This window comes from Aptenodytes patagonicus, chromosome 7, assembly GCF_965638725.1.
Source record: "Aptenodytes patagonicus chromosome 7, bAptPat1.pri.cur, whole genome shotgun sequence".
Taxonomy (NCBI): domain Eukaryota; kingdom Metazoa; phylum Chordata; class Aves; order Sphenisciformes; family Spheniscidae; genus Aptenodytes; species Aptenodytes patagonicus.
In genome coordinates this window covers 19,872,404-20,843,227 of record NC_134955.1, presented here as the reverse complement: position 1 = coordinate 20,843,227, position 970,824 = coordinate 19,872,404, and the positions used below count along the sequence as shown (strand labels likewise).

Sequence of the window (970,824 nt, the reverse complement as noted above, 5' to 3'; positions counted from 1 at the left end):
TTTCAATCGTAAGATTTTTATCTGCATACTGTAATTTTGGCTGTGGTTCCAAGTAGCTGGTTTGAGGACTTTTTTTTTTTTTATTTAAACAAAACAGGCCCATATACCAGTACTGTCTGGACTGGCAAAACACTTCACTCCCATTATTCACCATCCTACAGAAGTGTTTGTGGATGAACCCTGAGCATTTTGGAGTTGATCTTCCTTGGCTCTGTTTGCTTCCTGTATGAAAGTGCAGCCTGAATGGAGTATGAGGGATTGATAACTTTGGGGTTTCTTTTAAGATTTTGGAACAAAGGCTCACTAAGACTGCAAAAGAATAGCTAGAAGAGAAGCTTTAGTTTTAAAGCTAAACTTGTAGCTAGAATATGTACCTAGCAGATGGGTGTGGGGTTGTAAATACAAACACTGCTGACAGATTTCTTGACAAAATAAAGTTCAGAAGCTTTTATGGCACTGTTGGCACAAGAATGAGAGAACGTGATCTAGTTGTGCATATGCTTAGGCTGGACATTGGACACCTTCGGATGTATGAGAGGAACAATTCTGGAATAACCTGCCTGCATGAGTGGAAAAAGGGTAGGTGGTGTGAAAAACAAAGCTTGACCAAATAATTGAAGCAACTACAGTGTTGACCAGGAAGATGATGTCAATCTGTTTTGTTCCTCAGATTGACTCACTGCTTTAAATTCTTGGTGTTATCTTTACTGCTAATTCAAAGCTAACAGCCTGTTGCAAGATATATTAGGAGTGCATGTACTGTAAGGACTGTTAAATTTCAATTACCTCTGCACCTGCCATTGCCTGGAGGAGCAATGAAGCTGAAAACTATACCTTCTACACGTGCTTTCCCCTGAAGTTACATGAACAAGAGTACTGGTTCTTTCATTCTGTCTACCGTTAAAAATAAATCCATCAAATTGTAAGCTGTCCCTCGGGAGAGGCAATGAGAAACATACTGGCATGTTCTAGAAAACAGTTTTTCTAGTATACTGTGAATACTACTTGCATTCTTTTTTTTTTTTCCTTCTTGTTGACCCTCTTGGATCAGATGCTGCCACATGTTTAAGGGAAGAAATCTTACTTATTCAGCACGTGCAGTAGTTTGGTAGTAGCATAACCTCTTTTTAGTGTCCTTTCCCTCCTCTGCAACAGTGGTAACACCAAAAGCTCCTTATCAAAGGCAGGGACACTGCTGTAAGATGTTGACTCAGGAGCTACTCTGCCACCATCTTTGTCTTGTAGGTGACCTCCAGAGCTGCTTTTGGGACATACCCATGGCCCTGGTATCTGTCCAGAGGTGTTTGGGTTGTTGGGAGCTGCTCTGAGGATGGATGGAGAAAAAGAGGGTGGGGTTCCCAGGCAGAGCTCAGGGAGGCGGGGAGCGAAACGAGAGGAGGAAATGAAACGGGGAGGCCGAGCGACTGGGAGGATCTAGCCGGTGCCGTGCTGCAAGGCCATGACCCAGCCCAGAGCCTGTGAGTAGCTGCCCTGGCTCAGAGCGGTGGTGGGAGCCCTTTGGCTTGTCTCTCTGATGGCGCTGGAGAAGAGACCGGGCATTTGGGAGAGGGGGAAGCTTGCTTTCCTGCTGGGCTCGTTGCATGTCCCAGGTTTAGGTGGTGATGCTGAGAACTGATGATGAGTCAGTCCTGAGCAGGGTGCCTTGCGTGAGGGGATGCCGCGCTCAGTGTCATCTGGTGAGGAAGTGAAACAAGGGAGAGGAAAGCAAATCTGATGGTGTTTTGTTTTAGTATTGTGTGATCCCCATCCCACATCCCCCTGGTGTTCTTCTCACCTGCAAACCTCTCTGCTCTAAACGCCCTCCTTTTGGGGATGTTCTCGGCCATCACCGAGTCCCTTCCTGTGCATCCTGTCCTGCAGGGGACCCCACTGTCCCTGCATCACTCCCCCGGTCTCCCAGGGCTGGGAGCATCTCTGTGGGGAATTGCAGCATGCATCTGGAGCGGGGGGAGGATGTGAGAGAAGTGTCTGAACTCGCTAACCCTGGCCTCAACACATATCCCTAGCTGTGGTCGAAAGCTGAGGGCGGGCTGGATGAGTTATTTGGAGAGCAGCTCTCCTCCTCACGTCAGCTCTGCCTTGCCAGCCCGCTGCTGGGATTAGAAACATGCCGGTTTTGGGGTAGATGTGGCTGTGGCTGGAGCTCTGACAGCACTTTAATGAGCACAAAGCTGTTAACGTGACGCTTGGGCTACAGGTCAACATCTCGTGGGCACCATATCTTCCTGTGTCTTCAGGCCCAGCCAAGATCCTTGTGCCTCAGCTTTGGTTTCTCTCTTCAGAGGACACAGGAGCTGCTCAAGCAGCAGCTGTGGTCACGCTGTTCAACCACCTCCTGCGTTTTGCCTCTGCTTTTCCTTGGTGGCCAAAATTATCCTAAAGTTGTGCAGAGCTCAAGGGAAAAAACGGTCTGCAACCCAAAGGGTGAAAGTCTCTCCTAACCACCTTCCCTGTCCCATGCGTCCAGGTCAGGAGCAGGAGCATGGTTTGCGTGAAGTGACTCTCTCCACCCAGAGGCTGCGCGTGCTGCCTCCAGCAGTCCTGGGCAACCCTGCACTGGAGAGCCTTGACCTCGACAGAAACAAGCTCAGGAGCATCACTGGCATTTCTAAGCTTTGCAATCTGAAGAAGCTGATACTGTCCAAGAATGAGATTGTGGACTTTCCCAATGAAATCCAGAGCCTGGTCTGTTTAGAGAAGCTTGAGCTGAACCAGAACCAAATCCGGGTCATCCCAGAGGGGATTTTCTCCCATCTTCCCAGGCTTAAACACTTGCGGCTGAACAACAACCGTCTTAGTGCCCTCCCCAGGGACCTGGCAGCTTGTCGAGGCAGCCTCCAGTACCTCAACATCTCCAACAACCTGTTCCGGACCTTCCCCCAGCCTGTCCTGCAGCTGGCACACTTACAGGAGCTCCACGTGCAGAATAATGCCCTTCGCCAGCTCCCCAAGGAGCTCTTCCAGGGGCAATCCCTGAAAATGTTCAAGGCCAATGGGAACCCCCTCCGGGAGCCACCCAGTGAAGTGTGTGCTGGTGGCATCCAGCAGATCCGGAATTACTTCAACCAGCTTCAACACAGTTCAGGGCAGGAGGACAAGAGGGTCAAGACCATGTTCCTGGGGGCCTCGCTGGCAGGGAAGTCCACCATCTGCAAAAGCCTGAAGCAAGGGCAAACCAAACTGGTGCCCAAGGAAGAGCGAACGGTTGGGATAGAGATCAGTGAGTTCCGGATTGAGGACTTCACATTTCTCTTCTGGGACTTCGCCGGCCAGCTGGAGTACTACATGACTCACCACGTGTTCATCACCCCACAGGCGCTTGTCATCCTTGTCATCAATCTCCACATGTAAGTGCTGAGCTGGTTTGGATTCAAAGTGGAGTGGGAGAAGAAAAAAAGGGGCTGGGGAAGCTTTCCCCTGTGCGGGTTCACACCATTTCCATTGGACCTCGATGCCTGGTCTTCTCACTGCTGGAGTAGCTAGCTCTTCCTCTCCCTCTTTTTGCAGATCACTCTTTTAATTAAGTCACTAGATCTGTCATCACCTTACCAAAGTCCTCTGTTTTGAGGGGTTAGATGAGCATTAACTCCTTATGTGATGACAACTGATCCCCGCTCTAAATGGCTTTGCTTTCTGCCTTGGAAATACCTCTACAAGCCCTCCTGTATCTTGTGGTGCTCCCTGAATGTGGAGGGAGCATCAGGCTTGGGCCTTGTGGTACAGAGGGATGCTCCTATCCAGAGCAGGGACGGACTCTGCTACACCCCATAGCTTTAACTGGCTTAGCTTAAGGATGGGAAACTTAAGGATGAACTTGGATATGGCCCATGACAGCTTAGGAGAGCTGAGATCTTCTCCAGTAAGCCCCTGGGACAGCACAGGGTGCATGGTCAGGCCTGTGCTGGTGGAACTTGGCTGGAGATCCGGAGGGTTAGATGTGAATTTGGGATTTTCTTTCTCTCCCTCCCCAGGTACCAAACTAACGACAAGACTTTCAAGGAGCTCGTCGGTTTCTGGATCAACAACCTGTCCATGCGAGTCCCAAACTCGGTGGTGCTTCCTGTGGGAACCCATGTGGACTGCTGCCGGGAGGAGGAGGTGGAGGAGAAGAGGCGCGATATCATGGCCAAGATCGCAGCCATGCTGGCGGAGAGAAAAAGCAACCTCGCTCACTTCATCAACAACCTGGAGGGCAGCGAAGAGCCTGAGTTTTACGTGGACCAGTGGGAGAGGCTGAAGGAGATGGAGAACTGCACGTTAACCGTAGGGCTGAGATTGTCGTGGTTCCTTGCTGTCTGTGGTCACCCTGTTATCTCTGGTAGCCCGACATGCTACTGGTGATGGTGACCTGGTGCTAATGCATCAGGCTGCTATTGCAGCCACTCCCCGGGGCTGGGGTGGACATGGTAACTGCTGGCTGTGACCTGCTGGGTCCTTGTGCCTGCTCAGTGATGGGCATCTCCTCCTGTGGCTTGTAGCAACTGCCTGGGGATGGGGGGGTGACATTTACCATCCCCAGGTGATTTTCCAGGAACTGCTGCAGAGCAAAGGTGTGAAGGAAGTGCCCTCTGAAGCTGAGCCAGCGGTGTGTGACCTCCTTGGCATTAGGTCCCTCCTTTACCTCACAGGCTAAAAGACTCCTCTGGATGTGCTTTTGGCAGGTGTGTGCTTTCTCTCTTCCAGATCTTAAAGTTAGTTGCTGTCAACTGCACGGATCACCATGATATCAAAAAGCTCGAGGACACTATTCTGGAGCACGTGAAGAATGAAGAGCTCTTCCCCGAGGTCGTCCGAGTGCTGCCGCCCGTCTACAGGCAGGTGGAAGTTGCCATTGTAGATATCGCACAGAGTGAGGAGATGGCAGACCATGGTGAGTGGTCCATCACCCCCGCTGCACCTTCCTGGGAGGACCTGCTGTCCTGCGGCTAGGATGGGTTCTCTGGTGCTTGCTGCACCTTCTGGCCCTGCTCGCGTGGTGGGGGGGGTCACTGCTGAAGACCTTGCAGTGTTATTGCTGGAGCATTAATTGCTACTACCCCACTCTACCATTACAAGCATCTGCCCCCAAGGCAGGTGCCTAGGGAACAGTGTAGGAAAAGGCCAAGTGTGTCTTCACCAGGAGGCTCCTCCAACATCTACCAAACTGTGGCTGGAGGTACCCTGAGCTGGCCACGTTGTCTGGTTTGTTTCTTTCCAGTAACATTGTTCTTTCTCCCCTTTGCCCTGTATATACAATTAAAAAAATCTTGCAGGAAGGAGCTCCACAGCTTTAATGCTTCTGTGTGGTTTCCAAATCCATGTCCTGCTAACTTTATTTAATGGCCCCTATCCCTCCCTAGCCCCTTCTCCATGTCTCCTGTGACTTAGCAGGACTAGCAGGCAGCCCCGGCTCCTCGCTTACATACCTAAAGCAGGTATGAACACCACCAGTGCCCGGTGTCATCTCTGGCTCCCCTGTAGGATTAGAGAATGAGGAGCAAATGCTTTTCTTTTGTGGAGATACATTTTTCAGATGGTCCTTTGAGGTCCTGGCAGGCTGTTGGCACCGCTGAGGCAAGGCAAGACCATGGGAGCTGCAGGGTGGCAGTGGGACAGCTGAGGATGGGCAAAGCATTTTGGGCCACAGGCACCGAGCATTGTGCTGGTCCCAGCTGCTTCTCCAGGAATGGCATGGGTGACATTGGGTGCTGCTGGTGTTTGTTGGCTCTCAAGTATCTGCCTTGGAATGCTGGTGTCTGGGAGATGCGTGCTGAGCTCCCACGTCTCCCTCTAGGCATGATGGACCTCCAGTACCTGCTCAGCAAACTCTCCCAGTGCGAGCACCTGGCCAACCTGGGCAGAGAGCTTCTCCAGGACATCTTGCGGTACCTCCACCGCATCGGGCTTGTCGTGTGGTACGAGGAAATCAAGCACCTGGAAAGCACTGTTTTTCTCCAGCCTACCTTCCTAATAACTATGTTCAAGGTGAGTGTGGGGATCAGGACTGTCTTCTCTGCAGAGCCCAAGCTCTGCAGCTTTGCTGGGCTCCTCTCATTGCCGCCTCTTCTCTCCTCCTCCCACCCAGCTCCTTGTGAGGTACCGCCTAGTCCAGCAGCTCGAGAGCATCTCTGTGGACACGCTGATTGGGGAACATGCCACCATCAGAGACAGATCCAACTGGGTGTGGACCTTCAAGTCAAAGGCAATGCTGTGCTACCAGGCCGTGCGTGCCTTGGTGAAGCACCAGCTCTGTTCAGAAGGGATGCGGGACATCTTTGAGGAAATCATGGGACACGGGCCCCACAGAGGGAGAGGGAAGCTCTTCAGCCTCCTGGAGCACTTTGAGCTCTGCCTGGAGGTGAGGCACGCCAAAGTGCTCAACCCACAGGCCAGTGAATTTGTGCCCGGGAAGCCATGGGAGACAACGCGGGGCCAAGGCGAGTCCTGGTACTTGTTCCCAACCTATCTGAACCAGACCGAAGAGGTCTCTGAGGTGTGGGGAGGAGATCACCCCGAGGACCTCCACATCCGTGCCTACTTCTCACCCGAAATACCTGAGGGTTTCTTCCAGAGGTAAGCAGTGGTTTCCAGCCCTTGATGAGGTTGTGTGGTTCAGGGTTTGCTTGGCACAGCGCCAGTATGACTGTCAGCAAGCCCTTGGCCGTTGAGACTGTATCAGCTGAGGCATGAGTCTGGGACTCAGGAGACCAGGGCGGCTTCTCAGCTCTGTCACAGACGTATGGAGCCCTGGATGAACCATTTTGACGTTCGCTGTCTGGACGTGAGAAAGGACCACGCTCCTTCTGGTTCACCTTTCATCTGGGGTGGTTTTTGGCTAGTCTGTGCCCATCCAGGCAGTCAGAGGTTTCCCAGTCCCACCTGAGGATGGTCCAGTTTCTACGGGCACTGGGACTGTTCCAGTTTCTGGAAGGTCTCCTGTCCTTGTGGGGTTCTCAACTTGTGTCCAGAGTTTTATCTGATGGCCAATTCTATAAGCAGCTCTTGGCTTAAGAGGCTGCTCCCGCTGCTTGAGCTTTCAGTAGGGCAGGTTCCTCATTTGGTGTCTGCCTCTGTTTCTACTGAAATTGGGTTCATATTTTTCAAGTCCACCTGGTGCCATGCCTTCTCCCAGTGTTAGAGATAAGCGGGAGTGGTGAAAGCCATGGGCAATCTCCTTGCAGGTTCCTGGTGAAAGCTTGCTCCTTCTACTCCACGCACTGGGTGGCCAAGGTGACCTGCCTGCTCATATGCAATGGCAAACCTCTGCTGATCAAAGAGAATAACCAGAGGGCCTACAGTTACCTGGAGCTCCGGTGCAGAAAGCCGGCAGGAAGGACAGGTAAGGATCCCTGATCCTTATTTCATGACTCCCAACCACGTCTTTCCTTAGCTCCCTGTCACCTCCACCCCTCTGGGCAGAGCATCCCAGAAGCCTCTGCCACATGTCCTAGTCTGGCCAGGGTCCACCAGCAGTTCAGTTAAAGATTTCCCTTTCTCCATGCAACCTGGTCAGGATTCCTCTCAAGGTATCACATGAAAGTGGAAAGTCAAGTTTTCAGTCTTCTCATGGAGCATATGGGTCATCCTTCCCGATAAGGTCCCAGCAGAGTACAGTCTCAGGCTGGGTCTCCAAGTGATGAGCAAAAGGGCCATCCGAGTTGGGGAGATCTTCCAACATATCTTCAAATTCCCTTTGAAGGCTGATGGGCCTTGGTTAACTTGAGAAATGGAGCTGGTCCAACCGTTCTGGCTGTGGTGGTCTGGCGGGCTGGAGCGATGCGTGCATCACCACAGCATCTCCTGGGCTGCTGCGGTTGGGTGGCTGTGAGTAAGCGAGATGTTCTCCTTTTGCCTGGAAGGTTTCCAGTTTGCCTGGGACTTCCTCATGGCCATTGTGTTCGTCATCCAGAAGCTCGCCGAGGAATGGCCGGGGCTGCATGTGTGTGTGAAGACCCCCTGCCGAACAGCCGGCTGTCCCGCAGAGCTCATCTGGCCGGACATGGATGGCACAAATGCCATGTACGTACGCGCTGTGCCCCTCCAAGCCGAGGCCTGGAGCTGGGTGGTTGCTACTGCAATGCTGGTGGGGCTGGTCAGCTTCTAAAAGCCATGTGAAATTAGTTGTGAAACTCGCCAGGCACTATATTGTCTTTCTCCTGACCATAGCAGCCCATGTCCCATGTGGTGTTAGCATTTACTTGTGTGGGAAATTCAAGTATGGAAGGAGAGGTGCTCTGGGGCTCAGGCACATAATGTCCACTCTGGCCAGGTGCCCACATGTCCCCCATTTAATGAAGAGCTGAAGGTGCTCAGGCACCTGGGAAGGCAGCAGCCGTCCCACCAATGGTGGGACCTCAGGTCAGGGTGGAAAGAGGGACCCTCTTCCATTGCCTTGGCATCATCTTCCATGGGAAGTGCTAGGGCAGCTCCTGCTCCTTCTTCTCGGGGCTTTTTCCTCCACAGGACAAAGGAAGATGTTAAAACCTGTGGGACGTGCGGGCACTGCTTTGGCGCAGAGCTGCTCCTGCCCAAAGGTGAGCCCAATGGTCCTGGGTTTGCGCTGCAACAGTGCTCGGGGGGGAGGAGGGCTGAGGGTTTCATGGACCTGAGGTGCTGATGGTGTCCCCCCATCCCCACAGTGCCTAGGAAGCTGGAGGAGTCCCCGGCACAGCCCTCTGCTCACTATTATGTGACAAGCTATGGGACCACCACCTTCGGGCCCAGCAGCATCCACATCAATCACCAGGTAAGGAGGCTGCCACCTCCCCTTGCCCAGTGTCCAACACTGATGGCCAGTCCTCTCCCCTCGCTTCTGAAATGAGGGGGTGTAGCTGCTTCCAGCCCGGGAAGGGGACACCCCGTCTTTGGGCAGTGCTCTGGTTACCACGCTCCTCCCTGAGATACCACCACCTCTGCGCCTCAGAGCTGAGCTCTGGGTGCTTCGTGTTGCAGTTACTGCCTTATTTTTCCAGAACATCTCAAGTGAGTAACTCTGGGCCAGCAGGGAGGCACTCGCCGAAGAATTATTTCTGTTTAGCCAAAGCCAAGCTGTCCTCAACACGCTTTACTTGCAAGTCACGATTGCAGCCTTAATGCATGGAAATAAATGCATCACTAAATGCATCCCTTCATGTGTGGGAAGTCACTTCATTTACATAAATGTAAGGGGGAGAAGGTGCTGACAAGCACTCTGGTACGAGCCCACTGCCAAGCAAGGGCTTTGCTGGGCCAAGGCTGGTCATGGACCCCCATGGTTTTGGGGGATGGAGGGGGTGAAGATCTCGGACTGATAGTGGGGGCAGATGTCCAGGCAACATCAGCAAGCAGGAAGCACCTTTCCATACATATATATTTAAACTTTAAGAAAATAAATCTGTAAATGATCGCACTCCGCAAAAACACATTAGCAGCTGACAGAGGGGAAAAGCAACGTGTCAGCTCCGGGACCGGCCGGTGAAGCTGTCCTTGGGGTGGGGGGAGTGGAGGAGGAAAGGTCCCCCCCATAGGCATCCTGCCATGGTGTTCTTGGCGGGCGGATGCCAGTTTGCATGGCCCCCCATGCCCGGTGGTCCCCTGCTGGCTGGTGCCTGTCCCAGGGGGCCACAGGGAGTGGGGTAGGTGGGGGTCAGTCCATCTGCATGTTGCACTGCTCGATGAGCTCGAAGAGGCTGAAGGAGTCAGAGAGCTGCAGGCTGACGGTGCCGCTGTCGAGGGAGGAGGCTCCCTCCCGCAGCACCTGCTCGTACCAGTACTCACAGAACTTGGGCACCAGCTGTGGCAGCAAACCGTCAGGGTTAGGGGTGGCTGCCTGATGTGGCTGCAAAGCCCTGCACGGCTCCGTCCTCCTGGAGCGGAGGAAGGAGGTGTGCGGGGCACCCTGTATCTTCCCCAGCCCCTGAGGGTCTCCATCCTTGGGCAGCTGCCCCCTGTCTAGGGTGGCCCTCGCTGGACTCCTGGCCCCCAAGGGTCCCCTCCCCAGGCACCTGGCCCCCCATATTTCCCCTGCTCCCCAAGGGTTCCCCCTCTGTGGGCACCCAACCCCCTCCCCATCCCCAAGCCCCCGAGGGTCCTGCTCCTTGGGCACCCAGAGCCCCATCTCCCATGGACCTCCAGGGTCCCCCTCCTCAGTCACCCAGACCCCCCCCCCCCATCTCCCCTGGCCCCCAAGAATCTTCCCCTCCCTGGGCAGCAGTGGGGCAGTGGTGGGTGTTGGCCCCTGCACCTTGACCAGGATGAGCTTGGATTCCTTGGGCTTGGCCTTGGAGAAGGACTGCCCGAAGCAGAGGTAGATAGTGAAGTCAGGGGACCGCTGCCTTTGGCCATTGCGGAAGTCCCTCAGCTCTGCGAAGTGAGGCAGGGCTCAGTTTTGGGGTGAGCCCGGGGGACACAGAGGGGCTGGAAGGATTCGGATGCTTGTGACATCCTAGAGCTAGCTCCTACAAGCCCCAAAACCAGGGGCTTGTAGGTGTCATCACAGGTGATGACAACCACAGGTGTCACCCCTGCCCACCTGTGCAAAACTCATTGAAGTCAAAGATGGGCGTTTCCTTGTCCCGGCAGAGCAGGTTAGGTGGGGGGTCTCTGACACCCTCAAGCTGCTGGGACAGGGCCCAGAAGACCTTGCACTTCTTCAGGCGGGTGGCGAAGAGCTTGCGGGTGCGTTGCTCCAACTGCAGCCCCGCACTGTCCAGCAACTCCTTGGTGAAACGCCGCTGCTTGCTGTCAGTCAGCTCGGCAGGGCTGGGGAAGCGCACCAGGCACCCGGGACGCAGGGCCACTGCTGGGTCAGAGGGCTGGTATGCCAGCAGGCACTGGCTGCCCCGCACCTCCTCCTGGTGGAAGAGCTTCCCACGGTAGTAGATGCTGATGTCCAGGATGGGGATGATGCCATCTGCACCGGGCAGTGATCAGCAGCCGCACTCCCCAAACCCAAATGCTCCCCCCCTCCTCAAAACACCCACCCCCCCTCCCCCCAGCATTAATAACTATTAATAATTATATAATAATTATAAAAATTATAGAGATTAACAATTAATAACCCTTACCTGTGTTATCCTCTGGCGGTGGTGGCACGGGGCTGGTGGCAGGGGCGAAGAGCATCGCCTCCCCTGGGGATGACATGGGGACTGTGACCTCTGGTGGGTGGCACGGCAGTGGCATGGCCCCTGCAGCGGGAGACAGGCAGCATCGGCATCACGATTCGGGGCGCAGCGGGGTGGGGGTTTCTTTGGTGGGGGGTGTACATGGCAGCACCCCAGCCTCTTCCCACCCCGTTATGGCATTCCCGCGCCCGGGGCTGGATCCTGCCACACAGCACCCACCTTGCTCCTCCAGCAGCATGGAGTCAGGGGGGCTGTAGGCATCCAAGGGGGGCTGCTCCACCGTGGGCACCCATTGCTGAAATGCTGCCAGGGGGAGGCAGTTGTTTTGGCTGGGGTCTGGGTGGGGCTGTAGCACGCTGTCCTGGTGGGGGGCATCCCCTGCAGAGAAATCACCGGTGGGAAGGGGCTGGGGTCACCCACCCGTGGTGTCACCCACCCTGCACCCCATGAGCAGGGCCAGTCTCACCTGCAGGTGCCCAGGATGGGGCCGGGGGGCCAAGGTCTCGGGGGGAGATATCGCACTGCTGCAGCACCCACTGCAGCGCCTCCAGGTCCTCCAGCGTTGGGGGCTGTGCGGGGTCGGTGCTGCCTGAGGTGGGGCACAGCGGGTGGGAGGTCTCACAAGCCCAAAACCAGCTTCGGCTGGGCCTACCGGGGTGCCCCCCCCCCTCCAAAAATTGGGGGACCAGTGCCTACCTGTGGGGGTGATTTCTGGGGCCACATCTTGGGGGTCAAGTTCCAGCTGTGAAGGAAAGCGGGATGGGGTCTTACTGCTGTGGATGGGGGGCACCCAGCCTCCCCCTGCCCCGCGTTTCAGCTGGGTGCTGGGCTCCAGCTCAAGAGCACCCCAAGGACATGGGGGGGGGGTGGGGGGGTGGGGGGGTGGGGGGTGGTGGTGCAATGCCTGAGCAGCAGCAGTGCGGACCCCTCCCCCCTGCCTGCTGTACCCACCCCGTTACCTGTGGCTGCTGGTGCAGCGGCTGCTGGTCCACCGCAGGGTCAGGGCTGCCGAAATCTCCCTCCTCACCATGCCAGAGGGCAGCTGGAAGGAGAGCGGCGTGAGCAGGGCACCCTGAAATCGCCCACCCCACCCCTTACACAGCCCCCCATGGGCCCAAGCTCACCTGGGACGATGGCAAAGACCTTGTGCGGGTCATCACCACACTTGGAGCGGTCCTCCAGCAGCACGAACATGCGGGTGCTCCTCAAGGCACAGCGGAAGTTGGTCTTCCACTTGGCCGGGTCCTCAGGGCACCCCTCATACCGCCCACTCACCTTTGCCCAGGCCTGGAGGGGGGGCACCGGGGGTTGGTGAGCATAGGGACCCTGGCTCCATGAGCATGGAGGTTTCAGGGATGCCTGGTCTCCCCACCACTCTCCAGTTCCCACATCCCACCCACCTTGAAGACCTTGATCTTGCTGCTGGTCAACCCCCCCCCCCCCCCCCCCCCCATCCAACCCACCTTGAAGACCTCAGGGGTTGCTGCTGGTGACCCCCCCCCAACCCACACACTTTGAAGATCTTGCAATCATTGCTGGTCAACCCCATCCTATCTACCTTGAAGACCTCGCGCTCACCCCTGGTCAGCTCCCATCCCACCCACCTTGAAGACCTCGAGCTCACCGCCGGTGACCCCCACCCCACCTACCTTGAAGACCTCCAGGTCGCTGCTGGTGACGTCCTTCCTGGCGTTGTGCTTCCAGGGGACGCGGAAGGTGCTGCGGGCCTGGTCGGTCCAGCACAGCCCGCGATAGCTCCCGCTGCTGATGGCACTCACCAGCCACGGCCCGAACCGCAGCTTCTGGGCCTCCCTGCGGGTGCGGGGCCGTCACCGGGGGGGGCTGGGGCCACCCGGGGACGGTGACCTGGGGAGGGCCGGGAGGGGAGGGGGGGGGGAGGATGCTGGGGTGCTGCTTACCCCTCGCTCTGCTGCGCTGCCATGGTGCCGCGGGGTCCCCAGTCCTGCAGGACCCGGGCGGGCGGGGTGACCTCAGCTCGGGGCGCGGCCACCTCCTGCCCGGCCCTTTTATCGGCCCGCTCCGCCCGCGCCCGGTTTCCTGGAAACCACGTGACCCTTCCGAAAGTGAAAGTGTCGCCGGCGGCCACCCCCGCCGCGGAGCGGGGGGTGGGGGGGGTGTCACACACACACAGGTCCCTGCCGGGTCCCGGTGATGCGCCCGGGGGGATGCTCTGGCCCCAGCCTGGTGTCCCCCCCCCCGGGGGATGCTGGCTCTGGAGCCCTGCGCAACCCCCTCCCCAAATTAATAATAATAAGAATTAAAAAAAAAATAAAAAATAAAAAAATCCAGAGTTAAACCTTGCCCTGCACCAGCATGGGATGCAGACCTTGGTGGGCAACGGGCAGGATCAGGCCCCGAGCTGGGGGGGGGGGGGGAACACCTGTGACCCTGTGCTGGGATTGCTCTCCCCACGGGCTGTTGCGGCCCCAAAAGCGCTGGCATGGGATGACTGCACCCTGAAATTAAACAACGCAGGTTTGCAAAGAGCAAAGGGCAGGCAGGCAGTGAGGACACCCCAAAATGCTCGGGCTCGGCCCGAAAGCAGCTGCACTCACCACTGCTGGGGCTTTCCGGGGCACACCGGCAGCACAGCCCGGGCATGCAGGGCTCAGCCCTCAAGGCTGGAAAATCCCCTGGCTTTTATATTATATTAATTTTAATCCTTCTTCTTTCAGGCTGCCTTGGTTTTCACGCTAAGGGCATGCTATAAAAAAATTTAAAAATAGAAGCAAACCCCAGGAGGGTAGTGGGCACTGGCCACACTCCCTGCGTCCAGGAGCCAACTTTCCCAGCACTCCCTTTTCCCGTAAAGCCGGGGCACTCCTGTGGGCCTGGCACTGCTCCCGGCACCGCGCCAGCTCCCGGCTTCTCAGGTTGAACATCTGCAGAGGCGGGTGTTGGAGCACCTGACCACCCCTGGTCACGGCAGGAGAGGGGCCAGGAGCTGCTGGCACGTGGTTTCTGTGCCTCGCAGCTGCCTCGGCGGGATCGGGGGCTCTCTGGCACTGCTGTCCGGCATGGCAGCACCGCGGTTTTATGCAAAAAAAGAAGAGAAAAAAAGGAGGAAGATCAACCCTGGGGTCATGCATTATCCCTGTGTGTATGTTTCAGAGCCAGCACCACCCTTGCAAAGGGATGAACCCTGTGGGGGTCCCTGCCGGCCATGCCAGACCCAGAAAGCGAGGGGGGGAGTGGGTGGAGGTGGGATCAGGGTGGCCGGTGCACAGTGGCATCCCCCCACCCCAGAAAGGGGAAGCGGTGCCCGGCTGGGGCTGCAGCTGGTTTCCAGTAACATGGGTCCTGGGCACAGCCGCCCATGATAGAAAATGGTCACCCTGTGCCTCGGACCATTGTGGTGCAGGTTATGTAGATTTTTGCATTAAATTAGAGGAAAATTAGCAAATAACCATGATTTCAGGCAGGTCACATGCAACCCAAGCGCTTGCCCTCGTTGCTCTTCCTTGAGCCTGTTTGAGCTCTGCGAGGAGCAGTAAAAAAACCAAAAAACCCTGAGATTTGCAGGAGTTTTAGAAATTTATTACCCAAGGACTAGAGTGGTGGTCATCAGGGCTGAAGCACAGGAATTTGGCCTCTTTCCCCCTATGCTTCTTGCTTTCGAGGAGATTTCCCCTTCTTTCCAGGAACCTCTCCCTACTGCTTACTATGAACTCCTGCATGGTTTTCCAGGAAATTTCTCCCTTCCTAAGAAATCCCCCTATCGCTTTGTAGGAAGTTCCTCCATTGCTTTCCAGGAAATTTCCCTGTCACTTTGCAGGATATTTCCCTCCCATTGCTTTCCAGGAAATTCCTCCCTTGCTTCCTGGGAAATTTCCTTGTTGCTTTCTAGAGCCCTCCATTGCTTTCTAGGAATTTTCTCTCCACTTTACAGGACTTCTATTGCTTTCTAGGAAATTTCCCCATGACTCCCTGGGAAGCAAGAAATTATTTCCCAAGAAATTTCATTCTTCCTGTCCAGGAAATTCCCCTTTTGATTTCCAGTAATTCCTCCTTTGCTTTCTGGGAAATTTCCCCTCTAGGGAATATCACTGTTACTTTCTTAAGAAATGTCACTTTTGCTTTTCAGGAATTTCCCTGGTATTTGAGGAAATTTCCTCCTTGCTTTCTATGAATTTTTCTCCTTTGATTTCTAGGCTATCCCCCCTAAGGCCTTCTAGGAAGTTTCCCCATTGCTTTCTACAAATTTCCAGAATATTTCCCCCTTTGCTTCTGAGGAATTCCCCCTAGTGCTCTCTAGAAAATTCCTACATTGTCTTGCAGTAAATTTCCCCTTTGTTTTCCAGGATGTTTTACTGTAGCTTTCTAGGATGATTTCCCTTTGCTTTCCAAGAATTCCCCTATTGATTTCCAAGAAATTTCCTTTTTGCTCTGTAGGAAGTTTCCCCCAGGGCTTTAGTAAATTTCCTTATTGCATTCCAGGAAATTTCACCAGCCAAAACCGACCCACCCACCTGAACCCATGACAGGGGCATACGGCACCTCCACCAAAACATATTTAAGGGCAGTAAACACCACAAAACCCAAACAAACTAGAGCCACAAAAGCCATGGGACAAGGTACGACTGAAAAGGGCCTGGGGTCAGTGGAGGACCCTATGCCAGAGGGACCAGGTAGGACGCACAAAGAGTTGACCCCATGCTGGCTGTTGTCCCCTGCCCTGGGTACGAGTGGCACCCGCAGGGAGAGGAGCAGAGGCACGTTTCTCTAAGTGTATTTATCTACTTTTATTCTTTAATACTGCAATCGATGCTTAGAGGTTTCTGGTAATTGGTGATTAATTAAGTTGATGGGAATTCTCCCATTTTAAACTCTTATTTTTTTGGCGAGCAGCACCCTGCGTGCCTTGGGGGCTCCCCCAGGGCCACAGTCACTACCCCCTGCCACCTCCTGCTGCCCTCCTGACTCAGGGACATGTCCAAGCAGGTAAAAAAAAAAAAAAATCAGCCCCATTCAGGTCACCAGCTCCAACATGGTGAAATAAGAGCTGGAGAATTCGGGAGGAAGAGTCAGTTTTACAAAGAGGTTTTTAAAAGCATCCAAAAGGACAAGGAGAGCTTTCCCTGAACCTCAATCCTTCACGGCACCAAATTTTCCTCCAAATGTAACCCCACAACACAAACCTGCACCCCACGCACCCCCCTGCAGCTGCAAATCACCCAGCTTCAGGGGGCAATCCTTGCAGGCAGAAGGGCAAGCAGAAATCCCACTACTTTTATGGGCAAGGTTTCTTTCGGGGACCCTCCTTGTAAGTCACAAAGCAGCAAGGAATGGGGCACCTTAAAAAAAAAGAATCTTTCTCTTTTAATCCACCCAAGGGAAATCCAGAGCAATAGCAGCATCACAGCACTACACACAGCACAGACATCTATCATTGTCTTTGCACAGATTCATTCCCAGATAAACAAAGTCATTAAGAAAAAAACCAAAAAATTATTCACATATGCAAAGTGACAGAACAACTTTTTCTAAGAGAAAAAGGACGCATCAAGGAAGAAAGCCTTCACATACAGGTTTTGCAAAAACTAAACCAAGAATGTTGAAACAGAGGTGGTTTTCTTTTAAACATTAAAAACAGGGATTTTTTTTTTTTTAATTAATTTAAATATACATTTGAAACACAAACACCAAGCAAGCACCTGGAGAACAAAACGAAAAGAAGGAGGAAAGAAAAGTGAATTCGACCAGTTTAATTTAAACACCAAAGTCGGGTGGATTGCACCAAATGGAATAAATAATGGAGAAGATTACACTGAATTGGTCGATCTTGCACTTAGGATCATTTAAACTAGAATTAATTACACAGCCCAAAAGAGTGCTGAACGAGGAAGTCCTCTGACAAGTGATGTTAGCTGGGGCAGTGTCCCTTTGACAGAGCGGGTTGTAGGTGTGGATTTGCCCCCTGCCACCCAACAACGATCACCACCCCAGAAGCGAGCGGGATGATGAGTTTTCATGATCCAGAGGACTTGACCCCATAATCACGTATGCGCAAACAGCTCCTTGCTCAGGGTGCGGGAAGCCTCCGCCTCTTCAACACCGGCTGGCTCCAAACATGCCGAAGTCAAACACCAAAGCACAATTAGACCTTGTGTTTTCACCTTGCAAGGTGAGCACACAGGCATGGCATTTCTAGTGTGGCTCCCTGAGGTCGGGCACCATAGAAGCAGAGCAGGCACCTCCTTTCATGCACCTGGGGCCAGGCTGGAAAAAAAAAAAAATCAGCTATCTACACCTGCGGCCACCACTTTAATAACCCCAGGGCGGGCAGGCTGAAGGAATGTAAGTGGTTTCTTGTTGTCTGGTTTTCCCTCCCCATAACCCCTGCATTAAAAAACCAAACAAACAGAAAAAAACCCCGAAAAAAAATAACTTGATCCCAAGTTCCTCTCCCTCCCCTGCCTGCAGCCAAGCAGTGAAGCACCTTCGGACATTCGTGTGATCCCACAGACATGTTCCCTACAGAGCAGACATCTCATCTCTGCACCTCACCCAGATGTGCCTGTGACACCCAGTTAGGAGGGACATCCCTTTGCTTTAAAACAAAAATAATTACAAAATTAGTAGTAACAATCCCCTTTCCCTTCCTCTGGTCTCCAAGAAGTTCACCTAAGTCCAACTCATTTTCGAGAAAGGGAGAAGGGAGGTGTGAAAGTTTCCAGGCCAAGGAATTTGCCAGATCCAGCAGCCCCCCACCCTTGCCTCCAGCGGCGATGAGATGAGCCCTCTTTGTGCAGTGCCCACTCTTGACCCAGGGCCAGCAGAGCTGAGGAGGGACTGAGGGGACACAGCTGCCCCTCCAGCTCCTCCTCAGATAGCTGGCAACTCCAGGAAGAAAGAGGGGGACTGGGGTGGATAAGGGTTCAGGTTATTTCTTTCCCACCCCTCTTCTTCCCCAAGGCTGGGAAGAGACTTCTGGGTCTGCAAGCCCAGTCTGTGCTTACCAGCGTCCTTAAAAATAACAATTTAAAAACAAAAAGAAGGAAAGAAAAAAAATAATGCATAATTAGGTATTGTCCGTGGAAGGAGCAGGAGGGGACATGTTCCAGACCATGACAGAAAAGGGACTCTCTCCCTCCCCATGTTTGCTTGTCTGGAGACCACGTCCCCTCGGCATCCCCGTGCAAACCCTTTGTGCTGTTGCTCTGACACCAATTGACACGGATGACAAACACGGGGATGAATTCGGCGTGGCAGAGGGCGGGAGGGCACATGCAGGTGCGCCGGGGCTAGGCCCGGTGCTTGGGGAGCATGTCCAGCAGGAACTCCGCAATGCCGATGAAGTAGACAACTTGTGCAATGCCGAAGAGAGGAGCAATGACCAGGGCTCGGCAGTACGCCCCTTTCAGGAAGGCCATGGGCCCTTCCTTCTGCCAGATCTTCCTGGGGAGAGACAGCACAGACAGGTAAGTGTCCATCCCACCCCTCCACCACACCAGGAGAGCCTCTGGCCATGCCCTGGCTTTCTGCCTGTCGCCTGGCACTGCCTCCACAGCAGATCATCCACCCATCCCCCATGTGCTCTGCGAATGGCCATGGAGAAACATGCCCCATCCCTACGTCTGGCCAGGAGGCCAGACTGCCTGGGTCTGGATGTACAGCTAAGACAACCCCATGCTTGCATCCAAGAGGTCCCCCTGTTCAAAAGTTGGGGCCCACTCCACCCTCAGTAGGTGGAGTCTGGCCTCAGACACAGCCAGCTGGTGAGAGACTCTGACTACAACAGCAATACAGAAGCAGAGCACTTGTGTTTTGAAACTCCCTTCATGTTTTGAAGCAGCCAGACCACAGTTCAGCAAAGGGTCAGAGGAGAGTGCGGCTGGGGACAGCCCAGACAGACAGCGCTCCTGCAGCCGCTGTTCAGAGCTGTCCCGGGAGGGAGATGGGCCTTAATGCTGCAGGGTTTTCAGACAACAGTGTCTTGGGAGAGACAGCCAGAGCACTGCCTCACTTTGCAGAAAGAAAATCTGTGTTATGACTGTTGGGGTTTTGACAGAAGCATTTAAATATAGATGCTGTATTTACCTTGCTCAAAATAGGAAGAAGTTCTCTTTTATATACCTATATATATGAACAGTATATATCTATCCATATAGATAGATAGATAAAAGCACAGGTTCAGAGGGAACCTGAAACAGAGAAGCTGCTGGTTGGGTCTAGAAGCTGCACTGACTGCCTGGCAGCAGCAGATGCCATACATCTGATGTGGTGGCCTGCTTCACGAGGAGTCTTACTTGGTGCAGTCCAGGATTCCTGAGTAGGTGTCCTCGTTCACTCCTCTCTGCAAGGACTGCAGCCGCGTTTTGATCACTGGGGAGAAAGAGAGAAGAGAGACAGTGGTGAGCACTGGGAATGTAGCACACTCTTCAGCAGGCAAGAGCCACCCTGAGAGTAATGTCTTTGAAACACAGTCAAAATGAGATCACTAAGAACACAGACCATTTTCATATATTTATCAGCAAAACAGGGGAAAACGCATTCCTTTACAAATGGATAAAAGAAAAATACAGCCACCCAAAACCCAACCCCTTCCCCTCACTGTGACCAAGGTTTCCAAGGCTGACTTAAGCTTTAAATGCTTCCAAATTCAGACATCTTTCTGCAAAGTGGGAACTGATTTTCAAATACTCAGCTCCTTCTGGAAGAAGTATCTAAATATACGATGCTGCTCTTACATTTCTTCACACCTTGGAGCATGTGCAATGTTGGGGAGAGAGGATTTACTTTCTGGTGTTTTTCACAGCAGAGAAGCCAAGGTGATATTTAAGGCAGATGCTGTGGAGCAGGAGAAAAGGCCATAGATCTGAGGGTCCCCCTGGCTGTCCATGATCATATGCATGTAAATGGTGTGCATACTATCACTCCACATGGAAACGTGCCTTTTCAGGAGCATGTTTGCAGCCATTCCTGTGGAGAATGACTGAAATGAATGACACCCTCTTCCTGACTTATCTAGCAAGTACTGCAAACCTCTGTAAGCTGTGGCCAAAGATCTAGCTCAGCTGAAGGAAACATCATCTGAGCTGGAGGCAGCTCAGACAGCAGAGCTCCCCTCCTGTACCTCCCTGTGCGCTCATGCTGTGAAGAGGCTGGCACAGTCACCTTCCTCCTCACTTAGCCCATTCGTGGGCCTCTGACTCCTGTCACTTGGTGCCAGGCCACCAGCACAGGCTACTCGGGACTCACCGTCGCAAGGGTTGACAGCCACTGCAGCCGTACTGCCAGCCACACATCCGGAGAGGAAGGACACGTAGAACGGAGCCTTGACATTGGGGTCTTTCTGGCCCAGCTTGTTCAGGTTTGCAAACAGCGGGAAGTAAACGATGGAGAACGGGACATCCCTGCGATGGGGAGGGAGGAAGGGGAAGAAAGAAGAACAAGGATGAACAAAAATCAGAGCGGGACACCAACAAACTGAGCATCAAAGAAAGGGCTGCAAGCATTGACAGCACAGCCACGAGTGCAACACAGACATCCCAGCTCTGTGATTGCAACGCAGACAGGAGCAGAAACTCAGCAGGGGCAAAACTGACTGCACAAAAGACAACAGGCCCATGTGACGCATGCAGCCCTGCAGAGTCAATGGCCTCCCCAATTTTTCAAGACTCAAACTGAAGACCCCAGCACATTCAGAGGTCAATCGTTTTGTCCACTTTTGTTAATTACAAGAGGTTTGCATCCTGACCTCATCCCACCAGGCGCTGCTTTAGCTCTGCCTTTGTTAAAGCTAGAGGAGAGTCACTCTGTGAAAGCCCAGGTAAAGAATGTCAGAGAGGGCACTGGTCCTTGCATCCAACAGCTCCATGGGCCAGAACCCACTTCATACTCTGGAGACTGAGGTGACAGTTTTGCTTTGCTAGCTCACAAGGACTTCTCTACAGTGTTAAAATGTGGACCATGGGGGAGACAAAAACTTTCCACAGAAAGCAGCAGAATTAAATCTTCCAGAAATAAAAGGTAGACTCCCTCGCTTCCCTGACCTTCACTTCTTTATTGCGCAAAACCTGTGCATGGAAACCAAACCAAATCAAACCCACACCCCCTGAAGCCAACACCCCCTTTGCAGTCTCATCCCCTGGACAGCTGGTGCTTTACGTTCAAGACTGGGAACACTGGTGCCCTGCGCTCGAGCCCACACCGTCCTACCTTAGCAGTGTGGCTCCGAGGCCCTTGTAGAGTCCTGTGATGCCTTTGCTCCGCAGCAGCTCCCTTGTTATCTGCATTGCTGTGGTGCGTGTTTCCACCGCTGGCTCTGCCGCCCCCACCACAGAGGAAGAGGAGAGCTGGGCCTGCGCTGCCATCAGCTTCTTCTGTGCCGCTGGGGAGGAGCAGAGAGAGCACTGGTTTGCAAGATGCTCAACAGCAGTCTCTTGCTGCCTGGTGCCACGGGACAAGGAGGAAGAGGCAGATCTCCAGGTGCACCAAAACATGCAGACTAAGGCCAGCCAGGTGCCCTGCAAGCTTTTGCTCCCTGTCTGCCCATCTCCCTCAGTCTGAGGCAACCCAGCTTGTCCCAGTCTCAGAGCTGGCTGCTGCCACACCACAACGCTGTCCGCTGCGCTCTCCTACTGACTGGTTTTACGTAAGCAGGAGGAGCCTGTCACGCACGACCTCCACGGTGCAGAGAAAAGGAGCTGCCATGAGCAGGCAGATGATGGTACCTGCTTCCAGCTACGTTCCCAAGCCCCGGGTAGGACAAACAAAAGATATTAATGAATGAGGGAGGTTCAACACTTCTGTTCTTTGCTTCCTTCCCTTGAAAGCAATCATTAACCTGGGGAGTTCCTCAGCTGCACTAGGTATGCCACATTTATACACGCAGCCTTTTCAAACTGATGCATTTCTGCTCTTCGGCCAGAAGATGGAGAGCACATCAACCTGTAGGCAATCCTCTGCCTGCCACCAGCATACCACAGGTCTCTTGCCACGCAGAGAACAGGCTGTTCACAGCAGTGAAAACTTTGTCTGAACCCTCAAACCATAGCTTAATTCCTTCAAACTTTCTAAAATAATATCCACAAAGAGGATAAGGTCTGCATTAAAAACAGCAAAGAGAGGAAAGACAAAGTAAATCTGTGATTATTCAGGAATACCACATCAAAGGAGAGATTAAAGGACAAAGTGGCCCATTTTCCAGGAAGGGCCACAAACGTTGTATGTAACAGTGTCATGCAGGGCTCCTGGGGAACGAGGCCATACCTCAGGCCGACCTCTGGAAGAGATTTAAGGCCATAGCAAACAGCTCTTTTGCCCAGATCCTCTGTGCCAGACACTGGTCTCTGCTCTCACCAGAAACACCCCACAGTGTTTCAATCAAAAGGCTCGCAATCCCTCCTGCCTCTGCGTGCCAGCTCCTCCCCACAGCCCCAAAAGCCTGACCCCAAACCTCTTCCAAACCCAGCGTGCCGGGAGAATTTTATTTACTGTTTCAGCTGAGACAACTGCTGCTTTTGTCAGGAGGAAAAAAAGAGAGAGTAAGAGGGGAGACAAGTCATTTGGAAAGGACACCTCCCCTTGGGAAGCTGTTAAGGAGGTGCTATGGGTGGTAGAAGAGAGAGAATAGACACCAGAAAACATGGAGATGGAGGAAGCACCACAGGAAAAGCACTGGAGGATGCTAATTCCTTTTTAGGCACACAGTAACTACCAAGTTTTAATCACTCACAAAAAAAAGGGTTTTCTCTGCTCATTCCCTCCCCCTCTGCCTTGACAGCCCAGTCCCAGCCCTTTTCCCCCTGCCTGCTCAGCGCACAGGGAAGAGAAGCCCACATACCAATTCGCCCTGCGTCCTGCAGCTGGATTTTGAGCATCTCCATGGGAGTGGTGACAATCACCTGGCAGGTACCTGCACCGCAACCCGCCAGCATCTCCCTCAGCAGTGTCAGCTTTTTCCTGCCCAAAGAAAAGAGAGAAAGAGTCAGTCAGTGGTGGTGGCCTGCAGTAACACCAGGGCAGCTGGGTGCAGGGGCTTGGGGCACACCTCTGACCCTGGGGGTTACAGGAGAGGCAGCCGGGGGGACGGGGAAACCTGCTAGGCTTGACAGTTCAGCATAGCCCAGACTTGACAACTCTGCCGGCATCACCCGATCTTGAGGAAAAGACCCATTTTGGCCCCAGAAACAAAACATTCAGAAAAAGCCACAAGCCCAGCCGGAACAGCCCTGGATGGGAACACACAACCCTCTCCATCCCCAGACAGATAGCTGCAGCTCTCTTCCAGCCCAGCGTTGCCCCTGGTCAGGGCACAGCCTTCAGAAAGCAGAGGACCTGAGCGTTAAGGGGGATAAGCAGCTTTCCTTCTGCCAGCCTACTTCTTTAAAACAGTCAACATCCCCACAAACAAACTAACAGAGACCACAGGGCAATGAGCAAGGGGGGGAAATATTCAAGTTGCTGCTTTGGAGTTCTATGACAAAAGCAAAATAAATAAACAGCAAACATGAGAGTCAGGGAGGCAGTTCTCCTGTAGTTAGGAGCTTCTTCACCTCACCAGCCTTTCCAAACTTGAAAAAGTAGCCTTTGCACTAAACTGGTCCTGCCTGAGGGACAAGGGATGGGATGGACCCCCAGCACTGCAGCTTTGTGCATCCTCTGCACTAGAGAGCAGGGATTATCAGCGACATGTTCTTGCCTAACAAAATGCAGCATTTCATAGCTCCCTCCATCCCAAAGCCACGAAACAGCCCAGCTAAGACTAAAAAGAGGAACTCAGGATGCAAATGCTAAGAAAGCCTCAATTTTCAGAAATTGATGAGTTTTCGCCCTGTAAAAAAATATCACCCCTTGGCACCAGAAAACACTGACTTGATTAAAAGAAAAAAAGTGCCTCTGATCTGCTCTTTTCTAAAAGGGAAAAAAAAAACCCAAAACAAAGGTATATATAAATCACACAGCCAGAGGGAAACAGCCTCCTCTTTTTTCTGTTTTAAATGCAAGTACTATTTTTACTGCCCCCAGCCCTGCTCCTGCAGCAATACCTCATCTTAAGGCGAGTCCCCACACTATGGTAAAAGCAGTCCCACAATGATATGCCCTATTCCCTTACAAAACCAAGCCACACTCCCTTACCGGGGGTTTCATATGCACGCACACACAGCACAGCTGTGGCACTGCGGGCCAGCAAAGAAGTTTCAATGCCAACCCTATAGAAAGGGAGGGGAGATGCGCCGTAATCCTGCTGCCCCACCACGTCAGCCGTGCCAATTTCTCCACCTCTCATCTTCTCCAGGGAGGATACTGGAGTAGGGGATTAGAGGCACAGAGCCACAACGGAGATTACCAGTGACTAAATATAGAGTTCTCCTGTGAGGCTAAAGGGAGGAACGTTTCACTCCCCTTTCCAAATCCCCCCACAGATGAGAAGCTGCAAAACACAATCCCTCCTGCAGAGTTACCCACACGGGCGCTGAATTGTGTGCAGCAAGCTTTCCTGGAGGTATGTAGGTATCAGGGTATGCAAATCCAGAGGTCCCCCCTGGCACTGATGCCTGGAGGTGGCCAACTTGTGCCTCTCCAGTGGCCTGAAGCACACCGCCAGTCTCTGCACAGCTCAATACAGTCAGCAGCAAGGCTGTACAACCTCTAGCCCAGCCATAGCAGGAAGCAAACTACCCAAAGGAGCTGGCTGCCAGTCCTCCTCTATGGCACAGCAGAGCATCTCCCACTTTAGCAAGAGCCCTGGAGCATCCCTGGAGTACATGTCTCCTGGCTTTCATCCAGCGCGACCGCTTTGATCCCCAGTTCAAAAGATCAGGAAGATTTGCCCTACGTGTTCATCTGTGGACCATTATCCCAGCCAACAAAAGCCAGCCTGGCTTGATAGAACTCCATGGACCTACGCCAGTGTGACCCAGCAAAGGATTTATGTGCGTGGGTGTATTTTAGAGATGTCAAACAGGTACATCAAAAGCACCTAGAACAAGGGCTTTCAGCTTCTGGTTTGCATATCCTGGGAACTGGGGGGAGTCGAAGAGAAAAAAAAAAAAGCCTAAGATAAGCAAATCTTTTGTCAGGAGGTTTAAAAATTTGCCATACAGGGGTCAAACTTCCTTTGCAAAACCTCACCAGTCTGCGCAAAAAAGGAGTTTGAAAACGATTCATCTCTAGATGACAAGGGGGTTTAAATATTTAAGGCACCACAGGCCTTATCCTCAGTGGTTTAAAAACTGGCACATCTCAATTACCTTCAAAAGCTGCAACACCAGCAAGGATCTGGTCCTACAAACGCAGAAACCATCTTTTATCAAAGCAAGAGGGTGTTAAATATAACATATACACAATAGCTCCAAATTCTGCACTGGCAGAAATCAGTTGTTCCACTTTTTTAACTGACATGCAATTAATTAGTGACAAATCAACAATATCAAACAGGAAGGGGAGAAGATTCATGCTCAATCTAAATTAGAGTTTCAAACTAGAGCTGAAAAATAAGAAAGTCAAAAAGCATGAACTAGAGGTTTATGGAGGACTTTTCAAGAGCAACACATCAGTCCAAAGTTAGGATCTCTGAAAGCACTGGTATATTGATGTCACATGGGAGCAGAGTAGGATTTTTTTCAAGTTTCTGAAAAATTTTGGCCATGTAGGAGTTGACTGTGCTTGGGGAGGGACCCAAACCAGCCATTCTGGAATATGGATGACAAGATTTCCAAAGGCAGGAATCTTTGACCTAAGGAAACATCCATACAAAGCCATATGTTTGTTTCTGCTACCCAAGAGGTTACTGTCCCCAGCTTGGATGTCACCTTCCTCACTCAAAATAACCTCTGCCTCTGGTCTGTCAACCCAACAGATTGTAGAAAGCTCCCCAAGAGTTTCAAACCAGAGAGAGTCAGCTGCTTTCAAACAATTTAAATAGTGGGTCTTTGATATGGATTAGGGGACCAACACACAGGAGTTGTCCTTCAACGGGAGGGCAACCTGTCTGCCACAGCCACACAGGGACGTGCACACAAACTGCCAGTCAGTCCCTTCAACCCAACCCCTGACCTTCCAAGAGGGAACAACAAGCTATTGCAACTGCATTTCAGAAAAGCTGGAGCTATGATGCTGGGAAATGTAAACGCAAGAAAGCTCCCTCCCACTCCTAGTGCCAGCTCAAAAATGCCTCAGACAAGCAAAACAAAGCACTGATGTGGGACAGATCCACTCTAATAACTGCTCAAAGTAATGCCACCAGATTAACTCTTGCTCTGGCAGACGTTACTCCAGGTATGGTACAACCTACCTCTGGCCACAGAAGCTCTGCGTTGCGTGTTTGGACTAAGTCAAGAGGAAGATGACTCTGTGCCTGCACCCATTACATCACGTTTGCCCTAGCGGGAGATCCCAAGTGTTTTGTTCCAATACGAATGTCTGTGGAAGTGAACGATGGGCAGGGCAACACGTCTGGGCACGTTGAGCATGGACACAACCCATGTTTTGTCCCAAGACACGCACCTGGAATGGACACAATGCTCCTCTCATAGGTGTATTCTGTGATTAAACACCCCATCTCTAGCTCCCTCTAGATTAACAGTTGAAAGTGCGTTTACTTTCTGGCTGACCTTTGATGTCTACAACTTCAACCCACTGTAATTCCCTGAGCCTCTGTGTGCTAAATAACAGAGCCCCCCCCCCCCCAGATAGTTATCCCTGAATAGGCGCAGTGAGATTATCAGCTCTTAACTGGCTCTTTCTCTAGAGGAAGGGCTGGATTCCCCCACCTACAAGTCCCGGTGGGTTGGATGAGGGTTATCTGCATTAAAGAAGCGTCTGGACATCCAGGGGATAACTACAAGAGAGGCTGCCTTGGCTCACAAGGGTTCCTGCCCAGAGAACGAGCAAAGCACAGTGTGTGCAAGGTGACACAGCAGCAGGACTAGCAGCAGCAGCATCCCTCCTTCCTAAATCAAGAGCCTCACTTTACAGCCTGTGTATGAGCATTCTGGAGCTCAAGGATCAACCAGGCCATGCAATGGCTACTTACACAGATGCCACAGAAGAGATAGTCCCAGTATTTTAGGAGAGCCAGAAAGAGAAGCTGAAGGAAGGACCGCTGGGGAGACATATCAGCTGGCAAGGCAACAGAGAACAAGCTCCCGTCTCCCCATCTGCATGGGAGAGAAGGAAAAGTGCCTTGCTTGACTCAGGATTACAGTTGGCTATTTCTCTCCTCTGAGCAAAGGTACAAGGCAGGGGGAAGCAGAAAGGAAGAAAATTTGCTCGCATCAGCAAAGACACAATTAACGCAATCATACTGGTCTTCCTAGGAATCTGAGCTGTTAAGTCAGCAGGTTGCCAGCATTTGCTCCAGAACAGCAAGCAAAATGAAGGTCAAGACTAAAGAGGAGAGGAGAGGTAAGGGAATAACACACCTTGAAGAAGAGCAGCAGGAAACTCATCCAGGGACACTGGAGAGATTTTATGAACAAGAAATCGCTTTTATAAGAAGCCTTGAGACACTTTTTACTGCAGCCAAGGCAGAGCATTTAACCAAGAACATGAAAAATGAACAACAAAACCTGGCAAACACATGCCAAACGCAACAGCTGTCTGGCACTCAACACTTTGGAGATAAACATAAAACCCTGTAGGACACTTTAAAGGGACTGGTTTTTATGAAGTGCTTAACACCCAAATTCAAAGAGGACATAAAAAGTTGTAGGCAATACTTACATCTATCGAAGAGGCCTCACACACTGAGCACCCAAAAATCAACCATGTACTTAAAATGCATGCTGGTGTACTACAGATTTAAATTGCTTTCTTAGCTTCGTACCCAAGTGCTTCACACTCAAGTGCTTCAGTTAGCCCTAGTGACTCCTCTTCTCACATCCTCTGCTCTGGACAATGAAGCTGCTGCTATTTTAACAGCAGCTGTGAGATTATGGGTCTCTCAACACATCCAGCTTCAGAAATCCAGAGGGGGGGAAAAAAAAAAAAAAAAAAAAAAAAAAAAAAAAAAGAGTCATGTGTTTCCAGCAGCCTGAAGGTTGGAAGTTTCCCTTCTCTCTCACATCCTGCCTTCCTCAGCCATGTGGTCCAGCCAGCACAGAGCGCCACAGGAACAAGGACCTGTCTGAAGACTCTTCTGTGGGTCACCTGTTCTACTACTTCTGGGAACTGCAGAGGCCCTCAGGCCAAAATCATCACAGGACAATGTTTGACCCTTATTGCCTTTCTCAATCAGGGTTATGGGGTGCCCTTCAGGTTTTTCAGTGTCTTGGTTTTCCTCCTTTCTTCCATGGCATAGCAAGGCGGTTTCCAGCACTCACACAACTCACCCAGTCCTCCCTTGTTCCTAAATGACCAGGACAGCTTGGGAGGACCAACACAGTTAGTTTTGTTTCATCAAGAAACAAGAAGCTGTAGCAGTAGGCTGTCATAACCAGTCTCGACATCAAAATAGAAACAGGCAAAGAAGCAGAAGTCCCCTAGCCTGCGAGCACACATCCTTCTTGCACCAAAAGGAGGGGAAAAGCATCGTACGGGCAGGAGTGCCCCCCTGAGCTGGTCCCAGGGTGAAGAGCACTGCAGGAACAGACATCTCCAGACTCAGGGAGATGGGTGCATCAACAAGGGCACCGGGTCCCGTGTGAGGTCGTGCTGCCCCGACACTCTACCTCCAGCAGCATCCAAGAGCACTGCCAAGGAAAAGGGAGTCTAGCACAAACCTGCAGTGATACATCCCTAAAATACTCTTCCAGCAATTTGCAGCCAGGACCTTCCTACGCCACAGTTGTTGTTTTCAGCCTGGCCTTTTGAAAACAGGCTTTATGCCACTTTTTTTCCTAGCAGTTTAAAAGCAAGTTCATTTCAACTCTAAGTTTTTCAAAGGATAAAAAAAAAAAAATTAATGCACACTAGAAGTTCTGTAACTTGAGGCTATTTTGGGTCATGCTGGATTTGCCACACTCTCTCTGGTCCACACATGCTTATTCCACTTGCACGTGGAGGACACACTCAGCATATTTTAATCAGCAAATACTGATAAAACATGCACATTTTATCAGACAAGGATCTCCAATTCATGCAACACATTTCAAGCAAGACAAGTGCTAGAAGCTTAGCAACAAAGGTATTCAATATCAAACAGGTCTAGAAGACTTTCGCAGCTCTGAGTCAGAAAAGCACCAGAGCATCCTTTGGGATGCTGGTCGAAGAGTATGGCATACTATGAATGTATAGCAGATAGTCCGTCTTGTGCAAAAAGGACTTTGGTGGAGCTGAACCAAGATCTTGGTGGCTCACCATGAAAAAACAGCCCCCAGCCTTACACTGAGCCTAACTCCCTCAGCTGCGCTTTACATCATATAACACCTTGACTGTTGTCCCTTCCAACCCAAACTATTCTATGATTCTATGAAATGAAACCCCATTGACATGCCAGGCAGCTTGAATCTTCGCCTTTCTAACCCTGAGCTATTTTGTTGTTCATACCTAGGCTTTGACCACAGTTGTGAAATAGGTGGCCCAGCCTTGCGATGTGCTAGCAGGTATGTACCCTGTTTTGCCCTGGGTAGAAGGAGAGGTGTTTGGATTCCAGCACTGCTAATCATGCCCTGTCTTACAAAGACAACTGGGGAGGAGGGGACAGAAGCATCTCAAGGGAGAAACCTGCAGACTGCAAACGGCTTGGAAACAGGGAGCAAGAGCAAGGCAAACCCTCAGGGGACACACAACTTCCTGACTCAGTGAAACGGCTCCTCACCGTCGCTCCTATTTGCCACATGTGCTACACATGGGAAAAGATCCTGTGAACTGCCAAAGGCAAGGTAGCATGCAATGACTGCAGCATGGCCAGGCACAATCCCTCCTGCAGGTTACATACTCCATCACCAGGCCTGGGATTTCCCTAGCATGGAAGAAAAGGATCCCACGATAAGCAGCTGCCCTGCAGTTTCTAAGGGCCCTTCTCCTCACTGGTAATGTCATGGCCTTTTCCATCACCCCCTGCTCCCCATGCACTAAGCAAGGTCACAGCATGCACCAGACCTTCCAGCTAGATCCCAGGTTTATAGCCTATACCAGCCACAGCCAATTTGCAAGGCATTTTCTTTCCCATCACATCTTGGAGTGACATTTCTAGTTAGAAACACCTTAAATCATCTATCACAGCAGTATCAAGGCTCTGCCTCTCTGTCCAGCTCACGCTGGCTATCCTCACGAGCAGAGCTGACCAGATTTCATTCATCCAAGCCCCCCACGGTGGCTGAATGAGTGACCCCGACTCCACATGCTGCCTAGCTCTTGTCACCTAACTGTGGCCCAACCTTTCTTTTCTCTAAAGGAGTTAAAAATGCTTCATCTCAAGACACAAAGGCTCCCCGCTACCTGAGTGGTACCATGCTCCTGCTCCAGGTCACTGTGGTGCCAGTCCCATCAGTGCATATGTTTTAGGAGAACAGGGTGTCTTACTCTCAGCAAAACTCTCTAGCTCCTTTATTCTGAATCAAGCACAGCACATCATCCATGTCATGTGTGGATCAGCCAGGAACCCAGAAGTCAAACTGGAAGAGGGCTGGGTGAAGACCTCAGCTGCTCATGGAAACAGCTGCATCCCACTTACCCAAACACCTGCTCAAAGCCTGCCTCAGCACTGAGAGGCAGACACACACATTTGTCCCGTAAGGAAGTCTTTACCTCTCATGGTGCAGGACATCTACTGACAGGCATGTCATGTTTTAATGGCTGAAACATCACAGCAGTGATTGCTCACACAGAACGCCAAATATGTTGGAATGCTGGTCTGATTTCTTCCATGGGCCACTCTCAGTGGTGGTACAAGGCGTGGCAACTTGGCACCCTTTTGTCTTCCCTGCACAACCTACTAAGCCCTCACTTCGTAGGTGGTGGCAGAGCTAGCTGTGCTCCTGTCTACTGCGGTATGCCAGGGCCTGCCGTGTTGTCTGCTGCAGGGAACAGACCCACTGCTTGGCAGAAGCGAGGAGCAATGAGGACATCATTACCTCCCACTGTCTGAGCAGAGTACAGAAGAGACACTATTTGAAGAGACAGAAAATCACAAACAGCTGCGAGCCGATGAGTCACACAGACGTATGTTAGCTGCTACTTTAAGACTCCAGAACAAAAAAAATTAGGTACATGAAAAAACTAGATCCTCAACCTGTGTCAGTCCACAATCTCCACTGAAGTTGCTGAGCCACTGATCTGCAGCAGCCGAGACTGACATGGTGCATTATGGGAAGTTGTTAAACCAAGTAGTCGTGGCAGAGCTTTGCATTTTCAGTGAGGCTCCACCCCACCACTGCTGATGGGAAGAGTCAGGATCATATCCCAAGCAGGCTGTTTTCTAACTACTGTGACTGAGGACTGGAGACAGTGCCCTTCTTCGCTGGCTGTCTCTGGAGAGAGGTCTCAGTCTGAAGGGAGACACAAGTGTCCTCCAAATTGCAAGGGAAATATCTTGGTGAAAACAGCATTAAATATTCAGGGTCCAGCCCCTCTCAACTGCTCAGCTAGCATCTTTTACTCACATTTAACTCACATGAACCAACCCCCACTTGCAAGCTAAGGAGATGATTTTATTCCTTCAGCATTTATTTGCAGGTTAGCTGCTGGGCAATGCTGCAAGTGCCCTTTGTCAATTCAGATTCACTACCTCTCTAAAAGTATTTTCAAGCTACAAAAGGACAAGAGGGATGGTAAGTTTGGGGTCTACAGAACTCGACTTGTCATCTGTTCAAGCCAGAAAGAGCATAACAGCATCCTGTTGGATGCTGAGGACAAGGGTCCTCCCAGCAGCTGTTTGAGCAGTGATCAGTGCCATTGGGTTCCTCTCAAATATTTTGCCTACAAATTCTGGATCTGCTAACCTTGGCTTAGACCTGGGACTATTTTTAGAAGCTTGAATAAAAAGCAGTCATCCAGTGGAGTGCTTTTCAATTCCCATTTTAGACATTACATCCTTAGCCCAAATGCAATCACCAGGTGAGCTGTTCAAGGTCACTCATATTTCAGTCATCACATCACCCCATTCCACCTTTGCCCTGACGTCTCACCAGACTCGTCCCAAGAGCTGGTATCTTTTAAGTGGAATGCGAAAGGTCTGCATCCCGTACTCACCCATCTTTGGAGAGGTGATGCCGGAAGAAGTCATTGGCTGCTAGTTTGATAGCCTTTTCTGGTGTCACTAGAGTCAGGTTCACTGCAGCCCCTGGGCAAAGAAAAGAGGAAAAGGCCATTGGAGAATGAGAATAAAGGAACCATTAACTGGATCTTTCAGGAATGTGCTGTAACTCCTGCTCAAAACCAAGGACTGATGAAGGAGAGCTCCCAGTGTACCAAAGGGGTTTAGAAACATGAAACACCATTGGAAATTAATAGGATTTCTGTCTCCCAACACCTTGGGTTTTTGAAAACATCCCCTGATGTGTTTCTACTCCATTTGCAATATGTTTTTTTGTAATTTCTTTAGCTTCACTACTACCTCCCACCACGCATACATGCATCCTCTTCTCTCATCCAAGGATGCATTCCTATGAATCCAGAAGGATGTGGATCAGACCTTCAAGAAAGGAGTACAAGTTGGATTAATAACCAGTCCCAACTCCTTTGCAAATATTTTGTGATGCTGAGAAGCAAAAGCCCCCCGCCCCACCTTCTTGCTAGTGTCCCTGCCCCACCACCACCAAAACCAGAGCAGCTTGCTTACCAGGCAGCCCAGAAAAGTCAGAGCCATTGAAAGACCTGGAGGCTGGTTGAAGTCACTGGCTCATCTGCACGGAAGTCAGACAGCTCTAGACCAACCCTTGGAGTTAAGGGGCTTCCCTTGTATATCACCACTGGGTGTCACCCTCAGAACAGCCACTGCTGAAGTGGCTTTTTATCCACCACACACTGCAGCGTGCAGAAATTCCCCTCTGAGCACTGTGGCAAGGCTTGCCGGGGGACCTGGGGTGTAAACAAGCCTTGGCTCCCCCACGCACTGGAGTGCCCTTTTGTCAGGAGCAAACAAACAGCAAATCCCTGTATTGTGCCTGCCACAATGAAAGGTCTGCGTGGCCTGGCCGGCTGCTGTGGGCCATGGACACCGGTATTAGTGCAACACAGCGGCTGGGAGGCAGCTTTCAAGCTGCCCTGGGGGAAATGGGGTGAGGGCACGGCCAGTCCCTTCTGAGCATACTGGGTTTTGCACCATTAGATTAATGCTCCAGAACATTCTCCTCTCTTTAAATCTTTTAAGGCTCAAAAAGTCCTCCAGTGGATGACCGCAAGCTCTCCCTGCCTGCACTGAAGCATACTGAGCTCCAAGCCCTCTGGAGAAGCTTCACTTGAGACTTGCTAATGGCCTATGAACACCTTTGCAAGGACAAACACAAATACTAGGGTATACCTTTTGCATTCATGCTTGCTGTAGAGATTTAAACAACTTTTCCCAAAGTTCCATTTTCCAAAGAGAAGCAGACAGAGAAGCCTGCACTCCCACTAGGCTCCGAAGACCTGGCAAGGTTCATTTTCAGTAGGTTTGAACACAAGTTGACAGGAGTTATAAGGGCTCAACACACCTAAAGAAAGGCAACTCAATCCTCTGCTCCTCAGGATGGACTCCCCTCCCTCCAAAAATTATTAAAGAACTCCTAAATTACACATGGAAAGACACAGGTTTAGGGGGACTTTCCTCAGATTAGGAAGCAAAGTCGCAACTGGGACTTCTGGGACCAGTACAACCGGGACCAGGACATGGAAATCCGTGGCTCCATGTCCTCTGCTCAGAGGACACATCTCCATCATGTGGGAAATCACAGCAAGAAAACAGACAGCCTTTGCTGGGCAGCCCAACACATTTTCCCCCCTTCTGACTGCCACGTTCAGATTTTGCAGAAAATAGAGAGTAACACTGCCTTGTAGCAAGCTAAGCCAATGCATTCATTCCACACTGGCCCTGACATCCAATAAATGCCATCATCTTCTACAGGAGCCAAATTAACTACCCAGGGAGCAGGGCAGCCCTCTCACACTCCTGGGTTTTTGCAAACTTTTAAGTGTACCAGTGATTGCCCTGCTTCAGTTTGATGTGCTTCCTACACATCATGTCCCCCCGCCATGGCTCTTGCATGTGATGAGAAGCCACACAGACATGACCCTCACGCTCTACCTCCACCTTTTAATGTCAATCATATCAGGATCTACAAAGCAAATCCACACAGCCTGATTTTTAAGTGGAAGTGGCTACCCATGAAGTGTTTCCTCGAATGCCAAATTGAAGACAACTTCAACCCCACTCCTAATGGCTAGAAAGTAAAACACCTGTACATTACTGACATGCAGCATGAATAACCATTTCCTTGGAAAAACAAGGAGAGAAAGAAAAAAGAATAAACCCACTACTCTAACACCAGTGCAAAGGGTTCATTGAAAGAAAGAAAACAAACTGCAAACCATCAAGCAAGAAAGGTAAGCGAGAAGTACGCTTCCACGTGCTGACCTCCTCCAGGAACCAAGAGGCTTTCACAGCAATTTCTCCTTCAATTGCAAATAAAATAGAGGGTAAAAACACACAATATACAGAGAAAAGTTAATGAACCTGGGTTTTCTCCTACATCTTTTGATATTTTCAGTAAAGCTGCTTAACAGAGAATGGATAATCCCTGTCCTCAGTAATCCATAACAGCTTCAATTCACTAGAGGAGGAGAAATGAGATACTTCAGCTGCTGGCTGTATGCTTTCCACAGCGTTTTCCACCTTTTTACAAAATCTCATAGCTCTTCAATTCTAGCTATGCCAATGACTCCATTTCCTTCATTAAAGCTAACCTTAGCCTATAGGCAACGCTACACGAACCAGAAGCAATGACAGACAAACAGAATGCAAAAATAAATTGCAATCATTAAAAAAATAAGTGTTTTGAAAAGAAGTACGGAAGCACTACAAAGAATGAAATCAAGTAGAGACAAAATCAGCTGTTTGCCAATTGAACTTTTAAGTGCCCTCTTTTCACTGAGCCTTGGGTTTTGTTATTAAAACACATTTCTCATAGAAGCCCTTATATACCACCAGCAACCTACATAACAGGGGGATTGAGTCATCCCCAGTGCGGCACTGGTGCACGTGGGAGGTATTATCAGCGGAGGCCAGGGAAGGCTGCCATGCTACTGTAGCTAAACTGCAGCTAACCTCCAAATGTCATCAAACAGCAAAGGGCATTTCCCCAGCCTAGTCTAGGCCTTTGACTTCCACCACCTAGGCTAAATGGCTGGTCTGCAGATAGCAGTGGGACTTTCCAGGATGCGTGCTGAGATCTATAGGTGGCTTCTGGATGGACTGCAGCAGGGAGCAGAGAGCGCACCCCTCCAAGGTCCTCTTCCACTGGTGTCCCCATGGTCCAGGAGCCCACAGGCACCATGGATTCATTCGCTTGGCATCACGTCTGAAGGCAGCACACCATCATCCCTTGCGCACAGACAGGGCTAGACAGCACCACCCAGCTTTGATGCACTGCTGCTACCTAGATGTTATGGAAAAAACATGAGAAGAAAAACCTCCTCTTCTTCCTCCCCCAAACAAACCCAAGAATCCCTGTAACTTTTGGGGAAGAACTGGAGGGAAATGTTGGGATTGCCTTCTACATCACACAATTCGCTATGGGCTACTCATACAGAGCAAGAACTGTCGCCCACATGCACCCCTGAAGAGATGATTTGCAGAAAAGCATCCTACAAGCTCAAGCCTCTCTCCTGTCTGCACTGAGGAGCTTTGATTCACACATGAAGGAGACCTGAAGTCACACAGTGGGAATTGCTGCGCCCAAACAGACCCTTTCTGTCTTCTCACAGAGGCCAAGTGCCCTGCAGGGACGACTGATGTGCTTGTGACTCCTCCATGGGGCACAGCAGCTGCCACTTTAGCACATTAACATATAATCCTCCCAATCTCAGCTTAAAGGCTGAAAATAAGAGCTTGTGAGTCATACAGCAACTTCTGCTGAGGAACTGGGACATATGGAGGGAGCAGGAACCAATCCCACCATCTGATTTCCATCTTCCCCTGTCTGCAAGCCTGAGCCAGCTCTTTACCTCCTTCCCAGAAAAGTACTCACATTCTTCAGGAATCTTGGATGTATTTTACCCATCCATCCTCTCCCCAAGAGGGAGGGAAGGGCTGCTAATGTCAGCTCACAGAACTGAGGCACAGAGACCAGGACTGCTGTACTTGAAGGACTCACTTTTGCACCCTGGCCATGAAATATCTATGAATTTCTGGAAGGAGCTGGAGCTATTCACAAAAGCCCTCTCCAAACCCAGGTCCCCATTTAATAGTCAGAGGTGACAAGTAAATTCAAGCCACTATGAGCTCCATGAACAGAGGGGGTACAAAGCTAGTGGGACATGGGCCAAGCTGACCAGACTCATAATGGCTGGGAAAAGCAAGAGCTATGCAAAAGCCTCTACAACCTTTGACATTTCTGCTTGGGAGTGAAAAGTGGCCTGGAGATGTACATCCCCTTCACCACCCTACGCCTTACAGGACTGAGCTGTCTCTCCCAAAAGCCCTGATGGGTCTTACAGTCTCCCCTGTAAGTTTCCAGGAACAGCTTCTTCCTTCTGCTCCCCAGCAAGCAGCCTGCCACTGCATATTTACAGCCAAAGTTAATGCAGGCTCCATTCCTGGCTGGGAACACAGAAGCAGCCAGCTTCTGGGAAAAATCAAGGGAGAACGCGTCACTGCTAGCATTGAAAATGCCAGGGTTCCTCAGGGTTATTTGTCTTGTTGCCTGCTCCCAGGAAAGCTGGCGCAAAGCAGCCAATCCACCCCCAGCATCTACCCCACTCCCCTGAAACGCCCACCAGCAAGTTGGGCAAGAGACGTTGCCTCAACAGCCAGTGCCTGCTCCCAGGACAGACGGCCACAGCATCTGTGTTTCCTTAGGAGCTATGGAAGAAGTGGCAAGAGACGGTACTGCTGCCAACAGCAAGGCACCAGCACCTCCAGACTCACACTTGAAAAAAACAAAGAGCAAGGACTCACTTAATCAAAGCAGTACTTTAATCAGGCTTTATCAGTGAATGCGTGCCACAAACAATGCTATCTGAACGCCTCAGAGATAAAAACTGCATATTCAGGCAGCTGAATACCAGTATATAAAATGAACCAGAGTTCAGCGTCAACTAAGCCAGTTGGACTGTGCTAAAAGCCAAGAAGGTATTCCACATTTTCTTCTGCTACGAGTAAAGTCAGAATTTGGCCTGCTGTCCCTCTCTCCTCAAAATCTTTAAAAACTTTCAAGGATTTTGTGTTTAAACTAGAAAAGGTATAATGACAACTGAGGAACTCACTGTTGCAACAGACAGCCTAAGCCAAGGAGCCAGGAGATTTCTAGCAGTGACGAAGCAGCTGAAGCTCTACCATGAGTCAACCTCTGATTTTCTTAGCACTCCAAGGGAGTTTTTTCTGGGGGCAGGTTATTTGTAATTTTTTTTTTTTTTTTTTTTTTTTTTTTTTTTTTTTAAATTGCAGCTTATCTTAATAGTTGAACAAAGCACTCGGTCATGCTTGAGACACAGCTAGTTTTGGAGACAAGCTACCAACTAGATGGGACAGCAGGCCTGACCACGTTGGTGGTGGGCTTTGACATAAATTCAATCATCAACCACAAAGTAAGACACTTCAAGAGGTTTGCCACTGCCCCTCTGACAAAAGTTACCATGCCCAAGCTGGGAAACACACACATACAGTCCGGAAACAAAGTCCAGCAGCTTCACTTAAACGGCTAGTAAAGATGAACTTCAGTAAACGGTAAAGGTTTACACCAAAACAGCCACGGGGAGGACTCAAGCCCTCAATGGTGGAAAGCTGAGCAGACACCTGGCGTGGAGGAGTTTATTTTCAGAAACAGCTGCACCTTTCAGCATCTTAGGATATTGCTAGGTTATTGCTTTATAAGCCATAGAATGTGGGCTTTCCCTCCCACTTACGCGCCAGTGCTTCCAATGCAAAAGCTGTGCTGTGCCTGACTCAGCTTTACTTACCTCTGTACATGCCAAAGTAGCCTTCCGACCGAATTGTTTTAATGAGGCAGTCAGACCTGCAAACAAAACAGAGAGAGATAAACCACAGGAGCTCAAAGGTGGGTGAGAGCAGAGATAAACAAAGCAAATCTCTTGGAGTGGTTTTCATTTACGATCTGTCAGCAAAACCCTGAGCTGAGAAGGGAACCGCGTCAGCCGCTGAATGCACCATTGTTCAGGCCTGAGTCCTATTTCAGCCCCTAATTCACAGGGGCTTTGAAACCCCCGGCTCACCCCACACGCGCTGTCTGCTTTCTAGAAACACAAAAGGAAAAAATGTCACTGCAAGGGCTGTTTATCCAGGGTCCCCTGTGGCAAACGCACATGAGATGCTCTAACAAGCAGATCCCCATGCACATGTTTTTAAATCCAGCTCTGGAAGGGAAAGAAGGGGGGCCAAAACCCCCAATGATGACTTGCTTGACTTACTCCGTGAAATTCAACACAAGACACACAAACACTAGATGACCTGAACGCTCAGTCATCTGTGACCTCCCACGCAGACTAAAGCACTTACTTTTAACACATCGGGTCCCACAGCAGGCAGCGAGCGCTCAGGCTCTCGCGCTGGGGAGAGCGCGGCAGGGTGCCGGGGAGGCCCGCTCCAAGGGGAAAACTGTCGCCTTCTTTGTTTCAACTACATTTACTGCAAATGGGAAAACTGAAGAGTGCCGGAATGGCTCAAAACCTTTCGAAGGCACACACACAACTAACAAATCCATAGGCGCGGTTCAGGGAGGCAGTGCAGATCCCCTGGCAGAGTTTCCCTCTATGGACCACGGCTGCAAGAAGCCAAGGCACTGGATGAAGGTTGCTTTGGGGTCTTTGGGAAGGGACAGGTACTTGCCGTGGCCATAGGGGAAGGGAGAGGTGCACATGCATGCATGCGTACATAATTAAGGAACAAAAGGCTCTTAAGTAGTAATAAGGGAAGTATAGCTAATGAAAACAAGAATACATTTCTAAGAGATTTGACAACAAAAGGAGTAAACTTCATCTCCACTCTGTAGTAGTGCTGAAGTGGGAGAGAAGGGAATACAGATTTCCCTCAAGGGCTTTATGGCCCTACTTGGGTCAAGACTGTTTTAGGGTACCCCACGTTATTTGTGAAGAGCCCATCCTGCATTGCTGCCACTTGCAACAATGAGTTTCCCCTCTTTGCTGGGACTCCCCACATCCTTCAGGACCCTGTCTTTCACACACCCCACCCCAGCTCCTGCAGCTTGCACGCACCCATCTCGTTCTTGGGAGCAGCCCCCCCAACACATTTGCAAGCCCCAGAAATCTCAGGGCACCTTTCTCCTATCCCCCCCATCAAGCTCTTCCACCGCAATGCTGGAGGCAAGGCATTTTCCCTGAGCCAGCGGTGCTGCTTTGAACAAGCTGCAGGAAGAGCTGCTCCCCATGCTCACGCAGCCCTGCTGCCTCACCGTAAGGCTTATACATCAGTCCTAGCTCCTCGAGCTGCAGCAGAGAGAGATGGAGCCAAGCCATGCCCAGCTCCTTTCTCTCCCTGGAAAAAGGGAGCCAACAGCCAACTAAAATTATACATAATATACCTGGGGCAGCACAGCCCAAAAGCCCAGCTCTCTCTAGCAATCAGGGCTGCTCCAAAGTATCTTTGGCTCTTTCAAGGGAAAGGCTCCCCTGATGCCAAAGGTCTCTCGAGCTAAGCAGAAGCAAGGCATGCTGTCTTAAAGCAAGACAGCCAAAATTTTAAATGAACTTGCTGCCTTCCTGGGTGTTCAGCAGATACCTTTGAGATCTGGTATTGATGGGCATACAGTATTTCCTGAAAAATAAGCCCCTGTAACTGGGGAGCTCAGACAAGCCCTCCAAAATCCCTAGCTAACGTAAGGGTGTCTCTGAAGACATGCTCCATGCATGGTAACAGCATCCTCTTAGTGCCTTTCCCTTGCTTGCTTAGGTAGGACACAGGATGGCCTGATGTTATCTAGAGGATGTGTTATCCCCATTACTTCCTTGTCCCTGCTGACCCCTCGGCCCCCCAAAAGACCCTTTCACTTATCACCACCAGCCCACACTCACTTTCCCTACAGCTGCTGCCAATGCCAGAGGAACACCTCCAGCATTACTCATTCACATCCACGCTTTGTCGCAGACTCTTAGGAGGAGCCAGCTCAAATATACAGGGTAAATCCTGTGTATTCCTTAACAGCGCCTCATCCCACAACAACTCCCAGCTACGGAGCAGATCTGCACTTAACTACTGGAGGTTAAAAGCCTCTCTCCTACTGAGCCCCCCTCCAGAGATGAGGCATCCTGGCATGCACTCCTAAGGGGAGCCTACAAATCCCTCCATCCTGCCCAAACTCCTGTTGCTGTCACCTATCAGGTCAGGGGGAGAAGTGATCCTCAGGGAGGAGAAGCAATCCACAGCAGCGGCAGGAGCAGGACACAACAAAAAGGAGAGGCAAGGCAAGACGGGAGGCCGAGTCCTGCCAGCACGCCTGAGCACACAAACAATGCAGAGAGCGCTGTAACTGTCAAGGGAAGCACTAGTCTGCCGTGGCACACCAGAGCCTACAACCTAAGCTCATGCATAATCACATGTCGTCAGATAGAGCAAGGAGGCCCAGAGACTAAAACCATCAACGTACAGAGCATTTCCTTCCTATTCCCACTCTGCCTCAAATTCTCCTGGGCAGGAAAGAGGAAAATATTGGTGTGGAGGAGCAGGGAGCCAGCAACACTACTTCTGAACAAAGTGGCAGGAGAACAGGACACACATCATCAGTCCCCATCCCTTCTCCCCCCTCAATGACACCAGTACTTTTAGAAAACTAAGGCCTGACTCTGGTTCCTAGTATAAAGCATCTTGTGCTGAGTGTGGTGCACATTCCCACAGCAGATACACAGCCCTAAGCATCCCACATAAATCCCAGGTGAATTTGGTGGGCTGGATATAGTCATGCCTTTTTTTCCTTACAGCATTTGATTTTTTTGGACATAGGACTGCCAGGGTAACTATAGCATGTGTCAACCTGTGCTCCTTCAAAAGATCTGCATGCAGTGCTCTAGACTGGGAATGGATGACTGCTTCCTCTTTTTAAAACCGACACAGCAAAGGAAGGGATAGTAACTTCCGATATGACAGTCATGGAAACAGAAGAGAGACAGAAATTCCCTCATGCACCTGATTGTGGCCCAGCAGAGAACCGAACGGGGATCCTTGTGTTTTGGTCCTGAGCCCTGACAGCAACAAACATGCTGCTCCCAAGCAAGGGATGCAAACAGATGTACCCTCTGCAGAGATCTCGCTTGCTGGGCTCGGCAGCCTGAATAGCTGCTTTATTTCATTTATCTGCTCTAGCACAACTTGGTTCAAGATTGTGCCCTGGCTTTCCTGGGGACAGCCCAGTTCCTAGAAATGCTGAACTCACCTGAAAGAGGTAACAAAGTGGAAGGACTTCCTACCGAAAGCCGCGGGGGATGCTGCCTGTGTGGGCAGTACTCACATGCTGGTGTACATCCGCTGGCCATTCTGCTGGTTCTGCAGGCGAGTTTTTGCCAGGTCAATGGGAAATACACAGGTGACCCCGATCAGCCCAGCTATCCCTCCATTGATCAGCTTGGCAGGTAAACTGTAGGGGGCAAGATGCAGAGAAACAGATGTCTTAGCACTGGGATAACACCAGGGGATGGAAAGAGGAAAGAATGGAGCTCTTTTGCATGACCAGAGTTAACACATCGCTGTGCGACAAGACTGTCCCCCCCAGCATGAAGGGAGCTCTGCCTCAAGGTAAAGCTTGGCCCTTGCTATACATACAGGGAAGGAGGGGAAAGCAGCACATAGCATGAGGACAAACCACCGATGAGTGGAGTGGAGCCAAACAGCTAAGCCACACATCACTAAGAGCAAGGAAAAACCCTGTTTCCCAGGACCTGAGGGTTTCTGTTGTCCCTGGAGGAGAAAAGACAGAGTGCTGGATTGTCTACCATGTGGACAGACTTAAGTTAGGGCCTGATGGCATCCAAGCCAGCAGGTTTACTGGCAAATGCTTTTCAGCACCACAATCAGATATGCATCTAACGAGAGGTTCATGACACGTCAACTGCTACCATCATGTGGGAACAAGCCCAGCAGAAGCACCCAGCTGGCAGCCGAGGAGCAGACAGCTGCAGCTCCAGGAAAGTGTTTCCAGACCCACCACCTGGGGCGAGGGGAACACACACAAACCAATAGCCTGGCGAAGCCACTGGACTGGCAGCCTGCACGGCCGCAGATGCAGAGACGTGAGCTCATACATCTCGGGGAAATCAAAACCTGGTTGGCTGCATGGGCTTCCAAAATGCGCGGCTTTTTCCGTTTGCCTTTGTGTTCCCACAGGGAATTCTTGCAAGTGGCACTGAGTGAAAGCCAGATCAGCTAAACATGGGTTCCCAGCAAATTCATAGAATCATAGAATCATTGAGGTTGGAAAAGACCTCTAAGATCATCGAGTCCAACCGTCAACCCAACACCACCATGCCCACTAAACCATGTCCCTAAGCACCTCATCTACACATCTTTTAAATACCTTCAGGGATGGTGACTCCACCACTTCCCTGGGCAGCCTGTTCCAATGTTTCACCACTCTTTCAGTAAAGAAATTTTTCCTTACATCCAATCTAAACCTCCCCTGCCGCAACTTGAGGCCATTTCCTCTCGTCCTATCGCTTGTTATTTGGGAGAAGAGACCGACACCCACCTCGCTACAACCTCCTTTCAGGTAGTTGTAGAGAGCGATGAGGTCTCCCCTCAGCCTCCTTTTCTCCAGGCTAAACAACCCCAGTTCCCTCAGCCGCTCCTCATAAGACTTGTTCTCCAGACCCCTCACCAGCCTCGTTGCCCTTCTCTGGACACGCTCCAGCACCTCAACGTCCTTCTTGTAGTGAGGGGCCCAAAACTGAACACAGTATTCGAGGTGCGGCCTCACCAGGGCCGAGTACAGGGGCACGATCACTTCCCTAGTCCTGCTGGCCACACTAGTTCTGATACAGGCCAGGATGCCATTGGCCTTCTTGGCCGCCTGGGCACACTGCCGGCTCATGTTCAGCCAGCTGTCGACCAACACCCCCAGGTCCTTCTCTGCTGGGCAGCTTTCCAGCCACTCTTCCCCAAGCCTGTAGCGCTGCATGGGGTTGTTGTGGCCGAAGTGCAGGACCCGGCACTTGGCCTTGTTGAACCTCATAAAATTGGTCTGGGCCCATCGATCCAGCCTGTCCAGGTCCCTCTGCAGAGCCTTCCTACCCTCGAGCAGATCAATGCTCCTGCCCAACTTGGTGTCGTCTGCAAACTTACTGAGGGTGCACTCAATCCCCTCATCCAGATCATCGATAAAGACATTGAACAAGACCGGCCCCAAAACTGAGCCCTGGGGAACACCGCTCGTGACCGGCCGCCAACTGGATTTGACTCCATTCACCACAACTCTCTGGGCCCGGCCGTCCAGCCAGTTTTTGACCCAGCGCAGAGTACACCTGTCTAAGCCGTGAGTCGCCAGCTTCTCGAGGAGAATGCTGTGGGAGACGGTGTCAAAGGCCTTACTGAAGTCCAGGTAGACCACATCCACAGCCTTTCCCTCATCCACTAGGCGGGTCACCTGGTCATAGAAGGAGATTAGGTTGGTCAAGCAGGACCTGCCTTTCATGAATCCATGCTGGCTAGGCCGGATCCCCTGGTTGTCCCGCAAATTCAATTATGAAAAATGTACAGCACTTATATGCTCGATAAACCACTACACACAGAGACAAAGGAAGCCTGTTTGAGTCAGCTCCTTCCAGTAAAGCACAGGATATGGCTCCCTGAACACAGGATGCGTCGGATATTAAACCGACGGCTGACAGCAGTCCTAGATTGCAGCTGGCTGAGCCGGCGAGGCTGAGTCCTCCTACAGGGGGAATGGGCACGCTGCCTTTCATGACAGTGACATGATGCTCTGGATGGAGGCACAAACTGCATTACCCACTGGAAGCAGCAGCAGTGAGGCTGGCTGTGGCATGGTGCGGTGAGGCTCTGCGAACACGTTCCCTGCCAGTGGCATTGCAGAGCGCTCTGCGTCAAAGGGCAATTGCAGAGAGGATCAATAAGCAGCCATGCTGAAAGAGCTGCCTCTCAGCTCCAGGCTTGAGGGAAAGGCAGGACATGGAGACTCAAGGTTTCAACTTGAGGTGTCCCTGGGGGAAGCAGGCAAAAGAGGGGTGGGGAAAAAAAAAAAAGTCTTTGCCCACAAGTGTTAAGCATGACAGTCCAGGAAACTCCTTTCAGCCTCTGCTCTCCTGCAGCCAGAGCTCCTTCCTCCTCAACACCTGCACCGATACAACATACACACACAGCCCCAGGGCTGGCACAGCTGGAAGAAGAGGTGCCAAGGACAGGCAGACAGACCTGAGCTCAGCCCACATCCCCAAACAAGATGGTGCTGACAAAGATTAAATCAAGCACAGCATGTTAGGAAGGCAGGCACAAATCAGTGCATGAGCTCAGCACAGGGCCAGACTGCAAGATCTCACCAGCTCGAGACTCTGTTGCCTCGGGGATCTTTGCACCACAGTCTGAGAAGGGCATAGATTTGCCTGCAAACTCCTACGCTCAACTTGTTCTCAGGACATGGGAAAATTTCAAACAGTAAGCTTCACAGCATGGCGCTCTCCTTATTTAACCCATAGTCACACTGAAAGAGGAGGTTAGAGACCAGATAAAAGCATGTCAAGATGGAGGCACCACTGGGAAAGAGGGTGTTTCAAGACAGGATCACATCAGCCTCCCCAAATTCAGCTCTGAAGTCACTGCTGGCAGGTCACAGACTGCAAGGCACAACCAGTGCCCCTTTCCAACCTCAGCACTGTCATCGCTTCTCTGAGTGTCCCTGAAACACCCAGGGCAGGCAGACACTTGCCTCTCTCAAACTGTTCCAACAGTGAAATCATCACAGGGTTTATATCAGGTGGGAGTGAGACACAGACACATGGTAAACATCTTGCCAGCTGGCACCGTAAGTGCAAAAGATTCCCCAATTTCAGCAGAGACCCCAGCAATAAAGGGGAATAGTCTGATGTGCCTGGGCAAGCCAAAAATTTGGGCAACGTGGGCTACAGAGAGCCTCTCACTCTGTGGGTGAGAAACCCTTGCTCAACACCCCCATCGCACCTGAATCCAACCATCCAGGCTCCCCCATGCACACTGTGGAGGGAGACTAGAACAGACAGACTATGCGGCAGTATCTGGCAAGACGCTGAGATCAAGTTCCACGTGCACTGCTGCAGAAATGCAATGCCCTTGATCTCACCTTGCAGCAAACCACTGTTGTGGATTTTAGTCTTTTGGTATCAATCTTGTTTTGCTAAGGGATGACAGATGCATGCTGCAAGGGAAGAGGGGTTCAGTAGATGCTCCAAGCATAAACCGATCTCCTTGGCTTGGCTGCCTGTGACTGCTGCAGACTAGTGGTCACACAGGTGGGAGAGATGGCCTAAGTGGCAGAGGTGAGGGATTTGGGGCACACAGAAGAACCCGAGACAGAGGGCACTGCACCTGAATCAAAAGCTTTTTTCCCTTGTGAATAAGTCATCCCACTTTTCACCTCAGTGCTCTCTGCTCTCTCATGGGATGAGAATCCACTGTGCCTGGTCTTTCTGTCCTCTTTAGCTTATGCACAGCTATTGCCTCTCACTACCTAGATGCGCATAGCTTAGTGAAACAGGGACAACACAGGCTAGCATACAAACAAAGCCATTTGCTCAGGTTAACACAAGAAGGGATAGAAAGGCATTCCAGTTCTCCTAGTGCTCCTCCTCAGTCCTTTTAACTAGTCCCCGTAGCCAGCAAGCTCCTGTTCACACTGCCAAGAGCACATCAGAGGGGCTGGGGGAGATCTTGGACGACGCATCTCTCCTTCCTTCAAAATACCAAGCTTCAAATGGCCACGGACAGCCTCAGCAGAGCAAGAGGACCAGATATCAGGGACATACACCCGTCAGGCTCCATGGAGGTGAATCTCAGCATGCCCTTCATGGGTGTAAGAGAAGAGTGCCAAGTGCTTTCCAAATTGGGTAACTGATGACGGGCAAATTTAGGCACATAAACACTCCACAATGCTGTCTCGTTATCAGCGCAGTTCAGGATTGTTTTCATTCGCAGAAGGCAGGCATGCAGGAAGATATCCTAATCATGGCAAACGCTAAGAAGGGGCAGCCCTCTTGCCTGTAGCATTCAGGCATTGCCAAGTCCTGGCCCTCTGTCACCAGGTTTCATTCACCCACCGACCCCTCCTGTCCTGAGCTGGTAACCTGGAAAAGTCAGTGTTAGAAGAGGACCACAAAAAACCCCACAGGAATCCCACAGCATGTAGGAGTTATTTATCTGGGGCAACTTCACAAGCAGCAGAAAGTTAAACCCTTGTGCAGATCCATCTGACACAGCTCTTCGGAAGCTAAGGGTACAACTGTATCTTTCCAGAAAATGCATCCCAATTCATTTCCAGGGAGGACTCAAATCCAGCCTTTGCATATGCCAGGACCAATGCTCTTAAGTTCCTGCTGTGCACTTAAGTGTCACTAATTATTGTTGGTACTTCATGTTCCTGCAATCACTCAAGCATTGACTGGCTTTAGAAGAAGGGCACAAGGCTGCATCTACGTGGACTTTGTAATTACAAGCACTGCATCCTTGGCTGCTCAAGGAGCTGGCTTTGCTCCCTTGATGTCAGCAAGCTGAAGTCAGCAGGTCAAGCTGACCTTTGAAAGAGGAAGCAAAACGGAACAGACTCATGCAGGGTAAAAAGCAGAGGGCAGAAAGAAAAAGGCAGTGAGAAAAAAAGAACTGAAGAAAGCAGAGATGTGACAACATGGCAAAGACAGAAAAAAAGAGAAGGTTGAAAAAAGCAGGTAAGAAAGGAGCAGAGAAGGAATCAGAACTGTTTAAGACCAGAAGAGATGATCAGGTGATTTCCTCCAACCTCCTGCATCACAAAAGGGATTAAGTTTGAAAGACTTTAAAAGAAAAATCTAAAGCACAACCAACAACTCAAAAATTTTTTTAAAGTTACCTGATCTGTTTATCAGCCATTTAATTCAAATTTGATCTTGTTAAGAAATGAATCTGTTCCTTCAAATCGGTCCTTAATTTCTTTTTCAGTCACTTCTTTTCACTTCAGTTTCTTCCTGGGAAAGGAGAGAAAGACACCAAGGAGACAAAGTTGAGACACTTACACGCTTCCTGAAGCTCAGGTCCTACTGGGCAGCCTGCAAGGTGAGGCCAGCCGAGGAGCAAGTGATTTAAGGGTGCACCTGGTCTCCTCAGAGAGCAGACTGAGCTCCAGAGAGAGCTTTATAAATATGTGCGTATATATAAAAATACAAGCACATATGGAGGGAAGAGCAGCCAGAGTTGTCAGGCTCCAGCAGCACATGAGGAAGGGCAGCAGCCAGGCAATGTACAAGCTCTGCCCAGCATCCAGGACAGCAGTACCCATCATAGCTCTCTCAAACTCCAGTGAGCATTTCACACTGCACCACGTGGGCCTCCAACCCTCTGCAGGTCCACCCAGCCACCCCAAGACAATCACATGCCATCGCAAGACCCTTTCAGCACTTCCCTCCAACACATACATGCTGTTTCTAAAGGACAGTCTTCAAAAACCTGCTCCTCCAGTGGTTACAATCCTTCCTTTATTTCCCAGCCCAAACGGACAGCCCATGCTCAGTCTTGTCCCAACACTGTCTGTTAAGTAGTGCCTCTCCCTCCCCAAGCTATTGATGTGACTTTGCCCTTTGGACCACTCCTTTCAGCTCAGTGCCTACTGGCACAGCACTGAAGCTCCAAGTCTGCAGGAAACGGTTCTCTCTAAGACTCCTGATTGCTACTGGCAGAAGTCGCCACACAAAGAAATCTGCACACCAGAGAAAATTTCAGAAGCAGCCACAATCTTCAGCTTTCTGGAGGTGTCCTTGTTGGCTCCTCACCTCCAACGTGGGAATCAGGTGCCCCATGCTTTCATCAGGCATCTCAGCAGCACTCAGCCACTCTCCTCCCTCTCCCCTTCCAGCTGCCACCTGGGTGGCAGAAGCAGAGGAGATATCTTTGCCCTTTGCCTCTGGAATGAAATTTGCCCCTTCGTTGCAGATTTCTTAAGCCACACAGACTCTCACATCCAACAAGGTGGCTTTCAGGCTGACACTTCTGCTCTGGAGATAGAACCTGAGGGCCAGAGGCATTCCGGAGAATAAAAGGTCCCTGAAAGCGTAAAGAGCTGGTGATGGTGCAAACAGGTACGGGAAAGAGAGGGGGTGAGGTTACACAGTTCAGCACTGACCTGCTCCCATCCCTGTTACATCAATTGCCAAGGACAGGGCAGCATGAAAGCATTTGCACAGTCCCACGCTTGGACGACATGAGACTAAAACTGCCTTTTCTGGAGTCCCACATTCAGCCAAAGCCATGAGAGACCAGCACATGGAGCTCACTAAGAAAAGGGGCTCATCTCCAAAACACTGCACACGCACCTCACCCACTACACTACGCTATTACACCTTCCATCCCTTCCGTGACCCCTCTTCAGACAGTTTACCTGATCTTGACTAATCCGTGGAAGCAGACCTTAAAAATCTCCAGATCAGCTAGGTCTGCACTTTCCGAGTGAAAAATTGCTTACACCTTTCACTGTGTGTGCTTTCATATGCATGTCCACAAGAGTAGTTTGTTTCAGGTTTATCTAAATTCTCTATCAATTTAACCAGAGTAAGACCAAAATATAAAAATATAGGGAGACCAGTTGCTGAAAGCCTGTAACCCTGGCATAAACAAGCCCTGAACCATGAAAACTCACTTGATTACGTCTATACCCTCAACAGGATATTTGTGTTTATTGAGGCAGCAGCTCTGACAAAATACATGCACTGAGTGGTCCTGACACCCCACTCCAAGCTCTGGCAAACTCCCCCCTTGTTGCCCCTGCTGCACCCTTCCCTGCAGAGGGGCATCCAGGAGGCCAGGTACCCATCGCAAAGGGCAACGCAAGAGAAGACAGCAAGGCTGCTAATATTCACCACTGACTGGTAGCCCAAGAGTGAGAGAGACCGAGATGGACACACAAACGTATCACAGGGCTATTTCTTACCTGTTGACACAAGTAGGGTGATGGGAGTGGGAGAAGACGGTACCACACTGAGAGGAACTTGGGACAGCTGGGTTTAGCTCTCTCCTCCCTTTTTTTCTGCACAACCTGGGCACCGCTTTTGGCTTCAGCTCTCCACCTGCCCGGTAACTGCAGAGCCCTCCCCGGCTGTCCAACCCAGCTGGAAAACTGCTGCTGCTTCCCACCAGGGAACAGATGCTCCTGCTGCAGCTGCACAGCAGGAAGGGGTAAAAACAATCTTCCTGGGTTTAAAACTGGGCAAAGTTACAGGCTTCCTTAGTGCACGAAGACCCATCCAGGCAACAGGCTGTACAGCCAGCAAATGCCAGGACTAGTATCATCTCCACTAACAAAAGCTACTCAACTCGCAGACGAATGAGGGGAAGCAAGCGATGTGATCATTTTACGGCAAACACCAGCACTTGCTAACTGTTTATACAGCACCTGGCACAGCAGAGGCCTGAATGTCCATGGCCAGGGGATTTTAATGCATTAAGGGATTTTAATGCACTGAAGTGGAAAGCTTATTTGAGCTCTGTTTGTTTAAAGAGAGCTCCAGCAAACAACCATTTGCAAAACAAACCCAAAGTCATGGCAAACTCTGAGCACTTTGCTGTAATCTACAGAACTCCCCGAGTTCCTTAAAAGACGGTGAATGATGAAGCCTCCGGCCTCCTGACCAGGGAGCTCCTAAGGAGAGCCAGACCCCATTCCCTCCCAGGGCAGGAAAATAGCTGCTACAGTCCCGCAGTCTGAGAGGAGGAAAAACACAGGCTGGGAAGAGAATGGTGGTAATTTTATAGGATATTTAAAAAACAAATCCAGAACAATATTATGCATTTAACCTAGAAAGGAAAGAGATTAAGTAGAGACCTAAGTGTATCTCCCCAGGAACGCGGTGCTCTCAGGAGCCAAAAAATGCAAAAAAAAAAAAAAAACCAAAAAAAAAAAAAACAGGCAAGCAAAGCTTCTGCAGCCAAGCAGGTGTGTAGCTGCAGGGCTTCCTATGGGAGCAGGGCTTGCATCTGCCCAGGACACCTCCCATCAGCACCTGCACTGGGACAGCAGACAAGCCAGCAGCACCAAAAAGGTGCTGATGCCTCAGAAAGTCTCCATATGGTTAAACATCATGGCCAGGCAGACAATGGTGCTGCTGGAATTGGGAACCTGCATGGCACGAGGAGCAGAGGAGCCAGGAGGAAACTGGTAGTGGGTAGGTAGGGGAAGTGAGATCTACCAGAGACCTACCTCAAAGCCAAAGAGGCTGAGCAGCCCTCACGGAAGAGGGGACCTAAATCGTACATCCCGTAATTAAGCGAGAGCTGCATGGGCGATGAATTACATGGCGTTAATTCCTTCCTAGAGTGCTTTTAACACAGCTAGACATGGATTAATGCCCCATTACTCACACACCGGGACGTCCCTTCTACATTTATTGAAATGATCAAGCAAATTAGTTTCAGAGCAACACGCACACTGCAGTATGGGGAATCGCCTCCGTGCTAGGTGGAGAAGCAGAGCAAACGGCCTAAAGCCCATGCTGCAGTGCATAGATAGCCTGGGAGCCTCCTCAACTCAGCCTCTCCCTTTTCCCAGCTCCCAAAACCAGCTCCAGAGAGCAACAGAGTAGCCAGATTGGGGGTACTGCAATGCAAACCTAGCTAGCTTTGGATGTATCTGGTCCTCACAGCCTTGGTCCCTGGCAAAATGGTCCTAATTTGCTTCCCTGCCTTGCCACACACCACACACACTCATACACCTATGCTACCCAGACAGTAAGGTTTTCTCCAGGATGGCCAACCTTTGCTTACTGTGAACGTGCTGCACTCCTAATCAGCCTGGGGCACGGGGCTGGACTCTTAACCTTTGCTTCTCACCTTATCACTTGAAGCAAAAGTGCTTACCAGAGAATCACAGCTGAGCCTGGGACATGGAGGGCAGCACACAGTCTCACCGCATGCCATGTGTGCCGCCAGCAAATTTCAATGGAGATACAGGCACCCAGCACCTCCACAAGCCATGACATCATGGGAGAAGGAACAGCTTAACCACACCACTTTGACCACGCTTATTGCATTTATTGCCACTGCACTGCCCTATGGCTGTGGGTTGCCACCTCTACCCCCAGATGCCATCGCTCTGCCCACAGCTTGACCTTGGGGGTCCCCACAGCTCAGCACCCTCCTTCTTGCCCTGTTCTCCCTCTGCCAGGCCAGAGCCACCGCTGGCATCCTCCAAGCCAGCTGTGGGCTCCCGGTCCACCAGTCCTGCCAGCAGCCCCCCCACAGAGGCCAGCTCTCCACTTCTGCCCTCCGCCAGCCCTCCCATTTCCAGGCCCTCCCCTCCCCAGCAGCCCCACTCTGCAGCTGAGCACAGCCTCTTGGACGCAGACTGTCAGATATGCCAATTTATCTGAGCACACACAGGCTGCCGTTTTGACAGAAGACCTTTAGCCAACGTCAGCTGGCGCTTCAGCCGAAGGAAGCAATCCCGTCCTCTCCCTACACCCGAACATGTGTTCCCATCACCGCTTTCGTGCCAGCACAAACATTTGTGCAGAGCGGTCAGGCAGGGATAAGACAGAACTGGAGGCCAGCACATGCTGGAGCTGTCACTGAAAGCAAACATTCAAACTACAACCTTGACTTGAAAATAAACAGCAGAAAGGGAAGACAGGACTCCCTTCCACATATTTCCATTTGTCTTGAGAGCAGACAAACTCAGTGCCCCAGCCAGAGAAGCCAACATCAAGAAGCAGGGCTCAGAGGGTGAGAAGAGGGAACAAAGCTGTGCCAGCATCCCCTTTGTCAAGAGGATACAGCCATGTGACCGCTCACAGTCAGAGAAGGTCAGGGAGGTAAGCAATCAACAACTAATACCTGCTGGGAGAGGAGAAACCCCCTGGGATCAGCACACCGCTTTCCTTCACAGCGCAAATGCGTTTGAAGGTGCGGACGCCCTGCCAAGTTTTGCTAACAACTGAAGCAAAGCTGCCACCGCAACGATAAGGTTTAAGGAGTGCAAACTGAACTGCAAATATTTCCTGAGAGAAGCTGCTTTCTAGATGCATGCCAGGCACAAAGCTCACAAGGGGGTCAGCACCAGGAAATCTCACCTGGGGGGAAGCTGTTGATCTGGCTCTTGCCTGCTCAGGACATTTTGGGATAGAGGGAATCAGTGGCAGTTTCATCTCTGCTGCTTGCTTGCCCTTAGGCTCTCAAAAGCAGGGACTCCCATGAATTTCCTTGCAGCACCAGGCAGGGCATTAGTCCTCAATAAAACAAAGCAGCTCTCGAATATGCTGGTGGACACTCCCCCACTGTCACAGACTGTCACCTCTCTGGCTGTGCAGTGGGACAGTGTGGCCCCTGTGTACTGTTCTGCCACCAGGCAGAAGCCCCGGGGCTGCAGACACAAACTCACCTGCCTCGTGGTCAGTGGCCGACTGTCTCTGTACGATGCTGGGCTTTGAAAGTGCCAAGCCCAGGGCAGGTCCCCCCTTGCCTCAGGTGAAAAAAGGCCAAAGTCCCAGCAGGGGAGGTGCCACGCCACCTGCCTGCACCATTGGCTGCTCGCACTCCCATGAGGACAGGCTCAGTGGCACAGCGCCCACTCAGCTTGCAAGACGGTGGGGATGCTGAGCCCCAGCACGCATAGCGCTTGCTCTTCCTTCCCGACAGCCCCCCACAAGAGCCCTCAGCTCCTGCAGCCCCTTCCGTCCTCCACAACTTACTTCTGCCTTGTGTGTCTTCCCTCCCACTGGCTGCTCGGGATAGGTGTCCTCCGGCGCCCTCCTATCTACTGCCAAAAATGCCAGAGCACATTCGCAGTGAAAACAGTCAGGCTGGCACCTTTGCAAAACAGCAGGCAAACTTTGCCCTCGTATCTGGCCTCCATGCTCCTTGCAAACTGGGCTCAGTCTGGGCAGCCTTAACTTCTCCATGCTGCGAGACCTTGTGATGACAGAAGAATGCCTCAAAACATCTCCCTCATGCCACAAAGAAATAGGCAAGTTCCCTGGCAGTACAGGACAGTCCCCAGGCTGAGGGCATGTTGCAGAGGTGTTTGGCTTTGCAAACACAGGTGGTGGCAGTGTAGATTTACCTGGATGCCCACAGAGAGGAAAAAGAGGACCAAAACTCCTGATTAGCAGCAAAGGCTCCTGAGCTCTCATTCCAGCTCCGTCGCTGACTTGCCCTTTACCTTCAGGTAGGATTTCCAAGCACAACCGGCAGTCTGAGGAACACCCTGCTCCCATGACAACATTCCAGCTTAGGAAAAAACAAGCCATGAACAAAAATAGCTCAACATCTTAGCAGAGGCACTTGCCCACCACATCCTTTATCCATCCAGACAAGTGTAGTTCCCCATAACATTGTGACAGGACATAAGCCACAACAGGGCCATGGTGGAAGTGTCACAGGGGACAATCCTGCAAGCCCCTGGGACTACAGCAATGTCCTATATTCTGATACTGCATGCACAGTGTCACAACTATCCTCTCCCCTGAGATTTATTTGAGATTACAGGAAATTCAGAGACCTCATTTACCTTCACACAATGGCAGTCAAGAAGACAAAACAGACAGCAGAGACTGGCCTTGGAAACGCAGCCACCTCCACCACTCTCCAAGGAGGGAGAGGGCTCCGCACTCAAGAGCTTCTTTTGAGCTGATCCAACCAACCCGTTCATCTCAGGGACAAAAGTTCCACCGTGTGCTGGAGGCAGCGCTCATGCTCGCACTCGCTCTCTCCCTCTCTCCCCTTCCCTCTCCCCCTATCTCCCTCTCTTTCTCTCTCCCTCCTGCCCCCCCCCCCATTTGCCTGCTTGGCCTCAGTCACCGGGGCCACCTCAATGCAAAGCAAAAGAGTTACCAAAAACATCAGACAGACACTTTACTGTACCTAGCAACAGTCCCTCTTGTCTGCTTGGCCTCAGCCACGCTGGGAAAAGCCAACCTAGATGCCTACTCCAAAGCAAGGATCGGAGTGAGTGGAGCAGCAGGTATTACTGGAAAGGAAGGGGACAAAAGAGCAGGGAAGGAGGTAGGGATCCTCCTGCCTCTGGGCAGTAGGAGCAGGAAGGACACATGCAGTTCTCCCACACTCTCCCCTCTGGGCAGTAGGAGCAGGAAGGACACATGCAGTTCTCCAACACTCTCCCCTCTGGGCTCTCCATCCTGCTGGAAGTGACAGGCTGGCCCCCCACTCCCAGTACAGCATCACACAACTTTGCCTGCTTTGCTGAGAAACCTTAAGCAGTAAGTCAAGACAACAAGCATCTTCTCTTACCTCTGTGAGAGCTAAGGCTTGGAGAAAGACTTCCAAAAGGCACTGTGAGCAGCAAGAGAAGTGCCTTCCTGACCTGGAGAGCTTCTCCAGGCCAAACTTGCTTAGATTAGCGCAGAAGCTGTTTGCCCTATTGCTTAACAGGGGGAGTCCCATGGAGGCCTCTCCTTGCATCAACACACTCTCTCTCCCAGACGAGCCTCCTACCCCTAAGCTCTACCCCAGGACAGCTCAGGAAACGGAGTCCAGTTCATAGGTCCTAACACCAGATCACACTCCAGTTACCAGAGTGCGTCCCACTTCAGCCGGGCAGAGAGGTTTGCAAAGGGCAACTGCTCAATGCCAAGACATCCGCATTCAAGTCAGATGGAAAGCCCTGAGGAGCAGGCCTGTGCCAATCTGGAACAAACACCAGATACGCCCTTTGACTTCGCATGTGTTGGGAAACTGCCCTGGACTGAGAGCCTGAAAGCTGACGCTCATCTTGAAGCTGGACTTGGGTATCAGCACTGCAGCACACCAAGAGGCCCCAATGCAGATCTGGGACTGCACAGACCTTTAGTCAAAGACAGTCCCTGTCCTGGAGGTTTTGCAGCTGAACTGCAAGACAGGATGAGTGAGGACAGCCGTTAGAAGGAAAAGGGACTCACCCAGGGCTCACACGGCAAGTCTTGCTGTCCAAGACATTAGGGCTGCAAAGCTGAGGGAACCAGAGGGAAGGTTCCAGCAGGACAAATGAGCTTGCAGTCATCTCACTGAGAACACATAGCAGAGTCCTGCTCCATAGGAGGGCAACACATTAAAACACTCTCATAGGGCAGTAACTGCAGCGCCTTCCCTCACAGGAGAGAGAGACAACAGGTCTAGAAGTGCCCACAGCACCCCTGGCAAGACTGAGGGGAGCAAAGGAAACCCATGGGAGCTGTTGGCGCTCTTCCCATCTCAACCTGCCTCCTCTCAGAGTTCTCCAAAAGGCAATGGGGTCTAGTGGATGAGTGTCAAGAGACCTGGCTCTTCTGCTCTGCACAAATGCCACATCAAGCATGCTACAGCCCTGCTCCCCTCTCATTCCTCTGAACACTTACAACACAAGTAACAAGCCTCTAAATTATGGACAACTACTCATGCTCAAAGGCAAACTTAGTCTTGGCTCTTCATGGCTTCTACAGAAACATGAACCAAGAAGCATAGGAAACAGAGGGCCAAAAATCCTTTCCATGCGTGTCTCATCATAAAATCTTCAGTGATGCAGTGATAAGAGGTCAGAGCATGGCCATAGTAAAAATTCAGACCCAGCATTTTGCTTGAAAATAGTGGTGGGCTCCAGCCTTTGGTCTGTAGAGACCTGCAAGTCCCTGCACCAATTCAAAAGGGATCTGTAAAAAATAGCTACAGAACAACTAATTCATATGCAAACACAATGAACTACAGATATGTGGCAACTTCCAGAGAAAATTATTATTTAAGTTAAATTAAGTTTATAATAGCCTACATTATTTTGCAGCTGAAGAGCCAACAGTGGAAGCACAAGCTAACTGACAGATAGTAAAATTACCCACACATGATCATGCCGGTGTACAAGCAAGTTTGCAGCTCAGACATCTTTGGACGACATTAAGTGGGTGCTTATTGCCAGCGATGCCCCCCCTTCCAAGTGCCACTTGAGAAATCATGTAGTCACACATTGAACTGGTGTGATTCTAACTATTTTTAAAATCACCTTTCTCTGAATCAGTTCTCCATACCAGTTTTTATGAAATCACAGCCTCAGAGACATGCAGCATTAGCTGGAGAAAGAGGACAGCTTCGCCGAGAAGTTGGGAGTCTAGCAGATGGGAGACAGAGCTGGGAAAACAAACAAGAACTTATATACAGCATTTCCTCTTCAATAATCTGTGGTGGTCAAGAAAAGGCAGAGGCAACTGATGGTGACAGACAGACCAATCCTTTGATCTGGAAGGACACTGAGAAACTAAATGGTGCAAATCCCTCACTCAGGTGCTCTGCCAAGAGATTGGCAGAGTAGAAAAAAGGTTCCCCCCTCCCAATTTAAAATAATCACCATGTACAAAGCAGTAATTAAAAATCACCAATCAAGAAGCTCAAGGGAAAGCGAGGGTTGGATTCTAGCTCACTCGGTAGGAATGAGGCAGACCACTGAGCTGAGGTCCTGGGGCATGAAAGGGACCATTCATTCCCCACCAGCAACAAAACAGCCAGGGCTCCTGGCTCTCAGCAGACCGATCTCCTCTGAAAGAAAGGGGCACCAGTGGCCCTGCTGGGAGGAATAAGCATCTTTTCAGGCCAAATCACAGCAGTGCCTCATCAGAGCACGACCCAAACACCGACAGAGCAGTTCCTGTTCGATGCCTTGAAGTGCATCCTCCTGGGATGGTGCCGACTCGCTGCAGCCAAACCCGAGGCTGCAGTGGGGAAGGACTGAAAGCGCAGGTCAGTGCTGTGCCTGCTGCGGATCCCCTGCTGAGAGCTGGCAGTCCTGCCTTGGGGCTAGCATGGGGTGCGCCGGATGGACGTGATGCAATTCAAGGCCTCCAGGACCCTGATGAGGGCCCACAAGTCAGAGAGCTTGGTGGCAGCTGTGTCAAGGACCAACTGTCATGGATGACCACCACCTTCATGTCACAAGATGAGCATGGTTTTTCTCAGAACGCTGCATGCAGCCCTACAAGAGGCTTTTTCTCCTTGAAAGGAGGGGAAAATACAAACTCTTCTTAAGAAGAAAGAAAAACAACCCACAAATCCAAGTTTGTTTCCCCTACATTGTGTTCCTTCAGGCAGATGTTGAACAAGACATGCCAGAAATAGCCCCAACTTCAGCTACTCCAGGGCTATAAATTAAGCTCCATCTCTTCCAGCCCAGCAGCCAGCAAGGGGCCTGCTGAGCTGGCTCTGACACATGGCTGCTCCCACAGCACAGCGCAAGGGAAGACCAATGAAGCCGTTGGGTTAAACTCCACCAGGTCAAGGCGGCTCCTTCCTTCTCCAAACTTATCCAAGCCAGTGAACAGAGGGCAGAGAGATGGGAAATAAACCCTCACTGGCTAAAAAAGCTGGCCTGGAAAATGCCCCCTGTCTCAGTGTGTGCCAAGCGGCCCACAGCTATGAGCCAGCAGGCTGCTCTGATCCTGCACAGAAAGTCTCCTACCCACCAAGCCAAGCAGTGCCCCTTCCTGCCCCTGAAACAGAGGAAAAAAAAAATTTAAAAAATCACCACCTCCGGCCAGCATCTGAGGTACCCCAGCAACCATTTCTCTTCCCGCAGACTTTTGCATTTTTGATTATTTTTCTTCCCTGCAATGCACCCATTCGGAACTGCACATGGGTACCTCCGTACCACCAGTACAACGTATACCATTGCAGCTCCTCACCCCACTAACCACTTGCAGTACCTTAATCCAAGCATTGGACTATCCTGGGAACAGGCTCTAAGGAAGGAGAAATAAATTTATCTCCTCCAACCTGCTGCAGACAGACTCATGTGCATCCCCTGTCACTCCACGGAGATCTCACAGAGGCTTTTATTTTCACACCATGCCTCTCAGGAGGGCCAGGTCCTCAGCAGATGCAAGCCAGAAGAGCTCATCCTCTCTGCTGGAGCCTGGGAACTTGGTCCCCTACCAGCTGCAGTGAGAGGGCACATTATTACAGGCACATACACACTTCTGCCCAATTTCATGGGGTTTCCTTGTCCATCTGCCTGTAACAGCCTCATCTTCTCAATGATGCTCCTGCACAAGCTCATGGTGACCAGGAACAGTTCAGGCCTTGACAGCCCAAGCTTACTTGGCAAGGGGGAGAACCAGTAAATGAGAAAAGTAAAAAGAGGGAGGGGAAGCAGGCAGGATACCTGCATCTCACTCCAACAGCTGCTTACAGAAAACCTGACCAAGACTGGGCAAGCATATCAGCTGCTTTCCAGCACCACTTTTCCTGCTCCTCCTTCCAGCTCATGCTCACTGCAAAGAGTATGACCCATGATTACTGCAGGAAGGGGAAGAAGAGGAGAAATGCCGGAAGCCTCCTTTGCATGCATAGTGACCTTGGCTGAAAGGAGCCCCAAAAATGCTTAAGTGACTGGTTTTAGAAGTAGTGCAGGACCTTACTATCCCACGTGCAGGACTACAGGAACAGAGACACACGCCACCATCCTGGACTCACAGGCTGCATCATTCCAGGGTGGTGGAGCACAAACTGGCATTCACCCCCATAACCTGCATCTTCTGAAAAAAACCCAAACAACCTGGTGGCAAGCATCCTGGCAGCGTCCCACGGGACCTAGCTGAGCTCTGTGAGTGGCAAGACCCAGACCAGCAAAAGGGACTGAGGACCACAGCACTGCAGAAAATTAAGTCGCTTGCAACTATTTTTTGTCCTTTCACAAGAACCTTGCCTTTTTGCAGTCTCAGTTATGAGCAGCACCAGAATACACCAGCCACTTCCTCTGCCCTAGGATTCACTGAGCAGAAATAGGATAGACAACAAAGCAAAATTACTATCAGTATCTAGTTCATAACCCAATTGGAGAAGAGTTCAAGCATGAGTTGCTAAAGTTTATTTCTGTGTATTTCTGCCTCCCGGTCTGTGTCATATCATGCTGATTCATTCTATAGATCCTTTTCTACAGACAGCGCAGAGCATAGGAAATATCCAGGGCTGGCTGTTTAGCAAACCTGCACTGAAAGCCTCCTTCCGTCTACTGCGCCTGCTGCTAATTCCCTTCACAGCTCTGCTCATTAATAAAAATACAACACAATAAAAGAGAACCGCACACATATACACCTTGCCCAAATTCCCTCCATACTGGCTGATCCTGAGTCACCACCAGCGATTAACTGTTGCCATGCACTGAGGAGGACACGGTTATTAAATTAATAGGAGCTGCTTAACCTGGCTACAAATATACATGAGCTCTTTGTGCCTTAGTGAGCTAATAAGGCATGTGCTAATTACATTAATTCAAACAAGCCCAGCGTGCCCCGAGGGCAAAGGGAGAGAAGGGCACAGCAAACCCAGGCTCTTTCATAATAGCTGTGCGAGAGCGGAAAGTACTTGCCTTGACACAGCTTTCAGAGCAGAAGCATAGAGGCACTGCAGCTTGTGCCCTATGGCTCACTCAACCCAGCTGTCTGGTTAACATGCAAAAAGCCTTGCTCGTTCACCCAGCCCTTTGTGCAACAATAGACACAGGATCTCCTCTCCAAAGGGCAGGCCGGCTTGTCCCTTCTTACCTCCGTGGCCCAAAGCACATTGCAAGCCTCAGGATGACACTCTGCTGCTTTGGGACGATGAGCTTGGGACCCTGCAGGCAGCCCCTTTCCCGCAGGGACCACGTGGCACTGGCAGCCTCCAGCCGTGGAGCAACACCGGGGGCTGCAAGTCACCCAGCATCCTGCCATGCACCACTCCTCACACAGATCTGTCTCCTCCACGTCCCTGAAGTCAGCCACAGAAGCACAACCAAGTTAGGCAATCCCAACCGGCTCCCTAAACCTATCTGGCAGTGGGGACAGGCAGGCAGGACCGTGTTCACCTCAGAAACGGGAAGAGGAAGGGACAGACTGTGGCAGGGAGAAGCAAAAGGACAGCAGGAAAGAGACGCGCACAATCGCAGCAAGGTTCAGATATGCTCGGAGAGGAGCCTCCTGTCTCTCCAGCCCAAGGGTAATCAGATCCCTCACCTCTGCCATCCCTCTCAAGGAGCCTTCCTCGTCATCAGGTGTGCTCACACTAAGGGTGTCTGCTAGGCACTGCCACCACCTCCTGGCATGCAAGGGAGGAAGAGGAAGAGGAAGAGGAGAGGAAGTCGTATTTCTTTGCATCTCCAAGGACACGTGCTCACCAAGTGCTTTCTGAAGTATGTGCTTGTTCCTGTGAACACTAGGGGACTGTGCCAGAGCAAAGCAAATGCATGGGGTTTTTCCCCTCTGTTCCCGCTTCTTCTTATACCGTGTGCATCTGGTGGTACACTGGGCCATCCCCAGGAGGCCCTTCTCTGGCAGCAAGGACTATGCCATGTGAATTGCAGGGTGTTTTAAAGACACGATGCTGACTCTCACCCTCAAAGAGAGGATCTACAATCGGGCACCAGACGAGACCCAGGGCTGTGGAAGGGTAGTACAACACAGTTTGTCCTGCACAAAGAGGCACTGGTACAGGCTCGATGCAGTCTTGACAGTGGGTTGGCAGAGAAGATGCAAATATTTTCATGAAGGAAACCATACTAGGGATTTTTAGCCCCTGGAAAGTGCATCTTTCTTAAGCCACGTGATTCTCTTTCCCAGCAGAGGCTGTGGTTACTCAACCACTAGTCCAGCACAACTTCAGGCTATTGTCAAAAAGGAAGGAGCTCTTCCTTCTCCCAGCAACTAGAGGAACTCATTTCAGACCAGGCCTATTCCCAGGTCAATGCATAGCTGTGAACACACAAATGCTTGTGCCAGCACAAAAAGAGAGAGGCAGGAGTGAGCAGCAGGGCTGCCCCTCTCAGCAGCAGCCTGACTGCTGTGGGCACTTGGAAAAAACCCAATAAACAACAATAAAATAGAACAAGAATCTCTCCAGGGAAGCCTGAGAGATAAGGGCTTCCGGGCCCCGAACAAAATTATTTAAAAGACCTAGAAATCCAGAGCCCTGCAGGGCTATATGTCAACTGATAGCTGTCACCTGGAGTCCCGAAGAGGGACTGCATGAGCCTGGCTGGAACAGCAATGCATCCAGCAAACCCCACACCCTGCCTGCCCCTGTAGCAAAGCCACAGTACCCTGAAAGAGCCAGCCGCCAACATGCCAATGCTAACATACCGTAGGTTAATGAAACAGGATCCCAGGGTCTGAAAGGACGTAAACCCTCCTGTGTCACCCTCTGGAGTTAGGCAAAGTGACAGAGAAGCATCAAACAGGAGCCACCATGCAAGTATGCAAAGACTGGTGTACAGGCTGCAAGCTCAGCTGCTCACTAGAGCCAAGACTGTATTTCAGGTGCCTTTTGTACAGAAGACCAGACACGGAGAGTAGACAGAATAACAAAAGGACATCTCCCAGCCTCCCAAACGCTTTGCAACAGCATGTAGAGATCTTTCTGAGGAAGGCAATTTATCTCATTACTTCCCACCGCTGAAGGCAGAATTTGACTAATGCTCCCAGTACACTAGAAGAAATGCCAGTTAAATGTCATGTTAATCAATATTCCTTGCCTCAGCCACAGGAATGGCAATACAGGACACTGCTGCTGCCAGTCCCTTTGCTGTGGGGGTACACGAATGGACCTGCTCTGCTCGTGCATCACAAACCGCATTTCTCTCCTCCCACCTCAGCTGTTTGCTTACGCCAAAGCTGTTCAGATCACAGCAAAATGGCTCCTTGCTAAACACATGTCAGCAGCCCCACACAGGTCATGTTGCTCCTAAAGAGGTTAGCAGCTCCTCCAGGGAAACTCGTACGTGCTCTGTGACAAGCGGGGGAATTGTCAAGGGGACTGCGACCACTGCCTGATGGCTCGGGAGTCTGTGGCATAATCCATCCACCAGCTCCCTGCTCACCTAGAGTGCTGTGAATCAGTAGGCTGCAAGGCAGGCAAGGCATTCCCAGCAGGGAGACGATATATTTAGGAGGCTACAGGCAAATGAAAACACATGCAGTCCTGCTCACCTAAACAGAGCAGAAGGAGATGGGTAATACAAGAAAAGAAAAAGAGTGAGAGGAAAAAGGTGCAATAAGTTGAACTTGGAAAGTAATTCTCTGGACCTTACCTGGCTACACCATATGCGCAGTGCAATGCTGCTACCTGCCAGATGTATCCACAAGAATTTACCTGACACATTAAGCATCCTCAGTAAAGCGATCATCTTGCACTGCTTAAGAATTAGACTTTTTTTTTTTTTTTTGGAAACTTTCTGAAAACAGAAAATCACCCCTGAAGCACACCTCACAGCCCTGCTCTAACTACCAGCCAGCACTGTCTCGCTGAAGAATGCATGGCAGGAACGGCAAATAGCATTAGACACAATGAATTATCGTGCCAGCAAGCAGTGTAACAGGCATGTTGCATTAGGAGACTAACAACGGTTTGGTAACGCAGGAACCAGACACACTGCTCTGCTCCAGAGGTCCTCGACAAGGACTTCTGGGCTCCAATCCACGATCCCCATTGGAGCCAGCTGTGGCTACTGACATGGGAACCTGCCTGCCCCATGGCAGAGCCCACACAAGAGGTGGCACAGCACTCTGCCGCTACAGTTGGTGTCAGAACCCCAGGTCTGGTATCAGCTGGGGAAACCGAGTTGTCCTTCCCCTGCAAGAGCAGTAACCTCATCAGGGGAGAGGGAGAAGGAAGGTTGGCTACAGCAGCCAGCTCTGCCACAGTTCACCAAGGTCCCTGACCATGACATGCAAACCCTCTCCCATCCTGTGTCCTTTCAGGCTACCAGCAAGTTTGTCAGCTCATGTATATATGCACAGGTGTGTCCAAACAGCACATGCCCTTTGCCACAGCTGATCTGTTTGCTTCCAGCTCCAGACCACCTCAATTTGCACTGCCACAGGTCCAGTTAACTGCACCAGCACAAGAGACAACCTGGTGACAGATCACGCTGCGGCCTTCCTACAATCTCACCCACGTGCCAAGCAACGTCTCACAAGCTGCACGGCAGCTCCGCAGCCTCTCTCCCACAAGCTGACCCCACGCCTCTGCAAACTGGCCATGGCTCACCTCCACCCGAACAGCCCAGCAAGCAGGCACAGCCGAACCTCACCACAGGGGAAGCGGGAGCTTGCTCCACACCAGGGACCTGGCAGAGCCGCAGAGACTGAGTCAGCGGTGCGCAGATGCCTCCCGAGCACGTAGAGGCTGCGGGAGCAGCCTGCTCAGCCTCCCCAGGAGCGTGCTGGCAGGCAGCACACCACACGGCGCACTCGGGCACGCGCCCACACACAGCTCAGCAGTGGCCTGGCATTTCTTCCCCCCTTTCCAAAGCCAAATTCAGACCATCTGTTGAAATATTTCTGCAAATCATCCCTCTTTCAGGAAGGGCCGGGGGCTGAGTTTACTTGTTTATATAGTGTCTGGCATTTCTGTAGCACTTACCACTTCAGTATCCAAGCTATTTCCTTCAAGCTCTCCATTAGTTTTGAAGAACCAGAGTGGGGCACCAATGAATCTTCATTGTAAGTTTCGGGGGGGGGAAGGCATCAAAAAGACAACAGCTGCTCAGGTCATGCACACATTTAGCTGCTAACAAAGCAAGCAGGACAGTTCAGGGGAAGGGGGTCGGGCCAACACAATATGTTTTATGTCCTTTAAAAGAACTAATACCCTTAGAAAATAGCCTTCATAAACAGCTGCTCCCCAAGGATGAGATGAACCAACAAGTGCTCCTGTTGCCTTACAGCTGAGCTCTTGCTCAGCTTACCCAGGGCATGGAAAAGGAAGCTACCCCCATCCTTAAGAAAGCCAACACAAAATGAAAAAGGAAAATGAAGTACCGAGAAGGAGAGACCATTTACCACATCAGATCATACCTTCTGCAACAGCTGCCATTGCTATTGCGTACAAGTGGCAAAACCCTGGAAGTGCTCCTGTCCCTATTTGATTGTAGGGGACAGGGTCAGAGCCATTTAACTGCTTATCCAAGGTCATGCTCTGAATCTGTGGCAACGGAGAAAGCAGTACCCAAATTCACTAGTCCCTGACATATCCTGTCCCTAAAACATGCTTCCTTCTTTTTTTTTATAAATCCCTAACTATCACAGAGCAAAGAGCACAGCACTGAACAGGGCACCAAACAAGCTCTCCGTCTGCACGTGGCCTTGGAGAAGGTGTTTCCATCCCACCCTACCCAGCAGGCAACAGGGAACTGCCCTTGTTTCCTCTGCCAAGGCACGCAGGCAGCACACCCATTAAAGGCAGTAAGGGGTCAGGCACTGCAGTGACAAGGACACAGTACTCAGCAGCAACAGAAACGACAGATGTGCTGGTCCAGACTAAGCACACCACATGCTACCGCCTCCTTCCATGCATTTATCTGCACAAAGCCAGTGCTTGCCCTGGCTAGGAGCTTTCACATCACACAGCACAGCCCCTTGTCGAAGCAAAAAAGATTCACTAGAAGCTGCGGTTGAATTCAGAAATGAAGGATCATGGCTAGTGGACTGCTTCTGGCTTGATCCAAACTATGAGCTCACCTGCACAGCATCTCTCTCCTACTAAAATGACTTGCTGAAAGTCCCATATCTTTGTGCTCTAATTAAAAAAGAAAAGCACACACCTTCTCTCTTCCCAAAGGCCTCCTCCAAGACAGTTAATCACTCAGTGCAGCAGCACCACTGTCCTGTATAAGAGGGTAAGTTTTCCTTCTCCTTCCTCACTTTGTCCACAAAGCTCCTCATAGCTGGGACAGCCTTTAAATCGAGAGCATGAGCCGCCCCAACCATGGAGTGAAACTCCAGGTGGGGCCGGCACAGTCTTTCATGGGACTTCAGTCATCTCCAGCTGCTCAAGTTCATGCCATTCTGGGAAACTCAGCTGGATCAAAATCAACCTCTCTCCTCCTGGCCTCTGGATAATTGCTGCAGACCCAAGAAAGAAAAAAAAAATCCAGACAGCTCTCCTGACAAGCCACACACCAGCATCAGCACAAAGGAAGGAGCAGGGCACAGGGAGATTTGACAAGGCATAGCGACCCACCCACAACAGCACCACCAAAATGAGAACAAGAACCGGTTATGAAAAGGTTTAACAAAATAAACATAAGGCTGCATTCCTGTGAGCAGCTCATCACAGGCTGCATTAAATCAAGATCAACAGAGACCCCATAAATTAAATAAACGGTATCCCATCACATTTCTCCTGATGCAGAACAAGCATTGCTGCCCGGGTGCCTTTCCCTTCCCCAAGCAAATAATCTCCATGTGGGCAGCTGTCCTAAGACAGCAAGTATTCAAAGCTTTTATATTTGCAGATGTGTAAGAGCAAACTGCCAGACAGAAACCCAAACCACCCTGAATGACAAGGTCTTTTCATTGGGTTTGTCTGGGGTTTTGCATTGTTTTCTAAAGCTTTTGTACCCCCTGTTACTTTATCTTCTCAACAACTGGAACTACCCAGCAATGAATACTGCAAGGTTAAAGCAACACCCAGTTTTGCTTTGAAGAGCTCAATCCACCTCCTCCTTCCTGCTATCTTTGCGCTGGAAGGCAAACAGAAGAGGACAGGAAAAAATAATTTATCTGCTGTTGGGATTAGCTGGAGTAACACAGCATTAGCTCTAGCAACCCACCATGCTGTTAGCTGGATATGGCCAAATGACAGTCCCCACTCCAATCAGGCACAGGCCAGAGGACTCAGCCTTGCAGAAGGAAGGCTTCATCAAATCATGGCGCTAGGGAAGCCGAAACACACTGTCCTGTTAGACCTCCTTCAGGAGAGAAGAGGAGGTGCTTGCAGTCATGTCCCGCTGTCTCACTGCAGACAGACAAGGCAACCGGCTCCAGCAAGGCCAGAGTCCATGCAGCCATTTATGAGAAATGCACAATGAAACATACACAGTGTGTATATGTTCAAGAGTAAAAAATAAAAACAATGCACTGGCTCACATAGGCAGCATCTGTAGCTCATTCGCCATGATAAGTAACTGATAATTCCAACTCTCCTAACCTTCTGGTAGTGCAGATGGTTGGGTACTTCTAAGAAAGCCCGAATGTGCAAACATGGGCATCAAAGCAGGCTTTTGCATTTCTGAAAACACGGTTAAGGATTTAGGTGAACGCATACACAGATGTAAAAGGAGTAATAAGCAGTCCTCTGCAGTAGCAGAAGGCAGGATGCTGTGACCAGGCAGATCCTTCCCCATCCTGCACTGCTGCTGTTGAAGGAGCAGCGCAGGCACTTGTCCTTACACAGTATTGCAGATTTAAACAGAGGAGCAGAGGCAGCTGGGAGGTAAGTGGAAGCCTAACAGGACATTAACAAACTTGTAAGTGACAGGCTGAAGAGGCTGTGTGCCCAGGCTCTTCCTGTAGCTTGAGGGCTCCCACATAATGGCCCAACCTCAGCTGGTGCAAACCAAATTTGCTCCGCTGCCTCTGCCAGAGCTACATCAACTTACTCCAGTCAAGGGCCAAGGTGCACAGCTCTGGGACACTGCTGACCTGCCAGCAGCTGGGTAGAAACTTCATTCCAGGGAAAAACAAAACAACAAAACAAACAAACAAACAAAACACTGAAAAAGGAGAGCCAGAACAAGGCAGGCTTAGGAGAAATGCCTCTCTGTTCTGAAAGAGCTTAGAAAAGGCAAAACTGCAGAAACTCCCTTCGTAGGATGTTAGCATCCTACCGTAATACACATGAATTGCAGCACTCAAGATCACAAGGAAACTCATTTGCCCCAGCCATCCCAAACCCGGTTTGGTTACACATCATCTTCCCAGCACAGGATCTCCTAACAACCGAACAAAAAATATTTTGCATTTTTCCACCCCTTTTCCTTCCCCCTTGGGGCCTAGTTCAAAGCTCTTTTATGTCATTCTGGCAGCACAATATTATTTCAGGCAGATAGAAACAGCCCATTAAAAGATACACCCCACGCAGGGCATCTTGTTGGCACCGGAAAGTTGGCAGTGCAAAACATTTGCAGTTCCCTGCCCCCAAGTGAGCCCAGGGATCAAGTGACAAAAGAAAGCATCGCAATGTGCTGCAAGATGGCACCAAGGGACATGAGTCCCTCCGTGGCTACATTCCACGCTGCTAAACTTTTCTTCTCACCACACAAGCCTTTCACCTCCCAAATTTCACAAGGACATACCACCTTCCAGCAGCTACTGTGAATTTGGCAATTGCCCTCCAAGAGCGTTTTATTTCCACAGTGAGGTGAAAGAGAATCCAGAGGTTTGCCAACATCTGTAAAACAAGTAACCCCCAACCCAGCAGCAAACCCAAAGCCCAGCCCTTTGGAGGGCCAGAGATGGAGACCACGCAGTCCTACACCACACCTAGGTGCTCCTCGCTGAGGGAGAAGGAGCAACCCATCAGTCACTCCTCTTACAGCCCCCTGGCTGCAGATTATTCAGATAAAACCCAGAGTGCCAGGGATAATTAACTATTTTCACAGCATTGCATGGTCATCACATACATTGCAACGAGTATGTTCCCTAGATTGGGCTTTATCCCTCATGGAAAAGCTCTTCTTAGGAGAATCTGCAAAACTGGGCCGCTGGTCAGGGATGCTGGATCTAGATGTATTTTACTCTAGCTAAACACAGCATAACGTTTTCCCACCTAAAACCGCTACTGCCCTACTCCAGAAAATCTCTCCCTCCTACTATTTCACAATTCTCAGCATGACAACAGTTACGCAAGAACAACTGTATAGGCATGCGAAATGCTTACAGCTCCTAAGCGAGACTTTCTCCATTATAACACCCTCATCAGAGCACAGCTCCAAATCCTCACGGCTCCCAGGCTTCAAGGCACACCAAACCCCAGCCACTGCGTCTCGGTCCCTTCTCTCCATCACACCTTTGCCCTGCTAGAGACCTACAACACAAAATGTGATGCACAAGTGAGCAGGGAGGGCTGCTTTCATGTGTACGTGCTGCTGTCACCTTGGCCAGCCAGGTAAGTATTTCCCCCTGTCTTGCCCACTAATTTAAATCTTGGCAGGAAAAGGGGAGCAAATGGCCCTGACAGGCTGTCAGTGATTTCTACCTCCTAGTAACTTAATACAGCACACTACCCCTTCTTAAAACGGCAGCAGGAGGATCTTCTGGGGCCCTGGCATCTTAGTAAGACATTAACAAGATTGCTGGGCATCAAACAAGACTGCAGACTTTCCTTCAGAGCAGTGCCAGGCTCCAATTTACGACACAGATTTGCTCCCTGTTCCAACTTGGCCATCCATCTCTGCCACCAATCACCATCGCCCTCAAAACTTAACACTCCTTACTACGACAGGCACTCAGTGAACAAATGAGCCCAAGGGCACAGCACCAGGAGAAAAATTGTACCTGTGTGAATGACAAGAAGTAGTAGCACACAGTTAAAAATCCTACGGGCAAGACATTCAAAGGGGTAAATCCTCATTAAATACTGATGTTTATTTTCTGGTGAAGAGATTAGAGCAACTCCTCCTATTAGACCTCATCTATACCTTTATTTATAACAGCCTGGAAAGCAAAACACAAGCTGAGGACAAGAAGACAACTGCCATCTGAGTACCACACGATACATTGTTATCAGCCAAGTACCACTCTAGTTCGAGTGCCTCTTGCTTGCCGTTTGCCAAGAAGCGAGTTCTTGAGAGGCAAAGCCAGTGACTTGCAGTGATTAAAATCACTGCAGATACAATCTCAACAGCAGCAGCCATGCCATGAGAGGTCAGATCCTAACAGCAGTGAGACTCTCGGAGATGAACATGCTATGGTAAAAAAACCCAGTCTTTAACTGTAAACACCTAATATCTAAAAGATATTAGGCCAAATAAATATAGCTGGGATCCTGCTCTGACGTTAGTTACTCTGACAGCCTGGCAAGGTGTAGAAACTAAAGGCTGAGAAGCCCTGCAGGAGAGAGGCCTGGGGCATTGGAAAATCTGATTTCCATGACTGCACCCTTGCCCAGCAGGAGCCGGGCAGCTCCAGACAGTGCAGCAAGAGAGGAGAGGACGCTTGGGGTCCGATTCCCAGGGTGACCTTGAGGAAATCCCACAGCCTATCCATATTTCCATGTTTCCCATCCACAGGAGGAAGAGCACAATAACCTTGACCTACCTCAAAGAGGTGCAGATCTGGCTTAGGAGAGCCTGGAAGGAGCTCGGAGGGGCTTAGATGCAGGACCTTGCCCTGCAACTGAGGCAGCCAGGGGCTACAATCCTACAAATCACCCCAAAAATCAGAAGTCCCAGAGAAACATGCAAATTGCTTTCAATATAAAAAGCAGCAGCTCCGGAGCACGAAAGGGCACAGCTGAAACCGCACACGTGTCACCCGCAATTTTCCCAGTACGGGCAGGGAGAGGAAGGGCAACACTGCTACAGCCCCCAACGCCCAGCAAGGGCAACCCCAGCACCACGGGGAGCACGGGGTGATCTCCCCCAGGCTCGGCTTTGGCACACGGGCACCAGCGCATCCAGCCCCGAATTCAGACAGAGGGACCCCCCGCCCCCTGGGATAAGTGGAGTGGTTGGGGGGACAGGCACTTCGCAGGGTGAGGGGAGCAGGTGGGGGGCAGGGAGGGCTTACAACCCCTGGGGTGAGGGGGGAAAAGTGGGAGACCAGAAGAGCCCGCAGCCCCCGGGGTGAGGGACCGGCCCCCCAGGGACCAGGAGTGCAGGAAGGGGGCCCGGCACACCCCTGAGGTGAGGGGCCGGGACGAGAGACGAAGGGGCCGGTGCAGCAGGGGCCAGGCCGGGGGAGGCGAGCCGCAGCCCGGCGGCAGGAGGGGTGCCGGGAACCCCGGCGGCGCCTCCCGAGGGCCGGGGAGGGGCCGCGCCCGCACTTACCGGTCCGGGGCGGCAGCGGGTTCCCGCCGGGGCCGGAGGCCGGGGCGGCGCGGGGTGCGGAGCTCCTCGGCGCGGCGCGGCGCGGCCCGGCCCGGCTCGGCTCAGCTCAGCTCTGCCCCCTCTGGCCGCGCTCGGCGCAGGAAAACCCGCCGCCGCCGGGCCCTCCCCGCCGGGGCGGCCGCCGCGTCGCCATGGCAACGCGGGCCGGGGCGGCCAGGCCTCGCCGCGGCCTCCCCCGGCGTGGGCCCTCCGCGGGGCGCAGCGTCCCCAGGCGACGAGAGCCACGGGGGGAAGGGGGATGTCCCGCCGTGTCCGTAGCCCTGCCCTCCCCTCCGATAGCAAACACCCCGCGCCCCGCCGCAGGGCGAGGTGCGCTCTCCCTCACCCCACCCGTCAGCCATCTTGCAGCCGCCTGGCGGGGCGGCACACAGGTGGAACAACGGGACATGCAAAAATGGGGGGAAAAATAATAAATCTGTCATTCCCTTCAAAACAAAGACCCCTCAAAATAAAGACCAAGCCGGTTGTGGTCAGTTGGGTCACCATGCTGTGCCACCCGCTGCCCCGCTGGAAAGCCTCCAGTCCACTGGTGGGCATTGCTTTCAGGTTTAATAGGCTCCGTCATGGTTTCAGGAGTGTAACGAGGCCTGAGTCCTCACAGAAAAACATCCACAGAGGCCGTTTCAGGGGGCTTTGGAAACTAAGCAAGAAGGCGAGAGGGACAGCAGTAGCCAGCCAGATCTCTGTGCCTTTTGGGATGACGCCCGTGGGTATGACACCACCAAGGAAAAAGGGAAAGATCTCCAAGGGAGATCTATAACAGCATCCCTCACTGCTCACGTGCACCAGGCACTACACTATAACAGGTGCAGCGAGTATGGGGTTACCAGCTTAGCACCAAAGGCTCACGGGAGCCAGCAGAGCATGAATACACAGCCTGTACAATGAATCGGAGATGACCGAGAAGAGCAGCTACAAGGATGGTGGAGCATGTCAGACTAATGACGACATTGTATACATGGGAGAAGCGAGAGTTATGATGAACAGCCCAGAAACATCAGAGTTGTGCACGCACCTGAAAACAAGAGGAGCTTGTTGTCACAGTCAGGGACCTGTAACACAGGGTGAAAAGAAGATGTAAGCCAGAGGTCGGTGAAGCATCAGAAGCCAATGCTGATGAGTTGGATGTAGGTGAAAAAGGGAGCAGCTTGTGCACTTTTCAACCTGGGGTGGGTGAAGCATGAGAAGATACAGCACAGGAGGTGACAAAGCTCACTGCAGAAAGTGGTGCCTGACCAAGGAAGGAGACTTGTGCACCACAGCCATTTTTTTGGTGTGTATTGGATGCACATCCATCACAGGAGCAAAATGCAAGTGCTGTGGGCAGGGAGCTGCTGGCATAGTCTGTCTGACCCTGCAGCCTTGTCTCTACTACATCCTTGGGAAAGTGCTGGTGGGCACTGACACGGGGCTCCTCCAGTTTGGGGAACAGGGAAACAGAACGCGGGGCAGCTGTGGTCGCCCCTTCCCACTCCCCAGCTGTGAAATTCCTTCCCACCCCCTTCCTTGGTGGTGGCGGGTCCCCGCTCTGCCCTATTTTGCAAAGGCTTTGGTGGGTTTCACTGTGCTGTACCAACTCAGACAAAAGCTAAACTGAATTCGGTGTGGATTGAGGGGGATAGATTTTACTGTTTATCATAATGTGCCATCCCATAGATGTGCTGGTAGGACAGTACTGTCCCCTGGCAAAGAAGAGGTTAACACTGTTCAGCTTTGTGCTGAGTTTTAAGAGGACTGCAATCACCCATTTTTATTTTTGGTTCTGCTGCATAAAAACAACTGCTCTTTGTAGCCTGCATGGTGCAAAGGACCCGTTTCTTCTGGCAGCCTTTAAGAGAGGGGATAAAAAAAAGCAGAGGAAGAAAGTTTGCATTCAGTGAGTGCCAGGTTGTCAAGGTTTCCTCTGCTCTCAGACATAATTTTTTTCTTCTGACAGACACAAGAGAGATTTAAAACTGTTTGGTACAAAGTGGAGCTTCAAAAGCAGCAATGTCTGCGTCTCATAGAAGGTGAAGAGCAGAGCTCAGGACCTCCTGTACAAGGCAACATTGTCGTCATCATGACACACATGGGAGCATTATACCGGGTTTGTGCTCAGCTTGTCACAAAGCTCCCCCTGCATGAGTCTCAAAATCCTGCACTGCTTTCAGCCTGACTGCCAGAGAGGCCGTGGGCTGATTTAGCCCTGCCAAGGACACAGGTCAAGTTCAGCCTGCTGGCAAAGAAAAAGGCTTTCACAAGGTCGCGTTTTTCAGCTTCCTTCTCCATTTACATTGCTTTCTGTTTTAATAAATTGTGGAGTGCCAGTGAAATCCCCAAGCACCTGATGAGTGTGGGTATTAAACCAACGCTTAAAAAAGCCAAATAGGGCGAGCTTGGTCCAGTGGCCATCCTGGACGTGATTATCAGAGCACTGGTAGATTATTTAACTGATAAAGATTGAAGAGGCAGTAACATATAATTAGCACCAGTCAACATCGTTTTCTGGAAAAATCAATCTCAGCTGAGCCTGATCTCGTTCTCCATTGGGACCACAGGATGGGTTGCCAAAGGTAACGGCACAGAGGTGATAGGGGAGGCATCCAGCATCCGACTGCTGAGAGTACAGCCAAACAGTATGAATAAAATGAACGGATTCACAGCTGGCCTTTGGCTTGGATGCCGGGAATCACCCAGAAAGCACTGCCCCAGCAGGTCTGGTTTCATTTTCTGTGCGAACACTTGACATTACAGAAGTGAGAGGGGATGTGGACGCAGCTGGAGAGTGAAAGGGGTGCGGGAAAGGGACAGCTCTACCCCAGGCCTGGCTCTGTTGTCCCCGAGAGCTCAAGACTGCAAGACCACACAGGTGAATCAGCGTACATGGTCTGTCTGTCCCCTCTGGCCATAGCTCCTTGGAAGGAGACTGTAGACATCTTTTTAGTAGCTATTTGATTCAAATGCCTAACAAATAGTGGGAGGGAAGTCCCTGATGCTCAAGGCACACAAGTGTTCCTCAATTCCCATTAGCAAACTCTCCAGCCACTTTTCTCCAGCAAAAGCAGAGAAATCAAGGCTCGGCAGTGTTAGTCTCTGAAAAAAAACAAGCAAAAAGCTTTCAGGCTTCCATCATCGATCATCGAGAAGCCAAAAAGGCATAAAAGTAGAATCTTCTTCCCCTTGTAAGTGACCTTTAGAGCCACAGGGTTGACCCTGGAGTGCTAACAGGTAATGTGGCATGAGCTGGCTCACAAAATGGCCCAGCTCCTGCAACACACCCCACAGGGCTGGCAACCTCCATTAAGCACCAGCATCTTGCCGTGCCTAGCACCTGTGGGGCTCCGGCCTCAGGGCTGCCCGACACCCAGCAGCCCCTGTTCCTACGCACCTGTCCGCAGCGTGTCCCACAGCAGCAGTGCCCTGGCTCCTTTGGTGGCCGACACAGGCTCCCACACTCAGCACAGAGAGCGCAAGGGAAAGCAATCTCATGCCCTGCGCTCTTATCTCCCGGGTAAAACAGCAAGGCACTTTTGTTTATTGAGTGCCGACAAATGGTGCTGTCTTGGCTGTGAGATCAGCCTCCAGATCCCACTCCGGGCACAGCTGCTGGCAGGGAGCCCACAGCTGCAGCCACCTATTGCCACAGGAGTCTTTCGGCAGGACTTACCCCCTCATCCCAGGGAGAAATTGCCCCACAGCATCCCGCCATCCGCATCTGCCCCTGTGCAGAGGTGGTGTTGGATTTATGGGGCATTGCAGGATAGGGAGCATCACTCTCTTTCCCTGGGATGTGCAGCCGAGCAATGCCAAACAGTGCCATTTGCTCCAGGATTTTACAGTGTTCTCCAATCTCCACAGCTCATTCATTTATCTGCCCTTCCAGCACCAGCAAGCAACTAAGGGAAATCTGTGGCCACATTAACCCGCTTTGCTGTTTCTCAGGGGCAGAAAGGTGAGATGGCTCTATGCCGCCAGGCTGGAGGGTGAAGTGGACACTCAGGACACTGCCATCCTGCCACGGGTGAAAATTAAATGGCCTGACCCACAGGGAGAGTCATGGCTTCCCGGGCTCGCTGCCTTGCCAAGAGCTGCCGCCAGCTTCTTCAGGGCCATGTTATTTTGGGACCCCAAAAAGCTGATGGATCCATTTGTGACTGCCTCTGCCCTCCAGCCATTGTTAGTGCACAGCAGTTGTCACAAAATAGCCTGTTTAAGCAGCAGGATCTTCTTTTCCCTGCCTGGGCTGCGACCAAATCATCTGTTGTAAGGGATTTTTGAGGGGTAGACACTGTGTTTTCTTGATCCTCTCAATGCACCAGGATGAAAGCCTCACCGGGACTGTCACTCAGCCTGATGCTCCTTCAGTGCATGAAGGATGTGCCAGGCCCCAGGAGCCAGTAACCTGCAGTCTTGGGAGGGAGCAGCTACAACCAGTGTCACAACCCGCACTTGTTCTCAGCTCTGGCCTTAGGGAGAAGCTAAGAATCACAAGGATTATATTTTTTCCAACCTGGAGGGAAGAAAACCGAAAACATTTGTCCCAAGCCATTGCTGCTTCCAGAGGGAGTGAAATCCTCCGAGGACTGGGCTGAAGAAGCAGCAAGGTGAAGATTCATACCTAAGCTCATGTCCTCCCCCAGCTATCTTGTTACCACCTCACTGTAATCTAAAGCTTCTCTTCATCAGCCCAACAAAGCATAATTAGAAGCCTAACCACACAGGTTCATCAGCCAGGTCCCTTCTTCACATGGTGGGGAGAGATGGGCGTCTCCATAGGGGCTGCAGCCACCTGCTGCATGAGCCCCACTCTCTCCTGGACACGCAGATTTGCTGTTTCTAAACCTGGTGATGCTAAACACCTCCAGAAGACCAGGTCTGGCCCGTGGCAGAGACCTGGCAGAGCCAGCGTGGCTGGGACACATCTGGGGTTACTCAGATCACTGTGCATTGCCACCTCCTGTTCATACTCAAAGCTTTGAGCTCTTGGTGCTGCCCTGGAGCCATCCCACAGGTGGACCTGCAGCACCCTCGAACCTTTTTTTACCAGGAAAAAAGTTCTTCTGCATTAGGAAGGAAGAAAACTCAAAAATTTCTCAAGCTATTTCTGTTTTTATTAGAAATACCAAGGTTTACCCTTGCTGGTTCATGCAGAGGGCTGACAGGGTGGTGAAAGCCTGGAAACTTATCAGCAGCTTGAGCAACTAAAAGATGAGGAATGTTAGCTTGCTGTTTTCCCCAAGTCACTCACTAAATGTCTGCAGACAGCATCCCTCAAACTCTGATGTCCCATTAGCTAAATCAGACCTGCCCAACTTCTCCATGATGTGTGAGGCTGTCCTGTATCCCCTGTGACTGACTATATTCCCTGGTGGCCTCCTGCGACCCAGCATCTGATGGCCACACAGGCCCTGCCCCAAGATGTGGCTCCACCTGGTGACCCAGCACATGAGAGCAGTGAGCCAGTGCGTGGGACTTTGTGTGCCCAGCCAGGAGATGCCCGGAGATACTTCCAGCTGCAGGTCTCTGCTGAGACGCAGTGAAAACAAGGCACAGCAGATGTTTTCAAGCTTAACATGTCCAGGGTAGAAATCCCATCTCTCCCTTTGGGCAGTGCTGCCTGGTTTGTTATGGGTCACCATTGAAATTCTCAATCCAGGAGCGAAGCTTGGCAACATGGCTCCGAGGAGGGGTACAGGCAATCGCCGCCTCTGACTCATGCAAGCATGGTCTCCCCTTATCCACAGGGCAGTTTCAGCTTCAGCAGAAGCAAGACTTGCAACCGTCTTGCCTTTCTAGAGAAAGCAAGTAGAGATGTCTGATCTGCACCTCCTCTGCCTGCTTTGTTTCTCCACATACTCTGTTGCTGCTGTCTTACCCATCTCCTGCCTGAGAAAGGCAGCCCCAATCTCTCACTCCTTCCATGTGGGAATGCATTCAGCTTTCTGTATTCGTTTGCTTTTTAGAGGATCTTTTTCCCACCAATTTAACCAATTACTTTCTGAACACAACATTTATATTTTGGCCTCAAACATCTCACAGCAATGAGTCAGCATTAGAACTATGCACAGGGGGGAAAAAAGTACCTCCTTTTGCTTATTTGCAGGTGATGTTGGATTATTTCATTTGGTGCCACCTAGTTGAGAAACAGTGGATGGCAACCATCTATTCACAGTCTTCATCCTTTCCCGGGAGATGTAAAACTCCGCTGTAAAAAGAATTAAACACACTCTGTAGTACTCGTCTCTGAGCATCCTTCCTGCCCCTTGCACATTTTCCAGTTCCACTATCTCCTGTCTGGAAAAGACAAGAACTGCACTGGTGTTCAGTGAGCAAACCAAGCGGAAGGATCTTAGTCCTAGCCTCCCAAAGCAACCTTCTACATGGGTTCAATCTATAGACCTACTGCAAGGCAGGAAGGGTAGAGGCTAAATTTTCCATCGTCATGGTACCTACCTGGTTTCTACATTTCCCAGTCACCGAGTTCCTTCAAAGTAGCTGAGAACTGGAACAAGCATCAAACTCGCCCCATGGATTTTCAAGCCACACAGATTTACAGAAAAATAGTGCTTTGAGAACATACAGTTTATTTCTGCGGAGTTCAGGAAATGGACACACACTTAATTGTAGCAAAGGCTGTTTTCTTCATTTTAACAACATACAACCAATAAGCATGGTGGCCTCACTTCGAGGCAGCCCTGGGCTGGGGCTCTGATACACCAGTGTCTGAAAACCAGCTCCACACCTTTCCCAGTGAAAGCTACTCTTGGCTTTGAAGGCTGAAAACATGCTGTGATCCTCCTTTTGGGGGAATTTAAGGACCACCGATTTCCCTTCCCTTTTAAAAGCAACGGCAGCATGACACTGTTGAGTATGGACACTGTAGGATACCAAACAGGAGGAAATCTTATCAATTGGCAGGGTACCTTCTAATGCTCCCTCAGTTTTGTATCAAGCTTGGTAGGTTCATGGCTGAACCATCCAGTCCTCAACGCACCACAGGTATCTCCTTTCCCTTTTCAGAGCAATCCTATGGATGTGCTGAATTTTACAGCATTTTTGTCTGGCCACAGTAAACAGACAAACTGAACACAGCCCCTGTGGGCTCCCTCCCACCTTCATATTTCCTTCAGGTCTTTTACTGAGATTTATACAGCATTTTACTGCCGGGACCATGTAAACAGTTTAACCCCCTGCAGGATATAGTCAGGCTTTGCCTTGTGTTTTTTATAGAATTAATAAACTAATTTGAGCTTTGCCTGGGCTTTCATTTCTCAGCAATTTCTTTTATTAATCTTTGCAGGGGCTCGAAGCATCTTACCTGAATCTGTCTCCTGGCAACTAGAGGACTGTCGTGGTTAGCAGAACCTGGAAGTGGAGGGTGGTATGTGGGAAACACATGGTTCACCTCCCAGGGCTACTTGATTATTCTGCTGGAGTTTATGAAATAGAAAAGGGTTTAATTATGAGAGTTAAAGAGGTATAGATGTTACAGTCAAAAAAGGAGGAGAAAAAATGTTCCCACTCCCAAACAATTTCTCCCTTTATTTTTAATTTTTTTTGTTAAACCAGGCTTTTCCTCGTTGAAATTTATTTGGGGGGATTTTGGATACATCGGGATTGTGCACAGTAAAAACCACAAAATCTGCCAGATCATCAGCAGGACACTGTAAGGTGCCTAACAGGCACCAGGAAAAGGCAGAGAGCTGGAAAGGGAAAGAGACTACTCCAGTACATGATAAATTCATGAAAGAAGCCGGAAAGGAAAGCAATCTTTCTATTCAAAAGATAAATGCAACGTTGGGGTTTTTTTGCTGCTTCAACCATCTACTGCAACTGTAATCAGCGTTTCCTGGCCACAGCAACTACAGGCTTACTAAGGAGTTACTGTGCCTCAGAGAGATTATTGATAAAGATAACACACCTGAAAATAACATGCTTTCCGTTGGCTCTCCTCCAGCTCAAATATTTGCTGCCAAGTCAACTGAAGGAAAGAGCAGTCAGACGGTTGCTCTGATTTCCCACCAGCACCTCCGTATCCTCAGCTGGGTGCTTGCTTCGGTGTCACTGCAAGGAGAAAACCAAATGCCAGCAAGGCGGCCCAGCTCAGAGGCAGTGAAAGACTGGAGATAACAATACTTGTCTGGGGTAGTTACTTAACTTTCCTTAAGTTATTGGCCCAAATCCTGAAGAGCTGTTCTACTGACGATACTGTGTAGGGTTTGGTATCTCCTGTCGCCTGGCCTGGTTGTAGCCTGTACCTAGAGTAACCTAAACAGCTAGCACTAACCTCCCTCTCTCCTAGCCCGATCTATCTGTTATCTGGAAGAGCTGTAGCTCTGCCGATGCCTGGATGAGCCCTCCATAGAGTCCAGCCTACTCAACCCTTATTCTGGCATTGCCTAACTCAGCTGTTGCCTGGCCATCACAAACAGAAAGCTAAGTGCAGCCTAGCTTCATCCCATTGTAGCTGTGGATACTACCTTATGCTACCTGTAGACTTCCTTAGCCTAGCTTTGCCTAGCCAAAAGCCTCCTGCACCTTCGCCGGAGGCCAGGCTAAACTTATGCACTGTCCCCTCTAGACCAGCCTTGTTGCTCCCTAGACCTGATTCACCTGAGCCTTCGTCATACATTCAGCTAGTCAAACCCATGCCCCGAAGGTTGTGTTTCCCACCTTAGCCCCACTGCAGCAAAGCCAAGCACAGAGACACCATTAACAGCTGCAGTCTGTCCTGCGCTTTGCAGCCAGCAGTATCCAAACAAGAGCTCTTCTCCCATTTCTGTGCAGCACAGCCAAGCTCACCTGTGTCTTTCTGCCAGCAGGTTTAAAGGGACCTGGCTCTGTCTAACGCCTTGAGGCATTTACAGATTAGCAGATCATGCTGTGAAACAGTTAAGTGCTTATTTTATTCCCAGTGAGAGCAATATGCCCAAATGCATCTCTCCAAAACTGGAGTAAAGAACAAATACCTCGTTAGTATACATGAAAATTACAGACAAGAACATACGACACAGACTACCAGAGAAAACATACATTCGAAAGAGAACTGCTGACTCGAACCCAACATGAGACTTGAGGGGCAGCACGGCCTAAGAAATAAGATCTGAGGAAGTCCCTAGGCCCAAGGTGACAACTCAAGTCTGCAAGTCCTTGTCCAGTGCTCTGGGCCGGACACTAATCACTCTGTGGCCTGAGATGTTAGAACGGCCTTAAAAAAAAAAAAAAAGCTGAAGAATTTTATGCCTCTCTTTCAATAGTACTGATGGCAGGTCTGAAGCACAGCATCAGGGAAACCACTGATGATTCTTCACAGGGGGAAGAAAACACCAGGATTTCTCAAACCTGCAGCTTCAGGTTGACTTTGGGTGTTGCAACCTGGCATTTTTATACAGACTTTTGTTTTTCAGACTGAGAACAGCCCTTTAAATATTGCTTAGAGAGTGGGATATGCTGAATCCAAACCTGTCTTGAAAGAGTTGAATTTAAGTAGATGACAGTAGTCTTTCAAAAAGCTTGCATGAAATTTCTAACTGTCATTAGTGGGTCATTAGTTGAGGCCTATTATGAGATGGGGAACAGGAAGAGAAGGGCACCTCAGTAGTCAATGACTGAGCAGTTAAAAAGCAATAAACACTTCCAGCCTTATACAAGATGTTCAGACTGCAAAACCGGGAGGTTAGCTCAGCACAGTTCATGCCAATCCCACAACAGTGCCTATTTCACAGCTGGTCAGACCAGTTTTTAAAATGCAAATTTAAGTCATGCAAACTTCACAAGGGCTCACACCTTCTCTACTATGCAGGCATATTTCACTGGGAGGATGTGAGGAATATCCCTTCGAAACTGCAAGGGGAATTTTACTTTCACTTAAACTAGAGTCTCTCCCAGAACAGCAGGGCTACGGATTTTTACTTATTTGTAAAATAAAACTGGAACTCTGTCAAAGACCAGCAGCATGTCTCATCTAAAAAGCCTGGCAGGTGCAGCAGCCTAGGGACAATGTGAGATTTTATTTGTTCCAAAATAGCTTTTGGAGCAAAACCAAAAAACAAGAGCAATTTTTCTAGAAATTAGTTTCTTCTCTTTTCCCCACGAATACTTAGGTTTTGTTTTGGGCCTGAGGGAACTGGAAGAGATTTGGCAGAAAATAGAAAACATTTTCATGGGGAATACAATACACATTTTCATGTGGAACACAGTTCACATTTTCATGTGAGCAAAACACATCATTAACAGAAATAGCTGAACAGTCCCCACCGCACCACAGGCCTTCATAACACAACTGCACCTCCACTTTCCCATCAAGCACTGGAGCACAAACAGGCCCAAATGCTCACACCCAGTGTTTCCAGCAGAACACAGTTTCAGAATAAGTTATAATTAAATATACGTAACATGAGTATTAATTCATTAAAGGCTACTTTAGCCACTACTCAACTGACAGACACTTCAGTCTCTGAATTCCTCCATGTTTCTGAAATCTAAAGCTCAAGGTCAAGAAGTGGAAGTACAGAAAAGGCTCATAAATGCATTCTAAACTGCCTGGGATTGGCAGAAGTAGCACGTGAGTATAGACCCAAGAGAGCTCAGTAGTCTGCTCACAAGTAAATCAATGTCCAGCTCCTCAGGAAGACACTGGCCCTTGAGGTGGGAGCAGCCCCAAGCCATTGTCACTTCAGGTACGCAGAGGGACCCCATACGAAACCCAGTTCTTTCTGCTAGGTGCTACATCATAGCTATTGCAGAGTCTTCAGTGCTGCACTCCTGCTCCAAGCCCACCCGACGGATGGACTCCCTGTATTTCTGCCGTCCCAGCTCAATGATGGTTTCAACCTCATCAGCGATGTCCTGGCGGCCACTCTCTTTCATGGCTGTAATCAACTTGCTCACACAGTCAGGATCCTCCAAGTTTTGCTGAGCCCATGAGAAAAGCATGTCCAGGATCTGCTTATCAAGGTCCTCTCTGAAGAAAGGGGGAAGCACAGAAGTAACCAACATACTCTCCTGGCAACCCAAAGAGGCCTTACCTGAGTCCTAGCCCATGACTGGAGCCCCAAAGAAGCCATCCAGACACACAAAGCACTCAGTGGGCCTGCCTATTCCCCACCCATCATAAAGGAGTTGCAGTTCCTGCACTAAAATCTCTCTGGAAATTTTTTTCCTAATGGAAGTATCAAATTAAAGCATTCTGCTTTTGAATGTAAATTCCCCACAACAGTAGTTTGGTCATAACAAATCTCCTTCTCTCCTACTGCTCTGACTTTTTTGGTCAGACTGCATGTCCCATGACGTACCACAAACTCTTTTTGAATAAAGACGATATTCACAATTAATGCCATAGACCACTGCTCATTGTCAGATGGAGTCTGGCCAGGAATCCAGATCACAGAACAAAACAGGAATGCGGCTCATCTGAACTACAAAGCTCATCAGGTTTGTTATTTCCCAATTTTGTTTTTCAAACATAAAGCTTTGTTTTATAATGGCAAGAGAATATAATCAGTTTTCCATAAAAAAGGTAATGTTTTGAGAAGAACCATTAGTCAACCCATCTTTTATGCAGTGAAACAATTCCAGTGGGAAAACTTTCAACCAGCCAAGCATTAATTTATACTATTACACTGCAGATAGATAGATAGATAGATAGATAGATAGATAGATAGATAGATATAATGCATCACTGTTGATCACTGTGTCCTATCTTACCTGTTATTGTATCCTATGCGCTCAATCTGCTGATAAGTCAAGCCCAGGTTCAGGCCGATGGTCTGCCAGTCAGCTCCCACGCGCCTGGCAATGCTCAGCAGGTTTGCCTGTGTCAGGTAGCCAGTCTCTGCGTTGCCCAGGTTCAAGGGAGGGAAGGAGAAGCCATTCAGGGGACAGGGGTTCTCACGCCAGCGGGGTTTCAATCGCTGTGTCACAGAGAGGAGAGAGAGAGAACATGCTAAACAAATTGTTTTTGTAGAGGACAGTGTCTGGCCATTCAGTCTCCACACAGAAATTTCCTTCCTCCTACTGGGGAGGAAGTCATAGCTCACACTGGAAATTTCCTTTCTTGTCTTTACAGAGCATTTTTCAATGAACCATCTCCCCAAAGCATATTTGCCTCAGCGGTAAGAGAGCACTTACTTAGTCTAGATTTGTAGTTGAGGTTGCATGTATCAGAAAGGGATGTGAGATCATGGCACGTGATCTGAAGGGAAGCATTCAGCCTACAAAGGTATTTATTGTTTTAAGCTTCTCAAAAATCAATTAAATTCCATAAGCAAAAGTTGCATTTCTCACTGTAACATACAGCCTAGTCTTTAAAGGCCAGTGGCTCACACCAGAATACTTCTACTCAATGCCTGTATTCAAATCCAGCCTAACTATGTCATCCTAGACCTTTCTTTCTCCCTGCTGAAAGCTGTGTGACTAAGAAATTTATAAACAAAACAGACACCTCCCTTAATTACAGTGAGCTTCCTCCTGTTCTACATCCCTCATTCATTCAAAGGATCCACCCTCTCTGACCACCCATCCAACAAGCCTGTGCTTGACAGGCAAGATGAGCAAGAGAGATGGAGACCACTCCCAGCTATTCATGTTTCTCTTTTCAGAAGAGCTCATGGGGAGTGGGAAATCTCCACCACAACACGGCTGGGCAGCCGTTTCTTGCAGTCATTCATTGCATCCGTTCTCATGAAGGAAGACAAAATTAGCTGAGCAGGAAGGCCGTGCTCTTACCCCATCTAGATTAATTTTTCTCTAGGAGACAAAACAACTCACAGGCAGTTTGATGGGCAGAGTAGCAAGCCAGAGAGAGTCTGGTCCTTTCCTCCTCCTGCTGGCGTCTTCAGGGATGCTCTCGGGAACTGCCCCTCGGTAGAAAGAGACCTTTGCAAACAGAAAGCATGCAGTGAGGCTCAGATTCAAGCACAGTGGCCAAGCCTGTTTGTACCATGTCTTTTCTGTCTGGGAAAGAATGAATTCAGCATTTCTCACCTATCCTCAGTCCATAAATACAGCCTCCCAATTAAGTGCAACTGGGAGGAGCTCTGAGGTTCTGCCATAAAGGCTGGACTCACTGCCAACACCCTAAGAGTTAATGGCAGGAATGTAAGTCAGAGAGCTAAGTGATGAGTGGTCCTTCCAGACTACTCTTCTTGTTTATTCAGGGTTTAGTCAGTGAAATGCAAAGCCAAGGGAAAGAGGGGAGGAAAAGAGTCATGCCCATTGCTCAGAGATTATTATGAGGAGCATTGTAAAAGCGATGGTGATGAAGGAGGAAACAAAAAGTCAGCGTAACTAGTTGCTCACCTGGCCTTTTACAGCTTGGCCTTTCCTGTCTACAGGGGAGGTCACATAGATTTCCTTCATGTTCTTCAAGTGGGAGTAAAAAATAAATGAGAGACGTCCATCCACACAGTCAGGGCGATCTGTGCAGAGAAGCAGCAAACACTGAACTTGTGCAGAAAAGTGTGCAGCTTTTCAAGCCTGCCCAACAGCCCATCATCCACTAGCAGCCTCCATGCTACTACCTACTCCTCCTACTCATGCCTGAAAGAATTGTAACCCCTCCTTCCTCGCTGGGTGACATGGGAAAACAGAAAATACTGGCTGTGGAGAAAGCAGGTCCTACAGGTGAAAAAGGAGAATGGCCACAAGGTGGAGATCAAGTTCAAGAATGGAAGGCAAGGCAGGGCAAGACATTCAGATGGAGTCAAGTCCATCCTTGGCACTTCCCTACCATCCTTGGTCCTTTCTACCCCTTGGAGGGTAGAATCAGCTGCAATAGCATCCTGTAATGCACAAAAATAGGTCACCTATCACTTCACCATTTCTGCAGTGGGTGCGGAAATAGGAATAGAGCTAAAGGGAAAAAAATATAATCAGGTACAACATTCATATATGTAATTACCTAGAAATTAAGTTGGAGTCCAGCCTAAATCAGGACAGTGAGACAGACTCTGGCCTCATGAACTCCACTGAAAGACCAGTGCACTTTATTATTCTTCATAGAGTTGTGCTTAATTTACACCAATGAAACTGAGCTGTATGTTCAGGTTTTGCAGAAAATGGCTCAGTTTGCAGCTGTAACAGGTCCAGACACAGTGGGGCATAAAATATCATCTTGAGTTTTGGTCCTGCTCCCTCTCTCCTTCTCTTCTAATGGCTCCGTTAGAGGGAATTCTTTGCTCTGGATTATTTCAGAAACACCTTCTCCAAAAAAATATCTTTATATGTGTTCTCTCAGAAATGGGCAACATTAACTAAATCACCATGGACATTCCAGTGTGGTGTCTAAGATGCCAGGAAAAGGGCATAGCTGGCTGCAGAAGCAGATCAGTCATAAAATAAACACACTTGGCTATTGCCAACATGAGAGGAACAACAGCATGAGAGGAAATGAAAGCCTGCAAACAGCACTTTCAGAGTGAAAAGTAGACACAAAAGTTGGGTGACCACAGAATGTGACAAGTTCAATGTCCATGGGCTGGCTGCTGTGAGTAGTGGGTGAGCTGGAGACAGAGAGGAATGCCATGAAGGAGTACAGCCCCCAGCAGAAACACACTTAGGGCTAGAGAAGCAGAAGAGGTAGGAGTAGAAAGGAGCCTAGTACTACCATACCCATATCGATGCTGATGCCTCGCTCAAAAGCTGCAAAAAATTGCTCTCCCTCAAACATCTCCACCATGTCAGATGGCTCAGGTCCTCGATAGCGGTCCTGCAACTTCTTCAGCACTGGGTCAACCTGACAAGGATGACAACACAGGACCCCATGTTTGGTCTGAAGCATGTCTGTCCCCTGACCCATGTCCCTACATCCACGATGTTCCTCTCATTCACCTTCAACAGGGAAAGTCCATTTCACATGGAAAGGATGTAAACAAATGAACAAACACCCACCCCCTCCTGTCCCAGTTACATTCACTACAGACAAGGAAGTGGTGCTCTGAGTTTTGTGGCTTCCCTATTTCTCTTCTCAAGTAAAAAGCAGAAAAGCCTATGTGGACTAACAAAAAGAGGCCATCCCAAAGCTGCCATTAAAAAAGCATTTTCAGCAATGTCTCTATCTTTTTAACAGGTCAGTAACCTTCAAAGGCAGGGAGGGATTTACTTACTACCTTATTCCCCTCACAGTATGCCATTAAAAGACATTTTCTCTGCAAAAAGCCACATGCTACAATAGCACACAGCTGAGGACACCAGAAAGCTCATTTTGGCTTTGCAGCCTGTGATCACACTGTCAGACCTGGGGTCTCGGAGGCAGTGCAAGAGTCAGCCTAGAGCCGAGGTGTCTATCCTTCTTTCTATTTGTAACTGTAAATCTTCTCTCTTACCCCATGACCATGCCTGGCAGGAATACAGACACCCCTGAGCCCCAGTCTCACTGTGAGTGCCATTGCTGCCTCCTCTGGAAATAATTTTAGCCCAGAACCCAAGATATAAAGAATCCTTACAGATGTTTATGCCCACAGATCGTTTCAATACAGAAGAACAAATAACAAAAACAAGGAGCAACCAGATCAGAGGATTATGCAGAGAGTTGGGATAAGCAGCCCAGTTCTGGCAGTCTGATAAAATAACCCTCACCTCACTGAGCTGCACTGTCTGTCAAGGTACACACTCTACAAACACAGAGGCACACTTAATTTGCTAACATCTGAAGCAACACTGCTGAGGGCTGATACCCCTAGGGCAGAAGCAGCAGAAGAGAATGTGTGAGTGTTTCCCATCTCCTTCCCATCTCCTTCCATACAAAGTCAGCCAGATTAGCTCAAACTAATAGCATAAACTAACCTGATGATGCACTGAAGCAGATTAAGGAGGGCTTATATGCTCTGTTCCACTGCTTGAACTGTAAACAGCAAGGAACAGCGCGAAGAGTGCCATTTCTAACCACTCCAGCTGAAACCAAAGCAGTGCTTCTGCCCACACTACTAGTCCATGTCAGACAAGTGATGTGTTAACCTTAATATCTTTGACTAAGCCAACACGTTTTGCCTTGTGTTTGCTAGATGCTAACAGCATGCACATGGCCAGTTACTGTGGCTCAGCTGATTTTAGCAGCCCAGTCCTCAAGGTTCGCAGGGGAGGAAATCACTGCATGGCATCCACCACTGCATAGAATGAGTTTTCCTTCTTCCCCCAGCTTCCAGTAAGCCGGTGTCACACTACCAACACAGTGTGGTGACAGCATACCCCAGCCATGACCCTGCAGCAGTGAACAGGACCATTTGGTGCACTGCTGCCCTTACATCCTACAAAGGGAGGCCCAGGAAGCTCAGGAGCAAGGCAATGCAACCCAGATCAGACCTTGTGCTTGGGGACACACTGTAGCAGGACTTGCTCTGGGTCCTTCTTCCTCTGCAGAGCAATGAAGTTCACCTGGTACATACGCAGCCGCTCATAGACTTTCTTGGCAATGCCTCCAATGTAGGTCTTGGTGGTGTACCACAGCCAGTACCTGGCAGATAAGGGAATTAAGAAAAAGGAGGGATCCTGCCTAGGAAGGGAAGCCAGTGTCACACCCACGAGACTGTAAAAAATGATGGGTAGAGACAAAGTGCTAAGCTGGGCCTGACTTGCAAAGGGAAAAGGGAACAGGTAGGGTTAATGGCATGACCCCTGGTCAGAGTGTGGGAAAAGAGGAACATCCCATCTTTTCCTTAGGACTAATCCTGCACTTACCAGGAGAAGTGGGTGACTTCAAACACTGCATAAAGATGGGTGAATTCCAGCACCACCTGACTGGTAATGTCATCCCAGGTTTGGCCCTCCAGGTCACCATGGAGAAGATGTAGCCTTGACTGATCCAAATTTAGCCCTAAAGACAACAACAATCAAGAGATGCAATATGCAGCAGAAGCCTTTATTCATGGCTTTACAAACCCAGTCACAGTTTTGGGTGATTCACTTTTTAAAAGCACCAAATTAAGGCTCATGGCCTTCTCTTCAGCATCCAGGACTGAACTTTGGTCAAAGAAGAGCAGCAATAAAAGGTTGAGGCTACCCCAATGCTTCCAGGATATTCTGGCAAAATATGCAGAATTAAACTGATAGTGTGCTGATTTCCACCAACAGATTCATTAGACAATTCCCATCACCAATATCTAGGGTTATTAATTAAGTTCTATCTCTTTCTAAATATACATCCCACAGACTTTTCAATCCTGATGCACTTCAGACATGCAAATACCAGGTAGTGCTACAATGAAAGCCAAGCCGCACCCAAAAAGATTTTACTTCTTCACAAGAAAGCCAGGAAAGGTCAAAGAAAATAGGAATTAGGAGACACAGGGTACTTAGCACGCAAACAGAGGAATCCCTGGCAAGGCTGAGGCTGTTTATAGCAGTATTCAGAGTGGGAGATGGCTTAGTGTATTATCGTACACTTTTAACTGCAGTGGCTCAGCACCTGATTCATGAGCAAGGAAGTAAGAGAGAAGGCAGACCACTGGAGGCAGCATCTTCATTACCTGCTTCAAGCTATTCCCAATCATGAATCAAAGCCCTTTTACAAAGCATCTCCTCAGTTGGCAGGAGTGCCTCTTCAACCCGTCATACCAAAGCCAGCAGTTTGGTAGAGAAATCCATTTGCCAAGGCCATTCTCCCAGCTTGTGCTGCTGGTCTGCGAAGCCCAGCGCTGGTCTGCTGGACCTGAACTACCTTCAGCTCCCACCACCCTACACTACCACTCACTCAGCAGACACACCTTGCTGTTCCTGCAGGAAAAGAAGCAAGCTTTATTATTAACAGGAGAGGCAAACAAAATTCCCAGCTTGCCATTTGTGGTTTTCCACATATGGCGTTTCTCTTTGCCAATTTTGGGAATAAACTGACCTGTAACCCCGGGCGGGAGGGGCAGCTGAATTCTCACTGGCCTGAGAAAATCCACCAGGGAGTCCTGGGAAAGGCAGAGCAGGGGACTGACTCTGCACCCTGCATCGGCCGTGATTTCCTCTATCTCTTCTGCAGAGACTGGCAGCACCTGGATGTGGAAGACAGCATGGTGAGCGGAGCAGTCAGGCACCCACATTCCCACATCGCTCACTCAGTTACCCCAGCACCCAGCAGGCAAATGCTGCTCAGTATTACAATAGCATTTAGCACTATCTAGCAGCTCTACAGAAAAATTAATTTTAGTGGGATGGCTTTAGAATTAGATCCACATAAATAATCCCCCCCCCAGGTCTCACTCACTGAGCTGTTCTGCCAGGCTCAGTATGTTTTGCAAGGGAACAAGAGGCAAAATCTCTTTGTGTTCTCTTCACAGCAGCTACCTGCTGATGTGCTGGAGGCAGCACTGGCAGAGCTGCAAGGAGATCCCTTTCCCACACAGGGCAGCTTGGGGCATAGTCCATTTTGCAGGCAGGGAAGCTAAGACAGAAGGTGATCTGAGATGGGTCAGCCCATGAAGCATCCGTGTCAGATGTGAATTACCCTAGGGCGGACATCTCACCTTCGGCTCCCCTACTTGGCATGGGACAGCAGCTGCACTAGGGCTTACCAAAGCTTGTTTTTTAAAGCATGCATACCTGCAGCTTGACACTGCGAGTCTCTTCAGTGACTCCAGGAGGAAAGGTCACTTTGATGTTTGGATCCACACTGGAAAAGAGCAATGTCCCTTCTGTTGGCACTTTGCATTCATTTTGCACAAGTCGAGACACAACGAGGAACCACGAGAAGTGAAGGACACTACAGTGAGCCACATGCTTCTGTAACAGAAGACAGGGAAGAAGAGAAAACATATAAGCATATAACATAATACAATAAAGCCAGGAAAATAGGTGCCAGTAACAGCTGAGCAGATGAAAGCACTAGAACAGGGATGAAGCATGGCAGGTTGCAACTTATCATCTTCAGGAGACACCTCCATGACAGAGGAAACCTGGAGCTGAAATCCACTACCTTTTATAGCAGCTGCTCAAAACACAGCTCATGAGATGTTTCAAATGGGCTCACTCTTGGCTGGGTAAAACCAAAGAGGGGAACAGGAATGATGTGTTTCACTGGTCATTCCAATCTGCTTACCTTTGATTTTCTCTTCTGCTCCAGTCTTGTTCTCAGATCACTCCAGCTCTGCCCACTGAAGGTCCGAACTACCACCTCACGCTGGTGAAGGGTTTGAGGGGAGGCATATGGCATCCAGATCTGCACCTCCTGGCAAAAAAGCATTCCTGTGAGACACCAGTTGAAAGGATAAAACCAAGCCTAGCTCTGCTCTGTGGCTTCCTGTGCAGACAAGAAGGGCGAGGGCAAAGCACGGCCTGTATGCAGAGAGTGGAGGAGGAGATAGGAACCTGCTCTGTCCTGCAGCCTCCGGGAAGGTGACAGGAGATGTCAGCTCCGCTATGTAGTGTGACGACAGGAAAAGTTCAGCAGCTTGTGGGCAGAAAGGGCAAAGCAACTTTTGCAGTGAGTTGCTGTCAGCCATGACGGTGCTGGTGATATAAGTACTCACCAGTTTGAATGAAAACCACACAGTCAGACTTTTAGGGAAGGATGTGAACCATTCTCCTTGCAGGCTAAGGCCAAATGCTGGAACAGCACTTATCCTCTGGCACAGGAGGAGAGTTGTGAGTGAGGAAGGTTATAGTTCAGCTCAAGCAGGAGCAGTGGGGAAGGCAAAGGAGCCAGACCAGCACAGTGCCAGAGAAGCTGGCTGTGTCCTTTCTAAGTGTTTGCAGCAGGGCTTCTTTGAAAGGCAGTCCTGCAGCTACTTAAAAGCAGCAGTGATGGGGCTAGCTGTCTCAAAACTCCCAAAAGACTCTCTCAGAAGACTCTGCCGAGCTTCTGCAGAGGCAGATTGATCAGGAGGTGGCCTGGATGTGTCCTCACCTGCTGGAATTTGACCCCATGAGGCTGCAGCTCCAGGGCTCTACTTAGCAGGACATCATGGTGTCTCAGCTTTACCCACTGAGGGTCTGGTGCGAGGGTTCGGAAGTAGATCCGCAGAGGGTCAGAGGCAGCCCCGGGTGGAAAGTAGAAATGGATGCCACAGGCCAGGACCACTTTGCAGCCTTCAGAGGTGACAGTAAAGCTTCCAGAAGAAATGCATGAATGTATGACACCGTGCAATGAATTCAGCCCTCCAAAAATCAACAGAAGAATCTCCTACCTTGTGTTTGACTGGCCTACTGAGGCTATAAGCTCCTATACACGTGCAATACCCACCACGCACCAATCTTGTCTGGGACCTTGTTACACCACTGTAACATAAGTTCTTAATAACAGAGGCTTACCTGTCCTCTCCTGATGCAAGGAAGAGTCTTCGAAGCCCTCCGGCTCTGGATTCATCTGCGGCAATAAGAAGGTTTGGGTAGGAGGAGGAGACAGACGTTACTTAAATCAGGGTAGACAAGAAAGGCTGAACTTGCATTTCAGTTTTGGCTTAATCCTAATCTGACAGAAGTTTCTAACGGAACCCTGCTCACACTGCAGCAGGCTTCAGATCAAGCAGCAGCAGGAGGACGGGAAGAGGACTAGGGGTCCCAAGATGCACTGGAAATGCTGACTCTCCCTCAGGAAAACTCAGAAGCAGAGGGAATTAGAAAATATTTCAATCTACAACCCTGCAGTTCTCAGGGCCATGTTTGATTGCCTGGGGCCATGCCTGGGAATCAGTGCTTCCTCTTGTGAATGTGAGCACCATTGGGAAACCCTGTTCAGATTCCTGCTTATTCATCACCTTCATCCTGGACAAAGAGCTGCTCCTCTGCAGCCTGGGAACGACAGGAAAGCAGGAGGTAACTGCACAGCAGAATGACCTCTTATTGCTCTCTGTGCTTCTAGCATGAGCCACCACAGCCTTAGGGCCATGCAGCAAGTCCAAGAACTGGTGCTCACTTCTGCTAAAAAGGCCCCTTTAGGGGCCTCTCCTGTTGTTTCCTGTGAATCCCATTTTCACTTCCACTGTAAAACCTTTCCTAGGAAGCCCAATTCCAGGGACCACTGAGCCCTTCAGACCAGGCTTGGGCTCGTAAAAACAGAACTAGTACTGTCTGTATCCGTACAACCTCATAATTATTCCAGACAAATAAATACTGATCTGATTCCCCCCTGCTTGTCTTCTCTAATCCAAACCCATCCATGCCATGCTGGGCTGAGTGAGGGAACAGCTGGGCAGAACCCACAGCAGCAGAAGCCTTGCAATTACCAGCCTGCGGGGATGGCTCAGTTTCTCCTAAGGGATTGCCTCGGAGGCGCACGAATGGCGAGGTCTGGATCTCGGGGGGGACGGCACGGAGGCAATTGTTCTGCAGATCAAGTCTGGACAAGTTGGGCAGGCTGGCAAGCGAGGCAGGGACTGTCACCAGGAGATTGCTGTGGAGATGCAGCCGCCGCAGAGACTTCAAATTGGCTGCAGGTTAGAACAAGAAGTAACTCCCCATGCGTGCTGTTAATTGCATTGCACACCAGCTCTAACCCCCCCGCCGCTCTCCTCATCACATGTACACACACAGACAAAAGCACAAGAGCCCAACATCTCTTTAACTCACAAAATAAAGGGGTCCAGGGAATTAGCTGAGAGGCATCGCAGCCTCCTCTGTCCTCTGCTTTTCAGCACCCAGCTACAAGTATGGATGTAAGATGCTTCCATAACAGCATCAATGACAACCCCGGGCACAAAGTAATACAGGACCCAAGAGCCAGGAAGCTGGGCAGCAGAAGTCAGAGCCCAGTTCCGTGGGCTGGTCCACACTGGACAGCATGATTGCAAGCCCAGATTTGCATCCCATTAAATCCCAGCTCTTCTGTTTCCAGTCCTGGGTGCTACCCAAAACCAGCCAGGCCAGATCCTCAGCCATTGTAAATTGTATTGCAATCTTAGCAGTCTTGCTGATCCACAGAAGCAGAAAGCACGGTCCAGAGAGTCGTTAATGCTCAAAGGGACTGACTGAACCAAGCATGTTTCTTCTGGATATCCCTTCCATTTGGCTCTAACATAACAGATGGTTTGTGCTAACAACTCTGGGGACAGAGACCAAGGGCCTCGGGGGTCTTAGACTGTACCAAAAGCTCAGCAAGCCCACGCCCTTCTTTTCCCCTAGAAAATACTTACCTAAGGAGTCTGGGATGCTCGATAAGCAATTCCCAGAGAGATCCAGCTCTGTGCAGCTGTGCAGATTCCCAACTTCTTCAGGAAGGAATTCCAAACCATTTTCCGAGAGATCCAGGTCCTGCAGCACTGCCAGCTCCCCAATGCTCTGAGGTAAGTCCTTCAGCTGATTTTTCATAGCAGAGAAGAAAGTCAGCTTGCTCAGAGAGCCGAAGTCCTCAGGGAGTGCCACCAGGCTATTGTGGCTCACCAGGAGCACGCGGAGGCTGGGGAGGTGGAGGATGCAGCTGGGCAAGGTGGAGAGGCTGTTGAAGCTGAGATCCAGGTGGGTGAGACACCTCAGGTTCCCAATGTCTGGTGGCAAGCTTGTCAGGGAGCCATGCTGACATGAACCAAACTCATCCCTGGCATGGCCACCTGGGTGTGGAGGGAAGTGGAGGAAGAGGTCAATATGCTACAGGGATACCTCACCAGCCTCACATGAGACTCCTTAGTACAGAGACCCAGAAGATGGGGAGTTACTGATCACAATGAGCAGCACTGACTACAAAGTACTCATAGAGAAGTGGGTTTTCTGCTCCTTGCCTCAGTTTCCTGATCAGTGAAAGGGGTATAATGGTGAAGACCTGTTATGAAGTCAAGAGATGCCACAGTCAACCAGTAAAGCTCTGCTAAACACATCTAGAGTCAAAGCTCAGAAAGAGCCAGGCCACTCCACACATCTACCACCCTTCAGCAGGGTGGCCCATACCCCTCCGAGCCTCTTACTCTCCTTCCCCACCAGCACCAGTGGCCAACACACAACACTTTATGGACTAAGGAGACATTCCTCGCCCTCCAGGGTTTGCCCACACTGTTGAGGGACAAACAGCCCTGAGGACTGAGATCTACCCTTGCAAGACTGGAGAGCAGACGTGAGGAAAGCAGTGAAAATGTGGGAAAAAAAAAGCAAGTAATTCAGTATTGTGTAGGCCAGACAGTGCAGAGGGGGAAGGATACAAGTTCCCCACCCCAGGCTGTGACACTCAAACTGGAGAAGAGCTGCATCCATGGAAAATAAGTCGAGCAAACAAAAGGAAACTTCCAAAACTCTCCATTTCTTCATCATTTCCTACTCTCCCTCCACTGTTGTCTATTTGTATACACATACAGCAGAGGGCACCAAACATTTTTTATGCTGCATGATGGCAAAAAATTAGAACAATCAAACTAATAGACACATTGCACTTTGTACATAAGAAAATCTTAGCGAACTATTTTATTGCACTTCAGGATGCTCAGGGTGTGTGTACATCTCACAAAACAAACCTGATAAAAGGTATTGCCATTATCCTCACCTTACTAAAGGGGGAAAAGACAAATGAAATTATTCACATGAGAAATCTGTGGCAGATATAGAAACGAACCTCAGGCTTTTCAGTTTTCAGCTAGAACCCTGAATTCTAGCCACAAACTCCCCCTTTTTTCTCTTATTTCTTTTTAAAATTCCACCTCCCAAAAAGCAAATGATTCAGTCTGATACAGAAATTATACCATTTGTATTGAGATCCTCCTAGAATAAAGAGATAAGAAAGTCAAAGAATGATCTAATATTTACAGGTCAAACAGCTATTACAGCTTGCCAAATTACATGCATGCCCTGAGTCATACTTTTGATAAAATGTTGAGCAGCCTCTTCTGGTCTGTCTTGAACTCTGCTAAACCTACGCTCACTGACACTAAGCAAGGATTAAGCTAGGATTGATTCAGATGGAAACACAGTAAAGACAGCTCATTATACTCCCAAAAATGAAAGAGAAGCTGAACATTTACCAAAAAATCCAACACCTTTCAATCCCCCTCTCCTTGCATAACTGTGCAAAAAATGCTCTTCTTCTAGAAGGTGGCTAAAGAAAATGTTGCAGCATCAACCCAACCAGATTCCAAAAACCGGTCCCCAGGCAGCTGTAGAAACAAAGGAAGGAAATAAGAGTCTAGAAGCTGTATCTTGTTGAAATCTGCATGCAGCTCTGACCAAGACTAAGAGCCAAAGCTGTAGTAAGGAGCACTAGAACAAAACAATTCCAAAGGCAGTTTGTCCTGCAGATGTGGAGAGAAGGATAAAAAAAAAAGCTGAGCCTAGAAAAGTTGGATGGTGACGGGCCCAGGAATTTACCTTTGAGCACCAGGGATTTCAGGTGCTTCAGATGAGGAAGGATGCTCAGCGTGGTGCCAAGGAGGCAATCGTTGCTGCTGAGCCGGAGGAACTCCACCTGGACCACCTCTCCCCGTCGCCCCTTGAACAGCTGGAGGAACCGACAGCAGCCGTCAGGATAAACATCCAGGTTCAGCCTGTTGTCTGCAAGGCAGGAGCCAGCGAGCGAAGGAGCCCCCAAAGCCCCCTCCCCGCACTTGTCCCCAAGCCCCAGCAGCTCTGCCATCTTCTGCATCTCGTCCACGGGGTCCGGACATGCTCTGACTTGCCAGGCAGGCAGGCACCGGCAGCACCACGAGGCAGCCGGGACAAGGAGGAGGAGGAAAGATGGCTCTGAAAGAGAACACAAGTGCACGATGAAGGCCTCCTGCCCCAGCCCAGAGTGGCTGGAAACAGTTTATAATCACAGCAAGAGGGCAGGAGGGATTACACGTGTGTTACTGAAAGCTTTGTGGGCAGAGAGCACAGAAATGCAGGGTGACGGACACCATGGAGGCTTCTCCTCCTAGGGAAAACCTCTGAGTTTTCCCAGCCAACATCTCAGCAGGGAATGGAGCAATTATCCACCATGAGAATAAATAGTAATATTAACGTTAGAAGATATAAATGTAAATGCCTATGCCTTATGCAGATTTCAAAGTGCCTTAGCAGGAAGCTTTACAAGTGGAGGGGGAAACTGGGGCAGGGAGTGCTGAGCCAGGAGCAGAGCCCAGAGGCTGCTCGCAGGCTGTAACAGGTCCTCATCGAACCCAGTTGTGAAACCGGGTGCCAACGGGATAAAAGTGAGTGCAGCTGAAAACGGGCAAAGGGCAGCGGAGCAAACATGGCAGGGCCAGGGAGGGGGTTAGAAAAGGCACGTCTGTGGCACAGGAGCACTGGACTGTGCAGTGGAACTGGGGCTCTTGCAGATTTGCCTCCACAGGGATGCTCTAACACAGCAAACCGAGCACGAAGCCATGGCCGGCTAGTTACCAGCTAGTCCTTGTTTCCTGCCCTCACAGCACCCTCCATGGATTAAGAGAGAGGGGAAAAGTAGATCTCACATAGTGCATGCTAAGAAGGATTTACACCTAAAGGAGCAGAGGTATGAAATTTGAACAAATTAATTATTCCTCCGCCTTCTTAGCGTGAAGAAGCCTTCATCCACCTAGGACTTTCAAAATCAGCCACTATCATCATAGCACACTGGTAGTGCAAAGATAAGCAGAGGCACCACGCTTGTTTTTATACCTGTAGTCACATACTTCCAAGTCCCCCATTTCCTGCTCTTTCCACTTCCTTTATCTTTTGCAACCTCCTGAGCTTGGCAATAAAACTAGCTTATAGTGTGAATATCAGGAGTTCTTTTTAAACCCTGCCATAGATCTAATAGGGGAATAGAAATTTCTTTTGACTGAGTGATGCAGAACTATAAAAAACTTGTAACAGCTTTAACGTCCAAGGCCAGCAGAAGCAAGCTAATGCCCCTGCAACACCCTGAGGAGCAGTGTTTTTTACTGTTAACCTGTGGAACATGGCAGCACTGATGTTCCCAAGGCACAGTCTGGGGGGAAGCATCACACCCAGCTCCCTGAAAGAGCAGAAACCTTACGGACACGTAAGTACAGGAAGAACAGGTAAATGGAAACTACTGCTTTAGTAAAAGGTAAGTATTTCTTACAAAAAGGCTGTACACAACACATACACAGCTTTCTTACAGATGTGCGTAAGCAAAAAGATCATCTGCTATAGCTTTGTAGAGCTATTGATGGTGAAGGAACTAGAGGGCAGCTCCGAACTGGCCAGGCTAGAGAGGCTCGGAGACCACAAACGCAGCCACAGGCGTGCGTACAGGACATGGGCAGGCACCCTTGTGCACAGGTATGCACATGTGCACATACACGCACATGTGCACATACACACACACTCGCCCAGGACTGTCCTCACCTGTGCTGCCGCCAGCTCCGGCAGCCCCAGGCCCCCATTACCCCACACCCCACAGGGCCCCTGAGCTCAGCCCCCGGGGACCCCCCCCGGCAGGACCTACAGCCAAGCAGCCAGGCCACACGAACTGTGCCCCGCTGAGCACGGCCACGCTTGTCTCACCCCCTCCGCACCCGGTCCCTGGCATACAAAACCTGGGTCCCGAAAGCCCGGCCGCGCTCGGTTTGGCTCGGCTCAGCCCGGCACAGCGTGGCTCAGCTCAGGCACTTCCTGCAAAGTTTGCAGGCGAGCTGCACTGCCGGGGCGGGACGAGCCGGAGGAGGTGCCAGATGCAGCAGGACAAGGGGCAGGCGGCTCTGGGGAACGAGGCCCAGGCGTCCTGCTGTCATGAAAGTGTCATAAAATGAGATTTTCCTAACACCGCCACAGCCTCGGCACCCCAGCCGGTCCTGGTGCGGCTCCCCTGGGCTCAAACGTGAGCTCAGCCTGCAGGGAATGGGAGGCACGGGCAGCTCCTGGTGGTGTGCTCATTTGCTGCAAACTCAGGGAGAGAAACGTAGCGGGAGCTGGGGCTGCAAGCCCAGAAGGCCACAGGGCTAGGTGCTGCGGAGCCAGCCCTCAGTCCACCCAGAGCCATGCGGCTCTGCCACGGCTGGGCCTTTGCTGCCCCGTGTGCTCCAGGAGGGCGCCTGCCTTCAGCTAGCTGTCTCGCAGCGAGAGATGCCATTTGGTCCAACACCGCATCCTGGCAAGGCCCCACAGCATTTGTGCTGCTCTCCATTTCGTTCAGAGGGGCGAAGCTGGGTTTTTCTGTAATGGCAAGTTTCCGGCTGGTGCCTTGATGCTGTGACATGGCGCTGCTGCTGCGTTAATGCCCTGGGAGAAGTGCCCCTTGCTCAAAGCTGAACACAAGCTGCACAGTGCCCTGAGGGAAATTTCTCATCCCACAGGGAGTGAACACGAACTGCTGACTGCTTCTCTGAAGCATTTCCGCAGTTATAAAACTGTGAGCCCGGTTGTTTTCAGGTGGCACCAAGAGTTACCAGAGAAGTGGAGAGTGCTCTCACCCGCACAGGGGGTTTCTGGGGAGCCTCCAGGGCGGTAAGGCAGCTATAGCCAAAGCCTCGTCACAGCCCTGCTGCCGCAGCTGTTCTGGTTTATTTGGGTCCAGTGGATTTTGGCACGATGTTAACTTTTCACTTTTATTCATCTCCCTAATCCAGGAAGAAATCAAGCGAACCAAGCACGGGCGGTAACTCCTGTAATCCCACTGCAAGACCTTGCCGCTGGGTTGCTAACTCCTGGCCTCCCCGGAACAGGACAGGCCGCTCCCTCCCTCCTGTGGAGAGCTTTTCCTCAGCGGAGGGGCCTGCGCTTGCCGGGAGGCAGGGCAGGGCACGGCGGGTGGCATCGCCCGGCCCGCGCGCATGCCGCAGTTTGGGGAAAAAAAAGAACCACCCTGACGACGAAAAATTAGTTGCCGCGGCCTTGCACTTGAGGCGGCACCCGACACCCCGCCGCCAGCCCCCCCGCGGACGCGCCTGACAGCCCCGCTCTGCGCACGCGCCACTGTCTGCGCGGCGGCCGTTAGTGCGGCAGCTAAGCCCACGGCTCCTCATTGGCCTGCCCCCTCCCCGCCGGCCTGGCCCAATGGCAGCGCGCGTTGTTGAGGTGTGACGGGAAGAAGGCGTTGCCGAGGCACCGCCTCTTCCCTTTCGCCGCCGGGCTGCCATCGCGAGCGCACGTCCCAGGCCTGTCTCCCGCGCCGCTGCCTCCTCCCAAGTAAGCGCGCGGCGGTTCCTTCCCCCCCTCTCCCGCGGGTATGGTCGCTCCCGGCGCACCCGCTCCCGCCCGCGGCCGCCAGCGGGGCTTGGGCGAGACCACTTCGGGCGGGAGGGTGCGGGGAAATGGCGGCCATGTGCTCTCCCGGTCTGGGCCTGGTGGGCCTGGGCCTGGTGGGCTTGGGCCAGGGCCTGCGGAGGGACGGGACAGGCTTAGGCGAACGCCGCGGGGAGCCGGAGCGGGGATCCCGTCGGGGGCGCCAACAGGTGTTCGGGAGGCCGCGGTGCCGCTTTTCTCCGGGAGAGGCGTGCGGTGCCGGCAGCGTTAGGCCGGGCCGGCTGCTCAGGCCTTGGGGCAGCAGCGCCGCGGTGTTTTGCGGTGCTCAACGGGCTGCCGTGTGCGGGGCCCCGTGCTGGCAGGAGACCAGTGCGCGGCCTCACGTGTCGTGGGTTTTCATTTAACAGTAGAGCAAAACACTTGCAGTCGGGAGGGTGAGGTTTGCTTCCCCCAGTGAGGAGATCAAACTTCCTCCGAACATGTAACTAGATCATTAGCACTGAAGATCCAATTCTCTTGTTTTCCAGGATGCGTTACGTCGCAGCTTACCTTCTAGCGGTCCTCGGTGGCAACGAGTCTCCCACGTCAAAGGACTTGAAAAAGATCCTCGACAGCGTTGGCATTGAGACAGATGATGAACGCATGAACAAGGTGGCATTGCCTCTTAATTCCAGACGGTCATGTCCCAGTCAGCATCAGACATTGGAGCTGTTCTCTTGGCTTCAGTGTTTCCATAGTTGCCTTGCTGTTGATCTAGTCTTATTTTGTTCAGACGTTCGCTGATCATTACATGTGTGATTTCTAAAACACTGCTTAACCAATCAGAACTATTTTTACAACGTTTTTGTAGAATTCTGGCTTCCTGATTTAACACCTGTTCTCCGCAAAGATCTCTGTCAGTTGTTGCTGACTTCTGACCGTTCAGTCTAATAATTTTCAATGGGATGGTGGCTACAGATGAGTATGTATTGAAAATAAGTTCTGTTCTGACATAATGTATAGTTTGCACTTAATGTTTAATTTTGGCTTTTGGTCGTTATTGATTTAAAGCTAACACTTTTGAAGGCCTGATACTCAGTAATAAGTTCTTATATAGTGTACTGCAAAGAAGCATTTGTTCCTTCACCAAGAAACATAGGCAAATTATAACATGGGCATTAAAGGTATTCAATAATAATATGTAGGAAGATTTTGGAAAATAATGCTGAAATGGTTGTGTTGAAAAACAGGCTTTTTAAGAAGAGAGTATCTTAATTAGAATGTTTCTAGTGATATAATAGACCTTCAGTCTTGGGACTTAAAAAAATGGCTGTGGGAAAAAAAAAAAGAACCAAAAAAAATGGTCTTATCACCTGGCCCATACTTGTATGCGGAGTTTCCCAAGAAACTCTTTTTCCCAAGAGGTGGAGGAAAAAACAAGTTACTTTCCCAGCTGGAGACAGTGTTTCACCACAGACCTGACCAAATGATGGGTTGACTGAGTTGACAGCATCCTTATTATGGTGTGGAATGTTGGTTTGAACTCGTGGTGCTCCTGTTTAAACGCCAGGTCTTTCAGCTTTGGTATGTTTATGTTTGTTTAGTACCTTCATAAATTAGTTGTTTTCTCTGATCCTCCAGTATCTGGACAGCTCTGGAATTTGTTTTGGTCACGATTAATTAATCCTTTTCTATTTGCATTGGCTGTATCTTAATGCCAGTGTAAATCTAGTGAAGTCTTAAAAACACCTTCCTTCAGGTGAAGCAAGCGCACAGGCACGGCATTTCACAGATCACGTGCTCTGTGTAAGTAGAAGGTGCCTGTTGAAAAGCTCTTGGTTAAAGTCCTTTGGCTTTGGCGAGTCTGCAGTGTTCAGCACTGACTCCTGGTAGCAGGGACTCACCAGTCAGGTCTGTGGTATTCTCTCTTTTTTTTAAAGTGCTTGCTTGCTTTAGCAATTTTTGGCTTTGTGTTTTGCTTTCCTCATCCCTGGTTATACAACAATGGTAGTAAAATTGAAGCTGGGACTCTCTGTTCCAGTGCAAGGATACAACAGCCAGCTTGGCTGTAACATTTGGTAATGCTAGGATCAGGACCCTGTGGTTTTTGGTCTAGGGCTCAGTGCTTCAGAGCCTCCCAGTGGGTATTAAGTAAGATATGTTAACAGTCCCTCAGTGACTAACAGACCATTAGTGGGGTTTCCTAATTGGCTCCACAACATCTGTGTATCCTTCTTTCTGCAAGGTCCTTGGATTCATTATGAATTCTTTGTAACAGATTTCATGAAAAAGCTCTCACAGAAAAGTATGAAAGACTTAGCTGAAGTTTTCATTTCAATGTCCTGTTCCTTCCACTGAGAAATAAGGAATGTTGGGACTGTATAAGCAGTGGGATGGAGGCATTACACATGATGATTAACCAGTATTTGTTTAAATGTAGCTTATACTCATGCTGTTTTGAAACTATTAACATTCTAAACTTAATTTACACAGGTTATTAGTGAGCTGAATGGAAAAAACATCGAGGATGTCATTGCTCAGGGTAAGTACAGCCTCTGAGTGTCACAGATAATTGCCTCTACTACTTTGGTAACTTAGACCTGAGAGCGTAGAATTGCTGCCAACTCCCTGATTATTCATCAGTTTAGCTTTGCGGTTGACGACTTCCATGCTGGATCTCAGCTGAAATGACTGAAATCCAGGTCCATTCTAATTCCCTGCAGGTCGGTGCCAGTACCTGCTGGGTTTCGCTTGTGGACCACATTAAACTGGAAAACTTAAGCATGTATGAGCTTACTGGTCGTCTGCTCATGATGTAGTTTTCTGGACACATTGATCGGAGAAAGAATTAGCTGTCCTTCAAGCTCTCTGGGAGATTTTTTCTTTGTGTTTACCCACTTATATGCACCAATCATGTAAAACAGGAAGAACAGACTGTTAAATGTAACTAAGTATCAATTCATATTAAGGGTACAGTTACACCCTCTGCGATTAATACAAGCCTCTCCAGTACACATCTATTCTAGAGCTCCTCAGGTCTGGCATTTCCTTTTCTCTACGGTAGGACTCCGAGTGCTGACTTGTGCTCTTACCTGCTGGCTCTTACCAAAGCTGGAACTTTTAACATTAATTGACTGGGTCATAGGGCTGAAATAAAGCAGAGCTGAGGTAGTGCAAAGGTTTCTGATGAATTAACTTCTATTTTTTTGCAAGTGTGTAGGCACAAGGGAACTTTTGGGCATATATTTGCTTAAAGGTTGCCAGGACTTTGCCTGGCCTTGCTGTTACGAGCAGTAACTGGACGTTTCTATCTGTGTGGTCTGAAGACCTAACTGAGTCATTATGCATGTGCTTACAACACACTTATGCTATCTCTTTCAGTAATACTTTAAGTAAATTGTTTCCTAGAACATACTGACATGCATATGAAACATGTTTGTTTACTTGGCTAGTTTATTAGAGCTTGAAGTAACAGGGAATTATTTAGAAACTGATTCCCAGAAATCAGAATACAGGCAAACATACCGTGTACGTGACCTCTGAATGCCAAGGGAACCTTGGTATGTGAAAGGCAGATGCCAGAGAACTAGCTAGCTTTCCAAAGACGAGCATAAATCAGAAGTCAGTTTGCTAATCTCAAAGGAGATGCAATAGGGTTCATAGGGTGCTGGAGAATTTGTTTAAAATACTGTACTCTTTGCCATAAATACATCCTTCCCCTCACCCCCTTCTCTCCTGTAAGTGTGATCCAGTCATGGCCTCACAGTTCTCTATACTGTTAAAAGCCGGGGAGGAAGCCAGTGCTGCCTATATGTTATTTTTGAGGTATATTGAAATTACCAATTTCTGGGCTATTATGCTGTATTCAGAAAACACACAGTTTTTCTGTATGTGTAAAATTGGATGTGTTTGCCACTATCTTTATATGACAAAATATGGAAAAAAAAAAATAGGGGACTTTGTATACAGAAGAAAATTTACTAATAATGTGCTGTCAGTGTTCTCTCTCTTCCCCCCCCCCCCCCCCCCCCCCCCCCGAATAATTTACACTTTCTTATCATGGGTGCAGCCTCTTGTTCCTTTCAGCTAATAGTGACAGGTTCAGTCCATGAGACATAGTATCTGTTTTTTCTGCGCTCTCACTTCTCTTCCTTTTCACCTTACCTCTGCTTGTGATGAGCATTTAAATACTTTCTCTTCTGTCCCACTCAGGTAATGGAAAACTTGCCAGCATGCCGGCTGGCGGAGCTGTGGCAGTCTCTGCTGGAGGGGGCTCTGCTGCTCCTGCTGCAGCTGCTGCCCCTGCTGCTGGTGAGTATGGGTGGAGAGGCATTGTTACAGGGCAGCTCCGTTTTTCTCTGTTAAAATCTTAACAATTGAGTCCAAATTTCAAGGCTTTTCCACTTCGGCAGTTCACTACGTGACTGAAGTGTAAACTGAACACTGACTTTTCCTTTGGGCAATCAGAAGCATTTGCTCTTTATCCACCTTAAGATTGGTCTGGCTTAGAACCGAGAATCAAACAGACTTCACTGTGTAAAGCACATCCCTTCAATAGTAGTGTCTGTGTCCCCTCAGTGTTTGTATTTGGCTATTGAAAGGGAATGAGATAAACCATGGAGGCTGAAATACCAATAATATGGAAGCTGAGAACACCAAAACATATATCTTGAAAACCTGTGGTGCAAAAAATGTAAATACTGACCATTGGCTTGGTCTTTTTTTTTTCCTTCAGCTGAGGAGAAGAAAGAAGAGAAGAAGGAGGAATCTGAAGAATCTGACGATGACATGGGATTCGGCCTATTTGATTAATTATTTGTTATAGAGAAATTATTAAAATTCTTTGTTTTAAATGTTTTAAGTTTATTATTATAACCATACAAGTGCTATTGGATTCAGACAGCTGTTCTTAAAATAGCTCTGACAAAGCTTTGATTTTTATCTCTGAAACAGGTATGTGAATTTTATGAAAAGCCATGGGACCCGACTCTCTTAAAGTACTTAGGAAATGGCTAAGCTTGTGTGAACCTGGATGCTTGTTTTGACATTCCTGTTTCTTAAACAGTATGTGGAAGCTGAATCTACCTGATCTTAACTTAAGTTCACCTTCTCCATACTATTTTGCCATCCCATTTACTCAGGAAAGAGTCCCATCTATTCAGCAATAAAAGGACTTTATTTTTCATGATCTGTTTAATCAATTCCAAAACATGTGAAACTGAATGGACAGCAGGTCTGAATTAGTCCAGAAACATTTTCATTTCAGAGCTATTTATAGTAATTAGTTTTTGTAAATATCTAAAAGCACCAATTTCATTGCTGTGTCAGATTTCCAACCTCTAGGGACAACACCAATAAAATGCTTGACTATGCTTGGATTTCATGTTACATCCATATGCTTAACATAAAATCTGTAACAAAAAAAAAATACTGCATCCTGCTCTTCATGGGACACAGAATCCTAGAATCGTTAAGGTTGGAAAAGACCTCTAAGATCGAGTCTAACGGTTGACCCAACACCACCATGCCCACTAAACCATGTCCCTAAGCGCCGCATCTACATGTCTTTTAAATACCTCCAGGGATGGTGACTCAACCACTTCCCTGGGCAGCCTCTTCCAATGTTTAACCACTCTTTCAGTAAAGAAATTTTTCCTCATGTCCAATCTAAACCTCCCCTGGCGCGACTTGAGGCCATTTTCTCTCGTCCTATCACTAGTTACTTGGGAGAAGAGACTGACAGACCAATGCAAAGGTGCGCTTCATACTGAATGGCTGTTCTGGGGGTAGCTGAACTATCGGGACGTGAATCACCTTGATCTGAACAAAAAGAAACTACTTTATGAGGAGAATATTTCTGGAGAACTGAAACATCTCTGGTGTGCCCAGAAGAACGCATCAGCTTGGGAGGGCAGTAAATTTTGCTTTATAAAGCATCTTCTGCTAGGAGATGATTCTGGCAGGCAACTTACCCTGACTTCTACAGCAGTCTTTGGCTGTCACCGTAAGTAGGTAGAGTACAAGTAGCACATGTGATGATCTTCCCATGCCAAGTCTCCACAGGTAGTGTCAAAAAGAGGTGTCCTGGAGCAGTTTATACTGTGAAGCTTTTCTAACATAGTTGTTTTGGGAAAAAAAACCAAACACGCTAGCCGATACAGCTATGTTAGTTATGAGTCATTGGACAAAGCATGGAAAGTACTTCTGAGAGATGGGTGAAATCCAAGTAGGAAAAACTATTTTATCTCGCTGTGGTGTACTGAGAGAAAACACCCGTTACTTCACAGCAGCCAAGGGAGAGAACAGTTGAAAGTTAGATCCTCAGACCTCAAAATGGCTGTGATTTAAGCAACTAACCCTTGCTGCCCTTCTGTGCCTGCTGCAAGACAGAGTTACAGGAGGTAACAGTGCCAGTACCTGTCATCTACTTTGTCTCTTAAGTCCTAGCATGGTGATCTTTGTGGTAGTAATGAAAACTGCTTGTGTCAGACTCATAGTGGCTGTGGTTTGGCACTGGAAGGGGTGCAGGTATACCTGTGTTTCTTTCCTTGCTGATTTCTCCGTTTCAGATCACTGGAAAAGAGTGGTTCTTGGATGTGGTTTTACTGAGAGGTAACCGCCCCCACCCTGCAATATTGCCTTGCTTGGCTGCTGCAAAAGCAAAGTCAATGTTTTCACAGGGAGGAACTGCCCTGTCACACCACTCAGCAGGATTTTTCCATGCACAAAGGAATTTGTTTCAGTGGCACTGAACTATTCCATGAGTTTTACCTGTGGGATGAGACTGAAACCTGTGGTGCCAGCTGCTGGCTACTGTGATGAGGGGAGGACTACAGCTACATCTAGACTGACTTCTTTCTTCGCCCTATTCTTCTCTATCTTCTCCCTATGACCTGTTAAACCTTGAGTTATAGACCTGATCCTATGCTGGGTGTCCTCTTACCACCTTTAAATTCCCTCCTGAAAGTGCATCATTTTCATGAAAACTCCTGTTGCTCAATCTGCTTTGAGAAAGAGAAGGACAGCTCATTTGGTAAACTGTTCAGAGAAGGGGACAACTCTCGGAGAAAGCACTGAAAATACAGCATTTGTTAACACTGCCACAAGGAGCCAATGTATTTTACATAACCACCCTGTAGGTATTCCCTGTGAAGGTCAGGGGACAGGTCTACTCCAAGATTTCACACACATTTTACAGAATTTGCTAAAACCTCTGCACGGTGAATTTTCCATTCTTCCAAATGCAAAATCAAAGCATTTTAAGCTTTATTCCCCTGTACCTATTTACGAAACAGTTGTCACCTGATGGCTTTGTACCTGAGCAGTAATGTGCCTGGAAGTCTGTTGCAGACTTGTTTGGTGCTCTGGATGGAGTTCACCACTCTGTTCTGCTGATCTCTGTGAGCTTCAGCTATGAAGGTGTTGGGATCACTACTCCTGCTCTGTGGACACTGTTCTGAATTTTCAAGTGTCACTGATGCCTTTTCAGACTTAGCAATGATTTCCAAAGGCAAGGGTAGTGGTGGCGTGGATGCATTGTATTCCATGATGCTCTCAGAGAAAACTAGTGCCTGCAAACACTTGGAGTGGTGGCCTAGCCTGTCCCCTTGCAGAATCAATTTTAGCTAGAATAGATTTTTCCTGACTTCTTCATAAAGAAAGGCTCAAAGACATTGAAGGGAAAGGAAAGGATAGCCTTGTGCCTGGAGATTACACTGGTAACTGATCATTACTAAATTGACCGTAGGGGAGAGTGATTTAGTCATAGGCTTGACGTTGAAACGTGCGAGCTTTCCTCACTGGGACACAAATGCTGCACCATCTCTAATCAGCTCTGACTGAAAATCATTCCTTACAAATACTATGGGGCAGGGAGAGTGACATGACATCTTCACTACTTGGAAAGCAGGGAGAATGTCCTGGACACTACTGGAAAGTAATAAGCAACGGCTCCCTGGGGCCACTGTCAAATTAACTGGTTTCACTCTTACTACTAAGGCCAAATTTTGCAAGCTGCTACATGCAGGCAGCCCTGCTGAACTCAGTAGGTTTGATTTAGGTAGGTCAGAGATGTCTGTAGTAGCTTTCCTAGAAGGAAAATTCAGTCCCAAGAGAGCAAGGACAAGGGGACTGCTCCATTGCCTCAGGAGATGCTCCTATGAAGCAAGTCCCAAGTGTTTGCCATGGAATTGTCCAATATACGCAAACATCACAGGTAAGAAAAAGACATCAAAGTCAGGCTTTCCAGTGATGTTAACAGCACTGGGGTTGGGCTCCATGACCAGTGCCTCAGTCTTGCTGACTACAGGCAACAATACTAAAGTAACATGCTGAAGACAACAGTATAACAGACTGCCTCTCAGCTTCCCTTTAAAATTAATTCCCGCTGGCCACCAACAACCAAGGTCTTACCTGAAAAAACAAACAGATTGTTTGCTTGTACATTATTATCTCATATGTACTAACTGTTCATCATTCATTAGACTAGAAAACAAATGCAACAAAGAGAGATTACATGAGAAGCTGTCTCAGTGGCATCACAATTGCAGTGTTCTGATAGGAGTTTGATACACATGAAAAGCTGCCATGTTAATCTTGCTGACCTGGCTTATTCCAGTATTATGATCAATTGCAGGATTATGGCAGTACTTTCTCATTGAGGAGAAAAAGATTAGTTTTGGGGGATAATTTATTTTTGAGAAAAACACAGTTGTTTGCCAGCCTGCTAGTGCCCGTACCCAGGCAGCACTCTGCAAGAGATTACTGTTCACATGGTTTATTTCATTAACCTGTTTCAACAGGGCAGCATTAACCTCCTCAAATAGGTAATGTTGAGGGCCAAGGCAGAGTGATGTAAACAACTCAGGATGAGATTGCTGTTGAGAAATCAAGTGAAACTAACCCCAGCATTGTTGCAGCATTGTTGTTTCTATTTTCCGGACATAGTGGGAACCTTAAGGTTTGTGAAATGCTGAAAAAAGAGGAAGCAGTGTTGGCTCGAGAACAGAGCTGTTCTTGTGGTTACAAGTGTTAGGGAGGTGTCTGCAAACAAGGTTCAGTGTTCAGTTTTGCCACAGATTTCCACTAAAGTCACAGCCCATTGACTAGTTCTTCTGCAGCACAATCCCTGTTCTGGAAAATGCAAGACACAATGTTTTCTTTGGTTTTGGCTACATAGAAATACCTTTCCATGTCATCAGAAGCAGAGGGTGAAAGCATTGTCTTGGTGTTAAGGGCCTTTAAGAGGGTCAAGGCTCACCTCTTCAGGTGGAGGAGATGAGGGCTGACAAGGGTTATGTAACCACATCAAACACAAGGGAAGAAGGAAATTACAAAAGCAAGTAGAGGTATGGGAGGAAGAGAAAGAAGGGCGGGTATAAGGCATAAATGGAGGACCTGAGAGTGGGGTTAATTCTTTAGGTGCTCCAGGATGGAGCTAATATGTATCAAGGGGTACCTCCTGGCAGCTAGGTGAGGATGGTGGGCTCCAGGGTAGGACCTGGAAGAAAGATAAGGCTGGACTCCTGCCTGTCTGATGGAATGAAAGTGCAAACATTTAATGAAAAAGCACTCTGTAGAGGCTGGAGTACGAGGCCTAACTTGAGCTCAAATACTGGATTTATACAAGAGTTACCTGCTGAGTTTGGTTGCTTGTCAGCTGACTGTGAGGCAGTAGACTGAGGCAGTAGACAGCTCTTCTTCCAACCTGGACGGCCCCTCTATGGGGAGGGTACCAGCCTCCCTTGTATCCTTTGAAAGGACATCTGGAGTGGAAGGAACAGGAGAGGGGCTACTTGCATAGCCTCCACTAACATAATTGGTGAAATTCCTGTGGGGAGGAAGGCCTAACTTTGCTTAGTCTGAGAGCTGTTAAGGACAGGTATAACAGTGTCCCAAATGAGAAACTTCTGACCAGTTATAAGAAAACTAATGCAAATAGATTTATGCCAAGATGAATTAAGTCTTTTTTTTTTTTTAATTTGATAGAAAGTGCTTTTGCCCCATGTCGATTCTATTAAAAAATTACTTATGCTTTTTGTTTTGTGCCCCCCAAACCTCCCTCCTGCTGATCTTGCTTCCTTGCTTTGAGTTAAGACAGCTGCTTCTCTTGCTATGCTGATCCTTTTGATGTCCCTGTAAACTTTCACACTTATCTAGTTGTTTGAATGACTATAGTCTGTATTGTTTATGACAAGGGGATCTTTCCAGCTTCTGAAATCTATTTTGACCTCCTAATAGCACTGGCCTCTCACCCAGTGCTGCTCTGTGGTGAGCTGATATGCCACAGGCTTGCCTGTGTTAAGAGCTTGTGCAGAAGCACTGCTGAAAATTGCAGTTGCCCTGACCAAAGGTAAGTGTTTTGGTGAGCTTAGAGGCATGTAGAGAAAATTGTTAAGAGGTTAGCAAAGGTAAGCAACTGTGTGTGTTTTGGTGAGTTTAGAGGCAGAGAAAGCTGCTAAGAGAGGGGGGTTGCCTCTCTGTTCTTGCACTGTGGCTGTGCTGAGCCTTGCCTCCCTCTGGCTCCTCAGCTTTTGAAAGGGGAAAGCTTTTCCCTTCCTCTCATGTTTCTTGCCCATCTCCCGAAAAACAAAGGACTGTACTTGCAGGAAACTCCAAGAACTTGGAGCAGAGGCGTCCAAGAAACAGCATGTTTTGCGGTGGGAAGACAGGCTGCTGCCCTGGTACGCGGCAAGGTTCGGGGTGCTGCGAGGAGCTGTAATTCTCTCCTTTACCCCTTCTCCTCGAAGGAACTGGCTTAGCCTCCGCCACTTAAGGGAGGCGCTGGTACGGCTGCCGTGGTTCAACAGTCGGCGAATAACCGCAATGCCCACGGGGGCCGGCCTCCCTGGGCTGAGAGAGGGGGTTCACCGGAGGAAGGGTTGGAAGGAGGGGCCGGGTGCCTCCTGCCCAAGGCCGGGGCCCATGCGGAGGGGCCGAGCTGAGGGGCGGTGGCATCGCCACCGCCCCTCAGCTCGGCCCCTTCGCAGGCCGGGGGCGGGCCCGAGAGCCGGGCCGCCTCATATAAGCTCGGCGGCTGCCGCCCGTAACTCAGCGGCAAATCCTGCCGTGCTAGCTGCTGCCTACTTCAGCAGTAGCGTCTCCCAGCTCTCGTCCTCCGTCCCGCCCGCCCAGGGGCGGTGTGATGTGAGAGAAGCCCCGCGGCTTCCCCTCCTCGTCGCGGCTGCTTCTTCCCGCCCCGCCTTCAGCGGGGCGCGGAGGCCATGTTCCCCCTGGACTCCACCTGGAATATCTCCTTCGCCGGCTGCGGTTTCCTGGGGGTCTACCACATCGGGGTAGCCAGCTGCCTGCAGGAACATGCCCCCTTCCTTGTCGCCAACGCCAGGAAGGTCTATGGCGCCTCAGCCGGCGCGCTCACCGCCACCGCCCTCGTCAGCGGCGCCTGCCTCGGTAAGCGCGGGGACGGCGCGGAGCCCTCGGCCTCGGCGGGCGGCCGGTCTGAGGTGTCACAGCGAGGCCAGTCGGCTGCCAGAGCCGAGCGCTCCTTCGAGTCTTCCCTTCGTTGTTATTAATTTTTTAATTACCACAGCATCGGGGGTCGGTAGTGGTGGAAATAGTGCTCCGCCTTCCTCCTCGTTCTTCCTAAATGCGAGCGACGCTTTGTTTTTAAGGCCTTTACCTCAGTATTCTCACAGCCTCCCCCCGCCCCGGTCCCTCGCGGGTGGCTGCGTGCCTCAAGCTGAGGTCCAAGGGGGTGTCAGAGGCGCCTCAGCCCCGTAAGCTGGTGAAGCATGCGTCCAAAATGGGCGCCTGGCCCCCGTGGGATGGGGGGCGGGTGGGTGCCGCTGTGCTCTGCAGAGCGGGTGCTTGCAGAGGAGACCGGTGCCATATGCAAGAAGGCTCCTGATGGTAGGAAGTCGGCACAGGGGTCCTGGTTTTGACCCCTGCCATAGTAACGTCGACTTGTGAGGGCTTGGTTCTTGGGTTTGGCTTGCTTGAGTATAGGTCTGGTGGGGCTGTTGGTGAGGAGAGGAGCTGACCTCTTGCCGTGTGGGCACCAGCTCTTAATGGCTGCGAATGAGAGGCAAAGCAGCTGGAGATGGAGGCATCAAGCTGCGTGTTGCATGTATGGATTAGAGTTGAACAGCATCTCCGAGTAACTAGGAAATCTCTTTTTATTCTTTCTTAGCATATGTATTTCTGGAAGAGGGTTATTCCTGGGGGTGTAGGGCACTGGGGAATTTTCTTGCCCTCTGCAAGAGCTAGATCTCCAGTTTAGCTAGATATTATCTCTGTTTTCAAGTTACAGAAGAAACCTTAAAAAGTTATCTCTGAAGCAGGCACACAATGTAGTCTGTCCCTGCCTAGGGCATGTCTGGCAAACAGCTGAAGAGAATGGTGTGCGGTGCCTCCTGTTTTTTTGCTGTTTTGAAGTTCAGCTGTTTTGCATATGGGTCAACATATGGGAGAAGTCAACAAACACATGCTAGAGTCTGTACTTGGAAGCTTTTGTTTTATTTTGAGAATAACAAATACAGAAAAGTATCTTAAACTTGAAAGGGGAATGTGGTGTGAGAGAATCAGGTATATCTAATCTCAGAGAATTATGACCCTCTCCTAGAGCCAAGTGAAACCAGAGCTGTTTACTGCTTGAACTCCTCTCACCTTGATCACAGGTGTCTTTCCACGGCACTCCCTGTTCTTTGGGGACAGGTAGAGTTTTGAGATGTAGCCTTCATGCAGCAAAAGTTAGCTTTTTCTGTGTAGTTAGGTTTGAAGTTTCACCCTCCTTAGTGTTTTGTTTACAGAAATGCCCAATGAAGTGTAACCGTTGCTTCTGGAGCTTGATGGGAAGCTCTTAGCAGCTGTTCAAACCCCAGTCTGGGATCTCAAAGGCTGTAGTCATGCCATGGTGCCAGCTTTTATCGTGGACAAGGGAAAAGGCCTCTTCTAATCCCTTTTCCTGCAGGGATCCATTTGCTGAAAGCTGCCAGGGATTTGGTTGCTTTACTTGCTGTTCCTTCTGTTGAAGAGGTGGCTGCCTCATTACTTCCCTAACTGGGTGGTCCCTGTGCTACTCAGAGGTGTGGCACGAACATGAGGCAGGCTGGCGGTAGCGCCCAAATCCTTTGCCTTGCTCAGACGCCATTATGGTGCTGAGCAAGTCTGTTATCATGCCTACCTTGTTCTTGCTATTTATATGCCCAGAGCATCCACGGTGTGCTAGGCATTGCCCTCAGGGAGTTACGCAGCCTAGTAGAGAGCTTTCTGTGAATCAGGATTAGAATAGGTTTTCCCACTCCCTGTGAGGTACAAGGGGAGGCATGATAAAGAGGACTGAGTTAGGGGCCACCTTCTAGGCAGCATTCACCTCCCTCCTGAAAGAGGACAAACCATGCTGTTTAAAGCCAGTCAAGGCTTGGATCTTGGGCGTTCAAGTTCTGTCTTTGACTTCTCTGGGGTAGTTTTCTTTTGACTCTGCCTGTGTGGCTGGCATGTATCTTGGGTAGAGAGCAGCTCTAAGGCAACAGAGCTGACTTCTGAAAGTAAAAGCAAACGACGTGGTTGGTTGGAGCATGGTATCGCTGCACTTTGTCCCTGTTGTAAACCCTCCTGACAGTGCAGATTCCAGGCTGAGGTCCAGGGGTTAGAAAGAAATCATAGGGAAGAACGGGATGGGGCAGAAGGTACAGCTGCAGCCTGTAGTAGGAGAGCAGTTCATCCTAGTACAGGCTGTTGTAGGATCCCAAGTATCTGTGTGTGCTGTGCAGCTGTTTTCTGTCTGAGAGTAGGTGTAATAGCCCATGGGCTTTGAAGCTTATGGCAACTGCTGCCCTGAACTGTCTGTTGCCCTGTCCATCAAATTGGAATGCTATATAGTGTCTCTTGATGGATGACAAGCAGAGGGGAATTTTGCAGAAGCCTTGCTTATTTGGCTGTGTGTAGCTAAGGTTAGTGCCTTCATGCATCTGTACTTGGCTCTGAACTCAATGAGACTCTACTGCACAAAGATAAATACTTCCTGGGGAAGAGTGAAAAAACCTCTTCCTTTGGGGCTTTTCTTTGGTTCCAATCCATTGAGACCCTGATCAGAGAGAACAGAAACTTTCCTTGACTTCAGAGTGTAAGATCCCGCTTAGTGGTTTCTTTTCCTGCTTTTTCCTTCCGTCCTTTGCATCTGTTCAGCTTGCCTCTGAGCTGATTCTGCCTTCTCCCTGAATTAAGACCACACTGTTGTCATTTGTATATGGCAGTAAGGCTTCACTATGGGCTAACACTGAACTGAAAGCCCTGACTGAATGATCTGCAGCCTTGAGAGCTCACTGTGGACTTCAAAGGCGCATTTGAGAATACCAGATAAAACAACATTGGGCATCCATGTAAGCTAGGCAGAGGACCTTATTTCTAAATAAGAGGTACTTATAGTCTGATATGACCTCGCCTAGCTCTTCTTAAGCACTTTACCATTAAGTTGTAGGGATCTTGGATTTATTCTCCAGGACTACAACAGTGGTATTGTCCCACAACTGAAGTGCTCTCTCTAGCTTTGAGGTTCTTCTGTTCACTGGCATGAAAAAGCATTGCTGTTTTCCCACTAGAATAATCTGTGTGGCTATCAAGGTACATCCAGCAAAGTCTCGCGTGTTTACAAGTTGCTTGATTGTGCATACTGCAGTGTTGTAGCATGAATCACTTCTTATCCTGAGGGTTTTCTGGGAAATTGCCTTCTGTCATGCCTGTGTCTTCTCTTGGGGCTGTTGGAGTCCAGCACACCAGGAAATGCACCTTTATACGCCAAGCAACTGAGAAGTCCTTTTGTGCTGGCTTTGCAGTCTCCTCCTTATGCGTACCTCAAATCCTGCAGCTTTTCACACACTCTAGGCCTGGAGCTCTGAGGATGCTTACTTGTCTGAATAAATCCTTAAGTCACTGGGCCTGGATGAGTAAAACTGGCTTATGTGACATGACAAGACTGTCCTTTTTTCAGTCACGAGTAATGCTAAAATGCAGCCACTGTCGGATTCTTAAATCTTTAAGATTTAAGAATAGGGGATGTATTTTTGTTAAGGGTCTTGAATCATCTCACTCTGGTGAGCTGTATGGGATTTGGTGTGCCCGCTTTGGAAACGTAGCAGCCTGGATGAATGATGGGATGTGAACCTGTAATCGCTGAAAAGCTGTTTTTGAGCTGATGCTGAGGTCCCGGACTGTGCCTGTGACTCATAGTTAACCAACAGCATCTCAATTGTCTGTGTAGCATGTGAATATTGTCCTATACAGCTCTCATCTGAGGGTGGGTTGGAACTGCTGAATTGCTTCTTTTTTGGGGGGAAGAGGTGGGTTCTGCTGTCAGAGGCAAAGCTGGCTATCAAACCCCCATCTGTGGGAGTTTGCTGTTCTCCTAAAGCATGACAATGTCAGCAGAAGATGATAAAGCAATCTGAGGGGATTCTTCTAGTACTAAGAATACAGAAAGGAGGCCATATATCTGCTAAATTGAAGAACACTGCTCAGAGAAATTCCTGGGTTGTTTACAGGATTTTTTTTTTTAAACTAATATCTTAGCCAGGACTCTGTCTCAGGCTCGAGATGAAGTAACAGTTATTAGACATTCAGGTTTGCTTGTCAGCTGTCACCATGTGACCACCAGGAAATATGCTGCTGAACTGCAGAGACTTTTTCCATTGGGTAGCAGGAGGAAAAAAAACCCAAACAAGTAAACCCTCTTTTAACTTTTGAAATTGAGGTAATGAATGATAGCAGCATCGTAAATAATGTGCTCCTGAAATTTGATTATGTGCATGCAAAGGCTTAAAGACTGGTCAGGGAGGTTATTTTCTCTGTGTGGAATCTAACACCAAATCCCAGACTGAGAGAAGGAAATAAATCACCTTAGTTTCTATGGAGTCCTCAGAGCAATGCCAGTTGATGCTGGCCAAAGTGTGAAGCTTATCCTAGGGGAAGTATATGTGATGCTGTCTTGTGTGGCTGTGTGAAGAGATCTATAGATCTCCTCAGGTACGCGAAGGAAAGCTTCATAGCATCTGTGGCCTCTCAAAACTCGGGTCCCTCCCTGCACAGGAGATTGTAATTTGTATCTCCTGCAAAGGCCCTAGCTGGGGAAAACTGCTGAGTTGAACTCAGCAGCCCCAGCCCAGTCAAAGGAAGGAGAGGTGCCCCTATATACATATATGGAGACGTGGATGTAATTCATGGGCGATCTCCTGGTGCTCCCTGGAAGCAGTAAAGCTGTTGCTTCTTTCTCTGGTGGAAAACAGGGGGAGGTGGGGGGATGTTCTGTGCTGACATAGTTGGAAATGTTCACTGGCTTGGTGGAGAAGCTGCTGTGGCTGGATCAGTGCCATCAGCAGTCACAGGGCTGCAGACTCGGGTGTCCAGCTGAGTATGCTGGCAGCCAAGCAGCCGGAGCACCCTGCAATACCTTTTGCTGGGAGGGAAGAAACTTGTTCCTGCTGTCTGCCTGGTTCTAATAAGGAAGTTCCCATGAGGAAAGGTGCTCTTGCAGGCATCTCATTGGATGAGTGCTAGGGAAGCCAAGCAGCCACTTTTAGCGAAAAACAGTCATAGCAATGCATGTGTTTATTCTTTTGTTGCCCCACGTAGACCATAGGTGTGCAGAGCAGCTTGGTGCCAAGCCTTGCTCTGTCAGCTGCAGCTGTGCAGTGTCAGTGGCAACAGCACAAGTGGTCATTCTTCTGACCCATGATTTCAGCATCTCTCTTGAACTTGTAGCATGTCCAGGCTGTTCCACTTCTTTCTGCCTCTTATCTCCCAAAACTCTTCAAAGGACCTCCAAGTCCTTCCTATAAAATATGAGAAGCTGTCATGTGTTCTTCAGGGTCCTATGTCTGGTTATTGATTATGTTTGAAAGTTAAGTTTAGTCCTGATAAATCAAAAACCTGCCTCAGATTCCTTTCTCTGTCTTCCAGTTCCAAACTCTTCCTGCTGTAGTGGTTACAGCAGCTCTGCCTGCATGTCCAGTAGCTGATGGTGTTTGTTTCCTGCCTGTCAGAGGACTGTGCTGCCTTCCAGCACGGTGGGCTTGGGAGTGACTATACTCTGAGCTAGCCCCCTGCTCTCTCTGGGCTTCTCCATGTTTCCCTCTGTGCCCTCCATGAAGCAGGGTTGAAATGTTCACCAGCCTGGCTGGAGAGGATTTTCAACCCTGTTGTGCTTGCTTTGTACTGTACTTGAAGAGGACCATGCAAGGGCTGGAGAAATGGTGATTTGGTCAGCATTACTTATTCGGAGCTGGGAATGGACAAGCTTCCTAATTCCAGGGCCTTTGCAAAAGCTCAGAGATCTCCTACTCAAAGGAGCAGTGTGAGCAGGTGACTCCTGTCCACCTTGCTCTCCATGAGGCAAACCCTGCTGTTAGCTGGATTCCAAACTGGCCACCACTTTCCCATTGAATCCTCTGCACTTTTGCACTTCCGTTGCCCAGCTCTAATACTTGGCCTCTTTCTTTCTGCTAAGTGTTCCTGGGACTTGAGGTGAAAGTCAGGATGTGCCTTCAAGAATCTGGGAGTTGAGGGAGCCCATGTATGTGTATTTGCCTTGGGCTGTCTTCCTTGTCAAGGAGGTATAAGGCACCAGAGAGAGCAAGAGCTGGTGAAAAGGAGGGGTAGAGGAAATGACTCCATGTAGAAGGCCCTAAATAAGCCTGTGTCCTTGGAAAAGGCAGAATGTGTCCTGGAATTGATAGGGTCTGGCACAGTAAAAAAATCCCTTCCAAGGAGCACATAGAAGGCAGGGAATTGGTGGGCCTGGGAGTGTAGAAAAGGTGCTGGAGATTGTTGTAGCTCTGCCTGTTGTAGCTACAAAGGTGGGAAGAAGGGAGGAGAGAGTTGGGCATTTGTGATACAATAGCTGCTTGTGACAGGTCTGATCCTGTCCCTGGGGTTGCGCTGGTCTGCGGTACAGTGTGTCTGGGAGAGCTGCCCTCAGTGTTCCTGGAGAAAGGAACTCTCCCCATCTGAAAGGCTCAGAACAAGCCAAGCTCCATGCGATCCCAGCGGTGACGAGTCTGGGCGGGTGGTGTGCACTTTGTTCTTGGTGCTTGGCATGTGTCAGGTGTGGAAGCTGGTAGTTTTAGTAGAACCCAGGGCTTTGTGCCGCCCTTTGGTACTTGCCCAGACCTGAAACTGTGGTGCCTTCTGGTACAGGTAAAGTCCAAATCTACATTGATGGCTTCAGTCTGACAAGTCATCTGGAATCAGCAAGCTTAATGCAGTGTCTTCTGCAGCTGTTTCCTAGGCTTTTGGCTATGCTATGCCTGGAAGATTTCTTCTGAGAATGAACCTTTCTCTTCCTCTTCATACACTGCAGTTTGTTTGGATGGATACTGATTTTTGGAAGCCTTTTGGGTTAGGATTTAAAGGATTGAGTACCATTTCATCGTTGGAGGCTTTGGCAGTGGCTCTGAGCCACTCCTGTGGATTATCTAGTTTAGCATCCTGAGGTAGAGGAGGTGGCAGCTGAGGGTCTAAATGAATCGGGGAGCCCTTTACATATATTAATTACAAGAGCTGCTCTTGCCGGCTTCATTGAACGCTGCTGATTAAGGGCTGGGCCTGGCAAGAAAGTTATTCCAATGTATTCCAGAGGTAGGGTGTGGATTCAGGCTGCCATAGTTATGTCATGCATGGAGAAAGTTAGAGCCCCCTGTTTCAGAGTGGACTGTCAGCACAGGGGGAGTTACATTGGTTTATCTCGCCCAGTGTTTTTACGTAGTGAGATTGGTAAAACTTCTTTATGGGAAATTAACCATTTAACTACTAGCCATACTTCTGCACACAGAAGAGTTCATTCTGTGTGTGTGAGCTTCAGGTGAACATTGCTACATCTGTCTTGCTGCTCTCCTTGATTGTGCACTGCTCAGCCTCGCAGGAAGGGTCGAGCAGAGGCTCTTCCCTTGCAGGGGTCTGTGCAACCCTCTGTGAGCAGCTCCTGTCCTGCTCATGTGGCTGCTTTCAGAACCTGAATCATCTTGATGCCTGGGAGTTGTGGTTGGGGGACTGCTGCTGATGTCCATGGAAGAAAGGTAATGTCAGTCTCCAGATATTCTTGTGTCATGGCTCCCAAGGAATGCAGCCTGCCTTGTGGTCTGACTGAAGATGCTTCCCAAATAAGCTTCATCATCAAAATGAGATTCCTTCTAGAACAAAATGCCCGTGCCTCTTCTGAGGACTGCTTTGGAACAAAGCTGCTCGTTCTTGCTTCCTTGCTGGTAGCAGGCTCTGCTCATGCCATGACTAGTGGGGAAAAGTTCAGGGGTGTAAGGTGACACTTAACATGCCTTTATGAGATGGAAGGGCAAAGCAGACACAGCAAGCAATGTGCTCGCAGGTGCACGGGAAGTGCTTGGCATGGATTGGAGCAGTTGGCTAGCTGTGCGAGCTTGAGGGAGCTGGGCATGATGCAGGCTGAGGGCCAGTGGAGAACTGCAGAGCTATTCCTTTCATTCCGTGCCAGGGTGAGACAGTGCTCTAGCAGCCCATGGGAGTGTGCAGTGAGAAAGGACAAGGGAGGAGGAAGACAGGCTGCCCTTTTCTGCATGACAGAGATAGCCATATCTCTGATAACATCTCTGGTGAACACAAAACAATAGCTGCCTGCAAGCATGCAGGAGAGCATTTGGCAGGTGTTAGACTGAGAACCACCAAAAGCTGTGTGTGGGCCTTGCTTTGGTGTTGGTGAGCCAGCTGAGGGTAATGGCTAGTGTGTGATAAAGCTGAAGTGATGCTGGCATGGCAGCTGTTTCTTCAGGGTCTGGAAACAGAAATGGTGACTGCTCACTCCACTTTGTCTTCATCAATCTGTGGTGCAGGTGCCTGGCAAAGGTATCTACTGTCCTGTAGCACTGGTCTCTCTTCTTCCAAAGCATCTTACCTCTAGCGATACCTTCACTGTGAAGTGGAAACAGTGTGCTCTTTCTCTAGGTGTGTGGTGTCATCCTGCAAACCGACCCTGAGAAATGAGTATGGAGGGGGTGTGTGTAACATTGCGTGTGTGAGTAAGACTTGATCCTTCTGCACTAGTTCTTTTCAGAATAACAACCACTGGAGGCTTTGTGTTAGTGGTTTTCACTCGGATGAATAAAGCAAGAGTTCAATTAGATTCCACTTTTGCCTCTATGCAGGGCAGAGGAAGAAGGCAATTTTGCATTATTACAGCATGTTTTTTGGTTTGTTTCTCCCCTCCGCTAGCTTTTTCTTGCTAAGTACTTGCTTTTAAAAAAGTGACCCAAAACCCAGCATTACTCTGGCTCAGAGCAAGCAGTAGGGATCTGAGCTGCACCTTCTCTTACTCTGTGAATCCCCTTTTCTTGTCACCCCATGCAATTTGAGTTGCACTGTAGCATTGGCAGGGATTGATGGATAGATGAGGACAGGGCATGGTTTTCAGTACAGCTTGCCTGCGGTCCTGAGCAACTTTTCCTTTTCATGTGCTGTTATACCATTTAATTTCTCTCTAACGCAATGAACAGAAATGCAGCATTAAGCCTCGTATTAGGGAATTACAGTGGAGAAAGATTAGGCTAGTGGGGATTGCTGTTGTGGTTGTGACAGAGAATGCTGCTGGCTGCCTGCCTGAACTGAGCTGCCTCTTGGCCTTCCTATTGGTTGTTTTGCAGTAGCAGCTGTGCTGTTTTCTGATTTGTGTTGCAAGAGTAAATGCGCTAGTCCTTGCCACAGAAACAAAGCGGGCCTCAGCTTGCAGAACATCAGTCTCCTGGTGAGGCTTTGGTATGCCAACACTACATTAAGTCCAGTGCAAAGGTTTAGCTTAGAGACTTAATCAAGCCTGGCAGCTCTTGTGCCCTTTCTCCCAAAGCCTTTTTGTTTCTGTACAAACCAGAGCAACCTGCCTTAAGGTGAGATGAGGTATGAATTGCGCATCTGCACTTTGGCTTGCATGAGGGACCCACCCTGTAGGTACCAGTGGGTGGACAGGCAGGCAACAGTCACTGTGGGCTGCCTGGTGAGCTGCTCTGTGCGAGAGGAAAAAAACTGAGGCAACTTAAAAGCAGATCTTCTCATGCTCTCCACATTCAGGATGTGGCAATAGTTCTGGTTCATCTATTAAATGGTATCCAGAGCACACAAAGTAACCATCTCAAGGCTCAAAGGGGGAAAATGGCTCCTTTTGGTTTGGCGTTATTTGAATAGATAAAGTGACCAACAGCTTTTTGCTTTTTTCCCCAATTTTGCTTGAAATAGAAGAGTAAACATCTTGGGGACAATCATGTTAATAAGAGGGAGGCTTCTGGCTCTGAAGCAGTTGCAGGTGATCTGGATTTACTTAGCCCTCCTGCCGCAGGCTGCATCTTGGCACTGTTTGTGTCTAGACTTTGCAATGCTGAGTACTGAGAATCTGAGCCGGAAAGTGTTGTGGGCTGAGCCCTTCCTGCAGCATCTGCCTGTGGCTTGAGAGCTGGCCCTACTTGAAAAGCTGTCTCTTCCTCTTGGTGTTTCCACTGTCCCACCTGTAAGGTCAGAATAGATGTTGCTTACCATGGTCTGATAGGGATCCCTAGGAGTTATTCCGATAGGGTATGTATCAGTGCCCTTCACTCTTGAAGTGTGGGAAGAGAAAGGGGGGAGAAAGACCATTATTTACAGCAGGTGGCCAGGCTTTCTAAGAAATCTCCTTTGCAAAATCATTTGCTTGTTGAGCTTGGGTTAAATCCCTGCACAGAGCCCCTGATGGGAAGGGTTGCCTGCCACAGGGAACAAGCTGGTCAAGCAGTAGGGCTGTCTGCAGACTGAGTGGGTGTGTGTTGTGGGGGGAGTTGTGTTTGCTACCTGTGTATCACCAAAAAAAAAAAAAGGCTTCCTTCCTGTATCTCTTATCTGGAGCCAAGTCAGCTGAACTCTTTCTTATCTGATGGCAAAATAGTAGGAGAGAAGGATTGAATGAAAACCTCAAAATAAATATAAATAAAATAAATATACCTCAGAACAACGAAAATTAGGGAAATCCCAGAAGAACAGCTTGTTTTGGTACGTGGCGTTTCTCAATATTACTGGCTTACAGGAAGATGTGTACAGACATGAAAAGAATTGGTGCCTTTAGAGGCTCCACTGCTAGCTGCCATCCCCCAGCCTAAAATATTTTAAAATGGGCATTTTTTTCTTTGTGTTAAAGAGTGGGAGTTATCTATCCCTCACTTGCCAGAAGTTATATATCCTTTCCACACCCAGTGCTTTTAGGCATCTGTCTAGGATCTGTCTAGGATTTCACACTGAAACTAAAGAGCTGTTACCAGCTGTGGGGTACACCTATCACTTGAAAATGTGTTATAAGGGCAGATCATAAGACATTGCTCTCACTTTATTTCCCACGCGCATGAATTTGTCTTTGGGCCCCCCCCTTTGACATCCATCCGGCCTCGCTGATAGGCAGTCAGAGAACATCATGGGTCAGGTTCCCATTCAGCACAAGTTGGCCTTTGTTCAGCTTAGCTCAGCTGAAGGTCTGTCTGGTTCTTGCTCTCTTAGGACAATCAGTGGAAACCAGGTTGCTTCAGCGTGAGTGTGGGAAGAGGAACAGAAGTCCAGCCAAGCAGTGGGATCTTTCACAAACTGAGGTCCCTGCCCACAAGAATTGGGGTTGTCCTTGGATTACCAGCGTGTTGCTATGCACTGCTCCTTGGGGTGAACGAATGGGCACTTTCTGGCAGTCTGAGCTACCTGTGAGGAAACATCCAATAAAGTTCTGTTCATTATTTTCTAGATGTCAGCTTGCAAACTTTTTTTTCAGTGCCTCTTGTTTATAACTTCATGTTTTTGGGCTGGTGACAGGACTGTGTTATAATTAGGACTGTATCATCACCTGGGAGAGGCCAGGCAGCAAAAGCATGCGCATTGCTTACTCTCAGTATTCAGAGAAGGGGCAGGTGCAGGAGCTGTGTGTGCTGAGCTGGAGCAGCTTGGGGATTTGTGCCCAGGAAGAAGACAGGACAGCTCTCCCGAAACCCATGGTCATCATTAGAGACTGGCTTTTAGCTCTTCTGTGGATGAGGTACAGGAACAGCTGAAATAGCAAGGGACAGGCAATCAAGCTAAATTAACCTTGAGGGAGATCATGCTAGTAAATTCCTTCTGACTCATCCTATTCCTAAATTCAAGTCTGGACTGGGATCTACCAATGGGAAACATGAGAACTCCAGTGACGCTTGGCAACTATCTGAGTTGAAAGCGAAGTGTGAATATCGTAGCTGGGGACTCTTGCAGGGATCATCTGTGCTGAACATCACACAAACATCGCTCCAACACATAGCTAAGCAGAACTTAAGCAGCTCCAGAATGAGGTCCCTAGTTAATGGTACACAGGAGCTGGCTCCTGTCCTGAAAATGTTGCAGTCAAAATAGCTAGGTCATGCCATCCTAAACTAACAAGGCATTGAGCCCTCTAGGTGCTGGAGGAATGTCAAAAGCACCTGCGCTTCCTTCTGCTACCTGGCTTCATTTCAGGTAATGGGACTAGGGAGAGAGGAGTGGTGCCTCGCATGTGTAGGAAGGGGTCCATTTGAATTCTTACTGGTTCTGAATGAGAAGCAGGTTTAGCAGGGATCTGCACAGTTCCCTGCCTGCTCCATTAGTCCAGGCAAGGTACGGCATCTGCAGTCTGGGGTGTGATCTCTTTGTGCGTGCCTCCTACCAGCAGGGACAGGAGATGCTGTCCCTACATCCATCTGCTGTCTGCCATCCTCTGTTCTCCATCCTTGTTGGAGAGCCTTTCCTTTAAGCTTGCATCCTGCTTACTGCTGCACTAGCTAGGGAGTAGGAATTTCCCTGGCGCAGAGGGTGATCTTTGTGCTGACATGGAGTTCTTCCAGAGGGAGCTGCAGTGTCATGGGTGAACTGCAGTCGTAGGAGCTGCTGGGTGGAATGTCCAGAATGCCCTTCTCCCTCTTCAGCCTGCTCTGCTCCTATTTTTGTTTGTGTCTTGGGTTTTTTTTCCATTTGAAATACCTTATCAGTCAACTGTCCTTTTGCTGACTGGCAAATGGATATCAGTCTGGTCTAATGTCAACAGGTGAGCATCATGGTGCCCTTGGTGCAAAAGACCTGCTGCTGAAGATGCAGGTCTGAAGAGGCCCTTCTTACCCACTTGCCACCCCTCCTGCCTTGGGGTGTTTAACCTTTGTGATGGTCCTCATCCTTATGCATGGCACAGGCTTGAAGTAGCCTTTCTGTTTCATCTCAGAGCTCTTAGCTGCAGTTAAGGGTCTTCCCAGCTGCCCGGCTAACATCAGTTTTAGGTGATTGATCTTCAGCTTTTCTCCTTTTCCAGAGACAGGAGTAGCAGGCTGCTGTGGCTGGAGGTGTTTGTATACAGTTATAAATAGCATATGCTGCTTGAATGCTTTTCAGATTACAGAAGGGTAGTTTAGGGAAATGGGCCCTCTGAGTAAAAGGTGATGAAGCTTGTCACGGGCCTTAGTTCTTTTGAGCTCTCCTTGCGGTAGCTCTCTATCTTCTCTCTTCTTACTTCTCTTGGAAATGGGTGACTTGTATCTTGTTCTAGGCTTTTTAAAATATATTTATATATGGTGGCGAGCAGCCATGCCCAAGAATGCAAGGCAGTAGAGACTTAGATACTGGGTTATTTTGGAGTTGAGCATGACTGGTGGGGGTGAAAGCCAGTTTTTTAAGGGAATGATCTTGCTATGTCAATAAGCTAATGTGAAGCTGGCTTGATATAGCTTGAAAATGGAATGTGAACTAGCAGCTGCCTGCACATCTTTTTCCACAGGTAACAGTAACTTACCCCTTGTAACTGCTGCAGAAGGATCACAGGATGGAGCAGCTGGCCCCCCTTGTCTTGCAAGAGATACGTTGGGGTGTTTCAGGACACAACTTTCTGATGCTCCTTTGAGTCATCACAACTGAAGTTCAGATAAGGATGATGGCCCTGCAGAACTCAGGCTCATGTATAACACCCCCCACTGGGGCAGTGGAGGGTGCAGGGAAGAAGAGGGATATGGCTTTTCTAATGAAAATGGAATATTCCACATATTAATACAATTTTTAGAGGAATATTGGCTTAGTAAATCTGTACAGGGAGAAGTGTTGAATTAATTGGTTGGTGGGAGAAAAAATAAATGTTTTCCCAGCAATCAATACAAACTATTAGGGATTGTCTCTGCCCCTCAGTGTGTACCTCAGTAAGGGAAGAGGAAATTAATTTAGCTTTTTCACATGACCCTGTGTCCTGAATCACCAGATCCATCAAAAAACATGGGAAACTTTTCTGTGGACTGGAATTGGCACTGGACTAGTCCTAGTAATAATTGACAGCTTGTGACTGACCTCTGTAGGATTCTCCTCTCTTGACCACCTCTCATTCAGCTGCTCCCTCTGGCAGGCTGCGAGCAGAATTTGAGCTGATTTTCCTGGAATAGCACTTCTGGTAGTAACAGGATTAAAACGCTCTCACCTCTTTGCCTCCCAAATGTATTTCCAAGAGGGCTTGTCATCTGTCATGGATCTAGCTATGTAAACCTGGCTCCTTTGGCTGAACTCTCAGCTAGCCTTATTTCCAGGAAAGCTGGTGGTGCTGCAGATCACCCTGTGCCTGTCTTTTCCCACAGAGCCATTCTGCACTCAGCTTTGGTGCAAGTGAGCCAGCAAGTCCAACAGAATCACAGCTGCCCTTAAATTGAAATACTTCAGAAGGTCCTGTGTGTATGCATGTATGCACACATGTATAAAACAAATAAACAACCCCAAAAAACCCAAACACCCAGAAAGTATTCAAAGAATGAAGTTGCTAATTAGCAATAATTTTTATTTTGTCCTCTGTTCTTCTCTGTCCCCCTACCTCACTTGGCTGTGAAATGGTGACAGAGCAGGCAGCTGCAGCTGAAGTCTCCCCTCAGTCTTTCCTGGCATAGTTGGGACTTTGCTGTTTTGTTTTTCTTAAGCAACTTCCAGCTCATATTTTAGCTTGAACAGTCATAAGCTCAATATAATTGCAGTTGCTTTCAGTATTGCTATCAAATCTTTCTGCACACTGAGATGCCAAGTCTGAAAGCATCATTCTCTAAGCACCATCTCTTGAGTGACACCCCCCCACCCCAGCATGGTCTTTGCATGCAGGGTGTTTCCCCACAGCTGCATGCTCAACACCCACCCTCCTATTGGGTTCTTCAGCTAAGCCAGCAACTCCCTGCAATGCACTTAGTGCAGTGGAGTTTCCTGGGGTTGTGTGGCCAAGGTGCTCGGCTGGGATTCACTTGGTTTTTGGCTCTGTTGCAGATCCTCTGTGTGTCTTTCCTCCCCTTGTCAGATGTGAAGGCGTCTTAGGGAGTGTTATGAGTGCTAATGTCATGGTGCTGATAAAATGTAATTTCTGTGAGGCTGATTTCCTTCTTGTTGGGAAGGATGTTGACTTATGTGGCTACTATCTGGAACAGGCTGGGCTCAATGGCTTACTGCTAATTGAGTAAGTAAGATCAGAATTAGACTGCTAAATATTGCTCTAGGACAGAGCAAAAGACTGGAGTTATAGTGCTAAAAATTGCTTCAGAGGGGGGAACTTGGATTTTCTGCTAACTTGCTACCTTACAGTGCCTAAAATCCTGACCCCAGAGTCTCTGATCATGTTCAAGGGTCCAGTTCTGTGCATGCTTGAGCTACTGGTGTTGATGGGTTTCCTAAGCACAGAATCGTGTTCCCAGGCTGTGTTGATGGAAAACATGTTGCTGGCACATGTGTATTGCAAAAGAGTGGTATGTGTCAATATAGCATTGAGGGTGTTGTTGCTCTTATCTCCACTGTATTTATTAACCTGGGTCTATCTTGGGTTCTTTCATTCTGCTGCCTCCTTTCTGCAATTGCAAGACTGGGTGGCAGAGCAAAATGGAGGGATTTCTAGTTGGCTTTCATCTTTCTCCAGGAACTGAACTTCAGTTTGATTGGAGAGAAGTCTTGATTTGTGAAAGCATGTCTCTTTTCTCCTGGTTTCTTTAATTCTTCCCACATGTATATTCCTGATGCCCCTGGGAGTGCAGTGATTGCCTGATACTCAGAGAAACTGTTGTCTTGTATGTCACCATGGCTAGGAGATGCTTGTGAAAGCAGCAGTTAGTGTGTGCAAAGGGCAGCATGCTGGGTGCTGAGGGTTTGGCTTGGGTTGATGTTTTTGTTTTGTTTTCTCCCATCCCTCCTTTCCCACTGCAGAGCCCTGATGCTCTTGCCAGATCGGGCTCCTAGTGACTGTGAGATAATGGGCTTAGCAGATGCCTTCCCTTTTGTGCAGATGGGGATGTCTCCTCTCCTCCAAACCCAGCTGGGTCACTGTGTGAAAGGGAAAAGCAGCCTTTGTGAGTCCTGCTTGCCATCAGGGACTAGTTTAGTGCTGTGGAATCAGACACAGAAGGGACGGGACACCAAAGACACCGCAGGTGTCACTAGGTGGCACTAAGTCACTGATCCCTAATAGAGCACAGTGTTCGTCTTGCTCACCTGCGATGTGGCTGATATTCACAGCAGAGCTGGGATTGCTTAGCTGGAAAGCACTGACATTCCTGTTTACTGGCAATTTTGCTTACAGGCGGATGACTTTTTTTCATGTCAGGAAAAAAAGATGCTTACTAGAAAAGTTTTAGTGGAAGATGTTTTGAAATGGATTCAGCCATAAGCTCAAAGCTGTTAAAGCATCTTCCTTGTTTTCTTTGTTAGTCTGTGTTTTCACCAGCCCTGCATTGGCCAGTGAAACATGATCTACTGAAAAAGTGTGAGGCCTTAGCCAGATGCATGTCATCTTCCTTGACTTTATAAAACGTATGTAAGATGAGGGTAGCTCTTTGCAATGAGGGCCAAGACAGCAAACTTTCATGACTTCTATAACACTGCCCATAATAGCTTCTTGTCTTGAGTTATATATCAGCCAGTGGGGAAAAACTTCTGAGTAAAGCTGTGAATTAGGCTTTTCTGTGCCTTATTTTGTAAAGGAGAAGGCTGGTTTTGCTAGCATTTCATGATGCATTTTTCTTTCTCTTGTTGCAGGTGAGGCTGGTGGCAGCATTATTCGAGTGTCAAAAGAAGCCCGGAAGAGGTTCTTGGGCCCACTCCACCCATCTTTCAACTTGGTGAAGATCATTCGGACCTGCCTGTCCAAGACCGTGCCAGACAATGGGCATGAGGTTGCAGCGGGACGTTTGGGTATTTCCCTGACGCGGGTCTCTGATGGAGAAAATGTGATACTGTCAGACTTCAATTCCAAGGAGGAGCTGATCCAGGTGAATGGAAACTTATTGCAGAGGACTAGGCAGGAACTGCATGCAGTTTTGTTTTGCCTTGGTCTCCAAATGTCCTTAGTAATGGTGTATAATTGTCAGCACATGCCAGTGTGGTGTTCTGAGAAGAGTAATAGTTTCAGTGGGCTTTGATCTGCTTTTTACATTCTGGATCTCTTTCTTCCTCAGGCCTGTGTCTGCAGCACCTTTATCCCTGTCTACTGTGGGCTGATACCTCCAACCTTGCGTGGAGTGGTAAGTAAGACTCTAAGATGCTCCTTCATTAAATCATATACTAATGAATAAGAAGGCAGAAATGTTGGTACTCCGTTTTGGCAGTCTTATTGCCTGTCTGCTGGCAGCAAATATCCTGAAAGGGCATGAGAAATTCTCAAATAAACAACTTCTAACAGTGGATGTGCCTTCTTTCCACTGCTGCCTGCAGTTGGCTATAAATGTCCCAAAGACTAGAGGATTTAACATGATAGTAACATATAGCAATCTGGGCAAGTGCTGGCTGACTTATCATATAGTTCTCCTGGCTGCTTGGTACAATGCTGTCCATCACTGAGGCTCCAACCCTCTGCATGTGGAAAGAACTTGGGTCCAGGATAGAAATCATGAGTGTAGTCCCTCTCCCACGTGCCTGACACTTTCTGTGGGGTTTTAACTAGTGGTGCCGATACCAGATCTCTTTTCTATGGAGTTCTTCCTGTCCTTCCTCTGAGAATAATGTTCTTCTGCCTGGTAGAGCTTTCTTTAACATCCTGTCCAAGGCTGTCCAGAGCAATTTCTCCCTTCTGTGTTTGTGCATTAGAAACGAAAACATTTGAAAGCTGCACAGAGCTGGAGTGTCTCTGAATATTGCAGTCATGCTTAAGGGCCTCAGTTGAGCTTGGACTCCCCTTGTGCTACATAGGTTAATGCGCATATTAAAAGGCAGTTTGTTTGCAAACTAAATAGTCAAAAGGGAGAGGGAGAGCTGCTATTAATGTGTTTGCGCCCTGCTTTCCCATAAGTGACCTGACCAAGATGCTTCAGTCTGTCAGAGCATGGTATCAAATCTGCTCCCACTGCTACCTGTGTCCTAAAAGTGAGGTCAGTTTTGCTCCTGCATAATATACAACTTGGCTGGTTTTATCTTGTGCAAGCATGTTGGGCAGGGAAATGACCTAGAAGAAATGTCCAATGTCTAGCCCTTCAGAAAAGTGACAGAATCACTAATGGTTTGGTATTTGTTCAACAACTGCAGGCAGGGTTTTTGTCCCACAGCTGGTGGGAGCATAACAGTGGCTCTTGCCTGACACCTTTTTGGGGCTAGTTGAGGTCAGTGTGGATCAGGCAAAATCTCAAAATTCCAAAACTGCTTACAACATCAGGATTTCTGGAATGTGCAGCTGCCCTGGCACACTGAGGGATGACTTCTCATGTCAATATTCCTCATGGGGAAAGGTGGAGAGGGAATATATGAGATGAGGAAATTAATTCCTACCTCTTCCCCAGAAAACTGTGGCTCTTTGTGTCTCTGAAGGGGGACTGCTGAGGCGAGACGTTAAATAAGGTTGGGTGTGGGCCTGGGAAAAAGGCTTTGAAACGGGACTGCATGATTCCTAGCATGCCTGCGATAACTGTATTTGCCACAGGACAGACTGACAGGCCTGGCATGAGGACCAGTTTTCAAGGCAATATGATTGTGTGCAAGGTGTAAAATCCATATTCTGCCTTCCTCCTAATCTTTTTCCAGTGTTCACTTCTCTGAGCTCTGGTAGCCCCATGGAGTGGATGATGAAGATGGGTGGAGGGAGAAAAAAAAAAAATTCTCAAATACTGAGAAATGGAAGGTCAGTAACTGACCTGTTAACACATGCGCTAGCTGTCAACTGTCTGCGGCACATGGGTGAGATGAATCCCTAACAAGGGTCACAAAGCTAGTTGTCAGTGATTCAGATATCAATATATTGTCAGAGATGACTCACTATGTGAGTGAGGGGCCCTGTGAGGGGGAGGACATGATAAGGGAAGGGAACTGGCCACTCCAGAGTTGACCCCAGTCCATGAACCATCCCCAAAAGCTGCTGCTGCTCACACCTGCAGGCAGCTGGGGGCTCCAGCCCATGGCTCTGTACTGTTGGGGGCTTTGCAGGAGGTTGGAGAGTTGTTAGTCTTGGGTTGCTGGAGGTTCAGGCAAATCTAAAGAAGTGGTGGCTGATCTTAAGTAAGGAATGGTAATTGGCATTGCTTGGGGAATGGTGGACCAGAGAGTGGGGTCTGCATGTGTATTCCTAGATTTCCATGCAGTGAGAAGGCTTTGCCTGTCAGCCTTACTGTAGTTAAGCCTTCTTTCTAATGGCATCCGTTCACTCATGCTGCCACCCTCAGGGAAACATATGTTTCTGCATCCTCACCACGAAACTAGTGTTGTCTTAGCTAAGTGGCCAAAACACAACTCCATCTTTTTTAAACAAAGTCCATCTTTTTTAAACAAAGTGGGTGTCTGGGCACTGTGTTGCCTGCTTTGCTCTGTCCTCTTCCCACTCAGCCTGTCATGGTCTCATCCTTGCAGAGGGAGTCAACCGGGCATCTCCAGCTCTAGCTGTGCCTCGCCTTGGCTTTTAGTGGAGCAGCTTTGGGGAGATGACGACAATAACAGTTTGCTATGGTTGCTTTTGGCTTAGGGAAAACTGATGCCCGCTTTAAAAGGGGGTGAGGGTTCAATTGATTTTTGGTACCTCTGTTGTCTAGAAAGCATCCGGTAAGCAAGCTGAGTGTCCCTGTTTCCAACAGGGTGTACTTTTCCTTGAGTTTAATCTATCCCATCCTTCCACTTTCTTCACTGCCCAAACCCAGGTGGTGCAGGAGTTACTAACCATGTCTGTCTTGATACTGTTTGGTGAACAATATTTGACATGAGGATGAAATGCCGTGAGCTATGAGTTAGTGCTGCTGTAGCCTACAACTGTAATCACAAGCCATCTCCCTTGAACCTGTAGGCTGTAAGCAGAGGCAGCCCTGAGGTTTGGTTTGCCCCCATGAAACCTGCTGTGCAGTCCACCCTGACCCTGTTGCCTTGATGGGAACTGGATTCCTGTAGCTGAATTTGATTGCTTTCAGCCCAAGAGCCTATGAACTGTTCCCCAGGCTCAGAGGAGCTGCTTGAAGAGGTGTCTGCCTGTCTGCCATCCACAGCAAGAGAGAATGAAGTGCAAAGCAGCCGGCATTTTCCTAGGCATTGTGCAGCAAAAGACCAATGTCAGTGGTCAGTCTGCCTGTGAGACGAGGCAAAGCATGACACAGGATGGAGTACCTCCTCTTCTGATCAGCATTTCCATGCCTGGAAAGAGAGCAGAGCTGAAAGATGTTACAGCTGCTGCTTATGGGGCTGTGTAGCTCCTGATGATGATTTGCAGTTGAACCCATCCAAAGGGAAGGGTTCCAGGCAGCAAATGGTAGGATCAACCCTGATACAAAATCAGCAGGACTCTTCTGTAACTGAGGTTCACGAGAGCTTGAGTTGTTACTCTGTAAAGGTCTCAAACTTCCTGCTCTTTTGGCTCGACCGATGTCCCTTTCCTTTTATCTTCTGCATGTTGTTTGCTCTGCCAAAGGCCTGTGATCGGGATTGTCTTGCTCAGTTCCTTGTGCAATTATGGTACTTCAAAGAATTGAGTACATGCTACTGGGGTTGTCCTTCCTGCAAGGGTAACGCAAGTGTATTTATGGTACATATGTACAGAACACTCTCTGATAAGAATGCCTGTTAGGAGCAAAACTCAAGTCCCTTGTACACTGTTATCACACCACAGCAAGTAAATTCCAAAGGTGTATGCATGTGTTGGGATTGCTGCTCGATAAGCCTGCTAGCAACAAATCAGCTGGTTTTACTCTTAGTTTAACTCTTAGTTTACTCTTAGTCCACCACTGAGGACCTGTGTCTGAGCTTACTTCTTTTAAACACAAGTGAAAAATGACACAATGTCACAGTGTGACAGCTTAGATCGGTGCTAATTTGCACTGCAGGTGGTTGTTCATGTGTCATATTATTTAATTGGACAGCAGTCAAACCCCATAGGAGATGTAAGTCAGCAGTCACACAAGTGAATATGCCTTTCTCATTGAACACTTGTGACCAACACACTTGACCATAGGAAGAAATGCATGTAGCAAAAGGCTATTATAGACAACACAGCTGTGCTGTCGCTGGTTTTGATTCCTCCAGTGCTGGTGGATGTACTCCATTCTATTCTCAAGTTGTTGGCACAAATATGAACAGGGACACAGAGTAAAAAAGCCGCTTGATCAGTTACGAGAACAAAGAGTGCTTCATTTGTCTTGATTTCAGAGATATGTTGATGGAGGGATATCTGACAACTTGCCACAATATGAGCTGAAGAACACAATCACAGTGTCTCCATTCTCGGGAGAGAGTGATATCTGTCCACGGGACAGTTCCACAAACATGCATGAGCTGAGAGTCACCAACACTAGCATCCAGTTCAACCTTCGCAACCTCTACCGCCTCTCAAAGGCCCTGTTTCCTCCGGAGCCACAGGTGAGTTTCCTGGCAGCACCAGAACTTGGGGACAGTAGATAGGCACTGGCTATGCTGTGCACTTTAGCAGAAGAAGATTCCAGACACTGTCAGTTTTGTATCTCTTGTTTGTCTGTCTTTTAACCTTGACATTATCAACCCAGTGACTTGGCAAACCTTGACCATCTGCACAAGGTTGTATAGGTTGCTTGATTTTCTTTTGCTACTGGGAGATCTGGAATGTAGGTGGTAGCAGTTGCTTGGAAAGTATTCCCACGTGGCTCTCTCTAGAGTGGTGTTTGCCAGGAAATCAGGCTCACTTGTAAACAAGTATGTATCAGTATCAGCCATTGGAACAGATGTGCTCTTGAGTTTTTTAAGGTCAGGAGGGAGCTGCCAGCCTGAAGCCAGTGACTGTCTCCTAAAAAGCGCCAGCAGAGCAAACAACTCTGCATGCTTCTGAGCAAACACAGCCTCAGATAGCCCTGGCATTTGGGCATAATAAGCATGCATTCATGTGCTGAATTACTTGGACAAGTTTTTCCCTGCCCCCTCTCTAGTCTTAGCTGGCTTTATCTGCAAATGCAGTGGCCCTTCCTGGCATCCGCTGGGAAGTATTCTGGGCTGCTTGTCAGAGTGACTTGCTGAAGGCTGCCCACAGCAGCATCAGCTCTAGGTGGGGAAGTGAGGTGGCTGCAACTCTAAGCCTGTACTTAGGTAGGATTCCAGATGTCCCTTCCAATCTGACTTACCCTGTGATTCCCCTATCCAATGTATTCATGTTATACCTCCCATTCCTGCTCAAAACCTGGGAAGAGCTGGCAAGGGTAAGACTTGTCCTTGGGGTAGCTCAGGAGTCATGAGAATTCCTCTAAAGCCAGCATTGAGCTGGGTGTTTGCTAGGCTCAGCCAGACAATCTCCAAATGACTTGCTCTTGCCTTTCCCTGCCCACAGGTACTGCGGGATATGTGCAAGCAGGGCTATCGGGATGCACTGCACTTCCTGAAGAAGAATGGTAAGGCAACAGGTGTTTGTAGGGTGCACTGACTTGCCTCTTCTGTGCCAGGCTTGGTGGCTTGGCTTTGAGGATAGCCAATGGTGCATATGAAAGGTGGAAGGGCAGAATTGAGCTGTGCCTCAGGTATTGGAATATGGAATTTCCATTAATAAGTCTATTTTAGCGCTTCAGGCAGCAGAGGTGGAGTGGACACCTTTCCAGTGCAATGCAGAAGGACTCTAACCACCCTGATACCAGAGCAGTGGCTTTGGCACAGCTGAGTGTGGAAGCTACTTAGTGTGTGCTCAGTGCTACACCAACACAGTTGTTAGGCACCAGTGCCATTTGGACCTCCTGCAGATACCCTGCTCCTTTTTATGTGCAGCTAGGGTATATCTAATGTGGCACAGCAGTGCAGAGTGCAGGCATGCCCTCAGCAGCACCCAGCGCCTGGCAGTTTGACACTACTGTTTCACTCTCTTCTACGTGCAACCACTGGACTTTCTTGCCTCCAACTGTTGTAGCAGGTTGAGTGTGTGTTTGATGCCACCTAGTGTCAATTTATAACGGATAAAGCACACTTGTTGCTCTGTGATGCGTACCTTACTGGGATATGAGCAGTCATGCAGCTGTGTTTGTGGATTAAGCTGCAGGAGGGAAATCTTACCTGCAAGATTGGTGACTGGCAGATTACAGCAACAAAACACTGCCAAACAGCACCCTGCAATACTTAAAGGGGAAAAGTTAGAATTTCTGGTGGGGAAAGAGAGGATGATCTTAAAGCAGCAAGGTTTCTAACTCATTGTGGTAAGTGTTACAATGGATGTAAGCTAAAGGGACTCGGTATGATGTATGACTGTCTGAGGGGGGTTAGGGTCAAGTGAGGGCTAATGCTGTAAAGGCCAGGCAAGGCAGGGCAGCTAGTTTATATCATCCTTACACTATGACTTCTCTTCTCAGGTCTCCTTCATCGTCCAAGTCCTGCCCGTCCCCTCCTTGCCATAGAAGCCCCCCCAGAAGAGAAAAAAGAGGAAGAAACAGAAGCTGAGGACCAACTAGAGGATAATACTGCCCTTGCTGTTGTTGAAGAGCACATCTTCGAACACTTGCCTCCCAGACTGAACCAAGGTATGATCCAAAGGGATAGAGCCCAGGCAATCTTCCTGTGCTGCCTGGTCCACTTCAGAGGATTATTGGGATGTGGGTATTGCTTGTGGCTGGGCTTGGCCATACCTGGGGATTCAACTGGCACCCGCTGATGGTTAGATGGAGTTGGGGAATCTTAGATAAAGTTGTGGCGTACCCTGTGGAGGCTGAATTGGGAGAGGGTGACTCATCTGACAGTGTTCTGCATAGTAAGGAGAGGAGGGGATGTATCAGACTCACTTTGGGAGTCTGGTAAAGCTAAAAGCTGCTGGTCTCAGCTGTGCTTGGAGAATTACTACCCTGAGCAAGACTTCCTTAAGAAGTGGAAGGTGGACAGCATAGATGTCAGGCTGGGTAACTTCTGGGGTATGGCAAGGAAAGGAATAGTCCCACTGGGGGGATTCAGCCATGTTCTCTTCTGTCTTCAGCTCTTCTGGAGGCTTGTGCTGAAAGAAGAAGTTTCTTGACTGGTATCACCAACATGCTGCCTATACGTGTGGCCACAGCAATGATGGTCCCCTATATGCTGCCTCTGGAGTCTGCGGTTTCCTTCACTGTCAGGTAGGCCTTTGACTGGTTCCCTCAGTGGTTTTCTTCCCAGTGCAACCAAGTGTTTGATGTAGCTGGTGGAGCATGAATGGACAGAGTAGAATCCTCTCTAAGAGGAAGAAGTTCCTGCCACTTACCAGACATACGAAAAAAAAAATTTCCTACCTTCATGTGTTATTACAGCCAATAATTCCAGCTTGAAGGAAGATGACTGTGTGCTGGAACTTGCCCTAGAAAATGGTGATAAATTTTGGAGCCTGGAGAGAGACTTCTGAACTGGGAGTGCAGGGATGAAAGTAGGAACCACACAAGAGGTGGTTCCCCTCTGGAGCAAGGGATAGAGTAGTCCCAGCCATTTCCAGCTCTACACTTACACAGCTGAGAAAACAGGTCTGTCAGACTTGTTCTTAGTACAAAGTACCCTATGAAAAGTTTCTGGAAGGAGATAGTTTGTGATAGAAAAGCTTGGGGAAAACTACTTTTCAAATCTGAAAATGGATGAAAAATATGGAAAGTGCAGACACAAAATGTAAAGAATAAGTTCCTGGGCTGTTCTCATCCTTTACAGCTTCTCCCCCTTAATTCTATGAATGGTAGTATAAATCGCTCTTACTGCATTTGTCACTAAAAATAACGAGTAACCATTGATAGGAGGCAAAACTGGCATTATTTCCATCCTATCCTTTGTGTGGCCCAACTAATGGTCGTCTCCTGTCTCTTCCCAGGTTGCTGGAATGGCTCCCAGATATCCCTGAGGATATTAGATGGATGAGGGAGCAGATGACTGAAATCTGCAGCTATCTTGTGAAGAAAGCCAAGAAGAAACTGGGCAGCCATCTTTCAGCCAGGTATGGCTGCTTTCCTCCACAGCACTATTCTGGAGGAGCCCTCCATTTCCCCTTCCACCTTTGACTTCTGCAGACTCTACTCCATTGGCACGGAGTAAGTAAGGCTCCAGAAGGCTCCAATTGACCAGAAGGATTTACTGCCCAACTTAAAATGCAGATCTGGTCCATGGTCTCTTGGCTTCATTAACTGTTGGGATAGACTCAGCACATGGTCTCCTTCCTTCTTCCCGTTACAGGGCAGACCCTGTAATGAAGCTGTTACTATAGCAATAGGGCAGAAGATGTAGGTCTAATTAAAACAATATGCTAGCTTATTCCATGCTCCCTTCCTTGTCTGTATGGCATTTGCTGGCCCAGGGTCTCCTAAAAGTTCCTTGCAATGGGTACTTGCATTCAAATGACCTTTTCTGCCTCCAGGTCTAGGCCTGGTTTAGGGTGGGGGAGGCACTGGGGTGACCAGGAAACACCAGACAGTTTCCAAATGAGACAGAATGCTTTGGGTCTGTATGTGTGCCTGTGCTGCTGAACTGAACTCTCTGCAGTAGGCCATGGCTTGAGGCTGAGGGAAGACTGTTGCTTGGATGAGGTTAGGAAACTGTGTGTATTACAGTAGTAAGCAGAGGGTCCCAGCTGTGATTCAGATCCTAGTACAAGGGGGTGATTCTTACCCACAGGAGCTCACAGTCTGAATAATCAAGAGAGATGAGGGGGGAAAACGGGCACACGCAGAGATTTCTGACTAAGATCATGCAGTCAGTGGTAGAACAAAATAACTCTATGGTTCTGGAGCTCTGGTCTGGTGACCTGCTCAGGTCTTCCCATGTACTGATTCTTTGCATGTATTTACCTTTCAGGCTTTACTATCACCTTGAGCTTGGAGGGCCCCAGAGCCTGACAATTTCTTCCGCACCGGCTTGTGGTGAAGCACTGCCTATGTGGATGAGAAGCAACCGTTCCCTGTCTGATGTCATGATGAAGTGGGAGGAGTACCAGCGCCAGCTCATGCTGGGCTTACTTTGCATCAATGTGGACATGCAGGCCTCCCTCTTCCCTCGGGAAGGGTTTCAGATAAAGCTTCCACCTCTAGACTGTGCGAAAGAGTGCCTGCCACTCTTCTGAGCCTGCTGCTGTGAGAGGGTGAGGGTGGGTGGGAAGGGGAGCAGATGTAGGGTGGGACTGGTCTCATCCCTCAGGAGCAGGGCTGCCCTGTGCTCGTGAATATGCTGCAAAGGGGATTTCCCCGGGATGGAGACTGGTGGAACTGACTGTAGCCATTTGTTGCCCACTGGGTCAGGCAAGGGATCTCTGTGTTCAAAGGCACACGTGGGCTGATATCTTGCTCTGGACTTGTGTTGAGGCCTGGCCATTGCCTGTGGCCAGGCTGATGCTGACCCAGCTGTGCTCTCCCAAATAATGCACTTTGAATTGCCATTGGCTTTTTACCGCTAAATAATCAGGACGTAGATGATGCTCTCAAGTTCATACAGCTTTTAGCTTCCTTTGATTTTTAGAGCATAAGTCTTGTTTTTTTTTAAATCATCTGACATCCCCTAGCTCTTTGTGCTACTGAAAGATGAAGTAGCCTCTTGCTAAACCAATTTTTCTCATGGCTTTCAAATCTCATCTTGACTTTCTTGTTTGCTGAAGTCATGTTCTTTCCTCTGTCCCTTAACTGCATCCCCACTGGAAGCCAGAGCTGGCACTGCTGCAGACTGCACTGGGACTGCAGAAATGTGAAAAAGTTACGTATTTACCCTGATTCATGTTGTCATGGTCTCTCCCTTTTTTATTTTTGTCCTCATGGAACTTCTGCAGCTTGAACTCTGAGTGTTAAGTAAGTCATTGAGCTTATTTTAAAGAAGTAATTTGGACAGATTTTTTTTTTTTCCAGGGAAACATGTTGAATTTGAGGCCCCATTCCTGTCACTGTGAATGGAATTAGTGTGGGGTTGCCCTGGAAAAGCTCAGCCTGACTGTCTCTGGATCAGCTTAGCAGCTGAAGCAATGTGAAGTGCTTGTAGGAAGGTGAGATTGTGCAGGGGATGTTGTTTTTCAGAGGCTTGTGGTGGAGTGTCACAGCAAGTGCTGGGGAAGTGGCTGCCTCTGACTAGGGGTCAGACTTTGCCCCTTAAGGGACCATACAACTGAAGGAAATTCCAGGTGGGTGATACAGAAGGGATCTCCTGCCAAACTGGGGCTTGGCTCTATCTTTTGCTTGAAGAGTTTGGACATTGAGGCTTTGGAGTGAGAAGGGTGTAGGCTTGTAGCTATACCAGCCTCACAGCTTGCCTGTCTCATGTTGTGGCTCACAGGTACAGCTCTGCAGCTGGCAATAGCAGGAGGATAAGTGGAAGTGAAGTTAGGAGTGTTGGTGCACATGCAGCCTGCTTGGAACTGGTTATGTTTGTCTTGTCCCTTAAAAGACCAGAGCTAGTGGGTCTTGTAGCAGGGCAGGACTCTGCCTTGTAAGGTACTGCCTTCTCAGTGGTGGTCTGGTTGTGACTTGCTGTGCAGAAGCATGAACTCTGTTCTTCACAGGGTAAGACATGGCTTCCTGTGGGGATTGCATGTACTTAAGCTTAAGTCCTTGCACTATGACATAAAACCAGCTCCTGGTATCTTTTTCTGCAGTGTGCCTAGCTGCATGAGGTGTCTTCTACCTCTCCTAGCACAAACAGTATGCAACTGGCCAAAGCAAACATACGCTGTCTTTGCTGGGGAGCAAGACAGTGTATCTGAAGCTGATTACATAGCCTATAGGTGGTATAGTGATTTATAATAGAGTCTCTTTTGCACCTGTGATTTAGAAAGGGAAAATAACCCCAGAAGTTCTACTAATAGCTGAAGAAAGTAGTGAATCTGCTCGATCGTATCTGCACAAACAGTGTGGGTGAGGTGGTGGGTGCTGTTTCCTACCAGCACAATTGTGCACTGGGCATGGGTTTAAGTGTTTGTGGTGGAGACTGTGATAAGCATCAGGACTTCTCTGCAGTGGCCATTGCAAGCTGTGAGGCAATAGATTGGGCAGCTGTGGTGCTAACCAACTGTCCAGGAGACACCAGTGCAAATATGAACTTGTGACTTAGAGTATCACCCCACTGCCCTTCCTGGATGTAACCTACCTATGTAACACAAGGGCCTGCATAGCTTATGAAGCAGGCCTGCACTTATGCAGTCAGATTTAGTCTTAAGGTTCACATAGTTAACGCAATTAGGGAACAGGGAAGTTGCTACGGGAAGAGAAAAAACTGGAGGATTCTGAAACCAGAATCGGAATATTGGATTATAAAACAAGTCAATCTTGTGATTGTCTAAAGCCTGTGGAAAAAGCTTACTGCTAGATGGATGTAACTCTAATCAAAGTGAACCAGCAACAAGCTACTGTCAGTTAGTGAGAGCAGAATGAATTTGATGAAAATTGGAATTGAGAAAAGGTGTTTATTTTATGGTTTGCTGTGGGATTTCTTTTCTTCCACTGCTTTGGGCTGCCTTCTTTAGGGGAATGGCACATGCACAGTTGCTTAGTTTGCGAGATTAATATCTCTTGTCCCTAACGCACACATAGCAATTGGCGAGAACATATAGATATTTAGTGGCAAGAAATGAGGGCATTTCGTCCAGAAGCAAAACATTTGTGAGGGGCAAAGCTGGATGAGGAAAATCTTGTGCTTAGAAGCTGCTGCCCTTTTGACTCTGCCTTGTTTGTGTTAATACACAGGTGGAGAAAATGATGCAACTATTTTTTTATTTTTTTAATCCCTTCTTCCTGGACTGATAAAACCACTGAGTGATTATGTAAACCACTAAACTATGAAACAAAATTCTCTTGGCAACAGAGTGCGCTAAGAAATTGCAGCTTGGCACCCTTATCCCCTGGATCTCCTCTGTTCTCCTCTTGCATCAAAACCAACTGGGCTGGTGCCATTGTCTTCCAGTGCTCTGATTCAGAAGGCTTGCTGGTTCTGGTCCATGCATTTCAACCGACAAACCGCTGTGCCTGGTAAAAGGCCTGAGTTTCATTCTGTGTTTCACCTCATCTTTGTTTATTTTATTATATTAACCTCTCAAAGAGATGCTTTTGTACACTTCAAACTGTAACCACAAACCAAAGCCTGGCTTTAAATATAAAGGTCTAACTCTTTGGGGAGGAAACTCCTGTTTTCCCTATGCTAATTTGCCGGGTGTGAACAGATACTGGGAAAGCACCACTCTGTATTAACACTTTCTTTGCCTGTGTTTATTCCCCAAGTGGTGCAATGGCTGTTGTGTGTTTAGCTTGTTGGCTTTATAGATTTAGGCTCTGATAAAAGAACTGCAGATCTGTCAAAAATACCCCAAACTACCCTCCTCTTCCTTAAGAGAAGTTTCATGCATTTGCTTGAAATTCTTGCTGTTCATTCACCACAGATTGCAAAGGATGAAGAAAGTAGGGAAGATCTAGCCCGCTGATGCAGAAAAAGGGCTGTGGCTATTTTTGAAGAACAGCTTTTTGTTATGCAGTGCTGCCTTGTCTAGATCAGACTCCACTTCTTTGAAATCCCTGGAAACCTCTTGATAGGCTTGGGGTTGGACCTGGAGGGGTTTACTGTGATAGTGCTAACTGGAATTCTTCAAGCCTTTGTTCTATGTGTACCTCATGGCATGCGTTATCTTCCGGGCAGCAGCTGCTGCTTAACCTACACTTGTCAAGTTCATAGGAACAAGGTAATTGTCTGTAGTAGTCAGTCCCTTCTTCAGCAAAATGTGTGGCTGGGCAGGCCTGTCTGCTTTCCAGTATATGGTGGTTGAGAGGTCAGGTTCCTGGACAAAAAGTTCATCTTGCAGTCCATGTCCAATTGTCCTTATAGCATTCACTTGAACTCTGCAACGAGTCCCAACCCTTGCTGTTTCCACTGTTTCACATAAAGGGTCTGTGCATTCAGGAATCCACTTTTTTTTTCTCCTTCCTGTGACACAGATACTACTTGCTGCTTTTAACAAGGCTAAGGTGAACTACTTCTGCATCTAACCCTAACCTGTACAACACTGTAGAGTTGTTTTATGTTGTGCACAACAGTCTGTATCTATGGCGTGCTCTGTAAGTCACGATGCGTGTGGTATGTTGGGTTTGGTTTGCTGCCTGCCCTACTGTTAATACTGTTGCAAGCTGATTTTCGAGGGGTAAGAGAAAATACTTTACTTCTGACTACTGGACCTAGGAACTGTTTTCTCATGACTTCTTGGAGGGCTGTGTATCTGCAACACTCAGACCAGAGAATAAGAGGATCTGCTGTCTGCCAGTACTGGGGTGTCCCTAGTACTTATTGTATATTTCCCAGTGTTTTTGTCCATTTTTAAAAAATTAATCTAGTAATTCACTCCTTCCTCTGAGAGAAGAGCTTGCGCGCTCTCTCTCTCCAAAGAGGTTGTGGCAGAAATAGCTGAAACTCCATGTATGTGTTTCCCTTAGGGGTTCATTTCTGCTAGACACATGCTAGATGTGGTGGGTGGCAGGGCTGAGCATTGCCAAAGTCAGAGGGCCTTGCCGACAGTTTATTCAAGCTTTGTTTCCTTCTTCCTCTTAAATCAATGAGAGAATGGACCACCTCTCCTGGCTGCCACATTAGTCAGTTCGTTTGTGCCAAACGCCCTGTGCCTTTACAGTGGGCTCTGGCCTGCCTGCCCTCTGTGTCCCTGTGGCGGCTGCCTTTCTGAATGCAGCAGTACTTGTTCCCCTCTCCTCTCCCTCCTTCCCCTTGCCTACTGGTGGGACGTGGCTCTGTTTCCAATCTGCAGGCAGCTCCACTAGGACAGTCTCTAACTGCATCCATCTCACTGTGTGGATCCACATCAGCCTTCCTGCACAGGGAGGGGAAACCTCTAGTTCCAAACAGAAGACTTAAAAATGTAACTTTGAAATAAATTTTTTTTTCCTCTGGGGTTTTCTTGTGCTCCTGAAAACAGCATCTAAAGCAGCTCTTTGAGTTAAATGTGTCCTGGGACTCTGCTGCTGTCACTGAGTTTGAGAAGACCCTTAACCACACAGCGCATTTGGAGATCCTGTGGAAATCCTGTGAAAATTACTGATGTCAGAGCAGCAACTAGACCAGCAATAGCATACGCAAGTCATGTATTTATACAGCAATGTCACTAAGTAGTGTTCACAGTCACTTTAAAAGTTCAGTATTAAATTGATGCTTTTTTCTCCTGTTTCTTTTTTCTAATGTTTTGCTGAAGAAAATGTAACTATTTATTTTGGCAGAAATATACCTTCTAATAAAAACTTTGTCAATATATTTACCTGGCTGTGGTAGGCTGCTTGCCTTGCCTTTTAAAGACTTATTAAATATTTTTTGAATGCACTGTATGATGTGGGTTTGTTTTGCTGGGCCCTATCCGGTTCATCCTGTTCAAAGTCTTCTCAGGTTAAACATGCATCAGCATGCAATGAATGGGGCATTGACCTAGAGGTGAAAAATGGTACATTTTGGCCCAGTTCTGACTTCCTCAAGCCAAAATGCCCCAAATTATATTAGTCTCTGTTTTGTTGGAGCTTCTGGGTGGACCCTGGTTTCCAAGAGGAATTAAGCACTGTCTTGTGGGAACTGCAGGTGCTTGGCATCTGTGAAAGGATTAGTAAAAAATTATTCACAAATTTGAAACTTCTCTAATCCAGGGTGTCTCTTGAGGAAATTGAACCCTGTCTCTTACGCCTCTGTTTACCAGTTGGTGAAAGAGATGATACTGGCTGTTGTGTATCTGTCCATTTTCAGTTAGATGCTCAGGTCTTCCCTGGTTAGTCTTCAGCTGGGGCACAGGGAAACTGACAGCCCTTAGGCTCTGGGGAAAGCCCAGGGAGCCGTGTATTGCTCCACTGCTACTGCCAGCTGGGCTGCAGAGCTGGGATCCCCAGGGACAGGTCAAATAACGCCACAGAGGTTGGGGTTTGTTACTGCAGGTGCCTGATAGGTGCTGCAGGGCTTGGGCTCTTTGTTTTTCTTTTTCCAGTCTTTTGACAGCAGTAAAGTGTAGAAAGATACTTTCTATCTGTGTGCTATCACAGGACAGGCACAAGTGCTGTAACTAATATTATAGCATGCAGCTGATAAACACCTTTTTCACCTCTAATGACAGCAAAAAACAAACATCCCAACTCGGTGCCGTTAATCGCTGAAGTTGATCTTTCTTCCATGTATCAGCCTGGGCGCCGGGCAGTGACTGCGGCTCTGCCGGGGGAGCGGCTGCGAGCAGGGCTGGATGCGCAAGCCCCAGCCTGCGGGTTTCGTGTCTTTTGGGAGACGTCCGGGGTTCGGGCGGGGGGGGGGGGGGTGTTGCTGCTTGTCCCATGGGGCGGGAGGAGGTGGCCGGCGGCGGTAGCTGGCCCCGGGCGCCCCGCTCCGCGGCCCGGCGCAGCCCGGCCGTACGACGAATTCTCCCTCGCCCGCCCGCGGCCCCGCTCATTTCCGGGTCGGGGCCGCCTCCAGCGCTAACGGCGGCTCCGCTCGCCCGCTCCCCCGGGCAGGGCGGCCGCAGGTCCCCTCCCTGCGCCGCTCCCCTCCCTCTTTGCCGGATCAGGTAAGCGGTGTGAGGGGCTCCCCGGGGCGGGCAGCGCCGGCGGCGGCACTGGCAGCAGCAGGGTGGGCGGCCTGAGGGCGCGTTGCCCCTGAGGACGGGTCCCCTCACCGGGACGGCTGCCCCTCGCCATTTTGTGCGGCCGTTGGCGCCCGGGCTGCCGGGCAGGACCCCCTCAGGGGTCCGAGCCCGCGGCAGGGAGCCGGCGAAGACCCGGCAGGTGAGGTGTTGGGGAGCGGCTGCCCCAGCAAAGGGCCCCGGTGGCGCCTTTGCCCTCACCTCGTCGGCCTCCCCTGTCCCTCCCCTGCGGCTGTGGGGAGATGAGAGCGGAGGGCTGGGGGGGCTCTGTGTGCTGTGGGGGTCCTCGCCTGTCCAGAGTGGCATACCTGCCTTGTCATACCTGCCTCATCCCCAGCTGTTGGTCGTCCCTTGCCGGCGAAGGACGGGTATGGGGGATCCATGTTCCTGTGCAAAGCTACCTTCTCTACCACGCTCTGCTCCTGAGGTGTAGCTGTGGCCATGGCCGTGGGATGGGGAGCGCTGCCCTGGTGGCGTCCAGGCATAGGGAGCTGATGTCCCTTCTGCCTTCTCCCCTCCTCTGTTGCTCTGAAGTCTGCAGGCTCCTTTGAGATGAGGTCCAGGGGCTTTTGCCTTGCATGCTGGACCCAAATGGAGGTCTTTTATTTTCTCATTTTTTTCAGCATCCTCTGTTCAGGGAATGTTCTTTCATGCCATGATCCAGGTGCAGATGACACTGCACAGTAAAGATTCTGTGGGTCCCTATGGCAGCTGCATTTAGTGCCGCTTCTCCTTCTCTTTGGAAGGAGAAAACACCGGAGCTTTCCCTCTCCTAAGACTGCAGTGTCTTTAACATCCCACGCACATGGGGTGCACTTCAGTGAACTTGTGTGTTGAACCTCAGGTCCTTCCTGTAGGACTTCCTGAAAAGAGGCCAGCCATCGCCAGCACCGGACACAGGGAGATGGCCGTGCTCAGGAATATCCTGAGGAGGCAGGATAATCCAAACACAGCTTGCTTGTTTAGACGTGACCTGTTGAGTCCTTGCTTATTCTGATGGAGATGATGGCTGTTGTGCATCAAGGGGCTCTCAGAAAACCAGTAACTTCTAGCCTTGCCTTACTGTGGTTCAGGGGGAACTGCATCTTATTTTTCATGTTCTACTGCTATATTTATTTCTGAGGATCATATAAACAGGTATATATAGATGAATGTATATATACATCTCCTGAGAGCTATGAAGTTGCTTTTCTGGATCAAACAGATAATCAGTCTAGTCTGTCCTTTCACTGGCCAATTCAGGTGGTCCAGAGGAAGTTCTGAGAAACTGCAATGGGCTGGAGTGGAAGAATCCTCTCTTTGCCAGGGCATCCTCCTGCACAGAGACTGATGTGAGACGTGAGGCTTAAAATCTTAGGATCCTTTGTAAGATGGTATAAAATCTCTCTGAAGCTACCATGCTGGGCAAACAATGTTGTTCTTGTTCTCCAGAGCATCAGTCTTCTCTTGGTCTCTCTGCTGTGGCAAGCTAAGCTGGGTAGTTTAAACTGTCCAATTGGAAAGTCTGCTTGGCTGTTTTGTCACCGTCAAATAAGAAAATTTCTCCCCCCACTCCAATTTGATGCATCTAATGAATCAAAGCCCTACCATTTATTGATCTGAAGATTGTACTGCAAAGTAGGACTTCGTGTGGGGCCGTCTTTAGCAGCACACAGACAGTGCTGGGGGTCTACTGTTAGACCTTACTCGTGACGTTACCAGGCAGCTTCAGAGAATAAACTAATGGGATGAGGACAATTGGCAGTAACATAAATCATATGGGCACAGCTCCATGCACAATGTTCTTCATGGTCGAGAGCTTTGCAGATATTGATCCTTATGTAGAATAAACTAGGTTTGGTTTCCATAATATAGCCCACATGTTATTCACTGTCTAAATCTTTTTGATTCGATAAGGTTGCTCTGGGGACCGAATCCTCCCACCTCTCCTTGCCTGCTTGCAGGAGCTCATCTTGGATTTAAAGACAGTGACAAGAAACTTCAGCTGTAGCAAATGTGTCATCTTCCACTGAGTGGCTCAGTGTCTTCCCTGTTCCTGCCAGATGCCTTTGCTTGCTGTCCATATAAAGTCTGAGGTGGAAATACTTGGTTTACTTTGAATGTCTGAATCTTGAATGATCCATTTTGTTGTCACATCAAAAGAGCAGAATTGCAACAATTGGTAGGGCTTCTGTCCTTTGCCACTGTGTATCCTTTGAGGTATGGATAGCTCAGTAGCTTGAAAGGGAGATGCTGCTGATGTTCTGATTACCCCTCTTAATATTTTTCTAGGTGTTCTCTTTCCTCCATCCTGCATCCTAAAGCTTTAATTTCTTGGCTGATGCTGAGAAGGATTTCCCTATGCATGAACCTCATTGTACGTTTTGCTAAGCAAACCTGACCTCTGCAGCTGTGCAAGGAGCACTGGGATGGATTCACTAAGAATTCCTTGCATGCTTCTGCTGTGGCAAGGAGCACAGTGTGCTCTTCTCAGGCCATATGTTCAAAAGGCTTGCCAGCCCTAAGCTTTTAAAAACAGTCAGCCAGACATTAAAAACAAAACAAAAAAAAAAGTGCCATGGGATGACGTAAGTGGTTTTTCTTTTTTGAAAACGATGTTCTTAATTTGCTTTCTCATGCTGATTTCTGACTGTCTTGGAGATTTCTGCATGTCTGTATAAGGTGCCAGGAATGCTTGAATCTCAGTATTTCACTTGACTGCAGGACGTAGGGGCCTCAAGTGGAATAAAAAATATTGTGAGCTTTGGGAGAAAACGATGCCAAACCTCAGGTTAATAGGTGTTGTACATTGTGTGTAGGTTGTGGTACTGTGAACTTTCAAATGAAGTCTGGAGTCATGGTGGGCTTTGGGTTTTTGTTTGGGTTGGGGTAACATGATTGGGAAGCCCCAATGACTTTTTACTCAAGTGTTTTTCTCTTAACTGTGTGTCACAGAGCACTAAAGCAGGAACAAACTGTCTTGTGCTCTTAGAGACTGTGACTTTAATTGTTGGTTTGTTTTGGAGGAAATGGGGTATGGTAAAATGCTCTGGAAGGGTACAGTGCTCTCATCTGGTTGGCATAACTGGAGGAAAATCTGTCAAGTAATAAGATTGAGAGCAAAGAGGCTTGTAACATCCCTGCTTTCTATCTAGTGAAGTGTGTGATTGCAGTTAATTTAGCAGAGATGTCATCTGAAGGAGGAGCTGTTGTCCCTGCTTCTGTAGTTTTAATCTCTGTGCTGGTACAAGACTTCGTATCACTTTTCTGCACCAGCTAATGGCCCCATCTATGTGGAAGGGACTGTGTGGTTCAGAAGGATGTTTGAGGATTACATGCACCTGAAAGCCCTGCAGGAAAGGTTTGTGTTGTTCTGAGGATGGCAGGAGACCTCTAAAAATGTGCCTGGGAGCCCTGAATCTCCTGACATATGCTGTGGTAGTCCAGCACTGTCTGGTCATGGGGCTGGCCCAAGCTTGTGACGCAGGTAAGATCCTGGCAGATGCAAAGATGTCACTGTTCACAGCAGATGGTGTATCATGGGCTGAGGCAACCTGCATTTCTGAAGAGATGAGAGTGGTTTAACCTCAGTCGGCAACTGAACACCACACAGCCGCTCGCTCGCTCCCCCCCCACCCCGCGGTGGGATGGGGGAGAGAATTGGAAGAGCACAAGTGAGAAAAACTCGTGGGTTGAGATAAAAACAGTTTAATAATAGAAATAAAATAATAATAATGTAATAAATGTAATAATAATAATAATACACAAAGCAAGTGATGCACAGTGCAATTGCTTACCACCCGTCGACCGATGCCCAGCCAGTCCCCAAGCAGCGGCCCCCCCCCGGCCAGCTTTCCCCAGTTTATGTACTGAGCATGACGTCACATGGTATGGGATGTCCCTTTGGCCAGTTTGGCTGTGCCCCCCTCCCAGCTTCTGGTGCACCTCCAGCCTTCTCAGTCGGTAGAACATGGGAAGCTGAAAAGTCCTTGGCTAGTGTAAGCACTGCTCAGCAACAACTAAAACATCGGTGCATTATCAACTTTATTCTCACCCTAAATCCAAAACACAGCACTGTACCAGCTACTAGGAAGGAAATTAACTCTATCCCTGCTGAAACCAGGACAGAAGGCTTGAAAAATGTCGAGTCCAGTTGTTGTAGCTGTGCAGTCAAGGTAACAGTATCTAGCTGTTTATTGCTTCCTATCTCAAGCTCTTCAAAAGAATAACAAGCAGGATATCTGCAGACCCTTGGAGGATTAGGACTGGTAGCTGTGTGGTGTTAAAAATAAAATTGTGGAATGTTTAAATATGTCATTTAGGCTATGGAAAGCAAACCTTTGAGGAAAAATCCAGCTATGTCTGGGCATAGCTAGGTGAGTCCAGCCTCTGGAAAAGGAGGGTTAGAAGCAGACCACAGGCTAGCTGTAAGCCCTTGGCTGGGTGTAGCAGGAGGTTGGTAGAGGTGCAGGTGTGGGGAGGCACATCTAACGCGTAATACAGGAAATCTTGGTGGCTCTCACTGTTATACTAGCTGAATACCTCTCCATCTCATTCAGCAAAACATCTCTGAGTAAGAGTAGTGCTTTTATCTGCCTCAGTTTTCCCTCTGTAAAATGAAGAGGATGAAACCCAGCTCATCTCCAGCTGGGAATTTAAGCTGTAGGTGACCTGTAGATCAACATCTGTCATGCTGTCAAAGTCTTCTCTCTGGACAAATGGTCTGACTCCCTGTAAAATAAAATTGACTGGCTTATCTATTGGCAAGGATGAGCGTGGCTGTACTGTGGTACATGTGAGCTGTATGCCTGTGCTAGCAGATGAGGTGAAGGTGAGATGAGATGTGTAAATATTGCTGAGCTTTATTTTCCCCATAACTCTTGCTTGAGGACTAAATGCCCAGTTGTTTGTGGGGTGGGACAGGCAGGCCAGCAGAGCCATCCCGCTCTGGTGTGAATTGCTGCAGGCTGAAGCTCCTGGCCGCTGCCCAGCTCCCCTCCTCGGCAGGTGCAGAGCTGCTGAGCTTTGCCCAACAAGGAAGACGAGCGTCATCGTCGCTTAGATAAGATAAAGCATGACCAAATCCTTGTTACCCTTGGCAGGTGTGGCTAGATGCTGTCTTGGATTTGTGCAGCTCCAAGCCAGGAATTGCAGCTGTTGGGAGGGTTGAAAAGCCTCTTTAAAACATGGAGACTTGATGCTAGAGCCCAAGAGGGAAGTGGGTGCACCCCAAGGGACAGTGAGAGCAAGGGCCTGAGGGGTGTGAGTGAAGGAACAGCCACCCAGTAACCCTGTGGGTGGAAAGACTTCTGCTGTGTGTTCCTGTGCCTGTGTCCTGCTGCGGATTCTGGGGTTGATGTCGCTCCATGAGCAGCTTCATCAGCTCGGTGTCATCTGAGCAGGGCTGTGTGGGAGCCCTGGTGTCTAGCAGGGCTGAGGGTCTCTTCAACAGCAGTGCTGCCAGAGCCTCTCTCTTCACCTATCAGGTTTTTGAAGTTCAAAGGTGTCTGTTGTCCTGAACTGTGCCCTTCTGTCTGAGATCACGGGAACTAGGAAAAGAATTCAGACTTATTGGAGGGAAAAAGGACACACGCCCCCACAAATGTACATGTTTCTTCCACTGCAAGCTTTGGCCCTGTGCTTGAGAACTGCCTTCCCTCCTCTTTACCCTCTTTGCCTCTTAAAGGAGTTTGCAAGATCTCTGCTCTATCTTTCCTCCCTCCCAGACACATAGCCAGAGGAGTAATCCTCTGCTCCAATACAAATGTATAAACCCCTTTGATTTAATGCATTTCCTATGGCACAAAAAGAGTCTTTTGCTTCCCATGCAAATCTGGTTGCTCAGTCAAAGCTGCTAAATGCAAATGGACCACTTGTAGCTGTTCTCTCCGGGAAGAGTGGTGTGGGCTTTATGTAAAGCATGAAGATAAGACCTCAGGAGCTTGGAGAGCAGAGCAATACGCAGATTTGTGCTGGAGAGAGGTCAGCATAGCTGTAGTTCATTCACAACCTGTTTCTGGACTTGTGAGGTGGGATACTAGACAGGGGGATATTTCAGGCTGTCAGTATCAAAGAAATGAGCATTTATAGAAATGGATTAACAGTTACTAGTTATGGGTGTGTGGGGGTTGGTCAGTTATTCTCTCCCCTCTCTCCTTACCACCTCCCTGCTGCATCCAAGTGCAGAATCAGTGCCAACTGTGATTTGGTGACTCAACCCGTTCTGACGCCTGGGTCCCTTTCCTCTGTTCAGGTTGGGCAAATGATGTTCAGTCTGTAATCATGCTTGAGAGCTCTTGCTATTGCCGTAGGTATGGGGAGCTGTAATGATGCTTAGATTGGCTTAATCCAATTCGACCTGAAAATCCACTTCTCTGAACAATAAATGTTGCACGTGGGGAGTGGCATTCAAGTGTCTTTACTAAACCAAAAACCTTTTTGGCATCGGTGGATGAAGCCTTTTTCTTTTCAACGTGAACCACTAAATACACAGGATGTGCACTATGGTTGAATTAGCATTACTATGGGAACCGTAACTTTTTGCATTTCTTGACCTTTATCCATGTAACACTAAGGATTCATTAATGTGGCTCCAAAATGCTTTTTTTTTTTTATGTGTGTGTTTGATAAGCTTTTTTGTTCTGGTCAGCACTAAGAGAAACTTTATAAAAGGACCCCAGGAGGAGATTAGAGACGGGACAGGCTGCAAGGTGCAGAAGAGCAGTTTGCTCCCTTTTTTGTGCTGTTCTAGCAGCATCCCAATCGAGATCATGGTTCAGCGTTAAGCATCACCTCTGCAGCAACAGTAAACAAAATGGTGAGTAAACTGTCCTGCTCAAAGGCAGGTAACTCACTTGGACTGGGTTTGTTTGGGTTTATTTGCCTCAGCTACACAGCTAGAGCCTGCCCCAAAGGATGCATGGTCCTGGGGCTGAGGCAAAGTTGAGCCTGTGAGGAGTGGAGAGGTGATCGTCCTGGTCTGAGAGGAGCAGAGTTGTCCTCCGGCAGCACAGAGCCCTCCCAGATGGCTCAGAGGAGCTCTCTGGCTCTGTTAAACCTGTATTAAAGACAAGTGTGATGGTTTGTAGTAGTTTTCATGTCCATTTTTTAGTCTGGGGTTTGAAATAACCATCTTAAAATACATGGGGAAGGACCTGCCTTTACCTTTGCCTTCTGCAGGTCCCATCATCACTTGCTGCTGGGAGGATGGGGCTATTTGTAGCTCCTCTGTTTGCAGGTTGATGAGGTATCTGCTGTTCAGATACCAGCTGGGGTCTTTTCAGTGGGAAGTGGTGGAAGAGTGGCTTTTGCTTTCTGTAGAGGCTGGGCTTGCCCGCTTGTGACTTGTATGGCAAAGCTTGTTTGCTGGGCAAATACTATCCTTGAGGGCTGACACAAAGAGGCATTTGGGGTGGGAGTGAGCAAAGGGGACAAAACCATACCAGGTGATGAAGAGCCAGCCTGCCAGGGTCTCAACATGCTCTCTTTTTCTTTTCTTTGTCAGCTTCCAGGAAGTCCTCAGGCCTAACTAGTGGGAGCTGACACAGCTGAGGGCAACTTCATGTTGCCTGGAGGCCTTGGAGCTGCCATTGAGCAACAAATCCCCATCAGCATCTCCAACTGTCAGCAGGCAGGGGTGGCTTTGCTTCCTTTCGGTGGTGCTGTGGGATAGAGGGTGGCATCTCTGGCTGCTTTAGTGAGAAACTCCTGGGGTATGCACCCCACCCCTGAGGTGTGTGTTATGGTGCTTTGGAAGGATGCTCCTTGCAGTGTCATCTTGTGCTTTACCTTTCTTTTTTCCTAAGCTTTCTGTGCTTCTCTTTGTGAAACAGGTTGCCAGCTATGTAAAAGTGGAATTAAACTTGAGGCAGGATTCACAGGGTTAGTTTCCAGCCTGCCCTTGTTGAAATCAGATGTGAGGTAGGCAGCGAGCTACCCACAAGCACAGCTAGAGTTTCTCAGGGAAGGTAAGCTCAGCATGAGACAAGGGATCATCTGCTTTCTTACCACTTCTTCCCCCCTTGCCTAAGGCAGCTCAGAAACAAGCCCTTCTCCTTCACAGCTGTGCACGAGGCAGGATTACAAGGAATTTACCTTGGGAGGTTAATGGCAGGTTTTCTTGTGTTACTTTCTGAACCGATGGCTACTAGCCTATGCTGGAAAGGGGATGAGATGCGTAAGGAGCATTGCAAACCACACCTCCTAGCTTGGACCTGCTCTGATGCTCTATTTACAGTGGTGGTGTTCATTCTCTGCTAGCTTTTTGCTGTGGAATATACTGCCGGTTCCAGGGAAGAGGAGCGATACTGTCCTGCTGCTCAAGGTATTTGGGGACACCTGCAGAGAAAGAAAACAAGGTTCTGTAGTGGGGTGGAGGGGAGGAAAGAAAGTCTCTATCTTCTGGGCAAGGAATTATTTGAGTAGAAGGAAGTCTGAACGAGTTTGCGAGTTGCTGTGTCTCAGCAGAGTTTCTCCCTAGGAACTTTCTGTTCCGACTTCCTGCTTTTGCTTTAAAGCAGCAGAGTAGAAACGGGACAAAGACTTGCTGAGTGCAGTGGCATTGTATATCACTGCAGAAAATGGTTGTTATTCCCCTGAGGGGAAGAGGGATAATTTTTGATTGGTTTTCAAGAGCTGGAGGTGCTTAATTAACAGATGATTAATGCTTCAGTTTGGATCACCCAACATCTTTGCAAATGTTGAACTGAAGAAACTTGCTCTCAGTTCTGATGTGGTTCTGCAGGTTGCTTAACTAATTCTAGTAACTCATTGATTTGGGAAACTGCTGATTTAGAGTAATAGCTGCGATGGTTACATTTTCAAAAATAACGGGGAAAAAGTACATCCTTAGAATATGTGGGATTGTGATGTTTTCTTATGAAATGGACGTCTTGAGCTGGTTAGATTAAAAACTAAGGATTTTCTGCTGCATACTTTGTGAAGACTTAGAATTTTTTCTTGAAAAATATTTGTCAGGAAATTTTCCACTATCTCTCATAAGCATACCTACTTCCCCCCCACCCCCCCTCCCCATTTTCTGTGATCCTACATCAGTGTTGCTGCTGTGGGCTTCTGACTCAGTGACAGCTTTTGTCAGAGGGGAATATTTCCCCCGCCAGTAATTTCACCTTTCCCAGAACAGTTGTACAAGTTGAACAAAAGCACCTCTCAGACAGTATGTGCTTCCAAGTATGCTTCAAACACTGTTCCTTATGTTGATTGCTCCTTGCACTAAGCTGTGCCTGGTATGCAGGGACCATGTGCCTGTTATCCCACTTTGGGGAGGAGCAGTTGAGGGCTTGTGGCTGCTCAAAACATTCTTTGGTTTTCTGTCTTGTAGAAATCTGAGGCTTTTAGTATTTTGTTGTGATTGTCCCCCCTGGATGAGAAAGGGAGAAGATATTTCTGATATTTTGTACAAGATCCTGGAATTCTTGGACATTCAGACTGATCCTCTCTTCTTGAGGGAGTGACGACTCCCTGGATCCCAGGCTTCACCTGTGGTCCCCTGAATGGTCTGACAGCCAAGAGGTGTCTTTACTCAGGGCATGGATTTCATCCTTTTCCAGTGTGCAGCTTACACTGGCTTTTCAGGAAAGGTGTTTTGCATAGCACAGCCAGCACCTCCTTAGCTCACAGGAAGGGGTGAATCTTTACCTTTATACACACTGTTAGAGTGGATCCTTAGCTGAGAGGTAACCAAGTGTCACGCACCTGTGCATATGGCCATTTTCATCTCTGTGAGGCAGAGAATGGGTTAACTGTCTTCTTGGAAATTGGCTTCACCCAGCTGCCTCGGCTCTGTTTGTTGTTCTAATAGCATTTGCAGAAAGGTCAAACTGTCCATGGGTCCCATACATCGCTCCTGGGCAAAACCAATACATCACCAGCCATGGAGAGGCTTCTCCAGGGAGTTGTGGTGCCTAGAAATTCTCTCCATACTCATTCCTACTTGTTAATCTTTGCAAATTGTTTTTGTCCATTAAGTGCATCTTGCAGATTCAGAGTAATGAGGTAAAGCTTCTCCCTCTGGTCCCAGAAAAGGTTATGGGAGCGAGATCACTGTGTCTAGTTCTCAAGAGACTGGAGGTGAATTTCCTGGGATGAGGAAAAGATGGTTGAACTTCATGCATCCCCCCCTGCAGTTGTAGTCCTCTGGATAAGGAGATTTCAAGTGCTGCAGAGAACTTGCTGGCTCAGCTGGGGAAGAAATCACTGTCTATCACATGTATTCAGTAAGCAGTGTGAGTGGGTGCTTTACCAAAAAGAAGTTTCTCCTTTGAAAGGGGATTGGGTGGTCCAATGTTCTGGTCTGATATTTTATCTGTGTGTGTGTGTGTGTGGTGGTGGAGCTATTTGAGGACAACATAAGGCTATGAATTTTTGTTTGAGGTTGATTTCAAGATCAAGGATCTTGATCAACAAAGATAAGGCTCTTGCCCCATTTCTGTGAACTTACACCTGTGGTACTCCAGGTGAGATGGGATTGTTGCAGGATTTTTAGCCTTTGTGCAAAGAGGTCACTGAAGCAGCTGAGGAAACCTTGCAGCTGGCCAGGAGGGGCTTGAGCTCAGGATAGTGGCTGGCTGTTGGGAAATTTAATGAAGAAGTGACAGAACAAGATTGGGAGCCAACTAGAGGCAGCAGTCAACACTCTTCTTGTTCAGCATCCCGAGGTTGTGTGGCAGAGAGATCATCCTGCACAAAGCTAACACGAGTCATTTCCCTCTCTTATAACAGAGGTGAGAACTAGTGAAAGGATGCCTAGAGAAGGTGACTGACTTAAACAGTGACTCTGCTGGACAAGTGTGCATAGGTAACAGCAGCCCAGGAGGGTTCCTGCTGAGGTCAGACAAGGTGCGTGGCTGTCATAGAGAGATTCAGCTTCTTGTTGGAAAGGAAAATCTTTGTTCTGGTATTACATAGACAGCTAGAATCTGAGGACTCAAAGGGAGGTCTGAGTTCAGTTTGGAACCCAAGTTATGGGTCTGATGGCAGTGATAGTTGTGGGAAGAAGCCTGATCTTTGGCTGTTGGAGTACCAAGTCCAGTTCATAGGACGAGTGATAGGACGAGAGGAAATGGCCTCAAGTTGCGGCAGGGGAGGTTTAGATTGGATGTAAGGAAAAATTTCTTTACTGAAAGAGTGGTGAAACATTGGAACAGGCTGCCCAGGGAAGTGGTGGAGTCCCCATCCCTGGAGGTATTTAAAAGATGTGTAGATGAGGCGCTTAGGGACATGGTTTAGTGGGCATGGTGGTGTTGGGTTGACGGTTGGACTCGATGATCTTAGAGGTCTTTTCCAACCTCAATGATTCTATGATTCTATTCTATGATTCTATGACTGTCCTTGGTGAAAATGCAGCAAATGCTGTGGTCCTTTTGGTGGAAGACTCTGTGTACTTTGAGGGTGCTGATGAGAAAGCAGCCTCTATTCATGCTGAGGAAGGGCCAGGCTCAACCAGCACTGTGTCTCCAACAGCAGCTAATGGCAGATACCCTCGTCTTCCCAGCATAAATGTGTAACGATACTTTCCTAGTACGCTCTTTTGGCTGTTTGTGGCTCAGAAAATTTTCACGAAAACAGATATTTTGTGTAATAGTCATTTATGGACAAACTCAGGGAAGAAAAAACCAGCCACTTCTACAGCCCATGAATGCCTGTGACATCCTCAGCATCCTGTGTCAGCGAGTCCCACGCTTTAATGGTTTGCAGAGAAGTGCTTCCTCCTGTTTGATGTACAACTGCCGCCACCCAGTTTTATCTGAGGCTCCTGGATTCTTTTCTTAGACAGTGAATGGGGACAATTGTTCACTCTCTCTGCCATTCAGGAATTGGTTACACAGGCAACTCCACAAAAAACAAATTTTTGCATTTGAAGCTTTGTGTATCCATTAGAACCTTTTATCCACTTATTCAACAAATGGCTGTTTCTGCATAATATAATTTTGCCCTTGAAGTACTTTAAGGACACTGACGGAGCGTGTCTAGCTCTCCACCAGCATAGGACTGAGGGATGCCTCCTTTGAGCGTGAATTTTCTCTGCAGGACCCCAAGTGTGGTTGCATTCTTGAGGGCAGAGCCTTGTGTACCAGTGGCTCTCCTGCTCTCAGGGTGTGAAAGGAGCCTCCACAGCAGCATTTCTGCTGACGTGTCCTTGCTGAGCTGCAGCAGCCAAGGTGGTGCTCGTTGTGTGTCAAGTGTTCCTGGATGACGTCTTAGCTGTTCAATAACTAGTGGCACAAGTCCAGCAGAAGCGTGCGGACTTCTGGTTGTTGTCTCTGGTGCAACCTGCTCTGCACGCAAGTGCTCCCTTTGCTAAAGGGATTGGTAAGGCAGGAGGAAATTGCCAGTGATGTTCAATTAAACAAGCTGAGGAGCTGCCCTGGATTTATGTAATTTCCTGTAAAGACTCTTTGAAGAGCTTTGAATGCCAGCTTAGATCTGGAGCTTGTCTTCCTTATGGGGTGTTCCTGCCTGCCACACCAGCCCTTGGAGAAGAGGAGTAGAAGAGAGCAGGGATCTCCTTTGCCTGAGCTCCCAGTGTTTAGTGTTCACTTTGACATCAGACACACTGGATCATTTTAGAGGTCTCTTCCAACTCAAACTATTCTATGATTCTATGATTTTTGATTCAAGTGCCAAGTCCTCTGTCTTCTCACCTCCTTTTCCCATATCTGGGCTGGCAAAGAAAGTTTGTTTGCCTTCTGCCTACCTGCCTTGCCAGTAAGTATCACCAGCAGAGCAGAGCGCTTACACTGCAGTCAACATGCTTCATGTTACACAGGTGTAATCTACCTACTGATTGCTGAACTCAAAGCAGTGTCTACCTTCAACTTCACAACACTGCTAGCAGTGTTCAGCTAACATGAATAAAGGCTGTATTATCTCTTCACAGCTAAAATACCCTGTTTTTCTCAATTATTTTCTTGAGCTGATTGCCTCTGTCCTCTAACAACCGCATATTTGTGGTGGAACATTAACAGCAGTGGCATCGGTGGGAAACCTGATACTGCTCAGAGCCTTTTCTACTTGACTAAGTGAATGATATTTACTTATTTACTTACTGCTGGCTAACCACGTCCTTTGTGGATGTGCAGCATGATCTCCAGCCTATGGGAATACAATGAATTATTCTTCTTGAAGCCAAAGGATACAATATTGCTGTTTTTTCCATTCCATATAAGATGAATCCTTATGTTGGATTGTAAGAGATGTTGCAATGTTCTGTTCTGTCTCTTTAAAAAAAAAAGTTTCAGGAAACCTGTGAGCCTTTATAAAGTGAACGAATTTGTAAAAAAGAATTGTTTTCAAACTGTCTGTTGCTATTTGTTATGTCTTATTGCAGGTGTGCTCTTTATTTTCTGAAAAATCAGCTATGTGCTAGTTATATTGACAAATCCAAGACCATTAGCTGTTTATGGCAAAAATGTGGTTTGGATTTTGTTTTTAATTGCTGAGAATTAACTCTTGGCCCAAATATTGTTAGAGGAAAAACTGATGCTTTCTCTCTCCACTCCCCAAGCAAAACAACCCAACAAAGCCAAAACCCCGATTAGTAGGAGCGGTTCCAGTGCAAACACGCGCCCTCAGTGTTTGGAGTGCCAATGCTGTGACAGTGTGCCGGTGTGAGAGTGCTGCAGAGTGTCTCTGGCTTGCGATGGGCATAGCTGGGGAACGGTGTGTGGGTGTGATGGAGGATTTGTGGCAATTTCTGGGGGAAAGAATATTGTTTTGGTATGTTGTGGATACTGGGTGTGTTGAAGACTTATTACATTGATGGTTCTTGGCATGTGTTAGTGTTTTCTGTTGTGTTGTTGAATCAGGAAGTGTCAGTGAGTGCAGTTTTAAGAAGTTTATTTGTTCACCTCTTGAAATAAAAAAAGAACCGTTACCCATCTCGAGTTGCTTGCAGATAGGAGCATAGAGTCTGCATCAAACAAGTTTCTCCATGGCAAGTTTTTCTGGCAAAGATCAAGAAGTTGGTATGATAAGTCATAAAGAAGTGTTCCTCTTCGATGAAGGTTGGTGAGGGAAATGGTGAATTGCAGCAGAGCACCTTTTTTAAGATGCTATTCAGAATGACGGAGCCCCTTGCAGCTGTCTGTTTCTGGGTATACCTCTGTATCGTACTGGCATATCCCATGATGAAGTCATCCATCGATACTGTAGCATGGGTGAGCTCAGGGCTATCAAGCTGGGCTAATCTCCTGCTGAGTAAACAACACAAAGGTTCCTGGATTCGTTCCTGTTTCCTTAAAGGGATACAATCAAGTGCAGGCAATTAAAAGAGAGAGAGTGAAGTGTAGCTTTAGATATTACACCTGATTTCAGGCTCTCTGCCTAGGGTGTGTATGGGTTTTCTTAGTTTTTTTAAATGAAAAAAAACCTTGCAAAACAATTGATGTTTTTCTAATTTTTCAGTGTATTTTTTTTCCTGCCATTCCCTTTGGGAAGGGAGAACCCAACAACCACCCAAACAAATTCCAAACAATGGAAACAAATTTCCTAGAGAAGGGAAAAAGCAAAATTAATTTTGAACAAAGTACGCTGAGATATAACTCTTTTCTTTCTGCTCTCCTCCCAGCCTTTTCAGGCACCATGGCAGAGCCTTTAAAACAATTTCCACCAAATGGGTGCTCAGTTCCTTTGAGCAGCTTTTGGAAATTCAGCCTGTGTGGAAGCCAGTTTGACACGGGGGTCAGTGTCATTCCCTGGCAAGATGTCTGCTCTACTTCCACCTGGTCAGATTTGTATGGCTGCATTTTGTCAATGCATTTAGAATATGTGCTTTTTGCATGCAACTAGGATAATAATTGTAAATATGTGTATTTGAGTACTGAATCTCACAGTACTATAAAATCTGGGATGTGTGGATGTGACTGTCCTACAAGGAGCACTTTTTTACTAATTACTGGTTTTCAAAACATTGGGAGAGAAAGGAAAGTAGAACAAACAGAGCAAGCGGCGTATGTTTGATATAAAATGGTATAAGGACCTGTGAAGCTTTTATTGCTCTTTTCTTTTGAAACATACCTGTTACTCAGCTGCTCCTGAGTGATGCTCCCATTCCATGAGCAAGCAACAAATGCTTTGTACTACTGCATCCTGGCATGCTTCTGCTGTGCGTTTGTAATTTGCTGAAGCAACAGGCTTCTGCTGCAGGGATCCCTTACCCCAGCCCTTCATGTCCTTCTCTTTGTGTAATGTCCTCGTGCATGGGATCAAACCTGTCTCGTTCAGTGTATGCGTCTAAAGCATGATCAATGCACACCTAAACACCCAGTGAATTCCTTCCCTTAAAGTTGTACGACCCTTTTTCTGCACCAGTAGTAGAAAGGAAAGGGTGTGTGTTCTTCTGGTCTGTTTAAATAAATGACTTAAATATTTAGCTTTAGTATGGGGGTGTTTTTGTTGTTTCTAATAATATTGTCTTAGGCAGAGATACAGGAGGATGTCTTTTGGAAAACTTCCTAGTAAGTATCTGAGCACTTTAGTTTGTGGTACACTTTGGACACCTACTATGTGCCTATAATGATTCTTCTTTAATATTCCTTTCTACCACCATGTCACCAAAAATTCAGTGGTACAGGAAAGCAAAAACCTGCTTTCCCTTATAGCTCCACAGGACCTAAACGCTGGACTTGCTCTGTAATCCTGGGTAAGCCTCTTAGCCAGTTGTGCTTAGTTTTTCCTCCTTTGTTAACTGTTGATGCATTGCCTTGTATTGGGGCAGGACTGCTAGGAATGCTGTGTATTCAGTGTGTGTGCAATGCCCTGGGGTCATCTGAGGACCAGTTGTGGAAAATTTGGCTGTGCTCTCCACTTTCCTTTCCTCCTTGTAATCAGGCTGTGGGGGGAAAAAAAAAAAACAAAGTTGTCATGTGCACACGGTGGTCATGGTCACATAGATAAGGGCTTGGCTGTTGATAGCATTTTAGCCATGACTTTTCTTTACCTCTTTAACACTTTCCGAGACAATAAATTTGAAACCATGACACTGTAATGCTACCTTGAAAGTAGTATCTCCCCTTTCCAGGAAAAGTACCTTGGGTTTGTTCTTCTGTTTGTGGAACTTCGCAGTTTCTTCAAGTTCTGTGTTCAAGTTTTTCATTCTTCAGCTTTGAGGCTTTGAAACTATTTTGATGCTTGAGTTTCACATGTAATTGTCAGTCTCCAGGAACTGAGTCTTAAAATAAAGTGCCAGCTGTCACAAGCATCAGAATCAAATTGGAGGAGTTGACAATCTAAAAGCATAGGCAGGTGACGTGACTTACCCAGGGCCATATGGCAAGCTGATTCAGGATTAAAATTCAGGTCTTGTGATTTCCCCAAAGAATGCCATGCCCATGGGATCCAGCTGACTTTCTGGCACAGCTTTGCACAGGAGAAACTGCAGTTTATGCCTCAGGTGGTCAAAATATGCATGTAAGACTGGTCTGAGTTACTGCTGCGTAGAAATGCAGAAAAGACCTGGTGTTAGCTGTCTTTACTGGCAGTCGAATTGCCCATTCTGTGCTGTGTCTGAGAAGATCTATGTTTGCTTTCCAGGCTCTGGGAAAGTCATCTTGCAGGAGCAGGTGAATTTTTGCTTGCTGGGTCCTAGCACACACCGTGGTGGGACCACAGGTCCTGAAAACTGGCTTTCTCTCAAGCTCTGTATCAGGTTGTTCAGATGTTGGGCACTGCCCAAATCTGGACTGTGCAGTATCAGAGATGACCTTGAGCACAGGCAGCCAAACCCCTGGGGTGTGGGAAGAGGGGGCTGCAGAAGAACATTATACACTGAGGCTGCCCAGGGCGATTGGAGCCAGCTGATGCCCCCATGTCCCTGGCTTCCATCTTGCTGGTAGATCTTCCAGGCCCAGTTTTTGGTCTCTGCCACAGTTCCCAGACGTGAAGGTGGCACATTTGAGCTGAAGCTGGGACTCTGTCTCTTGTGGAGTGGGTGCTAGTCAAACTGTGTACCCAGAAAACTGGAATAGTCCTGTGAAGCTTTGTCAGCACCCACTGATTGCAGCAAGCACCCCGTTTCTATCAGCACGTTCATGTGAACAGTGAATGTTTTCATACGGATTCAAAGGGAGGCTGGACAAGTGTCTTAGGAGACGAGGGAGGAACCATGTGGCTCAGGAATTGCCCCAGACTGACAGCGGCTAGAGGCTGGCAGATCTCTTCAGGGAAGCCACCTCTGTGCTTGCCCTGCTGTTACTCTTCCCTCACCAGCCATTCATGGCCATTGTTGAGGGCAAGATGCTGGGCTAGATGAACTCTGCCATGACCCCTTGTGGATGTTCTTGTGATGGAAATCAACAGCCCAACATACAGAAATTGTCCTGACTCCAGGCTAGGTGTGAAAATTAATTCTTAACTGGTGCTGACTCAATGACTACCTTGTCCTGGCAGAAAAGACCTGGAAAAATTAATCCTATCAGGAAGTTTTGGTAATGACCCCTGGCTCTGTCACTGGAGGTGGCTTGGCTACATCTCACTGGGGGAGCCTGGCAGGTTTGCCTGACCAAAAGCATTAGATGCCCATATCTATCTTCTCTGTCTTCTCCACTTGTGTCAGGCAAACATGGTTCTTCCCAAGCTTATCTTTCTGCACCCAAGCCAGCTCTGCTGGCCTCACTTTTGGGTACCAGTCCCCAGTTTTAGCACTGCAGTGACCTCAGCCTCTTTCAAAGTTGTCCTTCAGTGATGTTCTGCATCTTGCTGATGAAGCTGCTTCCCCAGTAGTTTGCAGTGACGATCTGTAACTGGGGAAGGTATGACAGCACTTGTTAAACTGAGATCTGCTTTGTGCCTCATCCGCGTTTATACCATGCAATGCCCTTACAAACAGGGATGGAGACAAAGAGCTTCTCGGTCAAAGGCCTCTGAGAGAGAAGTCCATCAGAGCTGCAGTGTATTTTGCTTACTGGGGCTCTCTCTTGCCACTTTGTTCCTCCACAAGTGCTGTCTCGCCATTGACAGAGCCACATCTGGCTTGAAGCCACTTGAAGCAGCTTGAACAAGAGACTCTGCACTCTGAACATTGAATTAATGGGCTTGGTCTTTTACATGTGAGTGAAATCCTTTCAGACTCTTGTCCATGTCAGGCTCCCAGCTCTCCTAATTAAGAAGCTTTTAGCTCAGTTTGGGAGCTACAGTACAGCTGGGCTTTTGATAAAATGAGGTGATGCTAGAGGTAGTGATGTAACGGGTCCGATTTCAGCTTGCAAATATGTCTCCAAGAGAGAACAGAACATCCTCCTCGTATAACCTTGTTTGCTGCAGCAGAGCTGGGGAGACATCGTCTGCGTGGGCTGCTCTGGCTTTTGAAATAGAAATGATGAAGCTGCTAACAAGAAAGTAAGATCTTCTTTACTTCTGGGGGACCTCAGTGTCTCTTAGGCAGCTAGAGGGATGTTTCAGAAAACATATTTCTTATTTGCACTTATTCTGGCTGTTTTCTGCAATCCTGTTGTGGCTTTTGCTTTGAACTCTCATTTCGTTTCCTCCCCTGCTGCCGCCTGCACTCACTGTCTGGTACTGGGTGCTGCTTGTGCTGAGACTGTGCCTTTGCGGAAGGAAAGGGTCTGGCAAAAAGCTTCAGCAAGGTGGCCTGTAGCAGCCAATAATTATAATTCATCAGTGTGGCTATGTGATTCCTCGCTGTAATCGCCTGTATAAGATATTGGGGTCTTTTTTTTTTCTTTCAAGGCCAGCTTTGCAACTTTTACTTGAATGTGAAAAGTAAGCTGGGGTTCTTTCCGACCTCTTTACTACTAACACATACAGACTTGCCATCGGAAGCAAGCTGACTGTCTACCTAATGGATAGAATCAAGCTTTAGTCTCCAAATTTTGCTGTGTTGGCTCCATAACACAAAAAAACGCTTGGTAGGAGGGTTTGTTTGAAAAAGAGCAAGAGCGAAAGATGCTCCCTGCTTTCTCACTTTTCATGCTTTCTTCCCTCCTTTCCTCTGCAGTATTCCCCAAAGCTTGTGGCCAGCTCTGCGTCCATTGCTTGCCAGGGATGTCTACTTGACTAGAAACATATAATAGTACCCATTTATAGGTAGTTTTCTGCAGAGTTTCAAATAAGTATCTTCTCAAGTGACGCTAAACAGAGGTGCCCTGAAAAAACATTGATTTGAAAGAGGGAATGAAGCGTTCTGCTTGTTCTTTGAAGCAGAACCACCCTCTGGCTCATGAACCAGCAGTAATAAACGGAGTCAAATAGCATAGTGCATAATTGCCTTCTCCTTTTGTGTCAGCTTCATATAGTTCTCGCATGTGACATTCTTCCTGGCCATCATGCTCTTTATCCTCCCATTGTACTAAGAGTGCAAACAGAATTAACTTGTTTGTTATCACGGCATCTGTATGTGGCTTTTAATTTCTTGGAGATTAAAAAAACCCAAACAACTCTCAAGCCCTCTTTGTCTAGTACTGTTTAAATCTGCTCTCAGCCTGCTTGCACAGCTCACTTCTGCCCTACAATGCAGAACACAAATCTGTAGAAGAAGTCTAAAGCAATCAGTGCAACAAGGCTTAAAAAATGTGGTGGTGTTGCTGAAGAAAATTTGGAGAGTGTTATGTGGCATCACTAAGTCGGAAGGTGGGTCTGGGGTAAGGGATGTGTTGTATGCATCTTTACAATCACAGTGCTGTGCTTAAAGGGGTGCTCTCATTCCTAGCCTTTTTGTTTTAGGTACTTGTAAGCAATGGGAATTATTTTCTTTGGCCTAGGAAATGTCTCCATAGTCGTGTGGTTTCCTTCCTATAAAGGTGAACATTTCAGATTAAAATTCTGTTTGGCAGCTTACGAGCTCTCAAAACAGAGCTGGGAGGCAAGGGGGGCAGGAGTGCCCAGCTTATTAAATTTTTCCCAGTGTAGGAATTGTCTGACCTTTCTCTGTGCTGTAATAACATGAAAAGAGATGGAGTTACTATTTGGGAAACGTTAGCAAGAAAATGTCAGAGGTGGAAGGCCAGCCAGGGGACCTGGGCGGCAGAGGGCTGGTAGAGACATTCCTTCTTCTTTTTCCTCCATCACTTGCACAGATCTTCCTCCTCTCTGCCTTCGTCCTGCTCTGGGTTCTTGTGGTTTTGATGCAGGTTTGGTGTTCAAAGGTGGTGCAGAAAAGCAACAGGAGGAGGAAAAGCACGTGTTATTACCAGAGGAACCAAGACCAGAGAGAAGCATCCTGGTCAGGGCATCCAGGGAGCTGTGCGAGAGCTGGGAGCTGGCCCTGCTCGTGGTGTTCGAGCCCCCTGTCTCAGCTAATGTGGGACTATCACCGTTCTCCCATGCAGATTTATCTCCATGCTTTAATATTCCTTTCCTATCCTCTCGTCTTCTCTGAAACCTTCCCTTGGCATCTGGCTTTCACCAGCAGAGAACTCTGACTGCCCTGTAGGTCTGAGCCGGAGGAGGAGAGATGGTGAAAGAGCATCATTGCTTGGTGCGGGGTCTGGAGCCCATCACAGTGTGGAGGGTTACGGCTGTGTGGTAGGCTTGGTTACACCCATGTTGTGTATGGTGTGTACCTGTGTATGGTGTGTACCTCTGACACAAACTCTCTGCACACTGCCTGTCTTCCCCCCCCTCCCCTTGGTAACAGATACAGATGCTGAATATTGTTCTTTCAAACCAACAAGGCACATAACTAGATGATGTGTGGGGTGGAAGTGTAGGGTCACGTTTGACTGGGATTTCTCTGTTTCCTGCCCCGCAGCTCTTCCGTTTGCCCCTACCCTGGGGGAAAAGACTTTGAGAAGATGGAGAACCAGAGGGGAGCGCTCTTGGGATATGTCCGCTGGGAAGAAGAGGAAGGGAATGAGGAGGATGGGGTGGCTCCTGGTGCTTCTCCCTCCAGCCAAATGAGCGAATTGGAAGATGTGCAGGTGGAGATGCTCAAGAAGGCAAGGGAGCTCTTCCAGCTGTGTGACAAGGATGAAAAGGGTTTTATCACAAAGGTGGACATGCAGGTGAGGGGAAAAAATCCCTCCCCTTTCCTGGGAGGAGCTGTAAAGTCATGGGTGGCGGAAGAGGGGAGAATGTGGCATGTCTTTTACTTTTGGCAAGCATGGGTGTGCATGTGGGCTCTGTCTCATTCAGATTTCTGGGAGCCAAACTCTGCCACAGCCAGCTGCTAGGAACCAAAAATCCCAGGAGGGCCTTAGACCTCCAGGGAATTCCTGGGACAAGTGGGACTGCAATTCCAAATTTTTAAGGAATGCATAAAATCAAAAAAATTTGCAGCAGTTCCTACAAACATAAGCATGCAGTCGATGGGAAATTTGGGGGGAAAAATTTTTTTGTTTAATTTAAAAAAACAAAACAACAACACCCCCCCCCAAACACAGTCAACAACGAAAACAATCCACCAACCTCTCAACAAAAAAAGCTGTATAACTTTTTTGTCTCAATCATAGCTAAAGCCTGATCTCAAAACCTCACTTTAGGCCTGAACTATAACTTTGCTCTAGAATAATGTGTTTTGCTGCTTTCTGTCAAAACCAGTATTTGTTAACAGAACCTCTATAGTTCTTTGTGAGTTTTGTTTTAATGGTTTATCAGGAAGGTTACACATGGATTGTTTTTCTTCTGTCTAATCTCTCCCTCCATCTATAATTAACACTTTGCAGGTCCATGCTGGTTTAATTATTGGCTCACTTTGTTTTGGGTTGTGTGATGCCTAATTTTGTACAGTTACATTAATAAATATTTATTAAGCTTTTATCTAAAGCTGCATGTTTAACGGACAGTAGTGAGGTTTTAGTCTACACTTCTTGTTATTTGGAAGCTTCTTTGGGTGCCCCTTCACACGAGGTGCTCTACACATGTATTATGAAGGGAAATCTCTCTGCCCCTTGTCTGTGTTGTGTGAATAGTGATATGGTCCCAACAGGCAGAAGATGACAGAAGAAAGCTAACTCTCTGTTATGGACTGAATGTTTTGTTTATGATCTGCAAGGTTTCCTGCAAGAGCTGGGAACTGAATCCAGACACCCACAAGTCTGTCCTCCCCTCCCTCTTTGGCTAAAGAGATGGAGGTGGTACCTGATGTGCCCATACAGAGCTCTCTTGGGAGCAGCAGTGGTCACAGGAGGCTGGCAGCGCCCCAGGGGGCAGCCACCTTTGGGCAGGGCTTGGGCAGGGGTGGAGGGAGGCAGGCAGTGAACTAGAGGCAGCGGTTCTGAAGTCAAGAGGGTTGAGCTCCCTCCAAACAAAATAACCCAAAGCTCCCTCTCTGCGGTCCTGGTTGAATCATCCAGTAATGGAAAGCATTGCCATATCAGTGGGTCCAAACATTTGTGTCATCACTCAGCTGTACTGGCAGGCTATCGCATCCCAGCCGAGATGCAGTGCTGAAAGGAAGGGCACATCGCTGTGGGCCAAAGCTGAGGACAGCAGGGACAGGAGCTAGTCACAGGGAAGACTTCAGTCATGTCTTAATTTTGTTCATTCTTTTGTCTCTGCAGCAGCTCCAAAGTGAACTCCCCCTAACCCTTGAACAGCTGGAGACTGTTTTTGACAGTTTGGAACAGAACAATAATGGATTCCTGACGCCTGTGGAGTTCAGCATGGGACTAGGTAAGGACTGCACAGAGGCAGAGGAAGGAAAAAGCCCACCTGTGACATGATGTTTTATGTTGGTAAGAAGGAAAGTTCAGTGGTTTTGCTGAAGCTGCTATGCAGGGCAATGCCCCCTGCTTATGTGAATATCATTGGAGAAGGTGTGTGTGCAATACTGCTATCCCCCTTCCTGAGGCTTTGTGTTGCCTTCTTCCACAACTGTTACCTGCTTACATGGTAGAGGCAGCTTCTGAACATCTCCTGCTGGAGATGGTACATACTGCAGCCTGTATCTGGCCATGTGATTGATCCACAGTTGTTCATCTGGATAAGGACCCTCGTTGGATGAGGGGACAGAAATATGCCTCTTGGCAACTGTGCCCAGCTGGTTTAATGCAGTGCTGTTCAAGGATATTAGTAGGAGTCCTGTTAGTAGGCTAGCACACTGGCAAATGAACTTTTGTTTTCCTCTTGCTGTTGCCTTTTCCAAACCCTAGGAGAATGCTAATCCTATACCAGAGTCATCATCCAGCAGCACAAGCAGTGCAAGAGGTGTTAAGGAGGAGGACTGACCATGGCACTAATAACCTTGCTGTGGGTGCTTACTTGCCTTAGCTGGTTGTAAGCTCTCAGAAAATCTGCACCCTGTTAGCCCCTTCCTTGGACATGTAGGTGTGTTAATGGGATCAGGTCAAAGCAAGTGAACACAGGTGGTCTAGGATTTTCAGAAGTGATTGAGGAGGCTCTTGAGTTGTGGTGCCCTGATTGCTCAGACTATGGTTGCTTCATGGCTTTCTCACAACTTGGAGAAACTTGGGGTCTTTTCAGTGCCTCAATTTGAATGGCCAGAAACAGCCAGCCCTGAAAGGAGAAGCTGTAAAAATTTCCTCGGAATAAACATGGAAAGCTGTGTCTTGGGCCAGCCTGTTCTGGGAATGTGTTAACCCGTTGAGTGCCTGCTGACTCTGCCTGTTTCTGCCTTGTGTCCCTGCCTGTGGGGGTGAAGCCTCGTTGGCTGGTTCTGCTCCCCTTGCCAGAAACAAGAGTCATCTCAGGAACATAGGCTTTCCTGCCCTGTGCTGTGTAGAAGGTGAATGGGTGCCATTTGGGCACCTTGGCATCCACAGTGCCCTCTGTGTTATGACTTGGTTATTCCCAAGTTTCATTGTTTGAGGAGTTTGTCACAGCCATAGCCATAGATGGACATCATGAGGGTACCTGCCTCAGTGCCATTGCTGGCAGAGGTAGTCAAGATTTCTCTTTGTGTCAGCCACCAGTTGTAAGGTACCACCCTGTGTTGGTAGCCTGGCTCCTTGCTCCAGTCTCGGCAAAACATTTCATTTCTGCATTTCTTTTCTTTATGGCTGCTCTTTGTGTCTGGCTTCATTGAAAATCCTTTTCAGACTTTGCCCCAACTCAAGAGTTTGGCCTGGCACATTGCTGTCTTCTGGAGCGTCCAGGGGGGAAATCAAGGGAAGCGGTTCAAGCTGCAATCAACTCTGCTTCTTGAGAGGGCTCCTTGCATGGCCTCTGAGAGGTTACAGGGTGCAGCTGCACAACTGACAGAAGAGAATATGTTTAAAATGTTAAATTTAAAGCAATCTGAGATCCTTCTAGGATGTCAAAACAATCTTCAAATCATTCTCTACCATTCTCATTTTCCCAGCTGTAAAAGAGAGATAATGAGAGATAATGACTCTTTCTTTAAAGCAGAGTGCCTAAATCTAAAAGTGCCTAATCTAAGCCCATCTCCTTAATTAACTGTCCAAGCCTCTGGTTTTAAGCTGAGTAGGGCGTATATCTCCACACTGCAAGCTTTTTTTTACAGAACATTTTAAGAGCGGGAGAGAAGCAGCTAGGTTCTGGACATACAGAGCTAAGAAGTGGTTGAGTTAAGTGACTTGAGGTACAGAAATAGTGGATATTTTTCCCCTTAGAGCAGCTTCATGTTCTCATCTGAGCTCTGAACATCCTTGGCTCCTGGCCCTATAGTTGGGATGTCACTTCTGCCTTTTAAACCAAGCAGGTATGTTTTGGAAAGGAAGAGTAGCTGCTAATGGAGGTCTGACCTCTGTATACAGGATGGGGGCCTGTGTTTTGGATAGGATCACTTTATTTGTTTCTTTGAGAAGAATTTGTTCCCAGCACCAGTATTTGTCACATGCCTTGCATAGCATGAAGTTCTCATGGCATTAGTGTCTCAGCATGAAACAGGATCCAGATAGCTGGAAGCCGTCTGTACGTGGGATGGGGCAGGAGGGGGTGTTCAGAGGGTAAGTGCCTTTTGTTCAGACACTATACAATCCTAGCAAGAGGCAGGCCTTGTCCCATAGCACTTGAATCAGAACAGATGTAGCACATGAGAAGGAAAGGGTAATAAGCTCCTCCTCACTTTTTGTAAGCTGGGGAACTGAGGCAAGGTGCTATTCAGTGCCGGGCTTGCAGTCCCAGAGGGAGCTTGTTGGGATCATTGGCAACTGAACCCACAGCGCCGCTCCATGGGAGTGAAGTGACCTAATGCCGCATGCTTCACATGCTGAGAATCCAAGGCCATGGGTGGTAGATCATCTTCACGCAGATGTGAGCAGAGCCCTAACAGCCTGTTGTTGGGCTGGGAGCCAGTTTCAGTCCCAGCATTGCAGACTGGACACTGACATCACTCAGGATGTCAGAAAGGAGGCTCTTTACTGATGAGGAGCTGTATTCTATACCAGCAGCGTGCAGGCAGCTTCTTATGGAGCTCTGTCAGGCTGCCATTTAAATAGCAGCTTATTAAATGACATCTCATTTGACTTTCTTTATTATCGTTCTTCCCTTCTCCTTCCACCAGGAAAGTTAATAGGGATTGAATTTTGTCAAGGGGCTGGGAGAATGGATCGCTCCAGACACGAGGAGACCTTTGAGTCAGGCTGGTCGGATGACTTGGACCCGGCAGATGATGATGAAGAGAAACGATTCTGTTCTATGATGAAGCAACTCGGAGCAGCCCACATGTTTGAAGAGTAAGCAGGGGAGTTGCATGGCATTACTTCTATCCTGTTTTGATCTTGCAATACCAAAACTTCAAAGTACCAGCAAAGACCAAAGAGGTGAACTGAGCTGCTTGCTCTCTGAAGCACTGCTTGGGCTTTCTGTACTGCTGTCTTGGGTTTTCATATGTTTGGTAACAAATGCAGTGAAGTCTGGGTTTTCTCATCAGTTTACAATTGCTTTTAGTGCAGTACTTTTCACAAAGAGTTTCCCAAACTAGAGTTCATACCACAGCTGTAAAATTTAGCAGTTGGTGGCGTGGAAGCCCATCTGCACGCAGCAAATGAAAAGCATGTGAGGGTTAGACAAGGTAAGGAGGATGAGTGTGCTGTCTGTTCCAAAATGGTGGGTGACTGTTCACATATGTTCAGTCAATCTTAGTTCTAAGAGTCTCTGTGACAAGATCTGTGCTCAAGGGGCTGTTTGGGACTGTGCTGATCTTGAAGAGTGTGAAAGGCTAAACTGGGCAAGGGATGCTCACCTGAGCCTTGAAATTTGATATTAATGCCCTTGCATGTGGCCCCAGTAGAGTCTGCTGGCCCCAGTGTCATCCAGCCTTCTTTTTTAGGGCCTTCCCAAGTGAAGCATTATGCATAACTGGTTCTTACTGATGCACATCTGCTGGGGCTGGGGTGCCCAACAGCATCTGTGGCAGCCCTTTTTTTCAGGCATCGTAGTCCAACAGTGCTGCCAATTTGCAGGGAGCAGCCCAGGTAGGGGCAGGAGATGGACAGGATTGGAGACAGAAGCTAAGAGTGAAGGAGTTTGCTGCTTTCAGAGCTGCATCTGTTATGAAACAGATTTTTTTGTCTCACTTGCATTGTGATGTGAAGCACCTGCATGTTTCTTTTAATGCTAAACAACTTCTCCTGGCCTGAAAAATTCTGGAAAGCTGTTATGCCTCAAATAATGGAATGACTCTGTGAAAGGCCATATTGCTGTTCTGGAAAAATAGCCTCTGCTGTTTATAACTCTGCTTTGAGAAGCATCAAGTCTTAAAGTGGAATTATCCTGTGTTTTATTTTGACCACTTACTTGCAGTTTTATGCAATGAGTTCAGTCATGTCATGCTCTTCTGCCAAGCCAGCTGTTGTAAAGAAATAATATAAAGCAGAAGCTAATTGGGGTTGGAGCAGGAATCTGAACTATCTTCACTGGTTTTGCTAGAAAGAAATGGCTTTGTTTATTAATGGGACTCAATATGTTCTGTTACCTAAAACACAAAGTTTTGATGAAGTGCTAGTAACTTTTTCAACTTGGGACAGAAAAAGGAGGCTATCATGCAATGGTGGCAGGAGGAATCAAGGGCTTTTTGGTTGGTTTTTCATTTGTTTTTTTCACAAAGACTATTAAGGGAGACAAATACATAGACAAAGAAAAATACCTATTTGGATAATATCGTTAGGTATGATTATTCTGTACATTTCAAGGCAGTTCCTCCAAAGTACTTAATGGATTTTTAAAAAAATTAAAAATAATAATAAAAAGCTCTTCTCCAAAAAGAAGCATGAAGTGATATCTGCAGGCTTATAAGACTCTTTGGGAAAGAGTAAGTTTATAAGTGCTATGTTCAAGTTGCAATGAATTAAATGCTGGAACAGTGTAATCATTATTGCAGGTTCAGAAAAAGAAGACTTTGGGTTTCTAGGTCTTTCTCCATTATTATCCTGATGTGACACCTGGGCAATTTGCTTCTTTTGTTTGTGCCTCAGTTTCCAAACTTGTAAAATAAATAAATTACAAGGACAGTAGCATCCACCAGTACAGTCCTGGTACGAGAACAACACCTGTGTGATGTGTGCTAAAATCCCTGGGCTGTAACGGTTTGCTGCTTGACCATAGCTCACAGCAAATGTGCTGAATGTTCATCTCTCCGAGTCTTAGTTTAGACACCAAATGTATTATTGCTGAATACTTGAAAAATAATCATTCCAGGTTTGCTTCCTAGACTTTTCCGCTTTTAGATGACTTCCTTTATTTTAACCTTGCAGTAGGTCTCACTCCACATGCATGCTCTGTCACTGTCCAACTCCCATCTTTGCTATGATGGTGTAATGGAGGTCATCACAGGAGAAGGGCAGTTTGTCTGTCCTGAGTGCATGTTGGATTTGGAATAACAGTCCATAAGATGACACAGAAACTCATTTACTTTCCTTCCCTCTTGTATGCTTGCTCCAGTCCGCATGAGGTTCGGGAGCTCTGGGCTCGGCTACGAAAGGAGCGTCCGGAGCTCTTATCCAATTTTGAAGAGTTTCTGTTGCGTGTTTCATCATACATAAGGGAGGTGAATCACGAGAAGGAGTCTATGGAACAGGCATTGAAGCGGTAAGGAGAACATCATGGCCGTTTGCTGTCAGGAACCAGCTGATGCTTGGATGCTGCCTCAAATGCAAGGAGAGACTGGGTTACAGGACGCAGAGATTTTTCTTGCTGTAATAAAATTACTCTTTAACTTGATCTGATCCCCATGGGTTTGTTTTGCATCAGTGCCCACCCATAACATTTGGTCTGGTTAAAATCCCACTCAATGCTACACAGCTGTTAGTGGGAATGTGTTTCCACCCTCCCTCTCCTGTTTTCTTTCTGTATTCTCTTTCTCTCTCCTGACCTGTGTGCACCCTGCCTTTTGTAGGAAGGAGACAGACCACGACCGAGAAGTCAGGTGCCTTTATGAAGAAATGGAGCAACAGATCAAAGCAGAAAGGGAGAGGCTGATCTGCCAGGTACCTCATCTCTCTTGGCTGAAGTCAAACTTTCTCTGGTCTGAAGCAGAGGTGGTGGCTCTCCTGGCCAAGGAACAGCTCTTACCGTGCTGGGTGTTCTATCACAACACATAGCTGTGTATCTTTACCTCTGCAGGAAGCACTGAGACATGACAGGAGTAACCTGCTCCAGAAGGAACTGCGCAGCAAAGAGCAGGAGCTGGAGAAAATCCTCTACCGCCAGAAGAAGGTAACAGGACCCAAATCCTTCCTAAAGAAACACGTCCCCTTCTACTGTCTTTCTGCTAAGACCTTTTCTCACTGAGAATGGTTTTCGTCTGCTGAGGGTTGGTACTAGCTAGTCTGGTACTAGCTAGTCTAGTTCTCTCCTGTCTCTGAAGATGTTGAAGTGGTTTGTCAAGTGATTGTCAACTGTAATGTCTTCCTGTGAATGTTTTCTCCACGCATTTTCTTATCTGCTTTGTTTTCTCTTGGCACAACCTTCCTATCAGTTGTACAATAATTATTTGGCAAGGAAGATGGGGTAAAAATTTGGAAGTTGTGAGTTTGGAGCCTTTTGTGGTGTGTAAGAAAGCTGTGTACGGGCATTAAAGAGCCAAATTTCCCTAGTTTATGTTTTCTGGCTGCTCCAGAATAACCCAGAGTGAACAGTTCTGTGACACTTAGAGCTGTACGTACTGTATATGTGCATTTCAGCACCTAATGACATACTGATTAATCTGTCACAGGAAAGATCAAAGCAGAAACTTTCCTTTAGCCTGCCATCCCTGGCATGGACATTTGTATGGGATGGTCCATTCTGGATATCTTTTTCCTTTTTGTCTGAAGAACTGAGACGTGACCCCCACAGAAACAAATCATGGGAGGTACCTGTAAGATGCTGGTGACTGGGAGTATCCAAGTTGGATACCTAGCTGTGATGTGGATGAAATGGTGCTTCTCTGAAATCATCAGCTCATTGTGCAGCAGCTGGAAAAGCCAGCAAAACTTAGGTGCCATCAGGAAGGATATTGAGAATAAGATAGAGGACGTCATTTTCCTGCTGTGCACACCCTTGATGTGCCTCAACTGGTGTGTGCAGTTCTGGTCTCCTCTAACTCCACTGTGTACTTCTTGAGTATGAAGTAATAATATGATATGATAAATGATTAATATGACTAATATGATTAAGGAAATGGAGCATCTGCCTTAGGAAGAGAAACTAGGAAAGCTTAGACTTGATTTTGGAGAGGAGGAGGCTGAGGGAAGATATAAGTGAGCTTTATGGACTCAGGAAGGTGGTGGATAAGGTCCACATAGAACTGTTACTCCCTAAATCCTGCAACAGCAGAGGTGAGGGACACTCAGTGAGACCAGTATGAATTTGATTTAGAAGAATGTAATTCTTTACACAGAGATTAGTGAACTTCTGGATGTTTTGCTGCAGGAGGCAGGCAGTATTAGCAGTTCAAAAACGGATTGGACAAACAAATAGACAACAGGCTTGTAAATGTTTATTAAAAGGAGGAATAGTCAGGGATGTGGCCTCTAACATTCCTAGTCCAGGGACCATAGATGCTGGGGGTGTATGAGGGGAATGGACCATAGTTAGATGTCCAGGCATGCTCTTCCTAGGTAGCATCTCCTCTTGCTATGGGTCAAGGCAGAGTACTGGGCTACATGGACACTTAGTCTTACTCGAATGGACATTTCCGGTGCTCTTAGCTTAGTACAAGCCTCCGAGTTATGTGGATAATGAGGTCCCCCTTGTGGTGTAGGACCGGTATTGTGATCGTGCTATTCTACGGTATCGCTTCCAAGTACAGACAACATAAACAGGAGAGTTGTGTGTGATAGAGATTCCTTAGGGAGGGACAGGTGCTTTACTTAAAGCCTGTCCCCTGGCTTATTGAAAGATCCAAAAGCTGTGGGCTGGGATTGCTGTTTCTTAGTCTCAACTCCACTGCTCAGCATATGTGGTCATGCCCAAATTTTTCCTGATGTCCAAAGGACTGGAAGTCTCCAGACAAAGCTGGGTGTGGCTTGTGCTTGTAACGTCAGCGGGGAGATGTGGGGTTTGTGTTTCAAGGAACCTAGGAAAGGTCAGCTCTGTTCACTCCTGCTCACGACTGTTGCACATGTGTGCTGGCAGAGAGCAGGGTAGCAAGGAAAAAGCACTTTATCTTGTGCCACAGTGTGCTGCTTTACTTGCCCTTTGAGAAGGGGAGAAGGTAGGCTGAGAGAAAAGGCAAGCTGAAGGTATAAATGTGGAGGCTGACTCTGCCACCTACTACGCTGGTCAGAACTGGTTCCTGGTGCTCCTCTCTGGTTGCAAGCATGGATTGTATAATTTTATTTGGGGGCTGTAAGTTCTCAGATGGGTACCACAGTTTCTGCATAGCACCAGCTTCAGCAGAGGGCCCTGGTTAGCTGGTATGGCTGGCTAGATACTGAAGTGTCAGTATGATCCTTCTTGCGATGCCCTACTTGTCATCTGAGATGGGCAGGTTTGCTGCATCTGTCTTTGACTCTTTCCCAGACTACACCAGCCATTTGTGAGGAATCACATCACTGGCTGAGTACATGACAGCAGGCTTTAAACTTCCCAAATCATGCCTGTTAGTTGTGCTGGAGTCTTGTGCTGCCTAGAGTGCAGCTGTGCCCCAGTGGCATTTAAACAACATCTCTAGCCCGAGGTCCTGTCTCCAACAGGAGACCACCCAATCACTTGACTTTCCAGGTGTAGTGTGAGATGCCCCTAGCACCTCAATATATCCCCCTTTCAGCTGCCATGGGCTCAGGAAGCCCCCAAACTAGAGGATGCATTTCAACAACTGTGCTTAATAAGTCCCGACAGACACACCCCTGCTTCCGCCCAAATTTTTCCAGTCCTCCTTTGACCCTCATTTGCACTCTGATTTCTACAATGCCTGATAGCAGCAAGCTCCTCACGCTGCCTGAAGCGCTTCCTCAGCTATGCATGACTAATTGCATTGCTTGCTCCCCTGTGCTGGCATGATGAGAAATAATTGCTTCCAGTTCACCTTCTCAGTGCCACTGGTGGTCCTGTACACCTAAGTTATGTTTACCTCCCTTCTGCCTCATTGTTTACATCTGCTTTTTCAGCCTGTTTTTACAGGCATGATTGTAGCACAAAACCCTTCCTCTCTGTGTTTAACCCCTCCTCCTCCTCTCCCATTGCAGCTGGAACATCAGCTACGGTCCCTGAACTCAGAGCAGCTGGAGACCCGCGTGCAGAATGAAAGGCTTCGGCACCTGAATGAAAACCTGCTGGAAGAGCTGGAGAAAAGCAAATGGGAGCTGGAGGCTGTGAAGGGGCAATTACAGAAGCTCCAGAAAGAGGATCAGCTTGAGCAAGAGCAGAAGGACAGGTGGGGATGGGGAGGGAAGGGGGTGTCAGGACAGGGACCCAGGCAGGGAAGGAAGGGTGGGCAAGTAGTTAAGAGTAAGGATCTCCAATTAGAAGCCTTGGTCTCATCAGAGGATTGCCTGTCTCTTCTTGAGGAAAAGAAGTAACATCCTAGGGGTCTTATGGGCCTAAACAGGGAGTGATACTGCTAGGTCCCACCTGCCTTTAGTGGGAAATGAGTATGTTAATTGATATTTGGCTAGAAAAGCACTGTAAAAAATACAGATGTTCCTCAGCCTAAAGGAGGCTTCTCCTCCATATATTTTCCAGTTCACCATCACCTCTATAAAGTTCCTACAGATCCTCTTCTAATCACTTGTGTTCCTGTTTCTGGGCTTAATCTAATAATACTTAGCTAAAACGTTGGGATGTTTCAGATCCAGATGGCAGCGAGCATCCTTCCCATCTCTAACAGCTGAGAAAACTGGAGTGTGAAAGGAGACAATGGGTTGCCTGTCCTCATGTTGGAGGAGAGCGGGAGAGCTGGGGTACAACCCAGCCATCCCAGCTTCTGCAGCAGTGCTGCTTCCTCTGAATCCTCCTAGCATAGGGCAGGCCCTTATCTTTGAGAATACCATGAGTGCCCCTGAAAAAGGGATCTTTGTATTTCCTCTCCCATTGACTTATTTCCCCTTTTAAAATCCCCTTTGCCCAGGGATGTATTTAGAGTCTCCAAGAACATGCAGAAAGAGAAACAAAGCCTCCTTCGGCAGCTGGAGCTCCTCAGGTAAGAAAAAGGCTGGGGGGAAATGCTGAGCTCTTGTGCATGTAAGGGGCTGAGGTTTCAGCACTGTGCTCGTTTCTCCCACAGAAAGCTATGGGAGTGTATTCAAGCAGTGCTCAAACACTGCTTGTTTTTCTAGGTCCAGACAGAGTTGTGCAATCTGGCCAGCTCTGGCAGAGTACAGGCTGTGTTATTTCACCAAGTAATCCCTCCACTGAAGGAATTTAGTCTTTCCCGCTGGCTAAGGGGACCATGTGGAGCCCATTACCTGAGCTGGGATACATGGAAATCCCAACGTGTCTGGCAATAAATAACATCTCTATCTGTGTCCCAAGCTCCCTTTGTGTTCTAGCTTTCAAATGTTGGTCTTTACTCCATTTTTGATAAGTGATTCATAGTGTCTCTCCTGTGTCTTCCTTTGGAGCAGAGAGATGAACAAGAAACTTCGAGATGAGCGAGACGCTTTTGAAGCCAAGAAGCTGGTTAGTCTAAGAAAGAAAATCCTAATTCCCAGCCACCCTCCTTTCATCTGCTGCTGTTGCTGTCGCCACTCGGGGGCCTGTCACTTCCACGGGGAACAATGACCTGAGCGCACAAGGCCTGGTGTGGTGCTTAATACAGACTTCACAGCACCTCTCTGCCTGTCCTGGAGACAAGCTCTGCTGGTTGCTGTTGCCAACTGCCTGGGTTTAACCCAAGGCGCATTAGCTTGTGATTGTCATGCAGCCCCGGGCAGGGTTGCAGTAGGTGCTGCCTGCTGTGCATGTGGGGTCTGTGCATTGTGACAGGCACTGGGCACATGCAAGGAGGGGAGTGAAGCTGGATGCATCCCTGGAGCTGGGTGGTGAGGAAGAAGATGGATTCCCAGATGTGCTGCCAGCTGACTAGGGGTGGAGGGGTATGGGAAGGTTTTGGAGTTTCTCTGACCCTTGAGTTTGTAGGAGATGTTTTCAGATGTTCTTCTGGGGCAGCTCTCCATTCCTGTGAACTCTTCTGGGGTGGAGGTGCAGTAGTGAGCCTTGTGTCAGAGGGCTAGGAGGAAGCAGGGGGCCTCTTTGATATCTGGAACAGTCAACTCCATTTCTGGCCTTTCCCAGTCTCCAAGATAAGTACGAATATGTGACCTATTTTTAATTCTTATTATTTTTTCATGAAAAAGCCTTGTGTTCCCAAATGTCACTGGCAAGGCTGCTCTGTGCTCTTCTTGGATCCATCCCTGCCACCATGTGTCTTTGCCTGCTCTGCCACCATGCCCCACTTGAAAATCTGGAAGTAGCTGCCTTGCAGTGAGGACAGGCAGTGGCAGGCTGAGAGAGACTTTCTGGCTGGTGTGTAAGGGAATGTGGAAGGAAGCACAGGGATCGTGCCCAGATAGGGGACGAGATGCACTGCTGGGGGAGAGGTTGGAGTTCTCCAAGTGGAGCAGCAGTTGTGTAAAACAACTTCAGTAACTGTTTTGGATGGAGGTGAGGTGTGTGGCTTTGTGTGTGTGTTTCTGAAATCTGAAAGAAGATTTTTTTTTTTTCTCCCCCCCCTCCCGCCCTCCATTTTTAAAGCTGCTAAGTATGTGTGTGTGCACCAGAGCTTCCTGCTCCCTCTTGGAGAAGTAATAAACACAGTCACTCTGTAGCAGAGTCCAGTGCAAGCAGGCAAAGAAAATGGTTTGTTCTCCTCTTTCCATGTGTAGTGCTTCATCAGCTTCTGCATTCCTGTGGGTGGGGCGGGTGGCCTGCGGAGACCACGGTTCAGGTATGTACCTCTGCGTGTGCAAAGCTTGTCCACTTCTCTATTCTCCTCTCCTTTTCACCTGCTAGGACCTGCTCAGGGCTGCTCTGAAACATGACAGTTGCAGGTGGACCTAAGAGAGAGCCTAGCAGAGAGAGTCATAGTACAGAGGAGCTGCTTTCTCCCTTCTCCCTGTGCTGGCAGTAGGGATGGGGCAGCAGGGTGAACTCCTCCTACCACCATGGCTCATCTGGCAAGGCTGTGTCATGCTGGGCAGATGAAGCCTTTACTGGAGTAAGGTTTTTTCCTTTGTCAGACAGGACATCTTGTTGGCCACTCTCGTTTCAGTCTGCAGGAAAGCAGGGCTCCAAGGGATTGCAGAGATGCTGCTATTGTCATACATCTGCAGAAGATCTGCTGTCCAGCCTGTCCCACTCTAAGGGGGAGAGAAAATAGCAATACTTCGCTGCAGCAGCAAAAAGGAGAGTCCAGCCTTCTGATGGGGATCCCCAGTGTGTGACACTCTCTCTGCCAGAGACTATCAATGCTTTTACAGGCCAAAAAGAAACCCAAGGCCTTAATACCCTCTGTCAGTGCTGGGAAAAGTTGTGTTATTTCTGTGAAATGAAGGTGTGATGAACAGTGGTTCTTTCATAGCAAAGATTTTTAAGTGGTTGGAAGGAGGAGTTGGGCTGTACGCAGCTGATAGCAACCCAGCCGCTGCTCCTTTGTACTTCTCAGTGCCCAGCTTAATACCTTGCTCTTCATAAGAGTTTCTGGCCTTGCCAGTGGGCAGACCCTGGCCTCATGGCAGTGTGGAACACCATTTTGCCCAGGTGGCTAGGTCACAGGTAGCAATGTGTGGCTATTTCTGCCTGTGTGCAAACCACTGCTGGGTGCTTTTAAGACCCAGGGGTTGCAGGTTCAGTTTCACACCCACGACCCATCTGGCTATGGAGTTATGCTTGCATGCTGTATGTTGACAGAGCAAATTTCATGTCTGCTCATCATGAAGAGTGTTTTGGGACTTTGACTACATTAGACACATATTTGTATTTCACTGATAAACCAGAATTTTTCCTATCCCATTGATAAACCAGAATCTTTCCCATCCAAAATGCTTGTACATGTGCTGTTGTTGTAGAATCCTTGCCATCGTGTGTTGTACAGCTGTGATGTCGCGTCTGTCCCTTTACCATCCCGGTGAAAAGCCAAATGTTGCACAAACCTGGCAGGCCAATAAAGCATAGCAGAACCAATGGCAAAACATGTCCCGTTGTTTCTCCTTTCTTACCCAGGTATGTACTCTGCAGGCTGTTTCCTCTCCAGGTAGGGTGGTGCCATAGCAGATTGCCTGGGAGTCCCTTTGCTTCACAGGTGACTTGAAGGTTGTGACTCAGCTCCAGTGGGCTGTAACATGATTTCCTTGTTTCTGCGTGTCTAGAGAGTGCCCTTGAGTGAACCTGCTCAAACCCTGAAAACTTGCTCCTCCATCCCCACTGGAGAACCACTGGTTGGCTGAACCACAGCCTGATATCAGTGTTGACCGAAGGGTCATTATGTACTTGAGTGTCCTTTGCCTTGGAAGATAGGTGTTCTACAGTTGTGAGCCTCGCAGTGCTGGATTGTTTCTGTGGCTGGAGCTTCTCTTGAACACCAGTTTTATATGTAAAAAATGTTTTGGGTTCCCCCCCCCCGCCCCCCCAAAGTTCCTAGTTGTGTGAGGTCCTCTGTAGAGTCCAGAGTGTCTCCTTTTGTTGGATTGCATTGCGGTAAAGGTGTCCTGGGAGTTCTGGCCAACAGAGCACCTTCTTAATTTTTTGCCTTTTAAAATAAGCCAGGGGTTATTGAAGAAATAATCTTCATAGTCCTCCCCTGGGCTGTGGGCAGCATGAAGGAAGGCCTGTCCAGAGCTGCCTGCAGGTGTTTGGTCAGTTCAAAACTGCTGCCAGAGGCAGATCTGGCAGGCTGCAAACTCTTCTTTCCCCACCTTTACCCCCAGAAATAACTTGTGAGTACATGTCAGAAATCTCCAGACTTACAGAGCAAGCACATCTCCCTTTCCCCCAGCACCGAGGCAGTGGGCACCTTGCCATGCTGTCTCTCACTTTGTGTTTTGTGTGCGTAGCCAGAGCAGTTAGCCAGTCCGTTTGGGGGTAAGGGGGGGCTAGGCTTTAGCATGGCATTTGGGGGAGCTGGCAGGTCAATCCTCTCTCTGCCACAGCTTTTCTTGTGTGATCATGGGCAAGTTGCTCATCTTTGACTCTGTTGGGGATGACAAAGCTACTGTATGGGGGGAAGAGGGTTGTGAGAGGAGTTGTCCTGCTTTCTCCTTCTCTGGGGAGCTGGTAAACACTGACTGTAGGAAGTGTGTAGTCTGAGGTAAGTCAGAGGAAAGCATGGAGAGGGACATTTATGTAAGGCAGAGCATGTACATTGCCCTTTGCAGAGCAGTCTCCTTTCTTTCCTATGGTGCATGTGCAGGTCTGGGTGAGTACTGGTGGAGGAGGGGTACTAGTGCTTTCTGAGGAAAGGGCAATTGTTCTGTCCCACAAAACATCAGCATAATAAAAAGGCAGGTGGGGAAAGAGAGATTCAGCTGTGAGACCAAGTGGAGAACAAGCCACAGAAATGAAAGCTCTGGCTGGCTAGAGGAAGAGTTCAGTTTGGGGCACCACCATTTTTGATGGATTTTGTTGCAAAGGGGAAAGCAGCATCAGTGATGCCTTCTTCCATGAGTTAAACGAGCTGAACTGAGAAAAGCAAGCCCTGTGCTCACCTCTGTTCAAGCCTGCTGGTGGGGCACTACCACTGCATGGTGCGGGGTTGCAAGGGCTCCAGACTTGCTTCTCTGAAGCGGTCTGTGGCGGTGGCAAGTGGTCAAACTGGGGCTGGTCAGGTGCCTGGGTCCTAATCGCATTCTTCATCCCTTCTTTTTTCAACTTCCAGGCGCCTCAGAGCAAAAAGCCTCTGTTGAAGAAAGGGTCAGTGCTAGGCAGTTACCTGCTGGACGACAAGCCAGTCAAACGGTTAGATGGGTGTCTGTGTTGTGTTTGTGGTGTCAGTCTGTGCCCGCTGAAGTACCCTGTCAGTCAACCTGTGTCTAGTTCTCCCACCTTGGTGCTGGCTGGGTTTGGGAGCATGGGGGGGGTGCAGCTTGACTGTGGCTCTAGCTGCCTCTTGGCATCGGGTGGTGTTGGCTCAGCGTGAAGCTGAGGATGCTGTTAGCTAATTTCCACAGCGGGCTGTGGGCCCTCCTCTGGGCTGCTTCTACATGCAGCAATGGGTGAGCAAACCTAAATGCCATCAGAAGCTATGAGAGTTCATGGGATGGAGGTCATGAAGGCTGCCTCTGACCGAGTCAGGCAGCTCCGATAAAATGACTGGATCATCTCCCAAGTGTGCCAGTTCCTCCTCAGGCAGAAATCCTGTCCACTGGCACCTCATGCCAGAGCCCATATCCCTGGGGCATGGGAGAGGGCAGGAGTTGCACAAGGCTTGTGTTCTCTCTGGCAGCTGAAAGCTCCAAGGAGAGGGCCCAGCTCCAGGTGGGTTCATCCTGCCCATCTCCCTCCACACCTGCAGATGCTCACCTGGCACACCAGGCCTCCCCTTCAGCCAGGGCAGGTGAACATGTCTGTGTGGCCAAGGCCTTGCCCCCCACACTACATGGAGGCTGTACAGTGGCTTCAATACCCATGTCTGCATGCTTGCCTGAACTGTGCTGGCATTAAGCATCAGCCCTTGTGAATGAGTTGTGTGACCAGCACACTAATATTGGCCAAAAGCCTGACTCCTCTGAGAGGCGGGAGAGGCCAGCCCAGCCCTGACCCGGCTTGAAGCTGGATCTCCCCTGCAACTGCTGGCCCCAAGCAGGTTTTAAAGGTGGCACTCTTCCCTGTTTCCTACCAGGTCTCTGCAGAAGGTTCTACTGCTTCCCAGTTTCTCCTGGTGCCAACCAGAGACATAGGTCTAGGCTCAGAGTTTCTTCCAGCTTCAACTCACCCTTAATGCCTGCAGTTCTGGTAATGGCATTTAAGAATTGAGCTTCAGGCTCCTGGGCTCATGGACTGATGGAAAACTAGGTGGAGCAGGGCTGATTCTTGAGCCCAGGCTGAGAGGTTGCTTGGATGGGTCTGAGGCAGAGGTCTTTCATGGCTGTGTGACTGGCAGACATGCTATCCGTGGGATCAGATAATGAAGTTCTCCTATCCTCCCCCCCAGCTATTTCTTGCAAAGATCCTGCTAGCTACTGCTGGTGTAAACCCACCGGAAAGGCTTAACAGGTGGAGAATTCTGGCAGTGAGGGTGATGTGAGAAGGGGAGAAGTATTTGTTGGTCCTGTCTCTGTCCCAGTGCTGCATCACACTACATTGCTTGAGAAACATGAATAAAATCCATTAGATCTGGAGTCACTGTTCACAAAGTTTTATGTTTGTCCCTCCCCCCTGCCCTCCCCCCCCCCCCCCCCCCCCCGAAGGGGCTTTTGAGTCTCAGCCCCTCATTGCCATGACTCCTGCCAGCCCTGGGAGATGAGGGCTGTCCCCCTGAGCCTGGGAGGATGTGTCTATTTTCCATGGGGAGAGGTTTCAGCTGGCCTGGCTCTGGGCTGGCATTTGGGGCAGATGCATGGAGGACAAACAGAATGTGAGCTCCCTTTCATGGGAAAAGTGTAGGCATGGCAGCAGGTGAATTTTGCAGCCCTGATGAGGTGTACTTACAGGAGTGAGAGAGGAGAGTTGTTGCCTTGACTCCTGCACTAGTAGCAAGAGAAAAATGTTGCAGAGAGAGGTGGGATGTGCTGTTTCTGAAGAGATTGACTGTAGTAAGCCTCTGGTCTGTCTAATTTGCTTCCACATGCAATCTGGTGGCCAGTGAAAGCAATGGAGATACCTGTGGTGGATAAAGCCCTTTGAGTTCTAAGCCTTCTCACTCCCTTCGTCTAGTTCTTTAACCGTGGAAAGCCAAGGCAGAGCTAAGATGCTGCCTTGCTCCTCAGCAATGATGCCAATAGTTTAAACTGGTTATTCTAACTGTTCTTCTGAAGACTGTTCCTCCACTTACCATGTCAGCTCTATCCCCAATGAACAAAGTGCATCAGCCTGCTCTTGTGTAGGCACAGTCAGTGCAACACCTATTCCCTACTACTACAGCTTGGGCAGGGGTCCTGGGGATTTCTGGCCGTTGAGAGTGCAGCATGGCTGGTTGGAAGCTTTATAAAACAAACATCTTTCGGGTCCTGGCTTCCTTACCTAGGGCCAGGTGTGGATGCAGGCCAGAGCAGAGCCAACACCAGGCGAAGTGGCCCTGGTGTGAGCATGCTCACTGCAATTTGCACACCTGTGGCAGGTTTCTGCTGTCTGAACTCAGTAAGACTTTGCTACAGCAGTGTTTGGAAGTGATGGGCTGGTTTCCTGGAGCATGGCTGTGTGCCTTCAGCAGAGGGCAGTAACATGCATGCCCACTGCATGCAGCCTCCCAAGGACAATCAGCCAGCCCTCACCCTACTACTTGCAGTCAAAACCCTTTTCACTAACCTCAAAACTTTTGTTACTTCTTTTTGTGTTGTATTTGGTAACAAAAATAGAGGGGGGGTTGTTGCACTTTTTTTTTTTTTAAATGTTTTTCCTGTTGCCACCTTTGTATGCTTTGCCTCATTTTTCAGTACTGGGGGAAGTGGGAGGCAAAGAATCCTTGAAAAATCTGGAAGGTGGGAATTTTTATTAAAATTAATGAAATAATGTCGGAACGTATGAGTACAGCATAGCTCAGGTGAGCTGTCTCTCTTTCCCTAGGGGTGTGGCTGATGCCTTAGTCACAGGGAGTATGGGGAGTGTATGTATGAAGTAGAGTTCCTGCAAGCGTTGCATATGCACTAATTGGATCGCACTGGTTGTTTTGGCAATTTGCAACCTCCTATTCTCACCCCCCCCACCCCCCCCCTCCCCCGTTTGTGGTGCCTGTGGGCTTTAATACAGACAACTGGCCTCTGCGGACCTTCCCTTCACCTTCCCGGTGGATGTGGCAGTGGAAGAACCCAACAGAAAGAACTGTAAATACTTCCCAGGCAATGGGACATGGCTGAAGACAGGAGAAGGAGGCAGCACAAACTTCGGAGAGAAGAGCAGAGACAAGGAGAGATGGTTATTGGCAGCAGATGCCGAGTGGTTGAAGATGACTTTGAAGGGTGATGCTGACTGTAGAAAAAATGCAGATGGATTAGATGATGCTCCATTGTCTCCTAGAGGTCAGCCTGTTGGCACCGAAACCAGGGTGAGTCTAATTACTTGGGGTTCTTCCTCAAACACCTGCTACCAGGGACTTGAGGGTTTCTGACTCTCCTCCCATCTAACTCCAGTTCCATAGGTTTATAATGCAGGGATCCAGTGCCTAAATCAAAGCACAGTCTGCAGCTGGGCTTCTCAAAACTGCATCCCTTTCTTCTATTGTAGCTCCAGGCACTGGAACCAGCCAGCTGTTCCCCAGACCGCATCTTTAAAGTGGTGTTTGTAGGGAACTCTGGCGTTGGGAAGAGTTCCTTCATCCACCGCTTCTGCTATGGCAGGTTCTTGGCTGAGCTCAATGCAACCATCGGTAAGTAATAGGGTTCCTGACTCATCTGGCTAAGAAGGGTGGGAAAATCAGCCTGGACATATGCTTTTTGCCTGTATTTTAGCCCAACTAAAGGTAAGGATGGTCCCTCACCCAATTTTGAATCAATCTTACAATTTCCCTGAACTAAACAGTGTTGATCTTGGCCATTGGCTTTGCAATGGCAAGCTGCTCTCTCCCCATCCTATCTTATGTTCATTGTTACCTTCCTGACAGGTGTCGATTACCAGGTGAAGAGTCTAATGGTGGATAACACCCAGGTTGCCTTACAGCTGTGGGATACAGCTGGACAAGAAAGGTAAGCAATTTCTGTGAGGATGCCCTACTGCCAGGCTCAGTGTAGGAAACAGGAGGAAAGGGAAAGAGTGTGTGCACCTGGTTTCTGTCTCTGGGAAAATTGTTAACTTCAGAAGGACCAGAGAGGTTGCAGCAGCTATTCCAGTGCTGAACCTGTAGCAAAGGTCTGTTTTGGAGATTTCTAGAAGCTGTGGCTGCAAAGCGGGGCCCGGGGAGATCACTCTGAGGGTTGACGGAAAAGTAGTTTTCCATATGTCTGACCTGCATGCTTGTGGCTTCAGGTAGTCCATCCATAAATCACTCTACGGTATGGGGGTTGAAGCCCCTCTAGCCCTCAAAGCTCTTCTGCATCAGCCTGCTTCTGGGAAAAGCTCCAGGACAGGGCTGCAGATTAAGATAGAAACAAAGGCTCTGGATGGACAACCTGTTCTCAGATTCAGTTGTGCTACTGCTGTCCCCAGCTGCTCACCACTACTTGCTATTCAGAGGGTGGAAAGGAGCGTGTGAACCTTTCCAGATCTGATTCAGACAAAGCCAGCCGAATTGAACTACCCTGCTGGACTCTGTCAGTGAGGCTATTGGCCCCTTCCACTGTCCCTTCTGCTGATAGACTCATGGAAGTGATAATCCTTGGTAGAGGGGCAGTGTAGTTTTTTGTGACAGTGAATACAGGTTCCCCATTTGAAGGCCTCTAGTTTCAAAAGCATGGGCCATCACTAGATGTTACCAGCACTGTTGGTGAGGATCAGAGTAGTAGAGGACACACTTGACCCTCATCTGCTACTAGAGATGTAGGCTCACCACTACCTTCATGTAAATTAGACTTTATTTAGGATGCACTTAGAAGCTGAAGATGAAAAGCTATTTCAAGGGGGCTGTTAACCTCAAGAGCCTGGCAAAAATAAGGCCTTCAGGAGGCAGCTGAGGTCATCAGAATATTATAATCCTGAGCTGTGCCAACAGAGTAATGATGCTGTCTACCTCAGTCAGGTAGACCATGCAGACCTCGTGGGAATGTACTAAGTAGGAGTATCTACTGAAAAGCAAACTATTTCTTCCAAAATCAAGCTTCATGCTGAAGAAATAATGATTTTGAGGGGACTCCTGTGGTTATTTCAGTGCTGAAGCTGAGCAGTAAGGGGAGTTGTTATGACATGAAGCGTGACAATTTACTGAGGCCAGATTGCATCAGAGGCCAAATTCAAGATATTGCCTCTGAAGAAGGACCTTTGCAGCATTAGCAGGTCTTAGACATGTACTTGCAAGAGAGAACTTGGCTCAGTGCTGATACTGAATAGGAGACCTGGGAAGAAGCAAAAGCTTTTCTTACTTCTAGAGAAATATTAATTACTTCTAACTGGAGGTATCCAACTGTGAATATCCTATGGAAGAGATAGAGGAACCTCTTGGAGTGTGCAAGGAGAACTCCTTGGTGACTTCCCTGACACCGTTGCACGCTACATTTGATGTTTCTTCTGGAGAATCTAGCCTGTCCTGTAGATCCAGAGGTGTACCTCAACTGGCGAAGACAGGGTCTGTGCTTTCTCAGTTGGGTAGTTTGTCAGAATGTCATGCCCTTATTGTAGTGAGAAAGAACAGGCTTCAGGCAATCATCTGAAGACTTCAGGAGGGTCACTACTTGCTGTAGGTTTTCTTGGCTCTTAATAGAATGGGAGAGCTTGTTATCCTGTGCAGGGCTGAAATACAGAGCTCTCCAGTGCGATCTCAGTACTTGTGTTGCATTTAATTCCATCAGTTTGCAATCAATGTGGTTATATCATGGCCCTGTCACAAACTGCTTACAGATTTCATGTGGTTTTTGGTGGTGGTTTGTGTTTTTTTGTTTGTGGTTTTTTTTTTTTTTTTTTTAATTTATTCCCAAAATACAAGTCTGTGGTTCTAACTGGTACCCACAGGACAAAGTAGATGTCTGGTGGGAGTTTCTCCTGGAAATTGTGTCTAACTGCTGATTTTATGTATGATGGCATTGCTTTATAGATTCAAAACTGGAAACAGTATTGATGCTGAGATCTTAATTGCTGTTTTGGCAGCACTGGGGCAGACATTATGCATGCCTAGTTTATACTGTGGTACAGCTTAGTCTGCAGATTCTTGCAGAACCTAGAGAAAGGTCATGTTTTTTCCATCCATTTCCTTTTATATAGGCAGTTACCTTTTCCTATCCCACCTAAACAGATTCTTCTCTTTCTTTCCTCCTGACCTCCAAAGGTCTAACCTGCAAAGGTACTCCTTCCTGCTTTCTCAGCACCATGTGTTTGGAAAGACTCCTGCTTACCCATGGCTGCCTGGCCTGCCTCAAAGGTGCGAGGATCTGACCTGTCTGTCACCAGTCTGTACACACCAGCCCCAAGGGACACTATCTCATGCACAGGGACTGCCAGGCCTTGCAGAGAGCCTGCACTAAAAGACAGATAATCCCATTCTGTTTCTTGTCATTACACAGCTGTGGTTCTGAGGGTGCCTTTGGTTTCATTTGGGCTCAGGTTTCGGAGCATTACCAAGCAGTATTTCCGGAAGGCGGATGGGATTCTGGTGATGTATGACATTACAGCCGAGTGCTCCTTCACGGCAGTGAGGAACTGGATGAGCAGTGTCCAGGTGAGAGCGGGGCCTCAGCTCTCTAATGCTGGTGGTGCTGCCGCTGCCTTGCTCCAGACCAGCTCCAACAGTCTGTTTGGGAGCGACGTTCGCCAGTGCCCCAGGAGGTCCTATTGACCGTGGGAAGATGACTTACCAGAGCAGATGCTATGGGTACTGCCTGTAGTAGTCAGTTTGGGACCAGGGGCTTCTTGTTGAAGACACCAAAGCCAGTGGTAGCCCATTAAATGAGGGAGGGCTGTTTCTAGGAGAAGATGGTGGCACCTGCCGAAAGAGTAGTGTGTGTTTGGAAGCAGCCCATGTGCATTGGCAACATCTCCTAAACATGGTCATATCGCACCTGTGCTCAGGCAAGGAGATCTGGTGTCCTGCCTATGCACAGGAGAGGAAGACAGCCCTGGTGTGTTTAGGCTCAGACCTGCAGCATGCATGCACAGCGCTTTGCACGATCTCATCCTGACTCTCCTTTGAGATTTCTAGATGAGACTGAAATATTAGTAACATTTTTTTTTCCTCATTTGCTTCAACCTTAACAGGTTTTTTTTTTCTCTTTATTTGGTGACTGTGTATTAACACTGTAGTCTGCCCCCCTGCTTTTTATTTCCAAACCCTCAATAAAAGCATTCATCTGTGGCTTGTATCTGCTAGCGGAGACAAAAATACCTGTCTGTATAATTTAAATAAGTTGTGTGTAGATGACTCAAAGCTGAAGGGAAATTGTCAAGGGTGGTTTTGTTTTGATTGTGCCGAGTCTCAAAAACCAGGATCTAAGTGAAATGAATAAGCATAGGTTGGAGGTTTCTAATATTATTAACTTCCACAGGCCTGTTGGGGGAAAAAACAAACCCCACTTAGCTATTTCTTTGGACTCTAAAAGATCAAATGTTAAGATTTTTAAAACTAACCAGCCTCTGAAAATCAGGCTCCTTTCAGGAAGGTTAAACTGAGCACACAGAAAATCAAAGCACCTGAAATCTGTAACTTTTAATAATATCTCTTTTCCTTTCCCCATCTTAGTATTTATCTTGCTTTGAAGCTGTTCAGGTACTGTAAGTCATCCAGGGCGGTCAAGTTTGGAAATAACTTGGAGCCCCACTCTGCAGTCCTTAACTCTGGTGATGTTCTAGTGAGCCAGTGAACTAGAGGAAGTTTTACCAAAGGTAATGGGCTCCAGGAATCACCTAGGAATAACAGTTCCTACAGAGACCCTACACAAGAGTTGAAAGTTGCTTAGCTTGCTTGGCCAGTGGATTTTCAGCAAGGGATGGTTGAGTTTAGGACAGCACATCAGACGAATAGTACCACACATACATACACACAAAAATTATTGAACTTAATAAGCAGCTCTGCCTGAACTTAAATTCCGAACAGTCTATGGGGCAAACTGCTTTTCTTTAGGCTTATTATTTCCCAGAGAGGAACTTATGTCCTGTCTCCCCTCTCTCAGCATCCCAGCTGTACATACCAAACATTTGAAATACATTCCCATAGTTTAAGCTTCCTTCCACAAATCCCTGGGGCTATTTGAGGAATGGCCCTTTAATGAGCTAAAGGGCCTGATCCTGCTGCCACTGAAGGTCTTATTTGCATGAGCTGGAACAGGATCTGCTCCAAGATATTTCCCTCTCTCAGCTGAGTCTCTAGGGTGCTTTACTCTGTTTCTTTTTCAGGAAGGTATCGAGGATGGAGCTGTGGTCTTTTTGCTTGGAAATAAAATGGATGCTGCACAGAGGGAGACCCAGAATGTGCCCAAGGTGGAGGGGGAAAGGCTGGCGAAGGTGTGACTCTCTGCTCTGCTGCTCGACCTGCTCTGCAGCTGTGAGCAGGGCAGCCTGGCTGGCAGGAAGCCCTTCTTGGAGCCATTTCCCAGTATGGTACCTTCCCTCTTCCCCCCCCCCCCCCCCCCCGCCCCCTGTTTCTCCAATGCAGACATGTACCGAGTTCCCTCTGGTACCAGGGAGGATGAGGTGTTGGCCAGCATGTGGCAGACAATGGCCCTTGAGGCATGCTCGTGTATTTCTCTTGAGGCTTGATGCCTCCTTACAGTGATGCTGTCTTTCTGAGGGGAGCATGCATGGCTGTTTTCCCATTTGAGAACTCCCCTAATGCATGCTCTGCAAAATCATCCTGCCTCCTTCCTCACTCCCTATGTCTGCATGCCCACTGGTACCTTGGCCCCTGGGTGGCGGGGGCGGCAGGGTTTCAGAGGTGTTCCCCATCTTCTGGACTCTGCAACACAAAGGTAAGGGAACCCAAGTACCCTGGGCAGATGTTTTCTCTTCCCAAATAACTCCCTCAGTGTTCCCTTTCAGACACACTGGCTCGGCCCCCAATGCTGAAAAAGCATCTCCTTTTCCTGGGTTGGTGAGCAGGGTGTGCGCCCCAGCAGGGCGGTAACAGGCACCCTCCTGGCCCCAATTTCTCTGCTGGGCCAGCTCCCAGGGATGTGGGTGAATGGTGGGGAAGAGCTGGCAGCCAACATGGGTGCTTGCTGTGCTCTCTGGCAGGAATACAAGGCTGTCTTCTACGAGTGCAGCGCGATGACTGGCTATAACATCATGGAGCCCATGCTGCACATGGCCAGGTCAGTGAACAGGAACAGTCACCCTAGGATATTTCCCCAGCTCTAGGTGATTGGTGTAGGCTCTCCTGGGGAATGGGCAAGAAGAGGGGGCTGTCAGAGACTGACTTTCTGCCATGTCACAAAAAAGACCTGGAGCGCAATGTGCTCTTTCCCCTGACTCCAGGTCCTTGTCTTCTGTGCCTGAAAAGCACCAAGTGTAAACCAGATGTTACTGCATGCAAAGCTTCATCTAGCAAAGCTGGCTGTTGAAAGATTGGGAGTTTAATTTGAATATTTCATCACAAAAACCTTGTGTACTATCCCAGATTTTAAGTTGGCATTTTTAGTTTGAAGTCTGCATGCATCTCTAAGGGTTTTTTCTTCCTTATCTTATTAAGCATTATACAGAATGTGATATTTTGGTGGCAATATTTTTAAAGGGAGATAAGACACTTTGTAAGGCTGAAAGAAGTTTGTTCTAAGATTTTTAGTTTTTAAAAAAGCAAGTAGTTTTGAAAAAAGTCTTTGAAATCTTGCAAGAAAAATATCCTTTCGTTTTCTTTTATCCCTTCACCTCCTGCTGCATCATTTCTGTTAAATTCACAGCAGGACCTAGCTGTTCATTAGCTAGGATGATATACTTACTAGCTAGGTAAATCGCATCTCCCATAGCATGTGCCTTCAGCATGCTTTATTACCATGCTGCTGCCTGAGATGGCCTAGACAGGTGAAGCAAACAGCCTGGGATTCTGCCATTAATGTGGGAGCTTGGGAATAAGGCACAGACCACTCACGCCCCAGCCTGGTACTCTGACATGCTGTCCACTTTTGTATGTGTCCAGTTTCTTTCTCTGTTCCCTGGAAATTCATGCTCATTTTCTCTGTGTGGTTTATCTAGCCCAGCTTCCAGAGAAGCCCAGTCTTTGGGCCAGTCATTTTTTACAATCCTAAATGTCCCTGGCTGATGGGGAGCAAAGGGCAGAGCCAAATGCCTCGGCAGGAAGATCTCAGTAACCAGGTTGTGTTCTTGATCTGTGCTGCTTGTTCCAGGTTGCTGACAGCACAAGAAGACAGGCAGAGGGAGAATGCCCTGCAGCTGGAAGATGTCAGCAGGAGGAAAGGGTGCTGCACATAAGGCACATCAATGTGTCAGCAAGGGACATGTGCCAACACTGTTTCATGAAGCTGGGGTTCCTTTTGAGCAAGCCGAATCTGATGGTATCAGCTCTGCAGAAACTTGGGGAAGCTGCAGCTTTTCCCCATCTGGGAATTTCAAGGCATTAAATCAGGCCAAAATGTGCATATGATCTGCATTGTCCCATTTCCCACCTCTGCACGCAGCGCTGGTCTCTGGAGGCCTCTACTTTGGGGGAATTCGACTGGTCTTGGCTAATAGCACAAACTGTGCGTTCTGTCTGGAGATGTTGCTTCCCTGTGAAAGGATGAAGTCTTTTTCCTTTCCTTTCTGGCCAAAAAGTGGCCTAGCAGCAGAGAGTGGAGGACACAGTGGGTGCTGTGTTAAATAGAATTTTAGTGTAAGAGAGAAAGAAATTATTTTAAATTTGGGCTAGCTCTAGGTAGTGATCCATCCATCTCAAAGAGCAGCATCTCCTCTTGGTTCTGTAACAGCAGAGCCCAGCTGAAAGCCTGCTGTGGTAAGCAGGAAAACCTCCATCAGTTCCTGTAAGATCTGGATCAGGCCCTGTATTTACTGCGAAATTTGGTTTGACTTGCCAATATTGTAGTTAACTGATTCCATATGTGGATATAGTATGAACTGATAAAATGAGTCATCCCGATGGCTTTCTTCACTTTGTACCCTAATGGAACTTGTCACTGTCCCTCTCTTACTGTTTACAGAACACAGAGCAGTTGCCCTGGGACTCGCAGGTGCTGGCATGTGCTGCTGATTCATAACCCGTTGCAGGAGCTGTGCTGTACATACTAGAGGGGCCATATATAGCCCGTTTTTAAGGCTGAATGCTGCCTGTTTCCTCCCATTCTCTTATCCTTTCCTGAAAAATCTCCAGCAACTAGGAACTGACTTATCTGCAGTACTGAAAGATCCCACCCTGCTAGCCTGACCTTAGTGCTTTCAAATGTACCTGGGCTGGAAGCACAAGGCAGCTGCCTGTGTGAAACATACCTAGTGAAGCTTTTTCTCTTGCGGTGACCTTGTGCAATAACCTCACTTTCCTGGTGAAGGGCCTGAGAAAGAGCAGGACTGAACCTGTTCCCATTGGGAAGGGACCTTCTTGTCACTAAGAAGTGGGGCAAAGCAGGGCAAGGGGAGGTGCGGGCTGAGGTAGGAACTGGCCCCAAAAGTGCGCCTCTCGGCATAGCTGCTGCTGTGCCTGGGCATGAAGCCCCTGGTGTTCTCTGGTGTGTGATGCTTTCTGTTTTGTAGCTCAGTTGCTCTTAAAGCCTTGTGGGACTAAGTGAGCTTTTTTTGTAACACCCTGTTCCCTTTCTTCTTTGAGCCTGTTTCTGTATGTGACTGACATTTTAGGTGCAAGATGTGATACTGCAGCTGTGAAGCAGTCCTCCCAGCCTTGCAGCATAGGGAAAGCCTGTATTTGTCCACTGTCTTTCCTCTGTTGGTATAAGGCGATTACTCTGAATGTCTGTTTATTGCAGAGATTTCTCTGGGAATATCCCATGCAGGAAAAGTGCTCTGAGTCACCTACAGCCCATCAGTGTTACAAAGAATTTCCATGGTTCCTCCCAGTGCCCTTTACTCCTGATAGGAAAGAGGAAGTTTTTCTCCGGAAGAGCAGGATTCCTGACTAAAATGAATAGCTAAAAGTAATAAGCTCCTGCTCAGTCCTTACTGCTGGCTGGCTGTGGTTCACGCTGTGTTTAACTGCAGTAACGCCTTCCAGAGACTGGGAATCGGAAAGTTAGAAGAGGTCTAGAAGGAACCAGGGCAGCTCGTGTGGAGTCCAGAGTAATGCCAGCAGTGCTGCTGGTGGAACTGCTTGTGTTTGCAAGAAACAATGTTTGGGAAGGGAAATCCTTTCTTTTCAGAAAGCACCTGTAATCTGAACACAGACATGGCTTTCTAGCTAATGTGGGCATGAAGGAGCACAGACATTATCACCTGTTGAACACGTAAAACCCACTACCTGAGTTGGGGGAGCTGCTGTCAATGATTCCTCTGCATCGTGCTCCAGTTGCAGGTTAATAAGGAGTGGCACTGACTAAGAACTGGCATCTTTGGTCGGGGCACATCAGTAATGCTAACATTTACTTACCTGCAGCAGCAGGATTTGGGAAGTTGCTGCAGAAGGAAGAGAGCAATAGCCAGTTTGCTAACGTGGTCTGAACGTGCACCTCCCACACTGTGTACAGAGCACATGAAAGACAAAAGTGTGAAATACAGCTGACACACAAATACAGGCCAGTATATGTATTACCTTTATCAGTGCTGTCATATTGCAACAGCAAGAACTACCACGTGGGGTTTTTTTTATGTACAACCTTAAGCATGTTTTCTTAGTGTGCAAGCAGAGTACAGGCAATAAAGAAATGCTGCCTTACAAATGGTTGAGAGATTTTTTTCAGGCACTGCAGGAGATTTATCCTCCCTTCTTCAGTCGCTGATTGTAGTGTGATCTCCCCTTCTCACTGCTCAGGAAGTGCTGAGAAGCCTGTCCCCCATGGTAGTCCAAACGGGAGGTTTGTAAGTAGGGAGAGAGTTGGTCAGGAACCCATGTCTTGGAGGCAGCACAGGAGCAATTCATCTCCAGTCTTATTTTTTCACCTCTTTCAAGCAGAGCAGGGAGGAGAAAAAGGGGAGATGCTTTCCCAGTGTCTGGGGGCAGTGTAGTGCTTTCAGAGACAGCACGTTCTCACCTTGTACCTATATTTGTAGAACTAAACATTTATTTTAATAACATCCCATGCATCCCTTTCACTAGAGTTAGGAAATGCGGTTGTTTTTAATCCTTGTGCCCTGGCATGTCTCCAGCTGGATGTTTGTGCATTACAGAACTAATCTCTCTGCAGCTTTGACCAAAGAAATTATTACTCATTTCCCTTGCTATAAATTGATAGCATAGGTAACTCACTGCAACATCTTTTTTTAGCAGGAACAGCATGGAGTTTTGTTTCAACCATGACAAAGTGGCACAGAGTTTGAGCAGGTTGTGCTTGGACAACAGGAAGTATCAGGGTGGGGTTTATTACTAGATGGTCTTTTGTTGTCTCTCTGCACAATATTTAAACATCCTGTTGGAAGACCCAGACACTTACAGTCTAGAGGGGCATGTTAGTTTTTAAACCTGCCTAATACCAGACCCAGACTAGACCAGACTTTCCACAAAACTCCTAATTTCACTACATCCCCCTGTTTTTGTCAGAATCTCTCCTGACTCTGAATGGAAGCCCTGGGAGCAGCCACCCTTTGCAAGTGACCGCTGGAAACTGCAGCGTAAATAAAAAGCAAATAATGGGGATATCCTGAGGTGGCATGAGGCAAGGGAGGACACAAAATAGACTCTGCCTGGGGGCTTATTCCTGTGCCGTATTGGCTGCAGTCTCTCAGTGGACAGGTGACTTTTTGCACATAATCCATAAGGCAGTTTGGAATCGTATCACAAGTACGTACGCTTCTTACAGCCTGGGAAGCCTTATCCTGGTACTTGCAACAGTGCAGCTGTGTATACAATCAGATCTAGGGGCAAAGGCGAAAAAACCAGCTGCTCTGATAAGCAGCCACAGTCCCACAAAGCTCTGCACGTAGGCAAAGGGACCCCACTCTGCCTTGCATTTCACTTGTCTCTCTGATGTTAATATGCTAAGGGTAAGCATAACAGGATTAGCCTGACAGCATTTCTTTGAAAAGCCAAAACAGGGCTGAAGACTGAGCATTAAACCACAGTGTTACGTTTAAAACTTTCCCACAGGACAAATGCAGGAATTGCAAAGGTTCGGGATGTTGTTTTCTTCTACCTTCTTTATTCCAGCAGCCTGAACTCCAAGGGACAGTCTCCATTTACAAACATTTAATCAGTTCCTGCTATGGGGATCATGCAGTCTCTCACACATTATTTTCTGTCCTGTCACCTTCTGTTTGTGTCTTTCATGTTCTTTTTACTTGTTAATTGCTTAGTCCATATATATATTGAGCAAGTACTTAAGCTCCAAGTATAAATGTATCTCATAGCAGCTCACACTATACACCTTTAAATGCTCTATTTGCTAATCTTCTGCTCAGCGCCAACGGATCCACAGGCCTGCAGTTCAGAGCTTCGTTAGCTCTTTGAGCCACCATCAGTCTGCTCATTACTTACCTGGCTGTTTGAGTCACATGGAAATTTCAGTTGGTGCAGCTACAATAATCCGGCTCCAGACTCTTCAGGCCTGCAAGGCATGTGTTATATGCATATCAAGACATGTGGTTTAATAAGGCCCTGATCCTGCAAATACAAGTGTAGCTGTGTGCTTCTTCTGAAATGACTAGTCCACAGGAGACCTGACCAGGTCTCTCTCCTGAGGGGAGACCTCATCGCTCTCTACAACTACCTGAAAGGAGGTTGTAGTGAGGTTGGTGTCAGTCTCTTCTCCCAAGTAACAAGCGATAGGACGAGAGGAAATGACCTCAAGTTGCGCCAGGGGAGGTTTAGATTGGATGTAAGGAAAAATTTCTTTACTGAAAGAGTGGTGAAACATTGGAACAGGCTGCCCAGGGAAGTGGTGGAGTCCCCATCCCTGGAGGTATTTAAAAGACGTGTAGATGAGGCACTTAGGGACATGGTTTAGTGGGCATGGTGGTGTTGGGTTGACGGTTGGACTCGATGATCTTAGAGGTCTTTTCCAACCTCAATGATTCTATGATTCTAGGTAAAATTAGTTTTTTCAAGGTAAACACATATCTCCAGTAAATATATATTACTCCAGTAATAAGCTGAGGATTGGGAGGTGGGGGGGTTCTGTGGTGTATCTCACTTTTGCCTGCAGGCTTTCCCAAACACACAACTGCGGCACAGGCAGCAGTTGTGCCTAATCGTGTCCATTTGTTGACCCAAATCTGCCAGGGCAGGAGGTTACGTTCCTTCCTGTTTGTACATGAAATCTCTGGACCTGGCAAGAAGGCAGCTGCCCAGTGCGGCTGGCTACCCAGGACTCTGCCAAGGAGGGCTGGGGCCTGGGGTAGGGGCCAGCGTCTCTTGTTGCCTCCTGGCTCTGCCACACGCTTCCTGCAAGAAACCTTTCGATGTCTAAGAGTGACCTGGTACCCTAAGGCTCTACGTAATCACTTGGCTCTCCAGGGGCTCTAAGCTAAAGCTTAGGGTGAGGAGAGAAGAGTTGGTTTACTCATTGGGAAGGATGAAGTGACTCTTGAGTGGGGCACACGGGCAGGAAACGTTAAGTGTCAGTCGAGGCAAACACCCAGGAGGTCCTAAACTGGCCTTTTCCCTCCCTCCCTGCTCAGATCTCCTCTCTTCCCACCCACCCCTAAAAAAACATGCAAGGCCACTCAGCCACTGAGGGGAGCAGCCAAGGGTCTTTCTTCTGAGACCAGCCTCTGTGCGGGGCTGTTGCTTAGCACAGAGGTATTTGGGCTGAAGTTGAAATGATGTAATGGAAGGATGAGGCAATGCGCCAGTCAGGGCTTGATCTTGATTTACAGGATGTTTCATGGAAAACTCTTTAACAAGCAGGTCTGATGCCTTAAAAAAAAAAAAAAAAAAAGAGAAAGAAGCTCCAGCTCGAGTTTGCTGTAATGTGTTGCCTGCGGCCATGAAAATGCCGGTGTGAGGCCCAGGTGGCGAGAGCCAGGTGTCACTGCTACCAGAAGCACGGTTTGGCAGGCTTGCACAGCACCAGCAACGCCAAGCGCTCCGCGACCGCGCCGCAGGCACCGCCGAGCCCGCAGACCTCGCAAACCGCCGGATTTCGGGGTGTTTTGTTTTGCAGGAAAGGAAAATAAGCATAAGGGGCGAAGGCAGGCCATGCCTGCCGCCGGGCCGGGCTGTGAGTGAGGGCCGGGGTGCCGGAGGGAGGTGCCCCCCGACGAGGCACCGCCCCGCGGGGTCGGGGCGGTGGCGCCCGCTGGGCGTCCCGTGCTGGGCTGGGCTGGCCGCGCCGCGCCGCCCTCCCGCCCTCCCTCTGCCTGTACCTTCCCTCCCTCGCAGCGCGGCAGGTCGGGGCGTGTGGCGGCGCGGACCGACTCCGGTCCGGCGCGGCTTGCTGCGGAGGGGTAAGGCCGGGCGCCCCCGAAATGGCGGCCGCCCGGGGAGGGAGGGCGGAGGGTGCGGCGCACGGGCGGCCGTTGGGAAGCGGCATGGCGGGGGAGCGGGGTGGGGAGGGCGGAACGACGGCGGGTGCTGCGTGTAGCAGCCCCTGACAGCCCGGCCTGGGAGAGGGGTGGCAAAGCGCTGCCCGTGGGCCCCGTTTATTGCAGCTAGGGTCTGGCGCTGTGCTCACCCGCCGCTCTCTCCCGAGCCGCACGCTGGGCCACCGGGCCGTGAGGTGGCCCGTCTGTACCTCGCCGGGGTCACCGAAGGCCAGCTCTGGTGCAGCACTGCTTTGCTTCCCCATCAGCGCCCAGTGGCATTGTACAACTTCACAGGGGCTTGGCTTTTGCATTTTTTTTTTAAAGTGTTTTAACCTGTTGCGGGGGGGGGGGGGGGGCGGTGTCAGAAGCTTTGCACAGTCCATGCATTAGGAAACGTGTTCTGAATGTCGCCATAATCTTGTGAAACAACACTTATCTCCCTCTGCCTTTTGTTGAATTAAGTCTCCCTGTTGTACAAATAAGACTTGGCCTTTATATTGGGCTTGTGGGACCCTTGGAGGCAGAGGAGGGGGAGAGCGAGCCCTTGTTTACCACAAAATCCAGGTGATGTTCTGTTTCTTTCATTTTCTGGAAGTTGAATCAGATGGGAGGCTGATGGCAATGGGTTATTGTTGCACCATGGTGTTGCTTGCCATGAGGAATCTTTCCCAGCAGCCTTTGCGCCGTGTCAGCTCATGAAGAACGTAAACTGCTGTAAATTTAAAAAAATCCTGACTCTTCCTGAGGGCTTTTGTAATCAACCTGTTGCAGTATCCTGTTGAATTTTAGCAATGACATATCTTTATTTCAGGCTACTCTATAGCATCCCTTAAATTACGCTGCTTCACTTTCTTTGTCCCCCTACAGCACCTCCTGTCTTGCTCTGAGAGTTCATGTGGTGTCTGCTAGAACAAGGGTTAATTAAAATGGCATCACCCATCAGAGGTAATGCCCAGTGGTGGCCATTTTGTTGAAACAGTTTTGAAACAAGTCCCTTTTGCCAAAACTCCTTTCCTTTGCCATCTGCGAGGCCATTGCCTAGGTTATTAGGGAAGCTTTTGGTGTGACAGAATATCTACTGCCTGGTATTGTTGAGGCCGAAGAGTCTCTTAGCGTGTCATCAGTCAGACAAAGATCCATCCCAGTCTTCATGCTTCACTCACTGCTACCAAAGATGACTGCCTGTGATGGAGAGAGCAGAGCATGTGTCTCTTCTGAGATGTTGCTGAGCTCAATGGAAACTAGAAAAATCAGTGCAAAAGTTTCAGTGTATTTAGAGTCTCTGAAGGAGTTTGTGTGCCTAGGACAGGCAGTTCCCAATCTGCAAATCGTTGGAAGCTGGACAATGTTTGGGGCAGCATCAGTTATGCTTTACCTGAGGCATCTGGTGACAGGTCCCTGTCAAAGGCATAATGCTGGCTTGCATAGGTGGGTCTGGGCTCTGGTTTGCTACAGCTGCTCTTATTTGCCAGTACTTTGAGTCAGATGTCCTTGCTGAAAGCCTGGGTTGTGAGTTGGAGGAGTTGGCAGCTTTTGAACTCCTCCATGTAACTATCCTGAGATCACGTCCTTGCTCTGTAGTTTCCCGATAATGTCTCTTGAGTTCCTGACCTGGATGTCTTTCTGTCCATATGCTGTATTTCTGCAAAAAGCATGTTTTATTCCAAACTGTTGCATATATTGATTGGCCTGTGTTTTTTTTTTTAAATAATGGTTTACCTTCTTGTTGGAGTCCTTCTGCAGTGGAGGAGAATGACTCCCCCAGTTGCCTGGTAAAAATTCTGGCAGTCCCTGCTGTATGTTGACTCCAGTAAACACTAAGAACATACCTTTTCTATATGCTTGAGATAATGTCCCATGTATGACATCTCATTTTACTCAGGAGTCTGAGGTGGTTAGTCCGTCCTGTGGTACGTTTGGTGAGAGCTTAACAGTCAAGTTTTCCTTCTCCTGTCTCAAGGCAGGTGTGTCAAAGGAGGGTTTGTTCTTTGTGCAGAGAGCAGAACACTGAGTAAGAGGACCTTTGGCAGCCCAGTTGGGGCCGTGGCTCTCCTTCTCTTGCATCTAATACAAAAGCCATCTTCTAAGTAAGCAGGGAATACCAACCCAAGGAGATTTTTCTCCGATGCTTTAGCTTCCCAGTCCCTTGTGCAGAAAGGAAGTCTTACGCCAGTTTGGAAGTGGGCAGGACTCTCAGGCTTCTCTTCAAGTACAGTAAGGCACTCACAGCTGAAATCATGGCTCTGAGAAGGATATTTTCAGTTCAGCCTCTGAAAGCTTGTGTTGATGGGTCTAAGAGATTCTTCAGCAAGGGGGTAGAAGAAAGCTGCTTGTATTCCCTTGTTAAGCAAAAATGCTAGGTGGGAGTGGCTGATGGAGTGCTATCCATCCCCATTAGGAAGTTTCCAGCAGGCGTATTATATTATTCCTAGCTAATAAAAGTTGTAGCACAACTCTAGCTGTTCCTATTGCACATACACAAACCAGGTGACAACTCCCTTGTTCTTGAGACAGCCCTGAAGGGGTTGACTGGTGAGCTGTGTCTCCTCTAGTTGGGTCATCCCACAGGTAAATTCACTCGTTGCTTCTACAAAGTTTGGCTTCTGCCCTAAGGAGTGCGTTGGGCTACTTGTTATGCATAGGAGGAAAATATGTATTTACATGTATTTGTACATGTAACATCTCTATCACCATGTATACCTGTATGTGGCAAACTATCTCGTCTGATGTTTCCAGGTGATTTGATCACTTATAAAGCAATCACGCTGTCCCTCTGTTTTTTTGTGCCTTCTGTTTAAGACAGAAGCTTAGAAAGATAAAAGGTGGATGGACTGACTCTGAAAAAAAGGGGGAGGTTTGCTTTTTCATGTCCCAATCTACTACTATCCCCAGCGGCCTCATCAGTTTTGCTCTTGAAACCTCCTGAGAAAATGCTCTCCTACTCCCCACCTCTACTCTCTGCTCCTGGGCTCAGTACTGAGTTGCCTCCAGCTCTCCCTGAGCATGTGCAGCGGCAGCTGAGGTCATGGAAAGCCTGAGGGAGGGTGACTCCTGGAAATTACAACTCGTCTCAGCTTCCCAGGCTGAGGAACAGAAACCTTAGTCTCTCTGGTTGTTCAAAAACCTTCAAGATCCTGAAGGTGAAGACCAGGTCTCCTTCCATCTCATTTGCTCATCCTGCTTTTCAGACCTTGAACATGATTTTCCTTTTGCCGCAGCAAAGCCAAAATGAAATGAACGGTGTCACTGTTTGTAAAATCGCCCCATTTTCCCATTCTTTTTTGCATGTTCATTTTGGCAGAGCATCTGTCTTTTTCAGATAGATGGTGACTATCTTCCCAGTCTGTGAGAAATGTACTTTTCCCTGCTACCCCATGCCTGAAGCCAGAGTGTAGAGGGAGAAATGAGGAACAGCAGGGCTGCAGGATGGAGATGAGGTGTTTTGTCAGTTCTGCAGAGAGGACCTCATACCATCCCTCCCATGGCACAAAAACTATTCGGTGATCCTCCTGGCAAGGATCAGCACTGTAATAGCAGCACTGCTGATGGGCATCTCTCTCGCCAGTGCTCTGCTCTGTCCCGCCTGCCAGACTCCTCTGCTTGTGATCTCAACAGCCTGGCATCCCAGGGAATTAATTCAGTCAGTCCTATTAGTCCTGTGTCCTGGCTGCTGCACAATAATAAAGCTCTCGGCAGAATGAGCAGGAGAATAATTACTATTTTGCACTCCTGGCATTGCATGGCAGAGTAAGAGGTGTATTTTGGGGTCTGGGCCATGTTTGGGTATGACCAGCTTGGGCCATGTTTCTAACCTAAGTTCCTCTTGCTGGTCAGGTGGTTATGGCTCTCAAGTCCGAGCTGGAAAAGTGCTGTACAGCTCGGTAGGTGCATTTGAGGCAGTAGTGAAATAAGCTCAATAGGGGCCTGAAAGTGTAGCCGGCTCCTTAGAAGGATGCAAGCATGAGTAGCTGCTATGACATGCCAGCTGGGGTCTTCATGGAGTTATTGATATATATATATTTATGTGTGTGTGTATTTCATGCATAGTTTTGATGTCCAGTGCTGGACACTATTGGAGGCAGGATACTGGTTTAGTGGGATAAGGAAGGACATCAGGAATTATGTTCTGCAGAGGTTAAGGGAGGGTCCTTGGCAGCTGTTTAAATTTATTTGGGTGTTGACTCACAGCTGCTGTCAGCAGGGTACAGCCAAACAAATGCAATTTTAATCGTGCAGTGAGTTGCACAGTGTGTATTGCCTGCATCCATGCAGGCTGCTGCAGATTCGCTTTTTCTACCTGCTCAAAATGTGTGTAAGAGGTGAGTGCATCCGAGTGAGGGAGCGTGGAGGATGTGGGATGTGGCATGGCCTCTTAAGAGAGGTGGAAATGAGACGTGTGGGAGGTGTGAGAGGGGATGTTGCTCAGACCCATGGGTTGTTCCTGGCAGCAGTAATGAAGCTTCATAAGAAAAAAAGTGAGCCAGAAGTAGGTGACATAAAACGTTTGGCATTGACTGTTGTTTCTTATCTATTGCTGGTACCAGATCTGAATGCAAAAGGAGCAAAGTTCACTTTTCTAACCCAGGTTCTCTTTCCTTTTATAGGAAAGAAAACAGAGCAGTGGGGAGCTGGGGCAGTGGAAAGAGTTGTGAGCCTCTAAGTGCCTGTGCTTCAGTGGAGTTTGTCCCTGTAGCTGCAAAGTGGAGGGTGCACACTCCTAAGAAGCTGTGGAGTTGGGCTGAAATCTGCAGCATGTTTCCCAGATGTCTTTGCCACTGTAGGAAAGGGACAGGTTGAGAGGAACAAACACCTTCTGGAGATTCTGTGGGAGAAAGATCTGCCTGTGCTGTACAATGGGTAAGGTCAAAGCACATCTGACACCTCACCCCGGAACACTTCTGTCCCCATAGGGGCAGAAGTAGACAGGGGAAAGACCAAGCAGATAATTACTATTTTGCACTCCTAGTATTGCATGGCAGAATAAGAGGTGTGTTTTGGGGTCTGGGCCACGTTTGGGTATGGCCAGCTTGATCTGTGTTTCTAACCTAAGCTCCTCTTGCTGGTTGGGTGGTTATGGCTCCCAAGTCCGAGCTGGAAAAGTGCTGTACAGCTCGGTAGGTGCATTTGAGGCAGTAGTGAAATAAGCTCAACAGGGGCCTGAAAGTGTAGCCGGCTCCTCTACAGAAGGATGTATGCATATAAGTAGCTGTGAGTGGGGGCAGGACACTGGTCTAGTGGGAGAAGGAGGGGCAGTCAGGAATTACACTCTGTGGAGGTTAATGGCAACGTCCTTGGCAGCTCCTTAAATACAAGTGTATGACTTACCAGCGTAGTTGGAGTATGTATAATGGATTCTTTGGCTCCTTCACTAATGAGATCCAGTTAAAACTGGAACCAAGAGTAGTTAGAGGTAGGAATTTCTGGGGGAGAGGTTTCTGTTTTGTGTGAAGTAGATCATGTCTTGAGCCTCGCTGACCTGTTACCTGCCAGAGCAACAGCTGCGATGCCTGCATGGTTGTGTTCTCAGGGAGTGCTCTGATCCTCAGTGACCACTACACTGCAACAATAAAGAAAATAAGGGGGGAGGACAGTTTTGGTCACATTTACATGCTAACAGAGCCAGCTGTCAGGTGCCAGCCATGCTGGCACTTCTGGCATGCCAGCCAGTGAGCCGGACTTCTGGAGTGCCGGACGAGGCAGGCGTGAGTCATGGCTTGTGAATGTCAGTATTTCTTCCCAGCTTTGGTGGAATCCAGAAGGGAGGAATTCATATCCCATATCTCCCCCCACATTGCCCTGGAAACGGAGCTGATTTGTTGTTTTTCTCCGTGGTCACTGTAAGCTGCATGCAGAGCTCCCAAGGAGGTGGTGGGGAGCTGTGTGTGCAGTCACAGCGGTGTACGGCAAGTGTAGAAGCCAGGCACGCAGACACGTGCATGGTAGGCAGTACCTTGGAGCAGCCAGCTCTGGAGCAAGAAGGGGTCTTGGGTGTGTGTGTCGAGTGCTGTATGCAAGGAACGTGCGTATGGGAAAGTGCTGGGCTTCGTGCTTGTGGCTTCGGCTGTTGTAGCATAGAAGGGATGAGTCCAGTCCTGTGTGGAAGTACAACTTGCTGAGGAGTGGAACTGCCAGCGAGCTGGAAGCTGTGGTTAGTTGCAGGTCATCCCTTGCTATATGGGGTAGCCCTCTTCCATCTTTGTTGGGAGACTCGGCTTAGGTGAGAGGTCTGCCAGAGGTGAGATGAGAAATTTGATGTGGTGTCCAATTTACCTTGTCCACTTGGAGGGTTTTTGGAGGGACAAATTTCCTTTTATTGGGAGGACCTCTTTCTGTATTTGGGGAGGAGGAACTGTCAGGCTGGTTTCTGCGCCTTTGAGTCCCAGTTTGCTGGTTTTTTCCTCCTCCTGAGCAGGGAAAGAGTACAAGCATCCCGCGGAGCTCCTATGCTGTACGTGGAGAATGAGGCTGCACTCAGCTTCAGAGATGGGCTCTGGAGAGCCTAACAAAAGCCTGCTCTGTCCATTGTGTGCTCCCCAGGCCTTACCTCCAGTGTGTGCAATGTGTCCCAAGGCAGGAAAAAAGGGAATTTAAACCACTGTGCTTACACCAGGAAAAAATCCTGGTTGCTGACTTCACTGGGCCTTTTGCCCTCAGAGTTGGTCAGGCACGGGGAAAGCATGGATCCTGACTCACAGGTGTGCTGCAAGAAGCCTGGAAGGAGGGAAAAGCAGACACAGTTGCAGAAGAAAAAATCTGCTTTCACTGATGTCACGAGCTTTACTTTGGCTGCGTCTGTCTCCATGTGGAAGAAAACCCCCTTGTGGAAAAAAGAGGTTTTATTGTTTGCTACTTCATCAGGAATTTTAACAAGTTTTTAGGAAAAAAAGAAGGGAGGAAGAAGCCAACTTAGATGAGAGCAGTGAGAGTATCCAAATTAAATTATTGTAGTTATATCAGTGTGATTCTTGTCAACAGTGTATTTACAAGTGTGTAAGTGGGAAGCTGGTTTCCCTGTGTACGAAGGGTGTAACTGCTGCAGATCAGCAGTGTCCTCCCAATTTTTGACATTGATAACCATAACCTGGCGAGCCCAGGTCCCCTCTCCCTGTATTACCCTGACCAAACAGTCTTTTTTGTTTTCCTGTGTCTGTGCACACAGTAGTGGTTACCAAATCAGATGCTGCTTTTGTATGCGCATATACCAGTGCAGTGAGGAGTTTTCTGGGTGGCAGGAAGGTGGCCCTGACACCAGAGCAGTCAGTGCTGAAACACCCTTTCGTCTGAGGTCAGTAATAGGAGAATTCCTTTCTGTGCCAGAATTGCCCTGGATACTTCCAGCATGAATTTTAGAGTTTTATCTAAATTCTTCAAAAGCAAGAAGTGACTTTTGTTTTTTGGGTTCCTCTATCCCTTGATACCCTAGAGGGACCTCATTTTCACAGTGGGCATTTAGTACTGACTGAAATTCAGGTCAAAGTGAAGGTAGTTACTCAGTTTCTTCAGAAACTTTTGTCTGTGTTGTTCCTGGATTTTCTCTGAGTATTTTTTGCTTTTAATGTTTAAGGACTTACTGAGTGTCTTAACCTACAAGTGAACCATGCTGTGGACTGCTTTTCCCCTCCTGCTCACTAACGGCATGGGGTGCATTGAGAAGATGGATAATGAGTCTGCCCAGCGCCGGATGTTTGCCATGTTCCTGTCTCTTGCACGCAGAGGAAAATGCTTTGCTGCTTTCTGCTGAGCTCAAAGAAGTAGTCTGAATGCCGAGTATGTGCCAGTAACATTTTGAGAGGCTCCTGAGGGAACAAAGTATGTGGTTTCTCCCATCTCCTGAAGTCTTCTTGAGTCTTCCTGGTACTTGAGGGTTAATCCAGGGTGTCCCAGAGTTGTAGAACGGACTACTTTTAGCCTTTAAAATTTTAACCTTTAAAATAACAGGAGATCAGATGAGATGATACAGTCCCCTCTTGGCTTGAAAATTGACCTCCAAGGCAGAGGGGGTAGCGGGGAGGATTAAGTTTCAAACTCCTTTTAGGCTTTCCTTTAAATTGAAGCTTGTTCACATGGTGCTAGCGTAACCTGAGGGTGGGTTGGTGGAGAAATCCCCTGCAGGATTTCCCGGCTTCATTTGAAGTCCAGCTGGTTTGTGCTGGCATCTGTTAGAGGAACCCTTTTCCAGTTACTTATTCCTGCCAGCTCTAAATGAAGTGGATGATATGCTGAGACAGACTTGCCAAAGTTTCTGTACTGATTATAGCTCCGTACCCTTCATGGAGAGCTGCCCTTTGCCTGTGTGTTTATTTGAAGCAGCAGAGAGGACCTGAGCAAGCCCAGCTCCCGGTGGCTCTGTGTGCAGGTCCGTATACAGACCCATGGAGCGAGGTGTTTCAGGGAAGTGGTTGATGGCTTGGGGCTGGGGGATTTCTTTAGAGCTTGTTGGCACGTGCCCTGGGATCAGGGACTTCTTTTTATTTTTTCCCCTCCCCCCAGCCTTGGCGAAGGGCCAGCAAGTAATTGCCTGGAGGAGAGCCCTTGCCTCCCAGTTATTTATTCACATGCTGGTGCCTCCCTGTCAAGTTTGCAGGCTGGTCTATAAACAGCTGCGTAAATGGTTTTGGTGGAGTCATTAAAACCTGCTACACAAGAGTGAGGCAGAAGGGGGAGGAATGTTTTATTTTTGGCTGTGGGTTGTTTAATTTTTACTGGAAGAATTGTCCTTTTCAGCAGTCTTAAGCAGCATGGATTGAGCGTTTTTTCTAGCATTGCTCCTATAGCAACAGGAGAGAGACAGCTCCTATAAACTTGGACTTACAGGTCTGGGAAATGAAATGTCATTTAATTTGCCCTTGACTGTGTTTGATATTTGATCTGACTCTAGTAAAGTGTTTTTAGCTCTGGAGGGGAATATAACTCCTCAAAGCGTTCAATGATCACTCCAAAACATCCTCAGAGACATGGACGTTGGGGATATATAAGGACCGATGGTCAGAAGAGACTTCTTGGCCATTCCTGGCGCTGCTGTTAACAAAGTGGGTAATTCCAGATGCGAGAGTGTTCCCGCATGAGGTGGCTGTCCTGGGTAGGAAGGGAGGCTCCTGATACTGTCACTGGTATATCTCTAGCTGCCATGCTGAGCTAGAGCTGGTATTACCCCGTTCTGTGCCTGCATGATGTTCCCTCTTCTGTCGGTGCCCTGGGGTGCTGCAGAGCACGTTGACCCATTCCTAGGACCGCAGGTACCAGCTCCGTTGCTGACATGCTGAGAGGTTTTCTCTGGCATGGCTGGCACCAGTCCTGAGCTAATCAGCAACATGGCTGAAGCAGTAAGACCGCTAACCTTAGTCTCCACTGTCAAATCCCTTCTCAGCTATTTTTAAAATGTGATCTTTGTGGAGTTGAAACTGTGGCAGGGTGCCTGGGAGAGATCTGTGGGCTGACTCCAGAGACTTTTGCTTTGCTTGTTTACACCGCAGAAAGTGCGATCAGGAACAGCCTACTCAAAGCAGAACAAGTTCTGTACAAAAGCTAAAGCTGGTGCCAGCTTTTCGTGCACTTCTTGCTTTGTGTTGTCTGCAGTCAGGTGTCTCAGGCACAGGCAGGGCAGTGCTAACAAGTAGCTTGAAAACTTTGTGTTTTACAGCTTTGTGTTCTGCAATGGTCTTCCAGAGAACAGCTCGGTGGATGGAGGATGAATGTTGAGATGTGAGGAGAGCGAATCCACCCCTTCTCTCTGCTGGGAGAGTCACTTGATCTCTCTGTGCTCCTGTTATAACGTGCTACCTTTTTTTCTTTGTTGGGATGCTTTGAGGAGGCAAAGGGTCTTTCAGGCAGTGAGATTATAGAACATTGTGTCATTGAGAGGCTAGAAATGTACCCCGTGGTGACACACCAGCTGCCTGCCCTCTCTTCTAAAAACTGCTGCACGTATTTTTGACAGTGGGATTTAAAGTCCCACGATTCATTTGTGAGCTCAGTGAGGTGAAGATGATGGCCTGCCGTGGGATATGCACCTGATACTGTGGGTAGGTAGAAAATCTACCGGCTTTTAGCTAGTCACCTTTTCACTGAAGAGATTTGTAGGGAATGAAACTGAAAGTACCTCTGTGATGAGACCGCAGCCGAATTTTGAGTGACTGCGCGCTAGCTACAACACAGCACGTGCTCTCAGGTTAGTCTTTGCCCTGAGCTCAAACCACTGTGTAAAAACCCAACTATTTGTAGAGAGTGAACAAATGGTTATCATTGCTGCATAATTTGGAGAGCGCTTTGAATTCATGTACAGAATTGCCTGAATAGGCTTTGTGGGGGCTGGGAGGACTTTTATCCTCCCAGGATTTTTAGTGCTTGTTGGCTTGGTCCTAGTACTGGCATGGCTACAGGGCAGGGAGGTTTTGTGAGCACTCCCTGAAAACACTGAGGACCCAGTGGCTTCGATTCTGAGAGCTGAGCTGAAAATGAATGTAATGAATAGGAGGGTAATGAATAGGAAGGGATCAGGTGGAAAGCTGATTCTGCACAAACTGTTTTTTTTAGAAATGTGGTTTAATGCTACTGGTACGTTCTCCAGTGCAGATAAAGCCCTGCTTTAAAAAAACAAAACAAAACAAATAAAAAACCCCACAATGCCCATGAACAGAGTTGGGAAAATAGAATTTAAAATACCAATAGCAGGCTGCAGTAAAGAGTTTGTTTTGTCAGTTGGCTAGCCCTGACCTATTTGAACTATTGTTCCTTGTCGTGGCAAACCCTCATTGCTATGAGCTCTCTGCAAACACATGCCAGGCACTGATTTCTGGTGCTTCGAGTGAGAGAAAAGAGATGGTTATTGTTCCTCTCCTCAGTTCAATGACTACTGAAGTGGTTCTGGTTCCTGTGTATAAATAGTGTAAAGTGCTTCGGGATCCTTCAGGATAAAGGAGGCCTTATGAGGTACAAGAGGATGTTGTTTGACGCAGAAGGAGTTCCCATTGGTTGCGCAGTGCATGCTGGTCTCTTGCCTGCCTTCCAGCTCCCGATGGAGCCTGGGTGCTTGGAGGGGCCGTTTGCTTCCCTGGTTATCCACTTCTGGGAGCAGCAGGCAGGGGCTTTCAGCTCTCAGGATGTGGCTGGCTGTGTATGTTTTGTTAGGACCTGAAAGCCCTATGAAGGGTTTTGTGTTTGCTTTGTAGTGGACCAGTGCTAGAGCACAGACACGCGCAGTCCCAGGCACACTCGATCACTCTTTCTTTCTCTTTCACGCTTTCTTTTTCTTAACGGTTGTGAAATTGGTTTTACGCTAGGGTTCCTTTTATCCTCAAGGATCCTGAAGCCAGCCATCACCTTGCCCAGGTTTGACTAACCCCCTCATAAAACACTTAATTCACAGGTATGTGTGTGGTGCTGAACATGTAAATCCTTGCTGAATTTGAAATTTATGCTCATTGTTATTTATGCTTCAGTAAGTCCCTCCCCTGGGGAGTAAACAGTCTCGAAAAAATGAGCGGAAGGGCTAGTGCTCTTTTCCTGAGAGACAGCACTTGTCCCAGAGCAGGCGGCTCCTCATGTGTGTTAGGCACACAATTCCTCACTGGATACCTGACTCTCATCAAAATTAGCAGGAGTTAAGGGTCTGCATCTCTCTTGAGGGGTCTATTCAAATGCAGCAGCTCGAGCCAGAGTAGAAGAAAGGAGGGATTTGGCAAGCGTCCCGAGGGGTGACAGCAGGACTGTGATGCGCCTGTGGAGATGACGCCTAGACCCAGAGGGTGTTGAGGTGAGATCCTCCCAAACTCCCAAGGTGGGATATTGCTTATCCTCTCTAAGTTCTTCAGAGGTAGGGCCAAGCAGGGTCTGCCAAAGATGGCCAAGAGATCTTACTTCTTGTTGAATGTAGGTGTCTTTCTAAGTTGTCTCCACCTCTCCCAGAACCACTGTACACATTCCTGGTAGGAGCAGGTGATGTGGCTAGAAAACATTGCTTTGTATTTCTCATTTCTCAGCAGCCCCTAAACGGCTCGGGGTGAGATCCTTTTGTGCTAGGTACTGTACAGTCAAGGAAGATGACTCCATGCCCTCAGGAGCACATAATCAGTTTAGACAACTAGCAGAAGGAGATAAAGGCAATTTCCAAGCTGTGGTCTGGGGAATCTCATTCAGCAGTGCTAAATTAGTTCAGCTTCCATGTGAAGGGTCAGGGGGGAGGGTTTTGGACCAAAATCTGTTCTGTGTGCCTGCCTCACACACAAGTATAAATGACAATTCCTGAGAAGGAGCTTCTTTGCCTCACTGGATGTCTGGCTTGTGTTTTGCCTTCTCCCTAGCCCTAGAGGCACAAGTACTTTTACTTTCTAGCATGCTCCAACATGCTGAGATGGAAAGCAAAGCATTCAGCTTTGCATCCTGGGTCAGCGTTCAGCTTTGCATCCTGGGTCGGCTTTCTCTTCTGAAAGGGCAGGAGTGTGGGAGCAGCATGAAGCAGATGGATAAATGGTAGGGCACAAGGGCTGCTTGAGGAGAGTTTGGGCCCAGCCTCAGGACTGAGGATGCTTCAGAGCTATTGCTTGCTTTGCAGGTGATCGCGCTGCCTGTGCCTTCCCTCCTCTCCCCAGTTCCTCAGAAAGCTCCTTTGTCTGATCTTTACTTTAATTAATGATTACAGGACTTTGTTTGGCCTGCTTCTCAATGGCTCAAGTGCTGGTATTTCCACTGTTTCTCTCAAGAGATGTTTTTGTGGTCTAGAGGCTACATAGTAATGTGAATCAACAAGTTTCTAGCTCTTACCAGAGCATTCCTTTTCATAGGGAATGGAAGCAGGAGTAATCCAAGCTGATTATAAATGAAGGTGTGTCACCCATACTATGTTAGATAAAGGCCTGCAGGAACCTCCCCTTGAAGATAATAGGAAGTTAAAATGGTTATGAATTGTGTTAAATTTGATCTGCTAATAAAAAGTAACTTTTTTTCTCTTTCCGAGTGGTTTGCAAACACCCCATTATCCCACCCAGGCAAGTCAGGAAGTATTACTGCTTCCATATCCCAGTACGGGCAATAGATAAGAGTTTAAGCCTTAGGCTGCGAAGTAAGTTAGTGTCAGGGTGTAGATCAAAGGATCATTAATTCAGTATCCAAACAGACAGGTTAGGGAGGAAGAATTGCTATTCCCCTCTCCATCTTGCTGCCTTCAATGCCAATGGAAACAGATTGCAGGGAGAATCAAACTTGCCTGCTGTGGGATGAGGGTGAGATGGCTGACGATGTGGCAGTACAAATGATTGCAAAAAGTTTGGGACCCTCTATCTTAGAAAAGCAGGGGACAGAGGGGATGCTAGAGGCCATTTTCCAGTACAGCAGCCTTGCCAAGGTTAGAGGGACAGGGAGCTAGCAAGGGCCCTCAGCCTGTTGCTCTGAGATGTGCTGGGTTCACTGGAGCACACTTGAATTCTTACAGAGAGGAGCCAGGGGATCCTGAGGTAATAGGAGCCAACAGGGAAACACCGGTGAAATACCTCAATGGAATAAGGTGTGTTCCTCTAAAAAGGTAACATGGCCAACAGCCCAGCTGAAATGCCTCTGCACCAGTGCACGCAGCATGGACAACAAACAGGAGGATCTGGAAGCCGCTGTGCTGCTAAAAAGCTACAACCTACTTGCCATTACTGAAACTTGGTGGGACGAATCCCATGACTGGAGTGTGGCTATCAATGGCGTGCTGGTTTTGACTGGGGTAGAGTTAATTTTCTTCACAGTATGGGGCTGTGTTTTGGTTTTGTGCTGAAAACAGTGTTGATAATACAGGGATGTTTTTCAGTGTTGCTGAGCAGTGTTTACACAGAGTCAAGGCCTTTTCTGCTTCTCACACCACCCCACCAACGAGTATGCTGTGGGTGCACAAGAAGTTGGGAGGGGACACAGCAGGGACAGCTGACCCCAACTGACCAAACGGATGTTCCATACCATATGACGTCATGCTCAGCATATAAAGCTGGGGGAAGAAGAAGGAAGGGGGGGATATTTGGAGTTATGGTGTTTGTCTTCCCAAGTAACCATTATGCATGATGGAGCCCGGCTTTCCTGGGGATGGCTGAACACCTGCCTGCCGATGGGAAGTAATGAATGAATTCCTTGTTTTGCTTTGCTTGCGTGCGCGGCTTTTGCTTTACCTATTAAACTGTCTTTATCTCAACCCATGAGTTTTCTCATTTTTACTCTGCCGATTCTCTCCCCCATCCCACCGGCGGGAGTGAGTGAGCTGCTGTGTGGTGCTTAGTTGCTGGCTGGGGTTAAACCATGACAAATGGCTACAAGCCGTTCAGAAGGGACAGGTGAGGAAGGAGAGGCGGAAGGGTTGCCCTCTATATCAAGAAATGGATAGATTGTGAAGAGCTGCCTCTGAAGAATAGCCGTGAGCAGGTTGAAAGCTTATGGGTAAGAATTAGAGACCGAGGCAACAAAGGGAACCTTGTGGTTGGTGTTTACTACAGGCCGCCTGATCAAGGGGAGCCTATTGACGAAGCCTTCTTACTCCAGCTACAGGAGGCATCGTGCCTGCAGGCTCTCATCCTGCTGGGGGACTTCAACCACCCCAACATCTGCTGGAAAAGTAGCACGGCGAGCTGTAGGCAATCCAGGAGACTCCTGGAGTGCATTGAGGATAACTTCTTAAACCAGGTAATAGACAGTCCTACCAGAGGGGATGCGTTACTGGACCTGTTGGTCACCAACGCAAGTGAGCTAATCGGTGACGTCAAGATTGGAGGCAGCCTGGGCTGCAGTGCTCATGCGCTGGTGGAGTTTGCAGTCCTGAGAGATATGGGTCAGGCGAAGAGTAAAGTCAGGACCCTGAATTTTAGGAAAGCAAGCTTCCAGCTGTTCAAGGAGTTAGTCAATAGGACCCCCTGGGAAACTGCCCTCAGGGACAAGGGAGCAGAACAGAGCTGGCAGATTTTTAAGGATGCTTTCCATAGAGCACAAGAGCTCTCAATCCCCATGTGTAAGAAATCAGGAAAAGATGTCAAGAGACCAGCATGGATGGGTCAAGACCTGCTGGTCAAACTAAAGGGCAAGAAGGGAAATGCAGATGCAGTGGAAGCAGGGACAGGTATCCTGGGAAGAGTATAGGGATGCTGCCCAGTTGTGTAGGGATGGGGTCAGGAAGGCCAAGGCACGGCTGGAGCTGAAATTGGCAAGGGACACAAAGAATAATAAGAAGGGCTTCTATAGGTATGTCAGCCAGAAAAGGAAGGTCAAAGAAAATGTACCCTCCCTGATGAACACGACTGGCAAACTGCTAACAACGGACGAGGAGAAGGCTGAGGTACTCAACAACTTCTTTGCCTCAGTCTTCACTGGCAGTCTCTCTTCTCACACCTCTCAAGTGGATGGACGTCAAGGCAGGGACTGGGGGAGAAAAGTCCATCCCACTGTAAGAGAAGATCAGGTTCGAGACCACCTGAGGAACCTGAACATACATAAGTCTATGGGACCTGATGAGATGCATCCCAGAGTCCTGAGGTAATTGGCTGATGTAGTTGCCAAGCCACTCTGCGTGATATTCAAAAAGTCACGGCAGTCAGATGAAGTCCCTGCTGACTGGAAAAAGGGAAACATTGCACCCATTTTTAAAAAGGGTAGAAAGGAGGACCCTGGGAACTACTGACCTGTCAGCCTCACCTCTGTGCCTGGGAAGATCATGGAACAGATCCTCCTGGAAGCTGTGCTAAGGCACATGGAGGACAGGGAGGTGATTTGAGACAGCCAGCATGGCTTCACCAGGGGCAAGTCTTGCCTGACCCACCTAGTGGCCTACTATGATGGAGTGACTACATCAGTGGACAAGGGAAGAGCTACGGATGTCACCTATTTGGACTTCTGTAACACCTTTGACATGGTCCCCCACAACATCCTTCTCTCTAAATTGGAGAGAGATGGATTTGATGGATGGACTATTTGGTGGATAAGGAATTGGCTGGATTGTCGCATCCAGAGAGTAGTGGTCAATGGCTCCATGTCTAGATGGAGATCAGTGATGAGTGATGTCCCTCTGGGGTCTGTATTGGGACCAGTACTGTTTAATATCTTCATCAGTGACATAGACAGTGGGATCGAGTGCACCCTCAGCAAGTTTGCAGATGACGCTAAGCTGAGTGGTGTGGCTGACACACCTGAGGGATGGGATGCCATCCAAAGGGACCTGGAGAAGCTCAAGAAGTGGGCCCATGTGAACCTTCTGAGGTTCAACAAGGCCAAGTGCAAGGTCCTGCCCCTGGGTCGGGGTGACCCCCAGTATCAATACAGGCTGGGGGATAAAGGGATTGAGAGCAGCCCGGCCGAGAAGGACTTGGGGGTACTAGTGGATGAAAAGCTGGACATGAGCCAGCAATGTGTGCTTGCAGCCCAGAAGGCCAATTGTATTGTGGGCTGCATCAGAAGCAGCGTGGGCCAGCAGGTCGAGGGAGGGGATTCTGCCCCTCTACTCTGCTCTGGTGAGACCCCCACCTGGAGTACTACATCCAGCTGTGGAGTCCTCAGCATAAGAAAGACACAGACCTGTTGGAGCGGATCCGGAAGAGGGCCACAAAAATGGTCAGAGGGATGGAACACCTCTCCTATGAAGAAAGGCTGAGAGAGGTGGGGTTGTTCAGCCTGGAGAAGAGAAGGGTCCGGGGACACCTTATTGCAGCCTTTCAATACTTGAAGGGGGCTTACAAGAAAGATGGGGACAGACTTTTTAATAGGGCCTGCAGTAATAGGACAAGGCGGAATGGTTTTAAGCTAAAAGAGGGTAGATTCTGACTAGATATAAGGAAGAAATTTTTTACGCTGAGGGTGGTGAAACACTGGAGCAGGTTGCCCAGAGAGGTGGTGGATGCCCCATCCCTGGAAACATTCCAGGTCAGGTTGGACGGGGCTCTGAGCAACCTGACGTAGTTGAAGATGTCCCTGCCCACGGCAGGGGGGTTGGACTAGATGACCTTTAGAGGTCCCTTCCAACCCAAACCATTCTATGATTCTATGATAAATGTAGTAATGTTGTAGAGAAATAACTCCCGTTAAGTTTGAAGGCACCTTCCTGTGGCTTTTTGCTTATCTGAGGGAGGTACTGTGCATTTACACTGGGAGGTTAAAGCCTTACTCTAGGAGGGCTGGCAGTGGCAGATGAATTCAGGGGAGCAGAGCCTGCCATGGTGCTTAGGACCTGTGTCTTGATTATGCTTTAGTAAGGATAGAGGCTGAAGGAAACGGTGACTTCCTAGCGTGCTTTTTCTCTGCAGGGGCCCTGCTCTGGTTCGTGCTCTATATCCTGGGGCTCATAAGCCCTGGGAGCAGAGGATGGACGTACGCAATGAGTTCTGGTACTGTCTGCCCACCTCTTCCCTCTTCCCGGGCAGTTCCCGTGGGAGGGCTAGGTGCAATGAGCACTTTGAGGCCCTAACACCAGCTAGGGCTTCACACTGCACAGAAGGGTCTTCTTCCTGAGCTTTCTCATGGAGTTACTTTCAGGCCTTTTGCACCAGAATGAGCTGTCATTGTGGTGTGTACACAGCCTTGACAGAAATGATAGCAGCATTTACAGGATGCAGCAGTGAATATAAACCTGTTCTGACAGCTTCCTACCATCAGAAGATCTTCACACTCCCCACTGCCACAGTTTGGCTCTCCCCCATTATCCAGCGCACACTTTGCAGTTTAATCAAATGCATTCATGAGATGCATTCTGAAAACATGTGCTCTCTATTAAAAGGAGGACTTGACGGCAAAGCATATTATCAAATATTGATTCCCAGAATAATCTTTGACATAGTCCATGATTCTCTGCATCTCTTTCCTTTTCTTTTTCAGCTTTCTGCTTTCCTGAATCCAGCAGAGGACCAGAGCCAGCAAGAAGAGAGCGGGTGGAAGAAAGCACTTGAAGAGGACCGAACATTTGCACTGGTGCTGTGAGCTGCTTTGGTGGTGAAAGGTCAGTGTCAAGACTGTTGACCCATGTTGTCTATCAGTTTGGGGTGAATAATGGCACTCGGTAGTTGTGTAAATTGGAGCTCTTCAACTGCAAGCTTTAGAGTTCCTCTCCTGGGAAGGCTTTACTTAAGGACTTCTGGCTGCTTTCTGGGCTGTGTGAGATGTGCTGGCAAGTTGATAAGCAACTGGAGGCCTTTTCTGAGGATGTTCAGTGGGGTAGGTAAAGTGGCGGTGGTGATATTTTCATCTTACAGAGGGGGAACTTAGAGAGGTCATGCTTTCAAAGGTTGGAGTTTAGCCTTGCTGGAGAATGAGGTCTTCAGTCAGTTTGCTGAAGATAATAGGTTATTGGCCCACACCTGCATTGCACATATCAAGGGGACGATGTCTGCTTTGTTTGCTGAGAGCTGCCTCAGGGCCAGGGTTATCTGGCCCAGCTCAGATAGACTCCGGCGTAGCCGAACCTTGCCCTCCAGGCCAGCAGCGTGCCCACTGGGTGTGTGAGGTGGTGGTATTGTCAGGGGGCTGACGATGTTGGACTTGCAGCCCTTTGGGAGCTGCACTTTCATAGCAGCATAGTGGGATTTCCTCCAGCAAGTCTTTCTTGTGTGTGTTGGCAAAGATGTTAGAAGTTATCTAACTTCGGGCACACAAGTTATCTATGAAACAGACAGCACTGATGTGTTGGATACCAATTTTCTTGCTATCACTCAAAAATCAATACTTAAAAATAATGATGCTTTTAATGGCCTGGGAGCTATTCCATTTGCTTTGGCATTGTTTCTTCCCCATCCGTCTGATCGTGCTTTAGGGCAGGTTGTGCAGAAAAAGCCTGCAGGCCTGGCTTTCTTTGCTGTTTAATTAAGTACTGTTACTGTGCAGGTTGAGGCAAATGTACCAAGCAATGTCTGTGATGACTAAATGAATGTCTAGCCAGCAGGAGTGTGTGTGTGTGTGCATGCCACATGCTTTCTGAGCTGGGATGTGGGTTCGTGCCTGTATGTGCCTTTGGGCCTGCAAATAAAAATACAGTGGCCTGATGTGGGATAACCAGAGCAAGTCCTGCCATTGAGATTTTAGGTGGCTCAGCACAACAAAATGACTGTTTATGTAGTGTTTGTGTTCCCAGGTGCTCAGCACCCAGAACTGGAGCCAAACTGCTCAACTTCTGGTGCATTCCTGTTGTCCAGTTTGTCCTAAGGGATCAGTCTCAGTAGGATGAGAGCCCAAGAAAATCAGGCCATGGAATGGTTTCACTTTTGAAGTGACCCCTGCCTTGCCTGGCAGTCATGCACTGTGTGTTCTTATCCAGCTGGGAGGTTGTGGCTTGCAGTTAGACAGGGCAGGATGAGTTCACTCTCTTTTTCTTTTTTCTTTTTTATTTTTTTGAGATGTTTGTATAGGTGGGTCGTCTTTTCCTTCTTGCTCTTCATGTAGGTGCTTCATAATCCCTCCATTCTGTCGTACTTTATTACTAGCATCTCGCAATCTTTGATGTATTTGAGCCAGCATGCCTTGTAAATGGTTGCCAAAATCGCTTTACCAGTCCTCTCATTATAAGTATGGATTTTACTGACCCCAAAAGAGGTTGTACCAGTTCACTGGCCAAAGTAGCCTGTACCAGCAAAAGCACTTTTGAGGCAGTGAAATTGTGTTGCTGTAGGGCTTTTACCAATACACCAGTCACCTGGAGCCTGTCATACCTCACAGCTGGCATTCCTCTGTCAGCAGGGTTTCTCAGTGCAGATCCTTACAACATCACTGGGTTTAGAGAAAGGTGAGGGTCCTGCACTGGGGAGGAAGAGCAGAGGCAAGGGACAGACTAAGGGACTTGCCCAAGGCTATGCACAAAGTCCGTGTCAGAGCGGAGAATTGGATTCAAGCTGTTCAACTCCCAGTTTCTTGAATTAATCTTCAAACAGTTACCCCTCCCTTTCATGTGCAGGTTCTGTCGCACTGAGTTTGTCCTTGTTTTTTCCTCCCATCTTTGTGCATTTTGTTCTAGTTAGAACATTGTTTCTCCTTGTCACTTACATTGCAGTGTGAGCATAGTAGGAACCTGTTGTTGATTTCTGGCAAATTACATAAAAATACCTCTCTTCATTGTATGACTAAATTTCACAGCCTGTATCCCATGATTGCTTACTTATATTTAACTTGCTGATAAAGCTACTGTCTATTGGACTGGACCAAGTGAACTTCATTATGGAAGTGCTTTTGGTCTTCTAACCACTTTTTCAGTTAGCAAAGCGCTTCCTGTTATGAAGCTCATGTCTAATTAGTATGTTTTTATGCATTTGTAAATACACCCTTGTGGCATAGCTCGCCATTTTCTGTCCGCTGGAGAGCTCATTCGTAATTATCAATGTGATTCAGAATAGACCTTTGCCTCAGTGTTTTAAAATAGAATATAACCATGTGTGTTAATTAATGTTGCTTCTTCTTGTCTGGTTTCAAGAGTGATTCATGTCACTTCTGAGGGTCTGTTATAAAGGTGACTGAAGCCAAGAGACCCTGGTCATGTCAGTGAATTCAGGATGAGGCCCCCCATGTTCATCCCATGTTCAATGGCTGGAAGCCATTGTGCAGCGGGAGAGATATGACTTAGTCGCCCTCACAGAAACATGGTGGGGTGACTCTCACGACTGGAGTGCTGCAATGGATGGCTACAGACTCTTCAGAAGGGACAGGCGAGGAAGGAGAGGCGGTGGGGTGGCCCTGTATGTTAGGGAGTGTTTTGATTGTATAGAGCTCAACGATTGTGATGATGGTACGGTTGAGTGTCTATGGGTAAGGATGAGGGGGAAGGCCAACGAGGCAGATATCCTGCTGGGAGTCTGTTATAGACCACCCAACCAGGATGAAGGGGCGGATGAAGCGTTCTATAAGCGGCTGGCAGAAGTTTCTCAATCGCTAGCCCTTGTTCTCGTGGGGGATTTCAACTTCCCGGATGTCTGCTGGAAATACAACATGGCAGAGAGGAAGCAGTCTAGGAGGTTCCTGGAGTGTGTGGAAGACAACTTCCTGACACAGCTGGTAAGTGAGCCTACCAGGGGAGGTGCCTCGCTCGACCTGCTGTTTACAAACAGAGAAGGACTGGTGGGAGATGTGGTGGTCGGAGGCCGTCTTGGGCTTAGCGACCATGAAATGGTAGAATTCTCGATTCTCGGTGAAGTAAGGAGGGGGGGCAGCAAAACCGCAACCATGGACTTCCGGAGGGCGGACTTTGGCCTGTTCAGGACGCTGGTTGAGAGAGTCCCGTGGGAGACGGTCCTGAAGGGCAAAGGGGTCCAGGAAGGCTGGACGATCTTCAAGAAGGAAGTCTTAAAGGCGCAGGAGCAGGCTGTCCCTGTACGCCGTAAGAAGAATGGGCGGGGAAGACGACCGGCCTGGCTGAACGGGGAGCTCTTGCTGGGACTCAGGAAAAAAAGGAGAGTTTACCGCTTGTGGAAGAAGGGGCAGGCGACTCAAGAAGAGTACAGGGATCTCGTTAGGTCGTGCAGAGAAGAAATGAGAAAGGCAAAAGCCCAGCTAGAACGCAATCTGGCCGCTGTCGTTAAAGACAACAAAAAAAGTTTTTACAAATATATTAATGACAAGAAGAGAGCCAAGGAGAATCTCCATCCTTTATTGGATGCAAGGGGGAACATTGTCACTGAGGATGAGGAAAAGGCTGAGGTACTCAATGCCTTCTTTGCCTCAGTCTTTAACAGGCAGACCAGTTATCCTCAGGGTACTCGGCCCCCCGAGCTGGAAGACGGGGACGGCGAGCAGGATGAACCCCCCGTAATCCAGGAGGAAGCAGTCAATGACCTGCTATGCCACCTGGACACTCACAAGTCTATGGGGCCGGATGGGATCCACCCGAGAGTGCTGAGGGAGCTGGCGGAGGTGCTCGCCAAGCCGCTCTCCATCATTTATCAGCAGTCCTGGTTAACGGGGGAGGTCCCGGAAGACTGGAGGCTTGCCAATGTGACACCCATCCACAAGAAGGGCCGGAAGGAGGATCCGGGGAACTACAGGCCTGTCAGCCTGACCTCGGTGCCGGGGAAGATTATGGAGCGGCTCATCTTGAGGGCGCTCACAAGGCATGAGCGGGACAACCAGGGGATCCGGCCTAGCCAGCACGGATTCATGAAAGGCAGGTCCTGCTTGACCAACCTGATCTCCTTCTATGACCAGGTGACCCGCCTAGTGGATGAGGGAAAGGCTGTGGATGTGGTCTACCTGGACTTCAGCAAGGCCTTTGACACTGTCTCCCACAGCATTCTCCTCGAGAAGCTGGCGGCTCACGGCTTAGACAGGTGGACTCTGCGCTGGGTCAAAAACTGGCTGGATGGCCGGGCCCAGAGAGTTGTGGTGAATGGAGTTACATCCAGTTGGCGGCCGGTCACGAGCGGTGTTCCCCAGGGCTCAGTACTGGGGCCGGTCTTGTTTAATATCTTTATTGATGATCTGGATGAGGGGATTGAGTGCACCCTCAGTAAGTTTGCAGACGACACCAAGTTGGGTGGGAGTGTTGATCTGCTCGAGGGTAGGAAGGCTCTTCAGAGGGACCTGGACAGGCTGGATCGATGGGCCCAGGCCAACTGTATGAGGTTCAACAAGGCCAAGTGCCGGGTCCTGCACTTCGGCCACAACAACCCCATGCAGCGCTACAGGCTTGGGGAAGAGTGGCTGGAAAGCTGCCCAGCAGAGAAGGACCTGGGGGTGTTGGTCGACAGCCGGCTGAACATGAGCCGGCAGTGTGCCCAGGCGGCCAAGAAGGCCAATGGCATCCTGGCCTGTATCAGAACTAGTGTGGCCAGTAGGAGTAGGGAAGTGATCGTGCCCCTGTACTCGGCCCTGGTGAGGCCGCACCTCGAATACTGTGTTCAGTTTTGGGCCCCTCACTACAAGAAGGACGTTGAGGTGCTGGAGCGTGTCCAGAGAAGGGCAACGAGGCTGGTGAGGGGTCTGGAGAACAAGTCTTATGAGGAGCAGCTGAGGGAACTGGGGTTGTTTAGCCTGGAGAAAAGGAGGCTGAGGGGAGACCTCATCGCTCTCTACAACTACCTGAAAGGAGGTTGTAGCGAGGTGGGTGTTGGTCTTTTCTCCGAAGTAACAAGCGATAGGACGAGAGGAAATGGCCTCAAGTTGCGGCAGGGGAGGTTTAGATTGGATGTAAGGAAAAATTTCTTTACTGAAAGAGTGGTGAAACATTGGAACAGGCTGCCCAGGGAAGTGGTGGAGTCCCCATCCCTGGAGGTTTTTAAAAGGCGTGTAGATGAGGTGCTTAGGGACATGGTTTAGTGGGCATGGTGGTGTTGGGTTGACGGTTGGACTCGATGATCTTAGAGGTCTCTTCCAACCTCAATGATTCTATGATTCTATGATTCTATGATCGCGGTGCTGTGGTGCAGATGAACACCTCTGTGCTTTTTGGGACCATGAGGCTCAGAGTCCGAAGTCACCCTTAGCCTGTGAGGCAGATTGTAGCTCACCTCTCCACTGCCTGGGCTCTTTGGGAAAGGCATTTCACTGTTGTCTCCTGCCCTCACTTGCTTTCCCTGAAGACCAGCATAAAAGCCTGACCCAGTCTTTGCAGGCGATGGGAGGCGGCAGGCCACCCTGTGTGAGGCAAGGAGCACAAACATGACTTCCAAAAAGAGGTTCTGGAGAGAGCTGCCTTTCCCTGAATAGCTCACTGGGTGAGTCATCAAGCATGCAGAGGCAGCCAGTGCCATCGGCTCTGCTCCTGGCTAGGAAGGATAGATCAAACAGGAGACAGCCCTGATTGCTTTCTGATTCATGGCCTGCAGTCCCTGCATGAATCACCGTGCTTTATAAACCTGCAGCTGTTCCCTGCCAGCTTTCTGGAAACAGACAGATCCTCTCCTCCCAGTGGCGAAGCCAAGCCACCTGAAAGGCCTGTACGCAGTGCTCGGTGGAGCAGGACCTGCAGTCTTGAGGGGAATTTCAGTCTGTCTGTCATCTGAGTGCAAGTACGGTCTCAGCTGTGTGTCTGCGCAGTCCTCACCCAGAACAAGATGCAGCTTGGTCTGGGATTTCTGAGCTCTCAGATCAGAAGGAGGGACAAGTTAGCATCCCTCATTAGGGCCCAGCACCTGCTGTATGGTGATACTTGGAAATACCTGTAGTGGCTTTTTTTTGGCGGGGGACATACTTTGAGAGGAGGGGGAAAGGTTCCTGAAATCTTCTGGAGCAAGGGGGTAACTGGGCCAAGGAGCCAGCCCAAGGACAGTAAGCATTGTTACCGTCCCCTGGCTATCAGTGATATGAACCATGGTGGGTGAGTCTCAGCAAACCTGTGGTGCATTTTCTTCTACATATGGCCCTGATGTTAGAAGGGGTGGGCAAAAAGCCAAGCACAGCCCTTAGACTCTGTTACTGGAGGGCATCTGTCGGGTCTGGGCTGAGGTACCTGTTTTGGGTTGTGCAGGTGTGTGTGGCTGTGGGAGCCTGCCTTGCTGCTGCCATTCCTGTTCTGTGGCTAAATGAAGCCTCTGGGAGCTGTAAATCTGTCACCTTCCATGAACATTGCGTTCACGGGGCATCTTCTCATTGCGAATTTACAAGTCTGTTCAGTGCATACGGTACCACCAGCATCCATTCCTCCCCACTGCCCTGGGCCTTTTTGTGCTGCAACACGGTAATTAATCTGAACATTGCTGGAGGTTCTGATCTCTTCTGAAGATAACTCTGAAGAGTTATTCTCCTTGATATATGCCACCATCTCAGAGCTGCTCCCTTTGCCAGTGAAACAGCCTGCTGCTGCCAACTGTTGTTGACAGATGTTATTCTAGAGAAAAATGTTTTCTTGTGAAATGGTGACGGGTGACAGGCATGGGTGGGACTACTGGCATGTTCTCACCGTTGCCTTCCCTGTTAGCTTCATTTATTAGTTTCTAAAGCACAAGCCTGGCTGGGGTTTTTGAGCGGGCTGGCATGAAGCAAAAGGAGACAGTTCCCTTCAAATAAAATACAATTATGCTGCAGAATGGGCAGCTGCTGTTCCTAGCCTTGGTTCATCTGGTTCTAAAACCAGATGTTAGCAGTGTAGTGGCAAAGATAATACTGACTGACTGACCCAACCTGATAGCCACTTGATGTGCAGCCTGGCTGTGCATACCCATTGCTCACTTTCCTCACTGTCAGGTGTTTTGCAGTGGGCTTGCCAAGGTAGATGAGTGTCTGTACTGCATGTCTGGGTTGCAGCTGCAGTGGGTCCCCGGAGGAAACTCGCATCACTTGTGGGAAGAATTTTTGTAATCTAAGTGAGCATGAACTCCATGCCTCCGGAGAAGGGGAGAGGCTGTTTGCCTGCCTGCTTCCAGGGAAATTGCTGCTTTAGGAAAGCATTTTGCTCTGATATGGGTGCAAGGTGTTTGCGTCATTCCCCGCTGGCTGGTAGGGGAGGAAAGGGATGATTTTTTAATTGAATGCAGGAGAGGTAGTGTGGATTTGGTTGCACTTCTGCAAACTGCCTCACACAGGTGATGCTGGCAGTGATGCTCTGGGCAGTGCCTTTGTCCTGTCTGCCTGGTCATACAGTGGTGACAATACTTTTTTTGAGAAGTTCAGACCTTCTGGCATCAGCAGGAGGCAGTGAAGTGACATGGAGCTGCACTTGCTGCAGACCTACTTGTGAGAAACCTGCTCAAGAGTGTAGCAGGTCTGTAACACTGCACTGGGACTGACCCACAACGAACTCCCATTTGTTATGTATCTGCAGTGGCGTTTTACATTGTCAGATCATCTGAAGCCAATGGTTATATTTCTTCCTCTTAGTAGCTGGGACACCTGCCCTAGGAGACAGCTGGTCAGTGAGAAGGGCCATGAGAAATAAGCAGAGTGAAGAAGAGAATTAATTATTCCAACATATTGCTGGGGTTCAAAAAGGATAGGGCATTTGAGTGCATAACAAGTACATTCCCAGTTACAGTTGTAAAGATTAAAAATACCCCAAACTTAGAGAGGGATCTATTTAAGGCAGTTGTAACTAATGCCAGTGAGGAAAGAATATTCTTTGGAGACAGATTATTCTGTAAATGTCAAAGATGGAGGTTTCTGTCCCCACCTTCAGAAGCAGCAGTTAACAGGCTGCAGTCAGGAGCCTGATACTGGGATTTTTCTGGATAACAGGTCTGGGATTTCATTTATTTCAGTTCAAATAGGAAGAAGTGAGCATGAACTATACTGAAGTTTCCTCACCGTACCGTTGATCACAATTCATGGTTTTGGCTTGACTGCTCGCACAACAGTAGGTCTGATCCCTCAATGTTGTGGTTTAACCTCAGTCGGCAACTGAGCACCACACAGCTGCTCGCTCGCTCCCCCACCCCACCCCGCGGTGGGATGGGGGAGCGAATTGGAAGAGTAGAAGTGAGAAAAACTCGTGGGTCGAGATAAAAACAGTTTAATAATAGAAATTACATAATAATAACAATAACAATAATAATGTATAATAATAATAATAATAATAATAATAATAATAATAATACACAAAGCAAGTGATGCACAGTGCAATTGCTCACCACCTGCCAACCAATGCCCAGCCAGTCCCCAAGCAGCAGCACCCCCCGGCCAGCTTTCCCCAGTTTATGTACTGAGCATGACGTCACATGGTATGGAACGTCCCTTTGGCCAGTTTGGCTGTGCCCCCCTCCCAGCTTCTGGTGCACCTCCAGCCTTCTCAGTCGGTAGAGCATGGGAAGCTGAAAAGTCCTTGGCTAGTGTAAGCATTACCTAGCAACAACTAAAACATCGGTGCATTATCAACTTTGTTCTCACCCTAAATCCAAAACACAGCACTGTACCAGCTACTAGGAAGGAAATTAACTCTATCCCTGCCAAAACCAGGACACTCCACTGCAAGTATTTATCTAAAGGAAAATGAGTCTCCAGAAGCGGCAGCAGGATGGGGAGAGAGAAGGAGAATGAAGGCAGTACAGGAAGGCCACATGCTGGTACCATCTGCCTCCCTTTCACACTGTGCAAGGTCTTGTGCTGTGTAGGTCACCCATTTGGGCTGGATGCAAGAGCTCTTTATCTAAGCAAGTACTGTCTAGCATCCCTGAAGTCAGTTGAATGGCTTGCTCGCTAGCTTATTTCAGCAAAAGGTCGGAAGTGAGAGTTCTTGCAGGAGGAGAGTAGTAATGCTGGCCTTTTGGGAGAAGGGGTGTGATGACTGACTGACTCAAGCTTTTCTGATTTTTTTTTTCAGGAACTTGCTGAGCCAGAAAGATGCGCGAGTATACGGAAAAGAAGGAAACATGTGGGACCATCTGTCTCAAGTACCTGCTCTTCATCTTCAATTTCTTTTTCTGGGTAAGAAACTTCAGTCTATTTCAGAGGCGCTAAGATGGCACTGCAGTTTTGGTGTCAGGGGCACAGAAATCTTGGGCTTGATGAAGTCTTTGGCAAAAAGCGCTGACGTCAGTAGCACACAGATTTCATCCTGTGGGGTGAAATCCCATACCTTGGGCTTGCCTGCCCAGGCTGCAGAAGTTATGGTTTGATACTGTAGTCTCTGGCTGTTCCTAGGTCATGTTACCAAGTATAGAAAATAACAGGGAGCCTGTAAACATGCTTTGTTTTTTCACCTGACTTACTTTGTCAGGGAGCCTGAGGACTCCACTGACTGGCCGTTCCTCCTCTCAAAATGTCAGAGGGAGTCCTGGCAGTGGAGTGGGACAGCTAGAGCAAGGATAACAAACACCTTCTTGCAGCTGGGTCCACACTAGAGCTTCCTAGAGTCATGCTTGCCACCAGGAAGTTACTGATGCCAAAGGATTGTTTTTTCCTTTGCTACCTGGGGCAGAGCATTGGAGTGTTCAGGTCAGACCTTTAAGGAAAACCGTCTGAGCTTACTAGAAGCTGCATAAAACCCTCCAGAAACACAAGTCTTGCAAAGAGAGAAGGGCCTGCTAGGAGTCTGGTTGGTTTCTCCATGTTCATTCGCTGCAAGGGTTACAGTTAAACCAACCAGGCTGTTTAGTTCCTTGACTGCTTTCTCCCCAGATGTATAGTCTAGGAAGGAGATATTGGGCATGGTTGTCATTCATTGGTAGTATTGCTCCCTGACAAACAGGGGAAAGCTTGCTGATGTAAAGCTGTTTTCTTCCCCTCTGCTGCTAGGTAGCACCCCAGTAGATTTGACGTTTTTTCATATTTGCCCAGATAACAGTGTGGCTACATTTGGGAAGGCTCTGGTCCAAGTATGAATTGCTGTGCACAGGTAAATGCTTCAGATAGCTTGCATCTCAGGCTGCCTGGAGTGCTGAACTGGCTGTCTTGAAGCCCAGCCCCTCCCAGTGCACTGGGGCCTGCTCCCGGTCCCAGTGAGACCTCCGGGAGTCCTTCCTTTACTGTAGATCATCTTTGGCTCAGCTTACGGAGCTGAGGCACGTCCTGGTATCCCAGTCCAGTTGCTCTGGAAGGTGAGGAAGTTCACACATCAAATGCCCTTCATTTGCTTGCTTCTCTCTCTACCCAGCTGGCTGGCGGGGCCGTGATGGCAGTGGGCACCTGGACACTAGCTGAGAAGAGTGACTACATCAGCCTGCTCTCCTCCAGCACATATTCGGCAACAGCTTATATTCTGGTGGTGGCTGGGGTGGTTGTCATGGTTACTGGCATCCTTGGTTGCTGTGCCACCTTCAAAGAGCGTCGGAATTTGCTAAGAGTGGTAAGTTTTGCTTGGTTGTTTTGTTTGGGGGAGGATTCACCCCATTTTCTCTTGAACCATGCTGGGAGGGAGGGAAGCATCTTGGTTGTGTTCTGCACCAACATTATTTGTTTGTCCTAGAGCAAATACCACTAAGGCCTCCAGCTCCTAACAGCAGTGCTGTCCTTGTCCTAGGGGACAGGTTCTACTGCAGAGCATTTCCTTTCATCCACCCAAAGAATGTGCTTACCACTGCATGGTTCAAAAGTACATAGTCGTAACACCTATACTTTGTGTAAGAACGTCTATTTGAAACTATTCAAAACAAAATCTCATGGTTTTTGTCTCTTCCTTCTCCCCTGCCCATCCCATATTCTCTTTTGGAAAATGAGAAGAGAGAGGAAAATGTGAGACACCTGTAACAAAACTGGCTTTTAATGACAGTAGGTTCAAGCCAAATTAACACGCTTTTTTACTTGGCTGTCAAAAATCAGAACATTTCCAATGAATATTTTCTTTAGTTGCAAAAAAATTATTTTAGTTTTGCTTCCACAAAAAAAGCCACACTGTTTTGATAATCTGCTGCTGCTTTTACGCCTTTCCCTGTGTTACTTCCTGAGCTCCCTGCTCACCCACCTACACTGAAGTTTTTGACCAGCCCTAGGGTTTCTATTCCGCTTCCTCCCTCTCAAATCTCCCTTTCAGTCTGGAGTGTGGCAGCAGTTCCTTTTAGTATCTGGGCTACAGTGGTGAGTGCAGTGACTGAAATAATGATCAGTGGCTCTTTGCTTTCACAGTTACAGAAAAGGATACTTCAGCAACTCTTCACCAGCTCCTTCCTTTGCAAATCCTCATTCACCTGACTGTCCCATTTCCCCTCTTCTGTTTGGATAGAGGAGCAGAAATAGGAGTCGTGAGCAAGCCTGATGCTTGTAACACTGCTTTGAAGGCCTGGTAATCCCCGTGAGAGGCAGAGTAGGGCCAGGAAGGGAGAATAAAACACAGAGGAGGACACAGTGAGTGCATTGCTGGTACTTGTTCATTAGGCTCCTGGTCTGTAGCAGTCCGTTTTGGTCTCGCTTCACTTACTCTCCATGCTAAAGAGACCTCCCTTTGTCTTTTTGCCTCAGCCAGAAGCTACGGATGGAAAATCCGGTGGGGTTTTCTTTGTTATTCTGCCACAGAAAACTAATAATTGTCTCTTGGGAACAAAAGGTCACTCTGTCTCCTTACACCACACGTCTTTTCAGAGTGGCTGGTTGCGACAGGCCTATTGTCTCTTCTTGCTTGTGCTCTGCTTTGGTTGCCGGTGACTAATCTGCACAAGAGATAGGGCTGTGCTTGCCAGGGCTGGGTGAGCCTGGCTGGGGGCCTTTGCCAGCTCTGAGCTCACAGTAATCCTGACAGCTTCACAGTCAGTGCGCTGGGGTCTGTGCCAGCCTGTCCCAATTTCTCTCTGTACCAGAGGCCCACGTAAATATGGGAGGGAGGACTGTAAGCAGCACTCTCCACTCTCCCCAGTGCCTCCTTGGTGCTTTTAAAAATCAATTATGGACAGCTTTGGGTGCTGTTTGTAAAATGCATATCTGGTTTTTAGTTTGTTTTTCTGTTGAAGACTCAGGAAGCTGTGAATTTTTTTGCTGCCTTTCTACCTAACTGTGACTTTTATGGGCCCACTTCAAGGCTTTTCATAGTATTTCATTGCTCATCACTCACAGCTGTGCTACTTTTTTTATGTCATTGCTTATTTGCCTTCTTTGTGTTCTTCCTTAGCCAGGTGAAGTTCTGAGGCTTGGGCAGCAGATGTGGAGTTTCTCTGGCTCCATGAGCAGGCATGGCAGTGGATCTGCAGCCTGGCTGGCTGTGATGCTGCAGTCCAGCTCTTTACAAGCACGCAAACCACTACTGTATTATACTTCAGTCAAGATGCATGCTTTCATACACAAAAGTATGCAAGCAGGAGTCTCAGGAAAGGACCCATCAAACAGAAGACCTTGCATGTAAAGAAAGAAGGTGTCTTTCTTCAGACTTGCCACTCTAGTTGCCACTCTAGAGTCAGCTCTGCCAATTCTAGTTAGCTACCTTGAATAGGGAGAAGGGAACACACATCAGTTATGATTTCCGTTCCTGCTGCATTTCAGCCTGGAGCCATCCCACTGAAGTGAGATTGCTGATTTAGGAGTATAGTTGCTTTATATCTCTTCTTCGGGTAGTAGAAAGATCTCTCCAGAAAGCGATTTGGATTGTAGGCGGGTTGAGCCATTCTTTGGATTATTCAGAGAAAACACACTAAAGCTTGGTGCTTCACTCAGACACTTGAAGCTGGATGGAAGAAATCTGGACCCTGTAGATCCTGAGGAGACACCACATAGCCCTGACTCTGGCTTGGAGCCAGAGTAAGAGTAAATTTTGCCCAGAGCCCACCCAGGTCCAGGCATGCGTCTACTACAGGCCTCTGGGTGATGCTACGTTTCTGACTTGTTTTGCAGCCTCTTGGGAAGCGAGTAGGGCATGTCCCTGCAGCTCCATGCCAGAGCTAGCCTACTTCTCCCAGAGCGGACCTCTGTAAGAAAGCCCTGCAACTCCTGATGAAGAGCAAGGAGAGCAGCCCTGTGCTCTGTGTGTGTCCAAAGTGAAAGCTGCTGCTCCCCTATGTCAGCATGATACTTAAGTGGCCCTGAGGGTACGATGAGACTGAGATAAGGATAATGGTGGCAGTGTACCAGCAGAGACAGGTTGGATGTGCGGGTGGCAGATGCACTAACCTCCCTTACAAGGTTTTACTAGGGCATTGTGACTTAAAGTTTTTAAGGTCTGCTGGATACATGTTTGTTTCTGTCCGCCACCGTAAGCCAGCACAATGAGCCAAGCTGTGGTGACACAACTCAGCTCTACCTGAATGCCTCTGACATGATGACACAGAGCAGGGAAGAATAAATAAAAGAAACTTTCCAGTTCATTGGTGGTTCTCAGCATCCTGCCACCCTCCTGCTCCCTCCTTGGCAGAGAGATGATGTCAGAGCATCAGTTAGGGCATAACTAGATCCCAACAAAAGAAAGCCAGCCTTTGTGTTAAGGCATGCCGATCCTTTCTTGCCCCATTTCAACCTCCTGTGAGTGTTGGGACCAGCCTTTAGCTATCCCACACTCCACTGGGTGACTCATTCCCCTGGTATGAATGGGTACCTTGTACAGGCGTCTGCAGAGATGGTCAATGTTCAGCCGCGGGGGAGAGTGTGGGGCTGGGGAGTGAAAGCCTGAGATTGTGTGCTCAGATTAAAGCCTGGTCTGCAGATAAAACCCAGCTGTCTGTCCTTCACAGCTGCTGAATCCCAACAGGGGCAGAAGAGGAAGCCTGAGTGTTTGCGTCTGTGTCATTTTACTCCTGCAAAGGGGCTTGGAAATACCTACCAAGAAGGGTACACAGTGGGAGTGTAACCCTTGTGCAACAAAAAGCATCTGTGCTGTGTAGGTCAGCTTGCTCTGTCCAGGTCTTCACTGTCCTTTGTGCCAGGGAGAGATGGTTTGGTGTCCAGTTACATTTGTAGAGAGCTGTTTGCTTCATCCCGTGGAAACAGCCTTTTCTTAAGGTCAGGGGTAAAACAGAAAATGGGAGATATTTTGTTGTTGTCCTGGGGAGGCCAGCTTTTACAGGGCCTTAGCATGAGGTCCTTGTTATGGCTGGAACTGGTATCTCTTCAGCTTTATCTACAGAAAGATGAATTTAATACCAGTCATAGAACAGCCTGGATCTGTAAAGAAACTGTTCGTTGCTGATGAGGAGCAAGGCAGGGGCTGTGTGTCAGGACAGGGGTTCCCCCTGAAAAGCCCTCTTTGACCCTAACGAGGAAGTGGCTGCATCACCCTCTGTCTTCAGGCCTGCCCAGTCCTTTTAATCTAGTACACATGTTCCTCCTCATAGGTTTGGCTTCCCTTCCTGTTTGTGTATAGGAACAGTGCTCCCAAACAGTTTTCTGTACTGTCTATTTGATTCTCCTTGTGGTAAGCAGAGCACATCCCTTTCCATTTCACTGCCATTAAGCCCTTTTAAGAAATAGTCATGTTCTCCTCTTAGTCTTCTAAGAGCTCTTCTCACTTTGGTTTTGAGATACTGAGCTTTTCCCTCTAGATCCTAGTTCAGCAGAACATATAGTCACAGTCCTGAGTGTGAATCAGTGCTAAAGTCCATCTGCTTCAATAGTGCCCTTCAGTCTGTGGTTGAGCCCCACAGAAGTCACTGGGAACATAAATCTATGGTTTATGCTTATGCTTATGCTTAGCTGGTCTGCTATATTCTTGGTGAAATGGGCCCTTTGTTGCTTTATTGAATCATCCTGATAACATACATTGCTCCTTAGTAACTTGGGGAAATGCCCTAAACATTATCAAAACAAGCAAAAGCTTCAATTTTTTTTTTTATTGATGTCAGAATCAGATGTTTTCTATGATAATGAGTGTAGTCATCAGGTTATCCAGCAACCACTTTCTTTTGTCTAGTGATCTTACCTCAGTTGCCTCCACTTTTTCATTCTCTACATCCCTCTGGCTCTGTGAGTTAAACTCACACTTGCTGCTGCTTGTCTTCAGTTATCCTGTGGTTTGGTGGTTTTTTTTTTAAGCTGTGGGACTGTTCCTTTCCTACCCTATTGAGGTTTTAATCCCAGCCCCTGCCTTTGAACACTGCTGTAGAAAAGCATTGATGAAGACAGTCATGCATTTTACCAGCTAATGAAAAGCTGGCTCCCGGCATCTCCTTACATTCTGTTCTAATGTCCTGCTTTTCCCATTGTTTTACAGTACTTCATATTGTTGCTGTGCATCTTTCTCCTGGAGATCATTGCTGGAATCCTGGCCTATATCTATTACCAGCAGGTGAGTGGACATTAGTCCTTAGAGGCTCAAACCAAGGAGAGAAAATAGCTGGTTATCATCCCATTTCTCCATCCTATTGGAGGCTTGGGACCTAGGGTCTGGTTGTGGTTCACCTTTCCACATGTCTGTATTCACTCCCCTCCCCATACAGAAGACCTTGGATTATTTACTGTTTTTGACAAAGTGGTGGTCTAGGGACCTCTAGGGAGGCTGCTCGGCCTTGCTGCTCAGCTCCTTCCTGTGGTTCACCTTTGTGCGCTGTTTTTTTGCAGAGCCTTGTAGAAGACAATTTTTGAGGCTGTGTAGATCTAGGAATTCTCCTAATGCCCTTCAAGGCATAGTGCAAGCAACTGAAATCACGTTAGTGCCATTTAGTATATTCAGGACATAGGAACAGTTCCTGCTGCATCCAGCAAGCTAGCTGCCATACTTTTGAACTGGCAAAGATAATGAATGATCCAGCTGAGAGGTCCTTTCAGGTCAAGAAGTTTTTGAGAGCTTTAACCAGCCCAGCTGAGGGGCGGAGAACAGCACAGGCTCTCAACAGCTGCATTTCTAGCTTGGCACTTTTTGCAGTTGCAGAGAGCAGAGGCTTAAGTCATCACTTTGTTTTCTAAAGGGAGTTTAACCACCAAGGCACAAACAGCCTGCGAAGTTGCTCTCATGTCTGGAAATTGATTGGAAATGGCAAATTAGGATTGTTGTCAAGTGGCTGTCTGAAAAGCAGCTGGACATGCCATCTTGTTGGCTTCACTGCCAGGATGCCTTGCCATTCCTTTTTCTCTTGGTCCTTCTGTGCTTTGCCTCACTAAGATGGGCACTGGCGGTTTGTGAGGAGCCAAAGAACTGTGCTGGCTCCTGCCAAGAGGGATCAGTGGTATGAGTGTGCATATTTAACAGGGAAAGATCAATCCTGGCAGGCATGGCAGGAAGCCAGGGTCCATCCATCCATCCATGCAAAGGCACGAGGTTCATATATGACAATGGATGAAGAGGAGCTGATCCTTAGGTTGAAATAAGGAACAACATACTCAGAGCTGTACCCTTGAGTGCTTTAGATTAGTTGAGGACATCTCTGATCAATAGCTGCACTTCCCCTTGCCCTCTGGCTGACAAATCCCCCTTCTTTGCTGGTTGCAGGCTGCTTGCTTTGTTTGCCACTTTTTTTATTTCAGCCTTTGCTTTGGTGTCTAAGGTTTGCAAGTGTGTGTCTAAACTGTTTCTTTTATCTCCTCTATTCCATGCTGCAGTTCTTCCCCGTGAGCCCGCAGGTAACTGCTTTTATCCCAAGTAATAATTCTGCTAATGGACTCTCCTCTTTATTTGCCTCTGATGCCTTCCAGCTGCTGAACTTTTTCCTTTCTTTTTATTACACTAAGTCCTTTGCACTTCTGTAGAGCTTCCCAGCCCAGGATCTCAAAGCATTTTGCAAATATTAATGAATGAAGCCTCACATCATCTCTGTGAGGTAGGTGTTGTCCCCATTTAACACATGGGGTTGGAAGAAAGTGTTTCAAAGGGAAAATAAACTGCAGACTGTATTTTGCACAGTTCAGCATAACCAGATGTTTGACCTCTCATTTACTACTTACTGTGTAGAATAAAAGGTGTATAGAGAGGCTACCGACCTGTTTCATTCATTGACCCCATCTAAAATGCATGTTGATGTTGTTTATTGGTATAGGAAACTTAGAATTTCACAGGTTTTGGACTAAAGCAGTGTTGCTGTGTGAACCAGGATGACAAAAAAAAGATGCAGCTCTTTGGCACTTTTTGGCTGTCACCTGGATGGGTGAGAAGAATTCAGCTTGATTAAAAGAACCTCCACAGGAATAAATGTTTGAATCCAATCATCTGAACATGCCAGTGGTTTATGATGATGCTTTCAGAAATTGTGTACTTGCAAAATCAGACTTCATCTCTCTGTCACTTATCAAGAAAGGCCTTTTGCAGTACTTTTGCAATCGCACACTTAATTCCCTCCTGTGGCATCCTTTTTGGTGCTGATAGAAGAGCTATTCAGACTACATGGCTTCAGTCCAGCATGCCCAGGACTCTGATTTCTTCCTGCTCCTGGACAGTGATTTGTTTTTTAGTATTTTGTCACAGGCTTCAGAGGGAGAAGACTGCACGTGGTCTCATAGGCATATTCATATTAAAGCAGGCACAGTTTTGTATTCTCTTTTGATGCAGGCGTCTCTTGGCAATCTTACATATTCAAGGTAAGGACCCATATGGTGATGTGTAGCGCAGGCTGAAACTTTGTCCTGAAGCACCTCCTTCCAGTTATTAAAATGGAGGCATGATCTGTAATCAGTTGGAAATCAGCCTGTCCAGTCCAACCTTGGAGGATGATCTTGAAGGAAGCTGTAGCTTCCCCTAGGCTCTCTGCTTTCCTCTTGGAGCAAAGGCAATGAAACGTATGCAGGGCTCTGGGTCACTCTGACGAGTGAGTTTGCCTTGTGATTTTATCCGACTTGTCTCTTCCATTCAGCTGAGCATGGAGCTGAAGCAAAATTTGAAGAACACCATGACCCAGAAGTACCGGCAGGAGGGAGAAGAGAGTGTTACCAGTGCAGTAGACAAACTGCAGCAGGAGGTAGGTATCTCTAGAGGCAGGGAGAATTAATGCAATTGCAGGGCTTAAAATCAGACACACAAAAGGCATCACGGGCTCTTGATATCCAACATACAGATGTTTCTTCTGTATGCTGAGTGTATGTTCTGCTTCTTCTGATTCAAGACAAGGTTGGGTGGGGTGCAGGGCCTGGGCCACACAACCGGCAGAATTGCATGGTGTGATCTCTGAATTGCATGCCCAGTAGCACTGGGGAAACAGCATCTGAATTGCTCCCAGAGTGAACTGGAGCTGCCAAGTCACTCTGGCAGCTGTTTCTACTTCCCACTTCAAAGCTTTGGAGAAATTGCTGACATTTTTCATTAAGCTTCTCAGTACCCTAGAGAGCAAGATGTAATGAAAGAAGAGCCTTCCTGCCACTCTCGCTAGCTGTGTCTGGCTCAGGAGTGGTTCAGGTTAGGGCTGCTGCAGTTCTGACAGGCCTTCCCACAGAAAGGACCCTTGTGCACAGGCACTTTCAAAGCATGGGGCCTACTATATGCATACTGCCATAGCAGGTGCATTTGCAATAGTAACTGGTAATTCAACTTATCCTGTTATCACCATTAACACTCTCCAGTCCAGTGGTTAAGAGCTGAGGCGGCTGCAGGTGCGATCTGGTTACAGTTCATTCCAGCAGTAACCAAAACTCACAGCTGCTGAAAGATGGATGAAGCTGATATTTAATGGCCATTTTGGAGACTCTTAACACAAAAGTCACTAATAATTATAGTAGCGTAAAAAAAAAAAAGAAAAAGCCTGTGAGCTAGCTAGAGTCTCTCTGCAAAGGAGGGTGAAGCCCAGGTCTTGGTGTGGGAGGCTGGAGGGAGGAGGTTGCAGTGCTTGCAGGCTCAGCCTTTGCTCTGTGTGCATGCAGTTCAAGTGCTGTGGGAGCAACAACTACACAGACTGGGCTAACAGCTCGTGGATCAAATCTCCAGAGGCCAATGGACGGAAAGTCCCAGACAGCTGCTGTAAGACGATAACCGACCTGTGTGGCCGAAGAGACCATCCTTCCAACATCTACAAGGAGGTAAAGAGCAAAAGGACTTCAGAGCTGACTGTCATAAAGTATGTAAAGCAGGTGGGCAGGGAGTGAGGGTGTTAGGTTATTGCTGCAAACTGTCAGTAGGCTTCAGTCAGTAGGATTCCTTAGAAAGCAGAATTAATTTCTCTAGTTGAGCATTCAGCCATCTACGCTATTATTTTATATGTAAAAATATATTTATTATAAATTATTTAAAAATATATTATTTATATAGAGAAAAATAATAAATTATATTTGTTACTACAGAGTATGCTAGTGATAGGGGGAAGTGGGAGAGGTTGGTTCTGGCAAGAGGCTTGGATGTGAGCCCTACATTTGACACAGCTTCCTGTCGTTGGAATTACTCAGCGAGGTGCAAATGGAGATACTTCTGGTCCTTGATTGAGATAGTGGGATTTGACCTACAGTGTGAAGAAACAGCATATGGGGAAGAAAGAGGGCCCTGTAGCAGACAAATTAGGCCAGTTCCAGTGGGCTGCAGTTTGGGCTGAAAAGGCTGGAGTTGAGATAGAGGGGCTTGTCTCTTTTCTAGAAAAAGCAAATTGAATCTCAGACTAGCTGAGTAAGTAAACAGGTAGCTCTCAGACCATTTATTCATCCAGTTTGCATAAGGCTGGTAAAAGTTCTTGCATTTATTTTGACACCTTCCAGTCCTGTCATCTGGCTTTAACTTGCTCACTGTGACACTCTCTTTGGAGTAGCATAGTCCTTTTTTCTCATCAGTGGAACCAGCACCTTGGCTGGCTGTACTGAGCCTGGGGAGCAGCAACTGGAGCTTTTTCCTTGTTCCTGTCCCCCTAACAGTTAAGGAGGGCTGTGGATGAAGAGATGGCCCCTTCAGAGCAGGTATTTCTCCTCACAGTCTGTGCTTTGAGCAGGACTTGGAAGAGGAGTGTGAATAACATCTTCATTAAGCCAAGCAACTCAAACAGCTGAAAGGAAACCAACCATGTATTTTTGTGGAATGAATAGGGAGATGAAGTCCAGTTTTTCTGATCTACCAAAGCCCCTCTTATGTCCAGCTGCTAGGCTAGATTTTGCTCTTCAGGAAGAAGGCTTTCCCATAACGTTTGTGCCTTCCAGGCAAGACTCAACGAGGAAGTACAGAAAAAGAGTCCAAGGGCTGATGAGGTGTTTCTGAGAGTGGAAACCCACAACCATTTGAGGGGCAGGGCTGGCAATTCCCATCCTCTCTCTGTGCTGCATGAAGCTGCAGGCGACTGCCCAGCTGCTTTATTAAGAGAGGCCCTGTAGGCTGCCAAATGTATTGGGCAAGCTCTAGAGGAGAAAAAGCTGTAAGGGGAGGTTTGGATCCACAGTCAGATGCTGTATATCATGATATGAGGTCTCAGTCAGAGTTCAGAAAGGATTTTAGTGGCTTTGGGGAAGAAAAATCTAGAAAAGGGTCAGATCAGGGAACAGGAATAACTGCTTCATATCAGGGCAGCTGGGGCTGTCTCTAAAACCTGATGCGGGCATGGGAAAAGTGAGGCCTTTGCCACCCCTCCCTGGAGGGCTGTGTGCTCACTCCTTCCCTCTGCCTGCGTGTGTGTAGGTGTCTGTTCACTGCAAACTCCTGGGGCAGGAGGGCCCCCAGCACCCATGGGACACTGCTGTAGCCTACACAGTAAATCCCCCTGATGTTACCATGGAAAACCTGCCTCAAACAGTTTAATTATTTAAAGGGAACTCTTCCAAAACAAACAAAAAAACCCCAACAGAGAATGCTCTTACTGATTTATTTTTGCCTTATGACAACAAAACTTGGGCCTGAAACAGGGAGGTCACGCTGCCAGCCAAGGATGCAGTTGCAAGGCAGAGGCAGGCAGAGCCTGGCTTTCCAGGTTCTCACGGAACCTCGTTGCTGTCATAAATAGCAGTGGGAGGAATTTACTATTAAAAGGCTCCTGTCATGTTAGAGTTCTTGGTACTGGATCCACTCAGCAGCATTTCCTTGGCCTTTTGGCCTGATGGAAGTAAACATCCTCTCCAGGCATTTGCTAGGCAGTGAGTGAGGGAACCTTTCTCCACATATCTCAGAGAAAAATGACACACTCCTTCTGTGTGATGTAGCTGGTTCTTCTGCATTTCTCCTGCCTAGCTAGCAGCCGCCTTGGGTTTGTTCAACAGTTCCTGAGCCAGTAGGTCCAGAGCAATACAAAACATGATGCAGTTTACATCATCATTACATCAGCTTTTCCAGTGATGTTGGGGGATGAGATTGCTCACAGGCAGTGCTTTTTATAGTGTTGCTTTCAAGGGTTGCAACCATTGGATTAAAGTGAACAAGAGGTTAAAATGAAGCTGATTTTCCATGTCCCTCCTTTCACCCTGCAGAGTGGTTGCATTACCAAGCTGGAAAACTTCATTCAAGAGCATCTGAAAATTATCGGGGCAGTGGGGATCAGCATTGCTTGTGTGCAGGTAAAAGGGCTGAGTGGAGTTTTGGGGGTGCTGGGCAGAAGGTAAAGGAACCCCAGAGCTGAGGGATGGAAAAAAAAATCGGATGTTTTAGGCTCTTCCCTGCCTGGCAAGGAGAAGTTGCTAGGTGCTTCGAGGACCTGAGGATTCACTAGCTCCAAAGCAAAAGCCTCTTCTGCCGATCTGTAAAATTTACTTCTGGTGAAGGAGTGCAACCAGCTGGGCAAGGGGGAGAGACTTCTGCTCCAGGGCTGTGGGGAAGGCAGTGCTGGCCATAGTAGGTGGTTTGGCAGCCTGAGAGAGACCTCTTGTGGGGATGTGCCATGATTGCCCGCGCAGCTGAAGAGCCAGTCTGGAGGAGTTTCCTACACCGGTTCATTAGGATTATTTTGTCATCCAGAATTTCTCCCTTGGCTGTGTCATGTTGAAGAAAGGCACTGTGGGTCCGCAAATTATTTGGGAGAGGGTGATGAATAATGGGGTAGGATATGGATGCCCCCCACTCCCATTTTAGAGGGGAGGGCACAGGATATTCTTTTCTTCCAGATGCAGATGTCTCTGAGAGTTCCTCATCTTCCCCTTCGTTCTGGCAAGTAGCCAAATTACACTCCAGAGAAGTTGCTGGTGATTAATTACAAGGATTAGCACAGGTTATGTTCTCTCCTGCTGCTTATTGCAAGCTGGAGTGCGGTATCCCCAGGCAGGAGCTAGCTGCCACTCCAGTGTGGGTGCAGACTGTTAGTTTGCAAGCTGCTGCCTCCGCTGCATCCATTCTGTTTTTTCATGCATTTCTCTCTTCTCTTTACACCCTGTAGATCTTTGGGATGATTTTCACCTGCTGCTTGTACAAGAGTTTAAAGCCAGAACCATATTAATAACTCTGGGAACTCTGTCGCTCCCCCTCTGCCACTTCCCTTAGCGCCTGCCAACCTGACCACTCTCCACCACCACCACAGAAGCGTCTGTAACCTGAGGACTTGGCTCTGTAATTAAATGCCTCTCAAACCATGCACTGCCTTACCTGCCCCTCTGGGGGAAAGTCACCCTCCTTGTTGTGTACAAGGTAGCCAGGAGTTCAGTGGGTTCTCTTCATTGTCAAGAAACAAAAGAGCTGTGGATATTCTGCTAGAAGCTTTAGCAAAACAGTCCCTTGTTATAACTACAAAGCAAGATTTATTCAGGGCCATTTCTCTTGAGGCTTTTCCTGAGCCAACATGAAGGTATCAGGATGCTATACAAGAACCATCGTTTGCTCTCTGAGAAGTGGCTCAGCAGCACCAGGCATTGACTGAGGACAGATGATGTTTCTGCGCTGAGCTGGAGCCAGAGTCTCTCATACGTGGAAGATTTCTCTCCCTCCTCCCAAGTGTTCACCAATGTCCTAACACAGCTGTTCTCCACCTGAGAGGATGCTTGTCTGGTTCCTTGGGGCAGGAGCTACTCCCCCTGCTGATCAGGAGCACAACTTAGTGCAGTTGAAATCTTGTCATGACTCTGACGTTGCCAAGATGTGGGTGCCTTAGGATTTCTCAGCAATCCTTCCTCCTCTTCCTTGAAGCTCTGACAACACAGTGCCATTAGGAGCCACAAGAGGCCTTTTGTCTCCTAGTGATTCTGGAGCAAAGACGATGGACTACTTTCTAGTTCTTTTGGGTCTAGTCTGTTTTATTGAGTGGCTTCTAGTGTGAGTGAGAAAACTTTGTTTCCTCCTACCTATCCCCTGCTGAGGTTTGGTGAAGAACTGGTCTGTTGGAGCTGGCATATCTTGCTACCCCGTAGCCTGTCGGGTTAGTGGAAATACCTTCTCACATCTCTTACATGTTGAGACATGCCCTTGGCTTGATTTTTCTAATTAAAACCTCCAGGCTTGTCTCTCTTGGACAGGAAATGAATATATACAAATGTTTTATCAGCCTCCAAAGAGCTCATTAATCAGCTGAGGGTTTTCTGGCTTTAATGAGATCTGGAAGCCCACTTTACTGGTTACTGCCGAGCAGGTCAGGAGAGTCAGCTTCAACCAGTTGCCCCAGTGTACTTGGTAAATTGGTAGTGCTGGGTTAATTGTCTGTTTGCTGCAGAGGAATAGGTTTTAATTAAATATTCTCTCTGCATTGGGATCCTGGATACATACAGGACATAGACATCACCACTGCCATGGACTTAGTGCCATCATGATGCCAACAGGGTCTTAGCCTGAATTCATAGGATCTCATGTGCCTCTTGTCTTGTTCTCACCTTCCTGGTATGCCTGTTACACCCATGAAGCAGAAAGGGCTGTGGGGTTTTGGTGTTGCTAAGCAGTGAAGACAAGCCCTTTTATAAACAAACAAATTTATTCCCTCTCCTGGCCTTTTAGTGGTGCCGACTGAGTCCTGTCCCTTGGCAGCAGACAGCTAACATGAGCAAAATTACCCAGACCCCTAAAGGGTCTTGCACCATCGTGGGATTTTTAGTTCACAGAGCAGAAATCTTGGACTGGCACTAAAGGGTGACAAGTTAAATTCAGAGCAGGTCAATCTGAAACTCCCCCATCAACATCAGCCCCATGAAATAATCCTTAACTAATGCAGAAAGAGAGGTGGAGGAACTGAGGTGTATCCTTGGTTCCACAGCAGTAGGAAAGAGGGGAAAGAAATCTAAATTATTGTGTAATGATCTAAAGGAGAAATCTAAATTATTTCTTGTTTTATAATCAAGTTCCTGACAAGTATTGACTACTAACTAAGAGGAAAATATTGAGCATGTTGCTTGAAGCAATATTTCTAGTTTCTTAAGCATATCTTCATAGCTGCCTTCACCCATTCCCTTCAAATAAATTGTACAGGGTTGGGAGAGGCCAGGAAGAATGAGATACGAACAGTAAGTTGGCTTGTGTTCGTTGAGTTGTTTTATACTTTTTCTCTGTGTTAATAATGTTCATTGCTTTTTTTTTGTTTTAACGCAGCTTAAGTTGCTGGCCAATAGAAAAATAAAGCTTAACATTCTGTACTTACGCTGTGTAGCAAAATTGAAGGGGTACTGTGAGCCGGATGGTTTATATAGATTCCTCAGATCCTGCTGGTGAGGAGCCAGTTCCTCAAGAAGAAGCTGGTCTAAGGGGCCAGGCTGAGAAGGAAGCTGGGGAAGAATCTGCTTCACGTCACTGATCTTGCCAGCCTGGTTATGATCTGCTGCCATGGGGTGCTGTAGACTGCTCCTCTGTGTGGCACCCTGAGAGCTGAAGTCGCAGAACCTCAGGGTACCAGGTATTGCACGTCAGCCGTGGTCTGTGCATGGAGGTGTGTGCACCCAGCACTGCTCAGGGGTCTGTGATACACCTAACTGTACTCACTGGGATACTGAGTGACCTCTCTTGTCACACAGGCTGCACTTTCTCGTCACGTGCAGAGTGCTGAGGCAGACAGAACAGGGCCTTTGCCGTCGGGTGACTTACTTTCACCTTGCTGGCCCAGCTGCTGCCTGTGATTATGTCGTGGTTTAACCCCAGCCGGCAAGTGAGCACCACACAGACGCTTGCTCACTCCCCCCCACGGTGGGATGGGGGAGAGAAGCAGAAGGGTAAAAGTGAGAAAACTCGGAGGTTGAGGTAAGAACAGTTTAATAATTGAAATAAAATAGTAATAATAATAAAAGAATATAAAAAGCAAGTGAGGCACAATGCAATTGCTCACCACCCGCCGACTGATGCCCAGCCAGTCCCCGAGCAGTGGCCCCCCGGCCAGCTTTCCCCCAGTTTATATACTGAGCATGACGTCACATGGTATGGAATGTCCCTTTGGCCAGTTTGGGTCAGCTGTCCTGGCTGTGCCCCCTCCCAGCTTCTTGTGCACCTCCAGCCTTCTCAGTCTATAGAGCATGGGAAGCTGGAAAGCCCTTGACTAGTGTAAGCACTACTTAGCAACAACTAAAACATCAGTGTGTTATCAACATTATTCTCATACTAAATCCAAAACACAGCACTGTACCAGCTATTAGGAAGAAAATTAACCCTATCCCAGCCAAAACCAGGACAGATTAGCAGTCTGGTCTGCTTAAGAAGACCAGTTGAGGGTACAAATTGGCTCAGGGCTCTGCTGTGCTCTCCTACACCCTGTTTCCCCATACCCCAAAGACAGTGGAAATCTTTCCCCTCTCTGTCTTGACTATAAGGACATAGGTGGGCTACTGCAGCAGGGCTGCCTCTTCCTACCACTGTGAGATAACAGGGTGTGTGTAGATGCTATGTGCTGGTATGTGCTGAGTATTTGCTCTATGTGCTGTGGAGTAGCTTGTAGCCACCTTGCATCACAGACATGTCAAAAAGGAGGAGCAGATGTGTGCCCTTTTTTATTACCCTTTGGGATTTAAGGTTGAAAATTACATTACAAGTTTCAAATATGCCTGTATCTGGCCAGATGGAAACGCCTGCCTGCAGCTAATGGGCATGGCCACTTGGTGGCTCTCAGGGCTTAGCACAGTACACTCTGAATTCAGCTCCTGTAATTCAAGTGAGTCTAATTCAAGCTGCTTGGCTCTGTGGGCAGCAGGGCCTTGGTGTCACCAAGCCCCAGGGAAGCGCAGTACAGGTCACACAGGTGTTCCCTCGCCTGGAAGGGAAGGTCGCTCCTTCCAGCCCCAGCAACGTGACTGATTTTCATGCTGCAGCAAGGCACTGGTTATGCAAGACAGGCTGAGGGCTTGACCTGGCCTGCATTTGGCTCAGAGCAGGGACTTCTGCTAAAAAAACCCACAAATGTGTTGGCATATGCGAGGAGACAGACCTGGATGACTCAGTGGTGAGATGAGCCAGTGCCACTGCTACGGTACCGCTGTGAGGAAGGCAGATGCGCTTCTGAGATGCATTGGGTAAGACAGGGATGTGGTCGCATCCATTTATGAGGCCTTGTCCCAAGACCCGTGTGTGGCTCTGGCTGCCTGTTTTCAGGAGAGTTGAGTTGAAGGTGGAGCACAAATGAAGAAAGGAGGGCTCGTCCTGGAGGGCTGTTTACTGAGGTGGGGCTGGAGGAGTGGGGCAGGCTGGGCTCCTGCCTGCACGCTTGCAGTGGGCGCACAGAAGGTGGCATGGATGGCTTTGTGTTAACAGTGTGTCCCAAACGGCCACCGGGCGACCTCAGCTGTTCTGACATGGCAGAAAGAGAAATGTCCACAAGTGCCCTCCTCGTGCCTCATCCCATTCCCCTCTGTGTCATTAGGGGTGCAGTGTGACTCCAGTCACCCTTTCCCACCCTCAAAGGGAAATTAGCCCCCCTTCTGCAAGACTGTCGTGGGGTGGCATGTGTGAAGTCTGTAGCACAGTGTCTTTCAGTGTGAAACAATTGCTTAAAAGCGATTTCTCTTGTTTGAATTGACTTCTTACGCAGTGTCTGTGATGAGGGTGCAATTACCATCTTGCAGCATCCCCACGGGCCGCGCAGCCTCAGGTCTCTGGGTGCTGCCACCTCTCGAGGCGGGAGCGCGGATTTCTCCCCCTCCAGACCTGGAGATTTGGGCTGTGCTAATTGCCCTTTGCAGCAATTAGCCAGTGGTCTGCTCTCGGGGTGCCCGGGTGGTTAGTACAATTTGCTCAGAATAAAAGGGAAGACAGATGTAGCGGTAAATAGTTTCTACAAGGGTCCAGCTTTGGGGCAGTCACCCTGTTCCTGCAGTTTCAAACAAGACACAAGTATTTCATGCTCCCCTGCAGGGCTGCTTCTAACCCCAAACCAGTTCACAAACATGCCCTTTTGGCTCCTGCCATTTAATTGGGAGAAATTTCACCCCCCCAGGGAGGCCTTGGTGCCACTTTCTTTCACCATTTATAAAGCCTCCCTTTGGCAGTGGTTGTAATATCCTTGTTTTCCTGCTGGGCTGGGGCTGAGCAGGGCTGTGGCAGTAGAGAAAGACAAGGAGCAGGCAGCGATACTCTCCTCCCTGGCGAGATACGACAAATACAGCCTGCTTGGGAAATGGCAAAGGGGAATGCTCTCACCTTTCCTGCCATGAAACATCCCCAGGTTTCCATGTGTATGTGTGTGCATGTACCCCTGGGAAAAGCTGCTGGGTGCTCTGTGCGGCTCACACAGCACCAAGCAGCGACAAGAGATGCCTCAAGCAGCACTGTTGCTGAATTGGGGCACAGGTGCGTGTGAGCAGAGACTGACAGCTTCTCCTGGCATGGCTGGTTTTGCTGTGGGGGTCTTGGGCCGGCTCCTGTGCTATTAAAGAGTGGCTCTTTGGGCTGCTGGCCACACTGTGCCGTGTCTCCCTAGCGAGCTGCTTCTGCAGGAAGAGCGTGTCTGCCTGCCGCTTCTCTGCACCAAAGTCCAGTCAGGAGGAGAGGTGGTGGTTGTGCCGGTGGCACCGCCCGGCTCGCCAGGGAGGCAATGGGGAGCAGATTCATGTGGTGCTTTCAGAAATGACAAATTTGTTGCGGGGAGGGGGCATGATGCTCTCAAATGAGCTATAATCACATGAACAGCAGGGATGCTGGTGCCCACCAAATTCATTCAGTGACTCAGTCCAGCACAGCAGATCATCAGGCACACTAGGGCTTTGAAGTCCTCTTACTCCCTGCAAAGGAGGCTGCTCCTCCTGCTTTCTTGGCTGCCTGCATTAGCAGAAAGGATGCTGCACGCACTGAGGCTATCCGGATCAGCAGCTTTCTCTCTTCTGATTACTGCTCCTGACTGCAGAAAAGGAGCTGCTGAGCATCAGGCATTTCCAGGCTTCATTTTTTTGAGCAAACGGCTTTCTTGTTAACCTAGCTGTGCCCGTTAACATTTGGCTGCATGTCTCTTGCCTGCCACTGGCTGTAAATAAATAGGCATCTGCCTAACAGCACCTTGCTGATGGCAGGAGGCAGATGCCTGCATCAGTGCATGGCCATCGTCCTTGGGGGAATGCAGGGTAGCACCAAAAAGCTTCAGCCCCTTTCTTTGTTTTACAGAAGAAACTGAGGCGTTTCATCTACGCTCATATGGCAAGTACATGATAGATGCCAGGAGACCCACGGCGTGGGGGTGTCTGTGCAGAGAGCTGTGTGCGCCGCTCAGTAGCATGCTGTACTCTTAGCACATATTTTAAGTATTGACAAAGCTTCCTCTTTCCTGGGAGAGCTGCCTGTTTAATTGCCTTTTAACCCTCCCAAGCAGTCTTTACTGACTAGTTGTTTTCCCAGGTTGTTTTACATGCTTTGATTTCTTGCTGCCTGTTCTGGGATGCAGCATTAAGCAATGAGGGCCTGAGATGTGAGGCACTAGGCTCAGGTTTTGGGATTGGGACTTCAACTGCTATCACCACTCCTGGGGGATGTCAGCTCAGTTCCCCCAGGACCAAAATAACAGCTAATATCACTACAAAATGACATCTGAAGACACGTCCTTCCACGCCCAGCTCTTACAGCTCCTCTCTTGCATGTTATTGCTCTCTTATATGCTGAACATTGTCAGGTACTCTTTTATATTTATCTAAATTAAATCTTGTCCCATTTAAACATGTCCGACTCTCTAAGATATCCTAGGTTAATTCACATTTTGTCCTTCCTTGCATTTTCCATCCCTCCTCCTCCATCGATCCACAAACGTGATCAATGTTATAATTTATTTCCTTTTCCTCCTTTCTCCCTCTCCCACTGCTCTCTTCCAGGACCTTAATGAAAGTTTTTAATAGCAGTCAGTTGAAGGCTGACCTGCTCTTTCCTTTGCTGAATGCCTCATGCTCTGTAGATGGGCTCATGAATGATTCAGTTGTTTGGGTTCTAGCTGGCAGCTGTGGCAGAATTACTCAAAAGAAACATTTCTGAGGTTTGTCTACACTTCCAAGTTGAACACTCCTGAACCCCAGAGCACGGAGTGGAGCCTTAAATCATAGGACAGCAAAGAAGGCTGCATATGTATTAAATATGTTTTTCAACAACAACAAAAAAACCCCAACCAACGCCCAAATGTTATTCAAATGTATTTTGCAATTCACTTACCATAGTTAATGGCTCTGGATAGGGCTATTAAAATAACAGTCCCAACAAATGTGGGCTCTTGGTACCCTTTTCACCAAAAAAACAGCTCTGCCTTCTGGAAGTGAACCGAATTTAAACAAACATGGGTGAGAAGAGGCAGCATTTCACAAGCAGAGTGGTGGGTCGCCAGGGATGCAGTTAAGGTGCTGACTGGGAATACAGGAGCTTTGTGTTGCGTCCCCAGTTTGCCTGGAGGTTTGAGGACACCTCTTGCATTGGGGTTTTTGGCAGAGCTCAATGACCCCTTTAGTGAAGTGACCAGATATTCAGATGTTATCAGTGCTGGTGCTGGATGGGAGTAGATGTTATCAGTGCTGGTGCTGCACCTGCCTGAGTGAGAGCTGAGCTCCTCTGCACCTGCGAGCCTGCTGCCAGAGGCTGCTAAGCACAGCAGACAAATTAATTCCTATCAGTGTTTCTTTTTCCCCTCTAATCATATTTCCTTTTCCCTGTCCCCTTAGATTGAAAACTTCCTTTTAGTGTCTGTACAAGCTGTGCCAAGCTCCATGCAGCCCCGGTTGCAGCTGCACCACTTAAGTTCTGCCTGTAATCTAAGTAACAATAAAAATATTGCTCCAAAGGAGTTATGACCCTATGAAACTGCTGAACTCTGGTGGCACTCCTCTTCTGAAACCAACAATGGGAAACGCAAATCAGTGTCGAACTGCAGCCTCTGGTTTAGCATCAGCAATTTTTTTCTAGTTTTGCATAGCATGGAGCTTTGAGTAAACTTGATTCTGCTCTTACAGGCAGAGGTTTCTGGAACGTGAATGCAAATAACTTCTGCTCTCCACGCACTGCTGGAGAGATGCTCTTGTTTCACCACTTTAGGATTCAGAGTCCTTCCTGGAAACAGGGTCCAAGGATGCTTGTCATCTCCCCCGGGGGCGGGGGGCAACCACGTGCTGCTAGCCTGTGGGTTAACTAGGAGCAGGAACTAGGCTAGAGCAAGAGATAGAGTTTAGGGTTTGGGGAGAGGGAGGCAGTTCCTGCTTCACCTGCTTAGAACCAGCTCGGGGGAACACATTCACTTTTCTGGCCCAGTTTTTAATGCCACTTTTCCCCAGGAAAGGGCCCTGGAGGGAGGAGGCAGTGAGCCACAGCCCCCTCATGCACTTCCACCTGCAGCCCCACTGACACCACCTCCTGAGCACGGGTCAGAAACAATGGGCTATAATTAAGGCAATTATGCCTTTAATTAGGCATAATTGAGCTAATGGCTTTTTTTCCAGTCTACATCCCCTCTTCTGGATAACCTATGAGCAAAGCTCTGAGCTCCCTTTTAGGGCTTGTAGGAGGCAAATGTTCACTCCTTGTTTCCCCCAGCTAATTAATCCTGTCCCCAGTCCCACCAGAGGGGGCATGAGATGCCCCCAGTTGCTCTTAATGAAGGCAGTTGGTGCGTGAGGCAGTGCTTCGCAGGGCTGGGTCTTCCCCTCTGCACCTCTAGCCCAGGAGAGGGGCTCTGGCACCAGCCAAAACAGACGTGTTGGGGCTGAGCCTGGCAGAGCTGCTGTTGGCACAGTGGCTGAGCTGTGGGCTGAGGAGATGTGCTTTGACCTGAGAGCAGTCCAGACTGAGGGCCAGATGCAGGCCTGCATGCTGAAGGAAAGGCTGTGGGATGGGAGAAATGAAGCTGCATGTTTTGATTTTGTTGTAGCCCATCCTGCACTGCAGAAGCACTAGTGGAAAGCTAGCAACATGTCCCTGACATGCCACCACCATCAGCTGGCTCACATGGCTGAGGGCAGAAGCAGCTTCCTCCCCGGTGCCCTGCCCTGGCAAGATGCATGTCTGGCCCTGCCTGGCGCATCCCAACCACCGCAGCATCCCTGTCCCTGCCCAGGAAGAAAGCAGCAGCTGCCACAGCCCCTTTTGGGAGGGATTTAGGTTTTGGGGGCTGCAACACTGCAGGTGGCCTGAGCTCTTACCCTCTGCAATACAGAGGATAAGGAGCAGCAGTGGAATGGCCACACCACTGGCTTTAGCTCTAGCAGCTCTGCAACAAGCTCTTTCCTATTCAGGAGCTGCAGGACGAGCCAGGGATGGGGGATGCAGCCTGCATGCTGGGAGCAAGGGTTAAATAAACCCTACAGTGAATAAAACAAATGTCACGTCCTTTCAGCTGTGGCTTGCTCCAGTTTTTATTTCCAAGAGCGAATCCAGCCCCACTGTTATGCAGGTAAGTGCTATTTTGGATGTCTCTGACACCAGAGTGAAGGGAGCAAGAGATGGTCCCAGGGCCAGAGCAAACATCGGTCCTGCTGGGCAAGTGACACAGAAATGAAGAGGGAGGAAAGATGGAGATGCTTTTTGCTTCAGCCATTTCACAGAGCTGTGCCCATCTCTATGACTTTTTGCAGCTGGCCTCTTCTGCAGCCAGGCTGAAATGTCCACTTGAACTTGCTGTTGAGCATTTGCCTACTTATGAGACTCATTCTTCCCACCACACTCAATGAAGAGAAAATCTCTGATGTCTCCTGGAGGGAGGAGACCTCGTCTCGATCTGTTCTCACGCGGTGAGGGATGCCACCTCAAACAGGTCTGGGGAAAGTGGATTGGAAAAGGGCAAATGGAAAAAGTTGGTTGCAAAAGGGGCAGCCATGCTGGGGTGAGTGGAGTCTCCTCCCGAAGGGGAGCAGTGCTGCCCCCTCCCTGTGTTTCCCTTCTGTCATTGCTGGGATACCTTGGGGACCACTTGCTCTGCATCCAGGGCTGCAGCGGCCCAAAATTACAGGCAGGAATAAGCCAGCAGAAATAGGTGGTATCCAGGTAGCATGAGTGTGAGCAAGGCTTAAGGTGCAAATGGGTCCTGGCAGTGCCCTTCGGTAGAGCTGGGTATGAATTTGGGTGGCACGCTCCATATCTCTGACCTCTTCTAAGCCAGAAGACCTCCCCAAGGCCAGGTGTATTGTTAGCTGCAGACAGACATCTCTGCGTTTTGAGCCAAGCCCCCTGAGATCATCCACCCCTTGCTTTGGAGAGGTCACCCTACCTCCTGAAGCTGGGAAGATGCCTTCTTCCTCACCACAGTTGCTGGTGTGTTGATTTTATACATGCATACACCCTGTAACTCACAGCCACTGCCAACTGCATATCTCAACACTAGGTTGTACATCAGCCATTGTTCCCTGCTGCCTCAGCATGTGGTGGGAGATGGGCAACCACCATCCTCCCCAGCCACTGTGGTCCTACTGATTGGGCCAGCCTGCCATGCTGATAGAGGCCAGGGCGCCCGGTTGGCAGGCTTAATTTGGGGCTACTGTTTGCTGCACTGATGAAGCTAAGGCTGAGGAATCGCCTGCAAGTGAGGTCAACCTTAGACCTGGTGCTCCCAACTCTGAGCTCTTTGCAGTGGCCCTGAGCTTGGTGGGGATGCTGGCTTCTTCCCACCAATAAGCTGGCGGTGGCTGCCCTCTCTCGCAAGCCCGCTTGCACTAGTTGCAGTGGCAGCTCACTGGTGGCCCTCTGGAGGCTCCTGCCTGAGCCTGGGGGGTGAGCGGCAGAGCCAGGATCAGGCACGTGGCATCTGGTCCAGCACCTTGTTCATGTGCTGTCCCTGTTTGTTGCTGAGGAGCACCACAGCCGCACCCTCCTGCCCTCACGGGCAGCTCTCGAAAGCATCTCAGAGCTTTCTAGGCATCCGGCCCCAGTCATCTGGTGGGATTAAATCCAGCCTGTATCACATCTGCCTAAAAGTTTCCTGGGGACCTGGGGCTCAGCTGCTCCCTGGAGTAGCATCTCACATTGCCTCTGTAACTCAGGTGCCAACACGACTTTAATACAACTTTTTAAAGTATGCATTTGTATCTAGTAAGCCCTTGAGTACAGCAGAGTCCCTTTTATATTGAAATTCAGGCTCCTCAATAACATTTTATTATGAGGCTTGCTATTTTTGGAATTGCTGTTACTCTGTTACAAGCAAGGCACCTAACATCCTTCGATATGAAATCACTAAGGGCACAGCAGAGTTCATTACAGGGGCATTTCTCTGGATTAAGAACAAATCAATACCACATACTAATATCGCAGCCTTGTACCTGGCTTCAGTTGCAAATAGCATATCCAGAGGCAGATACTCTTCTTTTGGCCTCTTGTGCTCTTCTTCCAATATCTTATTTACTGTTTTCCCCCAAGCTGTTGTGATGGATTTATGAGCAGACAAAATCCAAAGGTTGTTTTTCCTTGAGCTACCTGAATATTGTAGCTTTTAAAATAAAGAAGAAAGAAATAACCAGCTTAACTTTGTGATATTGCAGTAACCTCACATGCAATATGACTTCCCCGCTTCTGCTGGCGGAGCCCCCTGGAAGCGGATGTGCAGAAGGGAGCGAAGGCCTGAAGCTCTCTCTGGTTACATTTAGCTGATCACATTCAGAGTTTAGAATAAAAGGTTCAGATGTTTTGACTTGGTAACACGCCTGGGGGAGGTAGGTTGGGAGGGAAAAAGGATGAGGATCATTTATAAGAAGCCTCCAATAGAAAGAAGAGCTCTGCTGACCAAGTATCCCCTGGAGGAGTCACCTTCTTTTGTGAAAATCTGCCCTGGGTTGAGATGTGGAAGCAGTTGGAGTTTGTTGGCCTCCTGGGCATGCTGCACTGGCAGGGAGTGAGGGTAAACACCTCTGTCTTGGTAGGTCTGGGGCAGTATGGCCACAGCCTCCATGAAGGACCTGCACTCAGGCAGTGCATGACCACTTTGATCCTGGGTGGAAGCTCCAGCTTTGCTCCGGACAACGCAGATCTACGTCCTGGACCTGGCCCAAAGCAGGTTTGTCCATCTGTGGTTTGAGACAAGGGCAGGATAAAAGCTGTTTAACTGTGCTCAGCATGGGGCTGTGGGGTGGACGGGGGATGCCAGGCTGTCAGGAACCACTGGCTGCTGCGGCTGTTGCTCAACCATCAAGAGCCATGTCTCGAGATGTCTCCCACTTTAGCTGAAACGGGAGTTTCTCCACGTTGCTGCTCCCAGCTATTGCAGCACACAATGTTCATTTGGTTCGGTAGCAGCTCAGGTAGCTGACATGAAAGCTGCTGAGGCCAATGGTATTTGTTTCTCTTTATTTATTGGAAGTAATTATTCATCAGTGGAATTTAATAATTACTTTTTTGCCTTTTAAAAATGTTGCTTAATGGAGGAAAGCAGCCATTTGTCTAGCCTGCATTTAATGCTGAGTGGATCCAAAGGGGGTTTTCTTCAAGCTGTTTTGACAATAATAATAATAAAAAAAATCAAGTTGGTGAAGCGTGGAGCTGTAGGCCATCTCTGTAACGATCTGAAGCACTCAAGCCCTTATTAACTTAATGCTTTCATTTACTAGCTCATTCCTGGAGGAAGACCTCCTAGACAAACTGCTATTGCTCCTTTAAAAAACTAAGTTAGTAATTGCTTCAGCTGCATATCTCATCATGAGGAAAGGCCTACAGCTGAGAGCAGCACTCATCATGGTTTTGTTTTTAAATTTTCAGGGGGAATTTCAGCAAAACCTCTTATTATACATCCAGCCCAAGCATTAGCTATTCCATTGCTGCGTATAAATTTATATACTCCATTATAAAAGTTCTGCATTTCCACTTTCTTTGGAAATGGGAGGCTTGAGGGCTTGGCTGTATCGCAAACCGTTGCTGTATTGATGAAGAAGAGCTGGGCAGAGCCTGTCAGCTGGTGTGTACTGGCTGATCAATGTTGGTAGGAGCACATCCTATTTCATCGGTGCAGCCTTTAACTGTGAGTAGTTGACACTGCTCTGATTACCATTTACCCCGCTGTTCCATTAAGTGGACATTTTGTCCTTTCACTCTCCTAGCACTGTGTGGGAAGGAGCACGCTTTCACACTCGCTACCATAGGGAAGACTTAGTTAAAAAAAAAAAGATGGGGGGTGAAGCACTTTAAGGCAACTTTGAGTAAATAGTTGGAGATAATTGGGCTTTAGCTGTGTTCTTTTATCTCCTGGACCGCCAGGGACAGTGATGCTGCCATCTCTGAATTGCTGCACAAGCTCAGGGCAGCAGCTTTCTGTCAGCAGTTAAAGATGTTCCATTAGGATTTGAGGACAGTATATGATAGGGGTCCTTGGTAAGAAGGAAGCAAGAAGACACCAGGGGTTGGGTGAGATTGTTGTCCATCTCTGATGGTTTCTGAAGAGTGGGATGAGTGCCATCTCAGAGGTACAGGCAGGGAAACTGAGGCACCACACTGGTGGCTTGCCCAAGGCTTGCATAACAAGCCTATTTGTTCTTGTCAAGGCCTGTCCCTAAATATACACCTTAAGGTGAAGCATTTTTCTGTCTTTGAAAGACATGAGCAATGATGTTACATGGAGATGGGCAAAGGGAGTCTCCGTTGCTGATGTGACCAGCCTGGAGAAAGCAAAGAGAGGGTGGAATGGGATGGACCCAAAGTACACCAGTGCTGGAGGAAAGATTCCCATTGAGCTTCATGCACTTGCATCAGGTCTCTGGAGAGATGTTGGTAAGGACAGTGACATTTATGTTAATCTCTGAAGTAATTCAAAGCTTGTAGATACTACTGTGGTGAACCACTAGAAAATGTGGAAAGCAGCAGCTCAAGAAAGGTCAGCACCTAAAGGTGGGTGACGAGCACAGCTGTCCTACTGCTGGCACTGATTTATTTCATATTTTTTTTAAAAGCAGTTCATTTATTGGAGTGCTCCAAGTAGACCTGCTTTTAAAAGAAGGAGGTCTGATTCCCAAAGGGTGGGTATTCAGTGTTCATTCTTCCTAGCTCCAAATCCAGCCCGTGGGGTGGGGCGTGGGTTAATTCAAAATCATCAGTGCCTATGGAAAGTCTTGACCACAGCCTTTGCCGCTTGCTTTGAAGTTTGCTGTTAACTGCCGGTTTCTTGTGCTCCCCAAAGTATATGGGCTTTTAGCTTTTTGTCTGTTCTTCCATGCCTTTCTTTGATCACTATTTGTTCAGCTCCTGAAAGCAGGAAATAATGAACCCATTTTATTAAAGCATTTGCTTCATATTTGGGAGGGATAAATGAAGGACTTTCCTGCATGAATTTTCTAGCTTGGCTGTTGCAAGACACAATGTTCGATACGGGAGCAGATGCATCAGGAAGGAAATTGTGAGGGAACTTGTGTGGTGCTTGGGAACTCCATGTCTTCACTCCAGCTATGTGTGACCTACAAGCACAAGACAAGGTGTAGATCACCAAAACAGGTGACTGACAAGTCTGGAAGACGTGCATTTGTGGAGAAGGAGAAATAAGATTGGGAGTGTGAAACCTAATGCTCTCTGCATGTCTTGGCTCTACCTCCCCTATATATTTCTGTAAGAGAGTGTCAAGGAGAAAGAGGTGAGGGTTTAAATGAGACCTACTGCCATGTAAATACTGTGCTGTTTCCAAGCGCTAGCCCAAAGCGAAGCTGGTTGCCTTGCAGCTCCCCCCAGGTGGCTGGAGTCGCTGAAGCCAAAGATAACTTCTTACGTTTTGGGGTTTTTTTATGGCCTTATGTGCTTGGAGGTGCACACGGCTGAGGTCTGCAGCAAGGTCTGCAAGCTCTTTAAGTATCTAAGGCTTGGGCACCTCAAACAGCTTTTCCTAGCAGAACTTAACGAATTAATCCTGGACACTCGAGTGGTGTAAGGCACCACACGCTACCAGGCCATTTTAAGTCACATTGAAGTTAATGAAAAGACTCCCACTGACTTCAGAGGGCGACACATCAAACTGTGCAGCACGGCAAAGCTGAAGTCTCAGCCACATGCTTCCTGTCCTTGGTTTTCAAACACCTCTATTGTGCTGTCCCTATTGAACAATTAAAAATGCTTTCTCACTTGCTGGAGGAATTGAATAAAAATTGGATCTGAAAACAAAGCCACAATGTAAATCATGGTGCAAACACGCTGAAGGGGAAATCAAAGCTGTGTTCATCATCTGGGCAGTCAGAGCCAAGTGGAAACAATATTATTTTGTTGTTTATTATTATTATGTCTCAACTCCTTGGTTGAGACATCAATAATGAATTATGAGAAATCCTGGTTTCTTACCAGGAGTAAGAAAATCTTGCTGGCTAATTAAGCTCAAATGGACATACATGGGTCTGCTTAGAGAGGGGCCTAAGTAGAAGTGCTATTTTCTTACTAGGATAGGATCAGTACTGAAGTTAGAAACTGTTTGGAATTAAACTGCTTTTAGAGGCAAATAGGCTATTTGGTTTTGGTGGGTTTTTTGGCGGGGGGGGGGAATTGTTTTTTCCTGTAGAGCTATTTGCAGGGAAAGAGGTAGCTTGTGATCTGGATGCTCATAGTTTATTACCAATGAAATGTAGATTTGTAGCCACAGGGCTAGTTAGGCATCTCTATGGAAACATACAGCTACGGGGTTTGTGCTCTGGTTGTAATCAGGGTTTTGAGAGTTTTCATTTTTCTTCGTATAGTCAAGGAGCATATACAAGAAGTCAGACTTTAGTATCCAATTCCAGGCTGCATTTGGAGAAAGGTCATGGGAAGAACAAAAACCCAGCATGCACTTCTCAGTAAATCACCCTGGGGTGAGACCCTCACAAGTGGTTGTTTTTCAGAGCAAAATGAGCTTGAGGCTCATTACAGATAGGCACGAAAACACCTCACTTTCTTCCTGCAGATAGACTCAGAATCGTGATCAAGAGGGGTTTTTTTGTTTAAAACTGTGATTTGAAGAAATGTAAAGCTTTCCAAGCACACACATACCTTGGTGCTGATGCTCCAGGTGGGAGCAGGACGCTGGACTACACAACCAGATTCCTCTGTACTTTCATGACCTCAGCTCCCATCGTGTGCTTCTTGGGCACCACTTCATTATTTTTATATGATAGTGATGCGTGAGAGTCCTGCCTGAGGCCGCCCTGGCCCCAGGGAGGATGCAGCCTGGGTGACGGGGGTTCTTCTGTTACACTTCTGATTGTGCTTGCTTGCTTTTCCAATACCAGGTTAGCGTGATCCCTGCAACAGCCTTTCAAAACAGACTTGAAAAATTTCCAAAATGCTTTATATATAAAGTGAATAAACAACTGCAGAGGAGTGGTGGGATTTTTGTTTTTTCAGCAATCTTCCAACTGACAGATTTCTGCATGTAATTAAGGGCTGCATATTCAGTACAATTTCTTTTTTTTTTTTTCCACCACTTCTGCCTATCTGTTGATTCTGCTAAGGGCTCCTTTTTATTAAGATTCAGGGAAAACCGAGGCTTTTTTTTTTCTGTGTATATGCACATGTCTTTTACATTGGCTTTAAAAAGGACGGTTGTTGTGAGCATATTTAATGGCTCTTCTCAAAGAGATCTGGTAGGTTAGAAAGCAGATCCAATACGCTTACGTTATTAACAGCTGCAGAAGCAAGCACAGGAGAAATGACAGCAAAAAGGGAATTACTTTCCTAGTTACCAAAGAGCAGGGGAGAAAGCTGGGATTTATAGAAATCCATTGAAAAATTCACTGACTCTTTATGGAACAGGATTTAAGCTCTGCTTCTGCTCCTAACCCTCCAAGGACAAAACTCTTGACGCAACCTTTCGTATGAACACGATAAACTGTTTGCTGTGCCACATTATAGAAATGGCTTTTTTTGGTCAATGCTGTGTTTGCAAACTCCCAAGGAAAAGCTGTGATGCAGACAGGTTGTCATGTGCTGCATGAGCTAATATTAATGCCTGCTGTGACTTAGTCTCGCTACTCAGGTTTTTTCTGCTCTTTGTGTAACATCTGTCTGACGGAGCAATATCAGATTGTCATTGGCTTCCACTGCACCCTGTTTTCTGTCTGAGAAACAGTAATGAGAACAACCAAGGTGGCTGGTTTTTTTCTTCGAATTTTTGAATAAGGCCTGCTGTGCTTTTGCAAATTGCATCTTCATTAAAAGTATTTAAGAGCCATAGCTTTTCCTATCAGACAACTTGGCATCAGCTTTGAAAAGAAACATGTTATTCTAAAGCAGAAAACTAGATTAGAAAATTGCTTTTGCAGATAGAAACAAAGTCCTATCGGCTCGTCTAATCCAGTTCTTTGGCACTGATGCAGAACAGCTTTCCGCAGGCATAATGCATGGCTGCCTCTGCCAGACGTACCAGCCTTGGCTGCTGCACTTTCTCAGTACAGCTCACAGAACAAGCGCTGGGCCTGGCGTTTTGATCTTTCTGTGAACAAGCTGGCACATATCTCCATATAACGCTCCACTGTAACATGGAAAAGTGTCCTACAGGAGTTCAGTTTAGAAAGGTCATCCTATATTTCATAGTGTCCCTTTTAAAAAAATAGCCTGAAAGTTTTTTTTTTTAAAGTGCATTTAACTAGCTAATACAGCAGGCATGCAGAACATAAGCTATCCAACCAACTATGAAACAAATGCTAGAATTAATTGCTTAACTGTCTTTGCATTAGGATAAAGCATATGGTTTTAAAATATCTTCAGAGAAGAACTGCTGAATATGTGAAACATCTACTATTGCCTTGTACTAAATTGAAAAGCAACTTCAAGTATAAAGGTTGGTGGGGTGATAGCCAAAGGCAAGCTGTCCTGCAACTCATTTTGTGAGACAATCTAGTTTTAAGGTTTGTGCGTACAAGTTTGACCCGGTAAGCACATGAAATAATTACCATCTCTGGAAACACAGGTTTTGTTCAAGCCAACTTCTTTGTAGTTCTTCAACTACGGAAAAGAATCCACACAGATACTTCCTACCCAGCAGCTGATATGCGAGTGCCAAAAGTTTAACTGTACCAAGCAGGTGCTTGGCAAGATCAAGACTTTGATCCTGTTCACAGCAGCATGCGTAAATTCTCACATCCAGTGCTTTCCGTGGGAATACTCATACATGTTTTACCTAAATGAAGGGCACTGCACCATCTGATTCCCTGTTTTTTATAATACAGCAGCCCCAGGGTTTTATAAGAATTGGGGTAGAGACCACAAGTTGACTTTAACTGCAGTGGAAAGCACACTCTACTAGCTCCAGAAGCTTACATGAGTAACGCCTCATTCTTACCAAACTTACTCATTTCCCTGCCACTGGAACCCTGAGCTTCAGTCCCATGTTTCTAACCCCTTGCCTGCCTAGTGCAAAACACTGAACTGATTACTTAATAGTACTCCTAACCTCAAAGTAACCAGCACAAGCAAATAGCAAGATCCAAGCATACACTTAACTCTATCTAGAAACTGTAGGAAGGCTACAGGGAAAGACTTCCTTTATTTCAACGTTTTTATGAAATGTAACAATTTTTCTACATGAACAAACTTTTTTTTTTTTTCTGGCAGAAGCATCTAAAAGTTCACAATACAGCTTCAAACACAGATTTAAAAAGAAGCATCCAAACTTTTAATTTAACCTCCAAATCTTGATTAAGTGGACTTCATCTTTCCTTTGTTTCCTTGAAAGAGATTCGTGGCTCGGGGCAGTATTTTCTCCAGAAGGTAAACATCTCTCAATGGTTGCACTACAGGTGGCTTTCATCCTTTACTGCCTGAAGTCCAGTTTCAGGTTTAGAATTAGAGATATGTTCCACGTGGCTTGCAGCGTGGCACTTTTTTCATCTCATTTCTCCAGCGGTGCATAATTCAAAAGCTTCTCAATCAGATCCACATGAGCTAGGAGCATTCTGCGGCAGCAGTATCTCTTCAAACCAAGGGCATCCAGGGCATCTCTATTAATGAACAACAATAAAAAAAAAAAAAAGAAGTGAGCCAGAACCACTTGTAAGTATTCCTAAGGAACATACTGATTACTTTGAGCTTAGTCATAGAGGAAAACTTGTTTGCAGTTCAAACTAAGAAATAGAAATTTAGCACGTGCTGTTAATGTTCTTTTCCATTTACTGCTGTTGACAGGGTGTTTGCCTGTTCTCTGGCCTGCAAGAGCTCACAATCTTCTGCTGAAGATGGCTAGTGACACAACTATCGAACTTTCAGAGGTATGTCTGCAGAACTCCCATAGGAACAGAACCGTAACAGGCTAACTCTTATGAACTTCCTCTTCTGAACTACCCCACTCGTGAGGGCATATTTGGTCATGAAAAAGCAAGGTTAAGTGAGATGCAAGTATTTTAGTTTTGGAAATAAAATTTTAATCTTCACAGCTGGAAAGAGACTTGAAATACAGTACATTTCTAACCTCAATTATTTAGTTACAGTAACTCAGTCTTCCTCTTACAAAACCCCAGTCTGTAGAAAAGAGAGGAGCTGATCTGGTTAAAAATCTCATCGATCAAGAGGTGTGAATGTAGTAACAGGAACACGGTTCTGAAACATGGGAAATCATTTCCACTCCTCTTAAAGTCCTGGACAGTCCATAATTACCTGTGCTGGCTACAGCTCCTGCTAGTTGTATGGTAGAAGGTAGCACGAAGGCACTACACAGTCTCCTGACGCAGGAATAAGGAATAGCATCTCTAAGCATTGTTATCCATGCTATTGTGAGCACTTCTAAGCACCGTTATAACACAACGTTTCTGTAAACTGAGGATGATACTTGCCTACTTCGCAAGATAAATTTGTGATCTAAGCCACGTTAAAAGGGTGAGAGATATACAGAAACTAAAATAACTCAAAATGCAAACTACCCCACATAGGGATGGGATGATAATTCTGAGGAAGGCTAAAATCCTTTCCAGTTCCCATATAAGAAGGCATTCAGTTATACAACCTGTTCCCCACAATTATACAAATAAGGATGTGCAGACTGCTCAACAAGAAATTTGTGTTTTACAGTCTTTCCACTTAATTCCTCCTGAGTGACTGCTCGAGATTCTTACGGTTGGGTAGAGAATGTATGAGTCATCCTAGCCTAAACCACTGCATGTGTCTTCAATGGCTATCGCTATCAGACCTCTTAAAGGTAAGTGACACCATCCAAGCTCTTTAGCACCAACCTAGTAACCACAAAGCCAGTCTGATACTCCTTCAGAATTTGACGCTCATGAAATATGACTGATCTCGGGTCTTTAGATCTATATGATGCAGTGCAACAATCCAGCATTTGCTTAAAACAAATGTAATTTCCTCAAACCTGTAATTCTCCTGTAGGAAGAAGCTGATACTTTTTTATGGTACAAATGACTGAAAGGAAGCCTCTACATAAGCTGGACCGTGGTAAAAGGTTGTTTGGCTTCAAGCACTACAGCCTAACTGCATGGAGTCAAACTCCAGCAGCTTCTCTGATGACGTCAATTAGTCCTTGTACCTCTCAACAGTTCTTCAAGGGCTTAAATAGCAGGGCTATTCATTTTAGGACTAGCACTTGCAGAAGTTATTTAAGAGAAGTATATGAACAGTGTATTTTTTTTAGACGAATGTTTATAAATAATATCACATGCTATCTAAATTTTCCAAAACACTCGAGAACAAAAGCATCTAATGTCTGTTGATACATCAGTTTTAAGAGCTATCTGGAAAATTCTGAGCTTTCAAATGCAGTTATCAGAGATGCAAAATACTAACATTAATCACAACTTTAGAAGTCATACTATATATTTCAGCTAAAACAACTTCAGTTTTATTTCCCTTTTCTTCTCACTTCCAAGAACTTGTGGAAAAAGAACATTTTAAGGGACAAACAGAAAGGTGTGGGTCTTTTTTAACCACAAATTTTTAACAATTTATGTTTATTTCTTCCATTTTGTCCATCCATTTCTTAAGCTACCATTAATAGTGATTCTAACACTGCACTGTAAGATTTTAACTGTTTGATATCTGTAAACTCTGCTTCTGATCTTACAATACCATAACTGCATTTGTTTAAACAGGCATCCCAGAATCATACCAGTGACCATAGCGATTGTTTTCAAGTGAGCATTTATCAATAACAATGTACATCTTCCTGTCCCATACAAAAACAGAGGAATACTGAAGACAGGAAAAATATTAAAATGTCATACTTGGAAAGTAAGTCAGAAGTGCTACCAGAATAGCTCTGATAAATTTCAGTATTAGTGAAAAACGATTAGCAACCCGTACTATTTTAATGCTTTTAATTACATAAATGAAACAAAAAAACCATTTTTTTGTAGGAACTTTCCAAATACCTTTAGTTTAGCAACTGCAATATTCTACTCAGCTATGTTTGACAGGTTCTGGGATGTAAATGCACTCTAAAAAGGCCATTCACAGCAGTAATGAGACTTAGGAAGAGTACTGAATTATTTTCACTGGACAGTTTTTAATGAAACTGATAAATGGTGGGGGTGACAGGACATCTTTCCCCTGCAAACTCCACATCAAGCAGTGAGAAGCATAGAGAATAATCACAACTTCCTCTAAGTTTAGATGAGGCTCAAAAAACCAAAGCTTTCCTTCCCTGTTTTTTCTGTGCTCCACTGTTTAACATTTGACAAAATAGTATCCTAAACCATAATGTTTTCAGATTTACTTTACAGAAAAGGCAGTGAAATCTGCATTGTTAATATACATTCTTCTGACAGTTCATAGACATAAGTCAATTTAAAAACCTATTAGTAACCCTAACCATTTGAATGCAAAGCAAATACTCTTTTCTTTCTACTTAACAGTTTCAACATCACTTCGGGAAGTCTCTCAAACTTCTAACATTTTTTTTTTTTCACTCCTTTGAATTGCAAACATCAGTGGGGTTTTTTTCTTCATACTTAAACTTGATGACAATGTAAATATTTCTCAAGAGTTACCTTCTCAAACCCTTCTGAAGTAGTCCCATCACAGCTAGACTACCGAACTATTAAAAGACAATTCTGGCTATGCAAAGCACGCACAGACTTCTTAAAATAGAATTGTTAGGACTATCGGTCAGGCACCTAGAGCAGTTAAACTTCCCCGTCCCCCCAGCAAACCAGTGCTTTCAAATAAGGTTAGCAATTCTGGGTAGCAAATATGAAATGCTTTTAAGAAAACAATGTATACCTCTTTTAGGTTAACAATGTTAGTTTCTTCTTACACTTGTAACTTCTTCTTTCTCTCCCCTTTAAAAAAACCACATTGGTGTCAAAGTTGACTGTACTGCTTGTTTTTTTCCCTCCCGTTCCATACAGAGTTAAATATTTGAGACTGTTTTGCATATAAAGGTTATGACTTGGCAACTTCCATACTACTACCCAGAAAGATTCAGTAGGGAAATGAGTACTTTCTTATCTATTATAATTTCTAAGCTCTGGTTAAATAGTTAGCCTCAGAATGTATCTGTAGTTTTTAGCCTCTTTATGGCTACTTTGTAATGCCATGATCCTGCACTTATGCACTGTGCAATCTCATCTAAAATCTGAGTCAAAGAACATAGAGAAATAATACCCACCCTTCTGTATATTCTGCTTGCAGAAGGCCAAGATAGGCTTCCCACTTGTTTCCAACTATTTTGCCACATGTGAAACATCTGACTGGGATGATCATTTTTGCACTGTAGCTGTAACATTAAAAAATACAGTATCACATCTCTGCAAAATGACTAAATACCATATTCAAATGTAAGAAAGGAAATTCAGAACTTGAACAAGTCTCAAACAGCAGCTCAACAGACTACGTGACAGTAAGTAAGAGAAGAGGCCGCGTTACGGAGGTGCTGAACTACAGCGGCGCAACACGGCTTAGGTCGCGGTCCACCACTAACGGTCAGGCCCGGACCACCTCGCACGCGAGGCGTTTCCGAACAGGGCGGTGGGCAGCGGCGCTCTGCCGGGAGCTAGAGACCCGACACCCTCTGGCTGGGAAAACCGGCCAGCACCCAAGCCCGGGAGCGGGTTTTTGCCACATGGCCGGCAGAAACAGGCCTAGAGATGGCGTAAGAGGCGGTTGTAGGGCTGGGGGAGCTCGAGGCTGAGGCCTCGCTCGCCGGGCCAGGCCTCCCCGGAGGAGACCGGGCCCAGTTCGCCCGCGAACCCCACCCTAAGGCGGCGACGAAGCTCCCAGCCCCGCCGAAGCACTGAGGGGACCGTAGCCCCCTGAGGCGACTCCTACCGTAACGGCTTCTCCGCGCTCCCGTAACGGCTGCCAGGGCGCTACCAGTGCGGTGAGGCGGGGGAAGGCGCGTCGCCGCCGGGCGGGCCGACGCGGCGGGCAGGCGGTAGGCGATGCGGCGCACCCCTGTTTCTGCGCAGGGCGGCGGGATGGTAGCGGCCGAACATACGGCGTCCTGGGCGGCTCAAGAGAGGGCGCGCGCGCGGGGCGGACTTGTTTTCGCGTTTCGCGTGCGGCGCGCTGAGTGGCAGTTGGGGCGCCGGGAGCGCAGAGCGGCGGCACCGGCGGTGCGAGCGAGCGCGGCGCCCGCCCCTGCTCCTCCTTCTCCTTCCCAGCTGGGTGGACACTTGTTGCATTGCGAGAGGGCTTTTGCAGCGAGGAGACTTCTCATCCCATCCTGGCTGAGGTACCGGACCCGTCCGGGGCGGGAAGCGCAACTGGTGGCTGCAGCCCGCCAGCCCTGTCCGGTGGAGGGGCGGCGGGCGTGATGGGAACCCCGGCGGGCAGGGCTGTGGGACGGAGTCGGGGTACCCCGCGGCAGCCCGCCCGCCGGTCCGCTCCCTCACGGGCAGGGGCGCCGGTATGGTAGTGCCCGCGGTGGCTCCGCGGCTGGAGAGCCTGTCCCCGCAGCGGGCAGAGACCCCGCCGCCGTGGCTGCGGAGCGGCCGGCCGGGGCAGGGCGTGAGGGGATCCGTGGGGGGAGAGGGGGCGGCGGTTGGGACCCCGCAACGGTCGGCTCGCGGCGTCGCTCGTCGCTGTGTCGCGTCTCTGGAAACGGGGCGCCGCGGCCCCTTTCGTGGCTGTTTCTCCGCTTTTTTTCGCGCTCCCTCAGGCGGGAGAAAGCAGGAGCGGCTGCCGCCCGGGTTTATAACCCGCTCCGCTTTCCCGCCGCCCGTCCCAAGGGGTTATTGTTTTTTTCGTTGTTCTGCACAGCCCGGACAGTGTTTATTTCTTTAAAGGCAAACCCGCCCTCGAGTCCCAGTCAAGTTGCGGGCGCTATCGTGGCTGCAGGTTTGCCGAGAGTTTTTAAACTGCGGTCAGATTGGACTTGACGCTGTCCCGTTTAACTTCTAATGTTGCTCCGTCTTGCTGCTGTGGCCTGTGCATGGCTAAAATAAAAATGAAGGGGCTCAACAGAGGTGTACGCTGCCCGTGAGGTATTGCGTGCTGTTCAGGGGCAGTGCCATAGACGCAGCCTGCATGAATAGGAGCGTTTTCCCTGGTATCTGAGGGACAAGGGAAGTTCGCCTTGCTCGGGAGGCAATGGCTAGTTGCAGGCAAAGCAATCGATTTTATTGGGTACCCCAAGCTGGGGAGGTTTGGTAGCAGAGGATGATGCATCTTGAAACTGTTTACTTGTATTTCATTAATCTAAGGATTGGTGAAGCATTGGGCACAGACTATGTGTGCTTAGCAAAGGGAAGCATGCTGTGATGGCTACAAACTTTAGGGACAGACACTGCTGTTCTGGAGACTCTGGGATGAAGCATTAGTCTGAATGCTGTCAGTCCTTATTGTTCTCTTGTTACAGCATTAGCATTATGCTAATTGTCCTTGGGCAGAGCAGAAATTCTCCATAAGTGTTTTATTTTCCTGCTAAAGTATCTGTGAGTTGATACAGTGCACAGCGCAGAGCCATTACTGTCAGGCATATAAATAATTGTGTCTTAATGCACAGCTTATGTTAATACATCTTTCGTGACTATTTTTTGAACGACTGGATTATTGACCTTCTGCACAGAAATGCCAGACCTAACTTGAACCGTAAAAGAGCAAATAGTTTTGTTTTAACAAATAAGGGTTTGAGGTTTTTTTGAAAGCATTTTTACAATTCTGATTGCTAGTGAAAAGACAATAATTTTTGCAGTCCCAGGAACAATTATATGTAGTTGTGAAAGGAGCAAATTAACTTGGCATGGAGGGTAGATGAACCTCCTGCAATCTCTAGATAATTATCATTATTGTTATGGTAGGCCACTGGGAGCCAAACTGTATCTTTTCTTTTTCTCCTTTGATTTCTTTTTTTTTTTTTTTTGGGGGGGGGGGGCGTGTGTGTGTGTGTGTTGAGAATTTGGAGGTTGTGCTTTGATACATTTTCAGCAGCAGGGCTCCAAAAGAATTTTATTACTGAACTGTGCAATGAAAGGCATTTGTGTTTGGAGATGGAAATTTGCAATTGGGAGTGAGAAAGAGGGGCTGTCACAGGAGCTTCATGGCAGAGCCACAACATTAAATGTAGGTTAGCGTCTTGTAGAGATGTGCTTGCTTATTTCTTAAAAACAAAACTGAATTTTAACTTTCAGACCTAGTTCTCATGTCTGACTTTGCTTAGCATCTTTTTTCAAAGAAAAACTTACTTGGCTTGTTCTCACAGTATTACTGTAACTTTGTTAAGTCTTTTCTGGATAACCTGCTTTGGCTGGGTGATGGGCTTAATGAACTAATAGGTCTCTTATGGCTATAGCTTCTTTGATACTAGAAAATGTAAGGATTTTTATGATCTATGACCTGGAGAGACTGCTACATACCGAGAACATTCTTTACTCAACTTTATGTATCCTCTGTTTAATCTGACCATTTGCCAAACCGCAGAAGTCTGTTTAAAAGAGCTGGGAGGATGTGCACACATGTGACTATTAGGAATTGGAGTCAGTATTTTATGGGCTGCAGAGTGAGCCATTTGTGGCATGCCACCTTTCAACTCCTCTTTTTCAGGTGAGCTGGGTACCGCTGAAACTCACCTGTTGCAGTTTAGTATTTAGTCAAATTTGGTCTCTTCAACCATCCTTCTGAAGAGGGATGAGGACTGGAAGAATTGGAGAATCAGGTCTCTTTAAGCATCCTTTGAAGAAGAATTGCGAGAATTGGAGTCCTGTCTCCTAGATCTGATCCTAGAACTGCATGGGTCTTTCTCACAGTAAGTTCATAGAATCATAGAATAGTTTGGGTTGGAAGGGACCTCTAAAGGTCATCTAGTCCAAACCCCCTGCCATAAGCAGGGACATCTTCAACTAGATCAGGTTGCTCAGAGCCCCGTCCAACCTGACCTTGAATGTTTCCAGGGATGGGGCATCCACCACCTCTCGAGGCAACCTGCTCCAGTGTTTCACCACCCTCAGCGTAAAAAATGTCTTCCTTATATCTAGTCTAAATCTACCCCCCTTTCGTTTAAAGCCATTCCCCCTTGTCCTGTCGCAACAGGCCCTGCTAAAAAGATTGCCGCCATCTTTTTTATAAGCCCCCTTTAAGTACTGATAGGCTGCAATAAGGTCTCTCCTCTCTCCTCTCTCACAACGCCAACGCTCTCAGCCTGTCCTCATAGGAGAGGTGTTCCATCCCCCTCATCATTTTTGTGACCCTCCTCTGGACCCGCTCCAACAGGTCCATGTCTTTCTTATGCTGAGGGCTCCAGAGCTGGACGCAGTACTCCAGGTGGGGTCTCACCAGAGCAGAGTAGAGGGGCAGAATCCCCTCCCTCGACCTGCTGGCCACGCTGCTTTTGAGGCAGCCCACGATATGATTGGCCTTCTGGGCTGCGAGCGCACATTGCTGGCTCATGTCCAGCTTTTCATCCCCCAGTACCCCCAAGTCCTTCTTGGCTGGGCTGCTCTCATTCCCTTCATCCCCCAGCCTGTATTGGTACTGGGGGTCGCCCTGACCCAGGTGCAGGACCTTGCACTTGGCCTTGTTGAACCTCATGAGGTTCACACGGACCCACTTCTCGAGCTTGTCCAGGTCCCTCTGGATGGCATCCCGTCCCTCTGGCGTGTCCACCGCACCACTCAGCTTGGTGTCATCTGCAAACTTGCTGAGGGTGCACTCGATCCCACTGTCTGTGTCATTGATGAAGATATTAAACATGATATGAAGATATTAAACAGTACTGGTCCCAATACGGACCCCTGTGGGATGCCACTCATCACCAATCTCCATCTGGACATTGAGCCGTTGACCACTATCGTCTGGATGCGACCATCTAACCAATTCCTCACCCACCGGACAGTCCACCCAACAAATCCATGCCTCTCCAGTTTAGAGAGAAGGATGTTGTGGGGGACCGTGTCAAAGGCCTTACAGAGGTCCAGATAGACGACATCTGTAGCCCTTCCCGCGTCCACTGATGATGTCACTCCATCATAGAAGGCCACTAGGCTAGTCAGGCAGGACTTGCCCCTGGTGAAGCCATGCTGGCTGTCTCAAATCACCTCCCTGTCCTCCATGTGCCTTAGCATAGCTTCCAGGAGGATCTGTTCCATGATCTTCCCAGGCACAGACGTGAGACTGACTGGCCCGTAGTTCCCCGGGTCTTCCTTTTTTCCTTTTTTAAAAATGGGGGTTATGTTTCCCCTTTTCCAGTCAGTGGGAACTTCACCGGACTGCCATGACTTCTCAAATACGGTGGATTGTGGCTTAGCAACTTCATCCGCCAGTTCCTTCAGGACCCGCGGATGGATCTCATCGGGTCCCATGGACTTGCACACCTTCAGGTGCCTTAGATGGTCTCGAACGTGATGTTCTCCCACTGTGGGCGGCTCTTCATTCTCCCAGTCCCCACCTTTGCATTCTGCAGCTTGGGCGGTGAGGCTCGAACGCTTGCCGGTGAAGACCGAGGCAAAAAAGTCATTGAGTACCTCCGCCTTCTCCGTGTCCCGGGTAACCAGGTCTCCCATTTCATTCTGGAGAGGGCCCACATTTTCCCTAGTCTTCCTTTTATCCCCGACGTAGCTATAGAATCTTTTCTTGTTGCCCTTGATGTCCCTGGCCAGATTTAATTCCATCAGGGCTTTAGCTTTCCTAACCTGATCCCTGGCTGCTCGGGCAATTTCTCTGTACTCCTCCCAGGCTCCCTGTCCTTGCTTCCACCCTCTGTAGGCTTCCTTTTTGTGTTTGAGTTTGTCCAGGAGCTCCTTGTTGATCCATGCAGGCCTCCTGGCGTTTTTGCCTGACTTCCTCTTTGTTGGGATGCATTGCTCCTGAGCTTGAAGGAGGTGATCCTTGAATATTATCCAGCTTTCTTGGGCCCCTCTTCCCTCCAGGGCTTTGTCCCATGGCACTCTACCAAGCAGATCCCTGAAGAGGCCAAAGTCTGCTCTCCTGAAGTCCAGGGTAGTGAGCTTGCTGTGTGCCCTCCTTGGTGCCCTAAGGATCCTGAACTCCACCATGTCATGGTCACTGCAGCCCAGGCTGCCCTTGAGCTTCACGTTCCCCACCAGCCCCTCCTTGTTGGTGAGAACGAGGTCCAGCATAGCACCTCTCCTTGTTGGCTCCTTTACCACTTGGAGAAGGAAGTTATCATCAATGCATTCCAGGAACCTCCCGGATTGCTTATGCCCTGCCGTGTTGTCCCTCCAACAGATGTCGGGGTGGTTGAAGTCCCCCACGAGGACCAGGGCTTGTGAGCGTGAGGCTGCTCCTATCTGTCTATAGAGGGCCTCATCCGCTCGGTCTTCCTGGTCAGGTGGCCTGTAGCAGACCCCCACCGTAATGTCACCTGTCCCTGCCTTCCCTTTAATCCTGACCCACAAGCTCCTGGTCAGCTCGTCATCCATCCCCAGGCAGAGCTCCGTGCACTCCAGCTGGTCATTGACATAGAGGGTGACACCCCCTCCTCGTCTCCCCTGCCTGTCCTTCCTAAAGAGCCTGTATCCCCCCATCCCAACACTCCAGTCATAGGAGCCATCCCACCACGTCTCCGTGATGCCAATAAGGTCGTAGCCCTGCAGGCATGTGCACGTCTCTAACTCCTCTTGTTTATTCCCGATGCTACGTGCATTTGCATAGAGGCCTTTAAGTTGGGCCCCCGATGAAGCTGTCTTACTGGCTGGAGTTCCTTTGTGCTGCTCTTCAGGCGCTCTCCTGCTGACCTGTGCTCCTTCTCCAGGCTCTGGGCATCTATTGCTGGCCCTGGCATCAAACTGGTAGGAGTGGGATGGATTGAGGTTCCCCTCCCCCGGCATCTCGTCCTATTTCTGGTCTCTTGCCACCTTCAACAAGTAGCAGTCCCCAGACTGCTGATTCTTTGTGCCTTCAGACAGCCTGCAGGTCAGGAAACCCTTTGGAGTGCTCCTCAGCATTGAGCAGAAGAGAATTCCCTAGAACTAATCAAGTTGAAGTAAGTTTGAGAACCGTGGATTGCTTTTCTGATGTGCTGCTTGGAGCAGCTTCTGTCATGTGAGGCTTTGTTGTGGGGCATTGCGTTAACTTCTTCCTGTGATCTGAACAACTTCTGAAAGCTGCAAGTGTTCTGTCCTACCATCACTGTTGGGTTGAGGCTCGTTCTTGGCATTTTTTTTGTGGATTTAGGCCTAGAAAATGCAGCTAGGCATGACTGCTCCATGGCGTTTGTTAGTGATGAGTACTGAAATCCTAGATTGGTGACTAAGGAGTAGATCCAGGTTCCTATTCTCCCATCCACAAAATGTAAGGGAAAATATTGCTGCTTGTTTAAAAAACAAACCCAAACAAGTCAGTTAAGTGACCTGACTGAACTACTCTTAAAATACTTTTATAGCTTGAGTGGCCATATGACCTCCTGCAGCTCATATTGGCAGATTGTGTCTTTTGTGACCTTGTCTCTGTAATTAGGGCTCTAGGAAGGAGTCGTGGGATCGCTGCACTTGTACTGGTAGCGTGAGAAACCAGTGGCTGAGAATTTTTTTTTTTTTTTTTAACTTTGTGGGTTGGAGTAGGTCAGGTTTAGGTGTGCACCCTCATGAGTCTGGAGACTTTTCACCTTTCACTGCTTTTCAGCTTCTGTGGTTGTTCCCCTTCTGACTTTGCTTGTTTCTGCATACATGTAGATAATCTCTTGTCGTGGTTTAACCTCAGCCAGCAACTGAGCACCACACAGCCACTTGCTCACTCTCCCCCCCACCCTGGTGGGATGGGGGAGAAAATTGGAAGAGTAAAAGTGAGAAAACTCATGGGTTGAGATAAGAACATTTTAAGAATTGAAATAAAATAAAATAGTAATAATAATAATAATACAAGAATATACAAAGCAAGTGATGCACAATGCAATTGCTTACCACCTGCTGACTGATGCCCAGCCAGTCCCTGAGCAGCGGCGCCCCCCGCCCAGCTTTCCCCCAGTTCATATACTGAGCATGACATCATATGGTATGGAATATCCTTTTGGCCAGTTTGGGTCAGCTGTCCTGGCTGTGCCCCCTCCCGCCTTCTTGTGCACCTCCAGCCTTCTCAGTCAGTAGAGCATGGGATGCTGAAAAGTCCTTGACTAGTGTAAGCACTGCTTAGCAACAACTAAAACATTGGTGTGTTATCAATGTTATTCTCATACTGAATCCAAAACACAGCACTGTACCAGCTATTAGGAAGAAAATTAAGCCTATCCCAGCCAAAACCAGGACATCACCAGAACTGAGGACTTGGGTCTTTTAAGGTCTGATTTGCCAGTTCAGTATCAGTTGTGTTCAAGGGTAGTGAATTGTTATTTAAATTCAGGACTTTTTAGAAGAACTTTTCAGTGAAGGATTGTTTTGGTACTATTGATCGACTTGCAACCTTCTATAAACCTGTGTATAGCCCTGTTGGCTCTGGAGTTAAAAGCTCCATTTCCTGTTGCTTCCTGTGGTCATTTAGAGAAAGAACGTTCTCAGTTTTCACTCCATCTCTGACTAGCACCTCAGAATCGTGTACATGATTGCAAAAGTTCGTGGTACCATATTCAGTGTTGTACTCCTTGGATCTCAACAAAGCCAGAGAGAGAAGAACCCTAAGAGAAAGAGACTTGCATGAATCTTGAAATGAGTGATTAAATAGGACATAAGTCAGGAACTGAAATGTGACATGGAAAACTTAATGAATAAATGTGTAGCAGTAGAGAGCCAGAGCGAGAGGGGAAGATAAAAAAAACCCAAAAACAAAGCAACCATGCAAGACGAAGCTTGGCTGCTGTTTTCTCAGGCACATTCTCTGCTCCAAGTCTATTAAATCCTGCAGATTTACTGTTGGGCTTCCTCTAGTCCTGGTTAACTACTCAGAAGTGTGTTATTCATCCCGTTCCACAAATGGAAAGAAAAGTGGCTCCCTCTGGAGCTAGCTAGTGTGACTTTGGAAGGACTTCCCTTCTTTCTCTCTAAAGCTTGCAGGCTCAAGGAGCAAAGACCAAGCTGGAATCTTGATTTGTTTTCCCTTTTTTTTTTTTCTTCAGTGGGCGGCTTTCTGCCCCACCATGTGCCCCACCCCCCACAATTGGATATAGCTTTGTATGTGATGGTAGGGAGGTGGAGAAAGCCAAGAAGGAGAGGCAGGGATGATGTAAGGAGGAAAGACTTGTCTACTCTGTAGAGCTTTGCATTGTTTAGTTGCCCTGCATGCTGTTTAATAGCTGCTCAGGGCCCTGGATTTAGTGAAATAAATACAGAAGCTGCTAAGCAAGTAGAAATCAAGAGAAACTTCTCTAAGCTGGGGATGTGACTGCAGCTTCACTGTAATACCAGACAAGCCTGATGCTTCTGATTTCATTAAAAGCAACATTTGGGCCCTCAAAGCAGGGTTTAATACTTGCTATATATTTTTTTTTAAATATGGTGACCTTATCTGGTAAGCCTGTAATATTTGTTGCAACGAAGAGCAGCTGCTGCATAAATACATATATAATATCAGTTGCCAATTCTGAAAGCTGTGCTGAGACTGTGACTTGTTTGAAGTGGGGTTGCTATTAAAAGGCAGGTGGCAGGATGTTTATTTTACACCTTGTTAATTGCTTGTTTTTCCTGCTGTAATTGCCTTCCTAATGGGGGCAGAATGCGCTTGGTATTGCACACAGAGCTTCGTTAATGACAACCGATGGAAAGGATTCAGAGGGTGGGATTTATATGAAAAATATATATAGAGTAACAGATGTCTCTTCTAAATAGAGTGTATGAGGAAGTCCCATAGATGCATCCAAAAATGCAAATGTTTTTCCATAAAATGATTTACGGTGTCCTTGTGTTAGATATAAAGATCATTGCCTATTACTTGAGAAGGGGGCAGAGACTTTATCTTGCTATTTTTGTGGGGCAGAGACTTTGTTCTGCTTCACTGAACAGGAGTTAGGATGCTGGGTTGGTGCTTGGGACTCTGATAGCGTACGTGTATTCATAAAGATATCTTTAATGATCTCTGTGGCATATTCTTCTTACGCCGTAAGAAGAATGGGCGGGGAAGACGACTGGCCTGGCTGAACAGGGAGCTCTTGCTGGGACTCAGGAAAAAAAGGAGAGTTTACCACTTGTGGAAGAAGGGGCAGGCGACTCAAGAAGAGTACAGGGATCTTGTTAGGTCGTGCAGAGAAGAAATGAGAAAGGCAAAAGCCCAGCTAGAACGCAATCTGGCCGCTGTCGTTAAAGACAACAAAAAAAGTTTTTACAAATATATTAATGACAAGAAGAGAGCCAAGGAGAATCTCTATCCTTTATTGGATGCAAGGGGGAACATTGTCACTGAGGATGAGGAAAAGGCTGAGGTACTCAATGCCTTCTTTGCCTCAGTCTTTAACAGGCAGACCAGTTATCCTCAGGGTACTCGGCCCCCCGAGCTGGAAGACGGGGACGGCGAGCAGGATGAACCCCCCGTAATCCAGGAGGAAGCAGTCAATGACCTGCTATGCCACCTGGACACTCACAAGTCTATGGGGCCGGATGGGATCCACCCAAGAGTGCTGAGGGAGCTGGCGGAGGTGCTCGCCAAGCCGCTCTCCATCATTTATCAGCAGCCCTGGTTAACGGGGGAGGTCCCGGATGACTGGAGGCTTGCCAATGTGACGCCCATCCACAAGAAGGGCCGGAAGGAGGATCCGGGGAACTACAGGCCTGTCAGCCTGACCTCGGTGCCGGGGAAGATTATGGAGCGGCTCATCTTGAGGGCGCTCACAAGGCATGAGCGGGACAACCAGGGGATCCGGCCTAGCCAGCACGGGTTCATGAGAGGCAGGTCCTGCTTGACCAACCTGATCTCCTTCTATGACCAGGTGACCCGCCTAGTGGATGAGGGAAAGGCTGTGGATGTGGTCTACCTGGACTTCAGCAAGGCCTTTGACACTGTCTCCCACAGCATTCTCCTCGAGAAGCTGGCGGCTCACGGCTTAGACAGGTGGACTCTGCGCTGGGTCAAAAACTGGCTGGACGGCCGGGCCCAGAGAGTTGTGGTGAATGGAGTTACATCCAGTTGGCGGCCGGTCACGAGCGGTGTTCCCCAGGGCTCAGTACTGGGGCCGGTCTTGTTCAATATCTTTATTGATGATCTGGATGAGGGGATTGAGTGCACCCTCAGTAAGTTTGCAGACGACACCAAGTTGGGTGGGAGTGTTGATCTGCTCGAGGGTAGGAAGGCTCTTCAGAGGGACCTGGACAGGCTGGATCGATGGGCCCAGGCCAACTGTATGAGGTTCAACAAGGCCAAGTGCCGGGTCCTGCACTTCGGCCACAACAACCCCATGCAGCGCTACAGGCTTGGGGAAGAGTGGCTGGAAAGCTGCCCAGCAGAGAAGGACCTGGGGGTGTTGGTTGACAGCTGGCTGAACATGAGCCGGCAGTGTGCCCAGGCGGCCAAGAAGGCCAATGGCATCCTGGCCTGTATCAGAACTAGTGTGGCCAGTAGGAGTAGGGAAGTGATCGTGCCCCTGTACTCGGCCCTGGTGAGGCCGCACCTCGAATACTGTGTTCAGTTTTGGGCCCCTCACTACAAGAAGGACGTTGAGGTGCTGGAGCGTGTCCAGAGAAGGGCAACGAGGCTGGTGAGGGGTCTGGAGAACAAGTCTTATGAGGAGCGGCTGAGGGAACTGGGACTGTTCAGCCTGGAGAAAAGGAGGCTGAGGGGAGACCTCATCGCTCTCTACAACTACCTGAAAGGAGGTTGTAGCGAGGTGGGTGTTGGTCTTTTCTCCGAAGTAACAAGCGATAGGACAAGAGGAAATGGCCTCAAGTTGCGGCAGGGGAGGTTTAGATTGGATGTAAGGAAAAATTTCTTTACTGAAAGAGTGGTGAAACATTGGAACAGGCTGCCCAGGGAAGTGGTGGAGTCCCCATCCCTGGAGGTTTTTAAAAGACGTGTAGATGAGGCGCTTAGGGACATGGTTTAGTGGGCATGGTGGTGTTGGGTTGATGGTTGGACTCGATGATCTTAGAGGTCTTTTCCAACCTCAATGATTCTATGATTCTATGATTCTATATCTAGTGATGGCTCCTGCTAATGAACTGGGAGGAGATGGTGAGCAGTGGTGGTTTTCAGTAGCTTTCTAAGATTTATGGAACCTTCCCAGTTGCTTGTGTATGCCAGTGCTATTTCAGGTGTCCTCCCATTCACACTGGGCCGTTGGAGGCAGGGCATTGCTGTGGAAAAGCATAGCTGGACCATCTGTATTTTCAGGGTGATCCTGGTTGTGCTTAGAAGTGAGAGCTGAGGTGTTGTTCTGGCTAGGGATGGTGCTCCACAAAGACAGTTCTTGTTCTAGTAATGACTTTTTTTTATGTGGTGTAAGGTTCCTTAGTGTAAGAGACTCATCTAAGAATTGTCCGTTGATGGTCATCATGATGATCATCAGGCACCATTGTGCCGAACTCTGTTCGGTTTAATATGCTATTGTATCTGTAGAGGTTGCTGTAGGTGGCAGGTGAGTGTAGTTTTGTGTGTGTATGTGTACATATATGTGTATATATCTACATGTATATAAAAATAATGAAAAGGGAAGGTAGCCCTTCATGGAAATGGCTTATCATCCTTAACTCCCCCCTACCCTCCCCCTTTTTTTTTTTTTTTAAAAAGCACTGAGATGGGATTGGAAAAACCACCCATCTACCCCCTCATTTCTCTGCTTCCTCAGATGTCAGTATTTAACTAGTTTAAGACTGGTTTTATCTGTCATGTTTGTTCTTAGTAAGGTCACTTCAAGGCAAAAGTATAATGTTTGCCAGTCTTGGATTGACATATTTTATGGGAAAAAGCCTTTATTACATGAATATATCACAGCCTAATTGACTGTTTCATGTTGGGGGGGGGAAGTAATATCCTGAGGCAGCATTTTAATCAGAAAGATCACAGGAGCTGCCCATCAGCTCTGCTCTTCCATGTAACTGTCCTCAGATGACAAAATAATCCCCTTTCTTGGGATAATACTTTTCATTTCTGCAGAATCTTTCCTTCCAGAGTAAAGGATGGACTGTGAAGTTGAGGTGAGGCCAGGACTTGTCAATTATTAATGCTTGAAGGGAAGAGCCCCAAGGTGTTGTTCTTCCATGGTGAAAGCAATATGTGCATTCCCATTGAGCTCATGGATGTGCTTTTGTCTCTGATGTACTTCCTGTCTTTGGCTGGGAACTTTTTTCTCCGGGTGTATAAGCATGTCCTCTCCTGGCAAGATTTATCTCTATTTAAAGGGACTGCAACAAGCCAGTCCTCTTGTAGTAGTTTGCCCTGGCACCTATGAGTCTCTGAACTCCAATGAAAAGGAACGGGGGGATTTTCTAACTTATTTTTGAAGTCTTATGTCTGAGGCTCTCATAAGTGATGATGGATATATTTGGAACAAAGAATTAAAGACCAGGCTCTGCTGAAGGCTATCCTTTGGGCCTTTTGGGGATGCTTATGTCTGTATTTAAACTTGATGTTTGGGCTTTTCCTTCCATCTGTCTTCTGGCCGGTCTTGCATCTTGCAAGCCTTCATGGGAATGGGAATAAAAGATGGTTGTTATAAGTAGGAGCAAAGATCCATCTTGCTGAGCACCTTGTCTCTGACAGTGGCCAGTAGCGGCTACTTAAGGAAGCAGGTAAGCTTAAAGCAAGCATGCAGTAGTAATACAGTGGGATGCTTGCATTTTATGTTCATGAAAGTCTGTAACTGTAGTCTTGTTCCAGAACTAACGAGGTAGGGAAGAAAATGCAGTTTTTCTGATTAAAACCACTTACTCAGCTTGGGCATGTCAGCCTGTTGTGTCCAGATTAAGGTGCTGTATGGAAGCTGGATGTTCTAAACCAGCTCCAAAGCTGCCCCTGCTATGTGCTGCATCCTGGTGAAAGATGGGTATTTCTGGAAAAGTCCCTGTTGGTGTGCAGAGCCTGAGACCTCCCAGTGTACAGTGCTTCCAGTGTGGACATGGGGAGGAGGACAGGGTCAATGCATTAGGATATCAACACTCAGATGAGTGGGCTGCTGTGCACCTATCACTGTGCCATCCACAGGGAATGTTCCATTGCTTTGTTTATTGAGCTGCTGTTTTTAAAATTAAAAACAGCCAAATGTTTCATAAAATATTAAGAGGCACTGCTTTAGTGTCTCTCATCAGATTAAGTATGTCACTTTGTGTGTCCTTAGGGTGATGAAGCCAATCAGCTTGGTTGTTCTCTTACCGTAAGGATGCATTAAGGTGACATGCTTCATCTCACAAGGGGTGCTGAAGCTATCGCACTGCAGAACTGGTAACCGTAGGGGTCCTGCACTTTAACTGTGGATTCTCAAATGAAATTTTGCAGAAGCAATACAGTTTGCTTTGTATGAATGAATTCCTTTTTGTTAGAGAAGCACTGCTTGAAAAAAATATTGAGGTAATACAGTGGTAGACACATGCACAGTGACTGCTCTGCAGGAAAGAAAGAAATTACGGCATGTTTTGTATAAAAGACCAAGAGCTGTTATGGGTAAAGGGGGAGAAGCCTCTACATTCCTCAAACATTCTTTATGAATATGGATTTTGAAGCTGTTTTGCTTGGAGGTGAATATCTTTTTCATTCAAGAGCCAGTTCCAGCATTTTAATCGCAACACAGTGGCACTGGAGTAGCAGAGGGTTGGGAAACTGTGGGGTATAGTAGCCCCAGGACTAGAAAGGTGAGGGAGGGTCTCCAGCTTGCTGCAGAGAAGCCCTGAGGCCTACATGCTGGTGAAACACAGTATGTTGGAGCTGGGACCGAGCTGAGGAGAGCTAGCTTTCACTGAGTTTACCATCATGTTTTGCCTCTACCCAGCAGCTCTAGCACTCTTCAGCATGTGTATAGTACTTGGGAATGCTGCAACATACCGGGTTAAATAGTCATGAAGTTTTAATAAACTCAAGATACAAGATCAACTTGACTTCTGAATGTCCTGGTTGTTTTCAGTTGTGTTGCCTCTTTAAATGCAGTAAGTAATGGCACACGTGGCATGTTACTCTTGCATTCCCACTGCGCACAGCTAAATCACACACACGTGCACATCAGGGAGCAGTTATTCAGAAGTCTGTTCTGAAGGGCAGCAGTTCCTTTGTCTGATCTAATACGCTGCTGCTGCTTTCCTTGGTGGTGGTGTGAGGGAATAATAAAGTAAAGGCTTCAATCATGTGACCTGATCAGAGAGAGTTGTCTGTAGTGATTGATAAGTCCTCTCGGAACAATAGGCTGCTTGAGCTGTGCCCAGGGACTGATGGGTTTGGTTGGGGTTTTGCATTCATTTTTGGCCTAAGTAAAAAGAACAGTGAGATCAAGGTTGCAGTTTTGTTTGCAGCTTCCCTTCAAATCCCTGCCTGATCTAAAATGGTACTTAACTGTATATACCTCTGCTCTCCCCAAAGCTATTTGGAGAGCACTTTTCCCATCTCCTTTAGCATATGCCGAGTATTTTGAGGACCCCCAAATTATTTTGATTCCTTAAATTGGCTCTCTCCCAAGTAGGCATAAAACAAAGACATCTTTCTACCTTTCACCCTTGCATCCCCTGGCCTGATGAGCGGCATGCTGAGCGAATGGACATGGGTTCTCTTCCCTGGGACGACCCCTCAGCCAGGGCTTTTTCCTGCAGGCCTCTTGTATGACCTCATCAAGCTGCTTCACTTCTTTTCTTGATTTCTGGCATTTGCCATTCTCAGTAGAGAAGCTGAAAAGCTTATTATTAAGAAAGTGCTTGTATTCTGTGAAAGATAGCTTTTTCTGTTTGTGTTGAGAAACCTCTGAAGATGAATGTGTGTGTATTCTGCTTAGCTCTGAATAACTAATTGTGCAGTGGTTCATCTGTAATGTGGGTGGATGTTAGCCATGCGCAGTGTTACACAGAGGATGGCACCTGTCTGCATCTGGGCCAGAGGTGTTTTGGATGTATTTGCATTTCTGCAAAGGAGATGTATTTTTCTGCTTCTCAGTTGAGCTACATCCCCAGTGTGTGGGATCAGTTTAAAGCAGAGATGCTCTATCTTAAAATGCACATGTGCAGCCACTTTATGGATCAAGGAAGGATTTGTGGAGCACAGAAGAGCTATTGCTGCTGTAGAGAAGTGCCAGTTCGATGTCCTCTTTCAAGCATTCCTAGCTTTAGCCGCAGTGGTAGTGGGCTAGGGCTGTGCTGCAGTGGCTCTGCCTGTACTGCTGCTTAGGCATTCTACCTTTGTCAGAGTGAATCAGGACATCTGGAGGAAAGGGACCATGGGATGACTAGGACTTTTCTGTCACATGCACAAGAAAATTTCTTACTTGGAGAATGGATAATAGAATGCCTTTATACCAGAAAGCAAGAACTGCCCAGAAGATCCTGCTCCCCTGCTAGAGGTGAGGACACAGAGAGCTACGCTTAGAAGTAGAAGAAGAGATTTCTTCATCTAGATGCAGTGGTAGGCTTGAGAAGCATTTGTTTACTGAAAGTTGTCTGTGAACTCTTACTGTTCTATTGGGGTTTTATGTTTCTTTGCTCGCTCTGTCAGCAAATGACCATTTCATTTTGGCAGTGCCCTACTGTTTAAATTATGGTTAGGGCCAGTTTATTGTGGACCTGTTTAGCATCAGTTTTATTGCTTGCCTGCATTCCTGCTCTGCTGTGGGATTGTCACTGCAGTGCCTTTTGGGTATCCTCTTTGCTGTCAACTGGCCCAACTTCCTAGGGCTTGAAAAGCTGTTTGGCGATTCCTCTGGGAGCCTAAGGGAGTTATTGGAAAGAAGTCAAATTCTCGTAAGTTCCTGAGAAAACTGTCATAAGCCTTGTGGCTGCTGGGTTATTGCCAAGTCCTTTATTCATGGGACCCATGATGACCCATTGCTAGACAATAATGGTTTCAGGTGCCTTTGTATTGTATTATGAAAGGAGAACCAGTTCTGGGCCATTGTTTTGGCCAACACACAAGATTCTCTGTATCAAAGCATTTACAGTTTAATAAGCCTTGTTTTCTGGCTTTTTTTTTTTTTCTTCTCCTTTCCCTAGGGTTCTTTCTCCATGCACCCAGTTTACCTGTTGCGGGTTCAGTCCTAGCAATGATTCATCCAAAGTCAGACTGCTTTTGCACCCTGTGGCTTTTGGCAACTTGAAGCCCCATTTACCATGCACAGTACTGATTCTGATGGCAAATTCTGCTGTGGATGAGCCAACTGTCCTTTACTGCTGCCTAAGTTATTTGTTACAGTGAGGAAAATGGTTTTGATGACCCTTCCTCATGGTATTTCCTTAGTGTATGTATAACTATGAGTGTATGTATTAACCCTGCCTTTGCCTGTTGATGACTAGTTCTGTTGGACAGGCTTTTGTATAAGTTGCAGAGTTGGCTCTGACCCTGCATATTTGCCCCACGTCCTCAAGGCATTTGGCAGTTTGTTGTCCCCTTATCTGCCCCTGCAGTGAAAGGGGTGAAAGTCAGAACTAGCTTATTTGCGTCATGGAGTTTCCTTTTTTTGCTGCTGGCTCATAGCTTTGTCCTGCTTCATGGTGGACAGTGTTTGGTACAACTGAATTTCGAATAGCTAGTGATGAAGCTTTCATTTCCCATGGGAAGGTGGTACTCCACCCAAACAGCTTTCATTCTGTGGATGTCTGTCTTGGTGCAATCTTCTTCTGTTTTTAGTTTAGTCCAATTGCCCTAAACTCTAACCACTTAGTAAAAAAATGGGTGGATTAAAAAGTTATCCAGAATAGTATTGAAATGTTGAGAAGGTGCATTCAAAGTCATTTCAAATACTTAAATTTAAAATGAAATGTGTTGGTGCATTGAAATTGTTTGATACATCTCCCTGTTCAGGACTGAGCTGGGATGGAATCCAAACCAAACCATGCAAGATCCCTGGAGGGAAAAGTGCAATGCAGATTGGAGGTAGAAGAGTCAGTCTGAGCTTTGGTTTGGCTTTGTCTTTGCAGTCTCTGAATGTGTGCCAGCTATGGATGAACAGCAGTAGGACAAATATTTAGGTGCTGCTGTACAGCCTATGGAAGCTTTTATTCAGTGGCATGCATTACAGATTTCATACCAGATCTGAAAAATTGTGTTTCTGTCAGAACCCACACCACTTAATCTCAGCACAATGTTCTGCCAGCCCTGAAACGTGTCTGCATTTGCTTGCAGAGAGCTTGCTCGGATGCAGGGCTTGGTTCTGTCTATTTCTCTCTTTTCTTGACTTACCTTCTGCAGATATAATAATAGTAATAATAAAAAGCCCCAGAAAAATGTCTCCAAAATGTTGCTGTTGCAGCTGATATATTGGTGATTTTAGCAGTCATTTAAGTTGTTTGTGTTTGGTGGGTTTGTTTTGTTTTGTTTTTTTAATTTGGAACTTCTCATTTTGATGCGAAGTATTTGAAGGTTTACATACGATAGCACTACAACAGGGCTAAGCATTTGGACAGCTGCATGGATGTCAGCAAACAAGTCAGGGGACGTGTTTCTGAGCCACAGTTTGGAAGAGCTGTGGTGTAAGGGTCTGGCTGAAAGCTGGAAGTATTGGGGAAAAAGAAGCTTTTCTGAAATCTGATATGCCAAGCTGCCTTAGGGTTTATTAAGTCTGAAGGGTCAGAGTGGACACAACAAATTTGAGGGACTGGGGAGGGAAGAAGTCACAGAGGATGCAAAAAGCCAGGCTGGTATTTAGCACCTGTGTGTGTAAGTGCACGTGTGTGTGCAGATGATGAGGGCAGAGTGCAACTGTTAGTAGTTTCTAGATTTACTGTGGAACAGTTTGCATCACCACAGATGCATAGAAAGTTGCTGCTCAGTAGTCTGGCCTTGACTTGTAATAGCTGTCTATGAGCCTTAATGTCAGCAAGGATCACTGAAGTGCAATGGATCTGGTACTGTTTATGCAGCACTCAGCCTGCGGCTTGTGCTAAGTGGCATGGACTGGACTGGGTGTAATGAGGAGATGATGTCAACAGGGTGGGAAAATCCTCTTGTGACTTTATAGGGCGCACTGCTGTGGAAATACGAGGGAATGCGGAGTTGAAAGTCATGAAGGAAGTCAAAACAGGGTTTTACTTTGATGTAGCAGCACATGGATGATGGGGATTGAAGGTTGAAGATTCTGACTGTAGAAGCTTCAGTTTATCTTCAGAAGTCAAAGGTCTCTCTTGAAAGGTTTCCTTCTAAGACGGGGTGTGCGTAATGTGCATGCTGTGTTATGACTGTATGATGTACACATGTAAAATTGCCTTTCACAGTGTCCTGCTGCTGCAGAGTGGATCAGACTGGCTCTCCTTCTCTGCTTATGCCAATGAAAATAAATTGCCCCATCATAACTTGTGAGGAAAGCAGCGTTCTGTAATGCTGTGTATAAGGCCACTGGCCAATAGTGTCCAAAACAAAGCCAGCCCTTCCTGTGGTGTTGGATGCTGCTTCTAGGCAGGTCGGAGAGCCAGCTGGGCAGGGAGGCAGCGAAGCTGTCACTTCTGCAACTTTCTTACTCATGGCTGCTGAAAGGAGCTCTTCTCTGAACTTTGGACAATATGTGGTTTTCTTGCCCCTTTCCTCTCCCCCCATCCCCCAATTACTTAAGAGAGCCTTGTTGCTTCTGTCAGGGAAGGTGCTGTTTTCTTTTGTAGCTCACAGAACAGGAGAAGAGGCATTGCACATATGGTATTTTGTTCCAGACACTTTTTATACCACTCATTTCATTTCAGATCTGTTTTCTCTTTTTAAAAGCTTTGCAGAGCAAAAGATGACGCTCTGACGCAGGAGGAATGAGGGAGAAGGAACCTTCCCTCTTAATTTTTTTCTGCTTATATGTGTCACTGACGAAGTAGAACATGGTGTGAGTGTCGGTGTCTCTGTACACACAGTGGTGTGGAGCAAATGCCTCAAATTTGAGTCATATGGGGGATAGCTGAAAGGGGATTGCATGGGCAGGGCTGAAGGAGAGAGGCAAATACTGGAAGCTGGAGCTCTGAGCAGCTGAGAGAAGGGGGCTGCAGCTGACCTAGCTCTGTCCCCTACCTGTTTCTTCTATTCTTATTTTTTTTTTGCCAATTCTGATAGCAGAGCACAAGAGCAGATACAGAGTGTGATTTAAGGGGGCCAGCAGGGTCCTGAATGCTGCCTTCTGCTTACGAGAAGACCTCAGGCCTTCCAAGCTTGTTTGTGCTCTCTCATTTCACACTAGTCATGTGCTGTTCTCAGTGATCAGCCTTGCCTGCTTTCTGTTTTTTCACGTTTATTCAGCTGTTCTCTGTGACTTTTCCTGCAATACTTGGTATGTTTCCCTCACTTCCTCTCTGTGTTCAGTATGTGTGTTAGGGTCAGGGGTGTTGGAACATAAAATCTCTTCATAGTGTTTTCTTTGTCATCAGTATGCCATGATCAGCTTGTATTCTGAGAACACCTACTGGTTATCAGTAATATTCACCTGTAGGTCAAACCTCTGCTAAAAGAAGGCTTATTTTACGGGATGTGAGAAGTGAGGCAGAAAGTGAGGTGCCCAGCAAGTCAGTGAAAGGAGCTATGACTCGAGTCCAGGTTGTGCTGCCATATTGTGTCTACTTGGTTAGCCTGTGTCCTGTTTGATGCCTTTGTTGCTTTCCCTGAGCATCTGAGTTTATACTTGGTTGAACAAGTGAGTCACTGTAGTGTTTCTGGGTTACTGGTGCTGCTGCATTTCTGAGCTTTCTGTCAGGGAACGAAACTATTCTTAAGTCTCTTATGGTAGAATGATCACTGTAAGGTCATCCATTCATGCACTTGACCTACTACTTTTCCCTGATGTTTGTCCCTTGCTACAATATAGTCGCTATTTCCAAAAAGCACTGTTTCCTTAGAAAAATGACATTTCAATTCTAGAAAAAAACAGAGTTGTCTTTGGAACTTGGCTGAAGGTTGCATTTGTCTTTGTGCATGTGGTATGGGTTGTAAACAAAGTTTGCCGTGCTGTTTTCCAGAAGGAGCCACAAAGAAGCTTAAAATATGCATTTCTGTGTCTCTCTGGAGATTACTGTGTTTTCACTATTTACTTTCATCTGAATTGAGCATTGCTACTCAGATTTAACAGTAGTGCAGGCCAAGTAAGGGAGCATAATATTAATCCTGTTTAGTTGGCCCTGAGTAATCCAGCTGTTCCTAATACACTTTGGCTTATACATGCCACTTAATTGACAGGTCTAAAATAAGAGGTGGAGAGATGCTTTTGTCTAGATGATGACTTCCATCTTAGCGGGAAGAGGTGTCCATCTCTCTCCATTGACCTTAGAGGAAGCTGACTATGATGATCCACCTAACTTGGGTATTTCACGAGTGCCTAAAGGTGGGTGGGATGGAGTCAAGCCTAGCATTGGAGAGCCCTTGCAATGCATGGGAGACCCATTGTGCATGCCACCTTTTGCAGCTTTGCTGCTACTTGGCTTAAAGGAAACTCTGCTTATACTTTTGTAGAGCTGCTAAAAGCTTGTTTCAAGTTGGATCTATTTTCCTTCTCTTTGTAGTATAGAGTCTGGTCCTATGCTGCTAATAATGTGAAGGGTGATGCCTTACTTTTGTTTTGCACGTGTATCTTGACTAGTTGTTGTGGGTCATTAAGTCTCTTTTAAGCCAGGAAGTGTAGCTGCTGCTGGCAATGGTAGCAGCTCAGCAAGGAGCATTTAGCTGCCATTGGACCTTCAGTGTGGCATAGCACTTGCCCCTATCTCAGACTGCAGGTAATGGTTACCCAAACTTAGCAAGAGACCTCAAATAAGGCAGAGCCTTGCCTGGAGGGACTTCCTCAGGAATGGCAGAGCACAGGAAGGGCCAGAGGTTGTCGGTAACATCTACAGGTGCAAGATAAAGCTTGGTGTGAAACCTTGCAGATTCCTCCTTTCTCTGAACTTTCTTGCTGTTTGTCACTCATTCAGAATCAGGTCTCTCTCCTAGACCTCCCTATCCATTCCCACCCCCAGTCTGAGAGCTGGAGGTGAGCAGAGAAGCATCATGTCAGTCTGAGATTGTACTAAATAAATGAACTGGGAGGATGCTCTCCCTAACCTTCCCGTTAATGATACGTTCTTGTGATGTATGATTCAACCACTGGGTGTCTCTGGGCTATGCGGAGCTCTAGGCAAAATCTAGTCCCTAGAAAGCTGGCACTGTGGTAATGCTTGTTTTAGGCCGCAGTTTGTGGCTGCAGTTTTGTTCTTGTTTTGAAGGGCATTGTGTTCCCTTCTAGGTTGGCCACTCAGAATGTGGCTTCCCCACCCTTGAAAATGGAGTGGGGTGGTACTTTGTGGTAAGGCAGCACTGTGGATTGCAAGCAGTACCTGTCTTGTCCTGTTCACAGGGCAACGAATTCCCCAGCCTGATTTTGCTGTATTGCTGTTTCTGAACACCATACCTCTCTCATTGCACTGAGCTGTGCAGAAGGTCTAAGGGAGGAGAATGTTAGCACAGTAGCTTTGCTACCTTTCCCTAACTGATTGGCTTTTTTCTTTTTCCCTTAGCTGTGACAAGCTCACTCTTGCATGCATACTCAAGTAGATAATTAATCTGTCTCTCAACAGGGCTCTGCTAGCCACAGTATTTTCTTCAATTCCATGGAGAGAGTTACTTTTTCAGTATGATGCTGGAAGGGTAAAAGGCAGCCTATTCTCTACTTTAAAAATGCCGTGATAGAAGGTAAAGCTTTCATCAAACATGCCTGGCTGAATTTATACACTTAAGTATCTGAACTGTGGCTAATACCTTTTGAAAGAGAAGGAAAGAACACAGCTGTAATAGCCAGCATTTTGTGTTTGGATGGTTAATCAGTAGTATTTTCAGTAGTTAATCAGTAGTATAGAAAAATAATTGAATTAATTCCTTCATAGATTTAGGCCAGAAAAAACCCAAAATATGAATGTCTGTTGCTGTAGGGTAGTTCTCCCCTTCTTTCCATCTTATAACCATTTAGGAGTGTTGACATCTCAGTGGTTTGCAGTTGATGGAATCCATGTTGTAGCTTTCTTTGCTGTTATTAACTTACCTGATGGAAGATTTGCAGTGTAATAGCTGGTGAAACAGCTGACTCTTACTAGGAGCTCTTTCCTGTTGACTTGGCTTTGAGTGAGTACCTGGTTATGCTGAATGGTGTTTTGTCATTAAATAGGTAAACTTGCCAGCAGCTGGACACATTGTTTGGTCCCATCACTTGCTTGTGTGCTATTTGTCACAGACTTCAGTGCACCTTTATGGTGCATAAATGGTGAGATAGGATTTTGCTGGATGCAAGCTGGGATTTGAGCCTACCTGAAGTGGTATTGGTAAGTTTTGGGGGTGGTCAGGGTATTACTCACTCAGTGCTTTGCTGAGGGACATCTGGTGGAACAAGCCCTGAACCTGGGATTAACTGATTTTATAGACTTCCGGCAGTGATTGTAGTAAGATGAGCCAAGGTGGGTATGTTGTGTTCAAGACTGAATAATAGTAGTAATTTTTTTTTTTTCTGAAGTGGTTTGATGGCAACACTCAACTACTGCAATGGGTAGAAAAAACACACTGCAAATCAGCTGCTGGGTAATAACTTGCTATACCATGCAGAGCAGCATGCTCTACAATTGTATGGGAGCTGAAAGTTGTCTCACTGTACAGACATAAAATAATTCTGGTCAGCTGCTTGGTGGCTTGTGTACAGGGCTTAGGCTTGCAGCAACATACACTGGAGCTCTGTTAATAAATTAAGCACTTAGCTGTGATGTGTGGACAAGTGTCATGTTCATAGCTGGCCCTGCCAAAGATTCATTACAAACTCTGTTATGAGTTGATATGTAGAGACAGCCATAGTGTGTGGCTTGGATAAATACCCCACTTCTGGGTATGTGGGAGGGGTGGTTCTGTGCTTACACAGACCATTTGGATGTAGGATAGAGGTTCACAGTCTGTGGCATACTACAGAGTCAGAAGAGGATGTCTGACCAAATAACATGGGGAACCCAGGACTTTTGGAACAGTTAGGGTTGAAAACCATGAATCTGGCAATTGTATTGCATTCAAAAAGATGTTTTTAAATCTGCCCCTTATGTTGCCTTGGAAACTTGCAACACTCAACCACATTCAGGCACTAATATGAGTTACAAGACCTGATATTGGTTTCTGTTTATTCATCCTCCATTTTCAGTCTATAGAAGTTATTTCACTTCCATGGAGGCAGAAGCTTACATTTTACTGGCACCAATCCATGTGGCTGTCTGCAGCTGTAATTGGGAAGGAAGGGTTATGCTGCTGAATTTTCTTGTCACCACTGTGTCTCAAATAAAGGACTGATTTGGCTGTTGGAAGGTGCAATATAAACTTTTTTGTTTAGGTAGTTGAAAATATCACATCATGGCAAAGAATGTTTGTAACAACAACAAAACCTTCCTTGTATCACCTGCCAAACCCATGGTAACGAGTAGGAGCTGAACTAAACAGGTCTGCATGGATGTAACACAGATAAATAGCCACTGCTGAGGGGGTGAAAGAAAGGGGAACTGGGACAGAATTTTCAAGGTACAGAAAATAAAGATCCTGTATAATTTATTCTCCTGTAATCTGGGTCCCTATTCAGCAAAGTACTGACAAATTCCTATTCAGCTAAGTATTCAGAGGTGCATTTCCAAAGGGTTTCAAGTCTATGAAGGGCTTCAAAGGTACTTCAAAGGGCTTTCAAAACATATGTGTTACAGATGACCTGTACCTACTGAGTCCATGGAGAATTTCCTCCTAGGTCCTTTCTAGTCTCTTTCCTTGAACATGTTGGCTCCGAGACCTGTCTGTCTTGCATCGGTCTGGCTTAGCCAAGGCAGAGCAGCATGTGTCAAAGTATTTCTCTGAACTGAGGCCTTTATGATAGATCAAAAAAAGAATGATGGTAAACGGTGACCAGAACAGGGTTGTTAGTAGGCCCAAATGATTGTGTAAGCACACAGATAAATAAGGATGCCCGCTGTGCCAGCGGCCCAAGCCCACTGCTGTCTGGTGGCAAGATCTCTCATGTGTTCAGCAGCTCAGGAGTTCAGCAGGCTGGTGGAGGCAGACCCTCAAGGCTGCTTTACTTTGTGCAGACATTCTGTGTGAAATACACTGTAGAGATTTGAAGGTGTTACAGCAATTAACTAAATGGGAACTTGAATGACAAAATGATCCTGTTACACTGCTTAGGCTTGGCAGAAGGAGAGGTGTTGGGGTGCTGCTGCAGTGTGTTTCAGAGCTGTGGGAGTTTGTGACAGAGCAGAGCGGGTGTGAACACTCCAGATCATGACTGACTGATGTCTCGGCTGATGAAGAGTGCTGTTTTATTCCTTTCCCTTCAATGTTTTCTTCCAAATCTAATTTGCCTCAATTATGTATTTTTCTCTCTTATTTACAGTTACTGATGGCTTGCAGTTTTGTGTCAGCCTGTTCCTGTTGGAGGCATGAAGAGGAGGGAATTAGTCTTTGCTCTGCTGGTTATCAGAGACCCTGTAGCATTAAGGCGCTGCACAAGGAAAGAGAGCTCCTATCCTCGGGAACGTGTCCTCTGAATGGAGGAAGATGGGCAGGGAGTGCCTCTAGCATACCTGGAGCTGGGAATCGAGCCCAGGTCTCCTGAGCACTTAGTCCAGCCTCCCCGCTACTGATCGGTACACAGGCTTGTGTGGCACTCTTTGCTGGCCTGGTGATTTTTGATCTTTGGCGTGTTATATACCTTAGCTGCTGCTCTCTGGAAATAGCTGTTCTGTTGTGGCTATTCAGCTGGAGAATTTTTTAACTTGGGTGTGCAAATAAATGGAATGAAAATAGGTAAGACCCCAGGTTCCTAGTAGAAGCTGGGGTTCTCTTCCTCATGCTTGTGAATGCCTGTGGATTGACATGAAGTCTGGAGGAGGAAGGTTTGCAAATGTCTTGCTTAGGTTTCCAAAATTGCCCCAGGCTGCAGATTTGACTGTTTTTTAAAAAATATATTGCAGTATTGAATTCCCATACAGAGGGGTCATTAATGCAGCTGACATCTGTTTCCTTACACCATTAAATAGTTAGGGAAAACCAGAAAAGAGTAGGGTGAGGAAGACCTCATAAAGGATTTTTCTTGCCCTTTTGGCTTACAACCACTTTTGAAAAGTACCAACAACTCGTTTCTTAATCTATGTAGGTTTACTGACTACTTCTCAAGGCACTGGGTCAAGGCATTTGAAACAGCTAGCCCAAGTCATTAAGAATAGATGCTTCTTCATTAAACTTACAATTGGGATTTCCCGCTGCCTCTCAAAGGTATGTGTGTCTCCACAGATAGGAGATAAGCTTGACTTCTGGATAAACAGAACTATACTTATTATATGAGGCTTTTCAGTCATTCTTATTTTCCTCATCTAAAAATACACACATAAACCCAACCACTTGCTTTTTTGAGGCATTTAGATTTTCGAAGATGGATGTTCTTATTCAAGTGTGTAACTTAAGAAGCACTGCATATGCTGGATCTAGCTGTTGTACAAAGTCTGTCCAGTAGACAGTGAGGACTCTTGAAGACCTGACCTTTGAGCATGGAAATAGGTACCTGATTTTCAGTTAATTGTATAACACCCAATGCTATACATGTGAGCACAAATACTGCCCCCCCATATGTATATATATAAATATTTTTCCTACTAACCTTAAACTTTGGATAGTTAGGAAAGTGTATGTTAATGTTAATTTTTTTTGTCTAGTCAGAATGCACACAGAAAACACTAGCATTTGCCTTATAGCCCTTTTTGGCAGAATTTCCTGTAAAGAACCCAAGCGATATATCTGGTTGGAGGACAGGGCATTGTATATTAGCATATACATTTTCGTGCTCGCTGAAGTGTTGCCTAATGCTGCAAGTAAAACACCGGACCGGTGGCCAAAGATCTATCTTTATTCAGCCTGACTTCCACTTAATGGCTCTGCTTATTTCTAGCCTGATTGTGTCCCTTCAATGTATTCAAAAACAAGTATTTCTTAACAATGAAAATAATTCAGATGCCACTGAGGTAGAACAATTAAAATATACTACTTGGTATAATTTCTTTCAGTCGCTTTTAAACAAGCATTTTGGAAGAGATACTGAGCCTTTTGCGTTTTGGGGGTTTTGAACAGATACCTAACTTCTGGGAATTAGGACAAGATTTCCTCGGCTTCAGATTGGCCCGCAGAGCATTTTGCATCTTCCAAGTGTGTAGTACTGGCCCTTTGCAACAAATGCAGTGTGAATTAGACCACGGGCTTCTGTGTGTGCACTGATGTTGGACAGTTAATTTGCATTAGGAGTGCATTTTTTGAAGCTAGTCCTCCTGATTGTCCCACCTTACTGCACTTAAATTTGAATAATGGAGTAGCTTCAGAGTATGTATTTTATTCCTTTTTGGATAAAACTAAACTGGAAGCTGTGTTCCAGGAGCATGTATGATGCTCATAGTCTAGTCCGAAGTACCCTATCCCAAAATGCTAATGTGGGTGATGGGAGCCCTTGGGATCAGCTTATTTGCTTTACAGGTTTGTTCCTATTGGGCTGCATTTAGACTTCTGATTGATGGGAATAACTTGGGTAATGCTAGTGGTACTCATCTGGGCTGTGTGTGTGAGGGGAAAGAAAGCACTATGAACAAGCAGGCTGTAGAGCAAAAGTGGAAGATGTTCTGCTTACATATATACTTAAAAACAAGGAAGGTTGGGGATACGAAAGCTGGGTACAGCCTTGGCTGCAGTGACCATGAGATGGAGCTCAGGATCCTGAGTGGAGGAAACAAGACAAAAAGCAGGATCACAATCGTGGACTTGAAATGAAGTGCCAGTAAGCCTTCCTGGAGCTAAGCAGGGTTTTGGTTATATATATTGAGCACCCAGAGAACATTAGACTAAAAACTAAATTGACAAAACCTTTAAGCTACTGGAATATATTCCTCCTTTTTAATATGTTTGTATTTGTGTGTAGTTCATAATTTTCTTGGGAACACTGTTCTTTTACTACTTTCTGCCAGAAAAACCTGTTAGGGTTTGGGGCAAAAGGTGTGCTTTATTGGGGTCAGATGCATGTGAAAGAGGGTACAGACTCTGGCTGTTGCTAGCTTACACTTATGTGCTCACATAGAAAACAAAATCCTTATATGTTGGGAGTGTCATATGATAGGTCAAAATATTTCTCTTGCTGCATGATGTCAGTCACTGCTATTATGTAATGAGTAGATCCTATGGTTAATTTTTTATGTGATTGGCATAAGTTGAACTCACCTCTGAGTCAGTCTAATATATGCAAATCTTTCTTGATTCACACACTGGAAGTGAATAATGCATTTTTCTTCTGGGAATTTGCATTTCTTATGAACTACAATAGGAATAGCAGCAATTCTGAATAAAGCAGATCTATTTTTATTAAAAGAAATGTAAATTGGATGTCTTGTTCAAAACTTTTGAAATGTGCTATGTAGAAACGTGTCATTCTCTGTCCTAGCTTCAATATGAATCAGCATAGGAATAAGCGTATGCCTGTATTACTGCTATTTGCATCTCTATTCAGAAATTCAGACTAAGGCGAGGGCCAGCTTGCATCCTTTACTCCTGGCGAGAAGATGCAACAGTGCATAGAAGGCAAAAAGTCTTACACAGCCTTGTCTCTGAATATTCTTTCATCACATGCTGTTGTTCTTGAAAGTCTGTTCTGTGTAATCACTGGAAGACTTGCTAGAGGTTAATCTTTAACATTTGGGATATTGAGGAGTAACTGAGAAGTCCTGCTCCCCTGATTGAAATGAGCTGCTGCTCTCAGTGCAAGCCTCTTGCTTGCGCTGTGTGGGGATAACTCGAATGTCTTCAAACATAACTCTTCATTGTCCATGTGTCTGTCCTGGGAGAAGCCTATGATTTCTCTGTGCTGTCTTGTAGCTTTTTTATTTTTGGTTTCAGCCCTGCGATGATGGTATTGTGCCAGTTATTGTATGTTTAAGCTAAAAGCTGCATTAGGAAGTACCTATAGGTTATGCCACTGATAAAACAATAGGTTTTACCTCCTCTGAGACTTCTGGGCTTTTGTTCTGTTTATTGGGCTTGATGTCTGTCTGGAATCCCTTGTAGTGCTGGGAGAGCAGTAACGCAGCAGGCACGAACATAGTTTTTCTTACAAGGGGGTGTTTTAACTTTACCATAGGCAGCACATCTTTTACTTTCCTGCCACTTCTAAATCAGGTGGTGTTTTCTTGCTCTCAGTAAAATCGTTTGGCTTTGAAATTCACCTGCTGCAAGGCTGAAGCTGTAAGTGAATCTCTTTGGAAACTGTCATGCCTCCCTCATTCTTGCTTAAAGCATCTAGTAAAATAGGAAATAAAACCCTGTCTAGGGAGCTGCGTGTGCTGGGGCGCTTGAGCATCAAACTTCTGCTTTTGCTTGTTGGACTCAGATGAGCCTTGAGGTGACATCTAGAAGATACTTCTTAAAGCCTTTCAGCTGAGAAATACAGTACTGCTGTGTTTGCCAATGAAGGCTCTTAGGGAGGTAGTGAAGGACTGTTAGATGCCTTAGGTGCTCTGTGGCAAAATAGCAATGCCTCGTGTGCTTGAAGAACACTTAGGCACCTTAGGGCACCGAGGAGGGCGCACAGCAAGCTCACTACCCTGGACTTCAGGAGAGCAGACTTTGGCCTCTTCAGGGATCTGCTTGGTAGAGTGCCATGGGACAAAGCCCTGGAGGGAAGAGGGGCCCAAGAAAGCTGGATAATATTCAAGGATCACCTCCTTCAAGCTCAGGAGCAATGCATCCCAACAAAGAGGAAGTCAGGCAAAAACGCCAGGAGGCCTGCATGGATGAACAAGGAGCTCCTGGACAAACTCAAACACAAAAAGGAAGCCTACAGAGGGTGGAAGCAAGGACAGGGAGCCTGGGAGGAGTACAGAGAAATTGCCCGAGCAGCCAGGGATCAGGTTAGGAAAGCTAAAGCCCTGATGGAATTAAATCTGGCCAGGGACATCAAGGGCAACAAGAAAAGATTCTATAGCTACGTCGGGGATAAAAGGAAGACTAGGGAAAATGTGGGCCCTCTCCAGAATGAAATGGGAGACCTGGTTACCCGGGACACGGAGAAGGCGGAGGTACTCAATGACTTTTTTGCCTCGGTCTTCACCGGCAAGCGTTCGAGCCTCACCGCCCAAGCTGCAGAAGGCAAAGGTGGGGACTGGGAGGATGAAGAGCCGCCCACAGTGGGAGAACATCACGTTCGAGACCATCTAAGGCACCTGAAGGTGTGCAAGTCCATGGGACCCGATGAGATCCATCCGTGGGTCCTGAAGGAACTGGCGGATGAAGTTGCTAAGCCACAATCCACCGTATTTGAGAAGTCATGGCAGTCCGGTGAAGTTCCCACTGACTGGAAAAGGGGAAACATAACCCCCATTTTTAAAAAAGGAAAAAAGGAAGACCCGGGGAACTACGGGCCAGTCAGTCTCACGTCTGTGCCTGGGAAGATCATGGAACAGATCCTCCTGGAAGCTATGCTAAGGCACATGGAGGACAGGGAGGTGATTTGAGACAGCCAGCATGGCTTCACCAGGGGCAAGTCCTGCCTGACTAGCCTAGTGGCCTTCTATGATGGAGTGACATCATCAGTGGACGCGGGAAGGGCTACAGATGTCGTCTATCTGGACCTCTGTAAGGCCTTTGACACGGTCCCCCACAACATCCTTCTCTCTAAACTGGAGAGGCATGGATTTGTTGGGTGGACTGTCCGGTGGGTGAGGAATTGGTTAGATGGTCGCATCCAGACGATAGTGGTCAACGGCTCAATGTCCAGATGGAGATTGGTGATGAGTGGCATCCCACAGGGGTCCGTATTGGGACCAGTACTGTTTAATATCTTCATATCATGTTTAATATCTTCATCAATGACACAGACAGTGGGATCGAGTGCACCCTCAGCAAGTTTGCAGATGACACCAAGCTGAGTGGTGCGGTGGACACGCCAGAGGGACGGGATGCCATCCAGAGGGACCTGGACAAGCTCGAGAAGTGGGTCCGTGTGAACCTCATGAGGTTCAACAAGGCCAAGTGCAAGGTCCTGCACCTGGGTCAGGGCGACCCCCAGTACCAATACAGGCTGGGGGATGAAGGGAATGAGAGCAGCCCAGCCAAGAAGGACTTGGGGGTACTGGGGGATGAAAAGCTGGACATGAGCCAGCAATGTGCGCTCGCAGCCCAGAAGGCCAATCATATCGTGGGCTGCCTCAAAAGCAGCGTGGCCAGCAGGTCGAGGGAGGGGATTCTGCCCCTCTACTCTGCTCTGGTGAGACCCCACCTGGAGTACTGCGTCCAGCTCTGGAGCCCTCAGCATAAGAAAGACATGGACCTGTTGGAGCGGGTCCAGAGGAGGGTCACAAAAATGATGAGGGGGATGGAACACCTCTCCTATGAGGACAGGCTGAGAGCGTTGGCGTTGTGAGAGAGGAGAGAGGAGAGACCTTATTGCAGCCTATCAGTACTTAAAGGGGGCTTATAAAAAAGATGGCGGCAATCTTTTTAGCAGGGCCTGTTGCGACAGGACAAGGGGGAATGGCTTTAAACGAAAGGGGGGTAGATTTAGACTAGATATAAGGAAGACATTTTTTACGCTGAGGGTGGTGAAACACTGGAGCAGGTTGCCTCGAGAGGTGGTGGATGCCCCATCCCTGGAAACATTCAAGGTCAGGTTGGACGGGGCTCTGAGCAACCTGATCTAGTTGAAGATGTCCCTGCTTATGGCAGGGGGTTTGGACTAGATGACCTTTAGAGGTCCCTTCCAACCCAAACTATTCTATGATTCTAACACGTAACCTAGAAGATCAAGTCTTTGCTGTCCCTGCATTTTTAAGGAGGACAATGAGCAGGGAATCCCTTAGAAGTGCAACATCATGAAGGAAAAAATTCCAGTCATTTCCCAATTTCTTTTGAGGGTGATTGTTTTGGGTTTTTGCTTTTAAAAAGCTAGCAGGAACGCTTTAAGAACGTGATCTCTAAACTATGGATATTTTTGGTAAGTAAGAATTCTAATCTTTAATTCAGTTTTCTCTAATTGCCTCCTTTTGGTGTGGATAGAGGGAGAGTAAACTGACAGCTGTAGGAACTTGGATAGAAGTGACTTTTCAAGTAAATTTTGCCGATGAGGATGTCTAACAGCTTTATCCTTATGCATTGCTTGAGAGATAATGGGACTGTCGCAACGTTAGTATCTACTGCCGTTTGTTTTCATTGTTTAACGTGCATGGTCACTGGAGCTCATAATTAGAAAATAAGTTCCTTGTAGGAATATGCTTTATAAAGCAGAACTCAAAATTAGTATTCATTATGAATGCCATTGTGTATATGACTCAAACAAATACAAGCACCTAGCCATTGTTTGCTTTTTTCCTTTGCAATCATTGTATTATTCCCCTTGTGGCCCTTAAATGTTGGCCTGATTTTGACTTCTGTAAATAATTGTCTAATACAATTCTTTGGGAAGGGAAGCTAACCACCAAGTTAATTTTGCTCTCTGAAGTGTTCAGCTTCTTAGGCAGATCTGTCTTTAAAGGCTTGGGTTCTTGCTGTAATGACTAAACCATTGGGGAATATTGCACACACAGAAGTGAAAAATGTTCACTCACTTACTCATTCTGATTAACCTCCTGTGTAAAGATGGTTTTCAGAATGCAGCTTTTTGGTGGCTTTCGTCCATCCACTTTTGTTTAGCATGTTACAGTACTGATTTGTGCTTTGGTTAATGTTTGTCTAGGCTAGACCACTTGGTAGTCTGATCTGTGTGCATATGTCTGTATGTCAGCTCACTGGTTTTGTGTGTGTGAATTTTGACTGCTGGAAATTCTTTTGGTACACACATTCAAATTTACTGTCTTTCTTGCAATTACTATATGTTGGCTCTTTCGACGAGAACCAAAGCTGTCCTGTGGGAAAAGCGTTGGCAGAGGAGGACTTTGGATGCCTGCAGCAGGGCTGTTTGTAGCCTGATTCCCCTCATTTCCATTTGATAGCACAGTACCAGGCTTGTTCTAAGACTTTGCTGGTCAATTAATTTGTTCTTTTCTGTTCTTGAATTGGAAACTAATTGAGTACTTGTGAAAGGTGCCAGATTAAACTCTGTTTTTGCTTGGAGTGCCAGTGAAAATGTCTTTCCCTCCCATGTTTCCTTAGGAAACTACACTTGAAAAAATGAGCTTACATGATCATGCTATATGTTAGGTTGTTAGGCACATGCAGATGGTCACTCCATGCTGATAATGTTTGACTCTGTCAGCCAATTTTAATCAAATTTGTCAGAAGGTGGAGGTCCCACCTTCCCACCCATGTATCCTTCTTGTGTCCTTTAGCTTTGTGAAAAGCTGGAGCATGTCCAGAGGTGCTGGAGCATGTGAGGTGCTGGAGCATGTCCAGAGAAGGGCAACGAAGCTGGTGAAGGGTCTGGAGAACAAGTCTTATGAGGAGCGGCTGAGGGAACTGGGGTTGTTTAGCCTGGAGAAAAGGAGGCTGAGGGGAGACCTCATCGCGCTCTACAACTACCTGAAAGGACGTTGTAGCGAGGTGGGTGTTGGTCTCTTCTCCCAAGTAACTAGCGATAGGACGAGAGGAAATGGCCTCAAGTTGCGCCAGGGGAGGTTTAGATTGGACATGAGGAAAAATTTCTTTACTGAAAGAGTGGTTAAATATTGGAAGAGGCTGCCCAGGGAAGTGGTTGAGTCGCCATCCCTGGAGGCATTTAAAAGACGTGTAGATGAGGCACTTAGGGACGTGGTTTAGTGGGCACGGTGGTGTTGGGTTGATGGTTGGACTCAATGATCTTAGAGGTCTTTTCCAACCTTAATGATTCTATGATTCTGTGATTCTATGAAAGAGCTGACTTTAGTGCACTGGTGCTAGCATAGGAAACCTAATAGGTGTGAGTGTCCTTGTCTGTTTTGGACAGGAGAGACTCAAAAGTTTGGCCTCTCCTTCAGAGAGATCAGAGTCATGTTCTGTGAATGTGTGGTGTGACTTTTTCCCCCTCCTCTTCCCCTTTTCAAAATACAGTCCTGGCTATAAGGAAGAGGTCTGAGGCTGCAGTTACTTGAAGCACTCAAGCAACATTTTTGTCAGCATTTTAACTTTGTTTTCTTTCTGCATGAAACAGGGGGAAACATTTTCTTATTCAAAACTCACACCAGGATCAGACTGTGTGCCTTAATTGATGAAGTTTGTAAGCTATTTTGGTGAGTGACAATGACTGTCTTGCACTGCCTTGAATAAAGTTCTCCCTCTTTTCTTGAGATAAAGAATGTTCTCTGATTTTCATGGATGTCAACCACCACTTTCCTTTCTTCCAGACTACTGGCTGCTATGGCTGTGGAACAACAGACAACATGTGTATTCCAACACCAAGGCTGGATCAGTGAGGCCAATCCAACAGTTCAGGAATTGCAGGATCTGCATTTTTTCTAATGTAGACAGGTCTGGTCCCTTGTGAGCTTCATGGGACACACAGGAGTACAAACTCTAAGATGGGACTCTCTGTCATTCTTTGCTTTGGCAAAGTGTGGGATTTTGGTTTGGTTTTGGTGTTTTGGGATGAGAAGAGCCTAATAAACTGCAGGGCATGTTATTGTAGAATTGGGATACAGTCCCACTGGAAAAGGAAATGCAGCCTTTCTAGGGGGCAGTGGGGTATTGTAGTGTGCCCCACCACCACCCTTGCATTACGGAGGGGAATGGTTAGGAAGGGAGGGAAGGAAGGTGGTTAGACTTTCAGAATCTTATGGGTTTACAAATAAAAATCTTGTACTCCATTAAATATGCAATAGTTTTTCTTCTTTGCAGTATGTGACATCCCATCTCTTGCCCTCCCCCCATCCCCTTACTTGCATATTTTAATCTTTTTGCTAGGAAGTCCAGGCTGTTGTTTTTATCTTTTTTTTTTCTTTTTTTTTTCCCCCATTTAATGTAAAACAGCTTCCTCACCTAGATATTTTATTGCTATTACTTTATGAAATGCTTGAAAAATGGCTAAGGTTCCTGTTTGCCTAGGATTAAATGAACAAGCTGGAATAAAGAGGTTAAGTGCTGTCTTCCTGCTTTCTGAAGAGCACTGATATGTTTTGGTACTTTGTCACTCCATCACCAACACATGAATTCTGCATCAGTTTCCGAAGAAACCCATTGACATTTTTTTGCACTATTGTGTTCCTTCAATTTCTGGGCTCTTCTTCCTTTCCCTTGTGAGAAAACAAGATCCTTTGTACAATTTTGTAACAGGAAAATGTAGGGGGAACCTGAGAACCATGAGAAAGGCAGATGTTTGTTAGCTTTGGGTATATCTGTGTGTTGCTGCTGACTTGTGGACTTGCAGTTTGGCTTTAGAAGATTCTCCATGGGAGAGATGTATCCCTGTCCCCTGGTCAGGTTGTCCCATGCTAATGGCTGACTATTTCTTTACCAAGGCCGCCTTTTGTGGAGTTTTGTTCTGGTGAAGATGCTAATTTTAACAAAACAGGAACACACAGCCATGTGAGGGAGTGGTTCTGGGAGCAGGAGTGAGGTGCAGTAAAGGAAAGAAAGTTCTCTGTTCTCTGGATAGCAGTGCTGGCTTGCATTGGTACCTGGAACCTGCCACAGCCGTATGGCAGGCAGTGTAGGATGTGTCTCTCGTGAGGAGCTGGTAAAAGGAATCCAGGCTCCAGTAGTAGTAGCAGCTGTCTAGTGCTAGCTATGGTCCCTTTCCTATAGGATTGGCTACGGGGAGCTCCAAGTGAGGGTGCATCTTGCTTCTCTTGAGCTTTGAGATTGTTTATTTCCTTTACATCCACAGGCAAAAGTAATGCTTGCTTTTTTTCTTTTTAAAGAGGGAGAGCAAAAAGCAGAAGCTACTGTGGAGGTATTGCAATATGACTGAGAAAAGGTGCCAGGGGAGTACATAGTATCTCCTCCCCCACTCCCCTTCTCTCTTCTCTATTTCAGAGGTCATGTTTCCTGGCCTGCCTGCTGGGTAACTGGTATGAGATGGAGCAAGGGTAGAATAGAGCAGGTTCTGCGGAAGTACTGACAGCTGGTGTCAAACCTAGCAAGCAAGCAGTGATGCAGGAACAACCCTTCTGTCTTATGCATTTCTCTTGAATTCTTGAATGTTGCAGTGCTAATGCCATTTGTTCCTAATTCATGTGATCTTCTATCAGGCGATACAAGACGTAACAAATGAAGCAGTAGGAATTTCCTTGAGCAGTGTTTATTTTAGTGACTAACATGCCCTTGCAAACTCATTAACTTGCTTGCAGATCTTGCTCTCTAACTGCATTGGATAAGCCTGTGGTCATACAAAGTTGCATGCTCTTCTGATTTAAATGAGCAAATCCCAGTGAAGTGGATAGTAACTGCAGTGTAACTGAGGAGACCCTGGTCCTGTCTTATCTGATGGTAGGTCTGCTTTGGGCAATCATGACTGTACTGAGGACAGAGAGCAGCAACAGACTGGCTGCTTTTTATACAAGTGTTGTACTACTAGTTTTTTGGTTATTCCCCGAGGCAGACAGGATGTTCCATGTGCACTCTGACCGCTTGTTCTTCAGAGGCAACTGGCCCAGTGTCAATTGTTAATAGCTGTGGTAAAAGTTTAGAGGAAGAAGAATCTGATAGTTGATGTATGAAAAGTTGCCCCTAGGAAGGTAGAACTGAACTCCCAAGTTGAGTGTACTTGCTCTATGCCTGTCTTAGCACTAATACAACAGGCATAATAATGAAACTGTAAGGGTATGTCAGTGGAGTAGTTAGGATATGAAGCAGGAGCTGATGAACTCTAATAAATAAAGCATTTTGATTCATTAGAGCCTTTGCCTTCACTGGAAATATTCATATTCTTAAGTTCATTGTTGGATTAGGGTAATATCGTCTAAATAACCTGGCTGATAGAACAAAGGAAGGGAACTTTAGGAAAGTATAAGCAATCAGCAGAAATCGGATTTTTTTTTTTCTCCCAATTTGCTTCTGAGGTTAAAATAACAGGAACCAGATGTAAAATAGCAGATACGTTCAGGACTTCAGTTCACATTGTGAATTACCATGTCATGGCTCAGAGAGAGGGGGAGGCAGAAAGCCCTGTGCTCTGCCAAATGGGCAGGAATTTTAGATTCTCTTCTGTTTCTCACTTCCGAGAAACTGAATCAAAAATACCTGTTGCTTGCGTAAGTGTCTCTGGCTCATCTACTTCAAGATACTTTCCCAAAGGAAGGGTAGTGTTCATAGTAATCTTCATTAGATAGTGTGCATTGTTTTTTATCTACAAGTAATTGAAGTTCTATAAATGTTAAGCAGAACAACTTCAGAAAATAATAGACAAAACCCCCTTAACAGAAGCCTTAAATAAAAGCTGTATAAACTTCTAGGCTACTATTGTTTTAATGATACTATAATTCATTTGCTATTTCCTGCCTCTTTTCTAGAAGTTTGAAGCTCAGCCAAAATATGTTTGGAAGATGAACAAAAGGGTTTGATTTGCTGAGAGACAACCTCTTTTGGGGCAAAGAGTGAACCATCACTTTCTGGTCTTTCTCCTGAAAAACACTTCCTTCTCATTGCGATAGGTCTCACTCAAACTACTTTCCTGCCTCTTTCTGTCTTGCTAGAGTCTGAGTTTTCAAATTATGACACTGTAATAAATTAGAGTGTGCTGGAAAGGAGGGACACTAATGGAGTTGTGTGTGTCAGTGGGATGTTGTGAAAGTGCCTCTTCTAGGGCTGTTATCTGAATTTTTAAGGGGTGTTCCATGAAAAGGGTGATAAATATTCCTTACACAAAGAGATCTTTTTGCATTAAACATCTGTGATGCCAGTCATAGTGTGTACCCCATAGCAAGCTAGAGGTCAGAAAGGTACTGACAACGTAAGTATGGTGTTTTGTTTTGTTTTTAAATCGGCTCCCTTTCTTGGGGATCTCTGAGTTCTGATTAGACCATGTCCTGCATGAAATGCAGTTGCTAGCAGGTGGAAATGAGAAAGACACAGACATTTTTGTGTGTGTGGCAGTGAACAGCACAGTGATGTGGTGGAACAGTAAGTGCTGCCTCATTGCTTGCAGTCTAGTCATTACTGCTCCATCTTCTCAAGTTGACGAAGTAGGAGAAATGTATTTCGTTCCCTTCCTCCTGAATGAGTGTGCTGCGGGAGCATGATGTTGTGTCATCCTGCAGCAGCTTAGATTGGCCAATTAAGAAAAATCATTGGTGAGGGAACGGAAACTGTGATATGAGGCATGCCCTTGGAAAGGGGAATTTGATAAAAGGATGCATTTGCTTTCAGGAGTGTTTGAGTCATCTGTATGGCAAAGGAAGGAGGGGAGGGGACGGGACTTTCCCTGGGCTGCATCTCTGGTCTGACTACACTGCAGTGTTTCTCTAGAGCAGCTAGCTCTCCAGTTGACTGAAAAATATGCAGAGCTTTGTTTCTTGGCTTCCTTGGGCTTCCATCAACCCAACTAGAAAAATTACAAAGCAGGGTCTTGCTGAGGAACAAAAAGCTCCTAGTGAAATGATGTAAGTACATGTGTTACAGTTAGGCTGCATTGGGGTGTGAGGGAAGTGTGTAGCAAGGGTCAGTTCCTAAAGAGAAGTGCGTGATCAAGTCTTGGAGATGACACGAGAACTGAATCCCATTCCTAAGGGAAAGAAATGGTGTCTTTCTGAATCCTGTTAGCTGAAAGGAAGGTACTGTTGTGGAGAGACTCCCTGCGTTGAGTCAAGTTTGTGTTCTGTCTCTTCAACTGCAAAGCTACAGACCTATTCCTTCCAATCTTGTGCGTGTGTGTGTGAGATGGCTCTCTGGGGACCTTAATGTTGCGGTTACCATGGGAGCCAATTCAAAGTAGATTGTCATGCCATCAGAACTAGAAGATATGTGCAAATTCTGTTGTAGCATTTTGCAGAGGTTTGGGATTTTGAATATTTCTTGCAAGAAAAGTATTTCTGTTATTTACATGGGGATATAACTGTTTTTTGTGTTAAGCATTTCTGAAATCAAACTGGCTCTGTGATAGAGAGGACAGCATGGCAAAACAAGTCAGACAGCCTGAAGTGGGTACAGGTAGACGAATTTTAACTTGGGGTACAAGTTTCCCCTGGGAATTGTTGTTCTGTTTGGTTGTAGTGTTTTTGACTTACCTTGATCCCATTCATGTAGTGCACTCATCAAAATCCAAGAAGAATCTTTTTTCCTTACATATTTTTATCTCCATCTTTTCCATTGCCATGTTTGTGTTGGCTGACACTTTCACCTGCTGCAATACTCAAGAAAAGTCCTCAGCTGAGATTTGGAGGTGCTTGTTCTAGAGAAGACCACCGTGATAAGAGCAATGTGCTCTAGTCTTGCTCGGACTTGTTTTTTCATCCATGAAAATTGGATGGTTATTCATTCTGGACCCCTACAGTTTAAGACATCTGCTTGTCACCAGAGCTTGTTCAGTGACTTTGGACTTAACAGCTTGGTGGCTGAGCTCTAGATCTCCAGGATCTCTAGGTTCCTGTGCTGACAATGCTTCTAGCACTCACAGCATCTTAGTCCAGCAGCACAGTGGAGATGGCAGATGTGCTTCTTTGGAAACTTTTTTGTGTGAAGCTAAATCTCTAAATTTTAATTGCTAATTTCTTTTAGAAAGAACAGTTTGTCTCTGACCTACATATGAGACTCAAATGTGACTTTCTGGCTCTTAGAAGACTTTTTATTGTTGAAAATCTGAAATAGTATTAAGACTACAGGGATGCTGTTGTGTCTTTTCTTGTAACGTTTTTTTTCTTTTCTGCTGGTAGTGTGGACTCTAATTCTTCATGGAGAAGAAAGCTACATCAACAGGTGGAGAGTTAGGAACTGTTATATCAGTTGCTGTTTGTAGATAAGCTGGGGAATTATAGGAAAGCTCTTTTTGAGCAGAACTGATTAGTTTTTTCTTATGCCCTCTGTAGGAATATTTTTTTAATTGTTTTTGGTTTTTTGTCTTTTTCTCAGTACAGAAAAAATTATGGTCTGTGAACAACAATTTTTAGTATTAAGGCCTGTAGATTTTGATGACTTGTCAAAAAACAATAACAAAACCTTCAAACACCTCTGGAAACCATTCTTGTCCTATGCAAAAGTTCTGCATTGAAAAATCTAATTCTTTGTTCCAGTGTTAATGGAATTGTTTAATCTCTTGCTCATTTTGGTTCAGTAGAACATTGTTCCAAAAGGATAAAGCCATTCTGTGCAGAAGAGACTGTTTTAATGGAAAGGAGAGGAGAATATTGGCCCTAGTCTGTGAAATGGTGCACATGATGTGCCTAAGCACCTTTCATTCAGGGCACATGCTTTCAGCTTCAAAAAGAAGCTGTTTGTACCTGTTTAAAACCTATACTCTCTCAAAACAATTCATACTGCAGTGCATATGATTCTCCCTCAGGGAAGAGAGAGAATAAACTGAACATCAGATATTAGCTGCAGCACTTAGTGCACTGCTGGGAGGTACTTGGATATGACAGTGATATAGGCAGTGTCGGAAGCGATGCAGCACAGAAGAGAAAGTGTCTGTGCCAGCAGATTATGTGTTTGATGTTCACTACAGTATTTCTCTAGAGCACAGCTGTGTTTAAGCACCTAAGCCAAAAGCATTTTTGCTCCACAGCCCGCAACTACTCTGTAAATACAGCTAGAGCACTTTGTGGCTCCAGCAAATGCAAGACAGTAGGGAGGTGGCTCTTTTTCAGGTTGAGGTAAGCCATCTCTGCCAGGAAAACTCACCTCAGTATAACTGGCAAACTCCTGCCATCCCTGTGCTGTTTGCTGATCAAAGAAAGCATGAATCCATGAACTAATACTATACAATTTCTTGATTGATTTTTATGGATGGAATTTTTCCAGAACTTTCTTTAGAATTTAGGAACCTACTTGTCACTGACTTTCCTTGGGGCATGAGCATTGATTCTCTGAAGCTATTTGGAGAGTGTCTGGATGCTGTTACAGCATCCTTCTGAAGATGCTGGCAATGCTGTATAAGCAATTCATTAGGCCTTATAGGCAAGGGAGAGAAATGGCTTGCTTATGTATCAGTTGTGTATCTATGGGGGGGTAAAACGCTGTCTCCACAATGCCTACAGAGTAGACTATAGCAGGGTTTTGGACTTGCAGTGGAAAGTGCTGCCAACTGAAGAAAGTATGTTGATATTGCAAGGGGTGCTGGTGTCAGAGAGTACATGCCTTATATACCAGGTTCTTGGTCACTATTTTTATGTAAAATTCACATGCTTACTCTAAAATCAACTGTAGTTATCTAGTTTTTCGGACAGCAGGAAAGATATTAACAGACTATGGCTTTTCCATCTTTTTTTCTTCCTCCCCCCCCCCCCTAACAAAGCTACTCTGTTGAATCTGGGCTTTTGATTTTTTTTTAATTCATTTCTAAAAGGGTTTCCTGATAGAGAACTTTATATTACGAGCCATGAAAGACTGAGCTTTAGAAGCACTGTTTTAATTTAAGAAACTTGATCTTTAAAAATGCTATGTCTGCATGGGTACTGTGTATGTTAGCACTTTGGGCATGTTCCTGTGCTGATTTCTTGTCAAAGATAGGCTTCTCCCTATATCTTGTGCAAAGAGACTTTTATTTCTTTTTGAGGCCTGAAGCCAGTACTGTCATAAAATATGATAATGTCTTCAACTGACAATTACCTGGAGATATTTGTTCTTGGATAAATTCTTCTGCCTTTATTTTCCTGTCCTGTGTGCAGAAACAAGGCAGCAGTATAATTTTTATCTGCTTTCTGTTTTGTTTGGCCCTGTTTTATGGAAACCCTTCTTCAAGGGTCACAGTCATGCATTTGAATTGGGAGACCGTTACGATCTTCTCTGCTGTGCTGGAAGGGCAACATAAAAATGACAGAAGCAAAAGCAATGAGACAACGTGCAGCGTGAACAAGCTCCAGTAGCTTAGTTTTGAAAAGCTTTGTTCAAGGCATCACATAAATATGACAGAAGATAGTTTTATGGTTTAAAAAATGGAAGAGAAAATTATGTAGGTAATCTTTGCAACCTAGTAAAAATATCATAGTACACAGAAATTGAAGTGTTACAGCTTCCTGTGATCTAAATTGGCATCTAATCTTAGTCAGTAGGTGAAACAACACTTGAGGATGTTGTTTATAGTGATTGCTTTTTTCATCACTTAAGAACAAAGTGGTGTTTTGAAAACCTTCATTATGTGAATCAGGCAAATAGGGCAATTCAGGTAATAAGTAAAATCTCTGAAGATCAAGGAAACTCCATGCTTTACATCGTATTTATAATTGGCCCAGACCTTTATTTTAATGTTCTGAATCTAAGTCTGAAAACTGCATTGGGGGAGGAGGGGAACAGTAGTCTGGTTATTAAGAGCAAAATCTCTTTCTGTTTAGATCCTAAAACTGTATTTTGCCTATTATCCAGGGTTTGGTGTGGGGTGTGTGGGTTTTTTTTTTTTGTGGTTTTTTTTTTTTTTTTTTTTTTTTTTTTCCAAATAAACAAGTTGCTTTTCCTGCAAAGAAGATGCTTGGCTGCTACAGGGACTGCTCCAGCAGTGGAGTAATTTCTTTTCCCGTCAAGAGTAAAACCTTCAACTTATGTTAATTCTGTGTAACTAAAGCTGTCTACAAATTAAACATCTAACCAGTCATTTAGGGCTTCCTTGTGCAGATGACAGGGGAAAAGAAAGAGAAAGGGAACTTGGACAGGGAGATTTATCCCACCTCAAATAGGGCTTTCCTCAAGGTGGGCTATATTGGAGTTGTTGTTTCTTTCCTTTGGCTGTACAGGGAGCCAAGGTGTCCCTCTGAGACTGCATCTGGCGGTTAAATGGCTCAAGTTGTATACAGGTGTCTGTGTGGGATTTGAATCCTAAGCATAGTCCTTAGAGCAGCAACTGACTTTGTTACAGAGGGTGTACTTTGAGATCATGCAGTGCTTGCAACCAGAGACATTTTACTTTGGAGGCTGATGCTCAGTTTGCGGGGTTCTCGTGCTGGTAGCTTACTAAATAGTTGAGTGTGATGGTAATCGTGTGAAGGAGACCCAGCTTCAGAACCTGCTTCTCCTGTTGGACAGACAGAGTCTATTTGCAGAGACTTCACAACATGCTTGGAAGAAGCTCAGTCTGTTTGCTTGAACAGTTAACTGCTTACCATAGTAATGATGAAGAAGGGTGGATTTTGCCAGCATGGTACAACAAAATTTTCATAAAAAACGGAGGGAACATATCTTAAATGAAAAAAGGTCTTTTTGAAATAGGAGCTTATGTTATATAAAATCAAAAGTTTTGGAGCTGGGAGTCAACTCTGGGTTTTGGAGTGTGTTTTCCTCCCCTGAATTCACTGAGTAATTCCACTGTTGTCCAAGTTTTACAGACCTTTCAGGGTCCAGCTGGCATTCCTCCTGGTAGCTTGTCATTCATTTGGAAGATCAGCTATGGGAGTGAGTGGTTATCTAGCCATTCTACCATTTTTTGTCAGTGTGGGTATATTCTCACTTCAAGTCTCATGTCCTGGAGCTGGTTAAAGAGTGCATGAGGGGGCCTGCTGTAAAGACTCCAGCAAGTTCAGAAGGGTTTTTTTAGCCTCTCGTGTGGGGTTTTTCTTCTTCCATAATGGTGTGATTTTCCTTTCTTCTCATCCAACTTTTTTTTTTCCTCAAATGAATTTAAAAATGCTAAAATTGGTAGGTAAATAAAAGCAAAACTCGATGTCATGCCATTCAATGCTGAGCTGCAGACTCACTGTTTGACAGTGAGCCAGATTTAGTCAGATTTAATCACAATTAAGCCAGATTGTCTGTCAGACCACTTACCTGTCTGTGAAATGAAGATAGCTGACTCCAAGGGGCTTCTGAAGGTAAGTACAGTCAGGATTTTGAGTTCATATACTGAATGCCCATAGGAGGATGGAGAAGGGGAAGGTATTGCATGTTGCTGCGTAACCAGAACATCTAGTGAAAAGCTGCATACAGTCTTGCTTTCTTTTCTCCTCTCCACTTCAGTGTTTTAGCTTGAAAGTTCTGAAAACATTTCACTGACAAATTATAACTTTGAATAGAGATGAGACTTCATTTGTTTTGCTTTTTCTGTTAAATTTCAGAGAGTGTCACAGCATCATAGGCTGCTAAGCTGACAAAAGAAAGATCAGTAGGAGAGTGAGTTTCTCCAGGCAAATTTCCTGACCCAAGACAAAGGCAGCAAAGAACTGTCAGGATACGTTTTTGTCACAGGAACAGAAGAAGAAAACTGGACACCTATCAGTTGGTCTTCACAAATGAGTTGCTCTGAAGAAGCATGGCTCATTCCAGCTGGAGCCTGGGGTCCTGTGCTAGGCCCGGAGTAATAGTGGAGAAAGGATTGCTTTCAGGGACTGTCCTATCACCCTTGCCATGCTAGGTGCCAGCAGTGCAAAATGTCTTGATGGCAGACGGAGAAACCTGAGCTTTGCACTGAAATGACCAATAAACGTGATCTGTTTTCTAAGAGAAGAGTGTCTTTCTCTTCTCCTGGGTTTTTGATGGATGAATTGAATTTCTACAGAGCCTTTCCACCCTGGCCTGTGACTGTCCAGGCCAATCACTGGCTCATTCATGTTGCTACAGAGCTAATTCTGCTTCAGCGATGGATAAGGAGTTTTGCTGAACCCACACTTGATTACCAGCTCTGTTTACCACGAGGGAGCAGTTATTAATGTGCTCTCATTTTTAAGCCTATTATAACTCCTTCACTTAGATTAATCTCATTGTGGAGCTCTTTACTCTTTTAGCCTGCATAAGATATAAGTCTGATTGTAGAAGTGCCTCTGTTGTTTCCTTCCCAGCTGAGGGAGGAGGCAAAAGGGCTATTGATTTTTATATAAAAATGAGTTTAATAAGACTTGGAGTTTGGGCTTGATCCAAGGCTTACTGGAGTCGGTGGTGATCAGTCATTAGATTTCAGCGGATTTCAGGCTCTGCTATCTGACTTACTGCCATGGTGTTCAGCTGTCTATCTAGTAGGGGTTTTACAGGTCGTCTTCAATTGTTCATAAAGCAGCAAACTATCATGGTGAGGGAGGGCAAGGGGAAGCATGCTGACCAGATATTTAACAGCTGCTTCTTTTATTCTTGTGATCCTGTTGTCTCATCTTTCTGTACATTTCAGCCTTGAATGTGTGGTCATGATGCATGTGATAGTGGTTCATAATGAAGCACACAACTCCATATAGTATAGCAGAGCTTTAGCAACAAGCTTTCAGAGAGAAAAGATTAATATCTTTAACTCTGAGATGAGTTGTAATTTGGTAGGTACTAATTAATTTATACTTAATTTGTATATTTTTAAAAAAATTAATATTGTAATGTGAAGACCATGGAATCGGATAGAGATACGAAGGGTGTAACAAACATAGGCGTGAACTAGTGATGTAATTCAGAGGTTCAACTGTGTCAGTAATTGGGCCAGATCTGGCCTGCAGGCCAGTCCTGTTCTGTTTTTCTTGCACACATGTGCACATGTTGATGCTTTGCCTATGAGCTGCTGCCTTTTCCTTTAAGAAGGAAAGATTTCTGTGACATGGAACAGGCGATGGCCCACAGCACTGCCCCAAGCCAGCTTGTGGCAGGCATCCCCAAAAGATCAGACCATCTTCTCAGCCATAATTCTTTCTGCAAATGACTGCTGCAGCTCAAGCTTCATTTCTTCTCCTCTCCCTCTGCTTTTTCTCTACTGGCTTTTGATTGACTGGTACTCTAGGTCAACCAAATGCCATCAATTTCCCCTGATAGAAGAGTGTGTGAACAGTGCATCACTCTTACCTCTTCAACCCACAGGAGCTTGTTCTGTACAGAAGCAGGCTTTTTCTACACCTTTTTCCTGCAGATGTAATTTTTCAGGCTTCTTCACTATACAGTGTTAGGTAATGTATTTTCAGCTGGAACAAGTTGCTGTGGCTGTCCATTAAAGTTAAGAATGAATGTATTATATCACCGCAAGATGCCATTTATAGAAATGGGGAGAGGAGAAAGTTTTCCATGTATCTGCCTTTGAAGGAATGCAGCTATTTCTAAGGTCTTTGTAAAGACAGATTTAATCTGTATGTCTAAAATGTAGTAAACCTAAAGAAAACAGCAAAATGGAGTATCTCTTCTTGGAGCTTACTCTTTTCTGTCAAGCACATAGAAGGAAGACAGGTTTTTTTTGTGTGAGAGAAGGATCATGAAGTATTGTTTATCTGCTGTGTTTACTGTTAACAATGGAACTGTACCCTGTGAATGCTAAATGGAAGTAGGATCTATATAATAGCTGTTGTAAAATTAATCTATTACCTTTGCTTAAAGAGCTGCTGGTCACCCTCTCAGATACATCATTCAGTTTAGTGATAATGAGCATCTATTTAAACTAATAAACTAATAGCTTTAATAGTCAGGACAGAACTAGCACTTTGTCCTTGACTCTGTCTTATCTGTTGCTGTAACACCCAGAAAGTCCCCCGGGCTCTTGAACCTGTTGTCATCAGGTGGCATGTGCAATGCCATCAACAGACAATGCAGCTGGCAGGTTTCTCTGAGACTATCTGCCTTTCTGAAGAGACTTGTTACTCTGTACCTCAGTTTGGTTCAGCCTGAAGTGTTATGTAGCTGCCCAGAAACATACTGGCTGTTGTGCTTATTATGGACCTGTTGAATCTGTTCAGGCAGTCTGATGGCTTGTACACACAGACTTGTGTTTGGATGAAATGACAATGTGAAGAGAGCTCCTTTTCTGTTGAGAGTAAACTTACTGAGGTGGGAATTTCAAAACCTCACACCTGAACTTTTCAGTTTTGTCATACAGGATTTCAGCATGGTGCTACGTGCCTGGTAACTTTGTCTTACCGTTTGTTGTTCCCGGTTTACAGGTGCAGTAACTCAGATTAGAGGTCAAACTGGAGGAGAGGAGTGAGGCAGTGGTCTACCAAGGCCTGCTTGTGAAGTAAACTTCACACACAACTTGTGAAAGTGAGATGAACAAGGTAGCTCTAAACTCTTTGCGTGCTCCAGAGGGAGCAGCATTTATGTTTGCTTGTCATTTTGAGGCTTGCTTTAGAGTCATGCATTTTTGGGTAGAGACTGTATGTACCCTACCTCCTCCCCTCTGAAGGAAAAGAAGGTAAAAAGATTGTAGAACTGAAGAACAGAGAAAGGGGAGGGGGAGAATACTGGCTCCATATTTTTTTCCTTTGAGTAGAAGACCCTGACTGGGAGAAGTAGAGGGCACCTGTGGGCACAGAGATTTTGTACGCACACTTGGGGATGTGTGTAATGGGTTAACATGCTAAAAGCCAACACCCAGTGTATGTAGAAAGAGTTGTGTGCTGGTCATTTATATGAGGGACGACTCTCCACAGAACTGTATGGGTGCTATTGTCAACACTCTGTATGTTTTCCTGTGAGTGTAAAGGGCAGCAAACCTGGACATGCACTCGATTTGCTCTGGCTGCTGAGCTTTCATTGAGAACTCAAGCTGCAATTGTTCTGTGAGTGAGAGGGGGGGAGGAGGCTATAAATGCAGTTGTGGTGTTGAACTGGGGAGGAGAGGACAGAGAGGAGGTCCAGGTGATTCCCAGTCTGCTCATAGGTTCCACATTCTCTGAGGATGACCAGCTGCACGTGACCTGCAGGAAGACCTGCTTTTCCATGCCACTGCTGTGCAGTGCTGAAAGCCTTCAAAGAAAGGGGCCTGTGGCTGCTCCTTCTGCCTGAGCTGCCCAGACCTGCAGAAAGTTATTACAAGTAACGGGCTGCTTGGTGAATGCTGCTGAAGATCACTTCCAGCCTTGTTTGACTTTTTATGGTGAAGCTATCAGAGAGTAGGTTCATCTCACTTGTGGGATTTCCCTGCTTCCCTCATACATGTCTCCTGCTGACTTTTGCTCCCCTCCACCCCCAGTACAAAAACAGTGGCAGAGGTCCTTTGGTAGTGCTCAGTTCTGTTTGTGTACAGCGATGCTCTTTGTCCTGTGGTGGCCTTGAATTGCAGTGACTACGGAAAGTAGGTGGTGCTGTTGGGGTAAAATAACTTGCTGCCTGTTTGGCCTGCAGGAAAGAAGGCAGATGTGGTTTGCCAACCAGTCACTGCATGACAGTTCCTGATAGCTTTCTGCGGGCAGAGTGGTTATGGCTCAGATCTGTGGGGCACCCAGTCGCTTGCATGGAGTGTCTTCTGCCCTCTTGAATGAGGGATTAAGCTCAAGCTGCCTATACCCACCTCTGTGGTGTTCTAGAAGTGCTTTCTTCTGAAGGTGGTGCGGCTCCTCTGTGCCTGCTCCCAATAGCATGGCCCACCAAGCAGTGCCTGTGAACTTGGGTCTGGAAGTACAAAGTATTATATTTAAGAGGCTTTCCACTGTTTAAAGTAGAACTTAAGTTTATGCTTGTTCTTTCTTGGAAGGACCAGACTTGTAGGGAGAGGACACAAGGACAAAGTATATACCAGAGGCGTGAGTTAATTTGAATCTTGATCCAGATAAGTGCTGGTAGGGTTGCAAGGTATTTACAGTGCCAGTGACCTGATCTGGTCGCAGAAGCACCGTGCTGTCTAGTAGCTAGTTTTTCTTCAGGGTATGTTCTGGATGTCTTATTGAGAGAGTCCATCCATACCATCCCCACTGCCACTGCAAAGCTCTTACAGTGCCTGCTGCGAGCATGCACAACTGTGTATGCTTTACTGTGTATTGGGTCCAGAAGTGCTGTGTGGGTGGTGGAAGAATGTCATTGTGAGGAGAGGCTTTTTGAAATGGCAGAGATGCATCTGTGCTTTTCTAGGACTTGCACTTTTAGTAGCTGTGTAATTAATACTGACCTCCCAATTTTTATCTCATTACGGATTTATTTATTAAATCCATTTGTGCTTAGGTGGCAAGATGCCTCTGGCCCTTTGTGCTTTTGATATCTTTTTACCTAGTCAATAGAAGTAGAGATAAACTGACATCTGAAAACATACGGGAGGTGACAGCATAGAAGAGCTGAAACCCTTTCTAATGGACTTATGCTCTTTCTGCAATCAGAATTGGTGCACATGACAGTGCTGCTGCTGTGCTTTCTTTTGGCCTAGTTTTCTAAGTGCCTTTGCCCATACAAACTTCTGAAAACTGATTCTTCCTGGGCCTCCATAAGCTGTGCTGCGAGCTGTCACAGTGTTTTGCTCATTTGTTCCAGGTGACTTTCCCAGGGTCAAGGCGAGTGGATGGCTGAGCCATGAGTAGAACGAGAATACCAGATTCCTGCTTGTTTGACTATAGACATGGGGAAGCTGCTTTGATAGATTGCTTTTTCAGGTAGTGGATCACTTGGTATTTTGGATACATCGAGAAAACTTCCACCTGTGGCTTGCAGTACTAGCAAGTGGAATTTTTTTTGCTTTGGAATGAGAAAGATAGGTGGGAGGAGTACATATGATTGCACTGGGTGAGAGTTTTTTGGGGTGTTTTCCTCCCGCCAAGTATTATTCACCGTATGAATAGCCCTTCTTTTTATGAACAATATTATGCTTTCAAAGACTTATAGTCTAGACATAAATTAAACTATACAATGCTAGAAAACTTCCTTCCTTCCTCTCCAACCATTCACCACATACATCTGTTTCCTTGCCAGTGAAGCCTCAGCATTGAACACTGTGGTGTGTATCAAGGCTATTATTATAATCTGCTATTTGAAATGAATGGAGTTGAGAAGATGAACTATGTAACGGTGTAGTGTATTTTCTATATTATCCTTAATTTGAGATCAAGATGCATGCTTTGTTAGTTTTCTGTCTTGTTCTGTGTCCTGATATTAACCAGATGAGAATATTAATGAAACCATACTAAAGTTGTAGTTAGATTTCTAAAAAATAATTTCATAAGTAACATTGCTAAATATCAGATGCCATTTCATAGTTAAGTTTGCAGTGGAAGTTAAAAGCTTGGAAACCATACTATAGCAGGCACAATGTCAGGCTATGAGTGTAACAAGATACTGTCAAAATTAAAGGCGGTGTATTGAGAGTCTCCTAATTGTCTCTTCAGACAATTAAACCATGTTTGGCCACATAACATTCTCCATGCTTTGTCTGTTCCCTGTGTGTCCCCCTTTTCTCCCCCCCCTTATTATTTCATAGCTTTTCTGCACTTCACAAAGATACTTGCTTTTCCAGTAATGGTGTAACTCTTAGAACGGCATTTAAAAAAAAAAATCCCACTCAAAAACTCCCTCTATAAAACACGACAAGAATTGATTTCATTTGTATATAGAAAGAAGAGTGATTAAATGTGTGTGTTTAAAGGGAGAACTAAATGTCTCTTACTGATTTGAAGCTTAATTGGAGTACTGTGCTAGCTATTGAGTTTTACTGATGTCTTGAGTATGTGATAAAGGAGGAAAGGTTGCTTTTTATATTAAGGGCAGATGTATTTGAAGAAAATGAAGTCATTGGATGAAATGGTAGCTCAGCTGAAGTTCGTGTTTCTGGGATTTCCCCTATAATTGTACATTTAAAGTAATTACATTATTGTTTGGTATTTCTTCCTTGTCAGTATAGTATCTGAGCACCCACTAGCATGTTAAGTGACATGATTTAACATGCAGCTTGGTGCAGTTCGTTCCCTTTTTCCTCTGTGTGTGTTTTAGTTAACCACAAACAAGCAAATTGATCTTATGCCAAATCCCAGTGGCTGGCAATCCCTCTAAAATCAAGTTGTCTTCGTGCAACTCATTGGAAAGCATTTGCTACTAGTGAAGCAGGGCTCTCAGGGGAGTAATATTAGGATTCCCAATAAGGAGCAGAAATATGGGAGTGTATCTTATAAAAATCTTAGGTCATATAGATAAATAGTAAATATCAGAGATTATATTGTTTTCTCTTCTATGTCTAAGAGTAATGTGGCTTTATTCCAGCTGACATATTTAAGAGATTTTTTGACCCAAGAAGAAAATTGAGGGGTCAGCTGCTTAAGTGGTGTAAACACCCAGAGCTTCAGAGAAGACAGAGATGCTCTTAGTTTAGCCAAGCAGATAACTACAAATTTTGTGTTAAGTGTTTATATTTCCTTATTGGCTCAAATGAGTGTACTTCAATTTTTTTATTTTTTTTTTTTTCTTTTCGTATGTGAGGATCTGGCACTGCAAATTCAATTTAAATTCTAATGGGAGCATGACTAGAGCTGCATAAATGACATCTGCCTCTGCATTAGAGTTGTCATCTATGGCAAAGATTGCAATGTGGATTCCTACCTTGCAAATGAACATCCTGATGGCTGGCCATGAGCTCATGTTCTTTCTCTCGTGTTTCCTCTGGCCACCAAGTATAGAGTTGTTTATGCCAAATAGCACAATTTATCTGGGAGCAATTGTGAGGCTTGCTCCAAACTACCCAGTTGTTAATGTACTCCCCTAAATTGTGGGAGGCTCTGGCTCAAATCCCTGCTCTGTGTTGACGTGGGAAGGATTTCACCTAGATGTTATGACTCTCCTGGCTGTGGGAAAAGCATTAGCTCGAGCTCAGTCTTTGAGATGCTTGAGAATCGAACTACGGGGCACAACAGGGACAGAGAAGGAGGCTTTGTTGCCCAGAGCTTGTTTTTTCTAAGCCAACAAGGCCTGGCAAATTTAACCTAAATGCATCAATAGTTTTGGGTTAGTCAGGTGGTTTTTCACCACCTTATTTTGGTGGAAACATTGTTTGCCTAAAACTTGAGAGATTATGCTGTCTCTGTACTTCTCTGGAGAGAGCTTCCAAGAAGACAAGCACAAGGGGAATTAGTAGGAATAACAAGGATTCTCATTCTTAGCTTCTGACAAGGATCCTCCAAGATAATTTTCTTTCTTCAGGAGAGAAAAGTCTGAAGTTAACTTTTCCAGGCAAGTAAAAAGACTGACATGTGCACAGGGATGTGAAAGGTAATACAAATGTAAGCTTATGAATATATGTATTGTATTTTATTACTGATATGTATGTATTAGAGAATACTAGGGGAGGATTTCTATTCTTCACAAATACTCTTGTTTTTTAATTATATAAAAATAAACCTTTACAAATTTATATGAAATGCAGCCCCATCTAATTCAGCCTCTAGTTAAAGGAGACTATATTTTCACCTTTTGTAAACTGTGGGAAATATTTGTGCTTTCAGGAGTCAATGCCTGATAATGAAGTTATGTCATTTGGTCAGCCATACTGACCCATAGCTGAAGACTTCGAGCTGGGCAGAGCACAGATACTACCTCTCTGTGTCCTGCTCCTCTCTCTACCCGATCTGACCAACTAGCATGATGAATCACCTTCCACTCCTTGCAAATCACAAGGTATTCATGAAGATTTATATGTGTACATGTGGTATGTTGGGAGATATGCAGATTATTTCTGACAACTCCTCTCCCCATTTGCAAGGAATCTGTCATATGCCAATAAACTCTCTGACAGATCACACCAGATTGAAAAGAGCATTGCAGCATTTGAGGAAGGGCAGGTCCTAAGGAACAAATTCTGGAAGTGACTGTTGTCTCCAGTTGAGAACAGGAGCAGATGTTGGTGTCTTGGCTACATATAGTTCAATGCATTGCAGTGAATTCCTTCACCATGCTGAGGGATCTAATTAAATGCATAGAGCTAGTGGCAGGACAGAAGTGTTTGCAGCAACATGGGAAATGAGAGACTTCCCCTGCTGTCATTTTGGTGTAAACTGGCAGATTCCCAATGAAATCAGTAACCCCCAATAATTCATATAATAGGATCTAGCCTACACTGGATCTATGCACAGAGGGTGGTATGCCTCCTAGAGATTATGTAGTTCCTCTTTGCAGAAACAGAGTTTTTAATTGCTTTAATTAGTCTGGACAGTAGATATTTGATTCTACTAGTATGTCTGCTGCTAATGAAATCTGTGGTAGGGAATAGTTATTTATAAGCAGTCTATTTTTAACAGTGCTGCTGTAACAATAATTTAAATGCTCTGAGCCCTATGTACAGAGCATAGACCCTGATGGGCTTTTTGTGTGTGTTTATTAGATGGGAACAGCTGGGTATCTGAGAACACAATTTGTTGCCAGGGTTTCTCTAGGTGGTAAAAGGCGGTGTCTGTTCCCCCTGACTCCTGTGAAGTTTGTTATGAAACCAGACCCTGTTTTATGCTATTCATAAGAAAATCTGAACAGGGGAATGTTGTTCTCCTGGCTCACTAGCCATCTTGGCCATTGCTTCTCTACAGGTTGACTTGGCATTGTGGGTTGGAGAGGATACCCTGAAGCAGGTGGCTGCTTATTGCTCACTCTTCTATTTGTAGGTTATCTGTCAGGTTTGTCCAGAGCAAGGAACTCTTAAAACATTATTTCCTGAAGAATGAGCTCTCTGCTGTGCTAGTTGTCCTTTGCACAGGGCTGTTACCTTCCTTTCATTCTGTTTCTGTGAACAACGTGTTTAAATTGCAAGGTTGAAAAGCCATGTTTGTAGATTCTCTTCTTGTCCTGATGTCAGTGGAGGGCACTGTCTCTCTGTGTCATTTTGCAGATCTGGTGATAGCAAATGCATCAGAATTAGTGCTGTGTAACAAAGCTTGACTAAAAATTATAGCTGTCTAGTGTTAACTTGTAGCTAGTAATTTATAGGACATGGGGGAAGCGGCAATATCTTCTAACCTTTTCAGCTGGGAACTATGTAACCATTTGTCATTACTACCATGAGAGCTGGTCCTCCTGCTGTGCCTGTCTGGTGGAAGCAGATGCCACCGCAGGGCTTCTTTCCCAACCATTCTTTCTTCTCTTCTTCATGTGAGTTCACAGGAGTAAAAGCATCCTGTCCAGAGTGTGTGACGACCTTGGGGCCTAAATAGCCATGTACAGTATAGAGTATCGTAATGCAGTTGGGATGCATGTGTAATGCATTGTCTTGAATTCAAGACAGCGATAAGCTCTCGCATGCTTCACCCTGTTTGTATTTTGTTGCATGCTTGCAGCAAGCACCCAGAAATGTAATGGTTGAAACTACTTTGGCCTTTGACAGGATTTTGGCTGTTTTATTGCTACAGGATTTTTTCTGCTGGGTTTTGTGCTAACATGCATCAGCACAAAGGTCCAGACTGAAAGGCTGTCATTGCCATCTGAAGGCCTGTATAGGCTAAATTGTGAATAGTTATTGATACACGTAAGTTTTGGAATGGTAACAGCAGAAGCTCAGAAGCAGTAAGCTACTCTCAACGTTTTTTTTTTTAATTAAAAAAAAAAAAAACACAACAAATTTCTCTAAGAGAATTGAGAAATAAAACATGTACAATGCAGCTAATTTTCTCTGTCTTGCTCCAAGACTTATCTGATCATCATGTCCTCAAAGTTCTTTTAAAAATGCTGGCTGTTATTTAAGGATGTTATTAAAGTCCTAGCTTTGGAGAGTTTGGATAAATGTAGGATTTAATTTAATTAACCTTCAGCAGTCTTGCTTTCTGCATGAAAAGGTGACCTTTATAAAATGCCAATTACATACCCAAGAGCCTGCTGCTTGCATTCTTCTGTGTCTATATCTATTAAAAAAAAAAAAGCGTATATATGTATATAAAGAAAGGCACATTAAAACATGTTTAAACATGTTTTGGGTATTTAAGGACCCTTTAATTTGAACAGTGGTGTTATGTACAGACATACGTGGAAAAACTGGTAGCCAGTGGTAGGCTCAGGTTGTTCTAAATGTTATGTGGTTAACCAGATTCCCATCAGAAAATGAGTCTAGAGCTGGGGAGGTTTGAGGGCCATCATCTAGAAATCAGGTTTTATGTATCTGAGTTATAGCAGTGCTTAGAGGCATTGATAGAGGTCACGATGGCTATGGACTAGCCCCTGTACAGGTATGTAGTAAGAGAGAGTCTCTGACCCAAAAAGCATGTAAACTCACTAGGCTGAAAAATGTTGGAAAGACTGCAGCTCAGAGTGGGAAAATGACTGTCCAGGTCACGTTGCATGACTGCATTTCTTCTGAACCCCTGCTAAGCATGCTGTCCCCTAGACTGACCTGTCTTTTCTTGTTCTTAGATTCATCACTCATTCACGTGCACAATTTTTCCTGTTTTCTCATGCCAGGCAGTCTAGAAGAGAGACATCTAAAAAGGTTTCCTCAACTAAGACAAGTGTGAATAAACACAATTTTTAGAGAATATGAGGTCTAATATGCTTGTTAAGTTCCCCAGATTGAATTTGCCTTTAATATGCTCTTGGGGTTGGATTTCAAATGTATTTAAGTTTCTGAAGATGTGAACAGATGCTTAGTAAAATTTTCAAAGGCTTTTAACTTGCTTAGGTGCTTTTGAAAATCCCTTTAGGTGTCTGTGTGCCTTTAATCTCCTCAATAAATTTGCAAATCCTTAGAGCCTGTTGTTCAGCATTCAGGACTTGAACAAGGTCTGGAGTGTCTGCCTTCTGTCCATATTTCTGTAGGTACATTTATTGCAGCTGTGAGACTTGCATGCTGACTGTAACTGTGTAAATGCAAATGGGTCCTAGTTTTAAATCTGACCCTCAATAGTGCAGGTGTATAGTGTTCTCAGAATAATTTTTAGACACAGAGAGCTTACGGATTTTGTAATCAGCACCTGTCCTGTTGCAAAGAGGGGATTCTGCTCTCGTTCTCTGAGAAAATCCCTTCTTCAAACAAATTTTGTATAAAAAAGAGGTTACTTGAATGTTAAAATATACTTACACTGATTTAGAGCATTATACAGCTTGCACACAATTACAACCTCACTTTCTCCTTCCAATGGAAGCATGATTGTAAACAGATGTGTATTTTAGAGGGAGGGATTCACCTTAGTGTTTGTATCTCTTTCTTGCCTGCTAACTGAATAACTTACAGTGGAGGTGGATGGCAGAGCTGGTGCAAAAAAAGTGCACTAATTCATCCTTGAAATCCAGCATGCACACAGATTACTCAGAAATGTTCCGCCATGGTTCAGAGCTGAAATCATTCCTGTTGTGATGATAGCTCAGTGGTAGAGGGAAAGAGCTCTTAGGTTTCAGGCAGAACAAAAAGTTGATGGATTTCTCTCCCACAATGTGTTTGGTTTGAATAACTTGCATTTGGGCTGCTCATTTTAGGACACGACTCCATTTTAGAACCTGATTCTGAAGCTCATTAGCTCCAGTAAAGTTTGGAAGAGACTGCCAGAATAAATATGCAAGAAATACTGCATGCCAAGCAGTGAGTGTAATGAGGTTTGGTGTGATAGCTGGGAACTGGTCCGTTGCTTTAAGGAAGCTGCATCTCATGTTAGAAGCTGTCTCCGGTGTTTCTTATTGCCAGATTACTTTTTGTCATCCTTTCGTAAATGAGTATAAGGATGATGTCACTTAGGTTCATGGAGGAAATTTTAACAAACTTACTAATTTAGTAAATAGGGTAAAGGATCTCGACTTGTAGTCTGCAGGGTGAATTTTTATTTTTAAGTGGAAATGCTAAGAACTTCAGTGTCAAATGGAAGCAGTGTGTGGATAAGTCTCCTTGAGAAAGATAATCTGCCAATTAAGTTTTGTTTTAAGAACCGGTTAGGCTGTTACTTTTTCCCGGTGATTATTTTTTATTTTTGCATTTTGCGGGGCTCTGTTTATGTAATAAAAAAAAGACTATTAACCCAATGCAATAAAACCTTGAAAATGATGAAATGATTGCTGGGAAATAGTGTATGGTACAAATTTCAGAGACAACTACTTATTTTGTTCCTGACATTTGCTCCATCATGTCTTATGGGTGCTCCTTATAGAAAATGAAATTGCCTTCAGCCAGCTAGCAGTAAAAAGTAATGCATTCCTTGTCTAGAGTATGCACTAGATGATTAAAGGAGGGACCTTTGGAGGCTGAATTTAGTGATGCTGTAGCCTATTTTACTTCTGAAGTTCTCAGTCTCTCTCTTTATCTGAGATAATGCAGTGTATTCATTTCTCCACTTCTATTATTGCATAATGGTGCTTATCACTAGTATCTGACACTGGGACTTTCTGAGAGTCGGTGACAGTTTATTTCGACAGCTTTGAAAAAAAACCAAAAAACCAAAAAACCCATGAAAATGCCTGAACCAACTGGAACTTTCCATTGACTCCTGCCTCTGCTGAGCTTTGTATTAGGCCCTGGAACGGGCCTGTGGTGGGACCACTGCACTTGTTCCTAAATTGTTGTGCAAGGTGGAATTAAATCCTGGCACTGAAAGGACTCTGTGCCACTTAGGCTTGTGCTGTCTCAGCTAGGTCTTGGGAGCTGTGTTACTCTTAACTGTGAAAGCACGTGACTGCTCTACAGTATATCGAGGAACCAGGCTGGAAAAATGTATGTCTGATTGCAAGGGGCAGTAAATGTAGGTCAGTGGAGGGAGGGAAAGAGGCTATGGGAATGTTGAGCCAGCTCAGTCAGATCTGTGGATTTTGAGTGGATATTTGTATCTTAAGGGTGACGTGGCATTTCAATAAAGTCTCAGCTGATTTCTGCATAATGTCAGGTTGCTTGTAGCTATTGCTGTTTGTGAGACATAGATAAGCAGGTTGCTCTGGTGCATATGCAAAGGTATTACTTTCTCTGGGAGCTCACTCTTGCATAGAGGACAGCTGTTCAGATCCTTCTGCCCAATGGTTCCCATGTTTCCTGTAGCCTTTCTGGTGAAAAAGGGTGAATTCCCCCCCCCCCCCCCTTGGTGGAATCCACTTCCTTCTACGTTGAACTATTCTGCAGAGATGCCTTGACTTCAGATGCTGGTGCGAGGAGTACAACTCTGGGATACTGCAGACTGTATCTAGTACCTCATTTCTACTACATCAGCACCTTGCTGAAGAGGCTGGCCTTGCTGATTGAGAACTGCTATTCTAGTTCATCTGCCTGCCAGTGCAGTGTCCCTCCATCCAGGGTCTTTTTCTTGGCTGCCTGCAGCAGTAACTCCAGATCTGCCTGCCATCTGGATGACACTTCCCACAATATAACCTAGCATAGATTTTTATGTTGGTTTATTGTGTAATGCTGTAAATACATATGGCTGCATATATCTTTAGCATAACTGCCGCTGTAGCAGTGAGAATGGTAGTTTGCGGGGCCAGAGACTTTGAGTTCTGCTGCTAACTTGGTCTGTGAACTAAGGTGTTCAAAGAGAGGATGCTTGCTCTCTCTGAATGTAATTTTTTTTTTTTTAAGGCCTGGTTTGAAAACTCTTAAATCACTGTATTGTTTGTCTTTTTTTTTTTTTTTTTTTTAGATTCTCTAAATACATTTTGAAAATGGGGCCCTCTGATAGCGTTCCTCTTATGCTACCTACCTTAATGTTAATGATAAGTTTTTAGATGCAGCTGAATAATACGTTCATAGTATGCTCAGAAATTCTCCATGTGGCCTGCAACACCAGAGAAAGATTTGTATATCTTAATCCAGCTGCAGATCAGGGCTCCAGCTGTAAAGATGGGAGTGTTTCATCCTAGCTGGGGTGATAGATTTACTGTTGGCAATGCTATCAGTCACATTCATGGCAGAGGCTCTCCAAAGCTGGCAGAGAGCATGGGTCACTGCATGTTTTACTGCAAGACATGCATAAAAGCCAAAATGCTTGTATTGCCATTTATTAAGCTGTCTGCATAGCTCTCTTGTTTTTTCTGTTGGACTAGGTTACATCCCAGAACACTTGGGGAACATGTGGTGCTCATTAAGTATTTCTCAACAGGTCAATGACAATCCCAAACTGGTGGAGGTCTGTGGTAACAAACAGAGGTTGCCAAACCACTAGTGTCTGACAAAGCCAAACTGCTTGCAGGGTGGGAGCCAGTTCACCTCTCGTAGTCCTCTGTATTGCCAGTCTTGGAGACCTGGAGATGACACTCACTCCCCATTATTTTGAGATGTTGCATTTGTTTCCTCATCTCTTGATGTCCAGCTTGGGAATGCTGTCAGATGTTAGCAGCAGCAGGGAAATCATGGGGAAGCAGAGGTCCATCTGTGCCTAGTTATGCAACTATGGGATGAGTGCATGATTTTAAAAAGATACTGTGTCCGATCCTTCAAGGACCCTTGGTTGTCCTTCATTTTAATGTGAAACATATGGCTGTAGTGTGGAGCTGAGGATAACGATTCAAGCCAGAGACACAGATCCCTGATGGTGACTGTGATCTGTGTTGGGAAATAAAAAACTTCAACCCCCCCTTTAAATCTTGTGTTGTATGCTTTTTTTTTGTTAGCTTTGTCATCAGTTGCTATAGCAGAATCGATTACTGGTGGTTTGAATACATTTGATTAGAGACTGAAGTGACACCCATACAGTACTTCAATTTTAGTTTCACTTTAACTTATTTTAAACCCCCCACACCCCGCCTTTCATTTTTTGAATGCAAGTTAAGAAAAGGGGGCTGGGAGGAAGATTGATTTATCATATTGTGTCCTGCATATAACATTAACTACATTTTTAAACAGAGCCATTACTAGGTAGTTGTTTCTGGTCACTGGGAGCTTGACTGGAAATATTTTGACACTAAAAGATGCAGCTAGGCACTGATTTAAAGAAAAGACAGTTCCTATGATATTTAGGCTTCTAGAACAAGTAGATTTCTGACTTTTCCACCTTGTTTGTAGCTGTAGAGCAGGAAAGAGAAACAAACTGTCCTGATTTTTCATCTCTCTATTTGTCAAGTGAAGTATTGACATTTGGGGAAAATGCAAATAGGAGCATTCACTCTTTGGTACTTAATTGAAAGCAGTACTTGACACTGTGCTATATTTATAAAGCTTGAGTTAACCTCAAAAGTCAAAGCTGTATTATGTATGCAACTTTAAAAAGAACCTTCTAACACTGAAATTTGTGGTGGGCATTGTTCTCTGGAGTACTTGAAAAGTTATTTGAATGTCCTAAGTAGAATATGGCAGAATTAGGCTGTAACATAATTCCTTTTAAAAAATCCTCTTAAACTTAAAACTAGGTTTGCATTCTAAAAATAAGAATTAAGTAAAGATACTGTTGCTTTAAGGAAATAAACTAACTGCTTTTTATTGGTCTTACAGTGAAGACCTTGTTTGTTTTGTGTTTCTGTACAAGCTTGGAGGAGAAGGAATAACAAATGCCTCTGTCATGGCTTCACTCCAACAAGATATATGAAATCAACATTAAAAGCCAGTGCATCAGTGCCTGTCACTGGCACATTCTTCTGCTGTTGTATGGCCATGCAGGGAAGATGAATTAGCTGAGTGAGGAAATGGGTTTCTAGGATATTTTTCTGCAGTCAGCAAAGTTAAGTGAGATGACAGCACTCAACTCGTTTTGCTGTATTTAAAGTTTTGAGGTACCTAGAGCTTGAAATACTCAACACCCAAATAAGCTTGGGAGAAGCTGATTTGTATTTTTCAGGCTCTATTAAGGTGTGTAGGGGAAAATTAAAGCCACACTGAATAAAAGGTCCTCAGCAGGGACAACTATTTCCTTGTAATATACTTAGAGCACTTCACACACAATGGCTGTAGCAGGATGTAATCTGCAAAAATTTCTTGTACTGCTCCAGTTCTGTAGGTATCTTAAAAATTGTTTGCTTAGATCACAAAATCTTGCCCTTAATGTGCCAGTGGTGCGGTTTGGGATTTTCTGTAATTCTGAGCTCTCTGAGATGTTGGACCTGATTACAGAAAAATCTCCATCAGAAGGATCTCATTTGTTCCTTTGCATAACTAATGTCTGCTTAGTAAAAATTATTATTTTTTTTTTTTTCCTCTGCATATGTTAACTGGAGATTCTGAACATGCCTTTTGGCGTTAGCAATGCATAGCAATAAAAAGAAGGACTGAGAGAGGCTTTGGAAAAAGAACAGGCCCTTCCTCTTGTACCAGCACACAAAGCAGCAGAATTTAGACTATCCAGATTGTGTTTGAAAGAAAATTTCATTCACCAGCTGCATAAAATTGTACCAAATGAATTTAATTTGCTGCTTTCAATTATCAGAGTCTTTGATCTGGTGTGTCAAAATCTAACCTTTTCACCCCTCTTCTCAGAAATCTTCCTGTGTTATGGAAGTGGTGGTAGGCAGAGCTGCAGAAAGACTGATCTGTCTCAGTCAGACACAGCTAGCACAGAGAGTGCAGCAAGATCCAGATCTACCTGCAAGGTGCTGCATGCCCTCAGCTGCTCTTGTAGTAAGCAGTTTCTCTTGGCACAAGATGGATTTGATATGTTGTTTAACAATATGTGACCTTCCCTAAAGAGTAAGTCACTTATAATTTTCAACCTAAGACATGAGATGCAGGAATCGGCTGGAGTAGGCAACCTGGAGGAGCGGGCTCCTGCCAGAAGGACTTGTTTGGGCACAGCATAGGCCATGATTGTGCTGTGCTTGCTCTGGAGTTATTAATGTTTTGGGTTTAATTTATAAATTGCCCCTTCTGGGAGCACTTGTGAGCCTCAACAACGTGCTCCATTAGCCATGTACAGCTCATAAACTGTGGGTTAGACTTGTCATTCATTCATTTTTCTAATGGCTTCTAAGTTCTTGTCATTTGAATTGCAAGAGTGCTTAGCAGGTCTGAACTGCCACATGTAGAAGAGCCAGTCCTTTCCCCAAGACAATGTACTTTTTAAGCAGAGAGAAGATGAGGAAAAGGAGGCGTAACTTATCCACAGTATATGAATAAAATGCGAGGAAGGGAACTAAGGACTTAGTGGTGTCATTTGCAAAGGGGCTGGGGTTGGTTGGGTACTTGGCTTTGCAGCACTGGAGGGAGTTAGACAGCAAAGAGATCACAGAGTATAATTTCCATGTATGGGTACAAATTTCAGTCTTCCTTCTGGCAGCTCGTGTAGGAACACAGGAAGGCACACAGTCGTCTCTGTGCATCACATATGATAATTAAATTATTAATGGAAGTGAAGACCACAAGAGTTGAACCCAGGTTGTGTATCTTATTCAGAGCCTTTTAAGGGCTTCCTCATTTTCTGGATTAAATGAAGACAAGCATTTTTCTCCCATTTCATTTTGTGTCTTATTTTGCATGGTATTTTAAGGCTTAAGTGAAACAAAATTTTCATGCTATTCCCTTTTTACCTGCCAGAAAGTCCCATTTTCTTACAGTTCAATTGTAAAATTTACTATAGGAAAAGTCAGTAATGTTTCAAGATTATAATTATCAATTGGTATGTTTAATATTGAGTTGCAAAGGGAAATTTTTTAGCTGAATTAATGACCAATGGCACTATTAATGCTAAATGAGTCCATCAAGATCATGCTGCTATTATAAATGTCAGGAATTAAACATGATTAGGCCATTAATTTACAGTTGCTACTGTGTCTAATGGTTATTGATGTTGATTAAAAGGGATGCTGGTAGGGCTGGCAGGTGAAAAGCTCGATCCACTTCTCAAATTTTTGTTACTCTGTTCAAAATTGTTTGACGAATTCCTGAAGACAGAGTTTGAGTACACGTGAATTTTTCTGAAATCTCAAGTAATGGCAATGACAAAAACAAAACGCAGTCTAGCAACAACTTTGAATCTGAAGTAATGCTCTGACTTACAGTTCAGATAATAAGTTTGTTGTCTTCACTGAATATTTGTATAAGCTTACGTTTGCGTGCTTGCGTTGTAACCTTTATATATTAGGGATTGTGATTATTTTTCTTTATTATATAAGGTGTAGGTGTGTTAACACAGGCGTAAGAGCCTTACTTGAAGTTTCATATATGCTCTGTCTAGGACTCATCGTGTGACACTTGAAAATGTGCTTGGATTGTAGCTCCAGGGATTCCTTTTTGTTACGAACTTAAAATGCTTTTGCAACATGCATCTAGAGTACTGCAGAAAGGGATGGTCCTGATTTCCTCTTGCCAGTGGCTGTGTTTTTCTCACTGTTTTCCTTATGCCAGATTTTTTTTTTTTCCCCAGAATTACCAACTTCACAGCTGATTCTGAATGTTAGTGTCAGCATGAGAGAGGAGACAGGTAAAGAGCAGGTAGGCGGAGGGGAGCGTGAGCCAGATTGCCTTTCAGCAGCATCCTACACATTGATTAAAGTGCCCATGGAACTGCCTCAGACCCAGGCTCTTGTGGCTGTGTCTGTATGCTCTTAGCTGTACTTGTACCCAAGTACAACTGAGCTTGTTGGAGTATGTGGATCAGACTGGTTGTTTTGATGATCGAGTTTGTACCAGCAAACTAGTGTTGCAAACTAGCATGGGAGGCAGTGTAAGTAATCAGAGTGGGTGGTCTACTCTGAGGCTGAACCTTGAGCCAATGTGAATATATCAATATATCCGTATTTTCTGGTCTTCATAATGATGAGAACCCATGTCTCACGGTGAGAAAACATGCAGTAAAGACTAAGATGTACAAAAATCATAGCCTGTGGCTGAGGCATGTATAAACTAATCCATGTATGTTAAAGGTGGACAGGTACAGTGCCTTGTGTGAAGGAGTCATGCTCTTTCTTGATACTGATATTCTACGTAGTACCTGTAACAAAGAAGAGATTATAATAATGGTGTGAACAAGTATACACGTGAACATGCACACTACCAGTTCACATTTCCACACTGTTGTGCCTGCTTTCTTCACTGCTGTATGAAATAACTGAAGTACTGTAGACTGAGGACTGGTCTGTGTTAGAAGTTGGTCTCATTGGAACATGTTGCACCCCACATACAGAACAGAGATGTCCTCTTATACAGTGAATGTCTTTAATTGCTGGACTTCCAGAACTTTGCTTCTCCTGAGGTGAAAGTTTTGTTCAGTTGAGAACGTCTCTAGTACTCCTAAGCAGGGCTAGCTCTGCTTAGAAGAAGGTGCTGACGACTAGTGTAACAGGCTTGGAAAATGTGCTATGATGCACCTAAAGGGGGAACAAAGCTGAAGCTGCATGGATATTGTCACAGAATCAGCCTGGCTGCCTTGTGAGTTAGTTCGAAGTCTCCTTAGCTTTGATAGGCATTAGAGCATAGATGTTGTCCTTGGCATGTGGTCCTGTAATCTATGTGTATTCAACAGAAAAATGTCATTTGGTGACTATGCTGTATGTGTGCCTGATGCTGTCTGCAGGGCTTGCAGATATATTTATAATGCAAGGGGAATCAGAGGAGCCACCCACACAACTGAAATGTTTTCAGGAGATAAAGGCTATTAAACTCCTTGAAAAGACCAGTTGGGTCTCTAGAGGGTGAAAAGCCAATTTTGACCTTATGGAAACTTTACTTGCTGATCTGACAAAGAAAGTGTTAGCAGAAGAGAGAGATAAATCTATAATGGAATTACTTTCTGCCTTACAAAATGTGCCTAGTAGCAAGATCCACAAAAGTTACGTGCTCCTTAAAAAGAAAATGGGAACCAGAGGATAAAGCATGCTTTCTTCTCTTCCCCAGTGGCCACTCCTTCTGTGGAATCTAGCTCTTCACATCCACGTGGTTTAGCATTCCCTTGCCTGGCAGTGGGACTATCCCACAATATGTGATGGTGATTACATCTGTGATTGAGGGGGAGGGCGAATACTTTACTGAATAGATTATAATGTTTACTATCCCTGTTAGAGTAGTATAAATGTACTACTCTAACTTTCTCTTGTAGAAGTACAAACTATACCAGTATCAGGCATTCTTATTCTGGGATAATGACCCCGATGGCTGTGAACTGGAAAGCTTTTTCAGTAAAATGTTATTTTTCAGTAGTTGGACTGGTTCCATCAGTGCAAAATGACTACCTTGATTAAGCATTGCTTATTTCTTATCTGAAGAGAAGTACTGCAGTTTATTTGCTCTTGTTAAGCTAGTATCTTTATTTAAATATACTGATGCTTTTCTGAAAGGGCTATTTCTCACACCTACTGCAACCCTTTTGTTTCATTCCTGTGACTCTCCTTATTGAAGAGAAGAGACTCTTTTGTGTGCCTTTACTGGCATAGTGGTTAGATGGGTACAACTAACAGGGCAAGGGAAGTGTTTGTTCAGAAAATACTCGTTACTCAATAAATTGGCCAAAACAATGCTTACTTTTGTATTAATTCCCTGACAGATGCTGCTGACCAATGTAAATAAAGTTCCATCTAGCAAGCAAGAGATGAGAGGAACTTGATGAATTTGGTTTTGATGTTCTCTCTGTGTCTCTGGTCTAGCTTTTAAACTGGAGTTGTTGACGTGAGGGTAGAACTGAGGCATGTGAAGTGTCTCCAGTTGGTGACTCAGGGGGTGTGTGTGTGGACTGTTACTCTGACAAAGCCTCTAAAAACGGGAAAGACTCTGAAGAAGCACATTATGTTTCTTACATCATGCAGTAGATGCTAACTGGGAGGTTATGGAAGTTGTCTTCCAGTTTGATAATTTGCTAACTTCATTCCCATTTCAAAAGTGCCTGTTATGTTCTCTGTAGAAGTTTATATGTAATCATGGCCAGCTAGAGTTGCTGAGAGGCTCCTGGGTATGGAGATGAAGAATGTACTACGTTGCCTGGCTAGTTCAGAATACAAAGTGGGGTGGCTTTTGTGTACCGCGGGAAAGGCATGACTGGTAAAGCAGATTCCTTAAACTTGACTTTCTTGCAAGTGCAGGAGTGAAGGGATCAGAGCTGTAATTAGAATCACTTCCTCTTCCTTATAGCATGCTGCCATGCAACCATAGCTTTATAGCATGGGATTTATGCCTTTAGAGTACCTGTTGCTGCCACAGTGGGGATTAGGGTGTGGAGGCATGAACCATTGCACTAGTCTCATGAAGTTGTTCCTGTGCTATGAGAGCACAGGATGGAAAGAGCCGTCCTGAGCTTGCCAGACCAGCCTCCTCCTGTGTTCCATTAGCATTATAACAAAGTGGCAGTGGGCTTCGGTCTCCTGTTATTTTCTTGCTTGCTTGATTCTTCTACTCAAAAAGGTATCAGCCCTGGGCTCCCTTCGGATAGTTTCCATGAGGGGATAAATGCAAGGCTTCCTCAGCTTGTTTTGCTGTAACCTTTTCCCACTCGCCCATCCCCCCTCCCCGGTTGTTTGTTTGTTTTTTTCTTCTCCCCAGGACCTGTAGACTGTTGGTTTATTTTATCTTGCAGACACAATTGAAGGAGTTTCCAAGAGAAATGGGTCTGCAGGAATTATTTTTGCTAGTCCCCTTTCTTATATGTGCCTAAGGTTCCATGTATTGACATACATTCAAATCCATTAATTTACAGGGCAAAGAGTCAGGCAAATTAGTCTGGGACTCCACTGGGGTGTTTTTGTGACGGAATTTCTTACAGTGCTCCAGAGAACTGTTACCATCAGTGTGAACAGGACATACCTCATTTGTTGCGGATAGAGTTGTAACTGTTTATGCGGGTGACATTTACCTGTGCATTCAAGTCATGAAGTCCAGGAAAACATGATCATTTCTCCTCAGGTGGGGGAGAATGAGAGAAAAATGTCTGTCTGCAGCCAAAGTCCTTCCTGACCTCTCATGGTAAGAAATGACTGGACACACTGCTCTTGAAAGGAAAGATGTTATTGGAGTCATACTAATGAATGGAGATGTAAGAGTTCAGTTCTTACTTCTGCCATAAACTTCCTTGTGTGATCACAAGCAAGATTCTTGGTCTCCTGAAACCTATAAATGAGGTAAATTGTTTTTCTTTTCTCCCAGCCTCATCTGTTTAAATTGTGATGTCTGTGAGGCAGGGACAGTACACATTGCACAAATGTACAGGAGGTGGAAGGGCCCAAGCTATCCTGTCCTGTCTGCTCCCTTGTGCCAACTGTTTTGTGGTAAGTACAGTAGCAAGGGTGTGGGAGAGACTGGAAGATGCGGAGAGGTGGAGTGACACTTTAAGGACTGTAGAGGTATTAGTGTAGAGGGCCATAAGAAAGTATCTTTAAATATTTAGAATTAGAGACATTTCAGAAGGTGTAAGAATTTTTTTGTTTGTTTGTTTCCTCATGAATTCAGGCTATGCCTTTATTCATGTGCCTTTTAAAACTGAGAGAAATGCAACATTATAAAGGCAGAAAGGAGAACTGGCTGGTTCATAGAGGAGGGAGGGAGGATGTCAGGCTTTACTTCGGGGATGATGAAGAGAGGAGAGTGGTTTTGAGTTTACTTTTACTGAAAGCAGTACATGTGAATTGGTGTTAGCAAAACCTTTACACTATGTGCGTCGCTGCTTTGCAAATGCTGGCAAGTAACACCGTTATAGACTGCTGGACTCTGTACAGGGTGCTGATTTATAGATTTTTTTTTTTTTTTTTCCTAGTAAAGGACATCTCCAATGCTAGCTGTATTTAAAGGCGTAGAGAAGAGTTTTGAAAAGCTACACACAGCAGCTGTCATAATTTACTGTAATATCCTGCTGTTTAGGATAACTAATGAGTGCATCAGTTCCTTGGATATGTTGAGCCAGATCATTAGTCAGTATAAACTGGCCTCGCTTCATGGAACTGGGGGGAGTTTCATGCATTTCACCCCACCTGAGAATCTGTGTCCTAGCAAGCATGGCAGGGCTGTGAAGGGCTGAGGGGAAGCTTGAGGTCCCTGGTAGCTTTGTTAATGTGCTGGTTTGGCACAGATGAATCTCCAGGGTAATCTGTGGTTTCTTTGCTGGGAAGGAGGATGGCTTCCAAGTTGTTTGAGTCTCATCCTCCTCTTTTCCCAGAGTCTTCCTCCTCATCTCCCCCAGTGGCTGGATTTCCTTCCAGGTGGAGGGGTGCAAGGACGACACAGCTGTGTGTATGTTTGTGTGGTGAAGAAGTATCACCAGTTCCTTGTATCAGGAACTGTCATGTAATTGTAGGTGTCTTAGTCATATTTGCAGGGAAGTGGAAGTAAGTGGGAACAGGTAATAGTTGATACGAGTCACCTACATTGAGAGATTAAGGTATAGAAAGGAGATAGTTTAGAACTGCTGGCTGGATTTACGTTGACTGGAGATGAAATTGTATACCTGGCTTAGTGTTTGGAATATTATGGCATTGGCAAGTCATGGAAAGCATGGACCAGGTACAAGAAATAACTTGTATTTCTAAGTTTGGGTGTTGTTTCTTAAGCCTCTCTCCTGCTTTGTAGAACATGAGCAACTTTTATCAGCTTATACTTCACAGCCTGCCCATAATGAAGAATTACTTTCTTCCAGCCAGTTCCAGACTTTGCTTGATGTCCTGTGGCTGACTTTCGGCTCTTGTTCCCATCCAGCTGTGAGGTATCATCCCTCTGCCTTATCTCCCATGGACTGCCTAATGTTAAAGCAGACCAGAAGTGAGGGGACGTTATCTTCATAGCAGGAGTTTACTTATATCTTAAGTGATACAATGTTTTGATACAGCCACAGCACATTTCTTAAGTATAGTCTCACTGTAGGTAGCAACAGCAGCATTTCTCATAGTTGAAAATTAAGTAAGTGCTTTGGTTGGCCATCTGCTCAGGACAGGGACCAGCTAATTCACAGGCTTCAGACAACCCCAGTGCATCAGTGGTGCTTACAGTGCTGTATGAGCAGGCATTTCCATAAGGGGCCTGCTTGCTTGGGTTCTGGGTTGAGAGGCGTTTTGTCTTCATTAGAGTAGTGCATGCTAGTTGTGATGGATAGGCATCAGCCAAGCATTGTGTTTGCAAGAGAGTAGAGCACTAGCTGTACAAAGTGCATAAGTATATGCACTTATAATAAACTAGAGAGTGGTTTTAGACTGTGCCAGGCTGAAGATGAGACAGAAGAGCAAAGGCAGATGGCAGAAACTGCTGGGGAGAGGTAAAGAAAGACATTACAGTTGTTATTGACTTGTTGGCCTGGTGTGGTTCTAAGAAGAAATATGCTGGTTAGCCATAATGCTGTTAGAATACCAGTGGCCAGTGAACAGCTGTTATCCCTGCAAGTTTAATCTCTACCTGTAGCATTTAATGTACTTGACTAACTCTTGTGTGATTGTAGCAAACTGCAAGACAGAAGGACAATCAAAGTGAAATGCTTTAAATTTGGATTTTCCTGGGAATGGATGCTTTTTGTCTTCTGTAAATTTCTGATGCTCCAAAATGGGCTCTCTATCTTGTCATAGACTTGTATGGAGCTTTGCATTTATTTTTTTCATATTTTTATATATATAATAGATGTAACTTTTTTCCTGTTTCCACCATTTTTGTTAAGTATAAGCAGGTAATTATTAGTATGCTGTACTGCCCTGTCTGCCCCAAACAAAAACAGAAATTTCCTGAGCTAGACATAGTAAGCAGGTATTGTGAGAGATGATTTCTGCTATCAAAGGGCAGATTTTTGGTCTCAAGATGGACCAATTATTTGGAGTGTTCTCTCTATTGTGTGTGAGAACTGAGGGGTGGAGAAGTGAAGACTCGAGTCCCATTGATAACTGCTTTGCCTGTATAACAGGGATCTGGAGAGGAGGTAAAGAACTGCATCTGGTGTCAAGTTACTTTAACTAATATGGTGCAATGTGGCATTACTGTAACTGACTCAGCACAAAACTTTTTAAAACCTCTAAATAATGTAAAGGTGTTGATTCCAAAGCCATTTAGGGTCTCTTGACTGAGTGTAAAATATTCCAAAATATTTACAGTGGTTTAAGCCAACCTTCATTTCTACAATGGGACTTAAAGCAAACACAGAAAGCAATGTTGATTCTTCATGAGATGCATTTTCCTGAGGCCTAGTGGTGCTAACGATCTCATTAAAGGAGTTTCTTAAATCCTTCTCCAGAGGGAAGGTGTTTGAGGTACCAGCAATGTGTATAGCTGTTTAGTATCTTTGGTATAGATACCTAGTATCTGGGTACTGGTTTAGATGCTTTCTAAACTTTGCAAATAAGTGTGGCTTGGAAACTGTTATTGATCCTGCCTGAAAGGTTATAATTTGACTCCTGTATAGACCATAAATAAATTTTCAATGTATTCTGTGTGGTTATCCTATAATGAGCCTCTCATCTTGTCACTGGGACTATGTGCTTGGGAGTGTTACCCAAGGCATCCAAATTTTTGCAGGACTTGAGAAGGGTAGGGCAGCAGGTTGTGAAGTCCTGGGATGCTCCGTAACAAGAGCATTGAGAGGGCTTTAAACTAGGTTCGAAGGGGGAAGGGGATAAAACCAGGCTCACTAGAAATAAGCCTAGGGGTGGCGTGCCGATGCTGGGGGCGAAATCGATAGCCCAGCTCAAGTGCATATACACCAATGCACGCAGCATGGGCGGCAAGCAGGAGGAGCTGGAAGCCATTGTGCAGCAGGAGAGATATGACTTAGTCGCCATCACAGAAACATGGTGGGATGACTCTCATGACTGGAGTGCTGCAATGGATGGCTATAGACTCTTCAGAAGGGACAGGCGAGGAAGGAGAGGCGGTGGGGTGGCCCTGTATGTTAGGGAGTGTTTTGATTGTATAGAGCTCAACGATTGTGATGATGGTACGGTTGAGTGTTTATGGGTAAGGATGAGGGGGAAGGCCAACGAGGCAGATATCCTGCTGGGAGTCTGTTATAGACCACCCAACCAGGATGAAGGGGCGGATGAAGCGTTCTATAAGCGGCTGGCAGAAGTCTCTCAATCGCTAGCCCTTGTTCTCGTGGGGGACTTCAACTTCCCAGACATCTGCTGGAAATACAACACGGCAGAGAGGAAGCAGTCTAGGAGGTTCCTGGAGTGTGTGAAAGACAACTTCCTGACACAGCTGGTAAGTGAGCCTACCAGGGGAGGTGCCTCACTCGACCTGCTGTTTACAAACAGAGAAGGACTGGTGGGAGATGTGGTGGTCGGAGGCCATCTTGGGCTTAGCGACCATGAAATGATAGAATTCTCCATTCTTGGTGAAGTAAGGAGGGGGGCCAGCAAAACCGCAACCATGGACTTCCGGAGGGCGGACTTTGGCCTGTTCAGGACGTTGGTTGAGAGAGTCCCTTGGGAGACGGTCCTGAAGGGCAAAGGGGTCCAGGAAGGCTGTGGATGTTCTTCAAGAAGGAAGTCTTAAAGGTGCAGGAGCAGGCTGTCCCTGTAAGCCGTAAGAAGAATGGGCGGGGAAGACGACCGGCCTGGCTGAATGGGGAGCTCTTGCTGGGACTCAGGAAAAAAAGGAGAGTTTACCGCTTGTGGAAGAAGGGGCAGGCGACTCAAGAAGAGTACAGGGATCTCGTTAGGTCGTGCAGAGAAGAAATGAGAAAGGCAAAAGCCCAGCTAGAACACAATCTGGCCACTGTCGTTAAAGACAACAAAAAAAGCTTTTACAAATATATTAATGCCAAGAAGAGAGCCAAGGAAAATCTCCATCCTTTATTGGATGCAGGGGGGAACATTGTCACCGAGGATGAGGAGAAGGCTGAGGTACTCAATGCCTTCTTTGCCTCAGTCTTTAATAGTCAGACCAGTTATCCTCAGGGTACTCGGCCCCCTGAGCTGGAAGACAGGGACGGCGAGCAGGATGAATCCCCCATAATTGAAGAGGAAGCAGTCAACGACCTGCTACGCCACCTGGACGCTCACAAGTCTATGGGGCCGGATGGGATCCACCCGAGAGTGCTGAGGGAGCTGGCGGAGGTGCTCGCCAAGCCGCTCTCCATCATTTATCAGCAGCCCTGGTTAACGGGGGAGGTCCCGGATGACTGGAGGCTTGCTAATGTGACGCCCATCTACAAGAAGGGCCGGAAGGAGGATCCGGGGAACTACAGGCCTGTCAGCCTGACCTTGGTGCTGGGGAAGATTATGGAGCAGTTCATCTTGAGGGCGCTCACAAGGCACGTGCGGGACAACCAGGGGATCCGGCCTAGCCAGCACGGGTTCATGAGAGGCAGGTCCTGCTTGACCAACCTGATCTCCTTCTATGACCAGGTGACCCGCCTAGTGGATGAGGGAAAGGCTGTGGATGTGGTCTACCTGGACTTCAGTAAGGCCTTTGACACCGTCTCCCACAGCATTCTCCTCGAGAAGGCTCACGGCTTAGACAGGTGGACTCTGCGCTGGGTAAAAAACTGGCTGGACGGCCGGGCCCAGAGAGTTGTGGTGAATGGAGTTACATCCAGTTGGCGGCCGGTCACGAGCGGTGTTCCCCAGGGCTCAGTTTTGGGGCCGGTCTTGTTCAATATCTTTATCAATGATCTGGATGAGGGGATGGAGTGCTCCCTCAGTAAGTTTGCAGACGACACCAAGTTGGGCGGGAGTGTTGATCTGCTCGAGGGTAGGAAGGCTCTTCAGAGGGACCTGGACAGGCTGGATCGATGGGCCCAGGCCAACTGTATGAGGTTCAACAAGGCCAAGTGCCGGGTCCTGCACTTCAGCCACAACAACCCCATGCAACGCTACAGGCTTGGGGAAGAGTGGCTGGAAAGCTGCCCAGCAGAGAAGGACCTGAGGGTGTTGGTCGACAGCTGGCTGAACATGAGCCAGCAGTGTGCCCAGGTGGCCAAGAAGGCCAATGGCATCCTGGCCTGTATCAGAACTAGTGTGGCCAGCAGGAGTAGGGAAGTGATCGTGCCCCTGTACTCGGCACTGGTGAGGCCGCACCTCGAATACTGTGTTCAGTTTTGGGCCCCTCACTACAAGAAGGACGTCGAGGTGCTGGAGCGTGTCCAGAGAAGGGCAACGAGGCTGGTGAGGGGTCTGGAGAACAAGTCTTATGAGGAGCGGCTGAGGGAACTGGGGTTGTTTAGCCTGGAGAAGAGGAGGCTGAGGGGAGACCTCATCGCTCTCTACAACTACCTGAAAGGAGGTTGTAGCGAGGTGGGTGTCCATCTCTTCTCCCAAGTAACAAGCGATAGGACGAGAGGAAATGGCCTCAAGTTGCGGCAGGGGAGGTTTAGATTGGATGTAAGGAAAAATTTCTTTACTGAAAGAGTGGTTAAACATTGGAAGAGGCTGCCCAGGGAAGTGGTGGAGTCCCCATCCCTGGAGGTATTTAAAAGATGTGTAGATGAGGCACTTGGGGACATGGTTTAGTGGGCATGGTGGTGTTGGGTTGACGGTTGGACTCGATGATCTTAGAGGTCTTTTCCAACCTCAATGATTCTATGATTCTATGATTCTAAGAGGGGGTAAGTGTGTGTCTAAAGGGCTTTGGCTGGAAGCAGACTGAATGTGAGTGCTCACCCCAGACAGAAGGGGACATGGGCCTACGAGTCTGTGGGGAAATCCAGCGGTTAAGACTGTCAGAAAGTTGCTTAGAGCAACACTTTGTCAAAGCGAAGAACTCTTTGGACCATGTGAACGCTGCTGTCCTGGCCCAGATAGATCTGAGTTGTGCTTTACTTCACCCACTGACCAGGTCACATACAGTGCTCACACCGTTGCCAAACACCAGTGCTCTTAAATTACTGCACAGCAGCTCTTCATTTACCACAAAGTGCCTGCCATAGCTGCAGTGATTCTGGCCCAGCAAAAGAGCGTGTTATTTTGTAATAGCTGGCTGATGTGCTCACAGCTGATGCTACATTGCTCTGCCAGCACAGGGGCCTGTGGCCAGATCCAGTTACTCTGTGGCCAGATGGAGGATCAGAGCAGAGGGAATTGCTACAACCTGAGATGGAAAACTTACTTGGTTTGTGTGTTTTGGATGGTTGGTTTAGGAGAGCGAAAGATCTAGACTTGCTTCAAAATTGGGAATGTGTTGTTTTAACTCTGAAGTTACCACAAAGGGCAAAGATAGCATAGGTGTGTCTTGTCCCTGGAAATACTGTGGTAAAAATTGTATGATGTAGTTTACTGCCTCAGAGATTTTCTGGGAGCAAAACGTGTGTCTTGGTGTATCCACAGCAACAAAACTAACATAACAGTCATTTTAAGTCACTAGCTTAAAAGGAAAAGCTGAAAAGCTTTAAAAGAAAGGGGGGGGGGGGAAGAGAAGTGAGTACTTTGCAGAAATTACAGCACTAGAAAACTTACAGTGCTGCATCCTTAAGTGTTTCACTTGATTGATTGGGGTAGAAAATTAAATGACATGTAAACTGTTGTTACCACCAAAATTTCCTTTTCCTACACTGGCTGATTTTCCTGTCTACCTTGCTCCTCCACAGGTGCTTCTATGTGTTTGCTCAGGGCATGCTTGTGGGATGGCATTTACGTGACTGTTGCTCCCCGTGGAGCTGGGTGCACACTGGGAGTGTGGGGGTACTTGGTTCATCTCCCAGCTCTGTGGCAGACTCCTTGGGAAGGTCACTTCTGTCTTCCTGCATGATGTCAAGTGTTGTGGACGATCTCAGGGCAGCTTGAAGCATCGCTGTGACTCAATGTCATGCCACAATAATAGGTGGGCCTCTGAAAGAGCGTGGTGTGACCCTGGACCTAGCTGGTAAACCATCAGTTAGCTCAGGCAGTGCTGCGTTACCCTTGCTTAGAGAGAGCTTGGAGAGTGGGGAGGATCCTGCTGTTGCTGGTGTTGCTTTCCTCATAGTGTCTCAGGTCCATACCCATCGCAGCATGGGAAGGATAGTCCTTCTTGTGCTTATAAAGATGACAGAGGGACAAATGTATGTAGTGTTGTGATACTGTAAGAGATGTATCAGCTCTTTGGGAATTGGAGTAACTCCTTTAGAAAATACCTACGATCTCTACTTAAAGGCTTACAGTGATAGTTGGCTATGTCCACTGAGAATATATTTCAGGAGCTGAGTACCTGTCATATTTTAAAAACACTGTATGTTTCTGAAAGCCCTGGAACAGTTTTAAGAATCACTGGGTGAGTATTGGAATCAATGCATTTGAACAGTGCTATGTCTATATTTGTGTGTGTGTATGTATAATTGTATATATGAAATTAAATGTATTCTCTGAAAAGAAACCTCTTCAATGGTGAATTTGAAATAATGACAAATCAGGTTAAGATTTAAACTTTCCCTAACCATTTAATAGCACTTAAATTAAAAAGTATTTAACAGTGCAGGTTTGGCTAGCGCTTTAAACGAAAATGATAGTGCTTGAACCACAGGAAATCAGTGGCTTAATTGTCTGGAAAAAGAGTTCACTGCAGTGCCAAGATAACTTGTGAGAGCAATAGCCTATTCTGCAGGTGTAGGGAGAATATTTGTCATTTAAATTTTTCAGCAATATCAGTTCCATGACGGGTAACTTGTGAAGTTGTGAGGCTGACTGGAAGTTGAGAATGTTATAGCTTGTGCCGGGGAGGGAAGAAGAAAGACTAAATGAAGGATGGTGAGATATTATCTTTATTCTTGTAGAACCAGTCACATTTCCTTACTTTCTTTCACTATAGACAATACTATTTTAAAAACAATTTTAAATGTAAAGTTTGTTTTGATATACCTACTTTCTTCTCTTGGTGAGCCATCAAGTTTGGGGCAGTTTAGGTAGCAAATAAATGCTGTTTCTGCAGATTTTAATTGGGTTTCAATTTTCATTCAAGGGACAGTTTGACATAAAGTAAAAGTTAAACAAACAAACACCCCCAACAAAACAAAAGAAGAAACAAACAAACCACCCCAACTTTAGTAAAAAGGAAATCCATCATTCATTCATCTAAAAATGGCAAAAATTGAAACTTGAATAAATGTATCATTTATTGCATAACTGCTTAGTTAAATGAATGGTGATGTATCTTCCTTAACACATTTGCATGCTGAACCTTACCGTATGGAGTATTTTAATCTAAACATATAGATATGTTTTCATAGTTGCTAAGCAGGAAGAATCAGCCCTTTTTCAGGCATATCAGCTAAAAACGGAAACCAAGTTTAAAGCTGCTGACCTTAATCAAGGTTTCATATTTTGGACTTCTAATAATTTTGATTTAATTACGAATATTGAAACTATTAAACTATTAGTGCACGTCATAATAGTGTCTGAATTATGACTGAACGGTCAGCATCAGGCAGCCTCTCCTTTCTGGCAGGTACAGAAGGGTGTTGTGGGAGCTGCTCCTGTGCCCTCTGGTGAGATGTAGCATGTCCCACAAAGAACCTCTGCTTCTTTCCATGGTGGTTGAGGTTGGGTGGCTCTGTGCTACAAGTGACTGAGTTGGTGCTGTTATCTGTGGTTGTATGTCCAGTGCCAGGTGTTCGCAGAGCTCCTTAGCCCCGCTTGTGCAAGCCTAGGGAAGAGTGGTGATGTCTGGAAACCTAAATAAATTGTCTAGCACAACACTCTGGATTTCACATGATTATTAAAACTCCTCAAGAATTTCTACTCTCAAAGTAACCTATCTTACTTAACAATATAGCACACATCTCCTTGGGATCTAGTTACACTAGATACAAAGGCAGACATTGAGAGTTAGATGACAATGATGGAAAGCAATGACTGATGCAGAGAGGCTTTCAGAAGTCTGCTACATTTCAGCCTCCCTTGTAGGTTTACCTGCTTTGAGGAGTAACTGCCTTCTCAGGCTGCACTGGGACAGTCTCATCCTACCCAAAGGATGGGTTGTTTGTGTTGCTGATTCCATCTAGAGTGCCCAGGGTACATAAGAACTTAAAGCCTCATCTTTCTGCTCTGTATTTGGGAATAAAAGTGATAAAAGTGAAAGCTCCTCTGCAGGAGAAGAGGGAACTTTCTCATGGGTCAGTCTGAGACTTGGGAACAGCCAAAGGAGGATCACAGATCTTGCAGTTTTCAGTGCTACATACTGAGCACAGATGCCTTTGCAAGCAGAAACACAGGATGCAAATATTTAACAAAACCTTGTCAAGTGAATACTCCAGGCCATGTAATTCTCTCTGGGATGCTGCTAAAAGATTAAACAACATGTGACAGATGGTTATGTTGCTTAATACAGTACTGGAAAGTGTCCAGTATTACAGTAATACATATGACAGAGTAGAAAGAGGTTGGATATCTTACAAGTCTGCCAGCCATGTAGCTGCGTTTTGTAACTGTAGTTTGGTAAAGCAAAGGAGAAAGAATATTCCCTGGAGCCTTAATCTTGGACAGAGGAGAGATTTCTTTAGTTGTAAATTGTACATGGATCTCAAGGACATGGGATCACAGTTCATTGGTAACATTTGCAGCTCTGTACCATTTCTTGGTATAGGTGATGTAGCTATGAGCTGGAGCTTTATTGGATTTAGTGTTCACTCAAGAGCTTTTCTTGGTGTTGGATAAAGTTGATAGAAGGTGGTCCTTTTCAGAAGATAATAGGTTTGCAGTAGAGCTCACACGAGGGATGCAGAATGCAAGTGGATGTTTAGGGCAGAGTGCTTGAGTGGTGTTCTGCTGTTTGCACTAACTCTAATGAAAGTTACATATGCTCATCAGTTTAAGAGCTGATACACAACTGTGCTACAGTCCCATATTCTGGACTTTGTAAAGAATAACTCCAAAGAGTAAAATCAATCCAGTGGTTTTCAGAGACAAGAGTGAAGCACATGTTGCGGGAATATGGTTGTCAGGGTTAATGCTGATGTAAGGAGGATAAGAATAGCGTAGAGTTCAGGAAATCCTAAAATATGAGTGGGAAGGGAGTATCTATTTATATATTCCCCTATGGGTTTTTTTTTATATATATATATATATATAAAAAAATATACCCCAAGAGGGTAATTCAAGTATTGAAGCTTGTGCAGATATCAGGTGGAGATAGCTTATCTGGCAGATTTGCTGGGTTTTAAGTACATGGTGATGGGTATGGGCACGGCAGGAGAGTTGTAATCTTTTCTGAGGGTGAGGAGACAACTTTCATCAAGCAATAGGAATTGAAGGAAGAGATTTCAAGTAAATAGAATGATTCCAAGTTGTCAACGGGAGTTCTGTTTGAGGGGAAAGCATGTGGGCAAGAAATACAATGTTACCTTAATTTAAAAAATATAAAATAAAAAAGCAGGGGTGGGTGGGAGACTGGTGGGTGGTGATGCAGAGGTGAAACTTGCTGACATTTCTTTTTGGTATTTTTCTCTGAAAAACAAGAGCAAGCAGCGTTAGTATCTGCTTTAAAATATTATTTCTACAGCCTCTTGTGTTTAGTAGGACTTCACAGAATAGCTTTTTTTTTTTGTTGTTACAGGCACTGTCTGCTAATGCAAGAGTACAGGCAGTCAGTAAATTTCCTGATATAGTTGCAGTAGTTGGAAGCAGAGTATGTCCCTTGCCACTGGTGAAAGTGGCTGTGTCTAATCTGTGTGGCACAAGGAATTTCTGTGTGTTCTCTTCAAGACAGGGAAGTTGAGTAGTTCTAGATGTATGTCCTATGTGCCATTGTGACAGAAATCAGGGCAATTCCCTGCTACCTGCTGTCCCTGGTAATATCTAGCCCTGGGTATCTATGTGAGCACTGGCAAAAAGAGATCACTTTGTAATGCCTTATGGAAAGACCCACGCAGCAAAACCTTTCCTCCTTTTTAGGGTCAGCATCAAATGCCATTGATGATGTCTCTGTTGATAATAGTTCCGTTTCTCAGGATTGCTGCCCAAATGGGTGCAGCTTGGTGTTTATCATGTTATGGGTCTTGCCTCAAAATAGGGAGGGTGAAACTATTTTCTGGTTTTAAGGGGAAAGAAAAAAAAAAAATCTGTTGACTGGGCTCAGAAGAATGAAAACTCAGGCAATATTAGCATATCATGGTACTAAGTGTCTCCTAACTGCCAAGTTCACTCTTTGCCTTTAAACAGTCCAATAAGTCTCACCTCTGTGCCCGGCAGGATCATGGAGCAGATCCTCCTGGAAACTATGCTAAGGCACATGGAAAACAGAGAGGTGATTGGTGACAGCCAACATGGCTTCACTAAGGGCAAATCATGCCTGACAAATCTGGTGGCCTTCTACGACGGGATTACAGCATTGCTGGATAGGGGAAGAGCAATTGATGTCATCTACCAGGACTTATGCAAAGCATTTGATACTGTCCCACACAACATCCTTGTCTCTAAAATGGAGAGACGCAGATTTGATGGGTGGACCATTCGGTGGATAAGGAATTGGCTGGATGGTCGCATCCAGAGAGTAGTGGTCAATGGCTTAATGTCTGGATGGAGATCAGTGACAAGTGGTGCCCTCAGGTGTCCTTACTGGGACTGGTATTATTTAACATCTTTGTTGGGGGACATGGACAGTGGGATTGAGCGCACCTTCAGCAAATTTGTGGATGATACTAAGCTGAGTGGTGTGGTTGATACTCTAGAGGGAAGGGATGCCATCCAGAGGGACCTTGACCTTGACAGGCTAGAGAGGTGGGCCCCTGCGAACCTCATGAAGTTCAACAAGGCCAAGTACTAGTGCCCTGCACGTGGGTCAGGGCAATCCCAAATGTAGATACAGGCTAGGTGATGAGTGGGTTGAGAGCAGCCTTGCAGAGAAGGACTTCGGGGTATTGGTGGATGAAAAACTGAATATGAGCCGGCAATGTGTCCTCACAGCCCAGAAAGCCAACTGTATCCTGGGCCGCATCAAAAGAAGCGTGGCCAGCAGGTCGAGGGAGGCAATTCTGCCCCTCTACTCTGCTCTTGTGAGACCCCACCTGGAGTACCGTGTTCAGCTCTGGGGCCCCCAGCATAAGAAAGACATGGACCTGCTTGAGTGGGTCCAGAGGAGGACCTTGAAGATGATCAGGGGGCTGGAACACCTCCCTTATGAGGACAGGCTGAGAAAGTTGGGGTTGTTTAGCCTGGAGAAGAGAAGGCTCTGAGGAGACCTTATTGCGGCCTTCCAGTACTTAAAGGGGGCCTACAGGAAAGATGGGGAGTGTAGTGATAGTACAAGGGGTAATGGTTTTAAACTGACAGAGGGTAGATTTAGGTTAGATATTAGGAGGAAATTCTTCACTGTGAAGGTGGTGAGGCACTGGAACAGGTTGCCCAGAGAAGTTGTGGATGCCCCATCCCTGGAATTGTTCCAGGCCAGGCTGGATGGGGCTTTGAACAACCTGGTCTAGTGGAAGGTGTCCCTGCCCGTGGCAGGGGGGGTTGGAACTAGATGATCTTTAAGGTCCCTTCCAACCCAAACCACTCTATGATTCTATGAAGTACCAGCAAGCTCTGGACAGTACTAGGGCACTGAGAGATGTCCTGCACCTAGAAACCAGATTCCTTGACCAATGTGCAGAGAAATATAAGCCCAAAGGAACAGCTGTTCTGGGTCACAGCAGAAAGTCACCTTGATCTCTGTCTCTGACAGCAATGCCCAGGGAAGAATGCAAGAGTGGGGAGAGCAAGTACAGGCATTTCAAAGCAAGAAAATCAGAGAGCAGGGCTCTCGACTAGCTCAGGGTGTCCAAGTTCCTGGAAAGCTGAGCTGTCTGTGACAGGTCTTTAATGAGACGGTTTGAATTTAGGCATTAGGACTCAATTCACCCTCTCTTGCTAAGCTGTAGTTTCCCCCCTTAAGAACCTGTGAAGTTAGCCTGAAAAAAAGTCTCCTAAATGGTTGGGAGTTGTCAGAGACTTCTCTTTAGATGGACTCCAGGTTGTGTGGTGCATGCCAGAGAGCCAGGATGCGTTTGACACAAGCCAGGACAGAAAGATTAAACACAAGCCTCTGGTCTCCGGAGCAGGATGTCTGGTGTAGTTGGGTTTGAGGGGAGCCTTGTAGCACTAATTTGAGTTACACTGCAGCTGATGTTCCTGTTATTTTTAAAGTTAATACTTAGAGGCCCCATTGTGCTTAGCAACACATGATAAATAGACATAAACATCTTGTAGAAGGTGGTCCCTGGTCAAAAGAGGAGAAAAAAAAAATCAACCTGAGAATGAAAGTGGGACACAAGCAGACAAAATGTTTTGCCTGGGATTATGCAGCAGGTCATTTGGGGAGGGGGGAAGTGGAGCCCTGGTCTCTCTGCTGGTGGTGCCAGCACCTTCTTTGCTGAAACTGTAGTTGCCTGGGCTCGTGTGTTGGACAGGTCAAGGGAAATGTGTGCAATGACTATGATCCTCAAAGAGGAGGATTTTGGATGTCTTCTAGACTTGAAGAGTAGATTTAGATGCAGCCTACTGAGATCACATCCTCTCATTAGTGTAATGCTGCTGCTTCTGATGGCAGCGACAACCTCTGTTTCAGGAGGCAGGATTGCAGCCTGAATAGCTGTACCTGACCTAGCTTTCATTAACATTGTTTAACAGGTGTGATGAAGATATGGCTATACTAGGTTATACATGACTACACAGGCTCACTGGAGGCAGTGTTGTGTGCATGCCTCTGCATCTTCTCTGCCTTACCTCTTGAGCTGGTTGTTGACTGTGTTGAAAGCACGTCTGACTGCAGTGTAGATACAGCTTCAGATACATACTTCCTCCTGCGTTCCTATAGAAAAGATGAGGCAAGAAATGTGTTCCTGTGCCTCTGTGCTTGTGTTTACTGCACTGTACTCTCTAGGGATGCAAATGAATGGTAAGACTGGGTGAAGCTAGTAGTCTGTCTAGCTTGTTTTCTTTTTCACAGTAGCCAAGAACACCTGCAGAACCAGCCAACATCAGTCCACAAAAGTCATGGGGAAAGAAGGATTCGTTTGCATTGTTATTACTTCTAGCTTGTTCTTGCTTCATGATTGAATTTGTTTTTCTGGGAAGACTCTTGGCTGTTATGAGTCAGTCTGGCTTAAAAGAACGATTTTGCTTTCAGCTGCCTTTTGCCTTAAAAGGTGATGTTGCTTCTGGTGTTTGTCAAGTTTAGAAAAAAAAAAAAAATCTAAAAATCATCAGGCAGCTCTCTCTTCTCAAGAAACACTTGGTATCTACTTCCTTAGTTCTTTGTTTTAGAAAAAACAAAATAAAGCAATGTTTAGGGAATGCATTGCTGATTCTCCTTTGGGGCCTGCTTGATTTATGTGGCAGTAAAATGTCAGACAGCAACACCCATGACAGGGATGTAGCCTGCTTTCTGTTGTGCTGGATTTTTAGACCATCTGGAAATTAGTGGCATTAAGCACCTGAAATAGCAAGATTAAAAAAAACCCAAACAACAAAAACTAGGAGTTACACTATGGCAAACCAGGCACAGTTGGTCTACAGACCAAATGTCTTTCAAGTGAGTAGATAAACTGCAGTCTTGATTGTCTGTGGTCAGTAAGGATGTCACAGTTCTTTTGTAGGGGTTGGCTTTTTAACCCTAAGTAATTTACAGTGGGGCTAATTGCATTGTGCTTAACTAAAATCTATCTGCAGTTCCAAACTTAATGATAAGGAGATGTATACACTAGCAAAAATCTTGTGGCACAAAAGAGTGGTGTAATTCATTATCCACTATAACGATAAAGCTGCAATGGAAAAGGAAGGGGTTGGTTTTTTTCGGAAAGGTTTGTCCGCAGTACAGACCTTACAGCTGCTTCTGTAGGTAGAACTAAACTGTTGGTTGATCATGCATTTGAATGTTTCTATGCATTTGAGTATAGCTACAACCTTACTTTTCCCTGTGCAGCATCACTTTGTGCAATTTTACCGCTCCCGGCAGAAGGTGCTTTTCATTTGTGGGTATTTGTTGCATAAAATGCTACCACCAGCTTGGCATTTGTCAGTCTCAGAAACTTGAGTGATTAGAAATATTTATCAATTTCGCTCTCCCTTGCCATGACCCTCTTCCTGCATAGGAAGCCTAAGCTTGTGCTCTTTTCTGAATGCTTTCTGTGCATTGTTCCTTGGGAGCAACAAAGCTTGTTTCTTGGGATGCTGGTGGACCATAAATTACAGGGAGCTGTTCTGTAGGCACCCTTTACCTGGACTTTCCTCTGCGTGCCCAGCATGCCTTATGTCTCTTGCCATTGCGTGTTCACTCTCACTTTATTAGTTTCTGTGTGTATTCAATGAGGAAAAAGTCACCTCTTTTAAATGTTTTTTAATTCTGTGTTGGAAATGTGCAAGAAGAGATCTTCTCCAATAAGTCAATCTTTATTTGGTGACCTGAGTTTCATTTTAGTAACAAACTTCACTGAGGTTGAAGAGCATGTGGGGAAGTACAGAGGGGAGGGGAAGGGGATTGTGAAGCAGGGAGCTGTAATCCTGGATTGAAAAGTCTGTTCCTGAAGTGACTCCTGATCACCACCTGCCTGTTTTACTCATAAATCTGTTGTTTTGTGTCTTGCAGTGGCATCACTGAAGGGGCTGTCTGTTATTGCTGTGGGAGATCAAAAGCTACTTCCAACTGCATCTTGTGTCATCTGCAAAACCACCAGTCACAGTGAGTTTCTCCTACACACACTCTGTTTTCCCCAGCAAGGATGTTAGCTGTAATCTGTGATATTAATCTTTTTCTCTATTTATACTTTGTCAGTTCACTTACTGCTGCAGAAAGATTTGATTTACCGATCCCAAGCCAAATGGATACATACCTTCCCCCCCCTGCCCCTAAAAGCTCATACTGGAAGCTCAGCATTGCAAACTCTTCTTTTCTGGCTGCCTGCACACCTTGTGCTGGGGTTTGTGGTGTGGGGATGATGGAATACTATGCACTTTGAGTGTGAGTTCTGGTTATTCATTCAATGGCCAAGATGAGAACTAGACAAAATATTTTGTTCCTGAGAACAGCTTCAGAAAGAAAAACTTATCTAAATAAAAAGAGGAGAGAAAATTATTGCTTGGGCAAAGAAGATTAAACTTCCCTACTTGTTCAGAGTGCCAGAAGCAAACACATCATACATGTGTGGCATCTAGTCGTAGGCAGTGGCAGGTGAAAGGAGAGGGTGTCTCAGTGCTGGAATGTCCCTAGGTAAACTCTTAAAATGAGAGGCTGGAATTTTCCCAGCAGTGTAAGGGAGCTAGCTAATTCAGTGCTATTTGGATACCAAATGAAAACTCTTGAAAATCCTCATTCCCTCAAACTCTTTTAATTTCTACCTAAAAGAAATACAGTGAAGAAAATACTTCCCTACTCCTACCAGCTGTGAATGTCCATGTAACTTGCCTGTGATTCTGTTGTCAATAATTCTCTTCTGCCAATAACTCATCAAAATCACCTGAGTGCGTTTTACTATTTTGCACCCTGTAAAATGATGGTACAACAATTGCTTGCAAAGCCATCTCTGGTTTTCAGACAATTATTTACCTGTCTTGTGCTGGTTGGGAGAGCTGAATGTCAGTTGCGTATCTCCTCTGCGGAATCCATCTGCAAGACTGGAAGGGCAGGAGCAAATCTATGCATATGCAGGTGTTTGCTTTTGAGAAAAACTTGAGGACTCAATGAACAAAAAAAAATAGTAAGTGGGAGTGTAGGACCCTTGTACAATTAAATGGCATTGAATGTTGACATGGTGTAGATTTTGGGTTATGGGGTTGGGCATGAGGGAAGTAATCGTGCTCAGGTAGCAGGAGGAAGAAACGCTTTAAAAGGAAAAGGCCCCAAAATCTCTGTTGCAAAGTTATAGGAAAGAGAATTGGACATGATGTGTATTTCTAGCCTTTGTCAATATTGCGGATGCATAAATTATATATGACTTGTAAAATAAGAAAGGTTGCTTCTAGTGAGCTGTTGTGTTTTTCCTGGAAGGATAGAGCCAGCTTGCAGCATATGTAGAGAATAATACCTGTCAGAAGCTGAATATTGAGTGAAAGTAATCGTTTTAATCAAAAGTAGTTAAAAGTGAGGCTGAGTCGAAGGAAAAAAACAACTGCTCAGCTGGAAGACTGCTTCCAGTGCTGCAGACATGCCATGAGATGCATATTTTATGTATTAGGAATATTGATCAAGGCCATGGTTGTACCTTGCATTACCACTGTTCTTCCTGATCATTGTGATCAAGATTTCTTAACTCCTTTGAATTCCACCCCTTTCTCTGTGACCAAGTACAAAGCATTTGGTGCTGGTGTGATGGGGAACTCAGCATTGTATGAGGTGGTTAGCTTGGCCCTTCTTTTCTTCTGATTTAGTATTGTGCACAAGTGACTGTTTTAATCACAAAAAAGCTAAAAAGCCATGGGGAGCTCGGTCTCCCTACTCTCCTCTGAGGTCCTCTAGTAAACCTGCAAACGAGCTTTGCCTCTGCTGAAGGTAGCATGATCTTGTCACAGAGGTTGCCTATGATTTCTTCCCACACACCCTCTTCCCCTGTTAATCATTTAGATCCTTGATCCTGCCTGCAGACATTTTCCCTGATGGATGGGTCTTATGGTGGACCATGAATTTTGGCTGGGTAAAATGCAGGAAGGAGAAAGGGTTTAAGTGAGATGTATCCTGTGTCAGCTGACAGAGAACACTGCTCAGAGCAGAAGCTTCTTGGTGCATGGACAGATATTTGGCTGAATCTACTGGCTGTGGTGAAGACATGCCAGTTCATATCAATTAGCATTCCTGACAAATCATCTCTAGTGATTGTGGCTGTTTTCTTGAGAGTCATTGTAAAGGGGTGTCACTGGGAACAGTGGCTGTACGCACAATCTGAGATACACTGAGCTGAGTGCTGTAAAGGAGCCTTAGACTTCGTGTTTCTGCAAAGAAACAGCCTAGGCTGCTTTTTGAAGTTTTTGGCTTTCAGATCAAAAGCAGGATTGCTTCCACACGCTTAAGCCTGCTTTCTATTTCTCTTCAGTCAATGTCTATTCCCTTCTGATTCTTTACAGTGCCCTGAGAAAGTTGTATCCCAATACAACCACGTGAACCCACGGAAGCCACCTCTGCTTGCACCTGTTAAAACTAGCTGGTAGCAAAGGGTGAGGTTGCAGATGAGTGATATCAAAGGCCATTTCTGTGCTATAACATTTGGCTGCTGCACCCTTGAGAAGGCAAGAGTCTGCAGTTGTATGTGCTTGAGCAAGGCTCCCTGGGGAGCAGGTCAGCCCTGGTGTGATGCTGGATGCACAGCAGACGCTGCACTGGCAGCCCTGCTAATGCAGTTGCTTCTAACCTTGACCTGCACCACCCTTGACTTTCTGCTCTGACTTGCTTGTTCTTTTGTTTAGCCACCAGACTTTCCGAGTAAGCTGCGCAAGTGCATGCTGGCTAGTACGCCTGTTGAAAGGAGAATGATCTGGTAGCTAATTTAGAGCTCTGTAAGTCCAGTTTCAGCTCCCTGGTCTGCTTGCAGATTCCCTCTGAGAATTCAGTAGCATGACTTAGTCTCTGTGCCAGTTCCCTTTCTGTTAAAGGACACTTCCCACCTTGGATGGGAACTGAGGGTAAACATAGAGCCAGTGAATGCTCCAGTACAGTGGTTGAAGAAGTAACATAAATATTAACCAGGATGTCTTTCTCTAATATTTCTGTACAGCCCAAGTAGTATCCCTGGAGTCTTTTTAGCAGTCAAAATGAGATGATGAGCACTGTGTATGGATGGGAAGTGCCGGGGGAAGGTTGTGTACCACGCCAGTAATACTGACGTGTGAGCATGAGGTACCAGTATCCACTGTCCCACTCTGATCACTGAGTGTGTCTCACCTCTCTGAGTGAAAGTGCTTGCTTGGACTTGGGACACCAGAGGTTGCAAACAGCTTGGATTCACGTTCCTCACCTGGGGTTCTAGTAGCAGGTGCTGCATTGTTTCTCATGTGGCTTTGCCTCACATCTGCTTAACTCAGCTGGCCTGCCTGTTGTGTGTTGGCTTTCAGCATTTACTTTAGGGTCGCAGGAAGGTCTTTTACCTTGCTTTCTAAATGTCACTGGGCGAAGTTCTTTTCAGAGCGTGGCTATTTCATGGCTGCACAGCCTACCTCAAAATAGTTGCTGTCCCTGGTGTGTCAATGAATAGGATCGACAGCTGTAAAACATTCCCTCTGAACTCTGAGATGAAAGTGAGGCATTTCCTTTCTCCTTCCAGAGGGTTCATCTGCTGTAAGAGGAGGGAGGTGGTTTTCTTTTCTAAAATGTAACTCATATCAGGTATTGTAGCAGTGTCTATAGCACTCCATGGCAGCATGCTGTGATGCCTCATGCTATGGGAAACTGGGAATATGGGAATGAAAGGCAACTCTGCCAAGAGGCTTCTGTCTGCATTGATAGGATAGTACACGTGACTCTCATGGCATTACCTGAATCTCACTGGTGACATGGTGGAAGAAAAGGAATAGGGTAAAATCAGGTTAGGGTTCAAATATTCAGATTGCAAGGATACTCCCTGGGGTTTGATCTGCTTGCTTGCTAATGGTGTAACATAGGGAACAGAATAGATTAAAGAAGTTTGTTTGGCTCTGCACTGCAAATACATAAACCAATCTTGCTTTGGCTCCCAGCCCAGGGTGAAAAGGATGGCTGATCACCCTGCTCTTCCAGTGTTGACAGCTATGGCTGTCAGGGACAGATGTGACTTGGGTCTAAGATAGGGATAACAGTGTGAGTGCTTTTTAGTGGGAAGGTAGATTTTAGGAGATAATGCAGTTTGTCTGTTCCACAGTAAAGGGAAACAGCAGAGATGTTTTTATGTTCTCTTGGTGTGTTTTTCTTAATTTTTTTTCATATTGGTTCCTAGGGTGCAAGGTTATTGCTCAAATATTCTAGTACTTAACAGTCTTGGATTATATCTTTGGTTCATCCAGTCTCGTAACCTGTTCTTCCTCATGCCAAAGCCAGTTACCTTACCTGCAAGGAAGCAGGCAGTTCTGGGATACCACTAGCTCTGCAGAAATAAGTCTGTGTATTTGATCCTTTTGAAAATGTTTTGAAGAACTGAACAAGAAAGCAGTGTAGGAATTTGGTGGGCAGATTAATTGCATTCCTGTTTCAGGCTGTTTATTCATAGCTTTAACTTTTTTTAAGGCAAAAAGGAGGCTATTTTTAGCTTGCTTTTTTTCCCCTCCGTCTTAACCCAAACAAATTTCCCTCTGGGAGGAGAGGGTGGAGTTAGGAGGAAGGAAGGGTGGAATTGAAACTGCTTCATTAAATCAATTTCAAGATCATCAACACACAATTCTGTTTTCACATTACAGTTCTGAGCACACAAGAGTCTCTTTACGTTTTCCAAAGAGGGGAAGCTTTGTGTGCAGAGGGGGAGAGTGAGGGCCTCTAAGACAATGAAGTGGTTATTGAAAGCTTATGGCTTTTGTTTCCTGAATATTTTTTTCTGGTTACTTCTGTTAGGGTTAGCCTGTTATTTCCAAGGAATGGTGTGGCGTGGTGACAGTTTGCTCTCACAGCTTCCAACTCCCAGCAAATGCCTTATATTGCAAGATGAAGGGAAGGATTCTGGTATAAGCAGGAAGGTCATTTAGATGTTGCTAAGCCACTAATGATAGATGTTCTCCCTGAGATCCCCATGTATATTTGGTAAAAGATGGAACCTGACCTAAAGAGATGAGACCAAGGGTTAGGAGGTGAACTGTCAAAAGGGTAACCAAGCTCTCCTGAGTCCTAATATATATGTTTTGATGGTTTTATGGTAAGCTGCTTCTGAAGTAGAGAGAGCAAGAGCAACTCCAACAGCTTCCTTACTAGGTTGATGTGACTTTGGCTTTAACTTTCATATGATTATTGACTTCAGTGTGCTGCAGAAAGGGCTGCTGAATCCAGGGCCTGTGGGTCTAGTCTGTAGAAAGATGGATACATACTTTGAGACTGACTGACAACCCAGCAGCTGATGCTGCCTGGCCACTGCAGAGCACTGCTGCTTTTGTTTTTTTTCTCTGAATCTCTTGGGCTTTAGTGTTGATTCTTCAGTACCTATTAGTTTCCCCTCCCTCTGTTGATAAGAGCTGAAGAACCTTTGCAATAGAACATGTGTGAAGTCCACCTCTGGTAGTGAAGGAATGGAGAACTGCTCGTGCTGTCCTGTCTGACTGCACAGGCTACTCAAGGTTGGATCCTAAATTATCCCTTCTTGCCCATGTGTTGCTCGTGTTGTGTGTTCTCCTCAGCTGTTGGAGAACTGATGAAAAACAGAGGTTACATTTGTGTCTAAAGAAAATAAAAACTTTTCTGTTTTAGAAATAAACAGAAAAAACACCCCGAGTAACTCCTCTTCCAGTAATAACTAGTTACCAAGTTGTTGAACTCTGTGTATGAGCTCAGAGCTGGAAAGGACAATCTGACTTTCCAAGCCTCAGTCCCAGGGAAGACTCCCTGCTGCTGAGGGATCAACATGGGGCAGGAGCCCTTTCTGTGGACTTTCAGGTTCTCTCTATCTGCTTTCTCCTCCTCTTCCACTTCTCCCACTGGGAGGCTGCTCCAGATCATAACTGCTCCATACTCAGATTTTTCTGACCTCCAGCCTAGAAGCATTCATGGTTGGTTTATCTCATTTCTGCACCAAGATAATCCTATGGTTTAAACGGCTTGTCTCATTTCTTGCTGCTTATCCCCCTCAAGTGTATTTGCAGGCAGTGATCCTGTCCCTTATCAGGCTGTGTTTTGCCAGCTTAAACAAGCCAAACTTTCCTGAGATAGGCCTCTTATTCTTACCAGCACTTCCGTACGCCTGTTCTCAATTCAGTTAATCATCTTTGAATTTTGGTGTGACCAGAACTGCTTACAATAAGAGTGTCTGGAAAAGGGCTGCTTTCATTAACACTAATTTTGGCATCTAACCATTAACTGTGGTTTAAGCTAGATCATATATTTGAGAAGGATCCTCTGGTCTTGCTTTGAAGACATCAAGTAATGGTGACTCTTTTCTGCTTTAGGGGAGTTCTATCAATGGTTGTTTACTTTGATGTTTAAATAGGTACCTTAATTTGAATAGGCTACTTCTAGCCACTGCATCTTGAAATACCTTTCTTTGTTAGTTTACAGAGGCTTTTATTATCAGAAATCTGATTTTTCTTAGAAGTGCTCTTATACTTGTAGACTATGTAAAGCAATTAATAAATTAAAGAGTTTGAATTTCAGAAGCCGAGCACTCCTATTCCAAGAAAAGGTCCCTTTTAAGGTATCTTTGAGTAGACAGAAATGGCTCACTATCAGCTTCCATCTTCAGATGACACTGGGCAATGCACCAGCAAGAGTTATATGCAAAGAATGAAAATAAAGTCCATTATTTATGACCCTGTCTCTGAGCTTCCTTGGATTGCATGAGGAAAGTGGAACTACTTGGAAATAGTTTGCCTCCCCTCGGATTTCTGGCTTCTTTGAAGGTTGTCTTGATCTTTGTGAATAATCTTTGGCTTATGTGTTTGATTTCATGCCAGCAAACTAAATCTTTCTATAATGCGCATTCCTTCAGGCTTTGTATATCATGAAGATTTGAGGGATTTCTCCCACTGTTTGGTGTAGTGCCGTTTTCCTTCTACTGGCACTGAAGAACAGCGGGATGTGGTTGTGAGCAAGGCACAGTCTGCCATGCACAAAGTCAGGGTTTGTTACCTGGCTGTGCTGCAGGTGCTCTGCCTTGTCCGTGTGTGAACTGCACAATCGCTCCCTGTATCTGCCTTTAAACTGGGAGGCAATGACACTTTGCCTGGCCCAGCTGAGCTCTTGTGCTTTCCTAAACCCTTCTGATGACACGCTCTCTCTGACTGCTTAGCCATTGGACTTACAGTGATGGTAGCACATGACTGCTAGTGAAGATCAGCTTGTGGTCCCCAAAACCCACTTGAAACAACGATCTAGCTGAGCTTAACGCTCTCACTGTTGGGAGTCCTCACGTTAGGATGCTGGTCAGGCTGGCTGTGGTTTTCTTTTTCGTTCCTTGTGCTCTCCCAGTCTGTTTTTTGTGCCACACCGTCTCTTGTAACATACTCTAATTCAGTGGCTTCTAACCTTTTTGGAACAATGGACTGTTGCCAAACAAAGTTTCTGGCAGACTGAGCTCCTCGTTTATCATGTATCACTGTTCTTGCATTCAGGATGCACCTAATTTTGCGTATTTGAGAGGCTACAAACATTTATTGTGGCCCTGTAAGCTGCTGCTGAGGAACCATTGTGTTACTCTTAGCATAAGGACTGTTTTTCTTCTGCTTCATGTGCCTTACACTGAAGTCTTGATTAAAGGTGTAGTGATACAAATACATTTGTCCTAAAATTGATTAAATGCCCTGTATGTCTTAAAAAACCAAACCAACCAATGGATATAAGCTGCCTTCTGGATTTTAACTGAAAACCTACCACAAGCAAATGAATTGCTCTTTCCTTCTTCTTCTCTTGGAGTTTTAGTATAGAGCTAAATGATTTCGGCAAAATACTTTTAGGCATTTAACTTCCATGATCATAATTTTATTTATAATAATTAATAAATCCTTTCACAATGACACGCTTTTGCCTTTAGAAAATGCCTGTGAGCCCCTCCTGCTAGATTGCACTGCCAGTATACATATATAATTTATCAGATATATATGTTAATAAAGCATATAGCTTTAAGTGCATTTATCTTCTCTAACATGGCAGCCATCCTTGTGCTCTGGGCATCCTCTACATCATTTAAAGTATATCATAAACTCAGTGATTAAAATAACTTGCCATACATTCCATTGTCCTTGAATAATTTTTCACATGTGCAATTATAGTGCCTTCTACCTTCTCTTTTCAAGTTCTTGGGGGGAGAAAGAGCTCTTCTTCTTTTAAAAGTATTCTTTTCCTACTCCGTCACATGTGGTGTTAGTTCATTGTGCAGTTCTCTTCTAGTCACTTGCTATAGTCCTTTAAAAGTGCAATTACATAATTTATATAAATTTAGAAAAGGAAGGATTAAGATCTCTGTACCGGTCTATTTTTTTTATCATCCGTGGAAGCTAGGAAAAATTCAGGTGAGTATTCTGGAAAGTAATTAGCATTTGAAATGGAGGTTAAGATTGGACAGTTTCTCATGTGTGCTGCAGGAGATGTTTCTGGAGTCCCCTTGCCTTTCATTGGTAGGAGTAATCTCTCAGTTTTAATAAATGACTGCTTCTGAGTCCTGAAGCAGCAGTCCGGGATAGAGTTAATTTTCATCCTAGTAGCTGGTACAGTGCTGTGTTTTGGATTTAGTATGAGAATAATGTTGATAACACACCGATGTTTTAGTTGTTGCTAAGTAGTGCTTACACTAGTCAAGGACTTCTTGCTGGCAGGGCATGAGAAGCTGAAAAGCTGGGAGGGGGCACAGCCAGGACAGCTGACCCAAACTGGCCAAAGGGATATTCCATACCATATGACGTCATGCTCAGTATATAAACTGGGGGGAGTTGTCCAGGGGGTGGTGACTGCTGCTCTGGAACTGGCTGGACATCGGTTGGCTGGTGGTGAGCAATTGCATTGTGCATCACTTATTTTGTATATTCTTTTATCATTATTATTATTATTTTCCCTTTCTTTTCTGTCCTATTAAACTGTCTTTATCTCAAGCCACAAATTTTTCTTTTTTTTTTTTTTCCTCCCCTATTCTCTCCCCCATGCCACTGGGTTGCGGGGGGAGTGAGCGAAGAGCTCTGTGGTGGTTAGCTGCCTTGCTGGGTTAAACCACAACACCCATAGCTATTTGTCCTTTCCAAAGGAGAAGGTCAGTGTCTGGTTTACTTGAATTGAGAGGTTAGCCCAACCCTCTGTATTTAATTGTGAATGTGGGCAAGCAAACAGCTTTTGCTTTGGAATTTGGTCTGAATAAGGCTGATTTTATTTGTTTGTACCACAGCAGTGTTAAAGAGCCCCAACTGGCAACTCACGCTATGTAAGCACTGTACAACTGCGGGACAAGACAATGGTTCCTAATCAGAGAGGTTTCAGCCCGTGTGGAATAAATGACCACTGCATTAGTAAATGCTCCTGCTTGAATAGAGACTTCATCCTAGCCGTACCCAACCCTTCCAGATGGAGGGAACGCACAGTTTATACTACAGGCTGGTGAGAGCTATACTTCTTGCATACGCAGTACAGTTGGTCTATCTACAGTAGTTGTCTAATGTTTCCCAGATGTGAACATGAACATAGAATGCTTCTCTTCCTGAGTAGCCTGTGGAGAAAGACGGTGACCAGCAGTGGGCTTTTGGCATCCTGGTGAAGGTGACCCAGTCCTGCCTGTGCTTTTCCCAGAGAACCCCTTGCAAATGAACAGGGAGAGGAGCTGTGGGCTGTGTGGATTGTTCTTGCAGCCTGCTCCCAGCCACCTGTGTTATGGGACAAAACAGGACCTGGAAGAGAGGGGTAAGAGAACAGCTTAGGGTTGCACTTCAATCAGGGGCTGGTCAGTTAAGGCTACATGAGCTCTTCTGCTGGGCCATGGATTTGGACACTTGCAGTCTGCATCATTAAGCTCTATTTTAGGACTCATTTGCCTTGTTCACCAATAGAAAAAAAATGTTGTTTTAACAGAAATCTGGGGCTTATCATCTTCCCCTCTGCTTCTGGAAGCTGCATTTAAACCCAGGATTAGGAGCTGAGGGACAGCTCCGTCGATATGAAACTAAGGGAGAATTATTTTGTAAAAGCAAAACTGTCAGTATTGTGAATTCTCCTCTGATGGTTCTTTTCATGCTCTTGAGCATCACTGAAGTCCTGTTTGTATCAATCTGTGGGCTCAGGAATACAGTGTTGCTCCCACTTGCATTTTGCTTGCATTTAAAAGGCCATCTCTGCAACTATAAAGGCTGCATCTTGATTCGTTTTAATTGGTAGCATAGATTGTATAGAAGCTTGGGACTTGTATTTGCATTCTTCAGAGTAAGATATCTAGTCATCATAGTGAGAAGAAAGCGGATTCATTTTTGCAAACCCTGTGTCTGTACTTGAGTCTCAAGAGAGGTGCTGCAATCATTTTGATGCTTGGTGAAATGAGTCCACCATTAGCTTCAGATGCCTACAAACTAGCTGTCTGCATCTGACTGAGTTATATGGACTCTCCTTCCAGTCAGTAAAGAGAAACAGATGTTTTAGGACACAGTCCATCTGACCCTGTTTTAGGCAACTTCTTTAGAAACAGATGAATTCTCCCCTGCAGGTGCCTATTTCTCTCCATCGACTGTGCACAGACTAGCACAGACGTTGATGTCAACATTTGCTCAAATTAATCCATATGAAATATTTCCCGTTTTAAATTTAACTGATTAGGCATTTGCAGTAAAGCGTAGTCCCCAGCCAGCAAACACGTCCTGGTACCCAGGGAGTGGGTTGTGTGCGCTGTGACTTTTCTATTTTTATTCTCCAGCTCTTTATCTGGAGAATGAAAATTATTCCATCATGACAGGAACACTAGCCTTCAGAAAGCTCCTTTTATCTACACAAATACTTTCTGTGGTATTTTTCCACTAGTGTTGGCCTTTTGCTTATCCATCTTAAAGCTGGATTAACTTCAGAAAGGCAGAAGTGCCTTGTATGGAAGTCTGAGGCACATTTATTTCTTTGACCAGTAAATCAGTATTATAGTTTCCTGGGGACTGGAAAAGAAGGTATTATTATGGAGTTATACTTCTAAGTCCACTTTCCTGAATGCTGAATTTCCAAGGAAAAGATATAAATCTCCTTTGTGAAGGAGAAGCAGCTATATGAAACAGACTTCAGGGGCCTTATTTTCTTTGTGTTTATGCTTGCTTGCCTCTTTTCTACCTTCCTCCCTTTCCTCAGGTGCTACGGTATATTACTTAATCTCCTTTGAGGTAAGTATAGCTTCTTTGTCACTGTATGGAATACATTGGTATTCAGAAGAGCTTTTTCCTGTGTCAGAGCCAATATTTTGTTTCTTTGTAACACTAGCCTTCTTGGAACTCTCCATCTAATATTTTTCTTTTCTTCTGTCTTTTATTGACTGTGGTATATTGAGTATTGCTTCCCTCCCCAGTAATTTTTTGGGTTTTATTCATGACTAATACATCCATTTCATGAAGCAATGAAACCTATTTACAAAGGAAAGCGAAGCTGGTTGCAGGGGCTTGATGGAAGTGACAATAGGAAGCACATGCTCTCGAGTCATGTTTGTTTTATAGATGAGGTCTAGCATGCAGCAGAGAGGCATAAATTCTGTGGCTCTCCAGGATCCTTCTGGCAGTGTTCAGATGTTCTCTTCTACAGTCTGTCTGGGAAGGGTTGTGCTGAGGCTAGCTGGAAAAGGTTTAGTTGAGCAGAGGGCAGTGAACTGTGGTCCTGTTCTCCTCCCTGGTGCTAGAGGAGTGGAAATCCCAGCTGCTTTGTCACCTCTGTCTCTCTTTTCCCCCACCATTCTTTGTCTGCTTGCACTGCAAACTATTTCAAGAAGAAACTTTATTCCTGTGTGCCAGTACAAAAGATAATGCATGGAGACTTGCATCCCGATTTTCCCCTTGCCATTTTTTTTCTTCCCTCTGTGTTCTACAGTCATTTTAGGAGAGGCAGTTGAAGTTCCAGTAACTGAATCTAGTTTTCATACTTTTCTCCCCTTCACTCCCCTCATCACCTTAGTCATATAGTCTTGACACAATCTTATTGTATGCATGTTTTAGAAGGCTAGGAATTCACATGGCATGCAAGGGAGGAAGAATGACTTACCTGCACTGCAAGTATTTATCAGCGTGTTCAAATGTGGAAGCTCTTGTTTCATTTCTGCCAGGATCTTCTCATCCACGGGAGATTTTTGGACCACAGAACTGACATTTATGGGGCGTAATAGGCTGTGCAGGAGCACCTGGGTGTGGTTTGCTGGGGTGGAGAGGGGCTCTTACCTGTTGCTTTGGTTCTGGTCTGCACCCCCTGAAGTTCTAGGGAGATAATAAGCTCAGTTGTCTAGGTATTACGGTAGTGAGGGATTAAGAAAAGTGGACAGCTGATTGTGGCTGTCAGAAGAAACATTCATTTTTGTTTGTCTATGAATATTATTTCAGACCCCCCTTGCTTTTGTCATAGATTAAACATGATTGTAGCTTCTCTGGGTTTCATCTCGTGCACAGGGCCTGGATGAAATGTTGACCTGTGATTCAAGGTTGAGGTCCAGTGTTGTGTCTGTTCTGGCATCTCATTAGCAGAGTTATTTTGTTCACAGCTGGTCCCTTAAAGGATACAGCTAACTTGTCACATCCAGGCTACTGAGTCACTGGTTCAAGAGCTTCACTCAGTGCTGTCAGTTGTTTGCAGTGAAGTACAAAACACACCTTCAAATAACACTTATTTTTCAGCAATCCACATTTTGATAACTCTTAGCCTTCTCTATAATTTATAGATAATCCAGTCTCAGTTTTGCACTTTCTTGTTGGTGCTCTCCCAGCCTTACAAGAAAGCTGTCCAACCAAAACTGGAAACAGCCACTGTTCGTGACCAGTGAGCTGTTCAGAATGTTTTGATTCTCTGCTTTGAAAGTGCTGGAAATATAGTACATAGATGGCAAATCCGGCCATCTAAGCAAACAAACAAAAACACTCGACACACCAGAACTTTTCAAGATGAAGTAAAGCTCTGGCGGGAAAAGAGCAGTAGGAAAGAGTTGGTGTGGGGAAATCTGACAAGTTAATTTATTTTTGATGTTTTAATTGGATAGGTTGGGAGACAGGGAAAGAAAAGATGGTGCTGGAGACAAAAGTCATGGTGTCCTGGGAAAGGGGGAGGGAAAGTAATTGTAAACATGACTAGCAAAATAATCTGCTTCATGTGCAAAGTCCATTTAAATGTAAATCACCCAAGGTGATTTTTTTAGTGGAATTTTTAGCAGCATGGTGTAGAAAGACAGAAGTATTTTTCATCTTGTTTAAATATGTGATGCAGACAGCTGTAGAGAGCTATAAACATCCCCCATCTCTCTACCTCCTCACACCTACTCCTTTCCTTTAGGATCCTTGGAGCTGTTCCCTGCAGCGATGCTTCCAGGTAGTGACAGTTAGGATGTTCAGTCACCAGAACCTTGTCAGGGCCAATTAGCATCCTAATGACTGGCATGTACCATCTTGATAACATTCAGTCTGAGCTCTGTACCAGGGGACCTAGCCTCTTAAGAACCCATCTTGTCTCATCTGGTCCATACCAGTCATATAAACCTGGTTTTAAAAAAAAAAAAAAAAAAAAAAAAAAAAAATTTCCATTTCATCTTGTCTTCCGAGTCCCAGGGGCTTCAGCACAGAACAAATATACTGTCCTTCCCTTTAGCTGGAAATGATGAATCTTGGCTTGGGGGAGGGGACTTAAATCAAACCACTGCTCTTATAGGTACTAAGAACTTTGGGGAGAAGCTTCAACTGAGGTTAAGCAATGCAGTACTCGTTCTTCAGAGCTGTGTTGAATAAGAGCAATCAAAGACCCAGCCACATAGTCTTTAAATATTCAGTACCTCGCCAGTATGAGGACTAGAGTGGTACTTTTCTGAAATTACTGCTACCTGTTGTTTGGCTGTCTGCTGCAAAATCCACTTCATAATAGACTAGCATCTGTGGTCAAAACTGCTTTTGTCACTCAATCAAACCAGGGCTGAGTGCTGTGCAGAGACCTTTTCTGTAGCACAGACCAGGGCATGCAGGTGAGGAGATTTAGGGGAGGTTTCACAGCTGCTCAGCAAGATAGGAGTGTGGTGGAGTGTCCAGGGTGTAAACCTGCCACTTGGGCACCCTTTATCAGTGTGGAGATTCTCAAGGCTTTGTGCTATGCTGTGCCAGGCTGGAGGGGGAACAGATCCTCTGGTAGTGGCAGAGTTAAATGCTGCAGTATGAAATCACCCCATTTCTGTGCCATGTTTTATTGTTTAGTGGCAACATACTTTCCAGAGAAACTCATGCATCTATCCTGATTTCCAGTCCTAAAAGTCAGTGTTCCTTCTTGTTAACATGGCATGGCTGTCTAATCCTGCCATGTCCTAGCTCTTCAGTGGCTTTAATGCAGGGCTGTGATGCCAGGGCCAGCTGGTTGGCACGTTGTGTTACAGCTGGCACAGCCGCACTGGGTCTGAAGTTTAATGGGTCAACAGTTTAATGGTCCTTAGGAGGATCCAAATTGCCTGTGATGCTAAATCAGGCCAAAGAGTGGATGAAGGGCAGTGTGTTATGGTGGTTGGACAGAAGCTATGGTAGGGAGGATTTCAGTTTACAGGGCTGTGGTGGCGGCACCTTTCACTGGTAGGAAAACAACCTTAACATTGTATTATTTGAAATGGTATTGCTAAGATTCTGAGCACAAAAAACGTTTTTTTTCCCCATTAGAGACAGCAAATCCAAGTGTGAACTCTGGAGAGTGAGTGTTCAAGAATTATTATTATTTTTAAGGTGATAACTATTCTTGAAACACACACAAAATATACCCCTGCCACCCCCAGCCCAGCCTGTGAGGCTGAAAGACAGCACATTAACATATCCACATGGTGCATATGTTATTTTTAACGTTGCCTTGAGAATTTTGTCTTTTCCTGAATTTTTTTAATGGTGTTTGCATTTGCTATCAGAATGTTGTCATATTCCTATCATGACTACTTAAATTCTAGTCTTAATGTTTTGATGTGGTCTTCTGCAATGTCACAAGAACTTGATGGCTAAGAAGGCTGCAGGTACACAGACAGGAGCACTGACATTTGTTCAAGTATTTGTTTCAAGCATGTACCTCTTGTCTCTTCTGGACGTGTCACCAGAAGACCTAAGCCTGTGTCCTGGAGCCCCTTTTCAGAAGTGCCACTTTGAATGTCATGGTATCTGTTACAATCTGGTTTGTATGCACTGAGCCTGCTCTCATTGTACACAAGGTGTAGTAAAGCAGCAAGGCTTACTTACTGCATGCACACACAGTGCTCAAGACTAGAAGCCTAAGATGGCCCAATGATTTGAACTCTGCCTCTTGTGTTCTCTTATGTGCATGACTTCGTAGATACCTCTGAGGCTGAAGCCCTCTGTCCCACTCTTGTGGTCCCTGAGCATCCCCAAATCTGATGTTACAGGCCTCACAAGATCACAATATGCTGTTTTCTCCAGGTCTTCATGCATTAAAACCTACTCGAGGTCACACTTAGTTTTTCTTTTCAAACATGAAGGCCAAAAACTTAATCTAAAACATAACCTCCAATAAAAGAGTGATTATTGTATAATGATCTCTCTTGAAAAGCTTAGGTGCTTAGTCAAGTGTCAAGTATAGATAAAATGAGGAGAGTTGGCACAGCTGATGTGATAGATGGATAACAGCAGCGCAGTTTTTCCCCACATTGGTCTGCCTATATGCCAAATCCTGACCTAGAACTATTCTACCTCCCCTTCAGAGTACGGAAGGTAGCTGGGTTTCTGTGGCCTGTTTAACAAGTGGATAGTGCCCTGCAGCTTTTCAAAACGTGTGTGAGAAGAGAGCATGTAAGCTCCCAGGTGAGGGTTCAGGGGCTGTAATACAGATTTTGGCAACTATGCACATATATCACCTGAAAGCCAGGGACTGGTTAGTTCTCCATGCTGCAGAGAGGGGCAGAGCCATAGCATGAGCCAGTTGTTCTGTACTGGTAGGGCTTCCTGGCCTTCAGAGCCATCTGGTTTCTTAAGATTGAAGCAGGAGGCTGAGAGTTAGGGATTTGGCACTGAGGCTCAAGAGTGATCCACAACTGCCCAGGAAAGCATAAATCTCATTGGTGTGACTGTGGACATATCTATTGTGGCCAAATCTGCAAAAATCATTTAGATCTCTAACTCCCACTGATCTCAAGAGGATTAGGTGTCTACATGGCTTTGTATACCAAAACTCTACCTGCTTCAGTTCTCCTTTTGCAAAATCAATAAAATACTACCTCCTCTTTTCACCTCCCAGCCTGGCTGTGTAAAGATGCCAGGGATTTATCCTGAGGATTTGTTTTTAAAACAGTGAGGACATGCTCTCAGTTGGGGCTCTCATCACAGGGTAATTATTGCCTTATATCAGAATACAGAGCTGTCACTCAAAGGTTTCTGCTCAAGCACATAGTCAAAAGTCTGCAGCTCAAAGTAATGTGTGGTCAAATCAATAATCTGAACACTCTGTGGTTTTTGATAGTGTAGGACAATTCCCAGAGATTAATGTAAATGCAAAAGCCTTTCCAGTGGAAGCAAACCACAGGACTGCGTGATTGCATTAGACATTTCAAATGGCTGTGTAAAGACTTGCAACTACATATTTTTGAAATGCATTTATTCTTGGTGCAGCTCAGATCCTAGCTCAGTGATGAATTACTTCAAACTTGAAAATGAACTCCTTGTCCTGGTGTCAGGATGGATTATAATCTTAAAGGTGACTTGTAAGAGAAAACAAATATTTGGCTTGTGACTTTTTTCATCATATCATGAGTAAAGAGAGCATGAAGAGCAGATACTTCTTTGAAAGAGTCAGTGATGGCTGAAGGACTACTTAAAATAATGACTCTTCCCCAGCATTTCCAAATATCACATCCATGCAGTTCTTTGACATTTGTAAAATATGCTTTTGAGTCAAGTTCCTTTTCTTTTATGTCTACTTCAATTAAACATTCTGGAAAAAAAACTTTATTTGTTTCAGAGTTTCAGTGTCCAGGTAAGGTGTAGGAGCTTGCAATGTCTATTCCCAGGACACTTGTGGAGGAGACTTGCAGTTGCCTTTGCCAGTTACTAAAGTTGGCTGCTAAAGAGGTAGGAAACGGAGAGCTTAGAGTTAAATTTAAATTTCTCCAAATACTTGTAAGGAAGAAAGCTACCATCACCTTGTTGTTCACAAAACTCATCTTTTTCAATTGCTGAGACTGATTTTAATCCCAGTTGTGGTCCATATTCTTTGTTCTGTACAACTTGTTTTTTACCCAGTGACTGATAAAGTCTTGTCCCAGTATTGTTACTGTAAATTAAAATTAGGAACCACATGATCTGATATGATGGCTGATTTTTGTCCTGAAGCAAAATATCCACCCTAGCATTTACGCTTTTTGAGGCAGAGTAGGATGTTTTGTGTATTTGCCCCTCCACACCTATGCTTATTGCTTTTTTCACTCATTCTATTTGTGTATTTGAAATATTTGAGGGGTTTTCATGAATCTGTGTGGAGTTAACTGGTGTACCTTGTGTTTATTAGGATAAATGTTTTGTCATCAATAATCTTGAATATCAATAGTGAATTAATAACTTATGCTCATGTCTTTTATTGAATTTGTGGTCCACATCATTCCTGGTGTGGCATCATTGCATGGTATTCAGACAATACCTTTTGAGGAGTGAAATGCAGTCTCTGTCTGACTTTGACCTTGGGCGTGTTGTGTGGGCAGAGCTGTGGTAACAAATTTCTTGGTCTGCCCACCTGTGAGAGTCCATAGCTACATAGCTTAAATCTCCTGTGGTTGCAGCAGGTTGAGAGGACATATGTGGAAAAACTACTGTCAGGTACTATGATGCAGCTAGCACACTGTAACCTGCCTGATTTACTGTAATTTGCTGGTGGATCTGACACCCTGACATATATCCCTTGGCCAGTCACACCTGTATTGTGTTGCAAGCTCTGGGACTACTGTGGAAACTAGCAGTTCTGCAGTGGTTTTGCATTAAGTATGAGGTGTGAAGTAAGCAACAAGTGCCAGTGGGTAGAATTGCTTTTCTATTAAAATATATTCACGCTCTGTTTTGAGTATTTTCAATTGGCTGCAGATTTGTTGTGAAACAGTATGAGGTACTTGTGGCCAGCAAGGAGAGGACTTCTGAGCTTGGATTGGGATCAGTGTATAAGCTGGAGGTCTCTGTGCCAGGGTTCTGGAACAGGATTGGTAGCAGGACTGCCATGAAACCTGTGGTCTGCTGATCTCTGGATGAAGAGCTGCCAAGATATGGTAGTCATGTCGCTAGTGAACAGCAGGAAAGACTGTACTTTTTTTCTGCAGTTCTTACGCTTCTTGAGCTGTGTCTCATCCTGACCAAGGACTCTTGAGTTTAGAGTCAAATGGACTAGTTCCTAAGCCTTGCTCTGTGCAGCCCTGGGTGGCTTGAGAAAATGGGGAGCATGGGGGAATAGTGGCCAGAACACGAGCTTTGAGGACCATACTCTATTGTTCCAAATTTGATGAAAGTAGATTGGTTTATTTTCTGTGTCTGGGAGGGACAACAAAGAACTTAAATGCTGTCAGTGGCTGCCTGGAAGGCAGCTGTGCCCTTCTGGTCCATTGTGGCTGGCTGGCTGCAAGCTCAGACATAACTTAAAATGCAATCCTCCTAGTTTTTCCAAAGCTAAGGCTCCAGGGCACAGTTCTACAACAGTGATCTGCAAAATTTCTAGCTGTGCAGTTCATTCTAGTCTGTGTGGCTCCTGAGACAGTTCATTGTCTGTCAGAGCTGCATGTTTTTTCCTTGTTCCAAGAATGTGTTTACAAATACTGTATTTCTGGCTTATTGCTTTGAACGTCTCTTCTGCTACCTCACAGAGCTTCCTTTTCCACCACCCAAGTGCAAAGCACTCATCTTCATTCTCAGCTCTTCATATCCTACCCCTGCCCTGCATATCTTGTCCAGTGCAGCACTGAGACAACACCCCTCATCTGCTCTGTCAGTCTTGAGTACTCATTTGTCATGTGTTTCCACAAACCCTCCTTCATGTTTTCTTCCATGTCACATCTGGCATCCAAGAAGAGTCCTGGTTAAAGGTCAACAAAGCTGACAACTTTTCTCATTCGCAGTATTTCCTTACCTCTCTCCTCTGCCAGCAACAAGCTAGGAGATGATGAGGCAGCTGCTGCACAGGGAATACCTACAGAGCCAGCCCAGGCATGGCCCTGGAAACAGTTGCTGAAGGGAGAAGCTGCTGAGGGTGACAGAGTAGCTGTCCATGTTCCCCCTTCTTTGCCCATGGCAGTACCCTGTTGCTGCCCAGGGAAGGGAGGGGGAGTGGAGGGTGGGAGAGCACTGCCTGCCAGGGCTGGCGTGGGCCCTGCTGAGCCACTCTGCTCCTGTTCCTCCAGCAGCAGCAAGGCTGCGTCTGCTCAGCTCTCAGTGTTCAGTGAGGGCTGCCCTGCTAAGAAGCTGTGAGCTGGCAAGTGATGCTATCATGACAGTTTCCTTCATACGCCTCCCTCACAGCTGTCTGAATCTGTTCCTCTCCTGGGGACTTAGATGACAAGCCCTTTGGGGCAGGGATGATGTCCCCGTAACTGTGTGCCCACTGTGTTTGGTAAGGTAGGTGCTTAGCAAAATATGCAGGAACTCTGAGGTGCTGCTGTGGTTTAAATGCTCAACAATTCCTTCAGTACTTCCACTGCTGGTCACTATATGCTTGATTCAGCTCTGTCTTCCTCTCTTGCCCCCCAAAAGCACAGTGAAATTTAAATTTTGCATAAGAGGGAGTGCATGTTTCCTCATCAATGAGCGAAATAGTGCCAGCTGTGGTTTCAGTACTAATAGCAACCAAAGCCTTCCTAAAAGAGAATTTTTCTCCCTTCCTCTCCCTTGGCAGACAATTTTATGGACTTATTTTTATCTCGTTATGTTTTATATGCTTCAGTTGTTTGTATACTTTATAAAGCCTCTAAAGTAGAATTATTGAATAAACATCCTAATGTTGGACCCATGTGTTTCTCATGGCTGGCTTCACACGGATTTTTTTTTTTTTTTTTAATCTTTGCTTACAGGACACAGTGTATTATACCCCCTCCCAATGCTTGCACTCCCCCAGAAGAGCCAGAATGTGCTTCTAATGCTTTTTGTTTAGCTGACTGTAGTTCTGTTCTAGGCTGGGAATTATTTCCTTTTAGTGTGGCAAAATGATATATCCAGCTCTGTTATTGATATATGTATATCACAACTAAGGGTCTGATTGAGAATCCACATGGGACTGTGAATCTTTCCATTGATTTTCGATAGGTTTTGACTGTACCTCTAATTGCCTATCATTCTCAGTGACTCTGTGCTGCTCTGTTTACTTTACTTGATGAGATGTATTCCCAGGAGTCTTCCTTTTTTTCACCTGTACAACGATCACTTTATATTTTAGCAACCTGATGCTAGTAAGTGTTGCAGCATTAGCTGTGCCTCGGAGACAAAGCTGCTCTAGTGCAGAACCTTTGCGCCCATGGGGCTTGCACGTTCCTCTTGGCCAGGGTATAAATGGGTAACTGTGGCTGCCCTCAATCTACATCAAAACTCCCCCAATATTACTTTAATGAAGGGATGATGTGTCACTCTGTCCTTTGCTTATCTTGCCCATCTTTTACGGTCCTTCCTTGCCAATTCCTAGTTACTATTGTGGGTTTTCTCTGTGCTTCTCTTTACCTTATGTCTCTGATATTTTTGCAACTTCTTTTCATGTGTGTTTGGCCTGTCTGTCCCCATTTTTTTCCAGTGGTTTCTATTCCCAACTATGTCAATATCACTTTCTATATTGCTCCTTGGTGTTTTATGGCTTGTTTTTATCTCCTGTAGCACTGGACAGGCAGCTGGCCCTCCTCTGTGGAGCTGAGTGGGTGCTTTGGGTGTGCATCCAGATAGACAAAGATCATCACCTCAGTCTTCCTCAACAGCTGGGAGGAAGATTACAGGAACAGGATTTGTATCAGGGTGGTTCACTGATGTAGTCACAATTCTGGCACTTGTTTAGGTGAGCGTTCAGAGGAACAGATTACAGCCTGGTGAGCCTGAGGAACTGAGCAGCTAGACCAAAAGCAATGACACAGAACCAAGATCCAGTGACATCTGCTTTGTGGCCTTGTTGCAAGGTCCTTGCTCCTGTTTTGAACACCAGGCACTCACTCACGTAACCCTCTGCTTCTAGTTAACAGTCTATGTTGTGAAATTGTAAGTCCTGAAAGCGACTAGCTATGTGCTGACCTGGGCTCCGTGACTGCTTGCTGGAGCTCTGCAAATTTTCTGTCCCAATCCCTGAACAAATTACTCTACCTGAACAAACAAACCATCTTCAGATACCCTAGTGTGCTGCTCACTGCGGAAGGGCAGTGGCTGTGATCATTATATCTTCCAAGTCTGCCTTTGTGATTCCCCTGTGCTGGCAAATCTGCCCATCAATGTCTAGTGACTGCCCCACATCACAAACCTAGCCTTAGTGATACCTGATCCTTAGTATCTCCACTGAAACTTCATAGTGACATCATTACCTTCTGGAAAGGCTGAACATGTGCTTGTGTACCCATTTTCTATGTTTTTGTCTAGGGGAACAGTGCTGCATTGTTTGCTGCTTGGAGTCATGTCCAGAAAATATTTCTGGGCATCTCAGGGAGCAGCTTGGAAGTCTTTATTATTTATTGAGAAAGTTGAGCTTCTGCAGAATCTGAATCTTACCTGTAGCCCACATTAATTTATTGCATTTATGTATTGAGCAGGCTGCATTCAGTATGTTGATTGAACGGAGAGATGATTTAGAAATGTGAAGTGTTCTGGAGAGGGATTAAACTGTTTTCTTGTTCAGTATTTTGTATCTCTCTGCCATGAAAATTGAAACTGCAAATATTAATAAATTAATTGACACATTTGCTAGTCGCATTGTAATGATACAGCAAATCTGCAAGTAGTGAAATGATGAGTAATACCTTCAAAAGCAGGAGAGATTTTTTTAAAATCATGATGTTATTTCACAGTGTTGGGTTTTGGTTTTAATTTTTCTTCTGCTTTATGAACATTTAGGGTTAGCATTGCCAGGCTTTCTTCTGCAATCAGGAGGAGCAGAAACTTAGTTTTGTACTTTTTTTTTTTTTAAAAAAGACAGGGCACCTATGCTCAAGAGGAGAGTTATAATAATAGTAAGAGTTGACAGATCTACAACTTTTTCTGTATCCTTTCAGTTGTGATTTAAAGCACCTTAACAGCTCCCTGTGACAAGCAGTGAATAATGTTAATTGAGGATTCTTGAAACAGGTGTATAGTTGGCACTTTTTCTCCTTTCACTTTTTTTTTTCCCTTTTATCAAATTCAGAAGTTGTTATAATAACTTCAGCCACTGCTTTCTCAGTGTCCGTGCACCAGGACCACAGCGCTTCGGGCAGGAAACCTGAGCAGGGTAAATTCCAAAAACTTCCTCAAAGGCCCTGTTGCAATTTCTTGTCCTTGTTTGATTCTAGCCATTTGTGTGGGAGAATTATTTTTGAAATATTTTGATAACTGTGTTAGAGCTGTAGTACTGTACTAGGGCCTGATACTAATAAAACATGATGGTGTTATAAAAATAATCAGGGTAGCCAGATTTAAAAGCAGTTTCAAGTGTTGCAGAGGTTCTCTCAATACTGAGTGACCAGGTGATAAAATGACAGTTAAAATGCATCATCAGTGAATGCAAAGTATTGCATGTAAAAATAAAATAACCTTCTTCCCTTCCCTACCAAAAACCGCACAAAGTACTTGAGGGTGGTGATGATGAGTCATACCTCAACTAATGCTGCTTTGGGAAAGTTGCTCCTAATAAGTCTTTGGAAGCATTAGCTCCATGTTCAGGGATGATTAAAGAGGCAAATAAAATGAAAGATTTTTTTTTTCTACTGTGCATGAATTCATCAATTTCTAGACTCGTCAGCCTGGAAAAGAAGTAAATGAGAGATCGCGGGAGAAAGCTAATGAAATCATGAAGAAGGAAGAGAAGATAAATTAGGGAATGATTGTTCACCTTCTCATAAATCAGGCATTAGAAACGATCCAATGAAATAAGTAGTAGTTTTTAAGTAAATGAAAATAAATTTTCCTGCAACATGGAATGGAGCTGTGGAACTCATTGCTACATCATGTTCTTGAGGCTAAAAGCATACACAGACTAGAGAAATTCATGGAGGAGAGATTCGTGGACTATGAATAGTTCAATCCCAGCTTCTAGCTGAGGAGCCATAAGCTTCTAATAGTCAGCTGGAGCACTTTAAGGAAAGGGATGCACCAGGAGGAAGGTCATGCTAACTTAGAATCATAGAATCATAGATTCTTCTATGAATAGAAGAACTTCTATATCATAGAACTTCTCCTATATATCTATATATCATAGATATATCTATATCTATATATATAGATATATATATTCTATATATATAGAATTCTTCTATATATCATAGAACTTCTCCTAACTTCTGACTCCTTCCATCTTCACTCCCACCTATTCATTATTTGGGAGTGGTTGGTGGGCTGGTTACACTTGTGTATTCCTGTGGGGCTGGCTGCTTCTGTTTCTAGTTACTTGGTTTGTGTAAGTCTATATATCTGAGCAGCTTTACTAGGCTGGTAAGAAACAGCTTAGAGTCATGTGAGCACATTCACTTCTCCCATGTCTTCACATATGCGTACACATTTTTTCTGGAAAGCTTTTCTATGTAATTGGATTGCATCTGTTTTATTTCAATGAAATAGGATCTTGATGCAGATTACATTGTGCAGAGAAATAGGATCTTGATGCAGATTACATTGTGCAGACAAATCCAGAGAGATGCACTTATGAAAATCTCCACTAGTTGTCACTCGATCCCTATTTTAAAGCTGACTTCAAGACCTATTGGAGCTCTTTTTGGCTTCTGTAAAAATGATGTCCTGGGCCCCAAATAACAAATATCTGTGACAAATTTTGCCATCGACTCTCTGAAACATGGTGATAGGAATCAGTTTAAATCCAAGAGATGGCAGTCTCTGCAAGTGTTGTTCTGTGGGTTTTGGCTTTCTGAATAATTATTCTTAACAGCATGTTGTCCAAGGTTCAAACTAGTCTGGGGCCTGGTGTGTCAGCTGCTGTATGCATACCGCGTGATAACTCATCTCTCTGGAGAGGTGATGATCTCAATGGACATGTTCTCTCCAGGAGGAGGAGGAGTTACAGAAGAATGAAAAGGCTATGGCAGCGCCTCAGTCAGCTTGGGTTTAGTATTTGATCAATGTTTTCTTGGGTGGCAGTTAGCAGGACTGAAAAGGAGTGTGACAAAAGGGTTCTGGCAATGATGAGGAGGAAGGGGCCCTGTACAAGTGTTATGCAGCTTATTCCCAGGATGGTTTCCTTTCTCTGGTTTTGCTCAGTTAAAAATCCAGGTGCTTGTTCACTGTGAATGTAAACTGTTTTACAGGTACATGTTTTTGCCTGCTTTTATTTCTTTGATACTTGTATTCAAAGCCAGTATGAATTTGAGAAAAATAATAAATTTCATAAACTTGATAAGCATCTTACTTCTTTTTCCATCTTTACCTCTGCCTGTCACAAGTTCATATTCAGAGCACGTGTATTTTATTGTTTGTGTTAGAGGTAGCGTTGTGTTGAACAAATCATGTTCTGTACCAGTTGGTGCTTGATGCCGTGAAGGTAGGAAGGGAGAGATGCTGATTGTCTTGAAGAGTTTGCAGCCTGAGTAAATCACAGGAAAATGCAAACACGCCACAATTCAGGCTTTTAATTTCTCACTGTTTTAGCAAAATTCTTTTGTCCTTCTTTGTTTTGATGGCTGGCAAGCCTGTCTTGCGATTTCTCTTCTACCAGACTTGTGCTTGGCCTGCCTGACTCCACAAAAAGGTGCAAGCGTAAACCTGGCTAATAATACCTGGAGATGATGCAGATAATCACTGTCAGGAGAGCTGTATCATCAGTGCAGGCAATATTGGCTTCCCTTTGCTCTATGGAAGGAGAAGATGGACAAGGAGTTGCCTGCTTGGCAGGCTCATAAGGAAAAAGCATTCCTGTCTCTACATGCTTTGGCTTCAGTGAACATATATTATTTGAGGTAGTAGTCAATGATGGAGTCAGTGAGCAAGAGCAATTAGGATGTCCTCTACCCTCCTCTTGCATGCTCACTTTGTCTGTAAGTATCGTTATGCTCTCTACCACGTGCACTCCGGGAGAAAGGATGGAATACAGAGCAAAGCAGTCTGGCACTATGTGGCTGGAAAGGTCTGGCATACACTTGTTCCTACAAATCAATTGCTGTTTCCAGTCTCTTAGTGCTTAAGTAGTAGGTGAAGCTGTGTTCAAAAGAAAAAAAAAACCTCAAACAAACCTGAACAAACAAACAAACAAAAACCACCACAAAAAACCTAAAACAAAACTAAAAAAACCCCACAACCAAAAAAACCAACCCAAAACCCACCCACAAAACAAAACCCCTCCCATTTTTCAGGATTTAAAGAAAAGGATTTTATTTTCATCAAAATTCCCTTTTTAATGAAATGAAACTGAAAGGATTTGTTTTTCAATGATTTGTTCGTTGTAACAGTAAAAGTTTTGTGCTGAGTTATTGCTATAAAATTTAGTAGAAAGTATTGTTCAGTCCCTTCTCTCCTCCTCCTGAAAAGGAGGAAAGAAAATCAGCTCAAACTCAATTGCTCTCAAGGTGTTTCTTCAAGGTTAGAGAATGTTTCCTGTTCCAGCTACCCGTTTCCTTTGAAATAATTATGTTTTGGAAATGCCATGAGCCCAGGCCATCAAAATGAGTGTCAAGGGAACAAGGCATTGTTTGAAACCAACGGGCAGGGCGTTTATGCATTTGTATCCCAGGACTTACTGTGTTTCATTTATATACTGAGATAAGTGAGATGGGGGTTTTTATTTGCATGAGAAATGTGTGCCTTTTTTTCTCTATTATATCAGTCCATAATTTGATTGCTTTGTTGAAACCTTTATTACACATCTTTGTCTAATATTTTCTTCATTCTTTCATTTTCTAAAAGCCATTTGGAAACCATGGGGATTGGGCAATCTCCTCCCCCATATCTTACATTTTAAATGTAGGGGGAAATGATCAGAAACTTATTATTGCTCTTAATTGCCTTTTAATTATTTTATGCTTTAATTAAGTCTCACCATTCCTCATTAAGGGTATTGTTCAGGAAGTGTTTTAGTAATCCTGCACAACCAGCATCTGTGGAGGCTTTTGGTAGCTGTTGCCTTGGCAAGGAGGATTTTTCACTAATGTGAGCAAATAGCACATGATGAGGTTCGCTGCTCTGCTGTCACCTGGGCCAGCTTCGGGGAAGCTGTGGGGCAAAAGACAGAACCCCAAATTTATACAACGCCTAGGAAACAAGTTCCTGAGGATGGAGCAGTCTAGCCTGGAGATAATCATTGCACTCATAAAGTGACCATTTTTCATGGTTTATGCTGCACAACTCAGAATCTTTATTAGCCAATTTGATGGCTTCCTTGATCCAAGCCATTTTGTAATAAAATCAGAGGTACCAGACAGTGACTTCTTAGGTGCTTACATCATGTCTCCTGTGGCGGCAAAAAGTCTGAGGCAGGGATCAATGCATTATAACACGAGACAACTTACACTAGCCTGCCTGCATGCATATGAGAGGAGGGTGCTGCTGCCAAGACCAGAACTTCAGGAGCTGAGTTAGTGCTCCCCGTGACACAGGTGTAATTTGACCTGGAGGAGGTCCTTCAGCTGAGTCGCTGACTCTTCATTTTAACAGTTGCACAAAATTCGATTCTACCACAACCAGACCTTGAGCTCAAGTGAAAAATTCCTGTGTCACTGTAACATGAAGAATAAAGTACATGTTAAACTAAACAACTTCAGCTGAGAATAAGTCTGAAGTGAAGCTGCTTAACTAAATTTAAAGCTTGAGGATCACTTTGAAGAGACGTTTGAGGAGCAGTTAAGTTTTCCAAACACGGTCCATGCAGAGACAGCATCTAGATAACTTGGTAGCAAGGTGAGAAAAGCCTGGGAAGTTGCAGTAGCATTGAGGGAAGTTTCACCAGCTTGGCCAGTACACTGAATGTTTGTTTAGTTTGATAGGGCACTGCTGCAGGATTAGACAAATGAAAGTGCATCTTCATATGTAGTTAAACCCTCAGTAGAATGAGCCTGTATCTCCTTGATTGACGCACCTAAAGCATTCTGCTTTTGCGAAGGTTAGTGTTAGCTGTAAGACCCATGTAAGTAGCTTAGCTCAAGGCATTGCTATGAGCATGATATAATTTTGAGTACCTCATGGTGGCACATCATGGGTCACATCAATGTCATGTGGGGTCACTCTCCTCTCTTGCACAGAGAAGCAGAGATGATCTGCTGTCTTTGTATGCGTGTCTGCAAAAAAACAAGTAGTGTAGCAGACTTCAGGGTTGAAGTTGTGTATAACACTGTCTCAACCCTAGCTGACATTTTGGGTATTCAGCTGTGAATACATGAGAGTCTGCCTATCAGTTCATCAGGGAATCTAGCAAATGAGGAACTGCAGTAATTAAAATCTTGCCGGTGTGAAATCCTACTGAAAATACTTAGTATCTGCCATCCAGCGATTTTTAAATACTTAACAAGCTTTTGACTTTCTTGTGAGGAGGTAAACATGAATACCTCCCATTTTACAGAGACTGGTATACAGAAGAGTCAAATGACTTTCCCTGGTCATATGCAATGAACCAGAGTTCTTTGATCAGGATTTTAACATTAATGTTGGAGGTCTTTCCATACATGCAGTCACAGTTATTACAACTGGTAGAGCAAAGTCTTGGGATATGAGTTTTAGGAACTTGTCAATCAAGGAGAGATCAAGTGGCTTTCTCCAGAAGAACTGAAGCGTCTTACACTGTTGTGAAAGAGAAGGAGCTATGGCTGTAAATTCACTTCTTCGCACAGATTTTTTTTTCATCAGTAAAAGAGCAGAACTGATTGTTGATTCTTAAGGAAAGAAATTTTTCTTCAATCAAAAGTATGAGGGCACTTTTAAAATACAGGCTAGAGCCTTACTTAGCATATAAACCATATCTACATGCTGTATGAAATGGCTTATTGCAGAAGCAGGATACTTGAAAGCAGTCAGGTCAGTAATAAAGTGTAGCTTGACCAAGATCTGGTTGAAAAGAATTGAATAATTGCTGCACATTGTAAAGTATTTCAAGTGGAACATAAGACTCCTTCACCTTCATGAAAATGTAATTGCATTTCACAACTTGTAGCCAGACCTGCCTTTAAGCTTAGGTGGGATGCCAGGGGAGATATTAGAAAGGGATTTGGGGGTCATATAGCCCAGGTCTATATATTGATATAGTCTCTGAAAGACTATAGGCAAACCTTGATGAGATTGAAGAGAAGAAAAAATGATGAAAGAACTGAAAGAAATTTAAATTTAATCTTAACAGAAGTCCCTGCTGCTTCAGTGTATTCTGGTATGCTTTTTTGTGACATCCTGTTTACAAAGCTGTACCTGGAGAACCAAATCATGCTTAGAGAAGTAATCTGGAGTTCTGCTGTGATGAGTGTATCTCTAATTCTGACTAAAATATTTAGTCAAAGCAGCTGACAAATACATGTATGTTTTTCCTTATTCTGAGCTCTAGGTTTGCAAAACTCCATTGCAACACCATTACAAGATTCATAGAATTGCTGTATTTATTAATGCAACATTAAGTTGGCTTTTTTTCAGAAGAAGTCACTTTTTTTCAGGAAGTCACTGAAATGTACTTTATTTCTAAGATGGTATGTTGTATGTTCCTAATCCTGCAGATGAAATCACCAATCACATACTGTGAGTATTAACTGAACCTGAAACAAAATAAATATTAGCTAATAAAATTCACTTATCTTCCAGCTGAAATGTAGTTGGGGATGGGGGCTGTGATAACCTTTTCAGATGATACAATACACGTTTGAAGGATGGGAAGAGGAAGTGATAAGGCCCTTCTGTGAAACTTCAGGAAGACTGTAAGCACAATGATTTTAGTGCCATGACAAGGAATTTGTCCAAGATACCTGCATGAAGACCCATGTAATACATTTGTTATTATTTATAGTCTTTTATTTAAAGATTTCTAGGTGGCTGAGTTCCAAGACTTCCGTTGTCCTTAAAGAGTTCAGTCTGGCAGTCAGAAAGTGTATGGTGATGATTCATCAGGTATAGTGAGCACGAATACATTTTGACAGATGCAATTAAGCTGTGTGTCTCAGCAACATTTTTCTTAGCCACAGGTCAATGTACTTTTCGTTTATTCAGGGCTTTCTCTTAAGTGACAAATGGTGCAAGACAGCTGTTTTGGAAATAAGACTCATTTCAGTGTCAGAGGTGAGAAAAGACTTTTTGTTGTGTGTAATGGAAAGGCCAACACCAGGGTCCCCACAGAGGGAGCTTTAGAAAGCACTGCAGCTTTGTACTATGTGGGAGAACTTTTCATCTATGAAAGCAAGGGGTAGAGAGCACTCCTGTTTATACTACAGATTCTGGATATTGTGGCTGCCTAGTACCCTGCTAGTGTTCATGCAAATACAGGAGTGTGTTCCACATCATCTGTGGGCACAGTGCCAATGTCATATAGCTTCTAACCTCTCTGCTCTGGGACAGTATCTACCTTTTATTCTAGCATGTGACTTGCTTTTACACCTGGCAGCTCCCAGCCCTGCCTTCTCTCCCATTGTCTTCCTGTTGCCATACCTGCCTTCTGGTTGCTTGGTGAGCCACCACTGTTATGTCAGAGTATCTTGGGGTTGAAGTCCCCCGTATAGCCCTGAAAGCCCCAGTCCAGTTTGAAATGTGGAGCTCTTTTTTTTTTTTTTATAGCCCTTTGGATATCAGACTGTTCTTCAGCATTTCTCAAGTCCGGTTGCCTTTCTTGCTTTGCACCTTGAACTGGAAAAAACGGTGGATTACCCCAATTCAGGAGCTGAGGTCTGCTTGAAATGCTGGACTGGAAATGTATAAAAAGATACATACTAGAATCTCTTGTTAACCATGGTAGCAGTTCCCCGACCTATAGGGAACCTTTTCTTGTGGGGGGGAAAAAAAGGTTCATCCTTCTTTCCTTAGTCCTTGATCTCTGGTAATAGAGAATAAAATAAAACAGGCATTCTTATAGCATGTGATCCCTTTATCAGGAATTTATTTCCTGACAAGGAATAGGAAGGAGAAGACTCTTCTTGCTTAGTCTGTATGCATGCTGCCCACGGAGAGTTGTATAAAGCAGATGACTTCATATCTCATGATGTCTTTCAAGCAGTCTTCTGTGCTCTTTTGTAACAGTCCTGCAGACCAGTATAAGTATGCAGAAGATGGCAAGGAACAGAGGAATGCATATCCTCTCTGAGTCTCTGTGTCTCAATAGACATGTTCAGGGGTTAGCAATTGATGGATTGTCTCTAGTAATTATATTTGCAGCCATCTAAAGGCACAAACCATGATTTGGTGTTGACAATTGTAGTTATTTAAAATAACTGTGTTTAAAACACTAAGCCTGTGGGAACTGTGTTGATTAAGAGAGAAAAATGTCAGGTGTTTTCACAATACAGGTACAGTAGATGTCAAGAAGGGATTCATTAATAATTTGTATAAATATGTATTTTCTGTGACTAAAGCTCATACACTGAGGAAAAAGTGATTTGTTCTGTGTACTAAGGGTTAGTGAGGAAAAGTTGTTGAAAAAGTGATTAATGAGTTTTCACTGCATTGTTTATGAATCGCATAAACACAGTGATAAGCACAGTGAATTCCAGCTTTCAAGGTCTCATGTTAGATGATTCCCACAATGCCTTTCCTGTACTCTTTAGGTATTTATCTAAGAATATATATATGTATTTATATATGCATATATAAAAAATAGAAAAGAGCAGCTTCATAGGTGTGGATTTGTAGAACAAAGCAGTGCTAAAGGACTCAACACCCACGCTTGTGTATGTTTCAGGGATGTTTACTTTGGACTGGTTCTAGCTGTAGCTCTGCTGACTGCCAACACGATGTGCTATCTTGCACAGTCTACTGAGATTACTTGTCAATCTGTGTGGCTATAATCCATGTCTGAATGGGAGCAGTGACTGCGTAGGTGTGGTGTTTTCAGACAGGCAGCTTGTGATAACACTGCTGTGTTTCTCTATGGACTTTTATACAGTGTGTATCTGGACAAAGCAGCAGCTGCTGAGATGCTCGTTACTAGCTGCAGTCCTAATTACTCAACAGCTGATGTAAACAGTCATCTCTGAGACAGACCAACTGCAATGTAACACAAAACTTTAAATTACTGTTTTTTTTTTTTTTTAATTTAAATTTTTCTTCTTGACTGTGAAGCATTCTTATTTCACAGTTGCCAGCTTTGTTTATTTTGTTAAATATGGCATTTCCCTTTGGAGCTTTCACGGGCTGCTCAACTTAAGGAAACTGCACACACTGTCTTCTGAGCCTTGGATGCTACTCTTCAGTATGAACTGTCTTTTTAATGTTGTCTGTGTGAGTTCAGTTATACCATTAGTTAAAAAAAATCACCTTTAAATTTGGGATTTCTGGAATTTCTCCTTGATTACCTTTAGAAACTGGCCCACCTTTCCTTCTCTTGATCCTCGTTTAAAATCAGTTGATGCAAAGGGATGTGGAAATAGCCATGTGGAGCGTGGAAGGCCAGTTTCCTCCAGCATTTGGAAATTTGTTAAGGATTCTGCTTCCTACTGACTTGGAGCAAAACCCAAAAATGTTCAAAGACTCCACGAAGGAATATTCCATAGCCCCACATGTGTGTATAGGGAGATACTTGACTTAGTCTGTATTTTTTTGTTTCAAATTTCAAAACTGAAATATTTCATTTAGATTCTCACATCTGAAGTGTAAATGTAATATGCAGAAAAAAACCTATGGAATTTAAAATAAGGGAAAGTCATTTAAAAATGAAAAGTGAGCAAAAACCTCTTTCTTCTGGAAACGTGGGGTGGAATGACTTGTATCCTGTATTTTTATTTTTTTAATATTGTCAACATTGTTTTGATTTTATTAAACACTAAGATTTCAGCAGAAATATTTGGTCTGATGAGCTATGGATCTTTTGAAATGCTGTGTTTTTCTGTTGTTGCTGTTGCTACCACTGCATTATTGTGATGCACAGAGACAGAATTTAGATTAGATTTTCACAGTGCTAACTGGAATCCTTACAATGAAGAGCATCCCAATAAGGTTAGTGTACTTCAACACATAAAGAAGCTAATCCTGACCCCGTTGTCATTGACAAAACCACAGTGAACTTTGCCCAGATGAGGATTTCATCTGAATGATTCAAGGTTTTGCTTTTTCTGCTAAGCTGAAGCCCTTTGTTTTTGAGGCACTTGATGAAGTGATTTTTATCTGGGTTTGTTTATGCTTTGCTTTAAATGCCAGTTTCTCACTTATGTTACATATCTTTTTTCTCTTTCCCATTCTGTTGGGCTTTTTTCCTTCACTATGGAGTCCAAATGCAATATGTGTAAGTCGGGAGGAGACAGGAATTATATCTGTTTTAGAAATAAATGAAAATGAACCCCCCACTCAAGCGCACCAATTTCATTCACTTCCTCAGCATCATGGCAGAGTTAAGAGTTTGAAGCCTTTTTGAAGAGGCTGTCCTCTACAATGGCAGTTTTCAGCCCCACTAGACTATACTTAAAAAAAAAAAATCTCTGGGTGTTATTTCTATATAGTCAAACATTTTGGAGCTTTCCAGGAGGAGTCCCTTTCACACAAGGTTAACCATTTCAATGCCTTTAGTGCCTAAATGCAAAAAAAAAAAAAAAAAAAAAAAAAAAAAAAAAAAAAAAAAAAATCTGTTGTTTCTGGACTTAAGTCATTTTAGCCTTGTGGTAGCAGTTGAGGCTCTCTTCTATCCCACAGTTCATTTTTCACATGGATTTTGCCAGTAAAGAGGAGTAACACTGGCATCAGTGTTACACTGTATCATACATACATATACCAGGCAATTGTTGTTACCTGTTATACAGTCGTGTAGAATTATAAATTTTTGAGTAAATACTCATGATTTCTAATTTCTATCTCTGCTCTGTGAAGAGTCTGCTTATAATAATAAATGACTTCATTGTGTTTCTTGAGACTTGTTTAGAAAACTTCTGTTAGAAGTATATTGCTAAATAGAGTTCAGCAAGTTAAATGCAGTTGCTGACTCTTATCAGAGGCACAGTTATCTAGGAACAGTTACAAGATGTCTGATTGTAACAGTGTCTTGCATATTATCCATGCTTGCTCTCTGCAAATGCCAGTTTCTTCCTGAAAAGTGCCGTAGCACTTCATAGCACTCATACACGGTCTTAATGGGAGTGCAGGCGAGGCTGTCTTAATGCAGTGCTTATAATTAACCCTAAGATGTTTGGGCAAACACCTGGACTGTACAAATACACTGTAAACTGTAATTATGCACCTATGTAGTTGTGAGAACTGGGTGATTCTACTGTCACTTTGACTTGAAGGCATTATCACGCTTGCCATGACACGGCTTGATGGCCTCATTCCTGCTCAGGATCTCATTGCACTGTGCTCCCTACGAACACACTGTGTAAGTGATGTTGAAGAATTTAGCATCTAGATGGGCAAGGCAGAAAGGAAATATCATTATACTCCTTTCAGAAATAGGACTTCAAAAATGGTAGGCTCAGGTCAGGTCTATGGAAAAGTGGCACCTGGACCCAGCTGTAAGTCTTAGGCAAAGGGCTGAGGGTCAAGGCTGCCCATCCTTTGCACAGAGCTCCTGGCTGTTCTGAGATAGGCATTTCCCCGATGTGTTGTTTCAATGGTTATCTGCTTTTTCATCTTGTTACATAGCTTCAAAAAGTACTCAACCAGATGGGCTGTTTGATTTGCTGGATATTTCACTCTTTTATGTTTAGTTAAGTCAATATATGTCAATTTTTCATCTGTAAAGCAGAGCTAAAACTTTCCTACTTAATACTGTGCTGGGAGGATAAATCAAGAGGTTCATTTCTTTTTTGCTGTGTCAGGAGGAGAGTTAATATGGTTTAAAGATGAAAATAAATATTTCAGATCCGATCTTTCCTTCATCCCTCTCTCCCAGTATTACATGTATATTTTGTGTCTGAAGTTTTTGCTCACACCTACCTATTTATGATTTAAGTAACACATTTAAAATGCATGATGCCTTCTGGATTGTACAGGGTAACAACTGCTTAATCCAACTTTCTTTGACCTTGTTTCATAAGGGTAAGAAGGGATGTTGCTCTTTGGAGGCAGCTCGTTCATGCTACTTCTGAATTATCAGGAGAGTGTGTTAAGCATGATGTTGGGTGACTTGAGATCAGGAGTCAGGCTGTAGTTCCCAAAGGGATAAAATACAATTTTGTGGTTAAGATCAAAGGCTGCAGATCTTGCATTCAGTCCCTCTCTTTGTGCATCCTTCAATATCCCAAAGTCATTAAGTGAGGGAGCTTAAATTTCCCTGTCGAGCCTAGGTGTTGTAAGAATAAATTAATTGGTGTAGATGAGTCGCTCGAATGCTCTGGGACTATGGGTTATTTGAAAACCTAAATTTATCACTGAGGCCAGACTTTTCTAAAGGGCTCAGCTTGGCTTTTAAGCTCATGCCAGTAGTTGTCTTACCACTGTCATTTAGAATTTGTATCACAGTTGTGCCTAGAAGACCACGTAGACATCAATAAGATATTACACAAAGGCTTATTATCGAGGAGTCCTTGCCCTAAAGAACTTGCAGTCAAGTCAGAGGCAATAAATGGATATGAAGAACACAAGAGAATGGGGAGAACATGGCTATGGAGTACACAATATATATATAGCTGCCCAACCACTCACAGGTTGCTGTTTATGTTTACTTTTTGGCCTTTCTACCTGATGAGATCTCTGATGCCAGGAGGAGACCATGAGGATTTTTAACAGGTATTCATACGTACAGGCACTGCTAGGGGGGAGGAGAGGACATAACTCATTCCTGAAAAGCTTTGCAGATGAATGATACAGACTGATTTTGGTATAGTAGAGCTGGGAGGTCAGTGTGTGACAGAGCATAAGTGTGGTGAGAAGCCAGGAAGGACCCTCAGTGTTAAAACAAGTAACTGAGAGAAGATGGAGAGAATCATAGGAGTTACTGTGATTGTAGCTTTAAGTTGGGGAGGAATCTCTACAGCAGCATTTTAAACAAATGTAAGTAGCACAAGATTGCATTAATCAAGAGAGGAGAGGAAGAGGTTTCAGTAGCAAATTTCCTAGCAAGATTGTTGCCAGATTAGTGTGCAGAGACCAGTCTGTCTGTGCACTGCAAGGTGTATTTCCACCCTAAATTGAATTATTTTAGCTGTCAGCAAATGCTTGATAATATAGTGATCTGTGCTTGGGAGATATGCTCTTTATATTAGTGTTGTATTGCATTCAGTGTTGAGGCTAGACAGAGCCACTCATCTTTACCTCATGGTCCCACGTGGACTCACATAACTTAGTCATGAATGGGCAATTAAATAAAAAGAGAGACCTTGTCAGCTCCAGGCATTAATATAAATCTTGGTGCTTGTAATGCATTTACATGGCTCCCCCAGGTCTATCTGGACTTATAATCGTCTCTCTCATTCACAGATCTTCTGGGATATTGACTGCTCACTCTTGTTTTGTAGTTCTCCAAATCAGAATTTGGCACAGAAGATAACCAGCAGTAAGTTTCTCTGACAGGCATTCAGTAAGCAGAGACGTTTGCCCACCTTGGTGTGCATAGGCATTGCGTCAAGTAACACTAAACACTCTACTGGGGAAACAGGGGCTTGTGCTTAGCATGCAGCAGATCTTAATCTCAAATTTCTCTTGTTCAGATGCATTTTACCTTTAAATGGCTTAGAGTTATCAGTTCCCAACAGCTGATACAAGGCCTTCATGAACAGATTTGGTGATCTTCTTATTTAGGAAGAACACGTGTCTGCATCATAGGGCCCTGAATGAATGAATAAGTGGTCAGTATGTTTGTTTCTCACAGGGATTTCAGTAAGGGGCTCTTCCTAATTTCTTTACCTTCATCACCTGGAGATGCATTAAGGATATAAGTAGTAGTATTGTGGTCCTAAAGCAGGCATGATCCACTAGTTAAGATGGCTCATGTTATGCATAAGCCTTTGCTGATGATCTTGTGGAAGGTCCATGAGCTGAATGGAGCTTGGAACTTGATCTACCCTGGAGAAACATCTTACAGAAGGAAAGACAAGATGCAGACATGCTGGAACAGAATAGAAAAGAGATGCTCTTTGTGCTCTGTTTTTCTGGACAACCAGCAGTTTTCTGTATTCAAGTTGGTGAGCTACTGCCTCTAAACACCACCGAATTGTTTATACAGAATCGCACAGAAGCAGGGAAGGGTGCATGGCTGGAGTCTGGTTTGTGTTGTTTTGGGTTTTTTTTTTGTCCTGGAACCTTAGAAAATGCTTTTTTGATCTCAAAGTTAGGCAGAACTCTTCCATTCATTTCTGTTTCAGCACTCTCATATTACTACAAATAAATAAATGCTGGGGCATAATTTTATAAGTAATCTGCACTGGGAGGTAGGGACTTGAGCCTTCATTCTTCCAAGTAGATGCACATTTTACTGGCTTTTATCAGGAAGATTGCCCGACTGCTGCAGAGCCTCAAAGCAAATGTCATTTCTGGGACTTCTTCCCTTCCTCCATTCCCTCCATAGAAAGCACCAAGGTAGTGTCCACCAGAACAGCTGATAATGTTGCTAGGTACTTGCATTTCTAGTGTAGATGTTTTGTGAAATTCAAAATAAGCTTAAGAGATAACGTTGGCAGAATCAAATATTGTCAGAGGCTGATGTCTCTGTAGCTATATAAAGGGCATTCAGACTGTCGGTGTTTATTGTGACAGCAAAAGACATGGAAGCTGTGACAAAGCTTTGTTAAGGTGACTCACTCTATTATACAAAATGAATGGCGTGCGTTTCCTTATTTCAGCTGATGAATGTTGGTGCAGAGGCAGAAGCTGCCCACTCTGTATCTTCATTGATTTTCTGTTTTCACATGTGTTTTGAGAACCAACTCATGGCAGGCTGCAGCCAGTTACAGACCAGCTGATCATGACAGTAGGGGACTGGATGGATGATGGCAGCTAGGTCTGGGTGGCTGATGTGTTTTTCAAATGTAGCTTTCAGCACTGTGTAGCTGGGCATTTTCTTTGAGGGGCTGGCACAGCTGTTGTGTATCACTTTGGGCTCAATTTTGTCTTCATGCGCATGTGAACCGTTCACAGTGAAGATGATGAGTTGTGTATGTATGTCTGCGAAGGCAGAATTTAGTTCAGATTGGTGCTAAAGCTGAGTGGCAGCAGTTGGTGAGAGTGTCAAATGGCCTCAGTTGCTTTCTGTTTTATTACCTAAACCACTGTGAGCTTGCTATGCTCCTTGCCATCTTTCCCTCACCACCTTCCCCTTCTGTTCATTCCAGGTGGGTGCTAATACAAGCGCTGCACAATCTGTTAGAGCCTTGGGGTAACTCAGAGAGAAACTGCAATGTTAATTCAAGACACAGCATCAAAAGCTGGAAACATTCCCAATTGATGAAAGATTTATATGTGTGTGTGTGTGTGTGTGTGTTTGTGTGTACATATATATAGCCTGACTGGTTGATATTTGGGTTTTTTAAATTCAATTTGGATGATGAACACAAAATATCTTCAGTTTCTGCTACTGCAGAGACAATATTTACGATTTTTAAAATTTATGAAACTTTTATGGTGACAGTCCCTCAGTAGCATATGTTTCAGAGTATTGCTGTGCTGCTGACTATGACCTTTCAAGTCTTTGTGGTAACAAGCACAGTAATATTTTTCCCTTCCTTTACTTAGGTCCATTATGCTTGAGGTCAGCTACAACTTTGTCAGCAGGTCAGAAATATTCTGCCTTTCTTGTACTGTTAAATGGAAGGGAGGCTTCCAGCATGGTGCAAACAGTCTGCCACTAGTAAATGGATACAAATTAATTAAGCCTTTGCTCTTTTCTTGCTCACATTTTATTTTGTTGTTTCCTAAATGAAGGTTTATTGTCTATATGCTGAATTGTCAGGCTCGGAGCTCCTTTTCAAGCACTGTTTTGTTACTGAGCAATTCTGAATACCAGACAAGGAGTTTTGCAGGCATGCATGCAATGCAGACCAGATGCCACAGCAGGAGTTCAGAGGGAAGGCCTGCCGACCCACAGCTCCTCGCTCCATTTCTGGACATGAGGTTGTAGCCAGCTGTCTCCCTCTGGAGAGGGAAGTTTCAGTACTCACACTGCAGGTGTGAGTCTGTGTGAGAGACTTATCTTCAAGACTATACTTCTGTATTTGTTTTATCATGCAATTGCTTGGCTCTGGCTCCCCAGGACTCATCCTTTTTTTCCTCAGCTAAGCTTCAGTACGGTCCATACTCATGGGTCTGATTTCCTCTCATGAGCAGTCCTGTTAATGGCCATAGAGGGTCTTGGCATTAAGCAAGCTCATGAATGTGGGGAGGGCAGGGACTTGCTGTGTGCTGAAGCCCCAGTGTTAATGTACCACACCTTCTCGTAAGTGAAGGTGCAGCACATTTCCCAAGTGAAGGTGTTATCATGCCGATGCTGGGTAAATGGGATTTTTGTGCCTGACCCATAAGTGAGTTGTCCCCTAATTCAACAGAGATGCAAATAAGTGATGTAAGTTATAGCTAAAATGTACAGGGAATATTTAATGTAATTAATGTGTAATGTAATTTGAAGAGTTAAAGATAGTTTGCTGCCTTCATATTCCTTCTGAAGATTTACAGCAAAAGAGGCCTGTCCTGCTGTCCTCTGAGTATTGGGCTTTGAATATTAATCCAGCCAATCTTCCTGATTGACTGACAATCCCAGGTGGTTGCATATACACTAACACCAATTCCTGCAGCAGGTTTCCTAAAGGCTGATGCTGCCTGCCTTTATCTGCAGCTGAGTAGCCACTTGTCATCTGGTGGAGGTGGAGGCCCATATGAGTGACTTCACATCGGCAGAAGTATAGACACAAATTCTGTCATTTCTTCAACTTTATATAACTGAGTGCTTTTTTTGAGATGCTTTGCCAGCAGGTTGCACACGAGTTTGTTGACAGCAGAGAAGCAATAAAACTCAGGAAGCATTCACCCTAGTCAGGAGGTGGATATTCACTGGAGCGCAGGATTTATGCATGTGCTTGTTTTCCCAAGAGCACATGCTCTTTTTCTAGATTATTCTTGTTCCCAGCCTGTCTTTTCCCAGTGTGGACCTACAGCCAGTGTCAGGCCCCTTCCCTATAGCTCTGCTTCAGTCCCTGTGCCCTTGATCACTTAGCAACTTTTGTGTACCTTCAACCTACAGTTTCTCTTCTAACCCCATCAAATACAGTATTTTCTTACCAGATTCCCTGCCTTTGTCCAGCCAGTTGCAATTTCCTGCTCCCCCCTTTATTCTTAAATCTTAGTTTGCTTTTCCCCCAATCCTCACTGCCCTGTAAAAGCTTTTAAAAATGCTTGTGTCTTCATTCACCTGCCTGTGTCTCCCCATGGCTGGTGCTTGACTCCTTACCCTGGTTCATGTGCCACTTTCTCTGCCTTAGTGACAGCAGGGAGAGCTCAGAGTACTCCCATATGCTTCTCTCACCTTTGCAGTGTCGAGACCCAGGTATGGCTCAACCTGGAGCTGCTGTTGCAGAGCATCCTGCTCAGTTCCCCAGCCTGGTGCGAGCTCACTGCAGCTGGACTCTTTGTAGGTGTGAGAGATCCTAAAGCCTAATGAATGTTTGCAGAGCCTGTGCAGACTGCAGCACGCAATTGCAGGTGTGAAGCTGCAGTATAGGAGCTGGATTATTCCAGAGTGTGTAAATTAGTTGTATTTGGGTGGTTTCTGGCTGCACACTGTTCCTTTTTAAAAAGAAAAAAAAGCTGAAATGCTACATATATGTAAGATGTGCTGCTGCCTTCTGAGGTAATGCAGCACTCTGGGGTGTGTGTGTGTTAGCACACTGTCTCATTAGCACTGAAGTTCTTTCTCTCCCCCTGCCATTTGAAGACAGAGGGCCTGAGATACAGTAAATTGGTGCTTAAAATCATCTTTCCCTCCTTTGTTAAATAAGATGATGACATGATAGCAGTTCTTTGAACAAGAGGAAGATAATGTAAGGCTGAGTAGTGAAATCAGCTGATATTAGCCCCGTGGACAAAGCTTTGAGATCTATCCTAAAAGAAGGAAAAAAGTCAGAAACCAACAAGAAGGCTATTCCCAAGAAAAAAAATAGGGAATTGTCCTTATCTGTGGCAACAGAGAGGAGGGTCCTGTGACCCCTCATTAGCCTATGCAAAGAAAGATGAAAGTTTAGAGATTCCAGGTTGAGATTTGCTAATGGCTAATATATGCCTTGGGGATGACAGGTCAGATATCCAAGTAGCTGTTGGTGTTCGTGGGCATGTATAAGTTAAGGATCTTGCTACCACGCTTTGTTCTGGGGTGAGATGTAAATGATTGAGGAGAAATTTGTAATTGAAGGGCAGCTGCAACCAACCTGCATCCTGTCTTAGTGGCTGTGTGCTGCAGTCAGGAGTGCTATTGCCATGGGAAGTATCCTAGAAGACCATCATCAAGCCTTGACAGGCATCTTAAGAGATTAGAAGGCTTTCTCAGACGAAGTCAGTTTCTTGTTATTATAATGAAAAGTACTTTCCCCACTGTTTTCTCAGTGAATCAACAGTGACCCTTGGTGGTTAGAGAGACTCAGTGCCTGCTGGTCTGTCATGCGTAGCCTCCCCTTATTCAACCCATATATATGTCTCCTGAGATCCTGAATAATGTGGGCATTGGCTAAAGCATTGGGCATCTTATTTTGCAACTGATCAGACTGATGTTTTAAGACAAAAGTCTCCTCTAGCCAGTCCGGTTTGCATGGAATCTTAGTTTTTAAATGGAGGATTTTGGCAGGACACTTAAATCTCACTCTTGGATGTTCGGGTCGTCACTTTGCCATGTAAATTCTCCCACTGCTAATCTGACCATAGATCCATAGCATTGTCCTGTTCGAAGAAAAGCACAGGCACTGATCCCCCATCCCTCACTCCATACAAAGAGTTTTGAAAAGAGATATTCTTTAAGGCCCATTTGAATTCATAGAGACCAGCTCGGTGAAATTCAGCATCAGGCCACAACCTGTCATTGTCTCTGATTTTCTTTATAGACATCTGTCTGCTGCAACAGACTTCCTCGCATCACCATCTCTTGGTATAACTATGAGGCAAAGACTCACAGTGAGCTGTTATTCTGATGGGTATAACTGCTGCTGCTGCTATGTTTTTACAGTTCAGCAATCATTTCGTTCGTTCTTGAACCTGGGCTATGCTTCAAAACAGAATTTAAGTAGAGTCACCACCTGTTCATTTTTCAGCCAGACAATCTGCTTTTTAATCTTTTAATGAAAAAAACCCTCTTCAGGAGAAGTCAATTTGTGTCCCTGGATGGCATCTGATTCCTGGCTCATTTTCTAGCCAAGTGGCATCTCCTCCTTCTCCTCCTCCTCTTTACATCTTTGCTTCCGGCTGCTCAGTGTAACACTTAGCACATGATGTGGCATCACTGAAAGCTGTGTTTAAACTATTTGAATCCAACCATAGTAGAGTGAGAGTGGAGATACAGACTCATGAGAAAATTGGATGCACAGGGAGAAGGCATTTCTATGAAATTTTCAACTTGTTCCTGCTCTTCAAAATTAAATTGTTGTTAATTAATGTATATAATACATCTGTATGTTGCTAGAGATTATACTAAATGTATACATAAAAGGCATAGACATAGTGAATGTGTATAATGGTGATTTCCAGGGCCACAATTTCTGGTGCCCAATTTCAGGTGCTTAAAAGGAGCTACAAAGGTGACTTGAAGTTCCTTGATGGTGTTCCAGGACAAACATTTGCTGTTGCTGCTATTATTTGAGGATACAGTTTTAGTATATGATCTCTCAAATGTACCTGTGTTTACACTGTCAGGGAACAGGACAGAAAAACTCTTGAGACCTTTTCAACCCTCACCTTCAGTAGTGCTTTGGGTGTGCACACACATGGGTCAACTGTATATTGATATAAAAACTGTGGAGAGGTTTGAATAAAAATCCATGTTTTCCCCTGACTTTCTTGAATGCTACTGCTAGCTGATTTTGGATGTAATACAACTTAGGCAATCATGGAGCTGGTCTGCATGTATCCACTCTTACCAAACTGCATTTAGAGAGGGCTTTGAGGCAGGTGAACAGGTAAAAAAAAAGCTCTGTCTTTCAGACCCGCAGCCATGTGAGTAATTTGGGAAAGCTCTTGAAGAGGCTTGAAGAACAAGAGCCTTACCACTTTATAATTTAGTGCTAGTTTTCATTATTTCTTTTGCTACAGTTTTTTGCATTTCAGCCTAAACTCTCTCTGCTGGATCTGGCTGCAGCTGTTGGATCATGGAAGAAAATTAGGAATTTGGGGACTTTGCTGTCTGACATTTGTATTGCAAGCTGCTGTTTGTGTTGTTCCATAAAATACGTGCGTATTTGCTGTGGCTCCAACGCAGAGGTCTACAGAGACCTGTAAGGGTGTCCTGTATTCTATTTTGAACTGTGATTTCCAACTGGGGTCATTTGGAATTTATAATTTTGTTGGGTTTATTTTTTACATGAAGTATGCTGTGTTATGATAGGGAGCCACTTAACTTTCAAATCTATTGCATCTTAGAAATAGCACTTAGACCACAACTAAAATTAAGTAGAGAATGCGTATGGGAGGAGTGCTTTCACTGGAAATTAAACAAGGTAAAATTTTAAAACGCTACAGTGATGTAAAAATAGGTGCACTCGTTAGGCTTTTAGCGGTAGGAAGTGATTTTATACGACAGTGCATATATTAATTATAGAATGAATCCTTCATATTTATGTAATGCCTGTTGTCTAAGGCTGTAAAAACACTTAACAAAAGGTGATCAAGTCTTTTGCTCTAATTTTACAGAGAGATGTCTTGCCCTAGATCACAGAGCATGTCAACCAGGGTGGCTCTTTCCTTGGGGACACGTGGTCCATCCCCACCACAATTTATAACCCTAGGTAAAATCTTTCTGGGCCTTATCTCCCTGCTGTGCTAAGGACAGATGACACGTGCCGGCACCACTAATGGCACTCCAACACGCTGGAACAGGAATCACACACTGCACCTGTGCAGTAGCTCTCAGTGGTGATCCCTACCAGCTAAAAAGCATCAGAGCTCCCTAATCTCTAGCAGTATCCTGCACTGTGTGGACATTAGTGAAAAAGCTTAAAATTTTCTTGGGGGGAATAATCTCAAGAACTTGTGAACCACAAACCTAGTCAGTTTGGGAACTCAGGTAAAATGTGAGCTGGTGATGTGACACCTGTCAAATGGGATGTTTCACTTTCAGCTATTTGTGCGCTTGAAATCACCTTGTGAATCTTAGCTTTCAAAGAAATAGGTAAATGATGAGACACTGTAGCCTTACAAGTCCCTTTACTGGGAGGAGAATTCATCATTTGGCCTCACATGGACAAATTGATGTGCAGGCTTTCCTAAAATTGATAGGGTGCACGTGTAAGCCTGTTGTCCTTGAGGGAGTTCCTGCAGTTCCTCACCATCTTCAAACAGAACGTGACTGGAAGAAATCTCGATTAAACTGAAGCCCCTCCAGGGCAACGCTTTTGTTTATTACAGCACTGATATATGAAATAACAGTGCTATAATCATCTGTAAATGAACCATGAACTAGGAGAACATCCACGAGCATTTTATAATGAGATGTGTTCTCTAAAGTTGCAGTTGGATGGAATAAATCAGTAGCCCATGGAGTGCACTTCTAGTCCTAAATGTGCAAAAGGCAGTTTTAAGTGGCTCTGCTTTTGAGAGCACAGACTTTAAAACTTCCTGACTCTAGCCATTTTCAATGCCTTAAGTTGTGCACTAAGTAAGTAGTAATAAATTTCCTGAAAATGTAGTAGACCTTTCATCTTTATCTGCTGTGACTTATTCAAAGGAGGAAAATAATTACAGCTCCTTGTTTCAAGGAGCATTGTTCAGTGTACTGAAGTTTAATGACTCTTTGGTTAAATACCATTCCCAGCTCATGACTTTGAACCATTTGTTGTTTGTCCAAGGTGCTTAAGAAGGAAAAAAGAAAAGAACGAGAGAAAGTAGAGATAGTTCTTAAATGTATGTTGATGTTTCAGCACAAATATTGGGCAGTAGAGGAGTTACTAGTTTTGTCGCTTTAGACGTCTGCAAAGAAGTTGTCAAATCATCAAGACTATAGAAGCAAAGAATCTCCCCAAACACTCTTGTGGATGGTGTTCACTTACCAGTTCGCTGTCTCTGCAGGATGAGTATCTTCTTGCAAGCCTTCACACTTTGCTGCTTACTGTGATCTTCAACTGCTCCTTTCCCCCCATCCTGTTCCTTCACACCACAAATTGGTTCCTATAGCTGCCTTGGTCTCTGTTGATTCATCTGTCCCTTTCCCCATCTCATTTTAAGACGGTCCTTTCATTTTGCGTCCTTTATTGCAAGCCATCTTTGCCTAGGTCTAGTGAATCCTTTCCTTTTGATTGAAAGTGCATAATAGGCTCAGAATACCCCACCCCACACCAAATTCATTCCTTCTCCCATGCCCTATGATTCCTTCCTGGGCCAGTAGCCTTGCCCCCTGCTAACACCTCTCTGTTCATGGGGAAGCTCCTTTCCCACAGCCCTCTTTTCAACAGAGAAGTTCACCATGGTCCCCTGAGAGTAGCAAAGCAAGAGAGGATGATGTATATAGCACATCTGCGTGGTGCTTTCCTAGGACTAGTGTACTGTGGTCCTACATAAGCCTGTAAACCCTTGGTGGCCACAGCTGAATTCACTGCCTCAAGCTTTTCTACTACAGAATATCTGAGAGGGTAGGGAAATGCTCTACTTTGGATGTCTGAGATGTTCAGTAGTGTTGCATGCATTAGATTTCAATCAGTTAAGGGAGGCTGTTCCCCTTCATGTTCGCACCTCGAATACTGTGTTCAGTTTTGGGCCCCTCACTACAAGAAGGATGTCGAGGTGCCGGAGCGTGTCCAGAGAAGGGCAACAAAGCTGGTGAAGGGTCTGGAGCACAAGCCTTATGAGGAGCGGCTGAGGGAACTGGGGTTGTTTAGCCTGGAGAACAGGAGGCTGAGGGGAGACCTCATCGCTCTCTACAACTACCTGAAAGGAGGTTGTAGCGAGGTGGGTGTTGGTCTCTTCTCCCAAGTAACTAGTGATAGGACGAGAGGAAATGGCCTCAAGTTGCTCCAGGGGAGGTTTAGATTGGATGTAAGGAAAAATTTCTTTACTGGAAGAGTGGTTAAACATTGGAAGAGGCTGCCCAGGGAAGTGGTGGAGTCCCCATCCCTGGAAGTATTTAAAAGACGTGTAGATGAGGCGCTTAGGGACATGGTTTAGTGGGCATGGTGGTGTTGGGTTGACGGTTGGACTCGATGATCTTAGAGGTCTTTTCCAACTGAAATGATTCTATGATTCTATGTTATTTGAACCAGGTCAGATGGACTTGTCTGCATCCATGTTACATCCTGCCATGGTCTCTTTTTTGTGTCATGCAAAGGAAGCTCCTGTTTTTCCTCAGAGCTGTGCCAAAGGCTGTCTCAACTTACCCTGTGCTGACAGGACACCTGGTGCATGAAAGGCAATCCTGGAGTGGTGTTGGGTAACTGCGCTGGTCTAATGTTTCCTAAGCTTGGAACAGGCTTTGTGCTGGACTGACATATGTGCTTAACACTGACAAGGGTGCAGAAGTGTACTTTGCACTTAAGAGTAGAAAACTGAGAGGCTGAAGAAGGTTTTAGTTGTATCCCTGGTATTGCTGTATATTAATTAAGCATGCAGCATGGAGATGGATATTAAATGTTTTCAATTCTAATGAACACTGTTTCATTAAAATGTTGCTTCGCTGTTTTAAGTGAAACTGTAAGGAGCTCTTTTTATCTGCCTACCTAGGATCTGCCCTTAACCAGCGGTGGTTCTGCCTTGATTGCTGAGGTCTTCTAGCCCTTTTAAGTTTAAAGTTGTATGACGTTTATGGTAGAGGTGGTGGCAAGTTGCTTCTCATCTAAACAAGTGAATTCTGTATATGGCATAGATTTGTTACTGCTGGATCCTCGCTGGGAGAATGTAAGTCGGAGCAAGGTTGCTGATGACAAATAAATCAATTGATAACAGAGGAATTTATGGTTCATCACAGAAAACAGAATGGGAGCTGTGATTTATATATTTATTTGCTTTAATAAATATGAAAAAATAAAGTGTGACGTTATTCATAGGAGCCTTGGCGGTGAGTGATGATGGTGCAAGCTGTACTTATCTGCCCAGTAGATGAGTCTTTCCTGGGAAGAAACTCATGGACAATGGGCAGCATTTTAAACATACAGGTGGTTTTTAAAAGTGTGTGTGTATGTGGGGGGTGGTGTTCGTATGACAATATACCTTGACAATAAGTATAAGCACATATGAGTAGGAGACAGGTTACCTGTTTCTCTCAGACTTTTTAGGTGGTCCTACTTTTTTTAGTTGCTTGGCCATTGGTGTAAGCCAGTGTGTTGTTCCCAGTCCATGCTAATTCTGTCATTCCTATGACACAGAATCTCAACACTGATACAGAATACCTGGACATTTAAACATTGACCAGAAAGCAGAGGAGGTGGAAAATTTTTTTCCCAATTTGCCATAAGAAAATTAAGTTGTTCCAATGTCTAGAACATCAGATGGGAAACATGCCAGCTCATGGACACAGACTACATCTGGACTGGAGGGACTTGTTTGATAAAGGGTTGTGGGAAAGCTGGCATCCTTTTGGGGCTGGTGTGTGCACTCCGTGATGTGTTGTCATTGTGGAAGATTCTGGGGCAAAGCATTCCTCTTAGGGGAGAATGGCAGAATCACTTTCCATGTCCTTGGTTTCTGTTCTGGTACATAGGCAGCATACCTGACTGTTGCAGAGCAAGGGTTTTGGGCTGGAAAGGAGTAGGAAAGGGGGCTACCTTCTCCTAGAAGCCTGTCTACCCCAAACGTATAGTCTGCTGCCTAGCTTTGCATTTTTGCACTGTTGCTGAATTACAAATGGAGAAATACCTGTGATATTGTACCATACCAAGAATGGAAGAGATGAATTCACATGTCCAGCTGCATGCTACACTTGATTTAAGTTCTCATACTCAGGTTTCTTGGTAAAAATATATAGTATATTTAACCTGACTTTTCCTAAATCTGAGAGAATTTGGTGGTTTTTGGCTCATCTATGTTTATGTCCGCATAACCTGAGATGGAAGAGAAGGTTGGGAAAGTTGTAAGGTATGGAAAGTGGAGATCACAAAAATTATATGCTAGGAGTCACTCTACAAGTGTTACACAAAATCTAGGGCTTATCTCCTCTATGCTTAACTGGGATAAAGTAGTTTAGCTTCACTGATACCAGCTGTAGTAGCAGTCGGTAATGATCTGGTCTTTTATTTGGGAGAGGGGGAAGAGGAAATAGAACAACCTTCATTGAAAGGAAAAGGGGTTGCTTTTGTTCAAAGGGAATGATCTCAAAGGATAGGGAACATTTCAGTTAATGTCTTCACATATTTTTGGGTTGCCTTCAATAGCTGTTTTCATAGAATCATAGAATCATTAAGGTTGGAAGAGACCTCTAAGATCATCGAGTCCAACCGTCAACCTAACACCACCATGCCCGCTAAACCATGTCCCTAAGCGCCTCATCTACACGTCTTTTAAATATGTCCAGGGATGGTGATAATCAGATAATGATTACAGCAAATTCCCTCTGAGCTGATTCTGCAGTTTCTTGGGAGCTGCCCATCATGGGTATTTCTTCCTGGAGTGTCTTTAGCAGGGACATTAAACAGGGTAACACATGTTGAGACTTCACAATCCTTCAGATGCTAATGCTGTGCTGGTGTGGTTCGGCAGCAGGACTGATATATTACCTTGTCTCTCACTAGAGATGTGTGACCACTGAAATGCCTTTATTAAATATCAAATAAAAGATGGGGACTGGTACTTGGACAGCAAATCAGGCCATGGGACCAATACCTTTCAGTTGTGACAGGCTCTCAGCACTGTCTACTGCAGCAGCCAGAGCTTTATCACACATGTGAGACCAACACATCTGGACCCCCCCATGTATTTTTCCTATGATGCCTTCTGGTATTCTTTGTCTTTATACCCAGCACCATTTACTAGCCTGCTGTCTCCTGGGCTTAAGAGAGAGAGAAAACATGCTGCCTTTCTGGCATGAAATGGGACATTTAACAGGGGTGGTTTCTAGTGCTGATGCATAGTTTTATCATCAGCAGTGCAACTGAAGTTAGGGAGAGTGAGTTTTAATTCTTGATTTGCAACCATTTTGAAGGCTTAGGGCTTGTATGACAGATTTAACGTGTGGCTTTTTATAATAAAAATAGTGAGGACATATCCACCTGTTCCTTCTGTGTCCAGATTCGGACCGACTATATATCCTCTTTCACGGAACACTTATTTCCTGGGGATGATTCCTCTTATTGCTACTGTTAATAAGATAACTGTTAATTAGGGATCAGTCCTGTCTCTTTCCAACAAGTGCCCTGTGTGTACCACGTGGAAAATATGGATGTGAGCTTGGAGTTTTGAAAGGCCAGCCTGAGGTGCCCAAAAAGAGCTGATAATCTCAGCTTTGGGGCATAGCAAATGGCTGAAATGCTTACAAGGCCTCTTAGGCACTAAAAATCAACACAAATCTTATTTATACATTTTGTTTTGTGAAATCTAATCTTACACACACTAGAGCACACATTACACTTGACTTGTTTGAGATGTCCCTGGGCAACTCCAGTAAGGACAGCAATGGGTGAACTTGTGGATAGGCAAGCCAGGGCTCATGTTTTATATGCTGTGCTTTATGGAGGGATGCTCCCCTGCTTGCTATACCAAAGCTTTAAAACAGTGGAGTGGGCTCGTCTGGCTTCTACCTTCTGTACTAATTGAAAAGAGAAAGCTTCTGAATTGCATTACCTTTTGCAATAACGTTTGTAAAGTACTTGAATGACACATTTACAATCACTCTCTTCTTTAAATTTGAATCTTTCTCATTCAGATAGTCACAGCTCAAAAGTCATGCTCAAGGCAAAAGCATGCCATAAAAACCTAATGCAAGATAGATGGGCCCTCCTGGCTACTGAGCGATGAGGACTGGATCTATTTGAATAGTTCACACAGACTGCATTTTTCATTCCCTTTAGGCACCTCTTATAGATCTTTCATTCTCTTTTTTTATGTTGTTCCTTCTCATGGTTATTGTAGTCCAAAAAAAGTTAACCAACACTTATCTAAGGTGCAGAAACTACTGTAGGTAAGGATTTGTTGAGTTTCCCTACTAGCTTTGACCAGGCTTATTGTACACCTACATACATGGTTTAGTAGCTGGTTTTGCAATTGACACCAGTTAGACTAACCTAGCTCCTCAGCGTAGGAGATACTAGCAATATAAAGATAGGTGTTGCAAGTGTACCTCTCTTTATAGTGAGAGTAATCTTGGAGATGATTAATGCCAGTAGGCTGACTGCCTGAGTTCACGTAGCTCCTCAAATCAGCTGGGGTGGGAAGGTGAAGAAAGTTAGTGTTGGGAGGAGCCAGCTAATCAGTGCTTTCCAAGCAGTGGAGAACTCTGTGTACACTTAGTCTCTTTCTCCCCTTTAAATCTAATTTCATGCCAATATTATGGGGGAAAGATTTTTGGAATTTAACATGAGTGGCTCCTTTACGGTTCTGTAAAAACTCTGACATTTCTAATTGCTAATCACTAGTGAAAAAAGTGACCGGTAATTTTAAATCCTAATAATCATGCTTTCCCCAGACTCCTGTGTTCACAAAATAATCTGTTACAAAAACTGATGTGGTACCCTTAACAGATATTTTTCATGCACTTCTGTTTTATATATTCGTGGCCTTTCACACTCTTAGTGCACATGTGGGTGCTTTTGATGAAGCAGGCAGCTGTCTTTGAACTATTTGAAATAACTGAACAGATGCATGGCTCTGCCACACGTCAGCAAGGCATCCCTCCTGTGCAGCATAAATCAGGAGACTTCAAGAGCAAATATACAGTGCTAGACTTCTCATTTCCTCATTTATCTTTGCCACATTGTACCCCGCTGGGGGGGATAATATGTTGATGGGTGAACAAAGTACCATTAACTTTAACATTATCATCAATCATCATGATAAAGGAGGACAAGTAGTCTTTGTACCTGGTCTTGCCACTTGTTTAGTCATCAAACCCTTTGCAAAATGAGTATAAAACACTACTTTATTAAGGCTGTGGTTCCATGATAGATTTTTTGACAGCAATACCTGTTTTAGCTACTGCCACCGCTACCTTGCACCCCTAAGGCATAGGAGCATCTCCATCCATTGTTCTGTGCAACTGCACATGCTGCCACCCTGCTCAGGGTGCCAATCTGGCTCACCTTTTTAGAGAAAAAAAGCAACAGAAAACACATTTTGGGGAGGGAGGTAGTGGGAGAGTAGTTTTTCTAAAGCTGCCTCAGTTCCCTGGTCCTGTTCACTACTTGGCTTTGAAAAGAGCTGACCTGGCACCCACTGAGAGGGGTGGGTTGGGCTGAGGGCAAGCATACCTGTGGGGTGGGAGAAGAGGTTTGAAGCCAGCATTTTCAAAAAGCAGTGAATTGTGCTGGGAAACTAAAGCCTAATTTGGTAACCTGTGTAAGCGTTGGTAGTGCTTCAGCACCAAGGATGTAGAGTAGTCAGGATCCTTTGTTGACAGCTTTTGTAATAGTCCTTTTGTTTTTTCCTTGTTGAGATGACTTCTTGAGGGGAAAAAAATCATCACAAGTGGGGTGTGTTGCACAGCAGCAGGGCACAGTAAGGATGTGGACCAGCACTGTCAGGGGAATGTGAAGGTCAGGGGCTTGCTCTGGGTCTGCTGCCCAGCTGAGAATTGAGGCAGGACCAACTAATTTTTATCAAATGTCTTTTTCAACAGTAGACTTTCACGATGATATAGTACAAAGAATTCTTCAAATATCTTTCCTCCTCTTTTTGCTTTCAGAAAGTCACTGCAGATGTGTCAGATTATGGCTGTGCTTTTCAAAGGGATTACTGTACCTCACAGAGGGATAGATTATTCACTGTTGGGTTTTCATTTTATTTTTTTCATCTGAACTATCACCCTGCCTCTTCCTCAAGCATAGCTTTTCTCTCCATGAAAGTGGGGCAAATGATGAGTGGATTCTACTGCATTGGCGTTTACTAAGTTGCTGCTTAGAGGCAATTTTCTTGCTTGCTCCTTTGGTGAATGTGGTACAATGACAATCTTTAATCTGGTAGAAAAACAAAATGTCATGCTTCCCTGGATTTCTTCCTGGGTAGCATTAGTTTGTGCTCACTTATGTTCTCAATGTGCACAAACACTTAGGAGCCCATGCAGCAGAAAAATTTTCCAAAATAATGCCCCTTAATAACATGTTAGGAGTTCAGGTCAGGATTTGGCAACTAATTTCCAGGAGGCCCCAAAAGAAGCACTGTTTACCTAGCCATATAATTTGCTTGTGTTGCTCACAAAGCTCATTCTCATGCTAAAAAGGCAACCAAGGAAAGAAATCCTTCTGTGGTAGGTTTGGAAATTTTATAGAATATTCTAAGAGGACAAATAAGAAGGGATCTGGCCAAAGCAGAAGACAGTAATTAATGCCATAAAGAAGGTAAATAGGATGAATGCAGGCACCTGATTGCCTGACGCAACTGCCTGTTTCACTGACAGTCAATGAAAATAAGAAACTGGAAAACAATGTAAATAAATTCATAGCCCTGCAAAGCAACTGGCCTTTGAAGCTCCACACCACCACCAGACAAGGAGGCCAAATAGCTAGGACTCAGAAAGTCACTAAACCATGCTGGATAACAGGCATGTCAGATGATAGTGGAGAATACTATAGCTCACCAAGACTGTAGGAAGGGATACAGTCTCCTAAGTTTCAGAGTCTGGACTAAAGTCTTGCTGCTGTGGATTCAGAGGACCCTCCCTGGGAGCAGATTATGCCCTATTCGAAGAGCTCTGGGATCTGCTCATGGTAGCTGCTGGTGGAGGGAGAGTGCTTCCCAGGACAGAGGACTTCCCAGGATTGCTTGTCAGCAAGCAGCAGGGTAAGGATGAAAAAGCCTGGGACCCGCCACTTCCTTCACCACTGTCTCAGACACAATCAAGGAAAATGAGTCCTCCCTTAACTGGGGATAAGTCAAGCAAGAAAGTCAAGGAGGAAGAGGCTTGGTAGCAAAAGCAGTAAGGTGACCTGATCTAGCTGGACCTGCCTTGAGCAAGGAGTTGAGCTAGGTAACTTCCAGAGGGCCCTTCCAACCTAAATAATTTCAGATATCTGAGCCTGTGAGTTATCACAATACCTTGGAAATGCTATAACTGCAACTGCTTGCTTGTGACTAGGTTTGGACTTTGTTTCTTGTCTTGTTTCTTTGTTGTTCTTTTGAGGGATACCCAACTTGGGTATCAGATTAGCCAGGTAAGCCAGCCACCACATCTCCCTTGCCTCTCTTTGCTATTGAGGGAGAAGAGCTCCTCTGTTCAGAGTGTGAGGTGTTGAATCTCCTGCAGCTCCTTTCTCTGTGTTGATCATAGAGGGTGTCTGAGGAAGGGAGACAGCTAGCTGAGCAGCCTCGACCTTCCCTTCCCCCTTCCCCGCCATGACTTTCTTTGCTTTTGACGCACGTTTTTTCTGAATGCTTTCTCTGGACCAGGAACATATATCAGCTGAGCTGTGTCAGACTTGCCATACTCTTACTTTCCCACACTTTTTCTTCCTCTCCCCTTGTTCCTTTTCTGGTCCTTCTAACCATGCTAATCAACTAAGTTAATATTAATTCTTAAATAGCAAGTGTTGAAATCTGTGGAATTGTCTTGTGCTGCTTTGTGTGTCTGGACAGTGCGTTACAACAGCTGACCAGGTTTTGAAATCTTGAACGCTGGGAGTTGAATAGAGCAACCTGGTTCAAGGGAGTGATGTTAATCTGCTAAGGATGAGCACAGGTTGTAACCTGATGGCTTTGAGCAGCATTTTCCATCTTGGCTGATTAAGTCTTTAAGAATTTACCCCGAAGAGAGGAATGGATCCATGCCACTTCTTTTTAAAAAAAAAAAAAAAAAAAAAAAAATCAAAGAGAGGGATTTGCATGCCCAAATGTGGATGTTTTAGGTACCCGAATTTCCACGTTGAAGCTCATTGTTTCTGAATCAGCCTGCAGGAGACCCTATAGCCAGTTTCTATTTGGCCATAAAATCCAGCCTTTGAAGCAAATCGTGCAGCACAAAAGCCATCATGTGCTCTCAGCATATTGCATGACAGAGCGTTTTGCTGTTGCAGATCAGTATAATCAGCCTTGCAATACCCTGCATTATTCTTGTATAGTACAGTTTAATACACAGCAGAGAGGAGTTAGCCTCTCAGTGAAGATTTGGAAGAAAAACATTGGCCTTGCTGGAGGTGCATGGGCAGCGATCACGGATGTGCCTGAGCCTGGATATTTCTGTAGTCCTTTCTGCATGTGCACCAGGGGAAAAGCTTGGCAAACGTTTGTCTGCATTGAGATTCTGAACCAGACTCACAGCCATTGCAAACGGATGATCCCAGTCTCTGGCTGAGCTGGCAATGATGAATTGAAGCCCTTGAGATGTAAGACTGAGCAGATGCAAGTGACCTTAACTGACACAGAAATGAAACCTTATCTGCATCAAAGAGGGGGTTCAGTGCATCACCATCTGCTTTATAAACAGCAGAAAAGGAGAAAGGCACAGAAACCAGCCCAGGTAAAGTTTACCAAAAGAAGGCAGCTAGGAAGAAGCCTGGCCAAAAATTTTTTTTTTTTTTTTTTTTAAAATCTAACAACCAGAATGCTAACAAACATTTAAGATGTCATGCGACTCAGGTGGGTTTTTTTAGCTATTCTTCCTTCAAGTACTCTTTCCCAAGGATAGACTTTGCTCTGTGCCTGTTTGGGTTTTGTGCTTTTTCTGTTTTCTTACCATGCCCTTTCAACGTTTCAGCTTCTGCCTTTACCTTCTCTTTGCCCTGATGTGTTTAGGGCCTGGTTCTGCATACAGATGGAGCAGTGGGTCATTACCCAGGTTAGTGGGTTGGTCAGTCAGCACGGGGCACTGCAGGCTATCCTTCATTCACAGGCAAGAAAAGAAAAACTTCCTTTTCTGTCAGAAGCATGCTGAGGCCTTACCTCACAGAAACTAGAGGGATTCTCACAAGTTTCCAGGTACAGAAATTGTCTCTTACTGCATGTGCCTATATTGTGCCTAGCAGAACAGGATGTTGAACTTGATTGGAGATCCTGAGTATAATCAAGGTAGAAAATACTAAATGTCACTTTTCAGGCCAGAAATATGTTTGGGATATGCATGTGGACTTCTACGTGTTGATGGAAGCTGTTCTTGAGTTTGCAGAGGGCAAGGTATGGAGACCAGCAGGCAAGCCTGGTTTGTGTCTTGTTTTCTCTGCATGTATATGAAAGAAGCAGCCTTGCAGGAATCAGCAATACCAAAGCTAGAATGCAGGTAATTACACATGGTGGTAACTTTAAATTTCTGGGTAGTCTTGTGGCTTTACAGAATCTTCCCACAGGCATTAAAAATTTGGCTCAGACATAAGGATTTGCAGGAATGTTCTTCTATTTAATGTGTACAGTGGAAACTGTAGTTTAATTTGTTCGTGGGCCTATCCTCCCTGTGGCTGTTGAAGACTGGTGCTTATTTCCCTGATAGCAGTGCTTTCCTGTGTTTCCTTGGATGATTGGCTTGCTGGCAAAGGCTGTCTGGGATAGCAGGTCACTGTGAAACAAGGACTCTTTCCTTGCTCTCATCAGAAAAGGCTGTACCTAGATGCTTGCTTCCAACAGGAAGAGAGGGAAAGCAGAGGATAGAAATGAAATGTGAACAAGACTGTGTTCAAAGTGGAAAATGTTAAAGGACAGGAGTGTCAGGAAAGCATCATTTCCCTCGATGATTGATTCCTCTTCAGCACACGGTCATGCAAGCGTATGTCTCCTGTCACTGTAGCACTGTGTGCTTTCCAGCACCCTTGATCTGAAGACCTCAAAGAGCACTGTGAACTCGGATGAGTTAAATCTGTGACAATGCTGTGACAGAGATGCAACCACCTCTGTTCTACAGACGAAACTGAGGAAGAAAAGTTCAGGTGCTTACTCAGAATCAGTAAATCATTGACTAAGGTAGGAACTGAACAGGAGCTCTGACTCCCAGTCAAGTATGCAGACAGAAATTAGCCACAATGAAGCTATTAAGCTGGGCTCTGCCCTTGCTTATGTAGTTGAACAAATAAAACTGTTGGGTTTTTTTTCTGAAGCATTCAGCACCCACTAGCTCCCATGGAAACCTGCTGGAGTGGTGGTAGTTCAGCTGTTCTGCAAATCAGACTCTTGAAAAGCAAGAGGTGTCGTACAATTGGTTATGTTAGACCTATTGATCCTTCTTAAAAGAAATGTTGCATTATGCACAATATTACACAGAAGAAACAGCCTCAAGAGGGTAGAGTATTGGCAAGCTTTCTGAGGCCATTTGGAGTGCATAGAGCAGCATAGGATCAAAGTTGAGCAGAAGAGATAGGAGGTAAGGAAATGACTGGGGAGAAGGTGAGAAAGGTGAATGAGAAATACCGGAGAATGGTGGCAGAAGAGGACAAGTTTGGTCTCAGTGCAGAAGATAGTGGGAAAGTGTGTGCATGATAGCCTGGAAAAAAAAAACCCAAACAACCCCTGGAGAAGAAAGGAGAGTTTTGGTGAGGCAGCACAGCCCTGAGGATAGGAGGGCTACTCAGGAGCACAGGACCTTGCATTCTCTTGCCTCCTCTCCCAGTGATGTACCAACATTGTGCCCTGCCTGTACGCTGTGTGATGGTGCTGTGATCTCAGCTGAGTCCTCCAGGTACTGCTCTAATAAAGTAAGAACAGTCATTTCCCTAAATCTGCAATCAGTGGATTGAAAAAGGAGGAGAAAGAGTAAGAGGCAGGTGATAACTGTGTAGCTTTGGTTGTGTTGTTTATTCTTATAACCAAAATTTTACCTTGAAAGTGTTCCAGAAATGAATCCTTGTCAGCTGATGTAAATTAAAAACATCTTGTTCCCCATTCTTTCCCTTTTCTCCCTGTACCACTAATGTGTAGCAGATGTAAAAAGAAGACAGAATCATAGTGTTTCATGTTATACAGGGGAAATCAGGTATTAGCTGGTTTCAGACTGTGTTTTGCCATGACCTGGGAAGGGTTGCATAACTATCCTCTGTGAAGATTGTTGGAAAACTCTGGCTGTTTGGGTTTTTTTTATTTATTGAAAGAAAAGTAAGTAGATATATCTGTGTGAGAGAGAGACACTGGATGAGTGCATGTGTGGGGTGGAGGGAGAACTGAAACCTGTGTTTTTTGTTTCTGCTGGTGTATCAGGGTTAGACTCCTGGGCTGTGATGGGAACCCTGAAGGAACCTCCTTTGAGGACTCTCTATTGGAGAACGAACAGCATCATCCTGTCATTGGAAATTCATCACTTAGATGGAAGTCCTGTGTTTCTGCCGCACTTCAAATAGATCCTCTTTCTTATTTAGAGCAGAGCTTTACTACCAGGGAGTCCCTTTGTGGGAGTTGCTTAATAGAGAAAACAGTCTCAGGAGAACAATTGCAGTGCTGGTGATGCAAGAACCCCAGTCTGACATTTTTACGTTGTCTCGGGTTTTCCCATATGGTCTTGAATAAGTCAAATAGCCTCTCTATGCCTCAGGTTGCCAGGAATGAGATGAGGAAAGGGGTACTACTCGACTTGGTGGGCATAGGATGATAAAGGTATTGAAACTGGGGAGGTATCCAAAGATAAAAGCTTTTATCTGATTGTTGAGGTTTAACCCGGCAGGCAGCTAAACACCACACAGCCATTCGCTCATTCCCCCCTGCCACAGTGGGATGGGGGAGAGGACTGGGGGAATAAAAGAGTAAAATTCATGGGTTGAGATAAAGGCAGTTTAATAGGACAGAAAAGGAAGGGAAAATAATAATGATAAAAGAATGTACAAAATAAGTGATGCACAATGCAATTGCTCACCACCAGCCGACTGATGCCCAGCCAGTCCCTGAGCAGCGGTCGCCACCCCGTGGCCAACTCCCCCCAGTTCATATACTGAGCATGATGTCATACGGTATGGAATATCCTTTTGGCCAGCTTGGATCAGCTGTCCTGGCTGTGCCCCCTCCCAGCTTCTCACTGGCGGGACATGAGAAGCTGAAAAGTCCTTGACTAGTGTAAGCACTACTTAGCAACAACGAAAACATCAGTGTGTTATCAACATTATTCTCATACTAAATCCAAAACAGTACAATACCAGCAAATAGGAAGAAAATTAACTCTATCCCAGGGACCTGGACAAGCTCGAGAAGTGGGCTCATGTGAACCTCATGAGGTTCAACAAGGCCAAGTGCAAGGTCCTGCACCTGGGTCAGGGTAACCCCCGGTATCAATACAGGCTGGGGGATAAAGGGATTGAGAGCAGCCTGGCCGAGAAGGACTTGGGGGTACTGGTGGATGAGAAGCTGGACATGAGCCAACAATGTGCGCTTGCAGCCCAGAAAGCCAACCGTATCCTGGGCTGTATCAAAAGAAGCGTGGGCCAGCAGGTCGAGGGAGGTGATTCTGCCCCTCTACTCTGCTCTGGTGAGACCCCACCTGGAGTACTACATCCAGCTCTGGGGTCCTCAATACAAGACAGACACGGACCTGTTGGAGCAGGTCCAGAGGAGGGCCACAAAAATGATGAGGGGGACAGAACACCTCTCCTATGAGGTGAAGGTGAAGGAGAAAGGCTGAGGGAGTTGGGGTTGTTCAGCCTAGGGAAGAGAAGGCTCCGGGGAGACCTTATTGCAGCCTGTCAGTACTTAAAGGGGGCTTATAAAAAAGATGGCGGCAATCTTTTTAGCAGGGCCTGTTGCGACAGGACAAGGGGGAATGGCTTTAAACGAAAGGGGGGTAGATTTAGACTAGATATAAGGAAGACATTTTTTACGCTGAGGGTGGTGAAACACTGGAGCAGGTTGCCCAGAGAGGTGGTGGATGCCCCATCCCTGGAAACATTCCAGGTCAGGTTGGACGACGCTCTGAGCAACCTGATCTAGTTGAAGATGTCCCTGCTTATGGCAGGGGGTTTGGACTAGATGACCTTTAGAGGTCCCTTCCAACCCAAACTATTCTATGATTCTATACCAGCTACTAGTAAGAAAGTTAACTCTGTCCCAGCCGAAAGCAGGAAACTGAGCCAGTAAGTATGTCTGCCCACTCCCAAGATACTTATGTTGTATTCCTCATTTAAGTTAGGTATGGAGGCTTTTATAAACCAGTCCCCTGCACCTGTGGAAAACCCCAGCAAGGGAACAGAAAGCTGCTGAGTGGATCCCCAGCATTCAGTCCTAGCATTGAAAAAATTCCAAGGGGATTTCCTGCATCAGGTTTTATTTTCTTGGCTCTTTACATGTGGTGGACATGCAGTTTACTATTCTGGTTAGTCCTGGCTTTTTGGCTGCATCTCAGAAAACAACTGCCAGCATCAGTGATGACTTACAAGCGAGCAGGAAGGTCTACTGGTCATTGGGGTTAAAAATCAGAGGCTTCAAATGGCAGTGCACAGATCTGTGTTTATCCATGGATCAATACTGAGAGTGAATCCCTGAGTATCCCCAATACATAGGGATGTAATTGTAGGTGGCTTTAGTAAGTCGACAGTGAAATGCATGTGTAGCACTGCCTGAGTAACCTAGGATATGGGGCGAAGGCACTTCTGCAGATCAGGACTGTCTGCATCAATTTGTGCTGGGGCTACCCTAGGTCTTGCTTGCTTTAAACCTGGGTCTGACAAATACTGTGATCTACTCAGTTATTAGAGAGTCAATGAGAATTCCAACCTAACATTTCAAGGCACTGAAAAAGAATCCTTTGCCATCATGAAACTAATTCAGGAGAGAAATTATCTTCCAGTTGACTACTTCTTTGCACAGGTCTGGTAAGTAGTTGATCTTCATAAAATATGGGTGTATGTGATCTTCGTAAGTTCAGCTTCTTCCTAAAAAAAGACATAACCCTGAGTAGGGGCGTCCCTGGGGAATGAACCTGGGAGCTCTGGATCAAAAGGAACAAATCTGCATTGCTTGTGCTAAATGAATATGTGTGTATTAGCTAGAGGCTTGCAAGTGTCTGTGTTCAGACTACCCTCTAAAGAAGACCAAGGAGCCACAATGTGGTAGTTCATTTGTATCTCTGACTTGATTGCATCATAGTCTTTCAAACCTTCATCATCCTGGGTGCCACTACTTCGTGGTGGAGCAGATGCTGACCTGAGCCCTTTGAGCTGGAAGTCATGAAGTGTTTCTGTCTAAGCCAAAGTGTAGCTGGTGTGGTGACAGCTCATTCCTTAGCCCTGACGTGTGTGCTCTGACCACATGCAGAGAGCGCGGAGAAGGAGTGTTGGGCTTCTGAGTGATAATAGGATCTTTTGGGCCCTGAAATGGCAGAAGATGCACTGGAAAATTGCAGTGCTTTCAAATGGGATTAGAGATGCTTGCTGCCTCTTAAGATCAGTTATGGATGAGCATAATGTTCACTGGGTAAAAAACTGGCTGGATGGCCGGGCCCAAAGAGTTGTGGTGAATGGAGTTAAATCCCGTTGGCGGCCGGTCACAAGTGGTGTTCCCCAGGGCTCAGTACTGGGGCCAGTTCTGTTTAATATCTTTATCAATGATCTGGACGAGGGCATCAAGTGCACCCTCGGTAAGCTTGCAGATGACACCGAGTTTGGTGGGAGTGTTAATCTGCTCGAGGGTAGGAAGGCTCTGCAGAGGGACCTGGACAGGCTGGATCGATGGGCTGAGGCCAACTGTATGAGATTCAATAAGGCCAAGTGCCGGGTCCTGCACTTGGGTCACAACAACCCCATGCAACGCTACAGGCTTGGGGAAGAGTGGCTGGAAAGCTGCCTGGTGGAAAAGGACCTGGGGGTGCTGGTTGACAGCCAGCTGAATATGAGCTGGCAGTGTGCCCAGGCGGCCAAGAAGGCCAATGGCATCCTGGCCTGTATCAGAAATAGTGTGGCCAGCAGGAGTAGGGAAGTGATTGTCCCTTTGTACTTGGCACTGGTGAGGCCGCACCTCAAATACTGTGTTCAGTTTTGGGCCCCTCACTACAAGAAGGACGTTGAGGTGCTGGAGCGTGTCCAGAGAAGGGCAACGAAGCTGGTGAAGGGTCTAGAGCACAAGTCTTATGAGGAGCGGCTGAGGGAACTGGGGTTGTTTAGCCTGGAGAACAGGAGGCTGAGGGGAGACCTCATCGCTCTCTACAACTACCTGAAAGGAGGTTGTAGCGAGGTGGGTGTTGGTCTCTTCTCCCAAGTAACTAGTGATAGGACGAGAGGAAATGGCCTCAAGTTGCTCCAGGGGAGGTTTAGATTAGATAATAGGAAAAAATTCTTCATCAAAAGGGTTGTCAAACATTGGAAGAGGCTGCCCAGGGAAATGATTGAGTCGCCATCCCTGGAGGCATTTAAAAGACGTGTAGATGCGGCACTTCGGGACATGGTTTAGTGGTGTACTTGGCAGTGTTAGGTGTATGGTTGGACTTGATCTTAGAGGTCTTTTCCAACTGAAATGATTCTGTGATTCTATGGAAGTATCTCCCCCTAAAAATGCTTGGTGGCCAGTGAGCACTGAGGAAGAGGGTGCATGGCTCTTGTAAATGATAGCTGAGTCTGCCAAGTCGTTTGGTTTTAGAGGTGAATTGGGGAACATACCTGGATCTCATAATGACATAGATTGCATCCCTGTCCCTCACCATGGCTTGGATGTTTGCTCTCTCAGCTTCTGTAGTGTTTTCAGGAGCTTGCGCAGCCTTTGTGAGAAGGAGATCAGGCACCTGATGGAGATACTGCAGGAAAGCAGAGCATCTCGCAGCTGCAACATCAAGGCATATACAGGAAATATGGATTTCCTGTGGCTAATATCTCTGGCTCTGCTGCAGATCTGTCGTGCCACCTCAGGCAGATCTCTTTATCCCCCAGGATGTTGTTTGTTCCTGTCTTACTGCTAGGAGGGGACTGCATCGTGCCCTCTGTTTGTACAGCACCAGGTTGTACGAGCAGCTGGGGTCTCCCAGCACATCCATCACACTAATAAAGATAGGAAGGAGGGCACCCATCAAAACTTTCTCCTTACCTTTTTGTTATTAATAAATTTCCTTTCTCTCTTTTTTTTGTTTTCTTTCTTGCTTGAAGGGGAAAAATAAGTCAGCTATCTTCTATTCCTTCTAAAAGAAATGAGTCTTGACAGGTCTGGAAATGTGTTTCCTGCAGTTACTCTGTGCACACAGGGGCCATGCTGGCTCATTTATACGCCCACATACTACAGCTCAGACATTTCATTAGCTTGGCATATATCTTTTGTTTGCAGTGATAGGCACATGAAAGTACAACAGGAACAGGGCTGGAGGAGAGAAGAGGGGAGGGAAGGGGACGCATTGCTGCCTGAAAATCGCTGTCTCAATGTTTTATTCCTTGCATATGCAGGAAAATCTTTTTATTCTTCTTATTGTTTACTAGCAGTGCTTTCTGTGCACAAGAGCTGACATGGACTCAGATGAATGCAGCGTGGCCTGGATGGCTGCTTGTGCCACTCAGACAAGGTTGATTTATGATCTTGGCTGGCAGAGGAAGGGAGAAGGGCATGTAGGGGACTTTCCTATTGGTCAGGAGTGAAAGTGTACCCTGGAGAAAGGAGCATGAGGCAAATACTTGGCCAGCCCTCTCCTCCTCCCCAGCCTCATCTCTGGTCACTCATGCTTCTGGCTATCTCCTCCGGCAGGAGCTGATGTGTGTTGGGCCCTGCATGGGGACTGATGGCTGCAGGGTGACAGGCAGGAGGTGGGGGCAGTGTTGCTGTCTGATTTACATGCCCACAGCAGGGGTTGTCCTTGGCCAAGCGCTTCTACGGTGTTTATGTGAGTACTGAAATGCAGTCAAGGCTGGTTAGATCAGCATAAGGCTAATTTTAAATCCCAGATACACTGCCAGTCTTGTGCTGCATAGCTCCAGCCACCCTGTTCCCTTTCTTAGATCTTACCGCAGCTTCATCTTTCCCTTTCAGAGTTGTCCCTCTATTGCTCAGTGCAATTCCTAGGTGACTGGGTTTTGTCCCTAAGCCCATTTGTGTGCTTGCAGCTAGTGTCCTGGAAATGTTTGCCCTTGTCAGATCTGTCCCTCTCATTCAGCCAGCTACAGAGCCTGGCAAATCTAGGCCTCCTGCCAATGCTTTTATGGTGCTGTGGTCTCTCAAGCAAAAAGCCACTCTTTTCTGTAGGTAGCACAGGCTGACAGATGTTTTGACTTCTGCTTTTGTCCCTGCCTGGCTGTCTTGGAGACAGAAAAGGCACATTGAATCCAGCGCAGATGGGAGAGATTTCTGCTGGGATCTACCAAAAGTCACGAAAACTGTGGAAGATATTAATGCCATCTTTATTCCATCCCTACCTCCATCCTCAGCTTGAGATGCTACAGGGAGGAGCCACTTTTGGTATGTCAGATCTTCATAATATAATCTAGCTTTGTTCTGTTCTGGCTCTTCTTCCTCTTGAAGGCTGTGTCAGCACTCACATTCTCCATGCCTACGTTTAAACAGAAATCTTTGGGTTTCAGGGTTAGCAAGCTGCTCTGATGAGCTGCGACTGTTCATGCTTCTCATTGCTTGGGGAATGACTGTCCACTTGGCTGATGCCAGAGCTCGAACTCCAATGCTTAGTGAGAGCCTTTGGTTTGAGCTAAAAAGACTGTGTTTTGCAGGGGGGGGAAAAACAAACCCCAAAGACCCACAAACTAAAAGAGCTGTAATGACCTTGTGTCTCCTGTGAATACGAGGGGACCTAGAACACACTCTAAAGAGCAGGGATTTGGTGTTACTCCAGAATCATTGCCACAGCTCATGCTGGTTAAAGAATTCGAAGGCAATTTGCAACCCAATCCCTTGGTTTGCTGAATACAGGCGAGATGTTGGGATTCTTTTCCTGGTGTCATGGATAGGATCCGCTGTGGAGAGCCACTTTTATGCTGTTGCCTTTGACCAAAAAATTAATGACCATAAAATCAGCTTTGTGGTGGTTTTTTTTTTGTTTGTTTTTTTCTTTTTTTTTTTTTTTTAAGCTTGCACCATAATAAGAAAATTAATAGTGGTGTTCTGTGTACAATGCCACAGATTATTTAAGGTGCTAATGCCTATTCAAAGCTGTTGGTTAATTGAACATCACAGAGTTACAGGCCTGATCTGCCAAATGCAAACAGGGTAATAGTTTTTATTTATTTCACAGGATTAAATTCCGATCTTCAGTCATGTTTATTGACTGAATATCTCGGGGTTCAGGGTTTTTAATATTTGACAGTAAATTCTTACTATTATGCTGAGAAAATCAGGGATGGGTAAGATTCTTAAAACATTTCTCTGTGTCCTCATCATCCTTCTGCACTGACGGCATTTGCTTGTTCACCAAATTGTTGTCATCCTTGCACAAAAAGTATGTTTTCAGCAGATGTCTAGGCAGTGCTAAATTGTAGCAGGTCCATTGCTCTTTAGTACTGTTTCTTCTTTAAAGTGCTAGACAAACGGTGCTTAAACCTTTGAATCAAGGAATGGTTTTCAGAAGTGCTTAAATGATTTAAGAGTGCGGTTCCCTTTGGCTTCTAGTCAGACTTTGTGCTCTTTAATCTTTTTAGGTGCTTAAAAGATATGCTTTCTTTCCCTCCCCCAAGGGTTTGCTGAATCTGTATCTCTTAAGTACTAACATGGCCCCTTTAACTATAGCATCTAAGTACTGTCCAGCCTCCAATATGTTATTGCCAACAGCCTAGTACAGGAGAAGAGATCAGTGTCTCCACCTTACAGATGGGGAGTTAAGACATGAGGGAGATGGAGTGACTTGCCCCTAGCCAGACAGGGGTTCTGAAGCACAAATACCCAAGCCCTACACTAAATCCCTGAGCAGGAGATTGCTCGGCTTATTTGCAGGGAGGTGCTAAACGTTCTCTGCCATGCTTTGCTGAGTCAGGGCCTTGGGCTCTTCCTGACATGGTCTATTTGTCCACACATACAAGTACTTGCCAAAACTGCTGAGGTTTTGCTATAAACTAAAATGTTGGCCTCAAAACCTCTCAGGATTGCACTCTGATGAATTATTCTGTGTGCTGAGAAAAGGAAGATAAGGAGCAGGCAAAGGAAAAGGCATTTAAATACAGTATTCTGCATATATCATTTGTCGTTTCACTCATGATGTCTAACAGTGGAAGAACATACAAAGTACAAACTCGCTGGTGTTGGGCTTTTTCTCTAGATAGCCCCTCCATTCATGGTGGCTCTGTCATAAGATCATGTTGGGTGAGCTTTGGACCACCTCTGCAGGGCTCACCTATACAGCTCAGGACCTTTGAGCGTGGATGGGGATTATAGGGAATTTAAGCAAGCAAAGATGGAGTGAGTTTGAAAAGATTCTGGCTCTGAGTTTTCTTAAGATGCTGCTTCTTTGGGATGCAGTGATGGCTTGTAATTGTTTGGAACAGCTGTAGCCTTGCTCTTAGGAGAGAAGTGGGGTTTCTGGGGAGAATGTCCTTTTGGGTGCGGGGGACAAAAGCCTGAGCACTGGCCTAGGCATTATGGCTGGTGTTTTCTTTCTATAAAGACTGCCCCTCTGCAGCTATTACAGCTTGTGCTGCAGACAGTCTTCCCATGGGGAGAAGGACTGGGTGGAGCATAAGAACATTTTTTCAAATGAGAACTTAATTAAAAATGTTTTGAAAAAAATAATTCTGACAGTTAATTATTTCTTGGCAGTTTTTATCAATGAATGACAAGGATCAGCGTTTTGGCTTTTGTATGCTTTTTACCTTTTTTTTTTTTTTTTGAGGTTTTGGTTGCTGCTGCTGTTGTTTCTTTCTCTTTGTGTTGATGGGTCCTTGGTTAGCCATGGTGTTTTGTGTTGGCTTGACAATAGTGTGTGTCCCAGGGACCATGTGTTTCAGTTATCTGGTCTGGGCCAATTGAACAGCTGTAGTCCTCTGGCAGGATGTGTTCCTGAAATGAAAAATATAGTTCTAATTTATTTTTGTTTATTTTAAATCCTGTTTGGCAGTCAACACTTTATACTTACCACATTCTGATTATGGACAAACTAATTTGCTTGAAGTTTAAAAAACCTGAAGTATGGTTTTGGTTTTTTTTCTTTTTTGAAGGAAAATACTCTTATTGTTTTGAGATCTTTTAGAATGCTTTTTGTTTGTCTATTTTATGTTGCTTTATTTGAGATTATCAAATTTACTCCCCAGAGATGTTCAGGGAGCACTTGCACACCAAAGCTGAGCCCATCAACTAAGTTGGTGGTGCCTCTGTTAAATCATATTTAAGAAAGGGCAAAAAACACCACACAGGCAGAGGAGGAGGGAAAAAAGAGAGTGAGAAACAACAGAGGGAGCACCAAGGTCAGGGAAGAAGGAGGAGGAGGAGGTGCTCCATGGTGGAGCAGGTATTATTTGCAGCCTGTGGAAGACCCACACAAGGAGCAGATGGGTATTCCCAAAGGAACTGCTGGCTGTGGAGAGCCCACGCTGGAGTAGAGGAAAGGTGTGAGAAGGAAGGAGCAGCAGAGAGGAACTGCTATGTACTGAGCATATATCTTCATCAACGACATAGTGGGATCGAGTGCACCCTCAGCAAATTTGCAGATGACACCAAGCTGAGTGGTGCAGTTGACATGCAAGAGGGATGGGATGCCATTCAGAGGGACCTGGACAAGCTCGAGAAGTGGGCTCATGTGAACCTCATGAGGTTCAACAAGGCCAAGTGCAAGGTCCTGCACCTGGGTCAGGGTAACCCCCGGTATCAATACAGGCTGGGGGATAAAGGGATTGAGAGCAGCCTGGCCGAGAAGGACTTGGGGGTACTGGTGGATGAGAAGCTGGACATGAGCCAACAATGTGCGCTTGCAGCCCAGAAAGCCAACCGTATCCTGGGCTGTATCAAAAGAAGCGTGGGCCAGCAGGTCGAGGGAGGTGATTCTGCCCCTCTACTCTGCTCTGGTGAGACCCCACCTGGAGTACTACATCCAGCTCTGGGGTCCTCAGTACAAGACAGACACGGACCTGTTGGAGCAGGTCCAGAGGAGGGCCACAAAAATGATGAGGGGGATGGAACACCTCTCCTATGAGGACAGGCTGAGAGAGTTGGGGTTGTTTAGCCTGGAGGAGAGAAGGCTCTGGGGACACCTTGCTGCGGCCTTTCAATACTTGAAGGGGGCTTATGAAAAAGATGGGGACAGACTTTTTAGTAGGACCTGTAGAGGTAGGACAAGGGGGAATGGTTTTAAGCTGAAAGAGGATAGATTCAGACTAGATATAAGGAAGAAATTTTTTACGCTGAGGGCGGTGAAACACAGGAAGAGGTTGCCCAGAGAGGTGGTGGATGCCCCATCCTTGGAAACATTCCAGGTCAGGTTGGACGGGGCTCTGAGCAACCTGATCTAGTTGAAGATGTGCCTGCTCATTGCAGGGGGTTTGGACTAGATGACCTTTAAAGGTCCCTTTTAACCCAAACCATTCTAGGATTCTATGACCATAGCCCTCATCTGTATGTGCTGCTTGGCGTGGGGGGTGCAGTCTGGAGAAAAGGAGTGAAGTTGAGCCTGGGAGAGGAAAGTTGGTGTTTTAATGTTTGTCTTTTTGTTTCTCACTACCTGAATCTATTTTACTTGGCAATAAGTTAAGTAATTTTCTTCAAGTCAAGTCTGTTTTGTCTGCAGTGGTAACTGATAAGCAATCTCCTTGTCTTTATCTCGACCCACAAGCTTTCTTGTTGCTATTCTTATTATTTTCTCCGTGTCCTGCTGAGAGGAGGGAGTGAGTGAGCGCCTGGGTGGGCGTTTGGCTCTCAACCAAGGCTAACCCACCACAGCAGGCAGGAGGTTTAATATCAAACTAAACAAATATCACACTTGTACACTGTTCTGTGCTGCAGCTGTATGCCGCAGCGCAAGCTAAGCTGGCTCTTTTAAATGAGCAACTGCAGCAATGTGAGGCTCAGTGCTGGCTTCACGGCTTCACCTGGTTGGTTGTCCAGCATCCTAAGAGGGTTTTTAATGAAAGCAGTCTGCCCCTTTACCCTTCTTCCCTTCCTCACAGCTAATGCAAAATACTTCCGACAATGTCAGTATCTACTGAGCTTTCCTTATGGTATTCTACCATGTACATGCAAACGTTATATTTCTTGCAAAGGTTTTATGCTGGATGCAGATGGGAGACTCATAGTTTTTTGCACTTGCAAATAGGAGCTTGGAGCTTGCTGGCTTAGTTGCAATCAGAAGGGATGCATTTCTCAGCCAGATATTTTGGTAAGATTCCCTCTTTGGTATGAAGGAGGATAGAAGCTGTCCTTGGCTACTCGGAGACGGGAGTTGGGCACCATACAACATTGCTGATCTCAAGAGATCAAATCAAACTAAATCATGAGATTCTTAAAAAAAAAAAAAATCTTAAAAGACTAAACAAATTTATCTTGAATTTTATTTCTCTTTTGACTTCTATGCTGTGTTTGCAGGAGGGGAAGGTCAACAATGTGATTGTGAGTGTACATAAAAATGCATTCACCTTCATAGACTTCCCTGTGTGCCGAGACAGTGACTCCTCCATTATTCTTTCTTCACAGCTAAAGTAAGCGCCACCCACCTTCCTTGTGATCTTGAGTTTTTCTTCTCGTGCCTTTGCACTTTTTCTCCTGTACAGCCCTTTGATATGTGGAATAAAAAATTATGCTGGAGGAAAACTGAGAACAGTACAGAAATTGCAGAACAAGAAATGACAGAGCTTGAATGTGGTGGGCACAGGTGTGTCTTAAGATGGAGGAAAAGATCTTTGTCAGTCCCTTGTGGAGAAAAAAATTCCCATATCAGATAATTGGGGAGTATTTTGCTTCAGGGTCCTACACAGAACTCTGCTTGGATTAGCAGGCCTAAAAATAATAGAGCTGGAGGAGCTACTCACTTCACATCAAGGACTTTTGCAATGTCCTGCAAGTGCTAAAAGCTGTGACCTATGATTTATTTGTGAGAACTGGCAATGCTGTTACGTGATTATATCAGACATGGTCTCTGTACTTCCTACCACGCCTTCCAGCTGTGACCCTGCTGTCAGGAGAAAGTAACCATGTACATGATCCACATGGAAATACAGCTTCCCCCCCCCCCCCCCCCCCGGTGAATTATATTGATTTTGCAAATATGCACTCAATTAGTACAGTCTGCTAATTCTAAAAATATGTTTGTTTAGCTGTCTGTGTCCTTGTTGCTAATGCGTACAGTATGACATTGTGCTAGGAGTTGGATGACCTTTGATTTTGTTTGTAGACTATAAATCAGGGCCATTGTAGGCTGGTTCCTTATTTTCTGCATGTTAAGACAGCTCTATTGTCATGATAATAATGTACTGATTTATTTGGCAGGATTTGCTTCTCTTAGTAGAAGTAGACTATCTCTATCACCTAATAAATACAAGCAGGCTTAATAGATTTCCAGGAGGAAGCGTTATAATCATCTAGGCTTCTTGGTTAACTTGGACTGAAGACCTTCATTCCGCAGTTCCTGTGTCTAGCCCTTAATTTTTGACTTCTGCTGGAGTGCGTTGTCAGAAACCATACTGCTTTTGTTGAGGATTTGAAGTGACAGACAAAGTACCGTGAGGTTTATTAATTTGTGGCAGTGGTTAATTAATCTTTGTAATAAATTACTGGAAATCATATTCCTATATAGGTGATTATACCTGGTAAATTAGACAGTTTAAAGTTTCCAATATTAAGATTCATATACAGGAGAACGTGTTCCATAGGCTTCCAGTAAGACTAATGGTCATTAGATTTTTTTTTTTTTAATTATGATTTTTTTTTCAAAGATATTTTTAAATATCTTTCACATCGGAGAACATGCTTTTTGAATTTCCTTCTAGCAGATTTCTATGCCAGTCACCCTCTTGGGATGGTTGACCATGACTACAAGACCTAGGAAGACCTGAATGGCTTAAAACCTCCTTGGCAGCCAAACATTACAAATGTGCTTTTTTTGTGAGGCAAAAATGAAAATGAAATGAAGTTACATCTATGAAAGTAGATAGTTAGTATGAGAAGGGAAGAAAGTAAATCTCTTTGGGCTCCACATCCTCATTTTCTATGCTGTAGCTACCTTTGTTCTTTAAGGACATAAAAGTCAGGCAGCTTGTTATATAATGTAGCCTTAATGTGTGTATATATATAGACATAAAATATTTTGCCTTTTAACACTTTGTAAGCATTGCCTTTCCTGGAGACCAAGCAAATGGTGTTAGTTTCCTTGATGTTCTCTGTTAGCGGCCAATGCTGTGTGATCTCATAGAGAGTTAATAGTCTGTTGCAGAAGGAGTATGAAGGCCTTTTGGTTTAACACATTTACTTTCCTCTTACAACAAAAAACAAGCAAGTGGAGATGTGCATGTATTTGTCAAACTACTCCAAAAGAAGCTGGTCAGGGATGTAGGGTGGCCTTAACATTGTGTACCTGGGGAGCAGAAACTGCTGTGGTGAGACTGTCAGCCACTCTGTGCTGTAAAGTCAGTACAGCTGGGGGCACATTTGGAGGGGAATAGAGAGTCCCTCCACACCATGCAGATGGACAAGGGAGCTTACAAGTGAGAAGACTCTGGATTAGACATCAAGTCTTGGCTAGCTCTGGTGTAAGGTGGAGCAACTACAGGGCAGCCAGGTGTCTGTACTGCCATGGTCCTTATGCACTTGGCAGCACCATCTCCCATTCTTTAACAAGTCCCTCCTTGCAGCTAGGTGTCTGGTGCTGCAGGCAATGTTCCCTCATGCAAGGTTGAGGGAACATGGCTGGACGTTCCTCAAGAAGGAAGTCTTAAAAGCACAGGAGCAGGCTGTCCCCATACACCGTAAGAAGAACAGGTGGGGAAGACGACTGGCCTGGCTGAAGGGGGAGCTCTTGCTGGGACTCAGGAAAAAAAGGAGAGTTTACCGCTTGTGGAAGAAGGGGCAGGCAACTCAAGAAGAGTACAGGGATCTCGTTAGGTCGTGCAGAGAAGAAATGAGAAAGGCAAAAGCCCAGCTAGAACGCAATCTGGCCACTGTCGTTAGAGACAACAAAAAAAGCTTTTACAAATATATTAATGCCAAGAAGAGAGCCAAGGAAAATCTCCATCCTTTATTGGATGCAGGGGGGAACATTGTCACCGAGGATGAGGAGAAGGCTGAGGTACTTAATGCCTTCTTTGCCTCAGTCTTTAACAGGCAGACCAGTTATCCTCAGGGTACTCAGCCCCCTGAGCTGGAAGACAGGGATGGCGAGCAGGATAAACCCCCCATAATCCAAGAGGAAGCAGTCAACGACGTGCTACGCCACCTGGACGCTCACAAGTCTATGGGGCCGGATGGGATCCATCCGAGAGTGCTGAGGGAGCTGGCGGAGGAGCTCGCCAAGCCACTCTCCATCATTTATCAGCAGCCCTGGTTAACGGGGGAGGTCCCGGATGACTGGAGGCTTGCCAATGTGACGCCCATCTACAAGAAGGGCCGGAAGGAGGATCTGGGGAACTGCAGGCCTGTCAGCCTGACCTTGGTGCTGGGGAAGATTATGGAGCGGTTCATCTTGAGGGCGCTCACAAGGCATGAGCGGGACAACCAGGGGATCCGGCCGAGCCAGCATGGGTTCATGAGAGGCAGGTCCTGCTTGACCAACCTGATCTCCTTCTATGACCAGGTGACCCGCCTAGTGGATGAGGGAAAGGCTGTGGATGTGGTCTACCTGGACTTCAGTAAGGCCTTTGACACTGTCTCCCACAGCATTCTCCTAGAGAAGGCTCACAGCTTAGACAGGTGTACTCTGTGCTGGGTAAAAAACTGACTGGACGGCCGGGCCCAGAGAGTTGTGGTGAATGGAGTTAAATCCAGTTGGTGGCCGGTCACGAGCGGTGTTCCCCAGGGCTCAGTTTTGGGGCCGGTCTTGTTCAATATCTTTATCAATGATCTGGATGAGGGGATGGAGTGCTCCCTCAGTAAGTTTGCAGACGACACCAAGTTGGGTGGGAGTGTTGATCTGCTCGAGGGTAGGAAGGCTCTGCAGAGGGACCTGGACAGGCTGGATTGATGGGCTGAGGCCAACTGTATGAGATTCAGTAAGGCCAAGTGCCGGGTCCTGCACTTCGGCCACAACAACCCCATGCAGCGCTACGGGCTTGGGAAAGAGTGGCTGGAAAGCTGCCTGGTGGAAAAGGACCTGGGGGTGTTGGTTGACAGCCAGCTGAACATGAGCCAGCAGTGTGCCCAGGTGGCCAAGAAGGCCAATGGCATCCTGGCCTGTATCAGAAATAGTGTGGCCAGCAGGAGTAGGGAAGCGATCGTGGCTGCACCTCGAATACTGTGTTCAGTTTTGGGCCCCTCACTACAAGAAGGACGTTGAGGTGCTGGAGCGTGTCCAGAGAAGGGCAACGAAGCTGGTGAAGGGTCTAGAGCACAAGTCTTATGAGGAGCGGCTGAGGGAACTGGGGTTGTTTAGCCTGGAGAACAGGAGGCTGAGGGGAGACCTCATCGCTCTCTACAACTACCTGAAAGGAGGTTGTAGCGAGGTGGGTGTTGGTCTCTTCTCCCAAGTAACTAGTGATAGGACGAGAGGAAATGGCCTCAAGTTGCGCCAGGGGAGGTTTAGATTGGATGTAAGGAAAAATTTCTTTACTGGAAGAGTGGTTAAACATTGGAAGAGGCTGCCCAGGGAAGTGGTGGAGTCCCCATCCCTGGAAGTATTTAAAAGACGTGTAGATGAGGCGCTTAGGGACATGGTTTAGTGGGCATGGTGGTGTTGGGTTGACGGTTGGACTCGATGATCTTAGAGGTCTTTTCCAACCTTAATGATTCTATGATTCTAAGATGTTCAGCTCTTCCCAGACCCGGTTGTTGTGACCCCCCTAAACATCAACTCCCTGACTCAGATTCTTGAATAGCTGCTAAATTTGGATGCCACAGGCTTGGATGCCCATATCTGGCAGCATTGTATGTCTGGTGGTTCCTTAGTTGTTAGGGGCTTGGTAGATGCTGAACTCTGACTGTGGGACTGGAAGTGAGCAAACAGTTGCAAGCATCCCAAGTGTGTGAAAATTCACTTGCCAAGTATTGCAGGTGCTTTTGTAAACCCTAAACACCTTGCATTTATGTTCTTTCTGTGAATACTGAGGATAAAAAAAAAAAAGTCCTAACATTTGGAACTGATTAAAAGAGAGAAGGAACATATTTGTTTAGATAACCAGGTGTACTCAGCAAACTCATTTACTGGGGTTAATTTTGTTTGTAGCCATGTTTGTGCTATTGGCAAAGTGACAGTCCTATCACAGGAAACGGTTTCTGCTGAATTCTCACCTGGGTGCGGGAGCCCAGCGTTACCAGCTGTATGAGAGCAGGAAGGGCAGGAGACAGTTTTCAAAAACAGCATTTACAATGGTTAGGTGTTCCCATACTCTTCTGGAGTGGCTGCTGTGCTTTGTAATGCTGCAGTAGAGGCACTTTATAAAGAACATTGTGGTCATTTGTGTGTTTGTGGTTCTTTATTTTGTTTGGAATTTTACAATTCCTTAATACTTTCAAAATATAAACAGCTATGCAAGTTGTTGAGTTGTACTGAAATTGAATGTCATAATACTTTTTAGAACAATTTTGGGAAGGAAACCTAAAGTCACTCTGGATGTAGATATTTTGCTGCAGCCCTGAGTGCTGAATCCCATCATGGCAGGGCTCAGTTCATCAAAGTGGAATTCATCTCATCTGTCTCTAGCTGTCTAAACTTAAAGCATCTAGGCCAGAAAGTGCTTCAGTCCAGCTATTTCGGGTGCCTATTATAGGGTGGGTAAGTTATGCTCAGATGATGTCTGTCTCCACTGGCTGCAGGGTACACAGAGAACTAGTTTGGATGCTGTGCCTGAGTTCAGCCCTGGGGCAGTCCCACAGTGCGGGAGAGCTTGTAGCCTCATGGTGTCATTTAAGACAGCATTCATGTGCTCTTGGTTGATACAATTTCCACTCAGAACAGCACTTGGGCACCTCCTTCTCTTCCCCCAGACCAGGCGTGTTTTCCTGGAATGAGGCCTCCAGCTCTTACCAGATGTCCCCTTCTGGCGCCAGCTGTGTCAGCTAGGATGTCACTACCCATCGCTGCTTCTCAGGGCTGGTGATGTGACGATCCCACAGGGATCTGACAGCAGGGCAGTCTGTGGGAAGCTGAATCTATCAGTTTATTGTAAACAATCTGCAGCTTTTGGTCTGATCTGTCCTGATGGATTTTACCCAAAGCGGACCCAGTAGTGCTTGCACGAATGCTTCCACCAGCAGACAGAAGGCAGCAACCACGGGACAATAACTTCAGTGGCACTACAGCATGTAAAGGGAATGTCTTTCTGCAGTCTGAACGGTGGAGATGGGGAATCTCAGCCTGGTTTCCATCCGCTGGACTGTGTTGTTCCCTAGCTTGTGTCTCATCTTAAGCCTCCAGTGATGTTAAAACACTGTTGTCTCTCAGCTGTGGATATGTGATAGAGTGTTGACCTCTCTTGTTCTGCCAAGCTGAGTGAGACGAACCATCAGGGAATGTGGTGTGCTTTGGGGGTAGGTGTAATAGGTACCAAGGGGAACTGTCATGAAATGAGTGATTTAGATTGCTTAAAGAATCACTGTCAAAGGTATTAGCAAAAGTGGTTTTAATATGATGTTGTAAAAGTGCAACATAACAAAGTTCGATGGCAAGGTTCACTCTGTTAATTACTGCATGGAAGAAACATACAAAGGAAAATTGAGTTACACTTGAGTTAGAATGATTCACAGGGAGACTGGAGACGCAAAGGGTAAGGAAGACCCTCCCATTAAGTCACAAGGTTCAGAGTGGACCCCTTGCTTTCTGATCTCCTTCTCAGAGGGGAGTCTAGGTGTGGCTAGGTCCAAACGTAGTCTCAGACTTGGTCAATGGTTTATGTCTAAGGGATTATATGTGCAGTGTTTCATTAGCATCAATTTAGCATGCAATCAAAGTTACCAAGACAAAATCAAAGTTACCATACTACAAGGTTATGCGTGATATCGGTTGCTTATCAAAGATCTGTCATTGATAAAAGGTGTCTCTGCCTTGAGGAGCAACCTTGAGAGGTGTCCCAGCTCAAGGGGAGATCACTGCCATGCAGCCACACTGCCTAGCAGGGAGAGCTCAAAGGCCCACCTAGGCTGTCACATTTATGGGATAAAGTGGTCGGCTCGTAGTCAAATTACATGTAATGGAAAAGGTATGCATGAGACTCTTTGTACCCAAAACTTTCTTTGTTCCTTGAAAATGAGTCTTGTAAAAGCCATCCGCTATTCATGTGTCGATCACATGATTGGTGTTCCAAGCTCATATGCATCGATGCTCACTGGGTCACTCTGCTCCTTTGTGGGTTTTCAGAGAACGTATTGAAACTAGAGTAGTCCACGCCTCACTATGGCTCAGGCCATTATCCCTCCTGGAGCCTGCACCAAACCACTGCCAGTCTGGTCAGGGGTTGAGTGCACCGTCACAGGGACTTCATGACAGGATAGCACTGAGGAGGACTACCTCTCTCAGATGTAGTGAGCACATACAGATAACAAAAAGTTGGTTGTACCAGGGGGATTTGTGAGAACAAACTACAAGTTTACTATGGAAGTTAGTAGATGATTTCTGTGCTTGCACATATTCCTGAAGAGTCATTTTGTTTTCTCAGGCTTTACAGTCACAGATGTGGTGAGGCTATAAACGCTCTAATCTCTCTCCTTCTTAATTCAGAATTTGGACTCTTCCCTGCTCCATTAAATCCCACATTTAACTTTATTTTTAAGAGTTTTAGTCATAGGAACAGTGTTGGGGACAGAAATGGTACATTTAGTTCTGCTGAATGAATACGGTATTAGATTGACAGTCCCTGTCAGTGTGTAATCGCAGATTAATGGGATGTAGTATGTCATTATGGCAGCTCGATAGCACAAGTTTTGGAGCTGCACACGAGTCCAGGCTTTCATTTCTTGTTAGAGGGGGCGACTCTGACCTGCCTTGCACAATTTTCTCTCTGATCTCTTGTGGCAGAGAATAAGGATGTTTACAGTTCAGGTACTTAATGACCCCAGGAGTATGATGCAAGACCAACAGTGTAATTTAAAGGGTATGAGGAGATGGGGAAGAACTGATACAATATGGGAATGACAGAATCCAACAATATACTATAAGGAATGAGATATGTATGAAAAGTTTTATGTTGTGAAATGAGCAGCCTTCTGCACAACATCTGTAATCTGATCTGCAGATGTGAAAGTATTGTTTGTATCCAAAATGAATAGAGTTGCTGAGCTTTACTAACCAGACCACAAAGACAAGGGAGGGACCATATTCATGGACTGGAAAATGAGGGCATTCCATGAATGGGTTATTGAAGTAACTTTCCCAGTTATTGCCAAGTTAAGCCTCTATCAGCGAGTACTTTAATGCTTCATGTCTTGCAGCAGATGCCTTATGCTGAGCTGGTTGATTTAAAGATGTCCTCACTGAGGACCACCTTGAGACATTTACCTACCTAAAAAGTACTTTACACCATGAGCAGCTCTCCTTATGTCTGCAGATGAAAATAATGCTGTTTGGGAATTGAATAGATTGTAGTTTGGCCCTAGGGCAGGAGCTGAGCAAGGAACCAAACAGGTGTTAGAAAGGGCTTCATCACTTTAAGATGTAATAGACCTCCTTTAATTTGTCTTTCCTTGTAAGACAGCCTGCCAGTGTTGCTGTGGAGGTTCCAGGTACCTCCTGAAGAGCAACTTGTTCTTGGACTCCACAACTGACAGTCCTGCTTGTGCAGACAGTGCACTGTGGACTGCCATAAGATTTTTTTTCTTTGATAGGGTAGGGAAAAGGTTCCTGTGTTGGAATGGGCAGAGGAGGTATTTATCCCTCCCTGTCTGACTGGAGTCTCATGGAGCAAACGCTAACCATCCAACAATGAAAGAAATGACTTGAAAACCTCTGTGGCAAGCACAGAACTGCTTCCTCCTTGACAGATTTCAAGGCAGAATTTGTAGTACTGGTTAAAGGACACTGAGGAGAAGAGAGAGCCCACAGCTGGGGAGTTTCAGATGTATGTGATCCCAGATCCTCTGGGAATTTTTCCTCATGCTATAAAAAGTATGGCTTCCACTATGTTTGCTTGTGATGCACCATTTGTTTATGCTTCTGACACCAGAGTATTTTACATGTCCAGTTTGTTCTCTGCCATTGTAAAAGTGGAAACGGGCAGGGCTTAGCAAGTCTTTACTCAGAGGATACTAAGTCTGTTGTTGAAGCTGCTGACCCAGAGGGGCTGGGGATGCTTCTAGGCAGAAGCAGCATGTCTCTTAATAATCTGATGTAGTATGACCTTGACTGTGCTTCTATGTGAGAGTGTTGGGAGCTTGTGAAGAGCTCCATTGCTTCTATGCAAAGAACAAATGTACTAGTACCATGCCCAAACCTCCATGTCAGAGTAGCAGCTCAGGGAGAGCATCGTTGGAGCTGCTATTGCTTCCTATTCCCTACAAGTAGGTGAGGATGCAGCAGCAAAGTGTGGGGAGTGGGCTAACCAGGCTCTTTCTTATCTCCCTGTTGGCATGTCTGAGTCACATCTGGGGAAAGGATTGTGAGCACCCCATCAGGGGTAGATGTAATGCCACCCATCTGGGAGCAGGGGTGTGGACTGCGATTCCTCCAGGGCCCATGTGTGTTCCTTCCTAGCTGTGCCAGGAAGGGGGTGATTGTCCACAGCCACCTGCCAAAGGTTTACTGCCTCCCTGGTCTGTGGACAGAGCAGTGTGTGTGAGTACTCCCTTATCTACTCCAGGCACAATCAGGTTGCCTAGCTCAGGTCAACAATTTGTACTGGTTTATACTGCACTGATAATTTAATTTTCATAAATGTAAGTAAGCAATTTTGACAAAAACAGCTTTTCAGGCAGCACTGTGGGTGATAGCATCCAGGATGGAGTTGCAGTGAGTAGCTGGAAGCTGTGAAACTCTTCTAAAGATACATGGGAATCTAGGAAAGAAGTCTGTGATGGCCTCAGATTCATAGCTCTCTGCCCTTTGCTCAGGGCTTGTTTGACAGCAGTGGGTAAACTAAATATTTGTGCATTTATGGTTTGCAGAAAAAAAGTACATTCTTAAACATAATAAATATATGTGGATAATACCACAGAACCACCAGCCTACTTCAAAAGAGTGGTAAGATCCTAATAATGCCTTTGTTTAAAAGGACCGAGACACTAATTCACCCCTAGAACTGAGGAAAGTATTTATCATTAGTACCATGCTGCCAGATTTAGTAGTATGAAAATAACACAAACAGTCATCTGTAATGCAAATGCTGACGTCTGGTTAATAGAGAAAATAACATAGGCAATTAATCCATGAGGGAATAGATCATTATAAATGTAAATTAGATCATCAAAGGATAAGCCACACAGAAATAAAACTACCTCAAAACATGATTAATTATTGAAATTCCAGTAAAAAAAGGCATCTTTAACAATACAGTCCTTGAAAGACATGTCATGTGATTCATCAAAATTCTGGACAGGGTTATTTTACAATCCCAAAATTGATTAGCTTCATTGTAAATATAATGGGGACATTTATTCCACCCAAGGGTAGCATGCTGTTTTAGGGACAGAGCATAGCCTTAGCACTAAACTGACTCAGTTCTGATTTATGCACACCCAATTTTTGCTATAGTATATAGTTTGCTTGAGTAAGTCAGGAGATACCTGCTTGCATTTTTTCAGGGAGGAATGTAGCTTTTACATTAATACATATTTATAACTGCCTATGGTCATAATCACCCCAAGATACAGTGTTGGAGGAAAGATTGTCTTTCTGGTCAGGGCATAGAGTTTTGTCAAAAATTAGTTTCTCTTCTTGCCTCTCAGAAAAATTTTCAGGTGACCTTGGGCAGATCACTTTATCTCTCTGCTTTGTTCTCTACCTTGGTTTTGAATGCTTCAGCTTAATGATGTATAACATGAAATTATTTAAAAGGTCTTCATTTCTAGTAATGCTAGGAATCTACCCTTGTAAAACCCTGGCTACTTTTTAAAAGCTCAATTAAAGGTGTTACTCTCTTCTAACAAAATAGGGCTTACTGCTCTTCAAGTGCTGTTAAATACTCGAGTGGCTTCATACTTTGAAGATACACAGTATTTTAGCACTGCTTGTAACGTTAAAGGCCAGGATCATAATCTGCATCTTTCCCGAGGTTTAATCTTACATCTTGCTATTATTAGAGACCTACTTAGGAATCTGGCAATTTTCCCCCTTTCTATTAAAACTAGACTCAATGTGCTTTACTGCAGTAGTTTAAGTGCATTTTGTATGGCATCGTGGTGGTGTGCCGAACACACTGCAGAACTGGCCTTATGCAACACCTTGCTCCTTATGCAAGGCCCAGTTGGCGTCTGAGATCTGTGGCTGCAATGAGTATTTGAAAGAGTGTCAGAGGGAGGAAAAATATGAGAAGCATCTCTGAAGCTGGTACTGGCAAAAAGGCCTATGGGCAGTTAGGGAATTACTTGTAGCAAGGGTCCAGAAAAAGCTGACAACAAACTTTTGTATACAGGATAGGTTGACAAGAACACTGAAACTGAGACAGAATCCAAACAACTGTCTCTTGCTGTTGGGTTTCTTCTTTATTTGAGGAAAGAAGATTTTCTAAGTATTATTTTGTGAATAAATATTATCCAGGAAATGCCGTATCTGTCCTTACTTTCTCTTCTTAATAGAAACAAGTCACATAACCCCAGTCTAGGTTAGCCTCTGGGTTAGAAAGTGTCTCGGATCAAGTTTTGCATACTGCTCTACTTAGATTTATATGCTGCTTTGTCTGCCCGCATCTTTGTATTACTTTATGTATATGACCCCTAGCAGAGAGTCCCAAGTCCTGGTTATGTTAGGAAGTCTTGTGGTCACCTCTCTTGAGCTTCAGTTTCCTTTTGGTTTGGCGTCTTACTTTTCAATTCAGTTTTGCTACATTTTCTTCCCTGCTTTGAAGGACAGCAAGGTTGAAATCTCTGTAAAAGATGGGTTTCCTTGGAGCCTCTCGGCTGTTAACAAACACTGAGTGTTGACTGGTTCCATACAGGAACTGGCATCTCAACCATGGCTTGAAGTTGTTCTCTAAAAAGTTTGCCTTCACTACGAGCCTCAGTCAGTAGTTTTTATTGCTCCTGAAAATTATTTTCAGCCCTGGCAGACTTAACTTTTGCAAATAGCACTAGAGTGCTGATGCTTGTGGTGCAAATTTCTGTAACTGAGAAGGCCACCTGATGGTAAATGTTTCTGCTTCTTCATTCAGTCAAATGGCTTTGAGGCATTTCTTACAGGAATTTAGTTGGAATGTTGTATTAGGTACCTTTGTGCTTTTGAGGCTCCAACAGCTAGATTTAAATGCTGTAGAACATATACAGAAAACCCAGGAAATGAGAAACAAATACCTGCCAGGAAAAAACACTTTTGCATCTTTATCCTGTCATTATCTCTTAAGAACCAACCCTTCTGGCCTGATTCCTGTGTACTGCACTCCTGTATAGGAAAAAACTTGGCTTTGACTAGCCTTTCATGTTGTGCTCCTGAGCCTTTGATGGTACCAGCAAGTCACTTCTATTACTGTAAGCATCCAAGTTTAAATAGCAGCCTTTTTAGCCTGTAATGGAGAGTGTCCCACTTGGTGGTCTTCTTCAGCCTGAGGAAGGATGAGTGCAGTGCCTTATCCTAAGGACCTGGGAACATAAACAGAAATGGTAGAATATGTATTTTCCTGAGTTCCCTTAGGACTGTAGAGAGAACCCTGGAGGGAGAAAGGCAGCTAAGAAGAAATGAATGTTGGTAAATGGTATTAAAAACTAGCAGACAGGGAGAGATATATGAATGCAAGATACATAGGGCTGTTAAGTGAGGGAGCAGACTGTGAACCCAATTTATGCCAGTGGCATGAGGAATGAAATGAGAAAGGTGGCACTCAATAGCTTCCCTTGGCTCCTCATAAATTTCAAAGTGGCTGCCTTTCCTTTTTTAGTATCCTGTAAAATGCAACGCTGGGACTGTTAGAAGATGTGCTGGTGAAGGTGACAGGAAATGAGAGAAGAAATTTCCTCATTCTGGCCTTCATTTCCCAGATCTTCAATGATTTGTTAGTCAATTAACTGGAGGTCAGATATATCTGTAGTTTGTTAAAGTGTTATGCTCCAGTAGAGTATGTTATTCAACTTATGTTGTCTGCATCTTTAGAACCACAGTTGGTGTGACAATATTTTGGGTTCACAGTGATGAAGAAAAGGATTTTAATTTTTCAGCACCCTCTGTGCAGAATGACACTTATGCTTTGTATATTTCTGTATTTTTAGCAGGTATAAAGAAATTGCTGTTCAAATCAAACACTTGGAGGCCAGCTAATTCCTAGAAATAATTTTAATTAAGGGGAAGAGGAGAAAAGGAAGGAGAGGCAGCCTTTTTGTGTTCCTACCGTGGGTTATTTGGCTTAAGTCTGGAGGGCCAGTGACTGGTACTTCTGATGTTCCTCATCAGGATCCCTGTTGTCTCCCCTGTTATCTAATGCTTCCTCAGTCTGGGGACTCCACCAGTGTTGTCATCTCATTAGGCTGTGGACCCTCAGGGGCTGAGACTTTTTTTAGCTTTACGCTCAGCACATGTGCAATGCAAAATGACCATGTGCTCCCAGAGAGCAAACTCTAAGTGCTAATAAGAAGTTACCAGTGAGGTGTGAGGAGTTTCTTGATAAACATCTTGGCCTTTTCATGGGGATCTCCACGTGGCCGATAGCTCATTTGAAGTGTATATTTTTGACCAATTCTACATGGTCCTCAAGAGTGGCCATTCTGTTTCCTGGCAATCCCCTTTCAGTGAGTTGCTGGATCGGTTACATATGGATTACCAATGTTTCTGGCTCCTCCATGCCCACTGGAGACCTCCCATTCTCCAGGCACTCTGTTTCTGGTTGCCCTGAGGCAGTGAGCTCTGCCAGCCTTGCTGTAGCCTTTGGTGCTGTACAGGCCTTGACATACCTCTGTACTCCTCCCTGCCCCCTGAAATTAAAGGGTTTTGTAGCCCTTCTTCATGGGAAGCAGTGCACCAGTTTAGGTGTCCTTGGCTTTCACGTCCGTACTCTGGAGGCTCTCCAGACCTCCAGGTCTGGGACTTGGGCTTCCTCCCAGGCTGGCAGTGCACCATCTCAACTCTCTGTCTAGTTACAGACAATGGCATGTCAAGCTGAGCTCTCCCTGTTTATTAGGGAAACGGTCCAACTCCTCCTCAGTGGTATCGGTGATTGACCCATGCCATCCAATTGTCCTCAGCTGGTCAGGAGAAGCTCAGTGGGGGTGTGTGCATACAGGTAAGAGAACACGCTCTCATGTGAGCAGTCGAGCTGCTTCTCCGGGAAGGGTCGCTTGCCGTTGGCCATATGATTTTATGACAAAGGCAGAAAGCTAGGAGTCAAGGACCAGAGTCATATTGCAGTACAAGTTTGAATGAATCACATAGGTCCACGCTGATACTATGGAGTTTTAGGCGAGTATCTGAGGTGTCTTAAGTTCAAAGCTTAGGTTAAGAGACACTTAGGCTCGCCTTCTTCCTCCGGTCTTTTATGTATGCTATCTAGTTGTGTACTTGTTAGAGAAAGTGCTGTCTCTGAGCGTAGATTCATGTGTGAGGGTAGTCAGCTCTCACTAAAGTGGGAATCTCATCCTGCCCAGTACTATGCCCATATTAGTAGTAGTCATAGTATTAATGCTGGTGGGGAAGGTGGGAAATATTTTATTGATTTCTAAAACAGTTAAACTCATTTAATGTAAAGGCAGCTGTTTCAAAGCTGTATGCGTCAACCCTCTCAGTTTCACTCCACTGGCCTAACAGCTTTCTGAAAATGAAAGCCTTGTACTGTCTGGGAGTTTTCTGCTGAACTTTTAATAGCTTTGTGATGAGGTGCTGTGCAATTCAGCAGGTAATTGGCCTGTGTGTAACCCAAAATGTTTCTACAGGAGTATGTAGGTGAACAGCAGTTTGTACTAATTAAATAATTGCTTCCATTAAGGTGAACATAATTAATGCAACTTAGATAATAGAGAAAGGTAAGTTGGTAATTTAACCACTGTGGGTTTGGGACAGAATTTTCAGTGATTTACTTTGTGGCAAAGAAGAAAGCATGGGGAAATATTGCTACAGAATAACTCGAATGAAAAGAGATCACCTTGCAGTATGCACGGCTGCATATTAGACTTGTGCTGAAAGCTTTTTATACTTCTGCAAGATTGTATGGCAGATTATAGTTAGAGCTGGGAGGGATTATGTTTTTTTTTTTGTCTCAAGAAGCTTTTAAGGCTTAGAAAACTTGAATGCACTTACAAGGTTGTGTCATTGCCCAAAGCGCCCCAGCAGTCTACAGCCTCTCCCCCACTCCCTCTAAGAATTTTAACTGCCTGGGGTCAAGACCAGCTCTGATTCAGGGCAGGTTCAGGGCCAGGTTCCATGGTGCTTGGCTCCAAGCTCGAGCATGGGCTGCTTTGCAAGGAGAGGGGAGCCAGGAGCCGAGGGTGACAGCAAGGCAGGCAGGGCACTGCCCTCACCACCAATTTGGCAAGTCCCACTGCACCTGAACAAGAGGAGCAGGCATGTCCAGTGATGGTAACCAGGGCTGGCCAAGAGTGCAGTGATCCAGTGCATAGAGATGAGGCAGGTCCAAGATCAAGCTAGGGTGTTGCAGTCAGGATCAGCAAGGTAGAAGGCCAGGCACAAGCTTGTGTGAACTCAGGCAAGACCCAAGGGCTTTAGCTTAAGTGCAGCTCCATAGCAAAGGAGTGAGGGCCCTGCTGGAGGTATCTCACAGAACGTTCTCACACTTAGCTGTTTCACAGCAGTCTAGTCTCAGCTTATGGTTATGTCGTTCTAGGGCTGGGCTTGAGCACAGGCAGCCAGCCCCTCAGGAGAGAGGGGAGAGGTTGCAGAGCTTCTTCTGCACCCAGGTTAAATAAAAAAAAAAAAACCTTCTAAGATTTTTACACAGAGAAAAAGAGAGCTGCAGCCTTTTCACCTAACGTTGCCAGTGGCAGGCTGGCCAGGGCACTCTCTGGGACTGGAATAACTACATTCAAGTCTCTGCTTGTCCTCCTCACAGATCTCAGCCTGAACCTGTCTTCTACTCCCAAAATGAATATCTTTCTATTCCTGAGATGAAAATCTCACTTACCAGGGCTTTGGTTCTTGGCAGGGATTGTTTTTTTCCTATTCCTTTTTTTACACCTGAAATTCCAGCCTGGAGCTGGAAAAATTTTATGAAAGCCAGGTAAATGACAAAGCCCTCTTTATTTTGATTTACCTCGATGTTTGTGAGTGTTGTGTGTCATCATAGGAAAGAGTGTGTTCATCTCTGGCATGGTACTGTAATGCCAGTGAAAAATGGGCATTCAACCATAGGTTGAAATTTTCTGTGTTTTAAATGCTTGTATCTAGTCCCAGAGCAAAGAAAGCCCAACTGCAGCAGGCATAGCTGGAGTGGCTGGGGCAGGATGAAATCAATCTTGCTGAGCAGAGGCCAGCCAGAAGGGTGTACCCCAGGCACAAGCAGAAAGCATCACAACTCCTTCATTTCACAGTGCCTTGTATCTGAGAAATTCCCTGAAAACTCCTGTTGCAGCAGCAGTGCTGGGTATTGTGGGACTGATGCTCAGTGAATTCCTGGTAATTTTGTCCTTGCCACTGCTCCTATTGGGGATGAATCACAATAGTTCAGTTGTCAGTGGAAGCTGGAGAGGAGGGCAGGTGTGGTCCTACACTAATTTCCTCCTTGTTCTCACCTGTGTATCTGTCCCTGCTCTCAGAGGTCTGAAGTCATGTGCTGGAGTGCAGGATTTACCTGCCTTGTCTTGTTATTTTAAATGTCTTCTAAGTATCAGCTAAGATCAAAAAACCTCAAGTATTCTTTAGATAAACGGCTTGCTCTTTGTAAGCAAAAGCAAAAGATGGAATTGTCTTGACATTTTATAATCTTTCTGTTTTCTCATGTTGAAGCTTAAATGTATTGCAAAAGGCTCCTGTCATTTTTCTGAAGCCTGCTGGGTCTCTGTGGACAGGAGTAGTATCCTCACTTCCTTGCAGTCTCATTTCTGTATCTGGTCCTGCGACCTTTAGGAGCCTGCTGTAAGGTTTTGTTTTCCTCAGGACCATGCTGGCTTCTGGACAGTTTAGGCATACCTGTTACTAAATTATATCTGATGAGGAAATATGAAAAGATCAAATATGGCTTTATTCTCTGGAATACCTCAGCTACATGAGTTGCTTGAGAGGGTGGAGCTGGGTGACTTCTTGTCAATCAATACTGTCCAATCAATATTCTCCATGGTACTGCATCTCTGTTCGAGCTGCTGGAATTTATTATTTGTGTAACGAGTTTTCCAGCCTCAGCTCTAATCTTATTTACTTGTGAACAATCTGTATACAGCATTGACACAAATAATTTCTATGCCAAGCTAATATGCAGTGCAAGGGAAAACATATTTAGATGGCTGTGTTGGATTTGGGAGCCTGCATTTTCTTATCAAATAGTAGACTGCAGCATTCTGGTACCATGCAGCCCATCAGGAGTAGATGTATTTCTGTCAAGGGAAAGAAAGAATATTCAGTCCCTTTCTCTTTCTGCTCTGGTGCTCCAGGAGATGCAGAGAAGAAAAAAGTGATCCCTGAGGATCTCTGGAGATAGCAAGAGAATACGTAGAGAAGGTGAAAATCAGCTACAGGATGCCATACCTCCAGGAATTCCAGATTCAATTGACTTTTGATACCTCAGGTTTTAAGCTGTCTTTTGGTAGTAGGCATTGTAGATGATGCTGTCTTCAGGCAGCAGACAGCATCATGCGGGCTCTTCCAAGAACACGGGGGGTGTGTGTGTTGTGTTGTCACTTTTACCACAGAAATGTCAGAATTAATGATTCTTTATTGATGGTAGAAGCATTTTGTCAATCGTTCCCCCCTTGAAATGAAAACAATCCAATTAATAATGCTGAAAAGAAACATTTCACAAAGGACTGGACAATGTACCCATTTTGAATCCTCGTCAAAAATAGAGCATTCAGTGTGCCAATATTTTTTTTAAAATTGTTTTCTGACAGGCCTTCTCTTGGTAAGGAGTCTCACACATCAGGAGAGATGAGGAGGTAATGACTATCTGGCCATTGTGTTAGATGAGTCTGTGTGTGTGTGAGAGACTGGTGGTGGTGGTACATAATCCTTGTTGCTTAAAAACACACTCCCAGGTGGGAGCTACCTGCAAAATGCTGCTAGTTAGAGCTTCTTTCCAGCTGCAAGGGCAAGGACTGTGGCTCACATTGCTGGTGTTCAGATATTTCATAATCCAGGTTTGGAGTGTTCCCCGCTCCTTTCAGTTCCCTGGCTGTCCCCGCTCAGACCTGCTCTTAATCCCAAATTTCGGCCAAGACTGAACCTTGAGTACCAGGGCAGGGAGGCCTTGAGCTAGAGATGTCTTCCCTCCCAGGAGACAGAGTGCCCTGTTAATTGCCTTTAGGGCATGATGGAAATATCATTTGTTTAATCTGATCTGTTTAACCTTGGCCATACTGCCACTGCCCTTCAGATTTCTGGTTTGCATTTGTGATACTTTTTTCTTCACCCTGAAAACTGAGCTTGCTTCATCAGTTGGAGTGGCTGCTGAAGAGCAATGAATTCTGCCTTTGTACCAGGCTTTTAAAGAAATTATTTATGATTCTAAGATGATTGGATGTGTTTCAGTGTTAGCACTGGCTATGCATTTTTAAGAATGCTATTAAGACTTTCATACAAAAACTCAGCTAAGCATGTTCCTAAGATGTTATTTTATAGTATTAAAGAAAGTATTGAGTGCAGTAGTATTAAATAAAACCTTTCAATTAATTTATCAAAACATTTTCAGCACTTTGTTCCTTCCAGAACAGGCAGAATTTAAACAAACACCAAACAAAGGAAGGGGACAGAAACATTTTTTTGACATTACATCTTACGTCTCTTTTGCTTTAACTGGGACTAGTTAGGCTGAATACATAATCATAAGCTCAGAGGCTTAATTTTTGTTGAAAGGAACTTCTGTAGCAGGAGTTTGAAAAGTCACAGTGTGATTGATGTCAAGTAAGCCTGAAGTTGCATAGGCTTTGAGCTTGTTATCTGCAATAATGTGAGTTAACCTCAGTGAACAATCAACAGCCGTAGTAATGGGCTAACAGAGCATCCAGATTTAAAAAAATGTAGATGATGACAACAAAGAGATCTTGGGTTTTTTACCCTTTGAAAGTTAAATGAAAAAGTTTAAAGACTAACTTTGTGGTTAATATTTTGATGGGGTCAGTATGGTTTTAAAAAAATTCAACAGAATGGATGCTGACATTCCTTATTAGTCTGGTTTTCTGGCAGACATGAAAAAATAAGTTCATAAAACAAAAAGATTAAAAACCATGAAAAGGGAAGAAGCCATTTTAGTAATGTTGCCTATAGATATGTTTCATTAGGTGGGCAGTAGAGCTGCTCCTCTGTTTCAGGCAAAAGTCCAGAATTTATTTCTGGGCTATGTGCCTGGTCAATTGTATCTTTATATATAGATCTCTGCTAAAATGCAAAAGGATTTACAGCAGAGGAGTTGAAGTTGAGGTGGTCTCTAAGAATGTAAGTCAAGCAAATTCTGTCTCTAAGAATATAAGTCAAGCTAGATCAAGCGATACGTAAGACACAAAAGCACTTTCTTGGATTGGAAACAAGGCAGAAACTTTGGATGGGTACATTGTAGAAACAATTCCTCCAAGTTTAATTTTACTCAAATTTTTGTTGGTTTTGCTGCTTTTACCATTTGCAACTGGAACAAGCATGGTATTCTGTTTGTGCTAATAAGCTGGAAATGAAAATAAAGACGCATCTGTCCTAGTGAGGTCTTTTTTAATATGTAGAGTTCTCCCAAGATGTCTTCCTGTTCATGTCTCGCTTCTATAAAATCCTCTCTTGAGAGCTGCTGGGAAATAGAGTTTGGACGCATTTTTCCAGTTGTGAATAATCTGTTCCTGTACTATGGATGCATTTTGGATTGAAGACATTATGGGGGAAAGCAGATTTTGTGTCTTGCATGGCACTTTAAGCTCCGTGCCCTGATGCAGTTTTAAGCAGCAGAAGTGTTCAAAAGTGGATAAAGACACATCAGTGCAATTAGTGGTTCATAGTCTCCTTTCTCGTATAGGATTACTTCTTACTTGAAAGAACTTCTAATGCTGTACTTGAATTGTTTAATTTATGCAATAGATTTTTTTCCTTCTCAGTACTTCTCCTGAACTGAGAATGTGCTTAAATGGGAAGGAATGGTCCTATTTCTTCTGTCTGTCTAATCTAATTAATCTATCTCATTTATTCAGTAATTGGAACATACTTTTTTTTTTCTTTAAATTCACAAAGTAGAAGATGGGAGTCCTGAACATCCATGTTTGTTCTTACAGAGTATGTCTGATTGAATAAAACACATCCTCTGGTGCCATCCTCTTCACTTGAAACAGGTGTTTGAAGTTCACCCTTTTGGATGACTTTGAACTGGAAGGCAAGGAAAGCCTACTGGGAAAATAAGCCTCAAAGGCCTTGTAGACCTTTTGAAAGAGTTAAATCACTCTCTGATCTCACTGGTTTCAGTCAGACTATTAGGTCTTTAAGCATCTTGTCTTTGAGGATTAGTCTGAACTCTTAATTGTCCATTCCAGATGGTTTCCATCACTCCAAGTGCACTAATCCTGCCTTAAACAACAACTATGGCAGTCATTGCATTGGCATAAAAACTCTTGTTATTCTGCTTATAACATTCTGCACTTAAAAGCTTTCCCTTCAAAGCCTTTCAGCCAGTCCATAATTGGGGTGATGGGGGGTGAGGAGTGGGGCAAAGCTGAGCAGAGCCATAGCACTTGATAAATCGCTTGTTCTCAAGTTCTCTGGGCTCCTGGAGGAAGGGAAGTGTCACCAAGCCATCTTTTTACTAAAACCTGCTGGTAGTAAGCTGGCAGAGTGTTGATTCCCAGGCAGTTTGCATTGGAACAGGATCTAACATCAGCACCTGCCAAGTGCCCTGTGGGCTTTGAGAAGACTTCTTGTGTGGTTTAGAAGCAGTATGCATTTGTATGTAAGTCTTATCGTGACAAATGTGAAGGGCCACAAAGATGATTAAGGGACTCGAGTATCTCTCACATGAGGAAAGGCTGAGAGAGCTGGGACTATTCAGCTTTAAGAAGAGAAGGTTCAAGGGGGATCCTATCAATGTATATAAATACCTGCAGGGAGGGTGCAAATAAGATTGGAGCCAGGCTTTTTTTAGTGGTGCCCAGTGACAGGACAAGAGGCAATGGGCACAAACTGAGACATAGGAGGTTCTGTCTGAACATCAGGAAACACTTTTGCTGTGAGGATGACTGAGCACTGGCACAGGTTGCCCAGAGAGGCTATGGAGTCTCCATCCTTGGAGATCTTTAAAAGCTGTCTGGACACAATCCTGGGCAACTGGCTCTAGGTGGCCCTGCTTGAACAGGGTGGTTGGACCAGATGACCTCCAGAGGTCCCTTCCAACCTCAACTGGTCTGTGATTCTGTGAAGATAAGTTTTAATACAGAGCATCATGTGGGCCATGACCTGACCTGGGATGGAGGTTTAATTTTCCTGCTGTCTTGTCTCCTCCAGTGCTATGTGCAGTCATCTCATTCTTTTGTACAGTATGGTCCCACTAATGGCACCTTTTGCTGTTCTATCAATTTTTTTTAATTTTTTATTTTTAGTTTATTAAAAACCCTCCAATTTCTGCATGCATGAGATTTTGGGAAGATCTCAGCTTTTATTTTAAAATAGAAATTAAAAAATCAGTCTTTGTGATTATAGAGAAAAAGATCAAAAGCATAACTTTCTAAAAAGCCAAAATATTAGGTAATAAAGAGATTCTAATGCTCAGTGTTTTATGAAAACATTTTGATTTTAGGAAACTGATTTTTGATTTTTCTTTAGATTAACTTGGCAGTATTAGTTTCTTGTATTTTCTGTTCTTCAACAAACTTTTTTCCCAAAAAAATAATGGATTTATATATTACATATTCTGGATGTGTAGAATTTATGTATGTATCTTTTTTGAGTCTCAAGTCTGTGAAGTGCTCATATCTGATCCAGTGTTTAATGTGATTCAGATTATGCAAAGAAGCTGATAATGCTACCCTATTTGAATTAAGTGCTTGAACATGGGCCTAAGTGGAAACATGCTGTGTGGGATGTTCAGAAGTGCCCGTGGAAGAAAGGAGCTTAAGTCCTATTGAGAGTGAAGAGTTTGATCCCACCAGCTTGAGAACGTGATGTCTCCCCCATGCTCTGCTCCTGTGACTGTTGGCGGGTGTTGTCATTCTGATGACTTCATGAGCCAAGCTATGGGTTTCATGCACCATCCCTTTACAGTCACACTAATGAAAACTTCTTATACCTTGCCAGGTTTTTCTCTATTAGGTTTCAATCCAGTGATTTTAGTCTAGTTAATGAGGGGGTCTCTTTTGTCCTTCCTGAAAGACATGGTTAGGGAGAGTTGTTTTCCTTGCATTTTGCAAAAGATATGTGGCTTTTGACACAGAGGCTCCCGTTTTGCAGGTCCCTGGTTTGCTGGTTGTGGAGAGGCCACTTTGTCAACTGGGATCACGTCAGGTGCTCTGAGCTCCCATTCCTGCATCAGGTATGTGAATGGCTGTGATCAATTTATTGATCTAAAATAAAGTTCTGAATGGATAATTGCATTTGAACTTAAGGCCTCAGTGAATGGCTTTTTAAAGAGTAGAAAAGACAATCTGCAGAAGCTATTATAATTAATATAATGGATCAGGCTGGTAACAGAGATGTTGCTTACTGCTCATGTGGATTGTGTTTCCTTGTTTCCCTCAGAGTGGGATGGCCTGGAAAGACATTGTGCTGAGCCCTTTGGGTGAGGGGACTGAAGTGGGCATTGAATTGTTATCCTAGGATCCTCTTTTTTTTCTTAGTATTACTGTCAAACTAATCTAACTTCAAGTGACGTGGGTACTGTTTACCTGAATACAGAGAGCAGCTCTGTTCTTTCTAAGCCAGATCAATTTTTTCCATTTATGGTGAAGGCTGATATATTATGAGACTTCACTGTTTAAGAAAAAATAATTAAAAAAAAAAAGAAATCCTGTCTACCGAAGTCATGCATGAAATCTTTCCATCTTCATTCTTTCCGCCTTGAACCTGCATCTTTTGTGTACAGTCTATGTATTTTGAATAGGGAAAAAAACAGCCCAGTCCTTCCAATCATGTTATAGAAACGGTAGAGGTGTTGAAGAACACACCGTGGTAAGGGAAGGACAAATAAACAGATTAAAAAAGAGGTGCTGCAATTTGGCATAGTTGCTGTAAGTATGTAGTTGATCACCCAGCAACAAATGACTGACACCAAGATATATTTCAGATAATGTCACAGAGCGCAGCCCCTGAAGTGGGGAGAAAGGAAGAGGATGATACATTGGAGTTTATGTTCAGTCCCCTCTAAAGCCCTGTAGTGAAAAATATTTCTGAATCTTCTGGAAGAATAAAGCTAAAAGTAAAACAGTGTAATAACTTCCAAGTGGGTGGATCTGAAATGGTGAAGCTTTTAAATGGAGGGTTAGTCTTCCCCCTTTCTTTTATTTATCTTAAATACTTCTTATTTTGGCCTCCTTTAAACAGTTACAGTGGACATAGTGACCAGCCCCAACCTCCAGTTGGAAGTCAGATTTTGTCAGAAATCTGGAAAGAAAAATAATTTCTGGTTTGCAGTTGAAACAAAAATCCACGATAGCAAATAGCAAGCACTCACTGTTGACAAGCTACTGGAGACACTCAGAAAAACAATCACCACTGCATGGTGTGCCTTTTAACTGGGAGTTGCAGGTCATTATTTAAATCCGTGTAGGTCTGTGGACTTCTGCAGCACATGCAAACTGAGGATTTGACCAAGGTCTGTGGTGTGAAGCGGAATTGAAGTCGGGCATCTGGTGTTAATTGGTATTAACTTTTGACTCGGGTATTCTCATACTCTCAAAAGCTGGTGTCTATCAGGAATTTTTATGTTGCTTGGTTTTCAGTGACCCTTCTCCTCCAGCTCCTAGCTCTCTGGTTCTTTGCAGGAAAAGGTATTTGCTTTGCTTTTATATGTATCTATGACTTCCATTTTAGTTACAACCGGGATTAAGATCTGTGCTATATAGTTAACATTATCCTAAGTCCATTGAATTGAATCAATCAAAGCTTAGTGATTTATGCTAGAAAATAACTCTGTCACTTTTTCACCCTTTGTGTTGTCTGTGAAGACTAAAATATCTGTTGTTATTACAGGCCCCTCAGAAGGGCTATTCTGTCCACGTAGGTTTTACAGTTAAATGGAGCAGGTTAATTTGGTAGGGTGGCCATAATTTACCACCTAATAGAGTCTGTAATCGGCCTAGGGGTTTGTTTTGTTTTCTGAATTACTGTGTCAAAACTTGAGCAACTTTGCTTTCAATTCTCAAACTGAATTATAGGTTTAGGCCAAGGAGATGCACCAAACACAGCCTTTCAGCAGCTGGACTGACCCAATTTTCTGCATTGCCACTGACGATTTTGTTGGTTTTGTGTGATTATGTATTTAACTCAAGCAGAGTTTCCAATAGGCAAGGATTGGAGAAGAGTAGGAGGCTTCTTTGTTTGCTTTGTTACTGTAAATATTCACACAGCGTCACTGTATAATTTAGAGGATACAGCTCTTAGGGCCATGTTTACTCCCTCATCCTTACAGCGTTGTGCACAGTACTGCTGTATAAAGTGTGGAGGAAAAAACCAAACAAAATCTGTTTCTCTGCAGAAAATTTTGATTTTGAGTCTCTAAGATTGTCTTTACAGACTAAGGACAAACACTCTTTTTCTGTGGTGTAAGGGCTTCTAGTGAAACACGGTGAATAAGTGCTGGGAGCATCTGTTTGGGCTGATAGTGAATGTATTTGATTATGGATATAGTAAGTGTTTGTACTTTAAATTATACGAAAGAAGCGTGAATCTCCCAAGTAGTATTTCACCATTGAAATCAGGCAGTATGGATTGTCATCTCAAGTGCAGCATCACTGGGAGGTGAGATTAAGCCAAAACGGTCACTTCTGCTGTACAGACAAGGAGATGGAGCGGTGGAAAAATGGCACACCGTCGTCTTCCTTTCACTGGCAGAAAGGGAGGGAAATGTCTGCCTGTGTCTGTGCAGTACTTATACACAGACAAGGAGTCTAGACCATAAGCTGTAAGGTGGTAGACTCTGAGGGATTTAAAATGATGTTTGTGCCATGAGAAGACTTTTTGCCCACGTGCCTGATGGTAGGAGTGAAGTCATTGTGGAGGGGAGTAATGCTTTGCTTTCCCCACCAGTTTTTGTTTTTCTTCAGCTCTTCCTGCTTCTTGCCTCACTACTGACAGGGAGACTGGTTTGCCATGCGAAATACCTTGGAGCTGACAGGATGGAGAAAACCTACTGGCTCCTTTGACAGCTGTAATCAATAAGAAGTGAAAAATCTCACTTTGAGAAGCCCTTTTCCAAGTATAAATGGCAACAAAAGTCATGAAGGTGAAACCTCGATTTTAGACCAAACTGTGAAAGCAGAGGGCCAGGAATCTGAGCCCACGGAAAAGATTTGCAAACCAAGAGTTTCTCTCTGCTCATCTGTGTGCACCTCAGTCAAGGAAAGAACCATACTGTGCCAGACAGTCCTTAAAAATTCCTTCCTCAGACAGCTCATAAGCTGGAGCTTTGCGTAGCACTGTGCTCTCAGGCCAGAGACAGGGCTTGCTGCAAGAGCTTTCATTGTCATATTGCAATCTTCTCCAAAGGTCTCACTCACCTTCTGAGAGATGCTGAATTTCTTCAGCTCTTGTGAGAGCCACTGGGAGATGAGGAGACTTCATTAATAACATCTAGGCAGAAGAAGGGATCAAAATTAGCTTTTTAACCTAACAGGTCTACTTTATTTTTAAAAACAAGTAAATAATTTATATGGAAAAAATAAAAGTTGTTTCTTTCCAAATAGTTTTAATTGCCAGTAAGCCACATTGAAAATGGGAATAACAACTTTTAATTATGATTAGAGATAGACAGAAATTCCCAGAGCACCTGGTTAATCAAAAATAGAGGCTGAGGAGTGCAGTATTTTTCATGCTGTATTATGGTGACAATGGCAAATCATTTGGAGAGCATAATAGGAGAAGTTAAGTCTCACTGATATGTTCTTGTTTTGTGATGTTGAGTAACTATTACTATGGGCTTTTACTGTCATCTTTGTTTTGCACGAAGCAATGCAAGCAAATAAATATGGCTGTATCCCGTATTGCTGTTTTACTCACAACTTAGCTGCTTATTTGGTTGATACGGAGTTTTTATTCCCTTTATGTTATGGGTGCAGCTAGGGAATTTGGTGGTAATAAAAATACAGAGCTCTTGCAACGAGCTGTGCACTGATAGATCTCAGTGTTTCGTGAAGTATGATTAACCTCACATTGCAGGTATGTAACAGAGAAACAAGTTTGCCCTGGCTGGTAGGAGAACCAGGATGAGGATCCCTGCCCTGAAGTTTCAGCACGGGGCTCCCTCTGTCCGACTGTGCAGCCTCTGTTTTGGTTTGTTAATAGAACTGTCAGTGGTATCATTCCTTCTAAGGACATAGAGAAGGTTTTAGGTTCCCCAGATATTAATCGGGTATCTTTTTGTCAGCACTAAATTCATTTTAAAGTAGAGATACAAAAATAGCACATCCTTTTGTATTAGCTATCATATGTCCTCTAGAAGCATCTTTGCCAAATGCATAAAAGAATGCAATTAATGGCTACCCAAGAGATTTATTCTATTATCTTGACTAGCTTATTTCTAAAGTAGTTTGACATTTTATTTGTCTGACTTATCTGTTGTTGTAGGGAGATTTTGTTTTATTACCCTTGAGAAGGCTGAAATGTTAAACAGGAAATGCAGGAGCTCCTTTCATTACTTTTTTGCTATGAAATGTGAACTCATGAACTGGAGTGTCAGCTCTGCAGTAAAGGAGAAATCTGGGCTCATGGTTGGGACAAAATGGTACTCAGGAGATACAGATTTGATTACAAACAGTATCCCAGACCCTCTGTGGTAAGATGCTTACACCTCAGTCCTACAAAGCAGTTTTAAGCCCTGCACACCTACCTCTCAAATGTGAAATTCAGGTTGAGCTTTGTCTTCCTCTGACACTGCCAACATCCCAGCATCTGCAGTCAGCGTGAACAGGCACTGCAGGGAAGGAACGCACTGGAGTGAAGTTGGGTTCCTGCTCCCAGAGAAGACTTAGCTGTAAACAGTAGGACAGATATAGTTTAAAATACCCACTGTTGTTGCTGATGGATGTGTAGTGTTGGTAATGTGAACTATAATGGTAACTATAATACATTAACAAGGAGTCCATTTACCTGGAGAAGTAAGAGCCATTTTTATATGGTCATCTTTTAAACTGAACTTGTTTCTTCTTCAGCCAGTCCAGACATGCATGACATCAGCTGAAATCTCTTAAATTTAATGGCTTTGGGGTGTTTTTGTAATGGTATTCTGGTGTCCAGTCCTCTCTGCAGTGCTTCATGATTTCCTGATTCCACCTTCATGCATGCGTACATGCTCTCCATTTGGGAATCCAAGTTAAATATTTGATTTGATTATGATCTTTGGGAGGCACTATAAGTAGGATGGGTTTTTTGAGTGGCTAGGAGAAAGCTCAGAGTCAGATCAGAAGCAAAGAAAACCAATTGAGAGTGGATTTGCAGTTTTCTGTGTGTGAGCACACTATTTTACTTTGCGTTGCCATTTTGAGTCAAAGATGAAAAGCATGTGATTAATAGAAGCCTGGATGAAGAGATGTGCTGTTATAGTGTTTTTGGAGTCCTGTAAATCTTGGGCTTGGCACCCAAAACCCCCATCCCTTTATGAAGGAGCTTTCTTCATATTAGAGAAAACTGTAAGGTAAGTGAAACAAGGAAGTAGAGCAGGCATATATTATTAAGCATGTTTTGTGTCAGTAAATGAATATCCACCGTTCTAAAAGGAGTCTAAAACTGAGCTCTGCAAAAATAAATTGATTTATCTTAATAATATACAACATCCAAGAAAGCCTCTGCTTTTTCAGAAAAAAATATAGGAAACTTTAGACCTTCTTGAAGCAAAGATAATTGTGCTTTTGCTTATTTTAATTACTTTATCTTAAGTAGGTCACTTACATGCTTAAAATTGTGGAAAATTTAGGAAAGCTTAGGAACCTGGCATAAGCTCAGAACCAGGGGACCTTGCTTCCAGTCTCCTTTTATAGATCAGTCCCTGTATCGCTCCAACACTTTAGCATGGACTGCCTACAGTCAGAGCGTTTACTTGTATTTGTTTTTTAATCCAGACTGGTGTTAGCACTTCTTTTCTGGGTCAACTGATTTCATTACAAACATGTTTGTTGCAGTCAAGCTGTCTTGTAGCAGCAGTGATAATAAGATAAAATCAGGCTTCTGAAAGCAATGGTGACAAGATTGGCTTGGAGTGGATAAAGAGACTGAAAACAGGAACAACTTCATATGGTCAGAGATGGTACTGAATATTTGCTTTCTGATTTAGGGTGTATTTTATGGCTCTAGAAGAACGAGGCAAAAATTACCAGCTCAGTTAGTTCCTAATTCCTTAAATGGGTGGCCCTGTCTTCCAGGTCCTTAGGATGCTGCATGTCCCTTGGGTACTGAAAAAGTCTGACCTTTGGTGACCTTTTGCTTAGGGACATGGTGGTGTTGGGTCGACGGTTGGACTCAATGATCTTAGAGGTCTTTTCCAACCTTAATGATTCTATGATTCTATGATTCTGTCTCAGGAGCAGCAGAGCTCCAAGCACATTTATAAACTGCTCTTCCCCTCTTCAGCTGCCTAAGTGGTAGACCAGAGCTTCTCTGAAAATTTGAGTAAAGGGCTCTTTTGAAAATATTTGGCTGCAAAGATACAACGTGGAGAGTACTAAAAGGAGGACTTCTGTCTGAGCTGGCTTTGCCCTACTTCACTAGTGTAGATACAAGCTGGTCTTTAAACTCCTTGGAGACCCCCAAGAAATATGGTTATGAAGGTGATGCTAATGGGTATAATACATCTGACACATCTGGAAAATACTGGCATTTCTGAGGTATCGTGGTTTAACCTCAGTCGGCAACTGAGCACCACGCAGCTGCTCGCTCACTCCCCCCCCCGACCCGGTGGGATGGGGGAGAGAATCGGAAGAGCACAAGTTAGAAAAAGTCGTGGGTTGAGATAAAGACAGTTTAATAAAAGCAAAAGCCGCACATGCAAGCAAAGCAAAACAAGGAATTCATTCACTACTTCCATGGGCAGGCAGGTGTTCAGCCATCTCCAGGAAAGCAGGGCTCCATCACGCGTAATGGTTACTTGGGAAGACAAATGCCTTCACTCCAAACATCCCCCCCTTCCTTCTTCTTCCCCCAGCTTTATATACTGAGCATGATGTCACATGGTATGGAATGTCCCTGTGGCCAGTTTGGGTCAGCTGTCCTGGCTGTGCCCCCTCCCAGCTTCTTGTGCACCTCCAGCCTTCTCAGTCGGTAGAGCATGGGAAGCTGAAAAGTCCTTGACTAGTGTAAACACTACCTAACAACAACTAAAACATGGTGTGTTATCAACATTGTTCTCACCCTAAATCCAAAACACAGCACTGTACCAGCTACTAGGAAGGAAATTAACTCTATCCCTGCCGAAACCAGGACATGAGGTGACCAGTTTTCAGGCATGGCCTATGTTACCAAAGGCAGTTAAGTGGGATTGCAGTACACAGAACATCTGTTTCAGAAAAAATCTCTAGCCTCTGCTTTTTATGCATCTTCTGCTTCCATACTTGGTGAGCTTTTGGAAAGCTGGGTGAATTGCGCAACCTGATTGGTGTTGTCACTGCTGCATTTTTTCTGCTTAACTCTACAGTTAATGGACAGGTCATGAAAACATTTTCCTTTAAGCAAAGGGGCCGAGAGAGACTACTTTGGACCTTCACGTGTTTGCTAGCTGGAGCTCTGCCAGCATAACCTGAGGAGGTTGCAATGGTGGAGAGTCTTTGCTGGAGTTCAGGAAAAGCTAAGGGAAGAAAAAGAGCTCTATGCTGTAAGCAGAGAAGTTTGCATAAAGCACACTCTGTGGTAGAAACAAGCCATGCAAGGTGGTTAGCACTGTAACTTGTTCTTCCTCTCTTCACTATGAAGCCCAGCCTGCACCCCTCTTTAAAAGCAAATGGCAGTTATTGGCAGCTTTAACTTCTCAATGGTGTTCAAAGTAATAGGGTTTTATAAGCACGAGATATGATGTTTTCCTTCTGTTACAGTAGCAGGTAAGCTTTTTCCCGCCTCAGTTTGGCCAGGACTTCACCAGGCACAGAGAGGAGGGAGCAAGGTAGTAAAGAGGCAGAACTTCTGTTTTTTCTTCTTGGCTGTTGGGTGTAGACTCACAGTGAGGGACAGGAGCCACACTAAAGTCCTGATCCACAGTTCTTTCAATTCAAAGACCCTTATCTATTCCAAGAGATTTGAAACAAGCTCCAGGCCTGTCTCCTTCAATTCAGCTCATAGTATTGTTGGCTGGCCAACTCAGAAAAAAAGAGATGTTAAATTAATGTTATCCTGGAGCATGCCCTTTCAACGATACATACCCTGTCTTCTGCTTGCCTGGTGTCTAGCAGCACCAAGTCACAGCTATGTTCATTAGGTCCTTGCCTGGTGTAATGAGATATCTTCCTCTGGTTTCAACCCACAAACTGTTATGCCTGGTTACCAGAGGAGGAAATACTGTATTCTTTTTATGGCCCTGCCTATTCCTATTTCTCCCCAGTGCAGTGGATACTTTTCCTTCTCTGGTTTCTTCTGTAAGATCACAGATTGTAGTGGAAGCCTACCTAAGTAGGCAGTAAAGACTTGAAATGAAGTTGAAACAAAATGAGCAAAGCTGTAGGGAAAGTGAATTTGATTGGAAAGTTTTCTCTGTGTGATCAGCCAAATCCTAAGATCTGTCTACTCCTGGACTTTTTCTAGGATAAACTATTTTAGGTTAATTATATAGATAGATATAATCCCCTATGAGGACACTTGTTCTGGAGTAAGAGTGTCTATGTAGAAATTGAACTCTTGAAACCACTTGAAAGTATTTATTCTGCAGTAGCTACTTTGATTAATTTCTAAGCATACCAGGACCTACAGTGATTACAGTTGACATTGCTTCTGTACCTCACTGCTTGCTTAAAGTAGCTCAGAGAGCATTCCCAGTAATGAGTCAGGTTCAGAATTGTGCCCTTTAATTTTATTTAAACTAGCAGAAGCAAACAATTTTCTCAACTCTTCATCTAAAAATGTGTACCACAGATTGAAACACTGCACTGTGTATCTGTGTGCTGACTCCACAAAACTCCCACCCTTTGCCTCCATCTCTTTCATAACAGTAGAGTTTAAATGTGGAAACATCTCTTAAGTCAGACAAGGATATTTGGCTCAGAAAATGAGAAGAGGAGGTCAGCGCGTCACATGAAGCAAGACATGAGGGGATGAGACATGTCTAATGGAAAAGACTGGAAAAAGGCAAGGGAAGAGTACTAAGGGAGAGAAAAACAGAAGTAAAGGGAGTGGAAATAGAGGAGAAAATGCAAGGAGAGGCTGCAAGATCCTGATGAAATTGAAATGAGTAGTTGTTAATACACAGGAATTGCTCAGTGACTTTGGATAGGCCGGGCTCCCTGCTCTTCAGAGCTGGAGCTCTGCTGGCTTCCCTGCCACACTGTCCCAGTTCGCTTCAGCAGAGAACTTGGCATTCATCACTCAGAGGTTGCCGACTGTCACAGCCACCCACTGGTCTGTGAATTATTTGTGCCTGTCTAACTGCCAAATGCGTGAGCTCTGCTGTCACTCCAGGATTGATGCTGTAGCTCAGCTGGTGGCCAAATAGTAGAGTCTCAGCCCAAAAAAACCCCAAAAGCAGCTCCCACAGCTCTCTCCAAGGTCCCCAAAGGAAGGGGGCAGCCCTCAGCTGTGCTGCAGCCAAGGCCATGGGCAGAGTAGCAATATTTAGAACTGAAAAAAAATAAATGCTGTTCACCTCTGTGGTATCATTCATCTAAGGACCTTACAGTTTTATCATTGTCTGGATGAAGCTTTGCAGAAATTTGGTGAGATAGCTCAGCTATTTCTGATAGGAATGGGAAAAGATACCAAAGGCAAATATCTACTGAATAAACAAGAGCTAGGGATAACCTTCAGCTTGCCTGAGCACGTGGCACCTGCCCCTTCCCCTGGGCAGTGTGCACAGTTGTTTCTCCATCAAAAAAGTCTTTCCTTTGCATGGAGCTCATGAACAGCCTTGTGTTCTTTGGTGTGTTGGACCACCGCTTCCTTATGTTCTTGATATTCTGCCTGCTTTCAATTTGTTGCCTGCAGTTCTGGTAAACCAGCATCTTTTAGTTAGCCAAGAGCTGACCTGACTTGTCTGTGTGCAAATGCCTGTGGTCAGTTCTCAGAGGATGTGCTTTGACTCCAGGTCAAAAATAGAGCACTTAGTCTCTCACTGAAGGTCTTGGCTTCAGGTCAGCCCCAAGAGCTTGATATTGCTCCCTTTTCTGGGGTCAACAAAAATTAGTTAATCCTTATTTGGTTATGATTGTTTCAAAAGGTCTCCCTCGTCCAGGACTGTTTGGCTGGATAGGAAATGGTTAAAACTAACTGCCCGCAAATAGATGTGAGTTCACCCTCACCTATCATTTATGCTAAGGGGGGAATATGATACATATATTAGACTATAGCACTGACCAAAATAACTCCCAACACTTTGCACCCAGTGACCAGCTGATGAACGTGGTGGTCTGTTTAGATGTTGCTGTCTTGCTGCAGTCATTGTTTAGACCCAAATGACAGAAACACAAATTCCTGAAATCAAGAAGTAGTTACAGTTCATGAAAAACACAGGGTCAGATTCAAAACTGGTGGAAGTTACCATAGCTTCATTAAAGTTTCATTTATTTATGTTTGCATTATTTTAGCTGCCTGATTTCACAGCTCTAATTTAGAGCATGGCAATGCAAGTAGCTGAATCAGCTTAAGTAAGGTGGCAATGGACTCTGCTGTGAAGAGAGCATAGTTTTACTGCAGGGGGGGAGAGTTAGCCCTCTTAAATCACATGTGCTGTCAGTAAAAATAATTATGTGGAACTACAGCCTTAATAGAGTGATGCAATTTTATACCAGCTCCTGATATGGCTGGTAAATTGTAGCTAAACTTTAATTTACCCACCACCCCCTGCTCTTCATGTTGAGTATCACAGTCATGAAAGCTCCTCTCAGTCTGAAAATGGTCTTAAGAGTTATCAGTATGAGGGCACTAAAGGTAGGCCAAGAGCAAGTAACATACTCCGTATCATGAATTCACAAGCTAGTTATCTCCTGCCAGTGGAATTATAAAAGCAAGTTAGCATTCTGGAAGTCCTTTCTATAGTGCAAGTGCATACTGCATTTCTATTAATTTAATAATTTAAGCCTAACTTTTAAGCCTAACCTTTAATAATTTAAGCTAAATTTCTGAAAGTGCGGAGATGCTGTTTCTAATTGTTTTGGAAGATGCAAGGTCTGTTTACGGGCTCAGTCTCAACATGTCTTTCTGTTGTTACAGAGCTGTTTCAAATTTAGTTTGAGGTTAAATCTATGCAATTCCTTCACATCAACTGAATAATGCTTCTAGTGTCTGAGTTACAGGGTGCTTTTTTTGGCTAATTTTGCCAAATTTTATCTATTGCTTTATAGTTTAATAGAAACTTCCTGAAGGACTGAAGGAAGCTTCAGGTAACAGTGTTTTTTAAAATTTTGATAGTATGCAAGTGAAAGCTACTTTATCTGAGATGAAGGGTTGTCCTGGTTTTTGGTGTTTAGTCAGCCCTTAGTTAGAATTTCTGGACATGTATGTGGCAAAGATTTAGATCATCTTTGCCATTTTGAATTTCTTTAAGTTTCTTTTGACTTCAGCAGGTACTAAATCTAATAAGGGCAGGCATGTCACTATAAAACTGAAGCAGATACAGGAAATAGGCTTTTGTCATGGATGAATTTCAACAAGCTTGATTTCATATTGCATTTTGAAAAGCAGCCTGGTATGATAAATGACAGCAAATGAAATTCTGCTTAACAGTTGCTGACCTCTTTTTTTTTTGTTTGTTTGTTTGTTTGTTTTTTTGTTTTGGTAGTATTCCTGCAGAAGATGCAATATTCAAACCTAAATATAGAGAATAGACTGCAAGCATGTTATGAAGCTTTCCATGTGTATAAAGTATTCTCCAAAGCACTTTGAGTAACAAGGTCTTGCTAAGTAGGAGCGTTTTTGCCATTGTATAGTTCTGTTACAAATGTGGAGGGATAGACAAATGGAGATTCTCATGACAGATGTTAGCCATGTCCCTTGATGTACATCTCAAAGTCCTTGGGCTTAAATTGAAATGTCCTCACAGACATTAACATATGTTGGTTGGTCACTGATTCTCTGTCCCCTCTCTTGCCAAACACATAAATAATAATGTTTATCTCCTGACCACAATGGGTAATCTCCATAATTTTAGAAGTATTTATTGCCAAGGTCAAAATGAAGTGGCCTGCCAGCAAAGCTGAAGGAGGGGAATAGCTCTCCTTTGGAAAGAGAGAAAAGGATGACCAGATTATTTAGCAGGGAGTGTTTAATGTTGGCTATGTTCATACCATGCCTTCATTCCTTAACACAGAAAAGGTCATGGAAGGGAAGACTTTCACTGCTAGGAAGTCTTTCCAGCCATGGGAGAGCTCTCTTGCGCTGTCTAAGGTATAGAGGATACAGCATGTATAGGAGGGTGCAGATTGTCTCATCTCACCTAGTGCATGTGGACAATGAAATCAGCAAAGGTAATGTGTAATCCATGGAGCTGCTATTACCAGCTGAACCACCTCCTTTAAAATCTTTTTGGGGCAAGTTGTTAGATGCACATTAGCAGAAATACATTTATTAGTATAAGGACACAAAAACCTTTGAATGTACTCATCAAGATCAGTCATTCTGAACAGGGAGAAGTCCAAGTATTCTCACTGTCTCCTTATTCTGTGGGAAGTCTACGGTAGAGCTAATTGTGACAAAACCAAGTTTTTAATCAGTTTGATATCACGTCTGGAAAAAAGTCAAGACACCTTACAGCTGTATTTGTAGTCAAGTAAGCATTATGCAAAAATTTGTATAAGATAGCATACTCTTTTCATAATATATTTGTATTTATGCATGTGTATATATACGTATCTTTATTCCTATAGAAAAGCAGGCTGTGGAAACATGATGTTCATTTCTTAGAAACCTTGAGTACAGTGGTCCCTCATATCCCTTATGGTTTCTGGGTGTATTATTTTTTTTTTTCCATACTCTCTTGTGCCTCTAAGGAAGAGGAGCAAAGGCCAACTTTGGCAGCAACCACTTTCCTTTTGAGAATCTCTGTTCTTTGCTGCGTGTCAGACGGTGTTATGGGATAGTTTATAAACTAGATTAATTGAGTTCAAAGAAAGTTCCCAAGCTTTGCAGAAGCTGTCAATTTGCTTTTTTTTTTTCCTTTTTGACACAAACTAGTGTCAAAAAGAGTTCAAACTCCAATATGACAGCATGATGGGAAGGTGTTGTGCCTTCTTTCCAATTTAGAAGAATTGCTTTCCAAGTGGGAAGATCTCCAGCATCTCCTAGTGCTGTGAAGAACGCACCAAGTACAAAGATGCTTTGCAGTAAATGTCTCCAGGAGGCCTGGTGAAGCCTGAATTTGAACATGGCTGAGCAAGTTAAGACCCTTCCCCATGTAAAATGCCTCTCAAGGCGGGACTGCGAAGAGCAAGTAATCTGCTGTTATATCTAATTTACTAACAAGAAAACTACATTTGCTAATGGTTAATGACTTGTTGCATTATGTTTCCTTGCAAATGCTGGTCTCCTGTCCAGTATTAGCTTCCTCTTGGGAAAGCCCTGAATATGAAGGGAAATACAGTTCTAGATAGCACATTCTGGCTGATTAGTTCTTTTCCTTGGACACAGCTGCAGAGTTGCTCTCTCTGTGTATAGTATTAATTCCTACCTCTTGCTTGGAGTGGGTTTTAGATCCCTCCCAGGGTGTGTCTCCTGTTCATCCCTGTCTACCTACAGTTGTTGGTATGGCGAGGCATTTGGGCATAGTTAGGCTCACTGAAGGAGTAAATAAAGCTTCCTACAGGTTTTGTCAGTCTCTCATGTACCCTCCACAAGCTAACTGCTCACTTGACTTACTGTTGCTCAGTCTCTAGACAATTTTGATATCCCTGTGGCTTCAGATCTGGGTTTCAGCGAAGCTGTATATGCCATTTCTTAACCTTGAATTGTTGTTTAAACTTGTACTTCCCTAACAGAGCACAAAAACAGGCACTTATTTTTATGAACATGGTTGAACGCTTGAGTGTCTGTCAAATCAGATTGAGTGCTGTGTCAGTTTTAGGAAGAATTGAAGGGCAGATTTTTACTTTTTTTTTCCCCCAAAAATCAGTATCTTGAAAGTATAAGACTTCTTACTAGACTTAAGGAAAAATCATACTTTTCTAAGAGTTTATATTTCTGAGAGAATAATGGTGGGGTAGGGGGGGAAGTTTTGGGGTGGTGGGTGGTTGCTTTTAATTTTGCTTTTTAACTTACATCTTCCACTGTAGGCTTTAGACTGTAATGACAGAATCCATCAGGCCTAATGAAGTACCGGCAGGTACCAGCTCTTGCATTTGCCTCATGTCCCGTTGTGCTCGGTATTCTGGATGGTGCAGAAGCTGCCATGTAAATCCTTGGCTTGGCAACAGAAATGCCATCCAGTTATCTCACTGACTGCTCTATTACGCTTCACCTAGTTGTCTGATTTAATTTCAGATTTGCTAACACCTGGTCTGCAAGTGGTAATAATGGCCATAGGTGTTTATAGGCACATAGCCATATACATATGTTTAAATGCATGTATGTATACATACTAAATGCTTACACAATTCTATTGCGTTATGAGTTACCATCATCTGTGGGAGTGGGCTACCAGCGTTTTCTTTCATTGCATTGATTCTCAAGGTGCCCTAAATGAATGAATGAAAATGCATCGACTCAGAAGGCGCACGTTCTAGAGATTGTTCAGAAGTGAACTGGTTGACTTGACGAGTGCAATTTTGAAAGCAATCTTTTTCAGGGCACTGAAAGATAACAAGTGAGAAGTTCTGCCCAGGAAACAAGAGAGACTCAATTTACCAACTGTCAGACACGTGGCATTAACTTTGAACAAAATGAACACCAGATTTGCTGAGGCTTGAGGCTTCAGTGGAGCCCAAAAGTCAGATACACGTATTTGAATGATGCAGAGGAGTGGCCTTTGTGTGGCAAGGTTATTTTTATCTCCTAAGGTAAAATAATGGCATCCATAAAGGTGACTTTGCTACAGGGAGGACTTACAACCTAGATGTTGAAACAAATATCTTACAAGATGTAGAGTAATGAATTTTAACTGATCACATTCCTCTTTTTCCCTGTGAAAACCTCCTTCTACATTTCATAGCATGTTTCAGTTCAAATGCTGATCCTATTCGAGGGTGTTTCCAATTTAGTTTGAGAAAAAAATAGTGATGAGTGTTGAGAAAGATATAATGTGTTGAGATATAATATTCTCTCTTGTAGTCTTCACGTAGTGCTTTGAGTATTAGAATGAAAACCCCACAAGTTTGGAGAGGTTCATTAACTTGTTGAGCCAGAACAGGCAGAAACATGGTCAAAGTTTCAGTTTTGGGTTTGGTGGGGTTTTTTTTGTTTTGTTTTGGGTTTGTTTTTTTGTTTTTTGTTTGTTGGTTGGTTTTTTAGAGGGTTTGGGGGTTTTTGTTTGTTTGGGGGTTTTTTTTGGTTTGTGGGCTTTTTTTTGTTTTGTTTTTGTTTTTTGTTTGTTTTAAAAAGCCTTAGCAGTCTGGCTGCTGTGTTGGATCTGCATCAAAAGCTTTTTGGGTAAGCTGACACATTTATACCTCCCAGCTTAGAAGCTGGGTTTGTACTGTTTCCATCAGTTAGGGGATTTTGAAGAAACTGCCAGGCAGTTTCTTTGCAGAGATACAGGAGATGATGGCTGCAGGGGATAGCACACTGCAGGTAAGAACAGCTGCAGAATGGCCCTTATCTCTTCCTGTGCGCTGTGTCTGGTGGGCATGTTGCTCTTGCTTTGACCCAGCATGCGCCAGGCCTTCGCATGAGCTGTGTGTTTAGCCAAAACTTGGGCAGGAGCTGACTAAACAGTCACAATCTGCCTCAAAAAAATCATGCAAGCGTGCTAATTCTGCCAATCGCATTCCTCGAAGTACTTACTTCTACGACAAAATGAGAGGTTTACTTACAAAAAGCCAGACTGGCCACTACATAGCTGCACTGAGGACAGTGACTGCGCACCAGTGTGTGCTTCCTGGGGGGTCTTGTCCCCAGTGATATCCCTGAGTGTAAATAAGGAGTAATTACTTGCAATGCAGGTGGTTCCATTTCGAATTCCGATAATGCTTTAAAAATGACATTTTACAAGATTAGATTTTAATTAAAAAGTCAAAACAAAGCAGACAAATACAAAGGGAGAGAAATGGTGAAAAAAAGCAGTGTTCGGTGGAAGTTTAGATTATGTTTTGATTTTGATACATTCCTCTGTTTTCAGCAGGAAAAACCTCCTACACGCTATGGGGGAAGGTGTTTTTCAAACCCTGTCTTGCAAGTTGGAAATTTAAATGCAGCATCATTGTGGGTGCAGGTGACGCTGAAAAAGTGAAATAGGACTTAAAATATGGATATAAAAGACCCTTCATGAAGTAGATTTACGTAAAAAGTAAGACTCCAATCCTGTATGCTGCCACTTTGATCTTCCTTCTGATGGAGATTACACCCTAGCAAATTCAATGTCAGGATCAGATTATAATCTATGGGTTTTAGTTTGCTTTACTGTTTAGTGTGTTGTACATCTTCCTAAGCATGGCAGCTCGTTCCAGTTTTGATGTGGATATAGGACATACAAAGTGGGTTTGTTGTTAATAGGCTAACAGTACAGGACGAGAGAAAGAGGGAAAGAGCTATTAATTTGTGATACATGGGTGTGTGCTTGAACGAGGATTGTGTGAGGTGGTGTAAAAAGTGGTTGTGCATTCTTCTTCTGGTTTCCTGTTAGGGTTGGTAAATGTTTACAAGGCATGGGATAGCCACCACAAATCAGTAGTAGATTCACTGCAACAATTAAAAAAAAAAAAAAAAGAAAAAAAAAGCTAAAATATTTGGTGTTTCTACCCATTTCTCTGAGAATGGGTTTGGGTAGAAGGTTTGTGATAAAAGGCTGTATTGGCTCCTGGTGGTATGGGTCCTCACTAGTAGCTCTTACTGTGCCATGTTGAAGAACCATTCCTGTTGTATAGGGACTAAAATCTGGGGATGCAGCTGCAGGAGATGACCTATGTTGGTAGGTAGGGTGTAGGTGAGGGAGGTGGCTAAGTAAATAGATGATGCTTCTGCAAACCGTATTTTCTCTCCCAGCATAGACACTAAAGACAGTTTGGGTATTTGGAATAATGCTAATAAGATAAGAAGCCATCCTTTTCTTCTGTTAAACCTATGTGATCTCTAGAATGAACACATCTCACTGTGTTCTTGAGTCTATATAAGAATCTGTCAACTCTTTAGCCTTTGATCCTGCAGATTATAAAGGCAGCTGTAGCTCCCAACTGTGCTAGACACTATTGTACTAGGGACTGTACAGACATACAGTTATGGAAGAGCTTTGCTTCAGAGATCTCATTTTGTGAGCAGATTAAGGCACTCACAAAGTGAGTAAATGCAATTGAAATCTAATGCTATGATTTTCTGGATGCCTGCATGATTTTGAACAAAGATCTTTTGTTTCTGGTTCAACAGGATGGAATTCATCTGAGCCATCTGTATAGCCTCTGCCAAAGTAAGCAAGCACCTTGTTCAGGAGGGATAGGCAGGGCAGGTGAGGTGGAGGTGTCGCACTATATGTAAGGGAGAGGTTTGATTGTACAGCCCTTACAGTTAGTGATGATGTGGTTGAGAGCCTCCAGTTGAGGATTAAGGGGATGGAAAACAAAGGAGATGTTGTAGTGGGTGTCTACTACCGATCGCCCAGCCAGGATGTAAGCACTGATGAGTGCTTACTTATAGGCAATTAGGAGAAATTTCTGGATTGATAGCCCTTGTCCTTATGGGAGATTTCAACTTCCCAGATGTCAACTGGGAACATCATACAGCTGTGACGAGCAGGTCTTGGAAATTCTTGAAGTTTGTGGGAGATAACTTCTTGTCACAGGTACTTAGTGAGCCAACTAGGAAAGATGCCCTCCTAGACTTGCTATTTGTGAATAGAGAAGGACTCGTGGGGAATGTGATGGTAGGTGGCTGTCTTGGCCACAGTGATCATGAAATGGTTGAGTTTAAAATTTTCAATGTAATAAGAAAAAAGGACAGCAGAGTTGCTACCCTGGACTTCAGGAGAGCGAACTTTAAGCTATTCAAGGAGCTATTTAGCAGAGTACTCTGGGAATCTGCTTTTGAGGGCTTAGGAGTCCATGACTGCTGATCAGCCTTTAAGAACCACCTTTTAGAAGCACAGGAGCAGGCAATTCCCCTGTGTTGAAAGCCAAGCAAGCAGGGCAGAAGACCAGCTTGGCTGAACAGGGAACTCCTCACGGAACTCAAGAGGAAGAAGAAATTGTATGATCTCTGGAAGGCGAGGTCAGGCTTTGCAGGAAGATTACAGAGCTGTGGTTCGTGTATGCAGGGAGAAGACACGAAAGGCCAAAGCTCAATTAGAGTTGAAACTGGCCAGTGTTGTTTCGGATAACAAGAAGGGCTCTTCTAAGTATGTTAATAGCAAGAGGAGATCTAAAGAAAACAGTGGACTGATACTTGTTGAAGATGGTCACATGACTAATAGGGATGAAGAAAAAGTGGAGGCATTCAATGCATTCTTTGCCTCAGTCTTTAATAATACTGATAGACCTTGGGCTGCCCAGTCCCCTGAGTTGGGGGACCACGAGTGTGGGAACAGTGACTTTCCATTTGTGGACACTGAAATTGTAAGGGACCAGCTGTATCAGCTGAATGTTCACAAGTCCATGGGGCCTGATGGGATTCATCCCAGAGTACTGAAGGAGCTAGCGGATGTTATGGTAGAACCCCTCTCGATCATCTACCATAGGTCTTGGGAGTCTGGGGAGGTCCCTGCTGACTGGAAGCTAGCCAATGTTATTCCAATGTACAAAAAGGGCATGAGGGAAGACCCAGGGAACTACAGACCTGTTAGTCTAACCTCAGTTCCTGGAAAAATTATGGAGAAGATTATACTGCATACTGTTGAAAGGCATTTAAAGAATAATGCAATCATCATGCACAGTCAACGTGGGTTCACAAAGGGAAAGTCCTGTTTAACTAATTTGATATCCTTCTATGATAAGGTCACCCACCTAATGGATGAAGGGGAGGTGGTAGATGTAATTTTTCTGGATTTTATTAAGGCTTTTGATACTGTCCCTCACAGCATCCTTCTGGACAGGTTGTCCAACTGTGGGATGAGTGGGTTCATGGTGTGCTGGGTGAAGAACTGGCTGAAGGGCAGAGCTCAAAGGGTTGTAGTGAATGGGGCTACATCTGGCTAGCGACCAGCCACCAGCGGTGTTCCTCAGGATTCAATTCTAGGGCTGGTTCTGTTCAATATATTTATCAATGATCTGGATGCAGGACTTGAATGCACCACTAGCAAGTTTGCTGATGATACCAAACTGGGAGGTGCTGTTCACTCTCTTGAGGGACAAGAGGCCTTGCAGAGGGATCTGGGTAGATTGGAGCATTGGGCTATGATTACTGGGATGAAATTTAACAAGTTCATATGCCAGATTCTGCACCTAGGACGGAATAATGCTGGGCACAAGTATAAATTGGGAGAGGAGTGGCTGGAGAGCAGCCCTGCGGGAAGGGATCTGGGGGTACTGGATGGCAGCAGGCTCAATATGAGTCAACAGTGTGCCCTGGCAGCCAAGAGGGCAAACCACATCCTGGGGTGCATCAAACGCAGTACAACCAGCCGGTCAAAAGAGGTGATTATCCCACTGTATTCAGCATTGGTGCAGCCTCACCTTGAGTGCTGTGTGCAGTTCTGGGCCTCACAATTTAAGAAGGATGTGAAGGTCCTTGAATGTGTCCAGAGGAGGGCCACAAAGCTGGTGAAAGGGCTGGAAGGAATGTCCTATGAGCAGCGGCTAAGGACTTTGCGTTTGTCTAGTTTGGAGAACAGGAGGCTGATGGGTGACCTCATTGCTCTCTACAGCTTCCTGAGGAGGGGAAGTGGAGAGGGAGGTGCTGAGGTCCTGAGCTCTTCCTGGTATCCAGTGACAGGACGCATGGGAATGGTTCAAAGCTGCGTCAGGGGAGGTTTACCCTGGACATTAGGAAGCATTTCCTTACAGAGAGGGTGGTCAAACACTGGAACAGGCTTCCTAGAGAGGTGGTCAATGCCCCAAGCCTGTCAGTGTTTAAGAGGCATTTGGACAATGCCTTTAATAATATGCTTTAACTTTTGGTCAGCCCTGAATTGGTCAGGCAGTTGGACTAGATGATCATTGTAGGTCCCTTCCAACTGAAGTAGTCTATTCTATTCTATACCGCTTGGATGTTATCTCTCTTCTCTTACAGACAGTATCAAGAACAGAGCAGATGAATTGTCTGAAAGGTGCTTATTTCTCAGTGCTGACAAGAGGAAGGGGAATAGCGGGGAAAAGCTTAGACTGGACATCAGAAGTTAGATGACAGGAGACTCACACTGTCTGTTTTTTGAAACACTATTAAGATGGTCAAAAATGGGTAAAGAGAACAAAAGCAATGAGGCAATGTGCAGTCACCAAATGAGCAATGGTTTGAGAGGATACAGTCTAGTGCTTTAATCCTTGAAACATGCTATTTGTCTGGAGAGTCACCCAAATGCCTTACAGCAGCTGGGCAATCCTCTTCAAACCATAAGCACACATGAAGGCTATGCCAGAGGAAACAGTAAATGAATTGTCCAGACCTGTGTCCTAACTGAGTGTAACGCAGACACATGAGAGATCAAGGATTCTTGGACGAAGGTATCTTCTGAGCCATTTTACTCCTTTCCGTTCAGCAAATGTTTCTGAGGAATCCCTGTACTCTGCCCTTTCCTCCTCTGTCAATATTTATTTTAATGTTCATTTTCTAGAGAGTTATAGTTCATTGTCTGCTCTGCTGTATGTCTTAGCATTGGCTAAAAATCCAGTGATTTTAGTGCAATGACAAAGGTAAAGAAAGATCTGTGGAAAGATCTGCCAGAATTGGACTGAAATGTGAAAACACCTCCATGCCTTGTAAACCCAAGCTTATTGATACATGGAGGAGTCTAATAGAGATAGTGTCATCTGGGATTCATTACACCTTAATCACTCTTTGCTTGCTTTGGGGAAAAGAAACAGTTCCTCAGCTAGTCATCAGTTTTGTTTAACAATTTATTTTAAAGAAAAAAAAAACAGAAATAAAAAGAGATCTGAAATTAAGGGGCAAATAAAGTTTTTCAGGATTAATCAGGTGTTTGTTGGTTTGGGTGTTTGTTTGTTTGGGTTTTTTGGTCTTGTTTGGTTTTCTTAAAACTAGCAGTATTCTAGAAGTAAAAAGAAATCCCAGCCCAGAAAAAGAGGCAAATAAGCACAAAGTTGTTATTGAGAGGGGAGATTCATGTGGCTCAGGATCAGCTTTTGCTTATGGACCAAAGAATCTTCTCTTTTTTATTAAATGAATGTGGTTAGTGTGTGACAACTATGGCATTGTTTTGTGAAATATAGCCCTTGCACTTCTTTTTGAAGGGAGGAAAAAAAAAATCCTGCTTGATTTATGGAGAAAAAAGCCTTAAGCTGTAGGTGACATTAGCAATGAAAATGTCAGGCTCTGTAGTGTGTAATACATGACTGTGCTGTGATTTCACTGTATTTAATGTTATGGGACGATAACCAGGACTTCTGCACTTCTGATTACTCATTTTGAATGCAGCTTTTCTAAAGAGTGACAGTTTCATATTCCTAGGGAACAAAGTGCAGCTATCTTAACTACTGCAAACTTTGGCCTTCCTCCACAGAAGTCAGCAGGATTTACTCATCTCCTGTGGGAGAACGATAAAACCTTAAGAATATGTGTAAAGAGGGAATTTTCAGAGAAAACTTACTTCATTTGCATCAGCTTAGTTACTGAGCTCTTCTCTGTTCCTGATTACAAGGGATGTCTTTCATTTTCATCCAAAATATGTTTATGTCCTGCACAAATATTTTGTCCTTCCACTTCTACTCTTAAAAAAAAAAAAAATTAAAAAAATAAATATATCTCTTTCTCTCAAGATTGAATGCTTCTAACACAGGGGCAACAGCAAGAATACTTTACACTGAGGAAGGATGACTATGGCACTCATAAGTGCCTTGCATGATTGACTTTTTCGCATTGCATGTTTTCACTTTTCAGCCCCTTCTTACATTATGGCTGAGAGAAACGCTGCTGAATATCTTTGTTCTTATTCACCCATACATCAACAAATGATGAACAAACCAAATTTGTTTTCCCTGGGAAGAAGTCTCCCTGTTCTTCAGCAAGGATTTGAGGTGGCTGGTGCGGATCAAGTCATTACAGGACCTTGCATTAGGTTAATAGAAGATCATGGAAGTGGCTTAACACTTCAGCAGTTTTATTACTGGAATTGCAGCACTGAATGTTCAACATCGGGACGAGATTGTCTCAGTCTTACGTTCTGCCTCTGAATCCACTCAGAGGTGCAGAGCGTTGGCAGGAACAGGGGAAGCTGCAAATGGATGTGCCAGAATTTCATCATAGCCAAGAGATAGCGCTTACGTAGGAACAGGCAAGTGACAAAAATAACACTGGTAAGTAATACTGGAGTGACTTTTTGGGGTCACTTCTGACTCTTACCTGCTGACTTCATGGAGGTTAAACCCATGTAATGCATGGCAAGTTCATCCAGCTGACTCTGCTCTACTAACTGGCCTTGCTGCTTTAATTTTTAGCTTTCCCCAGTGGTCTTATATGGCTATATAACTACAGTAGGAAGTCTGCTCCAGTTGGCTTAATACTTTTGTATAAGGTAGTACACAGAGTTACCATTAAATCTATTTTTATTCCTGTTTTTTATTTTGGTATTAAAACGCTGAAACACCGATTCAATTCTGTTTGTTCGTTAAACCCTGTTATGATACAGGAGCTGAGTTCTAATGAGCAACTTGGCCAATACATTTGCAGGCACCTTTTATGGGAGGGAAAATGTGAGTTGGAAATAAAATTTCAGTCTCAGGCTGCCATGGGCCAGTCATTATAAAGACAGTTTAAAAATAATGAAAACATTCTCACTGCATAAAATTTTTGAATGAGCTATGTGAATTGTAATTGTTAATGCTGGGTTTCCAAATCTCTTAGGATCAGTTTTATGAAGTTACTGCAGTATGTAAAGTTGCAGGTAGACCTTTTGTGGAATTAACAAACTTAAATGTCATTGAGGGCCTTGAAGATAAGACTTTTTAAAAAAAAAAAAAATTCTAGCTATTTTGGCGCTTGGCTAACATCTTTTTAATGAGACCCAATTTTCCAAGGCAAAGGAAGTAGCAGTTTTGAAAGTTGAACTCTGTAAACTGTTTGAAACTGTACATGAAGAATAGAGAGACATATTACTGCTGTACTTGTTTCTGAAAATCGTACATTGAAGGCACTTCTGAAAAAGGAAAAGGGAAAATTGTATCTGGTTAAAATAGCAGCAGCAAGTTTAAGACCAATGGGAAAACTCCCTTTGATGTAATGAGGAGTGATCTGTGAGACTGGGATGTGGATGAGATTTCCTTATTCCTTTGCCTAAAACAAATGTTTTCATTTCTTCTTATTTCATTGGTTGAGCTGAAAAAATGGAAACTTTCCTCTTTTTGTGTTTCAACTCAAACTATGTAGCATAGCCTTTGAATAGAAAGTAGAATAATATAAATGAAAGAGAGCTAAAAATAAAGTAATTTCCAGCTATATATAAGCACTAAAAAGAGAAATAAAGGAGATTTCATAGTCTCACTGTAGCATCCAGCAATGAAAATCAATCGATTTGAACCAGGTTCATAGTATTAAAACAAACCACCAACTCATAGTAGGAAGTAAAACAAGAGGTGCAACATTCACAGTAAGAAAAGCAGATGGAAAGAATGAGCAGATTAGTGGGAATATTTTAAATAAATTTGTGTGTGTGTGTGTGTCCATGATCTTTTATTACTAGAGAAAATCCAGTCAATTAAATGTATATTTTTTTATTGAAGTCCAATTACATATACTACACAGTGGGAACGTGTGGTGGATTGACCCTGGCCAGCAACTAAACACCCATCAACCGATTGCTCACTGCCCGCTGCCCCCCCAGCAGGGTGGGGGAGAGAATTGGAAGAGCAAAAGTGAAAAAAAAATCAGTTTAAAAAGTGAAGCAAAGCTCTGTGTGCAAGCAAAGTAAAATAAGGAATTTATTGACTACTTCCCATCAGCAGGCAGCTGTTTAGCCACTTCTTGTAGGCAGGCAGGCCTCAGCAAGCATAATGCTTACTTGGGAAGATGAACACCGTAACAGCAAATGACCCTCCTTCATCTTCCTTTCCCTGAGCTTTTATTGCTGAGCATGACATCATGGGGTGTGGGATATCCCTTTGGTCACTTGGGGTCAGCTGTCCCGGCTGTGTCCCCTCCTGACTTCTTGCCCAACACTCAATGAGAATGTTGCCATTCAAGTCTGGTTTTACTACAGAGTGTCTAGTTGCTGCTGGAGTTACTGTGCCTAGTGGTGGCCATTCATGCTGGTCAGAAGAAGGTGCTGCTAGTGGCTGCAGCTGCTGGAGGTTTCTGCTGTACCTTGTCATTCTCAAGACATCCAAGGTTTTAACTTGGCCATTTTGCCAGACTTCAGTTTCACCATTTTCTCAGAACAACTGAATTCCGTAATAAATCCATCAAGACATGTATCTCTCTGGTCACAACTGGAGATGCTTTGTCTTTTTTATTGCTGGAGAGGCTTGATTTTTATTGCTAATGTTTTTTTACCAGCTGAAGTTTTGGAGTTTTGTTAGAAATTAGCTCCTAGTGTGTACTTTGCTAGTATGGAATGGCATATTCATCCCTTCAGCTATCAACAGAGGCCTTCTGGCTGGACTTGAAGTTAGTTTAACCCATTTCGATCGCAACAAAGGACTCTAAATCCTCAGCATCATTGTTGCCTTCATTTGGACATGCTGAATTCCACATGCATGTGAATCTCGTGTTTTACAATAGCTTAATTTGGGGAGTTATAAAGATGCTTTGTCTTTCAGATGGTGGTTGGCACTTATGATAAAACAGAACTGGACACTCAGTGCCGCTGGGTACTTTTGTTTCCAATGCATAGGCTGTGGCTGTGTTCAAAGAGCAGGAGTTAGGGCTTTTGATCAGTGTTGGAAATACGCAGGAGGCAGCTCTGAGAGTTGCACATCGACATTGCATTTAAATGAGGCATTTGCTAATTTTTCCACTACTGCTGAAAAAGCCCAACCCTAATGGTAGCTTTGGTTTTAAGTGTTTGGATTTTTTTTTTTTTCCCTGTAATTACACACTTCTGTTATATATATCTATTTTAACTTGAGTGGACATCTATGCCTACCTTTAGCTTATTTCTTCCTGAAAATTCTTGTTTTAGAATGATAAAAGATATAATAAACAGAGATTATTCGTAACTGGTACAGAATATCTCCCAGAATACCAGAAATATGAAGCTCTTGACAGCTGAGAACTGTCTTTATACCATGTCCTTATTAATGTCTTACCCCTGCCCACTCTTTTAATGGAGAAGATCTGTTTTTAAAGTTTTCGAGATGTGTTTAAAGTTGCTATTTCAGTATGCATTTTCATATTCTCCTTTGCCTGAAGCAGCTGATGTCCCCCTGAATCCTGACAGGATGGTTGTCTGTGATATTGAAGAAGCCTTATAGCTCTGCCTGTGTAAACACAATTCCAGTTGCTTCTGAATGCCCTAGCAGTGTGTCAGAGTTAGGTAAATAAACTAACTATATTAATTGCTCCTACATCCCTTGAGTGCTTCCACTTTGTGGGTTTTACAGTAATGTTAATGTATTGTAATCCATTATTATCTGCAGAATTAAAATTTTCTTTCTTTGCCTGCATCTGCCACTGTTAATGCATTTATTAGAGCTTCTGAATTAAAAGAGGGAAGTAATAAGCAAAAGAAAGTCCCTCTGGGAATGTATAATTTCACTTTTACTCATGACTGTTCATGCTGGATTGGAAGAAAATAAACAGTGTGCACATGCAAAGTTAGCATGCCACTAAAGTAAGACTACAAAGCAAAGTCGTAAAACCCTTCTGTAGCTGTTGCACTTGCATTTATTATAGAAACGGGAAGAATGAGACTGAGTGCAGTGATGCACTGAAAGCAGGTCTCAGACTTGCATCAAAGGACTGGGGCTCATGTGGAAGATGTGAGCAGTGTCATGTATTGGAATGGGAAACTACCCGGTGGGGCACAGTGGGTCAGTCATTTTTATCGGGGAAAATGATAAACCATCAGAAATCAGGATGGGAGCAAGATGGTGAAAAAGAAGGAAAGAAAGTGGAGGGGGAGTGGATGTTTTGGGAAGCCTTTATATTTCAGAGGGTTTTTGCAAGGCTGGGCTCAGGCAGAAATAGGAGAAGCTGAACTGCCTGGAGCAGAAGAAATATTTGAAAGCAGCATGGCCACCCAAGAGGAGCCAGGAAGATAACTACATATAGGGAATGTACAGGGAAGCGTGTGACAGGAGAAGCAAATGTGCTTAGTTCCATTTGCCAGCGTTGTACTGTATCCTGCTGGGGCTTCAGTGGGTCTTCCATGGACTTTCATTGGAGATGCTGGTTCAACACCTTACTGTGGATGACAGACCTGACAATTGTGACCTATTCAACAGCCTGTCTCACAGCACCCTGGCCTCGCAGCGGTTCTTCCGTCTTCTCTGCCGAGGAAGCAGCTGCAGGAATGCTTGCAGGCTGAAGTGCCAGGGCACAAGCTGTGTAGGGCAGGTAAACAGCAGCCCAGGGGATATGAAGTAGGCCTTTCCCCGTGGGTAGGATGTGACAAATGTCCTGTTGTTTCAATGAGATAATCTTCTGCCATTAGTCTAATCACTGTAATTAGTCATGCTGTGCTTGCTGGTGATGTCCCCTGGACATGTTTCAAAAATTTCCTCCTGTTATGTGCCTAGAGGGTGCTGGATTTGGGATTAAAGAACAGCAGTGCTGTTATTGTTATCCACCATAACAGGAGAGATCTGAGCAAAGAAGGCAGTTGCAGAGCATGACTTTCAGCAGTCACAATAAAAAGATATGCATAGGGGAGTGTGGGTGAAAGTTAGAAAAGGAATAAGCTTATTGTGCCAGGTGGGACATATATATTCATACAGGGGCAAGTTAGCCCCTGTTGGGTTATTTGTCTCAGGAGGTTTCTGCCTTTAGCATACATTCTAGAGGAAGAGTGTCAGTCTGCAGCTGCTAGGGTACTTACAAATCCAGGAACAGGCATGTAAAGTTCAGTGATATGGTTTTTATGCAGAAATAAAGCAATTGCAGTGAAATAAAGGAGGTTCTTTAATTTCATGAGGCTTAAAATGGGTATGGCCCACAAGACCATACAAATCCCTCTTGATTTTCTAATGTGCAGCAGCATTGAGCTTTACAGAATAAATGGAGGTAATAATTTCTAGGAGCTGGTCTGACCCATTGCTTGAGAAGCTGAGAGCTAGGGCTTGTTCTCTTGAGTCAGTTGTAACTCCTTCTGTCTTAAAATGTTAATAAACAGAGCTGTTGAACTTCATGGGTGTTTGCTGCAATGTAAGATTGTCCTCTGTAAAGTATATGGTGTTATTCCTAGACTCCTGTGGGGTAGAGCACCCTCCTTTTGTGTGTATTGGACTTAAGGGCTGAATAGTAATTGTTGAAGCCTTGAATATTTACAATGAATTGTGGAAAAAGAATGGAAGAATAGATAAACTTTCCATTAATGTAGGTAAAGAAATCAGATACGCATTTAGTGAACATAGATGTGTATTTATGAGCCTTTCAAGAACATGAAAAATGCTATTAAAGTAGAACAAAGCAATTTTAACTAACATTAAGTAGAGCTTCTCTGTAGGAATAAGATAAGTATCAGACAATAAGTAACTGCAAAGCCCCTCAGAAAAGCAGTGCTATAGAAATACACACAAACTTTGCCACTCGTGTCCTACATTCGTTAAAAAGCATCAAATGCTGTGAGTGTGCTATCAGCAACATCTGTTTCCTGAGTTCTCATTAGGAGATGCTGATCTACATTTAGTTGTATTATTGTCTCACTTCCAGATTTCTGTTCCTTTGAAGAGTGTACCAGCAATGCTTTTGGTTTCAGAGCAGTATTTCATCATTCTGTAGTTTCTCTGCCCGTCCCACTGCCTTGTACATACGATGCAAAATGTTTCTTGCAAGTTCAACAATTATGCTCGGCTATGTGCAGACTGAAGATTTTAGTAGGCAGAGGAAGTGCTTCTAAAGAGGAGCTCTGATTTTTAAAAGTAGCTGCAAAAATGACAGCAAATGGACCATATTTATTGTCTCCCAATGATTTGTTAGTTTAGCCAGGAAAAAAGAAATATATTCTCATCCTTTTAGTATGTTATAAAAGTTTTATACTAATGTAATTCTAGTGAAATCAGTAACCATGCAGTGCTGTAACAATAAGTATAACATAATGGAAACAAGCATAGTGGTTCTACTTATCAACTCAGAGCTAAACTTTTAGTGTGACCATTAAGTTTGATATTTTTGGTCCATCAATGACATTATTTTGTATTTAAAACTTTTAACATTAGAGTACTGTCGTGGTTTAATCTCAGTCAGCAATTAAGCACCACGCAGCCGCTCGCTCACTCCCCCCCCCCCCGGTGGGATGGGGGAGAGAATTGGAAGAGCACAAGTTAGAAAAACTCGTGGGTTGAGATAAAAACAGTTTAATAATTGAAATAAAATGATAATAATAATATGATAATAATAATAATAATACACAAAACAAGTGATGCACAGCACAATTGCTCACCACCCGCTGACCGATGCCCAGCCAGTCCCTGAGCAGCGGCCCCCCCGGCCAGCTTTTCCCAGTTTATGTACTGAGCATGACGTCACATGGTATGGGATGTCCCTTTGGCCAGTTTGGCTGTGCCCCCTCCCAGCTTCTTGTGCACCTCCAGCCTCCTCAGTCAGTAGAGCATGGGAAGCTGAAAAGTCCTTGGCTAGTGTAAGCATTACCTAGCAACAACTAAAACACCGGTGTGTTATCAACTTTGTTCTCATCCTAAATCCAAAACACTGTACCAGCTACTAGAAAGGAAATTAACTCTATCCCTGCCGAAACCAGGACAATATCCACCCCTTATTCTATACCATTTGCATCATGCTCAAGTCTCACATTTTCCAGTACATTTTCATTAATCACCACCCCCTTTTATATATATATATACACACATACACAGATATCATTCCCTTCATCTGTGGGCCATCCCTCTAAAATGTTCGGTGAGTTCATTTAGTCCATGACTTCAGGCTCCATCTGTCATAATAATCTTTCAGGGCAGGAAAAATGGAGATGGTATGTGGTGTTGGATTGTTTCAGGTTGAAGTCAGTTCTGGTACCATCATCACTGTGCTTTGCTTGGTTTCACTGAAGCTATTCTTCATTAATCTGGGTGATTCTTATTATAATAACATTAGTATGGCATATAATATTATTAGTATTATTAGTATATCTGTGTATTATTAGTATAACTATTATAACTATAATTAGTACTTAACATCACATAATTCAGATCATTGGCTATTCTCACCCAAAATCAAATCCCCTTGAGGCACACATTGGACTTCCCCATCCTTCCGCATTATCCACCAAGTGCACCCAGGTCCTTGAGCAAAAGCAATCCCATGGATGGGTCTGCCTCTGCCCGAGGCAGGAATAACCCAGACTGTCTTCCCCAGCATATTTTTTATGTGCACTACAGGGACTTTATTCCCATCTACAGTACGTAAAAGTTCTGACTGGGCAGGGCCTGCTCGATTGGCAGATCCCCGAGTGTTGACTAACCAGGTGGCCTTTGCTAAATGCGTATCCCAATGTTTAAACGTCCCACCACCCATTGCTCTCAGTGTAGTCTTTAACAGTCCATTGTATCATTCAATTTTCCCAGAGGCTGGTGCATGATAGGGGATGTGATACACCCACTCAATGCCGTGCTCTTTGGCCCAGGTGTCTATGAGGTTGTTTCGGAAATGAGTCCCATTGTCTGACTCAATTCTTTCTGGGGTGCCATGTCGCCATAGGACTTGCTTTTCAAGGCCCAGGATAGTGTTCCGGGCAGTGGCATGGGGCACGGGATATGTTTCCAGCCATCCGGTGGTTGCCTCCACCATTGTAAGCACGTGGCGCTTGCCTTGGCGGGTTTGTGGGAGTGTGATATAATCGATCTGCCAGGCCTCCCCATATTTATATTTCAACCATCGTCCTCCATACCAAAAAGGCTTTAACCGTTTGGCTTGCTTGATTGCAGCACATGTTTCGCATTCATGGATAACCTGGGCTATAGTGTCCATGGTCAAGTCCACCCCTCGATCACGAGCCCATCTGTATGTTGCATCTCTTCCTTGGTGGCCTGAGGTGTCATGGGCCCACCGAGCTAGAAATAATTCACCCTTATGTTGCCAGTCCAGATCCACCTGAGCCACGTCAATCTTAGCAGCCTGATCCACCTGCTGGTTGTTTTGATGTTCTTCAGTGGCCCGACTCTTGGGTACGTGAGCATCTACGTGACGGACTTTTACAACCAGGTTCTCCACCCGGGCAGCAATATCTTGCCACAATGCGGCAGCCCAGATGGGTTTGCCTCTGCGCTGCCAGTTGCTCTGCTTCCATTGCTGCAACCACCCCCACAGGGCATTTGCCACCATCCATGAGTCAGTATAGAGATAGAGCACTGGCCACTTTTCTCGATCAGCAATGTCTAAAGCCAGCTGGATGGCCTTTACTTCTGCAAATTGGCTTGATTCACCTTCTCCTTCAGCCGTTTCTACAACTTGTCGCATAGGACTCCATACAGCAGCTTTCCACCTCCGATGTTTTCCCACAAGACGACAGGACCCATCAGTGAACAGGGCATATTGCTTCTCATTTTCTGGTAGTTCATTATACATTGGGGCCTCTTCAGCACGCGTTACCTCCTCCTCTGGCAATATTCCAAAATCTTTGCCCTCTGGCCAATCCATGATCACTTCCAGAATTCCTGGGCGACTGGGGTTTCCTATTCGAGCCCGTTGTGTGATTAGTGCGACCCACTTACTCCATGTAGCATCAGTTGCATGATGTGTACAGGGGACCCTCCCTCTGAACATCCAGCCTAGCACCGGCAGTCGGGGTGCCAGGAGGAGCTGTGCTTCAGTGCCGATCACTTCTGAAGCAGCTCGAACCCCTTCATATGCTGCTAATATCTCTTTTTCAGTTGGAGTATAGCGGGCCTCGGATCCTCTGTATCCTCGACTCCAAAACCCTAGGGGTCGACCTTGAGTCTCCCCTGGTGCTTTCTGCCAGAGGCTCCAGGTAGGGCCATTCTCCCCGGCTGCGGTATAGAGCACATTTTTTACATCTTGCCCTGCCCGGACTGGCCCCAGGGCTACTGCATGAACTATCTCCCGTTTAATTTGTTCAAAAGCTTGTCGTTGCTCAGGGCCCCATTTGAAATCGTTCTTCTTTCGGGTCACTTGATAGAGAGGGTTTACAATCAGACTGTAATTTGGAATGTGCATTCTCCAAAAACCCATGACGCCTAAGAAAGCTTGTGTTTCCTTTTTGCTAGTTGGTGGAGACATGGCTGTTATTTTGTTGATCACATCTATTGGGATCTGACGACGTCCATCTTGCCATTTTATTCCTAAAAACTGGATCTCCTGTGCAGGTCCCTTGACCTTACTTTGTTTTATGGCAAAACCGGCCTTCAGCAGGATTTGGACTATTTCCTTCCCTTTTTCAAAAACTTCTTCTGCTGTGTTGCCCCACACGATGATATCATCAATGTATTGCAGGTGTTCTGGAGCTCCACCCTGTTCTAATGCAGTCTGGATCAGTCCATGGCAAATGGTAGGGCTGTGTTTCCACCCCTGGGGCAGTCGGTTCCAGGTGTACTGGACGCCCCTCCAAGTGAAAGCAAATTGTGGCCTGCACTCTGCTGCCAAAGGGATTGAGAAAAACGCATTAGCAATATCAATTGTGGCATACCACTTGGCTGCCTTTGATTCCAATTCATATTGAAGTTCTAGCATTCTAGCTGTCTGGCACAGCAGCACTCAGCGGTGGCGTGACTTCATTTAGGCCACGATAGTCTACTGTTAGTCTCCACTCTCCATTAGACTTCCGCACTGGCCATATGGGACTGTTAAAGGGTGAGTGGGTCTTGCTGATCACTCCTTGGCTCTCCAGTCGACGAATCAGCTCATGAATGGGAATCAGGGAGTCTCGGTTGGTGCGATATTGCCGCCGGTGCACTGTGGTGGTAGCGATTGGCACTTGTTGGTCTTCGACCTTCAGCAACCCCACAACAGAAGGGTCCTCCGAGAGACCAGGCAAGGTGGACAGCTGTTTAATCTCCTCCGTCTCCAAGGCAGCTATACCAAAAGCCCACTGGTAGCCTTTTGGGTCCTTGAAATACCCTCTCCTGAGGTAGTCTATGCCAAGGATGCACGGAGCATCTGGGCCAGTCACAATGGGGTGCTTCTGCCACCCATTCCCAGTTAGACTCACTTCGGCTTCCAATACAGATAGCTGTTGGGATCCCCCCGTCACCCCAGAAATATAGATGGGTTCTGTTCCTATATATCTTGATGGCATTAGGGTACACTGTGCACCGGTGTCTACCAGAGCCTTATACTTCTGTGGGTCTGATGTGCCAGGCCACCGAATCCACACAGTCCAGTAAACCCGGTTGTCCCTTTCCTCCCCCTGGCTGGAGGCAGGGCCCCTCTAATCCTCATCACAGTACTCGTTTCTCATTTCTTGTACGTACGAGTCAGAAGTTTCTTCATTAAGATCAAGAGTAAGATCAGCCCTTCTACTCTCTCTGGGGAACTGCCCGCTGGGAACTGGAGCAGCAATTTTCCTGGAAGAACCTCTTTCTGTGATTGTTTTCCCTTGTAATTCACGTACCCGTGCCCCTAGGGCTGCAGTAGGTTTCCCATCCCACTTCCTCATGTCCTCTCTGTGGTCACGCAGGTAAAACCATAGGGTGCCCCGTGGTGTGTATCCTTTATATTCTCTCTCTTGAGCAAAAGAACGCTTACTTCTAATAGCCGAGATACTGGTCCGTATAGGTGAGGAGTAGGACCTATCCTCTCTGAGTTGCCGGATCTCCCGGGACAGTTTTTCGGACAGTTTCTCCACAGCCGAGACGAGGGAGGAAGAAAGACTTTCCTCGTATTGCCGGAGTTGACTAGCCAATTCATCCACTGTTTGTTCCTCTCCATCTTTCCAGGTTATCACTGCCAATGAATTGGCGTATGACGATGGTGCGCTCCTTATAAACTTCCGCCACATGGGTCGTGTGCACTTGACTTCGTCTGGATCTTTGGATAGTTGTTCATTGTTCAGGTCATCATAAATCACCTCCAGCACAGCTAATTCTCTCAGAAACTGGAATCCCTTCTCCATGGTGGCCCACTTGCTTGGGCAACATATGACATCTTCCTTAAAGGGATACCTTTCCTTCACGCTTGACAGGAGTCGCCTCCAAAGGCTGAGGATACGTGTCCCTTTTCCAATTGCTTTGTCAATGCCCCCTTCCCTAGAAAGGGATCCCAGCTGCTTGGCTTCCCTACCCTCTAATTCCAGGCTACTGGCCCCATTATCCCAGCATCGGAGCAGCCAGGTGACAATATGCTCACCTGGACGGCGGCTGAAATCTTTTCGTATATCTCGCAGCTCACTCAGGGATAGAGATCGGGTGGTCACTGTCTCGTTTATGAGTTCTTCCTCTTCCTCCTCCCCGATCAGCGGCCGGCTTTCCTCCTCCCGTTCTCGTGATGGTCCTTCTCTAGGGTCATCTGTCTCGTATACTTCTTCCTCTGGTTCCCTTTTAGAAGAAGCTTCTTCCTCCCTTACTAAACGAGCTGACTTCCGCTTCCAAGATTTCTTCTTGTGTACAGGGGTGACTGATACTGGCACAGGCTCGTTCTTTGGTTCAGCCACAGGGCGTGTTGCTGGGGTTGGAGTGGCCGCAGTGCAAGTACATGTCACCGGAGTCTGAGTGGCCGCAGGGCCTGTTGCCGGGGTTGGAGTGGCCGCAGTGCATGTCGCCGGGGTTGGAGTGGCCGCAGTGCAAGTGCATGTCACCGGAGTCTGAGTGGCCGCAGGGCCTGTTGCTGGGGTTGGAGTGGCCGCAGTGCATGTCGCCGGGGTTGGAGTGGCCGCAGGGCCTGTCGCCGGGGTCTGAGTGGCCGCAGAGCCTGTCGCCGGGGTTGGAGTGGCCGTAGTGCGTGTTGCCCGGGTTTGAGTGGCTGCACGGCCTGTTGCCCGGGTCTGAGTGGCCACAGTGCGTGTCGTTTTACTGTCAGAGCCAGAGACCTTCTCTTCCCTTTGAGGGTACTGAATGGTGTTGAACAGGGCTCGGTAGGCATGGGCCAGGCCCCAGCACGTTGCAATGAGTTGCATCTCTCTAGAGTTGCCAGGGTGACAGCATACTTTTTCCAAATATTCTACTAACTTTTCAGGATTCTGCATTTGCTCAGGGGTGAAGTTCCAAAACACTGGGGGTGTCCATTGGCCTAGGTACTTGCCCATCTTGTCCCACACACCCTGCCACTCATAATTATTCAGCCTTGGGGCAGATCTCTGGATGATATTCTTAAATTGCTTACCAACTTTAGACAAAACCGAAACAATATTCCCAAGAAGTATTAATAGAAGTATCTTAACTGCCCAAGGATGTTCAAAATACTGAAAAATTACTGTAATGAAGGAGGAAACATCATAGAAGAAGGTAGTGACACTGCCATTCTGTATTTCCTCCGTAAAAAAACTCTCAGAAAAGTTACTGCAATTGCTAGTTGTCTCCACGATATGGTATCCATGGTACAGTAACGGCTTCATTGCGAAGTTTACATACCACAGAAACGTCAAGGTCAATGTTCTAAAAACAAACCTCACAAGCGAGACATTACTATTCACTGCAGACCACAGCAAACTGCAAAACCCAACACCAATCTTTAACATGTACAGCAGGAAAAAGAGCGCGATGCAGATTATACAAATCAATATCGAGAACAGAGAAACCAACATTGTGACCCTCAACTATTAACAGATATAAGTTCCTTAATACACTCCGGTTAATCTGTTATTATCTCAAACCCTTCGTGCCCCACGTTGCGCGCCAAAAAGGACTGTCGTGGTTTAATCTCAGTCAGCAATTAAGCACCACGCAGCCGCTCGCTCACTCCCCCCCCCCCCGGTGGGATGGGGGAGAGAATTGGAAGAGCACAAGTTAGAAAGACTCGTGGGTTGAGATAAAAACAGTTTAATAATTGAAATAAAATGATAATAATAATATGATAATAATAATAATAATACACAAAACAAGTGATGCACAGCACAATTGCTCACCACCCGCTGACCGATGCCCAGCCAGTCCCCGAGCAGCGGCCCCCCCGGCCAGTTTTTCCCAGTTTATGTACTGAGCATGACGTCACATGGTATGGGATGTCCCTTTGGCCAGTTTGGCTGTGCCCCCTCCCAGCTTCTTGTGCACCTCCAGCCTCCTCAGTCAGTAGAGCATGGGAAGCTGAAAAGTCCTTGGCTAGTGTAAGCATTACCTAGCAACAACTAAAACACCGGTGTGTTATCAACTTTGTTCTCATCCTAAATCCAAAACACTGTACCAGCTACTAGAAAGGAAATTAACTCTATCCCTGCCGAAACCAGGACAAGTACTATAAAACCACTATGACTTCTTTTCATATCCTTGGCATTGTAGAGATCTAATGCTGGTGTCTAACTGATGAATGACACTTCTACATCATCGTTACATATATACCATCACTGGTGCTGTATCTGTAAGAGTAATTCTGGCAATAAGCATTAAGTGATATCATCAGTCTTCCAGATAATCTCAGGAGAAGCCAAGGGATGATGTAATGTCTAAGCAGTCCTTTAATCCTAGATGTATCTTTTAATGTCCTGATTTACACGTGTTTCTGCAATAGTCACAGTCTACACTGAAGCTATATATGTTTTTTTTCTTGGGCTGTCAATTTTTCAACTTCAGCAGTAGAAATGAATACTTTTCAAGAAAAACTATGTGTTCTTCAGATTGATCTCTATATATCTACATACACATATGTGTATGATCTATGTATGTTTGGTTTAGCTTTTATAATTTGGCTGTTTTTTTCATACCCATGTCGCAGTCCTAGAAAAAGCTTAGATGAGATTGTCAGAAAGGTTTCTTGAGTGAGTTTTGTTGTGATTTGTTTCTTTGCTTGTTTATTAGAACTTCTCTATACTAATAGCAGCCTTAATACAGTTGCATTTCTACTGCCAGAAATGCTTTTGCTGAAAGAATTGTTTGACTTTTTTTAAAATTCTACACATAATATAAATCATACCAACAAAAGACAATGTCATTGCTATAGGCTGTGCCTATGATAGAATTAGCTGCTTCAGTTGTGCCAGGATGGGTTGCATTGTACTTGCATAACGATACCAGCAAACCATTTCTGAAGTAGACCTTGCCTGAGGCACATGCTTAACTTTACATACTGCAAAGGATTTCACTGATTTCAGAAGTTATTTGTAAGATAAAACCTTGGCCCCTGCATTCCACAGACTTCAGTGGAGCTAGAAGCCACCCACGGGGTATAAAGCATTTTCAAACTCTGGACTAGAGCTGATAGAATCCCTGGGGCTACAACAGAGGTAGAAATTGATCTTTTGATATGGAAGAAGAGGTGAGAGACACTTGTGAGTAAACTATGGAAAACTTAGCAATGATACGTAACTTATTATTGATGTGAAAGAGAGAAGGGAATGAGCAGAGGCTTGCATAGAAAGTAATAACATTGCCAAAGGGATGATCTAGGAAAATGGCCTTTAAAGCAGCATTTTGGATAAATAGCTGTGGAACAAGATTGCATTTGTCAAGAGAGTTTTATGTCTGCAGATGAGAGGATGCTATGGATGGCCTATTAGTGACACTATGTGAAACCATCTGCCAGGCGGAGGTGTAGCTTAGATACAAGATACAAGAATCAAGAGCGAGCTCCAAGATGAAGATGATATTCAAGTTATGGGCTGGTGCAACAGGAAGATGCTGTTATTGTTCACAAGTCATGAGGAAAGAAGATAATGGGCAGGAGAGTCTTGGGAAGAAAATTAAGATATCTGCTTTAGCCATGATGAATTCGTGGTAATTGCTAAACACACATAAAAATATAGGAAAACAAGCTGAGATTCCATTTCAACAGAAGGTGTGTCATTTTGTAAGTCATCAGGATAGCTGAATTTGTGTTTGCAAATGAGACAAAACGTGGAAGGGAAAGAGAAGGAACAAAAAGGACAGAGGCCAGTGGAACTACAGAAGAAAACTCAAAGGTGTGGAGCATGAGGAGTTCAGTAGAGGACACACTGAGGGAGCACTTGGAGAACTAGGAGAAGGATTCAGGGAGTGGTATCTCTGAAGCCGTGAAAAGAAACAGCACAACAGCAGGAGCATGGCCAAAGCTACTGAAGGGCCTAACTAAGAAGTTGTAAATATATTGTTAGAAGTCGTTCCCATTGACTGCAAGAGCATAAACAAGATGTTTCTAGGCTGGATTTGTTTGAAAGGAATACTTGATAATTATTGTAGTGATCTCAAAGTGGCTTATGTGTTTTGGCATGGATTTTTCAAGATGGGGGGGGACTAAAGCGTATTTGAAGTTTATTTGTATTATGAAGGGAAGAGCTAGAAGGAGAGAAGGTTGTTTGCAGGGGAGGTCCGAGGACAAGAAGAGATCACCCTCATAAACAGAGCTGGTTAGAGGAGGAGACCCTTTCCATGCAATCATCAATGAATGATCCCTTGAACAAGAAAATTAATGACTTGAACTGTAAATGAAACAGTCACATTGGACTAGTCATGTAACCCTATGGTCTACAACATACATTTAATGAGAACTTGGCCCTATAAGTTTGACTACTTTTCGTGATCTATTTGAGTGAATGTATGTCTAACTCTGGGTGCATTTAACACATTTTCTGGCATTTGGAAGGCATGATGGACATGTACATGAGATCCTGAGGGCTAAAGCAGGGTGAGAGCAGTGTCTTCCTGGTGTCATGCATCAAATATTGCATGGGACAGGCTGAGCTGCTGCAAATGCCACATGAAGCTCTTAACCACCCAGGAATTGTTCTATGCCTTTCTGGCATCTTAGGCATGTGTTTATGACTTAGCTGAGGATGCTTGTCCTGTGCCCTGGGAGACATGCTCCTGGTTCTTCTCAGCCAGTTTTGCACTCCTTTGTGCAGTATCGCTGGTACAAGTTAGATTACTTATTTTGCTGCTGTTGTCCTTTTTAGAGTATGTTTTGCAGAGATTTAACAAAAATTTTCATTGCCATATAGTCAGCTTGCTGTGTTCAGATGCGCCAACTGAGGCATTGCATTAGTACTGATACAGATGGGGACTTGTTGAATGATGGCATAATGTGAATGGTTTCAGCTAATTAGCACCTGTGTTTCTGTTCCATTTTATTTTCTCCAAGTGAATGCAGTAATGGACTGTCCCAGAAGTTGTTGGAAGACAAGTAGATAGCAAGTGTTTCCTGTCCATAAACTCCACTGAAAATGCAGTGACTCTGTTCTGCTCTTGCTGAGCATGCTCAGTGCCTGTTAGTGTTAATGGGACTTACACATGTGCTCCGAGTGTAATGTACCCCATAGCCTCTGGGTAATAGAAACCCTTATCTTGCATTTCCATATTGGTGCATGGAACAAAAGCCGTTGTAAAAACAAATCTACCCCATCCTTCCATGTGTATTTTGTCTTGCTTCTCTCTTCGTGAGAGCTAATTTGCAATGAGATAACCCAAGGCTGACAAAAGAGAGTGTTGTTACTTTCTGCTAGCTTAAAGACAGACAAGGGGAGACTTCTTGACATGCTGCTGTTGCTATCCAGACATTTTCTAAGCTTTATCTTCTCCGACTGCAGAGTTTGTGAGGTGAAAACCACCTCTCCTGAAAATGCTGTACAGTTTCCATAGGATGAAATTACTGTCTGCAGGTTAGACTGTGGCTCCTGATTTACAAAAGTGTTACTGTATCCAGGTGGCTTTAGACAACTCTGAATTCTAAAAGCTGTGATAAATACTGGTATAGGCAAAGAAGTCAACCTGAGCACTTACATGCCCTACAGTGCTGTTTGCTGCCCTACCAGTTGCGTCAATGTGACTGTAAATGGGGCTGCACCATGAAACTAGAACATCAAAATGATGGAGAGTCGGAAATGTGGCAGAAAGGGGAAGGGGTCTTTTGATCTTTAAATGACCTAGCTTATCACATGGCCCCACAGACATTTATATGTGCATGGTTATGGTGCTAAGTTGCAGCACAGGGAAGTTAATGAAGGAGCAGGGACTTAGGACAGTCTCATCGTGCCCTTAGACAAATAGCAGAACAACTGACAGATTAATTTCCTATAGTGCTATTCCATTCCTTTAGGGCGTTTCTGCCAGCATCCTAAACCTTGTGAACCACCTAATTCAGGAGTCCGTTTATTGCAAGTACTGAAGCATGCATTTAAAACCCTAATCCCTGCACCACTCTTGTACTATGGCTTGAAACCCAAACTTTTTGTAATGCTGTAAGGTGTAAGTATCAGTAAACGTCATCTGTAAAAAACCAAACCAAACCAACCAAACAAACAAAACCCCCCACCCCACAGAATCCCCTGAGACAAAAATTCTGTACTTTGTGGGTGAGGCTGCAGAAGTTACCAATGTCTGTATAAATTCTTGGAGGGAATTGCTTTGGAGAAAGTCTCTTTTCCTTTATATAGGGAAATCAGTCGCCCAGTAATTATGCATTTGGTGTGGTTGTGACTCCTCCTCTTATTGTCAGCATACAGAATACTCTTGGGACTGAAACGTACCACTTGTTCACCCTTTTAGTATCAAGATGTGCATCACACTGCTGGTTTTCAGAATGAGGGGGCAAAGGAAATGTTTTCCGTGTAGGTGTCCCTATGAGAAAGAGCCATTACGAATGTCTTTGGTCTTCCCTGGTACTTTCCACAGGCATCTTGGTTACACAATACTCAAAACATTTCTAGGTCGAATCAGTCTTTTTTGTAACAGCTTTGACCTCACTCTTATTTATATATATGACCAGCTGCTTTCAAGATAAGTAATACAAAAAGGTAAAGAAAGGAGAGAGAGAGAGAGCAAAGGGAGGGAGCAACTACTTTTCTGTCTCTTACAGCACTGAGAAAGAAGGAGAGAAAAAAGGGAGAGAAGGACAACATTGCTGTAGTTGCTTTTCCTCCTCCCGTTACTCCATCGTGCAGCAAATAACCTGAAGGACTGTTTGTACTTCCCCCACTAACTAAGCCACTACTGGAGATGATGATAGCTCACAGGAATAGTCAGTCATGACCTCAGCTAGCAAGATTTCTCTCCTTCCCGTTGCAGGGAGTGGAATGGTCCATAGCTGTGCAGGGTCCTGCAGATGCTGTCTCGGGGAGGCAGGCAGGTGATAACTACCCTTGCCAGCCATTATATTCTTGCGGCTGTACAGGCATGGGATTATCTCGATGCCTTTCAAATGTTCCTCGTATCATACTCTCATCAGACACGTACGTCATGCTTCCAGTTTAAGAAATGTGGTTGTAGTGCATGGTCTCTAATCCTTATTACAGAACCATGTTTCTCCTCCATCTTGTATCCTTGGAGAATGTACCTTGGAAGAAAGGTCCACAGTTTCCTCCTATAGAAGTTTCATACAAGTTTGGTAAGGGTATTAATATGTACGCTGATAATTCTTAAAATTAGAGCCATCCATTCATGACAGTCATCTTAGCAGGTGAGGAGAAAGCTGTGTGCTGCCCAAGATCCCAAAGTGTAAGAAAAGGAAATAGGATTATCCTGACTTTACAGATTACATTGGAAGCAGAGTAAGTGTCAGTTAAATGATTTACCCAAAGTCAGAGAACTGGCTCTTGTGTCAGAGCCAGGGTTTGAATCATAATCAACTGAATCTCAGGCTGGTGCTTTAGCCTCCAAAGTAGACTACTGTTCTGGAGAAGAAAAGCCTGCAGTCAGTCACAGTTGCAGCTTTGGGGAAGTGACTGGCCAGAAAAACGAGTGTTAGCCAAATGTTTTTAATTTTTGTGTTTGTGTGAGAGAAGCTGTGCATGCTCTTATTTGGTAAAAATTCAACTTCATCTCTTAATTAGAAGTTGTTGTTATCTAAAAACTTTGCAGCACTCCCACATTTCTCCTGACAGCTTGGGCTGTGTGGCACAGACAAGCTAGGATGGCTTTAAATGTCAAAATATGCTTTTCATTCTTGTGTGTATATATGTATCAACGCATTATCAAGTTAAATAAAACCCTGCAGTGTGACAGATTATGTTTCTTTAATTGTCATCACTCTTTAAATGAATTTATGGCTTTCAAGAGAAATTTGCACTTCTAGAAACATTGGAAACCTTGAATCATCTAGGCTGAAAAGAAGGCCAGGCCTTGCTCTGCATACCTCTTGCTGGAACATTGCTGGAGGTGGCTGAGCTGATTTGAATACATTTGGTTTTGAATGCTTCCTCTCACGTTGCTAATTACATACCAGGCTGTATTTCATGCAGAACTCTGACCGTTTTCCTCAGCTTTATCAGCGACTTTTATTATTTGTGGGAATAAAGAAGTGGGAAGCTTGTCTCCTGAGAAAGCTGGTTCTTCATGTTTTCCTGCTGGGTGGCCTCTGCTGCTGTGATGTTTGTGGAACAAGAAGCCTGTGCACCCTTGCGAGTTAGAGAAGGTTTGTGTTCCCTGTACAGAGGTAGACTTGAGATAGCAGTAGGCTGGAGCTGGGAATCTATTAGCTAAATTGTGCTTAATCTGGACAACCTGGACCAGCTTAGCAGAAGTTGAAGGTGCACTGGCTTCTCCTGGAGGCCACTCCCAGGTCCTTTTCCACCAGGCAGCTTTCCAGCCACTCTTCCCCAAGCCTGTAGCATTGCACGGGGTTGTTACAACCCAAATGCAGGACCCAACACTCAGCCTTGTTGAATCTCATACAACTGGCTTCAGCCCAAGCCTTTCTATCCTCCAGCAGATCCATGCTTCCACCCAACTTGGTGTCAACTTACCGAGGGTGCACTCGATCCCCTCATCCAGATCATTGATAAAGATATTAAACAGAACTGGCCCCAGTACTGAGCCCTGGGGAACACCACTTGTGACCAGCCACCAACTGGATTTAACTCCATTCACCACAAATCTTTGGGCCTGGCCATCCAGCCAGTTTTTTACCCAGTGAAGAGTACGCCCGTCCAAGCCATGAGCAGCCAGTTTCTCCAGGAAAATGCTGTGGGAGATGGTGTCAAAGGCTTTACCTAAAGTCCAGGTAAACATCTACAGCCTTTCCCTCATCTCCTAAGTGGGTCAGATGGCACAGTTTTTTTTTAAATGGCACTTTTTTTTACCACTAAAAATAACTTGTGGTAAAAACAAGAGTCCAAGCCCCAGACGTGCTCAGGAATGCTTCTGTGAAAGGAAACAGCATTCAAGCCTTGCTGTTTTCCCTTGCAGGTTTTCAGGCCCTTTCTCTGTTTTTGCGTGTGTATCTAAGGCCTATAGTTAGGAAAGCTTCCTGTGCTTTAAGAAAACAAGGTTCCTGGTAACTCAAATTAAAGACACCAGACAGACTGGCTGCAGTGGGACCAGGCTTCCCTGAGGGAGGGGAGACGGCTGAATGTGAGCCGGCAGTGTGCCCAGGTGGCCAAGAAGGCCAACAGCATTCTGGCTTGTATCAGAAACAGTGTGGCCAGCAGGAGTAGGGAAGTGATCGTGCCCCTGTACTTGGCACTGGTGAGGCCACACCTCAAATACTGTGTTCAGTTTTGGGCCCCTCACTTCAAGAAAGACATTGAGGTGCTGGAGCGCATCCAAAGAAGAGCAATGAAGCTGGTGAAGGGTCTAGAGCACAAGTCTTATGAGGAGCAGATGAGGGAACTGGGGTTGTTTAGCCTGGAGAAAAGGCAGCTCAGGGGGACCTTATCGCTCTCTACAACTACCTGACAGGAGGTTGTAGCGAGGTGGGTGTTGGTCTCTTCTCCCAAGTAACTAGTGATAGGACGAGAGGAAATGGCCTCAAGTTGCTCCAGGGGAGGTTTAGATTAGATATTAGGAAAAATTTCTTCACCAAAAGGTTTGTCAAACATTGGAAGAGGCTGCCCAGGGAAATGGTTGAGTCCCCATCCCTGGAGGCATTTAAAAGACGTGTAGATGTGGTGCTTAGGGACATGGTTTAGTGGTGTACTTGGCAGTGTTAGGTGTATGGTTGGACTCGATGATCTTAAAGGTCTGTCGTGGTTTAACCTCAGTCGGCAACTGAGCACCACACAGCTGCTCGCTCACTCCCCGCCCCACCCCATGGTGGGATGGGGGAGAGAATTGGAAGAGCAGAAGTGAGAAAAACTTCGTGGGTTGAGATAAAAACAGTTTAATAATTGAAATATAATAATAATAATAATACACAAAGCACGTGATGCACAATGCAATTGCTCATCACCCGCTGACCGATGCCCAGCCAGTCCCCGAGCAGCGGCCCCTCCCGGCCAGCTTTTCCCAGTTTATGTACTGAGCATGACGTCGCATGGTATGGAATGTCCCTTTGGCCAGTTTGGCTGTGCCCCCTCCCAGCTTCTTGTGCACCTCCAGCCTTCTCAGTCGGTAGAGCATGGGAAGCTGAAAAGTCCTTGGCTAGTGTAAGCATTACCTAGCAACAACTAAAACACCGGTGTGTTATCAACTTTGTTCTCATCCTAAATCCAAAACACAGCACTGTACCAGCTACTAGGAAGGAAATTAACTCTGTCCCTGCCGAAACCAGGACAAGGTCTTTTCCAACCTAAATGATTCTATGATCTTTTCCCTATTCCCTTGATTTGGGATTTCTATGGTTCAGCTCATGGAGAAAGAAGTATTTTTGCCAAAGAGGCTTTCAATTCAGGGGTTTGGCCTGTGAAGCAAGTCTCCAAAATAAAGGCAATTCATGAAAGGTGATTGTCTTTGGTGTCTCTCACCCTCTGCATTAGGCAGGAAGGCATTGACTCCCCCACCCTACCCTGAGGTGTAAGCTATAGCTGTTTACAGCTGTAGGACACAGCAAAGGACGTCATTGCAATTATTCTCAAACAGCTGGAAATGCAGTATTGGACACACAAATTCAAAACAGGGACTGGGTCCAAATGGCCATAACTTTTAAGTACTTTTCACATCAGTGTAGATATTCAGGTGAAGAAAACTTAAACATATATTCAGACCTGTCTGAAATTTTCTTATGTGACATATTGTTTATCTTTGGTGTCTTAAAGTTCTTCTTATCTTCCCCTTGTCCTTTTACAGAGGTTTGCATAGAATGTATTGCAAGGCATAAGCAAGCAGCGGAAGCAGAGGTGAATATTTTCCCTTCCCTTTGACAATGTATGCCTTTCTAGCTCTGTCTTGATTTTGATATTTTCTTTTCCTCATTGTTGCTTGTTTGGGATAATGCATAGTTATCAGAACGCTCTATTCTGTGGTATACCAGGATGATGGAAAGCATCTCCTTGAAAAAGTTTACAAAGGCAGCCTAGCATCTGAAAATTGATGCTTCCCATGTAGTAAGAGCTGCAGGTTACATGAAATCTTGTCTTACCAAAGCATGCCTGTGATAACTAGGTATCTGTAAATATTTCAGATTAATTTATGGGGAAAGCTTAGATTTTCATGAATTGTAGTTAAAAAAAAAAAGTAGTATGGATCAGCTGTTGCCAATTCTGAGAACGTAGTGGGATAACTATAGTCATATGGCTGCTACTGTCTCTGACTATGGAATGAAGAGCGTATTTCCAGGCTTAATACTGTGTTGTGAAGGATCTTTGCAAGTTAGGAATCTTAAAACTGGTTGTATTATTGGGCTTTGTAGTATTGCATTATGTGTGTGTTAGGCAGGCTAAAGAGACATATTCACATCAGCTATGGATATATTATTACAAAGTTGCTACTAGGAGCCACTGAAGAATGAGAGAAGGGGAACAAGGGAATAAACAGAGGCAAATTGAAACAAAGATGACTCATCTGATGCCTTAAACATGAATGTCACCAATAATTTCTAGCTAGGCAGAAATCAACAACTGCTGTTCCAGTTAGCTTTCCTCCTTCATTTTAAAATGTTTAATTTTAAATTTTCTTTACTATGCAGGAGCATCCTTTTGTGTGCTGCATAGTTCTAAAGTCATATGTTATCTTTTAAGCGTCCCCAGCAGGGATACTGGAGGTGCCAACCTTGACACTAAATTTTTTACTGTGATTAACAAAGCTCAGACTCTGGAAACCTTAAAACTGTGTGGCCTGCTTGTCAGCTGGATCTCTGGGTTGAGAGACGCTGTTCAAATGGCAGTTGCAGGTAGGAAATTACAGACAGACAGCAACAGGGGCTCCAGCATCACCTCAAGTTCCACTTAAATGCCTGGTCCTTTTTGCAGCAGATGTATCACATTAGTGATTGTTGTGTTTTCTGCCTTTTGGTTTCCCCAGATTCATTTACCTGGTTAGATACTCTGTTGCCTTTAGAAAGAATCTGTGAATTAAATGCCACAGATAGAATTGCCTTTTTCTTGTGCTGCCCTGCTGGATGCAGATGGGTGCCCTCTGTACACTCATAGCAGCAGCCAGTCAAACTGGTAGGTCACAACACTTTTCTTCTTCCTAAAATGAAAAAGGAGAGACTAGTTCTGATTAAAATGCAGCCAGAGCCTCTAATACTGTAGTATTCATAGCGATGCTGGCCTTGACAAAAATAGCTGTTAAATGGGGAGTAAAACTTTCCATGTTTGCCAAAGTTGTAATGAAAATGGTGGAGCTGTCATAAATACGATGTTCTTAGCTAAAATTATTATGACTTAACAATTTTCCAATGCATTGCACTGGGTTATTTCCAGCACATTCAGATCTTAGTGTTGTGTAAATGTTTAATAGAAAATCTTGACAGTGAGTCTTTATCTGTGCCAGAGGAAAAGGTAGGTAGTGTTTATGAAATCCATTCACGTTCTTTACTCACCACCCTGGACGTTGCTCCCATGTTCATTTGTTGTCATCTTTATATGCATCTAACTCTCTCAAGAAACACTTGATCCAGTGTATGGCTGTGGATGGCTAAGTTCGGTTGCTGGTGTGATGCAAACTACATGAGCCTAGCAATCCCATAGCCTTTAAATACAGAGACTGACTCCTCAGCAGGCATAAATGCATGGCATTCCACAGAAGTGGCTGGAGCTGTGCCAATCTACAGTGCTTGAAGATTGAGCACAATGATACATCTTTGATGCAAATTACTACTTTTAGGAAAAACTAGTGTTTACAAGGAATCAGGCATGCATGGGTTAATGCTGAACTGTAAAGCAGGGCCAGACATTACATTTGACAGATCTTTGTTAGATGCCAAGGAACTCAGGGAAAATTGAAATACCAGCCTCTGTGATAATGATAGAACAATAGTAGTCGAGAAAATGCACAGAAGTGTTTTATTCCAAATGGCAAAATGACTAATGCTGTTCATTTATGATCCACACAGTGGGAAAGTGCGTTCACCTCTGCATAGCTCTGATTTCAGTTTATAGCAGAAACTTGGCTCAGTAGCAGAAACTTTAACATTGGGTGGCTCCAGCTTTCATTAATTGTCAATTCTGTTTCTTATTTCTCCAGAACAGGGGCTAAACATTCCTTGGCATGTTTTCACTGATCCCTAATGGGCTTTGTAAGTGGAGGGAGAAACATGCCTGTCTGGAAGTTCATCTACTGGTCTGCAGGAATATTACTGTCTTTTCATTTTTGTGTATTCTGAAGTAAAAGGAGAAGAATAATTAATTTCTCCTGAGTCCAAGAACTGCACAGAACCTAAGGTGGCATTATGATCTTTGTAACTGTAGAGAGCACGTTGCTGAGTATGCAGGACACCCCAGAAATAGTGGACTGCTAATACTTGATAGAGGTTGCTTGTTTATCTCATACTAAAGAGAGCAATTTGGTCTAGAGGAGCATTCCCATTTGCAGTTAGTCAGTGTACCAGGAAATATCCTGCTTTTTATCTTTGGGTGTCTCAGTTGAGGAAAAAATGCAGCATAGCCTTGGCTAGCCTCATCAGACAGCAGTAGAGAGCCCCCTGTTTCTCACCTCTTGTTTTGCAGGGTTGTGTATGAGATGAGGCTATTCAGTTGCTTAGTTAAGTATATGCTGAAGTGCCTTTCTGAATCTATAGCCTTCTGTATAGATTACTTTTATGAAGAAATAATGATAAGTCATAATAAAGTATTTTCTGCACTTCTGTGAAAATTATGTATTTTTTGCAGAGAAGGTGTATGACTGCACAAGCTAAAGAAATTGGATGTGTATTTTATTGCCTGTTAGTCCGTGGATTTTCCAAAGCTTTTAAGTAAGCTAGGTATGTAATGCCTTTGGAGTCCCTATGTTAGTAATAGTGTTTACTACTAACACCTTAGTAATTGTGTTTTGGTAGCTTTGGTGGTCTAAAGACGTGTGAGGGAAGATTTACAGGGAGGGGTGCTATGTTTTAGTAAATCAGCTGATACACCTAGAGAGAACAGACAATCTCTGAGAACCAGTAAACTTCAGGAAAAAAAGGTGGAGAGTAATTGTGATATAAGCACTTTCAGAAATTGTTTTCTAAGAACACTTTGATGCAGGTGGTGAACACTTGGAAGACAAGAGCATGTACATACATACATGTCAGAATAAATAGCGTTTAAGCTGTTGTTTTGCTGGTAGCTACAGCATATGTCTAGATAAGGCTGTCATGCCCTGTAACCGTGTGTCGTATGCATGCAGAGACATTAACCTTTAGGTACTCCTTTCCATATCTGCCTCTCCCACTAGCTGCCTTTTTCCAGGGAGCTGGTGTCTTCAGCAGCTGGCAGCTTCAGCAGCTGCCTGTCTGATCTCATAAACTGACTGCTGTTGGATCTGTCTTGAATCCCACCTCCAGGTGATCAGACTTTTGCAGAGTCCTGCTGAATGTTGGATATGTCTCTCAGATTTTTTACTTGGGTAGTAAGTGTTACGTCGTGTGCTGCTGAGAAACTGGTGAGATCCAACCTACCCCCCTGGAGAGAGACCCTTTCCAGATTTGATCCATCAGATAAAAGATGTCCCACTGTGATTAATCAAGGCTCAGCTGTCTCCTTTGATCACAGCTTCAGTTATTGATCCCTATGTCTGTGCTGTACATAAACCATTTAGCTTTCCCAGATAAGAGCATCTTGCACGAGCTACCATTCTGGTACCCTTTGGTCAGAACTGAGGGCATTAGCTGTCCTGTTTTAGAAGCATAGCTGATAAGCCACAAAAAAGTGGCAGCTTTGAGCTAACCCAGTAACAGCTGTCCTCAGTTTTCTAGCCTACTATGAAAAAAACTGGGCTAACTGCGTGCTACTGTACTTACTGTGCACGATGGATATGGTTAGGACTCCCAGATGTGTGGCAGCCCTGGGTAAATATGAAATATTCTACTGGATTTACCTGGGGAACAGTTGAAGTATGGAAATGCTACACTGAATCAATGGCTGATTCTCACAAATACAAAAAAATGTGTCACTTTCTTAGTCTTCCTCTCTGGAAAACCTGGAAGTGCTGAAAAATGTTTTAGCATAGCCACTGCTACTTATAAAATGAGACTTTATGGTAAGGAAGGCACCTGCTACAAGTCATACAAGCTAAATAGATTTTTTACACGCACTGTTCAAAATTTAATTACCTGAGGAAGAAGAGTAATTTTTTTTGGTTTGGTTTCTGTTGAGTGCTGCATGTGTGATTGCATTTAGAAAAGTTAAAATGCTGAACATTTATGTCACTATGTTGTTATGATTATATTTGGTCCTCCATTTCCTCCCAATTTGCATTCTAAGGAGCCGGACTAGGAACAGTTACATGAATGTAGTAACACAGGAGATTATTATTCTTTTCAGTAGGTGCTATGACATTCCTTATTTGTATATATATTTTTACAGAGGTTGCTGACATTTTAGCTCTTGATGTAGGAAAGTGAAATAAGGAGAGGGGATAAGGGAAGAAATGAAGAGGGAAAAACTAAGCTATGATCTAAGAAAGAATTTAGGGAAAGTATCTACAAGAATTTCTGAAAGAACCTTCAAATCTGATTTGATGCATTTTGCATTATCTGACAAGTAACATACAACAATAAAAGAAGCCAAAATTAAAGGTAAACACATGGGAGGTGGGCTTCAGTACTGAACTTAAAATGTTGGCATTTTCTGTTGCTGATTTGACATTTTATTGTTGCAGGGGATTTGGTGGTTTTGTTGCAAGTAGAATTAAGCTTTCCTGCTAACATATGCAACAGCACCACACGCACGCCCTCAGATTTCATTGACGGACAATTCTTTTGTACGCAAAAATGAGTGCCCTTAATATTACAGGCACATTCAGTTTCAATAGTTGCACCTCTTTTGGGCAATACATTCGGATAATTTATATATTAAATAGCTGTGTTGCAAGGTCTTGAGTTAATGAAGGCAGGCAGTTCTGAGTCAGAGCAACATTAGCACAGTATCCTTTTTCAACAGTAGCTTAGAGCAAATGCTTTAGGAAATGGTAAAAGAAATAAGACATACAGTGATAAATCTTGAGTGTCTTGACTGTACTTAGAAGCCATCGAGCAATATGGCTGCATCAGTACAAGCCCTAAGCAGAGGCTGAGAGATACTACTTCCAGTTTTCCTCTTTGAAACAGGAGTAAGTGCAAATGTCACAACTTGAGCTTTTCCTTGTTTGCAGTCTGGATTTTCATCAGTGCAGGTGGATCAGTTCTTGGCCTCTGCCTCCCGAGTGGGGTTGATTCTGTAAACATCTCACCCCTGTGAAGTGGGTAAGACTTCTTACGGTGCTGGGCATAATGTTGCAATAACATGAACACAAATTAAGCCTGCAGTTAGCAACTGTCCTGCACTGTGATTGCAAACCTGGCTCTTGGTAGCTGTACAGGTGTTTGTCTCTCTCATGATGTGCATTTTGGATGGATAGTGATAATAACTATTTATGATTACTAGCACTTGAAGCTGCTGAAGAAGAGGAAAGAAATGTATGTTTGTGGTTGTCTTTTGTGTTTGGTTTCTGTCTGCATGCAAGCACAAAAGGTTTATCAGGCAGTTAGCTTGGGATCTAAGCTAGAAATACACCTCCTTTTTAGGAATCTCTTCCTTTCCCCTCCTTCCTGTGTAATCTCCCCAGAGCAGTGCTGGAAAGTGGCAGCAATTACATCAGCTGTCAGGTCATTCCCCTCACTTTCTGTTTAAGCAGGATCCACAGCCTGGGTGTACTTCTTGAAGAGTAACAGAAAGACCTGGAGATGCCTCTGAGTTTCTGCATTATAACTGCTATTTATAATAATTTGATATTCTCCCTGAAAATTGAAACTGTAAAATTGATGAATTGGTTTCACATTCTTTTTTCTGTTGGTCTTCAGTTGCATGGACTGTTTAACACCAGTGATCGATAGTTTCATTATAGCTCTTCTCCTATAAGCATATAGGATCTTTAGGAAAAAGTGATTTGGGATTTCTTCATTATGCCTGAAAATGTCTTAAAATATGCCTTGCATGGTGCTAATTCTCAAAAGTGAGATGAGTAGTGTAGATTTTCTGGGAGAAGAAAAACTTTAAAACTTATTGGAATTTGACACCCTAAATTGCTACTTTTTTCATTTGTTTCCTCTCCTTCCTCCTTTCTTATATATTAAAGCCTCTTTGGTAATTGTCATGGTGACTGCTACATTACTTTTGATGATTTCTTCTTTTGATACCTAAAAACTGTTTGTGCTCTTTGTGTAGGTTTTTTTCCTTCCTTTTTCTTTTTGACCATTGATCCCAAGCCGCTTCCATATGGCATAAAATCGAGGACTTGCTTTTAAAAGCAAGTGTGTAAATAAATATTTAAAACTCTTCATTTAGAAACAAATCAGCAAAAGGTGAGGCCCTCACAGATGGCCTTATATTGCTACTCCGAGTTTTAGACACTCCTCTGACCATCCCTCAACATCACTATATGAACCAGTAAGTTCAGCTGGGAGAATGGTGAATAATTTCCTATCTGGTGTTGGCACTCTCCAAGGGAGCCTGGTTAAAAATTCATGGAGGCTATCTTGGCTTTTCACCTTCTGGTTTTCAAAAAGTTTGAAGCTTGCTGAATAAGGTATTAAAAGCAGAAGGTATTATCAGACAGCCTCAGGTTTGTATTAGTGTAGGGTTTTTTTTCCCCTTTGAATTCTATTTGGTAGTATGCAAGGAGAACCTTAAATATTTTGCTGGAAAGGAATGGGTTTTATACGAGTCTTTTACACTTTCTCTTATTTATGAGAGCCAATAATTTGAGGCACTACCTGTTCGTGAACTGGTAATAATTTAGCAGGTAGGAAACATGTATTTCCTAATTCTTAGCTGAAAAGTGATAGAAACTGTGAAGCTACTTGCATAGGGTTTTTGTTAGCTAGACTTACTCTCTCTTGGCTTTTAGTAGCTGATGGGGTTTCTGGTGTCTCACTGCAAATGAAAGGAACTTCTGGAGAGTCAGCTCATTGCAGAAATAGCAGAAGGCTGTTCACTGAGAATAATCTCTCATAGAGACACAAATTCACAGCAGCAGCATTTCTTCTGCTTTATTTCCCACAGCACTAGGCTAAAGTGGCTCAGCCTTCCGGACATTACAAGCTTGTATTGCTCCTTTATTTGTTTAACACCTTTTCTGAGCTTTAGGTCATTGATGTCAGATCTGGCCCACTTAAGGTATGTTTCATGTTCTGCTGCACACTCTAGTTGTAGCTTTCTCATTCCTCAAGGGGTCTCCTTCATTGCTGTTTTCCTCGCGCTCCCCCTACACTTTCTTAATAGACTCTCTGTGAGTATGAAATAGCAAAGGATAGATTCCCAGTACAAGGTCTTGCTTGAAAGGGCCAGATTCTTCAGAGCTGCAGAATCAGTCTGCATCATGCTAGAGATACTCAGTTGTGAGTTATCTGAGAAATATTCCTGTAATTATTCCATTACTTTTTCATAAATGGAGTATATCCAGAATGCAAATTGCCACAGCTTTGGGTATATCTGGCCAAGAATTTGTCTTTAAGTTACATGTAGCGTTAAGGTTACTCTAGGTAACTTACTCTAGGCCTACTCCAGGTATACATATGTACTATAGGTTCCATTGCAGATGCTCTTTGAAGGGACCTTATAGGGGTTGCTGCCCCTAAAACTCAGTAGGAAGCTTGGTAGGTTATGTCTTCTGCTGCTTAATGGTGATCGTAACTGTCTTCCTATGAACTTGGCAGTCTTACCCTTTGCACGCTATTTCTTTCATCATCCTGAAAACTCTAGATGGCAGGGACCATTTCTTAATATGATGTGATGCTGTTAATTCTTACCTAAGCCTCTACATGGTTCCACAGGTTAAGAACTAATAATTGACTGTTGTTGGTAGTGCTGTCAGTTTTGTATTGTGCCTTTTGTGTTTTAACCACATACTTCTGAGAAATGCCTGCAGTTATTTTTCATTGTCTAAAGCAACATATGAGCAAGTTAAGTCAGTGAGTCTGCTGGTTCTTAGGTATTTGGATCGCTTATGTATGTCCAGCTACGCACTTGCTTGTGGACTGTTCTCTGCCAAAGTGCTTGTATATTATGTCTATTATAGTTGATAATGCAAAAATCCAATTAGTTATTTCTTTATTGTTATTTATTCCTCCACAGTAAGACTAGATTGCATTTTTTATTTCTGAAGTACACTCGTAGAATCCTGTACGTTCAAGACAGCACAGCTGTAAAAGTTTCTAGTGGTCAGTATTCTCTGTATAATCTTGAAAAGTTAGTTCAGGTGTCTAGCTCTGATTTGTTGCCAATTATTTATTAAAGACAATTCCATATTTGGGGATGTTGGTTGATGAGAAGCTCAAAATGACCTGGCAATGTGTGCTTGCAGCCCAGAAAGCCAACCATATCCTGGGTTGCATCAAAAGAAGCGTGACCAGTAGGTTGAGGGAGGTGACTCTTCCCCTCTACTTCACTCTCGTGAGACACCACCTGGAGTACTGCGTTCGGCTCTGGGGCCCCCAACATGAGAAGGACATGGACCTGTTAGAGTGAGTTCAGAGGAGGGCCACAAAGATGGTCAGAGGGCTGGAGCACCTCTCCAATGAAGAGAGGCTGCGAGAGTTGGGGTTGTTCAGCCCGGAGAAGAGAAGGGTCCAGGGAGACCTTGTAGCAGCCTGACGGGGGCCTACAAGAAAGCTGGAGAGGGACCTTTTAAAAGGGCACATAGTGATAGGACAGGGGGTAATGGCTTTAAACTGAAAGAGGGTAGATTTAGATCAGATATAAGGAAGAAATTCTTCACTATGAGGGTGGTGAGGCACTGGAACAGGTTGCCCAGAGAAGTTGTGGATGCCCCATCCCTGGAAGTGTTCAAGGTCAGGCTGGATGGGGCTTTGAGCAACCTGGTCTAGTGGAAGGCGTCCCTGCCCGTGGCAGGGGGGTTGGAACTAGATGATCTTTAAGGTCCCTTCCAACCCAAATCATTCTATGATTCTATGATATTTCTGGATGTTCTATATAAAAAAACACTGTTGTCTGTTTTGTGAATTTTTTTGGGGTTGCCTTGGCCTTGTGGTTTTCCTTAAAACATGTAGTGATTTCATTCGACATGTAGTGATTTTTATTTGTGTCTGCAGTCTGTCAGTTAGCTGAAGATGTTATTACATGTTTGTTAAATGCAGGCTGGGGTTGGTGGTGTGCAAGACAAACCGTATAGACAGTCATTGCTCTGAGCTAATCTTATCTCCTGGAGCAAAGCATTCCTGAGGAATTTCTAATTTTGACAACTGGGATCAAATGTCTGACTTCTGAGGGCTGACAATAATGCCAGGGGCTGAGCTGCTTTGTTCTGTTGATAGCAACTGTGCAGTTTAAAAACCACACTAAATGCCAGGGAACCATGCATCTTAGCTGGTTAGGTTCAGGGTGTGTGTGTGTTTAGGGTAAGGCATTAGCTTTAGAAGTCTTTATGGGGCAGAAATGCTGCGGCTGCTCAGGGGTAAAAATAGTTCTGGGTTTTCAATGGCTGCATTCCATGGCTGGAGCCTGAAATCATGAATCAGGGCTCAGCTCTCGGTCTGTGCGAGACCAACTGCAAGAGCTCTGCAGACAGACACAGGAGGGGAGCAGCTAGCTGAGATGAGTCCAAGCCGAGCACCACTGATACTCTGGGAGGGACCTGTGTTGCTTGTACACTCTCAGCAAGGTATCGTACATTAATATTTTGATTTCCAGTAGGAGTGTAGTTACTTGAGTGTGAATAATTAAAAATCTACTTAACTGTGCAAAATTTCCCACTAAACCAAAGATGACTTTTAAAAAGTGTCTGTTCTGTGTGAATTTAGCTTCACAAAGACTTGTATCTTCACACTTTACAAGCTTCCAGAGACCTGGGATGATATATTGTGATCGGAAGGGTGTGCTGCTCATTCCCACCTGAACACTGTTTTGTGCAAGTGTTTGTCCTTGATTTTTGCATGGCATTTTTTTTCCAGAAATTTTCTAGCCTGGAAATTCCTGGGAATCTAGATACATAAATAGTTAGTAGTCTTTCAAAGCCTTCCTGCAATAGTGCTTTTTAAAAATGGTACCTAAAATGGTACCATGGATACTTAACTCAAAGATCTCTCTAAAGCTTCAAACTCTGTCAGTGTTGCAGCATGAGATCTATGCAGGTTTAAATCCCGTTTTGGCAGAGTTCAGATGATTATTCTAGTGGTTTAAAATGTGGCACAATTTCATGAAAGAGTGAATTTTGTACTTACAATCAGGACTTTTTGTTGAAAGTGTTGCTAGGATGCTACCAAAGTTTTTGTGACCACCATTACCTTTGAAAGCGGTAAACAAAAACCTTTTTGTTTGTTTGTTTTTTTGGGTTTTTTTGTCCCTGAGACATTTCAAATATGTATCCTCCAGGCCATTGCTAGTAGGACCTTGAGAAATTGATGTTCCTGCAGTTTTTGGCATGCCCTCTGAGTTGAATAACTGTATGATCTTCCTTCCAGAGTGAGTTGCTAGATTTCGTGTTGCTAGAAGTACCCATGCCAGCCGTGTCTGCAGATCGTCTGTTCCATTACTGCCCAGGGCAAAGCTATGCAAATCCACACATGGTAACCTTGCAGCCAGGCACAGTGTTCAAGTGCATTCATCTGTTGTCTTTCTAGGCCCTGGGATGCAGCCGTACATGCTTGTCTGACACTATCAGTGTGCTGTCTACTTGTGCTGACCTGCTCTGTGCTACCCCTACGTGCCTGGCGCAGCTGCAGGCACCTGCCTTTTGCTTTGCTGGCACTTTACATGTAACACGGGCACCTACAGCTGTGCTGTCCCCAGGTACTGCTGGATGGGCTTGTGTTAGAAGAGCTTGATAGGTTAGCATGGTGCTGTGTACCAGTGATCTTGCATTAGCAAACCAACTGCCAAAGCTATTTGCGCCTCATTTTTTTCTCTTCTACTGCGCTGGCACAGCTTACTTCCCTGAACGTTGCTGATATTCAGAGGAGAGGATGCTGTTTTCTCATGCACCTCCCGCATTGTGAGGCTGATCTGTAACAGATAACCGAAGTGAATTTGGGAAATCTCACATGGAAAAACAACTTTGTAAAGTGAGAAGCATGTTCTTCTAAGATGAAGCGTAAAACCATAGAAGTCAAAGTAGTTCCATGCCGTAAGCTAAGTTAGTGAGGTGTTAGGTACAGTTATAGGATGATTAGCAAACATGAGGCATTTTTAAATCTGTATTGTTTTATTTTACTTGGGACATCTTAGTGTGGAAGGCACTGGGCTTGAGTGCAGGACCTGGATTCTATTTCAGACCTGGATTCTATTTCAGCCTTGCTGATGGAATTGAGTCACCTAATTTTCTTGCTTTTCAGTTCCCAATCTGTATAATGAAGATGATTTTACAACAGAGATGTTATGGGGATAAAATCTGTTCATCATGAATGTAAGTGCTAATGCTACAGAGCTGCCAAATTAACTGCCAATGCACCACTCCTGGGATGCTCATCCTGCTTCTGAAACAGGAGTTTTGTGTTCTTCTCACTAATGCCATTTTACAGAGGGTGAATATGGGCTGTGGATAGTTTAAAGGATATTCCAAGAGTTGTATGAAGTCCGGGGACAAGAATAGATGCTGTAATCCTGCCTACATGAGTCCTATGTGCTGGCCTCACTGTATGTTCCCCTTTTGGGAGGTTCAGTAAGAGTTAGAAATATGTTGCAGGACATTAGGTTAGTCATCAGCACTGCATAAAAATAGTTGAATGGGTATTTTAAAGAAGTGACATGGCAAAACTGTTGGTGTAATTATACCAATAGCAGAGCTGCCTAAAATAACAAGAACATGAGAAAGTCCTTTCTAACTGCAGCACTTTATCTAATACCATTTTCGCCTACTGTGGATAAAGCAATGAGAGGTATCTCAAATATCTAGTCAGTGGTCCCAGATATTATGCGCCCTTTGTGTTAGGAATTACAAAACCTCAAACTATCTTCCAGACTTGTCAGCTAAGGTGAACAACTGAAGATTTGGATGTTTGCCCAAGCTGTCTGGATTTAATTATCCTGTGAAACCTCATTAGAGATGAGCTGCACCTGTGATAATAAGAGGGAACTATTCTGAAGCTAGTTCAGACCCTGATTCGTAGCTCAATTTAAAAAATACTCTTTTAGAATCTGAAAGTTTTTGCGTCTCCATGTACTTTGTAACAAGTAGCATTCAGTCCTGATCTGATTTTCTGAGGGGGCGGGAAATAGAGAAAGATGCATTTGGTAGCAAAAATGATGTTGACAAATTGGAGATACAGCCTGAAAAAATGGATAAATGCAATATATTTCACTTGAGAAATAATCAACCGCATAAGTACAAATAGGCCTATAAGAGAAGATCTGGGGGTTATCGTAGTTCACAAAGTGAATTTAAGTCAGGAATGCTGTGTTGCTTCAAAAGGCAAAGCCATCTTGCAATGCAAAACCAGAACATATCGCCCATGAGACCTGTGAAATGATCCATCTCTTTGGCACTTAGTACAGTCTCAGCTGGGATATAGTTCAGATTTTGGGAGCTGCAGTTGAAAGATGTGGATCAACTGGACAATTTGATATGAGTGCAGTGAGAATCATCAAGGTCAAAATAAAATCTAAAGGGAAGATTGTATGAATTGGAGTTCTTTGGTAAAGAAGAGATTGCTAAGGATTTTTAACAACATTTTGCAAATGTGTAAATGGCTGCTGGAAAGAGGAAGGGAAGAGCTCTTCTTTGTAGGCGTAGGGTAAGAAATAATAGGCTTCAATCACAGAATAGAAGATTCATGTTTGTTAATAGATGAAGTAAATGTCTGTCTGGGGTGACATAGATATGACCTGTTCTGCTGTCATCCGTGTGGTCTTTTCAAGTCTCTCCCAATTCTATGATTCTATAATTCTGCATGATTATACATTTTGAGTTGGAAACTAATGTTCTTAATCCTCTGCAGCAGACAATGTGCTCAGTGTTTCCCGGACAACCTGTTCCTGCAGCTAGGGCTGATGATAGTATCTGGGCAGAGGGAAGGGGTTGGGTGGATATGTAATCTTTTGGCAGTCGTAAACAACGTGGAGACATGAGTCAGGAATGATTGGTTATTCTCAGTTTCTCATGGTACAAAAGCTGTAGGACAGCCACTTGAATTGTCAGGTGGTAAATGCAAAACAGGGAAGGACTTTTTCACACTGTGTTTAGTTAACCTGAGGAACTTACTGCTGTTAGATGTGTTGGGTGCCGAAAGCAATTAGACAGTATTATGCCAGCAGATCTGTCAAAAGCATTTAAACATAAATACACCAGTTCCAGCTCGAGAATTTTCTGAGACACATGTTGCGGAGACTGGGATTGTATACCATGGAGGCTATCGCTGTGTTTTTGCCCTGTTCTTACACTCTTGGCTCTTGCAAGTGGTGTCTGTCAGAGTTTGAAGGGAGAGGTGGGTCCAAAATTTATTGAAGGAGGATTTTCTCTTTCTCCAGTCTGCAGTGCACAGCCTGTGGAGGCATCCACATGCCTGATAATCAGCACATTTAAAATAGCCTTTTGCCTGTCAGGATCTGAGAAGAGCCCTGACCAGGACGACTTCTGTTCCCATCTGAGAATTATTCTGTCAGCACTCCCACTTCAACCCGAGAAGTGCAGTGTAACAGCTGGGGTGGAGTGGGAAGAGGCAGCAAAAATTCAGTCCCAGGCATCAGGCATTCTCATGTCTTCGCTGGGAATTTCAGGGCATGTGCTTCCTAGATTATTTCCAGCTAGAACTGTGCTGTGAAGTATCAAGTCTTTGCTGTTAAGCATAACTTAGGAAGCCCCATCATGAGAGACATTTCTGAGTACGAAGCTTGGCATGGCTTATAGGAGGAATTGCAAGTAGCCAAGAGGTATGTGAGCAAGGTCAGATAAACACTGCATAAATGCTGTGTGTCAATTTTTTCTCTCACAAAATTGCGCTCTCTTTAGCAGGATGATATTATGAATGATACTAAAATAATTCCTGTAGCTGACATGCTGCCACTCTGTTAGGATTATGTGTTGTGAGGACATGACTATGTGGGATTGATATGCTAGGAGGTGGCATGCAAGCAGCAGACTATTGGTGCTTTTCTGCCTATAAGCTTTCCTCTGCCAACACTAAAACCACTGTGTTGACAAGAGTAAGGTATGGATTTTACCTGTGGGGCAAACAATTCAAAGTGTTGACAGAAGACGATTGAGTACAATGGCAGAGGCTGTCTGGTAAAAGAACACAAGGCCAGGAAAGGCCATAACTAGAGCTAAGCACCTCTGGTCATGTTCAGCTTGTTATAGAATACGGTCTGATGGGTCAGCCTGCTGGAGCACATTGTTAGAGGGAATATTCCTGGCAGACAGTGTGCAGATTGATAACAAAATGGAAATCAGGCAGAATAATGTCCACATGAGAAGTCCTTTGACCAACAAAATGCAAGCCATTTTGTACCCAATAAGGCGTACACCAATATAGAAGAGTGTCTTCTAGTTCTAGAGCACAATGCCTTGATCAGTGAGCAAAAAGACTGGTGTTTAGATTTGGAAAGGTATTGTGGTACCTAGCTCTTTTATTAGGAAGCTAAAAATACCTTCAGAAGCTTGGAACAAAGCTATAGGAGGCAAAGAGTCCTTTGAGGGTTGGCTGCATTGTAGGGCAGTTGTACTTGGCCTAGAGTAATGGTTGGAAATCATTATTTCAAATTGAAAAATTGTATACTTGCAAAATCCTCCTCAAAACTTTGTTAATGTCTTTCTAGGTACTTTCTCAAGATTCTCTGCTCTGTTTTTCTAACGTCAAACCTTTTAAGACAAAGCTAAAGCATCCCATAATCTACAGACCCTGAAAAAATATTCTTCAAATTAAAATTGAAAAAAGAAAACAGCACTTTAACATTTCTTCAGCAGATTTCACTGCAGATGATTCCCAAATAATTTTATAAGTCTTCTGAATTAAAAAGCAGCAACACTTTCAAAAGGGGCTGTACTTTGTAGGCATGACAAAAAATTACCACACCAGGTCAAAGCATTGACCCAACTAATCTGGACATTGGCCAATACTGCATAGCTTAGAAGCCCCTCATTTAGTGGTTGGTTTCTCTCATCTTTTAGAAATAAATTTTAAATCCTGTTTAACATAAGTGCGAATGTTCTTATGAGCCATAGTCCAATCCTAGTGCACGTCCTCCAGAGGTCTTGGAAGAGAAGGCCCTTGGTTGTGATCAGGTGGTGTAACTATAGCCAGAACTGATGTTGCACAAGAGGAATTTTTATACTTTGCAGAACTTAAAGCAGCCTGCAAGCTAATTTAAATTAATGCTTTCTGAATTAGTACCGGTAATGGGACCTCATCATAGACCACTTGACTCAACACATCTGAACAGCACACCCTCCTGTGGCCAACCTGGCTTTCCTTGCCTGTTCCTGCTCGTAGCAGCCCCTATATCCATTTTGGACCATCTATACCAGAATGATGCTGTCTGGGACAGAATGTGCCTGATGCTGGAAAATCCCCAACTTGTTTTGATAGCAGCTTTGCAGTTGCTTTGTGTACTCTGAATAGCCAAAGCAGTCAGATGAGGAACTGAATAACTGACCTTTTATGTTGCTGTCATGTGCCCACCTTAAAAAAAATTCACCCTGAACGTTAATTTTTAAAAAAAAAAAAAAAAGGCATTTTTATGCAACACTTTTAACTCCCTTGATAGTCCCTGTGGAAGTGACAAATATGCCCTCAGGGTTTGCAATATATATTGGGTGTTGCATATACCTTATAATGAATATTCTAGTGGCTATTCTACTGTAGTTATTTCTGAAGTCCCAACCGCAATGGGAGATTTTTCTGCAGAATGTCGTACTTGGTGCACACTAATTCCTTCTGAACTTTTGATCTGCTTTGCTGAAATGGGATTTCCCTGCAGAAGAATTTGCCTTCCTAATGTTGAACGAATAATATGAATGTGTATGTGTTTCCATTTGAAAGGGTTGGTAGCCACAGAGCACAACTCAGTTGTAATAATACTCAAGTTATGATTGTGAAATACATGTCAGGTTGTTTGTTTGTTTTTTTTTTTTTTCCTGGAGCTGTATTTAATGATGTTTTAAATACAGCAAATTTCCACTCAAAATGAAGAACAGCTTCTCTCAGTGAAACATAAGGAAATTCTTCCTTATATTCTCTGTTTCATTGCTAGGATTTCTGCAAAGTTTATTTGGAGTTGTTTGTCCCCCCTATTTTATTGATGCCTATGCCAAAGCAAAAATCATTGGTCAGATGAGAGGAAAAATACATATTTGTACAGTGACGTATCTGCAGTGATATCATCTGCTTTATGGAGAAATGCCATTTAGTTCATCTTGTACATCTGTATCCTTAGCAGCAGGTGCCACCGCCAGACAATTCATCAAAGTTATTGTGATTCCTGAGAAATGCTGAAGCCTTTCTTTTTTGTTGCTGTGGGAGGTGGTGTAAAGAACTGTGTACTCTGTGGGAGGGGGAAGAGGCTATGCTGACTAACGAGCTAGACTTTTCAACTCTACTTAGTTGAGGATTAAGTGTAAAAAACCAAGAGTGTCCTCTCCATGGCTTCTGACTGGGAGCGAATGTGGGACACCTTGTCTCAGCAGGAGATGGGAGCACAAGTTTAGCACGAAGGGGGCCATCTGGTAGGCGGGGTGGAATACACTTGCAGGAAGGACAGGGATGAGAAGTGAATAGGGATTTTTTCCAGTTGAAATGCTGCCGACTTAGTCATGCCGTCAGCAGAGGCTGGACATTTGCATTCTTCCCTTGGCAGGTGGCTTTAAAAGCAGCGCATGCTGCTTCACAGATTGTACTGGGCATCTGTACCAGCCTACCCCACCAAGTTTTTGGCTTTACTACCCATAGCTGCTGATGCCTACTAACTGGTGAGCACCAAGATTTGCTGAGATTTTATGTCTGTCTGAACTTTTGCCCCACGTTGACGAGATTGGTCTGGAGACCAGTGGAAATCATGAGTTTGCATATGTGTAGCTGGATAGGAAGTAGCCAGGTTTGGGAGGAGGGAGCCTGGAGCTGTAGTAGACAAACCACAGGAGCATGTGTACTAGTGCTAAAATGACAAATGGCTAAGAAAGGATGCTCTGTGGCACAAGAGGGTGGAAACTTTAGCAGAGAGCTAATCTACAGGAAAAGAAAGTGGTGCAAAGCAGATAATGATAGAATTAACAAATTGCTAGCAATAGATATTATCATCAGCAGGCGTGGAAATGAGGATGGAGCATGCAAGTATGAATGGAGGCACACACATACACAGACAGTCCCTTTGGTTAGAAGTATACAATGCTCAAAACCAGGATAGATCCTAATGCTAAGATGGACGCAAGTTTAGGAGCTGGGAGGCTTGTCCTTCCCTCTCAACATGCAGCCGCATACATAAGAAGCATCTGTGTTATGGAAAGGACAGCTGAGGCACCTTTTCCTTACATCAACACTTTTATGCACAGAAAACAGCAGCAGTGAAACATCTGAGAAGTTGAGCGTGAGCCAAACATACTTGGTGGCAGAATAGCGATGCTGGGTAGTTTGGAGAATGCCAAGCAGGGAACACTTTAAGCCGGATAGTAGGGCAAAAGTGACCACAAAATGGTGAGGTCTCACAAGTGTTTCATGGGACAAAAAGCTCAGGCATGTATACAGTAATACAATTAAGAGCTCAGGACCTGCAGTATGATAATATTAGTAAACCACGCGATAATTAGATTGGCCTTCACAGAAAATATGTAAACAGTATCACCTTGCGATTCTGCCACACTCTCTGTGCAAGGCCATAGCTGAATTAGGAATCAACTTAGTCTCAGGGCACCAGATTTAGATCCTATAACCCAGTTTAATTGCTGTTCATAGCCAAACTTCTTCTAAATTCTGCAGTGATGCCAGTGCAATGTTCTTTTCCTTGTCCTTTGTTTAACCTTTCCTGGTCCTATTTGAAATTGGGAAGTCTGGGTAATATCTATGGAAATTGTTTGGTTCATTGATTTTTTCATGCCCTAAAGTGAAAGGGCTATCAGCACAATAACTTGGATTCATGAAACAAAGATTTGAATTCTAATTTGTTCAATATAAAATGAAAAGTTGTATTTTCATTTTCATGGCCAAGTTCTGACTGTGTTTGAAGCACAGGATCCTCCATAGGATAAACTTTGACTTCCTCATTTCTTTGTGCTTTTAGGTGGTTTGAGGTGGTTTGATGCTTACCTAAGTGATAATACTCTTTGTTTTTTCAGGAGAAAGTTTTGTTTCCTGAAGTGGCCTGTAACTGGGATTTTGGACCTAGGAGTGCAATCTCAAAATGTTGTTTTCTGTAAAAGGTACAAGTGAGAGAGCACCTTCTTTTGGCCGAGGAGCAAGAAGTGACTAATCATCATTTGCTGAAAGTGGAGCATTATTTATGAATGCTGCTTAGAGCTTCAAACATGTTGGTCTTGTGTTGAGTAGCATTTGTTTGTGCTTGTATATACCATTCTTCCCCCAAGTTCTATTAATGACCAGATTGAACTCGAAAAGGATCGTCTTAATGTCTTTCCACTGAGTATCAAATGTTAGGGGTGTCTCATTAAAGCAAGTAACAGCATTCTTAATGGTAAGTTCATCCACAAGGTGGGACAGGTTTTGTCCATCCACTGGTAGAATCCGACCTTTACAGAAGTTCATCTTTTTAAGTGTTGTATGTGTTACAAATTCTTCTTGAGATTCTCATTGGGTTTCGTTTTTTTCCTACAGTAGATTGCATGTGAATACTGACAGAGTTTGGGGAGCTTTCTTTTCCTTCTAAATGGAATCTTATGGCCAAATAAAGTAGCATAAACAATTTGAAATGCAGGAAGCAAAGTAGAGTTTGGAGAGTCCCGTAATCTAGTTCACATGAGCAGATGTATGGCAGGATTCAGCGTGGTGGGTTTGCAGTCTCTGCTTATCACAGAACCAGGACTGCATGCATCACTGCCACATGCTTCTCTTTTCCCTTCATCCCAGGGAAACTAATCTTGTCAAGAAGAGAAAGTGGGAGGAGGAAATGTATCATTCGAAAACAAGCTGGATACAATTCCTGTGCTCAATGTTTGTTAGCAGAGGCTGGGCTGGGAGATGCCTTACATCTTTCAGCCAGCCTATTGCAGATATGAATTTCAATGTCTGGTCTTACTTTTAGTGTAGGGTTTTTTTTTTTTTAACATGTATGAATTATGAAGCTATTTTCTTCAACAGACTCAGACACTAAAATGTTTGGCAGTGCAGCATCTCTCCTTTGCGTGGCATATACAAGTGGCTCATTAACTGTCCAACTGTAATTTCTATTTTATCGTAAATGAAGAACAGGAGAGACACGTTAGCACCAGACTCTTCCTATAAAATGGAAAGTTTACTTTAAGATGCCTAAAAGTACCATTAGATTTGGAAGCATTTCGCTTTTCCCCTAAGTGGAGAAAATCATCTTTCATTAAAGTTTCAACCATGGTAGTAATATGATGAGTGTTAGTATAAATAGTTTGTCAATTGTTATACAATAGTCTATCCTGTTAACCTCCTTGGACTAAATGTTCACTCCTTACTACCCAAGCTGTAAAAAGCAGGAATTCACATGAAGTGTTACAGTAGCTTTTGATGGAGAAGTTTCCCACTTAGGATAACCTACAGAGAGTCTATGGCCTGAGCACTCTGAGAATGGTGAGGTGCTGTGAATACAGGTGGACAAGCAGAAGAGTTTTAATTTATGAAGGAAACTTAAATGGACTCATCTTCTGCTGCAGTTAGGGGCTGAGTATCACAGAAATTGTGGGTGTGTAGGGAAATCAGCGTAACAAAATTCAGTGGGAGATCTTACGGAAGGGGAAAGTAGTATTTATTAAAAAAATCTTTAAATAAGTTGATTTTACCTGCTGACACTCATTTTGTCATAGATTTCATTCATCTGCATACTTGTACCCACATGCCCACAAGCACTAGGAGGTGTACGTCCAAGTGGTCTGGCAAGGGTCACTTGTGTGTGATGCAGAGGACAAAGGATGCCAGATGTCAGGTCTCTGGGGTTCTTCCTGATGGAACAAGCATGCTTTTGGACAGATCTTTTGTGCCCTTTAGGAATCAGCAGCTGTTGCAGGGTGGTGCTTTGCTGCACAGCCTTGCTTACTCCATCTTCCATAAATTTTAGGCCAGGTTGCCACCCATTGCCCATTTTCCTTGTGGGCTAAAGAGGATAGGAGCGGTGGATGTGGACCACCACAACCTTGGTGTGGTCTTCATTAGCAATACAGGCCCTTCTTTTAACCCTTTGTCATTCTGTTTCTTCTTGCACCTTGCTTGCACCTACACATTTCTGTTCAGACTGCATTTAGGCCAGTCTTCATACTTCTGTAACAAATCTCTCCAGGTGGAATTTTTAAGTACACCCATTGTTATCCAAACTCTTTTTGCACTGAAGTTAGCAGTAAAATTCTTGTGGACATGAGAGAGAGAGAGAGTTGTGTCAGTGCTCAGTACTTTGGAAAATTAACTCCTTAGAAATCCAGTTGTATACCACCTCTGCCCAAATGGGGGAGGCATTCCCAACGTCAAATTTGGACTAGATAGAGTAATGTTATGACCCTGCTGTAGTTCTAGAAACATAGCGTTGCATGAGCACAGAGAAGCAGTTAGGCTTTTGCCTGAAACTGAAAATATGTTTTTGTGTGACAGTGCTTCCACGTGGCACCTGTTTTCAGATTTTTGTCATGTGAGAACAACTTTGTTTCTTCATGCTTAGCAGAAAGATTTAGACCTCCAGAAAAGTGAACTTGGCTCTGGTGTTACTGTGCTGTCAGGGCTCAGCACCAGATTGCTTATCCATCCAAGTTGTTCTGCATGGTTGCTACCTCTTGGTCACCTTTAGCTCTTGTACCCCTTGGCTAACCATGGGAGACGACCTCACTTATCCGAAGATCCAGCGAATAACTGGAGGAGAGAGTACTTTGATGCAGGACAGCAATGCCGAGAAGAGCTACTCTCATAGCTCAAGAAGATGATTGTGGTTCCAAGAATCAGTTCAATGAGACTCACTCGTGCATATGGAGAAGAGGTGCATTGGGCTTCTGGGAAATTTTCTGTACCACCCCCCTCTGCCTCCCCAATTTAGTGTCTCTTGTGGTGCATTAGAGTTATTTATACTAAGTTTATGTGTTTCATGCGTCGGTGGCTTTTGTCACCAGAGTGCTTGGTTATTGAAGCTGCTGAATGGGCCTACATGCAGTGATTTGAATGCTTGATTAAAACTTGATTTGATTCCTCTATCTGAGCTGAATATCCAGCAAAGAGTCCAAAACACCCCAGTGGACTGAGAGGGAGGGGAAATGGGAAGGGAGAAGCAGGGAATGAGGGTAGGGGCAGAAAGCAGCTGCTAAAACATTCTGCAACCACTCGGAACTACAATTTAAATTCAGTATTGTTTCCAAGCTAAAAACTATCTTTTGCAAAATTGTGGGTGGCTATGAAGAATACTGCCTTTTAAAGAGTTGGCAGTGGGGTTTGGCAGAGGGGAGGATATAGGAAGCAAGTTGGTTTTGCATGCAAACCCAGTGTTGATGAGGTCTCTGTAACACAACTACCGGATTAAATAAGTGAGATACCAACTTTGGGGTGGGGTGCTGCCCCAGACTACCTGATTTGGGGGAACACTTGCATGATTCCCTTTTCCCCACAAGCTGAAGAAGAAGCCAGAGGCTGTGGAAAAAAGTGGGAAAGGAACTAAAAATGTTATGAGTGTTAGAAGGAAACTTCCTGCTCTTTAGCACAGTATCTTTGAATACATAACCCAGTCTGGAAGGAAATTTAGTTGATACTCAGGTGTCAACTGCCTGGGAAGCAGCAAGTTTCCTAAGTACTGAGGAGCAGTTTGGGCCTTAGCCTGTGGTGGGATGGGTGTGAGGACTCTGGCAAGCTCTAGTGAGTTGTCCTAACAGCATGGAAAATCCCAAAGCCCACAAAGCAGATATCAATGAGCTCCTGTGTGAAATTTCACCCATGGTTTATTATGTGCTTGCAGCTGTCTGGCTTTTTCACCTTACTGCACTCTCTCCAGATGTTTTCCTGGGACTCACAGTGTAGCACCAAAGGAAAACCACTAGACGATCACAGCTGTATTTGAATAAACCACTTTTGGGGGTGGTGGACAGCAATGAAGTCTTATGACTCGGTTAGTAGTGAGCCTGGAGCATAATAACCAAGCCATTGCGCTGTCAGCTCTTCAGGGGTCCTGGGAGCAATCCTGGTAATTGGTTGTGCTTCGTCAGGTCTCTTACAGAGTCCAACCTAACTTGGTCTGCCCTCTTTGCATGAACTGGAAAATCTCAGTCAGCAGTACCAAGGAGCTCCGGTTTCCTTGGGAACTTAGCACTAAGTCTTATTTACAATGTGGGATGGATGCTTGGAGCAGCAGGGTAGGGAGAGCATGTTACCAGACCGCCCGGCACCTTGTATCTTGAAGTTGCCAGCACTTGGGAGTGCATCACTGAGTGCTGATGGCAGGGACAAGCCAAAAGGCTATTTTCTTAACTCCTGCTGTTCCTCTCCTGCATTCCCCTCCGTGCCCATCAAGTGGTGAAGTTAGCAGATGGGCTGCCCCTGAGGTGACACATGCTTACCTGCAGGGAAGAGAAGCTCTTGTACCAAGTCCCCAGTGAAAGTGCTGCTGCTGGCAGGCAGGCAGCTCTGTTGCTTGGCAGCAGGCCTCAGAGAGAAGATTACTTTGTCCTTGTTCTTAGTCCTGTTTGCCAGGTTCCCTTCTGATTGCCAGGCTGGTAATGCATGGGGGAGATAACCCTGGTTCAGTGAGCAGCAATTCAGTCTGTCATCAAACAGAAAATACTTGGGCAGAATTAACAGAGCCATGTGCTAAGCTAATTTGGTATCAGGCTTGTGGGTGTGGTTCTTTGGTACAAGTATTTTTTTTTTGTCTTTCTGCAGAGAGGACTGAAATCTTCCATCAGAATCTCCCTCTGTCCCTTACAGACCTGTCCACAACTTTTGTGGTCCCCCTCCACGCTCTTTACCTCCAAACTAAGCCACTGCCTCTCATCTCTCTCCAACAGGCTTCCCAGCAGCAGCGGTTTTGTTCCCTTTTCCGCAGCACTCCCATCACCAGCTCTGCAGACTGGGAGACTTGTTTGTGCTCCCATTCTCCGTGGCTTGCTGAGTTTCCCGGACACTTCAGGTAGTCCTGCCAGTCCAGTCCCATCCCTCTCAACCCCTGACCTCCCCCAAAAGAAATATATACGTCATTGCTTCAGAGTGATGTTCCTTTGTGAAATTTGGCTGCTTTCTCTGTTGAAAAACAGGATATATCTTTCCTATTTTGATTCTTGTCTTCTCATTTTTCCCACCTTCCTAGCTGTTGCTACTAGCTTTGACTCTGTCTGAGTGTGACTCCTAATCCCAGAGGGCATAATTGGTTGAGATCCAGGTCACAAATAATGCTTGTGTTCACAGGATCTTGTCTAAATAACCTTCAGTGCAGATTCCTGACATATTGCTTAGTATGCAAGAAAGTGTATTACTGTGCCCTGCACAGGTATTAAGACTTCATTATATCTGGGAACCAAGATGTATGTGGACTTCACTCAGTAATATAGCTACAAAGGATCTCTTAACGCACTTTATGATGCAGGGATTCCCATGCATACTTGCAAGCATTGCGTACCACCAAATTTTTTTATTTTCCTAATACAGAGCAGACCTCATGTCTCTGTTACTTCTTGAATTACTTTCTTGTCTATCTTCTGTAGCAAATATAACAGGTGATGCACGCACATGTGGGTATATCCACCTAAAGCATTTGTACTCTCTGGCCAAAGTATCTAGCTGTGAAATCACTGGATTCATTATTTGGTGCAAGGGCCATGAGAAGAATTTACCATGATGCTAATGTGTTTGGGATTTACTAAGCAGTAAGTGCAGAAGAAAACAGACCTTTTTGTTTATTGGCTATCTTAAGTGAGCTTCCAAAAGCAATGTTTTCTCCAGTGTTTCAATTTAAGATATGAGTTAGCTGGTTTGATGTTATGACGAAGTCACTCTTCCCTGATCCCTGCTGTAGGTATAAGGCAGCAAATGAAGGGATAAAACTGGACGTGGAGGAATGTGAAGCAATTATGATGGCTGCATGGGGCATGATAGACAGCAGCAGGGTTCAACAGGGAGAGAGGATTATAGCATCACAGCTGCTGGCTGCATCTTTCTGACACCCAAACCTGGGTGGAAATCTCTCTGTGCACTCTAACGTCTTGCTGTTGCTGAACTTCAGGAAGGCATCATGTTCACAAACACTTTATTTATATGCACATACCAGGCATATAGAGGGGGATGAAATTGCTAATTGAGTGTGGCTGTGTCAAAGCAGATCTTGCTTCTGTACTTCTTCATGCTTTGTCAGCCTAATAGTGGGGTTTGTTTTGTTGCTGTTGTGTTTTTCTGTAGCCATTTGTTGCTGAGTTGTGATTTCCATGTGTCCATCACAGCAGAATCCTCAGATCCACAAGGGCCAGGATTTTCACCCAAAAATGTCACACAGGAGACAGTAACCCAAGCACAGAGCAAGGGTCCTAGGCAGTCGCAGTTCTCCTTGTTATAATCTGCTCTGGACAATAATTTTTTATTTTGGTGCAAAAACAAATACAGAAAACCAGCCAGATTCCTTTTATAAGGCATTGGCTCTATTTGGCGTGTTTTAATATGCAGCGATAAAGGTGACCGTTCAGAGCTGTGCTGGCTAGCCTCTGCAGTGTGCTATTGTGTTCCACTGCAGCAGACACTGAGGTAGTTTTAAAGCTGTCCATTTGGTTAGTGTCTGCCTAAAACATTCCAGACCATTGGGGTTGTTAGCATAAAGAAATCGGGCATTTTCACCTTTGTGAAAAATAGTTTGCGTTCTCCTTTAGTAACTTGCTGCTGTCTGCTCTCCCACGCAGCTACTGCTTAATTGCTGTCACTGTTCAGCTCATCCAGGGTGACATTGTCCTATTGTTTTGACAATGACCTTAATGTATTTGTGCAGTTCAAAGTAAAGGCTGTGTGGCCAGAGATGGAAATGCATGGGCTTAGGCAGCTTATAATGGAATACAGAATTTTTTACTTCAGCTGCTTTGAAGCCACTGCAAATCAGTTGTTGGATTTGATGTGTCTTCAGGGATGTGAAATTAATTTAGTGGCTTCTAGCTGGTTGTGGTGAATCAGGTGTTCACCTCATGAAATGCTCCAGTATAATCAAGTTTCATGGGTGGCAGGCTTAGCAGGTATGCCAGTGGCTATATCAAACTGGATGTAGCTTACTCTACCGACAGGGATTTCGATAAACCAAGTTGGAGGCAATTTAACAGACAGATCATTGAGTAGGAGCTTCCTACCATGGTTGCCTGTACTGTATGGGTTGTAGACACAGAGGATAGTAGGACTTTGAGTAAATGGCACTGCAGAGCTGAGTTAGGTGGTAGGATCAATAATTTCCTGTTAGCTGGTCTTTTAGTGCTGCTGGGGTGGGGGAACTGCCTGGGTAAAATGTTAGCATTGTGAAAAATCAAAGCCTGGGCTATCAGTCTGGTGCCTTTCAATAGCAATAGATTCAAAGTAGCTGCACAGAAGAGCAGATAGCAAGTTACTTAAGAGAAAGCAAACTATTTCTGATGAATTTGAAAACACTTGATTCATCCTTGCTAAAGGAATGGGAACACGTCGTCTGGCTGAAATGCCTTCCCAGAAAAACTTGTCCCCCTCGGGAGCACTGGCAGGGGGGACATGGCTACAAACCCTCCTTTCGTGCCACATACCATCAGAAATGTCTGCTACGAGGATGAGACTGGAGCAAGGCACATTGCTTATGTTACATGGATTTTTAGATCGGTATTGACTCTAAAATATAGCCAGTTGCATTATACTTTGGAACATGCTTTTGTGGAGATCCTAGGACTCTGGCTTCTTAAATGGAAGAAGCTGTGCACCAAGTATTAACACCAGAAAACTCTTGTCACAGGCAGCAGATGCACAGTATTTCACCCTTGCCTGGCAATTTTGCTTCCTTACTTAATGCCAGAAGTCAGAAACAGCACCACATTCCTTTCCTTTTGCCTTTTTGGGCTTGAATTCTCTGAACTCTGTAAACTAATATGTAGCTCAGCATCTATTTCCAGAAGTCATACATTTCCCTTGATTTACATTGTTTTATTGGCGAGGATGCGGTGAATGCATATACTGTGAACAAGACAATCTCTATTGCAATCACTTTTCTGACTGCAAGCCTCAGCTTTCAAGGCAATTAAAAGATAATCTCACAGGTATGTAAAACTGCCTTCTGCTTATTACAGTGATAGTGTTTGCTTAGGCTATTTTCTGTTATTCCCTGCTGCCATCAAAGCATTTCCTGCTAGTAATTCCTGCTAGTCACCAGAAACTTAGCTATATAAATTCCCCTCCTTCTCATAGAATCATTAAGGTTGGAAAAAACCTCTAAGATCATCGAGTCCAACTGTCAACCCAACACCACCATGCCCACTAAACCATGTCCCTAAGCGCCTCATCTACACGTCTTTTAAATACTTCCAGGGATGGGGACTCCACCACTTCCCTGGGCAGCCTCTTCCAATGTTTAACCACTCTTCCAGTAAAGAAATTTTTCCTCATGTCCAATCTAAACCTCCCCTGGCGCAACTTGAGGCCGTTTCCTCTCGTCCTATCGCTTGTTACTTGGGAGAAGAGATGGACACCCACCTCGCTACAACCTCCTTTCAGGTAGTTGTAGAGAGCGATGAGGTCTCCCCTCAGCCTCCTGTTCTCCAGGCTACACAACCCCAGTTCCCTCAGCCGCTCCTCATAAGACTTGTTCTCCAGACCCTTCACCAGCTTCGTTGCCCTTCTCTGGACACGCTCCAGCACCTCAATGTCCTTCTTGTAGTGAGGGGCCCAAAACTGAACACAGTATTCGAGGTGCGGCCTCACCAGGGCCGAGTACAGGGGCACGATCACTTCCCTACTCCTGCTGGCCACACTAGTTCTGATACAGGCCAGGATGCCATTGGCCTTCTTGGCCACCTGGGCACACTGCCGACTCATGTTCAGCCGGCTGTCAACCAGCACCCCCAGGTCCTTTTCCACCAGGCAGCTTTCCAGCCACTCTTCCCCAAGCCCGTAGCGTTGCATGGGGTTGTTGTGGCCGAAGTGCAGGACCCAGCACTTGGCCTTGTTGAATCTCATACAATTGGCCTCAGCCCATCGATCCAGCCTGTCCAGGTCCCTCTGCAGAGCCTTCTTACCCTCGAGCAGATCAACACTCCCGCCCAACTTGGTGTCGTCTGCAAACTTACTGAGGGAGCACTCGATCCCCTCATCCAGATCATTGATAAAGATATTAAACAAGACCGGCCCCAAAACTGAGCCCTGGGGAACACCGCTCGTGACCGGCCGCCAACTGGATTTAACTCCATTCACCACAACTCTCTGGGCCCGGCCATCCAGCCAGTTTTTGACCCAGCGCAGAGTACACCTGTCTAAGCCGTGAGCCGCCAGCTTCTCTAGGAGAATGCTGTGGGAGACAGTGTCAAAGGCCTTACTGAAGTCCAGGTAGACCACATCCACAGCCTTTCCCTCATCCACTAGGCGGGTCACCTGGTCATAGAAGGAGATCAGGTTGGTCAAGCAGGACCTGCCTCTCATGAACCCGTGCTGGCTCGGCCGGATCCCCTGGTTGTCCCGCACGTGCCTTGTGAGCGCCCTCAAGATGAACCGCTCCATAATCTTCCCCAGCACCAAGGTCAGGCTGACAGGCCTGCAGTTCCCCAGATCCTCCTTCCGGCCCTTCTTGTAGATTGGCAAGCCTCCAGTCGTCCGGGACCTCCCCCGTTAACCAGGGCTGCTGATAAATGATGGAGAGCGGCTTGGCGAGCACCTCCGCCAGCTCCCTCAGCACTCTCGGATGGATCCCATCCGGCCCCATAGACTTGTGAGCATCCAGGTGGCGTAGCAGGTCATTAACTGCTTCCTCTTGGATTATGGGGGGGGTTATCCTGCTCGCCGTCCCTGTCTTCCAGCTCGGGGGGCTGAGTACCCTGAGGATAACTGGTCTGACTGTTAAAGACTGAGGCAAAGAAGGCATTGAGTACCTCAGCCTTCTCCTCATCCTCAGTGACAATGTTCCCCCCTGCATCCAATAAAGGATGGAGATTTTCCTTGGCTCTCTTCTTGTCATTAATATATTTGTAAAAACTTTTTTTGTTGTCTCTAACGACAGCGGCCAGATTGCATTCTAGCTGGGCTTTTGCCTTTCTCATTTCCTCTCTGCACGACCTAACGAGATCCCTGTACTCTTCTTGAGTTGCCTGCCCCTTCTTCCACAAGTGGTAAACTCTCCTTTTTTTCCTGAGTCCCAGCAAGAGCTTCCTGTTCAGCCAGGCTGGTCATCTTCCCCACCTGTTCTTCTTACGGTGTATGGGGACAGCCTGCTCCTGTGCCTCCTTCTCCTTCCATTGATGGGAATCTAAGCCAAATCAAAAGGGATATTCAAGTTCTGTCTATGGATTAATGTGAGTTGAGCATCCTGTGGTGGAAACGGTTCCTGTGTTACAGGAAAAATATTAACAATAAGGAATTGTTTATCTACTATGGAGCTTTTCAATATTAGTGCAGCAGTAGAGGGAAGAGCCTAGTTGTGTGGGAGAGATCATCAGTATGCATTGGATGAAATATAAATGCAACTTTAGCAAGCTGAAAAGGTAGGCTATTGTTGAACTGTCTTCAGTCTGTGTTCTTCATGGATCTAGACTAATGATGAAGCAATGAACAATTGTTGTGGTTTAACCTCAGTCAGCAACTGAGTACCACACAGCCGCTCGCTCACTCCTCCCTCCCCCCCGGCCCCCGGTGGGATGGGGGAGAGAATTGGAAGAGTAGAAGTGAGAAAAACTCATGGGTTGAGATAAAAACAGTTTAGTAATTGCAATAAAATAACAACAACAATAATAATCATAATAATAATACACAAAGCAAGTGATGCACAGTGCAATTGCTCACCACCCGCCGACCGATGTCCAGGCAGTCCCTGAGCAGCAGCCCCCCGGCCAGCTTTCCCCAGTTTATGTACTGAGCATGATGTCACATGGTATGGAATGTCCCTTTGGCCAGTTTGGCTGTGCCCCCCTCCCAGCTTCTTGTGCACCTCCAGCCTTCTCAGTTGGTAGAGCATGGGAAGCTGAAAAGTCCTTGACTAGCGTAAGCACTACTTAGCAGCTAAAATGTTGGTGTGTTATCAGCATTGTTCTCATCCTAAATCCAAAACACAGCACTGTACCAGCTACTAGGTTATCTGTCAGATGGCAATAACAATAATAATCTCTGTTTTAAAGCTTGTTGGGCTATACCAGTGAAGAGCATACATAGGATCTGGACACAAATGTTTTTTTATTTTCTTCACCACAGGCCAGGAGTGAGAGAAGGGAAGACATAGTTGCTACCCGAAAAATGAGCATCAGGGACTTTAAATGCCTTCTGAAGTATTTTAGAGCTGCCCTGTCCATGGTGCTTTTTCGAGGGCTTGAGGTCAGATAATATACCAATTTGTATTGTGCTACTGTGATATTTCCCCAGATGATTTCGGTGCTTTGTCAGCAACTGTCATTGTGATTTTAGGCCCCCAGTCAGTCGAATGTGATGGCCTTTTCTTGTGTTTTGAATCACTTTATTCTCATCAAGTCGAAGAGGAGAGTTTGTGATGAAACGTTCTCTCTCTTCCATTTCTTATGGTCACTGTGTATGGTCTTTTACAGATGCTTCAGGAGTGGAAATTACTGAAAAATCCTGTGATATTTGTATGCTTTTCTCCTCTACAACTCTCTCTGATCTATGGTGGTTTTACTTCTCTGATATTTATAGGTCATACTTTTGCAGAGCTATCAGTGCACAATACTTCTAACTTTGTCAGTTTGTACTTTATATACAACTCAGGTCAACTCAAGTACATCCATTTGTAATGTGATTGATAGTCCTTTGGGCCTGGCCCCTCATCCTACATTCTGAGTGTTGAGCTTTTCCACCATATATCTTCTTTTTTAACATAACTGTGTGAATAGCCTGTGCCTGTGTGGCCATACTTAAACTCTCTATGTCCCTTCTGTGACAAGCCACTTATAATTTGTAACCACGTTTCCATGATTTTTTTGTAAAAAGTCTCTGTATACTTTTCCCCTACAGCTTAGGTCTGCCAAAGTATCTCTTGTTGTCTGTCAGGTGACTTACTCTCAGTAAAAATATATTCCTCATTTAATGTTTGGAATGCAATCTGAGACACAGTAGGACCATCTTCCATCTCTCAGGCAGCCTATTGTCTTTGACACTGTTCTTCCAAAACACTGTGATTCTTGTGGTGTTTCACCTCCTGCCTTGCTCTCAATATACAGCCTGTTTGAGTTCTATCACCGCGTTACACAGCCCTAACTTTCTTGTAGATCAAGGAGTCAGAGAATAATTCATGTTAGAAGTGACATCTAGAGGTCATCTGGTCTGATCCCTTGTGCCAAGCAGGGTCAGCTTTGAAGTTATATTGGATTGGTCACTTGGGGCCTTTTTAAATCTTAAGTTTCGTCTTCGTCTCCAAAGATGGAGATTGCCCATGTCTCAGAGCCCCTGTTCCAGTGTTGGACAACCTCACAGTGATTCCTCCTTTCCCCCTCCCCCCAATATCTACTGAGAATTTCCCTTATTACAAATTGTGGCCATTGCCTCTCCTCCTATTACTACGCAGCTCTGGAGAGACTCTGGCTTCATCTTCTGTATACCTTCCCTTTATGTAGTTGAAGCCAGCAATACCATCCCTTAACCCTCTGTTAAGACAGCTTGAGCCCAATTCTCAGCTTCTTAATCATCCTGGTGCCCCTCCGTTAGTCTTGTTCCAGTGTGTCGATGTCTGTTTTGTACTGGTGAGCCTTAAACTGGCCCCACTACTGCAGACACAGTCTTGCAAGTGCTGAGTGGAGCAAGCTAATTGCTTCCATTGATCTTCTGGCTTGCTTTTTTTTAATACAGCCCAGTACACAGCTGATCTTCACCGTTGAGGGCAATACTGATTTATTTTTAATTTATTGGCCACCAGAACCCCAGGTTCTTCTCCACAAAGCCATTTTCCAGCCAGTTGGCTGGAAAATAATTTACTGTAGTAAATTATACAGAATATAAGAAGCGTGGCCAGCAGGTTGAGGGAGGTGATTCTGCCCCTCTACTCTGCTCTGGTGAGACCCCACCTGGAGTACTACATCCAGCTCTGGAGCCCTCAGCATAAGAAAGACACGGATCTGTTGGAGCGGGTCCCAAAGAGGGCCACGAAAATGATCAGGGGGATGGAACACCTCTCCTATGAAGAAAGGCTGAGAGAGTTGGGGTTGTTCAGCCTAGAGAAGAGAAGGCTTCAGGGAGACCTTATTGCAGCCTGTCAGTACTTAAAGGGGGCTTATAAAAAAGATGGCGGCAATCTTTTTAGCAGAGCCTGTTGCGACAGGACAAGGGGGAATGGCTTTAAACTAAAGGGGGGTAGATTTAGACTAGATATAAGGAAGACATTTTTTACTCTGAGGGTGGTGAAACACTGGAGCAGGTTGCCCAGAGAGGTGGTGGATGCCCCATCCCTGGAAACATTCCAGGTCAGGTTGGACGACGCTCTGAGCAACCTGATCTAGTTGAAGATGTCCCTGCCCACGGCAGGGGGGTTGGACTAGATGACCTTTAGAGGTCCCTTCTGACCCAAACTATTCTATGACTCTATGATTCTATAATAGGATGGTATTATATGTTTATTGTCTTAACTGTATTTTGGGTTTTTGAACTTTGTTTTCAAGAGATTAACATTATTCTCTCATGTTCCTTTTTTCAGTATTTTCTTTACATCTTCATTTTCAACCCAAGGCTTAGTAAATACCTGTAATATCCAGAACAGTTGTTATCCTCCTATAAATTATTTTGGAATCTTTATTTTCCAGGCACTACTAATCATTCTGCAAAGCTCAGTATCAGAAAATGCCTAACTGATGCTTCTCAATATTTGGAGCCCAACGTGAGACAACTTACCAGGACCCATTTTTCAGAATATGTAAAAATGTCCTGAAGATACAGCATTGAATCTTAGTGTCAGGTTTTGTTGGGAGTTTCCCCCCCCCTTTTGTTATCACTGCAGAACAAATAGAACTAGAGGAGTGAGCTATATTTTGGTATAACTTGTGGTTCATTTCGTTGTTTATTTCCTAAATTCTAATCTGCTATTTCTGTGCAAGTCCCTTGAAATCTGTTAGCAAGAAGGAAAGAACCCAGCTGGAGTTTTGGGACTCCCACAGTGAATTTAAAGGATTTGGGGAGTAAGATATTCTTTCTTGCAAATTGAGGCTATTTGATTTGAAATTCCGTGAAGAGCATCAGCAAGAGAATACCATGGTGCTACTTTAGAACCAGCTTTTCAACGAGAAGGCTTTAAGCAAACATTTTCTGAAGGGTTTGTTCTGAACTCTTCTTTTGAAATGACTTTTCAGTGCTCCAGTTCTCAGTTCAGTCTTTTTTCTAGGGGCTCTCCCTGTGTTGCTTGTAGAGATGTAAAGCTTGGAAAGCACCAGGTATCACCATGCTGGGAGGAAGACTTGACAATGCAGCAACTTTGTCTCCGAGTAGAAAACACTATTTTGCAGGCTTTCTTAGAGGATGTTATTCTGCTTTACCACTGGGGTATTTACTGAACTGGAATGTATTTTGTAAGTGTCAAAATGAAGGCATGCTGCTGTTCTTATGTTGAAGTGCCAGCTCTTCCTCTCCTGCCATCCCTTGCATCCTGATATTTTCCATGTCAAAAACCAAATGTCTTTCTCGTGTTGTGCTAATGATTATGGGTCCCATTTGACCAGAACGTGAAGGTCAAGTCGATTTCTCCTCTGGAAGCAAGGTGCCCTGCAGGTTTGTAGATCAAACAGAATTATTTCCCTATCCCATCCAAAAAGCACTTAAATGTAAATATGGCAAAGGATGACAAAATTAAAATCTGTCATCCATACAGATGCCAAACTAGTGCAAAATCAAAAAGGTAACCCGGTAGTCACTGTATCTATTCCACGTGAGTAACAATGAACACTAGGCTGAAACAGCTTTTCATGGGTGGCCTGAGCTTGCTTTTTTTTTAAACAGCATTCCCTACCCTATGGATCAACTGCAAGAACAGAAATCACAGTCTGCAAAGATACAGTCGGTTCCTGGTCCTGAAGCAGTGGCAGGCTGAGGTGATCTGTCATCAGGAGAGTCGCTCGTGCCATGATACATTATACGAGCAGGGTTTTTATGGCTATATCCATGTTGCTAAACGTGGGACCCACCTTTCAGGGTTAGCTGCTAACCCTGAACTGACCTGCTAACTAACCTGCTAACTTAAGCTGACTTCTGTGTGCACTAAAACCCCAAGTTTAGCAGAGCTGCAGTGGTGACAAATTATGGAAATTAAGTTTGCCAGCCTAGAGACAGCTGTAAAAAAAAAAAGATGGCATGTTAACAGCCCTGTTCCACTAAGGGCTGTGTCCATAATGGATAGCCCAAATTACTTCATTCCATCGCCCACCAACATAGGCAGAGTTATTAAAAGCCTTGTTTAGTCGTGCAATCAGAGTAGTAAGAACAATCTGTTCTACTGAACATATATTTCGGTTAATCAGATATGATTTAACAGCTTTGGTCTTCTGATTGATAAGGCTTTTTTATAGGTTCATCAAAGATTTCTTAAACATAATAAATGTAGTCCTATTAAACTTGACTTCAGACGTACAACGCCAAGAGAGGTGCCTCTTTTCCTGACTAAGTAGTAGATGGCAGAAATGTCATTATTGAAGTTCTCTGCTGGGTGGGAGAGCGCTTGAGCTCTGTCTCTATTTGCCTGCAAAGAGCAGAGGAAGTAAGGTGAAGCTAATAAGCAATGACTGATTAAAATTTATTCCTGCCTGAAAGCAAAAGTGTATCCCTAGCAAGGCATCATCCTGAAGTCCTGTGGTGTTTCAGTGAAGGGAGCACAGAGGAGCACACTGCCAACAAGAGGACCCTGAACCACAGGGTGTAGTTGCTTATTCTTTGTCCTAAACCAGACCGGTGCTATGTCCGTCCTCTTCAGTTCATGAGTGCAATGACCATTTCTTCACGAAGCAGGTTTCGACATTTTTAGTTACTGGTGTTTTATTATATGGTCCCTTTTTGTGCACGCTGTGAGAGGCAGGAGTGTTCCTTCTCTTCTAGCAGCACTTGTTAACAAACATGCTTGAAATGCTTTCATCTCTTAAGAGTGCTTCATGGAAAGTAGGTTGCTTTGTCAGGTCTGTGTCTTCAACAGCTATTCCTGTGAGTGAGCTCTGCCATGCGAACACATAATCATCTCTTTCAAGAGGTCAGCAATCGCTCCAGGATATGTATTCCCAATCTGTACTATTAATTGTTGGTCTCTCCTGATACAATGGCTTAGTTGTTAACATGGAATTGAAACATAACTTTAAAATATCATTAGATGCAATGTCCTCATGTAATTGAAAGGTAATAGTAAAGGAATAGTAATTCACAGCCAGAATATCAAGGAACTGTAACCTGGCTTTCTTCTCTACCAGTTTCTAATGACTTTTTCAAGTTCCTAGTGGATGGTTAAAGGGGATGTTGGAAATAAGGTGGTCATTCCGTCATGCTTGGAAATCTACTAGATCCAGGTTATTTTGGGCAAAATGGGGAAAGTAATTAAAAAAATGCCTAGCACTTTGTTCATGCTGTTACAGCTGTAGCCCTGTACTGCATCCAGTGCTGGGAGTCTGGTGCAAGTGGGGAGGGGCAGCCTTGCTTGCTGTGGCTGTGTGATTGTGACTGTGTGGTAGCTATGGCACTCACTGTGATGGCTGTCACTGTGACAGCTGTTCTGTGTATTGTGAGCCAACACATCGCTGGGGGTAAAAACTTAGCCAAGCAGTCTGCTCCTGTATCCCGCGGCAGAAGGATGGCTGGGTTCCTACAGCCCTAGTACTTGGTGGGAAGGTAAGAAAAACTTCACACCAGCTTCCCGCAAAGCTCGTCAAAATAATGAGGGTGATGATCCCTAGAAGTTAGTGGATTTGAAAAATTTTTCAGACATACTTTCCAACTAAAAGACAATCTACCCATGATGTTTACAAGGAGAACTGCAGCACTTGGATTTCGGTTGTGCTTGGTTAAACGCAAGCAAACTTGGGCATTAAAGCAAAGCTGGAAGAGGGTAAATTTATTAGGGTAAATGTAAACCCAGGATATCTTCAAATAATAAAACTTAAGAATTAGTTTTCTGAAAGGTTAATTAGGAACAGGGTGAAATTCTTACTAATACAGACAGGTGCCAGCAGAGGGCATTTGGAAACTTGGCTTTTCTGCTCATTTGTCTTCCTACATATTAGAGCCCCTGTGCAATTTCTGGGTGAGGCTGATGTCCTGCAGTGCTAGTGGCTTCTGTGTTGGTACAGGCCTATGGTGGGGGCAAAACTTAGGTTTGGTTTTGGTTTTTTTTTTTAATTAACATACAGAATATCATAAATAAAATATGTATTTCTGAGTAATTTCCAAGTTAGCAGAAGTATTGAGCCAGAAAGCTCTGGCTTCTATCAGGAGGGAGTATTTGGGTGTGAGGTGGATAACAGGCCAGGAGGAAGTAAGTGAAGAAACAGTGTATTCTCTTTGTTTTTTCCAGTGTTTGTTATGTGTAAACTAGCAATCTAAAGTGGAACCTGATTGCTTGATATGAATTACCGTATTTAGATATTAATATCACCTCCTCTACCCTACTGTCATCGGCACAAGGCTCTCAGCAGTGACCATTTTAGCCCATTTTAGTGACTCAATAATCTGTCTTGAGTACCAAGAAAACTGCACATGTAGGCATAGTAAAAAAAGACCAAATAGTGACTCTTTGTATTCATGAACAAAAATCCAGTTGCATTTCTGTTGATCAGGGCTTCTGTTATTTGCATGGGGGTATGTAACATGGTGCAGTACAGAACAGGTCTCTCGCCAAGCAACACATTTGGAGAGAGCAGTTGTTAAAGCTGAGATCATTGAGTAAATGTGCAAAGGCATTAAAGCATAAGAGCATTTAATAATACGCTTTTCTGTTCTGGGGCTTTGGACCCAAGTGATTCTGATCCATCAGCTTTTATTCAGGCTCTGGCAGCATCTGTCTTGAAGAGACTTTCACTGGACTTTTAAAAAGACAGTCTCAAGGCATCTAGTAAATGAGGACAGGATTGAACCTTGAGACTGGTTTGGCCCTTTCTGTTTCAATTCTACAGATTGAGGTCTGAAGGGATGGAAACACATCTAGCTTTGGTCTTAAGCCCATATACACATAGGAAAATTTCACTGCATTTTGCATAAAGCCTTTAGTAAAGCATGTAGCAGAAGTGGCAGTAGGGCTCAGATCTCTGAACTCTATATGCTCTGCTTCGTTCCACAGTCAGAAATTAGCCTTCGTTAGTTTTCTTTGAAAGCCAGAGTACACTGCTAAATGTGGGGTGTGCTTGTGAAACCAACTGAAGGGCATTTCTCACCTTTGCAATATGATATATGGCTCCAGCACTGTGAGGCTATTAAGGCTTTCAGCTTTTTTAGCTCTTTGGAAAAATGTTAATGAAAATTAGGGAAAGATATTTTTTAAGCTGTGTAAAGATGCATTAAATGGACCTGTTTGTGGTTCCTTTGTTTGCTATCATACATGCTAAAATATTACAGATGTGAATTTTAATATAAGGGGTGTCTATCACATATGCTAAGCAACTACATTTGGAGATTAGTTCCTCTAAATCTCATTTGTGGTAAGCTATGATTTATGCTGCCAAATATGATTTATTAAGTATGTCTTGAAAAAGTGGATGGAACAAGATCTTTCTGGGAGCCAAAAATATATTGATTTATAATGTAAGTGTCAGTAGCAAAGACAGAGTAAAAAAAGAGGAGCTGACGGGTACATTTATTGATATATATTTCATGTATACTTCACTTGCTATACATCTGCTAACAAAATCCACCTGACATGTCCTTATATTTTGTTGTATCCCTGTGGCAGAGCTTTCCTTTGGCCTTTTGAAAATGCTAGCTTGTTAGTGAATGTTAGTTTGTACTGCAGTACCTACCTACATTGCATTGTGCTTCCACATGCACACGTTATAAAAGAATTCAGTGACTTCCTCTGAAATAACTTGCAGAAGCCCTAAGCTTGATTATTAACATTTGGGTGGTCGGTTTCAAAGGTGTTTGCTTGCACCTTTTCAGCATAGATATCTATCAGCTATAAAAAGTGAACTCTTCCTTTGTGGAGACTTTCATTGTGCCTGAAAAACAACTTGTTCCCTTCTTGCAAACATGCTTGAATAAGTTGAGAGAGGAGCCGTTGGGAGAGGGAAGGGAGAGCAGGGCTTAGGGTGGGCTCTCTGCTGTGAAAGGAGCACAGAAGAGGGGAGCAATTTACTCAGACCTTGGACAAGTGGGACCAGTGCTGTAGTCTTGCATCAGCATGATGGGAATGCAGTGGTTACCACTATGGAAAAGCTGTATGTTTAGGAAATGCAAAGCTGTTCAGTACTGCATGCCCAAATCCAATGAAATTCTTGGCTCCGACTGTGTGGCTAGCAGCTCCTTTTGCTATGTAACGTGATTTCTTTAAGCAAAGCTAAAATACTCCCTATGTGATGACAGTGTGTCTCACTCCTTTTCACTATCACCACCTGTCCATACTGTATTTCCCCATTTCTATGTTGTCTTCCCTCGCCTATACTGAGTGCTGTTAGTGAACTACTTTAGGACAATGCCAAGATTACTAGAAGTGTGGCAGACCTCCATTTCCATTTGCAGACTGTCTCGGAGGAATCAAGTCAATACATAGGTTGCAATACTTGTTCTGGTTGAAGTGAGTTTTCATCCAGCCAGTGTAACAATTGAGCACAGAGTAAGTAACATTGGAATGACTATCCACATGTAATTGCTCTTCTAGTGAAAGCAAAAAATGCTTTAGTGAAGACTAGTAGTTGTTATAATGGTAATTAACAGTAAAGTTGACCTCTTGCTCAGAAAAGCTCTTTCCTGGTACCCACTGATACCATTAAAAAAGCATCTTAGCATACATTATGTATTGATGAGTTCGTGTTCATGTTCCTTGTGCTCATAGTCAGATTTCAGGTTTGTGTTGGGTACCTCCTCATCATCATTATCATTATGCTGTATTACTACTATCATAGAGCACGTCCATCGCCAGTAGTGTTGCACTGATACCTAGAAACCTCAACAAGCTGGTGAGAGATGGTATAAAAAAAAAAAGGCTGGAGAGCAAAATTGAAGCACGGGGATTGAATGACGTACCCAGCACTGGAGGTCTGTGTCAGAGGTGGAATGGAAACTTGGTTTCTGGCTTCAGTCTGAAAGCCTACTTAATTTTTAGGGACAAAGTCTAGTTCTTCTTGTTGTTTCTTCTGCAAAGTAGACTGACTCACATCTTTCCCTTCCTTCTTCTAGGAAAAGGCCAGATCTAATCCTCTCGTTCAGCACATTGGGAGGCACATCAAGGTTTTTGAACTCTACAGGTTCAGTGTAGAAGGGCAGCTGTCAGTAAAGTAGCTGCAGATGTCTGATATTTAGCTATTTCACATCTACAGGGAGATGGCTTTAAATTATTCTCTAAATGAAGAAGGTTCTCAAAAGTTTGCCTCTATGCTCTTCAGACTCATAGGCAGACCTCCCACTGACTTCAGTGGGTGCTGGATAGGTCCACACAGGGAGAAGAAAAAGAACATTTGAATTTTGGAATAAACACTAGCTGAGCTGATAAATCCCAATAGCTTTCTCATTGCCATGGCTGCATGGGTCCCTACCCCAGGGAGCCATTTGGCCTCCTCATCTCCTCTCATCTGCTTTAGGGAAATTTCCATGCAGTATTGCACTGTGCCTCTGTCCTGGGCAATCTTCATTCAGACCATGCATCTTCCAAAAACACTTTTAAAAACATAAAACAGGGCTATGATGAACAGCCTGATACAGAATAAATTATGGCATTTGGCAGCAATGGGAGGCTATAACAAAACATGTATTCGGCAGCAGTGTCCAGTTACCCCTTTGCCTGGAAGGAAATACAAATCTAAAAGCCACATTCTCAAATGAAGCTGGCTTGGGTATGTCGATTGGCAGGTAGCAAGTAACAGCGTGAAGTGACTTCTAGCCCTTACTGACTGCTCACCTTGAGAGAGAAAGGAGCCAGCCGTGCTCCCAGATGGAGGAGCAAGAGGGAGTCTAGCACCGTGACACGTGAGGTTTCTCTGTAGATGCGGAGGCCTGGCTGGCAGCTGATTCTCCAGTGAGGCTGGTGACAGCTTGAGGGAAGGGCATCTCACCTGTGCCACAGCAGCATAAACTACACGAGTCGAGCCTTGGCACGCATAGCTCAAATGAAGCAGGAAAACAGAAACCCTACTCAAAGAAAGGGGGAAATGTAAGCGAATCCCAGGGTGCAGTTCAGAAATGCTGCTGCAGATACTTTCCACAGCAGCGACAGGAATGAAAAAGGCAGCATATACGTGGGGGAGAAATACTTCAGTGGTGGTGCTTGCCTGAGCAGAAGTCTCTGCAATTTTAAGACGGTTGGCTGGGTTCTCAATTGGTGTAAACCCATACAGTGCTTTTGATTTCCTTGTAGTTAAGTTGTTTTGCAGTGGCTGAGAATCTTGCTTATACATCTGAATCATGACTGAGGAGCATGAGCCTCTGAGGGATTCATATCAAAACCCGATGGTTAATTAGCATATGGTGTTAAAAGCATATCTAGTTTACGTGAACAGCGCTTCAATGCACCTATCTAGATAGAGATTTGATCCTTGATTCTAAAGAAGAAAGATGAGCTGGCAGGTCACAGCCCAACCCTGACACAGTCCAACCCAGGAATAAAAAGTTTTAAAATAAACATAAAAAACATGAAATTGTCAATTTCTCAGGGGTATCAGTGAAGTTCTTAAGATTCTGATTTTCTGTGAAAGTGTATACACTGACACATGCTTATTAATATATATATTCATCATAAGTGTACATACCAGAACCAACCTGAAACCTTCTAAAGGCCAGGGAAAAGAAACTGCCAACTAATGTAGGTAATCATATCAGAGAAGAATATCGAATTGTGAAGCAAATACTTGAAAAAACATTTTTTTGTGACTGAAATATTTTTGCAACAGACTTGTGAAGAGACAGAAGATTTTCACATGTATAGAAGGGAAACAGGCATCCAGCTTCAACTGAAACCCATCTTCCCTATTTAATACATTCCCTGATCCTTTTTCATAAAAAATGATATACTGATAAAACCCAGTCATCTCATAGATGATCTGTAAATGGTAATGTAAGGCTTTCAGTCACCACTACATATATAATTGGCTCCATTGAAAGTCTGCCTTGTAAATACAAGATCATAGTTTATTTGTTGTGTAATGAATTGTTTCTTCTCCTGCGATGCCAAAAGCTGTTGCCATGAACACTACAAAGTGCTTGATTTACTTGCTGTCAAGTCACTCTGGTTATTTACTATCCTGTAATCCTTGCCTATTCATCCCTTTCCTTTGCATACAAAGGGAGAAAACTGAGAAAATGGAAGCATTGTTTTCTTTCCCAAAAGAGGTGAGGGCTGTGTGAGTGAAACACTGATTTCCATGAGCAGCCATCAGAGAAATCTTGCACAAATGGTGCGCGGCAGCAAAAGCCCTTTGCCAAATTTCCCCTTCAGTGACGAGGTAGAGGAGCAGCAACCTTCAGGGTTGCTTGGAGTGGATGCATGGGAGATTTTGGAGGCAGTGCACTTTTGGGTCTAGCCGGTGTCAAGGGTGCTGGGCCTGCTGTCACACCGTGCAGGGACTGGCTGTATTTGCAGGCCTGCCTGTGACCTCTGCCTGACGTGGTGTGAAAGAGAGTGCCTCTTCCAGCCCCATTGATAGCAGGTGGTGGTCCTGGCTTCCCTTGCTGCTTCATGGGGGCCAACTGTAGTCTGGAGAAGACCCAAGTCGTCCTCTGTTCCAGCCCTCTTGGAAGGGGGGATGTCCTGATGATGGCTGTGAGGTACAGGTGCAGTTAAATAAGTCCTTTTCCCCCAGGATCTTTTCTTTCCTTTGCAGTCGCAATTGTGAAGCCTGTAGGGCTGTCTTGTTGGTGCTATGCTTTCATGACAGCTCGGACTGTTATGACAGTAGCACTGCCTGTTCCAGAGCTTTCCCCTTGAAAGATCCTTATTTAAAATCCTAGCCATCAAGCAGTCTAGTTAGCTAATTGTGAGAGCTTGTCATGCCATGTAATTAATTTTTGGACAGCATTCAGATGCCTCTTCAAGAGTGCGTAATGGTATGTATGGAACTGCATCTCTTCTGCCCCATTACCGCAAGAATTGACTCACGCTTCTTGCTGGTTCAAACAGAGCTGCAGACATCATCGCAGTAGGTTTGGTGGAGGATTTAAGATTAGGAGCTTCTGTAAACTGAAGCCACAGAAAAATCCTAGCTAACCTTGCTGTTAGTGCAGGGATTTGTTCACAACTGGCTGGGGATGACCAAGGCGATTCATTTAGTCTCATCAACCTGCTGTTAGGAGATTGCTTATTATAGCCTAATAACTCTGTTCTGGAAGCACTGAGATGAGACTAGCAGCCCTCAAGTTAAAGTCTCTGTCTTGGATAGGAAGGATAAGGCTTCAGCATCATGGATTTGAGAGCCATGCTGCTCACTACTTCTGATGCACACACGCAGTTGTTCAGGTAAACAAATTCCTTCTCGTGCCTAAGTGTTCATGCACTGCAAAGACCTGTCCCTGCCTCTGGCTGAGTGAGGTGCGAATAAGCCCCAGAGCTTCATTGATCTTGCAAAAAATAAAAAGTGTGTATACACGTGTATTTTTTTTTTTTCTGGGAAAAATGCCAACATGCTGCTTCTAATTTTGAGGCATTGCCATCCTGGGTGCAGTCTATTGAATTTTGGGGTTGTTTTGTTTTTAAAGCCATGTTATAGAAATTAATGTCAACATGGAAAGTGTTTTTTGTTTAGAGCGTAATAAGAAAAAATCATTTTTGAGGTCCCCTAAATGCTCAAACATTATTGCAGCAGAATGTTTTGCTTTTAAACTCTGTGTGCAGCACCTGTGCTGTCCTGATTCATCCCAAGATTTTCAATAGCATTCTAGTGGAGGCAGAATAAAGCATGGCTCTCACTGGAGCTTCTCTTCTGTCAGAGCTCAGCATGGTCAAAAAATAAACTTAAATCATAGCAAAGTTGTTGAAGCCAATTCCTTTGAGCTGCTCTCAAACTAGGAGGAAATAGTCCTATAACACAAAAAAAATCTTCATCTGATAGACAAGCAGGGATCCAGGACTGAAATGTTTCTGTTAGAGGAATGCAGACTCCGTCAACAGAGTCCTTGTGTGGGTAGATAAAACAAGATTAAAACACACCAGAATTAAACTAGTAAAGCCTTGTAGTAGCGTCTGAACCCAGCCATTTCTGTTTGTCACGCACATCTCTTACTTATGAAATACTGGCTCCTATGCCCATAGCTGTGTGCCGTTCTCTGCAGCCCCTTTCAGGACTCAGGAGGCTCAGGTGAGATGACTGCTGAGTTATATACTCTGCTCATCGCTTCTGGTGACAAGAGCTGCTTGTCTTGAAATTTTGTCATCTTCATCTAAAGGAAGCGACCTCCTTTCTCTTGATTGCTCTCCAGCAACCTCTGATTGACCACATTTCAGACATGCCCGGTGACTCTTGGTTTCCTTTTTTGCTTTTGATTTGTTATAGGAGAGCACCTAGAAGTGCAGTTCAACTTCCTAGGTGGTAAGTAAAAAGGGACATGGAAGCAGGCTGTGCCCTGAAAAGTGCAAAATATGGATGTGAAAGGTAGAGGAAAAAAATGCCTTTCTCTGTGCTAAGAACTAGGGCCGTATAATTACAGGTAGAGTCTGGCAGAGGGCTGGCTGAATTTCTGCAGTAGATCTCACTGATACGAGGCTCCTGGTCAACCAGCAACGGCCTTGTTCCCACTAGGCAATGTGCTTCCCCTGTCCCTCACTGCTTAGTGGCTTTCAGTGGCTCCAGCCCCATGTAGATCACTTCCCAGCCAGCTTTCCCTGCCATTTGTGCTCCTCCACCACTTCTCAGGAGCTTGGGACATTATGGCCTCACATACTATTTTAGCTGAGTAAGAACCTTAATGTTTTGCAAACTTGGATGCACGGGCTCCGTGCATTGATCTGATAGGTGGGGCCAGATGACCTTGACATAATCGCTTTGACAAGGTGGGTAAATCCCACCTGCTGTTTGGCAGGAGCAGAGAAAAACCTGCAAATTGCTATTTCCATGCTGGGGAAAGCAGCCATAAGGGAACATTGCCAGGTTGAGCTCAAACCAGTTATCTTACTATTGAGAACTACTGGGACTCCAGGAAGAAAAGAGGATGCTTTTGAAGTCAAGTCTGTCTGTTTATGAGCTTCAATAAGCAGCGGAGACCAGACTGTCCCGAGGGCCAGGGAAGGAGGAACCTCTTGTGTAATTCCTCTGATCTGCAGGTTTTGTTATGTGGATTTTGTGATTTGTAGTTTAGGATTGAAAAGACCAAAGACCTTTTAAGTATGGATTTCATTCTACTGATTGTGTCATCATCCACAGATGTGGAGCCATCCAGTGTGCAGCAGACCCTTCATCAACTAATTAACTCGAGTTGTCAAGCTGCAATCAATGAGCTGCTCTCATACTAAAATAATAATGATAAATTCCTCTCATCTGAAGCTGTCAGCTTCCAGCTGCATGAGGCACGAGTTTGCAGGATCTGTAACTTACTCCATGAAGGAAAATCAGATTTGCACCTCTGTCTTGCCAAAGCCAACTTTGGCTTCGTTCCCTTTCTAGCAGAGTTTGCTGTTGGAGGAGCAGCTAAGGCCAGGCCAGGATTATACCAGGACTCATAGTGGGGCTAATAGCTGCCATCAGACTGCCAGATGCAGCGTACTGCAGCGATGTGGGTCCTACTTGTTTCGCGAGGAGCGCAGGAGTGGAGAACGTGCACCCTCACTGTGCCAAGCAAGGGGAGTTTCACACTGCTAGAGCTCATGTTTTTCTAGTTTTACTTGCTTATTGATAAGCTGGTGTTTGTTGGTTTCTTTTGGGTTGCATTTTTTAAAGTTTGTCTGAAAGGGGTATGTTTCTGTTGAAATTATTCCTGTGGTTATTTTATAAGGCAAGAAAGGTGCTGCACATTTCATTATAGGACAGGGTCTAAGACCTGGCTGAAGGAACAAGTGTCCAGAATGCCTTTGGGACCAATTGTCTGACCCACAGAGCTGGCAGGCCAGCAGGGAGCCCTTGCAGGCTCTGGTGAGGATGTCAGCCCTTCTCCCCTCCCAGTTCTCGGAGCTTTAATGCCCTGTTACATGTGTCCTGTCATACTTATCATACCTATCCTGTCTTAAACAGATTAATAAAGAAATCCCATTCCACAGTGGTGAAGGGAGTCCTGGATTCAACCCTCCTGACTCTCTGTCTGGCATAAAAAAATTTAATGCCATCTCATCTGAGTATGACCAATTTATGGCAGTCCTGCTGACAACAATATCCAGGCATCAATGGGGGGGCAGAAGCTTGCTCCAAGATTTGCCTGGACTAAGAGCAGTCAGACTTCTGAGGTGTTGAGATTGGACTAGCACCTTACAATGATTTCAGTGTGTTTTGGATCAGGCTCCAAACACAGTATGCTGTTTGAACCAGGCACACTTTTTGTTCTTGCAAATACATTAAGCATCTTGATTCTTGGCATGTGGAAAGCAGCAGAGGTTTTGGCTGTGTAGTGTTTGACCCCTGTAGGAATTGATAGAGTTGTGTTACAGTTTGTTTAGCTTTTCTATTTCCAAGCAAAATGGAAGCAAACAAAAACGATTATTTGTTTGCTTTATCCAGACAAACTTTGACCAAGGAATTTGTGTAGTCTTCTAAAAAATAATAACTAGCTTTTACTGTAATGAATCTCTTTGCACAGTGTAAATATAACAAATAGAAATTAAAAGTACAGTTTACGCTACAGCATAGGTTTGGGTGACACTTATAAAGGGCTATAAAGCATCTTAATTAAAGTTTTATAGGCTCATAATTATGCATTATTTGAGCAAAATGTCATTAGCAATACCAGAGCTATGCAGAAACTTAATCTGGTCTTCAGATACCTGGAAATTTGTGTAAAATAAAAATGTTTCTAAGGAGGTCCTCTTTCCCTATCAAATATGAAATTCTGTCTAAAGGCAGAAATGCAGAATACAGAAATCAGGAGGGCTGGTTCTTCTTTCTGCATTCCCTGCCATTTCTGAAAACCATCATGGAATAGATACACTTTTTTGTGGAAACACTCCTAATTACTTTTCTGTTGGCTTCTTGGTGATCTGATGCGGAAATAATTTTTTAGTATATAATTCTGCCTTCATAAAAATCCCCATAAATATAACACAGTACACAAACTGCTGGGAGGTCAGACTGCAGAAGAGGTTGACCTTGCATTTTTAGCAGTTTAATGTATGCTAGAGCTTAGATTTAGCAGGATTAAATTTTGCAAAGGTCCTGTGCCAAGTGTTTCTTACAGAATAGGAATATCTGAAAGCCTAGTGCAAACCAATAGGAAACACTGAGCACAAACACTCAGGTGAAATTTAGGCACAAATTTGGTTTTGATTAAATCCAGAATCTTAGCCAGTGTGCAAAATGGGTGATGACTTTAAAGACTAAACAGATACTTTGGAAGTACCTTTTCAATGAGAGCATCTAAATTCAGGCACTGATTGTCTTTCATTCTTTATCAGTAAAGCTCTAAATTATGTCCTTATTTCTGTCCAAACAAAGCCCCACGATTAAAGTTAAATAGCATTAAGCGCCTTAATAAATAGGGATGAGTTTCTCGGGTTTTTTTCAGACAACTCATATTTGCTGAATTAGGGCCTCTGTATTATCTTTGGTAACTGAGTTTAGGTATGTTTTGCAAAAAGGGTATCACACCTGTGCTGCCTTAAAATACAGGGGCCTCCTATTTCTTTGTAGATGTACCCTTCCTTAGGGAAATGAGCTTAATTACAGCTTTTAACAGTGAAATATAAAAAGAGCCAGATTGTGGTGATGTGAACAAGTAAATACAGATATACGGTTTCCAGTGCAGGTGATACTTTTTCTTCCAAAAGAGCATTTTTATTTCAAGCATTATCACTATTATACTCACTAATACATCTTTTAGGAGTGTAAATCCTAGGCTGTTGTTTTCAATTGTTTACCTGTATGTGTTATCTGTTCCAGAAATATATTTGAATGTATGTCTGCTGGTACAACTCCTGAAGTTATTTTTGACTGTTCACTGTTATGAATGCTCAGAATGGCAAAGCAGAAAGTCAAAGCTTGTGCTCCTATGCAGAATATTTTTTTTTGATAGCAGAAGCTCCTCTCTTTTTGCTTGAATGGTTACAGAGATGTCAGGGATAAGAGATCCACTGCTGTTTACTTTTACAATGTGGGATGATATAAGCCCTGTGATTCCTTACAACATAAAGAAAAGGAATAATAGCTGATAACATATTATATAAAAATATGTATGGCCAGTTGCATTTTCTTTGTACAGGTCCATTCCATTTTAATATCAATATTGAATCATCACCTAGTGTTTTTGTTTATTATTCCCTTTCAAATACTCTTTTAATTGCTGCAGGCTTTTTAATACTTCAGTTTTAATTTTAAGCTCTCTCCAGCATAGCTTGCATTGTAAGAAATGCATTGAGTTGGTGTGACAGAACTTCCATGTCATAAAAAATAATGTCCGTTTGCTTATTCCAAGAAGTTATCTTTCAAGATGAAAATTACATCTATTGCTCCCTTAGGGGTTTTATTTTCAGTCCTTTTTTGGAAAAAGAAGTATGTTTATCTTTAACCTAGGATTTTGGAAGAGCCTAAGGGAGCTAGGAGCAAATTGAGGTCTTTTGGCTATGAAGAGAAAGACGCAGACCCAGTAATGCAGCAGGAGAGATCATTTCTCCAGCCTGCCCTGGGCTCGTGGTGTGCTTGCTCACATCTGTTGACTGAGTTGCTGGTAGGAGACCTCCTTACCCCATTTCAAACCACCTGAACTAACTTTGCTTGTTTTAGCTGAAGGCACCTCCCAGCCAGCTCTGCAGGTAGATCTGCGAAGCAGTAGCTTCAAAGATGTGTGCTCAGGGAGTAATTCCTTCCACTACAGCAGCTGTATACAGAGTCCAGCTCGGTCTGCAACCTTTTAAACACTGCATTTCTCATGCTTATGTACAATCCCACTCACAAAAGCATTTAAGTGTGTGCTTACTATTTAAGTACATTAATATCTCAATGCAGTGAAAACTGTGGTTGAGTACTTTGCTGAAATGGGCTCTCAGTGACCTGATTCTCAAAAGTGCTGAGCACTCGGATCCCTGTGAGGTCAGTGAACGCTGCTGGGCCTTCATTGCTTTGGAAATGGAGCTGAAATATGGTTATATGAACTTTGCTTCATGCTCATATGTTTGCAAAACGCTAGCCCTGTTTTTAACGATGCAAGACAAGAAGAGAATCCATTTTGAATCTTCAAGGAAAAAATCCATGAAGAAGGCAGATACCAGTTAAGGAACATTAAAGAATCTTTGAATTTTTCTAAGTCATTGTTTTGCTTCTGCTTTAAAATACCTGCTTTCACAAACCATCAGAACTGTGTAGTTTAAAGAAAGATTTTCATGTCTGATTGATTACTTCATACTTGACAGAAAGATCCTGAATACCACGTGTTTGAAGTGGTATTTCTTCGAACACCAGCTGATCTCTCAGGTTAGAGAAAGTAACCTGATTTTAAGAAAACTAGCACATAAATTGCATTTGTGCTGCTAAGACCTGCTGACACCGCAAAGATAGGTTTTGACAAAGATTTTCTTTGGGCCACAACTCATCTTCTGTGGGGTGTCAGATGGATTCTTTATTTCTGTTCTTTCATTCTTTATTACTGAGGGCATTGGCAGAGGAACAGAGCTTCTGCTTCTCCAGGAGTTCAGTAACTGGCACTGCTTGTCTTTCATCTGCAGCAATAATTCTCTCTGGCCAGGACTTAAATACACAGAATTTGCTGGGGAAACAGGGAATCTCCTTACTTAAATTTTTTATTATTGGACAAAAGAAATCATTAGCAAAGAACAGGATGACAAAAGCCCAGAAGGCACAAATGGCAAGGGGGCTCTGTGGTGCACAGGGTTTTGGGGCCCAATCCCAAGTCATTTTTTGAAGAGATTTTTTTGTTTTGTTTTGTTTAGTCTGACTTGGCACCAGCTCTTCTGCATGCATGTACACTCTCATCACTGTTTGAACATGTAGATGCTCAAGTACGGGTGAAGGAAATGCCTTCAGTGGAAGCAGTGCACGTACCAATACCAGTGTGTCTGAATGCACAGGCAGAGGTGATGAATACCGTTATGCAGATGAGAGCACATAAAAAGCAGTGAGGTTTCTACAAAAGTAACTTGTGCACAGGCTTAAATAAAGAGCATTGCAAATCATACCCAAAATATTTTCTCTGTGTCTATGATGATGTTATTTCCATAGCAACTAATTATGCCATAAACCAAAGATCATGACTTCAGGTGGCATGTGAGCAGAAGGAGATGAGCTATTAAGTATTGAAGATCCTTTTTTTTCATGCAAATTTCCTTATTTATAAAGAAAAAAAAGAAAATGAAAAAAAACAACAAACCCTGAAGTCTGCTATATAAGTGAAATTGCTTGTGACTGGAATATTTTTTCAAAGTTTTGTTGGAGGCATCAGTAAATCTTTAAAGGAGTTGCAGGTACAACTGTGAATATCAAAAGATCTTTGTATTAGCTGAGGAAATCTCTAGAACATCAGACTTTCTCCTCCTGCCCATGCAATCCAGGGCTCAACCACTTTCCAGCAAATATAGGCTTTTACAGATACTGAAATTGCTAATGGATGCACAAGGACTCTGGAAATAAAAGGGAAGGTGTGGGATCTTCTTATGTATGTGATAAGTTTGAGGTTTCAGTGAAACATGCTCTTTTCTGCTTGACTTGTTAAAAAAATATTCATATTTCTTTCTACAATAAAAGGTTCTTGAGAGATCCTCAGCTTACAGCCCCATGGTAATACTCCTTGAGCTGGAGGACCTGCTGCCTAGAGTAGGACTAACGGTTGTTTGATTTACCTGTTTCTTAGGGGGCTGCTTTGACATGTCTTGCTTTTGGTTCAGGAACTGGCTTTATGGCTCCACATCTGGCCCACTCGTGCCTCTCTTAAAGCCTTTAGCAACACGTGACAGCACAGGCTCTTTGGACCACGCGAATTTTTAGGAGAGAGCAGGATTTAGGGAGGAAACCCTTTGGTTGCTGCTTTTTTGCTCTGTGTGGGCTGTCAGAAAGGGGGTTGACATGCAGGGACACTGTCACTGGATTTCTCCATTGCTTAGCCTGTGGGTAGAGATGCAGGGAGGTAATCAGACAGCGCTGGCTCAATGCCTGAGTCCTCCAGTCATCTTAATAGAATCATAGAATGGTTTGGGTTGGAAGGGACCTTTAAAGGTCATCTAGTCCAACCACCCTGCCATGGGCAGGGACATCCTTCAACTAGATCAGGTTGCTCAGAGCCCCGTCCAACCTGACCTTGAATGTTTCCAGGAATGGGGCATCCACCACCTCTCTGGGCAACTTCTTCCAGTGTTTCACCACTCTCATCATAAAAAATTTCTTCCTTATGTCCAATCTAAACCTACCCTCTTTCAGTTTATAACCATTGCCCCTTGTCCTGTCACTACAGGCCCTGCTAAAAAGTCTCTTTCTGTCTTTTTTATAAGCCCCCCCTTATATACTGACAGGCTGCAATAAGGTCTCCCCAAAGCCTTCTCTTCTCTAGGCTGAACAACCCCAACTCCCTCAGCCTTTCTTCATAGGAGAGGTGTTCCATCCCCCTGACCATTTTTGTGGCCTTCCTCTGGACCCGCTCCAACAGATCCGTGTCTTTCTTATGCTGAGGGCTCCAGAGCTGGACACAGTACTCCAGGTGGGGTCTCACCAGAGCAGAGTAGAGGGGCAGAATCCCCTCCCTCGACCTGCTGGCCCACGCTTCTTTTGATGCAGCCCAGGATATGATTTGCCTTCTGGGCTGCAAGCACACATTGCTGGCTCATGTCCAACTTTTCATCCCCCACTACCCCCAAGTCCTTCTCGGCCGGGCTGCTCTCAATCCCTTCATCCCCCAGCCTGTATTGATACTGGGGGTTGCCCCAACCCAGGTGCAGGACCTTGCACTTGGCCTTGTTGAACCTCATGAGGTTCACACAGGCCCACTTCTCCAGCTTGTCCAGGTCCCTCTGGATGGCATCCCATCCCTCTGGCGTGTCGACCGCACCACTCAGCTTGGTGTCATCTGCAAACTTGCTGAGGGTGCACTTCATCCCACTGTCTATGTCATTGATGAAGATATTAAACAATACTGGCTAGGGCTGAGTAGAGACTGCACACCTATGGCAGTGCGAGGCTGTCAGGTTAAAAATCGTATTCTTATTCCCTTTTGCCTTGTGCTTTTAGTCATTTATATTCATGCAAAATGAATATAAAAAAGCAAACAAATCAAGGACTCCATCACAACGTTTTTTTTCTCCTAGCCGAAACAGCCAGCCTGGCCCTGAACTTTGGTTCACCCTCCAGTCAGAAGAGGTAATGTTTCTCTTAGTCTTTGGAAGAGGTACATTTTTTACAAAGCCTGCATTGCTGAATCAAACATAACCAAACAGTAGCTGCAAAGAGTGCACTGAGGGGGGAGGGAAGGGATTGCTCACTAGACACATTGCTGAAGGAGGGGACAGGCAGTGCCAAACAGTTTTGATTAATGCTTTTATGTGGTGATCTCTGTGTGTGTGTGAAATTAAAAAGTTAACCATTTGGAGTGTATTTATCAATTGATCACCCTTAGCTGATTGTAATGCTGTGGTGTGGAGGAAAGTTAGTAACCCACAAAAAACTCCCACTCTTGTAGTAATATTTGATCTTAGACAGTTTGTTTGCTGAAACTACCGGGAAAGACCATCACCTCTCATGTGCATGCCTTTGCACACCCCCCTGTTGCAGAACAGGAGCAGTTGTCACATACATACCCTGTATTTATATAGTACATTTCAGTAATAGCTTCTAGCAGGATTTTTTGAAATTTATTTTGTGGATCACTTCTTAACGGTTTTTATGAGATGCTCACAAACAGGCTACTGAGGTTAATGCAAAGTGGGTTATTACATTAGAAGGATGGAGCAGGTACGCAGTTTTGAAGACAGTGACAAGAGGCATCAGTAGGGGGAAAGCCAGTGCAACCATTAAAGGATTAATAAGACTAAATTAATGAGGAGGTGAGTTAGTGGCTGCATTTTGTGTGACCTGAAGGAGCTGGTGTTTTGTGATCATGAGAGTTACATCAAGGAGCAGGAAGAGAAAGCAGTATTCAAAATGGATAAAAGGAAGGTCTGATCCAAAGCGGTACTGAAATACCTGTTGGTTTCAATTGATGGTTCCTTTGGGTCCAGAGGCATCACACACAGCGAGGCATGAGGAGGGGAAGCCCTGGATGTGGAACAGGGAAAGAAGCAGCTGGGTCTGGAAAAACACGGTGCACCGAAAGAGGAGCCAAAGCTGAGCAGGGGGCCGAAGAGGCCCGGAAAGCAGCTCTCATCCAAACTATGGGGACAGGCAGGTTCTTTAGGGAACCTTGGTAGAACGTTTTGACACATTAACCATCACTTGAGCTCAGAATACACACACAAAGCTCGCTCAGGCCTCGGCAGCGGCAGTGTCCCTGCCCCGGGGATCAGGGCCCAGCAGCACCACCCGGCCTCAGCCCCACCTGGGACTCACTGCTGCCCCTGTGGCGGGCGGCGCGCCGCGTGCTCTCACGCGTACCTATGCCGCCGCGTGGCTCATCCTGATTGGCCCGGGCACCCGCAACCCTTTTAAAAGAGTGGGGCCGTGATCAGCCCGCCCACAGGTAATGGCCGCCTGCCCCGCAAGGTGGTGTAGCCGGGGCTGGGAGCGGGAGCGCTGGTCACAGCAGCAGGAACAAACGAGGGAACTGGGAGTAGGTTCGGCTAAGGGAGGTAGGAGCGTGGTGCAGGGCCTGTGGTGACTGCAAGCGCAGGGTGAGGTGGCAGGTGGGAAGTGTGGGCTGAACAAGTAGGTGTGTGCCTTCAGGTGATAGCTGAGGCCTTGGATGAGGCTGTTCGGCGAAAGGGTGAGGGGGATAACACAGTTAACATCTACTGCTGATGCCCAAACCTTTTACAGTCTCTATCTATTGCCTGGAGCTCATCTGACATAGAGTGCTGCCTCTCCTCTTTCAGGGCCAGGGTTTTGGCTGGAGGCGTTGAAGTGTTACCAGCCCTCCACTCAAAGGGCAGAGACAGAGTTGTTAAAATGTAAATGGTAGCATGCCACCGGAATCAATACAAATTGAACCTGTGCTGGTGAGACTGCACAGTGCTTGCTTTCCTGTGTAAAGGAATCAATATGAATTGGCCACAGGATGGGAATATACGGATGCAGTTGGGGAGAGAAAAAGTAGATGGAGATCTGAGGTGAAGAGAGGTCACTAGGTCCAGGTTGTGATTTTAGGCTCAGTCATTAACAAAAAGTTTTGTGAAAGCTATAATTCACCTGCCCCTTGAGTCACCCTTGTGGACATAATGGCCCAGTGATGCAGTGCTTCTGAGGTTTAGTCTTCTTGGTTTATGCAAGTATTACTTTATTGTAACAGCTTAAATGTTGATACGGGTACCAGCATGCCCCTGCCTCTTTCATTCACTTTCCACCAGGGATGGGCAAAAGTAGAGCACATCAGCCCTTCTCTTTTTATTGCTTTTCCCCAGTTCCCATGCAGGGTCTTACTCCTTCATATAAGCATGTCATCCAAGCCGGGGTTAGCCTGCCGGTGCAACGTTGCTATCTCAAGGATTTGCCATTTAAGCTAGCAACTCTAACTGGGTTTCCTAGCGTGGAAGATTTAATAAAAGAAAGATTCTGGAGCTGTATAATGTCTGTATCCCAAATGACTCTGTTTCTAATTAGCTGTTGATATTGGCATGAGAAAGAAGAACAGCGAGGACTTAAGAGCTAAATTTTACACTAAAGTGCCTTTGAAAAGTTGTCATTTCAATGAGGTGTGCCAACGGATGGTGGTGAAAGGAGGCTGGGGTAAAAGTACCCTTTATTATAAGGGTCGTGTGGGACCTCTGCCTTCCTCATGCATTTTTCTGCATCTGTCTGAAATATACCCACTGTGTGTTGATGTTTATTATTTTTTATTTAAAAGCAGCATTTAGAAACTCTCCCTTCTACCTCAGATCTTGGCTTTATAAGTTATTCCACTCATATTAAGGACTGAATTCTTTTGGGAATTGATGATTTCTTGCCTTAAGGAAAGGTGAAATCAAGAGATTTCTATCCCTTTTCTTATCCAGATAGCAGTAAGTGAGCTGCTTTTGAGTCTTCAGATGTCTAGTTTACAGTAAATATGCCAAATTGGCCTCTGTTATGTGCTTGCAATACCGTGGGTACCCTTGTTAAATAACGATTATCTGACTTGACACTGTTTCAACATAATCTGTGTACAGAGCTGTACCCAGTTTTTCTTTTTACCGTTTAATATGGAGCTTTGTACATAGGCATTTCTGTATACTGACAGGGGACATAGGAAATATTTGAATCACCTTTGGGTTTCCATTGCCAAACTGGTCTAGTTGCCATACAGACAAGGAGGAAGATTGGAGGTAGAACTGTTTGGTGCCATAGGAAAAATAAGTGGTGTATTGGAAACTCAGACCGAGAACAGATCTGCTTGCATGGGACCATCTTTATGGCCTAGGAAAGGAGGACTCCTTTCTGGGGACAGAGTTTATACCGTGCAGGAAAGGGAGGGAAGAAGAGTAGAAGAGCAAGCTCCATCGTGGCTATGAAGTATCTCTGTTCTTAGAGGTAGGGAAATTAAAAAGTGGAAAAGCTGTAAGTCATCCAAAACTGTTGAAACAGATGGCGCAGGAGTTATTACCCTTGTGTTTTGTGCTCAAGTTCTTTCTCTCTAAAGCTTGAACCAGGTATGCCCAGTGTATTTATAGTTTGTGGAAGAAATGAAGGGAAATAATTAGACTCAAGCTTTGCAGTTCGTAAATTAACAGAATTAGAGGGTGGTTTGCAAGGGTGAACTGCTCAGGCTATGTGCAAAACCAGCTCATTTTACTTTTACTAATTTGTTCTTTAATTAATTGGTGCCTGTGTCTCTTGATTTGTGCTGAGACTGGCAAGATGCTTCATGCAAGAAACCTGTTTTCATCTTGATTAATTCCCTGCTGGGGCAAGCCTTTTAAAAAATATTAGCCAGCCATCTTCTCACTTAGCTCCAGGAGCTTACAGTCAAAATCATAAGGCAGACAGAGGATGAGAGAAGGAAAGCAGAGACAGGCCATCCCATTTTACAGATGAGGAAGTGGCACATACAGAGACAAAGTGAGTTAATCCCACAGGGAATTTAGGGTAAAGATGGTAAATTAATTTTGCTTTCCTGAGTGTTAATACTGTAACTGCCACAGGTTCAGTCAGATTTTTCCGTTCCGGAAAAGTTGTGTGGCAGATTTTCAACTCTTTACTGCCTGCGGGAGTAGCCAGATTTTAGGGAAGTGTTCCCCTACATACGGAGTATGATGCCAATCAGTGAGTTACCTGACAGGGGGAGATAGGCTGCTAGAGAAGCAAATGAGCTGGCCGTACATTTTGCTGAGTGATGATTCCGTGGGACTGAGCGAATTAGGAAAATCCTGATGATGGATCTGTAGTGGAACAAACAAGCCTTCCGGCAAGGGAAGCACGGCCTGTTCTGACCCCACTCCCCCCAAAGCATCCCGAACGCTTATGCCTAAGAAATTTTTAGAACGGTTACTTATTCCTGTTTCTTTCGGCAGCACTGCCTGTGTACCCGGGCAGCCCTTTTAAAGCCAACTGCACGTCAGGCTCGATCTCCGTGCGGTTACTCCGTGCTAAGAGTTTCGGAGCTGGGGGGGACCACGGGCGGGCAGAGCCGGGCGGCCCCGAGACCTTCCCCAGGCGGGGGCTCCAGCCGCCGTCCCCACCTGCGCTCCCGCCGGGCTGAGGCAGCGCCCGCTGCATCCCGACACCGAGGGGAGGTTTCTTATTGCAAAGGTGGTGGTGGTGGTGTGCCAGTGGGGCTGCGACAGGCGGGCGGAGGGCAGGGGTAGGGAGGGGTGCGCGGGGCGAGGCGGCCCCTTCTGCCTCGGCGGGAGGCGCGGGGCCGGGCCGGGGCGCGGCGATGCGGGCGGGCGGGGAGCGCGATTGGCGCGGAGCCTCGGAGGAGTGGCGGCCGCGCTGTGAATGGAGCTCCGTGGCTGGCTTGCCACAGGCTCCCTCCGCACGAAGGGGATACGGGGATCCTTAAAGTGAGCCGAGCGTCTCGGAGCAGAGCAATGTGGCGAAAAGGAAAGGGCCGCGGGAGCTGCTTGCCTTTTGGATAATTCCTGCCCTTGTCCACGAGTCTTGTGCAGCGGCACTCTCTTGTCTGTGTGTGGCATGTGGAGCTGGGGTTTTATATGGCATTTGTGATCCAAGCGAGGTCACGCTTCCTTTTTTTAAAATTCATTTCTTTGGGTACAGTATATCTCTCTCTCTTTTTTTCTTCTCTGGTAGAGGGGTGGGCCGGGAGGGACGATTGTGACATCGGAGAGAATGTTTACTTGTGCAGAAGTCTTTCTCATGTGGAAGCACGCTGCTCCCTAACTCCTGGCTAAGCAGACTTCAGTTCACCAACTTTGCTGCTGTACAGCACATGTAACTCCTTGACAGGATGGCAGACAAAAGAACAGCTGGTGCAAAGCAATAGGGGATCCATAGCAAGGAGGAGGAAAGAAAATCACAAACCTTTCACCTGCACCATTGACATCCAACGATTGTCAGAGCAGCAGTTGCGACAGGACGAGCTGAAGCCACCATGCGCAGGTCTAGCACCGATGAGTCGACCTATCACAGGAGCCCTTCCCTGGACAGCAAGGATTACAGTTTCCCAAATGGCGCCTTTCGTCGCTACAGCAGCATGTATGGTGGCCAGTTTGGGGCTGCCAGCAACTCTTTTTTTGGATTCCACACCAACCCAGGCCCTAAGGCCACCAAGGCTAAGTACACGTCCCCCAAGGGAAACAAGTACGTTGTCTTTTACCTGGATCTCTCGTTTATTTTTCTCCTAGAACTGAAGAGGTGCAGCATGGCTCACAACTGCCTGCAGTGTATCAAGTACCTAATGTTTGTCTTCAACCTTCTCTTCTGGGTGAGTACATGTTTGAAACTGTGAGACGGTTGCATTTGTGTCTGCTTACCGAGATGGAAGGTGAACTTGTTGCTGCTTTTAAACTTAGAAGTTTAAACTTGGAAGTTGAACAGAGTGGTGCCTAGGCTACCCTTTCAGTGGCCTCATTAATTTATGTGGACAACCTACTGAGAGTTTCCTTCACCTTCTCATTTCCTGGCCTTCAGCTGTGTTTCAAAACTGTGATACAAGGCAAAAGAGTGTATTTAGAGGCCAGTTGCATGAATGCCTTCATTGCTTTGTTCCAGTGAGACCCGTACACTCCCTTTGTTGCTCTGATCTTTCATTCTTGCATATTCTTGCCTCAAAAGTCATGCATACTCTTAGAGAAATCACTGAGGCCATTCATGATTTTAAGGTTGAGCACATGCTTACGTCCATTGCTGTATCACGGATGGCATACTCAGTACATCACAACATTAAAGCCTGTATCAGGAAACTCTAGGTGATCGTTCTCTGTCCCAGTCAGTGATGGGTCCTAGCATTGCCATTCCCTCCTGAAGACATGGCTCTGAAGGGTGGAGGGAGACCAGAGCCCTCCTCACTTCTTCTGGGGCTGCTACTCTGTGGCAAAAACTTATCAAATCTCTGTGAGGCATGTGTGTGTCAGCAGGACACCGTGATGGGACATATGGGTGTGCATCTCTGCATCATCTTTTTAATAAATGAGGTGGCTGTCAACAGCAGGGTGGTTGGGCATTTCACTGCCATGACATGGAGCATAGGCTGTAGACATAGACTAAAGAAGCTCAGTGGGGGGTTCAGGTTACAAGTGCTGTTTGCGTTCTAGAAAAGGGAGTAGCGTGATTGCTAGGGGAGGGGAGGAAGTGGTTTCTAGTTCAAAGTCTCCTGTCCAAATTCATATGTGGGAGGGTCTGTTGTGAGGTCCTCAGGAGGTGCCTTTAAATGCCTTGTTCTTCCGGAGTGGTTTATTAACATGCTGAGGGAAATAAGGGGTATTGTGAAGTGACACCACTTCTGTCCTGGCACTTAAGGAAGGGGTGTGTGTTTGCAGTTGGATGTTACCATGTCTGTATTACTGATTGTCTGTGCTCTCATGAATTGTCGGAGGTACATGGAGGGCTGGGAGTGAGATGGAAAGAGCTGTTCTCTAGTGTGCACTGCTGTACAGCTGTTTAAAACCAGGCATGCTGCAGTGCTGGTGCATCAGAAAACACAAAGTACAGGCAACTTCTGCTGACCTGAGTCATACCAAGTAGTCAGGATGTGATAAACTAGTGCAAATCCACTGAATTGGCATGGTACTAACCAGAGCTATGAAACACAAGGAGGGCGCTCTCTTTACACCCTAGATAAGCTGGTAGAAAGAGTGTTGGTAAGACTACAGTCGGTCTTTCAACTCTGACTCTGGTTGCTTCTGCATTCCTAAATATTGTCTAATACTTATTGCAGCTTACTCCAGACCTTTCTGACAAAGACAAACACTATCTTTCTTGCTCTTTTAAGCCTTGTGCCTCTACTGACTGTCCCTGGTCAAGATTATAGCACTGACAGCTAGTTGAAGTGTGCACTAGAGAAATGCAATAGGATGCTAGCATTAATAGCTCTTTTCAGGACTATGCATGGCACTGCCACAAAGGATACTCGCTGCATTCTGACTCCTTTTACAATATTCATCTTCCACTGAAGCATACGCATATGATAAGAAGTACTGCTGCAAGTGATGTGTGTGTGTTTACAAAGGCAAGATGGCACATAATAATATATCTTTGGCATGCTTTTCAATAGGAAAGCCTTAATCCTTTGAGAGAGAAGGAAAGGTTTTTGTCTTTCCCCTGAAACCATCAAAGCTATTCTCATATGCTTGGAGGGAGAGAAAAAACAGGGGTCCCAAAAGGAGAGAATAACCTTAAGCCAACTGGGCTCTTTGTGAACTAAAGCATACGAGCAGGGGAGTGGGTGATGTCAAATACTGCAGCACGATTTCTGTTTTGTTCCCCTTTCACATGCTACCTGCACAGCAGGAGTGATTGATGATGGTCATGTCCAAATGAGGTTTGCACAGCATGTAGTTATAACAGATGCAGCTCTTCACCTTTTCACAGTGGAGACAGTAACTAAAAAGAGATGATTTTAAAAAGTACTGGCTTAAGCTGACCTATCTTTAGTAAAAGCAGAAAAAAATTTCCATTTCTAGTGATCAAAAATCTTGGAACGATTACAGGCTGCTGCTGCTGCTGTTTTGTTTTTCAAGTTGTTGTCAGTTATCTATCATGTTTTACTTTGTGAAATTAAAAGAGAAGCATCTCTGCAAGAAGACAGGATTTCTCTTTGCATACGTGCTCACTGAAGTTTTGCTGTCTCCACCTTTCCCCTCCACCCTTCTCTAGGTAGTTGGTTAGTGACAGACAATAGTAAGTAGGAAGAGGAATTGTTTTTTTCATGCTTTGACCTCCAAATAAAAACTGCAGTTATTTCTATGTATAGAGAGCAGTCATTGCATTAAATGAATTAAATGCCTATTATAGGTTGTTCCTGCTTTTTATTCTGTTTTGAGCAAATGCTTTGATTTCCTTCAGAAATCATATTTTCATTTTCTTCTTCCTGTTCCTATTCATTAACTCCAGTCCATTTTGTGCATCCCTACAGCCTATTTCCCAGTACTTTCAGCTATCTTTTGCACAGCGTGGCAGAAGAATAGTCCTCAGCCCTGTGCAACTCCAGTGGGATTGGTGCTGCATTTCTGAGGAAAAGACCCTTTTCTTATAAGTCTGGTGAATTTATAGGAAATAAAATCTCAGAGGCCTTGATTCTAAATGTTCCTGGCAAGCTTTATTGGATTAGGTGCTGCGCTCATGCTATAAAATTTTTAAAAGCTGTCATATAACTGTGGAAATGGAGCAAATTTCTTCTCCCCTTTCTGACGGTTGAAGGGAACACAAAGCTCCTTCACAAGTGTCAGAGGCTGAGGTGCCTTGTCAGTGTTGGTGCTGAATCAGTCCATTGGTATAGCAGATCAGCAGCTATTAATGTAGAGAAAAAAATCTGATAGTCCTAGAATAGCTCTTTTCTCCATGAAGAGTCCTGCACAAATTGCTTTTGGTGCATTTGCAAGTGCTCTGGGTTATTAAGGTACTGAAACAGGGACAAAACATTATTAGACAGCAGCGCTGCCACTCTAATGGGAATTGCCATTCAGAGGCCACTTCCTGAAATATTGCCAGATGCAGAGGAGCTATCATTGTATCACTGCACTGGTTTGTAAGCTCCCGAAATAACTTTTGTCACCTGATACATAATATCTGCCTGACTTCATTCATTTTTATGGACTTCGATTTTCTTTTGTTGAATTGCTGAACCCTTGAGACTAGAGATCACTTCAGATGATCGCGAAGCAGAATATTTTTATTTCATAAAGAAATATTTGTATTTCACTGTGAAATACCCAGGGAAGAACATTTGTTTTCCACATTCTGTCCTCCAAACATGCAGATTTTCTTTATGACAGTCGGTAAAATGAACTATTTTCTTTCTGTGCTTGTAATCCAAGGCTCTGCTTGCCTTCTCTTTTTTTTTGTTAAAAAAAGGTAGGATATATCCTAAGGGCTGAGAGAGTGCTATAGAAAGAAAAATGTCATCTCCTTAATCCCCCTTGGCTTATGCCAGCATTCCCACTTTCTTTGACTTCTAACTTCCAAACCTCCAAGACTCAAAAAAGGAAATGCACAGAACTGTACTCGTGTTTCCAGTGGCTTTTGCTTAAGAGATCCTGTGCTAGAGAAAACTAGCTAGATTGGTAGTTATTTGCCCATCAAAAAACTGAATACCTATATCTGACTCTTCAGGTAATGTTTTAACCGATAGAGAAATTCAGTAAAGCACAGAATTTGCAAAATGCTGTTGTTAGAAGACTAGTTATAGAGAGGAGACAGCAACAGAAAGAAAGGAGACAAAGGAGTTTATTATTTATCAAACTTACCATTAATCATTTCTATGCATGTGTCTCCTTTCCATTGTTAAGACATACTAAAGTTGTATACACTATAAAGAAGTCAAAGTCTCCAAAATGGTATATGAAGGCTCTAATTCCAGCAGGTAGGCTCCCAAAGACCCGGGGAATATCCTCTTGTAGCTTGAAAACTTGGGAGTTGCCATCTGCTGGACACACTGGGATGAGCAGTTGGGGCTCTGCTTTCCACCTTCCTGCCTAAAGAGATGAGGCAAGGCACTTTGCTTTGTTTTGCCGTTTGGTCCATATAAAATTCCAACTGATACAGCCCTGAGAATGATGTATCTTGGCTTCTGAGACACAAAGTGCAAATCTGAAATGTATGGAAACACAGAGCCAAGGAAGTGGCAGGTAGCACTAGTGAATGCACTAGGATCTTTGTGGAAAAAAAAAGAATGTATTTAATCTGATTCCAGGGACCAGCTGTGGGTCTCTTGCTCTGGCTTTGCTGCTGTTGATGGTTTGTGGACCACAGTTTGAGAAGCTCTGCACTAATGACTACTGCTGGCCTGGTGCACTAGTGATACTGCCAGCAGTCAATCTGTATTACTTGGACGTAATTGGAAAGAAGGAGGGGAAGTAATGAAAATGAGAAGTCCCTCATTACTGGCATAATTTTCCTTCCTTGCACTTCAACTTCAGTGGCACAGGTATGTCTTGTAAGAGCTATGCAAATGTTTATAATATCTGGAAGACTGAGCGTGCAGGGCAGCTGGATAAAGGAACAGCTTGATCTGAAAATGCACCACGGGGCATTGGATGGTCTTTGAGTGATCCTGGACAAATTTGGCCAGAGGGTAGAGGCAGAGGGGTGCCTCTTCATTTCTTTGTACCTCCTTGGGAAACCATCTGACATTATTAGCTTGAGAGGAGAGCTGTTAGCTGAGCTTTTTCCCAAAGCTGGGGAATTTTGTGAGAGAAGTTGTTGATTTTGTTGAATTGGATTCCTTGTCCTTCATCTGCATCCTCCATCAGTCAGCTGAATGAGATTGATGGCTAAAACAGCCAGAAACTCTACAGATTGTTAGTGGCTGAGGACAGCAATCATTTTGTAGTTATACTTGGCTGCAGTCTTAAGTTGGTGGAAAAAATATTACCAGTAGAGCAGTAAGCCATTTTAAAAGCAGGCCCACCATCTCATCATCATTATTTGTGCACGTTCTCCTCTGATGGGCAAGGGCTGCCACTCATCCTATGGAGGTGAGCTTATCAGTTGGAGCTGCTGCATGCTGTTCTGCAAGGAAGACAGTCACGTGTCTACCAGTTGGGTGGTGCTCTGAGAAGATAGTTTGATTACAAATAAGACAGGCTGTGTATTTTCATATGTATAACAAGTGGATGATCTATGACAAACAAAAATTTGATTAAACAGCAATACAGACGTTGCTTCTATGTAATTAAAACATGGGAAGTTTATCCCAGAATGTCGTTTTCTCTAACTGCCTCCGAGTCTCTGATTCTCCTTTGTTACTTATCTCCTCCAGAAACTGCTCAGTCTGATTGACATCTTATCTCTGCCTCTGACTTTGTGAGGGCTCTTTGAGGATGTATTTTTAAGGAGCATTGCTTTTAAAGAAAGGAGAGTCATTTGATATGGCAATTACAGACTTCAAAAAATGGCATTTCCGTGAGAAGCAGAACTATTGAGGGCTGATATCAAGTGTGAGAGAGAGATGATTGTATTACCTGATGTCTGATGTATATGGGCACCAATTAGAGCTTTTTCCCTTAGCGGTGCCATTCATACAGTCTCTTTCCTCTGTGGATTCTGATGTCTAATAGGGGTTGGGGATCATGCTGGAGTCTTATCTCCCAGTGAAAGCATTGCTAAGGGCTACATTTGCTACCTAAATGTGTACCTTCTGAAAACCTTTAGGAGGTTAATGACTTTGAAAGGGTGCATATCTGTTAAATCAGGCTAACAGTGACAAATGGACTCACAAGTTATTTGTGGGATACTCAGCCAACACAGTTCAATTTCATAATCTTCTTTTCTTTAGGAAACCAGGCTCAGAAGGCTCTTAATAGAGGAGAAAAAAATTGCCTTAAAGTTGACTATATAATAGATACCATCTTGAAATTGCTCACCATGGGCCAGTTTCTGCTTCCGTTACTTATGACAAAGAGTGGCTTCATTGCTTTAGGTGGATTTTGCAAACATATTATATGCTTTTTGGCCATGAGTATTGGCAAGGACTAAGCACCTTGCCTTATAAGTTTTGCTGTCAGGTATATCCACTGTACCTAATTCAGACTTACTGGTAGTACAAAAAACCCCGAGGAAACCCATCAGTGGATAAACCCACAGGATATGGCATGTTGCAGTTGTGGAGAAACTGGCCTTTTTAAAGCAATGAATGAAATGGCTGCAAACATTATTCCCTCTTCTGGACAATGACAGATAGTAAATCTATTGCAGCCAATACTTTGAACTATACAGAGGAAGACAAAAGGCAGGTGAGATAATTTCCATCATTATTCCTCCTCCTCCATATCTTGGCTTCAAGATTTTTGAAGGCTAGCCAGGGCTTCTTTCTTACGCATGATTTCCCATCGTGGGGGCCATGGTCAAAGTCAGAGTAGCTGCCACAACACATGCTGTCACCTCACAGTTCACTCTGCCCGTGTTTTAGATCCTTTTCACCCCCTTTGGGCCTTTATTTTGAATATGAACCTTTTGGCCAGGGGATTGTTTGCAATTCTGTACCCTCAGTATCTAGAAGAACAAAATCCCAGTCTCAGTTTGTCTCCAGACACTACTGTTTCAAATGTGATAGCTATTAATACTGCTATGTGATTTATTTGTTTAGAACATAACTTTTGGCTAAGGTAGCAAATCTGTACAAGTTACTATATGAATAATATACAGTATCTATATAAAATATATAAAGACACTTCTCTCTGGTATTTATAGTGTAAAGTGAGCACTGCTAGGTCAAAAATGAAACGTGGATGGAATGAATTCTGCATACTCATGCAGATTTGAGACAGTAAATTGTATTTCTTAGTACTGTCCTGTAATTGTTTCTCCAGGAAATGTTAAACCATCACAAGATGCAATAGAAGTAAATGAAATTGAAATTGCAGTCTGTAATTAGACTGTCATACTGTAACGCATCTTAAATCTGTCTTCAACAGAAAAACTAACACCCTCCAAAAAACCCTCTCAACCTGCTTCAAGTGTGAATGCATGCAGAGCCTTATAATTTAACATGATTCAACTGAGGCTTGTTCTAAAGATGCCATACATTTGAAATAGTAGTTTGGGTGAGACAGAAGGTTGATGTACAAGGACAAAGGACCAGAATGACTCGGTCTTGTAAGTTTTTATACACAGACTTCCAAGACTTTTGGGTGTTTGTTTTGTTGGGGTTTTTTTGTTTGTTTGTTTGTTTTTCTGCTTGCTTTTCCAGATTGCTCATATAGCCCTTTTTATTCTTTCCTTGGCCATGATACCTTTGTTTGTTCTCAAGTACTTTTAAAATAGTGCAGCAGCAGCTATTGCTCTATGTCATCTTATTCTTGGAGTCCCTCTGAGCTGTACGCTTTAGGGGTGGCTCTAAATCCAGATCAGCTTGATCCATACTGGCTTATTATATTATTACTTTGTCTACCCTTGTTTCTGCTCTGCACGTTATGCCGTACTTGATTATCTGCTCTTCTCACAAGCATCTTCATGTTTTCACCTCGATCCATCCTTTACAGGAAAATCCTGGTTACTAAAGCTTCCCTTTCCCCTCCAGCTGTATTTTGTAAACTCCTTTTTGAGAAATCATCTGCTGTGATGCCTGTAAACACTGCATCTGATGACCGCAAAATGATAGTGATTTACTAGTGCTGATTTTGTTTATTTACACATGTTCATTGCGCATACCGATTAATCTGTGCTGGCATCTTATTTAATGCTTTTCCTCCTCCATCACCCCATGCTTACACATTTCTTTACATGAGGTGTTCAGGGAGGAACTTTTTTTTTTTTCTCTTTATATCATTCCTGGCTCTATCGATGGGGACTTTGATAATGTAGAGGCCTCTGGATATAACTTACAGTGGGAGTGAGCTTTCTTGGCTTCCGCTTGTAGTGATTAGTAGATGCTTTGTTGGTAAAACTACCAAGTGTCTGCTCCCACTTCATTCAAATAGTCAGCCATCTTCCCCCTGCGCCTAACAGGATTTAGTTTGAGACTTGGAGAACAAGGAAAACTCTGCTGTGAGGAAGGGAAACCCAACCAACCACCTGCCCTTCATGCAGATGTCAGTTTGCACTTCATTTTTCCACGTGAAGTTCACTTTCTTTTTCCCTACGTGGCTTTTCTTTGTCACAGTGACCAACTTCAATGATCAAACAGCCAGCACGCGGTGCAATACTTGGAATTAAACAGATTAAGTCTCTTATTTAAAACAGGCTTAGCATTTAGGAGCAAAAATCTCATTGACTTAACAAATGACTATGTGGCAGGCCTATGGTGGGATTACAAAGCCTTCGCATAAACTGCAGTTACACCAGCAAAATTGTGCTCGTGCCAAGAAAGCTTGTTTTGTTCAGAGGACTGGTGTAGGCCGTAATAGCAAAAAGTACTTTTGCTAGTATTAGTTGTTCCACTAGTAGGGGTTTTCCTGGTATAACGTGCTAACAATTTTTTTTTTGTAGCCCACAAGGCTTAAAAGCAGTGATGCTCTCTCTGTGCTGCCATCGGACAGCACTGGACCCAAAGAGGCAGAATGGAGTCTGTTAAAGGGAAGGCGAATGTTGGCTGTAGGAAGTGAGATTTTTGTTGTTGCTCAGTGGCTGTAGGCTTAAACTATGCAACAGCATGAGGAGGCACTACCGTCTGAGCTGTGAGCAAGGTGATTCCCCCAGGAGCAGAAAGGAGGGGTGAGAGCTTAATCTCTAAGGAAAGACAGCAGCCAGCAGCTGCTGTGGCAAAATGAGATAGTGGCTCCAGCTTGTTTTATACCTCCTCCTTCCTTCTTTAATTACCAGTTGTTTTGCCCTTGCTGTCTACACAATATTTAGAAGGAACAGCACAGAGAAGGAGCTAGATTCTCAGTAAGTATGATCATTCAATTCTCTACAAGCACCAAGACCAGGTACCTCTTTGTGCTGGTATGCTTGGAAATGCTGATCTGATGGCTTCCTCCATAGGAGACAATCTTGCGGGCTTCAAACCTTCTAAGGAGTTTTTCCCCTCCCATGTTGTGGGCTCCCAGTAGTGGTACCTGCAATTTCTGGTCTTGTCGCAGTTCCTGTGACAACCTGGGAGTCACCTGTAGTAGCAGCAAGGGTACAAGTCTCCTTGGGAAACACCATACATGAGTGTGTTTGGTTCTATTGAGCATCTGGATTTTTCTCTATGTCATCTTACTATAGAGCATTTCTGTGACATTGCTAATGTTCTTCATTCCCTCAGTATTCACCACTGGCTATTATGAAGGTATATACTGGGTGAGATGGACTTACGGCTCTTTTATAAAACATAAAACAGAGCTCCAGTTTGTCCTGAACCACTTAAGCATTCAAAAAAACATCTTGGTTGTCTTTCAGTAACAATTTTCTAACATCCCCTCCCGCCCTGGTGGAAACGACGTTTTTAGATGTGGTTATTCATGGCCATTTTATTACATTACTTTTTTTCTAAAGTCCCTCTACAAATTGACCTTAAGTTATATCCTATCCACCATATTGCTCCTGTCAAGTTTGTAAACGTTTGTAAATGGACTGCCTTCATATTGGCCAATTGAAAATTCGTGTTCTTGTTTTGTAAGTGACATTTATCCAGGGTTGTAGCACAAATTGTTTACTTAGGTCTGAATAAATTTTTTCACTAATCCATTTGTGGAAGCATGGAAAGGAGCTGAGGTGACACGTTTGATACCATTTTCTTGAACAAAACAGCGGGAACTCTGGACGTGAATCGAGTTCCACTGCCACTTGCAATCTGTTATGAGCTTCCATCCTCGAAGGCCAGAGTTTTTAACACATACACCATCTGCTTTGTACTTGTTATATCCATGCAGAATACTTGGTTGTTTTAGAATGACTTTGCAAACTAAACCAAAGAACCCAGAAATGATCTAATGCGTCCTATATACACATGCTGCCACTACCAAAGGATACACTGAAGCATCTTTGGGTGTGAAAAAGCAGACATTGTTTTGTTGTTTATTCACGGGTCATTCCACAACCTCCAACCACAAGACTTTTTCACTTTTGTAGTACTTTTCTGATGTTTGCAAGCTCCAAACTGTGTAGCAATAACAGTCTGGTGCAAAAAAGGAGGCAACCTTGAGAGCTTTTTGGCTGGTCTTTCAGTGCAAAGAAAACCAGGAATAATTTGAGCGTGCATGAGTCCATTCATTGTAGTCATATGTATTATAACCAGCAAGAGCTCATTTTCAGGTTTCTGTTGTTCCATGTCTTTTGTCAGTGGTGGGATTCAGTTTGTACCGTGGAGAACATGCTGATTGTATCTTGCGCTGCTTTGGTGCCCTTGCCCTCCTCTCCCAGTGGCAGATATGATAAGGGATCTCTATTTGCATCTTGGCTGGTGCGTTAGAGCTCAGTGTCACAGCATGGAGCACCCAGGCATACTACTTCTCTTTGTAGTCAGGCTGTTGCCTTCCTGGTGCTTTTTACTACGGAAAGCTGAAACTAGAGGTATATACGATCACAGTGTTTCTGATAGCCAAAGTGGGAAGTGTCTTTAACACTCCAGGCTAAACTCTTGCGTCCCTTTTCCATGTCAGCATCGCTGTGTTCTGCAAAGGCATGATAACATGGCAGCAAAACAACAGGCCTTTCAGGGGGATCATATGGCAGGTAAAATTACTGCTCCAGTGCCACAGGGAAGTCTCAGGTTCAAGTCAGAGGCAAAGAAACAGCGTAGCGAGTTAGAATCGATTTATTTGCAATAAGCATCGTTGAAATCCTTTGTGTAATTTATGACAACTTCCATTTGTATTCCTTGGGTAAATTCACTCAGGACCTGAAATATTTTTACCATACTTTTATCAGTCTGTCTTCTTGAATATGCTCTTGTGTGTTAGTTACAACATGTATCCCTTCTCACTCTGCAATTTCCATTTGGAAATAGGTTTTAGGTAGATAGTTCTTGGAGAAAAATCGACTAACAATCACTGAGAAAAATGTTCTATTCCTAAGGAGAGTGTATGCCTCCACTTATGGTACTGGTTAAATTGTACTCCTGAAAAAACACAGTCTGGACAGTCCTATTTTTTTCCACTGCTGGCACTAAAGGGATGTTTCACTACCCTAGGAAAACCTTAGATGAAATTCTGGCATTTTCCAACTACTGAATTTCTCTCTGCCTTCATGTCTCAGCAAATACTTCATAGAATTCTCAAAATTAAGGAATCTGTCCTTCTTCAAGCACAGATTTTGTTTTCCTTTGCTTTCTTAGCTGCTGGTACCTTCCTCTAAGATTCCACTTGCTCTACCCAAAAGTTGCAGTGAGTTATTATTTTCAGGCTGGAGCTTGGAAATACTTCATGCTTTGTCACTGCAGTTGAAATTTCTCTCTCCAAAATAATATCCAACCCATTCAATTCCCAGCTTAGTGTTTTTAGCACAAGCTGCTTACAGTTACATGTCACCTTCTCTGTAATAGCAGTGTGGATTTCCCTGTGCATGTGTTAGGAGCGCTCCCTTTTGCAACCTAATCCATTTTAGTACCTGGATAATTCTGATGTGAAATTATGAAAACAGCAGAAGGCCCTTCATTTTAAATCTCACCCCTACTAGCTGGAGGAGTATATATATCTATATATATATATAGTACTTTGTTGTCCCCTGTGCTGGGCACTTGCACCCTATTTTCCATAGACTCCAAACAGAACTGGACAACTAAGAAATCTGAAGTTCTCTGGCACGTTCTTCTTCAAACTAGTTGTGCTTTTTCATGTCACGCTATTTCTTTCTAAAAGAACATGGTTTTCTTTTTCATTTCATGGGTTTTTACAACTTCTGTAAACATCGCTATTTTTCACGGTCCCTATGGGATTTGCCTTTGACCCAGGGTTCATTTGGATTATGAAATTGTTTGCGACACCAAAAGCACACCCTCACATCATTTTCTCCCTGGCGTGCTTTTGTTCAGGAAACATGCATGTGAGGGTGGGCATATTTCAGTGATGATATTACAACTTCCTGGCATATATGTAGGCTGAAAAGTTACTAAGGAGAAGAAAGAAAATGGAAGTTGAAAGCAATAAGGGGTGTGGTACTGTATACCATTTGGCGCAGCATATGCACTTGCCCTCCATCACGTGGCCAAGCAGCTGCACAAATGCTCCATCCTGCTGGTGAGATCTGAGCCAGACCTTGATGCTTTAGAGTCACATTTGATCCCATCAATACCCGGTTTTGGATTGCTTCCCTTTGCTTACTGCTTGTGAGTTAATCCTCTTTGTGCATCATCTCGTTTTGTCATAACTGGCAATGCCCTGTTAATTTTTTTTATTCCAGCCACATTTTGAGGTTTGGGTTTTTTTTTCTGCTCTTCTATCGTGTCTGTAAAAGTGAAAATGCTCTGTGGCCACACGGTGTCTGTGGCTGGGGAGTCTGTAGGATTCACACAGTCTTGGCACAGGCATTGCTGTCTGCTGGTATAATAGGAGCTGTTAGTTGCACAGCAAGTTATAGGCTTCAGTCCCCGTTATGCTCAGTAAAACAGCCATCTTTTTCTCATCACAGATATCATTAGCTATTATGTACTGTTTCAGTCGCTCAATAGAGGTGCCAAGTCTTCCACTGAATTACCAAACAGGTCCATTTTCCCCAAACATCAGTCCAATTTAACCCTTTTTCTGACTACATAGCAGGTTGCTCACAGATCCAGTGCTGCACACAGTAGTTTTAGTTTGATTTTTGGTTTTGTCTCTGCGGCTACACCCTGCTTTGTTCTGTTCCCAAATTAGGCTTTTGCCCCTATTGCCAAATGCTTTGTCCGTTCTTTCTAAACAACACTCGTAAACTGGGGAAGCTGCAGGGGCACAGCTGGTTTCCCAATACGTGTGGTGTGTTAATTAGATGAAAAGCTTTAAGCCTCAGCTACTCATGGACTCTGCTGTGAAGTTTATGTGGCTTCTGCTGCAGAAGACAGAGCAGACGGTGCCAGAGGACTCAGATGGTGCTTAAAAGCCTGTCACTGCTACACTGGGTTGTCCAGCCTGTAGCTCCTGAGCCACAGGTGCAGGTGCCTTATAGTTTTTACTGCAGGGGTTGTCATGGGGCAGCAGGGGTGCCAGCATTGCTAAAGTGGCTCTGGGAGCCCTATATACCCTCAGCTCAGCCCCAGCCTCCATGGAAGAATTGGGACCAGGTGGAAACCCGTGCCATTGCTGTGGAAGGCAGTATATATGTTGTGGCTTTCAGGCTGGTGCCACGTCCTTGTGCCAGTTGGTACTGGTACCTCCGCACAGGTGGTGGCAAGAAGGAAAGGAAACAGAGCCTCCCTGCGGTATTGCAAGTACAGGACCAAGTACAACCTTGCTCATCTTGGCACTAATGTTACCATTGGCATTTGCACTGAGAGGTTTTAGTGGGAATGTAGTGGTGTGTATTGCTATATGCAAGTATCGTGGAATGAGGCTATTTTCCAGTATACAAAGAAGTAGGATTCATAAGGTAAAGCTGGGCTTTATAAAAGGCACAGTAAGAAGCTTTTGCAAGGTTATCAGTCTTAGATGCATGTTCTGAGATCTCCAGAACCTTCCAAAAGGTTTACAAAAACTTTGTTGTAACAATTCGGTGCTGCTGCTGACTTTGTCCTGAGCTGAAAAAGCAGATGCTTAAAAAAAATGAAGAGCTATAGGAAATAATAGCTGTATGTTCACCCCAGACATATTCTTGTTCTGTGCGGAATGTAGAATTGTTTTAGCTGAACGGTTTCATCGCTGCGTGCATGTGTGTGTGCATGTGTATGAGAGAGCGAGATAACTGAGTTTTTGTGAGCGGGTGTTCAATTTTGGCTAACAAGATCCTATTTCACTTAGAATTTGAAATAACAAGTGACAGCTGTGTGACTTAGATATCTATCAGGTTTGGAAATTACAAAGATTACACCAGAACAGTAGGTGTATATATTGGACAGGTGTATTTTGTTCTAGGAGGAAAAATATACATCAAGTTATGTGAATATTTAGGGATATTAAGAGAAAATCATATCAATGTCCTTGAAATAAATAGTACAACATAGGAGGTGGGAGTTGCAAGAGACACTGTATATATCAGAGATATATGATACAAAATAATTACTTTACCAAGATCCATGGAACATGAAATAGAAAGTCTCAGTAGACATTTTGGCAGGTTACCTGTTAGGAAAGGAATTCACAAATCAGGCTATTTACTTACTGTGGAACTATATTTGAAACTCTTTTTGATGAAATAGAAGTTTATCGCTAGCATTACTGGGGAAGTCTCAAAAGATTTGAAATAAACAATTTCCCTTTACTATCCAATTAAAAACAATACCTGAGACATGGAAATAAATACTTTCATTCTCAGAAAACCACTTGAGCAATATCATCAAAGAAAATCTTTGTTTCTGTATAGCGGCTTTAAAATCAATATGGTGAGCTCAATCTAGGCCTCCGCACAGCCAGCATCACCGCATTTACTTGTGCTTCAGAACCCGATGCTCATCTCCCTCGCTGGAGAGGCATTTAGCTTGTGTCAGATAGCTTAACTGCATGTCATTTGGTATGAAAATGTAAAATTGTGTTGTCTAATACAGACATTGCTTTTAAAAAAGTTGAAGGGGGGTTAAATAAAAATGAAATACGGTAATATTTTAGACTGGCTTTACTTATAGGATTTTCTTAATTTACTTTTCTATTTAAAATTGAAGACAAGATTTTAAAAAATTTCTTATGTATAAAATGTGAAAATATTCAGCAGAGCAGAAGTTCTAGTCTTTTGGAAAACAACATCTCCTTACAAACTCAATTATCTAATAGCAGCCATTCCAGGCTATTAGGTTGTTAATAGGTGTGCCAGAAGAGAAAAAACATTGTGAAATGTTATAGCTCGAAGTGAAGGGATTCCAAAAGAGTTGTGCTTTGGGTCTGATGACATTTAGAGTATATAGTTATATACATCTGGTAAGAGGAAGGAAAAAAGAGGATGTTTGAAGAGCCTGTGTGTTTCTTAACTTCTTCGGGAAGTTTCCACTACTTGGTCATTAATTACTGTTTAATTTGTATGATTGAGAATGACTGAGTCATCCGTACTGGGGAGATTTTATGATAGTGACAATTTTGAGCCTGGCATGTTTAAAAGGACTAATACAACTTAAATATCCATGTCCTGTTGAATTTCCATTACAGCTGAACATCTATTAGGTCCTTTGAAGTTTTATTCCAAGTCTCTCTCTTCAGACCCTGCAGTCAGTTACAACTTCTTCCATTCTGTGCCCGCTACTTGTGCCTGCTGAAGACAGGAGGAGCTTTGCCCTTGAACAAGGCACCTGTGACATGTATCTGAGAAAGCGGGTCCTCATCTCTCACACTCTGGACTCATGTGATTCTCTTAGCAAATGTCAAGACTGAGCAGAAGCGTTAACCATGTCATGTGTGGTGTCATATAATCCAGGTTTTGTGTGAAAGGCAGAAGGCTGAAGTAATTTCAGTATTTAGATGCTCTGCTTCTAGTTGTCTGATCAAGTCCCTTTTTCCAAGTGAGCAAAGCCCTGAGAATGGCAAAGCAAGACTGAGTTTTCTTGTAACACTGTGATAACCTCTTAGCAGATTGCATTTGGTTTTCAGCTCCTACCTCTGTGCCTACTGCTGCACCTCATATTGGGATTGTTTTTTTGAAAACTAGAAAATAGGCTCTGCTTACAAAACGGCTGCAGAGGGTTTGGGCTTCTTGTGTCTTGAATAATTTGAGTAATTTATAATCTGAGAAGAATAGATCTGCAATTTTACAAAATGACCAGCAACAGAGAAATGCCACTTTTGCACTGCTTCTGTGGGTGTTGCTGGGCTGGCAGGCATCCATATACCCCTCCACAAGTCCCTGCTTTGGGACTTTCCCTTTCTAGCCTCAGTTTGTTTTTGCCCTTCTTCCTCTGTTGGCAATTTACTCCGTCTCTGAAGTTACCCATGCAGGTACACACTGGTGGGTTCGTTCTTTAGATGAATGTTGCAATTGTGTAGATAGTGTTGACAGGGATTTCCTGGTTTTCTTTTTTCTTACTTCATTTATATAGACTGTACTTTCCTGAGTCTTCAGAAGAAGCACCTGGGGCCATTGAACCAGAGGACCTGCGTATCCCCAAGAGGATTTTATCGCCAAGGAAATGTTGTTAATGAGCTCTTAAGTCTTCTACTTTGCCCTGGTTGTTTGTCTCTGTAATTGGCAGGTGCACTCTTCTAGGAAGCCCTAAACTTGCTGTCTGCTTCTTTTGAAAATGTTATTAATTAAGCAGGAAGCTGTATTATTGGCTTGAACTTTATAGCTGCCCTTGACACTCCAGAGAGTTTGTGCAGTGATCTAGATGTTGTTTATACATGGCAGTCTTTTTTAATTACCTTTGATCCTAAGTTTTTAACAGTTCCTTCTAATCTACTACCTGTAAGCCTGATGGAAGGATCATACAACTGGGAGAGTTTAATTCTGGTATCAGGTAGAGCTGAATAAACTATTAAAAATGTTTACTCATGAGTTATTTGACCAAATTCATAAAATGTGAAAGCAGCTTTACAGACACGATGCAAAAATGTAGCATAAATTTGGAAACCTCTGCCCTTGCTGCCCCCACTTCAAATTGAGTGTTTCAGAGGAACACATGCCTGTTAAATAGCATACCAGTGACAGAGGCAGCAGTGCTGTCTTACTTGGTGCGAGTCTCTAACAAATGCTTAATTTTGATCTTTTGGCAGCATTTGCTTTTTTTTCCCCTGCAAGTCAAAGTAGTTGGTGATGTGCCTGGGGCTGCTCCCATCCCCCCTCCTATGTGATTTGTATAATTTTTAGAAGCTATTGGTCACTCGGTTGTGAAAGGCATCTGTCTTGTCTTCAAAGGGTTAAACGTGCCAGTTCCTGTGGAGCATTCTTCCTGCTTCTTTTATCGATGTCATGTCTGGGTGGAAGTGCCACGGAGAGGACTGTGATACCAAACCATGCTCTTTTAGTTGCACATATGATGCAACTGTTGATTACTGTGAAATTATGTCACTAGCTAGGGCTGTTGGAGCCAGACCCTTTTGCCATCACTCATTGCCTGAAGAAATTGTGGGTAACCCGAAGATCTCATGCATGTACAGACATATGTGTTAAGGCAGTGAGGGAGGACAAGAGCACTGAGGACCTGTGTGGGAATTTGCACGTATCATTCACAATCAGAAAGTGTGACTTTCATTTGTATGTCTTACAAAGCACCATTCTTATTTATCGTTTCCAAACCTTTCATCAACAGTACTTATCACAGCTCTTGCCTGCACAATGATTTCCTCTCAGCAGATCTTGAGCAGCACAAGTGCTGCTGCTGCAGTCTGCTTGGAGGCCTGCTCACTGCTCTGAATTGCCTTGATTCTGTCTTTTACCCAGCATTTTCCCTATTGACTTCAGCTTCTCCTTATCTTCTTTAGGGAAAAGATCCTAAGGAAGGTTTGCTACTGACTCTGCCTTTGCAGAAGTGATTGCCCATCTGAATGTCTCCCTTCTCTTTGTCTGCAGGAGTCAATTTAAACATTTCCTTTGGATGGTTTTATTGCAACTGATTTTTATTATTGTTATTATGACTGTTCTGAATCCACATCAGCTACATCCTCAGCCTTTTTCCTTTTATTTATTTGGCATTCATTTTTCATCACACAAGCATTACTGCACTTGATCAGACAAGCATTGTCTAATCCGAAGCCCGTGCCAGACACCTCAGGAGAAGGTGCAGAAAACCTAAAATGGGCAATTATTCCAGATCATTTATGGTTGTCTTATCTGGGGATGTTAAAACTATGTATATAAAGCCCAGAATGGTGTTTCAGTTCTGTTGAAACCAGTGTAAGCAGCTCTGCAGACTCCAGTAAGATCAGGATTTTGTTGGCAATTTGTGCCAGCTCTGGAGGTTGATAGTAATTTTTCTAGAAGACACGTACTCTTATAGCTTGGAGACTTTGTAGCTCTATAGTTTTGAAGATACAGTTCCCTCTGTTCAGTCAATAATATTATCTTGGTAGGTTACAGGGATCTTTCAGTAGAGTAACCTTCCCAGTGGTTATGTCCTAGTCTGTCCTTCCTGAATGGCATCCCATTGATTTTTGTCGCTGCCATGCTCAGGAAGTGCTTCTTTTGTCAAAGCCCTCTTTTACTAGCAGGTATTCCAACTCATCTGGTTTAGCACTTGAGCTTCTCATATTGGTATACAGGCCCTTATTGCTTCTATTTCTAGGCTTGTGCTCCCCCCCCCCCCCCCCCTTTTTTTTTCTTTAATTCAAGACCCCTAATACCCTGAAAGTATCCCAAATGTACCTCTTCCATTTTGGTCTGTTTTTCCTGTAGCTCACTCATAGTATTCTATCCTTGTCTTCAGTTTTCTCTTGATTATTGGCTCAGAATTTTAGAAATTGTCTTGTCTTTAACATTGCGCAGTAGGGAATGTTTTGGCAAACAGGACACTCTACCCATAAACCCATTCAAATATCTTACCAACTTAGCCCTTAAAAGTAAGCACTTGCCTGTACTAGGAGGAGTTTTATCAACCCCTTAATGAATGCCTGTTTTGCTGGTATACACAGGAACTAGTGATGGATTTATCTGGCAGAGCCATCCTTCAGTTGGTATCATCAATTGGTACATACCTCACCTTCGAACTAATCAGACCTGATTTGACATAAACCCCATGTGCCTCGAGTCTAAATCCAGGATGCACATGAGAGTCAGGTCAGGGAAGATTGTCCACAGTGGGTCTGATTAGCACATGCTTTTTAGCTTGGTCAGTCCTCCTGGTTTTATAATGGGGGTCATGATTTATATATTGTAGTTCCTTATGTCTAAGAGAGCTAGTCAATGCAGGCATTTGTCCATGCAGGCTTTTATTGTCAGACTTTCCCTGCTATCATCAGATGTGGTTTCACTAAATGTGCTCAGTTATAGTGAAAGATGCTGGGTATTAAAATGCGTTTAAGCAATGGTTATGTTTGACTCTGCAAAATCCAAAGACAGTTCCTTACGTTTACCTCCTCCTTTCCCACATCTCCACCTTCATTAAATATCACTGATCCGCATCTATTCAGGAAATAGGAATTAGGCACATTGATCTGGTAAGGAAACAAGCTCCTAATCAAGCAAAATGCTGCACATCTGCAAAATTCCAGGTCATGCAAGGACTGCCAGTCCCATGGCAGCAGGCTGTGTTGTCGTGATGCTCCCATGGTGCTGTTTGCTGCCTGGTCGCATGGGGGGCCGCAAGGGCTGCTTTCCTGTGGCAGCTGCCAGTCCTCATCACATCCAGTCTGTAATGAAACTGTGTGTCAGAGTGCAGAGTGTTGCAAAGGGTCTCCAAAATTTTGCAGTACAGACAACCCCAGGTGGCAGAGCTGCCTGTAGCCACAACAGGCTGAATAAAAGGGAAGCCGCAGACTCCTCCTTTCTTGCTACTCTTCCACAAAAGTGATTCCAGCTTCTAAGAAACCCTGGTGTTGTCTTCAGCTGTTCCTTATATCTGTGTTCCCATTACAGTGAGACTCTGTGTCACTCAACAAACTGAAATACTGTAGTCTTATAATCGGATATAGTTGGAGAAAAAAAGAACAAGCGTTTTTTTTAATATAAGTCCGTAATGAAGAAATTGCATAGCCAAAATCTGTGGGGTTTTTTTAATTTTTTTTTTTGGGGGGGGGGGGGGGGGGCAACTTTATCAATCACTCTAATAAAGGCTGATATTTTTTCTTATGTTCTTGGCCCAGTTACGTCCTTAGACTATCGTGGCTGTGTTACCTATTTTATGATAGTAATACCTCTACTTCTGCAAAGATAAATAAACCAGTGCGGAAGTTCCTGTGCAACATATTTTTCCTAAACTGAAGCCCCCCCCGCCTGGGGACTCATCCTGGTTTGCCAGAAGCATGTTTGGCAGTGTCCTGGGGAAGCACTCTCCTTTCATTTTCCCTAGATTACTGCCTGAAAGATGATGTAAGAAAAACATTGCCAGATGCTTTCTGCATTAAATAAAGAGCTTTCCCCGTGAATTTAAATCTCCTATAGCTTGCTTTTTATGATTCAGTAGTGAGTTATATTTGGTTTATATTTTGTAATTAGAGGGCAGAACAGATGGCAAACCCTCTGTTTAAAGTGAAGTGTACTGAGTAACCCACAGTGCCTGGTGCTTTGTATCTTGCTAACCAGAATTCTGAGAAAAGCTGCACTCACTTTTCTCAACCTTGTCCCAGAGCTTTACGTGGAAACAGTGTTAACAGAAACATTCACCAAATCTCACTTAATAGCAGCACCATTTCTGCTGCTACTCAGGCCAGAGGACTAAATCTAGTTTAGAGTAGCTGGGGAGGATGTCAGGAAACATGAAATATCATGAGCAGAAGCATCCTTATGAGACAGACACTATAAAGTGTCCAGTTTGGCAGCTGGGGGACAAATACGTCATTAGAAGTGAAGGCTTTGGCCAAAATATAAGACCAGCTTAGAACATTTCAGAGATTCTTAAGTGACAGTCTTTTAGTAAAAGAATGATCTTGATCCTTGATGAATTTCAGTATGTGATACAGCTTGACCACTTCAGTATCCTTGTATCTTTCAATGACATACAGAATTTTTCATTCCTTTTGTGTTGCTGTGTTAGTTTGTTCCATGGAATAGGTGCAGGCAGGACTCCATTTGAGCTGTAGGTAAGCTTACACTTCTCCTTGCTTCAGCAAATTGTTAGGAACAGTCTATTAATGAAATACTTGCTTTTACTATAATATTTGCTTTTACTTCTCCTACAGAGAAAGTGTAACAGAGCTGGTAGGGTATCGGATGCTGCAATACCTTGCCTTTGCTTTTTGGAAGAGGTGCCAGATGGACACTCATTCCAGAGATGTAGGCACATTATCTTTCAGAGTAAGCAGGAGCAAAGAAGTGGGAGAAGGCAGTGGAAAATGTGTGATGTAGAGTTCCTTGGTGTTGACTTTCTGAGATTCCTTTCCCTTATCACCCATTTAGAAGAGAGTTTATCTGACATCGGCTGTAGGTCTAGACAGGTGTAGGTACTAGCTGGCAGGTAGGAATTATTACCAGAGATGCTCCTGCATTCAGAGTTTACCTATGGGATAAAATAAAGGCCCGTTCAAAGCTCTCCTTTCTCTGCCTCTTTGAATTCCTTTTTTTTTTTTTCTTCTTTTTCCCCCTGTCCTAACATTACTCTGGCTGTTTCACCATCACCCATCTATTCCTCTGCCTACTCTCTGTATCTTTTTAGCAGCAGTTGTGGTCTGTGAAGTCTATATAGTACTATGATGAGAATTCAGAATGACCCAGTGCTATTCTGTACTCTCTCTCTCCCCCCCCCCCCCCATCGTGCTGCTTCTCCTTCATGAATTTCTTGTTCTTTTTCTTCTTTCCTTCTGCCAGTCTTTCTTTTGCATCCAATTTCCCATTTTGCATCTAAGCTGGTCCTGCTTTGAGCAGGGAGTTGGACCTGGTGACAATCTGTATCATTCTGCTCACTGAAAAGCATCCTTTAAATTACAGAGCCCACAACCAGCGTTGCTAATCATAATGTGGAAATACCCACATTTTCGTGTCACTGTATGGTGGTCCTATTAAAGACAAACCCCCCCAAACGTGGAATTTGTCTTGTACCTAGATAGCATCTTGGATTAACAACAATAATGTCAGTTTGATGCTATGCATCAGCCTTTATATCATAGCATTTTTTGTATGTCTCTGGTTAAAATCTAGGCCTTTGATGCATGATCGAATTATCATGTCAGCTGAGTGCTGATGATAGTCTACATATACACTTATAATCCATGATATATTTGAGATAACTGTGCTTAGCTTCATTCATAATGAAAAATTCATATTTCTTGAAGTTACTGTTGCTGAAAGCACACAGGCAGTGTCACAGCAGATGAACTGACAAGTAGTAACCATTTAAACCAAGGTAATTTTATTGTGGATTGAGACCTTAGTTCAAAGGTACTGGGTTATGTATTCTGAATCGAGTAGAGTCAGGCTTTCGGTGACTGAGTTTCTGTGGATAGATATTATTTTTCTTATCTGCATTGAATACTGCTGTGTTCAGTTGGTGGCCCTATTGATTTTTGTGATTTTGTTTCTAGTGTGATTTTACATTAGTGAAAAGGCATCAGAATCTGGTCTGAGAAACAGGAGACAACAGTAGAGGCTTCCCTTCGCCACCACTCCCCCCCGCCCTTGAGTTCAAGGCTGATGGCACTTTCCTTTGAAAGTAAAATATTTGCTGTGTTTAAGATTGCAGTTCTTCCAGAGACTCCTCACTCAAACTGCTTGGTCTTGTTATCTTAAAACCCTAAGCCACTTACTTAATACAAATTCTTAGTGAAAAATCTGCGTCTGAACACCCTTAGACTTGGACAGAAAGCTTCAAGAACCTCATAACAGTAAGTAGACATGGCTTGGAAGCTAGGTGACATAGTCCGTGATCCCATCCCTTATAAAGCTTCAGTAAAAACATCCCAGTTGTATAATTGTGTTCACAAATTGCATTGCTACTTATTATCCTCTTTTTTCTTTTTTTTTTTTTCTTTTTTTGGTGGTGGTGGGGAAGGTTGTAGCAGCATTTCAGTCTGACATTCATGCAGCTGTAAGAACTATGTTTTGTCAACTGCCCTCTGAGCTCCGCTCTTTTTACATAACATTCTCGGGTTAAGAGAAGCTGGGGGAACCGAAGAGTGTTTCAATGATTAATATCACTGCTGGGCACCAGGATGTCAGATTGCTGCTGCAAAAAAGATTAAAAAAAAAAAAAGAAAAGAAAAAAGGAGATTGAGGCCAGTTTTCTGCTGGATGCCCAAAGGAGAGAAAGCCAGGTTTTTAAAGGTGTTGAGGAATCAAAATATGAAGTAGGTATCTCCATGTCTGCGTGTATCTTTAGGTGCATAATTATTTTCAGATAAGTAACCCCTTTTTACTCTTGAAAAATGCTTATTGTCCTATAGTGATTACAGAGTTAAGTAATACTTTTGAGTTCACAGAAATCTGTTCCTTTTTTATGGTGAGGAATCAGCAAGAAAAAATCCCTGATATTGTAGAAGTAGGCAAAAACTCCTCAGATCTGGACAAAGAGCCAAAATCTGGAGCCAAATCCCTAGCAATATGCACAACTGTAGTGGTCTTGAAAGCAGCGATGCTTCGCTCTGAATTAGTTGTGAAGGCTCTTGTGCACAATGTGAGGGAAATGATGAGGCCCATTTAAAATGGTATTTTTCAGGAGTACACCGCCTGTGTTTTCAGTGTTTATCTGTGAGGGTGCAGATGACCAAGAGATGGAAATGGACTTGCATGCTCAAACCTTCTTCCTGTAACAGCACATTTTCTGCAGTATGAAGTGGTTAAAGAAGTTGGAAGTGACTTTTATTGATGTCTTCTATTTTTAGCAAGTAATCAAAACCACTTTATTCTCCTGGATAGGGTAGTGTATAAGAAAGCAGAGGGGAGGCAGCCTAGGGGGATGTGAAGCATCCTCCTAAGGATGTTTCCCCTGATATCCCAAACAGAATATATTTAACTGTTTGTGGTGGTGTTTCTATTTCCCTTCCTTCACTTCATTTTAGTTAAAGCCATGCTATTAAATATTGCTACGGATCTGGATGCTGTTAGGATCAAGAGTATTGTAGGCTACAAGAATGTGATTACGACTGTAGCCCACAAGAGTTTTCTGTGACACTGTTCTCTACAGACTGCTATTCCTGGGAAGTTGATCTAACTTTCAGGACAGGAAATCTTCTATAAAGGTGACAATCTCTCAAATGACTCTTCAAGGTGTTTATGTAGGAGTACGATGCCTTCCAATTACTTAATTAACCAGTGAACACCTGTAGACACGCTGGTGTTTTCTGCCAGTTGGAAACTATTCATGGATGGGAGAAAGAAAATTGCTTGTACTGCAGTTTTGCATGGACTTGGAAGGTGTGGGGCTGCTCAGGTCTCTAGAGGAAAGGCACTGTTCTCTGCTTCATTACATTTCTTAAACTTCATTACAGACCTTAAGTGTCTGCAGCAATGCTAGGGAATCAATACTGCTCTGCGTTTCCTCTGCAAGAGTCGTTTTCTGAGCTCTAGTGCACTCTACGATACCACTGACCTAATCCAAAAAGGGTAAGAGATACTTAATCCAACAGCTTCTTTATCTTTGTTGCTCCCCTCTTAATCATGAAGGCCAAGTTCACTCTCAGGTTAAAGGTCAAGCTTAAAGACGATTTCTCTGGGAATCCAGCCATTGCAAAGAATTGATTTCACCTGCCCTTCCAGAACCATGGGCTTCACCTGGGCTCTGGCATCCTTCAACCCTGGCAGAATTCTTCCTCCTCTCCAGCCTCACCTCTTATTGTGAAGCTCTTCATTTCTATGATAAATAACACTGCCCACATGCTTGAGTTTTCCCCGTCTGTCTATTAAGCAATCACTTAATGCTGATGACAGGAAACTGCCTACAGAAATCAATAGCTGACGTATGGCAGCCCTCTTCAGGTGAAGGCAGCAGTGAATACAGATGAGGAGAGCAAGTCCCTTGATATGAAGAGGATTTACAGACTATATTCACGTGGCTAGAAAAGAAAGGGCTTAGGAAAGGGTGCTATTTGGGGTGAAAAGATGGGATTGTGGATTTCAGCGTCAGTAGGTGTAAGGGCTAAACAAATAAGGCAGCGTAGATTTGAATATGTAACCACCTAGCATGTGAGACTCAATGTTTTATTTAAGAAATTGTTACAGAGGAGTTGGCAACAGTCTTCTGGGGTATGAGTGTATGTGAGGGTATGGGTTTGGGTAAGGATTCTGAGGCAAGCGCTGGAATGAGTTCAAGAGGCACTTGCTTTCTTAGCACAGCTGGCATGGTGTCGATGGATGTGAACCTTGGAGAGTACAACACTACTTGTTCCTGGTGTTACATGAGTTCAGGTTCTAGGTGGTTGTAATGATCCGTTCTGACCTTTAAAAATAAATCTCTGCATGCTTACTGAAATAACTGCTTAAGATACTGGTCAGCTAATGTAGAAGGGGAGGGGAGCTAGAAAGCAGTGTTCCCCTCTGATAGAATTGTTTCTGTTGATATTTTGACGCCATTGGATTATTTCCATCTGGTTGAATGCTTGTTATTGTTGTGGAGGAAAAAAAACTTTCAATCTCCACACAAAGGTGCATTCAAGCCTGCTATTTTTTTTAGCTCACACACTAATTCCCTTATTACTCCAAACTGACCCTATCATATTTGACATTGTTGGATTTTCTTTTCCCAATACTTTTTCTCTCTCCTCCTCTCTAAGCCATTTCATCTCTGCTTATCCTGCTGTAAAACATTATTGTTCACTTAGGTTGTGATTGACTCTCTTGCAGCAAGGTGATTTACAACACTTTGCAATGAGCATGTTATATAAAAAATAATTATATTCTGTTCTACAGTCTGGGTTGGGTGGGTTTTTTTTTGTTTACTTCCAACTTTCCATTCTTCGTTCACCTTCTAACCTATTCTGTTGTACAAAAATAAATACTATCATGAGTGCATATTATCCACTCCAGATAAGATCTTTTGGACTTTCTTGTGGACTCTAGCAAACTATTTCTTTGTTCTGTGCAGTGTGGATTGATTTTGTTCTTGTCTCCTAGACTTTTTCTTGACTTAGGGATCAATCTAATCTTCTCTAACTTTTCTGGTACTCTGTTCAGTTTTTCTCCAGTTCTCTGATTAGATCTGACTGGGGCATTGTTCTACAGTGACACACTGTAATTTCATATTTCTTCTTTTTTTATTTTTTCCCTTCCCGAGATACAGTGTAATTTCCTGTGAGGTCTTCACAAGTGGTTGCCATGCTGTGAGCCAATAATTCAGCTGGAAATAAGAATGCCCTGGGGCTTCTTTAATGCTTATTAATGCATATTTTAACCAATACGAAGTCTCATGACATATCAAGAATTTCACTAAAATTTCATCAACTCTATCTTAGATTTTGATTTGTTCTTGTTGGTTAGAGAAATTGGCATGTAAATATTTTCAAGTCCCTTGAAAGCACTTTTCCTCTGTGATATTACCAAAGAATGTACTTTGTATTACCTTTCAGTAACTGGAAGCAGTTGGGACTGCTCTGTCAGATTACACAGGCTCTTTAAAGACTGTACTGCATAGTTTAAATGCACGGGGTCTTATCCTTTACCTGGCTGTGCAGTTTCAGGGAATGGGGAAGATCACAATGACTGTATTTTACTTTATGCCCCGTACCATTCATTGCAGAGCTTCTCTGAGCAGCTCTTCGATAGCATAGGGCAGCTAGAGCAGAAATGTGTTTCCTCTTCCTTTGGCCATGTCTGGCTTTTAGGTGGCAAAACAGCAGATGTGGTGCAGATCATTGTAAATTATCCTCCTATCTTTTTTCTCTTTTAATTACATACAAAGCTTTGTCAAGAACGTTTTTTGTTTTGTTTGCATTGTGCTTAAAGCAGTGGGGTTTCATTCTTGGTTGGTTCTCAAGCACTACTGAAATGATCCTGATTATTAGGAATAGTAAGATCTGAAAGCTAAGCTTCATCAAAAGCCAGTTAAAGCAATTGGAAAGAAGCTGACTTAATTAGCTTTACAGCAGGCCTTTCTCCAAGTCTGCCTATCTACTAAATAAGAAGTGGTAGGGAAAAGCACTTAGAGATTATTTTGTTCGTTTCTCTCTTCTTCTTTATTTTGGCCACCATTTGCAAGTGTCTACCTGTCCCGACTGTATGTTTTCTCATTGCCACCTCCTTTCAGTAGTATTTACGAACCACACACAGACTTGCAAGAGGTGTTTTGCTTTTCTTCCCCCCCACCGCTGAAACACTGCAAGTCAAGGCAACGTAAACCACTATATTCTCCTTCCTTTACATGGCCCTTTCCAAGTGCACAGTGAATACTTCAAAGACAATTGTTTTACTTAATTTAGTTGATTTTTCATATATTCTGGAACTGCTGGAACAAGTACATTACGGTTTTGATCCTGCAAGTCAATAAAACTAGTTGTGTGCTTGCACACTTCCATAGGACCCAGAAGTGTCAAGGCTGGTGAGAGAGCACCTTCTCTGCCAGCAGGAAGGAAGGATTCTGTTTCTTGCACTGAAGTCTCAAGGAAGTTATTTTGGGACCTAGGGTTGCACCACTGTTTTCAAGGATCTTAAGGGATAGGGGGCAATGGTGATAAGTTCCTGCCTGGCGCAGCAGGTGCGTCTCCTCTGTGACTACCCCACCTTCCCAGATGCCTTTGCATGATAGGTATGAGGCTCTGCAAGTGGAACCGAAAGAATAATGAGGACAATGGTTCATCTAGCTTGCAGGTGTCTCCAAAGTTAAGTCAGCCTACGCCCTGCATCAAAACCGCTTCCATAAAGAAAAAAAAGACAGGTCATTGTCATAGGAGATTCTCTTCTGAAGGGAACAGAAGGCCCAGTATGCAGACCAGACCTACTTCTTAGGAAAGTCTGCTGCCTCCTTGGGGCCTGTGTTAAAGATGTGAAGAGAAAGCTTCCTACCGTGGTACAGCCCTCAGATTATTATCCATTATTGATTTTTCAGGTAGGCAGTGACGAAGTTGTAACAAGAAGTCCGAGGGTGATCAAAAGAGACTTCAGGGCCTTGGGATGACTGGTTAAGGGATCAGGAGCACAAGCAGTGTTCTCCTCTATCCTTTCAGTTGCAGGGAATGATGAGGGAAGAAACAGGAAGAGCCAGCAGATCAATACCTGGCTCCGAGCAGGATCTGTGTCATTGCAGTGTCCTGCCAGTGTCACTGGCAGGATTTTGGTTTTTTTGATCATGGGTCAGTCTACACAATACCAGGCCTGCTGGTGACAGACGGGGTACACCTGCCTCAAAGGGGGAAAAGGATCTTTGCACAGGAGTTAGCAGGGCTCATTGAAAGAGCTTTGAACTAGATTTGAAGGAGGAAAGGGATAAAACCAGTCTCACTAGAGATAAGCCTGGGGGTGGCACGTCAATGTTTGAGGGAGGATGTGCTAGCGAGGTCCTTCGGTCTGCTGTCTCAGTGTAGGCAGGGGATGGAGATCCATGCGGCAGCAAAGACGCAAGGGTTGTTGATGTGTTAGAAACCACAGAAGTGCCTGAGAACAATCACGTAGGACTTAGGGTTTCTCTCCCCAAAAAAGTGGCGGGATCAATAGCCCAACTGAAGTGTGTCTACACCAATGCACACAGCATGGGCAACAAACAGAAGGAGCTGGAAGCCATTGTGCAGCAGGAAAACTATGACATGGTGGCCATCACGGAAACCTGGTGGGATGACTCACACAACTGGAGTGCTACAATGGATGGCTATAAACTCCTCAGAAGGGATAGGCAAGGTAGGAGGGGCGGTGGGGTAGCCCTGTATGTTAGGGAGTGTTTTGATTGTCTAGAGCTTAATGATGGTGATGATACGGTCGAGTGTTTATGGGTAGGAATCAGGGGGAAGGCCAACAAGGCAGATAACATGGTGGGAGTCTGTTATAGACCACCCAACCAGGATGAAAAGGCAGACGAAATATTCAATAAGCAGCTGGGAGAGCTCTCACAACCGCTAGCCCTTGTTCTCATGGGGGACTTCAACTTACCAGATGTCTGCTGGAAATACAATACAGCAGAGAGGAGACAGTCTAGGAGGTTCCTGGAGTGTGTGGAAGATAACTTCCTGACACAGCTGGTGAGTGAGCCAACTAGGGAAGGCGCCCCGCTGGACCTGTTGTTTGTGAACAGAGAAGGACTTGTGGGTGATGTGAGGCTGTCTTGGGCATAGTGATCACAAAATGATAGAGTTTTCGATTCTCAGAGAAGTAAGGAGGGGGGTCAGCAGAACTGCTACCTTGGACTTCCGGAGGGCAGACTTTGGCCTGTTTAGGAGCCTGGTTGACAGAGTCCCTTGGGGAGCAGTCCTGAAGGGCAAAGGAGTCCAGGAAGGCTGGACATTCTTCAAGAAGGAAATCTTAAAGGCACAGGAGGAGGCTGTCCCCATGTGCCGAAAGATGAGCTGGCAGGGAAGAAGACCGGCTGAACAGAGAGCTTTGGCTGGAACTCAGGAAAAAAAGGCGAGTTTATGACCTTTGGAAGAAGGGGCAGGCAACTCAGGAGGACTACAAGGATGTCGTGAGGTTATGCAGGGAGAAAATTAGAAGGGCCAAAGCCCAACTAGAACTTCATCTGGCTACTGCCGTAAAAGACAATAAAAAATGTTTCTATAAATACATTAGCAACAAAAGGAGGGTTAAGGAGAATCTCCATCCTTTATTGGATACAGGGCGGAAAAATAGTGACAAAGGCTGAGGAAAAGGCTGAGGTACTTAATGCCTTCTTTGCCTCAGTCTTCTTTAATAGTAAGACCAGTTGTTCTCTGGGTACCCAGCCCCCTGAGCTGGAAGACAGCGACGGGGAGCAGAATCAAGCCCCCATAATCCAAGGGGAAATGGTTAGGGATCTGCTACACCACTTAGACACACACAACTCTATGGGGCCAGATGGGATCCACCCAAGGGTACTGAAGGAGCTGGCGGAGGCACTCAGTAAGCCGCTTTCAATCGTTTATCTGTTTAATATCTTTATCAGTAATATGGATGAGGGGATCGAGTGCACCCTCAGTAAGTTTGCAGACGACACCAAGCTGGGCAGGAGTGTTGATCTGCTCGAGGGTAGGAAGGCTCTTCAGAGGGACCTGGACAGGCTGGATCGATGGGCTGAGGCCAACTGTATGAGATTCAACAAGGCTAAGTGCTGGGTCCTGCACTTGGGTCACAACAACCCCATGCAACGCTACAGGCTTGGGGAAGAGTGGCTGGAAAGCTGCCTGTCAGAAAAGGACCTGGGGGTGCTGGTTGACAGCAGGCTAAACATGAGCCGGCAGTGTGCCCAGGTGGCCAAGAAGGCCAATGGCATCCTGGCCTGTATCAGAACTAGTGTGGCCAGCAGGAGTAGGGAAGTGATCGTGCCCCTGTACTTGGCACTGGTGAGGCCGCACCTCGAATACTGTGTTCAGTTTTGGGCCCCTCACTACAAGAAGGACATCGAGGTGCTGGAGCGTGTCCAGAGAAGGGCAACGAAGCTGGTGAGGAATCTGGAGAACAAGTCTTATGAGGAGCGGCTGAGGGAACTGGGGTTATTTAGCCTGGAGAACAGGAGGCTGAGGGGAGACCTTATCGCGCTCTACAACTACCTGAAAGGAGGTTGTAGCGAGGTGGGTGTCAGTCTCTTCTCCCAAGTAACTAGTGATAGGACGAGAGGAAACGGCCTCAAGTTGCGCCAGGGGAGGTTTAGATTGGATATTAGGAAAAATTTCTTTACTGAAAGGGTTATTTAGCATTGGAAGAGGCTGCCCAGGGAAGTGGTTGAGTTGCCATCCCTGGAAGTATTTAAAAGACGTGTAGATGTGGTGCTTAGGGACATGGTTTAGTGGTGGACTTGGCAGTGCTAGGTTAATGGTTGGACTTGATGATCTTAAAGGTCTTTTCCAACCTAAACAATTCAATGATTCTGTGATCTTTTTTCAAATGCTTCAGTGGATGCACAATTACATATAGCCTTTAGATTCTGTTTTCCTGCACTTCAGAAGTCACACCTTTTAGTGCCTCCCATTATGACAGTACAGTTCTCCTAAATAGTGAAAAAGGGCATGAGTGGGCATTTGGGGATCTTTACCAACTCTTGAAGACCTTATGATCTCATTTTAAATGAGGCAGATTACATTTTAATACCAGCCATTTTTTGGAGTATGATTATTACGGGAGTAGGCTCATTTGGCGAAGGTATACATTTTGATGATTCCAGTGGGATGACATTTTTGTCCACTGTGACAATTTTGCTTACAAAATTTTATTCCTAATGTCTTTGTTGTCAGAATTCAGCTAAGGAGCTGTCAGAAATTTGTAAGGCAGAAAGAAGATCCAGTTGCTTTGAGAGCGCTATATTTAGCTGTGCATTAATGCATGTAATGAATGAAGACTTATTTGCATCCAAGCAGGGATTCTTCGAAGATGTGCATGGAGCAAGCATATGGAATTGCTTTGTTCAAGAGTTAAGTCTTGTTATTTTCGATGAGGCTCATGCAATAAATTACCTGTCAGTGTAAAGCAGATTTTTTTTTATCCTCCCAAAGCTTGCTATGTGTCTTTCTAGATGTGAGTGGAAGAACAGACCTCCAGGGGAACAACCTCCACACAAAACCAGAGACTGGCAAGTTTCTATTGTTGATGGCAAATTGACTATTCTCATCAATATTTTTGCCTTTATCAAAGGAAAAACATGTTTCCAGTATTTAATGTGCTGACCTTGTAGTGGATGTATATGCTGTCTCTGTTTGTTGTTTGAATTGTCATCGCTGGCTAGATCCTTAGAAAAAAGGATTTGAGAAAGAGCATTTGATTGACATCAGTAAGAGGGAGCGTACTTTACAGTCCTACAGTGCTGCCTCTTGCAGTGTCTTTGGCTGCATGAAGTAGCTAGCATGCTATAATATCATGTAAGAAGAGTTTTCTACTCACAGCTCTCACCATTTCCAACACTTGAAATTAATCAGGCTGGGTAAAACACTGTTGTAGATGATTTGGGAAACAGCTGAATGAAACCAGGACTCTCTAGAAATGCATTGGTTAGGTCACCCAAGATCTGCTTCACCTTAGTGACTGCAGAGAGAGCACCCCTAACAGAAATGGGGAAAAAAAGCCTTTTAAGTTTTTGGACTAGCAGGTTCAAAAGCATTGACTTGTGGGAGGTGATGCTGATATGCAACTCTAGAAGGCACTGAGCCAGAAGAAGGTTGTGCCAGGGCAGTGTGGACCACTGTCTAGTACTTCAGCAGAAGGAGGTAGGATGGCAAAGACTGTTTTCACGTGAAGACAGCAAGCCTCATCTAACTGCTTTGAGACAAGAAATTATGTTACTTTCAGAGACTTATTGGTGGAATCTAATTAAACTACAGCAGAAAAGGAACTAAAAAATTCCCCTTAAGTGGATTTGTTTGCTGGCAATTTGATATGAAATCAGGGGACTAGGAACAGATGATTAGCTTTTTTTTTGTTGTTGTTGTTTAGTTTTAAGAGATGAGGAACTACAAAATGCATAATACAGACTTCTGGCATCATTAGCAATTCCTCCAGCTTTATTTTCCCTGTCACTCTGTAATGAGTAACGAACTAAGCTGGTATTAAAGCAAGCTTAACAAGCTATTGCTTTTTAAATCGTGAGTCTCCCAATATGTCCCTCTCCTTATTATTAATTTTAAATAACTCTCATTTTTGTTGCTGCCTTTCTGTTCCTCGTGCATTTTGCATAACGTTTATTCACATACCTTCAGTCCTCCCAGCAAAGATGCAGTGATTAGGCTTTCTCTGTTACCAGCTTCCAGGACATAAGAACAAAGGACGTTCCTAGGCAATGAAAGGTCAGAAAAAATATGATCAAAGTCAGAAATCTACTTTAGAGGCAAGATAGTCTGTGAAATTCACTACTGCATTGAAGTTGCTGAAATTCCTGAAAAGCACTCAAAATTTCACGTCTATTAACAGCATTTGTAACTGAGCTGCTGAAAATAGTGGTGGGAGTAAGCCTGAAGTTTATCTTCCTTGAAAGCTATCTCTGGCCACTTGACTGTAAGGAGGGTGGGGTTGAATCACTGGTCCTGTTCAACTGGCATTTCCATCCAGCTCAAAAAGGGTTTTATTGATGAATAATGCAGATTATTGAGGTCAAAAGACATTTTGGTGTGCAAAGAACTTAACATAGTTTGATCAAAGAAGGTGTGGTAAGTGTAGGACAGAATGATGAATGCAATCTCATGTGCTCCTCTTTTCCATTTCCCATAAAGTAAGAACAGATGATGTCCAGCAAAGGTGGAAGATCATTTTTTTCAATGATAAAGGAAAGTACCTGGAAATTAACCTAATTGCACTTGTTGTCTTAATGAAGATAGAAAAATCATTTCTAAATGTGAAATTTGGCATCCTGTGTTCCTCTTCTTTTTCCAAACACTTTGGCATTGAGGATACTTAGGTTTCTTGAGTCTCTTCAATTCCTGAGTTTCCTGCACATAATAAAAATTTAAATCTTAATGTGTTAAGAATTAAAACACTTACGGGGATTGGAAAATGGTTTCTATGTGGAATATATTATTTCACTGTGTGCTCTAGAATTTACTTTGCCTTCTCTGAAGCATCTGTCCCTGTTGGAGATAAGTATAAGAATAGGTGAATTGCTGGTCTAATTTGAAATTTCCCTATCTAAAAGATAGTAAAGCTAGCAGTGTGAAGAAAGTGTCTTTCTATAAATACAAATTAATTCAAGGCCAAGACTTTTTTTAAAAACACAAGTGATTTTTGGATGCTTCTGTTCTGTTGTGCTTAACCTGTGAGCCTCCTTTGAAGGGAGGCTTTTATCTTGAATGTTGTGTAAAGTTCTGGTGCTTCTCATCTCAAAAAGCCTAGAACAATTCTAAAACATGCAGATAAGGGAGATGGGAGGATCAGAGATAGGTAATGGCTTCTAGATGAGGGGTAAATAGAGTAGATCTCTTCTGTCTAGGAAACAGGCGGCTGAGGATGGTCTTGACGGATTTTGTAAGCATAAAATTAGGGGTTGCATGGAAAAGGGTGAATAAGGAATGGTTTCTTGAAGAATATGTGGCTAAGCCTGTGGATGTTGTTGCCACAGGGCATACTGTGGGCAGCGTGAGTTCAAAAATGAGAAAATTGGGAAGAAAACCTATTAAAGGCTATGCAATATGAAGACACTTCAGACTCAGGAAGTGCCCAAGAGCTCGAGCCTGAGGCAGGGCTCTGGGGAAGTGTTCCTGTATGCTGCCTCTGTCCTTGCACTTTTTCTTTCCTCTGGTGTAGGATGTGGTTAGAGATTCACTGCTGTTCTGGATGGAAGCTTGTTCTGATTTGATGCAACCATTTCTGAGTAAAATATTGGGCTCTCACCTCCTGAGAAGGAGGCTGTGTGAAAACTTCTCCATTTAGGCACCAAAAAATAGATGGTTTCAAATCCCTCTTTGCACTTCAGGCCATGAAATACCAGATTTCAGAGCATTAATCGTAAAGAATATCACCTTGCTCTGTGCCTGACCCCAGGAATACGGGATAGCTTGTAGATTAAGGTATTATTTGCTGCAGGCACGAGGATTGGAATTTAGCCATTATTTGAGCAAAAGAGAATACTTTATGCCAAGTGACAGCGTTAGGTGAGTGGTGCCGTCTTATTTCTTTATGAGTGTAAGTGTAAATCCATCTAAATATGGTGCTACACGATAAGAGCTTAACAATTTCAGAGAGGAGTCATTGCAGATGATCAAGTAAATAAAATGTATTTAGAAAGAAAAAAGCCCACAAGCTTGAATGGTTATTTACCTGATGGCTCAGTGCATGTAGGCAGAGGAGTGGTTATCCTGTCAGGCTTCCTATGTACCTGTCAGAGTGTTTTCTGTTCCACAGTATACATATTTATACAATCAGATTGAAGACTTAAATGCGAAGGAGCTATTGCCGGCTGTGATATGTATGTGCTCTCTGATGACAGGAATATCTTTTGAAATAGAAAAGCAATTCCTTTAAAATATGCAAGGCACAAACTTGTTTTGTCTTCACACCTTTAGGCAAACATGAAAAAGGAGGGGTGGGAAGAGGAGAGGGAGATTTACTCTAGTTCTTCTTGGGAGAGTTCTCAGCTCTGTTCAGCCTGGTTTGCCCTGGGGCTAATGGAGCTTTCCCTGTGTAGCACCCAGCAGCCAAAATGCTTAGGAGAGTCAGTCTGCCAGCAGCGCCTGCTAAGGGGATGGACCCTTGGACTGACATCTTGCTCAAGGTCTCTGGTTCTTTCAAATTTCAGTTTTCAAGAAGGGCAAGGTAGCAGAAATTGTTTCACGTGTTCCTGGGCATTTTGTCTTGGGGTTTGGTTGTTGGCCTTTCACTCTGCAGGTGGGTTATGCCCGTGCAGCGCAGTACCTGCTTGTGTTAGAAGCAGATTCCATGCATGGAGCAGATTAGTTTAAAATTGGGGTTTTTTGTGCGTTACAGCATCACTGAGGTGTCTCGACTGAAATTGGGCAATGTTGTGAAAGGTACAGCACAAACACTTAGGAAGAGAATTTCTGCCCAGAAAAATGTAAAAAGGCAAGAAAAATTAGAAGGGGGTTTCCCTCACAGGGAACAGAGCCCCGTGAGGTTAAATAACTTGCCTAAGTATCAAACAGGGAGCATGTTCCAATGGCAGCTTTAATACAAGGTTTGAGTGCGATGAAGAGGCAAGTGCTTGTTTCAGGTTTGCTGTTGGGTGTAGGCAAAGTAACCTTGCTACAGCTGAACGGCTTACATTAGAGGTCTAAGCACCAGTGTTGATCCCAAAGGCTCTAAGGAGTGCTTGGCCTGGCTCCTCTCCTTGCATCATTTTTCTGCACTTTCCTTAGGTCATTTGACAGGTTGATATTACTCACAGCCTCTGCTCAGAAGAACCTGAAGCAGTAGGAAGAGTTGTGAATCTGCACTGAGGGTTGTCAGCAGGGTTGTATTTACGGCCCTGCACAAGCTCTTCTCCATGTTCTGCCTGGGTACAGCCATTCTGTTTGGCCTCAGACTTTGCAGAGCACTTAAATTCATTTCCATAGAGAAATACGCAAATTAGAAAAAAGAAAAAGTATCTACTTATCCACAAATAAAGTCAATGAGGATCATTAGTAATAACAATTTAGCTTTGAAGTTTCTGTGATGCTGGCAGAGGCAACCTCTTAGTCTTCCACCTGGATGAGAGTGGATTCGAAGGCATGGGGCTGCACCGTGGGGTGGCAGTGACAGCAATCTGTTGTGTCGCTGCCTGGACAGTGTGGCTGAAAAAGCAGCCTTAGAGGCACACACACTGAGTCCAAATTGGCTTCTGCCAGTTTTCCCACCTGCCACTGTTTCCTGTTATTGCAGGGTTGTGTTGATATTTGTGTTTATCAACTTTATGTCCAGATACTTAGATATTGGTACAGTCTTCCTTCAGTGCTGCTCTCTCTGATGAGTTATGTGCTATATTTCAAAGATTTTTAAAGCCAGAGAATATATATTTTAAAGTGTGGTTTTGATCAGAGAAACAACTAAGTAAAAATAACTCCATCCTTATTTTAGAATGGTCCCCTAGTGTATTTTCAAGACATTTGAGTATTTTGACAAACACAAGTCTTTATGCTGCTTCTCCCCGCAGACCTTGTAAAACTATGGAAGAGCGGCCTGCAGTCTTTTCTGCCTAGAGCATCTGCTGCTTTCACTCATAGGCACAGTCCTGAATATGCAGTTTGGAGTCTTTATTACCTGTGCTGCTGTTAGAGACAGGAGAAATGTAGCATGATTTTCCCAATCTCAAAATGAGATTTCTGAACTGTCAGGGGAGAAAAAGCCCATCACTGAGTTGTAAACTGAGCAATAACGGAATGAATGCAGGCTCTCTGCTGTCGCTTCTTTATAAACTGCTTGCTCTGGTGGTGGGCCTGTTGGTGCTCACAGGGTTCAGCATGGGCCCGCATCAGAAGATAAGGGTAAGAGGTGCATCTTAGCAGAGCAGTGCATAAAATATGCATCTGTAGTGAACAATTTGCTTCTTCCTCCATGTGTTATCTTCTCACTCCTGTCACAGAGGCTGGTATTTCTGCGCCTTATGAAGTTGTGCTTCTGGAGAATGAGCATCCATGTCCAGTGGTTATACTGACAGTAAGCAGAGCGGAAGACTCTATGTTACGCTCTTTTTTCACTCCTACCACATACTGCTCAGGCACGCTGAGGCTTAGCTGCTGCATTGCTGATTCAAGATGGAGCTGAAATGTAAAATCTCAATTTCAGCCTGGATTTCAAGCCCCAGGAATTTGAGACTCCCTTGATGAAGGGTTTTGTTTCAGATCCTTGTGTAGATGTGATACAGCTGTAATGTCCAAATGGCTTCTGGGTCTGAGTCTTGGGGTGACCCTTCTGCCTCTCTCTGAGCAGGGATGCAGTTGTCTCCTGCTGGCAGCAAACTTGGATCCAAAACTTCCTGAAACTAATAACAAGCGCTCATTTAATGTGTCTCTGGTAGCATAAGTTTGGTGGTTTTTTTTCCTCTACTGATTTAGCAAGCTGCTTCTGAAAATTTTGCAGGGGCTGGAGGAAAGGCAGGGCTGTGAATCCTAGTGTAGATTGAGCCAATACAACACTGTAACTGAAAGTGCAAACTAGGACAAGATGTTGTGAAGTGGATATGGAGAGGAACTGTTTGTTTTAATTTTACCTACAGTGTTACCCCTAGACTCTGAACTCTGAAGCTAGTTGGCAGCTTGTTCATCAGCATTTGGAGGTAATACGGAGAAGATCCATGCCTCTTGCACCATCTGAACTCCTTCTTAACAAGTGTTTGCTAGAGCTGGTCAGGAATGGGTTTTTGTTCTCATGAGCAGTCTCAATATAGATCAAATGGGCTTTCATTTACATTTTCTTTCCTATGGTTTTCTTTTGGAAAAGGTGTGGGGAAAGGGTTTTTTTTTTGTTAAAAAAGGAAGCTTTTAGGTTTTGGTTACACTGTGACTTAGTGCTTTGCTGTATTAAGATATAAACTAGTAATGAAATATCCTATACAATTTTGCTACCTTCCTCATATAGATGGACACTGCTGTCCTGATACTCTTGCATCTATACGGTTGTGAACATAAATCCACTTCAGACGATTATAGAAACAGAAGTTCCATCAAGCTGAGATGCATGCTTATTATTTAACAGCTAGTTTAGTCCTTTAGGGACTCTGACTGTGTCCTGATGCAGGGATTTGGAAATCTTTTTCTGGGAGGAGGTTTCCAGGTCTCAGCATTTGGATGACACTTAGTCCCCTGTAGTCATTAGTGCTACCTCAGGGAAATGACTTTACTGATTCAAGCTGTTTTCAGGAAAAAAACTTATGAAAGAAGAAAGACCAAAATAGAAGCCCGTATTTTCTAAAGAAGCCTCTGATTTGGGGTGTGTGTTTTGCCATGATCATTAACAGCCTATACATTTGCTGCTCACACGTTCTTTGGTTGTTAGGAAGTGTTGGATCTTCAGAGAAATCAAACAGAAGATAGTGTTTCACTCATGTCACTCAATAAATATTTAAAAGCAAGGAGAGAGAAAGAGTTAAAGGAAAGGGATATGATGTTACAGATTTGATTCTGTCACTGCTGTTCGTCACTGCTGTTCGCTGGTATATTTTTACTGATAATTAGAGAGTCGTTTTCAGTTTAGTACCATTTGTTTTAAGATGAAAGTTAATTTAACAGCAAAACAAAAATAACCTGAGATATGTTTGATGCCAACTAATTTGTGAGTGTTTTGACAGTTTCTGAAAATCACAGAGACCAAGATCTCCTTAGACCAGGCTTTCTACACCTTTAACAGAAAATCAGTCCTTAACTCAAAAGAGTTTGCAGTGAAAGTGTCAGAGGAGAGACAATAGACACAAAGGACAAACAGATGGGAGGGTGTGCAAAGAAACAGCAAGCCAGTTAAGATTAGCATAATAAGCAATGCAATGAGGTTATTGTAATGCTCAGTAATTACACCCAAGTTAGAAACTGATGGGTGGTGAATTTCTTATTTTCTGCTTGAAAGTGATTGAGTTGTTTCCTGCTGTTCTCTGCTGTCTGTGTGCAGGAGTGTGTGTGTTTTCAAAGCCTCTTCCTACTTTTCGGGTGCAGGAACTTCAATACTTGGGCATGTTTCCTTGGGCTGCCAGACACCCAGTTTCATGGAAGCTGTATCCAGAACTGTGGGTGCTCTCAGCTTGTGGAAAGCAGTTCCCAGGATGATTTCAGACATTCTTTTGAGGCTTATGTTTCAATCTCTGCATATTTTGCCTACTTACAAGTCAGTGTTAGTGAACATATGAAGAGTCTGTTACCATTGGGAGAGGAGTGTGAAATACCTAGAGTGATGCAGAGATAAATGCTACCTACTCTGAATGCAGCCCTCCTTTTGTGGTCACATTTGGTGGTGTGGTCTGCCAGGAGTGATGTTCTGCTCAGAAGGCAGCAGGTCCAAGAAGGAAAGTCTGTCCAGTAAATGAGGCCAGGCATGTGAGTGACTGCAATCAAAATGTGCTCTTTACTCCACAGACAGCAGGGCAGATGGCACTGAAGTTTATGAAATCAGGTAGGCTCTGGTGGAGAGAAGCATGTTAACATGTCAATCAACCACAACTTGGAAAGCCCCCATTTGACTACTTGAATAATCAGAGCAGGTCCTCCCAGTGCTGACAAGTTGAAGGTTTGTCGTCATTTCCTCCAGGGAGTATAAAATACACAGTAGTAACAAACTAAAGAGGGCATGTTTTTAGGGAGAAAGTGAAAGTACATTGATATTCCCTTTGATATTTATTTCTGTGGGATGAGTTCTCTTATGTCTGTCTGCTCTGCTGCAGACCCAGCAAAGCCTGACCCTAGAAATCCCAAGTTTCTGTTTTCAGGTTGTAAGTTGACCTTCATTCCTTGGAATTAAGGTTGACCTGCACTGGGTTAGAGTCTCTGAAGATCTGCTCCCCAGTTTCCTTGGCTATGCAAAATGTGCAGCTTGTAGCTGTGTGCTGGAAGAGCACTTTTTGAATGAGGGAAGGCTGTTATCCTCTCTATTTTTAGTTGTATTTTTGTACAGCTGGCTAATGAGTCCCAGGTCGTGCAGTTATAACAGAGACCTCTGTCAGCTGCTAAGCTACTGCTTTTCACAAAAAGGAACATTTTCTAAAGTTCAGCAAAGTCTTAGAGACAACAGGGGTTCTCTAAGGAAGCTCCATTGTCTCCAAGGCGTGAGTAGTTTTCTCTGGCAGTAGACTGTGTCTTGGCTTCAGGTAGCTGACTGCCTCTGTACCAACTCCCTGCAAGCCAGGAAGGAGCGAGTGTTACAGGAGAGACGCAGCACAGAATCTTCATAGGACAGAGTCATTTGAGAATTTCCTTCTAGTGCAAAAATCACATCTGATGCATACTAGAGGTTTTCTTTCTCACCTTCTGCTTTGAGAATGTCTATTTTATCTGGTTCTTTTTTAGCACATGGCTTGGGCTTGTTTTGTTCATGTAACAGATAAATTCAGGATGTGTCACCTCTGACATGAATGTTGGGGTGCAATGAAGGCTGGCTGTGCTCCTTAAGAGATGAGGGTCTGGCACCTGAGCACAGTAACACAGTGGGCAGGGCAGGGGTCTGGCTGGCCAGGGTGCATCTTCACTTTACCCCAGCGAGGCAAGCAGGGCCAGGCTGGGGATGGCAGTCGGGGTCAGCTGAGAGTGCAGATCATTAGACACATCCGTGGTAATGAGGCTGGTCCGAAGTCAAGCTAAGAACGCAAGTCAGGGTCAGGACCACATCCAGTGACACCAGGCAGGTCCATAGTGGCGTGTGAGGCAGGTTTGAGGTCAATCTGGGAAGTCAGTACACAGACCAGGGTCCAGATCAACAAGGTCCATTGCCAGGCACAGGCAGGGCTGGAGCTGGAGACAGACACATCTCTACAACAGTGGAGGCAGGGACTGAAGGCTCAGGGCTGAGCTTAGAGTGAGCCCTCTGGGCAGGGGGGGGTGGAGGGAGGTGCTAGGGGAGTCAGGGTGACTCAGACCTTGACCTTGAACTTGCATTGCAGCATTTTCTGTTAGAAAAGCTGAGTTTCATGCTCTTTGCATCGCTGTCAGGGAAGAAGAAAGGTTCAAAGCAAATTGTGGGGCCTTTGCAGTTCGTACAAACTCCACAGTGGTGTAGATGAGAAGCAAATGCTACTGTCAGATTGGGGAGGGGATCATTCCCTTACATAACCTATGGGCTGGCCACATCAGGGAACTGAAGAGCTCTGCTGGCTGAGGTGGACCTCGCATTGTCAACTGGAAATTGACATAAGTAAGCTGCTGCTTTTTTCATAGGAAAAAACCCAACAACAAACCACCTTCCAATCTCTTCTCTTGCAATAGTTGGGATAGTGGGACTGACAGAGCTCTTGTCCAGCCAGTTGGAGTTTGAGCCTAGCTTTGGAGTGCCTTCATGCGCTGCTGCAGCAGGAGTTTAAGTTGTTCCTCCATTTCCATTCATCCTTCCCTCAAATGCAGGAGTAGTTCAGGCTCCACTCTAGCAGCCAAAGCAGCATTTCTGTGGTTCACTTCAGGGGAGGTTGGTAGGCTGAATGGAAGTGTGCGTGTGTGCTGCCTGATTGGGGATCCTCAGTAGTTTTATGCTGCTTTAAATGCTGATGACTGTTTTGGCTGGCTCTGAAGGCTGATGGCTTTAGCTTGAATTTTTTTTAGAGCCATTCAATATCCTCATCCTGTTCAATCTCTAAGAAAGGGAAAACATACACTCCAGATAAGTGGTGTGTGGCAGAGATAAATCAGCTATAAATTGCTTGATTTCCTTTCAGAGAGTAGCTGCTTTTGCATAATTTTTTTCAAAGAATCTTGGAGGGGCATGAGGAGGCAGGGACAATACTGCACTGTTTCTGCAGCACAGAGACATATTACCCTTTTTCAAGACTGAAATGCCGACATGCATTTTGTTCTGTATTGCTCAGGAGCTGTCTGCACAGGTTTTACAAGCCTCAGATGAAGGAAAGCCAGCTACAGTCAGATGGATGACCTTGAAAGAGTCAGTCAGCAGCAACTTCCTTTGTCTGTGCTACCTACAAGCCCTGGCTGGACTACATTCGCTACTCTTCATTCTTAAAAAAATTACTCTTTCAGGGGTCCCCAACAAATCTCATTTCCCTTCAGTGTTTTTTTTGGATGTGATTCAAGGGGCAGTGGACAAATAGAGGAGCTTAGGGAAAAGTGGTAGCCCGTTGCTTGTGAGCCTATGGTCTTCAGTGCCTTTGCTGAATCTGTCCTCAGGGTTACCAAGGCAAATAACTTCTTTTTTTTTTTGACATGGAGACTTGTCAGCTAGAAATGTGACCTGAACCAATAGTTCATTTCACACAGTAGGTACTGCACAGCAGTTGGTATGCTAACTATCTGAGCCTGGTGGCAGAAGCCAAAAACAGAGAGTAACCCTCCATCTGCCAAGAATTCAAGAAGCGGGGAGGGAACGCAGAGACAAGCATCTGCTGACATCTAATGCAGAGATGGAGAAGGAAGCTGGGTGGGATCCATAGGTGGATCTGAAAGATGTTTTCTTGCATTTTACAGATGGTTTTTGTTAAAAAAGTAAGTGTGCAATGAAGTCTACATTGTATTAGTTCTAACCTGACAATGAATAATGTTTGGCAGTGCAGTCATGTTACAGGTACAGTCACAGGTCAGGTTGCATTAGCCATAAGAATCTCTATTCCAAGTCTAATTTAGCTATTCATTGGCAATAAAGAGCTAAAACCCTTCCCTTTCCATAGCTACAATTTAAAATAAAATGTCTATTAAAGAGGGATGATCTTGAATAAGAACTGTACTTGCACCATCCCTATTCCTTCAGGGCCTTGAGGTCATTCTAGTTTAACTGAATAATTCTGCTGTGGTCCACTGCTTTTATCATCGGTTAGTGCTTTTAAATGGTTAACCTTTACATGCCTGTTGGGCTTAAATTGCCTGATTCGGGGTGGTGGGCAAGCTCTGCGTCTTCGCAGACCATCATGGGAAAAGTATGTCTCTGTGAACCAAAATGGAATCAGCACTTTTTTGTTTTGTTGATTACCTCAGAAGAAAATCCCAAGGGGAGTACCTTTTACTTTACCTAGTCAGTAAGGCAGTAAAAGTTCTTGGGATATGACTGGGTATCCTAAAATGCAAAGGGTTAGACAGTAACGTTCTTTCAGTTTCCAAAACATAAGGTTATGTTAAAATTATTTGCACAGAACGTGGTTTGAGTGGTTTCAGATGGAGGTGCTACTCGGTTTTGCAAAGTGCAAGATACCCTGTACTTGTGGATGGCTACAGTGATACAGAGTCTAATAGGCAGGCCTCTGCTTTTTTGGAGTGGAAAGGTAGAGCTTATCAGCAGAAATACAATATCTTTTGGGAGAGGTTCTTTAATGCTTCAGAGGCATCCCAAACCAGATACCAGCTGCTGTATGTGGCTTTTCCTGCTTTATAGCACGTCATTTGAATTGGATGCTGAATCTTTGGCTAGATGCATGGGAATGTTTTTCTGCACACAGCAGCAATATTGCTATCCCTTGGGAATATAATATTCCCTTCAAACATTTGCTCCTGAGAAGGATGCTTGAGGCACTTAACACCTCATATTTGGGAATGGCAGTTATGCTGCTGGAGCTCTGTTAATTTTCTTTGGAATGTGGAACTATTTTAAAAGAAAAAGGAAAAGCCATCGTGACCAGTTCTGGTTGCAAAGCCTGAGAGATGAAAACTATGTGCTTCTGTTGATGGTATGCCAAAGGGAAGAGCTTCATCCCAGAGGCATCTTGAGAAGCCTGAAGGTCCAAGGGAGACCCCTTAACAAGAACTGCAAAATTCTGCTCTTGCAGCAGAGTAACCCTGTGTGTCTGTACAGGTTGGGAACCAAGTGGCTGAGTAGCAATCCTGCTGTGAGGGCCTTGCAAGTTATGAGGGATGTCAAGCTGAATATTGACCAACAGCTCACTCTGTATGTGAATAAGGTGAACTACATGCTGGGCTACATATAGAGGACTGTGGCTAGCAGATTGAAGGAAATTATTATCCCTCTATTTGAGACTGGTGAGGATTTGCCTGGTATGCTGGGTCTAGTTTTGGGTGTCCCACTTTACGAAGGATGTCAAGAAACTGAAGCAGGTCCCGCAAAGACCTGCTGGGATGGCTAGTGGCTGAGAGCACATGAATTATGGGCAGAGTTTGAGAGAAGTGGGTTTGTGCACTCTGGTGAGGGGAAGCAAAGGGGGCCACCTAATAAAAAACCTACAACTACTTGAAGGGAGTAGCAAAAATCACAGAGCCAAACCCTTTCCAGTAATTGCAAGTGGTGTGTCAAGGGTGCTGTGGCCAGAGGTTGCAGCTTGGAAGCTTCAAACTGCTTAGGAAGAGCTTTTGCATTTGTTTGGTACTGCAGCCCTATAATAAGGTACCTGGAGATGATGTGTCTCCATCCTTGGACATTTTCAAGACTAAGGTAGACCAAACCATGGCTGAGCTGATCTAGTGTTGGCAGTAGTCCTTCTTAGAGAACGACATTGGGCTAGAGACCTGCCAAGTGCCCACCAACACTTCTGCAGGTCTGTGTAAACCTTGACTGCTGGCCAGGCCCCTAATCTAGAGAACTAGGGTGAAGCGGGGAGCAGCATCACTGGAGTGATGCTCAACTTGGTCTCAGAGCACTCAACTGTTCAAGGTGGGTCATTGACTAAGTTGGTAACAGGGTGAAGGTGTGTGTTTCTTTCTTGGCATTTCCCCCCAGTTTATTTGACACAAGCCATGGTTGTTGCTGCCTTTGAATGAGACATTATTAAAAACCACTCAGCTAAAAATAGACTGTAGTGAACCAGACTCCCTTGGTTCATCTGACAGTGTGCCCTGCTTCCGCCTCTTGCCATCAGCTGTCTTTCTTCTTTTAATGAAATCTTATTTTTTATCTCTTTTAATTCCGCACTCCACCACCCCCGAGGGCTTTTAAAAGTCCCCCCTGGGCTTTTAAAAGTACAGAATTACTAGCTGATACATAGCATTTTCCACTGGCCATGATAAACTGGTTTCTGTGATTCCATCTCTAAAGTTTCCTGGATTTTTAGTGCTTCTTGAAACTTCCAAGAGACTGTATGGTTCAAGGATAGAGTTAACAGAACGCCTTGCCTTGCTTTAGTATGGTCGTGCCCAAGTATTTAATGGTGCTTGTGACCAGCAATTTCAGCTGAAGCAAAATGTGTAGTTGTCAGTTGGTTAGACTACTAATGTACTGTAGGAGAAAGTGTATCTTTAACAAAAATAAATAGGACCATATTCTCAGCTTGGTTAAACTGCCATAGCTTGGTTGATTTCAGTGAGGTCATGATCGTAAAAATTGTATCTTCCTTTTAGGCCTTTTTAACTCTGTATTGTATGTTGGATGGCATTGGGGGGGGGGGAACCAAATGAATGTATCTGTATTATAGTGGAATGGTTGGTAGGGTACTTCAGACAAGACAACTTGCTACATTGATATTAGTTGGATTAAAAATTGTTGAGAGAAATGTAGGGAAGTGCTAATAAGCAGAAGCTTGGTATGACTTACATCTGTTGTCTTCCATGAAGTTTTCCTACTTTCTTAATAAATAATTTGTTATTTAATATCTGGAAGAGTATTGTTTGGAAGTTCAATTAACTGTCTGGAAGAAGTGATAAGGATGAGAGAAGTTGTGAGGTCCCCTGAATAGTAAGGAAGATAAAGAAATGTTTTAAAGATACTTGGAAAGCTGAATATAGATAGGAATGAGAATGAAATTCATCATGGCAGAAGTCAAGCGAATATGTCTGATAAATAATTTGCACTGATGTTTGAAGGAAACAAGTAATTTCAGAAGCGGTAAACAGGATATATCAGACTGTACATGTCTACAGCATGGTATGGCAACAGAAAGCACAAGCAGGAGTGCAGGCTGGTTTTGTTGAATAAATTATGGCCCGTAACAAAGAGGTGACAACTTCTCCTTTACCTGCCTTTCAAATAAGGTCTATAAATCTGGCTCTGAATCCTCTGATACCATTGGGGGTTCAGATAGTATATGTAAAATTACAGGAGAAGAATGGGAGGGTAAAAAAAAGCATGGTGGTAATTGTGAGCAGCATGGTTTAAGAATCTGGCAGAATATAGTGGAGGAAAATAAGTATGATAACATGGAGGGTAAAATGAGAGAAGAGGGAAAGGAATTCTTCAACAGTAAATGAATGAGTTTTAGAAAGGACAAGTTACTGGGGGAAAAATCTCCTTTTCATCTGTGGAAGTCTTGATGGTGCCACCACGGTAACATGAAGCTGGATGACTAGGAGGTAAAGTATACTTAACAATTCTGCAGTGGCTGAGAAGTCACTTAGGGTGAATTAAATAGCTTGCGCAAAGTGAGTTCAACAGTAAAGTTCAAAATGAAAGCAGTAGTCAAACCTCAGAGAAGAATAAACAAATCCAAGATGTGTACCTTGCTAACTACATATAAGAATTAGTTCTGAATTGAGTCTTTGACTCGAGGGCACCGGGTCTTGCCTTTCCATGAAGAGGCAAAAATAATTGCAGATCATTTTCCACTCTGGAACTCTGTGACCTACCTTCTATAGATCTGGTAACTTAAAATAACTCCCAGCTCATTGCAGGCATTTTAGTGCTGTCCAAGTCTGAGAACACTTCTAGGTCTCCACAAACTCCAAAGAGGTACTTGCTGCTACGTTAAAAACATCACATTAGCACTTGCATTTATGCTGAGTTCTGATGAATTTTCATGCACTGAAAAATGTCTAGGAGGTGTCACTCTACTAAAAGTATAAATTCTTTTTAATAAAACCAGAAGATGTGTTACAGCTTTGCTTCAGATAAACTCTTCCTCCACATTCTTTAGTTAGTGTTGTTCAGAATGAATGTGAAAGGAGCTAAGAGAATTTACCACCTATTCGTTACGGTTTCTGCATTCACATTTTCAGTTTATAATATGCAGCATAAGTTTTTTTGCACACATAGAAGGTTCAGAATCCTACATTTTTTGCTTTGTCAGACAAAAAGTATATGTAAGAAGTATGAAGTTCCGAGTTGTAATTCAGGCACTATATGTAAATTCTTTCATTTCACATGTTGGACTTCATTCTGTCTTATGCCTATGAGATATTCAGATTTTTGTATTATTATTTTTGATCTGTCCACCCAATTTTTGAAAATGGTTTTGTTATGTTCAGCACCAGCAGATTTCGTAGTCTTTCCTATTCAGGGAACCAGATCTGGGTTCAACTCAATTCTACGTGAAGCATTGAATGACACCAGTAGAATCCGGCTTAAAGAACGGAGGCAACCTCAGGGCCTCCATCAACACAAATGACAGCTGCATTCCCCTGCTGGAGTAGTTGCATTGCCACTCTGAAGCTGATTGCTTGAGGAAGAAGTGCTCTCAGCTGCCTTGGACTGTAGAAGAACAATGTAAGATAATCAATTGCAGAATCAGAATAATTTGGGTTCAGAAGGATCTCTAGTGATTATATAAGCCAGCTGAAAGCAGGTCTCACTAGATCAGGTTTTTCATGTGCTTGTCCAGTCGAGTTTTGAGTATCTTCAAGGATGGAGAGTCCTCAGTCTCTCTGAGGACCTCTTCCAGTGGTTGACCACTCTCAAACACATTCATTTCTGTTTCTATTCAGTAAATACATGACTACAAAAAGAATGATGCAACAGAAAAGCTCGGTCTGAGACATCTGAAAATCTAATGAGAACAGAATGACTTTTCTCGCTCTCATTGTTCGCTGTTATAAACAAGTAGTAAAAAGCTGGCTACGAGGCAGTGGAAAATGTCACAATATTCACAATATCTTCACTAATTCATTGCTGCAAAATGGTCTTTTTCTGCCATCACCATTTAATTGGATGGAGGAGTGGAGAAAAGGGCTTGGATGATTTTTACAGTCAATATATTCTTTTCCCATCCATTCTACAGAATCACATATGTGGTTAAAAGAGGGGGAGAAAGCTCTTGCAGCTTATACCAATGAGATAGAATCAGCAGAAGCAGAATATTGTCTTCTTCATGCTACGAGAACCTTCCCCATGATTATGGGCAAATCACTTAACTTTTGATGTCTTAGCTTTTTCATGGATGTTACGCTGCTTGGAGTTCCTTTGAAGTAATTGTTGATGGCTTCATATCTACCGAAGTAAAAAATGAACAGTGGATCATCTAATCTGATCTCCTGTATATCCCACCTTGAAGAATTTCATCAAGGTAGTCTGGCTTTGAGCTTGTGTTTCTGTAAATTAGCTGTGAAGTGCCTTAGGCAACATGGTGGGAGGCCTTCTAGGAGTCTTGCATTTTCAGTTCCTCAGTGGCCACAGGAACAGGGGATGCCTGATCTAATGTTCTCAGTCACTGTCTTTTTTTACTGTTCTCGTTTAGCCATTTCAACAACTCGATTTCCCCTTCCTTTGGAGAATGTTGAGCAAATCCTGAAGTTTCTGGCTTTTCCTTTACATAAAATGACCTTTCTTTTCACAACTTAAAATAGATCTGCTTGCAAACCTGTTTAATCATATTACCTGTTAAGCCTGATTAACAATATCTTTAGCTTGTGGAATTATTGGGTTTTTTTGGTCTCGTGTGCAGCGACTTTATTAGCATGCAGCTTTTTGTCTGAACTGACAATAAGCCTGCGTTATCATGGAGAAGGATCCAGTGTTGATTTTATGTGTGATCCTATGCAGCATAGTCAATATTCCCAGTAAGATGGAGACTCGAAACCTTCAACCAGAACTGAGAGATGGAAAAACTGATGGTGAACCTTATCAATACTGAAAAATAACCTTTAGGGCTCAGGTTTCTTGCTGGCTGATGGGAGGGGGAAAATGAACCATGTGAACAGAAAAAATGAAGAATCTTTAATGAAAGCCAATAATAAAAACAAACAAGCAAAAATCCTTGAGCTATTATCTCTGATTTCTATATATGCTTTCTCATATGCTTTGTCTTTATTTTGTTTCTAGGATTTCCCTAGTACCCTTACCCTTCTGCAAGATTTTTTTCTTCTGAGATTCGCATTTAGAATTAAATTTTGCTTCCTTGTCCCATGTGCATGCAGGAAGGAAAACATTTTTATTGCTATAGCTGGTGATATCTGCTCATCAGTAGGATGTGAAAAGCTTTGCATATTTGGTTTGCTATTTTTTATTTCCCCTGGTGCCTTTTCTCTGCGAATGTCAGACTTTCAGATGCAGAGCGGACTGGTGGAAGAGAGGCTGCTTGAGGGAGTTGTGACATGGAGTAGGACTGAACTCTGTCTGCTAAAAACTGACTATTCTGCAACCCCGTGAACTGAAACCACAGGTGATTTCCAGTTCTGGAGTCCCTTCCCTTCTCTACTGCCAAGGGTAGTACTGGAGGAGATGGCATAGCTGATAAAACCATATGTGTTCTCCAACTCACATAGGGTTTTGACATTGTATTTCTGTTCTGGAAAATAGCTCTGTAAATGGTGCATTGCTGTACTTTTTGGACTGTATTGCTTGTGGCATCAGAATCTGAGGTGCTGAATACAAAGAGACATTCTTTTCTTCTTACCCTTGTTATTCTTACAAGACCAATGTAGCAAAATGACAGTGTTGTCCTCATGGAATTTTCTTGTGGTACTTACAATACTTGCTATTTTTGCTAAAATCCCAACTTTTATATTCATGTTAATACTTCAGAATATTACTTTTCATTTTTCTGTGAGCACATTTGTAACTTCATTTTTCCAAAGGAAAAGGTGTCACTCAAAAGTTCTGGAAGATTCAGACTCCCACCATTTAATAAAAGAAATGTATCCTGCATTTTAATCCAGCTTCACACTTTTAGGAGTTTGATTTCTGTATGTATAAGGTTAGCAGTATTAAACTGAGCTGGATTTTATTCCTTTTGTATCTACAACACACTGTTTTAAGCAATATAGTGAGCTGACTCAACCTCAGTCAACTATAAATCAGAAGAAATCGTGGGAGGTAGTGGGGTTGCTCAAAGATCATTTTGGGCATAATGGGAAGTTGTCAGGGCTCTGTTGTTGTTACTTTGGGTCAGCTACATGACTGATAATGTAAGCGTGATTGGAAGGTACTATTTCTTCAACCTTTGAGGAGAAAATGTCCTGTCTTCTGGAATAAATTGCTAGCTGTTCTCTCAATTAAGAGAAGTTGAGCCAAATGGGGGGGCACTGTGTCAGTTTTGCAACGTCATATTTCACGACACAGTAGCAGGCTAACAAATCCCCATAGTCAGAGTTTGGAGATCAGTTCCTTCTTCAGCTATAACCTTTCTCAGACATGGTGGTGGTTGGAGTCAGGAGACAATAAATTAAAGGAAGCCCTTACTTGGCACTAAACTTAAGCATAAATAAGTGTTTTAAGTAGAGGACTGCATTGCACCTGGGTCTGAAGTCAAGTGATCAGGTGCTTTGCTGGGTGTGTACTTTACACCTGGTTTTATCTTTCTATAGCCACCTTAGATAAAATAATACAGTAATTCTTGGCCTGCTTCTTTTCTTCCACCATGTGATCCCTATCTTAGACTAAACTGTTTCAGAGATGTGTTTGATCTCCACTACAATGGTTAGGATCTCTGAAAGTCATTAGGACAAATTAATCTCTTGGATTATCTACATGCCTTGTTGCTTTTGTCCTGCCTTGACTAACAAGTTTTGACAAGTAAATTATCAGGTCAATAGCCTTTGTCAGATGAGGCTGATGGAGAAAACGGGAAGCAGCTTCAAAGCACAAATGGTTTATTGTCACAAGAAACAGCAGATCTTCAGGGATGTTGAACCCAATTATCCATATCCTCCTTGGATAATGCCAAGCTGTTTAAAGCTAATTACCCAGAGTTTAGACCAATCTGGATATGAATTTCATCTAGCTCTAATGAACTTTTATTCTTTGGCTTTGCTCATATCAAATGCAGTGAATTTCGCTTTTGAGTTAGTGTTGTTTTTGTTTTAATTACATTGCAGCAGACTAATTGGATGGCTCGGGACTAGATGCTTAATAACTTGATACTGCATATTATTAGTGCTGTCATTTAATATTAGAGGATGAAAGAAAGTTATTACTAAGGAAAAAGGTTTTGGAGCTTATTCTTCCAGGAGAAGCAGCTTGGGTTTTTCCACTTCTTGGTTCAGTCTCCTTTGACTTAGTGACTGTAGAGCTCTTGGTAAGGTCTATAAAAAGATTCCCATTGATTTGAACGAAGCTTTTATAGACGCTGATTTAGGTCTCAATTTAGAAAAGTACTTTAGCAGGTGATTAAAGAAGTTTCCCTATCAACAGAACTTAAGCACATGTTCAAAAAAAGTACTGAAGCATGAATCAAGACTTAAAAAGGATAATGTATTCAGAAATGTTTACCTTCCAGCTCACCAGAAGAAAACACTAAATCATTTCAAGGGACGGGTAATCTTCGAGTATTCACTTTCTCTTTTAATTTTGACCTTATAGTCATGACTGATTTATCTTTCCCATTTTTGCTTTGGCTAATTAGGGAGAAACCTCAAAAGCTCATTTCCAGTTTGTCTGCTACCTCATTCACCAACAGCTTGTATTTTTCAATTCTGCTTCTGTTCTCTCTTACTTCTTTTACTTCAGTTGAGTGGCATTTGATCTATCTAAACTGAATGGGAGTATTACTGCTTAATTCACAGGGGTTGAGATTTGTACCCGCTAACTTCAGAGAGATGGCTTGTGTTATACAGTTTGCTGTGAGATCGGGATCAGGTCTTTGGGGTACTGTGCTTCCATTTGGGCACTCAGTCTTGCATTCAGCAAAGCATTGGCAGTGAAGCATGCTTTTAAGAAGCACCAGGGAAGTCAGTCACCTCCATTAAATTTAACGTGCAAAGATGTTTTTAAAGATGATATTGTCTTTACAGAATGGGACTATATTCAGTGCCTGATTTTTGTATCTCCCAGATCATTTTGTGTCTTCTCGTGATATTCCAGTGTTTATTGCCTCTGGTAAAGCACATAATTATGTACCTAACTGTTCCACTTGCTACTTCAGTGTCTCTTTGGAAAGTGCAGATGGCCCCAGAGAAGGAAGCAAGTGAGAAAACTAACAGTTGCACATCACTACGCTCTTGTCTTTGTTTCTTTAAACTTTAGATGGAGCTTTTCTAGTTTAAATGGAAGCTCTTATATTAAAACCTATCTATTATAGTTATTATATTAAAACTTATTTAGGTTTTAGAATGACTGTCTGCATTGCTAGCAGTCATTAAGACGTTGGAAAAATCAATTTTTAAAAAAATTGCTCTTCTGTTTTGCTTTCTGCACGTAGTCTAAGACAATAAAACCTGGTGGGTCAGTCATGATTTTTGTGTCTCATTAGATTGGCACAGTGCAATTTATGTGGAGTTCTGCAAATAGAAAAACTATGTATTTTGAAAAAACTCTAGTCTCATCTGGAGGAAAAAATGTTAATGTTGCTAGTCATATGAACTTTAATAACATTTCTCTTCAGTTCCAATCTGCAGCTTAAAACTTACGATGTGTGTTGAGACCCGAAGATACAGCAAGTGGAATTTTAGGTCCTTTTATACTTCTCTGCTTGATGAAATTTACATTTCGACAAGGCTGGTCAAAAGCTTACTTTGCGGTTTCTTTAACTTATGGTGATGAGCAAAGGCTCAACTTCATAGGGGAGTCAAACATTCTAGTCTCTACCTATAAAATTATGAGACTTTAAACAGAGATTTGAATGCTTTTGTTCCCATCTTATTTTTTAAGTCTTAAGTCTTGTATTTTCTAGCTATTCTTTGAAACCATAACAGCAAGTAATTTTTGTTGTTAGCTGAGACTCTGCTGTTATCATAGAATCATAGATTAGTTTGAGTTGGAAGGGACCTCTAAAGGTCATCTAGTCTAACCCCGCTGCCGTGGGCAGGGACATCTTCAACTACGTCAGGTTGCTCAGAGCCCCGTCCAACCTGACCTGGAATGTTTCCAGGGATGGGGCATCCACCACCTCTCTGGGCAACCTGCTCCAGTGTTTCACCACCCTCAGCGTAAAAAATTTCTTCCTTATATCTAGTCAGAATCTACCCTCTTTTAGCTTAAAACCATTCCGCCTTGTCCTATTACTGCAGGCCCTATTAAAAAGTCTGTCCCCATCTTTCTTGTAAGCCCCCTTCAAGTATTGAAAGGCTGCAATAAGGTGTCCCCGGACCCTTCTCTTCTCTAGGCTGAACAACCCCACCTCTCTCAGCCTTTCTTCATAGGAGAGGTGTTCCATCCCTCTGACCATTTTTGTGGCCCTCTTCCGGATCCGCTCCAACAGGTCTGTGTCTTTCTTATGCTGAGGACTCCACAGCTGGATGTAGTACTCCAGGTGGGGGTCTCACCAGAGCAGAGTAGAGGGGCAGAATCCCCTCCCTCGACCTGCTGGCCACGCTGCTTCTGATGCAGCCCACAATACAATTGGCCTTCTGGGCTGCAAGCACACATTGCTGGCTCATGTCCAGCTTTTCATCCACCAGTACCCCCAAGTCCTTCTCGGCCGGGCTGCTCTCAATCCCTTTATCCCCCAGCCTGTATTGATACTGGGGGTCACCCCGACCCAGGGGCAGGACCTTGCACTTGGCCTTGTTGAACCTCATGAGGTTCACACAGACCCACTTCTTGAGCTTGTCCAGGTCCCTCTGGATGGCATCCCGTCCCTCTGGCGTGTCCACCGCACCACTCAGCTTGGTGTCATCTGCAAACTTGCTGAGGGTGCACTCGATCCCACTGTCTGTGTCATTGATGAAGATATTAAACAGTACCGGTCCCAATACGGACCCCTGCGGGATGCCACTCATCACCAATCTCCATCTGGACATTGAGCGGTTGACCACTATCGTCTGGATGTGACCATCTAACCAATTCCTCACCCACTGGACAGTCCACCCATCAAATCCATGCCTCTCCAGTTTAGAGAGAAGGATGTTGTGGAGGACCGTGTCAAAGGCCTTACAGAGGTCCAGATAGACGACATCTGTAGCCCTTCCTGTGTCCACTGATGATGTCACTCCATCACAGAAGGCCACTAGGCTAGTCAGGCAGGACTTGCCCCTGGTGAAGCCATGCTGGCTGTCTCAAATCACCTCCCTGTCCTCCATGTGCCTTAGCATAGCTTCCAGGAGGATCTGTTCCATGATCTTCCCAGGCACAGACGTGAGACTGACTGGCCCGTAGTTCCCCGGGTCTTCCTTTTTTCCTTTTTTAAAAATGGGGGTTATGTTTCCCCTTTTCCAGTCAGTGGGAACTTCACCGGACTGCCATGACTTCTCAAATACGGTGGATTGTGGCTTAGCAACTTCATCCGCCAGTTCCTTCAGGACCCGCGGATGGATCTCATCGGGTCCCATGGACTTGCACACCTTCAGGTGCCTTAGATGGTCTCGAACCTGATGTTCTCCCACTGTGGGCGGCTCTTCATTCTCCCAGTCCCCACCTTTGCCTTCTGCAGCTTGGGCGGTGAGGCTCGAACGCTTGCCGGTGAAGACTGAGGCAAAAAAGTCATTGAGTACCTCCGCCTTCTCCGTGTCCCGGGTAACCAGGTCTCCCGTTTCATTCCGGAGAGGGCCCACATTTTCCCTAGTCTTCCTTTTATCCCCGACGTAGCTATAGAATCTTTTCTTGTTGCCCTTGATGTCCCTGGCCAGATTTAATTCCATCAGGGCTTTAGCTTTCCTAACCTGATCCCTGGCTGCTCGGGCAATTTCTCTGTACTCCTCCCAGGCTCCCTGTCCTTGCTTCCACCCTCTGTAGGCTTCCTTCTTCTGTTTGAGTTTGTCCAGGAGCTCCTTGTTCATCCATGCAGGCCTCCTGGCGTTTTTGCCTGACTTCCTCTTTGTTGGGATGCATTGCTCCTGAGCTTGAAGGAGGTGATTCTTGAATATTATACAGCTTTCTTGGGCCCCTCTTCCCTCCAGGGCTTTGTCCCATGGCACTCTACCAAGCAGATCCCTGAAGAGGCTGAAGCCTGCTCTCCTGAAGTCCAGGGTAGTGAGCTTGCTGTGCGCCCTCCTCGGTGCCCTAAGGATCCTGAACTCCACCATGTCATGGTCACTGCAGCCCAGGCTGCCCTTGAGCTTCACGTTCCCCACCAGCCCCTCCTTGTTGGTGAGAACGAGGTCCAGCATAGCACCTCTCCTTGTTGGCTCCTCTACCACTTGGAGAAGGAAGTTATCATCGACGCATTCCAGGAACCTCCCGGATTGCTTATGCCCTGCCGTGTTGTCCCTCCAACAGATGTCGGGGTGGTTGAAGTCCCCCACGAGGACCAGGGCTTGTGAGCGTGAGGCTGCTCCTATCTGTCTATAGAGGGCCTCATCCGCTCGGTCTTCCTGGTCAGGTGGCCTGTAGCAGACCCCCACCATAATGTCACCTGTCCCTGCCCTCCCTTTAATCCTGACCCACAAGCTCCTGGTCAGCTCGTCATCCATCCCCAGGCAGAGCCCCATGCACTCCAGCTGGTCATTGACATAGAGGGTGACACCCCCTCCTTGTCTCCCCTGCCTGTCCTTCCTAAAGAGCCTGTATCCCCCCATCCCAACACTCCAGTCATAGGAGCCATCCCACCACGTCTCCGTGATGCCAATAAGGTCGTAGCCCTGCCGGCATGCGCACGTCTCTAACTCCTCTTGTTTATTCCCGATGCTACGTGCGTTTGCATAGAGGCCTTTAAGTTGGGCCCCCGATGAAGCTGTCTTACTGGCTGGAGTTCCTTTGTGCTGCTCTTCAGGTGCTCTCCTGCTGACCTGTGCTCCTTCTCCAGGCTCTGGGCATCTATTGCTGGCCCTGGCATCAAACTGGTAGGAGTGGGATGGATTGAGGTTCCCCTCCCCCGGCATCTCTAGTTTAAAGCCCTCTTCACCAGCTTGACAAGCCTATGACTGAAGATGCTTTTCCCCTCCTCTGACAGATGGACCCCATCAGCCCCCAGTAGACCAGGTTTCTCAAAGCAAGCCCCATGGTTATCCAGGGTTCCAGGAGCTAGAACTGTAAGGAAAACACTAAACAGATTGCAGATGATGATAATGCTGATAAGCTGTAAGTACCTGTTTTGTGAGTTATTAGAAACAGGGGGAATTTGTATTTTTACACAGGTAGTGCTATGCTAGCCCTATATTGTCTGTGGATCCCTTTACTCTGGAGTGATTTTATTACAACTGACTCTGTTGCTGTTACACTGTTTTCTGATAGCAGTCATCTGTTTCTAAGAGAGAATCTGAATCTGTATTTCTAGACCTAACTGAAATTATTGTTTGGATGCAGTAACATAATCAGGAATGTGAATAAGACATCCATTCAGACCCCTGCCTTTCCATGTTCAGGTGCTGTTAGAATAAGAAAGAGTTGCATGTGGTGCCCCAGAGCTGTGACTGAATAGCAGAGATGGCTATTTAACTGTCCTCTTAAAAAGAAAGAAAAAAAAAAAATCTCACAGGCATAAGCAAACTAGTGTAAATGAGATAAAATGCTGCACTGCAGAGTTATTTCAAATAGGAGGAAATATGAAAGACTGAAATGTAATAATGCATCACCAGAATGTTCTCTCTTAGAGATTCTTGGCAGGTAATGCACTGAATAGAGTGCAAATGAATCTGTTTTAAATAGTAATCAATAGATTATCATGTTGGTGTAGAACAAATTTACTATTTGGATCACACATGGTGATTGTGCCCTATGTAGCCGTTAGTCTTCAGAAAACCTTCTGCAAATGCCTACTTCAATGCAAAACCACAAGAGGTCTGCATGCAAATGCATATTGCAGTCACACCCAACATACAGCTAGACATACAGACATTTTGTAAACGATGTTTTTTATCAGTGTCTCCTCAACTGTAGCTAAGGTTGGAAAGTCCTTGCTTTTTGAAATGATCCCAGTTACTTAACATTTATCCCAACCCCTTTATGAAAGCAACGTTGAAGATATGATTTCAAAGGGGTTAAGAGCTGTGAACTGCTGTAGAAACACTCTTGTGCCAAACAGGTTGCCAGACAGTGGCCACGTACCAGGTGGGTTTTCAGGAAGGCTGAGAGGCCGTGCCCATGCTGTTTGACCCGAGTGAGCTGGCGCCGAGAACATGCAGTTGGCAGAAACGCGAGGAAATGTGAACACATTTCCCTGCATTTTGATTTTGTAGGTAAGGTCTTTTGTGGAGGTGGGGAGAGAGTGTAATCCAAGAGGTAGTTTGGTTAGTATTCATATATATAAGCTGTATGGCAGCTCAGTAAGGATGAAGGAGGAATTAGGTAGAAGATAACTAATTAGAGTGATGGATGAAATTCTGTATCCAACAAAGCACAGGAAATCCGTAACAGTCAAATATTGAGCCCTAGTTTTAATTTTCTGAGTCCCCAGGCCAGTTCTCTAACCACAAAATATTGTTAATGTCACCGCAGCTAGTTTTATACCAGATAGACAATATTAGAAATTATTCTTGTGTAGCACATTATAGCATGAGTAAGAGTGAAGCCTTTAAGACGTTTTTTAATATACCTTTCAAAGCATAATGGGAGCAGGAATAATTTTCCTAGCAAGTGTAAATTCACTGCTGTTACTTTACATTTCTTTTAACTCTTATTACTACTGAATTAGAGGGAGGAAACCAAACCTTTTCTCTACTTCTTTTCTTTTTACAGTATGAAGCAGCAGTAGCTATAAAATATGTGCACTAGTATGAAGAAACACCCCAATGTTTTAAACAGCCGGCAAGGAATCATAAACTGGACTGGAAGTTTTGTATTTCTGAGAAAGCAGTTATTCTAAATTAAGTCAGGTTTATTTATGAGACTTATTAATGTGAAATGTAGCATCAGTGTTCTATGGTTTTCACAGATGGCTACTCTCTTAAGAGACAGAGTAATTATGGTCATAAATATTGTGTGTAATCCTGATTGGTAGAAGAGGGGAGGACAGGTTGGAAAGAAAGAGCTGTGAATGGATTTTGAGGGGGCGTGCTGTTACCAGCAGGGGTTAGCAGTCTGGCTGGAAACCGAATTAGAAGTATGAATACAAAAAAATCTGCTGGCAATTGATTGTTACAGATTTCTTCTTACTAAGTATTTGGGGGAGAAAAAGATGTTTGAAATGGGTCTGCTTCAAATGAAGGCAAGGAAAAATTACGGTGTTCTTCACCAGTAAGTAACCCTTGGCAAGCCTAATGCCCAGTGAAGGCTTGCAGAGTCCCTCTCAGGGATTGTCCGGCTGGAGGCTGAGGTGCAGTGTGGGTTCCTTGCAGGGTGGCACAGCAAGCAGTGGCCAAGGCCTGGTGCCCTGCAAATGTAATACAAATTTCAGAAAAGCAGACAAGTTTGTTCTGACATGGCTGAAGGCAATAAGGAGAATTACTGAGCTGCTAATCCAATAACTTCAGTTCTGGTCCCGCTGCTGCAGCTGTGGCCTGCTCTAAACAGAAAGCTCAAAATCATAACACCACCTTTCAGTGTGTGTGCAAAACATGGAGGGAAGCATTTAAAATAACTCCCTGTCACATGCTGTGTATATATATTTTGAGACCAAAGCTGCTCCAGTGCTCTGCTACACCTGTGCACAAGGCATTTGGGTGGGCACAGAGGGCAGCAGGAGGCCCTGCTGGCTGTGCCCAGCCACCCGGCCCCATTTTGGCTGGGGCTGCCCCACAGGGAGGCCAGTGTCCAGCCTGGGACCCAGCTGACAGACTGGTTTTCATATCTGGAAACTGGTTTTCCTGTATGGGTGCTGTTGGTAGTAGTCCCCCGGTCCTGGCTTCAGCGTAGCCCGGTGGGTGCCCTGTCTTCAGCCCATCTCCGGCGGGTCCTGACTGGACTACCTGAGCTGATCCCAAGCTTTTCTCATCAACTCACATCATTGGGGATGGCCAATGGCACCCACTGGTGTCCCCAGCCTGCTCTGCCCACCCCGCTGGGATGTGGTGGGATGACACTGAGGGCAGTGTCTGTCTTCAGTCGGGTTGCCCCGGGTCTACTGGCAATTCGTGTGTCCACTGTGCTCATGTTGCGCAGCACCCTGCTGCAGTGGGCACACCACAGACCGCCTTTGTAGTGCTCAATAAATGTCATACTCGAGAAACAGGTGAGAATAAAGTTTGGCAAGGGTTCCTGTCCATGGCTGCATATCTAAATTTGTACCCCCGAGGTTCTGGCCTTTCAATGATCTTCAAATATGGGAGATAGCTGTTGTGTTCAGGTGTTGCCTCAGGTGCCTGTTAGTAATTAGCATCGCTGTTACAGCTTCAAAAGTGCTTATTGCTGAAGGCCTCCCTTTGTGGCTGTCACGTTGTTTAACTGTACTTCCTGCTATGCAATAAAGGCACAGTTGTTTCCAGGAGATGCATTTTTCCACCCATTTGCCAGAAAAGTCCAGTGACCATGTACTGGGGGGAGCGGAGGCTACAAATACATCAGAGTAAAGCTATACAGGAGAAAGGACGTTGTAAAATAGAAGTATTTCTGTGAGAAAGTAGCCAAACAGGAGCTGCTGTAAGTCAGACTTGTAAAAAGAAAAAAAAGGGAATTTTTAGCAGCCCTTAAAGGTAATGCCTCCTTCAGAAGGAGGTTGTTTTTTTTCCTTGTTCTGCTGGAGAGATAATAACCTTTGGTATAGCTGGACCATGATGGTGTGATGGTCCCATGGGCTTTATCCTGGCATTAGTGCTGCTTTTGGATGGGCATTTAGTTGGCAGTAAATAAATACTCCATACAGTATGACTTATTTCTAGCAAGTTTCTTATAAACTGCCAAATAACCTTCAGGGAATAAGAGAGACTTTCTGCTGCTTTAGACTCGGGATTTAGTTTGAACCGGTAACCTGAAGGTGAGTGGCTCCTGTTTTCATCAGCCTGATTCATGCCTTTCCCCCAGGCTTTTCAGAAAGTTAGGGAAAGAGTAAGAGCCGCTGTTGGCTCTCACTAATTGACTGCCTCCAATTTCAGTTTGTTGATTCTCCAGTCCTCTCACGGCTCATGCCATACCATTTTGTGTTGGATGTTTTTTTGCAAAAGGTAAATGTGGTCAGTGCGGCACAGCTGGGTTATAATATATGAGTAAATGGAGATAGGGGAGCAATACTCTTTCTTGTGGTGCTTTCTGAGCATGGCCTGTCAGCAGAAATGTGCAACGAGGAACCTGCCACATAGTCATTAAAATCCCAAAAGGGAAACTTCCTTCAGCCAGAAGAAAAATTTTCCCTAAGCCGCTGAGTGTGTGACAGGCTACTAATGGCACTGTTCCCCGATGATGCAAACTTCTTCAAAAGTGCAAACCTTAGCACAATAAATACTTCAGCGCATAATCTGATTAACAGCTAGGATCAAGCTGAACTTTCTCACACAGGTTAGTATTACACAGGAGTGTTTGACATAAGGTAGTGCAATAGTGGCTGACTCAGCACGTTGACGCTAGTGTGGGCAGGGATAAGGATGCAGGACTAAGGATGACTGGAGCTCATACACCTAATAGATGGAGGAAGAAAGCTGGGTTGGTGGTTGTGGTGATGATGATGGGGTGATCTTGTCAGCTTTTTGCTCTGACAGTTACTATAAATGTTTAGCGAGGGAATTCTTGGAAAGAGAGGATGGGTAACAGATGCAAGGCCTGTTTCGTTAGCATGATCTTGCCTTGCGTGCTGCCACATACACAAAACAATGGTAAATCCTGTTCAACTTGCCAAATTTATCTATACATTATAAGGTAGCATAACCACGCAGAACTGAATGGGCCTAGAGTGCCCCTGTGATGGTATTTGTGGAATGGGCTATGATGCCAACAGTTATCTTTCATTCTTTTCATATCCCTTTTCTGTACCTACCAAGGGGGGGTTAAAATGCCACATCACCTCCAAAGCCACCCTGGGTAGCAATTTCAGGTAAGCCATGACTTTCTGTGGATAGAAAGCTTTATAGAACATGGGTCTAAATATTGCACAACTGAAAGTTTTAGAGTTTTTCTCTGTGATATGAAAATTACAACTCTGTGTTTAAGTCAATGTGGCATCAAGCTTATCACCTTTAAACACTTGTGAAAACTAACGGGTCAAGAAAGAGGGTTTAATGTAATGTTTAGGAGTATCATCGTGAAAGATAGAGACTAGCAGAAGCTCCCTGGTCTCTACATGTAAGAGTAATCATAGGCTGCCTCTGGAGATGGTGGAGTCTGCTTAGCTTTTAGGAACTTCTATTTAATGCTGAAAGATCTTGTGCTATTAGCAGTGTGAGGAGTGGAAAAGATGTGTTGCTGGCTTGGGGAGCTGGCATCTCTCTCTGCTTGCCCATGAGAAATATGTAGTGTTATGTTCCTCCCTGAAATCAGCACTTGAATGTTTCATTAGGAACACCCCAGCTTGTCATACATGCAGTAGCTGCCTACAGCTGCCGCTGGCTCCCTAGCTGCATGAACTTGACTGCGTGTCACTGTTGCACGTTTGTATATACCAAGTCATTTGGTACCTGGGAGAAATTCATGTACGTGCATGGGGCAAGAAGGAAGGATCTACCTAATGCACACAGAAAAGCATGTCTCAATGAGTGGTGGTGCATGGGCAGTTCAGAAGAGGAGGATTTGAGTATCATGGTTTCACTGCAATTTGTCTTCTGCAGTCCAGGGGAACTATCTGATCATAATTTTTCCATGTAAGTGTTAGTATTTGTTTACATGGATCAATGTTGGTATGACCCATTAATGTGACTTGATCTTCTATAGATGACCTGCTGACTTCTGTCTGAGCTTGGTGCCTTGATGTGTCCATATACATTTGATTAGCGTCTAAATAGAAGCTCTCCAAACTTCACTGAAGTCATTCACATTTCAGAAAATTGAGACTTTTTATTAAAGGAAAAGAAACCACAGGAAAAGGGTACATTACTCTCCTTATGCGTGACTTCAGAGTTGCCTTTGAAATTAAAGACGGGAATTAACTGTGATTAGAGCTGGGCAAAATTTGAAGTTTCCATTACAGTGGGAATGCCTTCATTTGAATATCTGGGTTTGTTCCAAGTTGGTACTAAAATGTGGAATAGGACATTTTAACATAGTGGGAATTCTGAAACACTCCATTTCACTTTTCTTTAACTGAAAAGAAATATTTTAACACTTTTCAGGTTGAAAATGCTTAATTTCTATTATTGATTGGCTCTGCAGTATTTCATTTTGAGTCTGTTTAATTTTTAAGCTACATACAAGATGGGGATTGCAGTTAAGAAGCATGATGTATTTTCCATTCTCCCTTTTGGGTTGGCCTGCTTCTCTGGACTACATCTCCAGGGACCATTCAGAATTATGCAGTTTCTATAATATATTCCCTCAGAGGAAGATCTGCATTGCATTATAGGAAATGTAATCTTCTGGGCCATTCAGTTTATGTTAGAAAATGTGGGCCCATACTTCAATTAACATAAATCAACATGTTGGGGAAATGCAGTTTAGTAATTTCTTAATCCAAGTTCAAGGAAACATTTTGGGTTAGTTCACACTGAAAAAAGCCTTCAAGCATCGTCGGGACAAGAAACTCTCTAATGAGATTTTTCAGCTAAATTTTTCTTAGATGGTGATAGTAATAGTATTTAGTATTTTTCAGCAAATCAGTTTTCCAGTGGAAAATACTGTTTTTGTCAATTGCACATTTGGTTAGCAGGCTCTAGTATTCCTAAAATTTGTATTTCTACAAGTTTCATTTAGTGACTGAGGTCTTCCCTCTGCTGATGGCTGTACAATATACCAGTCAGACCCTATGAAATTTTGCTATAGAGCTTCTGTAAGTGCTGTCCAGTTTCCCGTTGCTTTCAGAGATTTATGGGTCATTAAGATTCAATAATGGTTTGTTTTACAATTGTCAAATCAAGAAAGAAGAAATCTAAAAAACCTGCTGAACAGGGTGCTAGGATAGCGAGGGTAATCCTAACCCTCCATCCCTGCACTGGACAGGGTTTTAAAGTAATAAGTGCCCAGAGTCAGACTGGTGACTGGCGAAAACAGCTACCACCTGATTAGGTATCTGGTATTATCTAGTTCATGTTAGCCTTGTTATGCAGCTTAGCTTAGGTATTAGTATAGTCAATCCTATGAATGTCTCATGGGAAGTATTTGGGGATTTCCTTAAAATTTTTGTACTTCTTTTGTAGATGCTGCTTTTGAGTTCTCTCTTTAAACAAGGCACTGGCCAACACACACGCAGGGGATGGTGGATAAAAAAATCCTAACAGCTTTTCAGAGTGCCATAAGTAATTGGGATGAGATTTCCCTTAACTAGCTGCAGTTCAGTATTTTCTGTTTAAAGTTGTCTTTAAGTGTTGTGCTGACACCAGTTTTCAGATGAGATTAAAAGGGAACTTTGATTTGAAATGAAATGTGGTTGTCACTGCCTGTGTTGGCAGAGAATTTCCTTCTTGTTCAGTTTTTTCTGTCTTCCGAAAGCATAAGCCTGAGGAATTTATTTCCATCACCATTATGTCACAGGTACGCTTGGACTTGTACATAGTTACTTTTTCTGAAGGTTGTCCAAGGCCGCTACTCTCACAAGGCAAACAAAAACTTACTGTTTCCCTCTCTATGTTTTGGGAAGGATGAGGGATGCTTTGCAAGCTTCCTTATGTTAGGAACATAATAGGAAACAATACTCTGTTAATGCAGACTTTGCCATATTGAATTAGCTCATTACCTCCTGTGGCGTATCAGCACAGTGCCTGTAACAGCGATGGAGCCGTATCAAGGTGACCCACAGCTCCTTTCAGTAATTTATCTAATCAACTGTGCAGTAATTTACTTAAGGTTGAAAAGGCAGAGGAGTTACTGCATGACCTTTGTATCTGTCAGTTCATACTCCAAAGTGTGATTTTTTTACTACCCATTTTATGTGAGGTTGCATAATGATAACACTGGGTCCTTCTTAAAATTCATTACCCACACCTGTCTTTAATGAATTCTAGCAATTACGTATTCCATGAACTCCCTCTCTGTTGCCTTTATATTGATTTTTAATTCACTGCCCTTTAGCTTTATTGATGAACCTAAATATTTCAAAATATAGAAATGCAGATTGTACCACCCAAGCATACATAAACCTTACGGCAGTGCCCGAGAGTGCTCTTGTGTCAAATTTATTCAGACACAATAAACAAGTGTAACTCTCAGTGACTACAAAGGCTGGGCCTGACAATTGCATTAAAGCCATTGTAATACATGGAAATGCGTAGTCCTGAAAAAAAGACCTGTTTAACTAATTCTTCACCTTAGAATTAGCAAAATAAACATTTTCCAGACTTCATTAAGATTCCACATGCCACCAGTTGTACAAGTGTCATTAATCAGTAAGCTAGCATATCTACCTGGACAAATTTTTGAGGCTCAGTTTATTAAATTAAGGGCAGTTCACGAAGGGAATAAAAGGTTGGTGTAATGATGAAACTTGTATTAGAAATATAGAGATGAAAGCAATGTTTTATACTTCATGAAGTATTTTATACTTCATAGCTTACACTTATCAAAATCTACACACATCTCAAACTGCATCTGGCAGGCATTCTGGGAACACACCCATCAGAGAAGTCTACCACCACCCGTTGGTTGTAGTGCCTCTGCAGCCTTTTCACCCAAGGGTTCAGTGGCTACAGCTGCTGCTCAGGGTGCCAAAGTTCAGTTCTCTTCTGAATCTCAAGGGCTTTGGATGTGCCAGTTCCTGTGCTATGGCATGCTGTGTTTTATGAGAAAGGGCTGTTAGAAACTTATCTTTAGGGTACTAGGGTGCTAGTTACATCACTGCAACTTAAAGCCTCTTATTCCTAACGCGGAATAACGTTTCAGCTGCACTTAGAATTTCTCATTGATCGGGTTGTGTACTTTCTACTTAGCATCTAGTCCCATTGTGAGGTGGTTAGGTGTCATGGTTAGTAGGTGAGCGAAAAATGGCTTGTGGACTCTGCAAGTGAACATGTGCCTAAGAACCAGTGTCCCTTATGACTGTGTGTTAGGTAATGTGATATGCCACATATACATACTTGAGAAAATGTATTCCTCACAGTGTAAAGTATTAACCCTGTATGTTTATCTACTCTATCCCACAAAGTACAAAAACCTAGTAATGAGACAAAATAGTCTCATTTTGATACAACACAATGTCCCTTAAAAGTAGTTATGGGTACCATCTAAGTACACTGTATCGTCTGAGTAAAGAAAGACTGGGCTCCTGGCAGTAGTGTATCATCTTGTAAGGAGTCGTGCACTCGCTGGAGAGGGCAAAGCAAAACTCCATAGATTCAGAGATCTTGTGTTCCCTCAGAAGCACAACTATTACAAGGTATTGTTCAAAGTTCTTCAAAAGTGCAGAGGGGCTCAGTCTGGTGCAGATCTGTCAGGTCAGGTCCTCTAGTGCCTGGCAGACAGGACACAAGTAAGGGTTCGCCCCATTAATCAGTTCAGTATAATAAAAATGATAGACTAGTCTAAACAGAAATAGAAGTTACCCAGTGAAGAATAATCACTGCCTAAGCTTTTATAAAACAGCCATTTTACTTACCTGGAATGTTTTAAGAGTGTTATTGTGCCTCTTTAATCTCTCCTTACTCCCCTGTCCAAAGGGGAGTGACTGTGGACCTGTGTAGAAATAAGGTGATGGGGCACTTAAAAACAAGTGGTGGGAGAGAGGAGGGTATACATTTTGGTTCTGTATTGCTGAAGAGGGCCAAGTTATTTGAGGCTTGGGAAATGCTGTGTTAACCACAGCTCCTAACCTTTTTGTTAGCTTCATTCCCTCCAATTAGAATATATTAAGTAAAAATGGGAAACGAACTTGGTAAGTAAGAGAATGCCTTTGTTACAAAGTGCATCTCTGTCTTCTGACTGTACTAACCACAACCTTGCCACACAATTGTCTCATTAATATGAAAGCTTTTGCTTTATAATTTTTGAGAGGGTGCCATAACCACAAAGAGCTGTGCATGAGCAATCGTGCCATGTTTCTATTTCTGAGTTGCTCAGAGGTACCAGGCAGTCTCTGACACTGATGTAGTGTGATAGATCCTTTAACGCCTTTGTTTTCACTTCAGACATGCTCCCACTGTCCCATTACGGCTGGCTCCAGCGGTTTTTGTTATGATCAGCATTAGCACCTCATTTCCTACTGCCCTCTCAACCTCCCTTCAAAGCTCCATAAAATCCATCTCATCTCTGGTACCTGACAAATATTTCTGGACACCTTGAAGCACTGTCTTGTGAGAAGGGAAGCAAGGCTTAGGTGCAGCTGCCTCTGTAAGCCAGCTAAGGGCAGCATTAACTCAATAGAAAATGTGTGAATGTGGTATCCAACTCTCCCTCCCTCCTCTTCTCCATTTGTCTCCTTCATTCAGTCCTTCCCTTTCTCCTATTGCTGATGTTTTTTTCCTTGCTTATAGAGCCTAAGATGCAAACTGAGCTGGGCCTCTGTGCATTCACAGAAGCTAAGCAGCTCCTCTCTGATCTGCTTGGATTTTGTTTGTCTCTGACAGTGAGGGGGACCTATGTCCTTAGCAGTAGGGAAGCTGTTAGTTGGATGTGCCTATCACTACTGTCGTAAAGAGGAACTGCTCAGGCTATTTCAAGGTCTGAACATATGTTCCTGTTAGATTTTATGCACTGCCTCTTGCAAATGTTTGTGAATTAAAGGATTCCTGCCTGTATATGTAGGTAGTGGTTAGGATAGTAATGAAAGCAGTATTTATAGGTCTGTAGAAGGCAGGAATATTTCTCTTTAACTGAATTTGCACTTGCTGGCTTTCTGACTGTATTTGCCTCATAAGAGGTTTCTCTGTTATGCAGTCAGCAGGTGGCTGAGTCTTTGCTGCAGAACTTTCTAGTGCTCTTCCTGCACATCTATCTCAGCTTATTCCCTCCCTGCTGTTCCAAAAAATTTCTGTATTATTACTGTAATTATTTATTTTTATGGTGTTAGTGGTTGGAGATCTGCAGATAGTGTCTGCTATGAATGTTACACAAACGTGCGTTTGTAAAATAAGTGTTTCCACCCAGAGAGGCTTGCAAACTGATACATTTTAAGCCTCATTTTATAATATCTTAGCCTATGAAGTTGCTTCGTACTTAAGGTGTGCTTCCTTCTGCTTGCTGTAAGACCCGTCAGGAGTGATAAGGATCATATATTTATGGGGGCCTTAGTTTGTCTCTCCATCACTTTACAAGTGTTTGATAGCAACTAAAATTCCCTTCCGTTGGTTCATCCTCTTGTGCCAGATGCTATCGATAGAGTTTATTTTCTGCTGAGACAGAAAGTACAGATGGTCCAGAGATGGGACAGGCTTGAAAGCAAAGAGGTGGGAATGGTCATGGAGCCTATGCCTTGTTATTTTAATGGTGTACTTACTATGTATGGGAGAGGACGCAGCAGATGAGCAAAGGAATAGAGAGAAGAAAGCGGGGAGGCTGACGTAAAGATTAAATTAGACAAGAAATGATGTCTAGACTTTTACTTGTAACATTAGCCTGTTGCCTTCACTAGTGTTCAGGGTAGCGATAGACAGCTCATACACTGCTCAGCACCTGCTCTTGGCTAATTCTGCAGAAACCTCAGCTGTTTTGGAGAAAGTGCACTATTCCACTACTCTTAGGGGGCAAGAAAGGCTGCTGTAGACCCAGCCTCCAGTGAGAGAGAAAGTTGCTCTCACAGACATCTCTCTTCACTGAAGTCTGACATGAAGGGAAAGGAGGTCTTTATTGCTCCAGCTTCTTTTAATTTGAAAGTACAGTAAGCTCCTCAAATCCGTTTAGCTCTTCAGATGCAAACTGGGTTGTTACCCATTTTATTTAAATGTTTTAGCAAGCAGATTTACATTTTACCTTTCCAGCTGCAGATGAAGAAGTGGAATTCTCTGTATACAAAGTGGTGGGTCTGTGTTAAATCTTTGATTGAATAAGTTGCTATGTATAGGTATCCTCTGGATTTAGTACTAGGCGAAAGTTGAAGGGGTTCTGTGATTCCAAATTATACCTGAAAATGTGTAAATGCTGTTTAAAGTAGGATAAGACTGACTGGCTTCCTTCAATGCTCTGGATCACTCAAGGCGAGGAGCCTCCAGCAGCCAATTTAGAATAGTAAATCAAAGTATGTTTGGAGGTTCGAAATTTGCTATTGCCTGCTGATGTATGTCTGGGAAAGAGTATTGCATGTCCATGGTCAAGAAACACGGTTTAGTGTAAGGATAAGTGAGAAAATTTCCACCCTTCAGTTATCTTAGTATCTTAGCTCTCTTGCATGTGAGAAAATGTGGCGCGCTCTTATGCTGTTGTTTTAAATCCAGCCTTGTCGACTAATCTCAAGAAAATGAAGTGTGCAGCTCCTACAGAACATCAGTAACATTTGGACATTTAGTTCTCTTCATCCACTTTGGAAATCTTAGCCGAATGCAAAGGCATTTTGCCAAGTCTTCTACACTGTGATTGGAAGGGTGTTTCAACAATTGATGTCTCTTTGTGGATTTTAGTCGGTGATTTTATTCCTAGGGATTCAGATAATTGTGCATTGTGTGAGCTACATTTGCTGTAAACTGAACTTCAGAATTAGGATAGCTTATAGGGTAGCAGATTAGGTGCATGCCCTTCTATGCATGACCTTTTAAAAAGCAACCAAGCATCCAACCCATCCTCCTAGTGCCACACATGAATTATGAAAAATATATTTTTTCACTTTTTTAATGCTGAAACCCCATTTGTCTTCTGTGTTCTTAACCAGACCTACAGAAAAAGAGATATAACTTAAGCAATTTACTTTGCAGAATGAGGCATTACAATTTACTTGATTAACGACATGTACTAGCTTTTGCTCTGAATTTGAAATACCACAAAAATCATTTGACCTCTTTTTTACAGTTAGCTCTGTAGTGACAAAGGAAGCCAAGCCAGAAGAATGTGTGTGGTGTTCCTGAGAGTGCCAAAGGCTCCAAGGAAGCTTCCTGTTTCTGCCCAAGATAGCTGACGGGTCTCATTAGGCCAGGCATACTTCTGCTCAGTGGTTGCCTTTCATATTATGTTTTCTTTTAAGATCATAATTGTCTTCGCCATTTAATAAACAAAGTTTAGATGTTATTTGGATTTGTCTTCATTAATTAGGTCTGAGACAAAGTAGTGCCTGAAAGAGTGCTATTTTATCTGTTACTAAGCTCATGTTTGAGCATGCTGTTTTGTGCCAGAATCTTCATACGCTAATTAATTGAACAGAAACAGACCAAAAGTATTCTTTTAAATTGATTAACAGGAAACTAAAAATAAATACAAATTAAAAATACTCCAGGATGTTCCAGCAGAGTGAGGTTTTGCTTTGTAGAGGTTTTCGAGTACTCCTGATTAACAGTTTGGACCAGCAGTTCAGACCAGCAGTTTGGCTGGTGGGCTGATATGCAATACAGGACTGATGGTATCATGCTGTGTACTTCTGCTGTTTTCTTCAGTTAAGGAATATGCAGGTCCTGAATTGAAGGAGGGTGCTCTAAAAGAAAATATCTTGACTTTATGGAAACAGAGATCATGAAGACAAAAATGCTATCTCTGTTTTTCAGGGGGAACTTTGTTAGAGCAGTTGTATGTCTGAGCCAGAGAGGAAGATCTATAAGGCCCAGTGCTTCTGGCCAGGGAAATAAGAGTTTCTGGATCTCTCTGCTTTTTCTTCCTCAAATTCTAACTTACTTGCCTGTATCTGCTTTAGGGCTACCTCTGATTGTTTCTAAACCTCTGATTGTTTCTAACATGCGTGTTTCCCCCTACGTATTTGTTTATTTCAGCATATGGGCTCTTAACTTAGTAATTTAATTAATGGGGTTATATTTCATATTCATTATCCCATACTTAATTGGAGCAGGTCAGGAATTAAGATACTAGAACACCAGTTTGAGAACTTTATTTGAAGTGGTTTAGTTGTCTTTGAAGTGCTAGAGTACCTTCCAGCTTGGAAGTCACATGGGCCTTGTGCTCTGCCTAATTTTTCCATATCAATAAAAGCAAAATTGTTAAGGAAAGCCCTGTAAAAGTAGTAGTCAATAAGGGAGGAGTTTTAATACCAGGTAACTACATATCCCCTGAAACTTCAACTAAGGCTGAGGTTTGTAGGGGTGGATTTTTTGTGTCATTCATTTTAATGACAAAATGTTCTTTCAGTAAAGTAAGGAAAACTAAGTGCCTCCACTTGGAAAATCAATAGCAAATCTCAAATCCCATCAGCAAGCACAGAAGAGGCTGCTGTTGCTCAAATCCCTTTTATTTTCACCTTTAATGAGGTAGAAAGTAATTCAATTGACATATTGTGCCCTGGTCTTTTCCCAGTAATTGACCTAGGCTGCTGGGCCGTGCCTTAATAAATCTGTTGTTTGAAGGGAGGGAGGGAGGGAAGAGGAGAGGACCAGTGAGTTTGGTCTAGACTTGTCTTATAGCTCTAGGTTCCCTCATTAGTAATTTCAAGGATCCTTATTGTCTGAACAAGTTTGCTATCGTAGCATAAAACTGACCAAAGTACAATCTGATTTGACATCTGGAATATAGTTTTGCTTTTACTGAAATTGCTTGTATATGCAGGGCAGCAGTTAAGGTCATCTTGATGATACAGTGAAGACCCTTGTCCTTTCTGATGACAGCTGTTTATAGCAAAGGACTGTTGTCTGTCTTCTCTTTAAACTTGCTTTATATATAGGGGTAGAAAGAGTCACAACGCTTTTTCCATGCTTATAGATATCCACATAGGCATTTTCAACCAACTACCTAACTGGATTGGCAGCGGACACACTGCTTTACTGACTTCCTCCCTAGAGCTCAGGTGTCTCTTTGTGGTTCCAGTTGTGATCTCAAGCTCTCTGGATCAAACCACAATTGATTCAGTTTCCAAATTTGTCCTGGTTAACGTTGTTCATCGGGGGACACCAAAAACCAGGGGAATCTCTTCTGTCCTTCAACAGTAAGTAATGTTTCTTCTCAGAAACTTGGTCATTAGTCAGCTGTAGGTGTCTTTCCATAGTAAATGAACTGCTGTAAAACCAGGGGTTTTGGTGTGAGCTTTTGGATGTTGCTTCCATTTGAAAACCAAGTCAGCTGTATTTACATACCAATGCAGAGCATAACTTGAGCACACTAGTTAAGTGTTTTCAAAAACGTGTTTGTAACTGAACCACTTCAATCATTTGTATTCATTTGAATATTATGTACTCTGTTTTGAAGATCTTTGTTAAAGCATGCTTATTTGAACACATGAGAAATGAACAACATTTAATCCAGCCTCTCTGTTTCAAAATAAGCACTGTCTACTTTATAAAACATTAATCAGTAGCTGTGTAGGTACATTCAAGCACTGAGTTGTCAGTGTACTTGCAAGTGTTCATACACACATGTGGAACCATAAAAGTACTTAGAACTGCTAAGAGCTGCCGCAAGATTGGAAGCATGTTAGAGGGGCCTTGCACTTCAAGTCTCTCTAAAAGTTAGTGAATTGATTATATAATTTTTTTAAAACTAATGCATAAACAGCAATTTCAGAATGTGACACTGTTATTGTTTCACACCTCCTGCTCTTAAAGCTTTCAGCAGCTGCATCTTTCGCATTAGCTCTAGGTGTAAAAACCGTAAATGCTTGAGTACATGTGGCTGGCACGCTTGAGGAATTGGGTGCCAGACTCCAGCAGATGAGCTGGAGATAAGTCAGAGGTAGCCAGTTTTCCCATTTTGTAAATACTTAAGAAAAAACTCTAAGATCTTCTGGATCCCATAGTTTTGGCTTGACTGCTGGATTATGCTTCAATCCTTTAGTTGGTTCATTTCCTGCCCTTTGAATTGGAATGGCACAATTTTTTGTGAGTATTCCCTGTCTCAGAATAAAGGCAAACAGGATGCTTTCATTATCATCATAAAACTGTGCATAAATACCAACAATCTCCAGGTGTATTTATGTGCCAACAAATTTCCCAAAAGAATCTAAATAAAACTGTAACGTGCTTTAAAATTAGAAAACACCAGACTTGGAGTAACCTATGTAGCATTAGTTTGGCATTTCTGTGTTAAATGACTAATGGTGAAGATTTAGTACTTACATCCTATAATAATGGCAATCCTATCATGTATTAATGAGGAAGATGCTTCATGTTCACCCATTAGTCTTTTACCAATGTTGTTAATGGAGTAACTGAAATAATAGTAGGTTGGGGTTTTTAATGGAAATAGGAATAAGACATAAATTTTCAAATATGTTACATAGCTGTTTACTAGCAGGAAAGGTATTTCTGAAATGCTGAATTCAAATTTTAGATTCCATTCCAGGCTCTGGAGGTCCAGGGCTTTTTTTAGCACGTTAAAATGTTTCCTTATCTCATCTTCATAAACTTGGATGCTTCTCTGGTTTCCATGTTGACCACCTTCTTGTGCCATTCTTTATACCTTTACACCTTATGGTTTTTTTCTCCACCCTGCCAGAGCCTGGGGAGAAACAAGAAACTGTTTATGTGCTTGTGATGCTAAGGCTGAGTGAGGAATCTGCATTTGTAGAAAAACCTTGGCTGGCCTCCAGCAGCCCTAGCTGCAGCCTGCTCTGGGTGAATGGAGTCTTCAGCAAAGTGAGCTGCAACAAACTTGAATATCTTTGCTAAGGAGGACTTGGCTCCAGTTTTTCTAACAGCTTATGAATTGTTATTCTTGGAAAGCTATTTCCTTGCCAAGTTGCACTTCCACGCTGCAAATCTAGAGCTTCTTAAAGAAAAGATTTTTTTTTTTCCTTTTGTTTTTAAACATGAGCAAAACAATGTATTTTTCTCTAACCTCCTTGTAGGAAATGCCAGAACTGTTGAGACTGAAATTTTCCAAACCAGCATAGCCAGAGGCATGCTCCTAGTATATTAAAGTCTCTGGGATTGAATGTTTTCTGCTTTGGTGCTAGAAACAGTCCTGTCCTGTGCATGCTAGCCTTTTAAAACCTTTCAGCATCAGGTCCTCTGATCTTGCTGCTGCTGACATTCTCTGCCGGAAGTCAATTTGACAGGGCAGACATAGTTTAATAAAGCAAATTTTGTTTAGTTAAAATTGTTACTCATGCTGCTGTATAGCTTTCTAAATATGTAAGGCTAAATATCACATTGGCCTTTTACAGAAAACTATCATTTTGGCCTTTATCAATTCTCTATTCCCTGAGACATATATTGTTTGCCTGACAGACAGGTCTTGCAGAGGGTGTAAGCAGTCAGTCTGGAATTAAAAAGTAACTTCCTGACCAGAGTATGCTATTCACAGTGAAATCAACAGATGTTATTAGATAAAGAAGCTCTAAGTTAGAGAAGGGACAGTCATAAATATTTGGAAATAATTTCTTGTTTCCATCATCCTTAACTGTGTTTGTTCTACTTCCTTTTTTCAGCATTGCATTGTGTTTATTTTGTACACATTCTCTTCCATGTCTTTTCTGCTTGAATTCTTCAGCTTCACCATTTACTTGGAGTCTAAAAATTCTTCCAGCTTACAGAGTTGACAATGCTTATTTTTAGCTTAGGATTTTTAGGGTTGGGTTTTTTTATTGTGTCAGTACTGATTCTCATATGTAAGCTACAAAATTTACTTTTTCTTATAAAATACTCTAAGACTTTCCTTTGAAAGGAACTACTGGACTGTAAGTGAGGAGTTGTGCTTGTGGGAGCATTCAGAAGAGGAAAGTTTTAATGATGAGTATACCCTAGGAACACAGTCCATTTTCATTCCTGTCTTTCCAACAGAATCCTGTGTATCTCTCTGTGTGGCATTATTACCCGAGAGTAAAGAGTGACATTAAAGTTTTCTTCTGCCCATCTCTGATTGTATAGTTGTATTTTTAACATTTTGTGGAATGCATCAAAAAAGTAAAAGAACAACATAGATGTCATCCTGCCAGTCTTTATCCAGTCAATGAAACAAATTGTAATGTCAATAAATCAGTTTCAATAAAACTCCATTAAATTCAGCTGAGTAAAACATACTTGTTTATAGTAATTACAGATCTGCCCCCAACTTTATCTGTTCAATGATAACCTACATAGGAAAAAAATTTGTAATAACAGCTATAAAGATACTTCATTTGCTCCATAAATGCGTTTTGAAATGCATTACTCTGAAATTTCAATGGAGCACTGTCAAGTAAAATAAAATTTAATTGTGTTCCACAGACAGGAATGGGATTCATAGAAGGACAGATTTCCCATAAGTTGTGCCTGCTGTGGTGGCCTTAGTGTTTACTCTGCTACATGTTTTTCTCAGCTCTGCCTTTCTGAGATTTTCCTAAATGTAAGGCATCAATTCTGTGCAGGACTAGTTTCTTCTCTTTTCAGGAGGGGGTTTTGTCCTTGGTCAGCAGGTACAGACACGTGCTGAAAAGTGATGTGCAAATGTGTATAGTGATAGCAACAAAAACTTCTGTGCATTAAAAGGTGAAGCAGATTAATAAATTGGTAGTAACTTACTGAATTTTGTTATGTATAAGAAACCCAACTTGGATATTAGAACATGTTGGTAGTTATTAGATCATTTTTGATCCAGTGTTCTCTAGTGCTGGTGTGGTAATGTGGTAATTGTTGGTAAAGTGTTACAGTAGTTATCCCTCATTGACTGTGGGGTAAAAAGAACTCTTACTTCTTCCAAAAGTCTCTAAAATTGAAAATTGTCTTCATGATTTTTCTGAATCCAATCTGATGAGGTTAATTGGCACCCTTAAGTGGAAAGCCAAACCGCAGTCTGTGTTTGCCTTGTATGCTCAAAACCCAGTATAATTTAGGCCTTTGGTGGCTTGTAAATTTTGTGGTGATTCTTCTGAATTCATTTAAAAGTGAATTGTTAGTGTTGTAGAGAAACAGAAAGAGTGTGGTAAATAAACATGTATGTGTGTGGGTATCCTGTATTCAGAGTTCATTCTACCTGTTACCATCAGTTCCTGCTTGTAGGGAATTGGTATTGTGAGAAACACTAACACGTTTTTGTAAATGTAGATGACCACCTACTGGTCTTCAGGCATATTCCACCTAACAGGTGGAATCTCCATTATCAATTTAATCCATACTCAAGATTCGTTTTAGTAACATTTTTTTAACATAAGGATTACTCTGTGGTTGTGTTACTTCCTTGTTTAATTTTTCTCTACTACCTGAAAATTCAAGATAATACTAGATCGGGGGCTGGATTCTCAGTGTGCCACATGCATCCAGCCAGGTGGAAAAAAGTCTGTTAATTATTTGCTGAATAATGGCACAAAGATTGTTTTGTTGCAATGAAGACAGTTTTACGTTACAAACTCCTATGAAGGCTGTGTTCTCTACATTACGTGAGCCACCTACATATTCAGAGTTGGGGTTTGGCCATTCTAAATTCAATATGATGTGAATATTTTCATAAAAATTAATGGACTTGGGGTGAGAGATAGTGTGGTGGGTTAACCTTGTCTAACAGCCAAACTCCCACCCAGCCACTGAGTCACACCTTCTCCTCAGTGGGAGAGGGAAAGAAAATAGGAAGAATAGGAACAAGAAAGCTTGTGTGTTGAGGTAAAGTCAGGGAGATTGCTTATCAGTTACTGTTGTGGGCGAAACAGGCTTGACTTGTGGAAAATTAATTTATTGCCAATTAAAATAGATTCGGGTACTGAGAAACAAAAAGACAAACATTAAAACACCTTTCCTTCCCCCTCTTCCAGGCTCAACTTTACTCCAGACTCCAACCCCTCCCTGCCAAGCCACACAGGGGGGCGATGGGGAGGGTATGGTCAGTATATAGTGGTTTCTCCCTGCCACTCCTTCCTTCTCACACTTTTCCTCCAGCATGGGCTTTCGACAGGCTGCAGAACCTGTCAGGAAAATCTGCTCTGGTGCAGGTCTTCCACAGGCTGCCGGGAATGTCTGCTCTGCCATGGAGCTCCTCCTCTAGCCTTGGTGCTCCATCTGCTGTTTCCCACTCTTTTTGTTCCCCCCTCCTCTGCCCATGTGCCGTTTTCTGCCCTTTCTTCAATGTGTTCTGCCAGAGGTGCCACCGCCTTGGCTGATGGGCTCAGCTGTGCCCTGCGGGGGGTTCGTTGTGGACCCAGCTGGAATCGGCCATGTCCAGCATGGAGCAGTCCCAGCCTCTCCTCACAGTGGCTGCTCTGCACTCCCCCACTGCCAGCACCTCGCCAGGGACACCCAGTACACATGCAGGTGACTTTGTGAAAATGGATCTAAAAGCTTAAAATATTTAGGACCCCAGTCATTTATTCTTACAACCATTAGTTGATGTTTTATACCATCTGTATTTATATGATTTCTGAGCATTAGTGATTTAGCAAATAAAATTTTGGAGTGATTTTATATATATGCTAAGTAAATTTCCATGCAGTGCCTGCCTGCCTGTCGAGTGGGTGGGTTGTGCGCATGTGAGAACTGGTCTGGAGGGCAGCAGAAGGCTCTGCCCTGTCTCAGAAGACCACATCTGATAAAATTCAGAGCTAAATGCATGCTTTTCGGCTATCCAGTGTGCACATTATATGCACATACTGATTAGTTGCTGCCAAAAAGGTTGACTAACGGCTGTTTTTCCTTCCTTTCCTTCAGTGCCACCACAGGTATGACTTTCTCTCCTCTTTGTAGCTTTAGGTATTTACAAAACTTATAGGAACTTTATTGTCTTATAAACATCTACACCTGCTGTCTGAATTTGACAGACAGAAAGCTCAGAAAGTGAATGGATTTAGAAACTGCTGGGGAGGAGGAACAAAGAGATACATGCGTGGACAGGTAGATAGCGTGGTCACCATGTAAGCCTCATCTTCTTAGGAAACCAAGCTGACTAAACTGTGGTAATTTAATTACAAACTGTTTTGTAAATCAAATGTTTTTCATCTCTTGACCTTAAGGAGTTTCACTTTGCAGTTTTGTCATCTTCTAAATGTATATAACATGTACTTTATTCTGGCCATAGATTACACTGTGCTGTTGTGTCAAGGCTCCTCTTGGGTATCTACCTGTTTACGCTAAAACAATGTTACATTTATTTTTGCTTTCGTATAGAAAATCTTACAACCCCGTTTCTACTGGTGTACTTTAGACCACAAAGAGCTGCTGTAACTTCTTGAGCTTCTTTCAGGTATCCTTTGCCTTTTTTTTTAGTACAGATCTTGGTTAGAATATATGAAGTCTTTAGAGATGACTACCTCAGTGTGTCCAGTTTACTTACCTTAATGACACTTTCTAGAAGCAATTTGCCTGTTTAGATTAACCCTCATGTTTATTTGATTAATAAAATACCTTTTATTTGCAAATGTGTACATCCAGAGATGACAAGTATACCACTAAACAGAACTAGGACATTGACAGTTGCATTTGGCTTTGACATCACCTTTCAAGGTGAATGAATAAACAGTGTCTTTGGAAGTGGAAACAGTGGAATTGCCTATTTCAAGTCATTCATTCTTCAAATGGAGAGTTTTAGACTTTAGAAAAGCTGATCAGGTTTACAACCAGTCATTCTTCCCCCGCATCATGTCATCACAACAGGACATATAATGTCCTTCTGGGGTACTTTTCCTAATGTGCAATTCCTATTATTTGTGAAGCTATATAAAGGCCATCTTGTAAGAGCCATGTTTGTAGTTTAGCATCTTGTGCCTGGCTCTGGATCCCCACTGGTGGTTAAAACAGTGCTCAAGACTGTAAGAAACTTCTGTTCTCAAATCTATGCAACGTTTGTGACAGAGGAGAGGAATGGGTGGGCCAATGTATGTCACACCAGTTGGAGTCAGTGGTAGTAGTTCACCGTCTTCCCCAAACCACCAAGCTGCTTCCTGACACACCTGGGGAATCGCTTATTTCTAGCCCTGTAGGACCTACCACCTGACATGTGCAACCAAATTAAAGCAAAAGGAAATTGTTTCTATCCTAGAGCATAGTTACCTCAACATATGTTGTCCCTTCTCTCCTTCATCTGCCAGGATACTTTTTTTCCTGTTTTTCTCACCCTGGCTCTTTGGCAAGAAGTACGTCATCATTTCTGAATCACCATAACCTTGTCTGACTGATGAGGACAGAACTCCTTGGGATGCTCCAGCCTAACATTTACAGAAAGCATAGCTCACAGGGAAGAAAACCAGGATGCTTCTATGGTGAGGAAATCTTGCTCTAATGGGGCTGCATCGGCACTTCTAGTGCATTAATATTTTTATTGGACTATATAGTGAAGTACTGGGAAGTAAGTGCATTAGTGTGGATCAGCGTTTCTGAGCTATGGTTGTGTTTTATAGAGGTTATCAACAAGACAGTGTATTTGAAAGCTTTGTTGATCTGGATCAGCAGTTCAGTGCATTAGTGATTCATGCAAATGCTTAGGCCCTGGGATCCAGGGAGAACAGGGATGTGTTGCTGTGTGTCAGTAATCCAAATATTATTATTATTAGCCTTTGGCTTGAAGCTGAAGTTCAGAATTTGATGGATATTGATTATCAGATGAAAACTTTCTTTTTGTTTAATTTATTTTATAGTGAAAATAGAGGAATGTACGTGGCAATGAGTGATTATTTTTGCCTTTGAAATTTAATGTATTAAACAGGGAATCTGTTTGGAGGAAGGTAAAATTCAATTCTAATAGCAGCTATAAAAATCTACTCAGCTTTTAATGACTGTATATGGCACGCTATCAAGTGGAAGCAGAACCAAAAATTCAAGAAGAAATGTTTCCATTACATTGAAACAGCAATATAGACCTGATGTAATCTCTGGGCTTCCACGTCTTGTCCCTGTGCCCACTTTTTGGCTCTTCTGGTTGTCCATCTGAAAGCACTTGGGGCAATTCAGTCCTTTTCTTCCAGTTGCTTGCTTTCTCATGCCTTGACTCCTCCTGACCTGATGGGTTTTCCATATCTCCTTGGTCATCGTTCCCTGTGGGTTGTAACTACATTGGAGCTAGAAGAGGGATAAGCATCAGGAATGGAGACCAGGGAAAGTTTGGCTTTGGTCTTGAAAAGGGAAGAAAAGTGATAAAGCAGCACAAGTAAAGTCAGTGGAAGAAGATACCTGAAATGAGTGAGACAGATAATTGTTAAGGTCTGAAACTGAGGGACAGGTGAACTGGGTCTTGGGTCTCATTTGTCTAGGGTTAGAGAGAAGATGCAGAAAGGAGCAAAATCTCAGTAAACAACAGAGTATAGGGGAGGAGGCAGAGGTGAATCCTATCCAAAAAGAGTCTGGTTTTAATTCACACATACAGTATGATTGTTTACATCTAGTAATAAATATATTATAAAGTTATAATCTTTTTTTCTTTCAGATGTTAGAAAGAAATGTGGTCATATAGGAGTGGGTAGTTGAGACCAAGAGAAACTCAAGTCATTTCTGTTTTCTGATGTAAGAGATGCAGTGCACTGTTAGAGATTCAGGGATGCATAGTACTGAATTCTGTCCCCAGAGATGGACATGAAGGTCCTGTTAACAGGGATATTTTTGTTCATATCCAAAAATTGCTTACAGATTTTTAAGAAGTGCAGCATTTTGTTCTGCCTTTGCTAATGGCTTTGACATATTCAGTTCCGGTGAGCATCACACTGGCAGAATGTGATGTGCAAAAGAATAAAGTCCACGGAGTGTGAGTGCTAAAGATCCTTCACTCTTTGCCTACCCAAATGAGAGAGGATGCACTTGCAATTTCAGTACAGATTTTCAACACAGGAGGAAAAAAGAAGAGGAAATAATTTCCATTTCATTTTATTCCTCCTTTTTCAGTCAGCTAAAGGTAACTTTGCTGTATTCTGTGATTTCTTCAGAATTGCAATACAGTTTCACCTACACCCCATTTCAGCTTGTGTTAAAGTCCCAGTAGTGTCATGGGACTTCAGTATGAGTTTTAATTTAAACGTGCTCACAGCGTTTGCTCTGATTCCCTTTATCAACTTGCTTCCTTAATAGCTGCCTATTACATTATTTCCATCCTTCCTTTCAACACCCAGGCAAAAACCAGGGTATGTTGACTTTTAGTTTGTCCATATTCTGGTGCTATAGAGGTGCACAAGCTTTATGTTCTTTTAAAAATTTTAAGTTCTTGTGACACAGGGGAAATGAAAATATGTAGGCTCTGTAAAGAAGACAGCTGGGCAATCAGGTAGGCTGCATGTTGAAGTGTTGCATTAGTACTGCTGATTTCGCTCTCAGTCTGATCCTACTAGATACAGATTAACTTTGTGGGACATGACCTAAAGAGGTACCTAAGGATTGACAAGTTATTAGTGGAGGTTTTGGAAAGTGCTCTTTCAAATGCCCATTCTGGGGCATAGAAATTTAGATGTATTGCTGCTTTGTGGAAAACAGAGAGCTGATCTGACAGTCTTGGCTCTAAAGCAGCTGTCATCTGTGTGTGCTTTTTCTTTTCCTATGACCAGTCAGAGTAAGCAGCAGCAATGGCAGTAGCAGCAGCAACACTGTCACTCAATCTTTTTCTTTCTCTTGAGCCCCTTTTACTGTGCTTTTGGGATATAATTTTCAGATACATATTGGATATTTAGAGAAAGATTATACTACTATTGGCATGCTATTCAAAAAGGTAGAATGAACCAATGCACTTGCCTTCATGTGTCTGTATCAGCATGTTGTCTGCCTCTGTCGTCAAGCCCTGAACAAAATAAGGAGTGTCGTTCTCTGGTTCTTCTTTACAGCCACATGGAAGTGTCTGGTTGTGATGCTTATCATTTTAATGTACTAGGCAAATTGCTTCTGCAGACTGAGAGACTTTCTGTAACCCTCCCTGTAGTGGGTCACTTCTGTTTGGGCATCTCTGACTGTGTGCAGAGAGACTGTGCAAGCAGAATATATGCAATTTAAGAGTACACAGTGATAATTTATTGACTAATGCATACAGTAGTCAGCTAGGACAAAAGTGCTACCAGGCTAGCAGAATATTAATGTGTTCTCCATTGTAGATGCAGAAACGTAGTGGGTGGTGGGTTAATTGCCAGTTAGTCAGGTGGGAAAGGGCTGGCATCTACTGCTCCTTCACTTAAGCTGATCCTTGACCATTCTTTTTGAATTGCTGTCTCTGATTTTCCATTTTTTTCTTAGGGCTTTATAGCTTCTTGTGTCTGTTTTTCTCTTGAGTCACTGACTGGTACTATCTCAACAGTTTCATTTCTGTCTGCATTTCTGTCTTGCTTGGCTTTAGCTTACGAATTGTCTCACAACTCAATAACCATTTTTTTACAATAAAGCTGAGCCAGATTCTCATGGCTGTCCTGCAGCACACCAGGTATTGGGTCTCAGACAACTGAACTCCAGGGGATGTGGTTGGTCTTTGGGGAAGTGCTGATAACCATCTATGATGATGCTCCTCTCCTCTGGAAAGGAGAGAGACAAGTGGGCTAGAACAAGTTTTCTCCCTAACAATTTTAATGTTTTGGTAGAATGGAGGTGTGGGTGAACTGACCTATTGGTGTTGTGCCCTCCTGTGCAAAACATAGCTTCTGCTCTGCAACTTGACTAACAAAAACTTCTGACTGTCTGCTTGCTACTGCTATCTCATAGCACTGGAATTTTAAAAATGTCCTTTTTTCTATTTGTTTTTTTCATGTGATGTGTTTGGCAGTAACCTCCCAGGGGCTAGAGTTTTCTTTTGCCCATTGAAATGATTTCCTGGTAAGTGTGTCCTTGTTCTCATTCTAAGTGAACTACATCATCAAGCCTCTTTTGTGGTGCATGGAAGAACAGGACTGAGTCTCCACTATGAGCAAACAGGTGGAGATATAAATGGCATGAATATCAATAATGGGAATGAAGGAATGAAGTTTAGCAGAGATCATGGGCAGACATGAAAAGGGACGCTTTAAAGTGTGCATAGAGCAGTGGAACTGGAGAGAGTCTTTGGGCATCTCAGATAGCAAGAATCCATTGAAAGTGCTCAAAGACTTGAAAAAGGAAAAATACTTAGGGTCCTGTGCTTGCAGGAGAGAGGCTGTCCTAGGTGAAAAGTCTGAGTGAAGGCCTCCAGATACAGAAATCAGAATCAAACCTTGCTTTTATCTCCCAGGTTTTGCCTCTCATATCTACTGTTGTACTTTAAGAATGAAAAAATACAATGTCATTTGTGGCTGGAGGTGACCCTGAATACTTAAGCTCTTTAGCATTCTAGTTTCTCTTTGCTATCACCCACACCTTGTGTTTTTTCTCCCAGGTTCATTTTTTATTGAAGCAGGATTTGCATCTTTTGAGCCAGGATTCCCTGAAAAGCTGTTTGTCTTTTCTTTTTGGTCCCTATACTGTGCCAGTGATGAGCGCAGCCTGCTCTTCCACACTGTGGAAATGTCAGCTTTGCAAAGGCAGCTCTCTGGGGTCTCTGCAGGTGAGAGTGTTGCTGATGCTGCCACACTTCTTAGGGGAAATGCTGCCAGTCAGTCAGTCACAAGGGAAATGATGACACAGAATAATCTCCTGATAAGAAATCATATCAGGAAAGCTTGGCAGCTCCAGAAAGTGTGTATGAAAGAGACACTGAGATCCTGAATGAAAAATAAAAATTGAACCCTTAATTTGTACAGCCTGGTTTTGGCTGCACTTAACCTGTCTGTGATAGCTTTGAGCTTATCGTTTGGCTTGGTGTGAACTATAATGCTGTAGCTAAGAGCCCGAAGCTCATGTACATACATGTAGGCACAGGCACAAATATACACATGTGCACACACATGCACTAATTAATGTGAGATTATTTTATACAGGCAAACTGGAATTAATCATGGTGGATATACATGATTACAAGACTAAACTTCAGCACTTGCATGCATAAAGCCAGGCAGTGTGAACACCCTGCAGATAGACCAGAAAGGTCACAGCGTTTCAGTCTGTAGGCCGTGAGTATGACTTAGAAGAAAAAAGGGACTGTCAACCCACAGAAACAGATATACCTTCCAGACTTGTGTGATTGGTACATCAGATCTGAGTAACTGCTCCTTGCTCTTCCTACATACTTTGTTAATACAGAGAACAAATAAAATACCCAAAAGGAGGTGGATAAATTGAATTGTGAAACAGTGATTCTACTCAGCCCAGTCTGTTGTCTGTTTTTCATGCTGTCTGTATAGTAAATTGAGTGTTATTTACATACTCAAGAGCACTGAAGGAAAAGAGACAATAAATATTTTGGTAAATAATTTTGTACTAAGATGCTCAATCAGGGTTCCCAGTATTAAGCCCAAAGACCAGACAGTCTGAGGAGTTGCTTTTCTCAGAACATTAAACTTTGCTCCTGGCAGAGAGCAGCAGAGACGAGAAACGTATTAATTGAAATACGTCCACATGATTCTAGCAGGCAAGCTATGCACCGTGCAAGGGAGATAGGGGAAAAAAAATACCCCCGAGGCCTCCAGAAAATTCCTTTTCAACTTCACATCAAGTGATCTGCATGCTCTTGAGCATCCAAGTAACACTCACCAGCCAGCCCTCAAGAAAAAGGACTCTTTCGTATAGCACAGCAGTAGCTCTCCATCCAGTGCCCACAGCTCTAGCTGCAGCTGTTCTGATGCCTCGGGGAAGGAAGAAATAATCAGACAAAGGAAAGCCACAGTGTGCCCGGCCAAGCATGCATCGGTGGAAAAATCCTTCCTGATTCCGGCCACAGAACACCCAAGACTGTACAGTGAGGTTTGACTTTACCCATGCTCCAATACAGAACTACAAGATGAGGACAGTAGAAGTAAACTTGGTCCTCTTTTGGGAGAGGATTTATAGAGGTCAAGGCCAGGAGGGTTCTCATGGAACCTTTAGGCCAATTTCCCTCTCTTCTTTCCCAACTGTCTAGGCCGTAAAATTTCTCCTAGAAGCAGCATTAAGATATACATTTTAAAGTCTCCAGTTCTGGGCAAGCCTATCACCTCTCCTGGTAACCAGTTTTAGTACTTAATTATGCTTTCCCTAAGAAATTTTGCCTTATTTCAAGGTTAAATCTGTCTCACTTCAGCTTCCAGTCAGTGGATCTTGCTATGCTATTATCAGCAGGATTTGAAAGGCTACACTATCTGATCTCCTTTCTATGAAAAGTGTTTCACGGTGTTCACATCACCTCTATGTTTACTCTCCAATATCCTATATACATCAAAAGCTTCTTAGTCCTTACATTGTCAGGATGAATTTGTCAGTTCTTGGGATGCTTCTGTGATCCTCCTTTGCACTTACTTTAAGATGCCCACTACCACCTTGTTACATATAGAGCAGAACTGCACACACCAGTCTAATAACGGTCTTTTGAGTGCTGCCCACACAGAGCCAGGAATTGCTTCCCTGGGTTTTACTCTCTTTAGGGCTGAAGTTGCCCTTTTTGTAAGTTTGCTGTTCTCACAGGTTGTTGTCTAATAATTATTTATTAAAACCACCGAGTTCTTTGCTTAGTTACCGTTTCTGCAGGCAGTCTCTCATGATATAGATATAGTTGTATTTGTTGTTCCCATATGCACAATCTTCCTGGAGGGCATTTACTTTAGTCATGTGAATAGTGACCATTTATTTAGGTTAGGGCTAACTCAAGGCTCTCAAGCAGTCTGGGCAAAATTACTGCCACAAGAAGAAGGACTGCAGAGCTTGAGAGTGAAGGGAAACATGGAGAAATAGAGGCAGAAAACCTCACTAGGAGTGAGGCTGGGAGCGCTGTCTGCTTTCATAGAATCATAGAATAGTTTGGGTTGGAAGAGACCTCTAAAGGTCATCTAGTCCAACCCCCCCCCGCCATGGGCAGGGACAACTTCAACTAGATCAGGTTGCTCAGAGCCCCGTCCAACCTGACCTGGAATGTTTCCAGGGATGGGGCATCCACCACCTCTCTGGGCAACCTGCTCCAGTGTTTCACCACCCTCAGCGTAAAAAATTTCTTCCTTATATCTAGTCTGAATCTACCCCCCTTTAGTTCAAAGCCATTCCCCCTTGTCCTGTCGCAACAGGCCCTGCTAAAAAGTTTGCTGCCATCTTTTTTATAAGCCCTCTTTAAGTACTGACAGGCTGCCATAAGGTCTCCCCAGAGCCTTCTGTTCTCTAGGCTGAACAACCCCAACTCTCTCAGCCTTTCTTCACAGGAGAGGTGTTCCATCCCTCTGACCATTTTTGTGACTCTCCTCTGGACCCGCTCCAATAGGTCTTTCTTATGCTGAGGGCTCCAGAGCTGGACACAGTACTCCAGGTGGGGTCTCACCAGAGCAGAGTAGAGGGGCAGAATCCCCTCCCTCGACCTGCTGGCCCACGCTGCTTTGGATGCAGCCCAGGATACGATTGGCCTTCTGGGCTGCGAGCGCACATTGCTGGCTCATGTCCAGCTTTTCATCCCCCACTACCACCAAGTCCTTCTTGGCAGGGCTGCTCTCAATCCCTTCATCCCCCAGCCTGTATTGATACTGGGGGTTGCCCCGACCCAGGGGCAGGACCTTGCACTTGGCCTTGTTGAACCTCATGAGGTTCACACAGACCCACTTCTTGAGCTTGTCCAGGTCCCTCTGGATGGCATCCCGTCCCTCTGGCGTGTCGACCGCACCACTCAGCTTGGTGTCATCTGCAAACTTGCTGAGGGTGCACTCGATCCCACTGTCTGTGTCATTGATGAAGATATTAAACAGTACCGGTCCCAATACGGACCCCTGCGGGATGCCACTCATCACCAATCTCCATCTGGACATTGAGCGGTTGACCACTATCGTCTGGATGTGACCATCTAACCAATTCCTCACCCACTGGACAGTCCACCCATCAAATCCATGCCTCTCCAGTTTAGAGAGAAGGATGTTGTGGAGGACCGTGTCAAAGGCCTTACAGAGGTCCAGATAGACGACATCTGTAGCCCTTCCTGTGTCCACTGATGATGTCACTCCATCACAGAAGGCCACTAGGCTAGTCAGGCAGGACTTGCCCCTGGTGAAGCCATGCTGGCTGTCTCAAATCACCTCCCTGTCCTCCATGTGCCTTAGCATAGCTTCCAGGAGGATCTGTTCCATGATCTTCCCAGGCACAGACGTGAGACTGACTGGCCCGTAGTTCCCCGGGTCTTCCTTTTTTCCTTTTTTAAAAATGGGGGTTATGTTTCCCCTTTTCCAGTCAGTGGGAACTTCACCGGACTGCCATGACTTCTCAAATACGGTGGATTGTGGCTTAGCAACTTCATCCGCCAGTTCCTTCAGGACCCGCGGATGGATCTCATCGGGTCCCATGGACTTGCACACCTTCAGGTGCCTTAGATGGTCTCGAACCTGATGTTCTCCCACTGTGGGCGGCTCTTCATCCTCCCAGTCCCCACCTTTGCCTTCTGCAGCTTGGGCGGTAAGGCTCGAACGCTTGCCGGTGAAGAATGAGGCAAAAAAGTCATTGAGTACCTCCGCCTTCTCCGTGTCCCGGGTAACCAGGTCTCCCGTTTCATTCCGGAGAGGGCCCACATTTTCCCTAGTCTTCCTTTTATCCCCGACGTAGCTATAGAATCTTTTCTTGTTGCCCTTGATGTCCCTGGCCAGATTTAATTCCATCAGGGCTTTAGCTTTCCTAACCTGATCCCTGGCTGCTCGGGCAATTTCTCTGTATTCCTCCCAGGCTCCCTGTCCTTGCTTCCACCCTCTGTAGGCTTCCTTCTTCTGTTTGAGTTTGTCCAGGAGCTCCTTGTTCATCCATGCAGGCCTCCTGGCGTTTTTGCCTGACTTCCTCTTTGTTGGGGTGCATCGCTCCTGAGCTTGAAGGAGGTGACCCTCCCTCTATGCCTAGAGCAGGGGTCCCTAGCAGCTGGCTTAGGTGAGGCATTAACTGGTTGTTCTGTGCTTCTTCCAGGAGAAATGTAGGGAACAAGGTATAGTAAGGATAGAAATATAAAACAACACACATAGTAAGTCCATAAACATAAGCTGTACTTGCATGATGCTTGGGAAAGCTATCTTCCAGAGTATACGTATAACTTATTAAAAAATGGTGGAAAACAGTTGGGATGAAAAGTCATACCCATTTGCAAATCAAATATTTAAAGGTTTAGCAGATTAGAAAACTAATCACTGCTCAAACTGACTTACCCGAAATTGTAAGCATCATTTATGCAATGATAACACATGGTTAGAATCAGTGATGAAGCAGAGATGTAGTTTGCCAGATTTAATACAAACATTGAGAAAAAATTTCCATGCTAAGAATTTTTTGATCTCTTCATTATGTGATAGTGGGAGAGAATGGTCACAGTTTTGGAGTAAAGCACTGGCTGTGCTAGTTCATACTCATCTCTGAATTTTTAAATAGGGAACAGGAGGCACTATACGGTTATTGCTAAACCCACACATCCTCCTGTGTTTACCATGACATCCAGTGTTTGTGGGTTTCTAAAGAACTGTAGGAAACTGTAGGATAGTGCTTTTGTAAATCTAGTGAGGATGTTTCTTAAATTATTACCTAGGAAAATATGCTTATTTTGCTTTTTTCCAAAAGTGGCAATCATATAAGAAGTTAATAGGTGAAGCCCTCCTGTGTAATAGACAAAGGAATTCTGGTTCATTGTCTTTGCAGTCTTAACTCACTCTCTTTGTGCTCATGCACTATGATATAGTCTTTAATTAGGTGCTCACATGCTATTTTGTTCCATGGAGTGCCTTCTTCATACAGGACACATGGGAAAGTTGCAAGGTTGTGCAGGGAATGAGTCTGATCTCTGTAGAGCCCTTACCTTGTTTGGAAACTACGCAGTGAATATGGCCAGGGATTTCTGGCAGGCAATGGATAAGGCTGTGCAATGCCAAAATACTCTGAGCCGCAGTTTGCACATTCCTAATTATGCAGGTACTTGGTAGGATGTATGTTAGGCCAGATTTGCATAAATGCTGAATGTTCCCAGCTGCAAGCTTGGATCTGTGCTCTGCATGTATGGGGTGCCATAAAAATGATAAGTAGTTTGGAAAATCACACTCTGGGGATCTCAAGTTTGTTCCTTAAATGTAGAGTTTTAGCTGCTTCGGCTTTACTCACTGCTAGTTTTAGTTTCATGTCTGCCAAAAAAAGATTGTAATAATGCCAAACATTGTAGGAATATCGAGGCAAAATGAGAAATTTTCTGATGCTAGTTAGCGTAACAAAGAAAGGCCTGGAAGTGTGATGCAATCGATATAGGGTTTATTGGTGTACAGAAATAAGATGTGGTGCAATGTACTGAATGTGGAGGTTGAGAAGAAATACTAAGTAACTATAGAGTCATTAAATGAGCCATAATTCCTATGGAAACATGGTTTTTGGCAGTTGCGCTCCAATGCATGTGCACTGGAGAGAAACCTGAAGTGTGACAGGCAACCTGTTACCGTCTGGCTTTGCAATCCTAGCTTTCATGTGCTGGAGGATTTTCTGGTTTGTTTTAATTTAAAAAAAATATGTCATTACACTTTACTGGCTATTTGTTTGACAGGAAATAAAGACATCTGAGCCATTAATGCCTCAGGCAGGCCAGGTGCGGCTATGTAAGGAGGTCATATTTCTCTGTGAGCCTAATGAGTCATTCGGGGAGATTATTGTACGCAGTGTCATTCAACATCACTGCTGATGCCTGATGGAATTAATAATGCTATTTATATCAGTAAGATTAGCAGCAGATAGGTTCAATGTTATTAATAGTATAATTAGCAACTATGAATTTTTATCGATGTTGTGTGGTACCTTCTACATTAGCACGTCATAAAAGCTATCACTGTTAGGAAGTAGATGGCAGGTGCTGAGTCAATGAAACACCTGCTTACAGATAATTGCAATTTAAGCAGCCACATTTAGTTTGGTGAATGTAATCTTTTCCCTGTTTAGGGCTTACCCTAATGTCATGGATAGCAAAAGTAGCACCAGAAAAGACACCTTAAAAACATGTAGTCTAGCTCCAGGGATCTTGCAAGTCTGCTCAATGCAGTTTTCCCACTAGTATCTGATTTTACCTGTTGTTGAATATTTACAGTACTGGTTCCTAGCCAGCTTCCCTGGAGACGCTATTCACTTGCCAGTTATTCTTTTCCTTAACTTATACTGCCAACTTACCTACCAACGTCTGAGACGGAGTAATTCCCATCTTTCATTTATACATTTATGTTATCGCCTTGAAGATATTTATAGACTGTGATCATGTTCCCCGTGAGTCATCTCTTTTCTAAACTATTAGTTCCTCCAGCTTTTCCGTATGTGACCTGTTTGCCTAATTTTCTGGGTCACCGGTGGAGAAGGGGAGCTGCCTACAGTACCCAAATAGAGCATGGGTCAAAGGAGAAGAGACCGTATCAGAATTCTTGTAAGTGTGAGGTAGCTGAACTTCCTATCTCAAGCCTTTTTTTTTTTCAGTCCCTGCTGAAACTGATGTAAATTTAACTTGGTAACTGCTGTTTCACACTCTTGGTTCTCAATATAGCAAAGTTAAACATTGGATGAACCTCAGTCATTTCAGTTCATCTTTATTGAAATAGGTGTCCACAGCCATACTGAATTCAGTGAAATGGTGTACTAAAAAAAAAAAAAAAAAAAAAAAAAATCATTAGCTTATCACCTGCTCAGGACCCTAACTCAAGAGTTAACTTTGAACATATGCCTGTTGTGCTAAGGCTGTTTTTACATTACAGAAACAATGTAGTATAGCTGGTAGGTACCTTCTTATTAGTTAGCTTGGGTGCCTGCTGCAATGGATCTCAACATGATTGAATTATTCTAGAGTGAAGGTATACTATACATATATATATGTACACACACACCGTACTATAATTAACTTGATGTTAGCAGAGTGTTTTGCTGAAAATAAATACTAGTTATCCTATGTAAATAAAGTGTACAGAGGGAGAGGGCTAGATCTATTTGCCTTGTAAAAATCAAATTTTAAGGGCACATATTTTAATGTTTCAGGATATACTAATTTACTGTGGCATCCCTTCGTTGGGTCTTCGCTGTATGCATTCACTATGTTCCCAATAAGATCAAAGCAACGCAAATCTCTATCATCCTTCAGTTAAATAAATATTTAATTTCAAAAGAATAGGACAAACAGTGCATTAAGCATGTCATTCAGTCTGAATCTGATGACCTGACCTAGTTCGTTGTTTGTACAAAGTTCTACTTATGGAGCATCCTAAATTACAAATATTCTTTACTTTGCAAAGCTCTTCAGCGGCAGTATCATGTCAAGTACAATAAAATAATATGATAGCTCATATGAGATGATACTGTCTTCAGGGGACTCGTAGAACAATGTCTGCCATAACATTGATGTATTTTATACACCGCCTGTTCTTCCTTTAGTTCTAATCTGCTCTTGCAATAGCCTGCTGGAAGATCAAGTGGTCGTGTATCAGCCAAATAATAAGTTGCAACCTCTATTTGCAGATGGCTCTTTCAAAATGGCTGCTTCAGCTCATGCAGCTTTATCTTAGAAGATTCTCCAAGTGATATTTTCTTCATATCTATAGCAGAATATAAAGTAATTTTTCCAGCCGTGGCTGTATAAAACATTTAATGCATGGTAAAAAAGCTGTCTCACTTGTGCAGTAATTGGCATTGGGCATTACAGAGTGTCATAATCCTGGTACTTGTGGTGTCCCTCAGGCAGAAACAGCTATTGCTGTCAAAACCATTCTGAATCTACAATATGTACATAGAAAACTAAATGGCTGGTAACTGCCCCAATAAATTTTATTGTGATTGTCTTTATGGTTGCAATTTAACATAAAGGCAAAAGCTCAAAATACTGGAATCAACAGTATTATGTTTTGTTAGTTACTTATTCCAGCACTTGGTAGATCCTCAATATTGTTTCTAGACAAGCTTTTGCTTCAGTCTGGTGTCCTGCAGAAGTTGGACCTAGCCTGGAGTCTGGCTTGCATATAGACTTTACAATCGGCATTTCTTAATCACTGGTGGAAGAGAGAGGAGAGTCCTGTGAGGGCAATGTCAGTGTACGGACACTGTGATTCACTGAGGGGAGCTTTGGGGATTATCAGTAGGGAATAAAGAGAAGTGCTTAGTGAAACAGCAGTGTAACTAGAGAAACTTTCAATTCATTAATCAATGTACTAGCAATCTCCACTTACAGACAGGTGAGATAGTAAAATATGGAGCCAAGAAAATCGATCTGCATCACCAGAACACTTTCATAAATAAAATGCTGCAAAGAACAACGGTTTTAGACTCTCCTGACAAATCTTGTAATAGAGTTTACTTTTAACTAAAGCATTGATCTTCTTTTCTTTAGGGATGAATTGTCACAGCCTAAAAGCATATGTAAGCATGAACACCATTATTGTCATCAGTGTGTATACATATAATGAAAGATGCGAAACGTATGTCAAAAGCAAATGCTGTGTACACCCTCCAGGTTTTACCTGTTGTGTATTAACTTCTTTTGCCCATTAATGCTATTTGTGTCCTGATTACGAGTGCAACCTCATAGTGATTCTTACATAGGTTAGGATCAGTGAGTAAGACGACTCCCCAGAAAAACTCCTCACAACACCGCACAAAATGGTAACAAGCTTCCCCTACCCTCAGAGCAAGAGTAACATCATAAAGCGTAGTCTGCTTCTATGGATGTTATTCATAGAAAAATATCACAACTCTTCACACTGTATTATTTTCTGTGTAAGAAAACATATCTATTTTAATTTAGATTCTCTCCTCCTCTTTCCATCAAAGGAAAACTAGATTTTTGAGAGCCTCTTCTTTTTTACCTACTTATTAAAATACATTAGCAAACTTTAACACTGTTATAAACAAACACATTTAAGTCTGTCCTCCCCTGATAAGGATAAACACATGCCAGGCATTCTTTCTCTGTTCATAGCTGCCTGAGAAAATAGTCTTTGTGGCAAACCTGTAAAACAGTGATTCAGGCTGCAGTGTGCTGTATCTTCCCACTGCATTATCTGTGAGTCTAGCCTGTAAACCCATTCCTGCTTCTGCAGAACTATAGCAGGGGAGAATCATCTTTATAGTTTTCATGAACAAGGTGGATGTATCAGCAGCCCAAGCCAACAGAAGAATTATTGAACAAATTAATCCAAGCAGAGCACAATTATCTGGAAGGCAGCACAGATCCAGGGACCTGAAAGTATAATGGAGACTCTGCAGAAACATTAACAGGTGGCTTCTGTCTGAATGAGGTGAAATTGTTGAATGGCCTTCATGTGCAGCATGTTGCAATGATTATTCTAGTCAATCATTGACCTTGGGTGAGGAATTGGTTAGATGGTCACATCCAGGGGGTAGTGGTCAACGGCTCAATGTCCAGATGGAGATTGGTGACGAGTGGTGTCCCACAAGGGTCTGTATTGGGACCAGTACTGTTTAATACCTTCATCAATGACATAGACAGTGGGATGAAGTGCACCCTCAGCAAGTTTGCAGATGACACCAAGCTGAGTGGTGCGGTCGACACGCCAGAGGGATGGGATGCCATCCAGAGGGACCTGGACAAGCTCAAGAAGTAGGCCCATGGGAACCTCATGAGGTTTAACAAGGCCAAGTGCAAGGTCCTGCCCCTGGGTCGGGGCAACCCCCAGTATCAATACAGGCTGGGGGATGAAGGGATTGAGAGCAGCCCTGCCAAGAAGGACTTGGTGGTAGTGGGGGATGAAAAGCTGGACATGAGCCAGCAATGTGCACTCGCAGCCCAGAAGGCCAATCGTATCCTGGGCTGCATCCAAAGCAGCGTGGGCCAGCAGGTCGAGGGAGGGGATTCTGCCCCTCTACTCTGCTCTGGTGAGACCCCACCTGGAGTACTGTGTCCAGCTCTGGAGCCCTCAGCATAAGAAAGACCTATTGGAGCGGGTCCAGAGGAGAGTCACAAAAATGATGAGGGGGATGGAACACCTCTCCTGTGAAGAAAGGCTGAGAGAGTTGGGGTTGTTCAGCCTAGAGAACAGAAGGCTCTGGGGAGACCTTATGGCAGCCTGTCAGTACTTAAAGAGGGCTTATAAAAAAGATGGCAGCAAACTTTTTAGCAGGGCCTGTTGCGACAGGACAAGGGGGAATGGCTTTGAACTAAAGGGGGGTAGATTCAGACTAGATATAAGGAAGAAATTTTTTACGCTGAGGGTGGTGAAACACTGGAGCAGGTTGCCCAGAGAGGTGGTGGATGCCCCATCCCTGGAAACATTCCAGGTCAGGTTGGACGGGGCTCTGAGCAACCTGATCTAGTTGAAGTTGTCCCTGCCCATGGCGGGGGGGGGTTGGACTAGATGACCTTTAGAGGTCTCTTCCAACCCAAACTATTCTATGATTCTATGATTCTTGTCAGTGCTGCAAACAAATGGTGTTGTGGATGCGGTACAGCAAGGGGTGACAAGGCTGCTAGAGAGTACCTGGGCATCTGGCAGTATCTGAGCGTCTCAGGAAACACTACTTGTTCATTAAAATGTGACTTAAGGGACTTAAGCATTTCGCATAAACTAAGCCTTGATGTTAGTCACCCAATGCAACATTTCATTTCCATATTGTGGTGCAAGTTTCAGCATCCCTCAACACCAGCAGAGAGGCAAAGCATTGGAGGAGTCTAGAGACACTGTGGGCGTTCTCTGTTGAGGTAGAAAACAGTGAGGTGAGGTGAGTTGTCCTTGTAGCATCAGTGATGTAGCAGATTGGCCACCGCAGGGAGCCAGAGCTCCTCCATCACTGTTGTTATGCTCATTCTGGAAAAAAATCCTGGTCAGAAAGAAGATGGAAAAGGGGAGGGTGAGGAAATAGCCAGGAAATTTTACCAAGTGCAGTTCATTCTATGCTGCTTGATACTAACAGGGTAATGACCTGGAACTCCCACTCAGATGTTAACTGTGAGCAATAAAACCGTGCGCTGCATCTGTATGCTGGCAGAGACATTAATGGATCCACACATCTTAAGTATCAACCATAATTTTTTTGAATCTTAAGGACTAATGTCACTAGGGGCTTTCTCTAAGGTGCCTTTATGGTGCTTTTCAATATTTTGAGGTCTCTAATAGGCTCTTCAAGCCAAATACTCTAGAGGTGCATCAGTGAAAGTACAAAACCAGTAAAAAAAGGGAGAAAAAGCTGGTTGTAATTACAAGTTGTAGTGAGAAGGTAACAGGCTTACATTACTTTTTGAACACCATTGCTTTTATATTGAGCAGACAAGGGCCTCTTAGGATGAGCAGACTCCAGAAATGATTTAACTGTGCAGGACAGACTGAAGCAAAGGTTTCTTTGCTGTTTTACACTTTCAAGAAGTGTGTGGTAAGTTGATGGTTCGGGAAGAGAGTGCAATTATCAGCACCAAACTCTTAAAACCTAGTTCATCTCTTCAGACCATTGGTTTCTTTTGGTGTAGCAGAGGGCTCCTTGTATTCAGCGTCTTCTCTGGGGGAAGTTGCAAAGGGGCTAGGACCAGTCAAAACAGTCTAAAAGCCTCATGCACAGACTGAGGGACAAGGAGCATGGAGGCCACTCAAGGGAAGCATTGCTGGCAGCGTTCAGCAACATGGCTCCTATGAATGCAAGGCTTCCTTGGTCACTGTGACAGCAGCTCACAGCAGAAGGCATAAATTGAGGCATGAAAGTCTCTTTGTTCACTGAGCAGATGGAAATGTTTGGCCACTTTGTAGATTTCTTCTTGCCGTCTGGACTGGAATTGCCCTTGTTTTCATACCATCCAGCATTAATGTTTCCCAGAGTTGCCCCTTAAACAGAGCAAAAATACTCTACAGCATATTAACAACATGAGCATATCACAGTAAATGGCTTTATACATAATACAACATGGTCATTAGCCAGCTGTGCACATAAAGCACCAAGTGGAGGCAGCAGGATATAAACTGGGTTCTTCAGCTCTGAAGGTGTTAGTCTCCGCACAGAGGCTAACGGAGCACTCCTGGCCTGCGTGTTGCAATGGAGAGCGCTTCTCCATCAGCAGTAGTCATCCTTCTCTGGAATGTTTTACACCATTTCAAAATGCCTGTAAACCATGGGCTAGCTCGGTGAGAACAAACAAATTACACAGCAGGCAACAACTCCTGTGTGGTAATCATAGATCTGTTGGCCATGGTAATTTTTAAATCTTCCTAACTCACTGCCACTCAGATTTGGACAGGTTTATATCTTGTGATTTACCGCAGTTAGACGTATCTCATCCTGGCCTAATGTCTGTATCTACCTATTCATCATATTACTGTATTTGTATATAATTAGAGAAAGAGAAAATATTTGATGATACAGCATAGAAGGTTTTTATTAGCAAAAGTTTATGGCCACAAGTTTTATTGGCTAAAGTTTTACATCCACACCAAGTTATGTAAGTCATCCTTAACAAGTTACCAATAAAATTTTTATATTATGCCACATACATTATCGTGTATTCAGAACATACCTCAGGACCACCATTTCTGTTTTAGTATCTGCATTGCCTCTTTGACAGTGGAAACACAAGAAATGGGTCTGATGGTCCTGAAAGGTTCCCCTGTGGGTTCTCCTGCAGAGCTGACATACCTCCACTGGTGAAAACAAGAGGCAGGCACTGGTGTGTATTCCCCGTTCTCTTTGCCACCTATGCACCTTGAAGGTCTCAGAAGTAAATGCTAAGGACTAGTATATGCCATATAAGGGTGAGGTTGAATGCTGAAGATGTGGCTGGCTGGTTTCTGAAAAGTGAAGCTGTATTTTCTGTTACCCAGTAGGAGGATGGAACTAGGCAGGTAGAAAAGACACAAATTATGATATTTGATAGACAGACTTTTCAGCAATGTTTTGGTTTGATCAGTTATCACTTATAGAGTTGAATTGCAGAGAGTCAAGGAGAGATTTTTTTGAAAGCTCAGTGTAAATTCAGTGAGCAGATAAATAGCAGAAGCAGATAAACATATTTAAAGGGACAAAAATGTTTCCTGATAAATACCTGTAAGCAATAAGAGTGCACCAGTTTTCTATAAGTCCTGACCTTAGCTACTGTAAAGGAAATGAAGCACAAGCTTTTGTGGTTGTTTCATTTAAAGAAGACAAGTGATTTGCCCCTCTCACTTTAGTATCAGAGCTCGTGCAGTGCAAATTAGAGAGGAGACAACATCAGGTTCAGATTTCTGGAGCATCTGAATCCTAGACTTTGCTCTAGTCTGAAACAAAGATAGAGTTTTCTAACCCTCTGATATGGAGGATCACTTGCTTTCACACCTGAACTGCGGTGGGGTTAAGTTGGATGGAGTATTTAAGTTCATCTCAAGCAAAGACCTCTCTTTGTCTTGGGGGAAAAAAACCCATGGAACTGTGGTTCCATGCTACAGTCTCTGAGATATCCACGCTGTATGAGAACATTGTAAGAGAGAGAAGAAAACAAAACAGGAGCTGGCTCAGAGAGACATTCAGCAAACAACAGCAAGCTGCCAAATGATCATTTTAATGCTCCAGTTGTTTGGCTCTGCAAAATTTCAAGGACACCCATCAGAAAAGCTTTCTAGGGAAAAATCCTTTTAAAAAGGGCCATTCTGTGGTGGCAGTTTCAGTCTGGAAGAGCTGTGTTTTGAGACAATGCAGTATTTCTTTAATAGGAGAAAATATGCAGATTTCATAATAAGCAATTCCTGTATTTAGTCTGCTACTATTACATCACCTTTTATAAAGCACTCCCATTTAGGGTTATCTCGTACCAGTATGTGCCTAGTAGCTCTACAGGAGCCTGAGATGAAATTTACTAGGTATTCACTGTATTTCTGTATCAGTTCTCTCTTCCCTTGAAAAGATGCAGACAACAGTGAGTGGCTTTACAATAGGGAAAGCTGTTGTGCTTTCTCATTGTAATGATAACAGAGGAAAAACAATGAAGAAGGGTAAAAAAAGTGCCTTTCTTGTTTAAAGGATAGTGAATACATTCCCCTTTATCAGTGGTAACAGGCATTGCTTAGAGAGAAGGTTTCCAAGTTGAATGGTATGTTTCCAAAGGACATGAATATGACTAAGTTGTAAGCAAGTGTTCCCTAAAAACTCCTTTCAGCCCACAGGGTTTGTGTTATTGTTCTTGCTGTTTTGTCCTATAATACCTCCTCTTTTCCCAAGATTGATTGACTGTTATGTTCTTATGTACCAACACCCCCTCAAAGCCTGAAATCATCTGACCAAGCAAATATTAGTGGCAGAACCATTTCATTTCAAAGAATTTGTACTCAGTGTCATAATTCAGCCCTGGTTCACTTGTGCTTTGGCTGAGGCAAGGACTTTTCTCAAAACATCAAGTCTTGAAATGAACTTGGCTTCCCCCAGTCCTGCTCTTTTCGGGTATTTGTTCTGATGCTGTCACCTCTGCATTAGTCAGTGAATGCTGAAATAGAGCAGAACTAATATGGTGCTTCACTGTGGCAACTTTACATATAAATAACTCACAACTGGAGAGGTTGTTACCTGACATTACACGTTCTGTTGTATGATAAGTATATGCTCTTGGAGACCTTTCCACAGCAGTCCTGATGGTAAAGAGTGGGGGGACAGTACTTTTTTGTTTTGTTTTGTTTCTCCTGTAGCTATGGAATTCACACTATAGGACAGAGTAGTTTTTCAGATACCAAGACTACACATTCTTGGTTCTAATTGCATTTGTGGGAAGGGAATTGCAGATTCTGGGGCCAAGAACTACAAACGATTTGGTTTGTGTTGCAAAGAGTGCAGTCTTTGCTATTGAACTCGGCGCAATGGTCCTTGTTGGCAAACTAAGAGACTATAAAACCCCTGCTCTCTTAAATAAGGTACTGCATTGGGTTAGCTCTGCTTGTACTGTTGGATGAAAACTCATGATCAATTGTCTTGTAAACCCATTGTTGCAAAGTACAGGCATTGGCTTGCTACTGCTAAACTGGTTAATCATAGATGAGCAAGAGTATGGGTAAGTCAGCTTCTGGAGGATACTGCCATCCTATTTTATACAGCTACGGACTTCTCCCGATGCTGGGGAAGGAACAAAGACTCCTTGCAGAGCACCAGGAGAATCAGCTGCTTTATCTATAAATTCAGGGACTTTTGCTATTCAGACCGTGTTTGTGCCCCATCACAGTACACTCATTTTTCTGTATCACAAGGCTTGTTTTTGCCTGGGTGGCTACTTCGGCATGCAGTAGCTGTCTCCATTCTGCTGTGTTACCAGTCAGCATAACCAAACTTCTCCTCATACCTAATTCTGCCCTTCAGGGCTCAGGAGCTGCTGCTGAAATATCCATTCATAATCTTTGATATCCTCTTATTACATCCCACTGTACTAACAGTATAGCCTTGGGTTTTTGTATACTGAGCTTGCTGAGATACCAAAAGCAGAGATTATGGGGTACCATGTGGCACTGACAGTAGTAGTGGCTGCAAATAGCTTTGGACTCCGTATCAGGCCATGTACAGAGGCAGATGGCTAGTTGTTCAGGCAGTACCTAGTCTTCTCAAGAGAAAAAGATGGTCATCCTGATTCCTGCTTGTGTACATAGTTTGGGAACCTTTCACATAGCCACAAGCACAAACAACTCATCACAGATCCTAGAGACTTGGGTTGGCAGCGGCTGGAATTTGCAAAAGGAGTATTATTATTGTGCCGATGCCGGGGGCGAAATCGATAGCCCAGCTCAAATGCATATACACCAATGCACACAACATGGGCGGCAAGCAGGAGGAGCTGGAAGCCATCGTGCAGCAGGAGAGATATGACTTAGTCGCCATCACAGAAACATGGTGGGGTGACTCTCATGACTGGAGTGCTGCAATGGATGGCTATAGACTCTTCAGAAGGGACAGGCGAGGAAGGAGAGGCGGTGGGGTGGCCCTGGATGTTAGGGAGTGTTTCGATTGTCTAGAGCTCAATGATTGTGATGATGGTACGGTCGAGTGTTTATGGGTAAGGATGAGGGGGAAGGCCAATGAGGCAGATATCCTGCTGGGAGTCTGTTATAGACCACCCAACCAGGATGAAGGGGTGGATGAAGCGTTCTATAAGCAGCTGGCAGAAGTCTCTCAATCGCTAGCCCTTGTTCTCATGGGGGACTTCAACTTCCCAGACATCTGCTGGAAATACAACACGGCAGAGAGGAAGCAGTCTAGGAGGTTCCTGGAGTGTGTGGAAGACAACTTCCTGACACAGCTGGTAAGTGAGCCTACCAGGGGAGGTGCCTCGCTTGACCTGCTGTTTACTTACAGAGAAGGACTGGTGGGAGATGTGGTGGTCGGAGGCTGTCTTGGGCTTAGTGACCATGAAATGATAGAATTCTCCATTCTTGGTGAAGTAAGGAGGGGGGCCAGCAAAACCGCAACCATGGACTTCCGGAGGGCGGACTTTGGCCTGTTCAGGATGTTGTTTGAGAGAGTCCCTTGGGAGACGGTCCTGAAGGGCAAAGGGGTCCAGGAAGGCTGGACGATCTTCAAGAAGGAAGTCTTAAAGGTGCAGGAGCAGGCTGTCCCCATACGCCGTAAGAAGAACGGGCGGGGAAGACGACCGGCCTGGCTGAATGGGGAGCTCTTGCTGGGACTCAGGAAAAAAAGGAGAGTTTACCGCTTGTGGAAGAAGGGGCAGGCGACTCAAGAAGAGTACAGGGATCTCGTTAGGTCATGCAGAGAAGAAATGAGAAAGGCAAAAGCCCAGCTAGAACGCAATCTGGCCGCTGTCGTTAAAGACAACAAAAAAAGTTTTTACAAATATATTAATGCCAAGAAGAGAGCCAAGGAGAATCTCCTTCCTTTATTGGATGCGGGGGGGAACATTGTCACCGAGGATGAGGAGAAGGCTGGGGTACTCAATGCCTTCTTTGCCTCAGTCTTTAACAGGCAGACCAGTTATCCTCAGGGTACTCGGCCCCCCGAGCTGGAAGACAGGGACGGCGAGCAGGATGAACCCCCCGTAATCCAAGAGGAAGCAGTCAACGACCTGCTACGCCACCTGGACGCTCACAAGTCTATGGGGCCGGATGGGATCCACCCGAGAGTGCTGAAGGAGCTGGCGGAGGAGCTCGCCAAGCCGCTCTCCATCATTTATCAGCAGTCCTGGTTAACGGGGGAGGTCCCGGATGACTGGAGGCTTGCCAATGTGACGCCCATCTACAAGAAGGGCTGGAGGGAGGATCCGGGGAACTACAGGCCTGTCAGCCTGACCTTGGTGCTGGGGAAGATTATGGAGCAGTTCATCTTGAGGGCGCTCACAAGGCACGTGCGGGACAACCAGGGGATCCGGCCGAGCCAGCACGGGTTCATGAGAGGCAGGTCCTGCTTGACCAACCTGATCTCCTTCTATGACCAGGTGACCCGCCTAGTGGATGAGGGAAAGGCTGTGGATGTGGTCTACCTGGACTTCAGTAAGGCCTTTGACACTGTCTCCCACAGCATTCTCCTCGAGAAGCTGGCGGCTCACGGCTTAGACAGGTGTACTCTGTGCTGGGTAAAAAACTGGCTGGACGGCTGGGCCCAGAGAGTTGTGGTGAATGGAGTTACATCCAGTTGGCGGCCGGTCACGAGCGGTGTTCCCCAGGGCTCAGTTTTGGGGCTGGTCTTGTTTAATATCTTTATCGATGATCTGGATGAGGGGATGGAGTGCACCCTCAGTAAGTTTGCAGACGACACCAAGCTGGGCAGGAGTGTTGATCTGCTCGAGGGTAGGAAGGCTCTGCAGAGGGACCTGGACAGGCTGGATTGATGGGCTGAGGCCAACTGTATGAGATTCAACAAGGCCAAGTGCCGGGTCCTGCACTTGGGCCACAACAACCCCATGCAACGCTACAGGCTTGGGGAAGAGTGGCTGGAAAGCTGCCCAGCAGAGAAGGACCTGAGGGTGTTGGTCGACAGCCAGCTGAACATGAGCCGGCAGTGTGCCCAGGCGGCCAAGAAGGCCAATGGCATCCTGGCCTGTATCAGAAATAGTGTGGCCAGCAGGAGTAGGGAAGTGATCGTGCCCCTGTACTCGGCCCTGGTGAGGCCGCACCTCGAATACTGTGTTCAGTTTTGGGCCCCTCACTACAAGAAGGACGTTGAGGTGCTGGAGCGTGTCCAGAGAAGGGCAACGAGGCTGGTGAGGGGTCTGGAGAACAAGTCTTATGAGGAGCGGCTGAGGGAACTGGGGTTGTTTAGCCTGGAGAACAGGAGGCTGAGGGGAGACCTCATCGCTCTCTACAACTACCTGAAAGGACGTTGTAGCGAGGTGGGTGTCCATCTCTTCTCCCAAGTAACTAGTGATAGGACGAGAGGAAATGGCCTCAAGTTGCGCCAGGGGAGGTTTAGATTGGACATGAGGAAAAATTTCTTTACTGGAAAAGTGGTTAAACATTGGAAGAGGCTGCCCAGGGAAGTGGTGGAGTCCCCATCCCTGGAGGTATTTAAAAGACGAGTAGATGAGGCACTTAGGGACATGGTTTAGTGGGCATGGTGGTGTTGGGTCGACGGTTGGACTTGATGATCTTAAAGGTCTTTTCCAACCTCAATGATTCTATGATTCTATGATTCTATGATTCTATGATTCTATTACAATTTGTCTCCAAAAATCTTTCCTTGGTAAGTTAGTGATAATGGTCTATTACATTTTACAGAAATTTTCCTTGCTGCCACAATACTGTGTTATTGAAAATATCCTAGAAGAGCTATGTTTTATGTCTCTCCACCCCACCTCTCAGCTCTAGTTTGGTATAGTCATAGACTGCTAATTCATTAGCATTATTGCCAGATTTGTGCAGGCCCAGAGTAAGCAGTGATGAGGGTGTAAAACAAAGCAGTCAGGCAAATTTCAAATTCTGGTTTGGGGGAGTAAAAAAAAAAAAACCATGTTTTTTTTTTCTTCCTCCATTACAGTATTTTACATAAACTTTTAATTACTCCCTTTGCTTTTTTGCCACATCAAGTTCAATAATGTAGTAGAGATGAGTACCAGGCCCAGTATGTCACATTGAAGGGGATGGGGTTATTAGCAAAATAAATTAACTAAAGTTGCTGGTCATTGTAACAATTGCTATTATAACCAGACTGAAAACTCTGAAGTAACATCTTTCTAAATAATTGAAAACTATCTTGAAATGCTCAGAAATGTCCTGTGCCTGAGATGAAGTTCTTTGTACTTGATGGAAGATTGAATCGAGTTGGACAGTACTGGTGTCTTATTTCTTTTGCTTGCTTTAAGAGTAAACTTTAATCTCATTTATTCAGCCCATTTGTAGTTTGCTCAGGAGTGTGCTTGGCTGACCCTTGGCAGTCCCTTGTTTTGAAGCAATGCTTATTAAATCAAGTGTGTTTCTATTAGAAGCAGAATATTTGTCATTAATGTTCCTGTTCATGTGGAGCCTACTTAGTAATTTTGATTGAATGAGTAAATGCTCATTTTTTAAGATTACTACCATTGGTCTTTTTCTGTATTCTTCTTGTGGTATGGCGCTGGTGAGGAGAGGCAGGGCGTTATTTTCTGTGCTTGTACAAGAAAAGTGTTTTTGTAGATGCAGAGAAAACTGTGCAGTTAGTGTTTTTAACTTGACCTGTTGGAAATGAGAGGCATTATCCACATACTTTTGAAGATTCAAAAAACACATGGATCCTTTTCCTCAAAAATTAATTAAACATTGGTAATATCTGTCTCAAGAACAGATTTTCATCTGCAGATAAAAACCTCAAAGAGCAGTTAATACCAGATGCACCTTTCAATCTCATTTTGCAAGACTGAGGAGGGTAGAAAAACAGAGGCTGAGAGCAAAAAGCGGTAGCCAGCTCTCTCTGAAGTCTTCTGCTGGTAGCAGTCTCTCAATTTAAAATGTTTCTTGTTCTAAATGCTTATTTTTCTGATAAGCTGGTGGTTTCATTAGCTAATCTTTATAAATAACTTAGGTATTAGCTGATATTAATAACAGAAATTGAGAAGAATTAATTCTTGCGTAGCTGAAGAGGGTGAAGTATATGAAACAGGCTGCTAGATTTTTTGGTTTTGTTTTTTATGGACAGACAGACAGTTCAGTAAAATGTTTCCATGTATGACATTGCACAGGCTGTTTCCTCCCCCCTGCATATCACTGAGTAACAGAGTCTTCTAGTATCATGAGATACAGTGGGCTTCAGATCGGGCCACAGAGAGTGACCAGACCTGATGGAAAAGGAATGAGCAGCAAATGGTAAAGACACGTCAAAATAAAATGAAAATTAAACAAACCAAACATCTAAGACTGTGAACTCTTTGGGCTGAAATAGTTTTTGGATAGCTACTATATAGTAGCAAAGCAGAAGATCCAAATTGCAGTTTCTAGTTGATGCCCTGTTGCAGTCATTTTCTGTTTCCTTTCAGTGTGTTCCCACTGTGATGTAGGGAAAAAACCTAAAGATGTGCTGCCTTTTTTCATATTTCAAGATATATCCCTTGTCTAGTTCAAGCTAATGTAATTTACCCAATGCAGTACAGTGATATCTGTTACTGTCAGGCTGAGAATATGTAATTCTGTCCATAAGGGAGATACTTTTCCCTCTATAGCAAGGCACTAGAGATAAGATGCAGGACAATGTTGACATCTCCAGCTCTCAGGAGAAGATGAAGACTTGACAAAATAAGTCTTGTTAGGAGTCAGGGAATGTCTTTGCAGGGTATTCTTTGGATGTGATGAGCAAAAGGGGGGGATGGTGTTAGAATGATGCTGTTTGACAAAACAATTCAGGAAAGGGGATTACAGAGCTCTGTATTCCACTTGGCTCTAGGAGAGGGGTTAAGGTGTTTCACAGTGTGTGTACTGTTGTGTTAATAGCATGAACATTATTTTTTTGAATAATGTTTAATGTTGCAAACAGTAGCATATGCTCTCATTGCAGCATGCAGGCAAATGCAAGAGTACTATTTTTGAAGAGGAATTGCCTAGAAAGCCCAAGGTTGTCCTTGTAGGTTTACTGGGACACATGGTTGATGAACACTGTATGAATATTTAAAATTACTTATATGGAATCCTTTACCAGCTTCACTGAATCTGCAGATGGGGAGAAAAGTGGTTTTAGATTACATATGCTAACCTACTCAGAGTATTACATACCTGTCTACTACCGAGAAAATATCATACCTAAAGTCAACAAATTTTCTCACCTGGGCAGGCAGTAGGATTTCCTTGTATCACTGAACCTAGCACTGTGCTTGACAGTCCTCCTTTTCATCTCCTGGCAATTCAGAATTAAGATACTACTGTGACGTAAGCGTTCTCACCTGTTTCTCTTACCACTTCTGTTCAGACCCTTGCCCCTGCTTAAATGCTTTCTTGCGTCAAAGGTGCCATGTAGCTTGCAAAACCAATCGCATTGCAGCAACATCATCATTTTCACAGAAGAAAAGGCTTCTCAGCTTTTTTATTGCCCCATGTAAGGCTTCTTGCATGCTGAGACACACAACAAAGGTAATCTACTCCTCTCCTCCTTGGCCTCATTGAGAAGTGGAAGGTTTCATGTGAGGTTGCGTTTTGAGTCCCATGAAGTTGCACCTGGCTGTTGGCTGCGACCATCACATTCTGTGTGGTGGCCTCCATGTGCTGGACATAGCTAGTCAGCAGAGCCCATCAGCAACACTGGTGCAGGATATCTGGTCGTAGGGCACAGCACTGGGCTCTCATTTTCTAGGCACCAGATAATGGAGCCACAGAAAATGTGAGACATGAGCCAGCAATGTGCGCTCGCAGCCCAGAAGGCCAGTCGTATCCTGGGCTGCATCAAAAGAAGCGTGGCCAGCAGGTCGAGGGAGGTGATTCTGCCCCTCTACTCTGCTCTGGTGAGACCCCACCTGGAGTACTGTGTCCAGCTCTGGAGCCCTCAGCATAAGAAAGACATGGACCTGTTGGAGCGGGTCCAGAGGAGGGCCACGAAAATGATCAGGGGGATGGAACACCTCTCCTGTGAAGAAAGGCTGAGAGAGTTGGGGTTGTTCAGCCTAGAGAAGAGAAGGCTTCAGGGAGACGTTATTGCAGCCTGTCAGTACTTAAAGGGGGCTTATAAAAAAGATGGCAGCAAACTTTTTAGCAGGGCCTGTTGCGACAGGACAGGGGGGAATGGCTTTGAACTAAAGGGGGGTAGATTTAGACTAGATATAAGGAAGAAATTTTTTACGCTGAGGGTGGTGAAACACTGGAGCAGGTTGCCCAGAGAGGTGGTGGATGCCCCATCCCTGGAAACATTCCAGGTCAGGTTGGACGGGGCTCTGAGCAACCTGACGTAGTTGAAGATGTCCCTGCCCACGGCAGTGGGGTTAGACTAGATGACCTTTAGAGGTCCCTTCCAACCCAAACTATTCTATGATTCTATGATTCTATGAATTAGTTTCTGCAGTTGTTTGGAAATGTTGAGAGAGTTTAACAAAAGGCAAGATCAGTATTACCAAAGCATTGCATTTTCCTTTTCTGTTATCCTTGTTGCCCTAAAAAGCTGCAGGCCCCATGTTTCTGTGTTCTCTTAGATCTCGGAAGGGTATAAATGTTTGCAAGAGATCCCTAGAGACAGGGTAAAGCACTAAGGTTGTAAAGTCGTGCTGTTTTAATTTGTGGAGGCAGAAAGCCAAGTTAGATTGACAGTTTAAGTACCAAGAAAATAATAAACTAAATGCAGATTCTGTGTCCAAGCCTCTTCTGCTTTCAGTTCCCACTGGGACACTCTGTTCCAGTGCCCTTGTTCCATTTGACTTTCTTGCAGAAGAATTGGAGAGTATCCAACTTTTAAAATTACCTCAGCTTTAATTTATTCTGCTTTTGATGTTCATAGCACCATATATCTAATGGTCCCCAAATCTTTTCCTTAGTCTCTGAGACTATAATTTACCTGCCTAATGTCTCAAAGGCAGATACCACTTACTTTAAAAGTTACGTATAATTTTAATATCTCTATGTTTATATAATATATTAAGTTTGTGGGGTGAGTGAGGAAGGGGGATGATTTATGCTTCATGAACAATTTCAGTTATTTAAAAGACAAATGAATTTCAGTTTTACAGAGGCATCTTAGCAGAAACCTGCACAGGTCCAGCATATTTAATGTAACTTATACTTGGCAAAAACTCGAATACGCTATTCTCCCTTAGGACTTAGTACCAACCTCACAGAACTAGGCATGATCCAGCTAAATGTATTTCTTTTCCATGACAGGGTTTTTTAAAGAAAAACACTGAGATTGGGGGATATGGGAAAAAGGCATGTGAATTAAGAAGCACGAATTTTATATGTCAGGATTTAGAAATAGAGAACTCGATTCCAGTTTCCACTGAGGCACCTTTATGTAAACCTGGAAATCCAAAGGGAAATCAGTGAAACAAAGCTGTAGCACTTGTTAAGGCCCCTTTTCAGAATAGGTCCAAAGTCTTGTTTCCTGCGTGATTGCAGGGCTGTAGGAATGGGAACTATATATGTTAGTAGAAGGGAATTGTAGTGAGAATTAAATTCTGAAGACTGGCCATGTAAGGGCACAGGATGGCTCAGGAAAGCAAATCTGAGCAAGATGTCCCATGATTGCATCGCAGCTGGTGAAAGTGAGCTCCAGTCGAAGGTGAGCACTGATTCCAGAACCCTGTGGACACTCACCCGCTGACTGCTGCATCGCCTCTCATGGCTCCCTGTGGCTGGCCAGGGCAGCGCATGGATATTGATTTCCTCCTGCATCTAAGCCTGGTATGATCTCTGTGCGCTCTCGCTGCTCTCTTGGCATTACAGAGATCAGACATGGTGGAAAAGGAGATTAGCCAATTCGCCGCAAAGCAAGTTAATACCTCTTCTGTCACACATCTACTAGTTTCAAATGGATCATCACCTTTTATATATATGCTCAGGCAGAGCCAAATGCTCATGTGGTTCATGTTGGTGTAACTTTCTTAAAGCCTGGTGGAGACAAAAGGAACTATAGAGACCTGGAACCTCATCTGACCTTATGAATTCTCATTTGAATAGAGAGGCAATGAGTATAACTTAGCATCCATTAGCAAGAGAAACATAACCCCTCCTAGGAATCAGACAAGTATCTCTATTTCAGTCTATGCTTGAAGCAACTGGTCAGGCTTGTGAAACAGGTAACTTTTCTTACTGTCCAAAATTGACTGGCTTTTTAGGGGAAAGAGGAAACAAAGACACTGCCTGCATCATGCCTGCGCTGCCCAATAAGTCATCCTAAGCAACGTGAAATGTTGTCTTGCGTCTTTCTAACAAGCTGTTTGTTCCTTTTTCTTCCTCCTTTTTCTTTTTCCTCCATAGGTGATGAAATAGATTGGCTCCAGCTCTCCCCTCCTGGCATGCCATATGTTCTGCGTGATGCCCTTCTTTGCTAGATTGTTCCAGCCTTTGGGGAGGTGGGAATTTATTCCTGGAATCACTCCAGTGTCCAGATCACTTTCATTGTCTTTATTAGTATGGACTGCAGCCCATCATCGTTGAGGAGAGCAGTTGGTAGGGAGCATATGAGATAATTGCCTAAAATGAACTCTACCTCCATGGGGCACAGAATCACTCAGTGGCATTGCAATTTTCTTATTCCGGCTTAAGTCACCTTCCTCCCTCTAGGCAGTAGCTGGTTCTTACATGTGTTACGGGGACCATATGCTAAGCCTAGACCCAGCCCCAGGCTTAGACAATCTGCCTGTAAAGCAATATACGCTCTCTCCTGCAGACCTTTCTAGGTGGCATCCCCATGCTGCTGGCAGCAAAAGAAAGCAGCTTTTCTGTATGCTTACTAACTGAGCAAAGCTCCGTGGGTCCAAAGGTTCAAACTCTTCCTATCTGCTCGTTCCCAAGCCTGGCACAGCTCTGTGTGGTAGGGCTAGCCTCTCCAATATTGCTGCACCTCATGCAAGGGTGTATGACTTTTTTGTCAGCTTACAACACAGTGCTGCACTATTTCATGTGGGCTTTAGGTTGGTGACAGGTCATGACTGTGTAAGTATGGTCCAAATCTCTGAAGGTTCCCCTTCTATATTTGTAATAAGATGAACCAAATCCCGGTGTTGTTTTCTCTGTCGGGCTTACTGAATGGACAGCATGGTGCATCAGAAATGGTTAAGGATGGACCTCGCTACCTCCCCCAGCTGGAACCAGTTAGTTGATGAGAACTAGGGGCTGCAAACTACCAAGGAGGAGGTGAATGCCAGGAGAAAGCTGGAGGTGCAGGTTTTGGAGCTACAGGCTGAAAGGAACTGTGCAAGGGAAAATGTAAGAAGGGGAGGAGTGGCTATAAAACCAGTTAGGAAGATTCATGAGGGATGGGTAGGAGCAATGGTGCTTAATGCATGTTGCTGGGCTGGAGGCCAGAGGAGGGGCTGGGCTTCCGATTCCCTGCAGAAGGGGAAGAAGCAGCCCTGGAGGCAAATAAGCAGCAGAAAAGGGAACAGTCTAGTGCTAGTTTATATGGCATGGGATTTTGTTGTTTGGAAAAGGAAGAGACCCTGCTGTAGCCAAGCAGAAAGGTCATGTCTGCATAGCATAATGCTTAGATTTCTCCAAGACTGAGGCATAGGGAGTAGTAAGGTTGTGGTAGTAAAATGGTTCCTCTGGGTAACTTTGCTCTCCTAAAAAACTGGCTATGTTAGCTTGATTGAAATGCTGTAGCAGTGTGTAGCAGGCTTCCTATGCCTGTATTGTCTCACTGAAAGTTAGCTTTGGTGAATTGTGCCATGTAACTGCGTACAGGGTGTTGAGGGGGATATGTTTTATTAGTGGGCACAATGGGCACTTGGTATCATCTGTCTTGTGGTGACTTACACCACATCAGTGTTTTTGAAATCTCTTGTCAAGTGGACTTTTCACTTGAGGTTCCTTCTTGGTACCAATATGGTTTAAGCAAAGATGAGAAGCAAAAACTCTCCTCTCAGAAGTAGCACAACCCCACAGCTCTTCTCTGCCTTGGGACAGCTGTGTCCCATCACAGCTTGTTATAGTAGCTGGAGGTCCTCTCTGGACCCTCTAAGGGGAAGGGACCTTGGCTTTTTCTTAGGCTCCTGTCTGCCCTCTCCCACTTGAATTTGTTGGGTTGGTGTGGAAGGGAGAAGGCAGTAAGCTTTTGCATTCAACCCACTTCTGGACATAAACCTAAACTGTAACAATGGCCTGAATTAGAAGTATCAGGACAAGAGCAAAACCTCACAAACCAGTGAACTCTTTTACAGCCTGCTGTAAGCCTTTTACTCTTCTAAAGGGAAATAGCCACATGTCTCTTTGCCACTTCAGCAAGCAGGAAGCTTTATTAGAAAATGTTTCCTTGTGTTTGTGTCCTACTTGGTTTGTTTGGTTCTTATTAGTTAGTAATTGTTTCATTACTGTAGAAATAGATGTCATGTTACTTTTTCATGATGTTGTTGGGTTTTTTTTCCACCTTGTTGTTGTGTGAACATTTCTTACAGTTATTTGCTTCAGGGAAAATGTGAAAAGGACTCTATAACAGTTGACAGAAACTGAGAAATTGCCTTAACTTTGGAAGAGCCTTGCTTCTTGCCCTCATCTGGCATGAACAAAACCATCAATATTAAACTCAGGTGTGAGCCAAAATGACCCAGCTTTACAATTACAAAGGAAGGGGTGGGTAAGAGGTTGAATCAGGGCAGGTTAAGAGAGTGGAGAAGAGTAGTTTGGAGGTTGCGTAGCTGAAAGTGTACCAGTTTCTAGTCATTACTCATTGAATTGGGGAGGAATGGAAGCAGCGGGAGTCGTCTTTGACTGTTGGCCCTGCTACTGCAACAGGGTGGCATGAGAAGCCAGCGTCAATGGGTGTGAGTCTAATGTTGTTTACAGAGTGGCATCTGTGCCACTAGATTTTAGTGGCTGAATGAGAATGGTATTAGCAGCTAGTCTGTGTACCAGAGGCCGTAGATCCCAGCCAGGAATGGCTTTCTGCCAGCAGCCCCAACTGCACTGCTGGTAAGACACATGCAGTATTATTTATGGTGAATAATAGAATACTAAATAATTTAATATATTATGTGCTGATCCTAGAGTGATGGAAATTTAAAGGTGTGGGGTGGGGGTTAGAGAAGACTTAGCAAAGCTGTCCCTTCCTCATCACCCCACAACCTCAAATTTTCTGCAGCAACTGGGAGGAGAGAGACAGAATATTTAGGGCTTTTGGAGGAAATGTGTTTGAAGGAGAGATGTAGAAGCGGTGTTGGATGAAGAACGGGAGGAAGCTCCAGGCTTTTGCAGTTGAAGGGAATGGGAAGACTGCATGCATGTGAGGGTAGACATGAAGGTCGTGTGCTGTTTGGCTGGGATGGAACAGGCAAGTAGAAGGAAGCAGTTAGAAATTGTCAGTTGACTACATGGGTGGTTAGCAAGTGTGCAAAAGCAATCTGAGACTCTACCAAAGGCTAAAAATAGTTAAAAGTTCATGGGGGTCTTTACACGTGCAGTACTGTCATGCAGTAACTCTGCATGAAAATATTGTTCCATTGAAGCCTTTGGAAAAATACAGAGTATGCTGCCGGGAGTGCATTGCTCTCTCCTTTGCCCTGTGTTTCTTGACAGCAAAGGGTTTCAGGTTTAGGGCTTTTATGAAGGATTGTTTTTTAACAGAACTAAGTGGCAGTACAACCACAGCTGTATTTCCTATGGCAGAGCTCGGTTTTATATCCCTGTGACCTTCTGTGGCTCTGTCCCATCCTAGACCTTTCAGTCATGGGAACACTGCTGATCCTTTTGTTTTTATGATAAATTAAAGAAGCCAACAGACACTTTATAATTCAGGTGTCCTCCTAATATTTCAGGCAGGGGCTAGATGGACACTTTTTTCCTCCAGATAACTTTAATGCAGAGAAAAGAGCTGCAGAGGAGAGCTTTGCACATTAAGGAACCTGATGAATTATGCATGAAGTACAGCAGTCTGGTATTGGCAGTGGCTGCTTTATGAGAGGAAGGGAGTGATAGTAACAATTTATGCTATACACTAGCTGTAGTTTTTCATACTGAAGCAGTAATGCGGGCTGCTGGGCTGAGAACGAACAACATGGCTCCTCCTTTGAGCCCCTGAGGGCTGAGAAAGGTTATTTGGCGGTGGGGAGCAGAAGACCTGTTTTGAGCAAAGCGTGGAGAAAGGGAAGAGAAGGCGGGGAGGACACATCAGCTCCACAGGCTGCTTGGCAGAGCTGTGCTGAAGAGCAGTGGAGCCACTGCTGGGTTGACAGACCCAGCGTGTGCACATTAAACTCTGCCATGTAATGGGACAGTAAGACTGACACTGAAAACATTGTATCAGGCAATCTGTGCTGCCTGGGCTCACTGTCCTGCGAAGCAAAGGTAGAAAGAGGAAGCAGTGGTTAAAAAAATCTCATTAAGGGTAAATGTTGACTGCAGAAAAATAAAGGGATAATGCTCTGCAGTGCTTTAATGTGAGGTCTGTTGCTGTGCGTGACAGCAGACTTGCAGAGTTACTGTGTGTCAGAAGCTGTGGAGGCAATGCTGTGTAGGTAACTGGTTCAAGTGATCTGCCAGGAAATAAAGTGCCGTAGAAGTTCTCCAGGCCTTTGTGATTCAACAGCAAAAAGAAATTTCTACACTTGCTGGCAAGTTGTCACCGCATATTTATCAGGCAGCTACTTCTTTGGTAGTAGCAGTAGTAGGAAGTTGGTTTTCCTTGTAATTGTGGTTCTCTCTCAACCACATCTGCAGCTTCCATTGCTCTCCTTAGGTTTCTTTTTTGGCCATTCATGATTTTGAACCCTTTATTAGGAAGAGGCAGTCCCTAGAGGTGTTAAAATGTTGGGCTGTATTACTATGAGGCATCTGGATAGCGATAATGATGATTTTTCTTTTTTATAGTGTTGGTTATTCTCCCCTTTCAAAAGAGCTTTGCAAATAGCAAGGAAGCCGTATGCTACTCCTTTATGGTGGAAGAATATATTCATGCTCAGTTTGCAGATGGAGAGACTGACATGCAGAGAAGTACAGTCCAGCATTTTCAGAAGTTTCTTGTATTAGGAGGCAGACATTTCCCAAGATTTTCAGAGATGCTGATCATGTAGAGCCTCTCTGGGCATCAACTAAAGTGCTTGGCATTTATGAAACTGGAAAGCATTTAATACTGGACAAAATCCGAGGCTACTCTGAAAAACATTGGCCTGAGAGACTTCCTTGGGCTAAAGGGCTCCATAGGAATCCTGGACATTGCTGCGATTCCTACTTCTCTGCTCTGCTGCTCTACCATAGACTGTTCTTTGTACTTGTTATTCTTTAGACAGTGACTGTTTGCCTTGGCCCACTCTTCCCAGTCTCTGTCAGGATCCTTTATGTGATGAAGTTGTGTATTGGAGTCTCACATTTTGGAGTTATTGTTCTGACTAACCTCAACCATGAGCAGCACAAAGAGATTTTGTTTTACTTCAGCCTCTCATAGGACACTCAGATGCAGAAGACAGGAGAAACCCCAGCATTCTCAGAGAGACTTCTTTGCCCTTGTCTGGGTTCCTGCAGAATTTCAATACACAGCTATCCTTGATGTTAAAAATGTTGATTTAACTGTTTAACAAAATGGTTAAGGAACACTGATCAAATTACAGCTCTCTTGCCAATGAATTGGCAAAGCTTTCATTCTGACTATATAACATCTCGAGTACACACATGACATTGCAGTATCCCATTACTGTATTTCTGAAAGCAGGGTTCACTGAATTGTTCTATTTTGTGTTTACTGGTGTGGGTATGCACGAAAAATGAAACCACCCTTCTTAACTGTAAGCAGTAAAATAGGTATTGTGCTTTAATTGTTTTCATTTTCGGTAGAGCTACTTTATAATACAATTACGTTTGTGCCCAGGGGCATGTGGGATTGAATTACTGGGTATCTGCCTTCCAGCACTCACTTTCTTTCAGCCACCCCATTTATATGAATCCTTTGGGAACCAGGCAATTATATAAGCGTTAGTTAGCAAAAATCATCTGAAGTTGCATACAAACAAACTTCTCTCCAGAGCCATTTTGTAGGTAACTTTTCTTTTTATTAATCTAAGTGCTTTGAATACTGGCTTTAGATTTCTGCTCAAGCGACTTCTTATGAGGATGTTCTTCTGCATGCTAGGACAAGAGACATCTGGTGAAAATGTGAATCACCTACTCTGGCCAAGCATGAAAAAAGGAAAAGGAAAAAAAAAAATAAGTCTTTTGGGAAAAATAAGTCTATTAGCTGAAATGCAAGCTCTGGTTCTTATTCAGACAAGGCTTTTGTTGATAGTCCACAAATAATCTTCTTTGTTTGCCTATGCTTTTTTGTGTTTTCTTTTAATTTTTTCAACACTTTATAGAAGATGAGGTGTTTCTGACATTTTTGCAAAGATGCCTAGGCAGGAGCTACTTGTTGCTGGGGAAGAAATGAAGGCCAGTATCATATGTAACTTGTGTCAGTTTGGCTAAACTTTTTTTTTTTTTAAGTACTCATAATTAAGCAGAAGCAAATTTTGCATGGCCATTCTTATCCTGGCTTGTCCCAATTTCTCAGATGATCTAAAGTGCTATAAACTGTTTAAATTGAAGTAAGTGCATGCACAAAGGTGTTTACAATATGTTAAACAGAATGACTTTGAGCCAACTTTAGAATGAATTTACTCTGTATAAATTTACAGTAGTAACTTGTAAATAGGGGCAATACAAAAAGGTTTGACGGATGTTGTGGCGTCTCTATAACCTCATAAGCTGATTGATGCAGATGTTTTACCATGCAAAGACTTGATTTGAAATCTGATCCAAAACCATGGTGGTATGTTCCACCTCCTTTACTGTTGCAAAAGTTTGCAGAATGTGCAAGGGAACAGTGAATGCATACCCAAATTTCTACAAGGGAGATATATCTCTCTCCATATATGTCTGTGTCAATAGAAATCCCTTCTCCTCTAATCGAACAGAGTCATGGACATTGCTTCTGAGCTGGACCTTCAGATTCATTTTGTGTGACTGTCTAGCAGGTTACTCCTACATTGTTTCTCATCAGCTTTCAAAGATCTTAGTTCCTCTGTTTTAAATGTAAAACACCCTTACTCCATGTATGTTTAGACTATGCTCCTGGTTACTAGAAAGTATCTATTTCTTCATAAGCCAGGCTGATGATTCAATCTCAAGATTTGTTCATGTCTTGGGCAGAATTTTTCCCTTCTGGTGCTGGTTCAAGCTGAGTTTCTATGGCTGGATCTTTGCTTATACACAGAGGTGTGCTTGTGATTGCTGAAATTACACATGGGTATTTACCTAAGGATAATAACATGCACTGTGTGTAACCTCTTTCCCTGGCTTTTATTTGAATACTAGGAGGAGAGAAATGATCTGCCTAAAGAGGTGTCCTTTGCGTTTCCCTTCTCGTCCGCCTCTCTCTTTCAGAGGGGAAAAAAACCCAAACAACTGCCATGTTCTCTAGCTAAAACCCATTCAAACAAAAGAAGTCCTGAATCCATATTAATCACCACCACCTTTAATTTTTCAATCACTTCTTGATTAAATTGCTGCCTAGATTCATCCTTTCAGTGGTAGGGCCTGGTGAGCACACTGCAATGAACTCAAACAGAGAAGTAATAAAGTGCTTTCTGTCATAGGCACTCCCCAAAGTGCCAGACGCAACATAAGTTATTAAAAAAATATCAAAAAGTGAGCTGCTATAAACTGTGTGGAGAGGAAAAAAAAGATTGTCCAGGGAAGGGGAAGAAGATTTTAATTTCGCATCTGCAATTACAAAGGCAAATACATCTGTATAGAGGGTATTTCAAAGTCGAAAAGAATGAGCAAACTCGAATGGTTGGGCCTGTGTCACGAGCTAGGTTTGTAATGGTTTTATCACTGTCAAAAGGCAAGTGCCCTTTTTTTTTCTTTCAATATAATTGTCAGCATAGAGCATGTCTATCAGTTAAACTCACACTGATCCGCAACCACCTGCCTTTAAATCTTCCCACCAGGAATCCAGATGTTCCAGCTCCAGACATGCCCTGATTTCCAGTGAAGGTGGGGTTCTGCTTAAGCCAGCTTACATTGATGTGCAACCCTCTTCTGATGCTCCACAACCATTATGAAAATGGTTTATGTTGCTATAGGACTCAGCAATAGACCTGTGGCTCTTGAGCCACCTTCCACTAGTGAGCAGTCAAGATGCCATTCCCATGCCGGGCCAATGGAGTCTAGTGTTGGCACCCAGGTTGCTGTGTAGCCTGACATGAGCCAACAGGTCTTTCCTGGCCACTGTCCGCACTCTGGAAGTGAGTTGTAAAGTTGGCTTTGGTGTTATCTTATGATACAACTGGACTTCATGTGTTATGGGATGACTGCTGTTCAAAGCACATTAAGTCAGTGTAAGCATCTCCTGGTGTCTTAGCAGTTTAGGATATGACCAAACACGTGGAAACAGTCAGAGTAGGGTATTTTAAGAAGTGCCTGTTCTTCATCTGAGTATTATAGCTGCCAGCACAAACACTGATTATCTAGTAAATACAGAATAAAATGGACAAACCAAGGCAAAAAGCTGGGGCTGAGAGTGCACACGTTTGGCTTCCCTGCCTCAGCTGAGGAGAAGTAACTTCCAGATGAAATGGATTGTTTTCTTTAAAATACAGTCTATGAATCTTTTGCAATTACATGAGCATCCCCTTGGCTTTACGTCTTGTCTTTGACAAATCCGTAAACCTTGGTGTTGATAAGAGCATGTATTGGACAACCTTGTTCTTCTTGTTAGGATGTTTCACAGGACACGTTGCTGCGTTCTGACACAAAGAACACTTTTTCTCTTCCCCCCCTAACCATGGCCGCAACCTGAGTCAATAAAGAGTCAACATAAGCTAAATCATTATAAGTCAATTTTAAACCAATTCATGTCCACACTGGAGTTTGTGTGGACAACAATTTAGTGAAATCAATTGAAAAAATCAATGTTAGGCATCATCTCTGTCAGTTTAACTAGCTTTCTTCCCATTCAGCTCCCAGCCAGCTAATAGCTGGTGAAAAACTGCAACATAATGTTATCTTAGGCTTACACAATCTTCATTGGCAAAAGGATTTTAGAGGTTGAACTTACTCCCTTAAGTTTGTATTGTGCAGATCTTTACGCAGCTAAGGGAGTGATGGAGACAGCCTGTTTCATGCTGAACAAGCCTGTAGCTACAGCTTTTTGAGAGCAGAACAGCCTCGTAGATGATATACTAGACTCAGAATCAAGAGAGCTAAGTGCTCTTTTCTACCACTTCTACTTTATCTTTCTGTCTTTTCCCTTCCCCAAATGGCTGCAAGAATACAAATCTTGCACGTGGTGTATGGGGCTTGTTTTCATTCATTTGTTCTTGGGAAGCTTTTTAAGAGTCGGTGTCCTGGTTTCGGCTGGGGTAGAGTTAATTTTCTTCCTAGTAGCTGGTACAGTGCTGTGTTTTGCATTTAGTATGAGAATAATGTTGATAACACACTGATGTTTTAGTTGTTGCTAAGTAGTGCTTACACTAGTCAAGGACTTTTCAGCTTCCCATGCTTCTTCATGACTGAGAAGGCTGGAGGTGCACAAGAAGCTGGGAGGGGGCACAGCCAGGACAGCTGACCCAAACTGGCCAAAGGGACATTCCATACCATGTGACGTCATGCTCAGTACATAAACTCGGGAAAGCTGGCCGGGGGGGCCGCTGCTCAGGGACTGGCTGGGCATCGGTCAGCAGGTGGTGAGCAATTGCATTGTGCATCACTTGCTTTGTGTAGTCCTTTATTATTATTTGTTATTATTATTATTATTTTATTTTACTTCAATTATTAAACTGTTCTTATCTCAACCCATGAGTTTTCTCACTTTTACTCTTCCGATTCTCTCCCCCATCCCACCGTGGGGCGGGGGGGGGAAGTGAGTGAGCAGCTGTGTGGTGCTCAGTTGCCGACTGAGGTTAAACCACGACAGTTGGTGATTACAAAGGTAATAAAAATACGCTGATGATTGTAGTCACTGGATGTCTGGAGTAGTGCTGGCACGTTAGTTATATTTTGCCATCATGCCTGCTTGTATCGGCATGCTCCGATGAAAACCTGGGGCTGCTGTTGCAGTGATGAGGCTGGTCTCTGGAAGAAGTCTGTCATCACACAAAGCTTCATCTAATTATTTAGGAAGTACCTTTGAAACTTCAGAGCTAAGCATGGATTTCTTCTGGTTAATAAGGATGTGATTTCTGTGGAAGATACATTTCTTCCCTTGGTTTTCTTGTACTGTTAAAGGTATCCTGCAACCTGCTGTTGCAGTGGTTTTGGTGCAGTGCTGACCACAACTGCAGAAGCAGCATTGCCTCCATGAGAGCTGCAAACTTGAAATAGGGTCACAACATTAAAATTCCTGCTTTTTGTTGCTTACCTGTTGAAAGATTCAGGAATGAGGTATATTTCTATACTGTGGTACCCTTACACATTCATTGGTTGCCCTATATCAGGCTTCGTGGCCCTCAGATAAAGTTACTGCTGTGTCTGTAGTGTGGAGACAGGGAGCTAGGGTGGGTAATTGCTATGCAGTAAGATATCATAGCAATGTATGTACCCTGTGCCTCTCCTGAATAAACACATCTCATACTGCTCTGCAGGAAAATGCAATCATCCCACAATGAGCAATAACAATTCAAAAACATTTCATAAACATTCTGTTTTTTTAAAAAAAAAAACAACCCACAAGGCAACAGCGGTATTTCATTTTCACAAAACGACTTAGAGAGCTCTTTGTGGACTGTCGTAGAAATATTATTGGAGCAGTGGGTCTGAGACTTTCCTTCCCTGCTATCTTTCCATTTAGCGTCAAAATACATTTGGGCTTCCTTCTTTGCTATAAAACTATTGTTTGCAAATCTGCGTTTCTTGTTTACGCTCTGAAACCCTTACTGAGATAGCTTGTGCTGTTAGCTGCTTGCTTGAGAAAAGGATCCAGGGTTGAACCCTTCCAAAAGGTAATAGGTTGGATGTTGAAAATATCAACCAGGATATATCTCTGTGCTTACCTCTGTTTTTCAGAAAGTACAATCACAGTTTTTAATTTCTGCAAGTCCCTGAGGGAATCCAACTAGAAAAACCTGATAAGGGAAATTACTTCTGGTTCTGCAGCATTCTCTATCCCTTTACTCGTGTAGTTATTATTGTATTGTGCCAACAGTCTTGATGACACATGTTCATTGCTCCCTTGTCTCATCATGCGCTGCAATTACTTCAGACATTTCACTAGAATAACACAACCACAATCGTCATTTCCTGGAGATGTAACATCTTGCGATACTGAGGTCTTTAGGCAGGCAAAGGGTTAACCTTTTCATCCACTGTAATTATGTCAGCTGGTGGAAATTATTACAAGACCTGAGACAGGAGCTTCAGAACAGACAAGCACCTGTTGCCAGCATTTTTGAACCTCTTGGGCTTATCCCAAGCAATCAAGTATCTTATAGCCAAATGGCAGATACCCACTTTGTCAGTGAGTCATTAGTTTAGCAGGGAAACGGTGTTATAATACATATGATTTCTTTACTGTATGAGCAGAGTAACTTCTAATTTAGACAGGTGAATGATTAATAAAAAAGGAGCTTTACTAGAAGTAAGGTAATTTGTTTGCAATTATAAAACCTGGAGTTATAGCATGGGTCAAGAAGAGCGCAGGACACAGAAAGGTGTGGATGTGTTGATCCTTCAGGCTTAGGTTGATTTACCTCTTTGCTCTCCTGAACTTCCTGTTGAACAGGTTTTTTCCAGATAAATTCAGACAGATGGAACCGTTAGAAGTAGAGAAACTTGCAGAGCAAGAAAAGAGGGATCTGAGGATTTTCATCACAAGCACAACTCACCCATCAAATGCCAAAATAGCAAGTTATATAGCACGACCAGGCTGTTGGTAGAACATCTCTGCTGTGATCTGTCGAGTTATGTGGTTATCTGCAAATGGACTTTTGGGTAGAGCAAGGGGGTCTGTAAAGAAGTGCTTTGTCATGATATAGTATTGGCCAGCTACAGTGGGCTGATCACTCTGAATTACCAGAAATGACTGTTTCAGGGATAGCATTCCCTTGCATCATATGTGATCACTATGAAGAGCAGCAGTTTCACCTTTTGCATTTGCTTGACAACCTTTCAGCTTTCCAATTTGGTTGATAACAAATGCCGAAGTTTTTCAGAACATATGCTGTCAGCTTCGATTGGCTCCCTTTGTAATTTTGACCGACGATGTTCCCTAAATGTGTGACACACAGGATTACTCAGTGAAGACTCTGTCACGTACCGGGACAAAGGGATTTTAGGAAGAATAACGACAAGTAAACATCCATCTTTGGTGGACCGTTGTTAAAATCGTTTGAGAAGACAATTCATATGAAGGGTGTAATCAGTTTTAAGAATTGTTGATATCCAGAGTGAGGAAGGGTAAATATGATTTTTAGTGAGTAAGGCAATTAAATATGATGCAAGGGTTTGGATTTTTTTGCCTTTCCCCCCCTCCCCCCCCCCCCCCTCTTTTCCTAACAGAGGAGGAAGAGCTGAGCAGTGCTGTAAGGAAGAGGCAGGTAGGATGAAAGAATCAGACAGGATGCAGAACAGCCAAGAAGCGACAGTTGTATTTGCAGAGGGTAGGGAAATAGCTAAGGAGATGACAGGGAAAGCTCATTTGTACAGTCAGGAACTGCTCACTTAGATGGACAAGGGAAAAAATAGGGGCCTGGAATAGAAACCTTTAGTGAAGGGGAGCTGATAAACAACAGTGCCAGACCTAAATTTGATGAAGTCCATGGAGCTGCGTGATTTATACCTGTGGAAGATCTCGCCTGTTAAATATATCTTTTTTCTTTTGCCCGTTTGCACACATATAAAGTTCAGGTTTGTGGTTTTGATGTCATACAGGTTTTCTCTTACTTGTTGTCCCTCTTCAGTTGGATTTTTTTTTTCTATATTTGTATGTTGTTAAGTGTTGAAGGATATCACAATTATTTCAGGCTTGCTGGTTTCCATAATATACCATCAGAGGGCTTTTTGATAGCATGGCATTTACTGAGTGGCAGAGAGCTTTTCCAAGGCTGTGAAAGGACCTTTGACTCACTCAGCTGTTACCTTTCCTCATGTAAAGCTGCATACTTTGGAGTTCATAGCTCAGTGACACTGGTGCCTGTCTTTAGAAACACTGGGTTGCAAAACTTGGGTGTGCAGAGAAAAGCTGCACCTCAGCTCTAATTTTGGTGAATTCTGTTGCTGTTTTATTTTCATGTAGTATTCTGTGAGCTGCCAGTTTTGTCTGGGTTTTTTTTATTTTTTTAAATGCCATTGTTGTGGCAACAAAATGAAGAGCCCTTCTGCCCTTCCTTATTGAATGGTACTTTTTCCAGAAGGGAAATAAAATAAGTGTTAGCAGAATCAACAATAGTGAAAATATGAGATAGGAATAAAACGACATGATTGTTTCCTTCTTTCTCTCTCCCTCAACAAAAAGAGAAGGTGAACCAAGGGTGAACAGTCTCTGCCCTGCTGTGGGGAGGCATGGCAGCCTTCTGGGCCCGTCTGCTTTTATAGCGACCAGTAAATAGTCATAAAGTGCTTCAACACAGCGTATTTATGTGCAAGTAGGTTCTCTATTCAAAAATGACAAGAATTTGTATGGTGGTGGGAGTACTCATCGTAAAAATCTTCAGAGGAGCCTGACTGTTCAGATATCTGGAGACATTTCTATATCTGAAAAACAGCCCAACCAGCTGAAAATGTCTGCAATGGCAGGGGGGAGAAAGAAAGGCCTTCAAGCAGTTTTCTTCAGAATGGTTAAGGAATTTGTCTTCAGTGTCACCCTTTCATTTTTAAAGAGGTTGCTTTGAAAAAACTACGTAGTGGTATTAGGACCACAAAGCATTGCTAAGGTTAAATGACCAGGAACCTGAACCATAACTCTTTGAAATCAGAGGAAGTTTGGGAATGGCTCATGGCCATGAAGAGGGCAGGGAGTATGGCATTGGGTAAGAAGGACACACACACATGCACAAAAAAGCATGCTCTTAGCATCCCTCTTTAAAAACCATGTGTTTAATCTCAGTAATAAAATTTTACAGCCAGAATTTCTGTAAGTGTCACTGTTGCCATGCCAGTCAAAACTAAGGCCTCTGCTACAAGGTTTTGCAGCATGATGCAAGAGACCTGAAAGTGGCAATGTTGCCTTTTCCTCCCTTCCTCTCTTTGTAATTCAGTAATTCAGTTAGAGGCACAATTGGTGAAAAGCACCAAAAAGGTTTGTTCGTACTTTCTCTCCCTGGCTGGCTCAGATACGCTATTTGTATGTGTGTCAGTTTTTCACACCTGCTTTGAAACAACAAGGGAGGATAATGTGAGAAAAGAGAGAGAACTGCCTTATTGTTTCCTTGTGTACAAATGCTCGGCTAATCCAAGCAGGAGTCTTTCAAAAGGCAAAACTTTATCAAGACCCAGCCTCACTGTCACTTTTACGCTTGGCATTATAAATTGGGCCTCTGTTTTGGATTGATATTCTTCATGAACAAACTCAGAAAGTGGCATTTAAAAACAAAAAAAGGGATTCAATTATTTTAGCTTCATTACACTTCATGCTGCTGCTGCTCCTCCCCCTGGAGAGCACTGGAGAGACTCTCTTGCCATTTCAGACTCTTATCATTTACAGAGTGCGATTGTATGAGTTGTCCAAATTTTCCAAACCACTGATCTCGCTGCAAATGCTCTGCTGCCTTGTTTCTGGCTTATGTGCAGAAAGTTAGTGAGTTGTACGGAACTGCCAATAGTTCTTTTAATTGAAGACAGTTAAGGGGTCTGTATTTTGCTTTTCTACGTTACTAGCCGCTATGTTCCCTATGCATCGGGTGGAAGGGGGAGATATACCATACGGGAAAAGGTTCTGCATGTTTGCATAACTTCTAAGGAGTCTGTGGGTCTGTGCTGTTTTGTAGGAGCTGGATTTGGCTGTGATGTGACTCATGCTATTAGGCAACTGAAATACTTTAAATTACATCAGAGATTTGGCCAGTGAATACCAGTGAATTAGGAGTATGCTTTATATATCACGTGCATGTGAATAAGCAGGTATGAGGTCATGCAGTTCATTTTTTTTTGTTGTTGAAGCAATTCTTTTTCCTTTCCCTTAACTCCTGTTGTATCACATGTGGGTTTATCCGATGTGTTCTGCAGCACAGACAGACTTAAACTAGTTTCTTTCTTTCTCTCTCATCTGCTCTGCCTGACTGCAGGTTTACCCCATTATAACATGGACAGCAGAGGCCATCAGTAGCAGATTAGGATTGGATAAACTTCCCTGGGCATGTTCAAATCCTATCACATACCCATTATAAAGCAGCTGCAGACCCAGAGAAGAGGCATTTCATTGATCAAAGTCTACCTAGCAAGCTCTAAACCTTGTGGTCTGTATATATATTAATGCCATCACATTGGCAGCTTTTCGCTAAATCTAAGCAGAGAACAGTGTGTGAATGCAAAAAGTCTTTCACAAACTCCTCATCTGCAGTCAGTCCAGAGAAGAGACTACGGGGGTGCAAGGCATGAGCAACACCTGGGTGGAATTTAGCTGTGAATACCACGCTTGTAAAATAAGCTCTGACTTCAGAAAGGTAGATGGCATGTCTTGGTTCTTCCCTCTCACTGTGCTCATCCGGCATCACATAGAAATCACCTTTTCAGAGCTGAACCTGTTGAAGTGTCTCAGATGGGCCAGATGAGGCTGGAATTGCTGCAGACTACCTCTATCTGCTGCCTGGCTCATATTTTTCTCCCTGTCTATGCCAGAAGGACTTTGGCTGCCCTTGCATCAATCTGTTTGCTGTGGGACAGGTGGTGGTAAGCCATTCTGGCCCCAAGCATGAGCTTTGCTGTAGCCAGTGCAATCAGGAACAGACTGTAGTGAGCATTTGTGGAGGTACAATTTAATGGTTGGGGCTGGATATTGGACAGGATGCAGTGGAACAGTCTTGTAATGTCCCCAGAGCAGCTCAGGGATAATAACCTTAAGGCCTGGGGACAGGCAACAAGCACCCCCAGCTGCAGAGCCGGGGACAGCCTCCCGCTTGCCTGTGGCCATCGCTTCACAAAAGGTGATGCCTGGGGTTTGCAAAAGGGTTTGGCACCTGTTTAATCCCACATCCAAATGCTTCTGCCTTAGCTTCTGTGCAGAGCTGTTGTCTATGTCGATACTTTGAGAGGCACCTGGAGAAACGTTTGACTCTCTTTTCCTGCTAGAGCCTTGGAGGGTCCATTTTACAAAGGAGAGCAATAAGGGGGTGATATAAAGAGAGGAGATCCTTTTCTCATTGGCAATGCTGAGCATTTCTCCTTTTCATACAAATATTGCCACTATTTAATTCTGCAGTTCAAGTTGGCAACAGCAATAAAGTCGGCAAGCAGATGCTTTGCAGAGAGAAATTATTTCTCCACCATTGTTTTTCTTGCCCTATAGCAAAGTTTTATTGTGAGTCGATTGTGTCTGTAATAAGCCCGGATTTCTGAGAGCCGCTCTTGGGTAGGAGATAGGAAAGTTTCACTGTGAGCCTCTTGTCCCCTTTGTCAGAGTTAATTTCCCATTTCTAGCTGGCTTTAACATAATGGTATGCTTTTTTCTCAATTTAATAGTGAGGGAAGATGAAACTTTTACTTGTCAAAAGCCCTTTTAGAGGAAAGCCCTGAAGTGTGTTCAGTATGCTAAGTGCCACCAGCATCACTGGAGTTTGGGAATGTTCTAGCTACTTGTAGCCGTTGCAGGCTCACTGCGTGCTTTGCCCTGGATTGTATTGATTTAAAGAGAAAGGACCCAACTTTGAATGTATTTAGAGTAAAACATAGCAGTAGGATTACTGCGTGAGCCAGGGGTTTTCCACTTCAGTCTGAAAAATGTTATATTGCCTGGAAGCCTCTGCTGGACTTCTGTACTGAGTGAAAGCAAGCGTGACAGAATCAGTCCTCTACCAAACGAGAACTTCTTTCAATGGGAGCAATGGCTGGGGGCGTCACTTCTGAAGAAGAGGGTCTCGCTGCAGGGCAAACCGTTTCCACTCTCTCTCTAAAATCTCTTCTACCCTGCTTCTTCTAACGTGTGAGTTTGTGCAAGCATGTCGAACATGCGTAATTGTACTTACAAAGCTGTCAGGGTAAACTTGACTGTGCTTTCCTTGGGCTTGGGAAAGCATGAAAGAATGATTATTTTACACAGAAAGCCTGAAAAGAGGCTGACTGATGCAGCATTGCTGACTTTGATGCAGCATTGAGCTCGCTGAAAACGGTGTCATACTTTGATCACAGCTCCTTGGAGGTCCTGACAGGAGTATTTATTTAAGTATTTCAGAAACTAGCTCTAGCTGCTTGCACCAGCCATAGCTATTAAAGATTACAACTGAGGATAATTATTCTTTGTAAGAACTAGTTTTTATCAGAGAGGACTGATACACAGCCCTGTTAGCACCATGCATGTCTTGGTGGTGCTTTAGCACTTCCTCATAATCATTCACGCTAATGCTGCCCAACTGAGCAAATCCCATGGCCATTCCATCCAGATAAAATGGAGGAGATGGATGAGCTTTTCACTGCCCCTGGAAGGCTGACAACAAATCTCAGATTCATCAGGCCAAGGAGGAAGCAATTACCCAGACAGCAGCTTGCCAGTAGCAACTTTCCCCCTTAAAATAAAGGGGCACAATGACGTCATATTTTCATCAGCTCTCCCTGTGTTGTTGCAGTGAAGGGGAGGCAGAGGCTAGGTGTGAGAAAGCTGCCTCTTCCTCCAGAGCTTTCCTCTGACTCCTCCTTCTAAACCTCTGCTTTCTTTGTTACTGTATGTCCTTCTGCCTTGAACGCACTTTATTCCTTGCCACTTGTACCAGAACAACAGAAAGACATTCTCTTAAATTTCATGCCGCTTTGGGCAAATTCATCTGCACTGGCACTTACACTTTGTTTCCTGCTCCATCATAGGTTGAAATCCAGCATGGAACAGCTCAGACACAGGATATATATAGACCATGCAAGTGGCATCTGAGGGAAGTGTTTTGGGATGGGAAGAGAGGTACTTGATGAAAAATGAGACCATGTATCCCGCACATTGTCACTCAGAGTTAATGTACCTGAACCCGAAGAGAGAGCAGCAGCCTGTCAGCAACTGTGTAGAGAGCATATTTTCCCCAACAGTTGTGATGTGGACGAGACAGATAAGACGACTGTTAGCAGGTCTGTTCGTATTGGAGGCTGTGTGAGTAAGGTGGAAGGATGAATTCCCAATCATAGCATATTGTTGGATACATAGTATCCAATATCTTGGATGGCAAAAGGCCACAGAGCATAAGTGGGAAATGCCTTCTAGTCTCATGTTCCTTTAACTAGCCTGGAAGTTTTGGAGCTTTCTGGTTTGGGGGGAGGGAGATAACTTTCTTGTGGTTTTCTCTACCAAGTGCGTGCAAATAATTTCTTTGAGTTTCATTCCCCCTCCATAAACAAATCGGAGACCGCAGTCATTCAGCAGAAAGGAGTTTTTGTTCAGTGAACACAGAACGCCTTCAAATTAGGGATGAATGCAGAGCTCCTGTAGAAGAGTGAAAATTGCTGAGATAGCATATCACAGGTTGAAGGTCAAGGATGCAGAGGGAACATTCATCCAGATCACTGAGTCTGGAGGGAACTAGTTAAGGACGCTACTAGTAAGGCTATTTGCTCAAAAGGATTTCCCTTCATGTTTCTCTGCTTTATCTTTCCACTTTCACTTGAGGACTCTCATTCATCCTGCTATACTTTCCTCCCTTGCAATATTTCAACCATGTACTTTTGATACCTGTCTTTCTCTCTTGTGAGAGAGCATCTTCTTAATGGCAAGTCACACTCTTAGAGAGCCATGGGAAAGAGAGGAGGTGGACTGAAAATTGCATGCTTTTTTTTGTTTTTGTCCTGGCAAAAGCCCATTGCGTTAGAATAGTTCTCGAGATGTGCTACATGCCAGGTAAGATCTCACTACTCTAGACTAACTGCCAAGCATTGCTGTTACTTGATAGGCAAAGCTTACTCGCTGTTGGGAGAGCGAGAGACCATGCTGGGACTGAAATGCCAGAAAAAATACTGAAGTGAATGTGTCTTGGGGATTCACTTCATCGTCTGAAGGTAAGCTGTTAAAGGCAGGCTCCGGTGACGAGAGCTTTCTGTCCCTTTGATTGTGTTTTGGCTGTTAAATGGTTGATGGAATGGGAATGGAGACTGCTGAAATCATCTGGAGACTTCTCTTATTACTGAGCTGCTCGTTTACAATTTGAAATCAGTCATTTAGCTTTAAGTGGCTATGGGTCATTAATTATGAGCAGGTTCTCTACAGTACAGCTGCAGACTGTAAGTAGCCTCATGGTGAGTTATTAAAGAAGACTTTTCCCTTGATTCACAAATATGATTTTTAGCCTGAACTTAACTGAGAGATTTCATACGGAGTCCCATTGCCGCCTTCCACCCTCCTATTCAGAGAAGCTAATTTTGTAGTTAACCCAAGAATATGGTTCACTATCCAAAATATCCTTTTGTTCTTGTTTGGATAAAGTTATGCTTCTCAATGTTTGACTTCCTTTTCTATCCCATTCCCATGTCTCTCTCTGATTTTATTTGCTAGTCAGACCTGTCCCACCCAGCACAGACACATTGCAACAGTCTCTGCCCTGAAGCTCATTTATTCTCTTGCCTATTAAATTTGCGTTAAATTCCAGTGTTTTGTTTTGGGGGACATCCTAGAATTAGTACGCAGCCTGGTGTCACGAGGCTGTTCTCTAGATTTCCTCTCTTTGCTGAAGGCTGTAACATTTATATTTGAAAGCCTTTTATTTTTCCACCTGTGGCATTTGAATTGCAGTACACCCTGTGGACATTTCAGCTTTGTCAGCTTGACTGTTACTAAGCTCTAATCATTTATCATCATTGGCAATGATTTTATGTCTTTTTTTAGCAGGTATTGCAGAACATTATTGGTAAACTGCTGTGAGCATGCAAAGACTTAAGATACATAATTTATAAAGCCATATTTATGTAGCAGTGCTTTATGATGGAAGGTTGTGCTGAGAAAGCATTTGAGATGACAGTTTATTTTTAGATGAGCCAGAAGTCATTGTTTCCATCTCATTTCAGGCCCCAGCACAGAATGAGGATCTCCAGAAACCCAAAAGCTTTTTCCCCTCTAATGGCAAGAGAGAGTATGTAAATAAAACTGACAAACATAAAAATGCAATAAACTACAACTGTTTCATGAATTTATAACGTGAGGGGGCAAAGTAATTAAAAAAGCTATAAATTTGTGTCAGTCATACTCCTTTATTAAGAGCTACTAAGCACTACTAAGTAATGGGCAGTGCAAGAATGTAAGTGTAGCTGAATGCTTTCCATGAGCATTGACTGGAAGGGACTTGCTAAACTGAGATAATTTGATTCTTCATGCTCTTTGTATTTGCACACTCATGGGGTTTTAATATCTATGCAATAGCATGTTTATAGCATAAGGAAGAAAAAGAGCGATATGTAATTTTAATTAATAAGGGTAGATGAGTTAATTTCCAAATTACCTCAGGGAGGATTGTGAAGTTTCATGACCTGACATTTGGAGAGAGAATCATCTTTTCTGTCTTTTAGGTAACAGGGCGAGGGAGAGATTTTATGTTTAAGTCTATGCTGTTTGCTCCAGCTACCCTACAATCACTGCATAGAGTAGGTTTCCCAAAGGGTGATTTGTCCTGGATGCATATTCTAGGATAGGCTGGAGTGACCTTTGGAGATGCCTGTTTCTTTCCAATGACAAAGGAAGGAGAGTCTGGGCAGATGGATTTGAGCTGGGATCCGGGTTGCCCTAACTCCAGGTGTCTGGGCTACTGTTGTGGTCAGGGAAATTTTAGTCAATGCCATTAATGGTGCCTAGGGAGCTCTTCAGCCGAGCAAAGGCAGGCTTAGACTATGATGAGCTACATTGATTTCTAGACACCACTAATAGCATTGACCTCTAAAGTTAGGTGACCTGAATCCCACCCTAGATGTCTAAAAGCTGATCATATAGACCTGAAGTTAGAAGAAATATTTGCAATCTTTCTGTGTTGTATCCTGTAGCATTTGACAAAAGAAGATGGAGTTTAGTCCAGAAATCTTCTGCAGTTCAGAAGTTTCAACGGTACTTACACAACCAGGGGGGTACTTGTAGGTAGCCCTTAGTGTAAGGGCTGTCCATTGTTTGGACAGTCCCAGTGGGAATGTTTATACTCATTTTTACTTCATAGTCTTTGCGCTCATTTCCACAGATCCCTGAAACAGAAAAAGCAAAATAAATTGTGAAAGCAAGGGATTCTGTGTGCTCTCCTATCTGTACGTTGCAATGAAGCTGCTGATCGCAGATCTGTTTAACTAAATGTGTTTATTCCAAAGCATCTGAAATGCTTCCATAGCAGATACTTGGTTGGTGATAAGAAAGGACTGTAGTGTTTCCTTTGGGGATAACTAGCGCAGAAAGAAAGATCATTTGAGGTGGCATTCATTAGTGATGGCATACTGCCCATGCTTGGAAATGGCTTGGGATACAGGCAATTGTATATAAATAGAACTAGTAAGAGTGTAGAAAAGCCTCAGATGTGCTATTGTATAGCAAATCCTAATATAAATAAGCAATCATTAAAAATTGCCAACATAAAACAAGGGAATAATCTTTGCTTTCTCTTATATTCCCACCCAATTAGAATAGTTTTCTTGACAAGGCATTTGAATTATTGAAGTGAGAGATGCTATTCCAGTTGTAATGCTGGTTTTATTACAAGGGATTGCTTACATGGTATTGTTAGGCAATTGTGATGGTAGTAAATACTTTGTTTGCCTGTACAAATATTATTAACAATCCATTAAAAAGAATCCATAAAAGATTCAGAACACGTTTTGCTCAGCTTTCTGATGGTGTTCAGTGAAAGATGATGAGCTTTGTGATGTGAGACAGATTGTTATTAGGGTGTGATTATTACTCACAAGTCTGTTATTGATCAGGGGATCGATACTGAACGTGGTAGAAACCTTTCCTATGACCATGTGAGCTGCTTATTGATGGGACTGTTTTAAAAAGACTTCTCATTAAAAGCCAGTTGTGGTGTACAAGTTTGGTCATTCTCCCCATCTCCATGGAAAGCTAAACCTCAGAAAAGGAAGATCTCACTGCATCTTAAAGTATCTCACATTTTGTCATTAGTGTTGCTATTGCTGGTATGCTTAGCTGTCCTCCATGGAGCTATGTTTGCATTTGCATCTTGGATACCCCAGTTGGTTTTGGTGTTTGATGGTTTGTTTTAATACAGGAAAGAATATTAACACGTGAGTGTTCATTTTGCATGTGAGTTCTTATGACAGTCAAGGGGTTAAGGTGCATCCTAGAGAGTAATAAGTTTTCACTGTGAATTGTGGCAGAGAGGCTGGCGGTGGGGAGGGAAAATAAAGATAAAAGGAGAGAGTGGGAAATTGTGTTGGAGCGATCTGAACCAGTCTTTCATTGCACAATTTTCTTTTAATCGTGAGGCCTCAGCACCCCCACCTTGTACTCCAGTTGTTTTCTAGTTCATTTTATTCCCAACACTAACCTCACACCTTACGTTACTTCCATTGATTGATGCTGTAGTGCTGTTATGATATGGACTAGAATGTGTCTTTAGCTTTACTGGAAGCATGAATATGAAGCAGGCTCTTAATAAATAGCAATTAGAAGGTTTTCATGCCTGTGACTCATTCAGATAGGAGGGTTGTGCTGGAGTCATGTCCCACAGCTTTTTAGGAGCTGAGATACTGTGTAAAAGTCCTACTGGTTCCCAAAACCTCCCTGTCCCTGCTGAGGATGGGCTCAATTCCTGAGCAGGGCTTGAGCCCCTCAAAGAGAGAGTTGGGTGTGCCAGGAATCAGTCCGAGAGTCCTGTGCTTTTGGGGGAGGGATTGGAGAATAGTGGGAAGGGACTTCCTGCCATACGGAAGATTTGTCTGTCCTTGAAAGGACTCAAGGTGTTGTCAGCACCTGGTCAGAGAGAGCAGGTTGCAGGTGCAGTATCTATGATGGGATCAAGGGAAAAGAGTGCTGTATTGCTGGTGTTCCCACTGACCCTCACCTCCAGCCCTCTGCTGGTAGGTTTAAGAGCAGTATTTGATGGTGGCCCTATATATCCTTGTTGACACTGTTACTGCTACTGGCTGTGAGTGAACTTCAGAAAGGTGAATGGGAGGGGAGAATGTGGCATAGCTGTGTTGCTACTGGAGGAATTGGAGAAGACCTGTTCTACTGTGTAGACCGTATGTTTGCAAAGAAAACCAATTTCTCTTTGAAAAGGTCTCCATCAGGAAAATTAGCCATATTCACAGTGGAATACATCAGCACAATTTGGGATCTGGGGGAAGGATGCTGTTAAAATCAGCCTTGAGATGTAAAGAGCCAAACATGTTAGTAAAAGCCACCTGCCCCCCATTCCAGGACTGAAACCAGAGATTCTTTTTGTGATCTGATTCAACTTCCAGAACTAAGTTCAGCTTCTGCCAGGGTGCATTGCAAGAGATTCTTTGTTCAGACTATTTAATCAGAAATTGGTTTATATAGTCAAGACTCTCATTTTTTGAAAGCTTTTGTGAGGGAGCATATCAGCTTTAGCTGTCATCATTTTTTTTCACAGTATCAGCAATTTTCTTTTTTAGATACACAACTAATTTTGCATTTCAACTATAGTATCTATATTCACTACAGATGTTTCTATAGCAACCAGCCTTGTGCTATCTACATACATCTATGGATGGATTAAACATGCAACATAAAAATGTTTTTCATTTTATTTTTCTGCAGACTGTGCCTGTTAGCACGTTTTAAAAACTTTTTGAATAATATGAAATAGAAAGACCATCTCTGTTGTCTTCGTACTCCTTAAGAAACCTGTTTATTTATCTTTGCTTTTTATATGACCCTTATCATCTTATTATTTCACTACCTCTTACCTAAACCCATCCAATGCCTCTAAGGGAGAGAAGAGCACTAAAGACACCAAATAATTTGAATTGTATCCAATGCAAGAAATCTGTGGTAAACCAGGGAACTGAGCTGTGGCCTCTGGAGTCATTATTTGATACTCATTATCCTCAGTTTCTCTCAGCGTCTCACCAAATGGTTTAGGTAAAATTCTCTGTCAACAATCTCCTTTACAGACATCACAGGTTTTGTGTTGTGTAAAAGACCAAACTTTACCATTTTATTTGCTTCTATTGTTTTCAGTATTTAGTGCTATGTATGTGATAACAGGTGACTAGTTAGTCACCTGCATCTAGAGCTTCAGATCTGGTCTTTTGCCAGTTTATGCTACAAAGTCATTTAAAAGCTGTGTATTATTTTACGGATGGGACGGAACAGGGACTCCAGAGCACACCCAGTTTTCTTCCATTTCTGCTTCTTTTTTAAAAGATTTAACTTCATTTGCTGGGTTCTGCTTCCATACCTCATGCATGTATTCCTCTTTATAACTGTATTGATTTCATTACAGTCATCCCAGGTGGATTTAGAAATTACATTTGAGGAGCAGATGAAAAAGCCTTTAACACTTTCAATTCGGCAGCAGTTAAAACTAGAACCTGAAAAGAGACATATTCTTTTCATTGTCATGTATTTGTCCCTTTCCCTCTTCTAACTCATGCATTTGCTCTGCGTTTCAGTGAGTTGTCATTAACTTAGTACTTTACTCATAATCCTTAATTTGAATTAGAGTGTAGGCAAGTTTCCAAATTAGATGCTTGTGACACTGATAATCACAATTTTTTAATATTCTGTGATAATTTTTAATCTTTTATCAGCAATGCTGCCTTAATAGGTCATCCTCACCTGTTCTATTTCTGCAAGTTGTTGCATCCTCAGTGATATGACTTTGCAGTATGGGGCAATTAAGTGCACTACAGAAGTGACTAATTAAAGTCAGTGGCAGTTAAGCACATGCTTTAAATGCTTTGCTGGATAAGGGTGCGATTGAGCACACGTTTAAGTGTTTCAATGAATTTTGAGCCTGTGAAAGGAAAACATCACTTTTAGATTGGGTGTATTAACTCAGAAATGTTTTATTTCTGTGCTTTTGTAACTGTAGTTGATAGATAACTATGATTTATAGGAGCAAGTGAGTAGGAGAATGCTACTCATAGAACAGCAGGGATTAAATGAATGGCTTTTTATTCACTTTTCCATTAGTGGGGTGTCAGCATGATATTCTGTCTTTTGACATCTTCAGTTGTCCCCAGATTTACTTTAGTTGTGTGAGACTGCAATTTAGTGGTGGAACTCAACTGGGGAAGAATAATGAATTTCTCAAGGCTTAAGCTCTTGAGGCTCAACCCTCACGAGGGTAGCTGAAAAAGCAGCATTTTATATGTTTCCATTATTGACACTATGAAAATGAATGCCTTTCTTGTGATGTTTCTTTGCCCACATAGAGCTCCAAAGTCCTGTTTGTAGACTTTCTAGGCTTGATAAAAACGCTCTTGGTACTTGTCAGGCTCACGCACTGGGTGGAATATCCTAAAACAAAGCCTATTTATGGGAGAGAAGTGTCTAAAAGAAAGGAGAGCAACAGCATGAGCTATTGAAGTGTGTTTCTTCGAACCTGTGACAAGACTACAGTGTGGTAGAGGGTAGTGAGGGTATGAATCCCAGGATGTCGTGCTGGCAGGCAGAACATGGGTTAGGATTGTAGCCCTCAGCTACTTGTGTGTGTGTAACAGTTGCTTGCCTGTCATGCAGGATATCAAGTTCAGGCCTGTGGAAGATGGCGTGTCACATCTACTTCGAAATTATGTTGAGCGCTATATACTGTGTTGCACCACTGGCAAGACAGTTGCTTGTAAAGGAGAGGCAGACAGCATGTTAATCAATTCATAAGAAAAAGTCTACTGTGACATTCAGGCCGGATCCTTGGCTGTTGTTGATCAGGGTGGTGACTGATCAGTCATGCCGGTTGACACCAGCAGGGAATGTAGGCCTGCAACTCTTGGAGGAATTTGGCTGGTGCTTGTGTACATAACAGTCCATATTGCAAGATGAGATTTTTGTATTTGAAACTAATTTTTAAGCAAAATGAAAAGAATATGGGATGACAAGGCCAAACAACTAGTTTCATAGAGCTTTTAATTTTTAACTGCTTATCTGCAGAGCTGAAGAGATTGGTATTTAAAATGCTTTGTGCTTTACTCAGTTGCGCTCTTTTAAAGCATCTTCCTGTAAGTCATAGAGATATTAGTGAAAGAGTTCAAAAGTGGAATTAAATGACACCAGAACAAAATAAAATTTTGGCTTGAGAGAATATACCGCAGTGAGTAGATGTTTTTCTAAAAGAAAGCATTGAGTCTGGGAGTAGAGCAGCATCTGTTTGTGATGTGTAATTTATGTGGGATAATGTCTGTCTACTGGGTGGAGCTGGCACTCATTAGGAGTTGAGACCAGATGCGTCTGTCTGAGAAGCAATGCAACTGAGAGCCCATCTGAATTAGATGAGGAAAGGATTTCCTGAGTTGTTCCTTTTTACAGAGGGGCTTTGCAGACTGCAGGCTTGGGGTTGGGGTTTTTTTCTTTTTTTTTTTTCCTTCTGTACAAACCTCATGATGTGCCCTACTGTTGAAATCCCAAGTCTCAACAGACTTTTGAGGTCTATCCCAAGACTCAATAGATTGGAGACTTTCCTGCCCTTATTTATCCTTCTCTGAAAAGACTTCTTCAGGGGACTGTACTGACTCAGCCAGCCTGACAATCAAGGTGCTAAAGATGTGTGGGTGAACTATGGGGTGGAAAGGACATGCTTGCATTCAGCCAAGCTTTAAAAGGCTGCTCAGTCCCTAGAGTGGGAAATCAGGGGGACTTTTTACAATTATCTAGAGGATCCATAAGCCCAGTTCTCATTGATTTTTTGATGCAAATTATGAGACAGCTCAAGTGCTCTGGAGTGATGACGGCTGAGAATTTGCTGGCTGCTGCCCAAATTCCATAAGCAATACTGAAAACCTGAGCCATGGCTGCAAGAGCAGAAGGCAGCGCTACAGAGGAGAAGGAAGTGCATGTGTGTGAAGAGCTGAAGTGGAAGTATCCTTATTCTACTTCAGAAATGTAGTTACATAATTTCATCCTTTTTTTTTTCTTTAAATGTACCATAACATAAGCACTGTGTTGTTTCTAGTTTAGCTATTGACTGCACCAACACAAGAGTCTGTTATTTGTGGGCATAAGTTCTAGGATTTGCCTGCAACTATTCTATATCAAACTGCGAAAAAATCTAGTGGACTGAGTGTGTAGAGGTTAGCAGGTCTTACTCCAGATTTGCTAAGGCTGAGAGAGAAGAGTCTGGATAGGATCCGTATGCCCATTGGAAAAGAAATACAGCTTTTATAGGTCCAACGGATCCGAAGCAGAGAAAGATATTTTGAATTTGTTTCTAAATTTGATGAATTTGATGAATGAACAGATTTCTAAATTTTGGGTTGAAATAAGCTATGCTTTCATTGATACAAAACCAAGAGTATGATATGTAGGTAAGGAGAAACAGGGACTTAACTCTTTGATTGTTGTCTGTATCTATAACCCTGTCTCTGAAAATAGGCTGATGCCAAGCAAAGCAAGCAAGCAAAAAAAAATCAAATTCAAACTGTAAGTGAACATTAAAACTAGGGAGGGGAAGAGGGTGAAGTAAGGAGAACATACAAATGCCCATAATGTTGAGAAAGTTTCATTTAGCCAAGTACCCTATTTTTGGTCATGGTTGCTCAGGGATGCTTAGAGAGAATATATGAAAAGAGGAGAGAGAACACAGGACATTTTTATCAGCTGCTCCAATTAATGCTTTAAGGTCTTCCCCTGCAACGGCTGCATGCAAAATACCATTTTTAATAAATGCTAGGATACCTTGCCCTCCTTTGATTTGTGTAATTGCTTTTTGAACCTGCTTATATTTTGACATCTACAAAACTCTGTGGCAGTGAATTCCAGAATTTAATTAAATGTTTGGTGAAAAAGTACTTGCTTTTATTGGTTTTCAACCTGCAGACCAAAAAACCTCTAGCTTTTTATATCTCAAGAAAAATGAATAATCTTCCTCTATTCACCTTTCCCATCCCACACTGGCATTTATGGACTGCTACTGTTCCAGTCTCTTCACTCCCAGGAATTATCTACACCAATGCACACAGCATGGACGGCAAACAGGAGGAGCTGGAAGCCATTGTGCAGCGGGATAGATATTACTTAGTTGCCATCACAGAAACATGGTAGGGTGACTCTCACGATTGGAGTGCTGCAATGGATGGCTATAGACTCTTCAGAAGGGACAGGCGAGGAAGGAGAGGCGGTGGGGTGGCTCTGTATGTTAGGGAGTGTTTTGGTTGTCTAGAGCTCAACAATTGTGATGATGATACGCTCGAGTGTTTATGGGTAAGGATGAGGGGGAAGGCCAATGAGGCAGATATCCTGCTGGGAGTCTGTTATAGACCACCCAACCAGGATGAAGGGGCGGATGAAACATTCTACAAGCAGCTGGCAGAAGCCTCACCATCGCTAGCCCTTGTTCTCGTGGGGGACTTCAACTTCCCGGACATCTGCTGGAAATACAACATGGCAGAGAGGAGACAGTCTAGGAGGTTCCTGGAGTGTGTGGAAGACAACTTCCTGACACAGCTGGTAAGTGAGCCTACCAGGGAGGTGCCTCGCTTGACCTGCTGTTTACAAACAGAGAAGGACTGGTGGGAGATGTGGTGGTCGGAGGCCGTCTTGGGCTTAGTGACCATGAAATGATAGAATTCTCCATTCTTGGTGAAGCAAGGAGGGGGGCCAGCAAAACCGCAACCATGGACTTCCGGAGGGCAGACTTTGGCCTGTTCAGGATGTTGTTTGAGAGAGTCCCTTGGGAGACGGTCCTGAAGGGCAAAGGGGTCCAGGAAGGCTGGATGATCTTCAAGAAGGAAGTCTTAAAGGTGCAGGAGCAGGCTGTCCCCATACGCCGTAAGAAGAACAGGTGGGGAAGACGACTGGCCCAGCTCTTGCTGGGACTCAGGAAAAAAAGGAGAGTTTACCACTTGTGGAAGAAGGGGCAGGCGACTCAAGAAGAGTACAGGGATCTCGTTAGGTCATGCAGAGAAGAAATGAGAAAGGCAAAAGCCCAGCTAGAACGCAATCTGGCCGCTGTCGTTAAAGACAACAAAAAAAGTTTTTACAAATATATTAATGCCAAGAAGAGAGCCAAGGAGAATCTCCTTCCTTCATTGGATGCAGGGGGGAACATTGTCACCAAGGATGAGGAGAAGGCTGAGGTACTTAATGCCTTCTTTGCCTCAGTCTTTAATAGTCAGACCAGTTATCCTCAGGGTACTCAGCCCCCTGAGCTGGAAGACAGGGACAGCGAGCAGGATGAACCCCCCGTAATCCAAGAGGAAGCAGTCAACGACCTGCTACGCCACCTGGACGCTCACAAGTCTATGGGGCCGGATGGGATCCACCCGAGAGTGCTGAGGGAGCTGGCGGAGGAGCTCGCCAAGCCGCTCTCCATCATTTATCAGCAGTCCTGGTTAACGGGGGAGGTCCCGGACAACTGGAGGCTTGCCAATGTGACGCCCATCTACAAGAAGGGCCGGAAGGAGGATCCGGGGAACTACAGGCCTGTCAGCCTGACCTCGGTGCCGGGGAAGATGATGGAGCGGTTCATCTTGAGGGCGCTCACAAGGCATGAGCGGGACAACCAGGGGATCCGGCCTAGCCAGCATGGGTTCATGAGAGGCAGGTCCTGCTTGACCAACCTGATCTCCTTCTATGACCAGGTGACCCGCCTAGTGGATGAGGGAAAGGCTGTGGATGTGGTCTACCTGGACTTCAGCAAGGCCTTTGACACTGTCTCCCACAGCATTCTCCTAGAGAAGCTGGCAGCTCATGGCTTAGACAGTTGTACTCTTTGCTTTGTTGGTAAAAAACTGGCTGGACGGCCGAGCCCAGAGAGTTGTGGTGAACGGAGTTACATCCAGTTGGCGGCCGGTCACGAGCGGTGTTCCCCAGGGCTCAGTTTTGGGGCCGGTCTTGTTTAATATCTTTATCGATGATCTGGATGAGGGGATGGAGTGCTCCCTCAGTAAGTTTGCAGACGACACCAAGTTGGGCGGGAGTGTTGATCTGCTCGAGGGTAGGAAGGCTCTTCAGAGGGACCTGGACAGGCTGGATCGATGGGCCCAGGCCAACTGTATGAGGTTCAACAAGGCCAAGTGCCAGGTCCTGCACTTTGGCCACAACAACCCCATGCAACCCTACTGCTGCAAGGCTTGGGGAAGAGTGGCTGGAAAGCTGCCTGGTGGAAAAGGACCTGGGGGTGTTGGTCGACAGCCAGCTGAACATGAGCCGGCAGTGTGCCCAGGCGGCCAAGAAGGCCAATGGCATCCTGGCCTGTATCAGAACTAGTGTGGCCAGCAGGAGTAGGGAAGCGATCGTGCCCCTGTACTCGGCACTGGTGAGGCCGCACCTCGAATACTGTGTTCAGTTTTGGGCCCCTCACTACAAGAAGGACGTTGAGGTGCTGGAGCGTGGCCAGAGAAGGGCAACGAAGCTGGTGAATGGTCTGGAGCACAAGTCTTATGAGGAGCGGCTGAGGGAACTGGGGTTATTTAGCCTGGAGAACAGGAGGCTGAGGGGAGACCTTATCGCTCTCTACAACTACCTGAAAGGAGGTTGTAGCGAGGTCGGTGTCAGTCTCTTCTCCCAAGTAACAAGTGATAGGACGAGAGGAAATGGCCTCAAGTTGCGCCAGGGGAGGTTTAGATTGGACATGAGGAAAAATTTCTTTACTGGAAGAGTGGTTAAACATTGGAAGAGGCTGCCCAGGGAAGTGGTTGAGTCCCCATCCCTGGAAGTATTTAAAAGATGTGTAGATGAGGCGCTTAGGGACATGGTTTAGTGGGCATGGTGGTGTTGGGTTGACGGTTGGACTCGATGATCTTAGAGGTCTTTTCCAACCTTAATGATTCTATGATTCTATGATTCTGTGAATGTGGTCCCTACTAACTGATCTTTTTTGAAGTATTTTTTCCTAGTTCTTTTTAAATTGTTGCTAAAATGACACAGCTCAGATCATGGCCATTTTGGATGAGGTTTGTGCATATCTTTCAGTTCTGCACCGCAGAGCTCTAGAGCCTCAATACGCTAAGGGTAGAAATGTGCTGCAGTTCCCCATTTACTACTCCATTTAACTTTCTAAAATCAGAGACACAAAGGGATTAAATTTTATACCGTCCTTTATTTGTTAAATTTCCGTATACCATCCCATATTTGTTAAGTTTCAGACGTCTGACTAGCGAAAGAAATGCAGCTTCTGCTACACTGAGGTAATACCACGAGTATATGTCACATGAGCTCTGCTAAAGTGTCCATCCATGTGGTGGGACACCATTGCAAATTCAGTCATCCTGCGTACTGACAGTCAGTAGTGGTGGTGTGGTGCAGTTGGATGTCTGCGAGGTCTTCAGTAGTCTAATGGCCATGAACTGCTGGCTTGAAGGTGTTTTCCAGAAGTGGCCACTCCTTCCTCCAAGATAGGCAGCAGCTGCACCGACAGGTTGTTTGCATGTGCTTGTATAGAGTGCCACAGTCTCTGCATTAGCGCACACACACTTCTGCTTTTTCCATGTAGATTCTTGATTCATTTGATCCTGTCAATGTATATATGTATTCCATTTCCAACTCCTCTATGTGTCTAGCTGAAAGGAACAGTAATTTAAGTATGCCTTACATTACAAGAACATTTGCTGGATAATGTTCACATCACTACTATTAATACTTCGATGTTGATTTTTCCATTGTATACTCTTACTCCATAGTTAGAGGGGAAAGCACATTCACACAAGAGTAACTGGATAGCAAGTGGGATTGAGAAAGCCCTTCTAGTTTAAATATGTGGAGACTGGGGCAGAAAAACCCTCCAAGTGAGTTAGCGTAACTACAAAACAACCGGTCATACCTTCCACTTGTGTTCTGTTATCAGTGTATTTTTTAATACACGAGGAATTTTTTTTTATCTAAAAGAGGAAGTGTGGTGGGTAGATCCTAATCAGATACAGTATGAGAAGCCTCGATTAGATGTATTTTCCGTGTAGTAAAATCAATTAAAAACCCAATTAAAGACACCAACACCATTATCATGAACAATGAGGCAATTTCTCCTGTAGTATTTTAAGTGTGTAGCTGTAACTTCAGAATAATTTTCTCCAACATGCATATATCTAGGGCTGTTTGGGATTATTTTGTTTACCATACTGTAAGATCAATTCTAAATGTATGCACTGAAGTCTGAATAATTTATTTTCTAGCCCATTAGAACAATTTGGAGGATCTAATTCTGTAGACAGCTTTTTTGCCAAGAGAGCGAGTGCACACGTGTCTGTGTATCTCTTGGGGAAGGAGAGACAGACTGAATCTATGCTTTTCAAGTAAGCCACCCGCTTTACTGCTTGACTCTGCTGTATAAATGCCTATGAGCAATTTGTCTTGAGCAGAATAAACTGCTCCTTCCACAGCCAATTGCAAAGTCCAGGGCTTGCAAAGAACCCACTTCTTGTGTGTTTCTATTCATGATTTTGCAGCTCAGACACAGACATACTAAACAGCCTGTTCAAGATTTACACTGAGGTCTGTCCTGGAACAGGCACTTAACTCAAATCTCCTAAGTCTTAGGGCTATGACACTATCCCATCTGGTGTCCCACTGTTTTGGCCTTAGAATAAAAGATTTTACAAAAAAATGCAACATTTACTGGAAAAAAAATGTTAGAAGAAGCTGCATTTTGTTTCGGATTTTGCCATGAGCTGCCTTGCTTGCAAGAGAGTGGATTATCAAGAACAATTAGGCAAATAATGTGTTAAATATTTCAGAAGGGAATTAAAAAAAAGCTGTTGTCAGTAGCCTGACATCTTTGAGGGGGATTTGTTGGTTTTTTTTTTTTTTTAAAAAGTCAGCCGTGCACTCACCACATGGAGTCAATACGGACTCATATTTGGCTGCCAATAGATCAGGTTCAAGCTGTAGACTTCTTGCTAATCTTTTTGTTTTAATGTTTTCTCTTTTAACCATGAAGGCTTCACTGTTTGCATGGAAGCCCCCAAATTGTCAAGAGTAGTCCTGTTAATGGTTTTGGTTTTGTTTAATTTCACATCTCGGCAAGTCCTGAAAGCTGTCAAGACTTATCATCTCATCACTCTGCTTCTGACTGTTTGGCACAAACAAGGACTGGGGGATGGGGATGGGGATGGGGTAGGGAGAGAAAAAGTAGAGGAAAGAGAACATCGTAAATAACTAAGTAAAATTATCCATAGCTTAACAGCTCCTTAGATACCAAGACGGAGAAATCAAAACAGACATGCAGCATAGAACCAACTACAACAGTTTTCTCTTTGCTGTGATCCAGAATAAATAAATGTGGTCCCTCTGATCCCTGGATCTTAGACTGGGAATTACGCTGCTGTTCAGTACAAAACTGGGGGGAGAGCGAGCTTTTTGAATGTTCGGGAACAGAAAATATTCTGCTATCATTGGAAAGGCTCCTGTGGCTGTCTTGGTGGGTCCTGGGTCCCTTAAGCATTTCCTTAACCAGGTGCTTGAGTGTTATTATGGTCATTGGACGGAGACTTACAGGTGTGCTTCACTCCTTGGCAGGAAAGGGGGCTTTAAAGAGCAGTTTAGACTAGAGTTAAGGGCAGCCTCTGTTTCCCAGGGCCCGGTGTGACAGCTTAGCGACTTTATTCAAGGACCCTGAGGGTACATTCTAGTGTGGGAAAAAGAACAGGGCTGAACTAAGGTGGAGCAACCCTCAGTAGTGTGTGCTGACATTTCCTAAGCAGCACTTTGTGAAATCCAATTTGAGCTGGATTGTTTAATGCTCAAAGGATCCCTTTGTGCGTTTCAGGATTTGGTTAATCAAGCTAAGGAAGAGCTGTGCATTATCTCTTCAAGAATAGGAAGATAATGAGCTGCTAGAGAGCCTGATGTATATTAGAGTATCCCTGAATCAAGGGCAATGTAGTGAGATACTCCTGCTGACCAACTGACCTGAAATATTCAGCCCTGATCTAAATGGGTACAGCCACAGTTGTGGCATTTTGCATGAACCGTCTCCTGGTTTTGTGGTATTTTGTGCTGCTGGTGAATTCCCAGTTTCCGCAGACAAGAATGACTTTGGAGGGAAAAGATGCTGGAAGCAAATGTCCTAAGGGCAACGATGTCTTAAGCATTATGCTTTGTACATCATAAAGAATTTAATGGGCAATGGAGGAGCAGGCAAGCAGGTCTTGCCTCTACCGAACACAACAGCGTCCTCAGTGAGACCCACCTCCCATAATACAAATGATAGTTGTAGGTGTCAGTATCATTCAAAGCAGTGTAGCAACACAGGGAGCTTGAAAGATGATAAAATAAGTTGCCTGTCATTGGTGCTGTTGAATTGCTTCAGAACAAAGAACTGAAGATAACAGCTACACATATTGCAATGTGATGCCTCTGCTGCTGCTGTGGGCATTTGGCTTTGTTAGGCTTAATTGGGCCATTTGTGTGGTCTCACTGTGCCTGCGGCTCTGAGGCTGATTTTGAGGCAGAATGTCCACCAGGATGCGGAGGCAGAAGCGCAGTTGTGCTTTCCATCCACTTCCTGGGCCAGTTTAGTGCTATTCCTGACTGTATTTCAGCGCTCTCACCAGTTTGGTTTTAACTTGGGTGTCTGCCACCTCTCCTTCGATGCTGTTCTGTAGTCCAGTAGACCTTCAGAGTTTTATTCCCATTTTAGGGAATTTATTCCTAATTTTTTTCCCCATTTTTTTCCTTGGGCCATGTTGATAGCTTTTGTTTATATCCCCTCAGTTACCCTAAATGATTTTCTATGGGTTACCTTCTTTAAGTATTTTTCCCCCTCCTCTCCCCTGGTTATTCTTCAATCATTTTAGACCATGTTAAAGATCACGGTCCATAAGTGGGCACAGAGGGGAGGTATTTCCAGGTCAGGGCATGGGCTGTCTCTCCATGGTGCTTGTAGAGGGTATTTTGCCGAAAGGGTGAATATGGTGATATGGGATGCCTGTATATGAAAAGGCTGCTGAATGAAACGATTTGAGTTCCTGTGTCCTGGAGTCTGTCTCTCTCAGTGGAGACATGCAGGTTGATGCAGCTGAGGTACATTACAATCAGGTATAGTTTGGCTCCTTAGTTCTGAATAAAACAGACTGGTTTGCAACTGGGGTGAGGAGTCCTCACCCCACCTCCTTGAGACATGGCCACCTTTATTGTCCCTTGTTGAGTGGGAATTCAGTGGCATGCAGAGGCAACCTTAGCAATTAATACTAAGAAATTGCTTTGGCTTTTGTGTTTCTCTTCTGTGTTTCATTTCTGAGGCTTAGCTCTGCCCCAGGATTAGCTCTGTCTTTTTCCTTCCCTGGTTCATGAGCTGCCTTATGTTCATCCATTTTATGCAGACATTTAATTGATGTGCTCCTATGTCTGGCTTACTACTCTAGGAACACAATTTCTTTCCTAGCCTTTAATTGATTTGGATAATAAAGGGCAATTATAAAACTCCATAAAAATTGGTTATTTTAAAGGGAAAGAAAGAAACCTAAGTGATGCTCTGCTGTGTGACTATATAATAGTGCAAAATCCCCTTTGGTTTAATTCTATTTAATTGCTCAGCTTTACTTAAATTGTTACAATTCTGCAGGCTTTCTCGCAATTATAAGCAGCATGCTTGTAAATGTTTGCATTTTTTAAAAGTTCCTTGTGTATATAATAATTGTAAATTTTATGGTTTTGTGGTGGCTCCTTGAGATCTGAATCTTTGGGAATTTCTCCTTTACTCAGTGTCTGCTTTTTCACTAGAGAGGAAGAGACCTGATATTTGAAGTTGTGTCTTGGATTTAGGAAATCTGCGTCTCTTTCTTGAGTGTTACATCTTACTGATGAGTTCCCCCGCTATGATTTTTTTTTCTTTCTCCTCTGTCTGTTTTCCCTACTGAAAGTGCCATAGGGAGAGATCATTTCTTATTAGATGTCACTGCTGGGTTTACCCCAGGAGAGCCATTCTACTGCTGCCATATTGATACGGATTAATACCTGGGGTTGCTTGGATACAATAACTGAGTTTCTTTTTTTCTCTCTATTTTACCAGTTGGGAGGTTGTGGAATCCTGGGAGTAGGCATCTGGCTGGCTGTTACCCAAGGGAACTTTGCCACCCTCTCCTCTTCTTTCCCGTCCCTGTCAGCTGCCAACCTACTGATCGTCACAGGGACATTTGTCATGATCATTGGCTTCGTGGGCTGCATAGGTGCCATCAAAGAAAACAAGTGCCTCCTGCTGAGTGTGAGTATTAAGCCACTATGCCGTTGCAGTGTTTGTGGTCTTAAGGTGCTGGTGCTATTCCAATACATGTAACAGTGTCCTTACTTCCTTACCGAAGTTGGCCACTTGACATGGATGAGACATGAGTCATGTTTGAATCAGTCCTTGATAGCTCTAAGGAGCTGCTAGATCATTCCTGACCGTGCTTTTAACCTGTCCTTGAAGGATGAGACCTGCAAGAAGGGAAGGGTTACTGGTGATGTGGGTTTCCTTGAACTCTTCAGAGAAGAGGGAGGAGTTTGTGAAGACATCTTTTGCAGTGTACCCTTGAATTATTTTTTACTCAGCTTTGGTAGGTATCTACTCCAAATGTCTATCCTGGTGGGACTGATGTTCTGAAGTCCTGGGCAGAAAGATCAATGTAGGCAGGAAACATTGTAAGGAGGTTGATTTTGGTTTAAATTGGTAATGAAGTCCTTCAGATTTGGCAATGCTGCTTTTGCCAGTCATTAACTCTCAAAAGGCTGAGATGTCAGGAAGCAAAGGTGCCAGCACAAGGAGACTGCTGTGAAATCAAAGATTAATAATGTGCCAGCTGTCCATGATTTAACAGAGGCTTGAACCACATCCCTAGTGTATTTTATCAAAATGTAATTTGATGCCACTCAAAGCTGGACTTTAGAAGTAGTGAGTGCTTGCTGTAGTTGGTGTTAGTGTATATTTTGGTTCCTGTTTAGCTGAAGACCAGGAAGTGAGGTGATCTTGCTGCTCAAGTCCAGGGCTTCACTGTGAGGTTCAGCAAACCACAAAGTGAAGTGAAGCTGGAGTTTAATGTGGTGAGCCAGTGATTCCTTTGTAAAAGGCTATTCCTCACTGTGCTTCACATATTCATTTTGCTCCCCTAGGAACTACAGAATGAGTTGAGGCACACAGCCCCCAAGAAAAATTCACCCTGTAAAAATCTTTAAGTGACTGTGAGATTCCAAGTCTCAATAGAGGACTCTTTCCAGACCCCTGCCTTAATCAGTTGTTTCTGCTGATTTTTAACCAGTAAAAGTCAGGACTAGTCAGTCTAGGCTAGTAAGGGCTATTTATGTGGCAGGTAGGTGGTTTGAAACTAAAATGAACAACATAAATTGAAATTAAGGCAATTTTGTGAGTGGAAATTTACATTAGGAAGGCTGAATTCAGAATCTGAGGCTGACAATTTTAACAGTCTTATAAATACCCATTTTGTGGAGGAAGTGTCTGGCCAGCCAGATGTAACTACTGGATTACAGCTTCAATGCCAGTGCGGCAGAAGTCCACAGGGTGCTGAGTCTAACGGTATAGCTTACATGTGCAAAAATAATCACCTGTTTTCTGCTTTTTTGAATAAAGTCCTAGCTCAGGTGTGACCAGCAATGAGTGGTGTTTTCTTATGTGTCAGGATCAGGTCAGTCTTTAGTACTGGAAGAGCTTCAGCCTTTTATCTCGTATGGTTTGTTGACCCTCATCACTCCTTTTGGCAACAGCAAAGTCTCCCTTGATCAGCTGTCGTTGCTGCAGCTAGGGTGAATGTACTCAGCCAACCCTAGATGGGCATCCTTTTAGGGAGATGCAAATGTTTGGGGGTACTGCTCCTCCTAACACATACTGCACAATACTCAGAATCTAATGCCCTTCAATGCACAATCTAAGGACTAATCTAGTGCCCTTCAGTGCATGATGTAAGGACTGTACTTGATGGATCAAGTTAAGTAATGCAAAGGAATCCAAATTCATTTAGGAACTCTTTGCATGGAAGAATTGAGAAGCTTGATCTGATTTGGTACCAGCATTTCACTCTGTCTGCTTGTCCTTACCTTTGTGTACCATAGCTATTCAGCACGGCCTCTATTTTACTCAATTTTCTTCAAAATTGTGTTATGTTACAGTTGATTACAGCTACTTTAATTCTGAATAAGCCCAATTATATAGGGTTGAAATACAGTTTCATTAGTCTACATTGAATTCACTTTTTGTTTAGTCTAGAGTAACTTTCCACAATGTGCATCAGTGCTTACTTACCCTCATTAAATACCAGTGAGATTTTTGAGCTCTTGTGAGTTCTGTTGAGTCTATCTGTTTGGAGGGGAAATGGATGGTGGTAGGAGTTTCTGTTTCTGGGAGCCAAGCCTTATTATGTAGGTTTGTTCTTAGCCTTCCTTTCCCCAAATATCTGGTTCTATTTGACTAGTGTTTGAAGTAGTACTTTTAAGTTCAGGGCTGGGGCATTTGGTTTTGGCCAGCTCCCATTTTTCCAGGTAACGTAGGTAGCAAAATAAATGCTTGAATGAAAGAACTTGCTGAATATCAAACCAAGGCTGCTTCTTAGGGTGTGTGGTTGCTACATCTCTTCATCCTTTTCTTATTTCACAGGTGTTCCCAACACTGTATTCCGCCAAAATGAAAAGAATCTCTTCCCAAAATATCTCTGTTTTTTGTTAAACATCCCTGAGAATGCCCCTTCTCTACTGCTTTTTAAGAGGACTGTTTTGTTGCAGCTAGGATATGATAGAATTTACCATGTAAGTTGTAAAGGGAAAGCTACTAAGAATTGGCAACCTTGTGTATATATATATATATGACACACACTGTGTTTAACAGTCACTGCAGGATCAAGTCCTTACATTCCTTTCTGTATCTCCCTGACCGCCACTTAACATCTGGCTTTGTTCCTGGTAGTAGCTAAGATTGCTTTTTGAACTGAATTCCTGTAATTTATGTCTCCAGAAGGTATTACCACAAATGTGACAGCAAGTCATGGAATAAGTTGTCTTGCTCATGTGTGATGTCAGTACCATATCTTCTTGTGCAGCGTTTAGTTTAGCTAACTTTTCTTAACTTTTTCTTCCATTTGGAAATAGGAGCTTTGATAGTACACAGACAGAGAGACTGAAGTCTGGCTGCACAGGTGTTTAAGATGGGCTGATGGAGGCTATTTGATTGTATGGGTAGTATATTCTGTTGCACTATTCACTGGATAATGTATTTTATTCTCTTAATTTGCCCTCACCTCCTGATATTTGGCCAGCCCCAGCACTAGACCAATAAAGAGCCAAATGCTAAGCAAGCTTAGGGAACTGGGATGGACAGGAGTTAGACAAGGTCCGCAGACAGTTGAAACAGGTTTGTGGTGGGCTTAAAAGCAATGAAAAACTATTAACATAGTACTAAAATGAAAGCAAGAAGTAAAAGCTAGGATGTTGTGTCACTTGCATGTTTATGTAGTCTGTATGCAATAGTCTGATGAAGTGAGGCTTGGAATAGACAAAAAGAAAAGGAAGTGGAGTAAACCAAGCTGGAGGAATACCCAGGGATGCTATTGTGGTGGGATGGCAGATAGTCAAGTTATAACCTACATATATGAGATCAAACATTGCTCCACTGAGCAGAACATCACTGTGTATCTCTGAGTGAGTAGCAGGTTTCAATGACCTCCCCCTTTCCTCTGCTCGATACAGTGTGAGAGAAAGTCTGGGATGTTAAGTATGACCATAAACAGTAACAAAGATTATGTGAATGTCATCTAGTTCTCCAGATGCTCTGCCCGTACTGTATTCCTGTCACCTCCTGCTCTGAAATCATGCCCTTAAGATCTCCTTAGAGACACTTATGGCATCATAAGCATATGGATCACATGGACATGCCTGGTTTAACCAAGAACAATTTGGACCTCCACTTGCTGTTATCTCCTGTAGTGAACCCCATCCTAATGATAGGTTGGCGGTACTCTTTAGACCTGCAAGGACTGGAAAGTCAAATTTCCCATGCAACAGGAGCACCTCTTGTTCTGCTTCCTAAAAGCAGAAGAAAGAGGAAAGGATGTGGCAGTTACAAGTTGGGGAAGGATGTAGTTGGGAGGATGTACTGCTGTTATTGGGATGGGTGGTTTGGAGGAAGACATTGAAAGTATTGCAGGGAAACATTGCACAAAGGGACTGGGAGGGAGCAGGGCAGGAAGAACTGCTAGCTCAACCCACCTGCATTGGGAGCAGCAGAATTTTATGTGGTGTTGGACACAGCAGGATGTCTGTGTATGGTCTTGCCTTATGAATAGTGCTACTGTTCAATGATGTGATAAGGGATGAGATTTCCTAAGGAATCTGCTTGAGTGAATGAGAAATGATCAGTATCAAAGAGACATTTCGATCTATTTATATTTAATACACTAGATTGCAGAGCAGATGAGTCTCTGATCCTGTATCTTTGTGTTCTCCACATATGACATTTGTATTGGGTTGTCAGAGCAAACCTGTAAGCTCTTTGGTATTAGGCTGCTGTGATGTTAGGCGTAAATGATAATAATTGCTTACCTCTGCCATTTGCCAATGACTTTTGAAAGAAAGGAGGACAGACAAAGTGTTTTAAGTAGCAGAGGACAGATGGAGAAAGGAGGTCAAAAGCAGAAGTAAAGTTTAATTTGTAAATGAGATTTTTGCATAGCTGCATGCAATAGTCAGCAATGATCCATGTTAACTCTCTGAATAGAGTGTTTAGATAGCCTAAAGCTTCACAGCTTTACTGACTTGAAAGGACTTACCTGGTGTCCACCAACTAAGGAGCTGGCAGGTACTCTTTACTCAGTGGCAACATATAGCCAGGACAATGCTTCATTAATCTCTTAAGAAACAGGCCCATTCCTATTTCTCTGCATTCAGAGGAATAGAATAATATGAAAACCTAAAATGGAGCGTGAAAAAAAAAATCTAAAAGGAAACCTCAACCATCCTATGCGTTCTGCAAAAATACGCAGATGGGGTGAGTTGTGCAGCTGTCATTCTAAGATCTCGGTGAACAATAAATGGATATTTACAATGATTCTTATTTGCCTCAGCTACAACGTGAAAGATAAACTTTTCCATCATTAGATTTCCCTAGAGAAATCAGAGCAACTAGCATTTCTTGAAATAAGTATACAACCTGGTGTATATAATCTCGCATCTGAATGTAGATGCAAATTGATGAGTGAAGCAGGCAAACAATGCTTTCTTGTTTCAGTAGGATTCCTTTGACATTTCTGCTATTCTTGTTGCTCAAGATTGTTTAACAGAGGTCCCTCTGCTACAAGCTCAGCTGTAATTAGAAAAAGGCAGCTTTATTCTGATGGGTTGGGTCACTGTCCTGAACAGGTGACAGAGGTAATAAGCTAAGAGTCTGACTTGAGAAAGTTAGTTTATGGACTTCCATTGATTTTTTCATAGGTGTTTGATCCTGCGCTGCAGGATCATCTAGCTGTACTGCAAATCTCTATAGGCTGCCTTGAAACAAAATTAGGAGTCTGTTTTTGTTCCCTTCCCCTTTGCAAATGTGTTATAGTTCTAATGTCCATCAGAGCTATTAGTCGTATCCATCATCTTCATGAATTTTAGCAAAACGTTTAGCTTGAGTGCTCTTAACCCCATTGCAATGCATGTGCTTTTCAGCTGAGGCCAGGTCCTTGCTGAAGATGAGGCACCAGCTTGCTGTACCACTCTAGCACAATCAGTTATGATTACTTGATCATAGTACTGACTTTAGGCAGGTTCTGTATGTACATATGCACATGCTGTTGTTCTATGCTAAAGAAATTTATGCCTGACTAAGTACTTATTTCTCTTTCATGCTCAAATGTTCACCTAGCTGATCCTTAAGTGTCTGTGTAAACATTGTCTTTTAGGTTAATTGCTTAAGATCTATGTTTGAGGAGCTAAATTGCCTGAATTCTCTGCCTTTCATACATGTGTAGCGGAGATCTATATTTGTATGCTAGCACTGAAAAAGGTCATTATTCCTTGGATAGTCCAGGTTAAAAATCTCAGCTCTAAACATTAAATCATGATGGATTGTTATTTATTATCTGTATTACAGTATCCCCTGCAGGCAGCCCATGAGATCAGGATGCTTGTTCTGTATAAAACTCCTGGTAAGAGGAGATCCCTGGCCAGTAGAGCTTACTATCTAAATAGATAAGACAAATGGAAAGTAGTATTATCGTCATTAGACAGATGGGGAGCTGCAGCACAGTGAAACTAAGTGCCTTGCGTAGGTTGCACTGGGAGATTGTGGGAGAGCTATGAAGCAAACCCAAATTGTCTAAATCTCAACTCAGTGCCTTTGTCATCTTTCCTTGATTACAGCAGAATACGTCTAGCTGTCCTGTGTGCTACAATGACCTTTAAGAAGTATTTAGTCCATGTTTCCATAATAGTAATGACAACTTTGATTTCTTTCATTATATGTATTATATCCAAATGATAAATAAATATCCCAAAGCAAAATTAGTTCTCAATTTTTATCTTGTTGAAAGTGCCTAATTGGCACAATTAGCTGGTTTCCATGAGCTCCACTGCAGGCTGTCCCAGCTGAGCTGATCAGCCTAATTGCAACATTACCTTCAGTTAAATGGGAAACAGGACAGTCAGAGAAGCTGCCAGAAAGGGCATGTAAACATGGTCTAATGCAAATTTTTTGCAAATAGGAACTTACTTTTGGTCCAGGAAATCATAGTCACTGGTAAAAACCAGTATCAGGCCCTTTGTGAAGGAAGGATTTTTATGTCTATTTGTTTGTTACAGCACACATGTATAGATACCATGTTTTCAGACACTTGCAACTTAAATAGTAACCCATGTCCTGGGAGGAAATAAGATCCATAGGAAGTTCTATATTTCTCCCTCAGGTTTTGTGACACTTTTTTTTTTTTTCCCCCCTCCAACAATTTGGTATGAAGAACACGCTCTTCTGCTCCTGGTTGGGATGTGCGACATGGCCAATAATCCAATCAAAAGAGGTAGAGGATGAGTCTTGCTTGTGTAGACCTTAAGGCCTAAAAAGGCCTTAAGTTGATGTAGGTGATCCTTCACCACGTATTGCCCTTACAGGAATATATTAGAAAGGTGAAAGGGCTTGAAGTAGACAAAATGCTGATTCCTCTCTGATTACCCAAAGCCAGCTGCCTTCTTATAAAGCACCAAGGTTGGGTATGTTACATCAGATCAAGGATTAGATAAGTAAGAAGACCGATTAGATATGCCCTCTTTCCCCTTATTCCTGATTTGTGGATAAACCTGATTTTTTTTTTTGTAGAAAAGCTGAAACAATGATTAATGAGAAGGGGAAAGAAAATAATCATTAACAGACAGATCTATGTGTTCAGCTTAATTTAAACGAGAACCTCACGTTAATAAGCGAGGAGTTTGTCACAGTTGCTGGAATGAATAAGATCAGAATTAAACCTTGATATTAGGTCAGGATCAGCTGTGGAAAGAGCTGATACTATATACATATCTGAATGACTATCCAGGCATCAAAAGGCTCTTATTTATGGAATAGTCCAAGGGGAAGATGAGTGCCCATGATGTTTTGTACTGTGCTGTTGAGAGTTTTCTGAACTTCAGCCAGCTCATCTGTAAGTGAAATAACAATAAAGAAAATGAGGAAAAAGTTAACGAGTGGGAAGAAAAAGAGAATAAAAAACCCTACTGTTTCCAATAGTGTCACTGGATCCAATCAGAGAGCTGACAGCTGAAACTCCATTGGTGACAGGGAATTTATTTCAAAGCAACTTAAATGGGAAAGAAATAGCCCGTGAATTACTTCATCTCAGTAATTTAATGCTACAGACCAAACAGTAGATTCTCATTCCAGCTTAGCACATGAGCTTGTGTTCTTTTAGCAATCCAAGTAGCAAAATCAGGGAAATTGTGGCTGTAGCCACAGCAGCAAGCACGTGATGCAAAGACCAGGAAGATACTGTACACACAGCCTGGGAGCATTATACATCATGTGTGACGCTTCTCTGTGTAGTGCTGTGTTGCACGTGAAAGCCCTAACTTGCTGCCTGTTTGGACTGTAAGTACTCAGCACCAAACTCCCCTAGTTTTGCTGCCTCTCCTTTATTATTAAGAATCTGCTCCTCATTGCCTTTCAGGTTTTTTTAGCTCCTTACGCTTGGCTGATACTGAAACTCAGGAGTGGATGGGACCTGTCTGAGTCCTCCTCTTTCTCCTTTCTTTTCTTCAGCTCTGGTAGCAGCTAATCAAAGAACCTGGGAACAGGGGAGAGAAAGAATAAAGCTGTTTTCCTTCTCTCCTGTTTTTAGACTTGAGCCTAGGCTCAATGTGTAGGAAGGGCTTACCTCATAGGGTAGTATTTATTTTTCCAATACAGACTGATGCAATACCACTAGTGCCTGATATGCGTTGAATCATAGAATATCTCAAGTTGGAAGGGATCCATAAGGATCATTGAGTCCAACTCCCTGCTCCTCGCAAGACTACCTGAAACTAAATCATATGACTAAGAGCGTCGTCCAGACACTCCTTGAACTCTCACAGGCTTGGTGCTGTGATCACTTCCCTGGGGAGCCTGTTCCAGTGACCGACCACCCTCTCAGTGAAGAATCTTTTCCTAATGTCCCCATTCCTTTTAGTTTGCCAAGATGCTGCTTTATGGCAGTCAAACAGTGTGACAGTGCCATGTGCAGGAGTCAGTGGAGCTATACTAATTTGTATCAAGGCTTAATCTGTTCGTCTAAATAGCTATCAGTGTTTCCGAGTTCCTAACTCCTGGTTGATAAATCTATTAACTAGTAGTTGTTAGCTGTATATTAGCAACATCAGCTTCTCTGACAGTCTACACAGGCTCAAGATCCCCTATCACTTAGAAAGTCTCCCTCACCCCATCTTTTGTCTCAGCATTCAACCAACTCTCATGTGCTAGAGTTTCTTGAAAAGAAACCTGGCTCTGAGCCATTTCAAAAGGGGACACAAAACCAAGCCTCATCTTGTAAGGATTTGAGGTGGGTCACAGATACCTCACTGCACATCAAATTACCAGGACAATTAAGTAATCCAATGAACCTCACAGTGGAAGAGCAGAGCGTAAGACTACATGGTGGTCAGGAAAACACTTTCAAGGAAGCCTGTTTTCTGCCAGAGCTTGCAGTCTCCGGACAGACGTGTTCATTATATGATCTATAAGACTGACTTCTGCTGATTTTAATGGACTTTTGCTCCAGACCTAGGGTCACCTGAAAGATCTGGTAGACAACAGAATTACCCCCATTTCGAAAGTAAAAGGACAGGTAACCTGTGTGCTCCTTGCCAGCCCAGACATTCATGTCACTTTTGAGCATAACATGATTTTTTTTTCCTAACAATAAAATTATCTCCTCAGATAGAAAGCCATAGGCTTACCAAAGCAGCATGTGTGCTTATATTCCCAGTCATTCATTTGCTATTTTAGCCACCTTAACACTGCTTCTTAAATGAAAGAGCAACATTGGCTTTCTTCTTTAAGGATTAGAATTACCTGAACCTCAGAAAAATCTAACTCAGGACAGGAGGTAAAGAAATGGAGGCTAGTTTGTGTAAATCAGTGATGCCTACACAAGGTGTAGCCAAACCTTAGTTGATGCTATAGACATTTCCATTCCCCAGTAGGAGAATATTACTAGCTAAAAGGCAGAATTAGGTAAACCAAACTAACTTGCTCTTCATTTTTTAAGCTACTGTGAGACTGACCCATGTGCATCTGATGCAGCAGCCTCTGTGTAGCATGTTTGGGAACAGCAAACTGGGGAGAAAACCAGCAGTAGAATTTAAATACAGACAAAATACTCTACCTTGTCATTTTTTCTCTTCTTGACCATCTGCTGCTCACCATTTCCTTCACTTACACGTGCAATGCAGTTTCTAGATGCTGTTATGAGACTCCTAGAAATAAGAGAAATATTCTATTGTTATAATTAGCAGGTGAGGTCCCATTGCAAGCTCAGCTCAGGGTTTGCAAAATACGTGTAAAGGGAGAACTGCAGAATTTCAGAGTAATTTTTTTCCCCTTCAGCTCATCCTAAGTCAGCTGAGCAGCGTGGTCACGTCATTTGCCCTTATCATCTTGGGGGAGTTTCTGCCAGTTTGCCCAGCACTTGGGGTCAGCCAGATGTTCAGTGTGAACATGAGTGTGAAGCCAGCCCTGCCGACTCACTGGCTCCCCAAGCAGGGTGTGCAGGGACCACTCACTGCTGCTCTCCTCCTCTCGGGGCACTGAGCTGTCTGATCGCGTTTCATGCTGGAGCTCCAGATGACGAGAAATACCCTGGGGATGGTAGATTCAGGGAAGAAGCTCCATTTACTAAGTAATGGAGGTAACAGGTGATGTTAAAGTCTGAGTAAAAGGTGTAAGTTTAGACACTAATTAATTTTGCATGTCTTTGCCATAGATGGATAATACTGGATTAACCCCAAGCCAGAGCCTTTTAGTTGTATTTGCTATTTCCATTAGCTATGTTAGATGGACTCAAGCAACTGCTTTGCTATTAATGGAGTGACGCAGGGACTTGTAAGAGCTAGTCTAATGTTTTAGTTCTTCTTCAGCCATATCATACTTCACAAGTAGGATGAGTTTCTGTCTTGACTAGGATAAAGATTGACACCAGATCATGTCACACCTTTGCATTATGTTTGCAGAAGAGCTGAAGCAATGCTTAAAGACAGTCAAAGGCCAGTGAGACCTTTATTTGTGCTAAGGAAAAATAATCTGCGATCTGTTAAATGGGCCTTTACCCACCTACTGTTGTGATGTGAGAGTGATACCTGGGCTAATATTTGATGATACTTCATTGATTTTGAGTCAGTTTTTGGAGAAGATGGAAAATGACTAGAAACGCCACAAAATGCCAGTTAAAATCCTATGACATATAGTATGGGAATGTCAAGTCTCTCAACTCTCTTACTAATGCAGTAAGACTGAATGATTCCAACTGAAAACAGTAATGAGACTAAAATGAAACACTGTTAATGCGTTAAAACTGCATATATTGTATATCTTCCCAGAAATAATTACTGCAGATTTCTTTGACCCTTATTGAGCAGCAGGAGTTTTTGCACATTTATAAAAAATATAGTCCAAACATAAACAGAGCTGTACTATATATCCAGCAGGCATAAAGCATGCACGAATTTGTCACAATCACAATGAATCAACTATTAAGGCTTTTAGAGAATAATAGCTGATGAACCAAATTTAGATACATGCCATTTTCATAATGGAGTTTCTGTTCATAAGTTTGCTCATATACATTACTGCCTTTTTACAGTTTATGGGCAAACTTATCATTTTTATGCTGAACAAAAAAAGATCAGGAGGCTAAAGAGATTTACTTCCAAGGAAGTATTAAAAGAACTAAATATGCACAGCATGGCAGAGGGTGGGCTCAGATGGGATATAAGTCTACAAATATTTGAGATATTTGTATACTATGGGCAGAATCTAAATACTATGGGCAGAAAGGAAGCATGCATGGTGCTACAAAGGGTGGAGGAGCAACGGTATGGAACTAACAAAAGGAGAATTTAGACCGAGTGTCAGCAAAACTTTGGTACTGAGATGTAGAATCAGAATCCAGTGTGATGGATATTGATGGAAGCAAGCTGCCCTTTCCCTTTTGTTGTGAAGTTCATGTGGTAGATCAATACACTGGGATTTTATTGACTGTAATCCCAGTTATTGTTATTGTCTGGACACTGTCCTGTCATTTCTCATTCGTTGCTCTGTCTCTTTCTGTACAAGTCTTCCAGGCTGCAGAAGAAGTAATTTCTAAGATGCAAGTACAATTCCCATTGCACTTTTTCTTCTGTCCTCCTCTCCTTGCTCAGTTCCTTGGAAAAGAAAATCAAAGAAAATTTTAAAAAACTAAGTGAGCCTTTCATAATGTTCCTGTTCCCTATTAATATATCAGATCAAAATGCCTTTGGGGAATTATGTGAAATCAAACTTCTTGTGAGAAGTAGTGATACATTAAACACTTTTCCTTTCAAAAGTGGAAGAAAGTTTCATTTATTTTTTCTTTTTTGAGTGCTGATAAAATCTGTGCCATATCAATTTTTATTCTGTGGAAGTCATGTACCAGTATGTAATAAAAAAGCTATTCTGCGAAACCTTTATCATGCTTGGGGATGGTCTTCGTATTGCTGTGCTTAGAAAGCCAGAGCCAACATTGGCAAGCATTGGTACCTGAAAGCAGGTACAGGACCCCTATAAAGAGCGGGTTGTTCTCCAGTACCTGGAGTTCTGTTTTCCAGTACCTCAGTGGGAATTCTTACATTGATTTTGACTTTTCATAGGTGGCTTGATTTTTTCCGAAGTGTGGAATATAGAGTAAATTTGGCAATAGTTTATAGCATTCAGGACCTCTGACAGTGTTACCCCTTTTGGTGCTCAACTTTATGCATCTAAGTTTGTTGATGTAACTGTTTTAATTTGGTTAGGCATGGGGATGCTACACTTGTGCAGGGAAGACATAAGATTTTGACAATGCCAACCATAGTAAGGAGGCAGCTCCACTCAGTCTGGCAGATATTGTTTCAATATAAATAATATAATTTATGATAAGAGAATAGGAAAATTACAAAGCATATTAAATTCAAGAAAAGTTCTTCATTTTCATGCAGCTTGGTAAAGTGTGGCTGCTATAAAATCCATTAAGTTATTCTGACTTTAATGGAGCTCTGTGAATTTGTAGGTAAAGGTTTGACTTTATTTATTCGAAAAAGAGAGATACTGTTTACACCTTCAGTATTAAAGGTAAGATGCTATCCCTGCAGAGAAGGTTGTGTGCAGAATGTGATGTAATTTTTCATAGTATTTCTGTTCATATCAAATTATAATCTAAAAATCAATTAAAAAAAACTTTTTGGCAGATAGTTTAGGCCTAAAGCACAGTAACACAATCTGATAATCCTTTTAACTCAAAACTAAAGGACTTTCTCCTTTTGATCAGAACAAGCAGAGATCTTTCAAATGTGTGGAGAGCCTGCACTTTAATATGTGCCTTTGTTTTAAATCAGAATAAAAAGATAAATGTAATAATTGGGTAGTTGTGGGCCATACCAAGCCCCACATTCCCTTACCTTTCTTGACACTGAGGAAGAATAACACCTTCTTCCAGAATAAGATAAGGCTATATCTGGAGTACTTGCCCAATTTGGGGCTCCCCAGTAGAAGAGACACATATATACCAGAGGGGAAGGAGTCCAGTGGAGGGCCACCATGTTGATTATGGGGCACATGATGTGCAAGGACAGACTGAGAGAGCTGGGTTTGTTCTGTCTTAAGAAATTCAAGCAAGAAGGAGATTTTATTCCTCTCTTCAACTACCTTACAGAAGAGTCTAAAGAAAATACAGCTTTTGGAAGGATTCACAGGGATCGGACAAGAGGTAACAGACACAAGTTACAACAAGGGAAATTCCCATTAGGGATACGGAATATTTTTATTATTATGAAGATCGTAAAATATTGGAAAAAGGTGTCCAGTGAGGCTGTGGATGGCTGTCCATCTTCATCCTTGGAGATGCTCAGAATACTGAAATTAAAGCTGATCAGTGAGGACTTGGTAGCCAGCCTAACTAAAAGGCAAAATGCTTCACTGTATCAAACTTGCAGTTGATGTTACAGAGGAAAGATTGCCTGTGAATCTCCTATTTTTCTTCTCTTGATCCTGGGAGCTGCTGCAGGCCAAGAGCAGTTAGCTTGCTGGAGCACTTTCACAGGAGCAACCTACCTGCTCATGTATTTTACTTTATATTGTCTCTGTCAGAAAAGAAGCTAACTGTCCCCCTTGCAGACAAACTAACAGTGTAGGTACTATGTGATGGAACACAGCACAGGCTGACTGTTGAAGTTATTTGTCCAGTTTCTTAGGTAGGTTATGCTAATTTGTAGGCTGTTTGGTCTAAACAAATTATTTGCTAAGCCATTAACTTTAAAACTGTTTTGGAATGCGTCACTATTCCAAAGAGACTGCTGGCTTTTGCGTCTTCCTACTACTTTCTTGCTGTTTGTTGAAGAGGATTTGAATAATATTTTGCAAGAAACTTCTGTCTCCTGTCATTAAGCTGAGAAGAGGGTCTGGCACACTGAGATCTTCCTGTCTCGTCCTGAGACAGATTCCCATCAAACTAAAAGCATTACTTCAGGGATCAGTCTAAACACAGCATTCTCGATCTTGCCATCAGTTATATCATGTTTAGTCTCACAGCGAAATGTTAGGAGGCTAACAAGACGATCACAGATTGGTTTTCATTGTACTTGGTCACTTTTGTCTTTGGGAGACTGTGGGAAGATCAGCTACTCCTGACATGGAGAGATGGGCAATTTGAGCAACATGATAGAACTATTGAGAAGATTTGGGAAGGAGAGGCAGTGGGGAAGCAAAAGACCCAATCCTGTGTGTATTAGTGTGTGATGCTCAATCATTATGCAAAGAGGCAAGTGTATATAACATCTGAGAAACCAGAGAATCTTGTTTGTTTGGGAAGAAAATATAATTAATGCGTTGCTCTGTGCCTTTGTGAGCTGTGATGGAAACGTGCTTTAAATGATGTACATAGGGAACAGTTCTTGATTCTCCCACTGATATTAAGAGACTGGATGAACAGAACCGGAACTAGTGGGTCAGAAGCCTAGTACAGCTCCAATGGGGATGGAGTTGCAAGTTGGGGCCTTTTCTTCTCTAATAGATTTTTCTCTCTCTGACATCAGGAAGGTGATGCATAGCTATGAGGTAGGCTTGATAGCAATTGCATACTTCCTTTACTCCTTTAATGGGAACCTGTGAGAAAATCATGGGCTTTGTAGAATATGAAGGTAAGTGCTGAAAAACTGGCCTTAGTTTTCTTAAGGGTTGGAAATCAGCAGTGGTAGCTAGACAGAAAGGCATCACCTTACCTCCCTTCTCATCAAAACTTCTGTGGTGTTATTTCAGGTGTAATTTATGAAAAGCTGTGCAGTAGGTACCTCTCCAGTGAACCTCTACAAGGTTGCATCCCACTATTTGACAAGTAGTGTGGTAAAGCATCTCTCTGTACGAGGTCAGATTAATCTTTTTTTTTTTATGGAGTTTTACATGAATGCTTTGCTTTGGGATTGTTGTTTATCCATGCATAAATCTTTATTATACCAACAGCCTGCAGCCCCAGTGAAGCAAAGCAAAACTCATTTTTTTTATTCTCTGTATTTATCACCACAGTGAGAGAACTCATTTGAAAAGGAGCTGTGAGAGTTTCCAGCAGGTGTGGTGGGGGTTTGGGTGCTGTGAGCTCTCATTGGGCTTATGCTTCTCCCTTTTAAATTTGAATGGGATATGCCAATTGGGCATCATTCCCTTTTGGATGATACTGAGGATGGAACTGAAAGTGAACTTTTGTTGGAAGGTGCTGTGGGAATAGAGGAGCAGGTTGTGCATGCATCCATGCATCCGCTTTAGTCTGGTGGATCAGAAGATGTGCTGATGTATGCAGGCTATGCTTTGCGGCCAGCTCAGTCTGAAGCCTCAATTTTTACTTTCTGGCATGTTGGTTTGGGTTGCAGCACGTGCAAGTGCTTGTAGCTTTTACCAGGTGGTAAATTTGAAGCCTCCACCTTGAGGTTGACCTCACCTAATTTACCTTTGCAATAAAAGATACAGTGTGTGTCTCTATTGTCTGCACACAGTGGGATTACTAATACATGTTAGTTATCCGTGATATAACAGTGTACTTTTGTCAATGAATGCAAATAGTAAGGAAGATAAAACTAGAGGTTTTATTTAAAAACAAAAATATTTTTGTATGGAGAAAAAGCATAATCCTACTTATCTAGGTTTTGACTTTCTGAACAGTGTACAGTAATTTTCGTTCACTGCGTGACTTCGAAAATCTGCAGTGCATGAAACCCAATTCCCACCACTAATAGCTTGGAGGAACCTCTGGGCCTGTGTAGGTAAAGACTTAGACATGGTACATAACCATCACTGAGAGAACTTTTATTCTGACATTTCCTAAATTTTGAGTGCTTGACTTCACTATTTTAGCATCTTTTACAATGGCAATGTCATACCCATTTCTCTAGTATGAACTGAAGAAGGCAGGAGCACCGTCATGGTCTCACCAGGAGATCCAACCCACAGGCTTCTGCTGCTGGACACAGCGGCATAGCTGGCAACAGCAGCTGCCTGCTCCGGTCCTAAGATGAGGGCGTTTAGCAGAGTTGTATGACTTGGTGTTGCAGGGGAAAACACTCTCGAGTCATGAAATTTTACTTAATTTATTGCCAATTAAGATAAACTTTTAATTACTGATTCTGGTATTGAGAAATAATGACAAACAATTAGACACTTGAGAAAACACCTCAACTTCCCTCCTCCCTCCCTTCCTCCCCCCTTGCCAGTCTCCCATCCACTCCCCGCACATTATACTCAGTCATGGGCATCAGTGTGGGGTGCTTTTCTTTCTCTGCCACTCCTTGTTTCTTGCTCTTTTTTTTCCACGGCTCCAGCGCGGGGTCCTCCATAGGCCGCCATCATCTCAAAGGCGTAGCTCCTCCTGGGTATCCACATGCAGAGGCGTCCCCTGCTGCTGCATAGGCCTTGCCTTTTTCTCTGGTGTCTCCTGCCCCGATTGGCTACTACCAATAGGTCCAGTTTCTCTAAAACCGGTAGCCAGACCGTATCCTAAACCAAACCATTCCCCATCTGCTGTTAAAAATGTTCTTCTTCAGGCTTCCCTTTCTCCTGCAAAGTCATTCCCTGGCTTCGTCTGTACTCTCTCTGTGCTGATGAGTGCAGAGAAGGGAGGAAAGCTTTCTTCAAAGCACAGGAAAAACAGGTCCCTGAATTTTACTTCGGTTCCTGGCTGTACCTGCTGTTCCAGGTGATGTCCTGTGAAGTGGGACTGGAGGCCATCAGCTCTGAGGGGACAGCAGAAAGGCATTGAGCACATGTGTGAGTGCCACAGGAGCAGGGAAGATGCTCTGTGGGATGGTTTGCAAGTTGTCTGGTCATGCATGAGCTGTGGGAAGGATGTGAATAGGCTTTTTGTGGTGGTGGACTTTGAAGGTTTTACCTGCTGAGCCCTCTCATCTCTACTGGATGTGTGAAAAGCAGTTTTTTGAAGGCTAATAACTTTCCCACAAAAATCCACTCATAGTTGGGTGAGACAAAAGGCACGTGCCTGAAATGGAGCCACACTTTGTTTCAGGTCCCTGCTCTAAACACCCCGGAGCATGAGAGGATTTCAGATTAAGCCACCAGAAATTTAACCTGAGCACAATAACACACTTTGCCCTGCTTCATTCTTAGAGGTAATTGAAGTGCTATTTTCGAAGTTCTTCCAAAAGCTTTTATCCTTTAGACAGAAACAAGCTCAGAATATGTAAGCATAGACAATTAAGGTTTGGCAAAATTATAAGCTGATGAAATTGGGGTCCTGTGGTAGGAAATGCTGATCACTGTAATGGGTAAGAGTATTTCCTTTGTGCTAGAAGTTGTCTAATGTAATCCACGCTATGCCAGTGAATTTCACAGGGAGACAATGGTGTTCGCATGCACATTTTGGAAAAGCCATGTTTTATGGATAAGCAAAGAAGTACCCCACAGCCAAATAAAATATAGCAAAGTGTCTGTGCATCTTTGCAGAGTGATGTGCTTTGTCCTGTTTCAATTAACGCTATGCAGCAGACTAAAATCCTAAATGTAAAAAATAAGCAAGCTGCACCAAGGCTGGTTTGCAAAGCCATACAGAAGGTCAGTGTTGGATGGTAATGATATGGAAATCAGCTTGGATCACGAGCGTGAATGAGTTCTGTGATTCAAAACTAGGCAGTAATAGGATCTGGTATTAGGGTCAGGCAGGTGTGAAGATACTAGTGATGAAGATTTGAAAATAAACTTTAAGACTTGTGGGGCAAAATGCAATGAGTTCTGTAGCCAGTGTAATTGTACTAGTGGAGAAAGGTATTTTCCCCGTCTTGACCTTTTGCCCTCCATTCAGTCACAGAAATCCATAGGTTCAAAGGTTTGGTTTTGACTTACCAAGCAGTGAAGAAGCTCTGATAAGGCTTTGTAGCTTACATAGCTACAAACTTTCATAGGTTTGCAGCCTTGTGGTTGAAGCTAAAGAGACGGTAACTGTTTTTTTCTCTTGGGGATAGGATTTCAATTAAGTCAGTGTTGCTCAGTATTAGAATTCCAGCGTTGCAGGCTGCTAAGTATATGGAGTTTGTGTTATAGGGAGCAGGACCTTTGCCTGAGCCTAGAAAGTTTCCAAAGTTGTGCTCTCTCCTTTACCCATCTTTGCAAAACTCAGTTTCATTTAATGCTCTGATAGCGCTTGTTCTAAAGTCCGTGCAACTGCTGTGTTGATGCTGCTGCAGACCTGTGCTGCAGACCCGTCCAGCATCTTAACAAAAAGCGGGGGATATGGTTTTTCAGAAGTGTTTGGCATTGCCAACAGTTCCTCTTGCTGAAATCAATCAGAGCTGAGGGCTTTAGAGAATCTAGCCGAAATCCCTGTGTTAAAAGTTTTTTACACACTCCTTCGAGCTTTTGACTACTGGCTTTTCGACAGTTCATGGTTTATGAAGAGAAAAAGAGATGGACTGACTTTGCTTTGATGTCTTCAGTACAAATCAGCCCCTTTCAGTTGAAACCCATGGGTGATTTGTGTAGCTATGCGAAACTGCTTGTAAAGCTAACTTGGTATACAAGCTTTTTGGTGTGCCTTTCACTTCTCCCACAATTCCCCTTGAGAAGAGCTATGACTTGATGGTTTATGGACCAGGCTACCTTCTCTTGCAATGGGAAGTCTAAGCTGTGGATTTCACTGATATCTTGTTAATTGGAAAGATCTGGTGGGGAAAAAAATAAAGAAAACCTAGCCTGGGAAGAGTCCTCAAGGGTTACTGTCAAATAGAGCACTGGCCTGCTGAGGGGACAGATCTTTGTGGGGTTTTATGCTGTTCTACTGAAATCAGTGATATGAATGAGCTATACGTATGCCCAGATACTGCTGTGTTTCCTAACTAGTCCTTTACCTGCTTTTTCAGTTGCTGCATGTCGTGTGCCTTCTGTTCTGCTGTAACACAGCAGCTTTGCATCTTGCTGCCTATATGACTCCCACTCTCCATTCTGCATGATCTTGCTGAATGTACTTATTGTGCATCCAGAAAAAGCTGAAATAGATGTTGATGGTTTTTGCTTTTTGTTTTTTCCCCTGTCCCTTCTTCTCTTGACAGTTTTTTATCATGCTGTTAATTATATTTCTGTTGGAGCTTGCTGTTGTGATTCTGTTCTTCGTCTACACCGACAAGGTAAGTCAGATTCTTCATTTTTCTCTCCCCTTCAGCAAATTTTTATGCCCCTTTTCCCTATAAATAAATCATGAAGCAGTTGGCTTGGTATGCACATCATGCTTCTGTCTTCCTTGAGACACCCCTCTCAGAAGGAGCTCTTTCAGAATGCATAAACAGCCTTGCAGGGACTGGGCTCTCTTTCTTGCTCATGTGTACAACTCAAGGTCACAGATATTGCCAAGTGCATCTACCATTTTAAAAAAACCCAAACACCAAAAACCCCCACAAAAAAGCAAAGAAGCCAATGAGCCTTACTAGGAACATGTAGGAAGAGACACCCATCAGAATGAATAGGGTTTTTAAAAAATATGTTTACAATTTAAGAGCCACATTAATGTTGTTACAAAGGAGGTGTCCTTAGCACACAATTCATTATCTTTCCAGGTTGCTCCTTGCAGCATATATGTACTTAGATTCTAGTGGAAAGCCAAGGTAAATGTATAAAAGTTTAATAAACAAAGCTTTTGTTTGTAGTTTCAAATTTTACTTATGTTTGACCTTTGTTCCTGTGCTTACTTGGTATTTCTGTTGTAAGGGCAAGATTGCTTATCTGAATTATCTTTATCCTTAAAATAATTTTTCTTTAAAAAACAAATCTTACATGAATAAACCCAAAACAAGGGCATAATTGTGCATAACCTGCCTATTCAATCAAAATTGTCAGACAAACTTTCTTACAACTGAAGACTAAAGGAGCTTGAAAATCACAGGGTAGATGCCAAAATTTTGCCATGAATTAACAGTCATCAGGTACATGACCAATAAACAGCTTCTTCTGGAATGGAAAGAAAAAATAGCAGAAAATAAATAAAAATTAAAAATAACTACACAAAATATTAAAATAAAATTAAGATTAACAGTAGACCTAGTATGTTTAGCAATAACCTGGATGAGGAGTGGATAAGATGTCAACATTACTTTCTAGAAAGGCTCCAAATTAATTGAACACTGTGAGTGAGTGTCAGGTGCACTTCTGAAGGACTGAAAAGAGCTAGGTTGCCAGATGGCATGCTGTAGCTGGAACATGGAATTAACTTGCAAGGTAATCAAAGTGGAAGGGGCAATTTAAAATTACTTGTATGCATTATTGAATTCTGAATTACTTGTAACCTCTTGGGAGAAAGATCTACACGTCATACATGACAGCTTAATAGGTATCTACTTAATATGCAATGGGCCTCCAAAACCCAAATACAACACTTGGCGTATATTTAGAAAGGGAATCAGTTAGAAAATATTATCATGTCATTGTATAAATTGATGGACTCATCTGACTGTGTATTTAATATTGAGTTTTGGTTACTTCATTTCAGTGAAGGGTAACAGAAACAATTAGAAGCGCTAGAAAGGTGGGAGAGAGCAGTCATGAAACAGGATTATGGAGACTACCCTGATTCAGTTTGGGAAAGGAAAGAGATCCTCTGCTTAAGAGATCTTAAGAAGAGAAATGATAGCAGTTTCTAAAATAATGACATGCTAAAGACCTGTCCTGAACACAGAAGAAATACTTGAAAATATTAAGTAGTAGGTTTAAAAGATAAATGTTTCTTATACTCCACATCATCATCTTGTAGAATTTCCTGTTGTTGGCTGTTGTTGAGGCTGATAGTTCAATAAATGTGTGGGTATGGAGGAAAGAAAAAAAAACAATGAAACATTTTTATTCATAAAGCAATCAGCATTGTTATGTTGACAAGTGTGTCACAGAGAATGTTGGTCCTCACTCTTCAGAGGTTAAAATAGTGAAAAAGTGTCAGGAAGGATTCCCTCCCTCCTTCAGCCCATTGGTTTGCAGTGGGTTTTATTTGATCTTAATAAAGAGACCAGGCACTTTAACTGTCCTCTGAGTCACATACTGTAGGTTGATGCAGGAGGTACGCTACAGTTTTCTGTAAGATCAAAACAGAGTCTAGGATATGGGCTCCAGTTCAAGTGCAGTTTTACTGAGTTAAGAAATTGCTGTAGTCTGTGTATTGTGGATGATCAAATTTGAGGCTCTTAATGTTCCTGTATGACTTTAAATCCATGGTCTTATACTGAGGAAACCAATAATTTGCCTCTGTGTTACACTTACAGTCCTGCCTACAAAATAAATAAAACAGCAGCAGCCTAAAACTAGTATTTTCATACAGCATGCTTAGAATTTGTGTGTTGGCTTTCCTGTTGTGAAGAACAGTATTGCCACGCGTACTGGTATGGCGAAGTAGCCAACCAGACAAGTCCACCACAGTAATTCAGTTAATGCAGTTCCTTGGAAAATCAGTGAAGGAACAATCTACACTAACACTTGCACATCAGAAGAAAGTAACATTAATTTTGTGTGCAAAAGCAGAAAAGGACTCTGCAGATTAAGACTTTGATGGCTTCTGTATCATTCATTTTATTTTTATATATATATATATAAAAAATCAGTTTTTTCAAGTACCTGGTAGCTTTCTGTTAATTAGGAGTGTATGTATATGTAAAATTCTTCCCAGGATAAAATGGGGGCCAATCGTTATTTTCTGTTTCTGGCTTGAGAAGAGATTGACTAATGGCTTCCCTGGCAGTTTTCACTTACTCCTGCTTTGTCAAGTGGAAGGACTTTGGAGTGGATACTTCATCCCTTGCTACAGAGTTTAATCAATACTCTCTGTGAAACAGGGCGGTGTTTTTACCCTATTTAGGTGGAGAGGCAGGAGCTGAGAGAGTTGCCCAAGACTCTGCAGGCAGCTGGGGCCTGTTCTAAATTTAGAGCTCTTAGTGTTTTGGCTGATGACAAGGGATTTGAAAGACTGAGCTGTGCCGATGGCAGGGCTGGGTATCGCAGCTGACTTAATAGCACTTGTCGAGTGAATGATGTCCATTTTGTTCCTTCTGCTGTAGAATGGGCACAGTAGCAAGCTGGTGCTTGCACGGCAATGTCAGTCACCGGGTGAGTGTGCATCCAGGTGTGTGTGGACACAATGCATGGGCTCTCGAGCTGTGAATCAGTCTCTCTGTATCCATTGCTGGGACTGTTGCTTTAGTAGCATGTTTATTATTAAAAAGCATCAAGACAAAAGTTCTTTACAGCCATTCACAGATAGGTTTTTGGCAGAGCGCTTTTATTCTTTTGCTGTGGAAGAGCGTGCAGCTGTGGAGGTGGACAAGACAGGCTGCTGGGACTCCAGGCAACCTAGACTGACCCGTTCTCATTCACCAGCTTGGGAGAAGCCCAAAAATTGCCTCTGCCTCTCGTTCTAGTGACTTGGAAGCAGCGTTTCTGAGCTTTTAAGCAGCCAACTTGTTCCCATGCCCTAGAATGTCATCTTCCCTTTTCTTGATGGGGAAATGTTTGTCTTGATCTCATGAGATAAATGCTGCCCTGGACTTTACAACTCTTTCTCTGAATTGGCTATGCGGTCTGATGTTGTAAAGAGAGGGGGGCTTGGAGAAAGCTCGGGAATACATAGTATGGGAAGGAAAAGGGGTAATGCCTTGCTTCTTGGAGCTCCACTGTGGATCTCTTTGGCAGGGCCTGAGTTAACACCTTGTTCACTATTCCTCCAACTGTCCTGGCTGGTTACATTGCAAAATATGAATCCCTTGAGTTCTGCAGAAGTGAAATGTGGGCTGTGTGGGAATAGGATGAGAAAATGCATTCCTATGGGATGCATAGGAAAAATATGGAAAAATATGTAGCACTTTTATTTTGTCCTGGCTGTTCCCAAAGCAGTGAAGTGACTGGTTCATAGGCTGTCTTCAGCTCAAAGTTGGCACCCGAGGGACTTGGGACCTCTTATTGGTGTTTGTGCCTGTTCATATGCAAGTTCCCAAAGTGTAGCTTTTTTTTTTTGAGGGCAGAAATATCAGTCCAAGAGATGTAGGTATTGAATGGAGTTTGTGTGATTATGAGAGCTAAGGCAGGTTGTTACCACTCTGAGAGCACTATTTTTTCAGGCTAAATTTATGCCGCCATTTGAAGCAGTCCAAACTCCAGTGACATTGGTAGAGTCAGGTGAATGGTTGTGTGAATGGCCACCCATCTATATCCTGAATATTCTCTTTAATATTTTTTATTTTGATTCCATTAATACAGAGCAGCATTTGACATTTTTATAAGTTGATCATTACTATGTAAGACTCTATATGTATTTACAAGAGATCCACGGAGTACTGATTGGGTTAAACCTGATTTTATTGTGATAAAGAAAAAGCAGCAGGTCCCTATCCTGTCAGAGGCTGGATAATCCCTATATTTCTAAACAGCAGATTGGACCCTGTTAGAATATAAATTATGCTAATAAAATGCATAGTCTTGTACCAGTTCTAACTTGTATAATCCTTCTGGTTTTAGCATCTGTATTTATTTCTATTGTGATGATTCTCCTAGAGGCACAGAAAAAAAAGTCCGTATTTACTTTTTTGCAGCTGTAATACATGTTTTTTTCAGTAGGTTTGTTTGTTCAGATGTCTGCATTTTTTCTGATTTATGGGCAGAGCTGTGGTGCCGCTATTTAATGCCCACAAATGGAAGAACATAACTAAACCACCATAATGTACTTTTTTTTTTCTTTTCTTTTTGAAATGTCAAACTGAGTAACATAAGCCAATTTAAGGAACGAAAGCACTGAAGGATCACTGACTATGATATTTGATTATGGGAGCAGTTACTGATATTGGCAACTCAAAGTTAAGACCAGAATTTTCAATAAAGATTAGGCCATTAACTCACTTGGGGTCCCTGTGAAAATTACAGCCTAAATTCCATGCCTGCTTAGCTGTGTTGAAAATGGCCCACAGAATCGTAGAGGATTGAAAAATAATGGCTACTTCTGTTTTTCATGAGATGTGTGAAAATGCTCTTGTTTTCTGCGTCGCAGTAAATTGTAATGAGTTCCTCTATAGCTTTTACTGCTAGCTTATAAAAAATATGGTCTGTAGATTGATGCATTTCTTGCTTTGTTTCTCAAAACATTTTACAAATTATTGTAATTCCTGATTGCTATTTTGCCTGGTCCCATACAGATTATAGACAGCAGACTGGAATGTAGTGGGTATGATTTCAAGTATAGCTCAGTCCTCACAATCTATTTCACATTTGGCTTTAAAGACAAAGTGGAAAAACTGAATCTCTTCCACCTTCTGCACTCATGAGCAGTTTCTCACAGAAATGATCTGATGCTGCTGAGCCGTTCATCAATATGAGGAAGGGGTTCACAATCAAACTGAAGAAATTATTCATACAGAAAGCTTAGTTCAAACCTACTGCAGAAACTGTTGTGCTCATTGAGCTTACGTCCAGAGAGCTTAAAATTTTTCCATGTTTGTCTTTGACAGAGCTTCAGCAGAGCAGGATGTCTGCTCAGGGAACAAAATGCCTCATGTTCCTAGTCAGCCTAGCACGCAGGGCTGTCCAAGGCGCACACAGAGAAGATGTTAATCTTTTTGAAAATGGAGAAATGGAGGCTAAAGTGAAGGGACAAGATCATCCAAATTGTATGCAGTTTACAGATGGTCTTAAGTTACTGGAAAACAACAGGCTTTGGAAAGTCCTGCAAAACTGGCAGGGTGGCCACTCTGCACCACTCTTCAGTCAGATGGCCTGCCTTTTCTACCAGTGTATCTTCATTAGCATTTGACTTTGTCTACACCGTCCCATTGTCACATGTTTTAAAACTTCTTACTGTTGAAACTTTTGAGTGGTGGTAGAAATATTGGGTCCCCGTATCTTCCTTTGCCACAGTGAGCATAGCTGTTCCTGTTGCTGTGCAAGGCTGGGAGAATTTCAGAACAATATCTGTGTGGGTAGTATCTGTGTTTGTCGGCATGCAGAAGGCTCTCAAGAGGACAAGGCCATTTTTAACTCTCTGTTGTATTTTTGCGGGGATGTTCTACATTAATACAACATGCTTCAGAGCGTGCAAGTCCTGGTATGTGTATGCAATGGTTTCTGAGCAGCCTGTGTGTTAATGCTTTCTTTTTCAGTTAGAGCTCCATTTGTTTTGTTTTTAAAAGAGCTCTCCACACATTGAGCAGTTCCTGGCATGTAGCATCTCTCTGGCAGTGTTGTGGAGTTAGGGTTTTGCATAAGTGCTGACATAGTTAAAAGCTATTTCTCAGATAAACAGGAGCAGCATTGCAGGCGGATGTGGAGGAATCTATAGATTGTCTCCTGGATTGTGATGTACTGCAATTATTGCTCTGTGAGGGTGATGCGTTAGTCCTGGTTGAGTATTTTAATTCTCTAATGCAAAATAATGTTATATAAATGGTGATATAAAATAGGAAAAGACAAAAGTGTCTCTGTGGTTTATTTTAATTGGTAATAAGCTTAATTTTAACTCGTTTATTAGCATTTCAGTACTGATGTCACACAATAGGGAGTTGCAGAAATTTCATCAAAAGAATTTAATTATAACCAATTCGTTTTGGCTTCTTTTCAGCAAAGCATTCAGGCATAGATTTAAATCTGTCCCTGTTCAGCAGATAACTTAAGTGCATGCTTAAATCCATGTGACTGACTTAATCATATACTGAAGTCTTGTCAAAGTTGAAATGCACCTTTTGTGTCTTTCCTTTAAAAGAAATATTGCTAGGGAAATGCTAATGACAGTGAAAAATTCTGGAGATTGTAAAGATGCATCACATCTTTCACTCCATAGGGAATTTAGTGAAAAATAATGAATGTTTGCTTTAAAGCATTATGGGTTATCTTTTTCTATTTGTTCTGAACAGCTTTCCATTTAGTATCTTGAACTCCAACACATCGCTTTAACCTTTTTTTAGGCAGGAGGAGGTGAGGGGGATGGAATTTATTTGCTTGTGTGGCTGAAAAAAGCAAACACACCAAAGGAAATCCTAATAGTTTCACTAATTCATTTGTCAAAGGGGGATTTCATTGAAAGTGCACCTCCAAAATGCTATTAACAGGCTTGTTGAGGGATAGCAAAGTATTGATGAAAAGAATTAAGTGCATGCTCAGAAATAGGTGTTATTTAGGAATGATAGCTGCAGATAAAATGCATTACGGCTCCCCATTGGGAACTCTTGATCAATGGTTCATGAAGGCCTAATTGATTCCTTGAACAAAGTGTTAGCAGGGGAATGGGTGCGGGGAAAGGAAAATCAAACTTTCCTAAGTTAAGCTCCGTGCCTAATACAAATACTCTTTGTAAAGATTAGATAATGCAATAGTCTGTCAGCTCTTTATGCCGCACATCTTCCTATTTTGGCTGAGTTCAGAAATGAAGATGAATGTAGGTGTCTCATCCTAGTCAGTATGGATTTTTGTTCATATTGCAATGAGTACAGTATTTTTCATATTGTCCTGCTGCACAGTTTGGAATAGTGCTTTTACTCAGGAGCAATCCAGTTCCGACCTCCAACCTGGCTGACTGGGAGACTAATTCCCAGAACTGTATAGACGAATAAAACACAGCTGCTGCTGCCATTATGCCTGGCTTAAAGCCAGCCAGATCGATCTTTTATTTCCTGACATCACTAAATTCATCTGAGGGTCTCCTGATAAATATTTGGCAATGGATCAGTTAGGCTTCAACAGAGAGATGTATCTGGGCTTCCTTCTTGCTGGTTTGTAATCCCTAATTAGAGGTTAACTCATAATCTCAGGAGCATGTCAGAGTATATCTTTGTTGTGGGAGCACTTTTACGATGATTTGTTTCCCATGCCCATGTCTCAAGTTTCAGGTTTCGTAGTAGACAAAATATGAGTGGTGCAGGTCTTCAGCCAGCCTCTCCAAAGGAAAACTCTAGAATACAGTAATGGTGGTTATTAAATACATTGCACAACTGCATGCTTTTTGTCCAGGCATCGTTAAAAGCACGTTGCAAGTGGTGAGTAAGTAGTTCAGGTCTGCTTTTGCTGACTGGGAGAAGTGATGTTGAAGGCTAAATCCTGAAGGTGCAGTGTTTCCTGGGAAATTGACTCAGTGCTCTCGTGTCTGAATGAATGTAATGGGACCTTACTATTCCAGAGGACAAGTTTTTACGTGACTCATCTGTGGTCAAATAAGAAGCCATTTCAACATCTAGGTGGATCAGGAACTGAATGCAGGCTGGTATTCAGTGCTGACAGAACTTAAGTGAACAGCACTGGTTACGTATACCTGATGAACACTAGTTTTAGCTGGTGACTGACCCCCAGTTTTGCATCTGTTCTAACTGCTGGTACATGTTTTATATAATTTTATTTGAAAAAGGGAAGAATAGCAGAAAGAGAAAAGAATGTTTTAGAAAGGTGATAAAATAAATAATTAAGGCAGCTTTAGATATTTAAATAGAGGCAACATCAAATGCAGAGGAATGACTGAGGTAGTATATTGAAACAGACAGCACATTTTTTATTCATTCTATGAACATTTTTGATGTGTCACAATGTATTTCAGACAACATTAGAAAATGACAGTAAACTAAACGTTTAACATTTTTTACATATACAAAAAGAGAAGGGAAGATGACATTTTGTGTTACCAGAGTGTAAGGATGCCAATAGCATACAGTCCTTGTCTTGGATTTGTCAGCTGCAATTGAAGAATAATGTGGTGGGTAGACCACTTTATTAGGTATAATTTGCAGCTGAAGTTCTTTCAACTCCTTCCTTTTATTTAATTCAGCAATGGTATACACAGAATGACTCCTAGTTGAAATGAGGAAAGGCAGATCTGTTGATCAGCAGCTCTAAACCATTACTAGTTCTGGGTTCTCTTAGGGTGGATTGTGTTGACTTTAAGGCCACAAATCATGTTCAGGTGCTTTATATTACCCAAACTCCTTGATACGTACAAGGCATCCACTGTATAGCGTAGCGGCTCGTTGGAAATATGGCTGCACTGCAAGATGGTATTGTCTTTCCAGCTGATAATTGTAGGTTGAATCCTTGCTGTGAAGTTCAGGTGTAGGAAGGAGGTTCAGCAAATGTTCTAGACACCAGCTGTTGTACCTTTTGAAATATATTCCCAAACTTACAAAACCAACATAATCAATGGTGATTACCAATCAATGGTAATCAATACCTGCTTGCTGTTTTACTGTCCGTGCCAGTAAAACAGCAACCAGATATATCTGTAATCATCTTTAATAAGGACTAATTATCTTTAATCATTTGGGATCTTGGACTCCCTGAATCTTTTTACAAATGAGCACCAAAATCAGTGATTGACTTGACAATAGGAAATGACTGAGCTGGAAGAGAGAGAAGTAGATTTTGTGTAAAGGGATGTATCTTAACAGGAAACAGAGAACTTTATTTTACAATTTCTGAGCGCACACATTTCCTACTTGAAGCTTTCAGTGCCTCTGATAATTTGGATGATGGTAGTATAACACAATTTTGCTACAGTATCCTGGCATTAGCGGTGAATGAGGCATGTACAAAGATTGTTTTAACCATGGCACAGTCTTAATTCACCTTGTTGTACTGCAGTTATTTTGTGTACTCTCTTCTATGCCTTTAAATTGCTGGGGAGGCATCCTTGAGAACAGAGAATTCTCGTATAGGTTCAGTTCTTTCTCGTTGAAACCCGTTCATCTGCTTACACTCCCTCTCCTGCTACTAATTGTCTTTGATACAATTTCTTAATGAGTTTTTTCTGTGATAGATTATTGAATTATTATACAACAATATCTGTTTTGATTTTCTTGCTTGCTCCATTTTGCACTTTACTGCCATAAGCCAAGGATGTTGTTGCTCTGCCAGACGTTTTTGCCATCTGCACCTTGCCACTCTGAACCACAGGAAAGCAGAACAATACATATCATCATCTTCAGCTGTGCTGATGTAGCCTCTCTTGACAAAGTCCTAACCTCAGCATTTAGGAAACCTTTTCAGAGGTCACCTTGAAGGGCATATTGAAGTGCAAACTGAATCGCATGTTAAAAATTGGTAAATTATGTAAATGAAGCAAAATGGAAAAGATTCAAAAGATCATTTGAACATATTTAAGAAAACAACTAAAAAGTCTTTCTCTAGAGAATAATGGAAGTGGAAAGTCATGAAGCACGTAAGAGAAAAAGATTTTGATTCAAAACCAGATGTTTGTTAGATTTATCGCTCAAGACATTTAGTTTTTCTTTTGAAAATTCAGGACCAAAGGAGTTGCAAAAAGATTTGAATTAATCAAAATTGTTGAAGGGACATTTAAAAGCTGTGAAGAGAATCAACATTACTCTCTATACAACATGCACGCACAAGAAAACATCCTGCAGATTTCTTTCAGGTCCACCTTTTTCTCAATGAATAGGGAATGCATTGTAGTTGGCAGAAAAGCAGCTGAATACATTCAAACAAAGAGAAGTAATGTTTTTTTTCAAGGTCAGGTAGCTTGGGGAAAAAAAGACAATGGTTTTCTTTTGGGGACTGTGAAGAAAGCAGGAGGAGAATGTGTTGCGTACCTTGAAGTGTGTTGAGATCGGACTGGTATTTCAGTAAATGTCAGTGGAGTGCCCTTGCTGCTACCACCACCGCTGATGGCCATTCAGTGGCCAGGTGTGTCTTCCCATAGCTGGGTGTGTTCAGTGGAAACCTGGTTGATGCTGTCTTTGACACTGATTTATGTACAAATGGCAGAGGCAGCTCTTTCATAATGATTGTTGTTATCGCAGAAGAGCACTGAGCAATGAGGATTGCTTTTCCAATTGCCTATCATAAGTTTTCTCTTTCAACTCTATTCATGTAAGTGTCAGTTTTCATGTAAGAGCATCAGTGAGAGACAATTAGATGAGTAAGACTAGGACACTGGAATGGCTCTCTGCTGCTGGATGTCACAGTTTTGCCATATCCATTTTAAGCCATTTAGGGGTTTAGTTACATGATACAATATCAGGTGTCAGCACAGAATGAATACACGAGTTACCACTTTCTATACGGTAAAATCCTGTCCCCAGTGCAGTCAGTGGGAGCTGCACGTTGTCTTCCATGGAGCCAAGCTATTATCCTTAATTTTAGGATTTTTGTAATCTCCTTCCCACTTCCCCACATGGTGATCCAAATAATGCTCGCTTGAGTGTGTGAGATGGTGTATTACAGTGCTATAGGAGATTCCACTGCATGGCAACTGCAATAATCAGGGAGTTTTGTTCTCTAGCATACTGTCTTTAATCTTGCAATGCAGAATGTATGGGATGCTGCTGCCTGCTAAGAAATTGGTTGAACTTTGGCTGCAGAAAAATCACACATTTCCAAGAGAACTGAAATTAATGAATTCTAGGTTCCTGTGGATATTTGTTTCCTAATCTCTGCTGTGGTAACTTGGCTTTGCCATCTGTGTTCTCAGTGACTGTCCAGCACCCTTGCTATGGTATAGAACCACAGAATTGTTTAGGTTAGAAGGGACCACTTGAGATCAGGTAGTCCAACCACCTCCTCAAGCAGGAACAGCTAGAGCAGGCTGCCCAGGACTGTGTCTAGTTGGGTTTTGAATATCTCCACAGATGGAGACTCCACAATCTCTCTGGGAAACCTGTTGCAGTGTTTGACCACCCTCACAATAAAGAAGTGTTTTCTTGTGTTCAGATTGAATGTCCTGCTTTTTAATATGTGCCCATTGCCTCTTGTGATCTCAGTGGGCACTACTGAGAAGAGTCTGACTTCCTCTTCTTCATTCCTTTCCATTAGTTATTTATACACATTCATAAGAACCCCTCTGAATCTTCTTTTCTCAAGGCTGAGCAGTCCCATCTCTCTCAGTCTCTCCTCATATGAAAGATGCCAAATCATCTTTATAGCCCTGTGCAGGACTTGCCCCAGTAAGTTCATTTCTTTCTTGCACTGGGGAGCCCAGAATTGGACACAGATATGGCCTCACCAGTGCTGAGTAGAGAGGAAGGATCACGTCTTGTAACATGCTAGCAATGCTTCTCCTAATGCAGTCCAGGATACTGTTGGCCTTCTTTGCTACAAGAGTGCATTTCTGGCTCATGGTCAACTTAATGTCCACCAAGACACCAAGGTCTTTCTTTGCAGAGCTACGGTGTCAAAAGCCATGCTAAAGGCAAGGTAAACAACATCCACTTATCTCCCCTCATCCACAGAGCTAGTTACCATATTGTAGAAAGCTATCATGTTAGTTAAGGATGATTTCCCCTTCATAAATCCATTCTGACTACTCCCAATCATCTTCTTGTCCTTCATGTGTTTGGAAATGGTTTCCAGGGTTAATTGCTCCATCACTTTCCCAGGGACTGAGGTGAGAATGACAGGCCTGTAGTTCCTGTATCTTCCTTGTTGCCCATGTTGAAGATAGGCGTGTATTTGCTCTCTTCCAGTGCTCAAGAACTTCTCACCATCCTCTAGTGGGACAGAGAGTCCTCTCTTGTCTTGTATGATATTGCCATTTCTTGTCCAGTACTTTCAACCACTGTGCTGGCAAAAAAAACAGCCCAAGTGCTTACTGGCAGGGCACTATATATTCTAGAGCAGACGAAATGTGTATCTGTCATACTCCCATTTCAGCCTTTTTTTCTCATTCTGGGTACTAATTTTCAGTATCTGCTGCAGCTAGTCACCAGTTTTCACAAAAATTACAGAAATCGAGTCTGTGTGAAATCTGTGTGTCTACCAACCATTTGACTTCATTTTTTTGCTTTATAATTATTTGTTGAAGGCATATAATGGCAAAAACTTTCCAATGACAAAATGCTCCCACTGGTGCATGCCATAGGTTTGCAGTGATTAAACAAAAGGAGAATATTTGAGTTAAAGGCGAACATGCGAGTTAAAGCTTTTTCTCAGTGATACTTATTGGATTGAGTGCTTTTCCAATTAGCCTTTCACTGTCATTTATCTGAAATTGCTTTTTTTGAATACTTTGAATTCCTGGAATGTGCTTGATATCAAACTGCTAAGGGGGCAGAAGGGAGAGACCTCATTCCACATTGAGCTGGACTTTTTGAGGATTTAATATGTCCCTTTTCCACACGCTCGTTTATTAGATTTTGTGATTGGCTGTGGTTATATTTTTCTATTCATCCCATAAGGATCAGCTTGTGCTATGTGTGGTAAAATGGAGAATGTGGCTTTTTGCTTCCACATCTTTGGTGGGGCCGTGCAGATTCCATCCTTCCATCCAGGAGTCAGATTCTGGTTTCCTCGGGCTCCTCGTTCCTGATCCAGGGGCAGCTCCTAGCATGCTCCTTAGACACCACAGAACTGTCAACATTACTGTGTAGCTCTTTGAGGAGATTAGATCAGGCTCTGAGATGCAAAACTACTCTCCTGCTTGATCTAGGAAATACAGAGGCACTTTTCTGATCTAAAGGCCTTCTTCCACCCATTCCAGACATGTTTGAGCAATGTTCTGCTGGAGTAGCTGGCCATTTGGAATAGACCTGTTTGCTGTGTGCCTGGAAGAGCTATAGTCTTCCCTGTGAGGCTGGGGCGACACTGTAGAGAGGCTCGTGGCATGTTCTGGAGTGAATTTGCCTGTATGTGGACCCTGCTATGTCCTCTTTAGCAGATAGATGCTAACAGCCAGGTTTAGAGATGGACAAATGAACGCTTTCCATGTGCCCTTATGAAACAATTTCAATGCAAATGAGCAACATGATATTTTAAATCACTGTTTCACAGACTGTGTATGTTTATTTCTGGTCTCGGTAGGATGCCGTGCAGAGTTATAGCCTTTAAGGGTCACTAAGTCCTTATCTATTCCACAGCTTTTATGTTTAAAGTTGATACATCTCCTTAATCTCCTTTTTTTTTTTAATAGCATATTAAATTCAAGGATTCCAATATCACTCTTTCTCAAGATTTTTCCATGTGAACCTTCCTAGAGGAGATTAATTTATCAGAGGAGCGTTAAGGAGTCCTGTTCTATATAGATTTTTGTGAAAAGTGGCATGTTTGGGGACTGAGAAACAAAGCTGACGAGGGCATAAACTTGAAGCATGTTTCTTCATTCACTCTATTATTCTCTTTCTCCTCAAAGACTGTTTATCTCATTCAGCTTAACATCGTGAATCCACAATGTAAATAATGTGAATTAAGAGGAGGACATTGAGATGTCCCCATGCCAATTCTGACTTGCTGATCACTTCACCTTCTGTCCTTGAAACAATTACGCAGTGGGAATTTTAGGTGGCACGCAGACAACTTGTGTTCTGATTGAACAGAGTTAAGTGGAGTTAAGTAGGCAAGAATTTGACACTTGTTGCAGAGGTTGTTCTTATGCAACTTCTAGGTAGTCTTTTAAGTGGTGGTGCTAGAATCTGATGAAGAGAAAAATTAATGCTAAAGGAAAATGAGCTTTAACAGACAGTTAACTACATCCTGCATAATAAAAATGTGTTTTTAAGCTGAGAGTGATTTGGGTATCTCTCCCTTGTTGACCCCCTTTGAGATAATTTAGAGAGGCTTGAATTTTGACACTTAATGAAAATTAGACCTGCCGGGATGTGAAGTGGGGTGCCCTGAATCCCCTCTCATGTCTGCAAGTCATCTCTGAGGTAGTGTGACAGTGAACAGCAGTACAGTGGTGGGACGTGGTTCAGTGTACTGCCTAGCGCAGCAACATACTTTACAAGGGAAGAATTCCTTGGGTAAGAATGAATCTTAACATTCCCTTTTCTGTGTCCTGCGAGCCTCTGATATGCCCTTTGGGATATGGTTGTGCATGGAGGGTAAAGATGCATTTGTATTAATAAGCATATAGGTTTGGACCACTTCCTTTGGTTTATCAGGAACTAGCAGCTCACCTGGTCCTCCATTTCAGCTTGAAATGGAAGAATAAATTAAACAAGTCTTTTATCTCAGCAGATTTTTATAAAAGTGAGTGGGGAATGAAAGGTGAATTGCATTTTATAAAGTAGGAAATTAAATTGTCCTTCCACCCTCTAACTCAAAAATCCAGGAAAAGTCAGGAAATGTTCCTTGCTTTCTGGATGTACCAGTATCCCTCTCCAGGTCTGGGCTCCTCAGAACATACAGGAAGGGCTTTAGGATTTGGGAAGGGTGGCTGGGTGGGTCTTTTCCTGCATATAAAGCTGTTTCTTGTAAGAAGTATGTACGGTACCTGAAAGAGAATTTGTTGATTTGCAACAAGAGAAGAAACACCTAGATTGATCCCGCGGTGCTTCACCTCACCCACAGGGTCTTCCTTTATGGTCCTTTATCAGGGACGAGTTCCCTTTTCTGACCTCTACAGTCAGTGACTGGGCAGCAGGATTAGGTGGGGGGAAAGCGAAGGTTTTATGCTACTGCTTTTTTCTCAGGGAGCACAGGCTGCTTCACCTTCACACATCATGCCTAGATCAAAGATTGGAGTTGCTGATGAAGGAATTGAGTGAGGAGCTATACTCTTTGCCAGAGATGAGTATGAATGTGATTGGTCCCCAAGCTGGGAGTAGTGTATATTACTAAACATTACGCAAATTGTGGCAGAAATGGCTGTTCAGGATTCTCCTGGCAGCATTTGTTCTCCGGTTGTCCCTCTATCCTAAGAAACGCAGTCTGATGGCACGAATAATTTAATGCGATTAAAAGCTAGCCCCCAGTGAAAGGAGCGATGAGGGAGATTCTTTATTTATTCCCCAGTAGTCCTGAGTAGGCTTGCTCATGAATCCTGTAACCTTGGCAGCAAGAGAACCTCTTTTTACTTTGCTATCTGCAAGGAAATGAATTACACAAGCATAGAAATTCATGAACGCTGAATACTGCAATTAATTTTGTTAAAGTCTCTTTATATATTTAGTTTGAGAAGAGGAAGTAAGGAGAAGCTTATCACCAACTGTGAGTCTGAAGCCACAAATCTTGCACAGCTTTCACTTCGGGATAAAAAGAATCTATAAGGAATCCAGAACCCCTTTTTTTATTTTATATATTGTAAGAATGAGAAATGATGAAGGCAGTAATGTAGTGTTAACATCACAATCCCCATATTGAATTGATTAACATGGAGAAAACACATTAATAGCTTTTTTATTACTAGTCTGAAAACTTTATAATGGCATTTATTGGAACAGAACTGAAATGTGAACGGCAGAACTTTATAAATCTCAGCTCTTAGGTGGTGGCCTAAACACTGTCTGAAAATGTTTTTTAAAAAAAAGAGTCCAGACTTTGAACCTTGCCAGTGTTTTCCATTTAATCTTTCATTTGTACATATTAAACAGGCAATCATATTGCAGAGGAGAAATTGGATGTAAAGCTGGATGTATTGCATGTGCAAATTTTCTCTCTTTATGGCCAAAACAGGTGCATGTAAATATTTCATCAGCACACCCATTAAGTTCCCAGTGGTAAATTTAGCCACAAGCATTCGAGAGGTGCTTACTTTGCATTTAATTTAGATCTAAAGCAAGAAGTAGCAGGTTTATTTAAAATGCATTACCTTCAGCTTATTTAATATTCTTATTCTCATATATTCTTATTCATTATGTATATATAAAAAATAAATGAGAAAGTCACAGAAATACCCACACAGCTCAAAGTGGTGAGGGTAGTTCTAAAATAGGTAAAATCTGGCTTAGCAACCAGCCAGTCATTTCATGAACTCTATTTGAGTGAACTTAGAAATAACCTCACTGAAGTCAGAGAGGTTCTCCCAGACAGAGCAACCCCTTTATCCTCTCTTTTTAAGTTGCACCAAATATTCCCAATTTTTCATGCTGCTGCATAGTGCTAGCACTGTAGGGAGTTGTGCTTGTTTTTCATCTTCCTTTTTCTTATCCTTTCTTGTGGGCAGTGTCAATCAGCTTGCAAATTGCAGCATGCTCACATCTGATTGCAGTGGAGGTTTCTTTGCCACGTACTTACAGACTTTACAGTGTTAACTCTTGATTTGGCACAGCCTCACTCTGCCATAGGTGAGAAGATGCAGGGACTTCTGCTTGTGCATCACCCACATTTCCACGACAACAGTGCTTTGCACTGCATTAGGAGTTGTGTTTTCTTTGGGAGTTGCATTGAAGACACTTAATATGTGAAATGTATTTTTTACCACATCTGTTCAAAATGGGTGGCCAGAAATCATAATTGCTGGATGAGGGGGATGATGGTATGATAAAATACAGTAAATAAAACTGGTATCTGGAATTAAAAAGAAATATATTCCTGACTGTCTGGCAAGTTGCACTGAAGGGAGATGGCTACAAAGCTGAAGGCGATTTTTCTTCGTAGGATGAGATATATACAGGCCTCTGTATATATAATGGGCCTCTGAGAAGTGTACTTGAATGCCGTTTGTTTGAAAACTATCTACTTGGCAAAGTTTGGACTAACTATACACTAAATCCTTAAATTTCAATCAAAATATAATCATCATCTTTCTACCATTTCAACATGTCCTCAGCCATAATCATGGGATTCAGCATGGTGAGGGATTAAATTGATAACAAATATCTGGGATTCTCTGTTGTATTTTACTTGCTTTGGCATGCTTTTGTTTATTCCCTTCTCTTTCAGAGGATGGAGTTTTACTGCACTCCATCCTTACAATATCTCCGTAAATAAGAAGAAAAGAGAAAACTTATTACTTACACTTGTTCTTGAGTTTAGCTTGTATCTTCTTACCAAAGTTTTAGAACTTTTAATAACTTCAAAAACTCTTCTTAAATTGCCCGTTAGGGGGCAGGGGGAAAGAAAAACTAATTTTTTTCCCTGTCTGATTTTTTTTTTTCCTGACAAAATGGTCTTTTGTAGCAGAAGGGAGCACATTTTCCCACCCTCATCCCTTCCTATCTTGTTTCATCACAAGTCACACTCCATTAGAGTCCTAATGTTTCTATCAATAAATGATGGATTTGCCAATGGTGATTGAAGTTTAAAATTACTTGCAAAAACTTAATGAAGCCTGCAAATCATGAATTAGATTTCAAAGAAATTGTCTCTGACAGTTAAAAACTACAGGGCCAAAGTAATTTCAAGGGTGGCATTTTTTCACCTCTATAAATTTTGTATCAGGTCAAAACAGAGGTGGTTCTGTAGGAATTAGTATTATTTTTTAAAGCAAATCACGATTTGTCTCTTGCTGCAGTAGCTTTCTTATACTGGTCTGTGGGGGGGTGGGTGACATGATCCTGCACAAAAAAATTCGTCTCTGCTGCAACTAGCTGTTGTGAGTGCCAGTCTGCTTCTGATCTATATTTTCCATTGGTTTGAATGACAGTTTCCAATCTTGTGCCTTCGTTACTAGACTGCTCAGACTGCTTGTCTGCTATGGACAAAAATGATACCCTGAGGCTCTCAGCCATTGCATTTCTAAACGGGGTTATATTTTTATAACCCCAAGTGTTCTTTGCAGGTTTAAACTGTCCCTTTTGGCAACCACTTTGCCTGTGTAGGAGAGGACGCCTCATGCTGGTTTGCAGTTTCACAAGGAAGAGAATCCCTTTACTTAAAAGTGCACGTGGGGAATTTGCTGTTGCTTGAAGCATATTCATTAGTTAATTAGATTTGTGAAAGATAATGAGAAGTTTCCTGTCCTAAATTCAGAATATTTAATGCAATTTGGAAACAGTTGTAAATCTATCTAAAATAACCAGAAGAACCGTAGTTATCCTATTGATTCTCTCCTGTCTTTCTTTTCCCCCAAATGCAAGGAAATAAGAGTAGTCAAAACTATTTCACACACACCCAGAAAAAAGGGGGAGCGGGGCAGAGAGTACTTCTAATGCTTTAATAATTGTGCCTATAGGCTTTGTTTAGACTTGGTGATTTTCTCTGTGCTGTGTGGTAACGGTGGTTACCTTGTTTCTGAATGCTGTCGGTCTCCCATTTGGTGATGGGAGCTACAATTTTACAGACAAACTAAAAAGCTTTCTAATACAGCTAAAAACCAAACAGGAATGATATGCATTGTTTAGATGTGGCATAAATAGATAACACAAATTCTTCTCCTCTCTGTTAATTTTGTTTGAATTGACCCTGCAAATGAACTCTTTTTTCATCAAACTTTGGTGCATCTTTTCCATTATTCACATAGACTAGATATAAGGAAGAAATTTTTTACACTGAGCGTGGTGAAACACTGGAAGAGGTTGCCCAGAGAGGTGGTGGATGCCCCATCCCTAGAAACATTCCAGGTCAGGTTGGACGGGGCTCTGAGCAACCTGATCTAGTCGAAGATGTCCCTGCCCATGGCAGGGGGGTTGGGCTAGATGACCTTTAAAGGTCCCTTCCAACCCAAACTATTCTATGATTCTATGATTTGCATTGATTGATTCAGAAATTGTGGGGTTTTTAAGCCCTCACATAGTTTTGGTGAAATGGTCATCCACTGAATACTCAGCTTTCACAGTTTTCCACTATTTTTTTCTAATTTGTTAAATGATTACTCTTTTTTTCCCCATGTGTCTGCATAAGCTGTCTTGGTGGGGGGAAATTCAGCCCTGGCTGATTAGTCTAAGCATTTCTGTTGTCCTATTTATGTTGTAGAAAGAGGTGAGTACAATGGGTTTAGTAATTGAAACTTGTTTCAGTCCTCTCAGTTAAGGATGCCAGGACTCATTTACTCCATGTATGCTGGGTGTCATTTTTCGTCTGCAAAGCTGCTTTATGCAAAACCTGAATATCCATTGCTTTTGATTTGCATGGTTTCAACTCTGTTTCCAAGATTAGATTGTCTGTGGCACATTTATCTATCAACAAATTGTTTGTCTACGTGATGAGACATTCCCTTTTGCAAGATGGATACTGTTCTTCATATCTCAGCCTCCAGCTTACAGCACTTGTGATTCTTGACTGAATGCTTCTCTTACAGACTTCCGTGTGGATTTGGCTGTAAGGTCAGTTGTTACCACTAATACGAGGTTAGCAAAGAAATCATTACTGCTCAGTGAAATCTGTTCACGGGGATGTGGCCTTTGCAGTTTCAGAACAACTGGAATCCAGTCCCTGTCTCAAGACTTCTCTGTAGTGCTATTGTGGTCCTCATCATTTTAGCTGTGCAAATCTCTTAGTGATGCTAATGACCTCTGAAGGACCCTTGTCTGTGTTGACAGCAGAGAGCACTGTCACATTTCTCCTTCAGTGGAGCATTTTGCACTTGCATGTTTGCATGTGGTGGTCACGTAGCCAGTTTCTCAAAGCCTTTCATCCTTCAAGTACACTCTGACTCCTACACTATTTATGCCCCAGATTCTGTCTCAGTGATTTCTGAGTTTTTCCTCCTGTCAGAGTTGTTGCCACCTTGCTCTTTTGACACAACACAGTTTGAGAGTTGTGGCTTTTTTTTTCATTGTTATTATGCTGCAGTGCTTCCGGTGACACTGACTGTGTTTCACTGTTGTTAGTTCTCTTGATAACTTCCAAATCTTCCAAAATCTGGAGATATGGGCTCTGACCACTGACCTGAGTAGCACTCAGAAGAGTATTTAATGTATTTATGTCCCAAAGCAATACTAGATTGGATGGGGTCTTCTGAAATTCAATAGTAAACATGTTTTCTGAGTTAATTAGAAAGGTAAATGGATCCACTGGCTTTTCTTTTTGCTCTATTTGTCTTCACAGATGTGATGGCAAAAATTTCAGCAACACTATCTCAAGAAGTTTAATAGTAGGGAAAAAAACCTGATACTGTAACTTTCTGTTCTGTTTTGGAAAAGATATCACAGATAAAGAGACTCTAATAACTTTTTCATTACTGCATTTTCCAGCAGTCAAACCCAAGAAAGGTGAAAGTTGGCGTAGCAAAGACTTCCCCAACTGTTGTTGTCAGACTGTGTTGCATAGTCAAGCAGTTCTTGTGTGATCACTGGAGAGCTGGCTTCTGCTGGTCGCAGAGGTACACAGCTGAGAGGATGTGGTCGCTGCCTCTTGTAAAAGAGTTCACGTTTTGTAGAAAAATGAGATTTAACTAGGATCTGATTGGGTAAAAAATATCACAGGTGTATCATAAGAAGGAAATGGTCTTTAGTAATTATTACAAACTGCATTTTGATGCTCAGGTGAAGGCACTGTATATCCAGTACTGGTTATTTTGTTAGATTCTAAACTAGTATAAATAGTCTAAATAGCTACGGCATTTGTTAAATAGTCACATCATCACCCTGTGGAGCTATGCCAGAGCTTTGTAGTTGAGAAGCTGCCAGCATTCAGTGTTTGAAATCATGCAAGATAACATTGGTGGTGAGGCAGAATGACGAATACAAGTCTTTCTTCTTACTAAGTTGGGGGGAGGGGGTTTTTGCTTTTTGATATTTTCAAACTTTTAGCATAAACCATGAGGCCTCAACATTTTATAATAAAGCCTTTTTTTAATAGAAGCCAAAATTCTCAACTATAGCTGTTGGATTCAGTAGCTGGAGTATTATACAAACCCCCATGCAAGTACTATGTGACTTCTCAAAGTATCCCAAAAGCTGGCAATATTTATAAAAGTACAAGGTTGCTCCATTGGACTAGTGACTCATGTACAGACTAATCCCAGCCTGCAATTTCTTTAATGCTGCTGGTTTAGTTTGGGGTATTTGGTTTTTTTTGTTACCTACAGGTTTTCAAAAAGCATTCTCTTTCACTCTTCACTATTTAATATTTAGGTTGTGCGGTTTGTCATCCTGGCCAAATAGGGTGTTTTGAATTCCCCGGACAGAATAAAGAAAATGTATTAAAGGAAAATGATCAATGGTGAATAATGAATAAACAGCAGAACAAGTCTCAGACAGATTTTCATTCTTGCTAAAACTGCCTTTTCCAGCATTTATAAACATTGTTATGAACTCCTCACAGCCTTTCCGTACCTCAAAAAAACTTCACAAGGCACAAAAACCTGCACTTTGCACTTGTGTGTGTATACATTTTATTTTCACTATAGCAACACCTGGGGGCCTCCACTGTTGTTTTTAGGCCTATAGGATCATGTAAGGAAAATTGTGATTCCAGCTCCAAACATCTTTGAATCCCATAGGAGATTTATTGCTATTGATCCAGGTCTGTCTGTCTGTATTAAGTTTCAAAATAAGTATGAAAGCATGTCACAGTCACATCTGAGTGAATGTGAGCTTTTACTGTGTTTTGGGTTGTGAATGGCAGGTAGTGTCACTGCAGCTAATCACAGTGCAACATTTTCTGAAATGTTACAGTTTAGATGATAGAAGTTTTTCAAATAAAAAGGTAATGGGATTCTGAATAGCAGGGCTGCACACAGGATCCTTCTTTAGAAGAAAGACACTGCAAAACTAAAGCACCGATAGTGAGTGACTGCAGCAAACAGCACAGTGTCTGTGGCTGTAAGTGGCCTTTGCTGCTGCACTCGCTGTTCAACACTGTCTGTGTAGATTGGGATTCAAGCCAGATGCCCTGACTTTGTGAGTATTAATTGGGTATAGACTGGAGATGGACCTGGCGATGCTGCACCCTGCCAAGCCAGTGCTGCGATATCTCAGGGAAGTATCTGGGAAGACAGGTAAGGGACAGAGGACAGGTAAGGGACAAAGGCAGTGTTACTACTAATGAAATTAAAGGAACCAAAAGGGCTCACCTGTTTGGACTGACAAAATAATCATGTGGCATTGATTACTGAAAGTTATATTGAAGGCACTTTTTGCTGTTTATCTAGGAGTCCTGACTTATGTCAGAGGGAATAAAATGTGTTTGCCTGTACCAAGGGAGTTAAGGCAGCACAGCTTAGAGCTGCTCACCTGTGACTCCTTAGGCTTGGCCTCTCCCGTGCAGCCACAGTACTGGGTGGTGACTGCGGGCAGGCTCCCACACTGTACCATGTGAAGCCAGATAAAAGCAGCCTCTAAGACGAATGCCATGAATGTGCTGCAGGGCAAATGAGCCTGCGTGTGGATGGTGACTGTGGAGCATCTGGCCTCGGTAACTTGGATGACACATTTCGCAGAGGACCCCTGCTCTTTCACAGTCAGCAGCAGCTCATGCAATACTGGCACCAGCACTTCTGAGTGTTGACATGGGTGAGGAGATGTGGATTTGGCAGTTAGGGAGCTCATTCAGAGAACTTGGGCTGTGATCTATGAGAATTTGTGCCCCAAAATCACTAGTGCCAGCTTAAAAGGAGCAATGCCTGTCTCCAGGCATTGGAGTGTCCAAGATGGGATGTACTAAATAGACTGATATGTTTTATGTCAACTTTTCTTTCAGGATGGATTTGAAGCAAAGTTCAAGGTGCAGGGCATAGGTGACATAATCTGGCATGCATAACAAAGTCCCTATCCTTGGAAAACCTTGTGGTCTTCTGGAAAGATTTATAAATTTTAAGACTAGATGAAACTATTAAGGTCATCGATGGTCCATAGCATTTCAATCAGTATTCTTGTTATCAGACTAATTACATCTGAGTTATAACTTTGCAAAATTCTTGAGCCTTGGTTTAAAGACATCATTGACTGCACCTCATTCCTCAGTAATTTGTTCCAAGGATTTTTTTTTCTTTACAGTTAAAATTATGCCTTCTTTCTGTGTTGTATTTGTCTAGCTTAAACTTTTAGCCATTAACTCTCATTATGACTTTTTCTGGTAGATTAAAGTGCTGTCTACTGTTGAGAATTGCTTCTTCATGTAGGTACCTGAAGACTGCAATTAGGCTGCTTTTTAACCTTGTCGCTCTATTTAGTTTATCCAAGATTGTTAGTCATGTGAAGTAAAGCATGCTTCTCAGTGACTGGCTTTTTCTTGTAGGTCCTCTCTAAAATCTTTTCAAATTTTCAGTAGATTTCTGAAAACACGGATATCACTTCTGCAGTGTAGAGATAATGATACAACTCAACCTTTATACCACTTATGTTGAATATACCCATGACTGTTTCCTCTGTAAGTTGGAAGTGTTGCCCTCAGAGCATGTCCCTCTCCATTTCCTTGGTCCTTCCACAGATCTCCTGCTTTCCAGAATATGGTTTCCAGTCTTGTAGTGTGACCTCTTGTCTTTGTTCCTAAACGTCTGTTCTGGTATTTGGCTGGATAAGCCGCGAGGCTCTGTAACTAAGCAGGCCAAGTGATATCAGTAGATTATTTAATGCACAGCAAGTTTGTGTGTTATCTACAAAATTTCATTAGCAGTGATTTTTTTATTTCCTTCCCTAGCAATGAGAAAAATACCAAATAACTTTGGGTCAAGAACCCATGAAAAACCCTACTGAATGAATTCCCTATTTTTAAAAATGATCCTTATTTGTAAATTTTACTTTTTAAAATACATTCAATGTGGCTGCACTGACTTTTCTTTCTCTTATGCCCCCATAAACCTTGAACCTGATAGCAAATTTCAGTCAAATTTGAGCTCTTTAGAGGTGTCAAAAGCAGTAAGTTTAGATAGGTGGAGAGACCCACATGAATGCCCCATGGAGAAAAAGGTCTCAGCGCTAGCTCAACCAGTATTATCAGACACCAGAGAATCCAAGGGGAATGAGAAGGAGAAGACAGTTTCCAGCTTTAAGAAGAGACTTGGGATCAATGCTTCTCTTTGGCAAAAAGTTGATCTCTTAATTAGGAAAGAGGGGCTCATTTGGAAAGGTAGAAGCACGAGCAATAAATACAAAACAAGCCAGAGGCAGCTGAGGAGCATCCTCAGAGGTGTTCTTGAGACCATTGTCATATGTGGCAGATTTAACCTTTCACTTTGGTTTCTGCTCCTCTCCGAGGGATAACTCACCCTTCTCACAAAGACTGTTTCTGAATAAACTAGATCATCATTGACAATTGCTCAGTCTGCCTGGATTAGTTCCAGGACCTTGATGCCATTTCTAGAAGGGGTGCTTGCGTACAGCAGAAACTTGTTTCAGGTCCTTAGTTAGCTCAAACACTACCTTTTTGTAACAACAGCGCCTCTTCTAGAAGGCTTGTATATTGGGTGAAGTCAATCGCATGAACGCAGAGTAGGTATAACTACAACCAAAATTAAAAAAAAAAAAAAAAAAAAAAAAAAAAAGCAGCGTTTTTGTTCCTGACAGAATGCTTTTAAGACTTGAGGTTTTGTGGAAGGAGAGAGAAAGGAGATGGATTAGCATAGCAGGTTTGTAACAGGATACAGCCCATACTGTAGGCTTGTACTGACTACGGAGGGCAGGTTGAGCTGTAGCTGATTGACAATAAGCTTCAGACAATTTGCAAATTTTAAAGGCAGTTCTGGACACAGCTACATGTTTGAGCCAAGCTAATATTACTGTAGTTTGATCTCAGAGGCAAACCGGAGGTATTTGGAGATTGTCCAAACTAACCTTTACAAATGTGTCAGTGACATCTAGGTGACTGGCAGTCAATTAAGTCAAGGTGAAATTATCCAGTGGACATAAGCCCTTTAAGGATCCTGATTAAGATGCAGCTTGTGCTTTGAACTGATTAAAAGTGATTGCCATCTGAAGGAGATGGTGGTGTGGCCGCAGTTACTTGATTGAGTCTAGATTATTGTAGACAGTTCTCTATATACTTTTAGATGTGACCTTGTTCAGTTCTTGTGAGGAAGGCAGACTGAGAGGGACCAACTCTGCAAATTTCCTTCCTTTTTCCTAAACAGTGGCTCCTTTGGATTTGGAATGGGACTCATCTCTGTCATGACATGGGCATCCCCTTTCATTGGGGAGTCTGCTTACCTCTAGTCCAGCTACATGTGGTATGTGGTCTTCAAATGCTTACAAGTATGTTGGTTTTTATAGGGTTAGGTGAGGGTGGCTCAAACCATAATCTCTACTGGGTCCCTTGCTGCTCACATGAACAGTACGTGCATTTTTTATGCTGTCTTTTGTTGACTTTTCCTGACTTTTCCCGAGTGTCCTTTCCCTTCATTTGGGACCACCAGGTAGTTGAGGAACTGAGCTCTTGGTCTCTCCTGACTCCACTAACTGTCGATGGGGAGTGGATGGCCACTGATATCTAGATATACAGGCTGTGTGTCACCATTTACATGATGATGCAATTACAAAAGAAGCTGGCATGTGCCCTGGGTGCTTTGAAACACTGCATCTGCCACAGAGTGGCGGTGCTGATGCTGTACTCCACTGCTCACCCTGATGGGGTCTGGGAGGGGAGACAAACCTCTTGTCAATTTGCAGCTGGGTTTGGCAGCTGGGATGTGCATGTATCACATTCTGGGATATAGGAGGGCTCCCCAGGTAGCAGCAGTTTGAGGTGAACCTTTCTTCAAGATTTCTAGTCTCTCCTTTCATCCAACTTCGCTGCCATTTAGCAGGGTGTCTGCTGTTCATTTGGTAAATGCTGCTTTTTATGTGAGAAAACAGCATATATAGTTCTGTTCTGTATGGAAATATTGCAGTCCTCCAGCAGCTCACTCAGTGAAGGTACCATCACTTATCTCTGTTTAACATATGCACAGACAAGCATGTTTTCTTCTCCATTCAACCTGTGTGACTTCCAATGAGAAATGTGGCTTTTTTCTGACATTATTAGAAGTAGAGAGGGTGTTGGAAACTTGCATTTTGTGCCATGTAAGTGTGACTGGCAGTTTGTTTATTTGCTCTTTTTCTGTTATTATGGAAAGCAATCTCCATGTAGTTTATTCATTTACAGTGACTGAGTCCCAAATCATTCCATTCACAATAAAATCTGTTTTCGATGAAGTGTGGTGAAGAGCTGCAATTGTTTGTTTCATTAAAACAAAGGAGACATTTAATAGCAGTTATTCACTTCTGTTGCATTTGTTATCTACTAGTTTTCCAAGGCATTTTATTTACCAGTTTATAATATCTCCACCGAAAAGCTTACCTGAGGATTAAAACCAGTAATTCCAGTTGCTGGAGGTCAGAACTCCCATGGTGTCAGAGATGTTGTTTTGGAGAGGGAATGGTTTACAAGCTTGCATGTACCCTAATAGAAACATGGTTTTGAGACACTGGAGACGCCATGTGACGATGCCAAGTTGCTAGAATAATGTGAGCAACTCCATTTATTTTAGTGGAGCCAGGCAGATTTCTACTAGCTAAGGCGCTGGCATTTAGCATAACCTGCGATTCTTGCAAGTACAAATGTCTATGTGATTGGAAGAAAAGAACATACTTCCAAGGAAGAAAATATAGGTAAGGAGATAATTACCTTCTCTGGTGTTCAGCCAGGAGGATATTGAGATCCTGTTCCATTTTCTTCAAAATAAAGCCAGGCAACTCTTCCAATGGTCTTGCTGAGTTTCTGCAAAGTAGCCAGATGTTCCTCCAAAACCCTCTGTCTCTTCCCTGGATCTACGATTTGTGCTGCCCTCTCTGGGCGTGCATTCTGCACTTCTCCCACTTTGAGGCTGAGCAGAGATCACCCCGTGGTAGGCAATAAAGCTTGCTGTAGTGAGCCTGACTTCGCCTGCTAGTCTATTCCCTCCAAGGACAATGGTAGTTCTCCTCACAGCATTATTTATTTAAAATGAGTTAATTTCAGAGAAAGCATATCTTAAGAATAATAAAGCAGGCTGTGTGCAAATCTCACTTTCCCCTAAGGATTAATGTTCCCTGGATCTGGAAGACACAGCTTCTTCAATCTGTTTCTACAGAATCGCTCTTTCCAGACAAGTTTCTCCAGGCAGAGCAACAGATTTTAACCCTTCAGTGGGCTGGTTTGGTTTTTAAGGGTCTTTTAGTTCCAGCACAGAGAAAGGTGGCTTATCAGCAGACATTTGTTCCCCTTGTTCTAAGGAATCAGGAAAATTTCTTCCCCTGAGGGCATGATTTAACCAGCCCTCTCCCCCACTTGCTTTACAGCTTACCCTCGTTGTTACTAGTTGCCGGTGGAGCTGACAACACTGTGTTCAGCAGGGCAGCTCTGTCACCAAGAGGTGGCAATGCCAATGCCTGTGATTTACCATGGGGAGCTTGCGTGCCTTTCCCATGGCACCCAGCAAGGTTCAGGTGCCACCAGAGGCCTGATCTAGATGGGGTGTAATTGTTTTGACTTCTGCGGAGATGTATTTACCTTACGGCGGTGGACAAAGTCTGGTTTTTGGCTTATATTTTCCTACCAAAGTAATGAATTTAAGAGGAAAAGAACTTAAGGTACTTGGATAAATGGATTTGCAGATAGCCCACACTTACATGGTTTGTGAGACTCATTCATCTTCTCTAACCACAGTGGGAGCGTAGGGTATGGTTTGCCTTTGCTATCCCGCCTCCCCTGATATTTTAGTAGTGCTCTCTCTTATTTGAAAGCTCTCTCATTCACCTTTAAACTAAGTAAATGAGTATTGTAAATAATTGAAGCAAAGGTTGATCCTGTGGGATGGCTGCAGCAAATGGCTTAGTGGGCAAATGGCCAAGTCCTTCATCTCTGTGAGTAAACTGCTGGCTTCCCCTTTTCCAGCTCACAGCATGTGCGGAGTCTGTGTCCAATGTCACTGTTACGCCTAATACATAATCACACAATGGTCATTAGTTCCTACAAGGAAAGTGGCTTGTCTTTCTGCTTTGATTTGCCTCTGCACATCCTGAAGCCTTTGTGGCAGCTAATTGGATCTCAAGCTCTATTGACATGTGCATCCCTAGGTGGTTGGGGGTTTTTTTGCCTTTTTTTTTTGGCCTGTATAGATGGACATAACAGGTTGTTAGCACTTGAAACACAAATGCAACCCACCTTGCATGTCTCTTGGCAAACAAAGGCTCAACAGCATGTATCATGTTAATTAGCATCCTTCCCAATTTACTTATCTGAGGTTATGCTGATGGTTGTTGAGGACAAATGAAAGTGATTATCTTTTTTAAAAAAAAAAAAAGAGTAAAAAAAAAAAAGGCAAAGAGGCTGAATACAGATATCCTGGGAATATTCTCAATATAAGCATAGGTTTTGAAAGAATGGGCATTTCCCTTTTCTGCTGGCCTGGGTTCAGTGTACATGGGATTTCAATACATGAGCATAGCTCAGACGAGTCTTTACACCCTGGCACAGGTGTGGTCCTGTAGCCACTGAAGATCAAGGCAAAATTACCGTTTACTGGGACATGCAGGAAAGGAATGACTCTTACAGGACCATGTTTGGGGAAAGACGATTCGAGTGACTAGGAGGGGTGGCACAGGAAGGAGACGAGGGCTTTGAGGATAGGTTGTGAGATCTGTGGGACACAAGGCTGATGTGTAAAGACAGAGGAGCATTGCTGAGAGCAGCAGTTGGTGGGGTACATAACTGGAGAAAAGGGATAGAAGCTCTTTTGTGTCAGTCATCTTTGGAGCAAGTATACGGAAAAAAATGAAACTACAAAGGGAGTTTCATTCTGGAAAAGAAATGGCAATGTTAGGTCACGATGGCACCCAACTTTGCTGGTGCCACTGCTATTGAGGACGTTAGTATCATTTTTTCCCAACCAGCTTAATAATCTGAAGAAGAGCTTATTTATATGTAAACAAAAGGTTCTCTACGGAATCAGCATAAGATGTATCCTGAATGCTGTTTAAATAATTAGGTATGTCACAAAAAACATGCACTCACCTGAAATTCCTCCAACATGCTGGTAAGGCTTTTGTCACTCAAAATGCATAATGCCCAAGAAGAATTGACTTAAAATGCTGGTAATTAATTTACAGTGACAGCCTTTTGTGTAGGTAATTGTTTTGATTTACATGCCTAGTTTTACCCAGCCCTTTCCCCATGTTTGCTGCAGCATTCAAACTCCTTTGAAACAAGAAGCAGCAAGCCAAGAATTCATGTTTAAAGTTTTTATTCCTAGGTTCATTAAAAACAAACAAGATTTGCGTTTTTTTAAGGAGGTCTAGGACTATCTCATTGGGAAGTGCCCATGCACAGGGTGCCATACAAGACAGAGAGCTGAATGTATTCATCCTCTTAAATAGGCAGTCAGCTGTGGTATTGGCTTCATTCTGTATGCAAGCAAAGAATGTGCATAGCTGCACCTTAACATTTTGAGCCTGTATCTCTGAGCCTAGTTATGATGTACTTTATTTAAACAAGCTCGGGGACTTGGTGCCCAAGTTATTCAGCTGTTGCTGTGCATAAGAACAGGTTAGATGGCAGTGGCCTCTCTGGCTACAGAAAAACGTACTTTCCCCTTATACCAGCAATGATAGGAAGCTAAACATTCACTTTATATGGAACAATGATAAAATGGCCTGTCTTTCCTTGGACTTTAAAGGAATCATTTGGACAAAATCAGGTGCAGTTTGCCAAAAACGTTTGGATTTGCTCTTGCATGAAAAATTGTGAGTTGCAGAGCCTGCTGACTGTCATACTTGTGATCTCTTGTTTAAAACAAGGCGCACTAAAGCTGCTGTTGGGATTCATTGGCATTTTAATAGTATGAATAGTACGGGAATGTTTCAGTGGCTCCTTTCTTGCAGCCTCAGCTGTCTGCTGTGTCAGGTGCCTTGATGCCTGCTTTTGAGCACAAGCAGGTGCTTGTGGGCAGAAGACAGTGACTGAAACTGCAATTAACTGTATGCACAAACCATGGACCCAGGAAAAATGGATTTGAAAACCCCAAGTTCTTTGACTTTCTTATCAGCTTTTTGTTATATAAAACTGTTGCAACTTCTTGGTTCTTGTCAGAGCGCATGGTGGGAGGCTGTTTCTCTTACAGTTTCACCACTGCCTGCTCCAGGCCAATGCAAGATGTCCTTCCTTTTGCTTCCTGATGAACCTCAGTTTTACCCTCTCAGTGCCAGGAGGGTTACTGACCCTCTCAGGTTAGTAACTCCATTCCTTGTCTCAGATTCTGTACAGGGCTTCATGTCCCAGGTTGGTTTTGGTATTCAAATATCTACTCCAAATTATATTATTAATTTTATGGCATGAGTGGAGTCAGATTATTCCTGTTTTACAAATAGAGAACTGAAGCACAAGAGAAACAGTGACTTTTCAAGACTACATAGGAAGCCTATGGCACAGCTGAAAGGTCTCACCTCAGTTGACCTAAGCCAGCATGTTTCAGAAATGTTCATTCTTCTTCCCACGCCCAGACCATTTCCTACGATCTTCTGTTCCTGTATTCTCCCCTTTTCCTCTGAAGTTACACAGCCAGTGCCAGTGCATCTCTCTTGGTATCAAACACTGCTAGAGCCAATAAGCATTTCAACTAACTTATCGAAGTTTGGAAGATCCATAAAATGTTTGACTCCTGACAGGCTTTTGCAGTCAAACTACGAAAAGAGAATTCACTAAGCAAGTGGTTTGCTGTGTTTAAGGAAGCAATCACAAAAAAATGCTAAGTCCTGGAGTTGTTTCACATTTGCGGAGGAAGTGAGGAAGAGGGAATCCCACGGAGCTGAGCAAAGCATCCTGGAGATGCTGTGTAACACTGATGACACTGACAAGAAATTAGTATATTGTCCCTTAACTGCCAAACATCAGCAAAACTCATGCAGTGTCTCTTACTTACTAAAATCTTACAAGATTTCTATTTATAGGCAGATGGTATAATGAAGATTTCAGTGGTGAGGAAAGCATGTACTGCTCTCAGGTTCTTATAGACAGGCTTGGGGACATCTCATTCAAAGCAAGCCTTTCCTGTTGGTACAATCAATCTCATCTCTTCTTAGCAGGCAAGAGGGCTCCCACAAATGACCTTATAGATTAGGCACTTTCTGTTTACATTCAATTTCCCACTCCCTGCTATTTGTAGAGAATGATTATCAAGGCATTAAACTAAAAGTTTTGCCCAGTGGGAAACTATTGGATATTTTGTCATTTCCTTACAGCCTCTCCTGTTCTGGTGGAGAGGCAGAGAGGTAGGGGAAACAATCACTAGAAAGGTCAGGAATATTTACTTAACTATATTGAAACACTGCCGATACCCTTTGTCCAGTTCAGGAGGCTTGCTGGGTGGAATTTTTGTTCATGATGTGGTAGGGAAGCACTGAGGCTTGAAATTAAAAGTCTCCATTTACCTGCAGGTTAGAAAGCTGGGGATGCTGTTGGCATCCACTGGCCTTTGCCTAAAGGCTGTGCCAGAATCTAAGTGACATCTCACGCTGTCAGCAGGTTGAAAAGGAGTTAATAATGATCTCCCCAAGAGCCTTCTTTTGGCCTTTCTTCCAGAGAGGATTACAGCAAAGCCACCTTCCCTCTCAGTGTGCTGGGACAGTGGAAGGACTTTGTCTCTTCAGTATTGGTATAGCTTCAGTTTAATCAAAGTCTTGCATCATATTAGCTGTAAATATTGATAATACCTGTGTTCTGCACAGATACAACTTTCTTGTTTGCCCAAGAAGTTTTGCTCCAAAGCACTTCCTCCTCCTTATCAGCAGCAAAATTACAGAACTGGATTTCTCAGGGAGCAATACTTGTCTTCCATTTCATGCCTTAACAGTAAGTAGATAAACTCCAAAGCCTTTCATTTAGACAGAGAGTGAGAGACCTGTCAAACCATCCCCAGGAAGTGAGAAGGCTACTGCAATCCCCCATCTCTAATACAGAGATGGAAATAATTATGAGCCTTCCTGGGTTTCTGCAGCACAGAATGTTTATGTAGTGCTTTCAGCGTGTCTGTGTCTGTGCTAAGCAGGGTTTTTGTTGTTGTTGCTGTTACACAGTTTTTATCTCAGCCCCAATTATTTCTAGATTGTCTTATTCAAGGAGGCAAGGTGGAGTCTGACAGCTCTTGGTCCTCTTGAAAGGATGCTGGCTTCTGCAGCTGGGCTCGTCAGCCAGCCAGCCACAATTCTGCTTGGAGGATCCGGATTTCCGAAGCAATGAGGAGACAAAGCTGACAGTAAAACAAGCCTTATGTGTAAATTGCTACAGCTTAAGTAGCTGTCTTGAGGGAATACAGATTAAGAAGGAACCACTTTTTAATTTGGCCTGAATTTATACGCAGGCTTAAGTAAGATTTTTTTATGGGATGTTTTGTCACAGCTGTAGTCTAGATGAGGCTCAGACAGATCTCTGCTCATTCTCTGTCACTGCATCAGCTGCTTCCAGCCACTTTTCCTGACCTCTGGCAGTTTCTCTCCAGTCCTGCTGCATCTCTTGTAGCTTTCTCTTTTCTAGTTCAAATACTGAGTTTCCTTCATTGCCTGAAACTCTCTGCACACGACTTGTCTACTGTAGAGTAGTACAAGGTTTTAGAAAGTCTTTTTAATAGGACAATGAGAGATTCAAGAGCCAAATTAGGGCCTAATGGAAGTCAGTGAGAAAGTTATTTGTGCTCAGTGCAGTGGGAACAGGATCTTACCTTAGATAAAGTGCTAGTAATATGCATGCCCCACTCTAAGAAGTGGTTCTCTTGCAGTCGTGGATTGTAGTGGATTACCACACTAAGCAACAGGACATATTTAACTTATGTTAGTAGAAACACCACTGAAATCTGATGGCACTGATAAGCATGAACAAGCCTCCAATGTGTCTGAAGCCAGAAGTCATAGGAATTGACATGGATGGGGTGCCAGCTTGAAGCTTACACCTCTCATCTGTTGACCAATGAATCCCAAGGAGGAAAATAATTTTTTTCTGCTTCACTTCCAGATTGATAAAAGGTTCTTACTGCCTAACCTTTCAGAAACTCTTTCTTCTAAGAAAATCTCTGGCATTCCACATGACTAAAAATAGGCATCTCATTTAGAGTAACGGTTTGCCTGCTGAGAGTTTTTATTACGTTTTATTGTGCTCCTTCACTAGATAGAGTTGTGCTTTGTGAAGGGCCTGGCTTGCGTATGGGAGAACACAGCAGATTGAAATTGCAGAATATTTAATGTAGTACTTACAGTCCCTGTTTTGCGATAGACATTTTGCCTGGCTGAGGACTGGTAGCACAGAGACAAACAAGAGAAGCTGACAGATTGGTGAATGCTGGGTGGGATCATTTGTCAGGAGACGCGATGAATCACTGTGGTGCAGCATTTCATTTTCAGAAAGATCATTTTCTGAAAAACTCAAACTGAAGGCAGAAGAAACAGCTGGGGGTGTTTTGTGAGTTTTCATTTAAATCAAATATACAATTACAATAAAGGCATATTGAAAAGTTCCTGCTATTCTAAAAATATTTTGAGGAAGAAACAAAATTGAGGTTAGCAGGCAACAGAATTACCTGGAGGAGCATTTGCCAGCTATGCTCCACAAATAGGTATTGAGTTTTACTTACCCTTCTCTGGTCAAAGCCAGTAGGAATCATATGTCTAGAACTTCAAGCAGTGCTTCAATTAGGGGAAAAATATCCATCTTATAACCTTGTACACAGGTTATTCAAGCGGAGGTCAATGTGCTTTTAATAGGACTGCACGTAGACACTGAACTCCTCGCAGCCTGAATGAGAGAAATGATCTTTAATATCATCTGTGCTCTTAGAAGTCCAAGGCTACTTCTGCGTCAAGACTGATTAATTCATGCAATTTTCAAGTTTAATTTTAACACATTAAAAATAAAGGCTGTTTGTAACTGGCTAGAAACAGGAGAGACACAGACGGTGGGGGACTTCATGCTGGTACCTCAGCTGCAGACACAAGTGACAGGAGGCCAAAGGCCAATGCCTGCTTCCCCTTTCTCCTGGTGTCAAAGGGCACAGACTCAGTTGTGCTGTACGAGGTTATTTCTAGGTGATGATGAAGACCTTTTTGACCCTAGTTTAAGCAAACATGAAAGCATGAATGCTTTAAGGAATAGCTCTGTGAAAAAGAGGTTTTAAATCAACTGCTCTTCAGAGAATAGCACTCTGGTGCATTTACAGCACATCTTCTTGGTTAGAAGATCAGTTGGAAACTGTAGTAAAGGAGAACTATGTAAAATCCTACATTGACAATCAATCAAATAAATATAAAGCTCTCTGTGTGTGTGTATATATGTATAAAACTGTGTGAGATTTCCAGATACCTTCCCATGTCAGTGGACATGAAATAAAAAAGTAAAGAAATCTGGAGATACTGTTTCACAGCATGTATATGCCTCTTTCAAAGTTGCAACCTGCATAGAGGTGATAGAGATAAGGAAATGAGACACACATGTGGTGTGGGATTATAAAAAGCTTATGTCCTCTTCCAAGGAAGATTCAAACAGGCACTTTCTTTTTAAAACAACAAATAATAATGGGTCATACAATGTGCACATGACTTGATGTTGAGGGACTTGATGTTGAGGCTTTTTAAAATAGCAGTGAGAGAACTGGTCACACAGTGCCTGTTTTCTTGAGTAATGCTCTGCTGTTTACTCAGTTTCTGAAATATGGAAATCCGTTGCCAGTTGTGTTCCCAGTATGAAGGTCTTGCACTCTTTGTGCAGGGAAAAGTGGTTAATTTTATGAGGAAGAGAGGACTTGCTTTCATTTTGCCTCAGCAAGTTGCTTGCTAGTGTGTCTTCTCCAGGTAAAAGGAAGAGCAGCAATGCTTGGTGAGGCAATCTCTTGAGACCATGTTAAAGCACACGTGGGCTAACAAAATGTTGTTCCTGATCTTGAAGTACTTTATAAATATTGATCGTAAGTTATTAAATTATTAGGTTGTTGTTGTTATTATCATTATTAATCTCAAACAGGACTGCATAGTGAAGATTGCATTAACAAGGGCAGCCTGTGAGCCCTGGTAAAAGGGATTATCATGCTGAGCCACTGCATTGGTTTGCAAAGCAAAATTTGAGTGAGGAAATGCAAACTTTGCATTTTGCATCCTTTTGGTAGCATGGCATTTGCCCTTCAGATAAGCATCACTGTTTCATTTGACCTTATCTCCCTTGTTCCAGATTAGTGGTGATATGAACTGTAGGCTGATGCATAGCTCTCTCACTTTACAGGGCAGATTTTCTCAGGTGTGATAAATTAATATTCCAAATGGACCTTTCTCTTTCATCTTCAAGGCAACAGATCTACTAGCTAGATTTCTGTCCCCACCTGCCCTCATCTATGCTGTTCCTCTCTACCTCTGTCCCTTTCTGAATAAGAATTAGTTTTTCAACAATTAATTTACCTCACTACCTCTGTAGGGCACTAAATAAATTTCAAAGCCTCTCTCAGACTAGCAACACAATCGTGCACTTCCATTCTAATTGATGGCTCTGCTCGAGACTACAGCAGGCCCAGTTGAGACGCAGGGAGCTGAGGGTAAGTGAAGAGCTGAAACCCAGTTCAATCTAATTCTTAAATGAATGCTAGGAATCCCCCACACATTTAAGTTTATCATTTATTGCCTGTAATCTTCTCAACTAGTTCCAAATTTAATGATCGCTTTCAGCTTTGGTTTTCTCTTCTCATTAACGTACCAGTGACTATGTATAATCTCTGTGTAAAGTCAAAAGCAGCTTACATGATAATTACAGTGTGAGTACAGCACCTACAGTTCAAGATAGTCATCCATGACAAAGTGCTTGCATGACAGTTAAGGTGCTGAGATTAAGTTGTACATCTTTCTTGTACTGTCCCAAAGCTATTAGTGGCTCAGCTTGATGGTGGTAAACTTTTGGGAAGGAAACAATAGAACTGAAGAGACCAAGCACAACCCTTTGCACACACAGCAGAGATTTCTTGGACATGATGAACTTCTGAGGTCATAGTTTTTTGTGGAGTCATATTGTTGAGTAACTTTACATTTACCCCGTAGTAATTATGATGTAGTGGGTTGAAAATTCCTCTTTTACACTGTGGAAGATACTTTGCATCCAGTTTTTTTCCCAGGAGCAAATGAAAACAATTCTGACTGAACAAAGCAGAAGGAAACTCCAAATGTATGGTAGAAACAGAAGACCTTTGTTCCCTCTGTTAACTCAAAACTAGCATTGGTTACTTCATTTTAGACCCCTCTCAGCTGGAATGACTAGTGTCAGAGGGGCAATCGCTAGAGAATACACCATGTCTGTCTGTTGTCCAATATGGAAGAGAGTATGTATTAACTTAGACTGTCCCCATGAAGCAAGTTGTGAATTTAATTTTGGTTTTCTTTTTGACTGTTGTAGCAGAAAGATCTCAGAGTGGCACTGCGTTTTGCAGTCAGATTTATAGCAGATTGATGGAGAAGAAAATGGGACAGGTCTGCTCACCCTTCTTGCTATACCTCTGGTGTTGAACAGACCACTAACATTGACAAGCACCCAGGGGAGGGGGGAATGTACAGGCGTATTTGAGCAGCACTATTCAGTGCTTTTCATTTACAACAGAAAAATCAGGTTAAACCGTGAATATCCATTTATTATTTACTTCCTTTTTTGTGTTTGCTTGATTCTGTAGAAATGTGTATGTATGGTTAAAATGGGAGAGATGCACTTGTAATCCTTTTGGATACTACCTGGTGGTGACCAGTGGATCCAACAATAGCCTGCTTTACCAGCAGAGACTCTCAATAAGAAACTACCATCTTCAATTGCAAAAGCCTCTAAAGCAGAACTTTGTACTTTCATTAAATCAACAAAAATGCATTTATTTAAGAGCAGCTCCATTTAGTAACTAAATTCTTAAATCCTCTCTGTCCTGAATTTTGGATAGCTCATTCCCTGATGCTTCAATATAACTATGTCCATCCTGCTGTAAGAAGTGGGATACCCTGGCAGATATAATGAACACAATTCAGATGTTAATGCCGCTGTTGGTCTCCCAGGAAGCGTATGGAAGATGCTGAGGGGTACTTGGTCACAATTAAAGATATTAAGCTAAAAGGAAATGCTGTGGGTAGATGAATGTTTTCATATATAGGCCTCATTTGCAAAAAATGAATGATTAAACACAATCCAGTCTCTCTATAGTACTTTGGTGGTTAAGTGAGAAGGGAAAAGATGTTCTGGAAGTCTGTGATGGAAAACATGAACATTAACTCAGAACAGGAACTCCTCATGTTCTTTACAAAATGCAGATACCTGTAATAGATACCAGCTCTACTGGCGAAAGGCTTTAGGAAATGTTGGTTAACTTTTTATTCATTTCAGTATAGGACTGTTGTCCAACATCTCCCTGCTCCGTGCACTTTCATTCTGAAATGTGGTACTCAGAAAATTTTGAGTTTTGTGTCTTTTGTTGTTGGTTTTAGATTGACAAGTATGCTCAGCGGGATCTGAAGAAAGGGCTTCATTTGTATGGGACAGATGGAAATATTGGCCTAACTAATGCATGGAGCATCATTCAAACAGATGTAAGTCTGAGCTGCTTTTTTTTTCTTCCTCTCTACCCTCTGGGTTCTGTTACAGCATGTTGTGGGTGTGAACCTAATTAAACCTCCAGATCCCAAGCCAATCTCTTCCTCCCACCTAGTCAGCACATTAGCAACCAAATTCTCTGCTTTTTGTAACAAATGGTATTTTTTATTTATTTCTCCTTTGACCAGGATAGCTTATTTCTTTTAAAAATTTATATTGTGTTGATGCCTAGATATCATATAGTTCTGTGCTGTGCAGAGAGTGAAGGAGATGGTCAGACAGGAAACAAGCAGTACCTTCTCTTTAAAGTCAAAGGGACAGCTTATGTTGGAATGAAGAGTAATAGCGTTAATAACAAAGAACCACTTCCAACCCCTTTTCATTTTTGTCCTGTCTCCTTTCGTTGCTATTGTTGGTTTCCACTAGTGTAGTCAAAATGGAAACTGGCCATGGTATTTACAGCCTCCTCCTGCAGTCAGTACATTTTTCCCAGCAGAATTCAATCATTCTCCATCACAGATGGGCTGGGAATGCTTTTTGCTGTGTTGCCACCGCTGTTGCATCCTTCTGACACTCTGACAGCACTCTGCCAGTGTTTGTCTCATAAAGACTAGTGAACACTATAGCTGGCTCCCTCCTTTTGTCCTTGTCTGGCTTGCTGAGGAAACACCATCACTAACAGTTCAGGTTTATTAGCTCTGTCCTTCTCTTTTCATATTCAGTTCAATCAGTTCTCTTGGGGGTGATCTTTCTGATTTGATTTTCTCTGCTTCTTGAATCAGGAAAAGTGCTCCAACTTTTATTCTGCTTTAGGAAGAAACACTTGTACTGCCTCGGCTTCACTCAAAAAATCTTGTATAGCTTTCTCAATTTCTCCTTCAGAGGTGCTAGCATGGTACAGACAGGCAGGGCTTTAGTCTTGCCGCTGATGTCTTAAATCGGCCAAAGATGATAACCTCTCCCAATGCTTCCAAGGTTACATGAACTATTTGAGATGATGAATGGGCTACCTACCACATTCTGATACGATAAACCTGCTCATTTAGCTTTTACTTCCTCTGTTGCCATTTAGGCTGAAATCCCGAACATCTTTCAGTCTGGTAGTGTCAAGATTCACATGTAACTCTTCTGTACAATATAAGATAACAGGAGCAGCAGGCTACTAAGGGAAAAGGTCTGAGAAATTAAAAATTTTGGGTCACTAGCAGAGCAAAAGAACTGGTTGGCCAAATTCCATGTGCATCTTTGGGGCTGCGGGAGCTGTCTGTATTGAGTGCAGTAGGTTGACAGCAACGGTACTGTGTGTGAAAGACAAACAGCTCAGGTCCAGCAAACAAGCTAATAAGCTTTCCAGTCCTGCACCCTAAAAACTGCATGTGGAAGGTACTTTCGGTTACCTTTAAAAGGCCTCAGCATCTTGCAATATTTTTAATATTTTTCTCTTCCAATACTATGATCAAATATGAGAAGGCATCAATTACTGACAAGAGAAATGCATTTTGTGGTGCTAGCCCAAGAGTAAGCCATGTGAAAAACAGATAAAATTTTTAATATCATTGCTTATATCAAACAATATTAGAAGTTTTACTCTTTTACACTAACTTAACTCTGCTTATTAAAAGTGTAGTAAAAATTACTAATAATATCTTTGCAGTAAATATTAATCTGGTTTCAGTGACACACCAAGAACTGTTAAAAGCATATAGCAAAGGTGGGGGAAAAAGCATTATTTGGAGGACTTATGGGATATAAACCCCATGCTTCTGCTCCCCTTTCTGTAAAATAAGTGTAACAATACATACTATGTCTAGTTCACCTAGTCACATTTTTTCAAGATGTTCACAAGTTGGATTGGATTCAGAAAAGATGTAAAAGAATAATGAGAATTTACATTATGGTGAGAAATTTTAAAAGCTTTATATAACCGGGAAAAGATGAAGTAGTGATGTGATTGCAGTCGTTAAAAAGAGAGCAGGAAGGGAAGAGGCTTTTGGAAGAAAAGGGCTCTATAATTGATCCAAGAGCTAAAAACTCAAGATACAGATATCTGATGGTAGGATGCCATTGTACAGCAGGATGGTGCAGTCTTTTTCTCTGAACTCGACAGGGTTTTTTGTCTAAAAGAAATGGTCTTGTTCAGTGACAAGCTTGGGTTTGAGGCAGGACACAATAGTCTGTGGTCTGTGTAGTGCTACAGATCATGCTCAATTGTCTTAATGATTCCTTTGGCCTTGAAGCTTATTACAGTTTAAAGAGTGTCTTATAAGTTTCAGATGAAACTAATGTTAGCTAGGTCTTAGGGGCCTAAAAGGTAATAGGAAAGTGCCATCTCGCAAGCCATGTACAGTCATGTTACATCACTCTCTTTTCTAACATGGCAACTATGAAATTACCATGCACTGTCTTGACAGTACCATAGTGTTAAAGTCTCCGTGCTCCCCATGCTGGGCACTGAGGAGAAAAGCAAAGAGCTCCCACAGATCCATTTTTACTGCTCTGCATAATTGGTTTTCACATGTATCTTTCAAAACTATTTAGGAATAGACTATTGCAGTGGTGCAGCGAAGGCAATCCCAGCATGGTTAATTATGTAAAACACTTTGCATTTGAATAGCGCTATGTAAATGCCAAGTATTACTTTTTGTGTTCAGTAATAATCGTTATCCCTTACATCCCTAATCAGTAGAGTGTAATCACTGATAGGAGGATTAGGGCAATACAGGGGACTTTCTGAAAGGGAAGTCCCAGCCCAGGCTTGCTGTTTGCATTCTGGTTCCTAAGAGACAGCTCTCAAAAAAACCCCACATTAGAGCTAACCATGTTACCATATAGGACAATGTCTCAGCACTGACTTTTCTAATGGGGCCAGTAGACATCAGTCATCAGTTGAGCTATGGGCCATGTCTGTACATGGATGGAGAACAGCAGCCTCAGAAGAAAGCATGACAGGTAAAAAACATGACAGTAACAGAAATAATGAGTCCTTCTACCTTGTCCTCTCTGCATTCACACTCCTTTCTTTGCAAAAGTATTTTTCAGAGCTTGAGCAGAAGGATGGCACCGTGGTTAAAGTAGTAGGCTCAGACACGAGGGATCTAAGCTCTGGCATAGTTCTTCATTTCTCCTGCTATTAGCTTAGATAGAGACCATCCCCACCCTGAGTTCACTAAGTACGACTGTGTATGGCAACTTTTGCTTAAAGAAGGGGAAAAAAAGTGTTTCCAGAAACAGAACCACATTTAGATGGCATTTGATTTCTGTGGGCCTGGCCAATCACAAATCAGAGGGGAGTTTTGACTGAGAGTATGGATACCCAGTGCGCACACAGTGACTTGTGAGTGGTGATTACTGTATTTCTTCTTCAAGTGTGAAAGGCCTGAGCACCTTTTTTGGGGGGCTTTCTCCTCTGAAGCCTTTGTGCCTTAAGAAATGGTTTTCCTCTTTTTAACAGAAGCATACAATTCCTAAGTAACTAGGAACAAGGAAAAAGCAGGGTCCATCAGGCCCGTCTTTAAGGAGGAAGTTGCAGTTTTGGTCCATGACTGATCTGTTCAGATTACCGATAAAGGAGTTGGGTTGAGCTGCATACGTGCAACGCATGTTAGAGGAAAAGCACTAGACTCATTCTGCAGTCGTATTAAGCCCCTAGGTCAGGGAGCTGTTTCAAATTAGAACATTTTATTGATTTCTTTTTAATATCTTCAGCTAACCATACTCACAGACTTTCTCAATAGAGTTTCAAACCTTAAAAGGATCAGAAACACAAGCAGGTGACTTTTGTGTGTTGTGACTGAAGACCACGAAAGCTTACAAACTGATTTTAAACATGACTAAAATTCTAATAGTTTAGGATGTAAGTTACCCTGAACTGCATTACACTCCTTATCAACCAGGACTGGTTAACGTTAAAGGTGGAGAACATTAGGAAATGAGAAATAGGCATTAATTTTTAAAATGTTGCTTTATCCCCAACATCTTTGTGATCAATATTTGAACACTTCTCCTTTTAACTAACCGGCAGTAATTTGAGAGGCATGCAGAAAATGCATTAGCTTCACTAAAGTGAGCAAATTCAGCTCACTTTTACTGCTGTGTAATGCCTTTCATGTCTATTTAGACCACTGTAACTGAGAACAAAATTTGACCCACCTCCCTCTACCCCAGTCACTGATTCTGTTAGATCAAACCATGCTTCAGGATTACTGCTGAAGTAATCCAAACCACCCATTAAACATGATTTTAGAGTAAAACTATCTTATTCACCACTTTTTACAGTGATGGAGGAAAAAGGCACCCTACCTTGTCCCTAGCTCTTGTCACATTCACAAACCCAGAAAACCAGGAGTGTCTGCAACAAGGATTGGGTGTCTGTTTATCTTCATGAACCCTATCCCAGCCTGGGTGATTTTGCAGGAATTTGGCAAAGAAAGTAAGGCCTACTTAGCCTTCAATACTGGGATTGCCTGTAAAGTACATACAAGAATCTAATTCCTTAACATTTCTATTTAAGATAGAAACTTCGTGTTTAACATTAATTACCAGCCCTAGATACCCCATGTTAACACAAAAATTAAGCTATTTGCAAGCAGCGTTGCGTTCCATAAATACAGCAGAGAGACCTCAGTGCTGTTCGGTGCTGCTTGGCTGGGAAAAGCACTCCTCAGCAGTATGACCTTTGACTGCATCACTGTGTTGAGCAGCCCCTGCGTGTCCTGAGCTCTTGGGAACTGACAAACCGCTTCAGAACCCCACGGGTAATCAACAGGGGAGTGACATAAGTCTCTAACAAAGGAAGGAAAAAATGTGTTTTGACATCTCAGGAGACAGAGCCTCCCACATGAAACATGTAAAGCAAACAGCAGCGTATTGTCAGTATTCCTGGAAATGTTCAGCAGCAGGAGCTTAGATACTCAGAGGCATTTGACAACCTTTTGCTTCTTTCAGCAACTCTGCCTAACACTGTACGAGTGTCCCCAGAACTACTACCCGATTGTCACCTTATGCATTTGTTCGTGTGGGCAGGTACAATTGCATATAATCATGCATGCTGCTTCACACCTGCAAGCCCTAGAATCAAGTGACCTGAGGTGTCCAAGTCAAGGTGTCTTAAAGTTACTGCTATTCAAGACAGTAGCTGACATTTTTAATAGATTACCCCCTTTTAAAGTGTGTTCAGTCTGGGTACCCCAAAATAAGCACTGTTAGTTTGTATTTGTTTCTAAAAAACATGTGTATTGTTCCCTGTTGAAACTAGGAACAGAACTAATCAATTAGGCAACCTCATCTAATTTTATCACTTCACTACTGAAGGGAACAAGACAGGACTGTAAATATGACCAAAAAATGAATGTGGTTGTAGCAAGAATCAAGGCTGCAATTGCTTCATGACAGTCAGGCAGTTTTACTTTCTGGCATTGACAGAACATCAGCCTTTGTGGAAGAACATGAAGTCTGGTGTAACTGGCTACAACAAACTGCTGGTGACAGAAATTACCCTTTGTGTGACCTGAGCTTTCTCCATCCTCCAAGTGTAGGACTGTCTCCAACTATCCTTGCTCAGAAACCTTGTAAATTTTAAAAAAGAGAACATTGATCTCAAATCTAAGAGGACTCTAAAAAAATCTTATTTTGCTCTTTGTTCTCAATATTCCCCTTTCTTCTAATAGTCCCTCATCTCCCTCAACAATTTGGCTACTTATCATTCAGCTTCATGCACACAGGATAAATCAGTCACTTGTCACATGATCCCAAATCACTCCCCCGCTCTCTCTTCTCTACTTGAGCCTCCATAATTAAGTCTCTGAATGTACTGAGCTCTCAGCTTATTGTAGCTTTTTGGCTACTACCTGGACTCCTTTGCTGAATCTATACTAGTGACCCATTCAATCCCACTGCTGCCTGTTTCCCTGTTCTTGCCTCTTTGACCTACTGCCATGGGTCAGTGTCTCTGCTCCCTAGAGATACCATTCACTGGACTTGGTCTTCATTGAACACTGCTCGCTCACTTGCTCGTGCACTCTCTGGTCTCTGTGGAGTTAGTACTCTTCTGTGTTCGTCACCTCCTCTCCTTTAGGATTGTGCATCATCCACTGCTTAATACCATTGCTCATCTTTCATTTGTCTTCCAAAGACATGACATCTCTTCCAGTTATAGTTCCAGACATTATTTCTTCCAGTCCCAAGACTATTGATCCTCATGCTACTTCAGTCTTTTTTACCCTTGATCTTTTCTTAGCCCTTTCTCCCATTGCTGGGACTGCCTTGTCTGCCAGCAGTGGCAGGCAAGTATCAATATTTAATCCTCTGCTCTTGTATGATACACAGAGGATCTGCGTGGGCACGCAATGTGTGTCCAACTGCAGCTTGTCTTTGCAACTGCATGTCCTCCTATTTCTACCTTCTGGCTTACCAGGAAGTTTTTACTCTTTGGAGTTCCAACCCTAGATCATGGCCTAGCTACCTTCTGCTTCACAGGCTCCATAGGAACAGCTGTCCTCAACCTGTTAGTGAGCCCTTAACTACAAAACCTGTACTTCATCTCCTTATTCTGTCAGACTTTGACACCCTCAGACATGCAATATTATGGGGAAAAGGGGTCTAGTCCCAATTTATGCAAACTTGTGTCACTTGTGTTTGGCCAGAACATCACTCAAATGTCAGCCCTTACTGTTGCACTTTCTACATCACAGATGAGCCACGTTTTCAAGGCTTGCTATTTACAAGCTGTCATTTCTCACTGTCTATCAAAGAGCTGCCTCCTGACTCTAACGATGACAGCCTGCAAGACCTTCTTGTTAGATTTCCAGATAAACCAGCTTTCCTCAAATGCATGCCATGTGTTCCATGCCGCTCCTATCCGCTTTTGGGACCTGTTACGCACAGAGCTCCTGTCTTATGTTAAGGAACACAGAGGAAAAAAAGAAAGTCACAAACTTTTTTTACTTTCAAGTTGGTTTGTACAAAATGAAGCCTGTAAACTCACAAATCAAACAGTTGCAAGCTAAGGATTGATTCCTGCCACGGGCCAAATCAGAATTCTGAGCAGAACCTTGGGGGGATAGATGTTAGTCTGGGAAAGATTTCTGACTTTTGCTTGGCAGAAGAAAAACAGTGCTGTGAGCACTGAAACCTCTCTATCATGGACTACTTTTATGTGTGTGCTTGAAGCATTGTATGATGTGTGAGGCAATGCGTGACACCTCTGCCCTCTATTGGTCTCGAATGGCAGATCTTGTGTGTGCAACAAGACTTCAACACTCAGCCCTCTGTGCCCATAGACTCTACAACTATTATATATATATATATGGAAAACTCTCCCTTAGCCCAGTGTAAACATCGGGATCTGAATTAGGTCCTTGGTCCTGGTGATGCAGACATCTGCATGATTATGAGTCTATCAGAAACAAGAGGAACGGTCTCTATAGGGATGCAAAAAATACTGTACAGGCTTATATAAAATCACACTTAAAAAATAAGATCTTGGCAAGTCATTATTTTGGGGCTAAGTAGGCTGGCATAGCCTTGAAAAAGCATGAAGTACTGGCAATAGCAGAGAACAGTTCTGCAGCCCAATGTCATCTTGTTTTACTCATTAGTGGTAAACTGTCTAAATACCGACGAATTCATACTTGTGAGTTCACATAGGAGTGGCAGATGGTGTATACATCTATATGGCAATGAGTCTTAGCTTATTTTGTATCACAGGAATATACGAGTTTCCAGAGGGGGAAGATGGTCACAGAGCCATTCCTTGTACTATGTATATTTCCTATACCTTTCATCCCGCTACCAAAGTCAAACCTTCTGATTTAGCACTAACATTGCTAAATATGTTTAGCAATGTTAGTCATTAACATATGTCGTCATATGCAGACAGTTAATGCAGACACTTAAAGCACCGCTGTTTAGCAGCATCAGATGATGACATTAAGGAACTGCACCAAAGAGAGAAGAGGAGGAAATCCATCTTTTACTAAGACTTTCAAAGGTGATCAGTAATTAACAGGTTAGAGAGAAATTTGCCTTGTTAACTTCAATCATGATTTCAGAAGTAGTGTGCGGTAGAGATCCCAGTAGCTTCATCTCCTGGGTGCTGTATCTGTGTCTTAAATATTTTTTTTTTCCTGGCAACAAGCTGCAAACAATTGTTATAATCCTGCTCAATCACATCAACTCTTAACCTCAGTACTTGGCTGGGGTTGTCCTGCTTCAGCTCCTGCAGTGTCCTGCCACTGCAAGTAGGTGCCTTTGCTTCTTGTATCAACATAGCTACATGCAAGACCATATTTAAACATAATAAAAGAGTGTGTGTGGAGGATCTATTTGGGTAAAGCTCAGGAAATAATACTGTATTTCTTTAAAATTCCAAGCCTCTGCTGGTGTAATCGAAATGTACTGAATGTCCAACTCAGAGGCAGAAGTCAGAATGCACAGAAGTCAGTGACAGATCATACTTACGGTATCGTCTCGGCTCTTCTTTTTCCAGTTCAGATGCTGTGGAGTCTCCAACTACACTGACTGGTTTGAAGTGTACAATACAACCCGGGTGCCAGACTCCTGCTGCTTAGAATTCAGTGAGAACTGTGGACTCCATTCCCCAGGGACCTGGTGGAAAGCAGTAAGTAGCTCAGCAGCTGCCTTGCAACCCAGGTGAAGGGCCGGCAGCTAGTCATTTGCAGGGCTATATATAGATGATAAGGTGTTTTGTACCCTTACTCATCTTTAATCAGGTAGTTTCAGAAGGCTCATGTTGAACTGTGGATTTTGACCTCCAATGAAACTACCAATTTAATTATTTTTACGAGCTGAAGGCTCCTTTCAGTAGGCTCCAAGCTGTTGTTTCACATTGCAGACAAAAGTACCTTCCAACACTGATCTGGAGCACAGTCTAGCTAGACCTAGCTAGGAAATAACAGGATTATCCTTTTAATGTCCCACCTACTGGAGTCAGGTAGAGATAAAGGCAAATGGCTCATCCACACACATAGCACAAGCCCTGGAGCAGCAGCCATAGCTTATCGTGGCCCAGGCAGTCATGAGGCAAGAGGACTGTGTGAGCCTGGACTGCTCTGCTCCTGCCAGGAACCCTAGTTCAGGGGCTTCCACTGCACAGTAGGAGAGTGGGAACTGTTCCACTGAATTGCTAGTAGCATTTTTTTTTTTGCAATGAGTTTCTGTGCTTGCCTGTAACCAAATTCAAAACTCCATGGGCTAATTTCCCTACAATGTCCTCAGCAAGATCCTTCCAGAGCAGACAGTCAGAGCTTAAATTCTTCAATGAAATTAGCTCAGCAATTCTTTGTGCTAATTACAGGTACTGCAATTACCCAGGAGAGGTGTGGAGTAAGGCCATTTGATGAAGTGGAATTATAAGAAAGTTTTGCTGTTCTAATGGTTTGTGAAGACAATGAGTAAAGCTCTCTTGGCCACTTTCTAGTGAGATTTCATATGCATGGACTGGCACTGGCAGAGGCTGAGTTCCAACCAAACATTCAAAATCCAACCCTTCTACCTCTTGAGTAGCTCCAAGTCAAATTTTGAATTTAAGGACTTATTTAAAGAAGATCAGTGCAGGTTAACACCATGTCTTCTGGTGGGCATTAATAGTTTTTCCTTTATACATATGTGAAAGCCACTAACTGAAGACTGAATGATTCTTGGCCATGTACATTTACAAGACAGAGGGCACAATTTCTGCACAAGGTTGTCTTACAGACATTATTTATTATTTACACATTATTTAAAGAAAGGTTTCACTTGGGCCAATTCCACCCTCCCCAAAGCTGGGCCAGGAGCATGAGGTTACAGCTACTGCAGAATTTAAAACACGAAGAAAATAATGGAGAAGCATCCATACTTGAAATATTTGAAATGATGGAAAAATGGTATGAAATGGGCCCATGTGCAGCAGGAGTGGCTACTGACCAGCTCTCACTGGAACTTTTGGGTTTGATATACCTATATATAATAAATATTTGTTTTCCTGAAACATGGAGAAAATGAAAGGCTCATTCTGAACTTCTAACTGCTTCTAGTTGGTTTCTAGAAGTCAATGAGGACCCAGATCCACTACTTGTTTTAAATTTACTGGCCCAATTTATATGGAGCAGTGCTCATGCAGCATTTTGCAGGTGCACTTTTTTTGTGTCATTACAATTAGTACTCTATGTTCAAGCTTCAACCCAGAAATACACGGTAGTTGCTCCAATGCTGAAATGATAGTCCAGGCTACCAAGCAGCTTAGTCTGAGCTGGCTCTTTTCTGTCTGTATATTCCCGGGGCGTAGAGCTGTGTGTTTATGGCTAATACAATATTCTGGGTATTTTCCAGCCTTGCTATGAAACAGTGAAAATATGGCTCCAGGAAAACTTACTAGCAGTGGGAATCTTTGGATTGTGCACAGCTATGGTGCAGGTACAGTTTAATATCAGTTTTCAAATCCTAATTAATCATAACGAAATAAGTAACCATAGATCCAGATATACTCTGCCCCAGGCTGTTTTAATAATTCAAAATTTTGCATGTTAGAGTAAAACTCTGCAGGATTTGTCTTTTATGTTTAATTTAGTTAAAATACTATGTACAAGGTACAGAACTAGGAATACTGCACACATTTTCTGTTTTATGATGCACTGCAAAGAACAGGCGCTTTACCAACTGGTTTATCTAAGGCTTAGACTAGACTCAGTAGAGAGGTAGTTCTCGTCATCCAAAGACGGAAGCCTAGTCAGGGTAGGGTGAATTTTGCCTTTTAGGGTACCTGTGTTTGTCCAGTAATTCTCCAGAGAGGACCATCCACTTAGGCTAAGTATCTACCTTCAGACTAGCCTAAAGGTAACTTAAGTCTTCAACCCTATCCTCAGTCCTAGGGTAAGTTACAAGTTGGCATGTTGTTACCACTACTCAGCCTTGCCAATAAAACCATGCTGCTTTTCTATTAATTGCAGGGAAACGAGGTAGGTAAGATTAGCATAGACTTGCCTATCAGATTTTTGACCTGCAGTTATTTCCAGCATAACTTGGTCAGAGAAGAATCAGTCATCAGTGTAGTACCTTGTCTCTTACATACCTGTGTCTTTAATCCGGCTTGCCATGGTTGTGGCCATAGCATAGCCCCAATGGCACAAACCTTAGCCTGAGGATACACAGGTGAAAGCTGTGCTGGAGCTCAGGCTGTTTCAGCTGTATGTCAGCCCTCCATTTATGGCCCAAAGTCACATTCCTGAATGCAGTGAAGATGGAGCTTTAATTTCCAGCTCCACCGCTCTCTCACACTCAACATATAAGCAAAGGATGGCATCACTAAGCTAATTAATACCATGTAACTCCAGATTAACCCTTTTTTTTTTAATTTTGCATGATGTACCACTACCAGCAGCAAGAGAGAGCCTGGGATCAGAATTCCACTCATTCACACTAATGTCAGATCAGGCAGAATGGCATGTATCTTACTCTCTCATATGTCACATATTGGCTGCAACTTATTAATGCAAACGCCTGACTCCTTGTGGGCCCAAATTCAGTAGAGTTTTGGTTTTTGTTTTCCAGTATAGTAAGCGGATATGCTTAGGAAAAAAGATAAGCACAACAAGATCATATGACAGAGAGACAATGTAAGAAAGACTGTTGTTAATATATTACCATATTTAAAAAAACAGCTTCTGAACATCTATTCAGCATTCAGGGAGTCTTTAAAAGATACATTAAAAACCAGCAGCCCATGTCAGAGTCCTTCTCACAGACTTTGATTATACAGAGGGTATTTAAGAGAATACTATCTTTCTGACAGAAAGAAATTACTAGTTTGCATGGGAGAAAACACTTCAGACAATGTAATATTCCCAGTAAATGCTGTGAAATACAGAGAAAACACCTCAGAACACAAAACATCTTTAGTCTGTCTTCCAGCTGCACTATGTGACTGAATTTAATTGATGAGAAAACTTTTGACGCACTGTCACCTGAAATGAACTGGGCTCCCTCTGTTGTTGCTGTTACAGTGTTGTTCCAGCCCTAAGCATGTGACAGCTTGTTTTTCATGTTAAAAATCTTATCGTTAGAATCATACAGTGACACAACTTGAAAGACATACAGCACACGTGGCAGAAGAATCTTCATCATGCATGCTTGAAATTATAAAACAAATTCAGCCACTGAGGTTTTATTATGCAGTGTCCCTGAAGGTGTTCCTTTGCTAGGAAGTAGAAGGCAGTGTTCAGGGGATACTTCCAAAAGGCACGTGCTTACTATAAAACAGCACACTAAAGCCTAACAATCTTATTTCACCATGGAAGAATGGGAAATGAAGATAAAGAAAAAACAATGTTTGTAAAGCTGTTATTTATAAAGTAGTATGTGTGTTATTCACATACTCTTTCAAAATACTCATTAACAGGAACTACTCTTCATGTAAAGACTAAATTTGAAATGGTCAAATTAAGTGCTTAAAATAGAAATTTTTCTGTATGAATTCTACCTGGCAAACCTTTATTTCAATGACAATTTTTACAATGGTGTTGCAAAGGAATAGTAACAACCACTTAGTACGTTCATGTAAGTACTTCAACTGCAAGGAAAATAAGACTTTCTTCCCCATCCCCTTTTCTGATCAAGTAATGTACCAGAGGCAGCACAGCAGGTCAGTAGTTGGGCTGGGAGAAGAACCACCACCTCCCTGCTGCTTCTCTTGAATAGGCTGACTAGAAAGACACATACATTGTTGATGAGGCATTGATGGTTATGATTAATGCATGGACAGGCTCCAGTGATTCCCCCACAGGAATCTCTGCACACATACGCTTGGAAAAGTAAAGTACAGTCAAGCAAACCACAGCATCCTTTGGGTCAAGGATGAACCTGATTGTCTTTCAAAGCAATAGCTACAGAGATAGCCCCACAGCTGTGGGTTGCTACTATAAAATATTTTCGAGCAAAAGACATCCAAACATTTCTTTTCAATATACCTCTTCCGAGTATCTGGTGGCTGCTTTTCGTGGAGAAATCAACTCTCCCGTGCTCTCATTGTTCATTCTGTAGAACAGCAATACAGATAAGGACAAAAGACAGACAGAAACTAGGAACACAACAAGGACATGAACCGGCAGGAAAAGCAGTATGTGGTGTGTCTTCCTGTGTGTGAACAAAACCAGTGTAAGCATGCTTTTCTCTCTTCCCCCCCCCCCCCCCAATAAATAGGGGGTTTTTTTACTTACTGAAAAACGATTGATTGGGTTTTTGTTTTTTCTTTTAGATTCTCGGACTCACCTTTGCAATGACCATGTACTGTCAGGTAGTCAAGGCAGACACCTACTGTGCATAGGATACCATTCCCAATCTTTCTGCTCCTCCTCCAAAGGACACAGGAGAAATCTCCTTCATGCTCATTCATGTCTCCGCCCCCACCCCCCTTTGTACTATAACCTGTGTATAATGCTATCTTTCTGAAGATTTTGTGAATCACCCCACTTTACTGAAGGAGGAAGAAAAGAAAAAGTCAGTACTTGAACTGGCACAGGTAAGAAGCAGCCTTGTCTTTAAACAGAAGAAAACCTCCAAAGAGCAATGGTTCCTTTTCCATGGCCTATGGCAAGGCAAAGGAGGCTGCTTATGAGGGGCTGATCTGCAAACCGATGTTAGGAAAAGATTGCACTGAGGCAACCTCTGCAAAACCTGCCAGGTTGCCTTCCTGCATTTCACGGTCTGGAAGAGAGGGTGTAGAAAATGAGTATTCTTCAGCATGGAAAGAAGGTACAGAGTAGCTAGCACTGAATGCAATTGTAGTTTTACTACAGTTTGTACACAGCTAAAATGTCAAGATCAAGCAGCCCTGCCTCCAAGCGTCTTGATGATTTTGTAGCCAGGAGAGGATCATCTTCAGAAATATGTTATTTTAAAGGAGTATTTTTAATCTTATGCGCTGCAAAGTCAGGCTTTTAATCTGAATCTGTACAGTGAGATCTGGCTATTAAGGGAAAACAATATTGGACATTGTCTCACTTACTAATTGCCAGTGGCATACAGATGGTTGACTGTATATGTAATATGTATTACATTCATATACACATACTGGTCTGAAAGGAGGTGAAAATACCCAGCATCTAACCTCAGAAAGAGGGAACCTTTCGATCCCATTTTACATTCCAACTGAAATAATCCAGTATTATTTCTTGTAGGAGGCACTATCACTTATACCTCTGGGAAACAAGTAATTACTTTCAGCTGTATCTTCATTTCAGTAAACAACTTGTGAGTGGGCTCTCTCTGTCATTCTACTATGGTTTTATTTATCATCCCTGTTTCAAGTTAGTCTGCCAAAAAAATATCACTCATTTCCACACTTGAAGATCCGTACAAAGCTGTCAGCTGTTCCTTCCCTGAATGTCACCATTTCATTAATTTACTTTGGGATATCATCATCTGCCAGTATGATAGAGTTTGCCTTGCTGAGGAAAAATCTTTTGCACATTGCTTATTTTTCTCAGAGTTAAGACTTCAGATGTTTTTATGCTTAGCTTTTTTTTTTTTCCAGCTGCATGCTTACAACAGCCAAGACACATCAGTCTTTGTTAGAATGGGAGTCACCTCTCAGTTCTGTTTTTCAGACCCATCTCCCTCCACCTGGCTGTTGGCTAGAATATGCCCCACACTTTCTGGAATTTGCAGAAATCAAAATCATAACTCTCCTTAGCCAGAGAACAACCACCAGTTGTCCCATTTCCCCACCCTGCATTGGTAACTGAAGTAATTTATGTAGTACCCTTCTGTGCATAGCTTCTAGTGATGAGGTTAAGAATCAGGTGTTTCCTATTATTCAAACAAACAATTCCCCATCAGCAAGCAGCCCCAGATAACACACATGTGACAGCAAGAAGCTGAAGCACCCCATGGAAAGGACACAGCAGGGAACAGGCAAACAGAGCAGTGCAGCTGGCCTGCTCCGTGCAGCCAGCCTTTGAGGACCTCTCAGCCACTGACAATACACCAGAGGCACAACCATGGTGCCCTGTTTTCCCAGAAAGCTCAATGCAGCCAATCCTACTGTGACAGACTAGAAGCATGCATCAAGTTCAGGCAAAAAAAGTTACCCTGTACCTTTAGTACTTACAACAGCAGGTCTCAGCTGAGTGACATTTTGCTTACTTTGATTTAAAGGCAATTTCCAGCAGTAAAGCTGGACTCGCCAACCCACAGCCTTGAACAACCTCCTTAACACCTGTAAATAACTTTTTTCCTGGACCTGCACCATTGACAAATACCACTCTCACTGCTTAGGTTTTGGGTTTTTGTTTTTTTTTTTTTTCTCCTCTTTGCCGATTTCCTGCAGTCTACTCACCCTCAGGCCCGAACTACTCCATGTTTTGTGGGGAAGTGCTTAGGACAGTCTGGTGTGTGAAAAAGCAATTATCTTCCAAAATCTTACCCCCCACCTTTACGCATCAACCTCTGTAGCATGGGGCATTTAGCTGTGCAGGCTAAGTTCAAAGTAATGTATTACTTGTGTGCATTTTATGTGGATTCCCACTCACTATCACAGCGACCTCACCACCACTAAAGGATTTTACTGCCACACTAACAAACCTTGGCAAATGTTAACAGACTTCGACCCAAGACAGAGAGGTTAAACTGAGTGAGTAGTCCACACACAGGCACCCTGTAGCCTAAGCAAGAGACTTACTCTTGGTGTTACAACCACCACGGTCTCAATGCTCTCTGCTTCCTGAGCCCAGCTGACCTGTCAACAGTCCTGCTCTTTGAAAGATGGTGTAAGTTCGTTCCTTCCCTCTCTCCACTCTGTTCCTTTCTTACCTGCATAGACACAATTCCAGGTTAGATGTACCATTAGTTCTTGCCATGGTTTATAGTTTGTACACACAGCTGCTCCTGCTGACAGCTCAGAGTTTCCACTGCTGAAAAGCAGCATAACAGAGTGATGAATACATTACTAAAACATTGATTTTTAAGAAAGATAAAAGGTAGACAAGTCTATTTGTAGTGATCCCTGCCATTAAAAATTAACAGAGACAGCAGGCTGATGATAGCTCAGTTGATAAGAGCAAACCATTGTGCAACAGAGCTCCCACAGAGGGCAACTCTCATCAATTTGCCTGATGGTGGCATAGGGAGGAGAGATCACAAATTCTCATTCTGTGAGTCTCCCAATAATATGTGCTGAGCTCTTAGAGAAGACTGCTAGACTTCAGCTAAACCTACAAAAGAAACAAATGAGAAACAGAGACTGAAGACAAGTCACACTTTGTGGTTCCCTCTAAACATTTTCCACAGTTTAGGTGTCTTTACAACAAGATAAACTGCCTCACTTTTCAAACACACATATCTATAGGGAGTATAAGCAATACTCACTTTGTAAATCCCAGTCACTGCAACAGAAACATATGGCACTAACTGCTGAAAAGAAAGAAAGGAAAAAAAAAAAACCACCCCCACACCAGACCACACATTACTGCTAATAATTCTTTTTTTAAACACTACCCTTACACCGCCAACTGAGGTGCTACTGCAACTTGTTTATAATTTGAACTGGACTATTTTCTATATTTGATGTTATTAACTCTCTTCACACAGGCCAAACAGATGTTATGGTGCCTAAAGCATTACCAGCACAATCCAATTTCAAACCTCTGAACACACTATGTATAACAAGCCTCAGACTTACCATATTTTCTTTTTAAAAGCATTGCATCCTTTCTCTGCTGACGAGGTCAGAATATTTTGTGATATGTAACAGCAACAATCTTTTTTTTTTTTAAAAAAAAGTTCCATATTATGCATAAAACTACATGTTGAGCTGGTTGATTATAAATAAATACCCTGTAGTACATAATACCCATTTAAAAGGCTGCTTATATCGTATGTATGCAGAGCAACACAGAAGTCATTCCAATTGCTTCCATTAGTGTTTTGTCACTTTTAGTAAAGTCTTTTATATTATTTTCACTTCTTATCTTTAAACATGAAGGAGGACTCAATACATTTAAGTTAAAGACAGACCCAAAGGAAAAAAAGACATTGAAGGAGAGCCCTCCTTATTTATATTCCTTGCTCTTTCTGCTTCATAACAAGATGTGAAGGCACAGGGCACATGGCTGGACCTACTGCATTCAGCAACATCAGGATTTAGCTTTTAGATTCAGTCCAGTATACTGCTGGCTTTTCATCTTCACAATTATAATAATATATATATATGTGTATATATATTTAATAGAATATGGTTTATTTTCCTGTACAGTAACTGTCAGTAGCAGCCAAATCTTATTGCTTGTACAACAGATTTAGCTCCACATCTTATAGCGCACAATCACTGAAATTCACTCCAGTTTCTGTTCTGTGAATACTTCTTTGTTCCCTCAAATAATATAAACTCTTAAAGGTTTATTCTTCCATTTAGTAATTACCATTTGAATGCAGCATTGTGCTATTTATAATATGGAGAGGAAGGAACCGCATAGAAGCTGTAAAAATATTTTATCTTGCATCAGCAATATGGCTGCTATGCGAATCCACCCAAATGCCTCACTTCTCACAAACTAATTAAGAACTGGTTACGTCTTTCAGTGCACGTGGCTCCCCGCTGCCTCTTCCCCCGTTCATAGACAGGACAGGACAGGAGGTTGTTAGCATGGAGAAAGTTGAAGCCATTCACTTAGCCCTTGCTTCATTGTTGTGCTATAAACGTGGCACCAAAGGTAAGCAACAAAAACCAGCAGTTGATTGTGGCATTTATTTTAAAACCAGACTCTTTATTAACTCTGTCTGGAAGGATTCTTGCTAAGTGTGAATGATCCTCATAGATACCGAGTTAGACAATTCACAGTAAGAAAACAAGCCAGGACTCGCCATGGGAAATCTTGTTTGATTCCATTGTGAATTCTCCTAGATTGTCACTGGTATCTTACCACAGTGGGCAGGTCTCCTCAGTTCTTTGGATTTTGTTGCTGCAACTACAATGATACATTTTTGTGCATTCATATAAAGAACAAAATTTAAAAATATACATTTTATTTTTTAAAAGTTATTAAATATTCTTTAAAGTTTACAACAGAATGTCTTTTGTATTCTTTATAATCATCTACACTACAAGCTATACAGTGAGTATATACAAACCCAAAGATGTGTGTGTGCAAGTGCACACACACAGTATGTACGCAATACAAAAAAATACACAGCATATTTTTGTCATTTCTCATTACTTATCTTTGATTTGACCCATCCTTCCTTAAAACCCCCAAAATAAATCTATAAGTGGCTTATCCATTCCCAGGTAAATTTACACCCCTTTCTGTTTCCTCTTAAGGGCAACCTGAAATTATGTGATAGTTGATAACAATTCAGAAAATACTGGGAGATCAGGTTTACAGTGTAACAAAATACTTAGACCCGAAACCAATTATTTTCTGTTTAGAACTTGTCTGTTACTGATATTTTTGAAACAAAAGGACTTTCTTTTTCTGAGGTAATTGCTTCGATTCAGAAATTACATAGAAAAGCTTATAAAATTAACACCAGACTGCGTTAAAATGGAAAAACTAGGAACGCCTACTATGTCAGATCAGAAAAAGGTCTGGTTAGCCAGGTATCTTGTCTGAAGTCATGTCTAACGCTGCCTTTTTCAATAGAATTTATTGTACCCTCCAGGTCAAACAGCTTCGCAAGTGAAATTGCCTCTAAACTGGGTGCATTCTGAACACTACCACAGGCATACTGTTGAAAGTGTAAGGGTAGACGTGGCCTGAAAATGGAGACCCAGAGGTTTTAGAGGTTGTTGCAGGAAACCTCATAAAGGATAACCCAAACCTTTGGTGGAAGTTTCTTACAACTCCCTCAATTCAGTAGGCACGTTTATTTTACTTGAATTTTCTTCATCCTGTTAAGTGTACCACTAGATGGTCTCATTAACCACATCTATCTTTAATCCCTTTCTGACTTTGTGAAACTTTCCACTTCAGTCTTATATTGTACCAGTGAATTTCACAATTTCATCATGCTGTATACATTTAAAAGAACCCTTCTTATATGGATTTTAACATGTTGCCTTTCAATTTCATTTATTCACCATTGGTTCTATACTTCAGGAATGCCAACTTAATGATTCTTACAGAAATATATGGACACAGAGCAGCTGTATTACCTGTACAGCCTAATTTGTCTTTCTAATACTAATAATGAAACTTAAACCCAGGTAACAGAGTACGCTATTGATTTTCAAGATCCCATTGCTTCAAAAAACTAAGCCCAGTGTACCTTCACCCAGCAGCTATCCTAGTTCAGTTGTCTTTGCTTTTTGAACTACATGTTGGCATAGACAGAGGTGTTTCTATTTTAATCAACAACTAGCCTAGCATTTCAGCTGACATCCTGCTATTTTTCTCAAATGTACTTAACACAACCTGGGAATATCAGACTTAGCTGATTATACTAGCTGTGTAATACAAAGTACTTTCTGTCCATACGGCGATATTTTCAAAGAGACTTAAGGGTAGCCTATGAAACTTCATTCCAAAGTTTTGTCTTGACACATCAAAAGTGCAAAGTACAGAGCCCTATGTTTCTTTACCTTCCCGTATGTTAAAAACCCCAAACAAATAAAGAATCTATCATTATTAACTCACCCGGCAAGTGCTATTGGAAAGACTGTTTTTCTAAAATCCCATCAGTTGTAAGTCATTTTACCCTAGGCTTTGCTTCCTTTTTTAAAAAAAAAAAAAAAATTGTTTCCCCATAGAAATACTGTCTGTTATTCTGTTCACTAGAAATCATGGGTTTTGTTGACCTGCAAGAACAGCTTAGTTTACATTCCTCCCTCCAACAGCCAGAAAGCATTCACTACCAAATCTACACCAGTGCATGTTAGATGGCTACATAGAGGGCCTATAAGTCATCTTGCAATACATGGTTTTTTAATGAAGAAATGGCTGATCAGTTAAACTGCTTTCTCAAATAACTTCCTGGTATCTATGCAGAAATTGTTTAGGCAGAACACTTTGTTACTACAGAATTGCTTAACAGAGACTTCCCCGTACTTTTGGTTACAAGAATAACTTGAAAGGATGGGATCCTTATCCACTATAAGCCTCCCCTTACATTCGCATGGCACTGCTATTACAGAATATGGTTCAAATCACAGCCAACAAAATAAAATATATAACTGTATATAATTAAATCTATATAAAACAAAGTATAGCATAAAAAACAACTGTTAATGTGTATTGCTTATGTGTTTATTTTTCCATATGGACAGCAACAAGAGTTTCAGGTGTAAAGCATTCATCCTGAAGATACTAAAAATTACTATAGAAATAAAGGGATTTCAGGAACTGGTTTGTGAAAGTCTGTTCAGATGCACCTCATCATCTCCCTCCTCCACAAATACCTTTCCTTGGCTCTAAAGCTTAAGCCCATCACTGTTCCAGCCCTTCCACATCTACTGTACCATTTAAATCTGCTGTTCTGCACACAGGAATACCTGGTTAATCAAGGTCCCAGTCTGCCAAATGCAGAGGGGATTCAGTTATTTGTATTTTATAACTTTAAGTACCCAAGGATAGACATCTTACATGGCTTTAGGAAGTTCAGGTTTGACACTGAGTTAGGAGACCATAGTCCCTACATAGCAGAGAAAAGTGAGTACTGTAACCAAGTAACTCATGTCAGCCTAGTTATAGACCTAACTAGCGACTAAATCTGAATTGCTCTCGGTGTCCTCAGTTCTCTGATGCAAGCCTGCAAATGGCTAGATGAGCACTGTTATCACGCAGAACTGTCACTAGTTGTTTAGCATTCTCCAGAGAGACTAATGCTGCGGGGATTATTTTTTTTTCCTTTTAACCCAATTTACCTTGGAAACTTGTTTAGTGTTACTGTGTCATCCACAGATGCAATTAACTGATTCTGATATTATATCTCAGCTTGGATAATAAGCACCCAGAATACTGAGCTAAAAAAATGCCTCAGCCAAGAAATGTTGCCATTGCTGTTCTTTTGAAATGCTCAAGTGCATCCACATGCTATTGAGGTGACTGGAGCAGCATATGCATCCCCGCATTTTGTACTGTGGCAGCCTAAATGTCCAAGATAACTTCTACCAAAAAGAAAAAAAAAAAAGGCAATTCTCAGTTCTCTCATTTTCAGGCCCTCATTTCTCAAGGAATTGAACCCTCCCCCCAAGGGAGTTGAAGCTGCTTACAAACTCGGTTAAGATGAAGCATTTGCAAGTACTCCAGGAAAAGAGCACTTCACCACTGCGCTGCTTCTAGTGCTTTCTTGGAACCCCTCCTCTCACTCTATGAGCCTATAACAGATAGCTCACGACAGTCAAAGTCACTAAAGCTTCTTTATAATCCTCAGAGCACTGCACAGCCCTCCTCCCTCCCCACCAATGGCCACTGTCTTCGCACCAATATTAATTCCATTTGAAAGTCACATTGGCATTAGTTGAATAGGCAGGTTGCACGGAGCTACAAGTGAAGCTCTTTGGGAAAATTCTTCACACTATGTTAGAAAGAGAAACGGGAATATTTCTCTCTAGAAGCCAGAGGTGCTTTGACCTGGTGAGCAGCTAAGTTATGCTACATGGTCTCTCAAGAACAGAAATGTCTTGAAACCTCATGGTTGAAAATACTCGTACTTTTGGGGGAAGAACAGAAATTGTGAACTCAGACCTGTGCCCAACTGAAGGAATTATGGATTTACAAATGCAAACACAAGAGACTACACAGACTGAATTGACGTGTCATATAATTACCAATGCACTTTCCCTAAACAAAAGAACTCACCAGCTTGGAAGTACAGCTTGTTGTCATGAAACTTGCTTGATATTTGGTGCTAATAAAAATTGAAGTTTTAAATCTTCTTCCTGTGAAGTCCATGCATTAAAGTTCTTCCCTATTAAACACCTTCTTATTCCTAACTGTGCACCACAGCTGGTTACCCTACAATACAATCTTCATTATCAAAAGGTCCTTTGAAATAAGTGCTCGCAGATTTAAAAGAATCATCATCACATGAAAAACTGGCACAATTAAAAGCTTGCTGCAAATCACACTCTCTTGTTCCTGATGGAATCAAAAGTTATGTACATCGATTTTTGAATGTACATGATCTTCTCAGAATGAGAATATTCCAATGCGAGCAATCTTTACTATGGATGACACAGGACTCCAGTTTATCCAGACTTCTGCATCAGGAAAGGTGAGGAAGAAAAGGGAAACAAAAAATGACAGGTATGAAAAAACATAGATGAAAGATATGGGAGAAGGTTGGAAACTGACAAGAGACCTGGGCAGACAACACTTCGCACGCGAGCAGGCTGTTTTTTCCCCACTGTAAGGTACAAAAATAGAGCAGTATCCCATGAAATACATAGTCAGCTCATTCACAGCAGACACACTGTTATTTTAGAAAGATGCTCCCAGAACTGAATCAGGGCTGCAGCGTGTATAAAGCCTCTCTAAACTGTTCCTCCTAGTCCCTGTGATTTGGCAGATTTGGGGTTTTTGAGTCTTGTGTAGATGGTGGTTCTCTCAGTTCTAGGACTAAAGCAGTCCTTCTCTGTAGCACGCTGTGATTCAGATCTGTGTGACAAAAGCTGGGATGCCCTGCTGGTAGTGCAGCTGGGGGCAATCAGTCCACCCCTTCGATAGAATCTTCATCTTGGCCACCCCTGGCAGTCATACAGGTAACTTCCTAGCAGAGGCACTGCAGCTGATACTGTCACCAGGAGAAGGGGGTAAGTCACCAACCCCATCTAGCATATCCACGGTCAAAAGTATGCATATAAATGTTCAGTGCAATTTTGTTACCTTTTTTTCCCTTGATCCTGCTTTCATCCTGTTCCAACTGCTTTCCTGTCCTCTTCAGACTGCAATCCCATCTACTCCACTCCTAGGTGCTGCAGGTTCACAGCGCTACTGAAGGACACTGGAATACTCAGATGATGAAAACAGTTACAAGGGGTACAGACACTAATTTGTCTTATACCCTCCAACCTTTAGTACTTCCAGCCTCACAGGAGATCAATTTCCAGGGAGCAGTGGGGGTGAATTTATATGCAATTTAAACATTACTGAAAACTGCTGAGATCCATGACATTTAAAAGAACTCAGCATGTCACAGCTGATGTGTCACTGGTCACATGGAGCACAGTGTCCTGCAAGTTAAAAAGCTTTCTTAACATCAGTGCAATTACACAGAATGTAAGGGTGTTCAGTTACACAATCAGATCTAGAACCGAACAACTGAGTGCCCTCGTGCCTTATTTGCACAAGCAGCTCTGGTGAGGTATAAACAGAAATTTGGGACAACACTGCCATTCTCAGTGCTGACGATGCAAGCTTATTTCATTTTCATTTTAATTTAGCGAGCTCTCCCCAAAAATTAAAGATTCCCTGAGAGCTTTATGGCATGAAGTGAAGTGCCAAATTAAACTGAAATTGAGATAATCCCCAGAAATGTGTACACAAGTAAAGCAACTCTAAGTCCAGACACCTTTCAGACTGGTAAGTTCTTACATAAATAAGAAAAAGCAATCTCCTACAATGAAAATATTCTCAAGCCTTTCAATTTGTCTGAAGACAACCCAGAATGCATCACGTTGTGTCTACACTATCATTGCAGCAGAACTACTCAGATCTCCATCAGAGAATGAAGTACTATTGAAATGGGTTACATGAACCAGAAGCATCACAGAATTTCCAAGACAGGAGTTTTAAAAAGTCAGGCAGCCAGTCAAGCCAGTCTTTTTCAAATTTCCTCTGGCTACCTTACTGAGAGCACATATCACAAGCCTCAACATCATTTTCACTTCAGTATTTTCAAATAGCAACAATTGCTTATTTGAAAGCCTAAGCAAGATCTCTGTTCAGGCAGGAAAGTTGCTCAGCTCTGCAACTCTTGGTTTTCAGGTCTGCATAAAAATGTTCCTGTGGCAACAATATAATAAGTGAAAACCCACAAGAAATTACACTCTGGATGTACAGATGTACACAGAAGGAATTTAAGCCCTGGGAATGAAAGCAGATTTGCCAGTAGGCAAGGTTGTGCCATAGTTTCAGTTACGTCTTCAGTGCAATTTCTGAAGCAGTGAATATGATGATTCCCCAGGGAAACTGCACAACCACAATGCCTAAGCATATTTAAAGATTATCATTCAGGGCTTTTAAATCCAGCTCTATGTTTCCATTAATCCACTGAGCTGCCAGCCCAATCTCACATGGGCAGGCTCACTTGCTCTCTAACAATAGAGAGCTTATTAAATATTAAGGTCTTAATCTTAACTACTTCTGTATGACTGAGAAATCCTAAACAGTGCACAGAAGATAAACATTTCCCCACTAAATATGCACACACACAGACACACACACAGGGTGGTATTAGATAAAGGCAAATGTCCCCACGCTAGCAGGAGAATTGTGTAATAAATCCATTCATTTTAAAGCAGCCCATGTGTTCCCGCAGTCACATGCTCCCCCACTTGTCTAGACCCAGGGTTCACAGGCTTACCTCTGAAGGACAAAAGGTCACTTTTCTCCTGCCTTGAAATGCCAGCTTAGCAATTAGAAAGAGGTGCACGGCAGGATTCACACTACTCTGATAATGCTGATGATTACACTACAGGTAAAGAGACAGATGGATAAGCAGTTGGTTAAAGGTAGCAGGACCAGCAGCACATCTTGTATTTGATCTCTGCTACTGTCCATTGTATTATTTTAAAAGGCATTCAAGAGCTTTTGCTTAAAATTAGGCTAAAATGCATAAGCTGGATATATATCCAATACACGGTTTTCTGAAAAATCATTTTCTACCTAATAGGGAAGGGGGGGAACATATAGTCAGATGGATTACTTTCCTCTTGTATTTCAGTTGGTTCACTTCAGATCTAGCACAACTTGGGGTGGGGGAAACCAGGAAAGCTTTTAGCTTTTCATACTCTTAAGGCATTCCACTGGACCCAACAGTAAGACAGATGGTCTCCAGGAAAACAGTCAGCAGCAAATGAGGGTCCTGTTTGAGACCTCTCCTGTGGAAAGGGGCCGGGGAGTACCCACAAGGGTGCCGAAACCCCACTTACCTCTTAGATGGAAGATCTGTAGTGCAAGCAGTCCTGCTGCCCCCTGAAGCAGCCCTGTGGGTTCATGGGGAGTGTGGCTTATTATACTGTCTGAGGAACTAAGACCTTCCCAGATTAGATAATTCTTTTGTCTTCTTTCTCTGTGCCCTTCTCTCCAACCCAAGTTTTCTACTACAGCCAAATCCGCTCCTCTCTGCACAGCATCACCATTCCCCTGTGGGCTGGCATGCTGAAACCTCTCTGCCAGGAATCAGAGGCACAGCAGCTTCTCTACAAACAGAAATATAAACTTGAATTTCCCTTTCTAGACTCTAGACAGGTTCATATATCAAACAATGGCATTACACCCACAGGGGCAAAACTTAGATGTTGCCAAAAAGTGAAAGAAATCAGGACCTTAGGGTCTGTGTGTACACATGCAAACCTAGAGATGAATCAAAACTAGAATACTGGATTTAGTGCTGAGGTAAAACACGATGAAGCAAAACATGAAGCAGCTGCCTGAGGTTCTTCCAAACATGCCTATGCCAGGGACCTCAGCACAGGCTGGTGGAGGCACTGCCCTGCCCTGCTCTGTGCTAGGCAACACCACTTTGACATGGGTAGCACATGGGCACTGCCATTCCCGTTACACTATTCATACGTGGACGCAAAAGAGTAGTTGCAAAACCAATATACTCACAAAAATTTTCCATGATTTTGTCAGATCTCAAAATGCAAAGTTACCATTTGGATGTAGGCTAGAGGTTTAGCTGAGGCTCAGCCTCACGTTTCCCTGACCCATGTCATCTACAGGCCCATCAGTATGGAACAAATTACTTCATGTTTGAGGACCATGATTAACATTTCATAAAAACAAGTTCTGCAGGTACTGCAATAAAGTAAGGAAGTACTGAGGGCTAGAAAACACATAAGGCTTCAAAACCCTTGGAAGGGATAATACAGCATGCAGAATTATGCAAGTTGTTTTGTACTGCAAGTCAATCCCTTTATCAACAGGGGATTACAACAGTCACAGCATTTGGTATCATTCACACACACATAACTCCTATATATGCAAAACTCAATTCAGTGATATACTCCTGCAGTGTACTCTTCCCCTCCTCCAAGCTTTTTACCTATAAGAATGTCAGTACCTCAGATTTAAATTTCTAAAGCTGTCCCAGGTTACTGCAGAGCATGGTCCTTCAACAAGAGCCCAGAGGAATGCGGTTTCTACATTTACCCAGAATTCTATGAATCTGTCCTTCTTCCATTAGTGGCCCATATGACCATACCATGGAAATGGTAAGGTCTGCAAAGTGACTAGTTTAAAAAAAAAAAAACAAAAACCAAACAATATTCAAAGTCTGTTGTAAGGCCTACAGGCCAGTCCTCGAAACAATTGCAGATTTGGTAATAAAATGATCTTCCACTTATCAGTTCTTTTTGCGTGTGCACTAGCTTAGTTTGTGCATGTTTTATTCCATACTTGAACACCTATTTTGTAAGAACAGTCTTTAGAAATACTCACTATACATGCTTACAAATGATTCTTTATGCAGAAGTAACAAAAGGAAGACACAATCATTTTAATGGATAAAACACTTGAGGTGCAAAATAGCTTGAAGAAAAACAATGTGTTACTTACCTAAGCACAGGAAGTAATTATTCTGATAACGTGCAGAACAATCCACAAAACATTAAATAAAAATAAGCATTTCAGCTTCTTTCTAAATCAATTCTTTTATAATCTCCCCTCTTAATAGGTAAGCCAAGTTTGCCTTGCCATAAATTCTACGTGCCCTAGTATAAAGCTTGGCACACCTATCTCATCATAATTTAATTTCTTTCCTGATCCTTCTTAATTCTTAAAGTTTAATTTAACATTGACAGAAATGAGCTGAAATAGTTCAAATTAAGTGGAGAACAGCCATTCTTATGAATGCACATTTTACCAGCCAATTCCAAATACTGGAAATAAAAGGGATTTATTTTCCAAAGAGTTACCAGTCCTCAGACCAAGATCGTGCAGACAGATCTATTAGCACCTAATTTACATTTCGAGATAGACCATATATGGGGGACAGCCCAGGATGGAGACTCAAAACCACAGGTACTTTTAAAGGCAAATCAACACAGCACTGTAGGGATCTTTAATTTTGTGTGAATAATTAACCTCAGCTTCACTTTCCTAAATAACTTCTGATGCACATTTTCAATAGTGGTCAGGCAGTTGGACTAGATGATCACTGTAGGTCCCTTCCAACTGTAACTATTCTTTTCCAATAGTAATGGCAAAAGGATGAGACATCAGGACACAGATAACTTTGAAACTAAACCAAACATCGTTCCTCAGGGTGATGCACATTTGAGGGGCTACTTATGAAATCCTGCCTTTCAGCTGAGCATCACAAGTTTTACTGTCTGACAGAAAGCAAAGCTTTACAGTGAAAGAAAAGCACTGGATAGAGAGATGCCATTAGAGAACTCAAGAGGGCTTACCAGGTGCTGCTCATTTTCAGCACTGCATTTCCAGACCACTCCAATACAATCAGAAATTAAAAAACATTTTCATGTGCAGTGAGTCCTGCCATTATCCTCCTGCTTTGTTAGCAGCTGCAGTCTGTCGGGGTGACATCTCCCCATCATCATGAAGAAACTGCCCAAATTTAAGTGCCTGACACCTGCACTGTAGAATGCTTTTCACTAAGCAAAGATTTTGTTATTTTGGGTTTGCTCTGAAATTAGAAGTAAATTCTTTCAGATGCAACCGTTTACTTCCAGAAGAGCCCCAAGTGAGTTATTTGATGCTGCCAGTGGAAATATCTTAAAAAGCAAAAGAGTTATTACAAAAGTAGCATTATCAATAAAAACTGGCTGAGCTATACAACTTCACAGCACAGCTCTGTTCTCAGAAGCGTTCTCCTTCTCATCATTCAGAACCACCGTCTACTCTGCCCTTCCAAATAATGGTTTTAAATTTTCTGCAGGACAGGGGAAAGGCATTATTACTTCTTTTGATTCCTCCCATTCTCACTGAGTCAACACAACTGTAGGAGATGAAGCAGGATTATGTTTTGATTTGAGATTCATTAAAAGAACTGCAATCAAGTTGCAGCTGCACTGCTAAATTCTGTTTTAATTATAAACAACAACAAAAATCCTAGAAAACAAACGGGCTCCCAGACATGCAAGTCAGTGGCAAAATGGGGCCTGTGGAATCTTTAAGCAGCAATGGTGCCTGAACACCAACAGCACTTGAATGCCAGCAAAAAAAATGCTTTCACTTACAAAGAAAACAGCTTGGAAATGAAAGCTGAGCAGCAGTTTGACTCAGACATCACACATACAGAGACCACACAGTCACTGTCAAAGGAGAGAAGTATATCCCCTGAAGTGCGTAGCAAGATTAAAAAGCACAAGGTTAGCCATGCGAATGTGATCCGCTACAGAGCCGCCTTTTTTTTTTCAGCTTATCCAGGTAACATGCAGAAAATGCCAGAAGTACCACAGTCCTCGAAAAAATTTACAAATATTGGGGGCGGGGGTGGTGGAGAGAAGATGCCTCACAGGACTAACAATTTAGCTAATGGCTGGAGGACTAAACCACCATTATTCTCCCTTTAAAGTATATAATCAGTGATTTCATGACTAGGAAAATATTCAGGCCTTTTAAAGATCCAGCTACTGTCTGTGGCTTTCTGACTTATTGCAGTAGTTAATTCCTCCACCTGATTGCATGCTGTGCAAATAACTACTTCCATTTATCCTTTGTAGAATTATTTGTCTCCGTATCTACAAGCAAAGTCATTTTCCCTTAATCTGTGGTGGAGAGGGGAGGGACTCATCACTTCTCACAGTATTGCTCAGAACGGCAGCATGTTCTGTTCACTTCACACGCACACAACCGCCACTTGTTGTCAACAGATTGTTCTGCAGCGAATGATTTTGAGAAGACCCTCACAGTGTCAGTGAGGAAGGGACCCTACTTTGCTCTGGCCTGTTCTGGTTTCTGATGACTCAGCAGCAGCGTCTAGCCACCAGGTGATGGGAGAGAGAGTCAGAAAACTTGGCTCCTGTTTGACTTTGTGACAGACTTACTACCCGACACTGAAAAAGTAATTTTCTCTTTCGTTTCCCCTTCATCCTTTGTCTGCCAGGTCTGTTTAAGGCTGTGTGCTCTTTGGAACACTGTCCTCTTCTAACTCTTTACTCTGGGAAGCCTACCTGTTTTTTCAATGCAGTTATTATCCCTAACAACCGTGAGCTCCTGAGAGGGAGAGAGAAAAGGCTTCTCATATACCTGATAAATTAGTTTAATACTGCACACACTTGAAATTCAAATTATACGCCAATATGCACACCTGAGAAGGCAATGAGTATTTACAATATTCATGTTGTCACCTGCAAAATTCACTCAATAACTTAATTCTCTGCTAAAGAGCACTGGGAGAAGCCATCAGAACAGTAACCTTAGTGTTTACAAATATATATGCCAAGGATACAGCATTGACTCTGCCAAAATATTTCATATTCCTTGGCTCCAAGACAGACAAGGCTCAAAAACGCACAGGGACGATCTTGGGAACACAGGGTTTTGGGTTTCGTTTTGCTAAGTCTAGCTCTCTGCTGCTCCTACAAGAGGGAGAAAAGGAGAAAGTGCGTTTTTTCTGAAAGCAGTTGTTTCAGCCCATTCCCTCTCTCTCATCTCCCTCAGGCAGCTGCAAGCACTCTGTTTCCCTTTCCTGCCCTGCCCATCACCTTAAGAGACACAGGCAGATAAGCTCAATAGCTACTGCCAAGGGGAGAAGATGAAATCTGAACACAAAACTGGGACCTTGCTCATGCCAAAGGTTTAACCACCCTATATTAGAAAGAACAGGAAAGTCTTTGTTCTGGGGACGATGAATATTCTCCCTGCCACTTTATTTGTATGTTTTAATAAGAGAGTTAATAAAATAACTGAAAAATCTGGTTCAGTAAAAACCAAAACACTTAAAACTTACTGCCCATTCCCTCTTGTATCAAAGCCAGTAATCCCAAATCCTAAAGCAAATACTAAAGGTATAATTTAACTCTCAGTGCTTTGAAATAGTCAATGAACTTCTAAACCGGGCTTTCAAGACATGAGCTCAGCCAGGCGCCTGTGTGCAATTGCATCCTTGCGTCAACCACAATTTCAGGATTGATGTGAATGAAGAAAGAAGGAATTAGATTGAATTTAAAATCCTGGCCCACTGTTTGACACAGAAAGTCCATCTAAAACAATTCTGAGCTAACAGCAGAAGCAATTTAATAGAAAGTCCTGAGTTAAAAAGCAGAAGCAGCATGCAAAGGCCTGATACAGCAGACAACCATTTAGCACTGTGATTCTAAAGGCATTGTTGAATAAAACACTTTCTAATGTTAATTCCAGCTAATGATACCAGCAAGCTACCTGGACTAAAAAAAATAAAAAATTGACTGATTTTAAGTTGTATCTACAGTTGCAACACATGAGACAATATATTTGTGAAGAGGGGTACTTGCCATTTATGAAGAAACTATTTGTCTACTTGCATTAGCAGAACTGGTCTGCATTAATTATTCCAAACACCTCCACCTGGTTCATCAATAGCTCCAGCTCTAGTGCAAAACAAAGGCACTTTGGCTTTCACTTAGCAGATTTATCAGTTGTTTTAATGAGACTAAAATGAAAAAGATCATTAGCACAGAGGTTTTTCACATAAGGACATGAAATAGCAGAGCAAAAATAACATGACACTTGTTTTACACAAAAGCTCCCAGCACAGCAACTGAAACAGCATTAGATACTAGGGGGAAATCAGCCCAGAGGTGGCTGCTATGAACAGAGCTGAGCTTTGCTACCCTACCACAGTATCACTGTAGTAACTATAGGGACTAGGGACCCAGCTTTGCAAGTGACATAAATTACTCTTCTCTCTCAGTGTAGTCACACAACACTCCCAGGCATCTTTTCCCTAACTTCCACAGCACAAGAATGCTGACGCAGCTACTGCTGGGCCTTCATCTACTCATGATATACAAGTGTGTCTGCTCAGAGCATTTGTTTTGTTCAGCCCCCAAAAGGAGCAAAGGAAAACACAAAAAGGTTGCAAAAACTGTAATAATAGTCAAATAATCTATAGCAACTTAACTTTTCTGCCCCACATGAGTTCACCTGAAGACTCAGGTGAACTTCTAACTCATCAGAGAAGAAACATTAAAGATTGGGTGAAAATGGATATACACAGTCCTAAATAGTTTCCTACACTGGGCAGTAACTGCCTGCTGGCTATTTTTAGTCACAGTCCTATCCTCCACAACTGCAAGCAAAGAGAACATATAGTGGAGTATATGCTCTCCACTGGTGCACTGGAAGAAAACTCACTGAAATATATCAAAAGACCTACCTAGACCATTCCTTCCATAAGGAAGGATAGAAGAGAAAAGTAATGTTTAGTGAAAATTGGTGATATCTGTAAGGTTTTTTGGAGCTACTTTAACACTTACAAATGTATGCAATGAACAAAGGAAAACATAATTCAGTCTTACTTTTTGAGTAGGATGAGCAGCAGAGGTAACCATAACGTACAGACTTTACGTATTGGAGGAAACTGGTGAAACACCATAATCTTCTGACTTCTATTCCATGCACGCTGACCTTTGAGGAAGGTGAGGTATATCACTCAGGCAATCCCTGCTGCAGCCATACACATAGCAGGAGCTTCACAGCAAAAGATGACAGAGCTGGAACATTAGATAGCCCTGCTCCAAGAAACTGTGCCTGGATTTGCAGAAAAATGCAACAATCCTGCAAGCCTTACAGCAAGTCACTTATGCAAAAAACACATGGCACGTAATCTAGAAATTGGAGGGTCTATGCCCTTCTACCACCACGTGGATATCTGTTGTGATTAGTGGTTTCTGGTAAATGAAATTAGGAGAGTTAGGAAGTCTCTAGAAAGTCAATATGCTGCTTATCTACACTGAACATTTTCACATGAGTTTCGTTACCCTTCTTTGAAAAAACAGGTGGGCAAGGTAATGCCCTGTGATTAAGTTCTACTCCCACCTGGGCAGCCAGCTGAGAATTCATACACAGGGGGGCAGCTTTTTAGTTTATTTTATGTTTTGCCTTCCCACACTAGACAATTGCTAAATTTTACTTTATTTAAACTCCACACAAAATATGATAATCTATGTGCCACGTAAAGGCAACTCAAAAGTGCCCCTCTGCTTTGCTCTCAGCAGTTGACTGGAGAATTAGTTCTAATGTGTTGGAAGTCAGAGTAAGAGCTTATTTCATTAAAAGCTTATAAGAAACATTTTTTTTTTGTTTGCTTCTATGAAAATACTGTACAGGTTTTTCTACAGTATTTTTTCTAAAATAATTAAGTTACATTGTAACGAAATAAACATTAAAATATATCCAGAAAAGGTAACTGATATAAGTAGGAATGTAAAACGATTGTTTTCAATTTTGAGTTCTAGATTCCATTCATCCACATTTTTTGCAAAATAACATTTTGTTAGTGTTCTCATTCCAACAGAATACTTTTAAAGGCATATTTCAGCTTTTAATCTCAAATGCTAAGATAAATAATGTTATTTATTTTTGCAACTGTTTGAATTAGCAGTGTTAATCAAATTCTATTCCAGTTATTTTTCATATTAAAGATTTTTTTTTTCTAAAGAGAAGATACATTTTTCCCCAACACAAAGTATCAAGTGATTGCCTGGTAGACTACAAAACACCAATTCAGGCTTAGTTAATTTGCACTTACTACATAAAAAAGAGATCACTGAGGGAATGGGATTTTCAGGAAATAGCTACATACAACCTCTTCAAGCTGCAGAGGTAGAATCCATCTGCTTTGTGCTGCCATTTGTTTAACTGAAGTCAAACAGCTGCACTGTGTATTAATCAAAAAGTAAACTTCAAAAGACATGTCCCAAATTCAAGAGAGACTGTAATTACAGTTCCTATGAACATCCATTAACTTTGCAGTCTCCACAGAGAAGTATGCACAAAACACCACCCTCACTCTTAAAAATAATTACCACTAGTAGCTCATAGTAGAAATGGAAAAGGTATTTTATATTTTCACCCAAGCCCATAAAAACCACTAAATTGTTACAACTTGCTCAACAATTCTTTATAACAAAGAAGTGGTTAAAGAAGCTGTTCTCCTATTGTCATCCTTCAGTCTACCTTACCTCTTCTCTCTCACTCCCAGTTTTCTTACCTGGAAGCTACAGTCAATTCTGGAGTTTGACACCTACATATGATAACAAAAAGGAACTATAAAACAAGGTACCAAAGCAATTTTCCTTGAAAAAGTAGCATCTCACAATGAGACAAGCTAAACAATTTATTTTCCACAATTCTCTGTTAAAACTGTTTCTGATTACAAAGACTCTATGGCAGCTCTGGTTTTCAAGACAGATACACTTACCACAAGAGACACATTTCCTGAGAGAAGATGAGATGCTGTTATCCCAGGAGTATGGTCCATGTGATCCTGCAAGTAGTCAGATAAGTCCTCTTCTCTGTCTCGATAAGATACGTAGTTGTATACAGATATAAAAGAACCCCTTTGCTAACTATTAAAATGATGTGCATGACGATAATTGATGATAAAAATACTATCTTCATATTGAAGGCCAGCTGCAACAGAATCAGCTGCTATTTCTTTTTCTCAGTGAATGCAATAAAAATTGTGCAGAAAAATGTATTTATCTTAACCCTGCATGAGTCTAACCCAAAAAAGTAAAACACCGGGAAACACAAGAGCAAAGGTCAGTTGGAAGAAATGCCACTTGGCATCAGGTAGCTAAAAGATACCTTTACATTCATAGCACCTGAGATCTTACCCTAATATACAGAAATTTTTTCTTGCAACAGAACGAGATTATAGAGCACAGCTTTTTTTTCTTAAACGTATCTCAGAAAACTGAATGATGAAATATTCTGTTGAAATAAACACACTTCCATTTCACCACTAGCTATACTAAATGTAAGCTGTTTTAATAGGAACACTAGGTATTTCTTCCCATCATACTCTCGATTCTTTAAGTCCAATATCTTTGGCCTTGCCCTGCAAGTACCTCATTTAAGGAGTACTTGCTTCTATGGAAAAACAAACACACATACTTTTTTTTTTTTTGCTTTACAGAAAAATGTTTCTTTGCATTGTAAAACAGTGCTTTCTCTTCTTTTTGAAATGAGGGAAAGAAAGTCACCTGCCATGGTCCTTACAGCAGTGCCACTCCAGCACTCCCACCCATCTTCTGCCCTTTGTTTTCCCCACATGTCTGAGGGAAAGTCATAAAAACAGATGCTCTGCAGAACCCGATTTCATACCAGCATCTCTCTCCTGTGTCATCTTTTCATACATGCGGTGAGGTGCAAATTTCAAAAGAAACCTGTTTTCATGGTGGCTCGCTGATGGCACACTGCTTTATGGATTTTCTGATATCTAATAAAAGATAACCTGACATTCCCACACATTGAAAAATTAAGTGAACACAAGACCAATCTATCAGAAGCCGATCTTCATTCATTCTGGAGCTCACATGCCTTCTGGTGCTCACTTTTTTTTTTTAACAGAGAACTTCACAATAAAGAATTATGCCAACGTTGTTTCTTTTGGAATATTCATAGAATCACAGAATCATTGAGGTTGGAAAAGACCTCTAAGATCATCGAGTCCAACCGTCAACCCAACACCACCATGTCCACTAAACCATGTCCCTAAGCGCCTCATCTACTCGTCTTTTAAATACCTCCAGGGATGGGGACTCCACCACTTCCCTGGGCAGCCTCTTCCAATGTTTAACCACTCTTTCAGTAAAGAAATTTTTCCTTACATCCAATCCAAACCTCCCCTGCCGCAACTTGAGGCCATTTCCTCTTGTCCTATCGCTTGTTACTTGGGAGAAGAGACTGATGCCCACCTCGCTACAACCTCCTTTCAGGTAGTTGTACAGAGCGATGAGGTCTCCCCTCAGCCTCCTTTTCTGCAGGCTAAACAACCCCAGTTCCCTCAGCCGCTCCTCATAAGACTTGTTCTCCATATTATTTCTAAATTATTTCTAAAGCAACAAACACGTTTTGCCTTTAGAGACAAAAGGCAACATCCTTGGCCTCAAGCACCTATATACCATGGATGGCTCAAAATCACAATTTACTTCTCATCTGAAGTACATCAGATATAAGGAAGAATTAGATACAAGGAAGAAATTCTTCACTATGAGGGTGGTGAGACACTGGAACAGGCTGCCCAGAGAAGTTGTGGATGCCCCATCCCTGGAAGTGTTCAAGGCCAGGTTGGATGGGGCTTTGAGCAACCTGGTCTACTGGAAGGTGTCCCTCCCCATGGCAGGGGGGGTTGGAACTAGATGATCTTTAAGGTCCCTTCCAACCCAAACCATTCTATGATTCTATGATCTGGTATTTATTTTTCATGATATAACAAGAGTTAGTTTGATCTTTTTGACACACAGAGGTATTCATTCTATCTCTAAGGATGGAAAAGACACTTCTTTCTAACATAGCTGTACTCACAGACAAACAGGAATCTTGAACTTCATAGAGAATCATCATGGAATATAAAAAAATTATGAAAAATGTGATCAATTACATGTATCTTTTCTAGAGAGGAAACGACAAGCTAAAATGAAATATTCTTTTCTTCCCCACACCCAGTTTTGAAAGCTACCTACTAGCTAATATAAAAATGGATGCCATTTCAGATCACAACCCCTTCCATTTCTTACAGACTATTTTTTTCTGAGACATTCTCGTTCAGTAGTGCCACTAAAAGTAGAAAAAACAGTGTAATAGAATTTAATTCTTGTGCTATTCTAGATACCATTGCCAGAGTGACTTCAAATTGCTTTTGAACGAACTAGAAAGTTCAAGTTAATTGAACACAAGGATTCACATAGCAAATTATCTTACTACTAATGGTACGGAAGAAAGAAGCCTGATTAGTAAACCCTGCTGGATACTTGCAATGTGAGAAGTCAAGAGATGCCAGAACTAAATCAGAGAGTTGAAGAACAATAGTTCTTTAATCAATGGTGGATTACAGTGGGATTTATTCTGCTGAAAACAGCAGGAGCAGATAGATTTCCCACTGAGATTAGTTACTGGGAAGCGTGGATGCAAACAGAGGAGTGCAGTTATCTTTGTGACAACTGTAAGTGGCAAGAACAACACCAGTGGCAGTACAGAGCTATTGCCTGAGTCTCTGCTGGTGACCAATGACACCCTCATCAAATACCCAGCACCTCTTAGCTCCTTAGAAGAAACTGCCTTGAAGCCTGTGTATTTCTACAAACACAAATATTGTAAAACAAATAGCAGGGACACAATTTTTTGGCTTTGTTTTTAAACTGATGGGTTGTTACAGCTTTTGGGTTCATAAAAATTCTGTATTATGGAGACAAAAGCACCAATGTGTACAGCTAAAGAATGACAGCTTCATGCACAAAGATGCTGATCACATTCACAGCACTTACTTAAGTCAAGGGGTTGTCAGAGCTGCTCTGGGGCTCTGTCTATTGGGGCTATCCATGTAATCCATCATTACCATTATAGCCTTTGGTGCTAAACATTACAGTTCCCACAAACTAACCACTAATGCATCATGCACTAGTGCTAAATACTGTAAACTAAGACACTAAGCAGGCTAAGCAGAAGAGAGAAATCACAGAGCGTCTCTTGTAACAAAACCGATTTAGAAACAAGTCATAAATTTAAATTACTGTGACTTTGAACTACTTAAGGAATTTACTAACATGAAAAAACAAACAGAGCTAACAGCTTAGCTTGTCAGTGCTTGATTTTCTACCAGCTTGAGGGAAAGATATCTAGCTGGTCTCCCCCCCGATATTTTACGTTGACTTACCTTATCAGAAGACAGCAAGATGCAGAGGGTCCAGCAGATATTAAGTTTGCTGGACATAATCTGATGGATTGATTTGTTCACTTACTTTGGTTATTACCAGCAATTGTTTGAGAGGTCTCCATCTTACACTTTGATCAGATGGCATCAACTTGTCCATTTTATTTCTTGTGGAAAACATTTCAGAAAATATTTTAAACTCTGACGCCATCCCAGCTATGTTGGTCTATTTTCAATGACTCTGAATTCAGGAGCTTTAAAAGAAACTTCTGGGGTTTCTTTTCCCTGAATTTTATCAGATACCAACAATCACATCTGTGTGGCAAACCAGAAAAGGTTCTTTATTGGGAAAAATGCAAGTTTAATACAGATATGATATAAATTACAAAAAAAGTTTTAAAAATCACCTCTCCAGGATACCCAAATTAATTGAAGGTGGAGTCTCAGTGAAGCAAATAAAGTCTTTCCCAGATCATCTCTTATTTTAAAGCAGGTCATAAAAATAGTCCAGGCCTTGTCCCAGTTCCCAGATGGATATTCCAGTGCCCAATTCTTTTGCAAGCTCTAAGCGCAACTGGATGGACTAAGACAAAGACACATAAAACCTTTTAGTCAGAGACATTAGACACTCCACGCTGCCATCTCTTCATGCCATTGTCAGACTCTTTAAAAACATCTATCCTTGAACCAGATACTGAAAAACCTAGTCTGTATTTCAAATAGTCTCTGGTTAGCAAGCAATCATTCAGTAAGAGACAGTTAATTGTACCAGTTAATTCAATGACCTAATAAAAGATAACCAGCTAAATAGACAAAATGCCACAGAAATAAATCAGATTTATGAACTATGCAAAGGACTATTCTAATTTAGGCTATCATTTCACAATGTACAGAAATTCTAACTCTCCCCAGAAATGTCTCGGGGTAAAATAAAACTTTATCACTGAAGACAATGAGAACAACTTGCCAAATACCATCAAGACCTCTTACCTACCCTTGCCTTCTCCCAGGACAGAGTCACAATTTTCATTATCACAATTCTATTTTAAAGAGATTCTGGGAGATTAATATTTAAAAGTATCCCTATTTGAGCTCCAGCCATTGATTTAGAGTTAGTTTAGCCATTGGTTTACAAGGGAAGCAATGCCACAAATTCATGTTCTGCACTTCTTTCAGTTCAGACAATAAAAATAATTATTTTCCAATCTTTTACTTTCAGGTTTTCTTACTTTGAAGTGCAGCACTGTAATGTTTAAACTGCTCACACCAGGGATGTGTTTAAAACTCATTTCCATAGAAAACACAACAAAGTATCAAGGCATCACTAACAGATCCACTGGGCCTGGTGTTCATGACTGCCTTTAACTAATCATGAACAAACCAATTTTGAGCGACCTGCCAGCGATTATAACATTAAAAAGGGGAAGAAACACACTTGTCATGGGGTAATAAAATTAAGTGTTCCCCGACCATCTTGATCACCATTATGTGAACAACTCTTTGATTCACCCCAGCATACAAATCTCAAAATATTTCATTACAAGCTTATTGGAACTGGAAAGAAAACCTGTTTCCATAAATTCACCAACCACCACAGTTGAGTATCTGTTAGAGAAGAAGTAATGAAAGAAATGTACAGGAATGAGTGTTCTTAACCTGGTTAGTACCGACAGTAGCAGGGTGAAATCCTTCCACAAGGCCAAAGAGAATGTAGCATAACAACGTGCAGCACAATCTATCTTTTCTCTGATAGGTTCGCAATGAAACTTTCTAAAACTCTAAGACAGGTACTACTAGCAAGAACATAGTTAGACGTGGTAATTAATATCCCATATGTGCTAGTACTTCCACCAATATTAGATTAATGAAGGGAAATATCCTTGTACTAATGGAGCTTAAGATAACAATCCTGCTCAGAAAAACAGAGCCTTGGATCATTTCACACTAGTTTAACCATACAAAATATCTCTGTTCTCTGTAAATATGATATACTTTCACTACAAAAGCAATTCCCTTCCAATATTAAAAGCCAACAGAGGCTTAACATACTGCCTTTAGTTTAATTTGAGAAAATCTAAGGATAGCTTCCTAGGAACTAAGGCTGCAAGTAAACATTTTATCCTGTATTCTGGTATATTGCAGACTATTGTGTAGTCAGAAATTGTATGTCCTGCCAAAAGGCTTTAGTAAGGCCAAATGCTTAAATTTTCAAAACTAAAATATGTTCCACAGAAACAGAACTGAAGAAAACAGGGTGATGCAGGCTGACAGGGAGAATCAAGACCCCATTACAGAGGAAGACAAAAGTTCCCCAAGCTTCCAGCCAACAGGATCAGAAGGAAAATTTCTTCGGTCTCTTGTCTGACAATCAGCATGTCTGTTAGCACATGAACTGTGCACTTGAACAGATCCTCTCAGAGCACTGGTTTGCCCTGGTGTGTCTTACCTCTAGACATGGCTAATCTTCAAAGATCCCAAAACCCCATTATGCATGAGATAGAAAAAACAATATTCTTGTACAGGCAGCTGAAGCTTTGAATCATAACAATTACATGAGGGTAAACTTCTTTCACAAAAGCCTAAACCCAGTTCAACATTTTCTGAAGTGTCTCAATAATGCAACAAGTCAAGTAAACATCTCTTTCCTCTTACAGCCCTCTAACGTGGAAAAGTGGCACCTACCTTGAGTGTTGGGTAGAAGACGGCATGTTTTCCTCCTTTATTTCTGCAAAACAGGAAAACCAAATAAGTCACAATAGCTTTGATAGATTCCCATAGGACTTTTAGCTGAGGTTAGAATTCAAAACCAGTTTTATTCCTTCCCACTAAAAGGAATCAAAGACAGCACTGAAGAAAACTGCTGATTTTATTTTGAAGAAGTTATTGCTATTAAAAATAAGATATGCTAGTATGTTCAGCACATGAGCATTAATACACCCATACCAAAGACAGAGACTACTTGTCATTTAGTAGCTCGTATCTTTGAGATTTCTTACCCAGTGTTCATTCCACTCTGGAAGATGAGGCACTCTGTCTCTGAAATCGGACACTTTTGCCATCAACTTCCATGCATTCCATACTTGCACTCTGGCTACTCTATCTACTGAGGGCAGGGTAGGGCCAAAATCTTGTCTACTTTTCTTCCTTGCCTACTGCAGATAAGAACTTCTACTCCTGCCCTTTTTCTACTGTAGATACAAACATATCACAGCACATAAATATAAAGTGGTGGGGAAAGAAAAGCCGTTAAGAGAAGGTACACAACATATCTAAAAGTCAAGTATGCAACCGTGTCACTGTCCTGCAGGTATCAGTTACAGGAATATTTGTCAGAAAGGTCCTCCTGACAAAATCATCCTACTTAAATGGGCTTTGACAACACTAGCACCTGGAAAGTTAGAAAGTTCAAAACACGACTGTAGAGAGTCAAAGACCTGCTAGAGGAGTCTTTGCATAGCCATTGCATCATGCCACAACTACCACAACAAAAATCCCTAGTTATCTAAAGGATTCCTTAAAAGGCTTCAGGATAAGGCCTTTCAAAACATCTAAAGAACAGAGCACAGTTTCCTAATAACTAACACAAAGTTTGGGAAGAAATCAGGTAACTATCATGATTAAGATGAAAGTTCCAAACTTCTTTGGGCGTAACACTTTGTCCAAGAACTGGTTACAATGAAATACAATACAGGCAGAGTCAGACAAGATACTTATTTACCCTATACTAGTGGCCTTTAAGGAGGACAACTCTTAAAAGAGGTGAAAAGGCTGACAGCAAAAATAGAGGATCCAAGAAGAGATCTCACAACAGAGGTGGTTTGATACTAGATCTAAGTAAACACACTGAGATATCTTGTTGTAACTGGATTACAAAACTGTCAGATAGTAAAAGACAGTTGCGCCTACTAAATGCGCATCTGAAAAAGATGAAGATACTTGGTTGTCAGATGCAAAATGTGAAAGATTTTCCCCAATTCCCCAAATTACTGTCTTTCAGGTTAAATTATATGCTAGCAGTATAAAATATACAGACAGAGCAAACTACACTGGGCACAGATACCAAGGCTGCATTTTAAATCCCTGGAAGGATGAGTTACAAGTGGTCTCACAGCACCACTTTACCAGTTAGGCTAGGAGGAAATGCAGAGTGCATGGACAGACCAAGTAGGAATTGCTCCTAAAATCTCCCAACTTACGTAAATGCATACTTACCGGTAAAGTGCACTGGGACAAGCACTCAGAGACAACGGATTTCTGTAACTATTTGTAATAATTAGTCTCTGCCTGCTACATGAAAATCATTAGCTGTGCTTTGCTTAAAAGATGCAGGATTTGATTTCTTAGCAACTGCAGATATGCAAGATTTCCAGGTGAGATGCTTTACCAGTGAAGCATATTTCAGGCCTGGCTGCCATGCCCATCTAATGTAACTGAACCTTTGCAAACCAAAGTGGCAATTGAAAAAAAGTGCCCTTAACCCTCCCCTGGAGCCGGCTGAACCACTGCAGACACACTGAGCCACACTGCTGCCTGCCAAGCGCAGCGCAGCCCGTGAAGTTTAGAGTGATTTTCAGATCCAGTATGCTTTATGCATCAAAAATTCCTCCAGGAAGCCCATAAACAAGAATCTCCAAAAACTGGCTTTCAAAGGCAAATGATGTAGTACTACTGACAAACTATCCCTTTCCCACAAGTTCAGTTTCCAAGGAGATGTTTAGGAAATGTGTTTCAGAAATGAATACCAGAAGCACGCCATTCAAACAGAGCCCTCAGATTTACTCTTTTGAGAGCAAGTTTTCATCCAGCGGTCATTGTGTCTCCAATTGGATTGTGCATTAAAGATCAGTAAAACAAAGCTTCTGATTTATTCCTCCTTAGTTAACATGAAAAACCTTGTAGTTGTTTGGCACAAAGTAATTTTGCAGCATGATACCAAAGAATTAAATACAAAGAAACACAGATCCCAGTCCTTTCATACAAACACAGAAAATAAATTAAAACACTGCTGACCAACAGGTAAACATTTTTTTTTCCTGATAAGAAATACATGCTGCTGAGAAGTCAGGAGAAAATTACAGGCTGAGAGAAACCTTGAAAATTAAACTAAAAATATGAAAGTAGGACATTTTTAGGTTTTTGTTTTTGTTTTTTACATTTGAAAATATTTAAACTGAGAAGGTACTTTGGAAATAACAAAGTAGTTCTGATTTTTTTTTTCTTAAAGCACCCTAAAATGTGTTTTACTCTTGTTTTCAGTGGTGTGTCTTCACGATACCAATGCATTGAGTAATATACAAGACACAGTTTTGTAGAAGTAGTAGGATTTTGTTCACAGAATTTTACCATATTTTTGTATATTTGCATACAAAAATAGCAAATTATCACTGAGGCTTAATAACATGTTGCTGTTTTAAATGGATTTTTCCTAGCATCAGGAATCCCCATGTCATTTCATGATGAAAAAGGGAGGACAAAGAAAGTTATTACTCTTTCCCTTCATGCTCTCAGTCCTTTTTAAAACTTTATCTGGAAGTCACTTGATATTATTATCATTACATTTCTCTACAGTCCATTGCATTTAGTGGAAGTTTGTTGCCTGACCAATCTTATCACTAGGACTTGTAAAACCAGGCTCTTGTACCACAGATTTTTCTCAGAACTGTTTTTGGCTGAGTTATTGGTGATCACCAAACAGCTCACAGTACTAATCTCAGAGCCTCCGATTAACTGACACTCAGCAGATAACTTTGATGAATAACTTCTAAAGATATGACTCATCAGACTTATCTTCTAAAGATTGTTTTAGCTTATGTTATTTCATTAATCCTTCTCTGATTTACTTCTTTCACCTGAAGCACTCTTTTATGCTGCAGTTCAGTGTTGACATACAGATCACAAACAGCAGAATTTCCATTTGCTGAATTCAGTTGCATACTATGGTTAACTGGTAATTCCTTGTGTACTGGGCCATGCCCCAAAATATTTGCAGAATGGTAAGTTAATAAACGTAACTCACCTTTTGTATTCAAAGTAGTGTTCAGCAATTTGTTCATCCCAGACAATTTTTGGTTTGTGCTCCTTCAAGGTTTCAACGTACCTACAAATTAAAAACATAGATATGGAATTAACTTTTCTAAAAAGCAGTTATGAAATTACATTGCAGAAATTTATGAAAAAGCAGTTTTACCATGTTTAGATGTTGAACACTCTATCAAAAATATCTTCTTGCTGTCAATTAATTTCCTCAGCCACTTTACCATTTGCCATGTTGGCATTTTTGGACTTTTTTTTTTTAAAGCAATGAATTAATTAATGTTCATCAATTGAGAACTCTATAAAGGCACATGAAGGCACTGCTTCGATATTTCTACAGTCTGATTCCTATATGCCAAAGCACAGGAACTGAAGTCATCCCTAGGCTGTACCTAATCGCGTCCTCCAAGGCAATGCCATTCTTAATTATAAGCCACGATTATGTGACCAGAAACGTTCTTCTATAAAAGGGGCTTAGTTAATCTTCTAAAAATGAAATTTAAAAAGAGCTTGTTTTAACTAACTAAAAAAGTTAGTTAAGTAACTCTGCATATGAAATTTCTCCACCGCTAGCTTCTTGGCATTATTCTCTTGCATGGACATTTTGAATGTGGAATGACCTACCTCATACCTACTTGACACAAAGTGAGGACAGAATACTACTTGTACCCAAAAAACTGCATAGGGAACTGGTGTGGAATAGTTAGTATGCTGTAAATTCATGTTCTTGGTTAGCTCACAGTATCGTCTCAGTGTAGAGACAGTGTCTCCCTGTGTCTGCATTTCTGACTGCACGACGGAAACAAAGCTGCTTGCTGCCTCATGTAAGAAGACCAGAAGATGACAAGCTACTGCCAGTGACAGAGGCCACACGGGTGTCACAGAATAAGAGAAGTCTCTATCACATGTTCCTCTCTCTCTACCGCATCTTTTTAACCTGCATCTTTGGCCAGCAAGAAGGCTGAACTTAACTCTGCTGACAACTTTCCTGACTAAACATTAGGGGGTTTATCTGGCCACAGGCCAAGCACCACCAGTTTCTTTTTTTCCTTGGGGACTGTATTGGGAATTTGAATTCAAAGTCCCATTATCAGTACTCTATCTTTATCATGATTATATAAAGCTATCACAGGCAAACATGGTGATCATAAGGTAGCATTAAAATTATTTTTCTATTTTTGCAAAATCTATCAAAACCATCTCTTCCACAATATGTCTCATTCTTGCAATAATTTCTCTGCTCATGCCAGGATTTGCATGAGAAATTTGCCTTCAAATCATCTTATTTTTAAGAAAGAAATTTCCATTTCCTATGTAAAAGATGTTATAACTGATTTCCATCAGCCACTATCCTGACTCCATCAGTGCTGAAATTCCACCTCACTATATACTTCAAAAAAAAGAGAAAAAGTTTGTATTTCTCAGTTTGAAAAGGATTTATTCTCTCCTTCGGTATTATTCTAAATGCAATTACAACACTCAGCATTGCAGGGAATATCTTCTCTCTTTTGCTGTGGCTTGTGCATTCATATATTGGTAAATTGTTGCCTTCTGCTAGCAGTTTTAGAAAAGATTTTCATTTTGTATTTAAGTCAAATGAACCTGAGCCAGGCATGCTATTTAAGTATCTACATAAGCAAATGGTACATAAACACATGATAGCAGCTATTGCACTCTTCCTCAATATACACATGCCCTGGAACAATGCACCTTTTCAAATTTTGCAAGTTAAACCTTGGAACCTGCCCACCCCTTTTTAAGATATAAAAAATTTTAAGTTGCCCCATGTCCTGGTTTCAGCAGGGATAGAGTTAATTTCCTTCCTAGTAGCTGGTACAGTGCTGTGTTTTGGATTTAGGATGAGAACAAAGTTGGTAACTCACCAATGTTTTAGTTGTTGCTAGGTAATGCTTACACTAGCCAAGGACTTTTTAGTTTTCCATGCTCTACCAACTCAGAAGGCTGGAGGTGCACAAGAAGCTGGGAGGGGGCACAGCCAAACTGGCCAAAGGGACATCCCATACCATGTGACGTCATGCTCAGTACCTAAACCGGGGAAAGCTGGCCGGGGGGGACGCTGCTCAGGGACTGGCTGGGCATCGGTCGGCGGGTGGTGAGCAACTGTACTGTGCATCACTTGCTTTGTGTATTATTATTATTATTATTATATTATTATTATCATTTTATTTCAATTATTAAACTGTTTTTATCTCAACCCACGAGTTTTTCTAACTTGTGCTCTTCCAATTCTCTCCCCCATCCCACCGGGTGGGGGGAGTGAGCGAGTGGCTGTGTGGTGCTCAATTGCCGACTGAGGTTAAACCACGACACCCCACTAGAGAAATATGCAAAGAGATCTAGTTTTGTATACTTAAAATTTAAGGATAGCTTTTAACACCTTGCCCCATTCCAGAATGGCGACTTCAGTAATGACAGGAGACAACACTCATGTAGAACATGGGATCAAGATGTTACAGCCCAGAAGACAAGAATTACCAGCCAAGACATCCTCGCACGCAGTTTTCATAGAATCATAGAATCACTGAGGTTGGAAAAGACCTCTAAGATCATCGAGTCCAACCGTCAACCCAACACCACCACCCACTAAACCATGTCCCTAAGCGCCTCATCTACACATCTTTTAAATACCTCCAGGGATGGGGACTCAACCACTTCCCTGGGCAGCCTGTTCCAATGTTTAACCACTCTTCCAGTAAAGAAATTTTTCCTTACATCCAATCCAAACCTCCCCTGGTGCAACTTGAGGTCATTTCCTCTCGTCCTATCACTAGTTACTTGGGAGAAGAGACCAACACCCACCTCGCTACAACCTCCTTTCAGGTAGTTGTAGAGAGCGATAAGGTCTCCCCTCAGCCTCCTTTTCTCCAGGCTAAACAACCCCAGTTCCCTCAGCTGCTCCTCATAAGACTTGTTCTCCAGACCCCTCACCAGCCTCGTTGCCCTTCTCTGGCCATGCTCCAGCACTTCAACGTCCTTCTTGTAGTGAGGGGCCAAAAAATGAACACAGTATTCGAGGTGCGGCCTCACCAGGGCCAAGTACAGGGGCACAATCATATCCCTACTCCTGCTGGCCACACTATTTCTGATACAGGCCAGGATGCCATTGGCCTTCTTGGCCGCCTGGGCACACTGCCGGCTCATATTCAGCCGGCTGTCGACCAACACCCCCAGGTCCTTTTCCACCAGGCAGCTTTCCAGCCACTCTTCCCCAAGCCTTGCAGCAGTAGGGTTGCATGGGGTTGTTGTGGCCCAAGTGCAGGACCTGGCACTTGGCCTTGTTGAACCTCATACAGTTGGCCTCAGCCCATCGATCCAGCCTGTCCAGGTCCCTCTGCAGAGCCTTCCTACCCTCGAGCAGATCAACACTCCCGCCCAACTTGGTGTCATCTGCAAACTTACTGAGGGAGCACTCGATCCCCTCATCCAGATCATTGATAAAGATATTAAACAAGACCGGCCCCAGTACTGAGCCCTGGGGAACACCACTCGTGACCGGCCACCAACTGGATGTAACTCCATTCACCACAACTCTCTGGGCCTGGCCATCCAGCCAGTTTTTTACCCAGCGCAGAGTACACCTGTCTAAGCCGTGAGCCGCCAGCTTCTCGAGGAGAATGCTGTGGGAGACAGTGTCAAAGGCCTTACTGAAGTCCAGGTAGACCACATCCACAGCCTTTCCCTCATCCACTAGGCGGGTCACCTGGTCATAGAAGGAGATCAGGCTGGTCAAGCAGGACCTGCCTCTCATGAATCCGTGCTGGCTAGGCCGGATCCCCTGGTTGTCCCGCTCATGCCTTGTGAGCGCCCTCAAGATGAACCGCTCCATCATCTTCCCCGGCACCGAGGTCAGGCTGACAGGCCTGTAGTTCCCCGGATCCTCCTTCCGGCCCTTCTTGTAGACGGGTGTCACATTGGCAAGCCTCCAGTCGTCTGGGACCTCCCCCGTTAACCAGGACTGCTGATAAATGATGGAGAGCGGCTTGGCGAGCACCTCCGCCAGCTCCCTCAGCACTCTCGGGTGGATCCCATCCGGCCCCATAGACTTGTGAGCGTCCAGGTGGCGTAGCAGGTCATTGACTGCTTCCTCTTCAATTATGGGGGGTTTATCCTGCTCACCGTCCCTGTCTTCCAGCTCGGGGGGCCGAGTACCCTGAGGATAACTGGTCTGCCTGTTAAAGACTGAGGTTTTATTCCCGAACGTATGACTTTAGATGGGAAATCCTAATTTTGCTTGCTAAAAATCCCAACACAATTAAAGAGTGTTCAACATACATATGACCAAGCTTTAAAATTAGAAATGCATACTCAACGCTTCTGAAAGTCAAGTTTTATGTTTTTCAACCAGACAACAAGGTTGCTGTGAAGAGTCTGGAAGAGGTGCAGCAACAAACCAGAGCTGTTTCACATAGGCTTTCTATCGCCCCAACCTGGGAACAATCCATTCCCTTCCTGTAGTCATCTGCTCCAGTCAGTACTAATTTTCTTGCAGTAAAACATACAGGAGCTTTACAGGCAACATCTCCCAGATAGGCCATATTTCATATTATCTCTGTGCTATCCTACTACGTGCATCATAAGCAGAAGGGTTCCTGTGTAAAACTGCAGCACCTGTATCACAACACACTTGCTTGACTCAAATTAATACTTACCCAGGCAGTCTTAACATATTATCTCCTAGCTGAGGCAGTAGTTGACTCAACAAATATTTGATATGCCATTAGTTAAAAGAAAAATTAAAAAAAAAAATTCAAAAGAGAAATTTTCCATCACACTGAACCAGACAAGCATGGGATATCGGTATGCCTGGGGTACAAGAGATCTAGATTCATTTCCAGGTTCTCAAAGAGGAAAAGGGATGGGCAGGGAGCTCATTACAGCCAGCCTTCCTTCTTCTTTCCACCTCTCACCTCACTCTTCTCCTTTTGACTCATATTTATTGCTATTTTTCTCTCCTCTCTAATTTATCCCTCTTTCTACTGCCACTGTCCCAGTTCGCATCTGCTTTTATACTCCTATCCAGACTAATTTATTTGCTTCCTCATCCATCAGCTCCTAACTTACTAGCTTTCTTCTTTTACCAAGCTGCCTCAGCAGTTAAGAGTATGATAAACACTGAAAACTCAGCTTCACTGCCTTCACTACGTATTTCCTGGGAAGTCTGTGACCATTTGCAGAGAAAGTCATGCTGTTTCTCTGGTCCTAGCCTGAAACGAGGTCAGCACAGATGAAGTATCTGGAGTGTTGATGCTAGTCTCTAATGAAGAGCCAATGCAGCATGTATAAATGATAAATTTGCATGGATTATCAGAAATAGTAACAAAAGGCAGATGTCACCTGCATGTCCACCTTGCAAATACTTGTTCTTAAACAGAGAACTGCCATTCTGGCTCATTTAAATAGGCCTTGGTTTAACTTACCCAAAGCAACATTTTTGTTCCCCAGAACATTCCTTCTTGATAATAGCTAAGTAGCTAAAGTATCAATTCAGTTGTCACAACTGGGCTTTGAAAGTTTAAAAGTTATGGCCTAGTAAAAACATGGCCATATAACGCAAAAGTGTTTGGAGATGATTTTAAGTTTGCCTGCCACCTTTCATACAAGACTTCAAATCTGCAGTGTTTTACTGCAATTTACTACCATACCTCTGTCAAAAAGGACACTTCTTGGTCTACAGATACTGACTGTTACTCTTAAGACTCTGATACTCCTGGTTACAAACCCACTGGGCAGGGTTGGACTAAAACAAGCATTCCCTTCCACAGAGTAAATGAGAAGCCAAAACATACACAGTACAGAGTATCTGCAAAGTCAGTCCTGCCAAAGATGTGTACCTATGAACAACATTAGTATGGCTACACCTACACACTACTGCACTTTGCTGCACATTCAACTAATAAATAAAGGATCCAGAAGAAAGGTTCTCAGGATTTATGGCTGGTGTTCCTTTTCTAAGACACTTTTCTTCCAAAACATGAAAAATGGTATGGCACTGGAATACATTAAGGTAAAAACCACGATCTATAGTCCCCCGAAGAAGGTATTTATCTTCATGGAAAATGCTTTTTCACCAAGAATATAAAGAAACAAGTCTCTAGTGTATCTTTTGCAATAAGAATATACTTTCTAGGAAAATATATAGCTTCATGTAATTTTTAGAGTAGGATTTATTTACGAAGGTTAACTTTTTTAATCCTCAGGTGCTTTTTAATCCTCAGTGGCTAGTCCTGAGTTGCTCTTCAACAAAAAAGCTTTAGTGAAAAGGAAACCACTGCTGAGCATACATCCCATTTTGATGCTCTTTTCTAACACTTCACATTTTCTGCTCAGTTCTCACATGAACAAAACTCTGACTAGAAGCAACAGGTCTCTAATCAGAAGGAAGGATCATTTGCTCCTGCTGCAGCAAACTGAGCTTATCTTCCACTATAGCAAACTTGAGTGATTCAGTCAAAGGATAAAAATTACTATTCAGCTTGAAAATCTATATCACACGTTTTCTTTTCAGTCTGCTCCAGTAACAATAGACTTAACTTAGTTATTAAACCCTGAACCTACCAGGTACTGCATCTCCATAACTGACCATCAACAGTGCCTATGCACGACAACAGATGCTTTAGACTCAACTAGATAGGGTCCATCTTCCCCCTTTTCAGGGAGCTGTATCGCTTAATAAAAGTAAGAGAAATCACATAAAAGGCTGTATTCTAAAGCTTAAGAGTTTAGATTTCTGATGCAAAACAAATACACAGAAATACCTCCAAAACAGTTTTCACAGTAGTACTCCTAAGGACATTCCCTATCTTGGTACATTATCTTCCAAACAGTACTGGTCAGTCTCCCCACTGCCCTGTGTACATCAGGATACTGTGTGAAAGGGCAAATACCCATCTTCGAAACAAGATTTTTCAGAGGGAATATATATATATATATATATATATATATATATATATATATAAAACCTGTAAGTCAAAACCCCTTTTATTTAATGTTTATTTTCAACTACCATGATACTTTCACATTTTAGCTGCTTAGGCTTTTCTTAAACTATTTCCTTTTTGGTGGGAGAAAATGTCAAGAAACTATAATCTGGAGACATTTTTAAACTTTAAATTGAAAAGGTTTTAAAACTGAGAATTTTTTTTGCCTTCTCTGCTTTTTAGAAGATCATTTCTAAAGAACAGCTGCAAAATTGCTGAATATACTACAAGCTACAAAATAATTCAACCATGAAACTAACAGTTTTGATAAAGGATGCCTTCAATGGTAATAAATGAAAACACAAAAGGAAGAAAATTTGAAAAAGAAAAAAGATTATATAGAGATTTTGAGTTCTCACTCACTCGATCCCTAAAATTGCAGCTTGCAAAAGGTAGAGGTGCCTTGCAATTTAACAATCTTTAGATATTAGCCTTTAAAATAGTTTTGTGAGCATGCATAAATTTATGAAAAGCCTAGCTGCAGTCACTAATAGCATAATATTACATATGCATGTGTGTATATATAGTATTATATAGTGTGCATTAATAAAGGTCGGTAATAGACTGAACAATGAAGTAAGCTTTCACCACACTGGTGCCACCAGGATCACTTAAGCACCTTTTTTACTCATCTCCTCTCACCATTCAATACTCAATAACACCATATTTACAATATATAAGTATAAACTTCCCACTTCAAAAGGTGGTGAAATTGTATACCACTATATTCCTTTTTTGCACATTAAAGAATCCAGATTTTAGTAACACAAATCCCACAAGTTCTTTTAAAAGCAAATAGGTTATCCAAGAAAAAGACAGCTAGTACGTATCTTCCAGAGAATCAAAAGAACACACTAACATTAAAACAGTTTTTACTCTGAGGATTTATGCATTTGAGTGGAGAGCACACTCTAGAAACCTTGTTTATTCTGTCTGCAGGGTATGTTATTCAAAAATAGTTCTGTTAAGACCTTTAGATTATTTCATGTAAAGCAACTTCAAAACAAATACAGTTTGTAGAGAGACACCAATCTGTTCACTTTCATTACTGTGGGGTGTCTTGGGTAAAGCTGTTAAAGCATCCAAGTAGCAGCCTAGAAATGAAAAAACTATAGGCAAGCATCATCTTTCTCTATTAATCTCTCTGTTGTTGCCTTTTGCTCTGTCAGTTTTAAAAGGCAATAATAATATTTTTACTATTTTAATAGTAACAGGTTTCCAAAAGAGTAGTTTCTCTGTGGGTGTGTTGTTTTCAGTAAGTTTTATAAAGTCATTCTCACTGATTTGTCCACAATACTTCATCACTGACTTGACAGACGACACTTTTCGGTGCTTCCCCACCAACCTCACACAAACCTACTGACCTTCTACCTTCTGCCATGATGCACAAGCCAAGCCATGATACACCAGCCCAATGAAAATAAGCAGAACCTCAGCAACATTTCTACCGTTACTCTGGTCTCTTCAAAAGTGCACCTTGTTTAGCATTCTTAAAGTAATTTAGAAACAATAATACTTTGGTGGACAAAACTGCACAGAGGCAGCCAAGTATTCCTGTTTTATAGAACTCTGGAGACACAGAAGACAACGTCAAGCTTTTCAGAAGCGTCTTCGTCTTGCTCTTGTCTCAGGGAAACAACGAGCATTAAAACATTTCAGTGCCTTCCTACGGCTACAGAAGAAAGCACAAACATTACAGCATGTCTATGTATACAGGTTTACATGTTAATAGTGCCCCTTATTCTCATTTAACTTCACAGAGGTTTTATAAAGAAAAAGCCCCATCTGAGAGTGTACGCAATGGTACGCTGGCAAATTACCCTAGGGAACTGCGAGTACAGCTCAAAGTACTCTAGTGCATGACAACTTTTCTCAATATGACCAAAATGGTGGTTCTTTACAAAAAAGAAAACAAAGTTACAGTTAGATATTGATCAAAGAACAGAAGTAATCACACACAAGGCAGAAAAAGGTGTGAACATTTATATATTTAAGGTTTATACTCAAACTGACAGATATGAGAGGAACATATGAAATTCTCCTTAAAGAAAACAAGATCTTTATTTCTAAGCCAATAAATATTTCTTAGACAATGGAGACATAACTATATTGAGGCAGAAGGTTTGCATATCTGTTTGTATACTTTCAATAAGACACTGCTGTTCAGCAGCTCCATTTTATTTTGTAATGATACAGGTTTTTTTTTTTTTTTGTTCTGTTCTTCTACTTTTCAAGACACCTGCGGCTACAAAATATGAACTTTTTTCCCAGTGCAAACTATTTATGATAACAACTGCTTACTAAGTTGCTTTTTGTTCGTATGTATCAACTTTGCATATTTTCTATCAGAAATCTTTGTTGGTTTTGACCATTGCCAAATCTCAACTTTCTAGCTAAAGTATCAGACAATCTTTTTGCTTGTATTTGTTCAGTTAGACATAGACTTTTCTTTCTGATTTATCCCATCTAACACATGACAGGTCACTATTTATAGTGGGGTTTGGTTTTGGCAGTTTTTGCTGTCTTGAAAGAATGAGTTTATTGCCTTTAAAAGCCTGCTGTATGGTTTGGACTTCTCTTTCTGTTCTGGCCAAAGGGCACCCTCCTGTCAGACAGAAGACAAGTTAATGGTAGAACAGTTTACTGTGCTAGAAGAAAAAGCAGGATTCAAGCAAGCTCACAGAAACAAAAAAGCACAAGAGAACTGAATGAAATAAAGCATACCATTATGGACCAGCTCAAGTAACTAGTCTATTTATTCATAATAAAAAAAGTTTAGTTTGACTATGAGCTAGAGGTTCCACAGGCAAAGGATTTTTTTTTTTTAATTTTTTTTTTAAATGAACTCGGTATATTGGTGAATTTGAAGTCTGCGATAAAAACATATCTTCATTTGGTCTTGACTGCCTTTGCATACACTTTAAAAAACGTGACTATTCAACAAAGATGTCATGGTATTCATCACAGAATTAATACCAAGTAGGCATGCTACTAGGCAAACAAAGAGTAGCAATATTCTCTCTCAAATTAGGAAACAGGTCACCTCAAGGTTAACATTTTTTCTGACTTCTTCAGTTATGAACTATACCAGACAGAACCCTCCCTATGTGCTCATTTCTAAGCAAGAATCTTCCCCCTCCTCCCACTTCTAAGTTGAAATTAAGTAGAAAAGAGAAAAAATAGCAGATGTATGAAACAGTCTAATATAAATAATTTAATAATTTAAGTTGATATGAAGTAGATCCTCCCCTCTCTCACACTTCCTATTTCATAATTAAAAAGGTTTTCATTAGCCATCACAGCTGTCTCTGCTATATATATACACACACATCAGGAACAACTTGAAAAGCCTTGTTTAAAGCAGATTGTCAGACTACATTTTGCTGCTCTAAAATGCAGCACACTATGAAAACAAACTGATTTTCCTCCAAATTCATACCATCCACCATCTCCAACACAAACCACAGATATATTAAATCTCATATAAAACCTACAGGACACACTAATGACCATCACCCCTAAAAAGAATAAGAAAACCCTTTTCCTCAATTATTAAAAAACATTGCACCACGGAGGTTCACTGGTCCACATGGCTTGATAAAACCACCATTATTTATACAAACACACTTAGAGTACTGCAACCTGTCTCTGTTGATAACCAAGTTGATTCAATTGTTCTATATTGTCAAAATCCTACAATATAGCTTGTTTATACTGTGTAGGAAAGTGGCAGTTCAAATGTTCAATTGTACCAGCACAATGTAATTATTCCTAGGAGGGCCAATCAAAAGCCAAGTGCTATTTTGTGAGATATTTAACATCTGCATGCATGGAAATTGTCCTAAATAGAGTTGAAAACATAGTTACATTGCTAATGAAAAGACAATTCCAACAAAATATGTAGACATGTCAACAGCAGTACTTATTATACCACTGTATGTCAAATCATATAATCTGCACTGTTATTAAAATACTGTATTAATTTTATACTTTATTTTAAAATCAATGTAATGTTTCAACTATTCGTTATGATACTAGGAAAAAGTAGGAGAAGAATATCTCATTTTTAGTAATTCTAGTCACAAATGTATTAGGGTAAAAGAAGTATGAAGGAGAATACTCAGCAAGAAAGACTTTGTCAATAAAGTACCTAACTTTCTTGCAGGATGTAAAATTTAAGCAGAACTTCCCCATTCTGAAAAAAGAGAAAATCACAGCTTTCTTACTTTTTTTTTTTTTTTTAAATCACTTGCCTCATTAGGTCTCTGTATAGATATATACCTGGGGTTTCTTTACTCTTCTCTCTCTGGATAGGATTTGTAATCTGGATCTTCTGTGGCATATAGAAAAAAAAGGACAGAATGTGGAGGTCTGTATCAAACTGAAATCTTTCTAGTCACCTCCATGTAGTCATCGATAACTGGACTGGGAAAATAACCCTCTTTTCAGGACAAGCCTCAGACTACCAATGCTGTTTCAGAATGATTATACCAGAAGATACTATAGTGCAATGCCAGAATTTGCTTTGAGCAGTGAAAGCATAGCTTACTCCTACCATACTAAGGTAGTTTCCACCATAATCCAGGATAAGAATCATCTCAACACCAAAGATTTTAGCATATGAATTTCCTCTAGAGGCTAGGAGTAGTAGATGAAAGGTTAAATAAATTATATTGGATAATAAATAAATAATCATGCTGTCAAAATTAAATATACATAATGTATAAGTTACATAACAAGCATCTACTATGTGGAAGACAAGAAGCTTAATCACAGAAATGTTATCCTTACAGAATTCTGAAATACTTAAAAGTGCTGCCAGGCTTCTAAGAGAATGACTATGTCTAAATGAGAATTGAAAATATGCATTGTTGAGAAGCCAATAGGTGATTCTTTCCTCAGTCAGGGTCAAACCACCACACTGACATTACTGCAGCTTAATGTCCATCCTTCATAGAGGAAACGCAGGTCCTAATAAATTCTTATAAGGTGACGTATCATCATCTAATGGTAGAAGTATTAGTCCTTCCTAGACCGTACAACATTAAAGCTTAAATTCTGCTCCAGCTCACCCAATAATCTGGCTTACTACAGAATCTGAGACAAGACATAGTCTCTCTGCTTAGAACTACTTCTCAACATGATGAAAACTAATGCTTGTTTATCCCTACAGGCTTGTTTCAAGAATCAGCAGGTTCATCCTAAAAAAAAAAAATCTTTGAAGATAAAACTGCTAGTTTAAGGGTACATTTTCTGAAATGCTTAAGTAACACTCAATTGATGTTGAAGTGTTTTCAAATACGTTACTCTAAGTACAATACTGTGCTCCATTCTTCCAAGAACTGACATAATAGGCAATGCATATGAAAAACTGATGCTGTATATCTTTGGATGTGAGGCTGAACAAAGTTCAGATATACTAATATATCTGCTGTTCAGCTTCAGCTGTAAATAACAAAAACTAAAACTATGCTAGTTCTGTTGCATGTCAGGTTGGGTTTGTTGGGGTTTTTTTACACACATCATAAAAGCTTTCCAGACTTTCCTCTTGCTCAAAATATACAAATCAGCTATATTCATACAGTGCTACACATATTAGCTACAATAACTGTGTTATACTGGATTTGGAGCCTGGTCAGATTCAGATGATCTTAATTCAGTGTATAGGAGATGAAATTTGATCCACTCCAGCTATGTAAATGAAGGCTGAGTGCACAGTCACCTACTTCGATATTTTTAATTCTTCCATGCCTACTTCATTAAAAAAGGTAGATATAAAAATCACATTTCTTTTCCATCCTTGCCTAAAAGGTGAGATGATCTTAATGGCAGTGAACATCACTACTAACTCTTCCAGTTGCTTCTTGCAGCCCTCTTCAGTCATTCCTGAATTAAAACCATCCCAATACAAACACAAGGTCAATAGCAATGTCACCTACCAGATTTAACAACCACAAAAGCCAGCAGGAACATCTTTTCCTCACCCTGTGTCAGGAAAGGAGCAGCACAGTTCTTCTTCCAAGCCCCCACCTCAGCCCTGTCTGACCTGGGTCTGGGGTACTGGAGGACAACCTTTGTGGTTGCTGGGAGGCCTGTGCCAGGTAGGTGCTCAAGCCCGCTGTTTCCACAGGGTTGCTAAGAGGCCGTGGCTGAGACAGATGGGGAGGGGCCAAGCCCCATGCAGGGCACAGTTACGGAAAGGTTACACTTGGTAGCAAAGGAGAATAAAAGGGAACATACGTTGGGTGCAAGCAGCAGAAGGCACCAACGATGGGAGAAGGATGCTCTGACTGAAGGGGAAGATCTGGTAGCAGCGTAGCTCCCAGATGACTTTCTCTAGTCAGGCAGAGCACAAAACTTGCAGGCTCCAGGACTCTGGATATGTAAAACTGACTCAGGTCAGCAACAGCCTTAGAAGAGAAATGCTGGCTCTGTTCTCTCTTCAGAAATGGGAGAAATAGTTTAGACCAGACAGAAGCAGTGTTGTCTGCAAGGAACCAGAACTTCAGGTGATGAACAAAACTAACCACAGTAGGAGATTGTAGCCTGAGAAAGCTGACCGCTATTTGGATTCCATCTGCTTCACAAGATGCTGAGAATGAGACACAGAAATAGATCTCCACTTCCAAGTAGCCTCAGAATAGTGTTCAGATTTCTTAGCTGACAATCATGTCAGGCCTACAATTTCCACTACCAGTATCTCTGCCTGCTCCTCCCTGGCTTGTGGGTTTTCAGTAAAACATGATCTGTGAAAGCAAAATTGATACAAAACACTAAACCATAGAAGTGATCCAGTTGTTGAACAGCCCTCTCCCTTCAAAGCAATGGGAATATCTGTATCCTTCAAATCTCTTGAAGGCAAGCCTCTGGTACTGTGGCCCTGCACTTCGGCATAAGACATGCTTCATTCTTAAACTATAGGAAGAACAGTCCAAGAAGCAAGGTGGCAGCATTGACCACTGCCTTGTGCAGCTCTGCTGCAGATCCTTGAGATGTCAAGCATCCTGCTGAATGCAACAGATCAAATACCTTTGAGAATTGTCTTAATGTCAGCCCAACAAACAAATTCATGGTATTATTTCCTCCATCCGGGACACTGTCATACTCCCAGCTATCAGAGCCCTAGGACTGTAATTTTCAATGCTGCTATAACAAACAAGGACAAAATACCCACCATTTACTTGTACCTATTTCTGTTCACTTGAAAAGTATGTAGTAAATGCTTTCAAAATGCAAGAATACTTATTAAAATAATGGTATTTAAGTAATTCCTTACAAAAAAAATTTCAATTCCTTAAGAGCAATTGTGATAAACTATCTAAAAGAAGCTATGAAATTACATAGTTGCTCAAGCTTTATGTATCTTACTGTGCTGCTCTAGTTTGCTGATAAATGTTACCCATGGTCTCTTAAAACTAATGCATTCGAAAACTATTTCAGGTTATGTTCCTAAATGGAAGCATATTGTAGTATACCCTGACTTTTAGAGGTAGCAAAGACCAAAACCCAGCAAGTTTTGCTCTTACATCTGAGGTTAATCTGCCAAATTCTCATTGCTGATAAATCTGACTAAAATAGGACTTCCAGGTTATCACACACAGTTTTTGAAAATTTTCAGGGTTCTTTTGTTCCAATTTTTACTTTAATTAGCTGGCATGTCAATTAAATTTTGGTATTTCAACCTAGCTCTCACAAAGCAGAAAAATTTTTCAAAGCTATTCCATGTCTTTTAATTATCACCTGTCATTTCTCAAGTTCAACCTCGGAAGACCTGAACACCAAACACTTTATATAAGATAAAAGAAACACAGTTCAGGGATGGTTTTTTGGTATGAAGTAGTTATAGATGTGGAGTAATAAATTTAAATGATCAAGTGCAATACAGCAGATAGTTTTACCTTCATATGAAAGAAATCATAAATTCAATCCCTGACTGGGAGGATTGTAACTAAAGAAGGCAACTACACTAAAGTAAAATCTATGGCAGATCAGTAAACTCTACAAAACTCCAGTGTCCTATGAAGCTATGACCTATATACTCTTTTCCACTTTTTGGGACCAAGTTAAGTGAAGAGCGAAGAACATTTCTGCTGACTTTCAAGTTCATTTTTCATACTTGGCAGCGGGATTTTTCTCCTCTCAATTGACCATGTTTTAGTCACAGTTATATAGCTTTATTCCAGATATACTAATATAAGACTTTCAGCTTTTGTTTTTTGAAAAGATAAAATTATGACAAATTCATGCAAATGACTATTAATCTCTCATAAATAATGCAAATCTCAGAGGGTTAGTACATTTTTAACATGCCTTAGAATAATCTGGATGGCATATAATTCCTCCATTTTTGGCATGACCTGAATCGAAGATGGGCTACGAAGTAATAATCTATATTTTATCCAGTGAGAGTGGAGATTTATGCCCTTTTAAGAAACTATCTTCATCAGGGCAGTTAAGTAAATACTTGAGAACACGGATTTTAAATCTCTCGATATTTAGTTAAACTAATACATATTCATGTGGCAGTGTTCAGTTTTAAAGAAAAGCCTGGCACTTTTCATCATGAAAAAACAGCAGAACATCTTCCATATCTTTGCTGTAACTCCAACAAATATTTGTATATTTTTATCTGTTTAGTTTCTTGCTGAACAAACATATCTGTGCCGGCTGCTAAGATTTGTTAAGGTTAAGACTAAATTTTAAAGCAAAAACCAATATGCATATATTTATTTGAAATGACTTCCAAAAGAACTGTTGCTTAAATCAAATGGCAACACTTGGAGTGCAAATCAAGGGACAAAATTATGGCCACCACATTTTTTCCCCTTTAAATTAACTGTGTACGTTCTATAATTTTGCTAACATCTGGGGAAGCTAGAAAATAAATCCTTTTGCTGTGTTTGAATGATAGAAGTTTGCTTTTTGCAATTATTTGAGCAAATTCAGACAGTAAGTGTTACAATTTATCCTAGTACACTGCTAAAGGTAAAACAGTAGGGAATTTATGTATCTGAAGTGGTTCCATATGCAAATATATTAAATTGCAATAACACTTTCAAAATACTATTACTTTGTATTCCCTACACAAGTCATCCAACACACGAAATAATCACCAGTACAGCTGTGTAATTAATAGAAGAAGAATGTCCTTTAAACACTTACTAATTGTAAATCTAAACAAGTTAAATATTACAAACACTGTGATATGCATGTAACAGAAGGTGAATCCAGAAAGCCCAAAGCAAAATTAAAGAGCAAAAAATCCTGCAAGGCATCAATTACTAAAAGCATAGTGGAAGAGACTGATACAATGTAGAATGAAGAAACAATGTCCTTTTTTTAAAAAACAGCACAATTTAGAAACAACTGTTGGGGAAAAAAGGTTGTAATTTTCCTTTTTTCTTCTGATTTCATCAGTGAACATTGCTTTTTTCATAAGCTCAAGAAAAGCATTTGATTGTTTTAATTAAAAAAATGGATTCCATTGAATTAAGTATGGCAAAATACTGAACAGGTTCATTGCCACAAATAAGTCAACTTTTCTACCTTAAGGCAGACCTGAGGGGAGAAGTAAAGCTTTACTTTTCATTGCAAAGAGCCATTTCAAAACCATATGGCAGTGCCACCTGGGAGTAACTCCCTGTGCCCCACATACCTAATTATCACAAGCTCCTGCTACAGTCATATGCATAGAGATGAGGTATGAATGACCTTGTTAAGTAAAGAAAACATAAAAAGAGGATGACAGCAAAGCTAGAAGATGAAGAGAAACAGATGGGACTGTCAACTGTAAAACTGCAAAGCCCTACAATGCAAGAACATGAATGACATGGAAAACAGTGCTTGGATTAGATGAAAAGTTCCAACTGCAGTCACTAGAAGACTTACTGACCTATGTTTGCGATTGGTAAGGCTTTTGCTGGGTATTACTTTAATTGTGCTTACTTTTACATAAGGTGGAGGGCTGTAATCTGTTCCTCTTTCATTTTCCATTGCAGCTATTGCAATAAAACTCAGTACTGCTTTACACACATTGTAGTCTACAATATAGCTATTGCACCACTTCAGAAGCTCTTTTATTTCAATCCTCCCCTCAGAATGGCACAGTTTCCTCTTTAAGCAAAGAACTATTACTGCCGGATGACGGATTCTGTACTCAGCATCAAAAAATGGTTGGTGAATCAAATCCAGAAGTCCTGAAGAGAAATAAAAATTACCTCCTCAGACCATGAAAAAAATGCAGGTTCCTGGCTTTGCAATAAGCTCTGATTCCATAACTGGGATTGGTTGAACTAGTTTTTCTGATTAATTTTGGCACTTGCTGACTTGAAATCCCAAATATTATGTTGTGAGTAAGCTTTTCCCCCCAAAGCTCTACATTTGTGGATTATGATGACTGCCGTCTTTGATCAAATGCTGAGAGTGTTTCCATGCAAAGGACCAAACTAGGAGGAAAAACAAAAGAACCTGCAGCAACACACGACTGACAGCCAAAATACAGAGAAACACACTGAAAAGGCCAAAACGGATTTTATTGGGCCATTTGTCTATGTGGATATCACATCAGGGAAGGTCTAAATACATCATACATGTTATAGGTTTCTTAAGCTGACAAGAAGAGACAAAGGAAAAAAAAGAGTGGGGCCAAGAGCTAATTTTTATCCATTAATGTTTCTGAGCAAGCAACAGCAATTAAAATATGCTGGATACTTTTTGGGATCCTGGGGAATGAAAAGACAGGTTATTAGACCTATTAATTTATATTCACGAAATATATTCCAATTACAAGTAGTTTCTGACCCTTTCTGGCCCCATAGCAATTGCAAGAACCTCTTTAGTTACTTGCCTCTTTTGCAATAAAATGCAATTAAGCAGTACTAATTATCTGACACAAGATATTTTAAGTATGGAAGAGGCTAACCAGTTGCTATAACAACATAATTTAATGAACTTGACTGGCAGGTATTACAGATTCTCCTCCCATGGCAGAACAGTTTTGAACTCCACCCCCACTTTCAAAGCTATCATCTTTGTTGCAATTTGTACCTACAATAAAATAAGAATATATTGAATAGAAGAGCACTGAAAGAATTCATAAAACCATCAAATTGTCACAGCATTTCACACTTCAGGATGATGCATAAACATTAAGCAATTAAGATAGAGGTGGGAAGGCTAGTGATTAAAATAAAGAATCTATTTGGAAACAAGTTCGTCCTCTGAAAGACAGAAGTCTGGGATAATGTTATAAATTAAACCAGACAAAAGCAATACCAATCCAGTCAGTAAATGTGGGGATTTTGTATAATAAAACAGTGACTTCTCCCTGCAAGGGCAGCAACTAAATATACCACGATGTATAAATATTTCTTCAGAAAATTTGCAACAGCATTAGCAGATGTCTAGAAAAAAATAATTTGACAGATATCAGAAAATTATAAAAACTCTTGAAATTTCTTTACATGATTCCAGATAATCTTCATTGTGTTCCCCAAAAGGACGCCTGGTCACAGAGGGAAAGTGGAAGCTAAGAAGTTACCAAGTTAACACAAGAGCCATTTTAGGGAAGTATATTATATGACAAAATTGTATAACTTCAGGAGCACTTTGCTCTAGCTTATAGCTAAATCAAATTATACTGTAATTCGCCATTTGAATTTGGTCACTCAGATTCAAATTTTATTTTTAACACAATGAAAGGATGAGTAATTCAAAAGGAATTCAGAAAGGTGCTCAATTTTTAGAGATGCAGAAACATAATTTCGTAAAGAACCGATTCTATAATTTTGAGTGCAGAAAGACAATACACAAGCTTCACAGAACCAGAGATACTGTTTCATTCCAGCAAATAGATCTAAGTTGCTTATAATAAAATACAATTACATATCCAAGTTTTCTTACCTTTTCATTTGAGTTACTGGATACTCAAAATTAAATTGAAAGCTAACACAGGGTATTTGTGTTTGGTTTTACCCAGAGGCTAAATCATTTGTTGAAAAGGTTCAGCTCTAATAATTAAAATTGATGGAAATCACTAGAATTTTATAACTGTATTATCTATCACTAACTACAACCTTAAACACAACAGAAGAAAAAAATTCTTGACTGATGTCAGATATTCACCTTCACCACCAAACCTTACTACTTGACCTTATTACTTCTTTAGCAAGTCAAATCAACTTGTCAGTCAAACCAAGACTCACAAGTGCTTTAGAAAGCCACACTTACCTACCATTTTGCCAGTATCAAATCGATCACAGAATCACAGAATCATAGAATCATTAAGGTTGGAAAAGACCTCTAAGATCATCGAGTCCAACCATCGACCCAACACCACCATGCCCACAAAACCATGTCCCCAAACGCCTCATCTACTCGTCTTTTAAATACTTCCAGGGATGGTGACTCAACCGCTTCCCTGGGCAGCCTGTTCCAATGTTTAACCACTCTTTCAGTAAAGAAATTTTTCCTCACGTCCAATCTAAACCTCCCCTGGTGCAACTTGAGGCCGTTTCCTCTCGTCCTATCACTAGTTACTTGGGAGAAGAGACCGACACCCACCTCGCTACAACCTCCTTTCAGGTAGTTGTAGAGAGTGATAAGGTCTCCCCTCAGCCTCCTTTTCTCCAGGCTAAATAACCCCAGTTCCCTCAGCCGCTCCTCATAAGGCTTGTTCTGCAGACCCCTCACCAGCCTCGTTGCCCTTCTCTGGCCATGCTCCAGCACCTCAACGTCCTTCTTGTAGTGAGGGGCCCAAAACTGAACACAGTATTCGAGGTGCGGCCTCACCAGGGCCGAGTACAAAGGGACAATCACTTCCCTAGTCCTGCTGGCCACACTAGTTCTGATACAGGCCAGGATGCCATTGGCCTTCTTGGCCACCTGGGCACACTGCCGGCTCATATTCAGCCGGCTGTCGACCAACACCCCCAGGTCCTTTTCCACCAGGCAGCTTTCCAGCCACTCTTCCCCAAGCCTGTAGCGCTGCATGGGGTTGTTGTGGCCCAAGTGCAGGACCCGGCACTTGGCCTTGTTGAACCTCATACAATTGGCCTGGGCCCATCGATCCAGCCTGTCCAGGTCCCTCTGCAGAGCCTTCCTACCCTCGAGCAGATCAACACTCCCGCCCAACTTGGTGTCGTCTGCAAACTTACTGAGGGAGCACTCCATCCCCTCATCCAGATCATTGATAAAGATATTGAACAAGACCGGCCCCAAAACTGAGCCCTGGGGAACACCACTCGTGACCAGCTGCCAACTGGATTTAACTCCGTTCACCACAACTCCCTGGGCCCGGCTGTCCAGCCAGTTTTTGACCCAGCACAGAGTACACCTGTCTAAGCCGCGAGCCGCCAGCTTCTCGAGGAGAATGCTGTGGGAGACAGTGTCAAAGGCCTTACTGAAGTCCAGGTAGACCACATCCACAGCCTTTCCCTCATCCGCTAGGCGGGTCACCTGGTCATAGAAGGAGATCAGGCTGGTCAAGCAGGACCTGCCTCTCATGAATCCGTGCTGGCTAGGCCGGATCCCCTGGTTGTCCCGCTCATGCCTTGTGAGCGCCCTCAAGATGAACTGCTCCATAATCTTCCCCGGCACTGAGGTCAGGCTGACAGGCCTGTAGTTCCCCGGATCCTCCCTCCAGCCTTTCTTGTAGATGGGCGTCACATTGGCAAGCCTCCAGTCGTCCGGGACCTCCCCCGTTAACCAGGGCTGCTGATAAATGATGGAGAGTGGCTTGGCGAGCACCTCCGCCAGCTCCCTCAGCACTCTTGGGTGGATCCCATCCGGCCCCATAGACTTGTGAGCGTCCAGGTGGCGTAGCAGGTCGTTGACTGCTTCCTCTTGGATTATGGGGGGTTCATCCTGCTCGCCGTCCCTGTCTTCCAGCTCGGGGGGCTGAGTACCCTGAGGATAACTGGTCTGACTGTTAAAGACTGAGGCAAAGAAGGCATAGAGTACCTCAGCCTTTTCCTCATCCTTGGTGACAATGTTCCCCCCCGCATCCAATAAAGGAAGGAGATTCTCCTTGGCTCTCTTCTTGGCATTAATATATTTGTAAAAACTTTTTTTGTTGTCTTTAACGACAGCGGCCAGATTGCGTTCTAGCTGGGCTTTTGCCTTTCTCATTTCCTCTCGGCATGACCTAACGAGATCCCTGTACTCTTCTTGAGTCGCCTGCCCCTTCTTCCACAAGCGGTAAACTCTCCTTTTTTTCCTGAGTCCCAGCAAGAGCTCCCCGTTCAGCCAGGCCGGTCGTCTTCCCCGCCCGTTCTTCTTACGGCGTATGGGGACAGCCTGCTCCTGCGCCTTTAAGACTTCCTTCTTGAAGAACATCCACAGCCTTCCTGGACCCCTTTGCCCTTCAGGACCATCTCCCAAGGGACTCTCTCAACCAACGTCCTGAACAGGCCAATGTCCGCCCTCCGGAAGTCCATGGTTGCGGTTTTGCTGGCCCCCCTCCTTACTTCACCAAGAATGGAGAATTCTATCATTTCATGGTTGCTAAGCCCAAGACGGCCTCCGACCACCACATCTCCCACCAGTCCTTCTCTGTTTGTAAACAGCAGGTCGAGCGAGGCGCCTCCCCTGGTAGGCTCACTTACCAGCTGTGTCAGGAAGTTGTCTTTCACACACTCCAGGAACCTCCTAGACTGTTTCCTCTCTGCCCTGTTGTATTTCCAGCAGACATCCGGGAAGTTGAAGTCCCCCACGAGAACAAGGGCTAGCGATTGAGACACTTCTGCCAGCCGCTTGTAGAACGCTTCATCCGCCCCTTCATCCTGGTTGGGTGGTCTATAACAGACTCCCAGCAGGATATCTGCCTTCATATCTCTCCTTCCTTGAACAGGCAAAACCTACCTCTGCTCCTCTGCTAGTCAGTGTTAGCAGAACACAAATACTTACATTTTGTTCCACAAATATTTCCAGAAGATAATTTAGCTAAATCATAAATTAAGAAACTACTCAAAACATTGAGATATTTTAGTAACATTTAAGGAGACACAAAAATATAGAAATAAACCCAAAACATTTATTTAGTAGTCAAAATTGGTTATCTTTCATTGGGTAAACAGCAACAGGTTTTTTTTGCTGTTTAATTTGATTTTCAGATGCATCTCAGGGAATTTACATGTAAAATTGTGTCTACTGTTAAGCATAACATTCCGATTCGATAACAAAAAACCTGTTCAAGGTTTTGCTTTGTTTTAAAAAGATTTTAAATCTTACATAAATTTAAGCTTATTTTAGTCTTAAAATGTATATGGAGTTTTAAAGATTCATATCTTAAAGTCTATGAAATATTTCAGTATAACATACTTGAATATTTTCATATCAAAGCTCTTAGGAGGACACATTGTAACAACTTCTGGGGGTGAAAGTTAGGGCAATATCACCATCTTAACCACTCCAGCATTAATACGGAAGAACAGCTGATAGAACAAGTGCGTCAGAATTAATCACAGGATTCTTATACATGTATCATATTTAAAGAAAGGAAAATAAATGAAAAGGATCAAAGACGTGTTTTAAAAGGACAGACATATAGTAGGGTTAAAAGCAACTTATACACACAAAACAGATTTTGCTAGAAACAGATGGATATGGGACATTACATTTTACCTCCACTGTTACTGCCATTCTACAGAAGGGTAAGACAGCTACGTATAATACAAACATCTTCAATTTTTCCACACAGTACTGAAGTCTACTGGCTTAAGATTTCCACAACTATTTAAACAAGCATTGACTACTATTTGACTTGCCTCTTAAAGTATTTTCAAAGGGGGATAGAAGACTATGCGATCTGCTGTTCAGTTTGATTTTCACAGCTACTAAGAAGACAATGCATTCATTAGTCAAGAACGGAAAGTCACATCTCAGAGGTGAGATCTGTTAGACTGTAGGATGCTATTATTGATAGTACTCCACTCCACCCCCACATACACTGAAGAATGTAGTCCTTATGTATGGAAAGAATCTTTCTGCATGGCCCAGTACTGAAAAACTGAAACTGGAGCTTTACACCTTTTTCTGAAAATAGCTAATATGATGATTTTCATTAATGCAAGCAAACACGGAGTAATTTAACTTCAGCACCTCTTAAACTTGACTAATTGACTGCTTAACTTTGACTGCACTGAAAGTGTATTTTAATATAACTATGCAATCACTGTATGCAAAACATACTAATAACTTCCATAATTTATGTATTCCAAAGCATTATGAAGGCTAATGAACCTTGGTGTTTTGATTTATCTTGCAAGATAAGCTGGTTAGTCATTAAGAAGCTGCTTTCTCATAACATAAAATAGAAGTGTTCGCTAATGGAGAAAATACTATAAAATATATCTTATGGGTACCTAAAGACTACTTTACCCATTCCAGAATTTTCTATAAAATTATGAAAAATTCAGAAGTGTGAACAACTATTTGTCAAAGGTCTCCTCAGTTTTTTTCGAGGACAGGTGGAATAACTCTTATTTTCATAATGCTCTGGCATCTTCTAAATGCCTCACTGGCATTATCCAATTAACCTTCTGAGCATCTCATCTTCCACATGGAGGAAAAGGCAGAGATGTTAACTTATGTCATCAGCAAGAGCGATGTATTCAAAATCATCACGGGAACAGAAGTCTGCCATTGTAAAAAAATGGTGGGTCTGTATTGGTAAATGACTGATTATTATCAAAATAGTTTCCTGAAGCAGATTTAATCCACAATTTCAATACAATTAGTAAAAAATAAAGTAACTGCCCACTTGATTAACATTTTTCTTCCTCAGTATTTACAAGAAGCATAACTCTTGATTAATCCCCAGTTTGGTCGCCAGTTTGATTATCACATCAGAAGCCAAGGTTGTAACTAGATCCCAACTTAGAGAACAAGTTTATTTCCTTCTGTTGAAACTAAATGAGGATGAAGTTTTATAGGTGCCATGGAAATATCAGAAGTCTGTAGTTAGGTTAACATGTTCTATAGATAAAGTTATAGGTGGATTTCAATTTAAACAACAAAGTTGCTTAGTCTTTGGGTAAGTTTGAGGGCTTTGATGATAACTTGCAAATACATTTAGTAAAAATAAATAGATGTATGTCATGGTTTAATCTCAGTCGGCAACTAAGCACCACGCAGCCGCTCACTCACTCCCCCCCACCCGGTGGGATGGGGGAGAGAATTGGAAGAGCACAAGTTAGAAAAACTCGTGGGTTGAGATAAAAACAGTTTAATAATTGAAATAAAATGATAATAATAATATGATAATAACAATAATACACAAAACAAGTGATGCACAGTACAATTGCTCACCACCCGCCGACCGATGCCCAGCCAGTCCCCGAGCAGTGGCCCCCCCGGCCAGCTTTCCCCAGTTTAGGTACTGAGCATGACGTCACATGGTATGGGATGTCCCTTTGGCCAGTTTGGCTGTGCCCCCCTCCCAGCTTCTTGTGCACCTCCAGCCTTCTCAGTCGGTAGAGCATGGGAAGCTGAAAAGTCCTTGGCTAGTGTAAGCATTACCTAGCAACAACTAAAACATCGGTGCGTTATCAACTTTGTTCTCATCCTAAATCCAAAACACAGCACTGTACCAGCTACTAGAAAGGAAATTAACTCTATCCCTGCCGAAACTAGGACAATGTAGTAAATCAAATTCACTGCAGAAGCCAAAACTAAAGTGTTTTTGCTTTATAGGTACAAAGCGCTGTAAATTTGAAGTCAGTTATTCGAGCCATACTTTTGTTTGGAATCCTGTATTAAGGCGGGGTATGGGGGGGAAGAAGACAACAAATCTTCAAATTACTTGGAATCTGTGAACCTCAAAGGGCTAACTTGCTTTGATATACGTAGAAGATTACTGTGAAGTAATTTAGTATTCTATCTACAATGTTCCAGAGCACAGCTGAGAGAGATGCCAAGTGCCTTGCCACCTTGTTCTTGACACGAGTTCAGAGGCAAAGAGCCTCAGGCCAAAGCTCTTGCCTTTCTTGGGTCTCCACACACGCCCAGAAAAAGATTTCTTTACTAGGATTGTCACCAACACATCAACATCCTGCACACAGTTGCTTCAATGAAAAAATAGGCTTTTCCTTCCTCTGTGTGAATTTGCACAGTGAAACAATTGGCGTTGAGGATGTCCACATAGTGTGTGTTTCAGGAGGAGTTACTGTGGACTAGCTCTAGTCTGGTTTCATAGACTCAAGGTTTATAAGGACAGTGAATCAAATGCACTCGTGCAGCTCAACTTCCCTTTCAGTCTTCTCCAAAAGGAATTCATTTTGTATATTCCAAGACTGCTCTGCAATGTGAATTAAAGTAACAGAAATGGGAGATGATATGGAAGACTGACTTTAAAAGTGTATTCCAGAACCAAACTAAAAATACACCACACTATTTTTAAACGTTTCGCACTAAAAAAATGATCAGTGGGGTTTTTTTGGTGGGGTTTTTTTTTTAATTATTTTTACATTCTATATGCACTGTATCTTTACCTTTCTTCCCCTTACTGCATTTTTTAAACTCCATTATGAACAGCCACACTATATGCCAAGTGTCAAGTCTAATTGAGTTCTAATTACTACAAGGAATTACTACCTGAATAACAACTTGTATCCCAGGAGATGAGTATCCTAAATATGCACATGTAAGATCTTGATTCTATTGCTAAATGGTGTCAGAATTCAGGGTACCTCCAAAACAAAGCTGAAAAGTCAGATTTATCTGCATTACAGAAAAGTGAGAAAAACATGCACCTTTGGACACATGATACACACAACAATGGTGATACAGTAGTACACCTGAAATACTTGCTTTTGGCACTCCAGTAAGTTCTATATTAATTCATAAATAAGAAGGACATTTTCAGTAGCTCATAACACTTTCAGATTCTACAAAGTTCAGAAATTATATAGAAAATGCACATGCTGACATACAATACAAAAATACATATTTCACTTTTTTCACAGGAAAAAAAATTTAAGTAGGTCCTGAGCACATTTGCTTGTTTTGTTTATTTCAGAAAGACACAAACTTTCTGATTCAGAAAAAAAGCTTCACAGAAAGGGTCAAAGAGTAATTTCAAACAGTAGTTTTGTACTTACAAGAAGGCGATCTGATTTCTAGGAAACTTAAAACATCCAGGGCAAGGATGGTAGTATATATTTTAGATATGCTCTATTGTAAAATAAATAAGCATATACCCCACTGATTTAAAAATTAAGTTTATCCACTTGTGGATAGAAATAATTTGGCCTAAATGTATTAGTTACTAACTTCATTCTGCAACTTAACTTCATTTGATAAGGGCCTTAATACACGCTTGCTTTCATGCATCTTTCCTTAATTTATCCTGAGTTCTTAAGATTCCTGCAGTTTTCAGTCACCCAGTTCTACCTTTGCAATGCTTAAGTATTTTTGTGGAATTTAAAATTCCTGTTTATTTCTGCAAATCAAATGGGTATTTATATGAGTCACTATTTGCTGGTGCTTAGTCTGAGTCTTCTGCAAAAAAACAAAGTGAAATATGGCAGAGTACAGATAATGGTACACTCTGCTATGTCTCCTGTTCCTTCTGCCTGTTTTTAAACAAAATCGTTTCTCACAACTCCAGCTACATTCTAAAGTATTTCATAAAATTTTAGCTTCTTCTCATAAGAATTTTGCTAAATCTCTTAAGGATTTTTCTCAAAGTGTTTTTCTAGTTTTAAAGAAAATACATTTTCTAGTTCTAAGAATGTGTGCGACACTTCAACCTTATGTTTAAAATGATTGTATTTTTTATGCTAAAATTCACAAATCACTAAGCGTGTCTTGGGAAACCTCTGGAAGAACTTAAGAATTGAGATAATTAGTAAACCAAGTATGTATTAGAAAACAGTTAATGTGACTGAATTGTTTTGAGTTAAATTTTGCACGTAGTTAATTTTGAAAAAAATGTTACTCTTAAAAACAAACAGAGAAAAGCACAGTACAAAACCAAGGTCATTACATTTGTAGTAATCTAGGAGGGATTACTAGCCTGTAATCAAGGAGAGAAGAAACTCATGGAGGGAGATTATGTACGGCAGGAGAAGGAGGAAAAAGAGATCAGGAAAGGATAGAACTGGGATACTGAAAATTATAAGAATCTTCAGAACTCAGAATAGATTAAGGAAAGATGAACTGTATATAAGACTTAAGGACCAACATAGAAACATTAGGATTGAAAAATAATTAAAATACCAATAAGCATGGTTATTAAAATATCAGTACTAAAAAAGGCAATATACATACCTGCATGAGTTAAAAATGGAATACAAAACAAAATCATCACTCTTCAAATTCTGTTTCATGTCAGATGTGAACAAAAATGACTCAATTTACATTGTAGATTATATTTGTAGAGACAGAGAAATAAAATATCTTTTTCACTATACTACTCATAAGAAACATTAATACCTAGTTTGTGTGCTGAAACTTGCTGAAGTTCATGATGATTTTACCAGGCTGAACTAGATGTTGAGAGCAAGTTTTGCTTGAATCGGTTTAGTAAATCTTGATAGAGCAGGACCTAGGAGTTAGCACATAGGACAGCTATCAGAGTTAAACACTCTGTTGCTGGTTTGCTATTCCTACCTCTCTTTTATGGTTACAGGCAAGTCACTTATCAACATGGAATATCCCCATCATAAAACAAGGTTATACCTGCTTTTACTAGACACGTTGAAACTTCAGGCTGAATATCATACCCACAAGAAGTACTTCCAAGGTTCTTTCAGAGGCTTACATAAAGAGACTCAGGTCTAATTTGTATGTACTGTTCATAAAGAAATTCTGCAATTTTTTTAATATAGGAAAGGACCACGAAGGATTCAGCAGCAACCCTTGATTGGTGGAAGTCTGATTTCACCCTTTTCTTCCATCTGTATAAGCCAAATAATTTAAAAATCCTTGCAGTATGTAAATAGCAAGCTAGCAACCATTAGAAAATACTCTCAACTAAGCAACAAAGCTAGAGAAGGGTCAGGGAACAAGTCTTATGAAGAGCAGCAGCTGAGGGAGAACTGGGGTTATTTAGCCTGGAGAAAAAGAGGCTCAGGGGAGGCCTTATCGCTCTCTACAACTACCTGAAAGGAGGTTGTAGCGAGGTGGGTGTTGGTCTCTTTTCCGAGGTAACAAGTGATAGGACGAGAGGAAATGGCCTCAAGTTGCGCCAGGGGAGGTTTAGATTGGACATGAGGAAAAATTTCTTTACTGGAAGAGTGGTTAAACATTGGAACAGGCTGCCCAGGGAAGTGGTTGAGTCACCATCCCTGGAGATATTTAAAAGATGTGTAGATGTGGCAGTTTACAGTTGGACTCTATGATCTTAAAGATCTTTTCCAACCTAAATGATTCTATGATTCTATTCTATTCTATAAAAACAATGTGACTGATACTGATCTTTATACAAAGGGTTTTTTTAGTTACCTGGTTGCAGGCATTCACTGATATTTACACTTCAATAAATCCATTAATTAGTATCTTGAAATACCATCTTATCTCCTTAATACTTGGGAAAAATTCCAAAGGTAAAATAAGACATTGGAAAAATCAACAGTCAGGAAAGTCATGCTGTCTAATGAATACCAGCACTACATTCTCCTGTTAGAAAGAACTGAGCAAACAAACATTTGGAAGACAAAGAAAAAGAACAACACTGGACACAGCACTACTAAGATCAGTCTTCCCAGTTATGAGCACATTATAATACAACTCAGAGGTCCAGCTGAGCCAATAACTGAGACATGGGAATTATTTTTGGTTAAAATTCTGAAACAGAATCCCAGTATAGAGGGTTTAACAGGAAATAAAAAGTAAATCTAACAATTTATCTGCTTGCACTGTGCTACCTTCTATCTTCTTTTCAAAGGCATAAGGAATAGGTTAAATACCCCATAAAAAAGGCAAAAATTGTAAGGCACTTACGGTAGTGCTTGATGGTAAGATACTTGATAGTTGTAAAGCTTTTTGTTTCTTCTTTGGCCACAAATAGCAACTAGAGAATCTCTAAAATTAGCATTCAAGAAAAAGCTACCAGTTGTTGATCAAGCCTTCCACAGCTGGAGTTGAACAGTAAAGAGGTCTGGTTTAGCACACTTTCACAGCAGAGGGAAGGAAGTCTGATCCTCAGCAAGCCTCCCAGATGATGCAAAATAGAATTGGACAGCAAGAGCCTTGTTAAAGGCAAACTTTGAACCTCAAAGTGTCCCCCAAGACATTCATTATGCACTGAATGTCAAACTCAGCTTTAATTCACTAACAGAACATTACATACATCAAAGAAAATGCTGATGAGTGACATTCTGGCATTGGCCGTCCCGGTGAGGCATGTTAGCAAAGAGAAGTAATTTGTGGAACGCTCCCTAGTTGAACCAGGTCAAACACAGAAGAGGACCTTATAAAAGTAAATATGTGGTCTGTTAAGACTGATGTGTCAGACAGGACAATGGTTGAATTTAAATATGATTTCAAGGGAAATAAGAAACTACTTGGGAGGGCACACTGTAGTCTAGTGGTTACACTGTGTTAAACACTCATTCTGTGACAGCATTAGTTGCTGCATTTGAACTATCTGTACATCAAAATACTGGGCAGCTCCCTTCCTACAGTGACAGTGCATTGAGTAAAAGGAACAGTATTAAAATTTTAACAAAAAAAAAGATTTTTTTTTAAATATTCTTTGTGTCATAAAATCAGATGTACAGGAAAAAGTGAACAAAGACATCTACAACTGTATAGGTTCTCAAAGCCCAGACAGCAGTCCAACACAGAAGAGAGAGGAACACAAGCACACTGGAAGAATCTTGCTAACTGAAAGAGTGCGCAGTTCGCAACTTTGAATCAGAAAACAATATAACCTTGTTAAAAACAGTAAGTTACAAAGTTAAAGTACAGTCTTAGCCCCCTAAATCCAGCAAAATGTCTTGCTAAGGTATTTCAGGCAAATCAACTGTAATCAGGGATAAGTCTCAAATGAGTGGTTGTTGAAGCCTCCAACAAGCCTCAAAAGAACTGACTGTCAAAAATATCAAGTCTTTTAAATTGAAGCATTTAGAAAACAGTGTCTGAAAGACATACTTGAGGATTTCTCTCAGGGAAAACCTGGAGCCCTATTAAAACCAAACATATATCCCTTCATCTCACTTTTTGATTACTCAAAATGGTAGTCAGTACAAATTTTCTCCAAGTATCCTGTTTAGAATGTCATCAACAAATATAACTTGTAAAGCAATAAACTGCACAAAACAGAGTTATAGGACCTAGAGCTGCATTCATACAGGAGACCTGAAAGAAAGTCAGAAGCAGTATACGGCTATTCTTCTTTATCATTTGGATCTAACAATCCAGATCTGATAAATCATAATTTATTACTGGTTTTTCTTAAATCTAAATTCCTATTCCTCCATGTCAATTACCAAGATAAATGTTCTTTTTAAAAAATCTTCATCATCAAAATACATAAATAAAATACTGACTATAAAGGTATATATACAAGGCCGAGAAACACAAATTGAATGCTTCTATTTCTGATTTGCACATGGCACAATAACACAAAACTTGCATGGTAGGTCTGATCCTCTAACACACTGAGCAGTGCCTTGCAGGTGGTAAAGCACCGATCCTCAAACATTTTCACAGGTTTCACTTCTATTAAGATCTTTCGTTACAGAAGACTTCAGTAAGAACTAAGTGCTCAAATGCTTTGGGCAACCTGGCTTACAGACTCTAGAGCTCATATCTAAAGTGACTGGGAAAAGAGAAGGCTCAGGCCTTAAGAGTTCCAAATCTATCATATTTTATTTCAAGGGTTGTTAAGGGACAGGGTGGTCATCATGTCATTTAAATATACCTACAAACTTAAAAACACATTGAAATGAACAATTAAGAAAATCATAAATTTTGTACTACCCACAAAATGAATGTACTTTATGTTTTTCAAATATAAAAGAAATGCATATTTCATTACAAAACAACATGGATTGTTGGTGGCAGTAAGAGCTGGGTTTATGCATTATTCACTCATGAAAAAGATTCATTAATTCAAAGATTGCCTGATGGTGTCCATGCTCTTCTGCAACGCTAAGCCTGAGGAGGAGTGAAGGTCTTTCAAACTCAAAACTAGCATGTCACTTGCTTTTGCTGGCAGTGGAACGCTGGGAAATACTTGCATGCCATCCAGTCACTTCCAATTACATGTTGATCTGCAGTCTACAAAGGGATCAACAGAAAGAATATGGCAAAACTACAACTGGTGGGCAGTATTTCTCCAAGGTTCTCAGCCTGGCCCATACACAGGAAAGAGCTGCATAAGCATTGTGTGAGATCTGAGCATTCCCAGGTTCAGCACCCAAGTGGGTACGCAATGTCACTTACAAAGAACTGTAATGCGTGGGCCCGTCGGCCTATAATTTTCTGCTATTCATTTTCTGTCAGCAGGTAAATGGGAGCAGAGCATGGTGTGCAGATTTAACTGTGAGCAAGTGAAATTACAGAACTGGAAGGCAACAACTGCTTTAGAGTAAGGAGACTAATCTCTGTGACCAAAGGCATATATCTCCTACTAAGGGCAGTGCAAAGGCAGACTGCAAGTAATAGTAGGCATACTGATGCATCACTGAAAGAGAGAACAGCTGTTCTATGAAATTTTGCCACAATTTTATATTTCTGACATCTCAGAAGCCTGGCTTTTTCTGACTTCAAACTCACTCAAGACAAAAAGAAGATACCAGTAGGAATCCATAGTTCTGCACTGAATAAGGCTTTTTCATCAAACCAGTAGACATATGGGCTTTTTATCTGGCAATAGTAAGTGGTTGTTTTTACAACAGAAAGAAGTAAGCTACAGCATTTCACAAATATCTGTGTTGTGACCTTTGCTGTTCAATCTATATACATAAAAATCTGAAAAAGAAGCAATTAGCAAGGGTGCAAAATTTGCTGATGATATGAAAATATTCAGAGCCAATTAAAACCAAACTTGACTGAAACGAGGTGCAGAAGTTCACAGCAATGAATTATGTGGCAGTAAAATGGCAACAAAAATCTGACACCAATAAACACAAAATAATAACTATGAGAAAAGTACAGTATTAGTTCTGAATAAGCTGTTATCACCCAGAAGAATGACCTTGGTGTTTCTATAGGTGGTTCTCTGTTAGCATCAGTCCAGCACTCAAAAGTTGTCAAGAAGTCAAACAGAATATTAGAAGTTAGTAAGAAAGGACTGCAGAAACATGAACTACAAGCGATAAACTGTTTCACTCACTTTAAAGTATTCTGAATGCAGTTCCCAGTTCTGGTGCGTGGAAGCCTATGATATATATCGAGTACATTTTAACAAATCATACAGCAACATTCAGCTAAGGGTCACATTTAACCAGACTCTGACCAATCTCCAGCCAATGCCATTGTCTGCTACACATCCCCTTGAACCAAGAAATAAATAACAAACCAGAAATCATTTGTGTTACTTTGCCCATAAATACTGCAATCGGTTAGGTGAATGTAAAACTTGGTTTGAGCACCTATTTCAATTTTGTTTTCCCATGGGGCAAGTAGGTGCCATTGCAGTAGATGAGGGAGACATCTAGGAAATGAAAAAGTCTGGGGCACAGTTCCATTAGTCATAGTTTAATCTCCATATGGGAACAAGCACTAATAGAACCTGCCAATCACCAGAAAAGTTTGTGGGCTGGGGAGGAGTTAGAAAAGAGCAGATGAGATACTGAATCGTATCTCATTCGTATCGTACTGAAGTGCTGATTTGGTGCATAAACCTTGCCAGAGACATACCAAACTCCAAGGTAAATCTAAGTAAGCATGTTAATTTTACAGTATTTAGAAAAGCATTAGAAATAGAACCAGGTTCTTAATTTTAATTGCAGCAGACCTGGCATCTTAATGATATAATTTGCCAACTTGATTGTACAATATACTTAAAGGATCAAGGATCAATTATTTTCCAATTGGTGTGATAAAAGAAGCAGCAAACACATTATTTGCAAAATTCCAAACATCATTTGAAGAATGTAATTGTAGCATACTAAAACTTTATTTAAGCAACCCAATATCATAAATGGAGGCGGTACTACAATGGGACCATGGTTGAACATTATGGTTGTAACTTCATTGCAATATGCTTCAGAGATTTCACAACTGCAAAATCATGATCATGAGTGACAATACTTAAGATGATGCTGTGAAATCTAAGGATTCAAAAAAGACATCCAGACTGATCAAAATTCTGGAAACTTGCAAGAGAGACTGAAAGATGGGAATTCTTTACTTTTGAAATGAAAATAACAAAAACTCCATAAACAAAAAACACTTCAGAGATCACAAAGCATGCATATTTCTTGCCACTTTGAGTTTTGGGGTATAGCATAGGATAATCCTGGTGTTCCTGTAAATGTACAATCCCACAAAGTTTCAGCTTACTGTAATTGTTAATGCAAGCAACTTTTCTGGATGAGACATAAAACCATAAAATATTAAAAGTGTTTTCCCTGTCAAGAAGACCAGGCTAATCCATCAAATGGTACATATTTAAATAATCAAAGTAACTAGCATGTCACGATTTTACCTCACTTTGTCATCCCTCCAAAATGAAAACATACCTATAGGACTGACAGTCCCATTTGGCAGTGCCTAAATCAGTTACTCAATTAGAATAAGTAAAATGGGCAAAAAGATAAAGGAATCTGCACTAGGGGTTTGTCAGCATAAAGCTTTGCTAGTTAAGAGCATAATTTTCATCACTCTTCTTCCTAATATTTTAGGCAAATACCAGCCTAAACATTCTACATCTTAAACATCACCTGGAGTAACAATTTTTGTGTCAGTCTTATCTAACTTGTGCAGATTGCACAATGTTGATAGTTTGAGTTTGATCTTTTTCCTATTCTATGTCTTACCTGTAAAATTGAAATATTTCAATGCAATTCATTTTCTCTATTTCACTACAGAGGTGCAAAAAAATCCCAGTGTTTTGAAGCCCCTTGTTATTTTGTGCAAGTGAAAAGAGTAACAAAATAGTTAACTATGTAAACATAGAAAATGAAGATTTTCAAAGTAGAGAAATAGGATTTACAAATGTAATCCAAATGAAAACCAGAAGTTGGACAATCCAGTGCACCTCATGTTTCTTTTCTGCTTTGGTAAGCACATTTTTGCTGTTTAATAGCAAATTAGAAACTATGATGCATGCCGTCTGTCTCCTCATAATGAAGTGCAATATTTATAGACTTAAACAGAAATGGATTCCAGAATCCTTGCATTGACAAACTTCATTTTGTGAAAGTAATAGAGAGATGTGTCTTCATTTGCTTCTTTCACATCCATACCTTTGCAAATACCATATTTCTTTCACTTGTGTTAACAAGCCTTTGCATTGCTATTCCATCCATGTTCTATCCAAAAGCAACACCACAATAAGCTTTTCAGAACATTTTCTATTACTTCTGCAGTACAGGTCATAGAACATACCCCAAGATGCATTTTCATCAACTACCTCTGACAATTCAGAGAATGTTACTAAGTTATGAATTTTGCTTAACGTTATGAAAATGTTGCACCACTTATGGCCTTAGGGCGCACACACTCTGCAGTTCTTTATCAGAGTAGCATCTGGTCTCCCAGGTCAGATGCAATAAAGAATCATTTGCTGACCAGCTACTCAGAGGGAGCAACCTTGGAGGAGGGCTCGCCACACAAGGCAAAACTCACTTTACGTTTAAATTCTAACAGGCTCTAAATATATGAATGAACTTTGATCCTCAAACAAGGCTGCCTGGGAAAGAGAGACAAAAAGAGACAAAGGATTATAAAAGGAGGGGTTACATAATGGTTCTTTGGGGAGAAAATAGCAAAGGGACAATTTTTTTTCCTAAGCAGAAGGGTAAAACCTATGTGCAGGAGGGGAAAAATGACCTTTTAGAGGCTCTGATGTTAACTTCAAATAATACTTACTGAGGAAAGTAAAACCATAAGAAATACATAGACATTTATTATTTTGTCCTCTCTACGTTTCTTTTTCTAGCTAAAGTGAAGAGTGTTTTCTTGGACCCATTAGCAAGTCCCAGTGGGTATTTACTTGTTTATTTTTCCTGTATCACAAATATCTGATAAGACAAACTGCAAAATGAAACTGTACAACAGGTCCTCAGGGAGAGTGTGTGCTAACAGTGAATTTGCAGGATCCATGCTCATCTGGGAACTTAAAGAAGCCAGTTGCAAGGTACAGTCTGTTACCAAGGAACAAACAAGGATCTGCCTCCAAGAAAACTATGAGGGAGACAAGGAGAATGACAGCACTGTAACCAACCAAGACCCAGCAAAGGTATGAGCACAAAGATTATGGTGAACTTCAAAACCCAGCAATCTGCACATGCAGCAAAAGAACCGAGTGGTGCTTGTCCCATCACTTCCATTGCTTGCCCTGGCTTTTTGTTTCCAGCTCCTGAGCTTCCGAGGTAAGTCCCAACTGCAGAAACATATTTTTTCTGTGAAATCCCTGAGAAAATCTCACTGCATTAATTACATTAATTAGAACTGCTGCAAATAGAAAATAAACATTTCAACTTCTCTCAAAGAGTTGGGTGACCTGTTCTGGAGAACTTATCTGTGTACTCATTCTATTTCATAGGAACAGGCTATTACAGATGTATTTTTCTTTTACTCCACCTAGCCACTCATTCCAGTATTTCTTGGAACACACGCACCAGATAAAAGATTTGGTTACAGCTCACATGAAAAAATTTAAGATTTGACTGCACGGCAGATGGAACCATAATTACCACCAAGTGTAATTTTACATGCTTTACTGTTTTGAATGTAGACTGTGTTTACAGTGACTTCGGAACAAGAAAGACCTGCTGAAGTCAACTGAAGCCAATACTTTATTGGTTTACCTACAGTCTCTGTGTTGGTTGTCTTCATCCTGCAAATAAGTCATACGTTGTTTCAGTAACAGATTTCACTCCGAACTTTTCTTAGTAGAGTGGCTTTTATTTATTATTTATTTATACCCTCAATTAACTCACTGCCAAGAAACTAGAGGTAATTTTCTAGCAACAATTGTAGCCTAAGTGAAGTTTTTGCGGGGACAGCCATGATGGTTATAGGTGTGATTCTTTTCTTGTTGCAGTATTTCTCATCTGGGTAGTGAGGGGTTTTTTTGTGTAACAGTGTCTTTCACATACTTTACACTAGGAGTGTTTTCTCTGGTAGCTATACCTACAAATATTTTTAGTGCCCACTCCAAACACTTGCAGACTGTAACAAATATTGATAAAGTGTTCAAGCAGATATTTACAAAAATACTCTGAGATCATCAGTTACTTTAGGTGCAGAAAATTTCCATTAGAATGCTGTACCAATGGGGAAGATAAAGAAAAACCCTGCAGGACATGAAACAACTCTGTATTAGAGACATACATTATATATGAAGCCTACATTTTTGTGCAAGAATTTCATGTTTGAACTCTTAATGTATGGGCTTTATGTTACATTGAGGTAAATGCTTTTCATGCATAGAGCTAAAAAGAGGACATAAATTAAGCAAAATTATTTTCCATCTTTAAGTGCATAATTGGATGTACATACATACACACACATGGATCACAGCAATTTCCCTGACCTTTCAGTAATGGTATCACTGAAATAACAGTGCTGGACTAACCACAAGTAAACGTGACATCAGAAATTAAAAAATGCAAACTATTAGCGTTGAAACTGTTTGGAAATTTGGCAAGAACCTCCCAAGAATTCAAAGTTAGATCTTATATCAGTCACCCACTTGAAATTCTAGGAATCCCAGTGAATTTAGCCTATAACAGTAAGACTGATTAAATACTTCTTGAGTTCTTTACTATGTATGGTATTTTTAAACTTCAAGCAATATCTTACCTGCCAACATTTTACTTTCTACAACTTCTTAATCCTTAAATATCACCCTATCAGCCTTCTATTTATTTATCCTTAAAAAACCAAAATGCCAGTGTGTAACATTAAATAATGATTTTGGTTGAGAAAAATAACCTTCAGCCAATCAGATAAAAATATAGTACCAGGTAAGTAGTTACTAAAGTTACTTAAGCCCTGTGTTTTTCAATGGTGTTTCCCCTAAAGATGGTTTTGTGTCATATGGAACTATAAAAAACACCCCCCTATCCCCCCAAACCTGCCTGGTTTTGTTTATCAGCTTTTCTGTGATTGTGCTGTAACTCCTTGGCTGGAATTCTCGTCCTTGGCTTAATGACATGGAAAGCTAAAAAGATGCCCCCAAACCCTGCTTTTCAAACAGGTTGCTTTATCTGCTGAAGTAAATTATAAATATTCCATAAACTACCAGAATTTATTTGGAATTATGTCTCCAGTCTTACATTTGGCATACAGTCCACTTACTCCTTCCGTTTCCAAACAATAATGTTAGTTAGAATTATAAGTATTGGTTATGATCCAGCCTGTTAATAGCAAGATTGATCCATGGGGTGTTTTATAGCTTGTTAAAAGTTTATTAGCTATCGCAGATCATCAATAAAAACTGTTTAATTGGCTAATTGCTACAGCTGCTGCTGTCAGTGATGCTTGTGATTCTTCCCATGTATACAGTAGCAGCTACTCCTGAATACCGCCTGTCTGATATTCCTTTTACAGGAGACTCTTATTGCAGTTTTGTAGTCTGTGTTTTTACCTCTTAACAGTTCCTGTGAGAAATACTAGATTAGGCTACAGCTGCAGTCAGAAGAATCTTTTTAAAACATGTGGAAAATTAAAAAATTAAAAGCCTTTCAAGTGTCTTGGTTTGATAAGTAGTGACCTCAGAAAGTCAGTGCTCTGATGGGCTGACTAGGGATTACTACAGCATCTTTGATCAAGCCTTTATTGCAGCTCTTTCACAATCTGACATGGCTAAGCAAGTATTTGCACTGAAAAACATCTAGAAACCAAACGTTTGGCCAGCTGAAATTGTAAGAATGATGATACTTCACAATTATTAGATACGATGTCATTTTATTTGAATTCTATTTCAAGAGATAAAATTATCATGTTTGATGTGCAGAAACTTTTCACTTTCTCCATAAACAACTTATTCTAATTGCTTGTAATATGAAAATTGTGTTTAAATACATCCAGAGTGTATTTTTGCTCACTAAAACAGCTCTTAACTGTTGCATATGAACAGCTGACTGCCATACTGTACTGCAGATGTCCGTATGAGATTATCAACTCTTCCAATGTTCTCAGAGCAACCCAGAAAGTCAATATGACATAAGGAATATCATCAAGATTTTGCCTGTTAGAATCTGTTGAATATTGTATATATTTCAGGGTTTCAAACCTACACTAACCAAGTACACCTATTTTACCAATATGCATTCTGGGCAGCAGTGCCCAGGCTTTCACCAGTGAAGAGCACAGGACAAGTATTCTTCTGAAGCAGGGTTATACTTGCAGAAATTCCTAAAAAGCAAATGCATATAGTGTTTATTTATTTATTCATTCATTCATCTATTCCTTCTGTAGATATTCAAACACTATATGCCTGAATAGATGAAGCCCTCAAGCACTGCTCTGAAGTAGGTATTTCTACAGTACTCCTCCTTAAAGGTTCCGAGTGAAAAGCAGTAGCACAACAGCTGAGAACAGCTTGTTATGCCTGTGAATTTCTTTATTTATAAGTGTGCAAGCTGAATAAAGGGAGGGGATGTTTCTAGCAACAAGTCCCTCTAGACCTTTTAATTATCCTTCTGCTGAAGGGTATTGTAAGACAGCAAAATATACACACACACACAAAAGAGGGATCTAATTTCAGTTACTCTTATAGACCATCTAAGGTTAATTTTAAAAAAGTATGTCCCTTATGCAGCACAGCTACACATTCCTGACATTCAAATTCTAAAGCCAGTGTTATACATAGCATATTCCATTTTACTTTGTCTTCCAGTACCTACTTGATATTAATACAACACACAAATATTACACTCTGAAATCCAGCAACACGTTATCTTTGCTTGTTGAACAACAACAGTGCAGTTATGACAATCTTTCTCTTGTGACCTCTCTCTGCCCTGGATTTTGTGAGATATGAGCACAATAGTTATGCAACAGAGAGTATCGTCCTAGCAGATTGTTAAATCTGCTTGCTAATTATACATTAAGCGTTGATCAATGCTGAAAGTGAATTAATGCATTACAAACACAACATGTATCTTCAGCTACTATTAAGGCTACAGTCTTCTGAATAATGAATGAAGTAACAAAGAATTTTAACCACAGTTCAACAGGATAATCACATTTCAGAATAATAGTTTATGGTATGAAAGCCTAAGTGCTTTCAAAGCCAGTATGAGCTTATCAAGTCATAAAAAACTAGGTCAACTGCAATTCATATTACTGCTTTAGAGTCTTACACATATTACTTTAGATCATCTCTACCAATAAATGTAAGTATTCAATTTTTAATAGTGTTCCAATATTTCTTACCCTTCAAAAAGGCATCTTTTAAGCCTACTTACATAGAAGGGCAAGGGAAGAGGAAGAAGTAATAATTAGATATATCATTAGCACTGCCACCTATAAGTTGTAGATAAAAAAACAGATTCACTTCTCAGTGCTGAGCTGCTGCTTCTACTCCAGACCCTCTTATACTCTCACTTATCTTCTGATAATTTCCTAGAATGCCACCAGTACAGCGTACAAATTTACGAAGATCCTTACAATACTAATTCTGCATAGACACAATGTATCAGAACCTGGGAAGAGAATATTGTCTACATTTCTGCCTCTCTGAGATTTCCAAGAATTCACATCCCTGGATCTCAGTTCCATGTTTGAGATAAACAGAAACTCTTGAAGCTCCTAGGAGCTATGATGGTGGCTAGATGTAATTCATCCTGTGCATGGTACCAATGTCATGGGGCACTTTTTGACAGCTTTTGGGATATTCCAGCCAATCAACATCCTCTGTTCTATCCAACCAATATAACTGAAAAAAATATGTGGCATAAGAGAATTTAAATCAGTATACAAAATAGATATTAAGATAAAACATATCCTGAAGTTTCCTTTCCCCTTGTATTTTGTTTCTAAGCCTCATAAGTCTCCTGGATATTCACAGATATGCAAAGCTTTAAAAAAAAAATTGCGTCTCAGCTCCTGATTATAGCACATCAGTACTGGGATGCAAATAATAAATAAATTCCGAAGCAATATGATGGTCAACAGAGCATTCATAAAGCCAAAGAAAACGTCACAGAAAATGTACAGCTATACGACAAGGCAGAATTTGGAAAATATCTAATTGCTTTGTGGGGAAATCTGAAGGAGAACAAAATTTGAGAAAAAGACGTAACTTCCATTGAAAGTTTTTCTTCTAAGACAGAGTCAAGAGGACATGCCCGCTATGCATCAAAGACTATGGATAAGCTCAGAGCAGAGCACACAGCCACTGACTGTGTGGGTTACACTGCAGTCTATCACCTGCCCGTTTAGGGCAAAAACTCCAAGAGCTTTGTGATTTCCAAAATCTTCTACCAGGGAACGGAAACCTTAAAACAAGGATCCTGACAGATGGCATCTTGAGACAGAACAGCCAGCCTTATGGTATGTGTCAGAATCACAGTTTTGTTAGACTTCAACTTTTAAGTCAAATTTCTTAAAAGCAAGTTTTGCCAAATAGGAAACTAAGCAGAGACAATTTTCTTCTAAAGTAGCAGTCAGCAAGTCTTATGAAAGACCATACTGAACCTCTTCTAATACCATGCTAATGCCAGATGAAGATGTGAGTACTGGGTTTACACTGGCAATCATTAGTATGTTTTCAGTCATACCTTGATAAACCCATGTTGGTTAATGACACAGACTATCTGCAGACTACTGAGTAAGTCCAGCTGGGCTGATTAAGAAAACCCAGATGGAGAATCAATTTTTTGTACCATTGTAGGTTTTAAAAGGCTACCGTTTTCCTTTAACGCAAAGCACTAAAAGACCTAACAAGATTGGAAACATGAGCAAAACCACAAGCCAGTATGAAGCAAAGATGCAATCAAATGCATCAAGGTTTTGTTGTGATTGAAAGATAGTTCTCATCTAAAACAATATATAGCTGTTTCACACACAGGATGGCTGTTCATACAGTCTTTTACCAAGAACTTGACCCATTATAAGGTAATATATAGCAGCTCTGCCGGGTGACTATCTGAAACTGGAAATAGTATGTCTCTCTCAAATTTAATGAATATAGCACTGTTGGCTGGTACAAAAAGTAATACTGCATTCAATATGACCAGAGAAGAGGAAGAATCCATGGGTTTTGGAATAACTTTTTTAGCTATTAACTCCTGATACAAGAATTTACTTGCTACTATCAACCTTTATCTAGTGAAAGAGAATAAATTGCTACCCACTGTGGGATTGTCAGTGTTCTTCCTGTAAAATGCTTATCATGCTACTGAAGATAGTCATTAACCTCACTGGCACCTTTAGAACTTCTCAACATCATGACAAACAGAGCCCAGGAAATATAATTCATTCAACCCCTTGTGAACAATCCTTTTGGTGATGATAGTAGATTTGATATCAACCGTTTGGTTAGAAACATTAATGCACTATAAAAACCATGTACCAGTCTAGTAGCATTTAGAATGAAAGTTTAAGGTATGATATTTGGGTGCCGAATATTAACTAATTATAAGAGATCACAGTGTGAGAAAGATCACTGTCACCCTTGGCTATCAACATAAAATGTGTATATGTTTCAAAAAGTTAATTCAGGCATTGTATAAACCTCCAAATTACCCAGAAGTTTGTTATACAGCCTCAGGATAGAACCAGCACAAATCATTTAATCACCTTGATCTAAAACTCAGATGAACTTGCATGATCTGTTCATAAAACCAACAACCTCACATGACTCAACAAGTTTGAGCCAGTATTTTTTAGTCTGTAGCATTGCAACAGTTTTTGTTAGAATGAAAAACTATACTTTCGCTTAACTGAAAACAGTCAAGCTGGTATTTTTCAGTTCATCAATCAAAGAGGCTTTGTACACTGGGTAAGAGATGAAATTACATTATACCAGTCATTATCTGTGCCCCAAATGTTTATTTATCATACTTTTAACTTTGGCATTACTGAAACCCCTTTCCACCTTAGAAAGCCTTGACGTCCTACATAGTAGAACAGTACCATCACCACTAAATGATCATTGTGCAACAGTGCTGCCATCAGCTTTGACATTCTAGCATGTGAAGGTATTGCAAAGTCTTCACATGTAAACAAACATTTCAGGGCACTGGGGGTTTTTGTTGTCATTTTTGCAGTGAGGGAGGGATGGGGAACCCAACTTCATGCTCAGATGTCAAGTTCATAGCTGGAGCATGAATTTCACAAATTAAAGTAATTTGAGTTGGTTACAATTCCCTGTGCAAGCATGTAATTAATAAAATGGGACTAAACCTTGCTGTACAATTTGTGCCAGCACTTGCTCTAATTTCCCAGACAGCCACAGCCTCATTACCTCCAGACTTGTGCATCTCATTATGATGCTGACACTCACACTTGTGTGATTAGTACTGAAATTACAGATTCATCCTGATTTAGCGTGGCTTTTATTAGTTAATTAGGCAATGAAATGCAAAAACTGTTACAGCATTTTAATTATCTGAACGCAATGAGATTTGGATACTAAAAAAAAACCCACAGAGAATGCAATCTCTTCTTTGAAATAGTTGCTGGTTTTGATGGAAACAGCTGATTGAGAGAAATTTGACAATTTATTTTACTGCTAGTTGAGGTGACCCCTTCTGTCTGTATCTGCCACGTACAGTTTTATTTTTTGCAAAAAGACAGATCAAAAATGCCCTCTTATCAAAGGGCATCAAAATGTTGAGTAACAAAAAACTGAATGAAATACAGACAGATGAATTGCTTAATCTAGGTAAATTTTTTGTATTAACTTGGCCAAGATCCTTCCAAAAAAAACCTGGAGGAACAGCCACCAGTAGGTACAACTTGCATGCAGAAACACATCATCAAGGGAGACAGCATCGAAACCCCAAGGGGAGAAGCACTGGAGTCTCACCCTTGTTGCTGGACCTAACTTGAAGTAAGTTTATATGCTGAATGCTCAGCATGACCCCATCCTCCTCAGTTATCTCAGCCAAGACGGGTGCCCTCCTGCAGTCAGCTGTCATGGAAAGTGCGTGGGAGTACAACTTCTCTGGTGTAGCCATGGCGTGGGCTATACACAGCATGTTAACTAATGAGTCATGTGTGACTGAGGTATGTGTCTGAGTGTGTCTCCTACTATTTGATCTTCTCACTGTTTAAATAAATGTTTAATTGAGCATTATTGCTTTGCTTCACTAGTTTTAGTTATTACTGGTTTATTAATTTTTGCTAACATACAGTAGTTGATCAACTGTCATAGCACATTGTGAAGGAATTTGGTTCATGGGCAGAAGGCGGCTTTAAAGAGATGGAGAGCTACATATCCTTGCATGCTGGCACCATGGCTGCCCTGTGACAGCTTGCTGGAGAAGGCAGGCAGCAGGAGGCTGCTGCTCAGACAGAGGACTACTGATCTCACTAGTAGTCCTCCAGTGGCTGCGTACCTCTAGGATTCACTTACTAAAATGGCATTTTAGGCAGACAGATCACATGTGGGCACTTACATGTACACACAAACATACAGGTCTGAATCCTGAACTGCACCATGCCTTGTGTGTTTGTATTTCTGTAAATACTACTTAGTTACATCAGAGCCTGTCTTTACAAGCACTCCTAAGAATGCAGAGCCTAATAAGCCTGCAGACAGCTGCTGATAACCCACATGGAATTTGTAGAAAAGCACAGTTGTCTCACACTTTTTATTATAAACTCAAATTTGTAGGACATTATTCTCACTATACCCATTTAAATCATTCTTCAACAGTGTAACCTATGTAAGTGTTATCTTATTTGATTATAAATAACTTTCTATATGTAATACTTTCATTTTGATAATTTTGATTAAGCTCTCTTAAACCTGTTTGCTCCTTTCATCATATATTGGATAGAATTTTGTAAGTTTTCTTTTACAAGATCACACACACAAAAAAAATTAGTATTATGTTTATTTGTGAAAAGGAAATTGAACTGGTGTCATAGTTTTTCAATATCTGAGATTTCAAATAGATTTTAAAAAGACAAGCATCAGGAAATTTGAAAAAGAAGGCTCTCAAAGAAATGTCAAATTTAATAGATTTTATGCATATATATATCTCTCGTGCATATGCATCCATCAGTAGTCCATAACATTAAAATATAATTGGCATGGTGCTGCACTGGGAACTTCTCTGATCTCTCATTTACATTCTCATCTTAATTTATGTACATTATACATTTTTGGGATTCATAATTTTTTAATGAAATAGCCACAGAAAATATTCTCAAGTAAGACTATTTTCTACTGTTCTGTATACCTCTAGTGAAACCAAATTCAAAACACTATGGTGAAAATACCTAAGTACTTGCATTATTGCTACTACAGATCCACTAACTTGCATGATGTAAAAACCCAGCAGGCCTTTATCCAGGTATTTAGTGTTCAGAAAGCACAGAAAACTGAGTGTTTCAGAGATATTTAATCCATTGTTTCTCTCATGTAGATAAAATGATTAGCATCTTTTCTAGAAAAGAAGTCAGTTGCTTTCCATGAATGCTGATTAGGCATGAGGACCAAATTTTACTCCAATTAAAAACCAAAAGCCATTACTTGAACATTTGGTTTAAAATCCTCCTTGAAAAATGGTATTCTCTTACTTTCAAGCCAATATATTTCCCAATGTGTTTCTGGAGTCATAACACATCACCTTTTCCTTCCATTGACACATGCCTGTCTGGACATTTTGCTATAAAACAGAGGTACCACTGTATTTGGAGCTAAATTCTGCTCTACTGGGGGGCAAAGTATGAGTAGGTGAAAAAAATATGTGATTCCCTGCCTTCTACCTCCTCTCTACTTTCAATACCACAATCAGTCCCCTGAAAATAATTTTGGGAACTGTACCAGAAAGAAGATATTATTGAATTGAGCCTATTGAATTGAAGTTCCTGCCTGAGGAACTAAATATGGAAGAAAACCAAGACTGATGGGTTTAATATATAGAAATATATATGAATTTATTCAGCAACTTTTCACTCTAAAGCTAGCTTCCCCCAGAAGCATTATACAAGAATAAGTACCAACATTTTTCAAATACTCGAAATGCAAATATTAGGCAATTTGCCAAAGACTACACAAGTCAATAAGAGAATCATGAGCAGAGTCCAGTTCCTCGCTGAATTAATTAAACTGCTAATCAGTAAAGTCCTTAAAGTCAGGACAAGCAACACACATTTCTAACATAAGCACAGAAAAGATGTTGACAGAACATATATAAATACGTGCACACACTCAATGTGACAGTACTGCAGCCCCTTAAGCTTCTTGAAAAAGCAGACATCAAAATCTGCAAAAGTAGAGTCATCTTTATCTTATTTTCTACTCAGATACTGCATAGTTGCCTGTTTCACTTAAGAAAGTGCTCAAGTTCACTCCTTTATGAATTGTTCCATAGGATTTATCTTCTAAATCCCAGAAAGTAGATAAACTTGGTACATGCATTCTTAATAAACATCCTTTTCCCCTTGTCTCTTAAGCATTACTACCTTGGAATTACTTTACTTGCCAGCCAACCTTTCCTTTTTTTGACCATTCATTTGCACACCAATAATGAAAAATCTCCAGCTGGATACACACTTCAAGGAAAATTTTACAGCTGTTACAGAACAGTAAAAAGGATGGTACGGGCTCCACTAGGCCAGTTGACTGTCTCAGCTCAGTGCACATGTTCCCAGTGAAATGGATACATCTTCCTATGAACATGATCTTTCTGGCGCACAAGGATGAGTGCAGCCAATTAATGTAAAGCAGTAAGACAGACTCCCAAATGTGAAGTCAAATGTATCAGAAGGTCCACCCTGAGCAGTTTCATTAAACTAGTTCAGAATAATGGACATCTTTAAACTGAAAGCTGAATTAATCCTAAATAATTAACAAAGCATATTTTACCCATAACTTCATACAGCCTTTTTCAATGGCAACTAAGGAGAAAAGCAATGAAGTTATTCCTGCCCATGCCCTTAATTTTTGGCTCTGTGTGGAGAATGAGGCAGTGAATTGTTATTTCTCTGGCTTAAAATCAAAAGGTTGATGTGTTACACTGAAGACTAGAAGATACTTCCCTCAATGAATTTGCAAGTTAATGGCTTACATTTTCATAATCTAGCAGACTACTATACAAGCATATTTTCCATACAATAGTATCTAATTGGTACAAGATGGGTCATTTCACTGAATATTTTTAAGTGACGCAGGAATGGGGGCACTCACATGACATCTAAAATAAACACACTGAAATATTGTAGAACAGTTTGAAAAAAAACCTACTGTACTACCTGGCAAAATTACATATATTATCATAAAAATGTATTCAGCACCTAAAATGTCCCAGTCACACCTGAAATAGATATTTTCTATTACAGCATTCAACTTACCTCTTTTACAAATTCTGTCTTTGCACTGATCATATGCAATATTTCAGGTACAGAATATACACAAAGTTCTCATCTCATACATACATAATAAACAATTCAAGAATATCTTTTGCCAAGGAAATCAGTCATTTTATGAAGCAATTTTCCATTAAGAAGAAAAAACAACAACAATTAAACTTTGCCACCAGCAGCGTGGGCTGCAAAAACACTCCATTACAGGGTAATACAATACATAAGACAATTAAGGAACATCTGTTTAAAAAAAAAAAAAGGTAAATCACTGAGTGTTCACAACAGCCAGCTTGGGTTAATAATGTAAGAGTGGATTGTCACTCATGAAACACTCCCTCCCTAAGCTTGTATTTCTTATATTACGAGATACAAGGTCACCTTCTCCATATTCTTTGCTTGTTGAGACTCACTGATTATGACAGTATTTGGTACAAAGGAAGATGGACAAGAAACATGGACTGAAACAGTTCAAATTAAGTGTAGAGCAGTCCACTTTTAAGAATGGCTGTAAAGGATGGTGTATACCTCTGTCCCTTTCCTCAGCCCTTCAACACTATGCTTCGGCATCATCAGTACAGCACACTCATATATGGTTAACAGAGTACATATCGTTCCATCATCCCCGTACCGAGCTTATATTTCCTCAGAGAGGAAGGCTGCTTAAGAATCTATTTTAAATCCTAGGCATACATGTTCTGCCACTTGTCCTCAGCCTCAAGACAACTGCTACATCTTTCATTGTATCTATGAAATTTGAAAGAAAAAAAAAAAAGTCATTTAAAGCCCGTGATTTAAAAATAAAACACCCAGGAGCAGAAGAGATGGGGATGCTGGTGAAAAGTAGTCAAGCATCAGTGCATTGCGCAATCGTTGCCAAGGCAGCCAAGAGGGCACTGATACTGACAGACCACAGCAACTGCAGGTCACATGAATTCTTTGTAAGTGGTAAGCATCACCCTTAGATCATAAAGCAATGGGTAATTGTCTCCTGAGTCTTTTTATGAACACAATAAGTTACAAAGGTTGACTTACAAAAAACACGGTATGACCATGTAAAACACTTCGAATACCTAACAAGCATCCCAGACACATGAACAATGAAAGTCAAAATGTCCTAACACATACAAAGTTTACATAAAATTTTGTGACCAGTGTTATTCAAGATGGTGATTCAGATACAAGAACTTGCTGTCTTCTGTAAACCACTTATTACCTGAAGGCAAGCTAATTCTCATTTTATAGAAGTTAAAATATTATGCCTTAATAATATCTCTTGGATCTTGAAATGCTCTCTTGATGTGAGACAGTTATGCTTCTGTTGGTCCATTACAAGGATTATGCCCTTCCGTCTAGTACTGGCTCTTTGGCACCACCCAAGGACCATCTGCTTAACATCATTTAAGAAATGTTGACCCACCTTTCCCTGGATACCACTTCCAAAATTGCATCATCTTGAAAGAACACATAAAATGCCAAGTATGCTCTCTGCTAATAGCCACTGTTAAAGGCAGTATACTTATTATCCAGTGTAATTAGCTACAAGCTTCTGAATGTCAATTCACTGTGCAGGACTGAATAACAGGAGGAGAACAGTCAGTTTGACCACTGAGGTCTTTATGAATTGCAGACATTAGCAAATCTCAGTAAGAAAATGCCCTGAAGTGTGTATTTGCAATTTCACTGCTATTAGAGAGTATTAAAAGTTACTCATATGCCACAGCTAGAATGAGACAAAAACAGAAAGCTTACATAAGCTTCTATTATGAAGAATCAGTATTGAATGTAAAAGTAATTGAAAATGAGATTGTAGGCAGCCACTGGAAGGCTAGACTTGCCTTAGCTCTAAAAATACACAATAATGTATTTGCTGGTTAGTGGCTATAAAGGACATACAGCTGATCCGCATCCATTTATAAACACTGCATGTGACCTGGTTACTGAGATAGTTACTGTATGCATATACGAATTTGGCTTAGTAAAAGAGCTGTTCAGAAACTATACATAACCACTGGATTAGCAACAATTGCCAGGTTATGAATCAATCACCCAGTAAACATCACTGATGGAAATACTGGACGTCTTAAAGCTCCATTTGGGCGGGAGTGTTGATCTGCTCGAGGGTAGGAAGGCTCTGCAGAGGGACCTGGACAGGCTGGATCGATGGGCCCAGGCCAATTGTATGAGGTTCAACAAGGCCAAGTGCCGGGTCCTGCACTTGGGCCACAACAACCCCATGCAGCGCTACAGGCTTGGGGAAGAGTGGCTGGAAAGCTGCCTGTCGGAAAAGGACCTGGGGGTGTTGGTCGACAGCCAGCTGAACATGTGCTGGCAGTGTGCCCAGGTGGCCAAGAAGGCCAATGGCATCCTGGCCTGTATCAGAAATAGCGTGCCCAGCAGGACTAGGGATGTGATGGTACCCCTGTACTCGGCACTGGTAAGGCCGCACCTCGAATACTGTGTTCAGTTTTGGGCCCCTCACTACAAGAAGGACGTTGAGGTGCTGGAGCATGGCCAGAGAAGGGCAACGAGGCTGGTGAGGGGTCTGCAGAACAAGCCTTATGAGGAGCGGCTGAGGGAACTGGGGTGGTTTAGCCTGGAGAAGAGGAGGCTGAGGGGAGACCTCATTGCTCTCTACAACTACCTGAAAGGAGGTTGTAGCGAGGTGGGTGTCGGTCTCTTCTCCCAAGTAACTAGCGATAGGACGAGAGGAAATGACCTCAAGTTGCGCCAGGGGAGGTTTAGATTGGATGTGAGGAAAAATTTCTTTACTGGAAGAGTGGTTAAACATTGGAACAGGCTGCCCAGGGAAGTGGTTGAGTCCCCATCCCTGGAGGTATTTAAAAGACGAGTAGATGAGGCACTTAGGGACATGGTTTAGTGGGCATGGTGGTGTTGGGTCGATGGTTGGACTCGATGATCTTAGAGGTCTTTTCCAACCTCAATGATACTATTCTATTCTATTCCAAAGTTGCAAGAATTATTTTGCCAAAGTTGTAAAGCAAAGATCTAAAGGACAGTAAACAACTAGGAAGTAGTTTTCAGCTTTCAGCTAGGCAAAAAACATTGCAGGGGCCTGCTAAGCAATCAGTTTGTACACAAGTAGATTACCCAGCACTCACTTTAAAAGCAAGTTCTCCTGCAGGTGAAGGAAGCAAGATTAAGTTTAGCAAAATCACTCAATGAGACCAGAAATGGAAACAGAAAAGCAGCTAGCACACAAGTCCTGACAAAGACATCTTTAAGAAAGTGCTTACTGTTATTTCATGTAGAATGTCAAGTATCCTGAAATTTCCCTTAGGAAACCTCTTTTGTCTAGCATTAAGAGTTTCCAATGTTGAATATGATATATGGATTCACTAGCATGGATTAGTCATACAGTGACTTAAAGTGTTCTGTGCAACCAGCTTAAATGTCATGCCTGTTAACATCAGTATGTTCTAGGCTTGCCTAATACTTATGACAGTATGTATGTAAAGAAAACATTGATCTGAGAATTGTTTAAACTAAAAAAGTATTTCCAGAGGACAACTCTTCTTTCTCAAACCTTTCAAAATAATTGTTATATAAGGGGTCGTGATGCCCACTCACATGTATGTAAAGCAGACACAGCCCTCATGGAAATTAATAACAGCAGATACAATGTATGATCAGCATCCTATACTTTCACCAAATTACACCGCTCATTGTTTCAGTATCATCAGTTAAAGAACTTGCCTAGCTGCAACAAAGTGCCACTAAAAGAATGAGGTGCTAGAATGAGAAAGAAAATTATGGGGCCCTGTGATATTCAGAGGTCATGGCAAATTTAATCAGCATGTGTCGCCATCAGTGCTATATCCAGGAGTTCAAGCTATCTGGAGGTGAAAGAATATAAAATTAAAGCTGAACTGTGACTGAGCACAGAGGTCAGGAACAACCTCCTTTCATTTTCAGCTGGCCTCTTAACAAAATATACTGTGTGTAATGGAGACCTTATCCCCTGAAGATGATACAGTATAAAACTGGCTTTTTTTTTTTTTTTACAGAATGCATTAAGAAACCCAGACATTTACTGCATCTTTTTAAGTGTATCACTAGTAGACACTGCCCCTTGTGAGAATACTCATTGCAATTTAAGAAACAAGTTATGTATTAATCAGTGGTATATTGGTTTGTTTCATATGAAAAAGGAAAAAAACCCTAAACCTCTAAAATCCAACAGAGAAGCCCATCGATTTCAAAAGTATCTCTTCAGTGCCAAAAACACAGAAGTAGAGCACCAGCAGGTGTTTACAGTCAAAGACTTTTGAGACTTAAGGTCCTTAAAACCATATTAGTGATAACGTCATTCAACATCAAATCTCAAGGAGCTTTACAAAATATCACTCTGAAATGCAGCACATCTCTGCAAATGAACAGATTCAGAATAATATACATAATCATGTCAACCCTGGGAAAAAAACACTGCCCACAGAATGCCACAGGATACTCTGTGTGAGTGGAAAGGAGCTTTGTTTTTCAGGTCTGATGGAAGCTCCTGGTAAACAGCATTTTCTAGAAAGTTACTTGTACATAAAAGTAGACAAGTATTATTATAGTGTGGTCAAGTATGATTTTTATATGTCATTATTTTTAAGCAATATGCTACATTACCTCTGGTATTTAGCACCAGAGAAAGCAAAAATCTCTTGATTTAAAACTCATCACAAATCTTATGGTAGTTCCACTTGGGTGTACAAAGACACATCTCACAGGTGACTTTCAAATCATGCACGTCAGGAATTCCACATACTGAAAAGCATACGTGCAACTTAGAACCACCAGCAGACAGAAGAGAGCTGTTCCTTTATAGCTGTTCTACCAAACAGCTGCTCTTCAGTTTAATATTCTAGGAAAAAGTTTCTTGTTTTTTTGTAAAGAATAATAGTAAAGTTACCCTTAAAACAAAACAAAACAAACCCACCGAAAAAACCAAACCACTACAAACCCCAAACTACTGAACAAAGAATTCTCTAGGTTGTGCGCAATAGAAGCCAAACGTGTCTCAACAACCAAGGCAACTGAGATGTATTTTCATACTTTGCTTTGTACTTTGCTACAGGTGTAACTTTCTGTTGCAGAACTCAACCCTGTGTTGCTTGACAAAACCTGTAAAACAAACTGAATTCCTGCCCTGCATTTTCTTTGAAGAAAGCTTCTCTAATATCTTAACTCTAAACATAGCCCAAACTTCTGATATTCCAACATCCACCTCTTCAAAATAAAACATTAAATTTACAACAAAAACCTAAAATTATACTGACAACAGTGTATAACTGGAATATATATATTTAAAACATTTCTTCTCTACCGAGTGTGATTCTGGAATCACGCAAGCATTTTTTTAAAAAAGTATTTTAAAGAAATCATGCTGCAGATAACAACTTCTTCCATACGTTGATCATTTTGTTCTTATTACCTCAGTGACTACCATTATACTTAAAAGGGACAGATGAACTTCTCTACCACTATGTTTCTTTATTGATCTTTTGAGGCAATTTATCAGATGCTTTCTAAAAGGAGAAAAAAAAATCCAAATACAAATGAAATTACTACTTGTACCATACCTCTTTCAAACAAGTCTGGCAAGCGAAAGGTCACAGTTTACTCCTACAGAAACCATGGTGGCCATCCTTTTGTATTTTAAAAACCTATTTTTCCAGTGATGCTGATATATTTAATTCCTGTGGAAAACACTTCCATAAATCCACTACTTTTATGTTTTCCATTCAGATGGTTGATTCAGTCTTGCCCTTCCAAAGATACACCCTACTCAGTAATCTCACTGAAATATATATTCTACATTGTTCCAGTGACTGAAGATAAAACTTCCTCGGAGCAGACTGCAGTGGTCTTGTTCTGACATAACTAAAACACACACAATTGCAAGACTGACATCCAGAAGGAGACCAGTGCAACCTCTGGGACCAGGTGCCAGTGGCCAAAAGACTTATTGAAATACAATGATGCAACACACCAGAAAGGGCCACATGTACCATCAGTTGTACCAATGCTTGGTAAACAGCATTCCATAAACTCTATTAATGGACACTGAAGTAATGACATAATCTCATATCATTCCCTTTTGTTGTCCTTACTTCATCTTCTTCTACATTCAGTGCCTGTTGGTTTGCTCCCATCCACTCCATAACCTCAAGAAGACATGCCAAGACCCTCAGCTGTCTCAGAGCTGACCGTCACAGGGAAGTTAAGCATTACCAGCATACAAGACATGCCAATCCCATTAACACCTGATTCTAACAGTATTCACAGATCTGATGAATATGAGGCACTGAAAGATTCATGGAGAGCTCTTTATCTGAATACAAAAAGAAAAGGCTGTCTTGAGACATGAATTTATGGTGAAGATGTCACATTTCCCTAGAAAACCAGGGAAGAAAACAGTGCTCATGGATGAGCAGAAATATATCTGTTTATCAAAAGGTGAGAATGAAAATAATTACAAATCAGTAGTGTTTAATCACCTTAGTCAAAACTTTGAAAGTCTACATTGTCCTACATTTCTTTGCCCTCTTTCAAAGATAATACCTGTTAGAAGTTTCATTTTTTAACTTAACTGGAAGTGTCAGAAATACTTCTTGGCACGGTGAAATCCTGGTGAGTAATGCTGAAATCTCTAGGGCAGTCTGATAAGCTTGCTACAGGCAAAAAAAACCTTCAGTGCCTTTACAACATTGTTCTGCCATCTCATTCATGTTTTAAATCAACAAATTATAGATTCTGAGTGAAAACATGTATGTCTACCTCCATACCTAACAGCTAATTAAATGCATCAATCATGTAGATGTGGCACTTAGGGACATGGTTTAGTGGTGGACTTGGCAGTGTTAGGTGTATGGTTGGACTCTATGATGTCAAGGGTCTTTTCCAACCTAAATGATTCTATGATTCTATATACCTACATACCAGTTACTTCAAAGAAGCCAAGAACCCCAATGATCTGAGCATGTCTTTGAAACTAAAAATTTCACTTCACTTTGCAAACTAAGACAAGAGGCACTCATTGATTAAAAAATTGCCTGGTTTTGATTCTTATCAGGATTTTGGTGTTTCTTATTTTATTTCTTAATGATTCTGAAAAATTCCATGAACCCCAAATACAAAAATCAGTCTTAACACCTAAACTTGGCACCACAGAAATCTGTCTGTTTATAAAATAGGCTTCGAAAGTGATATCAGCCAATAAATGCAAATCCAAGCTTACCCGGCCATTTTATAAATGACTTATCAAACAAGTTTCACGTGAGGTTTTTTAAGAATACTACTTTTCATGTCTTAGTTTGGACTATGAAAACAATATACTTCCAGTTTGATACACTGCCTCTTTTGCTCTCTGCTCCTCTGCAGTAGTGAAAGTTTGTTAACAGAAAACATAAAATGGTATTTAAGGTTGTTTAGCAACTTCAGTGGAAATGAATTGTCCTGGGATGCCACTTTCATTTGCCTTTTTGTTTTGCAGAGGACATGAAAAGGCTACATCACCAGTCAAATGTAACCTTACCATATCCTGCCTAAGGTGGGTGGTTGAAATTATCTAAAGTCCTGTAGGATTAATCCCAATAACAACGGAAAATAAAGTGAATCTGCAGAATTGATTTGCTTTACATCTTCTGGAATAACCTTACGTATTTTGGATTCCCTTTTTGTTAATACAGGAGATAAGAGACCAGTTAAGTCTGCTCTTATTAGTAGCAATCTCTGAATCAAAGCTGGGATACATTTAGGTCTTAAATTCTTGAGCTGGCTATGGAAATTAAGTTTTCATTTAATGATATATATGGGTTATGCACAGCAGCATATTTCACAAAACAACTGAGTTCGCATAGACTAAGGCATGTGTGTACTTATGAACGCCACATGCATGTTAATACTTTGGTCCAGCAAAACCCTATCAGCCCCTACTGACTTTTAAACATAGTTCTTTTAAGGCATTTCATAGAATCATAGAATTGTTTGGGTTGGAAGGGACATCTAAAGGTCATCTAGTCCAACCCCCCTGCAATGAGCAGGTACATCCTCAGCTAGATCGGGCTGCCCCGTCCAACCTGACCTGGAATGTTTCCAGGGATGGGGCATCCACCACCTCTCTGGGCAATCTCTTCCTGTGTTTCACCACCCTCAGCGTAAAAAATTTCTGCCTTATATCTAGTCTGAACCTACCCTCTTTTAGTTTAAAGCCATTCCCCCTTGTCCTGTTGCAACAGGCCCTGCTAAAAAGATTGCCGCCATCTTTTTTATACACCCCCTTTAAGTACTGACAGGCTGCAATAAGGTCTCCCCGGAGCCTTCTCTTCTCCAGGCTGAACAATGCCAACTCTCTCAGCCTTTCTTCATAGGAAAGGTGTTCCATCCCCCTCATCATTTTCGTAGCCCTTCTCTGGACCTGCTCCAACAGGTTTATGTCTGTCTTGTACTGAGGACCCCAGAGCTGGATGTAGTACTCCAGGTGGGGTCTCACCAGAGTGGAGTAGAAGGGCAGAATCACCTCCCTCAACCTGCTGGCCCATGCTTCTTTTGATACAGCCCAGGATACGATTGGCTTTCTGGGCCATGAGCACACATTACCGACTCATGTCCAGTTTTTCATCCACTAGTACCCCCAAGTTCTTCTCAGCAGGGCTGCTCTCAATCCCTTCATCCCCCAGCCTGTATTGATACTGGGGGTTGCCCCAACCCAGGGGCAGGACCTTGCACTTGGCCTTGTTGAACCTCATGAGGTGCACATGGACCCACTTCTTGAGCTTGTCCAGGTCCCTCTGGATGGCATCCCATCCCTCAGGCATGTCAACTGCACCACTCAGCTTGGTGTCATCTGCAAACTTGCTGAGGGTGAGCTCAATCCCACTGTCTATGTCACTGATGAGGATATTAAACAGTACTGGTCCCAATACGGACCCCAGAGGGACACCACTCATCACTGATCTCCATCCAGACATTGAGCCATTGACCACCACTCTCTGGATGAGACCATCCAGCCAATTCCTTATCCACTGAACAGTCCATCCATCAAATCCATCTCTCTCCAATTTCGAGAGAAGGATATTGTGGGGGACCATGTCAAAGGCCTTACAGAAGTCCAGATAGGTGACATCCGTAGCTCTTCCCTTGTCCACTGATGTAGTCACCCCATCACAGAAAGGCCACTAGGTTAGTCAGGCAAGACTTGCCCTTGGTGAAGCCATGCTGGCTGTTCTCAAATCACCTCCCTGTCCTCCATATGCCTTAACACAGCTTCTAGGAGGATCTGTTCCATGATCTTCCCAGGCACAGAGGTGAGGCTGACAGGTCAGTAGTTCCCAGGGTCCTCCTTTCTACCCTTTTTAAAAATGGGTGCAATGTTTCCCTTTTTCCAGTCAGCAGGGACTTCATCTGACTGCCGTGACTTTTTGAATATCACGCAGAGTGGCTTGGCAACTACATCAGCCAATTACCTCAGGACTCTGGGATGCATCTCATCAGGTCCCATAGACTTATGTATGTTCAGGTTCCTCAGGTGGTCTCGAACCTGATCTTCTCTTACAGTGGGATGGACTTTTCTCCCCCAGTCCCTGCCTTGACGTCCATCCACTTGAGAGGTGTGAGAAGAGAGACTGCCAGTGAAGACTGAGGCAAAGAAGTTGTTGAGTACCTCAGCCTTCTCCTCGTCCGTTGTTAGCAGTTTGCCAGTCGTGTTCATCAGGGAGGGTACATTTTCTTTGACCTTCCTTTTCTGGCTGACATACCTATAGAAGCCCTTCTTATTATTCTTTGTGTCCCTTGCCAATTTCAACTCCAGCCGTGCCTTGGCCTTCCTGACCCCATCCCTACACAACTGGGCAGCATCCCTATACTCTTCCCAGGATACCTGTCCCTGCTTCCACTGCATCTGCATTTCCCTTCTTGCCCTTTAGTTTGACCAGCAGGTCTTGACTCATCCATGCTGGTCTCTTGACATCTTTTCCTGATTTCTTACACATGGGGATTGAGAGCTCTTGTGCTCTATGGAAAGCATCCTTAAAAATCTGCCAGCTCTGTTCTGCTCCCTTGTCCCTGAGGGCAGTTTCCCAGGGGGTCCTATTGACTAACTCCTTGAACAGCTGGAAGCTTGCTTTCCTAAAATTCAGGGTCCTGACTTTACTCTTCGCCTGACCCATATCTCTCAGGACTGCAAACTCCACCAGCGCATGAGCACTGCAGCCCAGGCTGCCTCCAATCTTGACGTCACCGATTAGCTCACTTGCGTTGGTGACCAACAGGTCCAGTAACGCATCCCCTCTGGTAGGACTGTCTATTACCTGGTTTAAGAAGTTATCCTCAATGCACTCCTGGATTGCCTACAGCTCGCTGTGCTACTTTTCCAGCAGATGTTGGGGTGGTTGAAGTCCCCCAGCAGGATGAGAGCCTGCAGGCACGATGCCTCCTGTAGCTGGAGTAAGAAGGCTTCGTCAATAGGCTCCCCTTGATCAGGCGGCCTGTAGTAAACACCAACCACAAGGTTCCCTTTGTTGCCTCGGTCTCTAATTCTTACCCATAAGCTTTCAACCTGCTCACGGCTATTCTTCAGAGGCAGCTCTTCACAATCTATCCATTTCTTGACATAGAGAGCAATCCCTCCACCTCTCCTTCCTCGCCTGTCCCCTCTGAACAGCTTGTAGCCATTGATAGCCACGTTCCAGTCATGGGATTTGTCCCACCAAGTTTCAGTAATGGTCAGTAGGTTGTAGCTTTCTAGCAGCACGGTGGCTTCCAACTCCTCCTGTTTGTTGCCCATGCTGTGTGCATTGGTGCAGAGGCATTTCAGCTGGGCTGTTGGCCGTGTCACCTTTTTAGAGGAACACACCTTAATTCCTTTGAGATATTTCAAAGGTGTTTCTCTGTAGGCTCTTATTATCTCAGAAGCCCCCGGCTCATCTCCATAAGACTTCAAGTGTGCTCCAGTGTACCCAGCAGGTCTCAGAGCAACAGGCTGAGGGCCCTTGCTAGCACCCCATCCCTCTAACCTTGGCGTGTCATTCCACAGCTTGTCCTCCTCCCTCTTCAAGTCTGGTTTAAAGCTCTGTCAATCAGACCTGCTAGCTCATGAGCAAAAACCCTCTTCCCCCTTTGAGAAAGGTGAATCCCATCTGATGCCAGCTGGCCTGGTGCCACGTAGACTATCCCATTATCAAAAAACCCAAAATTGTGGCGGTGACACTAGCCATGGTGCCGTATATTAATAGACTGGGTCCATCTGTTTCTTCCAATATTGCTGCCCACAACTGGAAGGACAAAGGAAAAAAACTACCTCTGCTCCAGATTCCCTTACAGTCCCAAGACCCAAGACGAAGGTCCATCCAGGAGGTTGCCTAGGGTGAGGCAGTCAGCCCCACGCATTATGACTGCCTCTGCTAAGAAAAAAAGGAGGGTAATTGTCATAAGCGATTCCCTTCTGAGGGGAACAGAGGGCCCGATATGCCGACTGGACCCGTCCCACAGGGAAGTCTGCTGCCTCCCTGGGGCCCGGGTCAGAGACATTACCAGGAAACTCCCTGGTCTGGTACGGTCTTCCGATTACTACCCGCTGTTGGTTATACAGGCTGGCAGTGATGAGGTTGCAGAGAGAAGTCCTGCAGTGATCAAAAGGGACTTCAAGGCACTGGGGCGACTGGTTGAAGGATCGGGAGCACAGCTAGTGTTTTCCTCTATCCCTACAGTGGCAGGGAAGGATACTGAAAGGAACAGGAAAACACACCTGATCAACACGTGGCTCAGGGGCTGGTGCCATCAGAGGAATTTTGGCTTTTTTGATCACAGGGAGGTTTACACGGCACCGGACCTGCTGGTGGCAGATGGAGTCCAGCTGTCTCACGGGGGAAAAGGATCATTGCTCATGAATTGGCAGGGCTCATTGAGAGGGCTTTAAATTAGGTTCGAAGGGGGAAGGGGATAAAACCAGGCCCACTAGAGATGAGCCTAGGGGTAGCATGCCGATGCTGGGGGTGAAATCGATAGCCCAGCTCAAGTGCATCTACACCAACGCACGCAGCATGGGCAGCAAGCAGGAGGAGCTGGAAGCCATTGTGCAACGGGAGAGATATGACTTAGTTGCCATCACAGAAACATGGTGGGATGACTCTCACGATTGGAGTGCTGCAATGGATGGCTATAGACTCTTCAGAAGGGACAGGCAAGGAAGGAGAGGCGGTGGGGTGGCCCTGTATGTTAGGGAGTGTTTCGATTGTCTAGAGCTTAACGACTGTGATGATGCTAAGGTTGAGTGTTTATGGGTAAGGATGAGGGGGAAGGCCAACGAGGCAGATATCCTGCTGGGAGTCTGTTATAGACCACCCAACCAAGATGAAGGGGCAGATGAAGCGTTCTACAAGCGGCTGGCAGAAGTCTCTCAATCGCTAGCCCTTGTTCTCGTGGGGGACTTCAACTTCCCAGACATCTGCTGGAAATACAACACGGCAGAGAGGAAACAGTCTAGGAGGTTCCTGGAGTGTGTGGAAGACAGCTTCCTGACACAGCTGGTAAGTGAGCCTACCAGGGGAGGTGCCTCGCTTGACCTGCTGTTTACAAACAGAGAAGGACTGGTGGGAGATGTGGTGCTCGGAGGCCGTCTTGGGCTTAGCGACCATGAAATGGTGGAATTCTCAATTCTTGGTGAAGTAAGGAAGGGGGCCAGCAAAACCTCAACCACGGACTTCCGGAGGGCGGACTTTGGCCTGTTCAGGATGCTGGTTGAGAGAATCCCTTGGGAGACGGTCCTGAAGGGCAAAGGGGTCCAGGAAGGCTGGATGATCTTCAAGAAGGAAGTCTTAAAGGCGCAGGAGCAGGCTGTTCCTGTACACCGTAAGAAGAATGGGCGGGGAAGACGACCGGCCTGGCTGAACGGGGAGCTCTTGCTGGGACTCAGGAAAAAAAGGAGAGTTTATCACTTGTGGAAGAAGGGGCAGGCAACTCAAGAAGAGTACAGGGATCTTGTTAGGTCATGCAGAGAAGAAATGAGAAAGGCAAAAGCCCAGCTAGAACGCAATCTGGCCGCTGTCGTTAAAGACAACAAAAAAAGTTTTTACAAATATATTAATGACAAGAAGAGAGCCAAGGAGAATCTCCTTCCTTCATTGGATGCAGGGGGGCAACATTGTCACCAAGGATGAGGAAAAGGCTGAGGTACTCAATGCCTTCTTTGCCTCAGTCTTTAACAGGCAGACCAGTTATCCTCAGGGTACTTGGCCCCCCGAGCTGGAAGACAGGGACGGCGAGCAGGATAAACCCCCCATAATCCAAGAGGAAGCAGTCAACGACCTGCTACGCCACCTGGACGCTCACAAGTCTATGGGGCCGGATGGGATCCACCCGAGAGTGCTGAGGGAGCTGGCGGAGGTGCTCGCCAAGCCACTCTCCATCATTTATCAGCAGCCCTGGTTAACGGGGGAGGTCCCGGACGACTGGAGGCTTGCCAATGTGACGCCCATCTACAAGAAGGGCTGGAGGGAGGATCCGGGGAACTACAGGCCTGTCAGCCTGACCTCGGTGCCGGGGAAGATGATGGAGCGGTTCATCTTGAGGGCGCTCACAAGGCATGAGCGGGACAACCAGGGGATCCGGCCTAGCCAGCACGGATTCATGAGAGGCAGGTCCTGCTTGACCAGCCTGATCTCCTTCTATGACCAGGTGACACGCCTAGTGGATGAGGGAAAGGCTGTGGATGTGGTCTACCTGGACTTCAGTAAGGCCTTTGACACTGTCTCCCACAGCATTCTCCTCAAGAAGCTGGTGGCTCGCGGCTTAGACAGGTGTACTCTGTGCTGGGTCAAAAACTGGCTGGATGACCGGGCCCAAAGAGTTGTGGTGAATGGAGTTACATCCAGTTGGCTGCCGATCACGAGTGGTGTTCCCCAGGGCTCAGTACTGGGGCCGGTCTTGTTCAATATCTTTATCAATGATCTGGATGAGGGGATGGAGTGCTCCCTCAGTAAGTTTGCAGACGACACCAAGTTGGGCGGGAGTGTTGATCTGCTCGAGGGTAGGAAGGTTCTGCAGAGGGACCTGGACAGGCTGGATGGATGGGCCCAGGCCAATTGTATGAGGTTCAACAAGGCCAAGTGCCGGGTCCTGCACTTGGGCCACAACAACCCCATGCAGCGCTACAGGCTTGGGGAAGAGTGGCTGGAAAGCTGCCTGTCGGAAAAGGACCTGGGGGTGTTGGTCGACAGCCGGCTGAATATGAGCCAGCAGTGTGCCCAGGCGGTCAAGAAGGCCAATGGCATCCTGGCCTGTATCAGAAATAGCGTGCCCAGCAGGACTAGGGATGTGATGGTACCCCTGTACTCGGCACTGGTAAGGCCGCACCTCGAATACTGTGTTCAGTTTTGGGCCCCTCACTACAAGAAGGACGTTGAGGTGCTGGAGCGTGTCCAGAGAAGGGCAACGAGGCTGGTGAGGGGTCTGCAGAACAAGCCTTATGAGGAGCGGCTGAGGGAACTGGGGTGGTTTAGCCTGGAGAAGAGGAGGCTGAGGGGAGACCTCATCGCTCTCTACAACTACCTGAAAGGAGGTTGTAGCGAGGTGGGTGTCGGTCTCTTCTCCCAAGTAACAAGTGATAGGACGAGAGGAAACGGCCTCAAGTTGCGCCAGGGGAGGTTTAGATTGGATGTGAGGAAAAATTTCTTTACTGGAAGAGTGGTTAAACATTGGAACAGGCTGCCCAGGGAAGTGGTTGAGTCCCCATCCCTGGAGGTATTTAAAAGACGAGTAGATGAGGCACTTAGGGACATGGTTTAGTGGGCATGGTGGTGTTGGGTTGACGGTTGGACTCGATGATCTTAGAGGTCTTTTCCAACCTCAGTGATTCTATGATTCTATGACCCTGAAGTCTCTTTTCATTGCCCTTGGACTATGTGTTATGGCTTCACCGCCACCCACAGGGAAGAGCAATAAAAGGTACTAGTCTGAGGGCTGTACCAGGCTAGGAAGTTTCCTAGTGATATCCTTAACCCAGGCCCCAGGGAGGCAGCAGACTTCCGTAAGAGAAGCATCTGTCCGGCATATTGGACCCTCTGTTCCCCTCAGAAGGGATTCACCTACCACTATAACCCATCTTTTCTTCCTCGTGGAGGTGACCGTGATACGGGGGTAGTCCTTTTGACCTTGGCAACACCTTTGGTGTAGATGGACCATCATCCACATCATCCATTGACTGACCTTCCACATCCAGAGCCTCAAACCTGTTATACAGAAGCACCTGGGAAGGCGAGGTGGACAAGGAGGGGCTGTGCCTGCAGCCCCGAGCGTGGACTTGCCTCCATTCACTTTTTTCCTTTAAGCTACTGCCTTCTGCCTAGTGGGGGGAGGATACATCATCTCCTTGATCTTGTGTTTTTTCTGGTGGCTGTTCCTGTTTCTGTCTCAGAGAGGGCAGAGCATGGTTCCACCAGTCTAACTCTTTCTCATTTCCTTACTAATGACCCTGTGTTCAACTCTTACATACTTTGAAATAGCAGCCAAATGTCCTAATAATGGTGGCTGATAAGCGTAGCTCTGTATAACAAAGTGCAATGTCTTTGAAAATACTGTCTTCCATTTCAAGCAATGACATTAAGTGATTCAAAAGCATTATTTCATGCTTCTTATAATAACCATGCAAAATGGAAATTTCTTTTTTTTTCCTCACAGTAGCAGATGAATACACACAAAAATGTATTGCTAGTAAAGGGTCATTTGCTACTTGTTTTATGGATTTTAACTGGCATTCGCATCAAGCTTGAGCAGAAACCATGTAATATGACTGATGCAGAATGAATTCCATCTTACTCAAATTATTTTGCAGTGCTTATTCTCATTAGAGGAGAAAGCTCATTAGGTCAAAAGGCAATGGAAAAGATGTTTCATTCCACCTCATACTCTGAACTCTACCTGGAATTAAACACAGTGCTTTAATATCTGGATGCATTTGGATCTGCTCAAATAGGATTTAATATCCTTCTATAAATAGCAAGTTCTAAGTTAAGATATCACTGGTACAGAGATAACTCTTGCAAGTGTTAATATATTTATAGGTAAAATATATACCATATCCTATACATGCAATACTCTCTATACACATATGTAGAAAACGTAGTAATAATGAAATAAACATTTTTATACCACAAGTGCTTGTATTTCCACTATGATAAAAGCTTTTTTATCAAACAGTTCTGTCTGGATTAATAAAATTTCTGCTAATTCTAAAGGAAAAAGCACCTAACATATCAATTAAATGGAATAGAGCCAAATGAGGAATCTACTATTAACTTCTGGATAAGAAATGTTAATTCTTTTATGTTAACTGGCCTTTTGGGATTTCTAATAGGCTGAATCTAGCATACTGTGGAATTTTAGCATTGACATGTTTCCAATGAGAGGTTAATGAATGTAATCTCTCATACCATGGTAAAATACAAGACTGGGATTCAGGGAGCCAGTTCTGACAGTGTTTGGCTGTGTTCCAGTTGAGTTCACTTATTCATGAAGAAGTTTCCATCAGATGCTCCACTTCTTACTGAAACATGAAGTGAGTTGGAAAAGAAAGGTCCCTGTGGTGTAGAAGGAACTGTCAGCAACCCAAGCAAAAGGCCAAATTAAAATTAAAATTCATTAACCTTAGCATCTGTCAAACAGTTTTGAAAGAAAGAAGGAAAAAAGAAAAAAAGAAGGGCGAATACAGCAGCCTGAGACAAACAGAATTACCACTTTTTACCTGTTTCCCAGAAAACTACCTACTACATCAACAGCCTTAGTTCTCCAAGAATAGTATCTTTGATAAATAGAAATGATGTAACCTAGCTAAGTACCATCCTTCACTGACAACTCCCTTCATCTACCTGGCATTTGAATGCGACAAGAATACCTTTTTCAGTCTTCCTTTTCCTGTTTTTTTGTTTCCCCAAAACTCTACTTTTTCCAAATTCTTTCCTTAGGGAATGTAAAATCCAGTAACAGTTTGCAGTCATGTAAGGTAGAGACCTTGTGGGAAAAACCACAAAAAAAAGTTGAAAGATTAATTAGGGCTAATGAAGCATCTATACAGGACCAAAATCACTAAGGGTGAGACAATGCATTTTGAATTTGTACTATGTTTAGGGAGTCCACATCTGGGTTTCCTACATGCTACTGCAGTGCAAATAATGTATGATAGAAGTCTTGGAAAAAATCTTTTGCTCTATTCAGAAATTACTTTTTTAAGTTTTTGGTGGGATTTGAAGATGAAAGACTGTAAGGAGAAAAGCAAGACTTAGCGCTTGTTGAGAGAAAAATGAAGTAAGACCAGCACTACCAATGCAAGAGAAAAACAAAAGGCAGGCATAAATTTAAAATGTTTCCTCTGAAATATACTGATTACTACATATCTACCTAATATTACATCTGTATCTATCACATACATCTGCATCTATGAAATAAGCCATTTTAAAGACCCAGTTCCCAAACGTGAGAGTAATAGTCCATTAACAACAAGCTTTATAATTTAAAAACAGCTTTGTAAAATAACTTGGCCTGCTTTGAACAGAATTGTTAATACTGAATAAGATATTATTTTTATTCATTGTTGAAACTTTCATGTGGATAAACTAATTCTGCTCAGCTTGAGTACCAGGAAGAGCTGACAGAAGTAACATACAAGGACTCTCGTCCTCAGGAGACAGAACAAGTTAGTGATAGCCATTGAAAAATGAAGTCTGTATCTGATATAGCAGCTAATAAAGGAGGTTCCCAAGGTCACCTTAAATGTGATTACTGACACCAGTTACCATTTAGATAGGCTTGCAGATTTGGGTATCATTCCTGTCAGTTTAAATAGTATTAAGAAAATAAAAGTTTACATACCTTGTTTCCAGCAGAATATTGTTTGCTATGCAAATTGACAACAAATACACTTTTATCATCTTTTTGAGTCTCAGATCTGTGTAACACAAATAAGGTTCTTTTTCCCAAATTTATGTATGGCCAAGCAGAAAGCATCCCACCAAGTCTACCCGTCAAAAAGCTGTTGCAATATTCCATGCAATCCACATCCAAAGAATAACCTACTCTAGCCCAACTAAGTACACAGTTCACAGCAGACAGAAAGAGACCCTAAGTACTGAAAAAAGTGAAGTTTAACTTTTCTCTCCAAAAAACATCAAGGTCTACAGTTGTAGCAAGCATGCACAGCACAACTCAAGAAATCTGGTTTCCTATCTCTAGCTGGATTTCCCTCTACTTAATCAAATGCAAACTTTTCCCAGTTGAGCTTTACATGGATTCTCTGGCAACCAGCAACCAGCTTATGGTAGGGAGGCTTACTCTCTTCACAACCATAACTTATAATTTACAGCTGTCCTAAGCCACCTACATTCAGAAAAGTTTTCATATCTTTGAGAACTTCAGTCTTTGTCAAATTTGGTTTAAGGTAGTTCATATATCCAAAAGGCTCTGCAGAGAACAACTGCATGGACGAGCTGACCAGCAGAGACAATGTGCCTCATAGAACTTATTTTCTTAAGAAATTAAGAAAAAGAGTAATAATCTGGATGACAGTGTAGAATATTCAAAGTATGAAATTTATCAAAGTAAAACCAAACAATGTATTTGAACACTAATATATACGAAACATGCATAAGCACCTCAAAAGCAAACAGAACTCAGTGAAACTTCAAGCAGTTCATAAAGAGAGATTATTTTTCATTGCTAGTTCAAAAATCACTCCTTGGCATCTCAATACATAATTTACTTTAGCTCTGTCCTCAAAACAGCCATTTTCTTGCAGATCACTTTAATGAATACTTGGAATTTTGTTTTATATATTTTACATTTCCTAGCAATTGGAAGCACAATTCTGCAACTTAACAGTGCCATAACATGGGTAAATAAATACATTTTATGGAAGTTAATCAGCCAGTCTTATTGCATTTCAAATGTTGTTATATTTCTCCTATGCAACTGTGAACAATTAGCATCCCTCCCTCATCCCTCTCTACTTAGCTTCATTTTAAATTTGTTCTTGCCTAAAATAAAGCTCTTTTTCAATACAAGCAGATCAAGGTGATCAAAAGTCCTGTAATACTTCAAATATTTGATTTATATTTCCAATTTATTTTAAGATTAACATGTTCTTCTGCCCCCCTCACCAGATCTTGAGTTGAATTTCAGATGTTAATCTGATGTACATTTTGGGAACTCTGGTTCCTTATTTGGCACCAGGAATGTCCCTTTTTGGTGCTGCAACACTGGGAGAAGGTTTAACCTGCTCTGAAAGCAACACACTCAATACCAGCTTGAAGCATTCTTATTTGAGAACTTTTTATTTCAATGTGTCAAAGTTTGTAAAATATGTAGAATTTGGAATTATAAACAGAATCACTTTTTAAAAATATGCTTTGAAAGAGATTACGTACAGAGAATCATTGCTCCACATACTGAAATGAGCAGCTTTATAAAGAAGTTAAATTCAGAATTTGAGCATTTTGCAGTAAATAAGTATATAATTCTATCACTTATGCCACAGTTTTATGGTTTTTATTTCTTCAAGGCCCAGCACCTGCGTAGAAACAATCAACCTACTTTTCTTTTTTGTAAAATATGACTCAGACTTATTTCTGCAAGGATTTTTTCCCCCTATTTCTATAAATATCGGTAGTTCATCTTATCTATTACTGGCTACCAGAGAATACAATTAGACTGTGGAAAGGAAAATCAGCTTTAAAACTGACATAATAGTACTGAATAAATAAATATACCAGCATTTTTCACATTATGCATTCATATAAATGAGGGAAGGTTAATCTCCCATTACTCTTCTTGCCTTTATGTCTGATTTTGTGCCGGCTGAGGACTCATTTTCATGAACCAGTAGTTTTTCAATAGATGTGGATTATCTGAGCTGCAGGCTTTATGTGTAAAATATGCTAAAATAGATAAATGTTAAAATGTGTTTCTTGTTCCTAACAACAATCAAAACAAAGATTTCAAGCTGAAAATTTAATGTGAAAATAAGCTCTGAAAATAAATTTATTATCCTGTGAACAAAAAAATTTTATTGTATAAATCAGCAGCTCTTTAAAAATTTTCAGCTCAAGAAACATCCTATTACGAAAATTCAGACACCAAAAATTAAAGCTGCCAAAATATTTTAATTGCAGTGATTTCCAAACTCATCCAAGGAGGAACAGAGACATTTAAACAGCAGATAAATAAATGTCAAAATCCAAGAAAGATTCAGAACAGTGGTCAAAATATAAACAGCCAAGCAGAAAATAGGACTTAGATTAGCTAATACTACTCTAGTGGTCTGTGAGCACATTTTGGAATATAGGATAATAAAGAGGTAGAAAAAAAATTTTTTGAAATAACCCATTCTTCAAATTTTAAACCCTCTATAGGTATCAGAGTGAATTACACTAGACTGCTTCAGTGGTTTTTCTACACAGAATGTACAGAAATAACAGTGTTAAAACTCCAAAGATAATTTCCCATCAGATCCATGTGAACAGAAAAGTGAATGGAAAAGAAATTCTTTAGAATGTAATCTGAACAGCACATGTCAAAATATGCACATTAATGTCGTTTGAAACAAATGGCTCCATGTCAGCTCTAGAAAACAAAATTTTTTCCACGCTCCAAAGCTACAACTATTTTTGAAGACACTTACTTTTCGTTACTGCATCTGAAAGATCACTTCTTTTCCCATTCAAGTACAAGATTACTGAGGAGTCCTTCAGAACAAATTGTTTCACCTGTTGCCACAGACTCCCTACTGCTTAAATCTATCTACTAATGCACTTGAAGATTTTATGTTCCTAATACACTCCTATTTATACATCTCTTTCTCACTGTACTATAAAACAGATTGTAACAAAATATTACTTATCCTGGAAGATCTTACTGTACATAGTAATGCATGCCATCACTCCTTTATTATGCAGCTTGATAATGACCATTTCACAAAAGACTAATGGCAAATGATTTCTTTGCAAATTATCAGTGTTTTACTTTAGGCAAGCTCATGATTCAATATCAGATTTTTGCTTTAAAAACCCACAGATTTTCAATTATTCTTAATACAGTTGCTAAATAAATGCTGCCAGTCAACTATAGGGTTCCAGGCACATCTTGTGCTTAATATTCCCTTTATGGATTTTCTCAAGGAAGACTCTAGGGGTAAGGAGCAGGAAGAAAACTCTTCATTTTTAGAGAGGTTTTCAGATCTGATTGAAACTTATTGGTGGGGCTCTCTGTAAGCTTGACATATTACCACCAGTGGTACAGGGCTTTTTTTTATCCAGGGAGGGACTAAATTTACTTTACACTTATCAAGCACCTTAGTTCCTCCTGACTTAAATTTTAATTGAATTCTTAAGACAAAGCTGGTTTTGGTTGACAGTTTCCATCACCAGACTCATCAGTTTTCTTTCATGATTAGATTTGCATAGAAGAATAGAAAGAACAGCTAAAATATTCTTGAGTATAATTGTTTCTAAATCAGAAAAAGTATCACAGAGATAACTGCTATACTTGGCTATGCTTTTAAATGGAAGCACTGTGTCTGCTGCCCTTATCAACTCATAGTTCTAAAAATCTTATAACTGGCATCTTCAAGCAAGGCTTACAGAGACACTGACACTTAAGATTTAAACCTTTGCAACATGATATCCATTTTACGCATACAGATGCTTATAATATTAGTTTCCAAGGTCAAACGTAAGAGCAATTACAAACGACAAACAATTTACCATTCAACTTTAACTATTCTACCCATTCCCCTGTCTTCTAATTCATTTTCCCAAGGATACATACATCAGCAAAAAAAGAATTGATCAGGAGCCCTTCAATATGCAAACTCAAGTATGGAAATAAAACCAGGGTAATCTAAATACTTCAGAATGCCTGGACCCAGCTAAGACTTAATGTCCAAAAAAAAAATTGTTAAAAACAGTGCAATCCCAATACAGAAGAAACCAGATTTTTAATTTGTAAGTAAGCAGCAATCAAGGTGATATGGGACACCCACATCATATTTGTAACTCAAAATTTCAATGTTAACTGCAGAGACACTATGCTCCCCATGATGTTTTCATCGTGTATTAATTGGGTAATGTGGGCTCAGCAATGCCAGTTTATAGAATCATAGAATCATAGAATAGTTTGGGTTGGAAGGGACCTCTAAAGGTCATCTAGTCCAACCCCCCTGCCGTGGGCAGGGACATCTTCCAACTTCCTTTTAAACTCAACCTGTGCTGCCTGCAACACCACTACTTGAACTCCAGTATTCACCCTGCCTATTGCTTTGTAAACCCCTCCACACAAGAGCATTTCATGCTTTCTGACCCTTCACGGAAATAAGATCCTTGGACATATGCTTGCTGTGTACTCCTGAAGCAGCTTCTCTTCTCATAGAATGATAGAATAGTTTGGGTTGGAAGAGACATCTAAAGGTCGTCTATGTCCCTGCAATGAGCAGGGACATCTTCAACTACATCAGGTTGCTCAGAGCCCCGTCCAACCTGACCTGGAATGTTTCCAGGGATGGGGCATCCACCACCTCTCTGGGCAATCTCTTCCTGTGTTTCACCACCCTCAGCGTAAAAAATTTCTGCCTTATATCTAGTCTGAACCTACCCTCTTTTAGTTTAAAGCCATTCCCCCTTGTCCTGTCGCAACAGGCCCTGCTAAAAAGATTGCCACCATCTTTTTTATACACCCCCTTTAAGTACTGACAGGCTGCAATAAGGTCTCCCCGGAGCCTGCTCTTCTCTAGGCTGAACAACCCCAACTCTCTCAGCCTTTCTTCATAGGAGAGGTGTTCCATCCCCCTCATCATTTTCGTGGCCCTCTTCTGGACCCGCTCCAACAGGTCTGTGTCTTTCTCATGCTAAGGGCTCCAGAGCTGGACACAGTACTCCAGGTTGCAATGATCATATTAGTTTCCCAGGTTTGGTACATAAAGGTCTCCCTAAGGATGCATGTCTCATTAATTTCTCTCCATATGCTCATAATCCACAAATGCTAAAATCTAGGACCAATTCTATAGATTATTATTCCCAATATCAATCATAACTTCACTCGCACTGTCAATACTAGAATATATTCCACTTCTATATTGAGTTTTCTCAAACTGTCTAGTGCCTCATTACTATAAAATGTAGAATCCAGTGAAATGTAACTATATCTAAATCCATTAAAACTAATTCAAAGCAGTGCAAGAATATGGAAAGTGACAGCTTCATTGACTTTTACCTTTCCAGGTTTACGGCTCCAAGCGATCAGCATATTAAGCACAGACCTCTAACCCACAACTACTACTCAGCTGGAAACACCTTAAGAAAATAAGTTACTGAGACTCAAAAGCCCAGGACTCAGGGAAATGTTGCTTTCACTCAAGGAAAAAATTAATGTTGTAAAACACTGATGTCTCTAAATTTTGGTAAATACAAGGAAACACTAATCATAAAATGACCTTCTCTGGGTTTTAACCATTGTAGTAGATAATTTTATATTCAAGACTGCAAGCACCACCTGCCATCTACATCCCCACCCTGTATTTGAGGTTGGCAGTAAGACTATCCCCAATCTTACAGAAACTGGGTTACAGAACTTACAGACTCCATTTTAACCCTCTCACCCGACCAACATCCTCACTCACAAACAGGGAAGTGTACGTGCCTGCTCTACGCCTGGAAATACAGCTACCTTGAACTTTACACGAAATACCATTCTAGAGGAATTTTCTTTCCCTTCCCCAACCTTAAGCGTGGGTAAATAACATAAGGCAGAAGCTATGTGCAAAAGGTTTACACAGATGTGGTATATGGAGAGATTTTTAGTTTTTTCAAAGACAGTTTCTTTCTAAAATAGGGTAACAAAACCAACATTTGCATTAAACATGGAAATGACATACATAAAACTGTCAGAAAGAGGTAAGTATTTAGGATATTGTTGTGGTTTAACCTCGGTCGGCAACTGAGTACCACACAGCTGCTCGCTCACTCCCCCCACCCCACCCCCACCCCGGTGGGATGGGGGAGAGAATTGGAAGAGTAGAAGTGAGAAAAACTCATGGGTTGAGATAAAAGCAGTTTAATAATTGAAATAAAATAATAATAGCAATAATAATAATGTAATACTACTACTACACAAAGCAAGTGATGCACAGTGCAGTTGCTTACCACCTGCTGACTGATGCCCAGCCAGGCCCTGAACAGCGGTCCCCCCCGGCCAGCTTTCCCCAGTTTAGGTACTGAGCATGACGTCACATGCTATGGAATGTTTCTTTGGCCAGTTTGGCTGTGCCCCCCTCCCAGCTTCTTGTGCACCTGCAGCCTTCTCAGTTGGTAGAGCATGGGAAACTGAAAAGTCCTTGACTAGTGTAAGCATTACCAAGCAACAACTAAAACATCGGTGTGTTATCAACATTGTTCTGTCCTAAATCCAAAACACAGCACTGTACCAGCTACTAAGAAGGAAATTAACTCTATTCCTGCCGAAACCAGGACAATATATAGACATATTTTGGGCATAATCTTGTAAATTTCATTGAGTTTCCAAATAACTCATTTGTAATTGTTTTCATAATACTGTATTTTTTTCCTAAAAGTAGGTTAAATTATCAGTCTGCCTTGATTTCCATTTTAGCCATTGTCGTGGTTTAATTTCAGTCGGCAACTAAGCACCACGCAGCCGCTCGCTCACTCCCCCCCACCCGGTGGGATGGGGGAGAGAATTGGAAGAGCACAAGTTAGAAAAACTCGTGGGTTGAGATAAAAACAGTTTAATAATTGAAATAAAATGATAATAATAATATGATAATAATAATAATACACAAAACAAGTGATGCACAGTACAATTGCTCACCACCCGCCGACCGATGCCCAGCCAGTCCCCAAGCAGCGGCCCCCCCCCCCGACCAGCTTTCCCCAGTTTATGTACTGAGCATGACGTCACATGGTATGGAACGTCCCTTTGGCCAGTTTGGCTGTGCCCCCCTCCCAGCTTCTTGTGCACCTCCAGCCTTCTCAGTCGGTAGAGCATGGGAAGCTGAAAAGTCCTTGACTAGAGTAAGCATTACCAAGCAACAACTAAAACATCGGTGCATTATCAACTTTGTTCTCATCCTAAATCCAAAACACTGTACCAGCTACTAGGAAGGAAATTAACTCTATCCCTGCCGAAACCAGGACAATATCCACCCCTTATTCTATACCATCTGCGTCATGCTCAAGTCTCATATTTTCCAGTACATTTTCATTAATCACCACCCCTTTTTTTTTATATATATATATATACACACACACACAGAGATATCATTCCCTTCGTCTGTGGGCCATCCCTCTAAAATGTTCGGTGAGTTCATTTAGTCCATGACTTTGGGCTCCATCTGTCATAATAATCTTTCAGGGTAGGAAAAAATGGAGACGGTATGTGGTGTTGGATTGTTTCATGTTGAAGTCAGTTCTGGTACCATCATCACTGTGCTTTGCTTGGTTTCACTGAAGTTATTCTTCATTAGTCTGGGTGATTCTTATTGTAATAACATTAGTATGGCATATAATATTATTAGTATATCTGTGTATTATTAGTATAATTATTATAACTATAATTAGTACTTAACATCACATAATTCAGATCATTGGCTGTTCTCACCCAAAATCAAATCCCCTTGAGGTACACATCGGACTTCCCCATCCTTCCGCATTATCCACCAAGTGCACCCAGGTCCTTGAGCAAAAGCAATCCCACGGATGGGTCTGCCTCTGCCCGAGGCAGGAATAACCCAGACTGTCTTCCCCAGCATATTTTTTTATGTGCACTACAGGGACTTTATTCCCATCTATAGTACGTAAAAGTTCTGACTGGGCAGGGCCTGCTCGATTGGCAGATCCCCGAGTATTGACTAACCAGGTGGCCTTTGCTAAATGCGTATCCCAATGTTTGAACATCCCGCCACCCATTGCTCTCAGTGTAGTCTTTAACAGTCCATGGTATCGTTCAATTTTCCCAGAGGCTGGTGCATGATAGGGGATGTGATACACCCACTCAATGCCGTGCTCTTTGGCCCAGGTGTCTATGAGGTTGTTTCGGAAATGAGTCCCATTGTCTGACTCAATTCTTTCTGGGGTGCCATGTCGCCATAGGACTTGCTTTTCAAGGCCCAGGATAGTGTTCCGGGCAGTGGCATGGGGCACGGGATATGTTTCCAGCCATCCGGTGGTTGCCTCCACCATTGTAAGCACGTGGCGCTTGCCTTGGCAGGTTTGTGGGAGTGTGATATAATCGATCTGCCAGGCCTCCCCATATTTATATTTCAACCATCATCCTCCATACCAAAAAGGCTTTAACCGCTTGGCTTGCTTGATTGCAGCGCATGTTTCGCATTCATGGATAACCTGGGCTATAGTGTCCATGGTCAAGTCCACCCCTCGATCACGAGCCCATCTATATGTTGCATCTCTTCCTTGGTGGCCTGAGGTGTCATGGGCCCACCGAGCTAGAAATAATTCACCCTTATGTTGCCAGTCCAGATCCACCTGAGCCACTTCAATCTTAGCAGCCTGATCCACCTGCTGGTTATTTTGATGTTCTTCAGTGGCCCGACTCTTGGGTACGTGAGCATCTACGTGACGGACTTTTACAACCAGGTTCTCCACCCGGGCAGCAATATCTTGCCACAATGTGGCAGCCCAGATGGGTTTGCCTCTGCGCTGCCAGTTGCTCTGCTTCCATTGCTGCAACCACCCCCACAGGGCATTTGCCACCATCCATGAGTCAGTATAGAGATAGAGCACTGGCCACTTTTCTCGGTCAGCAATGTCTAAAGCCAGCTGGATGGCCTTTACTTCTGCAAGTTGGCTCGATTCACCTTCTCCTTCAGCAGTTTCTACAACTTGTCGCATAGGACTCCATACAGCAGCTTTCCACCTCCGATGCTTTCCCACAAGACGACAGGACCCATCAGTGAACAGGGCATATTGCTTCTCATTTTCTGGTAGTTCATTATACATTGGGGCCTCTTCAGCATGTGTTACCTCCTCCTCTGGCAATATTCCAAAATCTTTGCCCTCTGGCCAATCCATGATCACTTCCAGGATTCCTGGGCGAGTGGGGTTTCCTATTCGAGCCCGTTGTGTGATCAGTGCGATCCACTTACTCCATGTAGCATCAGTTGCATGATGTGTACAGGGGACCCTCCCTCTGAACATCCAGCCTAGCACCGGCAGTCGGGGTGCCAGGAGGAGCTGTGCTTCAGTGCCGATCACTTCTGAAGCAGCTCGAACCCCTTCATATGCTGCTAATATCTCTTTTTCAGTTGGAGTATAGCGGGCCTCGGATCCTTTGTATCCCCGACTCCAAAACCCTAGGGGTCGACCTCGAGTCTCCCCTGGTGCTTTCTGCCAGAGGCTCCAGGTAGGGCCATTCTCCCCGGCTGCGGTGTAGAGCACATTTTTTACCTCTTGCCCTGCCCGGACTGGCCCCAGGGCTACTGCATGAACTATCTCCCGTTTAATTTGTTCAAAAGCTTGTCGTTGCTCAGGGCCCCATTTGAAATCGTTCTTCTTTCGGGTCACTTGATAGAGAGGGTTTACAATCAGACTGTAATTTGGAATGTGCATTCTCCAAAAACCCATGACGCCTAAGAAAGCTTGTGTTTCCTTTTTGCTAGTTGGTGGAGACATGGCTGTTATTTTGTTGATCACATCCATTGGGATCTGACGACGTCCATCTTGCCATTTTATTCCTAAAAATTGGATCTCCTGTGCAGGTCCCTTGACCTTATTTTGTTTTATGGCAAAACCGGCCTTCAGCAGGATTTGGACCATTTCCTTCCCTTTTTCAAAAACTTCTTCTGCTGTGTTGCCCCACATGATGATATCATCAATGTATTGCAGGTGTTCTGGAGCTCCACCCTGTTCTAGTGCAGTCTGGATCAGTCCATGGCAAATGGTAGGGCTGTATTTCCACCCCTGGGGCAGTCGGTTCCAGGTGTACTGAACGCCCCTCCAAGTGAAAGCAAATTGTGGCCTGCACTCCGCTGCCAAAGGGACTGAGAAAAACGCATTAGCAATATCAACTGTGGCATACCACTTGGCTGCCTTTGATTCCAATTCGTATTGAAGTTCTAGCATGTCCAACACAGCAGCACTCAGCGGTGGCGTGACTTCATTTAGGCCACGATAGTCTACTGTTAGTCTCCACTCTCCATTAGACTTCCGCACTGGCCATATGGGACTGTTAAAGGGTGAGCGGGTCTTGCTGATCACTCCTTGGCTCTCCAGTCGACGAATCAGCTCATGAATGGGAATCAGGGAGTCTCGGTTGGTGCGATATTGCTGCCGGTGCACCGTGGTGGTAGCAATTGGCACTTGTTGGTCTTCGACCTTCAGCAACCCCACAACAGAGGGGTCCTCCGAGAGACCAGGCAAGGTGGACAGCTGTTTAATTTCCTCCGTCTCCAAGGCAGCTATACCAAAAGCCCACCGGTAGCCTTTTGGGTCCTTGAAATACCCTCTCCTGAGGTAGTCTATGCCAAGGATGCACGGAGCATCTGGGCCAGTCACAATGGAGTGCTTCTGCCACCCATTCCCAGTTAGACTCACTTCGGCTTCCAATACAGTTAGCTGTTGGGATCCCCCCGTCACCCCAGAAATACAGATGGGCTCTGCCCCTATATAGCTTGATGGCATTAGGGTACACTGTGCACCGGTGTCTACCAGAGCCTTATACTTCTGTGGGTCTGATGTGCCAGGCCACCGAATCCACACAGTCCAGTAAACCCGGTTGTCCCTTTCCTCCCCCTGGCTGGAGGCAGGGCCCCTCTAATCCTCATCACAGTACTCATTTCTCATTTCTTGTACGTACGAGTCAGAAGTTTCTTCATTAAGATCAAGAGTAAGATCAGCCCTTCTACTCTCTCTGGGGAACTGCCCGCTGGGAACTGGAGCAGCAATTTTCCTGGAAGAACCTCTTTCTGTGATTGTTTTCCCTTGCAATTCACGTACCCTTGCCCCTAGGGCTGCAGTAGGTTTCCCATCCCACTTCCTCATGTCCTCTCCGTGGTCACGCAGATAAAACCATAGGGTGCCCCGTGGTGTGTACCCTTTATATTCTCTCTCTTGAGCAAAAGAACGCTTACTTCTAATAGCCGAGATACTGGTCCGTACAGGTGAGGAGTAGGACCTATCCTCTCTGAGTTGCTGGATCTCCCGGGACAGTTTTTCGGACAGTTTCTCCACAGCCGACACGAGGGAGGAAGAAAGACTTTCCTCGTATTGCCGGAGTTGACTAGCCAATTCATCCACTGTTTGTTCCTCTCCATCTTTCCAGGTTATCACTGCCAATGAATTGGCATATGACGATGGTGAGCTCCTTATAAACTTCCGCCACATGGGTCGTGTGCACTTGACTTCGTCTGGATCTTTGGATAGTTGTTCATTGTTCAGGTCATCATAAATCACCTCCAGCACAGCTAATTCTCTCAGAAACTGGAATCCCTTCTCCATGGTGGCCCACTTGCTTGGGCGACATATGACATCTTCCTTAAAGGGATACCTTTCCTTCACGCTTGACAAGAGTCGCCTCCAAAGGCTGAGGATACGTGTCCCTTTTCCAATTGCTTTATCAATGCCCCCTTCCCTAGAAAGGGATCCCAGCTGCTTGGCTTCCCTACCCTCTAATTCCAGGCTACTGGCCCCATTATCCCAGCATCGGAGCAGCCAGGTGACAATATGCTCACCTGGACGGCGGCTGAAATCTTTTCGTATATCTCGCAGCTCACTCAGGGATAGAGATCGGGTGGTCACTGCCTCGTTTATGAGTTCTTCCTCTTCCTCCTCCCCGGTCAGTGGCCGGCTCTCCTCCTCCCGTTCTCGTGATGGCCCTTCTCCAGGGTATTCGTACAGTTCTTCCTCCGGTTCCCTTTTAGAAGAAGCTTCTTCCTCCCTTACTAAACGAGCTGACTTCCGCTTCCAAAATTTCTTCTTGTGTACAGGGGTGACTGATACCGGCACAGGCTGGTTCCTTGGTTCAGCCACAGGGCGTGTTGCCGGGGTCTGAGTGGCCACAGTGCATGTCGCCGGGGTTGGAGTGGCCACAGTGCAAGTGCATGTCGCCGGGGTCGGAGTGGCCGCAGGGCCTGTCGCCGGGGTCGGAGTGGCCGCAGGGCCTGTCGTTTTACTGTCAGAGCCAGAGACCTTCTCTTCCCTTCGAGGGTACTGAATGGTGTTGAACAGGGCTCGGTAGGCATGGGCCAGGCCCCAGCACGTTGCAATGATCTGCATCTCTCTGGAGTTGCCAGGGTGACAGCATACTTTTTCCAAATATTCTACTAACTTTTCAGGATTCTGCACTTGCTCAGGGGTGAAGTTCCAAAACACTGGGGGTGCCCATTGGCCTAGGTACTTGCCCATCTTATCCCACACACCCTGCCACTCATAGTTATTCAGCCTTGGGGCAGATCTCTGGATGATATTCTTAAATTGCTTACCAACTTTAGACAAAACCGAAACAATATTCCCAAGAAGTATTAATAGAAGTATCTTAACTGCCCAAGGATGTTCAAAATACTGAAAAATTACTGTAATGAAGGAGGAAACATCATAGAAGAAGGTAGTGACACTGCCATTCTGTATTTCCTCCGTAAAAAAACTCTCAGAAAAGTTACTGCAATTGCTAGTTGTCTCCACGAAATGGTCTCCGTGGTACAGTAACGGCTTCATTGCGAAGTTTACATACCACACTAACGTCAAGGTCAATGTTCTAAAAACAAACCTCACAAGCGAGACATCACTATTCACTGCAGACCACAGCAAACTGCAAAACCCAACACCAATCTTTAACACGTACAGGAGGAAAAAGAGCGCGATGCAGATTATACAAATCAATATCAAGAACGGAGAAACCAACATTGTGACCCTCAACTATTAACAGATATAAGTTCCTTAATACACTCTGGTTAATCTGTTATTATCTCAAACCCTTCGTGCCCCACATTGGGCGCCAAAAAGGACTGTCGTGGTTTAATTTCAGTCGGCAACTAAGCACCACGCAGCCGCTCACTCACTCCCCCCCACCCGGTGGGATGGGGGAGAGAATTGGAAGAGCACAAGTTAGAAAAACTCGTGGGTTGAGATAAAAACAGTTTAATAATTGAAATAAAATGATAATAATAATATGATAATAACAATAATAATAATAATAATAATACACAAAACAAGTGATGCACAGTACAATTGCTCACCACCCGCCGACCGATGCCCAGCCAGTCCCCAAGCAGCGGCCCCCCCCCCCGACCAGCTTTCCCCAGTTTAGGTACTGAGCATGATGTCACATGGTATGGGATGTCCCTTTGGCCAGTTTGGCTGTGCCCCCTCCCAGCTTCTTGTGCACCTCCAGCCTCCTCAGTCGGTAGAGCATGGGAAGCTGAAAAGTCCTTGGCTAGTGTAAGCATTACCTAGCAACAACTAAAACATCGGTGCCTTATCAACTTTGTTCTCATCCTAAATCCAAAACACTGTACCAGCTACTAGGAAGGAAATTAACTCTATCCCTGCCGAAACCAGGACAGCCATGAACAACACTACATTCCAGTAACATTCTGAAATGCAACTCCTATTTTTAGAGCACAAAATCCAAAAAGTATTTTAGCTAAAATTTATTACTCAACATTTCTAGATCCATTTTCCTAAAACAGGCATGAACTAATTTAGGGGGGGGAAACCCACCTTCCACTACTTCCTGGTGTTAATAATATACTGAAATATCTCATAAAAATGTAAAGAAAAAAATTATTGGACCTTATACTGCTACTGAATGTTATCAGCAGAAACCTCATTCAATCATCTGCTGTATAACTCCAAGTATAAACAAGCACAAATCAAAAGCTGTTAATGTTGTGGAACATATTTGCACTTCTATTACTTCAAAGACTGTGTAGCTATATGCTCCATTACTATTTTCTGTAAGTATTACTTCAAGGCTTCAAGTCTATTCCTAAGTCTTGCTTATTTCCACGCTGGCTCTTGACTTGGTTTGGTTATCAAGTCCTTCCATCAGGAATTAGATCACTCTGCATACTTTGTTGCTGCGATTGCTACTTTTCTCTAGAATTGTAATAAACATACACATTTATTCTTGCTCTCTGAAACGACTGTGCACAAAAAACAGCCCTGAGAAATGTTAAAATATTTTTACAGAAATTCTTCCACTGCCTTATGCAGAGTTTCGTATGTTTTGTTACAAAACATCAATGTTTTGTAACTTTACCTTTTTTTTTAATTGTACTGTTTAAAAAAGTATTGTGTCAAAATGAAAGGAGGCATTTAGATCGTATGATTCTGCCCGTATCAAACTTCTAGTTCACACCAGGATTGAGCTTTTACAAGAAAAACTAACACCATACTTTGGTCTGCATCATGGAGCAGCCTCAGAGTGCATGAAATGGATGCTTTTTATTTGGAGGAAACAACAGCAGAAGAGGCACCCTAACTGCTTATGAGTTTCAGTCTGTAAGATCAGACTAGAGTCATCCCCAAGAAAAAAGCCCCAAAGACTCATTGTGTAAGCACTGGGTCCCCAGCACCACTTTCGTGCCAGCCTGCTTGACAGCATACACATAGCCAAGAAATGAAGACATGATTTTAGCAGATCAGAAAAAAAAGCAAAGAACTGTGATTTATCAGGATTTAACCTAAGTTTCAGAGCTTGCTAAATAAAGCTTTGAAAATGGTGCTCTTTAGCAAATGAAGTATATCATTGTCTTCCTATAAATTCAACCAACTGAAATTATATTTCAGTTACCAAGAAAGTTCATTCCAACTTTTAAATCTATACTGGTGATATTCAGATTAGTTTCAACAGGCCTATATAAAGTCATATCTTGGTTTTAATTCTGACTGCTTCCCCAACAATCATGGCAATTCAATTCACTGAATGGACTAATGTTAAAATTAGGTAATGAGGATTGCAAAATCGGTTTAAGATTAGAAAAACTTCAAGCTCCTTTCTTTTAAGACTTAAAAGAAAAGCTTGTCTGTTAAAAAAACAAGCATACACTACACATCAAACAATGCCCCTCCTTCAACAAAATACAAATGATCTCATTACTGTCAATTTTCTAGTAAATAGAATCGACAATCTGTTTAAGTTGCAAGATAAACAAGCCCTGTCTTACAGTATCTGTATTCAGAAACATGTATTCCATTATTTTTCAAGCCAGCCCAATTTTTCAATCATCAGGCACACTAATCAACAAAAAAATGGTCCACCTCATCAAAACCAATGAGGGAAGTAACTTAGACGTAAAGCAATTGCGGGGGGGGGGGACGACAGGGGGGAGGGGAAAGGCGGTAAACCAAGAAAACCAAACCAAACCCAACCCACAAACAAACAAACCAACCAAAAACCCAGGATGTATTTGACCTTTACCTCAGGTAAAGGTCAAAAACTCTCCCAGGTTAGAAATAAGAGAAAAATATCCAGCTGCCTGGAGCCAACACTTTAGTCCATGCATCCCTGTCAGTGGTGGCTAGGTTGCAGGGTGACTGATAAACTTCATCCAGGCTGCTGTCTTTTGGCTCAGAAAGAGGAGGACTTCATGTCTTCAGAATCAGAAGCTTCCCAGAGGAATCTGTACTGCACATGATCCAACAAGTCAGCAGAGTGCACTCAGCCAGCTCTACACTAACTCGTAATAAAGACACTGAGAATTTTCAGGAGGACCTTTTCACACTCATCCCCAATTGATTTGCAATGGAACGGAACACAATGAGTATCTTGCGGGAGACAGTCAACACCAGACAAAAATTAATCATTATCCTTTCAGTACTGAGCATGAGAGAGGATGGGGCAATGGGAGCTAAGGGACTGATAGCAGAGGAATCTGGATACACACATAGTGTTACCTGTTCTATGTTGTTTGTTAATCACCATATATTTGAAGAGATTCAGTCAGGGCTAGTAGTGGTTTTAGGTCCACCACTAGTGATCTCACAAGCCCAAATAAGGCTTCCAAAGCAATGAGTTTCCTTCACTTTACTTTACACAGGGTGCAGACACCCACATGCAAATCTATGAACATAAGTAAATTTAACTTACAGTAAAGGTTTCTGGCTCTTCCCTTTGTTTGTTTTAAACCACAGAAATATTTTCCCAATTCCATCATGCTATCTTCTAATGGTTAGAGTACAACAATGAGACGATAAAGAACTATATTATTATTATTTTGTCAACATTTGACTGCCTAAATATCGCCTGTGGCAAATTTACTATTAAAAAAGATCCTGAGAGACAGAGAAGAGCACATTTCACAGCAATATGCCCACCATTTAAAATGTACGTCACAACTGACTACATTTTTTTGAAAACAGATGCACTGAGGTATATACACTCACTCACAGCCAATATGCCATTGTACAGCTGAACTTCAGAACCAATTGTATGCCTAATAAACACAAGCCACCTTTCCCTCATTTCAAAAGAAATAAGGAATGTGTTTTACATAAAAACCAATTATAACAGCTTTTGTATTTAATGTCATATTTACAATTTGGACAAACTGAAATATGATAATAATTTTACTTCGTAAGATGTTCTGCTTACTTTATACGAATTAACCAGTCTTTCACTGTCAGCTCACACTCACCTTCCATTCCTAAAGGGACGGAGGGACAGATATACCATGGAAGCCACAACAACAGAATATCCCAGAGGGAATTTAATAGAATAAACCTCTTGAAACACTCCTGAATTATTTAGATGTTTGTAAAATAGAAATCTTTCCGATTCCAGGCCCAATTGTAACTTCCTCCTATCACTGCCATGATTTTACTATCTGACCCAGCAGTACAATTTAAGAAAGAGCTTAACAGTTTCTCCAATAAAGCAGAGAGATGGACAACAGATCAAGAGGATGTTTAATCCTACAGAGCTAATTGGTCCATCGGTTTACTTGAAATATTAGTATCTTCCCAATGTTACATAAACTATGAGCAAAATGGATTAAATCAGGAGACAGAATCCTGGGATGCAGGGGAGTAACTGAAATCCTGAGAGAATTACAGCATGAAGAGAAATATTGTAAAAGCCTTGAAGCTTGAAGAGTAGAAGTGTCCCTTGCACAAGTTTTTTGCTACCTTCTGTAAGACAAAATCATGAGTCACAGTTGGTCTAAATGTTCTTAAATTGCTCCTAATAAAGACACTACCATGGTAATTCAGGGAAAAAGCTCACCTCTAACTGTTTCTAACTACCACTTTTTATTACCTGTTATTTACAGAATGGCAGGCAGCCAATAAAATTCTCAGTAGAACTCTACATCCTCACATAGCTTGCAAATCATCTTATTTTCTACCTCTGAATAGCACAACACATTGTCAAATTAGTTTCTCCCTTGCTTCAACTGGCAATTTATTATATCAATCTTCTTAAGTGTTTAAAAATTAACATAAAAATCCCTATTCGGGTTCCTTTAAATAAAAGGTAAGCACACACAGCATTGTCTCACAACAATGGAGTTATTCACGTATCTATTTTCAACAGCTACGTTTGGAACAAAAGCAGCTTGGATGCAGAATATATTCAAAAGTTATATACAACCAGGTGAAACATCAGAGATGTATCTTCCCTCTTTCAGCACTACACAAAAAAATAAATGACAAAATGTCTTTAACACATTAAACTTAGCAGGGATGTGCTCAATAAAGAAGGCTGATTTATCAAACGTGAGTGGCACCATTGCCACATGATAGCCTTTGATTTACATGGCTTTTAATTCACAGCTAGCAATGAAATTTATCAGTTCCCTTTTGGCCCAGGTCATAAAGGCTACAGATTTTAGATGGCATGGAATGGAAAACACCACTGCACTGCTGTCTAAGCTCCTATGAGAAGGCAAAAGAAAACAATGGGTATTACTGCAACTGAAATATAATGTCCCAACGATTAAGAGAGATTCTGAAGAGCAGATAGCTAAAGGCAAAAAAAGTACATCGGAAGTAAGCAGCTTGTGAGATTGAGGGGCTTGCTGACCTACTACACGTCTCAAAAAGGACTCAAAGGTAAAGACTCTGCAGAAAGGCTAAACAATTTCTTAAGCTTCAGGGTATACTGAAGAATTATTTACCCAAGACATACACTTTTGAGGTGAAGAAGAAATAGTCAGGTTGCGGTACCAGTAGAGGACATGCTGGAACAAACTGATCATTAGAGCAGCAAGTCAGCAACACCAGATGGTTATGTTCTGACAGGATTTTAATACAGTGCTAAGTTTTAATGACTGCATCTTAGCAGTTCAGACACCTGATTCTTCACAGCCAGAGGGCAGAAAACATTGCCAGAAGCAATAGAGGTGATTTGGGGAATCACAGGCACAACATCTTTATTTCAGGCTTAGCATTTCACACAAATTATGTCAGAACTAAATATACACAGGAATGTAGCTTCCTTGCAGCTAAACAACAATGGTACTTGGCTGATTAAAGCACCAAAATGTGCTATAATCTCTGAGACTGACTCATTGTATTAACAAGTAATAATTGTGACTGAGCTGCAAAATGAACACATTGTTACTGCAAATATAAGCTGTAGTTCCTACTGTAACAGCACCCAAAGACAAACTACATTGTGCTGTAAAAGAAAAATTGTTTTCATTTCATTTAATCCTGATATATATACATACAGCAGCACATACACATATACATATTACTTTTTATGGCGTGTATGAAGGAAAAAGTATATTATGTGGAAAGGTTGTATATCTTTTCAGCAAAATGGTAACCAAGTACTTCTACCTTTAGATTACATTCTGCAATTAAAAAACACTGCCAGATATTATTTATTTTCTATTGAAAGTTATTTTACGAACTTCTGGACTGAAAAAATATTCAGTGAATGAAATCTACCTACATTCAGAGACTCTTTCCATCACATAATTCCTATCCTAAAGAAAAACACAAACGTGAGACCAGCAAAGGTTTCTGCACTCTGCATGTAATCCTATGTATAAGCTATACTAATAATCAATTCAAGTGCATACTACTTTTACATCAAACAACTTGAGAATATACAGTTTGCCACTGAAGCTTACAATTCTCCAGCTCTCTTATTAAAGATGATCAGATTCCGATGAATATGCTTCAACAAGACAGTGTGCACCTTACAGTGTGCCAAGGAGCACTGGCATGTTGGAGACCTGTACATGCAATAAATTTCAGATGCAAAAAACTGAAGAGAAACCTACAACAAAAAAGTTGATACCCACCATACTGAACAGATTTTGAATTAATTTTAATTTCAGTACTTTAGCTTAATATCACTATCACTACAACATATGGAGGGTGCCTTAAACCTTCAATAATTTTTACAGGTCATGACTAACACTGGATTACAGTCACCAAGAAACTGGAAGCTTGAATTCACTAAGGAGCCAAGGTGAGCAAAATAACTAATCAAGCCATCCACTTCTACACTGGACACAGCTTCTGAGCAGCCTTTTTATATAGTATGAAGCAGATACAAAGATGTGAAGGAATAGGATCAGCCTCAGCCATGTGTCTTATTAGAGAACAAAAAACCATGATGTAGCCAGACTATTAATAATAGAAAAAGAGGAAAGCTTTTTTGGAGGGAGGGGGGAAGAGCATCTCTGAACAAGCTGTGCCCATTCTGGGATTCAATTGGATGTGACAGTGATAGTTTTCAAAGATTCACAGATGCTAGAAACTAGGACTTCCTTACAAACAGCCTGTTCCCAATTAAGTGGCAGAAAGCTTATTTTACACTAATAACCTTTTTTCTGTTTTCTTTATGTCAAAAGACGGGCCTATTTTGACGCTGCTTTACCTTGAACCTATTTTACTATTACATTACTACACATGACATACACAGCAAAGACTAATACATAACTGTGCATGCTCAAAAATTTATTTCTGGAAAAATAAACTTAACCATTGACTGACGTTTAATAGGTAAGGCAGCAAAGTGAAAATGAATGTGTTTTATGTATAAACTCAAAGACTCTTAAAGACTTTGTCCAGAACCTTGCTTCTGGTAGATATCTAAAACATTACAGTATCATAGTCTGTCAATGAAGAATATGTTAACAGTACCATTCTCTGTATAAAACATATTGTCCCGTACTGTGCGCCAGTGCACTACATACAAGTAAATGTAGCCTTTTTTGGTATAAGTTAGATTAATCATACCTGACTGTTAGCTAGGATATTTTTGCCATTAATTAAAAAGCAACATGAATTAATACTATAAATAGTCCAGAAGAAGCTATGAAAAGCAAAAGTAGATGCCATCCTAGTGTGCAGTATGTTTTCAAGTGGAAACTTCATTCCAAAAGTTGCAGTTCAGAAAAAAGCAAGATCCTTTTATTCTGCTAGATAGTGCTATACTCCTACCTGCAAAAGGAACTGTAAATATTACAGTGAAGCTACATTAATTTTGCTGAGCTTGTATAATTAGGCTTGTACATCAACAATGCTTTAACTATTGAGTATTCTTCCTGCCTAACCACTACCACTAACTTTACAGAAGCCGTGCTGATATACTCACTATATACCTTTCACTGTAGACAATGGCTGTATTTTCCCCACCCTGTAGTCATTTTCTGTTATTCAGCCAGATTCAGACACAATTCAGCACTGGGAGAAAACTGTGTCTACAGGATTATATCCCTGCAAACAGCCAAGGTGAAGCAGAAAGACAGCAGAGGCAAGTGCAATGATGACAGAGTGTTTGTGTAACTGAAGGCACGGAGATAAAAAATTCAGGCCCTTACCTTATACAATCCACCTCAGATAGTATTTCAATGCCCAACAAGCAATCTGTTACTATATTGAAATATCCTGGTATAATGAACTTAGTAACCTGTGAAAGTGAAAACAGTCACCTAACCTCTTGTGGTTTAGGTTTGTTTCCACTTGGCTTGGTTCTATTTTACAAATTAATAACAAACTTCTGAACAAACCCGATTTTCCTGCCAAATTCACACTGTTTTTCTTGCTTTTTCTTCTGGCTTGATGTACTATACCCTGATGTATTTCTACAAAGCCCACTGTTATTATAGGTGGTTATTACCCAAAACTAAAACAACTATTTTCCTCTGAGAATCAATATAAAATTTCAGGCTGGCTTTGGAATACTTCCCTTTATCTTGTTACAGATTTTTGTCTCCTGGTGAGCTTATTGCAGCTTTTTCTACTCAAAAGAAACTTGGTGGTATATTGCTGTTTGAAACCAGTATCAAATTTCAAAGTAACAGGTAACAACTTCAGGAGCTGAGAGAAACAATCTTTAGGTCAACTGCATGAACCCCCAAAATGATACAGAGCATAAGAGAATACTGCAGAACATTTTAACACAAAGATGGCAAACTGTATATACAAACATGGATAGAGGGAAGAGGGAAAACTACACAAATCATTTTTCCATAGGAGTTCTGACAGGATAACTGTGCCATCTATCTGCACTTCTGTACAGGGAAGAGAAGTTACAGGTCTTATTCTAACTGGTGAGCTACTATTTCATGTGCAGATTTATCACTTTTGCCATTTCTATGTTACTAACACATCCATATTTCTAAACAAGAATACTTGTAAGTTTCTGAGTTTTGTGAGAATATATCATACGTAAGTACTTATTAGCCAGAGAAGTCTTACCTGCTACCAAGGATTGGCTCCCCAGAGGTTCCCAAAGCAGAATAGTCCATGCCATAGAAATTCAGCCCTAGAAGTATTTTATTCCTCCATTTTGAATCAGGATCCAGTACTTGAACACAGGCTCGTACCCAGGGAAGAGGGGAATTGGGACCAGGTCTGTCAAGTTAGCAAAAATCAAAGAGGTTGTCAGAAAAAGTACACATTCATTCTCGGACTTCTCTTTTTGACTAGTGTAATTGTAAAGAGCAAACTATGGCACACAAAAATCAGTGAAGGTTAACCTACAGTCCTATGAATGTTAAATGCACATTCTTCAGTGGCTTGAAGTACTGATGCACAAAACATGCTTGCCCCACTCTTGACTTTGTGATTAATTTCTAAGGTGAAGGGACACAAAATTTCCTACAGTGGGTAAGAAAACGTTTCCACCTAGCACATTTTCTCTGTCACTGGGCCTGGCACAATGCCCACGCAATAATTCAAAACGCTGTATGACTTCAGTTGTTTTCCAATACCATCCTCAATGCTTTTACTGTAAACTGGCACAACGTACTGAGACAAAATCCACCATTTACTTACAGAAAGAACTGTAAAATCAGTGACTAGTAAGCAAGACAGGTTTCAATCATTGTTTAACACTTATTTATGGATAAAACCCTGAAGAGGCAATTACCTAACAAAAAGCTACATTAAGAAAAAGAGTAGAGCCTTAATACACAGAGTAATTGAATTGCCATACATATAGTATCAGGATATCGTGCTCATTCAATTCCTATCTCATCAGAGAGGAGAGCAGGCTTTATCACAAACACTCACTAACATGATAAAAGGCACTCACTAACATGATAAAAGGAAAAGCATATTCTAGTCTTAAAAATATCAACATCATCTACTCCCTACTAATTATCTGCCTCAAAGCCTTTGGGATATCTGTATCATTAAAACTCAATGTGCTAATGTTGCTGGAAATTGTGTTCATATTTAAAGGCAAAAAAATTGTGAGAAAACATACGTATTATCCTGTATTTCACATACTCGGACCAATCAAAGCAAAAGCAAAAAAGATTTGAATTCTTTTTATCAAATCCTCTCTCAGACTAAAAGTATTACATCTCAGAAACTACATTTATTTCAAATACAATGGGTGTGAACTGAAGAATGCTTCCCTCCTCCCTTCAAGTAAAAAAGATTAGCAGCTCCAAGTCAGGTCTAAGTAACTTAAAGCACCAGCGAAAGCCTAAAGATGTGACTGTACCGTAACACAACCTGTGATTTTAACATGGCATAAAGCATGGTGCAGATTCGCCACACAGGAAAGAAGCGGCCTACAGCACAGTATTTCAAAATGCATTCAGGGTTCCAGATGGGTTTGTATAGCCTGTACAAAAGCCCTTAGCACCTCATCTTCATAGATGTCAGATTTACCTACAGGAAAACTAAGCTGGATACATCTATGCTGTGTATTCCAGCAAGAGAGTAACAAAAAAACCTGTTCTACCTTCAGTACACATTACTGTCTATGTTTGTTCTCCACTAGACCACTAGGCTTGAAGATGTAGAGACAGGCCTGGGGAGAGATAGGAAGGAGGTATATAAATTCTTTTCAGAAAAGACAAAAGTTCCTTTCTGTTAAACCTGTCTAGACGTTATCAAAATGCTAATATACTACAGGTGACAAAGCGATGTAATAAACACAAAAATGATGGCATTTCTAAATCTGCCAGTTTACCACAAATATTAACTCCGGACAGCCACCTTCAAGCAAGATATACAGAATCTCCCAGGAATTCCAAAAGCATATCCTTACCTGCAATTTGGAGGTGAAATGAACCATACTTTTGGAGAACAGTAACATAAAAAGTCTCTGCAGAGTTTAAGGACCTCTCAGCTAACTGCTGTTCCACTTTCACACAGTTAAAAATATTAAGTTCCTGAAAATGAATATTCATGTACAAGAGTGGGGTTTTGTGTTACTTTTCAGTCAGATCACCTCCCTGATCTGGTTTGACGAACTGCCGCATGAGCAGCTGTATCAGTACAAGGGAGGGACTAGTGGAAGAATGGAAAAACATATTCAAGCATGTCCACATTAGCAGTGCTGCCAAAAGGAAGTCTGCTGCCTCAGGATGAAGTAAATGAGTTGTCAATTCTGCTTTAAAGCTAATTTTTTCGACAATGGCATGTACTAGGTTATTCATGTACCTACCCTGCAGAACTGTGCTAAATAACTAAAACCAAAAAAACGTTGCCTGGAAAAGAATAAGTGTCATGGAACTAGTAAAAGGATAATTTTTTTAGCTTGAGTACAAAGCCTTTCACAATATCTGCGTGCCAAATATACACTGCTATCAAATAATGTCCTGAGTTATTGGCTTGTTCAAAAATCACCTATCCTAATTACTAATCCAAAACTTTAGTATCTGACACAGTTAAAACACACTGTCCACTTTACTAAAAAAATGAACTCATACTGTAGATTTAACAGTGACTGGGAATCAGTTCCTTCAGCAATATTTTTCTAATGTTAGATGGAGTCTTACCGTTGTGGTGTTGAATAGTCATATGTCATGAGACTGAAGCTGTCTATTGCTGAGGCCAACTGATCAAACTCTTTCTTTGTGAACATTCCCGGCTCGTTAGTCCTTTTAAAACAAAGCAAAACAAAAACAACAGGAAGAGATAAATTACTACGATAACCTGGCTTATTCTCTCCTTTGGGTTTCATACCATTTGATCAGGTGAGAAAAATCTTTCATTCTGAGGTGGCAAAAAAAGATATTTCAGTGCCATTCTTATAATAAATGTCTAAGAAAAAAAATAGTCAATGCTACTCATGTTGCCAGTGGGAAGAATCAGACTTCCACAGCATACTTACCAAATAAGCACTTCCGGCATGGCTACAATAGTGATTATAAGGGCTGTGGACTAATCAGATTGCCTTAGGTAGCAATCAACTGAGCTCTAAAAGCTTTTACAAAACCTTTAATTGTTTGACCTGTCAAACTGTTTTTGTTACTTATAAAACTAAGTTATCTGAGCCATACTTAAATAAATGGATGGGTGCAGCTGTTGATACAAAAACCATAAACCAAAGGTAATTTTTTTATTAATCTGAAAAAGAACAATAATTTCAGCTTGCGCTGTACTTCAGAAATTTTCTGTGTGGTGCTTAGTTGCTGGCCGGGGTTAAATCACGATATGGACTCATAGAGACTACTGACTTCCTTCAACCATTCAACTCAGAAACAATTAATGCACACAAGTTGCCTGAAAACATTGAATCTGTTTCAAAAGAATTCGTAACTTCAAACTAGCAGCTCACATAGGGAACTAGCAGCTCACAGCAGGGAACATAAGGCAGCCTTAATCACATTGCAAAGATGAGACGGAACTAAAAAAGGAGAAGCTGCTGCCAGGAGAACCATGTCCTCAGCCAGAGGGCTCTGAAGCACATTAAGATGAGACAGACAGGTAGAGAAGTAGCATATTGTTCTAAATAGCCTGGGAGAGCAGGGCTCATAGAGGAACATTATAAAAGAAAAGAAAAAAAAAGGTGGTTTAATAGCTACAAACTCTGTGATGCAACTCTGCCATTCAAAAGACAGACTTAGAGGATAGCACAAGATTCCTCTAGAGAGTAGAGGAGAGAGACAGAAGAATCCAGACCTTCCCAGTAATATCAGAAACCGCTACTTGATCTAGAAATTAGTAGGCAACCCCTATCTAGACGAGGTACACATTAAAACCACTCACGTTCCATCTTAAATGTAAAAACCAAAAAGATGCTCAGTGACAGATGCAAGTAGTAAACTGAAAAATCATTTATTTTGACCCTTATCACTTTTGGATCAGTGTGCAAATTCTCCATCCAACAATATGTGCTGAGTGGATCACCAGAGCGTAACAGCGTTCATTTATCAGTTTATAAGGACACTTTCTGTTCCATCACATTAGGAAAGAGGTTAACAGAGTACAGGTTACAAAGTAGGGTAGATTAAATCATGTAACATGCCTGTCATGTAATAAGGGAGCAAAGCATAAATGATACTTGCAAGTCAGATCAATGAACCTGACCAAAGATATACTGGAATATGTAGCTGTAATTTGTATGAAGCATAGTGGTGTTCTGGAAGTCTCAAGTTTTTAGAACCAGTGATATACTTGTCATATTAAGGAGAAATCCCATCCCTTTCCTTCCAGGGTGTGCTGGTTTTGGCTGGGATAGAGTTAATTTTCTTCATAGTAGCTAGTATGGGGCTATGTTCTGGATTTGTGCTGAAAACAGTGTTGATAATACAGGGATGTTTTCAGTATTGCTGATCAGTGCTTACACAGAGTCAAGGCCTTTTCTGCTTCTCACACCACCCCACCAGCGAGTAGGCTGGGAGTGCGCAAGAAGTTGGGAAGGGACACAGCTGGGACAGCTGACCCCAACTGACCAAACAGATATTCCATACCATATGACATCATGCTCAGCATATAAAGCTGGGGGAAGAAGAAGGAAGGGGGGGACGTTGGGAGTCACGGCGTTTTGTCTTCCCAAGTAACCATTACTTGGGAATGTGATGGAGCCCAGCTTTCCTGGAGATGGCCGAATGCTGGCCTGCTGATGGAAAGTAATGAATGAATTCCTTGTTTTGCTTTACTTATTAAACTGTCTTTATCTCAACTCATGAGTTTTCTCCCTTTTAGTCTTCTGATTCTCTCCCCCATCCCACCGAGGGGGTGGGGAGCAAGCGAGCCGCTGTGCGGTGCTTATTTGTCAGCTGAGGTTAAACCATGACACGGGGTTTTAACAAATTAAAACAAATCTTCACTTCTGGAACCTATTGGTGGACCTCATTTTTTTGGATAGTTACCTGTTTGTCATTTACTGCAACTGCAAACTACAGGTGTTCTACAAGAATAAAGAAAATGAAAAAGTCACCTTTGAAACAATATAATGGCAACTTGGATCTCTGTAGGCAAAGCAATTCCCCAACGCAAACTCCAGCAAAACACATTTTCAGTAAATTGATTGTGATTACTCATGAAGGAAAAATCATAAAAAGTAATTATAATGTGTATTATATATTAGGGCAAGTTGGATTGCTTTATAGATTAAGCTGGGTAGTACTTCAATTAAATTTCTATAGGTAACTTGCCCTCTATATCCATTTTTCGTGTATACTGTCAAAGAATATGAAAAAAAAATGAACAACAAAATATCCCAGGTTAGAATGGATATTGTCATCATTTTCTCCAAAGCAAGCTTGTAACTGAACTACTTCCGCTACAAAGGAATGCCATCTGAGGAGCAAGGTCATAAATTTCCAACTTGGAAGAAACCCAGCAGCAATGAATACACTTTGTCCATTCACGGATAGTGTTAAAACACCACCGCTCTTCACAGGAAGCAAGCACCACTCACCAGCTCAATCAACACCATCAGTCAATTCCTGCTCTAGTCAAACACTTCAGGAAACTGTCCACTGGAGCAAAAACAAGACTATTTGATTCATGCTTTGAGAATTGTTCTGAGTCAAGAAAATTGGCACTCAAGGTTAAAAACTAAATATTTTTCAACAGCTATTATGCTTCTCATTGGAGGTTTTCCAATCATTCTGATATTTAATCGTAAACTTAACTCAAGGGCAGGTATGTTCTACTGACTGCATTGTTGAGAAAACCAGCACAGAGAAAGTCAAGAGTCTTGGCACAGAATATGCAAAGTCCATGAGAATAAAAGTTTCCAGGTCTAAGCCAAATGCCTGTCATTCTTCTAAGCCTTGAATACCATTTCCAAAATATTCAGTGAAATGGCAGAAACTTCATCACCATTTATCAGCACTGTACAATATACATACTAAAGACAGCTTGTTATTAAATTGTCAGGTGACTAAAGCCTTGGTGATTTTATCTGCTCACTATCAACATCACAAATGTGAAGGAGCAGAAGTCAGGTGTATGAACATGAATAATAGGAAAAGTAAATGATTTAATATATCTGAAAAGTCTCTTTGCATGGAATTAATCCTGACCTCTAAACTGCTTCCTTTGCTTTATCTTTGAGTTCACCATAAGACACAGTTCAAAAATTACATCCCATTTGGAGTCTAACAAATGTACTTGTTAAAAGAGTGAAGTTGAAAACTGAATACAAGAGAAACCTGCTGTTGAAAGAAACCTGCTCCTACTAGCCTAAAAATATACTGAAATTATGCAACATGCACTATAAATATGAAACAATTTGGATTCAAGAAGCAAATTTAAGCAGAAAAGGGTATTCTTTTTATGTTAGCTTATACTAAATCCTTTTTATTGCAGTTCTAAGAGTCAGACACTTCATATGATATTTGCATTTGTATTTTTCTAACTCAATACCTTAAGCAAATGTCATTCAGTTTCCTTAACATTCAGCTCAAATGCACTAGTATTCTTACATGATTCTTATACCATTGTTCAACATAGTTAACTCCAAAACTTACTAAATACTAGCAAAACCCCCAACTATTCAGGTTTGGAAATGGCCATCTAATCTCAGCAAAATTTGCATCTATATGGACTGTAAAAGTTGCTCCATGAGGAGATGAAATTTATGGCACTTTAACTGCAGTAAAAACCACCTCTGATACTATATATACAACAAATTGTTCGTTTCAGCTGAGGTCTGGATATAATGTCCATCATGATGTGTATAGGACACTATCCCAGGTGCTTGTGCTGGTTGACAGCAGGCTCAATATGAGTCAGCAGTGTGCCCTGGCAGCCAAAAGGGCAAACTGCATTCTGAGGTGCACCAAACAGTACAACCAGCTGGTCAAAAGAGGCGATTACCCTGCTGTATTCAGCATTGGTGCGGCCTCACCTTGAGTACGGTGTGCAGTTCTGGGCCTCACAATTTAAGAAGGATGTGAAGGTCCTTGAATGCATCCAGAGGAGGGCAACAAAGCTGGTGAAAGAGCTGGAAGGTATGTCCAACGAGAAGTGGCTAAGGACTTTGCGTTTGTCTAGTTTGGAGAAAAGGAGGCTGAGGGGCAGCCTCATTGCTCTCTACAGCTTCCTGAGGAGGGGAAGTGGAGAGGGAGGTGCTGACCTCTTCCTAGTATCCAGTGACAGGATGCATAGGAATGGTTCAAAGCTGCGTCAGGGGAGGTTTAGCCTGGACATTAGGAAGCATTTCCTTACAGAGAGGGTGGTCAAACACTGGAACAGGCTTCCTAGAGAGGTGGTCAATACCCCACACCTGTCAGTGTTTAAGAGGCATTTAGACAATGCCCTTAATAATATGCTTTAACTTTTGGTCCACCCTGAAGTGATCAGGCAGTTGGACTAGATGATTGTTGTACGTCCCTTCCAACAGAAATATTCTATTCTCTCTTTCCTGTGCCTTTGTAGGGAACCACTGAGTTACTGAGAGAAAAAGCAGTCTACTTTTTGAGCATAATGTTTAAGACACAGAAATAGTTCTAATAAGTGACACAGTCCTTTTCTTGTACAGAGAACAGCTGTCCCTGAGACACATCAACACTTTTGCTTTAGACCAGCCCACTTCCTTGAGAGGTGATGAAGCTTCCACCGCACACTTAAGAGTTGCATTTTCTTGGATAAAATACTGACTTTCCTGCTGAAACCTTGTTTACATGGCCCAGTATTAATTTCTTAGCTATTGTCACTTTTGACTTGACTAAGAAGCTCCTTTACTTTGTTGAGAGATCCACCGTTTCCATTTGTAGCCTCCTGACCCAAATTTCTGCTGGACAACACAGCAAGAGAAGAAAAACTATTTCCCTGAGAGCATAGGTCTTATTTGCACATATTCTTGACAATTTGTCAGTCTTTTCCAATGGCACGCTGCTATATGTATATACAGAAACTATTCTAGGGACATCATAGACTTAGAAGAAGAAATCACCTGTTTTCCTTGGTGTTTCTGTATACACAGCTTAGAATTTCACAGTCCCTTTTCTACCATTCTATCCTTTCACGTCTAAAATAAGTGCAGGGAAGTTTGTTTCATAGCCTAGAATGTCTGCTACCTGAATCTTCCAAATAGCACATGGTCATATGTATCAAAATTCCCATTAGTGCTTTACTGATAAGTATTTCTATAAGGTTTTGACTTTGTAGTCTTTCATATTGAAAGACTGGAAAAAATACTTCAGCCATGCAAGCCACTTTCATTTACTTTCAAATGAATCTACATTCTCAATTACTTCTTGTCTTACTATGATTACTCTCAAAATGAAATAAGATAAGGAAAAAAAAAAGGTCTTGTAACTGACTGTTATTCCCTGCAAGTTCAAACTGCATTCTTGTTTTAACCTCACCTTCTCCCTCCCTTATAAAAGAGAATTTTTCTGTATCCTCACGTCTTTGAATAGTCCTTCATAATGGAAAACTGATGGATTTCTGTTTCCTGTATATATCTATTTCAGAAGTCATCTTCTCAGTAATGAGTTAATTTTCTTGTTGTGTATAATTCTGTTTTCTCTGTAAAGCAACTGTTTGCAAATCTTCCCTTCTCCCATCTTTCTTCATCATCATATATTGTTGGTTTTCATAGCTCCTTAGTTAGCTGCACTAAAGTATAACGCTATTGCATTTTATGAACACAGACCACTGAATTCAGCTAATGCACAATCACTGAATAAAAATTCACTGTTTCTTCCTGCATCCAGTCTGTTCCACAGCAAATAGGAGAAAGAGCTAAAATCTCTACCCTGTGCATCACACAATTATAGGCACTGATGATAGTAGTCAAACAGATAATGAAGTAGTCAAATGCATAAAAAAGTTAAATCTGAAACCATTTTCTTTTCAGAAAAAATACTTTTGGCAGTTTTGTAACTACCCTCTTTTTAGGTTCTCCAAAACTCTGTAAGGATGACAGCTCACTGAAGTAATTCTCCACTATCAGTATTTAGAAAACAGTTCTACGTGGATCCTACGTCAATTCTCTGGTGTCTTATAGATGTTCCATTTACAATGCCCTGTCACTGCTGGTTCTTGGGAAAAAAAGACGGGTCATCTTCATCTGTCCAGCTGCCTATTTTCATGAAGTGGTAGGGATCTGACTACTAAAACTATGTCAATTTTGTTTGAAACTTGTCAAATGCTAAAAAAGCTTTTGCGGAGAGATGAAGAATGGAAGAGATAAAGATTACAGAAACATTGTTTCCTCAGAAATCATGCTAAAAATAGAATTAAGGTCTGTCTGCAATAGTATTGGATGAAGCAGGCAAGTCAACAACAGGACCTTGACACAATACCGCTGTTCAAAGCCATGAACAATAATTACAGATCTAATCCTTGCTGTCAAAAAAAGAACATGACCATACTGAATGATTAACCAAAAAAGAGAGATTCTCAGACAGATGAAAATAGATTTAATACATAGTGGGGGCTGAATTCCATGCAGTTGATTGGAGATTTCAAAAAGCACAGCATGTTCTCCATCTCTGACCTCTCTCCCTCAGTGAGCACATCCTTGCAGACAATGTATCAAGGCTTTTACAGAGATGCATGTTACTCATTAAGCATTTCGGAAAATGTGCATGCTTAGTATTCAAATACATTCACAAGCATTTGTAATACAGCAGTCTTTTTCTCTATTTCCTTTCTAAGGACAAAAAGTTGCAAGAGCTGAAGAATTGCATGCAATGATATGATCCAAATCTCAGTTAAATCAGAGCTTAAACACAGTATCTGATTTTGTGGCCTGCAAACCCAGATCAATATGATAAATCAGGGACATTTGTACATTGCAAAACCGAAAGTGTTAGTCCACTGAGCCATACTGTCGCGGTCAGCCCATTGCGGGAGAAACAAGTAACACAAATTCCAAGTTAGTATAAATTTCTTCCTTTTTTTACAATCTGTATGAAAGTCCCATTCCTCTTAAAATAGAAATAAAAATCAAACTGAAAGGTAACTCCATAAAACCAGTGCAATCACCACTGCTCACATACACTCTTCCAGTCGTGGCTTTTCATCTGATTCTACTCTTAGAACACCCTCCCAGTTTCACACATGAAAAGTGTTGGGACAGATGAAGGCAGAGACAAAAGCAGGAGGTTCCTTCCCCTCCCAACTAACCCCCATCATCTTAACATCTCCAAATCACAATTTGCTCATGTAATATGAAAGACTACCTTATTGTTAATAAGTCAGAGAAATATCAACCCAAGAGATAAAAATTATGAAAGAATGAGCAAATGAAAAAAGGGGAATTTTAATGGAAACATGACAATTTAGCAGTTCATTTCTAATGAGTTGGAACAACCTGAATATCCCAAGATAATTACTTTAGCAAGCCTGGGCTAGACATTAGGGAGAACCTTCTAATGATGCAGGTAGTCTAAGAGCACTGTAGTAACATTCATTCATTGGTAGATTTTAAGAGCTTGTTAGATAATTTTCTATCAAAAGTCACATAGTTATAGTTTATCTTGTCTTAGGATAATGCACCTTCCAATACTATTCTCTACCATTCAGAATAGTAGCTTAAATTCAGAAATAAAAACCTGCAACCCTACTTGTGCGCTGTCTTTGGCTGCTGCACTAATTTCATGATAGAAATGGTAAAATTCAGATGCCTTCAAAGAGCATAAGGGCTGTCAGTTGTCCACAGAAAAGATCACAATTTAAAATAAAAAAATCTCTACCAAGTGCATCCTTAAAACACAAACCTGAGTGATTTTATTAGCATTACTGACGATGTTTGAGTTTTCTTAATGGCAAGAATCTCTTTACCAAATCCTCAGATTAGATTAGGATAGGCATTTAAAAAACAACAACAAAACCTAGCCAGCTTGACAAGCAAGAAAATTGTAACCGAGTGCTACAGATTCACAATGCAAAAGAACTGAGAGTGGCTACCTCACACAATAGGAGTGCTTTGTATCACTAGGGGACTGTAAATGATAACAGACTGACAAGTAAAAACTTGCTGTATTTTCATAAGGAAACAAAATGGTATTTATGTACCAAATGTAATTTTTGCAGAACATTGAGGGCTGGCACTCTTCCTTAATATACATACCCCATCCCAGCTGTTGCCCTTGCAGTACTTGCTCTCCAAACAGGGAGAAAAACAGGATCTGTTCTTGTCATGGAGTAGCCTACACAGTTTTCTTGAAGCCAAACTAATTACCTGTGGCCCATCTGGTTTAAACCAGTAACAGAAGTCAAGAAGGAGAAACATGCCAACAATTTTATGTCCTGAAAAGAAAGCATGAAATCCCAGCAGACACCTAGGGACAAATGAGTCTGAAAACTGCTGTCCTCAGAGCTGAGGCACGCTGGCAGACCAGTCTGCACCACTTACACTGTATTTTTCAAGTAACTTAAGAATTTGCATGTGAAACTCTTAAGCCAAGAAATTCACCTATTTGACAAAAACAGACAACATGAATACCAAAGAAGAAAAAGTTTTTTTCGATACTTGTCATTGTATTTACTGTTTCAATTTTTGGGGAGGTTAACTGCTCTCTTTTAAAGCTGTTTCTGTTATGTTGCTTCAGCCTCTTCAGAGGAGTCATTTAAGCAAGGCTATGCATAAATGAACATCCACTGTGTCACCATTTCGTTCTCCTAATTTCCAAACTATTCTAGTGCCTTTCATGCCAGGGCTTAATGCCCAGGCAAGCCATGCTCCAATAGCAGAACATCACGCAAAACAAACTTGTACCCTGAAGCATATGAGCCTAATTTAAAAACTCTAACACACCAAATGTAGGCTTAATTCCTCCTTGCAAAGATTAAAATGCTCATCGTTTTTCTTTTTTTGGAAAGTTTTCCAACTTCACACTGAAACTTATGCAGTAATTGCTCTACAGCAGCTGGCTCAGAATTGGTAGAGCTACAAATGCCAGACATGGTGAGGAATACATTCCACTCTTTCTTCTCTTTGACCGTCGTTAGTTGACCTACAGACTATTTTAATGATTCTCCCTGGTGGGAATTCAAAACCTGATATGTACACCTGCTTCAGCATGTGTCAGTGCTGTCAGACTTTGGCTGCATTAATTTTATATAGTAAGGCATAGTCTTTAAAAAGCCACTTCTAAGAATAGATTTGTTCCCTCAAGTCCTTTCTGATCTATACAAAATGCATTCAACCTTTCATGGCTGCAGTGAGAGCCATGCTGTACTGAGCTGGCAGCCCAACAAACAGCAGCAAAAACAGGGAAGTCATCGGCGAGGGAAACAGATGTAGTTTAGAGCCGTCAACAAGCATCCATATTTACTGTAGCTAACAGAATTCAGTTTAAAAAGAGATGTGACTGACAGACCTATACTTTAAGCCTTTATACAGGAAAGAAACAAAACCATGAGCTCAACAGCATGACTCTGAGTATGATTCAATAGTATTACTATAATTTGAAGAGGTTATTAAACTTTCTCCAATAACTGTTACTTAGAAGTAGTCAGTAGTCATTTCTACCCAGTTTTCTGCTCCCCTCAATAAAAACTCGTATCTCAAGGTGTATCTTGTGATCCAAGTCACACATATTTCACAGGTTCTCTAATATGCAATAAAAACTATTATGCCAATCAGCTAGCCTAGACAGCCCACTTAAGAGTCATTCCTATCCCTTCTTGAGTGCTGAATTTTATGCACAGAGCCCGATTTCAAAATCTCTTGATACGTAACTGTACTCTCCATATTCCTGACAGTGCCTTTTTTTTAGGCTACTCACAGGAAGATTGACGACTATGGGAACAATGGAGGGCAATGTGTTATTATCAACTAGGCACAACAAATAGGAACCGTGCATAGTTACAGTTTTCAGATTTTCCTTCCCAAGTCCCATTTTCTGTATATTGCTTGCCCAAAGAGATTGTCTTCCAGCATCAAATTTCTTTATTAGCAACAGCAAGCATGGGAGAGCATACTTGGTGTGTATACTAGCTAATTCTACAATGAATACACACATCATTTTTAGAATTGCTTGCTTTTATGTGACCTCATTTGTCAAATTGGAAGGAAAAGTAAGAAAGATAATCAGACATGTAGAAAGATCAGAAAAGTGCAGCAAGAGTATTATTGATTCCAACAAAAGAAGATTATTATGGCCAGGTTTCTCACAAACATTTTAACCTTTTATAACATTAAGTGTAAGTATTGGTAAAACAGAATCCTACTTAACAAACACTACTCTACAAAGTTGTTTTTCTAGTATGCTGTTATTTGACATAATCTGATAATTTAAAACTCCATCTGAAACAAGCAATAGGTTTCCTGCTGTTTTGATCCCTGGCATTATTTACATACCAAAATTTCAAGGCTTTACATTCTGGCCCACATAGTCCTGCCTGAGAATGATGTTAGAAGTAAGTGATGGTTCCCATTTCACTCCAAAACAGAGCTGTCTTAGAAGCTGTTGATAATTTAATTTAATTTGTTTACCATACATTATCGTAAAAATTACCCTGTTGTTTACTTGCGTATTCTGCATCAGAATTACTACTTGCTAGAAATGCTTCTAAGGAAAACAGTGCATATATACTGGAATAATGAACCCACGAACATATAATTCTGTATACACAAAGTTATGGCAAGGCAATTGAATCTGCAGCAACTTCTAAAGATGCCAGACTCCTGGTGAAAAACACAGATCACCTTAATAATTACAAGTATCCATTCATAATCAACTTCTAAGAGACTAAAACACCTGTTTCCTTTATCACATATGCAAAACACTGGTCAATTGTGGCATGTATTGAGCTGGGCAACTGTGAGGTCAACAAGCAATTTTCCATCATGTACTCTTCCTACTTTTCAGCCAAGTATGCATGTATATTTATAGGAAAGGAGGAAAAGAGCATGACAGTACAAAGTAAAAGGAGGGACAAGTTGTCTGCCCTGCTGTCAATCTTTCCCAAGAGGCAGGGAAGCAAAACTAAGCTGATATCCACTGCTACTGGATAGCAGTAATGAAGACTGCATAGATTCTGGTAATTTTCATTGCACAGCAGCTCTGGAAGGAAAGAGCTGAAGCTGCTTAAGACAGTCCTTCACATCTGCAATGTTTTTGCAGCAAGAATAAAGAATAAACTGAGTGCTAAAATCTTCATTTTGGAGAAGTGGAAGTTTAGAGGTGGAAAATACTGACAGTACCTACCTAGAGAAGCTTTAACTAACAGGGAGAGAGGCTGCAGATTTTTTTTTTTTACTCTTACATATGCAAATATGAACATCCAAAGTTAGGGATGCTTGCTGTATTTTGAATGATGAGCATCCATTATGTTCAAATATTTGAACAGAGAAAAGTGGTTTGGGTTCCTGCAGCTTTCAAATGAAAGCAGCTGCACTACTACTGTGCATCTCAAGAAGCCAATAAAGACAGACAAATTTGATATGGATTATTTGCCAAGACTGCAGTAGCGTTAATACGCTCTTTTCAAAGCCTAGAATCTAAAAAAGTGAAAAAACGAAAGACATACTCAACTACAGATTTAACTGCATGTTTCACGAGCAAGTAACAAGTTGTGAGCAAGACTGCTGCATAGCAGAGAAGTATTTTGCAAACTTTCTAAAGAACAAACAGGTATTAAAACAGCATTACAGTGGAGTAAGCTGAAGAACCTGAGTATCAAAACTTCTTGTTTGCAGGATATTTTGGCACAAATTGGAAATCCTGCTTTTTAGCCATCTCTGGTTCCAGCTGCTTGACAAGTGACTTTCATTAATTCAGTTGTCTGGCTTTCTTTTAAAGTTCAGAGAGCAAATGTATATTGTTTTCAGCATTTTCTTCTTGTATTTATCTTAAGAGATTATACTAAGTTTAGCATAACAAAGCTAGTAATAACTTGAACTTTAGCAAGACCATTTTAAAAAGATAGATCACTTCAAAATGCTGGGGGGTGTCCATCCCCCAAATCCATTGTTACATACCTTGCTGACAGCATACCAAACAATTCTAGGATTCCCCCTAATACAAAGGTGGATCTTGATCCATAAAACTTATCGTGCAGTCTAAGAGACAGCTGATTCTTACAACAAATGAAAAACACAAAGAAACATCCACCTAGTCTGAACAGTCCACCAGTGGTCTAAAGGAAGAAAACCCTGTTACATAAATATATCTTCATAAACTTCAGAGACACTAGAAGCAGCTTCCCAATTTCTCCAGAAAAGTTTTCTCTTCACTTTCTACTCCACCAAAAGAACTGTTTTTAACAAGTTAACGTCTTGTTTTCCTGGAAATACAATTTTTTGCTTCCCAAAGAAAGAACTGAGTATTTTTATCCTTTTCTTCCAAGCTGATGTAAAGACCAATGTATCACTGTCACTTATACAGCCCCTGTTGACACATTTAAAGACTTCTTATGTCTCCTGACACTTTTTTCCTCTTTTTAATATACTACAGTTCTTGAAACTTTCCTCAAAGGAGACATTATCTATACTTCTAGCCATTTTTCTTGCTTTCCTCTAAACACTCTCATTTTTTTCTACATCCTCCTATAAATACAGTATCCCAAACTCAGTTTTCCATGAGACCTGCCTAACACTGAGAGCAGAATAATTACCTTTTGTCACCCTGAAAGCTCCCTGCCAATCATCTCAAAATGAAGTGTCCCTTTCCCTACATCTCACAGCACTGTTGCCTCAGCATTTTGCAATTGTCTGATCCTCTTCCAACACAGCTCTGCCCAGAAAGTTTCCATGCTTTTCCATGTTTCACTTCTCCCTCCTTAAAATAGTATTTTATATCCATCTTTACTTAATCTCATGGCATTAATCCCAGGTAATTTTTAATGTTTCTGGAATAACTTCAAGATCTGATCACCTCCTGTTAAATATTTACTTACCAATCTGGTATCTTCCACAAACTTAAAAACAATCCACCAGCCTTACTGTTTTAGGAAAATGCTTTAGGTCACTTTCATACAAGATATATTTCCCTACCACTTCTTTGGCCCAGATTTTAGAGAAGTCCAGCAGCCTCTGCAGAGAACCAGCAAAGATTGATTTTTATACTGCATATACAACAGGTCTAATGTATCCAGAATATATTAGACTTGCTAGGCATGTGCCACACAGTTGATCTCTGCTGTCCTATACATTCTGCTCTATACCATATGGACACATATTTCTTCCTGGAAAATCTAAGGGACACGGTTTAAAAAATATGGTTCAGGCAACCATATATTAAGGAAGATGTAGGAGATTTAGAGAGAGTTCAGAGAACAACGATCCAAGGTCTAGAAAATATGACCCATACTAAAACATTAACAGACTTACGTTTATTTATTCCATACAAGGTTTGCTGATGGGTCCACCTGAAACATCATCCCAGTCCAACAGTCGCACATCTGCAGGGTGGACTATTTTAGGAAAGCTGGCACTTACATCAAATTCACACTGATAGCTTTTGTTTTAGAGACAAGGAACCATACTTTTATTTCCACTAATGCTTCCCAGTTCTTCTGCCAGATGTGAAACTGTGAGGTTAAGGGAACCTTTTATCAGAGACAAACATGCTTGTTTTTAATTTAAATACTGCTTTGATACATACTATCAGAAACTGGCCAGGAGATAACAATTTATTCTAGCTAAACTGTATGCAATTTACCAGTAGTAGTTTTTTTGAGAACTTTATGAGGACAGTGACAGCTCCAATAGTTTTCCTGCTGCACAATGGCTTCCAGCCCCTCCTGTTTGTTGCCCATGCTGCGTGCATTGGTGTAGTTGTACTTCAGTTGGGCTACTGACCTTTTTGGGGGGAGAAGCTCTAATTGCTATGTGACCATTCTCAGGTGCTTCCATGGTTTCTAACACATCAACAACCCTTGTGTCTTTGCTGCCGCATGGATCTCCATCCATGAGGATGGACCTCCATCCCTTACCTCCACTGACCTCAGCAGACCAAAGGACCTCACTAGCACATCCTCCCTCAAACATTGACATGCCGCTCCAAGGCTCATCTCTAGTGAGCCTGGTTTCATCCCTTTCCCCCTTCAAATCTAGTTTAAAGCTCTTTCAATGAGCCCTGCTAACTCCTGTGCAAAGATCCTTTTCCCCCTTTGAGACAGGTGTACCCCGTCTGTCACCAGCAGGCCTGGCGCCGTGTAGACTGACCCATGATCAAAAAACCCAAAAATCCTGCCAGTGACACCAGGCTCAGAGCCAGGTATTGATCTGCTGGCTCTTCCTGTTTCTTCCCTCATCATTCCCTGCAACTGGAGGGATAGAAAAGAACACTGCTTGTGCTCCTGATCCCTTAACCAGTCATCTCAAGGCCCTGAAGTCTCTCTTGCTTGCCCTCGGACTTCTTGTTGCAACTTCGTTGCTGCCTACCTGAAAAATCAATAATGGATAATAATCTGAGGGCCGTACCAGGGTAGAAAGTTTCCTTGTCACAACTTTAACCTGGGCCCCAGGGATGCAGCAGACTTCCCTAAGAAGTGGTCCCGGTCTGCATATTGGGCCTTCTGTTCCCCTCAGGAGAGAGTCTCCTATGACAATGACCCATCTTTTTTTTCTTTATGGAAGCAGTTTTGACACAGGGTGTAGGCTGAATTAACCTTGGCGACTCTTCCAATCTAGATGAACATCGTCCTCATTATTGTTTGATTCCACTTGCAGAGCCTTGTACCTATCATGCAAAGGCACCTGGGAAGGTGGGGTAGTCACAGAGGAGACACACCTTCTGCACCGGGCAAGAACTTGTCGCCATTGCCCCCTATCCCTTGAGTCACTGCATTCAGCCAGGTGGAGAGAGGATAGGGCATCCTCCGTGCCATGTGCCCTGTCTGCCTGACAGGCCCATCCCAGGGAAGGTAGGGTGCAATTCCAGTAATCTCTCTCTCTCTCTCAGACTCCCTAATACTCCTCAACCTACTCACCTCCTCCCACAGCTCTGTCACTAAGCAGAGGAGTTCCTCTACCTGGGCACACCTCCCACAGGTGTGCTCACTGCTGCCATCCGGTGGCATAAGAGTAGGGCACACCCTGCAGCCTGACACCTGGGTGGCAGCATGTTCCCACCGGAGCTCTGTCTGGGAAACTGTGTCGGTTGTGGTGGGTGCAGAGTTTAGAGAGGCCATGGCTTTCTGCTGGCTGGATACCATTGCTCCCTGGTTGAACAATGGCCAGAGCTTCAGCACGCTTCCTGCACGCCCTGCCGCACCATGCCCTGGTCAGTAGCACTCCCCAGGGGCTTCTTTTATAGGGGGGGGACTTGGCCGCCATTGCTCCTGGCCCCACCCAGGTCTTGTCAGCTGCTGTCGCACAGGCTTCTGGTGGCTCTCTCGGCTCCCCCTGAGGTTCCCCCGGTTGGGGAAACCCCCCTGTGCACCATGCTGGAGCATGCCAGCACTGGCACTGCTCACCTCAGCGGCTGAGTTTACTCATTTACTTGAGATTTTATTTTTTCTCATTTCAGATTCCATACAACTTCAAGAGAGAAAGAATCATCTGCTATTCAAGGAGCAGCTACTGTCTTGTAACCTAAAGACAAGTGTTTTAAAAGGATGTCCATCACACCAGACAAACTGCTTAGTGCATATCCTAACCGTCAAAATGCAAGTAAAGAGTACAGTGTTATATTATGAAGTGACACAGTCAATGCCATTTTTTTATTGCTACTTTGTGCAAAGGATTATACTTCAGGGGACAATAAAAGTCCAAGAAAAGTGACCACTAACAACCTGTCTGTAAATACAGAGTTATTTAACACTGCGTTTAGCAAAACTAACAGCTTTTAATGACTTAGTGTATATCAAGCTGATCCTTAACACAGTTACACCATATGTCTAATGTCTGTAATAAACTACAACTGCCAGAAAGGCCATGGTTATACAACCATGGCTAGATTCAGAATCCCTGTGAAGACAACATCCTATCTACAGCTCCTGAGAGCTTTTTGTCTGCTTTTGCTCTTCCTCAGGACAGCAGGAAACAGGAGTATTACTGATGCTCTTTCCAATGATAGATCATCTAAGTAAAATTAAGAATTTCCTTTACTCATTGTTTTCTTCACAGTAACTGGGAAACACCATGGATAAAATGGTTGCTGAACCTGGACAAAATATGTAATAATCTACTCAGATTAAATTCAATTTACTTGCAGGCAGGAAAGAGTTACTATTCAAATTCAAAGCCTCACTTTTTGCCTTTGAAATAGCATCCCTAACATATTATAAAGCATGTAAGTATAGAGAAACAAATAAAATAACCAACTCAATTCCTGTGATTTACAGACTTAAGAGAACAGGTGCAACCAAATTTCAAGTCCCATTTGCCACCTTTTTTTTTTAACAGCATATTTAGGCATAAAGGTAGTTCACTCCAGCGCAGCTATCCTATTCGGAAAGAGGCTTGTGATATCAGTATAAAAACATCCACACGGCTTTCACCAGTATAAAAACATCCACAGAGCTTTCACCAGTATAATTTCTGCAGTACAATAATCACTGAAGTGCACATATTTAAGCCAGGAATTTAATCAAGCCCAGGATTAGTCGGCACAAATGGAGTTACCCACCACCACCAATGGGCAGAATATGCCTGGCTACCCATTGCCATTTTAGAAATGGTACTCATACAGTTTATACATGCATCCATATCCATGCACGTTAAAAGCAGTAACACTAACATTTTGAGACAAGCTGTTGAAAGACAGGCTGGAATTCTTCAGCAAACCATCTGCTCTAGCAACCATTTACCAGCAATCCTAACACCTCTCTTCAGACATAGGCAACCACAAGTCTCTCATCCCAAAGGAGAGTCACAGTATAACACACACACTTTTTAGAGCATAGCTCTGACTCCTGCTGTTCCTCTCTTGCAAATCACTTATGTTTGCAGGAAAATCGTGCAATTCTGGACATCAGATGGATGGAAATACTAACTATCCCAATCTGAGTTTGCCACCATGGTAGCTCTACATGCATTCTCTGTGACAGCAAAGCTTGCTAGAGAGATTCCTGCCTCCCGATCAGCCTCCACACACTTTCCCACCCCTTGATTATGCCAGTACAACTGTCTCTGGACAATGCTGTAAACAGATACATAAAAAAAGCTGTAAAGGAATATAGAAAATGTCTGGATGTTTTAAAAAAAAAAAATTGTTTTTCAAGTGAAGTTTTCTTTTAGCCCAGAACATTTCACAAGCAAACCAAAAACCAAAGGCTTCACTGGATCCTTCAGTTATGAAAGCAAGCTTCAGCTAGAGGATCAGTCTCACTTAGTTTTTGTTTGCAAAAGCTGATTTTGAGAAGTTAAACAGATAACCCAATATGTTTCCTCCCTGCATCATTCACTTGATCTCATGTGCAATACTGCATTTCCAGACTCTTTTTCCCCTAAGCAAACCAGTATTCTTAGCTCTTAAAAGTGTCTCCTTTCAGATAGCATTTTCTGCCAGACTGCTTTGATCTTAATGCATATCAAAGGAGTCTAAATTACAAATTCCTAAATAAACTGCTTACATTTAACTATGCTCTCTCTTTAAATCTTAATCAGGGTAGAACACAAAAGGAACAACGTTTCAGCTCCTAACATCCCAGCTGGTTAGGGTATTCCACATACAGCTCATGTCTCCTTTATCAGTCTTTTGCCAGCTGCTGAACTCTAAAAATATTATTTGATTCTTGATTTAATTTCCATGCCTTTTTCTATATTTTTGATTAACAGTCTACAGTGATTCCAGCAAATAAAGAAGATAAGATGCATTAAAGCACACTTTCAACCATGTGTAAGTGTTAAAACGCAAAGTGAGTTTCAAGACACGAGATGTTTAATACACAATGGGAAGCACTTTTCAGTTGAAGCCTTGTTACCCTATAAATAAAAAATTTTCAAGTACAGCTACTATGTAAAAAGTCAAATAAGGCAGAAAGAAAATTTCAGGATTCTGCTCATTGATATAATTAAATCCAACGTACTTCTAAGCTTTAAAGCATGCATGGACATTGTGAACATTTAGGACGGTTCCGTAACTGATGAATGTACTTTCAGCTACCTATTTTCTCAAGAAGTTAAGGTGTATTTTCTAGTTAATGCAATAGGAAGAAATACATGGAACACACAGACAGGTGGCTTATATAACAGTATTAATTGAAAAGAATGTGACTAATGCATTCTCCTGGGCAATAAAGGTTTATGAATAAATCCCAGAAACTTTAGGAATGCATAAAAACCAAAATAATTGGTTTAGAGGAATGAGACTTTCAGATTCTTTCATATAAACTACAGGTGCTATTTCCCACAGCTAGAAAACAGGAAAACTTCACTACTCCTCCACAGATAAGGCCATTTAGGGACAGGCATGTAATACATATTTCAGATGAAAAATTGCACTTTAGATAGACAGCTCTTCCCAGATCTAATAGGGCGTCCCTAAATCCCAGTTCAGAAAGGTTTTGGAACTGTGAACCCACTATTCCTGTCAATATGCAGGACAGCAGCAGGAGGGGCAATGACAAAACAAGGTCCAAACCTCAGTGTGGTGTTCAACCACGAAACAGTCCTGAAAGATACAGTTACCATAATAAAACAAATTCTGGTCAAGGCAAAATGTGTTTAAGAATCCAGAGGGCTTATAGCGGCTTCAACTCTTGTTTCAGGATTTAGAAAAACTAGACTGTAGAGCCCCATGTGACTGTATATAAAAACAGATTTAGGTCCCTCTGGCTATGAGACTGAGTCTGGTAGTATCAATAGGCATCACAATGAACAAGAATCTTAAGGTTTGTACTATTCTCCACTTTCTCCCTACCACCAAAAGGAGCAAATGCACTTTAATATGAACACTGTTTACAGCAATTACTTAAATTCTACCACAACATGCATTAGCATTTTAAAAAGCATCTGTGTGATGAAGTGACTGATAAAGCATTTTAGAAAAGTGTTTTAAAGTCTTCTCCTTTGCTTTATCTGTAATAGACTACAATTAATAGCAACAGAAAATTGCTTTAAAAAGGAACTATCAATTGGGATGAAATGTAGATCATAAGAGGGCAGCATGAAGGACTGGAATAAATGACAGACAGGAGAGAAGACATAGTAATTTCTCATTATTTTTGACTTAACCAAAGCACAAAAATCTCAAAGTATTTATCACCATTGAACATCCATGTGACGGAAAGGCATACCAGCCCACAATTCTCCAGAGAAATCTGCAAGAGATGAGATTATTAATGGTCTGTGAATGTTGCAAAGGTTAGCTCATGAGCCAGGAATAGATTTTTAAGGACTTAGTTTCCATGTCTTTATTTTTAAAGAAGTATTGCAGTTATTGCTCTATGGTGCAATGAGTTAATACAACAAGGCGTATAACACTTTGGCTTACTGGGAGCCATGCTAGCATTTCAGAGGGCAATAGCCAAAAGCATCGTTCAGTTCCTGGAACCTTCCCTATACTACAAAGTTTTACCAGTAAAGCCATCCATGCATCAGAAGAAGATCCTAAGCATTTATATTCTGAAGCAAATCTGAATGACTCTCAACCTTGACAGAGAAAGCTGGCTTCCTAAGACTCAAGTATTACCAGCCACAAAAGTGGCTCTCAACAGCCACACAAAGACATCCATGACAGTAAGGAACAACATACCTGCCCTGTAGCTCTGATGACTTGCAACACATGTGGTGCCTCATCCTGAGAAACAGTGCTGATTAAAAGCTTCCTCCTTTATAAAATCCTCTGCATCTTATGGCCTGAACTTTCTTTCAAATAATTGTGTGGTGGTCAACTGACTAGTGCCTCCAGCTCTGGGAATACCACATACAGAAAAGGTCTGACTAACCTGAGGAGTTTGCACAAACTGCAAACTTCAGCTGAGAGCCAATGACGAGGAAGCAGATTGTGATAAGAAAACATGTGAAATAGCCCCAAGTAAAACCCAAGGCTGACAAAGAAGAAACGTCCAGCATGAATATCACATTGCTCCTGAGAAAGACCTCACCACGCTGATGACTCATCTTTCTGCTCAAGGAATACCGAGTGTCAACCTTAGGACTCACAGGAACAGTGGAAGGGTGAGCATAACACCATAGGAAAAGAGGTAGAAAGTGGGAAGGCTCTGCATTAAAATTACAGCTAGAACTGTTATGAGGCTCTTCTGTATTAACTAGATAATTTGGACTATCAGACCATTAAAACATTAAGTGGATGAACAATAAATTCTTGACCCCATTTATATAGTGCATTCCTTTTTGTGCATTACAAGCTTTGGAGTGTAGCAGCGTGCCAAACTGCCTCAGGATTATAGGATGTGTATTCTGACATGGGAAGACCACGGAAAATACAGAGCACAGGGAGGAAAAGGGAACAAGCCACACCATGTCCAGAGAAAAAGAAAGAACAGCATAAGTCTAGTATCTTGAGACTTGGATCTACTCTCTTAATGCCATAATTCACTAGAAACTAGTACTGTTCTACAAATAAAGTGTCTTACAAAACATGATGCAAAAAACACCAGAACTGAGGTAGAAACAGAGGGGCTCGAGTGATAGGAAGGAATCTCCTCCAAATGCAGCTAGGCTGTTAGGGACTGAAGGGCTCTGAAGAAAAGGGCTCTGCACAGGTATTATTTTACAGGATTGTCTACTTTACCAATTTACATGGAAGTTATTTTGTTTGCTTTTGCCATACTCTTCAACACATTGCTTCTCCCTCTCTGCCCATCAAAATTTGGCGGCCAGCCACACACGAAGCAAAGGTATTTTTGCATTAAACTAACTACTTCATTGTAAGGATATAAAACGGTTATACCATGCAATAGAGGAAAATATAAAGCAACAAAAACCATCCTGAAGTACATAGTTTTACAGAAAATAAACTACAATCAGATTTCATGCAGCTATTGAAGAACAAAATTACAGGTAGATATTATTCTGGGCTTACAGTCTTAAGATGGTAGAAAGTACATAACCTATATTCAGGAATTGGTTTGGACAGGGTTATATCACTAACCTCCAGAAGAGGTGACATCACAGTTACAGTGCAGACGCTAACTGATCTCAGCACATAGACAACTTTTTAGTCACCTACTACAGGCTCCCTGAATCTTTTCAGCAGGCAGCATAAGCTCTGCACAGTTATCTGTAGGCAGAAATGCTTTGTTTCCCCCTCATGCTATCAGACCTCCCCACAAAACTCAACAAAAACTTGAGACCATTGCAGAGAAAAGTCCAGCCGCAGAAGAGACATTTACAAGCCTACTCAGGCATTCCATTTTCTCAGCCTTTTTGGCACCTTGAAAATGAATGTACACTGAAAGATTGTGACAGCCTACAAGAAATTTAGGAGGTTGTACAACACCATCCTGAAACTGTGCTGTTAAACTGTCATAAACTGTAGTGTATGGACAGTGAGCCTGTCCATACTGTTACACAGCCCAAGGTGAGAAAAATAAGACATTGTAATATTTTTCTTTAGCTGTCTACTAACTCTCATCTGAAAAATACCTAATAATGGCTCTCTATTCAAGATTGACTTACACTACTGAATTTTCACATGCAGGCATAAGGTTGCTGAACAGCTTGAAGGAAAAAGGAAACTTGGAAAAAAAATAATCTTGCATTGCCGACTACGCAAGTATTACGAGTCTTCCCCAGTTATTATCAGCAAGTCAAGCCCAGTAAGCCAAAATATCTGCATAACCAGCAGGAGGTACCTATTCCATTAGATAAAGTTCAGAGATAAGGAATAAGCACAACATAGGATTAGCACGTGTCCCATGTGCCGTGCGTCCCTATTCTGTAGTTAGCAGAACCCACTGCAACATACTCAATTACTTTATGAAGACTGTTTTGTGTATGTAATCCACTACAACAGGTTATGCTTCATTATTCTGCAGTCCCATGTGACAGGAGCCCCCATCAAACCTCTTAAAAACAACTAATAGGGATTTGGAGTGTCTCACTCTGACAGTAAAAGGCCATCGCTCATGACACATAGATAACTAACATTTGGCCTATCCACAGTGTAACAGAGACACTCATTACCTTTGAGAAGCAAGGAAAGGGGAGAGTGGAATACAGAGATTCAGAACCTGGTAGGTTTTGAGATAAGATAACCCTTATTACCACAATTTTCTGAAAGGCATGATGTATTCCTTGTATATCCTTGTAGCACTACTGTATACCATAAACACTTCTCCACAAGATAGCACAACAGATAGCTATGCTCACAATGCAAGGATACCAAGCATCTTTTGACCTGGAAGGGCATCCAAATGTGAACAAATGTTACCACATGGCAGATGGATACTGGCAGAACTCTTGCTAATAAAGCTGTATAGCATTGGCATAGCCCGCATTTCAGTTTGAAATTACAATAATGAAGTCACAACACTCTGCTGGTTTTCTGAATCACCTTCCACCCTTGTCTTCAGTTCTATCTGCTCACTCTCACACAGATGTAATCACTGATCATACAAAACCCTGAAGGACTAGACACAATCTCCCTGAAATACTGGAGTGCCATTTTCTTTCCAGAAAAAGACTAGAGAGATAGTAAAACTGTGATTTTTTTCAGTTTTACTATATATCACCTAAAGACAATGTAGAATCTTTTCCTAAAAAATGTAAAAAATTAAAGAGGGTTCAAATTCCTTCCACATATAATGAAATTACATTCTAATTTTCCACATGGGTTTTGTTTTTTCAATGAATACAATCTTAGGAAGTAAATATCTCTCTGCTATAAATACTGAAAGATAAGAACTGCTTACTGCTGTTGAGCCAGAAGAGCATATAAACTGGTACATCTGTCAGATTCAAACAATTGCACAAATAAACAGAATCATTAACAATTCTAAATATTATCCTCTTACTAAATGCATTTTCTTTTTGGGTTAACACCACAATAGGATAACCTCTGCAAGATATTTTGACAACAAAAGTTATAAGGTATATATGAATGCACAAAGTTACTAAGACTATTCAGTGCAACACGCATGAAGACGGGGCTACCAATCAAACTCAAATAACTTCTTATTCATTTAAGCTGCATAGCTATAAACAAAGTTTTGAATTTATCGTATATCAGACAAGAAAGTATTTCCTATCTGGAACCTGCCATCTAAATAGGAATACTCACCCTGCTGCAACTGCAGGAGGGATGACCAGTATGAGTTTAAGTTGTGCTTCACGCAGAGCTTCAGAGAGGTGAATGAGCAAGTGAATCAACTCCCTGAAATATAAATATATTGTTAGAGGGAAAGGCAGTAAAACTGGTGCTATATATTGGCAAGAGCAAGTTAACAAGTAACAGTAGAAATAATTGAAAAGATGCAGCTGGCAAGAGAGCCAAACACAGTTTGTAGTGAATGACCATAACAGAAAAAAAAAATTAGGAAGACTGATCAGAGGTTTACCCTCTTCCAGGACTAAGAACACTGAACTGCTGGAGACAGTCTTCATTTTATTGGGACTGGTGATCACCTTGGGGCTAAAATGTTTCCTAGTTTTATTTTAATCTAACTATGCATTGTTAGCATGTAAAACCAGCGTATCTTATCAGAGCAGGTCACCTCTTGAGGTCATATCCTGTAAAAGGAATAAGATCAATAGAAGAACCAAACACTGTTCTGAAACAAGCAGCTGTTGAATAGATTCAAGTTGCCACTGTATTACTACACGCGAGGTCTGAGAATTTGTAAAGATGCTTTCACAGCAAGACATGCAATCTTCAAGGGATATTTCTGAGGCCTGTGTTTAGTAACATTTCTGCTGCTGTTTTTTTCTGTATAAATAATCCCTTTGTTTCTCAATACATTACTGTATAGCTACAAAATAAATGTTTGACAATGTCATATCTGGAAGTATCACCTTCCACACGCATCATTTAAAGTCTTTCACAAAAGCTGATTTTCATATCCATATTCTAAACATTTCAATTGGAAAATAAACTCCAAAATTCTCATGTAAACTGTTTTTAGTCTTCCTGATTTGAAGGGTGATGTTTATAGAAAATCTCTCAGAGACAGACTGCAGAAACAAAAAAGTTTAATGGCTACTGTTATCTTAAGAGGAGTCCAATATTACCTTCAATTTACACTATAAATATGGCCCTTCTGTGTGCCTTCCTTAAGTCATTTAATTTCTCAGAACAAAGTCAACTTTCACATTTACCCACTGGCAGGGTGGATCCACAAAGGCAGTCAGACAGATGATACTAGCACAGAATTCTAGATCTGTTCAGAACTATGGTTAGACCTGAACTGAGTAGAAAGCAACTTCACTACCCATTCCAGTAGGCTAAAAGTGCTAAAGCAGGAAAGGCAGGATATACATAGGCGATCATCCAAGTTGGTTGCTCCACTTAAACTGGATTAGACCTGAACTCTCAGAAACAACTTTTGGTACTGTCATGCCTTTCAAGTATCATCCTAGAGACATTCTTCTGAAATCCTTGATCTTCCAATATAATTATCCATCACAGCAATAACGCTTGACTTGCACAATGTAGATACTATCCAAAGGCAACCAAGTATTTTCATTTTCCCTGAAATGGTTTGATGCCTGATGAAAACTTCCTAAGGATGCTACAAAAGCCATTACTCTCAAAATCCTGACAAACAAACAAAGCAAGTTTTATCACTTTCCCAATACCATCAGTATTTTGTGCTTACAATTTGACAGCTGGCTGTGCTGAACAGCTCTTTACAATAAACTGTCACACTGCCACCTATATTTCTCTTCCAGGGGCATACATGAGATTACAGGTATCAGCTTTTGGTCTGTCTGCAGCATGTAATTCCACCATGCTTGCTCTGGGAAAGCTTTCCTTCCCATTTCCTTATCATATGCATTCCACATTAAGAGTGTCACTATTCAGACAAATCAATTAGAGCAAAGAAGAATCCTTTTTCCATAGGAACGCATTAAAAAATTACAACACTAAACAGACATTTATTGACTTCAACATACACACATCATGGCTCCCACATGACATAATCTTATAAAAAACTATAATCAGTATTAAAACAAGCTAAGCCTTCTTCCCCACTGATTTGCATCTCATGGCTAAGTGACCTTTTTAACTAATTATGCCCAAACTGCAGTATGAGTGCACCCTTTATTAGATGTCAGAGATGCTACATATAAGACAAATTTGACCAAAGAATCAATTCCTCTGGCATTGACATTATTCTACACTGTTCATCAGCAGGGATCTCTCTTCTCTGCCTGGCTGCCTTTGTTAGCTGTAGGAACTCTGAGAACTCTACACCATGCAAAACATTTACTGACTTCAAATTTAATTGTTTAGAAGGTGAGGGGATAGAAGGAGGGGCAGAATAGGACAAAAGACCCTAACATATGTGCAGAGCAAGATAACATCTTTTTCTTTTTCATTTAGAAACAAGGCCAATACCCTTGCTCACACTTTGCATCTTCACATATCTGCCTCAGCTCCTAAAATTTTGCTATCCAGATAGCAATGCTTTGAAGCATAAGAAGAAAAGCAAGTTGGGATTATTTTGAACCAGATGAAGAGAAAAAAAAAAATTCAAGTGAATATTAAGTTCAAGGTTTCCCCCTTCCTCAGCAATGTCAGACACTGGTGGTTAGCCAGCAGAGGTAAAAATGTATCCACAAAAAGAGTGACTGCACAAAACCAGTCATATTTTAAAACTAGAAAGCCATACAGCGTAGAACCACAACCTACAACTGTAAACAAAGAACAGAGATTCGTGGCCTGATAAAGGGGCAGGAGTGCAGTTTGGAATGCTGGTTTTATTTTGTAGCTAGCAGACAGGACTCTAACTAAAAACAGACTCCATCAAAACAGCCACTTCCTCTCCTCCCACCACCAAATCCAAGCAGTATAGCTCTGGCCAAAAAATAATTCGCTTCAACTTGGAGGAGGTTAGGAAGAAAAAGGGTAGCTGAACAACTGTAAATTCTTGCTCAAGAAACCCAAATTAACATCTACTCACTAACCTGTCAAGCCAGGTCTCTGGGCCCTGAAAACCTTCTAGCAAATCAGACAGGATTAATGGTTAAAGACTTAATTTAGGCTCACTTCCATTTGTCAGCCAAGACAGATTATGTAAATCAAATATGCACTCTTCCCCTTTCCCCCAAACAGCAATAGCAGACTGTTCATTTATTGTGTGCTATAAATTAAAACTTTACTGTGTCCCAACAGTGCTTTCCAGTGTTTTCAACACAATATTCTCCCGTATTACCACTGGTAATTCTGAAAGAAAAGCTACTGACATTTTAAACATTATAATGAGGTGCAGAAAAGTAGGAATAGAATCAGTCTTCCTGAAAAGGCTTCATTAAATATTTACCAGAGACTTCACCATTGTAAAATTTAACTTCAGAGTAGCTACTAGAACATTGGTAGCTTTAAGACTCTATCTTGAGCTAATTAAGGTCTACTTCATTCCTACTATTTCAGGCCTTCTATTATCACTACCGTTTGGTAGGTCAATTTTCCAAGTGTTCATGATTTCAAAGTATCTTGTCCCCTATAAAGTATGCAGTCCTCCAAACTTTCAATACCCAAAGTTTAAGGGAAGCTTATTTTTTCAGAACTCCCTTTTTCCAGCATTGCTGGTCTATTGTGTTTAGGACACCTTGTAGTACAGTTTACTTCAGTGCACAAGAGTGGGCTGTAGGTGTATTTGAAAAGCCTTGCAGAAAAAACATAAGGCTGTTATATCCTTCCCTTCAGTTACGTTACCCTTCAGAACTCTGCAACTTTCCAACTTCAGCCACTTTTTTGCACAAGTTGGTAGTCAGTACTCCCTAAAATTTATGCCTTGTCAAGAAAATTGGACAGAATAAAGCTGTCTACTTCAAGAATAAATTGCCCTTTTGTGCCATTTCATTGCCTAGTTAATACCAAGAAACTGGAGTGAATTATGGCAAATCTTTGATTAATAGATTAATTTTCAGGGACTAGCATGAAGGATAGAACTGCCAGAAGAGCTGTTTGCTCCTATACTCCTACCAACATTAATAAGATGTCTGAAGGTCATCTTCTACATGATACCAAGTGCCTGCAGCACGTGGTGACCAAAAAAAAAAAAAAAAAAAAAAAATCACATTTTTCAGATTGATTCGGTGTGGTGGCAGTGCCATCTGTCAGCTCATGCCAGACTGATCAGAATAATGTGTGCACTTTTATGTATGCTGTGAGATTCTGATGGGTACATTCATGCCTTTTTCACAACATGACCCAGGTCTCTGGAGAAAAAACACACCCAATAAACCCACAAGTGATTAGCAAGAGAAACATCGTCCTGTCTAGCTGTTAACTAAATAAGCAGTAGAACCTTTCCTTGCTCAGTTATCTCAATATTTCTGCCATGTACACTTCTAAACTTAAATGCCACAGGATAAATAACTTGGAATATTTTATTGCAAAATCAGTCAAGAAAGTTTTATCTAAAAGACAGTTATTTAATTAAGAAGCAGGTTTAAACTATAAGAAACGGCAAAACACATTAGAATTGAGGTCTAATCTGCATAGGATAACTTGGCTGATTTAGATTTTTGTTAGGAGACTAATTTCCTATATGTTAGAATAAAAGATGGGAAACAGAATACTTTTTCACCATGTGATGATTGTCAGAATGAGAGGAGGTAGCATCAGTTAGATGCAGTCTTTCATCTCACATTAAATTTGACCTCACTGTGATTTGTATATCAATAATTCTATTCCCAGAAATCACAGGAAAGAAGTAGGTACCAGTACTATAGAGGGTACTTTGAAGTATCTGTATTAGATGTTTACAGGAGCCTGAACTGGTCAGTATAAACCCCCCTAAAACTTAGGCCCATACACATATATCAAGACAATTCAGGTTCTTCAGATAGAACAGGTGGTATTTCAGCATCTAAATATAAGAATCTAAATATGCCATTTTATACATCCAAAGGTATACAAAGCATGCATACAGGATTGCTGTGTAAGACTCGAGGCATCTAGGACCCTACACGAACAGCCAGAGACCAGGCTTCTTAGGAGATCTAATGGGAAACCAGGCAGCTACATTCAGGCACATAATTCTCTTATATAAAATTTATACTGCTGGTAAAATCAACATTTAAATGAATATACAAAAGAAAGCAGCACAAAGGATTGACAAAATTTAAGACTTTAGTCTGCTGAGCATTACAGAGCAATTCTAACTCCAAACCAGAATGATTAGAAAATTTTTTGTCCCTAGAAACAAACAGAACCAGATTAAGTTAGTTCTGCTTAAGATGTAAACAAAAGATATGTGGTGAGCCTGAAACCACAGAATTTCATGTCTTAGTGGATGCCAGCAACATAACTTCTTAGCAACATTTCACCTCATCTGTAATGCCAGCTAGGATAAACAGGAAACTGAAGGCTCTTTTTTAGATAACCCCTCAGGCCTTGCAGGAAGAATTTTCATTCATTTCGAATGTTGAAGTGAATACCCAAAAAAATCAAGATTTTTCCAGAAACTTGCAAAGGGTTGACAGAGAAGTGTCTAAATTTGCCTCATTTTAAAAATGCTCAGTGATCACAGGTTCTTAAAGGGGTTGGTCACAGGATTTATGGGTTACAGAAGCTTTGCACAGAGCTAACACTGTTACCTTGTTATATGGAGATACTTACAAAATTTGTCACAAGGTCTTTAGGCAATTCAGTGTTTCAAGCCCCAACATCAAGACAATGGGGAAAGCATGTGTTATGAAGATGTCATCATGCCTCTTTAATCCAACCAAAATTCATGTTCAGCTACTGAAAAAAGGTACCTCATGGAGACACTTGCTCAGCTGAGGTCTTCTGAGAAGACAGCTTCAGCTGCAATTAATCCAGCTTTCTGATATATGAAGTAGTGCTTAAATCATAACCAAATTTATTAGCGAGTTAGGACACTAATTTGTAGGTTTTCAGATTCTTTCGCTGACTCACCTGCCTCAACAAATATTGGTGCACTCTGCTAAAAAGTATCACTGCACATTGTCTTTAGAAAGTGGATGCTGATTTCGTAGCTGAAACACTGTATCAAGCACAATTGTCAAATAAGCAAATCCCACTCTCTAGTCATTTTAAGTCTGATGAAGAAACCTGTGCTATATTAAGTGTTCCTGAACCACTAAGGTAGTGCACTGGATGAGATCATGGATCTTTTGCATAACACTATTACAGAAATAACAGGAATCATTTCCACAGCTTTCCCCTCAACACAGATACATGAAAGGATGCACTAGAATAATTGAGTGCCTTTTATTATTTATTAATTTAATAGCTAGGTATCCACTTACTTTAGGTTTTGAAAAATGAAAACCATAATGATTCTAAGATTTTTTTTACTTAGATCCACACCACTGCTCTGTCATTTCATAAGGCAAGCTGGCAGCTGCAGCATATCCCCAGATATTTTTATGCACCTGTGTTGAGTCTCAATAACCTGTTGCTAACTGCTTATATGAGACTACTCCTTGTATTTCAGAAAAAAAAATAAATCGGATTTTTTTATTTTCTTTTTAAACTAAAACACGTTCATGCTAAATAATAGGAATAAATTGTATTAGCTAGGCAGGTCTCCTTGTATTGTCAGACAGCTCTGAAAGTAATCTGAAGGCAGAACTATCTGTTCCTAGGAGCATCATTATGATCTTTTATTCCTCTACCAAGAAGTAGGTTAAGCTACTTTCAGGTGTTTGACCTTGAAGGATCGGAATCAGGAAAGCCTACACTATGTACCTAATAGTTAATACAGATGCTTTATATGGAGCATACACAATTGCTGTTCTATGAACGCTTCACATCTCTGAAGGATTAGGGGTCATCTCTGTGTCGACACCTACCTGTCAACTGACCCCCACCCGTCCAAGGTTATGAACATGCTTTACTGTGGTGTTTGTCACTGTCAAAAGACACAATCTGACAAGGAAGATCAGTATGAATCATATTACAATACTGCCACTCTGTGGGCTGAAGAGGTCATGGGCTGCTCCAATTCTTTTCTGGCAAAGCAAAAGACCGTCCATGCTTACCATTTATCAGGAATAAATCTGCTCTGCTATTCAAAATGAAATTAACAGATCCCAAAGTAACACCACTCAATGTGCAATAAAAATACAGGCTTGCCAAGGTGCTAAGTTCACTTAATTCTGCCCCTTAAGATCTGTTCAAAGCATCTGTTCACTCCAAAAAACATTGATAGGGAAAACCCTGGTGCACTGGATACCCAAGCCATCCAGTTTTAGAGCAAGTGGTAGACAAACTGACTTAATCTCAAAATGAAGACACTGGTCCCATAACTTACAAGCATCATAAGACAAAATTTTAATGTAATGATGCGCTTCTCCTACTTTCACAAAACAACTGTTATTCCACACACAAGCCTAGCTTCAGCTTGCTGCCTAGATTAGTCTTATTCAGAATGCTTGTCTCTGAGGAGGCAAGCCCAACACAAGGTATTTTGCAACTTAAACACCCTAGCCATTTCTAGGGGAGTGGCAATAAAGGGAGAAAAAAAACCACAGATGAGTTTACAGTGAAGCACTTAAATCAAAACTGGTCTTGAAGAGGAGGAAAATCTGCGGTTCATAACTTTTGTTTCTAGTCATATTTTTCTGCCAAACATAATCTTTCACATTTTGAGTTGGGATAATCCTAAAGTCTTGTTCACAGGTGGCCACATATGATCAAACATTACTGACTCGGAGCAAAGGAGGCAGTTACCATTCTACTCTATAAGAATAACCCTTTCCTTCTCTGAAGTTATGGAAAATACTTCCCACTCCTGTCTATCAATAACAGACAGACAATGAATATGTAAGTGGTGCTGCTATACTTCACCTAAATAACATTCAGGTACTGATGGCTAGAGCAACTACACAGCAGTACCTCCTCTAGTACAAACAGTTCTTATCACACAAGATGGGACAAGCAATGCTGTTTGCAACCAGCATTACTCCTGGCAGAGAGTAACATTTTTACCATGCCAGAAGTAAACACACCCTGCTGCTAATAAAAAAGTATGCTCTGTCATATGTGTCATTTGCAATACAGCACTTTGATGCTAGTGTGCTTAAATTGGTCTTCAGTGAGTCTTCAAATTACAGTAATACAGTCTGTCTTACATTCATGTAAGTTAACTAATAGGAAAAGCATCAATTTTATTGAAATACAGTAAGCACAGTAGATAAACTGACCACTACACCCAACTTCTGGCTGGCAGCTACTAATTGCTTAAATCACCTTGTTGGCTATCTTATTAAGACATTGCAATAGGTTCAGAGCTCAGTATAGAGATCAACTTTTAGGAACAACCTGGCAAATTACCTAATTATGAGCAAGAGCATCTAGCTTAAGGATTATTTGTTCCAGTGCAAATGGTGGAGCCCCTGACAAGACTACAAAGATTCTGCAGTTTCAATTCTTTGTTCCCAAGTGTTGATTTTATAGGGAAAAGGTAGGACTCCGTTAATAGCACACTCAATTCTAGAAGTAACTATTATATGCCATCAGTCAGTAACATTTGCCCTAAACAGAGTAACCTGAAGTAACCATTTTTGAAAGGTGAAAGTCTCCCATAACAAAGTCTGCATTCTGTGGAGCTTTCTTTTAAGCTATTTTCCCCCAGACATTTTAGGCAATAGAGAGCTGGTAGGAATACTGTGCTTTAGGGAATGGATGCCTGATGGAACTAACACAAAATCTTCACATTGCTGCACTGAATCATTCATTTCACCACACATTCTGCCCTTTCCTCCTGAAGCAGCAGTTTGGAGCTTGCCCTGCCTTGACTCTGTCCAAGGTGTTAAGACAGCCAAGGGGCTTTTGCTCAAGGAAAACAGATTAGAATATGTCAGGAAACAGCTTAATATGGATAAGCCCTTTAGTTTTAGCAGCTACAATAAATGCAGACTCACTGAAACTTCGTAGCAGAGCTACCAAAAGATAGATCAACTACTCCAAAGTTCAAAACATACTGTGCTTGCAAGAACTGGAAGCCAGTTTCTCCCTATATTTGCTTCAGGTTGGGGATTTTGGTTTTAGTTTCAGTATGTCTAAAAGATCTCTATATAAAGGTTTGGAAGGTTTCCTAATCAACTCAGATTTCGTGGTCTTGAAAGCATCCCACAATTCCAAACTTCACCCAGTAACCCAAATCAATCAATGTTATAATAAAGGCCAGTGCCAACATCAGAGTAAGCATGCAGTTGAGGTACCCTCTCCACCCTCGTACAACAGTAACATCTTGCAGAACTCAAGTATGAAAGGCTAACGTGGTCTGCTAGATCCACTATGAAGACGATTATGTAATCTGAGCTCATGTAGAGTGGAGTAGACTCTTCTACTTCATTCTAAGATAACTAGAACAATCTTCAGTTGTCCTAGAATGAAGTGTATTTATTTATAATGACAAATTCAAATCAACATGGACAAATTAAAAGGATGCTTTACAAAAGCCGATTTTTAGGAATTGCATCCTAGAGACTTATACTCACGTTTGCTTTTGATTTCCCAGCTGACTCCAAACTTCAACTACAAAACCATCAAAATTTTCATTCTAAATAAAGGGAATTGACAACAATATACAGTTAATCACCATGCTTATTCATTATGCTTGTATCAGAGATGATAATGCAGCATCAAAGCACATAACTACTGTAGTTTTTCCTTGTACTATTACAGATTGAACATGTTCTGTATTCTTATACCAGCTTCGTCTTTAACGCAGAATTTCATGAAGAAGTCAGAGAACACAAATTATTTAACGAACATGCAAAAGTTGAAAATCTCTATTAGTTATCCATGACCTACTCTTACAGGATAAACCAGTATTGGATTGGGAAAATTCAGTCATTAACGAAAGATGGTTGTTAAGCAAATCATTTGACACACATTTACATGTATATTGGGAAAACACTCATGAGCTCTTGAGTCTAAAGATGTAAATGCTAACTTGGCATAGGCATGACCCCAAACTTCTCCCACAATCAATCTCACTTGTTTAGCACTGTCAAGGATACTGCTGTAGTTAAGTACCCTTTCCTTAAGAGGCCAACTGTTACCAAGGACCTAAAATTGATGTATCAGTTACAAATTTTAAGAAACTACTCAGTTTACATCCATCTCCCTCTAGAGCACATTAAGATTTCTTTATGTCATGTAGCAAGTGAGAAAACTTATTCTGACAGTAATTAAGCAGGCTGTCATGAATCAACCACTAAAGCTGAATGTCTTTTGGGTGCAACTTGTCTAGTCATATACATGCATAGCTCTAAAGCCATTAGCTAAGGGGCTGCCCAGAAAACCTTAGGAAACAGTAACCATTCCTTAAAGGAAAACCTCTTTTCCTCTCCCCAGCCGCTTAACATTTTAAGGAAACTGGTTTATCAGACCTGAGCAAAACTGTACAGTAACAGATATCCAGTGAGTTATTCTTGGTATTAGAAGTGGCTCATTAGCTCTAGCACGCTGAGTCTGAATGTACTCCTATAACACAGAAAACAGCATTCATTGCACCCATGACCCTTTTTCTGCCTATCAAAAAATACCACTAACCGGTTTAGCCCCTGCTTAATAGATTTATTTTTTTTTTATACAAATTTAAAAGAAAGCCGTCTGCTCACTAGGCAAGCTCCATGAGAAGTTTATCAGGTATCCCCCACTGCCTCAGTAACATTCAGCCTGTCAGCTGTTCGGAACAGGTTTTATCAATCACGATTTATAGCAGGCAAAAGTCACCAGTGCAGCTGCCAACGATAACTTAACAAGGCTATATTGATCAGACTTATGTAGTCTCACTTTAGACTTGTAGTTAACTGCACTTAAGTGTTGCTGTACTTCATATTTACAGGAATTGGACACATACTAGGACACACTATTAAGAATTCTGCCTCATTATTGTTTTGAGAAGAATTTTACTTTGTAGAATATAAAACTACTGGAAATGAGAAAACACCCATTACAAAAGGAATCAAATATCATCTCACACTGTTTTATAAGCATTAGTAAAAAGTCTTTTTACCTTGGCTAGCAGAACCATGTTCTTGGAAAGCTCCTCTATCTCATCCTCACTGCCAAACACACTCTCAAAGTCCTGGTAAGTCCAGCCATCAAACAAAATTCGAGGCACTATCAAGCAAAGTCATCAATCAGTAGTGAAAATTAAGAATTTATTATCTACACTGGAATATTTCTGCAGAAACAGAATACAGCAGATACAAGCAGAGATGCCACTAAACAACATACCCCATGACCACGATCATTGCTTTTTTACTCTGACCAACTTTAGCAGCACAGATAAATTGACACTGTAGAACATTCTTCTTCATTTTATGTTTAGTTAAAGGTCAGCACTGATGCAAGTTTTAAGAAAAGATACCTTCACTTGATTGAACTATCTTAATTGAACTATCACTTAGGGCCCCAAGTAAAGTCTTAAAAGAACACCAACATGAAACAGCAATCTTTCTGTAAGTTGTGCATCTCTTCTACCACAGGAACAAGATAGAAAAGTTCACCTCAAACTCTAATTTACTCTTTTGTACACAGCCCTATATTACTGCACTCTTCTACTCATCTCAAGACCCTATGACAAATTTTTATTTTGGAAAACATGGCACTTAGGCTCACGTAATTTCTTTTTCTAACACAAAACTAAAAACAGTCAGACGAGAGTCAGGAAAACTGTTGTTGGAACAGTCGACAATCACGCACACTGGAAAAGCAAACAACTCATATAGAGCTACGTCTAAGCCCTTTATAACTACCAAGGATGTAAAAGAGTATTTTAGAAGAGTCTAGAGAGATTTCAGAGGCTTTTTCATCTGGCAGCTGAAGTAATTTAAAATATCTGACTGAGCATTCAATTTTTCTAATGCTCTTCAAGTTTCATACTCCATTCTGAATCAAGAAGGGTTTCACAGTTCCACAGAATTCTTGCTATAGACAAATGTAAGAAGTCTAGTACAGTATTACGTCTACAGCAATGTTTGCCATTTTCCCTAAAGACACACACCATGGCATATCCCTTGAGTTCCCAGCTTCAAGGGGAGAAAAGCCAAAGGGGGACTTTTCTACTATCATGCAGGCAACTCTGACTGACTCAGATTTGGATTTTTTTTTTTTTTTTTAAAACTAAGCAGAACCCCTAAGCAACAAGTTTGAAGACTGCTCCCCCAGGTAAGCATGTAGTGTTATATACAAAGTACCCCTCCAGAGAGGGCCCTGTGACCCAGGGTTTATCCAGAGGCAAGAAGTTAAGGCAAAACATTAGGGCAGAGGATGAATACTTCACTTACTTAACTATCTATAGTTAACTGCTTTTATTTTTCTTCTGAGACTTCTTCCTTCGTACAACTATGCTAAGGTAACCTCCCTTTCTCCTATATACAACTGGAACAAAGCCTTCTTTTCCTCTGCTAACAGTTAAAGATAAAAAACAAACAAACGTAAAACAGAGGCTCACCTATTTTGATGTTTTTGGAGCTTTTTCTGACATCTTTCATCCAGCCTGTCAAACAGTATCAAGAGAACAACTGTTAAAATATAAATGATGTTGACAATGACAACGTATTTTCAAGCATTCTTCAAATAACGTAGCATAGTTTCATTATATCTATCTTCCTGCCACAGACTACTAGTTCACAACCAACACAGATGAAACATCCTCTTACGCACAGAATTTGAAGCTATTCACCTCCACCACAGCATAACTAGCATTTACTACAATCTTACAATAGTCCCTACCCAACCCCTCCCTGCTGCTTACGTTTCTGCCTCATCATGGAAACTATCTTACTACCTACTCAGAACAACACTTCTGTAGTCACCAAGCATCACCTGGGAGGATTTTATGGTTTGTTTGTTTTTTTTTTTTTAAAGATGGTACTTCCAAGTGTCCCATCCACTCCTCTTGGCAGTCACTGCACTTGAATGAATTTGTTAGTACGCACCAACATGGTAAGAATTATAGCTGTTTCAAATGAGATTCCACATTCAATCAAGTTCAAAACCATAAACTACTTGGTTATTAAAGAACATACTAGCTGAAATCTGAACTTGCTGCCAGTTTCTTGACAGTAAAGGAAAAAATTATCTTCAGATTAAATTTATCTTCCATTCTCAAAACAAATTCACCCAAAGGTTTTTGCAAAGGGAAAAAATCCACAACAGGTAAACAACTGCACAATGCAAACAGCAAAGACTATTTCTGCCTGTACAGATTCTTTGTCCCTTCCTTTTTTTAAAAGGGGCTTTGTAGACAGCCTGGTGGAAGAGCCAATCTTTCTACTTATTCTTTGGACAGATAAACTATGTACACATGTGGAAGCAGGTGGGGACAGAAAGAAGTTCACTCTGAAGAAAACCTCCCCAAAAAATGGAATGGATGAAAGTACTTCACCATGAGGCAGAGCCAGAAAAACCCACATGGATATATTGCCAAAGCTACTTAGTCTGCAACAAGTCCAGTGATATTACTTGCAATGCATATTCAAAGAAAAAGAAAATAACACCTTTATCAGCATCATGGAGCCCAGTGAACTGGAACCTTTCCTTCCCTCTCCTTTTCACTTGTAACCAGACTGGTGAGATTAGTGTAAATTTGTTCCCAAATATTTTAGCAATGTCATAGCCATGGCTGTTCCACTTGCAAAAGAAAGGAGAAAAAAAAGTGAGAGGCTCAAAAGCAAAATATACAGTTCACTTTACTTTTGACCAATACAAATTCTTTAACACAAATGTAATCATTTGGTAGGTCCCCATTTGTTAGTTTGAAGAAACCTTCTGGGACATTATTTTTATTTAAATAAGAAAGTATTCTGGAAACCTATAGCTACATGAAAGGCAACCTTCAAATTGTGCAAATTCACCTGAACTACAGGAATTTGCATGTAGATTCCAACACAGTTTTGAATTTACAGACTGCATTTATGTTCGAGAGAACTTGAGAAAGGTGAAAATTTATAGGGCATCTATTTCTCTTTTGAGCAGTGTAAGACTGAAACAAGTGAAAAGCATCCTCTAAACAAAAGGAAGAAACATTTACTATTCAAGAAATGATGCTTTGAATAATAGTAAGACTGGATAGCAAAAGAGATCAGTTTGACAGAAGCATAAAATTTTTACTGTTTATTTAGAAGGTTCAAGTTGGTAGCTGCATGGTATGAGGACACTTAGCCATCCTATCCTGACTTTACTGCAACTTCACATGGCTCATCAAGGACAAGAGGATACTATCATCTTTGTTTTACCAGTGAGAAGAAAAACAATATGACCTAGACATCCTCCAAGAGGTGGATGGGAGAACAAGGGTTTCAGACCACCCGAATCCCAAGCCAGCTCTCAAATAATCCTCTGGCTATTTGACTGTATTTGACCAGAAGTTCCCATTATTATAAAAATGCTTTTAAAGCAGGGATGCGAGACTGCAGATTAGCACAGTCTGCTGCATATTCATTCAAAGCACTAATTTTATTCATTTTATTAACTTACAGGAGTAATATATCCCAGAACGTCTCCCGAGAAATGTCTTTCCTTCATCTTCTTGGAGCAATAACTTCTGTGTTCCAGTATAATATCCTTTGCCTTTGGATCCACAACTACCAGTCCCCGGTCCTGCACATTTTTATCAGAATGCAGCATCTGGGGCGAGAGGACAGTTTTTAGAACCAGCTATACGAAGCAGCCACTTTCAATGGCAACAGACTTCAAAAGAAAAAAAAATAGAAAATAAAAAAAGTCACATCATTAAACTCTGAGCACTCCTTTTAAATGATGCAGAGCAGTTTGATTTAAAACTGAAACACGAAAGTACTCAGAAATGATTTGTCATCATCAGTAAACTTACTTTGTTTGCAAGGCAAAAAGCATATAAACAAAAAAAAAATCAAGTAGTGGTAAGATTCAAGAACATCATTCACCACAGCTGATGGTGCTCTGTTCTCTAGTCAATGCTTTCTGGCATGTTACCCCCAAAATGATAAATAAGGGTTAGGAGTTCTTAACCAAGAATTTGAAGACAACTTTTAAACTGGATATATTTTAAACTGAGTATGCTGCATTGTGCTTACTGGAGGCCAAGGCTGTGAACACCTTTCTTCAAGGAAGATCTGCTTCAACTAAAGCAGCACAAATAGTTTTAGCAGAAGGAAACCGAGTGAGAAGGCCTAATAAAGTGTTCATGGTGAGTACGCAGAAACCATCTATTGAGTCAGCATAAGGACTTTAGGGATAAGGCCTGTCTTAACACTTTGTATTATCCTCACTACCTGCAGACTAGATTTTCTTCCTGGTAGACATTGAGCAAGCAAGTAATAATACAATGAGAGATGTATCTGCATAATGAAGGATTAACTATACTTACAATTTAAGGGAGAGGATTTTGAACGTGTCTACTTTTTTACCTAACGTACTCAGCAACACTAAGTACATATACTTGGTATATGCACTGGTAAATATACTTCCTCTCCATACACACCCTTTCTCTTGCACCGCTGTGCCTTCTTGCAGTTTTGAAAGAAAACATGCAGGAAACAAGAACATGTTCAGCAAGTTAACAGAGACTTCAGCACATTGGCTCCACTTGCTCAGATTGCTACAGGACTCTGAATCATTTCTGCCTGCGAAGGAACTGCTGGTTAGAAGACTCTTCTATCAGGATACAGCCTTCCCATTGGCAAGGCTGAGAACACCTTCCCTTCCACGAGTAAATGACCTAGTGCTCTTGGCCCAAACTACTGCTCCCCACCGTCCTTTCCAAAGGGATGGAAGTATGTCTCCTTTAGGTATGCAAGAGGGGACAAAAACTTCCTGCTTCTGCAGCTTGCATGAGGGATAAAGCTCCAGAAGTCTACATCATATTGGTTCAAGGAGTGAACCATTTGTGACACTCATAAAAGCTGAAGGAAAGGACAGTTTCAGGTAGTCTTATTTGTGAGCATAAGCTTCAACAGAAATGCTTGGTTGCTTTTAATGCTGTTTTGACAGAATCAGAGTCCATTTACCAAAGTTCAGTTAGCTCACTGCACATGTTAGATAAGATGAGCGTTTCACTTATTTCTCTTACCTTCTCTTCCAGTTTTTTTGTAGCACCTTTCTTTGCATCTGTTTTTGACAGGGTACCTTCAGCTAGCCAGCAAATCATGGTAAGAGAAAGTGAAGTACAGAGAAGCCTCATGGTGTTTTTCCCCATGTGAAGTTTCTCCTGCCCTGAAAACATAAGGGTTCAAATCTCTGTGAACAGAAGAATATAACAGTTTAATTCAGTTTTCTTGTCTAAGAAAAGTCAAGCAATTGTCTTATCTTCTGCCCTCTAGAATCAGACTTATTAAGGCAGTACTCTTTTAATAGTGCTTTTGCTCTGGCAGCAAAATAGCGGGAGTATTTTAAGAGATTCCTAGGGTTGAACATCTTTTTTGTTTTAGTAGGTGTATCACAGAGAAAGTGGGTTGGACACTTGCAGCTTCCCTTTTAAAGAACCTCTAAAGAAGGATAACAATTTACAGCTGAAATTAAAATAAATGTCTGCTGCCCAGAACAATTATAGTACCACCTTACCTTTTCTATAGCAAATAAGAAATACCATTTGTTTCTGCTCCTGCCCAACCCAGTCAGCAAGTCACAAATTAATTAAGAGACAGCAAGAATTATAGCTATATGCTTATACCTATGTGCCTTTACTCTAACAGGTGAGAACTTTGCTTTCAATTCCTTGCCAAGTTAGTGATACACACAGGATTCAAAAAAAAAAATAGGGGTCCTTTTTGTCTAGAAGAATGACTTTGATAGTTTATCCCAGCTCCAGATAAAAGAATTGAGAATTAAGAGAACAGTTCTGTTCAGTGCTATTTATCTATCACACCTTAGTTCTGTCAGAGGAAAGACTTTACAAAAAAAATCTCAAATACAGCCAGAGCTTGTTTTTCAACCTCTCCCCATTCATGAGTCAACACTGGTTTTCCAGCCTAGTTCCCAGAAGTGGATAAGAAGAAAACAGAGAAAAAATATTTAGCATTAGGGGAACCAGGGCAAAAGGCGGTAAAATACCAGAATGAAGAAAAGCAACCTGTTACTAATTCTGGAAGTCCTAAGTATCAAACTGGGACTAGCTTTCATCTATAATAAACTAGTGGCTCTAGATAAGTTATCAGGCTGCTTCTCGTAATTATGAGAACCTAATGAAGAAGAAAAAAAGGTTACCCTCCTCATAATTTTCTGAAGTTTTGTCAAACTTAAAAAATTCTCGTGCTTCCTGTATTACTCTGAAGAATTAACATTTCTACCACTCACTTTAAAGACTTACAAGCTCATTTCTTCAAGTCATATTTACAAGACTTGTTGTTCTGTTGGCACTGATAATGAGTGCTGCTCAAAGTTTGAGTACTTTGTTTCTGTACAAAACACCAGGTGAGGGATCCCACAACAGCAGACTGAGCACTCTAAAGGAGTACTGTGGCAGTAACATGATAGCAGAAGCAACCTTAAAGGTTAAATGGAAGTGTACTCAATGAAACAGCAGCTATTTGAGGCCAACAGTGGTAATGCAGAGATGAGATCATCAACCCAATAAACTTAGGCATATTTGGATGTGGCTGGCTTAGCAGTGAGGTTTTAAAAAGCAGAGATGTTTATTGCAGGAGTTAGGGATTCTGCAGGAAAACGGAGAGGAGTACATGATTAGGGAACAAAGCAGAAGTATGATGGCAGCAGAAGTGCTTGAAAAAAACAATGCCACTAGCACCAAAGAACACAGAGCGTCAAAAACCTCATGTAAAAAATTATTTGAAGGCTTTAGTCAAGTCTTATAAAGACTGCAAAATAAAAGCAGAAAGCCTGCTAATACTTCTTGGATCCAGAGGGTGGGGTAAAAGCTAAATTGCTATACCATTTGAAATTCACTATTATTAATAGTTAAGATGTTATGCTTCTACTTTGACTTCAAGGTCATTGGTTTCCACATCCTAAAAAATTTGACAAAGGGGGTTGCTCTTGATAGCATCTACCCTGTTCTGTCTAGCTTGGCAGGATCTATAAACTACTGCAGAGAGGAACAATTGAGAGCCTGAATAGTCAATACAAGTCTTAACTATTTGGACAGGATATCAATTCTTCCAGAAGCTGATATATATTGATTTAGAGGTGTTTGATTTCACTTTCAGAAACAATTAGCAACAGCATCCACTTCCCTGAAGAGAAGTTAACATTTAACAACTGAAGAACAGAAGTTTAAAAAACCATCACCGAACTCTAATTAGACATCAAAATGTGCTCATTTCCTTGACATGATCATATCCATCTGCCAATTATTGTTAAGTCAACATCCACTCCTAGATCTATAGAAAGCACTGAGCCTGTGGCAAAATGGTTGCTGCCAGTGACAGTCCAATATCAACTCTTGGTTGGAACCTTATCTTAAGAATTTGTTCTTTAACAACATCAGTTTAGTGAAAATTAAGTAGACAGAATCGCTACTACTTCATCGCATGAAGATGAATTAGTCAAACTTTAACCGCTCTTTATGGAAACTATAAGCATGAATTTTGCAAGCTTTACAAAACTAGATCCCCATCAAGTTTTTCTTCTGCAAACCTTCCTTCATCATTTTTTAATTCTCCTCCAACTAACTAAACTGAGTAGAACTGTATGAGCAGGGCACTCTTGTTTATTTCCTGTATCACTGCAAAACGCAAGTAAAATTGAAGACTGACTCTGTTTGTGTCCTTGTTCAACTGATACTATGGACAACTTAAGGTTTAAAACATCTTTTGACAAACTAATCTGAAGCCCAGGTTTCTCTCTAAGCCAGATCACAAGTGTTGTTTAACCTGAGTCTCCACATGAGGTAACGTACTTTTAGTCAGCTGTTTTAAACGCATCTTTATTTTTAAAGAAGAGAAAAGCTGGCATAGATTTAGGCTGTCCAAAAGAAGCAACCAAAGAAACTAAATAATCTTGGAGGCTGGCACAGTAACTATTTGGAAGTCAGAGTTAATGTTTATACTTTATTTCTAAAGAAGAAACTAAATTCTAACTACTGCTGCAGAAGGAGTCTGCATCACTTAGTAAAGGAAGCCCAGGAAGCATACTATTGATGTGTTTTTAAATTCAATCAACAAAAACTAGATTCAGGAGTGAAGAGAGTGAAAATAAACCTGTTTCTAACTTGTGTTAGAGGAAAGTGTTACTTGCTTTCCTCTTGTAAGGTGCTCTACTTTGACAGTAAGAATTGCCTCCCATACTCGTCTGACTCTCGAGATACCAAAGCTTTCCACGCAGACCTCAGAGACCGCCAGCAGCCTGCAACCCTGCCAAGCCAGCAGGCTCCCTCAGAGCAAGCCCCCGCCGCGGCCTACCCCCGAGCTCGTACCCCGTGGGACCACCGAGGCCACCCCTCAACTGCCGCGGCACCCGCCCGCCACGGCTGGAGCGCAGGCCGAGGGCCACCAAACGGCCGAAGCACAGCCTTACCGCCCGCCCTCCCCCCAAGACAGCCCTCAGCGGCCTGCTGCCACCACCTACCGCCGCTTCGGAAGTAGAGGCGGACGGCACCGCCCCACCGACTGACGGGGCAGCGCTGAGGCGGCGGGGGAGGGGGGGGTGGCGGCAAAGAGCTGGCTGCGCCAACATGGCGGCGAGGCAGTGCTGGCCGTTGCAAGCTCGAGGGCGTGGCTGTTGCTTGGTACCGGCTCTCCGGGGCGGGGCGAGAGGCGCGGGAGGAGCTGCCTAGCCCGGCCGAGCCCCAGGTGAAGAGGCGCCGGCTGGGCTGTCCCTGGGTGCGGGTTGCATTGGTGCTCATCAGTACCCGAAGAAAGCAAATGCTAGTCGCGGTCTAATAGTAAATTCTTTTAGAGAGCTTCTTGGTTTATTCCAAGCTGTAGCAAATAGTGCAGGTAAGTAGGGAGTTTGGGCTAAAATATCCTGGCAAGATATCCTTCCCAACAGAAGCCTTTCTGTGACCTGCTTTCTGGGTTGGTTACAGCTTGGTGTGACCTCTCAGAAGCTGAACTAGAAGGTTACCTTATTTTCTCCTGATTTGTCCTCCTCTTTCATTCCTTCTTGTGTAATGAAAATCTTAATGAATATTCTTTAGCACTGAAAAGAAAAATAGAAATGTTTTTCCTCTGAACAAAGGTCTTGTCAGTGAATCAGATGTATGGTCTCTCTGGCAATTGCTAAGAACGTGTATGCTTTCTCTGTGCAGTAAATCGCCCAGATTTAAATTCTAGCAAGGACTTCAGAAAGGAAACTGGTACTCACTAGCACATTTGGACCCACACACTTACAGACTAAAGAGCAGGAAAAAGGAATGTCTCATCCCACTTTTTTAGTGTCACCAAAACACCTCTGAATCCTTCAGCTTTCACTCAAGAAGTGGTGATTTTTTCATCTCATAGGACTGCTTGATAGGCGTGTTTGAAACACAGTATATTTTCATATATAAACTGCCCCAAATTTAAAAGGTGCATAACTACAGTACCTAAAGTAATTTACAATCAATGTGGTACCAGATTTTCTGTTGTGTGATAATATGCTGTTCATATCTCACAAACTTTAAATGCTTCCAGGTTACACTTCTAAATAGCAGGAATGACAGAGATAAGGCATGAGGGCATGAAAAATCAGTTTTGTTTCCAGTCTCTCTGTAATGAAATCTATAATTTCCTGTGTTGCATTCCCATCATATTCTCCTATTGACTCCCCTTGTAGCCTTAGCGGGACTGACCCAAAGGTTTGCAGCAAGTAGTTGACAGGGTGCATGCTGCCATTGAGGAGACCTGTAGCTACCTGTAAAGGAATCACAGATCTTATCTCTAATATGTAAGGATGCACCTAAATTTTTAACACATCTACAAGTTATTGGGCAGTCCCCACCAGAGGCTGAATTCCACTAAGCAAGACTAAAAGATAAGGGGATCTTTATGCTTCTACATTTTCAATGTTCTCCAAAAAGACAAGAATCTGTATCTATTCTGGGAATCATGAATGTATCTTGTTTAACTCCCACTGTCTACCCCATGCACTACTTACCAAATTCAGTAACTGAACTTGGGACTATGAATTCCTTTCCTTGAGCCAGGTACTTGAAGGCTGGGTGCCACAATGCTGGGCATCTCAGCACCTAAGTTACCCTATGTAACTAATTGTAACTCATTAAATTTCACTTTGCTTTTCCTGGAATTATCTCTCATGCTTCTTAACTTTTTATTTTTTATAGAAATGAAAAGGCCCCAAGCTTCAAAGGTATTTTACATAAAATACTGATCAGTTTTCTGTTTGTTTTTTCCTCATACTCTAGCAGTTACTGATTTTTATTATTATTACTGACAATAAGTCTTTTGCTTTAATTCTATGTATTTGTGGCCAGCTCAGAGAGGCATAAATAAGTTTAAAAATGGGGTATGGTTGCCTGTGATAGACCATACCAGTTTTATTTCTGTGTTTTCAGCCTGTACACTATTATTCCTTTAAAAAAGCAGTACCTGAGTAAGATAGGACACCTGAGGGAGAGTAGAAGTGTGCTGCTTTCCTGGCAAGTAGCTGTGCATAGTCAGGAAACAAAAATGGTGTGGCAGCAAGAAATGAGTGGAAGCCTGTAATTAAGGAGAAAGAAAGCTAAGAGAAACAGCAGAAGGACCTCAGAGATTAAATGAAAAAAACCTCCTATGAACTAGAAGGAATTATCCAGAGTTTATTGCAACTCTCAAAGTCACCTAGCTGGCTGACATTACCCTGCCAGCATGCAGGTGGCAAAGGAGATCTTGTCTGCAAAACCTTCATTCACCCTTATTTTATCTCATCTACTCTCTTAGAGTTTATTTTAAAGCTTAAGTATTCTATTCTGTGTTTTAATATAAACCTAGTGTTTTGAGTGTAAACCCCTTCTGGTCATTGAGGAGCTCACTGGAAAGAAAAGATCTAGGCAGATCCATCCCAAATTTCTGGAAGTTTAGGGTTTCATGATAGTGATATTACCCTAACTTTGTGTTTCTTGATCTTGAAAGCAGCCCATCTGATACTCTGACATGGCAGAAGGCATTGCTGATAAACCTGTGCTCTCTGTTAAAGGATAATGAATGTTAGATGTCAGGTAGAGAAACACGATTGAGTGTACATGTGGAGGAACCACAGATTCTGTTTTCTCCTTAGCTCTTTTTGCATCCAGTAATGGCTAGAATGACCATGAGGAGCAGAAGAAAGCAATAACTGATGGGGTGAGGGACAAATCCGACAGAAATAACAAAGGGAAAGGAACAATTCCTTTTTTGTAGTTCCCACAAATGGATACTCACCAGCTGAATCCATTCAGTTCAATGGTAATAGTTTTATGAAGGTCAGTGTAATTATTCAGGTCTTTGTACCAAAGTGCAATGAAATTCTGAAAATGATTAAAGCAACTAATGTATGACATGGGAAAGAAGGGATAGACGTGGATTTGTCGGAAAAAAAACGTGCTGCAAAACATTTTGTATAATAGGAAAGCATTTCTTGAGATTATTTCCCCTTCAATGCTGATTTTATAGTAATTAGAAATCTCTTAAAAAATCACATCTTGAGATGGATGGGACTAATGAAGTCTGTTTTTTCACAGAGTGGTGTTTTATAGATGTTAAGCTCAAACCAAAACATTTTCCAGATTTATTAACTCAGCGTGTTTGTAAAGGGCTGTGCCCAGTGTGAGCTCTGTGCTATATAATAACAGCTGAGCTCGCATTACAATGTTTCTTTCAGTCAGGAGGAATCTAGAGACCATTAAAGGCTCTCTTTCCTCTAGCTAACTATTTATTCACATGAAATTTATATCTTCTCCCTACCAAAACTGTCTGAAATGGGCTAGTAAGTTCTAAATTATGAGGCAGTAAGGGCAGACATATACCTACACATTCACCATAATTGCATAAGCCTTTGTTGAGGCAAAAAGAAGACAGGGAGCAAGGATGAATACAGTAAAGCCTCAAAAGTCAGTCAAAGGAAGCTGACGTAAAATAACCGGGGTATGTGTACTGCATACTGAGTCAATTCAAATGAAATATTTAGCAGTATAGTTACAAAACTAGAGAGCTCCACATGGGTTAACTACTTGAATATTTACCCCAGTTCTCAAGCAGAATTTGCAGCCCATGCTTAGCTTGGTACTGCCACAGCTATTCTGCTAGCAGTATTTAAGTCACCACTTAAAAGGTTGTTTAAGTGTACCTGCATGACTTGCAGTTGCAATATTGACTGGAATACAGCCAGACAGGACTGATATACTTAGCCTTTAGGTGTCACTGTGTTCTTAAGAGTAGAAATTATTTCAACATTTTGGCTAGCTCAAAAAAGATATTTTTTTCTGAAACAGACACTCCTACATAGTGACATCTTAAGTTTTCAGCTTCAAAGGTAAATGGAAATTATCGTTAAGCATCAAAATCTGTTTGTAAAGCTATGAAAAAGGAGAGTTTTCTTCATGTAAGCCTACAGATGCAGAGAATCTAAGTTGAATATAAGACTGGCTGTGCACAACTGCCTGTAGTCGCACTTGGTCTACAAAATGGATCCAGGGAGAAATGGATATATGCGTGACTACCACATACTCTCATCTTGTCTTTCTAATAGATACTTACACAACTAAAAAGCACTCATGTAACAACCTGAAAGCATGCAGAACAGACACTTAAGACGTGACCTAACTGAGGTGTAAAGCCACTGTCAGAGAGATAGTATCAAATATTATGTAGTTCTTTATCTATGAGAGAAAAATGTATCATTAACTTAAAGGCACTGGAGCTTGATAAATTTAAATAAGATGCAAGCTTTAAATGAGGGTTAACCATGGGAACAAACTACCCAAGGAAACAGTGAATTTCATGGTGTCAGATCAAGACTGAGTGCCTTTCTGGAAGATAGGCTATAGCTAAAAGCTAGATACTGGGCTAAATTCAGGGGGAAAAAGAAAAAAAAAAAGGACAGGTGAAATGAAATGGCTTGAAGTATACAGGAAAACAGATGAAATGACTGATTGATTTCCAGCAGCCCTAAACCCCATGATTCTACAGGTCATTATAATCCACCAAGTATGCTAATCACTTGCATTATGACTGAAAAAACTTAGCATACTTTTGGTTAGGCAGACTAGGCCAGTTTTGACACCATTTGAATCTATTTTCAGCTGATGAGATTAAATGCACTGCACAGTCCTACCTCTTTGGCATGTTTAAGACAGTTTAACCTTTAAATGTTTTCAATCTCAGGAGTAGATGCGGTGTGGGACTGTGTCACTCTGCATGTTCGCAGCCTTCATGAGAAACACATGGCCCTGGGTTTGCACGCCTGCATGCACAGGGAGTCAGAGGAGTGTGAATCGCCACATGTAATGCAGAGGAACTGCGTCACTTACGCAACTGAAGGCAGGCTCACAAAGGGTATGTGACAAAGGATGGCTCTGCATATAGTAGCTCTTGGGCTTGCAAATGTTCAGAGTGACTATGCAGGGTATGTGAAGTAGATCCCGTGCACTGTTTTGGGGCCCCTTTCAAGCTGGGGGACCAAGGCATGGCCTCCATCAGTCCACCCTGCAGAAAGCACAATCTTACATACCATACCATAGAGTCTGCACCCCACTCTCCACATTTTAGAAATAAGATCCTAGATTAACAGACTGCTCCAAGCTTACCGATTAAATGAAATTTTCTTGTTTCCTGATCTGCCGTCCCTCTCCTTCTCCCTCAGAAGTTACATCCTTTGAGGCACCTGCGAAGCCCGATATTTCTCCTTCAGAAATCATAAAACTTCTCGATCATTAGGAGCACGGGGAGAGGAAGGGATTAGGCCATTCCTGAGTAGGGAGCATGCAGTGGATTCACCTGCGGATCCAGCGGTTGAAGCCGCCCTGCCGACCCCTCACGGGGAAGGGCCGCCTGCCCACCACCCCTCACGTCGGCCTGGGCCCGTTTGCCCTGATGGCGGTGACTGGTAATCGCGTCCCAGCAGAGGCACCGCCGATCTCCGCGGCTCAGCCTCCAAGCAGCCACCCCTCCCGGACCGCAGGATCGCCTGGGCTCCTGCGGGGATACCGGGGCGCGGCGCAAGGAGCCGGGGGAGAAGCCAGGGACCCTGCCCGCCGCGGCGGCGGAGGGGCGGCCCCGCAGCGCACCCGCCTCCGCGCGGCAGGTGGCGCCAGAGCCTTGCGCGCTCGCCTCCCGCGGGGGCGCGGGAGCCGTCCCGGCGCCTGCGCGCTGCAGAGGCGGCGGCGGTGGCAGCGGCCTGAAGAGCCCCGCGGGGAGAGCGGGCGGCGGCGGTAGTTGTGGGGGTTTGGCGTATTGCTGGGCGGCTGTGATCGTGCGCCACGATGCCTGCGGTGTCGAAGGGCGATGGGATGCGGGGCCTGGCGGTCTTCATCTCCGATATCCGGAACTGTGAGTGGCGGCTGAGGCGCGGTGGGGCTGGGGCCTGGGGCCTGGGCCGGGCCGGCCGTTGCCCCGTGGGGCCGGGGCTTTTTTCCCTTAATTCCCTCCCCAGTGTTCTCCTCTTTCCCCTACCCCCTGTAGCGGGCTGCTCGGAGTGCTCCTGCTTCACGAAATGGCGACGCGCCTTGGGGGGCGGAGGCGGCGCGGCGGGGAGTGGGGGTAGCCTAAGGCTTTTGGCTGTGGGTTTGGGTTGGTTTGTGCGTTTTGGGTGGATTGGTTGGGGTATTTCACTCCTTTCCTCCCCCCCCCCGCCGTTGCGGAGGGGCGCTGGGTGTTGTGGTCGCTGCCCCGGCGGAAGAGGGTGCCGAGAGGTTGGTGTCCGCCGTCGTCATTGTTTATAAGGCGCGGGAGCGAAGCCGGCGTGTATTCGGGGTGCGGGTGGGTTTGTGGCGGGCCAGAGAGAGGCGTCTCTGGTCTCCTTCCAAATCCGTGAACGGCTTTCAATTCAAAACGTCACTGATGGAAAGCAGGCCTCTGTAAGGGTGCCTGCGAGCAGGGCCTTCTGTGGGTATGCCTAGGCTTGGCTTAAATTGGCTTTAAAACTCTGCTTGGACAGAAATCGGCTCTTAGGATCTGTGTAATTTAAAATGGGATGGCGAGGGGTGCGAGTAAGTCTCCCCCTGAGGGAAGAGGGGGGAGCATGATTGTGTGTGTGCAGGGCAGAGAGGAGGAGTACAAATCTGCTGCTGCTTGGTGTTCGGGGGGGAAAGGTGTACGTCTGGGGGCACACCTCAGTGCTCAGCTCTTCTTTTCGACTGAGAATTGCATGTGATAGCAGTTTAATATTAATCTGAGTTAGAGATCTAAGTGTACGATGTGGCAGGAATTGCCTGGGGAAGGGCTAAGGTCACTGTGGTTGGTGTGATGAAACAGCTCTATTTTGTCCACCTGTGTGTCTCTGTAGATTACTTGAGGCTACTTTAAAAGCAATGGCAGTAAGGTTTCCTCTCTAACAGATGAAAGTGGATTTAGAGAATTTTTTGATGCAAATTATGATGATCTGACTAGGCTTGTATTGGGATAACCACATGGTCTTGGAAAAATCTTAATGTTGATGACTTCTAATACAAAAAGCTGGGGAGAAAATTATACTGATAAAATGAGACCATTTAAATACAGAGTTTCCTTAAACTAAATTCAGGTGATTTGGACTTCTAGCCATGTAAACAGGGGCTTTGTATGTAAAATTCAAGGTTGTTAATCTTCCTTACAGCAGAAACCATCTCAATGTTTTTTCAGAATGAAGTTGCAGGTCCTTAAGAGGACCTTCAGACCTCACTCTTGTATGTGTAGAAGGCAGCTTATAAAATGTTTTGTATCAGTTCAAGGTTACGTGAATGGTCTTGTGCTTTGTCTGGTTGGCCCAACTATTTACTGAAAATTTGCCAGTGCCTTGGTATTCTATGCAAGCTGCATGTGTAACATGGTTTCATGTGGTGTCATAGCATTTAAGACTTGCTGTTGTATCTATTTTTTTAATTATTGTTTTCATTCATTTAGCTAGATGTAGTATGACTTTATTCTAAGATGTCTCTTAAGTCTTCCAGTTGGTTAACACATTTGTCCACTCTTGTTTTTAGTGGAATTCGGTAGAAGGGAATACAAGAGAAACATTCAAGCTCTTAGGTTCCTAACCTATGTTTAGAGATGTGGAATAACAAGACTTAAGGTAGTAGGATAGAACAGATTAACTACTGATTTCCCCACAAGCTTGCCAGTGCGTAGGCAGTGTGGGAACTCTGATGGAACAACTACCTCTCTGTCTAGATTGGACAACAAACCTCTCATGCTCTCAGTGTCTGCGAGAGTGACAAAGATGTAACTTGCTTGTGAAACAAATAAAATGTTAACACTTTCACTGTCTAAACAAATACTGATGTTTCTCCAGTGTCTTGTCCCTGTCCAGACAGCTATTTGGGAGCTGTAATTACTTTTGTATCTTTCTCATCTTCACAATGAAGAAAGTAACTACATCTTCCAAATAGCTGTGAAAGAGCTGATAGTTCCTATCACCTGATAGTAGGTGATCTATGCAGCTTCCAAATAGCTGTCTAATGGCATTTGAATCTTTTTCCTTTAAGGGAGCTCCAAGTGTTGCCAGCTAACCATGGGCTGGTGTACACTGACTAAGATTCCCAAAAATACTTGAGAGCACTCTCTAGAGACTGTGCTTTGCAGGCACTGGTATTGGCTTAAGTTCTGTCTTTCCCTCTTCAAAGTGAGGAGCTAGATTTTTGTCAAGAACAAAAAGTAACAGCTGTTTAGGTGAACAGAATCTTTGGACTTGTAAATCTAAGAAAAATCCTGTTCTGAAATGGGAGGGAAGCTGGACACCAAGTGCAGCTCTTAACTTCTGCTTCTAGCCCTGAAGTTGGACTAAATATCTGACAGTTGCACTGATGTGCAAAATGCCTGCTGGCATTCTGAATTTCAGTCTTAATTTTGGCTTTGTTGGACTCATTTATCTCTTTGTAATAATACCATAAGGGCCTGATGTTTTTAGTTTGCCTACAGCCCTTCCAGATTATGAGTAGTGTTGAAACATGGTGTGTGTGTTTTTTCTGAAAGATTTTGTACAGATAAGGAATCTGCATTATAGATGTTGCTGAAAAATGAAAATGTAGTTGTGTGCTAACTGTGCTCAGGTGGATGCACAGCGTGTGATTTCAAGGTAATAAAATAACCTAAACTTCAGGGGGATACTTATGTAAGTTTAGACTGTCTACCTTTGGATGCTTAATCTTCTTATATCAGGTCTTATTTCTTGGGTATTTGTACCTACAGTGTCTGCAGCGCTAAATAATGCATCATTCTCTTACAAGTTTATTATGTTACTGATTTGGGAGTGATGCTTGTCTTGCCTGTCCGTTTTTACCAGTCTGTTACAGGCTTCAAAAAAGTCTTACTTGATAACAATTTTCAATACTTACAACTCTAGTTGATTGTGAGTGAACAAACAGCTCACATTGCCAGTCTGTCTTTAATAGTTAAAAGGTTGGTTGCCACTTCTCTGTTGGTTAGGCATATTTTTTGGCACTTTGTTATCTATTAAACTTCTTCATCTGTGTGTTAATTGCTTCTGTGCCACATAGGACTTTGAATATAAGAATTACTTTCTATGTGACTTTTAAGAAATCAGCATATTTTAAGCAGACTTCTTAAAGTCTGTAAAGCTTTTCATAAAAAAAAAAGCATACTACTTGTAGCAGCAATTGTAAAATATTTTAAGGGGCAAAAGTGCTTCTTAATGCTTTGACTTTAGTCTCTGTGAAACTGTAATATTGAGTGACTTTTTGAAAGTGAAATGTTCTTTATTCACACAAATATAAAGTGAATTTTCAAAACCCGATAGTATAAGAAAATGAATTATCCTGCAGTTCCTGATAGCTCTCCAGAATTTTGTTTCAGGGCAGCTTCTTGTTGTAGGCTCTGTATTTTGCATATAGAGGTCCTAGTGCAGATGGCAGGAAAAAGAGTTTTAAAGAAAATAACCCTTTTCGATGGCTGACAACTTGCCAGTAGATGTATGTGCTTTTCTAGAAACTTGCTCAGTTGGATTGTTTTATAACATATATGAAATTGTACAGCAAACAGCTTTTTAGCTTATCTTCTAGACACCAGAGAAGAGACAAGAAATCTATAGATTGAAAGCTGAACTGAAGTACTTGGTTAAGATAGCCCAGTTAATTAGCACTTAGTTAATGTGGCCCACTGAGAAAATAATAAGGCATGGCTATGCTGTAAAATAGATTGTGGTGGTAGTGGAGCTGGAAAGCTCTGAATCCTGTGGTTTGGTGAAGTGCCATCCAGACTTAGGAGTTCAGGTCAGGAAGAGTCCTTGTCACTGCTTGGATGAAGTGCCTCATGAACTAAAACCCAACAAGATCCTCATGTGTTATAAGCATATGGACTCCTGCAAGAAATACTTATTCTTAAATAATATGTTAAATCTTTTTTTGTGTGTGTACTGCAGAGCTGCTGAAGTGATTTGGCTTATGCAAGATGGTGCTTTATAAACTCTCCAGCTGTCTTAGCTGACAGATCATTAAGAGTCTGTTTTCGTTTTTTTGAGAATAGCTCTATGTTTCTGGTGATGAAGTACTTTTAAGTTGTTTGTCACTCAACCTGTTCTGTTGCAACAACAGTATTATCTGCTATTTACCCTGAAAACTAGGAAAGCTTACTTTTCTCCTTTCTTTCGGAGGTGGTAGTGTAGAAATACTTTCTATTACAATATTAAGTGTACTAGTGGTAACCCCCCTCCACTGTAAAATCAGGAAGTCATCTACTCTTGGGTTGTTGAAATGGGCCTACACAGAGGCAAAAGCTGCTTTTGCCACAGGCTTGGAGGACAAGACAGTTCTTCATTTCCCTCGCTACTTTAGATAACTGTCTTACCTTTTCAGTGTCACCTTAAAAGTTGGACAAAAGGAGGAAGGATTCCTTCAGTTTGTTCTCCAAATGTTTCCATATATGTTCTGTTCCAAGGTAATGTTCCTTTCTCCTCAGGCTATATTTTTTTCCTTAAATAAAACCCAACAGATGTATTAAACAAAGGTCTATCTCTTCTCATAGAACTTAATGTATTAATTCTTCTTTGTACTGGACAGCAAGAGTGTCCAGAGGCTGAAGCCTCTTGAAGTCTGACTTCAGTAGCTTTGCTTCGCATCACTGAATTGGGCCTGGTGCATCAGGTTACGGATAAGCGAGTGGGGTTAAAAAAGGCTGGTTCATGAAATTCATCATATGATGATCACCCTTTTGACTGGATGGTAGATAATGGAGTGCATTACCTGTGTATGTGGGAGGGGCATGCACATGAATTAAATGACCACGTGGGTATGTATAGAGTTATTTGTTCTCTGTGAGAACAGCCACACAGTGAAACAAACTTCACATAGGGTGAGCTGGGCACCTACAGCTTGTTTTAGTGCTATGTCAGTAATATAGCTTTCAGTGTGTAGGCTAAAGCTACTGCATTGCTCCTCTGAGGTGTAGGTTCTCATTTATATTGTGTATATTTTAAAGTAGGACTTGAGTTACTTCTGTAGACAGTCCATGACTCTTCTTTATTTGTATTCTTAGATTACTTATCTCTCTGAAGAAATTTGAAGGCAAGGTATCTTGATTTGCTCAACTATTTCTCTTGTGAGGCTATGGCCACTCATCTAATATGGACAGTTTCTGGCCTGAAAAAACGCTAAGAGCTTGCTGCTTAGAGCTATAATAAGCATTAAGTCTTGCATCACTTGCTACTATTTGCAGGAGAGTGATTTAAGGAAAACACAATTAGCATGAGATTAATCTGAGGAGGATGTGTAAAACGAAACTAGTGTTCTACCCGCGGCCTCTCTGTCTTAGCTTTCTTGTGGTCATACCATGGAACTCTTGAGGGGCTGGGTTTTTTGTTGGTGTTTTTTTTTGGTTGGTTGGTTTTTACACTTGTTTGAATTTGTGTATGTTTGGCTGAGAAAAGAGGAGAGTAGGTAAAGATGATAATTAATAGATGAGAGGTAGTAAAGAGCTAGAACCTTTCATGTGACATCCAATCTCTCCATTAGAGACATTGGAAAATGTAACTTCTGCTGAATTTGAAATCCTTTGGATAAAGGCTGCCCATCAGGACTGGTAAGAGGAAGTTAAGGACTATTGCAGAGACTATTACATATCTGCATCAATTAATGATCTCATAGGATATTTTTTTAAGGTCCCTGAAATAGTAGTTTAGAAGTGATAGTTAAACTAGGAGACTTTGGATAAGTCTCAAACTGTTCCTCTATTATTTGCATGTCAGCTAAGGTAGAAGAGAGTCCACAGTGACTTGTACTAAATCAGTGCAAATACTGCTTTACCCTGTTGAAGGGAGTGTGACTGTACAGTGTGAAAATACTGTTCAAGGAAATGACTACTTAAATGCTGCTCAGTCAAGGAAGGAGGAAGAGCTGCTTTATGTAGTAGCCTAACCTTGCACTTCTGGTTTTGCTATCTTCTTAGCTTAAAGCTTCTCTTTTGTCAACTAAACTGCCAAATAGATGTTCTGTATGTCATAAGATCACTCAAATGAGATTCCAGTAAACTTTCAGTTCATTTGGGGAAAGATCTGGTCTTAAGCTAGATGCTATTACCTAGTTACTCATCAAACTCTTTCATAGTTTGAGCTGTACTGCTTTTCTTAACTTGTGGTGCCTAGTTAGAAAGAAAAAAAAATCCACGGTAGACACCTAAAATTATTAAACTTGTATTAAATTGCTGCAATTAGAGTGTCTGAATTGTGATAGGATTTGGAAGCTGCTGTGTGCTCTTTCACATTTATTTCCCTTCCCTTATGAGGGCAAGGAGTTAATGATTACTAGATTACAGTAAAGCCTGTGACTCCCTGCTGTTTCATGAGAAGTGTTGTTACAGGGGCAAATCTCTAGCAGCATACTGGATGAAGAAGTCAGTTCTGTGGATAGCAGTTCACTTACTGTGCAAAATATTAGAAAATGTACACTACAGGGTTCTTAAATATGATCAGTAGGTCACTGATCTCTTTGTCTGTAGTAATGGATATCTAATCACAACAGGATATTCCAAGGAACAACAATCTTCAACTGCCTTTGTGCCATTCATGATCTTCAACATGATAGACAGGCAGTTCTTTCCTCTGATCAAACATATCTTGTGAAAGGACAGCATGCACTCATGTTTTTGTTCATAACAGGATGTTAATACATCATTAAGCAAAAAGCTTCTTGTTCTGCAGCCTTGAACTGGTCAACTTCTGAACAAAACTGAAGCCATATTAGTGTCTTGTGAAGGTACAGTATTTTACAGTAGTTTCTTTGGATTAGTTGCACAGTGAGTTTGTAAACAGTAGGACCACTATCCTCCTTCAGACATACTCAGGTGGACCTGGAACTTAGACCTTGATTGTAGTACTCTAGATAGTTTAGCCAAATAAAGGAATTTACACAGACAAACTTGCATAATGTGAGGGCAGGCGTACAGCAAACAGACCGCTAATGTACTGCTATGTAACCTGCCTCCCTTTTGGCCCTCTTGCCTGCTGTGCTGAATAACCAGCTGAGAGATTAGGGAGAGGTGGAGGATGGATTTGGTGTTTTACTTCATGGAGCTAATGATCTGCATAGCAAATGGCTAATCTATACTCTAGAGCTGTAACATGAGTATCTGCCCTGCTGGCAGGTAAAAGTAGTGGTTTAATTTACTGATACGAGATGTAAATACTATAAAAGGTCTTTCACAAAGGCAAACATAGATGCACTGATTACTTTTACATGAATATTTTCCTATAAGTATTTGCACCATTTTTATTGTAGAGATGCTTGTGTTTGTTTTGATTTGGGCCCCTTCTTTCAACCAGTTTCTTTCTCTGTCCCCTGACAGCAGGGTTTAAGAATGCAGAGTAGTCTTAGCATCATGCTTGTAAGCTGGTCTAGCAATAGGAAAGGCAAGTGGGTAATTTGATTGCTTTATGCCAACTAAAGTGTGTTTGGACGGTGAATGTGGTGAACTTGCTCTCTACCTGATCATGTATTCTGCTGGCATTATCACTTGTAGTAAAGCTGGTATGACTTACCCTTTGGTTATTAAATAAACCAATTTTGCTTTTGGCTGTTTAGCTCCCTAACTGACCTCCAGCAGTACCAATTTTGCTTTTGGCTGTTTAGCTCCCTAACTGACCTCCAGCAGTACCAAGTAGTAGCAGTAATGTGTATGCCAGGAGGAGAGCAGTGCTAAGGAACAGTCTGGAGTTGTTGTCTTTTCAGAAGTATAGTCTTGAATCAAACTGATTACAAAACTGTATCAACGTATTTTGCTGAAGGGAAGCTAGTAGCGGTTTGGCTGTGGTGTCTCTCCCACCTAACTCACCAATCAGTTTAGATGCTCTTAATGTAGAGGCTAATGAGAACATAACAAAACAGAAAAATTCTTATGTTTGGAAAACAATGACTTGCAGGGCTCAAGGAAAACATCTAACATCTTTAAAATTGAGAATTTATCTTTTGTTGTAAGAACTTTGTTCTTCCGAAGTAGATGTTCCTAGCCACTACGGAGTTCAGAGGAGAAACTGCTACTCTTAGCCTTGGCAGTATTTGTATCACTGCTCTCCTAAACAGAAAACTGGAGTTGTCTTGTCTTCAAGGCCTGTTCGATAATTGAATGTGAACAGAGAGGCATGTTCTCTTAGACAAATGGTAGTGCCACAAATAGTAACTGACATTACTGCTTGCCTTCAAGAAGCATGACCGAATGCTGGCAAGCTTTTTCTTCTGCTAATAGAGCCTCCTACCCAACATGCTTTATAGTTCTTCACACTAATAATGGCATATCTATAATCATAGGATTGTCAGATGGCTCCAGGGCAAGTAAGGCTAAGAGGTAACGCAATGCAACAGTTCTAACCTGTGCATAAATTCAAAATAAATGAGTTATTGGGTGGGCTCAATTACACCGGCTGCTGGCCATAAGCAGATTGGAGGCAGATGAGTACTGGGAACATCTAAACTTTTGTAAAGCAATTTTTTTGCTTTAAATGTTGTCAATACACCTGTCTCTCAAGAACTTGCTGCAGAAATCTACTCTGCTCAGTATTTTTGTAGGCACTTGTATAGAACAAGTACTTCTCTGTTCCTTTGGGAAATAAATGTGTAGACTTGGTCAGAAATATACTGGACTCTAAATGGTTTGTATGAAAGCTAAGAACTTGTAGCAGTTCTAGTTAATCAGCACGGATGTGCTTTGTGCCTCAAACTTGGCTTAGGAAGTCTACGGTTAGTATAGCAACAAGTTAATCCTGATGGAGCAGGTCACTGTCTAAGCCAGCCACAAGCAGCCCACTAATTCCAACCTTGAAGCACTCACTCAGTCTTGCAGCCCTGCTGCCAAGTTAGTATTAAGGTATGTCAGATGTTCTCCTCAAATGAATGGACTTAACAAATCCCTTTCCTGTAACTTCTGTTTTCTCATTCTTCTGTAGATTGTAATGCAAAACTCCAAACTGAGATATGGAGGTGTTATTTATGCAGTACTGAAGCTCTGACTGTAGCTTGGATTACTGGGAGACTTAAGAATAGTAATTGGTTCTCTGAAGAGCTGGATAACTTTTGATGTTCACTAGTCCATCTTTGTTAAACAAGATGGTAATTAAAGATAATAGTGCACTGCAGACTAAATTTATCTTGCCTGATGAAGGCAGTAGGCAGCACAGTGGAGTCTGAAGCCTGGCAAACTGCCAAATATTAAGTAATTGCTCATAAGCACCTTGGACAATGTTGTGGCTGGGTGTCTTGTTTGCTTGGGGTACTCATCTTGGAGAAGACTAACAGCAGTCATATACTAGGGCTGTGAGGCTATAAACAGTATATGTCTTTTCTGCAAAATAGCCAGCCAAGACTTACTGGCTTGCAATCATGTCTTTTAATAACTTGTTATGGATATTTAATCATAGTTTTGCTAAACTGGAAAAAGCCTGAATAAATGAAAGTGAGAAGGATGTAGTCTGAACTGATGTGGAACGTAATCTTGTGCTCTGACTTAAATACTGTCCTACCCATCATTTTGTATACATGACATGACCTTTATTAAGCCTCTCCAAGTTGAATAGCTTGGCTGCAGCACGTTTTGTGGCATACAGCTCTGATGATTTCTTGAAACTGTGAGCTGTGTAATAGCCTGGAAATGAGGCGGAGCAATTGCCTTTGCAAGCTTTGGAATGTAAGCCTCTAGTTCTGCAGCACAGCACTCCTTCAGCTGTCATCAGTAGTGGTCTGGTCTTCCTTTTTAACCATCCTTAAGGTTACTTAAGTATTTCTAGTGACGGTAAAAATCAAATACGCATGTAGAAATTCTTCAGTGAGTGTTACCATGGCTGAGTAATGTGATGAAAACTTCTCAGTTAATCAAACACATTTTCTTTAACAGCCCCTGCTGCTGCCTGCCCCTCCCCTCCCCCTGCTTAGTGGGACAGAAGATCTAGCTAAAAATTGGTTTTTGATACTTCCCCCCCCACCCCGTACATGGAACAAACTGAAACTACCTGTGGCTGTGAGGTTTTGTTTTGCTTTGTCATCTTCTAATGTAAACAATAACAAGTTTGAATAAGGTTACCATGCAATATAACTGCTGGAGTTCAGGAAACTTGTTTTTAGATACTTCAGCTTTGTTTTAACTGATGAGTTATCCTAAGCATTATTATGTGGCTGTCCTCAGTGACATTTAACACCCAATGTGCTAGTGCTGCTCTCTAAAACTGCAGTTTCAGGCATGTATAGACTGTAATCAGTAATAAGGAGACAACTTAATCATTCAACTTGATTTCCAATGTATGGAGTTAAGCTTTTATCCCTAGCTAGTTGCTATGCTATTTATGTTTAGTCAAGGTCTAGATGAGATTATATACTGTATTCAAAATAGAACAGCCTGAAGGAATTATTCAAAACAGGCTTTGTTCATATGCTATGCAAGTTTTTAACTTTGAGAGAATAAACCTTCAGATGTAAATTTGCTGTTTAATATGGGTGTTACTGTCAACTCACTGCTACAGCTGTGTACACAGGGGATGGGATTTTGATTTTTTGTGTTGCTGAGGCTGCAATCTATTTCTAGAAAAGGTGCTGACTTCACAAATTCCTGAAGTATTTTAGTCAGGCTTCCCTTAATGCTCTGTTGCTTGCTTAGGGCACAAAGAACACAGTTTCTAGCAGTAACTGATAATCTGCAAGCATAATGGGTAGATAATGCTGCTTGAAATGTTTGCTGAGAGGTTTTGGTGATATAAGAAAAATGACAGCTTTGATTTTATCTTGGGTTAAGAAAAACTGGCTGAGATACACTTACTCTTGTTTTCCCCTTCCTCCCCCATTTTTAATGTCAGTGATTATTGCCACGCTTGTTGAGGTTAGAGAAACAATTGCTAATAATTCAAAGTATATATTGCAATGTGCTTTCCTTACAAACAGACCCTAAAGATTTAGAGCAAGGACCTAGCTTCCAAACTTGGGTAACTAAATATCCTACTCAGGTTAGCAATATCCCAGACTGAGGTCAATGTTCTCTGTCCCGTTATTCCAAATGAAGTACAAAATCTCCAGACTTGGTGGTAACATTTTAATGAGATGTGTTCTTCACTTGGTAAAAGGGAAAAGAAATTAATAGTTTTAGAAATTAAAATTTTCATCTGGAGCAGATGAATTACTGTAAATAAGGGAAATGTTTTCAAGTCTTTAAAAAGACTGCTAATGTGGTAGCTTAGCAAAATTGGGAGTGCTGTTTATTTACATAAACACTTGCACCCTTTTGGCATATGTTACTGTGGCCCTCTGTTTGTAGAGTATGGACCCAGGAGCAAAAGACTTGCTTCAGTCTAGTAGTGAATTCCTAATGCTGGCAAGTAACTTAGACATGAACACTTGAGTATCTTTGCCATGTGCACAGGACAAATAATCTAATCCAATTAAGACAAATCTAAAATCTATAGTAGAAGACACTCAAGCCTTAGATTTTACGAGCTGCTGCTTATTTATACAGTAAATAGTGTTACTGCTTTAAAACCAGCTTACTTTAGGTTGGTAAGTTAAATTAGAAGAAAACTTACAACATGTTGCATGATATATTAGTGAAAACTGGTTAAATCTTGTGATCCCAACAGATGCATCTTAAACTGAAGGAAGTACTCTCTGATTTCTAGCCTTGTCGTTCCAGAAGCTAACTGGAGTTTCTAGGTCAAATTAAAACTGTGGACATACCTCCTGCTTTATCTGAAAACCAAGATGCGTACAGATAGCAACTACAATTTATGTTTCAGAACAGGTATCGTGAATTCTTGACCACTGAAAATGCTTAATTTCTTAAAAGCAGTAAGTGGATGAGTAGGTACAAGTAGTTTTTCAGGGTTGGGTATGGTGGAAGTTGGGTGGTTTTTTGCCATGTGGAGTGCCTGCCAAGGCACCCTGCACTTCAGTCTTTTGAGCACTGCCCGTTATAAAACAGTGTTGTAGAATGGAAAAATTCCATTTTAAGCAAATCTGTAGGCATTTTGTTAAAAGGACAAGGCAAACCAAAGTAGTTGCTTCTATTTTGGGCCTAACTTGTTTCCATTTGTACAGTGTGCTAGTCTTGCTATGTGTCTTTACTCTTGTGGCCATTATTATAGGCATATTAATATAAACCAGTTTTCTGCATCTTATGCAAGAGTTGGTTTTGGAAGTGCATGCCTTCAGTTTCTTTTTTTGAGTCTAAATCAAGAAATTAAAAAATTTGGATTAATTTGTATTTGGCGTGGGATTCCCTTATACTTTAAACACTTTGCTATTAATCTGTCCTGAGGCACTTGTTTCCTTGAGTTAATCACCTTTCATCTGGCCTGCTGTCAGATCATCTTTGGAATGGTAAAGGAGTGATTAACAGTCACTGGGTGACACAGGAGGCTTGGACATACAAATGTAGTAGGATGTTTAAATGCTGTGAGTTGTTGCTTTGCTTATGTGGAAGAAAGGGGTGAGATCGGAGGTGCTTCAGAATGCTGGTCCTGATCTGCTCTTCAAGCCTTGTCACGTACCATCCTTGCACTGACATAGCTGTAGTCATGATGGGAGTGGTGTTGGGGAAAGTGGAGTGTGAAAGCAGGGCATCTGATCCCCACTAGTCATACGGTTGGACCATTTTCAAGCAGGGCCAGGAAACTTTTATTCATAACCTTGTAGCCAAATATACATGATGAAGAGTAAAGGAAGCTGTCTTTTTCTGCTGCTAGTTGATGTTTTGGAAACTGCTTGAAAGTTTGAGTAGGTACAGGTCTGAATTTCCAACACAACTAGATGGCCAGTTCTGCATTGCTGAAGTCGACTTCGTTTGCTTCTCTCAAACTTCAAGCAACTGAATATAATGCCTGAGTTGGATATTTTACCCTACCACGCTCACTCATGTAGGAGATAATGGATCCAGATCTCTATAGAATCTCAATCACCAAAAACTAAAATGCTAAAGAGTAATAAGCAGCTTTGGTTTGGACAATGCAAGTACCACTTGAATTATCAAGCTTGCATTATCAGAATTTAAACTGCACCTTATTTCTCTGAATATCTAACTTGAATTGGCACTAGAAATCCTAATACCTATTCTTGGAATCAAAAGTTGATATGAAATATAAACTGTGCTGAGAAGCCCAAGGTGGTAAAGTCACCTAATAAAATCTGAATTTTAAATATTTCTGTTTTTTCAAGAGACTTTCATGGGGCGTATTTAAAGTCTGAACTTACACACATATCCTATCTGTCTGAGGTCTTTGGGCAACTTACAAGTTTACTGCTTTTCCTCTTCAGTGTCTGTTAAGAATGTTTTTAAAGCTATTGAACTGAATGACCTTTCAGTAGAGAAGCAGGCTTATACTTAAGGTGAGGAATAACACAAGCTGTTTGTTTTATAAGATTGTGCTTAGGACACTCTTTCCTTCAGAGCACTGTCAACCTAGTAATAAAATGGGAAGTAAAATTCAGTTTTCTCTTGCCAGTTTAAGGAACAGAAAAACTGAAGCGTTTGTGAAAGTCAGCAATAAAGGCATCTCAGATTAGACGGTATCAGTCGCATACAATTAAAGTCTGCAAAGCTTCTTGAAACAGGGAGTTCCTTTTAGCTTCTCAAATTCCCATATAAAGCAGTGCTTAAGTTACCTCTGTGATGTTTGCCTTCATCAGTCCTAGTACTGGAAAGGGAGAGTAATAATTTCTCCTGACGTTTGTATGTTCATACAGCACGGTTGAGTGGAAAGAAGCTTAGGGTGGCAGAGGGCGGTCCAAAGCACTGTATCCTCATGTGTGTTCTTTTGATTTCAGGCAAAAGTAAAGAAGCGGAGATAAAGAGGATAAATAAAGAACTAGCAAACATTCGGTCAAAATTTAAAGGTAAGCGACTTGATCATACTAAACTATACATATTTCCTCATATGACATTCTTCTATGGGTTTTTGTTTTGTTTTTACATGTTGAGACTTTTTTGTCAACTGCTGATGCAAGCAAAATGCTAGAGCAGGCTGTTAGAATAACTATTGAAAATGTTCTTCTAACTACAGAACTTCCTGACAGTTCTGTGATTCTTGGCCATAATAGAAGAAAACTCCCTCCTATATCAAAGAATTGAGCTACTGTTCACAAACTTTTTCTAATACTTTGCCTCTTAACCATATGACTACTCAGCCTTGTTTTCTTCCAGAAGGCCATGAACTAGTTTGAAGAAACATGTGGATGTAACTATTTTTAGTAAAACAAATCTGTTTAAAATTCTCTTCCCTCCCTCTGCCCTGACCTGCTCCCTCCCCCCCCCCCTCACTCCAGCCCCTTTAGGAAGTAATGGGTTAGGCTGTCTTCTAGCAGAATTAAGATAAAAATGTGTAGTTGGTGAAGCCATACATCTTGACCACTCCCATAGGCAACAGCAATACAAATTATTCATATGAAACAAGAGATATGCAGTGATTAATTCTATCCTCATGTGTTCCAAGAGGCAGTAATTTACTTTTAAACAACACATGGTAAAATTCATGTTGTAACTGTATTCAAGTTGTGTATGTGGCTTCAAATTTTAAAGATTCTGAGGAGTAGTTGAGATGCTTTTGAATGGAGTTCTACCAATAGTGGCTGTGGCAAACATTCTGTTTAAATAGATAGAGGGCTGTGTGTGTAGCTAGATAAGGCATTGTGGTGTGGAGGTCATATGTGGCTTTAGAATTTGCTGTATTCGGATTAAACCCATTCACCTTAATTATCTATTCTGACTTAGACTAGTGTATCTATTTGGAATACTCAGTGCATTAACAAAGCCTGAAATAACTTTCCTGAACTTCATAGGTATCTGTTGCTACTTTTTAAGTGGTATGTCTCTTAAAGGCATATGAAGACCTGCAAAAACTTGAGTGTCAACAACAGCTTAGAAGGGAAAAGTTGACCATAGTGCAAGACACTCAAAAGTTAAGAAATTTTTCTAAATGAGAAGCCATCACATGCCTCTGTGCTAACATTTTTCTCTTAAAAATTTCAGCATACTTTATCCAAATTGGTAACTTCAGTCGTAGGGTAACTGAGGAAATTTTAATGGCTATTTTTCTACGGTAAATAGAAAAAGGAACTTCATTTAGTCACCTCTCTAAGCTGTCACATTGTTTTTCATTGCAAAGTTTCCATCTAACACTGATGTTGGTCTGATTTTTGCCAGAAGTAGCAGGCTTTGCATAGTCTGTCCTACAGACTATTCTCCATCACCCAATCCAAGTCTAAAACTTGTGTCCATTTTCCAGACAATGACCAGTAGATATTGCCTTCATGTACTAAGTATGCATGCACACTGAGCAACTAGCACATAGTTCAAGGGTCTGCTAGAAACCTGCATACAAGAGTAACAGCCATTTTTCTTAGTTCCAGCTGTATGATCAAAGTGGATCATCTTATTGCCTAGTAAATTTAAGCATAAAATTGCAACTTTCAAATAAAGCAGTTTAACCTCCAAGCAAGATCTATACTAGACAAATTAAGTATATCTTTCAGATAAAGAGACTGAGTTTAATTAAAAACTGTTTAAGAAGTTTCTGTACACTTAAGAAGTTAGTTGAAGTTTCATGTTACTTTATCTTTCAACTAATTTCACTGAGTTGATTAATCTGGAAGATACAGCCACAAAGACTGCTTGTTTTCTCTTGGTCCACATTTGTAAGACTACTTGCTGTCAAATACCAGCATTATTGGTTATCAGCTGTTGCTGAAATTCATTTCAGCATTTAAATTCTTTACTTAATTGTTTAGATGGGACAGGTTTTTCTAGAAAGCAGCATGTCACTTTCCCTATAGATACATTAACAGTTACTCCACCTATGCCCTTCTGTCATCAAGAACAACTAGAGATTAATGCGTAGCTGGAAACCTTGCTGCAGTCACACTAACACAGAAATCTAGTTCTTTCAGCAACTTCAGGCTACACCACCTTTTTTATCTTGATTTGGTTGATGGGCAAGCTTTTAGTTTGTTTGCAAAACCTAATCAATTTTTTACTAATGAAACTGGAAGCTTTCATGAGACTAAGTCTTCAGTTTGCAATGAAGGTCTGAAAACTTCAAAAAGCATAAAAAATGTTGTCGAAGCTCCTGTAGAACTGTAGAACTCGCTGCCTACTGTATGTTCCAGTGTGCTTGAAGCATGAAGGAGGTTCTGTCAGACCTGCTCACCTCACTGCTAGAGTTAAACATGCTGTTGTAAAGGAATGCAATAAGGAATTGCAGAAAAGTTCATAATGGTTATTAAGGCTGTTTAAGTACTGACTTGCAGGGATATAGTCTAGTTCTTACTGTTTGGCTATAGTCAAATCCTATTAAGTAATCCTCTTTAGATAGGAACAGTTAGTATCTCACTTGCTGCTTACTAGGCCAAGTACTTATGTTTGCACCTGATGTGAAAAGCTTTAATCTACGAGCTGAAATGGGGAAGCTAGATTCAAACTTCTATTCCACATGAAGGCTAAGCATTCTAGAAAAAATGATGGCTTACATGTTTTGAGTAACACAGGTTAAACTCCATTTGGGTCCATCCGCACCCACTAACCTGCCTACTTCTGTAAACTTGTGAGTGTGAAAGAAGCAAATCTGTGAATTGTTTGGGTACCACAGCAATCAATGCAGCCTTTAAAATTAATGCTAATAATAATAATTATGCCTTCTGAGTGCACTTACTGGTAAAGTGTGATAAATCCTATGTGGGGATCACAGAATGAACACTGACACACAATTCAGTATTTTGTCAATGTCAGTCATCCTGAGTCTTGCCCTGTGAAGAGTCTATGAATGTGTATTCAGAAGGTTGCTAATACCATGTCTAGTAAAAGGCTGCCTAACACATGATAGAGCTAGTCTTCACTGTTCTTTTCTGAATGTCTTTATAAGAGCAGCAGTATAAGCCATATTAATAACTTCAAGAAAACTTGGCAGTAATGAAGCTCTAAGTGAACTGAATTCTGTCAGAGAATGCTATTCTGGTTAATATAGGTAGTTTGGTAGCTGTGTTGTATCACTGAGTAATCATAGGTTAAAGAGCTGCTGATGGCACAGTTCATAAAACACTGTTCAGTTCTGTTCCTCAGTTTTGCGAGGTATTTTGTGGCTTAAGTACAAAAATAGTTAAAAGTATGTGCACAGTAAATTCTTCTCTGGTTAATCATGATGCGGGGGAGAAATGATCATAGGAACCTCTGGCTGTGTAGAACCACGAATCAGGCAATGATCAGAGAATAGAGGTGCTTTCAGCAAAGTAGTCCAATAACTTTAGCCTTTGTACCTTGGATAGCATCCTTTAAGCACAGTTTTAATAGTTTTGAATAAATAGCAGTGTGCTCATTCAGTAGCTTGAGTGAAAGATGACTAAACCTTCCCATAAGCATGGCAACTGTATTACTGAATTTGTATGGATTTTAGGTGAAAAATCTTACTTAACTGAAGACAATAACTTGATGTAGCCTGAATGAAAACTAGACATAAATGTCACAATTTGGAAGCTGAGTTTGGACAACTTGTTGTATAACTGCTTGAGGCCTTGAGAGTGTGAGGAGGTGATAGCTGTGTATCTTTCTGCTGCAGTTGTTCTACATGGGCTTTGTGCTGCATGGTTCTTCCTTGCAGAAGGGCTGTATAAAAATAAAGACCTTCATAATGCATTTTATTCTTGGTTTAAGTGGAGATAATTCAGTTGAACCCAGTTTCTTTTTATGTAGCTCTGACTTCTAAAAATGTTTTTAAATAGTTTGGATTTAGACAAATGTGTGACTGTGAACTTAAGATGGAGTCCCTTGCTAAATAATTATGGGGAGTACTGGTGCCCTGGGTTAACTACCTGGCTGACGATGCAGCTGTTGGACTGGCTGCATTGCTGTAACCAGGGAAAGGTCTGACTGTAAGAAGCAAGGCTGACAGTAGTGCCTCTTGACACAGATATGTTCTTGCTTGAGACTAGCATAAGAGACTGGTACACCACAAGTATTCTGTCCTTCCTCTGGACCTTTACTCTTGTCAGCATACTCTGTTGCAGTATCTAGACCCCCACCCCATGTAACTTGCAAGATATATTCTTACACTGTTACAGACAGAGGCTAAGTATTTTTACTTTTGTTCTATCATGCAAGTAGCTGGCAAGCCTGTTACCCACCTTATGTTTGGGTAACCTGCTATTTAAAATACCCTTGTACTTAACAGGCTGGGATGAGGCTGCACATCTCTGGAAAAGCCATACTTTGTTGAACGGATGGAATGGGTTCTGGGTTCTGATCTGGCTTCTGTGCTCCAAGTTCAGAAGGAATCTAGAATCTCTGTACTTAAGGTGACTTTGTCTCTCGTTTCAGCATGAGGAAGCTCCATTGCTGAGGTCAGCGTGTCCTTGACGGTTGCTTTAAATGCTTCTGCATTAACTGAGATAAGATGCATGTAGTAGAGAGAAACTACACCAGTGTAATAAAGCAGAAGTTGTAGGAATTAAGTATCGAGTGGCGAAATAGTATTCCTTTTGTTTTATGTGTTCTGACTGTAAGCTGATTTTGCTCCCATGCTTGAGCCAAACTAGAAGTCTGGCTGTCAGAGTAGTAATTGCTTTGTTAATGAATGAAAAAATATCCAGTTTATTAATTTGTTGCATCATTTTGATCTCAGAGCAGAATTTTGTGTACTAATGTGTCGTGGTTTAATTTCAGTCGGCAACTAAGCACCACGCAGCCGCTCACTCACTCCCCCCCACCCGGTGGGATGGGGGAGAGAATTGGAAGAGCACAAGTTAGAAAAACTCGTGGGTTGAGATAAAAACAGTTTAATAATTGAAATAAAATGATAATAATAATATGATAATAATAATAATACACAAAACAAGTGATGCACAGTACAATTGCTCACCACCCGCCGACCGATGCCCAGCCAGTCCCCAAGCAGCGGCCCCCCCCCCCGACCAGCTTTCCCCAGTTTATGTACTGAGCATGACGTCACATGGTATGGGATGTCCCTTTGGCCAGTTTGGCTGTGCCCCCCTCCCAGCTTCTTGTGCACCTCCAGCCTTCTCAGTCGGTAGAGCATGGGAAGCTGAAAAGTCCTTGACTAGAGTAAGCATTACCTAGCAACAACTAAAACATCGGTGCATTATCAACTTTGTTCTCATCCTAAATCCAAAACACTGTACCAGCTACTAGGAAGGAAATTAATTCTATCCCTGCCGAAACCAGGACAATATCCACCCCTTATTCTATACCATCTGCGTCATGCTCAAGTCTCATATTTTCCAGTACATTTTCATTAATCACCACCCCTTTTTTTTTATATATATATATATACACACACACACAGAGATATCATTCCCTTCGTCTGTGGGCCATCCCTCTAAAATGTTCGGTGAGTTCATTTAGTCCATGACTTTGGGCTCCATCTGTCATAATAATCTTTCAGGGTAGGAAAAAATGGAGACGGTATGTGGTGTTGGATTGTTTCATGTTGAAGTCAGTTCTGGTACCATCATCACTGTGCTTTGCTTGGTTTCACTGAAGTTATTCTTCATTAGTCTGGGTGATTCTTATTGTAATAACATTAGTATGGCATATAATATTATTAGTATATCTGTGTATTATTAGTATAATTATTATAACTATAATTAGTACTTAACATCACATAATTCAGATCATTGGCTGTTCTCACCCAAAATCAAATCCCCTTGAGGTACACATCGGACTTCCCCATCCTTCCGCATTATCCACCAAGTGCACCCAGGTCCTTGAGCAAAAGCAATCCCACGGATGGGTCTGCCTCTGCCCGAGGCAGGAATAACCCAGACTGTCTTCCCCAGCATATTTTTTTATGTGCACTACAGGGACTTTATTCCCATCTATAGTACGTAAAAGTTCTGACTGGGCAGGGCCTGCTCGATTGGCAGATCCCCGAGTGTTGACTAACCAGGTGGCCTTTGCTAAATGCGTATCCCAATGTTTGAACGTCCCGCCACCCATTGCTCTCAGTGTAGTCTTTAACAGTCCATGGTATCGTTCAATTTTCCCAGAGGCTGGTGCATGATAGGGGATGTGATACACCCACTCAATGCCGTGCTCTTTGGCCCAGGTGTCTATGAGGTTGTTTCGGAAATGAGTCCCGTTGTCTGGCTCAATTCTTTCTGGGGTGCCATGTCGCCATAGGACTTGCTTTTCAAGGCCCAGGATAGTGTTCCGGGCAGTGGCATGGGGCACGGGATATGTTTCCAGCCATCCGGTGGTTGCCTCCACCATTGTAAGCACGTGGCGCTTGCCTTGGCAGGTTTGTGGGAGTGTGATATAATCGATCTGCCAGGCCTCCCCATATTTATATTTCAACCATCGTCCTCCATACCAAAAAGGCTTTAACCGCTTGGCTTGCTTGATTGCAGCGCATGTTTCGCATTCATGGATAACCTGGGCTATAGTGTCCATGGTCAAGTCCACCCCTCGATCACGAGCCCATCTATATGTTGCATCTCTTCCTTGGTGGCCTGAGGTGTCATGGGCCCACCGAGCTAGAAATAATTCACCCTTATGTTGCCAGTCCAGATCCACCTGAGCCACTTCAATCTTAGCAGCCTGATCCACCTGCTGGTTATTTTGATGTTCTTCAGTGGCCCGACTCTTGGGTACGTGAGCATCTACGTGACGGACTTTTACAACCAGGTTCTCCACCCGGGCAGCAATATCTTGCCACAATGCGGCAGCCCAGATGGGTTTGCCTCTGCGCTGCCAGTTGCTCTGCTTCCATTGCTGCAACCACCCCCACAGGGCATTTGCCACCATCCATGAGTCAGTATAGAGATAGAGCACTGGCCACTTTTCTCGGTCAGCAATGTCTAAAGCCAGCTGGATGGCCTTTACTTCTGCAAGTTGGCTCGATTCACCTTCTCCTTCAGCAGTTTCTGCAACTTGTCGCATAGGACTCCATACAGCAGCTTTCCACCTCCGATGCTTTCCCACAAGACGACAGGACCCATCAGTGAACAGGGCATATTGCTTCTCATTTTCTGGTAGTTCATTATACATTGGGGCCTCTTCAGCATGTGTTACCTCCTCCTCTGGCAATATTCCAAAATCTTTGCCCTCTGGCCAATCCATGATCACTTCCAGGATTCCTGGGCGAGTGGGGTTTCCTATTCGAGCCCGTTGTGTGATCAGTGCGATCCACTTACTCCATGTAGCATCAGTTGCATGATGTGTACAGGGGACCCTCCCTCTGAACATCCAGCCTAGCACCGGCAGTCGGGGTGCCAGGAGGAGCTGTGCTTCAGTGCCGATCACTTCTGAAGCAGCTCGAACCCCTTCATATGCTGCTAATATCTCTTTTTCAGTTGGAGTATAGCGGGCCTCGGATCCTTTGTATCCCCGACTCCAAAACCCTAGGGGTCGACCTCGAGTCTCCCCTGGTGCTTTCTGCCAGAGGCTCCAGGTAGGGCCATTCTCCCCGGCTGCGGTGTAGAGCACATTTTTTACCTCTTGCCCTGCCCGGACTGGCCCCAGGGCTACTGCATGAACTATCTCCCGTTTAATTTGTTCAAAAGCTTGTCGTTGCTCAGGGCCCCATTTGAAATCGTTCTTCTTTCGGGTCACTTGATAGAGAGGGTTTACAATCAGACTGTAATTTGGAATGTGCATTCTCCAAAAACCCATGACGCCTAAGAAAGCTTGTGTTTCCTTTTTGCTAGTTGGTGGAGACATGGCTGTTATTTTGTTGATCACATCCATTGGGATCTGACGACGTCCATCTTGCCATTTTATTCCTAAAAATTGGATCTCCTGTGCAGGTCCCTTGACCTTATTTTGTTTTATGGCAAAACCGGCCTTCAGCAGGATTTGGACCATTTCCTTCCCTTTTTCAAAAACTTCTTCTGCTGTGTTGCCCCACATGATGATATCATCAATGTATTGCAGGTGTTCTGGAGCTCCACCCTGTTCTAGTGCAGTCTGGATCAGTCCATGGCAAATGGTAGGGCTGTGTTTCCACCCCTGGGGCAGTCGGTTCCAGGTGTACTGAACGCCCCTCCAAGTGAAAGCAAATTGTGGCCTGCACTCCGCTGCCAAAGGGACTGAGAAAAACGCATTAGCAATATCAACTGTGGCATACCACTTGGCTGCCTTTGATTCCAATTCGTATTGAAGTTCTAGCATGTCCAACACAGCAGCACTCAGCGGTGGCGTGACTTCATTTAGGCCACGATAGTCTACTGTTAGTCTCCACTCTCCATTAGACTTCCGCACTGGCCATATGGGACTGTTAAAGGGTGAGCGGGTCTTGCTGATCACTCCTTGGCTCTCCAGTCGACGAATCAGCTCATGAATGGGAATCAGGGAGTCTCGGTTGGTGCGATATTGCTGCCGGTGCACCGTGGTGGTAGCAATTGGCACTTGTTGGTCTTCGACCTTCAGCAACCCCACAACAGAGGGGTCCTCCGAGAGACCAGGCAAGGTGGACAGCTGTTTAATTTCCTCCGTCTCCAAGGCAGCTATACCAAAAGCCCACCGGTAGCCTTTTGGGTCCTTGAAATACCCTCTCCTGAGGTAGTCTATGCCAAGGATGCACGGAGCATCTGGGCCAGTCACAATGGAGTGCTTCTGCCACCCATTCCCAGTTAGACTCACTTCGGCTTCCAATACAGTTAGCTGTTGGGATCCCCCCGTCACCCCAGAAATACAGATGGGCTCTGCCCCTATATAGCTTGATGGCATTAGGGTACACTGTGCACCGGTGTCTACCAGAGCCTTATACTTCTGTGGGTCTGATGTGCCAGGCCACCGAATCCACACAGTCCAGTAAACCCGGTTGTCCCTTTCCTCCCCCTGGCTGGAGGCAGGGCCCCTCTAATCCTCATCACAGTACTCATTTCTCATTTCTTGTACGTACGAGTCAGAAGTTTCTTCATTAAGATCAAGAGTAAGATCAGCCCTTCTACTCTCTCTGGGGAACTGCCCGCTGGGAACTGGAGCAGCAATTTTCCTGGAAGAACCTCCTTCTGTGATTGTTTTCCCTTGCAATTCACGTACCCTTGCCCCTAGGGCTGCAGTAGGTTTCCCATCCCACTTCCTCATGTCCTCTCCGTGGTCACGCAGATAAAACCATAGGGTGCCCCGTGGTGTGTACCCTTTATATTCTCTCTCTTGAGCAAAAGAACGCTTACTTCTAATAGCCGAGATACTGGTCCGTACAGGTGAGGAGTAGGACCTATCCTCTCTGAGTTGCTGGATCTCCCGGGACAGTTTTTCGGACAGTTTCTCCACAGCCGACACGAGGGAGGAAGAAAGACTTTCCTCGTATTGCCGGAGTTGACTAGCCAATTCATCCACTGTTTGTTCCTCTCCATCTTTCCAGGTTATCACTGCCAATGAATTGGCATATGACGATGGTGAGCTCCTTATAAACTTCCGCCACATGGGTCGTGTGCACTTGACTTCGTCTGGATCTTTGGATAGTTGTTCATTGTTCAGGTCATCATAAATCACCTCCAGCACAGCTAATTCTCTCAGAAACTGGAATCCCTTCTCCATGGTGGCCCACTTGCTTGGGCGACATATGACATCTTCCTTAAAGGGATACCTTTCCTTCACGCTTGACAAGAGTCGCCTCCAAAGGCTGAGGATACGTGTCCCTTTTCCAATTGCTTTATCAATGCCCCCTTCCCTAGAAAGGGATCCCAGCTGCTTGGCTTCCCTACCCTCTAATTCCAGGCTACTGGCCCCATTATCCCAGCATCGGAGCAGCCAGGTGACAATATGCTCACCTGGACGGCGGCTGAAATCTTTTCGTATATCTCGCAGCTCACTCAGGGATAGAGATCGGGTGGTCACTGCCTCGTTTATGAGTTCTTCCTCTTCCTCCTCCCGTTCTCGTGATGGCCCTTCTCCAGGGTATTCGTACAGTTCTTCCTCCGGTTCCCTTTTAGAAGAAGCTTCTTCCTCCCTTACTAAACGAGCTGACTTCCGCTTCCAAAATTTCTTCTTGTGTACAGGGGTGACTGATACCGGCACAGGCTGGTTCCTTGGTTCAGCCACAGGGCGTGTTGCCAGGGTCTGAGTGGCCACAGTGCATGTCGCCGGGGTTGGAGTGGCCACAGTGCAAGTGCATGTCGCCGGGGTCGGAGTGGCCGCAGGGCCTGTCGTTTTACTGTCAGAGCCAGAGACCTTCTCTTCCCTTCGAGGGTACTGAATGGTGTTGAACAGGGCTCGGTAGGCATGGGCCAGGCCCCAGCACGTTGCAATGATCTGCATCTCTCTGGAGTTGCCAGGGTGACAGCATACTTTTTCCAAATATTCTACTAACTTTTCAGGATTCTGCACTTGCTCAGGGGTGAAGTTCCAAAACACTGGGGGTGCCCATTGGCCTAGGTACTTGCCCATCTTATCCCACACACCCTGCCACTCATAGTTATTCAGCCTTGGGGCAGATCTCTGGATGATATTCTTAAATTGCTTACCAACTTTAGACAAAACCGAAACAATATTCCCAAGAAGTATTAATAGAAGTATCTTAACTGCCCAAGGATGTTCAAAATACTGAAAAATTACTGTAATGAAGGAGGAAACATCATAGAAGAAGGTAGTGACACTGCCATTCTGTATTTCCTCCGTAAAAAAACTCTCAGAAAAGTTACTGCAATTGCTAGTTGTCTCCACGAAATGGTCTCCGTGGTACAGTAACGGCTTCATTGCGAAGTTTACATACCACACTAACGTCAAGGTCAATGTTCTAAAAACAAACCTCACAAGCGAGACATCACTATTCACTGCAGACCACAGCAAACTGCAAAACCCAACACCAATCTTTAACACGTACAGGAGGAAAAAGAGCGCGATGCAGATTATACAAATCAATATCAAGAACGGAGAAACCAACATTGTGACCCTCAACTATTAACAGATATAAGTTCCTTAATACACTCTGGTTAATCTGTTATTATCTCAAACCCTTCGTGCCCCACATTGGGCGCCAAAAAGGACTGTCGTGGTTTAATTTCAGTCGGCAACTAAGCACCACGCAGCCGCTCACTCACTCCCCCCCACCCGGTGGGATGGGGGAGAGAATTGGAAGAGCACAAGTTAGAAAGACTCATGGGTTGAGATAAAAAGTTTAATAATTGAAATAAAATGATAATAATAATATGATAATAATAATAATACACAAAACAAGTGATGCACAGTACAATTGCTCACCACCCGCCGACCGATGCCCAGCCAGTCCCCAAGCAGCGGCCCCCCCCCCGACCAGCTTTCCCCAGTTTATGTACTGAGCATGATGTCACATGGTATGGGATGTCCCTTTGGCCAGTTTGGCTGTGCCCCCTCCCAGCTTCTTGTGCACCTCCAGCCTCCTCAGTCGGTAGAGCATGGGAAGCTGAAAAGTCCTTGACTAGAGTAAGCATTACCTAGCAACAACTAAAACATCGGTGCATTATCAACTTTGTTCTCATCCTAAATCCAAAACACTGTACCAGCTACTAGGAAGGAAATTAACTCTATCCCTGCTGAAACCAGGAAACTGCCCACAAATCTATAAGCTGTTTCTGCAGTCAAAGGAACTTTGTTCTCTGCTTGATTCAGGCTTGTTCTTTTTTTTCCAGATCTGGCATTAGATTTTAGTTTTGTTCTGATTGCTTAATAGGGTTTGTGTTACAAGAGCAGCTGCTAGATTTCAGACATGCTAGTGTATCTTAGTTTTAGCTTGTGCAGAAGTGCCCCAATGTCAGTTGATAATATCTGCTTTTGTTTTTTTTACTTCAGCTCACTTGTTTTCCAAAATTCAAGCAAGTCTTCTCTGTTGTCTCAAACTACACAGTAACACTTTGCAGGAAGTTCAAGATAAGCTTCTGAATACCTATTTTAAGCAGAAGCTGTGTAACAGTAAGTTGCTTTCCTGACAGGCTGTGAAAGCATAGTCTTTATATTTAAGATGGGTCTGGTTAGTCACACTGTCTTCTGATCATCTAAGAGATGTATGAAGGCAATCAGACAGTAAAATAATAGTGTCTTCACTGACAAAGTGAATTGTTGGAAGTAAAATCAGGCTTCAAATATCACCTGAGTTGTAGGGCTGCTCTAGTAATGCTCTGTCCTGGTGGTAGTAGTATGGTAACTAAATATGAGGTTATGGTTTTGTATGGGTTGTCTGCGACAAATATTCAGCCTTTCATTTAGAGGGCTTGGACTGTCACTCTTACGGAAAGACAAATCTTTTCTCAGTGTAGATACGTTCATAAAAAGCAACTTGATTTTTCTTAGCCTCTAAGCTCTGATACAGTATAGCACTGGATTGCTGTCAACTCCATGAACATAGGTCAGTGTCAACCTAGGAAGGAAGCACACTGAATGCAAAGAAACACTTAAGGGTGTTGTCCTTTCTGCTTTGCATAAGCCATTACTGCAGTTTTAAAAGCTAAGATTGTCTCGTCTTTGAGATAGCGTCCAGATGGTTGATTGCTAGTGAGACTGGACTTGTCAGGCTTCCTTACCCTCTACCCCCCAGTGAACATTTCACAGGACTAAACTGCTGCCTTGCCCCCTCTGGCTGGTAGCAGGCTCTGTAACTGTGCAGCAGGTTGGTTTTTAAGTATACTGAATTAGATTAAAAAGCAGGTGCTGTTTTTTAACTCATGGTCCAAATTAGAGACAGAAGGTGCTGCGTGGGAACCAAAGGGTCTCATAATGCATTTGTGCCTTATTTCTTCCTTTTTGGAAGACTGCGTGAAAGAGACTTATGAGCAATGAAAACCAAAACGTCCCTGTTGAAATGGTAGAGAGGCAATGCACAGAAATGTGAAAGTAGTAATTTTTTCTTAATAATAGCACTATTTGCTGATCAGCTGTTAATAATTTCTTTCTTAGAAAAATGACTCAAACTTTCCAGGGAAAGCAAGTAGCCTTTGAAATGCCCACTGTGCTCAAAACCTGCTGATGTGTGTTCTGAATTCTTCCTGTTTCTGCTGACTTAATTGCAGTACTTGCGAATGTTCCCAAAAGCATTTAAAAATGAGCTGAGTTAAAAGAAATGATTGTGTATTGCAATAAAGATAACAGAAGATGTGAAATTTCCTTCTGCTCTTGTTCAGATGTTTGCTTGAGGCTGGGAGAAGCTGTACTATTTTAGCACATACTTAAGCAATGAGACTTGTTAATAATGTTTAAAATAGAACCTTTATAACTCTTTGTAAATGCTACATGGGAGGGAGAGGAATTGAATAGTTAAACTTGACAATAAGAATCTGAATCAAAGACTTCTTCAAAACACAGAGTTAGACAACTACAGGGAGACCTTTGACTGCAATGCTCTTTTTTCCAAATTGCTCCACTAATTAAATAATGAAGCTTAAAAAAAGACAATGATGTTCTACTATTGCTAGGAACTAATAAGGCTTTAAAGAAGAGTTCTAGTAACTGTTATTTGGCTCAGTTTATAAGCTTGCCTGTTATTGAGAACCTTCAGATTGCCTTCAGTTCTGCACACAAGGGACAGAAGCTTTTGAAAGCAGTCAGTGAACTATTTTTTCTGTCTTAAGAAAAAGTGCTTCAGGTACTGATTTTACCGTATTGTTCTTTGATAGCACATGATGGAGAAGGAAGCTGCCTTTTCCTTGTTAGTAGGACGGCAGTATGTTTTGAACTTGATTGCATGGCATAGCTTCCATCAAAAATGCTTCAAATATGCCAAGATCCAAGGAACTTGCTAATCTGAGCTCTTAAAATACTTATATCTTGGAAGGATATAGTGCTTTAAATAGCTGGGTCCTAAACCTGAAAAAAGAAATTGCCCAACCATGACAATTACTCTGTTATGAAAGTCAATGTGGTTCAGAGTATATATACTTTCATCTGCTTGTGTTCTTCATTAAGCAATTGGGTTGCAGTATTCTATACTCCCTCTTCCCTTCTGATCTTGCAAAGTCAACACCAGAGTCATTTGAGAAGATGAGAGAATAGGGTTTATACTTATGACTCTTGTGTATTGCTGATGGATTGTACACTAACAAGCAGCTGCAGTTCAATCTCTTGGACTCCTGGAAACTCTAGTCTTGGAGACTGGTTAGGGTTTTTTCACTTACGATAAAGTTCATGTGAAAGCTACTTTCTGATGCCTTTTGGTGTATCTGTATCTCTGAGAGAGGCAACTAATGATATTAATGCTATTAAATACTGTAGCAAGTCATCAATTATGTAGATCTCAGCCACTAGAGGAACACTGACTAAAATGGATTCAGCTTATTTAGTGTCCCCTTCTGTGAATCATAATAGTATCTGGTAATGGTATCCAGCATCAGCTGTTCCTTTAATCAGTCACCTGGAAACAGCTGGCTTGTCATGAGTTGGCATGTTCTTGTTGCTAAGTAATGTAAAGCCCCCCTGGTTTATTCACCAATTATTTCTTTTCCTTCCAGATCTCATGCAGAAGACCAACTGAAAATCAAATCCTAAGAGCTTGTAGAAACTTTTCTTAAGCAGCTGAAAAGTGTTTAAAAACCTAAAGCTGTCACTATACTTTTTCCTGTAATTTTTTTTCTTGCCTCTCCTGAGGAAGGAAGGTATTTGATCTGCATCTCTCTGCCATGATGGGATGGGAGGAAGCTTCTCTCTTGATTACCATTGTATTGGGAAAATAGTATAACAGGAGGTATTTATTTCCCCTGTTATAAATACAGAAGACTTATTCCTCTGCTGCTCAAGCCATAGTTGGAAGGCCACAGTGGATAGACAGACATGGCTGAATATCTACTTTTCCCTCCAGTCATATTGCTTCCAAAGGGGGGGGGGGGGAACCCAAATGCTTTCTCCCTACTCCCCACCCCCCACCCAGTCTGGATGTTTCACTCTGGTTCTTCTAATGTTCATTCAGATGTCTAGTAAAGCAAACTGCCCTAGATTCATTTGCGGACTCAGCAGGAAAATAGCCTTATGGCAGCAAACTGTAAATAAGACTTGAAGAAAACATGTCTTTGGGCAGCTTTCTGCAGAGCTGGCTGTTGTCAGAGGATCTTGACAGGATCTAGCATAGCAAGATTTCACTGTCATGAGTATCTTCAGTAACGCTGCTTCATGTATCTAAGTAAAAAGTGACATGTATTGGCTTCCATGGTGCAGACCTGAAGGGAACTTTTCTTTCCAGCATAAAAATAGCTTTAAGGTAAAGCTGCTTTTTGTTGGCAATTGATATGCTGTCTGTACCAGTTTAAAAAAAAAAAAGTCAATGGGTGTCTAAAGACTCAGATTTGAAGGGTATCATTGTCCGTATTAAAATGGCAGTCGTGTGCTTAAATTTTTCTCAGTTGAAATAAAACTAAATAAAAGAAGTTTCTAGAGTCAAAATAGAAAGTAACCCCCCAAAATGCATAGTTGCAGCCTGTAGACATAACCTTTTATCATTGTCTACTTCAGTGTGCCAGTATGTTTTCTCTTGGTTCACAAATATTACATGGCTTCATATGTTGATGGTAGTGTTCATTCCTTCACAAACTGTAAATTTAGTTTATAGTGGTAAGGCTTCCATTGTTTTTATACAGTAGTGAGTGTAGTGTGAAATCTATGGGAGCTGTAGATGCATGTGACATGGGAAATCTAACCTGCTTCTGCACCAATGGATGAGAAGGAAGAAAGAGAAACTTCCATGCTATTAAGATTCTTTATTATATGTTTAGCTGGCTATTTCATAAGTATGAAGTTTAAAAAAAAAAAATGCAGCTTGGAGCTTTTTTGGTAAGGGCAATGAGTTAGGGATATCTTATTTAAGCTTTATTTTATGCAGTGCTATTCTGGCTGAACTTGCCCATCCCTAAGGAATACACACGGATCTGACAGACTAGTTATTCTGGGCCCAGAATGCAGAGGCTAAGGAGCTTATATAGCCTTTTAGGCAGCAGCATCTATCAAAATTTTGCTACCCTGACTGAACTCTCTAGCATTCAGGCTTGCATGATTTAGTGGATACTCCTTTATCTCCTGATTTGGCGTAGGGAGAGAATGTTCTGCAAAAAGTGTATCTTCATATGTAGCCCTTTTCTTCAGGAAAAGTAGTCTCCCTGATGAGCTGTAAGCCACTGTACTGTTCCATGTAGCTTTTACAAGCTTCTAAAATACAGCAATACTGCAACATAAGGTCAAACCTATTTACGGTGCATTTTTCTTCTAAAACTGAAACACTTATGAATACTTTCATTTTACAAACACTTTAAAGCTCTCATGGTAATCTCATTTCATGTGTTTTTTCAAGGCTTTGGGATATACCTCTATCATCCTACCTTTCTAAAAAGACTTGCTGTTTTTCATTTGTTGCTACTGAGTTTTCTACAGTGGTGCACTTCAGGAAGTGTGTTAAGACCTTTTACTGTGATAAAGATTTGATAATTGGTTTAACAAGAGAACATGTGTACGGAAGACATATAGCTGCTCTTAACAGAAATAGGAAAATCACAATTGAGTAAACATGTATGTACTGCCTCTTAGCAAGAAAATACTTTGAGGACATAGCAGGATAATTCAGGGACTAGATGATAGCATTATTTCATGACTGTCCTTTAGGATATAGATAATGGTAAATGAAATTAACACTAAAATCTTCAAGTTCTGGGTTTTTTTCCTTTTAAATGAATTTCAAATTTAGATAAATATGAGAACTAGTATCATGTGAATGTCTTGTTGAAGAAGCTGAGCTGTCACTGAATCAGAGTTATGCATTTTTCTGTCTCGGACCATTAGGAAGAGCTACAAGCTACCTGTGTTCTATGACTGGGAATAATTTTTTTTTTAAACCCAGGAGTTGTTTGATTGTCTGACATCTGCTGATGATGATTTGTGATAACTTTCATGTTTAGCACAAAATGATGTAAAGACTTACAGTCCTTTAAGTCAGAGATAAGTGGATATATTTAGCATTTTGCTCACTGTAGAGTGAATAAAAGCTGAAATAATACGTTTAAAATTTGTGAAATTCAAGTACTGCAATAGCTGAACCCTCAGTTTGTCCCTCTTCTGTAGGGTGATACATAGTGAATCAAATGTCAGTCTTAATTGCTAGGTACAACTGTAAGTCTGGGGAACCAGATACAGGAACAACGTAGGCTTAGTTGTTCTTTGTTTCCTTGCTTTCCAGGTGACAAGGCTCTGGATGGTTACAGTAAGAAAAAATATGTCTGCAAACTGCTTTTCATCTTTCTCCTGGGGCATGACATTGACTTTGGTCACATGGAGGCTGTAAACCTGCTCAGTTCCAATAGATATACAGAGAAACAAATTGTGAGTAACTCAGTCTCTATAAAAGATAAGCTGTTCTGTCTAATACCCTGCCTCAGCTGTTTAGTCTGTAAAGGACTTTGCTTCATTCCCTACCCCTGTCTTAAAGCCTTATTTTGGATCTAGCAGTGATTCTGAAATTTAAACACCTTTGTGCACAGGGAATCTTATACTAACTATAAAAGCTAAAATGTGTACCCTGCGTAAAATTCTTACTCTTGTTAGGAAACTGCCTCGAGTCTTGCATTAAAAGGTAAGTAACCTTTTAATTTTCAGAATATCTCTTTAAATCTTCTTAGGTAAGATTGTGTTTATCAGGTACATGTAACTTACTAGTGTCTGAATAATAAGCCAAACTCTTGATTTACTCCCATTCATCTAAAATGATTGAGTATATGCTGAAATAGATTATGAAACACTTAAAAACTGATAAATCAGGGTAACACTAAACTTACTCATTTTTGTTTACTTCATTTAATCTTTCTAGCCTTTGCTCTGCTATCTAAATATCATTTCTGCCTGTATGTTTGCTATTGGAGGAGAACTGTATGTCTCAGAATTACTTGTGGCATTAACAGAAAACATAAATTGGCTAAAATCAATTTTCATTTTCCTTTTTCTGAATCACAGGGCTATCTCTTCATCTCCGTACTAGTGAACTCTAACAGTGAGCTGATTCGCTTAATAAACAATGCGATCAAGAATGATCTGGCGAGCCGCAACCCCACTTTCATGGGGCTTGCTCTGCATTGCATTGCTAATGTGGGTAGCCGGGAGATGGCGGAAGCATTTGCTGGAGAAATTCCAAAAATACTTGTAGCTGGGTAGGTATGATGTGCCTCCTTCAAATACCACACCAATAAACCTTTTCAGCGATTCGGTTCCATTGCAGCAGCTTAGTGCATGCTTAGAGCTATACAGTCCTGGGCTTGCAGTACAAATAATGACAATTTCCAGTAACTGCAGATACTTAGATATACCTGAGCATGGAGTTGCTTGTATAAGTGTACAAATACAACATGGAAATTAAGACTATGTCAATATCTTGAATAGGCTTTTCCAGCTTTGTTGTGATCAAGTTTTTGTTCTGTATAAACATGTGGCAGTGAACACCCCTGAAATGTGTATGTTTTACTTTCCTCATTTCTCCTGATGAAAAGAAGAAATAAATGAACCTAAATAGATGTTTACACTACAGATTTTGTTATAAACTGAAGGTGTTATTTAAATGGTCCTTACTTCATAAGGAACGTGACAATATTCTGTTGTGAGAGCTTTCTTGCTTACTCTACTAGCCATGTGTAGCCATTTAAACAACAATTCCTGTAAATGGCAAATAGTTACCGCCAACTTTCTAACTTACCCTTCGTATTGCTAGAAGTCTCTAAACAGCCCTGGCAAATGTCTGGAGCTGTAGTTAAGTAAATCTAAAATGAAACTTGTGATTGCAGGGCTAATTTATTTTGAAACTTAAAATGTCTAAGTGCAAACAGTGCATTTAAACTCTCTTATGGATATGAAATGTTTTGGAATATGCATGGAACTTGCTTTATAACAAACTCATGTCTTTAATATTAAAAAGTAACAACTTGCGTAAGAACTGTATTAATAGTCTAAATGTCAAGCACTGGAGCTTGCAAATGTTGGAAATGTGCTTGCTCATGCAACACTAATTCTGACTATGTCTATTATGTGCACTGAGTTGGCAACGAGGAAGGATATAATGTGTGATACCTAGTTGTGACAAAAATCTTGGGAAATACTTCTGAACTCTTGAAATAGTGTGTCTATAATGCCACACTCAAACATTGTTACTATTTTGCAGAGCTGAAATGTAGTATGGGCCAGAAAGAGAAGAATAAACAGCTAGCACCTGATCCTCAATATGGGTCTGGTCTGGTGGAGCAAATGGGGGAGAATCTATCCCGTAATTCCACCTTTCTCAGACATGGAATTCCCTATGTAAGGGCGCATGTTTAGAGATGGCGTGTTCTGGGTCCCTGTCAGGCTTGTTGCTGTCCTGTCCTGCACTGCCCTTGCCAGGTGCTATTCTCCATGTAGCATAGCGGAGACAACACTGCAATGATGAGTCATGGGTTTTAATAAGATAACCTTTAAAAGTTCCAAAAATTTCACTTAGGGTCATCAATCACAGACAGAGCGCAGAACCTTCAGTTCAGATTTGTTTGAACTTTGAGCTGTGTTTATGTTCTGAGATCAGTCTTCAGGGCCTAATTCCTTCTGCATTTCTAAGAGAATATATATAAAATGTGTATGTGTACATACACATGTCACATCTAAGTGACCGGTGCAGAATGAGCACTGTCCGTTACATTTGCAACTTTAGTGTAGCTCCCTTGGCTTGAATATAAATTGGAGGGAGCGGGCAGGGAGGGGAGGAATAGGATTGTCTTCTGTTTTTTTTTAACCAAGGTACAATTTGATCTCACAGAAAACTGGTAAATTCATAAAGAATAGGTAGACTGAACTTCTACTGGGGGTGTGGAGGTTTCTGAACATTTAACCAAGATTGCACAGTATAAACTGCCTCTTAAAACTTTCAGTGCTAATGCTCTGTACATTTTTTTAGCTGTTGTTTGTGCAAAATACAAAATGCTTAATTGACTACTTTGTGAAAGGGAGTTTACTGAACTAGAATAGGAGCATGCTGCTCTTAAAATAGTCCATTTCTGTGCCAGCAGCATGGATGGCAAGGTGAATAGTTGTGGGTTGCATGCTTGGTGATAGCTAGCCAGCTTGCATGCTAGCTGTAGGTACTGAAGCTGTTGAGTAGTTAATGATTTGTATCTGATATGCAGGACCTATCAGAAGATCCAGCTTTGGTTGCATGCATAATATAGCGTACCTTGACTGTTTGACTTGAGTCAGTTTGAAAGAAGCTTGTTCTTGTGGTTTAGATGAGCCTGTGCTTATCTAATGAACTTTCAATTCTGATAAAAAGATGTGAAATGTCACTCGTAAGTTGCAAAGAATCATTATAGAGGCTACTAGACATATGTAATGCTTGAAAACTTGACTAGTAAAACTTCCTGGGCAAAATTAAGAAGAACAAATACTATAACATAGAAGTTTGTGAACTTCTGTTTCAACTTCTGTCGAAAAGATGCTACCTGGCTAGGGATGCTGAGTCAGTGCAAAGACTAGCGTAATGCTAGCCTGCAAGTACTGCTGTGACTTAACCACTGTATTTTAAACACATATTTATGTCTTGTAGAGATACTATGGATAGTGTGAAGCAGAGTGCTGCCTTATGCTTGCTGCGTTTATATAGAACTTCTCCTGACCTTGTCCCCATGGGAGACTGGACATCTAGAGTGGTGCATCTCCTCAATGACCAGCACTTGGTAAATCAGCTTCATTATGCTTCTCAGGCCTACTCTTTATAGAGAATCATGTCACTTCTGCTGTTAAATACACTATTAATTTATTTCTTCTAGAGTCTTTCAGGCAAGTGGGTTGCTGTTTTCTTCAGGCATGGGGAAAGAAATGGAAGGAGTTGTCCTTTTTAGTTGCTGTATATATTTTTAATAAAGCTTTGTTTACCTTTTTCTTGGAGATATAAGAATGGTATGCACAACTTCTTCTTTTGCTCTGGCTGTAAATAAATTAATCCTGTGCCTTGTGATCCGAAGCCATATTGCATAGGTGTAATACTAATTTTCCTAGGCCTTTTAAGACTAGACCTGCACTAAAAATACAAGGCCTTATTTGTCGGTGCCTGGACTTCCTTGTCCTGTGGTGTCCATGTTGTCATTCTTATCTTGCTGGTTCAGAAAAACCTATTTTTCTAGATAAGGGACTCTATTTTTTTCCCCCTGTCTAGTTACTTTATGAAAGTAAGGCTATTAAGATCTGTGCTTCAGCAGTAATAAGAGTGCTTTAGTCTGAAGTAATATAAAATACTTGGGTTACACAAAGCTCTCTCTTCATGTTGGGTTGTCAGAAATCTTTCCTGGATGGTCTGCTGCATCCTATTTCTTCTACTCATGCTTCTCTTGTGTAATAAGACAATTTGCATCCAGGCTTTATTTTAATATAGCTTTCTGTTATTTTAGATGTACTATCCAAACATGAGACAAAGCTAACAGAAAAATAGCATTAAATGCTCTGCAAGCCCGGCAGTATCATGTTGTTGAAAATTCTGTTGGATTGGGGTCCGTATTGGGACTGGTACTGTTTAATATCTTCATCAGTGACATAGACAGTGGGATCGAGTGCACCCTCAGCGAGTTTGCAGATGACACCAAGCTGAGTGGTGCGGTCAACGCACCACAGGGATGGGATGCCATCCAGAGGGACCTGGACAAGCTCAAGAAGTGGGCCTGTGTGAACCTCATGAGGTTTAACAAGGTCAAGTGCAAGGTCGTGCACCTGGGTCGGGGCAACCCCCAGTATCGATACAGGCTGGGGGATGAAGGGATTGAGAGCAGCTCTGAGGAGAAGGACATGGGGGTACTGGTGGATGAAAAGCTGGACATGAGCCAGCAATGTGTGCTTGCGGCCCGGAAGGCCAACCGTAGAATCATAGAATCAGAGGTTGGAAAAGACCTCTAAGATCATCGAGTCCAACCATCGACCCAACACCACCATGCCCACTAAACCATGTCCCTAAGCGCCTCATCTACTCATCTTTTAAATACCTCCAGGGATGGGGACTCAACTACTTCCCTGGGCAGCCTCTTCCAATGTTTAACCACTCTTCCAGTAAAGAAATTTTTCCTCACATCCAATCTAAACCTCCCCTGGCGCAACTTGAGGCCATTTCCTCTTGTCCTATTGCTAGTTACTTGGGAGAAGAGACCAACACCCACCTCGTTACAACCTCCTTTCAGGTAGTTGTAGAGAGCGATGAGGTCTCCCCTCAGCCTCCTCTTCTCCAGGCTAAACCACCCCAGTTCCCTCAGCTGCTCCTCATAAGGCTTGTTCTCCAGACCCCTCACCAGCCTCGTTGCCCTTCTCTGGCCACGCTCCAGCACCTCAATATCCTTCTTGTAGTGAGGGGCCCAAAACTGAACACAGTATTCGAGGTGAGGCCTCACCAGTGCCGAGTGCAGGGGCACGATCACTTCCCTACTCCTGCTGGCCACACTAGTTCTGATACAGGCCAGGATGCCATTGGCCTTCTTGGCCACCTGGGCACACTGCCAGCTCATGTTCAGCTGGCTGTCGACCAACGCCCCCAGGTCCTTTTCCGACAGGCAGCTTTCCAGCCACTCTTCCCCAAGCCTGTAGCGCTGCATGGGGTTGTTGTGTCCCAAGTGCAGGACCTGGCACTTGGCCTTGTTGAATCTCATAGAGTTGGCCTCGGCCCATCCATCCAGCCTGTCCAGGTCCCTCTGCAGAACCTTCCTACCCTCGAGCAGATCAACGCTCCCGCCCAACTTGGTGTCGTCTGCAAACTTACTGAGGGAGCACTCCATCCCCTCATCCAGATCATTGATAAAGATATTGAACAAGACCGGCCCCAGTACTGAGCCCTGGGGAACACCGCTCGTGACCGGCTACCAACTGGATGTAACTCCATTCACCACAACTCTCTGGGCCTGGCCGTCCAGCCAGTTTTTTACCCAGTGCAGAGTCCACCTGTCTAAGCCATGAGCCACCAGCTTCTCGAGGAGAATGCTGTGGGAGACAGTGTCAAAGGCCTTACTGAAGTCCAGGTAGACCACATCCACAGCCTTTCCCTCATCCACTAGGCGGGTCACCTGGTCATAGAAGGAGATCAGGCTGGTCAAGCAGGCCCTGCCTCTCATGAATCCGTGCTGGCTAGGCCGGATCCCCTGGTTGTCCCGCTCATGCCTTGTGAGCGCCCTCAAGATGAACCGCTCCATCATCTTCCCCGGCACCGAGGTCAGGCTGACAGGCCTGTAGTTCCCCGGATCCTCCTTCCGGCCCTTCTTGTAGATGGGCGTCACATTGGCAAGCCTCCAGTCGTCCGGGACCTCCCCTGTTAACCAGGACTGCTGATAAATGATGGAGAGCGGCTTGGTGAGCTCCTCCGCCAGCTCCCTCAGCACTCTCGGGTGGATCCCATCCGGCCCCATAGACTTGTGAGCGTCCAGGTGGCGTAGCAGGTCGTTGACTGCTTCCTCTTGGATTACGGGGGGTTCATCCTGCTCGCCATCCCTGTCTTCCAGCTCGGGGGGCCGAGTACCCTGATGATAACTGGTCTGCCTGTTAAGGACTGAGGCAAAGAAGGCATAGAGTACCTCAGCCTTCTCCTCATCCTCAGTGACAATGTTGCCCCCCGCATCCAATAAAGGATGGAGGTTCTCTTTGGCTCTCTTCTTGTGAGAAGAACCGTATCCTGGGTCACATCAAAAGAAGCGTGGCCAGCAGGTTGAGGGAGGTGATTCTGCCCCTCTACTCTGCTCTGGTGAGACCTCACCTGGAGTACTGTGTCCAGCTCTGGAGCCCTCAGCATAAGAAAGACACAGACCTGTTGGAGCGGGTCCAGAGGAGGGTCACAAAAATGATGAGGGGGATGGAACACCTCTCCTATGAAGAAAGGCTGAGAGAGTTGGCATTGTTCAGCCTGGAGAAGAGAAGGCTTTGGGGAGACCTTATTGCAGCCTATCAGTACTTAAAGGGGGCTTATAAAAAAGATGGTGGCAATCTTTTTAGCAGAGCCTGTTGCGACAGGACAAGGGGGAATGGCTTTAAACTAAAGGGGGGTAGATTTAGACTAGATGTAAGGAAGAAATTTTTTATGCTGAGGGTGGTGCAACACTGGAACAGGTTGCCCAGAGAGGTGGTGGATGCCCCATCCCTGGTCAGGTTGGACCTGACCCCATCAAGGTCAGGTTGGATGGGGCTCTGAGCAACCTGATGTAGTTGAAGATGTCCCTGCTCATTGCAGGGGGGTAGGACTAGATGACCTTTAGAGGTCCCTTCCAACCCAAACTATTCTATAATTCTATGATTTTGAAGATGTGTAAGTAGTCTAGCTACTAGCCAAATAAAGGGCTTTTTAATGTGGGGCTTTGTCATGGGGATAAACTTAGTTTTGTTGTGTATTAAAAAATACTTGAAGTGAAAGGCGTTAATGGGCAGCATCTTAAACTGTTATAAAATTGAATGTATTGCTTTGTTTATTTTCTAGGGTGTGGTTACTGCAGCTACAAGTCTGATCACCACTTTGGCACAGAAGAACCCAGAAGAGTTTAAAACTTCAGTCTCCTTGGCAGTGTCTAGATTAAGCAGAGTGAGTCCGACGATAACCCTGATAATACTTCACTGTTGCTTAATTTACTCAGCTTTCTAGGTCAGGTTAGCTTACTGTTGCTTATTTGTTCAGTTTTCTAGGTCATATTAGTTTAGTGTACCATTACAAGTGAAGATGATTCAGTTTCACTTCATATAGCTGGTTCAGCTAATCTCTTAACTCTTGTTGCTTACCAGGGCAGAAAACTGTATTAGCTTGCTCAAACTTTCTTGGTGTAATCTTTACTATGCTCCAAGTCTATGTTAGCAAAAAGGTGTCTTTCAGCTACTTGTATTTGAAAGGATCCTCATGATGCAGCTGAGTTTTTAATCCTCATTTTATGTTACTATAACACCAAAGAGTAGTTGGATCAGAGACTGATTCTGCAAACTTCTGCACAGAACCCTCAGAAACATAACCTGTGCTTCTAACTTTTATCTAAGCTTTTTACAAGATGAGTCTTCTTCCTATTCCCTCTTTTGAGCTACTGCTAGGTTAATAATCATAAGCATTTGATATTCCGTAAATGGGTATAGGGCGTTAAGCAGGGGCAGGGGGTGCAGGGAAGAGTGGAGAGACATTTCTGTAAGTTAGCATCTTCATGCTGGAAAACTTATGTTACTGTTTTGTTTGATTTTTGCCTTTTGGAAGGTATGCAAGACATGGGAGGATACTACTTCACAAATGTATTTTAGACCCAGATTTACACAGCCTTATGCCCAAAATTACTTGTAGTTAGGAGAAATTTTAATTTCTTTTAAAATACAAAGATTTTGTCTAATACTTAAAAGCAAGGGTGTGCTGAGGGAAGTGCATAGCTGTCCTGTAATGGAGCATTAAGAATTAGATGGAATTTCTTTGAGCAGAGCTAGTGCCAAACTCATGCTTACCCTAGAATCAAAGGGGGAGAAGAAATCCATGAAGAGGGGTACTCCCTTTGAAACCTAATCTAACCCTTATCACATTTCACTGTGCACGTAAACCTCTTCTGTGAAAGCTATCTGTTCTTTGCTCTGGAGTTTGAATATTACTGAAGGTGTTGGTTGGTCCTTCTGCTTTTAGTTCAGTCTGTCATAGCATCTTGTGCTTGAATGCCAGGTTCACCTATCAGCAGTCAAATATAACACTATATTTAGGCTTTCTGTTGGCTGAATCTAGAATTGCTGAACCAAAGAAAGTTAAGCTTTTACTTAAATGTTTTGGTGTTACAAGATGGTCATCTTCATTCTTAAGAAAAGCAAGTATGCTTTCGGGAAGAGACTTCCTAGACTCTACTGTATTTGTAAAACTTAATTTCTGTTACTAGGGAACCTGATGGTATACTCGCAGTGTATGTACTGAATTAAATATTGCTAGTGACGTAGTTTTTAAGCCTCTGTCAAAGGTGACCTACAGTATTCTTTGGGTCCTTCTCATGATTGCGCATCACTTAACTTCAGTAGCTGACATGCTGCCTGCTTATTTTACAGATTGTAACTTCTGCATCAACAGATCTTCAGGACTATACATACTACTTTGTTCCTGCTCCTTGGTTATCTGTGAAACTTCTGAGGCTGTTACAGTGCTATCCACCTCCAGGTAATGCACAAATCATAACAGTGGTCATCTCTTTTATGCAGTACACTGTCTCCAAAGAGCTACTGTGCTGTAGTGTTATCATAACTTGGAGTGCAAGCACATTGTCTTAAGACAAGGATACTGAAGTCTGTGCTCTTGAGTGTTTCAGATTGCTCTAAGCTATGTGGCCTTTTGAATTATGTTGTGCTTAATTTTAACGAAGTGTCAAACCAGTGTGCATCTCATAAACCAGTTGCAAGTGCCATTTTAAACATTCTTTAATGTTATCAACTATATTAAAGCCTTGAAATATATTATAGCGCAGATCATATTTGGCTTTTAGTAACACCCAGATAGAACTGTGGCTTAGAATTCTTTTGCCAACTGTATACTGGGGGAGGGTGAACTGTATCGGAATACATTTCAGTTTATTCAGATTTAGCAAGGTGGAAGGCCTAAGGTAGGGATTAGGGTGTTGAGCAAAATGAAGTTGTCCAACGGCTTGTTCTTCTCTAGAAGACCCTGCGGTACGTGGTCGTCTAACAGAATGCCTGGAAACTATTCTTAACAAAGCGCAGGAGCCACCAAAGTCAAAAAAAGTACAACACTCAAATGCAAAGAATGCTGTGCTGTTTGAGGCAATAAGCTTAATTATACATCATGACAGGTAAGCTGTAAGAACACTTCTATTATGAGAGGATTTTTTTTAAGTGAAAAGCCGTGGCTTTGTCTTGAACACTAAATGGAATTTTGCTGGGGGAAGGGGGAGAGAACAGAATATGAAGTGGCTTACTAGGTTGGAACACAACCACAGCAATGGAATTGAACAGTATTAATGAACTGTGTTGCTGTCAGCATATTTTTTATTGCTTTGTTTCTTGCAGATTTTTTTTTTGGGTGTTTTATATTGACCCCACCATTCTAATCCAACAGAGATTATTTGCTCACAGTATCTGAATTTTCATTTCACCAGTGGGGCATTCTAGCAGACACTTTGAAGTATTTTATGAAATTTCCACTGCAGAAATAGTATTCTGTACTGGGTGTTCTCAAACCTGTTGCTTTTAACCCTTTCACTTTCTCTCCTGTTCTGTGCAGTGAGCCAAATCTACTAGTCCGTGCCTGTAACCAGCTAGGTCAGTTCTTGCAGCACCGAGAAACTAATTTGCGTTACCTAGCACTGGAAAGCATGTGCACGCTTGCCAGCTCTGAATTCTCACATGAGGCTGTGAAAACACACATAGAAACAGTTATCAATGCATTGAAGGTAAATATTTAAGTGTGCAGTCTGTTTAAGTGTTGTTTTCTCTCCTGCCTCAATGCCCTCTCCCCAATGCCCCAAGCCCCCCATCCCCAATTAAGCTAATAATACTTGGGGACCAAATGAGTTATTCTCAAAAGTCTGCTTTAGGTTTTTTCCTTAATCCTGCAAAATCTTGCTGTGCTGGCAACAATAGAGGTCAGCTTCAGTTTATTTCTGCAGCTTACTAGTAAATCTGATACTTGTAGCTGTGGTCCCTGTAACACTTCAGTATTTCCTCAAGCTGTAGACTGAAGATAAATAATTCTTTCAAAACATGGAATTTCAAAACAGAGAACGCTGGGAAGACTTTGTTTTATTACGGTCTTGCTGGTATCAGACACTATTCCTTCATTACAGTAGCTTATGGGGAGCAGTAGAGCAGATCAACTTCCACTGCAGAATCAGAAAGTCAAGAGACCAGAAAGACATGTTCCCAGGCCATGTTTATGTGAAAAAGCAGAAGTCAAAAGGGGAAGGCTGACTTGCGTGTAAATTTACTTGCACACTTCAGTGTTTACATGTAATGTGTTCTTCCAAGCTCATGCTGTAGCATATTAATACATTTGTCTAACTTTAAAGTACGTATCTGCTCTAGCTGGGCTTCTGTTGATACAAGGCAAGTCCAACACTAAACTTGCAGGTAGCTAGTTGCCTATTGGCCTGGTGACAATTTGACAATTTCAGCCAGTCATTAGTGCATTTGTGGCCAGTGGTGCCAGTTACCCAGTGCACAGTGGACCACAAACTCATTCACTCTAGTTAGGGTAATAGTGGATTATTCTGTACAAACTCCTCCATCCTTTTCAGCACTTCCACAGATTTGAATACGTATACTACAGAAACAAAACCCGATGATTTGAATTTTTGTAATACTATCTAAAAGCAGGAAGCTGTCTGAATCTCCAGTGACCTCTTTCTAGGTGACTGAAAGCGAGAATAACGTGAGAAACTCATAGCTTGTGTGAAGGGTATATCTAAGTTCATTGTGCGTCTGAAAGATTATGAAAATGCATTTTTTTAAAAATTTGATGAGGGATTATAGTAAGTTTCATCTCTTCAGTAAGTTGCATGTGCTTTCCAAATAAAGATGAAATCATCTTGACCTTCTGCTGTGTGTGCTTTTGCAGACTGAAAGAGATGTAAGTGTACGACAAAGAGCTGTAGATCTCCTGTACGCAATGTGTGACCGAAGCAATGCCCAACAGATTGTGGCTGAAATGCTGAATTACTTGGAGACTGCTGATTATTCCATTAGAGAAGAAATTGTGAGATTTGTGTTTCCTTAATTTTTTCATAGCTGGCTTTGGCACCATATGGATCACTTATTGATTGGGATGCTAGATAGTCTGTGATAGAGATTCTTTTTCATGGTGGTTAAAAAAAACCCAAAAACCAAAAACAAACCAAAACCAACCCCAAACTCAACCCCCGAAACCCTAAGTTTGTAGTTTAATAGCAAAGAATGTTCTTTGTTTAGGTTAAACTAATGGGGGGAGGGGGAACCCTTGGAAACTAGGAATTTTAAAAACTAATCTTGGTCTCAGGGCATTGCATATAGAAAGTGAAGTGAGTTTTATCGCTGCTTGAGCAAATCCAATCTCTAGATCTGAGGGTTATGTCCTACTCTAGTCAACTGTTCAATAGCTTCAAAAATTAGTGTGATAAATACTTACTTGTAGGTAGAACTTCATGCTGTGTATGTTGTGAGAACATTCTCTCAGTCTAAGGATTCCCAAAAACAATACCTTATAATCAGCTAAGAGAGAGGCATGATATCTATCTCCTTCCTCCCAGCAGGAAAAAAAATGCAAAAGTTTAAATACTCGCTGAATGACCTTCGTAGAATGGTAGCCAAAACCTGTACTTACAGTAATTATTTAGCTTAGTTAGGTGCTAAAGTTTCTTGATGGAGAAGTTAACATAGAATACAGTGTTAGTTGATTTACTTCTTGTACTGTCTTGTTGCAGTTGGCAATCTACCCTGACTTGGCAGATAATGTGAATTTCATTCTGTTAATTTACTACTCTTAATAGGTCAGTATAAATGCAACTGATAACAAATCATGTGGAGGTCTCTTCCTATGCTGATTGTTTGCTTCAGGATATAGGAATCTTAGTATGACCTGAAAAAGTCAGCTATATTTTGGTGACTCTGGTCTGTGTCTGCTAGCTTGAGTTTCCACTTTTTTTTTAGAGGTCTCCAATTTCCTACTTGGTCCTGTCTCAGTGATGGTTTAGATCTTGTTTTTATAGCAAACAAAGTGTTCAATAAATTGCACTGGACCAGTTGAAAAGCCACATATGCAACATATTCGAATGCATTATGGAGAAAGCATTATGTACCTGGTAACTGGTGTGTTCTGGCACAGAATTTTAATGTTCATCTTTCACCTTAGCTGTGGGAGCAAGTGAGCAAGCTTGGTATCGCTAGGTGTATATGAAAGTGAATCTTGATACACAGCTTATAGTAGAAGCTAGTCAACCTTCTTTATTCTATTATGTGTGTTCAGGTTCTGAAAGTTGCAATTCTAGCTGAGAAGTATGCCGTGGACTATACCTGGTATGTGGATACAATCTTGAATCTGATTCGCATTGCTGGTGACTATGTCAGTGAAGAAGTGTGGTATCGAGTTATTCAGATTGTCATCAACAGGGATGATGTTCAAGGGTATGCAGCAAAGACTGTTTTTGAGGTGAGAAGAACTGTTTTCAATTCCCTTTCAAAATGAGGCAGGAATTAAGTAAACACCACGTGATCTAGCATGTGCTTCCCCATGTTAGGGAGGAGTAAAAATATGATCCTGAATATTTCAACAAAATGCTGCTGAAGCTTTCCGTAACAGTAGCATCATAGATTTTTAGAGCCAGAGACTGTATTAAGTTGATGAGAAGCTTCTCTGGCTTAAGTAATGTAGAATATACCTGGTACTGTTCTGGTTTTGGTGAGGGAGGGCAGGGTGGGTTATGCTGGGTTTCTTGTTACTTTGGTGGATGGCATTGAATGGATGGCTTAGTAAGGAAATTACATTACCTTGAAAATTACTGAAATGTAGTAAAAATAGAAGCCTTTTACAGGGTGGCTTGCCCTTTTTTTTTGAGTTTTCCGCATGCAGGAATCCAAAATACTCAAAATAACTTGATGATCCTTCTTGAAGCACATACCCATTCCTTCTGTTCAGGATCTGATAAAACTGGAATTTGAACTATTAAAGGAGAACACTTTCAAATGTCTGGCCTTGTTGCTCTGACTTTGTTTGGATTCTTCATATGGGCTTTCCACTTTTTTTATTTCTTTTCCTGAATGTTTAAGCTAACTTTCGGAACTCATCCCTCCTATGTGTTTCTTCATACTCGATAAAGACAGTATTTTTATCTTGGATAACTTCAGCACATTCTTGCAAGGTTTAGATTAAGTATATTAACATCCTTCTGACACCCCTAAAGATGTAACGGGAAACCTAAGCAGCTGTATCTGTCCTCAGAAGTCCACAGTGCTGCTAGATGGGCCTCGGTGCTCTTAAGCAAGTAATACTTATGTTAGAGATTCTTCTATAAAGTCATACCACCTATCATGCTTTTCTCAAAGTGCTCTATAGTGCCTAGACTTATGGTATGCTCTTACAGGAAAGTAGACTAGGGAACTGGACATGGAAGTGACAGAAAAGATCTTTTTTGATACACTACAGATTGATGACTAGTAATGTGTTCTTACAGGCCCTTCAAGCTCCAGCATGCCATGAGAATCTTGTAAAAGTAGGTGGCTACATCTTGGGAGAATTTGGGAATCTGATAGCAGGTGATCCGAGATCAAGGTAAAACACCTTTTAAAATACTCAATTGAAGTAGTAACGCTTTCTGTAAAGAATCTGATGTCTATTTAATATTCCTAAAGGCCAGTTAACAAATGATTCGGCTCTTGCTAGTAACACATTAAGAACTATCATGTCTACAGAAACTGAACAAATTCTTTTTTTCCTATCTTTTAAGTCCCCTCATCCAGTTCAACTTGCTACATTCCAAGTTTCATCTGTGTAGTGTTCCTACCCGAGCTCTGCTTCTGTCTACCTACATCAAGTTTGTGAACCTGTTTCCAGAAATCAAAACTACAATTCAAGATGTATTGCGCAGTGACAGTCAGCTAAAAAATGCTGATGTTGAGCTGCAGCAGAGAGCTGTTGAGTATTTGAGGCTCAGTACTATTGCCAGTACTGATATATTGGTAGGTATCAAGATTTTTTTTTTTTTTTTTTACTATGGAGAACTCCTTTAGCTGTGTCTTCTGTCAACAAGTAAACTCCACTAAACTTTACCTGATTGCTCAGAAATCTTAATGCAGGATTAAGGATCCACAATGTGGGCGCTGATTCTTTTGGTCTACCTAATTCAACTGCAGTCATCTTTAATTTAGAGCTAAAATCAAAGTTGTTACTGCTTTAGTGGGACAAATGACCATTAAAGCATGCTAATCTGGAGCTGAGAAGCCAGTGAAAGCTGGCGTAGTACAGGGTCCTACAGTATTCAGATACCAAAAGGCTAGTGCTTTGTTTTGAGGACTTACTTGATGGTGGGCAGGAAACTTGTAATTGTGCTGAATTCTTTTTTTTTTTTTTCTTTTTTGTCTCTAGAAGTTCACAGTGTTTTAACCTGATGCTCTCAGGTCTGGCCAGAGCATGGCACATTTAGTCTTGACAGCTAATAAATGGTTAGGTGTGACTAGATCTTTGGGTGATCTGTGGTTTCAGTCTAGGTCTGCTTGACTTAAGGATTATTAGGTCTTCTATGATATAATTTTTTTTTTTTTTAATAGCACTGTACCAGAGAAGTGAACAGAATGCTTCTGTTCTCTTAAAGAACTGCTTTGGGAGGACTTCAAAAAGTTTTAAATTTTTTTTTTTCTTTTTTTAAAAAGCAAGTCTACTCCATCACTGTACAATGAACTGCATAGTTGCTTTCTGTGTGGATAATTACTTCTGCTTTTGCTTCATGCAATCTATAAGGGTGTATCTCTTCAAAGATTCAGAAGCTGGTTTGGCTTTTTTTGTAGGTTTAACTAATACACCTTTTTTCTGTGGTAAGGCTACAGTGCTGGAAGAAATGCCTCCCTTTCCAGAGAGGGAATCTTCTATTTTGGCTAAACTCAAGAAGAAGAAAGGCCCAGGCACAGTTACTGACCTGGAAGAGATCAAAAAGGAGAGGAGCTCTGATATGAATGGAAGCACTGAACCTGCCTCTGTCAATGCCAGTGCTGTTGTGAGTTTAAAAGCTGTTATTTCACTAATTTAGACAGTGTGCAAGTGATAAAAGAATGGTTTCCTTGAAGTGGCTTTTTAGGTGTTTAAAACTTCTCATCTCAAATTCAAGACTATGGGTGTTTGCTATAAGGTAACAGGGGAACATACAGCTGCTTTCCCCCCACCGCATGCTTGGATGCAATTTTCCTTTGGAAATCTTATATAAATGGGGACAAACTGTCTGCAGCCTAAAAAAATACCTTCTATGTTGTTAGTTTGAAAAATATTCCTGTAAACTTAGAAATGGTAATTTCCTTGCCAGTGAAATTGCAGTGAAGGTGAGATGATAATATTAACATATTCAAAAGGAATAACTTGAATTTCAAAGTAACAGCTGTTTTTCTGATTTGTCTAACATGGTATATATTTTGCATCTTATTTCGGGTTGTTACTGTTTTTCCTAGAAGTGAACAACACTTGACTTAACACAGATGTCCTTAATATAATGTTGTTACTGTTTATTTGAGTTCAGTTATGGTAGACAAGGTCACAATCTTGTTTCTTCTGAGCTGAAACTTCTGATTTTATTGTCAATTAAAGCTGGTAGCATGAATCGTTTCCATAATGTAATACTTGTTTCTGGTTTTAATGACTAGCATAACTTGTAATTACATTTGAGATGTAGTAGTAGATTACCTAAGAGGATGAAATACTGTAGCACACTCTCTGCTTAGTTTGTTAAAGCAAAATCTTTTAACTCTTAGTCACTGCAGTATGTAAGAGTAGGTGTTCCAAGTGCAACATCTTTGAACAGCCAGAAATACCTTTCCAGCAGAAAAGTTGCCAAATTTTCTTTGCATGCCAAATTGACTGAGGTGACTGGCAGTTAAAATTGCATTATGCTTTATGAGCTTCACTTTATGGGTTGCAGCCGTGTAAGAAACTCCCGCTATGTTGCCTTCATTAGTGGCTTCGGTGTGACCCTGGCTTAGATGCCAAGAATATGTTCCAAATTGGAGTTCCAATTGTTTGTTTTGAGTAGTTTCTTACCAATTGGCTTCTGAAAATTTTTCATTATACTGCATCAATTGCAGTCTTTGGAGTATATGATAACTTTGAGTTGGCTTACAAAAACAAAATTTCAGACTCAATCCAAATGCATCTCATGACTCATCTTCAGCGTATCTGGCATATTGTGGGCTGCTAATGTCTAATACATGAATATTTTGTTTAACAGTCTATGCTTTGCTCTTGCATGTGACTTGGGTGCACACACATGTGGCCTCTGTTGCATGATTCTGTCCTGGGTACTTGATTTGTTATATTTGAGGAGAAAAAAAAATTAAAGGTCTTGCCTCTACCTTTAGTGTCTGCAGCTTGAACTAGCTACAGGCTCTGTGTTTTTGCTGGTTAGGTTTTACATTGTTTCTAAGGTTTGCCAAGCTTCAAAAACCCACGACTAAACTGATAATCAATTTTAAAGATGCTGTGATGTTTTAATTTAGGTTCATGTAAAAGCCACTGCCTTTCTTGCTGGATTCTTCATGAAAGAAAAGCAACACATTTAAATTTTATCCCTACAGTACTTAATTTTCCTTGAAACTAAGAGGGGAGAAGAAAGAGGGGAAAAACACTGTCGTCTTTCTTCTGCAGAATCAGATTCTAGACAGAAGAATTCTTTTTTTATTTAACAGTTAAATGCACATAACTCTCTTCAAAGGAAAAAAAGAAAACCACATCTGTAAATGACCTTAAGTTGAAATGCAAGGTGATAACTGCATTTGTGAAGCCTCCTACATCCCTTCAAAGCTTGATTTGGGGTGGGGAGAGGCACTTTGCCATAGCTTAGTTGTCTATGTAAAAGAAACAGCTTTGTTTTAGTTTTGCTGTAGCGTAACACCGAAGTGTCTTGTCTTCCCTAGTCTACACCTTCTCCATCTGCGGATCTGTTGGGTCTGGGTGCTGCCCCTCTCACCAATTCAGCTCCCCCACCGTCCTCTAGTGGTAGCCTGCTGGTGGATGTATTTTCAGATTCAGCTTCTGCGGTTGCACCTCTTGCTCCTGGTTCTGATGACAACTTTGCGAGGTAATTAAGTCACCCTGTAAGGAATCTGAAGAAGAATTTGCCTGTTAAAACAGGCTTAGAGAAAAAAATACACACAATAACTCTTGGTTTTGTTCCAGCTTACTGAATGCATTCCTGGGTGGTAGTTGTGCAGCAAGAGAGGTGTTCTTGAACTCTATGCTGGATGTGCTATCTTTATTGAATACCTCTGCTCATTGAAAAAACTGAGTTTGCAGTAATCAACCTGAGGATATTAGCTACACAGTATTGCCTAGTTTTCATGCTGGTTTTGCTTCTCTGTTAAACTAGGCTGCTTGTGCTTCTCAATTCATGCTGAATTTAGGGGTTATCTGGCCTGATATGAATATGTTTATTCTTATCTTATTTCCATAAAGTATTCTTGTCTCTCTACTTATGGCAACCTGATACTGGAACAGTGAGATGGATTATATCCAGAGATACTGATTCTCAGAATTTCAAGATATACTTAAATTGTTCTGCTACTGTATGACAAACAGGTGTGAAAAGGGGAAAAAAACAAGTGCTTTGCTTTTTTTTTAAGGGGATTTGATACAAGTATCTTCCTAATTACATTACCAGGTGCAGTGTGTTATTAATCCCTTTAATATTAAAAGCCAATGTGGCTACACTTAAATGTTATTTGACTAAAATTTTGGAAATAAATAGTATAAGATCACAGAATGTCTTTAAAAAATCTGTCGTCTTACTGGCCAAAGAACGTGTTACTACTGTCAAGGACCAAATTTTGAGTGATGTCATGACAAATTTGCACTGCATCTTAATATAAAAGACATAATTAGTGAAACTAATCTGCCTGGATCTTTGAGACTTTCATCAAAATTTTGTACTAGGCAATGCATTGTTGCAAGTTTGCAGTGATTAAGACTTGATCCGGTGTTTCTCTTGGAAGGCAATAAGTGATGTTTATCATGCTACACAATACCAAGACTTTAAGAAACTACACAAGCTTGTTAGAGGGTTTTTTTCAGAAGAGGAAAAAAATAAAGAAACCAATACTAGTAGCTTCATAAGCAAAAGTTACCTAAAAAGAGTTTTCTCTTTGTGCAGAAGAAAGTGTAGCATTGCCCAACCTCTTGGTCTGTCTGTAGATGATGAAATGCTTCTCTAATGATACTGAGAAGTTGCCTTTTACAGTTTCCTGCCTCTTTTTAGTGCTGTTGTCACTTTTGTTTCTAATCTGTTACTTGGGTAAGTCATTCTCTGTGTGCCTGTATATTCTTGCCTACACTTAATACTTGCGTGTTTTTAAGAACTGATTGTGCAGCTGTAGTTAGAAGTGCCAGTAAGGTTGATGAGGCCTCTGCTTCAAAGCACACATTTGTAGTAATTAATAAATATCTACATTTATGGTTTTGAACTAAAACTTCTTTGCTGTCACAATTAAACACCTAAAAGGACTTGGTTCTTTAAGAGGTACAAATTTAAGCTACTGTGAACACCTTCAGCTGTCTCCTGTCTTCGGGAAGAATTGCTGGTTCCTAACAATCAGGGAGGGGTGGGGTGGGGGAGAAAAGTGGGGGACAACATTGCCTAATGCCTAAAACCTTTCTAGGTGTACTGAGCTAGGGCAGCTAATAAATTTTTCATGCATTAAACTCAGCAGTGCCATTTTTGAGGAAGGAGGTAAAAGAAATAACGAAGCACTAAGCTGTCTTTACTAACTCCTGCTATCTCTGTCGCTACTGCCTTTCTTCCTTTGTGCTGCCTGAACTAGCCCTGACCTGGCTTCATCTGAGGTAGTTTCTGAGGAACCAGCTGATACTGTGCATGATGCTGATGAGCTTTTTCACAAGTAAGCAATACTAAAACCTTGCAAGGCTGGGCAACTTCCAGAATATAGTTATAAAGCAAACCTATATTGTGCATTAACTTAATACCAGCAAAACTAGAGAAACGTACTGTCAGACTTGTGACTAGAACATCTCTGTAGATGCTGTGAATTTTATGACAGGCTCATGAATACGCAGGTTAGAGTTGCCTTTATGAGTCAGTGCTATCATACGCTGCTCTAAAAATGAGGCAATGCCAGTTGTATATTAAGTTTTGCAACTATTCACAAATAAAGGAAAGACACAAAAGAGTAAACTGTCAAAAGTACTGATATTTGGGAGTATGTTTTAAGTGCCTTGTATGCAAAAGGCTGATGTTTGCTGACCACCTCTTCTACTTTTAAGTGAAGGGTGACAGAAGGGACTGAAATCACTGCAGAATGGGCTTCTTTTCTCAAAATGGAAAAAAAAATACAGCTCTCAGTTGACTTATGTGACACAGAACTGATAAAACAAGGGATTCTTTTTTCTTTCAGGTTTAAACAGTCAAAGCTTCAAACTTTTCAATTCTGCACCAACCTAATGAGTTTCAGAAGTTGTCAAGAATATGAATAAGAAAAATCCTAGTCTGTTGCCTGGTCCTTTATAGACAGCGTGTGTGTGTATATAGCATATTGTGGCTTCCTTCGTAGTTTCTCAGATATCCTATCAAATAAAAATTTCAGTTCTTCTAGTGTCCTACAAGTGGTGGTTTTGGTTGTTAAATTGTCTTTTCTAACTCTGCAGTTTTCTGCAAAGGCCTCTCTCACAGACTGATGCACTCTAGGTTAACCACAATCTTCATCCTCTGTGTAAACCCTGAATTTTGTGGTTCTAAATATTGTTTAATGTGGCTCAATTTAAAACATGTTTCCCCTCTCTTCCCCTAGGTTTGTGTGTAAAAATAATGGAGTCTTATTTGAAAATCAGTTGCTACAAATTGGATTGAAATCTGAATTTCGACAGAACCTGGGTAAGATCTTTCGGGCGAAGTGGTTAGCTGTCTGCATTATCAACCCCAATGCCAGCACGATATTGCGGATAGGACTGACTTTTCAGCTACTGTCGTGGTTTAACCTCAGCCGGCAACTAAGCACCACGCAGCCGCTCGCTCACTCCCCCCCGGTGGGATGGGGGAGAGAATCGGAAGGGTAAAAGTGAGAAAACTCATGGGTTGAGATAAAGGCAGTTTAATAGGTAAAGCAAAAGCCACACACGCAAGCAAAGCAAAACAAGGAATTCATTCACTACTTCCCATGGGCAGACAGGTGTTCAGCCATCTCCAGGAAAGCAGGGCTCCATCACGCGTAACGGTTACTTGGGAAGACAAACGCCATCACTCCAAACGTCCCCCCCTTCCTTCTTCTTCCCCCAGCTTTATATACTGAGCATGACGTCACATGGTATGGAATATCCCTTTGGCCAGTTTCGGTCAGCTGTCCTGGCTGTGCCCCCCCCCAGCTTCTTGTGCACCTCCAGCCTGTTCAGTCAGTAGAGCACGGGAAGCTGAAAAGTCCTTGACTAGTGTAAACACTACCTAGCAACAACTAAAACATCGGTGTGTTATCAACATTGTTCTCACCCTAAATCCAAAACACAGCACTGTACCAGCTACTAGGAAGGAAATTAACTCTATCCCTGCTGAAACCAGGACAGCTACTTAAGAGGGAAGCGTGATTTCAGGCCTAACCTGTCTTAGGGACACACAAACAGTGAAGATCCTGGCTTCTGTGTGGGTTCTTGTTTTCTTAAACTTTTTGGTTGTTTTGGTAGCTGGGATGAAATGGGAGTGTTAAGTGGTACTGTAAGGTCCAGCCTTTGCTGCCTAGTTGTAAGGCTGGTACAGCCAGGGGTATAAAGGACCATTCTCCTCAATTTTTGTATCTTACAGTATAGCTTATTGTAATAATATAATACACAATACATTTCAGACATGTCTGTCATAACACATTAATGCACAAGATACTGAAAACATCTAGGAAGGAGCTGGGAATCAAACACAGGCCGGCACTAGGATTGCTTGCTTCTCCCCTTCTGCATCATTTTTGGTACCATAATAGCTTCTTTACATAAAAAGTAATGTTCTCCAGCAACTGAAAGACTTCCACTGATTGTTTAACTGCCTGTGTGACAGCTCCTGTGGGAGAGGTCTGATGGTTTGTTGTAATCTGTTATTTCATTTTGAACTGTGAATATCTTGGTAAGATAAACCACTGAAATTATGCTTTGTTGTTTTAATGAAAGGTAGAAAGACAGGGTATTAGATACTTGAAGCACAAGTAGTTCAATATGATTACACGTGATGTACCTAAAAATTCTGATGTCTTTTATTCTTGTCTTTCTAGGACGTATGTTCATATTCTATGGTAATAAGACATCAACACAGTTCTTGAATTTTACTCCAACAGTAATCTGCTCAGATGACCTACAGTCAAATATCCTTAAACGCAGTAGCATGTGTCTGTTCTTATTTGGATTTTGTGTTTTATGCCACACAAAACTATAATAAAGCTGCTGGATCAAGGCATGGTGTCCTTGAGCATGAAGAAATGAGAAACTTGCTGATAACTTTCTAAAGTTCTTGTAGAAAGAACAAGTCTTGAGCAGAGATGGAAGATTCTCTCCTTAAAACTCTGGTTACAGACACAAATTTTACTGTTGAAATAAGGAGAAAATAGGCTGAATAAATACATAATGTAACTCTGTAGCTTTCTCCACTGCACAAAGTAGCAGGCGTATAGATGTGTCCTTCAAGTCCCGCATTAGCACATAACCTCAGACTTGAGATGGAGGTAGAAGAATACATGTACACAAAGATGATGATACTTTAAAATAAGCTCTTAATTTACAGTTTGTCCTTAATGCTTGGTATTGCAAATTTAGGATTTCTGGGAAACTATGTAATCAACCTTGTTTGACTCAAAGCATCACTGTAATGTTCACATCAAAATGAGATAGTCCAGTGCTTTTTATTGTAAAGTCAGTGTCTTCATACTTTTTTGAGGGCATCTTTCTTCAAGAATATCCAAATAACTGAGAATTGTGGGGGTTATTGCTTCTAGGTGTGTCAGTATGAAGAGAAAAAAAAAAAAAACACAAAACACCCCCACCAAAAACTTTGCTGTACAAGAATTGAGCTTTGACTATTCAATAGCCTATAGAGAATGAGCGGACACGATGCTAATTCCTCATGTGGCTTATTGGAGGATTTGCTATTTTTTTAAAGTTATCAATTCATCAGTTTCCTTAACCACTTCTTATGCCTGAATCTTCAGACAAAACCTGTTGACCCTACAGTGGATGGAGGTGCACAGGTTCAACAGGTTGTGAACATTGAATGTGTGTCAGACTTTATGGAAGCTCCAATCCTGAACATCCAATTCAGGTAAAACACAGGATTCAAATGTTAGTGAATTAGATGAAAGATGTTAAATTTGTCCTGGTCCTCTGACTGAAGTGTAGAATATGGACACATAAAGCTGTCTTGGGTAGATGACTTACTTGAAAAATTGATCTAACTAAGCTTTGAGCTACTAGGGGAGGTAGGGAATCCACTTGGAACAATGTGGTTTTAAAAAAAAAAAAAAAACAAAAAAAACAAGAAGCAGCTACTGATATAAAATGTCTCCATGACTTCTCTTTCCGCTATCCATATAAAACAACAGTCTTCCTGTTTGCCTAAGAAATCTTGACAGGAATATACACAGTAACTTCTCCCTTCGGGAAACCAAGAACACTTCTGCAAACAACTTGGACTGGAAATGCATGCAGCCAAAAATAGAATCTTGTTCTGTCCACTGAATATCAGCCTTTTGGAATTTCTGGGCTACATTCTGTTATTCTAGTCTAAACTGGTTCTTACTGGTATGTTTTCACAGGGATATATTTTCACTCCTTTGGGTGCTATCTAGAAGGATAACAACCTATGTTGAAACTGAGAGATCCTTATTAAGAAGTTCTGCCAACTCACTTTCTTGTGCCATCTAAGCAGAGCAAAGACAGTTTTAATCCACTGTTAAATAAATTTATCTTAGAAATAGCATTATCTGCTGTTGATGGATTTTAATCATAAACAAGTGCACCTTAGTGTTCATCCTCAATTGCTTGGTTGATTTAGGCTGAAAGACTGCTGACACTGCTGCATACACCGTGTTCTTTCTATTCCATATGCAGGTATGGTGGAACATTTCAAAATCTTTCGGTAAAATTACCCATCACATTGAATAAATTTTTCCAGCCAACAGAGATGTCTTCTCAAGACTTTTTTCAGCGTTGGAAGCAACTGAGCAAGTAAGGCTTTGTCTGTACTTGGGCTTGGGGCTCTTATGGTGGGTCAAGGGAAGAGAAAGCGTATATTGTGAATATAGCTGGTGCAGTACCCCATCCCATACTTAATCCTGTGAGTTATAAACTCTCGCCATATAATTAGTTGCTATTGAACAATGCTGTACATAATACACGTGTTATACTATGTATTCATCTTGCCTTGTCTTGCAGTCCGAAACAAGAAGTACAGAGTATCTTTAAAGCAAAACACCCGATGGATGCAGAGATCACAAAAGCAAAGGTGGGTGGTGGGGTGGTATTTTTAATTCGTAGTGTAAGGGTAGTGGTATAAGTGAACTTTGTTCATCTTGGTTTATATGGCAATTGGATCATCCTGTTAAAGTGTAAGTCCATGTTGTGTAGCAGGCTCTTGGCAGTGTGGCTTGAATTAGATATAGTCTTCAATAGCGGCTGGAAACTTGAAGCTACTTAAGAAAAAATCACTTCAGTGCTTAAAACTGAATTGGAAGATACTTCAAGCTATATATACACTAGAGTTACTAGTTAGAAAAGAAAACAAGTGACTTTTTGTAGAACTGGCTGCCTTAGGCGAAACAGAAGTGACTAGTGTAAGACAGGAAAGGCTTTATCAAAAACAGGAGAGAGATGTTGAATTCAACTTGTTTCTCAGTTGTTTTTGAGAAGAACCTTTTTTTTTTTTTTTTTGGAACAGCTCATTATCAGGGTCACTCTGTCACTTCAAAAATTTGTTGTAATAAAATTGGTATTGGATAATTCTTGAATGTCTTGAACACTTCAAATAAAAATTAGTCTCCTACTTGTTTTGCTAGTTGGTGGTGGCTGTGCTTGGGTAGACTTGGTATTGGTGTCCTGCTGTCCCCACGTCTAAATCTTCTGTGTTTCTTTCATAGATAATTGGCTTTGGATCAGCCCTACTTGAGGAGGTAGATCCCAATCCTGCTAACTTTGTTGGTGCTGGTATCATACATACAAAAACTACTCAGATTGGATGCTTGCTGCGCCTTGAACCCAACCTCCAGGCACAGGTATCCGTTTAAGTATCCACAGCTCAAATACAGGTTCTTGTTTGAACTAAATATCTGTGTATATCTGAAACTCCTTAAGGTATTTATTTAAAATCACTATTGCAATAGCTAATTGTGACGGCAGACTCCCAACAAGAAATGAAATTGTAGCAGCTGGTCCTGGCCCAGTTTGGTAAGCTGCTGCTTCATAGCAATTCTCTTTCCTGTTGGAAGAGATCATTGTATTATTCCAGACTGTCCTTCTTCTCTTGAAGGTTGGAAACATTTAATGTTTCTGTTTTGTGCACCTTGGACAAGATTAAGTATAATTCCCTTTGCCATTTTAAACTAATAAAAGAATGATTGGCTAAAAGAGAAAACATAAGCAAATGACACAATGTTAAGAATATTTTTTCCTCAAGCATTTTGATAGAGGTTTTATCAAAGTTATCTGAGGACTAAAAATAAGTTTTGGGTGGTAAGTCTCCTGTTTTCTGAAGAAGTGGTGGTAGAGAGTCTTTAGACTTTTCCACAACGTTTACTCCTCTTAAAGAAAAATTTTGGACAACACCTTGCTGTTAAAGCCTAAAAATATTAGAACAATGGTAACTCTCAGCAAGGGCTTGAAGATGTACTCCAGCCTATGGTTTGAAAAAGCTGTGGCTGGCTGCCTCTGAATATTTTAACTTGAGGTATCTTTCCTACCAAATCTAACAAAACAAGTAAGAGGTAACCGGTAGCTTTCACTAGTTGACTGTGCATTCATTTACTGCCAAACTGTGTTTAAAAAGTAAATAATATTTTATGTTCTTTTTCAGATGTATAGGCTCACACTACGAACAAGTAAAGAAGCTGTATCTCAGAGATTATGTGAATTGCTGTCAGAACAGTTTTAATATTAACCATGCCAGTTTTGGTTTTTCCACTTATATCACTGTCATCATACTGCAAATAAATGTCTTGTACATCACTGTCTGAGTACTGCAGTGTTAACCAATACCAGCTCCCTGCCTTAATAGGACTTGGCCCTTGTTTGCAATAAAAAATACAGTACAGGGAAGTGACTTCTTAAATTAAAAATGGCTTTTAGTGCGTTACACAAAGGGTGAGAGGGCTGTCTTGTGCTCCTTTTTTTTGCAGAGGTCAGGCTTTTAAACTTGTTAAAGGGAAATTGATTTAGATGTGGTAACCAAGGATTTCAACTGGAAATGGCTAATAACATTCTGCTTTAGTGCCTTTAACAGGTACTCCCTCTGCTCTGAGTTGAAAGAAACCAATGTAATGCTGCTCAGTAAGGTTAATTCAGATGTTAATGTAGAGTCAAAACTTTGTAAAGTTGAACATTGCCGCAAGTCTTGTACTGGATGGAAGGGCAGATTCCAAGATGCATTTGAATCTGATTCAAGTGAACATTTATGTTGAGTGTCACCAATCTTTGTATTTGAAAAATGCCACAGGACCAGAATCTTAAAGTATTAATCTTGTAATCCTTTACATCTTAATGTTTTCTGATCTTTGGAAAGTGGATTGAACACAAAAGCTATTCTTAATCCTTCTGCTTATTTCAAATAATGAGGTGAGCTTCTCTGGTAGGTGGTGAAATGCTTGTCCACTGTTAGTCAAACTGAAGTTAAATATTCTGTTCTGTGTTTCTGTTTCCCATCAGACTTAGCAAGTAATAGTCCTAATGATGTGATATAACTAACTGCAGAGTCTGGTATTGTATAAAAGAAGTGGGAAGAAATGGGCCTTTGAAAGGCTGTAAGGCATGCACTCTTTTAGATGAAAATGTAATTTTAAACAATATTTTTTCCCAAGTGTACAGTAATGTTAAAACTCGAGAGGTTGAATAACTGATATCTGAACAGTTTCCTGTCTGTCAGTGGTGGTAAAAATATCCAATGTGTTGTAGAAGACTTGTGTTGAGACTGAGAGTAGAAGGCCCAAAAATGTTCAGCTTTTATAGTGATTTTTACAACAAAAGCCTTTAGCTTATTCCACATTAGCAAACTCTCTGCAGAAGTAAGTGGACGCAACTTTGGCTCACACTCTTCAAGCCTTGAGATGCAACAAAGGCTGCTAAAACAGAGCAGGTGAGGTAGTGCAGTTAGAAACTGCGGGCAGTTGTCAGCGAGTACTACAGGTCACGATGAACAAAGTCAGCTGCTGCTGACATGAGAAGTGAACCTCAGATCAAGATTTCCTCAAGGTTATTTAAAGGAAGCCTGGGACTGGTGTCTCATAACACATATAGCCA

The 970,824-nt window shown here is 43.4% G+C and overlaps 12 protein-coding genes and 1 non-coding gene across 38 annotated transcripts; 8 read left to right on the top strand and 5 right to left on the bottom strand.

Moving 5' to 3' along the window:
* Positions 1-1,459: 1,459 nt before the first annotated feature.
* Positions 1,460-9,117, top strand: LOC143163266 (malignant fibrous histiocytoma-amplified sequence 1 homolog). Its single transcript, XM_076344269.1, has 11 exons — positions 1,460-1,478; positions 2,489-3,368; positions 3,993-4,284; positions 4,705-4,891; positions 5,795-5,985; positions 6,086-6,573; positions 7,182-7,339; positions 7,860-8,019; positions 8,464-8,534; positions 8,640-8,746; positions 8,973-9,117. Exons 1-11 carry the CDS (start codon positions 1,460-1,462, stop codon positions 8,988-8,990), a joined length of 2,571 nt encoding a protein of 856 aa, XP_076200384.1. The 3' UTR covers positions 8,991-9,117.
* Positions 9,118-9,331: 214 nt separating this feature from the next.
* IRF7 (interferon regulatory factor 7) lies at positions 9,332-13,111 on the bottom strand. The gene is made up of 11 exons (XM_076344270.1): positions 13,022-13,111; positions 12,752-12,914; positions 12,227-12,389; positions 12,062-12,144; positions 11,799-11,844; positions 11,569-11,691; positions 11,322-11,480; positions 11,046-11,165; positions 10,511-10,891; positions 10,223-10,341; positions 9,332-9,772 (listed from the first exon to the last, which is right to left on the bottom strand). Exons 1-11 carry the CDS (start codon positions 13,042-13,044, stop codon positions 9,626-9,628), a joined length of 1,527 nt encoding a protein of 508 aa, XP_076200385.1. The 5' UTR covers positions 13,045-13,111; the 3' UTR covers positions 9,332-9,625.
* Positions 13,112-16,418: 3,307 nt separating this feature from the next.
* On the bottom strand, positions 16,419-70,154 carry SLC25A22 (solute carrier family 25 member 22). 5 transcript variants are annotated; one of them, XR_012995872.1, is made up of 11 exons: positions 70,085-70,154; positions 47,198-47,312; positions 41,627-41,752; positions 38,109-38,164; positions 32,205-32,295; positions 22,912-23,030; positions 21,285-21,456; positions 20,325-20,479; positions 19,373-19,448; positions 17,563-18,521; positions 16,419-17,342 (listed from the first exon to the last, which is right to left on the bottom strand). XR_012995872.1 is itself a non-coding variant. In XM_076344263.1 (10 exons), the coding sequence occupies exons 2-10, from the start codon at positions 47,215-47,217 to the stop codon at positions 18,368-18,370; spliced, it is 969 nt and encodes a 322-aa protein (XP_076200378.1). In that variant the 5' UTR covers positions 47,218-47,312; positions 70,085-70,154; the 3' UTR covers positions 16,419-18,367. The 5 variants fall into 5 exon arrangements, 4 of the variants coding, with proteins under 4 accessions (XP_076200378.1, XP_076200381.1, XP_076200380.1 ...); XM_076344263.1 differs by having other exon boundaries at positions 16,419-18,521; XM_076344266.1 differs by lacking the exon at positions 70,085-70,154 and adding an exon at positions 63,301-63,322 and having other exon boundaries at positions 16,419-18,521.
* Positions 70,155-79,015: 8,861 nt separating this feature from the next.
* PIDD1 (p53-induced death domain protein 1) lies at positions 79,016-94,598 on the bottom strand. The gene is made up of 15 exons (XM_076344262.1): positions 94,325-94,598; positions 92,173-92,586; positions 91,267-91,470; positions 90,353-90,407; positions 89,949-90,150; positions 89,142-89,270; positions 88,646-88,825; positions 87,951-88,098; positions 86,798-86,933; positions 86,423-86,573; positions 84,734-84,857; positions 83,423-83,541; positions 82,892-82,999; positions 81,830-82,035; positions 79,016-81,086 (listed from the first exon to the last, which is right to left on the bottom strand). Exons 1-15 carry the CDS (start codon positions 94,596-94,598, stop codon positions 80,849-80,851), a joined length of 2,688 nt encoding a protein of 895 aa, XP_076200377.1. The 3' UTR covers positions 79,016-80,848.
* A 3,366-nt stretch (positions 94,599-97,964) lies between these two features.
* On the top strand, positions 97,965-102,957 carry RPLP2 (ribosomal protein lateral stalk subunit P2). Its single transcript, XM_076344261.1, has 5 exons — positions 97,965-98,068; positions 98,653-98,776; positions 100,598-100,646; positions 102,317-102,415; positions 102,840-102,957. Exons 2-5 carry the CDS (start codon positions 98,654-98,656, stop codon positions 102,914-102,916), a joined length of 348 nt encoding a protein of 115 aa, XP_076200376.1. The 5' UTR covers positions 97,965-98,068; position 98,653; the 3' UTR covers positions 102,917-102,957.
* LOC143163890 (small nucleolar RNA SNORA52) lies at positions 100,805-100,937 on the top strand. The gene has a single exon (XR_012995980.1). It is a non-coding gene; the product is annotated as a small nucleolar RNA SNORA52 (small nucleolar RNA).
* Positions 102,958-109,155: 6,198 nt separating the features above from the next.
* On the top strand, positions 109,156-140,746 carry PNPLA2 (patatin like domain 2, triacylglycerol lipase). The gene is made up of 9 exons (XM_076344259.1): positions 109,156-109,513; positions 126,107-126,339; positions 126,526-126,591; positions 130,676-130,885; positions 131,820-131,880; positions 132,823-132,990; positions 133,437-133,569; positions 134,283-134,405; positions 135,260-140,746. Exons 1-9 carry the CDS (start codon positions 109,327-109,329, stop codon positions 135,522-135,524), a joined length of 1,446 nt encoding a protein of 481 aa, XP_076200374.1. The 5' UTR covers positions 109,156-109,326; the 3' UTR covers positions 135,525-140,746.
* A 968-nt stretch (positions 140,747-141,714) lies between these two features.
* CRACR2B (calcium release activated channel regulator 2B) lies at positions 141,715-191,990 on the top strand. Of its 5 annotated transcripts, none has more exons than XM_076344257.1 (18): positions 141,715-141,959; positions 162,739-162,991; positions 164,489-164,600; positions 167,413-167,584; positions 169,791-169,937; positions 170,245-170,335; positions 170,472-170,564; positions 173,519-173,706; positions 174,400-174,471; positions 174,896-174,950; positions 179,143-179,222; positions 182,172-182,466; positions 182,646-182,787; positions 183,022-183,103; positions 185,607-185,721; positions 187,392-187,499; positions 188,229-188,305; positions 189,335-191,990. In XM_076344257.1, exons 1-18 carry the CDS (start codon positions 141,730-141,732, stop codon positions 189,417-189,419), a joined length of 2,397 nt encoding a protein of 798 aa, XP_076200372.1. In that variant the 5' UTR covers positions 141,715-141,729; the 3' UTR covers positions 189,420-191,990. The 5 variants fall into 5 exon arrangements, with proteins under 5 accessions (XP_076200372.1, XP_076200371.1, XP_076200373.1 ...); XM_076344255.1 differs by lacking the exon at positions 141,715-141,959 and adding an exon at positions 150,313-150,336; XM_076344254.1 differs by lacking the exon at positions 141,715-141,959 and adding an exon at positions 160,361-160,367.
* A 3,412-nt stretch (positions 191,991-195,402) lies between these two features.
* CD151 (CD151 molecule (Raph blood group)) lies at positions 195,403-238,118 on the top strand. The gene is made up of 9 exons (XM_076344253.1): positions 195,403-195,488; positions 213,384-213,504; positions 222,730-222,833; positions 224,002-224,193; positions 228,970-229,044; positions 231,539-231,643; positions 232,539-232,694; positions 235,047-235,133; positions 235,946-238,118. The coding sequence occupies exons 3-9, from the start codon at positions 222,750-222,752 to the stop codon at positions 236,003-236,005; spliced, it is 759 nt and encodes a 252-aa protein (XP_076200368.1). The 5' UTR covers positions 195,403-195,488; positions 213,384-213,504; positions 222,730-222,749; the 3' UTR covers positions 236,006-238,118.
* A 16,183-nt stretch (positions 238,119-254,301) lies between these two features.
* Positions 254,302-259,143, bottom strand: POLR2L (RNA polymerase II, I and III subunit L). The gene is made up of 3 exons (XM_076344252.1): positions 259,048-259,143; positions 258,389-258,496; positions 254,302-254,774 (listed from the first exon to the last, which is right to left on the bottom strand). The coding sequence occupies exons 2-3, from the start codon at positions 258,481-258,483 to the stop codon at positions 254,666-254,668; spliced, it is 204 nt and encodes a 67-aa protein (XP_076200367.1). The 5' UTR covers positions 258,484-258,496; positions 259,048-259,143; the 3' UTR covers positions 254,302-254,665.
* On the top strand, positions 255,954-752,444 carry TSPAN4 (tetraspanin 4). 9 transcript variants are annotated; one of them, XM_076344250.1, is made up of 10 exons: positions 255,954-255,964; positions 292,295-292,373; positions 341,018-341,110; positions 431,156-431,237; positions 674,920-675,111; positions 694,146-694,220; positions 732,009-732,110; positions 740,600-740,731; positions 742,444-742,527; positions 745,364-752,444. In XM_076344250.1, exons 5-10 carry the CDS (start codon positions 675,049-675,051, stop codon positions 745,430-745,432), a joined length of 525 nt encoding a protein of 174 aa, XP_076200365.1. In that variant the 5' UTR covers positions 255,954-255,964; positions 292,295-292,373; positions 341,018-341,110; positions 431,156-431,237; positions 674,920-675,048; the 3' UTR covers positions 745,433-752,444. The 9 variants fall into 9 exon arrangements, 8 of the variants coding, with proteins under 8 accessions (XP_076200365.1, XP_076200364.1, XP_076200361.1 ...); XM_076344249.1 differs by lacking the exons at positions 255,954-255,964; positions 292,295-292,373 and adding an exon at positions 259,299-259,453; XM_076344246.1 differs by lacking the exons at positions 255,954-255,964; positions 740,600-740,731; positions 742,444-742,527; positions 745,364-752,444 and adding exons at positions 259,410-259,453; positions 532,065-532,144 and having other exon boundaries at positions 732,009-732,077.
* Positions 752,445-769,408: 16,964 nt separating this feature from the next.
* Positions 769,409-912,370, bottom strand: CHID1 (chitinase domain containing 1). 4 transcript variants are annotated; one of them, XM_076344239.1, is made up of 15 exons: positions 912,144-912,370; positions 911,954-912,030; positions 907,318-907,392; positions 903,368-903,534; positions 901,795-901,944; positions 900,816-900,948; positions 899,768-899,812; positions 898,325-898,431; positions 896,799-896,860; positions 887,440-887,532; positions 863,944-864,045; positions 861,404-861,559; positions 775,109-775,189; positions 771,775-771,817; positions 769,409-769,675 (listed from the first exon to the last, which is right to left on the bottom strand). In XM_076344239.1, the coding sequence occupies exons 4-15, from the start codon at positions 903,518-903,520 to the stop codon at positions 769,577-769,579; spliced, it is 1,224 nt and encodes a 407-aa protein (XP_076200354.1). In that variant the 5' UTR covers positions 903,521-903,534; positions 907,318-907,392; positions 911,954-912,030; positions 912,144-912,370; the 3' UTR covers positions 769,409-769,576. The 4 variants fall into 4 exon arrangements, with proteins under 4 accessions (XP_076200354.1, XP_076200355.1, XP_076200353.1 ...); XM_076344240.1 differs by lacking the exon at positions 907,318-907,392; XM_076344238.1 differs by lacking the exons at positions 907,318-907,392; positions 911,954-912,030; positions 912,144-912,370 and adding an exon at positions 906,820-906,903.
* A 158-nt stretch (positions 912,371-912,528) lies between these two features.
* On the top strand, positions 912,529-969,537 carry AP2A2 (adaptor related protein complex 2 subunit alpha 2). 7 transcript variants are annotated; one of them, XM_076344235.1, is made up of 23 exons: positions 912,529-912,695; positions 926,582-926,650; positions 943,885-944,027; positions 944,655-944,848; positions 947,260-947,389; positions 951,148-951,249; positions 952,719-952,827; positions 953,326-953,473; positions 953,905-954,073; positions 955,237-955,374; positions 956,620-956,802; positions 957,824-957,921; positions 958,097-958,328; positions 959,186-959,359; positions 961,263-961,426; positions 963,162-963,239; positions 964,146-964,228; positions 965,601-965,690; positions 966,517-966,640; positions 967,429-967,545; positions 967,753-967,822; positions 968,454-968,588; positions 969,386-969,537. In XM_076344235.1, the coding sequence occupies exons 1-23, from the start codon at positions 912,629-912,631 to the stop codon at positions 969,461-969,463; spliced, it is 2,895 nt and encodes a 964-aa protein (XP_076200350.1). In that variant the 5' UTR covers positions 912,529-912,628; the 3' UTR covers positions 969,464-969,537. The 7 variants fall into 7 exon arrangements, with proteins under 7 accessions (XP_076200350.1, XP_076200349.1, XP_076200352.1 ...); XM_076344234.1 differs by having other exon boundaries at positions 953,323-953,473; XM_076344237.1 differs by lacking the exon at positions 963,162-963,239 and having other exon boundaries at positions 965,601-965,691; positions 966,518-966,640.
* The last annotated feature ends 1,287 nt before the right edge of the window (positions 969,538-970,824 follow it).

What these genes read in the sequence shown, in the direction of transcription:
- AP2A2 (XM_076344234.1), top strand. Translation starts at nt 912,629, where the DNA reads ATGCCTGCGGTGTCGAAGGGCGATGGGATGCGGGGCCTGGCGGTCTTC. An exon ending in TTGCCAGTACTGATATATTG is followed by an intron (nt 958,329 to 959,185) that starts GTAGGTATCAAG and finishes TTCTGTGGTAAG; the next exon opens with GCTACAGTGCTGGAAGAAAT. An exon ending in CGTTGGAAGCAACTGAGCAA is followed by an intron (nt 967,546 to 967,752) that starts GTAAGGCTTTGT and finishes CTTGTCTTGCAG; the next exon opens with TCCGAAACAAGAAGTACAGA.
- POLR2L (XM_076344252.1), bottom strand. Translation starts at nt 258,483, where the DNA reads ATGATCATCCCAGTCAGATGTTTCACATGTGGCAAAATAGTTGGAAAC. An exon ending in CAAGCAGAATATACAGAAGG is followed by an intron (nt 254,775 to 258,388) that starts GTGGGTATTATT and finishes GTTCATTAATAG; the next exon opens with AGATGCCCTGGATGCCCTTG.
- LOC143163266 (XM_076344269.1), top strand. An exon ending in TGAGGAGATGGCAGACCATG is followed by an intron (nt 4,892 to 5,794) that starts GTGAGTGGTCCA and finishes GTCTCCCTCTAG; the next exon opens with GCATGATGGACCTCCAGTAC. An exon ending in AGAGCTGCTCCTGCCCAAAG is followed by an intron (nt 8,535 to 8,639) that starts GTGAGCCCAATG and finishes CCATCCCCACAG; the next exon opens with TGCCTAGGAAGCTGGAGGAG.
- TSPAN4 (XM_076344243.1), top strand. Translation starts at nt 531,812, where the DNA reads ATGCGCAGGTCTAGCACCGATGAGTCGACCTATCACAGGAGCCCTTCC. An exon ending in GGAGCATCATTCAAACAGAT is followed by an intron (nt 732,111 to 740,599) that starts GTAAGTCTGAGC and finishes TTCTTTTTCCAG; the next exon opens with TTCAGATGCTGTGGAGTCTC. An exon ending in TGTGCACAGCTATGGTGCAG is followed by an intron (nt 742,528 to 745,363) that starts GTACAGTTTAAT and finishes TTTTTCTTTTAG; the next exon opens with ATTCTCGGACTCACCTTTGC.
- IRF7 (XM_076344270.1), bottom strand. Translation starts at nt 13,044, where the DNA reads ATGGCAGCGCAGCAGAGCGAGGG. An exon ending in CATGCTGCTGGAGGAGCAAG is followed by an intron (nt 11,166 to 11,321) that starts GTGGGTGCTGTG and finishes CTCCCGCTGCAG; the next exon opens with GGGCCATGCCACTGCCGTGC. An exon ending in ACCGCCAGAGGATAACACAG is followed by an intron (nt 10,892 to 11,045) that starts GTAAGGGTTATT and finishes TGCCCGGTGCAG; the next exon opens with ATGGCATCATCCCCATCCTG.
- RPLP2 (XM_076344261.1), top strand. Translation starts at nt 98,654, where the DNA reads ATGCGTTACGTCGCAGCTTACCTTCTAGCGGTCCTCGGTGGCAACGAG. An exon ending in CGAGGATGTCATTGCTCAGG is followed by an intron (nt 100,647 to 102,316) that starts GTAAGTACAGCC and finishes TGTCCCACTCAG; the next exon opens with GTAATGGAAAACTTGCCAGC. An exon ending in AGCTGCTGCCCCTGCTGCTG is followed by an intron (nt 102,416 to 102,839) that starts GTGAGTATGGGT and finishes TTTTTCCTTCAG; the next exon opens with CTGAGGAGAAGAAAGAAGAG.
- CRACR2B (XM_076344257.1), top strand. Translation starts at nt 141,730, where the DNA reads ATGGGGCGGGAGGAGGTGGCCGGCGGCGGTAGCTGGCCCCGGGCGCCC. An exon ending in CTCCCTCTTTGCCGGATCAG is followed by an intron (nt 141,960 to 162,738) that starts GTAAGCGGTGTG and finishes CCTGCCCCGCAG; the next exon opens with CTCTTCCGTTTGCCCCTACC. An exon ending in GGGAGAGGCTGATCTGCCAG is followed by an intron (nt 170,336 to 170,471) that starts GTACCTCATCTC and finishes TTACCTCTGCAG; the next exon opens with GAAGCACTGAGACATGACAG.
- CHID1 (XM_076344239.1), bottom strand. Translation starts at nt 903,520, where the DNA reads ATGTTTTCAGGGCAGGAGAAACTTCACATGGGGAAAAACACCATGAGG. An exon ending in CTCCAAAAACATCAAAATAG is followed by an intron (nt 898,432 to 899,767) that starts GTGAGCCTCTGT and finishes TTTGCTTGATAG; the next exon opens with TGCCTCGAATTTTGTTTGAT. An exon ending in ACATGGTTCTGCTAGCCAAG is followed by an intron (nt 896,861 to 898,324) that starts GTAAAAAGACTT and finishes CCCTTTATTTAG; the next exon opens with AATGAAAATTTTGATGGTTT.
- CD151 (XM_076344253.1), top strand. Translation starts at nt 222,750, where the DNA reads ATGCGCGAGTATACGGAAAAGAAGGAAACATGTGGGACCATCTGTCTC. An exon ending in GTCGGAATTTGCTAAGAGTG is followed by an intron (nt 224,194 to 228,969) that starts GTAAGTTTTGCT and finishes ATTGTTTTACAG; the next exon opens with TACTTCATATTGTTGCTGTG. An exon ending in CCTATATCTATTACCAGCAG is followed by an intron (nt 229,045 to 231,538) that starts GTGAGTGGACAT and finishes TCTTCCATTCAG; the next exon opens with CTGAGCATGGAGCTGAAGCA.
- SLC25A22 (XM_076344263.1), bottom strand. Translation starts at nt 47,217, where the DNA reads ATGGCTGATAAACAGATCAG. An exon ending in CTACTTTGGCATGTACAGAG is followed by an intron (nt 32,296 to 38,108) that starts GTAAGTAAAGCT and finishes TTCTTTGCCCAG; the next exon opens with GGGCTGCAGTGAACCTGACT. An exon ending in GGAATCCTGGACTGCACCAA is followed by an intron (nt 18,522 to 19,372) that starts GTAAGACTCCTC and finishes GTCTCTCCCCAG; the next exon opens with GAAGATCTGGCAGAAGGAAG.
- PNPLA2 (XM_076344259.1), top strand. Translation starts at nt 109,327, where the DNA reads ATGTTCCCCCTGGACTCCACCTGGAATATCTCCTTCGCCGGCTGCGGT. An exon ending in TGTTTCCTCCGGAGCCACAG is followed by an intron (nt 130,886 to 131,819) that starts GTGAGTTTCCTG and finishes CCCTGCCCACAG; the next exon opens with GTACTGCGGGATATGTGCAA. An exon ending in GGCAGCCATCTTTCAGCCAG is followed by an intron (nt 134,406 to 135,259) that starts GTATGGCTGCTT and finishes TTTACCTTTCAG; the next exon opens with GCTTTACTATCACCTTGAGC.
- PIDD1 (XM_076344262.1), bottom strand. Translation starts at nt 94,598, where the DNA reads ATGCAGAAGATGGCAGAGCTGCTGGGGCTTGGGGACAAGTGCGGGGAG. An exon ending in CCTCCCGCCCGGGGTTACAG is followed by an intron (nt 86,934 to 87,950) that starts GTCAGTTTATTC and finishes TGTTGTCTTTAG; the next exon opens with GGCTAAATTTGGATCAGTCA. An exon ending in AGGCATCAGCATCGATATGG is followed by an intron (nt 83,542 to 84,733) that starts GTATGGTAGTAC and finishes TTCTCTGCACAG; the next exon opens with ATCGCCCTGACTGTGTGGAT.